Raw genomic sequence first — 1,153,433 nt, forward strand, 5'->3', positions numbered from 1 at the left:
TCTTTTTGCCTTTTCTAGGGCTGCTCCTGCGGCATATGGAGATTCCCAGGCTAGGGGTCTAATCAGAGCCATAGCCACCAGCCTACGCCAGAGCCACAGCAACATGGAATCCGAGCCGCCTCTGCAACCTACACCACAGCTCATGACAATGCTGGATCCTTAACCCACTGAGCAAGGCCAGGGATCGAACCTGCAACCTCATGGTTCCTAGTTGGATTCGTTAACCACTGCGCCACAATGGGAACTCCGACAAATTCGATTTTAAAATGGGAAACTGAATCTCTCAGAAAAGCGAGGGGTGTCTGGAAGCCAGTTTCCAACTAACACCTCAGCCAGCTTTACATTTGCACAAAACCTATACATGCAAGTATCTACCTAACTGAGTATTAAAGGGAAAAAAAGAAAACTGTCCTAAAAATAGCCAAAATGGGCTCTTTAATTGCACATGCAGTTGTTAGAGAAAGCTAGCTTGAAAAAAAAAAATTTCTTTCTTTTTTTTTTTAAGAATTCTGACCCCGAGGGAACACATCCTACTAGTGATAGGGCTAGAGCAGGCACAGGTGGTTGTGGAAGTCCCAATAGGGAATCAAAGATAGTGAGGGAAACCTGGGGGATGTTGGGAGACCACTGTAGGTTTAGGAGAACGATCAGAACAGGCAGGTTTGCTTAATCAGTGAAGGCGAGAGAATCGCCTCTGCTCATTGGGTGGGGGATGGGATTAGGCTTGCATTTAGAGTCAGACCTTAGGGCAAGGGTTTGAAGACTGCCTTTCAGCTGATTTGAATACACATCTTACCGGATACTAAGGAGGAGCTAAGGCTCCGGGAAAGGAAGAGGCGGGGCTTTCCGACCGCCATGCCCATTGGATGATAAAACTGTGGTGCACCAGCTCCTCCGGCCGACCCTCCTTGCTTGCCCGCTTGTGTCGCTTACAAGCTGCTTCTCGCTTATCACTGTGTCTCTCTGAATTCCTTCTGCGTGGAGGCATAAAGAACCTGAGCCTCGGAGAATCCAGACACAGGGTGAGTAACTCGAATTTTAAACCGTGGGTTCGAGTCCCAATCTGTGTTCTGGTTAGGTTCAGGCCATTATTGCTGTCCCTTTCACTAGGAGAACTTGCTTCCTTCCCCTGAAACTTGAAACCAGGGCTCTCAGGAACACTTATCTAGACCGCCTCTCTTGCCTGAGAATGAAGGAAAAAAAAAAATAGGGAAAGGAGTCTTTTAAAAACTTGTTCCAACTGTTATTTATAAACTGGTGAGTTTTATTTGTGGTATCTGACTCGTGACTAAGCTTAGAAATTGAATCTATGAGATCTTTGGGTGTGTTGGTCTATGTGTTTGTGCATTGCATATGTCTTAACTTTTGGATGGTATTATCAAAAATAATTTGTAAATGAGCCCTACTTAATTGGCTTAAAGGAAATTAAAATTAACGCAGGGATGGAACCCAGGCTGCAGTGGTAAAAGCATGGAATCCGAACCACTAGACCAACAGGGAGGGAACCCCCTGGCTAAAATTTTATTTTTTTTTCAGGGCCGCACCCCCGGCATATGGAAGTTCCCAGGTTAGGGGTCTCTCAGCAATGCGGGATCGTTAACCCACTGAGTGAGGCCAGGGATCGAACCTGCACCCTCATGGATATTAGTCAGGTTCTTAAACCAATGAGCCACAGTGGGAACTCCATGGCTAAAATATTTTTAATCCACTCCCTATCTTTGCCTGAACAAAGAAGGTAAGAATCCAGAAGGTGTATAGCTTATGCCTTGTGTATGAAACCCAAAGCTTGATTCCAAATAGGTTGTTTCCAGCCACTGGGAATTGCTAATCCTTGGCCACCTCAAACTTTTTAGTGACTACCTTTCTGTTATGCTGTTGCTACTATTATTGTTTTGTTAAAAAGAAAAGTTTGCATGACCAATTTGGCTTATATCTGTTTGCAATACATTCCCAAGTGACAAAAAACTGGCAGCAGGCGTTTAAAAGAGAGCAATCAGAGGAAAGCAGTTTTCTCTAAATACAGATTAGGATTCTAGACTTACAGTCTGAATGTCTGACTGCCTGAGACATGCACATTTCCTGCAGTTGGCAATAAGGTCTCCATTGTGAGGGCATGTCTATCCCCGAACAGGAGGAATGTGGCACAAGAGGAGTGGGAAGCTAAGGAAGAGGCCCCAGCACCCTTTAGACAGGGTTCCCCACATGAGGAGAATCACATTTGGGAGGTTGAGGGTGAACATGAGGGTGTAGCCTTCTTGAGCATTCTCATGAGTTTCATGGGAGCTGGCACTTTCACTCTGTTGGTCCCTTCCTCCATAAAAAACAAAACAGACTGCTCTGTTAGCATAAAAGTGGGTCTAAACCAGGAATGATTGTCTTTTTTTCCCCCTATTTTCAAATAAATCAAGAGTTCCCTTCATGGCTTATCAGTGACGAACCTGACTAGGATTCATGAGGATGCAGATTCGATCCTTGGCCTTGCTCAATGGGTTAAGGATCCATTGTTACCATGAGCTGTGGTGTGGCTCAGATCTTGTGTGGCTGTGGCATAGGCCGGTGGCTACAATTTGACCCCTAGCCTGGGAAACTCCATAGGCAGCAGGTGCAGCCCTAAAAGGACCAAAAAAAAAAAAAAAAGAAAGAAAAAGACCAAAACACTTCCTTGGGCCCTAAGTGCAGGGCCTGTTGAGCTGATGGATCCCCCACCTCTGAGAGGGTTAGCTTTTTTCCTGCTTGTATACTTTTTGTCCTGTGCATACATTTGCAATGAACAGTTAGTTCCTAGTTACAAGCAGGTTGCTTTTTCAACTGATCTATGATGTAATTAAGAGCCACATCAAGAGACCCAGTTTTTGACTTTCAGGTGTAAGCAGTGTTGTGGATTCTGAAGGGTAGGGGCTCAGACCATTGATCATTTCTGATAGGGTCAGTTCCTTTGTGGTCTGATTTACTGTCATAGTGGTGGGTGGCTGGCTCACTTCTGATCTGCTCAATGTATTTGTGATGTGATTGGCCTGAATTCGACAATCTGGTACTAGGAGCACTATTCAATTCTGATTGGCTGAATGCAAATGCTTTTTTATTGGCTGAAGCTCCACAGTGCTCAAAAACAAACAAAACACTTGCTGAGAAAACCACTCTGTCACGGAATCCTACTAGTTGTACCAGTACAGAAACGCCCCATCTGTGTCAATAAATCTATAGCTTGAAATGCCCCCACAACAAGTCTTTCTGTAAAGGTAACTGGAAAACTCAGAAACATTCATTTTGCAGAGATGCTCTAAAGCTGTCTGGGTATGTTGGTAGTAAGTATCCTAACTTCACTAACTGGCTGGATGCTGCCGTTAGAACCAAGGATCTTTTTGGGCCCCAGCAAGTCTGGGGCTGGGCCCAATTTTGTCTCTTGGTGGATCCTGGCCTGCAACAGCATGGAAGTGGACAAGGCAGCCCTGGTGTTCTGCTTTATCTTCTCTCTGCTCCCATTGCCCCCCACCCCCCAGTTCCTTTCTGGCTCTTCCTAAAAGAATCCTCAGACTGAGACCATGGAACTCTGCCAGTAAAACTGAAAGGAGATAGGTGTGGACCACAGGAGATTTCCAAATGGTAGGAGGAATAACTATTAAATTCAAACAGTGGGTCTCAGCATGGGACCCTAAACCAGCAACATCAGTGGTCACCAAGAGAACGTGATAGAAATGCACATTGTCAGCAACTCCAGATGTGGCCCAGGAACCTTGTTTTAACAAGCCCTCCAGGGGATGCTGATGCAAGATCAAGCCTTAGAACCCATGCCCTGTTATGATCTCTGCTAGAAAGAACACAGTCTTTTCCTCTATTTGAAGGAGGCCTTCCTATGACAGCTTTGCTAACCTACCTAGAGACCAGCAGACAGGCGTCCTGGGCTGGCTGTCTCTATCATAGGGAAGCAGGCCCTGCCACCGCAGCTTCCACGTGCAGTGCCTGGGAGTCCCAGGATTGCTACTCTAGCGAACTTTTAGTCTCTCGTCAGCACCCAAGCAGAATAAGTCCACCCGTGTATAGGTTTTGGCCTTTACTTCTCTTAATAATGTGGCATCAGTAGCCACTCATGTTGTTTAAAAAGATCAGGAGGCTGTGTCACTGCACAGGACCTAAAGGGGAAGATTCAGCTGATCTCCGCTGATGCCCCATGAGGCCACTAGATGGCGCTGTTGCACTTTCCTGTGGGCTCCTCGGGGTGCGGGCGCCCGGCTCCTGGCTTCCCTGTCCCACTAGAGTCCCCGAAGTGAAATAACAACGTGCCATTGTGAGCTCAGGCCCGCTTCACTAAGATGTCCAGGAAATGATATCAGCCCGGAGGCTTTACCAGAGGAAATGCTGACTGTGGGGCTGGGGTAGCAAAGGCCTGTAGGAATTTACTAGTCTTTCTCCCCATGTTCTGCGTGGTTCCCCTCAGCTCAAGCCCGGGCCCCTGGGCTGGCAGAGTTCTGGTCACAGGCCCTGATATTAGTTGGGTGTAGGAGCTCTCATAAAAGTGGCAACAGGCTATTTTCTTCCCCAGGGAGACCTCTATTCTGATTGTATTCCTCTTGTTCATGTGTGTGCATGTGCGCGCAAGCGGGCATATCAATTCAGCTGTGACAGGGAGTAAAAGCAAAAACACCATAGACTGCCAAGGGACCTGCAGAAGGCCCCACGGAGAAGGAACAGTCTTTAGGGTTTGAGGCTATCTGGCTTGGGCAGGTGAATGAGTGGACCTGAAGGGAAGCAGGAGGGCAGGCAAGGCCAGGCTGGGACTGGGTTTAGGACCCACTGGGGGTCAGAGCCCAGCAAAGCACCAGTGCATTTGCTAGACACCCATTGCACAGGGATGGCCACATCGCAGTAATCCCACCAGCAGGTGGCTGTCACCTGGGAGGATGAGTCTGACATGGTAATAAACACAACAGCAGCAGTGACAATAAAATGCTTATCAGGTGCAGGGAACTGTTCTACTACCTGAGATTCCTCTCCCCACCCCAAGACCCCATGAAGGAGAAACTGCTATATTCCAGAGGCATGGAGAAGCTGAGTCAGGCCACACCACAAGGAAGGGCAGAGGTAGGACTCACCACCAGGCTCTTTGATTCCACAGCCTCCTGACACCAAGCTGGTGGTCCTTGACTTTGACAAGTGGCCCCTGGAAGCTGTGTCCCCCTGAGGGAGGGTGATGCCCCTGCCTCAGGGTCTCTTGGAAGCTGGAGGGCCCAGTGCTCTGGGGTCATATTCTTCTGCTGGAGGCCCCGCCTCCCTCAGATCAGCTCCAAGGCCCTGAAGCTGTCTGAGGAAACCATATCAGCTCTCAAAAGTCACAGCTTTAATTCCACAAAGGGGTTTCTCTTAAAGGGCTCAGCCCTCCCCCAAAGGCTGCTGTGAAGAGGCATGGATGAAGCCGCAGCTTTAGAATGAGGCCCCTTCTCTAGAAGAGAATCCAAGCCACAGGTTCAGAGGCAGGACCAAGTGAGGGCACGCGGGGACCCCCAGAGCAGAGCAAGCATCAGTCAAAGCCTGTCCTGGAGGAAGACAGAACTCAGGGAGCTGGGGGAGTGTGAAGCACACTGTGAGAAGCGGGCCTCGTGGATGGTGCCTCAGAGTGAGCGCTGCTCCCCAGGGGGTGGGGGTTCTCTGCTCAGTGGGTGGCACCTAACTGCCCAAGCCCCTACCCCTCCCTGGCTTTTGCAACCTTGAGACCTGCAGGGACTCCCCCCCCCACCCCTGGACCCTGAGGTCTAGCTCCTCATGCCTCCTGCTGCTGCAGCTTGTTTTCCTAAGATGTGATCTAATCTAGACTTCTGATTTTACTTTCTCACAGAGTCTCCACTTTACTTTTTTATATCTTTTTGAACTTGTCTCCATTTGAGACTCACTTGTATGCTTTCTGGTCAGCCATCCGCCTCCTCTTCCCCTCTGTAAGCTCCTCGAGACTGTTGGTTTCGATCTCCAGCTTGCTAGGGCCTGAGGAAGATTCTGGAACCTAGTGGTGCCAGAGAAAATTGGATTTGGTCCTTTTCTGGGCCCCACGCTGGACATCACACTTCGCTGCCAGCTAATGCTCTCAGGACTGAGCATGCAGACACTCAATTCAGATAGATTTATTTATGTATTGTTTTTTCTTTTTACAGCCACACCCATGGTATAGGGGTGTAGAGGTTCCCAGGCTAGGGGTTGAATCAGAACTGCAGCTGCCGGCCTATGCCACAGCCACTGGCAACACTGGATCTGACTGGCATCTGCAACCTATGCCACAGCTTGTGGCAGTGCTGGATTCTTAACCCACCAAGGCCAGGGACTGAAGCCACAGACACTATGCTGGGTTCTTAACCCACTGAGCCACAAGGAGAACTCTTCAAGATCAGATTTAAACATCACTTTTTAGTTGGAATGAATTTTAAGTTTACAAGAGCTACCAAAATGCAAACAATACAAGGAGAACTCCTGTGCCCTTTGCCTAGATTTGTTCTCTGTGTATTTTTTTTTTTCCTGACCCATTTGAGGTTGTTACATAAATCATGACCCTTTAACCTTGAACATTTCCACATTTTTTTTTTTTTTTTTTGATAGTGATGTGTCTGAAGCATGCTGTTCTTTTTCAAGTGTAATGTCGAGAGGCAGATTGAAAGTCAGAAGCTTCCTCGAGTGCCTTCTCTTAGTGCCTTCTTCTGTTGTTCTGTGCGGGATCTGGGCAAATGATGCTGCTTTCAGAGGTGGCTCTTTTCCAAAGTGGGCTCTGAAAAAAAGTCTTCTCAGCTGCGATTGTCAGAGCTGAATGAGCCTCCTGACTTCTGGCAGGAAGGCCCGGCTTCAGGCTTCTAAAAAGCTGTTTCCTCTGGACTTAGTGCCAGGACCTCGCTATAAACTTCTCCCCAAGGAGCAAATCTGGGCTGGGAACAATCTACCTTTTACCTCCTTGGCAGGGTCACTGCATAGTTTTAAAAACACTCCCATGTGTGTTCTGCCACAAACAGCGGGGTTCGGTGGGAATGCTGGGAAGGCTCGCTCACACTTGGAGAGCAGCTGAAAATGCTAACGTCTGAAGAAGAGGGGACACCAGAAGCTATTACTGGCCCTGGGCTATTGGGGATGACCTGTTCCTGAGTGTCTCTTGGGGAGGGATCATGGAGAGCTGGGCCACTGGGGCTCTGGGGCTGCAGCAGTGACATCGTTGCAGGCAGCCTTTTCTGTGTGGTCCTTGCTGGACCAGAAAAGCAAAAGGACACATCTTTTTTGATGCTTTAAAGAGTCCACTGGGAAGGCAGCCCAGGTTTGAGCTTTGAGTTCAAGTCTTGGTTCTACATCTGACTGATGTGGGGCTTTAATTACCCCTGAGCCTCTTCTGTGCTCTGAGTTTGTAGCAATGACAAGAGACCATGTGTCATGGGCATTGTACCTTTAAGGTGCAGCGGTCTCTCCCCTCTCCTACCTCCTGGCTGCCTTTTGCACTCATTCCTCTAGCCTGGAGATGGGGAGGGACCCAACAGAAGGCTGCAGTGCTGAATGTGCCACCCTGACCCTGGCCGGAAGTGGGCACAGGCATCTGTAAATGCCATTTTTGACTTCTGCACTTTGGCATTGTTTGAAGGGTACCCAGGATCCAGTAAGACATACAGAAAGCAGAAATGAAGAATTTTATCATACTTATAGTTTTCTAGGAACAGAGGGTGTAGTACTTTATCTCGAGCCACACAGGGAAGCAGCAGGGTGGGTCAGGGGTGGGGGATTGAGGGAACATGTGGATCTGAGCCTTTTCTGGGGTTTCCATGGAAGGAATGATTGAGGCAAGGTGAGCAGACTTGGGATGAGCTGGGACACAGGGGCTGTCCTGAGTTGTCCAGGACCTGGCCCTTGTGTGATGAGGGCAGGTGGAGAGTGGGTCTGAGTGTAGGAACCTGATAGAGGAGCCTCCTGTTTAAGGATGTGGGGTCTGGATTAGCTGGTCTGCATATGAAAAGCATCCTCAGTGTCACAGTGTTGGCTAACCCTGAAAGGGACATTCCCTCCAGGGTCAGCCAGCCCCACAGGTTAGAGCATCAGGAAACAGAAGATAAATGGCAGGGTTAACGCAGGTGCTTATGGCCTGGTCCCTCAGGGCTGTAAGTTGTGCTGGTCTTCTAGAACTCACGTGTCACTGGTGCGAATAAAAACTCCCTGGATGCTTGGTGAAGGGCTGGACTTTCATTCAAATAGAGATACTTCCAGCATTGCATAAATTTTGGCAGGCAGAGCGGTGCTCACAGATGCCTTGTGGAGTGTCCCTCTTTAAACGTTTTCCTGGTCATTTGACCCAGGAGTGCCAACCTCAGGTGGGCTGGCGATGCCCAGGAGATGATGAGCCCTCCAGAAGAGGGCGGCATGCTGAGCATTGCCTTGTGTCTCCCAAAAGTTTCTCTTCTTTCAGACTGGAACATGGCAGGAGACAGAGAAATTGTACAGACTCTGGAATGTGAGAGTTTAAAACTTAACCAGATGTTGTTTGCAACTGGGAGTGAAGCCATCCTCCAGCACTGGGCAGGTCACCAGCTCCAGCACTGGGCAGGAGAGTCAAGTGGCCCTTTTTATTAGTTCCTATACACACACAGGTGTGTGCATGTGTGTGCACCTGTATGTGTGCACTCTTAGGCTGTGGGGTGGGCAGACCTGTGTGGGTTCTAGGGATGGAGGTTATGGCCAATGGGCAAGGTCACTCTTGGGCCCCAGTGAGAGAACACTGGGTAGAGAGAAGACAGACCCCTCTTCTGGGGCTCTCTGACTGGAGAGGAGGGGCTATTGATTAGGAGCAATGCTGCGTGATGTGCTGGGACAGGCATCTACCTCAGTAGCATCAAGGAGTTTGGATTGGTGACGTTTTAGAGGGGTGACAAACTCTTAGGAGACGACAGCATGGTTGGTTGAGCCAAAGTTAGTAATAGCCCTTCATCCAGCCTTTAAGTTTCTCCAGAGAATGTGGAGTTCCTGTTCTGGCTCAGTGGTTAATGAATCTGACTAGAAACCATGAGGTTGTGGGTTCGATCCCTGGCCTCACTCAGTGGGTTAAGGATCTGGCATTGCCGTGAGCTGTGGTGTAGGTCACAGACGCAGCTCGGATCCTGAGTTGCTGTGGCGTGGTGGCTGGTGGCTGCAGGTTCGATTAGACCTCTAGCCTGGGAACTTCCATATGCTGCAGGTGCAGCCCTAAAAAGACAAAAAAAAAAAAAAAGGAAAGTTTCTCCAGAGAATGTGTGATGCCTCTTCCCCTCCTTTCCTGCTTCCCTTCCTCCCTTCCACACCATCTGTGAACTGGGCACAAAACAAAGAACAAAGAAAGGCTCAATGCCTGCCTGGACGGAGCAGTATTCTGGACCAGGGTTTCTTGGTCTTGGCAACATTCAGATTTCGGGGTGAATCTGGATGAGTCTTTGTGGTGCAGCATACTGAGCTCTGGAAGGTGTTTAGCTGCATCCCTAGTCTCTATCCAGGAGAGGCCCACAGCACCTCTCTTGTCTCCACAGTTTTAACAATGAAGAAATATCTCTGTGGAGTTCCCATTGTGGCTTAGTAGGTTACGAACCTGATATAGTGGGTTCGATCCCCAGCTCTGCTCATTGGGTTAAGGATCCAACATTGCCACAAGGTGTGGCATAGGTCACAGATGTGGCTCAGATCTGGCGTTGCTGTGGCTGTGGTGTAGCCCTCAGGTGCAGCTCTGATTTGACTCCTAGCCTCGGAACTTCTATCTGCTGCAGGTGTGACCATAAAAAGAAAAAGAAAAAAAAAGTCTTCAGGTGTTGCCCAATGTCTCCTGGATGACCCAGTTGCCTTGGTTGAGAACCACTGATCCAGGGTAGAGACAGACAACTAAATGTAGCCCAGCTCATGTAACTGGGGGGGCTTGAAGGGATCTGTCCCAGGATCACCTCCTGCTCATCATCAGGCCAGTGAAACTGGCAGATGGTACTTAGTATGTGTCTGTTGAGAAAGTGATTGACCACAGGTCCCAAAATAAAACTCCAGTCTAAGAGAGGACCCATCTTAACAACTTGCAGGGTTGTTGTGGAAGCTCTTAGCGGGTACCACCCAAAAGGTAGGTGGAGGCCTCAGTGATGATGAACAAAATGAACTTTCCTGTTACTATTATTTTGCTTTTTAGGACTGCAACTGCAGTATATGGAAGTTCCCAGGCTAGGGGTCGAATTGGAGCTACAGCTGCTGGCCTACTCCACAGCCACAGCAACGCAAGATCCAAACCACATCTGTGACCTACTCCATAGCTCACGGCAACTCCAACTCGTTAACCCACTGAGCAAGGCCAGGGATTGAACCTATATCCTCCTGGATGTTAGTGGGGTTCGTTACCACTGAAGCACAATGGGAACTCCTCCCGTTAGTCTATTTTGGCCTTTCCTTCACCTGGAAGTAACTGCGGTGTTGAAGAGTGAGTGCATTTGGTAGCAGACCTACAATCTGAATTTTGTCTGCTTTTTGAGTTAAACCTTGAATTGCCTCCATTTCTCTGGCCCCTTTGAAAGGGAGGCAAAGGAGAGTGTGCAAATGTATTCCTTTGTGCTGGATCCAGGGGCCAACTTCAGCATTTTCTAAGTGTTTGGCTGTCTGGAGCCTGGCTAAGGCATATACATCTGCTGCCTGTGATGTCCAACAGAAGAGCACCAACTGATTCAAGAATCATTTACAGGAGATGCTGTCAGCACCTTCTGTGTGTTCCTCTCTGTGTCCAGCTGGGTTTCTTCCTCTCTGCTCAGCTTCAAAGTGTTGATGGGTCAATCAATGCCGTGCTGACAATTTTGTCTCAGCTGGGAGTTCTGATGGGCGCCTGTGTGCCCATGTGGATGCATGCGTGTGAGCTCGCTCCTTGGTCCACACAGACTGGTTTCCAGTGCTAAAAGATGCTGCTGGAAAGGATTTTTATCTTGCTCATTTGACCATTAAAAGAGGCCATTCCTGCTTCAAGTTCCTCAAATGCTCAAGGATGATTACAAGCAAGACACAGAAATGGAAATTTTTAGCAGAACGAGATATGCTTTGGCTGTTTCAATCACTGAAATGACAAATTTGGAAATCCCTTCATGTGATATTTTATAAGACGCTGCTTTTGAGAAGATAATTTTTAAAAGGAAAGCTTTTCTAAATACCCAAACTAACAGTGGTGATGATATTTATGATGACAATGGCACATCCACAGAATATCCATTTCCAAAGGCATGGAGGTGCCTCTGTCATTCAGGCTCCAAACATTGCAGTAACTTTTTTTTTTTTTTTTTTTTTTTTTTTGTGCTTTTTAGGGCCACACCCAAGGCATATGGTAGTTCCCAGGCTGGGGGTCAAATCAGAGTTATAGCTGCTGGCCGCAGCCACCACAACACGGGATCCAAGCCAAGTCTGCAACCTCTACCACAGCTCAAGGCAACACTGAATCCTTAATCCACTGAGATGGGCAGGGATAGAACCCACATCCTCATGGATCCTAGTCGGTTGGTTACTGCTGAGCCACGATGGAACTCCCTGCGATAGGTTTTTGCTATTTCTTTTCTAGCCCTCTCATTGTCAAGTTACCAAGACCTGTAGTATTTCTACCTTTCATCAGTCATGGGCTTTCCCATCCTTCCTGTCCCTACCACCTTCGTCCAGCCCCTCACTTGTCTTCCCCAAACTTTGGCAAGAGCTCTCTAACAAGGCTCCTCCATGTTAGCATTCATCCTCCAGTATTTCCTGAGCATCCCAGTGTACTAGTACCCCAGCTGTGTAACAACACCTTAAAATATATTGGCTAAAAACAACACAACTTTATTATTTCACATCGTTTCTGAGAATCAGGGATTTGGGAGCATCATAGATGGGTGGTTCTGGCTCAGGGCCTCTTGTGAGGTGACAGTCAAGACAGTGGCTGGAATCACTGTCATCTGAAGGCTTAACTGGGGCTGGAGAACCCACTTCCAAGATGGTGCACTCCTGGACTGCTGGCAGGAGGCCTCAGGTTCTCACCATAGTGCTGCTTGAAGGTCCTCACTACATGGCTGCTGTCTAGTCCCAAAGCAGATGGTCCATGAAGGGCAAGGGAGAGGGAGGGTATAATGCCTTATAAGACCTGGTCTTGGATGTCTGATCCATTTCTTCCTCTAAATTCTATTTGTCAGGAGCCAGCCCATATTTTAGGGAGGGGAGTTAGGTTCTACCTTTGAAGAGAGTGGTTTTGAGGAATTTGTGGCTGTATGTAAAATAAGCCTATTTCATGTGTAAATGATGCTCTCTGTGTTCTCAAGTCCCACTCACTTTTGTTAATCTCTGTCTAGACAGAGGAGTTGCCAGCATAAGTCAGCCAGTCCTTGCTGGATCATTGCTTAGAAATCTTCAGGGGCTACCCCTCGCCCATGGGGTTCAGCACAGAGTCCTTTCCAGTCCCCTCGCCCTCCTGGCCCCTGACATTTTCTTCTTCTTGACAACATTCCACTTCCTGCCTCACTTGGATGACTTGCTCTTTTCTGGACACATCCTGGCTCCCCCATCCTTCTGTCTCTGTGTCCCGTTGCCCTCAGAACTCTTGCCTCTCCTTTACCCATACTTTTTTTTTTTTTTTTTTTTTTTTTTTTTTTTTATAAATGACTGCATCTGCAGACTATGGGTTGAATTGGAGCTATGGCTGCTGGCCTACACCATAGCCACAGCATCACTGGATCCGAGTTGCATCTGCGACCTATGCTGCAACTTGTGTCAACACTGGATCCTTAACCCACTAAGTGAGGCCAGGGACCAAACCTACTTCCTCATGGATACTATGTTGGGGTCTTAACCCACTGAGTCACAACAGGAACTCCTACCCCTACTTTCAATCCCCAAACCCTGCTGACTTTATTTCTCAATTTATTTCAGAAACTGGTCCTCACTTCTCTCTCTTCACCAGCCCTAGGTCAGATGCCTGGCCTCTCCTGGGAGTCCTGCAGAAGAGTCCTCTCTGGACTCTTCCTCCACTTTCACTTCCTCTCCAATTTCTAGAGATACCTTTGTCCATGATCCATCTGAAGTGCACATCTGATCAGTTCACTCCTTGCCTGTCTTTCTACTAAGGGCTGGATAACTTCTAGCCTCCATCTGTGGTGACTGGGACTGTGCCGTGCAGCCCCCAGCCTGATCCCTGTGCTCTCCTCTCTCCACGTCTTGTTCTGCAATACCACAGCGCTTGCTGTTGGCACCACACCAGGCACCTCCCTGCCTTGGCGTCTGGCTCCTGCTTCCCTTTAGCAGGTGGGGTGAAGGACAGGGGAGAGAGGAAGTGGTATGATGGGGGGCCCTGTGAATGTAAGCCTCAAGAGTCCAGAGACATTTGGGGAGCACTGAACTTTCCAGCTGGCAAGGAATGGGGGTCCACAGCCAATTTTATATGGGTCTCAGAGGACATATATATTCTAAGTGTACGTACAGATTTTGTAACCAAGGTGCTAAGTAAACTCCCTAATGCTCTTGATCTAGAAAATGAGGGCCTTCCCTGGGTCCCCTCTAAGTCTGGCAGCACGAGGCACTCTTGATGCCACTGAGAACTCAGAACCATATCTGGTGGAGTAACGTGCCCAGAGGACCTTCTGCTGCTGTGTGCACTTTAAACTCACTTCCAGGAGTTCCCTTCGTGGTTCAGTGGTTAGCGAATCCGACTAGAAACCATGAGGTTGCGGGTTCGATCCATGGCCTTGCTCAGTGGGTTAAAGATCTGGCATTGCCGTGAGCTGTGGTGTAGGTCGCAGACGCGGCTCGGATCCTGCGTTGCTGTGACTCTGGTGTAGACCAGCGGCTATAGCTCCAATTCAACCCCTAGCCTGGGAACCTCCATATGCCGTAGGAGTGGCCCTAGAAATGGCAAAAAGACAAAAAAAGACAAAAAAAAAAAAAAAAAAAAAAAAACCCAAAACTCCCAAATTAGGGAAAGAAGCACTTGGTCACCCCTGTGCAAGATTCTGAATGCTCTGGGGCATTCTGTCCTGTTCTCGCCCAATACAGGCAGCATTGCAGTGTGACCTGCACACTCATTAGTGTGAATACAGCTGACTTTTAAAGAGAACAGTGGGAGTTCCCGTCGTGGCGCAGTGGTTAACGAATCCGACTAGGAACCATGAGGTTGCGGGTTCGGTCCCTGACCTTGCTCAGTGGGTTAACGATCCGGTGTTGCCGTGAGCTGTGGTGTAGGTTGCAGATGCGGCTCGGATCCCGCCTTGCTGTGGCTCTGGCGTAGGCCGGTGGCTACAGCTCCGATTGGACCCCTAGCCTGGGAACCTCCATATGCCGCGGGAGTGGCCCAAGAAATAGCAACAACAACAACAACAAAAAAAAGACAAAAAAAAAAGAGAGAACAGTGAGCAAATTTGGAGCTCTCCACCCTTTGCTAAATGCGAAATATCAGTCTTTTTTTTCCCCATTGACGCATTGTTGAGTTACAATATTGTGTTAGTTTATGGCATATATATATTTTTTCAGATTTTTTCCCTTACAGTTTATTAAATGATATTGAATATAGTTCCCTGTGCTACACAGTAGGTCTTTGTTGCTTATCTATTTTATGCATAGTAGTGTGTACCTGTTAATCCCAGGCTCCTAATTTATCCCTCTTCCTCCCCCTTCTTGATAACCATGTTTTCTGTGTCTGTGAGTCTGTTTCTGTTTTGTATATAGATTCATTTGTATTGTTTTTTAGATTTCACATAGAAGTGATATCTTATAATATTTGTCTTTCTGTATTTGATTTACTTCACCTAGGCTAATATTTTCTAGGTTCATCCATGTTAGAGCAAATGACAAAATTTCATTCTTTTTATGGCTGAGGAATATTCCATTGTGTGTATATCACACCTTCTTAAGCCAGTTGTCTGCTGATGGGCACTTGAGTTGTTTCCATGTCATGGTTATTGTAAACAGTGCTGCTATGAACATTAGAGTTTTTGGGTTTTTTTCCAGATATATAGTCAGGAGTGGAATTGATGGGTCATATGGTAACTCTTTTTTTAGTTTTTTTAGGAACCTCTATACTGTTTTCCTCAGTAGCTTCGCCAATTTGTGTTCCTACTAACAGTGTAGGAGGACTCCCTTTTTCCCACACTCTCTTCAACATTTATTATTTGCAGACTTTTTGATGATGGCCATGCTAAGTGCAAACTAAAGCTTCTGCGCTGACACCCCTTCCCTCCTTCTACTCTGAGCTGCTAGATCTTGGGAGGGGTTTTTTTGCTTCCTTGTCACCACTGTCTTGGGCTAGTCTGGCTGGAGCTTCCTAGGTGGCCTCTTCTCTTGTGGTGTGTGGTGCCCCTTAATGCCAGCCACTCAGTATTTCCCTTTCTTCCTACTCTGGCACATGCTGGGATTGCACCTCCTGACCACCTCTAGGTGGGATAGTGCCAAGTGATTAGTTCAGGCTAGTGGTGGTGCATGGACTGTGTCACCACAGGAGGGACATTTCATTGCCAGTATGAGACGCTCCAGAGCTATCTTTCTTCCTGGCATTGGTGATCAGCCCCATTTAAGATGCTAATTGTTCCGAAGCCTGGATCTTTAAGAAGAGTCTCCTTGCTGACCTGTAGAGGACACGTGACATGATTTTTAATCCACTGCAATTCTGAAAATCTTTGTTACCACAGCACACTCTAGTGTTCCCTGACTGACACATAGCCTTGGCATTTTCAGCCACTTAATATTTGCCACAATTTCACTTACACAGAAGCAGGGTCTTTGCCTTTCCTGGTTTATCAATTCACATTTTTGAGGGGATTTTCACTGATGGCCTATTGGATGGTCAGAATTTATTGTCCTTTTCAAGATTTGGAAGAGAGAAGTCATGATATCTTTTGGCCACTCAACTCAGTGGTCTGACATCTTAGAATGACCTTGGCATACTTTGTGGGGTTAACCTTTCTGACTTGATAACAGATTCCCCAGCTTTGGCCATGATGCTTCATGGCAGGGCTTGGTTAATATTGGCTTGGTTGATATTTATAATTACTTAGCGCCGACCCTGAACCCGGCACTGAACATATCTTGTCTATAGTTCTCAGCACAGCTCCATATGGTAGGCCTTATTCTCTAGGATAACACTGAGGGACAAAGAGGCTAGATACCTTACCTGAACTCCCTTTGCTAGTGGAGTGAAGATTTGGACCCAACTCTTGGTATGAAATATGATGTTCTTTTTATTGCATCTAGCCGCTTATGCTTGGCAAAATTTCCAGGAAAGGGATAAAATGTGCCCCCTTCCTTTGGCCTATTACCCTTGGGGATTTTAGCACCTTGATGTTCTTTTTTTGGTTGGATGCTCTATTTTTATTCAGTTACTCACTCACTTTCTCACACCTGTTTATAAATACATTCACTCATTCATTCATTTACTTATTCAGTAGGCTTTGCTGAGTCTATTAGGTGCTGGGTTTTGTGTGAGGCTCACATTGAGATATGAACAGGTTATGATTTTTCCCATCAGTGTTAATGGACTCACAGACTTGGGGGGATGGCTGTATGTATATAGACCCATAGAAAGTGTTACAGATGTATTCAAGAAAGTCTGGGCATTCTTGGTTGGTCCTGGGTCTTGATAGGGTATCAAGTTGTATTAGGGCAGACTTTCCTGGAGGAGGTGACACCAGAAATAGTTATAGAGGTTTTGTCTTCTATTTGTCTTTGAAACTCTTTCACTGTTTGCACCCTCCTACTCCATCCCACTAAATCTGTATCCTGAAGATCAATGTCATCACCAGCCAAGATCCTTCTCTTTCTGAAGGTTGCAACATGAGTGGCTCCTAGTGCCCATCCTCTTACCTTGGCAGGTGCCTGGCCCCCCTTCCTGTTCTGCTGCCCCCATCGGAGTTACCAGGTCCCAACATTCCTTACCAAGAAAGTTAGGCAGCCCCTCCTAATGAGTCATGGTATAGAATCTTAGCTGTTTGGGGACATAAATAGATTTTTCCAAATTTGGCCTGTCACTTGCTCTTAATGGCTTAGGGTTGGTAGCGGAACTCTTCTCCAGCAGGAAAAATGAACAGGACTTGCTGATTATGCGTTCCTGAGATGGCTGAGGTGATTTGAGCAGAAACAGCTTTGCAGCTCTGGGGAAAAATGTAATTCTTGTGTATGAAAAGCACGAACCAGAGTTGTCATGTTCGCTTCTTGTTTTTAAACCCCCCACAGGCCAAGTCACATATCTGGGTCAGAGGGTCTATTGATTACCTGTCAGGGCCTGAGGTGTGGGTAATCAATAACACTAACCTACAGGAAAGGTGGCCTTGTATGCAGAAATCCCATCACGTTGACCTGCTATTTCATCTGGTCTATAAGTGTTGTGCAGGGAAGTAAAATTCTCCAAACTAGAGCCACAAACACCCCCAATCCTGACAATGTTGCTTTATACCAGGACTTTGGAAATGCCCCCCCCCCCGAATGCACCAAAGATAGTTTTCTCTCTGGGTCCCTCAGCCCTTAAATATCCATGGGGTTTGTAGAGGCATGGGGAAGAGACAGGCTTTGCAACAGGAGGGTTCCTGAGGAAGAGAGATGAAGAGTGATTTTGCCAGGAGGTCCCTAGGTCCCAAACTTTGACCTTTTATTAATGTTTAATTGGGTGCTTAGAGCAAAGAGTGTTAAAAACGCCTGTAAATCCCTAAGACTGATAAAGGGTCTTGTGATGGAGGAGGCTGGCTTTGCCTCGGTTGGCTTATGACACTCCCCACACTTACTTTGTGAAGAGAGTTGCCACCCACAGCAGGTGCTGGCTTCTGGCTTTTCAGCATTTGTGTTCAGAGAACCGATGTCATAGCAGCTGCAGTGGCTCTTAAGGCTGTCTACCCAGTGTCCAGTCCCTGTCCTTCTTCCTAAGGGACCACACTTCCCAGGGACAGCTGTGGGAGGCAGGAAGTGTGACTCAGGACAGTAGGTAGCTGTTTCCCTGATGGTTGGGCTGAACTGAGGGGTGAGGATATGACCTATGCTGGCCAATATGAGAAATGTTTCAGAGTCCACAGAGGGAGGAGGGGGTCTCTTTCTTGCAGGGTGACAAGTCTACCTCCCAGCCCACCTGTCTGATGGAGGGCTGCTGCTGGCTGCAATCTTTCAGCTTCTTGGAGACTAGTGTTAAGATGCAGTTGACGATGGACAGGCAGGGCACCATCCCGGAATACACTGTAGAACTGAGAAACCAGTTGCTGACCTGGATACCCTATTATAGGAATTAATCGAAGTCTATATTTTATTGTCTTTTGTCCTTTTAAAGCCGCACCCACGGCATATGGAGGTTCCCAGGCTAGGGGTCTAATCGGAGCTGTAGCTGCCCCTTGCGCTAGAGCCACAGCAACGCCAGATCTGAGCTGCGTCTGCAACCTACACCATAGCTCAGGGCAATGCTGGGTCCTTAACCCACTGAGCAAGGCCAGGGATCAAAACTGTAACCTCATGGTTCCTAGTCAGATTCATTTCTGCTGCGCCACGACGGGAACTCCCAATGTCTATATTTTAAAACCAGTTTGAATCTGGGTTGTCTGTTACTGGGAGTTGAAAACTGGGTGGATATTGGGGTACAGCTGTGAACCTGCATTGTGGTCAAATAATGCAGATAAACATTACAAAATCTCACAATCTGGGAGTTCCTGCTGTGGTACAATGGGATCGGCAGCTTCTCTGGAGTACTGGGACCCAGGTTTGATTCCCTCAGCCCAGCACAGCGGGTTAAGGACCATAGGTGGAAACAGTGGCTTGGATCTAATCCCTGTCCTGGGAACTTCATTGCCGTGGGGTGGCCAAAAAATAAAAATAAAAAAAAATTAAAAAATTAAAACCCCACAATCTGGGCCACTGAGTGTAAGAAGGGAGTTTGAATTAGAGGATGTCTGAAGACAAGTCATGTGTTGTCCATAGGGAAGCTAGTGGGGTCAGTAACATCTTTCTTGATGATGGAAGGCATCCTGTGGGGAGGGACCATGAGTACTGGATGACACAGACCTGGCTGGGCAAGTTGTTAAGATAGTCAAAGTGGTCCACAATACCACTTCCTTGAGGGTAGCACTCTTCAATGACTTGTCATTCTGTGACTGATGGAAATAGGGCTTTACGATGCTTTGCAATAGTCTATTTTCTAAAGAACAGCAGAGCCTCAGATCTTCAGAGAGCAACCTTCCAGCACCTTCAGATTCCAAGAAAAACTCCACACTTGGAGCACAGGGGGAGAAGAAAAGTTTCTCAGGGGTGAGGAAAGCAGTGATCCCAGTGCTACTCACTCAACCTAAAACCATCTGTGGGAACTGCAGACTGCCTGGCCCAGGCCTTCGGAAAAGTGGAATCTCCCAGGATGGGGAATAGGATTCTGTCTTTTCAACAAGGATTCCCAGGAGAATTTTTGGGGGGTGGGGTAGATAACGGCTGTGTGTGATTGCTTTGAGGATCAGTAGTGATACGGGCAAGAGGGAAGCTGAAGATGACAGGGTTCTGTTTGGAAGGAAGGGACTAATGTGGTTGACAGAGGGATGAACTGCATGTGTGTGTGTGTGTGTGTGTGTGTGTGTGTGTAGCAGAAAGCATATGTTCTTCCACAGCACATCATATGTATATGATTTGTGGAATCATAGCACCATTTATGATGTACATCTAACTTGGGTTTGACTATGGAAATGGGAAAGGTTACTGACTGAAAGTGGTGGGAGCCTGGGGAAGGGGGACAGTGCTATCAGGGATAGCAGGGGCACAGTGAGGTCCCAAAGGGCTAAACATTGTGGCAGTGGAAGCAAAACCTAAACCTGAGTCTGGTTGGTTGAGAGGCACAGAAGACCCACACCGTGCCTCTTAAAGACCTCCAGGGATTGAATCCCCGCAACCTGATTGCTCTGAAGAATGCCCAGGAGGTAAATGCTATTGGTTGATTTAGTTAAGGCAGGTTTTCGACTAAAAGCCTAGCTAACTTCACTGTTGGGTCTAAAGCAACATTTGTAGAGGTGGCAATGAGTCTGGTCGCCTTAGAAGTTTCCTGATGCTGACCCCTTGGTGACAAGGCTCCGTCTCAACAGAGATGGAACGTACCCTCAAGCTGGCAGGACAAACGTGCAGAAACCACCAGCAGATCCAGCAGGGTGTGGGAGCCCCCAGGAACTCTGCCCACATCTGGTGCAGTTTGGGGTCAGTAAGTGGAGCAGATCATTTCTGTGGGTTCAGCCCCCCCCACTTTCTTTCCCTGGCCCCTCGCTGTCCCTCCTCTGCTGCCCTGGCTCCTTCTCTGCCTGACACCGTTGTTTCCCTCAGAGCCTGAGTCCACTCGTGTAGAAACCAGAGCACTATGACTAATTATAAAATCATTATATGATTAAACTCAATTAACTTCAAATAACCCTTGAAATTTGCTTAATGTCAGCCCTTGGCCCAGCTTGAACTGCTAAATATTGCTCTCCTTCAAAATTCTGTGGAGATGGGCTGGTTCCGCTCTGGAACCTGGTGCTCTGCGGGACACGTGTGTCTCTGAGTGCCGGGCAGGAGGTGGTGACTGTGCCGAGGGTCCAAGAGCAAGTGGTGGAGAAATTTTGGGAGACAGAGGAGGTGAAACTGGGGGGACCTGCAGCTATGCTGGGTATTAGACCATGATTTGCTGCCTGGGGACGTGAAGGGGGAGCTTCCCTTGGGCTCTGACAAGTTTGCTCAAACCTTTGACTTTGGACTTGGTGCCTGTAAGGGGCTGAATTACACCCAACACTCCCAACCCCTGCTGCCCCAGTTCACACATTGAAGATCTGACACCAGTATCTCAGAACATTTTTGACTGTATTTGGGGACAAGATAATTTAAAAGGTAATTAAATGAGGTCTTTAGGCTGGGACCTGAGCGACGGGATGGGTGTCCTTATAAGAAGAGGTTAGGACACAGACATGTACAGGAGGAAGACCAGGTGAGGTCACGGCCATCTATTAGCCAAGGAGAGAGGCTTCCGGGGAAAAAGCCCTGCCCATACCTTGATCTCGAACTCAGACTCCAGAACTGTTTAAGCCCCAGGTCTGTGGTATCGTGTTATGTCAGCTTGAGCACTACACTGCCCTTTGTTCTGCTTGACTTGGGGCAACGCTGTCCTACACAGCACTGTTTTGGGGGTCATCAAGTTGAGGCAGAATATTAACTCAGGTAGTCTGTGTAGGAGCATGGGCTTTGATGCATTCTTTGATATGGCCTTTGATTAACATAAGGGCTCTAGGGAGTAACACCCCCACCGGCCCTGTTTACTGTAGGGAGTGTACCTATGCCCAGATGGACATTAATCTCTAATCCCCTGTGACTCAGTTTATGGGATGAAAAGGACAAAGCAACTGTGAGACTTATAGGACATTTCCACCCCTAGGACCTTATTGGACAAGGACTGATAGAAGTAACTAAGCAAGGCCAATGGGAGAAGACCCCACCTTGGTACCTTCCCTCAACTTTAAGGATAAAAACTCCTACAGGACAATAGAGAAGGGGGGCTCTTCTCCCCCTTCCAGTAACCCTGGGAGCTATCTGCTTTTCTTCAATAAAAATTTGCTTGCTTGCTGTCTCTGTGTTCACGGAGTTCATTCTTTGACTGCCGTGAACAAGAACCTGGATTCTGGTATCATCTTTCTGGTATCAAAGTCATTTCACTGGATGAGGCACCCTGTCAGCCACTAAGACAGTGAGACTGGAGCCCTGGTGGCAGAGTCCGGAGGCAGGCACCCCTCAGATTGATTATGAGTAGAGAGATGGAGGGCTGGGAAAGGGATCCAGAGCCTTTCAGGAGGGAGGCCGGCAGCCACCTGGAATTTCAGTGCTGACTAAATCTTAGGAGAAATGGGTAAGAAGGCATCTGAATGGCCAATTAGTATATGAAAAGGTGCTCAACATCACTGATTAGCAGAGAAATGCAAATCAAAAGGACAATGAGCTATGCCTCACACCTGTTAGGAGGGCTGTTTTCAAAAGGACCAGAGATAAGGGAACTCCTTATCTTGTGCACCCTTGGTGAGAATGTAAATTGGTGCAGCCCTATGAAAAACAGTGTGGAGCTTCCTCAGAAAATTAAAAATAGAACTACCCTTTGACCCAGAAATCTTTCTTCTGGGCATCTATCCCAAGGATAGGAAATAAAGATCTTGAAAAAGTGTTTGCCCTCCCATGTTTATTCACAGTAGTCAAGATATAGAAACAACTAAGTGTCTATCAATGGATGAAGGGATAAGGAAATTTATATATATATAATCATGTCTATATGTACATGCAATACACACACATATATGAATACAACAAAAATTATTCAGCCTTAGAAAAAGAGTTCCTTCCATTTGCAACAATATGGGCAAAACTGGAAGATATATTGAGCGAAACAACCCAGATGCAGAAAGAAAAATATCGCATGAACTCACATGTGGAAACTAAAGTCAAATTCATAGAAGCAGAGCAGAATGGTGGCCCCCAGGAGGTGGGGACGTGGGGGAAATATTGGTCAAAGGTATAAAGCTTCAGTTATGTAGGATGATGACGTTCTAGAGAACAAGAAAGTGCTAATTATGGGAGGGGATGGATAGGTTAATTAATTTGACAAGCAATCACTTCACTGTGTATATGTGAATCCAAACATAAGGTTGTACAGTATAAAGATATAAAATTTTTATTAAAAAAAGAAATGGGTAAGAACTGGCTAAATGCTCAGTGTCCTGGTCTCCTCTCCTGTGAAATGGAGATAGGTTATGAGATGTAATTGAATGACACTTATGACTGTCCAGCAGAGAGGGAACACTAATTGTAAGCGATTGCATTTGTTTTTCCTCTCCTTCCTTCCTTCCATTCTTTTTTTGTCTTTTTAGGACTGCATCCACAGTATATGGAAATTCCCGGGCTAGGAGTCGAATCAGAGCTGCAGTGCCGGCCTATGAAACAGTCATAGCCACACCAGATCTGAGCTTCATCTGCGACCTACATCACAGCTCACGGCAACTCCGGATCCTTAACCTACTGAGCGAGGCCAGGGGTCAAACCTATGTCCTCATGGATACTAGTCAGGTTTGTTACCACTGAGCCAGGATGGGAACTCCACATTCGTGTTCTATTGCTATGTAATTAAGGGCCACATACTTAATGGATTCACATGTTGCTCGTATATTTGCTCAGAGTTGTGTACATCAGAAGACACGGCATGGCATGGCTGGGTTTTCTGCTCAGGGTCTGACGGGTTGAATTAGTGTGTTGGCCAGGCTGGGTTCTTACAGAGGCTCTGGGCAAGAATCAACCTCTCAGCTCAGTCTGATTGTTGGTCAGATTCATGGCTTTACTATTGTACTGATGAGGATGCTGCTGCTTTATCCTTCAGCCTAGGCTGCTCTCAGCTCCTAGGGGTCACTCACATGCCTTGCCATGTGGCCCCCTCCATCTTCAAAGCCAGTCACAGAGATCTACCCTTCTATCTCATCCCTTTCATGCTTCGAATCTCTTGAACCAGGAGGAGCTCCATCCCGTCTGAAGGATAACCTGATTAGGTCTGACTTGCCCAGTATAATTTCCCTTTCTAAGGTCAAATGATTTGGAACCTTAATTACATCTGGGACATCCTTTCACAGTGGCACCTAGCTAAGCGGTTGATCAAACATCTGGGATAACATACGGGCAGACCATGGAAGGGAGGCCAGGAGCCAACCCAGAATTCTGCCAGACATGGCAATCCTTGTTATTCTAAGTGTATCATTCCAGCTGTATTTGGGGAGCTCATCTGGATGAAAGCAGCCTGGTTTGCTTGCTTCTAAAAATGTCCCCTGCCCATAGGCGCTGCAGCTATGTGAAGAGTACGTTACCCTCTTGAGTCCTTTCTGTGTACTTTCTACTGATGTCCTGGGAAAGGGTCCTCATTGTTCTCTACTGTTTAGTCCTAGCCCCTTTCAGTTCTTACTGTGCTCCTGGACGGTTGAGCCTGAAGTATGCTTTGATGATATTTTCAGTGAATAATTGAACACATCAGCTTGGAAGGTGTTTTGGGATGAGATTAACTCTTAAATATGTGGACTTTTAGTAAAGCAGGTTGCCCTCCATGATGTGGGTGGGCCTTGTCCAATCAGTCGAAGCCCATACTAGAATAGAAAGATTGGACCCTCCACGCAGAGGGGGGAAAAAAAAAATCTCCAGCAGACTTCCTGTGGTCTGGAAATGTGCCATTAGCTTTCCTAGGTCTCTGTTTCCTCCCTACAAGGCAGGTGTGGACTTTCCAGCCCCATGACTCTGTGAGCCAATTCCACATAATAAATCTCTTTCTCCGTATGCCACGGGAGTGGCCCAAAAATGACAAAAAGACGAAAAAAAATTTTTTAAAGCTGTTTACCTGGGGTCCTTACTACCAGTTTAACCCTCTCATTCTCTGCAGAGATATTTTCCCCAACCATGGCCACTTCCCTTCTTCGATCAGTTTACATCCTGGCCACAATTTACCCTTCCAATTTCTTGTCCTGAACTTCTTGCTTCCCTACCACTCACTTATGTGACCTTGTTCATTTCTCATGACCTCCCTCAAAGGTCATCTCCCCAGTAGAGCCTTTTTCAAAGCCTTCTACGGTTTACTTTGAACGTGCATGACTTAGGGATGTGATCAAAGTGCACATCCCTATTTCCCCATTTTTCTCCCCATTTCCCACCACGCCTGGACTCTATGACCTCACCAGTCAAGGTAACAAGCAGTCTTGCAGTGTCTATAGCAAACAGTTTCCATCCAGGACTGAAGATTCTCAGTCTTGAGTAATGTTTAACACTTTGAATCTGGTTGAAATTAACACCTCTCTCCTCTGTGCACCAGGGCCAGCTGCCTGCGCTCCCACAGGGCGCCTCACTTGCCCTCCCCGCTGGCTTCTGACCCATTGAGGCCAGAGTGCAGAGAGAGAGTGCAAAGGAGATAAGGACAGATTTACTTGATGTTTTTGTCAGCGTGGGCTGCCTAAACTGCAGACTAGATGGCTTAAACACCAGAAATATGTTTCCTCATAGTTCTGGAGGCTGGAAGAACAAGATCGAGGTGCTGGCAGGGTTTACTTACAGACGGCTGCCTTCTCACATGGCAGAGAGAGAGGAAGCTAGCCTTCTGGTGTCTCTTCTTATAAGGGTATCAGTCACATCATGGGGGGCTTTATCCTCAAGACCTCATCTAGACCTAATCACCTTCCAAAGGTCCCATCTCCAAATATATGGAGTGTAGGGCTTTAACATATGGATGGGTGGGTGGGATTTGGTCCATAGTATTTGATTAATGCCACTGGGAGAGTCTATCATCTGGGTCTAGCCTACCTTCAAAGCTGCCTCTCCTCCATCATGCAAATGAGGGTCTTTCAGAAACTATAGCCTTCGTGAAGTGGGCAGCTCTTGCCCCCTCTTCAGGCCCAGTTTCTCTACCTGTCTCCTTGTGCAAACCTCTTTGTGGTATGATCTTTTTAAAGATGTTCCCAGGACAAGCACCCACTGGTGGGCTCCTCTCTGGGCCCTTGACTCACCTGTAGCAGGAGGGAAGACCCTTTGCCTTGGCTCCATCCTCTCCCCTTCTGATCCCTCAGGCACTGGCCAGACTCAGTCCCCTGCATCCCCCACTGCTCCCACTCCAGGGCTGTTGTTCAATTCTCCAAGTCTCTGCTCCAAACCCCACTGTGGGAGGGAGCCTGCCAGCTGTAGCCTCAGGGGAGGTCAGCATCTGGGCTCCTGTTCCACTTCTGAGGGGCTGCAGGCTGTGCGCAAATCCTGCACACGTCCACATTCACCTCCTCCTCCTCTGCAAGCCCCAGGCCACAGGGCCTCCCTGCTGCTGCCTAGACCACGTCTACCTGCCCTGTCTCGTGGTGCAGCTTCCCAAGAAACACTACCCCTGACTCCTGCCGGACCTCCGAAGGGTGCCTTTCCTACCTGGGATCTGGATTTTTCCCTGTTGAGACTAGCTGTGGCTGTGGGGGTCTCAAGACCACCTGCCCAAACATGGCCATTGAAGCCTGGGGCTGGATGGGAGCTGGGAAGGCCCTCCAGAACATGATCCCTAAAGCCTGGGTCTAGATTGTCTTTTTTTTTTCTTCACAGTCCTTGGCATCTAGCCCATCACTTTGCACGGAATAGGCACTTAGTTCACCAGCTAGAAGAATGCAAGCCTTTGTCAAGAAAGGCACCCTGCTTGCTTGCTTTCCTATACCCCTCACAGCACCTTGCAGCATGTTTTATATGACAGATGTGCTTAATAAGTATTTTTGACTGATTTACTGGGAAAAAGGTGATCCAGACATGCCTCCTGGAAACGTCCAATAAGCCCCTTTATTCCATTTTTTGCAGTCAATTGTCGTGGAATGGGCCTTTTGGCATTAATCCCGAAGGGGCAGTAAACAAAGATGGCTGTATAATTTTATTGTCACCCATCCTCCATCCAAGCCGGCTTCCTCGCCTCCATCCGCAGCTCTGCCTCATTGCGTCTAAGTTCACCCCAGTACAGCTGTTGAATTGCGCTAATAGCCCCTGGATCTTCATTTTGAACAATAATGTTTGTTTCCAGAGTAATTGAATTCAGCGGGGACTCAAAGGGTGTAGAACACTTTATAACACTTGCTGTGAAAGAAGGGGAAATCCAGAATTTGCTCCATGGCATTTAATCCAGGAAACACAATTTATCAGAGCTGTCTTTATCTACTTATGTTTTAGTGATGCGGTGCTGGGGGAAAATAGCCTCAGACATAAAATTCGAAGAGCGCTTCTGGCAAAGCCTGGCAGTTTAATTCAGATGTTAAATATTTTTAGGAGGGTCAAGTGCTCAAGGCCCAGTATGTTTTGTCCTTTGAGTGAAACTAGCTAAAATAAGAGCGGTAATCAGTAGCTCCAACCTGGGCTGCACTTCAGCGTCGAAAGGTCAGAGGTCCCAATTTCACAGGAAACTCATCTACCAGCTTTGGGACTCTGAGAAAAGAGTTTGGAATATGTATAATTTCATTATGTTAAAAAGGCAGTTTAGGAAAATCCTGATTCCTGGAAAGTAGATGCTTTATTTGAGGTTGGTAAAGTTGGAACTCTTTATCTGTCTGTAACTTCCCCCACATAGACAAGGGGACATTCTTGCCAGGGAACCATGCAGAGTGACTATTCCTGAGTGTCCTGTGCTAATCACCAGGGACAGGTGGGCATCAGTTGGCTCACGGTCTCAGGAAGCAAACCTGTAGGTTCCTGGAGAGAATTCTTGCTGCTGGGGGCTCCAGTTTGCATTGTGAGGTTTGTCCCAGAAGGTTCTTTATTTCCTCCCTGGAACCTCCTGTCAATAGAATCGACTCTGTGATCTCTCTGCTAAAGTCCCGAGGGGGTGTTCTTCCAGGAACTAGCAGCAGTTTCATCCCACGAAAGTGGGCCTTTAACACAAAGAAATCTTCATCACACTGATGGGCCAGTCTGCCTTAATAACTAACCCAAATACTGCACTTAAAACTTATGTAGGTAATATTTAGGGAATTATACTTCTAGGTTCAAAGTTCCTTGTTAACTAGCTAGAGTGTTAGAAGTAACTGGAAAGAATTCTGGAAAATGAACTCTTTATTAACTTGATTAAACAGAAACGTTCATCAGTTTTAATGTGAACATTGTCTTAAAGTATGACGTCAGGATGAGATTTAAATAATTGTCTCCTTTATTAGCTGCGCTCATGAAATAAATGAGAAGCAGGCAAACTGAAGTTGGAGCATAACATAAGCCAAACAGAACCATACACATAAGCTTACATTTCAAAATAGAACAAGATTTTGAAACAGCATTTTGGGATGATCCTCCACTCCCCAGGGACCCTGGACTTGTGGAGTTGCTTACGAAGATACCAAACATTTCAATGATAAGAGAAATACTCAATAATCCAGATTAGGTTTAAGGACTTGGTTCCTAAGAATCTTACATCATGAAATCTCACCTGCCTGGGGTTTTGTCAGTTTCCACAATGCCTGACTCTTGGAATTCCTTTTATTATTCACTTAAAGTGTATCTATCTTTGCAAAAGTTTTAGCCCTAGGGTGACCATATAGTTTACTGTCCTCGCCTGGCCACTTTCAAGTGTGAATAATTAAGTGGGGACATTAGACAGCAAGTGGGGGGAGGGGGGTCAGGTGTGGTTTCTCAGGAAACTAGATACCAGTGCAATCATGATCTCTTCTTTCTTCGTCTCCCCTTTACCATCCTGATATTTGCTCCAGGTTCTCCACTGGGATATTCCTATGGGTCTAAAATGTGTCAAGCAGTAGTATTAAGTATCCCTGAAGAAGTGCTTGGAAGGTGGGAGAACTCAGTAGTTAAGGGGACCCACATTGGTGTCACCCCTTATTAGCTCTGCGACCTAAAGTGACTTAGGGCATTCCCGTTGTGGCGCAGTGGAAACTAATTGGACTAGGAACTGTGAGGTTGCGGGGTCGCAGATGTGACTCAGATCTGGTGTTGCTGTGGCTGTGGTGTAGGCCGGCAGTTGTAGCTCTGATTCCACCCCTGGCCTGGGGACTTCCATATGCCGCAGGTGTGTCCCTAAAAAGCAAAAATAAAATAAAAAAGTGACTTAGTTGACCTCATGTGCCTCCACAGTCCTCATCTATAAAATAGGGAGGGTTAAAGAACCCAATACAACATATATTAGGGCTTCCATATGCTGCATATGCAGCCCTAAAAAGCAAAAAAAAAAAAAAAAAAAAAATTCTTAGAAACTCTGGTTGTTCAAATGTAACAAAAATCACAGTATATAGTGAACACTCAATCGCTGTAGCTATTATGGTATTATTGCTAAAAGCTTTAAAATGAGAGATTGTTCAGCCTCAAAAATAGCAAACCGGGAGTCTGACTTCCCTCCAAAATGAGATTTGCTAGGGCTAGATAGGGTTGGAAGGAAATACATTGAAAAGGTGTTGTTGTACTTTATTAAATATTGAAACATTTTCCCTGGGAAGCAGCATGTTGAGGGGCAGGTCTAAGAAGGGCCTTTAACTTAAACTTCCTCAGATCTGTGTGGGAGGGGTCTGTGCTTTCCTTAGTGACTGGCACGTGTTCTGGAAGGATACCCTGGTTTGCCAGCCCCTGTGCGGTTGATGAAGCCCATTCACCTGCACTCTTTGAATCCTTGCTTAAGCCATGTGAGGAAGTGATTGTGGACCCATTTTGCAGATGAGGATTATTGAGGCTCACTCGATAAACAGAGGAAGCCACGAGCGGAGTTAGGACTGGTGCCAGATCTTATGATGTGATGTTGGATTTCTTTCTGTTGCATTGCCCACCTGCCTTCGTTGAGTTTTAGCGCCCAGAATAGTCACAGGAACACACCCTATCACAGAGGCTAAACTCGGGAATGTGGAATGAGCATGAGGTCCAAGGACACACATTACCAGCAGTGTTACCTTCAGGTGGCCCTCCAGGAAGCCAGCAACGCCGCCATCCCACAGATGCTCAGCTGAGACTTATTATTGAAAAATTTAGGAGTTCCTGTTGTGGCTCAGTGGTCATGAATCCAACTAGTATCCATGAAGAGGTGGGCTCAGTCCCTGGCCTCGCTCAGTGGCTTAAAGATTGGTGTTGCCATGAGCTGTGGTGTAGGTCACAGACTCGGCTTGGATCCTGCGTTGCTGTGGCTGTGGCCAGCAGCTACAGCTTTGATTTGACCACTTAGCCTGGGAATCTCCACATGCTGTGGGTGGGGCCCTAAAAACCAAAAAAAAAAAAAAAAAAAAAAAGATGCGGCTTAGATCCTGCATTGCTGTGGCTGTAGTGGAGGCTGGCAGATGCAACTCTGATTCAAACCCTAGCCTGGAACTTCCATGTGTCACACTTGTGGCCCTAAAAAGCGAAAAGAAAAAAAAAAAATCTTACATGCTGTGGTTGTTCAAATGTAACAAATCGGAATCATACACAATCACAGTGATTTTCAAGGTGTATGTAGTGATTTCCTTTTAAAAAGAGGAAGAAGAGCAACTCAGTTTCATAGATTATTTCCACAGCATTACTCCCCCCAACCCATACAGATGGATTTGCACATCAATGCAAAAGACACACAGCACTTCAGCTGGCTTGGCTGGTAGCTGGCATGGGTGTGTGTGTGTGTGTGTGCGCGCGTGCATGCGCTCATGCCCACTGAGAGGGTGATTAAAAACCACGGAAGGACCTCCAGATGTCTATTTGGGTGTGAATGGCCACACTTGCCCACACTTATGTTGACTTAACACCACGATGCTCGCTCTGCAGTGTGCATTTTGCTGTCCAACATCTTTATTTCTCAGCACTTGGTTTCAAAGTTGGAAAAGCTGCAGTTGATGTTGAAAGCTAAGTTCACACCAGGCAGGGTATTTTAAAACCCAGCATCTGATGCCTGAAGTGTGAAAAAAACATCGTTTTAACTCTTTTTGTGCATACCAAAAGCTGGGAAAGTGTTTTCTTAACTTCCCAGGGCACATGAAGCATTGACAGAAGGTGACAGTGTTGTGAGGGTGATGATATCCGACGTTCCAGGAAGCATTTAGGAACCATCCCTGACATTTTAGCCATAAAACTGTTTCATTAAATAATGGTTTGGTAGGAAAAAGGTCTCCATGTTTAATGACAGGGCAATCTTTTGAGAAAAGATTATTCAAATTCAAAAATAAAAATGGATTTATCTGACTTTTTAAAAATTATGTAGTTTTGAGGCTTATAGAATTAAACAGTAATACAAGAAGCAAGTGAGCAAATCAGACCCTGAAGAAAGAAAGAGCAGCACGATTCTAAAGAGGGAGGGCAGTTATTTGCTGGAAAGATTACTGCACACTCCAGCAATTTGAGCCTTCTGCGGGGCTGGCCAGGACTCTCTCAAAGCAGCACCTTTCTTGGAGGCTCTTTCTGCCTGATTTTCCTTCCATCCTTCCCAGCTTCTCTCCCAGCTGTCAGACCTGCATCGCAAATGGAAGTCTACCCATCCTGCTCCGGTTCCCTCTTCCCTTTACTCGTCTCTTGCACGTTTAACTCCCTGAAGAGCCAACTGACAGGTGTGCTTATCAGTCACCTGCCTGTGAGTCCCAATTTCTCACCCGCTCCCAAGTATGACTGCTGGTCCCTGGTCCACACATTGTGTACAGGTGGCACTTTGTATCACAGGTTTTATTTTATGTGTATATTCCCTGTCAGAGTATAGGCATCAAGGAGAAAAGAATCCCTGTCTGGTTCATCTTTGTTCCCCTGCAAATGTCTTTCCTAGCATAGTGCCTTTCCCATGGATAAATTCTCAGCTAAAAGTGACAGTTTATGGAAGCAAGTTGGGGGAAGAATCTCTTGCTCAAAATATCTCATGGGAAATACATTCTGTGTTTGCAGAAATCAAATCTGGTCCCACAGTGGGCTTCACTGCTGAAGGTGATTCTTTAAAGTTAAGGTAGCTTGGAAAATAAATGATGGAAACTAAGAATTCTAAATCCCAGGGTCCCCCATTGAGTCAGGAGCATTATCCACAGTTTAAGTTTAAGCCCTGTTTCAGGGCTGGGTTCTAGAAAAGATGGGGGAAACTCATGGACATCTTCCCTAGTCTTCAGACCTCTAGGGGACAGCCGCCACCCAACGCTAGACAGTGTTAAGGGAGGGATGCCATGTACTAAGACCTGTGGCCTCCTTGCTCTCTTTTAGAATGGACATTGGCCAACTTTCTATGAAGGGCCGGCGAGTAAATATTTTAGGTTTTGAGGACCAGAAGTTCTCTGTTACAGCTTCTCAACTCTGCCGTTCTAGTGAGCAGGCAGCCATTAAATTTCTTGCTGCAATGATAAATAAATGAGCATGGCTGTGTTCCAATAAAGTTTTATTTAAAAACACCAAGTGCTTGGCCTGAAATGGGCAATGGGCCATTGTTTGCTGACTGCTGCTCTAAAACTCTTTGTGACAATAGGAGAGGTATATATGGAACAGATTCTTGAAGGTTTCTCATGAAAAGGGCATTTTTCCTCCTGACCTCTCATTAACTCAAGGAAGAAGGTGGCCTTGCCCCATTTGATAGATGAGGACACTGAAGCTCCATAGCTTCCTCCAAGTTGCCATGGCAGCAGAGCTTGTAAGAGATGCAGGAGGCATTTGAGTCCAGATCTACTGAGCAGACTCCATTGTTCTTTTTCCACTACGATTTCTTTGGTCTTGCCTTAGAGTGTGGGTTATAGCTCAAAATGCCACTGTGTAGTGTAAGGTCACCCCACTCAGCAGTCCTGGAATGGAAACCTGTCCTACACTAACACTAATGGCAGGAAACTGACTCTTACTCAACTTTTCTGCTTACCAGTAGGCACAGTACAGATGACAATGCATCACCTTGAAACATGAAGAAGCTGGCTGACTTTTTTTTTTACAACAGGCCTTTGTGCACAAGACAGTGAACACCAATAGAAAAAAAATAACCTTATCACAAATTAAAAGAACAATCTTTAGAAAATAGCTGCAATGTAAGGTTAATTGGAGCCAGAAATGTCAAATTAATGCAGCAATGCACCGGGGAGCCTGCCCTGGCCTTTGTGCACAGAATCAGTGCACACAACGGAGGGAAGCAGGGAACGCTTCCCTTATAATAGGATTTTAGGGAGTCCCCTGTCATATTAAACAGACTTTGCAATTAATTTCTTGCTGCAATGTTATTTTCATTGGCCTATATTTGCTTTGACCTCTCACATTTTTTAAGCTACCAATGCGGGGCAAGTGGGATTTAGGACTGAAATGGTATAAACGCACAAAACTCTTTGGACTTAAAATCAGTAGAAATGTGATAAAACTGCAGTGGGGTGGGTGGGTACTCAGAGCACTCCTGGGGTGAGCTGGGGTTCACAGGTCCTTTAGTGGGCAAGCGCTGACCCCAGAACGGGAAAGAGGGGCTGCTCTGCTCTGTGATCAGTGTTTTTACTACTACCCCTGGGTCCCATCTGGCAGGAAGGGCTTTGGGTTCCCACAAGGAGAGCAATGGCCTTACAAGCCAAGGTCTTGCATGTACGGAGCACGAAACACAAGCACCTTTTAAAACTATTATGTTATTTAATTTTACGAAACCCCGTGAGATATGTTCCATAATTATTGCCATTTTCAGACGGGGAAATGGAGGCACCAGAAAAGTTAAGGGTCTGGTAGAAGCCACATCGGTGGCAAATACCCAGGCTGGGATTTAAACCCAGGTCTTCCTGATTCTAAGGACTGTACATTTAACTGCCCTTTGATGCTTTCTCCTCCTCAGGATGACATCAAAGTTGACTGGGAATGCCTGCAGGCTATATAATCATAATCGATTTTATTTGTACTTTTATCTCTTTTTATTTATTGAATTACTTTTTCTTTGAAGGGCTGTACCCTCAGCATACGGAAGTTCCCAGGCTAGGGGTCTAATTGGAGCTACAGCTGCTGCCTACGCCACAGCCATAGCAACGCAGGATCTGAGTCGCGTTTGTGACTCACATCACAGCTCAGGGCAGTGCCAGATCCTTAACCCACTGAGTGAGTCCAGGGCTCGAATCCACAACCTCATGGCTCCTAGTCAGATTTGTTTCCGCTGAGCCATGACAGGAGCTCCTATCTCTTTTTGTTTTGAATCATGGTGAAAATACATGTTGCCATCTCAACCATTTTCAGATGTACAGTTTAATAGCACTAAGAATATTCACATTGTTGTAAAACTAACCTCCAGAGCCCTTTTGGTCTTGCAAAACCAAACCTCTGAAACCATTAAACCAATTATTCCCCATTCTTTGCTCCCTCCAACCTCTGGTGACCACCACTCTACTTTGTGTCTCTATGAATTTGGCTCCCGTAGGTACCTCATAGGAATGGAATGATAGTATTTGTTCATCCGTGACTGGCTTACTTCACTTAGCATGAAATCCTCCAGGTTCATCCATATTATAACCCATCAGGCTGAATAGCCTTCCAACGTATGGCTATACTACATTTCATTTAACCGTTCATCCATCATTGGACATTTGGGTGACTTTCACCTTTTATCTATGTGAATTAGGCAACTGTCTGGAGTAGTTAATTTTTTTTTTTTTAATTTTATTTTATTTTATTTTTTGTCTTTTTGCTATTTCTTGGGCCGCCCCTGCGGCATATGGAGGTTCCCAGGCTAGGGGTTCAATCGGAGCTGTAGCCACCGGCCTACACCAGAGCCACAGCAACGCGGGATCCGAGCCGCGTCCGCAATCTACACCACAGGTCACGGCAACGCCGGATCGTTAACCCACTGAGCAAGGTCAGGGACCGAACCCGCAACCTCATGGTTCCTAGTCGGATTCGTTTAACCACTGCGCCACGACGGGAACTCCTGTGAATGGCTTTTGAAGTACCACTCTAGGAGCACAGAGATAGATAGCTTCCTGTCCTGTGAACAAGATTCTTAGAGGACCAGGGTCCCTGGCCAAGGGTGGGTTGGAGGGCTGGCTTCTCTCCTGGAAGCAAGAAAAGAAGAAAATAAGCACCCGGCTTCACCTATTTCAATTCTCGCCACAACCTTCTAAGATAGATACTGTTTTGTCTACTTCAAGAAGGAAACTAAGGCTCAGGAGGATCAGTTTGCTGAGGGTCCTATCCTAATAAACAAAATAGCCAGACATGGTCCCACATTCTGAGTCCAAGTCCAGCCCTTGTTCCTGCACATTATGCTGGATTTTCTGTCATTTATTTTTTTAGGATAAGTGGTAAAGTTAGAGGTTGGAAAATGTCGGCTTCCTTATACGTTTCCATATATGTATCTTCCACAGACCTATTTTCCACATTTATGTGTGTTTATACACATATTAGCACCAATCATTTAATATGTATGATAAATGGAACTTGTTCTTCCATATGCTAATTACTTTTTTGAAAATGTGCAATTGTTTAAAATTCGCCCAAACTGAAGAATGCGTTTGAGTGTATTTTAGCCAAAATAATGATTCGTCATCTTTTAGGAGACATGATATGTTGTTATAGGCCAGGGTTCATGGCCTCCTTAATCAATAGAAATTGACAAGAGGCCAGACAAGAATTCAGACAAGGCTTTACAGGGGCTCCTGCTGCAGCAGGAGGAAGCAAAAACAGTTAACAGTTTCCCTTGCTTGCTCCCTGAGGGGAGGTGAGCTGATTCCTTGTATGGGATGAGGGTAGGAGTGGGTAGAGGGGTCAGGCTGGAGCGGTGGCTTATTTGTCTGCCCACCCTCTTGGTGCTGTGTGCAGGGTGCAGGCCCAGTACCCTACTTTTGCTCCCAACACCTCTGGTAGTTGGATTTTTGGTCTTTTTGTATCTTGATCAGAATTTGCCCCAGCTGTGTGTGCACAGCTATTTTTAGTCCCTTATAGTCTTTGTATTTTGTTGCTGGAAGAAATAGTTGTCCATGTGCAAGAAATGCAGTAAAGGGTCCCAGATCCTAGGCTGTTCAATGTGACTTGTAGATAAGCCTGACAACTGGCGTATTTCCAGCTCTTTGGACTTCTTGGAGAATTTAGAATTCAGAGGTATCTTTCAACCTTTCTTACCTTCCGCCTACCATGAGTGCAACTGTTTGTATTCCTAGCATGCTTCAAAGGTGGCAGGATTTTAGAAGGTGGGGAGAATTTCGGTGTCATATGGGCAAATCCTTAATTGGCCCTGCTAACCAGGTGGCTAGCTGATGAACCACTTTATTTCAGTGGTATAAGCAGCAATTTATAGTTAAATATTTGCACGTGTATCTAATTGCCTATGTGAAATTGTTCCTGCCAAATAGAAGTCTGGTTGAGCCTTCAAAATAACTTGGCATCCAACACACATTAATATTTTAAACCATTGCTAACACTTGGTGCTGCAGATCCAATTTTACTAATGTGTGTGTGTTTTTTTAAACACCTCCCACTGGAGTGGGTAATTTTTGAATCTCTGTAGCATGCTTAGAATACTAGTGTATAAGGTCCCAAGAACCCATAATTCTAATGGTGTAGTCACAGTGCCCAAATAACCAGTAGAAAAAAAAAAAGCAAAAATTTCGTTAATTAACTCTTTTTTAAAGTTTTTCTGAAGTGATGACAAAAGCTGATTTAACTTTGTCTTACTGCCTTGGAGCAGGGGGGAGGGTCTGTCACTCAGTGCAGCATCTTGTGGGCGAGGGCACAGCAACTTTAACCCATGAATAAAGCCCTTCATGGAACATGTATGTTCCTGGTTCTGGGCTGGAGCAGGGCGGCCAGCGTTTGCAGCGATGCAGCAGGTGGGGGGTTTGGGAGCAGTGATTCTGCTGCCTGAGGAGGGCGATGGTGAGCTCAGAGCCCACAGCTGAACCACCCAGAGGCATCCTGCGGGGTGGTGAGGAGCCAAGAGAGTCCAGGCAGAAGGAGGAAGGACAGGCTTAGGAAATGCTGGCACATTGGCTTGGTGGCGAACAGGTGAGGGGCCCACGGGAGGGGGTGGGGAGTGAGGCTGGCAAGGACACAAGGATCCTGCAAGAACTTACAAGTTCACTAATGACTATGGACTTCCCCCATGTGGGATTTTCCGTGGGGGTGGTGTACCAGGGCCGTTGATGGCTCTGCCTCTGAGATAAGCAGCTCATGGGCACTGAAGCTCTGGGTGAGGGAACTTCATTTAATTCCATTGAATATGCTGAGATCCATTGACAATGAAGAGTAAATCATCCCACCCCTGGGATCTTACTTCTACAAAGATTATGAGGTTAAACGTTACTGGAAATTAAAATTCAAAAGCAACATTCATGCAGCTACACTCTCAGACAGTGCAGTGGCTGTTTATTTCGTTCATTTTGCCAACATTTATTTTGTTCAGTGGTTTCTCAACCAGACAGGAGACATTTTTGATTGTCATAACCACTGTGGGCTTGTTCCTGGCTTCACATCTACAGGGAAGAGGCCAGGGATGGAGCTAAATATTCAACATGGTGGAGGACAGACCATGATGAAGAATTATCTGGCCTCAAATGTCAATAGTGCCGAGGCTGAGAAACCCTGATTTAGTACCACCAGTGCCAGACATTGTGCCAGTTGCTGGGAGTATTGAGATGAATTAGACTGGCTCCATGGTCTTGAAACATCTGTGGGAGACAGCAAAGACAGACTTAGAGAGGCATAGCTGGGAGTCACCAAAGCGCTGCAGGCTGAGCTTTGCCAGATGCAAAACACCTTTTCTCTAAGTCCATTCATGTTTGCTTTGCCCCTTTTCATGTGGAAAAAAAAAAAAAAAAAAAAAAAAAAAAGCCATTTCCTTCCTTCATTGCTGGGCCAGCTCTTCCCTTGTTCTGCATGACAAGTGAGGCAAGCATGGGATGTTGGGATGGGAAAAAAATAAGTTGAGGGGAAAATGGCCGAGAAAAGACAGACCGAACTTAGAATGCCTAGCTATGCTTTAACTTTTATGTCTAAGTCATCTTTTATTGTTAGAGGCAGGCAAGGACCTTGACTGTGTTTTTGCAACCCAAAGTTGTAGGTCAGAGCTGACACAGAGGAAGTGCTTAAGAAACTCTTGTTAATTTGAAGTCTGGTCTTGCATGAAATCTCTTACAACTTCTACTTGGTACACTTATAGGGGGGATATTTTTGGTAGTGTCCGAGGTTTCTAAACATTGGGAGGCACATCCTAAAGGGAGCAGGGCCACAGAGAAGCAGCCATCCCACATCATTGAGGCCATTGGTTCCTACCTTCTTCTTGCTTTTGCAATCAGTTAAGTTACCGAAGTCCCTGTTTCCTGCTGACTTTCTCATGCTGGGGAGGGCAGGCTGCAGCTGAACCGCCAGCCGGGACCCTGAAAGCTTCCCAGATGTCTGTGCTCCAGGGGTGATGGTCCTTTCTCAGCCCAAATGCCCCACTGTAAGGGCTCCTGAAAACTCGGGCCTGGGACCACTCTGTCTGAAGCCCTCCTAGGTTTCAGACTCATTCACTGTCACTTGAGTCACAGCAGCAGGTAGTGTGACAGGATGGGAGAATCACAGATGGACCCCAGGCCCAGGCTTAGGCAAGAGTGACATGAATGGAGAAGAAAAATGTAAAAATTCCTGCCTGCTGGAGAAAGATTAAGCCGGGCTTACCCATTGGGTTCCCACTGAGCACAATTGTAATTGGAATGTATTCTTTGCAAAGTTTATTGGGTCCTGGAGCGACTTGTTACTGAACTGGTCAATTAATCTATTTTTTTTTTTTTTTTAATGAGTTCTGGGATTTCCTTCAGCAGAAAATCACCAGGAAGCATGACCAAATGCCCAGAGCTCAGGGAAAGGCTGGCCTTTCCTTCTAGAAAAGCCTATTCAACAATTAAAAGGGGGAAATGGATGCCTCCCGCTACAGGTAGCAAATGGGGCTGATCTGGGAACCAAAGAGGAAGGGTTTACTCTGCACAGAGGTGAGCGTGGGCCATCTCCATGAAACCGATTACTCAAGTGTGGCAGTTTGAGGATTCGGAAATAAATCCATTAGTGTCCCTGCTGAGAGACAAATGATTTCTATTTAAAAACCTGCTTGTTCCATGCAGTAACTCCCAGTGTAGCAATAATTAATGATATCAGAAGGTTAAGAAAGACCTTCTACTGGAATCCCTCTGCTCCAAGCATGAAATTGGATTAAAGTGAAGATAAACTTAGACACTAAATCTGTGGAGGAAATCAGTAATTATGTGGAAATGCACACATTTTGAGCTATTTGAGTGAGTCAGGTGGCTGATGTGTGGGCAGTCTTGTTCCAGGCACTTGGGCCTTGGTGGAGATGAACTGTCAGAGGATGCCGAATAAAGCGCTAGACTCACCTTAGTTCCAACTCTAGATTTATTTCCCAAAGTGAAGTTCTGTGGGCCTTTTTGATACATTCTGTGGCCAGTACTATTGGCTGCCTACCTAATATCCATTTCCCTTCTACTTATTAACATTTTTTTTTTTTTTTCAGGGAGACAAAGTATAGTTCAAAGAATAAAATATCCCAGGCAGTCTGGCACTTGGGGGTGGCAGTGTGTATGGTTCTGGCCTAAGAAACTTAAGTGGAAATCTGTAGGATGGGGCTTCTGGGAAAGTGGTTTTTCTTGATAAAAAGGGACAAAGTCAGCTCACTGGCTGACTGGCCTTTGGCCCTTTGCTTTTTGCCCTTCCCTTCTGCTCTATTCCCAGTCTGGAATAGCAGTGGAACAGCTGGAGGTTGGGCAGCCATTTTGTCACCAAAGGGATGAAATTTCTGTCTTAAGTGTGATGGAGCTAGAAGGAGCCTGGCTTCTTGTGGTTTCCTTGGGCAAATGGGAAGCAGAAGACCCTGACATCAGGCATCTCAACTGACCAAGCCATAAGACATGAATTTTAGATTTAGAACAATATCCTTTCTCTGATTTCAGGCATAAAGCCAAAAGAAGTCCAATCACTGGCAGCTTGGTGATGCTATTTGGGATGAGTCAGTGTGAATCTTCCCTGAGAGGATGAGCTGGACCAGCTGGGGTGTATTCTCAGGCAGAGGAAGGATGAAGGAGGTACTGATGGCTTCCTCAGAACTACTGCTGATGGATGTGGCTCTTTTTGTCCTCTCTAGGTCTCTCTTGTCAACCTTGGGGTATCACATATCTGTTTCTAGGGCCCTGATCAGTTCCCTTCACTCTGGAGTCTGAGTTGAACAGGAGGCCAACTTATATCAATGCCTTTAGGACTAACAGAAACAACAACAACAAACAATTTCACGTCCCTCTTCCTGTCAATATTCAAAGGTCACTATCTAGACTGAAGCTTGGATTTCTGCCAGTTCTTTTGTTCCTAGAATGATGCTGTTTGGATGCAGGCAAAGCTGAGCCAGAAGATATTTTCCTCCTTCCAGGCATCTCTGCGAAAGAGCCATTCTGGTTGGTTATAATCTGGCGTTGGGTTTCCCTCTTAGGGAACCACACCCTGCCTTGCCTTTCTTTGCGATGGGCTTCTTAAAGCTCTCTGGGTCCTCTAAATCAGGGTATTCGTCACAACATTCCCTGTGAATCCCAGGGTTCCCTGCGGCAGAGACTGAGATATAGGGGTCTGTGCTAAGAAGCTCTACTGGATTTGGGCAGGGAACAGCTTTCAGGCCGGGTGGGTACCTCCTGAAAACCCCTTTCCCACCAGCAGGAATCCTTAGTTCTCTCACACTTTCTGGGTGACATCGAAGTCCTTCCTTGGCTGAAAGGTCCAGTATTTGGTCTTTCATCATTTAAAGCCCCTACTCCTACATACCGCTTTAATAAGTTTAATAAAGTTGTCCTCATAACAACTTGATATGGTTATTTTTAACCTCACTTTACATGAGGAAACTGAGGTTGCAAGATGTTTGCTATCTGGGCCTCAAATTTCCCCCTTGATCTGTCATCTGAATTCAGTGGAGCCTTCTTTCTTCTCCCACCACTGCCTCTACACCTGCTCCCCCTCCTCTCCACACATTCCTTCCCATGCTGGAACCCTGGGATTCACAGGGAATGTTGCTTGAACTGCTTGCATTCAAACATTCAGTTTTCTACTCTTTCCTGGACACACTAAACCTCTCCCCCCTACCCCGCCCGGCCTCCCTTGTTTTGGATGGTATAATGAGTTCAGGATGTGGACAGAAGTGATTCAGTCCTGGCTCCTAAATTTTCCTGTGTGATGAATACCCTGATTTGGAGGGCCCAGAGGGCTTTAAGAAGTCTCTATCAATGGCAGAGCCACAAGTAAAATGTGTCTGAGACCTATCTTAGAATGGAGTTGCCAATTTACACTGGTCTGTCATGCCCAGTGAGAAATCTGGGGCCTTTTTGTTACAGTAGCTAGTGTGAATAACCCTGACTAATACAGGCTGCTTGGGTTGCTGACACACACGTGTATGTATTGGCTCTTGTAAGTCAATGGCTGGTTGTTGGGAAGAAGCCATGTCTTAGATATTGAGATGGGTAGAAATTTTTTGTGGAGAAAGTCTCTTAAAATTTGACATTCTTATGACCACATGTCTTGGAAGATGGCTGACAAATGGATTGTTTTTAAGGATGGAACCATAAAAGTGTGAATATAGCCTCCAGCTCCTAGCTACCAGGTCTGTCTTTAGTCTCTTAGAATTTTTCCCTAATGGTATCTTTAATCCCCAAACCGAATTCCTCCTGGAGTTTTTCTGTAAATATAAAAGGGTCTTTCTTGCAACCACTTCCTAAATGTAGCTTATAGTGATTTCTTCTCAAGTTGTAGAAGTAGCTCCTAGATATCTTCATTACCTTCTGCCGTACTCCTCATGCATGCACACACACACACAATTGTACTTGCACTCATAGAGTTTTGGTGGTCACACCTGCAGCATATAGAAGTTCCCAGGCCAGGGATTGGCTCTGAATGGTAAGTAGCTGTAACCTATGCCAGAGCTGCAGCAAAGCTGGATTCTTAACCAACCCACTGTGCCAAGCTGGGGATTGAACTTGCACCTCAACAGTGATCTGAGCGGCCAGAAATAAAACTCTGGATCCTTAACCCACTGTGCCACAGTAGGAACTCTGAGTCAATCTACTTTTAAAAAGAGGTTTTTAGTGCTTTTGAAAGCATTGCATTTATCAGGATTCCAGGACTTTTCTCCTATCATTGTGTTTCACTTTTTATTTTCTGTCTCAGTTAAAAATCTACCTTTTTATCATTCCCCTCAAGGCAGGTTAATATATACTATGTGGCTTGTTTTAAGTGAAAAGTCCCTTACAGGAGTTCCCGTCGTGGCGCAGTGGTTAACGAATCCGACTAGGAACCATGAGGTTGCGGGTTCGGTCCCTGCCCTTGCTCAGTGGGTTAACGATCCGGCGTTGCCGTGAGCTGTGGTGTAGGTTGCAGACGCGACTCGGATCCCGCGTTGCTGTGGCTCTGGCGTAGGCCGGTGGCTACAGCTCCGATTCAATCCCTAGCCTGGGAACCTCCATATGCCACGGGAGCGGCCCAAGAAATAGCAACAACAACAACAACAAAAAGACAAAAGACAAAAACAAACAAACAAACAGAAAAGTCCCTTACAGTTGAACACTTATTTATTATTTATGGTAGTAAAAGAAGGCTTCCCTTCTCACACTCTCAGCACTAGCCCCTGACACTTGAGATCAGAAGCTGGATTTAGAACATCCATTCCTCTCGGTGAATGCAGTAACTACACTGGCTGTCCTTTTGAGATGCCTCCCTTTTGGAGCGCTGCTTTATGGTACCTCTTTTCTTCCTTTTCATTACAGTTTTAACTTTGCTTCTTCTAGCATCAAGTGGAAGTGGCCAGAGTTGGCAGCTCTTGCATTATGTATCCAGAGAAATATTTTGGGGACCTATTAATTCTCAACCACTTCAGTTGGCAAGCAAATGCCTAGAAACAAATGAGCTTGGCCAGCAGCCCAGGCTGTCAAACTAGGCTGCTGTTCATTCATTAGTGAGGACCCACCTTCCATGCTCTGACGTGGTTGTACTCTGCCTCTGGTTTCTTTATCCAAGTTGGTGGATAGCTTTGTGCTCTTGGGGTTATTACTCTACTCACTTAAGCAGGAACTCAGAGACAGAGTCATGTGTAAAAGGGAAGCTGCAACTGGAGGTCTCTGTTGAAGGATCCTGATGCATTCTTCTTGCCCATTGTTTTTATTCCTGGCTCTTGAGGTTTGCATTTCAATCCCATCAATGGGGAAATATATATGAGTTCAGAAAAATACCTTTCTCTTTTCTTCAGAACAAGAAATCAATTTGGATTCATGTCATGTGAGTTTCTCTTCTGTGAGCAGAGCCTTGGGCTTCTTAGCTGCTCCATCTTTCTTTTCTAATTCATTCTTCCCTCCCAGCCACCCTCTTTTTCTCTGCCACTGGTCTTCCGTTGTCCAGGGTAAAAGTAGGAGAAGTTTCTGGATATTCTGTCTTTCCCCTTCCTCCTTTTTGTTTCTTCTAGAGAATAACTCTTATTTATTACAAAAGTGTTAAGTGTTTTCTGCAGAAATTGCATAAACTGCCCTTGCAGAAAATGCTTTAGCTGAGTTTAAACTAGGATTGAGATATATCAGAGACTGATCAACAGTCCCTTGCCCCATCTTACTCTCCCTTTCCACTGCACCTGTAAATTTATTTCCATGAGTTTATCATTCATTTTCTGCTTGCAGGGGCACAAAGTAGGAGGCTTTCTAAAGGAGAGGTCATACCCTAAGGCAGAGCATTTGAATTAAAAGGACTGTAAAAATGTACCTGGCCTTCCTCCATGCAATCTTTAGGAACTGCATGTACCTTTCTGGACCATCTTCTAAATCAGCCTTTTGTGAAGGGTTATCTGAGGGCCCCAGGAGATTACCAAGACTCTCAGAGATTCTGCAAGATCCTTTTCCCAATTGCATATCTGTGTGATGCTGGATTTTCTTCACACACCCTAGCCAAATGATATATTGCAGCAGATTGAATGTAGGAGAAGACTCAATGATATAGCTGTCTTCTATGAAAGTAGATGTTAAATTTGCAAACTATAAAATAATGCCCTCTTGTAACTATTTTCTGGGAAATATGGTTTTTTCCAGAAATGTAAAAATGTTTTTATATTAATATTTAATAGGTTTACTATCATTTTAAAATGAAATAATAAGTATTTAAACATTTATTGACTTAATTTTTTAATATAGTAACTGTTGATAGATGCAATCTATATAAACAAAGTTGCTTTGGAGTCCTCAGTAAGTTCTAATTGTGCAAAGAAATTTTGAGAATAACTTTTTTAGTTTTCTCTTCTGGTGCACCAGTGGATATTTTTAAGCCTTAAAATCAATGATTTGGGGTAAGCATCCTAAATGAAAGTCAACCATAATGGGTAATATACTGTGATCTATTTCTGCAATGGAATACTATATAGCAATGAACATGAGTAAGTTACAGCTACACACAATTACATACTGAGTGAGAGAATTCAGGCATAAAAGCATGTATATTGTAGGTTTAAAAACTAGTAAAAATAGACTGTAGTGTCTAAGGCTGCATACATAGGTGAGAAAAATATAAAGGAAGCATAGAGGTGATACTTAAATTATCTTTGTGAAGTAGAGTCAGGGTTGTGAATGGGAGGGCTATGTAGGAGCTTTAGGGGCTTGCAGTGTTTAAGTTGTATACAATGAAGTTTTATGCATTTCTCTACAGTGGATGTGCTGGTTATTAACCTATTGTCTCTGATCTCTAAACCTACCCCTTTATACCCGTTTTTTCAATGATGGGGCTGGGACAGAGACTCTGAAAGCCACATCCTCCTTTGCCAAATGACTGAGGCTGGAAGCCTGGAGGAAAAAGAAGGGACTTTGTCCTTCTAATGCCACTCAGCCACGCTTCTTTACCCTGGCAGGTCCGCTTGTTTCCAGCAGCAGCAGTTGATTCCAATTTGCACTCTTCTTACGGTCCTTGAACCAGCCTAACATTCATCTCCTCAGAGGTCATAGCACCAGCCAGTATGGCACCTAGTCCAAATAGAGCAGTGGTTTGTCCTTGAAGGTCTGATTTCCAGTTCTGCAGGATCCTATGTTCAAGCTTCTAAATTTTAACAATCCCAACTCTTCTCTTGTCCCAGCAGTCCTAGTGTTAGTAGCTCTTCCTACAGGTAGCTGCTTTCAGTGGAAACCACTTGCATCTTATTGCTACCTGAGACATTAAATAGTATAGAGCCCTTTTCCTGTTGCTGTCATTTATAGTTTATTACCAAACATTACAGATTGGAGGAAATGCCTAAGAACACCATTTGGGATATTCTCTAGGTGTTACCTCTGTGATAAGTATGTGTCTACATTGTTTCTTTCCATTCTCAAAAATTTAGCTAGCATTTCTTTATGTTAAAATCTCTTGATCTTTGGTTTAAGATGGCAGGGTAGGGAGATCCTGAACTCACTTCCTGCCATGGACAAAACAAATCCACAACTGCATATGGAGTAATTCCCTTGAAAAGGGGCCTGAAACCTGGATAAGCATAGCCTTTGCAACCAAAAGTAAATGGCCAGCATTGGGAATGGTAGGAGAGGCAGGAATAGTCTTACCAGGGAAGAAATCACACCCTAGCTGCAGTGATACACAATTGGGTGGAATCACAAAGGTATGGATCATTTCCCTGAGGAGCAAGGGATTCACGTTCCACAGCAGGTACCACAGTCCTTAGATCCTGCATGGGAGAGACAAACCCTGAAAACACCTGGCTTTGAAAAACAACAGGATACATGCAGGACAACTATAGAATTGCAGGGACTATGTACAGATTCAACACCAAAATCAGTGCAAACATCCAACTGAAAAGTGCATGGACCACAGGTGAAGGGAACCTACTTACTAATCTTGAAGTGTTAGTAGAGAGGTAAGAACTAGTTCGGATACTCTACAGGGACTGAGAAACTGGAAGGAACAATTTTTGTGATCTCAGTCTATTTTGTTAACATTGGCATTGCTGGGTGCCATTTTGAAATTATCCCCCTAACCTGTTAGTGCCAGTGAGTGTGCGCTGCTGAGAGCCCTACCCACTCCTGCACCTTGGCTAGGTCTCACAATGGGCCAAAAATATCCCCACCCACCAGCACAAAGCATTTGAGTATAGGCCTCCAAACCTGGGCACAAGGGGCTATTCCTTCCCCCTAGTATGAAGCTGGAGCTATTGCTTAGCCTTGCATCTGGTCCAGGGGCCAGAAAAGCCCACTGGAGCACTGCAGAAGCATTGACAGCCCTATCACAACAGGTGAGTGCACACAGTCCACATAAGGAATATCCCTTGAGGGTCTGACTCTGGTACAGCTGGGATTGACATTCCATGAAAATGAAAATCTAAAGAAATTTGGAGTAACTATATATATATATAGTTTTTTTGCCATTTCTTGGGCCGCTCCCACGGCATATGGAGGTTCTCAGGCTAGGGGTCTAATAGGAGCTGTAGCTGCCAGCCTACGCCAGAGCCATAGCAACGTGGGATCCGAGCCGTGTCTGCAACCTACACCACAGCTCACAGCAGCGCCGGGTCGTTAACCCACTGAGCAAGGCCAGGGATCGAACCCGCAACCTCATGGTTCTTAGTCGGATTCGTTAACCACTGTGCCACGACGGGAACTCCTGGAGTAACTATATTTATATCAGACAAATAGACTTTAAAAGGAAGACTGTAATAAAAGGCAAAGAATGGCATTACATAATGATAAAGGGGTCATTCCAACAAGAACACATAACATTAATAATTGTATATGCACTCAGCATAGGAAAACCATGATACATAAAGAAAATTATAACAGACTTAAAGAGAGATGGAAAGTAATACAATAATATTAGAGAACATTAACATCTCATTTATACCAATGGATTGATCATCCAGACAGAAAATTGGCAAGGAAAACACATGACTTGAATGACACGTTAGATCAGATTGACTTTATTCTATCCAAAACCCAGCATATTACACATTCTCAAATTCATACTGAACATTCTCCAGGATACTTCACATATTAGGACACAAAAGAAGTCTCAATAAATTCAAGAATATTGAAATTGAAGGTATTATGCTAAGTGAAACATATCAGATAAAGACACATCATATGATTTTAAACAAATTATCTCTGTTAAAATAATTTGTGTGGCTCCTGTCTCATGACTGAATGCTTGATAACACAGAAAACGGTTCCAGGAGTGACCTCCAAGAGAAAGGTCCTTAAAGTTGGCATTTTCAGAATGAGTTGATTGTGTCCTTGGGCTCGAATACAGTGCTGAGTCCTTTGTTGTGGCATGTGGTCACAGAATGAGTTATCTATGTATCACTGTGATGGCTTTAGTACAATGCTTTCTGAAGCAAAAGCTGTGCAGATCAAGTGGGTACTGCCCATCAAATAAGGTAGTCATGATGAGATCAAAGACTGTGAGATGGGATGGGTATTTATCAGGGTTCTGGGGCACTTAGAGAAAGGGAAACATGTTCATATTTTTAACCTTTCAGTTCCAGTCTTACTCAGAACCAGGGAGCATCTAGAGTGACCATCCATGCCAATCCTTTTTTCCTGTAAACTTAGGACTGAGTTTGCTGAAAATCAGACATGTTTAATTATGTGGGATGCAGAAATACCAACTACAGTGAATTCAAAACTATGGCAAGTCTATCATGCAAAATTTAGGGCATTCCTTGGGACGTACTGGGACCCTGAGGCCTGGAATAAAGACATCTGGATGGGTTCAGGTGAAGCTGATAATTGTGAAGCTCTGAGGCACTTTGATCCTTCTTGGCCAGTGGAAGCAGCTTGCCATCTGTGTCTGGGGAGATCAGATTTTATTGTGTCAAGACATTGTAAGAATCATAGGCAACAAAGTTTGCCTTGGGAGGCAGACCCAACCTCCACGCTCACACCTAACCAACTACCTCTCATGGCTCAGCATGCTCCAGAAAACAAGGGCAAATTCTACATGGGAAGCAGCCTATATTTCTAAAGATTTGTAAGAGTTTTCTAATTGACAGTACTGGAAACCTGAGGAATATGTGTAGTCATGTATTTTAAGGGTATTAGACATTTCCCCAGAGGAGCAAATTTCTCTACATTGTTGTACTTACCAGAAATCCTAGATTTTGTGTGCAGCTGGAATTGGATCTTGTAGTTTATTTGCTTGGATGACTCAAGCTTGGTCTGAGTGGTGTGGCACTTAGTAACAATGAAATGTCAGAACTTCCTTGGCATGATGTGGAGGAAGGAACCCAAAGGTGTAAGTATGTGGGAAAGTTGAAGCGGATTTATTTTGTGGAAACCTTCATTTTCCTCTCCCCATTACAACCCTCAAGAGGACCCAGAATGCCTCCCTTTTGTTAAGGGTCTGAGAAATGCAGGGGTGATGGGAACACTAGCATTCTGGAAAAATTTTGCTGGTTGGTCTTCATTGTGGGCTGGGTGATGATGCGAGATGGTGTGGCTCCAGTGGGGATGATGGGATCCCAGAGCAGCAGAGATCAAATACTACTCTTAACACTGAGACAAGGCAGGCTGTGCAAAAGCAGATGGCTGTGCCCACAGGGACTTTGGAAGGGGCTAATGATCCTGGAGTCTTAAGGAATGAAACCAAAGGCAGCCTATTGAAATGTATCTGTATTGAGGTCTGGTAGACAGAGGTGCCACAGTGGAGAGTTCCAATCTCTCATTCCAATCCTAGGCCTAAGCCAGCTCTTGGAGAGGCAGCCCCTTGATTGAAGGAAGGTGGGGTCCCCTTGAAGATTGCTGTACTGTCCCAAGTGTAGACTGTTTTTCTTCCCCCAAGCCTCTAATGATATTGGATCATTAACAAGGGTGATGCCACACTGAGGAAAATACATAGACCCTTCAGGATTTTCTGACTCTGAATTGATGTTAGTTCCTGGGGAGCCAAAATGCCACTTGCACTCACCCATCAGCTTATGGTGGTCAGGTTGTTAACGGAGAACTGAGGCCTTGTGCACAACCTCCAAATTTCAGCCTCTGGTTCAAGATCAAGCTGTATTGCACAATGACACCCCAGTGCTAGGTGCTTTGGAGCCGGGCACAAAGGGCTTCATTTCATGATGGATTGTGAGTCACTTGGTCAAATGTTTTGAGAGTTAGGTAGGGGTCAGTAGCAACACACCATCTGGGTTAACTAGAAAATAAACATGACCATCAGAACCTGTTAGAGATGCTCCTGTGTCAGAAATGTGCTCTGGCAAGGAGATGTTCCTCTCTTTTTTGTTGTTTGTTTTTTCTTTTTCTTTTTTCTTTTTTCTTTTTAGGGCTGTACCTATGGCATATGGAAGTTCCCTGGCTAGGGGCTGACTTGAAGCTGCAGCCGAGGCCTAAGCCATGCCAGATACAAGCTGCATCTGTGACCTACGCTGCAGCTTAAGGCAATACTCCATCCTTAACCCACTGAGCATGGCTACAGATTGACCCCACATCCTCATGGAGGCAATGTCAGGTCCCTACCTGCTGAGCCACAATGGGAACTCCTGTTTTATCTTTTAATGAAGGCAGCAGCAAAATCCGAAGCTTGGAATTAGCATTCAAAGAACGAGGCTGAGCTCTTACCCCAAAGCAGGAATAAGCCTGCAAAATACAGAGTTATACACATAACTGCCACTGAGAAAGGATGGGAAGCAGCTCTCTCTCTTCACCTTGGATTTAAATGTGATTCTTTTGACTTTCTCCTTGGCCCTTGGGGCTCCTAGTATCTTTGTTTCTACCACATGGTTCTGTCTTTAGAAATTTTCTGGGCCACTTCTGCTGCCATACTCTCAGCTAGCAGAGAGGTGTGCCTGTTTGCTATTCCCAGGCCTTGACCACAGATAGGTGCTCAATAAACGTTTTCTAAATGGACAGTTTAATTTCTTTTTTATCTTCTTATCTCTCTGCACTGTCCACCTCTAACTCCATAGATAACAGACTCTCTTAAGAAAGATGGGCCAGAGAAGAAAGGTTTAGATTTATGTTTTCTGTTTGAGTTTTATGCTATAGGTCATCCTTAAAGAATTGTAAATAGTCTCCCCAAATGATTAAAACTAGGTTCAAACTCACAGATACCAAGTGGGATTTATGTTTTGTCTCAAAGAGAGGACACGGGACAGTTTGTGTCCATAAAGTTAGGTTATGAACTGGACAGTTATGTCAAGAAAAATTTTAAAAAATTCTCTCAATATATACTAAGTGATTTAAATTTGGTAACTAGACTGCATGAGAGGTAATCTTGTTTCCACTGCTAATACTCCCTGAGTCAGGATTTCAGTGATACTTGGAGGAACTCTGAAGTCTTGTAACTAAGCACCATTAAAAAGAATTTTGCTGGCTTCCTTGCATGTTGTTCCTTGGAAAGGTTCTACCGCAAAATGGAATGCGGGTTGTAGATATTTCGATTGGGGAAAGATCCTCACGAAATAACTACAAATCCTGCACTATTGCTGTGTTGTTATGCCTCCATTTTTGGGCCCTTTATTTGCTATCCATTTAATTTTCAGAGCATGCCACACAATGAACAGAATTTAGCTTCACTTTGCAGACGAGAGTTCTGAGACTCAAAAATGGTACAAAAAATTTCCAATGTCTGTAAGAAAGCAAGTGCCTGAGCAGATTCCACCGGGGCTGTCTGACTCCTGTTGATTCCCAAGTGTCTTTTATTTATTTATTTTTAATTTTTAATTTTTTGTCTTTTTGCTTTTTCTAGGGCCGCACCTACGGCATATGGAGGTTCCCAGGCTAGGGGTCTAATCAGAGCTGTAGCCACCAGCCTACGCCACAGTCACAATAACGCAGGATCCGAGCTGCATCTACAGCTTACACCACAGTTCACAGCAACTTAACCGGATCCTTAACCCACTGAGCAAGGCCAGGGATCAAACCCGCAACCTCATGGTTCCTAGTCGGATTTGTTAATCACTGAGCCTTGACGGGTACTCCTCAAGTGTCTTTTAGATAAGAGCTCGGGCCCTCTGTGGAAAGCAGCTCTGAGTGTGAGAAGGGTTCCAGGCTTGGACTTAAAGAATATGGCAACTACATGGATGGTTGTTTTACCTCCTGTGAAAAGTTGAGGGTGGGCTTTATCTTCATCCAAGGCTCTTGAGAACTAGATTGTCCTTCTGTTTGGGCAATTTGCTCAACCATCTGGTCTTTAGTTTCCTTCTTGACCATGAATGAGGATAAATAGTGCCCTAGGTATCTTGTGGGGTTAAATGAAGAAATGAACACAAAAAGTGACATAAATGGAGACTTTAAAAACATGGAAGCTGCATGCTTTTATTCATTCAGTTGGTGACTCTCTGAGCCAAGGATGTGCAGCACCCAAGCCTCCATTTCATTGGAGAACCCACTGACCTTTGCCAGAGAGTGTATTTGGGATTAACGAGAGTCTCTACGATGGTGTCCAGTGGCTTAATTTTAGTGTCACTATGTATGTCTTTTAACCATGACTTGGAGGTACTGTCATTGGAAAGAGTTTCTCTCTTCTAGTTGAACACCAAGTTTTAAATTCATTAAAATTTTCCCCCTTATATCCTATTTTTGGACTGGCATGAGTGTAAATGTGGAAAAGTTTATCTAGATTTATATCCGAATGGAAATCACAGATGAAATAGGGGCAGGATGGGCTTTTACTGCCCCCCATTCTTTGCTTTGCATTCTTTCCCAGAATGTTTTTTTGTGTGTTATAACAGAAAGAGTCTTTTAACACTCTAATTTATTTATCTAAGCTGTACTATATGAATTGGCCAGTGACTAATGGTCCTCAGGTGTTTCATTTTGAAGGACGTAGGCAGTGTACCTAAATGCCCTGACAAGGTCTCTCTGGAGTCCTCCAGTCTGGTGAACTGGAAGCTGAGGGTCTGCAAAGCAACAGTGGGAAAGGCAAAGAACTGAATGTTGTGGTGTGACCATGATCATCCGATGATAAGATTTCTTTCCAGCAATGGATTGTACTATCAAGCACTTTTGGACCTTACTTGCACTACTGAGAGGTTACACATGTAATCTTAATATTTGTCTTTCTGTCACCACTTATTTAAAAAATGGACCCAAACCAGTTTTTCTTTTATCTGTCATGAGTAGGGCATAGATATTGAGGTCAATTAAATTTTGCAATGAAAAGTAGCAGGTAAACTAGACACACTTCAACAATTTTAAGGACACTGACAACACAAGCAAACACTTCATATTCAAATATTATAGAATGAAATGTCCCTCTGTGGATGGGGACTCAGAGGTCTTAGGGCCTCCGTCATGGAAGAATACCAACTGTCATGGACTAGGAGAGGTTCAGGGCTCTTAGCCATCATTTCACTTAGGGAGTTTTGGGTTGTACCCTGTGGGCTCCAGAGACAGGAAATTAAACCAGAAGATTTAACCTGAACATTAATGCTGAAAAGTTTTCTGGGGCTGACAAAGCAGAAGTGCCATAGTGGGTGACCACAATGCGATGTCTTAGAACAAAAGAAATTTATTGTCTCACAGGTCTTGAGTATAGAATTCCAAAGTCAAGGTGTCATTAGAGCCTACGTCCTCTGATGGGTAGGGGATGAGGAGGGTGGGAAAGGTGGTGTATCTGTTCTTGGCTTCTCTTCTTGCTTCTCATAGCCTCGGACTTGTAGAAGATAATCTTATGTCTGTGTATCTTCATATTGTCTTTCATTTGTGCATGTCTCTCTGTCTACATTTCCCTTTTTATAAAGACATCAGTCATATGGGAGTAGGACTCATCCTTAAGACCTCATTTTAAATTGATTACCTCTCTCTAGATAAGGTCACATTCTGAGGTATTGAAGATTAGGACTTCAGTATACCTTATTTTTGGAGGGGGCAGAATTCAACCCATAGCAGAGGCTTACAATAAATTGGAGCTCTGGATAAGACTTGTTGAAAAAACTAGTTCATTGCTAAGTATTTGAGAATTCACTATCTGAAAGGTGAGGACACTTAGGTCAGGGAGAGGGGTAGTTGTTTCATTCAAGTTGTTCGACTTGTGTAGCAGATTTGGGATTCAAACCCAGGGTCTTGGGAGATCTCAGTGTATTTTCTACTATACAGCAGTAGCTCCCACACCAGTTGATAGAAAGTTCTGATTGCTAGCATGGCTACTAACCCAACTTTATCCTTTAAAGTTTTTATTAGTCTTTTTCAAAAATGTCCCTTTTAATTGGAGAATTTGACATTGACATTCTGTTGGTTGGAAAGAGCCTAAGGCAACATAAAGTAATTGTCTTTTCATTAGAAGAGTTCACAATTTTGATGATCTCCGTCAGTTGCTGAACAAATACTCATTTTTTTCCCTGGAATAATTTTGAAGTGAAAATGTAGAAAACAGTCCTGTGCAATCAATACTGACATTTTTTTTTCCTTCATGATTTGATAAGGCTATTGACAGATGCTAATTTAAGGAATTCAGAACTTCTGAGAGAGATGAAGCTAGTTTGGAAATCCCACGTAGTCTTAATTCTCTTGTGATATTTGGGAATGTGGAGACCCACAGAATGAAAGTAATCAGTCAGTGAGATTTCTCTTGTTTGGCCAAGTCTGGCATGAAAGGCAGCCTGTGGTCGGTCCAGGAGGCCAACTCCTTGGCACATGGGGTGATGGGTCACATTTGTCCTGATGCCCGTGACTCTCTCCCCATAGCCCTTCCTGGTCATTGACTGTTTAGGCACCTGGGACTCTCCTTACTCACTTCCTATGTCACACCCAGGGAACTTGGGGAAGATGGCAGCTTGAATGCACCTCTCCGATCCCTCTCCCTCTTTGGAGAAACACAATGACCGGTGGCCAATGCAGTCATGACCTGGTTTGTTTGAGCTCTCTGAGGAAGATGGGCAAGGCATTATCCAGGGAATGGGGTGAACTGGGAAGGACCAACACAAAGTGGAAGACTTGCCTCTCCAGGTGGCCTGGAGGGTAGACTGCAGACATGGTGCCTCCTGAGCCCACCCAGCTGTCAGAGGCCTGGGTCCTCCCTAGGGATCCTTCTGAAACTTCTGCTCCCAGGCTTCCCATAGTACTGAGCCCAGAGAGTTAGAGGGGCCCCCACAAAGAGGCTGGAGAACTGTCTGTGGGCTTCAGGGTTGGGAGATAGTCTGTTGGTTGAATTTGGGATAAACTCAAGAGTAGTGAGTCTCCTTTGGTATTTCTCAGGTGAGTAATGAGTCTGACAGTTTTGGATCTTCCAGGAAGCAGCTGTCAAGACACAGTTAGAAGAGCAAGATATTCTGGGAGTTAATGTGTGTAAAAGCGAGGAGGAGGAGGAGCAGGACCAGGAAGGGGAAACCTTCAGACTATGATACAGGGCTGTGTCTGTTTAGAAGAGAGCAAGGAAGAAGAACAGAGAAGCAACTCTGAGGAAGTGAGTCATCCCAGTGGAGGACTACCACACAAAAATTGCTCACAGTGTCAGGTGGGACAGACATGGCTGGGCCTAGTGCCTCAGCTGGGCCTCAGTCACTGGCTGGGAGCTGCCTAAGGAAGATATGGCCTTGGCTTGAACACTGTGGCAACTCTTCAATGTACTGCAGCTTGAGGCTGCCCACCACTAACAGTCCTAGTGGAAAGTTCTTGCTGGGAGAACAGTGACCTCTGTAGCTGCGACAAGGGGTGCAGCTTAATCCCTTCATTTGCCATCAGCATAGAAAAGCAAGGTCAGCCTTGCCCTTCCACTTTATGGTTTGTGTTGCTGGAAAGACCCTGATAACCTGAATTGTGCCTATTCTCCAGTCAACCACAAAAAGGCCAGCCCAATATAACCACGCGAGGGGGCTTGTGACTTGAGGGAGAAGGGCCAAGTTGCAGAGCTGGAATTGAATGAAGGAATGGAGACAGGAGACAGTGACAGAGACAGAGATGAAGATGGAAATATATATATATAAAAAACCTTCCTTCTTTTCCCTGTTCCTCACATATCTATATCAAAATCTATATTTAAATCTACACCTAGGTTTATACAGGCTAATTCAATAGTATGCAGTAGAGCAAAAGATTTTCTAGAATTTAAGAACACAGTTTTTAGTTTCAAAGATTTTCCATATTTATATGCCTATGTAATACATATTTGTATGTTATATATATAAATATATACATATATAAAAATATAAATATACACATATAAACAGGTATAAACAGATGGACAGGTACATATGTTACAAATAATTTGTCTGTTAGTTTTTGTGTTCCGACAGGCATGGAGAAATTCATGCAAAGATAAGCACATTCAGGGAGTGTGGTTATCCCTGGGGTGAGAACAAAGGGAGGGTTTACTGGCCGGTCAATGATGAATAGTTTTCTTTTACAACTTTTAAGTTGTATGCTTGTTAGCACAAATTATCTGTGCATTAACATTTTAATTTTATTGAAGTAAAACATGTACATTTAAAAAAATCTAGTCATAGCAAACAGATGTGTAATGAAGAAAAGAAGCCCTGCCCTGCTCTTTCCCACTGGCTCGTCCATCGTCAAACAGGCCATCACTTAATTATTTCAGCTGTCTCTTTCGGTTGTTGCGCCCATATTTCCACGTCATATGCTCATGCTACTCTTTCCTGATTTTTCCCACTTTAGGCATTGTCCCTGTCACAGGGGAGCATTTCTCTCCCTGGCATCTCCCCACCATGCCCACTGGCCTCACCTCTCCTCTGTCTTCCCTATATGATTATGTAGTATCACAATGGTTAGTTAAGCCGATGAAAACCGTCTGTATCATTACAGCTGTATGACTATGCTTTCCCAGAGAGACAGAGATCATTCTATGATTGCATTTCTTTTATTATACAGTTTATTTGTTGTTTTTCCAGTAACACATGTTATTTCTACCCTTGTTATCTCCTAGCAATCAGATTCCCACTACAGAGCACCATGCATTTCTTATCAATCCTTCTAGAGAAAATTACACACATGCAAGCATGTCTGTATATATTTTCCTTCCCCTTCAGAAATAGTAGTGTATTATACACACTATCTCTCACTTAAAAAAATATATCTTAGGAACCGTTCTACATTAACGCATATAAACATACCTTGTTCTTTATAGTGGTTGTATAAATAGCATTCTATCATATGACTCTGCCAAAATCTGTTTAACTAGTGCTCTACTGATGAACATTTAGATTATCATCCAATACAGAATGCATACTCTATACACGTCATTTCTTTTTCTTTTTGTTGTTGTTTTTTTGGGCTGCACCCGTGGCATGTGGAGGTTCCCAGCCTAAGGGTGTAATCAGAGCTATAGCCTCTGGCCTACACCACAGCCACAGCAGTGCAAAATCCGAGCTGCATCTGCAATTGACACTACCGCTCACAGCAATGCCAGATCCTTAACCCACTGAGTGAGGCCAGGGATTGAACGTGTGTCCTCATGGATACTAGTCAGATTTGTTTCCGCTGAGCCACGAGGGGAACTCCAATATATGCTCTTTCATGTGTGCATTTATCTACCTAAAGGATAAATTCCTACATGTGGAATTTCTAAGTAAAACAACATGGTCATTTTAAGTTTGGATGAGATGATGAAGTTGTCCTTTAAGAAGATGTACCAGTTTGCATTGCCATCAACATAACTGTTTCTCCAGCTTTTGCTGGCATTGAGTATCACTAAATTGTTTCTTCCTTGCCAAACTGATAAAGAACGGCAATGAGATATGATTATAGTTTTATTTTGCATTTCCCTTACTATGAATAAGTACACGTTTATTTTCATATATTTAAGAGCCATTTATAAGAGCCATTCCTTTTATATGAACTAATAGTGTATTTTGCTAATTTTTCTACTGGATTCTATTGGTTTTATCTTATTGATTTGTTGACGCTATTTATTTTTAAGGCTTTTCTTTGGCTTACATCTTACAGATTATTTTCATCTGTTTGAGTTTTGTCTTGACTTTGTCTATAGGGTTTCTTTTATGCAGAAAACTTCAATTTTTATCTAATCAAATTTTGCAATTATATATAGCCTAACTCTGTTGAGGGGAAAGCTTTAGACAAACTCAAACTGAGGAATCATACTAAATAATGTAAAATTTTTCATACTAAGGAAGATTAACAACTAAATCAACATGGTATGCTGGATAGGATCCTGGAACTGTAAAAGGTCACTGATGAGAAACTTGGTGAAATTGAAATACTTTCAAAGGTCTTTAGTATTGTGCGAACATGAATTTCCTGGTTTTGAACATTATATTATGGCTATGTAAGACATTAATATTAGTGGAAACTGGGTTGGGGAGATATGTGAAAACTCTCTGCTCCATTTTTATAACTTTCTGTAAATCTAAAATTAAAGTTGAAAAAATGAAATTTTGGCAGGGGCTGCCAACTGTGAAACATACTTATTTTACCCTCTTTCCTTATTAACAGAAACCTAGGCAATGTTCCATCTTCTTTGCAGAATAGTGTAGCTAAAACAGATTCTTATGTAGGGCTTTGGTGAAAGCCAATTTGCTTTTCTCTTTCCAGCTGCCTGGAAAGCAGAAAATGTGGCTGGAGCTTCAGCAGCCATCTTTGGTTGGTGAAAGAAGGGATAGAAGAATTTCAGAGACTTGATCCTTGGCATCATTAATATTCTGAACCACCAGCAACAAAGGTCGACCCTTTTGTGATTAAGAATCTCTATACCTAGAGTACAGTTTCTAACTGATAAAGCAGCATGGCTCATGGTATTTCTCACTTTAGGAACTTAAAAAAAGATTCCATGTTCTTTCTAGTATGATTTCAGTTTCTTTCTTTCTTCCTTCCTTCCTTCCTTCCTTTCTTTCTTTCTTTCTTTTTGGTCTTTTTGTCTTTTTATGTCAGCACCCGCGGCATATTGAGGTTCCTAGGCTCGCTGTGCCTGGACTCCTGACCTGGTGACACTGAGATAATAAACGTGCATTGTTTTAATCCTCTAGATTTGTGGTACCTTGTTACACAGCAAGAACAAGGGCACACAACCCTTTTAAACATCCCACACTAACACTACATGTGGGTGTTGGGGCTCCCCTTTCCCAGATGAGGCCCTGAAGCTCAAAGTCAAATATCTTGCTCACATCAAAGCTACAGTGGAACAGAGGTGGGACTCCAGCCCCAGGGTGTCTGAGCCTACTGCCACATTTCTCCACAGCAAAGGGTGGAAAACAGACCCAATAATGAGCTTTGAGAGATGGTAAGGACAGAAAGAAGAAACAATTTGCTATGCATATGTAAACAGAGAGTTGAGGAGAAATTTAAATTCCTTTTATCAAGGAGTTCCCTCATGGCTCAATGGGTTAAGAACCTGACATCGTGTCATGATCGCAGATTCTAACTCTGGCCTTTCTCAGTCGGTTAAGGATCTGGCATTGTATGCCACAAGCTGTGGCTTAAGTTGCACATCAGCTTGGATCTGGCATTGCTGTGGCTGTGGTGTAGGCCGGCACCTACAGCTGCAATTTGACCCTTAGCCCAGGAACTTCCATATGCTGCAGGTGCAGCCCTAAATAAACAAATAGATATGATTTTTCATGAAGAAAGATTCTAGGAAGCTGGGTCATTTTCCTCAGGGGCCAGGTCCTTGAAATGCCTGAGGGATTCTTAGCTAGAAAATGAAGGGTTTAACACAGTCTGAACTGTGCAAGAGTGTGTGTCCTTTGATGCAGACAGGTTTGATAAGAGGGGAATGGGATGCCATGTGGGGGTGGAGGGTGTGGGATTCATGGCTGCTTTTGTCCAGGGCTGCTCTTGAGCCAGCCTGGAGGTGCTGAAAGTCTGCTTGACCATTGCCTTCTACTCTTGCGGCAGCAACCAACTCCTTGGGGATAGTGCTTCCTCCTGTTATCCAAGGATGCTGGGACTTTTTATTATCCCCATCTTCTGTCTTGGTGTAGGAAATAAGACTAGGACAATATTTGGGGATCTTTGGGGAATACATGCATCTCATCTGGTCATGAGCTGAAGAGATCAGGTGCCAGAACCACACAGCATAATGTTATTTGCCCCATTCCCCGAGGTTGGCTCTCAGATGAGGACTCCCTTCTTCGACTCTTTGTGGTCCTGTGGATTGTAAACTGTTGATCCCGAAAAGAAATCCTTGCTTACACTTCCTCCTTTTCTCTAAAAATAAATGGTTTATTGCTTCCTCTGAGTCCCTTCTTACCTTCTAAGAAGCTTCCTGAGTTTAACCTATGAGAATCCAGCTCCTCCTCCCTACTAACTTCTCAGGCAAAGTTGCTCATCCTTCTCAGTCTTTGCTTTGGTTTTATGTTCTCTGTTCCATCATGTGTGACATGCTGCATGAGCTGACACTGCTCACAGCTGTCTGGCTTTTCCTTTGGTTATCTTCCCCACAGTACTTAAAATATCCCAAATATGGAACCTGGGATTAGAAAGAGTTTTAGAGCAGATTTCAACAGCAAGAGATTCTCTCTCTCTCACTCCTTCTGATTTTATATCCATCCATTCATCCATTCATCTATCCATCCACCCATCCACCATTCCCTCCATCCATCCATCCATCTATCCCCCCATCCTTCTTGCATCATGTCAGAACTTGTTGATCCTCAAAACAAATTAGAGTTGAGTTATTTGTTAACTTTGTTGGTTATTCAATGAAATTGACAAAATTAATCAATTATTTTGGTTATATAAAATCAGTTAAAATATTAACACATTGTCTCAAAAATATTGAGCAGGGTCTTCGTTCTATTTTTGATACATCATTCATTCTTAATATATATTACCATGAATAGTTACTTGTTATCAATAAAGGTGGAGCTTTGGTGATATCGGAAGATCCAATGGGTCTTTGATAACTCTCCTATCATCCCATCTTCCTGTAGGCACTAATGATTGATTTTTTCCCAAGGCGCTTCCTTTGGTGCTGATTGGAACCATTAAATGCAGCATAAGGGAAAAGCTATTGCTCGGATTACCATCCTTGCTAAATTAGATATAGAATCTTCTTATTTCATAGGGCCTTTGGCACTGATTTTTTAAAGAAATTATTCTCTTTCATTTATGGACAGTGCCTCAGGCATCCATTATGTGATAGGTGCTTAATAAATAATAATGACAGTTATTATTTTGGAGCAGAAATCTGCTGATCCTTTCACATGAATAGAACCTTGAGACCTCTTTTGTATTATGGAGGAGGCTGAATTTGTTTTAAGACCACACTATTGTGGCTTTTTATTTCAATGCCTTAGCATTCCATTTATCCACATCCTTCAGGATTTATAGTTATTACTGTGTCTGTTTCTCTGTCTCCTCCATATTCCCAAGCTTCAAATTCTTTTCTTTCTAAATTCCAAGAGTTCAGCTAACAACATAAAATGCATAATAAATTTATGCCTCAGTAAATAATAAAGTGAATGACACTCTGCATATGATTAGACTTATTTTGTTTGTATTTTTATCACTTGAAAAAAATTGATCAGTTTATTCTTTATCACTTTAGGAAATAATATAAAATGTGATTAGAGGCATGCATAATCTGGGCTGCATTCCTGGAACTGTTTTTATTTAGTGTTGCTGTATTTGGGTAGTGAAATGTTTATGCTGTAGCTATAGACTTTCGAGTTACACTATATTCAGTAAAGATAATTGCATTTGAACCCCTTCTTGTCCATTTTGGGGTGATTGGGACAGGGATTTTTTTTTTTTTTACTCTACTCTAAACCTTGTACAAAATGTATTGGATGGAAAATATTTTAATAGGCATGACACTTTTCTCACCATTTCATAATGTCAATATAATTTGATGTTTTCTTTATGACTCAAAGTTGTTATGAACCTAAATTATCATAACGTCTTCAAGAGTTTTCAAAATATTCTCATACTAAGTGTTCGCAGGCTGTTTCTAGAACTTCTCTTTCATTGGTTGTGTCTCCTACTGTATTACCAGGCTGTTAATTTTTCTCTCATTGCTGCCGCTTCTGCCTAGTTCCCCTTCCTCTCACCCTACAGTGGTAATGTGAACTTGGAGATAGAAGAATACATAATCAGTATTGTTGGTATTGTATGTTAAGTCAGTAAGCTAGGAATAAGACACCAGGCTCTGAGTGGGAACTCAACCATGTGGACTAAAACTCTGTAGTGAGAGCTGTTGGTGTGTACCTCTCAGGTCCTCAGTTTCCCCTGCTGTAAAATGGCAATAAGATTATAAGAACCCCAGTTCTTTTTTTTTTTTTTTTTTTTTTGTCTTTTCGCTATTTCTTTGGGCCGCTCCTGCGGCATATGGAGATTCCCAGGCTAGGGGCCGAATCGGAGCTGTAGCCACTGGCCTACACCAGAGCCACAGCAACACGGGATCCGAGCCCTGTCTGCAAACTACACCACAGCTCAGGCAAGGCCGGATCCTTAACCCACTGAATGAGGGCAGGGACCAAACCCGCAACCTTATGCTTCCTAGTCGGATTCGTTAACCACTGCGCCACGACGGGAACTCCAAGAACCCCAGTCTTAACATTTATGGGTTTTTAGTCTTTGTACTTTATAACACGTGTAGCCTCCTTGGATGACATTTCTGTGTACTTCTGGATTTTTGCTATATTATCATCAAGATGATCAGCTAAATGTTTCCCCTCATGCCTTTAGCCTCATTGTCACCTCACTCGACCTCAGGTGTTGATCTGGGATCACTCCCTATAAAATATCGGAACACAAATCTCCATCTCAGAGGCTGCTTCCTACAGGAAAACTTGACCTGTGGCAGTTATTCAGTAAAAGCTTGTGTACTTGACTGTATATGCTGTACTGAAAAAAAAAATAGCAAAATAGTACCTATAAAAAATGTAAGAACAAATGGTAGGATGAATTATGGTTCCAAAAAGACATCCACTTCCTAGTTCCTGGAATCTGCAGTTATATTACCTTATATGGTAAAAGCAACTTTGCAGGCATGATTAAGTTAGGGACCTTGAAATGGGGGAGATGATTTTTCATGATCAGGTAATTGAATTCAGTTACAATTCAATGTAATTGAAAGGTCATTATAAGAGGAGACAGGAAGCTGGTTTTGGAGACAGAGGAAGGGTCCACGGGCCAGGGAATGAAGGCAGTCCCTGGAAGTTGGGAAGTGGAGGAAACAGATTCTTCCCTAGAACCTCCAAAAGGATTGATACCCTCCTGACACACTGATGTCAGCCTCATGAGACTTCTTTTGCATTTCTGACCTTTAGAATTATAAGGGAATACATTTGTTCACTGAAAGAAAGCTTGTGTTTCTTTATTATTGCAGCCGTGGCTGTGGGGAATTGACGCAGAGCTGCCGTTCATCTCGTCTGTGTCTTGCTCTCTGTTTTTCACCTCCTTCATAAGTAAACTGATTAAAAGGTTCTAGAAAGGATGGGCTAGAGCCATTTTCCCAGACAAGAAACCCAAAGCTGTGCTGTACTGGGCCCCTTTGTCCTGCCTGGTATCAAGTGTGGACTCCCTTTGCAGCCTCTGGATCCTGGGACAGAGGGAGAGACCCTGGTTTTGGAGGATATGAACTTCTCTAGACTCTGCCCTCTGGCTGACCAGGATATCCAACACTTCTTTCTTGGTCCCTGGTGCACTCTAGTTTCTGCCTGGGCCTGCAGTCTGCTGACCTTCCTGGGGATGTGTCGTGTGTGTGTGTGTGTGTGTGTGCCCCAAGCCCCACCTATTCTTCTAGGTCTCCTCCACCAGGTCCTGATGGTATTTTGAGCCTTTCTGCTCCCTGTGCTCCCAGGTCCCAGAGGGTCCCCTGAGGATTCTGGGAGTTCACTGCCCTCCTCCTCCTCTGTGACATCATCTGCTCTAATCTGAGGGTCAAAGAGCTCTCCAGCCTGAATACTTTTAATCTCAGCCTCCGTATTTTACATCATTCAACACTCACATTCCAGAATAGTGAGGAGGAAAAAGGACCATTGAGATGTAAAGTCCTATAACAAGAAAAGACACGGAGTAGTTATTTTCCTTGGTTTGCATTAGTGCATCTTCCTTCCACTTTCCCCTGAGAGGTACCTGATACTCCAGATGCTCCAAAAAGAACTGTCTGGATGGTGCCTCATCTGAATCAATAAGAAGCTGTGTTTGCCATGTGGAGGAGCATTTCCATTTCAGAATTCTGAAATGCCACTCAATTTTCCACTTTCACTAGGGCTAGGCTTCCAGAGTCCTTAGGAGTAAAGCTCTGTGTTGAGGGAACTCCATGCTCTCTATTTATAGCAATTTTTTCCCTATTAAATGAAGGTATTAATTATAGGCCTCTGAAAATTATGCTCTGTGCTCTGCCTGGTGAGGTGGGCAGCCACAAAAGTAACTAGATGAGTTCCACTCTCTCCAGCATTTTACCTGGGGGCTCCACCTCATGCCAACCAAGTCAGCCATGCCTTGGCATCCCCAGCCTCTTGACAGAGCAGCTGAGACATATGTGTAAAGCACAGAATCAGCCCATTACCTGCTCTGACCTGAAAAATTGGTCCAGCGTGTATTGTATGGAAATCGGTTCTCCACTAGATTTGTGGGAATGATCAGAAGTTCAAATGGGATCAGGTTTGTTTCATTTATTACTTGTTTGATTACTGTGAACTGGAAGGAGGTGGTGACAGGAAAGCAAATACAACTTCACATGGTGCATCAGAACCAGACAGACCTGGGTTTGAGACTCAGCTCTACCTTTTTCTAAAAGATAAGATCAGGATGAGCTCTCAGTTAATTTATCTATAAAATGAGGGATACTAATATCTACCTTTCAGGATTGTTGGTGAATTAAATAACATGATATAAAGTACCTTGTTGAGTACCTGGCATATGGCAGGGGCTCGATAAGATCTTAATTTCCTTACCTCACATTATATAGTCTGTAATCATGATAGACTTATAAAGATTCAAACTGTAGGCTCTACTCAAGCATGCCATTGTTTTATGGAGCATACTTTTCTTTTTCTGTATTCTTAATTTCTTATTCTATGATTTGGGCCTTCATGCCCACTGATCGATGGGGGTTAGGTGTTTCAGGGATGTGGGAATATCTCCTGGAATGAGTCATTGCTCAGCTGGGACCTTCGAGTTAGGCTTTGCTTTGATGCTATCAGCATCATCAAAGCAAAAAGGATTTTCCATGGAGTTCCCGTCGTGGCTCAGTGGTTGATGAATCTGACTAGAAACCATGAAGTTGTGGGTTCGATCTGTGGCCTTGCTCAGTGGGTTGGGAATCTGGCGTTGCCATGAGCTGTGGTGTAGGTCGTGGACATGGCTCGGATCCTGCGTTGCTGTGGCTCTGGTGCAGGCCAGTGGCTGCAGTTCCGATTAGACCTCTAGCCTGGGAACCTCCATATGCTGTGGGTGTGGCCCTAACAAAGACAAAAAAAAAAAAAAACAACAACAAAAAAGGATTTTCCAGATTCTTGAATGGAACAGAGAGGAAAGGTTGGAGGCATTAGATCACATAGTTCTTCCATAATGTGGAGAATGTCATCCTTCACATACGAAGTCTAGACCTTGAGGCTCATTGACCAGGAGGAAGGAGACTGTCCAGTAGAAGTGGGAAGGTTCAAGCCTGCCTCTCTGGCAGTGGAGCGTGGGATAAAGAAGGGACTGAGTTGTAGAATGGAGGCCTGCACCTTGAGATGCATGAAAGGCAGTTTAGAAATATTCATATAGGTATCAGAAGGGGGTATTCACAGGGGATGGGACTGATGCCTGCCTGCCTGGATTATCCTCCAAGGAGCTGCCTGTTTGTTCTCTGACACTTCCAACATGACACTGGATGATTGTGTAGCAGTATTGGCAGGAGGAGGCTTGATCAGTGAGCTAGAGATGAGCCTGAATATGGCACAAGTTGGGATGCAGAGATGCCTGTGTCCTAAAGATGGGATACCTAGGTGTTGTAGGGCCAGGAGTTGGCCTTTGAAACTGGCGGTAATTGACTCTGGTCATGCTTCTAGAGGGAAGGTCCATCATGCTCAGGACAAAACGCCACAGGAGACCATTGATACTTTCATAGTAGAGACCACTCAGTAGCAGAGAAAAAGGAGGATTGAGAAAACACTGGGTCCAAGGACCTTCTCTCCCTTCCTACTGCACACCCGTGAAGACATGATGAGCTCCCCTCACATCTGCAGACGCACCTTAGGAAGAGGATGAGGTTCTGCCTAATGAGAGGAGGTCAACAAAAATGGTTCCTGACCTGCAAGTCAAACTTTGTACAGACTGGCTGTTTAAACCAAGAAGAGATTATTCAAATCTAGAAAGACACAAGAATGGCTAATTAGCACATTTAAGTTTTTCTGCTAGCAGGGAGAAAATGTATTAAGTGCATTTTCAAAGCACATCTGAATGTAGTGTGAATACATTTGCAAGCCATTAGCTATTAAAGCTTGGTATATGAAACAATACTTTAATTAAAACGTATGTTAGAGTTAATTCACTTCAGTGGATTTTGAGTCTCTCTTTGGTTCTCATGCTACTGCTGTGATTTATAAAACTGTGTGTGTTAACATGTCATGTGCCTCTTTTAAGATTTTTCTTGCCAGAGTTCCCATCGTGGCGCAGTGGTTAACGAATCTGACCAGGAACCATGAGGTTGCAGGTTCGATCTGGTGTTGCCATGAGCTGTGGTGTAGGTCGCAGATGCCACTCGGATCTGGTGTTGCTGTGGCTCTGGCATGGGCCTGTGGCTACATCTCCGATTAGACCCCTAGCCTGGGAACCTCCATATGCCATGGAAGTGGCTCTAGAAAAGGCAAAAAGACAAAAAAAAAAAAAAAAAATTTCTCTTGGTCTTTGGCTTTCTGCAGTTGGAATGTGATATACCTAGGTGTGGTTATTTTATTTATCCTGCTTGGTGTTCTCTGAAATTCTTGTATCTGTGGCTTGGGATTTGTCTTTAACTTTGCAAAGTTCTCAACTATTACCACTTCAAATACTTCTTTTCTGTTCTCTTTTTGTATCCTTCTGGTATTCTGAATTTTCATATGTTACATCTTTTGAAATTATCCCACAGCTCTTTAATATTATTTTTTAAATATTTTTTCCTTTTTGCATTTCAGTTTGAGAAGAGTCTATTGACATTACTTCAAGTTCTCTGATTCCTTGGTCATGTCTAGTTATGGATTAATTTATCAAAACATTGGCTTTTGTTATGGCAATTATCTTTGTTTTTGGTTTTCAGTTTTTTTGGCCAGACCCACATATAGAAGTTTCCCAGCCAGGGATCAAACCCACACCACAGCAGCAACCAGAGCCACTGGAGTGACAATGCTGGATCCTTAACACACTCTGCCACAAGAAAAATCCTTGTCATGGTGTTTTTGATTTTTAACACTCCTTTGAGGTTCCCTTTTTTTTCCTCTTGTTAGCCATATTGTCCACTTAGTGGCTGAGACAGAGGCCCACAAAGTTACCTTAAAGAAAGTATCTCTAAGCATAGTCAGATTGGACCAGAAGTTGAACTGAATGTGCTTACTTAAGTCAGTTTAGAGGTTAAGAGAAAGTCGCTGCTTATGGAAGCAGTTGATGACTGGCACCATTTGACATCCTTTTAACTTTGTTTGGTTGCTAGTGATAGAAACCTACACGAACAAGAAGGAGGGATTTCCTCTAAAGGTAAGACACTAACTGAAGGATGGTGTGTACACCAGGGAGAGAATCAGTTCTCAGGGTGGTGAAGTTATGGACTGGGCAGCAGGAGGTTAGGTGATGACTTCTCATCATGAGGAAGAGTGCATCCATCACTTCGGCTGAGCTATACTCTTCAGGTCTGGTTCATGCCTTGGTTCTGATTTCATGTCACACATGGCTGTTTCTGATTATAATTTGATTTTCTATTCTACATTTTCTCCTGGCCATGCCCAAGATAATAGTCCAGTTATTCCAAGGGCATTAACCTACAGACATTGGGCTTATATATCAGTCTCTATTAATTTGACTGTGGTGAGTCTGTCCTTCAGTGACAATTCTTTCTGTTGGTTGATGCCAGGACTCTGACCCTTTAAGGCTGAAGGGTATGACTCAGCTCTCTGGTGAATTCTTTAAGAGATATGCCATTCCATTTTCTCCTGGAAATATTCCCAATGTATAATGTATTTTTCCTATCAAGCAAAAAAAAAAAAAAATTGTAGATTTACTTAGTTATATAAGTCTATGAAGGACAATGTTCTTAAATATTTATTTTGCTGTTCTGGGCAGGCCCAATTTCTTCCTTTTTAAATGTCTCTAATCCCAGGTTTTGATTTTACTCACGCCGGGTGTCTTAAGATCCATAACTCCGTAGAATCCTGTAAGCTGCCTCGATTCAGGGCTCCTTCCTGGTTAAATGGGGGATAAAATTGTTAACTGTGGTCTCTTCAAAACAGAAGTGCTTACGAAGCAGGCTGCTGTTGTTAGGTGTGTAACGAACAGCAGCCTGTACCTGATGAATGCCTACCTGAGTCGCACATTTGGTCCTGATGTTTTCAGAGGAGGAACGACTGTGCCTATCACAGCTATCATACATTTTTGGACCACTATGTGCTGCCTTGTGCTCTTGACTGCACTGCCCCAAATGGGGCAGGATGTAGCTCTCTACTAGACAATCTCTGGTTTTATTCAACCCTCGCTGAATACAATCACATTGTGCACAGTGGAATCGTGTTGGAGGGACACCTACCTAACTTAAGTTCAACTCTATGAGCTCCTTACTAGAGGAAAACAATAATATCGCTGGCATTATTGAGAAGAGACTCATTCATACGCATTCACATAGTTCATCAGACATTGGATTTTTATGCAAACGCAATGTGTCTTATTGGATAGTATACACCTAACCATGTGTACTGAGAGGCAGTAAAGCAAGGGATTAGGGAGAGGGCTCTAGAGCCAGACTTCCAGCGTTTGAATCCTGGATCCACCACTAGGTGGCTCTGTGACCTTAGGAGGGTGTAACCGAATTCCTCTAAGCCTCAGTTTCCCACAGCTCTAAAATGGAACTCAATCATACCTTTCTCTTAAGAATAGAGTAGGAGTTTCTGTTGTGGTTCAGCAGTAATGATCCTGACTAGTATCCATGAGGGCGTGGGTTTGATCCCTGGCCTCACTCAGTGGGTTAAGGGCCCGACATTACTGTGGTGTAGCTATGGTGTAGGTCACAGGTACCACTCAGATCCTGCATTGCTGTGGCTGTGGTGTAGGCTGGCAGCTACAGTTCCATCCAATTCAACCCCTAGCCTGGGAACTTCCATATGCTGTGGGTATGGCCCTAAAAAGATAAAACAACAACAAAAGAATAGAGTAGAATAATGCTGGCACATAGTAAGATCTAAGTGCTAGGTATTATCATGATTATTCTTACTCTACCCATTGAGCCATTTAAGGGATTTTTTTTCAAGGGCAACTCTGACTCCACATGATTTTTCCCTTACTTGCTGATTTTTAAAATCTCATGGGGCTAACTTACAGAAATCAGGACTCTCTGCCAGGCTTATATCCAAATCTAAGTCCTCTCAGGAGGCCCAGGAATTATGATCTTCCAGCTGGGTGGGAAGGAAGGCCACACCCCTACCCTCGCCCATTTCCTCCTTGTTGCTTGGCTAACCTTGATGGAAACTTCCAGCAGAGAGTTTCTGCAGAGCAATCCATAAAGCATGACCTAGAGCTATATTAAACCTACAAAAATCAACTTCCAACGGTGAGAAACAGTTTCATATGATAAAGTAGTGATTACATTTTCTAATGATTGCTCAAAGTATTTTGTAATCTATAGAGAATACATTTCACAGCTCCCAGGAGCCCTCCCAGCTCCCCTATTTGTCATCCTAAGTTTTAAGTAGAGCACAGAATATGAAGAGAGCTATCTTGGCATATATTCTCCTCTGGGGAGCTCAGTATATGCAGTGCTCAGGCAATTAACCTGTGTTTAGCCGGTCTGCCCATGATAAGGCTGTTTTGTCCCGGCCACAGAGACGAAACATTGTGTAAATGGCACAGTAGACCCCCACCCCTACCCCCATCCCAAATTTCTTTTTAAGAAAATCACATATTTTTCAGACTCCAAGTGAAGTGCTAGTGTTTTCCCTTTTCCTATGAGAAAGTATTTTCTGTTAAAAAGTTGAGAGCTGGAAGTTCCCTTTGTGGAACGTGACTAGTATCCATGAGGATGCGGGTTTGATCCCTGGCCTCACTCAGTGGGCTAAGGATCTAGCATTGCCATGAGCTGTGGTGTAGGTCGCAGATGAGGCTCGGATCTGGCATTGCTGTGGCTGTGGCGTAGACTCTTAGCTGCAGCTCCTATTTGACTCCTAGCCTGGGAACTTCCATATGCTGCACATGTTGCCCTAAAAAGCAAAAATAAATAAAGTTGAGAGCTGCAAATCCTTTGCAAATCTTTTAAAGGTTTTACAATCATGTGTAGTGTGCTCTGATTTAACATTCTTTTTTCCCTGTTTTTTCTTCCTTCCTTCCTTCCTTTCTTTCCTGCCTTCCTTCCTCCCTCCCTTTTGGTCCTTTTATGGCTGCGCCTGAGGCATATGTTGGTTCCAAGGCTAGGGGTCAAATTGGAGCTGTAGCCGCTGGTCTACACCACAGCCACAGCAAAGTGGGATCTGAGCTGCATCTGCGACCTATACCACAGATCATGGCAATGCCGGATCCTTAACTCACTGAGCCAGTCCAGGATTGAACCCGTGTCCTCATGGCTACCAGTTGGGTTCATTAACTGCTGAACTCTTGATTTAACATTCTTCATAAAAGCAGTTTCCTGATCAGAGACATTTTAGCTCTTTTTCTTGCTTCTTTGTCAACACTGCCCAAGTTCCCAAGGCAAGAATTCCTGGCTTGAGAGGTTGGGGTTTGGACCCCAACCACAAAAGTTTACAGCTTTTCTGGAGAAAGAACAGGTGATGCTGCTGGACATGAAAGAAATACTCTGGGTCTGGATTTAATAGGGTGTGGAGAAGGTGAAAGAAAGGCGATAGAAAACTAAAGTGCGGGGCTGGGCAGAACCTCTTCTGGGCTAGATCAGTGTTGGATTGGAAAGTAGCTTCGTTGCTGCTCTCAATACGGGATCTTTGGCTGTGGCTGAGAATAGTCTGCATTAGAGTAGACCAGCCTACTCTGTACAAAGATTGTTTTCTCATTTGAAAAGATGCACTGGATCTCAAAGATTGCTATTCAAAACAAGCTAGGGTGAATACTCTAATAAAAGATATAAAATATTAAGTGGGAAGGGCTTTAAGTAAATTTTAAAATGCATACACATAGGACATGTCTATCACGTATGTTTGTATGCATATATACATGAGACAGGTTGTGACCTGGGACCCTTCGCTACAGTGCTTGCACATGGACAAATGTCTTCTTGAGCAAGAAAATACAAAGAAACTACTAGGGACCAAAAACAGCTATGTGCATACCCAGCTGGGGCAAATTATAGGCAAGATACGAAAAGACCAAAAATCCAATTGCCACTTCTGAAGAGCCGGGAGTAAAAAAAAAAAAAAAAAAAATAGGGTATCAGGAGCAAAAGCAGGGCACTGCCCATGCACCCTGCACATGGCACCACCAAGGGGATGGACAAACCCTAAGCCACTCCTCCTCTCACCCCATATAAGGGTAGGGGTGGGGGTCTACTGTGCCATTTACACCCTCCGGAGTAGTGAGCAAAGGAAGATGTTACTTGTTTTCCCGCCCCTCTGCTGTAGCAGGGGCCTCCAATAAAGCTTCCCCTGAGTTTCTTATCTGGCCTCTTGTCAATTTCTATTCATTGAGGACGGCCAAGAAACCTTGTGGGTAACAGACACACATTTATGCCTGTGTTTGTGTGTGTGTGTCTGGGTATCATTAAAAGAGCACAAATTTGGAGGCTGGACTGTTACTTCCAGTGACTTGCAACTCCAGGGCAGCAATGACATGGAAAAGAGCAGGGCAGCCTGCTCTCTAAGAGATGTTCACTGTGTTCAAAAGGTCATGTCATGTTCCTGGCAATTGACTCCATGAATTTGGATTCTACAGTGTAGTTCTGGGCTGTTTCCACTCTGCCTGTGTTTCCTGCAGAACCTGCCTCCCAGTTGTTTTCACATTGACCTCATTACCCAGCCCTGGTGACAAGCCTGGCAGGCCTCTCTGCAGTGTCTGCTTGTTCATGGCTGCCTTGCTCCCAAACCCCCACACCTCTGTCCAGGGTCGGGGTAGCGGGTAGGGGGAGCATGGTGGGTGTGGATGCCTCTCTCTTGGCTTTGAAAGGCTGATACTGCCCCCACGAAGACCGGCTGTGGTCACTAAGTAAGGAGTGCTGGATTGCAAGGGTGTACTAGAGGCTGTGGGGACTATTCCACCCTCATGGGAGGGTGGGGAGTGGAAGGAGGAGAAGGCAAGAGACACCCAGTTCCCTAGACTCGGATTCTTAACCCATGAACAGATGGACTCAATCAAGACCAACATCAAAATTCCAAAACCTCTGAACTCCTTTCAGATCAGTTCTGGAAGCTCATTTTGAGCCATAAGTCAGTATTTTTTCTTTTTTAAGTCCACTGGCTTATATAACTCCCGCCTGCAAAAGGCTCTCCCTGGTCACTTTCAAAAGAATTACAGTGTTTGTGAAAACAAGGTCATTCCAACCTTGGAAAATGAACCCATCTTAAATTACTCAGTGAATTCTAAGCTTTATCCCCCAGACTACTGAGGAACTTGAACATGAGTCCGTGGCCAAAGTGCTTCTTTCATCTGAATATGAGGAAGCCAAGTGGACTAGGATGGGGCTGGGAGTGGGCTCATCAGACTGCCTCAGGCATGGTCCCCTCCTCGTGTTTTGGTCATGGCCAAGTTATTAGAAATCTCAGAGCCTGTCAAATGGAGACCCTGTTTCATGTCCTTTTTATGATTAAATGAGATCTCATCCCAGGAAAACTTAAGTCTACTTTAAGCTTTTTAACACCATATTTCTGAGTTTTACTGTAGGACTAATTCATTCACTGGAGTCTGGCCAGTTATCTGCTTAAGTTAGAAGAAGGAAAACTAAAGTCTGACAGGAAAGAGAACATTCTGAACCATGAAGGTCAATCAGGCAGTAGAGTAATTTTGCTCAAAAAGCTGTCAAGACACTAGCACTAGAGGTATTCAAGGGAAAATTGGATGTAATACTTAGGGAAATCATATGGGAAGACTTTTTGCCCTTGTGTTCAATGTCTGAAGGAGATGACCTGGTGGCCAATCTATAAATAAAATGCCTTTGTGTTGTTTTTATCTAAGATTTTGGCCCTTTGGGAATGATGGGATGTGTCGGGCATTTTGAAAAGTGGTAATATGAAAAGCATTGTAGTAAAATGAAAGCCTGATATGTCTCTTCATTATAAACTATATTAGAAATGTACAGCCCATTCTAAAACACAAATCTGACCATGTTGCTCATTCTGCATTAGAGCAGCCAGCCTAGTTTATACAAGCACGTATGATGATTCAACACCACAGAACTTTGTTTTTTGCTTCACAGTTGGAGGCAGCTGTTCTGGCTGGCGGGAATCTTTCTTCCACACAGTGATTCAGGAATCCAATTTCTTTTGTCCTCTGGTTCCACCATGCTCTACACCCTTGCCATCCTCTGAATGCATTGGTGGAACGAGAAAGGATAAGAAAGAGAGTCAGCCACTTCTTAAAAGCCTTAGCAAGATCAGACACTATCTTCCTTTTCACATTCCATTGGTGAGGATCTGGTCACATGGCCACACCTGCCAGCAAGTCATGCTGGGAAGCGGGGTCCTCTGGATGCCTGGGAAAAGGAGAGATGGCCCACACTCTCTTTCCTTAAAGTCCTTCCTAAGATTCCCTCTGCTCTGAGATTAGAGCATTTATACCAGGCAGAACAAAGTCAGTCTTTTTTGGGTAACAAATAAAAGCTATAGAACCTCTCCTTATCCTTACACCCATTGCCAGTTCTTCCTGTAAGTTTAAGAGCATTCAGTGGGTTAAGGATCCGGCGTTGCCGTGAGCTGTGGTGTAGGTTGCCGACGTGGCTTGGATCTGGTGTTGCTCGGGCTCTGGTGTAGGCCGGCGGCTATAGCTCCAATTGGACCCCTAGCCTGGGAACCTCCACATGCCACAGGAGCGGCCCCAGAAAAGGCAAAAAAAAAAAAACCCCAAAAACCAAAAAAACAAAAGCATTGCCAGATGCCTAGGCAGAATCCCTGATCTAGAGGGGCAGAGAAATTGTTTTCTGGAAATGACCCAGTCTTTGAAGTAGCTTTTCCATGAAAAACCAGTGTACCTTCTGAAAGCCTGGTGTGGATAAGGGAGCATGCAAGGGGTTTATTTTAATACGAATGTCCCTAAAATTGGTTGCCTGAAGACATGCATGGATAGAAAATGCTAGTTCCACATACAACGAGCCAAATTATTTTTTCCAGAGGCCTTGCTGTTGCTAATAATGCCCTGTTTGATTGCCATCCCTCAGCCATGGGAGACCATCTTGGCTCCCCACCCTAGAAGTGATGCTGATTTGTATACACAAGGTGGCCAGTCCCTGGAGCCCAATTGCATAGAAACGCATGTAGGTGTCATAATTAGCCATTTCCTGGCAAAGCCCCACAAATGAGCTACAATCCTCAAGACACAGCCCTCTGGAACCTTTCACAGAATTGTTTGCAGACCAAATAATATTCATGTGTAACCCATTTAATTACCCAAGCTGTATATATTTAATGGCCCTTGACTTGTTGGTATGAGTTTTACAGTGAATCGGATGTGAAGGGGGTTAATAGCAGGTGGGGCTCCAGCCACCATGTGGAGCTCAATAGGTCCAGACTAAAGCGGGTCTGCCCAGAGACAAGTCAGGTGGGTGCAAAGTTGCAGTTTCCTGCTGGAGTCTTTGCCTGTCAAGACCATCAAACACGTCATGAAGTGACCAGATTGGTGTGAAGTTGAGATGTCGAACATTGAGTACAGTGTTTCAGTGGTCTGAGCGTGTTCTACTCTGCCCTAGGAGGGAAGTTAAGGTACTAGATTGTTTGAGTGGCAAGAATACCTCAAATACCCCACTTTCCTCCTCCAGGTATTCCCTGCTACATCCCAGCTAATATACAAATCAAATTAACATTTTCCCTTCTAGGAGAACATCAAAGTTCATGTTAGAGCCTAAATGCTGTTGATTTGGGCTTCACTTGTTATTCATGACATAGATGAGGCCCTCTCTACCCCAGAAGCAAGGTGTTGGGGAGCTGCTCTGCATCTTACACAACACCTTCTGGGGATGCACTCACATGCTGAGCCTCCAAAGGGTGCAGTCACCGGATTAGCAATTGCTCATGCTGTCTGGAAGTTCATGCAAATGTATTTTCATCGCACAGTTCATTTGTCAGTGAGCAGACATCACTACCATTGCTCCCACTCTGAGGAACTTCGTTCTCGTATAGTTTAAACCCATTAGCCTTCTCAGGCTGGGAGTTGCACAGAGACTGTTCTTGGACAAATGCAAACTTAACTACATGGTTCCATGAGAAAGTTTGATGGGAATGTGTTTGTATGAAATGCAATGCATTTCTCTTTGGAAATATTGGGCACCAACAAATTCTGACAGGATGGAGAAGCAACAATTTCTTTTCTCCTATATTTCCAAAGTACAGAATTATATATATGTGTGTATGAGAGAGAGGGTGATCTGGTCATTGAGCAAAGGTTTATTTGTTTTCTTTACAAACCTTTATTGTTTCCTTTTCTTATTATTGTGAATAATTCTTTGATGAATATCTTCCTGCAAATAACTTCTTCTTATGAATTTTTTCAAGAATAAGTTTTACACATGGGAATAATTGATTAAAGGGAATGACTTTTTTGACATTACAAATACATTGCTAAATATACATACTTGGAAAAGTAAGTACTTTTCCAAGCGATTTATACTAATTCATATTGTCACCAGCAAATATTAAGCTTAAAGTTTTAGTGCAGTTTTATCAGTGTTGGATTTTGCCTTTTTCTCTTGTTCATTCCTGTACCAGGCCTGAAATGTCACTAATTATTATTTCAATTTGCTTTTCTTTTATCCATAGCAATGATATTTTCCCATGTGCTTGCTTACTCTGTATTTTTTGGTGACTATTCAAATATCATGACGTTTTACTGATTTTGCTATTTGGCATTCTTTTCTATTTGAATGAACTCTTTATAAAACATGAGCATTGTTCTTTAAAACAAAGTGATGCCTACCAGTGATAATTATATTCATATCTATAAAATGTGCCTAAAATTCTTTCCCTGGGCTATTGCATCAAATTGTTGTGATAATGCATTTGAAAGAGCTTTGAAAAATTCCATGTAGTATATACATGCAAGATGATATTAATGTAAAAATTTATTTTTAGCTAAAAGTGTGAGTATAAGTATAAATATACATTCTTTGGGATAAATCATCTGATACGAATTTATATGTAAAACTCCTGAGTATTTCAACTGATTACAAACTCAGTAAGAGACAATGGGGGAACTAAGTGATGAGGTCAATATGAGACACAATTTATGCTTGAACACATATTTTTTTCCTACCAAATTTAACCATCACAAAAAAACCCAATTCATATTCAAGTTCTAGCAAAGTCTCTGATATTATAGGAAAAAAGTGCTTATTAGGAAGGCATACTAACCTAAAAAGACTTCAGCTGATGCTAGTTTTGATGCTTTCAGAAGCCCCTTGGTAGAATCATTGTAAAAAGGTAGCAAAGAAATATAACATCAGTTTAGCGATTATTCCCAGGTGTGTGACCTCACAATTTAAAAAGTTGAATGTGATTTAAACAAGTTTTTCATTGATCTTAAACTTAATTCATCTTATAAAACTGAGACCATATGCCCGTTAAACAATAATTCTCCCTTCACCCTCTCCTCCCCTGACAACCACCGTTATCCTTTTTTTTTGTTTTTTTTTTTTTCTCACACCCGTAGCACATAGAAGTTCCCGGACCAGAGACTGAACCTGGGCCACAGCAGTGACCCAAGCCCTGCTGCTGTGACAATGCCAGATCCTTAACCCACTGTGCCATGGGAGAACTCCTGTTTTTTGAAATCTCAGTGTTTATTATTTTTAAATTCAGCTTTTCTTGAATTAAAAATACTTCATTTTGAACAACTTAGAACCAAAGATGGTGTGCTCTAGAAAACTGACTCCAAAAGAAACTCTAGTGGTAGCAAAGATGCAAATGAAGGGTGAATAATTTTTGTGATGAGTGGGTAGGAATTCTTAGAGACCACACTTTTTTTTTTTTTTTTTTTTTGGTCTTTTCTAGGGCCGCATCCGCGGTATATGGAGGTTCCCAGGCTAGGGGTCTAATTGGAGCTGTAGCCGCTGGCCTACGCAATGCGGGATCCATACTGCATCTGTGACCTACACCCACAGCTCAAGGCAATGCTGGATCCTTAACCCACTGAGCAAGGCCAGGGATCGAACCTGCAACCTCATGGTTCCTTGTCGGATTCGTTAACCACTGCGCCACCACGGGAATTCCAAAAAGGCCACACTACTAAATGAATCTATTACAATAAAATATAGGATTTAGAATGAGCATGACATTTAATTCTTAAATTTCAAAGTTAAAATCAACAATTTGAGGTATACATTTGACTGTTTCATATTGATCCCTCAGTTAAATATCCTCATTGGCCACACCACGTGCTGTAGGCTTTTCTTGCTGGGACTGTAGCCTGAACTTGTTTGCAGTGTCATATTATTTTAAGGTGCAGTTTGAGCTCATCTCCTGCATATTTATTTCTAGGTACTTTGTTTTAAAAGGGAGACTTACATCATGAAGTCAACACAGAAAAAGGTGACCAGAATACTGAGAAATTCCCAGAGCATTTGTATTTGGAAAGGCTAAGAGTGGCTAAGCTGAGGTAAGAGAAGATTGGGGTATACCAGATGTCTGTAAATATTGGAAGGGCTGTCATGTAGCTCCACAGAACTGAACTAGGACCAGTGAGTGGAGGGCATATTTCAAACCAATATTAGGAAGAATTTTTTTGTAACAGTTGGAGCTTTTTAGATAAGAGGTGGGCTGCCTTCAGGGTAGTCCCCTAGAAGATTCACAAAGCTAGGTAATTCTTTATAAGAAATAGCTGTCGGAGTTCCCCTCGTGGTGCAGAGGTTAACGAACCCGACTAGGAACCATGAGGTTGCGGGTTCGGTCCCTGCCCTTGCTCAGTGGGTTAACAATCTGGCGTTGCCTTGAGCTGTGGTGTAGGTTGCAGGCGCGGCTCGGATCCCGTGTTGCTGTGGCTCTGGCATAGGCTGGCGGCTACAGCTCCGATTCAACCCCTAGCCTGGGAACCTCCATATTCCGTGGGAGCGGCCCAAAGAAATAGCAAAAAGACAAAAAAAAAAAAAAGAAATAGTTGTCGAAGGGATTCCTTCAGTGGATCAGTTCATCTTTTAAGATTTTATCCAACCTCAAGAGCTCATGACCTGATGGGATCTTTCTTAGCTGTCTTTCCTTGGTCAGCACAGTGTCTGCAGTGGAGGTAAGATTTACTCTGTGAAGTGATTCACTCCATTAAAGACAAGCCACTTTGGCACCAATCCTAGGCTAGGATTATCTGATTTGATTCTTCACAAGGATCAAATGAACAAAATTAATTGCTTTTCTCTTTGTTAAGTTTTCCAGGTCAAAATTTTGAATGTGCTTTTCTCAGCTTACAGAGTTAAGAAAATAATTTGTTGGCAATATTTAAAAATCAGAAGTTTTCACAGAAAAGGCTGTAGGCAAGCAGTGCTGAACCCAGTTCCCACAGGCAAAAATGAGGTCCGTGGGGTCTCTGCTCCCTGTAGATGGAGCTGGTATTCTTGGGTCCACAAAGGCCCCACTCAGTAACTCCACTCATTCACATTATGGGCCCAACACCCAAATCTTCTGAGTTTGCAATCTTTATTTTAAGAAGATAGTTTAGTTTTTTTAAAATTTTGAACATAATTTCAATTGTCTTTAAAAAGCAATTAAATTTATTATGATCTTTCCACAGCAACGAAAAGTCAAAGTCTAATGCTTATCAATCAATTTTACATTCTAAGTTAAAATGACCCTTCCAAGACTTGGTATAATATCTGCTAACTTGTTTTTCAGTGTAAATTTAGAATGTTGTTTTCCTTTCCAACTTAATCTCTCTGTTCCTCAGTTTTCTCATATGTAAAATACAATGTAAGATTAGAATAATTTTTGTGGATTAAACGGAGGCAAGCTAGAAAGCACACGTCAGTGTTTTGCACATAGAAAACTCTTAAATATTTATTTTGTGGGAAAGCATAATGAAGGAATAATTTAAACTTCAAATTGTCTAAGATATACTCAATAAAATATACTGAGATAGAAATTTCAACATATTTACAATAATTCTGACTAGGCAAATGTTTCAATAATTTGGCTGCCGTTGTATTTTGTGGGATTGAAAAATTTATGCCATTTTCATGTTCATTTTCCAGTTTTCAGGCTCTGACCCAGTGGTCATTATAGTCCAGGAGGCTGTCTTAGTCTGGGAATGGTCACTCCTTGGGACTGGGGTCTTTTCAGGAATAGCAGTTGTTTCCCCTTTCTTATCTAGAATATCTTTGGAGGGGGTTGTCCTAAAAACAGAAATAGAACCAAAACCCAGACAAATGGACCCACAAACAAAATAATTCCTTTTGGAATAATAGAATGATAAAAGTCTCTTAGGTACTACCTGGAGTTAGCCAAACTCAAGGCAAAGGGCGCAGTCCTCCAAGACTGCCAGTTCTGCCTAAGAGTTCTAATGCCATTTATAAAGTGGGTGTCCTGGCGTACTTATTGTGGCTCAGTGGGTTAAGGATCCAGCATTGATGTGAGGTGCAGTGTAGGTTGAGGACACAGCTTGGAGCCTACATTGCTGTGGCTGTGGTGTAGGCCAGAAGCTGCAGCTCTTACTCAACCCCTAGCCCAGGAACTTCCAAATACAGCAGGTGTGGCCCCCCAAAATTAAAAAAAAAGCATTTGTCCCCAGGGCCACCTTCATATGAAACCATTTAGTTATAAAATTGGGGGTCCTTGTGGATTTTTTCTGGTTTAGTAATTTGCTAGAATAACTCACAGAACTTAGGAAAACACTATACTTATGATTAAAGTTTTATTACAACAAAAGGATGCAAATCAGAACCAGCCAAAAAGAGACACAGAGGGCAGAATCTGAGACCAGGAAGGTCCCAAATGCAAAGCGTCAGTGTCCTCAGGGCTGTGTTATCCTCCTGCTATAGACGTGTGACAGTATGCATGGAGTATGGCCAAACTGAGAAGCTCATCAAATTTCAGAGTCCAGAGTTTTTGCCAGAGTTTCATTATGTAGGCATGATCAGTTGAATCCTTGACATGTGACTAATTCTCTAGGCCCCCTCCTATTCCTGGAAGGCCTGCAAGTATCAAAACCCCCACCATCTAATCCCATGGTTATTCTTTCTCATAGCCAATCCTCATCCTGAGTCACCTTAGCATAAACTATCTAGGGACCTATCATGAATAACAAATATGTTGCTGTCACTCAGGAAATTCCAAGGTTTAGAGGTTACATTCCAGCTGGAACAGAGCTGGGACAGAGGGCAGACATCTCTTTGGGTAAAATTCATTCTTCACTACATGGGTACATGCCTCCAGCAGGCAGCCTCTGAGATGACCCCCAGTGGTTGCCACTGCCTGGTATTCATACTCTGTGTGATCCCCTTCCTTTGAGTTTGGGGTGGACGTAGTGACTCCTTTATAGTAAATAGAATTCTGAAAATTGATAGGATGTCACTTCTGGGATTAGGTTATGAAAAGACTCTGGCTTCCCTGTTGCTGCCTCACTTCTTGCATTGATGAAACCAGGTGCCATATTGTGGGCTTCCCTACAGAGAGGCCAATGGGGAAGGAAGAGAGGAAGGCCTCTGGCCAATAGCCAGCAAGGAACTGACACCTTTAGTCCATCCAACAGCCTGTGAGAACTGAATCCTGGCAACAGCCATGTGAGCAAGCTTGAGAACAGACCCCTCCCCAACTAAGCCTGAGATGATACACACTGACATATTCACCAGCATCTTGACTGGATCTTGTGAAGGACCGTGGGCTCCCTTGGGACACCCAGCTAAGCCACACCTGCATTCTTGACCCATTGAAACTATGAGAATGTAAAGGTTTGCTGTTTAAAGCTGCTAAGTGTTAGGATAATTTTTTTTTTTCACGAGCCAACAGATAAAATGCCACTTTATCCTATCCTTTGCTCTTTTCCCTGAGAAATCTGCTTGCCAATAGTTTATAGCAACATCTTTCAGATCATGGCTTGAAAGATGGATTATAGACACAGTATTTAAGTTTAAATATGTCCTTCACGGCTGTTCATATGATCTCTGACAATAGAATGATGACATTACTTTATTCCCCTTGAAGACATTCTTACGTATTATTTTCCTTGAAACCAATCAGTGTAAAATTAATACAGTCTGTAGGTTTTTAATTTTTGTAATTCTTTTTAAAAAAGCACACACATCTGTCCATTTCTATTTAAAGGATAAATGTCTCCTCAATGGGAGAAATTAGTGGAAGGTATTTAGGTTTATCTTCATTACCCATCAGGTGTATTTTCCCCAGTTTTAGTGTATGTCAAACTAATAGGGGCTTGAGCTACTGAAATGTTACCTTTGGAGAATATGTGTTTAAAAATATGAACACTCAACCCCAAATGCTATGCTTTTCCTTAAAGTTACTATTTTGGAATTTGAATTTTCTTGGAGCTAAGCCCTCTGATAGTTGTAAAGACTACACCTGTGAATTTGCTTCCTCAATGACACTTTCGTTTCGTGACCAATTGTTTATTTGTGGATAAAGTCAGTTACAAATTACAATAGACTTGGGTTTTTCAAGGCATCCCTCACTCACCCAGTACCTTAAAGTCCTCCATGGATAATAAAGTAATTACAGTACTCGAAGGACAGCTTAATAATTGTGGACTCGAATACAGACTCTCCTCTATATTTGAGAAGGACTCGTTCCCAGCTGGGAACATTAAGTTGGGTTTTATTGAGACTGAAGCCAGGCAGCTGGGTGATCCCCTGTGCTATTTTGAAAAGTATCCTGGGATCATTAATTTCCACCTGAATGGTCAGGGAGGTGAGAGAATGACCTTACTGGGAGTGACCTTGAGTTGCACTTGGAGTCTTGAACCAGGCACCCTCCCACCCTGGAGGTGAGATGTGCAATATAGGCAAATTATAGGGCTTCCTAATGATTTGTGATGAATCCCAACTGCATTCCCATGGTTTGTTCTCTCCCAGGTGAGTTCAGAATGGTGGCTGAGAAGAAATGCTGGAAAGTTTCCTAAGAATGTTTTGATTGGTCTATACGTGATCTTGTTTTGTTGTTGTCTTTTAATGCATTTTTTTTTTTTTTTTTTGGTTGTTTGCCACCACTTTCCTTTGGCACATCTAAGATCCTTGGTGTCTTTCTGCCTTTGTTCCTTCTCCTCTGCTGCCTTGGTACTACTGGTTTAGCAGATCCATGGTTATTGTGTCTTCTGCACCTCACCTTGACAGACTTTTCTATGAAGAGGTGCTAATTAAGCTGTAGCTGTTGGCCCTGTTGTTCGCATGTCTCCAGGACGCCCAAGACCAGGGTTAGCCTGTGAGTGAGTGTATGTGTGTGTTCAGTTTTTAGCTTTTGCAGTGATTGTTACTGGTTTAGGTAACAGTGTTGGTTTAGAGAGCTGATAAATATGACAGGGCCTTCAAACTATCTATGGGGTTGACTCCAAAGCAACTCAAAGGGAATTTGGCAGTTTGATCACATGCCATTCGGTTTGTGATAATTGTGACTCCATGTCCACTAAAGGTGAATAGTTTCTGAATCTACAGAGAAGTATTTCAGCAATGCCAGGTGGTTATGCTGCCAGCCACATGGGAAGTCCTACAGAGAAGAATTTAAAAATAATTGTCATCTTCCTTTCTCACCTTGCTCTGTAAATGTTGGGGAAAGTAATGGGGATAGTGCTATGAATGCCTACAATGAGAGGTAAATTCACACCAGTGCCTGAATCTGTGAGCTCACCCTGGGGGGTGATAACCATGGCATCCTCTGGGGAACTGGTTCCCAGGCATTGACCACATTTCTCCTGAAGCTAATACTTAGGTTTGCTTCCATGCCTTTGAATATAACTTCGGCACATTTCTAAAGAGCACCACTCAATATCTTTCACAGCTCAAAGTAAACCTATATCACAAATTTTTAGGATTTCCCTTATTTTCACCTACAGTGAGAATGTACCTTGTTTTAGCGCTATTTTTCTGAAATCCCATTCATCTGTGGGATGAATTTTAACACGATTTTTCTCAGATCCCATTCATCCCATGGGATCTGAGATCCCATTTTTCTTGCTGTGGTTAAAAAAAAATCACCACATTCTCTACATAGATGGGAGATTTTGGATTGTGAAATCCTTAAAGTTAGATGGGACCAGAATTTTTTAATCCCTATATCCTTGCCTAGCACCAAGAAGAAACTCAACAGTTATCGAGAAGCAGAGAGTTGCATGGTAGTTACCAGGGGTAGCGAGGTGGGGGAAATGGGAGAATATTGGTCAAAGAGTAAAAAGTCAAATTCATGTAAAATGAATAAGTCTAAGATCTAAGGTACAGCATGATGACAATAATGAATAATACTCTTTTGAATACTGGAAATTTGCTAAGAGACTTCAGGGGTGTACACCACACACACACACACACACACCCACACACACACACACACACACACACGGACAAAGATGCTCCATGGTAGTAGTAATCACTTTACTGAGTGTATCTATATCAAATCATCATATCATATACTTTAAATACATACACTTTGTATGTATGTATATATGTATTTGTCCTGCTGGCACCAGCAGCAGGAGGAAGTCCCAGGGCCAGGGATCTTGAACCCACACCACAGCAGTAAACATGAGGGATCCTTCACCTGCTGAGCTACCTGGGAAGTTTTTAAATTAAAAATAGTTAATGAGGGATGTAATTTAAATGGTGGAACAGTTCTGTCAAACACTCTACTGAATTATTTTTATGTGCTTAATTCATTGGTTGACGGAATCACCCTACTGATGGGTAGTTTGTGCATTGCCACTGTCTATACATTTCTGAAGAAAGTACGGTCATCTAGGTTAACCATGTTTGCTGGAGGCATTTGATTGCAAGAGGCCCAAAGAACCATGCTTGAATTCTGTTTGGGCATCATGCCATTTTTTTTTTCCCCAGAAAACAGATGAGAGCTTTTCCATAATTGATATGAAAATTTCACCTCTGAATGACACCCAGAAATTCCCCTTCTGCAGAAAAACAAACAAAATATTCTGAGGGATTCTGAGAGGAGGTCTTTTATCTCACGTGGGGAAGAGGACTCCTCTAAGTCTCTTAGATGAGGGTGGTCTCATTAGGAAAAAGAGGAAGGGTGGAAGCATCCACCAAATGTTCATGTTAGGAGACAGAGAGGGAGCTTCGAGTTTATGTGAGAGCCAATCACAATAATGAATGACAGCTGAAATAATGACCTGTCATCCATGCTACTTTTTGGGCAGAAACCATAACATCCTTGTGAAAGTTAGAAGAAAAATGTGTGCTTTGATGCTGGGGGGCAGGGCTGATGGATGGAGGTGGGGGTGGAAACATAAAGAGTGGTTTAATGTGTCTTGTTGGAACCTTTCAGCTTAGCCCCCAAGGCTTTTACCTCACCCTGTCACTATCCCGACACCTCCTGGTGCTGACAGTCTTGGTAATTGATGGACTGGTGGGGGCTCTTTTCTGCAGACACGTAAAAGCAGGAGGGGATACGCTGCCCCGCCTCCAGCCGCCTGGCACGGAGACCCAGAGGCGAGCGGATCCAGGGCCTGGCTGTGTTGGAGAGAAGAAGGGATCGATTCTGTCAATCAGGCAGCCCAGCTACTGTCAGGCTCCAGGACCTTTCACCTACTCCTTGGTGTCATTAGAACTCCCAAATCTCTTTGCGGGCTTTTTCTATTAGACACAGACTCCCACGTTTTGATTTTTTTGCTCTCAAAGTCTTTTTTTTTTTTTTTTTTTTAATAATTACCTGCATTGAACCACACTTACCATCGTGGGCTTAGAGCAGGCAAATGATTTATTAGTCTTGGTTTCTGAGCGTGCCGAGCAGCATGGGATTGATTTGGCTGGTGACACGCAGCTGATGGGTAGGGGTCCGCGTCAGGGTGACGCTTTTCCTGCAGCTGACACGCACGTGGGGACTGAGTTTGTTGTTCAGTCGGCCAACTGTGACATTGCCGAAATAGAGCCTCAAGTCAGGGTGGGTCACAATGGGGGGAAAAAAGCCATGAGGGCCACGTGGGACAGTTCTCTTTGAGTAGAAAGTAAAACTGTGTGAAAAGAGGAGACAGCCGGAACAACTCACATGGTTTCTGATGAGGCTCTGGATTTATTTTGTCCACACTGCCTGATTTGTGTCCAAGGATTTGACTGTGCAGTGGCCAGTTATGGTGGTGGGTCCTTGAGCTCTTGACTTGGCTTTTGGGTATTTGCCTTGATTTACACCCAAATCATGGTATCTATAAATATCTATGTATTTTCCTACTATCAGAATGCCTATTAGGCATTCTGCTTTCAGGGCTATTTTCTAAAATTTTTTGTCTTTTTTATTAAAAGATCATTGAAAATGTTGTATAGTTTTTGGTATATAGCAAAGTGATTCAGATGTGCATGTTCTTTTTCAGATTCTTTATTACAAGATATTGACTATTGTTTCCTGTGCTATACAGTAGGGCCTTGTTTGTTTATTTTCTATAAAGTAGTGTATATATGTTAATCCCAAGCTCCTAACTTATCCCTCTCCCCGTCTTTCCTTTGCTAACCATATGTTTGATTTTTGTCTGTTTGTTTTGTAAATAAGTTCATGTGTATCATTTTTTAAAGATTCCACGTATAAGCAATGTCATATGATATTTGTCTTTCTCTTTCTGGCTTACTTGACTTAATATGATAATTTCTATGTCCTTCCATGTTGTTGAGAATGGCATTATCTCAATTCTTTTTTATGGCTCAGTAATACTCCATTGTATATATATGTCCCATATTTTCTTTATCTGTTCATCTGCTGATGGACATTTAGGTTGCTTCCTTGTCCTGCTATTCATGCCAGCCTCTGTGCATGTGGGGTGGGTGTCAATATTTAGCAGATGGCTTCTTTCCTTCATCTCTTATTCCCTCCCACCCACAGTAGGATAGAGACTGACCCCAAATCCTTGGAATGTGGAGCCGATGGTGAGGGGTGAAGAGGAGGGATGTAGTGTGACCTCTGTGCCTTAAACACGTTTGCCTTCTTGCGACCCTTTTTCCGTTAAAAAAATAAGAAAAATAGCATTTTACTACATGTTGCTATAAAGACGACATCGTTAATGTTATATATAAAAGCTTTTTCTTCCACCTAAAAGTTTGTGTTCATTCATTTTCTTCTGGTTTTCAAAGAAATGAAAACATTTTCATGGCCCTTAGGAGTATTATGGGCCTGGGCACCATGTCTGCTGGGCCTCATGGCTATTGTTGGTGTGCAGAAGGGATGTCAGCGACATTTAGTGTCCAGCAGAAAATGTAAACTAACAGGATATTTTCCCATTGATACACTAGGTAAGGCACACAAAGAATGTTTTATTTTTTTCTTTGGCGAATTACGGGCTCTTAGTTATGAATGCTGTCCCCTTTAATTTTATAAGGTTAAGTTAGAGCCCATCTGTGCTGACCACCATGTTCTCTGAAGTTTGGCCTTTTTGATAATTCCATGATATGAGCTAAATTTGTTTCTAGTTATGACTTTCACCTCAATTCTAAATGTACAAGTTCAGTGTAGTTAAATTGTGGTAGTGGTGAATTACAGTGACATTTAACAACAAATTTACTATTTAAACGAACCAGGAATGCCCAGGCAGGCCATTTTTAAAATAAATCCTTTTGGAGTTCCCATTGTAGCTCAGCAGGTTAACAACCAGACTAGTATCCAGGAGGACTCAGGTTTGATCCCTGGCCTTGCTAAGTGGGTTAAGGGTCTGGCATTGCCCTGAGCTGTGGTATAGGACACAGATCCAATGCTGTGGATCCCGCATTGCTATGGCTATAGCATAGACCTGCAGCTACAACTCCAATTTTACCCCTAGTCTGGGAGTTTTCACATGCTGCAGGTGCGGCCCTTAAAAAAAAAAAAAAAGAAAAGAAAGAAAAGAAAAAAAATAGTAGTTTTAAAAAATCCTTTCTGCTCAGTGCAAAGGAACTTGTCACTTAGGTTTTTCAACTACTGAAATTTTTTTTTTTTTTTTTTATTTTCCCACTGTACAGCAAGGGGGTCAGGTTATCCTTACATGTATACATTGCAATTTCAGTTTTTCCCCCACCCTTTCTTCTGTTGCAACATGAGTAGCTAGACATAGTTCTCAATGCTATTCAGCAGGATCTCCTTGTAAATCTATTCTAGGTTGTGTCTGATAAGCCCAAGCTCCCGATCCCTCCCACTCCCTCCCCCTCCCATCAGGCAACCACAAGTCTCTTCTCCAAGTCCATGATTTTCTTTTCTGTGGAGATGTTCATTTGTGCTGGATATTAGATTCCAGTTATAAGTGATATCATATGGTATTTGCCTTTGTCTTTCTGGCTCATTTCACTCAGGATGAGAGTCTCTAGTTCCATCCATGTTGCTGCAAATGGCATTATGTCATTCTTTTTTATGGCTGAGTAGTATTCCATTGTGTATATATACCACATCTTCCGAATCCAATCCTCTGTCGATGGACATTTGGATTGTTTCCATGTCCTGGCTATTGTGAATAGTGCTGCAATGAACATGCGGGTGCATGTGTCTCTTTTAAGTAGAGCTTTGTCCGGATAGATGCCCAAGAGTGGGATTGCGGGGTCATATGGAAGTTCTATGTATAGATTTCTAAGGTATCTCCAAACTGTTCTCCATAGCGGCTGTACCAGTTTACATTCCCACCAACAGTGCAGGAGGGTTCCCTTTTCTCCACAGCCCCTCCAGCACTTGTTATTTGTGGACTTATGAATGATGGCCATTCTGACTGGTGTGAGGTGGTATCTCATGGTAGTTTTGATTTGCATTTCTCTTATAATCAGCGATGTTGAGCATTTTTTCATGTGTTTGCTGGCCATCTGTGTATCTTCTTTGGAGAAATGTCTATTCAGGTCTTTTGCCCATTTTTCCATTGATTGATTGGTTTTTTTGCTGTTGAGTTGTATAAGTTGCTTATATATTCTAGAGATTAAGCCCTTGTCTCAACTACTGAAAAATTTTAAACTAGATACATCCTATCCTTTCTAACCTGCTGAGTCCTGAGGGACAAGACTGCTCTGATGTTTTCTTTTTCCTACCTTGGCAAATGTTTCACTGTTACCTGTTACCTCAGAGCAAGTAATAGTAATAATCTGGGCCATAGAAGTGGGTGAATGGGGTTGAATCCTGGCTTTACCACTTGCACCGGGTGATCTGGGACAAGTTACTGAAATGCACTGTGCTTTAGTTTCCTCTACTATAAAAAGAAGACAGGAGCAGAGTTGCCACTGTGGCGTCGTGGGTTAAGAATTCAACTGCAGGAGTTCCCGTCGTGGTGCAGTGGTTAACGAATCCGACTAGGAACCATGAGGTTGCGGGTTCGGTCCCTGCACTTGCTCAGTGGGTTAAGGATCTGGCGTTGCCGTGAGCTGTGGTGTAGGTTGCAGACGCGGCTCGGATCCTGCATTGCTGTGCCTCTGGCGTAGGCCGGTGGCTACAGCTCCGATTCAACCCCTAGCCTGGGAACCTCCATATGCTGCGGGAGCAGCCCAAGAAATAGCAACAACAACAACAAAAAGACAAAAAGACAAAAAGACAAAAAAAAAAAAAAAAAAAAAAAAGAATTCAACTGCAGCAGCTCCAGTGCTGTGAGGTGAAGGTTTGATCCCTGGCCCTGCACAGTGGGTTAAAGGATCTGGCATTGCTACAGCTGAGGCGTAGGTTGCAGTTTTGGCTCTTATTCGTCCACTGACCAAGGAACTTCTGTATGCCATGGGGGCAGCCATTAAAAATAAATAAATAAATAAAAATAAAGAAGATAATGGTGCAACCATCCCTTGTTGTCCAAAACAAATCTGTCCCTGGAATCATATGACTGTGAATGTTCATAGAAGAGAAACCTACATCACATTATTTAAAAAAGGAGAAGTGATGGGTATGTTTCTAGCTCATTGGAGAATCCAAGGTGATTCCTCAAAAATCACTAAAAATCAAACAATTTACGACAATCCACTAGTAATTTCTGCATAAAATGAAAGTGTTTAAGACATTATCTCAATTTTTAATCAATCACTTAATCAACTCATTGCTGGGTATATTTGTATGTCCAGCAGCTGTAGGAATTATTTTCTCTTAATATTTCATTACATGTCAATGCTAATATAAATGAACAATGAAGAAATATGGTAAAAATTCATAAAATACCAAAAACACAGAGTGGAATAAAATAAAACTAACCAAATAAAAAATAATTTCTTACAAATTGAAGGTGAGTGAGATTTGGAGGTGAGAGAAGAGACATGGAGGCTGCAGTCTCCACTGGATCTGAAATGTCTTGAATATACAATAACTCTTTGGTACATAGGCTAGAAATGGACTTGGACTTTATCTTCATAATTAACAGTACTAGGAGTGTCTTCTATCAATACAAGAGTGTTGACTGCAGAGTTTCACGCTCCATATGATCATTAGTGCATGATGACAAAGAGCTCCTAACATTAGCACTGCTACAGGCCTCATGATTCAGATGTCACAAGGCAGGCAGACAATGCATTCATTCTCTTCAACACAGCTCTTGAGAGCCCTGGGGCTGTTGGAGGAATATACCATCACCAGTCAGAGTTTTAGCTTAATGCTTCCCTCCAAAAATTAGTATTAGCTTCTCTTAAGAGCCATCATGCCCTGGCACATTTTCTTGTCTTCTGAAATGCATGTATAAGATGGCATCCATTAAGGAGTTCCTTGGTGGCTCAGTGGGCTAAGTATCTGGTGTCACCACTGCTGTGGTTCAGGTCACTGCTGTGGTGCAAGTTTGATTCCTGGCCCAGCAATGCAGGGTGCAGCCAAATGAAATATTGTGTCTGTTAAAAATAAAAAATAAAAACAAAAACACCCCCCCAAAGGAAACCCCACCTAGTTGCAACATTAAAAATTTGTTTTGCAGTAAACCACCCTCCCTCAGGGTTTTCTGCCGTTCTCAGCAGCAGAAGTCTACAGACTCGCCATCAGAAGAAGCTGCTTCACCTGTGATCTTGAAAAAATACTTTCTTTCACAGATCATACTTTCTTTAGTATTTCTAACCATCAAGACTGTGGTTTGGAACTCAGCTTCTCCAGTGAATGCTCTATTTCCTTCTGACGTTTGAAGTTGAGTAGCCTCTTCTTTTGTTCCCACAGAAGGTTCTGGCATCCCACAGTGGCCAGCAAGTTCCTTACCTGGGGTTCTTCCAGCTTCTCAAAAATAGTATGATCTGGGTAACACTGTGAAGCTCTCCACAACCAACCACGCTTTTATAGTTTTCTGTAATTTTTTCTATGCATGAAAAATGAAACCACTGTGGGTTTTTGACATGGTCAGAGTTGTATCTTCATGTGTCCATTTTTTTCAGCTCCATGATTTTGTTCAAGGTTTGTGTTTTGCTAGGCTTCCTAGTCTTTCAGAATTTTCTACTTTCTTAGCAGGCATTTTCGCATTGTAACATAGGGAAGATGATTGCAATGAGGCACATCGTATTTCAACAATGTTTAAATTAAGTCACTGAGTGAGCATGACTTGGTCCTATGGCTGCAAATAGCTTCATGCATACTCTCATCAGATGCAGAAGCATCAAGTAGTGACTTTGGGGTAAACCTTTTGGCAAAGCTTTGAACAAATATTCTACTAGTGAGATTCAGGTAAGTCGTACTCGAAGTACCCTCAACTCACAGTGCAGCTACAAGAATGAAGATGGGCCCCAAGGGCAGGAAGTTGCATAGAGAGCCTATCTGTGGGCTGCACTGACATTGCACTGAGTCTCCAAGCCCAGGAGTGAGGTCATGTGGATCATCAGTCATGAGCTGTTTCTATAACCCGGCTCTCCTGCATGCAGCTGGGCTCAAAGCAGCTTCAATGGTTGCGAACAGGGTTCACTTCTGTTATTCTATTTCCATAGATAGAAAACTACCAGGGGAGAAGCCCAGGCAAGACTGTTAGCAAGAGAGAACCCAAGGGAGCTTGGAAGTGGCTAATGGGAGATAAAAGAAATGAGATAGATAAAGAACGATAAGAACAAAAATAAAGTCCCTTCTTTGGAGGAAGCTGGGTGGGTTCTGCCTTGGGTCCCTAGGTTTGTTAGTGTGGAAAGAGGCTGGAACAGAGCTGAAAGGTCTCCATGTGGCTTTAAGGGTCCAGGGAGACAGGAGGTAGAAGAGGTCTCTGGGAGGAGCCCAGGAGGGTAGACAGAGAATTTCCCAGGAAACACCTTCTCACACAGTCAGGAAGCCCATGAGGGAGAGCAGAATGGAGAATCACTAGCTTATGCTTGTGGTTTTTGGGTTGACATAAACACAGTATTTCTTCAGGTTAGCTTTGCTTATGTTGGGTCTGAGTTAGCCATTTTCACAAGACAAGTGTGTTCTCCACCTCCAACTAAACAACTTAACTGGCTAGCAAATTCTTGATCGGGGCACTTCATGTCATATGGAGGTAACATTTAGATGATGTAAAGTGTATTTAAAAATTTTTTTTTTCATAAAATGCTGGGAGGCTAGGGCCGGTTTTTGAATTTTGTTTATTTATTTGTTTCCAGCGAGCTGGTAGATGTTGAATTGAAAAGTCAACATTATTTTGGGTCGGGTTCATGTATGATAATGATGAAACACATTTCACTGGACTAAAGGAACCAGGTGGATGGAGCTCCCTGATTCATTCATTGCCTAGGCTTTGTAACTTTCTTGCTTCTCTAGGAGACGCTACTGGAAATGGAGGGGAGAGAGTCAGAGCTTTGGAACAGTGAGTCTTAGTAAATAAATGTAGAGAAAAAAATGTATGAATACTGAGAAAAAATTTACATAGGGAGAACACATAAAAGCCACAGAGAACTTTGGTGCAAAAATTAGGTGTGATCCAAGACTCATTCACATTAGAAATGATCCCTGGATTTTAAATTCCTGCTTTAAAATGACTATTGCGCTGCCGCCACCTGCTGGCCAGTAGAGGTATTAGGTTAAGGCACCCTCAGTAACGGGGTCTGGTCTTGAGGTGGAGTGAATGGTTTCCCATGGTTGTTTTTAAGGAGTCTTTACAAGACACCGTCAAACTCCTGGAAGAGAACATAAGCAAAACATTCTCTGACATCAGCCTTACAAATGTTTTCTCAGGTCCGTCTCCCAAAGCAACAGAAATAAAAGCAAAAATAAATCAATTGGACCTAATCAAACTGACAAGCTTTTGCACAGCAAAGGAAACCAAAAAGAAAACAAAAAGACAACTTTCAGAATGGGAGAAAATAGTTTCAAATGATGCAACTGATAAGGGCCTAATCTCTAAAATATACAAACAACTTATACAACTCAACAGCAAAAAAGCCAACAACCCAATTAAAAGATGGGCAAAGGGCCTGAATAGACATTTCTCCAAGGAAGATATACAGAGGGCCACAAGCACTTGAAAAAATGCTCAGCATCCCTGATTAGTAGAGAAATGCAAATCAAAACTACCATGAAATACCACCTCACACCAGTCAGAATGGCCATCATTAATAAGTCCACAAATAACAAATGCTGGAGGGGATGTAGAGAAAAGGGAATCCTCCTGCATTGTTGGTGGGAATGTAAACTGGTACAACCACTATGGAGATCAGTATGGAGATACCTTAGAAAACTATACACAGAACCACCATATGACCCAGCAATCCCACTCTTTGGCATATAGCCGGACAAAAGTCTCCTTGAAAAAGACACACGCACCCGCATGTTCACTGCAGCACTATTCACAATAGCCAAGACATGGAATCAACCCAAATTCCACTGACGGATGATTGGATCAGGAAGATGTGGTATATATACACAATGGAATACTACTCAGCCATAAAAAAGAAAATGAAATAATGCCATTTGCAGCAACACAGATGGAACTAGAAACTCTCATCCTGAGTGAAGTAAGTCAGAAAGAGAAAGACAAATACCATATGATATCACTTATATCTGGAATCTAATATATAGCACAAAGGAATTTTTCCACAGAAAAGAAAATCATGGACTTGGAGAATAGACTTGTGGCCAAGGGGGAAGGGGAGGGAGTGGGAGGGACTGGGAGCTTGGGGTAAATAGATGCAGAATGTTGCCTTCGGGATGGATTAGCAATGGGTCCTGCTGTGTAGCACTGGGACCTCTGGCTAGTCACTGATGATGGAACATGTAATGTGAGAAAAGAGAATGTATGCATGTAAGTGTAACTGGGTCACCATGCTGTACAGTAGAAAAAATATACTGATAAATAAAAGATAAAAAAAGAAGAGTCTTTATACATAAAATGTAAAAATGTGAACAAGTTAGAAAACTTTGAAAAATGTGTTTAAAAATCTTTTTCTGCCATATGTGTTTAAAAATTGTTCTAATTTTTATTCTAAAATTTACATTTTAAAAATTATAAAAATATTGCAATTGTGGAATTGAGAACTACAGGAAAGTTTAAGAATTATGTCACCTATTTTCAGCTTTATTGAGAAATAATTGACCTACATCACTGTATAAGTTTATAAGTGACATACATCACTATATAAGTGGTGGTTTGCATTCCACACATTGTGAAATGATTACTACAATCGGTCTAGCTAACCTCTATCTTCTCATATTTTCTTAATATAAAAACACTTTGGGGAGTTCCTGTGGTGGCTCAGCAGTTAATGAATCCAACTAGGAACCATGTGGTTGCGGGTTCCATTCCTGGCCTCGCTCAGTGGGTTAAGGATCCAGCGTTGCTGTGAGCTGTGGTGTAGGCTGCAAACGTGATTCAGATCCTGTGTTGCTTTGGCTGTGGTGTAGGCCTGCAGCTGTAGCTCTGATTTGACCCCTAGCCTGGGAACTTCCATATGCTGTGGGCATGACCCTGAAAAGACAGAAAAAAAGAAAAAAAAAAAACTGAAAAAATATTTTGAAAAAAAAACAAATTGGGATTGTTTTAGATGTATATTTTATATATATATCATATACATATATTTGTTTTATTTAGTTACTGAACATTTTTTTTTACCAAAAGATATTTAAAAATACCCCCAAATATAGAATAAAACAAATACCCATGAACCTATCGTCTAGATTTAATCCATTTAACATTTTGCTCATGTTTGCTCTTGAATTTTTTGAGCGGAAATACAATTTACAGGTATGGATGAAATTCACATCTGTCCCCACCCTCACCATCAAATTCCCCTCCATATATCTATAAACACCTTATCAGCATTGTTTAACACATTTTAAATTTCACACAATTGGGTGATCCTCTGGTTTTTCAATAATCTTTTTCCACTGAACATTATATTAATGATATTTATTAATGTTTTTATAAGTGAACCTGTTAGAGTCATTGTCACATGTAGCTGATTTAAACTATTCAATCTGGAAAAAATGATCTTTAACTGGAGAGTTTAATCCATTTACATTTATTGTGAATATCTTTAGATGTATTTCTAGCCCATTCTTTTTGTTATCTATTTATCGTGCTTTGTTTTCAACATCTTTTTTGTTGTTTTGTTTTCTATTAGAGACTTAGTATTTTTAAACAATTCCTTTTCCTCATCTATTTGTTTTAAAGTTATATATTCTCTTGCTTTTCTACTTTTAAATTAGTGTGGTGCTTAATCGACTTAACAAGCCTAAAGATAATAGTCATTGCTTCCCTTCTTCTGGAGAGTACAAAGACCAATACTGTTATAAATGCCTTTCACATTTCTTCATCTTCTGTGTTACACTTTCTAGGATTTAATGCCTTATTAGTTTAGATCTCCCACATTAGATGCAACTTCACTATGTGCATTACCAATCCATCTATGGTTACTTAGATTTATTCATGTGGCCACTTAAACCATCTATGGTTACTTAGATTTATTCATGTGGGGTTTATCTTAAGATTTGAATGTTTGTCTTCTGCACTCTAAGAACTTTTTTTGAGGGGAAATATTCTTTTTTGGAGAGGATAAGTTGAAAGGATGGGGTAACAGTGGGATCTAAATGGGGCTGTGGCAAAAGCTGAGAGGGAGAAGGAAACAAGAATCTAAAACATAAGATGTAAAAGTCCAAGACCAGCAGAGAATTTGCCTAAAGCAATAAGTGGGGTTTATTCCCTGTTGCCATATGAAAGAAACATATATGGACTCCACGTTAGGAACATCTGAACAAGATACTACATATATTATAACTGAGAGCTGCTGTTTACATACAGTGAGTATCTGTTAGTAAAATCCATGGTCCTGGATTTGGAAAACAGATTTGGATTAAATACAGAGACTACTTCCTAAACTTGAACTACACATACTTTTCTTTCCTTAACTAACTGATCTGATAGAACAAGACACTAGATCAAATTGTTTTTTGAAGTAAACCAGATGAAAAGACAAAGTTTTATGTGATATTTAGAGATGTCCTTTGTTTATTTTTATTTTACACTTTTTTTTTTGTACATTGCCTGTTGTTTGTTTTTTTTTGGGGGGGGGGGGTGCCTTCATCTTTGTTTGACCACAGTTTGGCCTGTTAGGATGGAATATTAAATGGCTCTGCTTTTGGAAGTTGCTTCTGCAGTGGAAGGCCAAAGGAGTTTTGTTTTGTTGTTTTTTTTTTTAAATAGCCTCATTTTGAAGAGGAAAGCTACTTGGATGAGCTGAGGCACTGTGAGGAGAGTGTTTTAGTTTCATTGGCAACTCCTTTAGTTCCTCCTGAGAGAAGGAATCTTCTCTGAACCACTCACGGTAGTCACATTTAGATCATAGAATCACAGTAGGCTAGCCTGGGAAGCTCCTTAGAAATGTGTTTATCCATCCCTGTAACTTTCCACAGAAGGAAATGGGGGGTTGGGGTGGTCAATTATTTGTAACACAATTCTGCCTACCTTGCTGTCCAGATGGTCCTTCATTTGGAACAACTGGGAGCATCATTTTGAACTCAAAGATAACCCACACATACTCATAATAAATAGTGGCCTCTCTCTTCAGAATCATGGGCTCCATCTCATGATCTGAGGAGCTCTGAACTGAGTCAGAAGGCTGGGAGTCTAGGCCTGCATGGCCAAGGTGGTGACCAGGAACTTCAGCTATGACACAAGGCCGAGGAGAGCTGACACTTTTCCTGTTTCCTCCCAGTTTTAAAGTTCTTCGAGTCTCAGTTCCTGCCTGGGGGATGGATGTAATTTGCAAAGCAGAGTCTAGAGGCGGCTGTTCCCTCTGTTAGGACATTATCCAGGGACCTTTACTACAGGTCAGATTGTTTGATATAGCTGGGCCACTGAAAATACAAATGGAAGATGAGCAGACCATATGTAAGTATAGAGTTCTCAAGAGTTCCCGTCTTGGCTCAGCAGTAATGAAACTGACGAGCATCCATGAGGATGCGGGTTCCATCCCTGGCTTCACTCAGTGGGTTAAATATCTGGCAATGCCATGAGCTGTGGTGTGGGTTGCCGATGTGGCTCTGATTTAGCATTGCTGTGGCTGTGGATGTGGCTGTGGCCGGGGGCTACAGCTCCAATTCAACCATCCATATGCTGTGGGTGGGGTCCTAAAAGAAAAAAAGACCAAAAAAAAAAAAAGTATATACATACATATATATATATATATATATATATATAGAGAGAGAGAGAGAGAGAGAGAGAGAGAGAGAGAGAGGGAGAGAGAGAGAGAGAGAGACTGCGCGTGGTCTCCAAGTTCCCCATCCACAGCCTCCGGTGAGGGCCCACCTGAAGCTTTTCCTTTATCCATGAAAACCTCCCTACTCCTCTGCCGAAAGGCAAGAGACAGGGCTGACTCACTGGCTACAGGAAGCTCTGAAATGCCTTTGTCTCTTCTCCTTTGGTTGCTCTTCCTTTATTTCCATACAGTGGTCATACCAGGAAGAGAACCAGAACCCTGGGGCCCATCATCCCCAGCCTTTCTCATGGCCACCAAAGCTCTAGCAAAAGGATCGGAAGCCAAGGACTCCTGGGAGAGCAAAGGACCCTCACCCTCAGCCCCTCCCATTTCTGTGCTTTCAAATCCTGTTTGTGGCATTTCCCCAGTGGCTGACCCCCATGTGATTGATAATGACAAAAAAAGACTTTTTATAAGATATAAAGTCCATGTAATTTCAACCTGGGTCTCACTGCTGGCAGTGGATTTAGGTGGACATTTCCAGTCAGTTTTGTCACCTGTGAGCTGGAAAATTACAGCGTGGGTTTAGGTCATTGGTGTTGGGTCAAAATCCTCTTTGAAATCTTTTGCATGTGAAACCTGGTCTGTTTTGCTTGGACTGTGTGATCTTTCTTCAACTTGCTTTGGCTGATGATAAATAATGCAGTGTTTTAGAGCAAAGGAAACTAAAAAATAAATATTTTTTAAAAAGGAAAACTCATCTTTTAAGCAGTTTTGAACTCCTACTCTTTGCCAGGCTCATGACTTACTATCAAAACACATTTTCACCATTTCTATGAAAAGACAAGTAATGCAGACACTTGATTTTTTTGTCACCACTTATGTTACTTTCTTGTCTCCATAGTTTACTGATTTTTTTTTTGGCCACGCCCACAGCATGCAGAATTTCTTGGGCCAGGGATCCAACTTGCACCACAGCAGTGACCTAAGCCACAGCAGTGACAACCTCTAAGCCACCAGGGAACTCAAAAATTGGTTGATCGACAGAATATTGGATGAGAAAAAGGCACGAACTGCTGTTCATTTGAAGTCCTCTGACAATCTGTGTCCATACTTTCAGAGATGCTTACTCTAAAAATGCAGTTCTCCAGGCCTCGTCTGGCCTTACAGAATCTGAAATTTTGGTAGGATTCTCAGGAGAGATGTGAACACCAATATTACAGAGCACTGAGAGTCTAGGTCACAAGACTTCTGCATTATTGGATGGAGAGGGATTTTGTTGTGTATGAAGAAACTCCACAAAGGAGGTTAAGTGTCCTGCTAAAGGTCACAGAACCAGTTGTGATTGTAATGTACAAAACTCAAGGAGTTGATTGATAGAGTGATTTGAATATGTGAGTCTCTCTGAGGCTTTAGGTCAATTGGCTACTATTTGCAACTCAAAAAAAAAATCGCTTAATAAACTGTGATACTGTTTTCACTCAAAAGTTCTTTAAATGGGGTGGAAAATATGGTGCTCTTTCTGGAATCTTAGTTTCTGGCCTGCTGGGAAGCCAGGCATTACGCTCTGGGAGAACTGGGTCCCAACCCAGCCCTTGTCTCAGAGCAAGATCCTTGTGACTTTTTGTTTTGTTTTGGTTTGGTTTTTTTGGGTCCCTGCCTGCAGGGTGTGGAAATTCCTGAGCCAGGGATCAAACATGTGCCACAGCAGTGACAACCTTAAGCTGCCCAACCTTAACCTGCTGTTCCATCTGCGAAGTCCCAGAGCAGATCCCTAATTTCCCCAATTAAGGAGCTGGGAGCTCTAGTTCCCATTTGTAAAGCTGCAATGACGTTGCCCCTCTTCTCCTGGAAAGAGATGGACCATCACAGAATCTTTGAGTGGAAAATTCATGGACATCCATTTTCCCCTGAGGTCTGAAGAATTCTGGGTAGTTGAAGCAGAGCTAAAAAGGTCTTTCTCATTTTTTTTTTTTTTTTTGGAGCCACGCCATGGCACATGGAAGTTCCCAGGCTAGGGGTCAAATCAGAGCTGCTGCTGCCAGCCTATGCCACAACCACAGCAATGCAGGATCCAAGTCACATCTGCAACCTATATCTCAGCTCATGGCAATGCCAGATCCTTAACCCACTAAGTGAGGCCAGGGATTGAACCCGCATCCTCTTGGATCCTAGTTGGGATAGTTAACCGCTGAGCCATGAAGGGAACTCCCTCATTTTGTTTTCAGTAACCTAATCGGGAAGACTACTTTCACTGTAATGTTGCCCCTTCTTCCTTGCTCCACATTTTCCTTTTGGGTTTATTTTCTTTTGCTGCAATCACTTTGCAGGGTGAATAATCTCTCTGCAGTGGGCTGCATTCTGAGTTGAGGCTCTGTCACCTTCGAAGCAGTGAAGGTGCTGCAATGTCACAGTAGCCTTGTGGTCTCCAGTAGTTCAGAGTTCAGGTCTCTGGGTATCCCCTCTACCCCAAGCTAGACTGGTGCCTGGTGACTCCCCCCTCTTTCCACACTGCTTTTCAAATGAACACAGAATCAGCAGCCAAACTTATGTCTTTCCAGAAAAAGAAAATAAAGGTAAAATAAAATTCTACTTATGTACAATCTGAATTTCAACAAAATGCTTTTACAAAATACAGTATACCTGGAAAGAAATAATTTTTGCTAAAGCAACAGATTTTAAAGTGTTTATTTTACCTGCTTTGCTATTCTGGATTCCAAAGCCATGACTACCAAAATCAGGCACGTCTGCTGATCCATTTGCAATAATCCAATAATTTGGTGCTGATGCCACAGACCATAGATGCCCTGGTCTTGAAGCAAGTGTCCAGCTGTTCCTCTCTAAGACACAGCTGACATCTTCTCAAGGGAGAGGGCTTATTCTGCTCCCTTTGCCCTCACCTGGGTTTCATGCTCTTCTGGACTGAAGCAAGCTGTCATAGTCTGGATGGTTCCCTGTAGATGCCTGTGCTTGAACTTGCTCAAAGTTCCAAGTCTAGAGTCTTTTTTTTTTTTTTTTTTTTTTTGGTAATGTTTACAAGGAAGCATTATTTTCTTCCAAAGTGCTCTGAGAAATGCCGGCCACTAATTGCTTATTAATAACCTGGCTGACACTTCAGCTCCCTGCTTTGACCCGAGCCATCTGCTGGGTCAGTGTTGTGGCCTCTAGAATTCTCTGCTGCACTGGGATGAAGGGAGGGTACAGACAAAGCAAACAAGCAGAACCAGCCATGATTCCTTCACTCATGAAAAGGATGATCAAATTATGCACTATTAAAATAAACAGTAACATGCAGGTAATGAATACATGCACTATACAAGTTAGAAAATGCAGATGAGCTAAATGGAGAGGGGTCTCTCACATCTCACTGCAGAAATAGAAATATCAACATTTCAGTCCACATCACATGCTGATCTTCCATCTGGTAATCTGTTCTCTCCACTTACATGATGTCTTGAGCGTATTTCATGTCATTCTTAAAATTTTTTATTTATTTAAATAAAAAATATTTCAGCCATGGCAATTTGGGGAGTTGTTATTTCAATAGCAATATTTTTCTCTCTCTTGCATTTTTTTTTTTTTTTTGTCTTTTTTTGCTATTTCTTTGGGCCGCTCCCGCGGCATATGGAGGTTCCCAGGCTAGGGGTCTAATCGGAGCTGTAGTCCCCGGCCTACACCAGAGCCACAGCAACGCAGGATCCGAGCGGCGTCTGCAACCTACACTACAGCTCACGGCAACGCCGGATCGTTAACCCACTGAGCAAGGCCAGGGATCGAACCCGCAACTTCATGGTTCCTAGTCGGATTCGTTAACCACTGCGCCACGACGGGAACTCCCTCTCTTGCATTTTTAATGATAATTTCCTATGTCTTTGTATGGAAGATCTGTACATATCTGGCTTTGATTGGACAATATGGACTGTTGCCAAATTTTTTATATTTCCAACAACACTGAGGTGAACATCCTGTGGCTGCCTGTTCACACCATCCTTGATTATGGAAAGGCTGCTTTTAATGTCTTTTTGGTTACGTCGACTGAAAAAAAAGTGCACAATGTGAGAGTCTGATTCTCCCAAGACTAGCTAATTTCTAGAGATAGTGGAGGACTCACCTGAGAGTGCATCTTTCCTGTGCAAACCAACCAATTCAGAGACCACCCCTCCTGCCATTACGCTCCTATACTCTGGGCCATCAACCACTGCCCTAATCACGCCAGACCAGGTAAGAAAACACCCAGAGCCCATTGAAATTATTTTAACCAGCCAATCCTAGGCCTGCTTACCCTGCCTTACTCATTCTTTCCCATGGAAACCACAATAAAGACTCTTGCCTATGTTTTCCTCCTGCTGCTTCTGCCTCCTGACCAACCCCAGTGCTTCCCCATGTAGCCCTGTGTGTTGTGCCCCAGCTTCTAGGCAAATGTGAGTCAAAAACGAATTCATGACAAACATTTCTATGTCTGAGTGTCTTACCATAACTGATGAATACAAAAGCCAAGTATATTCTAAAAGAGGGCCTGGCCCAAGTAAAGTTGGCAATTTCTGTGCCCCCACCATTGTTTTTTTTTAGGTTGTGTGTTTTTTTTAAATTAAAATATAGTTGATTGACATTGTGGTGGCAATTTCTGCTATACAACAAAATGATCCAGTCATGTGTGTGTGTTTGTGTGTGTGTGTGTATACACACATATGTACATTCTTTTTCTCATACTATCTTCCATTATATCACAAGAGTTCTCTGTTCCTCAGCATTTTTTATTTTCTTTCTCTCTCTCTGCTAATCTCCTTGGTGTTCCCAGAGGCACTCAGCATTTTTTATCCTTTCTCTTCATCTGGAATCCCCTGCAATATCATTTAGTCTAGCGTGTGACCCTAACACCAGCCTCCTAACTCCAGCTTAGTAAACAGGTGGGCCAGGGTGGAAGTGGGAAGCTGGGATTGGGGTCTATGCTCACCTTTTGCTATCAGACAAGGTCGCTAAAGGAGGGGATGGGTTCCCTCGCTTGGTCTGTGTAACAGTGAGGGAGAGAGTCTCATGACAGTTCTGAGAGGCCATACTTTCTCCTTGAACCAGAACTTGCTTTGAATACAGGAAGGTGAGTGTTCTAAGAAACTTCAGCTGCCAAGGAACCCATCGTACCCTTTCTTACCTCTGTGGCTTGGCTGTGTTAGCCACCTGCTTGTGCTGAGTGTTATGACATGGAAGGAAATCAGCCAAAGGCAGAGAGCCTTGGTGGGATGTACACAAATCAAGGAGTGAAATGAAAACAGTTGGGTTTGAGTTTGTTTTGTGCAGCATTTCTAATGAAGGCCTGGTTAGAATACTGGAGGGCTCAGGGTGATTATGTTATCGTTGTACCCCAGAAGTCAATCCTCTATACTGTGATAAAAGTGCGCATGTATGTAGAAGCTATGACTTAGAGTTCTGTGATTTCTTTTTCTTTTTATGGCCGCACCTGTGATATGGAAGGTCCCAGGGTAGGAGTAGAATTGGAGCTGCAGCTGAGGCCTCCACCACAGCCATGGCAATACTGGATCTGAGCCGCATCTGTGAACTACTTTGCCACTTGCAGCAATGTCAGATCCTTAACCCATTAATCGAGGCCAGGGATGGAATCCACATCCTCACGGAGACTACATCGGGTTCTTAACCTACTGTTCCACAATGGGAACTCCAAAATTCTGTAATTTCGAGGATGTCACATTTGAGCTGAAGGCTCTTATACTTGCATTTTAAATGGGCATTGCACACTGTAAAGATACATGGTAATTTTTAAAATTAAGATTTAAGTTTTTCCTCCCTTAAGATATATTCAATGGAAAATAAAAACATCACACAAGAGAGAGACCATGGAAGAAAGGAAAAGTCTTTATATTTTAATCCCTTTAATGACCCATCTCCCCCTGCTTTTGGAAGAAGGCGTCCCACTTCTGCATTTTGCACCAGGCGCTGAAAATTATGTAGTCAGCCCTGGCCAGCAAATTACTGGGCCCTGCTCCTTCCTCTTGGAGTCCCAGGAAAGCTCAGCTTTGAGTGGGAAAGAGGGGTCAGCACCAGGGACTCAACCTTGGTCCCAGAGAGTTTGTGCTGTGGTTCCCAACTCCACATTTATTTTCAATGAGTTAGAAGAACTTTCAAAATACTCCCCAAACATCATATTTAGTTTGGGATGAAAGATGTGTCTATTCTCCTTAAGTAGGAATAATAAGACGTCTAATTGTCTAGAGACCACACAGTACAAGAGGCCCAGATATTTTTAAAACTAAAATTTCACACAACCTCAACCACATCATGAAAAAAAAATATAGATCTTCTAGGAAGTGTACAAACCCTTTGAAATTTCCATGACAGAAGGTTTAGAACATTCTCTAACTCAAGGTGATTTAAATACTGAAAGAAAAGGTCACATATCTACCTTATTACATTGCCAAGGGCGAGGGGGAGGGAGTGGTATGGACTGGGAGTTTGGAGTTAGTAGATGCAAACTATTGCACTTGGAGTGGATAAGCAATGAGATCCTGCCATATAGCACAGGGAACTATATCTAACCACTTGTGATGGAACATGATGGAGAATAATGTGAGAAAAAGAATCTATCTATCTATATCTGGGTCACTTTACTGTACAGCATAAATTGACAAAACATCAAAGCATTGTTAATCAACTATAATAATAATAAAAAGATTTCCTAGAGATAGAAAGGCTGCACAAGAGCTGGTAATTTTTGATGTTATCTTTAAAATAAATTCCTTCCCTGTTAACACTAGAGGTCACTCTGCCACCGCAGATGTGAAATAAGCACCCTGGGGCTGGGAAGGTCAGCACAGCTAATCTGTATAAATTGCTGAACCATGAGCCAAATTTGTACCTAATTATGAGTTGCTTTGATGCAGCCCCACTCCTATTAAAAGTTTCCCTCTTTTCTGCAGAACTGTGGTTGGTGTGACGTATATTTCAACCCAAGCCCTACAATTTCCTAGTGAAGCTGTTGCATTTTAAGCTCCCTCATCTCCCTAGCCTCCAGATTTTTTTTCCCCTGGCAGTGTCATTGGCTTGTGGAAGTTCCCAGGTGAAAGAGTGAGTCGTGCCCACCAGCAACCCAAACTGCTCCAGTGCCAGATTAGCTGCTGCACCATAAGACAGCTCCCAGCCTTTATTTTTTGATGTCCATTTTCAAGTTGGAGAAAACACCTGTCACTTTGCTATCAAATGGTGATAACTTGGTTGATGTTTCTCTATGAGTCTGAGGTAGAGTTTTTTTTTTTTTTTTTTTTTAGGGCTACACCTGTGGCATATGGCGATTCCCAGGCAAGGGGGCGAATCAGAGCTACAGATGCCGGTGTACACCACAGCCACAGCAATGCCAGATCCAAGCCATGTCTGCAGATTACACCACAGCTCATAGCAATGCCAGGTCCTTAACCCACTGAGCAAGGTCAGGGATCGAACCTGCAACTTCATTGTTCCTAGTCGGATCCATTTCCGCTGTGCCACAATGGAAATTCTAAATTTAATACAATTCTGGATATGGGATGGCAAAGACCACAGGTGGACCAAACTGTGGAATCAATTGTCTAGAAATTTCAGTTTCTCTCTCCTGTTTTTGGAGATACACAAGACTAGTTACTAGTATACCTCTACTAGTATCCTGCATAAGGAATAGTATTTTTTGCATGGGAGGTGGTTGAGGTTTGGTGTCTGAACCTCAAAATGGCTTATCAATTGGAAATTAAAACCATTACTTTAGCATCCCTGGAAATCTTCAGTTTCCTTAGGTGTAAGCCTTTTCAGAATAACATTCTTTCTGATTTGGATTTCTGAGGTCTGGCATGTTTGTCTTTGTGGAAATTTCATGTACAATTGCAGACAAAAATGTCTGCCTCCTTTTATTAATGGCTCCAATTCACGGGTGTTCCGTCTGTAACCCATGGGACATACGAGGGACTTTGCAGTCTCCTCATTGAGGAAGGGTTGGTTCCCGAGCTGGGGAGGCATCAGAGACCTGAATACCGAACTTTATGAGAAATAAGGAGAACAGTGGAAATGTATCGTTCCAGTGGAGCTTCGTGAGGCATAGGTGAGGAGTATGTGGGAGAGACACTTGATGCAGATGACACACAGGTTAGAAAGACCTTAACTAGCGGACTAGCCAGACCTTCCCTCTGTGGTATGCACGCCAACCACAGAATCGCCCTGACCCCTTTGTGGTACATTCAGGCCTGGACTGGATTTTCAGAGTATTTTGCTTAGACTTAGTGCCCCAAGGCGGTGGAGATCATCCTTCTCTGAAAGAAGGTAACAAAAAACAGTCCATGGTCACTTACCTCGGCAGCTGTGGGTCTGCCAACCATAGATTTCCCATCTCTATTGGAAAGGTGCTGAATGGAGCTGATCGATTTAATAGCTGCTGATGTGTCTCAAATGTTGCCATAATCTGTATCACCAGTGGGCTGCCTTCCCAGTGTCCTCATCTGACCTGGTCACAGTGGCTTCTTGATGTAAGAGTGGAAGGAGGCTTTGAGATGTCTTTATGGGAATGTGTCCTCTTTAGCCCCGGGTTGGGGAGGGTTGGGGAGATCCTCAAGTCCACAGCTTCCCTCCTAATGCTTTTACTATTGTACCTGCTTACATCCTCCTGCTTAGATTTAAATTAAAAGCTCTAATTAGTCTCCTGTTTTCTAGCAGCCTGTGAAAATACCATTTAGGGAGGAACTGTTTAGAAAGCAGGTTTTTACTTAATAAACAGTGATCGATCGAATCGATTAACCATGAACACATTCCTGCAGCGTCTGTGGGTGGCACTTGTTGTTGGTAATTGCAGTTCACATGGACCAGACTATTAAATGGCTCCCTGCAAATGACGTTCAGCTCTTTCACTTAACAGAAAGGGGGTGGGGGTGGGAGTGCACCTCTGCTGAGGGCATTTTTAGGGTTGCAACTGTGCCTCCAGCCAGCCTTTGTCTCTAGTTTGTCTTTGCAGCAACTTGATCAATTGTGGCCATTTACTAAGCATTCACAGACATTTCTGTAAACCTGGCACCTGCTTTTTGACTCATTCGTATGGTAATTAGATCGTCTCATCCTGGCTTTGCTGCCTGCATATCAGAATTAGTGATGTGGGCTGGGCGAGGCTTCTGACTGTCCAGCTTCTCTCTGAGGAGACTTGGCTAGAAACCGTGAGGCGAGCTTCCTGGCAGCATTATAAAACTAGCCACCTCCTAGGGAGACGAAAATGATGGAGAAGAAGGAGGTTTGTGCAGGGAAGCCACCCGTAGCCCTGCCAAAGCTGCAAGGGTGCCTGGAGCTGTGGCTGATGGAGGCAGCTGGGGACAGCGGGCACGACTGGGTGCACCCGGAGAAGGGGCTGGTCTCTGTGCGACAGAGGCGGAGGCACCAAGGAAGGACGCCCATCTGTTGGAGTCGTTGGTGATACTCCGGTTCCTGTGGGACAGGCTTCTTTGCCTTTCTGGGCTTAGTTTACCAAAATACCAAAAGCACAAAATAGTGACACGGTGTATACGTGGTCAGGATTCAGTAAGACTTAGTGAGCGGTTCTGGGAGATGGGGCATCTGTGTAGGTTGGAATATGCTTTGTGCCTTTGACACTCTCCCTAGGTACATGGGAAGCACCCAGAGATCTGGATCAGGGTTCTGCAGGCTTTTTGAGTCCTCAGAGCTGAGTTATCTCTTACGCCCTCTCGTGGCTCACTTATGCAGTCTCCAGGGGCGCCTAATTTAGTGGTCCTGAGCTTTCACAGTGAATCACAATCTTAGGCCCCACTAGGGTTTGTTGGTCTGAGACGAGATCCAGGTGTGGGTGAGTTTCACAAGTTCTTCTGGTGATTCTAATGTGCAGCCTGGAGAACTGATATAAACCAAGGAAGGACAGAACTCCAACTGCATACATTTGGCTTTGAAATGTTTATTACGTATGTGTTTATTTTTATTTTACTTACCCAGGTAGTTCTAATCTGAAAATGTCTAATTCCCTGGGAAGACCCTGTAGGTTGCCTGGCCTGACAGTCACTCCCTGCCTAGTACAGAAACTGAGGATACAAAGTGTGTGATGCAGTGGGTGGCATGTAAGGCAGAGCTAGTCAATATAATGTAAGGAAGACCCCATCATTGGGTGATTCTGGGAAAGCCTTTTTTTCTCTGTTAAAAGAGGTGTGGAAGACCACCACTAATTTCCTTTTCTCCTGCCTTGAATGTGGATGTGATGCCTGGAACTCATGCAGCTATCTTGCTACCTTGAGGGTAAGGCTAAGAAAAAAGGAGAGACCCTGGATTTTACAAATCAACCCCAGCAGTGATTTGCTTCTAGATTTTTTTACTGTGGGGGAAAAGCAAGCCTCTATTTGTTTAAGCCACTAACAGGTTATCTGTTACTGGTAGCCAAACATTTCTTAGCAAATACACTTTCAAATGGAACATCATGGTGAAAAGCTGACCAGGAGAGAGCCGAGAAGACAAACACATTTCTTTGGAGTGTCTACCATGAGCCAGGCACTGGGCTTTCACATGAGTTATTTCAAGCAGTATCAGAGACATTGGTTATTACCATTTCAGCTGAGAAAACTGGGATTGAATAATTGCCCCATGTTCAAACAACCAGTTTAGTGTGAAGAACCAATTACCAAACAAAAGAATCAAAATCCCAGTGAGTTTTATCTGTCTCCAGAGCCCTTGCCCCTACTCCTAGTCAAGAGGAGATGCTCTAGCCCAGGATTATGGGGAAGGATAGTCAATCCAGTAAAGCTGCTGAGCAGGGGCAGGTGTACCCTGACTTCAAGGAGAGTATGGTGTGTCCCATACTCGACCTTGAACTGCCTCCCTCATCTCCACAGCACACAGAACAGTAATGGGGGCCAAGATGCTGGGCTGGCCTCTTCCATCAGGGAAAGACAGAGAGGAGGAAGGGGAGAAAACCTCCCAGGCAAATTCCTTTTGAAGGGAGCATTGATATTGGATGATAGAAAGATGGAAAATCCAGTCACATGGGCTTGGAAATGAGAAGTGACAGCCCCCCTCCAGGTCTGTGTCCAAAGCAGAGATCTGTGTACTTAATAGGGAGGGTTGGAGCACTGGTACCAGGAACTCCCTGATTGCCCATTTTAACACATGCATTATAAAAATTCATGTATTATAAATAGAACTTCATCACTGATTGTGGGGTCAGTCATTTCCCCATACATCTTTTATCTCCATATAACACAAAGTTAAAGACCCTTCACCTCCAGGCACTGCTATGTATGGCCAGGGGCACGTGGACCTGGATGACTCTGACAGGATTGAGGTGCCCATAAAGTGTCACACTCATCCTTCTGTCCTAACGCTGGGAACTGGCACCAGAGCAGCCCGCCCCCTGAGTTATAGCCGCTGGCCTCGCCTCCCAGTTCCTCGTCTCATTGATTTGCACCTTCCCAACTGGAAAGATCATTAAGAGAATTGGTTTACAAGGCTCTTGCTGAGCTGTTGGCTGTGGGGGAGAAAGTAAACAGACGCTAGATAGAGCTGTAACATATGATGTTATATCCAATGCTTAATGAGGCCAGTAAAAACAGGAAAGCAAGATTAGCTGCAGATAAATGAACATGCCTTGTGTAGAATCGAGAGTTGACTGTATTTTATTTGATTTAGCCCTGGAAATAGCAGTTGTTGTGTCAATTATTGCAAAAGAGTTCTCACCAAGCTCTTCATTGAATTCACCTCCTTGACTGAAACAGATTAAAATTTCACTTTGTTTCCATGATTGTAAGAGTTACACAGTCTCAAGCAGAAAATATAAAGAAGAGACATAAAATAACGGATCATCCCACCACTAACAGTAATTTGTAACAGTAGGTAACATTTACAAGTGCTAGCAGGTGCCAAGCTCTGTCTAGAACCATTACTCTATCAGCACATTGATTTAACCCTCTGTGAAGTAGAGACAACTAGCAACCACTTGCTTAATATGAGGAAATGGAGGCAGAAAAGTTTAACAACTTCTCCAGGGAGGCAAACTCGGAAGTGATGGAGTTAGGATTCAACCCTGGAAGTCTGGCTCTGACACCTGAATTTTAGCCATGCAGCTCTAGTGTCTCTGAGGGAAACTACAGATAACGTGGTTTTCTCCCTTTGAATATGCATGTCAACATAATATATATTTACACATTCAGGATTACGTGATATCTGCTGGTTTGCAGCATGCTTTGTCACATAACTTTATGTGTCATTATAAGTAAGTTTTTGATGACTGCATAGTATTCCTTCCTATGGGGGTGTACAGAAGTATTTTTAAAAATCAGTCTCCTAACATCAGGCATTTATACTCTTTCCAAGGGCTGGTTCATTTTATAAATAATGCAGAGATGAAACCTAGTTTTCTATACACATCTCTGAGTGAACGCCTTATTTCCTCTAGCTGCATTCCATAAGAAAAATTATGGGGCAAAAACATATGGGCACTTTTAATGCTCTTGATGCTTACATAGATTTAGCTTAATGATTCATTTGACCACGATGATGAAATGAATGGCCAGTTTCAAGTTTGAAGTTGTAAGCAACTCTATCCTCAGCTGTGTGACAAGGACACTTTTGACAAGTTGGAAAATGACGCACGGTGGCTTTAGTGCACCCCGTAGGCGCCGTGATGGACTGTCCTTCTTGGACCCCTCACAGTGCTGTGTTACAACCCCTTGCTTGCCTGTCTTCCCTGCTGGACCTTGAGCAGGAGGAGGGTGGGTTACTGACCATATGTTCACTGAGCATCCTCTTGAGGCCAGTCATGGGTAGGCAGGGCTCCTGTTCTTACCTATATCCCAGCGCTGGTACAAACCTGAGGGCTTGTGTCCCCCGAAGGGTCACCTTCTCCCTCTGCTTTGCCTTATGTCCTTACACTCAACCTCCAAAACTCAAGTCAGGTGCCTTCTAATGGAATGGAGACAGACATTTTCAGAAGACAAATGTGATCGTATATCCAATCCTTGCAAACATCTTGAAAGTTGGATCCTGATTGTTGTATCCCATTTCACAGGTGAGGAAGCTGAGGCACTGAGAAGAGGCCACACTTTTGTAAATTTACCTGCTGAATTCCCAAGGCTCTGTTCTTTTCACTTCCACCCTGTAGCTTTTAGGAATGAACTTCCAGGGTCCTGGAGAGGATTAAGCTTAGGGCTCAATGCTCGCCTGGACTCCTACAGAGTCAGTGTGGTCCCACCGGAAATACTCACAGAGCCAGGACTGACATTTTTGGCCATATTTTCAGGTTCAGGTCATGGATCCAGAAGTCCTCGTGATGAGAGGGGAACCCTGGTGGTCAACCACCAGGCTGAAATGAGTGTTTAGAATGACTCTCTGGTAGCACTTTAGTTTTTTCCATCTGGTGACAACAATCTCACCCTGCTTCTTCTAATTAAAAAGGTGACTTTTGTTGTTGGTGTTTTTAGCAAAATGGCTTCCACCACATTGTTCATTTCACATAAGGCAATCCGAGGGCTCTTCTGTTTGATCATTTGTTCATTTATCTGCTCTGAGTCCTGTCTAGGAGTCAGACCTTGTTCTTGGCATGCAGAATCCAGAGGGGCCTGAGAGAAAGATTCTCCCTCAAGGATCTCCCAGTTTAGTAGAGAGACACACAGGGAAATAACTGTATGCCACATGGAATTGGGTGGTGGCTTTAGGTGCAAAATTCTCTGGGCATGAGGGGAAGGAACAAATTAATTTCTCTTAATCTTTGGAGTTCCTGTTGTGGAATAGTGGAAAAGAGCTTGACTAGTATCCACAAGGATGTGGTTTTGATCCCTGGTCCCACTCAGTGGGTTAAGGATTCAGTGTTGCTGTGAGCTGTGATGTAGTTTGCAGAACTCAGATCCTGCGTTGCTGTGGCTGTGGTGTAGGCCAGCAGCTGTGGCTCCGATTCAACCCCTAGACTGGGAGCTTCCATGTGCTGGGTCACTTGGCTGTACAACAGAAATTGAAAGAACATGGCAAATCAACCATACTTTAGTAAAAAATCTAAAAAAGAAAAAAAAAAAAAGGACAGAAAATGAAGATGTTCTTCTGAGTCCAATGGTGACTGTAAATATGGCGCAGCGTTGTTTCCTGGAAAAACATCATACTTGCTCTCAGCTTGCAGATGGCTGGTAAAGCCCTTCCTTTATCCTGGTCCTGGAAGGTACATGAAGCTATGGAGGTACATGGGACTGGGCCCCTCAAAGTGTCCTAGGCCAGCCTTGAATCTGCACAGGGAGCTGTCTGTGACACTGCTCTGCAGCTCCAAGGGGCTCTGGGGTCAATCATGTGCAAATTAAGAAGGGTTTACATTTTAATCTGTCACTGCAATAATTTCAAAAGGAGGTGCTGGAATCTTTCAGATCAAAAGACTTTTAAAAAGTGCCCTCCGTTTTCACACTACAAGCTGGAATGGCTCCACTGGGTTGTACCCAATAACTCAAGCTTTAAAAATTCCATTTCTATGTTGTATGTTTAAATGTTACAAAGCTCTGTCATAAATCACCTTCTCCTGTGGCCACCTCCTCTGTCAATGAGAAGCCCTGGTTATAAATCAGGATCAAACCAGACATGATGGAACCCCCCACACCACCCCTTTTAAGAAAGTTTATTAGACTTTTTAATTATAAGAAATAATATTCCTTGTAGACATTTTAAACAATAAAGATATAATGAATTTGTAAAAAAATCAGCTATAACCCCACCAATCAAAAGCAGACCAACTGTTAATTACACTTTTTAAAAATAGCATAGCTATGGTTATAATATTGTTCAGAATGAATGAACCAGGATGGACTGACATTCGTGTACTGTTGTGTGCTTTTCAAATGTTTTCCCCCTAAGACAATTTTGACATCTTGGTGCCACCAGTATGTTGCAGGGTGGGTGCAGGGACAATGAAGACTTTTTGTTTCTTCAGTGGACCCTTGAAGTATTGTGACTCTACTTAAACTCTCTTAGTTACTGGGAGTAGGAATACTCTTCAGGCAAGACCAAAATGCCTCATCTCTGGGGGTGCACACGTGGGATGGAGTGATTCAATCTTCAGTTGGAAAGGAGGATGTCTGGAGTTCCCGTTGAGGCTCAGTGGTAATGAACCCAACTAGTATCCATGAAGCTGTGGGTTCAATCCCTGGCCCCACTCAGTGGGTTAAGGATTCAGTGTTGCCATTGAGCTGTGGTGTAGGTCTCAGGTGAGGCTGGGATCCCTTGTTGCTGTGGCTGTGACTTAGGCCAGCAGCTGCAACGCCAATTCAACCCCTAGCCTGGGAACTTCCATATGCTGTGGGTGCAGCCCCCCACAACAAAAAACAAACAAATAAAACAAACAAAAAAAGAAATAAAGGAGGATGTCTGAGTCTTCAGGGGCTGCTCAAACAAAAATCCCATACATGGTGTGGGTTAATAAACAAATATTTATCTTCTCACAGTTCTGGAGACTGAGAAATCCAAGATCAAGGTGCTGGCCAAGTCAGTTTCTGGTGAGAGGTCGCCTGCTGGCTTGCAGAGGGCCCTCCTCTTACCAGGTCCGCAAATGTCCTTTCCTTGGTGTGTGCCCAGAAAGAGAACAAACTCTCTGCTGTCTCTTCTTAGAAGGACACCAACCCTATCAGATCAGGGCCCCACCCTTAGGACCTCCTTTAACCTAAATTACCTCCTTAAGGCTCTAGCTCCACATATGAGGATATCAGAGGTGAATGTTTCAATGTATGGATTTTGAGGGACCCAATTCTAGTCCATAGCAAATGAGGTTGCAGTTGACAGCAGTGACATCCGTCTTCAGTGGCATCAAGAATGCATCCTCTCTTGTCATGAAGGTTGGCAGACATATGCTTTCAGCATCCTTTAAAATAGGTCCTAAAGGAAAATCAAGGCACTTTTCTTTCTAGTTTGAGTTATAGAACCCTAGGCCAGTGGTTCTCAGTTGGGGGAAATTTTGCCCCTAAGAGGTATTTGGCAAAGTCTGGGTACATTTTTTAGTTGTCACAGCTGGAGAGATGGGGTGCTATTGACATTTACTGAGTAGAGGGCAGTGAGGTGGCTAAATGTCCTTAATGCACAGGACTGCCCCCCTTCCCCAATAACAAAGAATGATCAGGCCCCAAATGCCAACAGTGCTGGAAACCCCATTCTAAGTTTTCTCTTTTCTGGAAGGGATAAAACTACTTGGTATAGGGAGTAAAATGAGGAGAATTGACTTGTATTGATCACCCATTACGTGCTCAATGTTAGACCCTCTACAGGTTAGTGCATTCAGTCTTCACAATGAACCTTTGAAGTGGGTATTGTCCCCTTTTACAGATGACACACACTAAGGCTCAGAGAGGTTAAGTAACTTGCCCAAAGTCACATGGGTAGCACATCTGAACACAAATATGTCTTGTTTCAGAGCCCACACCATTTCCACTAGATACACTGTGTCCTGCAGGTGGTGGGATATTGACTGCTTCCAAAGGAAACCTATATTATTAGATGAGGTAGACTATCTGCAGGAGGGGTGTAGTGAACCTTGTGTACTTTCAGACCTAATGGATCTGGAATATGAAAATTTGACCAAGTCAAAACTGGCTCAACCTTCCCTTTGCATCACCCACCAAGAGAAGATTGGCCCTGTGTAGGTAAGAGACCTCTTTCAGAGAACTGATTTTGTATTTTATTTTATCTTTAATAGAGTGTAATTGATCTACAGTGTTGCATCAATTTCAGCTCTATAGCATGGTGATCCAGTCATCCATGTATATATATACATTCTTTTTCTCATACTATCTTCTATTCTGTTCTATTCCAAGAGATTGGATATGGTTCCCTGTGCTGTACCGTAGGACCTCATTGCTGATTTTTAAAGCAGTGATTGTTGCTTAGTAGGCCTTTAAATGGCACCTGCTTCCCCATTACTCAGTTAGAAGACCTGGGAAGTTAGAGTATCCCCAGGCCCCTGCATTCAGGGAGAGGGGGCTGCCCCCACTGTGCTAGCCACCAACCCCTTCCACCCATATTTACTGAGCATCTGCTTTGTGGCTGATGTCCCCTGGGTCCTGGAGACACCCTAATAAGATGCACTGGGCTGGCAAGGTGTATAGTCTACTCAGGATGAGAACTAAAATAAAGAATTAAGATGCCCTGTATGAAGTGTCAGCACTGTGGCACTGGGCTGAGATGTGGACATCACTTTGCAGATGATAGGGGATGGCAAAGGGGATGGTGAGGATCCCATCTGGGAAATAAGCACAGGGAAAGCTTCTCTGAGGAGTAAAGATTGTTCTGGGTTTGCTCAAGGACAAGTAGAACTTTCTTGGGTGCCCCTGGGTGATAAGGGCATGTCAGGGAGCAATAGGGGCAAAGGCCTTGTAAGCCCAGAACATACTGTTTTCAGGAAACAGTGAATACGCATTCATAGACAGAGGTTTGAGCCCCTACTGGGCTCAAATACTGGATGGTGGTGAATAACAAAGACACATAAGTAAGATTTTATCAGAGTGTTAAAAGGGCTACCAACCCATAGAATAAGGCCATGAGGTAGAGAGACAGGAACATTAGAAGGGGGGTGGAATTGTATTCAGGACCCAAGTGGCTAGAATGATCATTTATGTGGCCTGAGATTTGCTCCTGTCCTAGGCCCCAGCCCAAGCATTTTAGGTAGTAAAGCCTCATCTTCATTGTGAAGGTCCCTGGGCAAAGGAACCAGAACACAGTAAAGGTCACAGGGAAAGAGAGTCTTCCTGCTTCTCCATTTCCTGTATTGGTCCTGGTGGGGAGGAGGGGTCCTTGCTATTGTCACCCAGCCCCCTGAGAAGCCCCTGAAGCCCCACACTGAAGATAGATGTACCAAACATCCCACCAGATGCAGGGCATCTCTCTGACTAAGGCATCACTGGAAAGTTTCCATCCTTGGGGGGACTGTGTCTCTCCAGGGTCCCAGAAAATGTGACTTCATTGAGAAGGCACAGACAGACTCTGCACAAGTATTTCCTTCCATCCAAGACTGGGCAGAGAATCTTTTCATGCAAGGAGTACTGGGATGAGGAGCGGGGGGTGGCTGGGTACCCACTTGGGCTTTGTTGGGAGGCAGGGCCATTATAGCATCATCTCCAACATCCAGGACAGCCTGGATGGAGGTACCAGGAGAACCAGCTGGATGATAGACGAGCAACGTGAGAGAGGGGAGAGACCGTTCTGGCGAATGTAGTTGAGAGATGAGACGGGAGAGGGCTGGGGATCCAGGAAGAGCTTGTGATAAACCATGATATAGACCTTGGATTTTCCCCTGCATGCAATAACCCAAGGGTGTTGGGTAACGAATGCAAGAATGATTTGTACTTTAGGAAGTTTCCCTCTGGGGACAGTTGAGATGATGGCTCTATAGATGAGGGACAGACATGGCCTGACTGTCAGGAGGCCAAGTTAGAGGTTATGGGGTGAGAACCAAATGGAATCCCAGCTTCCAGAAGTGGGATGAGAAAGTGGATGGCAGTTCCGTCAGCAGACAGAGAATGTGGGATCAGAAATAGGCTTGCTGGGAAAGATTAGGACTTTGGTTTTGAAGATGCCTCAGGAAATTCAGGTCTGATGTTCTGGAGGCTTGCGGCAGAGGAGATGAAAGAGTAGAGGAGTTGTGGGTGGTGGGGGCTAAGGGTCAAATCGGAGCTGCAGCTGTGGGCCTACACTATAGCCATGGCAACACCATATCAGAGCCGCATCTGTGATCTATGCCCCAGCTTGTGACAGTGCCAGATCCCTAACCCACTGAGCAAGGCCAGGGCTTGAACTCGTATCCTTACAGTGACTGTGTTGGGTCCTTAACCCGCTGAGGCACAATGGGAACTCCAAGATCCCAACTTTTAATGGGTGGACAGGGCAAAGTGCTGCATAAAGGTGATTGGAAAGAGACCAGAGGGAGGTGGAGGGAAAGTCAGAGAGGGTGCTGCCCCCTTTAAGAAGAGTTTGTCCCTTTTCATGATAACACTGAAGCTCAGAGCTAAATGATTCAGCTCATTGAGTTTGTCAGTGGAAGAGGACGCAGGTGGCAGGTCTCAGCAACTCTAGGTAAGGGATGGATTCATTAACCAAACTACTCAGTTTAGATTCATTTGAAAGGCTCACAAGAGTCACATTTACAAACATCATGGGTTTTCTTCTTTTTCATACCAGATTAATATATTTTTTTTCCTTTAGAAGGCATATAAATGCATTGCAGAAACTTTGGAGAGTAGAGGAAAAGGGAAAATGATTAACCATAATCCTCTCCTTTTAACCCAGTTGCTATTCGTATTTTGGTGTGACTTTGGTTATTGTATTTTTATTTTGATTTATATTCTGAATTTGTAAACCTAAATTGTAATAATCAATTGTTCAGATTTTGCACAATCTCCGTAATCATCCTTTTTAATGGTCACATGACAATCCACCAAGTGAATGGGCCACTTACTTGAACATATTCCACTTTTGAACATTTAGATTATTTTCTTTTTTTCTCATGGCTCTTTTGTAGAATATCATTACATGGTATTGAGCGTTTTTCTGAATTAAAGATTATTTCCTCATAAAAGTTTCACAGTCAATATTTTTATTGTTCTTAGTACATATTGCCAAATTGCTTCATGAGGGGCTGTATAAGTAATTATCCAGCAAATGTGTGACTAGAGATGTTTATTTTTCATTCTGGATTTCTTCACGGGAATTTCTCAGCTCAGCGAGATGGAAATCAGTGGCAAAAAGGATGGCCACTCTGGGCTGAAAAGTGGCTTCAGGGCAACATTTCAAGCAAGTGGGGATTGAGACAAGCCCAAGATGATCTTTCAGCCCACACTGTACAGTCAGTCAGCAGAATCTGCAAAGGGAGAGGCCCAAAGGGATCGGGGTAGGATTGGGGATGGGTAGGCAGGAGCAGATTAGAGGAGGAAGAAATCCTGACAGTGTGAAACCAATGAGCAGGCAAGAGAAGGTGAAACAGGCAGGAAACAGACACAGGTGGGAGCTCTCTAGGTCACCTTGGCCTGTTCCTAGAGTCTTCAGAGGATTTATGGCTGGAAACCAGGCCCTTCCAATTCTTAAGGGACCAATTTGTGGGACTAGCCAAGGGACCCATCACATCCTCCGGGGAGCTGTGGACTTCTAAAGGAGCCTCTCACTCGCCACTCAGTGGCATGTAGGGAGTGGGATGCCACCAGCCACATCCACTACTCCCAGGAGGGCTGAGCCAGGTCACCACTTATGAGCCCCATGCTGGTGTCTTAGATCCAAGGGTCGTGTGCACATTGCTAGCCTGAGTAGGGCTAAATGCATCATCTTGTGCATGATTTTTTTAAAAAAAAATTTTTTTTTATTGCTTTTTAGGAGCAGAAGTGTGGCATATGGAAGTTCCCAGGTTCCCAGGCTAGAGGCTGAATCAGAGCTGCAGCTGCCCGCCTACACCACAGTCACAGCAATGCCAGATCCAAGCGGGACTGCAACCTACACCACGGCTCAGGGAAACACTGGATCCTTAACCCATTGAGGGAGACCAAGGATGGAACCTGTGTCCTCATGGACTCTAGTCGGGTTCTTTAACTGCTGAGCCACAATGGGAACTCCTGTGTGCACGTTCTTATTTCTTTGGTCCCTCTGAGGTCCTTAGAAAGATAATAGTGATAGAAGAGAGTTTAGGTGATGGGACGGGGTTGTACCCTGGCTTCCGTAAGCAATGATGCCAATGCAAGATATAAATACTGCACAGCCAGGGAGAGAAGGACCACGGGGAAGGGAACTTCCTGGTCCTCCTATTGGTATTGGTGGGAAAGGCTTTCGAGTCCAACTTTCCTTTTGTGTATTTCTTAATTCTGAAAGATTCAGACAGGGCTCTGGAGTCCCAGAGGAGGGAAGGCATAAACACTGCAGAACTGCCGCTCCAGAAGCCTTAAGACAACAGAGCACTCATTACTGGGAGAAATATACCCAGGCAGCCACCTTTATTTTTGTTTAGTCTTTTGACAGAGCTGGAATGAAAAGAGTTATGAGGGGGGCTGGGGTGGCGATGTGTGTGTTGGGGGGAGACCTCCTTGCGTTTAACTTCTGTGCGCTGCAATCGGGTGTAATTACCTGTAAGTGTAATTACAGAGAAGACAAATGGCGTTTGTAGTTGCGCTCTTTAAGAGCCGAGTTAATTTCCGACTTTGACCGGAACTATGTTAATTAGCCCCATGCTCCCTCTTTCTCTGAATGGAAGTTCCTCACCCAGGACTGAGCTGTGGCTGCCTCTCCAGTACCTTTGAATAATGAAGGGACACCGCATGCCAACCGAATTGGGGCTGCTGTATTAATAAGGCTACTTTCCTGTCCATTTATCATCAATTAAAGGTGCACTAGTTTGTAAAGTAACCCCACCTTCGGCCCGGCTGCCCAGAATGGCTCCTCATTTATTTTCTGCCTGGTTTCGGTTGGAGTTAGACCCACCTTGCAGCTCAGAGGTGACAGGCGGTATGAAAAAGTACACTAATTGAGACATCTCAAGGGAGAAATATAAGAAAACTGAAACGGTAATTAGAATGAGAGGATTTCAAGCTGGGTGAGGAAAATCGAATAGAAGTGCATATTAGAGGCTGTTACAAATGGGGATGAAAGTACTTGGGGGTGGGGAGAGAAATGGATCTCAGAGTAGAGTGTGGCCTTTTAACACTGCAGGGAGAGGGGGTGGGGGGAGGGTAAAGAAATATCCTGGGTCAGGTGTACAGGCTTTTAGGAAGGGTGAACTGGCATGCAGGCTGGAAGACAAAGCAAAGTGGAGAACCGGGCCTGCAAATCCCCAAGGTTTAAATGGGATGCTGCCACTTTGGGGAGAGGAAAATGCTCCATCTCTGGTGGGGATTGTGGCTCTGAAATGAAAATATGATATCAGGTGCTCCCAATCTTTTGCCACAAAAGGGGAGAAGGAAGCTGCAGGAATAGTTTCTGTGATTTGGAAACTGAATACATTCTCAGGTTTCAGCCTTGACACTCTCCCTTGGATGCTCTGGTAATTTGGACATCCTTGTAGGATTTGGAGGATGCTAGCATGAATCCAGATCTTCCTAGGCCAAAAAGTAACAGAGACAGATCCTTTCTCTCGATGTCATGCCTTGCAAATGTTGAGTGGGGACACATTTTTTTTTTTTTCTTCTGTCAGAGATTTGTATTCCAGTTGATCATTTTCTCCCTGAAATATCAGTTCCTGGAAACCACATACACATGGGCCATTTTAAGAAATGTTCCTCAACGTGTGAGGATAGTTCTGAGTGGCCAGCTCTTAATTCAGTTTAATAGATTATAACCCCCCAGTCACTACCTATCAGAAGTACAAGCGCAGAAAACATGGCAGGGGGATTTGTCCCCATGTCCTCATCTACTCGTAAAGTCTAGAGGTCTCGACTGGAATTCTTTGGGTGATGGCTTAAAGATGCCCAGATCCTTTAGGTTGAAAAAAAAAAAAAAAAAACTCTCATAGCCCAGTCCACACTGGGAACTTTGTCAAGGGCCTGAAGACTCAGGCTGAATGAACACTTTGAGCAACAGGCAGCCTCAGGAGGTGTTGTTCCATCAGGAGGTGTGGTTCTACCTTCTCTCTGCTGAGTAGAAAACCTGCATTGTCATGTAAGAGTGCTTCAGATATTTGCATCCAGTGGCCATAATTTCTCCACCTTGTTTCCAGCCTAAATGTACTTTGTTCCTTTAATGTTCTTGGGAGAGCATGGTTTTGAGCTCCCCAATTTCACTGTCATCTTGGTGTGGCACTCAACACAAACTCCCCTGTGTGACCTGACTGGCACAAAAAAGGGTTAATCTATCACCTCCTTTAACATATATATTAAAGATACATATATCTTTTAATGCATCCCAAGACCATCTTGATTTTTTCCCACACTAAACAGCATCATCAATTTCTATTCACTATAAGTTGAGTCCTATGAAGTGCTGGGCACTGGGAGTTGTGAGCTAAGTAAGACAGACATGCCCCTGCCTGCATGGAGTTCAGAGTGCAGTGAGGGAGATCTACATGGGTGGAGGAATCAGGTCTGGGTGTTAGGAAAGGAGAGGTCTGGATGCTGATGGAACTATGAGGCATGGCCTGGGATCAGATTCAGTGGAGGGTGAGAAGCCCCTGAGAAATAAATGTTCAAGCTGAGACCTACAGTCTGCAGGTGCTGGCCTGGTGAAGCAGGGGTGGGAAGTGAGGTGTGGCAAGTCTTCCTGGAGAGAGAATAGTATGTGCAAAGGCCCAGAGGTGAGGAAGGGTAGGGTGTGTGGAATGAAAAGCTAGAAGTCTTGGATAGCAAAGAGAGAAGGGGGAGGAGGTAGGGTGGAGCCAGCCTGGTCTTGGGAGAGCCTATGAATCCAGACAACCATTCTGCATCCTGCTAAAGCAGGAGGCCCTTTTAAACAGGTCATATGATTAGATTTTCAGTTAACTTACATCAGGAGCCCTTGAGACATTTTCCACACATCCTCCTGGGAAATCCCTCTCCTTCCCCTATCCCCCTTCTTATGATTGTGTCCTGGTTTTTCACATTTCTATGAAGAATTTTACATTTATCCATATTTTAGACTTCATCCTTTGCAATCTTGACAGTCTATATGGACATTAATTTTTGGATTTTGGTTCTATCTCCTGTTATATGTCCTCTCCCTCCCAGATCACTTCAGTTTTGCTAAGTGTGTCTCCTCTGACTGATTCCAGGTTGATGAGGCTTTTGAACCAGAGAGAGCCCTGTGACACTGTCTTCTGGGTTAGTCTAGGTCCACGCATGGGCACCAGCTGAGTCCATGTTTAAATCTCTTTTGAATCCTCCAAATTGTACTAACATCAGCCTGCACCTTCTGCTTTGCATCATCTGTGAGGGTGCAGGGGGAGGGGAGGCCATGGGGCCTGGGGTCATCCAGAGCCGGGCAGGGCTATGCCCTGGACAGCACCTCAGGGCCATCCCCCATCCTGGGCAGTGTGGGGGTCTCCACCTGGAACCCCTTCAACCCTCTCACAGACCTCTTCCTGAGAGTTTTATTAGAAAGGTTATTTCCCATAAATCCTATCTGGATCTTGGCTGAGAGGGCAAGGGCCAGGTGATAGCCCTGCTGCGATTCTTAGAAGTATGAAAGAAGCCTGCAGTGGGAATGACTTTGAAACCCATGACACGTCCAGAGAGGCCGGGATTTGAAATCATGTCTGAAAAGTGTTTGTTAACATACTGACTCGGTTTTCAGAGGGTCCAAAGGCTATTTTTTTAATTAAAAAAAAAAAAGCTTTTTTAGGGCTGCACCCATGACATGGAGGTTCCCAGGCTAGGGGTTGAGTTGGAGCTATAGCCGTGGCCTATGGCATAGCCACAGCAACGCCAGATCCAAGCCATGTCTGCTACCTACACCACAGCTCACAGCAATGCTGGATCCTTAACCTACTGAAAAAGGCCAGGGATTGAACCCTTGTCCTCATACTAGTCAGGTTCATTACCTCTGAGCCATGACAGGGACTCCCAAAAGCTTATTTATTTTATTTTTTTGCCAACACCTGAAGCAGTTTGAGGCTTTCTAATTATTATTCCAGAAACTGCACTAATTCCACTCAATAAATGTTGGGTCCCCAAGTGCTAAGTGGGCTAATTCTGTTATCAACCCTGGGTCCCTCTTGAGTTCCAGTCTCCAATGGATGAGTCTCCAGGTCTGTCCTGGTCCCTCTCTGGCTTTCGTCGGCCTGGTGGATGTGTCTGCTGAGCCCCTTTTGGTCTCCTGTGTTGTCACCCACCTCCTGTGCAACTCTGAGTGTGAATTAACTTGGCTTTCATGGTGCTTTCAGTGCCCAGTGTTGGGAATCTTTAGTCTCTCCATGTGCAGTGATACAGCAATTGTCCCCAGACTCGAGGTGCTAAGGGATGTTTCTGAAACCCACGGCATCTTTCTTTCCTCCAGCGTGTACTTTGGCCAATTCCTGGCTGCCCCCTTGTCATCAGCTTGGAGGGCATCAGGAGGGCTTTTACATAGACTGAGCCCAGCTCCCTCCTTGGAAGTACATGCTCCCCTTGGCAAGTCCAGCAGAAGCACCTGCACTGTTGAGACGTCAAGGCCTCAGTCACCTCCCTCCACCGTCTTCTCAGACTTTGTCCTTATGGCATCAGAAAGATAGCTCCTTTACCCTTTTGTGCCTGTTTTAAACGGGTGACCCATTTTGGATTGCAACTGCCAATTAGCATACTTTACTATGAAAAACCATAGTAATGGCATGGTGGATTTCACCGAGCACCCAGAAATAGTTATCAAGGCAGCATATGTGAGTGAGAACGGGTAATTTTATAAAGCCATGAAGAAATGGCCTCATGAAGGTTGAAAATTCAAAGCCAGCTCCACTTGGATGTCATGGCATTGAATTAGCTAATTATAGCATTTTAAATCTGTGTTTGATCATTATTAAAAAAATTTCTCCTCCTCCCTCCCCACCCCCAACACACATAGGAAAGCAGGCAAAATCCTATCAAACAAGTTTCTCTTTGAATTTAAAATTACTCTTGGGGCCAGGGAGGTTTCTGAATCACAAATGAAAATTTGGACATCAAAGAGATTTTCCTCCTTCTTCTAAGGGAAGAAGAGCCTTTTGTTCCCAACTATGTAAGAAAGAAAAAAGATATATAGATTTGAAAATAAATTTTCACCAAGGCAACGAGAGAATGGAAAACACCAAATTCCTGTGGGTAGACAAGTTCGAATGTTGCTCTGACAAGATAAAAATGGCCTTAAGATAGTAACTGATGAACAGGGAAAGCATGCCTTGTGCTAAGATCAGGTCCAGGACTGAAGTGACCATTTCTTCCAGGGCAGAACCCACTCAGATACTAATTTTTCATCCACTGTCAAATCAAGAGAAGGGATGCCTGATGCCTCAAAATAATTAACTCCAACTTGGCCTCAAAATTTATTCTTTTTTGGAGGATAGATGAAGAGGGATTTTAAAAATGACAGCATTCTTTGATTTAGAAAAAAGGTATTTGGCTCTGAATGGAAAATCAACTTCCAAAAGGACAGTAAAGCCACCATTTGGAGGAACAAGTAGGTCCATTTTATTAATTCGCAAAAAACAATCATTGCCATCTCTTCTCAGTTTGAATTTTTGTGATACATCATTTTGGCAATCATGTTTTCATGGACTGTTGTATCTTTTTCTTCTTTGTTTTGTTCCTTTGCTTCCTGGGAGTTCATGAATACTGGTAACTAACATACAATAACCTATAGATTATAAAGGGCTCTCACGGGTTCTCATAACCATCTTGTAAGCTAGGGAGATGATAGCTTTCATGTGGTCAAACAAGAATCTGGCTAAGAGAAATCAACAGCGGACATCACAATTAAGATTGGGACATGACATGGCAAGGATGTCTGCTTTCACCACACCTTTTCAATCTGGGGGAATTTGTTAATAACCATGTATGGAATTTCTTCAGGATGCTGGGATCTGCATCATATGCTACCCATCATGGTATTTTGTTTAATGTTCCCTATAACGCAGTGATGTAGGGACTATTTTCTCCACTTTATAGATGAGGACGTAAAAGTTCAGAGAGGTTATGGTCTTGTCCAAAGATGCACAGTGAGTGACTGTTACAGCAGGTATTTGCCACCACGGCAGTATGGTGACCTCCAAGCAGGAGCACTGTTCTCTGTCTTGCACAGAAGCCCTCTCTGCTAGCTTTAGGAATGTGGATTCTGAGAGGCACCATGACCACCCTGTGTCTGCAGGTGGTAGGGCCAGGACATAACTCTAGGCAAGGTATGCCCGCCTTTCCTTTTCACTTCTCTATTGTAGACCAGACTGTTGGTGGATCTTCAAAGTTTTCATAAATTTGAAGATCTTGGATACTAGTATATACATGTAGACACACACACACACACACACACACACACACACACACACACACACACAATTTTCTTCCCTTTCCAGTGAAAACAAATTCCAGTTAGGAAATTTAAAGGAAAAAAATTGGGTGCAGTGCTTATATTTTAATGCTCTTTAAATTTCTGAGGTCATTTTAATATACTGCCTGGTTTTTCTCAGGAAAATTTGTTGTTCCTTAAGTGAAATAGACTATTATAATTTAGTTAAGCGAGGTTTCCCATTTAGTGATTGATTTCCATTTTCTTGGGTTATTGATTAAATTTTAGGAGACACTGGCGCCAAGTGGAGGGCAGAAGTCTCCATCAATGTGAAACTACCACAAAGTTGTGGTGCTATATGGCTGTACCAGGCTCCACTTCACCTGAGTCAGGGCATGAGGGTGGCTGCGGGTGGCCCAGCATTCATCTCCATCCTTAGCTCTTTCTCCATCAGCTTCCTGATGGGAGAGAATTTAGGCCAAAGCAGGGAGAATAAAAGGGAAAGAAGGTAGGGCTTCCGTTTCTTCCCAGCATTGTTTCCATTTCCTTCCTCTTAAGCTTCTTCCTTGTGGCCACAAGGGGGCCAGATGTGGAAGGAGGAGGAATATTGTACCCAGAATTTAAGATAGGGATGCTCCCTGAGTAAGTGACTCCTGGTCTGGTCCAAAGATTTCCAATTGCTTAAGGCCCAGGGGCCAGAAACCATTTAACATTAACGTGTGTAATTCCAGCCAAGTAGAGACGATTGTATTAGGAGAAAATAAGTCAGCCAGAATTGCATATGAAGATCTGCAACTCCCAGCACTTTCCAAGAATTAGTATTTCTGAGTTTTTCTATTAAATTAATGGGATGCTTATTCTTTCATTTTATTATCTGCCTTCGTTACCAAATAGGCATTAGCGTCTGTCAAATACTTAAGAACATTTTCTAGAGAAAACATGATGTCTAAAAAAATCATTAAGGTTTTGGAGGTGGCCAAAAGAATCAGGTAATAAAGCTATTTACAGCCTCTGTGTGTGTTCCTTCCCCCTTTCCTTCCAATTTCTGATCTTATTAAAGTATAATACCCTAGCATGATGATATTATGAATGTCATATGGAAAATACAGAGGTTACCATATTATTAAGGGAATGTCCTCCGATAAGGCTGAATATCTTGGGTTTTTTATTTTTTTAATTATGGCAGTCTCTGGAGATGATTAAACTGCTTCTTGTCCCTCTTATCCAGCCCCTTAGAGGCACATTAACGTTGCTCATTTCAAAATGTAAGTGTTGAGAATCTGTCCATCCTTTGGAACAAAGAAATCCAGGTGACTGCTCTCCACTTTTTCCTTGGATTTGGAAACATTTGGGTGAACAGTTATTTGAAGGGATGCACATGGTTATTTCATCAAACCTCAAGATTTTGCTTTTCATAAGAAAATTGAGAGTTGTCGTTTATCTGTATTTTTTCAGCTTACTGGATGGACTCCTTTTTCTCACCTAGTTCTCCTCTGATAAATCTTGGGGAGCAAGAGTCTTATCTTCCAGGGACATGCTTGAGGGTGAGGGTATCTCACAGGTCCATGCTAAGGAGGTGAATCGGGGGAAGTAAAGAGAAGGGAAGCTAATATGTGGGTCATATGTGTCATATGTGTCTCTGAGCCTTTCTTGCGGCATCAAAGGACCTGGAGCTTTTGGGACCTTGGACTCCCTGGAGCCACACCCCCAGTGGGTAGAAGGGCTGGGCTTTCCCCTGACGTCTGCCAGACATAAAGCCCATTCTCTCTGCACCTCAAACTGTGTTGTTCCCTTACCCAAATGCACTGGACACAAATTGATATTTTTTAAAACTGAATAAGGGCTATTCAGTTAACACCAGTCCTGCTTTTTAAAAAAAAGATTTTTACTTTTCCATTATAGTCGATATATGGTGTTCTGTCAATCTCTAGTGTACAGCAAAGTGACCCAGTCATATATATATAATATATATATTCTTTTTCTCACATTATCCTCTATCATGTTCCATCACAAATGACTAGATACAGTTCCCTGTGCTATACAATTCTGCTTTTTAATGGATGCATACTCTGTAATTGCTAATGATAACAATACTATCAACTACTGTTTACTGGGCATTTTCTTTCGAGCCTTTACTATGCACCAAAGACTCTATGTACCATGTTGTTTTAGCCTCACAACAACTCTCTGAATTATGGGCAATTCAAAAATAAGGAAAAGAAATTCTTGGAGGTTAAATTATCTTGCTTAAGGTCATCACACAGTTGGTGGAGACTCAATTCCAGGTGTCTCTGGCTCCAAAGCCAAAGTACATGTGTGTGTGTTTTCCCCCTTTCCTTCCAATTTCTGGTATAGTAATAATAATAATAGTAATAATAATAATAATAATAGTAATAATAATGATAGTAATAATAATAATTTACTACTGATGACAAAGAGTATTTTTTCTTTTCTATAGTGAAAAGAGGGTAATGAATCAGGAATTTCCCGCTTATTTATATGAATTATCTACCTTTAAAAATGGCTCTGTTGGAGTTCCCATTGTGTCTCCTCAATGGAAATGAATCTAACTAGTATCCATGAGGGTGCAGGTTTGATCCCTGGCCCCACTCAGTGGGTTAAGGATCCGGTGTTGTCGTGAGCTGTGGTATAGATTGCAATCGCAGCTTGGATGTGATGTTGCTGTGGCTGTGGCGTAGGCTGGTGGCTGCAGGTCCAATTCAACCCCTATCCTGGGAACCTCCATATGCCATGGGAGTGGCCCTAGAAAAGTCAAAAAGACAAGAAAGAAAGAAAGGAAGGAAGGAAGGAAGAAAGAAAGGAAGAAAGAAAAAATAAATAAAAATAAAAATGGATCTATTAACATATGAATCATATTTGTTTTAAAATCATTGTTCTGAAGTTCCAACATCTTGTCCATTGATTGCTATGCCTCTTGATAATGGCTTGATTTACCTGACTTATTTGTGTAATTTTTGAGTGAATGCTACACATTGTGTGTAGAAGAAAGTAGGTTCTGATGTAATAGGAGCCTGGAAATTTTTCCACTTTAGGTGTTAGGCTGTTAGTGTGAAGAGTGGAACCAGTAATAGTTAGAACTTTGTCTGGGGTTGAATTTTGTTGTTGCTATTGTTACCCTTAGTTCATCTAAGGCTTCAAATTTTTATAGCAGTAGGTTGCACTAATGTCGTGCTTAAGAGTTGGGGCTTGAGTGTTGAAGGGTTTTCCTCAGTGTTCTTACTTCTGAATTATCTATAAGTTATCTCTGCACACCTGAGGCCTGGTGGGAGGGTAAAAGGCAGTGTCGTAAATTCTTCTTTGTATTCGATGATGTGCTAGAGCTATCTCATACTGGCTCATGAAAGCCACCTCTCTTTGCATCTCCATGTTCAGTGATGTCATAGAGATAGTTTGAAGTAGGAGATTGTGGTCATACTTATACCATGGAAACTGGCTAAATTTCCTACAAATCTGCAGGCTAATGTCCTGCAAAACTGCAAATCCGGAGAACTGGTACTTAAACCTTTATCAACACACCACCTCCTGTATTTATAGTTCATCTTGAGTGGGAAAGTATAATAATTCTTCCTTTGTGGTTAAAAAAAAAAAAAATCCTCTGCTTTGTGTCAGTGAAAGATCCTGAGCATAAGACTATTCTAATCTCTCCCTGGGGTAGAGGGTTTTGATTCTACCATTCCTCCAGCATCAAGGAATTTTTGCCTGTGTTTCAGGAAGAGTTCTCTACCCTTTAACCCAAGAAGACACCTTTTGCTTCTGTTTGTCTCTCAGGGCCATAATCTTTGTGCTCTTGCGAATCAAAAACTTTCTGCTCCTTTCCCTGTGGCTTAGGCTTTTGATTCACGTGCGGGGAATGTATCGGAATAAAGTGAAGTTTCATACCTGTCTTATTGCTTCCATTGACCATCTCCTGATGCCTGTAGGCATGCGTGCTGCTGAAGGAATCTTTTCAGTCTCCTGTCCTGACCAGTCTTTCTCACAAGAAGCTAGTGGAGAAGAGCTTGTGAACAACTGCAAACTTCCTTTATGTCTGTATTCTTCATCCAAAGATGAACATGAATTTGCTAAATACATAAATGGGAGAAATCTATTCAAAGTAGATTTAATGGCAAGTATAAGACTTGTAAAATCACATGGTGTCTTAGGCAGTGATTTTTAAATGGGTATGTGTGTACTCCTGGTAGCTGAATGTTTTCTAGAAAGTGCACATATATGAACAGCTTTAAGGGACTCTATTTTCAGATCACTCACGTTCAGACATGTGCTTTTCTAGAACTGCTCTGCTTGAGAAGAAGTCCATGTTTGCAATAGCTCTTCTCTACTTTCCAGTAAAAAGTCATACCTCTCACCCCTTCCAAATTTCACTTTGATGAATTGCCCTGTACTAGGATGTGAAAACCCTTAGAATGTCAAGTAGAAGGATAGATAGAGAAAATCAGACTGTGATAACACACTGTACTCCAGGTTTCTCCTGTTTTAAACACATTCCTATTTAAGGTGTTAGAAATAGGATTTGAAAATGCTAGTATGTTCTAAATTTGGATAAGCAGAATTTGTATAAGATAGCAATAGTATTCTTCTAAAAATTATGTTCTGTGGACTACTAGAAATTTAAGGGTGCATTGATTAAAACCAATGGCCATCCATCTTTCAGGATTACATTTTGATTTAAGGGCCTTTATTCAATAAAGTAATTAAGAACTATATTTAGGTATATAATTAAATACATATTCCCATTCTAGTTGATCTTCCTATGAAACGTGAGTGAGCAGCTCATGTGCAGAAACTGAAACTTGGCAAAGAAGCAACTGGGATTTGAATTAAAATCTGCTTGACTACAAAGGCCCTGCCCTTGGCTATGTGAATGTGACTTCTGACAAGTCCGTGGGTTCTTTTCCCATCTGTGGAATGTGTCTCTGGCTGACACCCAGTGAGGGGAGTGTGTGGAGGAAGGGCTAGGGCCCAGCACTTGGAGCCTGGCCCATAAAAGTTAACTCTGTCATCTGCCAAAGGGAGGCTGGTAGCTCCACTGTTTCTAGGAGTAATCTTGGGAGATGTTAGGATTTTATCACAAACGAAATAACTCTCAGATAGTATGGATGATTTCAATGCTTGAAAATGATAATCTGCCCAAACTCTTCCCAATGTTCCGTGTCCAGCGCTGCAGGGAAACGGGGAATCCTGGAAGAGGGATGGCATGGTATAACAGAACACACAAGACTCCTACATTTAGAAACTGGGGGACCAGGAGGCACTCTGTTCTGTAGAACAGAGGAGCCTAGGCTTTAGCCCACATGATTTTTATTAAGGAAGGTGATGAGATTATTAATGGGATTAATGAAGGTGACAAGGTGACAAGATTAGTGGGCAGGGACAGGCATAGGCAATAACGAGATTATCTTCTTAGTAATATTAAATATTAGGACATTAAATATTAGGACATAATATTAATATTAGGACAATGTTAAATATTAGGACATAGTGTAGCTGTTTATAGAATAACATGGTTAATGCATAAGTCCTTCATTTTGTCTTTGAAGGAGACTCTGTACTTTAGAACTCTGAGTCCATAGATATTTGCCTTCTGCAGAGTTCAGCTGTTCCATGGTCTCCAACACCAATGGACTCTCCCGATGTTTTATTGTTCCCCATTTGAAGGGTCCTTTGAAGCCAGACTCTACTTCTTGTAGGGTGTTCAACAATTTTTGGAAACTGATGTCTACACTCGCAATTTCCTTTTCTTTGCATTTTTACAGTTGAACTCAAGTATTCTGGCCCTAGGAAGGAAGGAAGGACAGAGAGGCCACTGGAAAACTCTCTCCCGGGGGCCCAGGTTTAAGCAGCCTTGGGGATAAATCTGTGTTCTGTTATGAGCTGGCTTCCCTGCACTTCCTATACTCCTCTTTGAATTTAGAGGGGAAGTGGAAGGTGGAAGATTAAGTTTGCTCCTCCAGCCCATGAGTGGCATCAGAGTCTGGTGGTGTGATGCTGGCTGGCCCTTCCTTCTTTTTACTCCTTTCCTGTCCTGGTGAGGATGAGGCCAGTTTTGCTTCCTGCAGAAAGTTTCCCCCAAGGAAAGTGCTGTGACTCCAGCTATGAAAGTGATGGATGTCCTTTTAGATCCCAGAGGCCTCTGCAGGCATCCACTGTCATTTCAAAGCAGAAAAAAAGTGCAAGTGTCTGTGGGAAATGGTGTGAAAAAAAGCATTTTTCTTTATTTTGTCCAAATGGGGAGGAGGGAAAGGGAAGAAATGTGGGAGTAAGTACTGGGCTTCTGTGATAAATGGACTGCTTAGGTTTTAACATTGAGGGAACTCTTCTTCAAGAATGAATTGTTTGGCCATTCAGTCATTCATTGAGCAGATACTGAGACCCTATTATCTGCTGAACCCTGTGCTGCCTTTGGAATAAACCAAGATGCATAAAATTGAGTGCCTATCATGTGTGGTTCAACGTCTTGTGGTGAATCCACATGTTTAAACGAAAAATATTGCAATGCCATTTGAGAGCTGATGTAGGGAGGTGGAAGTACTACAGGAATGAGGGACTCCTCTCCTCTCAACCCCCCTTTTTGGGCTGTTGAAAGGGAAAAGGATGGGCTTTATAAAGACAGTGACATTTGGGCCGAATCTTCAGAGAGCCATTTAGTATCAGGGCAAGGAGCCCAGCTGGAAGGGAGCTCTGTGCATCTGTAAACTTTCTCCCCCACCGCCTGGCTTTGTGGCCATGCCCACACCAGTAAATGAGCATAGCAGCATCATAGTGGCATTGTGAGCTTTAAATGAGATGGTGTCTGTAGACAAAATGCTCAATGCAGAGTTATGCACAGACAAACTTATTGATAAAAATGTGATCGGTCATCACGATCCTTGCTTTTTTGGGCTTTGTTTTTTGTTGAAGGATAAGGAAGAATCTGTCAATCAGAGAGAAGGGGTAGAGCAGGTGAACTGGTCATACAGAGAAACAAAGTTTAATAGGCTGGATAGAGGGTCTGCCGGTAAGGGCAGGGGGAGAAACTTCCCTCTGTGACAAGGTACTTGATCCTCTTTGATTCTTGTTTATATTTAGGGGTAGTGTAGGGAGGTGTTATAATTCTCCAAGGGCATTTACAAAAAAATAAAGAGAGTTCCCATTGTGGCTCAGAGGGTTAAGAAACCCCATAGCCTCTGTATGGCTGTGGCTTTGATCCCTGACCTTGCTCAGTGGGTTAAGGATCTGGTGTTGCTGCAAACTGTGGTGGAGGTTGCAGATGCGGCTCAAATCCAGCATTGCTGTGGCTGTGGGTAGGCCTGTAGCTGCAGCTCAAATTTGACCCCTACCTTAGGAACTTCCAAATGCCACAGGTGTGGTCCCAAAAAAGAAAAAAAAAAAGAGAAGATGATGTGATTCAAATTATTTTATTTTTTAATTTTACTGAAGTATAGTATTTATTTTACTGATTTACAATGTTGTATTAATTTCAGGTGTACAGCACAGTGATTCAGTGTGTATGTATTTTTTATACACTGTCTCTTTCTTTCTTTTTTCCTTCCTTCCTTCCTTCCTTCCTTCCTTCCTTCCTTCCTTTCTTTCTTTCTTTCTTTCTTTCTTTCTTTTTCTTTCTTTCTTTCTTTCTTTCTTTCTTTCTTTCTTTCTTTCTTTCTTTCATTTTTAGGGCTACCTGCAGCATATGGAAATTCCTAGGCTAGGGGTTGAATCAGAGCTACAGCTGCTGGCCTACACCACAGCCACGGCAGCTTAGGATCTGAGCCGTGTCTGCGACCTACACCACAGCTCATGGCAGTGCTAGATCCTTAACCCACTGAGTGGGACCAAGGATCAAACTAGTGTCCTCATGGATACTAGTCAGGTTCATTACCACTGAGCCACAAAGGGAACTCCTCAGTGTGTATATATTCTTTTTCAGATTCTTTTCCCTTAAAGGTTGCTATGAAATATTGAGTATAGTTCCCTGTGCTGTGCAGTAGGTCCTTGTTGGCTCTCTGTTTTATATATCAAGCTATTTTAGACCCATTCTCAGGAGGGGTATGCTGAAGCATGCTTTAATTTGGGTGTTCAGAGTCAATTTGATTTTATAGATGCATATTTTGTGTGTGTGTGTGTCCTGGTGAGAAGCAGGCAGGCTGGATGTTGGTTGAGTCAGAAGGCTTCAGGCATGTGCCTGGCATGAACTGTGGTGGCATCACTCTGGGTGAGCTTCATGGGAATCTAATGGAGTTACCTGAAATCTCCTTTCCTTATCTTTCCTTTGAATCATGTTTGCATTACGCCAGTGGTTCTCAGCCATGGTTGCATATTAGAATTACCTGGAAGATTTTATTTTATTATTTTACTTTATTTTTTTCTTTTTATGGCCACAACCATGGCATATGGATGTTCCCAGGTGAGGATGTTCCCAGCCATGGCAACACCTTTCGAGCCTTGACCACAGAAGCTCCCTGAGCCTTGACCTTCGGGGCTGTTCCAAAGGAATCTCCTTGTTCTGCTGTGACACTGTGGGAATTCTGAGTAGCACACTTGCCCTTTGCAGCCCTGTCAGCAGATCTCTCTCCTACCCTGAACTCAGCCCACACCCCACTCCCAGATATTATGCTGGCATCCTAAGAGCACCATCTCTTAGGAAAATGCCCAAGGTGAGTCAGCTGTTGAATTGGTTCAAACAGGTTCCTTTGAGAAACATTAAATAGTGCTTGCTCCCCAATAAAAAGGTTGAATTGATGTGAATTACTTTTGCCAAAAACATGCTGATTGGACTTGCAGAGGGGAAAGCAGGACCTTTTGATCTTCCGCTGAGCCCCTGGGCAATTCTGACTTCTGGACTAAATTCTGGGCAGATTAGCTCAGATTGAGTACAGTGCCAGGGGCTGAAGTTTACGAGTGCTATTCCTGCAGATTTCCAAGACTCAGGAACTGGCACTTTAGAGACAGGAAAGTTTGAAGGGCCCAAAACACAGCAGTTGAGGGGGAAAAAAGTCAAAAAATAGGAGAGAAAAATCCCATCCATAGAAGGACTTCAGAAGTCTTTGTTCCCCTCTTAGGAAAGGAAAGGATGGAAAGGAAAAGATACATTCTTTATATATGAAGTGCCTTACACATTCATTTTTGGTATTCTGCTAAGACTTTTTTTTTTTTTTTTTTTTTTTTTGACCAGCAATAGTGGGGAAAAAGCCCTAAAGAACTTATGCTCTGAAAAATCACAATAACTATAGATTATTTTCTTATGCCTGGCAGAACATCTAAGTCATAAAAAACCCAAGTATGACTGAAATGGACTTTTTAAAAAAAGTTACATAAGAATCCCAAGCACAGAGTTGGTGATGATATATGTAGGAGAGGTTACTTTCAAAGCAGTGACATGATGACTCCAGTAAATAAAAAATGGTGGTGAGCCCAGCCTTCCTCCAGCGAAGCTGGCTGTAAGCTCACCTGGGGGGCACCATGGGAGATGAGGTGTGGTACCTTCACCCCTTCCACCAGAGCTGTTTCATAATGCAAGCCTGTTAATTGAGGGAGAAGATGACATTATGTTCCTTGCTCCCTAAGGCAAGACCACACATGCTGTTCCTTGGAAAAGTGGGCATAAATCTGGATCGTTGCAAAAGAATTGGGGCCGTGAATATTTGTTTTTTCTTTCTTTTAGAAACCTACACTCTTTAGAGGGGTTAAGATGGTTGAAAAGTTGTTAAATAAACAGCACTTTTTGACCATTGTCCGTAGACCGGCAGTATTAGCTGTTTATTTCACTGACGTATTCTGAAGGGTCTAGAGGGGGGCCTTTTCAGAAGTCAGGACCTCAATGTAATATACAAGCATTGATTCTGATATTTCCCTTGGTAACAGTACTCGACCATATTGGGGTCGTAAGTCAGTAAGGTTCATTAGCTGCCATAATGCTCACTGTCACCAGTAATAAGTACAAAGGACTTGCTCTAAAAGCTGGCTTATAAAACTTTAAGGAAACTTGCATTGCTTAAGTGAACTTGCAAGGCTCTGGAGGGGGGCAAGTGGGCCTTAGTTGTCTACTTATATTAATTTCACAGAGTTTAAAGGGTCAAGTAAGGCGGCCGGTGATGCTTATTAATTTATGAAAGACAGACTCTTGTCTGTCTGCCTATCTTGCTTTGACCATTCTGCCTTTCCTTTTAGAAAATTTAATATAAACTCAAGCTTACCAGACAAGGGTGCCCTAAAGGATTAAGTCTAAAGTTCACAGCTGGACTAAAAGGACCCAGAGATGCTGTGTGTCTTTACTGGCACAATTTCATTGTAAGTGATGTTTGAACAATAGAACTACATAACGGATGTAAAACATGAGGAGAAAAAAGAAATCACAGACATATTGCAGTTAGTCAAGGATTAGGCTGTCTTAAAAATATGCAGCATACTTGCTTCTAAGGATTTTTTTCTTGTTTCTCCAAGAAATAATGGCTCATAACAGGAGCATCTCCTTGGCTTTAAGTAGGGGTATGGTTCTTGTTAAGATGGGAATGAGTTTATGTGTCTTTAAAATGTCTCAAAATGTATCTCATGGCTAAGGCCAGACTGCTGAAAAAAGGGAAGTGGAACATTCCCATAGAAACTCAAGCCAGTCTGACTGATGGAAATGTTCCTTCTTGGTTGATGTGCTTTGGTTTAAAGAGGGAGACCAGTGTCATGGAAAGGCAAGCATTTAAAAATGCAGCTCCTGGTTTAGTCCTCACCAAGAGTTTTGAATATTTCCCCCATTTTACAGATGCAACACATTTTCTGGGGTTGCACAGCTAATAATTGCCAGAGGAGTATTGAAAAATAAATGGATCCCCCTCCTCACCCTCACCATCCAAATCAGGGAACCGGGTCAAAGATCACTACTGTAAATCAAGACTTATCCTCTAGGAAGGCTTTTCCAGAAGCATATCCAAGGGGGGGAACAGCATGGGTGTCAAGGCCTGGAGCGAGGGATAAAATCTGCAGCTTGGTTGCAGTGCAGTGGGTGTGGGGAATGTAGAAAATGTAAGGTTATTCTGGGAAGGTAGCAGACAGACATGTAGGAGAAAGTGGGCTTGTAAATTAATTTTACTCTAGTCACTAGTAGGGGTCACTTGGAGATATGAAGCAGAGGAATATTCCGATGTGTAGATCTGTGAGTTTAAAAAGGTTACATTGACAGACTGCCAAGAGTAGCTGATGGAAAGTTTGATCCTGTAGAGAACAGCTGGGGAAAAAAAAAAAAAAAAAAAAAAAAAGAAGATACCAGAACCAGTGAATGGACCAGTTTAAAAGAGGCTGTAGAAGTCAGTTCACTTTTCCAGATTCTTAGCCACACTCATCCTCTTTGCCTTAGCAATTATGTGCTACCTTTGAACAGATGATTTCTATATTTTATCTTTACTTTTCACAGTCTTAGTCCTTATGGATCTAAGTTTCCATCTAATGTCATTTTACACTGGTCTAAAGAACTTCCTCTGGCATTTCTTGTGGTGTAATTCTGCAATTCTGTACCCAGGCTGAATATCCAAGATTTGCACTAGTGGAAGGCTGCTACTGGAAAAAAAGGGAAGCCAGCAGAGCTTGTGGGAGAGACTTGGGAGTTCTCATGCATGTAGCTGGTTTCCCCTCAGTTCAATTCTAGGCTGCATGGAGTTGGAGGCAAAAACCCTAAGTGCAAATCCTTTGGGGTGAAAAACACTGCAGAGTTTTCATTTTCAACAGTCTTCATAGTTTCAAGAAATGAAGATTAGAGCTCAGAACTCATTATGGAGAAGTGATACAGTGAGTGTACCAGGCTTTTAGATAAAACTCTTAGAAGACTGTGTCCTAAATAAAAGAAAACAGGAAATAGACTGAACTTTACCTTGATGACAACACAACCTTGCTATAGCATCATCTCTGATTAGGTTAAAGTGATCAGCTACTACTCTATCTGCCTAAATGCGGGAGTGGCAAATGGTCTATGGAGGAAAACAACATTACCTGGACTACCTACAAGTTTTATAAATAATATACATGAATTTACCAATTAACACCCTCACCAGAACACAGGACTGCATGACTGAAAAACAACAGAAAAGAAATGGGCCTACATGTGATCTAGCTATAGGAGTTAGTCAACAAGACTTTTAAGTAAATATGTATATTTAAGTAAATACACACACACACACACACACACACACACACACACACACACACACTTAAGAACATGGAGAAAATGGCTGTGATTATAGAGGATATATCAGAGGTTTGAATCTATAAGATCAAATCAGATGGGAAATTCTAGAACTGAATGAATAATATCAGTAACAGTAGGAGTTACTAGATCTAATAATAAGTAGAATTAATGATCTGGAAGGCAGATCAACAGAAAATCTCCATAATTTAGTACATGGGGATAAAATATAGAAAATACAGAAAAGAGGAGTTCCCGTTGTGGTGCAGTAGAAACTAATCTGACTAGGAACCATGAGGCTGTGGGTTTGATCCCTGGCCTCACTCATTGGGTTAAGGATCTGGCATTGCTGTGGCTGTGGTGTAGGCTGGCAGCTGTAGCTCTGATTGGACGTCTAGCCTGGCAACCTCCATATGCCATGAGAGTGGCCCTAAAAAGAAAAAGAAAAAAACTCCTGAAAATACAGGAAAGAAACATAGATATAGACAATCAATACATCTAATACATAAATGGAATTCCAGAAGGAAATGGTATTAAAAAAGCAGGAGCAATATTTAAGCAGATAATGGCTGAATAATTTCCAGAGTTGATGAATGATATTAATCCTCAGGTTCATGAAGCTCTGTAATGTCAAGAGTATAAATACAATAATCACAGTAATGCAGTTCAAATAAATATGACAAGACCAAGATAAGATAATAAAAGATAGTAAAAACCAAAGTCAAAAAGAAAAATAATGCACATTCCTTTCATAGGAGCAATAATATGTTTGATATCTGACTTCTCAATAGGAGTAATGGAAGCCAAAAACAGTAGGGTGATTATTTTCAAAGTATGAGAAAATTTGCTATGGCTTCTAGTATAGATTTTGGGGGCTACAGTTGGTTAGATAAGATATGGAAAAAACAATTCATAGACATTTAAAGTCTTATAACAGTATCTTATAAGAGGTGATTGTAGTCTAGATTAGGATAGAAATAATGGAGATAAAACAAACCAAATATAAGAGGTCAAAATCCTTAAGAGAAATAAAGCAAACTCACTAATCCACCCACGGCCAACTGCCCAAAGACTCTGCTTCATTTCCATGATTGCTTTCTTCTTTCCTTAAAGGTTTCCTTAACCACCTCATGGATCACCTGGTTGACTGAGATGAGAACACATTTTTCCCAAACAGTCTCTTTGATAAACGTATGCTCTTTCATTCTTGTCTTCTCTTTTGATGCTCAGTGACTAAGCACACCTCTGGTCTTTGTGTAGCATTCCGTGTTGCACCATAACAGAAACTCTGGCGGTGGGGGGACTTCATCTCCAGTCTTAACCAAGTACGTGATGGTCAGAGCTTGGGGTTATAGACAAGTGGGTATAATAACAGGCCAAGGGATGGGTGGGGCAGATGTGGTACTTTTTTGGGAGTCCTTCAGTTCAGAGAAATCTGGACTTGGTGGGGCTGACTTTAAGTTGGACTTAACTGAATCCAAACAGTCCTTCTGCTAGCTGCTGGTTATACAAACGTGGATCTCAGTTTCCTTCATCTGGAAAATAAGATCGCAGGTAATATCTGCACAGGGCAGTGCCAGGTTCTGAGCTCAGAGTCAGATAGGTGTCAGTAATGCCACTTTTAGGCCACCGGCCTGCCTAGACTGAGGAGGATGATCTGGCACAGACCATTTGCCAGCAGAAGGCCTCAGAGCTACAGGCCATAGTGGCTGGTTCTCTCAGGACATGACACGGTGATTTTTGAGTTCATAATGTTCGTCCTTGGTCAGGATAGATCTAAACGGAGAGAAAAGCCAGGCATGTTTGACTGAGGCATAGTCATAGGAATTGAGAGGGGTGGCAGATCAAATATCAACCGCTTTTCTATAAGTTCAACTCGGCTCTTGATCAAATCAGAGTTCTTCTAGTTTAGTACCTGCTGAGACGAGGTAGCTGACACCAAATGATGAGTGTTTGAAGAGCAGAGACTATTTAATTTATGTATTAATTTTCTATTACCACAAACCTAATGGCTTAAAACAATACAAATTCATTCTCTTAGGGCTCTGGAAGTGACAGATTTAAAATAAAGATCTGTGGGCCTGTGTCCTATCTGGACGTTTCAGGGAAGAATCTGTTTTCTTGTCTTTTTCAGCCTCTAGCGGCCACCTGTTCTGCATTCCTTCTCTCATGGATCCTTCCTTCTTGTCACATCTACTACTGACCCTGATTTTCCCATCTCCTTTGAATAAAGACCTTTATGATTACATCAGGCCCACCAAGATCCTTCAGGACAATCTCTCTATTTTACCTTAATTGCATCTGTAAAGTTCTATTTACCACACGAAGTAATATGTTAAACAAGTTCCTGGGATTAGGGTATGGACAGGATATAAGTCCTTAAGAGGCTGCCTGGAATGAATGTGGATGGTATTGGGGATAATGAGCTTTGTAGCCCAACTTCATTCCCATCTTCTTGGGGGTACCCATCATTAATCTTGCACTGGCAGGTGGGTAGGTATTTTTTATTTCTCCATGCTTGTTTGCCTTTGTGGCCATATTGCTTTACTGGGTCATCGTACATGATCTCAAGGCATGTGACCCAGCAAAAGGGCGAGCTGGAGCAAAGCATCATGTGAAAATTGATGCAGCTTATTTGGTTTGCCCCTCTGGCCACCAGTGACTGCACTGGTTCCTTGGAGTTCACTGACCAGACAGCTATGTAAAGAAAATTCTGAAGGGACTATTTAACCTGGAGCTAAAAGAGTCAACAAAGGAGTTAAAAATTAAAAAAAAAAAAAAAAAAAAAAAGAATGCAAATTTTTTTACAGAGTTAAATTTAACAAAGGCACATGTACCCATATGCATGTATTATGGCTAATCTCTCCTCCTGAGGAAATTACTGAAATTCTTCGTCAGATGTGGCTAAAGAAAATTCCTCAGTCCCATTTCAGTTTAGATTCTCTTATTATTCACCTATCTCTTTTCTCTCTTTTTAGTTTTCTCATTTCTGCTGCTTTGATTTAGAATGTTGCTTCTTTAATCAAGGACTCTAAGGATTTTAAAGTATTAATTGCAGAGATTTCTCAGCATTTCCATCAGCAATGGCTCGGGTTCCTCCTTTCCTCTAAAATGATTATCACTTACATTTTTAAAAGTTCCAGTGGCATACCGGTCCATTCAATGCTGACATTTATTAAGTCTCCCTCTCCTTAAAAATGCCATATTGACTTGTGGGGAAAGTTGCCTGTGTTCCGTGGGTCCCATACCCTTTCTTCTCCTTTTTTTCCCTCACTCAGCACCTTTTTTTTTTTTTTTTTTGATTTTTTTTTTTTTTTGACAATCAGTAGCTCAGATATTGAGAAGTTATCAGAATGTGTTTCTGTCATGAAATACAGCCAATAATCTGGTTGAAAATAATGATTCTGGAATATTCTTGAAAGTTAGTTTTCCAAAGAAAGTCCAAGGGCATCTGGAAGTACTTTTTGCTCAAGTTTGAGAGCCAAACGTTTCCCCCCTCCCCGCTCCCCAAAGGTTTTTAGGTAAATGGGCTTGGACTAAAATGCTTTTCAAAGAATGCTTTTAGGTGAGATATTTGTTGATTATTAGACTCTGTGTGTGATCAGTACATGTTCACTGACCCACTTCTCTTCCAAGATAGACTTTCCTTTCTCTAACTATATATTAAATTAGTTACTCTCTAATTTATCTTAATGGTTTTGTGAGTATTGGGGATAATAGTAATTAAAGAGCAGTTCCAGATTGCTGAAAAGGACTTATGATAGAAGTACTCAAATCTCTCATTTGTGCAGTGTGAATGATAATAATAATATTCACCTTGTCCACCTTCCAGAATTGCAGAGATTATCTACTTAGACAGTAGATGTGAGAGTGTTTTGCAGGTTATGAAACATTATAGAAATATCATTTGTTACTACAACCTTCATGCCAATGTGTTCTTTATGTTTCTTGGCCCAAGCTAATAAAAAGATTGTAACCTTTTACTTTCTACCTTTTTTTTTTTTTTTTTTTTTTTGCTCCTTCCTTAAATAGCTTTGCTTTATTTTAGTTGCCATTGACAGAAATCTAATTCAAAGTAAACCTGAGCAAAAAAGCTTACTTGGCTCATCTTATTGGAAAATCAAAGCCATCTTGAGGCATAATGATATCCAAGATCTCAAACAATCTCATCAAGACTCATCACACTCTAGTTTCTAGTTTTGCTTCCCTCTGTTTACGGGCCAGGCTCTCTCCCTTGGGCTTAAGTTTCCTCTATGTATCCAGGGAGGATGGCTATTGACATGGCCATGTACTTCAACAGACAGAGAACGTTTTCCCCCTAGGGTCTAGCCATTAGTTCTAGGGAAGTATACTTGGGGTGGCCCAAATTTGGTGATGGCTTGGAGCAGGAAAATGCACTGCCTTGATTGGGATTCCTGCTTACTGTGCTGATTCCTGTGGGCTGGGCAGAAGTTCCTGTGTCTGACTGCCTTGTTAGAGCTGCAGGAGTGGAAAATTAGTGTTTCTCCAAAAGAAGTCTTGTTGGACAGAAGCAAACATCATGTGCCTTTTGCAGAAGATGAGTTTAAGCATTTCACAGAAGAGGAATCTCAAATAGTGCATGAACATATGAAAATGTATTCAACTTCATTAATAGTCAGGGAAATTACAAAGCACCATGAAATACTATTTCATACCAACTAAATGGGGAAAAATGTAAAAGTCAGATAATACAAATTTAGAGTGGATGTGGAACAATGATCTCTCTAATAAACTGGTTGAAGGATAATCTAGTATAACTAATTTGGAAAATAATCTACTGTTATTATGAGGAGTGAATATTCATATAGTCAAACGGCTAGAATTTCTACTCCTAATATCTACCCTAGAAACTCTGTGCATGGTGTGCTGGGAGAAGTGCAAGAATGATCATAACTGACTTATTCCTAGTAGCAAAAAGTTGTAAATATCTTAAATGTCCACCAGCAGGAGAAAGAATAAATAAACCATGGTGTAATCATACAGTGGAATACAATGCAGCAAAATAAATAAGTATCAAAGAATGATCCAACACAGATTAAATTTAGAAACATAGTGTTAAGAGAAAAAGCAATTTGCCAAAACTAACTACATTTTGGTTATACTTTTATAAAGGTCAAAACAAGAAAAATCCAAAAAAATACAGTGTTTTGCTAAATAACAAAAGCAAGAGCATGACAAAGATTAAAAATAATAATGGTTACTTCTGGGGTTGTTCAACTGGCTAGGGAATAGTAACAGTACTGCTGGAGAGTTTTCCCTTAATCATGAGGATGAGTTGGCAGGGATTTGTTTCTTTTGCTTCATACAACACACACACACACACACACACACACACACACACACACACACACACACACATGCATATATATATCTGTGCATATATTACACATATTCTAAAATATTAGGTAATAGAAGCATGGAAAAACAAAACTTGTTTTCCCTACAAGTTTTCCCAAAGTAGGTAAGAAATATTTATTTCAATAGACAATATGCATATAACAGGGGAATTTTTAGAGTCAGAGTATAATTTATAGCCAACTATTGCATATTAGGACACACTAAAATTTATCTTTGTCAAGAAACTTACTGGGCATTTGATAAGTTACCAACATTTGAATGACACAAAGAAAACAACGAAGGAGTAACATGCCTTTTCCATCCTGATACATAGAACATTGGAATAAGTGAAAAAAATTGGGAGGCTGGTTTAAGGAATTTATTTTGAAAATTTAGAGCATTATTTCCACCTCAAAGCTATTAGACCATGGAAGAGTTACCCAGGGGTGGGGGGTGGGTTCAAAAAATTTACTTATTGCATCAATGGATATTTGGATACATCCATTTCCTGTAGAATAGAAGTCAGCATTAGGTACTGAGGACATGATTTTTGACTCATATGGAAATTTTTAACTCATATGGGAATCATTTAAATTTGTATCCCTATTAGGATTTCAGAACTGGATTTTTACAAAGCCTAGCATTTTCCTCAAAGGAATTATGAGTTAGGCAAGGGGAAAGGAGAATTATCTCTAACAAAGAAAATGATAGAAAAGAGGGGGAGGGAAGGAATGGGAGAATAGGCTATAGAAGACACCCAGTGAGGCTGAAATTTGCTGTGGGATGTGGACAAGTTCCCCACCGTCTCTGATGTCCAGTGAGCACATCTACAAAGTGGGGACACCAGTGTTCACCTCCCCACATTTTTTTTTGGGATCAGTCCCTCTGCAGGCACACCCAATTTGACCCAGGAAGGATCAGTGAAGAGACAGAGGGAAGATGAGCCCCATTCTGTAACATTAGACTAAGAGAATGTGATTATGATGAATGACTAGCATGGATGAACAACTTAAGGGTTGTTTTGGAAGTGTGGGGCTTCATTTGTTTGCCTGGAGCCCAACCTGTAGCTGAGCTACAGCCTGCCACCTCAGTTGAATGCAGATGTTGTGTCTGGCATGCAGACATAATGTTAATAAATATATATGTACTCTGACGTCTACCATGTCTGCTTGTTCTTTCCCAACATTAATTAATGCCAATATGGTAACTTAAAAAGGAAAGTTAGACAGTATGATTATACTATGTTAAAATACAAGGGATCTGTCTCAGACAATGGCCAGTTTAGGGTGGGGGGACCCACCTACAAGGATCCCTTTCTGTTGGGGGGAAGCAGATGGAAGAAGGAGTATCTTCTCTGGAGCCAGGCACACTGCAAGTTTTTCCTGGTTCCTACATTTAGAGCTGTGTGACCTCAGACATGTGACTTTACCTCTCTGAAAAGATGTCACCATGCTTCCTTTCGACTATCACCTTATCTTTGCTTTTCCATCATGGCTTTTTACATTCCTCTATGGACTTGACCATTGGACTTGCCCTTCATTTGAGATGGGATCCAAATCTGATATATTGAACCCTTCCTGATAAGCCACTGTATGTCATCCATTCCCTATTATCTCTCACCCCAATGGAGCTCAGATGGAAGGGGCTGGACTTTCTCATTGACAATTCCAATCACGACTATTGGTAAGTTTCTGTCACCTTGGCATATCATGATAGCCCCTCCTGAGTGGTATTAACATCAGCACAATCGCTCAGTAATTCTGTGCAACATTAGAGAGACTTACTCTTCTCTCCTCTAGGGATGTCCACTCAAGGGTCTTGTTTATCCTGCTCAGTGAGAAGTCACCATTTGTACATGCTTTTGCTGAATGGGGCTTCTGCCACTGTCTCGTCTCTATCCATGGACTAGAAAGCACAGAAGAAAATCCCTTGGTTTTCTTTCCATTTCTCCTTTAAAAGACATGAGAGGGATATCAGTTCTGATGATGATATGAGTCCCAACCACTCAGATTCTTTTTCTTGAGATTTGCTCTGCTCTGGCCTGTTTTGCCTTTTCCAAGGAGAAGGGTCTTCCCACTTGGAAAACAGTCCAATTCCTTGAGTCTTAGCACCCCAAATTCTTCTTCTTTCCAAAGGACCCCAATTGGCCTCCTTTGTAGCCCTTTCATTCTTTCTACAAGTAACTCCCACTACCAGGTTCGTGGTATCTTTACGAAGAGGAGGGAGGTGGGTTGGGTTCATCCTGGATGCCTCTAGCCCATGCTGTTCCTTGCTGTTGGTTTTTTTCTGTGAGTTGAGTCTAGAGAGATGAGGAAGGGGCCAGAACTGGAGCTGACAGGCATTCAGAGCACAGGGGCATGGGTGTCAGTCAAAGGTGCCAGAGGATGTTGTAGATTTCACGGTCCCATTTGCAGACCAGTTCACTCAGTTGGAGTCAGTTCAGATATCTATAATAATAATGCCTGGGGAAGGGAAAGACCAATATTTGCTGAGCACCAGTGCATGCCAGGGTATCTTATGTGTTAGTCCTTTAGTTTTCACAAAACCTCTTCATGAAAACTATTATATCCTGAATTTAAAAAATCCACTTTATTGAGATATGATTGACACACAAAAGACTGTGCTTACTTATAAGTACACATACATGTACCTATGTATACATATTTAATGTATATAGCTTGATGACTTTGGAGATAAATATACATCCCTGAAACTACTGCTGCCATCTATGCCATAGACAAATCCATCACCTCAAAAGTTTCTTCTCACCCTTTTATTTACTATTATTGTAATTATTTTTATGATAAGAATACTTGACATAAGATCTACCCTTGCAGCACATTTTATTTTTTAAATTAAAAAATTTTTTATTAAAGTACAGTTGATTTATAACATTGTGCCGATTTCATCTATACTGCAAAGTGACCCCCCCCCACACACACACACTTCCTTTCTTTTCACGGCTACACTAATGGCATATGGAAGTTCCCAGGCTAGGGGTCAAATTGGAGCTACAGTTGCCCACCACAGCAATGTGTGATCTGAGCCTCATCTGTGACCTACACCACTCTACTGAGAGAGGCCAGGGATCGAACCTGCATCCTCATAGATACTAATTGGATTCATTTCCACCACCCCGCAATGGGAACTCCCACACATTCCCTTTCTTATATTATCTTCCATCATGGTCTAACCCAAGAGATTTTAAAATATACAATGTAGTATTGTTAACTGTAGTTCTGTGCAGTAGATCTCTAGAAATCTCATATAACTGAAACTTCGTACCTTTTTATGCATTCTTCTCTTAGCTGCTGGCACACACCAGTCTCCTCTCTGCTTCCATGAGTTTGATTATTTCAGGTTCTCTAGTGGTTTCCTTCTGATCACATATTGAAGCTCCATATTCACATTTAAGGACACCTGGCTACAAGTCATGGGGTCTGCCCACTAACCCACACTGTCTCCCCTTTGATAAAATACTCACAGAGTCTATCCTACTTGGATGTTGCCCCCAAACCAAACCTCAGGAAGGAGTCATGGAAGGCATTTCTCAGATGAGGAAGTAGGTGCTACTTGTCTGTGAGTGGGAGAATGGGCCATGGAACTGAGTCTTTTGACTAAGTCCCGCTGATGGAGTGTTGTATGGAGGTCAAGGAGGAAGCCACTTTCCCATGGGATCCTACAGGCAGAGTAGAACCAAGAGGGCAAGGGTAGAGACAGATTTTTGGGTGAGCAAACAGGAAAAATGAAATTCCTAATGGGAGCTGACCATGAAGTCGGCTACTGCACTGTGAGCTATGGTGAAGAGGTAAGTGTATGGTCAGTCATGGTGGAAGCTGACCAACAAACTTGAAGTGCTATGACTCTTGTGGTTCCAGAAGCTTTTCACTTCCTTTCACGGAAGTATAGACCATCCTCCACTCAAGCCAAGATGGGGAGTCAGTGCTCAGAGTTCCAAGTGCCTCACCATTGCAAGCTTGGAAGATGGAGACCATAAATGATTCAAATACTGCTCTCTGGTGTGAATCACCCAAGAATTCCAAGTGATTTGCCTATTGATTTTCTGCATTTGGCAACAGCCTATCCACTCTGTGGGATATGATTTTGTCTGCAATTCTTATCATAGGGAAGCTCCTCTTTTGTTTAAAAGGCTCATCAGTTTTCCAAAACTTGAAAAATACTACCCTAGAATGCACAACCCCTGACCCCATTGTGGCCTAAAACAATGGATATCACCATTAGCTGGTGATATTTTCCTTAAATCTGCCCTCTTCTCAGCTCATATGCCAACAATTCAACTCTCCCAGAACCAGGCATGTGTTTTTCAAATGAAATTGCAGTTAATGTTACAAAATATTTACATCTATGCCCCCAATCCAAAGAGCCACAAAACTTTATTTCTCCTTTCATACTTTCAATATTTAATTAGCAGTGAAGCACCAGAAACCTGTAGGGAAAAAACACCCCATTATTTTTTAAGTTGTAGTATATTTACAACCCATTTCCACCTGCTCCCTTTGTCTCCACCTGTCTCCGTTGTACACAGATTCGTCTCAGCCATCCCCTCAGGAATACAGCTGTGTCATCACATACTATGGCATCCTAATATTTCATAGTAAGCTTTAAACCAATTAGGCATGACTACTGACTCTGCTGACTCATGGGAAGAGAAAGGGATAATGTGTCCTTCAGGTAATGAACTTCTTTGGGGACTTAACACATATTTCATTTTTTAGCACTGTTGGTTTTCCACTGTCACATTTCTGTGGCTGCGACTTCATTTTGCTTCACTGTGCTAGGAGGATTATGCAGGGATTAATATTTGTGAAGTAACCAAGCTTATATTAATAATGTTAGGAACTGGATCAATATATGGTGAGGTTATTGAGCCAAACTCAGGGTCTCAGGGATATCTTGGAATGGCAGACATATTTGGGGAGGTGGGACCCATTTCAAGGGGTACTCTCAGCTGACCTCCAGCTGATTGTGACATGTGGAAACCAGAATTTCTTCCTTTCTTTTTCTTTCTTCCTTCCTTCCTTCTTTCCTTCCTTCCTTTCTTTCCAGAAGTTCCATAGCCAGGAATTGAATCTGAGCCACTGCTGAGACCTATGCCACAGCTGTGGTAAAGCCATATCCTTTAACCCATTGAGCAGGGCTGGGGATGGAACCTGCACCTCCACAGCAACCTGAGCCACTGCAGTCAGATTCTTAATCCATTGCACCACATAAGGAACTCTTAGAATTTCTGATTTTTATGAAATGACCCCCAAATCTTGGTCTTTAAAATGTGAAATTTCCCTATTTCAAAATAGAGCCACCATACAAAAGAAACAAACCACCCTTTGGGTGATAGCTGAAACTGGCTCTCAGTTGCCAGTGTGTGACTTATAGCTTAAACTAGTCTACAACTTTATTTTATTTTTTGTAAAGAGAATAGATAGCAGAATAGGTGCATAGCATCATACACAGAATTTCTTTAGGGTTTTTTACAACTTTGCCACTTACCCACCCTAGTCCAGTGGAGGACTTGGGTCCTGATTCCCTGTCTGGGTCCATGTGATGGAAACCTAAGACAAAGGGCTGGCCAGCTGGGAACAAGCAGGGTCAAAACTCTAGTGCGCAGCTAGAAACCAGGAGGGAGGTTTATGTATAAATGACATGGGATGAAACAGACTCTCTTGAACTAGAAAGAAGGATTCTAGCCCATGACGGTGGTTGGGTCTGGAGTAATTACTGTGTTTGTGTAGGGGCAGCAATAGATTTCTATAGAGCAGATGCTTGCAACCCACAAGAGAAGAGGAACAAGACTCGGTTGTGGTTGTATCCCATTAGAGGAGGACGCTTGTCATAGGAGCTTTCGTAGGCTGCCTTTCACTTAATCCACACACACATAATGAGACTGTTATTGCTGTTTTGCTGAAGGTGAAATTGAAGGTCTGAGAGTTTCTGATGTAAGTGGTTCAGTAAGTAAGTGGTGGAGCTGCAAATTGAATCTAGATCGTTTGATAGGAAGGCAAGTAAACCACCACCCTCAATTAGGGCTAATATGCCCCTGCCTCCTGGCCCAGGCATATAGCCTGACAAACGGAAAGAAGACCATGGATTTCACCTATTTTTATGACCCCAAGTTTTACAGTGGGAATCTGGCCTCACATTTGCATATATTTCTACCTAGGAAGAGCTATATTTTCATGATTAGCATAAAAAATGACTACAGGAGAAGTCCATTCTCAATTCAAGTTGAAATAGGATATGAGCAGAAACCTCCTCTACCCTGCAGAGCCCACTCCTGAGCCATTACATCCCTGTTTGACCAGGGCAGATCCTAATTCTTCAACTGAGATTTCTTTGCTCCACTACATTCAATCCATGTTGGGGCTATTAAAATGTCTTTTTTAGTGCTTAGTCTGAAATTACCTCATTTTACATATTTCCCTGTTACATAGATCTGTAGCCTTTTGGAAAATGAATTTCTTTCATTGGGGGTGGTGGAATGTCTGTGATTTTAATGTTATTATATAATGTGTCTTGATTAATCGGTGTTTGAGAGCCATCTAGCTCTAAGCCCGAGTACAAGTAAATAAAAATGGACTTTGAGCCTCCCTTCTGCCTCCATTAAAAAAAACCCTCTGAAAATGAGATGATAGGAGAAAGGGGATGGCAGCACCTAAGCCCAAGAACCTGGAAGGTTTAAGCGAGGTACTTAGTATTCATCTGGTAGTCACTGCAATAATATCAATCTTACCAAATTCTCCTGGTATTAATGTAGATGTTCTGCATTTAATATATATTTGCATAGAATTTCATTGTAATTGAGCACTAAATGATACCCACTTATGGTAAAGTGGTTCCAGAATTTTTTGTAATAAATGGATTGTAGTGGAATAGAAGATCCCAGATTCATCGCTGAGTCTATATTAGACTCTTTATGCTCTAATCGTCATTGACTGTCTTTACTATATTATTTCGAGAGAGTTCATAATTCCCCGTGCTGAACAAATGATGATTTGTGAGTGAAGTAAGACTGTGCCTGGATTATGCAGTGCCATTGATTTTTTTATTGCTCTTGTTTCACAAAATATCTTCTAAAATCATTTGAATCATCTCTGTTGGTGTCATTACTAATGGCTGTAGATTCATGCGGGGAGGGATTTGTATAGTGACAATGACAGCAAACATTTATTGAGTGCTTACTATGTTCTAAACACCCTATAAAGGTAAATACTTTACATTCATTGTCTTATTGGAACCTCACAACAATTCGATAGATTTGGTTACAATTCATATTTTAGCCCAGTAAGTTGAAGTTCAGAGGTTAAGGAATTTGTAGGAGGTATACAGCTAGAAAGAGACAGAATTGGGGTTGAATTCATATCCACCTGGCTTCAGGCTTCAAAGTCTGTGCTTTGATTCACCATACCAGATGGCTCGTGGAATGGAATCCCTCTAAGGAGACGGAACAAACTATGGATTCCTGGACCAGTAAAGAAATCCTTGTGTTCCTTGATCACAAGCAGATAGAGTTATTAAAATAACTCAGAAACTATAATTCGGACTCAGGGATGAGGGGAGCTAATGTTTTTTTGTGGGGGGGTGGTGGAATATCTGCCTAAAAATTGGAAACACAATGATTCCAAGAAGTGAATAACCAGTAAACCAGATAAATTATATTACTGTACTTGTTTGCATGGAAGTGGCTTTACCAGACACGTGACAGTGGCTACTTAATCCCAGGGTTAGAGCAGGTGGCTGTTAGAGCTGAGGTTGAAAGCTCTGTGTGATTTGTAATCCTCACACTGCCCGTATTGAGTGTTCTGGGAGGCCCATGGGAAGGGGCTGTCCCAGCTCTGACACTAATCAATGGCCTTGGCGAAACATTGACTTGTCTCATCAGCAAAACGAAGGGACTGGGTTGAATTCAAGACTTGGAAATGTATTGAGATTTTGGCATCGTGCGTCTTCAAAAAATATAATTCAAAATTAATTCTATGTAAGAACAGATGAGAAGAGAACATATGTGGTTTGAAGTAAGTGTTCTCCCTCCCCATTCTAGTGCTGGGGTGCCCCCTGTCCTAGTCCAGACCCTCTGAAACCCCATGGGCTGTTGAAGACAAGTCTGGAAAACCTCTGGTTGAGCTGCTCCCAAAGGCTCTGCTAACTCATACTCTCATACCCATAACATCCAGATATAGAGCACACCCAGAGCCACGTCTGCTTTAATTTTGTGAACGCCGGGAATTGTCACTGATAAGTGTTCCTTGCCACAGTGATTCTTGGGCTAATGGTTTCCTTAGGGCAAGGGTACAGGGCATTAAGCATCTTGGATTAACACTAATTTGTTTTGGATTAACCACAATTTATGTTCCCACCATTTCATTTTTCTTTCTCCTCTTCTTCTAGTGCATGTGATTGGCTATTTTACATAATTCTGCAAACTGCTTCAAAAAAATTTTTTTTTGAGCAAGGTGGATTAGGAAATGAACCAACCACAAACAAAATCTCCCTTGAATCATTTCTGATTCCATGCACAAAACCTGTCGTGAAGTCCTACCTATTTTGTCAGTTGGAGCTCAACTGACACTTTGTTGCTTTGGTGGTTCCCAAACTTAGGTGCATCAGCTGGTCCCAGGGTCACTCTTATTACATCTGTGTGCTTCCTTGATCACACTTAGCAGTTTCTGGCACGAACCTGTGTGATTATGTGACTTAGTACTGAATTCTCATGGGACCTCAAACTCTCCAGGTATGAGGGAAGCAAACACACCCATGCTGTTCACTATTTTATCCTAAGTATCAACACATTTTCTGGCATGGGGAGGATGTGCACCAAATGTCTGTGGAATGAATCAAGGTTAAAATTCTTTCTGTTTGGGAGCAGTCTAATAGATAGCTATTGATTCGTGGTGAAGCTCTGGAGCCAGGCTACTTGGTTCAAATCCAGGCTCAAACACTTCCTCACTGTGTATTCTTGGATGAATCACTTAAATCTTTTAAGGCTTGGTTTCTTCATCTGTGAAATAGGACTGATGAAAATATCTGTGTTGTAGTGTTTGTATAAGAAATAATGAGAGGAGTTCCCGTCGTGGTGCAGTGGTTAACGAATCCGACTAGGAACCATGAGGTTGTGGGTTCGGTCCCTGCCCTTGCTCAGTGGGTTAATGATCTGGCGTTGCCGTGAGCTGTGGTGTAGGTTGCAGACGCGGCTCGGATCCCACGTTGCTGTGGCTGTGGCGTAGGCCGGTGGCTACAGCTCCGATTGGACCCCTAGCCTGGGAACCTCCATATGCCGCGGGAGTGGCCCAAGAAATAGCAACAACAACAACAACAACAACAACAAAAGACAAAAAGACAAAAAGACAAAAAAAAAAAAAAAAAAAAAAGAAATAATGAGAAAACTTATGCAGAGCATTGAATTCAGTGCCTAGTTTATAGCAAGCCTCCACAAATTTTAGTTTCATATTATTATGATGTTTATTTTCCTAGCCAAATGCATAGTCCCATACAGGAGACAAATAAATTGATATTTACAGTATAACATGATAAATTGAAAAATTTGGCTCAATTTCACTGGGGTGCTGTTGAAAGTTCATTGGAGGAAATGGAGAATGAAGTGATTAATTAAAGAATACCAACTATTCATGTATTTATTTATTCATTTTATGACTAGTTCACGTATAACTAATAAACGACTAATTTATTCATTTATTCTAGCCTTGAGCTAGATATAGGGATATAGGGGAAAATACGATACTGCTCTTACCATTGGGGAATTTAAAACATCTGGCTAGGGATAAAAGGGATAAAAATATTAGTAAAATTAATGTTGTATAATTTATACTTTAATCTCAGTGAGACTGAGACCTTAATGTCCTTAAACTGTGGAATGATTATGGTTTCACCCCCACCATTACTCCCCATTCGAATTCTGAATGAAATCAATACAAGTAAGAAAGGTCAATAAAATCTGGATTTTTCCTGAGATGACTATTGTGATACTATTCTGGAATATTGTTCTCAATAAAACCTACTCTCCTGGTGACTTGCAGTCATGCTGGTTGTGCCCACTGGGTACCCAACACAGAGCACGCGTTGAGTGTATGGCTCTGGCTCTGGTGGGTGTGAGTCCAAAGCACTGTGGGAATTCTGGAGTCTTCTATGGCTCTGGTGATAAAAGATGAAGCCTTTGCATGGCCTCTGGGCACTTGCTCACCCTGTACCCTTCCAGGTTTCTCATGCACGGTAGACCCTCTCTGGGAGCCAGCAGTCTTGTTACTTACTGAAGCGTCACTCACCTGCTCCTCTTGCTGGTTCTTTCCTTGGGCCCTTTTTCTGTTCTGGAACATTATCACACATAATATTGAAGTAGGAAAATCGTGTGTTTTGATAACTCTCAAGATCATTTCTCTTTATCTCATGTGTAATGTTATTTAACACTTGCTTTCTTGGTTTTGAATTTGCTTCAAGCAAATACATTTACACACACTTTCATCTTTTTTTTTTTTTTTTCTTTTCGCCATTTTCTTGGGCCACTCCCACGGCATATGGAGGTTCCCAGGCTAGGGGTCGAATCGGAGCTGTAGCCACCGGCCTACGCTGGAGCCATAGCAATGTGGGATCCAAGCTGCATCTTTGACCTACACCACAGCTCAGGGCAAGGCCGAATCCTTAACCTACTGAGCAAGGCCAGGGATCGAACCCACAACCTCATGGTTCCTAGTCGGATTTGTTAACCACTGAGCCACAATGGGAACTCCACATGCACTTTCATCTTAAACAAAGTCTCTGGGAGCAGAGCCCTGTTGCTCACTGGCTTCCTGCCCTCAGTTCATTGCAGTGCAGTCCCTTCTGCTGGGTACTGGGTGTGATGGATGAATGAGGCAACCATGCCTAACCACAATGAGTGTGTACTCTTTTGGGATGACATGTCCTCTGATTCCTGAGAATCTCTGAGCAAAGTGAAGATGCAGAATAGGGGCAGTGGCACACTCTGCCCCAGAGACTGAAGAAATTCCAAAATGAGAAGGACCTCTCCAGTCAGAGAAGGGGTTTGTGTGTCATTGTTTTTTGTGTGGAAGGGAGGGCTTTGTGTGTGTGTGTGTGTGTGTGTGTGTGTGTGTGTGTGTGTGTGTTTGGAGGGAATTGTAGGTGTGTGTGTATGTGTATTGTATATATGTGTAGGACATTGTGTGTGGAGGTGTGTATAAAGTTGTTGATGTGGGTTTTGAGGGTTTGTTAGGAAGTTACTTGTGTGTTGTGGAGTTGTATGTGTGTGTGTATATAGAAATTTTGATGTGCATGGGGGGTAGTGAGTGCATGGAGAAGAATTTAACATGTGTATGGTGAGTTGGGTGTGTAGCCTTGTGGGGGTATTGTGAGGGAGTTGCGTTTGTGTGTAAATGCCGTATGTATGTTTGTATAGGACTGTGTCTGGATGTTTTGGGGGGATTTTATGTGTGCAAGGGCTGTGTGTATATGGGGTTGAGGGCGTGTGCATGAGAATTGTGGTATGTAGATGGACCCATTTAAGATGGAAATACACATGCCCAGAGAATGGAGAAGTGAAAAGCACAGCTCTTTGGAGGATGGTGAGTTTTTAGGATGGGAAGCTGGAAAGTTTGGTTTACACCAAATCTGGTTAAGGCTGGGGCCATGCTAAGGTATTTTGGGCTTTCCCCTGTTGAGTTAAAAAGCCACCTCGATGTCCAGTAGGTCCTCAGTCGACCGTTACTGAATGATTGCAGGAGACAAATGATTCCCTAGAGACTTAATAGGAGGCTGCCATCGCCACTTAAGGCTCCACGATGGGGAAAAGCAGCTCTTTATTGTTAATGCCAACACCTCAGATAATACACTTTTTATCTCTGCTCCTAATGGTCATGTAGATAAATTCCATAAATCAAGTCTCAGCAGTAAAAAGGTTAATAAGTTTATGCTGTATAATTGAAAGCCATATTGGTGATTAAAAGGATTTTATATATCAGTTTTCTGGGTCACCAACTAATTATTTTCAATGACTGGTAATAAAACACAGCACCATGGCTGGCCAGACACTGCAAACTGTCAGATGTTAAATCGTGTAGAAAGGCCTACACAGGGTTACCTTACGTTGGCTGGCCTTTCTCTTGAGAGGTGATGCCATTGAAATCTGTGTTGTCTGTGCTGTCCCAAACCTATGTGATGCTTTGGGGTTGTCTTCTCGCCAAAGTAAGGAAGCTGGACAATCCTCCAAATATAAAGAACATGCTAATCTTCTGAGACCCCAGGGTAGCTGTAATCATTCATGTTTAATGCGTTCCCTAGAATAACACGGAGCAGTTTCTCCTACGGCAAGGTGGTACTTGCCACCCTTGCTCAGAATGTAGGACTCAGAAAGGAAAGGGAAAGTGCGTGTCATGGAACAGATGAATATTTATGGACCCCCTAAAATGTTCCGGGGCAGTGCTTTGTGATTCATATCCACTGGAGGCCACTAACGTGTACATTATCAACCCAAGGTTAGGGACATGAAAACAGAGGCCTAGAAAAATGTAGCTGCATTACCCAAGGTCATGGTTTTCCAAGTGGCATGACCCGTATTCAGCCTTGGGTTTGTCTGATCCACACTGAAGGAATTCCACTATCGAGTTATATACTTTTTACTGCTGGCTTTGCGGAGTACCATCTGAAAGCACAACAACAAAGATAGCATGTTATGGCTTGATCTTGAGCTTAGTTTGGGCAATTGGAGGTTTGGGTAGCTAGGGGCTAAGGAGGCATTGTTGCTGCATTGCATAAAACACACTGTGTAGGGGAATGGTGCTGGGATGGTCTATCTACCTGTTTTGTAGGCTTCCTAAAGATGAATGGAAGTAAGACTGGGAGGAGGAAGTAGGGGAGGAGCATTTGTTCCAAATCTTGCTTTTATTCCTTGAGAGTAAGCCCAATGTGTCGCTTTTAGTCAAAATACCATCTCTTCCAGGGTTTCTTCAAAAGACGTATGTTTATAGCATTTGCCTATATAATTAAAGGAGCACTATTGTTTATTTGTATTGTAAATTATTGTATATTTAAGTATGAATTCGTAGACTTAATCCAGATAAATTGCTAGGTACAGCAGTCAGCATCTTTTCTTTGACACTTGAATTTGTCTGATCTTGCTGTATTAACAGGTGGAGAAAATAAGTTAGGCAACCTTGTGGTTGAAGTCTTTTTTTTTGTTTCTCAAGTTTTTTTGGTAGGTATTATCTTGCAAAAAAAGGCACAGTGTTGGGTTGTAAGTGGTGTGTGTGTGTGTGTATGTGTGTGCGGAGGGGTGGGGAATATTTGTAAGATCTTTCTACTGGGGCTCTACAAGATCTGCTAATAACAGATGAGTCAGAAAGTTTGAACTACTCAGTTACTTTCTTCAAAGGCAAGCGAATTGCAGATGAAATGAAGGAATGAAAATTGCAAGGTGAATGCCATTATCTGGGCCACAGAGTTTAGTCGTTTAAAAACCAGCCAAGATCATTCAGAACTGTGATGACTGGTTTAAAAAAATGTAGTTGACAGATAGGGTAATTATGCCACCAAATAAAAGAGACAATCTGAATATGGCTCTGAGACTGGACATTCCTGGAACTCTCCAAGGGCTTGGTCATTAAATGACAGCTGCTTCCTCTTCTTGGCATCCAGTCCTAGGAAAGGCAGCCTACCCGTTACTTCCTATTCTCATCTGCCATCAGGCAGTACGGGACAGGTAGGAGCAGCCTCAGGTCCTCCCTAGAGTGAGAAAGAGAAGAATTAACCCAGTAACCCAAGGGCAAGGCTCAGAAACATTCACAGAGGGAAGGCAAGTAACTTACCTCCGGTTCTAGTGGAGCAATTCACTGTTCAGGGAAAAGCTGGGCTTCTCACTTCTCAAGGATCTTCATGTCCACTGTGACAAGAGGTTCCAAAGATGACAGATCCTTAGCTGCTGAGCCATATTTTAGAAAGACATACTGGGGTAGGGTGAGGAGTGGGAAGTAAGAGGAGAAGAAGGAAGTCTGAGGAACAGATTAGAAAGTAAAGAGAAAGAGAAGAGAATGGCAAATGTAGTACTTAAACAAATATGAAAACAAATAGGCACAAGTGACATTTCTCTTTCACAGGAAGCACACTTTGAATAAAAGCAATCATCCATCATCCATCATCTTCCCTTCAGATACGCCTTAACAATCAGTGTGCATGAGGCCATATGGGGCTCATGCGAGGATTGTGGGTGAGAAGAGCTGTAGTCAAGAAAAGAGGCTTGTCTGGGCTCCAGGGGCACAGATCTGGGCACCCAGGGGTGGCTGCAGGTGAAGGAAGCCAACATCAAAATATATCATCAAGGGTCTCCTTGGTGGACCAATTCTCACAGGGAAATCCATCTCTGTCATGGGCATACTCATTGTGGATGGCTAGTTTTTGCCTAAGAGGGAGCTGGTGGAGAAAGGAAGGTGAGAAGGTGTGTTTTATTTATCCTTGGAAAGGCTATAAAAATTGTGTGCCTTTGTCCTTGCCCACTCGCTCCCTCCAGGAACCATAGCTTTTCCTGACTGATAGGTTTTTCCTGTATTCATCTTCTCCCTAATCAAAAGTTTTATGCCCCATGCTCACTCTCAGCTTGTCTGATGGACACAACCAATCTGACATGAGAATACCTACAAATGGGTGCACTTGTGATTATCAGGTAATGGGCTAAGATCATGAAGAGCCTATTGGGAAACAATGTCTTGATCCAGGGACAGGTTTAGAGGGAGGAATTTCAGACACCCTTGTAGACAGGGCAGTGCTTAGTGGGAAGTAAGTGAGGCCCTGGCTATGGGCATAAAACTGAAGGAATTAAAAAACCCTCAAAGGTTAAGAAAAATAATTTATAATGTCATTTTTATGTTTACTTCTCTCTCTCTCTTTTTTTTTTTTTTTTTTTTTTTTGTCTTTTTGCTATTTCTTGGGCCACTCCTGCGGCATATGGAGGTTCCCAGGCTAGGGGTCAAATCGGAGCTGCAGCCACAGGCCTACGCCACAGCCACAGCAACGTGGGATCCGAGCCGCGTCTGCAACCTACACCACAGCTCATGGCAACGCAGGATCCTTAACGCACTGAGCAAGGGCAGGGACTGAACCCGCAACCTCATGGTTCCTAGTCGGATTCGTTAACCACTGCGCCACGACGGGAACTCCTATGTTTACTTCTTGATTTATCATTTATTTTTAAAAAATTTTATTGGAATATAGTTGACTTACAAAGTTGTGTTAATTTCAGGTGTACAGCAAAGTGACTGACTCAATTATACATGTACATGTATCTGGTCCTTTTTTTTTTCTTTCTTTCTTTTCTTTTTTTTTTTTTTTTTGTCTTTTATCTTTTTAGGGCTGCACCCGTGTGGCATATGGAGGTTCCTAGGTTAGGGGTTGAATTGGAGCTGCAGCTGCTGGCCTACACTACAGTCACAGCAACTGCAGGATACAAGCCATGTCTGCAACCTACACCACAGCTCACTGGCAATGCCGGATCCTTACTTAACCTACTGAGCGAGGCCAGGGGTCGAACCTGCGTCCTCATGGATGCTAGTCAGATCCGTTTCCACTGAGCCATGGCTCAGTGGAACTCCCTATCTGTTCCTTTTCAAAAGAATCCTATATGGGATTCTTTTCCCATATAGGTTATTATACAGTATTGAGTAGAGTTTCCTGTGTTATACAGCAGATCCTTGTTACTTATCTATCTTACATATAGCCATGTGTATATGTTAATTCCACCCTCTTAACTGATCCTTCCCTGCAATATTTCCCCTTTGGTAACCATAAGTTTGGTTTCAAAATCTTCAAGTCTGTTTCCATTTTGTGAATAAGTCCTTTTGTATCATTTCTTATTAGATTCCACAAATAAATGCAAAATCCATGATGAACAAAATGTTGAAGCTGTAGTTAGAGAACCCAGGGGCGTGTCAAGAGTGAGCAGTGAGGCAGACCCCTCTCAGGGTCATGCAAGTCTAGGGTTGGATCTAGTCTTCATTTAAAATGTTGATGTCTTATTCATGTGGCCTTGGGGCTGGTGAGGCCAAGGTGGGGCCTGTGCCTTCTCCTCTGGTTCTAGCCCAGCCTTGTCCTGTAGCCCAGCTAGGATTCTCTTTCTGAATTCACTTTCTGTCTTTGCAATAAATTCCATTTTATCTAAGTGAGATTAAGTGGGGTTCTGCTCCTGGCAACCCATAATCTCTAAGACAGAAGTAAATCTTCATGTCTTTCCCTTCCAACTTCACTGAGTCCTATCAGAGGATTCTTTCTTCTAGATTCAGTCTTCTATTCCAAATTGTAAAGAGAAATTTTATCACAGTAATAAAGGATTTAAAAAATATATATATATTTAAAGGACTTAACATATATATTATATATATATATAAACCTTCTAATCTCACAAATCTAATATAGTGTTTTTCACTTTTATATGCTCCCTTATAAGATCTGATTATAGTTTTATATAGTCATAAGCATACTGAACATGTAACTTTGCACTCTGTTCTTTCTGGTGAACTTTGTGTACCAAAGATTTTCAATGTTGTTACACGTCAGCGGTTCTAGGTTTCTACTAAATTTCTTGTTCCATATTAAGACTCTTTAAAACTCTTATTTCTTATTGACTTATATATTGTCTCCAATTTTTCCATATAATAGATAATATGAAAAAAGTGTGTCCATTTCCATAGGTTTTCTTTCTTTAGTTATTTCTTTATACTATATCTCAGAAGTCTGATTTCTGAGCCAAAATCCCTTGCTATGCTTCTTAATTATAACTTGTATTGCCATGTAATTTTTAACAGCACTTAGAATTTTACAGTGAAAACAATAGAATTTGAACCCAAAGAAATCTTAACATCTGAGCTACCTCATTTCAGATTTAAGTGGGAGTGGGGAAAATATTCATCTTTAAAATTTGATTTATGCTATTGCTCATTTTTTAAAATTGAGCCCCAGGTATGTATTTTTTTTCCTTTTACTTGCAGTAGAGCTTTATGGCTGTGCTGACTACTTTGTCTTTCTACAGTTTATTTTGTGAACCAGAGAAGCAATCATATTTTATAGTTTCTTTACCAAGAAAATGGATTTGACACCTCTGATGATAACCAAATAGTCGTAGAAGTTACAGATTTAAATTGTATCTCTAATACACATAGTAGATAACTGATGCCAAAACATTTATTTAAAAAATAGCAATATTAATGTCATGCCTCTAAGAAAGAATAAAAATCTTTTCTTTCAATTGTGAATTGTGCTAAAAAGCACAGTATCCCCTCTACTACTCAGCAATCAAATATATGCAAATGAAAATCCATATTTCACATTTCTGTGCCTTATTTTCAATGTTTAAGGACATCTTTAAACAAATACTAAAGACAAAAGAAGGACTTGAGTTCCCCAAAGGCTTCATTTTCCCAAATTGAGTCAATGACTAAACTAGTGATTAAGTAAATATACCTTATACATGGGTCATTGTCTCTCTATAAAAGAATATTATAAACATTTTCCCCCAAGCCAACATCTTGAAACGTTAAACTCATTCTCAACCTAGATAAATAAAATGGAGGTAGAGAGCCAAAACGTGACTATTGAGAGAGGTCAGTGTTTTAAAAGCAAATCTGGTTCCGGCCACGTCCATTAGCAGAAATATTTTCATCAGCCGCAGTATTAAGTCAATAGCTTTACAGTCATGATTTCCTCCCAAAAGATTTTTCTGGGAAATGGGAAGCAAAGGATAGGAAGAAACTTTTTGCATCTTGGAGAGGATGTTTCCAGGAGGCAGGATGAACTAGGGAAAGTCTAACTCCTGAAATAGGTAACACTGAAGATAAGCGGTGTCTTGAGATTAGCCAGTAAAATAACCCCTTGGTCTTATTTATGAAAAATTGAAGGCTCCACAGCTTGCTCAAAGTCTGATGGCTAGACTGTTCCAGCACCAAGGCTACACTTTAGCTTTTTATATTTCTGTGCACCCTCATTTCCTTCTACTACCATTTCGCTTAACAGTGATGCTCTTCCGGAGACCCACCTCCTTGCCCTCTTCCTCCTGAGTAACCCAAGTTTCTATTCTGGGAACTAACTTGGGGGTGTTCCCATTCCAGGTAGTGCCATGATCTCTGGGCTTCTAATACTGAGCAACATGGTAAGCTCTCTCCCCAAATTCTCTTTCTCTGTACTATCAGGCTAGGACCAGCCCCTCCCACCATTTAACAACTCAGTCTTAGTTTATCTTAGCTCAAATTCTCCAGAATATATTTAACAGGCTTTATTCAGCTAATGGATTCATTCTGTTTAGATTAGACTTGTGCCCCGGCCCCTTCCACAGGGGCTGAAAAGCAACTTTAAGGAAAGAGCAGCTGTCTCTACAGATAGCATAACAGTATGTCTCTGATAACTGAGCATCATTTTGGGCCCCAGTTTTTTGATACATACAAGGTCCTGGAAGGAAATACTTCAGTCAGGTGTTTCAATGAAGAAACATTCAAGAAAGGACTATCAGTGACTATCCTTTTCAAGAAAGGAATGGACAGTGTTAAGGGACCAAACGAGGTGTTGAGGTACCCAGAGAGTTGTATCAGTGAGGGGTGTTGCTGTGGAGGCTGAAGTGTAAGATCGGGGGAATGGTGCTCTAGAGCCTGGAGGAGGATGGCGCCCTGGAGGAAGGGCCACTTCCCAGGCAGCTGCAGCCATGGAGGATGTTGATGGTGCTTGAGCTGTTGCACTGAAGCAAAAAGGGCAAGAGGAAGAAATACACCTGCCTCTCTCTCTTACCTTCCTCTTCCTGTTGGCCAACCATTGGCCAAATACAAAGGGAAGTCAACCAGCAAAGGAGTCAGGGATGCATTTTGTCAGGGTCAGCCTCCTGGGCCACAGAGCAGAGAAGGTAAAAGAATGTGGTTGGAGAATAAAAGAAATAATATTACCAACTGTTTTTCTCCTCATGTAAGATCCCACTATCCCATTGTGTGGGTGATGAAACTGTAGTAACTTGATGGGGTTCACTGAATCTTTTTTGAAAGAAGATAATGTATCCATCAATAAACCTGCTCCTGGTCATAGAACTAGTTTGTCACTGGGATGTGAACACGTCTGACCTCAAAGATGACAACAGTATCTAACACTATGTGTACAGGTCATATGCAGGCACTGTGTCAAGACCTTCACAATTGTTAGCTCATTTGATCTTTGCAGCAGCTCTGGAGGCTAGGTTCTATTACTCTTCTAGGATGTCAAGTTTGGGGTGCACCATCCTCAGCAGGTCATGAGATATATTCCTTTATGAAATAATGATGATTCAAAATGACATTTTCCCCTAGTCCTTAGAACAAGACTGCTAGGCAGGTGCTATCCCTATCTTACAGATGGTCTAACTCAGGTTTCTGAGAGATATGTGACTCAGGCAAGCTCCCTTGGTACTAAGTCACAGCTGGATTTGAGCTGCATTGAACTGACTGACAGTAACATCTGCTCTCCTTGCTTTGATTCCCACATTTTACTTTCTCATCTACCCTTTAAATCAACAAAAGAACTTAAAAAGGAACCTAGTAATTTGTTCCTGAGAGTCAGGTAGATCCAAAAATTTGCTTCTTTGGCAATCCTCATCTCTTCATCCAAACATAAAGAATGAAACCTCCTGTCTCCTTCTGTCTGAAGAGGGTAATTGGAAAAAGTGAATGAATAAATGCATGAATGAATGAATGAGCATGTGCATTCTCATTCTGACTGCATGAAATTCATAATGTAAACCCTTTATTGTGTCATTAAAACCCTAGGATTAGTGGTTATTCTTGTTTTATTGAAAAGGAGGTCCTGGGAAGATGAAAGCAACATGATTTCAATTTAGTTTTTCCTTATGCTTTTCACGTTGCCTCCACTAGCTTTTCAGATGGTGGAGGCTGAAAAAGCCTGCAGCAAATATTTAATAGACCAATTTATTTGGTGTGCTGGGTACTGGACAGAACCCTTTGAGGGTTTACAATCTGAGAAATAGATTTTTAAATCCTGTAAATTAATGTGGCCCTGCAACTTTTTCAGGAGCAGACTGACAAAGAATGGCCCTTGAGATGCCTAGTCCAGTGTTTCTTCTTGACAGTAGAATGGTCCACTTTCAGAGGGATGTTATCCAAGTGCTTCTTCAGTTTCATGTGCATACAAATCACCTGGGGGTGTTATAAAAGTGCAGATTTTGACTCACTAAATCTGGATGGCACCTGAGTTTCTTCATTTCTAACAAGTTCCCAAGTGATGCTGCCATCACTGGTCTCGGGGCCACACCTTGAGTAGCAAAGTCCTCGAATATGCATGAGATCTTATTGCAGTAGCGATCTCATGATTAGGTCAGTGATTTATAGCTAGCTTTCCCTGGGCCAAGGCAGATCTTACACAAAAACATTTGAAACCATGGAAGTCATTGTCATAGTCACTGTACTCCCCTTGGAGTCATCATTGTTCTTGCCACTATCTGTTGAGTGTCTCAATCAGGGGAAAATGTTTGCAAGCACCAGAAATTCACTCAAAAAGACTCAAAGAAAATTTGTTGTAACATAGCAACAAATCCCTTAGAACCTAATTACAGCTCCATGAGCACTGGAGATACAAAAAAGTGATTCCTCTGTCTTTCCTTCATGTGCCTCATTTTCTCATTCAACTTCATGCACATCAAGACTGGCCTCCACGGCTGGTCTTATTGATTGACTCTTCATAACCTAGAAGCTCATCCTCTCATTGTAAACCGACTGCACTTTTAAAGCCCGAGTTTTAAATTCCCAAGTGCCAATAGGTCTAGATTCAGTCTGGGGTCTAGCCTGGATATAATGCTGGGGAGGTGGGGGCAGGTGGTGTGGGCTGGATATCATGGCCCAGAGGCTGCCAGGACTGAGGGCTCAGAAAGTGGCTGAGTCAGGAGACATGATGCATGTGTCTACTGCAGGTGGGTCTTAGTGCTGTTTACCTTGTTTAGTAGGAGACTGAGATTTCCTAGCTCACGTAGCCATAAATGGCTAAACTGGGATCCACACTCAAGTCTTTCTTTCTTCCTTTCTCTCTTTTCTTCCTTCCTCTTAATTGAAGTACTTTTTTTTGAGTCCTTTTCAGGGCCAAACTTGCAGCATATGGAAGTTCCCAGGCTAAGGGTCGAATCGGAGCTGCAGCCATTGACCTACACCACAGCCACAGCAATGCCAGATCTGAACCACATTTGCAACCTACATTACAGCTCATGGCAGTGCCTGATCCTTAACCCACTGAGTGAGGCTAGGGATCAAACCTGTGTCCTCATGGATCCTAGTCAGATTTATTTCCACTTAACCATAACAGGAACTCCTGAAGTACATGACAGACCAATGGAACGGAATAGAGAACACAGAAATAAACCCTGACACCTGTGGTCAATTAATCTTTGACAAAGGAGGCAAGAAAATAAAATTGGAAAAAGACAGTCTATTTAGCAAGAATTTCTGGGAAACCTGGATAGCCACATGTAAATCACCACATCTAGAACACACCCTCACCCCATGTACAAAAATAAACTAAAAATGGCTGAAAGACCTAAATATGAGACAAGATACCATCAAACTCCTGGAAGAGAACATAGGCAAAACATCCTCTGACATCAACCTTACAAATGTTTTCTCAGGTCCGTCTCCCAAAGCAACAGAAATAAAAGCAAACATAAACCAATGGGACCTAATCAAACTGACAAGCTTTTGCGCAGCAAAGGAAACCAAAAAGAAAACAAAAAGACAACTTACAGAATGGGAGAAAATAGTTTCAAATGATTCAACTGACAAGGGCTTAATCTCTAAAATATACAAATGACTTCTACAACTCAACAGCAAAAAAACCAACGACCCAATGGAAAAATGGGCAAAACACCTGAGTAGACATTTTTCCAAAGAAGATGTACAGATGCCCAACAAGCACATGAAAAAATTCTCAATATCCCTGATTATTAGAGAAATGCAAATCAAAACTACCATGAGATACCATCTCACACCTGTCAGAATGGCCATCATTAATGAGTTCACAAATAACAAGTGCTGGAGGGGGTATGGAGAAAAGGGAACCCTCCTGCAATGTTGGTGGGAATGTAAGCTGGTACAGCCACTATGGAGAACAGTATGGAGGTAACTTAGAAGTCTATACATAGAACTACCATATGATCCAGCAATCCCACTCTTGGGCATATATCCAGACAAAAATCTCCTTAAAAAACACATGCACCTGCATGTTCATTGAAGCACTATTCACAATAGCCAGGACATGGAAACAACCCAGATGTCCATTGACAGACTATTGGCTTAGGAAGATGTGATCTATATACACAATGGAATACTACTCAGCCATAAAAAAGAATGATATAATGCCATTTGCAGCAATGTGGATGGAACTAGAGACCCTCATCCTTAGTGAAGTAAGTCAGAAAGAGAAAGACAAATACCATATGATATCACTTATATCTGGAATCTAATATACAACACAAATGAACCTTTCCACAGAAAAGAAAATCACGGACTTGGAGAATAGACTTGTGGTTGCCCAGGGGGAGGGGAGGGAGTAGGAGGGATGGGGAGCTTGGGGTTAATGGATACAAACTATTGCTTTTGGAATGAATTGACAATGAGATCCTGCTGTGTAGCACTGAGAACTATGTCTAGATATGTACAACGGAGCATGACAATAGGATGTGTAACTGGGTCCCCATGCTGTATAGTGGGAAAAAAATGCATTGGGGGAAATAACAATAAGAAAAAGAACAATGTTTAAGGCATACAGCAATGTGATTCAGTTGTATATATATATATCCACACATACAAAAATATATGTATATACATATTTTCTTTTTCAGATTCTTTTCCATTATAGGTTATTTCAACTCACTGAATATAGCTCTCTGTGCTATACAGCAGGTTCTTGTTTATCTACTTTATATATATAATAGTGTGTGTCTGCTACACAGTCATGTCTTTCTCATGTCCCATTTGAGGAACTTTCCATTGTTATACCTCTTTTCGTGATTTGATGAAATGCTGCATCCTGTCTCCTTTGCACCTTTTACCTTTAGGAAATCCCCTTCTTTGGTTTCACATGCCTCCTCCCAGGAGAACTGCAGCTGAGAAGGTGGTGGCATCATTTTCTCAAGGGATACTCAGAGCTAAGCCCCTTCATGTCTGCCCTGTAGTTTCAGATATATAGCCAACATTGACAGAGGCAAAACTTTAGGGTTAATCATTTTACAGGTCTCAGTCCTATGAATGTTCACCCATAACTTCTTGGTTTCTGAATGGTCATCAAGTAGCAGCTCCTGACATCTTTTACCTCACATCCTGAATGTCCCTTTTTCACTCCCGCTTGCCTTCTTCTCCCCATCAGGGACTGCCTTCCACTTTGTCCTGCACTCTCACTGGCCTGGGCCTCTGCAGGTCATGGGCAAATCTCCTAGACACCATTGCCAGCTACTCAATGTCCAGTTCACTTGGATACCCATCACCACACTTCTGTGGGATTAGAGATCCAGGAATCAAAGTTGCCTGGTAGTCGTGACCTCACTGACCCTGCATGTTTGGTGCTTCTGGATCCCCTCCAAAGTCTCACCTTTGTGAGACTCTGGTATGATTCACTCTGATGAGCAAATTGGGATGCTCTTCCTGCCACACTGTCTTCCTGCTGCCTGAGCAGGACATCAGGCCTTGCCCATAGTCACACTCACCTTTCAGTGAAAGAATGGACCAAGTGATGGGGGATGAAAGGAGGGATATTCACCCAAAGACAACATTTGCTGCACTTATGATGCTGCTTGAGGTCTTCTTGACCCAAGAGCACACTCTCAGCCTCATGGCTCTTTTACGATTGAAATCTGAAAACCAAATGTTCTCCACCAAGTTGATGGTGTTCTATCTGTTGAGTGGAGCAAGGCAGTGATGATTCCATTTGTCAGGAGAGCAATGGGCTTCCCCTGAGGTCTGGTGGGGAGGGTACAGGGAAAAGGAGGGCCCAAAAGGAGAAGGAAAAGCTCCTAATGGGAGTGTGAAACCAGTCGGGACCCTAGGGCCACAGGAAGCCACTGTCTGGACAGTGGGATTGCTGTGACTCTGACAGCCAGCTAGCCCAGCTCCAGCTAGGACAGATGCTGTGCCATGGTCAGGGCACTTGGAGAGTCAGCTGGATGAGACTAACTTGTCTTCAGCAAGGGGGTTAAGGGAGCTAGATGGTGGTCCAGGGGTCTCTGGCAACAAGGAAGCCAGCTGGGTATGGCGGGCCTGAGGAGGCTTTCTCAGGCTTGGTTTCACTGGGCAGTTGGTTTAAAATCCCAGCTACATAATTACAGTTATAACAATTTGTGTATCCTTTTACTTCCCTCAACCTCGTTGGAAAGTCAGTTATTACTCTATGGTGATGGGAAGGATTAAATGAGATAATGTCAGACAATACATTAATTACTTTCTTATAAAGGCGGGGAAGGTGGGACTAATTTAGGGAGCAATTGAAGGGAAAAGATTCTGTAATAATCAAAAGATTGCAACACTTCAGCAACACTACTCCATTTAAAAAAAGAGATTTTGAAAATGAGTGGAAGTAAGTTTTGGCTAACAGTGGCCCCAATTTGCTTAGTGATTATCTTTTTTGTTTTTTGGGTTTTTTTTTTGTTTGTTTGTTTGTGTTTTTTTTTTTTTTTTGTCTTTTGAAGGCTATACCCACAGCATATAGAAATTCCCAGGCTAGGGGTCAAATCAGAGCTACAGCTTCTGACCTACACCACAGTCACAGCAATGCCAGATTGGAGCCATGTCTGCGATCCACACCACAGCCCACGGCAACTGCCGGATCCCCAACCTACTGAGCAGGGCCAGAGATCGAACCCTCATCCTCATAGATACTAGGATACGAACCATCCTCAGTGGTTCATTAACCACTGAGTCAGGACAGGAACTCCTGTGTTTTTTTTTTTTTTTCTTAGTGATTATCTTCATAACTGTAAATTTTATGCCTCCAGCAAAGTATCTTACACTTTGTTAATTGTAACTTGAGTGGTCTCTTCTCCCAAGGGGACCCTCCTCTCTGGCAACCCCTGTCAAGCAGTGTGTTTGCCTGCGGTGTGTTGATATCCTTTGAAAAAGACTGTAAAAAAAGACCCACAAAAGAAAAATCAAGCACCTTTTGACTTCTTATCCACTTTCTCCTTTTTATGTTTCATTGACCATTAAAAGTTTTTATGGGTCACGCGGAAAGGCATTTTGCCACTTGAAGCTAAGGTGTGATGCAAATCACAGGACTGCAGAGCTGGGTATTTAGTGAATTGTACAGATAATCTTGTTTTTTTCACAGAACATTTCTTCTGGAGCAGAATGCCAGAAAGAGTGGAAGATTTAGAAGCTCTTGAGTAACTGACCTTGAAGCCTAGGCCTGTTTACTTTGCAGCTGGTCGTCTTTCCTCTGATTACTTTCCTTTGCCCCTTACGGAACAACCATAGTACCCTGGCCCATGAATGGGCTCCAGGCCACTTACCTACAGAAGCTCCCTCCTGGGCATGTAGGTGACTGGGATCAGCAGGTGCCCAGAAAGGCCTGCCTCCTTGGGTGAATATATTATTTTCTGTGTTCAACTGTCTGTGGGGGTCCCATGTGAGGTCTTTGCATTTACGCCATTTAAATCTTAGTATTGTCTTTTTTTTTTTTTTTTTTTTTTTTTAAGGGCCACACATGTGGCATATGGACATTCCCTGGATCAAATGGGAGCTGCAGCTGCTGGCCCTATGCCACAGCCACAACAACTCAGGATCCGAGTGGCACCTGCAACCTACACCACAGCTCATGGCAACACTAGATCTTTCACCCACTGAGCAAGGCCAGAGATGAAACCTGCATCCTCATGGATCCCAGTCGGGTTCATTTCTGCTGAGCCATGAAAAGAACTCCTGTCTGTATTTTGTTCTCCGTTGGGTAAAAAGGAGCCACATACTGGTTGAAATACAGATCATTGTCATTAATGCTTGCCAGACTTGGGTTTTGAAAACTGCAGAGACTTTCTGTTTTCCAAAGGATAAGAACAAACAAGCAAACAGAATTGCTTGATGATTTAGTAGAATGGGTATGCATTATTATTGGCATGCAGATTAAATGTAAAAAACCCCACAGATTTAAGAACCATGAACTAAATTAATACCTGCAGCTCCTGCAGTGAAGACACGTGAACCTGTTCTCTCTTTCTTCTTGAAAGCAATGTCTTCTTGCCCAAGGCATAACCATCTAGTTAATCTGGTCAATAATTGAAGAGACTTCTTTTAATGTGAGGGTTGATTTATCCTGTTTGATTTTTTTTTATCGTTTGTCACATTAGTTGAATAATCACCTAATTGATACTTTTCACTGCATAAAGAGATCCAACTTGAATGTAGACCAAATTAAAAAATGATTTTCCCTGCCAATTAGAAAAGAAAGCAGTTCTCACCTGTCTATTGCTGGATCTGTCACAGCCTTCAAGCAGTGATCCAATAAAACAGGTTTGGAGTGGGGGTGAGGCAAACCCACTGTGAAAGTTTTATTCTTTTCACATTTAGCATAAAACCATCTCCATCAACAAAGAGTGGCCAGTTTGGCTCAACTAATATTAACATGCCTTAAAAATTAATGATAAAATCCCCTCCCACATTTAGGTACACACATTTCTAACTGAACTAAAAGACGTGGGAGAGAAAATTTTTAAACTCACAAGAGAAACTTCTTCTGCCTTTAAAGTCAAGCAAATCTGAGTTGACTTCTCTCATCAATTCAAGAACAAAAAGTTATAAATTGAACAGATGAAGGACACTGCCTCCTTTTAAAAGTGATGTTTCCCTGCCTTAATGGATTTCACTGTGGCAGGGAGTCAGAGTAGAGCTGTCTTAACTAAATCTTTGACTGATTATGCATTTTTTTCCTTATTCATACAAGATAGATTCATCATCCCAATTTGTCAAGCTGGCGATGTTCCAATTAATTACACTCCGCAAACCTCAGCTTGTGCTGTGCCCGTGTCAGGCCTAATCTAGTGCCTCATTTGCCGGCGGCCCAATGAAGAGGTATCAGAGGTGTTGTTCCTCTGGTCCTTACTGTGATGGATGCCCCTGGCGGCACGGCCCATGGCAGAGGCAGAGTGTTGAGTGCCTCTCTCCTCCAAGCCCGAGGGCTTGTGGCTCCTCACTAATTTGAGGGCTCATCTGTATAGTGGATGTTGTCGTCAAGTCTATCCTTCATGGCCAGGCTGAAGACTCTCCCTGTCGCACGGGCTGTTTAAATATCTACACAGGTTCTACATTTCTGTCAGATTTGTCCTTGCAAAACAGAAAAAAAGGAAGGCAACATGTCCTCGAGCTGAGTTTCTGAGCTCTACGATTTAGTGGCTGAGGTGTGTTGGAGGAGGAAATCACAGGTCCTGGTGAGGTGCACCCTAGGCACTTATGAACGTATCTGCATGTGCTTGTGCAGGTGCTTCAGGGCTGTGCAGAGGCAATGCCGTGTTCTTTTGATTATGGTGACTTTGCTTTCATGCTTTTAGTTTTTCGGGCAGTGACCTGTTAACAATTATAATTTATTAAGCAATGTGAGGCCACTGGATTATGATCTGTGTTCCCAGGTGCATGGAGGCATTCATGATTGGTGGGTGACTAGAACCATCTGCTATGCTAAGACCTATATTGGCATAAGATCTCTTTAGACCAGCTATTTTTATCATCATGGGGATTACTTGGAGTTCCTGTTGTGGCTCAGTGGGTTAAGAATCTGACTAGTATCCATGAGAATGCAGGTTTGATCCCTGGTCTCACTCAGTGGGTTAAGGATCCAGAGTTGCAGATGCGGCTCAGATCCTATGTCGCTGTGGCTGTGGCATAGGCCAGCAGATGCAGCTCCAATTTGACCCCTAGCCCAGGAACTTCCCTATGCTGCAGGTGTGGCCCTAAAAAAATTAAAAATAAAAAAAATGGGGAAGGTTGCATAGCTAGTAAGTGTGGAGATGGAATTTGAACCAAGATTTAATCTGATTATAAGGTTTGAGATCTCTTCAGGACCCCATATCATTTATCTTCTCCATTCACACTATGTCCTAGGCCTCTGACCCAGGCCTCTGACCCTTGCCTTTCATTTCTTTCTTTTTCATCTATTTTTTTTTTTTTTTCTTTTTAGGGCTGCACTTGTGGCATATGGAGATTCCCAGGCTAGGGGTTGAATCAGAGCTGTAGATGCTGGCCTACACCACAGCCACAGCAATGCCAGATCCGAGCCTCGTCTGTGACCTATACCACAGCTCATGTCAATGCCAGATCCTTAACCGAGTGAGTGAGGTCAGGGATAGAACCTGCGTCCTCATGGATGCTAGTCATATTTGTTTCTGCTGAGCCATGACGGGAACTCCTGACCCCTGTTTTTCTAACCTGAAAACCTCAGCAAGAGGCTACAGCACCTTGGCAGAGTGCAAAGCTTTGTGACAACACCGTTGCTGGGGCTGTGTCACTTCTGGACCCATGGAGACAGCAGGCACAGGGGTGTAATGGGGTTAAAGCATGGGCATGTTCCTAGGTTGCCTGGACCACCTCCATTCCCTCTAAGTCTCCCACTCATCTTAGCCACCCTCCCATTCTTTGAAGGTCATGGGGCCTGGATCCCAGAGTGAACACTAGAGGGCCTCATGGTACAGCCCAGAGGTGCTGGGTAGTCAGTGCCACTTGGAGTGAGCCTGGACCCACTGAGGAAGGGCGGATGAAAGGATCCAAGCTGATACAGACCCCTCCCTTCCTGCTTCTGTGGACCACCCTGAGGTGTGGTTCCTCCTTGATTCCCTTCAGATAACATGCTAAGTGAACAGGACTGCGGAGTTATGGGCTGTATTTCTGTGGCTCACAGTGAGTCAGTGCTGGGCCAGTAGTTGGCATCTTGATCCTTACCTCTAGACCCTAGTTAAAGTGGCACTAGGAGCAAAGCTAATTCTACCTGTGCAGCCCCCGCAGAAGAGACCCTGAAAGGAATTCTCATGTTTTGGAAATAACCAAGTCACGTCAAAGATCAACTTTTAATTTAAATAAGACTTTAAGCACATTAACATTCAGGATTTACATTCCTTCTTGGTTCTTAAATATAATGTGTTTTACAGTTATCAAAAACATATGCTACTTTTCAGCAGCATTTTATATACAACTTGTTCAACAGAAGGTGCCAGCATCCCAATATGTCTTGTTTAGTTTTGGCTTTAACTATTGTGATGAAAGAATTCAAGTGCAAGAGAGTCATCTTTCTGAATGTAGATGGAGGTGCTGCCAAAGGGTGCCTGTGCCAGGAAAGAAAGAAGGGAATTATTTATATTTCTTTCACTGAACTGATTTTTATGATGTTTCTGTTATGAGGAAGGCTCTGTATGTACCCCGTTTCGTGAGAGCTACATGGGCAAATCAACCAGATCTTGTTTTCAAGGAACTTTCAGTCTAATAAAGTACCTTCTTGAGAAAGCTGGTAAAATACTGAAATATGCCTGTTAGTAAATATGTATTGTCCTAAGCTTCCCACACCTGGCATAGCTGATCCCTCTCCTTTGGTCCAGCAGCTAAAGCAATAAACACCTTGTAAGGCAGGGGATTCCAAGAACTTCCTCTAGCCCTACAGCCAGCCTATGCTCAGAACCCATGCCTCACTTATTAAGGTCATAAGGAATGTCTTCCCTGAAAGGAGTGATGCTGTGATGCTCTATACTCATACTATTGCAATCTCCAGTGAAGATTGTGGATCTATATCTGCCTTGTTTTAGTTCTATTAGTTTTGCTCTATGTATTATGAGACTCTGTTATAGGTGCATATTCATTGAGTTGTTAAATCTTCCTAATGAATGGATTCATTATTCACCATGGAGTGTCCCTCTTTACCTCTTTATCTTGATATTTATTTTATCTGGTCTTAGTAAAGTCATACCTGTTTCCTTAAGTTGAGTTTTCGTAGTCTGTCTTTTCCCACCTTTTTTTTTAGGTCTGCACCTGTGGTATATAGAAGTTTCCAGGCTAAGAGTCAAATTGGAGCTGCAGCTGCCAGCCTCTACTATAGCATGTCAGATCTAAGCTGCATCTGTGATCTACACTGCAGCTTGTGGCAATGGCAGATCCTTAACCCACTAAGCAAGGCAAGGGATCAAACTCAAATCCTCATGGATACTAGTTCAGTTCTTAAACCCCTAAGCCACAATGGGAACTCCCTAGCCTTTAATTTTTAACCTATCTTTACCTTCACATTTAAAGTTATTCTCTTGTAGATGGCATGCAGGTGTGTCTTAAATTTTTGTTTTTGTTATTCATATTTTTTTTAATCCAGTCTGACAATCTTTGCCTTTTAATAAGAATTGTTTCTCTATTTATATTTAATGGATTTGGGGATATCATTGGGTGTAATCTGGATTTTGCTATTTGTTTTCTACCTGTATATCTGTTTTTTGCTCCTTTGTTTCTTCTTTCTTGCTTTCTTTGGGTGATCAAATCTATTTTTATTATTTCATTTTCATTCCTCTATTGGATCTTCCCTATATCTTGTAGTATTTTTTAAGTCTTTATTCTAAGAATTATATATATATCTCAGTATATTATCCCAGTCTATTTAGTGTTATTATTATAACACTTCTTGTAAAATATAAGACCCTGAGACAGATTGATTTTAGTTATTTTCTTCCCACACTCTTTGTGTAATTGTTATTGTCTATTTTTATACATACATATGTTATAAACTCTGAAATACATACATATTATATATATAAAAATATACATATACAATAGTCAGCTGCTTTTTAAAGACATTAACAAAAAGGCGATAGTCTTGTTTTTGGCTATAGTCACCATTTTCAGTGCTGTTTATTCTTCCCTGTGGATCTAAGTTTCCATCTCATGTCCTTTTACTCTGGTCTGAAGAACTTCCTCTGGCATTTCTTATGACGTAATTCTGTACATCCAGGCATTTCATCCAGGGTGGCTCTAGTTTCCTTCTTCTTTGACTTCTCTCTAGTACCTTCACATAGAAATACATGTGGATTAAACATAGCAGAGATGACTGAACTCAAATTTCTGTTGACAAGTCATTTCTAGGCACCCAGCCTTTCTGCAAAGGCACTCAGAATGAGATTATAAAACTGGGAGCCTCTGAGCCAGCTTCTGCCTCTACACAGATTTTACTGACCTACACAGGGTTTAACATCTTTTAAATATACTTTTAGATTTGGAAGATTTTGCATAAAATTGTGGATTTTTGGCTTCTCTTGAAAAAAATGAAAAGCTCTATAAATTTAGACCCCAAATCCTGTTATTCCATTTGGCACCATTGGCCAAGACAAATAGCATTCCTGGCCCCAGGGATACTTGTGCTCTTTAGTCCTACCTGGTTTCCCACTAGGAGACACTCACCAACATTGTCCTGCTGGTCTCCAGGTTCAAGAGCAAGGAACTAGAACCTCTCCACGCAATACATCATCCAGGGATGTATCCTGAATGATCTAGAAAGTGAATTGAAGTGATTTATACATTTGTAATTCACATCAGTTAAGAGATTAAGTGTGAGGTTCAGAATATACTTTGCTTGTGCCCATCTAAGACCAAATTAAATCTTCTCTGAAGGGAATGTGAACATGGGGAACTCTTTACATAGAGAAGATAATCTCCTGAATTCCTAGATGAAGATTGCAAGCCTGACTACATAGCACTGAATTTCTCAGGCTTAGTAAATTTATGCATATTGGATAAAGGATTTCCACTCCCAAATCACAGAAGAGTCCACATTTTCTGAAAGTGTTTCACATCTGAAGTTAAACCTTAATCATAAAGGATTGGCTCAGAATTATAATCTCAGCGATGGCAAGGCTCCAGATTGTGCTGGGGGAGATATAGGTGTCACACAAAATAATCTTGCTACAGCTATTGAATTTTCGATGACTCCAGAATGATGTCAGAGTCAGACACTTTGCTTCTGCAGGTTAGATTCCATGGCCCTTTCCAAGGTTCAGAGCTACAGTGATGAGCAAAAGTATAGGAAACAAAAAGAGCAAATGAGAAGAAGGTATCCCCAAAAAAGGAGTACGTGGATGGTCATTAGTGAAGAATGGGGTTCATGACTTAGTATGAGATGAAGTTAAACTTGAGTGATGCATTTGGCAAGAAGAAACTTCGAATCCATCTAGAGTGGTGCAAATAGCCATCAGTCAATCTGGAAAGAGAGACAAATACTCTTCAGGTCATTTTGTCCTTTTTGGAGATTCATAGGGAGAAAAATACTTATTCTGATGATAGAAAATTAGGAAAGACAAGAGGAATGGGATCTCTGCCCCAAATCTATCCTTTTAGATTAATGTTCACTAATGGATATTAAAACATTGTAGATTAATGAAAGCCCGATAGACCATGCAACTGAAAAAACACACTTTATTTTGACAGGCAGTCAAGAGAGGCCCAGGGATTAAAGAGCAATTCAGATTAAATTACTCTCTCTGTTAGGACATCCTTTCCTTGGTAAATTGTGAGCTGGAGGAGAGGGCCAAAGAGATGCTGTGGCCACCAGAGGGCATTTCTTCCACCTGCAGTTTGAGATGATAGAAATAAAGGGTACACTTAGATTTCATGTCCTGGCAGGTGACCCAAACAGGGGACAACAGGAAGCAGGGGCAAGGGATGCTGAATTTTGGATTGGCAGCTGTTGATCCAGAGAAGCCTAGATGGAGAAAAACAAAGGAGTTTCCAGGTGTCAGTCGGTCAGTGTACCAACAAAGTGCATTTTCATCACTGAATTGCTATTTACTCTCTGTGGTGGTTATGTGCCACATGAATTTAGTTAAACTGGAACTACATTTCCCAGATTCCCTTCCCTGTCTGGTTCCTTATTAGGGTTGGTCACAGGAGGAGTGTGTGTGATTTGGAAGATGCAAGGGAGACAGAAGCCAATTTTATGCTCTGAGGGTTGGGATAGGTAGGGCTCCAAGCTCTGTGGCAGACAACACCTACTGCCCTCAACATGCCGTCTCACCTTGCTGACTCAGCACAGCACCTGGACCTCCAACTTCTCTGGCTCCCATAGGTTCTCACCTACATGCAGCTCTGCGATAGAGGATACCAGCGCTTTCTTCATGCCACCATGGATTTTAGGTGGTGAGAGACAGATGTGGAGGGTTCCAGGTTGCATTTGTGGGTTCTGGCTTATGCATGTGAGTCCAGCTCTTCATTGCCCTCCCCCATTTCACATACAGCTTTCCTTCAAGACTACGCACCTGGATGACTTAATAATGCTGTCTTCAGCCACAGTGCCAGATGGAGAGGCAACTGCCTTGTGTAGACTCCCCTCCAACCTCCAGGTCTGATTTTATCAACACATCTCTTTCTTTCTTTTTTTTTTTTTTTTTGCTTTTTAGGGCTGCACCCACAGCATATGGGTCATTTAGGATCTCTGTTGCCTTACTGACTTTTTGTCTAGAGAATCTGTCCATTGATGTGAGTGGGGTGTTAAAGTGTCCTACTATTATTGTATTCCCATCAATTTCTCCTTTTACGTCTGTTAGTATTTGTTGTAGGTTTCTGGGTGCTCTTCTTTAGGGGCATACATATTGACGATTGTAATATCCTCTTCTTGAATGGATCCTTTTACCATTAAATAGTGTCCTTTTTGTCTTTCTTTATGGCCTTCATTTTAAAGTCTATTTTGTCTGATATGAGTATTGCAACTCCTGCTTTCTTTTCTTGTCCATTGGTATGAAATATCTTTTCCCATCCTCTCACTTTCAATCTATATGTGTCCTTTGCCCTAAGGTGAGTCTCTGTAGACAGCAGATTGTAAGTTTTTGCTTTTTCATCCAGTCTGTCACTCTGTGTCTTTTGATTGGAGCATTCAGATCATTGACATTTAAGGTAATTATTGATAGATATGTATTTATTGCCATTTTAAACTTTGTTTTCCAGCTGATTCTATGTTTCTCCTTTCTTCCTTTCTTTTTTTGATTGGATGATTTCCATTTATTTTATGCTTGAGTATTTTTCTTTTTAGTTTTTGTGAATGTAATGTTTGGTTTTGATTTGTGGTTGCCCTGTTTTTTAAGTATGTTAATCCCTTTCCTGTGTCTTCTTGCTTTAGCCTGATAGTCATATAGGCTCAAAGACATTATTAAAATAAAAAAAAGGATCTATATTTTCTTACTTTCCTTCCCCACATTCTTTGATTTTGAAGTCTTTTTTTTTTAATATGTTCATGTTTGTCCTTTTGCTGTTGCTTGTGTTTATCATTGCTTTTACAGTAGGTTTTTTTTTTTTCTCTTTTAGATCTGTATGCTGGCTTATTTAAGTGACTGCTTTCCAATTGTGGTTTCCTCCATCCTATTTTTTCTTAACTTTTTTTATTTAGAGAAGCCCTTTTAGTATTTCTTTTAGAATGGGTTTAATATTGCTGTACTCCTGTGGCTTTTGTTTGTTGGAGAAATTCTTTATTTCCCCTTCTATTTTAAATGATATTCTTGCTGGATAGACTATTCTAGGTTGCATTTTTTTTCCTTTCAGAACTTTAAATATATCTTGCCACTCTCTTCTGGCCTGTAGTGCTTCTGTACAGAAATCAGCTGATAGCCTTATGGGGATTCCATTATAATTAACGCTTTTCTTTTCTCTTGTTACCTTTAGAATCCTTTCATTAACTTTTGCCATTTTTATTATAATATGTCTTGGTGTGGTCCTATTTGGGTTCAACTTGTTTGGGGCCCTCTGTGCTTCCTGTATCTTGATATCAGTTTCCTTTAGATTTGGAAAGGTTTCAGCCATAATTTCTTCATTTATGTTTTCAATCCCCTTTTATTTTTCTTCTCCTTCTGGAATTCCTATTATGCATAGATTGGCCGATTTATATTATCCCATAGATCTCTTATATTGCTTTTGTGTTTTTTCATTTGGTTTTCTGTCCTGATTGGGTGATTTCCATTATTCTATCTTCCAAGTCACTAATTTGTTCCTCTGCATTATTCATTCTTCTCTTTAGTGTCTTTAGCTCATTTTTTGTCTCTGCAAATGAATTTTCCAAGTTCCTCCTTATATTTTCTAGTTGCTTTCTAAAGGAATCTGCATTACTGTTCATATCCATTCTTAATTCCTGGATATTCAGCCTTAATTCCTTCAGTATTTCCATTACATCCGTTTTGAACTCAGTGTCTGTCAGACTGCAGAGGTCTATTTTATTGTTTGCTGCTTCAGGTGAATTCTCCTGTTCTTTTAACTGGGAATGGTACCTGAGCTTCTTCATCTTGCTTACATTTTTCTTTTTCTGTGAGTTTAGGGAAGCCAATCTATAGTCTTGGAGGGCTACTTCTATGCAACAGCACCTCTTTGTATTTTGTGGGGGTTACTATTTATTTTTGGCATGGGAGTTTGGATATTTGTTGTCTTTTTCTTGGTGTGAGCAGGCTATTATCCCCAGGGTGCTGAGTGTGTTTCCAGGGAGAAGGAGGCAATGGGTAGGGCTAGTGGTCAGTGCCTGGTTGCTGGGCTCTTAACAGCAGCAAGGACCTGCAGGAAGGTGGCACAGGCTACTCCTAGTTGCAGGGCCCTGGGAAGTGGTAATGAGCCTAGGCAGATTTACAAGGTGCCCAGAGCATTTGGCAGTGGCAGCAGTAGGGTGTGTGAATTCCCAGGGGAGTGAGAGCAACAACAGGTAGTGTTCAATTGCAGTGCCCTCCTCTGAGGTGATTGGAGCTGCAAATGGTGCCTGTTCATGGATCCCTAGTGGTAGCAGGCCACACCCACCTCTGGAGTCAGAGATAACTGTGGTGGTCTTCTGAAGACCATGCAAGAAGCACCTCATCCTTCTTAGCCCCCACAGGAGGTGGTTGGTGCACAAGCTGCTCCTAGTTGCATGTTCCTAGGAAAGTACAGTGATCAAGTATCTGGATACTGCCCAGTGCATTTGGCAGTGGCAGCAGCAGGGTGGGTGTGCTCTCCAGAGCTAGAATAACAACAGGTGGTATTCTGTTGCAATGTCCTTCTCTATGGTGTCCTCTGAGGTGGTTGGACTGCAAGTGGTTCTTGTTCAGGGATCCCCAGTGGCGGTGGGCCACACCCACCTCTGGAGTCAGGGATAACTGCAGTGGTTTGCCCCCACCAACTGCAGACCACATAAGAAGCACCCTGTCCCGCTTAGCCCACGAAGGAGGTGCTGCACCAGCTGCTCCAAGTTGTAGGGTCTTGGGAAGGGACAGTGATCAAGTGTCTGGGCACTGCCCAGAGCATTTGGCAGTGGCAGCTGCAGGGTGGGTGTGTTCCCAGGGGACTGAGAGCAATAACATATGGTTTGATTGCAGTGCCCTCTTTTTTTTTTTTTTTTTTTTTTTTGGTCCATCCGTGAGGTGACGGGGGCTGCAGGTGGAGCCCACTCACAGTCCCTCCCTTTGGTCTCTCAGATGACTGCCATGGTCTGTCCCTGATGCCTGTAGATCACACAAGAGGCACCAAAGCACACTTAGCCGGCCGCCTCCCCCCATCTTCCCTGCCCTTAGCCCACACAAGAGGTTCCCCCGCCACCCACAGCCGGCTTTGGAGGCGCCCCGCCCTCTGAGAGGTCGAGTACGCATGCGCAGGGAGATTTCTATGGCGGTCCGCCCCTCCTCCTCTCACTCTTCCTCAACAGTGGTGCCTTGCTTCTCCTGTGGGCCCAGACCTTCTCCCTGATTCCCTTTGCCATGGCGTTCCACTCCCATGCTCGTAGCACACTGCTCCCGCGCCCACAGCACACGGCTCTTTAGCCCCTCAGGCTGTCCCCACACAGCCAACCCCAGTCCTCTCCCCCGGAGTCTAAGTCTCAGCGCCCAGCCCACGCCAGAGAGTCTCGGGCTGTGGCGTCCTGGCCGGTGGTGCAGATGATCTGTGCGGCTCTCACTCTGCTTTGTCCTGAGTCCAGCTGCAGCGCTTTTCTCGGTGACTTTGAAGTTCCCTCCGTCTCGGCTGATCTCCCGGTAGGTTAGGTGGCTTTCCAGGATGTGGATTCCTTTTCTCCTTCACACCTCCCTTTCAGGAATGCTAGTGCTGTCCTGATTCCTTTCCTCTCTCTCTTTTTCTTTTGTTCTACCCAGTTATGTCAAGAGTTTCTTGCCCTTTTTCGAGGTTTAAGTTCTTTTGCCAGCATTCAATAGATGTTCCGTGCGATTCATTTTACATGTACGTGTGTTTTTTTGGTGTGTTTGTGGGAGAAGGTGAGCACGACCTCTTACCCTTCTGCCATTTTGCTCCGCCTCACCCATGGCATATGGAAGTTCCTAGGCTAGGGGTCAAATCAGAGGTACAGCTGCCAGCCTATGCTGCAGCCACAGTGACACAGGATCCAAGCCATGTCTGTGACCTACAGCACAGCTCATGGCAATGTCAGATCCTTAACCCACTGACTGAAGCTGGGGATCAGACCTGCATCCTCAGGGATTTGTTTCTGAGCCACATTCGTTTGAGTCACAATGGCAAGTCCAACACATCTCTTACTCTAAATACCTCATAGTGGTTATGCTTTTGGTGTCAAATCCCCACTGATACCCAGATGATACATGGTGGATTAACATCTGGGGGTATTACTGATTCAAACTTGGATCTGTTTATTGGTGTGCAATAAAGCCAATCTATTGACACCGCATTGCAGCAAAGAAAAGCGCAGCATTTATTGCAGGGTGTGAAGCTTTCAGAGAAAGACTTTTAAAGACAGAGTGAGGGAGAAGATTATGAAGTATATGACCAGCTCATGGGCACTATTGTAATTGGTTGATGTTCATTGGGAATTAACGTCATCAATCTTATGGTTCCCATGGATCTGGGGGTCTGTGTGCTTGTGGCTAACATGCAGTTAACTTCTTCCACCTGGTGGGTGTTTCTATATCTGCAAAATAGCTCAAAGGATTTGGCTTGGGATATTACCTATAGCCCTTGAAGAGGAACTAAAAGTCCTTGATTTTGTTGAATGGCTAAATTGTTATTATTTTGTCTTGCTTGACTCTTCCTTTATTCCTCCATTTTCCCACTTCTCTGATTAAATCTATTCTTTGGATCTTGGAGAAGGCCTAGGAGGCTAAAGTTTTTCTATAAACAAGAGATTGGTGGAGAATATGGGGGGATCTGTCCCAAGAAGGCCCCATAATGTCCTGCTTGGTTACAGGGGGATTATTGCAAAGTTTCTGGGGGTCTCTGTCATCTTAAGTTCTAGCCTCCCTTTAGCTTCAGTCTCTAGGAGAATCTAAGTTTAACTATGATGAGCCTTCTGTGTCCCCTTTATAGTGATGAAGGCTATTGAAATAGGTTTTCAGGTAGAATTACCCTGTAGTGATGGAATACAACTTGCCTCTGTGTCTCCCTGTCACCGCCTTTGACATACAGAGTAAATGCAATCGCTGCATCTGTGCTCTCATAACACTCAAAAGTTGAGGGGTTTATCTGTGTTTTTTATCTTCTGCCTTCAAGAGTTAGCAGTGTAGCCACCTTCCTAATCCAGAAAAAAACAAACAAACGAACAAAAAACCCCAATATTTAGCTATAACACCTAGGTTGGAAATTCAGTGAATGCAAGACTTGAGGTTATTTTTTAATGAGTTATTTTGAATTGTGAGACTGAGAGCCATATATCATGTTCAAGATCTTATGGGTAAAAGGAGAGAAACTAGCCTTTGTTGAATTATTGCTCTGTCCCCTGTGCTTCAAGTGCATTTTCTGTGTTATTTAATCCTTGAATTATGCAAGGAAATAGGTATTAGTACTGCCACCTCACAGATGAGATCATGGGGCCTTGGAGAGGTTAAATTATTTGGTTGGGTTCCATTAGGTTGTGGATAGTTGGGGTTTGAATCTAGATATTTCTAGCTCAAAAGCTGTTTTTTAAATTTTATTTTATTATTATTATTTTTCCCCGCTATACAGCATGGGGATCAGGTTACTCTTACATGTATACATTTTTTTTCCCCACCCTTTGTTCCGTTGCAATATGAGTATCTAGACATAGTTCTCAATGCTACTCAGCAGGATCTCCTTGTAAATCTATTCTAAGTTGTATCTGATAACCCCAAGCTCCCGATCCCTCCCCCTCCCTCCCTCTCCCATCAGGCAGCCACAAGTCTATTCTCCAACAGATGATTGGATTAGGAAGATGTGGTATATATACACAATGGAATACTACTCAGCCATAAAAAAGAATGACATAATGCCATTTTCAACAACATGAATGGAACTAGAGACTCTCATACTGAGTGAAATGAGTCAGAAAGACAAAGACAAATACCATATGATATCACTTATAACTGGAATCTAATATACAGCACAAATGAACATCTCCACAGAAAAGAAAATCAAAAGCTTTTGATTTCATAATACAGGTATACCCTGCTTTTCAAAAATGTGCCTTAGGCTATTTCACTTTAATGAAAGTCTGCATTAGTACCTATTTTTGCTAACTGAAAGAAACCCAAAGAGGATTTTCACATTTACCAAAAGACAAAACAAAACAAACAAACAAAGGACAGGTGAAAAGTGAACACAGTTTTTAAAGGTTTTTTTTTTTTTTTTTTGTAGCAGCATTCACTATAGAGGCAGAGCACACCCTAAGCAGTGAGAGTGGCACCATCAAACTCCTTCCTGGGAACCACACTCAACATCTCAGCATTAAACCATCATAGCTTTGGACTGTGTCTCTGAACACTTGTGCTTTTTCTTGCTTTATTTCTTGTATCCTTTAGCAAGATATGTCCTAAGGTTATTGCTTCTTTGCTTTACACCATTTCTGCTTACAAGAAGTCTCATAGGAGCATTCTATTTTAAAACAGCCAGAGGAACCTATAATAGCTAATAGGAAGTTTAATTTGTTGATTTCTTCCACAAATCTTTGTCCAGCAAGAAACAAACTTTCCCCTTAAACATCTGAAGTATCCATGATGATGTGGGTCTAATCCCTGGCCTTGTTCAGTGGGTTAAAAGAGTTGGTGTTGCCATGAGCTGTGGTGTAGGTCACAGATGAGACTCAGATCCTGTGTTGCTGTGGCTATGGTGAAGGCCGGCAGCTCTAGCTCCAATTTGACCCCTAGCCTGGGAAATTCCTTATTCCTCAGGCACTGCCCTAAAAAGCAAAGCAAAATACAAATACAATAAAATAAAGTAAAATAAAAGTGTAAGATAACCAAATCAAGTTTCTTCCAAACTTAGTGGTAAGTGGATGTAGATACTACACAATTCTGAAAAAATAAATTTCAGAGTAGTGGCTCCTAACCCTGGGCATTGCCAAAAATTATGGTGCCTGTATAAGAAAACCACAGAAGTGCTTGTGAGAGGGAAATTTCCTTTCCTAGAACTTGGAGAGAACAAAGATGGAAGGGAAGCCCATGACAAGGGGGAGGGCAGGGGGCAGTGTTGGATGAACTGCTACTTTCAGTGGAAATTCCATCATCTCCCTAGATCTACTTGTGTTGCCTAGGTGTGTGTGCCATCATATGGGAATGGCATCCTAGTGCTGGTGGGGGAATCTGACATCATTCTCATCAAAAAAGCTCCATTTTAAAAATCATTTTTAACAATGAGATTGGAAAAATTAAGGATTTAGTTATTTTTAGAGCAGTTTAAGGTTCAGAGCAAAGTTGAGAGGAAGTTACAAAGATTTCCCTGCACAGACAGTTCTCCCTATAATCAACAACTCCCACAAGAGTGGTACTTCCGATACAATTGATGAACCTGCAGTTACACATCATAATCACTCAAATTAATCCATAGTTTACATTAGGGCTCACTCTCGGTGTTGTACATTCCATGGACTTGGTCGAATATATAATGACACATATCCAACATTATAGTATTGTACTACAGAGTATTTTCACTGCCATAAAAATCCTCTATGCTGCACTGATTCATCTCTCTCTCCACTTCTCAAAATGAGATTTTTATATTGGAGTAATGAGTCAGTTTGATTAGAAATAATAATAACAATTAAAAAAATAACGAGTTTCTGGTACTCAAATTTGAAAGCCACTGATGTTGGATAAAGTTCTTGATGACTTCATGGTTAGGACAAACATGCATTGGGCAGGAAGATGTCCATGTTACATGCAAAAGTTTATAAATCTGGAGCAGAAGGCAAGTCTAGGTACAAAATTATGGTATGTATTAGGGAAAGTAATTATGGAGAGTCTAAATTCAGTTCTGATTTTGCATGGTTGGTAGAGGGTTGTGAAAGAATATTCAGCTCTTATCTGACTTTAGGAGGTGGGTAGCTAGCAGTGGCTCGGCTAACTAGGAGTCAGAATGCCAAGTGGCATAGGTCCTAGAAGGAAAAAGAGATGTCAGAGCAGGAGATGTAGATCTAGTAGAGCAATTGCACCAGTGTGGGGTAATTAGCAAGTCACTTCCCCATGCAGATGCTCATTTGAACATTCACACAGATTCAGTGTCTTTTTTGCATAGGTACTGAAGCCAAATCGATAATATCATGAGCCTCTAAAAATATTCTCATATTTTATGCTCAGTTGTTGCTGTTTAGGTGGAGTGCAGTTGGGCACAGAGAATGGGAAGAATTACTCAGAAGGTGGGGAGAGAGGAGCGAAGAAGGTGTGAAGTTTGGAAAAAGGACCATTGCCTGAATTTTCCTCTCCTATCATTACATTCTTTTTTCTTTCTGCAGTAGTCAGATTGATGCTGGGGTTTCAGGGAGGTCCATTCCTGAAAGTATTTGCTAAGTTCATGATCTAAATATCCAAATGGGCTCCGTCCTTTACTGGACTGATTCCAGTAGCCAACAGAAGCCATCTAGGGAAGCGGGGCTTTCTACGGAGATCACTCTTTTCAGAAGAGGGAAATGGGAACCCATCAGGCTGACCTTTGGTTTTGCCAGCAAAAGGCATCAGAGCTGGCCAGCTCACTTGTGAACAGCCATTTTTGGCAGCAATCTTCAAGACAGCAGTGGTGGAGAGCTTTTTTATGAGGATGCAGGGTATCCATAGACATAAAAAGCAGAAGAAATGCTTGTTAGTTATGGGGAAGGTGAAAGGCTTAGAAAACTGATTAGCGTAGCAGTGTGGTCAGATAGAAATGAAAGCTCAGAAGCATAATCGTTAATTGGGTGCTTACCTACTAATTTGAGCTTGGATGTCAGCAGAACTGCACTTCATTTCAAACCCAGGGTCAGACTTTAATGCTACATCATAAATTACGTAAAGGCACAACACTAACAATTAGATAATTATGGAGACCCATGCTGTTGCAATTTAACTGGGCAAGTTCAGGGCAAACATGACAGGATTACTGCTTAACCCTTAGACTGCTGGCAGGTTTCTCCCCCAAAGGGACAAATGAACACGTAAGTTGATGTGGTTGGCTGTTTTTCAAAACTTAGGGGTAAAATAATTTCTTTCCAGTAGCTAGATTCCTCAGATGACCTAAGCAGACTCAGAAGATATATTAGAGAAGTGTTAATTATTTCTTAGAAAAACCTAGTCTTTAAATCCACACCAGCTAAAATACCTGGGGGTGAGCTGGGTTCCAGCTAAACTTTAAGCTTAAAATCAAAGCTAATTTTTACCATTATGAGACTTTCTGTAGATGGAATGTGTCATTTTTCAATTCCAGTTTCCTCGCATTAACACATGAATCAAAATAGAAGAGCTGGGGTCCATATTTTATTTCTCATTACATTCTTGCTGGCAAATAAGTTGCTGATTGAATTGATGAAGGTGTTTTTATAATCAGTGTGAAGTGACAAGGCTGTGCTGGGGCTTCTGTGATGTGCATCATTCATTTGTTCATTTATTTATTCATTTTTTATTAATTGACATCCGAAATATTTTGAGCACCTCTGTGTGCTCGGTGTGGAGGATACAGGCATCATTAGATAGGCATTTATACATCAGTCTGCTTTCCTGATGGAGTCAGAAGATGTGTGGAGTGTTGGCCCACATGCCAGCACTAAGGGTGTTTCTGGGAGTTTTATTTTTATTGTCAGAATGTGAGCTTGAGAAAGTCAAGAGCCACGCCTTGTTTTCCTTCCATTCCCACATCCCCAGCACAGGGACAAGAGTACATTCATTAAACAGACAGGTCTAAGAGCTTCCTGGAGGAATTATTTTTATCTACGAAGAAAAAGAAAAAAATGGACCATTTCAATGAAATTTATATTTTGAAAACTCAAATTGTTTGACAACTGAGATCATATTTTAACTTCCCAAAAGTAATACTGAAAAATAGAATTCTATCTTATGAACAATTGTCTGTTAAATGTAGATCTGCTTTAGTTGACCCTTCTTGTTCTAAAAAGACACAGTGCGACCAGCCTTAGTGCATAGTGTAGATTACTGAGATCTTAGAATAAGGGACCATAGAATTTAAGGTTGTAGGATTCATGGGGAGTTTGATGTTGAGTCTCTTTGTAATGTGTAGGAGAGTGAGTTTTCCTGAGACCTTGAGGTGCGAACACCTAGACAGAGAGGGATGTGACTCAGGGCTATGATGAAAAGATGGAGATGGAAGGGAAGCTGAGACTGAAAATCTGGGGATTACCTGCCTGGCACTAAGAACATGCCATGGGTAAAAGTGCTTAGTGTATGTGTGTGTGCAATCATGAGTATCAACCACCAACAAAGTAGTATAATTCCAGAGCTATGCAAGAGTAGTTAGAACCAAGCCTACTCCTTGGGGGAGATGTCCACTTCCACCTGGTTCTACCTCTCACCAGTGAGAATTGGTGCTTGGTAAGTTGTCCTCTGTGTCTTTTCTCTGATTCATTGATTTCATCCACAGAGTGACAGCACTTGGAAGGTCATCACAGAGCCTCCAGAGTGGACCAGAGCAGCAGTGGCTAAAGACAATGTGACTCCTTGATCATCAGAGCTCTCTCCTCTGAAAGAATGTGGCTAGGACTGACCCTGGAAACCCAGAGAACATGTAAGTATTTTTGAGATTTATTTCCTCTGATTTTTATCATTTCCTTCCTTCTGCTAACTTTAGGTTTCATTTATTCTTGTTTTTCTAATTCTTTTAGGTGGCAAGGTAGGTTGCTTGAGATTTTTCTCTTCTTTTTTTTTTTTCCGAAGATGGTCTGTATCCCTATGAACTTCCCTCTTAGGACTGCTTTTGCTGCATCCCATAGATTTATGTGGTTGTGTTTTCATTGTCCTTTGTCTAAGGTATTTTATGATTTTTCTCTTTGATTTCATTGCTGACTCATTGGTTTTTTTATTAACATGTTGTGTAGGCATCATGTAATTGTTTTTCATTTAATTTGAATATTAAAAGGATCTCTTCATTTTATACCCCAAGCCACTTAAGTGGGAATATTGGTTACATATAGACAAGGAAATTGAGGCCTAGAAAGGATAGAGAACAAGGATGTTTCAGATTGTAGAAAGTGCAGTTGAACCATCCCCTCAACAAATGGTGGTAATTTTTTTTTTTTTTTTTGTATATGGCAGTAATACACAAAATGAGAAAGAAGAGTGCAGAAATACCATTTCAGGATTTTCCTTGGCAAAAGTCCTTTTTACCACTTCGCCTTTTTGTCCTTCCAAATTCTCCAAAAGAAAGGTCCAAGTCAGATAAAAATTCAATAAAAGCAATGCATTTCATAAACTGTCTTCATTTGAAACCCCTTTGAAGTGTCTTTGGTGAGCTTTGATGCTGGTAGATGTGACTTGTTTGGCAATAGATGTCTTCATAAAGGAACTCTGGGGAATTTTGCTAGTGATTGGAATTTGAGATGATTTTCTTCTCCTCTGTACAAAGACATCTGGTGGTCCAACTTTGAACATTAATTCATTTAAAGTTTAAGGAAATTTCCATCATGGCTCAGTGGTAACAATCCTGACTAGTATTCAGGAGGATGCAAGTTTGATACCTGACCTTGCTCAGAGAGTTAAGGATCCTAGTGTGGCCATGAGCTGTGGCACAGGCAAGCAGCCACAGCTCTGGTTCAAGCCCTAGTCTTGGAACTTTCATATGCTGTGGGTGTGGTCCTAAAAAGACCAAAAAAAAAAAAAATCATTTAAAATTTAAGCAGTGACCCGTTTTCTTCTTTTTTCTTTATTCTGAATTTTTGTACCTTTTAACCACCTTCACCCATTTTTCTCAATTTCACCCTCTGCCTCTGGCAACCATCAGTCTGTTTTCTGTTTATATGAGTTTGCTTTTGTTAGATTCTACATATAAATGAGATTATACATTATTGGCAGTATTGGTCCTTCTCCGTGCTTCTCTGTATGACATTTCATTTAGCCTAGTGCCCTCAAGGTCAATACATACATATATATATATTTATTACATGAAAATGTAATGCCCTCAAGATCAATATATACACACATACATATCTCACATTTTCACATTTTCTTTATCTATTCTTCCATCAGTGGACACTCAGATTGTTTCTAGGTTGTGGCTATTGTAAATAATGGTGCAGCGAACATGGGGGAGCAGCTATCTCTTCAAGACCATGATTTCATTTCTTTTGGCTATATACTCAGAAGGAGAATTACTGGATCCTATGGTAGTTGTAATTTTAGTGTTTTGAGGAACCTCCTTGCTGTTTTCCGTAGTGGCTGCACTGATTGATATTCCCATCAACAATGCACAAGTGTTCCCTTTTCTCCACATCCTCACCCATACTTGTTATCTCTTGTTCCCTTAAATGATAGCCTTTCTAACCGGTGTGAGGTGATACCTTATTGTGGTTTTGTTTGCATTTCCTTGAAGATGAGTGATATTGAGCACTGTTTCATTTACCTGTTAACTAAGAAATAAAAGTTCTTTAATTTATTTAAAGTTTAAGCAATGGCCCATTTTCAAGGGTGAGTTAATGTCAGAACACTTATTTTTAGCCAATGTTATATACACATCAACAATAATAATGCACAGAATATTCTCTTAATTCTTAAAAATCTTACAAAAGGAAGCTGGTAAGGTTAGCAGAGTGTGGCTTTTTGGAACCATCTAAATAAGAGAGTAGTCAACTGAGAATAAGTTTGGGCTTGCTGTGTGCTAGCGGTTGTCTTTTAGTGAATAAGTAGCCACAGCACTTTGGGAAGCCAGCTTATGGAGAAATCACTACTTTAATTCAAGGAAGTAATCTTTTTCTAGACAAGCACTATCCATTATTTGAATAACCTCGTATCTCCTATATTTTACCTCCCCCGCTCCACTCTTCAATTGGGTTTATCTGTGTAAACTCAGCTAATTACATCACAATTAAATGACACAAAAGAATGGTGACTCCTTATAGGCCCAGGAAAGTTGCAGTTTTCTCTGAAATTGTGCTTCTTCCTTGTTAGGCAGCATTTATGTTACTCATTTGTCTACCAGGTTCTTGCCAATTAGAGCAAAAGGAGAAAGACTAAACAGTAATGTAAGTAGGGTACTTTCTTCTTCTTAGAACACACCAGCTGTCTCACTTTCTCTTTTTTCTTCCCCCTTCCTTCACTCTTCTTACCATGGGGAGCATGACATTTTGCAAGGTTCTACACTTGGTTTTTTTGCATGTGACGACATACCCTGTGGATGTCTCACTTCAGTATGTGGAAGGTCACCTCATTCTTTCTAGCATCCTATTGTGTGGACAGACCATGGTTTATGAACCTGTGCTCGAAAGATGAATATCTTCTTAAAGATCCCAATCTTCTGCCTTTGAAAAGAGTGCTATGATGGAAAAATTATTGTGCATGTGCCTTTGATCACATATGAGGATGAATTACTGGAAATATAGATTATTGGATGAAAGGGAAAGTGCATTTAAAATTTTGGTGGATACTGTCATATTGTTTTCCAAAGATTTGGCAGTGATTTGGGATGCTATCTCTCTGTGTGATGCTAACCCACTGTTCCAAAGACACCTTGAGACAGAATTTGACCAAGTGGAATTGGTTCAGACATTAAGACAATTTTAAAAAGAGATAAACACTGAACTATGGCTATGGGGGAGAGGCTGATGGTCTATCTGTCAGGTGAAAGGGGAAGGAGTTTGGCTTGTCCTATGGGGACCCAGAGGCACTGGAACTAACAATGGATGAGATGCATTAAGGCTTAGTATGAAGAAATAACTGGGTTCTAATATGGAACTAACTGTCTCAAGAGAAGTCAGACAGCTGTTACTATACGTGACCAGGTCAAGGCTGGTTGTCTTTGGTCGTGTGTGTGTGTGTGTGTGTGTGTGTGTGTATGTTTGCATTTGTGTATGTGCATGCATTTGTGTGGAGGGGACATGGGCATACAATGAGAAGCTAAAGTAGATGACTTTAAAATCCTGAGTGTCGGAGTTCCCGTGGTGGCACAGTGGTTAACGAATCCGACTAGGAACCATGAGGTTGCGGGTTCGGTCCCTGCCCTTGCTCAGTGGGTTGACGATCCGGCGTTGCCATGAGCTGTGGTGTAGGTTGCAGACGCGGCTTGGATCCTGCGTTGCTGTGGCTCTGGTGTAGGCCGGTGGCTGCAGCTCCGATTGGACCCCTAGCCTGGGAACCTCCATATGCCGCGGGAGCGGCCCAAGAAATAGCAAAAAAAAAAAATCCTGAGTGTCTGAGACACAGATTTAATGAATGAGCCAAAGTATAGAAAATTATATATGCTAAGACACAAGTTTTTGTTTGACTGGGTTGCTCAAATCTAAATATCCCCAGAGACTAGCTTTACTGTATTATTATGCTGTTTGTTCATTATTTTTATGAACAGGTATTGAGTGCCCTATTGTAAGGCAGACGGGGGAGAGAGCAGACAGACAGACAAGGTCCTTGCCCAGAGGGAGCATACATAAGGTGAAGGATGGTAAAAACACAAATGACCTGGGAGTGCAGAGGCCACACCCTGAATAGGAGATCGGGTTAGGCAGAAATATGAAGGCTGAGTAAGAGTTCCCTTAGTACAGTTTAACTCCTTGATGGATAGAGGCAGAAAATTTTGTCCAGAGACCCAGAAGTTCTAGGAACTAAAAGAATCTGGATGTGGACATTTGAAGCATGGAGCCTGCAGGGAAGGCCGTTGAGAGCAATTACTGTGAGATCAGAAGGCAGGCTGGGGACAGAGTGTGAAGGGCCTTGGGGACTTTGCTCTAGATCATATTTGAAAGGTTCGAACAGGAGTGTCATGTGTTAAGATTTGTGGTTGTGGAGTTCACCCTGGCACTTTGGCAGTGAGATGTTTTAGGGCAGGGTTTCTCAATCTCAGTACTACTGATATTTTGGACTTGTTACTCCTTGCTGTAGCGACTGTTCTTTGCATTACTGGATATTTAGCAGCATCCTAGCCTCTACCCACCAGATGCCAGTAGCATCATACCAGCCTCCAACTATGACAATCAAAAATATCTCCAGACATTGTTAAATGTCTCCTGGGGTGTGTGTGCATGTGTGTGTGTGAGCGTGTGAGTGTGTGTGTGTGTGTGTGTGTGTGTGTGTGTGTGTGGAGGAGGGATGTGAAATTGTCTCTGGTTGAGAAACCTTGTTTTAGGGACTAAGATGCTACGATAATCTGAACTAGAAGGAGGATCATGGCAGAAGTGTGGGTCAGAAGGTCACAGGGAGCATCAGCAAATCTTGGGTGTGCACTGATTTTGGAGAAGAGGGAGAGCTGAAGGTGAAGCCCAGGTTTGAAGATTTGTCAAATAAGTGATGGGTGGTGTGATTTCTGAGCTATAGGACCTAAGCTTGGTTTTGCAGAGAACACAAGAAATTCTGTTTTGGAAATACTGTATTTAAAGTGCCTGGAGAACATCCAAGTAGACATCCGTTGGAGGTGAGTCTATCTAGGCTTCAGGTGAGTCTTGTAAGGATTCTGAGTTGGGAGGTGGTATTTGAGAGCTAATGTCTTATAGCTGGTTGTTGGTATTTCATTGTTATGCTCCTTCCAACTCCACCAATAACATTGTGCAGTTGTGTATCTTGGATGCCCAAGGGTTTGTGGTGCTTGCTGGGCCATCTACCTAGGAATGTGTGGCCAATTCCAGATGCTCGGAGTTCCTGGGTCATTCAGCAGGGCCACCCTGCTGGAAAAAGATCCACATGATTTCCCAACTAAGGAGGGGTGGCCCTGCAAGTTTGACCTTTCCTGCTCCAGGCAGCTGAAGTGTTTCTTAAGTGTTGGCTGAATGGCCGAGGCTATTACTCTAACTGTAATTTGTAATGGCTCTCTAACACTTCAGAGAGAACTGGGTTTGTTGGGATGAAAGGTGACTTTTAAAAGTCAGTAATTATACTTCCAGTGAAAATGTGTCTTTGGCATAGTGCGTAACTATAGTATGCAGGGCACCCAGGAATTCACTCCTGGACAAGGCTTATATTAATCATAGTTTCAATGCCCAGAGAACATGTTCTCAGCAGTTAACCATCCTCTTCCCCCTCCTTCAAATGTGGACCTTGTAATCAAAAGAAAGACACACCCTTAACTATAGCAGGGCTGCCATACTAAATAAAAAATTATAGTTATTATACAAGGACTTCATACTGAGGAGGGTGAAGTAATAACACATCTGGTAACCTCCATTAAAGAACTGAGTTATGTTCAGCTTGTGTTTTAATTAGCCTGTGATAAACAAAGAATCAAAGGCCATTCCGCTCTGGTGGTTTTTATATTTACGGCTGCCTTCACCTGCACTTAGATACAAGTTTATGAAGTATAAAAAGGCGAAGAGTTCCAGTTGAGCTGTCTAGACCATTTACTGTAATAGATCAGTTAGGAGGCTGTATTTCCGAACCAACCAGATGTGTACAATGTCTGCAGAGCTGGTTAGCCGCTTGGCTTACAGAAATGTTTCGGACAAACACAGTGTAATCTCCCAAGAAAGGATCTGGGATCAATACTTCCAGATCACTCAGAAGCTTTCACAGTTTGTGAAAACACCTCCCAACAAAGGGGTTTAGGAAAAAGAAAATGTTATCTTGGGGGTTTAGACCTAATTCCTCCTCAAAAGTTATAGGAGCCAATGAGAAAATATTTTGATTGCAGTGGTGGTGGTGGGGTTCAGCCAAGCAAGAGCTCCCCCAGCCCTACCTCCCAGCTGAGATAAATACTGAGCTAGTTTATGTGGAAGACTTTATTTGCTCTAAGACCTTCTAATGACCTTTAATGATCTCCCAAGTATGTTTCAGCTCTGCAATTCTCATGTCAAGGATTAATTTAGGTATCGTACTTTCAAGGTTATCTCACCATTTCACTGGTTGGGCCTGTGGAATTGGCCTGGAATAAGCATCTGGAATGACCCTGTTTCTTTCTGGCCCCTTGGAGAGCTCACCACCTGCCTGTACTGGAAGGGGATTCTGGGCCAGCTCCCAGGACAGGGACTTGATTCACTGATTCAGCTCCATTTCTATTTTCTTCCTTTCAGCCACTTAAAAAACCCTGGGTTTTGAAGTATAATATGCATGCAGAAAAATGTGAGCGTTTCAAAGAGAGCATACTTTTGGAACCCCGCCCCCAGGTCAAGAAGTAGGTTATCAACAACAGCCCCAGAAATTCCCTTGGGGTCCCCCCAAATTACTTTCCTTCCTTGTTCTCGAAAGTAACTGTTCTGACCTCCAAGGTAGATTCATTTTTTTGCTAAGATATAATTGTTTCATCTTTCTTTGAATTTCGTCTAAATAGAATTAAATACAATGTGCTCTTTTGCGTCTACCTTCTCTCATTCAGCATTTGTGAGATTCATCAATATTGTTGCACACAGCTGTAGTTATATTTTAAAAATTGTGATGTAGCATTCCTTTGTATGACTATATTCCCTAATATATTTGTTCATTTTACTGTTGATGTAAATGTATCCAGTTTGGGATCAAGAATAAAGAAACGGACAATTTGGAACATGCCATTCCGTGCTCACATGCAAGCATTTCTCTTGTGAGTTGACCTCTGACAAATCATTCACCCTTTTTAGGATTTGTTTGTTTCCTTCTCTTTGAAATAAGTTAATGAAGTCAGCCTTGATACACCCTTTCCACCCTGCTGTCTGTGGAATGTTTTTAGTAATCTTGTTATTCCACAATCTCATCATTATTCTCCTGCTTCCTCCCTGTAAGCATGTGTTCACAGTAAGCTCCCTGACATCAGGGGAGTTACATTAAATTTCTCCTTCAGACCAAAAGTTCTCATGGTGTGGTCCCTAGATCTGCAGCATCAGTCTCACCTGGGGACTCATTAGAAATGAACATCCTCGGACCTCTTCCCAGACTTACACAATTGAGAATAGGTCTGGAGCCCAGGACTCTGTGTCTTTACAAACCCTCCAGGGATTTTTGATGCCTATTCAGGTTTGAGAACTATTGTTTTAGTCAACTCTCCTCTCGGTTACCTTTCTCAGCTTCTACATAATGCAAAGCACTTGGTAGGAAATATATTCATTTATTTACTATTCATTCATTTGACCAGTACCTGCTGAGCCCCTGCTAAGTCCTGGGCAACAGTATGCTTAGCATTGGAGATAAGAAGATACATTAGAGAACTCAGGGAACTCAGCATCAGCAAACAGATATACGGTATGATGGCTGCTTGGAGATAAGAGAAGGGGAAGTCTCTGAGAATGTTTTAATGTTTTAATCAGGAGATGAGACTTGAACTCAAATAAGAGTTGAACTAAATCTTTAAATGTCATGACCCATGAGTGAAAACTAATTAATGCTGGCAAATTGCTAGTAGCTCCTTAGATATGGACATGGACTATGTTGTCATTTTGGAAACCCACGTGATTGGAACATAGCCAGTCATTATATATGTGTTGAGTTTCTGAATGAATGGGCTAGATTTTCCCATGCATTTTTGGTCTTGGATCTCATGCATTCAACATGCATTGATTGAACAAATGCTGTATAACGGGAACTCTGCTACATACTGAGTCAATGAGGTGAGTGGAAATAGACCTAATAAGGGCAGTAGAAATAAACAGTGTCTACATTTCCCGAGACCAGGAATTGAGGCCACTGATGAGAAGTGTTTGAATGATGGTCAATGGTGGTGTTTACTTCATGGTCTTGGCTGCTCCCAGCAAGCGATTTCAATGCTTCTAATTGGTCAGGTTAGTCCAAATGACTGTGGGGCTGGAACAAGCCTATGTATTTGAGCTTTTTGTATGAAGAAAAGGATCTATTCAGTTCTCCATGGTATTTTATAAGGTTTAAAAGTTATTTTGATGGTCTGATGAAACACACTCATGCTCACATAGGTGAAAGACACAGCACTTTGTTGCGTATACCTTAGGGTGAGAGAAGGCTGTCAGGCAGGGCCATGTGGGGGTTTGTACCAGGGGACGGGATAAAAGCAAGCAGAGTTGTTGGGGCAGGTCTTGTATGACCGGTGTGGTGGTGTTAGCTTGGTTTCTTGTTCATATAGATTAGCTAACTGGAATATTTTTTGTGGGCTCTGGGGTATAGAGGCTGTTGCTAGTTATCTGGTACCTGGCCCTGCGCCACCCCAGGGAGACTGTTGCACAGCGGCCCTGGACTGTAAAGTGGTCGGTGTATGGACTTAATCAGCTTCTCAAAAGGGGAGCTGAAAAGCCTCTATCTAGTCAGGGCCTAAAAACTCAGTCAAGGTGGAATTTTAAGGAAAAGCTTTGGGGAATGACAAAAATCTATTTCGCTGTAGTGAAGCACTTGTTCAGCTTTGGGGTAGCTGTCCCACTTGCTCTGTCCCCAACATTTCCATCTATCCTAATCCTTGTAATGGACAATTTTTTGATTTTCACATGGGAATAAAGAATTCTGCAACAGTACTACTAAGCCATAAAAAAGAACGAAATAATGCCATTTGCAGCAACATGGATGGAACTAGAGACTCTCATACTGAGTGAAATAAGTCAGAAAGAGAAAGATAAATACATATGATATCACTTATAACTGGAATCTAATATACAGCACAAATGAACCTTCCCATAGAAAAGAAAATCATAGACTTGGAGAAGAGACTTGTGGCTGCCTGCGGTGAGGCGGGGAGGATGGAGGGAGTGGGAGGGATCCAGAGCTTGGGGTTAACGGATGCAAAGTATTGCTCTTGGAATGGATTTACAATGAGATCCTACTGTGTAGCATTGAGAACTATGTCTAGATACTTACATCGCAACACAACAGTGGGAGGAAAAAGTATGTATACATGTATGTGTAACTTGGTCCCCATGCTGTACAGCAGAAAAAAAAATTAAAAAAATTAAAAAAAAACACACAAACAAAAAACCAAAAAAAAAAATAAAAAGAATTCTGCAACAGTGTAATTGAGCAAATATTTTCATATACATTATATGCAGTATTTCTAGCCTGGTGAGAGGAATGATGTATTAACAATAAGCCCCACAGACCTCATTTAGTACCTCAAGTTGACATTAACTGTGGTGGAAGATGGTCCTCAAAATAGGGGTGGCCAAACGTTCCTCATTTGCATTGTCAGTAATCAGCCAAACGCTTAAGAAGGGCCTGTGATTATATAAAGGTGCTCTTGCACAAAGCTTGCATGCATTTTCTGGAGAACAGATATTAAAGGTGAGTAACCACTTAAACAGTCTAAAAGATTCCAATTAATGTTACTGTGGCCTATCAAGTGGTACAACTTTTTTTTTTTTTTTTTTTTCTGGAGTAATGCAGAATAAAATCTGTTGAGGTATAAGAAAGGAGTAACATCAGAAATGAACTTCTGCTGTTTTGGAGCCCATTTTTCACTGGAAGTTGTCTGCATGGGTTATGGGAGCTGGGGCCAGTCTCACTTAGAAGCCTGAGTTGTAAGCTGTGTCATCTGAATGGAACTTTTCACTTGAACTCTTCCTGTGCCACCAGGATGTCTTGTTCTGCTGTGCCCAGAGATGGCTGTGCTTAGTGAGTGCCCATGGCTGAAGCTGGGCTGCTGGGCTGGACTCTGGGGAAGAGCAATTAGGTCTCTCCAAAACTCCAGACAACCTTTTTTCCCAGTAAAGCTTATTTCTGGAGTTCCCATCAAGGCGCAGCAGAAATGAATCTGACTAGGAACCATGAGGTTACGGGTTCGATCCCTAGCCTCATTCAGTGGGTTAAGGATCCAGTGTTTCCATGAGCTGTGGTGTAGGTTGCAGATGTGGTTCGGATCTGATGTGGCTGTGGCTGTGGCATAGACCAGCAACTGTAGCACCAATTAGACCCCTAGGCTGAGAACCTCCATATGCTGCAAGTGCGGTCCTGAAAAAAAAAAAAAGCTTAAGTTCTGCTGAAACTGTCCTGAGATGCAGATGTCAAGTTCATTAAAATAGACTGAACTGTATCCATATTTAAAGCATTGGTTGTCCCAAGATGCACAGGTAAAGTGGTGGGATATTATTCTTGGTGGATTTGCTCTCTGAAAGCTCAAACATCCCTTTCATATCATCCTGATGCTGTAATTCATTGTTTATTTTTTTTTAAATTCAACCTTCTTCTACATTAAAAAACACCATATACACTGTGCTTATTTTAGTAAGTTTATTTTTAAAAAATACAAAAATCAATATTCTCCCTTGCACAGCTGATGTCCTGGGGGATGAACTGCAGGAATCATTGTTAAATTGCTGCTAGTCTGTCTGTATGATAGAAAAGGTCAATATTTTTTCTAGAAAGAAAGCCCTCTGCTTTCCTCTTGGGAGACAAAAGAATGCACAAGTGGTAAATTACTGGATTGTGTGCCCAAGTGATTGCCAGGGAGAACTCTACTCCCTGAATGGAAATACCCCTCTTCTGCTGCATTTCTTCTCACTTCTCATGCTCTTAACTCAGAGGGACTTTCCTTTGGTCCAGGTCACTTGCTTGTCCCTGCAGAATTTCTCTGCTAGGTCTGCCCCACCTCCTCCATTCAGTCATGTAGGAAGTCAGTTCTAGAGGTTGTCTCTGAAGAGTTAAGATCTAAAATGCCACCACATCAGTCAGGATCAGCTGGGTTACATGGAGATAACAAAACTCTCCAATCTCAGTTATTTAAAACCAGTTTGATTCCTGCTTATAGTGCAGTCCCACTGCAGGTCAGTAGGGGGCTCTGCTCATTGAAATTGTTCAGCTAAAGGAGATCCCATCACTTGCCTTGAGAGACAGACACACTGAAGTGATGGAGATGGAGCAAGGTGGGTTGTGCCTCACTCTTAAGCTTTGCTTTGCTTTAAGAGATGCACGTTGCATCTGTTTACATTTCATTGGCCAAAACAAGGCATAGGGCACACCTACATTCCAGGAGAAGGAAATAACTGAAATATATGTGAAGAGCCCTAATGACCCCTGAATTCAGCAATCTAACAAACTGGGAAGTTGGAAAGGATCTGAGAGGCAGTATCCTCCAGACTTTCTTCCTAAGGGAGAGAGCTTTTCTGCAATTCATTGATTGCCTCTCGGGGCTCAGGCTCTGCTGAAGCATCCCTGGTGAGCAGGCCTCACTGAAGCTCCAGGATACCATTGCATTGTGGAGCAGCCATTGGAGAGTTAAAATCTCTTTGAGCCTGAGTATTTGGAGCTTGGTCTCATCCTGTCCTCTGGCTGTGTAACCCTGACTATGCAGCTCACCTTGCTAAGCCTTTGTTTCCCCTCTTATAAAATAGAAATACTGCTTTTATTTAAATTTGAATGGACAATTCAATGAAATGAAATAATTTCTATAAAGCTCCTTTATAATTGGCATGTAATTGAAAGCAAAGGCTTATTCCCTTCCTCTTGATTCTAATGTGGGATTGAATATGAAAATATATTAAAAGTGCTTTGCTAAGTGTAGATGGTTAAAAAAAAGTAGTATAAGCACAATCTAAAAATATACCCATACTAATATACCCATATTTGAGCAGAAGCAGCTATAGAAAGTCTTAGAAGTCCAGGGGCATGGATGAATATTTATAAACTGTTCAATCATATCAGACATTTATTTAAAAATGGATGGATTTTTATTTTTATATTTACTTCCAATTTGTTGCCTGGAGTACATCTTTCTCCCTGTCTTTTATTCCAAGTTATTCTTCCTGTCTGTTTCTCTCCAGAGTTCACTGACAAAAATGGTCTGTATTTTCCCATATCTCAGCATTTATCACGTGGGATTGCCTATGACTTCAGGTATCTGAGCACTGTGTTTGAATGCCATTGTATACACCCTGGCCTTTTGGAGAGAATGAATGGATGACATCTACAAGGTGCCTGTCAAGGTCTCTAACACTTAGTGAGTCCTCAACATATAGTCACTCTTCTCTCTTCCCCTTGGGTAACCTTGGAGGGCAGATCCCCAATTCTCACTGCTTAAGCTCAATATGCTAAACGGAATTCAGAAATGTGTTGCTTGTCGATGCCTTTCCTAAAATATTACCATCATTTCGGACAAATAGCTCAGAGGACATCTGGCTATTCCCTGTGAGTTATGATGATCTAACAAAGCAATGGCTATTTGAAGAATGGCTAAAGGCATTCAAGAACAGTGGGTAAGCAGAAACTACACTGGGGTCAAGGAAGTGCTTCAGAGGAAGGGGCAAATAACTTTCTAACTTTTAAAATAACATAAGTTGATTTAAAGAGTGCTTTCCTTTAGAAATCATGCTTTGTTGAATGAATACAAAGTTTTACAACTTCACTGGTTACTTGGACAGTGAATCTGGAGAGTCACTCTGAATTGCCACTTTAAACAACAACAACAACAAAATCCCAGAAGATACAAACTCAGAGTACTGTTGTGGCTCAGTGGGTTAAGGACCCAATATTGTCTCTGGGAGGATGCAGGTTCAATACTTGGCTTCGATAAGTGGGTTAAGGATCTGTAATACCTTCCTGGTTAGCTCTGCTTTGGTGCTTTACCTTTAACATGGATATTCATGTTTGTGAATATTATACTATTGTGAAATTATACTATTTAAATTGAGGCTTACAATAATTTTGTGATATAAACACACTGATTTATTGCTCTCCAGTAAATCAAGGTGCTTACCTCAAGCCATGTGAATGGCGAAGCTAGAAGGTCTCATTGAGTTCTTCATGCCTAGGACTGACCTGTCCTGCCCCAGAAGGTGAGAACTGTTACAGAATAGAGACCATGTGGCTCAAACTCCTCCAGGGACCAAAGCAGCAGCTCTTCAGCGAAGGTACCAGACTCTTCAGACTTGGATTGTCATCTGAGGATGTTTGGGAGGTGGAAAACCTACAGGTTGACTCAGGGGATTAATGAATACTTATCGTTGGTGATTGGGGTTAAGTTAATGTTACTTTTCTCTTGAGTGTACTTTTCCTCTGGTTGTCCCACATTTCCCACAATGTACAATTGTGGGGTGTCTTTATATGACTCTAAGACCTAATTTGACCACTGTGTTATTTAATCCTTTATGGGGAAGTTTGTATTGATTTTCTACTGATTGACAGGAAAAATCAAGTCAACCAAAAGCTTACTTAAAAGACATCTCAAACTTCACAGAGTGGCTTTCCTCCAAAGAGCACAGCATGAAAAGGGGGTAAAATAACTTTACAGTGTAGAATCCTGACCAACACTACCTCAAGGTCAACATCAAGGTCAATGCAAACCTGAATAAGTCATGTTGATAGTACGTGATGATGAGAATGGCAATTTACCTCTGTGGTCTTCCTCCCAAAATACATGACTGTTAATCCAATAATGAGGAAAACAGAAGACAAATCACAACTCAAGGGCATTTTAACAAAATACCTGGCCAGTATTTCTCAGAACCATCAGAGTCATCAAAAACAAGAAGAGTCTGATAAATGATCATAGTTAAAAGAAACCTAAAGAGACATGATGGCTAAAGGCAATGCAGTATCATGTGTGAGATCCTGGAACAGAAAATGGACATTAGGTAAAAACTAAGGAAACTGGAATAAAATATGAATTTTGATTTACCATGTATCAATATTAGTTCATGAATTGTGGCAAATGTGCCATACTAATGGAAGTTGTTAGCAATAGGAGAAACTGTATATGGGTTTATAGGAACTCTGTACACTTTGCAATGTTGGTATAAATCTAAAGTTATTCTAAATTTAAAATATATATTATATATACATATATATAAAGTAGACCACTCAGCCTTGAGGCTGGCTTTAGTTACTTATTTATCTATTTTTGAGAATAAAATTAAACGTCATACTTGTGACCATTAAGCTATCCGAAGAATAAAGAGTTGAAAATATAACTCTTAATTCCATACTTTTGACTGTTCAGGGGGAGAGGTGAGAACATAGGGGAAGAAGGAAAATGATGGTGAAATGAAGATATGCCTAGAGAGAGGGCAGGAGTGGGAGCAGGAAGAGGTCATAGACTGGAAATCCAGCCAGGCACAGAGCAGAGGTTCAGATACCCACTCCTACAAGAAAAAGAGAAAAATAAAAAGCTGCCAGGGAAATGAAACTTGAAGACAGCAATGCATCCATCTTGCACTTACTCAGTTTTTGCCCGTCAAGTCCACACACACCTGTTGCCATTTTACAAGTGTAGTTGATAGTTTTATTGGCTGTGAGGCTAAGGATTGCTTTTCCCAGGGTTCAGAAGCTCCATCTTTCTGCATTATATAAACCCTTTCAAAATAATATTTTATCAATGTAATAATTTAAAAAATAATTTTGGCTAAATACAACTTGCAGCATTAGAATGAAAATAATTAGCTAGAATCACAACTGTTGCCTAACAAAATTTATGGGAAATAAGAAATGAGCTCTCTAGCGCTTTAAAAACTTCAAACCTCAACTTATGCACATTTTAAACTCAGAAGAAACCTTAGGCATAATAATTAGCTGACATTCTTGATGTTATCAGGAACTTCTGCTAAACTTGACCACAATGGACCTCAGTTTTGTGGTGGTCTGAGCTTCTTTCACCTTTTATCTGGGAACAAAATACCGTATTGTTCATTGCCTTCCAGGACCTCAGTGTGACTGCAACAATTGGTGAACAGACAAAAAAGCCAACAGAATTGCACTTCAACTTGTGTCTCTAGGTAGTGATTTTTTGTATTAATCACTGGACAGGACTTATGCTTATCTATCATGACTACTTGCAAAATAATTTGTATTTGAGCACGTCTTTGCATGTATCATTTTTAGTTTACTGGAGTTTCTAATTCTTTTTTTTTTTTTTCTTGCTGAGAAAACATACATGCTTTCTACCACATTTCTACTAACTTTCAGCTACTGAGTCATATTGTTGAATAGAATCACTTTAATTTTCTTAAATTTTTCCAAGCACAGTATGACCTCCTCTGTCTTTGGATCAGTCAAGCTTTTTACACAGCATGGATGCCAGGGGTTCATTTTATTTTTCATCCAAGTTAGTTCCTCTAATTTTAAGATCCTATGTTTTCTTTCATTCTGTTTTTGTTTGTGTCCTCATTTTCCTGGAGTATGTTTTCAAACAATATTTAAAGTTTTAAAATTTTTTTGCTGTGTCTAAAAAAGTATACATTTTACCCATTCCTGACTGATAGTTTGGATGATATTGAATCTGAGGTCAAAATAATTTCCTTTTATAACTCTTAAGACAACTCTCTGTTATCTCCTAGTAGTTAATTTTTCTGATGACAAGTCTGATGCCAATCTGATTCTTGTTCCTTTGTAAATAAACTAGTTCTTCAAATCTCTCTAATAGCTTTTAAGATGATTTCTTTATCCTGGCATTCTGAGATTTCTTTACATTTTTTAATTTATCCTGCTTAGCATTCAGTGGAATCTTTCAATCATAAGGTTCATATTTTCTTGGTAATTTTCAGTTGTTTTGATTATTTTCTCCTCTCCATTAAAAAAATTTTTTTGTCTATTGAACTTCATGGATTGATCTTCATGTTGGCTATTTTCTCTCTTATATTTTCCTTTTTCTTTTTGAGCAATGTTATAGAGATTTCTTTGATTTCAATCCTTTTTAATTTCCAAAAACTCTCAAAATCCATTATATTTCTAATTTCCAAAAACTCACAAAATCCCTGAATGTTCCTGCTTTTGTTTTATGGATTTAAAAAGTTAGGACTTTTTTTCCTGGGCTACCGACAACTCTCTTCTATTTCCTGATAACTTCTTTCCTGGGGGTTGAAAGTTATATTTGCTCATCTTGGTTTTCATCTTTCGCGATACCTGTTTTGTTCAAATATACACTAATTCCTGGCTGCCTATTCAAATTTGTGAATGGAAACATATGTTGGTAAGTGTAGTCAGCTGGCTTGGTTTTCCTGGGATCTTGATCCCTTCTCTTTCCATACACAGGCCACTGGGACTACAGCCTGGGGGTCTGTGAGCTGGGAGCAGGGAGGTCAGCAGGCAGGCCAACACCTGCTCTTCCTCCATGCACACTCTATGCTGCAACATGGGGGGCTTTACAGTGGAGACACAACACCCACCTAAGGAGCCCTCATTCTCTCCTGGCCAAGCATTTATCATTAAAGCAGTCCCTAGATTTCAACTGGGAGGTAGTGATTGTTGCTTTCAGTGGCCTAGAAATTGAGCAGGAAAATCACAGTGTTTGAAGGAGGGCTCCAATCCCCCAATCCCTTTCTCCCATGGCCCCTTTTTTCTCTTGCTCCCTGAGTTTTGCCGTCTCAGGGAAACTGGTTCTAATCTCTCCTCCAGATGACTCTTTTGCTTATTATAGCAGTTGGCATTGTCCACTGTGTGCTTTTTTTTTTTTTTAATCAATATCTAATTTAACAAACCTAATTTGGAATCCTTTTTACAGTTTATGTTTTGCTGATTGCTATACCATTCCACCTTTTGTTTCTTAACATAGTTCTGGACTTATTTCCTTTCATACATACATCAATACTACACTTTCTTTTTTTTATTTTAATTTTATAGTCACACCCCATGGCATATGGAAGTTCCCAGGCCAGGGATTGAATCCAGCGCCCTGTGATTTATAGGTCGCAGCTGCAGCAACGCTGGATCCTTTAACCTACTGTGCTGGGCTGGGGATCCAACCTGCACCCTCATAGCTACCTGAGCCACTGCCGTCAGTTTCTTAACCTGCTGTATTAATTCTTAACACAGCAGGAACTCCTAGATACTATACTTTCAGTGGGGTTTGTGAGGACGTGAATATAAATGAGTGTGTTCAGACTGCATATGAAACCAGAAATCTTTTCAATTCATTCTTAATTGTACAGGGAGGACAAAAGCATATGACCCTTCTTGGCCTATGACTAAGAAAATGGAAAGAGGAGTTCATTAAATTCTTTAATTAAGACAAAATTTTTATTGCACAGTGGTTAAAAGAGCAGGTTTAACTCCAGGTCCACCACTGCCTAAGCTGAGGGGCCTAGGGGGCACATTTCTTAGAGGTTCCCTGCCTCTCTTTCCTCATCCATAGAATTGGAGATAAACCAGTACTTCATTTAAGGGGTGGTGTGAGGGTTGAAAGAAGGTCCTAAGCGTGCTACAAAATAAACTTTCAACCAATGCTTGCTCTATAAGTGTCATCTACAATGGGGGTGGTACATTCATTGAAGATGTGCAAAGTTAAGTCTGATATAAACATTGTTTATATCTCCACTTCAACAAAGAATCATATGTATTTAGTCTGAAAAATGGTGTCATAGGTAACAAACCACAGGTTAAGCATGGACAAGGCTGGAAGGGACCTTCAGGCCTGTCATATGCAACCAGAAAACATGGTCCAAGAAGTAGGAGTTGGTAACCCTGTGACACAGCCTTCATCTGTATCCAGGTCTTCCAACTCCCCATGAAAAGGAAGTGAAGGGCACTTAGTGTTTTCCAGGCACTGTTCAGGTCTTTTTATTTAGTCCCCCCAACAGAGAAGTACTTCCACTATTTCTATATTTTATGGAGGGAAAACTGAGTGTAGCGGAGAAGCAGCTTGTATGGTGCTGGGTCTCAAAGTTAGCGTGGGAAGTGAAAAACTCCATGTGCTTGTGTTATCCTGACATTCCTGCAGGAAATGCTATGTTGGGGACCAATATATTAGACTGTCCGTAAACCCGACACAACTCATCCTTTATTCTGCCTTGGATTAAAGTACTGTTTCTTCAACTAAACATAAGATAAAGCAGTGGACTTGCAATTAGCAGGGGGTGCTATATGAAAAAAAAAATGAAGAATTTCATTACAGGAATTTCCTAGATGGAAAGAGGAGATGGAGATCTGAGCTGAGGATGGCATAGATCCCATGGTCTGTTTTCCCTCTTTCTCTGGGGTAATTACTTACTGAGTGAAACAGTGGGTAGGATTCCCTCTCATCTTTAAATTCTCTTTCCCTTTCCCAGATTACTGCAGTTGAATTTGTGAAGTTCAGCTAGCACAGGAGGCAACCCACAGCCATCTGAACAAGTCACATAGCCAGTGGGTGGGGATCTGGGGATGCGTACCCCTCTCCTTAGGCCCAAGCTCTTGTTAAGGGCTCCTCCCATGGTCCCAACAGGGCTCACTGTTCTCCAGCACACCACACTGGGCTAATTTAGTTCAGTTTGACATTCAACACACACAGCTTCTGTTTTCTCCTATAAATCTCCAGACATTTTATGGACCAATAATGTCCAGCACGTACATGGACTGTTCTGCTGCTTGGTAATTACCACTGACCTCTTTCCAGGACCCTTCTCCATAAAGAGGCCACCTCTTTGGGGCAGCTCTGCCATCCCCTTTTCTCCAAGGCTGTAGGTGGAACAACCAAGTTCTTAATTAGCCAGCCTGCACAGGGAAGCTAGGTGTCAGATTTCCAGGTCAGCATTTGATAGAAGGGTAATCAGGGGAGGTGATGCATTGACTTTGATTAAAGAGCTGTGATGAATCAAGATAAAATTGACACCTTATTTCTTTCAGACCAACTAATCTTGTAGACCAAACTTAAAGGTGAATTGTCTTCTCTTCTGGTTTGTGGGGCAGGGGGAGTTTATCCACAATGGAAATGGCAACCCTGAAAAAATTTGCTATAATCTCTTTCTCAAATCATTGATATATAATTGAACCGGGGCTCACGAGGTGATTTAGTGGAGTTATAATTCCTCCTCACTTTTCTGTGCTCAAAGAATCTCCCCATGTCTTTGCAGCACACAGGAGCACTTGTGTCACACTGCTGTCAGCTGGGGAACCCCATGATGGAGTGGGTCCTGACCACTTCTTGAGCATCTCATTCAATTTCCACCTCACTCCTCATGCCAGTGGGGAGATGATCCTTTGTAATTCAAATAACAAAAACAACAATAACAAAACAAACAAACAAAAAAACCCCCAAAATCCAACCCAAACAGCAGCACACATAGAATAACGATGTGCTTTGAAAAAAAAAACTATCACAAAATGCCTGTTTTTTTTTCCTAATTAAAAAAAAAAGGGAAACATCTTCAAGTGATAGTTTTTTTTTTCAATTGTCAAGAGTGAAATCAAAAGAATAGGAAAACAGTAACTCTCCAGTTGATAGACTAGGTTACTGTTAATTATTCTCAGAACATGCACACACACACACACTGACCTGGAAATCTCTGAGATGAAGTGACTTAAGAACAGCAGTGGATCCTCAGGCTGTAGTCAGCTTGGACTTGGAAAGGGCAGAGGAGGAGCACTTCCGGAGAAATAGCAGCCTCTTATCAGTAGGTGGGAGTAGAGTAACACAGATGGAACCGCGGGGCAGCCAGGCTGGAACACATCCTCAAATCCATCCTCTCCTGCTCCTTTGGCATTACTGCAGGGAAGAAAGGAAAGACATACCAACAGAGGCTGTCAATCATAAGATGGACTTTTAAACCCACACTAGGGCTTCTGAGATCAAGGGAGGAGGGAAATTCAGGAAACTGTATTTCCTGCCAAGTTCTACGTTGCATTGTGGACTTCTTTAAATTTGCTTAGGAAGTAAAATGATTGTTTTTAGTTTTATTTCTCATTATCCTATTGTCCTCTCATTCCTCGTTTTGTCTCTTCTTGTTTTATTCGTTCCCTCTCTTCTTTATAGCCACAACTTCTTTTGCAGACATCACAACTTTTTATAGTGGGGTGAAATATAACTAAAAATTTTAAAATAGCCATAAATGTTCTTTTGGAGTGTCCGATGATGAAACTTTTTCTTTCAAGTATGGAAGGAAATGAAGTAATGGGATTCCTAGTACAACTTTAATACATGTGCTCACACACACACACACACACGTATATATCCATTTATTAGCATGAGTTCTTAGAAAATATGGGTTGTGAGCATATTTTGTAATTTATATAAATGGTATTTTGCTATTGACCATATCCTAGTACTTTCTTTTTCCACCAAGCATTAGCCTTTAAAAAATCTATTCATATTGCCATGTGTATTTTCAGTCTTTTGCATCCAGTTGCTGTGGAGGATTCTAACTATCAAATTAGGTGTTTCCATTCCCCCAAGAAAGGACACCTAGTTTGCCGATAACTCTCCATGCCCCAAACAATGCTGTGATGAGCATTCATATCCAGGCATCCTTGCGAACTTGTGTAACAGTCTCTGGAACCTATGCCAAAGAGCAACATTGCTGTGTCACTGGATGTAACTATGGTTAACTAGATGCTTCCGGAAAGGCTGCACCATTTTATTCCACCAGCAGTGCCTGATCCCATATCTCTGTATCCCTGAGTTGCAGTTGTCTGGAGAGCAGAGAAGTCCTCTCCTTTTATTTAGATATTCTTTTATATTCCTTGTTAGACTTTAAGACAATTCTTCGTAGAAATTTTGTATATTCCTGAGTAAATTCCGAGATATTTTACTATGGTTGTAGCTATTGTGGCTTTTCCTTACAGTTGTAGTTCCTAATTGTTTATTGCTGGTATTATAAAGGCTGCTAAATTGTTTGTGAATGATTTTGTCTTTAGCAAGTTTTTGGAATAATCTTAGTGGTTCCAATAGCTTATCCATTGATCTAATTGTATTTTATTGATGAGGAACATATTGCCTGTTGGTAACAGTAGTTTGCTTCTTTACACATTTTACTTGGGTATCACATTTCTTAAAGGATAGGCCAGGACCGCTAGTGTCATGTTAAGTGGTAGCAGTAATAATGGGAATTCCTATCTTGCTTCCAGTCTTAAGGTAATATCTGGTATTTTTTCCTTAATATACTGTTTGCTATAGGTTTTTGATATACACATTTTAATCAGTTTAAGGAAGTTCCTTTCCCTTTCTAGTGGGGTGAGATACTTTTCTGTATCTGTTGGGATGACCACATGATTTTTTTTTTTGCCTGTGGTATATTGCATTGATAGATTTCTCAAATATTGAAATACTTTTATGTTTTAGGGAGGGATGTTGTTTTGGTGATAGGGAAGCAGGATGGCTCTGAGAAGAAGTCTTCAGCAGTAAATTTCTCTGACACTTGGTGCTAATTTATTTTGCAAATTACATGTATTTATTTATGCCTTTATTCAGTTAATGCAGCTTTTTATTTTCTCTGGATTTGGCCTCAGACTGTACACTAAAGATATTCTTTTCATTTCATCAGTACTGAGTTTTTTCAATGAATGACTTGACCCTATAGTTGCTGCAGTTTCCACTGGCCCTCAGGCCCATTAAATGAGATATTGAGGAAGCCACAAAACCTCTGTTGATTTTTTTTTTTTGTCTTGGCCATAAAAGGCAAGTTGTCAGTTCTGATTGTCATTTAAGAAGGAGGGGGGCTGCATAAGATATAAAGCATGTAACCTGGGAAGTATGACCTAAAGAGACCACTGTGCATATGGGCTGGGCTTCCATCCAGCTTCACTGCTGATAGTATATGGCCTGCTTTCTGGATTTATCAAGCCTAAAAAAAGGCTGTGATCTCTTTGTTTATTGCTAAGTTACTTCAGTTGCATCGACATGATTATAAACCAGTAAGAATGATAAGCAATCTCTTGGCAAAACAAGTGTTCAAAAAAATCCCCAAGGAAAATGATTGAAACAATGAAAGTAGAACTTGTTCTTGGCCAATTACTTTTTTCCTAGAAAAATCTCAACTTAATACGCATTATGTCCTTGAAGAGAAAAAGGATGCATCCTGGAAAAGATTCCAACTTTGATTCTGAGCAGTGAGCCATAGAGGAGCTTTTGCTAGTCCCTGGGTGCACACATGGAAGTGCTGGGTTGCCTGTGGTCAAGGTAGTCTTCACCCTGAAAACTAGGTTTGGGAGGAAATAACAACTGAGATACCTGAGACGAAGTAATTGGATTTCCTGATCTTTCCTCTCACCTAATTGGAGGTGCAAATGATCCATCTGCACAATGAGCCTTTGCCCATGGCTCTTCTCTCCTGCATCTGTATGCAGTGCATGTGTATGAATTCACACCAAATCGCACAGGTTCTATTTTCCTGTAGCAAGATCTCTGTACCCCCAGAACAAAAAGAAAAAAAAAATGGCTCCTTAATTGTGATGATCTCTGTAACACTGCCATGCAGTTTTCTGGTTGTTTTTTTGTGACCTGTCATAAAGGCGGAGGGGCAGAGAAGAGGCGCTGCCTATTAAAGGGGGTTGTTATAGGAGCTTTCGTTGTGCATTGGTGTATGTGCTGTGCTCAGCAGGGGCCACTTTATTATGTATAACTGCAATATTTTGCCTGTACGTGTCTCCTACCCCGGCATTTCAGACATTGATTTCATTTCAGCCACTCCCCTATTGTGAGGTTGCTACGTATAGGCTAGACTCTGATCCTATGGGAAAATCTCTCTGTGGTCCAGAATCCTTTTAGGGATTAGCATCTCAATCAATATCAGTCCATATTTCTGTATGAGCTGACCTAAACTACTGGATAAATTTGTCTTAAAATTCTGTGCTTTTTTTCCCCTTTTATACTTTACAATATCTGCAGCTTTAGACAGTATCCTAAAGTATCCTGGAGGATGAAAGTGGAGGGAGGTGGGGAGTAGTTAGGAAGAATTTGCTATTCCTTAAGAAGAATTTCCTAAGACTTATACCTGAGTCTTAAAGAGGAACCAGGGCAGGCCCGGTGAAGAAAGGGTAAGGGTGCTCCAGGCAGAGGGCATAGAAAGGGCAGTGGCTTAAAAGTGCTAGAGCAGGTGGCCTATTTGGAAAGGTAAAGGTGACAGTGTGGTAGAAGGATGGGAAGCAAGAGAGCAAGGGGAAGATGGAGTAGGCAGAGTATGAGTTTACTGTCACCTGTTATCCTAATTACCTTAGGAAACCATGGCAGTGTTTGAGGCTCTATCTTCTCAGGTTCTTTGGCTCTTGTAGCTTTCTTGACCTGTGAATCTGCCTGGCTGGCTTTGTTCTTTGTAGCAGGTTAGCATAAAATCAGTTTCTCCAGAGTGAAAATATATATCTAACCTTGGGGCATTTTTCCTGCTTTAGGTTAGAATTTTTCTTCCCTCATTTCCACTTACTTAGGCACTCCTTGGCAATAGTAGCCTTAAATGAAACTAATAAGTGGATAAATGCCACTGTGATCCTCAAGTTACCATTTTGTTAAAGGCACAGGCTTCAGGCTGCCTTTTTTCAGTTGCATTCCTGAAAACCACAGTCATGAGTCCTGGTGATGTTATTATACCATGTGAGGGTCAGGGAAAGAGTTAACTTTGGGGGAGAACTCTGCTTCCGGCCAAGATGGGATAACATGGACCTTCTCAACGGAAACAACTGAATTTACCTTTGGACTCTGCTCATTCAATTACTCTCTTCAACTGCCCAAAGTATATATGATTTAGATTTGCGGTGAGGGAACCAATCATGAATTTTGTCTTGGTTGAATTTTAATGGTTTATGGAGCATGATAATATAATGGAAAGAACATTGGTTTACAAAGAGCACTGGGTTCTTGGAAAAGACAAAATAGGGAAAGGAAAATCAATGTTTATTGAACACCTACCATGTGCCAGGTGTGGTAAGGAGCATTTTCTATGTATTATCTCATTGAGTTCTTATTAAAATGTTGTAAGGAATGAGTTATCATTTATGGGTACAGAAACTGAGAGTTAAGGGACTTGTTCAAAGGTCAGACAATGATGAAGAGTCACATAGTCTGATTATCAAAATTACTGAAAAAGAAACTAGACAAAATAAATTAAATAATGATTTTCAAGATATTGGACATCTGGCAGGAGGACAGTGATCCCGGAGAGAGGAAAACAAACCAAGTGAATCCTACAGTTGCCCCCAGATTACTGCCGGTGGAGTTTCTGTGTTGTCATGAAGGGAGGAGAAATCCAGGTACTTCCCAGAGGTCTTCTTCTGGGAAGAGGAAGGAAACAGGAGACAGAGACACAGGAGGAGAGATGCAGAGGTGGAGGAGATAGGAATGCAGAGAGATCAAGGCATCTAGAGTTTACAGTGCAGAGGACCAAACAGGAGAGAGCTTCATGGAGGAGAGGGAGAGATGTGGAGAGAGAGATCTGGATATCTTTAGTGAGTCCTCATTGAGTCTTCAGTTGTGATTTGTCACAGCACATGTGTGAGGAATTACCTAGGCTTTGGAAAGAAGAACAAAAAAGGATTAGTGTGAATAATCCCCAGGACTCCTCTAGTGTCCAAAACAGTTCTTTTGCCACAAACCAGAGTGGAAAATCTCATAATTCAGTGAACATAATATATAGTATTCATAAGTACTTTGTCTTATTTAGTATGCCATAAGTAAATGGAAAATTAGCCCCAAACTAGATGGGGTTTTTTGAACTAAAAAAACTGAAAATTAAGACATGAAAGGATTAAACTATTTTAAAGTAACTTAATTGCATATCAGAACAGAGTCCAAGAATATTTATGAAAACTGCAAAATATCCAGTACTCAGTATAGTAAAATGCATAATGTCTGGACTCTATTGAAAATTACCATCCATAAGAAGCAGCAGGAAAATATTAAAAAAATGAAGATGAAATAATTCAATCAAAACTGTTGCAGAAATAGCATAGGTGATAGAATTACTAGACAAGGGTATTCAAACAGTTACAATTGTATTCCATATGTTCAAGAAGCTAAACACTGAATATGTTAAGTTAAATACAGAATATATAAAAAGACCTACAGTGTATGAGATGAAGAAATACACCAGATAAAATAACAAATGGATTTGCGCATAAAAGAAAAAGTCATGGGAGTTCCCATCGTGGCACAGTGGTTTACGAATCTGACTAGGAACCATGAGGTTGCCGGTTCGATCCCTGGCCTTGCTCAGCAGGTTAAGGATCTGGCGTTGCTGTGAGCTGTGGTGTAGATTGCAGATGTGGCTCAGATCCTGCATTGCTGTGGCTCTGGTGTAGGCTGGAGACTACAGCTCCGATTGGACCCCTAGCCTGGGAACCTTCATATGCTGTGGGAAGTGGCCCTAGAAAAGGAAAAAAAAAAAAAAAAGAAAAGAAAAGAATGAAAAGAAAAAGTCATGAAAGTGAGAACAAAGCAATAGTAAACCATTTAAAATGAAATAGAGAGATAAAAAAGGACAAAAGAAAATGAATACCAATTAGACTTGGGATAACTAAAATGGTAAAATATAGTGGTAATCGTAGGAGGGTGAGGCAAAGGATATAGGAAGATAAATACTTCAAAAATTTCCAAATTTGATGAAAATTCTAAACTCACAGATCAAAGAAGCTTAGCAAACCCTAAGAAAAATAAAGATATTTATAATAGACTGCATCCTAATCAAATTGTTCAAATCCAGTGAAAAAGATAAAATTCTAATAAAGGCTGGAGAAAAAAGGCACACTATGAATAGGGAAACCAACATAAGAATGACAGAAGATTTCCCATCAGGATCATTGCAAATGAAGAGATAGTGGAACAACATATTTCAAAGTACTGAAAGAAAAAAAACCTGTCTAGCGAGCAAAATAGCTTTCAGAAACAAAGATGAGATAAAACTTTTTGAGCATAGGTGTGCATGTATCTTTTTGAATGAAACTTTTGTCTGGGTATATGCCCAGCAGTGGAATTGCTGGATCATATGGTAGTTCTATATTTAGTTTTCTGAGGTACCTCCGTACTGTTTTACATAGTGGTTGTACCAATTTAAATTCTCACCAACAGTGTAGGAGGGTACCCTTTTCTCCACACCTTCTCCAGCATTTGTTATTTGTAGACTTATTAATGACAGCCATTCTGACTGGTGTGAGGTGGTACCTCATTGCAGTTTTGATTTGCATTTTTTTTTAGCTTTTAATTTTTTAATTTTTTCCTTGTTACTCATCTATTTTTTTTTTTATTTTCCCACTGTACAGCAAGGGGGTCAGGTTATCCTTACATGTATACATTACATTTTTCCCCCCACCCTTTGTTCTGTTGCAACATGAGTATCTAGACATAGTTCTCAATGCTACTCAGCAGGATCTCCTTGTAAATCTATTCTAAGTTGTGTCTGCTAACCCCAAGCTCCCAATCCCTCCCACTCCCTCCCTCTCCCATCAGGCAGCCACAAGTCTATTTTCCAAGTCCATGATTTTCTTTTCTGAGGAGATGTTCATTTGTGCTGGATATTAGATTCCAGTTATAAGTGATATCATATGGTATTTGTCTTTGTCTTTCTGGCTCATTTCACTCAGTATGAGATTCTCTAGTTCCATCCATGTTGCTGCAAATGGCATTATATCATTCTTTTTATGGCTGAGTAGTATTCCATTGTGTATATATACCACATCTTCCGAATCCAATCATCTGTCGATGGACATTTGGGTTGTTTCCATGTCCTGGCTATTGTGAATAGTGCTGCAATGAACATGCGGGTGCATGTGTCTCTTTTAAGTAGAGTTTTGTCTGGATAGATGCCCAAGAGTGGGATTGTGGGGTCATATGGAAGTTCTATGTATAGATTTCTAAGGTATCTCCAAACTGTTCTCCATAGTGGCTGTACCAGTTTACATTCCCACCAACAGTGCAGGAGGGTTCCCTTTTCTCCACAACCCCTCCAACATTTGTTATTTGTGGACTTATTAATGATGGTCATTCTGACTGGTATGGGGTGGTATCTCATGGTAGTTTTGATTTACATTTCTCTTATGATCAGTGATGTTGAGCATTTTCTCATGTGTTTGTTGGCCGTCTATATATCTTCCTTGGAGAACATTCTATTCAGGTGTTTTGCCCATTTTTCCATTGATTGATTTTTCTAATAATTAGTGACATTGAGCATTTTTTTCATGTGCCTGTTGACCATCAATATGTATTCTTTGGAGAAATGTCTATTTAGTTCTTCTGTCCATTTTTCATTTTTCATTTTTTTTTTGCTGTTGAGTTGTATGAGTTGTTTGTATATTTTTGAGATTAAGCCCTTGTCAGTTGCATCATTTGCAATTACTTTCTCCCATTCTACAGGTTGTCTTTTTGTTTTGTTTATGGTTTCCTTTTCTATGCAAAAGCTTGTAAGTTTGGTTAGGTCCCATTGGTTTATTTTTATTTTTATTTCTATCACCTTGGGATACTGATCTAAGAAAACATTTGTACAGCTGATCTCAGAGGATGTTTTGCCTATGTTTTCTTCTAGGAGTTTTAAGGTGTCTTGTCTTATGTTTAATTCACAATAGCCAAGACATAGAAACAACCTAAATGTCTGTTGACAGATGAATGGATTAAGAAGATGTGTTATCTATACACAATGGAATACTACTCAGCCATTAAAATAGAAAATAATGCCATTTTCAGCAACATGGATGGAACTAGAGACTCTCATACTATGTGAAGTCAGAAAGAGAAAGACAAATACCACATTATATATCATTTATATGTGGAATCTAATATATGGCACAAATGAACCTATCAACAGAAAAGAAACAAATTCATGGACATGGAGCCAGACTTGTGGTTGCCAAGGGGGAGGGGGAGGAAGTGAGATGGATTGGGAGTTTGGGGTTAGTAGATTCAAACTATTGCATTTGGAGTGGATAAGCAATGAGGTCCTGCTGTATAGCACAGGGAACTATATCTAATCACCTGTGATGGAACATGATGGAAAATACCATGATAAAAAAAAAATATATATATATATATATATATATATATATATATATATATATATACATATATAAAACCAGGTCACTTTGCTGTATGGAAGAAATTGATGGAACATTATAATTCAAGTATAATAAAAATAGAGTTCCAAAAAATTAAAAAAGCTTTTTTATAGACACTCACTAAAATGATTCATTACTAACCTAACTTACCTATTCATGCTTACCCCAACTTTTCTTATTTTCCCTTTATTTCATTGTTTTTATTCATTTAAAGTGTTTTTATCTAGCTATTTTTTTTCCATCATCATAAGTTTCCTAATTAAAAAAATTGAGGTAGTATATAAATAAATACCTAATAAGAAATGCTATATTAGGGAGTTCCCATTGTGGCACAGTGGAAGCAAATCTGACTAGTATCCACTAGGATGCAGGTTTGATCCCTGATCTCACTCAGTGGGTTGGGGATCCAGTGTTGCCGTGAACTGTGGTATAGGTCGCAGAAGCAGCTTGGATCCATCCAGCATTGCTGTGGCTGTGGCATAGGCTGGCAGCTGTACCTCCTATTTGGCCTCTAGCCTGGGAACTTCATATGCCACGAGTGTCGCCATAAAAAGAAAAAAAAAAAAAAAGAAAAAGCTTCATTAGTTCATTAAAAGAAGACATCAACTGAGAGACATTTTCTCCCATGGCTGGTTTATATATTTTCTAATGACTGATATTTGCAACAACAGTGTGAAAGACATATTTCTGATCTTATTCCTGTGCCCTTGATAAATGCTGAGGGCATAAAGCCGAAGTGGGCTTTTGGAAGGTGTGTTTGTCCCCCTGGAAGAGGCTGACATTGAATGGAAGTTCCAGCCAGACAGAGCCCAAGGGGAAGGGTGTGTTCACTGGTGCTCACTCAGAGTGCCTAGATGGCAACTTCATCCATAACTTGAGTGGTGCATACAGATCATCAAACCATTACTACTATGATAAGTCAAGCTTAGTGTGAGAGGAGCCAGGGTACAGAGTTCTAGGGGAAGAATCTGAGTCCTGAGATGTAGGCAAGGTGGGATTTTTGGAAGCCAATGTCACGTACAAGTCAGGAAAAATAACTTTAGGTGGGATTACAGCACGAGCTATGTGCCAAGCAAAAGTGCCTGTAGCTTGTTTTCCATGTTAGGTAAAGCTGTGTAAGGGAAAGGGTGTAGAATTTGGAGGATGGTATGTGAAAAGTTTTAAATCTAGGCATAGAGCAAGGCAACACAGACACACAGATTCCTGGGCCCCAGTGCTTTCCTGAATTGTATATGAGAGAGAGAAATGGACACAAGTTCCAAGGAGCATCTCTGTACCTGGCCTCTACTCCTGTGACGTGGGAATTGAGATGCCAGCTCTCCTCCCTCACAGACACCAAGAGGCTCAGGCTTGAATAAGAGGATGCTCCTGAAATGCTTTCAGTACTGGAGAGGCTTTATTGACAGCTAGCTTGTTTTGAGGGTGGGGAGGGGAGAAAGGATCTGGAATTCTTGAGTGGTGGAGGGATTAGGTCAGTTTCAAAACCTTACTGCTGATTTGCTGAAATCAGATATTTTAGGCAGAGATACCTGGAGAGCCACCAAGTGGATGAAAAAGCCCAGGGCATACCCAGGACAGCTGTGGATGGAGAAGCCTTGGCTTCAGATACTTCAAGGGTTGCTTTTCAAAGCCTCCTGAGTTGGAGGTGAGAAGGTACGGAGTGCGGAAGGAGGGAGGGGATGGAGTGAGTTGATTGTACTTCTTCCTACAGAGCACTATAGCTTGCATTTGTTTAACATAATGCGTTTTCTTTAAAGGTTTTACTTGAGTGAAATGTCCCAAGGCTTATTTAAGAACTAAACAAAAAGACTAAAAGCACTTCTAGAGAAGGCATGATTCTAAAACATGACATGCCAGGCAGGTGGGAGCGTAAAATGAATGCCTTAGGTTCATTAAGGAACCCAGATAAAAATTATGGAGAAACCTGTTGCTTTTGGATAAACTATGAAGTTCATTCATACAGTGTTAAAGGTATTGTTTTTATAGTCAATCAAAGTGGAAGTACTGCATGCTTTCTATATCACTTATCTTTCCATAAGCCAGTTAAACAATATGAATAATAATCAATGCACAATGTAGTTCTAGCTTCAGCTCCCAATCCCTCTTCCCTGGGGACTTAACGAGGACTCATGTCCCTTTATGTCCGCTCTGGATTTCCTTGTCTTAGGTGCTCTACCACCATCACTCCATGGATTTCCAGCTACAGACCGTTCAGCCTCACAGTGGGTCAGTAAGTGCTCAGAGTTCAGGGTTTAACTGAGCATCCTTATTAATGGCTTCCTCTGCCCTTTAGACCTGTGCTCTTCCCTGCAAAGGATCTGGGAAGTTACAGCTTCTTCCCATGCATGATGAAAAAAATGTCTAGCCCTGTTTAATTTATCACCAGGGATAGGCATTTGGGTTCTCTCTGTGAAAGTGTTGCAGTTTTAGCCCATCCTATTGCCCTCCCATGGCTGCCCTCACATGAGGCCCAACTTGGCCCTGGGGAGTCTTTGTTGCCCCTGTAATTTTGGCAGTAAGAGTAGCTTCAAGAATGTGTCTGAGCTGGAAAGAGAGAGGCATCAATTGCATCAATGTTATTTATTCATTCACTTGACATATGCTGATTGAACCTCTACCAGATACCAGGCATTGTGCTGGGGATAAAGGGATGAACTCAATAGCAGTGTCACTCCTGCAACCCTCCAAGATAATAAGATCACTATTTGTGGTTTGATTTCTGCACCTGTCATTTTTTAAAACATAGGAGATTTCATTTTCTAATAGTGACTTAGAAGTCACTGTTCTTTCTTTTTATGAGTAATTCTCCTAGTGAGAGTGGGCTTCCATTTACCTTAAAAAAAAAAAAAAAAAACTTCCAGTGTTGTGTTAACTTCTGCTGTAAAGCATTGTGACCCAGTCATACATATATACATTCTTTTTCTCATACCATCTTCCGTCATGTTCTACCCCTAGAGTAAATCAGTTATACTCTAATTAAAAAAACAAACAAACAAACTTCTAATACAATGAGGATTAGGATTACACTAAAATATCTTCCTAGAACTTTGCTGGCAACTCCTGTAGAGCATATCTCACATTCTGTTTTGAATTGTGGATAATGTTCCTACAGCTCTCATTTTTGCTTCTGGACTTGAGGGCAGACACCGTGACTTCATTATTTCTGATTTCTCGTAGAGCCTGACATCATTGTTATTTGAAGAAGAGTAAGGAGGGAACCTTCTGGTTTCCTGCTGGTACCCAAAACCTCCTTTCTATACCTGGAGAGTGGGTGGGCAGAATGGCCTCTGAGGCATACATGTGGTCGAAGAAAAAGAGAAACCCATTTAATTCTTGTCCAGAGAATGCTGTAAAGGGAACATTCCTAGGTATGCATGTTGTTTCTGGCTATGAATTTGGATCCAGCCAAAGGATTCAGTGTGGTCATTGACATGGTCTCAATAACCTGCCCATGAGCAGGTCATTGGTCCACTCATTTTGGTCATCTTTGGCATCCTCCCCCTGTCTCTTTTCAACCTTCCACTTAGATTTGCTTCCGATAGAAACATCTATGGCTCCAGTGGTCTTTCAACATCTGACATATCCCGGGTAACTGGTATGACACTTAGGTACACATTACCATGTTTTAACTCTGGGAGGTACATTATTATTACCAATTTTATAAAAGGAAAAGCCCAGGTCAGAGGGCTAATGAGTGGCAGAACAAAGAGACAGATTGAGGGTTCTTGACTTTACATTTAATATTCTAGTTTTGATTATTTAGTTTTTAAAGCACACCATGTATGGGGAATGAAGTCAGCTTACATGTGTCCCCTGTGGGGCAGGTATGATATTACCTACGTTCTATAGGTGAGCACCCTGAGGCTGGACTGGGAAGGCCCACTGATGTTCCCAAGGTCAAGAACTAGATTGTATCATGTCCAGGATGAGAACTTTCATCTTCCTGAACACGATTCTTATTCTTTCTCTATTCCACTAGTCAAAGTGTGAATAAGCCCTGGAATAAATGGTAGTCTTTTGAGGAACGTGTTTGAAGAGATCAGGGGCCTCTTAGAAGCTGCGATTGTTCAGTGGTGACTTTCAGTTTTATGTGCTGCTCCCTGATATGTTGCCATCATGGTCCAAGCCTTTAGTGAGTTTCTCAGAGATGCCTCACTCTTGCATCATAGGGCATCTCACCCAAGGGCATTGTCTCTAGAATGTAGCCCTCGGGGCTCTGAGGCGGGGGTGACAGGACCTCGGTGTGGCTCCCTTGATGCACTGAGGAATCTTAGTTCTAGTTCTGTTCCAGTGAACAGAGAGACCTAGAGAAATTCTTTCACCTGGTGGCTGTTATTGTTTACCTGTAAATCCAGGGCCCTTGGCCAGGCGATTTTGAAGGTTTTCTCCTGCTTGGAGACAGTTTGTAATAGTATTTACTAGTGCCTCCCACCAGCATGCATGCACTCTCTGCATATTAAATGACCATTTTTCTTTATTATCCAGCTTCTTTTTTATGATCTCAATTGTGTGATCTCAACATCAACAATTTCTTGAAGAGTGGCAGTAAAATCTCTGTGCATGGCAGTATTTGAATGAGCCCAATGATGAGAGATTTATATTTTAAACCAATCGCTCATCTCATTTAAAAAGAACACGGTGTCGGTCATCCTCACGTAAAATACTGATGAGTCGGATTAACTGTCTGAAAGTGCTCCACCAATTCACTTCTGCGTAATTGTGAAGCAGAGAGTGGAACTGCCATAGCATTTACAAAGCAGGAGCTGACACCAGGCATATTTGAACATGGTGAGATATGGTATCGCTGGGGACAGAAAGTGAGTTTAGTTAATAATGAATGGCATATCCCATAAAATACCATTACACAGTGTTCAGGGCCCAAGAATGATGACATAATTATTAGGAGACTGGGAGATTAAGATATAATTTAAAAAAACATGACAGGGGAGGGTGTAATTGGGGAGACAAAATACACAGGAAGTTTGTAATTTACATGTCAAAATACCTTTTTCATGTTTTGATTGGATTAGACGCTGCCTTTCCACTCCATTTATCCTGGCTTCAATTAGAGGCAGCCGAAATGACATCTCACGTTCATATTCTTGACACACACTGCTCATAGGCACTTTCTAATTCTAACCGACAGGAAGGGGAAAAGGGAAAATCAGTTTTGCCTCCGTCATGCACTTCTTACTTAACCTCTAATTTGTTTCTAAATGAGCCTGTCACTGCGGTTCACATGGCTTTGCGCGTGGGCTGTGCCTCCCGGTTCGGGTGGAAGCAACTTGATGGGCTCCAACCCCATGAAGCCATGTGGGGAGACTAAACCAAGCAGGGTTATATGGAAAAGGATGGTGGGTTCCTTTCTGGGCAGGGCAGGGTGAGGACATATCTTGAGGAAACATGGAGATGTTACCAGCATCATTTTTTTTTTCCGTAGCATCAATCATAATCTCTCCAAACCAGAGGTCATGGGATAGCAAACACTCTCCTTTTTTTCCTTTGTTGCTTACTGGGTTTGATCTGCAGACATCCATGCATTCAATGGGGACACATCCTGAGGTTTTCATTTACCTTGCGTCCGTGGTACCTCCTCTCAGAGACCCAGTAGCCCAAAACCCATCACCTGAAAACCATCGGTGAGATATTTCAGTTAACTCCTTTTCACTACAAGGGTCGTACATCTACCAAGATGAAGGCATTAGGTACCCAACTAGCAATTATAATTATGTGTTAACATGGAAGCTTTTATTCCCTTCTTATCTATTTGATGCAAGCACCTATGCTTTATTTTATCATCTTGAGGTTTTTCTTTGCATTGGGTGTAATGATGCTACTACATCTAGATACATTTCAGTTTCTACTGGTAAAAAGTAACCTATTAAGATCTGACTGGTGAATATAGCCTACTGATCCTTCCCATCAAGTATTTGGCTGCAGCTTTGAAGAGCAAGCCTTGGCTAAAATAAACCCTAAGCCAACTAAGTGCCATCTGGTAGAAGCAAAGGGTTCTTCCCTACCAGCTGCTCCCTTGGTTCCCTTTACCACTCATGCTTACTGATTCTTGATCAACAGTTTTAAATTGGGTGTTATTTTCTTGGGTCACTGAGTGGGTGATTGGAGAAAACTTTTAAGACGATCAAAATAAATGAACCTTATAATAGGGAGGTGATATCCTGGGGAAGCAGCAGAGTGTAGAGGTTCAAACAGCCAGGTTTCAAATCCTCTGCCGTCATCGGTTTAGCTCTATCCACCCTAAGCCTTGGTTTCCTCGTCTGTGAATTGGACATAATTGAGTACCTATCTCACACTGTTTATATGGGAGTTAAACGAAATGGAGCTGGCTGAATGCCTGTCAGGGAGCTTGGATAGCAAAGTACTGGTAGAGGTTAGTGGTTACTTATTGTCTGGTTTCAGTCACATTTTCTGACTGTTCCTGCCAAGCTGTTTACTCTCTGAACCTCTGTATTGGGCACTGGCTTCAGCCCTGGCCCAGTGACCAGCCTCTAATGGACGGCTGCTGTTCCCATAAGAAAACCTTCCTCCCATGTTCAGCTTCCCCCTTTTATGGTTTCTGATCCTGTGGGGAGAGTGGTCTGTACCTATGTCACTATGATAATGGAAGAAGAAAGAAAATGATATCAACTCAAGACTCTATAGCAATATTCCATTAAATCAGGCTTGGGAAACATCCAGGACTGCTGAGCCTGGTTGAGCAGGGACAGAGTTGTATACTTCAAACGCACGGATACTCAGGTGCCCCCAGAGACTTCACACACCCCCTACACTATCTAATCCCACCAGGTAGGGGGTGTGCGTGATTCACCTAAGACTGTGAGCCATCCCTGAGCCCTCACTCCATCCAGGCACTCCGCTTTAGGCATTATGGAAAAAAAGCCCAATACTTGGCCTAGATATGTTCCTGGTCTGTATAATACTCCCCTGGGTACAAAGATGAAAGAGCCAGTCTTAACCACCAGGAAGGGCATGACTAGAAGGGGGATTGCCTTTTCTGTAAGGCTCTATGCAGTATAAAGAAAAAAGAGGAAGGAACCCCTTTCTGGAACTTTTGCTAAATGAAACCACTAAGCCTTATGTGCAGTGTCATCATAGAATAGCTCATATCAGTAAAATGTGGTACAAGGCATTCACACTTATTTGATTCTTAGAACAACTGTGAGGAAGGTGACAAAGAGGCTGTTACCCCATTTTAAAGATGGGAAATCGAGGCTCAGTTGTGGTGACTGAAGGTGTAAGGGCCACCCAGTCTGGTTCCTGGTACCAGATTCAGTAGCCTCTCTGTTAAATCACATGCCTTAACACCTGCGTCATCAGACTTTTTCTATTTCACCATCCTCCTACCTGGGCAACAGAAACTTCCTTAAAATTGGGACCATCTAGTTCCAAATTTGCCCTGAGGTAAAAAAAGTCCCCTGAAGACTGAAAAAGTGCTTTGGGTGGGGTGTGATTCTCTTTGGAAATTGAACAATGGTTTAAGAGTGCATTATTTATTTAATTGTGTGTATTTACTTTTTCTTATATTTAAAAAAAACAAGTAGATCATTCAGTTATAACGAGCTGCTTGCTCTAATAGAGTTCAAATTCTCTGAATGGGGAGGGTGTATTAATTTTATGTAAAATTTTGAATGCAATAAGAACTGAGAGACAATTGGTTTATTGTATCAGAAACTGAATGATAAAACAAAACAAAACAAAACCCTCAAGTTAAAGAAATACTGCACCAGAGGTGAGGGACCATCCTCTCCTTCTCCCTTAGACATTTCCTTAAATCATTTACCTTGGAGATAGTGTTGGAGACAAAGCTCTTGGATTCTTGTGAGAGTGTTTTCATACTGATTTTGAAAACCACATTTTGAAAACCGCACGCAGCCCCTACTTGTCTCCTCACGTAAGCCTGGGGCTGGAGTCAAAACTGGAACTCAGGTACTCAAATCCAGGGTCAGAGACAGTCTCCTCAACTTTTCAGCCTCATGAAACTTTGTATAAGGGCTTCATGTTAAATCACTTTGCATTTAACTGAGAAGATATGGTGAAATGGGCTGGAGAAAGAGAAGGGAAGTTTATTGGATGTGGCTCCTCAGAGAAACAGAACCAATAGGAGATAGATCTACTGTCTATCTATCATCTATCTACCTATCTAGCTACTATCAATCATCTATTTATCTATGTATCTATCATCTATCAACTATCTATCATCTATCAATTATCTGTCATCTATTTATCTATCTACCTATCAACTATATATCATCATCTATTTAAGTATCTATTAATCGTCTACCAACTATCTATCTATCATCTATCAACTATCTATCACCTATCTATCCATCTATCTACTGAAATTGATTAATTTTCAGGACTTTGTTCACACAGGCAGGCAGGCTGGAAGTTCAGGGAAGAGATGAAGCTGCAGTCTTGACACTGAAGTCTTCTGAATGGAAACTCAGGCAGAGTTTCTATGTTGCTGCCTTAAAGCTGAATTGCTTTTTCTGGACTCCTCAGTCTTTATTCTTAAGACTTTTGACTGACTGAATGAGGTCTAACCATATTATGGAGGGTAATTTGATTTAAATGTTAATCATATCTAACAAGTGACTTCACAGCAGCTTCTAGACTAGAGTTTGACCAAAGAGCTGGGCCACAGGCTAGCCCAGTTGTCATATAATATAACCATTGCAGGACAATTCCCAAATTGGTCTGTGAAGGACCTCAGCTGTACTTTTTTACCCAACTAAATTTTTTTTCTTCTTGGCAAAGGAGAAAATAGAAAGAAAAAGCTATAATAAAAACAAAACAAAAACAAAACCAATTGCTTGTGAAATTTTATCAAATATTACTATAAATATAGAACCAATTGAGATGTCTAGTAGACAGTTTGATAAGAGTTTGAAGCTCCCAGGAGAAGGCGGAACTGGAGATATAAATGTATGAGTCACAAGCATAGAGACGATTTTTTTTTTTTTTTATATGGCTGAAGCTGTGGGATATGGGTGTTCCTGGGCTAGGAGCCGAAATGGAACTGCAGCTGAAGCCTACACCATAGCCACAGAATTATTGGATGTGAGCTGCATCTGCAACCTACACCGGAGCTTGTGGCAATGCCAGATTCTTAACCCAATGATTGAAACCAGTGATCGAACCTGCATCCTCAGAGACAACATTAGGTTCTTAACCCACTGAGCCACAATGGGAACTCTGAGATGATATTTAAACAATGGGACATATAGTTCCCATTGTGGCAGAGCAGGTTAAGAACTCAGAATAGTGTCGGCGAGGATGCAGTTTCCATCCCTGGCCTTGTTCAGGGCATTAAGGATCCAGTATTGCCCCAAGTGGGTCACAGATGCAGCTCAGATCTAGTTTTGCTGTGGCTGTGGCGTAGGCCTCAGCTGCAGGTCCTATTTGACTCCTAGCCTGGGAACTTCCATATGCTGCAGGGGTGGCCTTAAACAAACAAACAAACAAACAAACAAATAAACAATGGGACAAAATAAAATTCTGTAGGGAGAGAATGTAGATAAAACAGGGGCAGGATTGCGAACCAAGCAGTAGGCACTCCTATTTTTAGTGAATTGAGTAAAGTCAAAAATAGAATTTAAGTGCTAGAAGTGAGTTTAACATTGTTCTTTGTTCTCTGAAAATTCCTTAATATTAATAATTTTAAAACAAAGTAAACTCATCTAAGCAAATATCCCTGCAGTGTGTTCTACCAGACTGGCAGCCCTCAGTCATTCTCCTGAATCTAGAAAAGGAGTATTGCCTTGAAACATTCTTGAAATGAGTCCATATGCCTTTCCACATGACTCTGCCATCATTTGAACAACCCAGGTCATTTTAGTTGTGGGATATTTTGTGCTTCCAAAATTTGGAGCATAACAACACTGAACACACAGGAAAATATTGACAAGCCTATGGGTCCATTGGGAATGCTGCTTATGTGTATTGTCTGCCCTAATTTAATTTATCTGATGTAAACAAAGACCATTTGAAGAGTACAAATTGCAATTTGGGCAGAGTGTGAGTGAGCAGCTGCCAACAGTTAATGATGGATACATTTCTCTAGTGACTGGGCTTCAAATTGAAGGAAGAGAGAAGGAAAGGGCTGGAAACTTTAATTCAGTCCGGCTTCTCAATATCCTTTAGTTTGTCTTTTCTTTCTGTTTTCTGTGTTGCATTGTGGCGAGAAGGTCAAGGCAGACTTACTTTTCATTCTCCACATTTCTACATAAGCTGTTTTTGTTTGCTTGTTTGTTTGTTTTTTGCTTTTTAGGGCTTCTCCTTGGGCATATGGAAGTTCCCAGGCTAGGGGTTAAATCAGAGCTGCAGCTTGCAGTCTACACCACAGCCACAGCAACATGGAATCCAAGCCCTGTCTGTGACCTACACCACAGCTCTTGACTATGCTGGATCCTTAATCCATTGAGCAAGGCCAGGGATGGAACTTGCATCCTCATGGATACTAGTCAGGTTCATTACCACTGAGCCACAATGGGAACTCTGTGTATGAGATGAATTTTATTGAGTAAATATTCCTGAATTATTTTTATATTGGGAAAAATACTCTAACATGCAATGTCAGCCAGGGTGTAGCTCTCTTAGACATGCATTCTCAGTTAGCTGAAATTGTCCTAATTTGGGAAGAAAACCTTTGCATCATAAATGTTGTCTTGAGTTGGTCTTATTTTTTAGTTGCTGCTGTTTTTTTCTTTTTATTATAACTTGCTGGGGTTTTTTTGGCTCTATCAACTTCGTTTATTTTGTGTTCTGTTTAACCCTGTGACGTACAGTGATGTGTGTTTGTAACAATAGTATTTCGCAGATATAATTTCCTAATAACTAGACTTTAAGGCACTTGCATTGTGGCTTGGCTGTGTTTGAATAATCTGTATCTCACTTGTTCACACAGATGTCTATAATGATATGACATCACATGATAAAATGCAAAATATTATCATCAATGACATGCTAGTGCATTCGCCACTGGGAAGTGAGGTTGGTAATGTCAGGAGGTTATCAGCACTTTGCCCAGTAAAGTGGGCTTCAGACATCTTTAGAGACTGCTCAGCCATTGTACACGTGTTGAGGAGTTGTCCTTGGCAGAGTCAACATCCTTCTTTTGGCTTGAAGGGGCTTTCTGAAAATATTTTAACCTATAGATATAGAACTGGAATCCTATGGCACTGTCTCATTTAACATAATGTTGAAGTGCTTTCTAATTTTTTAGATTTAAAAAAATGGCTTAATTTTATTATGGATATGTGTTTGATAAAGTAAGAATGTTTATGAATGTATAATTCTGTTTAAAGTTATCCTCTTGGCTTTTCTCATAAATGTTACACACACACACACACATATGCAGGTGCACGCACGCACACACAGCATACAGCAGATCTCAAGAGCCTTGTTTGGATGCTGACCCTCCATTCTTTTCTCCCTGGTCTATGAGAAGTTTCACTGTTACTTCTTCACCTTTCTCTCTAGAATTATGTGCACTCCTTGCATTTCTTTAATATTAAGGACTTCAGAGATTTTTTTTTCATATATTCATTGGCCATTAGTATTTCATTGTGGTTGAAGCGAGTCCATGTTTTTTGTGCTTTTATATTAGGTTATTCTTTTTCTCATCTACAGGTAAGAACTATTTTTGTATTAATGTTAGAAATGCTTGGTCAATCATACATATCACACACGTAATTCCCCATTATGCTTGAGGCAAAAAAATTAAAACCCCTCTTATGAGAAATTTCAAAAAAATATGAAAGAGAAGAAAATAATGAGTAAATCCTATATAGCCGTTGCAGCTGCCACAATTGTCTACTGATGGCCAGTCTTGTTCCATCTTAACCCCATATCCACACATTTTTACCTCCCTGAGTTATTTTGAAGCAAGTCCTTGGTATCAGCCCATTTCACCTGCAGTATTTGAGCATATACCTCTATAAGTATGTATGTGTGTGTGTGTGTGTGTGTGTGTGTGTGTGTGTATAAGGTAAAGCTTCTTTTTAATATATACATAAATACCATACCATTATCTCATCTATAACCTAACAATATTGTGTAATATTCAGTGTTCAGATGTTCCATATGGCCTCATAAATTTTTTACAGTGTTTTCATTTGAATTTGGATTGGAATTATACCCTCATTACAAGTGAGTTTATGTCTTTAATTGTCTTTTACTCTATAGGGTTCTTCCCCTCCCCACCCATCTCCTCTTCCCTTTCTCAGTTATTTAATGAAGAAACCGAGTTACTTGTCTTGTAGAATTTTCTGCTTGCATCCTTAAGGTATTCTTCCTATGTTGTCTAGATGTATTTCCTGTAAACTCATAGTCAGATTTAAAAAATTGATAATTTCCATATTTTATTTGTTTGTTTGTTTTTTGCAAAGTTAAATCATAGGTCATGTTGGTACCATGTGATTATGTGAATGGGTCTTGTTGACTTTGAGCTCGGGTATGGGTAAGCTAATTTATGCAGAATCTCTGATCTCAGCACCTCTGGATCTTCTGTCCACGGACAGTCATTTCTCTAGGTGAGACCCTTCCAATAGTCTGTCTGGGATTTAGAGGTTGGCGGTATTTAGTCTGGGCTTGTAGGAGAGGAGGCCTATGTTCATCATTCAGAATGCACGGTCACCCCCAATTGTGCACGGTCACTTCCCCAGGCCGCATCTTCTGTTTTACCATCTCAGAAAATGCACCTACAGTTTTCAGCTGGGATGGAAGATACAGAACCTCTCCTTGAATTCTATCTTGAATTCTACTTGGATTAACTGCTTCTCAAATACATTTTGCCCATTGCTCTTTATTTCCATTTTTGCCCCTCTCCTGTTGAAATTGCTTTGCATGATGAGTACATCCATGAGCATTTTGGGGGGAGATTACGCTTTGCAATTGAGTCAGCTTTCATTTTCCACACAGCTGCCCTGGTGTTTAGCTTTCTCAGGTTTGCTATGCCTGTTGTTATGCATCCATCTTTCTTTCATTATAGGATTTGGTGGCTGTGCTCCTTGCAGGTTAAAGTGTATTTTAACAAGTTAACAGATTTGAGAAGGGAAAATTTTAAGATTTATATGTTTAATCTGTCAACTTCTCTCTTAATATGAAAAGTTTTTAACGTTCATTAGACATGTCTTCCTTGTAAGTACATTATGAATGGTTAAAATCAGAAACAGGCAATGAGGACCCGCCTAGTTAATTCCTTTGACCAACTGTGATTCTTCACTGACCAGGGCCATCTGTGTAAAATAACAAGGCAGTCAATGCATTCAAACAATCAACATGATCCTGACAAAACATGTTTGCCCTTAGACTGCGTCCATGGAAAATAGCCAAATGATTAAGTTTCACACTTTTCAACCTGACTGCTTTCTTTTTTTTCTTTTTTTTTTTTTTGATTTTTAGGGCCACACCTGTGGCATATGGAGGTTCCCAGGTTAGGGGTTGAATTGGAGTTAACAGCTTCTGACCTACACCACAGCCACAGCAATGCAGGATCCAAGATGCATCCGTGACCCACACCACAGCCCACGGCAACACCAGATCCCCAACCCACAGAGCGAGGCCAAGGTTCAAACCCACAACCTCATGGTTCCCAGTCAGATTCAGTTCCACTGTGCCACGATGGGAACTCCAGCCTGTTTTTGAAGTCAGTCTATATAGAGCTGGTGTTCTTTCTCAGTTTTTTTTTTTTTTTTGATTAGACATTAGTGTTACGAATTCATAGCCAGGGCTGCTCTTACGTTTTGGTGGCCTAGTATTTAGGGGAATGGCTAAGGATTAAGTTTCCATGACAACCACAAGTCAGCTTCCCTCAGGATCATTCCTAAAGGAAAGAAGCATGAAATCACAACTCAGGGGGTTTGGAGTATAGTTCAAGAAGCCACCCACTGGTAGTGAAAAACTTCAGCATATTTTGCACTATAGTCCATAATATATGTGTTTATTTAAATATAAAATCAATTACTATACACCTGAAACTAATATAATATTGTAAATCAAATGTACTTCAATAAAAACAAAATGAATGATTGACCATGGAGTGTAAGGACTGCTCCAGAAAGATGAATTGTGATTATTTTGGAATTTCTATATTTTTTGACATTTGATTATGCATATTCTTCAGAAGTTTGTCACAAATACCTTCTCTAAACTTAGCAGTGGAGGAATTTCTATTATGTTTTCAGTCTGAAAATAGAAAATTTGGGGGCTTCTCTTCATTGGCAAAAGGCTAATGAAAATTTAACTCTGAATGATTTGGTTTCTCTTTATTTTTAGAAAGAATTCCAAACCATGCCCTCTGACCTCTTTTTTAAATTATTGTTGCCAACTAATGATAGGTGCCTGATTGTCCCATTATTATTTCTCTAAAAATAAATCTCAGCCACTTTTATAAAGTGCTAGCACAAACAGTATCCCATAGAGACACAGCCTGAGTTTGAAAGAAAAAATTTTTTTTTCACAGGAAACCCAAGGATAGCTGAGTGTGGGTTAGAGTTCCAAACTTTTGAATTTTGCATAGTACTTAAAGGTAGACAGGAAGGATGTGAAACTACATTACAAGCTTTAGCTCCTTGGCTGGAATAGACCCTGGATCCCAGGATAGGGTTCGTTAGGTTCCCTCCTCCCACTGTTTCCCAAATTGCTTGTCCCAAGACCCCGCTTGTCAAGAATGACCATTGAGCAGAGAGTGGTTATTACAAAAAAAAGTATTCAAGTAGGTTGATTGTCAATTTGCCTTTTGAAGATGGGCTCCTGTTCTGAAAGCAAGAAAACTTGAATTAAATTCATGTGTTGATTTGAGGGAATCTCTGCAATTTATATAGTCTCTGAGTCACATTACTTTTCTAGTAGTTGTTGGGGGGATGTGGGTCTACCCAAGTCTCTGTAGGAAACAAATTTGAGGTGAAATTCACCCTGTGTCCTTGACTAGTATGTGACTGAAGGAAAGTTATTCAATGTCTCTGAGTGTCATTCCTGTGAAATCAGGGGTTTTTCTTTGTTTTGTTGCATTCTTATACCCAGACACAGAAAAAGCCTTGGCATATGGCAGGGGTGGGAGAGGAGTGCTTAGGCAGTGATGAATGAGTTAAGTGATGAATGAATTAGCTAATTAGAGCATTCCTAGCCCAATTCAGAGGAGCTAATAGATGCTCTGTTAACAATACTTCCTCCCCCCCCAAGGATGAATGCTGCTCATAACAATATTAATTACTATTACCACAGCCAACATGTGTTGGGTGCTGGGGGTTCTGCCTGAACTAACTCATTTACTCCTTACAAACAACTCGGTGAAGCATTATAACTCTGTTAAGGTTGAGGAAACTGAGGCACGGAGAGAATCAATTAGTTGTCCAAAGCTGCAAACAGTAGAATCAGGACCTGATGCAGGTTGGCACTGGAGCCGCAACGATGGGCATGTCTTGCTTAGTGGCTCACATCTCCTGCATCCTTCACAGCTTGAGTGCAGGCATTTAGCTTGGCTATCAGACACCCCATGTCAGACTTTGGTAGTAGCTAGTGATGTAAGGAAGTAGAGATTTCTTGAAGTTCATACTGGTAGAGGTGTGGCTGTGTTGATGGTTTCCAAGTCCATAATGGTAGGGTTCTGACAGCAGGACCTAGTGTCTAGTGTCTGTGTATCAGCATTTACCAGCAGCATGCCATTTTGGAGTGGAAGAGGATACTTCAAAAAGGCCCAGCTACTTCCTGAAGATGTATATGCATGAGGAATGGGTCAGCTTCCAGCTACTGCTGGCACTGCCATCCTCCCCCAGTCCAGCTCATGACTTCCTGGAGATTTCCATGTTGAGAGGAAGGGCAAAAGTCCTTATTCCTAGTTTGTTGACGTCCCAGTACAGTACACTGACACCACGCAAGACGGAGGGCTACTGCATAAGAGCACCTCTTAAAGAGAGCCCTGCATGAGAGAGGGCATGGGACATTTTCCAAGTGGCAGAACTTTACGTGATTTCTCAATGTCCCTTACCTGGAAGGAGAGTTTGGGTTAAAAATCTTCATCAATTTGTGGACAGTGGCTGATGATTTGGCGGGTTGCTCAAGGTCTAAGAAGGGACCATGACTGGAAGATTGGTGTCACAGAGAGTCGAGGAAGAGGGATGTGGATAGTCCCCTTATAATGGGCTAAGAATATGATACTATTTGCCTCCCATATGAATTTGCCAAAGGGTCTTCACTGCAGGGAAGACCTTCAGAAACAAAGGGACTCCCCACTCCCCCCGCCTTTGTAGATGTCAATAAGCCTCTCTCCAGCCAATCCAGTGTTTGTCCAATGATCTCTTGAAGTCAAGAGAATGAAAGGGATAGACACATGGATGGACTCAACACATGGCTTTCCTTTCCTGAAGATGACTCCATTCATTTAACCACTGCTAAGTGCCCAACCTACTGGTAAGGAGCGATAGTTAATCCAAAACCTTGCTGTGGTGCCTCACCATGGAGTGGACAGTCAGCCACCTGGTGAAATGCTAACTACATTAGACTCAAGTTATACCTGGGAATCAAGGGTTGGAAGTGGAAGTGGCATCTCTCACTAGAAAATTCACTTGTAAAACTGATGCTTCTTTCTCTTCGGACTCAGGGCTCTGCTAGCTTTATGCACTTAGCACCCAAGGGAGAAGTGCTTTCACCAGAGAGTGAAATAATGATTCCATGTAACTGGAAGGTGACCATTTCAGGCTCCTCTTATTATTGGAGGTACAAAAGGAAGAAGTGTGTGTTTTTGTTGGGGTGATTGACCCCTAGATGCCTCTAATTGTTATTACAATTTCTTTTTCTGATACCATTTCTGACACCACATATATGTGGTTTCTCACACAATTTCTCCAATTCCTTTTGACGACAACAAAGTGTCCAATAACTCAGTTAAATTCTGACACTACCCAGCGTTAGTGCAGAGCCCCCAGGTTTATGGTTCAGACCCACAAGACTCCCTCCACTTCAGATACCTGTTGTAAGTTACAGGACCACCTGTACCTTCAACCAGCTATGAATTCAGGGGTTCCCACACTGTCTTTCAGTTTTTCTAATTTGCTAGAATAACTCAGAACTTATGTTTACCAATTTATTATAAAGTACACAACTTGGGAACAGCCAAGTGGAAGAGATGCATAGGGTAAGGTATGGGTGGTGGTGGTAAGGAAGGCTATTTCATGCCCTCCAAGTGTGTCACCCTTCTAGCACTTCAATCTGTTCATCAACATGAAAACTCTGAATCCCATCATTTAATATTTTCCAATGGAGGTTTCATTACACAAAGATGATTGATTAAATCATTGGCCTTTGGTGATTGAACTCAATTTTCATCACTCCTCTCCTCCCTGGAGGTCCAAAGCTGGGGCCGATGATTCCATCCCTCTAATCATGACTTGGTTGGTTTGGTGAGCAGCTCCCTACTCCACCCTGAAGCTGAGAGTCATCTCTTTAGCAGACAAAAGACACTCATCATTCAGGAGATTACATGGCTTTTAGAAACTCAGTACCAAATATAATTTTTTTTTATTGTGCTATAGTTGCCATACTTACACTTCAGAAGAATGAACTTCAAGCTCAAGTTCTTTGGTTCTTAACTTACATTTTAATAAGAAAATGTTGAATGGAGTTATTAATATGGTATTTAGCTTTCTTGGGTGGAAAAGAAATTAAAAAGCTACCTTGTACCCCTGCCATATGTTACTCAGACTCTTAGGTAGGCGTGAAAAGTCAATTTGCACTGATGCTTTGTTTTTGCTTTCTTTCTGTGGAAAGGTGTTTAAGATAATGTCTTAACACGGGTGAGGAAGAGGCAGCCAGATACTGCCTCCTAGAGGCTTACCCGAGCTGAAGAAGTAACCTTCTACATGGTCTCACCAAACCTGGTCTCTATGCTTATTGAGAAAGTGCTGTATCTTGCCTCAGCTCTGCTGAATTAACTCTTCAGTGCCTGACTAATACAACAAGCAAGTACACAGAGTTTCCTGAGATCTGGCACCAACTTATTTTTGATTATCTCTCATCGCTGCCCACATACAGACAATAGCCAAGGAAACCACACAATTTGCTGGCTCCCTAATATACATCTCTCTTTCCAAGTCCTCTCTCTGTTGCCACTTTTGAAGAATCTGACCCCTTGAACACAACCTATACTTGCTTCCATGTTTTTTTTTGATTTTCCACCTCTGCCACCACACAGGCTCCACAGTCAGAAACGCTGCCCCAAAGCAGCAGAAAGTTGTCCCTCTTGATCTGAACTCATGATATAGTCCATACTTTATTATAAAGTAGGCTTTGTGTCAGAAGATTTTGGCACCCTAGAGGCTAATGTAAGTATTCTGAGCATATTTAAGGTAGGTTAGGCTAAGCTATGACGTTCTATCAGGTAGGTGTATTCATTTTTATTTTTATTTATTTATTTTTTTTGTCTTTTTGTCCATTTAGGGCTGCATCCACAGCATATACAGGTTCCCAGGCTAGGGGTCATGTCAGAGCTGTAGCTACCGACCTACACCACAGCTCACAGCAACACCAGATCTTTACCCCACTGAGCAAGGCAAGGGATGGAACCCGAGTCCTCTTGGATACTAGTTGGGTTCGTTAACCACTGAGCCACTACAGGAACTCCAAGTCATGTGTATTTAATGCATTTTTGACTTAATGATATTTTCAAATCACAATGAGTCATTGGGACATAACCTTACCATAAATCAAGCAAGATCTGTACATTATAATTTGAAACTTCTTATGAACATCCTTTATATGTAGCATTATGACATGAGAGAAGGAATGTCAAACTTGAGTTTGAGTCTGGGTTTGAGCATTGATTCTCTTGTATAATTGATGTTATATGAGAAAAGTTACCTCTTCTTTCTTCTGTTTTCTTGCTTGTAAAATGGGGCAATAAAACCATACATGAGTATGAAAGAGGTCAGAGAAGTAGAGGAATTTTATAAGTCTTCCATCACCCTCCCCCCTGTTGTGGCCCATGCATTTTATTCAAGGTCACATGTCTCCTCATCTGGGGTAGCTTTCACAATTCCCCTAGACTAAATTAGTTGTATCTTAACTGCTTCAACAGAAGCACATGCTAAGGGTCTGAGAACTCTAAGAATGACTGATTTGGTGTGAGGAGTAAGAGGGTAGTCGGGGGGGGGAATGTCAGAGAAAATGTCCTTGGGGGGCTTACACTTGAACTTCAGTCCTCTCTACTGTCCGCATATTCTAGGCCAATTAGATGTTGGCAGGAAGGGTTCTGGAACACCCTCCTAAGTGACCCAGAGACATTAACTCTGGCCCAATAAGTGGTGGATGAGGAATTGTTCTCTCTTAGCTGACCTGCGGTGCATGCTCTGACCTTACCAATATCACTGGAACATTTGATGTCACTGGGTTACCTCATCCTCAGATTCAGCTCAGGGGCCCATCCTCCAAGAAACCTCCTGCGATGCCCCACAACTCTGCTTCTTGGCTGGATTCTGTGCCTGTATCAACCAGTACAGGTTAGGTTATGCTTTGATAACAAACATTTCCAACATTGAAATGGCTTCAAACAATAAGACTTCTTGCTCAAGCTTGTAGTGCATACCTGTTGCCCATGAATTGAAGATGATACTCTAAGTTGTTCTGGCTCAGCACACCTGAGTCTTAAGGATTACCTTAAGGATTGCTGAGGCAGGCACTGCTTTTATGGCTTCTGCTGCAAGTGACACGTGGCACTTGTGCTAACATTTCATTCCAAAGCAAATTGTACTGTCACCACTACCACCTTAGGAGACAGGGAAGCAGAATCTTGTTATAAAGCACAAAGGGATAACTGGAAATTTTTGGTGTGCTGTCAGATTACCCAGAATGACCCCTTTCTGTGTTTTGAATGTCCTATGCCTATAGCAATCCCAGGCCTTATATGTCAAAGATATATATATATGTGTGTGTATATATATATATATATCTTCCTGTAAACCCATCTCCTTTATAACCCATAAGTCCGCTTAGGGCAGGAGCAGTGATAGTGGCATATCTGTAGTACTAATCCAGAAAGTGAGTGGAACTTGTCCAAGCCTGGTGTTCTTTCATAGCCAAACATCACTGTATTTAAGATCTCTTCTCTCAGTGGCCTCTCCAGGCTTTTCCAAAGGCTTCCAAACTACTTGGCTTCATTCTTCCTTGGCCCTGGGTGAGAACAGTCAATCAATCCAGACTTTGCATATCAGGAGTAGCTTGTATCCTTTGTTTGGGGTGAAGCTAAGTTTTTAACCAGACCCCAGGAGCTTGTCCTCAGGATCATCAGAGGATAGAGGGGAACTGAGGGCTCAGCTCCTTTGTTCAGAGCAGGCTCTGTGGGTGCCAAATATCCACAGACTCATCACATATAGGCTCAGGGTACTGGTGTCTGACTCCCACTCCCCAAGTTCTAGCCCATGCCCCAGAGCTCCCAGCTGCCTGACTGCAAACAAATCTCTATCCCTGTGGGGCTGGGAACTGTCCCATACGGTCCCCATCCTTCTGGCATAGGGAACACTGGGAAGCTGGCCACTGGTTCAGCCAGGAGATCACACTCTGATGGGACAACCTGTCAGCTTTTCCCCTCCAGACCGCAGAAGTGAGATGTGGATGGGGCCAGCTGGCAGTTACCATCAAGCTCTACACACTTGGCTTTGGAGCTTCTCCAGCAGATGCTTAGCCTTAGGCATAGATGCTTCCTGATCTTCTCTCTCCTTTGCCTCTTAAGAGCAAATGCCAGAAGAATCTGGGTGGAGAGTACCTGGCCTCTGACTGGTGCCAGGGGTGCTGAACTGGATGCTGGGTCCTGCCTCTCAACCAGAGCATCTGAAGAAAAAAAAAAAAAAATCAAAAGGAGTCAGGTCTGAAAGAAAGAAAATGAAATGGGCTGAAGAAATTTCATATCATATCTCAGATTGCTTGAAGATAAAAACAGTCCAGAGAGGAATTCCCTAGTGGTTCAGCAGGCCAAGGATCCAGAGGTCATCACTGCTGTGGCTTGCATTGCTACTGTGGCATGGGTTTGATCCCTGGCCTGGGAACTTCTGTATGATGTGGGCATGGTCAAAAATGAAAACAAACAAACAAAAAACAGTCCAGAGAAAATATTCCCATGAATTAAAAGACTCCGCATGGCATTTTTGATACCAGTAATGGCGAATTGATTTCTCTTCATTTCTGTCTTCACATTGCTGACGGCCTCCCTCATTATCTTAAATATTGGGTTGCCAGAGTCAATTAAATATGCAAGGAAAACAGTATACATTTTAGGGGAACGTAATGATTGTTACAACTTAGAGCAGCTTAATGAATACATTAATAAACGATGCTTCGCCAGGATTTTCCCCTAATAGCCATCAAACTCTTTGTAAACCTACAGCACAATGCATAACATTTTGCTCCAAGATTTGCTTAAAAAAAAATCAATGCATACCTAAGTTATTTGTGTCAAAACTCATTTATTTTCACAATAACACGGGCTGTCAAACCTGACATCCTGCTAATAACATCCAGTGCATTTCCATATTATTCAAACATTTCCTTTTATGCGATGGGGGACTTACACACTCAGACTGCCCCACTTGCCATGCACCAGGCTTATGCACATCAGCTCAGTTCACGCAGCCATAGAGGGGTTACCTGTGGCAACTAATTACGCCACCCTTTATGCATATTAATGAGTCTATGAGCAGCCATGCTCTGCTCTGCAGAGAGGAAAAACAATTCCAGCCTAAGTGGGAAACCGATTACAGGCAGCATACCAGAAAGTCAGGCAGCGATTTTTGATAATTTTCCATTTTTGATGTCCCTAGTTATCATTTTCTAGTGCTGCTGTATCAAATTATGACAAACTTTGTGGCTTAAAATATAAATCTATTATTTTACAGTTCTGAAGGTCACAAGTCCCGCTTGGGTCTCCCAGAGTTAAAATTAAGGTATCTGCAGAGCTGCATTCCTTTCTGGAGGCTCCAGGGGTGGATCTGCTTCCTTGACTTTTCAAGCTTCTAGAGACCTCTCTGGTCTTTGCCCACAGTGCCACATTTCAGAACCAGAAAGGTGTGTTGACTCCGTCTCATGCCGCCATCTCTCTCTGATTACAGCTTGGAAAGAATGTCTCCACTTTTACAGACTTATGTGATTAGATACAGCCCACTTAGATAATTTCGGATTTTCTCCCCATTTCAAGGTCCTTAACGCTCATCACATCTGCAAAGCCCCTTCTGCTATGTAAATATTGACAAATGGACAAGTTCAGTGAATCAGATATGGACGTCTTTAATGAGGGCTGGGGTGCTCGTACTGCCTCTTACCCTGAATCTTTTATATCCAGCTGTGCTTTAAGAGGGAAAAAAAATAAGTGGAATTGCAAATTTCCACCCAGGTTAATTACTTTCCTGTCATTTACTACTTGCCCTCATTTACCTTTCATCCACTTTCTTCTCTTTTATCTCCACATGGCTTCCTTTATCTCCTCAGCTGCCCTACCCCATGGATTTCCTCTGCCTCTTTCTATCCGTGGGTGATTTCTCCTAATCAGTTTGCTTATTATCCAGAGAACTCTGGAGACTTTCTTTGAGTCACCTACTCTTGCTGAGCATCCATTCTGTCCCTGATCTGTGCTTTGTGTTCTCTGTAGCTCCTCCCATTATGTTTAACATGGCAGCCTCTAATGGCTGCCCCACTTCATTTCAACCTAAACCTACTCATCACTGCAACGTGCCAGGCTCCCTGCATAGCAATGACACCACAGACGCAGAATAGAACAGGCACCTCCATGTCTTACCCATATGCCCTTGAAACACCACTGGTCCCTCCAGACACTTTCCACTGGTGGCTTTCTGCACCTATTTACCTGAGAGCCAGTGGGCTGGGTGGGAAAGAGTGGATGGTGCCTGGGCACTAGTACTCCTAGAGCCACCCTCAGCCCACTAAGAGTTGAAGTTCATGAATAAACATTCCAGATTCCTCAGTCCTCGGTGAGACAATGCCAGGGCCTATCTACTTGGCTCGTGGAGGTTGAGAATGGGTCGAGCCCTGGTTGTCTTCAGTGGCAATTCAATTGCTTCTCTTCTCTGTCTCACTCTCCCACATCCTCCAGGGATCACCTTCCACATAAAACACTTGCCCCAGTTCTTATTTCTGGGTCTACTTTGGGGAGAACCCCAAGTCCAACAGAAGGCTGACTCCCGTGCTGGGGAGAATCAGGGTGACATGAACAGTACAGGTGACCTAAAAAGCGAGGTCCTATGCAAATTGCTGCATCCTGAGACCTCTATCTCTTTCAGTAAACCTTCCTCACAAAGGAAACTGTACATTTCCTTTAAAAATGTTGTTAACTTTTTTTTTTCTATATTAGAACTATTGGTTGGCATAGAACTGGGTTTCTGGTGTTGCAAATCCAAGAGGACCTTCTTGCTCCTCTCCTCCAGGCAACACAAGGGAAATGAAGAAGGTGGGGAGGTCTGGTCAATGGCTGGCCTATCCTCATTCCAGGGAGGAAAAAAACTAGATGTGCAAAAACAAGGCCAAGCCTTTTTGCAGGAAAAATGAGTGAAGAGTGTCCCAGGAAGCAATCCTGTACCATCTTACACTGACATCCCCCTCCCATCTCCTGGCTACTTCCTCTTGTCCAGCCCCAGGTGCAGAATCTAGCTGTGACATTGACCCTTTGACCTGGTGGAGGAGATTCAGACTGCCTGTGTCCCCCAGATGCTCATTCCTGAGCTCCCTGGCGGAGCCCCCTGGGGGCCTTTATTTTAGGAAACTGCGGCTGCTGTTGACATCATCACAGGCCATGTCAAATTGGGAAGCTAATTTGATTTCAGAAGTAGGCCCAAATCTCTGCCTAAAATCCCCTCAACGGGCCTTGAATCTACAGCAATCATCTCAGACTCAAGGAGGGTTATGACCGTGAAAGTCATAAATACATGTTTGTACCAGACACCTAACTAGGCCAGATTGTGGAAGTGACCACCATGCTCTGGCTGGAAGTACAGGTAGGTTGGCTGAGAGGCGTCCCATGTTTTTAGGAGGAGATGTAAAACCAACTCATTTGGAGGGGACATCAAATCTTTGGGGGCTGCTGTAGTCTGATTCCCTCTCAATCTTACTGCGGTGGCAACAGTGGGAAGGGGCAGGGAACACGTTTTCTTCAGGGACATATCAGAATGGGGGTGGGAAGGAACAGATGCATGGTTTGAAAAAATATATTCCGAAATAGAGGTTATTCATAACATTAATGCAAATTTAAGCTTCTTGATTGGATATGAAGGGCATTTGATAATCTTGCAGGTGGGAGATTGAGTTTTTAAATTTGTTGAAAGGGACAGCATTTTTTTTAAAAGAGATTGCAAACACCTTTTAGGTTCAGATATAAGGGAAGGTCAGTAACTTTAGACGATGTCTGAGATTAAAAGCAAGAAATGAGTGGAAAGAGAAGTGAATAAATTGGGAATATAGAATGAACAGATACAAACTACTGTACATAAAGTAAACAATAAGGACTTAACTGTACAGCACAGGGAACTATACTCAATATCTTGTAATAACTTAACATGGAAAAGAATCTGAAAAAATATATAACAATCACTTTGCTATTCAACTGAAACTAACACAGTATTGTAAATCAACTATACTTCAATTAAGAAAAGAATGAGCAGGCATTTCTATCATCGTACAGTGGTAACAAACCCCACTAATATCCATGAGAACTCAGGTTCGAACCCTGGCCTTGCCCAGTGGATTAAAGATCCAGGGTTGGTGTGAGCTGTGGTGTAGGTCACAGACACAGCTCAGATCCCCCACTGCTGTGGCTTCAGTGTAGGTCAGCAGCTGTAGCTGGAGTTCAACCCCTAGGCTATGACCTTTCGTGTGTCATGGGTTTGGCCCTAAAAAAAAACAAAAACGAAAATACAGGAGTTCCCGTCGTGGCGCAGTGGTTAACGAATCCAACTAGGAACCATGAGGTTGCAGGTTCAGTCCCTGCCCTTGCTCAGTGGGTTAAGGATCTGGCGTTGCCGTGAGCTGTGGTGTAGGTTGCAGACGTGGCTCAGATCCCGTGTTGCTGTGGCTCTGGTGTAGGCTGGTGGCTACAGCTCCGATTCGACCCCTAGCCTGGGAACCTCCCAAGAAATGGCAAAAATACCAAAAAAAAAAAAAAAAAAAAAGAAGAAGAAGAAGAAAGAAAGAAAAGAATGAGCAGACAATGTAATAAGCTTGGGGGCAAGCCAATAAGAAATTGTTCAAGATTCAGAATGGAGAAAGCCCTTCCTTACCCCACCTTCATCCCCAAAGGTCCAAGAGTTTTTATGAGAGGAGGTTTCTTGCTTAGGGTGGAGGACAAGGTGGGGTGAGGCAGTGATTTTTTTTTTTTCTTTTTTAACAGCCACACCTGTGGCATATGAAAGTTCCTGGGCTAGGGATCAAATTGGAACTGTAGCCGTTAGCCTATGCCGCAGCCACAGCAACATCAGATCTGAGCTCAATCTGTGACTTATGCCACATCTTGCAGCAATGCTAGATCCTTAACCTATTGAACGATGCCAGGGATCAAACCCTAATCCTCATGGACACTGTATCAAATTCTTAACCCTTCGAGTTATAAGGACAACTCAGGGAGGTGATTTTTACCCATAAATGCTTTTGTCAATTCATTCATTTATTCAACAAAGATTTCTGAGGACCTACCATGCTCCAGACATTATGTCCAGCACTGGGAACATGGTGATTAGCAAGGCGGTTACATGCCTGAAAGGAAAGATGGGTACTTCTCAACCATTAGAAGATCAACCATTGGGTAATGACAGGGAGAACACAGGGGTCTGGAGTAAAAAAAAAGCAAAGAGTCACAGGTAAACTGAGGCCTGGAGGATGGAAAGAAAGTGCCCAGATAAAGCAGGTAGGGGGATGTTCCAGGCAGACTGACAAACTCTTGCAAAGTTACAGATAAGAGGGAACACAAGACATTCAGAGGATGAAAGTAAGTGCCAGTGTGGTTCAGACAGCAGGGGGGAGAGTGACAGGGGAAGGGCTGAGGAGTCAAGCCAAGAGGGCCTGTTTCAAGAAGGGCCTCCCAGGCCAGACTCAGCAGTTTAGACTTGATTCTCAAGTTAGAGTCCACCAGGCAGGGAAATGATGTATTAACAGCAATAGTTGGCCTTTCCTGAGGGCTTGCAACCTGCCACTTTGGTAGGCATGTCTGTGGTTATCTTACTAGTCCTCAAAATACTATGTGGTTGGAATAGTAACCCTGGTGGGACACAGTGATTATTCCTATTTTATTATTATTTAGATTACTCCTTAGATAACAAAACCAAGGTTCAAAGATGGTATGTGATTTTCTCGAGTTCATGTGACTACCACATGTAGTCATGTAGAGGAGGGATTTTGTTGTAGGCCTGTGTGCCCTGGAAGCCTCCTAGCTTAAATACTTCTCTATATGTGCCCCTGGATTAGAGGCTTCTTTAAAAAAGACTTCTCTAGGGTTCTCTTGTGATGCTATGGGTTAGGGATCTGACCTTGTCATTGGCAGCGGCTTGGACCATTGCTGTGGTGTGGATTTGATCCCTGACCTGGGAACTGCCATATGCCTCAAGTTCAGCCAAAAAGCCCCATGAATTAAAAAAAAAAAAAAAGGACTACTCTGCTGAGGAGCAGGGCAAGGCTAAGTGCAGAGACAGCTTTGAGAGCATGGACCTCAATCTTCTCAGGAGCTGAAGAGGGTGCTCCAGATGAGCGAGCATGGAAAAGAGGAATGGGTTGAGATATACTCAGGAAGCAAAAACAACAGGAAGCTGAGGTGTGTTTGACAAGAGATGCTTTTCTTTCACAAAGTATTTTTAGGTCAGTTATCCTTTTTTAATAATAATATTACATTGTAGAAATATACCAAAATTGTATATCCATTATTTTGCTGACCCTTGGGCTGCTTTGCTATTGCGAAAAATGCTCCTGGCATGCTAGAAACAGATCCAAAATGGCACGTTGATTTTGAGTTCCTGCAATGGAATTATGCACAATTCCCTAAATTTTAATATTTGCATATGACTGAAGACAATTAAGTAGTAATCCCATGTATTGATGATTGGGTTTTGAGATGTAATTTTCTTCTCTAAGTATTTTTTTCATAAAATTATTTTTCCATTTTCATAAATATTTTTTTCTCCCCATTGCAAATTCCATTGGTAATGATGGAATTGGACATGTCACAGAATTCATAATCAAAAAGTGTTCAAATAACTGCTCTAAGAGAAGATATGGAATTTGGACTTGGAAAAAACACAGATAAAAGAAAAGAAACATGGATAAAACATGACAAGTATATTACTCATCTATGAAATGGGTATAATCATCAAGGATTGGTGTAATCATTACATGAAGTAATGTAGATGAAACTTTCTTTAAGGTTAAAAAGTGCTATATAAATTCTGTGTGTTTAGTATTTTTCTTCCTGGAATTCCAAAAATGTAAATTTCTATTTAGGTAGATTATTGTCCATATGAACAGTTAATGCTAGTGTACAAAGATATTTTTACTGAAAAGAAAACACAGATGCAGAAAATCATACAACATGAATGTATAGCTTAATGAGTTATCATAGGGCGAACATCATGCCACCCCAGGTGATGCCATCCAGGCCACATTAATCACCTAGGAAGCATCTTCCCCTCTCCATTTGTCCCATCCCAGTCACAGACCCCTCTCTCCATACTCTCTTGACTTTTACAAAAAACATTTTCTTGTATTTCCTTGTATTTTATTATCCAGCTGTGCATCCCCAAACACTATGATGTAGTCTTGCCTTAAAGAAGTTATGTTATGTCTTTTAAAGCTCTTTTAATCTACCTTCTTTTTCCCATGCAATTGATGTGGTGAAGAACCAGGTTCACTGAGCTGTAGTTTCCCTGTGTGTTTGTTGATTGCACCCACAGGGTGCAACTCAACACAGGCCCCTCCCTCCTCTGCATTTCCTGCACATGGGAGCTGGATCCAGAACCTTGCTCATATTCAGGTTAGACCCCCTTGGCCAGATGAATAGGTGGAACCATGTCCTTGTACAAGAAGCCATGATTTCTGGTTGTCTCTTTTTTATAATGTGAAGAGGCATTGATGTGCAGTGCCTAAGTCCATTGCTTAATGCGGGGCTGTGTAATAGTGCTATCGTAATTCTATACGTTTTTGCCATTTACTCATTGGACTTCCTTCATAAAAAGATGCTTCTTCTGATTTACCATTTGGCTATTCTGCAGTTCAGTTCATTAAAAAGGCAGGATAAATACTTGATTCTTTTCTTTTCCTTTACTTAACAGTTTTCAAGATAATAGACTGATTTCCTTTCAGCCTCTGAAGGTGATTTATTTTTCCCTTAAAATCATTGTCAGCTCATGGTTTTAAAGATACTTGATGGATTAAATTCTTTGAAATCATGCCAGCTCTCTTTCAAAGTCAAAAGTTCTTGTTATCAAACCCCTCCTCTACTTTCTCACTGCTTCTGATTTATCTTTTTTTTTTTTTTTTTGGCTAGCCAGTGAAAACTTCTTTCTGACTAGTCTCACCTCTCTTCCAATCCTTCTTTTTTTTTTTTTTTTCCTTGGGAGCACCTATAGCAGGATTGAATCCAAACGGCTGCAACCTGAACCGCAGCAGTGACAATGCAGAGTCCCTCACCTGCTAGGCCACCAGGGAACTCTTCCAGTACTTCTTTTGTTTTTAAAACCTTTTATTTTATTTTGACTTTTGACCTGTACATAAAAGAGCACAAAGAATGATGTACATCTCTATAAGTTATCACCAAACAAGCCATTCTGCGAACAGAACCTGCCGGTACCCTAGAAGGTCCTTCTTCACTTGCCCTCCCTATCATGATGTCCTTCCTGCCTTCCCATCATTCTGAATCCTAACACTGTAGTTGGATTTTGCCTTCCTACTTAGCATCATATAAATGGAATTCTATGGTATACATTCTTTTGTGTTTGGCTTCTTTTGCCAAAGCTCATGTTCATGTGTTGTATGCATTGTGGCTCAGCATTCCATTTCAAATATACCCCAATTTTATGTGTCCATTCTTCTGTGGATGGACATGTAGGTTATTTATAGTTTGGGGACATTGTGACTAATGCTGGTGTGAACATCTTTATACAAGTATGTTGGTTTCAATGTGCACAAATCTTTGTTGCTTTATTTCTTAGTTTGGAATTCATAAATTCACACACACACACACACACACACACACACACACACACTCAACCTTAGTAGGTAATTATAGTTTCCCAAACTTCTCATATTGATTTAAAATCCCACCAGTAGAATGCTAGAATAGGAGACTTCTCATTACTGGCTATCCTCCTATCCTTGCCAACACTTGGTATTGTCAATCTTTTAATTTTAGACATTCTAGTAGTGTGACGTTTTATTGTCGTCTCAATTTGTTGTTCTGATTACTGATGAGATTGTGTACATTTTCATTTATTTAATGTCTATTTGGATATCCTTTCTTTTGAGGTTCCTATTATACATTTATTTTCCACTGGTTTGCCTGTCCTTTAGGAGGGGACTGATTTTCATTCATTCTTTACATATCCTGGATAAAAGCCCTTTGTCAGCTATATGTGTTGTAAGTAATTTTTCACTGTTTTTCCTTTCACTCTTTTAATGGTGTCTCTGAATGAAAAGAAGTTCTTGATTTAAATGCAGTCAAATAACAACCCAACTTCTCCTTAATGGCTAGTGCCTTTTCTTAAGAAATATTTCCCTTCCTTGAAGTCCTTTAGATCAATTACTATATTGCTTTTCACATTTGGATCTATAATTCACTGGAAATTTTTGTATAGGCTGTGAAGTAGAGGTTGAATTTCTTTTCTTTTCTTTCTTTCTTTCTTTTTTTTTTTTTTTTGCAGGTGAATAGCCAATTTTCAGACTCTTAGCCTCACCTGCAATTGGTAGATATGTCCTTGCCACCTCCCTGAGCCCTGGAGAAAAATGCTTCTAAATGTTGACCTCACCTCTCTAGATTTCCATCTGGGCCTGTAATTGTTCACTACCTACTTAGTGCTCTGACATCTTCAAGAAGATGTTTTGTTGATATTTTATTTTGTCCAGCCTTTTAGCCTCAGAGAGAGGGTTGATTCAGGTGATGTGGTCCATCATTATCTGAAAGAGGTCCCCCTCCAATTCCTTCCTATTTATTGTTGTCAATGATCATTTCTAAAATTTAAATAATTAAAATTATCTGATTCCTTTAATTAAAACATTCAATCACTCCGGAACACATTATTCAATGTGTTTTCAAGGCCCCTCTAAAAGAGTTTCAGGGAAAATAGAAGGTTTCTGTGGTCAGATGCCTTCTTCCTATGCATTTAGAATGTGCTGGTATAAAGAGCCTCACTCAGGGTTCTTACTGCAGGCCTCCTCAGGAGCTCTGGTGTATAATTTATAATGTGAGAGTTGTGGTAGAAAAGTGTTCCCCAAATCTATCTGACTACAAGCCCTTTCCTTGTCAAACATCTCAAAAAACTACTCTTCTAGGGAACACACTAGAAAGGTAAAAGTTACCTAGGTGCTTTAGGTAAAAAGGACTTCCTCTGTAGGACACAGGATCTGCCTCCACTTTCAGCTTCACTCCTAGCCTCCCCCTTCCCCACACTGTGCTCCAACCCGTTGGAGCTGCTCATGCTTTTCTGTGCTCCCTCTGTTCTATTCTGTTCCTTTGCTGCTACCTAGGATGTCTTCTCTTGCTCTTGGCCTAACTCATTCTTATCCTCCACAGTAAGGCCTCATCTCCAGGGAACTTTGACATCCTGGTCCTGTGGAGTACCCTCTCTGCCCTCTGGGGCTCCTTCTCCTCACAGTACTCGTATGTCAGAGTAGAACTGTCGACCTCGCCCTCCGCTTCCTTGATTGGGCACTCCAGGGGAATAGGCTAGCCTGTCCTTCATCTAGCTCCCTGGTGCTTCAGTGCAATGGGACCATCAACAAAGGTCCCAATCATTCATTTACTTATCCTGCCAATGTTTTGTTGATTTTCCATCTTGGGCCAGGCTCCAAGCTAGGTGCAGAGAAGTAAACAAGAGGGTGAAGTCAACTTGAACCTCACCTTCTCATAGACTGTCATAGATTGTCTCCAGACAAATCAGTGCTGCAAACAATTGACAAGACATCATTGGTTTATGCAAGCCCCACCCCAACCTCATAGCACTGCAGGGCTGCCTCTAGATGCGATCAGATAAATCATCTTTATCCAGTAAGCCTCTGGCTTGTCTGCCATCAAGGAGGGGCTGGAAACTGGAGCCTCTAGGGACTTACAATGTTGTGTAATCTATAGATTCTTTTTTCTAAATCTTTCAATTTTATTTTCTTTAAAAATTTATTATAGTTGATTAGAGTGTTCTGTCTATTTCTGATGTACAGCAGTGACCCAGTCATATATATATATATATATATATATATATATACTCATTCTTTTTCTCACATTATCCTCCATCATGTTCCATCCCAAGTAATTGGATATAGTTTCCAGTGGTATGCATCAGGATCTCATTACATTTGAAGTGGATAAGTAATCTGTAGATTCTTAACTAAAAGTAAAATCTGCAAGAATATTCACTCACATATGTGGTCTTGTAACTGCAGGATAGTGGCTTGCTGTTTCACTTGTGAAAAAGAACCTTGTGTATCTTCACATGAGACATGTTCCAACAAGGCTCAGCCTTGGGCAGCTATTTGTGTTGAGATCATCATTCTCCTTATCTCGGTGTTTATGGTTGGAAAATGAGTCTTAATTAAGTTCTGCTGCAAGTGTACTTTGAGTACTTTGCATTAGTTACTGTGACCAACATGATAGTAGTAATTATTATTATTTATATAAAAACAGTGGCGATAATTATGGTGCTATCGTTTATTGAATGTTCACCATGTTCTAGTCAATAGTCAATAAATGCCTTGTTTGGAATGGAATCCTGCCCCCAATATCAATCAATTCATTTTGGAGACAACATGGCACAGTGGAAACCATGCACCACAGAGTCAAACCTGGGTTTGACTTCCAGCATTGTCACTTATTAGCTGTGTAACTTAGACAAGTTCCTCACTTTTCTGAATTTCAGAGTCCTCTCCAATAAAATGATCAACTCAGGCTCACAGAGTGCTTAAGGAGAATGAAATCTAATGTACGGATTTTGCATTGCTCAGTAGCAGGCACATAGTCAATGCTCAAAGCTTAGTTGATTTTCCCTGTGGCATACTGGATAACTCTCTTTGGCCATCTTGGATGACTAGCCAAGGAGCAGGGGTGGGTCTAGGAGTCCATATCTGAAGTCCCTGTTGGGGACTTTTCCCAGGACCATGAGCACTGTGGGGTTGGATACCTTGAGATTGTGAGAATTTTTGTGGGCTGGAGTTTTCTCCTGCTAAATCTCCCATACTCCCTGATGGGGCCTTTATTATGAACTCTGACCTCAAGCAACCTTGAGCTCTTGAAGTGTTAAGATTCTCTTCTTTCTTCAATTGAGTTGTGATGAAACATGGGCTTTAACAAAAATGTTCCAAGGTCCCACAGAAGTGCCTTCTGGAGGAAGAGGGCCAATGATCACTCTGTGGAGTATGTGTGTCCAGTGTGATTTCACTTAGAGCTCTTTGTGGGGACGTGGCTCAGAGCAGCCCCGGGGGCCAACTGGTGATGGGCTGACAGCATAGCTTGTTCACTGATTGAAAGGAGACTAAAACCCACTACCTGCCAGGTTTGGTTCTAAGTATCCTCAGTTTATTATCCCCAGTCCTTCTACAAATATCCCCTGAGGAATGAGTAGGCTTGAAGGCTTATGAGAACAGATTAAAAAGCTGGTGCACAAAGACCCTGGTACCATTTATGATAACCTTGTTGGCCCCCCATAGGTGGGGACTGTTATTTGGAAGCTCAGGTTTAGAGATCCCATGTCTTGAATGAAAGTCTATCTCTTTCATTTTTCTACCAAGGCTTTTCTACAACTAGAAAGGGTAGAGATAATGTGGGGGGCTATAATTATTTAAACATTATATTGAATATTAATTGAATAAAAGAGATATAATTATTGAATAAACACATGAGTGAGTGAATGAATGGATGCATGAATGAAATGACTTATTTTCTTCTGTGGAAAACATATAGTATAGAGTCTTCCAGAAGGACTGGACTAAATCTCACCCTCCTTTCCCACCAACCCACCTTACTTCTGCCTCTAAGCACTTTATAGCTCAGTCACGAAATAAATTGTGGGAGTGGGAGTAATTTAATCCAGAGGCTTTTCAAAGTGTCAATCAAGATTCTTAAACATATTTTTGTCCCATTTTCTTGGATAAAGCCGATATCTTCATATATTTTTATATTCACTTATAATTTATTCAGTGTGTAGAGATTATCCCTATGCTAGATACTCTGCTATGTGCTAAGAATAGAAAGGTAACTAAGAAGCGGAGGGCAAGGAAGATCCTGGAAGAGTTCATAACCTAGTAATTAATCAGATGCCGTAGTTCTGTGGGAACACAGAAAAGTTGAGTGTTAAAGGACCAGTAGAATTTTTCCAGACAGAGGGAATAGCATGTGCAAATGTGCAGAGGCCTAAGAGGCTATTATACTTATGGGATCTTCAAGTTCAGTTATGGTTGGAAGGGCAACTTGGCAGACAGGTAGAAGCATGGGTATTGATTCCTGTCTTGATACAACTTTTTAAATTTGGGCAAATTATTTAATTATGTAAGTGTCAATTTCCTTCTTTTAAAGACTGGACTATTGATGATGATGGCAACGATAATGATGAAAAAAAAGGTCTCTATAGCTATGCGTGCCTGTTGTTGTTCTACATGTTTTGCCTGTATTACATCATTTTATCCTTAAAATAACCTAATTAAATGGGTACTATTATTTATCCCATTTTAGAGACAACAAAACTGAGGCAAGTACCTCAATGAGTTATTGAGATGATTCAATGTAAAGCAATATGTATATGCGTCCTGTGTATATACACATGTGAAATCTACTATTAGGACCTTTTGTTCAGAAACCATAGTTTTTTGGATTCTGAAATAACAAAAAGAAATAAGACTTGTCTGATTACAAAGTCTTAGAGTATTTTTGTTGATATTATAAAGTCTGTCCATTCTGGGAGCAAGGGATAGATCCTTCCTATCATGCATTTAAGGAAATCATAGGGAAAAACCCTCACCTGTTGAAGCTTACAATTCTTTCCCAAGGTCAAATTTCTCCTCCTAACATGGCCTTTTTTGACATTATCAGGGATGAGTCTTGACAGCCTGCTGCTGTGAAATCTTCCCCCCACTGAGAAAGTCTTAACTTGTAATATCTTTTCTGATATTCTTCATGGGAATTCTCAGCATCTTGCATCATTCAGCTGGACATTTTGGAGCTGAATCCTCCCCTAGGTTTAGGACCAAAAGATCAAACAAATGCTCTGCATTCCATAAAACCTACATGACAACAAGAAGAAAAACAAACCTTTCCAAAACAATGTGAAAGGACAGCATGTTCCCAGCTGGCACTTAGTGGATAAGGGCCAGTGGGATCATGAAGAAGCATCAACAGGGTAAAAATAAAGGGTTCAGCAGAGGAACTCTGACTCCAAAACTCTGTGTATGGGAATATAATGGGCTGGGTATGGAGCATATCACCAAATAAGGGGGGTGAGGGACTGTCGTAGAGGCTAGGCTATGAAGTCTGAAAGTCCTCCTCTAGTCAATTGGAAGTTTTGAAGTATTAAATCAATGACATGACAAGATTTAAGGTTTACAGAGATGATTCTGTAACAGTAGAGTAGACAAATGGGAAGGGGCCATGGAAAAGGAGAGGGAGATGAGTTAAGAAGCAGTTTCTGTGTCACACTGGAAAGGAAGAAGCTTTGAACAGTGTATCAGTAGAGAGAAGGACATGTTTGTGAGATAGTTGGGAAGCAAAAATTGTAGGTTTGGGAATGATCTAAAGTTAATAAGAAATTCTTCATAAATCTAGTCTTTGATTGAGCTCCTCTAGGAGATCTTGAGACAAGGATTTGGATGTAAATTTTTCTTATTTAGGGTTGAGATCTCAGGAAGGATAAGGTATTTCCTTGGGACAGGAACATAGCTCCACCCCTAACGGTAAGGCAGGAAAGGGAAGAGAGTTAATACAGGATGGCTTAATATGTAAATTACCACTGTGGTCCTCTTGGAGTCTATGTAGACCATACCTCAGAGCTGTTCCACCCAAGGGGTGTAAGCTTGGGTGATTTCCTCCGACTCCCATCCATCACTATTGAGAGCTGCTCAAAGGAACAGGCAGTAACTCTCTGGCTCTTCCATCCTTCCCTAGAGCTAGACTCACATCTCCTCCAAAAAATACATTCTGTTAATAAGTGGAAAATTGAAAGCAATCAGGTGGTGAGCTCCTGTGGCCAAAGAAAGCCCTAAGCAGGAAATCAAAGGTGTTCATAGAAAGAATCCCTGGACATATACTAAAGGGTGAATGCTAAGGGGCTAGGGATGGATACCAACAGTATATGTTACACCTCCCCATTTTAAAACGACATAATAGGAAAAGTTTGGCAATAAGCCTGCATCTCTGAATGTAGTTGAATGTAGCCTCTATTTGGGGTTCATCTATGATGGGTTGTGTATCCTGCTTGGAGATGAGCCTTGGGGCACTGTCTAGCCTGAAATCTGTCTTACCCAGACCTGGACTGGAACTAGAAACCCCTGCCTCTTGGGTCTTCTAATGCTCAGTGACTTAAGGAAATACAAGTGCAGTATCAGAAAAGGGCTTATTACTCCTGGCAGAACTCCTGTGAAATAAGAAATGTGAGGAAACCGGGTCTCACAGAAAGCTACAAAACAATGATAAATACAGGCTGATGGGCTTAGATAAACCCATCTAGTAAATAGGAGATAAGAAGCATGATCTTGGATGGGGTGAATGCTAATGAGATGACCCAGCTGATGGAAGCCCTTCCCCATGATGTCAAAGCACTCACTGGTAATGCAGCCCAGATTACCACCTGCTTCTCATGTCCCCAGGCTGAGAAATGGGTGGTTTCATAGAGATGTCTAACCTGGCAAAATAATGATTAGTTTAGAAACAGTGGAAAATGGAGAAGAGATTTGGTTGCACTGTAATCTTATTTAATTTGCCAAAAAGGTAATTCAATCTGAAGATTGAACCTTTAAAGCCAACATGTTTTATTCAGACTCAAAAGCAGAAATGGTTAAATGTCCTCATGCTTTGGGCATATATAGAGACCAGGGCTCCTTGAAAGGGTACACCACAAATTAGGTCATGATGGATGCCTTTGTTCTGTGAGCTTCACCATATTTCATCTTCCACTGTCTTTAATTCTAAATTGCATGTAGCTATAGAACCTGTTTTTTTTTTTTCTTTTTTCTCCATGTCCATCACCACTACCCCAGTTCAGACCTTGTCACCTCTTATGTGGAGGTTTTAGTAGCTCCCTTCTTCATCCATATCTCCCTACATTTAACCCCATCCTATTCTACCTCCATCCTAGAAACTCCTGCCAAAGCGGTCTTCTCCAAACCACAACTGATCATATGACTTCATTCTTTAAAAATCTTCCAACACTTCCCATCATCTAAAATGATGTATTGCAGAAAGAATCTGACCTGTAGATGTCTTTTATTTCAGCAGGTCAATATTTACTTGTAATATTAATTTGGAAAGTCTTTTCATCCGGACAAGAACTCTAAGGAGGAACAACCCTCATTTTTATTTTCTGTTTTCTGCATGTCTTGTTTCTTGTCTGACCTCTATTGGCATTTGAGATCGCCGTAAAAAGGCTCATATTATCTGCTTTCTGCTTGCTTTTCCTGTATCATCTTTGCCTCCACCTATTTATTAAATCACAGAAAGTTCTGGAATATGCTATTCTGTTTCATGCCTCTAAGTCTTGCCATATGCTATTTTCAATACATGAAGTGCCTTTTCCACCTACGCTTTCAGAATCATTCAAATGTCAAGTACTTGGCAAGGGTTTCTCTGACCTCCCCAGATTGAATTAGCTACTTTTGTCTTTGGGTCCACAGTATATTATTCATTCATTCATTCATTCATCCATCCATCCATCCATCCACTCTACAATGTATTGCACATGTAGGAGGTATCAGATTACAGAAAGAAGTATTGTGAATATAAAAATATCCAAGCCATAGGTTTGGCTCAAAATAGGTCAGCTTGGTTGTAATGAGGGGTGTGAATGAAATGGGGAGAAGATAACATTGGAAAAAGCAGCAGGGGCCAAACCACAGAGTACCTAGCTAGGTATGCCAAGTGTAGAATTGTCATGAATTTGGCATGAAAATTTTTCACAAGAGAGTGAAATGGTCAGACTTGTGTACTCTAAACATTTCTCTTCAGGAAAATGGTAAGACTGGGTTACAGTGAAGTTAATTCAGAGTTGGGTCACCCACTTAGGATTCTGTTCTCATGAACTTGGTGGCAGATGCCGAGGGGCTGAACTAAGACCGACACAATGGGAAGGAAAGGAGGAAAGGGGGTGCTGCAGGAGGAATTTTCACCCAGTAAATAACTGGTTGTGGAAGGCAAGGGTAAAAGTGGTAAAAAGGAAAAATAGCAGTTTGTCTGCTGGTGCCTGGTGATGGTGTGGCCATAGAAATGAGACATACTGAAGATAAGGTAGCACAGGTTTCAGGTAAAGACTAGAAGTTTAGTTTTGAACTTGCTGACTTGTTTTTTAAAAGAATAAATAAATAAAAATTGTATATAGTTAAGATGTACAACAAGATTATTTGATATACACATACACAGTGAAATGATGACTCCAGTCAAGCTAAATAATGTCTCTTCACATAGTTGCCACTGTGCGTGCCTTTGTATGAAAGTACCAGAAAGCTTCTCTCTTAGCAAATTCCCAGCACTCAATACCTGTCAGTTTGTTGAGTTGTTGGTTTTGATCACCAAGGGAATAGCCAAGTACATGAAAGAGCTGGGGCTCAGGGATGGGTGTCCCTCGGGTGTGGGGACCATTCCCAGCTGGTCAGTAGCCTGAAGCCCTGTTGGGTGAGCATGGGAGAGAGTAAGGAGAATCGAGCCAGGACAGAACTTTGAAGATCAGCAACCAAAACAAAGGAAAAGGGTGAATAGCCCTCCCTTCACCATCAGTGATGCAAAAAGAAAGCAGAAGGCAGCACAAATGCCATAGGACCCAACTCCCCAATGAGAACACACCTCTATCAATGAACCCCAAATATGACCACATTCCACTATTAAACTTATTTTTTGACTATCCTCTAAATTGTCGTGCACATGCCACCTGTCTCCCTTTTGGTATTTCTTCCATCATTTCTTGGGGTGGGTTTCCTTAGCTGCAGGGCTTATCCTTGCTAAATTTCATCTGACAAGGTCCACCCCATTGTTTTAGTCTGTCATTGCCTGTGGGGGGTCTGTCAGTGGTTTTCCACAACCCAACCTCCAAATTCCTTCCAGCTTTAGTCATCTACACAAATGAAGAGCATATGCTACAAGCAAACTAAATAAATAAAATCAATCAATCAATCAATCAAGCAAGCAAGCAAGCAAGCGATATAAATAAAAACATCAGATTTCCCATCGTGGCTCAGTGGGAACTTGCAGGTAAGGAACTCCACCCCAAGAAATGATGGAAGAACCCGACTAGTATCCATGAGGATGCAGGTTCAATCTCTGGCCTCACTCAGTGGGTTAAGGATCCAGTGTTGCCATGAGCTGTGGTGTAGGTTGCAGATGCAGCTTGGATCCCAAGTTGCTGTGGCTCTGGTGTAGGCTGGTGGCTACAGCTCCGATTGGACCCCTAGCCTGGGAATCTTCATATGCCATGGGTGCTGCCCTAAAAAGACAAAAAGACCAAAAAAAAAAAAAAATCCTGGAAGCCCCTCAGTGACCTACCATGCCTGACATGGCATGGCCTCCATCATTCCTGACAGTATAGCAGTTCATCTGGTTATTAATCCACTTATTTTTTTATTTTATTTTTTATGAGGGTATATTGATTTACTATTTGCCCTTGTATCCAGCCCCTGTTTTCTGCAATGTAAATTCCAATAGAGTGGGGATTCTTGCTTTATTTATTTTTATTTTATTTTTATTCTTTTTATGTCTGTGCCTGCATCATTTGTAAGTTCCCAGGCTAAGGGTCGAAAAGGAGCTGCATCTGCCAGCCTGTGCCACAGCCATGGCAACACAGGATCCGAGCTGCATCTGTGAACTGTGCTGCAGTGTGTGGCAATTCAGGATTCTTAACCCACTGAGTGAGGCCAGAGACTGAACCTGAATCGTCACAGAGACAGTGTTCGCTACTTAGCCTGCTGCTCCACAACCGGAAATCTGGGATGCTTGCTTTATTTCTGTATTTTCAGTGTCTAGCACACCACATGGCACATAGTAGGTACCAATTTCTGTAGAATGAATGAGTGGATTCAAAACCTCTCTTCTCCTCAAAACAAATCTCACTCAATCTGATTCAACAAGCGTATTATAATCTTGTTAAAATGAAATAATGTCTAAGGATTCATTAACAGATGAATAGATAATAGATAAAGAATATTTAATAGATATACACCATCGTGTGTGTGTGTGTGTGTGTGTGTGTGTGTGTGTGTGTGTAGGAGTACTACTCAGCCATAAAAAAGAAGGAAATTTTGCTGCTCTCTTTCTTTATGAGGGAGGATTTTACCTAGAAATCCCAGCTGATGTCCCATGACATCTCATTAGCCAGGACTGGGAGGTCACCTCTACACTGATCGCTGACCAAGGGACTGGCATTGTCATGACTGATTGACACTAATCATGATTCATGCCCAGCAGTACTCCAAACAAAAACAGAGGTCTATTAAGAGAAAGAGAGGGAATAGATCTTCTGATCAGAAGCTACAAACAAGGCGTGGTGAACATATTCTTACACCCTCTCCTCACTAGGCTGCAGACATGTTAAAATAAGCAACTATGTGTGGAAAGTAAATACCGTATTTTAAAAGCAGAGTTTTAAAATGAATGAAAATGCTATTGTCAGAAGTTAGAAAAGAGGCTTCCTTCTGCAATCCAGGTAGGAAGCCCTACCAAGTTATAAAGAGGTGCTCATGGAAGGGCTTGGATTGGATACGTCAGTCAGGTTTAAAAAAGTAATTCTTAGTTTTCCAAGAAATTCCAAGAATTGTCCCCAGGGGAATAAAAATGAAATGCAGGAGTAATGGAAATAAATGGGCTTTTAAGGTGTTCTCCTGACTCCTTCTACTTTGTTCTGAATTCCTCCAAGACAGGAGCCCCTGTCATCACCTGTTTGGCTGGTGTAAAAAGGGCCCTGGGGAACTAATTCCTTGCTTTCCTCCATTTGACCATGGCTTCAGGGATGCCCTTCTTCCCAGATGAAATTGCAGCGGAAGACTCAGCCCCTCCACCTCCCCTCCCATGCACTTGATTTTTCTACTCTTTCCCTTGTTTCCTCTTTCTCATTAGCATGGGTCATTAGCATTTTCCCTTCAGTTCTGATACACTGTCTTCTCAAGCCCCAGGATCCCTGCAGCATGAGCAATGACACTGGTGTCCCTTTTACCCAGCAAGACATTGCACTGGCCCTTCCTATTGTCCCACCCTGACATGTCCTGGGGCATCATCTCATAACCCTCTTGCAGCTATTTATCTGTTTACATCGTGACCGGGCCCTGCTTCTAATTAGGAACCCTTTGGCCATCACACAGAGGGCACAGGCAGAGACAAAGCAATTGAGGGATAAAAGGAGGATTTTGAAGATAACCAAATCTGGACTCGAAGTTCCTGTCCACCCTCTTACTAAATAGGGGTGTGGTAGCTGAAAGAAAATTGTAATTCTTTGCTACACCTCCCATCGAGAGAGGGAGTCCAATTTAGGCTGGCTTTAGAGACTTGCTTGATCAACAGACGATGGCAGATGTGACAAGCAGAGATTTCTGAGGCTACATCTTAAGAAGTCATGTAGACTTTTGTGACCTTTGCCCTGGGGAAGGTCCACTGCCAGGCAAGAAGACCAGTTGCCCTAAGGCCATCATGCTGTGAGGAAGCCCAAGCTAGTGATATAGAGAGAAGCTGGAAGGAGACAGTGATGTCAGGCAAGGCCAGGAATGGGTGAGGAAAAATTGTTCACATGGACTTTCCAGCTGGAGCAAATATGATAGAACCAAGGAATCTAGAAGAAACCAGAATCAAGCCACCAGTCACATTGTTCCAGTCATCTCCAGTCATTTGGGCCAAACTGGCTGAAGATTCACCACTGTGGAGCAGAAAGTAGCCACCCCATTGTCTCTTTGAATTGAACAGCCATGGTTTTATGCTGCTGACTTTTGGGCATAGATTTTACTATAGTAGATGGTGCCAGAACAAGAGGCACTGGGCAACTCCCTAAGCTTTCTGAGCCTCCATTTCCTCATTATAGAAGGAGGGCAAGAATAACACCTATTTTATGTGTATTACCTGTCTCAAGTGGATTAAATAAAGTAATTTCCTCAAGGTGCAGCCAAGAGCTTTTAGGAGGTAGGTACTGATTTACCACTGGGTCCTTTGATATAAAATAAAAATATATTCTAGGCAAACATATGTTAAGCTCTAATTAGGAGACTGTTAATTAACAATGGTTCTTTTATCATTGGAAGCTGAAATCAAGAGAATTGCTCATGAGTGTCTCACAGGCACCAAGTAAAGCCCGCAGTACCAGCCCCAGGTTTTGCTTCCCAGGAAGATGAATCAGCTTAGAAAAGCAATGTGTGCTAACAGGAAAATGCAAGCAACTGTGTGACTTAAGGCCATTGAAACAATTCTCTACGTATAGGAGATGTTATATATTACATATATTATATATGGCCATCCTATTGGTTCTGTCTCTCTGGAGGGCCCTGACTAATACAGTTGTCAGTTCTAGATATCTCATTGCAAAATGAGGCTTATCTCATCATGTATGAACCATATGAACTCATGAACATCAGTCTGATTTCAGGTTAGCACCCAAACTCCACAACTTAAGAGGTCTTTAGAAATCCTTGAGCTCAGCCTGCCATGTTCTCATTATTTCCTAGGAAAATTATGGATAACTATAATTTACTTTTAATTGAAATTATAGTTAATATATAACATTATATAAATTATAGGTGTATAATATCATGATTCACAATTTTAAAGGTTATATGCCATTTATAAGTGTTATAAAATATTTACTGCATTTTCCCAACTGTATAATATATCCTTGTAGCTTATTTTATACATAATACTTTCAAACTCTTAATCCCCTACCACTATATTGCCTCCCTCTCTTTCCTCTTCCCACTGGTAACCATTAGTTTGTTCTCTAAATCTGTAAGCCTGCTTCTTTTTCGTTATATTCATGATTTTCTTGCATTTTTTAGGTTCCACATGTAAGTATTATCATACAGTACTTGTCCTTCTCTGTCTGGCTTGTTTTACTTAGCATAAGCTCTCCAAGTTCATCCATGCTGCTGCTGGAAAATTCAGGATACTGGCCCAGGATAATTAAGGTGTATATCAAAGGAATGATTTCAATGAGCCCAGACTCTTGCATCTTCCTATATATAAAAAAGCACTAATTCATTAACTTGAGATGTTTGTTTTTTCTTTAATTAACAGTAATCATTTGATGCTCTGGCTACCATGTTTTTGTTGCAAAAATTCCTAAATATCCTGGCCCCTCCCTTAGCTTTCCAGAGTGGTCCCTCTGAGTCATCTAAGGAACTACCTCTCAGGCTTAAGTCCTCAGCAGGTCCATGGAATAAAACATAATTCTCAGCTTTTAAGCTGTGCATTTTTTTTTTTTTTAAGTCCACAAGACTGAAGGAGGAAGGATTTATTTGGAAAGAAAAAAAAAAAAAAGAATAGGAAATGGCTATCCTGAAGGACAGCTTTGGAGCAGACTTTGGCCGAGTATGTTTATATGTGACTTAACCCAGAGGCAGCAGAATGATTGGGCTGAGGCCGGCTGAAGGGATTGCCTGGTGTCAGTGGTGTTGGTGTAGGAAGGATGACTTTACCCACATAGATATGGGCCTTAGAACAAATGAGGAGGGATGTGACAATGGTCCTAGGTGGTGATGCCCAGCTGTGATTGAGAACTGTCCCATGTACCCAGCACTGCTGTTAATGCTCTATACATGTCACATCTCTTCTGAGGTCCTGCTTCCCATCTTGGGCTTCTCCCCACGGCCCTGTCAGCAGACTTCACTCTGCCTCCTGAAAACATTTGGGCTCGACCACAGGTGAGCTGTGTCAGAAGGTTGATGTCAGGGGCTGGGGGTGGGGCGAGGACTCAACTAGTGTTTTTAAATTCCTGACAAATATCTTGGGAATTCTTGGGAATAACTAAAATCTTAAATTGCTCTGTATTACAGTTGTATTTACAAAGTATTTTCATAGTATTTTAAAAAGTATTTTAGGGGTGTTTACAAAGAATTGTAGCCTAAAGCAAATATTCAAATGGGGGGAAACACCAGTGAACAATAAGGGGTACTGTTGAATAATGCACCATTCAGTATTTTTAACAGGCTTAATAACACTGCACAGAATCACGTGATGAAATGGCAGATTTAAAGATACATAATTTCTTCCTAAACTTGTTATTTCTTGGATCATCAACACCATTCATAGGACTTGTATAAGATATATTCTGTATGTAAACTTATTAATATCCATTGCATTTGTAAGAATGGCGTTAGCAGCAGACAGGATAAGGAACACGTCCTTGTCACAGGGCCACAATACTAGCAAGACAGTTTGGATTGTAATGTTTCTCTGCTGCACACAGGTTCCTGCCTGGTTCTTGGAAAAGCAGCCTTAACCTTCTATTCTACCTGTCAGCCTTGCCTGCTCCTGCCTCCACATGACTCAATGGGTTTTTTTTTTTAATCAGTGATGTCTTTATGTTGATTTTTCAAATGTGTAATGCTTTTTCACATTTTCCTATATCTTCATATGATTATTTGGGGGGGGGGGACTGGGGGTTTGAAATATATAAATTTCTGGTAAGGAATTTCCGTATAGAAACACCACCTTCAGCCAATGAAGAATAGGGATGTTGACTGGAAAAACAAACCAAAAACCCCCACAACTTAAAAGCTAAGAATTACATTTTATTTGTCAGACTTTCTTAGGTTTCAAGACTGGAAGGCACCCTCTTAGCTCTGAGGGACTACTCTGAAGAGGCATGAGAAGAGCCAGGATACATAGGAGTGTCTGCAACAAAACCCAAGTAGTTGAAACATCAAACGATTACTCTTAATTAAAGAAAACCCAGAGTTCCCACTGTGGCACAGTGAGTTAAGGATCCTGAGTTGCTGAAGCTGCAACTTGGATTCAATCCATGGCCCAGAACTTCCATATGCCAAGAGTGCAGCCAAGAAAAACAAAACAAAACAAAAACCCAAAAACAAAAACCAGACATCACAAGCCAATTAATTTAGTGCTTTTCTCTACATAGGAGGATGCAAGAGCCTGGGCTTATTGTTCATTCCTTTGATATGCACCTTAACTGTCCAGGGCCAGTATCCTGAATTTTTCCATTCTGAACCTCTCCATGGTGCACAGTTGGGGGCAGCTGCAGTGGCTCATGGCCACGTGATTTGTTTACTGATATGACAGGTGACATTTTTCGTCCACACCTTCATGAATTAAAATCAGATCATGAGTGTGGGCCCTAATCCAATGTGATGGTGTCCTGAGGAAGAAGAAGCTAGGGCAGGGACACGAACAGAGTAAATGTGAAGGCAGGGAGAAGACGGCCATGTACCAGCCAAGGAGCAAGGCCTTCAGAAGGAATCACCTTGGTCTTAGAGTTCTGAACTCCAGATTGAGATGATACATTCCCATCTATAACACACCCAGTCTGTGGGGATTTTTATGGTAGCTCTAAAACACTAGCTCAGGTTTGTCTCCAGATCCATCTCTTGCTCTTGAATCTTGGTCTCAGGGTCTACTATGGCAGGAAACCAAACCACAAAGACAGTCTGTCTTTTTATCCCCACAACAGATTTGGAGGGGAGCCTTTATGCATATCTTCTTTGTTAAGAGTTCAGTGAAGTGAAGCCCGCAAAGATAAAGGGGATGGACATTTTGCATTTAGTGTCATCAAAATCCCAGCCCCAAGCTCTCTCTCATGCTGCCCCCTGCTCCCCCCCACAAAGTCTGCAGCTGATCGCACTCAGCAATACTTTCTCTTCCTGTTGGATTTGGAACTTGCCACTTGCCATAACAAGACTTTAGCCTGGGGATTCCTTTTCTGTCGACTTCAGTGGATCAAAAAGGCCTTGGTCTTGCCTCCCAGAAAGAGCACAGTGAGAACCGTGAAGGGCAAGGCCCTGCTTCTTTCTCCAGTGCTGTTTCTGTGGCTCTACTTTAAGGTTGGAAGGCAGGTGAGTGGCAAATGTTTCAGATTTGATCCTTGATGCTTCAACTCATGGGAGAGGTCAGAGCCCTTCAAAAGGGAAAAAAATGAACTTGGAATATAGCAAAATATTGAGAGAGTAATGCTCAACCTCTCCAAATTGAAGAGGACTATAGGTGAATCAGTGCCCTGAGAGAAGAGGAAGTGGGACTGATCCTTCAGGAAAAAGGGAGGGCAGGGCTCCAAAGATGCTGGGGGCCAGTGGGGTGGCTGGGACCACGGTGAGTGTCTCTGTGTGGAAAAGGAAGCTGGAAACACAGGTCATTTCAGGGATGAGGCCCAGAAGCCCAGTGCCCTAATGTTTTTGGGACAGGAAGATTTATCCCAGTTAGTGACTCTTGGTACTCGAGACAGATGTGGCCTTCCTTCAGCACTGCAGCCAGATCATCTGTTTTGCTTTTTCCGTAAATATGTCTCTCTGAATGCTGACAGGGAGAGATTTGGAAATAAAACACAAAATCATTTTCTGTGGGCATGAAAGTCTTAATTTATTACCAGCCTTTCAACCAAATGAAAATGATTTGCTTTTTTAAAGACTGTTTGCTGAACAAATGTTTTAAAAATGCAACAGATTATTGCAATTATTGTACCTACTTTTTAAAAAATTTACCAACGGATAGACAGGTGCTCTGAGAATGTTTTCATACATTTCTCTCTGAGAAGGTGGAACTTGAGATGAAAATTGCCTGGGAAGAGTTTCATGTACAGTTGGGCTGTTTAAAGAAAGGTACAGACTTTCAATTTGCTTGCCCTGCTGCTCTTTGGTGCTGTGCCTGAGATAAGCTTCGGGTGGTTGCTGAGAAGTTGCCATGAAATAATCGCTGTTATACTGATCATAGGCTTTCTCGTCTACTTCACGGGCCCTCAGCGTTATCAGGAAGCAGAGGAGAAACATGTTTTAAACCTCAAGCCCAAGAAAAGAAGTCATGCTCTTGAATGTGTAGAATGCTTTTATCTTGTTGACTTTGTGCATCTGATCATCTTTCCTCTTATTATTGGTCACTTGGAAGTTTTCAATCAAGTTTGTGCCTCGTGGGGTTTAATAGATGTGTAGCATCTTTGGGGCAAATTTCTGTCACTGATCCAAATTTGGATCCCTTCACCCACATGCAGTAAAACCAATCTATTGGCATCAGGGTTGTAGTACAGGAAAGTGCAGTGTTTATTGGAGGATGCTGTACAAGAAGTCTGGGACAGCTAGTGCTCAAAAAGCCTGCACTCCCCCAAGGGTTTTGGAAAATTGTTTTTATTGTTTTAATTAAAAAAAATTTTGTTTTGTTTTGTTGTTATTAAAAACTCCATTTTATTATGCTAACATTATTTTCTAAATAATCATATTTTCCACCAATAGTCATATTTTCTACCAAGCTATCATATACTAGTAATTTTATATTCAATGCCTTTTTTTTTTCCTATTTGGGCCACACCTGGGCATATGGAAGTTCCCTGGCTAGGGGTTGAATCAGAGCTGGAGCTGCTGGGCTATACCACAGGTCATGGCCACTGTGGATCATTAACCCACTGAGTGAGGTCAGAGGTTGAACCTGCATCCTCATGGATACTAGTCGGGTTCGTAACATGCTGAACCACGATGGAAACTCCCACAATATCTTTTTTTGTTTGTTTTTTTCTTTCTTTTTCAAAAATTATAGTTGGCTTATAGTATTGTGCCAGTTTCTGCTGTATAGCATAGGGATCCAGTCAAACACACACACACACACACATGTACGTGTGTGTGTGTGTGTGTGTTCTTTTTCTCCTACTATCTTATCTTCTATCATTGTCTAGCCCAAGAGATTATATATAGTCCTATGTGCGACACAGTAGGATCTCCTTTTTTTTTTTTTTTTTTTAGTTGGTATATTTATTTATTTACTTATTTATTGGCCATGCCCATAACATGTGGAAGTTCCAGGGCCAGGGATCAAACTCGTGCCACTGCAGTGAACAGAGCCACAGCATTGCCAATGGCAGATCCTTAACCAACTGAGCCCCTAGGAAACTCCAGTTGGTATTTTTAAGGAGTGAATTTTGCAAATAACATCCCTAAATTTGTATTCTTATCGTTTGGCATGCCCTCAGAGTAAATTTGCAGCATTTTAGTTAGAGGGGCATTCTTCCATCTGCTTTGGCCAATGATACATTTTCCTGGTTCACAAAAATTTGGAAGCCAAAGAAGTGAGCATTTCAGTTTGCTGTACTCTCTTATACTTATCTGGCTTTGGAACCAAGCTTTCATCCTTCCCCTTGTCTCAAAAATGCAAAGGACTCTTATGGATAAACCCGGGCTTTTAGGGTTGAGCAGGAAACCCCAGGTGTGGTATGGGAGATGAGATATATAGATTTCGTAAGCTGGTCGGAGCGATCTCCAGGAGTCCTAAGAGCTGGGGCAGGACTGGAATGCCCAGCTGGTCAGAGCCTGCTGCTCTTTCTTTAAGGCGCTGAGCATGCCTAGTCTTGTATGGAGAGTGGCCTGGCCAGCCAGCATTCAGGAGTTAGGCTGCCCTTGCACTGGAAACCTCCAACCCTTTCAAGACACGTTGCTAAATCAGATCACACCCTGGTCGTTTTAAATGCAGCAGGGGTACCTAAACTCCAGTTGCTGCTTTGTATCCAAGTGGCCTCGATTTCTTCACCTTGACTTACAGTGGCTTCTACTAATGCAAAGTACAATGTTTCTTTGAGAGAGAAAATCTCTTTATTAAGTGCAGGGGCTTGAGAAGCCCGGTCCTGGGAGGGATTGTCCTGGGGGAAGTAGTAATCTTACTGTAGCTCTACTGTTTATTTGCACGTTTATCTCCCAAGGATTTAAGCTCCTTGAAAACAGGAACTCTGTCTTTCCATCTCCCTGTCTCCAAGGGCCTAGAGCAATGCCTGCCTCTGAGGGAACCCTTTATAAAAATCAGGATCTCCTTTTTAAAGGCAAGGTGAGGAAAGGGAGTGGCAGGGTATGACAATTTTCTGATTAGTTGATGGTGAGGTAACAGGTGATTACACAGGGGTTAACATCATCAGTCCTTAGGTTCCAATAGGTTTGGGGGATAAAGGCTCATCGTCATCAAGTAGTGAATTTCTCCTGTTGGCTGGTGGTTTTAGCATCTGTAAAAACAAGTCAGGAAATGTGCATCAGCTACTGTTACCTAAATACTTCAGAGAGGAGCTGAACCAGAGGATAGTGGGGAGGGGGTCTGTCCTGGAAAAGCCCTATAGGGTCCCACTTATTTGCATTGTGAGTACTAAATGCAATTTTATTTTATTTCTCTTTCTTCACCTCCTCTGTGGTATGAGTGTCTATGAGCTTCTTGGAATGTTTTAGACTAAGATGCTCTTGTAGATGCTGAGTTATGGTGCCTCAATCTCCCTTTAAGACCAAGGCCCCCCTGGGTGTTCTTCTTGTGGCTCAGGGGGTTAAGAATCCGACTAGTGTCTGAGAGGATTTGGGTTCGATCCCTGGCCTTGCTCAGTGGGTTAAGGATATGGCATTGCTCTGCGGCATGGTCTCAGATGTGGCTCAGATCCCACATTGCTGTGGCTTGTGGTGTAGGCCGGCAGCTGGAGCTCCAATTCAACTTTTTTTTTCTTCTTCTTTTTTTTAATACTCAATGAATGTATTACATTTATAGTTGTACAATGATCATCACAATCCAATTTTATAGGACTTCCGTGTCACAACACCAGTGCATCCCCCCACCCCCCAAACTGTCTCTTCCAGAGACCGTAAGTTTTTCAAAGTCTGTGAGTCAGTATCTGTTCTGCAAAGAAGTTCATCCTGTCCTTTTTTCAATTCCACATGTCCTTGAAAGCATTTGATGTTGGTGTCTCATTCTATGGCTGACTTCACTTAGAATGATAATTTCTAGGTCTATCCATGTTGCTAAAAATGCCGGTATTTTGTTCCTTTTAATGGCTGAGTAATATTCCATTGTGTATATGTACCACATCTTCTGGATCCACTCCTCGGTCGATGGACATTTAGGTTGTTTCCATGTCTTGGCTATTGCAAATAGCTGCAATGAACCTTGGAGTGCATGTGTCTTTACGAGTCATGGTTTTCTCTGGATAGATGCCCAGAAGTGGGATTGCTGGATCGAATGGTAGTTCTACTTTTAGTTTTCTGAGGAATCTCCATCCTGTTTTCCACAGTGGTTGCACCAATTTACAATCCGACCAACAGTGTACTAGGGTTCCTTTTTCTCCCACCCTCTCCAGCACTTATTGTTTATAGACTTTTTGATGATGGCCATTTTGGTTGGTTTAAGGTGGTACCTCAGAGTGGTTTTGATTTGCATTTCTCTAATAATGAGTGATGTTGAACATCTTTTTATGTGTTTTTTGGCCATCTGTATGTCTTTGGAGAACTGTCTGTTTAGATCTTCTGCCCATTTTTGGATGGGGTTGTTTGTTTTGGTATGGAGCTGCAGAAGGTGTTTATAAATTTTGGAGATTAATCCCTTGTCAGTCAATTCATTTGCAAAGATTTTCTCGCATTCTGTGGGTTGTCTTTTCATTTTGTTTAGGGTTTTCTTTGCTGTGCAGAAACTTTTAAGTTTAATTAGGTCCCATTTGTTTATTTATTTATTTTTTACTGTCATTACTCTAATCCAATTCAACTCTTATCCTGGGCACTTCCATATGTCGCAGGTGAGGCCCTAAAAAAATAAAAAAATAAAAAATATATATTTCCAAGGCCCTTCTTCCCATAACTGCCAAGGGTGCTACTGCTGACCACTCACAACCATGTCCCTCTACAGGAGCTGTCTTCTCTGTGTCTAAAAGGAGCTCTCTTAGGAGTTCCCACTGTGGCTCAGTGGAAACAATATGACTAGTATCCATGAGGATGCAGGTGTGATCCCTGGCCTTACTTAGTGGGTTAAGGGTCTGGCATTGACATGAGCTGTGGTATAGGTCATAGACATGGCTTGGATCCTGAGTTGCTGTAGCTGTGGCTGTGGCACAGGCCAGCAGGTGTAGCTCTGATTCAACCCCTACCTTGGGAGCTTCCATATGCCATGGGTATAGCCCTAAAAAAAAAAAAAAAAAAAAAAAAAGAGAGAGAGAAAATAAAGGGAGCTCTCTCACCCACAACTGCACCCCTTCTCTGGGGGCAGTTTGTATCCAAGAACTCATCAATGGAGGGGCCTGAAAGCCTGACAAACTTGCCTCAATTCAGGACTACTCAGCTTCAGACATCAAAGCCTGTTTCCTGAGGAATCTAACCAACAGCCATAGGTGCCAGCAGTCCTCTGAGGAAGCAGATTTAAAAATGGAATTTGGGGGGCTGGGTCACTACAAGCCAGCTGGCAGTGAAAGTGCCTTCCTCCAGGGTAAGTGGATGACCTGACCTGACCTCCAGATCAATGGTACAACCTGAGCTGCCATTTATGGCCTGGGATGGCAAAGAGGAGAGGGACTCTACCACAAAAATGCTGAAGAACCTCATCCGCTGGTGTCAGGAGCGCTCAGGGGAGTATTCACGGGCCAGGGTGCTTAGCTTCTGGATGGAGGAGACAGTGTTGGAGTATAACATTGGGTAAGGAATAACCTCTTGACAGGGATCACGCACCCATGCTACAGGATTAGCATTTAATTGACCATCTGGGAGATGATGCTAACATACAACTAGCATGGTTCTTGGGAGCTTGGAGACAGCAAAGGAGGACAAGTGAAGTAGATATCCTAGAACAGTCATGTCAGGTAATAACGGAAGTGATCAGAAGACTCAGAGATGTAGGCATACTTGTGTGGACAAAGAAGTGCATGGTATGAATCATTGAACTGATGAATGGACTCTTTTTCTACAATATCTCACACGTGGTGGGTCCTCAGTGTCATTGATGACTGTTAGTTTCTCTTTAGGTAGCCAAGAGGAGATGATCCTTTAAATGGATAAGCTGAGATAACTTTAGAGCTGCTGTCTCAGATCCATCCTGGCTGCATTGCTATGGCACCTGGTCCTTGAGCTGGTACTTTACTCCCTACTCACTGACTTAGCAATCTTGGGCAGGAAAGTTCACTTCAAATACTCAGGGTCAGGAAGAAAATGCCTCTCAGATTAGATCAGAGAATCCTTGCCCAGAAGGAGGTAGGTGGTCCTCATCTGTGTGTCCATAGCTCCTACCTCTGACCCCATCTGGACACTTCTCACACTGCCTGGTTTCGTTCACCTAATGCACCTTGAAGGTACGCACTATGGCTTACTTATCCCTGGTGGCTGTATCCACCTAAGACAGCTGGTCGACCACAGTTGACCCACAGAGCATTTGACCTCTTTGCCTTTCTTCACCCCCTATATTTCTCTTGTGTTCCCTCTGAAACATGTTCTTTGGCCAGCCTTGGAATTCCCACATTTACTTTGCCCTCTTTTTATTTGAAAGGTTAGACTCCTCAAGTCCCTGTGTTCATTTCAATTCATGAAACACAAAACCAGCACATGGTAGAGATAACTGTCAGGAGGCGAATGTCTGTGCTTGATTAGACTCAGACTGGGTTGACACAACACAAGCTGGATGAAAATGGAAAAAAAAATGTTTTTTAACTTTTAAAAGAAATTATTTCAAAATACCTAGACATTAAGTTCCATTGGATGCAGCTGAGTGTGGAGTGAGTTTTCCAGGGCTTGGATGCACCTGACCTTTTATTCAGACAAAGGCCATGGCTAGAGTCACTGGTGTCCTTGCCTCCTCCAGCCTCTAATTTTCCACTCACCTTTTCTCAGAACTGCTTCCCTGCCCTTTAATCATTTTTATTGCTTTTCCCTGGACCATCTCCAGGTCTTGACATCTCTCTTAAAATTCAGAGGCCACAAACTGGGTAAAGCACGTTAATGAGGAAGGGAGCAATGTGGAGTCCATTAGGAGGATTAATTCCTGGCCCCTGCATGTGCTACTCATTCATCTCAGCTTTGAAAGTCATGTCCAGGAGAGCTGCTTCGCATCCAGACTGAGGTCCTTGATGACCCTCAGTGCTTTAGCACTGTGCTGAGCATGGGTCTTTCCGAAGCTCAGCCAGCTTTGGTTTGGCTTTTGCTCCTGATCAGGCTGCCTTGCATTTTATTCATCTGTTTTGGGTGAAAAATTAAAAAAAAAAAAAGAAGAAGAAGAAGATTTGCCTGGAATTTACTTTCACTTAACATTCTGCAAACTTCCCCTTGCTTCATCAAACCCAGCAGAGAAAATACTCCCAGAAACTCCATGCCTGGGGTGGTGGCCTGAAGACACAGCAAAGGATTTTGGGAGGTTTTTGCTCTGAATAGGCTGTGCGACTGCATTAAGCCTGTACCCTAGGCAGCCTCACCCCACACATATCCTGAGGCATTGCAGCAGGAGTGATGTTTCACCAGTTCAGGCAGCAAAACCCAGCTGTCTCCATGACCTTGTGGCTGGTCTGGAAATGGCCAATATGAACTTGTGAAAAACAAGTGGTGCACTTGGTACTTTCTTATTCTCATCTTGAATGAAAGCAGAAAGATTGGCTTTAAGTCGTGACTAAGGGAAGGCCTGTGTGTGTAGTTGTGGTGGGTGGAGTTGCTTTGTATAATATTATACCGACTTCTCTGCTATGTAAGACTAAGATGCTGCTTTAGAGAAGGTAGACACTGTCTGAGGTGGAGGCTTTCTTGAGTGGTTGTCTCAGGGGCTGAGAAAGAGTCAGATCAAGGATGGTGGGAATGACATTGGTATAACAACTATGGAGGAGAGTATGGAGGTTCCTTAAAAAACTAAATATAAAACTACCATATGATCCAGCAATCCCATTCCTGGGCATATTTCTGGAGAAAACCATAATTTGAAAGGATACATGCACCGCAATGTTCATTGCAGCACTATTTACAACAGTCAAGACATGGAAGCAACAAAAATGTCATCTACAGAGGATTGGATAAACAAAATATGGTATGTATATATATATATATTGGAATATTACTTAGCCATAAAATGAATGAAATAGTGCCATTTATAGCCACATAGATGGACCAAGAGATCATCCTACTGAGCAAAATAACTCAAAGACAAGTATTATATGATATCACTTATATATGGAATTTAATAAAATATGATACAAAATAACTTATTCACAAAATAAAAACAAACTCACAGATTTCAAAACCAATCTTATGGCTACCATAGGACAAACAGTGGGGAGAAGAGGGAGGAATTAAGAGGATGGGAACAACATATACACATTATTCTGTAAAATAGGTTACTAACAAGAACCTACTGTATGGCACAGGAAAATCTACTCAATAGTTCATAATAACCCATATAAGAAAAAAGAACCAGAAAAGATTGATTCATTTTGCTATACGCATGAAACTAATACATTGTAAGTCAGCTGTACTCCAACAATAATTTGTGATAACCTATATAGGAAATATGAGTATATGTATATGTATATAACTGATTCACTTTTCTGTGCATGTGAAACAAATACAACATTATAAGTCAATTATACTCCAATAGAATTATGAAAAAGAAAAAAATGCTCAGGGAGACATAGCCATACAAAAACTGTTTGTCAAGGATGGCTCTACAGAACAGGATGCACTTGAACTGGACTTGGAGGAAGGGCAAATTTTAGATGTAATAAAGGGAGCTGGACAAACATGTAAGCAACAGGGAAGGGCTAGAATGATCAGCACTTGCTGGTAGACCCTGCTGAAGCAGAGTATGTAATGAGGTGAGGATTAGGGTTCACAGAGCAGTCTGAGTGAGGTAGGGATAGATTATGGAGGGACTTGAAGATGAGACATAGGAGTTGAATTCTTATGACAGGTGGTCATGGTCATCTCCAGATGTGCTGCAAAATGGGTAGTGATTAACAGATTGGCCCTCTAATGTGTTTTGCCTAGAAATTTTAATATATTTGGCAAATAGTGAAGCCTGTCCACCAAAATCTGTTTTCTCTGATACTAGGCACATGGCTAGATTACATTTTTGAGCCTCTATCCGAAGGAGATAGCTGCCATATGTTAAAGTTCTCTCCAGGGGAATCTGGGAAGTCTTCTCTGCTCCAGGTTTTGGAATGACTCAGTTTTGACTGGGCAGACCATGACAATGCCCTGGGATTTGACAGAGGGTAAAAGAAAAGGCTCTGGACCCCCAAAATGACCATGAGGTCATAGGGCTTACCTTGCATATAGCATAAGAATGTGAAGGTCAGACCATAAACTGTATGAAACAGAAATTTGGAAGCTGCATATCACTACATAAATGTAAAATGCTTATGTGATTCTAAGAATATATTTAAAAATTGAAATGTAATTCACATAACATAAAACTCATCATTTTAAAGTATTCAATTCAGTGTTTCTTAGTATATTCACTAGATTATGCAACCATCACTACTATATAATTCCAGAACATTTTTGTTATCTCAAAGAAAAACCTGGTTCCCATTAGCAGTCACTCTCCATTTGCTTCTCCCTCCAGCCCCTGATTGCAAATCTACTTTCTGTCTCTGTGCATTTGCCTATTCTGGACATGGCATATAAGTGGAATCATACTTATGTGATCTTCAGTGTCTGACTTCTTCCACTTAGCATACTTTTTTCAAGGTTTGTCCATGTTGTAGCATGATTAGCACTTCATTCCTTTGTAGGGGTGAATAATTGTCCATTATAAGGATATACAATCTTTAATATTACTTGGCCATAAAAAAGACAAATAATGCCATTTGAGGCAACATTGGTGGATCTAGAGATTATATACTAAGTGAAGTAAGTCAGACAAAGATAGATATCATATGAGATCACTAATATGTAGAATCTAATCAAATATGACACAAAAAAACTTATTCACAAAACAGAAACAGGGTCAAAGGTTTTGAAACCAACTTTATGGTTGATATTGCGGGGAGGAGATATTGCGGGGAGGGATGGATTGGGAAACTGGGAGTAGTATATACACGTTACTATATACAAAATTGATGGATAACTAGGACTTATTCTCTAGCATGGGGAAATCTATTCAAAACTCTGTGATAACCTCTGTGGGGAAATAATCTGTAAAAGAATGGAGTGTATATATATATATATATATATATATATATACATGTATGTATGTATGTATATCTAATTCGTTTTGCTGTATACCTTAAACTAACACAGCATTGTAAGTCAAGTGTACTCCAATAACTTTTGTCTAAAAAACACTATTTGTTGAAAAGACTATTCCTTCACCATTGAATGATTTTGACACTTGTTAAAAATTAATTTATCATAGGTTAATGGATATAGGTGAATAGGCTCTCAATTCTGTTCCATTGATCTTTGTGTCTGTTCTTACACCAATATCAAGTTATCTTGATTACTGAAGTTTTGCAGTAGGTTTTGAAATTGGGAGTGTGTGTCTTCAAACATTCTTTTCCTTTTTTTTGAAAAAGAAGTGAATGCAAGACTTTATTATATTTAGTAATACTTTTCTATTTTTTTCTCTTTAAATGATTTTTATTTTTTCCATTATAGTTGGTTGACAGTGTTCTGTCAGTTTTCTACTGTACAGCAAAGTGACCCAGTCACATTCTTTTTCTTTTCAAAATTGTTTGACCATTCAAGGTCACTTTCATTTCCATATGAACTTTGTAATCTTGTCAATTCATGCAGAAAAAGGAAGTTGCAATTTTGATAAGAATTATATTTAATCTGTAGAGAAATTTGGGGAGTATTGCCATCCTAAAAATATCTAGTCTTCTTATCAATGAATGTAGGATATCTTTCCATTTTTAGATCTTTTTACTTTCAGCAATGTTTTGTAGTTTTCATTGTATACGACTTGCGTTTCTTTTGTTAAATTTATTATTTTTTTGTTAAATTGTGTTCTTTTTGATGCTATTATAAAATTGTTAATTTCTTTTAGGATTGGTCATTGCTAATATATAGAAATGCAACAAACTATAGTATTTTGATCCTATGTCCTGCAACCTTACTGAATGTGTTAATTAGCTATAATAGTTTGTTGTTGGTGATTGTTTTTCTTTTTTTGGTGGATTTTTTAGGATTTTCTATGTTCAAGATCTTATCATCTGTTTTTACATCTTCCTTTCCAATCTGAATTCCTTTTATTTCTTTTGCTTTCCTAAATTGCTCAAGCTCAAATCTCTAGAACAATTTAAATAGAATTGTTAAGGGTAAATATCCTTGTTTTATTACTGATCATCAGGAGGAAACTTATAGCCTTTTACCATTAAGTGAGATATATTAGAATGGGGTTTTGATATATCCATTTTATCAGGTTGAGAAAATTCTCTTTTACTCCTAACTTGTTGAATATTTTTGTTTTGAAGTTGTGATGTATTTTGTTATTTTTTCTTTATCTGAGATTACCATAGTTATTTGTCATTGTTCTATTAATACTGTGTATTACATGAATTAATTTTTATATATGGAACTACTCTTGCATTTGTGGTATAAATTCTACTTGTTCATAGAGTATAATCCTTGATATATTTGCAGGATTTGGTTTGCTAGTATTTTGTAGAGGATTTTTGCATCCATATTCATAAGAGTTGCCGGTCTGTATTTTTCTGGTGATATCTTCATTTGGTTTTGGTATCAGGGTAATACTGACTTCAAAAATTAAGTTCAGAAATTTCCCCTTATTTTTTCCTTTTTTTTGAAGAGTTTGTGAAGGGTTGGTATTAATTCATTTTTAAATATTTGATAGAATTCACCAGTGAAGTCATTTGGTCTTTTGATTTTCTTTGTGGGAATTTTTTTTGGCTAGTAATCAATTTCTTTTCTTGCTTTAAGTATATTCAGATTTTTTTTCTTCTTAAGTAAGTTAAGCTGTTTTTTTGTCTTTCTAGGAATATATCCATTTACAATTGTTTATAGTATTCCCTGTGATTCCTTTTCTTTCTAAAAGGTAGGTAGTAACATTTCTCTTTCTTGGTTTCAGTAATTTGGTCTTTCTCCTGCTTCCCCTTGTTTTAGTTTGCTCTTTGTTTTCTTGTTTTTCAAAGTCAAAGTTTAGGTTATTGAATTTGTAAAAAAAAAAAAAAAAAAAAAAAGCTCATTCTGCCAAGCTCTGCCTTTTAATAGAGCTTAATTATTTTGTATCCATGTCTTTTATGTAGGTTTATATCTGCAATCTTGCTATCTGTATTCTATTTATCCTATGTCTTTTTATCCTCATTACTGACTTTTTTGTGTTATATAGATATATATTTTCTAGTGTTTTATTTTGATTTCCTTGATGGTTCTTTTACTATGTGTTTTAATTGACTCCTTTTGTGTTGGCCCTGGGGATTACAATTTACATCTTAACTTATTAGAATGCAATTTGTATTAATGCCAGCTTAATTATAGTAGTATAGAAAGACTACTTCTATATGGCTATGCCACGGCCTCCTCCTTTGTGCTTTTATTACTGTAGAAATTAGTTTTTTGTACAGAGTATACCCATCAACATAGATTTATAATTATGATTATACAGCTTTCTTTTAAATTAGATAGGATAAACAAAGAGTTATAATAAAAAATACATTTATATAGTGTTTTATATTTACCTATGTCATTACCTTTCCTGGGGCCTTGTTTTTTTTATGTGGATTTGAGTTGTTTTCTAATGTCCTTTCATTTCAGTCTGTAGGACATTTTACAGGGCAGGTCTAGTGAGAAATTCAGTTTTTTTCTGTCTGGGAGTATCCTAATTTATTCTTCATTTGTAAGGATACTTTTGCTGGATATAAAATTATTTGTCAACAGGCTTTTTTTGTTGTTCTTGTTGTTGTCAGCACTTTGAATATGTCTTCCAACATCTGGTCTCCATGGTTTCTGATGAGAAAACAGCTGATTGAGGATCCTTACACATGATAATTTTCTTCTCTCTGTGATTTCAATATCCTCTTTTGCCTGCGTCTTCCAACAGTTTGTATTATGATGTGTCTGGCTGTGTATCTGAGTTTATTTTTCCTACTTGGTCTTTGTTGAGCTTCCTGAATGGGTAGGTCAATGTTTTGCTTCAAATTTTGCAATTTTTAAGCCATATTTCTCTTCTTCTCTCTCTCTCTTTTGTTTTTTGGTTGCCTTTAGAGCAGCACCCACAGCAAATGGAAATTCCCAGATTAGGGGTCAAATCAGAACTATAGTGCTGGTCTACATCACAGCCTCAGCAACGCAAGATCTGAGCTGCATCTGTGACCTATACCACAGCTCACGGCAATGTTGGATCCTTAATCCGCTGAGCGAGGCCAGAGAATGAACCCTCATCCTCATTGATCCTAGTCAGGTTTGTTACTGGTGAGCCACTATGGCACCTCCTGAGCCATATTTCTTCAAGTATTCTTTCTGTTCCTTTTTCTTTCTCCCCTCCTGAGATGTGTTACATATGTTGGTTTGCTTGATGTTGTCACACAGGCTTTTAATGCTATGTTAATTTTTTAATTTTACTTTCTGTTCTTCAGACTAGGTGATATCAGTTGGTGCATCTTCAAATTTGCAATACTTTCTTCTGTTTGCTCAAATTTGATGCTATACTTCACAGTAAATTTTTCATTTCAGTTATTGTATTTTTCAGCCCCAGAATTTATGTTTTTAATATATAATTTTTATCCCTTTATGAATATTCTTTCATTTGGTGAGACATTGTTTTTACATTTTCCTTTAGTTCTTTAGACTTCATTTTCTTTGGAGTTTAGAATATGTTTTAAATGGCTGATTTAAAGAACTCTCTTTAAAATTGTCTCTGCTTCCTCAGGGAAAAATTTTTATTAATCACTTTATGTCCTTTTAAAAGGCCATATTTTTTACAGCTGTACACATTGTACATATGTACCACGTCTTCTTAATCTATTCATCTGTCAATGGACATTTAGGTTGTTTCCATTTCTTGATTATTGTCAATAGTTATGTGATGAACATAGAGGTACATGTATCTTTTTGAACAAAAGTTTTGTTTTGATATATGGCTAGGCGTGGGATTGCTAGATTATATGGTAGTTCCATATTTAGGTTTCTGAGGTACTTCCATACTGTTTTCCAAAGTGGTTATACCAATTTACTTGTTATAACCAGCAATAGTGAAGGAGGGTACCCTTTTCTCCACACCTTCTCCAGCATTTGTAATTTGTTGTCTTGTTAATGATGACCATTCTGACTGGTATGAGGTGGTACCTTGTTGTAGTTTTGATTTTCATTTCTCTAATGATTGGCAATGTTTAGCATTTTTTCATGTGCCTGTTGGCTATCTGTATGTCTTCTTTAGAGAAATGTCTATTTAGCTCTTCTGCCCATTTTTCAATTGGGCTATGTGTTTATTTTTGTTGTTGATTTGTATGAGTTGTTTGTATATTTTGGAGATTAGGCCCTTGTCTGTTGCATCATTTGCAAAGATTCTTCTCCCATTCAGTGGGTTGTCAGACAAACTAATGCAATTTGTAGCAACATGGATGTAACTATAGATTCTCATACTAAGTTCAGTAAGCCAGAAAGAAAAAGATAAATACCATATTATATCAGTTATTTGTGGAATCTTAAATATGGTACAGAGGATCCTATCTACAAAACAGAAATAGATCATGCCCAAGGAGAGCAGACTCGTGGTTCTCAGTGGGGAGAGGGGAGGGAATGGGATGAACAGGGAGTTTGGGGTTTTTGGATGCAAACTGTTACATTTGGAATGGATGGGCAGTGGGGCCCTACTGTATAATATAGGGAACTGTGTGTGATTGGGTCACTTTTCTGTACAACAGAAATTCAAGAAATGCTGTAAATCAACTATACTTTAATAAAAAATTAAATAAATAAAATTAGTCAATTAAAAAAAAAAGATACATGCACTCCTGTGTCATTGAAGTGCTATTCACAATAGCCAAGACATGGAAACAACCCAAGTGTCCGCTGATATTTGAATGGATTAAGAAGGTGTGGTACATATACACAATGGAATACTACTCAGCCATAAAACGAACAAAATAATGTCATTTTCAGCAACATGGATGGAACTAGAGATTCTCATACAAGTGAAGTAAGTCAGAAAAAGAAAGACAAGTACTACATAATATCACTTATATGTAGAATCTAAAATATGGCAGAAATGATCCTATCTATAAAACAGAAGCAGATCATAAACACAGAGAGCAGACTCGTGGTTGCCAGGGGTAAGGGGGTAGTGGGATGGACAGGGACTTGGGGGTTAGTAGATGCAAACCATTACATTTGGAATGGATAAGCAATGGGGTCCTACTGTACAGTACAAGGAATTATGTCCAGTCTCTTAAGTTATAACATAATAGAAAATAGTATAGGAAAAAAAAAAGAATGTACATATGTGTATTAGTGGGTCACTTTGCTGTACAACATAAATTGAAAGAACATTGTAAATCTACTATAATTTAAAAAATGATGAGTAGATTGAAGTTCAGCAAAAAGAGCAGAAAAAAAATCCATATTCTCTTAGTTCTTCAAATTCATTGAAATTTCACTTGAAAACTGGTCATTTAAAATAATATAATGTAGCACCTTCAGAAATAAAATTCTCTCCCCACACCAGAGTGTCTGTTGTTTATGCTTTATGTTATTTTTGTTTATTTAGAATCTTTTCTAAACTAGTTCTACAAAGTCTGTATTCTTCATCATTTATGGCCACTGAAATCTGGACTTGGTTTGCTTAGTGGTCAGTTAATAATGGACAGGGATTTCCTTAAACATCTGCAACCAGTAGATCTCTAAATCAGGTTAAATAGAGACAGCCTTGCAAGTGGAGTTTTCAAGGGAATCACTAAGGCAGGGCTGACTAGATAGATCAGATGATAATTATTTGGAAATGAAATTTTGAAAAGGCTCCAGGTCCATTTTGCTCCCTCTGGTGGCACCAAGGCAGCACTGGGGATTATTTTTCAAGGTTACAGCAGAGCTAGAGAGTGAGGGATGGAATTCAGTTGAATTAAAAACCACAAAGCTATTGTTCTCAGCAAGATTCAGCTGTTTTTTAAATAGATACTTTACCAACTGCTGCAAGCTTTTGGTTGATATTGGCAATTTTTGCCAACTTTCTCATTGTTTCTAGGAAGATAATTTTTAGTTTGAAAGTCTTTACTCCAACATGCATTCTGACTTCACTCACTGATTTTTTAAAAATTAATCATTAAAATAGTATTCACAATTATTTGTTGAAATAACATTGTGCTCTGGTGTTTAACTTTTTTGGGTTTATATCCTGACTTTGTCACTTATTAGCTTGTGGCCTTCAGCAAGCTACTTAACTTCTTTGGGTCTCAGCATTCTTTTATGAACTGGGCATATTAATAGTACATAATAGGTGACCCATGACATATAAAATGAGTTAATATGTGGAGAGCTCTCATAAAGGTGCTTAACACAGAATAAGGGCTTGGTAAATCTTGGTATTACTACTATTCCTTTGAATTCTCATAACATTACTACGCAGTTGATAGGCCAACTTCTAAACTGAGGTTGGTAGAATTACTTACTGATGCCATAGAGGCAACGAGTAATTTATTCAAGCAATCTTGCAGAGTTGTTACCAGGATTAGCGATAACGTGTAAAATTGTCAACTTTTACTGAATTGGGAACCGCTTCTACAAATGATGGATCTAGTACCTTCCCCAAAGATTTGGAGAAGTATATAGCTCCTTGAACATTTTATCTATTTTTTATATGAATATGCGTGCTGGTATTCAATCGTATTTTACAGCTGACATGAGTTTTTGGTGAAATTTTCTTCTGTCTGATACCTGGATTTTGGCAGAACGCCAAGACTCAGAAGCAAGAATCAGCCATGATGGGCCTCTAGCATAGTTATGGCTATGTGGACTAGCAACCTTGGCTTGATATGAGGCCTCAACACATTCTAGAAAGTATTTCACTTCAGAAGAACTTTGGGGGAGAAGGCAAGTGAAAGGGCTTTCAAAGCACAATGAATGGGGTAAAAGCAGTTGATCAGGAGTGGCTAAAAATGGAACAGGTGGCCCGCATAAATACCAGCTGTGCATTATGGCCAATTTTATTGCCAGTTTATAATGCTGTCCATGGTTATTTTACAACAGTTTTCTTTATTCTTGACATTGCTATAAATCTTGCCATAAAATGGCTCTCATGCAGCAAAAAGGCTATGAAATGAAAGGGGGAACTTCAAGGATCAGTTGATTGTAGTGGAATGGAAGGGAGACGGAAGATGCCCAGAGGGAAAATAATGGAAAGCCACAGGGAAAAGGGACCGAATGTCTCATTATGGACTAGAGTCTGTCCTCTTCTGTCAATTTAATTTCGAGAACAGACAGTACTTTTAGGATGAATCCACCAGATGGCACCATCGAAAACATAACATCTCATCTTTAAAGGCCCCTTTCTCCAATTACTTGGGACAATTTAGCAAACCTGCTGTTTTTAGAGGAAGAAACAATATTTGTTCATTTGGGGATGGAGAATAATTGCTTGCTTATTATTTTACCCTCTGTAGTGTGTGTGTGTGTGTGTGTTGTAGTTTTAAACAATGAAAGACCCTTTTCTCAAGAGACAACTTAGCTTTTCTAGAGTCTTCAGTGGCAAGTTGGAGCTAAAATCCCAGATTTAGGTATACATTTTTGTATCTTCTTATTAATAATATACTGTGTGATTTCGTCTCTTTTCTTAGCTTAAGACTATATAAGCCTATAATTCTATTTTTTTTTTAAGTCATTCCAACCAAGAGGTGAAGGAGACCACTAAATACCCCATTCCTGCTCCTCCCCATATCTGACCTCTGGCTCTTTCCCCCAGCTGTCCCTTCCAAGCCTTCCAAGACCTGTTTCCCAGGCCTGGAACCCTTGGGGAATTTGTGTGGGAGAGGTTCTTATGATTCTTAAACTTATACACAAAAACACAACGGAGAGCTGGAGTCTAAGAAAGCTGAGCTTCTGGTCCATCCTGCATCTTACTAGCTCAGTCGTTATTTTTATTTTTATTTTTGCTTTTTAGGGCTGTACTTGCGGCATATGGAGATTCCCAGGAGAGGTGTCCAATTGGAGCTACAGCTGCCGGCCACAGCCACAGTCACAGCCACAGCAACGCAGGACCCAAGCCGAGTCTGCTTCTTATACCACAGCTCACGGCAACACCGGGTCCTTAGCCCACTGAGCGAGGCCAGGGATTGAACCCGCAACCTTATGATTTCTAGTCTGATTCGTTTCCGCTGCGCCATGATGGGAACTCCCTCAGGTGTTATTTCAAAGGCTACTACAAGGATGGAAGAGGATACCATGTGCAAAGGGATTAGCACACAGCCTGGGGCATTCTAGGTGCTCAAAGTATGTGAGGAAAGAAACGATTTAAAAATTTTACATGTATTCAATTCATGAGTTTTCAGCAGAAGCTCCAAAGCAACTTCTTGTCTCTTTTTGGTTTAGTTTCCCTCACTAACTTTTCCAAGAATCAGGAAGGATGAGAGCAAGCAGGAACTGAAATCGAGTATTAATCTCTGTCCATGGGGCCCGAGGAGGGCCTTGCCTATCAGCTACGAGACAGGCTGGTGTTTTTGACACTGATTTTTTTTTTTTTTTTTTTTTTTTTTTTTTGTCTTTTTGTCTTTTTGCCTTTCCTAGGGCCGCTCCTGTGGCATATGGAGGTTCCCAGGCTAGGGGTCTAATCGGAGCTGTAGCCGCTGGCCTAGGCCACAGCCACACGGCCTAACAACAGCCACATCTGCAACTACACCACAGCTCACGGCAACACTGGATCCTTAACCCACTGAGTGAGGCCAGGGATCGAACCCACAACCTCATGTTTCCTAGTTGGATTCATTAACCACTGAGCCACGACGGGAACTCTGATTTTTTTTTTTTTTTAAGTGTTCTCCATTCTCTGTGGTGGGATTTAGGGAAAAATGGAGACAGAGCCAATGTCTGTTACTGCCTGGGAAGGATGGGAGCAGCCTGTAGACACAAGCCCTGCGAGGTTCAATTGAAAACAGCAGCAGTGAGATGCCTGGGGCACTTCTAATGTTCATTGTCCATTTCTCTGTAAGGATAATTGATGGATGAGGGTAGGGAGTGGGGAGATGTGGTAATGTTGAAAAGTCATGCACAGAAATGGATATTTTAGCACAAGTGAATCCTTGATGGTTGTTTTCTTGGAAAGATGAAGTGGAGAGGCAGAGTTTTCTAACCGAGTTGTTGATCCCTTCTGCCAAGCCTAGAAGTCCTACAGAGAGCTGTTTACTGAGCCAAAGCACCCTGCCAACCCCCGGCCCCTCCCCACACACCTCACCAGCTTCTGTGTGCTTTCACTGAGGCATGGACTAGAGCAGGACTGATGGATACTGTTTGGAGGCATACCAGCCACACGCTCCTTGCCTAGCTGGCTACTGGAGCCTCAAGTTTAACTTCCAGGGGAACCAGGACTTCTAGATGGTCCAGAAAACCAAAGCAATAGTCTGGGAGCCTGAGGGCAGGGCAAGGAAGGCTTGGTTCTAAGGACAGGGTTAAACTATGGCCTTGGCAACTCAAGTGGCCCATTTTCACTTTCAAATACTTGCAAAGCCTGGCTGGTCATGTAAATACTTGAGGTGGCCCAGGGTCAAGGGAGCAGAACTGGTTCTTGCTCAAACTGAAAGATAAAAACTCTACTCTTCAAACAAAATTTAGCTTCAGGGCCTAAACTTTGATTACATCTTTTGTTTGGACTCCACAATGGCTTCCTGACTGCATCGCAGATATAGTATTCTCATGTTTTCTATCCCATTTCCTCCTCTTACTTCCAAAGGGGAGATATTCTACCTTCTTCATTTGACTCCTTTCTTGCTGGAAGTAAGTGGGATATGAGACTCTCCATGGCTTATTTTATTTTATTATTTTTCCGGCTGCACCTTTTGCATATGGAATGGAATCCAAGCCACAGCTGTAACCTACCCCACAGCTGCAGCAAAGCCAGATCCTTAACCCAGTGCACCAGGCTGGGGATTGTACCTGCACTGCAACAGCAACCCAAGCTGCTGAAGAATCAATATCAGATCCTTAACCTACTGCTCCCTCCCACTAGTGATTCTTAAGGGGCATGACCAGAAACCTTTGGATCTGCAGGCTGCAAAGCCACAAAGGAAAAGAAGACTGTTGCCAGCTCAGGCTCACCCTACCACATGATGCTTTGCTTATGTCTCATGGCCTTGCTTGTTTGATGGCCCCACCTCTGCAGTCTCCACCACTGCTCTGTAATGTCCCCAAGGCCATTCAGAAAACCAAAAATTCTTACCTTTAGGTAAGGCAAGGGGTAGGTCACAGCTTTGTGTGGCCTAAATCTTATGCACTTGGGAGATCTTTTCTGAGTATAAGAACACATAATTATGAGTTAATAAAATTATATAAGAAACATAACATATAGAATAGAAAGTAAATTATAAGCTACAGAATTTTAAAACTGGCAAATTATGCAAATACCATAAAGATACGTAACTTTTTATTAATTATCTGCCTAGCTTACTCAATAATAATTTTTCCCTCGATCTTTTGGCTGTATCCTTTTGAATGGAAATTTTGCGATATATTTTATAGACAGGAGAACAAGATAATTTAGTCTTTACTCTGGCATGATTTGTTAAATTTTTTGGTATTATTGATAGATTGAGCAGTCTCTTTCAGCTTCCCAAACTGCTAGTCTTAAAAACACAAATACAAATCACTGATGAGGGAGTTCCTGTCGTGGCTCAGTGGTTAACAAATCCGACTAGGAACCATGAGGTTGCGGGTTCGATCCCTGTCCTTGCTCAGTGGGTTAAGGATCTGGCGTTGCCGTGAGCAGTGGTGTAGGTTGCAGACGTGGCTCAGATCCCGTGTTGCTGTGGCTCTGGTGTAGGCTGGTGGCTACAGCTCCGATTCGACCCCTAGCCTGGGAACCTCCATATGCAGCAGGAGCGGCCCTAGAAATGGTAAAAAAAAAAAAAGGACAAAAAACAAACAAAAAAAATGAATCACTGATGAGGTCATATAAATGTTCAAGATTGCTGTCAAATTTTAAAATTTCTTGTTTCTTTCTTACAAATATATGAGCTGTGAGATTTGGAAGTATATTATACAGAGTAGCTTTGTTAGGGAACCAGACTGACACCACTGTCCTTGGCAGGCAGGATGATAACCACTTGCATGAGTTATCTCACAACAGGAGGTCCTGATAAGTAACACAGTGCTGCTGCCAAAAACTAACCATTAAAATTTGGGAGGGATCAAAAGGGAGGAGGAGATGCCAGCCCATAACATGTCCTGTCAATATCCCAGAATCTTTCATGCTGGACTCCATCTTGGCTGAGAGATGCATGTGCCACTAGGAAGAACCCTGAGTCAAACCAGATATTGGCAGGAGCAAGGTGATTGGCCAGAGACAACCTGGAAAGCTATTCCTATTACCCTAAACCCTGAGACTGTGAGCTACATGGCAGGGCAGTTCTACTAGTTTCCTTTATCCTGCTGCTCTCTGCTGGAGTGCCAATTTACAATAAAGTCTTTTGCTTTATCATTCTTGATCGTTAGACAAGAGCCCACTCTTGGGCTGAGGAAGGCATCCCCTCTCCAGTGACAACTTCTTCTAGCTCTATATGTTTTTTTTTTTTTTTTCCTCCACTTATCTCATGTGTCTGGTGTTGGGCACAGTGGCAGAGCACCACATAAAGACCTCTGGCCCTGCATCTGGATGACACAACACTGGGTGAGTCCACACTGTGGATGGTAGATATCCCTGGAAGCCAGTGTTATATCAGGACAGTCCTCATTAACTCATCTCTATAAGGAATTGACTATAAATCACATGCACATATTCTACAAAAGCCAAATTTAATTTATCCCCAACTCAACTTCTCCTGAGTGGGACCCCAAAAGTACTCATGGCCACTCCATTGCCTCCTGATATGATGGGAACCATGATAAATGGAACATCAGTAGAAAGACTCAGCTTTAAGGGATTGCAGTGAAAATATATCACTTGAAAATCTGACAAAAATATATGACCATGTGCAACTCCTATCAGAACCTCTTCCAGAGCCTCAGAGGGATCTGTGCAAATAAGACACCCTGAAGCTTCAATTTCATGCCTTTCATTTGCTTTACCTCTAGGCTCAAGGAAGGGCAGGTATTACTTTTATCAAGTTCAAAGGGAATAAAGAGACAGTCAAGGCCTTGGGCTGCTCCCTGTGTCTTTGTAGCCTAAATTTTCCAGTTCTTGTGATAAAAAATAGATTTAAATTATGTTCTTGCACAAAGATGAAAAACATTCCTACTTTTGGTGGGCCCTGCAACATCATTTAATCATCTAGCCAAAGGAGGGTGGGGCCTCTATTTTGTAACAGGGGCTGGGCCATCTGGCTCAGGAAATCCCTCTACTCTGTGCTTCTAGGGTTGGCAGTGAGGGAGAAGAGAGGAAGGCAGGCTGCATTTACTGAGTGCTTGCTGAATGCTAGGTACTGCCTCTGTGAGGGCTTTATGTGTTATCTTGTTTAACAAAGCTACAATCAGGCATTCTTATCTCCAAATGAATACCAATTAGGTATTCAGTCTTCAGTACAAACATGAAAATGGACACTCAGAGAAGAAATGTTCTCAAGTGCAGAGTGGTGAGCACCGAACCAGAACATAAACCTGTGTCCCTATGATTCCTGCTTTCTGGATAATTGCAGGTATGGAAAAAGCTGCTGATTCCAACCTATGCTCATTTTTGCACAAAAAAATCATTTCTTCAAATAGGAAGTGAACTACAAGCAACCTACCTTGTCAAGTTGCTCAAAAAAAAAAAAAAAGTTGGGATTTTTGACTGGAAGTGAATTGAGCTATAGACTACTTTGGGTAGAACTGGCATTTTTTATGATATCAAGGCTTCACATCCTTGAATATAGACTATTTCTTTGATAATTTATATATTCTTAAGAAATCACTGTTAAAAAATGAATTCAAACTCACCAATATCATTGTAATACACATTCTCGATAAACAATCAGTATTCAGCATATATCAAGGACTACTATAATCCAAAAGAAAAATCAACTCAATAAAAATTAACAAAAAATATAAACAGGCATTTCATGGAGATGGAAATATAGTCAAGAAATCTATAAGGGTAATTTCAGTCTTCTGGATAATCAGGAAAACAAAAAGTGCCATGGAATACTTTTTTATGCCCATTGATTTATTAAAATTAAGACATTTTATTGATCAAGTATTTGAAATATAAAGAATGGGAAGACACACCCTATTGGTGTGAGAGTAAATTGATATAGATATTTTGAAAAACAATATCTTATAAATTTGTATGTAAATTAATACTATGACTCATTAGTTGACTATATACCTTGGAGAAACGCATATTTTTGGGTACTAGAAAAGCATATACCAGAACATTTTGTAGTCTTGTAGTAGCCAAAATGAGAACACACTAAAAGTCCCTCCATAGTAAGATGTATAAATAAAGATAGAGTATATTCACCCAGTGGAATATTTCACACTTAAGAAAATGAACTAGTTAATGCTGCCCATCAACACATAATGAGTGCAAATGAGTTTCTCAGAATTTTAGAAAAAGTAGTATAAGATAATATCACTATTATTTAGCTAAAAACCAAGCGAAGCAAAACTACATTGTTTAGGAATATATGCATAATTGGTAAAATTATTTTTTAAAAAAAGCAAGCGAAGGATAAGCACAGCCTTCGGAATGGTGGCTCCTTTTGAGACAGAGACATGGGTTAGGGGAACACATGAGGGTTCTATGTAGATCCGTCAGGGCATTTTCTGAAGTTGGGTAGTAGAATCAGGGGTACCCATGTCACAATTACTGTCCTATCTGTACTGCATACTCTGAACATCTACATCCTCAATGCATCCTAACCTTCACACATAATGACAGTTTTCATAAATATTAATGAAATAAGGGGAAAAATTAAAATACTGAGAAAAGCTTTTGGAAGAGGGCATTCTGTCAGTCTTTTCCCTCCCTGGCTGTGCATGCGTGATGATATAGGTAGGCACCAAAATGAGCAGAGGTGAGAAGGCGGTCTCCCCACCCTTCAGATATAGAATTTCTCCTGATCCATATTTCCATTCCTCTGCCTCACATTGCTGTGACCATTTCCCTGAGCCTGGGTTTCTTTGTTTCCATTTTTCCGGAATGATCATTCAGATCTTGCAGGAGTCAGAGGGTAGGCATTCCTGGATGGGGTTGGACTGGGGACGAGGGTCCACACTTTCTGCATTTTAGGCTCAGAGAGAACTCTTTCTACCTCTCCCCTCTCCAAAATGGGTGCCTGAACTTGTCTCCAAAGTCCCAAGGCTCTGCCCTGCCAGTTCACCCACTTCCAACTAACCTTCAGCTTCCAAGAGAGAGTGATAGCCCTCTCTTCTCCACTGTTGCCACCTTTCCTCTGAGCACTTGACCTCCTTAAAAATTCCACTTTTGTCATTTCAATGATGTTTTGGGAAGTCAGTCTTCCAAGTTCAATCCAGCAATCCCACTAGCTCAGAGTAAATCAAGTTATTAGAATTTGTCTTTTCTAAGTGGAATAGAGAAGTTCCTATCACCTGGATCATCTGGCAGGCTAAATTCTTTATGCAGAGGTTTAGGAGGGAATAAACCATTAAGTCCCTTGTCAGTGCTGTTTCTGTCTGGGCAGATCCAGCCCCTCCCAAGCAGTTCCCAGGAAGACTCTGAGGAAGTATTTTTGAAGTAGCTGTGTTGCTGCTAGCTGTCCTGGCTGCTGCTTCTCTTCCTCCTCCTTCCTCTTCTGCTTTCTTTTCTTTTTCTTTTCCTTTTTTTTTTTTTTTAAATAGCTTTAAACGTAAACTTGTTAATAATCAGTGTTAAATTTAATCTTTGATTTAACAGCCATGAGGTAGATACAAAGGGATTACTTTTTGTACTTTATGTTCTAATTTATCTCTTTCAAGGTAGAATGGACTCATTGAATCAGTCTTAAAAGATTAAATTATTTGATTCTTTTACATTACAAGAGGTGACACCTGGTTTCTCATGACAATGGCACCTACTCAAGTGGAAACCACGGCTTGTGCCTGCTCTCTCCTTGGGTATGATGTGTGTGGCTGAACCTTGGAGGACTGTAGACAGACAGAGCTCAAGTTAATTTAGAAAATATAATGCATAACCTGCCCATTCTTCTCCTAACCGCAAACATCTAAGAGTCACACAAGCCATGAACATGTTATTTCAGCTGTCAAAGTAATGAAACCAATAGCCAGGAAGTGCAAGTAATTCAGAATTATTGAAGACAAAGCAACTTTGTGGGGTGTCTGAATAGGTTTGTGTGTTTTTTCAAATTTTTTTTTTTTGTCTTTTTGTCTTTTTGCCATTTCTAGGGCTGCTTCCACGGCATATGGAGGTTCCTAGGCTAGGGGTCTATTCGGAGCTGTAGCTGCCAGCCTACCCCAGAGCCACAGCAACGTGGGATCCAAGCCGCATCTGCAACCTAAACCACAGCTCACAGCAACGCCGGATCCTTAACCCACTGAGCAACGCCAGGTATCAGACCCGCAACCTCATGGTTCCTAGTTGGATTCATTAACCACTGAGCTACGATGGGAACTCCCTCAAGTCCTTTTTTAAAAAAACTGAACGTCATTCAAGTAAATTGTTTAAAATGATTGCTTTTGTAATATAAATGTACTGGAGAGTCAAAATAGAAATGCCCAGTAAGATCATAATTATCAATATGGTGGACAAGGTTATAGAAAGTGTACCTGTCATATCCTTTTTAGGCTCTACGTCTATGCTCATGTTATTTTCCCAGTGACTGGCTTTAATCAAATCCTTCCATCTCCTTTTGACCTCAGTGCAACTGTCTTCATAACTGACTTACAAAGAGGAGCATCTAATTAAGATCATATTCAAACTTGAAATCTCTCTGCCAAGTGGGGAAAGATAATATTGTCACTCAGTATTTGGGGTGGATTATGACGTTAAATGCTTTTCCCCATGGGAAACATGGTTGAACCAGGGCCCCATCTGAATTTGTAGAGACTTGAGCATCTCAGAAGGGAGATGGCTGGGCACGTTCCCAGGGAGTCAGGCAGAGTTGCCTGATTTTTTTTTCATGACCCTTTCCACTCTCTTCAGAAAACAGTTTAGATAACCAGCTATGCTGCCCACAGCAAGCCGAGATATCATGTTTATTGAGTAGTAATTCATATACAATAAAATTCACTCTTTTTTGTGTTCCTTTTTTTGATGCATTCTGACACATGTACACAGTTGTGTAGCAATCGCATTACCCCCAAAAGAGCCCCTTTTAGTCAATCCCTTTCCTCTTTCCCCAGCCCCTGGTAACCACTGACCTTTTTTGCGTTTTCCAGAATGCTGTTTAAATGGCATCATAACAGAATGCAGCCTTTTGTAAATGGCTGCTTTTCCTCAGCATGATGCTCTTGAAATTTGTTCAGGTTGTTTCAGTACTGTGAGTTTTTTTTCTTCCTGTTTTTTTGGGGGGGTTTTTTGGTGGTTTTTTTGTAGGGATACACCACAGTTTGTTAATCTGTCACCATTTGAAGAATATTTGAGTTATTTCTGATTTTGGCAATTCCCAACCAAGTTTCTAAGAACAAGAGCATATGGGTCTTTGTGTGCGTATGTTGTCATTTCCCTAGAGTAAATCCCTAAAAGTGGCATTGCTAGGTCATGTGGTAGGTATAGGTTTGCTTTTATAGGAAATCATGTTGAACAGAGCAGGTGTGCCAATTTGTATCCCCATCAGCGTCAGGTGCTGTCCAAGAATTTGAGTTGCTTTCTATACTCACCAGCTCTAGAGGTTATTAAAAAATATCCCCCAAAATCTATTCTACTAAGTGTGTAAATGAATCTCATTGTGGTTTTCATTTGTATTTCCCTTCCCTTATGATGTTGAGGATCTTTTTATATTATTTTTTGCCATGTATCTCTTCTTTGGCGTTTCTATTTTCATAAAAAGTATTTTTTTTCATCACTTAAAATTTGTTTTTGTTTTATTTTCCTATTATTGAGTTTTGAGAGGTCTTTACATATTTGGGATGTGGATCCTTTATCAGATATGTATTTTATAAATATTTTCCCAAGTCTATGCCTTATTGGATATATTTTTAAAGATTATTTTAATTTCATTGTTTATAATCAGTGCTGAATGTCCATAGTTCAAAAAGTTTGAGAAAATGCACAATGAAAAGTAAGTCTTCTTCCCATGAATCCTAGCAATCCCATTCATCTTCCCAGAAACAATCACTCTTCCTAGTTTTGTTTTGTTTTTTGTCTTTTTAGGGCCTCTCCCACGGCATATGGAGGTTTCCAGGCTAGGGTTCCGACTGGAGCTGTAGTCGCTGGTCTGTGCCACAGCTACAGCAACACAGGATCCGAGCTGTGTCTGCGACCTACACCACAGCTCATGGCAACAACAGATCCTTGAGCCACTGAACAAGGCCAGGGATTGAACATTTCCCTAGAGTAAATGTTTTTTTTTTTTTTTTTTAAGGGAAAGGAAAAAGCTATTCACGAGACAGTTAACACAATTACAAAAAGTACATGTATAGGTTTTTTTTTTCATAAATATGTGTTATTCACACTGTTTTCTCTTGTTCTTTTTTATGTTATAGTTCAGTTCAACATGTAACAGTTTAACATTAAAAAGTTCATCTTAGAAGTCTTGCCCTATCACTGTGTGCAGAATGTATCTCATTCATTTTAATAGCTGGTTAGTTTTCCAGTGTGAGTATATACCATAACTTGTGTAATTTGCTCCCTATTGGTTTCTAATCTTTTGTTATTACACAGTGGTAATGAATATTTTGTAGAGTACTGTACTATGTACTGTACTTTGTACTGTTACTGGAACTACTAAATTACAGGGTATATGCATTTTTAATGTAGGAAGCCATTTCATTTCCATCATAGGAATTGAACCAGTGTAAACCCCTAGAAGTGGTACATGAGAATACCAATTTCTCCACATCCTTTCCAGTGTATGTCTTAAATATTTTAATTTTTGACAAACTTATAGTGAAAGCAGATGTTTTTAGTTTTAATTACATTTGTCTTATTATTAATGAGACATCAATATGTATTGTTCCTTGCTTGTGAGCTGTTTGCACATCCACATATTAGAGTGTTTGGTACAGTGGCATCATCTATTGTGTGGGCTTTTACTGCAAAAGCTTGAGAACTCTTGGCTTGGCCTCAGGGAAGCCACCAGTACTGAGCAGTCACTGTAAAGAGGCACAAGCAAGCATGGCCTGCCTTCCACAAGCAATTGGAAGTGGTGAGAGAGAGCTTCAGGTAGAGACAGGGCCATTGTTTTTGGGAACTGCCTTCAGAGCCAGTTTCTGGAAAATCAACCTTGCTTCCTTAAATCCATTACAAGTTGTTTTTCATCACATCCTGTCACCCAAATTGTTTACTTCCCCTGGTGTACCAGATTTTGTTCTAAAGAGGCCTCAGATTCTGCAGGTTACCAAACGCTTTGGGCACTGTCAGCATGTGACTCACCAGCTGACAAGGTGGTCACATGTCCCTCCTGTGTACCAAGTAGCCAGTCACATAGTCCTGGTGACTAAGTCCCTGCTAGATTTTTCTTAGCACTAAATACAGGTAAAGGCATGGCTCATCATGCTTTAGGGAATAGAAGGTTAGATTTTCTAGAATGGGACTATGGCCCATAAAGAGGCTTTGCCAAATTTTCTTGGAATTAAATTACAGTGTATGCCCAAATGTAAAGAGAAAGTCCTTCCTTCCCCCAAATCATCTTTCAGAAAGGAGGGAATTGCCCTATAATCAAATCCTTCCAAATTCTCTTCTATTACAGACAGCCTCTTAATTACTGAATTATGATGTATTTTGTAGAGAACCCAGAGTAGCTTTAATTGATTTCAATAGATTCTAGTTTGTGATGCCTGTAGAGGTCGCTAGAAAGAATTAGTGAGAGAGAGGGAGAGGGAAAGACTATTAGTACAAGAGTAGTGATTATCCTTAGGGAAAAGACCTCACTTTCCCAAGTTTTGTTAATTGTAGATTAGCCTTTGAAAGATCCTTCAAAAGGATATTTTTTTGTCAGATCACTGCAGGAGAACTGGGGGAAAATGATTCCTGATATTGTGTCACTGGATCCTTATAGCTTGGAATAAAATTTAGAATGATCACATCATTTGCAGATTTAGAAAATTCATTATCTTAACCCGGATAGAAGGGAAGTTGACATCTCTGGAAAATGGTATGTGATCACTGAAAAACAGGTTCCAGAGATGCTGGAGAAATGGTTGTTGAAACATGTGAACATTTTGAATAAAATTATGTTATGAAACATTTAGAGAGGAAAAAAAAAGGCAATCTTAAAAATAATACCTTATTCTATGAAATGTGAGATTTAAATTATCTATGTCTAAGTTATTTGACTATGTAATCTGAAATAGTACAAGTTGATTTGAATTAGTTTAGAGTGTTAAATTACAATCACATTGAGATAATGGAGTTTCCCTTATACTCAGAAGATGGAGCACTTTTTTTCCCCCTGGTAATATTTACAGGCTCCATAGAGAGGAGAGGAATCAGAAGGGAGAATCCAATTATGTTCACAATCTACAATAAGGAATATGGAGAAATACTGCCTAATTTACAGTGTGGTGCCAATTTCTGCTGTACAGCAAAGTGACTCAGTCATACACACACACACACACACACACACACACACACACACACACACACACTTATATACGCATTCCTTTTTAAATACTATTTTCCACCAAGATCTATCCCAGGAGATTGGATTGATAGTATTTTTAATTATTACAAAAATAATACTATTGATTCCCATTATTTGTGGACTCCATATTTGCAAATTCACCTATTCACTAAAACTGATTTGTCACCCAAATCAATACTTGGTAAATTGCCAAGGTCACTCATGGACATGCACAGTGTGGTGAAAAAAAATTGAAATGCACATGTTCTGGGCTAAGGTCAAACAAAGTGATGCTCTGCCTTCCTGTTTCAGTCCTCACACTCGAGTTACAGTTTTATGGTTTTTATACAACAGTCAAGTACAGTGCTAAAGCGCTGGTTAGTGTTCCTAAAGGCAAGAAAGCTGTGAAGTTCCTTATGAAGAGAATATGTGTTTTGGGATGAGCTTTGTTCAGGCAATGATAGAGCCACTGGTCAGGAGTTTAGTGTTAATAAGTCAACTACTTATATTACACAGTGTCTTTAAACAGAAGTACACATAAAACAAAGTTATATATTGAGTGGTTGATAAAAATGTGACTAAAGGCTCACAGGAATCTACTCTTTTATTTCTCCTTGAGTAATGGTTGAAGATTTGCTAATTCAGTGTTCACAGACCCAGTGAAGAACGTGACTACCAGAGATAAGGACACCTGACTGGGTACATGTAACGTTCCATTGGTGGCATACATTTCATTTGTATACATACATTTCTATATGTTGCCAATATTTTTTCAGGACATTTAACAACCTTAAGATTATTTTCTAAAACTCAGTGTACAGGGATTAATTCACCATAATAGAACTGGGTCGAAAAGATTTAAAAATTTTACTTTGGGTCCAAGAAGTGAGGAAGTTAATGAGAGAATGTTTCAGCTATGTGAATGGAAAAGGAGAAAGCCAAGTGAAGTTTTCACTTTTCTTCCAGATGTTTGACAGGATGCTGACAGTCATATCTATCTGAGGTCATATTTATTTGGTTCCTAAAACAATACTTTTCACCATCCTGTTTATAATGTGAAGGAAAAGAAGTACAGAACTTAGAACAGGTACAAAGTCTACCCACATGGGCATTTCCTAATGAGTGTTCTGTATAAAACGAGTTCCAGAAAGTGATGGTAGGTGTTACTCGTGGGGTGCAGTTCAAATTTGCCGTCACTGTGAGACTCAAGTGTAAGGAAGTCCTTATTAACTCTCATGGCCCATATCTAATTAAATGTGACCCTGAAATCCCATGTACCTGTGAGGTAAGAAATTTAGGCATGTTTATTTCCAAGGCATCCGCCTCCTTCCTTTGCTCCAGGCAAGTTTTCAGGGCACTCACACATATAGGAATACTTGGGGAAGTCTCTCCGAGGTTAGTACACACTGAATCCCACTGTTCTGCTCAGGTTCTAAGCCAGTGTGCCCCCAGTGGTGGGGGCTGGGGCAGACCAGTGCAGCTTCCTGCTTCCAGCCAGATCAGGCCATTTGACACCTGCTTAGGTTAAGCTGCAGAAGAACAGGGCCCATCCCTGTATGTCCACTGTCCCCTCACTGGTATCCTGCACCCACCCCACCCCTCAGGACAGAAACTCCAAATACTGACCTGTTTCTGTTTGGAAAATCTCTTTTCCCCAAGGCTAGTTCCTCCAAACCTCAGGACACTTTCAGTTCTTCCATTGATTTGTTTTTCAAGTGTTTATCGTAGAATCATTTTTGAAAATGTTATTAGAATATAGTTGGCTTACAAAGTTGTATTAATTTCAGGCATATAGCAAAATAAATCAATCATACAGATATATATATCCATCCCTTTTCAGATTCTTTTCCCATATAGGTTACTAACAGTACTGAGTAAATTTCCCTGTGCTATATAGTAGGTTTCCCTTATCTGTCTATTCTACATAAAGTATATATATCATCTCCCAAACACCCTAATTTAGCCCCCCCAACCATGTTTCCTTTGGTAAACATAAGATTGGATTGAAATCTTTTAAACTTGACCTTAGGCATAAGGAAAATCCCAAGCCTCCAATACAAAGGCCTAGGATAGGGACCATAACCCTCTTTTATTTGACCCTATTATGGGCATAAAAATGTTTCTCACTCTCAATAAATTTTGTCTCCATCCTCTGTAAAATAGGTGAGAGGATGCTCAAGTCAAAAGAAATTTGTCAAAGCAGTGGATTTACTTATTTCGTAACTTCTCGCAGCCTTTACTATGCACTGTGAATCTCCCAGAGGAGGTTGGAGAGGGGAGTGCATCTCAAATGTATTGAACTCTGGAGCTTCTTGCATGTGCAGCACCTCTTGGGGTTGGGCTGGTAATTGGCTGAATGTACCTGGGTATTCAAGGAGGTAAATGACTTCTGAAGGCCATGAAGTTGCCTGGTGATGGGTTTCCTCTTCTTGAGAATATTTCTCCAGCAAAAGATAAAGTCATTTATCCCAGGTCTTTCTTCATGTGTTTGGTTTATATGGTGTCTAGGGTATGCTCTGTTGGTCTTCATCTGGGAAGCCTGATACATTCATGGTTTTAGGCTCCAAGTAAAGGAGTGGGACCTCTGGGGACAGGCCTAGAGCTTGGACCTGTGGGGTGAGGAAGATTTGCCACCTGCATGATGTTGGTCTTGAGCCACCAGGACCTTTGGGGCATTATGGCCTGCTTTTTGAGACTGCAGGGAATTTACAGACCCCTTGTGAGATGGGAGATGCTATATAGTGTTTGTCTCTAGGCTGAGACCTTTCTTGGCCAGAGGGCAGTGGTGTTGCCCTTTGGGGTGAATGCAAGAGGACAGAGCTCGCAGTCAGTTTTAGGCAGGCTGTGACTTCTGTATGAGAAATGGGGGGCGTTGTGTGGGTTGGAGAAATGTACAACTTTATACCTGCCTCCCCCAAAGCAGATGGCGCATCTTCCAAGATGGGGTCTCGTTGATGTTACCCAGGGGTCCTTCATCTAGGACCAAGGAGCAAAGATGTCTAATGCCCCACGGACACTCCCACCGGTCTCTACAGGATGGGCTGCCTTCCACCCTGGATGTAAACAGAGATCTAAACCAGCCTCTCATTTCACTGGCTGAGTTGAGAGTGTGCTTGCTGTGGGATTCTGGAAGGATCCCAAGGGCCCTGTCTTTCAGGTGCCTTGGAGCTAAGGCATAGTCTCTTGGTCAAGTGGATATGTGTCTCTAAGATATAGATTGTGGGACTTCCTGTTGTGGCTCAGTGGGTTAAGGATCAAAGTTGTCTCTGTAAAGATGCAGATTCAATCACTGACCTCACTCAGTAGGTTAAGGATCCAGCACTGCCACGAGCCATGGTATAGAAGAGTATGTCAAAGATGCAGCTTGGATCTGGTATTGCAATGGCTGTGGCATAGGCTCTGATTTGACCCCAGCCTGGGAACTTCCATATGCTGTAAGTGTGGTTATAAAAAGAAAAAAAAAGAGAGATATAGTTTCTGTCTTTAAGCTGTTGGGAGTAGGAAAATACAGGGTTGGGCGAGTGGGAGTTACAAATTATTAGGTGTAAGAAAGGCCCAAGGATGTATTGTCCACCACAGAGAATAGGGACAATATTCTGTAATAGTTATACACGGAAAGTAACCTTTAAAACTGTATAAAGATGAAAAAAAAAATAAAAACAAAAGAAAGACTAAAATAAAGGTGAAAAAAAGAAAATATGTACAGTGCAGCAAGTTTCCACTTTCTTCCTGGGAGCACCACCCCCTCCCTGACTTCACATTCAGCTTCTCTTTCCTGAATTATTTTGCCCTAGACAGGGGGAGACCATGTAATTTGAATCATTTGAAGACTGTGAGTCATGCTCAGTGCTTGCTCTGTGCTCTATCTGCCCCATCACCCATTTCACTGAATTTCCTATTATGCTGAATGAAACGGTTGTGTTACAGTCATCATCTTTCACTTGTGCAGTGCAGTGAATAAGATGGTTGCTGCCGTATGCTCTACCTACATATTATTTTGAGAGGTTAAAATAAACATTAGGAGCTCAACATAGATTGAACAGAAAAATGTAAAACATTCAGCCTGGTGAGACGTCTGACACGTCATCTCTGTGGATTTACTCATATCTGCATGTTTCCATGTACAGTCCAATCTTGAACTTCTTGCTGTTATCTCCTGGGAATAACACCCAGATTTCTATTTTCCTTCTTCCAGCTGTCCCTCTTTATATTGTGTCACCTTGTCTACTTTGGAGTCTGACAAGCCTATACCAGCCATGCCCGAGTCATTGACTATTAGGGGTTCTCCTGGAGGCTTGGGGGAGATGTTCTGGCCTTTGGTGAGTTGTACACACAGCTTTGAACTTGATGCCAGAAGTTCTGAATGTGGGACCCAGGCTTAAGCCACCACCTGGCTTAATGACCTTGGGCACATAACTTCTCCAGAACTTCATGTTTTTGTGAGGATGTTTTTTGTGAAGGATTATCCTTGAAAATGCATAATGCCTGTTTCCAAATCAATTATAGCTGCCTTATATAGACTCTCTGAGGCTCAGTCTTCTCATGCATTCACTGGGGATAATCACTTTTGTTCAACAAACCTCTTAGACGTGTTATTAGACTCAAAGGAGTGCTTTTAGGGGAGCCCACAGCATCATTCACATTCTGTGTGGTTTGGAATTTCCTGAATCCCTTGCAACTCATGGGGCTTCCATCTGACAGGTGTGCAGTTGGTGCTGTTTTGCCTCAAAAGGAGTCTGCTACCCTGTGGAGCCTGATTCTTTCCAAATTCTTCTTGCTGCTTGAAGGGCTATTGGATGCATTGTCTGGACATCAAGACCCTGGTCTGAGATGAGGGCATTTTAGGCTGTAGCTGCCAGCTTTCCCTTTGGGAGTGAAAAAAGTATTAAAGATAAATGGTGAATCCACGTGTGAGGTGATATACAGACTCCCCTTTGTTTAGCCTTGGTGCTGCCTGTATGTCTAGGGCCTCATTCTCTTTTCTTTCTTAACTTGTGACTTTTGGACACTTGGCCAGAAAGGGAGATGAAGCGGGGCCTCTGGTGCCTTGGGAAGCAGTGGTGAGTGGTGTGAATTCATGTACACACCTTGCTCCCAGAATCACATCTTCCTGGTGGCATTGGCCAAGGTTGTGTCTTCACACCTTATTGGCTATGAAACTTGAGAAAATTACTATTTGATCCCTGGTGTCCCACATTTCAAATCTGAGTAGCTAGATCTACCCACTGTGCTTGTTAGAATCAGATCTGAGGACACATGTGGATGGAGTTAGGCATTGTTGTAAATGCTGAAGTAAGGGCCTGGTAAACATCTTTCATCATCATCCTCTTCATGGTCATGGGCAGGTGCTGCAAAGAAATGAGCCCCACCTTTCTGAGAGACCAGTGGGTCGGAGAGCTAGTGTCTGAGAAGATGTCCTTGGAAATGAAGATGCTAGGAACTGACTAATCACCCAGGAGACAAACAAAGCTTTGCAATGTTGTTCGGGCAAAAGATGGGCCCAGGGTTCTGCTGTGGGGAAGCCAGAGATGTGAGACCTCAGAGGAGCCTTTGGGATCCAGAGGGCTTCTCCTGAAAGAATGTTCTGAGTCTCAAGGAAGGGACCTCTTGCACCTGCATAAATCAACAGACCCCTCGTGTCTTTAACTTTGGCAAAATTATTCCTGAGCCCTGTGCCTGTATTTTTATTTCCATCTACAAAGAAAGGGAGGGATCCCAGTACCTGAAAAGTGGTTCTATAAACTATAAAATCAAATTATAGCTGACATCAGAAAGTGACACAGAACAGGAAAACATGAGAAATTAAGTTGTAGGGTACAGGCTTTGTCTGACTACATCAGAATTAAGCAATACCCGCTTCTCGCTCTGGCTCAGGCTCAAAATAAGATGCATGTGTAGTTTCTTATTGGCACACTCTGATGGGTAAGGTACCTCAGGCCACGGGGTGAGCATCAGAATGGAAGTAATAATTATTTTTTTTCTTGCAATGTCTTCTGGAGCTTCAAAGAGAGGGGCCTCTCTCCTTGCACATAGGAGCTTCAATTTGGGAGCTGAGGAAGGTAATTTTCACATGCAAATGCATCTGAGCTGAAATGAGCAGAAGTGATGAGCAGACTGTTAAACAGACACTGGCCGCCTTTTCTTCCATGACAACAAGCCAGGGTCTTGAGAGAAGCAGTGGTTTCTGGAAGGAAGAAAAGTAGAAACCTAAGAGTTCCTTTGCTCACTGCTCCCATAGACCTCTTCAAGAAGTCTTTTATTAAAGATTCACCCTGCAGAAAATAAGAGCCATTTGTTCTGGTGAAGTAAAAATTGTGTGTTTGGAGTACTACTTGATGACTTCAGAGCCTACTCTTCTGCCTCCTGCCTGTGTGACAGGATGATCAGGATCAACAGGGGTCACTGTGAGGTCCCCAGTGAACCACAGGCCCCGTATGCAGGGAAGAAGCAACAAGTAAAACTGCATTTTCTCCAATAGCAGTTTCTATGGCAATTCCTCATGCAAGCATCCCTTTCAGGGATCTCCTTTCCCAAGTCACACCAAGACTGTGAAATCCATGGATACCTCAGATCTGTCCACCATCCAGATCTGCAGAATGCAGAGTGCCTTGTGGCCCAGGGCTTCTGCCATTCCATGCCACCCTTGGTACACTGGAACTTTGCCAACATGCCTGGGCCCTGCATATACAGATGAACCCTCAGTTACTCTTCCTCTCACTTACAGTGGTTAGGGAACCACAGGATTTCTGCTTCCTCAGTGCCCCCCTGATGCTCTCCCACCATGCCCCACACCAGCTTTGAGACAATACTCCTTTTATGCACTTAGGTTTCTGCACTATTTCTGAATCTCTCCCCAGGCTCTCTTGGGGAACAAATTCCAGGATGTCACGTAGGAAGGCTCTGCTTTTGCCCCTTGCCTGCCTGGGAGTTGTGAGCATAGGCTGGTTATTTGTGGGATCAGGGGAGGGAAGGGAAAGGAAAGAGGAAATTAATGCTTCACTATGATTGCTTCACCATAACCTCAGTCACCTTCACTTAAGTGTGGAAAGTCTTGGCTCACAGAATAAGGGTAAGCGCCCTGCCTCTTCCTCAACCCTGCACTAAAAACTAAAAGACTCTCCCCAACCATCTCAATGAAATGACCCTTTCATTCTGTAAAAAAGACACAACTGGTGGATCATTGCATCCTGACTTTGGCCCAAGACACCTCTCCTTTGGGGGAGGGCAATTTTGCATCATCAAAAGTTTTGGCATTGCCAGTGCAGAAGGGACTTTATTTATTTATTTTTGCTTTTTAGGGCCACACCTGCAGCATATGGACATTCCTGGGCTAGGGGTCGAATTGGGGATGCAGCTGCCAACCTATACCACAGCCACAGCAAAGCAGGATCCAAGCCATATCTGTGATCTACACCACAGCTCAAGGCAACACTGGATCCCCAATCCACTGAATGAGGCCAGGGATCAAACCCGTGTCCTCATGGCTATTAGTTGAGTTGGTTACCTCTGAGCCACAACAGAAACTCCAGAAGGGACTTTTAAATGTGCCTTCAAGCTAAATGTCATGGTGATTTCAAAAAAGACTATTGGGAAATACACCCCTGCAATATTCCCCACATCTTCCACTTGTGGTTAGCTTAACAACAGCCAGGAGGGTTTCATTAGAATCGTGAAAACTCTGACCACAGCAGAAGGAACAGAAATCAAATGAGAAAAATACCTAAGTTCTGGGCAGGGTCAGGGAGTTCTCTCTGATTTTCTGCTTTTGCCCCACACCACAATCTCTAGGTGATCGCCAGACCCCGATTGGTAAGGAGACACCAGGGCAAGTTGAAGTTTATTTTTCTCTCATTCCAGATAGTTTATTCATTTTGCCCCCCTCTATATTTTTCCCAGCCCAAGACCCTCCCAGTTAACACCCAAGGCTCATGAGGTACCCTAAGAACTTTGGACATTATATGTAAAACAAACACGGGATAATCCTGAAAGGTGAAGAAAACACGCCACCTGAGGACTTTGAGATCCAAGGAATGACACCATCATGCGTTCCTTTGGTTTTCTTTTTGCTTCATACATCCCATATGTGGAGCTGATGAAGCCAGTAACCTGGAAATGCCAGTGAACCTGGATAAAAACAGCTTCCAGAAAAGCCTGTTCTCTCTAGCTAGAGGACTAGGAAGTGGGCAGCCTAGCAAGACAGAAGACTTTCAGACAATAACCACTCTAGTCCCCAAACACACCAGAGGAATGTGACAACTCCATTCTTAACCATACCAGCAAAAGCTGTTTAGGGAGCTTAGTGCTCTACCCTCAGGGGGCTGCAATGAGGTGCCCCAGCAGCCCCTTCAAAGTGGTGTTGGAAGAGGCCAGGCTGAGAGCCAGGACTCCCAGCCCCTCTGGAAAACATCTCCCACCCCAGCACAGTATCAATGCGCTAAACTCCCACTCCCTGCTCAGCTCAGCAGTAGTGATGGGTCCTCCTCGCCTTCTGTGTCAATGGAGGCCAAGGGGAGAACCTGAACTTGTGCTGTCATCCGGCAGTAACAAGAGGGCACCAGTGCTGCTCTGGCCACAATGGTGTTAAAGAAAACCAGCCAAGAGTTCCCTTGAGGTACAGCAGGTTGAGGATCTGCTGTATTATGTATAACCGAATCACTTTGCTGTATATCTGGAATTAATACAACAGTGTAAATGAACTGTATTTCATTTTTTTAAAGTATAGAAATAGAGAATAGATTAGTGGGTTAAGGAGTGATTGGGGGCTGGAGAGAAGTACATGTGGATATAAAAAGGCAACATGAGGGATGCTTTGGTGCTGCATCTGTTCCATGTCTTGACTATATCCATGTCACTGTCCTTGTGATATTGGACTAGAGTTTTATAGTATGTTACCTTTGGGGGAAATGGAGTAAATCGTACAAGGAGTTTCTTTGTGTTATTTCTTACAGGCATATGTGAATCTAGCATTACCTCTAAATAAAAACTTAATTAAAAATTGGAAAATAATTTGAGACATAATCTTTAGAATTTACAAAACCAGTAAGTTCTGAAGTTGAGTTTAGCCTGACATAAACATCCCTAATGTTACCACCATCAAAGACATTACCTCTGGTCCCTCACCTGGTTTTCATTCCACTGCAGTTGCACTGGGTTCTTTCTGTCCTTGTAAGGCCTTGCTTTCTTCTGCTAAGGGCCTTTGTGCATAACTGTTCCTTGTGCATCCCCTGCTCCCTTCATTTGCTGGACTTCTGCTCATCCTTTAGATCACTTTCTTAGGATGCCTTCTATGACCTTCTAAAATTGCCGTCTCATCCTTTCTGGACTCTGCTACATAGGACCAGTTATGCTTGTCACATTGAAGGCATGTGAGGACTGGGTCTGCTTTGACTCACCAATGTATCTACAGCATCTAGAATGGTTCCTGGCACTTCGTAGGCACTCGCCAAGGATTTGGGAGTGAATGAAAGAATACATCAGAAGGATTACCTACCTTCCCCCTCTCAGAATAGCAAAGTCTTTAAAACTTCAAAACCTAGGCTAAATCATTCCTCACTGTTCTGAGTGACCTGCCATCTCAGAAGGAAGTCAATATTACATCCTTTGAAGGTTCCCCAGCCTTGTTTTCTGTTTGTTTGTTTCGTATTGTTTGCTTTAAAATTTTTTTTTTTCTTAGGGGTACACCCTTGGCATGTGGACATTCCCAGGCTAGGGGTCAAATTGGAGCTATAGCTATCGGCCTGCACCACAGCCACAGAACTTGGGCTCCTAGCTGGGTCTGTGACCTACACCACAGTTCATGGCAATGCCAGATCCCCAACCCATTTTGGGATCCCTGACCCACTAAGTGAGACCAGGGATCAAACCTAGATCCTCATGGATACTAGTCGGATTTGTTTCCTTTGAGCCATGATGGAGACTTCCTCCTCAGCCTTGTTGATCCTGACCAGCCAGGATCTCAGGAACTCTGGTGATAGACCATCTGTGCATGGCCACATTAGATTTCCAGAGGGAGGGCAAGGAGGCAGGAAAACTGCACTCAGAGAAAGGCTGTTTGACCTTCTCTAGGGAACGAGTCTTCCCCCCAAAAGACTACTCATCTCAGTGACTCTCCAGTGATTAATTAGTAAGTGTGGGGTGATTCGTTCTAGTTGTGCACGTCTTTGATGATTATCTGGCTTTTGGGACGAGAGAATATGTAGCATGTTTGCTTATCCAATGCCATTCTGTTGCCTCCCAGGCCAGCCAGCTCCTTCCCTATTCCCAGATGGCTCGATACCCTGTGAGCAGAATCCCTCCTGGTGGAAAGAAGGCAGCTGACCCAGGGCTGCCCTAGAGTGGGGAGCATGGGGGGCTACCAACATTGCAGCCACCAGATCATCCCACACCACAACCCTTACTATTCTGTCTCCATGCCTGCTGCCCCCAGTAGAGTGTCAGCTTTCTGAAGAAAAGGAAGGAGCTTATTGTGTCCCCACTGCACCCTCTGCATCTAACTCTGCCCCTGTCGTAGTAACTTTTCAATCAATGTCAGTAACTTGAATGAATAATACTAACCTTTACTATTTTATTGGATTTCTTTTCAGGTTTTTATCATTTCCATGAATCCTAAATAGTCATTGAGTCTGCCTCACTCCTGGTACATTCCCACCCCACCTGACTCCCATGTCTATTATATCACATTCCACATTTAAGCTAAAAGCAGTCTAACCAGCATTACCTAGGAGGCGAAAATTGTCCCATCAGTTTAAATGTTTGAATCTCCATCCTCCCAAATAGGCAAGGTTTTCCAGTAAGAGCTGAATGAAGATTTGGGTAAATGAAAATTGATTGTACCCTCACAGTGTTTTGGACATTATGTTTCATGTATCTTGTCTTGTCCCTCCCTATGGGAGAGGCATTTTTACTTCTGTTATTATAGAGAAGGAAACTTAGATTCACAAAGGTAAGCCCTTTTCCCCAAGCCTAGCAGCAAGCGAGCAAGCACCAAGGATTCAAATTCAGATCTTCCTCATTCCTAAGCTCCTTCCCACAAGGGCTGGAATGTCTCAGAAATTTTTCTGAGAATAATTTTAGCTTTACAAGAAAGACTAGACACTGTTTTTTGACCTTTCCAATTATCTTACAAGCCCAGTGTTAATCAGCTGAATCAGAATTGACGACCTCAGGACTGCTTCTGCCCCAAACCATCTTCTGATGAAATGATAAAATGAGACTGCTAGGCTAATTAGCGTGTCTAAAAACATTATGTGAGTTCCAATGGTGCCTTTGCTTCCGGTCCATCCTACACCTTCCCTAAATAAGAAAGCAGCTAATTTGCAAAACCCTTGCTTCTGTAAAGCAGCTGTGAGAATCACAGACATATATGATTAGCATAAAATTAATTCCTGTTGGGGAAGCATTATTACCACCCCTAATGAGGTTTAGGAAATGACTAGTAGTGTATATGAGGGAAGGCAGATACTGTTCTTTTAACTCCAGATGAAATGTGTGTGGGATGCATTTTTCAAAACACAGATTTATACTTAGGAATCAGGTGTTTATGGCAACTGGCATGAAGTAGGTTTTTCTCAGTGATATGAGACTTGGAAAAATTTATGACAGTGTAAGTAGGCCTCTTTGGTATATTTCTATGATTTCCTTTCATGCGAAATTCTGTGTGTGGAAGACAATTTATAACAACCTAAAGCCCTTGAATTAAATGTCCTTTACCTAAATTATAAATGTTAGCTTTTGTTCTATTTATAATTTAAATAGGAAAGGGAGAGTGACTCCTATATGAAAATCATTTATTTCAATCACAGAAAACTAACCACTCATAACCTTTATACCTATAGATGAACAGTGTTAACTGAATTATGTATTTCCTCTTAGGCTTTTTTTATGCATACAACTTTGTTATTTAGCTGAAATCACACAGTGTATTGAAATTTGCAACTTGTTTTCTCCATATGCAATAATATAAATGTTTTTTCTTATTAAAAAAATCTTCCAAAGCATCACTTTAATGTTTTCCCAATATTGAACTGTATGGATTTGTCATAATTTACTTCAACATAGTGTTAAAGTTGGATTTTATGTAATTACCATTTTTTCACTTTTGTGAGTAGTGGTGAAATTCATTTCTTTGTATCTCCTGCTTTTTTTAAATTTTAATTTATTTCATTTGATTTCCTAAAAGAAAAATTACTCGTTCAAAGCCAGTTTTGGATAAATTTTAGGTTTCAGATAAATATTGATGAATAGATTTTCTGAATATAACTGCCAGCTTAGAATTCTATCCAGAAAAAAAACATTCTTTTAAAATAAAAGAAAAATAAGGACCTTTTCAGGAAAACCAAAACTGAAACAATTTGTTGCCTTTAGGAAGGCACTTCCTCCTAAGAGAGAAGGAAACATGGAAATATAAGAAGAAGTAAAGAGAAATGGGAAATGTAAATATGTAAGTATATCTAAATGAATATTGACTAGGCAGAATAATAATGATTTAAAATACATGAAGAACTAATATGTAAAACAACTCACAAAATATGGGAATAAAGTAATTGAATTAAAATTAGTAAAACTCAAGCACTACCTGGGGAGTGATCCAAGCACTGATTTATTTTAGATTCTAACAAATCAAGGATGTTTGTTGTAATCACTGAGTAACCATTAAGGGAAAATAAAAGATATAGCTATAACATCAAATAAGGAAGAAGGAACCGGAAAATAATTTTAAAGTGATTTATTAGTTCAAAAATTTGCAAGAAAGGCATATCAAGGGATATCGAACAGGTATGACAAATAGTAGACAGTAGATAATATAAGTATCAGCACTTATATTAAGTGTAAATAAACTAAATCTATTGAAAAACAAAACATATAAAACTGAACAAATAAAACTTAGAAAACACCATACATACAGGGACACAAAAGAACTAAAAGTATAAACACTAATATAAAGGAACGTGGCATAAATTCTATAAGACAGAATAGACTTTGAGGCAAGAGGCATTCCTGAAGAAAATGAGGGGCATTTTATAATGATAAAATACCCATCAGCCAGAAAAATTTAATACTTCTCAATTTGTATGCTCCCAATAATATAGCATCAAAAAGTATAGTGCAAAAATGCAGATTTAAAAAATAGATAAATTCACAACCATGTTAGTTGATTTCAGTGTTCTCCATAACTGATGAATCAAGAAAGAAAATTGTCCTGTATAAAATCTGAGAAACATTTACCAACTGTATAAACAATTTCAGAATTCACATCACTTTTAGCAGTACATAGAATATTTAGCAAAACTGACCATATGCTGAGTCAATTTAAATCTTAACAAAATTCCATGTATTAAAATTATACAGCAAAATAAAGCTAGAAATCAATAATAAAGTTTACTGGAAAACCATCAAATGTTTAGTAACTAAACAGTGTGTCTAAATAACCCATGAACAAAGATTAAATCTTAATTAAAATTTTAAATAATTTTAATTAAAATGAAAATATGACACACTAAAATGTGTTAATTAAAAGCACACTTAAAAGGTTTAAATTCACATATCATAAAAAAGATATGCTGAAAATTAATCATCTATTAACTTTCTGACGATACCCAGAGCAGGAAGTATATCAAGTTAAACCCAAAGAACGAAGAAAGGAGATAATTATAAGCATGGTAGCAGACATTTGTCAAATATAGAAAAAATGTACAATAGAAGACAGCAAAGTTAAAAGTCAGTTCTTTGAAAAACTAAACCCTCAGCAAGAATGATTAGGAGAGAGAAGATTAATATTATCAGTATCAGGAAGCCCAAAGAAATTACCAGAGATCTGATAGACATTCAAATAAAATAATGAGAGGATATTGTGAAAAACTTTATTTCAAAAAATTTTAAAACATTGATGAAGCAATAATTTACCTAGAAAAATACAACTTACCCAAATGGTAAGAAAAAGAAAATTTCTAAAATCCAAATAATTATATATTAAGTAAATCAAAACTGTAATTAACAAAATTCCCACAAGGAAATCTCCAGACATGATTGACTTCACTGGTAAATTCTTCCAGATATTTAAAGAAGAAATAACACAAATTTTATATAAACCTCTCCAGAAAATTTAAAAAACCAAACATAGGCCATGTATGTCTTGTTTTATGAGGCCAATATTACCTTGAGACCAACACATGGCATTCACATTTATTTATAAGAAAGTAAAATTAAGGACCAGTCTCAAGGATCTACATACAAAAATTTTAAATATAATCTTAACAAAATTAATCCAGCAATATGTTTAAAAGGCAGTATATCACTTTGAGAGCATTACAGGGATGTAAGATTCACTTAACTTTGGAAAATCAATCAGTGTATTTTATTACATTAACAAGACTGAAGGAACAAAATGATCTGATGATCTCAATAGGTACAGAATTAGCATTTAAAATCTATTACCCAATACTGATACGGCTCAGCAAATGACCTTAAACTGATAAGGAATAGTTCAAAAAACCCATAGCAAAAATTATAATATATGGTGCAATATGGACAGCATTACCCCAAAGCTTAGAAGGAAGACAAGATTTATGATAATCATTTCCATTCATTGTTGTAATAGTGGTTTTAACCAGTGCAACAAGGCAAGAAAAAAAAGTACAGACTAAAATGGAAAAAATAAAGTAAAATTATTTCCAGACCACACTGATCTTGAAGTAGAAAATTATAGAGGAATTTATAAATAGACCATCGAAATTAAGAAATGAATTTAACTAGGACACTGGATGAAAGGTCAGTGTATAAAAATCAAGGATATTTCAATATATCAACAACAAATACATAGAAAATGGCATTTAAAATGATACCAATTACAAGAAAATCACAAAACATCAAATTTCTAGGAAAAGAAATGCAAGATCTGTATGACTTCAACACTAAACATTATAAAACATTATTGTAAGGAAGAAGACGTGACTAAATAGAGGGAAATTCCATTGTTATGGGGTGAACTGTATACCCTTCCAATTCCTCTATTGAAGTCCTAACTTCTAGTACCTCCTGTAACAATATTATTTGGAGAAAATAACCACTCCCTTTAAAGCAGTGGTTAAGGGAATTCCCATCGTGGCTCAGTGGAAATGAATCCCTTTAGTATCCATGAGGACGAGGGTTTGATCCCTGGCCCTGCGCAGTGGGTTAAGGATCCACCAGCATTGCTGTGAGTTGCGGTGTAGGTCGCAGACGTGGCTCAGATCCCACATTGCTATGGCTGTGGTGTAGGCCGGTGGCTGCAGTTCCAATTCATCCCCTTGCCTGGGAGCTTCCATATGCCGCGTGTGTGGCCCTAAAAAGCAAAAAATAAAAAAATTTTTAAAAATGCAGTGGTATGGAGTTCTCGTCGTGGCGCAGTGGTTAACGAATCCGACTAGGAACCATGAGGTTTCAGGTTCGATCCCTGACCTTGCTCAGTGGGTTAACGATCCGGCGTTGCCCTGAGCTGTGGTGTGGGTCGCAGACGCGGCTCGGATCCTGCATTGCTGTGGCTCTGGCGTAGGCTGGCAGCTACAGCTCCGATTCGACCCCTAGACTGGGAACCTCCATATGCCGTGGGAGCGGCCCAAGAAATGGCAAAAAGACCAAAAAAAAAAAAAAAAAATGCAGTGGTAAAATTAAAATCAAGTTATTTGTATGGGCCCTAATCCAATATGACCAGTGTAAGATGAATAACTTTGGATACAAATAGGTGCAGAAGAAAGACCATGTGAAAACACAGGAGAAGACTATGATCTATAAGCCAAAGGAGAGAGGCCTAAGGATAAAGGAACTATGCCAACACCTTGATCTTGGAATTCTAGACTCCAGACCATGAGAAAATAAGTTTCTCTTGTTTAAGCCATCTAATCAGTGGTACTTTGTTAGGGCAGCCTTAGCAAACCAACCCACATTTATAGAATAGAACACTCATTATTGTAAAGATGTCAATTACCTCCAATTTAATCTATAGATTTAATGAATCTGACATTGTTTCATTCTAAATGTATATTTCTATTATTCTCTCCAAGCTATCTTATTTTTTCCTTTCCTTTCCTGACTCCCTCAGCGTTTAGGGGTTGGGGGCTGTAAGGAGAGAGAAGGCTGAGGCAGGGAAGATTTACCCAGTTTCTAAAACCCCAGAAGTGATCAGAGGCGAGCTTGACTTGGGGTGCATGTCCCAGAAAGAGGAGATGAAGGCCAGTTCCTAACTTGGAAATTCTGGCCACAGGAAAGTCAGGCAGGCCTATTGCTGGGGGTGGTATCCTGCATCTGTCTTGATGCCCTCAGATCCTGAGAACTAGCTGGGGACAAATCAGAAGGTTCAGTAAGTCCTGAAGTAGCAACTGGGGCAGAGGCTGCAAAGTGCTCTAGTCTCTGTGACCCCATATATGCCTTAGGTAGCTGTGGTCATTTGGTTCGGGGAGGGAGGCATGGTCGTTTTCTTTTCTGTGCAATTTTGGCCTAGAGAGATAGCCCTTGTGATGGCAAAGTTGCCATGGTGATTGCATAAAGAAGAGCTATCCATGGAACACTTTCCTGAGCATATGTTCCTTTAGCGGAGTTGGTGAGGTTAAGCCTGCTCACATATACGCATCAATGAGTAAAAAGTCAATGTGGGATTCTGGCGCTCTTCTCTGACACCCACAGTGGCAGAAGACAACACTGTTGGCATAAATTAGCATCGTTTGTGCATCACCAAGTTTCCCTAAGCAAATACTTTCTCCTCCTTTCCCAGGGACTGCCAGCCAGGTACCCAGGGAAGGCTGGAGGGTGAGGGACCATTCTTGACACCTCCAGGGATTATGGTGGGGAGACATGGTGATGTCACTGGCTCTTGGAGGTGTTTCTCTGCCACTGAACTAGAGGGGAGGGGGCTGTTGTTTAAACATAAAATCAGAAAATCATAGTTTTATATATAGATCAGGTGGAGGGCTGCAGTGAGAGTTGCCCCTCTCCAGTAGGACCTGGGAGGGGAGCATCCCGTAGATCCAGGCTTGGGCTTCCCCTGAACCAGGCAGCCCCAGCCCAGGTCCTGGAAGGTCATGGCCCAGCGACTGTTATATACTTTTTGACCTGTACTCATAGCACCGGTCTTCCCCTGTCATTGATTGCTGAGCTCGACCTGTAGGGATTTGTGTCCACTATAGTTCACTGCTGTACTCTTAGGACCAGTGAGGTCCTTGGCACGTAGAGAATTACTAAACATTTGTGGAATAAGTGAATAAAAAATAGTTACTTTGTTCTCAGAGCGAACCGTGGTCCCCAAGTCAGATAAATAAGTACATAAATCCATTCTTTTCTTCACTCATCCATTTAATCATTGAATGAATATTTATTTAGGGGACGGATAATACTTGTACACAGCACAGTTCCTTGCAGACGCAAGACTCTTAATAAATCTCTTAAATTGTATGGTAAACTTATTTTTATCTTTTAAAAACTTTTTAAGTATGGATGTTTTACAATGTGCCAATTTCTGCTATATAGCAAAGTGACCCAGTTATACATTTCTTTTTAATTTTTAAAAACTAAAGTACAGTTGATTTACAATGTTGTGCCAGTTTCCGCTGTATTGTAAACTTGTATTGATTGAAAAATCCAAATACATCCCTAAAGTCTCCTTTCTGCATGTGTGTGTGTGTGTTTGTGTATGTGTGTGTGTATATGTGTATATATATATACATATATATGCATGTATATATATATATAAATGTTCTTCTCCCTTCCCATCTATCTCTCTCTACACACACACCAACTTTTGAATCATTTCTTTGAAATAGAGTAATGTTTCCAGAAAAATCTTGTCTTAAAAAAGCAAATTTGAATTTAGAAATCCAGTCTGATTAAAGGTCTATCGCATGCAGACTTTGTCCTGAGAAAGGGGTGTAGCTATAAAGGGTGTTGGGTGGATATTTTGTCTAAGACTGGGCCACAGAGAGACTGCATTTGATTGGGGGGGGGGGGATGGGGCACAATAATGATCCAGAGAAGGAGGCCAGTCTCTGGTAAGGACAGACACTTGCCCTGCTGTGAGGATGTCACAGAACCCTGAACACCCAGGAGAGATGGCAGAGGGGAGCAGTTACCACAAAACCACTGGTGTGGAAAGCTAGAGAAAACCGCCACGTGCTTGTAACTTCCTGTCAAACCCAAGCTCTGGTCATGACAAAGGACTGTTTCCTCCCTTAGGCTCAGCCTTGGCCCCAGGCGTGGTCAAATTGGGGCCTGGGTGGGGGAGGTGAGCAACAGGGGTGAGCCAGCTGGCTTAGTGCTAAGACCTCAGGGACTGGTGGTGGAGGGAAATGGGGAATCAAAAATCAAGGATAATCCTGAGGTTTCAGAGCTGTGTGACCAGAAGACCAGTGAATTCCCTCACAGAGGCAGAGTAGTCAGGAGGATGGAAGAGAGTGGGTTGGGGAGGAGGGCTGGCTGTTCTGCTGTGAACACACTGCATTTGCAGTGGCCACAGGAGGGTACGGAAGGGAAATATAGCAGGCAGGTGAATAAGGGTCAGGACTGGGTTTGCCCTGGGGGATCTTCCCAGAAAGGTACAGACTGAGGCATGGGAGTAAATGAGGTCATTGAAGAAAGAGGGTCAGTGCAGAAAAGGCATCTGGGAGGAACTAGGCTATAAAGGCTAAGTTCCCATTTGAGAACCAGGCAGGCCTGGGGATAACTGTGGCTCGATGTCCTTAGCGCAGTGTCCTTGAGTGAGTCCTTAAGCACAGAGAGCCTCCATTTCCATATCTGCAAAATCAAATAATGTGGAAACTTCACTTAGCACAGTGTCTGTGCATAGAAATATGTCCATGTTAGCTGTCATTATCAGGGGGCCAAATAAAGAAGAGGAGAAAATAAAAATATAGAGACTGATTGATCTGGAAAGCATAGTCAGCTGCACTGACAGAATGCCTTTTGTGATTAAAAAAATAGAAAAGAAAAAGCTGCAACCACTAGAGGTTTCCAGGAATAGGTTTTTCCTACCCCCGAGGCTTCTGAAGTGAAACAAACGTGAAGGAGACCTCTCTAAAACTCTGTTTCTCTAGGAACTAATGGTATTGGACTCTTACCCTGACACTGGTAATCAGCAGAAGAGGGAATAATCCAGTATTTCCAACCAACATGTTCCCATCGGGGACGTGGGGCTAACCATCTCAGCAATCTTTGCAGCTTCAGTAGATCCCATGGCTGCTTTGGTGCCCACAGGTCTCCAGGGCAGCAGCCCAAGAGAGGCTCTTCCCAGCTTGCTGGCTACCACTCAGCTGCTGGGTCCACGTGGCCTGGCTTCAGATGTCATACCATGTGGTTGGGCGTAGCCACTAGTTTAGAAATCCTGTGTATCCTCATTCTCATTTAATATATTATTAAAGTTAAAAAAGGAAAAGAATCCATCTCTTACTAGCAGCCTTATACCAATTGGATATTAGTTTTATGATTTGCTCAGCTGTTGAGTTCAAATCTCCCAAATGCTTTGGCTCTTGTATTAAGGTGTATTTCAGGGCAACTATGCCTTGTCGCATCAAGTTCAAGCCAAAGGTGACACTGGGAAGTGGACTGAACAACCTCTGGAACCCTTTCAATCTACATTATGGACACTTCTTAGAGGTGGAGGCTGGGGAAAAAAAAAAGAAAATCCTTGAAAAGATAGGAAGAATAAAATCAGATTTTATTTGAATTGCTGCAATGTAATAGTAAGGCTAGTTAAGCATATAATTAATTGTTGTAACTATAGCAACAGGATTAGCTGGAACTATTAGGGCAGCACCAGGGGTTCAATGAGAGATTCTTAAAAAGACAAGTGGTGGAGATTGTTGAAAATAATTCATTCTCCTCTGGAGGTTCTCTAGAGGGACTCACACTCTATAGCAACCCCAAATAAATCTATTTAATAATATTTTCTTAGATTCATGCAGGTTTTCTTATCCCAAAGGACCCTGACGTGCTTCATAAGCCATAAACATAAATATAGATTTGGAATAATGTATTGGGCCAGATTTTTCTAGCACTTAAACAACTCCCTAGTGGTTTGTTCTGCACCTTTGGAAGCCCATTACCTCCAGGATACACAGAAGAAGTAATTTACTAAGTGGCATCCCCAGAGGCCTGGGGCCTGAAGCAACAACAGAGTGTAAACTCAGGTAGGAGCAGAGGAGGCTCCAGAGGTAGTACTTTTATTTATTTATACCCTACCTCATTCCAAAAAAACCTCAAGGAGGCTTACAAAATACTCAAAATACATCAGGATAAAATAAACACAGGAGGAAATCCAAATCAGGGGCAAATAATAGTAAGAAAGAAACAATTAAATCTTTGGAAATGTTAGTATAGGAAACACACCCAGCAGTTTCTCCTACAGAGGTGGGAAAAATTTCCATTGTTCTTCCTACTGGAAGGAAAACAGAATCCACTTCTGGAAATACAAACTTGGTGCTGAGACCTCTCAGAAATCTTCACTTTACCTTTAAGAATCTACTTTTTTCGAGTCATGGTTTTCTCTGGATAGATGCCCAGGAGTGGGATTGCTGGATCAAATGGTAGTTCTATTTTTAGTTTTCTGAGGAATCTCCATCCTGTTTTCCACAGTGGTCGCCATGACTCGAAAAGATGCATGTACTCCAATGCTCATTGAAGCGCTGTATACAATAGACAAGACATGGAAACAATCTAAATGTCCATTGACAGAGGAGTGGATCAAGAAGAAGATGTGGTACATATACTCAATGGAATAGTACTCAGCCATTAAAAGGAAAGAAATAATGGCATTTGCAGCAACTTGGATGGGCCTAGAAATTATCATGCTTAGTGAAGTCAGTCAGACAGTGAGACACCAACATCACGTGTTATCACTGACATGTGGAATCTAAAAAAAGGACACAATGAACTTCTTTGCAGAACAGATACTGACACACAGACTTTGAAAAACTTATGGTTTCCAAAGGAGATGGGTTGTAGGGTGGGGAGATGTGCTGGGGTTGTGGAAAGGAAATGCTATAAAATTGGGTTGTGACGATCGTTGTACAACTGTAAGCATAATAAAATTCACTGAGTAATTAAATAAAAGAATCTACTTTTTGGCATAAAGACTTTCCAGCTACTCTGCTGGAAGGAGGTAAATGGGGTTTTCATAAAGATGCACTTTTATCAAAGGAAACTTTCTCTTCCATTCAGCTGATAACTATTGATTGATGATCTAATTTTGTTATAGGTATTTGCCCTTATAGCCAAGAATATCTAGCTTTTGATGTTTTCTGGTATTGTGATTTGGTCTACAGTTAAAGTTTAGTCTTTGGAACAGAGGTAACAATTGATGGTCCACAGAACAGATATAGTCCACAAAAAATTTTGTCTTGCTCATTGGGAAGCTCTGCTTTCAAATCCAGATTTCTACTTTCTTTTGAATAATTGGAAAGCCTGTGACACTGGTCCACTGTTGCTAAGCAGAGCATAGACTGACCCCCTTGGACTGGACAACATCCCAGTGCCCACCAGTTCCCACCATGCATGATGCCATATGGCTTGTGTGATGAGCTATGTCATAGGTAACTAGGTTACCTGCTTAGTTTCTCTAGGCGTTTAAGTTTTAAATCTCTGATCTGGAGTCTTTTCCACCAAATGTTCACACTGTTCATCACTGTGGAATCTGAAATAGAAATGAGACAGCCAAAGGGTTTAGTCTCAGGTATTTCCAGGCCACTGTTCCTCAAGTATTTTCCATCAGGACACTCCAATCAGAATTTTTACTCCTGCGGTGCCACTCAGGTAGCTAGTCCTCCTAAGGCTTCTGTGTTTATCTAAATCTCACCTGCCCTCCACCCTCAGCTCAAGAGTTCTCTCTGAAGCTTTTTCCAAGTCTTCTAGTACATTGATCCTCCTGCTAGGTCAATATTTGGACTTTCCAGTAGGATAGTAATAGTTTTCAAAGCCATTGATCTTCATATGTCTGATATGCCTGTGAAAGTGTCCATTAATGGTCAAAACACATATGAAAAGATACCTAACATCACTTTATTAGAGAAATGCAAATCAAAACTACAGTGAAATATCACCTCACACCAGTCAGAATGGCCATAATTAAAAAGTTTACAAACAATAAATTCTAGAGTGGGTATGGGAAAAAAGGGAACCCTCCTATGCTATTGGTGGGAGTGTAAATTGATAGTCACTATGGAGGTTCCTGTAAAAACTAGATATAAAACTACCATATTATCCAGCAATCCCACTTCTGAGCATCTATCCGGAAAACCATAATTCAAAAAAATGCATGTATTCCAATGTTCATTACAGCACTGTTTACAATAGCCAAAACATGGAAGCGACCTAAATGTCCATGAACAGAGGAATGGATAAAGAAGAAGTGGTACATATACACAATGGAATATTACTCAACCATAAAAAAGAATGAAATAATGCCATTTGCAACAACATGGGTGGACTTAGAGATTACCATACTAAGTAAAGTAAGTCAGACAGAGAAAGACAAATATAATACATATCACTTATATGTAGAATCTAATGAAAATGACACAAAACTTATTTATAAAACAGAAACAAACTCACAGATGTCAAAACCAATTTTATGGCTATCATAGGTGAAACCCTTGGGGGGAAGGAAGAATTGAGAGGGTAGGAATAACATACACACACTACTGTATAAAACAGGTGATTAACAAAAGCCTACTGTATAGCACAGGAAAATCTACCCAATATGTTGCTATAACCTATATGGGAAAAAAGAATGGATATATTTTTATGTATGACTAATTCACTTTGCTATACACCTGAAACTACTATAACATTGTAAGTCAACTATACCCCAATAAAATTTAATTTTAGAAAATATTTATCATTTTGCTTCTCCTACAATCTTATGAGGGATATTTATCTATCAATTATGTAGTATCAATAACTGTAATGATAAGCCTACTGAGAAGAAATAAAATCCTATAAGGTTAGTGAAATACAAATCTGAATTCAAGGACCAAAAGGAAGGATATAAAATTTGTGACTGTTGAAGAGGAACTTGCTTGTGTATTTTTTAAGTGGATGTTAGCTGTATTTAATCACCATGGTATCTAGATTCCATTGGTATATTTAAAATTAAGACACAGTTCTATTTTCGAAAGTCAGTATTTACAATATAATGAAAAATGTGTTCTTTGCAACTTTTCAGACTTAAAATGGCACATTTTGGAAGTCAAATTATAAATGTGCTACTGAATATGTAGTTTTTCAGTTTTTCTATAGAGTCACACACACAAAAAAAGCTTTAAAGACCAGTTTTAGTATTTTTTCTCCCAGTATCTTGATTTTTCATCACACATATCCTGGGTCTTTGATTTACTACTTCATGACTTGATCTCTGGCCTCCACAGTTCCTAAGAGACTTAGAGCTCTATGAATTGCCACGTAACCAGGGCTTATCAAGCATCTACTCTGTGTTTGGAACAGCAGGTCATATACAAATATAGCACCTATTTTTTTCCCATGGAAAAACATGTATTTTATTTAAGTGAAGATGACAAGAGAAAGGTGCCAGTAAAAGCAATATTTAAAAGGCAGGTGAATATCTCATATTTGGAAGCCATTTCTCCAAAACTTCAACTAGTCAGAGCACGACTCTTAAAACCGTTTACAAAAGTAAATAAATACATAAATAAATGTCTGACCAGGTCAGGCTGAAAATATAGAGGAAAACCCACAAGGGTAAAATAACAAAAATCAAGGCTCTACTCAGAGCTTATTTACTCAGACTTTTAAAATAGTATTAAAGAGTTGTGTCTCTGTTGCTGCAATTAAGATAAAATTAGAAGTGGGGAATTGTAGAGGGGACAGGAAATTAACACTCCCTCTGGAGGGAGTGTCAAGTGTCCTTTTAACAAGTAGGGGAGGAGAGGGGCTTAAGAGGAAGTGAAAGGCTAAGCATTTGGGGCTGCATGACCTAAGGCTACTGGCCCCATTAGCATTACTAGGAGCAGAGCAAAATAATTAGGATTAGCACTCATCAAAATAAATTCACAGGATTTATTTTTTCGCACTCCTTACCAAGGCAGAAAAGTGTGAAAGGATTTTAGAAGTATTTCCCTCCAATTTTTTTTGAATGTGAAATTAAAATTTGGATTAAAGACAGAACATGGGTTCTTACTTGAAAATTCTTTAAAGGAACTCGTCCTCACATGGTCACAAAGCTCATTTCTCCTGTAATTCCCAGGTAAACAAGGTAGCTTATGCTGAGGGTTTGCCCACCGGACCTGGCCCAGGCCTGCTGGAGCAGTCAGCTCTCAGGTGAGCTGATCTGATGGCTGCCATGCCATCTTGCAATGTGGCTGGAAGCATGCTTTGAAAGCACCTTGCTACTAGCTGCAATGGTTGATAAAATAAAGTGGGCTGTTCCTGGCAGGACACAAGGCTATACAGGCTGTGTTCTGCATCAGCTGCAAGTTCTAAACTCAAAGCACAGCCTACAAGGAGGCTGTGGCTTGATCTACGTGAGTAGTAAAGAGTTCAAGAGCCTTCTTGAGCAATGGCTCAAGGGAGGACAAATGGGTCATTCAATTCAGAAACAAAGCAGAAGGGAATTTCCGTAGAGGCAAGGAGGTGGGGAGCTAAGCATTTCTGCATTGAAACTAAAAGGAAAGAAATATATCATATAAAAATGCAAATACAAATAAAGTTAGGAAAAATCATATGTACTGAAAAACTCGACATTTTGGTATGCCTCTACCAGTCTTCTTCTTCTTTTTTTTTTTTTTTTTTTTTTCTGCTAAACCTGCAGCATGCAGAAATCCCTGAGCCAGTGGTTGAATCTGCATTGCAGCAGTGACAATGGCAGATCCTTAACCCACTAGGCCACCAGGGAAATCCCTACCAGTCTTTTTTTTTCTTTATCTACACAGTATTTACCTGTTTTTGTGTGTGTGTGTGTGTGTGTGTGTGTCCATGTGTGTGTGTGATGCATTTTTCAACTCTTTTATCTCTTTAGTAACACATTGTGGACATTCTTCCATGTCATTAAATATTCTACTGCATCATTATTTTGAGTGGTTATATAGCATCCCAATGTAATCATGTATCAAGGGGATTTATCATTGTATTTGTGTAAACAATCCCCTCTACTGAACACTTGCTTTTTCTCTTTTTAATAGTTTTAATTTTATTGCTATGACAATCAACTCAATGGTAAAAGGTCTGTGCTAATGAATCAGAAGGAGTTTTCTTCTTGCTCCTGCTTTTGTCTGTCCAGACCTTTGCAGTGGGCTGTCTTCAATCATTTGTGGGTTGGAGTTTCTTATTCTGGTAATGCCCAAAGGATGGCAGGTTCTGTCCCTTCCCTTCTGTTAAGATTAGAGGAAAAAAGAACTTGAGATTTAATGAATGAATCTGGAGAGAACCCTCATTCTCTCTAAGAATAAGAACTGACAGCGGCTCTGTGAAAGTTCAAAAGTCCTGTCATCCAGGAGGTCAGGATCTTCAACAGAGTAGCTTGATAATCTTTGAGGAAAATAACAAAAATAACAAAAGAAATTAAGAAATTGGAAAGAAGAAATATAAACGAATGCAAGACTCCAAGGGGGTTTATTAACACTTCACCTCATGCCACAAAAGATGCCCAAGAGGTTCCTGTATTGATGTCGAAGGATGACTTCATGTCCCTGAGCTGGACCAGCCTGGGACCATTGTTGAGAGTTGGGAGAGGAGGCTGGGGTCGGAAGAGAAAGGAGGGCTTTGACATTGATCCCAGGAGGGCTACCTTGATTTCACATCATCACAGATACACTTCTAGGTATGAAATGTGAACCAGTCTCAGAGTCAGGGCAGAAGGGAGCTCTGTATTCTGCTATTACTGAATTTTCAGTGCTATTATCAAATCTTTGCAGCTGATGCTCACATTATGCTACTGTGCCTAGGAAGTGATGGTTCATTTCTAATCCCAATTATATGAATGCTGCAAAAATGCATCCAGCCCTCTAGAACAGGAACTGTGGTACATCTTATGTAATATATATGTGTGTGTGTGTGTGTGTGTGTAATATATATATGGATTATTTTCCATTATAGGTTATTACAAATATTTACTATACTCCCCTGTGCTATACAGTATATCCTTATTGTTTGTCTATTTTATATATGGTAGGGTGTATCTGTTAATCCTTTACTCATAATTTACACCCAATTTACTCCCTCCCTTCCTCTTTGGTAACTAAATTTATTTCCTATGTATATGAGTCTATATTTTCTGGTAAATAAGTTAGTTTGTACAATTTTTTAGATTCCACATACAGGTGATACCATATAATAGGTGTCTTTTTTTGGCAGTGCCTGAGGTATGCAGAAGTTCCCAGGCCAGGGATCAAACTTGCACCACAGCAGTGACAATGCCAGATCCTTAACCTGCTGCACCACAAGGGAACTTCTTATTTGTCTTTCTTTGTCTGACTTATTTCACCTAGTGTGATCATCTCAAGGTCCATTCAACATAGATGACTCTTGTACGCACATTGTTGAGTAAAAAGAGTTTCAGAAGATGACATTGTTCACAATGTCATTGGTGTAATGTTTAGTTGTATAAAATTGATATTCAGTATTGCTTAGGCATACTGGCTAATGTGATAAAAGTATAAAGGTATTCTCAGGTATGATGGACATCTCCAGGGGGAATGGAATAGGGGAAAAAGAGTGAGTCAAGTGTGTTTGTATAGTCCTATTTTTTAGTCTGGGTTATGGATACCCTTGCATTTATTATATTGTTTTATCCATAATTTTATATGTCAGAAATATTTCATGATATATTTTCTTTTTTTTCTTTTTTTGTCTTTTTGCCTTTTCTAGGGCCGCTCCCATGGCATATGAAGGTTCCCAGGCTAGGGATCTAATCAGAGCTGTAGCCGCTGTCCTACGCCAGAGCCACAGCAACACCAGATCTGAGCAGTGTCTGCAACCTATACCACAGCTCACGGCAACGCCGGATCCTTAACCCACTGAGGAAGGGCAGGGATCGAACCCGCAACCTCATGGTTCCTAGTCAGATTCGTTAACCACTTCGCCACGATGGAAACTCCATGATATATTTTTCAAAGAGCAAAAGAAAGAGGCAGATCTCTAGTGTCCACAAAGAACACTGCTGAGTCAATGTACACCCTTTCTGCACTGTGCATCATCTAGAAGTTCACAGGAGATGTCTTCCCATGACCTGAGGGGAAAGCACTGCTCTGGTGTCCTGTGCCATGTGAAGCAGCTCCCATAGATTCAGCGGGACTGCTGATCTTAACATTCAAACTGAATTTGAACAACGTGTTTTGGAGCACATTTTTTTAAATTGCAAGTTTATGAAATGCTTCTTGAAAAATCCGAACTGCTTTCTGAGGAAAATGATGCTCTCCCTGCATCATGAGTCACTCAGTTCTTCCTAGAAATATTAGGAAATTCAGGCCACAGGCCAGCTCAAAGGCTATTGTCAATTGTTTCCCAGTATGTGTTGTTCCTTTTTTATTTCTTAAGTCTTCTGGGTTGTCTGATCTTATCTGATTGTGGAGCATGAGTTTTCTTGTTTTAACTGCCATTGGTTCTGCAATCCAGCTCAAGTCAGTGGACCTGGAAAATGAGAGGATTTAGCTGGGGAGAACCAAGGATTTTCCTGGGGAGCTCAGAAGCCCCAGTGTGGTTTTCTCAACCTCTTGATGCTGTCTGCAGTTGGTTGTGAAGGAATGGCTTTGGGACTGGCTTGCCTTGGTGGGGCTAGGGGTGGGGGCAGACGGGAGAGGGTGGCCAGTGGGTGCCAGGTCAGTCCTTCCTGAGAATTGCTGCCCAGCCAGCCATTGTGGGAGGACAGCCCTTGGACTATGGGCTTAAAGACTAACCCATCCTACCATGTGTTATCTGTGAGATCTGGGCTGAGTCATTGAACCTACTTGAGCCTCTGATTCCTCATCTGAAAAACAATGTGTTTTGAAAATTAAAGTAAACAGTATTTGATGATTCCAGTGTACATGAGAAATATTCACTGGAATCACTAGCCGGATGAACTCTCCCAGGCCCATTGAAACTGACTTTCTGACCCTCCTCTGAGAATGCAAAAATGAGCCTTTTTAGTTTGGTCCTTACAGCATTAGGATAGTGGGATAAATGAACTTGTAGGTTTATCGCTTAAACACCTCTGGAAAGGAAAAAGAGAGACAGAGAGAGAGAACAATCTGTGAAAGGGAGGCTTCAATAACAGAATTCTGTCCCTTAGTGTGGAGTGCTAGTGGTTCATGAAAAGGTTTTCAGTGGTTCAGTTTTCTATCCTGAATGTAATGACATCATTTAGTTTTCCCTGGACTCATCTTTACAGTTACCTTCTGGTGCAGAATGGACATGGAGCATTTAGCTTGGCCCACAGTAGGTACTCAGTAGGTGGAGGTAATGTTATTACTGCTCTTTTCTCTAATCAACACTGCTCCTTATGGGAATATTACTGCATCAAAAGTGCTAGGGTTCTGCATTGGGAAAAGGGGAATCAATGCCAGTGGGTTGTGGGAGGAAAGGGAATAGTGTGGACAACGAGGTACTCGGTCCATCACTCCTTCCCACCAGCTTTCCAAGATTTCAGAAAAATAAGACCAATCACCTCATGAAAAAAAGTGTATGTGATAGGAGTTCCCGTCGTGGCGCAGTGGTTAACGAATCTGACTAGGAACCATGAGGTTGCGGGTTCGGTCCCTGAGCTTGCTCAGTGGGTTAACGATCTGGCATTGCCGTGAGCTGTGGTGTAGGTTGCAGACACAGCTCGGATCCCACATTGCTGTGGCTGTGGTGTAGGCCGGTGGCTATAGCTCCGATTGGACCCCTAGCCTGGGAACCTCCATATGCCGCGGGAGCGGCCCAAGAAATAGCAAAAAGACAAAAAAAAAAGTGTATGTGATAAGATAATAAAGTCTGGATTGCACAACCGGAGACCTGAGGCAAAGATGGATCTCCCATGCAATAGTTCAGGCAAACTGGTAGGATTTCTGTCCTTGTATTTCCTAGGGGGATCTGTGTGGTCTCTAAGGTCCATTGCTGTGTCCCCAGAGTTTATCTGTTTGCCCCAAACAGCCCCAGCCCCCTAAATCATTTCTTCTTATACTGCATCCTGTTAATATGGCTTTTGGTCCCCTTCACATCATCAATAGACTCAGAGCCTCCTGGTGGGTGATGTAATCCCTGCCCACTACACATTTTCAGTACAGAACGATGCTCCTGTCTTCTAACTCCTGGGCCCAGCAAGAGATGACTCAGTCAGAAGGAAATTTCACTTTGCACATCATAAGACTAGACCTTGGGCTTTCCCCAGCAGAGGAGAACAATGGCGTCTTGGCTCCCAAGCACTGCCTTTCACCTGCATCATTCCCTATAAAATGAGGCTGGGCCCTGTGAAATGGGTGGGCTGATGTAACAGTTGTAGGACCAGCTTCTCTGCTCTGAGTCTATTATTGCCTGGTAGTCATACGAAGGAAATTTGATTTAAATGTTATTTTATTTATTTATTTATTTATCTTTTTGCCATTTCTTGGGCAGCTCCCATGGCATATGGAGGTTCCCAGGCTAGGGGTTGAATCAGAGCTGTAGCTGCCGGCCGGCCCATGCCACAGACACAGCAATGCAGGATCCGAGCCACATCTGCAACCTACAACACAGCTCACAGCAACGCCAGATCGTTAACCCACTGAGCAAGGGCAGGGATCACACCCGCAACCTCATGGTTCCTAGTCGGATTTGTTAACCACTGAGCCATGACAGGAACTCCTAGTTCATCAGATTTTTAAATCTAAATATTTTCCTCTGGTGACAAATCCTGAGATACAGAAGCCCCCCTGTGTATATACTTTCTTTTTTGAGAAAAGTAATAGCTTGTACTTATGTAAAAAAAAAAAGTGAGTGGGGAGTTCCCGTCGTGGCGCAGTGGTTAACGAATCCGACTAGGAACCATGAGGTTGCAGGTTTGGTCCCTGCCCTTGCTCAGTGGGTTAAGGATCCGGCGTTGCCGTGAGCTGTGGTGTAGGTTGCAGATGCGGCTCGGATCCCGCGTTGCTGTGGCTCTGGCGTAGGCTGGCAGCTACAGCTCTGATTCAACCCCTAGCCTGGGAACCTCCATATGCCGCGGGAGCGGCCCAAGAAATGGCAAAAAAGACGAAAAAAAAAGTGAATGATCTTTCTTTTCTCCCTTTATATTTAAAAATGTATCTTATACAAAAATATATTAGGCTAAGTAAGGTCAAAATTTTTTATTATATTGTAGGTAGATATTCAGAGATGACTAAACTTTCTTTAGTCTTTCTTAATGTGGGGTCACCAATCTTTTTCAAGGGAGGGTCTTCTTTTTTCTTTTTCCTTTTTTTTATGGCCACACACATGGCATATGGAAGTTCCCAGGCTAGGGGTCAAATCAGAGGTGTAGCTACAGGCCTACCCACAGCCACAACAACACTGGATCTGAGCCACATCTGCAACCTACACCATAGTTGGCAGTAATACCAGATCCATAACTCACTGAGCGAGGCCAGGGATTGAATCTGCATCCTCATAGACACTATGTCAGGTTCTTAACCCACTGAGTCATAATGGGAACTCTGAGTCTCCTTTCCTTAAAATGCCTATGCCTATTGACCAGAGAGATGCTATGTAGGAAATGAGGAAATAGGGAGGAGAATGGAACTATTAATGCTTTCTTGCCCCTGGGCAGACCCAGTTGCTGTACCATGCTGGCCTGTGGTAGAGTCTGAATTCAAAGGTTGCCCAGCTGCCTATGCCTATTGACCAGAGAGATGCGATGTAGGAAATGAGGAAATAGGGAGGAGAATGGAACTATTAATGCTTTCTTGCCCCTGGGCAGACCCAGTTGCTGTACCATGCTGGCCTGTGGTAGAGTCTGAATTCAAAGGTTGCCCAGCTGCTTAAGAATGAGAACCAAAATTTGTATTGACCAATTCTCTTCTCTCAAGACAGAGTGATTTTCATTGTGTCTCTAATAGGTTTGTTGAAAGAAAATCCCTTAAATATCTTAACTGAAACAATGCTTATTGGAAGGGAAATGCTTTCTGGGTCAGCAAAGTTTGAGTCCTGACTGTGGAGGCTTCCATGGACTCTCAGGGACTCCTCAGCCCATTCTTCTCTGCTTCCTTTACAGTGGCCCCTCTCAGACCCCAGACCTGGAGGGTAGCTGGACAGGGAACTCAGCTGTGGAGTGTGAGGTCACATGCCAGTCTAGAATCCTTGACCCCAGAAACTTCTGTCATTTCTTTCTCTGGGCAAGTTTCTGAGTTTTTTCAGAGCTAGAAGTTTCCCATTCATAATAACCCTGAGGGTTCTATCAGTCTCTTATGTATGAACGTTATGAGGGGCATTGGCGTCTGCTGTTGGTTAAACTTGATACAGCAGGAAATGTGGCTTCTGTCATTGAGAGCTTGAGTTTGGTATCACCTGTGCCTTAGAGAGAAGCAAAGAATAAGTGGAACAGAATGTCTTTATCATTTTACCTTTTAATGAGATCTCTGCAATACTTAACGATATCAGATGAACTTGTCATCATCACAGGCATTTAGAATGGCAGATGGAAACCTCCAGGGGTATATATGTGTATGCATGTGTGTGAAATTGTGTCCTGATTTCCTATACCTTTGTTTTATGAATAATCTTCTATTAAATATTTGTGATAGAGAAAGCAGTTTTTCAGAAAGTTAAGTATGGAATTATCATATGACCTAGCGATTCAATCTTTGGAAATATCCAGAAGAATTGAAAGCAGGGGTTTATTATTATTATTTTTTAATAGTAATTTCCCCAATACATTTTTTTTCTACTGTACAGCATGGTGACCCAGTTACACATACATGTACACATTCTATTTTTGCATATTATTGTGCTCCATCATAAGTGACTAGATTTAGTTCCCAGTGCTATACAGCAGGATCTCATTGCTAATCCATTCCAAAGGCAATAGTTTGCATCTATTAACCACAAGCTCCCCAACCACCCCACTCCCTCTCCCTCCCCCTTGGCAACCACAAGTCTATTCTCCAAGTCCATGGTTTTCTTTTCTGTGGAAAGCTTCCTTTATGCTGTATATTAGATTCCAGATGTAAGTGATATCATATGGTATTTGTCTTTCTCTTTCTGACTTACTTCACTCAGGATGAGAGTCTCTAGTTCCATCCATGTTGCTGCAAATGGCAATATTTTGTTCTTTTTTATAGCTGAGTAGTATTGCATTATGTATATATACCACATATTCCTGATCCAATCATCCATCAGTGGACATTTGGGTTGATTCCATGTCTTGGCTATTGTGAATAGTGCTAATGAACATGTGGGTGCATGTGTCTTTTTCAAGGAGACTTTTGTCTGCATATATGCCCAAGAGTGGGATTGCTGGGTCATATGGTAGTTCTATGTATAGTTTTCTAAGGTATCTCCATACTGATTTCGAGAGTGGTTGTACCAGCTTACATTCCCACCAACGGTGCAGGAGGGTTCCCTTTTCTCTACACCCCCTCCAGCATTTGTTCTTTGTGGACTTATTAATGATGGCCATTCTGACTGGTGTGAGGTGATATCTCGTGGTAGTTTTGATTGGCATTTCTCTAATAATCAGTGATGTTGAGCATTTTTTCAAGTGCTTATTGGCCCTCAGTATATCTTCCTTGGAGAAATGTCTGTTCAGGTCTTTTTCCCATTTTTCCATTGGGTTGTTGGCTTTTTTGCTGTTGAGTTGTGTAAGTTGTTTGTATATTCTAGAGATTAGGCCCCTGTCAGTCACATTATTTGAAACTATTTTCTCCCATTCCATAAGTTGTCTTTTTGTTTTCTTTTTGGTTTCCATTGCTGTGCCAAGCTTGTCAGTTTGATTGAGTCCCATTGGTTTATTTCTGCTCTTATTTCTGTTGCTTTGGGAGACTGACCTGAGAAAATATTCTTAAGGTTGATGTCAGAGAATGTTTTGCCTATGTTCTCTTCCAGGAGTCTGATGGTGTCTTGTCTTATATTTAAGTCTTTCAGCCATTTTGAGTTTATTTTCATGCATGGTGTGAGGGTGTGTTCTAATTTCATTGATTTGCATGCAGCTGTCCAGGTTTCCCTTCAATACTTGCTGAAAAGACTGTCTTTTTCCCATTTTATGTTCTTGCCTCCTTTGTCAAAAATTAATTGACCATAGGTGTCAGGGTTTATTTCTGGGTTCTCTATTCTGTTCCATTGGTCTGTCTGTCTGTTTTGGTACCAGTACCACACTGTTTTGATGACTGTGGCTTTGTAATATTGCCTGAAGTCTGGGAGAGTTATGCCTCCTGCTTGGTTTTTGTTCCTCAGGATTTGAAAGCAGGGTTTTGAACTGATATTTGCACACCCTTAAAATGGTATTGTACACAGCAACACAACTATTACTCATAGTAGCAATCTTCACAATAGCCAACAGGTGGAAACAACCCAAATGCCCATCGGTGGATGAATAAACAAACTGTGGTATACACATACAATGGAATATCGATCCATAAAATGGAAAGAAGTACTGATACATGCGACAAAGAATGAACCTGAAAAACATTATGCTAACTGAAAGATGTTGGAAATAAAGGGTCTCATGTTGTATGATTAAATTTATATGAATTATCAAGAATACCAAATCTATAGAGACAGAGAGTATATTTTCCAGGGGCTGGGGAAAGGCGTAAACGAGGAATGACTGATTAATGGGCATAGGATTTCTTTTTAGGGTGATGAAATGTTTTGGAACTAGATAGAGGTCATCGTTGCCCAACATTGTTTATATATCTTAAATGTCACAAAATTGTATACTTTAAAATAGTTAATTTCATATTATCTGAATTTGAACCCAATTAAAAATATCTATGGTGATGTTTCAAGAATCCAAGAGCAGAGCTTTAAAATAATGGAATAACACTCAGCCGTAGAGAAGAATGAAACAATGTCATTTGCAGAAATATGATGGACCTAGAGATTATCATTCTGAGTGTAGTTAAGTCAGACAGAGAAAGACAGATATCATATGATATCACTTATTTGTGGCATATAATAAAAATGATTCCACGGAACTTGTTTATGGAACAGAAGCACAGTCACAGATTTCAAAACCGATCTTATGGTTATCATGTGGGGATGGGGAGGGAGGAACTGGGAGTACTATGCAGAACACACTACTGTATAGAATAGATGATTAACAGGAACATACTATATAGAATAGGGAAATATACTCAATAGTTTTTAATAATCTATTTAGGAAAAATGGATATACATATAAATGATTCATTTTTCAGCACACCTGAGACTAATACAACATTATAAGTCAACTCTATGTCAATAAAATTTAAAAGAATAAAATAAAAACAGATCAAAAGTATATATTTCTTAAATACTATGCTCACATGTGCATACACCTACAGATGTAGATACAGAAGTCCCAATACAAAGACTGTTAACATACACTGGCCAGGTATGAGGGTTAAATTTATGTGTCAACTTGACTGGCCCAGGGGGTGCTGAGTTATTTGGTTAAGCATTAGTCTGGGGATTTCTGTGAGAGTGTGTTGCATGAGCTGAACATTTAAATCAGTAGATTTAAGTAGATTTCCTCCCTGTTGTGGGTGGGCCTCAACCACCCAGTTGAAGGTCTGAATAGAACAAAAAGGTTGATTATCCCCAGAGCCAGAGACAATTCCTTCTGTTGGACCCCATTTAAGCTGGGATGATGGCCTTTCTTGTCTTCACAGTAGAATTACTCCATCTAACTCTTCTGAGTCTCTTTTCCTGCTCACTCTGTAGATCTTGATACTAGTCAACTTCCATAATTGCATGAGCCATTTTGATACAATAAATCTCTTTGTCTGTCTGTCTGCCTGTCTATCTGTCTATCCTTCCATCTTCCTATCTGTCTCTCATATTGATTCTCTTTCCCCGAGAATCCTAATATACCAGTTTATTATTCCTTTTTTCATTTTATTTATGAGCTTTCTTTCCTGTTTACTTTTTTAACTTTTTTACAGAATGCCCTGTTGTCTACATGAGTCTACAAGTAATCTCACACTTAATGGCAAATAAAATTGTTTATCCAACCTGAAATAAAAATTTTATCAGAAAATAAAGTTAATAACTCCATTGTTTTTTTTGACTGAAACTTAATTTTACCGAGTGTGAAAATGTCACCAAATTATGTTTCATTGTCTTTTTCTCCAGAAGAGCAGAGGTTTTGTTTTGTTGTGCCTTTTCTGACATATCAGTTTTATAATGAAGTGACTAGGTTCACCTCCAATCATACTGCCCATGGTATGTTATGAAAGAATTTATGACTCTCATTAACTTTGATGGTTATAATTAAATGAAGCTGTGAAATATACCCAGGGCCAGCCCTCATAGTGCTCCTAATTCAGTTTCCGCAGACGTCCGAGATGATGAGTCCACAATACTGTGACTTAAGTATCTACTATCTTAAAATAGGTCTTTGCCTTAAAAAAAAAAAAAAAAAAGGCCAGACATCAATAAAAGTCAATATGAGAGATCATTTTATATCAGTGCAGTGAAAGAGTGGACAAAGCTTCAGAAAAGAGGTGGTGCTTCATCTGGGAGTTTACCTAATTTACCAAGGGACAGAAAGGCAAGAGGCATCTATTGAGCTCTTACAATGAGCTCTCATTCATTTTCACAAAACCCTTGTAAAGAACATGGCATTACCCCCACTTCAGAGATGAGTAAAGTGAGGCTTTTGTCCCTGTAAACTTTGTGCCATAAAGCAGATGTCTTGGCTATGAGAACTGAAGCTCTGCCTATATGAGAGCCCTGTCTGGATGATGATGAATTTGGAACCACCAGGAGGTGTCTGCTGGATAGTGGGCCAGAATTACAGAAGTATCTTTTTATGTCTATCCCTCCAAGAATCTTGCACTGGTATCCCCTCATGTTATGACTGATTCAAGGAAGACAAAGCTGCACAAAGAAGTGAGAAAAACAGAAAGGGCCAAGTCACTGAGCTCTCCAGAAGCATTCTGTGAATAAGGAAGCATTCTCAAAAGGGGAAACTATGTGGCACCCAGAGGTGAGGGTGTGGAATGGAGGAGTGTGTGCAGTGTGTTAACTTCATAGAAGCACCATAAAGCATCCCCTAGGGATGTTAAAGCAGGAGTGGAAAGTGTCAATTGGTAGCCAAAGAAGTCTCTTGGGAGCAGAGAGGAGGCAATTTCCAGAGATGGAGAGGGGTCAGGGAAAGGGCAAGTCCATGGCCTGCCTTGGAGAGTGGGGGCTGAGTCAGATACTGAGAGCTATGATCATCATGGCCCTGAGTTTGCCTTTGCCTGTGATGGCCTTGAAAATATGCAATAGTAGGTATAATAGTCTTTGTATGAGGATCTCATATTCATGAAATAGAAGCAAAATTGGATTCTTTTTTTTTTTTTTCTATTTACAGCCACTCCTGCAGCATATGGAATTTTCCAAGCCAGGGTTCAAATCAAAGCTGCAGCTGAGGCCTACACCACAGTCATCTCAACTAGAGCTGAGCCACTCTGTGACCTAGGCCATAGCCTGTGGCAACACCTGATCTTTAACTCACTGAGTGAGGTCAAGGATCAAACCAGCATCCTCCCAGAGACAATGTCAAGTCTTTAACCTGCTGAGCCACAATAGGAACTCCACAATTGGGTTCTAATAAAATACTCATGAAAACAGACAAGTCCATCAGTGGTACAGAACAATTAAGAAGGCAGTCAGTGAATATTTACAACTTCAGTTGTAAATGTGATAAAGGTGAACTTTTGAACCAGTGTATAATGAATGGTAATGAAATAATTTGTTATCCAAATGAAATTAATCAAACTAGTTTGGGAAAATATTAAAGTTCACTCTCTTATACCATGAAAACAAAATTCTAGATAAATTAAATGCCTAAACAACTAAAACATTATAAAGGCATTTGAAGAAAAGTAGAATATACTTCTACTTTGAGAGTAGGAAAGGGATTTTATAAGAAACAAAATGCAAAAGCAATGCAGAAAACAGATATCTACATAGAATTATGTCAGTGACACATATCAAACTCTCAAAATGATCCAGTTGAAGACTTTTCCTTGGTTTGAGGTGAACAAAGACACATTGACTCTCCCTCTCCATGGGCCCAAGGTTCCCAAGGTCCAATATCTTTTACCTCATCTCTCCTCTCACCACCTAATGTCCTTCTTAAAATCCTTTTATGCCCTAGACATGGTCCATGGATGAAAACCTTTGATGTTCTCCACAAGTCATCTTGTATCTCACATAGGAATAGAGCATTTACTTTCTTGGGACTTCAGGCAAAGTTAAGATTAAATAGCTTCAATTTTATGTATTTGTGGGGGGGGGGGTCATGCACACGCACTTGTTTGATGACACACTTCAAATTGATAACAGCAGTAATCCCAGGGAGGGGAAATGAGTAGAGTGGTGAGAGGTCAAGAGGGACTTCAATGTTATCTGTATCATTTCAATTTTTATAGTGACAATATATTCATGGATTACTTGGGTAATTAAAAATAAATGAAATTAACTCCACTTAAGTCTGTTCTGGTTGAATGTCTGCAACTTAATTTCCATCTGCCAATGAAATAAATCTGAAACCTTTCATTTGGGTTAATAGCCCAACTTAATGTGTTGCTCTGTTGGAAGAAAACCAAATTGTAGGAAACTATTCAGGGCTCAGTACCGCAGTTGCTCATATGGTTTCAGCATCTGTCTCTTGGTGTTCACTCTTTCTAGATATGTAATCAGTTATAATATACATTTGCCCTGGTACTTTGACTTCCTAGCCTCTCACTGACCTAAAGAGATAAACAAATCCAGAAAATTCCTCTCTTGCAAATATGAGAGGAAACATAGTTACCTGGTCTATTTCCAACTGGAAGCAAAGTGCAATAGGTAGGGTATTTATTCCTACCATGAAATGGAAATGGATATTTATTTGGCTTCCCAAAGTAAGCTGAAAAATCACTTCTCTGGCATTCAGACAGCATCCTGGGGATATTCTGATAAAGTGACAGTCATAAAATGAACAAGGTGATTAGTCAGTATGTAATGTAACTTTGGCTGGAAGCACACAAGGCAAAGAGTGGCAGTAAAGACAGAAGCCCCAGCCTTATCTATGTATGCTTCCTCTGGGCAATTTTCCACACTGCATTAACAATACCTTAATAATACCCTATTGGTGTTTTATAAACATTTCAAAGTGCTTCTACATTACCAGTGGCCCATTTTACATCTATTATATGCCTACAATTTTTTGTTATGGGGTTTGGAGCAGAAAGAGCCATTTTTCTTCTTCCCACAGAAAGCTCAGAGTGTAGTTCAAGGAGGCAAACACAGAAGCTAACATTACAGCAAAGAAAATGCCATGAGAGAAAGAAACACAAGAGTTGTGGGAGAACGGAGCAGGACATTGTATACAGGTGTAAGAGAGCAGGGCTGCTTTAGGAAAAGGAAATAGCATGTGCAAAGGCACCAAGGCATGAGATTGCACAGAGTTTTGAGAAACATAAATTATCGAGGACAAGACATGAGCATAGTGAGAGTTATAGCCAAATGGAGGGTCTTGTGTACTTATCTATGGATACTGGAACTTATCTGAAGACAAAGAGAACACTTAATGGATTCTAAAGAAGTAATGGACGTAGACATATTTGCACTGCAGAATAAAAAATCAATTAGAAGGAAGAAACAGTGGAAGCAGGGAGACTACTTTAGAAGCTATCCAAGTAACCTGCAGGAGTGAGGCTGCTCTAAAAGGTCCTAGTCTTACCAAAAGAGAGGTATGTTGCCATTCAAAAACCAATATAGAGATGAGATTAGTGGAAAATTTGCTTTATTTTGGATGTTAGCAACCAGTGGGGAGGGTGGACTCCTGTCCAAAGTCCAACTCCTTCTACTGCCAATAGGCAGAGGGTTTCATGCAGAATAGTACAGTCATCTGTGACAGTCTTCTTGAAATTGGTCGTGTGGTGGACTGATCAGTGTCATCTTGTTTGCTTTAAGTACGTTATTCTTCAGTCTAGGGTTGGGTTTGTTCTCTTTTCTTTGAGGTGAGTTCTCGGAATTGTGGCAGTTTATTTCTCAGCTACAGTCTGGCCGTCATGTAGTTAACTTCCTTCACCTGCTGGAGTTTTCCATATCTCCAAGACAACTCAAAGGATATGGCTCAGAATATTATTAGAGAAATTAAGGTCCTTGACTTTGTTTAATGACTGAACTATTAGTCTTTTGTCCTGTTTGACTGCTTTCCTTTTACTTCTGTATTTTCTCGCTTTTCCAATTAAATTTATTATTTGGCTAAAGTTTTTCTACAGATAAAATGCAGGGAGGATACAAGGGGAGGAAGGATCATAGGGTCCTGCTCCATTTCACTAGGAAGAGGTAGGTGCAAATGGAATTGAGATAAGTTAAGGAAGCAGCTTCTATAGGACTTGATTAGTTGTTGACTGTTGGAGAGATGGATGGGTATCTGGGTTGCTGGCTTTGGTGTCTGGATGAGTAGGGGCACCATTCACAAGGCAGTGAAAATAGTAAGGAGATTAGAGTCAGGATTTCCAGGGGGTGGGGAAGAGGCAGTGGGATGGACTGGGAATTTGGGGTTGGTTTATACAAACTTTAACATTTGGAATGGATCAGCAATGGGCTTCTAGTGCACAGCATAGGGAACTAGGTGTTATTGGGTCATTTTGCTGGACAGCAGAAATTGAAGAAACATGGTAGAACAGCTATACTTTAATATTAATTAATTAAAAATGACTTTCTAGGATCTATTCTCCCATGCCTTTTAACAAAAGGATGGTATTCTCCCATACCTTTGAACTAGGTATGATAATATGATGAAGCTATCTTCTGGCAAGAAATCATAAATACTCAAGATAAATGGACTAATCCAGGGCCTCCACCTGGTTAGGAACAAATAAGAGATCGGTACCAGGTTTTATTTGCTCTGACACAAAGATCCTTTAGCTGAGTTATCAAAGTTACATACCTTTGACTCTGAATCCACTTGCTTTTCCATACAAGACAGGATATACACAAGAGGCACTTTGGCCAGAATAGAAACTGTGTTCCCAATTCATTCTTTCATTCATTCTCACATATTTAAGGGCCCCTCCTTTGTGCAAGCTGCTCTCCTAGGTGTTAGGAGTTCAACTGTGAAAGAAAGTCTTGCTGTTGCAGAGCTTACACGTAAGGTGTGGAGTTGGATGTTATAAACATGAACAGTTACAGAGGGAGATAGATGATGGAGAGAAGTGCTGCAGGAAGTGGATGGGAAATGTTAGGGGTAGGAGGTTGTTCCTTCCCAGGCGGTTTTCAGGAAAGGCCCTTTGGATTAGGAGATATTGAGCAGAGATCAGGAGAAGTGAGGAATCCATCTCATGTGGATTCCGTGGAGAGTATTCCTGGATAAGGAAACTGCAAGTATAATAGGGAAGAACAAATCTGATTCCATATTAATTCTCTTTCTTTTACTTTAACATTTTATTCTACTGCTTTTTCTTGGAGTAAAGAATGTTGCCTAAAGCCTGAAATATACAGGAAAGTCCATTCTCAAGGCTTTGACCTTTAAGAGTATAACACTTTCCCATTAATATAGAGATAAAAAATTACAGAACAGAGAATAACATTTCTCTTCTTGGAGGTTTATAGAAACATTATGACCTGACATACTTGGACAGCTGCCAAGAACAAGGATTCCTACATCAAGAAGTTTGCAACAACCAACCATATACCTCCCTCACCTGGACTTTAAAAAAGCTTAGTAGAGAAGTTACCACAGTGGCTCATTGATAATGAACCTGAGTAGTATCCATGAGGATCTGGGTTCAATCCCTGGCCTTACTCAGTGGATTAAGGATCTGGCATTGACATAAGCTATATTGTAGGTCAGAGATGCAGCTCAGAACTTGCATTGTTGTAGCTATGGCACAGGCCAGCAGCCATAGCTCTGATTTGACCCCTAGCCTGGGAATTTCCACATGCCATGTGTGCGGCCCTAAAAAGGTTTAAAAAAAAAATGCTTCATAGAAACCCTTTGAGGAGTTAGGCATTTTGATGGACATGAGTCACCCATTCCCCTTGCATGGCCTTGCAATAGAATTTTCTTCACTTCAAACTCTGACATTTCAGACTTCTTGGCCTCGCTGTGTCAGGCATACAAACCTGTGTTTTCGGTAGCACAAGTGCAAAGGCAATGCTCTGGGGAAGTGTTGATATAGTCAAAGAACATAGAGAAGACCCATGTGATTGAAGCAGAAGGAGCTTGGAGAGACTGGTGGGAGGTGAGATCAGAGAAGTAGATGATGAGGTTTTAGAGACTTAGAAAAAAAAGAAAATTCTTGGCTCCTTCCTTGAATCAAGTGGGAGCCACTGTGGGGACTCATTCTCAGAGAAAAGACATGATGCGACTTTACTCTTCCCAGGACCACTCTGGCTACAGGGAAAGAGCAAACGCATAATGAAGATGAAAGAGACTGGTGCCTCTGATTGGGGTCTCTGCTGTGGAGTGATAAGAAGTGGTCAAGGGTATATTTTGAGGGTAGAGATAGCAGGTTTGCTGGTTGATTAGCTATGAGATATGAGACAAAGCCAAAAACCAAAAATGGCTTCATTGCTTCTTCCTGAACAACCCCAAGGATGAAACTATCACTTATTTAGGGATGGGGAGTAGAGAATAAAAGGATCACTTTTGGTAACTGGAGGAGGATATTTGATTTTGGGCATGTCAATCTGAGACATTCACTAGATAACAAAGTGGAAATATTGAACAGGTGATTATCCATGAGTTTAGTGGTGAATGTTGAGGTCTGAGATGGATCTATAACCTTGAGAGTCATTAGCATGTAAATACTATTTAAAACCATAAGACTTGATGAGATTACGCTGCTGATTGATATATCAAATAATGTAGTGACTGAGATCTGGCTACTGGAGAGCATGAGCCCATGGAGGTGGCTGTGACATTGATAAGCTTTGTTTTGACAGAGTGATGGGGACAGAGCATGGAGTGAGAGAAGAGGAATTGAAGACTGCAAACACAGACAAATATTTCAAGGAGTCATGTTGTAAAGGTGAGTGGACAATGAGAGAATTATCAGGGGTGGAGGAAGGTAGGGTTCATTTAAGGTTCCTTTTTATTTTTAACTGAATTATATTTAATTTAAAAGATTGCGATAATTTCTACTGTACTGTAAAGTGATTCAGATATATATATATATATTCTTTTTTATATATATTCAGATGTGTGTGTGTGTGTGTGTGTTCTTCTTCATATTTTTCCATTATGGCTTTCTATGGGGTATTGAATATAGTTTCCTATGCTATGCAGTAGGATATTGTTGTTTATCTATTCTATATATATATATATATATGTGTATATATATATATATATATCTTAAATTCCCACTCTAACTCTCTGTTAACCCCCCTCCCTCTTGGCAACCACAAGTCTGTTCTCTATGTCTATGAGCCTATTTTTGTTTCCTAGGTAAGTTTGATTCCACATATAAGTGATATCATATGGTATTTTTCACTCTTTCTGACTTACTTCACTTAGTATGATAATTTCCAGGTCCTGTCATGTGACTGCAAATGGTATTATTTGGTTTTTTTTGTGGCTGAGTAATATTCCATCCTGTATATATATGTACCACATCTTTATCCATTCATCTGTCAATGAACATTTAGGTTGTTTCCATGTCTTGGCTATTGCAAATAGTGCTTCTATGAATATAGGGGTGCATGTATCTTTTCAAATTAGAGTCTGGTCTAGATAAAAGCCCGGGAATAGGATTGCAGGATCATATGGTAGTTCTATTTTTAGAGTTTCATTTTTTTAAAATGGGTAACATTACTACATGATTATTGCTGATAGGCTCTAGTGTAGATTGGACAGAAAGACAAATTGATGTTGCAAGAGTGATACATTAGATCGTGCACACATAAAGCTAAATAGCAGGCACTACCTTTATTAAGGAAGAAGAGATGGGAGTTCCCATCGTGGCTCAGTGGTTAACGACTCTGACTAGGAACGATGAGGTTGCGGGTTCGATCCCTGACCTTGCTCAGTGGGTTAAGGATCCGGCGTTACCATGAGCTGTGGTGTAGGTTGCAGATGTGGCTTGGATCTGGCGTTGCTGTGGCTCTGGTGTAGTCCGGTGGCTACGTCTCGATTAGACCCCTGGCCTGGGAACCTCCATATGCCATGGGAGTGGCCCTGGAAAAGGCAAAAAGACAAAAAAAAAAAAAAGGAAGAAGAGATGAAGTTGCTTGAGAATTGTTAAATGTGAAGATTCTAGTCTCCATCATGAGGAAGGAACTTCCTAGAATGGCTTCAATGCTTATAAAATAAATTATTGGTACAACTAGGTGTCTCTCAGGGGATTTAAAAAAAAAAAGAATTTACTTTGTACTTTACCTTAAGACATGTTCCAGATATATTAAAATTTAAAAGCCAAAGAACGAAATTGTAAAAGTGTTAAAAGAAATACAGAAGACCTTTTAAATGAAATATGCAGGTGTGTAATGTCTTTTCTGAGAATGCTTTAAAAATAAGAACCTTCAGATGAAAATATTGATAAATTTAACTCCATACAAATAGAAATAACACGTATAGCTAAAAATAGTCAAAACATTTAAAAATACAGGAGAAAATATTTATAATCTATAAGACCAATAAGCAGCTAATTTTCAAAATATATGGAATTTTTACAAATCAATAAATTAGAAAGACAAATAATCCAAAGGGGAACGCGAGGAAAGGTCAGGGACAGACATAACATATTGGTATGATGTGTATAGAATGTGGCCTGGCAATAGCTTTCAAAATTAAAAAAAAAAAAATCCTATACCCTTTGCCCTGGAAATTCTTCTGTAGATAGTTTTTCCTACAAATTTTTATGTGTGTACAATATTGACCAGGGATATTTGCAGCATGATTTTTTTTATAACAGCAACATTTGGGGGGAAAGCTGAAGATGGTCTATCAATGAGAGAGTAGTGTTATAAATTATGAAACAGCTATACAAAAGATTACTATGTAGCCACAAAAAAAGAAGGGCAACTCTTATGCCCTTATATCTCTAAGATACACTGTTAGATCAAAAAAACAAACAAACAAACAAACAAACCATGATTTAAAGAACAGTTATATCATGTCCCATAGAAAAAAGACAAATATTAAATAGTGGTGATTTTGTTAAGCCTCACTGGTAATCCAGAAAATGTAAATTAAAACCATAAGGAACCAGCATTTTAAACAAAAATTTACAGGTTAAAATATATTCACCATTGGTAAAGGTGTGGATAAATGGCAATTTTATAAATTATTGGTAGCAGTATAAAATGGTAGAAGCCTCTTAGGAAGGAAATTTAAAGTAGCAAAGAAAGTTAAAAATGCATATGCTAGTTGACCAAGCAATTCTATTTCTAGGAAGCTGTGCTGTATAAGCATTAAGACATGTTCTACAAAAGAAAATCATGGACTTGGAGAAGAGACTTGTGGCTGCCTGATGGGAGGGGGAGGGAGTGGGAGGGATCAGGAGCTTGGGGTTATCAGACACAACTTAGAATAGATTTACAAGGAGATCCTGCTGGATAGCATTGAGAACTTTGTCTAGATACTCATGTTGCAACAGAACAAAGGGTGGGGGAAAAATGTAATTGTAATGTATACATGTAAGGATAACCTGACCCCCTTGCTGTACAGTGGGAAAATAAAAAAATTATGAAAAAAAATCACAGATTAAAACTTTTTCTAAGTATTTAAAAAAAAAGACATGTTCTGCAAAGTGTATAAAAATATTAATTATTTTATAACTGGATAACAGGAGATAGAAATAACTTAAATGTTCATTAATAGAAAATGATTAAATAAATTATATTTCATGGACACCATGGGCAAGTCCAAAGTTCATGCTCTTAAATATACTGCCTCTCATTCTACATTGCCTTCACACATTCCCAGTAATGTTTTCTGAAACAACACTCAATTAAGTAATTAGTCAATTAATTTATCCTTTTATCCTTTCTTGATTTATTTTACAATCATTCATTTAGGCCAACTAGGAATCATGAGTTCTGGATGCCCTAAGGGATGTTTAGATTTTTAAAAAATGTCAACCTTGCCCTCAAAATAGCTTTATATGCATGTTTTAAGAGCTTAATGTCACAGTATTTATCATGCAGAAGTTGCTCCTGTTTCACAAAATGCTAGTTATAAAACACTTTCCACTGGAAATATCTTTTCTAGACAAGTGATTCAGTGTGGCTGAATTTAAATCGTGTTTTTGACCCCAGTTAGCAGTGTAACCCTGCACATGTTGCTAAAACTCACTGAGCCTCAGACTCTTCACTGTGTAATAGACTGATGATACCAACTTTGCAATATTTGGGGAAGGATTAAGTGAGAAATGAACATAGCATATAAAAGATGTTAAGCAAATGTTTGCTACCTTAAGAGCTCTCATCAAGGAATTCTAGAGCATGAGAAGACAAGAAAAGAGATATATTCAGAATTGTGTACAAAAATATAATGAAGGAGATGGCACAGGTAGGAGTGACATTGAACATGGCATTGAACATTAGCTTGGGGTTTAGCTTGAGTATCAACCAATTGTGTATATCCATCAGTGACCAGTAATGCTGGTACAGGGACCTGAAAGTTTAGTTATGTCTGAACATCAAACCTTCCATGGTTCAATCAAGGGAAGTTGAGATCGGGGGCTTTCAGGCAAACACACCAGGGCAGTCAGAGCTATGGGAAGGATTCTGGGGTTGCTTGAGTGGGGTTAGCACAGGGGCTATTTTCAGCAAGCACAGATGTATTTTTATATTTTAACCATGAGATTAAAATATTACTTATATTAAAATATTACTGCCAGCTCTGCGGTAACACAGAGGAGACACATATACTGAGTATAGTCAGAGAACACTTCCTGGAAGAGAAAATTCAGCAGATAAAACTCGTGGAAGTGGTGAGTGACTCAACTGAAACTACATCTCCAAATTTTCCTCCCTCAAGTCTTATAAAAGGAACCAAAAAAGGGTAGTTAAAAAAAAAATCACAAAATTTTTAGCAACAGTAACCAAATAAAGAAAGGACTTGAGCTAGGACCTCAATATCCAAAGCCTTATGGCTAAAGAAAGAAATGGAAGACCTGGATAAATCAGAGACTTCAGAAGGGCTGTTTCCTCTTCAGCCCTTTGAGGTCACAGTGATGAGCTGCCAGAGCCCCAAAAATTCCCACTGTGTACCCAGATCTTTAAAGAAGGGGGTCTCTTCTTCTTCATGAGAGAGAAGTAGAAATGTTTGCTGGGAAAAAAAAAAAGAGGTGAAATTTGAAACAAGAGACATGATAGCTACACAAGGAATTGGGGGTCATCTCAATGGGGGTGGAGCCATACTCTAGTACCACTCCACCCAGGTGACATGAGCTCTGATAAAAAATATACCGTAAATATCTGGAGGGAGAGAAGAGCGCCGGGCATTCTTTTAAAAAGAAGAAAGGAAAAGGGAAAATGTAGCATTTATTGAGCAGTCCCTGCACATCTTTCTAACTTGTTTTCAGGGTGGAACACGAGGTACTCATTCATCTGTAAATTACAGCTCAGTGAAAAAATAGCAAGCCACACATTGTTATCAGAGCAAACAAATTCCTGATCAGAACTGGACAAACCTGAGTCACATGGAAAACATATTATGGCAACTGAGTCAACCTACTTCAGGTTTTTCAGGTGAAAAAGTACTTTGTGTGGGGGTGGGAGTGGGCAAGAGAAACATGGTATGGAAAAAAAAGAGGATGCCAAGCTAGAAGAAAACATGGAAGGCAATTCTCAGCAACTGCTTCATGCTACAGAACAACTTAGTAAAAATAAAAATTTGGCTTACTTCAAAAGGAACTGATAAACAGTTTAAAAAGATAACTTACAGATACCCTTCGTGGCTCAGTGGTAAGAAGCTGTCTAGTATCCATGAGGTTGTGGATTTGATCCATGGCCTTGCTTAGTGAGTTAGGGATCTAGTGTTGCCTTGAGCTACAGTATAGGCTGCAGACACTGCTTGGATCTTGCATTGCTGAGTCTATAGTTTAGGTCGGCAGCTGCAGCTCTGATTCAACCCCTAGCCTGGGAATTTGCATATGTCGCAGATGCAACCCTAAAAAAAGCAAAAAATAAAGTAAAATAAAAAGGTAACTTTTAGATCTAAGAATATAAGCCCACAAGGCCATTGCATAGCTCAAATATAAATTATATTTCAAAAATAAAAAGAATAGTTTCAAATCACTTATCTGGTAGAGGACTTTTACGCATAATATGTAAAGAGTATTCAAAATTTAATAGAAAGAAAACAAACAACTTCAAGTTTTAAATAGGCTAAAGTTTTACCCAAGTAAAAGGAAAACCTATGCTGACATAAAAATATACACATGAATGTTTATAGCAGCTTTATTTGTAATGACCAGAAATTGGACAACCACACATAACTGGAGAATAGACAAACCATGGCACATCCATAAAATGCAATAGTGCTCAACAATAAAGAGGAACAAGCAAAACAAGAGTGAATCTCAAATGCATTATGCTGAATAAAAGAAACCAAAGTCTCTACACTGTATAATTCTATTTTGGGAAAGGTAAAACCATAGGGATGAAAAGTGGATTCATTTTTACCAGGGTCTATGGGGGAGGGGTAAACCAACTATCAAGAGACATGGACATATTTTAGGGGTGATGGGATGTTTTTTATCTTGATTGTGGTGGTGGTCATATTACTGTTTGTTAACTTGCAGAACTCTACACTAAAAGGGGTGAATTTATGGTATTTAATTTGTGTTTTAAAAAGAAAATAGAAAGATATTTAAAAAGTAAATAAACTAAAAACACTAAAGAACAGAGTAGGAAAATGAAATTAATAATCTAAAGAAAAGATCTAATATAATCACAGTATGCAAATCATAAAGGCAAAACATTTAAATTTTAGGAGAGACTTAAGTTCCATATATAAGAGGCTGGGTAGTCTCCACTCAGTCCTAACTATAAATAAAAAGCTAAATAAACAGAAAAATCAATACTTCTTCTTAACTTTGTATGAGTCCGGTCACAAGACAAACCATTCACCCCTAAAATGGAGAGACTAAGACATGAATACAGAGAATCAGAACTTACCAGAGAAAAAAAATCATAAGATGAACCCCTGGGGGAACCAGTGCTGGGAGAGGAAAACCTGAACTGGTACTGATGAATTGCTGGAGACTCAATGTGGACAGTTCTGAGAGTTAAAAGCTCCAGGGGGATCCCAGTCACAGGGTAGCCCCTACATTTATAAAAGTTTTACCTTCAGGAACTTCACGGGGTTATTACAGTGGATGTTGAAGAAAAATCACCTCATGCTTTTAGCAGGGACACGGAAAAGGAACCATGTGAAATTTATCAGAGCATTCTCTTCTTAACAAGTCCTGCCCTTGAGAGAAACTCTATAACCAGAACCTTACATGGCTGGTTTCTTCTTCAGAGCCTAACTGACATAAGGGCAGGGACTCTAGCCATCCTGTCCCACCTAGGGGAGTCCAGAAGCATAGGCTCACTACAAAAGACTGAGACCTAACCCTAGGACTCTAGAACACTGCCCCCTCAATCTAACCTAACGAACACATCACTAAAGGTCTATTTACAGCAGTTTATTTTACCCAGTATGCCACATTTGGCTATCAAGAAAAAATTACGCTGTATACTAATAGCAAACAAACAAACAAACACAGTTTGAAGAGGCAGAGCAAACATCAGGAATCACACATGGCAGAGATATTAGAATTGCCAGGCTGAAAATTTAAAACTATTATAATCTATGCTAGGAGATTAAATGGATAAAGTAGACTACATTCAAGAACAGATGGGCAATGTAAGTAGAAAGATGAAAATTCTTATAAAGAACAAATACTAGAGATTAAAAAAAAACCGTTGTAACGTAAATGAAGAATACCTTTGCTTATTAATTGATTGAAAATGACTGAGGAACGAATCACTGAGATTTGGGATATATTAATACGGACCTCCAAAATGAAAAGCAAAGAGAACAAAGACAGAAAAAAAAAAAAAAAACAGTATAAGCAAGAACTATGGAGCAACTGCAAAAGGTATAACATTATGTAATGAGAATATCAGAAGAAGAAGAAAGGAAGCAAGGACCAAGAAAAATATCTAAAACAGTAAAGACTAATTTCCCCAAATTAATATAAGACTCCAAGGTACATATCCATAAATATCAGAGAAGATGAAGAATAAATGGCAAAAAAACCCCACCACACCTAGGCGTATCATATCCAAAGTATAGAAAATCAAAGATAAAGAAAAAAATCCAGAAAAATAAATAGAAAACACTTTATATCTTAAGGAACAAAAGCAAGAATTACATCTGACTTCTCAGAAACCATGCAAGCAGGAAGAGCATGAAATGAAATAAGTAGTATGTTGAAGGAAAAAAAATACCAACTTACAACACTGTGTCCCGCAAAAGTATTCTTCAAAAGTGAAAGAGAAAGAAAAACTTTGTCAGACAAAAACTGAGGGAAATTTTGCCAGTGTACCTGCTTTACAAGAAAGGTTTTAAGAAGTCTTTTAGAGAGAAAGAAAATAATACAAGCTAGAGTTCAGATTTCCATAAAAGGAAAAGAACTGACAAAGTAAGTGAAAAATTAAAAATGATATACATATATACGAATGAGATGAACAGCCTATGTAATAAAAGGAACAGGAGGAAAGCATTAGGATTATTTTATTATAAGGTACCCACAATACATGGAATGGCATAGTATTTGAAAGAAAACTTGGATTAGTTGTAAATGTATATTGCAAACTCTAGAGCTACTACTAAAATTTTTTTGAAGATATAGCTGTTATGCTAAGAAAAGAAAGAAAATAGAATCATATAAAGTAATCAGTTAAAACCACAAAAGCTAGAAAAGCAGTGAAAGACAACAATAGGAACAAAGTAAAGGACAGCAAATAGAAAACAGTAACTAACATGGTATGTATTAACTATATTAATAATTAGTCTAAACCACAATGGTCTAAATATGAAAGTTAAAGAACAGAGATTTTAAGGTGGATCACAAAATGAGAACCAACTATATGTTGTCTGCAAAAAATCCACTTTCAATATGAAGATACAAACAGACTAAAAGTAAATGGATGGAGAAAGATACACCATGCTTATACTAATTAAAAGAGAACAGGAGTAGCAATATTAATTTTGGGAAAAAAACAGATTTAAGAGCAAGAAAAATTGTCAGGGATAAAAAAGGGCATTACATAATGATAAGGGGTCAGTCCTCCAAAAAGACATAATAATCTTAACATGCATGTGCCTAACAGCAGAGAATCAAAATATGTGAGAGAAAAACTAATACAAATGCAAGGAGAAATAGATGAATCCAATGTAATAGCTGGAGACTTCAACACCTCTATGTCAGAAATGGAGAGATCCAACAGGCAGAAAATGTGAGAACATAGTTGAGAACTTAACAACGCCATCAAACAATAGGATATAATGGATACTTACAGACTAATTAATCCAACAATAGCAGAATACACATTTTTTTCAATCTCACAGGAAACATTCACTAAGCTAGGCCACATAAAATACACCTTAACTAGTTTAAAGAATAGAAATGATATAATACCTGCCCTCAATCACAATGAAATTAAACTAGAAATCAATATTAAAAGAATAACTGAAAAATCTCCAAATGCATGGAGAGTAAAGAACATACCTATAAACAACATGAGTCAAAGAAGAGATCTCAAGAAAAATTTTAAATTTTTTGAATTAAATGGAAATGAAAATACAACTTATCAAAAATTGTGAGATTCAGTGAAAGAGTGGTTCCAGGGAAATTTATAGATTCCCTGTATATATATTTGAAAATATATATATATACACATATATAGAATATATATATAAAGAAAAAGGATCTAAAATCTATGATCTAGGCTTCTGCTTTAGGAAAATAGAAAAAGACAGGCAAATTAAGTTTAGAATAAGCAGAAAAATATTAAATGGATGAATTTCTTGAAAGGCCTAATTTGTCAAAACTCACAAAATAAGAAATAGACAATCTAAATAAGACTATAGGAGTTCCCATTGTGGTGCAGCGGAAACGAATCTGACTAGGAACCATGAGGTTGCAGGTTCGATCCCTGGCCTCACTCAGTGGGTTAAGGGTCTGGTGTTGCTGTGAGCAGTGGTATAGTTTGCAGATACGGCTCAGATCTGGCATGGCTGCAGCTGTGGTGTTGGAGGCTATAGCTCTGATTAGACCCCTAGCCTGGGAACCCCCATATGCTGCAGGTGTGGCCCTAAAAAGACAAAAAGACAAATAAATAAATAAGACTCTATTTATGAAAGAAACAGAATCAATCCCAGTCAAAATCCCAGCATTATTTTGTGGATACCAACAAACTTATTCTAAAGTTTTTGTGGAGAGGCAAAGGACCCAGAACAGCAACGCAATATTGAAGGAGGAGAACAAAGTTGGAGGACTTACGCAACTCAACTTCAAGACTTCCTATAAAACTACAGTAATTATGACTGTGGTATTGGAAAAAATAATAATAAATAAATAAAGAGCTCAATGGAATAGAATGGAGAGCCCAGAAACAGATTCACATCAATAGGGTTGACTGATCTTTGACAATGGAACAAAGGCAATCTAATGAAAAAAAATATAGTCCTTTTTTAAGATGTGCTGGAGCAACTGAACATCCAAATGCAAAAAAATAAACTAAACCAAGATAATATGGATCTAGAAATATACCTTGTATCCTTTTTTCCCCCCTTCTTTTTAGGGCTGCACCTATGGCATATGAAAGTTCCCCATCTAGGTGTTGAAATGGAGCTGCAGCCTCTGGCCTATGCCATAGCCACCACAGCAATGTCAGATTCAAGCTTCACATGGAACCTACACCACAGCTCACTGCAACACTGGAGCTAGGCCAGGGATCGAACCGGCATCCTCATGGATACCAGTTTGGTTCTTAACCCATTGAGCTATGATGGGAACTCCCACACCTTACCTCCTTAATTCAAAATGAATCATAAGCCAAAATATAAAACACATGACTATAAACCTCCTAGAAAATAATATAGGGGAAAATCTAGATGACCTCTGATTTAGCAATGACTTTGTAAATATGACACCAAAGATGTGATCTCTGAAAGAAAGAATTGAAAAGCTATACTTCATTATACAAAAAATTTCTGCTCTGCAAAAGACACTGTCAAAGGAATGAAAAGACAAGTCACTGACTGAGAGAAAACATTCAAAAAACATTTGTCTGATAACGGATGGTTATTCGAACCATAAAAAGAGGATGATGTCCAATGTAAACACTTAAAACTCAAAAATAGGAAAAATAATTACTCAATTAAAAGTCCTTAACAAACACTTCACCCAAGAAAAGATGCACATGGCAAATGAACATATGCAAAGGTGCCCAGTAGTGTATGTTATAAGGGAAATGCAAATTAAACAGCAATGAGATAGCACTACACATCTATTTAGAATGGCCAAAGTCCAGGACATTGATGCACCAAATGCTGGGGAAGATGTGGAGCAACTTATTGCTGGTAGGAGTGCGAATGGTAGAGGCACTTTGGAAGATATATTGGTAGTTTATTACAAAGCTAGGTATAATCTATTTTAAAAATTTTCTTAGCATTATCTCCTGTATTCAGACTATAAATGCAACCCATTACTTTCAAACCTGGTCAATTTGGGGTATACAGTTGTCCAATGGTGTGCCACAAGGGATTGGTGCCAAGACCCCCCCACAGATACCAAACTGAGGATGTTCAAGTCTCTTATACAAATGGCACAGTATTTGCACGATAACCTACACATATCCTCCCGTATTCTTTGTTGTTGTTTTTGTCTTTTGTTTTTTTAGGGCACACCTGAGGCATATGGAGGTTCCCAGACTAGGGGTTGAATTGAAGCTGTAGCTGCTGTCGTACACCACAGCCATAGCCACAGCCACAGCAATGCAGGATCCGAGCCACGCCTGCAACCTACACCACAGTTCACAGCAACACGGATCCTTAACCCACTCAGCAAGGCGAGGGATCAAACCCACAACCTCACGGTTCCTGGTTGGATTCATTAATCACTAAGCCATAACTAGAACTCCTCCTCCCATATACTTTGAATCATCTCTAGATTACTTATAATATCTAGTACAATGTGAAAGTTATATAAATAGTGGCTGGGCATGGCAAATTCAAGTTTTGCTTTGTGGAACTTTCTAGACTTTTTTTTTTAGTTGAATGTTTTCCATCCATGGTTGGTTGAATCCTCAGATGTGGAACCTTTGGATACGGAGGGCTGCCTCTGTACAAAGGCTTGTATAAGTTCTTCAATTAGCTAGGAATTAAATGGGTGGCAGAGGAATGCAGTGATCAAGAGCTTAAACCCTGGAGCCAGACTGCCTGGGTGCAAGATCCAGCTGTCTCACAAATAAAGCTTTATAATCTAGCTTTTAGTGTCCCTGGCTGTTAAAGTGAGAAACAATAGTTGTGGCTATATCATAGAGTTATTGAAAGGACGAAATAATTGATTATGTTCAAAGCCCATGGAACTGTAGTACTTGGCACATAGTGTGCCCTCTGTAAACTGTACTATTACAGTTGTTTCCACTTGACAGAGGAGGAACCTGGGAATCAGGGTAGTCAAGGCTCTGACCTTAGGCCAAATCTCCAGGCCTCATCAGAATGGTCTGGTTGAATATTATCCCTTAATATGTCCTGTGAATGCCTCTAGATTTTAAAACATTAGTAACTTGCCAGAAAGGCCTGTCATATGTGCTTACCAGCCTTATCATACATATTTATACAAACAACAAACATATAAATGTAGTATATTATTATCAAATGAAATTGACTGAATGGATTCTCAAGAAATTTGTGGAGCATCTGCGGCATACATTTATTTAAAATACAGGCCGTCTGGAGATCCCAGGTGACACAGTGGGTTAAGAATCAGGTGCTGCCACTGCTATGGCTCAGGCTAGATCCCTGGCCCCAGAACTTCTACATGCCACAGGTATGGCCAATAAAACTAAAACAAAATATAGGCTGTGTTCAGGAAATGACATTTGGGTTGGGGGGTGGGGAGGATGGAAGTCATTTCAGAGCAGCCAAAATGGAAGAAGAGAGTTTATCAAATTTAGGAGTTCCTGTCGTGGCTCAGCAGAAATGAATCTGACTAGCATCCATGAGGACGCAGGTTCCATTCCTTGCCTCACTCAGTAGGTTATGGGTCTGGCATTGTCAAGAGCTGTTGTGTAGGTCACAGATGCGGCTCGGATCTAATGTTGCTGTGGCTGTGGTGTAGGCCGGCCGCTACGGCTCTGAATCGAACCCTAGCCTGGGAACTTCCATATGCTGCAGGCACAGCCCTAAAAAAGAGTTTATCAACTTTTGGAGGTTGAATTTTGAGACAACCTGACTAAAAATGTTACTCTTTGGAACAGAAACAAAATTTCTTTTAGCTTTTTTAAGGAGCCCCTCCAAAGGACAGGGTCATCCTCTGCGTAGGCTGACACAAAGGGGTAGCAAGAGTGCCCCTGTGCCACTGAGCTGGCCCACATTGCCTGTGAGCTGAGAAAGCACACAGTGGTTTTATGCAGTGGTTGGTGGCCCAGCGGTGTGACAGCTGGGATTTAGCTGCTTAATGATGGAACTGGGCACACTGGAGAGGCCAACAATAATAGTAAGAGCTCCCACACTGAGGGGTCAACCTTGAGGTCCCTGTCCCTGTTCCATGTCTTTTACCTACACAGACCCCTTCCATCCTGACAGCTGACCAATGGGGTAAGCCTCATTATCCAGTTATCCCAGTGAGAAAATAGAGGCTTTAAACAATGGACTACTTTTCCCAAGGTGAGACCTGTGAAGGCAGAGGCTGCAGGCAGATAAAGACTTGCCTAAGGCTGTCCTCTGTGCTCTTGACCATACAATTTTGAATCTCTGCTCCACCATGGTCTACATGTATGGCTTTAACAAGTGTCTTAACTTTTCTATCATTTAATTTCCTTGTCCCTAAAATGAGCAAAATAACCATTAAGGCAGGGCTGTGATGAGGGTTAAATGAGTTAATAAATAGAAGCCCCTAGAGGATGTTTGGCATGGTACAAGCCCAGAAAAATGTCAGCTATTGTTATTGTGATTAAGATTTTTTATGGTGCCTCTTCTACTCTCCATCTTTTGCATGCCACATGGCAACAAGAAGAGGGGATACTCAAAAAAGATAAAATTTGATTGCATTTTCATATTAAATACTGGCTTTGAAAATTATGCAAGCCCTTAATACTGAGGTTCTGTGACTGGAAACACCTGTTACTTCCTTATGAGTCTCTGATTCCAATACCCAAATGATGAATGGAAAAGATCAGAGTGAGGATGTGGCTGGCAAGCAGGAAATGGCAACTTTGCTCTGATGCCAAGAGGCTTCCTAGTAGCCTGCTTGGTGACTAGCTTGGTCCCTCCCCACTTGGTTGTGGGTGGGACACCTGGGACTGGTCTCTGGGCTGCTGGTTGTCTTGCACAGCAAGTGTGTGGGCTTCTGTTAAGGGATCATAACAAACAGGGACACTCCCACCAAGCAGGGAGGTATGTACAGGCTAAACTGGTGACTCAAGTAACCCTTTGATTCAGGTAGACAACTGCTGTGATTGTTGTTTTTCTGTGAGTGAAAGAGGAATGTCGGAGTTCCCATCGTGGCTCAGCGGAAATGAATCCAGCTAGGAACCATGAGGTTGCGGGTGTGATCCCTGGCCTTGCTCAGTGGGTTAAGGATCTGGAGTGTCATGAGCTGTGGTGTGGGTCACAGACATGGCTCAGATCTGACGTTGCTGTGGCTGTGGTATAGGCTGGCAGCTGTAGCTTCAATTGGACACCTAGCCTGTTAACCTCCATATGCCATGGACGCCGTCCAAAAAAAAAAAAAAAAAAAAAAGAAGAGAAATAAAAAAGAAAAGGAGGAATGTCTTAGATAAAGTGCTTTAGATTCCTCTTTCTGGAGTTCCCATTGTGGCTCTGTGATAACAAACCCAGCTAGTATCCATGAGGATGCAGGTTTGATCCATGGCCTCACATAGTAGGTTAAGTATCCCTCATTGCCATGAGCTGTGGTGTAGGCCACAGACATGGCTTGGATCCATGTTGCTCTGGCTGTGGTGTAGCCTGGCAGCTGCAGTTCCGATTTAACCCCTAGAACCTAGACTCTAGACTGGGAACTTCCATATGGCACATATGCCAAAGAGAGAGAGAGAGAGATTCTTCTTTCTGTTGCTGTCCCTGTTTCCTTTTTTTAACTTTAATTTTTTAATTATTTTATTATAGTTGTACAGCAAAATGACTCAGTTATACATATAAATATACGTTCTTTTTTTCACATTATCCTCCATCATGTTCCATCACAAGTGATCATATATAGTTCCCTGTGCTATACAGCAGAATCTCATTGCTTATCCATTCCAAATGCAATAGTTTGCCTCTACTAAGCCAACAATCCCAGTCCCTCCCATTCCCTTCCCCTTCTTGGCAACCACAAGTCTATTCTCCTGGTGTCCCTATTTCTTTACAAAACTGAAAAAATGCTGGAGTTTTTCTTGTGTCTTATTGACTTGGTTGATACAACTAAAAACACTTATTCCTTGTTACATGTTGATTTTCCACTGAAATAAATTTTGGGGAAGAAAACTGGTCTCCTTTTGACTAAGTGCTATGAATAGAGACTGAAAGATAAGATCAGTATTCCAGGGAGGGAGAAATTATAAGTGGTTCGTGAAATAATAGAAAATACATGCTTTGGCCTCTACTCCTCAGTTCCTGGCATGGAGCACCTAGATCCCTTGGAATTTCCTGGGTGATAGGAGTGTCTTTTGTTATAAGGAGGTGACTTTTAGTGGGCTTCTGGATAGTTTCAGAGTAGTCACCAGAAAGACTAAGCCATGATTAGAAGCTTGGAACTTTCAGCTCCTCCTGCTATCTTCTGAGAAGGGGAAAGTAGCTGGAGATTGAGTTAATGATCTAACCTTCTTTCATAAGGAAACCCCCATAAAAATAGTGAAGGGTTTGCAGAGTTTCACAGTTGATGAATATTCTATGGGAACTTTCTTATTCAGGAAGGTTAGATCATTAACTCCACACTTGGGGCCATTCTAGGCCTTGCCTTATGTATCTCTTCATATTATTACAGAACCAAAATTGGATCTGCTTCCCTGATGAGTAGCAAAACCAACCTACTGACACCAGATTGTGGTGAAGGAGAATACAGTGTTTATGGCAAGGCACCACGCAAGGAGAATGGGCAGCTAATGCCTAAAAGTTTCAAACTCCCCAGTCGATTTTCGGGTGGTGTTTTCAAAGGCAAGGTGAGGGAGGGGGTCACAGGGTGTGTGATCAGATCATGAGCATCCTTCTGATTGGTTGGTAATGATAACAGGATGGTGTTTTGGTAATATCAATCATCAGTTTTTTGGCTTGAACTGCTCTGGTGCCTACATGCTAGTGATCAGCAGGCAGTCAACATCTTCCATCTCCTAGGGATTAATATCTGCAAAACAACTCAAGGTTATGGCTCAGGATATTATTTACAGCCTTTGAGGAAGAACTAATTGTCCTCAGCTTTGTTTTGGCTAAACTATTATTTCATTTTATTTGAATGTTTTTCTTTTTTTCTGCATTTTCTCACCTTTCTGATTAAATTTCTTCTTTGGAAATGGAGGAAAGCATAGGAGGCTAAAGCTTTTCTACAAACAAGAGGCAGGCAAGAGTCTATCTGCCCCCAGGAAGGCCCCACAGTGTCCTGCTCAGTTTCATCCTGGCTATTTATATGTATTTTATTACATCCTTTATAATAAAACAGTAGACAAAAGTAAGTGTTACTCTCAGTTCTGTGAGCCATTCTAGCAAATTACTAAATCCAGGAAGGGGCCCTTGGGAATCTTGTTTATAGAAAGTCAAGCTTAAGTACAGGTGACAACTTGGCACTTTCAATTGGCATTGAAGTAGAGGCAGTCTTGTGGAACTGAGCCCTTAACCTATGGGCTCTGATACTCTCTGAGGTAGATAGTGTCAGAACTGAATTGAATTGTAGGACCCCCAGCTTGTATTGCATAGAGTTGCTTGAAGTGTGGAAAAACCTGCACTCATTTGGTAGCCAGAGGTGTCAGAAGTGACATGTTCTGGAATTCCCATTGTGGCTCAGGGGGATAAGAACCCAACTAGTATCCATGAGGATTCAGGTTTGATCACTGGCCTCACTCAGTGGATTTAATCTGGCATTACTGCAAGCTGCAGCATTAGAGCCTAGGTCACAGATGTGGCTCAGATCCCATGCTACTGTGGCTGTGGCATAGGCCAGGAGCTGAAGCTCTGATTTGACCTTTAGCCTGGGAGTGACCCTAAAAAAGACAAAAATCAATCAATCAATCAATCAATCAATACATGACATGTTCTGATTGTGGTAGTAGCCTGAGAATAAAGGAGAACACATAGTGAAACATACAGGGTTTCAGAGTCCTTTTGGGATCCTAAAATAAAGAAAACTGGAGTTCCCATTGGGGCTCAGCAATTTAAGAACCCAGCTAGAATCCATTAGAACATGGGTTTGATCCCTGGCCTTGCTCAATAGGTTAAGGATCGGGCATTGCTGCAAGCTGTGGTATAGGTCACAGACTCAGCTCAGATCTGGCTTGCCAGGGCTATGGCATAGGCTATCAGCTTCAGCAATGATTCAACCCCTAGCCTGGGAACTTCCATATGTGGCCCTAAAATTAAAAGAAAGAAAGCAAACTAATTGAAAAGAAGGGCTCAGAGTAATGGTGCTGCATTTGTTCAATGACAGTCCTCATTACTTACCACTCCAAGCATCAGGGCCAATACCCAGGCATCTGAAAAGGAGAGGAGGGTGGGCAGACAGAGGAAGAAAGGAGACAACATTTTAGTTTAATTTTTCCAAAAGGATGGTTCAGGTAACTGATAATCACCCAATCGAAGAATTCTTTGATTTGACTCCTTACTTTATGGAAATATTTTTATGTTTGTGAAACCCAATTAATCTTCTTTCTGTGCCAGTCTTTCCCTTGGGTTTAAAAGGGACTCTTCTCTCTGTTTATCCTGAATGTGGATGATGCCTAATTAGCCCTAAGCTTTATGAGCAGGTCATTCTTTCCTACATACTAGTTGAGCCAGCCTATGTGAGTAATTCCTGGAGGTGGCTAGAGTCTGCACAATTACGGGTTACTGGGTACAGTGCATTATGCCACTCAGGTAGTTTCTTCCGGACAACAGTGGGCACACCCATTCCCTTGATCCTTTGTTCTAAAACATCCAAACTTATGAGTCAATTCTTGCAGCCTAAAGTCTCATTGAAAATGGTTTGTATCCAGATAGAGCAGAGTAGCTTTGCTACCTTTACCACATAGAATGATCCCTTAGTACTTTGTCTGATCATTTTTCCTATTTGTCTGTGTTGAAACTACTTGCTTCAACTCAGTTTCAGCAACACTCTAAATTGCACCTTTGGCCTTGCCTCCTTCTGTCCCACCTATCTTTCACTTCCCCCAGGCCAGTATTTCTCCACCTCAGGTGCTGTGCTCTCATAAGACCAAGCTGCCTGAAGTTCCCCACAGTTTCCAAGTCTTTATCAACAATCCTGCCTCTTCCTGGAATGCTCCTCTCACTTGTCATCACCGGCCGGTTCTTACTCATCAGTCAGATATGAACTCCACAAGACACCCTCCAGGAAGGCTTCCTTAAATGCTGTGTTCATTCCTGGACACCATAGGAAGTGCTCTACATTAGCAGCTATCTCAAGATGATGTGCCCATCTTCTGGATGAAACTATGAAATCCGTGTGGGCAGGGCCCTTGTCTTAGTTGTTTCTGAGGATCTGGCACTTGACACAAGGCTGGATGCTTTGTTGACACTCCACGAATGTCTGTTGAACTGACCCGGTTCCTGACTCCCATGGCTCTGATCGTATGTTCAGATCAGATCCTTGTCAACAAGTCTCTTACCCAGCCCTTGATCTTACGATGAGGTCAAGTGGAACAGGGCCTGGAGTCTAGGTTTAAAGTGATTAACAACTTCCTTCTAAACACAGCGCCTGTCTTGAGCACAACAAAGGGAAACCAATCTTCTGGTCTTTTGAGAGCATGAGCAAAATATTTGAAATTCCTTTCCTCTAGAGATCAGACTGTTGATGGATAGTTTTCTGTTGCTCCTCTGTTCAGATGCTTCCCGGTCTCCTGTGCCTTGTAGCCAGCATGGGCCACACATAGCCTTTCAGAGGCTCCACTAGGCAGTGGCAAATAGCCTTTGAGTATGGGAAGTGGACAAAGTCCTTCAGAAACAATGCCTGAGGGAAGTGGTAATAAGCCTCCTTTGTCTCCTGTTTCTACCTCCCCCTATTTCTTAGACCCCCTGGCTGCCCAGAGCAGTTCATTAGGAAGAGACATAGTTTGTGGGTGTGAGCAGCAACCCCCCTTAACCCCAAAAGATGTCCTGGAAAGTAGCAAGGAAGCTACGGCTGCACCCTCATGACTCTCACATGCAAGTGCCCATGAACATGTGTGTGTGTATGTGTGTGTGTGTGTGTGTGTGCGCGGCACACGCAGGCAGATGTGCGAACACACACATGTATTAACTTCCTTTGGTTATTTCACTCCTACGTGAGACCTCATCAAACAAATGATGAAGGTTTGAACAACCTCAGAGACAAATAAGATAATGATTTCATCTTTGTTGGCTCCTATGCTGTAGATAAGAGATGCAGACTGTCACAGATCAGGGAGAACTGGGCATAGATTAATTTCCAAAATAACTCTCTTGCCAGGAGGTACATATAACTGTCACATCTTGAAGCTTCTTTTGCTTTTGAATAAAAAAAAAAAGTATCTGGGGAGACAGGGCAGAAAGAAGGGCAGAATTGATGGACATTTTCAGCAAAAGTGAAGTGTCTTTTCATGGATGTTACCACTTTGTGGAGTTCCAGAAATAGTCCAGTTGATTTTCTTATGCTGGGTAATGGGGAATTAGATTGGAATAAACCACTCTATCATTGGTTTGGATCATTTGTTCTAAGACATTCTTCATGTTCATACTTGTATTCCAGCTAAGAGCCAAAGGAAAGCAATGCTTTATTTCTCTTCCATTTTGGTGGAGGACTGGGTCCAGTGCAGCTTTTAAAATCTACAGCCACAGACACCAATGACCCTTTGGAACTGGGTCCGGCAGTGCCCACACTCCCCCCCCACCCCCACCCCCGCTTCGGTACCTCCCTATCTTCATGGTTTGGCTCTGGACCCTGATTACTACGTGACATCCAGGGAGCGAATTGAACTCCGTCTGGAAAGTGTTGTTTGTGGCTTTCATTCTTTGGCACCTCCACCGAGGAAGAAAGGACTTCTTGATTCTTATCACCAAAAGTACTATTTAGAGTAGCTGGTGCTTCAATTTTTCCTTTCCCATGATTTTGTTAAAGACTTTGTTTTTTTTTAATCACAAATGAGGAAGCTCTGAATTAGGGAGGTGTTGTCTGCCATAACAAAATACGACAAAGCCACTTCCTGTCAGAGTCACTCTTTCCTAGGGAATTTCCCAGATGTCTCCCTTGGGTTTTCATTGAGCCAGGAGTCTGTATGTCTACCTTTCCAAGCCTGGTCCTGGGCTGAGTATAATTGTGCTGTCTTATTAGCCCAACAAAAACAGAGCGGTTGCTCATTTAATTCTATTGTACTTCATGGAGGGAAACAGGCTCTGTGGAAATCAGTGGTGAGTTATTTGGGGGATGGTAGAAATGGGTCTCTAAGTTACAGGCAAATTGTGTGTGTTATGGGATCAGGGTGATCAATGACCCTTCTGACCTGTTCCAGGCATAGGGAGCTGGCCTCCTTCCCAGCATGTTAATGGGAAATTCCCCATTCTTCTATCCCTGTGTCCCTATGTTCAGATCATTTGGGGAATTCCTGCAAAGCCCTAAAGCAGAATGACTTACATGACAGCAAATTCTTAAACTTTAGTTTTGAGAAACTCCGGTCCTGGTGCAGAACCAACCTGGGTAGAGAGTGAGGAGCCCAACTGAGGACACTCCCGTGGTCACAAAGGCTGTGCTGCTGAGAGAGTCACCGCCATCATGCTGGTTCTCAGGGAGTTTATAATCTGCCTCTGGAGATAATTCTGAAAGAAGGGTTGCGAAACTGTGTATGAGCAATGTCGATAGTCCTATGGTAACTGTTTAACATCTGAAGGTCAAAGCATTCACAGTGTTCATTAAAAAAAAAAAAAAAAGCTTTAATCCCTTTTCCTTCTAACCAATAAAGAGCAAAAAACGTTTTTTGAGCGTCCACCCTGGGCCTGGAAATAGGCTAAGCACTGAGTAAGTGCAGAAGAGTGTAGCCTTCCTAGCCTCAAGCGACAGACTCATGTATACACAGTACAACCAAAATTATCACTGAGGTACATCCACTTTGGGGCTGAGAGTGGCCAAGGGAGCTTACAGTTCCCTTTTCTTCCTCCAGAGTTGAGAGAAGGGCAGAGGTAGGTGGGAAGAAAATTGTTATTCCACCCACCAACTGTTGACCCAATGGTGATAGTCACCCTTCTAATAGATATGTTTATTTTTAGCATTTGTCAAGCTCCAAGACTAAGGCAGAGTGCATTCTGCAGTCAGGTGAGAGCTCAGTGTTCAGACTGTCCAAATGAGAAGAGGTGGGTCGGTGGTAGGCACTAGCCTTGGAGAAAGGGGACATCAATCTGAACACCCAGTTCCACCTGGGCAGACCCTCTTAGTCTCAGCTCCCTTTTCCACCCTCTGGCCCTTATCTTGCTAGGAGTCTGAGAATCTCAAGGCCAGTCAGGACAATGGTCCTCAGAGAAGGAGAGGCAAACAGCAATGTCCCTGGTGAAGGTGCTCTTGATGGGTGGCTCTCAGGGCCAAGGGGGTCTGCTATGCAGTGAGGCTGGTAGAGCAGGTGACCTTAAATAACTTCTGTCTCATATCTTCCCCTCCTTGGTCATAACATGAAGTGAAAGAAGGCAAAAAGTGTATGGAAGGAAAATTGATAACAGTTTGAATGCCCAGCAGTAGGGTGCTGGTTAAATTAATTATTGCACAATCTTACGAAGGATGTATGCTGCCATAAAAATTATGTTGATGAAGAACCTTCTAGCTTTTGGTGTAGTGACTGAAAAGGCAGTTTTTACGATTGAGTTCCCAAGAGGATCTTAATCACATCTAAACCCATAGTTTACATGAACAAAGTACAAAGGTACTAATTTATATGAATGTGGGATTGTTGATTTTTTTTCTCTGTACCTTCTGAATTTATACAAACAATGGGAGTTATTTATCTTTTTGAAAACTAGCAGGTCCTTCAAAGGATGTTCTGATCTTGTGGGTGACCACAGGGGATTAGATTTCCCAAAGATTGGTATCTTTCCTCCTTTTCTCCACTGCCCTCCCATCACTCTCTGACTGGACCATTAAGCAGAGAAAGATTCACAAGCTACAAACCAAACCAACTGGAAATGAACCCACACCAAAACCACCTGGGGCCTTTCATATGCCTCTTCCCCTGTCCCTTAGCTAGAGGGCTCAGGCCCTTTAAGAACTCACCTATCCCCCAAATATTTGTTGAGCAAATGCTATATACTCCTGACACAGTTCTGGGTATGGACAATATCCTTGACCTCATTTTCACCTTTTCATCTTTTTACCAACAGCATCAACCTTCTCTTTGAAATATACTCTCCCATAGTCTAAATGATCCAGAAGGAATGAGGAGGAGCTAAAATTATCAGCCGAGCCTCCACTATTATCTCTTATGAACTTCGCAATAACCATATGAGGATTTTACAGAAGGGGAAACAAACTCAGAGAGGTTAAGTAAGTTGTACAAGGTCACACAGCAGTTAAGGAGGCCAGCATAGCCAAGCTCCTGCCTTTCCTATAACATAATCCTGCCACTTCAGAGGAGCATTAAAAAAGTCAAGTTCTTTTATTCTAGACCCAGCTTTATCTTCCATCAATTTTAGTAATACATCCAGGAATAGGAACTCTCTAGAATTTTAAGATTCATCATATTTAAGGAGGACTGTTGCTTTTTTTTTTTTTTTCCTTTTTAGGGCCATATCCGGAGGTTCCCAGGCTAGGGGGTCAAATCGGAACTGTAGCCACTGGCCTACACCAGTCACAGCAATGCCAGATCTGAGCTGTGTCTGCCACCTACACCACAGCTCATGGCAATGCCGGATCCTTAACCCACTAAGCGAGGTCAGGGATTGGACCCAGGTCTTCATGGATGCTCGTCGGCTTTGTTAACTGCTGGGCCGTGACGGCAACACTGACATTTTTTTTTTTTTTAATGGGCACACTGACAGCACATAGAATTTCCTGGGCCAGGGAATGAATCCAAGCTGCAGCCATGACCTATGCTGCAGCTTCAGCAGCTGGATCCTTAACCCACTGCTCTGGGCCAAGGATCAAACCTGCACCTCCACAAAGGCCTGAGTTGTGTTCCTTTTTTTTGGGGGGTAGGGGGTCTCACCTGCATATGGCATTTCCCAGGCTAGGGGTCTAATTGGAGCTGTAGCTGCTGGCCACAGCCACAGCAAGAACATGGGGATCTGAACCACTCATGCTATCTACACCAAAGCCCGCTGCAATACTAGATACTTTAAGCCACTGAGCAAGCCCAGGGATCACATCCTCATGGATACTGGTCAGGTTCTTATCCCAGTAAGCCACAGAGGGAAATGTGGTTTTGCTGCCATTCTTGGTTCAAACAATTTTTAATTTCCATGGACAACAAAATATAACTAAGAAAAACATATACTTTATTGTCTTTCTATTTATATTTAATTAAGACTATACCAGCCAGTCACATTGTAAGATGTCAGGGATTATTTGCCTAGGCAGAAATTCTATAAGCAGATCTTATTTATAGGAACATGGGGCTCTACTTATGCCCAGAGGCACAGCTGGTTCATTGACAGCCTTCCTGCTTCTCTCCAGGCTCCTTTCCTCATTTCCTTTTGCCCACTGCACTCTTCCAAGCTCTTTCCCAGATTGGAGCTCTGTTCTTCCTGCCAGGAACACTCTCCTGGCAGTACCTCAGTGTCTGACTTATCATTATTCCTATTTTGCCTCTCATGCCATTCCTTCCCAAAGGCATTCCCTGGTCTTCATCTAAAGGAAACCACCCTAAAGTAGCCACTCTCTCCTAGCTGTTTTCTTCAAATCATCAACCACTGCTTGCATTACCTCATTTATTCATTTGTTTATTGTCTGTCTTTCCTTGAAGAGGTCATAAGTTCCTTGGTTGTTTTAGTCTCTTCAGCAGCTAGAGCAGTACCAGGCATGTGCAAGGCACTCAATCAGTATCTTTGAATGAGTAATTGGACTCCACTCTGGAGGCCAAAGGGGATAACTCTATGCCAACACATGCCACCTCCAGACAGAGACGGTGGGGTGGGGCAGCAAGATGAGAGATGAGGAAATCAAAACACCATATCAGAACCTGGGAAACTAGGTCACTTTTTAAATATCTAGAAACCTCCATTCATTCCTTCCACTGCTTTTCTTCCATCCCATCTGAGATACTAATCTAAAGGTCTTCTCTTGGCCACCTTGATCATAGAATCATTTTTTTTGATAACCATGGTGGCATTAACAGATTTTTTTTTTCTATATGGGAATCCATTTCTCATGTAAACACTGTTCTGTTGCCTGCCATTGAGTTCTGTTTCTTTGTCTTCCTTATCGATGACCTAACCCTTTCCCAAAGATCAAACCTTGGAAAATTTGCTCAGGTTTCCCAAGGATACTAATTTCTTCTTCTATGAACATCAAGCTGATCACCTTTGATAATGAAACAAGAAGTGATTTAAGTCAGAGGATGACCTAATTACAATGTTTGTGCTGTGTCCCATGGAGAAAACCAAAGCTGAAATCCAGTAACTGGTGATAGAGAGATCTGGAGATAGAAACTGCCCTGAATTCTGAAAAGGAAATCTGAGTACAAGCTGGAGTTCCTCCAAATCCTGTTGATTGTGTGAATTCCTAGAAGATAGTGTGGTTCCCAGAACTGGGCAGAGGTGGTACACCCAAACAATAACAGTCCAGAGATCTGCAAAGGCAAAAGGAAAACAAACTCTGCAGCTTGGCAAGGAGAGGGCAGAGTCAGGTCTTGGTAGACAAAGTTTTTTCTGTTTGTTCTGTTGCTGTTCTTCTTGTTCTTGTTGGTCTGTTAAACCACATGGAGAGGTCAAAATTTCATAAATATCTTCTATTCTAAAACGTGCCTCTAAGCAACAGCAGAGCACTGAGTATTTTTGTCCAGCCATCATCTGATAGATGTTGCCCTAGACTATGGAAATGCAGCAGTGAAAGCCCGACCTAGTTGTGGTGGTCCATGGTGGTTCATGGAGACACCATCTCTGTATAAGGATGAAGGACCTCCAATCCTGAGGTCTGTAAATTGAGGAAAGTTGTGTTTCTGATCACACTTCAATATTAGAAAAAGTAATCTAGCATCTAAAAGTTCTAATGCTTATATTCAACCTCCCTTCATCCCCCTACTGCCACCAAGTCATCAAGTCATGAAACTCTTTGGTCTGAAATATTGGATTAGAATCTCAAGAAACAAGATCCCTCAATGAACTGTTAACACCTGAGGATTTTCTAGCTTCAAATTGTCCTGAAACTGGCTCTCTTTTATGACTTTTTTATGCTTTGTCTACTGGAAATTTATGCTGAACTCGAAAAGATTTTACATTTATTTTTATTTTATTTTATTTTATTTTATTTTATGTAGGCAGCACTTTATTTATTTATTTTTATGAATTGTTTTACTCTTTTTTATTACTCAAATGAATTTATCACATCTGTAGTTATATAATGATCATAAGATTTTACATTTTAGAAATTTTTTTAAATGCGAAGACTGAGGAGCAATATAAATGATTATTTGGCTGTTCTCATTGCTAGCAACAATGTTTTTAGGCTCCAGAGAGATATTTATTTGGATACTGAAGAAACAGTGTGACCCATGAGAGGAGAAAATGGTGCAGCAGAGCCAGCATAGAGGAAACCTGAACTCAGTTGTGAGCTTGGTCAGTACCTCTTTCTCTGCCCCTGCCTTATCTAAAGTGCAAGGTGTTATCTGGGTCTCCTCTCAGATCATGAGATTCTATGAACCAGGAAGGACAAAAATGTCTCACATACCCTATTTGGTATTGTGTAAGTGATAAGCAGCAGATTTTTGATTTTTTTAAAAAAATGGTCGAAAAAGTGAAAAAAAATCACAGTGATAATAATTGATATTTGTCAACAGTTTATCATGTGCCAAGTATTGGGTTTTAAGATTTTCCATATTGAGTCTTTCTTTAGATTTCATGATGACTCCAGGGCAAAAGTAGCAACGTGATCTATTTTTTCACACCCATGGACACTGAAGCTCAGAAAAGTGATCCCACAGGCCAAAAGTGATAAAGCTGGAAACTGGCATAACTAAGACTCAAACTCAGATGCTGGGCTGCAGCTGTTGAGTCCTAAGGAGGGAAATTCTTATAGGAGCAGCTTGTCTGCCTCCACGAATGGTCTCTGTGAGCCCCTGAGAGGGGAACTGAGGCTGTGTCTCTCTCTATCCAGATTTTATGTGAAGAAGCATGTTGGACCCATCCAACAGAAAGGGATTTCTTGCAGACAAGCTGAGGCATAGCCTTGCAGCTGACTCTCAGTTATACATTACCACCACTCACCCAGGATTTGGTGATCAAACAAAGTACTCAGACATCACCCCATAGCTCAGTGACTCATCTAATTGCCTGTCAATGACACAGTATTTGGACATTCTGGTGGCCTGCCTTAGTTGTCTGTTCATGTTTTAAGTGGTGTCTCTGAGCTACAATGTAAGATGTTTTGAGAGATTAGATAAAGCTGAACTGGATTGCATTTGGGAAAGTGTTCATTGGATGCCAGCCTTGATAGCTAATGATTAGGTGGGTAAAAAAAAATAAAATAAAACAAGAAGACACCCTCCAGGAAAAATCAAAAGCCTCTAAATAAAGGAATGGCTTTAAAACAAAAGAGTGGCTTTTAGAGATCAGCAAGGGCTTCAATAATTAAAAATTTGAACTTGAGCTAAATCATTCATTCATCAGACATTATCTGAGCTTCATGCTGGGCTCTAGGGAGGCAAACAGGAATGCCAGAAGTTGCCTATTTTGATGATCTAGTTAGGAGATATCACTTATTGCACCGATCTCCTCAGTTTTCCTGGGAAGTCCAAGTTGTGTTGCACGGTGTGTTTCATGGTGTGTTTCTCTCTTTTGGATCAGAATATTAAACCTGAGTTCAAGTCACAACCTCATCTCCCACTCTAGTCATGTTACCACTCTGAACCTCAGTTTTCTCTTCTGTGAATTGGGAATGATCATTTCTACCTCACTGTATCATCCAGAGGATTCAGTGAGATTGTGTGAAAGTAATTTGCAGGAGATTGAATGTAAAGGATGGGAAAAAAATTGAGTGTATTTCTGAGCTCAATTAAGAGATTCTCCTCAGCATTCTAAGTTCCAAGATCTTACTTAGCAACCTTACAGGCAACAGGTACATTTTATCCATTTATTTATTTGTTTGTTTATTTATTTAAAATTTAATTTTATTAAAGTATAGTTGAATTATAATGTTGTATTAGTTTTAGGTGTTTAGCAAAGTGAATCAGTCATACATATAAACATATCCATTCTTTTTCCAAGATAGGTTATTATAAACTCTTGAGTACATTTTCCTATGCTATACAGTAGGTTCTCATTAACAAGTTCATTTTTTTAGAAGTTGAGTAATTGAAATTATCTCTAGCTTCTGTTCTTAAAGTGATACAAATTCCATTTTTATTAATTTCTCAGGGTTGGGAATTCATGTTACAGCTCTTGCATGAAAAGCATTTAGTGCTACTCTAGATTTCTTCTTTCTGCTTTCTATAATGGCAGAAGTAGTGGAAAGCAGAATTTCTGGACTTCTGGAAGAAACCCCCTCTTCCCCTTGGCTGGTCTAAATCAGATGACTCATAAGTGTCCAGAAATATGTATTTAAACATGTATTTTAGGGTATTCTTATGATTGAACACGTTTCAGAAACAGCTAGAATTTTTGTTAGAGTGATGAGATGATAATAGTTACATCATTTTCTTAAGTACATTTGTTTTATCTTAAAAGCTTCCATTCTGAATGATTGGCCATATGGATAATCTGACCAGCATAGGTTGGACCTAATGGAGTACTGTACATAGAAAATTAAGAAAAGGGAGTTCCCATCGTGGCTCAGTGGAAGTGAATCTGACTAGCATCCATGAGGATGCAGGTTCAATCCCTGGCCTTGCTCAGTGTGTTAAGGATCCGGCATTGCATTGAGCTCTGGTGTAGGTCGTAGATTCGGCTCAGATCCTGAGTTGCTGTGGCTGTGGTATAGGCCAGTGGCTACAGCTCTGATTTGACATCCGCTGCCATGGGTGTGGCCCTAAAAACACACACACACACACACAAAAAGTTGAGAAAGAGGCCTGGATGCTGACACATCCCAGACTTTAAGCAGGTCCTATAAAGTGCTCTTGGAGCTATGAGTATGAATTTTCATTAGTGGAATTTAGTCATCTTGAAAGATAGAAAGGGAGAAATTTATGTTCAAGGGTTTTGTCCCTTGTTTATATGAAAAGACTGCCTGGAACATATCAGAATATTTAAGCTTCATGAGAGTACAGCCACCACATGCTTCTTATGGTGTCTGGCACACTCTAGGCTCTCAATAAAACAATGGAATGGTTGAATGAATGAACAAAGAGACATTGCATTCATTCCATGAATATAACCATGGCAGTGCATCTTGGTCCCATCTGTATATCTCTGTCTTCCCCTCTGTGTGATGTTAGGAGGAACTTCGCTGGAAACAGAAGAGTTGAGAGTAAATTTTGACTCCAATCCCACTATCTTTGGGACAGACATTCACTATCCGTGGACTTCTTGAGCTTTAGAAATAAAGGCCATGGCTTTCTTCAAGACACTGGCTGGGGGCCAGTTGAGACAATGGTCTCAAAGGGCTTTGTTACTGCCCAACACCTGAACCCATGTGAAAGATTTATTATATGTTTCCTCTGTTCAAATCAGTCCAGTTCTCTGCTGCATGCGACACTACCACCACTACTCCTCAGTTTCATCTTCCAGAGGGAGAATCTTTTAGAAAGAGTCAGTGCCCAAGATCTGTGAGACACTGGTGCATACTTGCTTCTTTTTCTCAATACATAGACATTCAGGGAGTTCCCATTGTGGTTCAGCAGTAATGAATCTGACTAGTATCCATGAGGATGCAGTTTTGATCCCAGGCCTCACACAGTGGGTTAATGATGCCTTGAGCTGTGGTGTTGGTTGTGAACTGTGGCGTAGATCGCAGACATGGCTCAGATCTCAAGTTGCTGTGGCTGTGGTATAGGCAAGCATCTGCAGCTCCAATTCAACCCCTAGCCTGGGAACTTCCACATGCCACAGGTGTGATCCTAAAAAGAAAAAAAATATATATATACATATTCTGAATGTCCATTAATATATATATATGTACATTCAGAACATCTCAAGTCTGGAAAACTAAAGATTAAGGGTAATATCAGCAGTAGAGGATGGCCAGAGTGGAGGCTGTGCTTTGTGACCTTGGGTAAATTTCTGATCATCTCTGGGTCTTGGTACCCTCCCCTATAGCATGGGTAACCTGTTTCCATCATCTGTCCATCTCTTCTGGGCCAGTTTGGAAGCCCTCCCACCAGGAGATGATGGGATACATGAGATATGCAATGAAGATATGTGGGAACAGGTCCAACTATGTAATATTAGAACAAAAATGAAGGTTATGGCTCTTTTACCTCTTTCCACAGTGCAAATATGGAAAGTCCTGAGAAAGAAAGGTGTTGTGAAAGAAAACAGTAGTGGCCTGATCTGTTTCTCCTCTCTGCTCAAGTGCCCTTCCCTGGGCTGCTTCCCCGTGTTGTGCACATATTTTTATTCTTTTTCCTTCTTCATTTATATACTCATTCATTGGCTCTTTTATCTGCGCAATTGTGGACCCAGGCTTTGTCTTTTCATGTTGCTAAACATTCATTTTCTCAAGCAAAAGAGCAGTTGTTCTTGTTTTTCTGTTTGGCGTCACTAGGACAGACTGTTAAAACACTCTCGGGCATGACTGCTATAACCAGCCTGCTCTGACCAGCCTTGCTCCCTGGATGCAACCAGTCCACACTCTTCAGGGCGGCCTGATCCCTTTGCCCTTTGCCCCACCTCCTCTCGACCCCTTAGAGTTGTAACTCTCCCTGTGCCCAGGCAGCAAGTGGTATATGGACTCTACCAACTGGCTTGTTGTCCCTCTAGCCAGGGACATAGTCAGGTGGCAAAAGCAAAGGCTTTGAAATCAAGGAAACCTGGGTTTTGCACAAAGTTCCAATATTAACTACTTTTGAGAACTTTGCCTAATTTCCTTCCTAAATTATCTGAACCGTGGGTTCCTCATGCATGAAAGACAGTGAGCATAGCTACTTGGCAGAATTATCTTAAAGCTAAAATAAGATAAAATATAAAAATTGTTTGTTCAAAACATGGATTGATATTTGCTCAAGAATCTCCTCCAGCTACATGTTCTGAACCCAATCCTTATGTGTCCAATTTCTACCCAACTATCAAAGCTGGATTCTCACACCAATTTTTTTTGTGGCCACACCCACAACATATGAAAGTTCCCAGGCCAGGGGACTGATTCCAAGTCATAGCTGCCATCTACGTGCTTCCACAGCAACCCAAGCTGCTGCAATAGGATTCTTAACCCACTGTGCCATAGCAGAATCTCCTTTCATACTGCTTTTACCATGAAGTGTCCAGAAGTGCTTTTTCTCTCAAATGGGTGCTCTTATGGCTCAAATTATATTTTACCATATAGTTTAGATATTTGTATTGTGGTTACATCCCCAACTAGGAAGTAAACATATTATTTATCCTTATTTTGCCCCAAACCTGGCAGAGTTGATTGCCCATGTGATACAATAGTCAAAACACACCTGTAAAATGAATTAATGAGTGAACATACAGTGAATTATTGTGTAAATGGTAGTAAGAGAAATTTCTATGAGTAAGGAGTTAAAAGGGGTATTTTAACTGAAGTATCTGTCTGAAATAAAAGTTTTGAAAATGATCTTCTGGTAAGATAGAGCACATAAGACTGATAAGAGGACTAGTATCTAAAATATAGAAAGAATTATATGATTCAGTAAGAAAGAAACACTAATTATAAAAAGTGGGCAAAGAGTAGGAACAAGATATTTCAGAGAAGATAAAAACCCAAATGGGTAATAAATATATGAAATGATGTTGGACCTCATGGGTAATGATGGAAATAAATATTAAAGTAATGAGGGACCACTCCACAAAGTGGAAATTTTGGAAGTGCTAAGTATTGGTGAGGATATAGGAAACAAGGAGTCTCAAAAACTGCATGTTTCACCCCAACTTTTATTGCAGCAGTATTTACAATAGCCAGGATATGGAAGACTAAGTGTCTATTGATAGATGAATGGATAAAGAAGGTGTGGTGTATGTATACAGTGGAATATTACTCAGTCATAGAAAAGAATGCAATAATGCCATTTACAGCAACATGGATGGACCTAGAGATTATTATACTAAGTGAAGTAAGTCATAGAAAGACAAATATCATAAGGTATTGCTTATATGTGGAATATAAACTATATGATATGAATGAACTTATTTACAAAACAGAAATAGACTCATAGACATAGAAAACAAACTTATGGTCACCAAAGGGGAAAGTGGGAAAGGGATAAATTGGGGGTTTGGGATTTACAGATGCACACTACTGTATGTAAAACAGATTACCAACAAGATCCCTCCATGTAACATAGGGAACTCTACTTAGTATCTTGAAAAAACCTAAAAAAGCTTTTAGGTTTTTCCTAAATGGAAAAGAATCTAAAAAAGAATATATATATATTTATAGTATTGTGTTACTTTCAGGTACACAGCCAAGTGATTCAGTTTATATATATATAATATGTATATAATAAATAACATATATACACTGAATTATATATATGTTATATATATGTGTGTGTGTTGAATCACTTTACTGTACACCCGAGACTATCACAACACTGTAAATCAACTATATTTGAATAAAATTTTTCAAATGCATTTTTCAGTTTGATCATGGCATGTCCCTATAATGAAATACAAATGTGCATGAAAACAATGAGCCTGATCCATAGATGTCAACAAAATGGGTAGATTCTGAAAACAGAACAGAGAATGATAAAGAATGGCAAAGACTGCTTACAGAGGTCTGGAATCAAATGACCACATTTATGTATAACATCCACATCTACTCAGGGATTCCCTGTGTTGTTTTTGGAGGGGGAGACATAGTAAGATTATGAAAGCGTGAACACACTGGTGACCTGGTCTCCTCTAGGATGTATGGGAGAAGGAAGGCATCAGGAGACCTACACCAGGACACCAGGATCTTTAACTTTACAGCAAAATATGGGTGGTGAAAAACTGGTGGTGTTTTCATTCATTCATTCATTATTTTGCCTTTTTTTTTTTTTAAGGGCCACTCCCTGTAGCATATGAAAGTTCCCAGGCTTGGGGTTCAAATAGGAGCTACAGCTGCAGGCCAACGCCCCAGCCACAGTAACATGGGATCAGAGCTGCATCTGCAACCTACACCACAGCTCAGGGCAATGCCAGATCCTTAAGCAAGGCCAGGGATCGAACCCAAATCCTCATGAATACTAGTCGGGCTTCTTACTGCTGAGCCACAATGAGAACATCAGTGTTTTAATTTTATTCTTATTTTCTCAACTTAGAAAGACTATATAGTTTTAAAAGTTAAATATAATGTAAAACTTCCATGACTGGGGCATGCATGGGTTACTCAATAGGAAGTTCAGGTTTGTCAAACATCAACCTGCCCAAGGATTAGCCGACTCCCAGATGTTTATCTCCAGAATGTCCCAGCAATAAGCTCTAAAGGAGTGGGCAGAGTCTTAGAATCATACCTAAAGTGATTCTGAAAAGTCTGGACACATTATTAAAAATATAATTTAAAAAGCTTCAATTTTTGCTACAAAAATATTTTCTTCCGTGAGGTGACCATCGTGTTATTTCTTCATTCTTTTCTTCCCAGCACTGTCAGCATATCACCTGTTAGTGTGTTTACCTTCAATGCTGATTTCTGAACAAATAACTTTCCCCAAGGTCCAGCAACACCCTCCCTCTCTGAGCTGTACTGCTAAGGGTGCTTGATAGAAGTTGGCTACCAGGGTCCTTTGTGGTGGCTATGCTGGACTCTCCAGAATTGCTGTGGGAGAAGAAAAGAGGGTTAGTTTGGAATTCTGGGTAGGGGGTACAGTCCAGACAGGGGCAGAGGAGAGGTCTAGATGTTAAATCTAGATGTTAAATCATGTCATCACTGAATTGAGTGAATAACATAACTTTTCTGGATCCATCTAACATTTATTTATGTATTTATTATTATTTTTTAGGGCCACTCTCAGGTCATATGGAAGTTCCCAGGTTAGGGGTCAAATCAGAGCTACAGCTGCTGGCCACAGCCACGGCAACACAGGATCCAAGCTGGGTCTGCTACCTACACCACAGCTCACAGCAGCGCTGGATCCTTAATCCACTGAGTGGGGCCAGGGATCGAACCAGGATCCTCATGGATCCTAGTCAGGTTCATTAACCGCTGAGCCATGAAGGGAACTCCATTTAACATTTATGAATACCCATTACGGCTTCATGTTTTACTGGATCTATGCTTTACAGATGTTACCCTGTTATTTAGTCAACCACTGAAGTTATATATTATTCCTATTCTTCAGATGAGGACACTGAGGCTCAGAAGTTGAGTGACTTGCCTAAGTTTGTATACTTGCGGAGCCACGAGTTAAAGCCTAGTCTCCAATTCAGTTAGGAGTTGTCTTTTTCTTAGATAATTCTCTGATTTGATCTGTTCTTCTCTATTGAAGAGTAATCTCTTATCTCTTTTTCCAGGAAGGGCTCTTCAGTTACCTGTAATCATATGTTTCAAGAGCATACTTTTCCTACCATAACCTCACTGGACTCAGAAATAAAGAGAATCCCTTTTGGGACCTTCACAAACCTTTATAACCTACCCTAAGTCAGAGTTGAGATTTATGTCACCCTCAGTGAATGTTTATGTCACCCTCAGTAAATTCAAGAGTTTATTTAGAGAAGCCATTAGAATAATTTTTAAAGAAGAATAACAAGGTTATGTCTTTTCTTAAATATGTGGCTGCTTATTAGGGGGTGAAAAATGGTTCATAGTCTTTCCCAAGGGTCTGAGATAAAATACTTCTTTTTAATGTTTTCGTTCATTATCTGTTCATCCTTAGCTGGGTAACTCAGAGAGTTCTGAAGGCATCAGTCATCTGAGTTGAGACAGGCTGTGCGCAGTCACAGAGTCCTTCAGTTTCATGTGGGGTGGGACCACAGGAACTAGAGGAGGGTTTCCTGTTTCTCACATTGTGTAAGATCTCACGGGGTTCGATCGGAGTTCCTGCAACTGAGGGGTTACGAGTCTTTGGAAACTACCTGAACATCCTCCGCTAGCACTCTCTACATGTTTTTGGAGATAAGAAGTTCCTGCCCGATCAGGCTTTTCAAGGAGAGGTCAAGGGAAGAATTGAGGAAATCACAAGGGGTGTGGGTGTTGAAGGCATTTCTCAGCATGGCCTTCTGCATCTCAACTCCCCTTCTGTATCCACCTACCCTACCCACCCCGGCCCCCCCAGATCTGGTGTCTCACATTGCCTTTTGCGCTGTAAAACCCAAATGAGAGGCTTTTAAATTATTTCTGTTGCCTAGAAAAGAGAAATATTATCCCTGGTGACAAAAATCATCAAATTTTATTATGTGCAAGCCAGTGCTATATATTTCAGGGTTTTGCTTTAAAGGATATCATTTAGAAAAATGGGACAGCTTTTCATTGGCTTGGAAGTTTCTATTGTCAAAACATATTACTGGGGAAGTATAATATGTTGTAAAATTACAAGGAACTGCAATGCAGCTCTACTTTGACTTTATTTATAAAAAACAGATTAATAGCAAATGAATAAAACTTTTAAGCCATTTTCCGGGCAATAATACTAAACAAAACAACTAATAAAACAGCCGCATTCAAACAGCTGTTTAAGAAAACCCAAAGATATCTCATCCATTGTCAAACTTGGCATTTGGGCAGAATAAAGACCAAAGTAAATATTTATTGATTCATGGGAGAACACTGAAAATTCCTGCTTTATAAGTAGAATAAGCAAATAAACCATGATTTATAAAAACCCTTGCTAACTAAATCAGCTAATGGGTCTATTCAAAAAATTCTTATCGTGTAAACTGTGAACTGACAATTATAATTGAAAATTACCAGTTTCTCTATGAATTTAATATACATATAGTTAACCACCTGCCTGACTGTTATACAGAGCCATTTGAACGTGCAAATGGGTGTACAAATGTTTGAAGGCTTTTGAACCAAACACATTAATTGCCAGTGTGTTAATGGAAACAGACAGAGCGGATGCTTGCCTCTCTCTGTAATAAATATAAAAACTCCCTGGGCTTCTGCTTCTGTGCTGAGCACAAATGGAGGCCTTTTAAAGGAGACGTTCCTTGGAGAGATTGAGCCCCACTACCCAAACTAAAGAGGGGAAAAGGAGACAGGGAAAAAGTTTCACCAGCCAGATTTAATACAAGTGCCACATTTCTAATATGGTTCTGTTCAAGCTGGGGATTGGAGGCCTTCCCAGGAACCCAGACAACTGTGGAGGGTGGTGAGAACTGAGATGAAGTATAAAGCAAACCCGTAGGCACATCAGTGCCTAATTTCTTCCCGTTTATATCCCCCAAAAACGACCCTGTGCTTTCCCTATGTGGCCTGGGGAACCTGCCCTCACTGAGCAATCACCCACGTGTACAAATGCCCTTCCTCCTCCAATAGAGGTATCAAGAGGTTCCCTGCTTACCTGTGGGCTCTGGGTGTCTTGGATAGATGTATTCACAGGAACCTATGGATTGCCTTGTCTCTCATTCAAAGGGGCCATTCATTGGTTGTCTAGGGCTCTGGGGTAGGTGGCATCTCTGGGGGCTGGGTGCAGGTCCTTCCTGCAGCCATGCTGGGGCATACCTTGCTTTCCTGTGACCCTCTGCCCATCGTGGCATAGAGGGATTCTGGCACGACTGTGAGCTAGAGCTCACTGATGGAGGAAGATGACTGGGAGATGGTTGAGGAACTTCTAGTGGCAGAGAAAGACCCATTCCAGGGTAAAAGGGCACCATGGAGAAGAGATCTGGCCCAATATCAGAGCTTTAGTCTTCAGGGGGATTTGTACAGGCGCACAGTCTCTCGACTGAGCCAGCAGCGCAACCCAAGATTGCACATCTGAGTGTCACAGAGAGGGAAATATGCCAATACAAAATGAAAACCATAGCTCTGATGGAAAATTGCCACAGGTTGGGGCCCAAGAAGCTGTTTTGGGGATGGCTTCTCACAAAATAAAGTACGAAGTGGCAAGGATGGTTCTTTTCCACTCGGTAAAAATCGACCTCACTCTGGGTCTGTGAAGCCATCAGAGCATTGCAGGTGACACCAGAGTGTGGGGATGGGCTTACAAGTGGGGCTCTTGGGAAATTCCTGGGAGCAGGAGAAGGACTTGGTCTAAAGCTAGGGATTTTTAAGAGCATGAAGGTTAAGAGTCAGTGACATAGGGAGATTATTTTTAATGAGATCCTCCACAGGCAGTAGGGACCTGAGAACACCAAGGTAAGCTGAAGCATGAATAAGTATTATATTGGAAATTTTCCTCAGAGCCAGCTGGTCAAACTACAAAAGGACACCATGCCCACTGCTGTCCCTTACCTCTGCTTGGGCCAGTGTCATCAATGCCCCAGCCCCCACCCAGCACAAAGACTCACACCAATTCAGGCTGCTTTCTGGATGGCCTTTGGGCAGTCTCATGGGGTCAATTCCAATTTCCAAAGTTGAAGCCTTTTCACCAGAGAAGAAATTAAGAATATTGTGTGGCAGGTTCTGAAGGCAAGTTCCAGAGAGATGTGAACATAGTTGTGGCAGGGCACTTTGTGGTTTTTCCTCTTATGCAGGAGTTTCCCATCTGAACCCAGTAACTTCCCAGCCCAGTAATTGCACAGTGAGCTCAAAGCCAGGGAGAAAATGGCTTGTGGAGGTGTGACCTCTTGTCCAGAGCCAGGCCCAGATCACTGGGAGCTGCGTGGGCTGGCCCTGGGTTGACTGGGGCTCTGTAGCTGAAAGGAGAGGGAGATGGGTGGGTAGAGACTGAACCAGCTATAGGGTTGGCCACTAAGGGGGTTTCCAGTCCAAATTCCAATGCAGAGGGTCCTGAGCCCTTTGGCCTTATTTTTTTGTGGGAGACACTTTGCATGGGGGCTGTTGGATGACAGCAGGACTTTTTTGGTGCTAGAGGCACAAAGACAGGTGATGGTGACCTAGTGATAGCCTCCAGTGGTGTGTTAGGGTGTCGGGGCTGGAGCAGGGGAAAGGCTAGGGTGACCAACTGTGTCAGTTTGTGACTGCAGGAATCCTGGGATGTGGGCAAAGCCCCAGGAAAACAAGACAAGTTGGTACTCCTGGGCAAGAGCAAGCAGTCACTGGGCAGGGCACTGAGGTTCTGGTTAGGTCTGAAGAGAGGCTCCAAGGTGTACTTCCTTTGTAAAAATCAGGTGCAAAATCAAAACCCCAAACCAAAACCAAAACCAACCACCAGCAAAGACGATTTCCTCTCAGTGAACTTACCTGACATAGAAAACCCTCATTTTTGCTAATGGCAGCCACATCTGATTTACGCTGATTTATTGCTTGTATCTTCCTCTGCTGGGGGGCTCCTGATGTTGGAATTGAGGTTCTGGATCTTGGCTCCACAAGCTGCTGCTTGGGGAAGGGATCCCTCACAGTATGTGCCCAGTCCTGGATGTGAGTCACATAGACCAGATGTGGGCAAAGGGACACATTCAATCTCCCAGCAACTGCTCTGGAGCCTGCTAAGAGACAGTTTATCTTGGAACCAACCAGGCTAATGCCAAAGGCTCAAAGACTTAGTATCCATGGCTGGGTGAGGCTGGAGAAAGAAGGCTAACAGCAGGTTGCCTGCCTACCACGAAGTCAATTCTCGTGAGACTCCTGTATTATGATCAGAAGCAAATCTGAGACCATCAGAAATCCCTCTGTTCATTGCAGATACCGTTTAAAACATCTTCCCATGGGCAGCAGGGATTATTCTTGTTTTATTTCAAGGGGGATTGTTCTGGAGCTGGTTGTTTTAAAATGACTTCAAGTACAATGCAATTAATTTTCTTAAAAACATCACCTTTCTTAGACGTGATCCTGCTATTTAGAGGAATGGCTGTTGGTGTTTGCAGCCTTATATGTTTGGTTAAGTTACTTTTTGACATCATTAACCAAGGGTGTTTTTCGTGCTTGTTATTTTTTTTTTTTTTTAACGTCAGATAAAATAACAGTAGTTGTTTGTTGCTACAGTTTTCCTGAGTACCTAGAATTCTGCTTTTATCTAACATGGCTAGATATTGAATACTGGGTGGAACGACCAACACCACAATTTGTTTTTAAATGCACGTCTGTAGGAGTAAGTTCTCCTAAGAGATCTACATGGAATCTTTGTGTTCATCCTCCTAAAGAAGACAGAAGAAACTAGAGACTTGTGTTTGCTATTATACTCCTTCTACGAATATACTCTCAGGTACTGCTGTTTTAATTTAGGCAAGAGAGAAAATTATAAAAGCGCTGTTTTTCCCTAACCTCAGCTCTCTTCAAATATTACAACTAATCTGCAGTGAAGCTCTCAGCGAATATTCTGTGTAGCTCCTTGCATACTCTCACTTGGGTCTTGGATCCTTCTCAGTTATGCCAGGGACCATTATAGTTCAACATTAGGGTTTTGTTTTCAACTTCCTGAACTGCAGTGATTCAGGATGTGTATGAAATATAGTTTAGTTGAAAGCTTCCTTAAGCCATATCTATTTACTGCCCACCAGTCTATCAGCTACTGAAAATAAGGCTCATCTTTTGTCTTCAGTAGTGGGATGAATTGGTGATGGCAATGTGCCCTCTTGGGTCCCTGGATACATACATAAACAATACATTTTTTGATAGCTATCTTGCCTGTGGGGCGAAGTTTCCAAGCAAGAAACAGCATGTGTGCGTGTGTGTGCGCGCGTGCGCACGCGTGCCATATTTTGAAGTAAGCTAATTAACTATAGACCATATCCTTTACTTGAATCAGTAAACCAGTCCAGGCAAGACTGAATATTTGCAGTGATAACAGACACAAATAAGATATCATATACTGAATGCTTATCACATGGACTCAGATGGATTTTGGCATCTAAGATGAAAATACAAAATCAAAAAGTATGGGCATCTTTATGTTATGGCAAAGGAATTGCTATATATAAGGAACACTGTAAACACTATGAGTACTGTTAGTGTTTTGTTTTGGAAGTCTTTATGCCCTTTAGTCACTAAATAGATATGAGGCTGGAGTCCAAGTGCAGAAAATGGCTGTAGTACCCCTGAAGTAACTTTTTTTTAAATAAAAAGTCTTCCCCTAGACAGTATGTACTCGATCCCACCTTGCTGTGGCTGTGGCCGGCAGCTATAGCTGATTCATCCCCTAGCCTGGGAACCTCCATATACCTAGGGTATGGCCCTAAAAAGGCAAAAGACAAAAAAAAAAAAAAAAAAGAAAAGAAAAAGCAATTGCAAAAGGTACATTACCTAATGATCCTATTTATCTAAGCATTTCTACAATGACAAGATTACAGGAATGGAGAACAGTTCAGTTAGGGAAGAGGAGAGTGTGACTGTCCAAGGGCACCCCAGGGGTTTTTTGTGGTGATGGAGAAGTTCTGTATCTTGATTGTGGTGGCACTGTGAGTCTAGACATGTGATAACATGTCATGGAGTTATATACAAAAACATGCGTAAGAACAGTGAATGCATTCAAAAACTTGTGAAATCCAAGGAGGGTCTAAACCCTAGTTGATCCATTTCCTGATATTGATCATATGATATAGTTACTTAAGATGTTACCGTTGGAGGAGCCTGGGTGAGGGGTACATGGGATCTCTCTGTAATGTTATCACAACTTGTTGTGAGTCTATAATTATTTCAAATTTTTAAGTTAGAAACAAATTCTTCTGCTGAAGAAAGGATTCCAGCTACCAATCAAATATACTTATGAAACAATTTAGTCAGACTGGTATCCTTTCATGAGCCAGGGCTTTTAGATATAAATGAAGACTCTTGATCTAGCATATGTTTAGTAGTATCCAGGTCTGCTAGTCTTAAACTGTGTAATTTAAAGCAATTACTGTTTCCATAACTTCTACTTAAAGTGGCAGAATCAGAAAATTTTAGAATGAGCCATAATCTTACAGACAATGTAGGCCAGATTTTCAAGTTACACCTCTGGGTTCTGGTATCCTCATTTGCAATATGAGGGCTTTGTCCTAGATTGCAATGTCCTGCCTAGTTCTAAATTTTACAACCCACAATATAAACTACAGAAACTTTAATGATGATCTTATAAATTTTGCCTTGATATTTCCTGTGTGAGACAAATTATCTCAATTTACATTGACTGAAAATGTGGATGCAGAAAACTTATTTATGATTTAACATGATTTCACATGTTATAAAGACTTGGAGAGTAAATTACCTGGGCTAACTTTTTACCACTTAGCTAAGATTTATAATTTTCCACAGAGGACAGAGATGACATGTCCTTAGTATTTCCTGTCCACAACATATGGCTTTGGTCCATTTGAGTATGTATGTGGAAAGAAAAGGCTTACTTAGAGGTGTCTCTCCATGTGAATCCACTGACTGACTACCAGACCTACTAAATCAATCCTGGAAAGATTCTGGCAGTATGTGAAAACTCAGAAAGCTTTAAAGAAGTGGTCATTATTTCAGAATAAATGAGGACAATGCTCTCTCAATGACCAATATAGCTTAGGTTTAATCATTCATCATCCATGAAGGATCATGCATCACACTTTTTCATGGAATGTGAAAAACTAATTATCTTGGGGAAACTGAGGCCACCATAAAAACAGAATCCCCCAGGACTATGCCTAGCCTGAGGATAGCACACATTTACAAAAGGATTTTAGCAGCAATATCATTTTAGTCTTGTAGTATTGATCTCTCTTAAGTCTGTAACAATTTTGTCCTAGTAGTCTTACAAAAACAAAACAAAAGCAAAACTAGCAACTCAAAGCATCAGTGTAATCATTTTATTAACAAAAAGAACCCATGGGGTTCAGACAAGAGTACAAAATACAATCTTTATTTTTTTTTCCTGTGGGTTAAATTGTTACATTTTATAATAAAAATAAAAAGCTTTCATAGTTAACTTATCAAAAACATAACCCCTGCCTATTGAGTTTCTTATTGTGCAAAACAAAAACATGAAAGTTCTGCCCATGGAAGGATTTTGTGTGCCAAAAGATGCACATTCTCAATTTCAAAATTTTTGCATCAAAAAGAAAATTCTAAGGCCACGGTTTCTTTGTGAACTAAACAAGAGGAGAATAAACAAGCAAATAACAGCAGCTAAATTTTTACCTTCATTCCCAAGTATTCTCTGTTCCACTGTCACATCCTCTACATTCACCAAATTTCTTGATTATAAAAAGGTATGCAGTTTCAACCTACTGCTTAAGGTCAGATATACCAATATCAATTCAATAAGGCAAATCATACCTTTTAGCTATCGCTTAAGTGCTACAAAATCAGCTTCAATTTGGTGGGCACACTTAATGATTCCTTTAATAAAAGGGACAAAACAATCCTAGTGAAGGATTCCATTAGGCAGTTGCTTTTCTCCACGGAGCCAGATAATTAAACTTTCTCTTCCTCCACACTGTTTTGTTTTGCTTCTTTCACCTTGTTTTGGTATTATGGAGCGGAACAATGTCTTGACAAAACATGTAAACTACAACCTATTAGTCAAGAAATAGCTGATGATGATTTTTTAAAGTTTAAAAAAAAAAGCCAAAAAAGTATTTTAACAGCACTTAAATACACACAGCTAAAAACTAAACAAAATAAAAATATCACTAAAAACCAAAGCAGGGAATAAAGTTTTGTGACAATTTCAGTACCACAATTATTGGTAAAAGGGTTTGCACTGTGATTTTCAACAGTGGTTACCGTGAAAAGAACTGCTTATGATCCTTACATGATAACAGGGGAGGGAGGTACGTCCAGAAGGGTGAAAAGCATACATTTATCTAACGTTTGTATAAAAATCCCTGATTGAATGGCCAACTAATTTTTAAATATAAATTTAACCTTAGAACTTTTCTATTTCTAACTGAATATACTGACCCAAAGAAAAGCTAACTGGTCGAATGAAGCACAGTATTCCGCATGGGAAGCACCAGGGTTTCTAGATCAAACCCTTAGGACATGGAAAAAATCAAAACACTGGGCTGGTCCAAAATCGGGCCCAAATCACTCTTGCAGGATTCTCTACCTCCCTTCCACTTAGTGTCTAGAAATGCGCTCAGCTCACAAAACCAACAAATTTAAGGAAAAACAAGTGAACATGTGGCCGTGACTAGGGGAGAGGGGGACGGTAAAAACACTGCTCAGACTTTTAGCAGCAACACAATCTTGTTGGTCTGAATATCCTGAGGTTAAATGATAATAAAATATTGCACCAAAACAATAAAGAAAATCACAGTTTAAACAGAATTACTAAAGAACTGGAATAACAATGTACAACACATTGACTGCTCATCAATGGACTCATGTGTCTTAACAGAAATTAAGTTTATGACTTAAAAAAAAAAAACGGAATTTCTATCTTCTTGATTTTGGATTTATTTTGAAAGACACTTTGGTATACTATACTAACTTTCACTGAATGCCAACCTTGTACATTTCACCCTTGGTCCAGTTTTGGGTCCAGGGAGAGGAAAGATGAGACTGCTGCTGCAAATTAGCAGGAGCTCCAAAGAGAACTTCTCAGGCCTGGGGTTTTAAAACGTATCTGATCTGATAACCCCACTAGAGGTAGGTAAGAAAAGGCCTCTTTATTTTTTTTTTTTCCTTCCCCTGTGCAGTTATCAAGTCATCCTAAGGATGTAAGCTATTTTTTCTAAAATCCTTCTTTTCTAATATTCTCCTAGGTAAATAAGACATAAGGAAAATCAAACATGTACCCTGCTAAAGTACTTAAAGGGAGTAAAAAGTGCAACCTTCAACAAAGTATGCTTTCATACCGAAATTCATCTTTCCCTTTCAACTGACAAGTCTTTCAAGGAAACTCTTTCTTGGTTTCATAATACTGTATAGCCAATTTATAAACAATATTTTAAACTACCATTAAAAGAGTGAAAACTGTATCACTTCAATAGGACCTGATAAGACCATGATCTTATTAGTAAAGGACTCTTTTAAGGACTTCAGTCCTACAGAATAAGATAAGAAATCAAAAAGACCCTGACGCCAGAGGTCTCACTTCATATGGAGAGTGGGCCACTTTCTGATTCACATACACCCTTGTGCTGCTACATTCTCCAACAACAAGTCTCCTCCCCACAAGTACATACTGCCTTAAAGCCTAGGATACTTCCGTTCCACTTCGAGAAACCTTTATGAAGATATGCTCGCACAGTGTCACCACTATTCGTAGACACCCTTCTCGGGTCAGCACAGGCACCCCTCCACTTACTCTATCCCACCAGGACTTCCACCATTACATTCTGTGACTTTCTAGATCTTCATCCCTTTGTTCAAAGGGAAAAACAAGACCACACCACAAACTTGTGCAACAATCCTGTTGGCCCACTGGAAAGTTCACGCATTCTCTAATTTCCATCACCTTCAGTTTTGATGTTCATTTATGTTCTGAAGCTAATCTTCCTTCTTCCCCAAAAAGGCAGGGGGAAAGAACCAATGTTCTAATTTGATGAGGAACACAGTGATTTCTGAACTATGTTCAGAGGATGAAGGAAACAGGCTGGGTTTCTTCTATGTCACTAGGATGTGGATCAACCTGCAGGAACGGGCAGACCAAGATTACTATTGCAGCATTCATTAACATCATATACATATTTCTAAATATATGATGGTCATAAGCCAAACTGCCTAGAGCCTATTCTTAGGAAGTCTCAGTAGACCACTTAGGTTTTCTGTATTCCATGGCCTTAAAGGCAATCCATGACACTCTACATGCATGCTATAGATTACAAAAAAAATACTGCAAAATGCAGTAGCTGGATCAGTGATACGGTATCATCACTACAGAATAAAATGTTTTCATGTATCCTCTACTAATTGGGAATCAACAACAGACACAAAGGATTATTTACAAACAGCCCAAGTCTAACTTTCTTTTGCTAAGTTTACCTCTGAATAAAGAGGTGGAGGCTGAAACCGGAATTCCTGAATGCAGGCAAACATAGGGCAGCATGAGTCCCCCTCGCAGTTAGGGGGTTGAGGGTAAGGAGGAACATGTCTAGAGAATTCTTCCTCTGACACCACGTCTGCATAATTTGGTGGAGCTGAAACAAAAACAGAGTTGGGTATAAGAAATCTAGGCAAAAATGCATTCCATTAGTCTTTTCTGAACTCTTATAAGAACAAGAAATTTAACTTCATTTGAAGATAAAACAGTGGTATTTTTCCCTCAAGTTAGGGAGTTTTTGTGCCTATTACAACAAAAAAACATTCAATGATTCTGCTTTTACTGAAGTACTACTGACACATTATATTCTACTCTTTTTAAGATGTATATTACAGATAGAAAAGCCATTGAAATGTGGCTTCAGAAAACACATGCATAATAAGCCAAACTCTTATTCTGATTATTTTTCATTATTTTACTATTATAAATCAGAATCAGAAGATGTAGACTGTATTTCTGGATCTGCCATGGGCAGCTTTGTGTCCTGGATGAGCTAAACTCTCAAAGTCCCTTCCAGGAATAATGTTTTAGGACTCATAGTAATAACAAGAAGAGTGAGGATAGCTGTAGTGTCGGGCATAATTACCACTCAAGCACTACTAGCTTATGCATCATGTTCTTAGGTACTCTATGTGTAAAACTTCATTCTCAAAGAACCTCAAAACATTTTACCTTCAGGCTGTTCTGGCAGAGTCAGTGTCAACCAGCTCATATCCATAATGAACTGGCTGGCAATGCTGGAGTTTCTGCTGCCAAAACCATTATATGGAACCGTGCCAATCACTAAGGGCAGTTCAAGCATCAATTTTTTAGCACCAGGAATGTGAATATACACCTAATATCCCGAAAAACAACAACAACAAAAAAAAAAAAAAAAAGGAGAAAGAAAAAGAGAGAAAGGAAGAAATATAAGTTAAATCTCATAGTAAATAGCCTGATTATTTTTTCATTAGAAACAAAAGCTTTTGTTGTCTGCTACCACACCCAGCAATTGTAAACTGTCCTGACTGAGTAAAATGAAGAACAAACCAAATGAGGGGCCCACAAAATCAATGAGCGCTCTGTGGTGGGGGACTGTGGCCTTAACACACTTCATTGTAAACAAGCATGGCTTACACAAAAGCAAAGAATATTAACTGCATGCCTTCAAAATAACAAGCATCCCTTACTGCACCTTCACTGTTCCATGTTATTTCATTAAAACCCTCAGGAGGACAGTTTTTGATTATAAAATGAAGGTGAATCTTTATATATTCCATAAGGGGTTGTAATGCTGACAAAAACTGACATTTTTCCGGGTACTAGAGATGTGTGTTCACAGTAATGTAGCACCACTCTCTTTAGTTTAACAAAGTGTGTGCTCACAGCTAAGGAGTAGTCCACACGGATGATGCAGCAGTCCAGGATGGACGGTGTCACAGGTGGGATCTTGAGGGTCTTCCCGTTCCAGGTGTCAGTGCTCCCGGATGCGATGTGGTTCCCGCGCACATTGGCCACCATGTGCCGCACAGTCTTTGTTTTCCCACTGGCCAAGTAAGTCTGGGTCTGGAAAATGGCAGCTTTGGGAACAATCAGACGGGAGGAACAATTCTCTATTTCTGCATAGATTGGAATAGCTTCTCCTAAAAAATACAAAACAGAAACACCTTCAGAGACTCTTTGGAAAGTTCTCACCACAGTAGAACAGAGCCATCACCAATGCTGACATGTGGCAACATCAGTTTAACAAACTCATAACCCTCATGGAAAATGTACATTGCAAATCTGAGTCAGAGAAACGAAACTTTCTGCAGTTGTGGAAGATGTTTTCTAAGGATTGCATTGCTCGCTGTTCTCATGTAGCAATATTAGGCTACTAATTCTAGAGCTCTATAAATGGCCAGAATCTATAAGAATTACAAGAACACATACAAACAAATGATTCAGTAGTATGTTAAGGACAACACATTCCTACCCAACAAATTACAATCTGTGCAACAAGGAGAACAAAGCTTCACATTTCAGAAATCAACGCCAAGGCACAAATAAAGCAAGGGATGGAGTAGCAACATTTTACATCCACCATCATCCATCCCATCCCATCGTCACTGTCAACAAGCCAGAACCCCAAAACAGGGGCCATATCCACTGCATGAATTAGGCCCTTCACAGATGGGTGTTCTACTATCAATCTGACTATAAGCGTGTTAATGTTCTACATTCTAGCCCTGCCCATATATCTGTATTCCCAGCATGGACTCAGAATGCCTAGCACTATTTTCGTACTACAATAGCTCTCTTCTGAGCAACACTGTTCAGGACATTCTTTTGCGACATAGAATAAAATGCCGGCATTCTCCCACTCTTCCGGTTTTAGTCTTTGTTGCAAAGGTAACAGGACTGAAGTTAGAAATACCAGGATTATTTGGGATCTATTCATCCAGTTACAAATATTTAAATATCTCTTATTTATAGTAGAACCAGAAAATTTTATTACTCATGTTTTAAAGCAGTATGTACTTTATAAATTACAAAACACACAATTAAAAATCACTTACAATTAGCTAATAAAAAAGAATGAATCTTGCATCTGGACTTTTAAACTGTTTGCTTACCATTACAGTAGCCCTTTCTTTCGATTTTGGCACTCAACGAGACTGGACCAGAAGTGAAAAACCAACAGCCAACCATTTTCTCTTGAGTTTTCAATACAGGGGTCTTGAAAAGTTCAAATAAATAAATTACTTTAATTAAACCAGTCTGTAACAATCACAGAACTTAAAATTATATCATTCTTCATTAAATAGTTGTAAAGAAATGTCTTCCAAAAAACAGATCAAACTTTCTTATCCTCCCATAACATAAGCAAAATATTTATTGAAAGACAAAGCATTAAAAAATCATTCCCTTTTCACAAAAACTAAGGTGAATTTTCAGATTCAAATTAGGGTGATATCATCCTATTTTATCCTATATTTTCATTGTATTTCCAGGAAATGATATACCATCCTTCCAAAAAAAAAAAAAAAAACTATAGTAGTACCTATAAATATGACAGAACTACTTTTTTTTTAAGACTTTATGTGAAGATCAGGAAAAGGAAAAATGGTATAAAAATCCATAATCAGATTATTCTATTTGTCCTGGCATTTAAAATGTATAATAAGCAAAGAGTCTTTTGTACTTACTTCAAAATGCACTATTAGGTAGAAATTTCAAGTGTCCTTAATTTAAAATGATTTGGGGGTTTTGTGCAATGGCAGTGCAATAACACACCCAGGGCAATGGATCTAAAAGATTACTGAACTCACCACCCCACTTTCTATTCTACAGTATTGAGAGTAACACAACAAGGTTTAAAACATTATTTACAAGGTGAACAAGCCAGAAGCTCACTGTAAAACCCAAAGATGCAATCTATTTTTTCATCATAAAAGAATAGTCAAGGATAAATAGTACCTCTTTTTGCCAAGAAATAAAATAAATTATTTGCCAAAATGGCCCCATAAAGGGTTTAGAATTAGTTAACCACCTAATTCTAAGTAGGTTTTAAAAACAGAAGACAGGTATTAGCATCATCTATTTTCAAAATAGGTATTGAGCAGGTGGTAAGTCATAGCTACAAGCTGAGTCAGATGGATGCTAGCTATTGTATGATTCCGGCCATAAGACATTGTGCGGCCAGGGCGTATGTGTTATATTTTCGTAATATAAAGGTGAACATTAGAGTAAATTCTATTTCATTTTGTGTGAAGATAGAGCTAAACAACTTTTAACTCCTGTTTTTTTTTTTTAATCTTTAAAAACACTAGCTAGAAAGAGAAACCCCCAATACTAAAAATACATCTCTGTAACATCAGTATCATAATGGAAAGTTTAAATTATGAAGTAAAAAAAAAAATCATTCATTGATATTTAAATGAAGAACCATTAGGTCCTAGTAGCTATCATGAAAGTACAAGGTATAATTTTATATTATTTTGATAATATGGGTTTAGATAAAAGAATCTAGCTCATTAGCTCCCATCTTGCCTATTCTGTTGTTACTTATAGCCTAATCTTTCTTATCAGCCTACAGTATTTCTGGTGATTATTAGAAGTTCAATGCTTTAATGTGGCCAAATCTGTCATAAGGAAATGATAAGTGAAAGGATCTCCAGAGCAGCTGCATGCACTTACTTAATGTTAGAAAATGACATGCAAAATGCAAGGAGACACAGCATAATGGCCTGAGCCTCAATAACAGGCTGAGTGTGATTAATACTCTTCTGTAATTACTGTTCCTCAACCTGCTATTAGGGAAGAGTTTAGAATACCACAGCCCTGCGAATGTGGCTGCTCTGGTCAAAGAGACTACTCTGTGTGTGTGCATTATTATTATTAAGCCTTATTAATGCATTTCAAGCCCATGTAACTTCTTGGCAAAAGAAGCCCTGAACAACAGGGACACAATCAATACTATTAACACACACAATTTGTAATTTGCCCAACTTAGAATCACATATTTATAGTAAATGCCTATGGGTTACAGGATTACATCAGAAAGTGACAGGATAGGCTACCACCAGACTTGCTAAATGAAGGGACCACAGCTAAAAGGAAGGAGGACAGGAGGGAAGGAGGAAGAGAGGAAAGAAGAACTTACTAACAACGCTGGTGTGTTGACATCGATGTGACTTATGACCTGGAGTTCCCGCTTAACACTCTGATCAGGTACCCGGGGTCGTTCCAAAATCGCTCGCACACAGTACTGAATACTTCCATATTTCCCGGTGAATGAGGTTACCAAAGGTCTGAAATAAACAAAAGAGGTTACTCTTTAAGCTTATTTTTCAATTTAACAAAGCTGAGAAAAGCCCTTAAAAAGTGCTGATTTTGTTTAAAAAAAAAAAGGGGGGGGAAGTGGTGTTACTTCTACTCAAGGGCTATTCAGACTCAACATGCACACTGGAGGGAGTGTCAGAAGGTACCCAGTGCCCATAAATTGGGTAGAAGGGAAAGGAAATCCCCAAAGGTATATAGTTTCACTTACTCAGATGGAAGCTGAAAGCTAAATGGAAATTCATGTTTTCCAGGCTGCAGTAAGAGGATGCCTTCACCTAAAAAAGAATACATTTAACTTAGGTTCGTATTAGATCAAGGAGGATTTTCAACAATCTAAGTGAAAGGTTTTTTTAAAGATTTTCCTAGCTAAAACACTGAGTATACTTCAAAAAGTACATTAAACTGAGATTTAGAGAATTAAATTTTGAATCAACTTTTACTAAGTTTAATCAATTTCAAACCATATATATAGTTTTTATCTTCAAATAGCCCAATTATACACAATTACCATAGAGTATCAGAGCTCCCATAAATATATGTGTACATAGCCATATACACACATGTACCTGTATGTACATAAACACCTGTTCGCCCCATTTGTACACTAGCATAAGTATACTAATGTTAGTGTACTCTTATACTAACATGAGGTACCAAAATTAAATGGGACCTAAAACTAATTTAGAAAAAAATAGAGTAATTCTGTGTCTACCACAAAAATCAGTCTTTGTATCTTTGTGGCAGAGATTGAAAAGGAAGCAAAAAATTTACTTGGAATATTGTAGAGTATGATACTAAATAGCCAAACCAACAGGACATTTATTAAGCAGGAGTCATGTATTTATACTCAGGCTCTACTGATTATTTGGGAACATTAACTTGGGGTATTGAGTGGGCTTTGCCAAGCAGGGACACAACCCCTTCCTCCTGCTCTGGGGTCAGCCAGCCCCATTTTTTTTTTTTTTTTTTTTTTCCATGCAGAGGCTTATCTCTGACTGCAAGAAGTCAGGAGGCAGGGTGTGGTTGGACCATGCATGCAAAGCCAGTGGCACTGCTGGGGCGCTGATGAGTGCAGAGGCTCATACAACTCCAAGGTTGTCAGTGTTGGTTGGGTGGCTCTCCAGAGATACTTAAGGTAATCCTCTTCATTTTACGTGTATAGACTCAAGTACAGAATTAAGTTATTTCATCAAGAGTGGAATGATTAAGATGAAAGTGCAGCACACTGAGAAGTTCTCTGAGATCTGCCTCATCAGTTGATACTAAAAGAGGAGATTTCTACTGTAACCATTCATTAAAAAAATTGTTTAAAGGCCAGAAATCACTAGTGAAATGGGGTAATTGCTCACTTAAATACTGGAGTTCTAAGAACTTCACCAATTCAGTTAACATTTCGACCTTGTATGTTTAGAAAACAGGAGTGCATTACTGGCCCATTAAGTCGCCTGAATCTAGCTCCAATTTTCAGTGTGTAATATATTAGGGGAAAAAAACAAAAAACAAAACCTTAGAAGTATTTGCCACTTAAGTTCATTCGAACAGAAATATTGCACAGATGGATGACTTGGAGGCAAAGGGACTAAGTCACAGGGACGTGAGAACACGTTAAATGTCAGTGACAGAGTGAGTCCCAGGGCACAGGTGTGTCCAGAGCTGCCCTATATGCCACAGAACAGAAGGCAGGGAAGCTTCTTTCCTTTACAGCTATCAAGTAATAGGCTCAGAGAGTCCCAACACTTCTCAGAGAGCTGGGCTAAAGTTCTAATTTGCAATCGTAGACTACTGAATATGAAAATTAAAGTGCTTATAATGTTTAAAAATGTGGATTTCATTCATGTCGAAAATTTACAATGCTTAAATGTCAGGCACAAAGCAAGTGGTTTAAAAGGTAAATAACTTCAGTCTCCAAAGAGACCTTGGGAGGAAAGGAAGCTGAATACACTTGTACAGAAATAATGAAAACAGCATGTTAGAGTCCATAGTGGGACAGCGGGTGGCATCTTCAGGACCACCTCTGTAGTTGTTATAAAGGTTGGCAAAGAGACGGGTGAGAAGGGGTTTAGGTGAAGGCAACAACATGAGGCAGGGCAATGGCAGGCAAGCCTGGAGAAGAGAGAGTTGCACAGGACACTGGAAAAGGATGAGAGAGATGAAATTCCCTCTTCAGAGAAAAATACAAATCAACACAGGAAATGGAACATTTAAAATGAGATTTTCAACCACCTCCAAACATAAACAGGAGAATATTTTTGAGAAAGTTGATAAACATGGGTTACAGTATTTGGAATTAAATCTCTGCCATCTTTTATTCTCTTGTTTATTAATTTAAAATGTCCACAAGCTGAAACATGTCCCAATTTCTGCTTCTGCTCTCATGGTTTATTACTTTCGTCCTGTGCAATGAGAACTACAATGTCATAAGATGTTTCATTTGCTAATGGTCCTTCAGCCCAGATTTGTAATTTAGGGCACTCAAGAAATGCTGAAGCCATGACCATCACAGAGGCAGAGACTGGGACTCAAAAAGGAATAGGAACTCTACTACTACTACCAATTTCTGGAGGTGACTGAAACTCAACTAGGTTTTAGAATTAAATGTACCTAAGAATCTACAACCATGTAACGTTGCTAACCTCTTCCAAGTAACATGTCAGGAGTGATTATTTCTTTCTCAATGAAATCAATTAAAACAGACCATAATTTTACTTTTTTGTCAACTGTTACAATACATTCTAAAACAAGATTTTCAGGTTGTCTAGCGTTCACCATTCTATTCCATCAGAATGACAAAACATAATCTTACTTGCAATTCAAAACACTATTTGATAGCCCATATTTTAGCAAAAAAAAAAAAAAAATTGCTAACCCCAGGTCCAACTACTATTAACTTACGTCTATTTACTCAGTAGTTATGGGCACAGAGATACAGAAAGTCCAAAGTCCTGGACAAAAACCAATTTACTTTCCTCTTCATTGCCCTTGACTCCAGTCAGCCATCTTGAAAATCCATGAGGTCTGTTACATCTTGGGGGGGGGGGGGGCTTGATTCTGGAAACCACATTGATCAAAGGGCATAAGGCAAGTAAGAGCTCTCACCTAACACTGCACTTGTTTATCCAAAAGAGGCCTTTGGTTCATATACATTTTCCTCATTAAAATTTTTGGGATCACTTGATTCCCACATACCTTGAAGATTTAACTATTAACGGTCCACTCCTTTACAGTAGGACATGGCAAAACTGTATATACTACTGATTTTATATAAGTCAGAGCAAAGGTTAAACACTGATACACTGCATTTTACTCTTTGCAGGTAGAGAGTCTATACTATTATATTTAATTTTACAGATAACTGCTGAAGCTGGTAAGATGGAAAGGTAAAATAGTTTAAAGTAGCTTCTACCACCCTAAAGAAGACTAATACTTATTGTTACTAGTAATTCATGATTAACGGAATTGATTTTTGCATCTAATATTGATGGAATACCCATGTGGTGAGTTTCCACATGGATACTTACAGAAAAACCTGTATCATTAACCGGGCTTCACAAGAGTATATAAAAAAAAAAAGGGTCATCATTCCTCCAGAAACTCTTACAGTGCCCAGATCCTATGGTCACTAAAGGTCTATGAGGGTGACAGTACTGGAGGAAGGAAGATGATGCAAAGTAAACAAAAAGAAACGAAGAATAAATTTAAAGAATGTAAGATAGAGGCAGAACTCCAAAGAGGGAAACCAAGTATGATGGTCAAGTCACTTCCCTTGAATTCCTACTGCTCAGGAACTACTTCCCTCCTTCCAAGACTGAGGTTTTGCTAACTCATCATGAACCAAGAACAAGCCTCTAGGTCCAGGATGGGGAGAAGGGAAGGCCCATAAAAACACTGGGCATCCCAGAATGAAACCCGTTGACTCTGATCTCCCCTCCATTCTTTAGGCCAGAGGGACACGACTTAGACTCCCAGATCCTTCATTTCAAACTGCTCATCATAGGTTCCCATGGCAACGGCTCACTCTAAGAGCTGTCCAAGACGGTCCCTGACTAGGGACCAGGTGCCGGTCAGACCCCAGCGAGCCAGGGGCGGGTTGCCAGGTAGAGGTGGGCATAACCTCCCTGGTGCTATGAAGTGTGGGACGCAGGCATTGTTGCCCGCCGGTCAAGGCGACCAAAATGAAGCTCTGGCAACCATGTGGGCGGACCCCATCTCCGGAAGCTCTCCCTCTCCGCCCACCTAGCTGGTGGGCATCCACCAGCTCGCCCCCGCCCAGTCCCGCCAGCCCTTCTTTGGGGCCGCGGGCCATGCTCACCAGCCGGAGGCTCGCGGAGGCTCAGGCGCACGTTCAAGTACTCAACCTCGGAGGCTGCTGCCGGGGCCGCTGCGCCGGCGCTCGGGCCCCAGGCGGCGGTGGCACGGCCGTGGGCCTCCAAGCGCAGCGCGCGCAGGGTCACTGGCTCGGCTGCCTCCAGCAGTACATGCCCCGCCACCCTCTCGCCGCTGGAATAGCAACCCTTGCGCTCGTCCTCGAACACCAGACCCAGGCTCTTCACGCGGCCCTCGGAGCCTACCACCGCCGCCGCGGACCCCGCCTCGCCTCCCATCCTGCCGGGCGACGTGGCCGCGCCAAAGAGGTCGGCAGCGGCCGGGAGCTGGGGCCGGGAGCAGAGTGGCGCCGATGTCACGGGCGCCAACCGCACGCCGAAGGCCCCCGTGGCCGCTGTGCTGTGCCCCGTGGAGCCTCGGCGCGCCGTAGGGCCTGTAGCTTTAACAAACCCAGCTGGGAATGGAAAGGGGCAGGGACAGCCCACCCCCTGCCCGCGCCCATAGGCCGGCTGTGAGCCCCGCGGCGTGTGGATTGGTTGTAAATGGCTTCTGAGTCATTTCATTGGCGCCCCCGCGCAGGACCTGGCGCAGGAGGGCAGTGCGTGATCAAGGAGAGGTGACCAATCAGGATACGCAAGTGTGCACGTGCACAGTCCGTTTATTGGCTGAAGCAAGGCACAGTCCTGGGACAGTGACCAATAGTGAGGCGGTGCGCCCATGTGGACAGGTAGTGGGAAACAATATTAGTTTGGGAGGGGGCGGAACCGGGAATCTCCGGCTCGGGGTTTGTCAGTCGTTCCTATGGTTACAAACGGGGGCGGGGTTTCTAGCATCTCCTGGCCTGTTTGCAGGCGTCTCTGAGGTTCGCACGAGAACGCGAAGTTGTGGCTGCAAGTGGCTTCTGTTTAATATGACATCTGCAATACTTGAGAGGAAGTAGATGCCCTGGAAATAGGAACTCAGCATTTACTGCCTTTTGAAATTTGGGGCCAGCCACCCAGGAACTTAGTAAACAACTTGGCATCTCTTAACCTCCAGCTTCCTGAGCACCGCCTCTCCCGGTTTCAGACTTCCCACAGACCTGAAGAATGAAGGCAGTGGTTCTCAACCTGGAACAACCCTAAGTAGTTGTGCTGCCAACCTCGGCTCGCAGCCTCTCTAAGCCAAGCCGGGAATGGCTGGAATAGTCATTCTTCCTGCTTTAAATAAAGTCATCAATCAGGTTTTTCTAAACAACATCTGCCACCCGAGTTTCTGCCCCACCCAAAAGGATTTCCTGACCTCAATATCATAGTCCACGAAAATTTCCAGTTGCCTTGATGACGTGTTCTCCACGCTCATGCCTCCTTTCGCTTCGGTTTCATTTTCTTTCTTCATTCCTTCTCTATTCTGTGCCTTTTTCTTTTTATCATCTAGCATCAATGCACCATCTGGCCTTCATATTCTCATCCTTATAAATTCTTCCCTTATAAAAATACCAAGTTTGTGAGCGCTAACGAATTGATCAATCTCACATTGGAATTTAAAAGTCATTCTTGATGGAGCTGTTTCATTTATTTATTTATTTATTTATTTCGTCTTTTTTTGCTATTTCTTGGGCCGCTCCCGCGGCATATGGAGGTTTCCAGGCTAGGGGTCGAATCGGAGCTGTAGCCACTGGCCTACGCCAGAGCCACAGCAACGCGGGATCCGAGCCGCGTCTGCAACCTACACCACAGCTCACAGCAACGCCGGATCGTTAACCCACTGAGCAAGAGCAGGGACCGAACCCTCAACCTCATGGTTCCTAGTCGGGTTCGTTAGCCACTGCGCCACGACGGGAACTCCCTATTTATTTATTTATTAAATAACCCTAAAGATTGCTTTACTGTTCTGTGTTTAGAGTATTAATGTGGAAATTTAATAAAGCTTCACAAGTCCAACATTTTCTTATCACCTCCTAAAAAAATTGGGAAAGGCCACAAATCGAGCTCCGTATAAATTTCCGAAATGGCTGTTATGCTCTTTTTCACTTTATCTAGACTAGCCCCCAACATGCTCTTACTCTGCTGCTTTCTATAAAATACAACCTGACCTTATATATTTATTTGCATAAGGTCAATCACTCTTACTTTTAGCACAGAACTTTTCTCCTTATTGTTGTACCTCTAGTTCCTAACTCAGAGTTCAGCAAAGTTCAGCACACAATAAGCACTGGATTAGGTGTTTGTTGGCTGATTGAATGCGTGAATGTCAATCCATGCAGTATTATTGGTCCCTCTAGAGGCAGATGTTCTCCATTCAAGGAACTGGCTAGGAAAGGGGGGAGGACAATGGCCCTAATAGTGCCCAGAAGGCAGAATTGCCCAGATAGAATTCTGTGCCTGAGGACACGAGACTCCGTGCTGGTTTGTCAGTTAATGCTATTCTGACCAGGGTAGCAGAAAGCTTGGCCAACGTGGCTTAAATGGTAAGAATATTTATTTACTTAATAAGTTGTTCAGTAGTAAACACTCCCAGGGATGGTGCATCAGACTCCTTTTATCTTTTTCATCTGCATCACTGCTCTTCCTCCCTGGTGGCTTCAGTTACCACTGTTCTAAGTGTGCCATCTTCATATAACAAAATTCAAAAATTAAAGCAAGGGAGTCTATATCCATCAAAAAAAGGGAGGGGGATTTTTTTTTCTTCTTTCTTTTTCTTGTCCTCTCAGAGGGAAAATATATTTCCTAGATGCCCACAGACTTCTTACATGTCGTTGGCCAAAACTGAGTCACTCATGCACCAGTAGGTCATTAACTGGCAAAAAGAAGTGAGATTTTCACAGCTCACTCAGACCAGTGATTTCTTTCCTCTGAAAGGCTGAATAAAGTCAGAGTTCTGTTAACAAGGAAGAAGGCAAATGACTGTTGAGTAGTCAACCTGGAGCAATTTGACTGGCTTGTGTGGGTCTGGCCTCATGTGCTATAGAGCAGAACCCCTCAGCCAAACCTTAAAAAAGGAAAATATTTAACAGAAACTATTGTACAACTAGGCAGAAGGTAGTTTATAGAATGACCAACCTTACCCACAGATAAAATTCCATTTTTATTGTACATATATTATTATGACTATTTAAGTTCAGCTAACATTAATATAGCAGCATAGAGAAGTTTAAAAAAATCCAATCCGACAGTCCCTGTCTTTTAATTGGTATGTTTAGAGCATTTACATACAATATAATCATTTATATGGTTGGTTTTAGGTGTATCATTTTATTTGCTTGTTTGTGCCTGTGGATGTGGTGCGTGTTTCTCTATTGCCCCTTCCCTACTTTTTTTTTTCAATTATTCGAATATCTGTTAGAAATCCATTTAAATGTATCCATTGATTTTTAGCTTTATATCTCTTTATAGTTTTTCAGTTTTGTTTTTATTTTTGTTTTTAAAGCAGTAGTTGACCTAGAGATCAATAGCTCTCTTTATGTTGGCATGTATATGCATCTCATATACTGACAATCCCACCAGACAGTCTTTATATTTTTACTTCAGTTAACATGTATATTAAAGAATTTGAGAGGAAAATAGACTATTACATTTACCTAGAAATTTATCATCTCTTGCTCTTTATTCTGAAGCTCATAGTTTCCTCAGGGAACAATTCAAGTTAAAGGATTTCTGTTATTGTTTATTTTGAAAAAGGTCTGCTAGCAATGAATTCTCTTAATTTTTCTTCCTTTGATAATGTTTTATTCTGACATCTTCATTGAAGGATATGTTTGCTGAATATGGAATTCTGGGCTGCAGTTCTTTTGTTTTAGAACTTTACAGATGTTATTTCATTATCTTCTGAAAACCTTGGTTCCTAATGAGAAACCAAAGAGTCTTTAAAATTGTCATTCTATATACATACAAAAGGTTTTTCTTTTTATGTCAGTTCTAAAGTTTGTTTTTTAATCTTTTGTTTTCAGCAGTTTGATTATAATGTGAGTGGGTTTGGTTACCTCTGAGTTTATTTTGTTTGGGGTTCTTATGGCTGTATATTTGTGTCTTTCACCAAATTTATATTTTATGCCGTAATGTCTTCCTTTTTTTTTTTTTTTTTTTTCTGCACCAATTCTTCCCCCCTCCTTTGTGGACTAAAATATCATGAATAATAGAACTTTCTGATATTGTCTCATAGAACCTTGAAACTCTGATTTTTTTTTTCTTTTTTCTCTTTGTTTTTCTTTTTTCTTTTTCTTTTTTTGTCTTTTGTCCTTTTAGGGCCACACCAACAGCATATGGAGGTTCCCAGGCTAGGGGTCTAATTGGAGCTACAGCCACTGGCCTATGCCAGAGCCACAGCAATGCCAGATCCAAGCGGAGTCTGTGACCTACACCACAGCTCATAGCAATGCTGGATCCTTAACCCATTGAATGAGGTCAGAGATCGAACTTGCAACCTCATGGTTCCTAGTTGGGATTCGTTTCCACTGTGCCATGACGGGAACTCCTGATATTTTTTTTCAATCATTTTTTTTTTTCTTTCTGTCATAGAAGTGGGATAAATTCTAATGATCTGTTTGCAAGTTCACTGGCTCTTCTACCACCTTCATCGTGTTATTGAGATCATACAGTGACTTTTTAATATAAGATATATTTTTTAGTTGCAATATACGCATTTTAAAAAAATAGGTTTTTTATTTCCCTGCTAAGAACGTCTGTATTTTTATTTCAAAAGTGGTTTCCTTTGTCTCATTGAACATGACTATAATACTTGTTTAAAGATCTTTAAAGAAATTTATAACTGGATAATCTTGAGCTTGACAACAGTTGTCTTCTTCCTTGAGAATTGGTCACATTTTCCTTTTTATTTGTATAAGTCTGATGTGTTGCTGTTTCGTTTCATCTTTATTTTTATCTCTCTCTATCATTGTACTGCAAAGAAAAAAGATACTATCAAGTGAGCTCCCGTCATGGCACAGCGCTAGCCTGGGAACCCTCATATGCCATGCATGCGGCCCTCAAAAGACAAAATAATAATAATAATAATAATAATTTGTAAGTTCTATGGGTGCCATGAAAGTAACTACTTTCCTGAGTGGATGATGTTGACCATGGCAATCTGTGTCTTCCCTGGGTATTTTTTTTTTTTACTTCTTAGGGCCATACCCACGGCATATGGAGGTTCCCAGGCTAGGGGTCGAATTGGAGCTACAGCTGCCAGCCACAGCCACAGACACAGCAACTCTGAATCCGAGCCACGTCTGTGACCTATACCACAGCTCATGGCAATGCTGGATCCCTGACCCATTGAGCAATGCCAGGGACTGTACTCACATCCTTATGGATACTAGTCGGATTTGTTTCCACTGTGCCTCAACAGGAACTCCTGATGAGTCATTTTAGATTATGGCATAGACTTTTGAATATTATAAGACTCTGGGTCTTGTTAAAATCCTCTGGAGAGTGCCAGCAATTTTATTATAATAGGCAGTGACCCTAGGAATGTTCAGATTGTTCTGAACTCTCTTTCTGTGGGCAGAGGCTCCAATATTCAGACCTTGAAGCCTTTGCTCTCCTGCTATGAGTCTTTACTCCCTGTTCAGAATAAGCCTATATCAGTTCATAGACAGAATTAGAGGGTACCTTTCCTTCTTTATTTCCACCATTCCCTATGGCTCCGAGGGATCCCTTCCTCCAACTTGTGGGGTAGAAATTCAGTATTCTGGGGATTTTAGCAATGTGTGCTGCTATGATTGGGATTACTCTCAAGAGAGGGAAAGGAGAGAAGAAAATGAGGATCTTCATGATCCCAACCACAGGATCCTCTTTGCCCATTTTTCCAAGCCTGAAAAACAAGTTTTCTCCTTGGTTTTAGGTTCCTGTGCCACCATGACTTCCTTATGCAGCTCCAGGACCAGAGCCACTCTTAGGGTAGGGCCAGGAGAAAAAAAAAGAGGAAAAAAAAACCAAATCTGTATGAATCCATACTTATACGTAGTAAATGATTACATAAATAAATGGAGAAGAGACAAATCTTTCTTGCAAAAGAATTCCCAATTACTGATGTAGAGTCTCTTCTTTCTCCCCTTGAGTGTGCACTAGACTTAGTGACTTGTTTCCAACCCAGCAAACATATTTCAGCCAGATTAACATCACTAGTGATTAGTTAGGTTGATAGCAGCTACCCTTGATAGGATACAGTGAAAAGGGCCCTTCACCTCTTTGATATTTGTCCCTAAAACCCACAACTCCAGTCTAAGCATGAGGAGAACCTCAGGCATACCCAATTTGAAGGACATTCTACAAAGCACCTGATGAGTGTACCTCAAAACTCTCCAGGCCATGAAAACAAGCAACGATGGAGAAACTCACAGGTGGAGAAGGCCACAGAGACATGTTGACTAAATGCGATAAGGTGTCCTGGATTGGATCCTGGGACAGTAAAAAAGCATCTGTGGAAAGTCTAGTGAATCCAAATAAAGTCTAAAGATTAGCAATAGTAATGTACCACTATAGGTTTCTTAGCTTTAAAAAGTGCAGCACAGTGATATGGGCCATTAACAATGGGGGAAACTGGTGAATGGGGCTTGGGAACTCTACACTATCTTTGCATGTTTTCTATAAACCTAAATTTATTCCAAAGTAAAAGTGTACTTGAAACAACAACAACAACAACAGAGATTTTCCCCCATAGTTTCCTGCTTGCAAAAATACCTTTTCTTGGTTCTCTGACTGAAAGATAAGGGATTTTTTTTTGCTGCCTGTGTTTGCTTTGTAGTTCCATACTGGGGCCACCCTTGGTTCCAAGCCAGGAGACAAAAGAGAGGAAATCATTCATAAAACTCACTGTTGATATGGCTTGCTTTTCAAGATTTGACTTCTCTCCCCAAGCCACTTGCTATTACTGATGCTCAGATCATTGCCATTGTTATTATTGTTTGCATCATCATCATCATCAAGGTTTTATCTGTAATCACTGGGAGAATGGTTATAGAATGCTGATTCCATATTGCCCAGCACCAGAACTTATCTGTCTTGATCCTTCAGGTTTTATAAGGGCAGTTAAATCACTGTATAAGTACCAATTCTCATTCTTTATTGTATAGTGCACATATTCATCTTATTTTTCGCTAGACATTTTTATCTTGTAAATTCAAGTTGTGCTCATTTATGCCTAAATCTTAATTTGGGGGTTGCACCGTGCTGACATTTGAAACGGGTTTGCTGTCTGAATTTCTGTTTAACAATTGGAAATAAAATTTACAAAGCAAAGATCTCTAGGAAGAAGTAGGCCCTAACCTTTATTGCACACACACACTGAATGCCAGTCTGGGTTCTCAATGTTTGCAATCTCATCCGACCTCGCGATAACCTTAGGAAGGTGCATTTTGAGATAAGGTCCAAGTTTACAGATCAGGAGCCCGAGGTTCAGAAAGTTGCTTCATTCCATAGCCAGTAAGTGGCAAAGCCAAGGTCAGACCCAAGGGCTTCTGTATTCATTACACTGTCTTCAGTATCAAGCTTAAGGAGATTAGAGGAAGGAAGGAAGGGAAGAAGGATAAAAGTGAAAGAAAAAAAAGAAGATGAACTTATTTTAATGAGTAATAAGATCAGATATCGACCACTTCTAGTATGGATTCCCTATCATCATTGTATTTGCGATGTTGATATGCTCTGCTCTTCTCTAAGTTAGTGATGCTTTTTTTGAAGTGGTGAGCACTGTGAAGCACCTTCTGTGGCCATAGGCCTAAAGTGACCCTCCATCTTCTTCCAGAAATGATTTGTGGCAGCTGCAGAGGAAATTACTAAAGTGAGCTTTTTTTTTTTTTTTTTTTTTTTTTTTTTTACTTGAAAGAAAGCTGGAAGGGAGAAAGGCAACTAAGGACAGGGAAACAAAGAAAACAAGACACAACCAAAAAAAGAAATACTGAAGACAAGTTTTATTTGATTCTCCATTTTGACAGAGACTGGATTCAACATAAAGGTACAAGGACCTTTTTGCTAAAGGTATTGTGAACACAGCAAGATGCTGCCTTCTTGCGTGGTGTACATAGGTAATGTAATTGTATGGCAGTGGCAACAGAATGGGCTGAGCAAGCAAAGTGTTTCCTGATGATGAACTAATAGCAGATTATACTTCCATTACTAAAACTGAACAGGCAGATGTGAAACCAAGACATGTGAAACAAGTAACAATTAAGGGTCTTGGATAAATATAATTAGATCTGTATTGAGTGAGGACTTGATGGAAAAAGCTCATCTGTGACCAACCATCTTTCGTTCTACATGATTTCCCACTACTTTCCCATTCCTCGACAAGGGTCTGCCCTGATGGAGATGCCAACCTGATAACTGACTCTATTACTAACTTCACAAAACATCTCTATACCTCCTTGCAAATATTTAATGGCTTAGGAAAAATTCTAATGAAGTTCAATAATAAAATTACAATGAACACAATGTAAATTACAAGAGCTTTTAAAAAAATCACTTTATGAACTGAGTCTAGAGAATCAAGGCTGGTTTCCAAAGGACTCATGCTAAGAGCGTGTGAAGGGGGGTAATTCCAGGCCCCTATTTTGATCCCATTCCACCTGGTCTGAAGCCATAGTCACTGTTCCCCATTTAGTATAGACATTTGCAAGCATATGTGCATTATATGGTGGTAATGCTTGTCTTACACACACATATATAAAAGCATCTTCTAGTTATGCGTACTGCACCTTGTTTTCCTTACTTCAAAGTATACTGGCACTCTTTTTATCAGTACATAAACATCTGCCTTATAGTTTTCTTGAATAACAGGATTTGATCCCATGAGGGCACCATTGTTTGTACAATCATAGCCTGACTGTTAGGCATTTATGTACCTTTAGATTTGGGTCTGTTAATAATAATAGTGCTAAACTTATGGAAATTTCTTTGTATACATGAGTAATTATTTCACCTAGTATAGAATCCTTACAGTGTAATTCCGGGTCAAAGGAAATGCCTTTTGTTGTTTTGTTTTGTTTTGTTTTTTGCCTTTTAGGGCCACACATGTGGTATATGGAATTTCTTAGTCTAGAAGTTGAATCAGAGCTGCAACTGCAAGCCTATGCCACAGCCCCAATGATGAAGGATCCGAGCCTAGTCTGCAACCTACACCACAGCTCACAGCAACACCAGATCTTAATCCACTGAGCAAGGCTAGGAATTGAACCCAAATCCTCATGGTTACTAGTTGTGCTTGTTATCACTAAGCCACAATGGGAACTTGGAAATGTCACTTTTAATCAAAATAGATACTGCTCAAATGTCTCCAAAAAAACCTATATCCACATTAACAGTGCATGGGATCATTTTTTATCTTGCCAACATTGGACATAAATAGTTTGAAATTTTTACCAATAAGCTGGACAAAAAATTGTATTTAATTGGGAGTTAAATTTACCTTTCTATGAATATAAATATGAGTGAATATGACTGAAATTGAGCATATTTTCATCTAGCATGCTGTTCTGTAAAAGGAAGATATCATTCTTTTTCTCATCGAGTTGTTATTTTTTATGTACATTGAGTATTGAAACTTGGTGTTATATATTTCAAATATTTTCTCTCATTTTGTGCACTTTCAGTTTTTTATATTACAAATTCTTTTATTTAAATTTTTATTTATTTACTTATTTTATTAAAGTAGTTGATTTACAATGTTGTGTTAGGTTCAAGTGTACAGCACAGTGATTCAGTTATACACACACACATGCATATATAGAATACATACATATTCTGTTTTCAGATTATTTTCTACTAGATTATTACAAGATACTGAATATAGTTCCCTGTGCTATACAGTAGGTCCTTGTTGGTTATTTATTTATTTATTTATTTATTTATTTATTTATTTTTGCCATGTCTGTGGCATGTGGAAATGCCCAGGCCAGGGATTGAACCTGTGCCACAGCAGCAACCCAGGCCACTGCAGTGACAACACCAAGCCACCATGGGACTCTATTTTTAATTTAAGTTTAAATATAGAGAAGAAATACATTTTATCAATTCACATTAAAACCACATTTTTAATTAGTATATTTAAAGGAGGTTTCAAATATTGTTTGTAACCAGTAAAGAATTTTAAGATTGTGGATGACTGCAACTGTGTGTGTTTTAAAGATGCTCCCAGCTAGGCAATTTTCCAGAAAGATGTATAATAAAGATCCCAGGTAATCATTCAAGCCATTTGTTCAAAACTTCATGTCTAACTTCTCTCTTGTAGCTGAGCCTCACAGGACACTACTTTTCAAAGACACAGTGACACTGACTTACAGCCTTGGTTTCATTATCAAGCTACACCATCATGGGTTAATTATTGGGGAAGGGGGGGAGCAATGAAGACATCTCAGCTGCACTGGTTCCTTATTCTTCCACTCCTACCATCAGTGTAGAAAATAATCCTTTTCTTTTTTTCATTGCATGCAGGCTGCCATAGGAAGCATTTCAATTTTTATTGCTAAATTAACTGATGATTAGAAATGTTGATTCTGAGTCAGAAAGTCTTTAAAATTGGACACAGTGGGTAGTGGTATAAGAACCAACATTTGATTGGATGAAATCTTATCGCCGATATATTTTTTTTCAAAGTATCATAAGAATGATATGAAAGATAGACTCTGCAATCAGGCAGTGGCTGATGTGAACATTCAAGAGGAGAAGCCAAATGCTAACCAACCACTAGAATGTGGCACCACATATTCTAGCCTCAAAACAAGTGAAGAGAGCATTTGTAAAGAAGCCATTACAAGTAATGAACTTTTCCAAGTTGAGCTTAAAGACTGCCAATTAATTCATCACATTCATTTCCAGTATTCAGGAGATTTAAATTTATTGTTCAGTGAGTTTCAGGGAAGTGATGTACTTTAAGGATTGACTGGAAAAATCTCTGACCTCTTCAAATGCATGTGGAAAGGCTGTATATATATATATATATATATATGGCAGAGGTACATAGCCACCCTTGCTTGTGAAAGGCCTTTGTGCTTGGTGTAGAGGGGCTGGAGGCAAAGAGTCCCAACTTACTGACCAGTGTTATTAAACTCCTATTTTTTTCACTGAATTTATATACAAAACAGACCCAGAGGCATAGAAAACCAGCATATAGTTACCAAAGGGGAAAGAAAGAAGTGGTATGGGATTAGGGGTATGGGATTAACAGGGACAAACTAGTATGTACAAAATGAATAACCAATAAAGATGTACTGTATAGCACAGGTGGTTATACCCATTATCTTGTAGTAACCTGTAATGGAGTATATATGAAAAAACACAGAATCATTATACTGGATACCTGAAACTAACACAAAGTCAGTTAAACACTAAATCAACTGTTTCAATAAAAAAATCTTATTTTTATTATTTTATTTGTATTTTTTCAGGTTAATATTTAAATAGGATCTTACCTGAAGGAAAAGGATACAAATAGGTCTTCTACATCACCTTTTACCCAGGGTTGTGCACACCTGCTGCTGTTTCAGAGGGGTTGCTGAGAGGGGGAGGGGAAAGCAGAGAAGTGATTATTTTTTTATCTCAGACCCAGTTAGGCAGAATCACCCTAGAGCAGTGGTTCTGAGTTGGGATGCAATTTACCATTGCCTGGGAGCTTTAAAAATACAGATGCTTGGGTTCTACCCAAACAAATTGATTCATAGCCTCTGGTCTGGAATAAAAAATAATCAAACTGATGTTGATTGTGAGTCTCCTGGGAATTAAAGCTTAAATAGACATCTGGAGTGAGGACCATGGATCCCAGCATTCATTGTCTGAAAGGTGAGTTAGTTTTCATTGATCTCCACTGGTGGAAAACAACCTGGTAATGCTTATTTTTTTAGGAACCATGGTCGTGTCAAGGTTAAAGTTATGGATTCAAAAGAGAAATAAAAAAGTATGGGAAGTGCCAAGTGTGTTTTTAACCTGAGATCCCTGAGGTCATACAGGTTCCATAAACCCCATGAGTTTTAATTGTGTGCCAAGTTTTGAGCATCTGTGGGTCTCTACATTTGGAGAATGGAGAGAGATGGGTAAAGGTTTATCTCTTTCAGAGGATTCTCAAAAGAAGCCACAGAGGGAAAAACCACCCCCATGAAGTTCATCTTTCATACACAAAGATGCTCAGTTTTTAAGAAAACCTACAGGTGGAAGGTTCCTGAGTGCTTCTTGAAATTTTCACTCTTCTTCTGTTGCTCTCATGTTCTCTGACTGCTCCGGTCACCATTTCCTGGTTCCCAGGAGGCTTCAGTGGCTCCCATATGCAGTGTCATCTTTCTTTCTGACACCTTAGCACAGCTGAGTAGGTTCTATCTTTTCAAAACTACAAATGACAAAGCAGAACAGACAAGATGAGTCATGATGGAAGATAAAATGAGAAAAAGAATGTATACATATGTATGACAGAATCACTTTGTTGTGCAGCAGAAATTGACAGAATATTGTAAATCAACGTCTAATTAAAAGAAGAGCAAAAAAAGATGAGTCAGCAGTGAAAGAAATAAAAACAAGGTACATGCTGAGACTCAAGGGTCACATAGAGTGCCTTTGAATTCCTATGACATTCTTGCTCCAAATTCCTGCTACAATTCCCAGATATCTTTTTTTTCTCTTTTTACAGGCCGAACCTGTGGTGTGTGGAATTTCCTGCACTAGGGGTCAAATGGGAGTTGCAGCTGCTGGCCTATGCCACAGCCATGCCAACATGGGACCCTTAACCCACTGAGTGTGGCCAGGGATCAAACCCACATCCTCACAGAGACAGCACTGGGTGCTTAACTTGCTAAGCCACGAGAACTTTTGTTTTCCAGCTATCTTAACTGGCTTCCTCCTAACCTGCCATTTCCACTTGACTGAGACCGTCTTAGTTCGGACTACATGGGAACATGCTTATGGGCCAAAGTCTCTAGCAGACCACTAGGAGACTCTGGTATTATTTCAGAATTGAGGGTCCTCTTCCTGCTTCAGGACCCTTCAATTTCAGTCTGCTTTCAAAGCAAAGGATGGCAAATAGGTTTGAACTCACATGCTACATCAAACTGATAAAGGCATCCTAACAGAACTTCTGAAACTGCAATGCACCTGTGAATCCTGTGGGCACCTTGCTAAAATGCAGATTCTGACACCCTTGAGAAACACAGCAAGGATCAAGGTCCTGAAATGCTCTATTGAGAATGACTCAGCAGCTGAGTCATTGGGATCCTTGGGCACAGCTGCCAGAGGGTCTGCGACCGGGTGGCAGAGCCCTGAGCTGTCCTGAATTTGCCATACAACACATCCTATTTCAGGTTAGCAGCTCTGCTCTCTATGGCTGCTGCAGACTGCCATTGCTGTGCACTCAGTGCTTTCCTTTTCCTTGTGGATTTTATTCCTTCCTTTAGCTCAGAGAGGGAAATGGTACTGTCCCTATAATCAAGGAGCAGCTCACATTACAGCGTTGCTGTTGATCTGTCCGAGAGCCAGTCTTGGCAGCAAGCTTGCTCCCTCCTGCTGATTGGATGGGTCTGCAGAGTTTCTGCTGCTCCAGCCTGTGCAGTGCGACAGAGCCCTTAGTGTTTCAGAGCATCACTTGGGCCCTTCTGACTGTTCAGGTCCAGGCATCCACTCCTGTTCTCCCCTAGGTCTGGAGTTCAGCCCTGATACTTAGGTGTGTTCTTGCCTCCCTTCTTCTGAGGTCTGGCTCTGCTTCTGTTACTGCTGGTAACCCAGATGGAGTGTGAGGTGAGATGCTGTGAGCATCTAGTAAAGGCACTTAGATTCTGAGCCACAGCATCTTGCTCCACCTCCCCAGATGCTGCCCTAAGGGGCCAATGCCAATCCTGCCTGGACCAGCATTAGCTCTGCTGCGGCGACTTGGTAAGTCACATGTTTCTGGGCCTTGCTATTCCAGCCCTGGAAACTGCTGGTGCGTTAAACTATTATTATTATTATTATTATTATTATTATTATTATTATTAGCTATAGTAGTAGTAGTAGTAGTAATAATAGTAGTAGTAGATAGAAACAGTAACAATTAGCATCTATTGATTGTTTCCTATGTTGCAAGCTATGAATTAAGTGTATATCATTTCATTTAATTCTCAGAAGAACCCTATAAGATAGTTCTATTTTTGGCACAATTTGCCTAATGGGGAAACTAGGGCTGAGAGGGTTAAAGGACTTGCTCAAGATCATTCAGGTAGTAAGAGGTGAAGCTGATACTAGAACTCACAGTTTTCAGCTTTAGAGCCTGTGCTCTTAACTACCAGGACACGCTGTCTCCATGGCCAAGTGCCCAAGCCTGTTCCTGACTGATAGCTAGTGGAGCTCGAACCTGAAAAATCACTAATAAGTTTCTTTTAAAAGCTGCTGAACATCAATGGGGGAAATATTTAGGGGAGGCGTCTGATTTTGCAACATTTGTGCTTTGGGCTCTGCATAAGGAAAGTTCTAAAAAGTTCATGGGCATACTTTTTGCATACAGATGACTGCTCACAGTTTAAATATCCAAAAAGGGAGTTGATACCTTCTGTCATCCCCGATTGGTGTAGTGAATTAGTAAGGAAACATGACCAGCAGAAATGGAAATCATTAAGCATTTCATGCCTGGAGTGACTGTAAAACTATGCTGCAATAGATAAGCAAATAGAACGGCCTGAAGCTGCCATATGTCAACGGGAAGCAGGAGGCTTGATGCCATTGCCTTCATAGACTGGTTATGACTGTTTGGTCCAAGTGCCAGAAACTTTGGCCTCTCCTGGCTTATGATATCCTTGGCATTCAGCACACTGCCACATGGAAAAGCTGCTAGACAATTCAGCCTTTGCAGAAAATACCATTTTAGAGTAGTTTCTATAGCATTAACTGATACTGCTTTGTGTTTTATTCCATTTGTCTTTAAGATGTTTAAAGAATTTTCAAAGTCATCCCCCCCTCCTCCATGGCATATGGAATTTCCTGGGCCAGGATTGAATCTGAGCCTCAGCTTCAACCTATGCCACAGCTGCAGCAATGCCAGATCCTTAACCCATGGTGCCACAGAAGGAACACTCAAGGTATTTTTTTAAATACCAGTAATCATCTGATGGGTCTCTCAGTGCTTTGCTTATAGCATCTTCTGGTGCTGAATACCAGAGCTCGTGTGGTCATGAGCTGAGTGCTACCAAGGTCACTGGGTTCTTTGGCTGGGTTCTTTGGTGGTGAGCAATAACAGCTGACTGGCTACCTTGAGCAGGAAAGAATGGGCATTTATAGGAAAGAGTATGCTAGTTTACAAAAGGAATAGCTGAAAAGCCATTCAGGACAGGAAGTAGGATATTTGCAGAAATCTAGGTGTCAAGAACTAGTGCTCTGCCTTTTCAGACTGCTCATTGTCGGGATGATGAAATCATTCATTTTTCCTCTTGAGTCAGTCGGTCAAGATTTCTGGGCTGGAGAGCATTTGATAAACTGTCCTTGCCTTAGTCAAGGGCCCACTCTTGGGACAAAGAAGCAGAAACACCTTGACTGACAATTCTGTTATGGTAGCTGGATTGCCCAAATGGCCCCAGTTATCTACTTCCTTTTATCCATGCCTCTTGGAATGTGACACTGCAGCTTTTTCCATCAAGGGGAAGTGTTTATTTCTCCAGTCTTGAACCTGGGCTGGCCTGGTGACTTGCTTTAGCCAATGGTAGGTGGCATGCCATTCCTGAGGCTGGGCCTTAGGGGGCTCGTAAGCTTCTTCTCTCTTTCTTGGGAACTTGTCAAGCAAGTGAGAACAAGCCTGGACTAACATGATGGAGGATGAGAGGCTGTGTGGTATGGGATGAGTGGTTCCAGCTGAAGTCATCTTAGCTAGGTATCCATTATTTACCACTCTGCCTCTGATTACTTCCCAAACTTAAAACAACAATCAGGAATTCCTGTTGTGGCTCAGAGGTAACAAACCTGACTGGTATCCATGAGAATGCTGGTTCCATCTCTGGCCTCTCTCAGTGGGTTAAGGATCTGGCATTACCATGAGCTGTGGTGTAGGTCACAGATGTGGCTCAGATATGGCATTCCTGTGGCTGTGGCATAGGGTGGCAGCTGCAGCTCCCATTTGACCCCTAGCCTGGGAACTTCCGTATGCTGCAGGAGTGGCCCTAAAAAGACACCCCCCCCAAAAAAAAAATGAAACCAAAAACAACAACAATGACAATCAAGTTTACTACCTTATACAGTTTCTGAAGGTCTGGAATCCAGTTTCAGCTTAGATGGGAGGTTCTGGCTTGGGGTATCTCATGATATTTTGGACAAGATGCTGGCTGGGCATCTCACTTCCAAGGTGACTATCCCATGACTGGCAAGTTGGCATTGCTTGTTGACTGGAGGCCTCAGTTGCCCTTCATGGGGGCCTTTCTCCACAAGCTACTGAAGTGTCCTAAGAAGAAGAAGCCTGCCCCCTGCCACTCCCACCCCCCAGAGCAAGAAATCCAGGAGAGCAAGTTGGAAGTGGCAATGCCTTCTGTGAGCTCATCTCAGAAATTTCACAGCTTTACTCTGCTACATTCTATTAGAAATGAGTCACTGCTTTTGGCCAATACTCAAGGGGAGTGAATCACACCTCACCTTTTGAAAGGAAGAATGTGAAAGAATTTCTACATATATTTTGAAACCACCACAAAGAGCCAGCCTCCAGTCACCCCTTTAGCTACCTCCAAAGGTATAGGCGAGCCCCTGGGATCAGCCAGACCAGCCCACATCAGCAGAAGTTCCCAGCCAACCTACAGATATGTACACTTTTAAAAATGTGTTTTAAGACACAAGCTTTTCAGCTCAGCTTATTAAACAGCAATAGTTCTTTAATACACTCAACCTGTGTGCAGTGAGGGAGGGCTAGTTCTCCAAGGGAAAGAGTTGGGATGCTGTCAGACACAAACAGAGGTCTGCTAATGTACATGTCTTCAAGGAGTGAGAAGTTCTGTGAAGGAGAGGCCCATGGAGAGGTCATGCACTGAAATAATCATAGTAGTAGAAGATTGCAAGATCAGAGTTTTGTTAGACAATAAGCTCTCAGAGAGCAAAGGTCATGGTTACCTGCAGTAGCCCTGCAGTGCAGATGCCAAGTGACAGACTCTTGATTCAAAGAAGAGACTCATCAGCCCTGGAGAGATATTAACCTTGGCCTTTTGGAAGAGGTGCCATCTGAGTGGTGTTTAAAAACTCCATAGGAATTTCTGAATTACTCAGTATTACTGAATTTTCCAGAGGGTTTAAATAAGCAAAGCCTTAATGGTGTGAAGCAGGATAGCATAGTTTAGAAACTAGAGGTAGTACAGAATTCCTGGAACCTGAGGTCCCAGGAAACACTGTTGGAAAAGCAGTGTAAGTAGGTAGAAAGGGGCAGACTATCAAAAACTTTACATGAGACACATGCACCCACATGTTCATTGCAGCACTATTCACAATAGCCAGGACATGGAAACAACCCAAATGTCCATCGACAGAGGACTGGATTTGGAAGATGTGGTATATATACACAATGGAATACTACTCAGCCATAAAAAAGAATGACATAATGCCATTTGCAGCAACATGGATGGAACTAGAGAATCTCATACTGAGTGAAATGAGCCAGAAAGACAAAGACAAATACCATATGATATCACTTATAACTGGAATCTAATATCCAGCACAAATGAACATCTCCTCAGAAAAGAAAATCATGGACTTGGAGAAGAGACTTGTGGTTGCCTGATGGGAGGGGGAGGGAGTGGGAGGGATCGGGAGCTTGGGCTTATCAGACACAACCTAGAATAGATTTACAAGGAGATCCTGCTGAATAGCATTAAGAACTATGTCTAGATACTCATGTCGCAACAGAAGAAAGGGTGGGGGAAAAAACTGTAACTGCAATGTATACATCTAAGGATAACCTGACCCCCTTGCTGTACAGTGGGAAAATAAAAAAAAAAAACAAAAAAAAAAAACCTTTACATGTAGGCGATCATCCATCAGTGTTCCCAGGACAGTCCTCGTTGAAGCATGGAGTCCTAGTGATGTTATTAATAGGGCTCCCTTTTGATATCAGATAAGTCCTGATTTGCATGGTAAATTATACAGTCAGTACAATCCTATCCCATGATGAGGAGAACTAGTGTCCACAGTTTAAATAATGGCTATGTTTTTACTCTATAGTGAAACAATGAAAAAAAATGTAAATTTTTTGAGTTGAGAATAAATTGGAAAGAAAACTAAGAATCATGAAAAAAAATTTGGTGAGATTGGCAAGGCAAGACTTTCTAAAAAGGCTTCTTAACCCTGTTTTTCACAAGATTGTATTTTTTTCCCTGTTAGAAATGCAAACTTCATTTTAATATGTCCAATATTTTCTTTCACTACATACACAAATGAGTACCTATTGTGATGCCACCATTCTTTAAAAGTTACATGAAATAACCATATTTTTTTTCTTTGATAGGATAAAATAGTCATGGAAAAAAACCTCATTATTTTTATTTTTCAAATTAATATTTAGTTACTCCTGGAGTTCCCATTGTGGCTCAGCAGATTAAGAACCAACATAGTGTCCACGAGTATGTGTGGGTTTGATCCCTGGCCTTGCTCAGTGGATTAAGGATCTGGTGTTGCTGCAAGCTGTGGCATAGGTCGTAGATGCAGCTCAGATCTGGCATTGCTGTGGCTGTGGTGTAGGCTGGAGGCTGCAGCTGCAATTCAACTCCTAGCCCGGGAACTTCCATATGCTGCAGATGTGGCCCCAAAAAGAAAAGGCAAAGCAAAACAACAACAATGAAATGTTTAGTTACAAAAGTAAGCTCCTAATAATGGCTCAAATGACACAGAGAGGTTTGCAATAAAAGTTTACAAGTTTGCAATCCCCTCCTGATTGTCAGTCTACTCTGCCAAGTTAGGTAATGGTCTTTCTTACCTACAAGGTTATCAACATATTGTCAGGTGACTGAAATATTTTAGTCTTTTTTATACTTTCATTTCATTTATGTATTTAAGTACAGGTAAACCTTCAGATGTGATATGAGGTAGGAAGCTAATTTTACAACTTTTTCATTAGTCACTAATTTAAATACTTACCTTTATTCTCATAAATAGATGCTTAATTTGGGGACTTCTGTTGTGACCCATTAGTCTAAGTACATATCTTAATATTATTCACCACTGTTTAAATTCCTGTGGCTTTTTATTATGTTTTAATAGTCGATGGGAAAAATAGTCTTGTTTTTATTTCTCAAAGTGTCCTTATTTGTTTTCATGAACATTTTTTTCCTTTCAGATGATTTTAGAATTATATCATTAAGTTTCAGTTTTTAAATTTCCTCTTGGGTACAGGGGATTTTCAGGGCATGAAACTATTGTGTATGATTCTGTAATGGTGGACATTAAGAATTATGATATTATGCATTCCCACACACACAGAGAAAAGCTCTGTATATATAAAGAGTGAACCTTAGCGTCAACTATGGATTTTAGTTAGTAATAATTCATCCACATTGGTTCATCAGTTGATACTAATGCAAGCTGGTAATAGTAGGGGATTCTGAGGGCAGGGGGAGAGGAACTAGGTGGGAACTCTCTACTTTCTGCTCAATTTTTCTGTTGACTAAAACTGCTCTAAAAAATAAAACCTACTAATTTCAAAACATCCTGTTGAGAATTTAGTTGGGGCTTGCAGTGCCCTTGATTAGTGGGAAATTGATATCTTTAAAATGTCAAGTCTTTGCATCCTGAACACAGTGTGTCTCCCATTAGTTCATGTCTTCTTTGATGTCCATCATTACTGCGTTATTGTTGATTTCAGGTATGTCTTCCACACTTTTGTCTTATTGATTCTTGGGTATTATTATTATTTTTTTTTTGCCATAGTGAATAGCATTTCGCTTTTTCTGTCATATTTTCTTGTTGGCTGTATGCTATTTAAGAAAGCTGTTGATAATTTTAGCGTAATTTAAAGTAGCTTATTAATATAGATCATAATGTTCATTTTCTCCATTAAATCTACATTGTTCACAATTCAGATTTTACTGGTTATCTTTTTTATGTTTTATATCTATTGTTTCATTACATACAACATATGTACACATGTGAATTAAAAATAAAATATTTTTACACTGACCAAAAAGAATTTTTAAGCTTCTCTCTCCAGTCACTCCAAGCAGAGATTTTTAAATCAGAAAATAGCAGTTTTGTGATGAGCTTCAAGAGAATTTACATTATCTGTCAACAATAGTATTGCTTATGTACTTCCTTTTAGGCCACAGTTATTAAAAGTAGAATACAATTGCTGTGCTTGGCACTTAGGAAATTCTGGCAGTTGTGATTTAACTCAAAAGGACAGTGCACGGACAACGAAGTGATTATATAACAATGCTTTTGAATACGTCAGAGGAATTTCAACACACTTACTGAATAGAAAATAAATTTTTGCATGTATGCAAGGAAATCAGTTATATATTTAGATAGTGTTTTCCATCTTTAAATCAAAGATTTTAATGTCTCTTCAATGTCTCCAAGATTTTAATTTTTTACCTTGGTCTGATGTTTTCATGGTTATTACTTATCTATAAGTTTCTTATAAATTTTTGCACTAATAATTACTTGAGGTTTATGTTAAAAATTTAGATTGATACATCTCCCCTTAATGTCACAATAAAATTAAAGCAGAAAATAAAGAGTTAAGGGCAAATACAATGTAATCCAGCATTATTTCATTTTTAATCCCCTTTTCTGGCTTACTGGTTTTATAGACTACAGCTTTCCTCACCACATTTTACTTTAAAATGCTAGTATACCAATTCAATTGTAGTTAAGGAAACGTACACTAATATGCTTCCATTTCTCTCCCTGCAGCCTTTGTGCTATTATTGTGATACACTTTATATTATATACGTACAGTAAATGCTATACTATGTTGTTATCAGTTTTGCTTTAAGTAATCAGTTATCTTTTAACAACGGTAATCACTTACTCATGTAGTCATAGTCTGCAGTGCTCTTCATTCCTTTGTGTAGATCTGTATTGCCATCTGGTCTAATTTTCCCCTTGCTTTGAAAGAACTTCCTTTGGCAAATTTTAGAGTGAGGATCTCTGGTAATAAATTCTTTTAACTTTTGTAAGCCCGAAAAAGTTTCTATTTCATCTTCAGCTTTCGAAAGCCTTTTCCCAGGATATGGAACTCTAGGTTGGCAGCTTTTCCTTTTACTACTTTAAACATGTTGCTCTGCTACCTTTTTTCTTGCTTCGTGTTCTCTTTATTGCTGTTTTTGAAGAATCGATTATGATGTGAGCTTTATTGAGTTCTTAAATCAGTGAATTTAGAGTATACATCAAATTTGGAAATTTTTCAAACATTAATCTTTCCATTTTTTTCCTGCATATCCCCTTGTCCCTCAGGGACTGTGACTTCATGTGTATTTGGCTGATTGAAGTTGTTGCCTATCTCCCTGAAACTCTGTTCATTTTTGAGTCTTTCTTTCTATGTTTCATTTTACTTTCTCTTGTTATATCTTTAAATTCACTAATCTTTTATCCTGCAATGTCTAACCTGCCTTTAATCCTATCTAGTGTATTTTTTTTAGCTCACACCTTGTAATTTTTTATCTCTTGATCTTCTATTCAGGTCTTCTTTAAATCTTTTGTCCCTGTGTAACTTTTTGAACATATGGAACACAGGTATAATGAACATTTTCATGTTTTTATCTGCTAATTGTAACCTCCATGTTTGTATTATGGAAAGTATTTTTCTGCTTCTTTGCATGCATGCATGGTAATTTCAATTAGATGCCAGACATTGTGAATTTTATTTATTTTGGATGTTGGATATTTTTGTATTACTATAGATCTTTTTGAGCTTTCTTCTGGGATAAAGTTAATTGAAAATAACTTGTTTCACATCTCACAGTTTTAGGGTTAGTTCAGGGGGACTGGAGCAATGGTATGTCTATGGCTAATAATTCCCAGTTACGAAGTTCTCTTTGTGTTCTATCCAGTGCCTTGGGAAACATCAGCTTTTCCAGTGTGACCACTCAGGATAAGCACTATGTCCAGTCTTGTGTGAATCCAGAGCCCTGGTACCTCTAGTACTTCCCAGTAATTCTTCCCTCAGCCTTAAGTAGTTGCTTCACACACCTGCACTGGTTAGTACTCAGCTGAATCCTTAAGGGAGAGCCTCTGCAAGCCCACAGTTTTCTCTGTCCCGCTCTTTTCACTCTGTCACTCTGTTATATAGACTCTAGCCACCTTGGTTCCCCCAGACTGTGTGACTGTGTCTCTTTCAATTAGGAAGTTTGTCTGTTTTCTCATGGGTGCCTTGTCTTGTTCTTTGACTTAGAAACACTTCAGGCAGTAAGCTGTGAAAATCACAGGGCTTCCATTATGAATTTTCCATCTCTTAGGGACCACTGATCTTCATGGCCTAATGTCCACTGTCTTGAAAACTCCTCAAAACTATTGAATTGTATTTGTTGTCCTTTTAACCTAATACCTTATATGACTCTTAGGAGTGTCGAAAATTTACTGACTGATATTCTTAGATTTTTCTGAGAGAATCGTATCAGTATGAGAAGAGATTATTTTATCTTTTCCATTCTAAATTTAGTACTTTGGTTTTTTTAAATCTTCTTTTAGTGGGTAATACAGTTAGTTCAGTACTGAATAATAGAGGTAAAGGAAGATAGTCCTTTCTAAAACTTCAATGAGAATGCTTTTAAGTTTTCATAATTACGGTATTTGCTATAGGTTTAAAAAAACTTATCGTCTATTCATATACAAGGTTTTTTCCCTATACCATGTTTAGCACCAGGTATTTTTATTTTTTGTAAAAATGCAAGTGTTACATCTTTTCTTAAATGCTTTAAGAGTCTATTTAGATGACCACGTGATTTTTTTCTTGCTGACATTATCAATAATTTCATTAAACATATTTCCTAATGTTGAATCAAAGTTTCATTCCTGAGTAAACCATCATTGGCCAAATTATTTTTTTAAAAAATCATTGTTTTATTTGCCAATAACTTACGATTTTAAAATCTATGTTTGTAAGTGGGAGTGGCTGATAGCATATGTGTGTATTCACATGTGAGCACATGGGTATTCAATCTGTGTCATGTTTTGGCTTCAAAGTTATATCAGAGTCATAGCAATAACAAATTGGTAAGTGACCATGTTCAAAAGTAATAAAATACATAAACAGTCTTATAACTAATAAAAATCATATCAATAATTTAAAAATTCCATGATGAGTTCTATCAAAACTTCAAGTAGTTAATAAATTACAATAATACACAATTTATTAAAATAGAAGGTATAAAACACTAGGAAACAATTTTATGAAGGTAGAATAACATGGATCCTCAGACCAGACAAAATTTAAAAATCATACATACATCCCCGCACACACAGACTTAATCTGTGTCAGAAAGGATTTCTTAAATGAAACTAAGAAAATAAGAGAGTTAAATAGAGAAATTAAAATACACTAAAAATTTTAAAAGTTTATTCATTATGTTTTAAATAGAGTAGAAGCTAATTTCAAAGTATATAACTCTCAAAAGGTCAGTATCAAAAATATGTATAGAAAAGATTTCTAAGATCAGTGAGAGAGAGAGAAACCTTATCAGCACAATTAAGGGCAAAGTCAGAAATTCTGACAGAAATGTTTTAAAAAACATCAAGCAACAATAATTGTACACCTTGCTAGTGAGAATGTAAAGTCATGCAAGGATTTCGTAAAACTTTGTCATTTTAAAAAATGAAGATGCGTATAATCTACAACCCATTCCTAGAGACGTACCCAATGCACTGAGATGTGTTCAAGAGTGTTCACTGCAGCAATACTTGTAATGGTAAAGTTTTAACAAGAAAAATCTATTGATAGGAAGATGAATAGACTGTGGTATATTTATACATTAGAATGCTGTGTAGCAAGAAAAATGAGTTAAGCACTGCTCTACATATCTCAATATGGATAAGTCTTATGATGGTGTTAAATGAAAAAGGCAAGTTGAAGTAAAACCATAAAGTCATTACCATTTATATGAAGCTCAAAGTCATATAAAGCATAAATAATATATTATAGAGGAATTCACACATTATGACAGTAAACAAGAAAGCGATGCATATAAATTTTAGAAGACTAGTTACCCCTAAAAGGCAATGAAAGGGAGCGAGCAGAGCTGGTATAGAGTGGAGAGAGGGTAAAACCTATGAGGGGCTTCAAAAGTTCTGCTGATACTCTATCCTTTGTGGAAGGTTTATGAGTATTTTATAATTATTTTTATGCCTTATACCTTTATATGATTTATTTTTAGGATATATGAAATATTTCATAATAATAAAAATAAATGAAATAATTGTTGCATTTCTACTAACTATACAGGTAACAGAATTTTATTATTTAACTTAATCAGTCTCCTAAAGGGGCTGTCCTTAAAACTATCACTTATTCAAATGCATTACAAACTAATTAAATTTTAAGATGGTTATTTGAAGGTCTCAAGTTCTTGAAAATAATTATGCCTTTTGAAAAGATAATTTATGAGCAACCAATTAAAATATTTAATTGAAAATATTATCCTTACATTGGCAGAAAGTGTAAATACAATGAACTTATTTTAAAATCTCTGTTCGAAATAATTAACATGTCTTCTGAAAATGAAAGTGATAATTTTTATTGGTTTAAAATTAAATTCCTAATAGTAATATTAAAATGCAATTATAATCCAAACTTTGTTTTAATTATTAATTTTGTTTTTAACAGTAACATTACATTAAAAAGGAAAAAATATAACTTCTATGTATATTAGATATAATACAATTTACATTATATCATAACTAAAATATAACTTCTGACCAAATGCCAAAAAGTGTATTCATATAATAATAACATATAAAATTAAGCAAATTTGGAGTGAATGCTTGAGCATGTGCTCAGCGTGTATTTTACATGTAACATTCTCCCAAAGCTAACATCTTGAGAGAAAATAGTATCATTTTTGAGTCCAAGAAGTTATGGTTTTGAATTGAGAGGAACTTATTCTTTCACGTGAGGCAAGCTGACACCCAGGGCCTTTGTAGGTGTTGTTGCCTTTCCCTGGAATATTCTCTTACCTGGGGTATCCTTAAGGATACCACCTCATTTTATTCAGATATCCACTCGACTTGTCAGAAAGATCTTCCCTTGTCATCCCATCTAAAATAATTAATCCATTCTTAATAGTTCATATACCCTTATATGTCTTAATTTGTCCTCTGTCGTACATGCTATATATTTAACTTTTTTTTCACTATGCATCTCTAAAACTTTTTTTTTTTGTCTTTTTAGGGCCACATCTGCAGTATATGGGGGTTCCCAGGCTAGGGGTCGAATCCAAGCTATAGCCGCTGGCCTCCACCACAGCCGCAGCAGTGCCAGATCTGAACTGCGTCTGCAACCTACACCACAGCTCATGGCAATGCCAGATCTTTAACCCATTGAGTGAGGCCAGGGATTGAACCTGCGTCCTCATGGATACTAGTCAGATTCATTTCCACCAAGCCACGATGGGAACTCCCCTAAAACATAATTTAACTTTCTCAAAGACAGGGATTTTTGTATTTTCTTTCCATCTGTTTACCTATCTACCTATCAGCTATCTATTATATATCTATTATCTATGGATGTGTCACCAATACATTAATAAATATATCAAATATTTGTTGAAGGAATAAAAGATGAACGAATAAGAACTTTCCTTTCCACCATTAGAAGATGAACAGTTTTGATTAAAACAAACTTAAATAACTGGACTAAAGTATGCAATAGACACATATCTTCTTTAAGCTCATTGGAATCCAAATTGCTTTTTGTACCAATACAATGGCATTTTGATTACTGTAGCTTTGCAGTATTGTCTGAAGTCTAGGAGAGTTATACCTCCTGCTTTTTTTCCTGAGGATTGCTTTGACAATTCTGGGATTATTTGTTCTAGTTCTGTGAAAAAATGTCATGGATAATTTGATACGGATCATGTTAAATCTGTAGATTGATTTGGGTAGTATTAATATTTTAACAATATTAATTCTAGCCTAAGAGTGTGGGACATCTTTCTTCTTTGCATCCTCTGTAATTTCCTTTATCAGTGTTTTATACTTTTATTGTTCTCAGCATATAAGTCTTTCACCTCCATTGTTAGGTTTACTCCTAGGTATTTTATTTTTTTTGGGGGGGGTAGAATTTTAAAAGTTATGTTTTCAACGTACCTTTTCTTATATTTCATTGTTAGTGTAAAAAAACGCAACCAATTTCTGAATGTTATCTTTTTATCCTGCTAATTTGCTGAATTTGTTTATAAGATCTAGTAGTTTTTGTGTGGAGTCCTTAGAGGTTTTCGGTATATAGCATATGTCTTCTGTTATCTGAATATAGGGACAATTTTACCACTTCTCTTCCAATTTGGGTACTTTTCATTATATTTTCTTGTCAGATTTTTGTGGCTAAGCCTTCCAATACTATGTTGAATAGAAGTGGTGAGAGTGGACATCATTATCTTTTAAAGGAATTCTTTCAGCTTTTCGCCATCAAATGTTATATTAGCTCTGGGTTTTTCATAGATGGTTTTATTATGTTGAGATATATTCCCTCTGTATCCACTTTAGTAAGAGTTTTTTATTTTATTATGAATGGATGTTGAATTTTGTCAAATGCTTTTTCTGCATCTATTGAGATGATCATGTGATTTTTGACTTTTCTTTTGTTAATGTAGTATATATTATATTGATTGATTTGTGTAAGTTGAACCATCCTCATGAAATTGGGATTAATCTCATTTGGGCATGGTGTATGGTCTTTTTATGTGTTCTTGGATTTTGCTAATATTTTGTTGAGAATTTTCGCATCTGTATTCATCAAAGATAATGGCCTGTAATTTTATTTTTTGGTGGTATCTCTCTGGTTTGGTATTAGGGTGATGGTGTCTTCATATAATGTCTTTGGGAGTGTTTGCTCTTCTACAATATTTTAGAAGAATTTGAGAAGTATCAGTATAATTTCTTCTTTGTATATTTGGAAGAATTTTCTTATGAAGCCATCTTGTCCTGGACTTTTGTTTGCAGGGAGTCATTTTATTGCACATTCTGTTTCATTTCTAGCGATCATTGTTTTTTTCTTCTTGATTCAACTTTGGTGGGCTATATGTTATTTTTTTTCTTCTGTCTTTTGTCTTTTTAGGGCTGCACCCATGGCGTATGGAGGTTCCCAGTCTAGGGACCTAATCAGAGCTGTTGCTGCCAGCCTTTGCCAGAGCCACAGCAATGCCAGATCCCAGCTGCACCTGAAACCTACATTGCATATATATAAATATATACACGTCAGATTTATACCTAAGTATTTCACTTTTGGGGTACTAATAAAATGCTGTTATATTTTAATTTCAAATTCCATTTGTTGATTGCTGGAATACAGGGAAGCAATTGACTTTTGTGTATTAGCCTGTTACCTTGCTATAATCAATAAGTTCCTAGAGTTTAAGATCAAAGAGGTTTTAATTAAAGTGTTATCTATTGCTCAAATCAAAAGTGTATGGCATAATGGATCTTCAAAATGTGGGCACACTGTGTAATCAGCACCCCAGAAATTTACTTGTTCTAATTTTTGGTAAGCATTTTTGAGTTTATATTTTTATATCACATCAGTATATAGATGTACTGATGTGATATAAAAATAGACTTCAGAGACTATAGAATCTCTGAAGCAAATAAAACCAATTTCTATTTGTCTTCCTGCTACCCAAGACTCAGGATTTGATAATATTTATAATATTCGTGATTAAATAAACACTATTTTGGCTCTAGATTTTTAAAATGATTTAAAATTTTAATTATGCCTCTTGTTTTTAAAAGTATCTATTCTGATAGTTGCATTAAATTTTAGAAGTACCTTGTCATCCTTGATTTGATGTAACTCTAGGGTTTAGTGGTTGTTCTTTTCTCCAGTGCATTTTAGATCCAAGATTTTTCTCTTTTTTCAATGTGTGTGTATGTGTATAATTTTTTTATTCAGCTTGGATATATAATTGAATAATTTTCATTTTCAGAAAAAAAAATTTGTTAGTATATTTTTTTGTCTTAGAAATGTTTAGCTTTTCTTCATGTGCAAATGATTAAACTGGGTTGTTAAAGGATTTAAGGATCACAGTATTTTCTTCAGAAAAACATAGACATTTCTTCATTGTGTTTTATTTCTTAGCATTTTGTTCAGTAAACATTTATTTCTTCTTCCTTTTTTAATAAAATTGTTTTCTCATTCTAGAAGTTCTTAATAGTATTTTTTTATGACTCCAAACCTCTGAATTCAGAAACAACAGCAGGATATATTTGGGAATTTGTGACTACTTTAGTATTTCTTTTTAGTGTTTAGCTGACACTTTAGTTATGAGAACTCATGTTTTTCTCATATAATTTATTTCTATCACTTGTCTTTTACTTTACATTCTCAAATTGGGCTTTTAAATTAACTACTTTGGCTATTGCGTGTATGTACATTTTATTTGTCTCTAACTGTGTTTTATATTATGCTACTCATATTTTTATTTGTATAAGATTTTTTTGAAACTTTCTAATTGTATCTCTTCACCAGCCTGCTCTTATTATATGGATACAACATTGCTTTCAATACCACAAGTAATATTCAGATTTGTGACAACATTTTCTTCCCTATGTTAACACTGTTTTCTTGGGAAACTGTTTTGCTTTTACAGAGTAACTCTTCACCTTCATGTCATTATTTTTATTTAAATTCCTGATGATTCGTGGTTGTCTGTATACATATCTAGATGTTAATGTCTAGAATAGTCAATATTAGTAGTTGATGTAGAGCTTTACCTTAACATATGCTGAATTTATCATACAATTTTAAATACTAAAACACAATGAAGAAATTCCTATAGAGCAGCTGTAGGTCCTCCTTCCTTCAGTTTTACATGGAAATGTTATCTGCAGTTTTAACGGGATGAGGCGATGTGAGCCAACCTGTGTTAGGGTGTAGAGGCTCACATCTGCAATGGGGGACCTGAAGTTGCCTGGGAATTGCCCCATTTCTCTTTTTGGCTTTAATATCCATGCCAGGAGCCCATAAAGAGCCCACAACTTACGCCTGTTCCCTGAACCTGCTGATTCTGTACTTGAAGTTTTGGGGGGCTTTATTGCAAAAATTATTATTCATCCCTTCAGTCACAACCTTGTTGGCCTGGGTTAGGTTATGACTCGGTTTGATCTCAACCTCAGCTCTGCCCCAGCTATTTTATGTCCTGTAAATAATTCCCAAAGTTTCTGATCTTCTAAAAGAAAAGTTCTTGGCTTTTTAGTGCTTCTATCAAATAATTATTATTTTTATTTTATTTTTATCACTCAGTGGGATTTGTTGGAGGACAAATAAAGTGTGCTGTTTCTTGTATTGAATAAGGTGCTGTTTGATCAGTTTTAATGAAATCCTACCAGCTGGGACAGCCTTAACTCAATATGGCAGGTCTGTCCGATGCATCAATACCTGCCCCTGGGAACTTGAAAAGACAGACAGACTGACCCAACCCCAATACTTATTATGTGGTAACAGGATTTTTACTAGTTGCTTTAGTATCACTCAACTCTGGATACAGAAAATATTCAACCTGTAGTCTCTGTCCAGTCTAATTACTGAGTCTGGAGAACCTAGGGTGCCTAGATGAGGAAACTGAGCCAGACAAGAGTTATTGTCCTGCCTCACGTTTTGAATGGATCTATTAAGTTCAGGTTCCTTGCTTGTCTCTCAGCGATAATATAAAAATAACTAGGTTTGTGCATGGTTCATCCTTGCCTGTAGATGACTTTGCAGTTCAGCCTCTTTGAGTGGGCCCTAAACCTATGACTGACCTCTGATAGATGCATTTCTCTAGAGGCTTCAAAGCTCTCCCAGTACTTCTAGCTGCTGCCTGGGGTCATGTAATCCAGAGACATGCTTAGCAGGAAGTTCCATCTATTCATCATTGATCCCCTATCCAGAAGCTTCAGAGACTGACTAACCATTCAGGCTGGTTCCTTGGACATGGAACACAAGTTTTATATACAGTAGTTCGGATTGCTAATCACTTTGTTTGGAGGCGAAGCTCTATTTTACTTCACAAACTTAGCTTTTTCACAACACACCCCTATCTTTGCTGAGGTTCAAGCAAGTCTCTTAACTAAGGCAATTTTATGGCAATTGTGAGGGATTGTTTCAATTTTAAAAATGTGCTTGATGATCAAAAATGGTTACCTTTGAGTGTTAGTGTTGTCAAAGATTCTCTCTCTTTTCTTACATCTATGATAAGCATATCCTAAATTTTAAAGAAATTAAAAGTCCCAAAATTATTTTGAACTATTATTGCTAAGAATTAAATTTCTGCCTGGGAATGAAATGCAGGGATACCAAAAGAAGATATAACTGTTGAAGGAAGCAGCTTTGCAGATTGCCAGTCAACAACTTGAGGTGGTCCTCTCCAGAGACTCCCAGCTTGTTTTTCTATAGAAAATTATTAGAATCAGATGAATTGAAGCTATACTTCATTAGTGGAGGGCAGAGATTTAATGTTAGAAACAATTTTAATGACTTGCTGTTTGTTTCCCATGTTTCAGCTATAGAAATGTTTAAATATTTAAATTCTTGACTTTGATAAATTGATTAATAATTGATAGTCTGTTGACATATCTGAAAGTCTGATCTTCCCCAAATCACAATGTCTCCTGAATAATTAATGTTTAAGGATTTTTACTCTTCTCCCTGATCCCCGAGTGTTGTCAATTGAGTTTTGGACCTTCGTTGGTGCAGTAGGAATAATTTGGAATTTAGCAACATTATTATTTGAATCCCAGTATCACCACTTTCTAGGCTGATGAAATTGGTCAAGTCATTTAATAGCTCAAAGCATCTATTTCCTCATATTATGATGATGAGTATAATAATATGGTATCTTATAATGAAGGGGATAATACCTACTTCACAGGGTGAAGATGAAGAGAATAGAGTCTTGAATTAGATTGCCTGAGTTTCCATCCCTACTGAATGCATAGCCATTTAACTTGTTAAAGCCACCAATCTCTCCAAGGCTCAGTTTCCTCATAGATAAATTGAAAGTAATAGTGATATCTTCGTCATAGTTTTGTAGTGAAACATATAGGCATATTATATTCTACTTCAGAGTTTAGAACTTTATAAAAATTCAATAGATTTAAATATTTTATGATTATCATAATACATTAAAATATAGTTATTGGCTTCCCTTTCTCTCTTGCTCCCCTTTTCATCTTTCATCTTTTATTTGTACTGTGCACACTGAATGCAATCACATCCAACTTATCCATTGTTTATCTATACCAGGTGTTGTTGGGAAATCCAAAAATAACCAAAACAGACATGAAGCAGGTAGACAATAGAGATTTGAGAATCTAAGACTTGGCAGTTAGTGGATATATTGTTACTGGAGAGTTTGAAAAGAAGTAAGCATTTACTAAGTTTTTATTTGGTGTCCTTAAATTTTTTTGGGGGGGGGTAAAGTTGTAGCATGCCTTGTAGTTTGCCTATTGTTGTTGTGAATAGTTGTTCTTTTTATAATATGGCTTTCAAGTAGATTATGCTAGTAAGTAAAGATGCTATTGATTTTCTGACATTTCTTGAGCCCAGAAACTGTATTAAACTATTTTTGTCCTTCTGCTGATTTGTTTATAAATTCCATTTGTTTTTTTAATGTAGATCATGGGTATGCAAACTTTTTTTCTGGAAAAGCCCAGGTAGCAAATATTTCTGTCTTTGAGGGTTATGGCAACTATCGTAGGATAAAAGCAGCCATAGAAAATGTATAAAGAAATAGAAGTGGCTGGATTTAGACCACCATAGGCTTGATTTGGCTCATGGGGCTAATTTTACAGATCCTGCCTAATACAGATAATAATTTAGGGCATTTTTGTTCATAAGGCCATACTTTAACCCTCTTGCTTCTTTTTCTTATCATACATAATGGGTTCTCATTTCTATGCTATAGTGTTATTTAATACTATAATGGTAATTCTTGCCTTTTTTCCTGAATTTATTGGGGTCCATTACAATGTTTGATGTTAAGAATGATGTCATCTTTGAGTTAAGAAAGTTCCTCTCTATTCCTAACTTACCAAAAGCTTTTATACTAAATAAATGTTTGCATTTGAAAATTTTCTGCATCTGTCAAGATAATTATATCATTTTGTCCTTTACTCTTAGTGTTAATTTAATTTAATTTTTATTTGTCTTTTCTAGCACTGCACCCACGGCATATGGAGGTTCCCAGACTAGGGGTCTAATTGGAGCTGTAGCCGCCGGCTTACGCCAGAGCCACAGCAACGCAGGATCCAAGCCGCGTCTGCAACCTACACCACAGCTCAAGGCAATGCCGGATCCTTAACCTGCTGAGAGAGGCCAGGGATTGAACCTGAAACCTCATGGTTCCCAGTCGGATTCGTTAACCACTGAGCCACAACGGGAACTCCCAGTGTTAATTTTATAGTTTTGAAATATCTTTGCCCTAATAACTCATTCATGTTGTATTATTTTTATACATTATTAAATTTACTTGATCTTTTTTTTTTACATTTATGCTTATACATGTTTGGGCTTTTATTTCTTTTTGCACTGCCCTTGACTGATTTCAGCCTTGGGTTATAACAACGTGAAAAAATGAGTTGGAAGAGTTCCCATTGTGGCTCAGTGGAAATGAACCCAACTAGTATCCCTGAGGGCACAGGTTCAATCCCTGGCCTTGCTCAGTGGGTTAAAGATCTGGCATTGCTGTGAGCTGTGGTGTAGGTCACAGACATGGCTTGGATCTTATGTTGCTGTGGCTGTGGCAAAGGCTGGCAGCTATAGCTATGATTAGACCCCTAGCCTAGGAACTGCCATATGCCATTGGTACAGCCATAAAAAAGACAAAAAAAAAAAAAATGAGCCAGAGAAATTCCTCTATTTTATTTATTCTGAAAAGTATGTAAAAAAAGGAAAGAAATATTTTTGGGCTTTGTGATTTAAAATTATCCATGAAATTGGTTGGGAAGAGATAGTTTTCAGACTGCTGATTGTAATTATTTAATGTTTGCTGGCTTATTCAAAATTTATTTGGTTTTGAGCAATTTTGATTAAAATAGTTTTTAAGAGGAGTTCCCATTGTGGCTCAATGGGTTAAGAAGCCAACATAATATCCATGAGGATGTGGGTTTGATCCCTGGCCTTAACTTAAGAACCCAGCATCGCTGCTAGCTGCAGCGTAGGTCACAGATGCAGCTCAGATCTAGCATTTCTGTGGCTGCGGCATAGGTTGGCCACTGCAGCTATGATTCAGCCCCTAGCCTGGGAACTTCCATATGCTACACGTGTGGCCATAAAAAAAAAAAAAAAAAAAAATAGAAAAGAGAAAAAATATTTTTAAGAAAACTTTACATTTAATCTACATCTTCAAATGTATTGATACAAAAATGTTTATAGTATTAACTTATCTATAATTATGTATAAGTTCTCTATAATATCTCTTTCCATAACTAATTTTGCTAATTCATGGTATCTCTTTTTTTTCTTCACCAGTCTTGCCAGAGATTTATAGATAGTATTCATCTTCTCAAGGAACTAACTTTTGGTTTTGTTTTTCCTCTCTCTATATATATATTTATATATACACACATATATATGTATATTTAAAATATGCATTTTTAATCTTATGCTTATTCCCTTTTCACGACTTTATTTGGATTTGTTTTCTTGGCCTTTTTATGCCTGCTTTAGTTGAATATCTTATTTTCAATTTTTAAAATGCTTATTAATGCATCAAAATTTCCTCAAAGTACTTATTTAGCTGTAATCTACAAGTTTTGACATTTACTGTCACTTAGGTATAAATATTTCATAGTGTCTTATAATTTAGGAATACGTTTTTAGTCTCTAGTGTGTGACGGTATTTTGGGAATTTTATTGTAAATTTAAGATTTTATTGCACATGATTAAATACATTTCATCATATAAAATTTGGAATTGTATTTAGACTTTCTGTATAGCTATGTGTAAGATAAAAACATCTGTCCTATGTTTCACGTACTCCTTTGTATGCCAGGGTGATGTGGCATAAAGGATCAGGGAACTCACGTACAGGCAGGTTCAGAGATGCCGGCGGGAGAATGTTGGCTTACCAAGGAAGCAAGCCTGTATTGTTCCTCAGTCATCTTAAGCTTTCTCATTTGTCAACCTATCAAACTTTATGATGCAGATTTTCATAGTATAATGTCTTGTATTTTTACACTCTATACCTTGGCATCAGGTATGCATTTTACTTAAGGACAATTTACAAATCAAAACAGAAACTTGCAATAAACTCCCTTTACAGTTGTGGTTATAAGAAGCCTCAAATTCCCTTAGGCTTGATTGATAAAACATGGCATTTATCCTATTCCTATGATGATGTTCAGCAAACTTTATGACAGAGGGAAACAGCTGGTAAAGTGGGTTCATTGAAAGGTGAAGGTAATATAGCCATAAAAAAACAAGAGGATAATGATTTTAAAAGGGATAATAGTTGTAACAACACCATTAACCTTTTGCTTCAAATTATTGAGTGTGTGGTCTTTTTTCAGAGGTCTAATCAAAGGTTTTCAATAACTGCAATGTGGGGGGGGAAAGCAGCAATATAGAAATTGCCGTAATTTTTTCCCTTCAAATTATTCTTTTCCCTAATCCATTAAGAGATCAAGACCATTGCTGGGTTTGGACTTTTTTGGAGAGTTTATATAATTTGCTTTGTAGTAGAGAGAATGTTAAAGTGTGTGTGTGTGTGTGTGTGTGTGTGTGTGTGTTATATACACCCATGCATAGACCAGAATTAAAATACCTGTTTATAAGAACAGATAGCAATCCTGAGAGGGATAAGGCATTTTTAACGTAGCTTAAGTATAGAACAGCATTTTCTATTTTAGGTTTATAAATATGTCTGTGAGTTTTTATGCCTTTCGGGCAGTAGTTCAATTTAGTGGACATTGGAATCGGTCCCCTTTTGGACTTTGTGATTTTAGAGATGATGGAGATTGCAGGCATTCAGGAAAGGTGACATTAATTTCGGAATGAATGGGATCAATGAAAACCAGATAATATAAACATTAATGGGGCTAATTCAGATGAAAAACTATGATAACAGAATTTCTGTTGAAGGAAAGGAGAATTTTGAGACCGGGGCCACTTAGGGTAGAATCCAGGGTCTGGTCGATGTCCTTAGACTTTTGTGAAACCCTTGAAGTATTACACACAATTTTGTAAGATGACACCTGTGTGGATCCTTTTTTGAGGAAGGAGGGCTCTTTAAATTTGTTTAGCAGCTTCTCAGAAGTTATAGGGTGTATGAGTCTGTGACCCCCATAAAGGTTAAGAACAACCGAACTAGATTTTTTGTTCCATATGAACTTGGTTACCTGATAACTACTCCATTGTATGCTTAAGTTTCTGTAGTTAGAGGTATAAGATTTGAGGCTTCTCAGCACCCTCCTCCACCCCCCAAAGCTATTAAGAGTTTTCTTTGGCTGCCTTTTAAAAGACTTGAATTCAGGTAGAATTTATTTTTCAAAGAAGAACCTATAGGGTACATGATCCATCAAGTAAGAGAGCACTTGGTAAGTTCAAGAAAACGCAAGATGAGATACTGAGGATGTCTGGACCATCTTGTAAAATCTCTGGCAAGGCTCTTATACACACATGAATTCCTCTACTTAATGTGTGAAATATAAACCAAACATAGTTGGCCTGTTGCTAAGGCCTTCACTCATTTGCTTTTTAAAAATTAAAGGCAAATACTGCATTTAAAATCCCTTTTTGTCACGTATATGACTTCAATACAACTCTTATGCTCATCTCTAGCTTTTAAAATTACCACTTTTGTGCATTGAGCTTAGGCCAGATGTTTTTTTCAACTTTAGAATGTCGTTGTTTCAACTTTAGAATGGTTTGAGCTTCCTTGAGAACCTGGGGAAAGGTACAGAGCCTTGTCCCAGAGACACATTCATTCCCACATTTGGGGCATGTAATTTGAGGGTGTTTATAAATTCCTCAAAAAGTGTGGGTCCTAGAGGGGGAATTCAGTTTAGGCTCCACTGAGCTCATTTCTTACCTGGTTGCACTGCCTCTGGCTGTGGAAACTCCAGCCCCACTTCCACATGGGTCTTTCTCAGAGGCCAGTGGGGTTATTTTGCACACCCGCTATAAATCCTTCCAGTGGCTCTCAGTACTTACAGGCTAAAATCCATAAAGCCCAGCCCCATCCAGGTGCTGCGTGCTTCTCAGGATCTGCTTGTCCACCTCCCTTGCTGTCTGCCAACTCACTCTGCATATGCCATCATGCACACACCCTGCTTCTTTTGCCTCTGATGTGCACATATCTGCCTGGCTTTTTTCTGAACCTGCCATGCTATTCCAGACTTTGGTCCTGACATTAGCTCCCCTCTGCTTAGCTGGCTATCAAGTGAGTGTGCTTGGTGATCACCAACTCATCCTTTGGGACTCATCCATCTCTTCTTGTGTGAAGCCATGCTGATACCCTCCCTATCCATTCACACCTGGGATGCTGGCTGCTTGCTCCTTTGGACCACTATGAATTCTTTTACTGGCCTCTAGGAGCACAATAGAGTTTGTTTATTTGTTCACATGTTTGTAAACTTACGATAGTTGGAAACTAATTTTTTATTCACTTCTGTAGCCTAGTAGCCTAGTTCCTAATAGGCTTCCATTCAGTCAACTTTTAGTTTGATTTTTTAGATTTGTTGAGTAAATATTTCATTTGGGCTTGGTTACCATGGGAAATTTGTTAGCAGAAAAGACTTGAAAACTGAAGAAAGAATCATCAGTAGAAAACATCCAGTCACTTCTTCCTGTTTTGTTTTGTTTTACTAGCACATGGCACCATGATATTTTAAAAACCCAAGAAAAGCCTATCAAGAAAAATTATCTTATCTTTTTTTATTGGCATAGTATTAGTGTGCAGGGGAGTGAAAAAAAAAAAAAAAGATCTGTTGCTGCTGAAAGTATGAAATTCAAATTCCAGATCTGCCATTTATTACTAGTGATTTTAGTGGAAGCCTGTTGTTCTTCTTAAAACTTCTTCATCGCTACATTAGGGATCATAAAAATAATTTTTGCCTCACAGGAAAGCTGTTAGGATGGAAATGGTACATGTAGGCAAATACTGTTTTGCGTAGTGTTCTGTACAAGTGTTACTATCATTATTTCTTATCAAGCTGCTGCAGTTTTAGAGTCATTACCTTACTTTGAAAGTGAATGCCAAATGAGAGTGTTAGAACAGGAACGTAAGGCAAGGCGCCTTCACCCTCACTGTCTTCCTGTGGGTACCCATTACAGGCATCACAAATGGATCGCAGAGTTCTTTGTCACTGAGGCCACATTTGGTTGGTTTCGGATGTTTTCTGAAGCAGTCATTAATCAGGGTTAATGATTAATCAAGCAGTCATCACTCAGGTTAAACTATTAATCAGAATTGCCTCAAGATAAAACCTATGGACCCTTGTTAATGCTAGAATCTGTAACCAATGACATAAACATTGAGTAAGGAAGAATCTTGTGAATGATTAAAAGTCTGCAGGCCAACACACATTTCACCATCCACAATAGCTATGCTGTCCCATTGTCTTCTTTCATAATGGCAGGATTTTGCCTAGGCACGTGGTTCTTCAGAATAAAAACGAAATGTTCTGGTCTGCTCTTTGCAGCTGGATGTGGCTATGGATAAGTTTGGGTCAGTGGGATAGAAGCTACAGTGCTGTGTGGCAGTTTCTGGCAACCATTCATTGAAAGCATTTGGTGCCAGATTTTTGTACCTCTTTCTCTTGATCTCTTCCTGCATTCTGCTGCCTGGGATGTGGACCTGCCATGAGCAGGGATGACAAAGCAGTGAGCTGGAGGAGTTTATGTCTCTGAGGACATTACTGAGCAGGGCCTCTGTACCTGCTCCAGACTAAACTTCTATTTTGTTTAAGACTCTATTAAATAGTCATTGCAATCTGCTGTCCACTATAGTGGTTTGTTTATTTAACCCCCTTGTAAGAGTCCTTAGCACATTATAAGGATGTTAATTAAGGCAAAACACATTCGCATGGGGACAGAAGAGTATACAAAAGTCTTTCTGCTGAGAAAGACCTTCGTATGATTTTGCACATTGGAACAACATGGAATGTTGATGTCCACAAGGACAGTTGCCATAAATGGCAGCAGGGATGTGATGTTTGATAGACAGAGCTATAGATTGGGAAATCTGGATGTTGAATTTGGCTTTTGCTGTTAGATCAGTGAGCTGAACTTGTTCTAACTAAATAGAACCTCGGTTTTCTGAAAAATGAGAAGGGGTTGTGTGATGTTCACGGTAGTGAGGGGAGATGGAGGGATGTGAGGATGTGAGGCAGGAGCAGGGCCAAGAGCCTCTCCAAATGCAAGGATAACCCGCCATCAAATTGGGGTCTGACCTGTTGCCTATCAGAGGCCAAGTTAGGGGATCTGCTAACAAGGAACAGTAGGTAAGTCGTCCATTTTTTTTACTGTGACATTCCCGTATTCATACTCATAGTCAACACACCTCATAAATTTTCAACAGTGACTAGCTTTCTACATTTTGGTGTGTACTGCTCACTTTATATTTCCACCCCAGAGCCCCACTTTCACTCTTGTCTTTCTCTATACTCCGTTTATGTTTGAAAACTATATTTATACTGACTACAGTAAAAAAAAAAAAGTATATAATAAAGTCATCCAACATCAAGAAGAGCTTTTTATCTGCTTTGTCAGAACATCATTTAAAGAGCTACATTCTCTTAATGCACAGTAGTTAAATAAATTCCAAGATTCTTATTCTGCAATAACCCATTAAATCATCTTAAATACTATGTCATAATGACAACTTGATGCAACCAGATGTGATATTCGGGCTTTAAAGGAAATACTTTTCTAAAGACACAGCTTCCTGATTTTATATTCTTGGGCCCGTTTGCACAGCTGTTCTCGTACGGCACCATTCTGTGGGTGTATACTACTTTTGTGCTGCCTTACGCATGACATTCCTGAGGTGCAGATGACATTGGGATATGCCCTTTTGTGATGTCTTTACTGGCCATGATTTTGTTCTCAAGGCATGATTTTCTCATGCTGGAAATGTACAAACATGTGTTACAGCACATCTACCATTAGCATCAAGCCCTGCAAGGAGTCATGGTTTGGGAGTCATGGTCCATAGTCTGGGAGTCATAGTTAAGTCAGTTGAGCCCAAAAGGACAGTATACATTGTACCCAGGGTTGCATGGAAGGGAGGGGTTTGCATAATATACATATCGAAATGTACTAATCCACATTTGGGTTACCTCCTGACAGCATTTTTAATGGGATCCAAAATGGTAACCTAATACCTAAAGTTTCTGCCCTGCATTGCCATATATTATTTATCAAAAGTATAACCATGGTAGTATTTGAAGTTTCCATGTCACATGGGATTGGAAGTGAACTTTTGAACTTCTGATTTGATTAGTTGGTATACAAGTTGGCACAATTCAAAGTTGTGGATGTGATGGACCATCAAAGAGAAAGAGAACCCATTTGACAACCACGTGGTACACTGTGTGCAGGGGAAGATAATGCCACCATCGAGCAGAAATCCTAGAAATTAGGTCATAACAGGCAGTGTAAGTGGGCCCTAATGAACCCAGATTCATGTCTGTGGTGAAATTATATGCTGGATAATGTCCTCAGAAAAGCTGCCACGTTTCAGTCTGGAAAGAAGCCCGTTGCTGATACAACAAATCAATTGATAAGAAGTGTCTTTATTGCACTCAATAAAAAAAAAAAGCACAACCCCGAATAAACATACACTGCTCATAAAACAAATTGTTCACCTAAAATGAAATATACTCCAAGTTTTTTTAAAAAGTAAATTACACCACAGAATATTCAGTGATGTTTCCATCCACTAAAGAGTAAGATTATAAACAGCACTAAAAGTAAATGTTTCCATGTTTCTTTTTAGTTTAGCTTTTTTTTTTTGTTCAATCTACAGGATTACCAAGAGCAAAATGTAAACGAAAAAAAAAAGTGGTAGAAATTGCCTGTTTTGTGAAATATAGGAAAAAATATACCATCTGTGATTTAGCACAGTTCTCAATATCCCATCTGTGGTCTAAACGCCGTTCTTCACAAAGGCTGAATCCGTTGTAGTTCAATATGATTTTTAAAAAGTTTTTCTAAGACTAATTTTGTAAGATACTATTATTCTGGGCATGGAGTTTCTTTTGAATGAAATAGTAAATACAGTCTTTACAACTGCTTGAAGAATTTTTTGTTGTATTATATAAAGGCTTAAAATTCTGAAAAGGTAAAAAAAAAAAAAAAAGAAAAGAGCCTTACTCTGTGGCCTCATCCCTTGCAAACTACACTAATTTTGATCCCTCTCTTAATGGGATTTTGTTTCTTTATTCTTTTTTTTTGGGGGGGGGTTTGGGGCTGCACTCGCGGCATGTGGAGGTTCCCAGGTTAGGGATCGAATTGCCACAGCCACAGCAATGCAGGATCCGAGTTGCATCTCTTACCTAAACCACAGCTCATGGCAACACTGGATCCTTAACCCACTGAGTGAGGCCAGGGATCGATCCTGGGTCCTCATGGATACTAGTTGTGTTTGTTAACTGCTGAGCCACTATGGGAACTCCTCCTTATTCTTGATTAGGCAAATATTGTTGCCAAAACTCAGCTTCTGTACACTGGTGTTGATTAGAAATGCAGAGAGAGTTTGGGGTGAAGTAGAAAAGAATAACCTTATTGCTTTGCCAGGCAGAGGGGGCCAGGGCAAGCTAGTGCCTTCAAAACTCTGTCCTGCCCTGGAGAAGGTAGTGAGCAGTCACAGCGTTCAAGGAGCAGGGTGTGCTAAACTCCTGGACATTCTTCTGATTGGTTGGTGGTGAGGTTATTAGGAGTCAGCCTCATGAACCTACTGGTTCCACCCACAGGCTGGGGTCTACGTGCTTGTGGTCAGCATGCACTTAACTTTTCCATCTGGTGGAGGTTTTTGTATCTGCAAAACAGCTCAAGGATACGGCTCAGAAAATTATCTATAGTCCTTGACTATGTCCTTGACTTTGTTGAATAGCTAAACTATTATTATTTTGTCTTGCTTGATTGTTTTCCTTTCTTGTTGCCTTTTCTCATGTTTATGATTGAATTTATTCTTTGGTTAAAATTTTTCTATGGACAAAAGGAAGGCAGAGGACATGGGTGGAGGGGTCCCTTTTGGAAAGTTAACAATATTTATTATTGAGAATCTTGTTAGAGGGGTTTCCATGTATAAAGGAATCCAAAAGTATTACATGGCATTATGAGGCTCCCCTGGAGAAATCGTCTTCATTTTGCAGAGCTTGGCTCCAACATGTTCTTCATGTTTCCTGTGAGGGTTTCCTGGGTCCCATTAATACCACAAAATTTCTCTTTCTGCTTCCATGTTGTGAACGTTTGCTTATTTCAATTTACTACATTTTATATTTTGCTCAATATTTTAGTTAATTGGTTACATGCTTGCCTCCCTTAGATGTCACACTTGTTGCAGCGAGGCTAACATTGTTGTGTCCTATCATTATAGGGATTGCTGTGAGTAACAGATATCTGGCCTCAAGTAATTTAAATAGGGAATTTTTCCACTTACATTATAAGAAGCCTTGAAGCAGGCAGCAAAAGTCATTGGTTCAGAAGCTCAACAACCACTAGGTTATATATCCAAAATTCTGTTGACATTTTCTTCTTGGTTACAAGATGGCAGCTGTGCAGCCAGCCTTTACCTGTGCATTCCAGAGGTAGGAATAGGGTTCTGAAGAGACCGGCAGACTTCCCCTATGTCTTACAGCTTAGAACTGAGTCACATGGCAATTGCTGATCGTAGCAGAGGTGGGGAGGTGGAGTTTTATAGCCTGTAATAGAAAATGGCAAGGAAGAAAAGGTTGGAATAGATTTAGAATTACTCATTCACCATTGGCTAGCAACACACTAATGACTGGTGGAAGGAATATAAGGTTAGACCTGCTCAGACTAGAACCCTTCATTGCATGACATTTGGTACAAGAGGAACAAACGCTAACACCTTACCAAAGAAGCTCCCTCAAGTGTGACATGAAACTATCAGCTGGGCTTTCATGTGAGTTTATTAAACATTCATGCATCTTCGTCATTGTTTGTTTTGATTCTTCAGGGTGCAGGGAAAGGATGTGATATAAGGAAGCTGGAGGAGAAGGTGCAGAAGCCAGAAGAGAAAATCATGGCACAGGAATGAAGGCACTAGTGAGCTGAGGGGACTCTGAAGGCAGAAAGAAAGTCGAAACAGTGGATGTGAACTGGGATGTCACAGTGGGATTTGGATAAAGGGGTCAAGTGTTAAAACATGATTTTAAGATTAATCTGCCAGAGCAAAGCAACACTGTTATTTCTCAGACCACCTGAAACTCACATAAAAACAACACATCTAATAACTATCGGTCTGTCCTTTCCTTTAGGTCTTATATTTAACACTTCCCCAAATAGCCTTATATGAAGCCCACAAATTTATGTTCTAGGCTGTGTGCTTTTATCTTTTTATTTCCCCAGTATGCATGTTGAGGTATTCCACCCTGCAACCACAGGGTTAAGCATTCATTTTATTTGCTTTCTCAGTGACTGGGACAATGTGGACAAGAATGACCGGATTGTTTTCTCTTTTCTTTTCTTTTTTTTTTTCCTCCCTAAATCAAACTGTTTATTCAGAAGAGGATCACTTTGTGGCTCCATTAACAAAATAACATGTTCTGCTCTGATACTTAACAGGGAGAACCTTAGCCTCCAGTCTCTTGGTTTCACTAATGTGAAACACACCAAGTGAATACTTTCCTCCATAGGTCTGGAGACCCGCAGTTTTCCTTTCCTTGGAGACTTCTGCCGCTTCAACTGGTCTCTGGTGTGATCAATGACAGGAGGCTAATGGTGGCTTTTATGAAAACTCGGAGAAAGAAGTAGAAGGTAGAAAAAGAATATTCCTTTTTTTCCTATCCAAAATAATAAACTTGGGCTTAATTGATTCATGAGGCCTTTTTTCATGAAACAGGAAACTTGTTAGAAAAGAGACAAGATAATTAGTTATGCGGGATCTTTGCAAAGGTTTGGCATGGGCAGTAATAATGGTAGGAAGGTCATAGATCACTCACACCTGGCTGCTTCTGGCTCCTTCTAGTCCAGCTGTCTGTCATTAGCAGCTGTGTCATGACATAATTATTCATGATATTTCCATTAAATGCAGTTTGTCTCTAATCATCCCAGTGGACAATTAATGCTGTCACATCTATGCATTTGGCTAAACTATAGATTTATTTACTTATTTATTTTGTCTTTTTGCTATTTCTTTGGGCCGCTCCCGCGGCTTATGGAGGTTCCCAGGCTAGGGGTCGAATTGGAGCTGTAGCTGCCAGCCTACGCCAAAGCCACAGCAACGAGGGATCCGAGCCGCGTCTGCAACCTACACCACAGCTCATGGCAACGCCGGATTGTTAACCCACTGAGTAAGGGCAGGGATCGAACCTGCAACCTCATGGTTCCTAGTCGGATTCATTAACTACTGCACTACGACGAGAACTCCTAAGCTATAGATTTATGTTTGCACTTTTTATAGCCTTTGGAAGAAAAGGGTTACTCTGTGTGTGTGTGTGTGTGTGTGTGTGTGTGTGTGTGTGTTGGCTTTATTATTCACTTGAAGGTGTCCTGATCCTGGCTTGCATGCTGTACTTTAAGGATGAACTATTTAGCATTCTTAGGTTTGGGAAGCAAGCTCACGTTCATCTTACCCTTACTCTTGTTTCTTTAAAAATCACTTCATAGTATGAAAGCAATACAACATCCTCAAAAATACACAAAATTGGGGAAAAATTGTAAGAACCCTTCAAAAGAATCAACAGGTGTGCCGAAGAATGAGTTTTGTGTATTGTGTTAATGGCCAAGAGTGAATATTTGAGAAGAAACTACATGTCCATCAATGAGGAAACAGTTCTCTGTTGCCACAAACATATTAGGGAACATATTGATTAATTAGCTGTTAACATCTTGACATCTTAATCTTGACATATTAATGTACTGATATTAACATATTATTTAACTATTTATACACGAGGTAGATATTTGTGTCTGATATAGATACTGATATAGAAACTTTTTCCAAGATCTATTTTTAATTGCAAAAAGGCACTTGCAGAACAATACAAGAAGCGTGATGACACTTCCATTGTTAAAAACACCAAACAATTATACATTTCTATAATTATTCATGTATGTATGTCAATGCACAGGGAAAAGCCTGGAAAGATGCTTATTGCCCTGGAGAGAGGCAGAAGGATTGCAAGAATATATTCATTTTCAACTATATCATTTTATATTTGAAAACATATGTAAAAGAACTGTTTAAAATGAAGGAAGAAAAAGATCCTGAAGCTTCTCACTCCAAAAAAATTACTGTCAGAATTATTGGGATTTTCCTTCTAATCTATTTCCATTTGTACACGTCTTACACAGTGGTGCTAAGAGTGAACGTAACATTGGAGAATATAATATTCTTAAATACAGAAAAGGGTGACAAAAGGAAGCCAAAGTGCCCTGTAACTCCACAGTCTACATAGCCCTATGGACCGATGTAGAAGTTTAGGGCATGCAAGCAGTGTCCTTGCTGTGCCTAACAGCACACCCCACCATTGCTGCCTTTCCTTCCAGTTTACAAAGGACCATGGTTGATAATATTTTCTTTCAGGAAAATATGAAATTATATACCAATATGTATAAAGTAAGTACCATAGTCAGTGTTTAGTGAACATTTGTCACATGACTATTAGACACTATTGCAAAGTTCCTTAGATGGATTAACCCATTTCATCCTTGTAGCTCTAAGAGTAAGGCTGTATTGTTGTTACCATTTTACTGATGAGGAGACTGAGGTGCAGAGAATCTAAGTAAACTGCTCACAATCATATTAGACCGGAGTGGAGCCAGGATTCAAATGCAGAGAATCTGTCTCCAGAATCTCCATATTAACTAGTACACCACACCACCCTGGTGAGCAAAGATCCTTAACATCATAAACACATAACACTATGTGTCTATATGAGCCTGTGAATTTTACACAAAGCAGATCATGCCATATCTGCTATTCTGCACCTCTTTTTTTTCCTTTAAAATTTTTCTTTAACATCAATTCATTCAAAGCAACTTTATTCTCTTCATATATTGCAGAGTTTTCATTGGAGGGATGTAATTCTTTTCATGAATGCTGTAGTATATTTCTATTTCTTTTTTGCTGGTTTTTTTTTTTTTTTTTTTTTTTAATGGCTGCATTTGAAGTATATGGAAGTTCCTGGGCTAAGGGTAGAATCAGAGCTGCAGCAGCCAGCCTACATACACCACAGCCACGGCAACACGGGATCCAAACAGCATCTGTGACCTACACCTCAGTGGCAATGACAGATCCTTAAGCCACTGAGTGAAACCAGGGATCAAACCCACATCATCACAGACACTAGGTTAGGTTCATAACCCACTGAGCCACAATGGGAACTCCTTTTGTTGCATTTTTTACTTATATTGTTTTATTGATCTCTTCTGGGGTTAATTTTATAGTTTGGATTTTTCTAGAAAATGTTCCATTTCCTTCTTTTCTGTTTTGTATATATTTTTCATTTCTGCCCTTACCTTTATTATTCTCTTCTGGATATATTTTTTGATTGTTCTTCTTAACTTCTCAAACTGGATATTTAGGTAATTAATTTTTCTTATTTAACTATATAGGTTTTTAATGCCATAAATCTAGAAAAACACGTATTTCCCCTCAGATATTCTGCTTAAAATATTCATGAATAATTTAAAAGACAGATTAAAACTTCCTAGATGGTTTTCTCCCCTTCTAATTTACACTTACACTTCTTACTTTGTGTGAAATTTCTTGTTCCTGCTTTGCATTTCCTTTTTGCTGATTTTACATCTTCATATTTTATATTATCAATATAACTTTTTTCTTTTCTACCCATATTTCCCATAGTAATTTGATTTTAATTGCATATTTAAATAAATTTAATGCTTATACATAGAATTTTTATTCATAATTTACAACTAAATATGATAGTTTTGTTTTTTATCATTTCCAATGAAGGCAAGCACAGTATTCTCCATATATCAAAATTTCCTTGGCTGTTCCTTAATCATTGCATGTTCAGATTGCTTCTGGTTTTCCTCTCTTGCAAGTTATACTACAATCATTGGTTTTAAGGGTATACACCCAACCCCAGATTTTGCGTTATTTCCACACTGTTGGAGCACGCTCTTCCAGATTGTGACGGGTTGATCTCTTTCAAGCCTTAGGTAATTTATAGTCAGCCTTGAGCATCCTGACTATTGTGGGAACCGTGTTAGACTGCCCTCCTCTGGCAGCTACTGTAACTGCACTGCATTTTTAGAGTGGCTTACTTTAATCTGAACACTACTGGTACCAGAGCAGCACCAGGTACTCAGAGAGACATCCCTCCTTGCAGTGAGGAGGTCTTCTCTTTATTTCCAGGACCTTCTTTCTTGATGCTCATCATATTTCATGTGCTGAATCTGAGAACCTTTATCTAAAGATTTTATCTAAATCGTTCGTGAGAGTTGAGTGTGACAGCATTGCTAGGAGGGAACCATAGAATTTGGACTCTTAACAATTGTTGGGATCATTTTTCTATAAGAAAATTTCCATGTACTTATATATACAAAAATCTACCCAGCACTTTTTACCTTAACACAAAACCTTGAAAAGATTTCTAAGTCATCATCCAGCAGGTGTTAACCTCATGCTAAAGGATTTGACATGTTGCCTTGGTGCATGAAAAAAGGATTTCCTTACCTATTTTCAGTAGTCATAGGTAACCTGGCTGGGACAGACTCATTGATACACCCATGAGTAAGGTGAGAGAACAGTCTGTTGCTAGGAGGTAAGAATTTTCTGCAGTGATGGTAGACACAGTGTGGCCCAGACTGAGCTGATGCTCTTGCCCCCAAGTTGGTTCAAGCCAGTACACTGAGCCCCTCTTGGGACACTTCCCACCCCTGTTCCTTCCGTGTCCTGCCGAATTCCATCACTCAGATGCATCCCTTTCTCTCCTACTGCCAGCATTCTGCCTGGTCACAGCTGCTCTGGTATCTCACCTGGGTTCCTTTACTGGCCTCCAATTGGCCTCCTGCTTTCAAACTTGCTTTTTTAGTCCCTTCTCAGCATAGCAGCCAGAGAGATTTTTCTAACAGGCACATTGTTTCATAAAGGCCTTCATCAGCTTCTATCACTGTAGTGATAAATTTGAAATTCTTTAGCAGGACAAATGGTGCTCTTGTCCTACCTGTGGGTCCTCACACATGTGCTTTCCTCTCCTGGAACATTCTCCTCTCCTCACTGTGTGACTAAATTCATTGTTAATTCTAATGTTAGATTTTGCTTCTTAGGAGACATCTTCCTGCATTTTTGGGTTCCTTGAATTTATGGCTCCTATAATCCCATATTTGTTAGATTGCATTAGTTCCAGGTAACAGTCCTCTAAGCTCTGTAAAGCCAGGGTATCTTTGTCTTGTTTTCTGTATCATTCATAAATTATATTTGACTACTACAGCAGAGACTAAACAGAATAAGATGAGGTATTTTTTTTCTCACATATCTCAGTCCAGAGAGCAGCATCCAGAGATGATATGGGGGTTCCATACACCCAATGGGAACCAGCTTCTCTCTATCTTGCTGCTCTCATCCCTAGTCCTTGGCTTTTGTCCATGAGGTCACCTCATGATCTAGTGGCTGCTAGAGCTCCAGCCATTACATCCAGAATCCAGATGGAAAGAGGAAGCAGGAGAGAAAGGTAAAAAGAGTTTGCAAAGCCATTTGTATCCCCTTTAAAGACCTTTCTCATAATATTCCATAGTAATATCTGCTTCTCTCTCATTAGTACTTAGTTATATGGCTATAGCTAGCTGCAAGGGAGATTGGGAGGTAGTCTTTGCCTAGGTACAGGGCCACCTCAATTGAAGCTAGGACTCTATTATGGAGAAAGAAGATAAGAATGGTAATTTTGCAACAACCAGCAGCCTCTGCTCTTCTCATTATAGTATCTCAGGGTCTACCTATTTATGTTCTCAGTAGGTGTTTGTGAGAAAGTGAGCTTGCCTCATTCCATCCAAAGGTGAGACATCTATGGACACAGAGTGTAAATGAGATCAAATAATTAGGATGGGAACTGCCATACTGCAGTCAATGAAAACCATCTCCTTTATAAGGACAAGCATGACCTATCTATAACTGACATGGCCACATCTGTTTCCCCAAGGTGCTCTTCATTCTGAGTTCAGCACAGAGAAGCAGGTGCTTGTAGTGGAGAAATTCCTGGACTTGGAATCAAAGGCTGGGATTCCAGGGCAGCTCCATAACTAAAACGGTAGATGGCTTTGCTCTAGTCACTTCTGAATCATTTTCTTGATTTTAGAAATCAGGCAGCTCTTCTACTTCCCTGCTGGAGGGCTGGGGGAGGGATCTGAGACCCCAATAAGATAATACATGGACATTCAGGACTGATCATTAATGGCTGCATGCCCACATGGGCCAGCTCCTTACAGCTTCTAATGCCTCCCTGGGTTCTAGCAAAATGCAGGTCTGATTCAGTAGCTCTGGTGTGAGTTCTGACACTTGTGCTCTGCTCTTTGAAGCTCTAAGTGCAGTTCTCCCAGATGGAGCTGGAGGATGTGGAGTGAGCAGGTGAAGGTCTCAGCCCCTGAAATCAACGGATTCTGTTCCACCTGGAGAGCTGAAGTGCGTCATCCCGCTTCTCAAGCTCCTTCTCTACTCCTGTGGAGCATGTTCACACAGTCCTCATGGACCCACAGGTGTCCCCTAGGAAAGCTTTTCTCTGTGGCCTTGACCTTCTTCATGTCTTTGCTTTGTTGGGCCAAGTGGTATCCAGTCTATCACTGATGGCCAGGTCATTTTTAACCCTTATGTGGCAAAAGCCTCACTTCAAATAAGTAGCAATATGGGCAAAAAACAAAAAACAAAAAACAAAAACCCAAACCAACATAAAAATGAAGTGAATAAAGAAAATAAGATATATAAAGTCAGATTTGCCAATAATCAATAAAAATTTTGGCACGGCTTTGTGTGGATGGCTCAACTTCCCCCCACTGCCCTTTAACCTTTGCAATGAGATTAAGTGCAGTAGCGCCTCAACCTCCACCTTGACCCTGAGATCATGTCTGGGCCAAAGCAGGAAGGGCAATAGTAGGGATTTTTTTTGGTAACTCGTGTTGCAAAACTGGCTTGGTTTTTAAAATCAGGCTAATTTTTTTCTTATTATGAAAAATGAAGGTGGGGGAATAGAAAAACTAGAACACAAAAGCCCCATGATTTAATTTTTGAAAGGCAATCATTTCAAACATTTTGATGTCTTGAAATGTTTATTTTTCCTCTTTAAAATTCTGTTTATTTAGACTTTCTTGTTTTACATAACTATTATCTCCCATGAGAGGTAGGTGTAAAGGTGACTGGGAGATGGGCCAGGAGGGGAGGCAGGTACAAAGCCAGTCCCATATAGATACCCTGTGGGGGGAGTCTAAGCCAGCTTCCCAGGGGCCTGATGGGAGGCTGCTAACCAGCCTGAGAGCTGGGTACCGACCACACAGCTTCTTCTCTCCATCTCCACTTCTGTTATCAATGTGCCCAAGTAGAGGTTGTGCCCTTGATTTCTTATCAAAGTGGAACATCACAGAGGCCTTAAACAAATGATTATTTTCTGTTTGGTTTTCCTGGAAACCCTTGAAGGTGGACACCTTTGTTATATGACCATTTTACCGATGAGGAAACTGAGCTATGTATGCCCTTACTGGGTTATTATGATGATTCTTTTCCAACACCTGCAATATACATACGTGTGCATGCAAATTCTGGCACCGGTTGTTATCATTATGATGAGACTTGACCTCAGCACTGGTATTTTGGAGAGCACTGGAGGGTCTCCCAACTCAAAGTAGGAGAATCAAAAATGGCCTCTCAGAGGAAAGGCTGAACAGGAGGGGGCTTTGTGAAGAGGGAAGGGTGGAAAGGGCCCAGCTTCCAGGCATTATTGTCCACTCTTTGGCTAGATTGTGCATTCCTGATAGGGATGAGTGGGCTGTCCACATCCTCTTTCCAGGTGTGTTGACTCTAAGAGTTATACAGTCTTCCAGAAGCCAGATCTGGGGCATCACTAGGTTTAACAGTGAATTGAGCAGATTACAAATAGACAGTTCTCCTGGGTACAGGTGTCAGGCACAAGGAAAAGGCACCTTCCCTCTGGGTGGAGAAGGTTCCCACCCTAGACCCTGCTCGAGGGTATTTGGTTTTGGGCTTGGATCCCACTTGCACTTTTTTAGGTATCTCTTTCTGTGCACCCATATTACACTGCTGCCCATCAGAAGTCCTTGGTCATGAATTCCAGGTACCTGGACCTTGAATACAGTGACCCTCCCATCTCTCTTATGCTTGGAGTAGCAAGTGGGGTTCCCACTGGCATGGAGGAATAGGGATCAACACCAGATTCTTCTAAGAGCAGTCTGTGATGGGGCAACAGGAAAATCACTCTCTCAAAGCCTCCAGTGCTTGAAGGTAGTGGGTAAGCAGTGATTCTGAAGGTAAGAAAGGGAAGTTGGAGTTCCCGTCGTGGCACAGTGGTTAACGAATCTGGCTAGGAACCATGAGGTTGTGGGTTCGATCCCTGCCCTTGCTCAGTGGGTTAACGATCCAGTGTTGCCGTGAGCTGTGGTGTAGGTTGCAGATGCGGCTCGGATCCCTCGTTGCTGTGGCTCTGGTGACCCCTAGCCTGGGAACCTCCATATGCCACGGGAGCAGCCCAAGAAATGGCAAAAAAAAAAAAAAAAAAGGAAGTCAAGATACCAGAGAAACCAGCTTCTGTTCCTTCTAGAGATGCCCAGAGCAGGCCAGCTTAAGCATGCCCCTTTCTATATCTTAAGAATAACTTCAGGGAAAATAATTTGTTCCTCATTATTGTTATGTGTCTATTAAATTACATATAATTCCAGCCCTCTTTCTTAATCACAATTAGAATGAACAATAAGAATCATTTCAGCCGCTTTGACAATTAAAGTTCTAATGAATGCAATGGAAGTCATATGATGAAGATTTGGACAATTCATTAGTTGGAAGCATAAGCACTTTAAAAAAAACCTAATGAAGTCTTTAGCTAAATTATTCAAAACAAAACAAAAAATGGGACAGGAGGGACAGATGCCAGAAATAGGCCATATTCTTCACATTAAAAGAAAAAAAAATGTGATGAGAGAAATTCTGAAAAGGATCTAGGAACATACAGGAACTGTGTCCCTTCCCCGCTTCCTCTGTTTCTTTCTTTTAATTGAGTTGTAATTTCCTATTGTAAAGTGCACACATTTTAATCAAAGCGTGCGACTCCATGAATATGTACACACATGTACACGCCTGTGTAGGCACCATTGAGATAAAGAACTAGAATGCTTCCATCATTCCAGAAGGTTCTATTGTGTCTTTTTCCACACAATCAGCACTTCTGGAAGCACCCATCCATCTGCTTTCTATCACCATAGTTTGCTTCTTCTAGAACTTCATGCAAATGGAACCCTAAAGTAGTTAGTGTTTGGACTCTGGCTCCTTTCCCTTAACAGCAAGCCATGCTGTTGCCTGTATCAGCAGATCACCTCTTTTTATTGCTGAGAGTGATTCCATGGTATGAATATACCACAATTTGTTCATCCATTCTGTTGACAGACATTTGGATTCTTTCCAGCTTTGGACTATTATGAATGAATCTGCTTTGCACATTGTTGTTGCAGGCACGTTTTTTGGACATCAACACTCCTCCCTAGGAGTGGAATTTCTGGGTCACAGGGTGGACGATGATTAATTTCATTGCCATATGATTTTTTGGCTAGTTCTGTTTTTTTTTTTTTCTTCTGTTTTTACATTATCACCTTATAACTTAACTGTTCAGCTCAGACTTTACCCACCAGCAAAAGTCACAACATTTAGAAAAATTTCATATCATTCGATTTCCTCCTGACCAGTTCAACTCTCATTTCAACTAAAGAAAAACTGATAACCCCATCAGTCAAGTGGACATCACGTTTGGCCCCCTGTTGAGGGTTGAGTGTTTAAAAAAGAAAGAAAGGAAAAGAAAGAAAAGGAAGGAAGGAAGACAGAAAGACAGAAAGAAAAAGATAGTGATTTACTCAGGAAATACTAAGAGGAAGGCAGAAATAAACCTGAACAGCTGAATTTGTTTTCTCCCAGGTGCCCAGGAGCGGTCTTTGGGAACGTCCCACTGCCAGGCTTGGGTGCGGTGTGCAGAGGCCACCGCCTCGGGCTGCCTGGCTGCGCGGCGCCACCTAGCGGAATCTTGGCTCGGTGCCGGGCTTGCTCAGCCCCTCCCTTCCTCCGGTTTGTGAAAATCACTCAGCGTCCTGGTGACATCTTTTGCCAAAAACCGGAGGGAGAGATCTTCTCAGCATTCTTGGTTTTACTCGTGCCCGGTTCGGGTTCCCAACCTCTCTGTAAAGGGCCCCTCAGTGAGCCCTTGGCCCCTAGTCCTCGTTGTACCTTTATTCAGCCCGTTCTCCTGGCAGCCCCAACTGTACCTTCACCAGGGACAGCAGCCAGAGCCCAGAGCCATGCAAAACGGAGCTTCCCTCCTACCCTCAGCCCTCTCACTGTCCCTCCTCCATCCGGAAATCTGCTAGGATGGAGTCTCATTTTAAAAGTCCTTCAGGGAAGCCAGGAAGGGAACTGACACTTAAATGAGAATCTCATGGATTAGGTGTGCTAAATTGTAAGACGTTTTATATTTAATGACCCCCCAGGTCACACAGCCATTCTGGAAAGAACCATATCTCAAACTCATCATTGGCTGTTTCCTCTCAGTACAACAGCCCTTTTCTGGAGCCTGTTTCTCCCTCTCCTTTATTTTCTCCTCCAGCCCACCCTTTTCACATATTGTCCTGCTCTCTGGGATGCTCATAAACTGTCACTCCCCCTGCTTCAGATGCCATGTGTCTCATGGTTGGAAGGAACTCTACCCGGCCCTTAAAGCGATGGACATGGCCAGGGCATGGCCTGGTCCCCTGGCCAGTGGTCCCGAGTCTCCTTGAGAAACCCTGCGCAGTTGTGAGCATGCCATTCTCCCCTGCGACCCAGGGCTCCCTGCTTTTGAAAAAAAAGAAACTTTCTGGGATTTGAGATACTTTGATTCTTTAACTCTACTCTCCCAGGAAGTGATGCTTTGATGAAGCAAATAGGAAACAACAACAACAAAAATAGAGCAGAAAGTGTCCTTGAAATTCACTTAGTTCTCGGTTCTATAATGATGATGGAAGAGAGTATCTTAGGGGCTTGTCTAGCATGATTTAATGATGCCAATAACAGAACAATCATGCTTGTCTAGCATGATTTAATGATGCTAATAACAGAACCAGGATGGGTTACCAGGTCTTCTGTGGTTCAGGGATTGTCCCCATGTGGAAAAAGGCACACAGGTTGTCCACAGGGGGTGTACGATATATAACGTGATTAGAAGAAGGTCTGGTTTGAGGTTGGAGGAAGGGTAGCAAATTTAAGAGAAATGGTCACCTGTCCAGGGGGGGCCTGTGAGTCAACAAGTATGTCCTTGACCAATCAGACACTCTATTATGGGTTCATTGGTGTCCCCTCAAATTCATATGGTGATGTCCCAACACCCAGTACCTCAATGTGAGCTTATTTGGGGAAAGGGTCCTTAGGTAATGACCTGATAGATGATCAGGCTAAAATGAATTCATTAAGGTGAGTCTTAATCCAGTATGACTGGTGTTTCAAAAAGGGGGAATTTGGAGTCATGCACGCAGGCGGAGTGTCACATGAAGATGAAGGCAGAGGTCAGGTGCAGTTTCAACAAGCCACACTGCTAAAGGTGGCTAGCAAGCCACCAGAAGCTAGAGGGAGGCCTGGAGCAGAATGTCCCTCACAGCCCTCATCAGGAACCAAGCCGGGCAACACCTTGGTCTTGGACTTGCAGCCTCCATAGCAGTGAGACTCCATGTCAGCTACTTAAGCCCCCTCCCCTCCAGTCTGTGGTACTTTGTTCTAGAAGCCCTAGGAAATGAACACACACTTGACTGTGCTTGCAGGGGTGCTGAAGACAGGGGCAAATTCAGGATGCAGAGGACCTGTCTCTGATCATCATACTTCTCTGTCAGCAAGGGACTGTGTCTGCTAAAGACTGCAACGCCTTTCCTCCTAAACTGAATCACACTAGAAATGACTATGAATTGATTATTAGAAAAGTGGAATTTTGTCTCCCAAACCATTCAGATTGAGGAGAAATAGTCTATATTGGCAGGATGAAGTCCAGGGAGAGGGAAGTGTAGCACCTGGGGCATAAAATGAAAGGAACCGACTCTGCTCGAGGACCCCGTGCTTCCCTTAAACTCTGCAACCTACATGCCTCCTCTGGCTTCCCCTCATTCACACCCTGTACATGTGTGCTTGGAGCCAAAGAGAAGATAATAGACATGAAGAGTATCTGGAATCTGGAAATGTACATGTGATTGCGGGGGACAGGGGTCACAAAACATAAAACGATTATAGAACAGGCTCTTCTAGCTGTGAGCTGTGGTGTAGGTCTCAGACGTGGCTCAGGTCCTGCGTTGCTGTGGCCGTGGTGTCGGCCGGCAGCTACAGCTACGATTTGACCCCTAGACTGGGAACCTCCATATGCCACGGGTCCGGCCCTGAAAAGACAAAAGACAAAAAAATTGAAAAAAAAGAAAAGGCTCTTTTGCACAATATTTCCTGGAGGTTTTTCCCTGTGCACAGGACTGGTGTCAGGATTTTCATATTTAGTGACTCTCAGATGACGGTTTTGAGGAGAATTCAGAGAGAAGACATCAGGAAACACGTTCTAATTTCATGAGCGCAAGCTGGCTTTGAAATGGTGCTACAAGGGCAGAAAGAGCCACACTCTCCCTCAGGGATGGCCATGGACAAAGGGCAAAACACAATTATCTTCCACATGGCAGGACCAAACCAGATGACAGAACTTTCCTTTTAACTCCCAGTGAAATATCCACTCTCCTTAGAAATCTCTGCTGAGACACCTGACCCTACACCATTGAGTTGGGGCTGCAGATTTAATAAATTAACATGTGAGACACCCAGTGAAATTTGAGTTTTAGTAGGTAATGAATAATTTTTTACTACATTTTTTTTTTTTTTTGGGCCGTGCCCAAGGCGTGTGGAAGTTCCCAGGCCAGGGATCAAACCCATGTCACAGCAGTGACAATGCTAGTTCCTTAACTGAACCACAAGAGAATGCCATCAATAATTCTTTAAGATAAGTGTATCTCAAATGTTGCATGACTGTATTTACACAAATGATATTTATTGTTTATCTGAAACAAATTGAACTGAGTATCTTGTATTTTATCTGCTGACTCAATCTGGATCGTGTGTGAGGCGCTGACCTGGAATGATGGCTGGTATTTTAAGTGCACACAAAAGTATGATGAGGTATGAAGTGTTTCTGCTGGTGAAAGTTCTGGCCCTCTTCTCATGGGATTTACATTATTCCAGGTCCAAAAAGAGGCCATTTACCTCGGTAGGCTAGGTGCCTCTAATTGCTGAGGCAGGCGGTGTTTCACCTGGAAGAATTCAAGGCAGGCTTTCTAGACTACAACAGAGCTACATAAAGGAATGGGGGCAGGATAGCAGCCTGCTTGGTTTGGGTTTTAAAATGTGGCCCAGCTTCTGAGACCAGTCGTTCATGGTTTAGAGCTATTTCCTTGAGGCTTTCTCCGAGGGTTATAGTGTTCGGGGATAGTCTTTGAGTGTAAATTAAATTTTCTTTAAAAATAGTTTGTTCTTAGAAATTGGCCAGGCAGTGTGGGTAAAAAGAGCGTCCTCATGACAGCTGTGATTTGGACTTGGCAAGAATTTAGGGCAGGGGAAGCCAGGGTCCTCTTGTTGAGAGGTCTCCTAACTGTCCCTCTACCCACACGTCCATCCCTCCATCCATCTGCCAAACACCTGGCTTGGGTACATATTGACAAGAGAGAGGAAAATGATACAGTTATATTCTTCAAGGAGATCAAAACCTCCTGGAGAAGATAGGCATGCAACTGGACAATGATGAGAAATTGTGACTTTGCTGATAGAGTTGGTCATGGTGGGTTATGGAAATACTCAGATGCAGGATGTAATTTAAGTGCAGGAAAGGAGAGCCGGTTTTCAGGGGGAAGGGAAGCCTTAGTAAATCTGTAAGGATGAATAGGAGTTACATAGCCAAGCAGTACATTCGGAAGGTCTAGGCTAGAATCATTGGTCATTTTCTGGATGGAGTTAGTAGGAGAACATAAAGGGAGGACTTAAAGGTCACACCTAGATTTCTGGCTTGTCTCAGCCCTGGGATGTGAACACAGCTAGAGAATTAGCCTTGGACCTTCAAAGTAGTCACTTTTAGATGAAGCAAGTAACCAGACTGTGATGAATGTTGGAAAAAGTTAAAAATGTTCATTCTCTGTGAACTTGGGAGATTTCACAGAAATCAATGAGGAGAGGTCACCCCTACTTTCTGACAACCAAGAGACGGGAGTGCAGAATAACAGACTTTGTTATTGATTACTTACATGTCCCATATCACTCTTAATTTTACAGATTTTCTTTTCTTTCATTTGAGTCCATAGTAATAAAAGTAGAGCATATCCATGCCATTGTGGGATAAATAGAGTAGAGAGGGGAAAAAGAAAGTTGGCCAAGTGGTCCAGCTCAGTGTAAAGTGTGCTGCTTTCAAAGATCTGCCCAGAGAACTTCATGAATCAGTCAAACATGACAAAATTGGACTGCATCACTGGGTGGCACACGGCAACTCAATGGGAGATACTGAGTTCCATAAACTGTATTATTGTGCAAAATGTACTAGATGAGCTGCAGATTGTATTTTCCATGTCTTCATGACTAATGTTTGCAATTGCAGTTTGACTAATAGTTGGGGACAGTTCCCACTGGAACAGACGTCTTCAGTATTTTTTTAATACAAAATTAGTCATGTAGATTCCCTAGGACTTGGTGTTTTATTAAATCAGTCTCTCTTTCTCTCTCCCCCCCCCCCCTTCAGAGGAGAGCTGTGTGCTGTGCCCTCCTAAAAGAAGATTTTTTTTTTTTAAATGAGATGTGCATTAAAAACAAAGTGGACTGGTTTCTGCTCAGAATTCAAACAAATGGGCTTTTCTGGTCAAAATGATGAAAGGATCTAAAAGACGATTCTTTGATCCGCATGATCAACTATCGGATGATACTTTTGTTCTACACCAGTGCAGCTTGCAGAATGTTTATTTGGCACTAGAAAAAAGGTCACCATTTTAAGGCAGTTCAGAAACCAAATGTTCCCATAATATGGCAGCTTTCTCACAAAGCACCCCTTGGCTTTGCTGCTTTGGAATCTGTGCTTTTGACAAGCTCAAGCTCTCTTAGATGTATTAGTGTGGTAATGTGTGTGTGTGTGTGTGTGTGTGTGTGTGTGTGTGTGTGTGTGTGTGTGTGTATGTATGTGCATGCATGCATGCCTGTGTGTATTGGGGTGGGGGTTGGTGGTTGGAGGTCTGTTAATTGCAAACCCCTAGGTCTCCACAATAAGGAAACTATTTTAATCCCAAGGTGATTTCTTTAAATAAGGCAAGGAGGTGGTGGGGAGAGAATATCTAGGTGTGACATATGTAGAAACAGAACAGTGTGTGCAGAGAAATTTGAATCAGGTTGTATTTTTTTTTTACTACCCAATCCTTTCTTTTAAGCAGCATTTGTACAACCACGCCTGAAACAGAAAACCTCTTTAATTAGCTCCTGCAAAATGTGTCTCTTTACTGCCACCTGTTGTTCAGGAAAATATTAGGGCTCAGGGGGGTCCTGGAAGATGGTTTGAACGCCTGAGCTGCACCGCCTCCACTCTGCATGGCCATCCTAAATGCACCTCTGAGACGAAGCTTATGGAGGTGCTGTAAGCAGCGTTCATCCAGAGCTAGCAGAGAGACCAGGAAAGTGACATGTTTTCTTGACACCGAACAAGCTGCATGCTTAGTTGCTAATCATTACTGATTTGGAATCTTAGAAAAGCTCTGCTTCTTATTTCAGTAAAAGAAATGCTAGTTATTTCAGAAATGAAAATGGCCTCTCTAAACAATATTAAGCAAAAATGAAAGGAACGGAAGGATTCCAAGGTTAGGATTTTGTTAAACAGTGTATCAGTCTTTGCTATGCTATTTACAAGTACGTGGGAAAAGTGGAAACTTCTCACAGCCACAGTCATTGCAAGTTAACCCAAGTGGCCCACTGTATACATTAGATTTATTTTTGCTTCTCTTGGGTATAGTAAATGTGTCTGGTTTTGTTCATTAAAGCCTCAGATTGGGTTTATTTGGTTAACATCTGTTAGGATGAGGGTCTAACTCTTAATTGGTACCATCTGGCAAGGAGGGGGAAGGCGCAGAGGATCATCATAATGGATTGAAGGCCCAGGACTTTCACATCTTGAAAAATTATTTGTTTTTTATTTGTTATTTGTATGTATTTATATGTATGTATCTTATTTGTATTTGTATGTATGATTTATTGTAATTTGTATGTATGTGAGTTTAATATACATACAAGTGCAATATATATATTACACTCACATACATACACATACATACACTCACATACATACATACATACAAACATATACACATTCGTTAATGCGGAAGACCACAATTTCACTACCCAGCAGTATAATTGGGAGATGAGAGTTGCATGATTTAAGGTACCAGCAAAGTGTGTGTGTGTGTGTGTGTGTGTGTGTGTGTGTGTGTGTGTGTGTGTTTAGGGATGCTGCCTATCTTCTTTCTTGAGATTTTTCCTTTTCACAGCACCCTGCTGCTTGTTCTGGTGTCTTCTTCCTCCTTCTCCAGCTGTGCTTTCCAGAGCTGTGATGGGCAGGTCTTGCTCCCTTGCACACAGATGCCATTCTGCCCTCAAAGCTACAACACCACAAGCTTGCTTTAGATGATTTAGTTTCTTTGCTTTAGATCTCTCTTCATGAAATTGGAGAGCTCATTAATAAGTTCTATTTTGTGTGATTGAAAAATAGAAAAGGAGTACTGTCATCAAACATAAAATCCAAGAATTTACTTTTTTTTCCTCCTTACCTAGATAGCAGTCTGGAGATGAATGAATTTCCAGCTATGCCACCTCTGAGCTCCCACTGAAACCTTTGCTGGAGACAAAAATGTGAGTCAGTTCTTTGACTTGACTTCTAGATGCATCTCATTTATGGCAGGACTTCTTCTAACATTCTCATTTTATTCCATTGAATTCTTGCCATCCTATTCTTCTTGCTAGGAAGATTGTGTGTGTGTGTTGGGGGTAAACTTTTGAGCCCTGGTCTAGAGAAGTCATTCCACAAGAATGCCAGGAGTCACACCTCTTCAGAGGGTCCCCTTCAGCTGCCTGTACTTCTGTTTCCCCAGAGAGCTCTGGCTGACATGGCAAGTCACTTTCCAAGCTCAAACTTCTCCTCCTTTTGGGCAGAGGGTGTCAGATAACACTGCAACCACAGGTCCTGGGGCTGGACTCTGAGCTGATGATACACCCTATGCCCAGTAGCTGGGCTGGATGCTTCCTTCCTCATGTTGCTGTTGGTCTTTCTTCAGGGTTTGGAAGAGTGGCAGAAAACTTCCCTCTGTTACTCACAGTCCCTGTTTTCACAGACCGACCTTGGTGGTGGCATAGAGACAGACCGTGTGTCTCTGCTAGAAATGTTCAAACAGCAAAAAATGTATATTTGATAAGAGGCTTCATGTTTTGCATGGCTTCAACATGTTTGGTAATATTTTCCCAGCCTTCAATTTTCTTCTCTTTATTTGGTAGACACATGAGTCTTGGAATATTCTACCTCTCATACACATATCATGTATACATTCAATTAGGACTCTATATACTGAGAGGGTCAAGTTATTCCATTCTCCAGTGGGCCACTGATTGAATGATTTTGACACCCCTGGAAGCTTCCAGTGATCTGAGGTCCAATACTTTGACAATTTTTCAGGACTGCTTTCAGGAGATAAAATCTGTGTAGGCGTCAAGGCGGTTTCTCACCATCTGGAGAAGCCTCTAGGCATCCAGGCATCCTAGTTCAGTGGAAGGCTTCCCAGACCAGGCACTTGGGAGCCAGCAGGTGCACCTCCTGGGTCTGCTTCACACATGCATGGTTGTCTTTGAGCAAATGAGGCTCTGTGCCTGGGAGGAGGCTCTGCAGACCTTGAATGTGGCAGTGAGGTAGTAATGAGATTGCAGTAGCAATCATGGGCATAACAAAGGAGGGCTCCAGACCAGCAGACTATAGACATTTTCTGGGAGTCTAGTGATAGCATTTCTAAAGGGAAACTGGACTTTTCATAACACAAGATATTTGAATTTCCTACAAGAATACATTTTTTTAATAGACACACTGAATTCCAGAACAATGTATGTTTATGGGTAGTGTCCCTGGAACACACAGATTTAAGAAGGTAGGGATTAACACTTTTAAAAAATATGGCCTGAAAAGGTAAGGAAATCATTGATAAATGGTTGACTTGCTTCTTAAGATAGGGCTGCTTCTAATTTATTTTCCAAATGTATTCATTTCCATTTTTTTTCAGTATTAGTTGTAGTATATAAGAACTTGAATGTAAAGGATATGGCAAAAGAAAAATTTTTATTTAGGACCATGTATTTAAAAATAATAACTCAACATTCAGTAAAATCATGTGCTGAGAAGTCACTGACAAAGATGATGGTGATTTTTGTTTATTAATGCTGACACGTGTCTTACCTTTAACATAGTTTGCAATTATTTTGGCATTTGAACCCTAACATTATATGGTTCTTGGTTAAATACAAAACTTTATGGGGACATTCATATTTCTAGTTTAGGGGTAAATGTCATTAATATTTTGAAAGCGTATATTTCCAATTTGCATAGTACAAATTTGCATAAAGCATAACTGTCCATTCTATTGAGAGTGTAGCTGTCAAAGTAGTTAGGATAAATATTTTAATGCAGGGCTTCGTTTTGACGGTTTTTGGTTTGCACTTTAAAATACTATTTTTATTGCAGTCAATTACATAGAAAATAAAATTTACCAACTTAATCATTTTCAAGTGTATAATTTGGTGGTCTTAAGTAATTCACATTGTTATGTAACCATCACCACCATTCATCTCCAGAAATCCTTTCATCTTGCAAAACAAATTCTGTGTATACTAAACAGTAATTGTCCATTCCCCACTTTCCCCAGCCCTGGTAACTGCCATTCTACTTTCTGAATACTAGCTAGAATACTCTATGTGCCTCTTATGAGTGGACTTCTACCATATTTGTCTTTTGTGATTGGTTTATTTCACAAAGCATAATGTCCACGAGATTCATCCATGTTGTAGCATGTGTCAGAATATCCTTCCTTTTTAAGGCTGAATTCCATTATATGCATAGACTACACTTGGTTTAGCCATTCATCTGGCAATGGACACTTGGGTTGCTTCCACCTTTCGGCTATTGTGAACAACACTGCTATCACCATGGGTGTGGAAGTATCTTTTTGAGTCCCCGTTTTCTATTTTTTTTGGATGTATACCTTGATTTGCAGTTTTGCACGTCTTATAATTTTTGTTCTTGCTGTTTGCTCTGCTTGGAACATTCTTCCTTCCATTTATCACCACCACAATCCTATTCATGCCTCAAAGACTAGTTTTAATGTCTACTCTTTGGAATACCTTCCTGGAAATTCTCAGCAGAAAGCAGGCTCCATACTGTGTTCCTGTGACACTGTTCCTTTAAGATGGCATAGATTATAGGGAGAATGAGTAGAGCACAAAGAATGATGCCCCTGTGTGGAGGTTGCTGATGCTACTCTTCATTAGCCAGGATCAGGCCCTTTGCCCAGAGCCAGCTGGATGCAAGGCTAGTTCCCATGTAGTTCCTCTCCCACCTGTCTCCCTGTACAGACAAAGCATGTTCATATGAAAGACACATTACAGGTACCCTGTGTTCCTTAGTGAACATGATGTGATCAGACTGTATAATTCAGTCTGTGGTACTGGATGTGCACTGCTGGGGTATTTACATTTGATTAGATTTAATTGAGCACATACTGTGCACCTTGTACCATAGGGAATCCAGGTATTAAAGCAGTTTTCAATGGATATGATCAAAAAGATGTTGGAAGAAATATTTTATTTCTCATCCTTGTGTTGGAATCATTTATGGTTCGTAAGAGGTGCTACACACGCTTTTGATTGAATTAATATTTTTAAAGATTTTAGAGAGTCATCACAGTTTTACTCTTTGTCTGCATAAATAATATTTTCTGATATCTAATAGTGAAATATACCCACAACTTTGTTTAACTTAAGCTCCTGGTTAACCGAAGATTTCAGTGTTGGCTTCTGAATAGTTCTCCTTGAAGGTAGTTAAGTAGGGAAAGAAAGTTGGGGCATAAGGCAGAATGAGCCTCTTTATCAAAGGGTATCCCCTTATGCTTGTTCTAGCCTTTTTGTTTTTTTGGCCACGTCCTTAGCATGCGGAAGTTCCTGGGCCACGGCAGTAACCAGAGCCACAGCAGTGACAAAGCCAGATCCTTAACCCACTGAGCCACCAGGGAACTTTTGTTCTAGCTCTTTTGGCTAGGGTTCTGTGCTGTCTGTGGACCTTCTGCTTTTTATAGATGCGCCTTTACGGATGGTCCCTAACAGTCTCGCTGACAGTTGTCAGCCACTTATTAGATTGCCTTAAAAACACCCCACTGTCATTTTTCTGGTGGCTGATAAAATGACAGCAATGCTGAGAACTGTCCCCTCCTCTTAACTCTGCTAGTGTTAAGGATCTTTGTATTCAAGATCAACCACACACACACAAAATAATATCACCCAGCCCTAGTCACAAATAGACATGGATAGACCAGTCTGTTGTTCAACCTGAAATGTGAATTTGACTGATCTCACCACTCCTGCAACTCTACTGTGTGAATCTAATTTGAGAAAAAGCAATGAAGGCAGGGACATAGCAGTTGGACTTTGGTTTTCATAGAATTACTTATATTTACTCATGTCAAAATGAGTGATACATTCTGATGATTGATGTTGATAGAACAAAGGCTTTTAACTCCGTTTTGGTTTTGATTTAAAAGAACTTTATGGACTCCTTCTCACATGTTCAGCAATGGACAACAGGGAAGAGTCAAGGGCTTCCTCCCAGCTTCAGGCTTCCTGCCAGTGAGGATTAGCATAAGGTCATTAAAGACAAAATCTGAGTGATGACAACAGCAGCAGCAGCCAGCATTTCTGGAGGCTCACTATGTGCTGGGCGCTATTCATGTTTGTATACCTTATCTCATATCACCCTCAAAGAACTCTGAGGAAGATGCTCTTACTATCCCTTTTTCATAGATGAGGTGACAAAGCCCAGAGAGGTTGCTTCACTTGTCTACACATGCACAGCAGTGAAGAGTTAGACTCAGGATCTGAATCCAGGCAATCGACCTTCAGAGTCAATGCCAGAAGCCACATCATGTTGCTGTTGCTCTTGCTAAGAGCAGCCAGTCCTTACTGGGCGCTGACTCCTTACAGCTATGCTACGAAGAAAGTACCCTTGTCCCCTCCATTTTGGAGATGAGGAAAAGGATGCCCAGAGAGGTTTGTGACTGACCAAGGTCACACGGCAAGGCCAAGATTTGAGTTCCTTATTTAGTGCTACAGTGACAGCTTGTACACTCTGCGCTAACTCCCCATCTCCCTGTGGTAACAATAAAAATAACCACTGTCTGGTATTCTAGGCACAGGGAAGCATTGTGTTTTGAAGGCAGTTGACATAGCTCCTCTTCCTCTGCTGACTGGTAAAGCAAGGCAGCCTTCACCCTCTGAAGATGAAAGAGACCCATAAACAGGGCTTCTGGGAACTTTGTGATGCCTGCATCCTCTGTCAGGGAAAAGCAGACTTCATGAATGTGGCCAGCTTCCCATCTCCACCAAGATGCCCAGACCTCTACACTGAAGGGTGCTGCCAGGCTCTATAGCACTCCTGCCTCTGCTGCCTCTTTCATGAAGAGCAGGAGCAGGGATGGCAGAATTGTGAATCAGCATTACTGCTGCATCCTCAGAGGGTCTTTCTCTTTATTTAGAAGAGGTCCAAAAGAAGTGAAGGGCTTAAGGACAGAAGAGGAAATGGGGCAGACACAACCAAAATCTCCTACTGACTCCCATGGGTCTTCTCTCTCTGTCCTGTTGCCTCTTCAATACTTTAATTGTTTTTTTTTTTTTTTTAAGAATCCATTGGTTCAGAACTGTGTGGCAAGAGTTACCCGTGAGACTGTTCAGTGTGATATATTTTTTGTTTTTTAGAATTTTTATTATAGTTTATTTACAATGTTCTGTCAATTTGTGCTGCACAGCAAATTGATCCAGTTATATATATTCTTATTTATCTATTATATAGATAATAGATATCTATCTTATCTAAATATATATTAAATGTATATATTTCTTTTTTATCAGAGGGAAAAGTAAGAAATGCCATAAAGATCCCAAATTAGCAGCAAGTTGCCTCTATTCCAGGGACCCTTAATATATGTAGTCACTAAATATAGTCGTTAAAATGACAGGAAAAATTTCTCAATGACAAGGCAGAGAATGTTCATGATTATTGGCTTTTAGCTGGTTTAGAAAAGAATTTGCCCATATCAGAATTTCTATGCCCAGATCAATTTTATTTTTGTAGTTTTTTTTAATATAGAAAAAATGGTGGAAATGAATTCTCCACAATGTTAATGGGGCTATCTTATAAACATGGTGGGATATTTAGTGATAATTTTCTTTGTGTTTTCTCTTTCTTCAAATTAATATACATTGATAAATTTGACTTTGTAATTACAGAAAGGAAATGCTAAACAAACAAACTGGATGGGAAGTACCATTTGTTAAAACAGCACGGCCATTTTCATGTTGCCAATTTCAGGGAGACTTTTCAGTGTTTAAAAATCGAGAGACTGAATGTACAAGCTAACAATGGTCAGATTATATGTGAAAGCAGAACTCTTATGGCACCCTTCAGTAATCAGTCCAGGATGTTCCAAAGGGCCGGGATCTAATTAATCACCAACATTTTCCTTAATTTATGCCTGTGCTTCCAATGTATAAGCAATGAGAAAAAGTCAAAATCCTCCCATAACTAATCACGGAGGATGCCCCCCTTCTAGTTGATCCAGTTTCCCCAACAGCTTCCTCCAAACAGGATGCACTACTTTTTTCCACTATGAAGCTTTCCCACTGCTCTGCCTGCCTTTGAGTCTCTGCCAAACACAAGGGATAGTGGCCGATCCCCTTGCTACAGCAAGCTCAGAGTAGCTAGCTTTTGCTTATGCTCATTTGGGTGGTCTTTGTTCATTTCCATGTAACATTCAGTCTTTTGGGAAGCTAGGTACATTAAAAAAATACACACTATGTATGTAGCATTGTTATCATCGGTATGAAATGTCTAATTCTTCATTACTGAGAAATGTTTATTCTCATGCCAATCACAATGATCCTCAATGATCTGGAGAGAGTTAGGGTCCAGCTCATGGTGAATGAAATAAACACTAATCTTGAAATTATAACTGTGTAAGATTTCCTAGTAGGGAAAGTAGCATCATGATTGGAGAAATCATGGCTTGTATTGACAGATCCATGGGATTCTAATATTCCCAAACTATTGGCTAAATCTCACTACCTTGTCTCATCTGGCATTAGATTCAGTTTATGGAAAAATTCACAAAAGTTTGATTAACAGGCAAAGGAGCTAAAAAACAAAGACAACCATGCAAAAGGTTTGATTTTGAAGAGGGTCCTGTCAGCTGTCTTGTGAATAGTCAGGCTAATATTTTTTTACTGTGCGAATGATGGTGCAACAATTGGATGGATCAAACTTTGTTATTAATAAGGATAACTTAGTATTTTAGGCAGTTTTTATCTGAGAGAAAGCTAGGGCTAACTTTAGAAACTTTGGGAAGAGAAGTGCCAAACCACTTGGGAAAAATGTGTTGAAATCATGTAGGGAGAACTGAGACACAGTGTGAATATGAATGAGGGATTCTGGTTATTGGACAGGTTTTCAGAAGACATCTGTGGTGAAATACCCTGATGTGAATAAAAAAGGGATAGTTTATTCCTGTATTAATGGGCATGTGTAGGTGGGAGTGCTGTGACAGGGAGGAAAGTCACAAATCTAAGGCATTAGAAAGAAATGATGCTTCTATATATTGATGTCAAACAACTTGCTTGTTTAATAGAAGTCAGATGATTTACATCTCATATATGTTATTGATTCAAATAGCTACTTTGTATATGGTAGGTCCATGGTACCTGCATAACACAGGTGCAAATTCAGCACAATGATCTGGATTATACACTCAGAAAAGTATTCCCAAATTCAAGGTGAAAAAATCAGCTGAGTAAAATTTTTAGACAAGTGTTTTTTTTTCATTACAAGCAAACATTGCATGCTATTGCCATATACTTGAATAAACGCTTACAAGTTCAGAATTAGGTGAAAACAGCCAAATGTGTATGCGTATGGCATTCAAGAACAGTGGCAATTTATTTTGTTTCTTTCCAGTGCGTTGAACTGTACAGCAAAGTTGTACACTTTAAAGGCGCAATTAAGCCTTGAATCATTAAACAGCCAAGGACAAAGAAGCTGGCAATGTCCTCAGAGCATGTGGCAGAGGGACATTGGACCCTTCTATCCTTACAGTCCTGAAGCAGAAGAGATATGTTAGGAAAAATAAAAAAAAAAAAAAAGAAGGGGTATTTTAGAAGGAGGGTCAGCCTCACAGGTGGGTGGTGTGCCATCCTCAGAAGTTTAGTGAAAGATCCACCTTCCTCATGGTTAGGTACTCACCTTACCCACCTTCTCTGGCAGCTCTTCATGATTATCTAGGCAATAGCAGTTTTGGCCTTTAGGGGCTGAGGCAAGTTTTCCAGCTTTCAGGTCAACTCTAATCCATTGGAAGTGGCTGCTTGAAATCCAGTATTTAGATTTTAAGATGGTGTCTGAGCTTAGAGGGAACAAGCACAGGCTGGAAGTGGGAAGAACTGTCTTGCACCTATGATTTCCTCTCAGAAGCCACTGCTTTTAGTATCTACAGATGAGTAGAGTCTACACTGGCTATGCAGATTTGGATAGGGTTGGAAGAGAAGATTCTACTGCTGGACATGATGAAGACTAATCCTGTTTGAGGTTTCAAATGGGAAGATGGGGTTCTTGGTCAACTGTAGGGAGATGAGAAAGCTCCTGGAGGGAACAGCCATGGCAGAAGAGGGCAGAGTTTGTGGGAGGTAAGTGTGCATGAGAGAAATCACCTAGGCATCCGTCTGCCAGCCCTGATTCCATCATCTCTAATAATCGATGCTGAAATTCCCTGCCTTCTTAGTTGGAAGAGGGCAATCCTTTCCATCATTCTTCCCACTCTGAAATTTCTTTCCCTGTGTTCTCAATGCAGTCTTCCCAGAACTTTCTTTGTAGCTCTTAAAGAGGAACAAAGAAATATTGGGGTAACGAAAACTAGACACAGGTGAGGGAGAGATGGCACATTATAGATATCATTCTGGGAACTGCTAAAGACAAAACTGTATGTATTGAATTTCAAGTAGAATTCAATGGGGGAGATCGTCTTTCAAAGTTGGTGAAAAAATGAACTTATACCTTCTAAGGTCTAATTTAGATCCTCTGTCAGAACCATAAGAAGAATTGCATAAAATATCACTGAGGACAATGAAATCTGTTGGCCCCTTTTGCATTTAATAAGATATCATGATTCAACGAAGTTGCCTTTTCTTTTAAAAACCAAGGCTGGAAAATTAAAAAAAAATTTTTTTTAAAGAAGCTCTTCTCATTAGACTGTATCTGAGTGACACTCCTTGTCTTATATCTGTAACATATTTGGAGTAAAACTCATGGATCAATATGGTTTCTGAGACAGGAGGTTGCATTTCATGTTGATGAGATTCAGGTTCACTTCCGCTGCAGCATTATTAATGGAAGTTACTTGCTCATCAACCCCTGTATAATTTTTTTAGCTTCTAATCTAGAAAAGTTAGGGAAAAAAAAGAATCTTGAGAAAAACTTCTGGGCTAAACTGTTCCCCTATTTTCCCTTTCCCCTCAAATGAAAGAAAACCGGACCAACAAATGGTCCCTGGCTGCATATGGATGCAATATGAGTATGTGAATATTTGATGACAGAAAGCAGAGTTGTAATCTATTCCAAATGGACCATCATCTGGATATTTGAAATGCCATGTTATAAACAGTGTTCCCTTGTCTTATAGGATGTTATGTAGTTGAATGCAGATGAAAGCCTAAATTTATATCATGAAGCAAAGTATAAAATGAACATTAACCTCCGAAGAACTCATTTTTTTTTCATTGTCAGATTCTGTTAACTGCCTGCCTTCTAATAGCAGTGCAACTAAAATCTTTCTTTAATGCTTTGGCCATTTGATGACCCTCATGATTTCTCTCTCTTTCTTTCTCTTCTTCCCAAAAAAATATGGGCACGAAATTTATAACTCAAAGGGATTTTGGAATCCTTTACTCCATGCAACCTCACTTTATAATCAGAAAAGTAAGACATAGGAAAGCAGCTCAGTAGCTAGTAGATAATCCAGGAACTTAGTCTATGGACTCCCAGAGTTGGATAATCTGCATGATGCTATAGTGCCTTTCAGCAAATATCTGTCTTATTCCTAGAAAAGTATTCCTAGAAAGGGATTGATTTCATCAACTATTCCTTATAACCATAATAGGTAAATAGAATTAACCATTTGATTATATAGACTTCACTCACTCAATGTCCATTCATTCATTTAGATAATATTTACATTCTTAACCTTTTATTGCAAAGACATACACATTCAGTGTATAGAATTTCAGCACTATAGAACTATATGAAGAAGTAAACTTCCCTTTTGGTCCAGCACATTCCACTTCCCAGAGATATATGCTCATGGAAGCATACAATGTATACTTCAGATAAAGCTGATGCATAAAAATATGTTATAGTACATAATATAGCATATATATTTCGGCACTTGTTAAAAAATGGGAGCATGCAATACATGTTTTTCTGCAACTTTCCTCTTTAAACTTTTTTCGCATAATATCATGGACATTTTCCCATATCTTATTTATTTAATTGGCTCCTGTCTTCAGATGCCAAGTGTGTATGTTTTATAAATTTCGTGTATGTAGCAATCTGTAATTTGCATGATATGGGTTTTTATTTCACCATTCCTCTGTAGATGAGCATTTTATGTGGTCCTCAGTTTTCATTGTTGAAAACAGTGCTATAATGGGTATTTGTTTTTTGCACTTGTACCACGATATTTATAGGATACATTCCTAGAAGAGGGATTTCAGGGTCCTTTCATTTATATTTATTGAGTAACTACTTTGTGTAAAGTGCTAGAAAGGCTATAAAATAAGAGGATTCAATCTTTGCAGGTAAAAAAGGTGGTTCCTGCTCTAATGAAAATTGTAGTTTAGGTAGCTAGAAATATGTACAAATATTGATTTCAAATAGAAAATCACGAGCACTCTTAAGAAAATGCAGAAGTGGTGCCAGGAGAGGACAAAACACCTTGACTTTCTAACCCAGCCTGTACAAAGTCATAGTTACTGAGAGATGGGAGTCTCAGTGGAATGCATCGAAAATTTCCAAAGAAAGTTACCTATGCCTGTCAATATGAAAGAGCTAATATGTGGGAATGCATATTGTTTATTGAAAGGGATCCAGAGAGCATAATTGGTTTTGAACTTTCAGGAAATATATAAATTTGTAAATGGGGGTAATTTTTGCTGTTCACTAGATAATATGAGACTGAAAGAACTTTTATTTCAAAGATCTTTTGTCAATGTTTGGTGTAAACAAGGTTTTATTTTGACTCAAGGCTCACTCATCTTAGTCTTCAGCTTCAATATATGTGTGGGTTCAGCTGTGTAACGTTTTCTTGATTCTGGGCCATTTCGATAAATTAGATATTTGTCTTTAGTTCAACAGAGGTTAAGAATGAATGATTCTATTTCTTTTTCTTTTTTCAATTACAATCTCGACACAATTTTCTTAGGGAAGCCACTTTTCAAATTCAGCAGCTGTAATTGAAACATCATCCCCCTTCAGAATCTTACAATAGGAAGCAGGTTTATGGGTTTTAAAAATTTATTCAACCATAAAAATATTCATGGGGAGGTGAAGGTTATAAGCCATGTGCTCCAATATCTTTATCTTTTAGGTGAGAAATTAGTGGGAAAAAATGTAGACTTTTCTTATTTTGAGTATGGTATTTGCAAAAAAATTATTTCAGTAAAATCTTAGAATCCCTTTTTCTTCCATTTATCTTCATGTCCTAGAATTTACTTCACCTAATATTACAAGCTTAGCACCTCACTTTTATTTTTTATCTTTTTAGGGCCACACTGGTGGCATATGGAGGTTCCCAGGCTAGGGGTCCATTTGGAGCTGTAGCCACTGACATACACCAGAGCCACAGCAACTTGGGATCTGAGCCATGTCTTCGACCTACATGGCAATGCCGGATCCTTAACCCACTGAGCGAGGTCAGGTATTGAATCCGCATCCTCATGGATGCTAGTCGGGTTCCTTAACCACTGCGCCACGACGGGAACTCCTTTTATTTATTTTTTTTAGCACCCTACTTTTAATACCCGGCAAGTTCAAAGCACTCATTGACACACAGTGAAAAATCCACAGGGTAGAGGTGAAGGGCATCCAAAATGGAGAGGACTGACCCTAGGGCAGAATAAGTGGCAATTTTCAAAGGAAATATTTAGGGACCTTTAAAACATTTTGATCATTTGAAGCATTTCTCAATTCCTAGAAATAAGGGACAGCAAGCAGCTAAATCATCAGGCAGCTGCCTTTGGAGTCAGGTCCTACTTCCTGTATGGCAAGATAAAACCAGGAGGCAGAATAGAGATTTGCTTTCTCTGGGATGCAAAGCAGTCAGGCTGTGTTTAAATGTTTCCTTTGGTCTCTGAGGTCTTCATCAGGCAGTCAGAAGACCCCCCAGGAACCTGTAGGCCAGGTTTCTATGACTTCAGGAAGCACCATGGGTGCCCCCTACACAAGGGCCCTTGCAGCCTGCTTTGAGCACTGTCATCATGGAGGGCCCCGGACCTGGCATCCTGCCCACAACAAGCTGCAAGAAAAAAACAACTTTGTCTTCCACAGGTGTCAGAAGGGCAAACAAAAGGAAGTTTGTAAAAGATCCAGCACCTCCTTTAAGCATTTAGCAGTTTAAAGCCATGCTAGTAGTTTTCAGTTAAGAAAGAATGTTAATAGGGATGAATGCACCTATAGAGAAAACTTCTGGAAATGGAATAGTGAACTTGTTCTACGATTAGGAACTTTCTTTCTTTCTTTCTTTTTTTTTTTGGTATATTTTTAGGGCCGCACAGGTGGCATACAGAAGCTCCCAGCCTAAGGGTTGAATCGGAGCTGTGGCCACCGGCCTACACCACAGCCACAATAATGCCAGATCCAAGCCTCATTGGCAACATACATCACAGCAATGCCAGATCCTTAAACCCACTGAGCAAGGCCAGGGACCGAACCTGTGTCCTTATGGATACTAGTTAGATTCATTTCCACTGAGCCATGAGGGGCACTCTGGAGACTTTAAACCAATAGGACTAATTACTGTGTTTGGTTTTAATAAACAACACTTCATCTAGAATATTTAGAAAACAAGAGTAATCCTCATTCAGGTCAATAGGTATGTATACCAATCGATCACCAATTTCCAGTCATTCTATTTAATACCTATGTTATTCAACACCATTCTGATGATGCTGCTACTGTGTGTTGGATTATTGTTCTAAATTCAAATCTTGTGTTCATTTATGAAGACAATTCTGGTATTTAAGACCTTGACTTGAAAGAGACACAAAGCCTAGTTCTTGGTAAGCACTTAACATACAAATTGTTTTTATTATCATAAATTCATCTGGTTTGTCTCCCTTTTGACTTGCCCTGGCAGATGCCCCTTAAAAGTGTCTACAAGCCAATTATCATGCAAATGCTTTGTCTATGCACAACCAGTTTGGGGACGATAACTGTGTCTTCTGCACCTGGGAGATAACTGTGTCTTCTTCACCTACTGAGCATGAAGCATGTAGCATAGTATTTGGCACATAGTAGATTTTCAGGTAATTGGAGTCCCTTCTTCCACCTGGAAGCAGTTTTGTTGACTCAGTGGGCTCTTCCTCAATTAGGAAATGTGATGATCTACATCCTCTACTAGTTCCATGCAGCACTGAGACTTTCCTTCTGCATTTAATCATCTCTAGGATTAGGATTAGAGATTAGGATTCTCAGAAGTGAGAGACAGTACCAAGCCCCGGGTAAGCAAAAGCTGCACCTTCTACTGGCCTCGTGGTAGCTGGGCACAGAAAAGCGCATGGCTGCGGGGGCAGTCAGTGATGCTAGGCGGCAGAGAAGGATGCTTGGGCAGACAATTTATTTGATTGTACCCCGATTGACTATGTCTGATAAGTAGAAGGTAAATTACTCATTCACTGATGCATATTAATAAGAAAGTGTCAAAGTAGAAAACATAGAGATGTTGAGGAAAGTATGCTTCATCATAGAAAAGGAGTTGGAGTAGTTTAACTGACCATTGAGTACTTTACCTAATCATAGAAAGGGGGTTGTTGAGAGTCCAAATTTGCTAAGTATACTTGGCATTAGCGAAGGGCTAGATGAGAAATTAAGGTATGAAGGAAAGCTAGACAATATCCAATAAGTATGGGTACAGCAAAGCCACACAACTGGCGTGGCCAGGAGAGGATGAGAAAGTTGCTGTACAGCACCTTCAGACTCTTCACCTACACTCGCCCCATTGAAATCGAATAAGTCAAGGGCTAGGGTTAGAACAAGTGAACCATTGTACACATCCTACTGTGCCCAGGTGGACCAGTAACCCTACTCTCATCACCCATCTTGTGAGTACCAACCCAAGCCATTGGAATGTTTGGCTGATCTATGAAAACAGATGGACAAGTGTATAAATGATTTAGGAAAATGAAAAAGAGATGATGGAGAGGAAGAGAAGAAAATACATGCAGGAAAAAAGCTTTCCATTCCCAGGTATCAGCAAGCAATTCAGAACCTGGTTGACTCTACTTTGAGTTTCCCTCTCTAATTCATTGGTTGCATTATCAATGAAAAGAAAGCACAATAGCGTCTTATCTTCGGCCTCTTTATGATTATTCAGAAAATACTGCTTCTCATATCCTGTTCTAGCCCCAGAGCTATATCTCTTTTAGTTTCTTTCCTCTCTTTGACCCTCCTTCTATCTTGTGGTATGTCCCCGATCACTCTCATATCTCAACTGCCTCTGTGCTGCCTTTGCCTTCTGGCCCTCCTGCTGCATTCAGTCCCTGCCTGTCCCCAGAGGAAGAAGGCTGCTTCCACTGAGAAGTACAAGAGACCACTCACCAGGTTTTTAATGGTTTATCTTCAAGGACGTGTCTCTCTGGTCTTGGTGAGGGTGGGCAAAGTCTTTGGAGATAGAGCAGAGAGTGTAAACGGGAACAGTGACAGTTGCAGCAAGCCCACCACTGCCAGCAGAAAGAAAATGTTAGCCTGCCAATTCTGGAAGCTGTGGAGCATATGGAGAGCCTGGAATTGTTGTCAGCAGCCCAGATCAGGGTGTGCCATCCCAGCAGCTTCACTGTGGCTTTTTAAAAAATGCATTTCAGGAAACTTCCTTACCTGTGGTTGTCGGAAGAAATGTCTCATGACCTAAGAAGTTTTCCTTATTCCTAAATATCTATCATTATTAAAGGCTGCATTGTATTCCATCGTGTGTACCATAAAATTCACCTAACAGAATCCTGAGTTTTCAGACATTTATTTTGTTTTCACCTTTTTTAGCTGATTCTAAACAATGCTATAGTAAACATCCTTTTACACACATTTTTGTACACTTTTCTCATTCCTTGTTAACAGTGTAATTGCCTGATTAAAGCATACATATATATATTTCTGATACTTTTGATAAATAATGACAAGCTGGTCTGTAAAAAATTTATACCAATTAATATATCCACCAGCTTTTTTTTGGTGCGTGAATACAAAACTGAGATATAGTATCTCATTTAAATGTGCATGTATATGTATATTTATATGTTGCATAGGAAATATTGTGAAAGATAACATCACAATATTGAAAATGGGTACTGCTAGGTACTAGGATTTTAGGGATTTTTTTTGGTGGAAAAGAGTGAGGTTGATATTATTTTCTACAATGAACATTACATTGTGTGTAATTAAAAACAACTCTCTCTATATAAGACTGGATACCTATAAGAGAAAATAATATCTAATTACTTCTAATTAGTTGATTGCTATTTCTTTTCTTCCTTATTGACTGCTTCAACTATTAAGGCTCTAATGGACCTTAAAGTTCACCTGATCTAGTTCCCTCAATGTCCTTGGGTGTAAATTGAATCTCCAGAGATGGCCTGAATTGCCAGTGTTCATAGACCTCGCCTGGGGCAAAACCAGAGACTAGCCTCTAAGAATGTTCTTGACTCCTTGTTTCTTGGGCATTTCTCTATACTTGTCCTTCTGCTATTAAAAAGGCTAATTTGTTTTTATTTACTTCATCATATATTTTAGAATGATTCACACTAACTAATGATTAACTTACTAAAGCACTACTTCAATATTTTTAGAGAACCAGAACGAAATTCTGAGCTTTGCCCAAGGGAAGATGTAGATTCCATTGATTTAATAAGTGCTCATTTAAAACATTGGATAATAATAGCTATACAAAGAACATGAAAGAAGAATCAAAAGACGGGCCACTCTATATTTAGTTCTGGTGGTGCTTATTCTACTCTTTGCCTATTTTCTTTTCAATTTTATTTTTTGTTACTTGATGTTAATTTTTTAAAGGCTTTATATTGTCCACTTAGGGAAGTCATTTTATACCATGAAGCACTATCTTCAAGTTTCCAGAATGCCTGAATAAGCTTTCTACAACTTAATGGGACTGGAGATAGGTTAAATCACTATTTTCTGGAAGAACAGATATGTGAGCAGGGAAACTGATTTTGCCACTGACGTGACCAGACATGTGAAATCTTCAGACTATTTAAAGAATTGATAGAGGTGTTAAAAACTGGAGAAACACCAATACTGAATTCTGGAATACATGGACTTGCTAAATTTTTGGAAGATCGATGCCCAAACCGGGCGCTATATTCATGCAAACTGTAAGAGTGACATTTGAGTCTATTGCATTTACTGTACATTTGACCAGAATATACAGCAGCTGCCTGAAAATACAAGTCCTTCCTCTTAATGATTTGTTAGGCTGGCAGGTGAGAAGGTAGGCCACTGGACATTTTGTCTTTAGTTCAGTTCACCTGTGACCTCAGAGGAATAGATGTTGGGTGAGTGAGGTGTGCAAGGCAACTGTCTGGACTTCTCCCAACACAGCATGTGCACTTTTCTTGGTAAGGAGGCAGGTTGTAATCGGATGTGCACTGGTCTCCATCTCTTGATAGGGATAGTTACACAGGTAATTTTTAGAAGTCCCAGTAAGGGATCATAGATAGAAAGGAAACCTAGGAAACTTTGGGAGATCACTGTAAATTCATAATTGCTTGAAAGGGCCATCAGAACAAGGCAGGCTTGCTTGACTAGTGGAGGCAAAAGATATGCCTCAGGTCATTGTGTGAGGGGTGGGCTGAGGCCTACATCCAGGTTCAGACCAAGGGAGGGAGTTTAAGGACCACTCTTCTGCTGATTTGAATAAGCACAATGGCAGACCTAGTTTGACCTTATAGGGTCAAATACTCTCTTACCTGATACCAAGGAGGAGTTACTACTTGAGAGGAAGAGATAGAAGAGGAAGAGGTGGTTTTTTCCCACCCCCATTCCCCTTGGATGATAAAACTGTAGCCCACCTAATTCTCAGGACAGAGCCTCTTGCCTATCACTTTGTCTATCGCTCACAAGCATCCTATCTTAATAAATCTATTCCTTGCCTATCACTTTGTCTCTTACTGAGTTCCTTCTGTGAAGAAGCACAAAGAACCTGAACCTCAGTAAGTCCAGATGCTGGGTGTGTCTAATTTAAAACTGTGGGTTCAGGTCCTAATCTAGTTTTAGGCTGGGTTCAAGTTTCATCTTGTGGGTTCAAGTCCCAATCTGGGTAGGGTCAAGCCATAAATGCTATCAGTTTCACTCTCTTTCTCTCTCTCTATGTGTACATACTTAAATTAAAAAATACACAATAAATAATTAATATAGTATAACATAAATAACATTAAAATAATTAAAATAAATATACATACAGATGTGCACAAAGAGAGGCAGACAGAGAGAGGGCAGGTTTTCTCTAGAGAGAGCTTCTTTTTGTATAGCAGCTTCCTGAAAAATAAGTGCAATGTAATATGATAGAAGGAAAATAATCAATGAAAGCTTTCCTTCCTTGTACTTGTTGGTTGGAACACAATCCTACTTAGATTAGGAGTTCCTGTTGTTGTTCAGCAGTAATGAACCCAACTAATAGCTATGAGGATATGGGTTCGATCCCTGACCTTGCTCAGTAGGTTAAGCATCTGGTGTTGCTGGGAGCTATTGCGTAGGTCACAGATGTGACTCGGATCCTGTGTTGCTGTGGCTATGGCATAGACCGGCAGCTGCAGCTCTGATTCAAACCCTAGCCTGGGAACTTCCTTATGCTGCAGGTGGGGCCCTAAAACACTCATAACAAAACAAAACAAAACATCCCACAAAAAAAAAACAATACTACTTAGATTAAAACAATAAACAGCTTTATTTTTTGGAAAAGTAAGTAGGCACTCAGCTGGATCCTTAGATTTGAAAGCTCCTCACAGCACCCCCCCCCCCATCCCTTTGTTAGTCATCCTGTGCCTGGATTGCATGTTATCACCTTCAAGAGAACAGCTGGGTCACTGGAAAAGGGTGTTAATCTCCCAGTGTCTTCCCTAACACTTTATTGATAGCTTGCATCAGGGTGGCCTCCTTTGGCTTTGGTGAACCCTATTTGTCAAAAGTCCTTTTTGACTATATATTCATTACAAAATATGACCTCTGTAATTTCCTGAGAGGGATACGTAATGATCACTATTCTGAATGACCTAGCAGAGTTGCGTGGTAACTGGCTCCCATTCCTGGGAGACGTTCTGCACTATTGTAAACTCCCCCTACATAAATCTGCAAAGCCTGGGGTTGGTCTCCGTAAAGAAATGAACACACATCTGATGGGTTATAGATAGCCCTCTGCATTGCACAGAGGTACTGGATGTTCTGCCATTGAAAATTTTAGTGTCATTTACTGAGTTTTTTAGCTGGAATGAGTGCAGTCACCTCCAGATTCTCCATTGTTTTTCTGCCTGGCCTTCAGCCTTCTCTAAATTGGGCCTGTCCTGGGATCAGAAACAATTAATCCATCAAAAAATTTTGCCCATTTGATAAGCCCCTTGTATAAAGAACTGTGGTAGGGGAATTTCTCGGTAGCTCAACGGACTAAGGATGTGGTGTTGTTACTTCTGTGGCACGGATTTGATCCCAGGACTGGGAACTTCCACATACCATGGGCATGGCCAAAAAAAAAAAAAGAAAAAAAAATAAGGAATTATAGGAGGTTTGCATGGATGTACATCACAGGGCCTTTCCCTTAAGCTTCCCCCAGAGGGGAGAGAGCTGTACTGAGAACTAGACCAGGAGTCAGTGGGTCATTAGCTAAGATGTTAGGCCAAGGTACTTGGCTTGACTCCTCAAGGGGAAAGCATATGAGAAGGAATGGATAAAGGAATGGCTGATAAGAGAAAAGCATCTAAACCTGGCCTTGAAAGGCCAATCTGAGATGAGAACATTTTTATGCAGAAGATAAAGATTTAGAACATAAAATCTTAATCCATGCTAAGGCAAGTAGGTAGGGTAACCAACTATCCTGGTTCGTTGGCACTGGGCCGGTTCCTGGGTTATGGGATTTCAGTGCTAAAACCAGCAAAATTCCAGGAAAACTGGGACACGTTGGTCACCCTACAAAAAAGCCAGAATGCAAAGGAGGGTTAGGGCCAGAGTGTGGAGTGAGGGTTCCAATTCAATGGCAGGTGCATTTGGTTTAAATAAAGAGGGAAAAAAGCCCTACATGGCAGTTGCAATCTAGCTGATGAAGTAAGACTAGTAGGCACAGAACTATTTCAGCATTACAAAGTAGCACTCCATGGAGCTGGTTAGTGTTCATTGTGTTTTGCATACAATTAGAGAACAGGCTGGGTGTTAATTGGGTCACTAGAGTGAATTATAGCAGAAGGGATGTTGAATAGCTGAGGTCAGGGTCTGTTGGGTTTAGCATAGGCCTTGAAGTGGGGAAAGATAGAAGATAAGCAGAGAGAATTTCTGACTGGGACTGGGATATGAGGAAGATTCTAGTGCCGGTAGAAAGTTACCCACTACCTATTAGAAGAGAAACTATTCATGCTAAATATTCATGGGGAAATATGATTACACAGGACCTGAAAATCCAGATGAAAACTCCATGCATTAAGAGGCCCAGCATTTTCAGGAGGATGTTGTCCTGGTGACCAGGCCATGAGGTTCTCAGGAAGAAAACAGGTTCCTTAAGGTACTCAGTTTGGGGAACCTTACATGCTGACTTCTCTTCATGGAAATTCACAATTAGCACCAACACACTCCAGGCTTAGAGAAGTCCTACAACCATGAAACTGAGTAACCAATCATTTCTAACACAAAAGGCCACGGGCCCCCTTTGTTTGAAGAGGGGGATCAAGGCAGGAAGGCAGAGAATTTGTTAATATTTTGTAAAAGGATTCTTTGGAATGCTTTGCTACAGATATGAATGTAGGTTTTTTGTTTTTGTTTTTTTTTTTTCTTTTTTCTTTTTTTAAATTTCTTTTTTTTTTTTTCTTTCTTTTTTTCTTTTTAGGGCCACACCTGCAGCATGTGGAAATCCCCAGGCTAGGGGTCAAATCTGAGCTGCAGCTACTAGCCTACACCACAGTCACAGCAATTCGGGATCTGAGCCACATCTGTGAACTAGGCCGCAGCTTGTAGCAATGCTGAATCCTTAACCCACTGAGCAAGGCCAGGGGTCGAATCTGCATCCTCACAGATACTAGTTGGGTTCTTAATCTGCCGAGTCATAATGAGAACTCTGAGGCATGATGTTTTTTAAAGGCAAAAGTGACATTATAAATGCATTTTTGGAATCATGCCTGAACACTGACCACAAAAAAAATCAAAAGAGGTTCCATGGCAGCAAGACCTATAGCAGGAGAGGCAGATCTGGGTTCAAATTTTCTGCTCACTGCCTTGGAGAGAAGCCCCACAGGTTTGCATGGTTTGATTAAAATTTGGTTTTAAAGATCTTGGCACAAAGCCTAGCACATAGCAGGCACTTGCTATATGGAAACTGTTGTCATTGCTTTTATTTTATGTAATAAATGGGAACAGTGGGCCAAGTAATCAAAGTTTGGATCCCCCACGGGATTTGTTGACTTTCCCAGAGTTGCCACCCCCTTTCCTCTCTAGACAAATCCATCAAGTTCACAGTCATAGGGTGCCATTTTTCCTTTTCCGCTCAATGGACTGCTAAAAGACTAACCGGCTCCCAGCAGAGGCAAAGCCCAGCAATATGCAGCCCTTAGTCTGTCAGATGATAGAGCAGCAGTCCCAGTGAGGGGCCCGGCAGAGGCACCCCAGGAGAGAAGAGTCTGTCTGCACGTGACATAGAAGACGCTGGAGAGGTGAGGGAAGTGCCGTATGTTGCTGGGCCTTTGGGGGGTGGAGTGGGGAATAAACAACAGCGGGGGCCCTGGCGCAGGGCTCAGGCTGCAACCTCCACCAAGGTGGCTCAGGTGCTTACCTGGTGTCCTCCTGGACACAGGCATTTGCTTTCATTCTTCACTTTAAATAAACGAATGTTTTTAATGTTAAAATGAAAGAGCATTTGTAAAACGTGGTCAGCCAAAACCAAAGGGAGGAGTGAGAGAATGGAGAACAGGACACATCTGCCCGTGTTCATCCGCACAAGCTACACTTCATTTTGAAATCGGGGAGACGCCACGAGTGCTGAGGCCAGCCATGCAAACTGTGTTAAAGACCAAGTCACTCCACTTCTCCCAGATCCTGCAAAGTGCCTGGTAAGCACTATTCCCTGGGGACGCCCACAAAATTGTGCTAAGGAAGTATTTGAGTGGCAGGACGGGCAGGCAGTTTTGGTGAGCAGAGTTGAAATCCCGTTCCTCTCTTCTTGAAGTGTTTTAGGAATCCTGCTGTCATAGCAGAGTGAGTTAAAACTCTATTTTGAGAGTGAAAGGGTGTGATGTTCATAACTACACTGGGGCAAGGAGCCTACACTTAGTGTCTCAGGCAACCCAGGGTATATGGCCACTGATGTGGTCTGAACTATGTCTCCCCAAAGGAGCATCTGTTAGAGGCTGAACCCTCCATACCTCAGAATGTGACTGGATTTGCTATTAGGGCTTTTAAAGAGGTGATTAAGTTAAAATGAGGTCTTTAGCATGGGTTGTAACCCAGTCTGACTAGTGTCTTTATGAGAAGAGAAACTCTGGACACCCAAAGAAACAACAGAGATGGGTCCACACAGAGGACATGGAAAGAAAGCAGCGGTCTGCAAGTCAAGCAGAGAGGCCTCAGAAGAAACTAAATCTACTGACACCTTGATCTTGGACTTCTAGCTACCAGAACTGTGAGAAAATAAATTTCTATGGTTTCAGCCCCCAGTCTGTGCTATTTAGTCATGACCACTCTAGCAGACAAATCCAGCCACCTACTTTCTCCAAATTGTCTCCTTTGTAAAAACTGAGCAGATCATGCCTACCACTCAGGATTAAATGGTATATATGAGGCTTAGCACAGGTATACCTCAGAGATACACTGCAATAAAACAAATATTGTAATAAAGTGAGTTACAGTTTTTTGGTTTCCCAGCGCACATAAAAGTCATGTTTACACTAAACTAGTCCATTAAGTGTGCAATAGCGTTATGTCTAAAAAAAAGTTCATACCTTAACAAATAAATACTTTTTTTGCTTAAAAATGCATCATCTGACCCTTCAGCAAGTGGTGGTAGTAATAGCAAAGATCACTGATCACAGATCACCATAACACATAAAATAGTAATGAGAAGTTTGAAATATTGCAAGAATTACCAAATTGTGATGCAGAGCCGTGAAGTGAGAAATTTCTGTTGGAAAAGATGGCACCCAGAGACTTGCTTAATGCAGGGTGGCCACAAACCTTCAATTTGTAAAAAATGCAGTATCTGCAAAGCACAACAAAACAAAGCACGATAAAATGAGGTGTGCCTGTATATTGTTCTGTACTATGGTATAATGACTATGTGCCTCAACAGACATAAGCCTGCTTACGGTCATATCCTGAGAGTTCTTAATTTTACCAATTCTGGAGAATGCACTGGGATCTTAATTATAAAATCAGTAAATATCTATTAGTCCCAAATAGCCCTTGACAATAATAGCCTGAGGGTTTTTTCAACTTTAGGAAGAAAATAAAAGGATTCGTTGAGAATAACTCAACCCACACTCTGGAATGAGAACTTCATACCTAATTTATTATAATGTGGTTGACTTAATCCCCCAAACATTTAGTGATATGCTGAGGCATTTTGATGTCTGGCTTTCCAGGTCAAGGCTACAAGGGGGCAGAAAGCCTTGTCTCTGGTTAGGACTCATCTACATGAGTTGTCCCTTTGCACATCGCCCAATCCTACCTGTGGAAGGGGGTGCATACTTCCCTTCTTGTGTCCTGCCTCTTCTACCTTGGTGGATGTTTTCAGGCCCTGATGGCCATGGCTCTAAGTTCATTCTGTTACTAAACTTGATGGGTTCCCAAGGAGGCCTACCTCTTCCACACATTCTGCTGGTGGCCAAGCCTGGTTACCATGGCTGGTAGAGTGGGCTTGCCCTCCATTTGGACTGGGCTACATGTAGCTCTACCTGCTCACTTGGATGTGCTGGGCTCTGTCCCTTGAGGACCTGTGGCTCTTTTCTGCATGGAACTTGCGTGGGACAAACACCAGCAGAGGCATCCTGGCATGTCTGGAATGTCACCCTCCTGGCTAGATGATCTCAAGAGGGTCTGTTGAACCAGAGCATACCAGTGTCAGGAAGAGGGCTCCACTGAGCAGTGTCCAAAGAACAGCAGGGCTCAGCATATGGTGGCTTTTTCCTCCAGGGACTTTACTGGGAATTATTTCAGAGTTGTTACCTTTCACTCTTCTGCTCTGAGGAATAAGGAAGGCCTTGCTTCTCCCAGACTGATGTGTAAGGTAATCTACAACATTCACAGAAAGAGGAGCCAGCTTCAGACAGTCATGTGACCAATACTTTTGACTCCCTAACTGTCTGTCAGGGGGCAGTGGGACCAGTGAAGGGGTCCATGGCAAGGACAAGGCCATGGCAAGCTGAGTCTAGAACACTTGGCCCTGGGTTCAAGTTTCTCTTGCCCAGTTTTTTTCTTTGGACTTCCAGTTTTCTCACTGGCTGAGTCTTCTCTGATCCTTTCCCACTAGGGACATGCTGAGGTCAAAAAATATGGCCTTTCTCTATAGGAGGTTGATTCTTATTAAGAGGTTTTATTAAAAGCCACTTCCATCTAGTCACTCAACAAATTATTATCCAGGGCCTACTATTGGTGAGGAACTTATTTGTTCATTCGTTTGTTCATTTATCCATTTATTCACCATCTTTTGCATGGCATATCAGATCATGTTTTTAGGCACATGGGACTCATCAACAAAACGAAAAAGGCCTTTATGCTTATAAGAGGGAACAGCCAAATAGGATGTGTTAGAGTTGATCAGAGCTATGGAGAAAACAAAGCAAGGTAAGGAGGTAAAATGTGCATGGGAAGAATGAGAGAACTGAAAATTTATATAGTCTGTGTAGGGCCCTCTGATTTGAGCAGAAAATGATGGGATGATGGGGTGAGGCTTGTGGAGAGCAGGAGAAGACAATTTTAAGTAGGGGAACAGTGAGAGCTGAACTTGTCCTTTGGGATCACTGTGGAGCTCAGGGAGGCTGGCCCGAGGGAGCCGGCAGGTGTGCATGTGGGGAAGTGAGGTCAGGAGGGCAACAGTGGTGGTATCAGGCGGGGCCTTGGGCAGTGGAAGGACTTTGACCATCATTCTGCTAGAGGTCCAATGCACTGTCCCATGTGCTGTCCATTGTGTAACGGAGCTACCTGACATTCTGCTAGATTTGAGTCAGTTACCTGGTCTCACTTATTTTGTTATTATTTGTTTATTGTTTGTTTGGTTGTTGCCTGTGCTCATGGTGGCATGCAGAAGGTCTTTGTCCGGGGATTGAACCTGAGCCACAGCAGTGGCAATGATGAATCTTTAACTGGTAGGACACTGGGAAACTCCTCACTTAGGTTTTAAAAGGATTACTTTGACTTTTTTATAAACATCAGATGTTAGAAAAAATGTACCAGTTTCAATAAAGGAGAGCTGCTAATTAGAAAGTTATTGAAATAGTCTGGGTGAGACGGGATGAGTCTACCTGTGTTTCTGATATGGTTAAATTGATGCTGTCCGTGCTACTGGTCCTGGGAAATGATCACCAGTGCATGGTGGCACCATGTGGGGCATTGATTGACATCAGTGCTCCTCAGACTTCATCCAGTGTCTGCCATATACCAGCTTCCCATACCTTATGTCTAAGGATCACAGCAATATTTTAAGATAATATGACTTCTCCCACATTTTTAATAGAGAAACTGAGGCCCAAAAAGGTTCAGAGTCTGATTCAAGCCTTCAAAGCTCAGACTTGGCAGAATTGGGTCTCTTTCCCAAATCCATCTGCCTTGAGATCTGCTGTTTATTCACTCCATCCTAAAGCATTTTGCATATTCCTCTTTCATATGGAATCCTTGTGATATAGCACCTTTTGGGACTTGAAAACTTTAACTGTTATTAAAGAGATTCCCATAAACCATATCTGCATCTCTTGTAAGTTTCTGGCATATGACCATCTCTATCCCCGTGTTCATTAAAAAACAGACTGAATCTCCAGAGAGATAGATCTGAAAATTTAAATATCCTCAAAGTCTAAAGCATACTTTGCTATTGGAGATGTCATGTATGAATAATCTGATAGAAGAGGTTGCACTCTGATGTCATGGCTATAAATGTAAAAAAAGCAAATACATATAAAATATTTTAAATAACTTATTCTTTTGGTCTTCCCTCTTTTACAATTGAATTGTGGTTAATATGACACATTTTCATATTTTTCTATCAAATTTGAAATAAAGGTGACCCATATCAGCTAAATATTTTATTCCTCTAGAAGAACAAACTAACTGATCACTTTAATACGAGGAGAGGATACTTGATGTAAGATTGTATTTCCTGCAGACCCAATTTCCCTCAGTCAAGTGAAGCCCAGCAATGAGATGGTTTTCTGGATAATTAGAACAAAATCATTTTTACCTTCAATTACCTATGAAATTTAAGACAAAGCATTTTTGTTTTTGTGTTTGTGTGTTTTTGTATTGTGAATTACCCCCACAGTTTTCTGTTTTTAATATTGGTATTAGACCCTGAAGGCATCTGAGATCGTTCTGCTCCTTGGGTATTTTTGCACTCAACAAACTTGACCCACGTGAGCCCCACTTTTGCTGAAGGCCGTGGGTCTTTTTTCAAGTTCAGAAAAGCTTTATCTGAGTGTTTGGAAAAATATGGCCTGAATTGTAATCTGAGTCACCAGGAAGGTCAGATGGAGGCCTGGTCCCCCTCCACCTGAACGCAAGCTGAACTGGGCCCAGGTGGCTGCGGTGCCTTCCTGACCTCCCACATGTGTTTTGACTCAACCTTTAACCTGAAACAACTGTCAGGAAAGAACAAAGTGCTGCTTTTTCCTAGGGCCCTGGTTGCTGACCTGGAAAGAGTGGTGTTTGTCAAATAGATTTGGACAGGGCACCTGCAAGCAGGGCAGGGTCAGGTGTAAGGGTGGATGGTTGGGTGTAAAGGTGGATGGTTGTGGTTGGATCCCCAACACCTTGAAAAAGCAGCACCCCCAAGATGAGACTCTTTGTCCCTCCCAGAAATGTTCTGCCAATGCTCAGTGTGGAATGTAGGCCTCCTGTAACTTTTCAGTTCTGGCCCCAATTTTTGTGCTGCATTCACCTGCCCCCTCCACTGCCTACCCAGGCAGAGCGTTCCTGAACATTGCTGTACCTACAGCATATGGAGGTGCCCAGGCTAGGGGTCAAATTGGAGCTGCAGCCACAGCCACAGCCACAGCCACAGCCACAGCCACAGCAATACTGGATCCTGAGCCGCGTCTGCAACCTACATCCCAGCTCAGGGCAAGGCCAGATACTTAACCCACTGAGCGAGGCCAGAGATTGAACCTGCATCCTCATGGATACTAGCTGGCTTTGTTACCACTGAGCCACAAGAGGAACTCCTAGTTCCTGAAGATCTTCAATGTCAGGCTCTGTTTTGGGGTGCAGAGATGTATAATTGTACTATCTATGCCCCTTCTCTTTCTTTCTGAAAAGCATGATATAGTCTTAATTATAAAATTGAAACAGACAATGTACAATAATGCATTTCCCTTTATGGGTTCCATTTGATTCAAATATAGGGAAGTAGCTTACAAATGCATTCAAAGTATGGGCACTGTTTGAAAGCTCTTAGGAAAGTGGTCCTCCCCTAAGATCTACTGCCATAATCTGCATTTTAACATGTTCCCCCTGGGTCCTTTGGAAGTTTGAGAGATGCTGTCTCTGAGTACAATGCATCTGGTCCTGGAGGTGGCTATGTGAACTTGGCAAACTCTTTAACCTCCCTTGGCTTAAGTTTCCTCATCTACACACTGGGGACAGGAGAGGCTGGATGAGGGAGGAATGCCCATCACCCAGCCCAGTGTTTGGTGGTGAGCAGGGATCCCTGGGGATCTGGGGATCTTCCTCCTGCAGGATGGGTGTAGCACCCCCTGGGAATCCAAGTATCTTGTCAGTCAGCCCAGATCACGTGGGAACATGTGACTGCAACCATGGACAGACAGCTTGAGAAATGCAGCCAGCCCAGACTTGCTGGGAGCGGCAGAATTGGCTGTGATGCCAACCACCTGCCAGGCTCAGCCCAGCCCCCACCACTGAGCACACCACATCCAAGTGCCAATCAGCTGCAACAAACCCCAGTGGGCCCCCAACAACAGGTGTCTCATTAAACATCTCTCGCCCTCCCAGGCTTAGACACTGACAGGCACCAAACTCGCACTCAATCACCACTTAATCACAGCCAAACTCCATTAACAAGTCATACTAATTACCAACTTCTAACAGTGTCTCCAGTTTGGAGGCAAAGAACCTTATTCTTCTGAGCTGCAAACTGGCTTGTGATCCTTCAGAAAGACCCATAATTAGGTCTTTTAAAAATGGGGATGAGGGGAGGAGGCAGGGGAAAAGCTGATAGACCCTGGGTGGGTTCAGTCCTGAAAGGGCACAATGCGAGGCTCTGTTTGTTTTAATTTTGTGCCTGCTGGTGGCCCACAAGGGTCCAATTAACTTGTTACAGCTGCTTGTATTCGTTCCATCCTCTTGTCTCATCCTTCCTTCCTTTTCGTTCCTTGGAGGGATAAACTTGTAGCACAGATTGCAGGCCTGCAGGCATCCAGAGATCAACAACTAGTTTTCTGTGATCAAACCCCCTGTGAACCAAGAATACTCATTTGCAGAATTCCTAATGCATCGGATGAGGCAGGGAGAGGGCTTGGCCTGTGCTCTACAGGCTAGAACTGGATCTGGTGCCTTTTTGAAATGGTCAGAAAGTAGATATTCCTGGAATGAGAACAACTTTGTAGACTGGCTTTTTGCCTTTTTCAATTTTATATTGGATCATAATAAAAGTATTATCATTATTATTTTATTTGCCTCAACTTTTCCATCATAAAGCTGTCTATTTTTGGAGTTCCTGTGGTGGCTCAGCAGTAATGAACCCAACTAGAATCCATGAGGATACAGGTTCAATCCCCAGCCTCGCTCAGTGGGTTAAGGATCTGGCGTTGCCTGTGAGCTGTGGTGTAGGTTGAAGATGAAGCTCGGTTTCTGCATTGCTGTGGCTATAGCTGGTAGTGGCAGCTCTGATCTAACCCCTAGCTTGGGAACTTCCATATGCCATGGGTGGGGCCCTAAAAAGACACATACATACACAAAAGGCACTCTGTTTTATTATTGGAAAGAGATTTTGCTTTTCAGAAGAACTTGCATTTATATAGAGTATCCTCTGTAGCAAATAAATTAAAATGAATTCCTTATTTACCTGGACAGGCTCATGGCCTCATCCTGTGGACAGCAGTCACTCTGGCATCAAGGTCAGTGCAACCAACACAAGCAACAGTGGGAAGAGTTAGGTCAGGGAGCAAAACTACAATAAAATAGCGCAGAAATTTGGCCGATTGCCTTTTGTCCTAATCTTTTCCCATTGTCAAGTGTGGTGCCATGTAGTTCAAACATTTGAATCAATTCTGCCTTTGATAGAAGCCTTTGAAATTGAATCAGATCATGTTTTGGGATCATGATTTCTGTGTTCCTTAATGGGCATATGAGTGTAGTTTTACAGTTCTGATTGCTGTAGTGTTTTTTAAATTCTTGAAGAGAATTCTTGAAGTCTTAAAAGATCTAGCCAGCAAGTTTATTGATGGTTTCATATTTTCAGTCATTTCAACTCCAGTTGATCAGATTTAATTTCTACTTGCTGACACACACTGGAATGAAGATCTTGATTTCTGTGGGGGCTCTTGGGTATTTTGGATGCTGTACACATGAAATAATAACATGGCGTAGGAAGAACATGGTCTTCAGGGAAGACAGACCTTGATCAGGTTTGCCATACCATCCCAGTAGCCTTTGGTAAATTATATAACTTACCTGAGAGAAAGGCTCCTTATCCAGATTATTGGACTAAGATTTACTTCACAGTGTTGTGAACATGGAAGAGATAATGAGCATTTATATTTGTAGCCACTGTGAGCTATGCAGTAGATGCTCGCTAACACTTTTTGCCATTCCTTTCTTTAGCCAGAAGCCCTTCTTTAGAAGATTCTAGAGTGGGATAACCTTAGTACGCAGCAGTGAATTATAAATACAGACAGTGAACAGGAGGGAAGCTAAGTGCTTTGAGCTGGGATCCTAGCATCACGGGTCATCAGATTTGGCAGCTTATGCTTTGGCTTTGGAAGGGAAGGAGGAACATCAGGAAGGCTAGTGGGAAACATTGAAAGACTTTGAGGATTTTGCTTTGAGGACCTGAAAAGCAGTCATTAGCCTGTGGTCCTGCAGGGGGTTCTGAGGCTGGCCACTTCCTTGGACACAGAGCCACCAGTGTTTTCTGATACATGCACTGGAGGATTTCTTTCTGAGAAATGCATTACTGAGTTGATAATAGATGTCTGTTAAGTAAATAGGATTTCTCTAACAGATATTCACTCTAAAGCCATTTTTTAGAAAAGAGAATACTTTTTATCTTTCTTCATAACAACCTCATGAAGCTTAATCAAGGCTGATATATCAACATTTAACAAACTGTTTAAATGTGGTAGCTCCAGGCCCTTTTCTTTTCAAATTATGGGCATGTTCTTGTGTTGATGTCATTGACTTTAAGAAGCTGATTGGAGCAGTTGCATGATAGGACCACCTCTCATAATTAAAGATATCAGAACTGCAATATACACACTATACTTTTTATCATATATATATATATATATATATATTTTTTTTTACTACTGTACAGCATGGTGATCCAGTTACAATACATGAATACATTCCTTTTTCTCACATTATGTGTTCCATTGTAATTGACTAGATAGAGTTCCCAGTGCTACACAGCAGGATCCCATTGCTAATGCATCCTGAAGGCAACATTCTGCATCTATTTACCCCAAGCTCTCAGTCCCTCCCACTCCCTCCCCTTCCCCCTTGGCAACCACAAGTCTATTCTCCAAGTCCATGATTTTCTTTTCTGTGGAAAAATTCCTTTGTGCTGTATATTAGATTCCAGATGTAAGTGATATCATATGGTATTTGTCTTTCTCTTTCTGACTTACTTCACTCAGGATGAGAGTCTCTAGTTCCATCCATGTTGCTTCAAATGGCAATATTTTGTTCTTTTTTATGGCCAAGTAGTATTCCATTGTATATATATATACCACATCTTCCTGATCCAATCACCTATCAGTGGACATTTGGGTTGATTCCATGTCTTGGCTATTGTGAATAGTGCGTCAATGAACATGTGGGTGCATGTTTCTTTTTCAAGGAGAGTTTTGTCTGGCTATATGCCCAAGAGTGGGATTGCTGGGTCATATGGTAGTTCTATGTATAGTTTTCTAAGGTATCTCCATACTGATTTCGAGAGTGGTTGTACCAGCTTATATTCCCACCAACAGTGCAGGAGGGTTCCCTTTTCTCTACACCCCCTCCAGCATTTGTTCTTTGTGGACTTATTAATGATGGCCATTCTGACTGGTGTGAGGTGGTATCTCGTGGTAGTTTTGATTGGCATTTCTCTAATAATCAGTGATGTTGAGCATTTTTTCAAGTGCTTGTTGGCCCTCTGTATATCTTCCTAGGAGAAATGTCTATTCAGGTCCTTTGCCCATCTTTTAATTGGGTTGTTGGCTTTTTTGCTGTTGAGTTGTATAAGTTTGTATATTTTAGAGATTAGGCCCTTGTCAGTTGCATCATTTGAAACTATTTTCTCCCATTCTGTATGTTGTATTTTTTTTTTTTTTTTTGGTTTCCTTTTCTGTGCCAAAGCTTGTCAGTTTGATTGAGTCCCATTGGTTTATTTCTGCTCTTATTTCTGTTGCTTTGGAAGACTGACCTGAGAAAACATTTGTAAGGTTGACGTCAGAGAATGTTTTGCCTATGTTCTCTTCCAGGAGTCTGATGGTGTCTTGTCTTATATTTAAGTCTTTCAGCCATTTTGAGTTTATTTTGGTGCATGGTGTGAAGGTACACACTGTACTTTCTGAAGGACTTAGAAAATGCTCATTCTACTTGTCTCTATGAGAACAGGTGATTTTTCCAGTTATTTTTTCAAAAAAAAAGTGACAAATAAGCCAGAGTACTGAGTGTTATGTAATATTAAATTTATGTGCATTTTCATCTTCCATCCTGATGGCTTTCTCCCAGTCCTCTCAGACATTGAGAAGCTAGTATGGATTCCTCATGTGAGCTAATTCAGTATTTATTATACATTTAGTTTAATGTAAGCCCAAATAAATGATATTCTATTGTCTAGTATGTCATAATTTTAGTTTTTTAGGAAAACAAATGTCAAAAAGATCTTGGCTTTAGATACCTCTTTGTGGCAGTAAATCATTCTCATGCTCATAAACTTATCATTGAGTTTGCTTTTTTATAGTAACTTTAATTTAGGATCTAAACCCTGGTATAGAAATAATGGACACAATGTAGGGTAGAGGAACCACTGGGTTAGACATTGGACCTGAAAAGTATTTTGGATGTTACCAGCCCTGAGACCTTGATTAAGCTCACTGAGTCTTGTTCTCCCCATATGTGGTATGAGAATACTGATGTTATTGCTTCAGCAGGCCAATCCATGAGTAGAACTAGACAAAATACAGCAAATATTTGGGTAACACACAAGACAAAGACACTTGTAGGATATTCCAATGTTTCTGTGTGAGTCAGGACCCATAGCTTATGATCTCCAGGCTGGCTTCATTTTCCAAAGTAAGGCAAAAAAAAAATAAGGTGGTATGAAAATACCTGTGATTTTTTTTGTTGGTGACAAAATTACCAGAGCATTAATACTACTGTGATTTGTGGCATACATTTATAATAGAAGGAAATGCTATTTCAATTAAGAGGTTAGTGAAAACTAAGATGAAATTTTACTAGAGGATGCTTGATTTTTCTTGTGCAGGGGCTCTTACATTAGTGTTCACAGACCCCCAAAATGTCCTTAGATAGAACTGAGAGAGTCTAAGAGCTTAGATGAGAGAATTTTTTCCTATGTAGTGGAAAAATCAAACATTGGGTTTGATGAATTAGCTGGGTCAAAAAGGAGGCAGAGAAATACACACACACACACACACACACACACACACACACACACAGAGCTGTTTTTAAGACACTGAATTTCAGGCAATGAAGGATGTCTGTCACTGAGACTGGAAACCAATATGGAGAGCCTCATAATGTTCTCCATCTTATTGCTTTAGAAGAGTAGCTGGGCTATGGGACAAGGACAGTGGCATCAGGGCAAAGTTGGCAGATCCTGATCTAGGAAGATGTAGCTGAGTGTCCTGTGGAACCAAAGTGACAAGGATTTGCAGGGTAGAGAACCAGAGCGGAGAGAGCACCAGAAAACTTAAGATATCCTCAAATTCAAATTTCTTTGGAGCATTCAGCAGAACACTAATCAGCACATGTGTGTGGGAAAACTACCAGGGTCCAGGGGAAAACAAACAAAGAAAGAAACAAAACTTCTGGAAAATCTACAAAATAATGCCTGGTGTTCATCTAGGGCTGAAGATGTTGCCTATTCCTATTATATGGTTGGAAAAACCCATAAATCACAGGACATTGGGTATAAAACTAGGGAAGTTCTTGCAACAATAATGGGGAATAATTGGATTTAGACTGAGCAGTGTGTGTGGTTTGATAATATAGAAGAATGGATCAGCAATTTGGAAGACAGAACTGTGGAAATCACCCAAGTGGAACAGGAAAAAAAAATAAGAAGAAAAATGAGAACAGTTTACGGGACAACTTGGATAGCATCAAGCATACTAACATTCACATTATAGGTTTCTCCGAAGGAGAAGAGAAAGAAAAGGCAGATAACTTATTTGAGGAAATAGTAGCTGAAAACTTTGCCAACCTGGAAAAGAAACAGACATTCAGGTCCAAGAGATATAGAGTGTTCTAAGCAATATGAACCCAAAGATGTCTGCAATACATACATAATAATTAAAATGTAAGAATTAGAGAACCTTAAATGCAGCAAGAAAAAAGAAACTAGTTACATACAAGAGAACTCCCATAAGACTATCAGCTGCCTTTTCAGCAGAAATGTTGTAAACCAGAGGAAGCTGCATGATGTATTCAAAGTGCTGAAAGGAAAACACCTACAACTAAGAATATTCTGCATGGTAGGGTTATCATTCAGGATTTAAGAAGAGAGAAAGAGCTTTACAAACAAGCAAAATCTGAAGGAGTTTATCACCATCAAATTGGCCTAACAGGAAATATTAAAGGGAGGTGAAATCAAGATGGAGGAGTAGGAATACTCAGATCTCACCTTCCCCACCAAACATCAAAACTACATTTAGAGGCTTTCTGTCTGAGAATCATCTGACAGGAGAGGAGGAGACACAATCTAACTGGGACTCACATCCTTGGCCAGTGAAGAGTTTTGGCAGAGGAAGAGGAGGATTTCACAGGCTCAGGGCTCCTCCCGAGGACTGAAGGGTTTGAGCCCCACATTGAGCAGTCCAGTTTAGGGTTTGGCACCAGGAAAATAAACCCCCTTGGCTAGTCTGAAAACTTGTGGGACTTACCAGAGGTCTGTAGGAAATTGGTACTCTTCTCAGAAGCACACATCCACAGAACTGCATACTCCCAGTCCAGGACACAAATAGTCCCAAGAAGATGAACCCAAAGATACCCATACCACAATATATCATAAGTAAAATGGTGAAAGTTAAAGGTAAAGAGAAAATTTAAAAAAGAAAAACAGAGTCACAAACATGGGATCCTCATAATGAGGATTATTTTGTTCTTGTGTATGGTCAAGAAGTATTCCATTGTGTATATCTTCTTAATCCTTCCACCTGTTGATGAAAATTTAGGTTGTTTCCATATCTTGGCTATTGTGAATAGTGCTGCAAAACAGTATGGAGTTTCCTTAGAAAACTAAGTATAGGCCTATCATACGATACAGCAATCCCACTCCTGGGCATATATTTAGACAAAGCTTTCATTCAAAAAGATACATACACTCCTAAATTGTATTTCAATATAGCTTTAAAAATTTAGGAGTTCCTGTCATGGAGCAGTGGTTAACAAATCCGACTAGGAACCATGAGGTTGTGGGTTGGATCCCTGGCCTTGCTTGGTGGGTTAAGGATCTGGCGTTGCTGTGACCTGTGGTGTAGGTTGCAGAAGCGGCTCAGATCCCACGTTGCTGTGGCTGTGGTGTAGGCTGGTGGCTATGGCTCCGATTAGACCCCTAGCCTGGGAACCTCCATAGGCCGTGGGAGCGACCCTAGAAAAGGCAAAAAGACAGAAAAAAAAAATTAAAGTGGGTGTTCCTGTGGTGGTGCAGTGGTCACAGGATCCATGAGGATGTGAATTTGATCCCTGGTCTTGCTCAGTGGATTAAGGATACTGCATTGCCGTGAGCTGTGGTGTAGGTCACAGACACAGTTCGGATCCGATGTTACTGTTGCTGTGCCATAGGCCAGCAGCTACAGCTCTGATTTGACCCCTAGCCTGGGATCTTCCATACATCATGGGTGCAGCCCTGAAAAGACCAAAAAAAAATGTATATATATATATATATATATATATATATATATATATATATATATATATATATATAAGCTTATATATATATATAAGCAGCATTTTATCTTCTTGTTAATCTGTAGAAAAAATTAGTTTTTTTGTCCTTTATTTGCATGTGGCTCCTGCGAATTCCATGGTCCAGAGGTTGTAGAGTAAAACAAAAAGTTAATTCTTCTCTGAACAATCTTCCTTCCTTTATATAATCTGGTGTCCTTAATATGCCCTAATTTTATTAGTTGATGGAGCCATTGTCCTTTTACGAGACTTTGGTGCAATACAACTCCGATTTCTATTTTAATTGAGAAGCAGAGCATATTAAGTACTTTTATTGGGTGGTGCCTGGTGAATGACAGACAGATGTATTCTGGGCACATCCTATGATAAATTGGCCAATTTTTTCCTAAAAATCTTAAAATAAAAATTTCAATTTTGAAATAGTGGAGCACAGGATTTTTTTTTTAGGGCAGTGAAACTATTCTGTATAAAACAGTAATGATGCATGCACATTGTTACACATTCTTCAAAACACATAGAATGTACAACACAAAGAGTGAAAACAATGTAAACTATGAATTTAGTTAATAATAGCGTATTGGTATTCATTCATCAATTGTGACAAATATACCACGTTAATGTAAGCTATCAAAAATAGGAAGAATCGTCTGGGGGTGACAAGAGGATTTACAGGAACTCTTTGTATTTTCTGTACAATTTGTCTATAAATGTAAAAGTGTTCTGAAAAATAAAGTCTATTAAAATCATAGTCATTTTATTCAAAAGAAATCTTTACACCAGTAAAAGTGGACATGTTGACCTAAAGCCTTGGTCATTTGATTATTGTGTCTCAAACTCCAGCAGTCTCTATCCTAGCCTTTTCAAGCCTGGAGGTAATGACCAGAGTTCTGGGATGCCAGGTGCATGGTTTGAAAGCTCCTGGATAATGACCTCTTAGAGTCCTACCTATACCAATACCCCATGACTCTAGTATTTTACTTGCCTTATGATGAAATAGGAACCAAAAGAGAATTGTTGACTTTATTAAATCTGAATGCAATATTAGCTGTTTTTATAACCTAGACACGATCCTGTCTAGCCTGTCTTCTTCACTATAGGAATATTTCAGTGATGCCATTGTTAATAGAAGCCTTTTAAAAATGCAAAATACTCATTTCAAAGAAACTTGATGAAGTTGCAAATCCTTAGCTTAAACAGCATTTTTCTTTTTCATCATCCATTTCCCGAAATGCAGATGGCAGGTGTCCTCATCTGTATGTGCTGCATACAGGGGGAAGGGGCTCACCAAATGACTACAGTCTTGAAATAGCTGTGGAACCTACTGATGCAGCACACAGGGGGCTGTCACAGGAAGCCCTGATCAGAGGGGAATGTGAGCCTCAAATTCCTCGCTCTGTTCATTACAAACACTCAAGTCTATCAAACTCTAAAGCAGAAACGTGAATGGTGTGTCTAGAGACATTCATGTTGACCAAATGGTGGAGGCTCCAGAGGCAGAACCAAGTCACCCCAATGATATTTTAACCAAGGTAAAGCTGTATTTTACTAGTCATTGGATCTACACAAATCTGAGAATGGATTTTTAAGTTACACTTGGGTTTCTCTGACATATGACTTACTTTCTGACATGGTTGCCTGGCCAGGTGAGACAGGGTCGATTATGGCAGGAAAAGGGAGGCTGAATTACCTTATCTTCTTTGGAGGTAACAGAGGGATGGATATTGGGGGTATGAGCTTTAGAAGCTGAGAAGGGGAATTTCAGCCAAAGACAGAACCAAAAACTAAAATTTCCAGAAACAAGTCACATTCCAAGCAAACAATGACCATGTGATCAATTTAAAGTCCAGGAATAGGGCATTGGGGAGAGACCAGCCCTGCAGGCAGCATAGAGCAGGTAAGAAGGAGCCATCTGGGAAGTCCCTCAGAGGAGGTCCCAGGATGTGAGGTATGTGTGTGTGCAGTAGAAAGACAGGGGGATCTGTTTGAAAGAATAGAGTATACTTTATTTTTACAGGTATTACGCAGATAAAGGAAACAAGCAGAAGATATAAGACCAGTGTCCAGAAACTCATGGAGGAGCTTGGTCCTAAGACCAAGGTTTTGACCATGAGAACTTAGTTCTCACACAACCAGAGCAGAACCACAACAAGACTGACCTGCAGTGAAATTGTCCTCAGATGCAAGACTGACCTTTAGACCTAGGTCAGAACTAGTCTCACTGGTCAAATGAATGTCTTCCCCCTTGGAGAAAAGAAGGCTTTAGGAGAATAAAGGATAAATAGACAATACATTCATTCATTCATTCATTTGACATGCAATTATTGAATACATATTCTATGCCGTTAAGTATACAGTGAAGAAAAAAATTAAGTATGCAGGGGAGAAATGCACAATGCCTCCACTCACTCGGTGGGTCAAGGATCCAGCATTGCATAGCTGTGGTGTAGGTCGCAGACATGGCTTAGATCCCACATTGCTGTGACTGTGGTATAGGCGCCTGCATCTCTGATTTGACTCTAGCCTGGGAACTTCCATATACTGTGGGTGTGGCCTTAAAAAGTGGGGGTAGGGGGTGGGAAAGAAGGTTATTATGAAGCAGGTTAAGTGACAAAGAACAGGAGTTTGACTTTTGACATAGTATGTTTCAGTATCTAGCAGTCAATCCAGCAGCTCTGTTGTAGGTACCTGGCTAGGTAGCTGGCTATTGTCATGTGGGGCTTTCCATGAGTCCATGAAGTTTATCGGGAACAACATTTGCTATAATTAAAGGGGAAAGAAGCAGGATTTATCCAGGGGAGGAACAGACTGTGATGCAGATCTAACAAGTCTTGGCCTAGCTGGTTGAGTGCTCTGGAGTTAAAGAATTCCCATATTGGGTAGAAAGACCAGGCCTAAGTATCCTTGTCATCTTTAGTCATTGCCTGGGGACTGGCTGGGGAGAGCATGGCTTCAGCTCAAATGATGCAACAGATCTTGAAGGTGCAGATGCTGGAGACTGATAGACAACTGTACTGCTTGAAGGCAAGTTCTTTCATGAAGGGGCCTGTGAGTGGTCCATGGTGCATTATAACATAAAGGCCTGGAATTCAGGAATGTGTTCTAGGATGGAGATAGAAATTTGCCTATCATCTTCATGTGAATAATATCTGAGACCATAAAATGAAATTAAGACCATAAACAGAATTTAGATAGAGAAAAGAATAGAGAACTGAGTTTGGCACAAGCAAAAGCAAGAGTTCAGAGAAAAGAAGAAGAACCTGAAAGGACTGAAGAAAAATAGTTTATGGGCTAGAAGAAAAACCAAGGAAGTGTAGGGCATGTTGGAAGGCAAGTGAAGAGAGCATTTCAAATGCTGCTCATGGTCACCTGAAATGAGCACTGAGACCTGCCAAAAGAGGTCATTCCCCCGTATGCTTGCTCAGACCATGTCACACGTTACCTCCTCCCCAACACCTGCACAGTTCCTGCTGTAGTTCTAGGTAACCAATAATACAGTTTCTATCTCTATATTGTCCTTTTCTGGGTATTTGAAATGCAATTATATAATATGTGGTTTCTGGTGTCTAATTTCTTTCATTCTAGATAATGCATGTATTTGCCCATGGCATAGTGTGTGCCAATAGTTTGTCTAGCTTTAATATGGAATGCTGTACTATTGGATGGCTATACCATGTTCCGTCTATCCATCCATCAATTAATGGACATTTGGATTGTTTCCAGTTTTGGTTTTGATGAATTCTGCTGCTGTGAACACATGTACACAAGTATTTTTTGTGCACATGTTTTCATTTCTCTTGGGTGTATACCAGAAGTGCAATCCTGGATCAGGTGAACATTTTATATTCAAGTTTTTGATAGGCTGCCAAACTCTTTTACAATTTAACTGTACCATTTTACAATTCCACCAGCAATGTGCCAAGCTCTCATTTCTCCACATTCTCTCCAACATATGTTATTACTTGTCTTATTCATTCAATGTCTTCACGCCATTCTAGTGCGTGAGGTGGTATTTCACTATGGTTTTAATTTGAATTTCTAGACCAGGTAATCATGTGGAGCATGTTTTTGTGTGTTATTAGTCATTTGTAGATATTTGGATAAATATCCATTTAAATTTTTACTCATTTTTTCTTTGTCTTCTTACCACTAAATTGTGGATATTTTTGGTAAATTCTGAATATGTCTTTCATCAAGTATGTGTTTTCCAAATACTTCTGAGTTGCTTGATCAGAAATTTTTGGAGGCCACTGAGCATGGGCAAACATGGTGGGCAACTGTAGAATGTAGGACACTGCACAGTATGATACCCATGTCTCTTTTTCCATGGATAGCATTTCTTCTCGTAATATCTGTTTATGTGAAAACTCAAGCTGTTTATATTGTCAAATGGATAGAAGAAATGTCTCTTGGATGGAAGGAAACCATTCAGACATTCTTTCCTGCTAGATTTTGGAGGTGGGGCTGGTGGGAAAGAGGGAAATGACTCCTCGTCTCAAATGGCAACAAAACAAGCTGCCAAAGAAACCTTCCAGTTGGTTACATGTAATTGTCTAATACAGGAAAAATGGCTTTGGATATACATGGAATATTTATTTCTTCTTGATCTCTTATTGAAATCTTCTCAAGTATGCCACCTATAGGTGTGCAGAGAGCGAGTGTGCAAGCCTGCCTGCTATATACTTCCTTTGCAACAGGCCTTCGACACCTGTCAATGTATTTCAAAATCATAACTTTCTTCATTTACTCTGATCTGGTTGGAAAACACTTGTTCTTTTGTGAAAATGGTATTTTTCAATGTGTGAAAAATGAGGATAGAATCAACTCTGTGAAATAAATACAGTTCTCTCTGAGAACAAATATCAATGTTGACACAATATTTGCAATTTTCCTTGTACTAATTTCCTTCAAGTCCTTATTTCCTTTATTGAGTATGTAGCTACTCAGAGACTTACAGGGCAGTTTTTTTCACAAAGTTCTTCTCTTTCTCACTTTGTGTGCATTTGTCACTCAAAATAACATAAAATGAATAGCATCCTAAATAAAATTAGCATCCTAATGCAACTAGTGTCCTAAATTTCTACCTAAATTATAGGCCAAATGTATTACTTTCCCACTTTTCTAAATCTGCTTCCCCACTTGTTTGACTGTCTCACTCTTTGGCCGGAACATTCCACAGATACACATATATATAGCTAAAATTTCAGAGAAACCTTGTGGAATCCACTGAGATGATCCATGCAAATGTTTTAGCTCTTCAGGGGAAAAAAAATCTAGGCTATTAAAAAGTATTAGGTCAGTAAAATTCTATTCCATTGGTAAAACTTCCATTGCTTTATGTGAAATATATGAATTCTTATTTCTTTCCTCACTGACAAACTTTAAATATGCATTAGTTCAAGGTGGTAGCCTTAAGCCTCAGCATCATACCCAAGTGAAACCCCCACATTCCAAAGAGGGACAAAGAGTTATAACTATTAAAATTGCAAACATATTGTTAAATGTATATGAAAACAAATAAACATGCTGTGACATATTATATTATTTTTTTCCCTCCAGGACAATATGAGATCTTCATTTTCATAAAGATAGAGAAATGGAAAGTAAACACAAAAACAGTGTGAGCATAAGCAGAAAGACCTGTTCCTGCTCAAATTACTACCACACTTCACCCCCTACCCTTGTGGCCTCCCATTCCTCTAATTTTTTTTAAAGCATTGATCTACAACTAGTACACTCAGAATTCCCTTGAAACAGGATGTTCATGAAAATCAAATCAAGATGGAACAGAAAAAAAAAATAGGAGTGATTATTCAACTTCTGGCCTGAATTCCTTTAGGTCTTTGGCATGTCTCTTCTTAAAAGAAGTCAAAATTGCTTCTACATATTGATTTGCTCCAACAATACCCATATGAAGAATAGTAGAGATAAGTCATCATTGAGCATTATATCCAGGAATACCGAATCATTAAAAAAAAAATTAAACCCTACCTTAAGTTAGATGAAGGTTCTTGAGAAGTTGTTCACTATGTTTAAGTAAACCAAACCACTTTGAATACACTAAGAGGTTTGTGTATTTACAAGATCAGTGGGTCAAGGATTGGGCATTGCTGTGAGCTGCTTTGAGCTATGGTGTAGGTTGCAGATGTGGCTTGGATCCTTGACCCCCTGATCGAGGCCAGGGATCGAACCCTCGTTCATATGGATACTAGTTGGGTTTGTTTCTGCTGAACCAAGACAGGAACTCCTCAGCTTGGTCCTTATTTGTACATTGTTTAAAAATGGAAGCAGGTAGATACCAGAGAATAACACATGGAAAATCTAGGCATTGTGATTCATTGTTCTTTACTTACTCACTTCAAACCAACCTAAACAAATTAATAGAGTTATAGTTACCATCTTGCAAATTGTATGTTTTATATTAATCAAATATGTACAGTTAATGAAGGAAAATAATTCCGCGAGTCTTAAAATAAAAGTCTATTTGTTCTGATATTTTCTTCCACATTTCTAAATAATATTATACATTTATTTAAAAAATTTTTTGTATATCATCTATGAATATCTTTCTATGGGAGATTAATATTTACTTCTTCACTTTCCTTCTCTCCCTCACTTGTATTTATCTCCTCTAATGCTCCTAATATTGCTAAATCACTATTGGATTTACATTTTTATGCCTATAAAATATTGTTCACAAGCTACCTAGAGTTCCATGATGAAAATATTTTCTTATTCGACTTTTAGTCTTCTTGTGAGTTTAAAATTGCATTATTTTTGTTTGCTTAAATTTCTATGCACCCATCATTTATTTGTTCTTAAATCATCTAATAAAGTTTGAAAGCCGCTCTTAATAAGAACAAATACAGCCAGTAATATAATCTATCAGTTCCAGTTTTGCTGTTGTTGTTGCTGGTGTTGTTTTCCTCTCAAAGACCTTCCTCCATCTTCTTGTTCCAAGTTGGGAAGGTTGCATTCCAGGCTGGCCAGTGTAGTTTAGGTTAGGCTTTTGCTGTTACTATTCAACTCTAACCTATAGCAAACAAACAAACAAAAAAACAACCCACAATAAATGAATGAATGGGTATACCTGAGTCCCAATAAAACTTTATTTACACAAACATACACAAACAGTGTGCCATCCCACTACCATAATTTGCTGACTCGTATGTCCACTTTTCAGCTATCATCATGGACCTTTCCTCAGCATCCTCCTTGGAAGACCATTAATGTAACTTTCCTGAAGCTCTTTTCTTACTATATCTTGTTTTCTTCTCTTGTTTCAAGAAAACATCTTTCTGCAGATTTCTGATAAAAGTCGAATGGGAAATATTTTGAGATGTTGGTTGAATGTAAATGTCTATATTTTCCTCTCCCACTTGCTTAATGATCTGTCTGGTACAGAATTTGAATTCAGTTTTGCCTGGTATCAGAAGGCATTGTTCCATGGTATTCTATGGTTCAGTTTCCAGTGTTCATTGTAAGAAGTCAGTTGCCATTCTGGATTCCTAATTTTTCGAAACTGATTGATTTTTCCATCATTTTTTCCCTTTTCTATGAAATGCTTCAGATATACTAAATGTTGTAAATAATAAAATTGTGAAAATATCTATGTTCTTACTACCTAGCCCCTTGAGACCAGTCACATTTTGTAAGGGGACAGCGTATAAGAGGTACAGCCTGCAGAGATGTTTGTCCACAGTAAGGACATTTAAGTGAGAAGACATGCTGTTCCCAATCCCAAGAAACAGAAGCACCTCTGTTCTTTAATAAACGTATTTCTTTGTGTTTGTGATTTGGGGGTCTAATGCATGGGGCCCAATGTAGGGGCAACTCTTGCTAGGGTCTAAACTTGATGCTGGTAAAAATAACTTAAGATAAGCACATTTAAGTCAATTCGAGTTCCAAAAATCTTGGAAATTGAGTCACATATCTTGAACTGGTTATTCCAGGTGGCCTATTCATGCAAAAGAAGAAAATTAAAATATTACCTTTTTTTTGGTAGCATGTATTGGTAGTTTACTGCTTTTTGTTACTAAATAGTACTCCATTACATGAATATACCATATTTTGCTTATCTTTTCCAGTTAATGGATATGGATTGTTTCCAGTTTTCAGTTGTTATGAATTACTCTCTTTTGAACCTGATTGTATGTCTTTCTGTGGACATATGTTTGTATTTCTCTTATGTCAAAAACTAGATAGGGAGAAACTTGATTGTAAATATATGTTTAACTTTAAAAGAAGCCACTGAACTATTTTTAAAGTGGCTTTATCATTTTCTGTTTCCATGGGTATGAGGGTTCTAATTTCTCCACATCCTCACCAAAGTTTGCTATTGTTTGTCTTTTAAATTATGACCATTCTAGTGAGGGTATTGTAGTATCTCATTTTTATTTCATTTGTTTTTAAAATTTGGATTTAGTTGACATATAACATTAGTTTAAGGTGTAGTAAAACATGATTCCATATATGCATATATTACAAAGTAGTCACTTAGCCTATTTAGTGTCTGTCACCACCAATAGTAACACTCTTTTTCTCTTGGGATGAGAACTTTTAAGATTTAATCCTTTAGTAAATTTCAAATATACAATACAGTATTAATTAGCTATAAGTCACCATACTATACATTATATTCCCAGAATTTATTAATTTCATAACTGGAAATTTGTTCCTTTGGATCACCTTCACCCATTTTGCCCATTCCCAACCTCCACCTCTGGCAAGCACAATCTTGTCACTGTTTCTATGAGTTCAGTTTTTTGTTTGTTTTTTATTTTATTTTACGGCCACACCCACAGCATATGGAAGTTCCTGGGCCAAAGATCAAATCCAAGCTGCAGCTGCAATCTATGCTATAGCTGTGGCAACACCAGATGCTTTAAGCCACTGAGCCAGGCTAGGAATCAAACCCACACCTCCGCAGGGACCTGAGTTGCTGCAGTTGGATTCTTAACCCGCTGCGCGATAGCATGAACTCCTTTTTTGTTTTAGATCCTACACAGAAATGGGATCATAAATTATTTGTCTTTAGGTGTCGGACATGTTGTTCAGCATAATGCACTTGAGGTCCACCCATGTTGTTGCAAATGGCAAGATTCCATTACTTTTTATGACTGAATATTCCATTGTGTACACCCCCCCCACATACACACACTCACACACATATGCATACATTGTACTTTATTTTTCCATTCAATCATTGATGGAAATTTCGGTAGTTTCCATGTCTTGGTTATTGTAAATAATGCTGCAATGAACACAGGGGTGCATATCTCTTTCAGAATTAGTGTTTTCATTTCCTTCAGATAACTATCAGAACTGGAATTACTGGACCATATGGTAGTTTTATTATTAATTTTTTAGGGACTTCCGTTGTGTTTCCATAGCAGCTGCACCAATTTACATTTCCACCAAATCCATTATTAGAAAGTAAAATGAAACAAGTAAATGTTGCATTTATAATGGATATTTTTCTCTCCAAAAGATTATTTTTTTTAGAAGTCCTATTTTTGTATTTTAGGCAGTCTCAAATATAATATCAATGCATGGTGCCTCAAGAACTCTAATAATGGTTGGAACATACCATCTCCTTTAGTCCTTGGACCAGGCCTCTAATGCTGTAGTCCTTTGGGTGTCGTGGTTTTTTTGCTAGTGGCTGGTTGAATTAAAATTAAAACCAGAGATGTGATATTTCAAAGCTTCCCCCCTCCACTGTCAAGTTGTGGGTCCTTAAGAACACATGATTCTGGCATTTCCTTCATGGCTCAGTGCCTAATGAACCCAACTAAGATCCATGAGGTTGCAGGTTTGATCCCTGGCCTCGCTCAGTGGGTTAATGATCCTGCATTGCCGAGAGCTGCCATGTAGTTTACAGTCAAGGCTCTATCTGGCATTGCCGTGGCTGTGGTGTAGGTGGGAAGCTGTAGCTCTGATTCAACCCCTAGCCTGGGAACTTCCATATGCCATAGGTGCAACTGAAAAAAAAAGCAAAAACAAAAAAAACACATGATTTTTATGGAAGAATGAATAAGCAAACTATGGTACATCCATTCAATGAAATATTACTAAACTATAAAGAACCTTGAAAACACGGATGTTTTCATGGATGGACCTTGAAAACATTATGCTAAGTGAAAGAATGCAAATTCAAAAGGCTATAGCATTTCTCTGAAATGCCCCAAATGGGCAAAATCCATAGAGACAGAAATCAGACTAGTGATTGCCAAGGGAAAGGAGGAGAGGAGAATGAAGAGTGACTGCTTAATGGATTCAGGGTTTTACTTTGGAATTATGGAAATGTTTCAGAACCGGATAGATTTTTGCAACACTGTGAATGTACTATATGCCACCAAACTGTATACTCTAAAATGGTTAATTTTGTTATGGGAATTTCACTTCAATAAAAAGATGATGATGGAACCCATCCATCATCTCCATGCTAAGCTGTTAGGTCTGCCATGGTATTGTTCTTGGGTCCTTTTAATAAGATGAGATGGTATTTTTACACAATTTTATTGATCCTATGCAATCTGGAACTGTAAAAAGAGGCAATTTGTGATATGAACAAATATATGTTCACTCATGCATATTTATATCTGCGCATTCCTACTTTGTGGTTTATGTGTAGTGAGGAGGTGATGATGGAATGAGGGAGTTATTAGGTTGGAAACTAAGATGCATGTGCCGAATTACTTGTGAGTGGCCTCTTTCCCAGAGGGGCTACCCAGCTCTGTTCCTACAGGGTCACAGACATATTTTTTTCTGCTGTTAGAAGTTGCTTATGTTCCAGGCTCTGGTCTCTGGGACTGACTCCAGAGCATGTGACTGAGGAAGTGGGGAGGAGGGTTAACATGCCCTGTGGAGGATGGCGACTGACCCATTTGGTGAGAGCAGGCAAATCTGCCCCCCGGGAAAACCAGCTAAGACATGTGGTGACTCTCCCTTTTAAGAAAGCATCTGGCACTCGAAAAGTATGTTCTTTGGAATTTTACGACACAGCACAGAATGTGAGTTCTCTTTAATGAATTTAATGCCAGTGTCCAGTAAGTCATAATTTGTGTTGTTTCAAGTATATTCTGGGACATCTTAAAGTAGTGCATGTGGTGAGGCATTTTATTTCCCCTGCCTCATTCGATTCATTCACCACTTCAACTGGTAATTTATTGGACACCAACTATATACTGTATAGTTGGGGGAGATTTAAAAAATGGATAAAATATTTCATTATACAAGGAGCAGGTACACTTCATTACACAAAGCAATCCTTGCCTAGATATTTCCTAAAGCTGGAATTATTCAACAAAATAGCTGTTGTATATTAAATAAAGCTGCCCAAATATATGAACTATTCTCACTCATGGACAAAACAATGCATCCTAGTGAAAATATTTTATCCAATTAATTCACACTGTCATAATAAAATCCTTGGGATTTTAGCATGGATGCCAAAATACCAAACACCCAATTATGGATTAGCAGCAAAAGCCTTATCAGCACTGAATGCAGGTAGCTGCTTGAGTTCCTGGAAGACTGGCTGTCCACTTAAATCAGTCTAACAAGCAGTGAATGTCTACAACCTATGGGTACATTGATTATGCTTTTCTATAAGCTGGAACCTAGGTGTGCTTGTGACTAACTTTTCTATAAGTAGAATTAATCTTGCCCTTTAAATACTGAAGTTTCATCATTAAACTTCTATGTTATTTAAATATAGAAGAAGGATGCGCTGGGGTTGTGGGATGGAAATCCTATAAAATTTGATTGTGATGATCATTGTACAACTATAAACATAATAAATTCATTGAGTAATACAAATTTAAAAAATTTAAAAAAGAACATATATGCATTGCATATTATTTAAACACAATAGAATTAGATGCTAAAGCTAACACTTTTCCTTCAGGGAGTAATTTTAATCAGATGATATTTAGTGCTCAGCTAAAATACTCAGTGACACTTGCAAACAAATCCCCTGTTGTCAGGGAGATAGATTTTAATTTACCAGTTCTAACAAGGGAGAATGGTTCCATCACCTGACGGTTTGGGGGTTCATTTTTTCCAGTTGGCCGCAGAGTGAAGGACAGAGGCGCACATAGCAGCCGCGTATCACTCCTTCCAATTACAGCTCCTTTACGATGCAATCAATATGCACCAGTGCCTTCTCACTTCTTTTTTTTTTTTTTTTGCCAGAAGCAAATGAATATATTATCCATCAGCCGCAAGACACAGGGCAAATGGATCTATGAGTCGTGGGTGATTGGGATTCCACGCGTGCGTGGGGGGTGTGACTATACTTCAGAACTCATTTTCACGGATGCTGTCATGCAAGACAGTCCTTGGAGACCTGTCTGTCAAACTGCAACACGCTTTGCAGAAAAATTAGATTACTCATGCTCAGATGGAGGGGGCGCCAGCAATTTAGAAAGGCCCCTTAAATACCAATTACACTTGTATTTACAAAGCAAATTAAACACACATGAAGGACATTGTTCTCACTGGCTACTTGAGGTGTGTATGAACTTGGTCCTTCACTTAATGTTTGGAAACTCACGAAGACATGCATACACACCTAAACACAGTGTGTACAGTTTTCCTCCTTTTTTTAAATTTAATTTCAATAACTGCAAAAAGGCTCATTATATTTATTTTCATAGCTAGATTTATTTTTCCTTTTATTGCACTATGACTAGTTTTGCAAATTCACTGGCTGCATACCTATTATCCACATTCGAATATCTATTATCAGCAAGAAATTTGCAGATGAATTCTCTTTGTCAGAGAGGAAGCTAGGGCAAGACTCCCTGAGCTCACAATAGAAACATTATTTCTGGGCTCTATAGCTCATTCCCGGTGTTTGCATAGTTACTGAAGACAACAGATGTGTCAAAATCCATAAGATGAACCCACTGCCGTTATGCACAGGCTTGCCTATATAATCTGGTTTTTAAATAAAAATACAAATGAGCAAATCACGTGTAATGAAAAATTACATATCAAAGTGCAATGAAATCTCACCAAAGGGCAAGGCGAAGAGCTCTGGGAAAGAGAGATTTTAAAAGAACCAGAGAGGCACATGGTGAATCTTGGCTGGATATAGATGCTGGCACATGGGGAGGTGGAATATTTCCCAGAACCTCCTGGAGGGCTTTCCACAGCCCTGGGAAGAGGCTGGCTGGGGTAAGGTTAGCCTCCTAGTAATGACATGACAGTGCTAGGCTTTTGGAAACTCCCGGGGTGTGTTCTGGAATGCATATTGAGTATTTGGATCCCCATCTAGTGGGCTCTTGATTTGGATTTTCTTGTGGCACCTCAGGGGCAATTTCTGCCTGATTTTTGTGATGAGAGTAGGAATCCTGGAGGACTTTTCTGCTCTGCAGCTTCTGGGACTGTGGCACTTGTAGCTTAGACCCAACTTTCTTCATGTATCCACATTTTTGGCATCGTTTGGCATATAATGCAGCAAAAATGTGTTTATCCAGCATTCTGACATTCAGAAAACTCTATTAACTTTTGCATCTGTTCTTTGCTGCTATTGGGATAATGGATGTTCATAATAATGACCCTGAAGCAATTCAGGTGCCTTGTGAATCATCCGGGATTACATTCTATTTTGTAGGGTTGAGAGTGAGGAAGTCTCCTTGGTCCTGAAAGAATGCAGTGGTATGAGAGTCAGAGCTGGGTCTCTGGTGTGGCAAGTTGCAGTTTGTTGGAAGAAGTTCTCCTTGTTCACTCTCCATCCTTTATGTGTGCATCCAGCCCATGTTTTCTGAGTATGTCGGCCTATCAGACACTCTGCAAGGCACCAGAGATACAAAGATGGATTAAACTCAGGCTCTGTTTCTACAAAACTCTCAGGATAGAGATGAAATAGGGTTATGCCCTGGTAGTTGTAAAATAGTGATCATGATTCATAGAGTGTTTCTGGAGCACTCAGGATGGGCACCTAAACTGGCAGATGCTGCTGGGGCTAATATCCAAAGTGATTGTAAAAGCTTGAATGGGAGCTGGGTGAGATAGAAAGAACTAGGCAGAGGGGAGAGGATGAGCAAAAACCCAGGGCCATGACATCACACAACATCTGCTGGGAACTACAAGTAGTTCAGTATGCCTGGAAGATGATGCACAAGAGGAAGATGCTGGACTTTGGAGGCAACAGACCATGGAGATCCTTGCATCACATAAAGACACTGGAATTCATTTTGAGCCAATGGGCACCATCACAGGGCTTTCAGCAGTAGCCTGTCATGGCAGAATTTTTGGTTTTGATTGGAGTTTCCTGTAACTTCTCTTTTTGGCTGCAGAACTGGCCTGTTTGTTTTCCAAGTGCACTCTTAAGAGGGGATCCAGCCCATGAAGCAGATAGAAGTGGAGCTTTGGTGTTTGCCATAGGGTTATTGATGGTGAGGTTTCCAGGTTGTGTTTTCCATCCCACTAGCCCTTGAGATCCTGGGACACTGGAAGTTCTTGAGGATCTGGAAGATGTTTGTGTATAGAGAGGTGATGAGAACCCAGATTCGAGTGCTAGAGCAGGACTAGGGGAGAGGGGATGGTTTAAGGAATATTTAGAAGGAAAAACAGGTAAATGCCATAAGAAGCCTTACAAAGATGACTTTCCCTGTGTTTGCTTCTGTTACTTCAGCAGTTGGTAACTAGGGTCCTACTTTTTGACCCTGCATTGGAGATTTATTGTGTGTTACAGTGAGGAAGACACAGCATTTTCCTTCCAGAGAAGGTAAAGAAACTTTTTATTGTTCCTTAGGTCTGAGACCTTCTTAAAAGTGCCCAGGCTCTCTCAGGTATGAAAGGGAAGGAAGTAAAGGCCTTGTGATATAGAAGGTTGAAAAAGAAAGCTACTTTCTAAAACTGGGAAGAGGGGCCATGGCTTTACATGACACCAGAGTTAAACTCCTAAGGCACCATTGGCATAGAGGTCCCAGAGGGGGTTTTCTGTGTATAACTAAAAGAACTCAGAAGATCCCAAGGGTGGGCAGTACAGGGATAGTGGTAGTGGATTTCCTGCCCATAGAGCAAATGGAAGTATGTGCTAGAAACAGAAGAGGTGCAACTGTGTAAGTGTTTCAAATGTTGTGAACAATTCATGCCTGGGTGATGGATTAGATTCATGACTGAAGGTGAGTCAAAGATTACTCTTAGGTTTTCAGCTTAGGTCGATGGTTAGGTGGAATTATATGTCATTGGAGATTAATTCAGGAGAAAAGGTGAGTGGTGACAGTTCAGTTCGAGAGCATTAAATGTGATGGGTGCGAGGGTTTCAAGTATCCCAGAGGCAGTGTTGTTTGGAAGTTAAGGGTGTCACCTCTGGGCCTTATTTTGTCCTGCATGAATAACCTTTCTCCATGCCTCGCTTTCTTCACTTGGAAAATTGATATCCAAATAGGCTGGTGGTTTTTAAATTGCCCAATTATTCTTTGGCACTCTTTCCATTGAGAGTTTGGGTCTATTTCTCTTATTATTCAATCTGGGCAAGTCTGTGACTGCTTTGATCAATAGAGTATGGCAAAAGTAACTTCAGAGTCTACATCCTAAAAGGCAATGAAGCATCTTTTTTGTCTGCAGAGGCACTCACATTCCGAGCCCTCAGACTTCATGGGAAAGTCCAGTAGTCCTGAGGCTGCCCATGATGTGAGGAAGCCCAGTGAACATGGAACACACATGCAGGCTCTGACTGACAGCCTGAACTGAGGTCCCAGACCACATCAGTAGCAATTGCCACAAGTTTGTGAAGATCCTTCCAGGTGATTCCAGCCCCTGGCTATTCAGTTAGCACTTGCTACTCATGTTCCCAATTGAGGTCCTAGACATCATGAAACAGAAACCATCTATCCTTACTGAGTTCAGGATTCCCAGAGGAATAAAATAATTATTTCAATAATCTTGAGGTAAGTGTAAGCAGTAGTGTCATCAGTCTGAGTAATTTAAGAAGACACCGAAATCAATTAAATTTCAAGAAACTTATTAAAGGAAATACCTGAAAGAGAAACAATAGATGAAGCCAGAGGATCCATCAGGTTATGGTGCATGTCTGGCCCCTAGTGAAGGAGAAAGGGAAGAAAGAGGGAAGTCTGGGCAGATCTGAGCATTTGTAATAGCCATTCACCAAGGCTTTTGAGGAGTCCTCAAGTCAAAGATGCCGGTCAGAGGAGCTCCTGGTCTCCTAGTATCAGACCTATCCTGGTATCCCACCAACATTCGTGTGGCCCCAGAACAAAGGCAATGATGGATTTCAGGGCCCAGAGGTTGGGCTGTCAGTCAATAGCAGAGATTAGAAAGAATTCTCATGGCCATCAGAGAATTATAGTATCTGCCTCATTCAATTGCTTTGGGAATTAAATAATTATTTATATTTTTATATATAAAATACTGTGTCTGGAACGTTACCTGATACATTGTAAATGGCTGAGATGAAATTCTATGACTCAGGCAGAAGCAGCATTGTGTGGCAGCTTTGTAGTTTTTAAATGGTGTTTTAGAAATAAATTGGTCATCCATATGGCCCAACAATTCCACTCCTGGGCATATATCTGGAGGAAACCATAATTCCAAAAGATAATATGACCCCAACATTCATTGCAGCACTGTTTACAATAGCCAAGACATGGAAGCAACCTAAATGGCCATCAATAAGATTGTATAAAGATGTGGTACATATATACAATGGAATATTACTCAGCCATTAAAAAGGAAGAAATAATGCCATTTGTAGCAACTTGAATGGACCAAGAGATAATCTTACTAAGTGAAGTCAGACAGAGAAAGACAAATAACATCGGATATTGCTTATATGTGGAATCTAATTAAAAATGATACAAAAGAACTTACAAAACAGAAACATACTCAAAGATTTCAAAATAAAACTTCTGGTTGCCAGAGGGGAAATGTGGTAGGGGAAGGATAAATTAGGAGATTGGGATTGACATATACATACTACTGTATATATAAAAAAGTTACATAACAAGGACCTACTGAACAGCACAGGGAAATCTATGTACTACTGTGTAATAACCTATATGGGAAAAGAATCTGAAAAGGAATGATGTATGTATATGTACAATTGATTTACTTTGCTGTACATCTGAAGCTAACACAACTTTTTAAGTCAACTATACGCCAAAAAATTTTTTTTTAAAAAGAAATATATTGGTTATATCTGTGTCTAGGTCTTAGCTGGTGCTTCTGAATAAAGGTGGTCCTCAGGTTTATCTGGAAATCCATCCTTTTATTAGATTCACTATAACTTTTCATTTGGGTTTTACTCATAAAATAAAATTTAAAATATAAACTAATGCAGGGAACTAACCAGCCCCTCCTCATATCCTAGTTGCTTCAGTATTGAGGTCCCATGAATAATGTTTGATCAGAACACTAATCAGATGGGTAGGAAAGAGTATAACTTCTAGCTATGCCTAAAGTGGGCCGAAATGGCTGGTGCCTGGCAGGTGGAGAGCAAATTGAGAGGATTCTGCAGTCATGGAGGCAGGAGAGGACAGAGTCAAGGTGGTTTGGGCCACCTTCCTGGACCACAATTCCTGTGATTAGAGAATAAGTTCCTCTCTCTCACAGCTTTTGTCTTCTGTGGGTCTCTGTTGCTGCCCTTTTTGCTTTTTTTAGGGGGGGAAGAGGGGAGGTTGTATTTTTTTTCTGTACCCATGGCATATGGAAGTTCCTGGGCCAGGGATCAAGCCACAGCAGTGACAATGTCAGATCCTTAACCTGCTGAGCTAACAGGGACTCCACTGTTGTTGCCCTTTTGTCATCATCACCGTTATAGCCACGGGATGGCCTGGTGGCTAGGTTGAATAAACACAGGAAAGACAGAGAAAATAGGGAGAGAATTTTTGTCTCCCCCAATCTGCTTGCTACTATTTACTTTCTGAGGTCCACAAATAACTCTTACCTCTTACCTTGAACCAGAACCTCACAACTGCAATTTGATGCCATTATTTCAGGATAAATGTTGATGCTTACTATTTCAGTCATTCATTTCACTATTTTAACAGAATATTTTTCCTTTTCCCATCCCATAATTTTTTTTTTTTTTTAGTTTCAAAGACACTTGCACTTAGAGATAGCACTTTTGAATTTAGATCCAGTATCAGAAAATAATTCCCTATTAATGAAGAAAAAGGATATAAGCCAAACCCTTGGTCAAATTGAGTGTTGAAAATTCAGGCCTGGATTCATTCTGGAGCAGATAGGAAAACCTTGAGGCCAGAGTCACATACTGGAGCCTGATCTGAAGGAAGACACAAATAATCTATCTACTCTTTAGCCTCATCATTTGCTTTTCCTTCAAATAGCTCAATAGGAAGATTAGCATTATTTTAAGACTACTCTGAAGTCTACCTGGATTTACATGAAAAGATATGTGGTTTGTTAACAGAGAACAGAAATACTCAATGTAACTTCATTGCAAATGCAATTTGCTTAATGAATCCTGAAAACTGGGACAAGAGGTAGGGAAAAAGAAGAGATAAGGGCAAAAGATATAAGTTATAAACTCTGCAAGTTTTTCATAAAGCATAAAACTCCTCCTGAGGTTCTTTTACATTGCTGTGAAATTCTCTTAACTATCTAATTTCTGATAAGCATTTCTTCAGCTATGCTATTCATTTGTCTTAATTTATACAAGTACACAGAATTCCTTCAGTGATCAAGCAATTGGTAAAGAGTATTATTTAATATTTATTTAAATATGTCTTCCACTATGGCATATTTTTGTTACATGGTGCTTTTTTTTTTTTGGTCTTTTTGTCATTTTCTTGGGCCGCTCTCGCGGCATATGGAGGTTCCCAGGCTAGGGGTCCAACGGAGCTGTAGGCGCCGGCCTACGCCAGAGCCACAGCAACGTGGGATCCGAGCCGCATCTGCGACCTACGCCACAGCTCACGGCAATGCTGGATCCTTAACCCACTGAGCGAGGGCAGGGATCGAACCTGCAACCTCATGGTTCCTAATGGGATTCGTTAACCACTGAGCCACGACGGGAACTCCTACATGGTGCTCTTGAATTTGATAATTCCTTTATCAATCCCAGTAGCTAACATATCATGTTTACCTATTTCCACTTATAATCAGCTTCCTGACTATAGAACTGTAGATCCTCTGAAAACATAGTGTACGCTATTTAGAAAATAAGGAAATTATTTGGGAGAAGCCACAGCCAGTGGGGATCCTGTCCACGGTCCTTGATATCATATGCATTATTAGAATGCTGAAAGCTTTGAACTAGTTTAAATAAGATCTACTGGAGAAATGATGTGGAACTCCTGGACTTTCCATTCAGGAGATCTAAGTTCTATTCCTGACTTTGCTGCTAATCAGCTCCATAAAGCTGAGAAATTAAATATTTTTTCTTTGGGTGCAAAATAAGGGAAATTAATATAATACTTTCTAAGGCATCATCCACGTCCAAGATTTAAAGAATCTAATTTGTGATTGCTTTGAGGATTCTATCTTCTGAAAATCAAATCACGTCAGTTTTTACATCAGAAGAGATAAGCCTAAATCAACAACTCTTAAAAATTGCTGTAAATGGAAATAATCTGGACAATTTAAAAAACTGAGATTTCTGAGTCCCAACTGAGACCTTCTAAATTATGCTCTCTGCTGGAAAATTTCCAGAGGTCTGTATCCTAAAACTCTCCTGGCTGGTTTTGATACAACAGATTTGAGTTTGAAAAATCCCTGGTTTGGGTGATCTGCAATGGTCCTTACAAGGGTGTGAGCATCTCTAGCTTTCAAGAGTATTTATTAAAGTACCTACTCCCTGTCTAGAACTGCGTGCAAATGATAGTACACTAAAATGAAGGTAACCTGTCCTTAAGAATCCCAACTGAACGAAAAGAGTACGTATACTATACAAAGTTTGTAAATGAAACCACTCCATTATGAAGTTCTTTATACAGATAGAATTAAAACCCATACATTTCTAATAAAATGGGAAAATAACTTCAGCGAAGTTAGAAAGGAAAAGAAAAGAAACTCGTTATTTTGCCGGGGGTCCAATTTAAAAAACTTGCAAATTTAAAATGCATTGGATATATTCAAAGAGGACCAAAAAACCCTTAGGGGGAGAAGTGCCAAGGGCAATTAACTTATCTAGTGTGACACTAGGACACGAAATGATGACCTGATTGCAGAACAACAGAAGAAAGACAACTTATCTTGCTCTGTTCTCACATTCTCTTATATGATTTCCCTTTTATTCAAGTTCCATGTGAGATTACAATTGATTTTATGCTCATCATTCATCTTAGTCTTTGTTTAAAGCTGGGTGTATGCCTGGTTGAAATGGGGAAACATTCATTGGAACACATGTGTGTTTTGAGGCCAATAATTAATTATGGGTTTGGTAACAAGCATCTAAGAATATGGGAGTTCAGGGACCTGGGCTGCAATTCAGAGAACTCCGTGGGAACTGTCGGGAGGTAGCACAGAGGGAGACTTTCTCTTCCTTTTCCTTGTGGATACACATGCAGAAGGCTTTATACCATCCCATCTCTCTCTCTTTCTATACGCACACACACACACACACACACACACACACACACACACGCACGCACGTATACAACACATAATATATTTTCTAATATGAAGAAGAATGACTTCACATTGCCAAAAACAATAACATGGAGGAATGAGATGAATTGAAAAAAAAAAAAAATGTTGACCAATCTGTAGAAAATTTTCTTTTAAAAACTCTTTTTTAAAGTGTCACTTTTGGGGAATTCCCGTTGTGGTGCAGTGGTTAACAAATACGACTAGGAACCATGAGGTTGCGGGTTCGATCCCTGGCCTTGCTCAGTGGGTTAAGGATCCGGCGTTGCTGTGAGCTGTGGTGAAGGTTGCAGATTTGGCTCGGATCCTGTGTTGCTGTGGCTCTGGTGTAGGCTGGCAGCTACAGCTCCGTTGGACCTCTAGCCTGGGAACCTCCATACACCGTGGGTGCGGCCCTAGAAAAGGCAAAAAGACCCCCCCCCAAAAAAAAGTCGCTTTTGGAGTTCCCTTTGTGGCACAGTAGGTTAAGGATATGGCGTTGTCAATGCTGTGGCTCAGGTCACTGCAGTGGCATAGGTCTGATCCCTGGCCCAGGAAATTTCACATGGTGGGCATGGCCAATATATATATTTTATATCTTAAAACATAACTATATAGATAGATAGATAATGTCACTTTGTATTAGAAAGAAAATGTCATTTAAAAATTAAAAAAAAAAACAACCCTTGGCTCTTTATTTTTAGGATGCTGGAACTATATTCTACTGTTGAGTAGAATGGTGTTGGTTACACATTGAATGAATGTGTAAAAATCCATTGGGTTGTATACCAACAATTGAGTGTTTTATAGTATAATGTTAACATTAAAATTCCATTTAGTTACATTTTAAATACAAAACATAACATTGTTACAATTGTACACTTCCAGATCCAGCGTGAATATGTAGAATTCCATATTTTGTGTTAGAGATTATGAGTAACAGTCTTTAATTGAGATGCATCCAACAGGGCAAACCAGGACCTCTAGGTGATTCATAACATCAAACTAAACATAGTTTTGAGAAAAATGCAAGGAGAAGCAAAAACTAAAACAAAACAGTGAAAACAAAACAGTTGAAAACTAAGAAATAAAGGCAAGGGAAAACTCTGATAAATAAATCATCCATCATCTTTGATCTCAGCAAAAAGACTCTTGATTTGGCAAATGCTCAAAAGAACATTTCTTTTATTTGGAGAAGTTGAAATGATTTCTCATCATGTAACTTGTGGTGCCAAAGCTGAGGTTATTTTCTCTGGCTCAACATCTGTGGCTACCCCTAGGAACTAATTGGGCAATAAAAGTTCTTAGGCTCATGAAAATCAAGTATTAAAAAGACGGCCGATAAATATTAGTTTTATAAATATAACAGTAGGGTTTGGTAACTGATCTCTACCAGTTGTGCGCAGAACAGATTTCAAAATGCCGGAAGTGAAACTGATGCGGCCAAGTGTCAGAGTTGAAGATGTCTGCCTTTGCCTGCATATGAAACAACTTTGATGTGGCTTAAGATGTGTTTTTGTATTTCAAACAGACTGCAGAAGGGAAGCCAGCAAAGCATCAAATTATTTACCCTTCCCAGGAAAATATTTTAAAAGCTCTGCTAGGGCTCCATTTCCTAAAGCCACCTGTCACCTAAAGCATACGTAATCAGCCCCAGATGCTGCATCCCAACCTGCGGACCTGGTGACTCGGAGAGAAAATATTTCACTCTTTCCCCAGCACATCCTTAATTCATTCGAAGCTAAACTTTCAGGCCATATTTTCTGCTTAAACTTAATAACTCAGCTTTGACATTCCTTCCCAGTGACCCCAAAGTTCCATTTGGCTGCCTCGACACCTGCTCCCAAATGCATTAGAAGCACTCAGATTTTTTTTTTTTTCTTTAAGTATCAGTTTTGTTTTCTTTGCTCAGCCTGAGGCCATCCTTTTCACGGAAGTAAAGGATACTAGCTTCTATTCCATTGTGAATTTTATGACTGTCTTAGGTTTCTCTCCTCAAGTTTTTGTTGATGTTATTTTGGAGACAAAAATATTTTGTTCATAAGATTTTGGAAAGCTATAAAAGTTATAATTTCAGATCTTGATTTTGGAAGATAATAGGGAAAGATTCCAACCATCACTAAAGTTAGCTATATACATGAGTTTACAAATGAGTTTTTGAGGATAAACTTCAAGTCTATGAATATTCTCTAAAATGCCAAAAATAATCTGACTATCTAAGAATGCTGTATAAACATTAACATTCCAGAAATAACTATTCACATATTTAATTAATGACATATATATGTATATATATGTGTGTGTGTATATATATATATAAAAGTAGAGCTAAAATTTTAAAGGGTCAGAGTTAGGGCTTTTTAATTTGATTATATTTGTTAGGAATCTGAGACTACATAAAAATTGAAAAATAATTGCTATACTCATTTCTAGTGGAAGGGGGTAACAGCTAAACTTATTGCAACATGAAAATGTGGCTGAAATTATTCTATCTTCCTGTATGAAATCATTCTCTCACATTTATCTATTTTAAAAACTAAGTATATTTCTCATGTTAATGAAATTACCAATCAAAATATGTTCTATGGGGGGGTATTGATTCTGGAATGTGTGTGCGTGTGTGCGCACGTGCACAATTATTGAAAGTAAATGAGATCCTACTGTATAGCACTGGGAACTATGTCTAGTCACTTATGATGGAGCGTGATAATGTGAGAAAAAAGACTGTATACTTGCATGTGTAACTGGGTCATCATGCTGTACAGTAGAAAATTGACAGAACACTGTAAACCAGCTATAATGAAAAAAAATTAAAATTAAAAAAAAGGTAGATGGCTGTGCCTATGAAAAAAGGAAAATTAGAGCATGAAAGAGGTTTAAGCTGTAGAATTCCTCAGACAACTTTAAAAATATGAAACTTTATCTGGGAGTGTTTCAGTGGTAAATTATTGTTTTTGCTTGTATGAAGGTAGCTACATTTATCCATTATCTACACCTCTCTGAGAAGATTTAGGACACACAGTTCTCCAAATTGCCGCATGTTTCAGAAAATGACTGTAAATAAAGACCTTTCATTTTTTTAGAGGGGAGATCAAGAGGCTAAAATAATAATCTCCACATACAATTTGTTTAGAGCTGCCTTTTTCTATCAGACTGGGGTAGGTGTATGTAGAGTCCTAGAAACTGGATTCCCCTATCAGATTTCTCCCTAACTCCAGATAACACCAAATAAACCCTTAATCACGCAAGAAATCACTCAACTTTTACTACTCCTCCTGCTCCTTGACCCCCCACTAGCCCATTTCATTTCCCATGGTCTGGCCTCTTGGCCTTTTTCTTTATAAGCCGTGTCACCTGGCCATCAAGTGACTTCCAGCTCCTGGAGTCTGTCTGGTTTCTGGTTTCAACCAGGTTACCCAGAGTTTACGGACTGGCTGTGCTGCCTCTGTTCCTTTTCTGCCCCTGGACTGGCTGTCTCCCCACAACCCCGCCAGGCATGAAATCTTTCTCTAGCACTGGGTGCATTCTCCTCCCAGCTACCTAGAGGCCTTGGTTGCTTGAGAAAGATTTTGTCTTTCCCAGCAGGGAAAGAGAGAAACGTTGTTTCCCACCTCAAGAAAGAGACTTAAGATGATGCCTCACTTGACAATTTGTCCTGTGATTTCCCATCCACAGGCAGATTGTTTATGACCCTAGAGCACCTACTTTAAGTCCAAAACCAACCAAATATTTTTCATGAAACAAAATAAATACACAGTTTCTAACCTGGAAACTCATCATCTCAATTTCAACATGTCCCAAATAACCTTCACCTTCATTTCTCCTTTTCCTACCCTCACCCAGTGCTGAACTAACCCTTTTCCTTATTATGTCCTGTCTCTTCCCATGGCACCAAGATTTTTCCATCTTTGTGGACTTTTATTCCTCCTTTTTCACTATGGTGGAGACAGAATGTATTAGTGGTGGCCAGTAGTCCAAAATTAGGCAAACATAGCTTTGCATCAAGCGCTGCGACTTTCTGGATTTATGAAGTACTAAGATGCTCTCCAGCTGAAAAATATGGAAAGCAGGAGCCATCTCTAAGTTTATTGCAACAGTTAGTGAGAGATCATGTAAAATACCTTGCATAGCACTGGAATAATGGGCAGTGTTAAATTAATGTCAATTATTGGTTTTACTGTTATTAAAGGTTGTGAAAATTACTAATCATTAATATCGTTTCTCATTGCCTTTCTATATCAGTGAGGGTTAAACCAGAAAGGTAGAACCAGGAGCATATATATACATATATACACATATAATGAGCTGGTTAACAGGTCTGTAAGGCTGTTGTGGTACATCTGATGCTAGAGTTTCCCAACAGGGCATGCAATGAGGAGAGTAAGATGGTTATAAAGTGCAGGACAACAAGAGAAAGCTGGAATCTGAAGATGAAATGAACCCTGTGCCAGTTCTTATTGCCTGGTGGTTGGAGTCTCCCATAGAAACTGGCCCAGGAGTTCGAGAAGCTGAGGGAAGGTCTAGGGGAAGGTGGAGTGGTGTGGGGCCCAGATGCTGCTTCACACAAAAGAGACAAAGCAGCAGATCAGCTGCTACAGATATTTATCTGCTGCTTCCTTTACACCCTCCACATCTGCCGCAGATCTCCTTTGTGGTCCACCACAACCAGAAGCCTGTAAGAAAGAAGAATCTTGAAGACATAGATCCTCCCAGCCATGTGGATCTGTTCTGAAGCCACCAAGATTTTTTTTCTTTTTTTTTAAATTTTTTTTTTGTTCTTAGTTCCCCAATGCAATTTTTTTTTCTACTGTACAGAACTGTGACCCAGTTACACATACATGTATACATTCTTTTTTCTCCCATTATCATGCTCCATCATAAGTGACTAGACATTGTTCTCTGTGCTACATAGCAGCATCTCATTGCTAATCCATTCCAAAAGCAATAGTTTGCATCTATTAACCCCAAACTCCCAATCCATCCCCCTCCCTCCCCCTCCCCTTAGGCAGCCACAAGTCTATTCTCCAAGTCCATGATTTTCTTTCCTGTGGAAAGATTTATTTGTGCTGTATATTAGATTCCAGATATAAGTGATATCATTTGGTATTTGTCTTTCTCTTTCTGACTTACTTAGTAAGCAACATAGATGGAACTAGAGACTCTCATATCAAGCCTTTTTTCAAAATATGTTGTCTCCACAACCTCCTCTTCCAGTTTCCATCAGAGCATTGGTCTCTAAGTGGTTTTTTAGCTTTTAATTTCCCTTCTCTTCCTTCGTTCCTTCTTTCCTTTCTTCCTTCCTTCCCTCCTCCCTCCCTCTTTCTTCCTTCCTTCCTTCCTTTATTTCTTTCTTCCTTCCTTCCTTCCTTCCTTCCTTCTTCTGACCATACCCACCACATATTGAAGTTTCCAGGCTAGGGGTTAAATCCATGCTGCAGCTGCCAGCCTACAACACAGTCACAGCAACACCAGATCCTAGCTGCACCTGCAACCTACACTGCAGCTCACAACAATGCTGGATCCTGAGCAAGGCCAGGGATCAAACCCAAATCCTCATGGACACTGTGTCAGGTTCTAAACCTGCTGAGCTGCAATGAGAACTCTCCATCCCCCTCTTTCCATCAGTTCTCCTTCTAGATCTTTGCTCTTATCACACCATCATTCCTAATCTGATGCCATCAGAGCCACTGCACTAGAGGAGTCCACTTGTTACTCCCCATTAAGTGCTTGGGATGGCCAGATTAATCTTTCTCTTCCCAAAGCACACCGGACCATTTCTGCAGTGTTCCCACTTAGAAATCGTTCTTCATTCTCCCTTTTCCTTTGACCCCTTTAACTATAATTTAGCCACTTTAGAGCCCAACTTAAGTCCCACCTTCTCTCTCAAGACCCTTCAAGCCCAGCAGCTCTGATCTTGTGGAAGCTTCTGGGACACAACAAACACTGCTCCTCATTTGGGTGAGGGCCATCTCTTATGTGATATTTTAATCCCACTTCACATCTTTTGGCAGAGCCAGGAACCTAATGGGAACTAATTAAGGGATTTACAGTGAAAGAAATAACATTTTATATGATTTATATTATGCACAAGTAGAGAAACACACAATGTTTCACTGTGTGGTAGCTGAGCTCTGTTTTTCAGAGTGGTGTGCATTCCCAGGCTGTTGTGACAAGGTCCAACCAAGCACTCATGACTGAGATGTAAGTGTATGCAGTTACCCCTGCATCTTTGCTTAATCTAAATGCACATGCTTTAGTATTAATATTCCTCCAGAGGGAGACTTTTCTTTCATATTTTTTTTTTCCTAGAGGGAGGAAGCTTGAACTTTGCTGATTGGCACTAGGATTTGAGCTCTGTTCAAAGTATACTTCATCAGAAAGGACCTGACCCCTTCCTCTAAAATCATCCCCTGTCACTGTCTTGTGCAGCTTTTTTTACAGCGCTCCTCCGTAGCTGACGTTATAAATTTTCATTGTGTGATTACACATGTTACATCTCCCCTACCAAATGCAAGTTCTTTTTCATATTCATCTTGGAATTCCCAGTGTCTTGCACTTAGTAGGACCATAGTAAATATTTGTCAAATGATTCAGTGGAACTGGTCTTGTTTGCCTCTTGTTGGCACACCAGGTCACTTTACCTATCTGGATCTCTGTGCAGTGGCAGCCTTAGAACTGGACTGGCTGATGGTGATTCTGCACGAGTGATTGGGGAGTATAGCACACAGGGTAGAACACAGAGCGGGTGAACACACTTATAGGAATGCTGTCTCAGCTTCTTGCATGCTATGTAAACCTGGATGGATTCTCACTTTGCTGGCCCTCAGTTTTCCTTTAAAGTGGGGAACAAAGTAGTTCTTCTCTCATAGGGCTGTTTTGAGGACTAAGATAGAAAAGAGCTCAATGCTTAATACATAGTCAGTGCTCATTAGATGTAAGGTGGTGTGGTGGGCTGACTGATGGCCCCCAAAACTGCCTTCACCTGGATCTCTGGCACCTGTGAATCTGTTACATGACATGGCAAAAAGGGACAAGTATCTGCAATTAAATTAGGAATCTTGAGCTGTGAAGATACTTGTGAATTATCCAGGTGGGTCTGATGTGATCACAAGTATCCTTATGAGAGGGAACCAGGAGGATCAGAGTTATAGAGAGAGGGTGTAAGACAAAACCAGAGTTTGGAGCCAAGAGCTTTGAGGATGGAGGAAGAGGCCATGATGTCATTGGCATTTAGAAGCTGGAAAAGACAAGGAAAGGAGACTCTGCAAGCATCCAGGGAAATCAGGTGTGCCAACACCTCAATTTTCATCCTCCAAGATTCATCTCAGACTTTTGACCTCCAAGATGATAATACTGCAGTGTTGTTTTAAGCCATTACGTTGGTGGTAATCTGTTATGGTGGCAATAGGACACTAACACACATGGCATCGCCATTCATTCACTTGTCACTTGGCCTGTTTCCATCACCTACACACCAAGGTTACTGTTCCCTCTTCAAGTTTCAGCCTTGGCCGCCCACCTCTTCTGGGTGGTCTCCAAGAGCGGATTGATTAATTTCCACTGCACAGGCCAGGTCAGGATCATGATATGAGGGTCCATGTGATTTCCCATGCCCTTATTCTATGATAACATTCTTCCTTCCATTGTGATGTTGTATTTTCAGTGCTTAGGGACCTCAGAGCTCTCTCTGTTTGGCATGCCTCTGGTATTCTTTTCAGTGATCAATTGCTACATAAAACACCCCCTCCAACTTAGTAACATGAAGTAACAATTGCTCTACCACTTCTTATGGCTTGGTGAGCTTGTGGGCAGGGTCATCTGTTGACATTGCAGGTGACCTCTCATAGGGTTGAGGTCACATAGCAACTGGGGTTGGGGTCATGGAGCCCTGATGGAGAAACTGGACCTCTCTCCATCACTCTTTATTCTCAGGGTCTTTCTTACAAGGTTTTTATAAATATAATTTAGTTAAGGATCTTGAAATCTTCTGAGCTTATCCAGGAGAACCTTAAATCCAATGACAGTATCTTTATAAGGAGGTCAGAGGAAGGGTGGAGACACAGAGATAGAACGGTCCACGTGGGAAAAGAGGCAGAGCCTGGAGTGATCCTGCCACCATCACATGAACATTTGATATCACCAGATTCTAGAAGGTGCTGCTCTAGGATTCTCCCCTAGAGCCTCTGGAGGGAGTCTGACCCTGTTGACACCTTGATGCCAACTTCTGGCCTCCAGAACTCTGGGAAAATAAATTTCTATAATTTTAAGCCACCCAGTTTGTAGTCATTTGTTGTGGCAGCCCCAGAAAACTAGTACAGGAGTCCTGAGAGTCCACATTAAAAGCACACCTGTCTTATTGGGGTGTGGGGGGGGTGCATGTAGTTCCTCTATCTCTTCCCCTTTCAGCAGTGGAACTTGTTCCCTGGGAATGTCCTTCTGGGTTGCCCTCTCTTTGGTTTAGCCCTTGGGATTCTCTGCAAAAGAAATCCTCAGCAGAGACGTAGCTGTCATATCCCACCCACTTCTAGGAAATTAATAGACACAAAAGTTGCTAGAAGGTCGAGAAGCACCCCACATGGAGAGTGTGAGAGAAGTAGACTCTATGAGGTCATGGATCGAGCTGCATGCCTGTGACAGTGTTTCAATGACTGGGTGAGTGACTGGTTCTTAGGAAACCCTTGGCAATATCTGTTGAAAAAGTGAGGGAATGAATGGATGGCTTCTTTAAAATATTGATAAACTGGGAGCAAAACTGCAAGATGGTTGTTGGAATGACACTTTGATGGCCCCTCCATACCCTGAAAGAGGGGGATGAGGGCAGTGAGATGACAAGAGGACACAGTGTGTTTTCATCTGTCACTGGAAGTCAGAATATCTGGTCGGGTAGTTTTCATGCAGATGGGGGTGGGGCGGGGGAGAAGTGCAGCTGCGGTGGGGATGAACAGGCCATCATTGAAACCGTAAATATGCCATGGACCCACGCTGTGATGCTGACAGATGCCCTCCCTGCAAGGCTCAGATGGGAGGGACTCGCCAAGTCCAGATTTTAAATTAGATTCACCTGAGCCCAGGCAGGGACCTGTCATCCTTGCGATGGACTAGAAAGGGGAGGGGGACGAATGAAGAGAAATCTTTGTAGCTGAGCCTACCTGACTTTCCTCAGTGGGAGACACATGAATACTGTTTCATGTCAAGGAGAGGTAGTTAAAATGCAGACTGCTCACTCCCGGTCTCAGAATTCGGGAGGTGTGGTTCATGCCTGTAGACCACTCATCTTCCCTTCCTTTGATCTATCACTTGATGTAGAGAAAGGCTTTTATGTGTGATTCCTATATAATGGGTAATTTAGTCCATCCCATTATGAAAAAGTAGGAAGTCTAGTTCTAGTACATTTGCTTCAGTTATTTTTTAAAATGTCTACTAACGTATTCTCATGTGCTTTAAGTAGCCTGAACACTTTTTCTCAGTTGTTTATAATATAATTTGGGGACTCCTTTTAGCCAGTTTAAAACTAGTAAGTTGCAAGTTAAAAAAAAATAAAATAAGGATTAAGGCATGTACTCTGCCAGCATGTACCTTTGTGTGAGAGAGGTGATGCCAAGGGAATATCAGCACAGTGACCAAATAGGACTTGCCTTAATTATCATTGAAATTTGCATATCATCATGCGTGCTAACTTTCAGGTCCATTTTTGATGTTTTTATGCAATGATCCATACCTAAAAAGAATACCCTCCCTCTGTGCAAAGCCTAAGCATTGAATTTTATTTTTTGTTTCTTTTTTTTTTCATTTTAGGGCTGCACCTGCAGAATATGGAAGTTCCCAGGCTAGGGGTTGAATCAGAGCTGCAGTTACTGGCTGACACCATGGCCACAGCAGCATAAGATCTGAGCTGCACCTGTGACCTACCCCACAGCTTCAGACGCCGGATCCTTAATCCACTGAGTATGGCCAGGGATTGAACCTGCATCCTCATGGATACTAGTTGAGTTAGTAACCATCTGAACCACAATAGAACTTCTTGCATTTGTAAATTAGTTTACAAGGAGTCAGTTATGGAAGCCTGGCTTTGAGGCTCAGATCTGATCATATCTGGAAGAACTGTCTGCTTCTAGTAAAGTTCAAGTTCATGAAATTCATGTGAGCCATGGCAAACCCAGGCTAGTAACTCTCGATTCACAAACCACATGTTCACTCTTTATTTTAAAATGATTTGAAGCTTTCAGGGTTGAAGAAAAAGTCTTCCTCCATGTTTGCATTTCCCAGAGGAAATTCTGTACAAGACTGATATTTCTCTAAGAAAGAATGAACTTTAAAATAATAATTGGCAAAATTGCCCTTTAAAATATCATTTTAACCCTTGGAAATAGATGCTATGTGCCCTTGACCTTCCTTGAAGGGGGCTTGAAGAAGTAGAGAATGAAAAGTTTCCAAGTTTGTGTTTTGATCGGAGCAGCATGAGGAGAGAAGGGGGCTTCCAAGATGTAGCAGATGGAGGAGGTTTTGATTTTTTACCTCACTGAGGAAATGGGCTAAGAATATGTTTGCTCATAGTCAAGTAACAGAATAATTCTGATTATACTTGATTCTGGGTTTATGGGCTTTCTACTCCAAAGCAGAGCTCTGTCCAAAGAGTTGCTTGGACCACGTGTAGTGGTGGTATTGAAGTGACAGTTTGTGTAAAGAGGGAAGAACTCAGAATGAACTTAGAGTACATGTGCCGTGTATTAAAGCTTTGTGGCACACTGTGGGTGAGAGGAAACCTTGGCTACTGAAAATGGTCAAGGTAAGGCCGGCATATACCCTCTTCTGCTTCAAATGCTAAAACATTATCTTCAAAGCAAACTGTCTAAGTTTTCCCATACAGTTTCTTCATCCATAGGGACAATAAACACTTTTAAATATTTTCAACTCCTTACAACAAAGCATTCTGTGTTGCTGAGTGTCACTTTTTCAGGGTAGCTTAAAAACATTTGTAACATGGTAGAGTACTTGAGACAGGTACATGCCCTTCCTCTCTCTCTTTTTCTTCCAGGCATGCAGCCAGGATGCTCAGGTTCTTGTTTCTAGAGAGGCTGAGCATAGAGAAACTCATCAAAGCTCTGGCGCCTGGTGTCCCAGAGAGGGAGGGAAGGGTGTTTCTCAGGCTGGTAGGTATTCAGGTTAGCTGATGCTGAGGCAGATGAGACCCTTGAATAGCTCAACAGTAGACCTCTGGGAAGGAGATGCAGCTCAGAGAATGATTAAGGTAGTGTCCGACTAGACACTGGAGTTGCCTGCATGGTGACTGCTCAGAGGTCCACACATGGGAGCAGGCAGAAGTGGATTATGGCACCTTAAAGGCTTTGGCCATCATATTAGCTGTGCTTAGTGTAGTTTTAGAGATTAGAGGCTTTTTCCCCCTCTTTCTATGGAGCCAAGTAAGTTCCATGGACTAAGAGTGAACCTGGGAGAGGAAACATGGCCCAAATAGCGGCAGAATATTATTGTAACCTAGTCAAATGGGGGCTAGGGTAACTTTTAGACTCATGAAATTCTTTGACATTTCACCCTTCAAAAAGCCCGGCTTATTTATTTTCTGATGAGTGTGGGCTCTACACAGTATCTTGCTTTCAATGAATAGTCTATGGTATAAGTGATGGCTGTGTCTTCCAATGTGTTGTGTAGCTTCTATATTGGGTGTGTCCTCGCTCTCTTTCTTTCCCTCCCTCTCTTTCTTTCTTTCTCTCTTCCTTCTTTCCTTCCTTTATTTTTCTTTCCTCCTCTCTCTCCCCCTTCCTCCTTCCCTCCCTCCGTCTCTCCCTCCCCCCACCACCAGGGAAGAACCCATAACCAGTAAGTGTCAATAACCTTGTTACATGACATCATCACCTTTGCCATATGCTATTCATTAGAAGTGAGTCATTAGGTCCAGCCCATGGCTCAAGGGAAGGCATTTACCAGAGGTGTATATATGAGGAGTTGGGGGCCACTGGAGGCCACCATATAGGCTACCATAAGTCCATAGGTGCCAATTTAGCTTTAGAACTATATTTTAGGGAGAGGCCAGAGTTTCTTTCTAAAGATCTGCTTGGTCTAATAGTGTAGAAAATCTGCTGAAGTGATATCTTTGGTACAAAGTTTTGTGGGGCTCTTGGAGGCATTAAAATGAAAGGCAAATTCCTGAGTCCTTTTCAGATAACAGTATCTGCTGGATGATGTGTGGAGAGCACTGTCCATAGCTTTATGTGAATCTTTCCTCCATAACAAACCAAGTCTTCGGAATGATCTCTACAGAAGAGCTTCTTAAACTTAGCCAGGTCCAAGGTTAGGACACTCCACACTTCATGTTGACTCCAGAATAAGCACTCTGGTTTGGGAATGTGGCCCAATACATGCTTTCCACAGTGACAGGATTTTTCTCAAGATCCAGGGAAGATCTTTCCACCATGGCTCAGCATAAATGAATCCAACTAGTATACATGAGGATGCGGGTTCGATCCCTGGCCTTGCTCAGTGGGTTAAGGATCTGGTGTTTCTGTGAGCTGTTGTGTGGGTCACAGATGCGGCTCCGATCCCATGTTGTTATGGCTGTGGTATAGGCTGGCAGCTGCAGCTCCGATTCGACCCCTATCCTGGAAACTTCCATATGCCTTGGGGACAACCCTAAAACACAGGAAAAAAAAAATTAAAAAGACCCAGGGAAGACACAGATTGCCATAATCAACATCATCTACTCAGGAAAATAGTTACTTTCATGGCATTTATAGAACTTACAAATAAAAATCTATTATTAATAGTATTTTTTTTATTTGCAGTACAATGACAGAAAGAGAAAAAAGATGAAACAAAACAGCAACACATTAGGAACATTCTACCAGGTTAATTATAACCCTACAGCACAGAATCCATTCTAGTACCTATAAGTGAGAAACTGAGCGAGACAGAGACAGAGAGAGAGAGAGACAGACAGACAGACACACACACACAGACAATAGAGAAACAGACTCAGACAGAGACAGACATAGAGCCAGAGAGACAGACAGAGACAGAGAGAAGCTGACTGATACACTACAATACTATGATTCTGCAGTGACCAGCCCTTAGAAACAGGAAAAAGACGAGAGGCTATGAATAATTTATGAAGCCAGGTACTGAGCCAAGGGCAGTCTTCTCCCTGTGAATCTGACCGTTGACATTTCTGCTGCACATCTCCGGTCCATGCCTCATCAAGTGAGTGAACACTCCCTGTTGGGTTCTGTCCCTCTTATTTCATTGGGTTCACACAGGGCTTCCAGTTTCAAAATCCCTGCCTCATGGGTACTGCTTGCTCGCTTGTACTTCAGGTCTGTTTCTCAGGGCTTCAAAATACAGATTTGTAAAAATATCACCTCATTCTCTTTTTTTCAGAAGAAATAAATGGTGCTAAAGGAGATTTGACATGGACACACTAAACGTGTCTAATAGTGACTCTTGGACTGTATGTTAAACTGAGGTGCCAGGATTGTTCAGGCAGAGGTGGTGACATTTAGCACGGATGCTGAAGCAGGGACACTGGGGCTCACACAGGGCTGGATTTGCTGCATCCTTCCACTCCTGCTGCCCAAAGCCTCCATAACTATAAACTCCTTGAAGACACTGAATGTGCCTTGTTGATCTAAGTTTTGTCCCACTTCCCTGTCTATAGGCCTTTATGAATGAACTGTGTACCCCTGACTAAATAAAAAGAATGTATACACATATCTAACATTCTAACATAGAGTCAGTTTTTGAATGCATTTCTGCAATATTGGTTAAGATTTCCTCTTTGTACCAGCTGAAGAAACATGGATTTATTAATTGGACTCCCTTCTGCTTGATGCATAGGACACTAATGGTTCCACAGGGTTCTGTAGGATCTAAAAGTCTCAACACAAGAAAGTCACTAGGGAGTACTTGGCACTTAGTAGATGTTCAATTAATGTATATGCCTCAGGTAGGGTAGGCAGATGGAAGATGTTGACTTTTTCATTGCAAGTGGTTTACCCTTTATCACTTTATTTATTGATTTATTTTATAGGTATGTTCCTTTCTCTCATATTGAAAGCCACTCACCATGCCACATCATTCCTGTACCTCAGTATCTGGTTGAGTAATTTACACAGCAACTATTCAGATGAAGCGTAAATAACAACAGCAAAAAAAGAGTGGATTGCATGAAAGAAGGTCTACATTCGCATCCTAATTTGAATTCCTTGGTGCCCAAGAGGTGTACTATCCCAGGCCCCTTTTTCTCACTTATAAAAAGGAGGTTTTGTTGTTGTTTTAATCTGCCTTTCAGGGTTGCAATGGAAAGTAAATATGTTGAAGTACTTAGAACGGAACATAGTAGGTTCATAAAAAATTTTAGTTTCCCTCCTTCCTTTTATGGCAAGAATCTCTCAGCTATGCTCAGGTTCATGATAGCCCTGGTGACTTCTCTTCTTCAGATAGTCCCTCTAAGTCCCAAGGGGCATGTGAGTGAAGGCAGAACATGAGATGTGTATGAGGCATAGGAGCCAGCCCTGGCTAAACCCATTTCCTCTATCCTTCCCTCCTTCCCTCCCCTGTCCCCCTGCCAGCTTTCCTGCCTGTCTTCCTCCCAAAAATAACTACCCAGTTAATTATTTCAGATGCCATGTACCCATCCTGAGAGTCATATTTCACCTTGCACCTGCAGAAGAGTCTGCATCAACCTAACATATGCATTCAGAGGGGGATCAGAGTTAGGGTACACAGATGTGGCTAGAAACAGTATAAACGAGGATACTTTTTAGCTAGGAAAGACCAATGGATGGTGAGCTGGCCTAAGGGAGGCATGCCAGTTCCAAGTGCGATCCCCTGAAGCAGCAACCTCTAGAAATCAGTAGGACCAGATTAGAACAGGTTTGGGATGCTTCCTTAGGAAGTTTGGATTCCATTACACAGCAGTCAGCAGACCACAGTTACTGGACACGGCAGTGGTGGGGCTATGGGAGGGGACACTGAAATGGGAGGTACATAGACTCTGGGTATTTATCAAGGTATAAATGCTGATGCATCTCTATTTTTTTATTTTTCAAAGAATACTGCTTTTCAATGTTGTTTTAGCTCAGGTTGCTGTACCAAAATACTGTAGACTGGGTGGTTTAAATAATGAACACTTATTTCTCACAGTCCTGGAGGCTGAGAAGCCCAAGTTCAGGTTCTGGTGAGACCTGCATTAGTGATTTACAAACGGCACCTTCTCGCTGTGTCCTCACATGGCCTTTTTTGGATGCATGCAGGTGGAGAGAGAGACCTCTCTCTCTCTTGCTCTTCTTATAAGAGCACTAATACCATTGTGAGGAATCCCTCATAACCTCATCTACACCTAACTGCTTCTCAAAGGCCTCATCTCCAAATACCATCACAGTGAGGGGTAAGGCTTCCTCTTAGAAATGTTGGGTGAACACAAATATTGGGTCCATGACAAGGGTGGTGCAAAAATGGACTCAGACTCTACATTTTCCCCCTCAATACAGAAGATCAAATTAGACTATAAAAGCAGTCAGTATTTTAATTTTTTATCATTTGTTCAGTGCCTTTGGAGTTCCATCAAAACAGACTATTTCATGGGTTTGTGAAAAGAGAAGATACATCTGTACTTACAACACTCAATATTTTGAAGACTAAAATGTTTTTACCCTAAAAAAGGAGAGGAGTTCTTATTTTCTCTGGAATTTCTACTGTCAAACAGATATTCCGTACATCATATGTGATAACTGTCAGCATTCCTGAATGTCTCTATTAGTGTCTACTACTTATCACCATAGAGAGTTGAGAATTCTAAGACTCCTGTTCAAAATCACTCCAGTGATTGATGCAGCACATGTGCCACTTAAAATCACTCAGAATCTGACCACCAAATTTTCAGAAGTAGGCATCTTCTTTTGAAGTCTTTGTCTTGAATTTAAATAAAAAAGAAGAAAGGTTTTTTAAGGCTACAGCATGAAACATTGAAAAGGGGTGCCTTTCTTCCCATTCTCCCAAGAGGTTTAAACATTGTTTTAGGACTCGGCTTACGGGTCCTGCATGTTTTGCAGAGTTCACAGATGTTTAGGTTTAAAAGGTAATTGCATTTAATTATCAGTGTCAGATGAAACACACACAGCTACTCTGGCCCAAGTGGAACTATGGTGACGAAGGGGATGTGAAATTGGCTGCAGAGAAGTTACGCTTGAAGATGCAGCTCTGATTCTTTTGAAAAGGCATCCCTCACCGTGTGAGAGTTCTCTGAACGTTTATCAGAGGAAATTACAGTAGAGACTCTGGATAGAAAGAATGCTGGAAGAGTGGAAGATTTATGTGCCAATCCTCAGATTTATTTTGATAAATTGTACTGTATCAATATGTAAAAATCTAATAAATATAACTCTTTAAAGAGTGGGCGGCTCTCGGTTTTACTGTTTCAGAGAAGAGGTTTGGCAAAAAGTCAGAATGTGCATTAAAAACACACTTTCAAGAAGTCTAATAAATAAAGTCTTTGAATTATGGTTTCCCAGTGAAAGGCATTTTAAATCACTTTGATGAAGAATTTAAATGAGACTTTTAAATAAGAAAGGCAAGTTTTTCTTAACTTATTATTTATAGATAGTTTGAAAATAAAATCTAGGCAAGCTGATTTCTTCGTCCATTCTTTATAAGGCAAATAAATATATTGTCAAATTTTAAGAGCATATGCAGTTAGCCAGAGCTGGCCATCATGAAAAGGGACAGGCAAAGGCCAGCTAGCATTTACTGAGTGCTTAGTACATGGTGGCTGCTATGGGAAATGGTTTAGTCCTTGCTGAAGAAGTTAAGCAAGCTGGCCCTGCATCCAGGATGCTGTGTGACCTTGCAGAAATTGCTTACGCTCACTATGCCTTAATTTCCTCACCTATGATTGGGGTCAAAAATATAGTACCTGACTAGTAGGGTTATAGGGAGGTTAATTGAATTTGGACATGCCAGGTCCTTAGCCCTGTGCCTGGTACTTAGAAAACATCAATAATAGCTAACTTCTAGTGTAGACACCCTCATTTTTCCCCACCTCAGATGACTAAGAGATTTTCCCCCCAAATACATATCTGGTTAGAAATAGAGCCTGGACTCAAAATCTGTTGTCAACTCTATCTGGTGACATCCTCAGAGCTGTGCACATTTTGAATAATGCTCCTCATCATTTTCATCTCAGACTGTGTGTTGTGCTTTGTTCATTCATTGCATCACATTTTATGCATATGTATGTATGTCATATATCTATAGTATGTACTATGCCATATAGTACCTATATAAATTATATATATATATTTAATGTTTTTAAGTTTTATTGATGTACTGTTGATTTACAATGTTTTGAATTTCTGCTGTACAACAAAGTGATTCAGTTATGCATGTATACACATCCATTTTCTTTTAGATTCTTTTCCCACATAGGTTATCACAGAATATTGGGTAGAGTTCTCTGTGCTATACAGGAGCTTCCCATTGGCCAATCCTTCCATATACCTCAGTGTGCATATGCCAATCCCAAACCCTCAGTCCATCCCTCCCCCTACCTGCCCCCTTTGGTAACCATAAGTTTTTAAAAGTACTTAGGTCTGTTTCTGTTCTGCAAATAAGTTAATTTGTATCTTTTTTAGATTCCTTATATGGCTATATAATAATATAGTATACAATCAATCATGTAGTGGATATATACCATGTTTTATATACAATATGATGCATAGTATAAACTATATTTTACCTTGTAATATGCTGTACATTCTGTCATATATTTATATATTACATATTACTGTGTAATTATTACAAGGTGAATATATTTTATACTATATATAATGTATTATATTACATATAATACATGGGATATATTTACCATATAATTTTATCATATATTTACAAGTGTAGTATATACACTATATACTATATAATATCCATGCACACATACATATTCACGCCTACGCATGTGTGCATGTATAAATACATACAAAATAAACATACACAGATACATATACACACACGTACTGAGGACTTACCCTGTGCCACACCCTGGGGATAAAATGCGGCAAGGAAGAACTGTCCCAGAGGACTGGGTTACAATTGAACAGGGAAGGCAAAATGCCTCAACGATGACTAGAAAGCATGTTAACTGTTATGATCAAGGGAAATGCAAGTTGCAAATAAGGCCTCTACTTCCTGTGTGATGAATCAATGTTGACAATCTGGTTATTTTCATTAGACCATCTTTGCTAAGGTGGAAAATCCCATTTCCTAAATGTTTTTGGTAATTGAGCTATTACTGAAATAGCCACAAGGATCAGAAACAGTCAGGATGATGCTCAAGGCAAAGTTTAGGTTGACTGCGTGTAGCCTGGTAGAGCAGGAAGGTGGGCTCCACTTAACCGCATGTGGATTAGGATCCTGCCTCTACTGCTTATCAGCTGGGTGATTTTACTAGGATATTAATTTGTCTGAAACTCAGATCTTCTCTTTAAAAGACAAACACTGCTTCTCTCGTAGTATTTTTGTGTTTCAGTTCTCCCCTCCCTAACTTCATGCCCAACATAGAGTTTCCTTGTCCCCAGGACATGTACAAGTGAAAAGTATCAGGACACCAGATAGGTCGCCTGCAGGGAGCCGAGTTCCTGGGCTCTGGATATTTTAATGCTGAGTAGTTGCCCTAGCATGAACCCCCTTGGGAATCGTCCCCTCATTCCATACATATTTGATGAAGAATCTAAGCTTCGAGTGGGATAGGAAAGCACTCCAGGATTTTGGAATTTGCTCATCACAAATGGGAGTTCATCTGTACGACCTCCATTAAGTCTGCTTGTGGGCTGGCTCTGAGCTCTCTCAGGGTTTGGGGACACCTCCCGGGCTGGTTTGGGATCAGCTTGTCCTTCCCTTTGTTCCCTCGAAGTCTGTCCCAGATTCCTTCTCTAACCTCCAAACCCTGCTTCTCTCTTTAGAAAATTACACTCTGTCCTCAGGAAACATTTTATGACTCGGGTAGCGTTTGGAGAGTGATGCATCCAAATGAATTAGAGTTTAGTTTTGAGTTTAGTGGCTCCCCTAGGCATTGATTTGAGAGGCACCAAACTCATAATATTCCCTGGGGAGATGCACATGGACCTTCACATTTCTCTTCAGAATCTATCATCTGAAAAGCCTCGCTGGAAAACTTTTACAGCGACTGCAAGCCTTCTTCCATCCTTGGAATACTGAAGGGTCAGGGAAGGGCAGGTTGGGGATTCATAAATGCTTCTGGTGGACCTTCTTCACCCTGTCCTACATGGGCAAAGGAACATACATTTATTGCAAAACGTATTTGCCAAACACTGTTTAAAACTATTTAAAAATCATTTTTTTATTTACAAAATGCTGTCAACTGTCATTGAGGCTTAGACCCAACCCTTTAGCTGTTCAAACTTAACAGCAAAATAAACCAAAGAAAATCACTTCTCCATTCTTTTCTACATTCATCCTCAGGCAGACGCCAAGGGCCATCACTTTTCATATTAAGGTAATCCACATTTGTTTGTAACTGCAGCATCCAAGGATAACGAAACTGCATCTACTATGAATAAATTATATTTCTCTGGAAGAGGGAAGACACACAGCAAGACAGTTAAATGTCAGGAAAAATCACGTTCAAACGCCCATCTAAAGTGAAAAGTGCGCCACGAGATGTGACATTCTTAACTTCATCACTACCAAGTAATTGTTAATTAAATTAATTACCATTGGGTACACTGAGCTGGCAACTTCATTCTCATGCAATAAGGTGTGAGGCTGGCTATTTTGCCTGCCTGGGGCTGATCTTAAGGTTTAAGAAGCAGCTGCAGAAAGAAGTACAATCATAAGATTACTGCAGCAGCAGAAAAAAAAAAAAATGGGAAAAAAAAAGAGAGAGAGAGAAAGGGAAAGAGAGAGGGAGAAAAATCATGTATCAAAAGCTTTCGAGGGTCTGTGCTTCCTCTACAAACCTGCTTGTCGATTAAATTAAAACATTCCTTCTAGCTCAGTTCTGCAATCTTCACATTCTTCTCAATAAACTGAGATCTAGCCCTTCTAAGAAATGAATCATATTTTCTCTGCCATACTTGATCGCTGTTGACTACTAATTCACCCTGTATTGATCTCAAGTCCATATTTCTTACTGTTTAGATGGGGAATTATCTCATGCTTTTAAAATGCTGCCAAGTTTTCTGAGGCCGTTACAATGGCTGTACCCAGAGGCCAAGTTCATCCTTGCAAAGCTGGGAATGATTGGGCTCTTAGACTTGACTTTTTGCCCCTTCATTTCTTGTGCCTTCTTTGGTCTGTGGGTCAAGAGGCATTGTTATCTCAGGGGAGAGAAAGGAGACACGTTGCTTGAGAAAGAGTGAAGGTAGGTTTATAAAAAGATGCCGTCTCTGTGGAGAAGCTTGCCAAGTTGCCTTATTCTAACATTTTTATCTGGTTCTGGAAAGTCCAAAGAGAACTTTATTAAAAGGATCCTTGATACTGAGTTTTTGTTTGTTTGTTTGTTTTTTGTTTTTGTTGTTGTTGTTTTTTACTTTATCTGAAATGCAGACAATGTGAAGAAGGGAAGACTTAAAAGTATAATTTTCTCCTGATTAGAAATATAATACCCATTCGTTACAGAGAATGTGGACAACTTAGCATAAATAAGCAAATAAAACTGATCCACAGCCTCACCTCTCAGAGGCTGATATGCTCTCAGCCTCTGTATTTTGGAAGAAATAGTCCACAGTGTTCAAGAACACATACTCTGAGCCCAAATACCTGGAGTGTGAGTTTAGACACCACTCTGCTGGCTGTGTGACCCTGGGCCGTGTGTTTATCTGTTTCATAGGGATCGCATTAGTGATGGCTTTAACAGTTGTTGTGAAGAATAAATAAGATGGTCCATGTGGGAAACCCAACCCTATGCCTGGCACGTAATAAGTATCAGATATTATCACCCTCTGATTTTCTGAGCTAAGATTTCCTCCCTCTGTAAGAAGGCATGGAAATGCACACATGAGGTAAATATTTTTAAGCACTGGTCACCATGTCAAAAATGTGTTGATCGGACATTTTGTATTATTTCATAGTAAGCACCTGAATTTAATGTACTTGTTATACAGCTTCACTATATTGAATCATAGTCATTTATATTGTTGCATAAATCATAAGTCTGAATAGGAAATGAAAGTCCATTTTTTTTCCCTCCAGGCAGCTGAGAGAGCGATTCCACTGCAGATCTTGGAAATGGAGCCAGGTGCCTTATGGGATGGTAGAGGGCCAACTTGGCTTTCGGCACTGGCCTCATATTAGAATAGGGGAAATGAAAGATAACCTTCCCGTTACCTTTCCCAGTAGGACAGTTATTGAGGCAAGAAAGGAAAGTGAGGAAAGCACTCCCAGGGCTGTTTCCTACCCCTTGAACGGTAATTTAAGTCTTATTGAAAGCAGCTCCTCAACAAGATTTGAACCCGTGACCTATGAAACATGAAGCGGCCCCATTGCCCCATCTCTTGGAAAAGCTCTTGTTCTGGTGGATGGAATCAAATGGACCAGAACTGGCATCTGGCTGAGACCCCAGGGAGAATACTTACTTCTTCTCTGAGGTGGGGAGAGAATGCCCAAGTTGCTGTAATGACTATCTTTGCAAGAACTGACTTTGGTAGGCAGAGTGCAATTACCAGGTTGAAATACAGCCAAGAGCATTGGGTAAATAGCTCTGCTTATGGAAGACGTGACAAGGGGCTGTTAATGATCCTCCAGGTTACGACTTAGGTTTGTAAGAAAGAAGAAATGGAAAGAAGAGAAGTTTGCAATGAGAAAGAAGCAGTTTTCAAGCCCCAACCTCTTTGCTAGACATTGCTTCAGTGTTGGCTCAGATGGATAAGCAACAGCCCTGGGGTGGCCTTAAAGACCCTTCTGATCTGCTACTTATTTCAATCACTCCAAAGTTATTCATTGGTGTTGCTATGGAGGGAAGAGGGGGTCCTTAGTTTAACGGTGTAACAGAATGATGTCAAGTTGGTTGGGAGCATTGTTCTGCTGACCAGAGCTGGAATGGTTTCCAAGAGCCTTAGGGCCTGGCAGTTCTGAGGCCCAGGTCAGAAGTCTTCAGAATAGCAGGACTGCTGCGCCCATCCCCAATCCCAGGCCTAAACTGTCCCTCCCACTTCCATCTCAGCCCATAATTGTTTAGTACCCTTCATATTTGTCTGGCTCTTCCACTATCATGCATTTAATGAAATGCTGATTTTACAATGCTAGGAGATTTTTGCCAAAATCATGATTATACATTTGTCTTTGCAACACATCAGTGCAGGTTTTGTTGTTGCTGTTGTTGTTGTTATTGTTTAGATTTTTATTTTTTCTATTATAGTTGACTTACAATGTTCTGTCAATTTCTGCTGTACAGCAAAGTGACTCAGTCATACACATACGTATCCTTTTTCTCACATTATCTTTCACCATGTTGCATCACAAATGACTAGACATAGTTCCCTGTGCTATACAGAAGGATCTCATCGCATATCCATTCCAAGTGCAATACACACTTTTAATTCAATCTAGAAAACTGGCACACCTTCCCACCACCTATGTTATTTGGGAGGTGAGCAGGCCATGTCATTTCACAGATAAAGAAACTGAGGCCAGACACAAATAACAACAAAAACAACAACAAAACAAAAAAAAAGCTTGCCCCGAATCTGCAGCTGGTAAGTGGTGGAGCTGGAGTTTGAACCAGCCTGGACCTCAGAATCCTTCTGTGGTCTTTCTACTTCTATTAGGAAGGAAACCAATGTAACCTGACTCATTCTTATTTCCTCATTGTCTCTGCAGGAGAAAGGAAGGACCTCCCTCACTATGTCTCTGGGTTTTGTAGAGTAGATCAGACCATCACTCAAATTAAGGAGCTCTGTGCTTTCTTTGATGCAGGAAAGAGACCAGCATCCCTTCTGCAGCTCTGCCCTGAAGGCATTGCCTTCCACTGGATTTTCAGCCTCAGAGCTCCTGTTCTGTGGCTTTCTGGCTCCTGGCCCCTCACCATCTTCCTGGTCCTGGATGAACTGATTTTGTTTTTTCATTTTTCTTGATCAAACCTCCCCCATCTCTTCAACATACCCCATCTCATCAGGATGTCTTTTTGATTTAAGATGAAGCCTCCTCTCCCAGGTCGGGAGGGGCCTGGGAGCTGTTGCTGCTTTCGGCCTTCTCCTCCCCAGCAATCTTTCTCAGGAATGGCATACCTCTCTTCACACCACACTTCATTTGGTGCCTTTGTTTTCTCATTTCTTTTCCAAGTCCTTGCAACCAAATAGCATCTCAACACGGTTATAAACTTCCACTGTATGTTGTCACTGATATTTTCCAGGATCAAAACTGCCTTTTTTTTTTTTTTTTGTCATTTTAGGGCTGCACCCGTGGCATATGAAAGTTCCCTGGCTATGGGTTGAAACCAAGCTGTAGCTACTGGCCTACACCACAGCCACAGCAACTTGGGATCCGAGCTACATCTGCAACTTACACCATGGCTCATGGACAACACGGAATCCTTAACCCACTGGGTGAGGCTAGGGATCGAACTCAAGTCCTCGTGGATACTAGTATGTTTTGTTATTGATGAGCCACAGTGGGAACTATGAAACTGCCTTTTTTTTTTTTCTTTTAACCTTCTTCCATCTGAGGCTCAGTGTCATTCCTGGAAGAGCCCAGAGAAGCTCAGTGAAGCATGGAACTAGAAGGGAAGCCTCCATTCTGACTAGAGAAGAGACAGGCTCTCAGAGCTCTAAAACTGCAAGGAAAACAGAGGGAAGTCAACCCTCATGGCATGGCTTTGCCACTCGCCACTCACTCATTTGTTCAATAGACATTTATGAAGTATTGGCTTCTTGATGGGGTAAGCATGGTGCTGGACATCAGGACAATAATGCACAGTAAGGCCTGACTTCCATCCTGGAGGAGACACTGACGTGAGTGCGGTGAGCACAGGTGCCAGACATTCAAAATGAAATGAGAAACACAGATTGGTAAGCATTTCCCAGAAAAGGAGGCTGTCTACAAACTGAGGCTCAGTTAAAATTTGAGCTTCAGCAAAAGTTCAGCAAAGGAAAGGAAAGGTTTGATTAGGTAGCAGGGACAACATCTGCAGAAGGCCAGGGGAATGAGAGAGCATTGGAGGAAGCACAAAGAAGAGGGAAGGATGGGATGGGGTAAGGGCAAAAGGAGACAGACTACAGGGCTTGGGACCTGTTGGAGAGTGAGTGAGAGGATAAGTTACAATGAGAAGCTATTTCTGGGAGTTCCTGTCGTGGCGCAGTGGTTAACGAATCCGACTAGGAACCATGAGGTTGCGGGTTCGATCCCTGCCCTTGCTCAGTGGGTTAAGGATCCTGCATTGCCGTGAGCTGTGGTGTAGGTTGCAGACGCGGCTCGGATCCTGCGTTGCTGTGGCTCTGGCGTAGGCAGGTGGCTACGGCTCCGATTCGACCCCTAGCCTGGGAACCTCCAGATGCCACAGGAGCGGCCCAAGAAATAGCAAAAAAAGACAAAATATATATATATATATATAAAATAAAAAAAAAAAAAAACAATGAGAAGCTAGTTCTGCCCAAGGCCATTGTTGGATGGTGGATGGTGCCATTTGGTGAGATGGGATAGGCAGACATGTGTTTGGTGGGATGAAGAGGATGAGGGGTTTTTTTGTTTGTTTGTTTTTTGCTTTTTAGGGCCACGCCCATGGCATATGCAGGTTCCCAGGCTAGGGGTCGAATTGGAGCTGTAGTTGCCAGCCTATGCCACAGCCACAGCAATGCCAGATCTGAGGCGTGTCTGCAACCTACACCACAGGTCATGGCAATACTGGATCCTTAACCCACTGAGCAAGGTCAAGGGATCGACCTGTGTCCTCATGGATGCTAGTCAGAGTCATTAACTGACTAGCCATGAAGGGAACTTCCGAGAGGATGAGCTTTATTTTGGGTGTATTAAAGAGTGATTTGGACAGGTTGACATAAACTTGATAAGATAAATCTGATCTATAAATGTATTCCCATAAGACAGTGTTTTTAAATGTGAACACTTCCTATGGTCCTCCCATTCAAATCCCTAGGAGAAGAACAAGTAGCATCAAAAGGCTAAAACATCAGGACAAGTTCAACCATCCCTAGGATATGGACAAGGTGAGAGTATGTGGTCAACTCAGGTCCTTCTCTGTCTTCTTCTTGTAGAATCTGGTTAGAGGGCAGAAATTCTGGTTTGGCAGAGAGTGTGGTTGGCAGTGCAGCTGACCATGTGTTGACACAGTTGACATTTCAGTTCTCAAAGAACTTTCAGCTTCTTGTTTGATTTTCCTAAAACAGTGTAGGAAGATATCTTCATTTTTTCTGCCTTGACAGGTGAAGAAATCATCTCAGAGAGGTCAGGAAACTGGCTGAGGACCATGCAACTTGAAACTGGCAGAACTGGGATTAAAATCAAAGTCTTCCACATTGCTCATCTTTCCCCACATATGGCCCTGTCATCAATAATCAGAAAACAATTACATCTGTCCTTTGAAAGGCCAAAACTTCTGAGGCACAGCCCTAGCAATCCCTTAGCCTTCTTGTGTTCATGTCTCTGTGTGGCCTCTGTGGGAATCACTTCCATGCTACAGTCCTATGGGGAACAATAGACACGCCATTGAAATGAGGATACCAGTGTTCAGAGATCAAGTGGCCTGTCCTGTGGCGGGGCAGGGATTTGAACTTAGATCCATTAAACTCAAAGCTATGATTTTGTAAATAAAGGCTGGAAAGGCAGGAAAGTCCTTGGCCACAAAGAAAGCAAAAGCAGAACTTACAAGCAAGGAGGTTTTACCCTTATTTTTCTTAAATGTTTTCCTGACCATTACTGTGTAGAAAATTTAGAAATTAAAAAAAAAAAAAAAAAAAAACCATGAGTTCAATGTAATTACTCTCCAGTCTTGCCTGGAGGTCAAGACATTTTCTCTTTTGTTTACTGCTAAGTTCTAACAACTAGAAATCTGAGTGATTGGCACATTGAATGAATGGAAAAAGACCTGAAATTTCAGTACCTAAAGATAGAGACTACTTATATTTGTGTGCCTATTCTTTTTTTTTTTTGGTCTTTTTTGCCTTTTCTTGAGCTGCTCCAGCGGCATATGGAGGTTCCCAGGCTAGGGGTCAAGTTGGAGCTGTAGCCGCTGCCCTACACCACAGCCACAGCAACACGGGATCCGAGCCACATCTGCAACCCACACCACAGCTCACAGCAACGCCGGATCCTTAACCCACTGAGCAAGACCAGGGATCGAACCCACAACCTCATGGTTCCTAATCGGATTCATTAACCAGTGCGCCTCGACGGAAACTCCTGTGCCTGTTCTTCAAGGATTAGACCACTCAATCTATCATCCACCTATCTATATCTATAGCTCACTCTATCTATCTATCTATCTATCTATCTATCTATCTATCTATCTATCTATCTACCTATCTATCTATCCTTCTTTGAGAAAGTGGAAAAATGTACTATATAGGATTGAGTGGTTGAGTTTATTTCATAGTCTACTATTTATTTCCCTTTACTGGTAGACTGTTTTTCTTTTAGGGAAAGATCTAATTTCACTCATCCCAGTGAAGGATAATTTCCCTGTGGATTTGGTTGGGCTTGGATTTGGGGTCCCGCTTTATACCATCCCCCCTTATATCTCCCTCTCTACTTCTCACAGTTCAGAGAGTCAATTCCTACTGTGATGGAGGTCTCGGGTACATTTTGCTTAGGAGAGTGGCCCCCATGCCAGGATAAAAGCAACTTTGCAGGTAGGGCTATTGGCTGGAGTGTAGGATGAATGTGTGGACAGCAGAGAGCACCCTGTCTGGGGCTGTCTGGCCCAGCTCCTCCTAGTGGAACCTCAGGGCGTCTTTTCTGGATTTAGCAGCTCCCTTTGAGGAAGACTATAAGTCTGAGAAAGTGGGCCTAGGGGCATTACGTACAAGCTTTTGAAATATGGTCTTCTGGTCTCTTCTATTAGAAATGTCCCCAGATTATAACACTTTCTCTGGATTTCAAATAACCTCCTCCTTCCTAACAGCAATGAGTGACCAACTCTGACACACCTGGAGAATCTAATTTTCTCTGAATTGAAAAAAGGAAAACTACCATTAGTGAGTTTTCATCATTAATTCACCTTTTATAAACCATAAAATACTTGGTTATTGCAGTCCAAACACACATCAGCCTTGCTGGGAGGGATGGAGACTGTGGAATACGAATTGTTTTGCCCAAGTGCATGGAATAAAAGTGCCCTGTGTTCACATCTTACTAATGTAAAATCCAATAAAAGGCGAGGATACTGGAGCCTTGAGAAATATTTTCCCCTTTCTCCTCCCTCACAACTCCCTCCAAAGTATTAAGCACAGGACATCAGTCCCAGACCGGGCATCCTATCTGCAGTGTAAGGATCTTCTTTGCCTAGGCAAACACATCCATCTTAAGAAACCAGGGATGGTACACTGAACACAAGAATCCCATTTTTACAGATGAAGAAACTGAGGCTCAAGGGGATGAGGTTACCTGCTCAGGGAGAGGGTGGTGGGGATGCAGGACCTCTGTTTCATCTCAAGTTTGCATATAAGCTCTTCATTTCTTTTCCCAAATATTCCACATTCTCCACTCATGATAATGGCTCCTGCCATTTACATTTATATGCTGAGATTTTTGTTAAGAGCTCTACTGGTGGTATGTTAAATAATCTTCGCAACCACATTATGAAGTGAGGATTGAAGCAGTGGTAGAGGGAAGAGGAGGCAAGAAAGTGATGCACGCTTGATCAGGCCTTTTCTGGCTGGGGACCATGCTGATGTCTAGGTGTATTCATCTTGCTGCAGATACCAGCCTCTGTGTGACCTTGAACACATTATGAAGATGCTGCTGCAGGTTTTGGAAGCTCACCAGAGAGGGACTTTCTTTCTCTTCTTCACTTCTTAGAATGACAAACTAAAGTCTCATAATAGTCAGCTCAGGCTACCATACCACCCACAGACTGGGTGGCTTAAACAATAGACATTTATTCTCTCACAGAGCTGGTGGTTGAAAAGTCCAAGGTCAAAATGCTGGCAAATTCTGTTCTGGTGAGGTTTTCTTCCTGGCTTGTAGATAGCTGCCTTCTTACTGTGTCATCACATGGCCTTTCTTCGGGGTATATCCAAAAATCAGGGAGGGACAGAGAGGGAGAGAGGAACCAGTATCCCTTCTTATAAGACCCCTAACCCTACCAGATAAGAGCCCCATCCTTTATGACATTATTTAACCTTAATTGCTTCCTTAGATGCCTCCTAGCCAAAGATAGTCACACTAGGTGTTAGGGCTTCAACATACAGATTTTAGGAGGGACACAAACATTCTATCCCTAATAACCATCAAACTACACAAACTGCAAATGCCAACAAACAAACCCAGCAGGGCTCCCCTGGGCTTCCAACTAACCTGTTCAGTTTTCACAGCTTGAGGCTTTTCCAGTTTGTCTAAATAATTTTTAAAAACTTATAGTATTAAAATACTGGTTTCTTTCTAAGTAACTTTCCAAACATCTCATGGTTAGGTTAATCTTTCAGTTGGCCCATGGTGCCCAGCCTGGCTGCCTGAAAGCAATGGTCGGATTCAAGATCAAGAGTTTCATTTTTGCAATTGAGAGTCATGGCTGTACAATGTATTTGCCATGATCTTAGTGAAAATAGACATCCTCCCCATGTCGGTATGGTTTGTACTTCTCCTAGCACTTGCACCAGAGATGACTGTTAACACAAATTCATGAATACTGTGTGAGTTCATATGCATAAACAGTACCTTACCTACAGGAGGCATTTTATAAGTGAGTGTTGTTATTATTGGTGTTTTTTGTTGCTATTGGTTATTGAAGCTGTTCTCCACTTCAATTCAACTCCATTTGATTAAAAGCTTATTGGTTGGTGACTCCATACTATGTTAAGCTCTGGGGATTCAGTGTTGGCTAATGCAGCCACAACCTTTAAATACACGTTGTCTGAGGCTTTTGAAAATAACATTGGAACACAGAAGCTTAGACAGCTGTTAAGGGCCACACGCACCTTGGCTGCAGAAAAGTGGAATAAGGAATCCTCTGGGCTGGTCAGAAGATCTGGGTTCTAGTTCTTTTCAGCTGCTGATCTGCTCTGTCACAGAGAGAAGGAATTTTCTGGCTTCAATTTCCTTTCCTTTAAAAAGGAAGGACTTAGAGGGTATAATCTCAAAGGCTTCCTTACTTTGGGCATTTTCTGAGGTAAGGCATGAAGATATCCTATGCCAATGGATTTCTCTGTCCCAAAATATCTGCTACAAAATTATTTTTCAGTTCATCAGCTTCTCTTAAAGTTCAGTTCAGTTTGGGCCTAAGACACAAACTGTGGGGAAAAAAAAGGGATTGATTTTCTGGACCATGTAGTCACTAGCAAGTTAATATATTTAGGTATTTCTCTAAATATCTAAATACCTCTCTCACTTTACTGTTTTTGTCACATATTTCCTATCACAGAGACAGAGCTGTAATTCACCATCTGGATGAACTGGGATCCTTTGCTTGCCCACTCACAGTATCTTCTTTCTAAGAATAATGCTGGATGGTCCTTAAGAGATGGTCTATAACCTGTAAAAAATTACCATCTTGAACAGAACATCTTTTGGCTTTTACTTTGTACAAGCCCATATGCAGGCAGTTTGGGATGGAATATATGAGAGCTTTCTTCTAGAAAAAGAAGAGCCGGGAGCCACATCAAAAGAACAGTGGAAACAGGAACTTCTAAATGTCAGGTCTTAAGTCATCCTGGGAAATCGTTCATTTGCTTCTTTCCTTTCTGGTCCCCAATGCTTAATGATGGATTGCTTTAGTGGCTCGTGATGTTAATCTAATTGCTAGAATGATTAAGGGCATCTGTTCTCCACAAATAATAGGTTGCGTTCTGAGAGTGTTGACTTTGGGAAAGTCTTTCAAGTTTTGATGAAGAACTCTTTGGCATGAAGGTCCTCCCTACTGGCACATGGACGGAACTGACTGAAAGATGTCCATCAATAGGCAAGAAACTCATTCAAAAATGACTTTTCTTACTTTGTAGGCAGATGTGTTCACTGAGAAGGCTTTATAATCATGTTTGGGATTGTTGAATTCAGGCAAACCTATGATGTAATCATGTTGGTAAAAAATGTCAAGTCAAAACAGAAAACAATGGAAAGTGTCTTGCCCCCAGATCTTGTTGTCCCATAGGACTAGTTATTTTTTCCTTCTCTGTCATTTGAAATGCATCTAACATGATCATGAGGATTGTACATTATCCATAATTATACACTATCTCCTTCTTTAAGGGTCACCATATAGTGAGAAATTGATTTCCCTTCTTATTTAGCTTAAAAACAGGCAGGAATAAAAACATTTTCATTATTGTATCTTGGCAGCACTTAGCATGGGCCCTGCACTCAGAGATGCTCAATAAACACAGGGTGAATGCATGTTGATTGGCTTATCAGAGAGAGAGAGAGAGTTGAGAGAGATGGCTTTCCCGTCCCATTGCACAGTGCTTGGGACACTGACTCAACCACAGGCACGGGGACCAAAACTGTGACAAAGTTGCAGGAAGCTGAGTTGAAAAGTGTTCTTCTCCTGTACTTTTTTGAGTTTTCAAGCAATGAGTCCTCAGTCTTGGGTTCTCTTAGGCATTTGAAAGTAGACTATAGAAAGGGTCTATTTGTTTCATAACAAATCAAACAGTGATAAAATCATTTGGAAAACTCTTGGAATGCTAAATTGAGCCTGGTGTTTGTTTGCTTTGGGGGACTTTCCTCAGCATAACAACCACAAATAGAGATATACTCTAGAGTTGGCAGCATTTGGTTTAGTTTTTAATCATCTTTGTCTATAAACAGTCAATTAGAAATGAAATAATTTTTATCCTGGAGTTTTAAAACTTCCATTATGGGCATCTGAGTGAGGGACCACTCAGCTTATGCATGGAAACTTTGGCCTTTTTGAACATTTCTTAAGAGTCAGTCTACTTCACAAGAAAATAGTCTCCATGCATAGCTACCTCCCAGTGTGCCAGATGCTCCCTCTGATCTAAGTCTCCTTAGAGGAAGACAATTAAAGACTGTATTGATTTGTTTACATTCTGTTAAAAACAAATTTCCACCCTTTCTATTGCCACATGCAACATAAGGTTTCATCCATAGAGAGGAAAAATATGGAAGGATGAACCGAGTGTTGGGTATAGTCTTGATGTGTAGTTGTCACACTAGAGCCAATGAAACAAGGTTGTAAAGGACCTTGTTAATTGCATGCTAAGGTGGAGGCCTTTCTTCTGAGAATGGTTTTAAGATAGATCTGAAACAAACAGCCTCTGTGTCTCTTGTTAGGACTTAGGATGCACATGTGCAATGCAGTTATTTCTTCTCATAGATCCATAAGGCTGACTGCACTTGGAAACATTGCCTGAAGATTGGGAGGAAAAATAAGAAATTTAGAACACCTTCCTCTATGTATAGCATATGCACAAAATATATGTTCACTCTTTAGAGCTATGTGTGGCAGTATTTTTATATTCACAGAAAAACCTCCAGCACATTTCTGAAAGTCTAAATTTTTTTTTCTTGTTGTTCTTCCTGTTTAGAAGCTGTTGTGATGATTATAAATACCCCCCAAAATAGCTCAATGTGAATTTTTTTTGTGAATGACAATTGTTTGAGAAAAAGCAAAAGGAAATAATTCATAGCATTTGCTTTGCTTGGAATGAGTGATTTGCCTAATGAATGTATTTCTGAGGTTGCAGAAACAAGCCCATTTTCTCTCAGTTTCTATCCTACATTCAGGTCAGCCTTCAGCCACATATTAATTTTTATTATGAGCAGGTTACAGGCTTGGAGAAGGAGGCAGGGGCTTTGATAATAGAGAAGTAGAGTGACTCACACTAAGGAAGAGAAGGGAAAAGATTCTTTAACTACGAGCAATTGATTTTATTTTCAGTTTTAAGGCTTTCATCACTAACAAAAAGGCTATACAAATTAATGGAGCTTTTCTCTGTCACCAGTGGATTGAGCCCTACAGACAACATCTGATGGTTACATAAAACCACAGTTGCCTTATTATCAGCAGTAGAAGGATTAAAAGCACTTGGGTCATTTGTTAACTCCCATCTCTCTTCCATATCACATGAAGATCAAAGTGGAGAGAAAGAGGGTTATTAAACATTGAAAGATGATGTTTTCTTGCTAGAAGACACAACTCAGCACACTGTCCTCTTTTTATATAATCTCTTCCTATCAAGCTCTGCTTCCTGGTTAAAGATCAGTGCTTCTGTTGGCAATGAAAACTGTGGTACTACACTGTCTTTAAAATAACTGGGATCATTGGAGCACATCAAGGAGAACAAACCAAACCTTAAAAGCAAGAGGGATACAGGTATTTTGGGTCATAGGGGAAAAAAGTATATCAGAAATGCTAGCCTATGGGCTCCCAGTAGGAGTACTGCGTCTGTACTTGCTCTCTCTGTTCTTATAACCCATCATGGTGGAAGGCTCTGACCTAGCTTGCTGGGAAACAGTGAGTGGTGGTAAGCTAACTTGTCCTATGTTTTATAGGATACCCAGTGCTTTCTTGGAAGTTACCACATCTGATCTTCACAATAGAGTTTTGATGTCTGCATCTCACAAGAGAATCAGAGCTCTGACAGGTGAAACAATGTGCCTACAGTCATGCAACTAGACTGGAACAGTTCCCAGGGAAGGTAGATCTTTTTCTCCAACCCTGAGTTCTTTCTAAGACATCAACTTTCTCTGAATTATAGAGGAAAGCAGAAGGAGAGTGGATTTTTTTTTCCCCCAGCTGTACCACTTTGTTACCATCTGGCTTTTCTTGCATTTTTAATCATATCCAATTTGGGGAAATTAGAATTTGTAAGATAGCCCCAGCTACCCACAGACCAAGTCAAGTTATGCTACCTCTTTATCATATGTAAGCATACCACAGACAAGACGAGGCTTCAAGTTCAGAGAATCAGAAATATAGTACCAAATTGCTTCTCAATTATGTATTGAACGTATCATTGATCTTCCTTAAAGTGTGTCTTTACTTTCCATGGCCTTTTAGTAGTGAAAAAAATCCATGAAAACAACATTCCCATGAGTTTACTGTCTAAGACCAGGGGAAATTATAATAATCTATTTATTGTTATTTTTTTATATTAGGAAAGTAATTGATTTTCATTGTCGATGTTCCGTATTTTCTAAAAGTAAAAAGAAACAAATAATTCACTTGCAATCTCACATGAATGTTTTAGCTTATTTACTTTGACTCTTGACTTGATGTTTATCTCCTATCCATATTTTCCATATCATATCATGTTGAGATCTCATATAGTAGAAATCATTTCTAATGGGGAAGAATTATTTTATATATTTCTAATCCTTGTGCTATTTAAGCAGTTTTATTGAGAAATAACTGACAATAAATTGTTCCCACTTAAAGTGTACCATTTGTTAGTATTTGACCTACATCTGCATTTGTGAAACCATTGCACTATAAAGACAATAGTGCAATGTTGCACTATTGTCCAAAAGATTGCTCATGCTCCTTTGAAGTCTCTCTTCTTGCCTCTCCTACACTGCCAGCGCTCAATGCAAACACCATTTATTTTGTTATAGATTAGTTCATATTTTCAAAAGTTTCATATAGGTGAAATCCTATAGTAGGAATTATTTTTTTGCCTCACTTCATTCATTCAGCATTTCTTTTTAATTCATCTATGTTGTGTATACCAAATGTTCATTTGTTTTATTACTTGTTAGTACTCCATTTTATGGATGTACCAACTTTGCTTATATCTACTCAACTGTTGATGAACATTTGAGTTGTTTTTGGCTATAGATATAGGTCTTGTAGGAATACATACTTAATTTATCTCAGAAAAATATCAATGAAGTGACATTGCTGAATCATATGGTAAATCAATGTTCAACATTTTAAGAACTTGCCAAACTGTTTTTCCAAAGTTATTCCACCACTCAGCATTCTCATCAGTGTTGTAGGAGAGCTTCAGTCCTCCACATCATTGCCAAAAGTTGAAATGGACAGTCAATTTTAGCTAGTTTAATAGGTATAAAACTTTTTGCTTCCTCTACTTTCGATTTCCATTTATCTAGCAACTCCTAATGTTGAGCAACTTCTCTTGTTTTTTTTTTTTTTTTGTCATCTATGTCTTTTCAAATATTATGCTTATTTTTGAAATGTGGTCATTTTGTTATTATCAAGTTTTGAAAGGTCTTTATATATTTTGGATATCTCTTTATCAGTATGTGGTTTGAAATCCCCAATCTGTGACTTGTTTTTCATTCCTCTGTCTTTCAAACGCACATACCTTATCAATTTTGACGGAATTAATATTGTCAATTTTTTTTTTTTGGTCTTTTTGCCTTTTCTTGAGCCGCTCCAGCGTCATATGGAGGTTCCTAGGCTAGGGGTCTAATTGGAGCTGTAGCCACCGGCCTACGCCAGAGCCACAGCAACGCGGGATCCAAGCTGCGTCTGCAACCTACATCACAGCTCACGGCAACGCCGGATCCTTAACCCACTGAGCAAGGCAGGGACCGAACCCGCAAACTCATGGTTCCTAGTCGGATTCATTAACAAGTGCACCACGACGGGAGCTCCAATATTGTCAGTTTTTTATTTTGTGGGTCATTCTTTTGGCATCTCATCAAAGAAAACTTCACTTAACCTAATGTCACAAGTATTGTCTCCCTTGTTTTTCCTAGACATTTTATAGTCGAATTTATGATCCGAGTTAACTGTTATACATGGTGTATAGATCAAAATTTATTTATTTATATGTAAATGGACATCAAATTTTTTCATCCCCATCTCTTGAAAAGACAATTTTATCTCTAACGAACTGATTCTGGGTATTTGTCAAAAATCAGTTGGCTACATATGTGTAGGTATATTTCCGGAATCTTTTTTTTTTTTTTTTTTTTTTGTCTTTTTGCTTTTCTAGGGCTGCACCTGTGACATATGGAGGTTCCCAGGCTAAGGGTCTAATTGGAGCTGTAGCTGCTGGCCTACACCAGAGACATAGCAACTGCAGGATCTGAGCCGCATCTGCGAGCTACACCACAGCTCACAGCAATGCTGGATCCTTAACCCACTGAGCAAGGCCAGGGATCGAACCTGCAACCTCATGGTTCCTAGCGGATTTGTGAACCACTGAGCCACGACGGGAATGCCTGTTTCTGAAATCTTTATTCTATATCATGACATGTTTGCCTATCCTGACACCAAAAAAATGCACTATCTTCATTACTGTTGCTTCAAAATAAAATTTGGAATCAGGTAGTGTTAGTTCTCCAAGTTTATTCTTTTATAAAGTTGTTTGGCTCTTCTGCATCTGCTGTATTTCTCTATAGATCGTAGAATCAGTTTAACTACTCATAAAATAAGCTGTCTTAGACTTTTTTTTTTTTTCTTTTTACAACCACATCTGAGTCATATGGAAACTCCTGGACCAGAAGTGGCATTGGAGCTGCAAAGATGACCTATACCACAGCCATGCCAACAACCATGGCATCACTGGATCCAAGCCACATTTGTGACCTGTGGTACAGCTTGCAGCAACACAGGATCCTTATTTCACTGCACAAGGCCAGGGGTTGAACTTGTACACTCTCAGAGACAATGCCCTTAACCTGCTGAGCCACAAAGGGAACTCCAGGTTGTCTTGGACTTTTGATTAGGCTTACATTTATTCTAGAACAATTTGGGAAGAACTGACTACTTAACAGCATTGAGCCTATTGAATCATGAATATGGTGCATCTCTCCATTTATTTAGGTCTTCTTTATACTAGAATGGTTTTGTAAATTTCAGTGCACAAATTTTACATATCTTTTGTCAGATTTATTTTATACCATTTCATTTTTTTTTCTTTTTCAGCCACACCTGTGGCATATGAAAGTTCCCAGGCCAGGGACTGAATCTCAGCCAGGGCTATGACCTACATCACAACTGCGGCAACATTGGACGCTTAACCCACTGTGCCAGGCCACAGATTGAACTGGCATCTCCACAGAGACAAGCTGGATCATTAACCAACTGCACTGCAGCAGGAACTATTTCATATTTATATACTCTAAATGTTATTGATCTTTTAAACTTTAAATTTCTTATTTTTCTTTGCTGGAATATATAACTATAAGTGATTTTTTTCATTAATCTTACACCCTGGAAATATTCTAAAATGATGAAATATTTCTATAAGCTTTTTGGTAGATTCTATTAAATTTCCAGTGTAAATGATTATGTTGTCTACACTCTTGATTCTTGTTTTCCAAACTTAGTGTCTTTAATTTATTTTCTTGCCTATAGAATCTTCAGTGCAAAGTTGGGTGTGATAGTCTCTAGGTCCATCAGTGTTGCTGCAAATGGCATAATATCATTCTTTCTATGGCTAACACATCTTCTTTGTGTCTTTGTGCATTCATCTGTCAATGGACACATTTTATGTTTTGGCTATTGTAAGCAGTGCTGCTGTGAACATTGGGGTACATGTATCTTTTCTAATTACAGGATTCTCCAGATATATGCCCATGAGTAGATTGCTAGATCATATGGAAAGTCTATTTTTAGTTTTTTAAGGAACCTCCGTACTTTTCTCCTTAGTGGCTGCACCAGTTTATATTCCCAAATCAGTGTAGGAGGGTTCCTTTTCCTCAACAACTTCTCCAGCATTTATTATTTGTAGACTTGTAACAAAAACAAGAAAATGGGGCCTAATAAAATGTTTAAGCTTTTTTTTTTTTTCTTTTGAAGGCTGCACCTGCGGCCTGTGGAGGTTTCCAGGCTAGGGGTCTAATTGGAGCTGTAGCTGCCAGCCTACACCATAGCCACAGCAATGCAGGATCTGAGCTGCATCTGCGACCTACACCACAGCTCATGGCAACACCAGATCCCTAACCCACTGAGAGAGGCCAGGGATCAAACCCACAACTTCATGGTTCCTAGTTGGATTCATTTCTGCTGTGCCACAATGGGAACTCCAAAATATATAAGCTTTTGCAAAGTAAAGGAAACCATAAACAAAGTAAAAAGACAATCCACAGACTGGGGGAAAATATTTGCAAATGATGCAACCAAGAAAGGCTCAATTTCCAAAACACACAAAACAGAGTATACAACTTAAAAAATAAACAACCGATAAAAAAATGGGCAGAAGACCTAAGTAGACATTTTTCCAAAGAAGTCATAGATGACCAATAAGCACATGAAAATATGCCCAACATTACTATTAGAGAAATACAAATCAAAACTACTTATACTAATCAGAATGACCATCATTAAAAAGTCTACAAACAATAGTTTTTGGAATTTATTATGTATAGAAATATGTCAGTTGATAATAGAGGTGTCCTTATATCTTCATTTTTAATATGGATTCTTTTATTTCCTTTTCTTTCCTAATCATTCTAGCTAGAATCTCCAGTACAATGTGGAATAGAATTGGAAAGAGAAGATGTTCTTATTTTGTTGTTCCCCTCCTTGATCTTAGGGGAAAATAATTTAATCAATCCCCATTACATGTGATATTATCTGTAGGTTTTTGTATATGTTCTGTAGGAGGTTTAATAAGTTTTATTCTATTCCTAGTTTGTTGTTTGTTTTTATCATGAACTTGTGTAGATTTTGTCAAATACTTTCACTTTATCTATCAATATGATCATGTGGCTTTGTCTTTTTTAACTAATATGTTATGTTACATTGATTTTTTATGTTAAATCAGTTTTGCATTCCTTGGATATTCCTGGATAATGATGTATAATCCTTTATATATTGCTAGATTTGATTTGCTGAGATTTTATTGAGAATTTGTGTGTCTATATTCATAAGTGACATTGACCATCTTGTGATGTCTTTGCCTGGCTTTAGAATCAAGGCAAGACTAGAAAACCATATGTTCCTAGGTTTTCTTTCTGGAAACTTTCAAAATTACTAGCTCAATTTTTAAATCACTTTAGTCTATTTATATTTTTTTGAGTTGGTGCTAGCCATTTGTGTCTTTCTAGGAATTTGCCAGTTTCATTTAGGTTATCTAATATGTTAATATATAGTGTTCATCATATTTCTTTATAATTTCTATGAAGTTGAAAGTCACATCCACCACTTTCATTCCCAATTTTGGTAATTTGAGAATTTTCTTGATAACTGAAATTTGTCAATATTTTTGCTCTCTCCAAATAACCAACTTATGATATTATTATTTTTTCTCATTCTATCATAATATTTCTTTTTTCATGTTTGCTTTGTTCTAGTTTGCTCTCTCTTTTTTTTTAAATCTCTTAACTCTCCAAAGAACCACTTTTTTTTTTTTTTTTGCTTTTTTAGGGGCACACCTGTGGCATATGGAAGTTTCCAGGCTAGGGGTTGAATTAGAGCTACAGCTGCCAGCCTACACCACAGCCACAGCAATGCAGGATCCAAGCTGCACGTGTGACCTACACCACAGCTCATGACAATGCCAGATACTAAACCCACTGAGTGAGGCTGGGGATCAAACCCACATCCTCATGGATACCAGAAGGGCTCGTTACCACTGAGCCACCATGGGAACTTCCAAGAACCAACTTTTGATATTATTTTTTCTCTACTGTTTTTCTATTCCCTACTTCAGTTATATCCATTCTGTTATAATATTTATTTTTTCATGTTTGTTTTGGTCTAGTTTGCTCTTTTTTTTTTTTTTTAGTTTCTTAAGGTGGAAAGTTAGATTATTTGTTTGAGATCTTTATTCTGTTTCATTATAGTGTTTACAACTATCAATTTTCCTACAAGAACTGTTTTAACTATATCCTACAAGTTTTTATATGTTGTGATTTCATTTCATTCATCTAAATTCCTTTAAGATTTTCTTATTTTGATCCACTTGTTCTTTAAGAATATGCTACTTAATTCCCACATATTTTGGAATATCTGAAATTTCCTTCTGTTGTGGACTTCTAATTTTGTTCCATTGTGGTTGGAAACATACTTCGTATAATTTCAATTCTATTAAATTGGTCTAGGCCTGCTTAGGACCTAACATATGGTTCTGGAGAATGTTCCATGTGCACTTGAGAATAATGTATATTGTAGTATTGTTGGGAAGATTAAATTGATGTATGTTGTTAGATCTTGTTGGTTGATCGTGTTGTTCAAGGCTTCTGTTTCGTTTTTGCTCTTCTTCTAGGTGTTCTATTAATTAATGAAAGTAATACACTGAAGATACAACTATTACTGCTTGATTGTCTATTTTTCCCTTCTGTCTGTATTGTTCTTTTCCAGGCTCTTTGCATGACTGGCTCCTTTCATCTTTAAGTAACTCCTCCCCAAATAGCCTATTGTGTGTGTTTGTTTTTTTGTTTGACTATGCATGTAACATGTGGAAGTTCCTGGGCCTGGGATCAAACTTGAGCCACAGCAATGATAATGGCAAAGCCTTACCACTAGGTAACCAGGGACCTCCTCCAAATATCTTATTGAAAATAACTCCTCTCTTCATTTTCTATTGCAGAAGCATATATTTCATAATGAACACAACCATCCTTATTCACTTATTGATTTAATTGCTCATTGTCTATCTTCCATTATAGAAAGTGAGCTCTATGAATGTTGAGACCTTCTCAGTTTTATTCTGCTTTCCTAGGACCTAATATATAGAAGATACACAGTAAATATGTACTAAATGAAAGTATTCTTCTCTTTATTGCTCTAATGTAATTGGTATTAATGTGTTTGCATGCTCATTTTCCCTGCAACCCTTTCTTATTTTATCTGCCTCCCATGATATCCTACCTCTGCCTTGATTTCTGCTCCATTTTATAGAGGCCATTTTGTTTTTAAATTGTATTTAGGATTTCCAGAGAGTTGCCTGAGCTTTATTGTCCTGATATTAATAGAAAATTATTTGCAGAGATCTGCATTTTTCCGTCACTTTCCTTTGTTCTGAATGATTTCCTAATGGACTGATAAGGATTTTGCAATTTGTTTTTTTCCTCAGATTGAAGAATGATCTTTAGAGTCTCAGTACTATCCTTAGGAAAGGATTGTGAGTATACTTGATTCTTTTCTTAGTAATTTGAATGCCAGTCATTCTCCTTCTCAGATCTATGGCTTAAGGATGGGTTGACATGTATGGTGACAGATTAGTTTACATTGCTATGTAAAAACTTACCACCAAAGTAGTGGTTCAAAACAAAACATTTATTATTTCACAATTCAGTTTTTATGATTCTGGGTATATGGCTTTATTGGGGCCTCTGTTCAGGGTCTCACAGGTTGCAATGAAGTTGATGGCTGGGCTCCATTTTCATCTGGAAGCTTGATGAGGGAAGATTCAATTTCCAAGTTCATTCAGATAGGTGACAAAGCCCATTTCCTTGGATTGTTTGACTGAAATCCCTGTCTTATTGGCTGGAAGCTGGATGCTTCCCTTAGGTCCCAGCCCATCCTCCCCAGTAACCATCCTCACCCCCAGGTGCTGCTCAGAGTTCCTTTCCATGCAACTTTCTCCATAGTTCAAAACATGGCAGATTGTGTCTTCAATGTCAGGAGGAGAATCTCTCTTATTCTAGTCTGCTCAGAGCCCTATAAAATAATTATAGGAGTGACATCCTATCATCTTTTCCATATTTTCCAGAAACAAGTCAAATGTTCCACCTCTTCTTTATGGGACATCCAGGGAAAGACTCCTAGAGTATCACCTTAAACAAGTGGGTTAACTGAATTCCCAGGGTCTGTTTTAGCTCTGTGACATTGACCTAGGCATTGCTTTTGCCACAAATGCCTGATCATCTGGCATTCTGAATAGATAAAGGACATGGAAATTGACAGCCTCTACCCTATGCTCTTTTGGTCTCTGTTCTTCCCTGTTGCATTTTATTTGTGAAAACTATCCTCACCAGGGAGCAATTATTTTATTACATTTTAGTTTCTGATGGGTATGGGAATAGAGCTGATGATGACAGAGTGGGAAGGAAAACTGATCTCTGGCTGCATGTGGGACAGGGATGGCTACCTGGCTACCTAGAAATTTTCACCTACTTCTGGTCCTCATAATTATTTCAGTGGGAAGCAGCTGCAATAGGTAACTACTAATGCAACATGACTTTAAACTCAACATTAAGAAACACAATTTTTATGTATTCTCAGTCCAGCTTTGTCAAGATTCAGATGATGTCTGTCTTTGCAGTTTTGTTGTTCAAGGATTTGTGAAGAGAATCTATGCCTACTTATCCTGCCCTAGCTACTATTTTATAATTTATGTAGGTCTAGGCATAACGGTTGTCTTGTGGTAATGGCGTCTCTAAAGATCCATTCATAGATGTATTTCAGTAACACATGTTTATTGTCTGGTATGTATCAGGTCTTGTGTTGGGAGTACAAAGTTGATGAAGAGCTATGACCCCAGTAAGTTCTTAGTCTGGTTGGGGAGGAAAATATATACACAAAAATATATAATATAGAATCTGGGTATCATTGAACAGGAGACCCACTGACTTGGCCACTGTGTTTCTAGCTCTGAAACTGGGATTGTGAAGTGGGGTGATACTGTCACATGAACTCATTTCACCTGGTACCTTCTCAACAAGTTATGCTGGGTTCATGCCAGACATCTAGCCTCTGCTTATGCCAGCCACATCCTATGTTTACCATTCCTCCCACCTTTTCTATGCTCATCCAATTTCTGCTTACTCCTCAGGCTGTCATCTCTCTTAAAATGTTCTCAACCACCCTGTGCCCTAATTCCTTCAATCCCTAATTATTTTGTGTGAGACTTATCTGTTTACACAGATATAAACAGATCAAAGAAAAATGCCTTGTCATCATTTGACTTATATTTTCTCATCACTATTACTAATACTGCTATGTTGTTATTACTACACTACTACATTATTAATAATACACTACACTAGTAATAATACTATGCTATTACTAATACTACTATTACGATTACTTATATTACCACCAGTATGTTCAGTGACAACGGTGGTCTGCAACTTATATTTGCTGAGTACTTTCAGGACAACACACCACACCACATTATCTTTAACCCCGACAGTAACTCTTTATGGTTGACAAAAGTCCACTAGTAAAATTGGAATATTTACATATACCTTGTAATAAGAATCAAACTCAGATCTGATGCCAAAGTCCATACGTTTGACCATCACACATACTCACTGACCTTTAGTAGACAGTTTTCATAATTCTCACCACTCCATTTACCTCCCTGCAGTTCTCAGAGTTTACACTGATAGATTTCTTCTGGCCCATTATTTTGAATTCACCCTGGTGTATTAGGTGATGACCTCTGAATCCAGGGAAAATGAACCTTTGATAGGGACTGAGAACCAGATGCTATGATTTCCGTGGCTCCCTTGGAGGAATCATGGTTGGTGATGGAAACGAATGAGTCCATCACAATAAAGATGTTTAACTTTAGAGTATGTCGATGGGACATTGAAAAAAATTCACTGAATGACAGGTAACATTTTCATCTTAAAAAATGATGATGTTACCGTAAATATTTTAATGTGTGTTACAGAGGTGGCAGGACCCATCATGGGGTAAGTGCAGGATAGCTTCTCCTTCAGAGAAGTTCTCAATTTTAGACTTGTGGGATCATTTCCAAGTAAGGTGGTTCCTGTTGTCATAAGCACACTGATAAGGTTCAGAAAATAGTGTTCATCATTTTACTTAATTTTTAAGTGTTAACAATATTTTTAAAAAGAAATTATAAAATATTACTGAAAGACATTAGTAATGTCCAAATAAAAAAAAGATAAACCATATTCAAGGATAGGAAGATGAAACATCATGAAGGAATCAAATATCTCCAAAAATATTCTATAAATTAAATCCATTTTTTAAACCATTTTTAAATTGAAGTAGAGTTAATTTACAATGTTGTGTTAATTTCAGATGTATAGCAAAGCGATTCAGTTATATATATGTGTATGTATAACTGAATATATATATTTTTCTTTTTTTTTACATTTAAACTCACTCTGAGTAGCTGATCCATGGTTCATCTGTGACTTTTCTTATCACAGATTTAGATTGGAATCACAAAAAACAGCTTCAACTGAACAATTTAAATATTTACTCTAGTTAATAAAAGAAAACATTCTTCTTTCAACATTGCTTCCAATTCCAGCTCCAGCCCTGTAGGCTGGCTCCTGGGCAGATGAGCAGGAGGTGGGGGGTGGTTGCTGACTGATTTCCTCTTCATCCCACCCAGTGCTTCCATACTTCCTTCCCCATTTTCCTCAGAATGGTCTATGAAGCCTATAAGCTTGAAGTCCTGGCAAGGAAAAAATTGAAGGGAAACAGCAGAGCAGGAAACCTCTTACTTGACCAGAGTTATCCTGAAGGTGGAGCTCTGTACGCTCAATGTTGGCATGAAGAGTAACCTTTCTATAGTTCCCGCTGTGGCTCAATGTGTTAAGGATCTGGTCTTGTCTCTGTAGTGGGTCTAGTCCCTGCTGAGGTGCAGGTTTGATTCCTGGCCCCAGTTTGGCATAGTGGGTTAAGGATCTGATGTTGCTGGAGTAGGGCACAACTGTAGCTTGGATATGATCTCTGGCCCTGGAACTTCCATATGCCATGGTGCAGCCAAAAAAACCCCCAAAAAACAAAAAACCCTCATAAACTAATATTTTCTATTCTGAGATTGCTCTCTTTCTCTTTTGCTTGCTTTCTTCTCTCTTGTATTTTCCTCCTGTGCATGTGTATATGCATGTGTACCAGCACACACATGGATCTCTGGGCATCTCTCACCTGTGGTTCTCCTGATGGGGCAAATGCCTCCCAGTTCCAGCTGGTCAGCTGTGACTTCTTCATAGCCTCCATCTACCTTCTTCTGAAGTCTTTTCTTCTCAGGCCATCCTCTGGGATGGCTGTAAGGCAAGCTCAGCTCTTTGTCTTGTGTGGTTCACATCTGGACCAGAGGAACCACTCAAAACACTCATTTCCTGGACAAACTCTGGGAATATAAGCCCATGCCAGTGTAGCATCAGCCTCTCTCACGTTTTGCCACCAAAGAAGAAATTTATGTTTCCTCTGACAACATGGGCACACATTTAAGCTGTCTGGACACACATGTAAGCTATCTGAATTGGGTTGTTGGAGTATTCTTCTGCAAAAGGAGTTGATGAAGAGTTGCCAAATTTAGAGGGAAAAAGAAAAAAAAAAAGGTGCCCAATAACATTGAGTTTTAGATGAACAAAGAAAAATTAGTTCAAGTATATCCCATGGGATATACTTAAGGGATATAATTATACTAAAGGGATATACTTAAGGGATATAATTATACTAAAAAATTATTCTCTGTTTATCTGAAAATCAAAGTTAATTGGTCATCTTGCCTTTTAGCCATTGATCCTATGCTGGTCAGATTCATAAATGCTCCAGGTTCTTTTACACACTCTCTGGAGGTGAGGTGGTCAGTGGTCTTATAACCAGTTTAGAGCTACCTCTTTGAAAATGTGGCATCCAAGTCTAAGACACCACTTTTATTTCCATTTTTGGCTACACCCAAGGCGTATGGAAGTTCCTGGGCCTGGAGCTGAATCCGAGCAACCTATACAGCTTCAGCCACACTAGATCCTTAATGCACTGTGCTGGCCAGGGATCGAACTAGCAAACACCACAAAGACAAGCCAATTCATCAGCCCACTATGCTACCACAGGAACATCCTGAGACAGCACTTTGCAAGATCACTTTGGACATTGCTTTGGAAGAACTATTATCTCTACTTCAGCTGAAATTTCATCAAAATACCCTGTTACCTAAAAAAAAAAAAAAAAAGCTTTTAGTTTATCATTTTCAGGTCCCTACCCTCCCAGGCCTCAGTAACTCCGTCCATTTAAGACATGTTTGGTTCAGTTTGACTAAGCTTTCCCATCAAAGACTGTTTTACCCTCATAATTTGGAGACAGAGATTTCACAGGGATGGCTTAGGCTGGGATATGACTCATTTGGAGGTGTTGGGATTCCTGATGTATTAGAAATCGCTGTGCTTGCTTCAAATTTTGGAGCATTGCCGGCTCCTATCCAGTGTTGGAGGACAGGGCCTCTAATTCATAATGAACCAGGGCCAAGGTTTCTAAGTAGGTTTGCCTTCTGGGGCCAGATATTTTTTTTTTCCTTTTAAGTGGATGATATATGATACAAATATTGTTCTTAATCAAAAATATATTAGCAATCCACCATAAATGCAGAGTTACAGGGAAATGCTACAGCATATTTGAAGAGGATTATTTTTTTACAAGAAACTCATATTCATTTCTCTGTCTGTTTTTTATCAACATGTATTCATCAAAATGTAGAAGCTTGTCCATAGGCTACATTTTAATTACTCATACGTTGCTTGAAGACAGCTGCACTCTAGGAAGGAAGAGAGAATGAAAAGTATAGGGTGCTCTTAAAATTTGGCAATAATTTTAAGTAGAGAACTTTGTTGGTTTTATTTCAAAAACCTAAAGTCAAAGCCATCACTTTGATTGTAGTGCTTAAACTGGTTCCCAGTTGATTTCCTAGTCTTTATCATGTATATTTGTATTTTTCTTTAGTAATAATTTTTAAGATTAAAAGTTATATAAACTCATCAGAGGTCTGTCACCTATAACAAAGAGGGAAAAATCCTTTAAATCCTACCATGAAGGATTACATTTTAGTGATTACAATCAAATTGTACATATTATTTTTTCCACTAAACAGAAATCATGTAGAATATGCCATTTTGTAATTTCCTTTTCTCTCTTAACAATATACCATAGAATTCTCTTATTTAGAAAATATTGGGGTTCCTGCTGTGGTGCTGTGGGTTCAGAATCCAGAATGCGACTGCAGTGGGTTGGGTCACTGCAGAAGCGGGGGTTCAATATCCTGCCCAGAGCATTGGGTTAGGGAGTCATTGTTGCCATAGCTGTGGCCTGGGTTCAGTCCTTGGCCTGAGAACTTCCGTATGCCATGGGTGTGGTCATAAAAACAAATATCGTATGTTTTATTCTGGCTGTAGAGTAATTCATCGTAAGGATGTGCAACTTATATCTGCCATGTTGGAAAGGTATGTCGCCTTTCCTGTTCCTTAAATTGTTATAACTAATTCCAAAGAAAATGTCCTTGGCTACAAATCCTCATGTACATCTGATTATTCTTTTCCTATAAATTTAGAATAATGGGATTGTATGATTGAAGGGAGAGTGTACTTTGGAGCCCTTGAAGCATATTGCCAAAATTCTCTTAGGAAAAGCTGTGGTATTACACTTCCATTCTGGTTCTATGAGACTGAATGATTTTCTAGAAAACTTCCTGAACCCTCATTAACATTTTTGAAAATGAAAAATGATTTCAAAGTTTATCTGACCTGTAAACTTTTTCAAACATTCAACCAATAAGACAGATTTTTAGATCTTTGGGCTTCATTTCTTTGTTACTGGAAATCATCTGGATCTTCCTCTGTGTTAACTGATTTTCTCCGATTTTGCATCTGAGTCATGGTGAGCCAGCATCCACGCCTCCCCTTAGCTTCTGCCCCTGCGAAATCAGATCTCAGAAGTTCCTGTTGTGGTGTAGTGGGTTACAAATCTGACTACAGAGGCTCAGGTCACTGCAGAGGGATGGGTTTGATCCCTGGCCTGGTGCAATAGGTCGAAGGATCTGCCATTGTTGCAGCTGTAGTTTTAGGTTGTAGCTGAGCTTGGATTCAATACCTGGCCCATGGCCCCTGGTCCAGGAACTTACATATACCACAGACGTGGCCAAAATAAGAAAAAAAGAGAGAGAGAGATCTCAGACACTCCCCACAGTCCCAGAGTAGTTTTGAAAATAATGGACAATCAGGGAAGATCCAATTTAAAATATCTACCTTTAGTCCCAACTAACTTGATCTTACATTTGCTCATTTCTACCTGATTGAAATAACACTTTGGCACATTTTGTAGAATTTAATTTTGCCCCTCTTTCTAATTCCCTAGATTCAAGTATGCCGGGTTTTACAATGACATAACAAATAAGGGCATCAAGTCAGTGACAACATCCAGAGATGAAGGGTTGACTTAAAAACGCAATGCTTGTTCATATTTTTGGTGAACTTAACAAGTGCCAGGGTTTGTGTTAAGTGCTTCACATACACCATTTCATTTAATTCTCGCCATTTCATCAGAGATGCCACAAAGAAGGCTTGGAGAGGGAGGGCATCCCAGGACACAACTACTATGCAAAGGGAATGACTTGAACCTCGGTCTTGCTGGCCCTTACCTGTGCTTTGCGGCAGGTTGCCAGAACACTGCCATGTGCTCGGGGCTCCTACACTTCTGTGTGTGCCTCTTTCCTCTTCTGCAAGAGACGGGAAGCACCTGCTAGATATTCCAGGACCCATGTTAGGGAGATTGTATTTTGGAATGTCCCCAACTTGAATCCATGAATTATTTTAATACATTGGGCCCCCATAGGTTAATCTCTTACTCTAAACAAGAAGTATGATACTGGTATGCATGAACTAAAGAAAGGAATGCCTTTCTTGAAGTGTTGGGAAGACAAGTGTACACGGGAGCCCCGTCATGTGCTAGCCGCGGGGCGAGGCATGTTCATAATGAAAATAACCTCCTTATAATTCAAATGTTTTATTTTTTCAAATACATCCCACAAGTTGCAGTTTTTCCCATTAAAGCCACAATTTCTGCTGAGTCATAACCTGTACATACGGTTGTGTGTGTGTGTGTGTTTACGCACATCTGTGCCTCTGTCTCTGTGTGTATACTCTTGTTTCTTGGCTTGTTGGTTCTCTTTGCTCTCACTAAAACAAAACAAGATGAATCTGCCTTTTCAACAGACATGGTGAATGATGTCCATGTGTGTATTTGTGGTCCTGCCTATACCTGGGTGTGTGCCTGGGGCTTATGTGCGTGCAGGGTGTGGTCTGCTTGCTGCATGTCCTGGGGGGAGGAACATTAGGGACACATGAAGAATAATCAGAGCCTTGGTCCCTCTTCTGAGTCCTTCTTCTGTGGGATGTGCAAGAGTAAGTGCCACAATGCCACAAACACAAATGAGAGGGTGCTAGAACAAGCCGGTGGTTCCCTGGTAATAGAATCGCTCTCCCAATACAGAGTTCATTGTAATCTCCTTTGGTTTTGGTTTCAAAAGGAGCTGTTAAAAACTATTTTCTGTGCTACTTGAATTTCCATTAATCCAAGTTGATGTTTTGAAACTTTAAATATGGTGTCATGGTCATCTATTTTTTTCCTCTAGAAATTAAAACATAGAAAATGAACTTTATGCAGCAGAAATTAACACATTGTAAATAAACTATACTTCAGTAAAGTAATTTTTTTTTTTTGCTTTTTTTTTAGGGCCACACCTGCAGCATATGGAAGTTCCTGGGCTAGAGGTCCAATGGGAGAGGAGCAACAGCTGCCGGCCTACACCACTGCCACAACGCCAGATCTGAGCCACACCTGCAATCTACACTGCAGCTCATGGCAACACCGGATCTCTGACCTGCTGAGCGAGGTCAGGGATCGAACCTGCATCCTCTTGGATACTAGTCGAATTCGTTTCCACTGAGCCATGAGGGGAACTACAGCAAAATAATTTTAATAAAGAAAATTAACTTTAAAGTCAGATAAAATGAGTACTCTCAGTTATGATTCATGTAGTGGTAGAAAAAATGGCATTTGCTCAATTGTTCTCCCCTAGAAAAGGTTTGACAATCCTGGTGGCTGAGATGGCAGTGGAGAGGGTTAGTTTAATACGTAAGCACTTCAGACAAAAGATGCCTGTTTTATTAGATGTCTGAACAAAAAGTAACAATCAGTGTCTAAACTTTTCATCTTGCTACTTCTTTGGAAAAAAATAATGTAAAAGATATAATGAATTTTCAGTTTCAAATGTATCCACAGATAAAGCTAAATTCTGTTCCCACCATACTTTATAACTTGCCAGAAAAATTTGTAGTCCGGAAACAAACGTATAGCAATAGGCAAAGACTTTGCTATCAACAAGCTTCTGTCGTAATGAAGATGGGAGATTTAAAAATAATAACAACAGAAATTCCCTGGTGGTACAGCAGTTTAAGAATCCGGGGCTTTCACTGCTGTAGTTGCTCTATGGCACAGGTTAAATCTCTAGTCTAGCCTGGGAACTTCCATATGCCCAGGGCAAGTAAAAAATAAATAGATAAATAAATAAAAGAAAAAAGAAAAAAGGAAAATCCGAGGGATCGGGGCGGGGGTAGAGAGAGAGAAGTAAAGAAGAAAAGAGGGAGAGAGACCGAGACCTGAGGATAAGGACATGGTTTTGAGAAGCTTCTAGAGAAGGAAAGAAGTAGTGGCCAAGAAGAACACTGCAAAGATTATGTTTAAGTGTGTGCACTCCTGATAGGAGAGCAGAGCAGGAAAGGGCACAGAGCTGGAATGCACAGACCCCTCTACTGCCCTTTCCAATAGAATCTCAGCACCAGCAGGGCTGTTTACAAGTTCCTGTGCCTCTGCAGGATCCTGCTGTATGTATGGGTCCAAGTCAAAAGCTCAGTGTAGACTCTCAGTTCCAGCTCTCAGTTAGAAGTCTCAAAATCAGGAGAGGAGGTGATGGTTCTAACAAAACTCCAGACTGCTACCAAGGAAGGTTCTCCTGAGCAAGGAAGGTCTTTGGGTGAAGCTTTATTGCTGTTTAGCTAATTTCTGTTCCCACCATACTTTATAACTTTGCCAGAAAAAGTTGTACTCCAGAAACTAACATTTTTGAGAAGCAGTGGAAAGTTTAAGATGCTCTCTGTGACATCGATCAGTAATAAGGGGGGTTGTTTTATTCATTGGGTCACTTTTCAGGCTGTTAATTTTTTTTTCTTTTTAGGGTCACAGCTGAGGCATATGGAAGTTCCCGAGGTCAAATTGGAGCTGCAGCTGCCTGCCTATATCACAGCCACAGAAACTGGAGATCCTTAACCCGCTGAGCAGGGCCAGGATCGAATCCTTGTCCTCATGGATACTAGTTGGCTTCTTAACCGCCTGAGCCACAGTGGGAACTCCGTCAGGTTTTTAGTTCTTAATGAATTTTTAAAATTGAATTGTTTTCAATATTTAAAAACTATGTTTTTTTTAAGATTCAAATTTTGGGGATTGGTTTTATTTAGATTTTTTTTTATTTTTAATGTCTTCCCCAATAAACCATTTATAGATGCTGTGGATTAAATGAATGCTATCTATATTGGCCCAATTTGCAGGGGCTAAAAAACGGGTGATTAGACCCCCAATACTAAAGGGCTCTATTAAGATGGAATAGTCCTGGCCTAAATAGATCCATTCTAGGTCACTCCAAAGAGCAGAAAGCAGGGGATGGATACTGGAACTGTGTCAGTCCATGCCAGTCCTGGAATGACCTGAAACTTGCAAGGCTCAGGGACCTGAGTGTCACTTTCATGCTCTGGTTACTTTGGGGCAAGGGCAGGAACCAGGAGGAGGCAGAGGTCCTGGACCAGTGCTGGTGGCTCCAGCAACTGGCACAGAGCCAAGGGAGAAGTTAGGGGTTGTCCCCCTGCTCTTTTGTTTCACCTTCTCTTTGATTCAGAACCTTGTTTTGCTTTTTTTCCCTCGATAGGAGGAATGTATGTTAGGAGAGAATGGAAAGCCAGGCTGGGGTGCAGTGGGAAAGGGGCCCTGAAAGTGAATTCCTAATCACCCCAAGGCGCTGAGGCTCCTGTCTCAGAAGAATTAGCCTCTAGGAGCTGAGGCTCTGCTGATCTGATTGTTTGCCCGTTTGTGAGGAATTGTGAAGAGAACAGGAAAAAGACAGGCTTTGAGTTAGGAATTGTGACTATTGAATGGCTTTATCATTGTAACAGATATTAGCATAATGGCAATTTATGTCATGGGTTACATTTATATCATACGCCTGTACTAATTATTTTTATTAATGATCAGCATAAGAATAGCTATCATTTGTTGAGGTTTTATGATATACTAGGCACTGTGCTAAGAACATGGATGATATCCTTGAAAGTTTTCCATATGGTACCTGATCAAACTGGAAGACATCTATAGAAACAGAAAAGTTATGGGGGGGGGGTTGATGTTATGCCAATTAATAATACTGCTAAGTAACAGATGCATGCCCACTAGGGAGTTGGAAAAGATATGGAATTTGGATAAAAAATACCTTGGCAAGCTGGAAACACGGCCATCTTTACGAAGAATATATATCATGACAATATTGTAAGGACTTTTTCTTAGTTAAAAAAAAAAAAAGCAGGGGGGAGTTCCCATCGTGGCTCAGTGGTTAATGAATCCGACTAGGAACCATGAGGTTTCGGGTTCTATCCCTGGCCTTGCTCAGTGGGTTAAGGATCCTGCATTGCCCTGAGCTGTGGTGTAGGTTGCAGACGCGGCTCTGATCCCACATTGCTGTGGCTCTGGCGTAGGTCAGTGGCTACAGCTCCAATTCGACCTCTAGCCTGGGAACCTCCATATGCCACGGGAGTGGCCCTAGGAAAGGTGGAAAAAAAAAGGCAGGAGTAAAGTCTGTTTGGAAGGCACAATCTAGCATCATACAGTGCAGTTAGAAAAGCTCTGGGAAACTTCTTGAGTACAAATCATTCTGTGAAGTTGGAGGCTACCAAAATATTTTACCACGACCTTGGGTAGCATTAACAAAGATAGAACATGCAGAAAAAGGGAGGCAATCAGCCTGTTTTGCAGTTTCCTTTCAGATTCCACATTTAAAGAGAAGAGTAAATGAAGGGAGGTATGTTTAGAGGACAGTCATCAGGCATGCAAGGGGACTTGAAACCATTCAGATATAGAGCTAATAAAGGAAAACATCTTGGAGAATGAACTGCTTAGCTTGGAGAAGAGATTGGGAGTGAGTGTGTGTGTGTGTGTGTGTGTGTGTGTGCGCGCGCGCGCGCGCGCCGCTCACTAAAGTGGTAAGGGGGCGAAAGGACTTGAGTCCTACCCTCAGAATTCTGAAGGGTTAGGAGGGAGTCAAATAGTGAATCTCATTAAAGCTACAGAAGGCAAAGCCAAGGCCAGGTGGTAGTTATAAGTGGATGGAATTTAGCTCAGATTAAGAAAGTATTTTCAAATATTTGGAGCAAGCTTCAAAGTAATGAGTGGTTCCAGTAGAGCTTTCAAAGTGTTTTGGTTCTAAAATTCGTTTAATTCTGTAAAATTTAAACCTGTACCTTTAAATTGTTGCGTTTGAACAATGGTCAGTAGATGGCGGTAGGATACCATGGATTTTATTAGTAGCATTTGCTCTTCACCCTTAAATATTCTGGAAGTAGATTATTTTTTTCTAATTATTGTTTGAAGGTGTGTCCTACTCCATTGTTCAGGGGGAAATCGCTGATTTGGAAAACAGGAAATAATATTTTATAATTAAATGGACAAGGATTATTAGCAAATACTTTCGTTTTATAGTAGCGATACCACAATGCTTCTTTATTGGCCTCTAAAAATCCATGGTAGGAAGTGGTGTGTGTGTGTGTGTGTGTGTGTGTGTGTGTGTGTGTGTGTGCATAAATGAAAACATGAAAGGTCTCGTTTGTTTTTAAATAATTCCAAAATCTAGTGTGGATTTTCGTAAAACTTAAAAAAAAAAAACCACGGAATTGAAAAGAAAAATGTTTCTATAAAGCCATTTATTGAAAAATCTTTTCTTCCTTATACAAGCTACAAGCCTATTTTTGTCCTTAGATATCTATGCATTTTAAAATAAAAGTGTTTTCGTTTTCATAAATGCGTCAAATCAAAGCAGTTCTCCTAGTATTTTTTTTAAATTATGTTTTGTTAAGGAATGCTCAGCTTGAGAGATTTTCATCTGTAAGAGCTTTGCTCCCTGTCTAGATTCCTTCAGGAGCTTTCTAAGATTTGCCTGGATTTTTAGGCATGGGAGCCTAGAGAAATAGTCTATAGAAATGGATATGTCCAAAGTATGTGGGAAAAAGGGCAAATAGGTTTTTAATTTGGAACCAGGAAGAGAACATTGTTTCACTCTCTCCTTTGTTTTTTGCTTTTTTGTTGTTATTATTTTGTTTTGTTTTTTGTTGTCGTTCAAAAAGCATAGCATGATATTCATGCCTATCAGGTTCATATGTATTTAAGATAGCAACACCTTCTAACCCATCTACCTTTGAGCAGCATATTTACACTCAGTGTCAGTTTTACATATTCTAGACCTGTTCCATGTCAAAAAAAAAGTTTTACCTTTAGAGCAGTTAGTCTGAAAGCACAGGGGAGCTCTCTTATAGGCACCCAGGGAGACAGATTGTTTTACTTTGCTCACATTTTGGGGACTCTCCAGGACTGAGAGAGCTAATTCCAAAATATAGAGAGACCCCTGATAGTCTTAGCTAGACATTTTCTAAGATTACTCCTTCTCAATGAAAACGAAGCAAAAATGAAATTTCTGCACAGCCTTCCCACCACTTACGTATGAACTTTCTCATTCATTCTCTCTCCTCCTTCTCTCTCATTTTTCTTTTAATTGATGGGAATCACAGACAAAGTTCTGTGAGGTAAATGGGAGCCCATCATAGAAAGGCTATGTGACCTTGTCTGGGACCCTCGACTTTCTGGGACAACCTACTTATCAATATATCTGCTCTCCTGCTGATCAAATTTGACGAAGATTTATGAAATAAATGTCTGAAAAGTTTTGTCATGACTTTCTCAACAAAAGGCTCTATGTAAAAAGAAAGTAATATTCACTCACACCAACAACTGCCAAAGTGTTTCTTTTTGGCCCATAAAATAAGCATAATTAATGGCCACTTATGCGTTTTCCTGAGAAAGCCTTTATGTCATTCTTTTAAAGGAGAAAAATCAGAGAGGATTAAATGTTCTTTGTTTTGGCAAATAATGTTAATTTTCTTATTCTATGAAATATATACATTCCTCCTACACGTGCAGATGCAATGTAAAAATAATATGCCCTGCATTTTCTTGCCTCGGTGTTTCTGCATATGTTAAAAATTTTAGCTAAGTAAAATATAAGCTCTTTCTTACAAGTATTCACTTTTTACTATGTAATTCTTCAATAATTAGTTAGACCACTGATTGAAGGTAATACTTTTATTTTTGCTTTTTGTTTTTTGAACTGAATATAACTTAATGAGAAGGTAGAGTAATACATACTCTGAAAATATTTAATTAAAAATTTTAGAAACGAATCAACTAAAACTTGCTAAGACTTCTGGGCACTTGGATGCAGATTTCTAGGTTGTGGAGGTGAAACTCATAAAGATAAATCCTATCATTTTTTTAACCATATCTTGACGTGAAAGAATCTGTCTGTAAGCAAATATTTTCATGCTCAGAAAATAAAAATTTTAGGAGAGTATCATTAATAGAAGCATTTCATATCAAAACAACTTGTTTAGTGTGAACTCATGAGAGATCATGTTATTTGTTTGTTTGTTTGTTTGTCTTTTCCTGTGAGAGGTGGTTAATTATTGAAGAATGGAGAACATTTTGTGTCTTGGTTTGCGGTTGTGCTTTGCAAACCTGAATCTAATGAGACCAAGCTCTCTGCCCAACTCTGCACTTGCTGACTTATCTGATTTGAAATCGGAGTGTCTGATCATTGGTGAGTTATTCTAAATAATAATTTCTTTCCGTTGTGCTGCTGCTTCATAAAGAGTGATTAAAAAAAAATGCAACAGAGACAAAGCTTTGGATCTGCTGTAGGAAAAAAGGCGTGATGGGCCTGGCAGACATCTATGGCACATATATTTATTTAACGGCTTGCTATAATGCATATTATTAATGATGACAATCATGAACTTGCATGCATTGTTTATTTTGTAAATACACATAATGGAGCTTTCAAAAGAGGAGCTCAGCTGCCCCTCGCAACTATGACTGTCTGCTGTAGAAGTAAAGACTCAGAGACCTTTGCGTATGTCGGTTCCTGACCTGGTCCATTTCACTATTTATGCTCTTGGGAGCATTTCGTTAGGGGCCATCTATAATTTCCCTGAGGGAGCATCTAAAATGAACTGTAGGTCTCATTTAAATCTATATGGCAGATGAGATTTGAATATCTATAAGTGGATTTGAACATCAACATCACCTGTAAAACTAAATATGCATTAAAAGCCATTAGTTTGTGGTCATAAAATGCAAAAAAGATTCCAAGCTTCCTCTGTTATGGGGAACACTCTTTAGACTGGAGATAGGTGTTTTGATGAGTGCATCTCTAATCCACTCTGTTTGGACTCTGAAAAGAAGAGATGGAATAGGCTGAAACTCCGCTCTCTACCTGAGACCTGAAACATCTCGGCTCATTTCAGTACTTTTAATTTTTATTTTTAGTATTTTTACACTAAGCTCCCCCCGCAAAAAAAAAAAAACAAACCCAAAAAACAAACTTTTACTTGACATATGTAGTTCTTTTTGACCTTTTTTTGCTGCATCCCATTATTTGAATTATTTAGTAGGAACCAAAGAGGGCTTGGTTTAGAGGGGACAAAGTCTAATCATGCATTATCCTCAAATTCATTTGCCGGTTACCTGAACCCTGAGCTATCCTGCCTGCCTCATGATAATTTCTCCATCTGACTGAGGAATCAATGAATGGCAGGGACACATTGGAGTGAAGGAAGAAAATATTTATTTTCGTAAATTTAGCAAGGCTTTGCTCTATCAGATCTTAAAAGTGCATCTCACAGAGCACAGCCACTCTAAGTATTACATCTGCTTTAAATATTGTTGGGTATCTGAGGCCTTTGTGGAGAGGGTTTGATGCAGTCTTTTGTTGTAGGACAACTAGAGTATTCTGTGATGCAGGAGGGTTGCCTGTTCAAAGGATACAGCCTTACTTAGGGTTTCTTTCTTTCTTTTTTCCCCCCTCCCCCACCCCCACATTGTATTTTTTTTTCCCCTGAGTTGGGGGAGGAGGACAGATGGGGGGCTTTAGTTTTAAACATTCACATGGGACTCCCAGTCTTTCTTCTTTAAAAAAAAGGCAAGTCCTTTATGGTAATAATTACAAAATTCACAGTAAGATTTGCAAATTGAATATACATGAAAATATATTGGCTGCTATTGCAGCCTTTTGTCCTAAATTAGGTAAATAACTCTAAACTTGGTGTTGGTGGAATAGAAAGTATTTATAGATATTAATTACCTTCAAAGTAATTTAAAATATCCCTTATTAATTTTCTTCCGGTCTTAGAATTTTCAGGAGTAATTGCAGCCACCTACATGCATGGTCTTCCCACAATATTCTTAATTATATTAAATATCTACCCCCTGTCCAGTTTCAAGAGCATTTAAAAAAGTGTCCCTTTTTGCAGATTTTTTAAAAAGGCTTTTATGCATTCAAACTGAATATTAGTTTAGCAAGTGGAGAAATCAGAAGCACGCAAGGAAAGCAAGGCCTATGATGTTCTCCAGACAATGATTTGGGCGAGGTGACTGTGTGTTTTGTTGAGAAAAGGACGGATGGGATATTGACAGTTTCCTATCAATAGCTGGGCCCTGGAGGCCTGGCTGTTTGGGCCCACACTGATTGACTACTCCTTAATAGACATATAATTGTTGACAAATACCTTCCAATAGACTGTGGCAGCGCCCGGCAGACAAAGAAGATTTCAGGATGATAGAGACCAGAGCCAGCCATTTGGTAGAGGCAGAACCTCCCAGAGGAAGGGACTTTGGCTCACAGAGAATCCTTTTAAGAGAAAGCAGGTCACAGCGTCTCCATCACAGACCTTGAGCAATCCTGCCTCAGTCGAGAAATTTAAAAAAAAAAGACATCGTTTCTGTGGGTCACAGAGTATGCTGTAGAGGGATAAACCCAGACTTCTTTTTGTGTGGCTTGGTGTCAAATCTACTGATTTTCCTACATTAAAAAAATTATGTGAGTGTGTTATATATATATATATATATATACATGTATATATATATATATATATAAAATTTGCTGTCTAGAATATTTTTAACTTGTTAATGGCTTTATAAAACCTGTGAGCCTGATGTTCGCAGGAGAAACAATGGGCTATTGTGAATTTCAAAGAGCCTTGGGCAGTAACAAGAAGATGGAAAAACATTTTGCATTTGGACATCGGCTCCACTTACTACTAGAGTATCAGAGGAGCCTGGAGCTGTCCCTGTAACGTGAGGGCATCCAAGAGCATTCGGGAACCTCCATCTCAGTTTCAGTGCTTGTCTGGCCAAGGCTGCCTTCCCAGATCAATGCCTGGCTGAGAAATAGCTCTTGAAAGTTGGCCTCGTAGGATGTATTCCTTCGGTCCGTTCAGTTTCAGTAATTCCTCTCCTTGGGGGGCTTCCTCTCAACCAGGAAAGGCCACGATTGCTTTCAGTGCATGACAGGAGCCTGCCGACAATGGGACGAGGCGATGTTATTTAGATCTGCGAGCTGGTATGAGCTAATAAAATAAAAAAGGAAAACAAAGTTCAAATGCAACCTCAGCCTAGTCAGCATGAAACACTAGGCAAAGCTGCCAGTTGAGCCACTCTGAAGGGATCGGTGAGGCAGGGTCCCAGATAGGGTGCTGTGAACACATCAAGGTGATATGGCAGGCTGCCTTCTGACATCCCACGTGAAAATGAACCAGCTTGTGCCCAAAAGCCCTTGAGTCCTCCCTTTGATTCTTATTGATCAAATACGCAGATGAAATCTCACATCACAGAGCGAGGCAAAAACCTCAGCTTTTTGTGTCAACTTCTAGGAATCCTGGTGAAGCCTTTTCCGAATCATCTTTTTATGCATGAAGGAGAACCAGAGTGCACATATATTTCAGGAAGATGTACAAAGTGGGCAGGGAGATATGTAGGTCTGATAGCTCCCAGGCTTCGTGGCAGAAGGACGAGCCAGATAAGAATGTTATACTTGTTACCTGTTGTCAAATTCAAACCTGTAGTTAGGATTCATTGGGGGAGGGCGAGATTATTTTAAAAGTTGCTTCTTTGTAATCTGTGAGCATTCCTAAACAGACAGGCTTCTGCAAACAGCTGCCTGAAAATGTTGTGTGTGTGTGTGTGTGTGTGTGTGTGTGTTCATTAATTCAGAATTACTCCAATTACAAGCTTTTGATGCTCTGAAACCCTCTCTCTAACCCAAAAGAGATGGAGAGCCCTCGGACTGTCCAATCAGATCATTTTCCCTGCCGCCTGCAGCAGATGTAAGCAATTTACTTTTTTATTTCTGCATATTCAGTGTGAGCGGAGCTGTTGGGGACCTTTCACCCCAGAGCCTGCAGGATTCTAACCCTATCAAATTAAAGCATTTTGCTCACTTATTCCCAAACGCTTTGCTGGTACTAAGCAGACATCCCGCTGCATAGCAATGGCGGGTGTTCGTGTCCACTCATAGCCCCAGCCTAATCAGAGATTATTAAGGAAAATATACAGTGCTTTAATTTGATGAGATTGGTTATAGGTAGTGCAGTTAAAGGTCACACTCCTGCGTGTATCTCCCTCCGTCTCTGTAATATTTTCTTCTCGCTCGACAATCCTGAGCTGCAAACAATAGGCCAAGGCGACACATTTATTTTTGACATGCTGTGATGGGCTCAATAGGGATAAAGATGAATTATTTAAAGATGGCATAAACAAACATCCTGAGCAAGGTTTTGGTGACATTTTTCTCTTTGTGCTTTGTGGATGCTGTTGCCTTAAAAGAACATGTTCAAGAAATGCCTCCTCTGGACAGGGACACATTTAGACGGAAGGTCCAGATAGACCGTGGCCAGATGGCGGGGTCGGTTGCCTAACTCCTGTTGCTGACTGGGCAGGGAGGGCCCTGGCTCCCAGTTCCCACAGAAAGATGCCTCTGAAGAACTGACTTGCTCCTCTGACCCTGGAAACTTCTCCACCTGCTGTGAGCTAATTGGGCCAGCCTGCCTGCCCTGATAGGAGTGGCAGGGCTACTGGGAGCCATCGGAGCTGTTTGCTTTCATCCAGTGTATCTTTGGGAAAAAAGGGTACCGGAGGTGGCCTAGAAGCTCCCTGGCAGGGTGAGAGTATTACCCTCTGCTCATTTGAGGGTTGATATTCCATTCCATGTTTGTTTCCTTCCCAGAGAGAGGTCCTTGCTGATTTCACTGCCCCCAAGCCTTGGGGTTGTACAGGCAGCGCCAATGAACAAACACTGCTTGTGGTGCTGAGGCATTTTTCTCATCCCCGTTTTTCAAATTCAGACACTGTTGAAGGCACAGGGAAACACATTCGAAGAAGCAAGGGCAACTTCTAATCTTCTGTCAAACTTAATGGTTTCTGTGTTTGTGTCAATGAAATAGACCAACTGCAGGCTGCTTTACCTAGAAATTTACATGAAAATTGCTTTATGCAGCTGTATGTAAAAATTCAAGCCGCACAGTGTCACTGTACCACGCAGGTCAGAGCAAAGCCCTGTGGTCCCATAGCCGAAAACAATTTGTTTTCATTCATGGGAAGAAGGGGCGGCTGCAGCAGGGTGGGGATGCTGAGGATACTGAGAGGGCTCCTCAGGACAGTGCTGTGTGTGTAAGGGGGCAGAGTGGTGGTGGGGAGGGGCGGAGAGGCTCCTCCTTTTGGAGAACGATACTGACGCACATCTTTCAGGTTTTTTTTTTTTTTTCCTTGAACCTTTAATATTCCAAAGGAAAATTATGCCTGGATTGTTGTCCTGGTCTCACTCTTATTACCTAATGCTCACACTAAATTATTTGGAAGACTTCACTACTACACCAGGAAAACAGAAGAGACGGCTCCTTGAGAGTTTGTCGCTGTGTTTGTCTTCAGACAGGTTGAGCATTTCACAAGATCTTTTCTCCATGTACTGATCTACTTGCAATTTTCACAGTTTTGAAAGGTGACACTTTGAGGTAATAGCGAAATAATAATAGCAGTGATAGTAACAATGATAATAAAAAATGCAGAGGACTCTGGAATAATTTCTCATTGGGAGTTTAGGTGAAGTGAGTGGATGGAGCCTCCTGGGCCTGGCTCAGGCCCCCATGATGGTTCCTTTCTGCCTTCCCAATGAAAGAGTCACCACACAACAGGGTATTCTGAGTTCATTCCATGGGAGCCTGTAATGAATTCGAAGTTGCGGATGTAACGTGTTTCCCCTGCATGCACTTGGCCGGGCAAAGACTGCTCTGTGTCCATAGATCAGAGGCCCTGTCGCCATCCCAGTGAGGTCACCTGGGCTGCTGCTGTGTGCAAAGAGGACCTGCCTCTCTCTAATTGCTGGGCCTGTGGCCTGGAAGTGAACTTCTCCCCAGGCTTCTAAAGAGGGATGCTATGAGCCAAAAATGCCAAGAGCAGCTTCTTAGCTTTAGTTAATGCCTTATTAATTTGTATGTTATGTGGTGTATCTGCATCCATCAAATATGTTATCATTGTTTTATGCTTATGAAATGCTTCCATAAAGACAGTTAATATGACGCTTCCAATTTTCTCTAGTTATGTAACTAAGTGATTATTTGTATTTAGAACGATTTGTTATAGCTGAGATCTGGATAGTTTTGAGAAGGCTAGATTTTGCTGGTGAAAGATGTTTGGGTGAGGGCAGCCATCTCAATGGGACCAACACTGAACGTTTGTCTCCTTGATATACCATCTCAGTACTTTTTTCTCTTATATCTGTTGCTCTTTGTTGATTCTCATTTTAAAGCCAATCCTTTCGGTGTGCTTCTTGTTTGATTTTTTTTCTTTGTTTAGCTCCAACCTAGATTTCCCCTACCACAGAAAAAGTCTAAACAAAGAAAAAATAAATGACAAAAAACATTAAAAGGCCCAATATGCTATCTTGCAAAACAATTTAAAAATTGTGTTTCAATCTTTCCATTTTAAGACCATAACTTCACCATGAGTGGAAACTCCAATTCTTGGTTTTCCTTTGATATTTAAGGTACAATTGGGACAGACTACCACCCTTCTCTGGAGGAGACTCCTGAATGCAAGCCACAGGCCAAATGAAAATAAGTTCTTTTGAAGAATAAGTAAAGTGTTTTCTTGGCCAAAACTTTCTTACATTGGAGGACCTTGTAATACAAACCTGGTTATTTAGGAATTCATAGGAGAGATTATAACATCGGATGATTTTATGCTGTAAGCTTTATGGTAAAAGGAATGATGTTGCCAGTTGAGTTATTGGGGACAGATGTTAGGAGGCTGAGGGAAAGGATGAGACTGGCTTTCCATGTTGTCAAGCTGATTATATGCTTAACTAGGAATAAATGCTTAAACTATTTCTTCTATTGGACATCCATCCCATTTGTCTCCAAAGCACAGTTTTAAAATCAAACCATTCCTTTTAAATTGTCCTCAGACTGATGTCATCATATTACCACCATCAGTCTTGTCAATGGGATTTATTACTGTGTTTGATGGATGCTGCAACATTATAAGAACTACCATTTCCCTTCCATGATTTTTCACATAAGATCCATGTCTTGGAGTCACCTCAGCTATCATATGCCTCACTGGATGTTCATGTTATCAAACATAACCTGGTGATCAGAAGAAATTGGACAGGGAAGTTTACTGAAATTTAGATGAATCTAAAAGCAATAATAACAACAACAAACAAAGACACAAGAGGTTATTCCTAAGGCTTTCTAATACAAATATTTGAGATACTTCTGGGTGTTTTATTGTCTATGGAGAATATATGGCACATCTGGTCTCAGGTAGATGATTTTACCTCCTTCAACCCTGCAGGGAAAAAATAAAATACACTGTGTTCTGGAATTTAAATGTTAGGATGTACTTACTTCCTTGAAATATAATGGGACAGGCTTAAGTAGCTACAATCCTTACATTGTAGAGAATTATTATCCTAATGTGTTATTGTGATTCTTTCCATTTATGAATTAGGTTGCATTTCAAAGACCTGAAACTTGCAGATGTTGATTTTTATGCTGAGACCCTCTGTTTGTAATTCTGAAAATGGCCACTAGGAGGGAGTGATGCTAATGAGGGTAGTTTAGGTCTCAGATGAACTAAAGGAAGAGTACAGATTTTGTGACTTTCATGTGAATATGGCTTCCTACAAAATAGAGTTGTGTATGAAAGTAACAACACAAATATTCCCCTCACCACTAATTATTAGTGTTTGTACATGAAATTAAAGGGAAATACAATTTGAGAAGGACAAAAAGAAATAAAGCCATCTTGGTATGTCAAGTGCCCATTCAAACCACACAAGTTGCCTTAATTGCTATTTAGCCCTGCTAGGCTTACCATATCATTAGGAATAGCCCTAAAAAGCTACTGAAGCACAAATGTTTTCACCCTGCTGATAAAAATACTTCTTTTTTAGGCATCTGTTAAGACATTAAAGGGGAAAAAAGAATCATATCCTAAGCCATAAAAATGATCACTCCTCACTGCCCTCCCCAAATTCTCAAAACTTTACATGCACAAAAAAAAAATTAAATTAATCTCTTTATAAATTTAAATTAGAAAAAATGTATAAATACCACCATTCTAAAAGCCAAAAAGCAATATTGCTTATGAAAGTTTTGGATGCTTCCAAAACTGTAGTAAAAAGCAAATTCATAGCATTGTTAATAAGACACAATGATAAGAAATGATATAATCAAGAAATTAGATGAAACTATACTTATAAAGAAACAATGTTGATGAAGAGTAGAATCCATAAATAAATGGATGAAAAAATCTAAGAAACTATTTTTATCAGGAAAGCAACTCCTGACCTTCCTCTAGAATTCTCTCAAAATAATAAGATAGATAGTAAAAACAAAATTAGAACTGATAAATGGTCTAACAACAAATAAAAAATAAAAATTATAAGGTCTTTATCAATTTATGCTAAACAAATTGAAGCACTCAGTACAATAAATAATTTTATTTTCAGAAAATATAAAATTCTGCTATTAATTCCAGATGAATAAATAACCTAGGTGTGCTAATATAAAAAATACAATGTAAGCAAATACTTACATATCAAGAAAAAAGTCTAGAAGATAAATAGAATCAAGTGATATTTTAAAGAATACAACATAGGGCTTACCCCAGGAATGCAAAGGGAATACATACAATCAATTTCAAATTGAATTATTTTATAAATCTGAAAGTGCTCATTTTAAATGACTAACATGCATGCTCTTATAGACAACACATCTCATGTACTTGCATGAGAATCAAAAATAAGACAAGGGTATTAATGTTGTTTTATGCATTATACAAAATGTGTTAAGAATGAAATAATCTAAAGATAATTCAGAAATGAGAAATGCAGCTCTAATTTTTGCAGATAATAGATTTTCAGCTACAAAACTTGAAGTAATTATTTAGAAATAATATTAACCTAAGTAAGATAGCTCATTTAGGTAGCTGAATACCAAAGAAACAGATGTAAAACTCTCATACATTTCCTACATATAAGCAGTAAACATTTGGAGATATAATGGAAGCATCACTCATATTTGATATCTAATAGACAGCACAAATAAACCTTTCCACAGAAAAGAAAATCATGGACTTGGACAATAGACTTGTGGTTTCCTGGGGAGGCGGGGGGAGGGATTGGGAGCCTGGGGTTAAGGGATGCAAACTATTGCTTTTGGAATGGATTAGCAATGAGATCCTGCTGTGTAGCACTGAGAACTATGTCTAGATAACTTACAATGCAGCACAACAATGGGAGAAAAAATTATGTATACATGTATGTGTAACTGGGTCCCCATGCTGTACAGTGGGAAAAAAAGTGTGTTGGGAGAATTAACAATAAAAAATAAATTAAAAAAAATAATGGAAACATCTAACTCAGAAGAGAGAATTAATTGAGGGGCACACAGAGTCTTGAGTAAATGAGGAGCCATTTTCAAGAGAGAGACATGGCAATTGCAATTCCATGCTGATTTATTTACAGTTTTAGCAAAGTCATCAAAATCCCAGTGGTATTGTTTTGGCACTTCTTTGTGTAATTAGAAAGTTCATTGGATGCATGAAGAGCTTGAATAACACAACACACCAGCAAAGAATAATTAAAAGGAACTTACCCTACTAAATACTAATCTTTTTTACAAGCTATTTCATTTTCCACCTTTGTTGAAATATAGTTAGTGTATAACTTTGTATAAGTTTAAAATATACAATGTTTTGATATATTTATATTTTCCAAAATTATTACCATTCTAGTGTTAGCGGATATCTCTATCAGGTCACATAATTACTATTTCTCTTTCTGGTGAGAACATTTAAGATATATTCCCTTGGCACCTTTCAAGTATGTAATGCAATATTGTTAACTATAATCACCATTTGTGAAATAGATCCCAAGAACTTATTCATCTCGTAGTGAAAATTTGTACCTTTTGATCAACATCACCTTGTTTTCCCTACTCTCTCAATTCTACAACCCCACTCCCTGATAAGTTAAACTATTTTATTTGAATTTTATTGAAGTATAGTTGATTTACAATGTTGTGATAATTTCTGCTCTACAACAGTGATTCAATTATACATATTATTACAGAATATTTTGTAGAGTTCCCTGTGCTATACAGTAGGTCCCCTTTGGCCAACCATTCTACACACTACAGCGTGTATATGCCAAGTCCAAAGCCCCAATCCGTCCCTTCCCCATCCTGTCCCCTTTGGTAACCATAAGTTTATTTTCTCTATCTGAATCAGTTTCTGGTCTGCAAATAAATTATTTGTACTTTTTTTTTTTTTTTTAGATTCCACATAAATCATGAGGTGTTTGTTTTTCTCTCTCTGACTTCACTTAGTATGATAACCTCTAGAGCCATCCATTGTTGCTGCAACCAGCATTATTTCATTCTTTTTTAGCTGAGTAATATTCCATTGTCATTGGACATTTAGGTTGCTTCCATGTCTTGGCTATTGTGAATGCTGCTGCAATGAGCATTGGGGTGCATGTATATTTTTGAATCATGGTTTCTCCAGACATATGCCCAGGAGTGGGATTCCTGGATCATATGGTAATTCTATTTTTAGTTTTTTGAGAAAACTCCATAATTTTTTTCCATATTAGTTGTACCAATTGCCATTCCCAACAACCACTAATCTCTTATTTTTTTAAGTTGGCAGTATTTTACAAAGGGGAACTGGCATGAGAATCAATAGAGTGGATCAAAGGAAAAGAAAAGAGTACCTCAACATAAGTCCTCATGCAGATGTGTTCATTTAGCACATGTTTAAGGTGGTATCACAAATTAGGGAATATAAAATATTTTTTGAATGTTGAGACTGAAACAATTGGCTTTGAAAAAGATCATGTCAATGTAGCATATCAACAGGTCTGGAGGAGGGAGAGGTCCTTCAGAAGCAACATCAAGGTAAGAACACAGGGCCACTACTTGAATTCAAGGCTGAATACTTCACATTGATAACTGCCTCAGATGTTGCCAGGAATTCAGGCTCCCTGGTCACTGTTTCATTCTGAATTTGTGTCACCCCCATACTGTTATGTGTATCACTGACATAGACCTAGTCCACCACTTCTCCTTTCTCCCCTCTAAAATTTGTCCCATCTTGTCCTCTTGATTTCCAGGTCTATGATCAGTAAGAACTCCCCTACACTTCCATTCTCTTCTAGAGTGTTCCCTAGGATGTGGATCAACTAGAAGCCTGGCTATCACTTAAAGACACACTACACCTCTAACACAGTCAGTCTTCAATGAAAGCTATTTTTTTGCTCAGTCTCATATTTCAGGGCCTGGAGGTGAAGTATTTTCATTGCCCATTGCACAGTATTCACCTTGTTCTTTGATAAAAGACAATCTTTCAAAGCTGTGCCATTCTGCAGAGTATCAACTATCATTATCGTGTCCTAGGCATTTATTTACTCCAGCTCTTTGTTCATAGTTTTTCTTTCCATCTTTAATTGTATTACCATTTTTGATGATGTATCATCTTCATGGATGACTCATCCAACATGTGGTCACTTGTTTTCTTGATCTCCTCATGGCAGGTGAATTTAACTTTTGCTCTGCTTCAACCATACACTCATGAGTTCCCACCCTGGACATTTCCTGCTTCTGAAATCTTAATCTTCAGAGTGCAATACTCTCATCATACCTCATCTTCTCACATCACTTACTTAGAACCCCAATCGCTTTAATTTCTGATCATGCTGAGAAATATTTTCTCTCTATCCTTCAGCCCTTTTCATGACTTCTCTTCCTTCGTTTCCTTTGAAAATATGCCATTATAATCATGACATGACAAACAGAGGCCAGTGCAAACGCCCTTCTGTAGTGCTTACTTGGCAAAAATGCAGTCTTGTGTGAGCTCATTTACCTGCCATCTCATTACCTACAGCCAGGATTTGAAAGTCACGAGAGAAAATAGCACCACTGAGCTGACTGATTTCTCTTTAAATTAGTCACCTCCAAAGAGCAGCTGGAGTTTTCTGGAATTCCCGCTGGTAAGTTCCCTGGCAAGTTCACCCAGCCGCTATTGAAGATGATTTTTCTGATGCTATATCCTTCCTCCATAGACCTTCATTTTGGCCCATCACATCTAGAATCCCAGCTGCATCTTCTTCCCTACTCTTTGCCCCTTCATTGTATTGGAAAAAGGAAAAAAACCACCACTTGTGGTTTGGGTTCCGCCCCCTCTTGTCTTCTCAAGGTCTTTATTTTTTCATTTACATCTGTTCCTTTATCACCAATTTCCCTCCAGGTACTGGATCATACCTGTTGACATGCAAACATGTGGTTTCTATCATTAAGAAAAAGTAAAATCTAAGCCTCCCCAGCCTCAGACACTCCTTGAGATATCACCTCATTCCTCTGCACCCATTTACAGAGCAAATTCTCTACAAAAGGCTCTCCACTCACTGGCCTTGCTCCTCTCCTCCCTCCACACTTCCATGCATGGATGAGGGCACGGTCTGTACCCACTGCCTTATTGAAGTGGTTTTCAGAGACCCAAGTGAGCCCCATACTGCCAAATTCAGTGGATTTCTCCAACTTTACTTTAGAGCATCAGTTAAAATGTTCTCCCCTCATTTATTCCTAACTTTTCTTCTGTCTCACTGGCCATTCCTAATTAACTTCTTTGCCCCCTGAAATTTATCCTCTCCTAACCAGGGCTCAGTTTTTGACTTTCTTCTCTTCTCCATCCTCACTCTCTCCTTGTTTCCTCACATTCAGTCCCATGACTTTAAGTACTGATGGGGTTCAATACATGATGTTCCAAAATATAGCACCTTGCATATTGAATGTTTTAAGCTGAAAGAATTTGAGAAAATGGCAGGTGTGCAAAGGACTTTCCCCTGACACAGGCACCTCCCATAAGAAGTGCCTTCTCTATGCCTAGAGGAAAGGAACATCCTTATCTATGAAGGAGGAAAAACTTGGACAGGAACCGAAGGAACAGGCCTTGCTAAGTTTCCCTGAGTTTTCTACACTTAGCTCATATTATGTCCTAATACAGTTTCCATGGTTTTCTCCTCTTCATCAAACCAAGCATTAGAATACAAGTTTAACTGCTTCTTCTGGTCTTTTCCTTCTGAAAGCTCAAGTTAAACTTATATTAAATAAATCCATACTGGTATTCTTACTGTGGCTTGGAAGGTTAAGAAGCTGACATAATTGCCATAAAGATGAAGGTTCTATCCCTGGTCTCACTCAGTGGGTTGAGGATCTGGTGTTGCCACTGACTGTGGCACAAGTCACAAATGTGGCTCAGATCCAGTGTTGCTGGGCTGTGGTGTAGGTTGTCAGCTGCAGCTCCAGTTCAGTCCCTTCCTGGGAACTTCCATATGCTGCAGCTTTGTCCATAAAAAGGAAAAAAATTCCATGTACTTTTCTCTTGTTAATCTGTCTTTTGTTACAGAGACTCAGCCAAGTACTTAGAGGGATAAAAGGAAAAATGTACTTGTTCTTCCCCTACAGTACTTTATGCTAATGACTCCCAAATTCACACCTCCAACTCCAACTACTCCTTTGAATTCCTAAGGTATTTAACTACTTACCAGGCAGGATTCTGATAGGACTCTCTTCCATAACATGACCAAATGGAGCTTGTAACCCTCACTATACTCAATGCAGCCATCTCCCAAGTTTTTTTTCTAACAAGTCCATCCCATCATGGTAAGAAGACAGTGTGTACCTTTTACTCCTATAAGAATTTAGCAGTTGGCCTTGAATTTTTCCTATTGGTCATCTGTCCTTATCACTCCATTGATACCAGCTCCCTCCTGCAGGTGAGGCCAGCATCATTGTCTCCTGGACGAATTAACCTAAGCTGTCTTCTCTCATCTTCCCACAAATCATGTCCATCCCAGCTTGAGCAATTCAAAATCATATATGATACCAGTCCATTCTCGCAGGTAGAAACCTCTTAGGAGTTTTGCATGACCCTGGCAGTAAAATCAAAGCCCTTTATTATGACCCTCAAGGCCTTGGAAAAGTTCTTGTGCTTTAGGGCCTTTACACATTCATGCCTCAGACTTTCACATGCCCTGCTCATTCTCAACATTTAGGTCTCCTGGTTAAGCATCCCTTTTCTGGAGAAGGCTTCCTTCCTCGACTTTCTTATCCTAGTACACTGTCAGAACTGGCTTTCACCCCAGCCCTGTGCTCTATTCTATTTCCCCATACCACTTGGCTCTGATTAGAATGTGAAACACTCTTCCTTTCCTCTTTGGGGAATGAATACTTTAGGAATAATGAGTTGTGGGAAAAGATTTATGTGCAAGCTTGTTTATGTCAGTATTAGAGTGAGAAAAAATTACAATTTCTACATCCATTTATGTTGCTACAAATGGCATATCATAACTAAGTACAGAAAGCCAAAGACAAATATCATATAATATTACTTATATGTAGAGCTTAATGATAAAAATGAACTTATAAAACAGAAACAGACTTATAGATATAGAAATCAAACTTCTAGTTACCAAAGGGGAAAATGAAGGTGGAGGGATAAGTTAGGAATTTGGGGTTAATATATACAAACTACTATATACAAAGTAGATAACCAACAAGTTCATACTGCAGAGAACAGGAAACTACATTCAATATCTTATAATAACCTATAAAGTAATATATATTCTTTTTTTGCATTCTCTCTCTCTCTCTTTCTCTCTCTCTCTCTCTCTCTCTATATATATATATATATACATGCTACTATGAACATTCATATCTATCTACCTATCTATCTATCTGTCCATCTATCTATCATCTATCTACCTATGTACCTGCCTAGATATATGGATATAATGACTGATGTTTTAATTTCATAGAATGGTTTCACAAAAGTGGAATTATTGTACCAAATAGTAGGATCTTTAAAATGTTTATGGACATTGACAAAAAACTTTCTCAAAATATTTTAGTCTGTCACATTGTCTATTTAGCCCTAGTGTTATCAGCACTGATTGTTTTTGGTCTCTTTATTTTTTGGCAGTCTTTTATGCTAGAAATGGTGTTTTACTGTTTAATGTGTAATTCTGTATTAGTGAATGTAGATAACCTTAAAAAAAACCATCTCCTAATATTCTTTCCCAGCTTTTATTCTTCATCCGATGGTAGGGTTAAGAGGAAGGGGAGAGAGACTTCCAAACTGCCCCAATGACAAGCTCACTAACTAACATTATTTACTCATCATTATTTTCATAAGAGCTAAAATCCGCATAACAATTTTCTGTGTATAAAATACTTCATATACATCATCAAATTTAATATGAGGTACAAACCATGTGCAAAATGGTCTGTAAAGCACAGAAGTAGCTCATTATGCATAAATATAAAATGCCTTTTATGGCGCTGAAGATTGCCATGAGTGAATACACTTTTACTCCCCACTGCTGTCTTTAGTCCTGATTCAGGAGGAGCCTGGGAGTTGTATACATCAATTCTTGTGTTTGTGGTCTTGGTCCATCTTCAAACTTTCAGCACAGACTACCTTAAAGTTATCATTGTTGATACCAAGTGCTATTTGAGGATGCATTTAAACTCTCTATACGTGCCTCAAAACTTGCAAAAAGCATAGCATCTCAAAATGGCAATTTCTTGCCCATGTTAAGACTCTGCCTTGAGATATTACCACTGTGAGCCTGCATGGAGAAAGAAAGGACAGCTGCCCAAACACATGGGACAGGCAACCTATATGCAGCTGGGCTCCTGCTCACTAGGGCACAGCCAATGATGCTCATGGGAAAAAAAATACAGTGCGCTTGTGTCATTCCCACCAAATTACCAGGGCACAGTTTGGTATGCCAAGAGGCATCCACGAGGTCAAATTAAGAGAGGATCATCTCTCTGGGTCTAGTGTGAGGAGAAAACAGCCTTCTGCAGACAAAACCTGCTTCTGAAAAGGCTCAGCGGGACACAACATCTGAAGGTATTTGCCACTCTCTTGATATTGAAAGTCAAATAGCTTTTATTCAGGAGCAAAGCCCATCTTCTCTTTTTATGTCTTCAGTGATTATTGACAAAAGCGAAGTTAGAATGGCAAAGCAGGATTGTTCTGCTAGGGCTTTCATGCGGAGGAACCACTGGCTGTGCAGATAGGGCTCAGTGATCCATCCCTCTGGGGAAAGATGGTTGACAGAGCAATAAAACACAGACACTGAGAGAGGAAAGTCACGTTGTATTTCTCACTCCCACATCGTCTTTCCTGTGGGCACTTGTAGACTATTGAGTTGTGGGACTGTCACCATGATTTGGGGCAAAGACAATATATGGTGGCTTCTCCTTTCACTGCCTGCCCCACCATCTCAGATCTTAAAATAGGGGTAGCTGTGTAGAGAATAAGGAAGGCAAGTGTTCATAGCGCCATCACGTTTACCAAGTCCAGGAGGGGCCATTTGCACAGCTATAATGCCAATGACACCCCCTGGAGTTCTGCAACACTGAATTCCCTAGTGACATTTTTTGGGCATCATTTAACATCAGTCAAAATTTTATTGATCATCCCCTTCTACTCCAAAATCACCCACCTTCTTTGGTTAGTATATGGAGAATTCCGTCCATCTCCCAGATAAACCAACAGTGAAGCAGACTCTGCATTTCAAGCCATTTCACATTCAATTCACAATAAATCAGCACTGAGAACTGAATTCAGGGAAATCAGAGCTCCACAGTCCTATCCTGGAATATAGAAAAGCATGAAGGTATGTATAACGCTTTGAAGAATTTTGGAAAACACAATGTTAGACTTTGAAGTGCTACATGGAAATAGTTTATAATTGCTTGCCTATACATTTTATCCGGTGAACTTTATCTTTTCTGCTAAGTAAGTTGTTCACTGACTTTAAATAACTACTGAATTAAAAAAATCTATAGGTCACCCTGGGTTGAGGCAGTCATTTGCATTGAGGTGGCAGAAAGGGGCCATACTAGGAAAGACCTGGTTATGAACTAAACTCACAGGGGCTTCCCTGGTAAGAGAATGAGTCAGCCCTCTACTACTTCTTCCTTGCAAAGGGGAGGTGACTGGTTGGTTTGATCTTTTAAAGGATGTTTTTAATATTCCAGGTGTCCAAATGGATGAAAAATTACAGGCATTTTAACCAAATAAGTCTTCCATTGATTATTTATGTTTCCAGGTCCATTTGTGATTCCTAAGATTAATGCAATCCCAGTCAGATGTGTTGTGGGTTGTGCCCAACTGACTTGAGGTTTTAGGTCTGCATAACCAGATTGTGGGGCTGAAGACCAGTTCAAATCTCCCAGCCACATTTTCCACTCTAGTACTGTGGGAATAATGGGACTCGAGGGATTGCTTTTTGAGATTGTCTCCTTCTATAGGGGAGCACATGGTCCTGGGATTCACTGTAGGTTCTAAGGGTAGCACAGTCAAACCTAAACCTGCTTAATGACAAAGGAAGCATGAGGAAGCTGATATCTGGTGAATGCAAAGAGCCTGGGGTTACATACCTCAGTTGTCCTCAGTCTGCTCCCAACAATTCACACAATCTCACTCTTCTAGTTAGAAATGATATTAAACCAGTCTAGCTATTCCTTTTTTTTTTTCCCAAGGCTGCCTTTCCATAAATACTTATTAAATACTTACTATATTCTAGATGTTCAAGGCAGTTGAAATTCATAGAGATGATTTAGAGCTGGGTCAAAAATGGACTATGCCAGAGTTTCCATCATGGCTCGGTGAAAACGAATCTGATTAGTATCCATGAGGACATGGGTTTGATCTCAGGCCTTGCTCAACTGGTGTGTAGGCCAGCGGCTATACCTCCAATTTGACCACTAGCCTGGGATCCTTCATATGCTGAGGATGCAGCCCTAAAAAGACAAAAAAAAAAAAAAAGTCTATGTCCTGAAGAATTCATATTGAATGGATTACCTCTGGATATAAATTTCATATGTAGTGATGGGGCCCATGCTGCTGATGGGTTGACAGTGAATCTCATTTCCCTTGGACCACATCCTTCTGGGGAGGAAGCCAAGGTTATCTTATTTATCTCTCCACTGCCAGAACCTAGTATGGAGATCTGCACTAACTGAATAAGCTCCCTCCAGTTAACTGCCAGGCTCTACCACTGTGCTGCACTCACACACGCTCAAAAATGTCTCATTTGAATCAACATGAAGAGCTGTTTGTTTCCATTCTGTTCTTTAAAAAGGTTCTTTTATAAATGAAAAGCCCTGCAAAGCAAAAATTACAATGCAACCCATGCTAAATGTGACTGAGATGGCAAAGATCTCAGATCCAATGACCATAATCAAGAAGCAAGAGAGGTGTTTAAGAAAAATAATCCGGAGACACAGAAGGGCCATCGGAGGGCGTTTTCAGAAAGCTTTCTTCGCCAGAGACCCCTTTATAAGAAGCAACAGTCAGAACTACTTACCCACTCTGAAGGAAGCATTCTAATCTAAATCCAGCTCAAAGCATGAGATGGATGTTTTCACAATGGAGTGGGAAATTCTTTCTCTCTCGTCCAATCTTTGATGGCATAGAAGGAGCTTGCTGGCTCTTTGCTCTTATCCAGAGGTACTGCCAAACGGCACAATTGAATCTTAATGCCTACCCTGCCAGCATCAGCACCCCTGTGTCTTGTCTGTTGAACAATGCCTAAGAGGGGTAAACTCTGGAAGGCATCGAGACTGTCCCTGTTGGGCATTGAACTCGCTATCCCCTCCCCCAGGACTATTTGTCCTTCTGTGTTAGGAGGAAAAAACTTTCTGTCTTGCAACTTCACTTTCACTCACTAATCCCAAACACTGAGTTCCACATCTCCTAATCAGCAAACATTGGCTAACTTACTATCTGCTTCCCATTGTATTAGGCCCCAGAGTATATCATAATTTGAGTTCTCCTAATTTGGGGATACCCTATGTTTTTATCATATGAAACTTTATAAACAACAATTATTGAATTATATTAGCCCAAGCACCAAGTACTCTTTGAAAATGTTTTGGTGTTTACAGTGTGCTTTCATATGCATGGTCTGACTTGAGTTTCAACAATATTATGAGGCAGGTGGGGAGGGAATATTATGCTTATTTTATTGCTAAAGAAACAGTGGCTCAGGGAAGTTATTTGATTCACCCAACCAGAATCCCATGCCTAATAGGAATGGAGTTGGGGCATATCTGACAATAATTTCCATTCAAACAAACTCCATTACATGCCAAATTGGTCCTTGTGCTCTAGGGATTCTGAGCTGAAAGAATTAACCAACATGGGAAATCTGAATCTTGAATAGAATATCTTTCAATCATCAACACCCGTACCATTAAATATTGATTTGTTTCCTAACATCTCCATATAAAAGTCACCCAGATATTTACTGATCCTTATTTCCACAAATACCCTACAGCAAACAGATTAGCCAAGGAACATTTTGTTCCGTACTGTTAATTATGTTCTTCTGGAGAATATTAAGAACCAAGCTTGAATGAAGCATTGGAAAGTGGGGGTTGACCCCCTGCTCCTCCTTGGGGCTGGGGGGCAGGTTAACATTTGCCTCTGGCAGATAAAACAAGGCTCCTTGGCCCTCAAAGAGCCTCCTAGCTACATTGGCCTTTGCTCTGTGAACCCTGCCCTCTTATTTACAATAGGACATTTCTAAAACAAAACCAACATTTGTGAAAGGTCAGCTGCCATGAAAAGCAGAGAATATCAGCGAAAGTGACAGGAAGAAGATAAACAAACTGGAAAACATCTGTCTCCAATGTTTACCCAGGCTGGCCATTTTGGGAGAATGGCCTAGGGGGCTAACAGCTAGGACTTTGGAAGGTAAAGTTCCTGCCCTCCCCTCCCTACTCCTAGATGTTAAGGGGGCATGTAGAAGCTGGCTTACTTTGTGGCTGTTCCTATTTATGCTTCTGATTATTTATATATTATCCTGTCTAGTGTTAACACTCACAAAGGACCATTCTTTGAAGACATATTTAAAAGGGGTAACTTAAAGTAACAATTTAAGGTAGTGAACTAGGGGGTAGGGCAGGGGTTGGGGAAGGTGAGAGGAGAGGGCAGAAAAGGCATTGCTTTTTCTGACTACTCATGTGCTGCACAGCTATTTTTTTTTTTTTTTTAAAGGCTAGTCATTGCCGCACAATCAAGCAAGAACAGTGCATCTAGAAAGAACAGTGCCCAGACGGTTGAGCTATCAAAGCCCAAAGCACACTTGTTCCATGATCCTTCCTGGGTCTCTTCCAGTCCCGTTCTAATAGGTCTAAAGTGCTCATTTTGTCCTATTGCAGATGCTCTTGCCTTGGGGAGGGCTGCATCTGAAACCCTATCAATATGGTACTGACTGTACAAATCTCACAAGCTTGAGTGAGGTTATCACTCAATTGTCAGTGATGGTTACAGAAAGCACAGAAACCAATGATGCTTTAGGTGGCCCAGAGACCCCCCAAAGAGGATGTATATGCTTACTGAGCCCATTCTGAGCTCCAGTGGAGACTATGATTTATTCAGATATTATTAGATGAATCTTATGGCAGCATCTATCATGAGAGACAAACTTCCTCTAGATTTACCATAAGGTTCTGGACTTTGTCTTTGAAATCAATATCATAAGATATTAATGTTTCTATATAGGTCAGTGCCAAAGATTTGCGGTGTGGCACTGCTAAAATTTATTAATTTATAATAGCAGTAAGGATAATTCCTGGAAATTTTTGCTCTTTCAAGAATAGTTGAAGGCCCTCCCCTTCTTAAAAAAACCTGGCTTATTATAATTGTGATCTGCATATCCTGGGGGCTAAATCATTTTCCTTGAAATGAAGCTAACAATTAAATCTTGATAAAAAAGTTGCCTATAACATTGGTAAGAATCCTATCTCTTGTAACGAACTTATAAATTCTACTTAATAATTTTTTGGATTGTATAGGATTTTGTGAAAGATCTTAATTATATTATTTATGCTATTTCTCTTTATCAACTTTTTTACTTTTCATGTATTTGCAGACATGCATCCATAAATGAAAGTATAGATATAAGTATGTATGTCACATATATACTATATATCATGTATATGTATAAATATCTTTCTCACAGCCACACTGACACCTACTCCACACACACACACACACACACACACACACACACACACACACAGCTTTTCCTCACATAAACTTCCCTTTTTTTAAATCAAGTTTCTCTCCTATACTGAGGATGTCTTAGCACTGACTTCCATTTTTGTTCCTATTGCCAATACACCACTATTTTGTCAAACGTTTGTGTCATCTTTTCATGAAGGAAGAGCAGCAAAGAAGTAAAGAACTTTTAGATTTGGGTCAAGCTAACCTGGTTCAAATCCTAGTTCTTCCTTTTACAGGCTCCATGACTTTAGATAAATCACCTAAATTTCCTGAGCTTCTGTTTGTTCAGACTTTAGTTGAATTCGGTGTCATAATACCTACTGTATAGATTTTTGCATCTGTGTTTATGGGCAAGTTGCTGCTGAGGCTCAGTAATAATGCCTGTTGTTGTTACTACTATAATTAAAACTATAACTGATAAATCACATTAACTTTTTCTATTTATAATATATTATCAATAATAATGATTGCTCTTGGGAAGATGGGATAGCACAGTGAAGAGTTTATGGATCTACTGTTTGAAAACCTGGATTTTTTTTTTACTTAAGGAGATGTTCTTATTTTCTAAACAAGGAAACAGGGATGACAGTATTCTAATAGCTAAATTCTTGTACTTGCCCTGCGTCTTCACAGTGTTGGGGTGAAGATAACTGTAGTTAAGGAAATAATATAGGTAAATGTTCTTTAGGAATTGTAACATGATCTCCAAATGTCAGTTACTGTTCTTGCTGCATCTCATTATCTTTGACAAAGAAGATAGGGTGGATTTACTTTGAATCCCATCCCATAAGTTTTCAAATTTTACACACACAATTTAGATGGAGTAGTCAAAGATCCTTACAATATAGTCTAAGATAATTTTATGGTAATGGTCCCTCAGAGCAAGGTTAGGATAAAATTTTAATTTGAATAGTTTTATTGTTCAGATCCATTAATAATTTCTGTTGACCAGATGAGTTAAAACGTAAGCCAGGTACATCAACATATACCACAGGTAATATCTTTAACAGGTTTCTTTGGAGGAGGAGGTTCTTTTTGTGCAATTACCATCAAGAGGATCATGCAATTCAGGCTCTACCTCTCATAAGCTGATGATCCAAAGCCAACTGCATTAGCCTCAGAGCCCTCATTCCTTCCACTTAAGATAGTGGGAGTGGCAAGCGTTGCGTTAAGTGATCTTTTTCTAAGATATCTGCCAGATCTGAAATGGAATCATTTGCTGAAGACAGAGGTGAGTATACTTACACACATGGGGAATACATGCATGTGACATTTTTACATATATGTACATGTAAAAGGAAAGCACTCATTTTGAGAGAGGAATAAAACAAAAATATGATATACATTTAAAAATTAAAATTAAGGTTAGGTAATACCACTTATCTGAGAGAAAAAAAATAATCCTTTGGTTAACACTACCAAATCCAAATCTGATTCTTAAAAATGCACTGACTCTCCTTTAAATCATGGTTCTCTTAATTAGGGTCATTGCTACAAATGAAAGCTGATTTGGGTGCTCGTCTAATAAGAAAATGCCAGTTACGGTATATTATCAACCCCGACTTGCCAGGCATTGAATTTCCTGATATGGTCTGCTGGGAACCTTAAATGAACAAGAGCAATTATAAACCTAAAGTCTGCAGCCATTTGTTGGCATTATCTCAGGATAATTTCCCTGAAACATTCATGATGAAATGCAAAGGTAGATAATTTAAAAATCCATTTAAAATAGCTGTGGTATAATTTAAGCTAAGGTCTTTATAGTGGACATTACAGCAAGACAGTGCATTTTGAAATGGATCCTTTACAAATGATCTTTTCTTAGCTATCATTGCCATCAGAACCACTTTAAACAAGTTTAAATAATTTTCTTCAGTATGACATGAGTAAAGCAAAAAACATTGGTACTATTTGGTATTTGTTTAAATGAAAAAAAATAAAATTCATCTTAACAAAAAGTCTGCCAATGTCTCATAATCACCCAAAGGAAAGAAAAGAACTGAAAAATAATTAAGAACATTTCTACATTTTTCTCTCTTAGTCTTTATTTCTTTCTTGGTTTAACATGTTAAACCTTAATTTCTTTAGGTGACTTGAACAGCAGATGAAAAGGTGAAGGCATGGTTATTTTGTGGAAACAAAAGTGTGATAGCTCTATAGAAAGAAAACTGATTTTACTTTACCTTTAATTTTCTTTCTATCAAATAACTCCCCCTCTATCAAATATGTCCCACAATAAATGCTAAATGGAAGCATAATGAAACAGAAGTGAAATTTATAATTAGCTACTAAGATAAACAAGTATTGAAATTACGACGCCATAATCGTGGAAGTTTCTTTCCATCTCTCTATCCCTCTCTTTTTAATTTATCCTCATATACATTCTTGAGCAGGGACTGAATATCAAGATTAAGGTTCAATACTAGTCCCATTTTATCGTTGATCTCTCAACCCAGAAAATATGGGTTTATAATGGAAGTCCTGACACAGGCTGTGCTCTAATAAACTATAAGATGGACCAATAAACTACAGAAAGAGCCTATTACCAAGAACCATTACCACTCAGAGAACAGAGCAAAATTTATTTTGTTCTGAATCTTGCTGGAGAACGCTAACATAATACAGGCAATTTTAAACTTTGCATTGTGTGGAAGGAAAACCATCCCACGCATATCCCAGAGGAAAGAAAGCCCTGGACTCCTGGAGAGGGGGCCTCTACATATAATATCTCATCTATCTCACATCAAAGTGGAAATGGACTCATCTCTAAAGGAAACTCACATTGGGGTGATGCAGAAAATGCTGTGGATGATACCTATGATTGGTTTTAAAGAGAACCAGTTGAGAGATGGTTAACATGCACATTGTTTTGTAGCTTTGGTAGTGTCCTGGCATTCTGTGGTCTTTTTCTCATCCTGGAAGAATGATGGGTTACGTTAGAAGTAATGCAACAGTCACCCCTCAACATTTAATTTTAGTCACTTCTTATTTTTTTAAATTCTCTATTACCATCTTTCTCATAATATTCTGATCACTTAGTAATGACAACATGTGGATAATGGTCACTTCATGTTACTCACAGTAAAATGATGAATTGTGGTTGAACCCGCTGCCTCCAAGGCCCAGCTTCGGACCCTTGAACCCATTCTTCTCCCGTATATCAGTTTTGGGTTGAGTACAGAGCCATTGTTAGTCACAGTACAACGTTCATAATTTCTTGATATTAAACTCAAAGTCTTACTTTTTTAAGATGAGCTTTCAGAAAGATAGATGCATACACTTTCAGTTTTGAGGACATGATGTCTAGGTGATGCTACTTCCATTATTATCAATCTCCTACCTTCTTCCAGATGGTAGTGACTGACTCAGATTCATCCTAGGGCTTTTTGCCTCTTATTTTTGCCCCACTGAAAATTGCACTTCTCATTTGCTTTCTCAGAATTAAACATTGATTTTTTTCCCCCGAATGATTTCCTGCCGTACAATTCAGTCTTGGCATCCAAACCCCTACCATCTCTTGGTTGTCACATTTACATTTCTATAATGCCCTCTGCCCCCCCATCACACTTGTCACACAAGCTCCATCTTGGCCAATGCTGACTTTGGGGATAGAGTGGATAGAGTGGAACTACTTCTTAGCAAAAGCTGAACAAACTGTGTATCTATATTAAAAGCAAACTCACAGACCAAACATCTAACATCATCATAAAATCAAACAGCTCAGGCAAGTGTTTTATGCATACTTACAAATTATATGCTAGGAAAGAACAACAACAACAAGAAAATATATCAAGGAGTAAGAAAGAAACAGTGGTGAGTCAATACATCCTATACAAAGATCTTTCTTCACTACTCTGTCATCTTTCTCTCAGCTTGTTGGTTGTTACAGTAAATAATTAGAGGGAGAGCAATTCTGAGCCATTTTATGTGAACATTGTTAAAAGAAATAAAGGTGAAAGCAGACAAACATTTAAAAAAAAAACTACTAAGAAACCATGAACAGAAATGGCTAATTATAGATCTGCTATTAATAAAATGTATTTTTTCTCCTTCTTGAAACAGGATTTTTGTTTGATAATTAACAGACCTACAGGGCCCATTACGTTTGCAGACTCTGAAGGTATTGATCCCTCTGTCTCTTGCTGTCACACTTGTTCTTTCTGGGTCTTCTTCCTCTGAGCATTTGGCTGATTTCATAATTGAAGGGTGGAGTGAAGACTGGGGAAGTCACCAGAGCTGACCTGCTCTATGAGGGACAAGCATGGTGTCTGCTGGGGCTGTGAGAGGAGGGCTACTCAGTCATCCATTCCATTTTCCTGCTTTATTTTATTTTATTTTACTTCATTGGTGATGATTTTCACAATAGTAAGATTCCTCATTGGGGTGTGGCTTTGAAAAAAAAAAGCACTCATAAAAATATGCAGTTAATCTGAACACATTCTCTATCCCTGGGGATATATTTATCCTTTCAAACGAATGGTTCCATTTAACCCAGTTAGAGCTGTGTTTCATCAATTAAAAGCAATGGAAGGCAGGAGTTCTCCCTGTGGCTCAGTGGGTTAAGAACCCAACTAGTATCCATGAAGATGTGGGTTTGATCCCTGGCTTCCTTCAGTGGGTTAAAGATCCAGCATTGCCAAGAGCTGTGGTGTAGGTCAGAGATGCAGCTTGGATTCTACATTGCTGTAGCTGTGGTGTAGGCAACAGCTGCAGCTCTGATTCGACCACTAGCCTGGGAATTTCATATTGCTGCAGATGCAGACCTAAAATGAGAAAAGAAGAAAACAAAAAAGAAAAGCAATGGAGGGCAAACAATTTTTGCAACTAGGAATGCCATTTATAGTCCAGAAACTCCTGGGTTGGGGTGAATATGATAATGAGACATCTCCCCGTTGCATAAGAAGGTTTTACTTTGAGCTGAAGCATCTAAAAAGGGCATCTTCTTGCCTCTTATTAGGGACCAAGTCTAGATCTGAGAGGACTCAGAATTTTTCTTCTTAGAATATGAATGGTAGGAGGTGGGCTTAACTTGGAAGGCATTTAAGAACAAGATACGTGTTTCAATCCATCTTAATGAATCATGAATTCTTGTCTGAAGGGCATGTTGACTGTCAGAAGACAGTTTTTTTAACTCCTGATGACATTCAGACTTCACTGGCAAACAGCTCCTATGAATATTCTGACCAGTATGCAAACACCCACCAACCATCTCATCTCAGGTAAGGTGCACTTGTGCAAGCAAAAGTCAAAAAATAGATGCAGTGGGAAAATTATAGAACATCTTATCTTTCTTATTCTCCTAAAGATTGAATTTTTTAAAAGACCTTATATTAATGGTAGGAGACATTTTAGTGCTGAAGAGCTGTTCCATATTGGATACAGAGTGAAATGATTTTGCTTTCATCTTGATTGCAGATGTCTTTCTTATGGATTTTGCACACAGTAGGACCTCTTTCTTGGTGATAATATATATTTTTTAAATAACATACTCTGGGGGGGGTCAATCAAATAAGAAAAAAGAGAGGAAGTACTTAGTATTAAATTTCTATGCCTCTTTCCACTGTCTCAAATTTGCTGGAGAGAGTTGACAGAATGTGTTGTGAAATCAGTGATGAGGACAGACTCTCATTCCTTTATGTGGTCAGATTAACAAAACAGGTTAAGGTTGAGGGAGTTGGAAACAAGTGATAGTTACAGGAGAATAAGGTTCGATCTGTTCTGACAACCTGGCCATGAAAAGCCTTTTAATTGAGACAGAGCCACAGAAGCTCCATGATCTAACAGGAGGTAACCCTTGAACACCAGGAATTTATACAAGGCATGAGCTCCTTTGTGGCCCTGGACTTTTGGGGTGTCCCCTGCCATGACGTTCTGTGGAGAATCAGACTAGACCACCAATGTAACATTTGCATGTGTTGCCTGCCTTATCACAAACATCACCTTGCCAGTAAGACCAGAGATGGACTCCTAACATCTGGGACACATTGTCAAAAGAAAAACTGAAAGGCAGCTACTTGCCTAAGCTGTCACTCAGACCCTATCTGAGTGCTGGGTTTTCTGCATCCTTGACTAACCAGGCTCCTCGGAGGAATGTAATCTGAATGTCTTTATCTCTTTGGCAATGTTCATGGCTGGTCTTTTTCTTTTTTCTTCTTTCTTTCAGCCAAAATCCTGAACAATAATTTGATTCTTTATGTTAGACAGGACTCTTAATGGTCATTTCTGAAGTTTAGCTAGTTCATAACCTCTGTAATCACTAGGCTCGGCATTTTCCTTCCTGAAGAAGCTAAGAGAACAGGCAGGAATCTGTCCGCATCCTCGGCCCCGGTCGCCCCTGCTTTCATCCTCCTCTCTCCCACACATGCCCTCACTGCTCCACGACTCACTCACCAAGGCAGGTCTGTCAGTGGCAGTGAGAGGTCGACATCAAAGCACGTTCCCCGCCAGTGGCTCGCCTCTAATGCTGGCATTACAGAGAGGAACAGAGAGAGTATGTGTGAGAGAGAGAAGGGCCAAGAGAGTGAGCGAGGGAGAAGTACCAAGTGATTGAATGGCCTCTCACACAGAAGGAGCCTGAAGAATAGAACAAAACCTTCCATTCTCTCCCTCTTTGTAATAAGCCTGGGCAAATGGGCATGTGCGGTGCATAGCTGAGTTTGAACTGCATTAGCACTCTTTCAGTTTACAAACAAGAGGCCTAATTTAGAAGAAAAATCTCCTATCTGATTATTTCTTTGTGTTCATCCATGTGGAAAAAATGTCTGTTGGGTGGGGGGTGCGGGAGGTGCTGAAGGTGGCTTATTAGCTCCCAGGCTGAATCCATGATTGTGACGGGCAGTTGGGAGATCATTATTCATCTTTAACTTCCAGACAAATAAATAAATAAATAAAGGATTGGTAGTTTTGAGCACTCACTGAACATATTAAGCAAACCCTCCTGTCGATCTCTCTAACCAGCTTCTTCCCCACAAACAACATAACAAATCCTTGTAGTATGGGATCAAAAATCTCCTTTTTCTTAATTATATATCATGGCAATATGAGAGGATGCAATTAGGGTGACTGATAGATGGAACACTCCAGAGAGTTTCTTGAAATCTTCAGGGTTAGCAAAACCAGCTCAAGTACCAAGTCTGGGTCCTGACTGGCTACAGTGTAGGCCACAGATGCTGCCATCAAGTTTGTCAAGTGATCAGCTCAAATGAGTTGGGAAGACAGGAAGGAAGCTTTATGGAAAAGATAAAGGGTTGTTAAGTTTTATTTTCAAATAATTACACAAATCTCCATTGGGAAGGTTTACTGAGTTCTCAAAAATGAATGAGGGGAGGAATGTAAGATAGAAAAGACTGCGTGATAGAAAGTGTTCTTTCCTTAAGGCAATATCTGAGCCTACCCTAACCTAGGCGAGGTAGAACTCTGTTATAGAAGAACATGCCTTTGGCCTTTTGGTGATAAAGTATGTTTTAGGGAGAGACAAGATGAGCCCAGATGTTGGCCTTAGAGTGTGTCTTATCTTTTGTTCTATTTTATTTTTTAATATTGAGGTATAGTTGATTTACGATGTTGTGTTCATTTCTGCTGTACAGCAAAGTGATTCAAATATATGTATATATATATAAAATTTTTGTATTCTTTTATATTATTGTCTTTCATTTTAGGCAGTCTCTTTGATCACTCTCACATGGACACATTTTCCTACATTCTTAGAAGCATTTCTTGAGTCCTCTGGGATCTTAGAAGTGTGGTTGAACAATGCACAAATCCACAGCTTTAGGAAAACAACAGGGAGATTTAAGCTTGTAGACCTGTTAAGAATGAGAACTGAATAGTGATGTCAAGCTTGGTGAATATTTTCACTGGAGATCTAATTCTAGAGACAGTACTAGATCCTAGGTCCTCAATAGTTCAGATGCCTTCTTTCTTGAAGGCAGGAAGAATACACATATATTTCATTTCAAATGTGACCACTGATTGGTAGTGATTACTTAGAAAATAGGCTGAATGGACTTCTAGGGTCATGTCTGGGCTCAGTGTCATGATGCTATGTTAGATTATTGATTTCTGTGTGTGCATGTTTGTGTGCATGTATTTATGTGTCATCCAGGGCAGTGGCATGCACGCTAAGTTTTGCTATTCTTGAATTGGATTATCTAAAGAATCATTTTATTCCTTGAGATTCTGGACACTAGAGGGCTATGTTTTACCTCTGTTTTGTGTTGTAATTGATAATTGTCTTTCTTTTGGAGCATTAGTGTAACAGACACTGTGGGTCTTGTCTTCCTTGAATTTACCCATTGAAGGAAAAATCAGTTTCTCCCCCAATTTTGCAGGGAAAGGAGTTGATCTTGCTTTATACATGTCAGTTGATGAGGAAATAGGCATATGAGGTCATTCTGGTCAAGAAAGTCTCTTTCCTAAGTCACAATTTGTTCAATTTTATTTGCTTTAATGAGTGATTCAAAAGAAGTCATTCTTTTTGGGTCTTTGTTTTGTGAGAAGGTGATGATTAGAGCTGTTCTCTTACTCTTAAAGAAGGGAACTCTGGGAAAAGCTTTCCTCTTCTGCCTCTGGCCATTGTTGTGTGAAAATATGCTTCTTAGAGCTATCCAGCTATCTTACAACTACAAAAGGATGAGTCAGAACAAATGCTGAAATTCTCAAATGCTGGCATGCTGAACAATTAGATTGTCTCTAGGTATAATGCACACTTCCTGTTTGCATGGGTTAATGAAACAAATAACAAGGAAGGATTTAATACAGAAACAAATCACAGGCTTATAGCATGTGATAGTTAAATGGTATGATGAAATAATACATAAAAGATGGTTTACCTTAACAGTTTTTACTAGTTTAATGAGGTATAAATGGCAGACAATAAGCTAAGCATATGAAAAGTATAATGATTTTTATCAGTTTTGACACATGTATACACATGTAAATATGGTTTTCAGTGTTAAAATCTTTTATAGATAATTGTAATGGTGTTGTTTGTAAATTTGTTTCTGTTTATTCATTGATAATATATTTACAGATATGAATTTTGTGTATTAGTATTGTATCCTGAAACCTTTACAAACTCAGTTATTCTTGTATTTTTTTCTAGGTTATATTGGATTTCTTATAAACAATCACATGAACAATGAATAAATCAAGTTTTTATTTTCTCCTTTGCAAACTGGATGCATTTTTGATTTTTTTCCTTGCTTTACTCCATTGGTTAGAAGCCCCATATAATGTTGAATAAAGATGATGAGAGTAGACATTCATGTCTTATTCCTACTCTAAGGGGAAAAATTTTATTCTTTCACCAATAAATGTGATGTAAGCTATAAATTTTTGTAAACATCCATTATAAGGTGGAGGAAGTTCCCTTCAATTTCTAGTTTGCTGAAAATGTTTGATCAGAATTATATTTAAGTGCTTACTTTTATATGGATAGAAATGATCATAATAGTTTATCACTTTTGGTTAACATAATAGATCACGTTGATAGATCTTTGAATGTAAAACAAAACCTACTTTCCTCTAATAAACCCCAATTCATCATGATGTGTTATCATTCGTATAAATTGTTAGTTTCAATTTGCTAAAACATTATCTAGAGTTTTTGCTTCTTTATTCAAGTACAAGCTTCTTTTCTTGTAACTTATTTGTCAGAATTTGATCTATAGGTAATGCTGGGGTCATAAAATACACTGGAAAGTGTTATCTTCTCTCAATGGTAGAACTTGTGAAGAATTGGAATCAGTGTTAGTATTTTCTTTTTCTTAAATATTCGGTGATATTTCTGCAGAATCTAAACCTCTCGCATTCCTGATATTTTTAATTTATGTCTTCTCTGTTTTCTTTTACTGATAAGGCTAGCTAAAAATTTGTCAATTTTAGAGTTCCCATCATGGCTCAGTGGTTAACAAATCCGACTAGGAACCATGAAGTTGGGGGTTCGATCCCTGGCCTTGCTCAGTGGGTTAAGGATCCCGCCTTGCTGTGAGCTGTGGTGTAGGTCGCAGACGCGGCTCGGATCCCGCATTGCTGTGGCTGTGGTGTAGGCTGGTGGGTGACTACAGCTCCGATTAGACCCCTAGCCTGCTGTGGCTGTGGTATAGGCTGGTGGGTGGCTGCAGCTCTGATTAGACCCCTAGCCTGGGAATCTCCATAGGCTGTGGGAAGTGGCCCTAGAAAAGGCAAAAAGACAAAACAAAAACAAAACCATTTGTCAATTTTATAGATATCTATAAGAACCAAGTTTAGTTTATTTATTTTCTCTATTACTTTATCTTATTTATTTCCACTCTGATCCTAATTATTTCTTTCTTCCTACTTTTGTGTTAATTTGTTCTTATTTTTCTACTTCATTTAAGGTGAAAGTTGAGATCATTATTTTGATGCATTTCTTCTTTTTTCTAATATAAGGTCTTAATTTCTATAAATTTTCCTGAATTATTGCTTTAGATGCATTTAAGAAATTTTTATATTTTTTTCATTTTAATTCAGTTCAAAGTACTTCCTCCTTTGGTTTTGATGAAATCCTTGGGGATTACCCAAATATATTTTTGTAATTAATTTCTATTTTTTTTTCATGGTCAGAGAACATAATCTGCATCATTTGATCCTTAAAAATCTTATTCATACTTATTTTATGGCCTAGAATATAGTTTAACGTGACAAGTATTCTGTCTATATTGAAATGAATGTGTATTCTACTGTTGCTGGATAGAGTTTTTATAAATGCCAATTAAGTCAAGTGTTTTGACAGTGTTTTTCATCTTCAATATCCTTACTGATTTTGCTTAATTGTTTTATCACTTATTAAAGAAGGCTAATTACATCTCCAGCTGTGGTTGGGTTTTAAATATTTTTCCTTGTAGTTCTATCAGTTTTTTTTTTTTTTTTTTTTTTTTGCTATTTCTTGGGCCGCTCCCATGGCATATGGAGGTTCCCAGGCTGGGGGTTGAATCGGAGCTGCAGCCACCGGCCTACGCCAGAGCCACAGCAATGTGAGATCCAAGCCGCGTCTGCAACCTACACCACAGCTCACGGCAACGCCAGATCGTTAACCCACTGAGCAAGGGCAGGGACCGAACCCGCAACCTCATGGTTCCTAGTCGGATTCGTTAACCACTGTGCCACGATGGGAACTCCTCTATCAGTTTTTGATTTTCATATTTTGAAGCTCTGTTGTTGGATATATAAATAGGATTATTATGTTGGTATATTGACCTAGTTATCATCAGAAATTGCCTCCTTCTGTCTGTAAAAATAACATTTTTTCCTATGAAATCTACTTCATCTAATATGAAAATAGTCACTACAGCATTCTTTTGATTATTGTTATAGAGAACATCTTTCCCCATTCTTATTCTTTTAGCCTGTGTCATTATATTTTAAATGTATTTATTGTTGATGTTGCCATTTCATCCAAAATGATGATTTTAAGCTTTTCATTGGCTTTTTAGACTATTTACATTGAGCAATTATTGATATGCTTAGAACTGTGTATTTTTATTTTATTTTTTAAATATATTGCATTTTTGTTGTTGTTCTCTTTTCCTCTTTTTCTGTATTCTTTGGGACTAAAGTGCTTTTTACTATTTCTTTTTATCTCCATCATCAGTAAATTATCTGTACTTCCCTCTTTGAATTGTTTATTAGTGGTTGCTTTAGGGTTTTAGTATGCATTTTAGACTTACATCTATTTTCAAATAATATCATACCAGTGAATATGCATCACAGGAACTTTGCTATATTATCCTCCCATTTCCACTTTGCCTTTCTAATATCATTGTATATTTTCTAATTTTGTTATACCCCACAACAAAATTATTTCTTAAATATTTATCTTTTTTCCATACATAAAGTTGACAATACTATAAAGTTCTTACTTAAATAAAATTGAAAAAAGTCCTTTATAGTTCTCCATATAGCCACTATTCTGGTGCTTTTCATTAGTTTGTGTTGGTCCACATTTCTCTCTGGTATCATTTTTCTCCTGCCAGAACAATCTCTTTTAATATTTATTTTAGCAAAAATCTGCTTTTGCTAAATTTTTCAGCTTTTGTGTGTATGAAAAAATCCTTCATTTTGCCTTCAATTATGAAAGATTGTTTTGCTGGGTATATAATTCTAGGTTGACCTTTTTTCCCTCTTTAATACTTTAAAGATATTTCTTCACTGTGTTTCAGCTTGAATCATTTCTGATAAATCCATCTCATTTATAGTTTGTGTCTCTGTAAGTAATAAATATTTTACCCTTTGACTGCTTTTAAGATTTTCTCTTTTTTATGCTTTTATGATTTTCTCTTTTTGCAGCTGTAAAAAGAAAAAAAAGATTTTATTTTTTTACTTCTTAAAGAAATTTGATTCTAATGTATTTTGGTATGGTTACTGTCATATTTATTGAGCCTGAATTTCTTTGAACTTGGATCTATGAGAATAAAATTTTCATGAAATTTGGAAAAAATTTTAGCCATTTTTTCCAAAAAATATCTCTGTTCCACATTTTTTCTACTCTTTCAGGGATTACAATTACATATACACTAAACCCAAGTTGTTTAACATTGTCCTAAACTTCATTGAAGTCCGTTTATTACTTCAGTCTTTTTTATTTTTGTGTTTTATCTTGGGTTATTTAATTCAAGTTCACTAATCTTTTCTCTTTCAGTATCTAATTTGCTGTTAAATCAATCCTTTGAATTTATCACCTTCACAAATATTTTTACTCTCTAGAAATTAAAAATGTTTTTTATATCTCTTTCAGTATCTAATTTGCTGTTAAATCAATCCTTTGAATTTATCACTTTCACACATATTTTTACTCTCTAGAAATTAAAAATGTTTTTTATATCTCCATGTGTTTTCTTAGCATGATCACTTTTTCCTTAACCTTCTTGAATGTACAAAGTATAGTTATAATAAATTTTAATGTGCCCTTGCCTATTGATTCTATAATTTTCATCATTCCTGGATCTTTTTCTATTGATTTATCTCCTCATGTGAGTAATATTTTCCCACTTCTGTAAATACTTGGTAATTTTTTATTGAATGACAGACTGTGAAATTTTCTTTATTCAGTTCTAGATATTTTTATGTTTCTATAATATCCTTAAGTTTTGTAAGGGAAAAAAAACTCATTCAATTTACCTGAGATTGTCCAACTTTTAAAATTAAACATTCTTCATCCTGAGAACATTTTCATTCAGGGTAAACTGGGATTGCTGGCCATCCTAGTCACTTGGAAAAACTTTGAAGTTTTTGTAGCTAGCTTTTAAGAGACAGCCAGAGCATCATTATCCTAGGGCTAAGTTGTTCCACTATTGGTGGCAGAGATCTGACTTTGTTTGGATATATGTTCATCTACCCTCCCACAAAATCAGTTCTGGATCCTGATTAGAGAAAATCAGTAATATATTTATAAAATTAATTCCTGTTGAGGTATACAGCTGTAAATCAATTTTTTCCCCATTGCTATAAAAACATTATATATGTATGTATATTATAATGCATCTATTTTTATGCATAGTTATAGCGGTTATTATTATTTGTTTTTTATTAACATTTATATATACCTAGGTATTATGCGGTACATATATATTGTTCACATCTGCAGCATGTGGAAGTTCCAGGGCCCAGGATCAAATCCACACTATGGTAGAGACCTAAGCCACTGCAGTGACAAAGCCAGATCCTTAACCCACTGCACCACAAAGGCACTCCTTAATGGTTATATATTAATGGTTATTATTGCTTTTTGCTATTTTGATGCTAATGTCATGGACATTCTTATATAAGTCCTTAAAGGCATGAAGTTTATTTTTTCCTTTCTTCAAATAAACAACTTTTGGCTGGTTTGTCTTCTGTATATTGTAGTTTCCTCTTTTGTTATTTTTTCTTTTTTCATTTTTAAAATAAGAATTTATTCTATTTATCTAAATTTTGGTTTATTTTAAGTGTTTATATTTAAATATATATTTGCTTCTTAATATAAACAGGATTTCCATGATCATTTGACAGTTTCATCCTTTAACTATCAATTAAAAATACTGTCTCTAGGAGTTCCCATTGTGGTACAGTGGAAACGAATCTGACTAGAATCCATGAGGATGGAGGCTTTATCCCTGGCCTTGCTCTGTGGGTCAGGGTTCTGGCATTCCCATAAACTATGGAGCAGGTTGCAGATGTGGCTCAGATCCTGGGTTGCTGTGGCTATGGTGTAAGCCAGCAGCTGTAGCTCCAATTTGACCCCTGGCCTGGGAACTTAGATACGCTGTGGGTGTGGCTCTAAAACGCAAAAAAAAAAAAAAAAAAAAAAAAAAGAGGTTGCTTCTGTTCTCTTTCTTAATTGAATTGTAATTGACATGTAATACTGTATTAGTTTCCGTTGTACAATATAAATATCATATTTGTGTATATTTCAAAATGATCACAATGAGTCTAATTAACATCTGTCACCATACATAAATACAATTTTTTTCTTGTGATAAGAGCTTTTAAGATCTACTCTTTTAGCAATTTTCAGATATGCAATACAGTATTATTAACTATAGTCACCATCTGTACATTACATCCTCATGATTTACTTATTTCATAATTGGAAGTTTGTGCTATTTAATTCCTTTTGCCCATTTGCTCACCCCCACATCCCCCACCTCTGGCAACTACTAAACTGTTTTGCGTACCTATGAGCTCATTTGTTTTATTTTGGGTTTTTAAATTGCACATATATGTGAGATCACATGGTATTTGTCTGTCCTTGTCTGACTCACTCACTTAGCATAATGCCCTCAAGGTCCATTTATGTGTTGCAATATAAATAATATTGCAGTGAACATGGGGGTGCATATGTCTTTTTGAGTTAGTGGTTTTGTTTCTATCTCCATTTGTATTCAACAATGTGATGAACAGGCCAATAAGGACAGTAAAAATATATAAAAAAGAAAAAATTATCATCATCATTTATCATGTAAGTTACACTTACACTGACCATTTTTTAATTTTTATATAGGCTTACTTTGGTGATACTGCAAGTTCAACTTTTCAATACAGTGAATATTGCAATAAGCAAGTTGCATGCTTTTTTGGTTTCCCAGGGCATATAGAAAAAGTTACACTTACACTATATTATAGTCTATTAAGTATGCATGCAGTAGAATTATGTAAAAAACGATGTACATACATTAAAGAATATTTTATTTCTGGAAATATTAATTATCATCTGAGCTAAAGTCCAGAAAGAAACTTTGTAGAATGTAAGAACAAGAGGCAGGGTCAAAATGGTGGAGGAGTAAGACATGGTACTCAACTTCTCCCAAAAGCACATTAAAAAAAAAAAATCTGCATGTAGAACAGGAGGTATAGAACATCTATATAGTAACATAGGGAGAAGACTTTAAACCTCCAAAAAGGGCAAGAAGCCCTCCACATAACTGGGTAGAATAAAAGGAAAGAAAAAGAGAGAGAGAAGAAGAAAAAAAAGGAATTAGGATGGGATCAGCAGTCCTGAGAGGGAGCTATGAAAGAGGAAAGGAACCCGCACCGTGGGGGCTACCTAACTGATGGGGAGATCAGCCAGGATAGAAAGGGAACCTCAAAGCCTCTGAGAAAAGCACCTGGCAAAACTGAGGAGGGTAAAGCAGAGACAGAGCCACACAGACCCTCCATCAGTACCACTGCCCCCACACACCACAGGTTGAGACACTCAGGTGGAGGCTGGGTGCTGAGACCCATATTTGGGGGTCAGTTCTGGGAAGAGTACTATGGTTAGCTATGTGGAGACAGCCTGAGAGGCTATGGAGTGGCGTGCTACAGGCTAGGGAGCAGAATGCCACAGCTGCAGGAATGCAGGAGGAGGCCTGGGCCCATAGGAGAAGCAAGGTACCATTTTGGGGGAGGGCGACTGGGACCACCATAGGAATATTTTTCTCTGTGCATGCATGGTCTTTTAGGCGGTGGTAGGATGCCTTTTGAGTGGGCTTTGGGCAGCAGGGACAAAGTGTCACAGCAATCTCAGACTCCAGAGGTGGGCTGCAGGTGCTGTCTGTTTTCTATGGGTCTGTAAACAGACAGCACCTGCAGCCCCAGTCACCTCTGGGATCCTTGCAATGGAGGGCACTGCAATCTAGCACCATCCACTGTGGTTCTCACTACCCTGGGAAGGTACATACCTTGCTGTTGCCACTGCCAAAGGCTCTGGGCCCTGCTTGCACCTCCCTGAGGGTCACTGTCACTTCCCAGGGCCCTGCCACCAGGAGCAGCCTGTGCCACATCCCTATGGGTCCTTTCCACTGTCAAGGGCCCAGTAACCAGGCACTGGCTACAGTCCCTGCCCACACCCTCTACCAAGGAGATAACAGCCTGCACACACTGAGGAAAGAGACAGAAAGCATCCAAACTGAAAGCATCCAAACCAAAAGCATCCTTCACACACATATGCACACACACGCACACAAATAGTAAGCCCTCACAAACTGCCCAGGGGTGCTCTCCCATATAAATAACTATACAAGACTATAGTAGTTGTTTTCCCTAAATGCACAGAATAAGAAAAATATAACAAAAATTATGAAGCTCAGGAACCATTCCCCAGTAAAAGAACAGAAGAATTCCCCTGAAGGAGCCATCAATTAAACAGACCTCTGCAGTTTAACAGACACCAAGTTCAAAAAGGAGATAGTGAAAATTCTGAAGGAATTAAGACTGCATATGAACAATAATGAAGATTACTTTAGAAAGGTACTAGAAAATATAAGGAGGAGCCAAGGAAAATTAGAAAATACATTTGCAGAGATGCAAGCTGAGTTAAAGGCATTGAAGAGCAGAATGAATAATGCAGAGGAACAAGTAAGTGACTTGGAAGATAGAATAATGGAAATCACCCAATCAGGACAGCAGACAGAAAACCAAATGAAAAAACATGAAAACAATATAAGAGATCTATGCAATAATATAAAGCAGGCCAATCTATGAACAATAGGGATTCCATAAGGAGAAGAAAAAGAAAAGGGGATTGAAAATATATTTGAAGAAATTATGGTTGAAAACTTTCCAAATCTAAAGGAAACAGATATCTAGATACAGGAAGAACAGAGAGCTCCAAAAAAGCTGAAACCAAAGAAACCCATCCTGAGGTCTCTTTTATAGTATTTTAAAAATGGAAAAGGTTAGAGAAATGAGAAGATTCTAAAGGAAGTAAGAGGAAAACAAAGAGCTAATTATAAGGGAATTTCTATAAGGCATTCAGTTAATTTCTCTACAGAAACAGCACAGGCCAGAAGAGAGAGGCAAGGTATATTCAAAGTTCTAAAAGGAGAAAAATATGCAGCCTAGAATACTCTACCCAGTAAGACTATCATTTAAAATAGAAGGAGAAATAAAAAATTTCTCCAAAAAAACAAAAAATAATAGAATGCAGCAATACTAAACCCATTCTAAAAGAAATACTGAAAGGTCAATAAACAGGAAAGAAGTAAGAAGATATAGGATGGAGGAAATCACAACTGGAAAGTAATTACTTAAATAAGCCAATATACAGATCTAAAAGAAAAAAAACTATTTGTAAAAGTGATGATAAACACAAGGAACAGCAAAAGGATAAACATAAAGATGTAAAAAAGGACAACAAAATCATAAAATGTGGAGAAGGAAAGTAAGAAAATCTAGACTTTCTTTTTTTTTAGAATGTGTTTCAACCTATATGAATATCAGGCTAAAGCAAGCAGATATAGGAAGAGTTTAACATACTTGAAAGACAGGACAACCATAAACCAAAAACCAAACAATACATGCCCAAAAACTAAAAAGAGGACACAAGCATAATGTAAAAGGCAAACATCCGACAACAAAAAAAGAGAGAAAGGAACAAAGGAGAAACATAGAATCAACTGGAAAACAAGGTATAAAATGGCTATAAATACATATTTATCAATAATTACCTTAAATGTCAATGGACTGAATGCTCCAATCAAAGACAGTGTGGCAGACTAGATAAAACAAAAACCAAAAAGTAAGAGGCTACAATAAATATGCTGCCTATAAGAAACTCTCATTGGGGCTAAGGACACATATAAATTAAAAGTGAGGATATGGAAAAATATATTTCATGAGAATGGAAATGACAGATAAGCAGGAGTCACACACAATATTCATATCAAAGAAAACAGACTTTAAAATGAAGACCACAAAAAGACAAAGAAGGACACTAATGACAAAAGGATCAATTCAAGAAGAGGATATTATACTTGTCAATAAATATTTCCCTAATATAGGAGCACACAAATACATACAACAAATACTAACAGACATAAAAGGAGCAATTGATGGGAATGGAACAATTGTAGGGGAGTTTAACACACAACTCATATCAATGGACATATCCTCTAGACATAAAATCAATAAGGCAACAGAAATATAAATGACACAATAGAATATTTATACTTAATTGATGTTTTCAGGACATTACATCCCCCCAAAAAAACAGAATAAACATTCTTTTCAAGTTCATATGGAACATTCTCAAGGACTGACCACATACTGGGGCACAAAACTAACAACTACAAATTTAAGAGCATAGAAATTATTTCAAGCATCTTCACTGACCACAATGGCATGAAACTATTAGCCATAGGAAAAGAAATGAGAATAAAACTGACTATATGGAGACTAAACAATATACTACTAAAAAACCAATGGGTCAATGAGGAAATCAAAAGGGAAATTAAAAAGTACCTTGAGACAAATGATAATGAAACACAACCACTCACAATCTATGGGATGCCACAAAAGCAGTTTTTAGAGGGAAGTTAACAGCAATACAGGCTTTTTTAAGAAAAGGATAAAAATCTCAAATAAACAACTTAACCTACCACCTAAAATAATTAGAAAAAGAAGAACAAACAAAACCTAAAGTCAGCAGAAAGAAGGAAATCATAAAGATCAGAGAGGGAATCAATAAAATAGAGATTCAAAAAACAGTATAAAAAATAAATAAAACCAAGAGCTGTTTCTTTAAAAGGGTAAACAAAATTGACAAACCTCTGGCCAGACTTACCAAGAAGAAGAGAAAGAGAACCCAAATAAACAAAATAAGAAATGGAAAAGGGGAAATCACAATGGATACTGCAGAAATACAAAGGCTGTCTTTTTAATGATAGTATACTAGGAGGAGTGTTTTTGTTTGCCTTCCTTGCTATTTTAAAAGTAATGACCACAAAGTGTACATATATACAATGGAATACTACTCAGCCATAAAAAAGAACAAAATAATGCCATTTGCAACAACATGGATACGACTGGAGATTCTTGTACTAAGCGAAGTAAATCAGAAAGAGAAAGACAAACACCATATGGTATCACTTATATGTGGAATCTAAAATATGGCACAAATGAACCTACCTATAGAACAGAAATAGACTTAAAGACATGAAGACCAGATTTGTGGTTGCCAAAGGGAGGGGGAGGAACTGGGAGTTTGGGGTTAGTAGATGTGAACTATTACATTTAGAATGGGTAAGCAATGAGGTCCTGCTATATAGCACAGGGAAATATAACCAATCACTTGTGATAGAACATGATAGAAAGTAATATAAGAAAAAGGTATACATGTATGCATAACTGGGTCACTTTGCTGTATAGCAGAAATTGACACAACATTGTAAATCAACTAAAATAAAAATTACAAAAAATAAGAGCAAGAATACGGGAGGGAAGACATCAACTGGGAGAAGAATATTCTTCAATTTTTAAAACATTTAAAATAAAATACATATAAGATACTATATGATGATGTTTTGATATACATATACTTATTTAAATAATTACTACTTTCAAGCTAATTAACACAATCATCTTCTCACATAGTTATCTGTTTCATTTTGTTGGTTTTTGTGGTGAGAACCTCTGAAATTTACTCTTATAAAATTAAGGTGGCAAGTGAATAAATGAATAGAAACTGCTTTCTAGGATTGGTGAAAGATGAAAGCCCAATGGGTTTTCCAACAAAAGTAAATCACTTGAGCTGTAAAAGGCCAGAATCTTAGGAACTAGAGATTATTTAAAAGGTAAGATGGGTAATTAGGCTGAAAACAAGAGGATGGCTGAAAGTCTGAGGAGCACTTACCCCAGGTTCCTCTCCTAATAAGAAATGGGAGCTTTTCTCTCTAAAGAAACTGAAAGAGGGTTGGGACTTGACCCTGGGTACAACTGAGAGAGTAGGCTAGTTGGTGTGATCAAAATAAAGGAATTAAACAGATGTCTTCATCGTGATCCTGAGACCCTATAATGGGCTTTTGATGTTTTAACTTGACTAGCCTGAATTTCCCTTCTAGTAGTTTCTTGTTGGGGTGGGCTATGGGGCACAGCTGGAGGACAGTCATGACATGGCATGAACACACCTTCCTCCAGTTATAAAATCAAACTCTAATCTAGGTGCTGTTGTGAAGATATTTTGAAGATATATATAAAATCCCTAATCCACACACTTTAAGTTTATCAAAAAAGAGTTCAGTAAGTCTACTTAATTAGGATAAGCCCTTTAAAAGAGAGCTTAGGACTTTTTTGGATAAAAAGACTCCAAACATTTGCTATCTTTTCAATTGTTTCTCTCTGCCCCTGGATCTTCCTTCTAGACTGAAACATGTGGACAAAAATTTCACCTGTGCCTGTAGGGTTCTAGCCTAATCATAATCTTCTCTTCCTGACCCCATGACCTTTGATCTTTGAATTTGCTTAGCCAGCCCCAATAATTGTGGAAGCCAATTCCTTGTACTAAGTTTCCTTATATAGGCACGTACAGATTGATATAGATAAAGACATATATCTATATCCATATCATATACTTAATCTATATTTAGATCTCTTACTGGTTCTGCTTCTCTGGTTGAAACATGACTTATACTGACCATTAATATCCTTCTAACTTAGCTTCCAGAATGCCAACAAGAATATTTGGTACTGCCGTTTGTGTGAGGAAGAGTGTCTCCAACATAATTTCTTAGTCCTCTTGTGCTCTATAACAGTCAGTCTTAACAGTCAATAACCCTTTTTTCCCCAAAAATGTCTTTGGTCAAAGTTTATTTTACATTAAATCGAAATGGACTGTCAAGAATCAGAAGACAATTGAGGAAATGGAATGTGCGTGAGGATTGTCCAGAGAGAGTAATGGAAACATTCACATCTTAATTGTGGGTGATCCCATGGTCATATGGGCACATACATTCACCAAAATTCATCCAATTGTATACCTAAAATTTTGCATTTTACTCTATATACTTTTATCTTTTCCTTTTAATGCAAAGAAATGAAAAGTAGAAGAGATTTGATAATATTAAATAGATGTTGGATATCCTGTTGTGGTTCAGAGTGTTAAGAACCCGACTAGTATCCTTGAGGATGCACGTTTGATCCGTGGCCTCACTCAGTGGGTTAAGTATCTGGCGTTGCCACAAGCCATGGCATAGGTCGCAGATGTGGCTCAGGTCTGGTGTTGCTATGGCTGTGGGGTAGGCCAGCAGCTGCAGCTCCAATTGTACCCCTAGCCCTGGCACTTCTGTATGCTGCAGGTGTGGCCCTAGGGAAAAAGAAAGAAAAAGAAAGAAAGAAAGAAAAAGACATAGAAATTAAATCTAGGGCATTCAATTGAATTAATGGGATTTTTAGAAAAAAATCAACAGAACAAAATTACAAATTAAGTGATGTTTGAAGGGTTGAAGGATAAAAAACCCCCAGGTTGAAATGGCTCCATTAAGAACACAAAATAATAAATAAGAAAATATCAGCATCCAGGCCTCATGCATTGATAATTCAGAACGTTATTAAGGATAAAAGATTTTAAAGCTCTCATAAAGAAAAGAATGCATCCAGAAAATGAATAATCACGATATTTCAACACAACTGAAGAGATAAAAGTGGAAGACAGTCTTCATGATTCTGGGTGAATTTTCTTCAATTTAAGGTAGGGATAAACCATAAACAAATTGTGAAAGGAAAAAATAAATACATTTTAGCTTAAAAAGTTATCAAAGTGTAGTTGCTCATGCTTCTTTCTCAGGAAGTTATCAGAGGATTTGCTCCACCAAAATAAGGATGGAAGTCAGAAGATAAACATTAAATAAGGATGCAATATATGGAAAGAGCTAAAAAATACCTAGATAAAGGCTGTGCTATGGCCTGGAAAGCTAGGACAAGAGGCCTGAAGGTTCAGGAGAAATATTTATATATTATAATATGTATATATTGAATGGTGATACTATTAACTGATAATATATACCATCATTTTAAGAAAGTTTAGAACAAAATTATTGGATAGGTACATAGAAAACTCAGAAAAGATATCAAGGGGGAAAATAAATAAACAAAAAAGGAGTTCAGGAAGATGGAGAAATAAAGGGAATTTAGTATTTTCTGCAGTAACTGTAAAGAATATTTAAATAGCCATGGTAATATATACACTAAATATTGATTTAGCCAAACTAATTTAATAACTCCATAGAGAAACTGAGTGGAAAAGTATGTACACATTTGTGTGTTGGGGGAGGAGGTTCAGCACCTGATTTTTATCTTCCATCTTAGGGGTCAATATGTGAAGTCTAGAACTGAGGACCTGAGAAATAGCAATGCAAAAATGTCACCTGTAAGTGTGTGGATAAATACCAGAAGCAATAAGTGATAGAACTAAAAGTAGGTGATTCTCAGGGAGCAGGTCTTAAGGGTGAAGTGCCAAGGAATTGCTATTTTTCATTTTATTGAATTTTACAAAAACTTTTATGCAAATAAATATCAGGTGAAAACTAAGATAAGAAATACTGAAGGTTTTTCTCTAAAGATCAAATGTGATAACATGGTATACTTTTGTTAAACTGTAATTTGTTGTTATCGTTGTCATCATTAGAAGCAAACGATGGGCAGATCACTGCCATAGGAAGCAAGATAATGCAGTTGTCACAGTCCTGCATTAACCACCTACCTGACACAAACAAGTTATTCATGCACATAAAACATCAGCTTATTCAGCTGTGAGGTAAAAATGTCTGCATGTCCACCCCATAGCGTTCTATAAAGCTCAAGGGTATGTATGTAAAAATATTTCACTCACTATAACTGCTGTTCTTCTGAAGGGTAATTATTATCATCTCCTAAGATCTATCTTACTAGATTGGATGTGTGGAGAATTTTAGACTAACTTAGACTCACATTTTCTACGGAGATTCACTTCTGCTTCCTGGGACTGGTTGTTGGGGAGATTTGATTCATTCATTCATTCATTCATTCACTTCCAAAGGAAATAAGAATGTAGGAGCGTAGATGTACGACCCAGCCACCATTTCTCGTCCTAACCCTGTCTGTCACCATCGCTCCGTGATTATCCAGGGTTTACTCTTATTGTCTGCATCAAGCAAGAAAATAAAAGCATAAATATTTAACCTTCAAAAAAGGGACTCATTTACTGGAAGTCTGACTGTATGAACCAGGGTTATAAATCTTTCTGAGGTATTTCAATATGCATAAGAGAATGAAACCACATGAATGAAGGAGCTTACTTTAACCTTTGATTGTGTAAAAGCATAGCCTTTTTTCCTCTCTTGTAAAAAAAGTGGAGCCTCTGAACATATACACTATTGTCAGACATACACAAGGAAATTTATCTTTTAAAGTGGCCCCTTTAAGTGTGCACTGAAATTTATATCAAATCTGTCAAGAAGCTGAAAGGAAATTATATTTTACAGCTGCCTATAGGTTTTTGTTATGCTGGAAGAGCATGATTTCACTTTGCTCACAATAGATCGGAAGGCAAGTTCTCATTCTTTGGCTGCCTGTCAATGAAAAAAGGGCAGAAGGGGAATCTTTAGGACAAAGATAGGTGACAGAATCCTGTAGACTGAGGTACATTGTGCTACTTATGTGTTCTTCTTGAGTGTTTACATTTAATTAAAGGAATCTGTTAATCAGCAAAGATGAATTCCTACTTTGTGCACAATGCTCTCTTAGATGGTAAGACGAAATTTAATCTAAGTCAATGTAGAGAAGGCAAAAATGCTTACAGACTCAAACTTGGGAACAAATAATAGCTGAAGCTATAGGAAGGGGTATATGGGTTTTAGGGTCTTTTATGTGTCTCTGCTTTTACACTATATATTTTATTTAACCAAATAAATAAATTTAAACAAATTAAATTTAACCAAATATTTATTTATCTTCTCAATCCACATATGAGAATACTGAAATTCACAGTTTAACTTCCCCCAAGTCACTGAATATTGAAGTGGCAGAGCCTGAAAGGAACCTTATTATTCTGGATCTCTCTTTTTTTCTCCTACCTCTTGACTTTCATTTGGATTTATTTCAACACAGATTTACTGAGCACCTAATATGATAAGTCACTATGACTGGCCTCAATATTTGGAGTATTTTTTATTAAAGGAGATATTTTTATGATCATCTTATCAAATACTAATTTACTATATTGATGACCAGAATTAACTTCATATTATACTTTATTTAAGCCCTGATTTGGAAGACAGTTTTCCATCAGGTAAAACAGCTTATTATGCATTGTTCAAGTTTTAGACTCCCCACTCCTTTTCTTTCCCTAGTTCTCCTCACCTTAACACATGGCACTCTTTACACTGTAACTCAAAACTCCACTCTGGACATCATCACTGCCCTTATTCCCCAAATACAAGGCAGTACCAAATCTCATCTGTGCTGAATGGACCTGTCAGCTTCTCATCACATCTTCACCTCTGCTTCCTGTGCCTCTCCCCCAGAACTCTTTCCTCTAAGAGTCATAACTTTCCCACTTGAATTTTACCCTAACCAATCCATCTTCCACATGGAAGAGTTTTTCAAACTTAAACAATTCACTGTTTTGAACTCTCCCAAGGTTTCTTACTTCTTTAGAATAATCTCCAAATTCTCTGCTGTGGGCACAAGGTCCTGCATGGTCTGGCCCCTTCTGCTGTCTTCCTGTACCCCATATTCCTCACCCAGGAGGCTCTACCTGCACTGTTTCAAAGCGCCAGAGCATTTCCCTGCATTTGGGTCTCTACACTTGATGTTCCCTCTGCTGGAAATGCCCTTCTTCCTCCAGTTTTACTGAAGGGCTGGATCCTTCTTAACCTTCAGGCCCTCATTTGAATGCCATTTCGCAAGGAGACTCAAATTTCCTATGTATCGTGCCCCACCCTGTTACTCCATGTCCCAACTTGTCTTCATAGCCTTAATGACAATCTGTGATTAACTTGGTCCTTTGACAGTCATCGAAAGACCCTGTCTGCTACTTTTCTGTTATAGTTGCCACATGGAGAACAGTGCCTGCCCCCAAGGACTTATGAAATAAATATCAAATTAAGTGGATGCACGAACCTGGGTAGGTTTCTTTAACCATTGCAACTGAGAAGGATAATGAACTCGTGAGCTCCTTTGGAAGCTGACCGTATACTTACCATGTACTCCTTTTTGATTTGATGTGCAGGCTTTAGACCAGCAGGGGTGGAGATTGGCCCTTGTGCTTCTCAAAAAGAAAATGGAATGATCTGTCGATGTTCGCTTCTGCTATCACAGAGCTTTCACTAAGCCCGCAAGCACTTAGTGTCTATTTTGCATCAGCCACTGCTGATTATGGGACACAGAATGCAGGTCTTTCTGCCTTTAGGGTAGTGAACCAGTAGAGGGGGTAAACACCGCAACCGCAACCGGGCTTCTTGGAAGAAAAAAATACCTGTAGAGTTGTTTTGAAGGTTTTGGTTTTTTTTTGTTGTTTGTTTGTTTGTTTGTTTGTTTTGCTCTGTAGGGCCTCATCTGTGGCATATGGAATTTCCCAGGATGGGGCTCAAATCGGAGCTGCAACTGCCGGTCTACGCCACAGCCACAGCAACACGGGATCCAAGACGCATACAGCTCACGGCAACGAGGGATCCGTATTAGGAGGGTTCATAACCTGTGGAGCCACAATGGGAACTCCTGTTTTGAAGATTTAATGAGCTTCTATTTGTAGCTTCTTAGTTCCTGGTGCAAAGCAACTGCTATAAAAAGTGTCCCCCAAATTAAAAATAAATAAAAATATTCCCTTCCTTCCAGAAGCTGACAGATTTTGGTTGTTTATTCTTGCTTGGTTTCAAGCTTCATCAAAAATCTTTGCTAACTCTGGTCATTTCTCTGGCTTAGTCTCTGGAACATCTGTGACCCCCGAGTCTCACTGGCTTAGTTTCAACTCTGTTGATGGTCCTTTACATTTTCCCTTTTGTCTTTTCTTTTTTTTCTGATTTGTTAACCGACCTAATAAACTGCATATCTCTCGAGAGCAGAGACTGAGGTGATTAGTCTGTTTCTTCAAGACAAAGCAGAGTGCCTCATTCATGATGGAAGTGTGATGAACAAATGAATGAGTGCATACAGTGAATCACTGAATCACTATAAGCTCAGTCTGCTGCCTGGGCTCTGAGTCTGCTGCCCATTCAGCACGTCACTTGCTTTAAGACATTCTTTTACAGTCTGATCTGGGCTTTTCACTTCATCTCTTTGTCTCTTTATTGCTTTAACTCCACACGGTAATTTTTTTTTTTTTTCCTAACACGATCACACTCTTTCCTTATAGCTTATTTTGCTAAATTTTCATTCGTATTGATTTTTCTTTGTTGTAAGAAACCCCTGGCAGCTGAAAGGATACTGTCTGACTCCAACTTTCTTCTGGGACTTTTTTGGTTCCTCCATGAACTTAATTGTCTTTTTGGTTTTGGAAAGCAGAAACAATATTTGAGAAGCCTTGCTTTTTAATCAGTGGAGTTAACATGAAAGTTTGACCTCTAAACCAAGCCTTTAAACACCCAACTTGACAATTTATTACTTCTGTAGTTATTGCTATTAGACCAGCCATGGGAACAAGTAACTCATCTAAAACACATTGTTTGCCTGCTGTTGCTATTAAGACAGGTGCAAGGCTACATGACATCAAGCAACCAGTCCTTTGAGCAGACAGCAAAACAGAACAACCTGGAGTTACCTTTGACACCCTCAGTGTGACCTCTTTGTGCCTTATCAAACTAGCCATAAAAATCAGTCTTTTGGGGAAACACAGATCTTTTCTGAGAGAAGGGAATGGTTGTGTTCATTAATTCTACCTCTACTCTCAGAGGCAACTACATTTATCCTTCAGATGGAAGAATCAAATGTAGCCCAAACACTTCAGCAGACGATCAAAATGGAAGGAAGACTTAGTAAAAAATGCTGTTGTTGTTGTTGCATTGGTGTGTATATGATTGCACTAATTTGATGTCTGTTTAAACAGACAAAACAGTTTCCTTTTGATAAATGCACTTAAATAAGTCAAATGTACATAGTGCTATTCTAGTTCTAAGTGAGACTTCAAGTTTAACTTAAATGTTGTAAAGTCTCCATTCCCTAAAGTTCAGGTTAGATTTAAAAGGGGAGAGCAGCTGACTGTTTCATTTTTATTATTCCTTTGAGCACATGAAATAGCAGACTTTTTGCAGGGTGAACGTGGGGCCACTTTTCTCTTATTGTAAACTAAATGTGTCCTTTATATATAATGTCTTTAAAAAATAAATTGCACTGTTGGTAATTTGGGGGGGGGAGTAGAAACCATAAAAATTGGAGTACAAAATATATAGATTTGACTGATTGCAAAGATTTTTCTAGAAATCCTCATTACTGTCCCAATATACAGAACATTTATCTCCTTGTTTTATACTTTATAATAGCCATAAAAATAGGAGTTTAAGGGGTTACTAGATGTAGGCAAACCCACAGTCACATGGATTGCCAACTGATAGCCTTGCAAGTAAGAGCAGATTCAAAAAAGAGCAACCACATTGTAGAAATGAATTACTTAGGGCCATTTAGTTTAGGGATAAACTGTCTTCCCTAGGACACTCCTACTGAAGCTTCACGCTAAATTTGATATTTGGTACAATGACTCCTAGAAGCAACTATAATTATTTTGATATGTGTTGATAAGGGATTTCACAGTTAGCAGGCGTTCCAGCCCCAAATATTCAAAAATGGCTGCTCATAGCATTAAGCTTTAATCACCAGAAACGTTACTCATTAGAAATATGTTATCCTTTGGGGTTAATAGAGGCAAACTATTGCTTTTGGAATGGATAAGCAAGGAGATCCTGCTGTATAGCACTGGGAACTATGTCTAGTCACTTGTGATGGAGCATGATAATGTGAGAAAAAAGAATGTATACATGTATGTGTGACTGGGTCACCTTGCTGTACAGTAGAAAATCGACAGAACACTGTAAACCAGCTATAATGGAAAAAAAATCATTATAAAATTAAAAAAAGAAATATATTATTGTCTTCTAATTCTATATAAGTGTGGCGAAGAAAATAATAATTAATAAAAATAAAAAAATAACCAACCTCTTTGAGAATTTATCCCCTTCCAGGCTCTGTTTGGATAACTTTACATAATTGTGTCATTTAATTCTTACAATAACCCCTGAGGCACTACTGTTTTTTTCATGAGGATACTGAAGAACGGAGAGGGTAAGCATCTTGCTCAATATCACACAATGAAGGTAGAATTTAAATCTATATGAGTTTTTATGCTGTAAACTCTATACTACATCATTTCTGAGGTCACAGAACAGCCAAATTTGAAGGTTCCAATCTTTAGGTTCAAAGGGGGAGAAACATAAGTGACATAAAGTTATCAGTAATAGGTAATTTTACTAAAAATAAAAATAAATCTATTTTATGGAATTTTAGTATAAAATGTTATTAGGTACAATGTATAATTATGTATAACTTTGGCATCACTGCTACTGCTCATGAATTAATAATTTAATGAAATAGCACTTTAAAACCAAGTGAATCAAATATTTGATATAAGAACAGGAAATGGGAGGCCAAACATTAGGAATCTTGTAGATGCATGCTTTACCTCTTTAAAGAAGAGTTGTTTTCTAAAAACAATGGGTCAAAACTTTTGGGGACCTACTAAATACAATGGGAAATTTGCTAGTAAATACAAAGGACTATAAAGGGGAGTGCCCTTGTGACTCAGCGGGTTACGAACCTAACCCGCTGAGTCACAAGGTATCTATGAGGATATGGGTTTGATCACTTGCCTTGCTTAGTGGGTTAAGAATCTGGCGTAGTGGTGAGCTGTGGTTTAGGCAGCATGCATGGCTTGGATCTCATATTGCTGTGGCTGTGGCTTAGTTTGGCAGCTGCAGCTCTGATTGGACCCCTAGCCTGGGAACTTCCATATGCTGCAAGCAGAGCCCTGAAAAGCAAACAAAAAACCCTACAGGACTGAAAGGCTTAAGCCATAGATGCTTATGAGAGACATAAAATACCCTTGATAGAGAATAAAATGTGGAAATATGTGTAATATGCAAGGTTTCTTCTCCAAAAGCCTTTGTCAAGTGAAGAAGCACAAACCTTATTCCCATTCCTCTTCCTAATTCTTTGGTTTCTTTTCTTTTTTGGCTTCCCTGTGCAGATGGAGTTCCTGGGCCAGGGATCAGATCCAGGCTGTAGTTGCAACCTACACTACAGCTGTGGCAACCCTGGATTCTTATCCCCCTGTGCTAGGCTGGGGATCCAACCTGCATCCCAGGGCTCCAGAGATGCCACAGATCCCACTGCACCACAGCAAGAACTCTTCCTAATTCTCATTAAATTCAAATTCTCCAGCAAGTCTCCCAAATGCCTGTCTGATCTGACCTTGGTTATCCTCCATCCTCTCCCCTCCCCAGCTTTCCATATTCTTCAAAGTTCCTGAAATGCCCTGGGCACTTACCCCCTCCAGGTCTCTGGACTCCCCTACTCTGTCAAGGACACACTTAACAGATTAACCTCAATTTCAAGTTGAAGTTCCTACCTCCTCTGGAACGCCTGTCTTGGCATAGCTGCTATCATGTGATCATCTGGGATGCTGTTCTCCTGTGGTGACACTCACCCACATGACAGTGGCTGCTCTTTGAAGTGTGCCTCTGCTCCTTCTCCTCCTAGGTCATGAACTCCCTGTGCACAGGGATGCTGTCTCTTCTGTTTGTCATTGCAACCCCAGTGCATAGCCCATGAGAGACCCTGAATAGTCTGTGTTTAAATGAATAAACAAGTGTATGATGAATTCTAATCTCTTGTTATTCTACAGGGAGTTCTATTGATAAAGTTGGCTTATCTCTGTTACCTTGTTTACTGTTTTGAAAATTCTGTCCCCCTGCCCACCCCAAGATGGCAGCAGGGTGCCTGGGATCATCCCCAGGTTCACCTTTACTACGTGTGATCCAACAAGGTAGGTTCTCCCTCTCCTAGTTATTAAGTTTATCTAAGAGGTTTTTCAAAAGAAATGTAAAATAAAATTACTTTCAGTCGAGCATTTGATGAACAACTTTTAATAAAGAGAATAACGTTATATGAGCTGTCTGGAAACCCTGGGAGCTATGGCCCCATATGGACAAAACTCTCGTTTGCCAGCAAAGGCAGTTTCTGCCCATCCCCAGGCACCAGCACTAGAAAAGGTTCTCCTGTCATTTGAATCCTTTTTACTGACAATCTCTCTTTACCACCTGGTTTTCAGGAAGCTTGACAGTTTTTTTTTTTTTTTTTTTTTTTTTGTTAAATCATATTCCTAAGCTTGGAGCGTGTGTTTCCCCTATTTATCATTCTGTTCTGTCCTTGGTGTAAGTTTCTCCTCAAGGCCACTTTCACTTTTCCAACAGTCAGGCTCAAGTATATCTAAATCAAGAAAAGCAGGCATGATGCAGCTCCATTTATTTCCACTAATTAAAAGGTGAGTGTTGGTTCTAACAGCTGGGCTCGGAGAACAGCATTGGAGCAACAATTAAAGCAAAGGGCTCTTCACAATTCGGCACATTTCTTTTGCATCTGTCCCAGAAAACTATCCCCAGCTCCTTATCATGGCATTCAAAACCATCCACTTCTGGCCCCAAACTACTTTTTTGAAGTTTCATTTTGTTTAGTCCTGCATGCACACAGGCAGCTCTCTCCACCTGAAACTCAGATCACATTTTCCCCCCATCTGTTGAAATTACATTGACTTTTTTTTTTTTTAATTGAAGCATAATTGATTTCTAATCTTGTGTTAGTTTCTGGTATACAACAAAGCAATTCAATTATGTGTATGTATATATATATATATATATATATATAAGTTGAATATGTATATACACATACATACATATATAAGTTGTGTGTGTATATATATAAGTTGTGTATATACATACATATATATAAGTTGGGTGTGTGTGTATATATATGTGCATATATACATACATATATATATAGAGAGAGAGATAATATATAATGGAAAGGAATTTGAAAAGAATATATATAATATTTTTTCATGTATTGGTTTTATATAATGTTATTTTAAAAAAGAATATATACTTATTTTTCAGATTCTTTTCCAGATTCTTTCCCATTATAGTTGTTACAAGATATTGGCTATAGTTCCCTGTGCTATTCAGTAGGTCCTTATTGTTTATCTATTTTATGAATAGTAGTGTGTTAACCTCAAACTCCTAATTCACACTCCCCCACCTTACTCCTTTTGTAATCCTAAATTTATTTTCTATGTCTGTGAGTCTGATGGACCTAGCGATTGTCATACTAAGTGAAGTAAATCAGATAAAGACAAATATCACATTATATCATTTATATGTGAAATCTAAAAGAAAAATGATGCAAATAAATTTAGTTACATTGATACAAAGTCAGCAAACACAGCATCATGCCTTAGTTTCCTAAACTTATAGAATAATTCATAGGAGGAGTGTTGCTTTGAAAGGAATATATGTTCCCATTGACAGTCACCTAAGGAAGAAATGACTCTTGGGACAAAGGCAAGGGACAAGGAGAGGAAATAAAAGGTGCTTATCTTGCAATGGTATAAAATTGTCCCAGACTTCGAGTTCTGAAGATATCTACAGCCTTTCAGGAGGGATCAACCCTTGGACAATTGGAAGGAAGTCAGAAGCAAGGCAGAAATCTTGCCCAGAAAATGCATAACATCAGTTCAGGCTTTGGAAAATAGTTTAGAAGGCTGTGATAATATAGAATAATTGCAATTATTCTATATTAGAAGGCTATGATAATATAGAATAATTGCAGTCAGGTAAATCGTAGCTTTCTGTTTGTACATTTGAAGGATGACAAAATTAACTCTTTCTGTTGGAGTTCCTGTTGTGGCTCAGTGGTTAACGAACCCGATAATATCTATGAGGATGTGGGTTTGATCCTGGTCCTGCTCTGTGGGTTAAGGATCTGGCATTGCCTTGAGCTGTGGTGTAGGTCGCAGACCTGGCTCAGAGCCCATGTTGCTGTGGCTGTGGTGTAGACCAACAGCTACAGCTCTGATTCAATTCACATGGAAGCTCCATATGCCGCCACTGTGGCCCTAAAAAGACAAAAGACAAAATAAAATAAAATAAAATTAACTCTCTTTGTTTGGGTCTGGAAGTGCTGTTGGAGATCTAAACTGGCTCTGGAGCTTTAGTGTTCTTTTCAACTAGGAAACTGACAGCTATTCTGGGCACTCCCAGATTATTGAAATTATTATTACAGTTTGAGAAAAAACCCTACCTGGTTCCCCAAGGCTCTCTGTGTCTAGCATAAACCATGTCACTGCTCTCCTGACATCATTTAGAACAATAGAATATGCCTTTGTATATACTGTGCGTCCCATATATTCTTGAAAACACTTGGGAAAGGGAGGCAAGTGTGCAAAGGGGATAAGAAACCTTCTGAAAGAGAAGAGGAAGTATTTAGGCACCTTGTCCTTTTGAAGATCAACATTGACAGCACATCTTCCAGGATGGCGATTCTCTATGTGAAAGGCCACAGGCCCCAACTACCCACAGGAAGTCTAAATGTGCGACTGAAGCTCAATACCGAAACTCAACAGTTTGGAGAGATATTGCTTCTAGACACAGAATGTGGCTGAGGCTAGAATCCTCTCCTAACCAAGCCACGGGGACTGTGCTTTGAGAATCATGGCTCTGTAATAAAAATAAAATATTTAGTTGTGCATCGTTTGTCTAGGCTTATGTTGGGCTAAATGGAGCTTAACAACAAGGGTGCCCCTATTCCCTTACTACAGGTGAAGTTCCTGCAGAGAAAGACACATGATATGGTGTTACACTGGAAGGAAAGACCTGATGGAAGAGCATTCTGAGGCAGAGGGAACAGCATACACTAAAACCCTGTGAAGGGCTGAGCTCTGGATCACAGTGGAAAATAGAGAAGTGGCAGGCCCAGGTAGTTTCAATGTATTTATGAAACACATGCTGGCACTCACAGAACCAGTACTCTTATCTTGATGCATTAAAAAAATGTTTTATTATGAAGAGATTACAGATTCACAAACATTTCTAAAACACAATACAGAGAGATTTCATGAATCCTTCACCCAGTTTCCTCCAGGGGTGACATCTCACTTATCATGGTATCACAACCAGGATGTTGATGGCAATACAATCTACCAACAGAGTTCCCAATTATTTTAAATGTGTGCGTGTGTGTTTAACACAATTTTATCACCTGTGTAAATTACTAGTCAAGATTCAGAACATTTTTGGAGTTTCCATCTTGGCTCAGTGGTTAACGAATCTGACTAGGAACCATGAGGTTGAGGGTTTGATCCCTGGCCTTGCTCAGTGGGTTAACGATCCGGCGTTGCCGTGAGCAGTGGTGTAGGTTGCAGACATGGCTCGGATCCCGTGTTGCTGTGGCTCTGGCGTAGGCCGGTGCCTACAGCTCTGATTCAACCCCTAGCCTGGGAACCTCCATATGCCGTGGGAGTGGCTCAAGAAAAGGCAAAAAGACAAAAAAAAAAAAAAAAAAAAAAGATTCAGAACACTTTCATCATGCAAATCCCTCCCTCTATTGTTTTATAGTCACAGCCACCTGTATCCCATCTAGCCTCAACCCTGGCAACCAATAATCTGTCCTTGCACACTCTAATTTTGTCATTTCCACAATGTTCTATAAATGGAATTATATGGTATGTAACTTTTGGGGATTAGCTGTTTGCACTCAGCATAATTCCCTTGTGACTCATCTAAGATGTTGCACATATAAGTAGATTATTCCTTTTTTTAATTGTTAAGTAGTAGTCCATTGTAAAGATGCACTGTAGTTTGTTTAGCCTTTCACTCATAAAGGACATTTAAATTGTGTCTAGTTTTTGATATTTATGAATGAAGCTGCTACAAACATTCTTGTATAACTATTTGTGTAACCTAAGTTTGTATTTCTACTGTTCAATTGCTAAGTCATATATGTGGTAAGAACATCTTTAGTTTTGAAAGAAATTGCCAAACACTTTTCCAGAGCCGGGCTCTACCATTTACCTTTCTCATCAACAATATGATATTATTATTTTAAAAAATTTTATCCATTCTGGTAAGTGTGTAATGATAATCTCATTGTGGTTTAAATTTACATTTAAATGACTCTTGACATCAAACATCTTATCATGTGCTTATTTGCCCTTCATATATTCTCTTCAGTGAACTATCTGACCATGACCTTGGCCTAATTTCTAATTGGATTATTTTGTTTCTATTGTTGAGTTTTGAAAGTTCTTACATTCTCAATACAAGTCCTTTTTTGGATATGTGGTTTACAAATATTTTCTCTCACTAAGTAGTGTATTTTTTTTTCAGTGTCTTCACAGACTTTTCCACAGAGCAGAAGTTTTTCCTTTTACCTTTTTTTTTTTTTTTTTTGGCTATGTCTGCTGCATGTGGACGTTCTGGGCCCAGGGATCGAACCTGAGCCATGGCAATGACCGGAGACACAGCAGTGACAACAATGGGTCTTTAACCCCTCTGAGCCACCAGGGAACTCCAAAAGTTTGTGTTTTTGAAGTCTAGTCTCAGTTTTACTTTTTATGGATCTTATTTTCAGTGTCAAGTGGAAGAACTCTTCACCTAGCCCTATATCATGAAGATTTTCTTTCTTTATCTTCCTAAAATTGTTTTAGTTTTATGTTTTACAATTAAGTCTGTGATCCATTTTAAAGTTAACCTTTACACAGAATGTAAAATGTAGGTCGATGTTCAGTTTTCTGCCTATAGATGTCAGTTGTTTCTGCCACATTTGTAATTAAATTAGAATATAATTGAAAAACTAAGCCGTATTTTCCTTGACTTATCATATGCAAATGTCATATGGAAATCTGCCTTCTCTCTACTCTCTTCCCTTCATTACTCACTCCAGCAAATATACTTAAGCAAACTTGTCTAGCTGGGTTGTAAACTGACTGACCATATGGTACTGATGTTATTAGAGGTTCTAGCACTGTGAATAGTCTAAGGTATACAATTACCTGTTTGGTTGAGTTTTTTGTTTTTAATCATCATTTTAACAGTAAAATTGCTAAAGAGCAGATCTATGCAGTTTCAGGGTGGACAGCTGTGCATTCAGAGTATCTGAGACTGAGTTGATCTTGGAAAAGTGCTCCATTAATTGCCTTGAACAGCTAACTCATAGAAGAAGAACCCATGCCCAGCTACCTAGACACTTGGCCACTGGCCAATGAGCTGGTGGCCAGAGCTAGAATAACTATATGGCTGTTTCAAAGAAAATAAAAAACAAAACAAAACAAAACTATCTGGACCTGGAAGTTCTTAGAACTAATGTATCTTTTGGCTGTAGTTAAAAAAAAAAAAAAAAAAAGAGAAACAATGCACATAGGAATTAGGAAACCAGTAACAATTGCAAATGAGGGAAGAATAACCATGCTTATGCTATGGAACCAAGACATGCTACTGGTGTACTAGTATGGATATTTCTGTTTCATTGAAAGTGTGATGTGGTCGCCCTCATATTCCATACCACTAGCAGAGAAAGCTAGCAACAGAGGTTGAATTCCCTAGAACTTCCTACAAAATTGCCCTCAGGAAGGGTCACTGGGGAATAAGGTTGGAGGTCAAATAAACTGTCCTAAGGGAGAGGAGATTATGTTGCAAAAGAATGGATCTGATGCTGGGGAAGAAAATGTTGGGAAAGGGTATGTGATTAAGTTCCCCTGCAAGGATTAAGAACCATGCCAGGAACCCTCTCCCATCACTTTTTAGACCTCTGACCCCTGATCCCATCACCATATTCTGCTCTTGATTTCCTTAACACTCTAATAACTTGCCTCTAGAATAGATGAATTCTCTGGAAAATAATTTTCATTAGTGCACATTGCAAAGGACAAATCATCTTATTAATAACCTGGGGAATGGAAATTTAAATTAAAAAATATAATACCTTAGAATGAGGCATGATCTTGGATGAGAAAGGGTGTGGCAGATTTGTTTCTAAACAGTGCACCTTAGTTTATTTTCAAATTGTAAGGTAGACTATAACTCTCAGGGCACAACAGAAATATAAATTATCACTCAGTATTTTTGATACTTAAAAATAGCACTGTATTGGAGTTCCCATGTGGTTCAGTGCGTTAGGGATCCAGCACTGTCACGGCAGTGGCTTGGGTCACTGCTGTGGTGTGGGTTTGATCCCTGGCCCAGGAAATTGTGCATGCTTTGGGTGTGGCAAAAACAAAACAAAACAAAAAACAACTTAGAAAAAATAGCACTGTACAATGGAGTTGTCACTGCTAGACCTCCCTTAGCAAGATGCATGTGAATGGGTATGTCAGTCACATCCCTAGATTTGGAGGTGTCACCTCTGGCTTTGGGGCTGGAATGCCCTTCACTTCTGGTGGTACAAGCGCAGACACTCAGACATGGGAAACTTTGACAGCTTCCTCTAAACTAACCTTCAAATGACTTGTGAATTCTTTCCATTATCCTTGGGAAAGAGAAAGCCAAGATTTGCTTGAAAAATCTTTGGAGAAATTTACTCACTTTTCTCCAGTCCATTTATGCTTTCAATGCGCTTTTTTTTCCTTTTATTGAAGTAAAACTCACTGATTGTAACTTCTTGACAGAAGCTCTATGCTCCAGAGTACACAGAAAAAGTTGAAACCTTCGTGCATATGACAGCCTTTTAAAAATGTGAAGGCAGTTTTCACGTCTCCCTCCCCAAGCCTTTTCTTTTCTAGATGAAATAACTGCTTCTATTTAGTGAATGTGAGCTGTGCAAGGTGCAGGCTTGATGTATTACCCAGATTGTTTCCTGAATCCTGTCAAGAGCACTGCCTGGGAGAGATCATTATTGACACTTTAAGATAAAGAAATGGAGATTCAGAGAGGCCCTGATCTCAGGTCCCCCAGCAGGGTTCAGACTGAGACTGGAACCACCAACTACTTCCTGCAGAGTTGATGCTGCCCTCATGCAGCTTGACCCCACAGATAAATACCCTCAGTTCCTTTAGCCTTCTCAATTCACAGACCCTGTGTCATCCTTGTTCTCAATGACACATCTGGCAGTGGGCATTTCCTCTTTTCTCAGCCCTGTCTCTGGCTTCTGTGAGAATAACTGGTCCCCACACTCCAGTCATTGGGTCACTCAGGAGCTGGCAGTGTGACGCCATGACCTTTACCCCATTAGGTTTAGACAGGGTTGGGATGTGTACCCAGACCAAATACAGTCCTCTTCTGGGATATTTAAAAATACAAAAACAAAAACAAAAAACCATTAAACTGGAGATTTGAAGTAGAAACATCTTTCTTGGATGAGAGTAATAATGGTAAGACATAAAAAGTCGGAACTGCTGGCAGCCATCTTATATAGAATGGCTAAGAACAATGGTAAGAACAATGATGCTAAGCCAGAGAAGCAGAATTATGGAAGAAAGACAGGTGTGGGTGTGTGGGTGTGTTGAGAGAGAGAAGCAAGGACAGTGGTGTTATCTGTATTTCTTCCGTGCTGTTTCTAATGAAGCTCCGTTCCCCTCTTGGTATAGTCATCATTTGATTTTCATGAGCCAATCTCCTTACTATGGCTATCTGTGGGCTTCTTCTACTGATAAACATCAGAGTCTTCTCCAAGATTGAAGTGGGATCTTTTATATGACAGACCCTAAAATGTGGAATTATCGAAGTTCAGGTGGGGTGGGACACAGTGAGAATCCTTCTGTTTCATGCTGGGAAGTTAGCTTTGTCTTCATTATGCCATAGCTCGGCAGTTGGTTCATCTATTGCCTCTAGTCCCTTGGGACTCAGACCATATGCCCACGAAGTCTGTAGCTTTAGGCAACTTTGTATAAAAATGTCAAGCTATTGAGTTTGCCAGCTACTCCTTGCCTTCAGTAAGGTGCTGCAGGGTAGCGCCATTGAAACTGGCTTATTTGAAAGCAAGTAGGAATGAAAACGATTGGTGCGAGTACTCAAAAAGCATAATTTTCAAGATTTAAAAGAACATAATTTTTTTTCAAATACATTGCGATCATGTATCAAAGTTTTTTTTTTTCCTTTTCAAAGAAAGGCATGATAAAATGATACCTACAGATAAAGCTAGGGAAAGAAAAACAAATGCTGAACACTCTATTGCTAAAGTAGATGAACAATTGTTGATATCATTGAGGGTAATTAAGCTATAACCTTTTTAAAAAGGGTCATCTTTTTACTGAACTTTGAGGAAGTATTTTCATCATTATAAGACAGAAGCTACTTGCATTGCTATCAAGAAATTATTTTCATTGCAACTGGGCAAAGGTCATTTATAGTGTATTCGTTTTCTACAATCAAACATCAAGCTTTTAGAGGTTGCAAAATTGGAGTTCCTGTTGTGGTGCAGAGGAAACAAATCTGACTAGGAACCATGAGGTTGAGGGCTTGATCCATGGCCTTGCTCAATGGGTTAAGGATTCGGCGTTACCGTTGAGCTGTGGTGTAGGTCAGAAACATGACTCCGATCCCACATTGCTGTGTCTGTGGCGTAGGCTGGTAGCTGTAGCTCTGATTCGACCCCTAGCTTGGGAATCTCCATATGCTGTGGGTGTGGCCCTAAAAAGCCAAAAAAAAAAAAAAAAAAAAAAAAAGGTTGCAAAATATCTGAGCCCTAAGCAATAATAAATGGCCAGATGATCCTTAGATAAGCTTATTATACAGTTCCCTACATTGATAATAAAGATCATTCGATCACTTTTGTTTGCTTTATTTGCAAGTATTAGGCTTTTACTTTTTTTGTAGTCAAGACATAATATTTGTAAGAAGTGAAGCACTTCCTGCATGTAGTTTATTATCTTCATAAAAGATCAACAGATTTTTGCCCTTCCCTAATGCTAGAGCACTGATTTGGAACCCTGGAATCTCTCATTTTGAATAGGGATATTCCAGAAGAACCAGGAGAATCACAGAAAATCAGAATCACTTTGTTCATACAAGTACCTATTCCCAATTACCCCCTTCCTTACAGAAATTGCTGAGGATTCTCATCAGTCTGGATCAGCTCTCTTCTGTGTAGCCTGGATTATTTTTTTCTTTTCTCTTTTTTTTAGGGCCACACCCATGGCATATGGAGGTTCCAAGGCTAGCGTTGAATTGCAGTGGCTGCCACTGGCCCATGCTAGAGCCACAGCAAAGCCAGATCTGAGCCACCCCTGCAATCTACACCACAGCTCACAGCAGCACGGGATCCTTAACCCATTGAGGGAAGCCAGGGAGTGAACCTGCATCCTTATGGATACTAGCCAGATTCATTTCTGCTGAGCCTTGATAGGAACTCCTGGATTATTTTTTCTTGATTATACCCTAAAGCAGAGTATCCATGTCTGGGACTAAGAAAATGAACCTGAAGTGTGAAATCCAGATTCAAAAAGCATGGTGAAGCCATACATAAATGGTGACCATTAGAAAGCTTAGAAAGGTCATCATTTTCAAATTAATACACAGAAGAATGTTTTAATCAGAAGGACTTTGAATGATTAATCCTGGTAGTCGAAGCACTCAAATTTTACTCCATGTCATAATGACCGGGGATCATGTTAAAAGGTCAATAGCTAAGCACTGCACCTAGAAATTTAGTAGGTGTGTGTTAAGCCAATTAATCTATATTTTCATAATTTTTAAGCTTCATGAATTCAGATGCTTGCGGTCTGGGATGGCATTTTATTATTATTTTTAAGGCTACATGTGTGGCATATGGAAGTTCCTGTGCTAGTGGTATTATTAGAACTGCAGCTGTCAGCCTATGCCACAGCCACAGCAATGCTGGGACCCAAGCGGCATCTGTGACCTACAGCACATCTTTAACCTACTGAGTGAGGCCAGGAATTGAGGCCGCATCCTTGCAGACACTGTGTCGGGTTCTCAACCTGCTGAGCCACTAGGGGAGCTCCTGGGGTACCATTCTTTAAGTCTATTCCAGACACATGTAGCCAGACCACTGTAAGTGCAATGTTGGGAGAGTACATCCCTTACAGGAGGATTCTCTCTACTCTCCTTTTGTACCTGCTTTAAAAGACATTGAGGAGTTCCCATCGTGGCACAGTGGTTAACGAATCCAACTAGGAACCATGAGGTTGCAGGTTCGGTTCCTGTCCTTGCTCAGTGGGTTGAGGATCCAGCGTTGCTATGAGCTGTGGTGTAGGTTGCAGACACGGCTCGGATCCCGCGTTGCTGTGGCTCTGGCGTAGGCCGGCAGCTGCAGCTCTGATTCGACCCCTAGCCTGGGAACCTCCATATACTGCGGGAGCGGCCCAATAAATAGCAAAAAGACAAAAAAAAAAAAAAAGACATTGAGGGAGGAAAATACCTCAATGGACAAAGGTGGGGAAGCCAGGTTGATTGAGCAGAGAATTCATTTCACATTGAAGAAACTAAATCAACTAATGGACCTCCAGAGGCTTTTTTGACCATATCTTTTCTTTTTACATTCTTTATGGGAAAGAAATGGCATAGAGTATACCAGTGAACACAATTCGCTGTTTCCATTTTTCTCTTTTGCTAAGTGAGAGTTTTACTTGAAGTGGCATCTGATTTTTCCTTCATTGTATATCAAATATTCTGGGCTTGGTAATTTTAAAATTGAGATCATTTGTTTCAGATATATTAGGAGCTATGTTGATTGACTAAAATTAAACTGTACAAGGAATAGAAATAGCTCTGAGAGGAAAGAGTGGGCCTAGGAAATTGTCTCTGGATGAGCTAGCTATTTTGCATTTAGATCATTCTTATTTGGAAGGGCTGGAGATAAATGCTTTTGTGGTAGTACATAATATTAAGAAAAATTATCCAATACTTGCAAAGAAGGGAAAAATCCTCTTGCATGTTATACTGAAATCATGCTAGAGCAGCCCAGAACATTATAAATAATATTCTATATATGAGAAGAGGATGCATATCTACTGGAACGCAAGGGGTGGACTGTAGTAAAAATATCTTAACTTCACTTAATCACCTGATTAATTAGTCTATTTACATTCTCATCTTCTTCAGGTACATTATCTCTTTTCTTCTGGACCTATACGTCCCCCCCATTCTACTGCCATGTTTTTCATTGTGCATATATAGGACATTGCTCTTCTGAGATGGTAAACTGCTCCAGGGGAAAGTGTTCAATTAAGCTGCACAAATAAGCCAGACAAAAGGAGTCTTTCCCTAGGATTTTTAAAATTGAAAAAGAAATCAGGAAATCTATCCTAGAGGTGAAAGTTGTCAGATGTTTAACACAGGATACGTTAGTTCCTGGTATTCAGAGAGAAAGATGATATTCTATTACCTACTCTTTGAAATTGAGACATTCTTTATTCGGAAAATGACTGTTAAAATGCAGTTAACAATTTAATTCTAAAGAAAATAAAAGAGGGAGTACAGCAATGATAATGTTAGCTTCTGGTCCGAGGAACTTGTGGCCCAGGCATCTGTGCCCAGTTATTTGAGGGAACCTGGTCAAATCCCTCTGATACTCTGTGTCTCAGGGCCCTCATATATAATAAGTAAGATTACCAAAGTTTGTCCTGAGGCTCAAATAAATTGACAGAAGAGCTTCATACTACAAACAAAATGCATGAGGATATGAGGTGAACAGAATGACACGAGCTCTGCTCTGACATGTTCTGTCACAGAATAATTCTTTTTCTTTTTTTTTGTCTTTTTGCCTTTTCTAGGGCTGCTCCTGTGATATATGGAGGTTCCCAGGCTAGGGGTCTAATCAGAGCTGTAGCCGCCAGCCTGCGGCAGAGCTACAGCAACGCAGGCTCCGAGCCACATCTGCAACGTATGCCACAGCTCACAGCAACGCCGGATCCTTAACCCACTGAGCAAGGCCAGAGATCGAACCCGCAACTTCATGGTTCCTAGTCGGATTCGTTAACCACTGAGCCACGATGGGAATTCCAAGAATAAATCTTAACAAAAACAACTACCAGCTACTTACCACATGAAACATGCCAAGCACCATATCATCATGTACAGCTGTTTATTTCATTTAATCTTACTCTCACCCTGTAACCTAGATTGTGTTATCCAAAACCTAAAGACAAATAATCTGAGGACTGGAAAATCTGACTAGTCTGATTAATGTTCTGCCTTAAAGTCCTTGTCTAGCACTGACACTAAAAGCACAAGACATAAAAGGAGGTGTTGACAATTTGTACTCATTGATATTGAAAGTTTCTTCTCTATGAAAGACCCTGGGAAAAGGATGAAAAGACAAGCCACAAATTGGGAGAAAATATTTCTAAATCACATGTCCAACAGGGTACTTATATTGAGAATCAAAAAGAACTCTCAAAATTAAGCTATTAAAACAAACAATCCAAGTGGAAAATGAATAAAAACATGGATAGATAATTCAGATATGCATATGGAAAACAATACCAGCAAAAAATATTTGGCATCATTAGCCATGAGGGAAATGTAAATTCAAGCTATGATAAGATGATATAACACACTGTCAGAAGAACTAACACCAAAAAAAAAAAAAAAATGGTAACACCAAATACTGGCAAAAGTGTGAAGAAACTGCACAACTCATATATTGGGACTGTAAAATGGTTCAGTCATTCTGGGAAAGAGTTTGTTGATTTTTTATCCCAGAAAAGGAGAACTTATATCACACAAAAACTTGTGTGTGACTGCTCATAGCAGCCTGATTCATACTAGCCCAAACCTGCAAACACCTCAAATCTTCTTCAACTGTGAATGATTGAACAAGTTGGAATATCCAGACCATGGAGTACTACTGAGCCATAAAAATGAAACAACCTAGGTGAATTGCAAAGGAATTATTCTTAATGAAAACAGCCAGTCTCAAAAGGTTACATACTGCATAATTCCATTTGTATAACATTTTTGAGAAGACAACAATTAGGGATATGGAAAGAGATTAGTGGCTATGGTTGTCAGAGTTTAGGAAGCAGGGAGAGAGAGGGAGGTGATTTTCCATAAAAGGCAGCATAAGGGGAGTTTCTATAGTGTCTCAGAGGGTTAAGATCCCAACACTCTCTCTATGGAGGATGCAGATTTGATCCCTGGCCTTGCTCAGTGGATTAAGGATCAGGCATTGCTACAAGCTGCAGTGTGGGTCACAGATGTGGCTCAGGTCTAATGTTGCTGTGGCTGAGGCGTGGGCCAGCAGCTGCAGCTCTGATTCAGCCCTTAGCCTAGGGAACTTTCATGTGCTGGAGGTATGGCCTTAAAAAGAAAAAGAAAAAAAAATAAGGCTTCATAAGGGATCCTGGTTAAAGAACAATTCTGTATCTTGATAGTAGTCTTAGGTAACCTCACCAGAGTTGATATTTCACCAAGCTAAAATACACACACAAATGAATGTATGTAAAAACTAGTGAAATCTCAGTATGGTAAGTTGTTTTTCAATATCAATTTCCTGGCCATGATATTTTGCATAATACAGAAAAACTTACCATCAGGAAAAGTGGGTGAAGAGTACACGGGATCTCCTTACTATTACTGTATAACCACCTGACTGCATTCAATTTTCTTAAAAAATAAGTATGTACTGTGGAGTAAGCACTGTGCCATGCCTGAGACCCTGCTTATTTGGTAAGTGACAGTGGGCATTTTACCCAAACTTTCATGGCTACAGTTTCTTCACCTAGAAAACTGAGTAGTAGTATTTAACTCATAGTGGTGTAGATTAAGTAGTAGCAATGTGTATAAAGAACTCAGTACAGTGCCTCCCACAGAGTTGGCAATTAACAAATGTTATCTATTATCATTAAAATGTTGAAAGAGAATGCTGATATTTGAACACAAATCTATCTAAAATAAAAGTTTATTTTTCTTCAAAGTTAAAATGATGGACAACTTTATTATTCTTTCCTCTAACTTTTTTTTTTTTTTTTTTTTTTTTGCTTTTTAGGGCCACATCGATGGCATATGGAGGTTCCCAGGCTAGGGGCCCAATTGGAGCTACAGCTGCCAGCCTAAGCCAGAGCCACAGCAATGCAGGATCCAAGCTGCATCTGCAACCTACACCACAGCTCACACCAATGCCGGATCCTTAACCCACTGAGCAAGGCCAGGGATTGAACCCACAACCTCATGGTTCCTAGTCGGATTCATTTCCACTGCGCCATGATGGGAACTCCTCCTCTAACTTCTTTAAATATTATCGATATTGGGTGCCATCCCCCTGGGGAGTCTAATTTAATTAGCTTGGGATGGGTCCCCAGCCACTGGCTTTTCTTTCTTTAATAAATTTTATTGGCATATAGCTGATTTAGAAAGTTGTGTTGGTTTCATGTGTACAGCAAAGTGAATCAGTTATACATATACATATATCCTTTCTTTTTCATACTCTTTTCTCAAGTAGGTTATTACACAGTATTGAATAGATTACCCTGTTTTATACAGTAGGTTCTTCACAGCAATTGGCTTTTTGTTTGTTCCCAGATGATTCTAATTTGTAACCTTGGATTAAGTCCCACTAAATGTGCAGGATGGTTACTTGTTGGTTTAAAAGTTTCATTGAATCAGTTCCAAGTTTGGTGACATTTCCAGTTATGTTTTTCCCTGCTGTGGTGAAGGGGACAATTTCTCAGAGTAAGACTGACATAAATGATTGCAGACACTGCTTGATGCCTGTGGCTTTGATAATGGGTCAATCCTTATCCATAGCTTAGTCCCCAGTCAGAAGGACATAGTATTTTCCCAGGAGAATGCTGGCTTTTCTCAAGGAAGAAGCAGCCAGAGCCCTGATACAGGTTCACCTCAGCTAAGGACCGAGCAGACATGAATGAGAACATGGAGAGGAGAATCTCTCCCTCTAGTCACCTATGAAGGATAAGTCAGGGCATCTCTTATAGAGAAAATCATGCTTTTCCATTCATACTGGTCAAAAGCAGACAAAAGACATGAGAAATATTCAAATCATGCCCCTTTCCAATTCCTGAAGAGAAATTTAAAAAGAAAGAAATCTCTGCTTTTTAGGGTTTTTTTGGTTTTTGTTTTTTAATATTCTAACAAAACAAAGGATAATGCTGATTTCAGTGAGAGAGCAGCGAGTGATGGCTTGAAGCAAAATCTTAATTCTCTGTTCTGGAATCGAACCTGGGCAGCCTGAGTCAAGACCAGGAATCCTAGTCAATAAACCAGCTAGAGGCCAAAAGTAGATTTGCCCTGATTCTTGCCCCTGTTGAAAGAAAGAATGTTTCAAGGAGACAACAATTTGTCAAGGAGACAAACATTGTAAAAGCAGGTATAAAAATTATTATTAGAGGAGTTCCCATCGTGGCTCAGTGGTTAACGAATCCGACTAGGAACCATGAGGTTGTAGGTTCGATCCCTGGCCTTGCTCATTGGGTTAAGGATCCGGCGTTGCCGTGAGCTGTGGTACAGGTCGCAGACGTGGCTCGGATCCCGCGTTGCTGTGGCTCTGGTGTAGGCCAGTGGCTACAGCTCCGATTTGACCCCTAGCCTGGGAACCTCTATATCCCACAGGAGCGGCCCCAGAAAAGGCAAAAAGACAAAAAAATAAATTTATTGTTAGAAACACAATACAACATGTGAGAGAGCACACACAGAAGTAGTTTATTTATCTAAGGCAGAAGTAAAGCAGTAACACACACCCAAAGGAGTGAGGGTGTGGGTGGCCCCCTGACTGAGGAGCACACCAGAGAAGAGATATAAGATATTTTTATAGGCCACTTCTTCCAGGTCTTTGTCTTCCTTTGTCCAATTATCTTGTTTTATCTTTCACACCCGACCAGACTCAGGGCCCTCCCCCACTCTGTGGGCCTATCTTTTTGGCCAAGATGGATTCTAAAGCAGAGCTTGGTGGGAAGGTGATCTAGACTTATTATGGCCTGGCAGCCCCCCTTTCTAACCCATCTGGGGTCTCTCTGCACACGTGGGGTTGGGGTCTCCCTGACCCTGAAGATGGGGATATGCAACCTCTTGGTCTTTTGTCCAAGCAGGGCTCAGCCTCTCTTTTGATCCTGTCATTACCATTGTTTAAAAAGTTCACAGAAGACAAGCACCAGTTATTTGCCTTGTGCCTGTTATTTCTATCTTGAAGCATAGATAGATGGCTGGTTGTAAATGGTTGTCCCAGATCCCACCTATCTCCTGCCTCAGGAAGTGTAAATAAGAGGATATTTGTAAATATGTATCCTGGAGCCCATTATCTCTTGCCTGAAATCTATGAATTAAAAGGGGTTTTGTTTTTGTCTTTTTATTTATTTATTTATTTATTTTCAATTTGTTCTACTTTTTTAAAAAATGCATGAAAATAATATTAGGACAATCTTATTTATTTACTAATTTCAAATAGAATCTCTTCATCCCCCCTGCCTACCCTCACTCAGAACATATACACACTGGGGGTCTTCAAAGTAGGTGCCATAGTCTTCTCCTGGCCCCCTTGCTGTCCATGCAGGCCATCCTCCTATAAAGAGCTGAAGTGTCCTCTTCAAACTTGAACCTGGACGGGCCCTCAGACTTTCTGTGACTGCATGGCCTAAGACAGCTCCAGACTTAGACCTTAAGTTTAAAAGATTCTTTTTTTTTTTTTTTTTTTTGGTCTTTTTGCCTTTTCTAGGGCTGCTCCTGTGGCATATGGAGGTTCCCAGGCTAGGGGTTGAATTGGAGCTGTAGCCACTGGCCTATGCCAGAGCCACAGCAACGCGGGATCCGAGCCGTGTCTGCAACCTACACCACAGCTCATAGCAACGCTGGATCCTTAACCCACTGAGCAAGGCCAGGGATCGAACCCGAAACCTCATGGTTCCTAGTTGTATTCGTTAACCATTGTGCCACGATGGGAACTCCAAAAGATTCTGATTTTGGTTTTAAGTTGTCAACAAGGATTCTTGGGCTCTCCTGCCAGAAAGAGGCGCTATGGAGAGGCCCTGGGGAAGAGCTACCATCAAGAGGGAGATACTGTGGGCAGGAGAGCCCAGTCCCACCCAAAGTGAGACAAAAGTCCAGGTGGGAGGCCTGCTTAAAGACCTTACAGCCCAACCCAGCATCTAGGTGGTGACTGCCACCTCCTGAGGAGTCCTTATGAATGGTACAAGGAGCAGGACTGTGCAGCACGACCCCAGAAGCATGAGAAATGGGAAGGCATTCTGGGTTTATGCCACTGAGTCGCAAAGATTTTTGTTGTGCAGCAATAGATAACTGAAACACATGCCATCTTCCTGATCGTAGAAAGAGATGCTAAAACTCCTCTGGTCCTCATGGTCACAAAAATTTTGATCAATGCTCATTTGTATTCATTGTCTAAGAGTTCTGTTATAGTTTTCTTAAGAAACCTGGTGTTTTTTATATTTATTTATTTATTTATTTATTTATTTATTTATTTATTTATTTCAATGCCTGTGGCAGGCATATTGAAGTTCCCAGGCTAGGGGTCCAGTTGGAACTGTAGCTGAGGCCTATTCCACAGCCATGGCAACACTGGATCTGAGCCACATCTGCAACCTGTGAAGCAGTTGCATTTTGTGGCATTGCTGAATCCTTAATCTACTTATTTAGGCCAAGGATCCAGCTCGCATCCTCATGGACACTATGTCAGGTTCTTAAACACCAAGCCACAACAGTGATGCCAAGAAACCTAGTTCTTAATGGTATCATCTTAAACACACAGGAACATAACACCACCAACCACCACCAATAACAACAACCAAAGTAGTATGTTGTGACTTTCTTTGAGTGTTTGGCTGGAGAGTGAGAATCAGTGATTGATTGTGTGATAGAAACAAGGATAACTCAACTCTGAATTATAAATTTTGTTTTAAATGCTGGTTTGCTCTGCCCGTGATGGGCAGTTCACAGGCTCTGAGGTCTGGCTACTTAAGAATGGCTCCACAACACAGATTACACACCTGTTCCCTCAATACATTATTTTTGCTAAGTTGCTATTTGCATTAATATATATTCATCAATAGATCAATTTGAAAAATGCTGAGTTCTGTTTATTACGCTATAGACCTGTGGTTAAAAAAAGAAAAAAATGTGTTTCTGAAGAGAAGCAATGTGAAGAAATGGAAAAAACTACTTCATCATACAGCTTAGATGCCACATAATACAAAGCTGAGAAAAAGCAAATTTATTTTGGGCTCCAAAATCATTGGGATGTAGCCGTGAAGTTAATACTCATGTTGCTGATGAAGGGTGTCGAATTGAACACTCTGGATTATTCTAGGCCATTAATAACCACAATCTGCTTGAAATAACCATGGCAACACCAGTAGCTAAGTACAGTACAATCACCCTGATTACCATAGAATTAGCACAAAACAAATGTTTATTCTTTTCCTAAATAGATGTATTATTACAGTGATAACAGCTTCCTATTTATCCCAGGTTTTTCTCCACATCACTCCTACTCTGAACAATGGGAGGATACATCTTTGCCTGACATTTGTTTCTGATTTCTTTTCCCAGATCCAAGGAGCATGCAGGGGACTGGGTGGAAGCTGACCTTTCATTTCCCTTCCCCTCTTGCCTCTGTCTGATAGCATAACACACTAGAAAGCATAACACACATATCGATTCATTGATCACTATCTGGGTGCCAGAACCAGGATGCTAACCTTTAGAAATGTGCCTTGAAGCTGCAGATTCAAGTAACCAACCTGAATTGCATGTTAAATGAAATCACATAAGTGTTGATTTCTTTGGTATCCACAGAGCATAGCCCCACATCCCATGTGCTCCTAGCCTATGTGGTCTATGGGAAGGAGATGCACCAAATTCCATAGTATGTTACCTGCCTCTGTCTACAGCTGCTGTGGCAGGCACTTGTCAAAGACACAGCCAACCCATACCATGGCCAGACAGGGGAAGCTTAAGTCTAGTCACAGCCTCTCCGCTTGCTGGCCCTGTGAGCTGTGATGACAGCTGGCACTTGGCTGTCCCCAAAACCCCCTTTCACAGTACCCGGCACAGCACTTCCACAGTGATTGAAGCAATTAGCTGCCGAGCGGCTGATGTACCCCGCAGAGGGCTGGTGGCTCGTCTGACACATCTGGGCACTGAAAGTAATTGAAACAGCTGCTTCTGCCCATATGGCAGCAAAAGCTGGTTGTGCAGAGTCTGCTGCCTGGGCTGTACAAACCTCAGGCAAATTAGCCATCATTAATCCCCAGATCTGACCAGCATACGCAGAGCCACTAATCAAGATAGCTGAGGGTGAGGGGTGCTGAGAAAAAGAGTCCCTTTAAAATTTCTAAATGGAATCCCAGCTAAAAAATAAAAAAATAAATAAAACACACTAACCCAAATTACAGCCTTTCTTTTCCTGAGTGCTTTTCCTCCCCCGCCCCGTGAGGACGATCTGTGTCTGCTGGTGTCTCCGTTAGAGATTGCTAAAATTGCAGTGCAACTTTCTGTAAGTGTCACAGTGCTCAGCGCAAACCTGGCATCCTGCAGTTATAAATAGCTTGGCGCCTGGAGAGTGAGAACTGGGATATTGTGCAGCCTTGGTGCTCTGGCTCTGAAGCCCAGGAAGCCACGGTAATCACAGCCCTGATGAGAGAAGATAAGCTGCACCTGACCCAGGCTGGAGAGCCCAGGTGCTCTGCCTTCCAGAGGAAGGATGCACTGCTGACAGTTAGAGGGACTGGGATTCCATCTTTGGACCTCAAAGGGATGGGTCTTCCCTGATAGGGAATTTATGGACTAGGATTTAGTTGTTTAGAATGGGCCTGGGTAACAGGTGAGAGGTCAGGGGCCACCTGGCAGGTAAAGGGGAGCTCTCTTACCCGCAATACTGGGGTTGATGATGGCACAGACTCTGCAGCTTCAAAAGACTGTTGTGCCTCAACTTCTGCATTGTGGGATGGGGGCCGGCAGCTGTCTCATTTACACCTTGCAACTGGTGTCATTATTCAGATGGCTCCTCATTATGCCTGATGACACCTCTGTACATTTGAAAGGTGGTGTGGTGCATCTGGGCCATGGTGGGGAAGGGAATTGTAATCCCAGAGGTGTGAGTGCACTGTGGGTGTGTGCACTGGGTGCGTCACCAACCTCTGTGGCCAGAGAGACAGTCCAGACCCCCAGACCTAAGGGGGATTTTGTTCCTTTGAGAAATAGAAATTTCTGGAATGAATAAGATTGGAATAAGAAAATAGAGGTGCTATTAGATTGACCCTCAGTTACCCTGGCTTCTGATTTCATCTCCAAGTTTTACAGGGAAATACCTTCCCTAGGACAGGAGCGCTTGTTTTCACTGTCAAGGTCATCTGCCTTCCTGGTGTCCGCGTGGACGGATGCTACTTGTTTCATTGGGGAAGGCTGACACTTTCTTTTGAGGGTTGTTCACCTGTGCTGAGCCCCCCAAAGTAATAACTCACATTGAAGGAATAATAAATAACCCCTGACCTCTGAGATAGTTACTTAGTACTTTGCTGAAGTAATGTAACCAAGTTCACAGAATTTTTTCACTGATCTGGAAGTCATCATGATGACCATTGTCTTCCGGGACTTCCGTTGAAGAACTGAAGGGGAAAGTAAAATGACTCCCTGAAAATACAGCAGAATAGCAGTTTCTCCAAATGGCTGCTTTGAAAAACATGGTTAAAGTGAAAGTCAGAATAGACAATATTCTCTGAAACCCAATGTAGTTACTCTCTCGTAGGGTTAATTTTTATCTTAAGGCAAACATTGATGATGTTCTTTTCAACCTTTTCTCCCCTCGGGTATTCCTTTAAGTGGCTTCTCGAGGACCATGGGCGTGCCTTCCTCATTAGCATATTCTGTGCTCATGCCCACATTTCAGATTTATTCCATTTTGGCTGATTTGCTTTACTGGCCAGTTATACTTATTACCATTAAAAAAAATTTTCTGTTGTTGAAAAGTGATATTTGCTCAAATGAGACAAGTTGGGGGAGTGGGGGGATTTGGGAGGTGGTGGGATGCGCTGGGGGTTTGAGATGGAAATGCTATAAAATTGGGTTGTGATGATCGTTGTACAACTATAAAAGTAATAAAATTCACTGAGTCAAAAAAGCAAAAAGAAAAGTAGTATTTGCTACTATCTGTTATTTATCTGTCAAACATTGATTAAGGGCCTACTGTGTGCCAGGCAATGGGCATATCATGGTGAACAAACCCTTGTTCTCCTAGAGCCTGCCCTCTAGTGAGGGGAGATAAATAAACGAAATCCAGTGTCCCCAGAGCTGGTGAAGGCTGATGGGGGGATAGGGTGGGAATAATAAAGCAAAAAGGAGAAAAGGCAGTTCCGGGGGTGTCAGGTAATGCTTCCCTGTGGGGTTGACATCTGAAAAAAAACCTGATGTGGGAAGGGCAGGAGGCATGCAGCTGTGACGAGCAGATACCTTCCAGTGGGCAGAGAAGTAAAAGGCCTTAAGACAGAACTTGTGCTTGGCAGGTTAGAGAACATCCAGTGTCCAGAGTTACCCAAGGGCTATAAGTGTCAGAGATAATGGAAGTCGGATGCTAGCTAAAGTGGTAAGGACACACTTAAATTGGTAATATACCATTGCAATAGGGAACAGAAGCCAAAGGGGAATTGAATTCCACTTTGATTTTCACACAAGTGATTGGGTGTTTTAAAGGGAGAATGAGGGAGGAAGGAGGGGGTAAGTGGGGGCTCTGTAGAGTCAGGGACCTGAAAAACTACAAAAAGGAGGAAAGAGTTTGGTCCACATGAAATCCATCTGGGTTTGCTAACTGGCTAACTGGCATTTCTGGAAGTTAGGCTTCTACCCTCCCGTAGAGTCAAGGAGACAGAGTCTCTATCCTTAGGTGCTGGCTGGAACAGACAGTAAGTCTTCTGGCAGCCTTGAGCTTTCTCAGGCAGGCACTTTTAAGGGGTTAGGGTCATCCTTGGCATGTGGCTTTTGAGCTGGTAGAAGTGGTACTCGTGTTTGTCTGAGTCTTTGCAGGCCAAAGTGGAGGCCTAGTTGAGAAAAGGCTCAGAGCAGCTTGACTGGAGTTTGGTCAAGGAGAGAATCTTTTTTAGGGTTGGGAATTGTAGGAGTAGAAACCAGCAAGAAAGGGGTGATGAAGGATGGGGCATGCTGTAAGTCTTTGTTAGCAGGAAACTACTGGAGATTTTGGGACAGTAGAGTGGAATGCTCTGTTTCAATATTGTAACACAATGTGTTGACTGCTCTGAGAATTGTCTGAAAGGGACAAGGGAAGAAACAGGAGACCAGTTAGGAGGATATCGCAATAATCTAGGCTGGAGATGCTGTGGCATCACAGAGATGCTTGGAAGGTCACAGTCACAGTGCAAGGCATGAGGGAGGGTTGACTATGTGCAAAGGTTGAAGGGCGAGCCAAAGGACTGGCTGAGGATTAAAGAGATTAAAGAGAGTCAAGCATCTCTCCCAGAGTCTTGGCCAAGGTTACCGAATCCTTGCTCTGTGCCAGACTGTCTCAAGCACTTTGTATGCATTGTCTCACTCATTTAATCATCAAACAGTAGCATGAGCTGGGTGTAAAGACCTTCCCCATTCTACAGAGTTGAAGTGACTTACCAAGGTCATGTCAGAGAATCTGTGACAGAGTGGGGGGTGGGGGGGAGGCGGGACTGTGTGACTTCAGTGCCCTAGAATTTCATCACTGCTCTCCTTTGAAGAGCCAAGGAGAATATAAAATGGAGAGAGCTCATTCTCAAGTTGGCTTGGCTTTTTCAGCCACCTCCTTCTGGTTTAACTTAGCTTCCCAATCCTTGAGAACAGGGTGGGAATGATTCTGATGTTATACTTCAGTTTGTAGACTTTTTATTCCAAAGATGTCTCTAGTTAAAAACAATACAGCATGCTTGCCTCAGGGGTTTTTTTTATTCCTTCATAAGAGTGAGATCCCAATTCCCCAGTACATTCTCTATTTTTCTGTTTCCCCTGTTGATGAAACCATACCCTCTCATTTCCTTAAATTTTCTTTTTCATGAGATAAAAGTCCTGACCTAATCCTGATAGAATGACTTAGGTGATGTTTTGAACTACATTTCAAAATTCCTCAGATGTTTTTACATGGAGCATTCACCTCCTCAGACTCTTACTCAACAGCATACTTGTTAAGAGCCTGTGTTCTGGAGTTAAATTATCTGCAGTTGAGTCCTTACTCCACAATTCTTTGTTGTGTGATATTGGGTGAGTTCCTCCATCTCTCTGTGCATATGTTTCCTCCTTTATAAAGTAATGATGAATAATTTTGATATCAGAGGGTAGTGTGAAGATTAAATGAATTAACACATGTAAAGTCCCTTAGAACTTGAGGCTAATAAATGCTTAAGAAAAAGTAGTGGCTTTAAAATGATAATACTATTATTACATTCTTATTCTCATCATCATTATATAACACAACCATGGCTAAAATGCACTTCATTTCTCAGTGTTGGAGTTTATTGAAGAAGCTCAACTGGAGACCAGTTAAATTGAGGTTGCCTCCCTCAAGAGTTTAAATATGTTTTTCATCCAGATACTGATATACCATTTGCACATGCATCTTAGACAACTACTAAAAACATATGATTTTAAATTAGGATTTACCAAAAATTCCAAAACTGTGACTAATTGCAATTTAGATTTAATTGCTGTCAGTTCCGACCAAGAGTTACGAAGGGCTTTCCCAAATCTACCCCTAACATTTACGTGCCTAGGGAAGGAGCCCAATTGGAGGCCACATACCATTCACTTACATATTTAAAAGAGAGCACACCCTGGACTGTGAAGCCTGTCTCATGGATTGTGCTCCCTCTTGGACTCTGAGCAAGGTATGGGATCATTGGACTAGCACCTCATGTTTCCTTTTTGCTCTGTAGGCTAAAAGACCACATGCCTTCTGTCTCTGAAACCAGAGTAACATCAGAAAGCATGTCCATAGCAATAAGTACCTTAAGGGCCAAGGAAACAATGTAATGGTTTCCAGCAGCTACTGTGGTACGATCCCTTGCATTAACAGGTCTGCACAGCCCAACATCATACCTTGAGACACAGATCTAGAAAGAGAACATCTTCCTGCAGACCTTAGAGGAGGCCTATCCACTTGAAATGTCTAGAAATAAACTACAAATGGCTTTTGGAACCAGTGGTGTAGGTCTCTCCCCAACCCATCCAGTGGACTTTCTCCTTCCTTTATCCCTAACTTTATGTTCCTAGGATGGCCCTTTTCAAGAATGAGGGAAAGACAGGAGTATAAGAACATGAGACAAAGGCAGACGTGAAAATTCCCCTCACCCTTCAAAGGTCTAAGACTTCCTTTGTCTTTCCATCTCTCAGTGATGGGAAATCTTTTCATTGAAAAATGTACTCCCCTCTTCCATCTCCAGGATAGACTTATGTTTTCTGGCCTTGGCATTTCTTCTTTCTGCAAAGAGATTTAATTAAGTTGTAATTACAAGGGGCAAGAACTAACTGCCCCTTTGCATACAATATGCTCTACAGATTCCAAGAGTAAAGAAAAATCTAATTTGTAAATGAAAAAGAGAGAAGGGCTCGGTAAGCACACCCCACCCCTTTGGCAAAAAGTAGCTTCATTTCTTTTTAACTGCTCCTTTTAGGTCTTTGTGATAAAACCCCTTTGTCAACAAGATCTTGGGGGGCATGGAATTACCTTCAATGCAACATAATTTGCCTCATTTTGTGTGTGTGTGTGTGTGAGAGAGAGAGAGAGAGAGAGAGAGAGAGAGAGAGAGAGAGGGAGAGAGAGAGAGGATGGGATAGAGTGAGAGAGAATCCTCTTTGTTTATAAGAGTTTTTATGGTGGGATGGGAGATAGGGTAGGGGATTATAAGTAATGATATTTTATCCTTTTTAGTTTAATACTTGAGAAAAATGAATGAGAACCTCAGCATTGCTAAAGAGGCTAGCAAATGAGTTTTTTTCCCTCTGTTTTTCTGCTAATATCTCTGGTTCCTATTCTTATATAGGATTGTGATAAGTAGGAGTAGGAAATCAATTCATAGGATAAAAAGGCACGGTCCAGTTATTTCCTCTTTTAGTTATTTGCATCTCCCTTCTATTGTGGTCCAGTGAAAGGTGATATTTATGGACACTTAAAAGAGGAGAGTCAGCATCCCAATCACAAAGAACCTGATGCCCAGTGATGTATTCAGTATTATTTTGCAAATTTCCTCTATGAAAGCTGATAAGTAAGCAGTAGAATTGAAAAAATGAAATCCTCTATTGACTTCAGATTCCAACTTTGTCTCAACTGCTGACAAAACATAATCAATCTTTTAATTACTCAGTGATGAAATCCCAATAAAGATCATATGCTTTTGCAACAAATTTATTCACTTATTTTTACTGTATTTTTATAGCCTCTGAAAACAAAAGCTCTTGCAGGCAGTTTCAGCTGATAGAAACTATTTGGTTTTTTCTTTGATAAAAATGATGTTAAGCCCATATGTAGGAGACAGTTTTAAAAATTCAGTGAGTATACTCATGACTAAAATTCTCTGAAATATGATGTATACTTATCTGACTTTCTCATGTTTCAGGTCAGATCTGCACTGTTTCTGTCCACAGGCTGGTGTGAGACATACAGAGGAAAAAGTAAGATACATTTTATTTCTTAGTGATCTTTAAACTAATATTATACATATCAGACATGAATAAACTGTATTTCTGAGTGACTGAAGAGATTATATTTTAGGCATTTTATACAAGTAATCACTAGACCCGCACAATGTTTCATAAAATGTCTGTTTAATTTTTTAATTTTTGTTTTTGAGACAATTAGTGCTAAAAATACCTAGAACAGAGCCTATATAACTGTATAACTTACTTTTCCCAGTGTGTTGCTTGAATGAATTCTAACTAAAACCATTGTTTCCCTGGGTATATATTCACTGAAGACTGAGAGAAAGGAGACCAGTGCCCTGACAGTCATTTACATCTTGTCTCCCAGCTTCCACCCCGCCCGCCTCCGCGATATGAAGGCACAGACTCTGAGAGTGCACTTTGGCCCTGCCTGCTGTCTCTGTTAGCCCCTGTGCAGGCCTTGCCAAAGGCTGACGACAGGGAGAGTTGGTAGGACTGGAGAATGAAGGAGGGGCTAGATCTTTCCCCTCTCTTTCCTGTTGCTTCAGCATTGTTCTAGCAATGCAGTTGTTTCCGGTCCCAGCTTCACTTGCCACTTACAGAATCAGCCTGACTCCCTTTCTAGAGGTTTGAGCAGCAGATCAAAGGTGGTTCCGCACTGAAGGTCTAAGTTTCCAGGTCCTGATACCCACAACCACTTCCTTTTATTCCCCAAGTTATTTTCTTTGAGTTAATCAACTCCGTGCTCTTTTTGGTGGTGGTGGTGTTCTTTAAATATTCCAGCACCAATAGAGAATTCCTTATTTTAAATTACGGACACTGTCATAGAGCAAGGTTTCATATTCCTGACAATGCAGTGGTACTAGTAATCATACAAATTATTAATCTTTCTGTCTGAAAAAAATTTTACTACAGAGAATTTAAAAAATATTATTAACATAAAAGAAAATAAAACATTAATATAATTACAGTTGATTATATATAATTAATATTATATATATACAGTTGATTCTCATTATTTGGGGTAGTTATGTTCTATAAAGTCACCCTGAACACTTGGTGAATGTGAAATCATTGTTTCTAGAGAAAACAGAGGCTTAGGTTCCTGCCAGACTCTGGTCTTGACATTTTAGTCAGTCAATCAATACATCACATTTTTTTATGTGTGTTTCTGTTTAAAACATCTTATTTTATATATAGTTTATTCATTAACATTTCACTCATGACCCACAGTACTCTTGCCTAAAGGAAGCTTATCTGACACATGTGGTCTTCCCATAAGCCTTCTTGCACTTTGGATCACTAGTCTGTACTTCAGCACTATGCTGCAAGTATTGCCAATAAATAAATAAACAAATAGAAAATATTTTCCAGAATTGTGTTTATTATGTGATATGCCAGGCTTTTCACTGTGTTGTTTACTTGATCACACAACCTTCAGAAAAGGTAGCACTATTTGCATGAATGCTCATGGGTTAAATAAGTGGTGAAGCAGGGGTTTGATGAAGATTTACCTATCATCTAAACTCATTTTCTTGCTGGTATAAGACGTAATGATATAATTATACACACGGACTTAATTATGACAATATAATTATTAATGTGCATATAATACTAACACAAAGGACAGATATGGCTATGTAATTCATTTTAAATCAGGAACACATCTTTTTCACTTCCAATCTCATTCTTGTGGTTGTTGGCAGAATTCAGTTTCTTCCAGGTTGCTGGCCTGAAACCTCTCCCAGTTCCTTGCCATGTGGGCCTGACCCAGGGGCAAATTATAACATGGCGGATGGCACCCTGCAGGGTGAGGGAGCAAGAGAGCATGAGAGGGTCTTACTGCAAGCTATCCTGGAAGGCATATTCTATCATTTTCGTCCATAATAAATTCATCAGAGAGGAGTCCTAGAGGAGGGTTCATAGTTCCAGCCACATTCACAGGTGATTGCAGGAAAGCACAGATACCAGGAGGTGGGGTCACTGAAGGCCATCTTCCAGGCTGCCTACCATAAACACTAATAATGTAAAACATAAAACACACTTCTTAATAATTCAAGAGTTGCAGGAGGAAAAAAAAAAAGGAAATCGCTGAAGTATTTAGAAAGCAACATGAATAGTTTTATATAACAAAACTTGTAAATGCAGCTATAAAAGTATTTAGAGTGAAATTTGAAGGTTAAATTCTTATCTTTGGAAAAAAAACATTTAAAAGGTTAAAAAAAATCAGCCAATACAAATAACTTTGTCACATCAAGAATAAACACGACAACAACAACAAAAGAACCAGAAGGGGCTAATGAAAAACAATTTAAAAAAAGATGAAAGAGAAAATAAGCCATACAATCCCTAAAAGAATCAGGCTGGGGTGATCTTACAGATAAGTTTGTCAAAGATGCAGAGAGAAAAATAATCCTTATATTTGCAATAATTCAGAAACTAAATAAGAAGGGAAGCTGCTCCTATTCAACTCATTTTGTGAAACCAATTTTATGGATAAAGATATAATAATTTATCAATAGATATAAAGGTAAAGATTCCATATGAAATATTAAAAAAGCTAAATACAGAAATGCATTAAAAATTGTATTACAAACAAGTGGAATTTAACACAGGGGTGGAAATATGGTGAGATATTAGAATGTCTAGAATTGCTAGATTAAGGAAAATATATTAAAACCTCAATACATATAAAAATCATTAGATAAAATCCAATACTACGATAAAAATTTTTAGTCTACTATTGATGGAAAGGGACTTCTTTACTTGGTTAAATTGTTTTTACTAATAGTATAAAGCAAGTAAACATGGAGTTCCCATCATGGCTCAGCTGAAACAAATCTGACTAGCATCCACGAGGACAGAGGTTTGAGCCCTGGGCTCGCTTAGTGTGCTAAGGATTGAACATTGCTGTGAGCCGTGGTGGAGGTTGAAGACGAGGCTCAGATCTGGCATTGCTGTGCTGTAGGCCAGTGGCCCCTAGCCTGGGAGCCTGCATATGCTGTGGGTGTGGCCCTAAAAAGATCATAAAAATAATAATATAAAAACCAAAAACCATGCTGTACATCCAGAAAGACAAATTAGTTATGTAGCAGTGAATCTAACAAAATAAAAATTCTAAATTAAGAGAAATTACTCTGTTCTCGAATGGGATGTTTTGGCAGTATAAATTTTTGAATATTATTACATAATATTATGATGTTTATGATGTATATTAGATGTCAGCTAAAATCCCCCCCAAAATATATTTTTTTGGTTGGATTGGACAAATTGATTCTAAAATATTGGAATGCTTATACATAATAGAGATCCTAAGGGCAGACTCATGGATATATGTGAACTTGCAACATGACATTGGAATTTAGTACAGAAATGATGGACTATGTTATACATGGCATGAGGACCACTGGGTATCCACATGGGAACAGTGACTAGAAAAAAACATTTTGAAATGGATTATATGTAAAACTATGAAAACTAAAACTTTCAAACTTTCAGAAAACATAGAATAATCTGTTCATAATTTTTGTATAGAGAACACTATCTTGCATATGACATACAAACTATAAATTAAAAAAAAATCAGTATACGTGTGACTCACTAAAATGATAAACTTCAGTATAACAAGATCACTAATAAAGGAGTGATGCGGTGTTCCTATTGCGGCGCAGCAGAAATGAATCCGACTGGGAGCCATGACATTGTGGGTTCAATCCCTGGCCTCTCTCAGTGGGTTAAAGATCTGGTGTTGCTGTGAGCTGTGGTGTAGTTTGCAGACATGGCTCAGATGGTGCATTGCTGTGGATGTGGTGTAGGCTGGCAGCTGTAGCTCCGAGGTGACTCCTAGCCTGGGAACCTTCTTATGCCACAGGTGCAGTCCTAAAGAGAAAAAAAAAATATTAATAAAAGTTGAAAGATACGCCTCACATTGGCCAAAAATATGTGTAACACAAAGCACAAGTTAACAATTAAAAGTCAAGTTTCGTGTGGAATATCTGGTATTAAGCAAGAACAAAAACATCAGAAAAAAAGAAAAAAGCAAAAAACATGAACATATTGTTCACAGAAGAAATCTGAATGGCCAATCATGGTAGGATAAAATGTTCAACCTTAATAGAAACCAGGAAATTGAAAGATAAATATACTTTCGGGAAACCCCTGCTTGTGACACAGGGATATGATGGCAAATATGTCCCCAGAGCAGTGTTTGTAATTGTGGAAAATTGTAAGTTACTTGAATACCTCTCATAATGGATGGAGTAATGCACTCAATTGAAACAAACAAACCAGGCATATATGTACTCACATTACCATCTTAAATAAATGGAATAATACATTTACAGCTTAAACAAATATAGTGTTGACTGGAAATACCAAGATATAGAAAGACATATACAATGTGGTAAATTTACTTAAATTAGGTAAATGTTTTTCCACGATATCCATATTTATTAAATGTGTTCCCACAAATATCAGTTGAGCACAAAGCCCAGACCCAGAAACAAAGAACTGACCTTCAAACCACAGACCTGTGTGTAAAGAGCTGTAAGGTAATCTTAAACTTGAATTACAACTTTAAATAAAAATAACCAGTTTTCCAAACTCCCCAACCACATACATTTTCATCATCCCTAAAGATGTGGAAATCATACTGGCTCTGTGAATATTTTCCAAGGTAGGTTAGGACATGTGGATGGATGTAACTGACTAGTTTAGTAAAGGAAGTCTACCCAGAAGCTAGAAAGAAAGGCATACACATTTATTCAATTTTCTATTGAATTAATATAGTTGCATAATGCTGATTGTGGAAGCAGATGTATTAAACTGCGAAAGAGGCATGGGCATTACAAACACCAATTCATGTGGGGAGAGGTAAAGAGGACTGGGAACAGGTCTGGGGCCTCTGCTGTGCTCTGACTTTAACGGAGGTGATAATGGTGAGAAGTTTGTTGGATTGTTGGTGTCAGTGACTAAGCCATGCACAGCTCTGCCCTTTCGTTTTGTGGCGTCATCTATCTCAGAAAAGAGAGGATGGGCAATCCTAATGCATTTACTTACTGTTTACTACTTCTTCCCTGGGCCCTTCATTACCAAGAGCTGGGCAGGAATCCACCTTAAAACAGCTCTTTCTCTTCTTAATCGTGAACCTAGAGTGAAATAGCTCTCCTGTATTATCTTTGCCTCTACTGTGCAAAGATAATTGTTTCTTCTATATTCTTCATGATCAAATTTCTTCCCACAACAGGTTTCCATTGCCAAGCTATTTATTGACATTTCAAAGTTGTTTCTGTTGTCAAAAATATATTTTAGTATTTTTTAAAAGAATTTTCTACACAATTCCTATGGCTAGTTTTAACAAAAGATTTCAGAAAACGTTCCTGAGAGATCATCCATTCACTGGAATATGTTTATATCTGTATAAAAATTTAATTTTCACGGAGGTATGATGGAGAGAGAAAGGTTGAATGGATGGGTAAGTGGGTTGGAGAGAATTATTGGCCTGCTCAGTCCTTGAGTGTCATTCAGTGTTTGTGGAAGAACAAAATCACAAAGTTGGCTGATATGGGAGTTGCGTCCCCATAACACACTTTGATAAATAGAAATGACCAACTCCACATGACTTAGTTTTTCTGTTAAGCTCCTGATACGTCATTCTATTCCAAGAAGAATGTTTGAGATCTAGCGTTGTGGAGGGAAGCATGAGAAGGTGAGGATGTAGGTCTGAGGTGGGTCAACTTCTGGGTAAGCCCAGGTAGGAAATATTTTAGGACTGTGGGCTGTACTTTATCCTTCCAACCATTAATTTCTGCCATTTTTTACATGAAAGAAGCCATAGACAATATGTAAAGAAGTGGAGGAGGATATACTCCAATAAAACCTTATTTACAAAACAAATTTGTGGGGTATAGTTAGACAAAGCCTAGTGGGAGACTGTATCCAAAATCTTTCAGACCTCCGAAGTGAAATATAGAAGATGGGAGGAAAAGAAGTCAAACAAGGAACCTAAGGAAGTGAATTTTCCTAAGTTAGGGAATACAAGAAGAAAATTAGCTTTTAGATTTAAAAAAGGATGTAGGAAAAAATAAAGGGCCTATCCCTAGCTGGCCAAAGGTCCAGGAAGAAAATTATCTGACAATTTTATTTGGGTACTGTGGAGCAATTGATTTCTAGAAAGTCTTATTGAACTTTTACAGGAAGAGAAGCATGTAGAAGTCAAACCAAATTTGTAAACAGAGTTGTGTGAAAGATAAAGGTTTATTTTTGGTTATGTAGCAGGGTTATATCTGAGATGAAGCTCAGAGCCATCCTCTTTCCCGCTCAGACCTGATTCTATTTTCTCAATGTGACCCCTTCAGAGAGCAAAATCAATAATGTCTCTGTCTCAGAATGCCTGACTGTGATGTATTTAAGACCTATCATGACTTTTATAAAAACAGCAATAAATGTCCAGATAAATGAGCCATTCTAAGTATTCTCTTCAACTGGCCAAAGGCAATCTCCAAATGGGTAATTTACCTGCCTAGATCAGAGAATCTATAACCAGTGTTCACTCTGAGGTTTGGTGTGCCCAGAATGGCTTCATCAGGCCAGCCAATTGGCTCAGAAGCAGTTAAAATAAACATTGTATCAAGTTTCTTCTCTTATGTGAATAAATTCAGCCAATATGGCATTTTAATCCTGGGGTGATTTTAGCATTGCGAGCCAGTTAAGGATTCCTGAGGGCATGGTGGGAACTTTCTTGTGGCTATGTGGAGTAAGACTATCCAGAATACAGGCAAGCAGTCAGGAAGAGGCAAGTAGAGGAAATGGGGAAAAGAAGAGGAAAAGGAGAAAGAGAGCAAGAGAGAGAAAGAGCCAATGACCTTGCCTAAGCTCCAGTATTCAGATGGCCCTAAAACTCATTTAGCCCATGGCATTTTAGCTACATAAACTAACACAAATTATTGAGGCATCATTTACGTTATAATATAAAACACGCAGACATTGAGTGCATGACTTGATGCATTTTAGAAAATGTATATATTTTTGTAACCCACTATCCCTTTCAAAACGAAAATATTCCTATAACCCTGTAAAATTCCTGCTTGACCCTTTCATGTCAGTTCCCATGTTTCACCCTAGAAGCAACCATTGTTCTGATTTCTGTGTCTCAGATGAGTTTTTCCTAAATTTTTTATTATTATTTCCCCAATACAATTTTTTTTCTCCTGTACAGTATGGTGACCCAGTTACACATACACGTATACATTCTTTTTTCTCACATTATCATGCTCCATCATAAGTGACTAGACATAGTTCCCAGTGTTACACAGCAGGATCTCATTGCTAATCCATTCCAAAAGCAATAGTTTGCATCTATTAACCCCAAGCTCCCTATCGATCCCACTCCCTCCCACTCCCCCTTGGCAACCATAAGTCTATCCTCCAAGTTCATGATTTTCTTTTCTGTAGAAAGGTTCATTTGTGCCGTATGTTAGATTCCAGATGTGAGTGATATCCTATGGTATTTGTCTTTGTCTTTCTGACTTACTTCACTCAGTATGAGAGTCTCTAATTCCATTCATGTTAGATGAGTTTTGACTGTTCTTCAAGTTGATGTAGTGGAATTACCGAGCGGGCTCTCTTTCATCTTTTTCTTCCTTCATTCAGCATGTTTTCAAGGCACATCTGTGTTGCTGTAGGTAACAGTAGTTAGTTTCTTTTATTGCTGACTTTTAATTTATGGTATCAATATGCTAAGAATTGTTTATACATTCCCCTGTTGATTGATATTGGGTTATTTCTGGATTTTGGATTTTACAAACAAAAGGCTCATTATATAAACATTTTAATACCCTGGTACAAGTTTTTTTTTTTTGTGTCTGTGTGTGTGGCCATATATTTTAAATTGGGGAGTAAAGTAAATACCTAGTAGTTCAATTTCTGTTTCTTGGAATAAGTATATGTTTATATTTATTAGAAATTACCATTTTACAAATGTGTTATACCATTTTTTTCTTAATTTTTTTCTGGTAAAATATACATACCATTAAGTGTATTATCTCAAGTGTTTTTAAAGTGTATATTTCAGTGATATTAGATATCATCATAGTGTTGTGCAACCGTCACCACCATCCATTTCCAGAACTCTCTTCATTTTGCAAAACAGAAACTTTCACTCATTAAAACAAATTTGTGATTTAAATTCTAATTTGTCTGATATTAGTATTGTGATATCCTGCTTTCTTTTGGTTACTCTTTGCATGGAGTATCATTTTCCATCCTTGCACTTTCCATATATTAGTGTCTTTGTATATAAAGTGAATCTCTTTTAGACAGCGTATAATTGGGTCATGGTATTTTTTTGCATACTGCCAGTCTCTGTCTTTTGATGAGAGAACTTAATCCATTTACATTTAAGGTAATTATTGATAAGTGTGGACTTCTATTATTCCATTATTTATTTTCTGTATACCTTATAGTTCTTTTGTCTTTCATTTCCTGTACTAGGAGCTGAAATTTACTGCCCAAGTCTTCCCCTGATAGTTGCAAACCTTCAAGAGAATCCAGAGTTCCAAAATAGTTACATCAGATATATTCTGCGAGTGTGATTGTTGTCTGGGTAGAGAAATAGATTCCTGGTATTCCAACATCTTTGCAGGATCCTTTTCCCCCTAATGTGTATATTTTTTGTTTTGGGCAGTGCCCACTGCTTACAAAAGTTCCTGGGCCAGGGATCCAAACCACACTTTGGCTGTGACCTGAGCCACAAGAGGGACAACACTGGATCCTTAACCCAGTAAGCCACCAGGGAGCTTCCCTAACATGCATTTTAAATCGCATAGCATCTTTCATATCAACTCCAATGCAAAATGAAATAATTCCTTAATGTTATGAATTATTCACTCTATAAGTTCTCTAGATGGATACATGTTCTTGCATAAATTCATAGAGCATGGACATCTGAGGGTCAGAAATATAGACAGGGAAGTCAGGTAAATAGGTATGATTGGTAAGTACCTCCATGTTTACCTCTCCAATATATTTGGTATTGGAGTATAGCTGACTTACAAAGATGTGTTAATTTCAGGTGTACAGCAAAGTAAATCAGTTATACCTATATGTATATCTATTCCTTTTCAGATTCTTTTCCCATTCTTTTCCCATATTCTTTTCCCAGCAAAGTAAATCAGTTATACCTATATGTATATCTATTCCTTTTCAGATTCTTTTCCCATAGGTTATTACACAGTATTGAGTAGACTACCCTCTACTATAGAGCAGGTCCTTGTTACTTATTTTAATTTTTTTTCAATTTTTTAAATATTTTATTTTATTGGAGTATAGTTGATATGCAATGTTGTATTAGTTTCAGGTGTACAGCAAAGGGAAGCAGTCATACATATAAATATATCCATTCTTTTCGTTTCATATAGATTAGTACAAACTACTGAATAGATTTTCCTGTGCTATACAGTTTGTTCTTGATAATCTTCTATCTTAAACAGTAGTGTGTATAGATTGTTTCCATCCTCCCAATTCCTTCTTCTCTCCCCACAATGGTTTTACCTACAGTAACTATAAGATAGGTTTTGGAATCTGAAAGTTTATTTTTTTTAAATAAGCCCTTTTGTATCATTTTTATCAGATTCCACATAAGTGAATATATTTGTCTTTTTCTGTCTGACTTACCTCACTCAGTATGATAATCTCTAGGTAACATAGAGATCTCTAGGTAACATACCATGTTATTACAAATGGCATTATTTCATTTTTTTATTATTTAATAACATTCCATTGTCTATGTATCACATCTTCTTTATCCATTTCTCTGTAAATGGATATTTAAATTGCTTCCATATCTTGGCTATTGTAAATAGCACTGCAGTAAACACTGGGGTGCATGTGTTTTTTCAAATTACAGTTTTCTCTGGGTATATGCCCAGGAGTAGAATTGCTGGATCATACAACAGTTCTTTATTTAGTTTTTTAAGGACCCTCCATACTGTCCTCCAATTTATGTTCAACAACAGTTCAGTAGGGTTCCCTTTTATCCATACTCTAGCTTTTATCGTTTATATATTTTTTATGATAGTCATTCTGATTGGTGTGAGGTGATACCTCATTGTAGCTTTAACTTCCCTTGTCTAATAATTTGTGATGTTGAGTATCTTTTTATGTGTTTTTTGGCCATCTGTATGTCTTCTTTGTATAAATACCTATTTAGATCTTCTGCCCATTTTTGATTGGGTTTTTTTGTGTTTTTGATATAAAACTCCATGAAATGTTTGCATATTTTGGAGATTAATCTCTTGGTGGTTGCTTTGTTTGCAAAGATTTTCTCCCATTCTAAGGGTTATTTTTATTTTATGGTTTCCTTTGATGGGCAAAAGTTTTTAAGTTTAATTAGGTCACATTTGTTTATTTTTGTTTTTATTGTCATTATTTTAAGAGTCGGGACAATCAAGATATTGTTGCAATTTATGTCAAAGAGTGTTTTGTCTATGTTTTCCTCCAAGAGTTTTATAGTTATCTGGCCTTACATTTAGGCCTTTAATCTATTTCGAGTTTATTTTTGTGTATGGTGTTACAGAATATTCTAATTTCATTCTTTTACATATAGTTGTGACGTTTTCTCAGAACCACTTATTGAAGAGATTGTCTTTTCTCCGCTTTCTCCCTTTATCATAGATTAGTTGACCATAGGTACTTGTGTTTATTTCTAGGCTTTTTATTCTGTTCCACTGATCTATATTTCTGGTTTTGTGCCAGTACCATAACCATACTGTTTTGATTACTGTTGCTTTGTAGTATGGTTTGAAGTTAGTACGTCAGTGATTTATCCAGTTCTGTTTTTGTTTTTCAATATTGCTTTGGGGAGTTCCCGTCGTGGCGCAGTGGTTAACGAATCCGACTAGGAACCATGAGGTTGCGGGTTCGGTCCGTGCCCTTGCTCAGTGGGTTAACGATCCGGCGTTGCCGTGAGCTGTGGTGTAGGTTGCAGATGCAGCTCGGATCCTGCATTGCTGTGGCTCTGGCGTAGGCCGGTGGCTACAGCTCCGACTCAACCCCTAGCCTGGGAACCTCCATATGCTGTGGGAGGGGCCCAAGAAATAGCAACAACAACAACAACAACAACAAAAAAATATTGCTTTGGCTCTTCAGTGTCTTTTGCGTTTCCATACAAATTTTAAAATATCTTGTTCTAGTTCTGTGAAGAATTTCACTGGTAACTTAATAGGGATTGCATTGAATATGTAGATTGCCTTGGGTAGTATAGTCATTTTGACAATATTGATTCTTCCAATCCAAGAGCATGGTATATATCTTACCATCTGCTTGTGTCATTTTTGATTTCTTAGATCACTGTCTTAAGTTCTCAGACTATGGATCTTTTGTCTCTTTAGGTAGGTTTGTTACTAGGTATTTTATTCTTTTTGATGTAATTGTAAATGGGATTGTTTCCTGAGTTTCTCTTACTGATCTTTTATTTTTCATGTATAAAAATGCAATCAATTTCTGTGTATTAATTTTGTATCCTGGAACTTTACAAAATTCATTAATGACCTCTAATAATTTTCTTGTAGCATCTTTAGGATTTTCTATGTCATCTGCAAACAGTGACAGTTTTACTTTTTTCTTTTTCAATATGGATTCCTTTTATTTCTTTTTCTTCTGCTATTGCCATGGCAGGACTTCCAAAACTATGTTGAATGACAGTGGTGAAAGTGTTGAACACCCTTATCTTGTTCTTGATCTTAGCAGAAATTCTTTCAGTTTTTCACTGTTGAGAATGTTAGTTGTGGGTTTGTCATATACGGCTTTTATTATGTTGAGTTAGTTTTCCTTTATGTCCACTTTCTGGAGAGTTTTTATAATAAATGGGTGTTGAATTTTGTCAAAAGCTTTATCTGCATCTTTTTTAGTTGATCATATGGTTTTTAATCTTCAATTTGTTAATGTGATGTATCACATTAATTTGTGGATATTGAAGAATCCTTTCATCCTTGGGCTAAATCCCACTCGATCTTGGTATATGATCCTTTTTATATATTTTTGGATCCTTTTAAAATACTTTTGCTAGTATTTTGTTGAGGATTTTTGCATCTATATTCATAAGTTATATTGACCTGTAATTTTCTTTTTTCATGTTGTCTTTGTCTGGTTTTGATATCAGGATGATGGTGGCCCCATAGAATGAGCTCAGAGTATCCCTCTGCAAATTTTGGAAGACTTTCAGCAGAATAGGTGTTAACACTTCTAGTGTTTGCTATGGCCCTGGACTATTGTTTTTTTTTTTGGAAATCTTAAAAGCACAGTTTCGATTTCAGAACTTGTGATTGCCTATACATAGTTTCTGTTTCTTCCTGATTCAGTCTTGGAAGGTTGTACCTTTGTACAACCTTTGTAGTAATCTTTACATTTTTTTTTCTAGTTTGTCTATTTTATTGACATGTAGTTGCTTGTAGTATTCCTTATTATCTTTTGTATTTTGTAGTAATCTTTACATTTTTTTCTAGTTTGTCCATTTTATTGACATGTAGTTGCTTGTAGCATTCCTTATTATCTTTTGTATTTCTGTGGTATCAAAAGTAACTTCTCATTTTTCATTTCTAATTTTATTGATTTTAGCCTTCTCCATTTTTTTCTTGATGAATCTAGCTAAAAGTATCAATTTTCTTGAGCTTTTTGTTTCATTTATCTTCTCTATTTTTTTCTTTGTCTGCATTACTTTTATTTCTGCTCTGATCTGTATAATTTCTTTCTTTCTATTAACTTCAGGCTTTGTCTGTTCTTCCTCTATTCTATATATATATTAGTGTGTATATTTCAATCTCAACCCTCTAACTTACTCTCCACCACCATGTTTCCCATTATAAAAAAGTACAAATTTGGTTTCAAAATTGTTGAAACTGCTACCTTTTGTATGTTCTTTTGTACAATTTTTATTAGATTGCATGTATTAGTGATCTCATATGATATTTTTCTTTCTCTGACTTACTTCACTTAGTATGATAATTTCTAGGTTCATCCATGTTGCTTCAAATGGCATTATTTTGTTCTTTTTTAATGGGTACCACATCTTGTTTATCCAGTTCTTTGTTGATGGGTATTTAGGATGTTTTCATGTCTTGGCTATTGTAAATAGTGCTGTGATGAACAGCAGGGTGCATGTATGTTTTCAAATCATGGTTTTCTCCAGATACATGCCCAGAAGTGATATTGCTGGAGCATATGATAGTTCTACGTTTAGTTTTTTAAGAACCTCCATGCAGTACTTCATAGTAGTTGCATCAGCTTACATTTCCACCAACAGGGTAGGAGGGTCTCTTTTCTCTATACTCTCTTTAGCATTTATTGTTTGTAGGTGTTTTGATGAGGGCCATTCTGACTGGTGTGAGGCAATACCTCATAGTAGTTTTTATTTGCATTTCTCTAATAATTAGTGATGTTGAACATCTTTTCATGTGCTTTTAGGCCATTTGTCTGTCTTCTTTGAAAAAATGTCTGTTTAGATCTTCTGACTTTATTTTAATAGCTACACTCATGGCATATGGAGGTTCCTGGGCCAGGAATTGAATCTGAGCCATAGCTGTGGAGTACTCCAGAGCTGCAGCAATGCCAGATCCTTTATTTAACCCACTTCACTGGCCTGGGAATGGAAACCACACCTCCACAGTGATCCAAGTTGCTGTAGTAGGATTTTTAAGCTACTGAGCCATAATGGGAAGTCCCTGGCCATTTTTTAATTGCACTGTTTGCTTTTGGTATAAAGGTGTATGAGATGTTTGTATATTTTGGAGATAAGTCCCTTGTCAGTCACTTCATTTGCAAAGGATTTTCTCCTATAGTGTGTGTTGTCTTTTTTTTTTTTTTTTTAATGTTTCTTTTCCTGAGCAAAGGCTTAATTAGGTCCCATTTGTTTATTTTTGTTTTTGTTTTCATTACTCTATTAGGTGAATAAAGTAATGAATTGTTGTGATTTATGTCAAAGAGTGTTCTGCATATGTTTTCCTCTATGAGTTTTATAATATCCAGTCTTATGTTTAGGTCTTTAATCCATTTTAAATTTATTTTTGTGTATGGTGTTAAAGAATGTTCTGATTTCATTCTTTTACATGTAGCATATGCGACCTACACCACAACTCATGGCAACATGGAATCCTTAACCCACTGAGCAAGGCCAGGGATTGAACCTGCAACCTCATGGTTCCTAGTCAGATTCGTTTCCACTGTGCCATGATGGGAACTCCTACAAAGATTTTTAATTTTAATGAAATCTCGTTAATTTGTTTTTGTTGCTGTTGTTGTTGTTATTGATGTCAGTGCCTTTGGTATCAAATCTAAGAAATCATTGTCAAATCCAATATTATGAAGATTTTTCCTCGTTTTCTTCTGAGTTTTATAATTTGCAGTCTTCATGTAAATCTTTCATCCAATTTGAGTTGACTTTTGTATATGGCTTTAGGTAAAGGTGCAACTTTATTTTTTATATGTGAATATCCAGTTTTCTCAGAATCATTTGTTGAAAAGACTGTCCTTTCTCCATTGAATGGTCTTTGCACCCTTGTCAAAAATCACTTGGTAACAAATACAAGTGTTCATTTCTGGGGTTTCTATTCTATTCCATTGATCCGTGTGTCTGTCTTTATGACAGTACCACAATGTTTTGATTATCATATTTTTACAGTAAGTTTTGAAATCAAGAATTGTGAATTCTCCAGCTTTGTTTTTCTTTTTCAAGAATATTTTGATTATCTGAGATTCCTTGAGATTCCATATGAATTTTAGGATGGGTTTTCCTATTTTTGCAAAATGAACTGGGATTTTGTTAGGGTTATATTGTATCTGTAGATTGCTTTGTGTTGTATTGATATCTTAGCAATATCATCTTCCAATTCATAAACATAATTCGTATTTCTATTTTTATTTTCTTTCATTTCTTTCAGCAATGTTTTGTAGTTTTCATTGTGCAAGTCTTTCACCTCTTTGTCTAAGCACATTCCTAAGTATTTTATTAGTTTAATGCTATAGTAAATGAAATTGTTTTCATAATTTCCTTTTTAGATTGTTCATTTTCAGTGTATAGAAATGCAACTGATTTTAGTATGTTGATTTTGTATCTTGCTGCTTTGATACATTTATTAATTCTAAAGCTGCCTTCATGGAATCTTTAGGATTTTCTATCTTCAGGATCTTTACTCTTTTTTAAAACATGGATAGTTTGTATTGGTTTGTAGGAATTTTTTATACATTCTGGATATAAGTCCTTTGTCAGACGTATGAGTTGTAAATATTTTCTTCTAATACTTGACTTGACTCTTCATTTTTTTACTGACATCTTTCAATAGTTGGAAGTTTCTAAATTTGATGGTGCCCAATGTTTATAGACCCATTCCCAGCTAAGGGTGACTGTCACTTGCTAAAGGCTTAAGGAAATAGGCTTCTCAGGAGAATTATTTGCAGCCAAGAAGCACCATCTCATCTAGAAATAACTAGGATGCCATGCTCTCTTCTGAAGTGGCTTAGACAAATGACAGGCTGTTATTGAAGTAAAAAGTGCCTGTCCCCTGACCTCCATGTTGGACAACACAGAGGAGACATTTGTGTCCTGCAGCTCCTTGTGGGATTAGACAAATGTTGGGCTGGAGCTAATCCTGCTTCCTTGCTGTACTTCCTCCACTACCCTATCTTGCTTTCTTTACTCCCTTAGAGATGTCACTTGCAAGCACTCACTCAATAAATGACTCACACAAGAGGCCCTCTCTCAAGCTCTGCCTTTAGGGAACTCAATCTAAGACAACAATTTATCAGTTTTTCCTTCATACTTAGTTCCTTTTTTGTGTCCTAAGAAATCTCTGCCTCCCTCCTGTTGCAAAGAAATTCTTCTATGTCTTTTGGAGGCCTTATAGTTTTAACATTTACATTTAGGTATGTGATCTATTTCAAGTTAATTTATTGTGCATGATGTATGATAGGGATTAAATTTTATCTTTTCCATAAAATATCCAGGTATTCTAGCCCCTTTTCCTTGTCCAAATCTATCTCCCCCATTACAAAAAATCATTTGACCATATATTTGTACAACATTTATTTTCATTTTTCCTTTAAGTAGTTGGCATTGTTTTCTATTTCCTAGTACTGAATGATCCTGACTAATTTAGTTTCCCATTTATTTGGATTTCTAGCTAGTATTTTCAGATTTAGCAAATAAAAATATAGGACTTGAGGTAATTTAAATTTCAGATACATAAGAAGTAGGTTTTTTTTTTTTTTTTTTTTTTAGTATAAATATATCCCATGCAACATTTGGGATACACTTACACTAAAAAAGTTATAAATGTATATCGAATTTGGAAGGTAAATTAATGTCCTCTGTTATATCCGAAAACCCTATTTCCGCTAGACTACTTGGATTCTGATATTCTGCATCCCATTACTACTATCTTTCTGGCCTTCTTTTGTCTTGTCCTTCCACTTAAATGCAAGGTGAGCTTTCTGAACCTTTCCACTCTGAGATGCTCCATTCTTCCTGTTTAGGAGGCTGCAATAGAGAGTTCACACCCTTATCACATTCTTTGACACTCTTGTCTGTCAGCTACCAAAGCAACTGGATTATTTTTTTTTTAAATAATGCTCTACTTCTGAAGTGCAAATTCAATGTTATTGACCTGTCAGAGTGTCAGAACAGACAGAGAGGTGTTGTGACTTCTTAACTCTCATCAACAGTTGGCATAGGTTCAGACCAATCAATTTATATCCTCACATCTGAAACTCCATGATGAGGCCTATAACAGCCCTGTGATTACTAAACAGTGCAGGCTGCTGGGTTTGGAGTAATTTCATCTGTAATGTTGGCAGCCTGAGCTCCAAGTTGTGGGCTGGTGGGGACATACCTACCATATTGTGCACACAGGCCTGAAACTTGTCTTCACAGGAATTGTGACAGGTACAAAGTAAGGCAGTCAAGCTGTAGGAACAATTACAAGCTCACTGTCCATTTCATAACAATGTTTTTTCTTTGCTGGGAAACCGGTGTTTCAAAGTACAGATGCCTTTTTCGCAGAGCATTGTCTGAGTCTCTTACATGGGGCGAATGGAATGTGGAGCCAATGGCTTCTTATGGATTCTTTGTGCCAGAGGCAGAGTTCTTGCCAAGACCACAAAGCTTAAGCTCCTTGGGTCCTATGAGTGGGTCCCTGTGAGCACTGGGAGGTGCTGGGTTGAGACTTAATCAGGTGAGGAAAAGCCACCTTGCCTTTGGAACCATTGTCTGTAAGCATTTCAGCAAACTCCTAAGGTGACCACAGAAAAATTGACTTGAATTTCCAAGTCTCAAAAACCTCTAATGTATTTTCTTATTCTAAATGAATATTTCTAATCATAACTAATTTTGTATTTGTAATTCATTTTTTTTTTTTCTTTCCTTGAGAAGTCCCCTCAAAATGTGTATGTGTTGGAATCTGCAGTCTTGTCATGGCCATGAAGGCAAGGACAGGGGATGTGTGTAGTTTCAGGTTCATGGCTCCAGGGCATGGTGGGAACATTCCTCACTGTCTGTCTCTCTCTCACAACAAACAGGCCCTCAGGCCCCTTCTCTACTAATCTACAACTCTGAGAATGGGACTTAATTAGAATCTGCTTCTGTAATCACTCCGAAGAGATCATTCAAAAAACACCTCTTCCTGCTCTAATCTTCACATTGTTCTTACCCTCTTCCTTCCTGACACCTTTTTTTAACCATCCCAAATTTAGTGACTTATTTCACATATGTGTGAAAAAAAAATTACTTTGTTTCTGGAAAAGTTATCAAGAAGCAAGGCTCCATGGACTCAAATTTTGAATAAAAGATACAGAAAAAATATGGAAAATAAATATTTTGATCAATCCCTTTGATGCACTTATTGCAAAGGCTCTGAGTATTGATTAACTGAAGAACAGAGCACTGATCACAGATGTGCAGACATATATGTAAAGTCATGTCCTGGTTTATGAGTATTTAATACATATTCTAATACAAACTATTATATAAAATATAAATTAAAAATCTTTTTTAAAAGTAAATATTCTTGGAGTTCCTGTCATGGCTTAGTGGTTAACAAATCCAACCAGGAACCATGACGTTGTGGGTTCGATCGCTGGCCTTGCTCAGTGGGTTAAGGCTCTGGCGTTGCCTTCAGCTGTGGTGTAGTTCACTGACGTGGCTCAGATCTGGCATTCTTGCGGCTCTGGCATAGGCTGGCAGCTACAGCACTGATTACGCCCCCTAGCCTGGGAACCTCCATATGCCATGTGTGCGGCCCTAGAAAAGACAAAAAAAAAAAAAAAAAAAAAAAAAATTCTTATTCTAGAATAATACTTGGCACAGTCTCTAAATTTAGTTTATTTCTTTCAAAAAATTATGTTGCTTTATCATGAATGTATTTTTGATCTATTTCTAGAAATAGTCTTTCTATGTAAATTGTTATACACTTACATTTAACTTCTTCTAAAAATGGTTTATTACCACCAGAATTAAGGGATGATGATTTTTAACTCATCCTGGCTAGAATTATTAACTGCTTCCACAAATTTAGTAGCTTAGTTGTTTAGATTTTGCTAAATGTTTTACTCTGTTCACATTTGTTTCATTTGGAATTGGAATCAATTGAAAAAATCATTCAACTAATTTCATTATTAAAAAATAATATAATCATTTAAAACTACACTTAGGAAACAAAATAAAAATATTATGAACTATCATTAAATTTCCTATGATTAATTAATATATATTTATTAATAGGAATTCTTCTTTGTTCCACATATAATACGTTTATCTTAAGTACACTTTATAAAATATATTTGTATATTATTAAAAGGATTTATATAATTTAATTTTCCCAACATTTTCATGTTATAAATAAGGGAGACAAATTTTTATTCATTTTAGAGGTCAAATATTTTAAAAATGGATGAGACAAAATTGGTACTTCCTTTTCCAAATCTCGGCTTGCAACACTTTCTACTGAATTTGGTGTGCTCCCTATTTCCCTTCATCCTTTTCTTTATTCTTATGATCTCTTACCTTGTAAATATTTACTATGTGTTCCAAATTATACTTAAAGGTAATATATGAGATCAGTATAGAGATACTTTAGAAATCTATACACAGAACTACCATATGACCCAGTAATCCCACTCTTGGGCATATATCTGGACAAAACTTTCCTTAAAAAAGATATATGCACCTGCATGTTCATTGCAGCTCTATTCACAATAGCCAAGACATGGAAACAACCCAAATGTCCATCAACAGATGATTGCATTAGGAAGATGTGGTGTATAAACACACACACACACACACACACACACACACACACACACACACAAAATGAAATACTACTTAGCCATAAAAAAGAATGAAATAATGCCATTTGCAGCAACATGGATGGAACTAGAGACTCTCATCCTGAGTGAAATAAGTCAGAAAGAGAAAGACAAACACCATGTAATATCACTTATATCTGGAATCTAATATAAGGCACAAATGAACCTTTCCACAGAAAAGAAGATCATGGACTTGGAGGATAGACTTATGGTTGCCAAGGGGGAGGAGGAGAGAGTTGGGTGGTTGGGGAGCTTGGGGTTAATAGATACAAATGATTGCCTTTGGAATGGATTAGCAATGAGATCGCTGTGCAGCACTGGGAACTATGTCTAGTCACTTATGATGGAGCATGATAATGTGCAAAAATAGAATGTGTATATGTATGTGTAACTCGGTCACCATGCTGGATAGTAGAAAAAAAATTGTAGTGGGGAAATAACTATTAAATAATAATAATAATAAAAGAAAAGTAAAAAAAAATAATGTTAATTTTTATATAAAATGAAAAAAAAAGAAATGTAATATAGACATTGCCCTCAATGATTTTTTTAGTCTAGGTGGTAGGTAGAATATAGCAAATAATTTGCATATATACACAAATGTACACATATATACATACATTTACACAGATCATTAAGGAACCACACAAAATCAGATCAAGAGCTTTCTCAAGGTAAAATTTATGTATTTATTTTGAAACATTATTAAGTGTTAGGTATGTTGTAAGGGCAAAATGAAACCTATGGACAAGAGGCTGGCTGAAATTTATCGGAGGGAGGGGGTTCTTCGGGTTGATGAAAGGAAAATAACCATAAACTTCACAAATTGTATCTTTAAGTAGAGTGAGATTAGGACATGCAGTAAGAAATTGACAGGTGGTCAAGAGGGTAATATTTGGAGGAAGGAAAGAACATGGGTTCCTTGGAAAGCAGTAAAACTATTTCCCCAGAGAAGAGGGATTTGGTAAAACAGCACAGGTTTAGAAATAGAAATGGAGAAAAATTATGGATGTCCTCACATTTTAGGCCAACTCCAATATCATAAACATTGATAATGCTTAGACTGTCACATTTGAGTCTCCTTTACTGTCTATATAGGTAGTTCTTTGATTATTGACCCCATTGGAAATCTATTTTATATGATGAATTTTCCCATATTAATGTAGCTATGAGAATAAACAATCTTGTAAGAATTTTAAAAAGCTGAGAGGCTCCTGAAGCCCATCTCAGGACCTCTAGAGTTAGGATGTCTTCCTATATAATCTGTCTTCTGAGTTGTAGACCAACATATTCAATTGCCTGGTGGACACATACACTTTGATAATAACCTCTGTAAGCCCCAAATGAGACTCATGTGTATCCTAAGTAAGGCTCTCCTGATATTTCAGGTCACCATAGATAGTGGAATCATTCAGGAAACCTAACTACAGTGTATGGTTGAAGTGTAGGTCATTCACATGGTCATCCAAGTTAGAAATTCAATAGACACTCTTGACATGCCCAACTCCTTTCTTTCCAATTCCACGTAATCACCAAGACCACACTTCTTTCCATCTCTAAAGCACCTTCCATAATTAAGTCTTTTACCATTTCACAATGGGATGAAGACATCCCAACTTTGGTCTCTTGCCTCCAACCCAGCTTATCCCTTTCAGTTCATGTCCATGTCATTGGAAGTGTAAGTAATAATACTAATAGCAATTCTAATCACATCGTTTACCTGTTGAGATTTCTTCACAAAGACCTAGATTATTTTATAGAATAAAATTCACACTACTTAGCATTATGTGGTTTGGCTTCCATTGCCCTTGCTGTTTTCCTGCCATTCACATGCCCACTATTTGCATTTTTAATTTTATTTTCTTCCTGCTCAAGATGTCTTAAGACTAAGACTTCATTGGGCCAACATCAATTCACTCTTAGAATTCAGCCCATGGGAATCATGCCCTTGGGAACATGTTTCTCACCTCTTCAATCCCAGATAGACGCACAGCCTCTACTTTCTCATAGTGCTCTGAACAGAACTTTATTAAGGCACTTTTCACATCAAATTTTCTTGTTATCTTTCTCTTCCTAAGGTTGTGACTTCCTTAAAGCCCTGGGGAGTTTCCTTGGTTTCCAGAGTGATGCCCAGAGAATATGTATTTGGTAAATATCTAGTCTGCGAATCTAAGAATGAATACATTTTGTGGGTCTGTGGTCTTCTATCAGTTCCCCGATGCTCCCAAGAACACCTCAGTGATGCCGTAAAGAGCGAAATATCTTCTTTTAAACAGTAAGAATTTAAGCTGCCTAAAGAGACCGCTTATGTCCTTTTGTTGATTTCCTTGTTACTTAGTAATTCCTGAAAGATTTTATTCAGAAAAATAAAAAAGATTTCTGTAGGCAATTAAGACATATTTTTGAGCTAGGGACCAAAATAATGCTAATGCTATTTTAGCAAGAGTTCTTTGGTATAGCGAGCAACAAGAATTGTAAAGACGCAAAGACATGTTTTGATTAGTAATAAAGATTGCCTAAAGGTTTTTAAAATAAAAAAACTCCAATATGATGTTAAATTTACCTTCTTAGTATTTCTTTTTTATGTAAGAGCAGGCTTGGGAATGGGGGGCTTTAATTTTAATCTCTGTTCAATTCTCTGTCTTCGCAAAGTTTGGCATTCTAGAAATCCACAATGCCACAAATTCACTGCAGGATACAGGCAAGAGGAGAAGGAAAACCCCCTCTGAATGTGTTCTAAAATGTAATTTCTATCTTTAAAAAACTGAAGACTCACCTATGGTTTATGGTCTCATTCAATAAACATTTCAAAAAAGGTAGAATAGACTTTGAGTTTTGAATAAGATACCGTTGACATTTCACACTCTTTACCTCTGAAATATGCATGGTCTTCCCCAGAAGGGAAACACTCTCTTACACTTTTATGTTCAAAAATAAACAAACATTCCCTATTGGACGATCATCTAAAAAGTCCTAGTCTATAGAAAATATATACTCTGACTTTTAAATGTCGACCAGCCTTGGAAATCTATATGACATAAACTTTTGCCAAAAAATCAATCTTGAGTTATGATTTGATTAGCAGAAAATTGCTATCACATTTGTTTCTACATTTGTCTACCTCATGTCCTTTTCATTCATAGGCTAGCTGATTCAAACCTTCTTTAAAAACTCCCTGAGAAAGTCTGTGACATTAAAATGTCCTTTGATGCTCTTTCACTAAGCAGTGAATATTAACAGTTATGGTGACCCTGTTCCCTAATGTGTCTCAGCAGGATCAATAGCAGTTAAGTGCCACTGTTTTACAATTAAAAAGGGGATCATTTTAAATTTAAAAGCTCATAGCTAATTTTCTTCTTGGCACTTAATGGTAATTCATTTCTGAAAAACCTCATTGGGAGAACATAGGCTTTTTTTTTTTTTTTTTTTTTTTTTTCGGTGGCAGTATCCATTGGAAGGGGCTAGTTTTAGTACCTCTTGTTGCCTCTGAGATGATTTATAGCATTTCTTCATTAAGCTGCTTGTAGGGCATCTGTAAAATTTTCTCCAAAATAGGGGGCACTGATGCAGAGCTTGGGCAACCATTGCAATTCTCCTTAAAACTTTTCAAAAGGCATTTTCATTGGGACTTTCTACCTGAGTGCTGCTGCTTTTAGCCAGACTCAGCTTTACACTCACAATTTTTCCCCCTCCGATTGTTGCTTTTCTTTTTGGTGACCTCCTCCTGTGCCCCATTAGGAACCCAGGCACATGACAGGTGGTTCGAAGCAGTGCATACATATTTCCAACATCTAATTGGCTAGTATTATGCTGGAAATGTCATCCTGATCCTACCTCATTGACATTGCAGAAAGCCTGGCGCTCTCTCTCCACAAGGATGGCTTTCCCAGTTCCCAATTACAACAGTAACAGACGCGTCCAGTTACGTATACGATATATCCCCGGGGATAAGCACTCGATATAGATCCACTTTGGGGTAAGTCTCATATCTGCTTACGGAATTTACATTATCTTGAGGCAAAGAGTTATTGTTGGTCATTTATATTTGCTACTTAAAGCTTAGAAGAATATATTAATGCATTGGGTACTTTTGGGGTTATTTTAAAAAGGTCTTTAAAAAAAAAAAACAAACAGAGGATATATACCAGTTTTGTCCTAAATACCAATTCTACCTCTAATTTAAGAAGCAAAGAACTGAATGTTGATTGTGCAAAAGGCACTTGTGTTCAGCCCTTTATACATCTTTTCTCTGGCCCTCATTCTACCTTATAAAATGGGCATTTTTGTTCATAATTTACAGATTAAGGCACTGAATCTCAGAGAGGTTAAGCTACATGATTAAAGTCACACAGCTTGCAAATATTGCCAATGGGACTTCTGACTTGAACTTTCTCACTCCCAAACTAATCTTTCAAACACATGGCTTATAAGCCAATGAAACTCTTTAGATTTAACCATATATCATAGACTCAAATCTAAATATAAACTCTCCAGAATTTTGGGGCTCTTCAAAAATATTTGCAGAATACTAGTTATTAGAAAGTTAAGATTAGCCAAATTGTATTTCTTAAGTTATTCTTTATCTGAAATTTGATTTTTTAAAAAAATACTTTGACTTTTATTAATTAATTATAGTATGCCTGTCACCAATCATGAGCTGTTACTAATTAAAGACTACATGAAATATCTCATTTCATTCATTTTACTTTTTTTTTTTTTTTTTTTGTCTTTTTGCTATTTCTTGGGCCGCTCCCACGGCATATGGAGGTTCCCAGGCTAGGGGTCCAATGAGAGCTGTAGCCGCTGGCCTACGCCAGAGCCACAGCAACACCAGATCCGAGCCGCGTCTGCGACCTACACCACAGCTGAAGGCAACGCCGGATCCTTAACCCACTGAGCAAGGCCAGGGATGGAACCCGCAACCTCATGGTTCCTAGTCAGATTTGTTAACCACTGAGCCATGACAGGACCTCCTCATTCATTTTACTTCTAAAATTGATCATTTTCTTTGTAAATATAAAGTTTTGACTAAATGCTTATGTTCCAATAAGGAATTCTGAATAAACAGGGACCTGCGTGTATTATATTAGACTTTAAAATAAAAGAAATATTAGGGTAACCAAGGGCCAATATTCCCTGAAAATATAATTAACTTCTGCTGAGGAAGTTTACCTTTATTTATGATTCTTATGTGTAAAAATAATAATGATGGAGGAGGGACATTTATGGATATTACCATGTCTTTGGGAAAACTAGCTTTAATTGAAACAAAATATCTTCCTATATACAGAATTCATTCTGTGATTGATTTTTTTTCCCTCTCATTTTCTTTTTTGTTTGTTTGGTCCTTTTTCCTTTACTCCCTCCATCCATCCCTCTCTCCTTTATTTTATTTGTTTTCAAACATTCTAAAATCTAATGCACTCCTTGAATTCACTTTCCCTCTTCTAACCAGACATCTCTGTGTGACAAAAAATGACTCTTGTCCCTGCCCTGTGAGGGTAAGGTAAATACACGTCATCTGTACATGCATTCGTTTAAATGAAACGTGACTCCTGGGGGATGCTGCCACCCAACTGGTCCATCCTGTAATCCAAGCCTGAGTCAGAGATGTGGCGCCTGCAAGGCAAGGGAGCGGCTCCGGTTCACAGGAGCGCCCTGGGCTCACATGCCACCAAACAACACAATTAGCTGCTGACACCAGGTGCTGCCTGTTTTCTGCCACGTTACACTTCTCACATTTCATGTAATGGTGTTTGTAAAGTGCTCCCCCTTTTCAATTAGCCAGTCTCGCTGCTCTGTCCACTCTCCCATTCATCTACGCGATTACAGGGATTGGGGAGCCGGTTGCTGGGCTGGCAAACATGACTCCTGTTAAGCGCAGCATCCACGCCCAGTGGTGGCAAAACAGCTTAAAGCCTGTCATTAAGCATAATTTATTCCATATGCTGTTGATGAAGCCAATCAGTGCTGTGACTTTTGTTTATGTTTAAGGAAGAAATAAGGGAAAGCTTCTGTAAATATGCTCCAGCAACTTCGTCGCTGCGTGTATTCATTTATGGTGCATTCTGGGCAAGGAAGGATTTTGGAATGGCTGAGCCTCGGGTTCACATTGTTCTTCTTTGAAGTAGCCTAACGCTGCCCGGCTGTTTTGTGTATTTAAAACCCCACTCTTCCTCATCATTGCAATAAACAAGTCCTGCTGCTTTTTTTTTCTGTAGTAATTATCTTTTTTTATATTTACATAAAGGGGCTGCCCTCCGAGTGAGTATAAATGCTGAGTAGGGTAGAGTTACTGTGTGCTGCCTGTATTGCATTAGCTGCTAATTACTCAGGGGTGCCCCCAACGCTTCTGGTCTTCTCAACTAAAGCACACTGTGTAATTTAAATTTACATTGTGTCCTATTACACGGAGGTTATGACATAGCCAAATGTATTTTGACATTATGCTTTAATCACTTTTTTTTTTCTCTAATGGTGGTTGCAGGAAGAAAGGTAGCGGCAGGTGTGGCAAGACCCCTAGGAGTGAGGGGTGGAGAGATTCAGGCCCTATCAGTCTTACTCCTGGTGAAACTGTGCATATTATTTGGAATCTTGAGTAAATGGCATTCCTATTCCCTTCCACCATTGTAATGTAAGTTTGTGCATTTTTCCAGTTCTGGTGAGAGGTAACTCATGTTGGTTAAATGCTAGTAGCCATCCTTATTCTGATTTCAAAGGAAAGTGGTACTCAGGCCTTATGAAGCAAAACCACTCAAGGACATTACTTTGGAGAGTGGATGTGGATCTTGAACATGAATCTCCTCCCCAATATCATAGGATGTGGGGATACAATGGAAAAGCAAAGGGTCAAATTGGTATATGGTATCCATGTGCTACACAGATGTATCTTTGCTAGTATCGTTTGAATTAACTGATCCTCAGAATTACCTCCCACAGGAGATGGGATGTGTCCATACTTTGTCCTTGAGGGTCATTAGGTGGGTTCCAGCAGAGCAGACCATCTGGACCAGAGACTCTCAATTCATCCTTTGTCCAACAAAATACGTGTTATCTCTAACATATCCTCAAATATGTTGTAATTCTACAAATTTAATCATCAAAGAATGGAGATCTGAACTGGCTATTTATTTGATTGGCTATTTATGAGTCCTATGTAACTACATGAAGTATTCTTTGGAAAGGATGTCTGCAGGGATCCAGATAGATGTGTTGCACATTTTCTGTGCCCACACCAGTTCAGGGGGATAATTCCTGCTCCTGAGGAGAGCTGGTCTCCAAGAAGGGAACCACATTCAAAAAGCATTTGACAATAATCAGAGAAACATTTCAGGGTGACTCTCTGAAGTTAAAGTAAACATGCGAGGCTTTTTTGTCATTTTTTCTGGTAGTTCTGAGACAAACTACCATATTACGAGCAAATCCATGAGCAGAGAGGTGTCATAGAGGGAAGGGCATGGTGGGGACAGGCAGCCCTGCTCTTCACCAGCTGCAAGGACACAGGCTTGTTGTGAATATCAGTGAGGCTCAGTTTTCTCCTCGGGGAAAGTGAAGATGAGAAATATCTTCCTTTTGGAAATGGGAGAACAATAAAACAGGGCTCTAATAATCTCTAGAATGTAATGGTTAAATGTATTTGAGGAAAAAAATCAATAAAAAACAAAAAAATTAAGCTTTTTTATATTTTGAGCATTTGAATGCTTTAGTACTGAAGATATAAAATGGAGTGATGTGGCTTGGCCTGAGTTTCAGGAGGATGACTCGCAGAATTAGGACATATGGCTGGAAGGTAAAGAGACCGGCCACAGGGATGAGAAATGATGCAGGCCATGGGGATGGCTGTGATGGTGTGGACATGAGCAACACTGCAAAAGGCAGACTAGACAGTAGTTGGTGCTTGGTAAAATGTTAGGGGTGCAAGAAAGGGAGAAATTAGAGTTTCCATTTTCCTTGGAATGTGGTACTGAAATCTAAGGTAAAGATCATGAGAAAGGAAGAGGATAATGAAAAGGAAGGGGAGAAAGAGGCAGATTTAGTGCCTTGAGTTCCTATTACGTACCAGAGATTATTAACGTTTCATGGGACACTAGAGTTACAAGGACAATAATGTGGGGATCTCTTTTTAGAAAGCCCTATGAAGCTGCACTTGGCTCTGTGGAAGCGTTTCTGCCTCTTTCATTATTACTTCCTTGGTGACAGTAAAGAGAAGCATATGCCTAGATTATTGTTCATTTTTAAGCTAACTATTTTTTTTTTGTCTGCCCCTGCAGCATACAGAAATTCTTGGGCCAGGGAAGGAACACACACCGTAGCAGTGATTTGAGCCACAGCAGGGACAATGCTGGATCCTTTAACCACAAAGCCACTAGGGAACTCCTCATTTTTAGGCATTTAATGAGCACATCCTCCGTTCCAGGCACTATGTTATTTATGTCACATACACCAACTTGCTTAATCTTCCCCCAAGCCCTATTAGGAAATAATAATTATTTTCCACCGTGGAAAAAGAGGTGAAGTAACTCTCCTATGTTATTTTGCTAGAATAGTGGAGGTGGATATAAACAGAAATTGGGTTGATGCCAGTTTTAAGCAGGCAGACTTATTCTGGTGTTTCGTTTACACCCAAGATCTTTGGCAAGAGTTTGGCACACATCCAGCTGCCTTCTGGTGTCGACCTGCCCTGCTATTAGCTAGGGAAGGGCCTTTAACACTTGCCAAAATACTCAGGAGAGGAGTTCCTGTTGTGGCTCATGGGGTTAATAACCCAAATAGTATCCATGAGTATGCAGGTTTGATCCTTGGCCTCGCTCAGTGGGTTAAGGATCTGGCATTGGCATAGGTCATAGATGTGGATTGAATCTGGGATTGCTGCAGCTGTGGCATAGGCCAGCAGCTGCAGCTCCAACTTGACCCCTAGCCTGGGAATGTCCATATTCTTCAGGTGTGGCCCTTAAAAGAAAACAAACACAAAATCCCCCAAATACTCAGGGACTTTTAAGTAAAAGATTGAAAAGACAGCATTTGTCCTCCTAACTCTGTCTTGTTGTATACTTGCCTGTGACTTCAGCCGTGTTGCCAATGAAATCAGTTATTTTCTCAGCTGGGGTTCAGCCAACAGCTAAAATTTCTACCCCCTATTCTTTCTTAATAAGTAGTTTCTGGTTAAAAATAATGTATCTCCATTAGTTTAGTTCAGTAACAGAGAGTTGGGGTTATGGTCTTGAGTTTGGTAAGAAGTAAAGTGAAACCACATGGTTTGCAGGTGGAAGGAAGAGGGCATTTACGCTGGTGTGAGGGAAGCTTGTCTGGGACCACATGCAGCTATGTGCCTCCTGCTGCCAGGTGTCTTCCCTGTCCCCATGACACTGGGACACTGAGGACCTTTCTCCTGGGTCATACTGCTCAACAGGAGACTGCTCATGTATTTATCTGACCAGTCTGAAAGTCCTGCGTGTGATCTCAGGCAAGTCGCTTCATTCTTCCTGGTTTCAGGTCTTTTGTCCACAGAATGGGCTGCTCCAGTGACCTGGCCTCATTGCTCTTTGCTATGCCCTGGCCCTGGATCCTTGCCTTCTGCTATTGCCTTTCCCCATCACATGCTTGCCTTCAAATTGCACCTTCTCGAGTTCCCGCTGTGGCACAGTGGTTAACGAATCCGACTAGGAACCATGAGGTTGCGGGTTTGATCCCTGGCCTTGCTCAGTGGGTTAAGGATCCAGCGTTGCCGTGAGCTGTGGTGTAGGTTACAGACGCGGCTTGGATCCTGCATTGCTGTGGCTCTGGTGTAGGCTGGTGGCTACAGCTCCTATTAGACCCCTAGCCTGGGAACCTCCATATGCCACGGGAGAGGCCCTAGAAATGGCAAAAAGACACACACACACACACACACACACACACACACACACACACACACACACACACACACACACACAATTGCACCTTCTCATCTTCTGCAAACATCACTCAGGTCTGGCTTTCTCTGTGAGGTTGACCCTGACCATTCTCACACTGCGCAAGACCTTCCTACCTTCTTACCCTCAGAAATGTTCCATCTTCCATTCCCCAATTTATCCTTGTTTTATTCCAAACCATTTGTTATTGTTTATCCTAATTTACTTAAAAATATTTTAAGGTATTCTTTACATTTATACACAAATTGTACAGAAAATAGAGTTCTCATGGAGCCCCCCCCCCCTTACTTTCCCCTATAATAAATAACTTATGGGAGTTCCCATTGTGGCTTAGAATAACAAACTCTGTTAGTATCCATGAGGATTCAGGTTTGAACCCTGGCCTCAATCAGTTGGTTAAATATCTGGCATTGCTGTGAGCTGTGGTGTAGGTCACAGACACTGCTTAGATTTTGCACAGCTATGGTGTAGGCTGGCAGCTGCAGTTCCGATTTGACCCCTAGCCTGGTAACTTCTGTATGCCTCAGGGCAGCCCTAAAAAGGTGAAACTAAATAAATAACTTATATTAGTATGGTACATTGGTTATATTTGATGAAATACTTGGTACATTGTTATTAGCTAAAGTCTGTAGTTTTCGTTAGTGTTCACTCATTGGGTTCTACGGTTCTAAGGGCTTAAACAAATATTTAATGACATGCATCTACTATCACATAAAATACAGAATAGTCTTAATGCACTAGAAATCCCCTGTGCTCCATTCGTTCATCCATTCCTTCCTATGCCACATTACTGGCAACCACTGACCTTATTAATGCTTTTTTGGAATGCCATATAGCTGGGATTCACAGTGTGCAGACTTTTCAGATCAGCTTCTTTCGCTTAGCAATATTGCATTTAAGGTTACTTCATGTCTTTTCCTGGCTTGATAGCTCATTTCTTTTTATCACTGAATACTGATCTATCGTATGGATGTATCAGTTTTTTTATTCATTTACCTACCAAAGGATATCTTGGTTACTTCCAAGTTTTGGCGATTATGAATAAGTTTCCATACATGTTCATGGGCAGGTTTTTTTGAATAGACATGAATTTTCAACTCATTTGTGAAAATACCTGGGAACATGATTGCTGGTTTTTTATGGTAAGCCTATATTTAGCTTTGTTAAGAAATTACCAAACTGTCTTCCAAAATGACCATATTAATTTATACAAAATTAAAACTCAGTTTTTAAAAATTGAATGTTTCATCAGCAATCACAAAAGTGCCTGTTTTTTACAGCCTCTTCTGCAAAGCAGGTTGCCAAACTTTAGGATTTACCACTCTGATAGGTGCAGAGTTTTATTTCCCCCGTAGTTTAAATTTATATTCCTCCTTTTATAAGTGAGTTTGGTATTTTTTATATATCTAACAGTGACTTGGTTTTCTATTTAGTGAACTGGCAGTTCATATCTCTTGCCCATATTTCAATAAGTTCTTGGTATTTTTTTGTATCTATTTCAACAGGTCTCTATGTACTAAGGGTATAAATCTTTCATCAATGATATAAATTGCAAAGATTTCCCCAATTTGATATTTTTCCTTCTCCTTTACTTTTGGAGGTTTTTTTTTTTTAATTGTAAGTTTTCTTTCTTAAGGTCAAATTTACAATCATTTCCCTTATTTACTCATTTTGAATCATAGTTAGAAAATGTTTTCTCCTTTTGAGGTTATAGAAGAATTTATCCACTTCTTTTAAAAATCTGTAATCCATTTGGAGTGTATCATATTGTAAAGTGTGAAAAAAGATCAAGTTTTATCATATTCCATATGGTGCTCCATGATCCTAACATCATTTATTAAAAAGTTTTATCACTGATTTTTGAGATGTCATTTTTATATATGCCAAATTTCTATTTGCACTATTTCTGCATTTCATTATTGTTTTATTCATATGTTAATTTATGCATGTACCAAAACACTGTTTTCTTTACAGATAACATAACATTTTCATATCTTGTAAGACATGATCCTCCTTAATGCTGCATAAGAATATTTTTAATCAGTTTTTAAGATATAATTTATATGCAATAAACTTCATCCATTTAAACTGACAATTCAACACATTTTGACAAACATTTCCAGTACTGAAACCGCTGCTACAATCATGATGCCAATAATTTCTAACACTAGCAAATTTTCTACTACCTCTTTGTAGTCTGTTCCTTCTACCCCTCAGGAAACTAATGATCTGCTTTTATGCCTATGTAGATTAATTTTTATTTTTTTAATTTAATGTAAGTGGAAACATGCTCCATTTACTCTTTTATATTTCACTTTTTTACTCAGCATAATTATTTTAAGATGCATATGTTTCAGAGGTTCATTCTTTTTCATTAAGTACAATTTCATATTACCCAAAACTACATTTTATTTATGCATTCACTTTTTTTTTAGCTTTTTAGGGCTGCACACATGGCATATGGAAATTCCTGGCTGGGGGTGAGGGTCAAATCAGAGCTGCAACTGTTAGCCTACACAACAGCCATAGCAACGCAGGATCTGAGCCATGTCTGTGACCTACACCATAGCTCATGGCAATGCTGGATCCATAACCCACTGAGCGAGGCTAGGGATTGAACCTGTGTCTTCAGGGATCTTAGTTGGTTTCATTACCACTGAGCCACAATAGGAACTCCGTCCATTTACTTTTTGATAGACATTTGGGTGGCTTCCAGGCTTGGCTCTTCAAATAAAACCATAATGGACATTCTTACACAAGTGTTTGTATGGACATATATTTCCATTTTTCTTAGGTGAATACTTGGAGGCATAAGTATTTTGTTATATAAATACTTAGAAGTAGGTGGAGGTTGAACTTTTAAAGAAACTGCAAAGAGTTTTCCAAAGTAACTGTACCATTTTACATTCTACCAGAGTTCCATTGTTCCACATCTTCACGAATACTTAGAATTGGTTGTCTTTAAATTTTGACTGTTACAATGTATATGCACTAGTAATTTTTGGTGATATATCTTCTTTTGTGAAGAGTCTGTTCAGATTTTTGCCTTTTAAACAATTACTTATTTTTACATGTTTGAATTATATGAGTTCATATATTCTGGGTAGACCTTCTTCATCAGATATATGTATTAAACATTTTTACTTTTCATCCTTTGCTTTGCTTTTTATTTTCTTAAATGAGTGCAAACATTTTATTTCAATGTAGTTATAGTGATAATTTTCAATGGTTTGTGTGTTTTGTCCAAGCTAAGACATCTTTGCCAAAAGTTGCAAACGTCCTGCCTCCTTTTTATATTTTCACCATTGACATTATATCTATGCGTTGTTTCTAGTAAATGCTGTATACTGTGTGATGTAAGGGTCATTTTTGCCCCATATAAATATCCAGTCAATACATTATGATTTGTAGTATAGAATTCACATTCACCGTTGTCAAGAATTAATTGGTCATATATGTGTGTCTTTCTAGACTCTATTCTGCTCTATTTATCCGAATTTCTGTTCTCTGGCCAATGCCACACAATCTTCAAATCAGGTAATATAAATTTTATGTCTTAATTCTCCTTTTTAAAATAAAGCTCTTCTATGTGGTTTGAATTTCCATACACATTTTAGTACCAGGTTCTCCAAATCTGAACTCATTTTTTTCCTTAGAAAAAAGGATTGTAGAGTTTGCATTAGATTGAACATTTAGATCAATTTGAGGAAAAACATTAAGATTTTTAATTCAAGAGAATAATAAGTTCTGGAATATATATTCATTTAGGTAATCTTTTTCTTTTTTTCTTTTTCTTTTTGCAGCTTTACCCTCAGCATATGGAATTTTCCAGGCTAAGGGTTGAATTGAATTGGAGCTGCAGCTTGTGGCAATGCCAGATTCTTAATCCACTGAGCAAGGTTCTTAACCCTCTGAGCCACAATGGGAACTCCCATTTAGGTCATCTTTAATATCCCTCAGCAATAATTTATAGTTTTCATTGTAAATGACTTACACACCTTTTTAATTTTAAAATGTTTTATGTTTCCGATAGTTTAAATTGTTTCATACTGGTATACAAAAATACATTTTTTTTTTTGTATTTTCTAGGGCTGCACCCATGGTATATGGATGTTCCCAGGCTAGGGGTCTAATCAGAGCTACAGCTGCCGGCCTTCGCCAGAGTCGCAGCAACGCGGGATCCAAGTCATGTCTGTGACCTACACCATAGCTCATGGCAACGCCGGATACTTAACCTACTGAGTGAGGCCAGGGATTGAATCCATAACCTCATGGTTCCTAGTCAGATTTGTTAACCACCGAGCCATGATGGGAATTCCCAAAAATACATTTGATTTTGTATATTTACCTTGAATCTGGGACCTTTCTGAATTCACTTTTTTAGCTCCAGTAGTTGTTTTGTAGATTTCTTATATAAACATCATGTCATCTTTAGGATCTTCTGCTACTCCTTATGTCTTCGATTTCTTGTTTTTGCCTTATTTCAAAAGCTAGGACCTCTAGTATAATGCATAATAAAAATGGTGTGTGCAGCTTATTTTACTCTTACCATTAAGTTAATGCATTAATCATTTTACCTTTAAAGATGATATTACTCTAAGTTGTTTGTAGATGATCTTTATCACATTGAGAAATAGCCTCTCTAACTAGAACTTATGAACATTTTCATTATTAATTTGTGTTGAGATCTGTCAAAATCTTTTTATATATCAATTGAAATTATCATATTTTTCTCTTGTATTCTGTAAATATGTTGAATTATGACACTAATTGATGACAAACACTTTATACTCCTGGACCAGCTTTATTACAGATAAAGGATAAGGTACAACAGCAGACAAAGGAAAGGATATGTTGATGGAGGTCCTCAGGCACAGGCTCGTTGCTCTCCCACTGCTGAATTGCCTCCAGCTCTTATATCAATACTGGCATGCATGTGAAGTATTTTATTTTATTTTATTTTATTTATTTTTTTGTCTTTTTGCCTTTTCTAGGGCTGCTCCCGCGGCATATGGAGGTTCCCAGGCAAGGGGTCAAATTGGAGCTACAGCTGCTGGCCTACTCCAGAGCCACAGCAACTCAGGATCCAAGTCAAGTCTGCAACCTACACCATAGCTCATGGCAACGCCGAATCCTTAACCCACTGAGCAAGGCCAGGGATCGAACCCACAACCTCATGGTTCCTAGTCGGATTCGTTAACCACTGAGCCACTACAGGAACTCCCCACATGAAGTATTTTAATAACAGAAAGTCCTCAAGGCTTCTTCTGATCACACAGATGTATTCTAACTATGTGACCTACACTGCAACTAGTGGCATCTTGGGATGCTTTAACCCACTGAGCGAGGCCAGGGATCAAACCCGCATCGTCATGCATAGCAGTCAGATTCATAACCTGCTGAGACACATTGGGAACTCCCTGTGTGACCAGCTTTATTCTTTGAGTTCCTACATCTTCCCCCAATCCAGCTAAGTTCCACTAAAAGCCAGTGAAATTTATAAATCTAATTATTAATGAGAAAAATAGGCAAGCTGATAAAGTCCGCTGTGAAACATCTCATATTCATATTTTTAAAGAATAGTATTGATGTTTAATTACAGGTCCCATAGCAATGGCTGAGAATCAGTAACTCTGGAGATAATCCTGTGGTGAATGTAGACTGACCAAAATCATCCAATGTTATGCTATTACATGGATTCATTTTTGAGTGTTAAAACAATCTTGTGTACCTGGATAAAGTCTATTTTAAAAATAGTCATGCTCTATTATCCAACACACACACACACACACACACACACACACACACACACACACACATTATAATTCCAGTGCTAGTAGCTTGTTACTATTTTTTGCATCTATGTCCATGAGTGATTTTATTCATTTTGTTAATGCACTTGCCAGATTTGAGAAGTATCCCTTCTTCCTCTGTTTTCTGAAAGCTTTTGTTTAGTATTAAGGATACCTACCTTGAGTGTTTGGTGGAATTCACCACTAAAAACCTTTGCTTGGTGGAAACTTTTGGATAGCAAATTTAATTTATTTATAAAGTATTGGGATATTCAGATTTTATTTTTCATCTTGTGTCAGTTTTCTTGTTATATTTTTCAAAAAGAATATGTCCATTTCACATAAGCTGTTTGGACAATGTGGCCATTATCTTATTAATGTCTGATTTTGTAGTGATAACCCTCTCTTCACTTTTGATATTCTGTGATTCCTAGTGTCTTTTTCCTTGCTCAGTCTAGTTCAGGTCTTATCAGTTTATTTACTTTTCCAAGAACTAATTTTTGTTTTGTTAATTTACCAACACTAAGTATCATTTATGCTGTAGACCTCATGTGAAGTCCAGGAACAGAATGATAATAACATTATAGGACAAAGATATATATTAAACAACTCTACATTTTTAAAAGAAAAGAAGAGAAAAAGAGGGAAAATCGATCCATTATACTTATTGAGATGTTTTCCATTTCTAATTCTTATTTCTTCAGAAGATGTGAGTTTCACTCTGGTTTTATTCTTCAGCCTAAAGAAATTTTTCTGCTACTTCTCCTAGTGAAGTGTGTAGCTTAGAAGTTCTTTTAGATTTCTTATATTAAAAATGTTTCCTGACTGATATTTTCATTATATGTAGAGTTATGGACTAGGCTTTTGTTTTGTTTTTCCTTTTAGCTTGTTAATTTTGTTGTATTCAGACTCATTTCTGAGGAGGAGTACATGTTATTGAGATTATTGTGCCCCTGTGACAGAGTGTCATTTCTCTCTGGCTGCTTTCAAGTTCTATCTTTAGTTTTGGTTTTCAGTAGTTTGAAAATTATGTGCCTTGGTATATTCCTTACCATACTTGTCATTTTTGGAGTTTACTGAAATTAGTTATTCATTTTTTTTTTGCTTTTTAGGGCTGCAGGTATGGCATATGGAAGCTCTGACTAGGGCTCGAACTGGAGCTACAGCTGCTGGCCTACGCCACAGCTACAGCAACATGGGATCCAGGCCACATCTATGACCTACAACAGAGCTCATGGCAATGCTGAACCCACTGAGTGAGGCCAGGAATCAAACTCACATACTCAAGGATCCTAGTTGGGTTGGTTACCACTGAGCCACAAGGGAAATCCTTTACTGAGATTCCTGAGTTAATAAACTCACACATTTGGCCAAATTTGAGAAATTTTGGCATTCCCTTTTTCAGATATCATTCTCCTGTCCCCTCCCCACTTCCATCCTTCCTTCTTCAGCTCTACTCGTATGCACTTTAGATAAATTAATCTTGATCTATCTGTCTCTGGGGCTTAGTTTTTTACTTTGGGGCATTCTTTTCTCTCTTCAGATCTTATCATTTCTATTGATTTATCTTCAAGTAAATTGATTTACTTCTCCATTTTCTCCATTTCGCTAAGTCTAATCAGTGATTTTTAAATTTTAAAAATTACGTCTTTCACTCAGCATCAGTGTGGTTCTATTTTACGTTTCCTTTCTCTCTCTCTGCTGAGTTCCCTAACTTTTTGTTTTTGTGATTGTATTTTACTTATCTTGTGCACAATAATAAAAAACTGCTCTAAATTCTTTATCTGACAATTCTAACATTTGAGTCATATCAAGATTGGACTCTGTTTTTGGTCATTTTTATTGAAAGTGAGTCATATATTCCTGATACTTGAACTGTTAAGAAAATAAAAAATATATAAAAGACTATAAAATAAACTTTATTAAAAGCAATGTGTATAGATGATAACTGGAAGAAAAGTCAAAAAATACCTATTTTGGGTACTGGAATTAATAGTAATTTATTAGACTTTTTTCTCATACAATAAGCATGTAATAGATTTGTAATTTGAAAGTTATCTTTAAGTTTTATGATTCTTTTTTCTTTTTTGGTTACACCCATGGCATGTAGAAATTCCCAGACCAGGGATCAAACTTATGCCACAACAGCAACTCCAGCTACTGCAGTGACAACACTGGATCCTCAACCCACTGAGCCACAAGAGATCTCCTTATGTGAGGTTTTGTTTCATGAACTTGATAATATATTTTAAAAGACTTAATGTAAACATGAAATTAGCCCCTAGAATCAGAAATAAAATAAGGATATTTGCTACCTTTACTCATTCAACACAATTATGAATACCTTAGATAATATAACAAGTAAAGGGAAAGAGAGTTGATGTTAACATATTAGAAAGAAAGAAGAAAAAGAGTCTTTGTAGATTATCTGATGTCTACTTAGAAAATGGAACCAAATTAATATAGTAGCACAAAGGAGAAAATTAAATAAATACATGTGATTATTAATTTGTCCGAACCATAGACTATCAAGAGTAAACCCTCATGTAAGCTATAGACTTTGGCTTATGTTGTGTCAATGACAGTTTATCAATTGTAACAAATATCCCCAGTCTGGTGAGGGATGCTGATAATAGGGGAGGCCATGAATGTTTTGAGTAAGGGAAACCTCAATTCCTTCCTCTCAAATTTGCTGTGAACCAAAAACTGCTTTTAAAAGAAGAAAAGATAAAAAGCAAAAAGACAGTTTGGTAGTTCTGTACATGGTAAACACACCAATGTCTGTTCTATAAAGTAGCAATAACCATTAAGGAAATATAGAGGACAATTACATCCACATGATTAATACAAATAATAAAGCATTTATAAATAAAAATAATAAAAATGTTAGACTTAGATCGAAAAAGAAAACTGTCAATGATTTACTAATCAGATATATGGATATATACTTCATGTTTTTGATGAAAAAACTTGTTATAATAAACAATGATAATAGTGATATTTAGTTAAGTCCTAGGTACTACTAAGTTCTAGCATATAGTAACTCATTTTATCCTCGTAATATTTGCATGAAGCTTGTGCCATTAATTCCATTTCCTTATACACATTAAAATTAAGAATGAGAAATCACTGTTACCTAAGTCATTCACCTGCAGGACCTAAGCTTTTTAAGCAAGATCCCAGTAGATTATTTTATAGCATTTTGGAGCTGAAATTTATCTCAAATAAAATTTCTCCAATACATACAGTACTATTGTGATGCAAAATCAATATAAAATTAAAAAAATATAGTCAAACAGGTGATATTTGAACATAATAAACAATTTTATGAAAGGACGAAAATAGGAAATTTAGTTTATGATGCCATCTTGAGGGTACGAAAAGATGGATTATTCATAACTGACATTGTGATAGTTTCTATCTCTATGAGATAATCTTAGACTCATATTGCAAAATGTGTGGGAAGCAAATTCCATATAGATGAAATAACTAAGCCTGAAGAATTATAGTGTTAGAACAAATGAGTTATATATTTCAGTAATAAATAATTTTCTATGTAGGACATAAAATCTAGACTCCTCCCCCTTATAAGTTTTGATGACATTCAGTGAAAATCTTCACTAAAATACACTTCAAGTTCAAAATCAAGCAACAAATGGGGAAAGTATTTGACATCTAGTTTGGTAACATATTCTGAATGTATAATTTCCCACAAATCAATATGTATACATGCATACCATTAGGACAAAAAGAAAAGAATGAAATAAAAATCAATGTGAGGAGAGGTGGCAGTGTTGTGGGGAGACCAGCAATTGGATTATAATGATTTAATCTTATTTTTTGAAGACATTTTATTATTATCTATCAAATATTTCAATCTGTGTACTCTTGGATCAAACCATTCTACTTTAAAGAAATTGTCCTAGATGAATATGTCCATATAGCATTGTTTGTAATATAATTTGCAAGCAGTCTAAAGAGCAATCAATGGCAGAATTCAACAAATAATGACACATCAATATAATGTAATACTCTGTGGCTGACAAAAAGTATGAGAGGAATATAGAAATTTTCTTTCTTTCTTTTTTTTCTTTGCCCATGGCATATGAAAGTTCCTGGACCAGGGATAAAATCTGAGCCTCAGATGCAACCTATGCCACAGATGTGATCTAATCCACTGCACTGGGCCAGGGATCAAACCCATGCTGCCACAGAGACAAGGCTAGACCTTTAACCTGCTACACCCCAGTGGAAACTCCCAGATACGGGAATTTTTAATATAAAAATTTAAGCAATAACTAGACACCCAAATAGCTTTCCATCACCTTCTCAAATGTTAATGCCTATATGTACATATTAAGTTTGTAAATTTTGTTGCAAACTCTTCCATACACAGATACTCTTGAGGTTCTTCTGTTGGCCTAAGCAATTTAACTGTGTCCAACTTGCTGACCCCACTCAGTAAAACAAACCTTTCTGTGGTTAATCAGGTAAAAATGCTAACTAAAAGAAATAGCATGCAAAATGTTTGTTATTATTAAGTTTCCAAACATTTCTTTTGCATTATTTAGTTTTCTGGTAATTAGAACTCTTTTGTAGAATATGAGACATCTTTACATTTAGGGTATGCCTTTTTTACATTAGCTTTAGAGAGACTGTACAGCTATTTTAAGGATTAATTCAGGAGTCCTTGGATACTGTAGTTCCCAGCATTTTGATGATTCATTTATATTTTAGAAAACTGATTGCTTCAGCTTTGAAATAATACATTATTTTAAGGGAAATTTATCATTATAATTTACAAATACTTATTTTCCTTTAAAGTAGTTTAATATATTCATGAACACTTAAAAATAAATGTTTTCATGTTTATCTTTGCATGCCCATTTATGAGTACTTTAAAATATCTGGTAAAAATTATTTAGTGAAGATATATATTATTGCATTTTAGTTCCTTGAGCTCAAACATACCTGCCTCTTAAATAAATTGCTTTTGTGCTCTTGGGCAAGTTAATCAATATCTTTAGAGATCTTTAATAAACATCTTTTATACCTTCTGGAAAGTAAAAACATTTAATAACACAATTGAGTTCTCTTCTATCTCAGATAATTCATGAAGCAAGATTCAACATAATTTTGTATATATGACTAATTTGTCATTGGTAATAAATAAAATCCATTTTAAAAGAACACATATGACAAGTAGCTAAGTGGAGAGTAATTTATTTTTAAAGGTTTTGTGACATACTAATACAGTACAAATGACATCAATGTTTGCAGACACCTGAGATACTTTTATTTGATATAAACAAAAATACAGCTTAAAGTTGATTAATACATGAGAAGTCAAGACCACAAAATGGATCTTAAGTGACTGCTTGGATACCAATCAGTATTTCAATTGTCTTACATATATCAACCAGGTAATACTGTCTATGCAATGCAGAATAATGAACAAATTAAGAGAACTACAGCATAGCATACATAGGAATGATTAAACTTTTTTTTTTTTTTTTTGTCTTTTTGCTTTTTCTAAGGCCACTCCCGCAGCATATGGAGATTCCCAGGCTAGGGGTCTAATCCGAGCTGTAGCTGCTGGCCCATGCCAAAGCCACAGCAACTTGGGATCCAAGCCATGTCTGCAACCTACACCACTGCTCACGGCAATGCCAGATCCTTAACCCACTGAGCAAGGCCAGGGATCAAACCCGCAGCCTCATGGTTCCTAGTCGGATTCGTTAACCACTGAGCCACGATGGGAACTCAAGGAATGATTAAACTATTATACTTTCTACATAAAGACAAACTCTCTTTTCAACTCAACAGGCCAATGAGGTGTTCTAGGAAAAAAAAAAAAAGTTAAAAGGAATTGGGAGCTAAAATGGAAGTTGGGAGCTGAAAATGAAGTTGAATTGAAAGTACAGTGGTAAGATATACCACTGTATTAATATATGGGTATAACTTACAGAGAAACTAAGCCTTTCATGAAACTATATAAAATCTCTGCTTTTGGGCTGGTATAACTTTCAGAGAGATAACGTTGAGAGAGAAAATCATTTGCTACAAATGCAAGGATTCTGATGAATTCTTGATCAGTATATGCACATTAACACAGCAGATATTATGAATTTATTAAGTACAGATAGTTAAGAAATGCCAACCTTTGGATGTCATTTAGGATACTCCAATACAGAGGCCTGTGTTATATGTTTCAAAGGGAACACAAAAAGAAATAAGAGGACATTGCCCAAAAGTTAAATGACGAGGAATTCATGAAACCTTGTGGACATTTATATATAGGCCAAGATAGTTCAATAAGGTGGTGAGAAAATGGTTGAAGTGAATGCCTAAGTGTGGGTTGGTGAGACCATCTCTGCCAGTAAATCTGATGTTACCTCTGTGACCTTCTAAGAGATGGACTTGTCATTATTGGAAAAGAGAGGCAAAATAAAGGTGAGGCAAAATCCACATGTGTGCCAGGCAACAAATCCTTTAATAGAGCTAAACTTTTAAAAGTCAGAATGGGGGTGGTGGCTGCTAATTTTTGTGAAAACTGGATATTCTAGGGGTCTCTCTGTATCTTAACAAGTGCTGAGTATTTGAATCAAGATCTCTAACAAGTTCCTGAAACCATTTGTGCTGGAAACGATTGTTCTCTTTTTCCTATTTTCTTTGCCTCATATTAATGGTTTATTTGATGTGATCTGGACTTTTTTTTTGTTTTGTTTTGAATTTTGATCCATATTTTTTATTTATTTTATTTTATTTTTTATTTTTTGTCTTTTTGCCTTTTCGAGGGCCGCTTCCGCGGCATGTGGAGGTTCCCAGGTTAGGGGTCTAATCGGAGCCGTGGCCACCAGCCTATGACAGAGCCACAGCAACGCGGGATCTGAGCCATGTCTGCAACCTACACCGCAGCTCACAGCAACGTTGGAACCTTAACCCACTGAGCAAGGGCAGGGACCAAACCCACAACCTCATGGTTCCTAGTTGGATTCATTAACCACCGTGCCACAAGGGGAACTCCTGATGCAGATATTTTTGAAGAATACCTGTCACTTCTGAGTGGTTGAAAGGGCAGGATTTGTGTAGCAACAGTAAAATGTTCCACTTGTGTCCTTGCTTAGTAGGTGGTTACACACTGGATTCAGCTAGTTCCACCATGGTTAGAATTGAGTCTTTTTCTTCATGCTTTCAGAGGACACTTACTATCCAGCTGAACAATGATTAGCAAGGCTGGGGAAAGAACAACTGAAAGGATTAGAGTGAATAATTACCGACACTCCCACAGGGAGATCACTGGCTGCCAGGGGCTGGAAGGAGAAGGGGTAGAGAGTGACTGCCATCGGGTATGGGGTTTCTTTTTTGATGATAAGAATGTGAGGAGGCTTGCACAAGTATGAGTTAAGACCCCTGAATTTTACACTTTAAAACGGTACATTTTAAGGTATGTAAATTATGTTTCAATAAAACTATATTTTTAAAAAATGTGCTGTGTGAATAAAAATAAAGCTAGGGTGATTATATCACTGTTAGAAGATGTGGATTTCAGAGGAAAGATATGGCCGGGCATAAAAAAGGTGATCTTATTATAAGAAAGCTGTTAATTGTAGAAGAGAGTGTAACATTCCTAAACAGTTATGTGTCTAATAACAAAGCTTCAAAATAAGTGAAGGAAAACTGTTAGAATTAGAAAGAGAAGTATAGAAATTTGCAAGTATTGTCAGAGGTATCAGTCTCTTCTATTCAATAATTTATAAAATAAGTAGATAAAACATCAGTAATGATAGTGAAGATTTGAATAACAAAATCAATCAAATAGACCTAATTAATATTTATAGAGTATTCCACTCAGCAGCAGAACACATATTTTTTTTTTGAAGTGTCCATGGAACAATTGCTAAGAGAGATCATATTCTGGGCCATAAAACAGATCTCAGATCATATGATACATGTTTTCTGAGCACAGTGGAATTAAATGAGAACTCAATAACAGAAAGATAAATTTCAAAAAAAAAATAAATTTTTAGAAACTAAATAATATTATTCTAAAGAAGAAATTAAGAGAGAAATTAGAAAACATACCTATTAAAAATGAAAACTGAAAATATAAAAAAAATTCTGGTTTGATGATAAGTGATACTTAGAACAATAATCTACAGCCATAAACACTTTGTTAAAGAAAATAAATGAAAGTTCTTAAATTTATGACATCAGCTTTAACCTTAAAAAGCTAGAAAAAGGAGAGCAAATAAAACACAAAAGGAGTAGAAGGAAGAAAATAGTATGGATAAAAATATAAATCAATAAAATAGAACAGAAAATAACAGAGAAAATCAAAACCTGGTTTGATTAGTCTCTGCCTAGACTCATCAGGAAAATAGCAAAAGACACAACTAGGCATTGTTAAAAATAAGAAAGATCACAGATACTATGGAGTTTGCAGATAACAAAAGAATAAGAGATTATTATGAATAATTTTATGCTAATAAATCAAAGACTTAAAATAGACCAATTCTTTGAAATACACAGAAAACTCACAATTCATTCATACCCTGGATTTTCCTACATTTGACAAGGAAATTAAATTTGTAGTAACAATAAAACTTCCTAAAAAGAAAGCTTCAGGCCCATGTGACCTCAGAAATATGGCAAAATCTATCAAGTTTTTGGAAAAGAAAAATACCAATTCTACACAAACTTTGCCAGGAAATTAAAGATGAGGAAATATTTACTAATTTGTTCTATGAGGTCAGCATACTCCTTGATAGCAAATTTAGATATAGATATTACAAAAAGAAAAAGAAAAAAGGAAACTAGGGATGTAAGTGTCACAGAAACATTGATTCAAAAATTCTAGACACAGTATTAACTAATTTAAATTTAACTTACATTTGATCAGTGTGCACCAAATAAAAAAGGACACTATGTCATGACAAGTGAGGTTTAATCTCAGGCATACAAGTTTGGTTTAACTCAAAACTCAGTGTAATTCACTGTATTAACAAGCTAATATGATGAATACGTGTCTGTTGTTACTTGAATATTAAACTGAAGGTCCTTGCTTGTAAAATAAGGCCAGTAAAACTGGAAAGAAATTGTAAAACTACATTTCTTCCCAGACGATACAATTGCCTTCATAAACTTTGGAGATCACAACATATTCAAAGTACTAAAAGAAAAAAAAGTGAACATATCAATGAATAATCCTATACCTGGCAAACTTTCCTTCCAAAGTGAGGTATAAATTAGGACATTCCCAGATAAACAGAAGATGAAGGAGTTTGTTATCATTAGAGCTGCCATTCAGGAAAAGCTCAATGGAGTTCTGTGGGGTGAACTGAAAGGGCACTAGGCAGGAACCTAAGACTGTATGAAAAAAATAATAGTCAATAAAGGTAAGTACTTGGACAATTACATAAGCTAATGTTATTGTAACAATGGTTTATAACTACGTGTTTTGTTTTTCTAGATGATTTAAGAGACAGATGTATTTAAAATAATTACTAGCTTATGTTTTGGGGAAAACTATGTATAAAGATGTAATTTCTGACATCATCAATTTAAGGAGTAGGAATGGAACTATAAAGAAGTAGAAGTTTGGATATTGTTAAAGTTAGGCTGATGTAAATTAAAATTAGAGTTTATAACATTAGGATGTTAAATATAATCCCCATGGTAACCACAAAGAAAATACCTATAGAATATATACAAAAGGAAATGAGGAAAAAATTTGAAAGTCTTTCTATAAAAGAAACAAAACAAACAAAAACTACCAAAAACTCCCAAAAGACTAAACATAAGACAGGGATGCAGGAATTATGAAACTGGAAAGCTATAAAGCATATAGAAAACAAATAGCAAAAAGACAGATATCAGTTTCTCTTTATTGGTAATTACTTTAAATGTATTTGGATTAAAGTCTCCTATCAAAAGGCAGAGTTTTTTCAGAATGAATAAAAAAGGAGAGACTTACTTAAGAAACAAAGACACAAATTGGAAGTGAAAGGATGAAAAAATGTATTTCTTGCGAAGAATAACCAAAAGAGAGCAGGGATGAGTATACTAACATCAGATGAATTAGGCTTTAAATTTTAAAAACTAACCAAAGACAAAGACATCATATACTGATAAAACTTTCACTACAGTAAGAAGATATATCACTTATAAACATTTATACTCCTAATTACACACCATAAAATACATGACGGAAAAAAAAACTTAGAATTGAAGGGATAGATAATTCTATAATAATAGCTGGAGACTTTAATATTGCATTCTAAATAATGTATAGAAAAACCAGACAGAAGATAAATAAGAATATAGATGACTTAACACTGTAACTCAAACAGACATATACAGAACACCCTGGTCAAAATCATAAATATTCTTCTCAAGTGATGAACATGGAATATTATCCAAGATAGATCACTTGTTAGGCCACACACATACAAAGACGGATATTGTGCACAGTATCTTCTCCAACTGTAATGGAAAGAAGTTAGAAATCAATAGCAAAAGTAAACCTAGAAATTTCACAAATTTGTGGAAATTAAACTACACACTTTTAAGCAACTATTGAATTAAAGAAAAAATCACAAGGGTATAATTGTAAGGATATAGTATAAGAAAATACTTAAGGATGGGTGACAATGAAAGCACAATATACCCTTACGTAAGGGCTGCAATGAAAGCAGTGCTAAGGAGGAAATTTATAGCTATAAATGCTTACATTAAAAACAAGAAAGATCTCAAATGAGCAATCCAATTTCACACTTAGGGTACTAGAAAAAAAAGAATAAACTATACTCAGTTTTAGTAGAAGTAAAGGAGTCATAAGTGTTGAAACAGAGACAAAGGAAATAGACAATAGAAAATAATAGGGGGAGTTCCCATCATGGCTCAGGGGAAACAAATCTGACTAGGATCCTTGATGATGCAGGTTCCATCCCTGGCCTCACTCAGTGGTTTAAGGATCCAACATTGCAGAGAGCTATGGTGTAGGTTGCAGATGCAGCTCAGATCTGTTGTTGCAGTGGCTATGGTGTAGGCCTGCAGCTACAACTCTGATTTGACCCCAAGCCTGGGAACCTCCATATGCTATGGGTGTGGCCCTAAAAAGACCAAAAAAAGAAAAAGAAAAGAAAAGAGAAGGAAATAATAGGGAAAAATTAAATAAAAACAAGTTGTTTTAAAATATTAAAAATATGGACAAAGCTTTAACAAGATGTACTAAGGGAAAAAAAAAAAGAGAAAACTCAAATTACCAAAAGCAGAAATAAAATTGGGATCTTCCCATTTTCTGGAAATAAAATGGATTATATGAGAGCTATGAATAATTGTATGCCAACAAATTGAATAATCTAGATGAAATATACAAATGCCTAGGAATACAGCACTGAGCAACACTAAATCCTGAAATAGAGAAAATCTGATTATTCTTAGTAGGAAAAATGAACAGTTATGAGAAATCTCCTAAGAAAAACCTGGACCTGATGGCTTCACTAGTGAATTTCTACTAGACATTTAAAGAAGAATAACATCAATCCTTCTGAAACTTCCCCCCAAATTTGAAGAGGAGCAAATACTTTTTAACTTATTCTATGATGCCACTATTACCTTAATACCAAAAACAGACACAGGCACTACAAGAAAGATAAAATTAAAGAACACAATCTCTTATGAGCCTTGCTGCAGAAATCCTCAGCAAAATATAGCAAATTAAATTCAACAGCATATATAAAAGATTGTATACCTTGACCAAGTGGAAATTATTCCTGTAATACAAGAGTGATTCAACATAGGAAAATTGACCAATTCAATGAAGGGGAAAAAAAATCTCAGTTGAAGCAGTAAAAAATATTTGATAAAATCCAACTCTTTTATGGTTAAAAAAACCAAGTCAACAAAATAGAAATAGAAGGAACTACCTCAATATAAAAAAATCAATATACAAAAACCCCACAGGAACATTATATTCACGGGGAAAGATTGAGTTTTCCCTCTAAAATCAGTAACAACACAGGGATGTCTGCTTTCATCGTGTATATTCAACTAGTACTGAAAGCCATAGCTACAGCCATTAGATAAGAAAAAGAAAAAAAGAAAAAAAAAAACAGTATCCTAATTGGAATGGAAGAAGTAAGATTATTTGTGTTCATAGTTGTTATGATCTTATCTGTAGAATGCCCTAAAGATCCCACAATACAAAACTGTTAGAACTAATAAATGTAATCATAACAGTAGGATGTATTTTCAACACACACAATTCAGTTGCATTTCTATACACTAAAAATGAACAATCTGAAAAGGAAATTATGAAAATGTTTTATTTACAGTAGCATTAAAAAGATAACATATTCTGTATTGAACGCTGCCTCAGAATAAGAATATTTCTGTTAAAAAATGAAATTCAAATAAGACTTATAGGTTACTTAATTGTATCACATTGGTTTAATTTTCTAGTTTCCTTAATGTGCTTATGTAAGATTTTAATATTAGGAAAGATGGGTGTAGGGTATAAAAACTCTTTATTATTTTTGCAATTTTTTTATAATTTAAAATGTTTTCAAATAAAAAGTTGAAAGGGCAACAAGAAAAAAGAATATAGTACTTAGGAATTAACAAAAGAAGTGAAATACTTTTGCAATGAAATATTTTGGAACTGTTAAAACATTGCTGAAAAAAAGTAAAGAAAATATAACTTAATGGAAACTCATCTCATGGTCATGCTTTGGGAGACTTAATATTATTTACGTACTAATACTACTCTAAGCAACCTATGGGTTCAATACAACCACTGTCAAAAACTTAATGATTTTTGCATAAATAGAAAAACCTATGTTAAAATTCATATGGAATATCAAGGGACTCCAAATAATCAATAGAATCTTGAAAAGAAGAATAAAGTTCAATGCTTTATATTTCCAGATTTCAAATATTAATATGGAGCTATGGTAATCAAAACAGCATGGTACTGGCATAAAATAGACCCAAAGACCAATGGAATGCAATAGAAAGCCCAGAAATAAACTCTTGCATATATTGTCAAAAGATTTTTGAAGAGGGCACCAAAACCATTCAGTGGGGAAAGGGCAGTCTTTTCAACCAACTGTGCTGAGAAAACAGAATATATACATACAAAGGAATTAAATTGGATTTTTAATGACATTTACAAAAACTAACTTAAAATGGATCAAGCACCCAAATCTATAAAAGTATTGGAAATACACATAGGGGAAAATCTCCACAGAGTGTATTTGGCAAAGATTTCTTGGATTTGACACTAAAGAAATAGGCAGCAAATTGAAAAATAGACAAATTGTACACCATAAGCTTGTTTTGTGTATCAAAAGACAATATCAACAGAGTGAAAAAGCAACTCACAGGGTAGGAAAAAAGTACTTGTAAATCATACATCTGATAAGGGATTAATTCTAGAATATATGAAAAACTCCTAAAATTCAACAGCAAAAAGCATGCAACTCAATTCAGAGATGGGCAAATTACTTTAATAGGCATTTCTCCAAAAACAATATACAAATGGCCAATAAGCATGTAGAAAGATCCTTAATATTGCATTGTTAGGGAAATGCAAACCAAAGTCATATAAAATATTACTGCACATTCATTTGGCTGGCTATTATTAAAAAAAATTAATGTGTTGAAAGATATAGAGAAATTGAAACACCTGAGTATTGTTAGTGGGAATGTGAAATAGAATTATCATGTGATCCAACAATTTCACTTGTGAGTATATATACCTATAAAGATTGAAAGCAGGATCTTAAAGAGATAGTTATATACCTGTGTTCATAGAAGCATTATTAACAATAGCTAAATTGTGGTGAAGAAAACACAGATGTCCAATTTTGGTGGAATGGATGACCAAAATTTGGTATATATATAAATGGAATATTGGCCTCAAACAGAAGAGAAACACTGATATACGCCACAACATAGATAAATCTTGAAGACATAATTCTAAGTTAAAACCACAGAGATAGACAATAAAATGGTGGTGGCAAGGGACTGGGGGGATTGGGGAATGGGAGTTATTATTTAATAGGTATGAAATTCTAGTTTTACAAGATGATGCATGGCGATGGGGGTATTAGTTGCACAATATTATGAATGCATTAAATATCCTTTAAATGTACACTTAAGTGATTAAGACTAATTTTTATATTATGTATATTTTACCAAAATAAATACAATTAGAAAAAAGCTATGAATGAAATGAAACTGAGTTTGTTTAATAAGAACATTATATTGAAAAATACTGAACCTCTTACTAGTTTATATATGTTGTTTCTTTTAGATTTTTTCAGTGCTTCGATGTTTGTAGTATTATTTAATTTTGTACAAGAGAAATTTGAGGCTTAAAATGACTATTGGGAAGAGGAGAGTTATAGAGAAAGATTCTGTTCTTTTAAGTTTTTAATTGTGTTTTATGGGGGTGATTTGGTGATTTCTATTGACTTTGTAGTTCAATATACATATGGGGTCTTATGTTTAGTAACAAAGTTTTAAATTGTCTAAAATCATAAATAGTAGCATTCCCAGTAATGAAACAAATCAATTCATTGTATTTAGCAGATGTCTGCATCCATTTGAAATCTTGGGTTGGATTATATTCTTTGTATTTTGAGAAATAGCAATGAACATGAATTTTTCAATGGGTGAAATTCAATGGTGACTTTTCTTGGAAAATATAGCTTTGTAAAATGCATAAAATAATTGAGCCTGGATAAAAAATTGTTGACATGATCATAGTTCAAGATCTTTTACTACAAGATGGATAAATGACATATTTCTTCTGGGTATCTTCAGAGATAAGGATTAGGACTTGGAGAGGCAAATTTAATATAAAAATGTTTCCCCACTGACATAGTAAAACAGAAAGATGTGTTTCCTTAAGAAGCATCCTCATCTGGATGGAGATTATAGACACTGCAATGCATCACAGAGGATATCTTAGCATGTGGGTAGTGTAGTTTTTGATCAATAATTTTTAAGATCCCATCCTACTCAATAAGATAAAAAATGAAAGAAGAATAAGCTACTTCCTCAATCAAATATAAATATGCATATACTTAAAAGTAAGGAGAGAGTGATGGATGATATATGAAATAGAAACCTTAGCAAAATTTATTGAATGTTTACTACTAATCAAAGATTCATGCATAGTTTCAACTTATCCCTATGACTACCCTATGAGATAGGTATTATCTTTATCTCCCTTTCTCAACTGAGGGAATGAAGCCAAGAAATGTTATAAATTGACTAAAGATACACTGCTAATAAATAATGGAATTAGAATTTGAACTAAAGTTCTTATGACTTCACATTCAGAGCTCTGAATCACTGTACATTATTGAGAATTGTTGATAAATTTATTGATTTACTGATAAATTTGAACTTCAGCAAAATTATAGATACATATTATAACAGAAATGAAACATTGAGGGACAAGTAATTTCTGGCTCAAGTGATGAAGGAGTCACTTAAGGATATGATATTATTTGGATTAGGCTCTAAGGAACAGAGTAATTATACAAGGTGAATGGAATATGATATTAATAGTCTAGAAAGATGAGGATTGAGCTTGAAATGTTTGCTGAAAACAGATTTTACTTGACTTTATAAACAGAGATGTAGACTTTGGCTTTTTTTTTTTTAAACGTCAGTCCATTGGGGAAAGTTTGAGTAAGATGTGGATGTGATAAAAAGCAAAACTTCAAAAGAATGATCCTGATACACATCATTTTTCACACTCCCACATATCGGTGTTAGTAGAAGACATTATGAATAGTGTTGTGGACACTAAACAGTGGAAAATTCCATGCTCAAAAGACTCAGGCCTCAGAACTGGATAACAGTGAGAATAGAAAAGAATAGACAGGATTCTAAAAAACAAAACAAAACAAAACCAGGAAGGGAAGTATAAAGAGTAAAAAATGCCACCTATCACAACTCTCAGAGGGCTGCTTTATGCTGACACTGATCTTAAAGAGTTAAAAAAAAAAATCTTGAGGCTGGAAAGCTCATTAGCCTCAGACTCACATCCAAGACTAGGATAATCTCTAGAATATCGTCCCATCGCAGTCGGGTTATTAAGAAGTCACTGTTTCTCAAGCCTACCCATCTGTGAAGAAGAGATATCTAGCTATTCACAAAATTCATTTTGCCTCCTTCTGTGGACAGGTTATTCTGGTCACATATATGGTTACTCAGTGTGGCAACATTTGAGGCTCCCCTATAGTTAGATATCACCCTCCGACTATGCCATTTTCCATGGAAAGTGAGTTGAAGAGGTGTGTACTGCTTCAAAGCCTAGGTATAAGCCATCTGAGGTATTTCCTCCAACTGTAAATCCAGTGACTGGTCTCAACTATGCAGATGACACCAAGAGCTGAAGTAACAGTGGACCAACGGGGAAAAGGAGCCTTAGGCTTTGGATCTTCACAGGAAGCAAGAACTACATTCTTACCTGGAATGCTCACCTGGGAATGATAAGTGAGGCAGAGATAAACTTCCTAAATACTTGACTCTGCACTAGTGTAAGCTCTTTTTGTCCCATTAGCCTGGCTTCATGCAAATTAATTATGCCACCCTGTTTTTATACAGGAAGATCGCCTTTCTCTGAGTGACAAAGGAAGTGGAGCTTCCTTAATAAAATAAGGAATATAAGTATTTATATAATTAGTTGATGAAGAGAATATTATATGCAACATGGTATATTTATTTATTTCACCTCATTTTGAAAAATTTCTGTTTAACTACCCCTTACTAGCATTTGACTAAGTAAGTAAACCCGCCAATAGATGTCATGTGTGTGGAATACGTGACATGTGCTCTTTGGGAATTTCAGATTCCTTTTGTGTGAACTTCTCAGAATCTTTACTAACATGCATTAAGAATTCCTAAGAAAGGGATGCTGTAGCATGTTTTAAGCTTGGAACTATTTTCCTGGTGTTTTGTGAGATAATGATATTCAGTATGCAAGATAAGAGTTTTTTGACCACCAGTAACTCCAGTTAGATTCATTTCATTCTATTCCTTCCTTTGTTTTCCTATAAATGGTCGTCAGGCATATATACTGGTTGCCCTGAGACTCACTGCTGAAGCATATGCTTAGTGGGGAAAGCTATGATGATGAACTGATGCTGACTAAATTGTATGGAAAGCTTTCAAAATATAACACCTATGTAGATAAAATGTCTGTGTATCCGTATTTGCCTCTCAAAATAAGATGCTATTTTTTTTCTTCTAAAAGGATTGAGAAATGAAAGGGAAGAATGAATGAAACTTGCATTTATTCAATGTCTGATAGGTGCCCAAATTTGTTCCAAGCCTTTTCACTTTAATATCTCTACTCCTCACCAATAATTATATGAACCAATCATTACTAATTTTATTTTAAAAATCAGGAAACTGAGGAATTTCCACTTGTCCAGATGACAGAACTAGTATTTCCCTCTCCCCACCCCCCCCCCCACACCCCTGGTCAAACCGAAATGCCTAAAGACGTCAGAGAGATAATGTAAACAAATGAATTAAAAGAGGGTGTAAATGACAAAAAGTAAAAATGTGATAGTAAAGACAACTGATCCTCAGCATTGATTTTGGGGAAAATTAGAGAGTGTGGGGAACAATGTATCATCTAAAACCAGTGTCTTTTAAATCTTCTACTCTTCTAGATTGTCAACAAAATTATTTTGCACCTAATATTGTCTGATCTGATTTTTTTTCCACAGGGAAGACTAAAATTGAAACTTTATATAAAATTTCCTGATTTTTTATGTTGGCATTTAAAAGTGTTTTGAATACCAAACCAATCTTCTGGCTGACTGTGGCCAGGTGGCAATCTCTGATCTGTTGTAATATCAAAACCAGTCTGCTTGCCCCAACAGCCTGTTTCTGACATCCATGCTGTCTGCCAGCTTGATAGAAATACGATAGAAAATTCCCCATTGGTATTTATTTTAGCATTTGTCAGGCCAATGTCTAGTATTTCATCCCCTGGGGAAGAAATATAGACTTCTATTTCTAACAAAGTACGCTACGCTGAGTATATCAGGGTTTGCAGGGCAGCTGTCGGGGGAGGGGCATCTAATGGGGTCGCTTTTTCAGTCCTCTGGACCAACAGGATGTTTGTCCCAGAATGAAGGTCTCCTCACTGGCAAGACTCATTCCTATCTCATTGTCAACCAGCAGGAGCAGTGATCAATATTTCTGTAATTACTATGTTTCCTCTTTGGCATAGCTAAAATCCAATAGTATACTAGCTCTGCAAACAAAGCTTTTCTCAATTCTTCTTTTTATCCTTCTTTACATATTTATTAGACCACTTTGGACAGCTCCATGCAAACTGGCTGAGAGTAACTAGCAGAATGAGCCCCACTGTTGCCTGCTCTCCCCAGACTATCAAACCATCAGTGGAGATTGGACAGGTCTTGATGAAATAAATGTTGGCTGCTGACTTGTCCAATTTTGCTGTACTCCTCCATGTCACTAGTGCAGGCATGTCCAAGATTGAGATATTTACAAACTGTCATCTTTCATAAATATCTGCCTTGAGTGACACTTACTCCCCCCAATACTTCTCTTTGAAATGCACCTGGCAGGCTGCTAACCTGAGAAATTTCATTGCTTGTGATTATCGAAGAGATGTATCTTCCTCTTTGTGCCTATCCCTTCTCTCTCCCACCCCCCCATCTCACCCCTTTTTGACCTCCCCCCTTGCCTTCTTCTCCACCTCCCTTGGAAAAAGTCTGAGTCACTGTTCTAAAATGCTAAAGGCAGCACATTTTTCAGAGGTGTTAGGATGCTAACTGCAAAAACACTTTTGTTCCACTTGCCAAAACTAAAGGTGAGTTACAGTCAAAAGTTTGTCAAAGCTTTTCAAATAAATTTAGCTGCCTCTTATAATGCAAGTCTCTAAAATCTCCAGGAGGTATCTCAGTATGTTAATATGCTTATAGGAGTGGATGTGTCCTATCTTCTTAAATACCCTTTGGTCTCTAACCTCCAGCAGAAATGGAAACAGCAAGTTTTCTCTGCTTTTTTTTTTTTTTGTCTTTTGAGGGCCGCACCGCAGCATATGGAGGTTCCCAGGCTAGAGGTCTAATCTGAGCTGTAGCCTCTGGCCTACACCACAGCCACAGCAACATGGGATCCAAGCTGCATCTGTGACCTACACCACAGTTCACAGCAACTCGGGATCCTTAACCCACTGAACAAGGCCAGGGATGGAACCCGAAACCTCATGGTTCCTAGTCGAATTAGTTAACCACTGAGACACGATGGGAACTCCTGCTTGTTTTTTTGTTTGTTTTTTGTTTTTTTTTTTTCAGTTTTATTTTTTTTTTCAGATTTTTAGGACCACACTTGTAGCATGTGGAAGTTCTCATGTTAGGAGTCGAATTGGAGCTGCAGCTACTGGCCTACACCACAGCCACAGTAACACTGGTTCTGAGCCATGTTTGTGACCTACACAGCAGCTCACAGCAATGCTGGATGCTTAACCCATTAGGCAAGGCCGGGGTGGAAGCTGCATCCTCATCCTTATCTTCATGGATGCTAGTTGGGTTTATTACGGCTGAGCCATGACTGGAATTCCAGAAACAGCATGTTTTAGTGACAAAGTTAGTAACAGTATTTATCATATCCATAACCTTTTTTTTTTTAGGATTTTTATAAGAGCCCCCTGTAGTGCCAACCTTGTCACCACAAAAACAACTCAATATGCTTGCACATAAATGTAGAGATTATTATAAATACTGAGATATCAAACTCAAATCTCCAACTAGAAAAGGATTACTACATTAAATGGTATTACCCCTTATTAGAAATGAATACATAAAGATTATAGGATAATCAAACATCTTCAGTTCTTAATATATCTGATCATATTTCTCATGCATAATTTATCTGAAAGAGGTTTACTATCTTAATGTAGGATTTTTTTATATATGTATTTGGATAGGAGAGATTTTAATCAGTAGGATTAAGAGAAATTCTAATTTTCAGTATAATCTTGGTAGATTTTTAATACCCATTAGATATAATTTAGGATATAAGACCTTTAACAACTTTATTTTGCTGCAAATTTTGCAATGTTTCAATCATCAACTGAAAATCATTTTAAATCTAGATTAATGAATAAATTGTCTAAGTTATATGAGTTATAAAACATAATTTTGCTCAATTATCAAAAGTTATATAAGGAGTTCCCATTGTGGCTCAGTGGAACCAAATCTGACTAGTATCCATGAGGACTCAGGTTTAATCCCTGGCCTTGCTCAGTGGTTTAAGGATTCAGCATTGCTGTGAGCCGTGGTGTAGGTCACAAATGCGACTTGGATTTGCCGTGGCTGTGGCAGAGGCCTGAGGCTATAGCTCTGATTCAACCCCTGGCTTGGGAACTTCCCTATGCCATGAGTAAGGCCCCAAAAATACAAAAAGAAGTTATATAAACAAAAATATAGTTGTTCTCAGAGTATCAAATTGTAGTGTCTTATGGTTTTGATCTTCAATTCAAACTTGTGCCAAAAGCCATGTGATGAATATAATAAAATGTAAGGTAGTATTATATTATGCTATATCTATAATAAGTACACTGTATTATAATATGACACTATAATATGAGGCATATGTATGGTAAATTGATTTCCACTAAAATTTTTCCATTTGCTATATATAGTAATTATTTATATGATTAGTATGTAATTAATATCAGTTTATAAGTCAAAATTTGCATTTTAAAATTTATTCTTTTTTAAGCTTTATAATTTTTATTATATATTATTATATATTTATTTTATGGTCTATGGAATACATACACATTATTCAGAGCACAACGTGTGACAGCTGGCACTTCACGCATGCAGGGCTTTCCTCCAGCAATAAACCTCCCTGAAAACAGACATAATTCAAGAGATAAACTTCATTGATCCAGCTCTTGGCTCAAAGTCTGATATAGCATAGTTCTGGAAAAGATCTCTGCTGAATGAATAAATTTATTGAATGAACTTTGTATTATAACTCAGTCTTTCAACTTTGAAATTGTGAGTGTAGTACTTTTCTCCTCATTTTTAAGATCTTGCCCCTTCATCCAGACTTATCCAAAATTCCAAAAACAAAACTGCTATGCTTATGAAAGGAGAGACATTTTTCTTTAGGCTGTGCTTCTTTTAACCACAAAGTCCCACAATATATCTCAAAATTGACACAAGGGACCTCCTACCCATCCCAAAGTAAGTTGATTCCCCTGGGGGTGTGAGGGTGCAGATTTACTATCTGAGAGCTGATCTGTTCTGCCCTTCAGCTGAACAACACGACCAAGGAACAAGCTCAAATAAAATCCTGGGAGATAAGAACTTGATACTTGATGTCTTTATACTTGATGTCTTTTTGTGACTGGCTTGCCATCTTAGAAGTTATGCCTTATGCTTCTTTATATGCCCTATGCTGTCTTGCATACATCAAATGCTCAATGAACACACTCATAGTGTGAGTGTTACTGAAACAAACTTGGATCTACTTGCACACAGTAAAGTCAATCTACTGACACCAGGTTGTGGTGAAGGAAAGTACAGTGTGTATTGCAGAGTGCCAAACAAGGAGAATGCGTGGCTCATGCTCAAAATACCCAAACTCTCTGATAACTTTCAGGGAAGGAGTTTTAAAGGCAGTATGAGGAAGGGAGCTTCAGGGCACGTGATCAGCATGTGCACAATTCTCAGGCTGGTTGGCATCAAGGTGAAGTTTCAAGCATCATCAACCCTCTAGTTTCAGACAGTCTAGGGTCTATTTTTGTGGCCAGCAGTTTTGATCTGTTGGAGGTCTGCTTCCTGTAAGAATAAGTTAGGAATGTGTTATCAGGCTTTTAGCTATGTCTTTCAGAGAACTAGGAGTTGGGTGATTCTATGTGTTGGATTTATAGTTTAGATTGATACCAGTTTCCTGGCCCAATAGTTATTCCTTTTTTCTACATCTTCCCTTTTCCTAATCATTGACTCTTGAGTCAGGAGTTTGAGACTCAAAGAGACCTGGGAGACTAAAGCAAAAGACTTTTATTTCAAAGGGTGTGGACATAGGGTTCCTTTTAAAAATGTATTCCTCAATCTTGAGGGGAACAGGTTCAGGAAAAGAAAAGGAGTATGGTTTTGTACAGAAAGTTTAATCATAAACACAACAGAAGAACTCAGTTTTGGGGGGACTTGTTTTCATGAGTTTAGAGAAGAGATTGTAAAAGTACCTCCCACACTGTCCTACTTTTATTTGTGGTCATAGTTACAAACACTGCTCCAGCCTTTAACTTGGCCATTTAAAAACAGCCTTCATGCTTTTTGCAGAGAATTCCATTTCGATTTTAAAGCACTTGAAGACCTAATATAAATTTATCCTTGGAACAAATATCCTGTCTGAGTGTTTTTATAAACAAATGGCTTTCCTTATACCGGTTATTGATAGATCAGGACTATGACTTAAGTTTCCCTAATGTGTGGGAGGCTGTGAGCAAGGAAGCAAACTTTGTTGTTATAAAGCACATTTCTGGGGCTGTTTTGTTAGTGAAGAATAACCTGTAGTTCTTCCTGGCTAATAAAATTTTCTTTCAACCACATTATTCTGTTATTTATTCATAATAATTTTGTACTTTTCCTTGCTTAGTTCATTGTCATCTTTGTCTTTACTTTTATTTTTACCTACCAAGGATATAATTATTAAGAAAAATGATTGGTTCAAAATATATCTCCCCAGATGTAGAGGTAAATAAATGTTATTAGCTAAAATTCCTATATTATTATCATCTTTTAATATATCAAATTCATGCACTTAAGAATTTAATATTGCCCTAATTCTCCTTCAAAGTACCATAATAAACTTGAAGATAATAGAAACAGGGACTGAAGCTTGAGGAAAGTTGGACTTAGTTGAGGTGCTAGGCCCACAATTTATTAATCTGTGACAATGAGCTAGATCAAATTTTAAGTTTTCCCTTCCGTACAAAGGGAGTGAAACTATTGTTTCCTTACGTCATGGAATTAGGAAAGAAGAAAGAAAGTATGTAAACATTGCCTGTAGTGTACAAAGCCCTGTATAAATATAATGTCACGTCTTAATATTTCCTATCTTCTTCTAGCCACATACTGAGAAATTAGAGGTGATCATGTAACTTGCCATTGGCCAGTGAAACTTGAGTCAGACAGGACATACCACTTCTAGGCAGAAGATTTAAAACCCAGTAAGTTATTGCTTCTTTCATCCTTTTCAATCTGCCATGGTGTCCAGCAATTCTCCAGATGGTGGCTGTTCCTTCAACCTAGCACACAAGTTTCAGTTCAAAATAAATGGTGGCTCCCTGTTGTTCAGCTGGGAGAGTAAGGTGATTGATTAGCATCGTCTGTCATGAGAAGAGTGACCTAATACACATGCCATTTTATTCAATAAGCAGAAGTCCACATCTTCTTTATAAAAATGAGACGCATAGACCCAAAGAAGATCAGTGTGACTTGTTTAAGTTTGCATAGTCAGCCAAGGGTAAAGTTGGAATATTATTATTTATTTATTATTTGTGCTCTCTGCTTCCATTAGAATGTTAAAGTAGGAGTCGCCTTGGTGGTGCAGTTGGTTAAGGATCTTAAGGATCTGGCCTTGTCACTGCTGTGGTTCTGGTCACAGGTGTGGCACAAGTTCGATTCCTGGCCCCGGAACTGCTGCATGCTGTTGGTGTGGCAAAAAAAAAAAAAAAAAAAAAAAAAATTATTTAGAAGATGGGGTATGCATATGATCATATAATTCAAGTAGAAAAAGAAGGCTTAACAATCATGGAAATTGTTAGGCACAAGACTTGCCAAAAGAGAAGGCTACTGGTGTGGTAATTGTGACAAAGTAATGTATTTAATTCTAAGCTTCCTAGAAATCAAGTCCTTCTAAGTTGGTATTTAAATATGGCTTCAGCTCTCTTCAATAGTCACATTGACATGTGCCTAAACAGAGATATACAATAATGGGTTTGACTAGTTTTACCAGAGAGAATTGTAAAATCAGTGGCATTGAAAAAGCAAGGGAGCCTAAGACTCATGAATGAGATAGCTGGAAGTTACTAAGCTGTTCTAAAGCTGGTTAACATACCTATTTCTGAGGAAATGTAATTCAACAGAACTTGACTGAATTTATGAGCTATTTAAGAATACTTGTTGAATCCATGAAAGGAGCACAGTTACCATTTTAGCTACTGGAGAAGTGTTTAGTCAGTAGCCCCACAAATTAATTACACCAATGTATAACACATGCTGTTTCACTCACTGTAGGTATTCTTTAGCTATTGATGATGGATTATAGGTAAAAAAAAATTATAAAATAACAACAGTAATGTCAAAAGTTATAATTTATCGAGCACTTGTTATATGCCAATGATCATTCTAAGCACTTTATATGAATTTACATTTCCTTCCTTTTAAATTCTGATAAAGTTTTCCAGCCAAGGCTGGAATTAAGGATTACTAAGGATTATTGAGCAACTACTATTAGGCAAGCACAATTCTATGAACTGGATTGGTAGAGGTTAAATCACTAACTCAAAGTCATAGACATGATTTAAATTCTAGGGGATTGATTACAGTTTATACACGCAGTGGAACACTGTGCAGCTATAACAAGAAAGGGGAAAAATATCTTCATAACCTTGTGTGGTTGGTCTTCAGCATGTATGGTTAAGTAAAAAAAAAAAAAAAAAAGCAAAGTTGGGGAACGTATTTATATCCTAGACATTGTACCACCTAAGGAAGATGAATGTGTGTGTATAAATACAAAGGGTAAATAAAAATCAATCAAAAAGAGGAAAAATATTACTTAGAGCTAGAGGAGCAAAGTAAGGGGATAGGAAAAGTAGTTTGTCTTCTTTAATTATATTTCTCCTTTTGCCAACTTGTAGAAGGAGTAAATCACCTCTAGGGATATTATCACAGGACAGAAGGGAAGGGAAGAAACTATGAGAAAACAGAGCTAATCATGTAAACAGGACTTTAATATAATTAATTACTGTAATTTAGAATAATCTAAAGTTAATTATACATTATATTATTAAATTAATTTTATTTATATAAATATGCTTTATATACATCAATTTATATTAAATTAATATTCTTAGACATGGAAAATGATACATCCATAAAAACACAATCATCCAAACGTCTTAGAAGTTTAAATTTTTCTTATTACTTAAAACATTAAATAAGTAGGTAAGTAGCAAAAAGGCACAACTGAAGAGAAATAAATGAGCTCGAAGTTTATTTTGAGGCTTTTCTACTAGAATGTAGTGCAAGAGAACGACAAGATGCAAAAAATATGAAAGAAAGTTTAGGGCATCTTTAGAAATCTTCGCTTCATTTAAAACACTGAGTTTAAAGAAGCAGGTAGAGGCTATTGTGTGTGCGTGTTTGGTGGAGGGAGTATTTGAAGCAACCAGGAGAAAATATTCTCCACAGTGAAGAAAAACCAGATAGCCTCCCACCAAAGAGGCTTACCTGATTCCATAAAAAAGAACAGGGCAGGGAAAAATATATATATTCACACATTCTCTACACACAACAGATGATATACAGAAGAAAAGAACTCTGCTATTTGTGCCTAACTTTTCCTATAAGACTAGCTAAGCACAAGTTGTGGTTGTTGGTTCTTCACCATGGCATTTGGCATATATATCCTACCATATAGCAGGGGATCAGCCAACGGTTATTGCAGGAAAAGTGCATGAAGCCAGAAGGCTAGAATTCTGAAGATAGCCTCCGTTGTTTCACAGCTCCTATGGCACTGACAGCCCCCTCCCAGCCAGGGACATCGCAGGGGAAGATACTACAGAGGAGGTTAGGAAGCACAATTGTTGAGGTTTACTCTTCTCATCAAACATCTCTATGATTTGGGGCAAATTTTTAACCCTTGCTAAGCTCCGATTTCACCACCTATAAAAGTAGGAGTTGAATTTGTTGATCTTTGAAGCCCATTCTGGCTTTATCCATCCATGTCCAGTGAAGCTCATCACTTCTCCAGCTGTTATTTTTTACAAAGTTTTATCCAGTTGTGAAGTTGCTTTAATATGGCTGCCATCATGCTTTCTTCCAACTGCAAGGAATTTTCTGCTTTCTTACTTTACTAGACAATCCATGTTGTTCAAGGCTGACTCTTGGTAGATAAGTGTCAAACACGTTCCTTAAGATTCTGTGTTGACAGAAAGTCTTACCCTCTTGTAACAAGAATTTCTCCAATGTAAGAAGGTTTCTGATTTTTTTTTTTAAATGGAGCTAATAGTGTGTGCTCCTTTTCCAATACTCAAGGAACAATGCCATTGCTTCCCATGCAACGAACAATGTATTAGGGACCTTCTCACCCTTTGGCTATCTTCCCCATCTATTTATGATTCTAGGTGTAGAGGTGTAATGATACACTATCTTCTGAAGCCATATTTCATGTTGATATGGTATTATAGGCATAGAGAAAATGATTGAGTGATTGCTTACTGAGCACCTTCTATGTGCCAGGCACTTTCATAATGAAAGTCCTCATCAGCTTGAGGAGATAGGTGTTATTTCTTTAGAGGCGCTTAAATTAAAGGTCAGAATACTCAGCATTTGGCCAACTAAAATCTCCACTCCATGCTCCCTCTTCAGAGATACAAAATCACAGTGTCCATCCTCACAATGATAATTCTCAGTATAGGAGCCCTGATTCTTAACAATTAGGAGCAATGCATTTTGGAAAGAGCAAGGCTCTATACTTAAATAAACAACTTTCTATTGTATGGTTTCTTATCACACACAGTAGCATATTTCAAATATCACCTAAAATTTTTTTCTGACCAATATCAAAGATGGCATTTAACATAAAAAGATAGCATTGCTTTTTTTTTTTTTTTTTCCAGTGACATCTGCTTAACAATTTCTTTCTAACCTGTGGGCATAGAGCCAAGACTAGAAGGGGCCTCTAAGAAAAACTTATACCCAATCTGTGCTCTTATCCGCAGTTTTCTTTTTTTCTGAATGATGGATTGATTTGGGATCCCATCCCCATCCTCTTTTTTTTAGGAACAATTGAAATGATGTGTTCACATCTCTGCTTTAAATTTCTTAAGTGTGGACCATGTTTCTTCAACATGATGGATTCTTAGCGCTTTTTGTTTTAAAATTGGACATTGCCTCTTGACACTTTGATGAGTGATGCCATTTTGTGGCTGATTAATGTGTCTGAGGTATTTAATAAAGGCCAGAAATAGGTTAGAGATAGTGCTCAACACCTTCCATGAAGATCATCTTAAATTTTTGTCGATGTTGGTAAAACAGAAGTGGAAACAGGTCAGGTTAAATTTCTGCACCACGGAAAGACATTAAGAGAGGTTTTCTAAGTTACCTCACATTTAATAAAATGAAGTCATCTTATATATTAATATATTAATACTGCAGCTGGATTTAAACTTATGTAGACCAAGCTTTACTTAATAGTTAAATCAAATTGAATCTCAGATTTTATGAGTGATAAAACGACAATAAAATGGGTCTGGTCAGTAAAGATAATAACTTGATTCAGTACTTTGGATGTAAGTGTTCAAGGTTTCCATGATAAAACTGTAATTTTATACCCCAAAGTGTGTTAATAACATTAAGTGAGGTAATAGGCAAAGTGCACTGACAATGCAATACCCACAGGACCACAGTAATAGAAATAATTTATAATGTATCAGCAATAAAATCTTTAATGTTATCTCAATTCAGGCCAGGCACCATATCTGAGGTTTCAGATGACACATGTCCTTTCCCTCCCAACATGGACACAAGTGTTAACCTAAAATAATTAAGAAAATGGTTTTCAGAGTGCAGAAACCTTTCACATTTATGGTGTAATGTCCATTCTATTAACTATTTCTACCCTGATCCATTTATGTATGATTGATAGAACTTAATTCCAAAGTTAGTAAGTAAGCATTTCTAAAAATAATCCTCCGAGGCATCTGAATTCACTCTTGGCTTCATTTATTTCAAGTAGAACTGATTTCTAACTTTTAAATTATACAAAGGAATATTTTTCCAAGACAGAGGAGTCAGTTATTTGTATGACTATAAAACTATTTTGTTTTATAAAATCCTGGCTCAGTGGTTTTGTGGTTCAGAAACTAGTATCACAAAATGAATCTTTCTTGAATCATCCCTAAAAGAATGTTTTCCTAATGATCAAAAATTAAACAATTTTATTGGATGACTTTACTCACTGTAACTTATATGAGGAGTATATCAGTGAATAACAACTTGTTCCACAGTGTGCAGGAAAGCCACATTTAAAGAGCTAATCCATAAACACAGACTAGTTCATAATAGTTTTTATGCATGGTTTAAAAGAACATTTATAAATAGATGGGAAAACTTGAGATTCAGCTTCTATAGTTTCATCCTGTGTTTTTTTGAGTCTATTTCATATATACATCTCATTGACTCTAAAATCTATGGGAAAAGCCTCAGAAATTTCATGTTTGGGTATTCAAACTAACTGTAATAATGATAATGATCATTGTAACAGCCTATATTTACTGAGTTTACAATGTTTTTAAATGACATTTAAAACATTTGATTTCATAAAAACACTGTCATTATCCTAACTGTGCATGAGAGGAAACTGTTAAGGAGAAATGTAAATTACTCCACCAAGTCCCTGGGCAGTAGGTGGCTGAGCCACTGGTGGGATAAGACTGTCTCACCCTAGAGTTGATGTTCTGGGACCACACATCACGTTGCCTGGCTGTCTCTTACAGAAGCTGTTTTAAAATTATTTGTGTAAATGGTTTTAAGGATGAGGTTATCATACCTAAAGGTAACAGAAATACCTTTCATAGTTGACACTCTTAGCAGGAAATTCATAACATCTTTGAATATCAATTTGCCTATGTATTTTTTTTTCTTTTTTTCTTTTTAGGACCACACCTGCAGCATGTGGAAGTTCTAGGGCTAGGGGTCAAATCAGAGCTGCAGCTGCTGGTCTGTGCCACAGCCACAGCAATGCTGGATCTGAGCCACATCTGTGACCTGTACTGCAGCTTGTGCCAATACTGGATCCTTAACCCACTGAGTGAGGCCAGGGATTGAACCCACATCTTCATGGATACTAGTTGGGTTCTTAACCCACTGAGTCACAAAGGGAAATCTTTTTTTTTTTTTTTTTTTTGCTTTTAAACTTTTTTAAAAATAAAATACTGTTGATTTACAATATTGTGTCTGCTGTACAGCAAAGTGATCCAGTCTTATATATCTATGTAATATATGTAGATATAATGTAATAATATATATACACATATATAATATAATAACATATACATTATTTTTCTTATATTATCTTCCATCGTGTTCTACCCTAAGAGACTGGATATAGTTTCTGGTGCTATACAGTAGGACCTCTTTGCTTATACATTCTTAATGTAATAGTTTGCATCTACTATTGATTAAAGGGGTAGAATGCATAGAAAGCATATGGAAGGCTAGGGAAAGATCACTGGAAACATTCTGTCTGTCTTCCTGACACTTTGTCTCCGTAAAGTTATTTTTACTTTATAACCTACAGTTATTTGGGTACAGCCCAAATGCTGGGGCCGATGGTGTCTACAGGAGGGACATCAGAAACACAAAGTCAATTGTGTAGGAGGTTCAGCAATAAATCCACTTCCTGGTAATCTTACTCTGACCACCTTTGTCTGCCCTACTCTCACCTGCCATGAACCTCAGACCTAGGAGAGAAGGATCCCACTCATATATCCCTGAATGCGGAGGGCTTTCCTGGAGCTCTGTTGATGACAGACTGCAGTTCTGCATTCTCTCACCATGCTCTCTCCTTCAGAGAAATGGAATTCTGCTCCTGGGTCTAAGGGCCAAGAACTTGCTGCCTGTTGCCAAATGTCTCTAATTGCTGCTTTTGGACTGCTTGCAAAATTGTTTGCATATTTTCTGATGAGGTGATGGTGATATTATAATAACTCCTCTTTCTGATCTATGTTCCTGGTCCTATACCCTGCTGCTCTGGATAGATTTTTCTCTTTAGTTTATAGCTGAATCTTTGGAAGATGGAGACACGGGAGAGGGCAAACTGACTGACTCTAGTTCCTATTGTGAGAGTCAAAGGAACTTGGCTTTGATCAGATGTATGGGCTCAAACTTGGATCTGCCACTTACTTGCTGAAGGACCTTGACAGACTGTGAATTTGAGTTACTTCATCCTTAAAACAGGGATAAAGTTCTTACCTCCAAAGACTGCTTTGAGGATGATATGTTAGATAGTTGGCATAGAGTGGGTAGCACCATCCTGGGTGTTCTCATTCTTTTTCTCAAGTTTTCTGGTTCTTCTGATCTGAACCATCCACAGGCAACAGAACTCCCAGGCATTCTAGCAGAATGAAGCATCTCCACTAAAAAGATGTGTGATTCTGAGCTAACTGTAGCCATGCCCTGGGATTTGGAGTCTAGAAACATAGGATATAAAAGTTCATGCCATATGACTTGTACATAAGACTCATTTTAATGCAACTATTAGCATGTAAAGCCAACACAAAGGAAGCAAATAATTCACAGATATTTCCTCTTTTCAGAATTCTGTGGCCTGAACTGGAGCTCAAAATGTTGGTTGGTAAAAACCCTATGGTGATCTGCAGTGGCTACCTCCCATCGATTCAGGCTTCTAGGAAACATATGGGAAATTTTAGAGAGGATGCTGTGTAGTTACAGAATATAAAATCTCCTGCCGCATGTCCGTTGGATCTGATTTTTGTCAGTCTTGGTCTAATTTATCTTGCCTGCAGGTGTATTTACTGAGAAAAACCTCACCCATCGGCCCAAGAGTATTTGCCCCAGCTTCTGAGCCATCAGAATTGGAGCAAGATATTTATCAGCAAACTCAGCATTATCATTTTTGGATTTTAGGGTATAAACTGGTGAGTATCTGGCAAAGGTTTAGCTGAAACTTCCTATTCTGTCCCGGAGGCCGCTTGTCAACTGGGCATTAGCTCTGAGTCTCTGCATTTATAGGCTTAATGAAGTATTTTTTAAAAAATGCATTTTATTCAAGCATATTTTCTTTACCATATTGTGTTAGTTTCTGGTATACATCAAGGATACATCAAGTTGATTCAGTTTTATACATTTTCTTTTTATTTTCTGTTATCATTTATTATAAGATATTGAATACAGTTCCCTGTGCTATACAGTAGGATCCTGTTGTTTATCCATTGCGTATATAATAATAGTAGGTTTTATATACATATATATATACATGTATACTTACATATATGTATATATATGTAATATAAAATAGTTTGCATTGATTTATGAATTCTTAAAAAAAAAATCCTGGAGAACACAGAATGTTAAAGTACTACTTTTGCTTTTGTATCCCCATCCAGAGTCACTGAGAACAGTTGTGAAGATACATGGTTACAACAAAAAAACAGAGTTTCCATTGTGGCTCAGCAGAAATGAATTTGATTAGTAACCATGAGGATGAAGGTTCAATACCTGGCCTTGCTCAGTGGGTAAAGGATCCCGTGTTGCTATGAGCTGTGATGTTGGTTGCAGTTGCGGCTTGGATCCTGCATTGCTGTGTGTGTGGCGTAGGCTGGCAGCTACAGATCTGATTCGATCCCTAGCCTGGGAACCTCCATATACCACAGGTGTGGCCGTAAAAAGAAAAAAAAAAAGATACATGGTTAATATACAACATAAGTGTGTAACGTTCACATAGACTTTTTTGTGAACGATGCTGCCTTGAGTTGGGCAGTGCACAACCTGCCCAGTGGTACATGGTGAGCAACTGGACTCTAGACCAGTGCCTGGTATCCAACAGAAGGGGTCGTTTTCACGGATATTTTGAATGCCATTCCACTTCCTGATTAGGACTCACATATTGACCCCCTGATAACAAAACTTTCTTAAACTCTACCAGAATTTTTCAAACTCTCTGCCCATGTTTTATGTTCCAGCTCTGTTTGCTTAGTTCACATCTGCCACATACAGGTGGTTTACTGCTTCCTTCCAGGTCTGCCTTACTATAATGCTAGCCTGTCTCATTCTTGAGCCTGTTCCTCTCATAAAGACCCACACTCTTAGATTTATCCAGTGGATCTGAAAAGGTGGATCACCAATAAACAGTTGTGGTTTTTCTCAACACAAAGATAGTAAGTGTTTCATTCAAATGGGCATCCATTCAAAGAAGAGGAGATCTACAATTTCTTGGATCTGAGAATACTTTGTGCACACAAAACAATGAGCAAGGATGTGACAGCATTTCAGAAGGAGCAGTATGCAGCCAATAACCTTTTTTCCAGCTCTGACCCTGGCAAAGCTATCTGCAGTGACAGAATAATTTCTGATTGAGTGTTTCTGTTCCTCTTGTTTTTCTTCTTTGTTCTTTTTTCTCCAACATTCTGACACATTAAATTTATCACCTATGTATTTAGAAAAAGAATCTCTCCCAGGTCTTATAAATGCCATCTACATTCTGATTCTGAAGGTGCATATAGCATCCTCACTGCTGCTGACTGTCTATACTGACAGCCAACAGCACTCATGATCTGTCTCCTCAGGTGGCTCAGACTAGCTAAGGAAGAAAAAAAAATCTTATCTTCTCAGAGCCCTGAAAATGTAAAAATAGCCTGGCTGTTTATTGCACTAGGCTTTTAGACCCAGGTGTATCAGAGGAGTGGAGAAAGTGGATTGTCACTTCCCTGGCTGGATATGATGGCTTCAAAGGAAACAGAGAGGCACAGATTAAAGGGAGTGTGGCTGCACTCAGCTTTCTCTAAGGAGGCTTAAATCTCCCTCACATAGGACCTTATCAGGCTAGAAGGGGGATGCAGAAGATAAACTTTAAAAATAAATGCCCCCCCAAAAAAATTCCTGATTATCGTCTCTGCCTTCTCCACCATGTCTGGTCAGCAACGTGTTAAGTGAATTGAAACTAGATCGTGGAGAGACAGTCACAACCTGGTTATCAGTGTCAGTAAATGGAAGATAATAGCCCCACTAGAGAGTTATGAAATGGCTTGTCTTTGAGCTGCCAAAGTGTTTAGTCTCTCTTTTATTATATTCACAGCAGTAATCCGATATGTCCTGACTTCTGTCATCTGTATGTAATGCTTATCAACTCTCTGTCAGTGATTCACCCTTTTGTCAGGGACAATTATTCCTCAAAGTGCTGAGGTTACGACTGAAGCAATATTATGACTGGAAAGAAAATCTGAAAGGTGTAACACATCACAGCAAGCAATCTGGGAGCTGACGTCAAAGTAAAGGAAAACACTGTTGATAAAAGGAGAACATAAGGCAAAGTTTTGTTCTCTGTGCTGGGGGCACGGCTGGCATGGCTGAGGTCAGACGGGCAGAGGACCCCCTCTCTCAAAGATGCTTTACTAATTCATGATGGCAGGACGCGGGTGCCTCTGCCTTCGCTGCTGTGTAACCGTTGCCATTTTATATCTCCATTTACAGAGGCTGCAAATTAGGTTGTTAAAGTGTGAGCTTGGTGAAGAGAGGTGAATGGAAATAGGCTGGCACAGAATCTCTGTTTTATGACACGGATGAAAGCCCACTGCTCTGTGTGCCACCCATCCTGCCTTAACATCCTCACTTATACCTGGGGCTTGTTTTCCATGATGTACCCCTCATCATACATGAGAAGAGAGCAAAGATGGGGTGGGTACAACTGGGGTCTTACAAGGAGCCAGACTAACATTTAAGTCAGGACGAGAGCAGCTGGATGGCCGAAAACTGGTGCTTGAAATATTAAAGAATTAAAAGTTTGACAGTCAGAATTCATTTTAAATCTTGCTTCTGACCTTTAGTAGATACCTGACCTTGAACAAGAAACCTAATTTCTCTGGCTTAAGTCCTCCTATAAAAGTATAAAATACTTCCTGATAATACCTGTCTTGTAGAGTAGGTGGAGATTCCTCCAGAGATGTTGTACATAAAGTGCTTGAATAAAAGCTCAATAGACAGTATGATAAATAGTAACCAGAAATAAGATATTGTTTATTCTCTTAGAGTCTCATTTCCTCATGTATAAATAATTCAGCCCCTAACATAAGTCAGAAGACCAAGATTGGGGTGCAATATTAAAGGCTTGAGTTAGGTGCTGTAAAAATGCTGCTCCCTGATAATGGCTGTGACTGTAGAGCATGGACGCTATGAGGGTCTTGCAATTTCATGACTGCTGTAGAATTTATAGTCCAATATGTGGCAGGTGAATGGACAAGGTGATGTTCAAAATATGTAACAACAGGACATGCATGGGCCTATCGACCATTCAGAGAAGATGCCAGTTTTATGGGGTGGAATCGTGTCTTCTAGACCTTCTGCTACGCCGACCAAGAATCCTAAATTGCTGGTGAAATGGGGCCCAGCAGCTTGAGCACTTATCAGGAGCACTTGGCAAACTGAGAAGCAGGCATCTCCCCTGATATAGACATATTTTCCATTTTAACAACTTTCCTGTGCTGGTGCACCTCCGATGATGATCAGCCCTGTCTAAAGACAAGCGTAAAACTTCCCTTGTATGTGCTTAATAACCATATTTTATTTTTTAAAAATATTTGTAAGTTATTATGAAAGTTTACTTACTTTGTTGTTAGGGTGAAACCTGGTCATTGTGACATATTTAGAAAATAGAGATGATAAAAAAACAAAAATGGTCTAAAAACCTCAACATTCAACAACCATCATCATCTACATCTTGATACATTTCTCTGACCCTCCTTCTGTGGGTATATCTTTGTTATGTTCTTGATTTTAATGGGAATATATTTCATATGTTAGTATTAGGCATGAAGATCTTGGTTTTGGGAATTCCCATTGTGGCTCAGTTGTTTAAGAAACTGACTAGTATCCATAAGGATGCAGGTTTGATCTCTGGCCTTGCTCAGTGGGTTAAGAATCCCACATTGCCACAGACTGAGGCATAGGTCACAGGGTAGCTCAGATAAGGTTTTGCCATGGTTGTGACATATGTCTCAGCTGCAGTTCCAATTCAACCCCTAGCTTGAGAACTTCCATATACCACAGGTGTGGCCCTTTAAAAAAAAAAAATCTTGTTTTCAGAGAAATATTCTGTAAGCTATTTTAGAATATCAGTTGTGTTAGTCATTGTTTTTTTTTTTTTAATTAAGAAAGCATGGAATGTTACAAAATAACTTTTTGGCATTTGTCAAGATTCTTAAATGGGATTTCTTCTCTAATGCAATCAATTATTTAACTTGGATCCCTAATTTTGAGCCAGCTTCACATTTATCTAGTAAGCCTTATATAATTATGGTGTCCTAATTAGATAGAGGAAGTAAACTATTTTAGAGATTTTGTGGGGTGGGAGGCTTGTGTTCTCTTTGAGATCAGGGTTGCGTTTGCTTTGGAAAAAGAAATGGGAAGTTTTCATTTTCATATGTTCTGGACAAGTTCTTAGGGGCATGACCATGCCTTATGATCTGAAGTATAAGAATTTAAAGTTGTGAAGGGGTGAAAAAATAATCTGAATTTGAGCTATGGAGATGGAACCTTGATGTTTTCAGTTTCTTTTACAGTTATTGCCTTATTCTTGTTTCTTTTTTTTTTCTTCTTAGTCAAATATTGACACATTTTTCCCTACAAAACTTTTTAATCTTCACATTTCTATATTTCTTAGGACAGAATTGCACACAGTTGTCTCTTATTTAAAATGATCTCAGTAACTGGAGTAATTTTCCATTTCTTATTAACATTATAAGTTCTCAATTTTTACTTACTTTTCCTTGGGCAAAATATGTCCTTTGGTTGGTATTTTAAAAGGAGAAAAGAACCTATCTCTTGAGTTTGTTAATTAAATTGTTTCAAAATTCTTTTAACATTATTATACATTTCCTCTAGATTTCCTTGGACATATAATTGCTCTCAGTAAAATTTTATAATCAAATGCTCTAACTCGCTTATTTATTATTTTTTATTTAATAATGAAAATATTTAGGCTATGGAGCTGAACCTCTCTTTAAAAATCTGTTTATTACTCTGCATGTTATTATTATTTTCTAACTGCTATTTTGATTTCCATTGTTCCAGAAATTATATATTTTTAAAAATTGTATTGGATATAGCTGATTTATAATGCTGTATTAGATTCAGGCTTACAGCAAAGTGAATCAGTTATACATATACCTATATATATTCTTTTTTTCCATATAAATTATTACAGAAAATTTAGTAGAATTTCCTATGCTATATAGTAGGTCCTTGTAATTTACCTATTTTATATATATATATTCATGCGTATGTGTTAACCTCATCCTCCCAATTTATGTGCCCCCTAGAGTTTCCACATTGGTAACTCTAATTTTGATTTTGAAATCTGTGAGTTTGTTTCTGCTTTATAAATAAGTTCTTTTGTATCAATTTTAATTAGATTCCACGTATAATTGATATCATATGACATTTTTCTTTCTCTGTCTGACTTACTTCACTTAATATAATCGTCTCTAAGTCCATCCATGTTGCTGCAAATGGCATTATCTCATTCTTTTTCATGGGAAATAATATTCCATTGTGTGTATATATATATATATATATATATATATATATATACCACATCATTTTTATCTAATACTCTGTCAATGGATATTTCGGTTGTTCCCATGTCTTGACTATGGTAAGCAATGCAGCAAAAACATCAGGGTGCATGTAATTTTTTAATTATGGTTTTTTTTCAGGTATAAGCTGGGGTGGGGGGGATTGCTGGATCATATGGTGGTTCCGTATTTAGTTTTTCCTCCATACTGTTTTCCACAGTAGTTGCACCAGCTTACATTTCCATCAACAGTGTAGGTACCCTTTTCTCCACACTCTCTCCAGCATTTATTGTTTGTAGACTTTTTGATGATGGCTATTCTGACAGGTGTGAGGTGGTACCTCATAGTAGTTTTGATTTGCATTTCTCTAATAATCAGTGATGTTGGGCATCTTTTCATGTGTCTTTTTAGATCTTCTGGCCATTTTTTTGATTGGGATGGAAATTATGTTTTTAAAGACTACCTTCAATTTCTAGTGAATAGGATTTTACTTAAGCTTTTGATGTTAGTTTCTAGTTATGTTATTGTGTTCACTGAATATTAAATAGTACACATTCTACTTTGGACAATTTGTTAAGATTTTATTTTTTGAACTGTAACAATTTTTAAATATCCCACTGGTTCTATGAAAACAACAATTGATTTAATCATGATAGCAATAGGGATTCAAACCATCCTTCCTACCACTCTTCTTATTTATTTTTTGTCTTTTTGCCATTTCTTGGGCCTCTCTCATGGCATATGGAGGTTCCCAGGCTAGGAGTCTAATCGGAGCTGTAGCCACCAGCCTACGCCACAGCCACAGCAATGCGGGATCCGAGCCATGACTACAACCTACACCACAGCTCAGGGCAATGCGGGATCATTAACCCACTGAGCAAGGGCAGCGACCGAACCCGCAACCTCATGGTTCCTAGTCAGATTCGAAGGGAACTCCCCCACTCTTCTTATTTTGGCATATACTATCTTGGCATATGTTATGTGGGCCTTTAGGTAGGGAAACCAGTTAATTTTTCATTCTAGTGGGTACAATTTTGAGAGTGAAAGAAGATCTGTTAATAATTATTTCTAGACAGTAAGTTAAACTGGGATAAGGTGGGCAAACTGGGGCTTAAGGTCACACATTCTATAGCCCACATTAAATTCTTTCTGAAATAATGTGGAATGTTAATTAAATAAATAAACCTTGCAGGTATTATTTGTCGTTAAGGCTTAAATAATATCGAAATAGTATTTGTGATCTAATATACGATCACTTATAAGTAATCCCTCAGTGCTGAAAAAAAGTCCCTACTTCTTAATTGGCAGTTTAGATGCATTTTATATATCCCTGAAAGCAACTTCAAGTCCTTCCAAATGGAAAAGATCTAATATTAATTAAATAATTAAGGACTTCATTATCATATTATAAGATTAATTGATCCATGTGTAAACAATTCGATTCTGCATCTGGTGCATGATAAATGAATGAGATTTATGGTTTTATATATATGTATAAATAAATACATTTATGTATAAATAAGTATATATATTATGTACATGTATATACATTTACATTTTATTTCCTTTTTAGTTTTTATTTAATTTTTTATTACAGTTGTATATATCTAGTCACTTGTGATGTAACGATGGAGGATAATGTGAGAAAAATAATGTGTGTGTATATATATGTATGTATTACTGGGTCACTTTGCTGTACAGCAAAAATCGACAGAAAATTTTATTTCTTTAAGCAAAAAATTATGCACATGATGTACAGCATAATTAAAATATATCCTGTTATGGTCACTTTTATCTTGATATGGCTTAAAATTTTAGAAACAACAGAATCATGTTTATAATAAGACCATGGGATTTTATTTTATTTATTAAATCACTTTAAATGACAGTAAGCATGCTTTTGAAACTTAAAAAAATTTATGGTTTAGATATAGAAAGCTGTGTTCATTTTCCAGAAAGTAAAGTATTAAAGTGAAGTTTTAAAATTATAATTTTCAAATAGTATTAAGCTATTAAATGTAAAACATAAAAAAAAAGTGACTGAACAAACATAGAGGATGAAATGCATAGGAGTAAAAGTGGTTTCAATGCTCAATATATCTTGAGATTCAGGCCTATGCCAAGATGAATTTTAGGAATAAATGAAGTTTATTTTTTCAATCCCGTGTCTCTCCACTAAATGTACATCATATTTGTAAATTAATACGTAATTTCACTTAGCACTGAGAAATTTGGCCTTGATTTTTTTTCCCTTGAATATTTTAGGCTAAATTTCCAAAGTGCTTTAAAGAAATTCAAAAATTTTAAAGACGTATTAAAAGCAACCTAAATGTCAAACAATTAAACATGGACACAACATATACATAAGTGCATTATATTGATTTATGTTGATATATATATATACTACGCATAGTAAGGCACACACATTTATAATTGTGAAGTTATTGTACATGTTTTTACATTTGCAAACTTTCTGTATACAAAGGCAGAAATAGAAGTTTATTCATCTTTTGGGAGGTCAGGATCACTTTGGGTAATTTATTTGCTTGTGAAAAGTATGAGTGGACAAAATGACTACCTCCAATCATTAACCGAATATCTTAGGTCAGATTTCTTAGAGTGGCTTTCAAATCTGATTAGAAATTTGAAATGCTGTTGTGCCTATATATGGGCATGGTAATGAACACTCTCAAGGAGATATAAACACTCTAGAGGACATCAGAAGCACATTTAGCTCAAGGCAGGCAGTGCCAGTGGGTACCTAGTCACTTTTTCTTTCTCTTTTGATCGTCTCTTAGGAGCCTATCAGAAAATAACATTGATAACAAAAATGGTGTTGTAAATTCCTTTGTACCTGACCACTTTCCTCCATTTAACCCCACTTATGTTTCCCCCAGCACCGAAATTGCACATCGGCAAGAGCACTAATAATGCAGACTCCCTTCTTTATGCCTGTTGTGATGGAGTAAGGGTTTGGGACTTCCAGCTGTAGGTTGTTGGAGACCTAGAGCAGGTTTCCATGGCAAGTAACTAATCCACAAATGGAAGGTGATGGGGTACCTCAGTTTCCAGATCTCTAAAAGATCTTGTGTTCTATGGCATGAATTAATTGCTCAAGATCACGGTACATGAAGTTCTCACAAACTGGTACACGCATGTATCCTTGCAAGAGAGTGTGGTTGGTGCTCATAGATACCAACTGCATCAACCACAGGTCTACTAGAGAAATGGAATCTGTATATCTATAGATAGTAGATCGATCGATCAATCAATTGATAGATAGATAGATAGATAGATAAAGAGAGAGAGAGAGAGAGGAAGAGATTTTAGTGCAAGAAATTGACAGATTTGACTGTGGGTGTTGATGAACCAAATCTGTCAGCTGTAGGGCAGGACAACAGGCTGGACCCTCTTGGGTAAGAGCTGTTGCTACAGTCCAGAAGCTGCATTTCTTCTTCCTTAGGGAGATCCCAGTTTGGTTCTTCAGACTGGATGAGACCTACCTTGATTATTGAGGATAATCTCCATCACTTAAAATTAGCTTATTGTAGATATTAATCACATCTAGAAAATACCATCACAGCAACAACTAGTTTAATGTTTGATTGCTTAACTATGTACTGTAGCCTAGTCAAGCTAGGCATCACATCAACCACAGGTATTCTGAGGTCATCTTATTAGAATATTTTGGGACTGTCATGAAAATGTATGATAGTCATCAGCTCAGTTACATTATGTTTCAGGGGCAGGGAGAATTGCTAATTTTTATTTCATTTATTTTGGAGTCAAATTACCTGTGAAGGTGGAGTCAGGGCATTGTACATCTTCTCTGACAAAACCATAGGAATCCATACAGACTGGTCAGCCACTTTGGGTTTTGGACAACAGTTGCTGCACAAGCTTCTAGCAGGAAGTAAGGCAATTAAAAGTGCTCTCTAAGCTGTGTTATACCCAACAGCCCTGAGAACAATGATTGGCATCAATGATTGGCATCAATGATTGGCATCAGCCAGAACAATGATTGTTTGGGGTCATGGGGGACCTGGATCAAATGAACTGAAATCATATACTAAAGGGACTAAAACCACCTTCTTGTGAAGCAGAACCTCCCTATTAGCTACTGGGCTAAAGTTGTTTGTGAGAGGAATGAACAAGGGGGAGGTAGTGTGGCTCATATTACATTTTAAAAATTATAACTGACTAAACTACTCTTCATGCAGCTGGGTGGTTAACCCAAGGACTCTGGAGTCAGACAGTTTGAGTTAGCAACCTGACATCACTCCTTAATCCTAGAGTGACCTCGGCACAGCAATCTGGAAGATGGGGTGCATGAATGCACTAACTTGAAGGGCAGTTATGAGGGAGACATGAGTAAGAACATATTAAGCCCTTCACCCATGTAGAATAAGAGTTGGGCATGTGGCAGGTACATGCTCAAATAATGGTACCTAGTATTGACGATGCTACTGTTGATACGTCCCTATGCAGGCACTGCACATGCTCCATCCTATTAAGGCCTCGCAATATGCTTATTGGTTCTTCTGCATCAAAGGAACAGAGAATCAGAGAGGTTATGAGCTTCCTCACTGTCCAAGAGGTAGTGAGTGGAAATATTTGATCGGCAAACAATTTCAAACTGACTTGCTTTGAAATCAAATCAGATCTGAATTGCTAGACTAAGCTAGCTTTCTAACAGAGAATTGAAGTATCAGGAATAAATTGCACATTTTTGATCTGCAAAAAAGTCTCTAATATGCTATTTTCAATCCCTTGATTCTGTTTAGTATCATTTACATTCGGTTTCTGTCCATCTCTAATGAGCTTAAACAGTGTGCACTCAGAGCCCAGGAGGGTCACTCATTGAAGTCAGTGTCCAAGTCATCCAATATTGCCTCTCCAGTGCTGTCAATGTGTTAATGTATCTGAATGTGCTGTACATGGATAAGCTATCTTTTTACAGTAAACGAGGATATTAATAGAGATGCTATAAACATGATATTTATCTGATAGTACATAACTTGTTTTGATTCTACTGACAAGGAGAAATGGAGAAGTCCACTATCTTGTGAAGGAAGAAATATGGGGGCATATTCCTAATGGAAGAGTGACAAAGGATTATTCTGAAAAGCGCAGGTTTTCAAGCATATTTAGTCTTAAAAAAGTGAAGTCATGGAATAACAAAAAATTAGGGTGACGGGATAAGGATAATCAAAACTCTCTGTCCCTAGGTTCCATTCGGAGCTGGAAAAATGGGGCCACTGCTTACATGGTGATGTCCTCAGTGGGTGCAAAGAAAATATAGACATGGTCAACTCTTGTCCCACATCTGTGCTCTGTGTGAAGGGCTCTGGAGTCAGCTTATGCACAGTGAGTGATGATGAAGGGAAACAATCTACTTATAGAAGGAAAAACGACTAAAATGTTTCCAGGAGGGTAAAATGAAGTGTGTGAAAGTCTTTGATTCAAGTTTGATGTGATACTGAAATGTCTGATCCCCTTGATTTTGGGGGGCCAGGAAACAGACTGGAAGGCTATTTTTTCATCCCTTTCAAAAGAAGGAGAACCCTTTCAAAAGAAGGAGAACTCTGCAAAGGAAAATCTGGGAAAACTGATACTAATTCTGACCAAGATTGTGGAACTAATTGTTAGAGAGAATCAATATAAATTCCCTAAGTATAATAACATAAGACCTCTGTCTGCTTTTTTCTTTTTCTCACACAAAGTTACAGTGGCAGCCATGATACGGATGGATTTCAGGGAGGTGTATATGAGTCCTCTCCAGAAATACCCATAAACAAAGAGGGAAATGAGTGTGGATTTGTTGCTGTTAGGAGACTGAGTTACTGCATCATGAATTGTTGGAGGGTGAGATGCAATCTAGTTTAAATTTGTGTTTCTCTTTTTTCATTTTTAAACATTTTATTGAAACATAATTGTTTTACAATGTTATGTCAATTTCAGCTGAATAACGAAGTGATTTGGTGACATATATATATATATATATACACACACACACATCCATTCTTTTTCAGATTCTTTTTCCAATATAGATTGTCGCAGAATATTGAGTACAGTTTCCTGTGCTATACAGCAGGTCCCCACTGGCAAGTCATTACATGTAATGCAGTGTGCAACGTGCTTATGTCACTCCTCATGATTTTTTAAAAATATGTCTAATTTAACGGGTCATATTTATCATGTACTAAATTTTAATAACACTTGAATATATTTCTGGGTATCATATTCTGTTCTACTGGACTGTCTCTGCATATGCCAATACACATTGGTTTGACTAAAGTGGATTTATGTCCTACATCCCCTCTTTTAAGGGTTAATTTGGTCATTCTTGCCAGTTTACTGTTTTTAACTGAATTTTATTCATGGTGTTTTAAATCCAAGAAGAAGGTATCTGTTGATATTATTGTGTTAAATATAAAAATTATCTTGGGGGATATTATATTCATGACATTTTCTACCCCAAAACATGACATATTTCTCAATTTGTTCTAGTCAACTTTTGTGTCTTTCCATAGGGTTTTAAAACTTTATCATGTTTGTTTGTCTCTTTTTAAATATGGTATTTCATTCCATTTCTGTATATAATAACATTTGTATTGATTTTCCTGAATTTTAGTTATGCAGTCATTCCAAATAAATATTATTTATCTCTCTATTTTCAATTATTATGTCTCAAAATGCTTTCTATTAACTAGTTGCATTGGTTATTTCCTCCAACTTCATTTTTATAAAGTCATGAGAGTAAATACAGATGGACAAAGCATTGAAAGCATTACTTATATGTGTTAAATTGAAGAATTTTTTCCTAAATTCTCTTCATACTCTGGTTTATTTTCCGATTAAATAAAAATTTCACCTTTGACTAAATTCTACCAATTCATTCTTTCTTATTTAGAAAATTTGCTTGAGTGCTTTTCCTTAACATGCCCTCTAAACATTTACAGAATAAAATCTAGTAAACATACTAGATTGTAGGTTATTTAATATTGTAGAAAGATACTGGGCTTGGATCTATTATAAGCCTAATCTTGAATCTTGCTTCTACCACTCACTAACTCTTTCACTGTGGACAATAGAACCTGTTGGAGTTAGTTTTCATTGTTATAAAATAAGATATTCTGTAAAGAATGAATTCATTTTGAAAAGTTTTCATAAAATGCCTAATAAAATGTCCAGCACTCAAACGCATCAATTAATATATTTCTTGCATCCTTCCATGAGGGCAGGTATAGTGTCTAGCTAGTCACCACATCCTAGTAGAACACCTTGACTCTGCAGGTATTCAAAACGTGTTTCCTGAATTCGAAATTGCAGATGGAAAATGTCTGCTGAGTATGATTACTTTTCCTGTTTTTCTAAGGTATACTAGAGAAATAAGGAAGAAGTGAAGGAAAATATTTTCTGCATAGCAACTTTGTGTTCTCACTTTTTATCCAATCACAAACCTGGCATGAGAGAATCATTCTTACTTTACAAATGAGATTCTGGCTCAGACAAACTAAGTTAAACTAACAAGAGTTAGATCTAGAGATTGAAGCCATCTCTTCTACATGTAATTCAGTGACCAATGCAGACCTGTAATTTGATAAAGGAAGATTAAAAAAATCATTCTCCACGTTGCTGTGGCTCTGGCGTAGGCTGGCGGCTGCAGCTCCAATTCGACCCCTAGCCTGGGAACATTTACATGCCGCAGGAATGGACCTAGAAAAGGCAAAAAGACAAAAAAAAAAAAAAATTCTATGACTTATTCCCAGAGGCTTTTTGAATGCTTACTATCACGTGTTGTGATCATTTCAGAAATAAGCACTCGCATACATTGTATATACGAATGAAAATTGCTGTAACATTTCTAAAAGGTGAGTTTCACAGTCTGTCAATGGTTTAAAAACAGCTTAAGCCTAATAAGCAGATATTGTCTTATCTAGGAATATACCTTAACAATATAATCAGAAATGTGATGCTGATTGTTCTCCAGTGAGATCTCCACATCTCCACCTTTTCCTCTAGTATCCGAAGTCCTTAGGGACCTGCTTTTGACTCTGCTTGTTCATTACCCTCAGCCTAGGTGAGCTCAGCTTTTTTCATGTCTTCAAACACCAACGATATGATGGTATCCCTCCAGAATGTATTTTTTTCCTAATAATCCCACATCTCTCCTGAAACTAAGACCTGTACTTTCCAACTGCTTCATGGACATGTCTGTTTGTTCATCATAAAAGTAATGAAACACAAATATAAAACAATAATCTCTATAATATCTTACATCCCACTTCCAAACATATTCCTCTTTTGATGATCACAGTCAATGAATATCATCACCAACTACCCCACCCAATTACTCAAACAAAACATTGGATAAGAAATTTGACCCTTTGCTGTCCTTTATTTCCCCACCATCCATCCTGAATGTTCCTACTGACTTTGCCTTCTAAATATCTATGAAATCCATTGAGCCTTTGTTCCAAAGCTTTGCCAGTGTTAGCACAAGCTAACATCTTATCTTGCTCAGGAGCCAAAAGAGCTTCCTTGCATGTTTTCCCCTTGGGCCTTCAGTATTCCTCTCCTCTAGTCCTTGTTGCACCTTGACATTTGGGGCAGGAGAAGGGCTTTTTCTAAACACAAATTCAGTTTATCTATTCACTTTTAAAACACGTCCATGGGTTCCACTTAGGATGAATTTAAACAAACCAGACCTCCTAGAATCTGCCACTCTCGCCTGCCACCAGCCCACTCTACTGTGTTCTTTGCCCATGGGAACCATTGTCCATTTTGGAATAACCTACATATTCTAGACATTCTTGTATCTTTTGGCCTTCCCATCTGATATTCTCTTTGCTTGGAACTCCTCTAGGAGTTTTATAGTGTCTGGCCTTATATTTAGGTCTTTAATACATTTTGAACTTATTTTTGTGTATGGTGTAAGAAAATGTTCTAATTTCATTCTTTTATATGCAGTTGTCCAGTTTTCCCAGCACTATTTTTTTGAAGAGGCTATCTTTCCTCCACTGTATGTTCTTGCCTCCTTTGGCATAGATTAATTGACCATAAGTGTTTGGGTTTATTTCTGGACTTTCTATACTATTCTTTTGCTCTATATTTCTGTTTTTGTGCCAGTACCATACCATCTTGAAAATTGTAACTTTTTAGTAGGGTCTGAAGTCAGGGAGCCTGGTTCTTCCTGTCCCATTTTTTCTTTTTAGTATAGCTTTGGCTATTTGAGGTCTTTTGTGTTTCCATACAAATTTTAAAATATTTTCATTTAGTTCTATAAAGAATGTCATTGGTAATTTGATAGGAATTGTGCTGAATCTGTAGATTGCTTTAGATAGTATTATCATGAGAGCAATCCAAGAACATGGTATATTTCTCCATCTATATTTGTCTTCTTTGATGTCTTTCGTCAGTGTCATAGTTTTCAGAGTACAGGCCTTTTATCTATTTAGGTAGGTTTATTCCTAGATATTTTATTGTATTTGATGCAATCGTAAATGGGATTGTTTTCCTAATTTCTCTTTCTGATATTTCATTGTTAGTATTTAGAAATGTAGTCAATTTCTGTGTATTAATTTTGTGTCCTGTTACTTTACCAAATTCATTGATGAGCTCTAATAGTTTTCCGGTAGTGTCTTTACGATTTTCAAAGAATCCCCATCTGCAAACAGTGATAGTTTTACTTCTTTTACAACTTTGATTCCTTTTATGTCTTTTTCTTCTCTGATTTCCATGGTTAGGACTTCCAAGACTATGTTGAATAACATTGGTGAAAGAGTACATCCTTGTCTTGTTCCTGATCTTGGTGGAAATGCTTTCAGTTTTTCACCATTGATAATGATGTTAGCTGTGGGTTGGTCATAAATGACTTTTATTATATTGAGGTAATTCATCTCTATGCCCACTCCCTTGGGAGTTATTATCAGGAATTGGTGTTGAATTTTGTCAAAAGCTTTTTCCTGCATCTATTGAGATGATCATGTGCATTTTATTTTTTAATTTGTTGATGTGGTGTATCATATTGATTGATTTGTGGATACCGAAGAATCCTTGCATCCCTGGCATAAATCTTACTTGATGATGATGTATAATCTTTTTAATGTATATTTGTAAGCGGTTTGCTAATATGTTGTTGAGGATTTTTGCATCTATGTTCTTCAGTTATATTGGCCTGTAATTTTCTTTTTTGTGGTATATTTGTCTGGTTTTAGTATCAGGGTAATGGCTTCATAGAATGAGCTTGGGAGTGTTCCTTCCTCTGCAATTTTCTGGAAAACTTTCAGAAGAAGAGATGTTAACTCTTCTCTGAATGTTTGGTAGAACTCAGCTGTAAAGCCATCAGTTTCTGGAATTTTGTTTTTTGGAAGTTTTTAAATCACATTTTAAATTTCAGTACTTGTGATTGGTCTATTCATATTTTCTGTTTCTTCCTGGTTCAGTCTTGATAGGTTTTACCTTTGTAAGAATCTGTCCATTTCTTCTAGGTTGTCCAATTTAGTAGCATATGGTTGCTCTTAGTAGTCTCTCATGATCCTTTGTATTTCTGCAATGTCAGTTGTAACTTCTCCTTTTTCATTTCTAATTTTATTGATTTGAACCCTCTCCCCCTTTTTTTTGATGAGTCATTCTAACAGTTTATCAATTTTGTTGATCTTTACGAAGAACCAACTTTAGTTTCATTGATCTTCTCAATTGTTTTCTTCATCTCTATGTTATTAATTTCTGCTCTAATCTTTATGATTTATTTCCTTCTACTAATTTTGGGCTTTGTCTCTTCTTCCTTTTCTCAGTGCTTAAGGTGTAAGGTTAGGTTGTTTATTTGCATTTTTCTTCTTTCCTGAAAAAAGACTGAATTGCTATAAACTTCCCTCTCAGAACTGCTTTTGCCGTGTCCCATAGGTTTTGAATAGTTGTATGTTCATTGTCATTTATCTCTATGTATCTTTTAATTTCCCCTTTGATTTCTTCAATGATACATTGATTGTTTAGTAGCATATTGTTTAGCTTCCAAGAGTTTGTGTTTTTTGCCGTTTTTCTTCTTGTAGTTTATTTCTATTCTCAAAGCACTGTGATCAGAGAAAATGCTTGAAATAATTTTAATTATTTTAAATTTATCAAGGCTTGATCTATGGCCCAAGATGTGATCTATCCTGGAGAATGTTGCATGTGCACTTGAAAAGAAAGTATATTCTGTTGTTTTGGGGTGAAAAGTTCTATATCAGTTAAGTCTACTTGGTATAGTGTATCATTTAAGGGCTGTGGTTCCTTGCAGATTTTCCATCTGGATGGTCGGTCCATTGCTGTAAGTGAGGTGTTAAAGTCCCCCACTATTACTGTGTCACTGTGATTTTTCCCTTTTATGTCTGTTAGCTGCCTTATATATTGTGCTGCTCCTATGTTGGTGCATATATATTTAAAATTGTTATTTCTTCTTGTATTGATTATTTGGTCATTATGTAATGTCCTTCTTTGTCTCTTGTGACCTTCTTTATTTTAAAATTTATCTTATATGAGTATTGCTATTCATGCTTTTCTGTAATTTCTATGTGCATGTAATATTTTATTCCATTCCCTCGCTTTAAGTCTGCATGTGTTCTTAGATCTGAAGTGGGTCTCCTCTATACAGCATATACATGGGTCTTGCTTTTGAATTCATTCAGCTAGTCTTTTTCTTTAGTTGGAGCATTTAATCCATTTACATTCAATGTAATTATGGATAAGTATGTATTTATTGTCATTTACTCAAATTTTTTTTTTTTTTTTGGATTGCTATGTTGGATCTTTTTTCTTCCCTTTCTCTTTTTGTTGTCTTTTCTTGTGATTTTCTGACCATGTTTAGTGTTGTTTTGCTTGGTTTTTCTTTTTTATGTGTGAGACCATTATAGTTATTTGACTAGTGGTTCCCTTATATTTTGATATATCCATCTATATGTGTATAGCATTTTTTCATCTTGCTAGTCTCCTTAATTTCAATGCATTCTCAATGTTCTGCATTTGTACTCTTCTCTTCTCATGCTTGCTAGTTTAGATATCAGATTTGTCAATAGATGATTTCCTACTTTTAAATTATTTTTGCCTTTACCAGTGAGCCTCTTCATTTTTAACATTCCTGTTTCTAATTGTGACTTTTCCTTTTCTGGTTAGAGAAGTTCCTTTAGTAGTTGATATAGAGCTGCTTTTGAGGTGCTGATTTCTCTTAGATTTTGCTGGTTTGTGAAGCTTTTGATCTCTCCATCAAATATGAATGAGAGCTTTAATGGGTAGAGTATTTTTGGTTCTAGCTTTCCCCTCTTCATCACTTCAAATGTATTTTGCCACTCCCTTCTGGCTTATAGAGTTTCTGCTGAGAAATCAGCTGTTATCCTTATGGGAATTCCCTTATATGTGATTTGTTGCTTCACTCTTTTGTCTCTTAATATTTTTTCTTTGAACTTAATTTTTGTTAGTTTAATTAGTATGTATCTTGCTGTATTTATTCTGGGGTTTATTCTGCATGGAATTCTCTGTGCCCAATTTTTTTTTTTATCATTTTCTTCCCCTTCCACTTTTCCCACAGTAAACATATGTTATCTAATAAAGAAATTAAAATAATAATTTGAGAGAAATCTTTTTGTTATTAATTGCTGAATCCACAAAACTTCTCTAAAACATTTGTAGACCTACCAAGGGGCCCTTTGGGATTCAAAGGTAATAATACTCCCTTTTCCTCTTGCATATCATTATTTGTGGGCATTTATTCAGTCTTGAACATATGCATTACAGTTACCCAAGTCATCTCATTGATAGAGACCTTGTCATGAATAGATGGAATATGGTCATGCATTTAATCCTGGGTGCACTATAACTCTATGGACTGCATTTAGTTCTCATTCAAATGACCAGGGCCAAATATTTGATTCAGAGAATGAAAACTGGGATTGTTTTTCGTTCATTCATGATCACTTGACCAAGTATTTTTTCCATCCTTCCTATGCCAAAATTGATGTAAAGATCTGAGGAATATGGAGATGAGAGTCAGATTTCAACCTACAGAGAAAAAACCCACAATCGAATTAGGAAGAAAGTAATATAAGTAGAGATGAAGAGAGTATAGTAATTGGTATAAAGGAGGTATAAAGAGGAGGATAGAGACCAGAGAAGAGGAGTACTCAGTTCTGCCTTTGGGGTAAGCTTCAGTGGCCCTGGTAGGGACTGCAGTCCCTGTATTGCATGTAACACCAGCCCTTTCAGAGTGCCTTCACTGAGGCTGACATTTTATTTCAGATGATACTCTCAATGTATGGCTCAATTAACATTGGTGTGGATAGCATATCTGCCTTCTCCTCTTCTGGAAGTATGCAAACTGACAACACATTCTTTACCCTCACTGGTTTGTGTCAGAGTTGGCATAGAGGTCAGTTTTTACCTGTTCCTCTTTCTTGCTCCTGACCCTCTGGACCTTTTGCAGACATAATTGTGTCCAGCTGTGTGTACTTTGCCCTTTCCCTGAATAGGACAAAGGGATACTTACCCTTACCCATTTTCAAAGGCTTTCCCTTTCCCTTTGGATTTGTGGTCCAACAAACCACATCTTCCTTGACTCAGCTCCCAAATTACGTTAATAGCCTATGGCATCCAAAGGGTGACCTATGCCCTGTCCTGGACACTCTGGTGCCTTTAAGTCACACCTGCAGCCATTTAAAATTGTGTCATCAAACTGTGGTCACTTCCTGGCACCAGCTGCTAAGCAGTATTCGAACCTTTCCTTCCTTACTGGACAGAACTATCATTTACAATTAAAAAAGTTATTTGTCCTCCATTCTTAAATATTAAAAATAAAATACTCCTAAACTCTCTTCTCCTTTCTTTATCTCTCTTATTCTTACCAGCAATCTCACACTTTCATAGTCTAATAAAAAGAGAATTCTTCAGATTCTTGGTTTTGAGCTTCATACCTCATAATCTCAATTGTCACTGCAAAGCTTTGTTTTCCTCACCTGTAAAATATATCACAGTTTAGGTTTGAGGGAAGAAGCAGAGAAATAATAATGTTAGGAGTAATAAACACTACAAATAAAGATCAGGGAACAGACAGTATTGGTAGTTAGTTTTAGATTTAGAAGTCAAGGAAGGACTCAGTGAGGATGTGATATTTGGTCAAGAGGTCAAAAAGAGATGAATCGAGCCATGAAATTATCTGGGGAAAAAGCATTCTTGGAACATAGGATAAGTGTGTGTGACTTCACTAAGGAGAGCTTGTTTGGGGTTCTCAAGGGATAGTAAACCAACAGGTATGACTCAAAGGCAGTGAGTGAGGTGAATGTCACATATGGGCTTGGGACCAAGAGAAAGATTTTTGACTGGGTTCTTAAAAGCCATTAGAGAATTTCTAGCAGAGGGTGGGGGTGACATGCTAACATTTTCATATTAAGAGGAACACTGAGCTCTGTGGAAATTAGTTTGATGGGAGACAGAAACAGAAGCTGGGAGACAAGGTTGACACTCTTACAGCCTACGAGATGAGTGATGACAGGGGCTTGGACTGGGTGTGTGTCCTGGCATTCTGGATAATTTGATCTAGGAGAGGGATGTGAGAGATAAGAATCATCAGAACTATCAGGCTTGTGTCCTAGGTGAATGGAGCTGCCATTTAATGAGATAGATAAAACTAAGAGAGGATTGGTTTCTTGGCTAGAAATTAAAATGCTGATTTAAAATATATTAAGTTTAATATGATTAACATACGCCCAAGTGGAGATCCAGAAGAGGAAGTTATATATACAAGTTCAGTTTAGAGATGGGGCTAGAGAAAGAATCCTGGAGTTATTAGGGTACATACCAAATGCTACGAAGTCATCTGATTAAGACTGAGCTCAGAACTTGGAGTTGGTGACCAAGATAGGTTTGAACTGAAGTGCTGGGCACCATGCAACAGGATTGTGTTTGAGAGAAAATGAGGTGTTTTGAAGCTAGTATAAATGACTAAGTTGAGGAGTTTTGAGATTAAATTGATGATGTCCCTTAATAAAATGGAAATTTGCTGTATTAAAAGTAGGTGGTATGGATATACAACTTAATATTATAATAGTAAGCAGAAAATCCTGGTGATATTTTTCAGCCATTCTGATCACAATTGAAAATATTATGCATATGATGAAAATGTACAAAGTAAAGATGCTGAAAGAAAATATTTCCCAAGTATCAGCAGGGATTTTTTAATTTTATGGAGGTGTCTGTCATTAAATCAGGTTCTGCTGCTTAATTCTCAAAAATCCAATACTGGAAGAAAAAAGTTAGATATAAGAAAAGATAGCTTTGTCGAGAAAACTGGCAATCCTGGGGAGAAGGTGGAATAATGTCCCAATGAACCAATTCCACAGTGCCTATCAGGGGGCAAGGGCTTTTAAAGGGGAGTTTCAGAAGTGTATAGGTGGAGGGAAGGGGCTACATGAAGAAAATTACAGTCAGCTCCTACAATCTTACAATGAGCAGTCTGATCAGCATCCTCTCGATTGTTTTATTTCATTTTATTTTTTTATTTTTATTTTTATTTTTTTGTCTTTTTGCCATTTTCTTGGGCTGCTCTCGTGGCATATGGAAGTTCCCAGGCTAGGGGCTGAATTGGAGCTGTAGCCGCTGACCTACCAGAGCCAGAGCAACACGGGATCCGAGCTGCGTCTGCAACTTATACCACAGCTGACGGCAATGCCGGATCCTTAACCCACTGAGCAAGGCCAGGAATCAAACCTGCAACCTAATGGTTCCTAGTCAGATTCGTTAACCACTGAAGCATGATGGGAACTCCTTGATTGTTTTATTTTAAGAAACAGTTAATCTTGAGTTCCAGAGTTTTTTCCCCCTACTTTTTTGAGGCTAGTTCTTGGAATTGCGCAAGATGGAGCAGTTCACGTCATGGCTACAGTCTGCTCATCATGATGATTAACAAACTTCTACCTGGTAAGGGTTTCATAACCTGTAAAACAGCTCAAAGCATGTGTTGCAGGATATTATATATAAGCCATTTAGGAGGAAATAAAAACCCTTTATTTTGTTTAATGGCTAAATCATTATTATTTTTGTTTTGTTTGACTATTTTCCTTTGTTTCTGCATTTCTCATTTCTCTTTTTAATTTTATTCTTTGACTAATTTTTCTATAGATAAGAGACAGGTGGAGGACACAGCAGGGCAAAGTCTGTCCTGGGAATTCTCCTATAGTCCTTCTTGGTTACAGAGGGATTATGGATGATGCAAAAATGTTTTTGTCTTCTTTATTTTGGTACAGATACCTTATCATGCATATACCCTGCTTTTGGTTTTTATTAAAATGAATTAACCCATCTCCCTTTTGATAACTAAAACATGCAGTTGAATTATATTGTTTAATATTTACAATCCTCTGTAAAAATATATTCGGGTTCTCAGATAAAAATCACTATTGTTTTCCTAACATTTTCTTTATATTGCTTAACTATTTAAGAACACTTCATATACTAAATATAATTTTCAGTCTATAATTTATCAGTATTTATAACTACTTATACCTGAGAAAACTTGTCCTCTCTTTGCTCACCCACAACTTTCCTATGTATTTTGTGCCTTAGATTAATATTGTGAAGTAAATCTTGCAATTGATAAAAAGATAATATTGTTTTATATTTTTGTTTAAAATAATCCATGAATATCTTCTCTTCTACTTTTATCTTTGAGTAAGTTTTCTCAGTTCTTTCAGAGAAGTTCCGTAAATTATAAAGTTCTATGTCTGAAAAAAGTCATTATTAACTTCTTTCATTTTAAGTTATGATTTGGTTGAATAGGTAGAAAATATTTTTCTCAGAGCTTGGAAGATGTTACTTTATTGTGTTCTTATATTTAACACTGTTTATGAGAAATCTGGTGTCAATCTTATTTCCATTTTCCTTGTAAATAATCATTCTTTTTCTTTTGGCATATTTTAAGAATTTTTTTTAGTATTAATATTATAAAATTTCATTTTATTGTATTTCAATGTAAGTTTTTGATTTGTTTTTGGTTATATGTATCCTGCTCAGTAGTCTGTACTCATTCAATGTGAGGATGTATGCATGTATGTATGTAACAGCTCTGGGATATTTCTTGTAATTTTTTTTTCAAATAATTATTCTTCCTCATTACTCAATGCATAAATTTTTTAGATGGATATTAGAAATTTTGTATATATATTTAAAATATTTAGGCTTTTAGTTCACACTTTTGTTTCTATTTTGTCTCTTTGTTCTGTGATCCATGAAAGTGTAGATGTTTTTTGATTTGCTGTTCAATACTATACTTGCCATTCAGTAATATGATAATCATTTAGACATGTTTATTTATACAAGTATAGATCATCATTACAGAGCATATTTATTTGTAGTTTTTTGTATTATCATTACTTGTATTTTATTATGAATTATTTCTTTTTAAATTTTTATGATAGTTGATTTACAGTGTTCCGTCAATTTCTTCTGAAATGAATTTTTTTCTTTTAATGACAATAATCCTACCCTTTATAGCTCCTAATTTAAAGATTTCTTTTTTTGTGTGTATTTGATCTATTACCTTATTATCCTGGGCATAATTTTTTCTTGTCTTGGGATTTCTTATTTCTCTTCATGTAAATAGGCTTTCTCAAATGTTTGGTGAGCCCTCTCTGATTCCGTACTCAGTTTCTGTGGTAGATTTCTCCTGAATATTTCCTAATCAATGGCAACTTTCCCTGATGCAGAAACCTTAGCTTCCATGAGGGCTTGTTACCTTCTTTCTTCTTTATGTGATGCCTCATCATAGCTTTGTGTTCATTGTGATTTCCATTGTTTCTTCAAATTTGAGTATTATCATTTTTATACCTACTTTATTAGTTAATTTCATATATCTTGATTATATTTTCTTTACTGATTTTTGTGATTTAACTCTTATCATCTTAAAACCTGGAAGAGCTGGGCATACCCTTAACAGAATGCAATTCTACCACTGGTGCAATCTCCAGTGATTTTTATCTGCTTCTGGTGTTCTCTTGGCCTTTCTCCTAATGCCAATGTGGCTGCCACAATTTTGGTATTCCATCTTGCCATGAGTACCTTAATTAGAGAAGGATGGAGTTGGAAGAAAAAGATTTCTCTTTTCAGAAATGTCTTCTTACATATCTCTTTATACTTCATAGGCCAGAAATGGTGACACATGCACTCCTCACTTAAAGAGAAACTGAGAAATAAACATTATTTGCCAAAAAAGAATGATATTGTAAGGATTGGCCCTGGTCAACCTTGCCTCATCTGTGGGTGTAGGCAGTTTCAATTCCAAAATAATATATTTTGTGTGTTTTTATTAAAAAGAAGAAGTGTTAGGATTCTGGATAAACAAAATATATTTGCCATATTGGACATTCTTATCTGGTTTCTTAAAATCCTAGATTTAGAAAATCCAGTGGCTGTTATGATTATTGTCTCTGCAACATTCTTCAAAAATAATAAAAATCTATTTATAAGACTTATTTTGAATCTGACAAATTGACTTTAAGTTTCTCATCTAATTAAAGCTTTATTTTACATAGTGTAAGACAATCTTTGCTTGGAGGATGCTGGACATAATGAGGACTTTATAAATGAAGAAACCCAGCTTTAGCCTCAAATCTGTCTTCCTTTCCAACCAGGAGGTAATATTTGTTCAAAATACCTTATATATGTTTAGGTCAGTCAGGATCTAACTCATATGCTTGGTGTATGGGTCTTTCAATGAGTATCTGTTGACTAAATGAAGTTAGGGCAGAACTACCTATGTGGATAGTGGAAGCTCTGTCTCAGGTCCAAACAATAATAACATTGCTTTCTAATTGGAGAGGCCACAAAGGAAAAGTGCTATCATTTTGACAAAACAAAAAGGAAATTTTTCTCTACAGTGACAACTAGAGGAAAACAAATGCAAAGCCTTTAAAAAATTGGAAGAAATTATTTTGTGCAAATAAAATATTTTAAACATTGATGGTCTTAATATTTTAACAAGCTATGTTAAGCTTCAAAAATGCATGAAGAAGTAAGTGGAGAATGGAATGAAGAGACTAGTCAAAGGAAATAACAGAAATAACTAAAATGAAAAATAGACTCACAATTATTAAATAAATGAAAAACAAAATGATGACAACATTAATTTTTAAACATCTAAATATGCAGTGCTGATAAGGTATGCTGAAACAGATACACTCACACATATTGATGATAGGGTTACATATTAGTGAAGCTTTTAAGAAATTATTTTGGAATTATGAATCAAAAGTTTTGATCAGGCTTATATATTTTGATCCTGATTACAATTTTTTTAATATCTCACTGATTACAATTTTTGAAATCCAGATCAAATTATATGCATGAAGGTAAAGATTATAAATGAGGGCTCTGTCAATTGAAATAACAGGTAACTTTTATATTTATGCAAACTTTTCAAAGACCTAGAAGCATTATTTTGATAACTAGTAGGTAAAAAATTCAGATATAAAATTATTTATAATTTATCACCACATTATGTAAAAGACAACTCTGAAAAACTCAACTCCAAATTTTACATGGCTTTTCTCTCCGAATTTCTTTTTGCTTACCTGTATTTTTCTGCTAGTTCCAACATTTCTACCTTACAGAGAGTTTCCTTTGACAGACTGAAAAATCCAAACAATTACAATAGCAACACAATGTCTGTGGTTCACCTTTATCAACACATTACAGGTTTTAAAATCCACATTGATTTGGTTCTTCTAATCCTCTGAGTATGAAAAAGAAAATACTACTTTCTTTATCTTGAGTTAAGGAACATGAATTTTAAGTATGTCAATCACATTGAGTGACTTCTCCAGGTCATTTAACTAGTATGTGGTAGGACCTCAAGGCTTGTTTCTTGGTTTCTAGGTCAACATTTTTCTCTCCACTCATCAAAGATGTTTCTTTAACTTATATGAAATGTGTATAACTTACTGCTTGGAGACTTCGTTGTAGATTATTTGTTTGATGGATTAACTGACTCTCCCTTCTGGGTTCCAAATAAACACTCTTTCTTTCTTTTTTTTTTTTTTTTGTTTGTTTTTTGGACTGCACATGTGGCATATGGAACTTCACAGGCCAGGGTCGAATCAGAGCTGTAGCTGCTGACCTATGCCACAGCTACAGCAACACAGGATCCAAGCCTCATCTGCAACTACACCACAACTCACAGCAACACCAGATTCTTAACCTACTGAGTGAGACCAGAGATGGAAGTTGTGTCCTCATGGATATTAGTCAGGTTTATTTTGGCTGAGCCAGGACAGGAACTCCCCAAGTAAACACTCTTGAATTATTCTAGGAATCTTCTCAGTAACATAGGTGGGGTGGAGTTTTTTGTGACTAAATAAGTATATATGGAGTCTATCTACAGGACTAGGTCTGTATATAAACACAGAGGAAAACTCTGGATTGGTGCCTATGCTGGAATATGCTGAGAAGCCATTTTGACATTCTGGAGAAAAGTAACCTACTGCAGGTCAGGAATACTTTCTGTTACTATGAACTAAACATCTGTGTGCTCCATTATCTCTTTAAAATTGGGGAAAATGTCTCTTCAGCTAGTATTCTGGGATGACATGAGAATCATATTTTTTAGGTAAAGTTTCCTCTTCAAAACAAAAACACCTGTGCATGCAATTAAATATGAACTTATAAAAGCAATGTTTCCACTTGGTCTTTATGGTCTAATGAGCACTGTATTAGCACATGTGCTCTGGGATCACTAGCTTTTGTGTAATATATCACTTCAAGAAAATCTAACTATAAAAAGTATTATTACATGGTCATAAAATTACAGAAACATGCTATGAAGAATCATGATTTGAAAAAGCTTTTGCCATATTTTCTAAAATAAGGGAAATATATAAGTATAAATAGCCACAAATAATTTTTAATTTCTTCATTACCCTTACTTGAAAATATTTTTTTAAAAAATTAAATGAGTTTGTTCACTCCTTTCAAGAAGACAAGCCCTTCTTTCACAGTAGGGCTAAGTGTCAACTCATGATCTAGCCCTACCAGACTGCATCTTAGTCCCCAAAACAATACACATTTCATTTGTCTAGGAACTTGCCCTTGTTCTCATCCATAATGCTCACCTTCTTTCCCACAAGGGGTCCTTTTGACTACCTTCCATGCTCCAGTACAAAGTTGATTCTTCCCTAGAGACTTCATGATCACCACTTGATCATATCTCATAGTATTTGATAAACAGCTCATTTAGGGCAATTATTTCAATGTATTATAGTTATCTGGACACACAACTGGTTTTCCCAACTGGTTTTCCTACACAACTGAAATTCTTTGGTGGTATGGCCTCTATTCAGGTGTCCTCATTACTAGGAACATTAATAAGAACTTAAAAAATCTTTTTTCAGCAAAACTGAGAACACCCAGTATCTCATATTCTGATAGGCTCCTCAAAGGGTTCTCTCTCATGCAGTATAAGATTATATGAAAGTGTTTCAAAATATGAATATGAATATGATCAGGCTTTTTCTGTATTCAAAGGATATTTGAAATGGAAATTGTTTCATATTACAAACTTCAATTTAAAAAGATTTCTTTATTCTTTAATAGCAAGTGGAGTGATACAAATTTTGTTTTCAAAAAGTATAAAGACAATGATAAAGAACATCAATAATGTATACAGTATACAGTAGCATAAATCTGTACATCTGAATGATTATGACTTAACAATGGTACTCAGCAATGACTGATATTGGAATCTCCTGGAGGTTGTATAAAATACTGATGCCTGAGTCCCATCCAATTGGTTGGAGGAGTGATGAGGGTTTAAAAGTTCCCCAGGTGACTTTAATGTGCAGATTACCAAGTTCTGCATTACAACAAAATGGCTCACAAATGTTATGTGTACCACACCTGGAAACAAAATGACCTTTGCTGATAAATTAGCTCTTAGCTTCTTGTCAATCGCTAAAGTTCTTCATGAGTCATGGAAGTGAAGCTTAGCAGTACATCATCTGCCTCTGAATAAAACCCCCTTATATAAAAAAAAAAACCCTTGTCTTACTCCCTGTGTATTGGGTCATTGGCATATCAGTGGACACAAAGCACAGAATTGGAGATACAACATGATAATCTTATGCTCATTATTACAGAAATATGAGAAATTTTAATGTACCCTTTTACATAATTTCCTTTGACATGGTAACATCTATACTCTTCATGGATGAACTGTAGATAATTATCTACAGACACAAAAATTAATACTTTCCTATATAGGGATTGGAAAAAAGTCTTTTGAGAAACAGTTTTCTCTTTGCCTGAAGCCAAATACCCAATAGATAATGCAATGAAAAGAAAGCAAAGACATATCCGGTGATTGTTTTAGCCAACAGCAAGTGATCTGTATTTTATTATGGTACTCAGCTGTTTTATCACACACACAAATAAATTATCATTAAACAACTTTGGGAACAAAGAATTTGAATCAGAACACTATGAACTGTTCCCACAAAGTCCAAATATGTGTTTTGCTTATACTGCAGCAAGCTGTGATTCCCACGTGAAAGGTATCAATCTATTTCCTCTTCTTGTCAATCACTTGTGTCATGCAGGGTCTTGCTATGTTGGGTCATGACCTTTATCCCGGATAGGAGCCAAAAGCCACCAGTAATTTGACTGGTGTAATTATTTAGACTGTTTCTAATAAGCCTAAAAATGTGATGTTAACATTTTTCACGTTTGTAGTCTTCTTGCCTTGAAGTTATCTTCAGCTTACCATTGTACACTTTTATTTAGTTATATTGGAAGAAAATATAATTTTCAATAACTAAACTTTCTAACTTTTCCTGATTGGAAATGATCTTGCCTACAAGACTATAAGATACTATTTCTTTTTTTAAAAAAACTTAAAAATAAATTTATTTTTTTATCATTTATATATATATATATATATTTCTATTGTACAGCATGGTGACCCAGTTACACATATATGTATACATTCTTTTTTTTCACATTAAGTGTTCCATCATAAGTGACTAGACAGAGTTCCCAGTGCTACACAGCAGGATTCCATTGCTAATCCATCCCGAATGCAACATTCTTTTTCTATTTACTCCAAGCTCCCAGTCCCTCCCACTCCCTCCCCTTACCCCTTGGCAACCACAAGTCTATTCTCCAAGTCCATGATTTTCTTTTCTTTGGAAAGTTTCCTTAGATTCTAATATACGACACAAAGACACTATTTCTTTAGATTTTTTTCCCATGATAGGACAAACTTTCAACAATAATCAAAATCCTTCAACATAAATTTCCGGAGAATTTACTATGTGCTAAGTGCTACGAAGTCAAAGAAAAATAAGACCAAATCTAAGTCTTCAAGTAGATAAAACTGACAAAAATTTAATTGATCCTTAATGTGATAAGTAAAGACATGGTTTAAATCCCAGCTCTATGGATTAGCGAGTATGTACGTTTTGGATGTATTATTTGTGTACAGACTGGGAAATTGAAGTGCACAATTCACACAGAAAGTGTGTGGCAGAAATGATATCTATACCTAGCAAATATGAACCTAGGGCTATTACTAACACTATGCAGTTTTAGTTCCGGAGTGTGAGTTGATTACTTGATTTAAACAGGGAAGAATGTCAAATGTCATTTATAAGAAGTGGGACCATGTGGAGATATATGTTATATATATTTGATAGGATGCAGTAGGGAAACATGGAAAGAATCCTATGGTCTTAATGTGAACTAATGAGTAATTATCATCTCCTTAGAGAACCCTACCTTCAACATTAATTTTTACATAGTAGAGATTCAGGAAGAATGAAGAACCTGGTGCTTCTGAGTTGATTCTTTAGTGGCAGGTCAACTTCATAAACATTCTTCAGGATCAGTTGAAGGTATAGGCCATAAACCATATGCTTGGCAGTCACCTGAGTAAATATCTTCAGTCAATCACCAGCAGCATAAACCAAATTAAGCATTATTAGAATATATTCTTTTCAGTTGAAGGATCTGAATTCAATTCCCAAAACATTTATTGAGTAGAAAAAAATAATACCAATCTGGGTGTGATGGTTAATTTTAAGTATCAACTTGAATGGGCCACAGGGTGCCCATATTAAATATTACTTCTGGGAGTGCTTGTAAGTGTGTTTCCTAATATAGTGAGCATTTGAATCAGTGGACTCATAAAAACAAATCACTCTCCCCAACATCCAACAGATTTGATATCATCTAATCTGTTGAGAGTCTGAATGGAACAAAAGGTACAGGAAGGAGAAATTTGCCCCCCATTTACCTGCCTCACTGCTTGAGTGGGACAACTCACCTCACCTCCTGCCTTTATACTGGAATTTACAGCACTGGCTACCTTGGCTATTGGGTTTTCAGACTCAGACTGAGTTATACCACCACCAACTTTTATAAAATTTTTTAAAAGAGAAAAATGACCATTTAAGAAATATATGTGTATATATGTGTCTTTGTGAGTCGTGGTTGTTCACTGCAGCACTATTTGCAATAGCCAAGACATGGAAACAACCTAAATGTCCATCAACAGAGGAGTGGATCAAGACGATGTGGTACATATACACAATGGAATATTACTCAGCCATTAAAAGGAACAAAATACCAGCATTTTTAGCAACATGGATGGGGACTTAGAAATTATCATACTAAGTGAAGTCAGCCATACAATGAGACACCAACATCAAATGCTTTCACTGACATAAGGAATTTGAAAAAAAGACAGACTAAACTTCTTTGCAGAACAGATGCTGACTCACAGACATTGCAAAACTTATGGTCTCCGGAGGAGACAGTTTGGGGGTGGGGGAATGTGCTTGGGTTATGGGATGGACATCTTGTGTTGGATTGTTATGATCATTTTATAACTACAGATGTGACAAATTCATTTGAGTAATAAAAAAAATTAAAAAATAAATAAAAAGCAATTCTTAAAAAAAAAAAAAACCAAAAAAAGAAATATATGTGTATATAGTTAAAGGATGAGTGTTTTCTTGGTTTTTAGCCTGGATCATCTACTTTCTAGCCATGTTATTTTGAGCATATAAATTACTTTTCTGTGACTCAGTTTTTCCTTCTCTAAAGTGGAGCTGCTGATGGTATCTATCTCATAGATATATCATGGAGATAAAATAGGAAGGAATGTCTTTTCCCTGAAAAACAATGAAAGCTCAATACATTGCACTTATTAATTATTATTGTGGTCAAATGGAAATGCCTTTTGAGGACATAAACACAGAAACAGAAAATATAACAGCTATGCATCTTCTCTCTGACAAAGAATAAGAAAAGGAGGCTAGAGATATGTGCAACCTGGTTCCAAAACTAAAAAAAAACAAAAACCAAAAAACAGGTTCATGCAGAAAACTGCCTGTCTCAAAATGTAGCCATTCTAGTCATCTTTGGTCTTTAACTTATGCCCTGCACCCCTGTGATTTATTTCCCCTTCATAAATCTCTCAACTATGATTTTTGCAGGTTGACAGTCAAAGTTTTTTAGTCCTAAAACAAAAATGCAAAATAGCAGAAGGTTGAGCCTGTTGTTCCCTGCAACTAACACAAGAACTTAAAAACACAGTTGGCTTAATATTTCAGTTCAACTTAAAGCAGGTACCTGAGGCAATTAAGTTTCCTTACCCCTTGAGTTTGAATATTTCAAATTTATCTGCAGAAGTGAGCGAGGTGACCTAATTGTACCTCTGCTTTTCACATGAATGTATCTTCTTGAGTGACAGGACGTTGCTTTTTAGGCAGGGGCCTTCCGTTTAATAATTCAGTAATTAGATGCACTGCTGTCAGCTGTGAAATCCTTAACAGCTTTTCAATGACAACATATTTGAGGCTTTTGTGGTCCTTCAAGGTCTCCCTCAGATATCTTTAACAGGAAGGACAGAGGTAGGTGAGAGCCTCACTCAGGTGTGTGCAAACCCAGGTGTGGAGGCGGCTGTGGGTTTATGGCCTACGCCTTCATTTCCTCTCTTTCAGATCACATTAGCTTGGAGAGGAGAGGCATGGCCTGTGAAAGTGGGAAAGAGTAAAAATAAAAGGCTTCATCATTTGTGCACTCTGATTCTGCCTGAGACTTTAGCCTAAGGGTCATTCAATGAGCATCACCTTGCTCATGATGCACTGGGACCTCACTACACCATTGTGGAAATTCTGCATGCACAAAGGTATGTGCTTTGTTTTGAGACTCAAAAAAAATGTTTTGCAAATAATTTATATATATATATATATATATATATATATATATTTTTTTTTTTTTTTTTTTTCTGGTAGAAACCACCAAGAGAAACAAAGAAAGGGGAAAGGTGCTAATAGCAGCATGCTAATTAGCAAATATACCCTGGCACTTTGCATTAGCCAATTTAGGCACATTATGTTTTATGTCTTTGTTCATTGGCCAGGACTTCTAGTAGCCTAATAATCTGCCCTAGGACCAGCTTTATCAAGAAAACACTGTGTTTTAGAAACTATAAAAGATCGTTTAGAGCAGTAACAAATCACTGCTTTTAATAAAATGCTTTTTTTTTCACTCAATAGTGAAAAAATAGTCTATAGAGAGGTAGTCTATAGAAAAGGAACATTTTTAATCTTTGAGAAAATAATAGTAGGGGTATGATAATGTAGATGAGACTGATGGTACAAAAGGAAGATAAAAAGCCTCAGTTTCTGCCATCTCTCTCTGTTGCTTCTCTGTCAACCTATCTGATCATTCCTGTATAGTCTCCTTCCTCTGTCTGGAAGCTCTCTCTCCTTAATGCTGATCCACCAAGATCAGTGGTTGGCCATTTGCTTTTCTCACTCTTTATATCCACCAATGTGTTCTGATCCATTGGTTTCCAAAATCAGGCATATATGAGAGTAATTATTCAATCATGGCACTTTCTAACCATGCAGATTGCTGGCCACACGGGATCTGCTGAGTGAGAATCCCTAGGGGCCGAGCCCAAGCATATATGCTTTGATAACTTTTCCAAGTGATGCTAAAGATCTGGGATTTAAGTTGTAACCCACTAATGTCACATAGGCTACCAAAGACATCATGAAAGTCACTTATATTTCATCCCTAACCTCTCACTTCAGCCTTGAGCATGGCTGTCTAACTGCCTGATGAACGTTTAGGTCTGGATGTCACTCAGACTCCTCACATGAAACACAACCAAAAGTGGTTTCTCCCCTTGCATTCACCGAGTAACTGTTGTATCCAGTCTTGGAAATAATGCTTAGGCTCCTGTTCCTCCTTCATTCTCTGTATTTAATCATCAAAGCTTAAAACACAACCTTTCACTCCATTTTTCTCTCCCAATCCTCTTGTAGGATCTCCTTAAACTTTGTATGGACTAGAGGAACAGGGGCAAAGTCCTAAGCTCCAAAGAGGAAGTGAGTTACCTGCTACCTCTTATTTTAGCTGCTTTGTCACGTATCTGGAATTTCTATCTCTTGACTCAACAGACTCTGAACCTAACAGCAGGGACATGGGATTTCTGTCCCTGAAAGGATTCAAATAACATCTAAACCTTAGATTTATGCTCTCATAATTACTCCAAGTTTCCTCAGCCCTTGGAGCCTCTCTCTTTCTGTTTATCAGGGATTTCCTTTAGGTTTTAATGGCTTACAGTGAACCTCTGTGATCAGACTCCCAAGCTTTGCTAGAGACATGTAGAAGAAAGTTTCTGAAATTTAGAAATCTTTCTCTTGCTTGACAAAGCTAGGCTTTTAAGACCATGGACTTAAAAAAAGTTGCTGTGAAATTCAAGCTGAGCAATGACTTCTTTGTCCTAGATGGCATTTGCTGTCCCCTTGAAACAATTAATGCCATTGATCCAATGGGTGAGAAACCTCAGGGCAAAGTGATTGACAGGGAAGGAAAAATACATTGTTTTCAATATCGCCCGCCCCTGAGCCCCCACTTTCTGCCCCTGCCAGACCTTTGCACCTTTGAAAAGCACATTTGTTCTCAGAAAAGTGTTCCCCACCCCTCCTCCCAGGAAGAAGGGTGTTAGTTTTCTGTGTGGAGCTGTCCCAGTGAGGGAAAGCTCGCCCACCCTCTGAGACTGTGTTGAGTCCCACCTAGGTTAAGTCTTTTCTTCAATGGCGCAGGACAGAAATAAACTCCCTGAAATGAAGAGTGGTTCCCTTTCACCCAGAGGGGGCAGAAGTGGTGTGACAGAAAACACTCCTACTGCCTGTGTTCAAGGAATATTTAAAACCCATTTGTATTTGTTCATTTTGTGCTTACCCTTAAGAATACCATTCCATATACCTATTCCTGTTTGCTATGACTAGAAAAAGGGAAATGAAAATTGAGAATAGGGTACAGGAGAAGCAGAGAAATAGATCGGTGAGGTGAAGTCTGGGATTTTTCTTTGTTTTGTTTTGTTTTATTTTGTTTTCTCAAGTAAGAGTTAGGAAAAATAAGGACAAGGAAGGAACACTTGGATTTTAATAGTGCTGTCTGTTGAGAAGGGAGCTGACACATATCATTCAGGGCTAATGCAAAGTGCTTTGTCATAAAACTATCAGAGGTAGAATTAAATCCATATAATTTTGTATTCTGAATTGGTTAAACACTCAAGCTACTTCTTGATTCTGAGACTATAATCTCAAATACACACACATGCACACACACAAGTTGGGAAGAATACATCTCAAAGTATGCTGTTCATATTAGTTTCAACAGGGCAAACAAAATTTATACATTTTGTTGAAAATAAGTGAAGTTAAATCCTACAAATATGTCAAGCAATTAATGATGATAAAATGTATTATTTGTTGTAGTTATATTTGTTCAAAAAATTTGTATAACAGATAGCATATGCTATCATAGACTGTCTAGATACTTTTAGTTATATCTCTACTCATTCAAAGATCTATAAAGTCATGTCTAAGAGGCAAAATTTAACAATACAAATTAAACTTCATTTTTTATTCACAGGAGATCCTCATATAAATGGAAACACTTGAAAATGCTCTTTAAAGTCCCCTTTCCTCAACTATTCATGTGCTTTAGACTCCAGATTTACTTCAGCACCCTTTGTACCAGAATTTTCTCCCTTCCTTCTTCACTTTTCCCCATCCAACATAACTCCCCTTTCTCTGTATTTTTTTTTTCTCCTCCTGCAGAGTCATAAATTCATGGCTTACTGTCCAAAGTGATTTCCTCACCTTTCCCCAGTGCTTTTGGCTCTTTGACTTCTTAGGTCTCTAGATTCAAAGAGCAGAACCCTGCCAATAATGTCCCTTCTGTATGTCCTCAATCTTTCTGCAGATCCCTAGCAGATACTACAGGGCCTGGGACACAATAGACCTTTGACAAGGAAGCCAAGAAAGAAGAGAGAAAAATGAAAACTTAAGCAAGTGATAGGAAGGCCGGGTTAGTTTATTAACTTTTTCAAACACCTCTACATGGAAATTTTACAAAAGCAATTTTAAACCTGACAAATGTCTGCTTTGGGAATTATTATCTATAATAACATGACATTAACACAGAGAGAAGTATTTCTAAGTCCTTCATGTAGTTAAATGGATGGTTAAACACAGTTGATTTAAAAAGAACAGGGAATATGGCAGAGGGTGAATTCAATGCCAGGAATTTTTACTTTATCTGGAATCTTTGTCAATTAGTTGAACCAAAATCCTACCTTCAGGAGCTATGTAGAGGCTCATTGTTAGCCCCACAAAAGGGGCAGAAATGATAGTGGTGAAGGTATTTGTCTTAGTTTTATCTTCTATACATTCACAGATCTGTGTAATCTGTCTCAGCACTGGGCCATTTGTAAGAGGCTACATTTAACAACAAAAATTTATAAAAAAATAAACTCATTTTATTTACAGGGGATCCATGCATGCAACACTTGGAAAGACAGTTTAAAATCCCCTTTCCCTATGGTGGACACTTTGGCTTTGGCCATGAATTGGAAGTTGGCACAGACTCGGATAGGTGAAGTGGTGAGTCATGAAAACTGGATTCAAGTACAAGAGAACACATGGCTCAATTAATAAAGAGAATTCATGGACATAGGAAAATAAGGAGCAAACTCTCAGGCCCCATCTGAGATAGTCAGAAAGTTGATTCCCAGGGGTCAGCCCTATCTCCCCAGTCCCAGTTCACTTTTTTTTCAGGTAGAAATATATGTGACATGTAGTTTTGTTTTCACCAGTCACTATTACTAATGTAACCAATCTTTAAATGTTCACATAGCTTTTACATTATTTTCTCTTCATTCTCACAATTTCTTAGAGTAAGAGTGTTGAAGGGTAGTATAATCACACAAATCAAGTTTAAGATTATGTACACTGCTGAGTTCAGGTTTGAGTTTCTTAATATGTATAGGTGGCAGTGAAATCTGTATGTGTCATGTAGAAAATCTTTCAACAGATTAATTTGTTTTGTCATAAGCTTTTATTGGATACCTGTATACATTTTGTGTGGTGTGTGTGTGTCTGTGTGTGTGTTTATGCCACCTCAGCAGCCTCCTCTTATACTTGCCATTTCCTGTCATCACTGACTTTGCATAATGTGGACATGTGACAAGAATACACATACCCTAACTACTGTCAAGGTGACATAAGCCCCCAAAGGTGTGCATGTAAATTATGAGCCTTTTCTGGTATGACCTTATTTTTAAATTCTGAGACCCCAGGGCCTGTCCTCTTGTAATGCTAATTGAAAAGCTGCCATCTAGCAGAAAGCAAGGGAATGGAATGGAACCCAGGAGTCTAAGCAGTACCAGGGGTAAATCTAAGTCTATGTGTTCACAAGCTGAATTCTGAAGCACCTTGGCACTAGGGAAGCAGGCTTCAGAGCTATGGAATCATTCTGCTCTTGATCAAGTAACTCAGACTTGTTATCCTTGCTTTGCTTCATTCCTTCTGATGACTCCCAAATAGTGTGTTCCCCAGGAGTATATAAGAGGCTTCATATTAAGAAGCATAAATATACTTAAAGAACAAACAAAAGCTACTAGAATCTCAGAAGCCAAACCTATTCATTTTTAATTAAAAAAAGTAAGCAACATAAAAAAATATACAAATAAGCAAAATTAGTATTCAGAATGCAATAAACTAAAAAAAAATTGCTTTCTTAACAAAAAAGAATAAAAATTCCAACCGTAGTTAAATATTAAGTGGAGGAAAAAATTCTAACAATTCCTATTAGATAGAAATATGACTGCAATACCCAATATTTGTCAATTGTTCAGTATCTTTGTAACTTCTACTCAAAATATTAAGCAGAAATAATGTTTATTAGGTAGAAACAAAGAAAATATATTTGAAAATAATTTGATAATATTTTCAAATAAATAAACTCCTTATTTTATTTACAGGGGATCTATGCATGAAATACTTGGAAAGATAGTTTTCTAGGAAAATCACTGAAATATTGAGAACTAGTGGCATTCTGTAAAATGACAGGACAGCTGATAATTTTGGACAAATCAATAGTTTTCCTATAAGTTACCAATAAGAATCCAGAACTTATTAAAAAGAATAAGATTCCCACAGCAGCCCAAAACACACTAAGTTCTAGAACTAGCATAAGTGGAAATATATATACAGTTATGTTTAAACCATGGAAACTTACAGAAGGAGGTGAAATAAATATTGAATAAATTTTATAAAAATATATAAATAAATATGAATACATTAATATTTCTTTTTCCCTTTGTTCCTGGAAGGTGTATAATGACTGGGAAAGACACCAATTCAGTGCAGTTTCCAATGAAATGCTCTAAAACTTGTAAAATCATTCTAAAGTTAACCTGGAAGAATAAATAGATGAGAATAATAAGACATATTTGAAAATGTACATTAGTAGAGGCATAGTTACATTAAAATTATATTAAAACATAAAGATACAATAATTAAAATAGGAAGGTATTTGGGAATATACTTATGGGACTATTAAAGAAAGCTGTTTATGTTTATAAAGTAAATGCCTTTTGGGGTGTGTGTGTCTATGTGTGTTATAACCAACAATATGATAATGAAAACATTTTAAAGACATGGAAGTGACCAATTATTCAATAAATCATCATGTGAAAATTGGCTTTTTCAGTAGTAAGTTAAATACTTGTAGTACAACCATGCATAAAATAATTTTTGCATTAAACCCAGGACAATTATAAACAATTATGTTACTCAATCTCAGGTGGAGAAGAAATTGCTAAGGTATGAGAGTAATGGGAAAAGTATAGATAGTTATCAATATAAAAATGTGCACACTTCATGTAACCCTAAGAAAAAGATAAAAATAAAAAATGAAAACATTTAAAACAAATTAAAAAGACAATGAATTATTATCATTTTTGCCTAAAGACTTACTAAAAAATAATGAATGAGATGTTCAAAATTCCTATTGAATATCCAAATTATTTTAACAGAGAATTTGCACATAAAGGGCCATAAATCTTCAAAAAGCAAATACTGAATAAATATTATTTTCAACCTAACAGTAAATTAAAAAGTTAAAGGAGCAGTGCAATTTTTTGGGTTGCCTAGTAAATAAAGACATTCAATTAAATTTAGCCAGATTTGGTTATCATGAATTGCTTCATTCTCAATAGGTGAAAGTGTAAATTATCAAAAATATCTTGAAAGCAATTTGTTAAACTATTGTGGAGAGTCAAGAATATATATTCACTTTGGAAAAGCATTTGGCAAGATCCAACAGCCTTTTATGATAAAAATACACAATAAATGGGAACAGAATGAAACTTCACCCTGATAAAGGACATCTATGCCCAGCCTAAGTAACATGATACTTAATGGTGAAAGATCAAATGTCTTCCCCTGATCAGAAACAAAAGCATATCCACTCTCACTTTTTATATTCAATATTTTGCTGGAGATTCTATCCAGGGCATCAGCTATGGGAAAAAAAAAAATGATAAAAAGTCACTAGGAATAGAAAGAAAGAAGTAAAACTATCTATATTAGCTGACAATATGATCTTATATATAGGAAATTTTAAGCATCTCCACAAAAACTGTTAGAGTTAATAAGTTCAGAAAGGTGGCATGACATATATTAATAAACAAAAATCATGTGTTTTGCAACTGCAATAAATACCCTGAAAATGAAATTAAAATTTGGCAATTTGTACAGAGTACGTTTATTAGGAAATAATTACCAAGGTTCTCATGAAAGACATGGATAAATGTTATATGCATGTATAACATTTAAAAATATATTATTACAACATATACAAAAATACGTTATACACATATGTTCACACACACCTGGTTTTTCATTGTGTTAAATGAGAAATTCATGCTGAGGTCAAGTATAGCCACTCTAACATGTCTAGAAAGTTTGCATATGATTTTGGAAGTTTAGTACCTAGATTAGTCTGTCTAATATTTGCATTAAGACCTAATTTGTCTTAGGAATTTGGAGAATACATTATATTCCTTTCCCCAGATATTTGACAGGACAACGCTTTTTTTTTTTTTTTTTTTTTGGTCTTTTTGCCATTTCTTGGGCCGCTCCTATGGCATATGGAGGTTCTCAGGCAAGGGGTCAAATCTGGCCATGGCTGCTGGCCTACACCAGAGCCACAGCAATGCGGGATCTGAGCCATGTCTGCAACCTACACCACAGCTCATGGCAACGCTGGATCCTTAACCCACCGAGCAAGGCCAAGGATTGAACCTGCAACCTCATGGTTCCTAGTAGAATTCGTTAACCACTGAGCCACAATGGGAACTCCAAGACAACGTTTTAAAGCATGTATATCTGTTAGAAGTCTCTGTGTGTGTAAAAGTTCCAGATTTAAGGACAATGTGGAAATAGAGTTATGGAGTGTTCATTCTATATTCTTGTCCTACAGGAGAATTCTTCCTTGGAGTGGTTGGTACACTGTGGTAGAGAAAACTTTTTTAAAAAAGAATCAGCTCATGTCCTGCCACTCCTCTGCTCGGAAACATAAAATGGCTTCTCATTGCACTGCAAATAAAACTGAAACTGCTACTCTAAAGCCATGCAGGACCTGACCCAGCTTCTACTGCAGATTGTTTCTTTTCTAAAAGGCTTAGTATGTTCAGCCCCATTGGCCTTCTCCAAGTTGCTATTACTTACTAAGCTCATTCTTTCTTTGAGTTTGTTCTTCCTACACCTGGAAAACCATGAGAGGGTTCCGCATGGTTCTCTCATGTCATTGAGATCTTTGCTTAGACCTGTCTGTCCTCCCTGCTATACCTGAAATAACCCTTACTTCTGCTCACTTGCTATCTCCTTGACCTACTTTCCTATTATCAAAGATTATATTATTTAAGTGCTTACATGATTTTTTTTTTGCTTACTCATTTTCTCTCTCCTCCATGAGAATATCGCCTCTTTGAGAACATGGATGTTTTCTATTTTGTCTATCTCTCAGATCTAGAGGAGAGCATGGTACATAATTGTTATTCAATAAGTATTTGAATAATGGATTAAACTGTGATTCTGTTTGGTCTGTTCATCACCTATGAACAAAGAATTCAAAAGGCTAACCATTCCTTTTTGACTTGGTAAACTGTATTTTTAATGAATGACATGAAAACCTAAGATCAGTGAGGCCTAAAATTAGAAAATATCTCATGACAAATGACTTGGTATTGACTTTTGGGTTAAGAAAATCCCAAAGAAAATATTCTGATAGAGAAATGAGAAGTTTCATAAAATGAGTAGAGTTCTCCTTACTGTATATGAAATCAGGTCCATTTTGGAATTCCAGGTGTGGTGCAGCAGAAACCAATTCTACTAGGAACCATGAGGTTGTGGGTTCAATCCCTGGCCTTGCTCAGTGGGTTAAGGATCCAGCATTGTAGGCCTCTGGTGTAGGCCACAGCAACAGCTCCGATTAGGCCCCCAGCCTGGGAACCTCCATGTGCCATGGGTGTGGCCCTAAAAAGACAAAAAGCCAAAAAAAAAGAAAAGAAAAAGAAATCAGGTCCATTTCATTATTCCTTTTATCCCAGTGAAATGTAGAAAGCAAAAACATAAAATAAAATAATAAATTCTACAAAAATACACTCAAAGAATGTTTTATTAGATTATGTATGTGTGTATAAATGTATATTCACTTACATAGGTATACAAATATGTACATCCATATATATGATATATTTTATTATATTTATTTACTTATTTTCTGAACACAGTTGAAGACATTTCCTCACGCTGGAGTAAATGCATGTGATCCAAACTTGGACTCTGCCATTTCCTCACTGCATGAACATATTTTTTAGCTTCATTGAGACTGAATTTTTTTTAATTTAAAATAAAATAAGCCTAATTCACAGGAACAGTGTAAAGACTGAATGCAATAGTAAATGCTCAGCGCCTGGCAGACTGCCTTGGACAATGGAAACCTTCAATCAATAATAGTTCCTTGTATTCCCTGCAGAACTTTCTGGGCTTAGGTTCCTCTCTATGTAAATCCTCTTAGTTTTATAAAATACACAGCCATTGTACGTGAATCTTCCAGAGTCATGTTCTTATATATTTCCATAAGGACTACAAATTTACCTGAGATGTGACAGATATATAAGTTTGGAAAGTTAGCCCCTCCAAACAATAAATAAATAAATAAAAGGAAATGGAATAAATATAGACATTCTCATACATCTATTTGCAATTGAAATGTTTTATTAAATTTAATAACAAAATTTAAAAACAATATCAAGTAGGAATTTGTGTGCTTCTCAGGTAAGTAACTGGATAAGCATGTGTTACAATATATTGAATTTTGTCCATACGGAAATGCCTTTAGGATGCTGTATTAATGTAAAACCTGAAGGTGGACAGAGAAGGGCAGAAAGGCTCTGACAGATAGGTCATGAATTGTGGCCTGCTAACCAGGATCCAGATGCTAGCCAGGAGAGAACTTTAGTCCATAGTCTACAGAGAAAAAAAAAAAATCAGGAAATTCCTTCAATTTAATATTTATCCTATCATAATGTTTCATTCTGATTCACTTACTAAAAGCCTCGAATAAGTTTAGCCTAATACTCTCAATCGTATAGATGAAATTAAAATGATCTGTCAATTCCGCCATCTAGAAACAAGTGGGATGGATGAATTCTCAACCCTTTCCTGGATATAAAGCATTTCCGCAAAGGAGAGACAAGACAGTGATTCAGCCCTGGCTTCAGTTTGCTGGTGTATCTAGAATTCAAGTTCTAAGGCTCTTCTGCAACACCTTTAAAACAATGTCATGAATGGAAATGCAGCCCAAACTTTACCTTCAATAACAATCTTCTGCAAAGGACCTACTAGGATGAGAAAATAACTTTCTATGAAGAGAATGACACTTCACAGTTCCATAAAATATGTTTCTTGTAATTCCAAGCAGTTTTTGTAAATCATATGTTTCTCAGATTTCTCTATGAATCTTAACATCTGTGTATCTCTTCACTCTACTTTTTCTCTCACTATCTCAGGGTGGGTGGGGAGGGGAAGTGTGGAGAGAGCATTTAGAAAGTTACTCAAATGCACTTTAAAAAATTACTAACTGAACAGACGATCCATCCCTGCTCTTTGAGTGGTTTTCAGGTAACTGTCTCCCAAACCCTAAGATGAATCTTCTCCCAGGAAGGGGACTCTTCAATTTCTAAAGAAATTCTTGCTTAACGGATTGATATGCTTGAATTCTCTGGAGTGTCTTTGAAGCATGCCTTCTCCCTTCTAGGAGCTGAGATACCCTAAATGTGATTTTATTATGGCCTAAATTGTGCTATTTCACTCCATATCAGCTGCTGAGACCCTAAATCTCTCTCCTTCTTTTTTGTCCTCTTGTGTTTGTCTTAGGATATACTTATTTATTTTGATAATTATCTGGAGTTTTAGGTTAAGGAAATTTTTTTTTTTTTTTTTTTTTGCCTTTCCTAGGGCCGCTCCTGCGGCATATGGAGGTTCCCAGGCTAGGGGTCCAATCGGAGTTGTAGCCACCCGCCTACGCCAGAGCCACAGCAAGGCGGGATCAGAGCTGTGTCTGCAACCTACACCACAGCTCACGGCAATGCCAGATCCTTAACCCACTGAGCAAGGCCAGGGATTGAACCCACAACCTCATGGTTCCTAGTCGGATTCGTTAAGCACTGTGCCACGACAGGGACTCCGGAAATCTTTATATATTTAATAGGTATCTTTATAGGCCCTTCACAAGTAACCTGACACGTTGGAAAACAAAATACTTAAAAATAGTATTCAACATGTTTTATAATCTCTATGAAGCCAAACCTCTAGAAATCACATTGGAACCATTATTTCAATATCAAAATATGATAAGAACTACTTTTGAGTTCCTGCTTACATGAAAATATGTCCATAGGTACACATTTGAAAAATGAGTTAGCATTTTGTAAATACAGTGTTAATATTAGTGTACACTCTCTGAAACCCCTTTCCTTGTCACTTATGTAGCAGCATCATTGTACCAAATAGATTTCCATTTATTCACCAAACTACTGAAATGTTCTAGTTTATAATAAATTGCATATAATCATTGCTATGTGTTAAAATAAAACAAACAACTCTACTATGCTGTATTAGAAAATTATCTTAGAAACTCTATAATATATATCTTGCACAGGCTATTTCTAAATTGGAGGATATGTTTAACACATTTATTTTTTTTTTCTGGGAGAGATGCAGGAGGAGCAAATAAAAAAATTTCCTTTTCTTTTGCTCTTCCTTCAAACTGAGAAGCAAAACTGTTGAGAAGAGAAATAATTTCTTTTAAAAGTTTTAATATAGAGATCTATAAACAGTGTGGTTATCTTTTCAAGTTGACAGTCCCTTTGATGGTGGGTCCTGGACTCAATAATAAAGCTATTGCAGCTTTTATATTAATATTTTTGAAAAATCTGTCTAAAGAAGAAATCAAGGGAATCACTACAATGTGAAAGTTACCCAAAAATATCATGTCCACATATCTCCAAATGTATTGATATTCTTGGGACTGATAATAATAAAAAAAGCATTACATATTTAGTTCCAGAAATTCTCCATTTCCATTATTGCTGGAAAAGCCTTCTAAAAAGCACTCGAAGTTGATGATGTATGTTGTTTACTCTCTTGAAAAAACATCCTCTCCAGATAGGGGGAAAGGTTAGAAATGATTTGTACTGCACTGATCAATTTATCCGAGTTGTCTTTCGGCAGATTGTATTAATGGAACTTCATTTTCTTTTATTCAGTTGACGGCCAATTTTTTGTTGTCTCCTAAAAAGATCAATGAACATGTCTCGCCATCTTTTCACAAAACAAGATGATTTTCCTCTTAAACTTTAAAAAAGACTTTATTATTTTGCTGAAATAGATTTTTGCCCCCCTTTCTTGCTCTCAACCCCCTGCAGTGAGTTTTTTAATGCCTGCCTATTCTTTTATATCTCTTTGTAGTTTCAACTTCAATACCTTGAATTTCACTTTTTTTTTTTCATCATTCTGGGTGCCACCGATATGTTCAGGGACAGCAGTTTCTCCAGTCTTTGAGCTGCACTGGAAACACAGGCTGATGGTATTCACCATTGCAGTATAAAAACACAGTCAAAACAAATATTCACAAAAACAACAACACATTTGAATTGGGATATTACACAGCACATCTTTCATATTCCTTAAAAACGAAAGCTTGCTGCCTTTACCACAGCCAGGTGGGAATATCAGAGTCTCTTTCCTTCGGTGCAAGGAGGGTACGAGGACTAGTGACCCTCATTTACCATTCCTTGACATTTAGATTATGTTTCTGTGAAAGTGAATGTATCTTTCTGGCTGATGGAAACATTCTTTTTCCTTGTTTTGTTTTGCAGTGGAAAATATAAAAATGTATAAAGACTATAAAACTCAATTTATCTACCTGATTCTTCCTAGAAGATACTGATCTCTGGTTCCTTCTGGCTTTTCTCTGCCCCCTCATAATTATCCCCACAATCCTAGTTTGGCCTAACACAAAACTAGACTACTGGCATTTGTAAAGGGTAGGCAAGGCTGGAGAGAATAGGTACATTCAACAGAAGATTTTTTTCAAGGTACTGAATAGCAAAGAAGGCCATGTGATGTATACTAACTTCTCCCAACCATCCAAAAAAAAAAAAAAAAATGAACATTTTCTGAGAGACTACATCACCTTGTAAATATATACATTCAGCACAGATGGTATAGATGTTTCCATCTTGAACACAGCATTTCATTTCTTCATTTTATACACTCAAAAAAATATTTGAAACATAATCCAGGAGGAAAAAAGAGACAGTATTGGTGCACCCATGCATGCATTGTTTTGCATAGTCATCATAGTAAAACAAAGCACAATCCTGATTTCCTAAAATTAGGGACCATTCCTAAAGTATTGCACTCAAGTGAGTGAGTCAATCACTATTGGCTTAGGATATATCATAAACCACCTCTCACTTCCAGCACCCCATATCATGTAGAAGAAGATGAGTGGATATCTGGACCTGTGAGGTTCTGATGGGGGATTGGGTAAGGGCAGAAAATCTTTCCTTTTTCTTGGTGATTATCATCATCATCACCCAAGTGCTAGCTGCATGATAATTCTATGTTTTCCTCCCTTATTTAATCCACAAATATAGTCAGTCTCCAAGGCTAACAGGTTCTCTTTCCTGAACATCCACATCCATCACCTTTTTTATTTCTTTTGCCATTATCTCAATTCAGGCTTGCATCATTTCTCACCTCAATGACTGGGTTAGCCTCCCAACTTGTCTCATTTCCTCCAGTATTGCCCTTGATATGATCCCCTACACTCAGCCAAAATAAGCTCTCTCAACTGCAAATCTGATCATCTCACTGTATTCCTCAAACTCCTGGGAAGTCCACCTTAGTTTTGGGACGTTTTCTCACAGCACTACCACTTCTCCCCTGGACCCCTCTTGCCTACTCTCCACCCCGCTTCCCACATGCACTTGACCCTGCAGAAATAGTAAATCTTTGCATTTCCTTCATTCATTCTCATATTTTACTCTTCTGAACTTCCACATGTACTTCGACCCTTGCCAAAAATGCCTTTCTTCTTTTTCACTGAGCAGTTTCCTACTTATTCTCAAAAGTAAAGCAATAACAATAATAAAAATGATAAATCTTTTAAGCACAAAATACAATCTCTAATAAAACAGTGCTTTCCTAGAAGGTCTACCTGGACTCTTGAGCGCAATGAAATGCTCATTTCCTATGCTTTCTGAGCAGCCTTTGCTAGAACTTCATAGAAATGACCATGGTCCTCTGATTATTGATTTAGTTGATACTGGAAGCTTCCAGTGTTCCATTACTTCTGCATTTCTAGTGCATAGTGTTTGGCCTGTATTAGACACTCAATAAACACTTTAGAATGTTAAATGAGAAATTTGAATTTAACATCTATTTCTGATAGTCTTTTCTGGTTGAAACACCCCCAAACAACCCAAAACTAATGAAATAATACAAGGGCATTTACTTATGAGAAAACTTAGGTATCATAGAAGCCAAGACAATGGATTAGCTGGTCCAAGGCTAGTACCAGTGAACACTAGGGAAATCAAGTCTCTTCCCTCCATCTCTTTAAGGTTATGTGCACTTTTGTTTCTGCTTCTCTTGGCCTGTTTCACTCTTCTCTACCTCTCCTCTGCAGACCTGCTTTGGTTTATACCTACTTAAGCCCACCTCAGCTCCAGCTTTACAGAACCTTATACTTTGGACATTTACTAGATACTGAGTCCTTGAGTCTTCACTCCAGTATCCCAATTAAGAGAAACTGATCACCCCCACTTGGAATTGTCCATCCTTGGCCCAGAAAGGTTTCTATCTGGCAATAAAGTGCATTCAGAGGCTATTCCTATGGGCAAGGGGAGGAGAAATGGGGAAGCTCTTATAGGAGGATTGTTGTACATCTGTAAGTGTCAAAACAGTGGATGACCAATTCTCATGACCATTTCCCAACTTATTTAAGCAACTGCATACTCATCAAGACTAGAGAGTTGTCTGATCTTCCTGCTTAAAAATATGCTTTCCTCAAGTTCACTTAGGACTTTATGAAGTGATGATCCATGAGGTCCTTTCCTAGTTTTGACATTTGGTGAAGCTGTGATTTCCCAGAACCAGAGAACACAAATTTCTGGAGACAAAACTGATCTTCAGAAGGAAGAGAAACATATTACACCGGATTCACTGTTAATAATTCAATGAAAAATAGTGACAAGAATGCATACCTGAATACATTTGTGTTACTTATGTTGTTAAATGAGTAATACTGCTCAGGATCCAGTTTAAGATGTCTAAGTACTCTGCTTTCACTTAAAAATATTTTTTTTTTCTAAAGCGTTATGTTATGAGTTGAATTCTGTTCCCCCCAAATTTGTAAATCCTAACCCTCATTACTGTCTCTGACTGTGACCTTATGTGGAAGTAGGATCATTGCAGATGTAATTAAGATGAGGTCATATTGTAGTAGGATGGGTAATCCAATATGACTGATACCCTTATCAAAAAAGGGAAAATTTGAACACAGACATGTACACAGGTAGAAAATCATCTGAAGATGACTACAGAAATCAAGATGAGAGCTCCGCATGCTATGGAATGCCAAAGATTGCCACAAAACCACCAGAAGCTAGGTGGAAGGCCTGAAACAAGCTCTTCTTCATAAGTTTTTGATGGCATCAATCCTGCCAATACCTTTATTTTGGATTTCTAAGCCCCAGAACTATTAGATAATAAATTTCAGGAGTTCCCATTATGTGGCTCAGTGCGTTATGAACCAGACTGGTATCCATGATGATGCACATTCAGTCTCTGGCCTTGCTCAGTGGGTTAAGAATCTAGCATAGCTGTAAGATGTGGTGTAGGTTGCAGACACAGCTCAGATCCCGGATTGGTGTTGCTGTGGGTTGTGGCTGCGTCATAGGCCAGCAGCTGCAACTCTGATTCAACCCCTAGCCTGGGAACTTTCATATCCAGCAAGTGCAGCTCTAAAAAGGAAAAAAAAAATATTTTATTTAAGTCACTCAGTTTGTGGTACTTTGGTACAATAGACCTAGCAAACTAATATATACAATGATGATAAAATTAGAGTTATAATCTTGGAAAAATACAAAGAATATATACAATAAGAAATTCAAGATGACCAAGTCTTCAAGAGAAAAAGGTATACTTTTAAGATTAGTGTATAAAGAGTTCAGTTCACAAACAGAAGCCCAAGGATTAGAAATTTATTGCTTCTGTAAATCTTCCTTGGACTGTTTTGCTTCCTTCTTCCTTCCTATTAAATTTAATGCAAATTAGGTTTCATAAAACTACCACTCATTAAAGTCATCCAAATTGATACTAATGTATGCTTTCCAACTTTAGTTTCCTTATCTAGCAATTGAAAAGGTAACGGGAAACATCTCTTAAGAGTTTATGAGAGTACTGGATAAAAAAGAATGTAAAATGCCAGGGCCTAGCAGAGAGTAAGTGCACAGTGAAAGTCATTCATTTTTCTCAAAGTCAGAAATTATTTATGCTCTCCAGTTTGCATGGAGCAGTTACCCAGATTCCATTGCTGGTTAAACTCAATCTTTCCAAATAGATTATATTTCAGATAGATCTTTTTTCTAAATTGATCACTTTTGGAAGAAGAGGATCATGAGTTTATATTCTGTGTTTCTTCCCCATTCTCCACAAAGTCTAGCATAATTATGAGCACAACACATATTTTAAAATGTTGCACAAATATATTATGTGTAAAAATACTTATTAATAGGTTAGAGTTGAATTTAAGAAAATCTAACCATCTGGATGACTTAAGTATCCCTTTAGAAATGCTTTATAGCAATATTCTTAATTTTGAAGTTTCCAAATGCATAGAAAAAAGAACATGAACTTTGTAATAAGTGAGATTTGTATTGTATTCTGCCCCTTATTTGCTCTGAAGACTAGAGAGTGATTTTATTTTCCTAAATTTCATCAAATGTATCTGTAAATACTGGATCTTTTGTGCAGATAGGAAAGATAATACATGTAAGAAACATAATAGAATACCTGACATTTAGTAGGTGTTCAGAAAGGTAATTTTCCATTGCCCATTTTTATGTTTGAACTCCAAGGAAATTAGATAGATGGAGAGAGAGATACAGAGGGGAAAAGAAGAAAAAGAAGAAAGAATGACAGGTGAAAGAAAGAAAGAAAGGAGGAAGGAAGGAATAAAGGTAGATTTCATGAAGTTAGCTCACGGTGACTGTGGATGCTGGATAAATGAGTCTGAAATTCACAGCACAGGCAGTCAGTAAAATAAAATAATGAACTGGCCAAAAACATGGGCATGGGACAAAGCGGATACTCTCCCTTACATCGTTGTATTTTCATTTAGTCATTTGCCATATTAAACGCACCCACACACATAGAAAAAGAAAGTTTTAACAGAAGAAGCTGCTCCTTCTCCTTACCTTCTTCCATGATAGGGATTCAGAGTGAATGAAGTAGATGCTTGATGCCAGTTCTATACTTGCTCCCCAAAATTCCCATCCTATGTGCATATCCTCTATTTGCTCTACTTGTATATAAGAACTTTTCTTTTTAATCAGGGTAATGCATGCATAATTAAAAAATAAAATTGTGTGAAAAAAATGCCACACAGAGCAATTGAAGATGAATAAGTACCAGGAAAAAGAAAAAAAGAGATAGAGATATAGGGAGCACATAATATAAAAAGTACACAGAATGCTACCTTTCATTTATCCATCAGGAACTACTCAGTGGTACCATTTAGAGATTTTTTTCCCACTTTAAAAAGATTAGTGAGTATCAGTATAAATATTTGCTGTGATTTCTCCCTATGGGTCAATGCAAAGTAGTGACTTGCTAATACATTCCTGGGAAAAAAAAAATACAGATTTTGATATTAAATCTAGAAACATGAAGGTTTTGCAAGGAATAAAAGGCAATATGTGAGTACAGATAGCAAAGGTTTAAAGCTTAAAAGGGCAAAATAAAATAAAATAAAATAAAAATTTTAAAAAAAGAAAGAGGGTTAGTGAAAAAACTGAAAAGTAGATGTGAATTCCATTTCATTGCGGTGATCTCCTCCATCCTGGGTTGTACAAATGAAAGTTGAGAGACAGTGAAAAGAATGAGCAGAGTCAGGATTTACTGCAGGTGTGATATTTCAACAGATTTCTGGAAGATGGGAAGCAGACGACATAAGCAGAGGGATAAAAGCTGAAGAGAAATCCAAAATCCAGAATTTGTGCAATAAGCCTTCAGCTAAACAAGAAACCTATCTTTTCAGCTAAACCCACAGAACCTCTAAACTCAGAGTCGAGGGATACCAAATCAGAATTTGGTCTGAAAACACGAAAATTAAAATCTGACTACAGAATAGCCATGCCAGGTGCCCTGCTCTTCCCTGTTGTGCATGTCTCATCCTCCTGAACAATAGGAATTTATCATCCACAAGGTTTAATTGAAGAATTTAAATGAACCGCAACAAAGGAACTTGGACTTCTAGTGAGAGACTTGTTGGCCCATAGTAAACCCAAGTGCTTCCCCTCCAGGCTTTTGGAGAGCCCCATTGTAAAGGTTGGTTCTCTACTCACCAACCTGGAGAAAGGCAGGTTTCTGGCTTTCCCTGACATTAAACTACCAACCAACCTTCCATCCAGGGAATGAGAGGATAGAGGAAGGCACTCACAGCTATTTTCTAAAACCATTGACTCAGTCTTCTATTTACAGACATGCCTCTCCCATCCGTTGTTATGTCAAAGGAGCATCTCTGGTTTAGTGACTGCTTCCCTCATATCTGTTTATCGCCAGTATCCTGCACAGGGCTTGGTGAAGGCAGAAACAAGAATCTTCATGTGTTCCTGTGAAGGCTGAATGCCTCTCAGGAGGTGTCCATTCCACCAAATCTTTCTCCTGTCTTAAGACTTCCATTGTTGTTCATTTATTCATTGAAAAAGTATTTATTGATCATGGCCAAGAACCCTTCTACAAGTAGAGATCAAAACATATTTTAATGGAATGCAATTGCTAAAATATTTTTGGATAATAAAAGAAAGTCTCAGGTTTGAAATTTTGGATGGCAAAAGAAAGCCGCAGGATTGAAATAAAACATGACCTTAATTTCACTTGAAGTTGTTTATTTCTAATGAGAAAGATGATGATAACTCTTATTTTTTGATGTGAGCCAAGGATCTATTTCTTTCTTCTGCCTTTAAATTTCTTGCAATTCATATGAAGATGACACTACGAGTATAAGAGAGAAGAAATGGAAAAATAAAGCATAGTTCTTACTTAAAACATATTAACAAGAAGGTATAATTGGGAAATAATGAGTGTCCTAAAATCAAAAATGCAATTATCTTTGCAAATATAACTTTAAAAGATAAACAGAAAAATACCTATAAAAACCACAGATCCCTAGCTTCCTTTCTCTCTACTTAGTGATTTTACAAAGTTTTGCCACCTTTTTTTTCCTACCTTTGTATTCTTGGCCTCAAAGTCTATTGTTATTCAAAAGGTGGAAACAGATGATCAGATATTTCTGATACCATAACTTGCAACTCACCAATGAAATGGGGAAGAATAAACAAACCAAATAAATAACAGAACATACCTTGTTGAATAGAAAATTCCCACAGTCACTGAAATCCACTTCCAACAGTAATCTCAATACACAGAAGGCTTGGCTTGCAATGCCCGTACCTCAGAAACAAGGGCCAGGGAAGGGGACAGGGGAAGAGGGGAAGGTTGTCAAACTTAGAACATCAAATGGGTGGTGACACTTGCCTGCTTGTACACTGTGATAAGGTAGAATGGCAATATGAAAAACATCTTCTCTGACTGTTTGTAAACACAGATTTGTGAGCACTTGCCCTTAAGATAGAATTCAGTTTGTATCGTTATTCTATTTATCCCAAACTGGAGATTTGTTGTAAGTAAAGTTTTGTTCCCAGGAACATGAAAGGAAAACATGTAAATCCTCTCTGGACTAACATTTTCCTTTTTTTTTTTTTTTAAAGTTTTAATTGGCATATAATAAATTACACATGCTTAAAACATACAAATTTGTTGAGTTCTACACTTGTGAAGCCATCACTGCCAAAGAACAAAGACAAAAACTAAAACAAAAACAGGTGCATCATCACTCAAAGTTTTCCCAAATCCTTTGTAATTCCTCTTTCCTCTCCCTTCCTGGCCATTCAATCTGGTCCCAGGTAACAAAGGATCTGCTTTCTGTCACTATAGAAAGTTTGCATTTTGTTATTTTTCATTCTTTTATATAAAAGGAATTATACAGTATATGCTCTTTTTTGTATATCTTCTTTCACCTCTATAATTATATGAGATTCATTCATATTGTTGTATGTAATGGTAGTCCATTTCTTCTGAGATTAGAAGAGGAAGAGTAAAAATTGTCTTTATGCACAGAGGACATTATCACTGATGTGTAAGATCTAGTGGAATCTAGTGGCATAAAATTGGACTTAGTAAAATTGTAGAATATGCAGAAACCAATTGTATTTCTACAGATTAGCAAGAAAATTTGAATTTTTTTTTTTTTTTTTTTTTTGCTTTATAGGGCCACACCCAGGATTATGGAAGTTCCCAGCCTATGGGTGGAACTGGTGCTGCACCTGCCAGCCTGCACCACAGCCACAGCAATGCAGGAACTGAGCCTCCTCTGTGACCTGCACCACAACTCATGGAAATGCAGGATCCTTAACCACTGAGTGAGGTCAGGGATGGACCCCACATCCTCATAGATGCTAGTCTGGTTTGTAATCCACTGAGCCACAGCAGGAACTCCTGAAAAACAGGAATTAAATAAAAAAAAATACCTTTTGGAATAGCATAAATTATAAAATAGGTATAAATTTGACAAAAATGTTTAAAACCTTTTTAGTAAAAACTAAAATGCCATGGCTAAGATAAATTAATGAAGACATACATAAATGGGAAAATACACTATGATTATCTTGAAAGGAATATTTTAAGATGCAAATGTTTCCCAAATTAATCTATAGATTCAACATAATGCCATTCTACATTATTAAGAATTTTTGTCTACTTGAAAAGATGTTATGAAATTCATATAAAAATTCTAAGTACTTTAAAGAAGTACAAAGTAATTTAAAGAAGATGAAAGTTGTATAAATAATACTTCTTGATTTCAAATTTATATAAGTTGACAATGATCAAAATAGTGTGGTACTGATATAAAGATATCTAAATAAGTGAATGGAACATAATAGAGTCCATGAATAATCTCCCAAATATAGGGACAACTGATTTTTGACAGAGGTGGAAAGGCAATTTAGTGCAGAAAGGATAATATTTTTAATAAATGGCATTAGAGCATTCTGTATCTATAAGCAAAATATAAATTCCTATTGATACCTAACACTATATAAAAAAGTAACTCAAGATGTAGCATAGACATAAATATGCCACCTAAAGCTACAAAATTTCCATAATGAATGTTGGAAAAATCTTGTGACCTTCGGTTAGGCAAAGATTTCTTAGCTATGACATCAAAAGCATGATGTAAAAAAAAAAATGGATGATTTGTACTTCAGTAAAATTCAAAGCATCTGCTCTTCAAGAAAAGACAAGCTACAGACTGGAAGGAAATTGTCACAAATTTTATATTTCATAAAGGACTTATATCCAGCATACATAGAAAAGTAAAAAAATTCAACAATAGGAAAAAAGGCAATAAAATATGGGCATACCATTTGATTAGACACCTTGACAAATTAGGTATGGCCAATAAGCCCAGAAAAAGTCACTCACTACTGTGAGTCATTTAGGAAAGGCAAATTAAGCCCATAATGACATAGCAGTGCACATCAATTAGGATGACTGAATTAAAGGAGATTGCCCTTAGTCTTGGGGAGGATATGGAGAGATGGAAATTCTCATAAGATTCTCGTACTGAAGGGAATGTAAAATAGTATTATTATATATACTTTGAAAAACACACTGGAAATTTTTTAAAAAGTAAGACACCATATGTTCTACCATATGATCCAACTATTCTTCTCTTAGGTATTACCCCAAAATAATGAAAGAATCTCTTCATTGAAACATTAATGCACAAATGTTCAGAGCAACGTTTTTTATAATAGTCAGTAACTGGAAAGGACTCAGATATCCATTAACAGATGAATAGATAAACAAATTATGGTATATCCTTGTAATGGAATACTATTTGGCAATAAAAAGGGATGGGCTACAGATACACAGAATGGTAAGGATGAATCTCAAAATAATTTTGCTGAGTGAAAGAAATCAGACAAAAGAATACATATTGTATCATTTAATTTATATACAAGACTAGTAAATACAAATCAATTTAAAGTGAAAGAATGCAGACCAGAGGTTTCCCAGAAACAGTGGGAGAGGGAGATTGGAGGCAGGGATCAGCAGGAGGTGGCAGGGAACTCTTTGCTCTTGCATATGTTCTTTATCTTGATTGTAGTGATCTTTTCACAAGTGTATAGGTATGTTAAAACTTTTAAATTGAGACACTTTCCATACACACAGTTTATTGTATGTTGGTTATGCTTCACAATAAAGATGTTAAAATAACAAAAATAGTAATGAGCATAACAATAAAACAAAATCTGAAATGGAACTAAGGTAGCCAGGCACACAAAAGTACATTCTCTGATTTCCTACACATGGAAGTCTTGAGTTGACCAAACTAATCCAAAGTGATGGCAGTCAGAATAGTGCCTCCTTCTGGAGTGGGGGGTGTGAGGGGTGGAGGGAGGAATGACTGTGAAGGGGTAGGTGGGAAAGTTCTCAGGGCAGAATGATCTGTATCTTGATCTCTAAAATAGTAATAAAAATTGACACAATATTTCAATAGTAATTGAAAAATAAACAATTTTCAGAAACATTATGTTTGATACAATGGAATGGAACACAAAGGACTGGACTCTCCATATTATTTTCCATGAAAAAATATGCTTTTTGTCTGCTCTCCCCTCCCTTGGAGATTTTGATGCAATTAGCATTTTAGAGGCTCTAAGGATTTTGCAGTACACCAACTTGCTTAACTTTGTTTTAAACCAGAGTTTTCAAGACTTATTGGACCACTGAAACATTTTTTTTTTATTTAACACTTTTAAACATCTGATGGAACAAGTGTTCCAAAGGGATATAATTTAGGAAACGCTAAACAAGCCAATTAAAAATATACTGTTTAAAATCTCCGGAGGTTTAGAGAGGTTAATTGTTTTTGTCAGGGCTCACGCAGCCAGCAAAGGGTAGAGGCAAGATGGAAAACACATGGGTGTCTGATTCAAACCAATGTTCATGCTTCCAGTCCTCACTTACCTGCCCCTGGCCTCAGTTTTCTCATCTATAGAATGAGAAGATGAGAGCCGAGAGTGTGTGATAGCAATCAGCACCCTACTTTCTCCACGTGTGTATTTTGGGTGGCTTAATTAAATGTGCTCAGCTTCAGATTCCGCAGCTACAAAATAAGAGTAATAATACTCTAACTGAAATGAGAATTTCACAAATAATTTCTGTAAAGCACCCACGTTTTTTTCCCTCACCTTTTAATCTAAAAGTACAGTCTGATAAAATCAGAGATGTTTTAAAATGGTGTAAGTCTTGAGCTTGTCCATACTAGACTATTCTGTATGTGAAAGATCAGTCATTATCCTTCTGCTTCAGGTTTTCATCAATAAATACCAGGCTTGGCATATAGAGATATTCATTAAATATCCTACCTCACCCATCTGGCTGTAAAAAAGCATAATTTGAATTTTAATATTTGATGTATTTATTAATAAGAACAGACATCATGATGTGCTTAAAGATCATGCAACTAATTTGTTTCTATAAAAATATCATTTCTTTCTATCATTATACAACTCTAAGAGAAATGTATTATGCCATTTGCACATTGGAAAATTGAATTCCAGAGTATCCAATGATACTCTTAATACTTCCAGGGCTTTGGAGGTATTAAGAGATGGAACCTCACCATCAATTAGATATCTCTGCCTCTCATCTCTCTCTGCTTCTCTCCAGGGCACCACTGGTTAGAGTGCTTCATTGTGTTTTAAAAAGTGCTCATGGACCAGGAACCTGTTTGGGGATTATTGCTCTATTTTTCTCTATCACACAGGGCAGAACAGAACTCATCTGTGGTGTCTTTGAAGCTCTGCAATTTGAGATTTGGAAATACAGTGTTTTTCATTACACTTGCCATTTATCAAGTTCTTAGGCTGTTTCTAAATTTCTCTTTGAGAAAAATAAGAATAACAATCAGATTTGATACGGAAATGGAATAATAAAAAAGAGTACAGAAACATGTTCCCCACCACGCACACAAAAAGACGTATGGTCTTTTGCTTTAACATCATGGAAAGTAACATTGTAGCATACCCTTTGGAATTTTCAAGAAATAAAAGATGTGATTATAGCATTCTGATTCATAATGCAAAACAGTAATAATAAGAAGGTAATATGAGGCATGAACAACATCTTAACATGTGAAAAACTAGACGTTATCAATTAGAAGGTTTTTCAAGCATAGCTCTGCAAATGCCAAATTTTTATGCAGTCAATAATGATATTCACTAGCCATTTACTCATTAAAAAAACCCATGTTTTTGAGTGTGTACTATATATCGTGTCCTGTAATAGGTGGACCTTGAAAGATTAAAGTCATTCATGATTCTTCTCTTATATAATATAGCAAAATTTCAAAGAAAATTAGAAGAAAAATGAGAAAAATGACAAGATTATTAAATGAAGAAAATAAGTCTACAAAGAAAAAATAAATTAAAATAATAAAATGTCAATAAATTCAAGCTGCCATGATACAAAACTTGTGGGCCCATCTATTCTCCCCAATGCTACTGTTCCCTTCTTGTAGATTTTTCTTCTACTTTATTATAATTTGCGTTGTATGTTGTTTTAAAAGGCACCATAAGTTATAAGACTTGACATAAGAATTTGTTGACCTAAGCACTTATTCTCTAAATATTTACTGAGAACCTACTAGGTGAGGACACCAAATTAGGTGTTAGAATAGGAGATGCCTCTCTAGCTGAGTAAGTTTGAGGCTTCTTGCAAAAGATCAGCCTTGCTAAACAGTTCCCTTCAAGAATATACCAAGTGATCCGATAAAGTGCTCCTATTTTTAAATATCGCAAGTCGTCCAATCTCCTGAGTCATACCTAGTACTCTGGGGAACCATTGTGTTTGGAATAGAATGAGTAATGCTGATAGCTACCATGTTGGTAGAGTGACTGGTACATTTAAAGCTGTATTTATCTCATTAGATCTTTATTCTGACTTGCTACAACATACTGCCTTTGAAGTGTTTTTTTTCCCCTTCCTTTTTCCTTCCTCCTTCTTTACCTTCCTCACTCACTCTCTCTTTTCCTCCCTTCCTTGCTTTATCCTTCCTTTCTTCCTTCCTTCCTATTATTGTCTAGGATATACATGATAAACAGGTTGTTGGCAATCTAGAGTGGCAAATAAACAATCACATCACTCATGTGATGAATATTATTATTCCAGAATTATAGGAAGTTTTGAAAATACGAGATAAGGGTAAGGAGTAGGAGAATGACACTCTAAACAAAGTTGTGTTTTTGTTTTTGTTTGTTTGTTATGGCTACATCCACAGCACATGGATGTTCCCAGGTCAGGGATTGAAACTGAGCTGCTGCTGAGACCTCCTACAGCTGTGGCAATTTTGGATTGGATCTTTAACCCACTTCGCCTGGCCAGGGATTGAACCCATACCTCCGCAGTGAGGAAAGCCAGTATAGTCGGATTCTCAGCCCCCTGTGCCATGGTAGGAACTCTCAAAGTTGTGTTTTTAAGATTTTTATGAGAGTACTATAGGCAAAACTGGGATGGCTAACATATTTTTAGAGTCAATAACCCATGAGTTCTGATAAGGAGCAAATTTCTTGAGAGGTCATTGGCCTTCAGTAGCAGAACAGAGGGACTGATGAGCAACATTAGATATCTGTCTTCTTAAGCAGAACTGACTGGTTGCTGGGCTGGGTTATGCTAAGCAACTTATCGACCTAAATTTCTGATTTCTCAAGCCTCTTACAGACAACATGACAAAGACATGATAAAGTGCTAAAGCTGACGAAGACTTGCTGATGAGAAACAAATGATTCTGCCATTAGCATCGATTGCTAATTGATCGGAAAGGGAGTAAGTGTGAACATACACAATCAGTTCAGACAAGGGACACATTGACTAGTGGCCACAGAATGTCTGCTTTAATCTTATTCTACAAGGTGTTTCCCAGGAAGGGATATCCTGGCCAGGAAATGTAGACCCTTTAGCATAAAGAGATTCTAAGGAATCTAGACATGAGAAATATGGAAGGGTGTTTCTTATAGGTGTAAGGAGAGTTAAGTATTCTTCATTGCGGAACTACATTAATGAGGTCCATACTAAGTTATTTACCTAATTAGTCATGTCTAAAAACTTCACTATGTCCATTAATCAAACTACTACTGTATTTTTTGCAACTAGGAATCTGCTTTGGCAATGCCATATAGAGTTGTAGAATGACATCTTGGAGTTCTTCAGGGGCAGTGGAATCAGCAATCGATGGAGACAAGGAAGACAGGACCAGGTATTTGCTTTATTAGCTTGCTCTGACTGAGAGGAGAGAAACAAATAAACATGAATACAAATGAATGTTCTCTTTGGTCTTCAGGTGAATAAAAGAATAGCGCCTCTTCCTCATGCCCTGAAATCCAATGAGCTTAGTTGTAACAGACAACTAAGAAAGAGATGCTATTAGCTTTTAGGGCAGAATGGTGTGTTTTAAAAGAGGGGTAGGGAAGTAACCTTAATTTTCCATCATATAAGGGTGATTAAATAGATTACAGTAAAGAAAGTGAAATGCATCTAAAAGTGAGATATTTCTATTCTTACTGATATAGGAAGATTTCAGTGTAATTGCAGTATGCAATTATGAATATGTACAATATAATTCCCTTTTATAAAAGAAAACTACACATGCATACTTGTCTGTAAGTACAGAAAGATGAACAAGTCAGGAGCACCAAACCTATCAGTGTTGGAAATAGAGAGTAGGAACAAAACTACTAGACAGAGAATTGTATTTTATAGTTTCTCTCTGTGTATGTTTATATGTATACATGTGTGTGTGCTCCTGCATCCAGAAAGCTAGTAGGGTCAGTCATTCTTCTGTTCATTATATAATTCAATGATTTTAAATTTGAATATTATGACACAAAATCATTAGCAAAAATTAACTGCTATAAAACCAAAATATGTATTTGAATTAAAGGAAATTATTTTCTGGTAATAAGTAATAATATCAGACCTAGAAATGTTTTGAATCAACTCTGATGAACGCATAGGATTTCTTCTGGCTCTTGCTCTCTTGTCGAATCCTGTTTAAAGTTTCCTCTGTCTCAAGACATTCTCAAACTTTTGCCACTTTTAATTTAACTTGCACATCCTGATGTGAAATCAGCTTAGAAATGGAGTCTAATTTCATTCCTTTTTGTTATTTAGTATGTATTTATGTATTTATTTATGTATTTATTTAGTTTTTCCTTGTTATGATTGTACCTGTGGCACATAGAAGTTCCTGGGCTAGGGAGCTGCAGCTACAGGCCTACCCTGAAGCCATGGCAACACTAAGTCTGAGCTGCATCTCTGACCTACGCCACAGCTTGTGGCAACACTGGATCCTCAGCCCACTGAGCAAGGCTGGGGATCGAACCCACACCCTCATGGACGCTATGTCAGATTCTAAACCTTCTGAGCCATAACGGGAATTTTTAAATTCATTTCCTTTTGTATTGAAGGCAAAGAGTCCCAGATAGTAAATTAGCCAGATATAATTGAAGTCATAATATTTTATCCTTCTCATTTTTTGTACCACTGAAGCATGGCCCTGAACAGGATTCCCCATAGTATAGGACTTCTAAAAGCTTCAGAATAAAATCGTGTGAAATTGATTTGCTCCCAATCACTGAACAATGGTTCATCTTCCAACCATCTCCATTCCAGTCCCTTCTATAATTTAACCACTGAAATGTATCCCTAACTCCAACTCTGCTTGTCCACTTCCTCCATTCTCCAGCTCACGTGTCTGCCCTTAGGCCTGATGTAGAGAACTAGGGTAAACTATGTCACATCAGATTCTGAAGGCAGAGTGGAATTGGGTGTACATCTGTGGTGGCTTCTTATGGATCAATTCAGCAGAGCTGGAAATATGATTCCCAGAATTACCTTCCCACTGTGATTTAAGATTGGCCACATAGAAATTTGTGCATGGTGGGGAAGGTGAAGTGAAATAGCAGTCCTGCTCTGGATTCGTAAGGAGGCTGCTGGCACAACTGTAGCTCCTGTATCCTGTCCCTGTCCTGCTGGCTCGCTTTACAGATATGAGAGATCATTGGGCCCCCCCTTCACTCTGGCTTCCACAATATCTCTTCTTTCAGTCTCTTCAAGTCTTAGGCCAAGAGTGTCAGCTCCCTCTGCAGATGACCATCCAGTTTACAGGCAGTGAGAGACATGAAGAGAATCAATTTGTCATGGGTTCCCATTTGTCTTCATAGGTTACAGTTTGTCCTCATGGATTTCAGAGTATCCTTGCCCTCTCCCACTCTATGCTCAGTTTTCCTTCCCAATCACCAGTTTGCTGACCTACAGTGACCCCAGACCCCCACCTCAAATGTGTAAGTTTCAATCCCCTTGATAATTTCTTTACTCAGCATCTCTCATTGTGGTTCTGCTTCCCTTATTGAAACCTCAAGAATACAGTGGTGGAAATATAACTTCAATATCTGGTATATCAGGAAGTTCTGGGCCACAGAATAGGAGACCATGGAGCTCGTGTTGCTTCAGTATTAATATATTTGACCCAACTCGTAGAGCAACTCAGAATTTCTTGTCAGAAATGATTCAGAACCCTTACAACCAGGCTTTGAACTCTAAGAAATTTTTCTCCAGCACATTCTTATGGGAAAAAAAAAAAAAAAACATTTAGTATTCTCCCTCCCTTATCAGATGGAAAAGTATTTGAAACACAGAAGTGTATATAGTATTCCCCTTGTGCTGTGGAAGTTCTAACAGTGTTTACCTGAAATGTTTCTATCATTCCCAAACTTTGGGGTTTCTGTTGGTGATTGGCGAGGAACAGATTGCACTTTCCTGAACTGAAATCTAATGAATGCCACAATGTGAAAATAAACTGAAGACACTTGAAGAAGAAAAAAAAAAAATCAACTCATTTCAAGAAATCTAAGCTTTTTTTTTTTTTTTTTTTGCTTCTCTCCCTCACTTGCAGCCAACTAAGCTCCCCACACATTCTGATTGTCGTCTCCCGCACGGTGTCTGTGGTGGTGACAACTGATTCATGTGTGCATTTGCATATCCCCTGGTGCCAGCAGCGGAATACAGAACGGGGCCTCCTGCTCTGGCAGCCGACACAGCACTGGCAAATCAGGGGCTGTCAGAAACAGCTGTCCATTAACTGAGTTTGTGGAAACAACCAGGAGCTGTTTGAAAATGCTAGGTGGTAGAATTTAATTGGAGTAGCAACTGTTCAAAATTAAGATTAAAAGGACCAGTCAGTCAATGTGGATTTCATGACATCTTAAAAATAACATTTCAGGTGTGATTAATGCTGCATCAAGTTTGCACATTTCTCTCTTTGCCAACGAGGCCTATTTTCTGTGAGTGTTTCAGTGAGTGTATGTAGCCCTTAGAGCTCAAGGGTTCCCAAGGTCAGTATCCTATTCCCTATGCTGAGATCATTGCTGCTTTAAGAAAAGGAGATTTTAATAGAGATCATAAGCAAATTGAATAGGATGGAAACTAGTGGTCTTGGAACAAGCAAGCTTGGTAGTTTTGGAGATAGACATTGCTCTTGATCCATTCTGTGAGGCAACTCAGCCAAGAGCAGCCCCACCCTACCTTCTAGGCCCTCTTCCCCTTCTGGCCTCTGAGTTGTGGAGAAGGAGTCCGGTATCAATGGCCCATGTAATCCTTGGCTCTTCTGAGTTTGCCAAAAAGGATATGAGATGCTGCTGACATTGAAGCGAGGGTGAAGGTGAGGGGGTAGGGTGGGGTCGGAGATGAAGACTAGTAATAGTATCCGAGAGTACTTTTTTTTTTCCTCCTGAAAAAAGTCTCAATTCTAGCATGTCATTAAGATTAGAAAATAATTCGAACATGACAAAAATAGCCCCTTATCATTTGGAACAGAATTGAAACTTCAAATTTAAATAACTCTTTTAAATTCATGATTGCACTTTTTACCACCCCAATAAACATTCTCTGTCCCACATTCCTAATTCTTATTGTCAGTGAAACTGCAGATTTGGACTGGTTGTTTAGTTTCCTTTTTGACATTTCCTATTAAACAGTGTAACATTATTCCATTACGAATATTACGAATGTCCATTTTAAGTCTCTTTAAAAAGGTGCATGTTGAATTTAGCTGATCAGGAAAAGCAAGTGCATAGTATGGGTAAATATATTTTTTTTTTTTTGTAGACCTTTAAAGAAAGACAAAATACATCTGAGTGGATATACCATAGAGTCAGAGTAAGGACAATATGTGTGAAGCTGCGGTTCTGGATAGGTAGCTCCTGGTAGCCAGAAGAGGTGACAGCTGGTGGCTTGGTAAACAGATTTCAGTTTAGGATTTTCTGAACATTTTAATACGCTTCTCCACTCTATCTTTTGTTCCCACTTCAATAACAAAGCCACTTTCTAGCTGTTGCCTTAAAATATCAGATCAGTTGGGAAACAGATAAAGCAAGGATAAAATCAGGTGGCATTAAAATAAAACATTTCTCAATTTCTAATGAAAATTTCTCAATGTATAATGCAATATGATAGCAATACTGGGGATGTGAGGGGAAAGGAAATTACCCAAAAGAAGAGAGCATTTGCAAAGGGCAATGCATGTGTGGAGTTTCATTCCTCCAAGTATGTTTCCTTAAATTATATCTTCTCTTCCCAAACTTTGTGTATCTCCCAGTTTCTACTAAACTGATCAAGACACTAGCTGACTGGTGGTGCCTTGAAGAAAAAAAAAAACAAAAACAAAACTGTGAATAGTGAAACTGACAATGGCATTGAAGACAATGCTCTTATTAACAGCCTCACTCATTTCGAAGATGTCAGCTATAGAAGGGAACAGCTATATTTGAGTTCCACTGTATGTGTGGCATGCATTGGCGTATCTCGATGAAAAGTGCCAATTTATGTTTGTTGTAAAGATCTGTAAATACTGTCTTATGGCAGCTAATTTTTAATTGTTGCCAGCCTCAGGGGAAAATGTGATTGAGTTCTCTCTGCTGCTCACATTATATGTGTGAGATGCAGTCAGACAAGTGGGGCTGTTCTTTGAGTGAAAATGTTTCCCTCCGGCTTGAGAGAGGGAGAGAAAGGCTTCGGAATTCATCTTTTCCTTTTCTGTTTTTAGTTACATTAAGTTTATGTCCAGGAGACATGGCTGTAGCATTGGCTCAGGATTTAACTGAAATAAACTGCTAATATTTCTGTGATTTAGATTCTAAGTGAAGTAGTTGTTGGGAAATTCTAATTTTGAGTAAAATGATAAGTTGAGCAGAATGTAGAAGCTAACATTTCATTTCATTGTGTTCTGTTGAAAGAATCATGGAAAGAATTCATGTTTCAGTATTATCCTGGTATTAATATCCTCACTTTTAGTTAGAGCATACCGAAAAAAAGTGCAGATTGTGACAAAGATTTATAAAACCTCCAAAATAAGCCCATTTATAAAATATCATCTGATTATGGAAGAAATCTATTAATACTCCAATTAATCTCTTCAAACTCTGCATTTTGCACGGTACTTTCTTTGTCCTTCTTTCTTGCAAGGACATGAGAACTACTCATGCCAACTCTGTTAACCAGTGGCATATAGTAAAGCTATACTAGGGATATTGCAGGGATTTCAGAAAAAGAACAATGGAGAAAGTAAAGTCAAGGCAATTCCATGGTTTTTCTTTCTCTTAGGACTATTTTCTTCTTTCCTGAGTAACTAAGTCATCTCTCTATGACTCGTAATTCTGGCTTGCATGTGGTTTTTGGCTTGGGTCTGTAGCAGGTCATCAGTAATCTATTTCCTTGTCTTTCTACACCTACAGTGGCTACTCATTTCCCAGAATCCTCTACAATGACTGGTCCTCACCACTGGAATCTGAAGTTAGTAACAGCTTTAAGCCAAGGCTCTTAAGAAGTATAAGTCCCCCATGTACATTCCCTTTCTCTCTGGGGGATGGCAGAGCCACAAAGTTGCTAGGGAATGATAAAACCATAAGAGGAAAGATCCTGAGTCCCCAAACCATCATTTGAGGAAAGCTATCTAGTGACTACATGTTTCTAACATGGACTGTTATATGAGTGGAGCTTTTCTTGTGTTTGAGGCATTAAAATTTTTCTCACTTATTGCATCCTGTCCATAGTGAACTAACAACCACGATCCTGATCCTTATAACAGTTTATCTTTCTGCCACCTGCCACTAATTTCTCCAGCCTATCTATTTTCCACTCCCACCGAACTAATCATCCAGCTCATGGTTTTGATTAAGGCTTCATAGGTGATAGTTTTCTGACCAGCTGATGCATCAGCTACTGCTTCTTGTTCACACTTGGTCCACTCAACCCTACTTATTGTGGGCAGCTCACATGCTGCTGGGGCTCACATGTGGGAGGTGATATAAGGGCCATGGGGTAGGAGAATGGCTCCTGGGTGGGGTGCAGCAAGAATAGTGAAAAACACTGCACATTCATCCTTGTTATGAGCTTTCAGCAAAAATTAGTCTTTCACAGCTCTGAGTGTAAAAAATATAGTAAGCGCTATCAATGAAAGGCCCCTTCAACATTTTTAAGCGGGATTCTGAGCTAAACTTTCATGCACTCAACTTATAAATGGAACATTACTGCTGTCCTCCTCAACTCTTTTCCTTCCTAATAACGACTCCTCCAAATGAAGAGTCTTTTGTTTATTCATTTATTTACCAAATAAATATGATTTTTGTAGGACTGTCCTATAGGAATTCTTAGCAAGGAGGAGGGCCTTAAGGGCCACATGCTGGAAGTATAAAGATGAGTTACACAAACTAGGATTTATGTTCATAATTCTTTGCATAAGACAGGAAACTACAGGGATGTACACTCTAAGATTTGTGCAAAATACTGTCAAACCACATGGGGAGAGGGCACTAATCCACAGCTATACTTGATCAGAACCAGCCATGAGGATGAGCTATTTCAGTTCACTTGACCTTACAACTGAGAGGATGGTGGGATACAGGGATACAGGATAATATGTGTGTCCTTAAGCAGAGGGGGGAGTCAGACATATTAGATCTTCGGTGATAACAAGAATATCAAGGTGTTTTTATTTTTTTAATAATAAATGGCACCACCCAAGAGATTATTTTTCAGATGTATAACCATTTTTCTCCATAAATAGTTTCTTCTATTAGAATCAATGAATTCCTGATAGAATTGGCAAATTGATTTTTTTTTTTTTGTCTTTTTTGCCATTTCTTGGGCCGCTCCTGCGTCATATAGAGGCTCCCGGGCTAGGGGTTGAATCGGAGCTATAGCTGCCAGCCTACGCCAGAGCCACAGCAACGTGGGATCTGAGCCGTGTCTGCAACCCACACCACAGCTCACGGCAACGCCGGATCCTTAACCCACTGAGCAAGGCCAGGGATCGTACCCGCAACACCATGGTCCCTAGTCGAATTCGTTAACCACTGAGCCATGACAGGAACTCCCGCAAGTTGATTTTTTTATTTATTCTTAAAATAAACTCAATTGGAAGACATCTTCAGTTGATTCACCTCTATTAAAATATAAGGAATGTGACAAGTCTTTCCCTAGTATGAATAGGTTGGAACTCACAGATTAAGAAACCTAAACTCTTATCCCTGTGATTCTTTATGTAACCACATACCATGCTGGCCCGGGCATTATTGAAAGGATTTTGACTTGTTACTTACAGCAGTCACTGTGAGGGCTCTCTGTGCCGCTTCTGTATTTCATATATCAACAATTAATTGAGAATAGATCTATTACATAGATTCCTGTATAGGTAAAACCACCTATCTTGATATAGAATAATAAGCTGTCATAACTGCTTTTACCTAGAGGATGAGAGGAGATAGATAGATAGATAGATAGATAGATAGATAGATAGTCATACAGTGGCATCTTTTTGTTCCAGCTTGCCTACAGTACACTTGTTGGAAAAATTTAGGAATATTGGAACAGCTTGAGTAGCCATAATCACTTGTAGTTTGGACTTCTAAATAAAGTGTCTCTGTGCTTATTAAGACTATTCTGACCACAGCTATCCCAGAAATAGAGCTGAGAAATTTATCTACACAGCAGTAGAGACAAATTAAAGCAAGTTCTTTTTCATGCTGATCATAAATGACTGTGCTTGCTGACAACTCAACAGAACATTACGAAAGGGATTATTTTGTGACACAGCTCAAAAGTTTTTCAATATGTAACTTTTCAATGGAATGAGGACACTTTTAGATGATCTGTTACAAGTATGACATGATTCTTTCAAAATATATTTAGCTGTTTTTGTTTGTTTCTAATGGGCAGGTGTTTTGTTTTGTTTTCAGATACATATCAAGTCAAATCTTTTGTGTGTTTATCCATGGCATCTTCCCATTGATTTGGTACTCTAGTACTTGAACTATTTCTCCAATATTATCATATTTAAACAAAGAATGGAGTTTTAAAAAATCTGAAGCCCACAGGGGGAAAAAAATGATACTTAGGTATAAGGAACAAGACAAAGGAGCCATGAGATGCAATGTGACCTATTGTAAACTCATACTATGTTAAGTCCTCTTTTTAATTATCTGTGTTTTGTTTAATCTCTGTAGTAATAATGACAGCAATAGAAAAATGGGAAAATAAAGAAGAAAATTAGAATAGTGTATCATTTGAGAGCTCTATTTCCGAGAACCAATAACTGCTAAAACCATAATCATGAGTTTGGACATTTTGAAACTCCCCATTGAGTGTCAGACTACTCCTTGGTAAAATATGAAAAATATGTTTTGTGAGAGGCATAGACAAGTTAGTCCCCCATGTTACAGAAGCAATAGGACATGAGGGTGGTCAGCACATATTAGCCATCTTCTTAATATGAATGAGTAATGCTATTGTCCTTTTCCTTACCATGGCCTACAACCCAGCTCTCCAAGATAATGAGGTTTTCTCCTTTCCCATCCTTTGTTCTCTGCTTGTTTGCCTTACATATCTTGATCACATCTTGTATCTGTGCCCTTTTGGTAAAGCATTGTAAAAGCTAGTGATGCTCCCTTGTAAAATAATTTTTTTCAGTTCTTTTTAAAATTGTGGTAATTTGACTACAGGAGACATCAAGGAAAATATAATACCATATGATTTTGTTGTGGCACAAACAAATATAACACATTTACCATGCTCTAGGGTTTGGTCCTCTAGTGCTGGCAAATTATGTTCTGATACAAAATCATTTTATGTAATAGATGTCATATAACACGATTGCCCCACACAAAAGATATCATTCTTATCCTCCACTATCAGCATTGTAAAAACATACTCTGTATTTTCTCAGTCAATATTTATATTCTTCTAGTAAATCATTTCCAAATTTTTATAGTCCAGCCTCAATGTTTTTATGACCTGTTCATCATCACGCACGTGCATTAATACATATGTATGCATTACTCTAATACATTAATGCACAAATACACATCCTTTTTAAAAAATAATCCGTTCAAAGCCATACTTACCAAACTTTAGGGGAGTTCTTATAACTAAGCAAAGTCTCTGGATTAAAAAAAAAATTAAATAAGTGAAGAAGCCATCTATACATAAAACTGCATGGGTTGTATCATCTATCCTAGCAACAAAGATCTTAGCTAGAGCTAAGGAGACAATAAATAGAAATGCAAATTTTAAAAAGGAGAAGGGCAGAAAGAAAAAGCATGAGGAGGAGAGGCAGGCTGGGATTGAAAGGGGCTGTCGCTTAAATGGGAAGCTGCAGCAGGTCACATCGCCTACTCATCTGTGTGTGTGCTTCGTGATTCTCATTCGGTTTGGCAAGATTCTCAAACAAAGTCCAGTGTCCTAAAAATATTTGGAACTATTACAAAGCATAAATTATAAATGTGTCAGGAAAATGGAAAAAGGTATCTTGGGCCTACTTAAAGCACAAAATGATCTCAACCATTATTCAACAATGATATGAACATCTTTTATTTCATTTCTCCTTAACAGTTCCTTCTGTTTGCTATCATTTCCTGCTCAGCACCATGTCAATAATTACTAAATTAGCGGGACGCCTGTACAATTTCAGCTCAAGTGTTATTACTGACAAGTCAAACAATGGGGCTGATCGAAAAGATGGGACTCCATCTCCTTATTTAAATGGACTGTGTTCAGAAGGAAAGATTGAAGCCCCCTTTTTCTTCAAAAGAGGGAGGGAGGGAATGGTTTACATCTTGTGCAGCTCAAGGACACAGAGTCAGAGGAAATGCCTTTTTAATGTAAACCTCTTTTCATTTCCAGGGGACAAAAATGAAGGTTATTGAAAAGAATCATGCTTGGTGGAAGAAGTAATTACATTTTTTTTTTTCAAATCTCAGAGGAATAATGCTTTTATATTTCCTAAGATGACCCAATTTGCACTCCGATATGCTCTCTTAAATGTAAGTGTGTGGATGTCCTCGCTTTGCATTGTTTTTTACCAGTAAAGATGCCCATGCCTCACCTCAGATTAATTTTGAGGCCTGGTCTCCCAAAGTGCAAAAGCAACTGCACCAGAGTTGCCGCTCATTACAATGGTGGGTTCAAAATAAAGACTCCTTTGGCCAATTGTCCCCTCCCCCACCCAACCCTCCAAAGTCAGAGAGTCAAGTACCTTCAGATATAAATCATCTTTTCAAATTGTACAAGTCAGCCCCCCTCACTCCCTTCAAGCAGGGAAGAGAGAAGCCTGACACATTATTGCTCAGAAGAAGAACTTAGGGATCTGGGTCCTGCAGTTGTTGGATGGCTGAAAGGACAACTGAAAGGAAGGCTTCCTTATTCCCAGTTCATTTTTCTCCAGCCCTATGTACATATGTGTGTATATCAAGAACTCTGCCACCTATACCTGGACTGGCAGGATCCAGAATTTCAGGAATGTCTTTGCTCTACAATAAGAATTAGAGTTTCTTAAAATCGATTCAATATTTGTTTAAAAAAAGGTGTGTACCTAATCATTCACTCCTAACAAAGCACTTATACACACTTAAACATTCTTTTATTATTTCAATTAAAATACTTCAAGCACCTTCTAGAAATTGATTTGATACAGATATGACCTCACGAGGCATAATACAAAGCTTATTTTTGAAATGTCAAAGTTTCTAGGGCCTTGGGCTTCAAGTGAGGTAAACGTTTATTTAGGAAACATATACTGCCTGTTCTAGGTAATTCACTGACAAACTCTTGATTTCTGAAGATGTCATTGTTCGTGATGTCATTTAACAGGTTGAAAGGCTTTGATCTTTACTTTTTCAGCATCCAGAAAAAAATAAACGGTCACCTCACTAATGTTTATCGAATTTCTTTCTTAAAGAAAGTTTTAGTTGTTTCCTTTTTTCCTCTCTGTCATTTTCTCGTATCAGCTGGAAAGATAAGGATGTAGTTAATTGGGGGTGGTTTTTTGAGGGCTGACTAGGAGCTGGGGTTTCTATCACCTGCAGTAACTCAAAGGGATTAACACAAGCACTAAGATAAATCACACATTCAACAAATGTGTGAGGTGGGAGACTCAGAAAGAGAAATAGCTTTTGTATCACCAGGATGAACGGCTAACACTTTAACACAAAGCTGGTGTTTAGTGGTTAATGAATGTATTTATTGCCCTTAAGAAACTTGTAATATTTGTTTACTTTATGCTCAAGAACTCAGTTGTGGATTTGGGTAATTTTAATGATGAGTTTTAAGGTATTGCTACTTTCCCAATGTTTATTGCAATCTCAGAGTCTGGCTACTGATTGAAAGGATCATAAGGAAAGAAGAGAAAAAAAATGAAAAGCTAAGGTTATGATTGTAATATTTTTAACATTTGACTTTAAAGATTTTACCTAATTTTGTGGACTGTTTGCCCATGCAGTTGACTGCTTTCCACCTCCCCACCCCCAACTCAATTGACTGAATTCTCTGATTGTTTTCACCAGCACTGACCCTCATAATTCTTCATTATATTTTCCCTTGTGCAGGATATGTGAAAACATTTTTTGAACTGTCAGCGAACAGTTAGTTGTTGAGTTAGTTGTTTTATCCTTCTGAGAGTTGATTCTTTATTTTTTCAATATTAATAGCTTTTGAAAGACATTTTTGAATTTTAAGGCACTACCTAAAACTTTGGATATATTTATAGATGGTCTCTCCATAGGAATATCATAAGTAGATGAGTATACTAGATATTGCATTTGTACCATGAGGGATTGGTGTTATTGTGAAAACGTGAGTCAGCAGACTCTTCAAAACAACGATTTTTAGGAAGTAAAAATGAAGATGTATCAGGGACACTTAAGGAGAGGTGTTTTTCTTGGGATGACTTAATGCCATCCCTTCCAGTGCGGTTCCTCCTTGTTCAGATTGTAACAGACCCCATTACCTTCGGTCATAGTTTGCCAAAGGACCTTTTCAAATCATAGCTATTAAAGAATAATTTAATTAGATATCATTAATTTGAGATTTTCTATAAGGTTACATGTCTAAAATGAAGCATGAGCTTACCTCGTAAGGTGATACCTGTCCCAGGATGATCTTATGAAAAAGACTTTATTTCACACATTGTGGTCATATTGCCCAGGTTTGCTGTCTCTCTCTGCCATATCCTATCTGGATGACTTTGATCGAGCTACTTAACATTTTTTCCTTCTTTAAAATAAGGATAATAACTCAGTAGTAATATTCACCTCATGGGGTGATTGTAAGAGTTGAATGAATTCATAAACATAAAGAGCTTAGAAGCATGCCGAGCACACAGTACATACATACTAAAAGTTAGCAATTTTCATTGTTACCATTATCACTATTATTATCACCATGCAGAATGATTTGAGGACTGTCTTTTCATATCATGTTCTCAAATCTATGAGCATACTCTTTCTAAATCAAGATGAGTTGGACTTTATCAGTTACAGTCTCCACTGTATTAATAACCTCTATTACAGAACCTACCGAAAATGATCCATTGACGTGTATTAGCACAACCAGTTTACTTCCAATCCCCTCATTCAGCACATTTTACTAAGTGTGAGCAAGCCAATATATAGAAATGAGGATCATCAAATATTGAGTTTATACTATAGAGAAGTGATAATTTAAAATTATACACACATACATGTATGTGTATAAATATATACTGTACATACATATATGTAATTTTGATAGAGGGATTGATTATAAATTTTTGAGAATCTTGAAGTCTTTCCTTGAAAAGGAAAAAAATGAGACGTTTTGTTTGTTAATTTATTGAGCATGTTTGTCAAGCACCTAGGCGATTCCAGTAATGATCCAAGCCGTGTTGGATGATAATATGTTCTGGATGACAGTTAACACTCCATAATCCTAGTGGGACTACAGAGCATGCTAATGGTTGCCAGGTGTACTCATGAGGGCACAGTGCCCACAATCAAAGCACTGCTTTATAGTCTTTTTAAACCTAATTTTAAAATGTCTATTGAAGCAGCACTGACATGCAGTTAAATCACATATTTTGGAAAGACTTAGAAGTCAAGACATTTCACATTTCCTTTGGTCATAGCAGTGCCAGAGGACCCTTCCATATAGCAGCTACTATTAAAACGTAGTTTAAATACATATTAATTCTCTGAAGGCTCCTAGCAGTCCATGTGTCTAAAACAAAGCATCCCTGGTCTATTCCTGATCCGATTCCTTACGTGCAGTCCCTTTCACCACTTACCTTGTTGCTCCATAGGGGTAATTGCCACATCTCTAGATTATTTTTTGACATGTTATATTTAATCCTTGTGTGTTGATTCCCTGTTATCTTTTCCCTTCAATTTTAGAGAAACTCCTGACTCCCTAATTTGTAATTTCCACCTTTTCCTTGTCATCCTCCCTCACTGCCCAGACTTTATAATCTTATTTCCACTTTAACCTTGCCAGGGTTATTGAGGTTTAAAGTCCCTTGTGTAATTCTACAATGAAATCTGCTATGGTTTTTAAAGATTGACAATAATTTTTTTTTAATCAACACATATTATTTAAGGTGATTCCTAGTACCTAGCGATTTAATATTTTTGTATTTATATTTCTTGGAGATTCCATTTGTATTTTTCTGCCTTTACAGCAAAATGTCTTATTTTAGTATGTTAAGCATACTACAACCCCATTTCCTTCCTCCAGCCCCCACCCAGAGATCAGCCTTTTTCCTGGAGACATCCACCCTTTGGCTTTGACCTGGGTTGGAAACTCAGATCATATTAGTACTTCCTTCCATCCTTCTCCTGCAGATCTTTTGTACCTTGATATACAGATCTGGTTCAGACATCATTTACTCCTTATTTTACTGGGGCATATATTTAATTGAGTTCTAAAGATTGAGTCAATGGAAATGAATTATAAGTATTTTTATACCTAAAAAACTTCATCATAGGATGATTCATAATAGCCAAGACATGGAAACAGCCTAAATGTCCATCGACAGATGAATGGATTAAGAAGAGGTGGTACATATACACAATGGGATACTACTCAGCCATAAAAAATAAATGCCATTTGCAGCAACATGGATCAAACTAGAGATTCTCATACTAAATGAAGTAAGCCAGAAAGAAAAAGACAAATACTATATGATATCATTTATATGTGGAATCTAAAATATGGCAAGGGAGTTCCCATTGTGGCTCAGCACATTGCTTCCTTCACTGAAAATGTTTTGAATAAAAGGTGAGCTGAGTCCTTAGTGACATAGTGAAAAGTATGAATTACACAATTATTTCATTTGTAAGTATTCTCATTGGGAGTTCCCATTGTGGCTCAGCAGAAACGAATCTGTCTAGTATCCATAAGGATGGGGGTTCAATCTTTGGCCTCACTCAGTGGGTTAAGGATTCAGCGTTGCTGTGGCTGTGGTGTGGGACAGCAGCTGTAGCTCTGATTTGACCCCTAGGCTGGGAACTTCCATAGGTCGCACTGAGGAAACTAGTCATATTGCTTGTATGATGGTTTATGTAGAGAAAAATGTTGTGTTGCAAAATTTGAACTCTAGAATGAATTCTCAGCATTTCTGTAAGAGAAGTAATCGGTTTGGTCTCAAATTTTTAAAGATGTTAAGTGAAGAACTAAGCTTGTTTTTCATTAGTATTGTATCTTTAGTATTGGAATTTAATCATGATACTCCCATGCAAATGGAAGGGAGTCCCATTAAAGGGCGATATTAAAGGGCGAATACAGTTAGAAGATAGGAAGAACAGAGTTCTACAGATTGTCTTACATCTTTCATGATTAGCAATGATTTTAATGAAGATATGATGGCCTTCCTTTTGCACATCCAACCAAGGTTGTAACAGAACAACTTACAAATTGATGGAAAGATTTAATTTTTAAAATTGTCATTAAAATAGATTGATATGTAGGAAATTCATGGATCTAAAGTTTACCTTTTATATCAAAATATAATTTAAATTTATCTGAGATATTCCAGGGTAAGTTTTTGAAACTTGCTAATGGCAAAGAGTTAAACATGGCTTTTGAAAATGCAGCATTATTTGCTTCATTTTAAATAAAAGGAGTAACATTAATATTTTGAGCTTGTTGACATTGCTTTAAAATCTTTTTCCATACCCACCAACCTACTGTATGAGTACTGAGTATTGCTAATACTCCTGGAAATCTTATTAAAATAAAACTTAAAACAATTTAGATATAATTATCCTCTATATGTAGGGCTTCTATCAATGCAACCTAGATTAGATGAGTCAATTAGAAAGAATCAAGATTATTTTTCATATCAATTATTTTAGGTATTGACAGCCTTGGGTTCAAAAATACTTACAGGCATTATACATGAGTGTTTTCAATTTTCTTTATTTCAGACTATAGAGCAACCAAAAGTTATGATTATAATAAATATTTGTAATATATATTGTCCATACTTAGACCTTAAGTGACCAAAGTGTGTAATTTTTGAAATTTATTTTCCCTTATTATTTCTTTCTAATTATATTAGCTAAAATTTATTTTTATATTTTTTAAATTTTATAGTGAATATTGAGCTTATATTTCATAGGTTTTCTTTCATTTATTTTAAATATGTTTTACAAAAAATATTAATTTTGAATAAATTGGGGAGTAAAATTAGTTCTTTATTATAAACAATTTAAGAAACACTGTCTGGCCATGGGAATCATGTAAGATCCTCAAGCCTGAAAGCCACTTGATTAGATATATACATTATAGCAGTGGACAGTATAGCAGAGGACAGTTTGATGGAAGGGCTAAGTAGCCAAAAAATCATGCAGTAGAAACTAATAAGCTAATATTAAAGGCCAGCTAGTCTACCTACTACTAGGGAATAATATTATGATGAAGGGAGAGGAACATAAAATTTTGAAGGCAGGGAAGTTTCCAAAGCAATGAGTTATATTTTATCATAAGTTTTTGGAATTTTCCAATTAGATGACCTGTGGCTACAGTCATGATCAAAGGATGATTAGATTGATGAAGACAGAAAAAAAAATTAGCCATTCAATATTCACTCAAAAAAGACTTAAGTACTCTTGGAATACCAGACACTGTTCTAGGCACCATCAGGGCATCAGTGAACCAGAAGTCAAAGTCCTTGCCCTTACTGAGTTTACATTCTAGATGGGAACAGATAGATAATAAAAAGTAATTAAATGAATTGCTAAATATATACTCTATCAGAAGATAAGTACAAAGTAAAAAAAAACAAACAAACATAGTAAGAGAGATGGTGGTGTTGAGGGAGGGAATGGTGTGATTATTAGCATTTTTATAGGGTAGTCAGGAAAGCCCTCACTGATATTTCTCTTCACATCTGGGCAAAAATGTGAAGGAAAGAGCCGTCCAACTATTTGAGGGAAGAATGTAAAACACTTGAGGCAGAAGGAAGCTTGACGTTTTTAAGGAATATAGGGAACCTAGTTTCAAGGCATTGAGCAAGAGTGAGAAGTGGGGTGACATGGTAGGAGATAGGGTCAGAGAAGAGGCAGAGCTCAGGCCGCATAGGACCCTGGACAACACAAGGATTTTGGCTTGTGTGTGTGTGTGTGTGTGTGGGGGGGGGGGGGGGGGATAAGGGAGACATTCAGAAGGCATCAAGAAGATAAGTGACATGAATTAGGTGATGATGTTTTAAAAAGATCATCATGATTCTGTACTACCAATAAACTGTGGGCAGGATTGAAAGAATGAAGATCAGTTTTGAAATCATTGCTAGATCTAAGTAAGAGATGGGGATATCAGTAGAGATGATATGAAGTGGTTGTATTTTACATATTTTCTGAAACTAGAGATGTATGATGAGCATGGAGGGAAAAGTACATATTTGAAACACAAACTTTGGAATTAAGAGAACAGATGATGTTTGAAGACTGAATATTAAGAAGAGAAAAATATGAAGAGTGGTTTTGGGGAGCATGCCAACATTTAGATATCAGGGAGAAGAAAAAGATTTGGGAAAGGAAATAGAGGGAGCAGCCAGCAACTGGAGGACAGCCAAATGAGGTGGAAGCAGTGAACCACTGTGACAAGTGCTGCTGTTGGGACAAGTGAAGTGAGACATTTAAATGGTCCAATAAAGTTGTTAGCACAGAGATTATTGCTCACCTTGATAGCTGATGTTTCCCTAGAGTCCTGGAGAAGAAAGCCTAAGTGAAATGGAAAGAAAACAGAAGTCTAGGACATGAACATAGTGATAGAATCTGGTACTTCAAAGAGTTTTGCTCTAAAGCAGAGTTGGTAATTTATGACCTGCCACTTGTTTTTATAAATAAAGTTTTATCAGAAGACAACTACAGTCATTCATTTATTATTGTCTATAACTTCTTTCATTCTATGACTGAAGACTTAAGCAGTTTCAAAGAAGATCATCTGGCCAGCAAAGTCTAGAATATTTGCAATTTTCCCTCTGCAGAAAAAGTTCCTAACCTCTGCTGGAAAAAGTAAAAAGGAATGGAGAAGAATCTTGGGGTAGGTGTATGTGAAAACAAGAAAGACTTTGTTAAGATGGAAGACATTACAGAAAATTTGAATACTACTGGAAATTTTCTGGGAAAAGTGAATAATGAATACTGTTGGAAAGTGAGAGGACAGTCACTAGACCCCAGACTTTCAGAGCTGGCCTTGAAAAGGAATAGGAACCAGAGGAAATTGGAGGGTTGATTCACCCATGAAAGGGAGGAACACAGACAAAACATGTGTACAATGATGTGAGTTAAGTGGTGAGTGTAAGTAGTTAGGTTATGAAAGTTCTGACCTTTCCATACTCTCAATGATGTAGGAAAGAAGACCACTGGTTGAGAGTAAAGGGGAGGTGTTGGAGGCTTGTGGAAATAGGGAACAGATAAAATAATCATGAAGCAAGCAGAGAGATCACTGAATTGGGGAAATGTAGTAGATGGGCAGCACCAAGTGCCCATCAGAGATCATGAGAATCAAATGCAACTGCTCATCATGGTTTGTGCATCCTCTAGCCATCTGAGCATGGAACAGCTAAGTGTGGGCTCTGGAGTTATCTCAGGGTTGTATTTAGTGTGGTTTGAATTGGGTTTTTGTTTTTGTTTGTTTGTTTGTTTTCCTGATGCACATAATAAAGGGAAAAGCAGTATAGAATTAAGGGTACAAAAGGAAGTTATTGTGTTAGACCAATAATCTTTAATCTTAAAGATGCATGAGAATCACCTGGAGAGATTGTTAAAACACAGTTTCCTGGGCTCAATCTATGGACATTCTGAATCAATAGATGGTGGTAGGACCCATGGATTTTCATTTCTACTAAGCTCACAGATGATATCAATAATGCCAGTCAGAAGACCACCCTTTAAGAACCACTGTGTTGGTCTATACTGTCTGATCTATATAAATAAGAAAGTGAGTAATGAGGTTGAATGGACAGCAGAAGTTTTCAGGTTTAACGTATTGTGGGGACATTCGGGTTATTAAAAGAAGTGAGAAGGAAGGATCAGAGACATTACATGGAGATGATGAAGATGGTATAAGCTAGTCCTAATAACCAAGTCTAGGGTATAATTTTATAAGTGGAAGACTGGGATATAGAATGCAATGATTCTTGGAGGTAAGCTGCTCAAGGAACTGATAGGCCAAGGAATATTGACATTAACATGATATATAGATATTGACATTACCATGAATTTTGATAAAAATAGTTTAAAAAAATGACAGTGAACTAGGTAATCACTAACTGTATACCCATGGCCCTTACAGTCAAAAGGCAACAGGAACAGAAGTGAAAATACCCAACATTTGAAAGGGACAGTGGAATGGGGGGAAAAAATGTTCTTAAATAGCAAGCAGAATTTTAGTCAGAGTAGGAATATGGGAAGGAAACATTCCTATATTTTAGATCAAGGTTGTTTTATTAATAAGTCATATATTCCAAAAAACTCAGAGGAAGAGTCTGGAATGTTAGGGAGAGGTGAATCACATTGGAAAAATCCATTTCTACAGGATTTTGAGTATGGTATTGATGAGTGATTTTAACTTTGTAATGAAAAACAGAGCATAGGTAGAAGGTATAACAGGATTCCTTCTAATGGGTGTCTAAGATAAAGTATCCCTTTTGGGGAAGTAGAAGTGGGAATCTATCCAATGCCATCAGGGTTATGGAGTACTTCCAATTTTTCTCATTTCTTTTTTTTTTTTTTTAATCTTTCTCATTTCTAATACATTAGTGTTACCACTTTTCAAAGTCCACTACTCCTTACTCTTAGCATCAGGCACTGTTCTAGATGCAGGAAATACAGACTTAAATCAGAAGAACTTGTTAACTTCTCACAGGACTTATATAAAGTAATAGAGAATGAAAAAATAATAAGCTAACAAGTATATATGTTCATAAATAAGGTTAAAAGAGTGATAAATCCTTTGGTGACAATTATACAGAATTAATTGAAATAGAGTTGGGGGATATTTTTCATAGAGTAGTTAAGAAAGTTTTCCTGGGGGGTTGATATTTAACCTGAAACTGACCTATAAGACAAAAGAAAGGGATGGGGAGAAGGTGGTGGATCAACCCTGAGAGAGGAAATATTCAATGCACAGGCTATGAGTGGGAACAATCTTGTTTGTTGCAAACCAGAGAGAGGGCCTATGAGTTAGAGTGTAGCACACTGAGGGAGCAGAATATATGAAGTTAGCGAGGGCATGGACAAATTACTCTGGGTTTATTAGAGTTTGGAATGTGTTCTGAGTATGATGAAAAGAAAGTAGAGGATTATCAGTGGAAGAGTAACACAAACACTTTTATTTTAAAATGAAGTTTCTGGGTGCTATGAAGAACCGTAGGGACAGAAGACAAAATAAAGGTGGGTTTTGTCTCCACATGTATTGAAATTCAAGCAGATTGAGATGGCAATAGATATTTCAAATGTGGGGATCAGCCATGCTAAAACCAGTTTGGAGCATGATGTCCCAACAGCTATGAGTCAGTTTGTCCATTTCACATCTAGATCATAAGACCATGACTCACCAATACTGCAATTTCTTTTCTCTAGAATATATTCCTTCTGTAATTGGATTTTATATCTGTCTAGCCTGTTTCTGATCAGAGCATGTTTCATTGCTGCTTTAGGGATAGTATTTCTGTTGGCTGAGAACAGAGTCATTGCTAGTTAAGGTATTTTATTTTTGTTGCTGACTTTTACATCTATTACATGGTTTTAGCAATTCGTAATATTCAAAATAGAAAGAAAAATCATAGCCAATTTTTTTGGTAAGTCAATAACTTAAACTGTTTGTTGCCTCTAAGTCCAATAATCTAAAAAATGTAAGATGGGATGCACTTTTTCTGTTGGAAATGCAAATGTTTAAGTAAGTTTCCAGCAATACACTCTGAACAATGGATGCTGAGAACACAGGGGGTTCCCGCAGCAGAATGAACAAAGACCAACCTTCAATTCATATGCACTGTTTTCATGTTTTAGTTTACTTCTGATTTAAATGTCAAATAAGACAAAAAATAAAGTTGTGAACAATGACTTCAGTTATTTTAAAGAATGTAAAACTAGAAAGAGTCCCAAGTACTTTTGGGGTCAGAAAATGTTGATGGTTATTCACCTCTTTTATTTACTAATTGTATTTTCTTGAGAAATTTATTTATCCTTTCTGTGTCCTGGCATTATCTTACATAAAATACAGAAAATAAAATTTTCCTTAAAATGCTACCAAATATTAAATATATTAATGAGAATAAATATGAAAGTGCTTTATTAACAGGGCTCTCTACAGGAATGAAATATAATTGTTATTCAAGTACTAGTATTTATGTCCTTAAAATTATTCTAAAGTTCATATTTTGGCTTTTGTCTCTAAGAAAGCATAAACCTTTTATTTAAGAAAGCATAGCTATCAGTAGTACTGAAATATGTTCGTTTGTTTATCCCTCTAAAGAGGATAGTATGATATAATAAATAGTACCGATAACAACATCATCAAAGCAAATAAAGAGTAACCTTTACAAGACTGATCCTTATCAAGTTCTTTAATGTTAGAAAATGTCTTAAAAAGAACAATTTTTACTATAAATCAGGGGAATGGAAAAGCCTATAAATTAAACTTTTTCACAGCCCTTTGGACTCATCAGAGGCATGTTGAGCAAATGCATTGCTAGATTATTTGAGGAAATATACCATGCTTTTGAAGTTGTTTCTTAAGTTATAAAAGAATAAGTGACGTTTTTCAGGTCTTTCATTATTTATGCTATGTATCAAACCCCATGAACTTACTATGATTTTTTAAAAAAATCAGACCAATAACTTTGATCTTAAAGGATATCTTTCCGATTTATCTCATCCATAGTCCATATTATCCATGGAGAAGCTAAGTCAGTTATTTATGGCATAAGAGCTCTTTGACTTGTTATTGGTTAAGAAAATGCTGTTATAACTTAAAATATTATTTTTTTTAGGAGGAACATGCCCTTTTCAGAGTTTAGTTGTATAACACAATTAGTATGGATGAACAGATACTATTTTTTTTCTTTCAGTTTGAGAATCAGGTGACCTGACACTGATATTTTTGAACAATTGTTTTTTCGCATCTAAATTTTATAGATTTTTGTCATAGGCCTCATTTAAGAATTCTAAAAAGGAAAACACAGGCTTTCTGAACATTCAATCAGAGGCTCTCTCTGATGGGTTTATTTTGGAGTAGGAAAAGTGGTAGCTCATTCATATTTGCCCAGCTTCAGTGCCCTATTTTATAGATTATTATTGGGGGCCTACCACGTATTGGGCACTATATATTTAAACAAAACAAAAAACAAAAAATACACCTTGGTGAACAAGTCATGAATCATCTTAGGGCAGTGCTTGGTGGTGGACATACACATATAGACATGCTTAATTTACTTTTTAAGAGCTCAGGCAAATGCCTCTGGTTGGGTTTCATTCTTGCACTGGTAATGTACAGGCAAAATTACAATAATAATATTAAAAAAATAAACTTCATTCAGTGGTAACTCTGGGTAAGTATCCAATATGTCATTTTTAATACCTAGGATAATTCTAAATGGGAAGGTGCTATTATCTAATTTTATGATTTTAATAACTTAGAGAGACTTATTCTTGTTCAGGTTATATTAATCGTAAGTTTATGAAACAGCATTTACACCCAGATGTCACTTCAATGGCTATTTATTTTCTCTGCTTATTCTTTAAATATCATATAATCTACCACTATGAAGTAAATTTTAATAATTAGGTAGTTTGGGTGGATTTTACATGCTGTAGAAATTAATATAAGACAATGAAGAAGAAAAATTTTTTCTATCATATTTTTAACTTAGTTTACCACCATAATATTATTTTTCATCTTGTTATGCAGAACTATCATACTATCCCTAATGTACAGAAAAATAAAGTAAGAGTCAACAAGATGGAGCACCCTGCCTAAAATAACGCAACTAGAAATTTGCAGATCTATGGATATAATTTGCTTTTTCACTCTTTTTGTTGAACTTCCAATGCTGGATCATGCTATCCTCTACTTGATTAATGTGGGAAATACACAATACAGCATGAATTTCCCTGTGTGATTCAGAGCTTGACTTGGCCAAAAGAGGACCTTGTTGAGCCTAGAAGGCAGAAGTAATGTAGAAGATTACTACAATCAGATATGGTGATAAAGAAAAAAGGGTACCTGTTGATGTGGATACCAGCTCTTCTTGCTCCCTTCCACTTCATATCAAGCTCATGTTGACTACTGGCTCTGTTCCCCATCAGCAACCCTGGGCCCTCAGATACATGACTGTATATCCACAGAGGCAGAAACTACACAGTGGCAACAGCTTGCCTATAACTCTTTTGTTAGCTCCTCCTGCATAGTTCCAGTTGGGTACTCAACATATGTGGCATCTCAGATTTCCCTTCAAGCTCCAATTTTCATCCATGCCACCACTTCAGGAAAATTGGTTAGTAACCTTCTGATCTCTGACTATCACATCCAGACATTCTTTTTCCTATTCTTCTCTCATTTTTATAAGGTCTAGTTCCTATAATCAATCCCTTACTCCTCTAATATTCACCATGGCTCTACTTCTCTGAGTAAACTCTAAGTAGTGTAGTTATTGTTCCTGGAAGTGATTCCAAAGGAACAGAACCTTAAAGGTGAGAATGATTCACTGATTTGACTAGATGAAAAAAAAATTAAGACTTTGATGGCACCTATAAATGGGATGGGGTTGCTCATGACATGCAGTAGATAAACATTATTTAGGTTGTTATTTGTAACCATCTGGAGTCAAGTGACCATTGAAGGTAAGGCTTTGGGCAAATAGCTGATAATAAATGACATTTTAGTGAAAATAAGAGTATAATGGCTTTGGGGCTTGTTTTTTACAAAGGATAACTTAGATGAATAATTATAAGTTCAAGGTTTTAAATTCCCAGCTTAAGATGTAAATAAGGAACCAAAAACATTTTTTTAGACTAATTTACAATAAACTTTTATCACCTGTAGCCACAAGGTTAGTTTTCTGAAAAGCAAACTCCAAAACTAATCCTGAAGGGGACTCAATAATAATGCAAACTGAATTCACAACTTCTTAGTGACTGTTTTTGTGAAGAAGGAGGAATCTAAGAATTAGAAAACCAATCATAAAACAATGAACTCGAAACTTACTTTAGGTGAAATGCCTAACAGATATATAAAGAATGTTCCATTCAATAGCAGCAGAGTGCACTTTCTTCTCATGTGCATGGGAAACAGGGGATGTATGACAGGCCATTAAAGAAGTCTTAAAAATTTTAGAAGACTCAAATCATGCCAGTTATCTCTTCTGACCACAATGGTATAAACTAGAACTACATACTAGGAGGAAATCTGAAAAACCCAGAAATATATGAAAATTAAACAACACACTGCTGAATAATCAATGGGACAATTATGATCCAAAGGGAGATTTTAAAAAAATTTTGAAACAAACAAAAATGGAAACAACCATATCAAAACTCATAGGATACTTGAAAATCAGTTCTAAGATGGAATTTTGCAGAGATGAATGTCAACATTAAGGAAAAAAAAATCTCTAACAACTGAACTTTATATCTTAAGGAACTTGAAAACAAAGAAAAAGCTAAGTGTAATGTGAGCAGAAGGAAGGAATTAACAAACATCAGAGCAGAAATAAATAAAATAGAGACAACTAAAGCAATAGAAAATATTAACAAAACTAAAAGCTGATGTTTTCAAAATATAAACATAATTGGCAAACATTTTGCTAGACTAAGAAAGAAAGAGAGATTTCAAATAAAATCAGAAATGAAAGAGGAGACATTACAACTGATATCACATAAATGTAAAGTACCATGAGAGATAACTAGGAAGAATTATATACTGATAAATTGGGTAACATAGATGAAATGTATAAATTCCTAGAAATATTCAACCTACCAAGACTGAATTGGGAAGAAATATAAAATCTGAACAGATCAATGAGGAGATGCAATCAGTATTCAAAAAAACCTTCCAATACAGGAAATCCCAGGACCAGATGATTCCACTGGTGAATTTTACCAAATATTTAAAGGAGAATTAATGTCAATCCTTCCTAAAATTTTCCAAAAAAAATGAAAGAGGAGGGAACATTCCTAAACTTATCTTATAAAGCTATCATTACCCTGATACCAAAGCAGGATATGGACACTGCAAGAAAAGCAAACTATAGACCAATAGCCCTGATGAATATAGATGCAAAAATTCTCAACAAAGTATTGGCAAACGGAATTCAATGGACATTAAAAGGATAATACATCACAACCAAGTGGGATTTAGCCCTGGCAAGCAATGATGGCTGACCACCTGCAAATCACTAAATATGTTACACTATGTTAATAAAATAAAATATACAATTTTTATGATGTACTCAATAGATAACAGAAAAAAACTGGCAAAGTGCAACATCTTTACATGATAAAAAAGTGGTCAAAAAATTAGGTGTGAAAAGAACATCCTTCAGCATAATGACATATATGACAAGCCCACAGTTAACACAGATGGAGAAAGCTGTAAGCTCTTTCTCTAAGATCAGGAAGGAGATAAGGGTGTCCAGTTATACCACTATTCTTCAACACAGTGCTGGAAATCTTAGCCAGGGCAATTAGGCAAGAAAAATAAATAAAAGTTATCCAAATTGAAAGGAAGAAGTAAAATTGTCATTATTTGCAAGTAATATTATCTTATATATAGAAAATCATAAAGTCTCCAATAAAAATCTATTAGAACTGTTAAGCTAATTAAAAACAGTTTTAGGAGACAAAATCAACACAGGGACATCAGTGTTTCTGTTTTCACTAATAAAAATGTCTGAAAAGGCAGCAAAACAATTCCATTCACAACAATATCAAAAAAATAAAATTAAAAAATTCAGTAGTGAATTTAACCAAGGAGATTTTGTACACTGATAATTATGACTATGAGGAAAGAAATTTAAAAAAGACAGAAACAAATGGAAAGATATCCTGGGCTCATGGATTGGAGGCATTATGTTGGTAAGTTTCTATATACTCGAAAGCCATCATTCAATGCATTCTATATCAAAATTCAAATGACTGTTTTTTTTATCAAAGCAGAAAAACAATTTTAAAATTTGTATGGAACCATAAAAATCCTGAATAACAAAATAAATCCCAAGAGAGACTATCAAAGCTTGAGACATCACACTACCTAAATTCAAACTCAACTACAAAAATATAGTCATCAAAGGCAGAATGATATTGGCATAAAATAGACATATATACCAATGGAACAGAATTGAGAGCCTAGAAATAAACCCCTGCATATACAGTTGACTAATATTTGGCAAGAGAGACAAGAATACTCAATGGGGAAAGGATAGTTTCTTTAGTAAATGGTGTAGTGAAAACTGGATTATCACATGCATAACAATTAAACTGGACCCATGTTTTATACCACTCACAAAAATTAAATTGTAATGGATTAAAGATTTACATAAAATGGAAACTATAAAACCCCTAGAAGAAAAAAATAAGGAAAAACTCCTTGCTATAGGTCTTGGAAATTATTTTTTGGATATAGCACCAGAGCACTATTGACAGAAGGAAAAAAAAAAAAAAGATGGGACTATATAAAACTGAAAATCTTCTGTATATCAAAAGAAACAGTCAATGAAATAAAACCTGTGAAATGGGATAAAATATGAGCAAATTATATATCTCATAAGGAGCTAATATCCAAAATAAATAAATAACTCATACAACTCAATAGAAAAAAATCAATCATTTAAAAATCGGAAGAAGAACTCAGAAGACTTTTTTCCTAAGATAAAGAAGTGACCAACAGGTATGTGAAAAGGTGTGTCATCATTAATCATCAGAGAAGTGCAAATTAAAACTAGGGTGAACTATCACCTCACACCTTTCAAAATGGGTTTATCAAAAAACAAAACAAAACAAAACAAAAAAACTTAGGAGATAACAAGTGTTGGTAAAGATACAGAGAAAACAGAACTTTGTGTTCTGGTTGTGGGAAAGTAAGTGGTAGTGCCACAATGGAAAACATAGCCGATGTTTCTAAAAAAGTCAAAAATATAACTATTATATCACTTTGAGATCTAATTTCTGTGTATCTATGCAAAGGAAATAGCATCTCATATATATATATATATATATATATATATATATATACACACTGTCATGTTCAGTGAAATATTATTCACAATAACCAACATATGGAAGAAACCTAAGTGTCCATTAACAGAAGAATGAATAAAGAAGATGTCACATGCACACTCACATGCACACACACACACAAACACACAAACACACACATGACTATTATTCAGTCATGAAAAAAAAAAGGAAATCCTGCCATTTCAAACAACGTGGATAAATCTCAAAGGCATTATGCCAAGTGAAATAAATCAGACATAAAGACAAATACTGTGTGAGATCACTTGTATGTGGAATCTAAAAATACTAAACTCATAGAAACAGAAAGTAGAGTGGTGGTTACTAGGGGTTGGTAATTGGGGAAAGTAGGGGAGATGTTAATCAAAATATGTACACTCCAGCTTAAGATGAATGTTTTGGGGATCTAATATACAACATGGTGATTGTATTTATACTTGAAAGTTGCTATGAAAGTAAATCTTAAATCTTCTTACCACAAAAAATAATAGCAATTAAGTGATGTAATGGAAGTGTTAACTAATGCTATAGTGGTAATCATTTCCCAGTACATAAGGGTATTAAATCAATATGTTGTATATCTTAAACTTACACAATGTTATATGACAATTATATCTCAATAAATCTAGCAAAAAAAGAAAGACACAATGTAAAATTAAGCATTAAATAAACAAAAAATTGATGGCCTATTCTAGGCATGTTATTAAGCCTTTTTCTCTGTCTTTGCCCAATGGCCTCATGACTATTGCAGCAGTATTATTGGTTTTACATGGGTTCATCTAAATGGGTTTCTACTCATAATTATAGTTACTGCAGAATTCCCAACTTGCCCACAGAGATTAAAAATAAGCACTTATTATTCTTCTTCTTTGTATCTGAATATAAGGCATTTTTTCACAGAATATTCTTCCATTATTGATGACTATAAAATAATAATTTGTATCTTTTAAATTTTCTATGGCTTGGAAAAATTGATTTATCTTAAATATTAATAAATATTTTGAACTTATTAAAATTGAAGTAATTTTTGGTAGAGTGATAGTGATATTCTTTATCCAAGACTTGATATAACTAGAGCAATTATTGCCCTATATAGCAATATAATAGTACCATCTACTATTTAGACATGTTCTTTCAAAACCCCAGGGTTTTGGCTAATATTATATAGAGAACAGAAAGTAAGCAAGGCTAGCTGATTTAAAGCTCTCTAGTGTCTAAAGACTGTCTTGCAAACCCTCAGGTATAATATTTATTCTCTTTGCTCATCATGATTTACCCTGTAATTTATAATCACACTTGAACTGCCAGCTCTAAATCAAAGAGCATTTTTGAGATGGTAACACAATCCTGTAGAAGAGTACTAAATCTCTCCCTTAAGTATACTTGAACTTTCCAGTACTCCTTGGGGAAGACTCGTAAGATTTGCACCATGGTATGCCAGCTACTTATGTGAAAATATTATGATTTTTGCTAATTGGACTATTAAAATATAGGTTTCGATAAAATTTGAACTATTCTTTGAATATCTCAAGTACAATATCCGAACTGAATGGTTTTTCACTTACCATACTCTGAAGAGCTAAACATAGCAGCTCATTCAGTCAGACAATTAACATATGTTGGATGGTCAGATTTTCTGATATGATTGATTAATCTGGTCAAGCCAAATTGATATAAACTATTTAAATACCAACAAACTGGACCAACCACCAAATTAAATGTGTGTGTGTGTGCAATTTAAATTTCCAGACACATCCTGCGACACCGAAGAGTAAAAAGAAAATTAGATTCTAAGATGAAACCAATTGGATTTGGTGGTCCATAGGTGAGCACATGACGATATTTGCCTGTCATTCTCCATGAACCGATAGCACCTTTGGTATGCTTTCATGGTGAACTTTCTTTCTAGTTAGATCAACCTGCCTGGTCAGAATTTAAGCTACTATAATTTGTGGAAGAAGAAGAAAAGCAGTCATACATCTACAAGCCTCCCCTTATTCTTTTCAACATCAGTTTCCTTTTGAAACTTAGGAAACCCATGCTCAGGGTTGAAAAGCAAAGGTGCTGACAACTATATCTAAATTGAAAATAATTGGATGCTTGTGGGTCAAAGCAGTGAGGCACAAAAAGCCAAGTATCTGAACATCAATGGAAAGGCAAGTGGGTCAGAAGATAACCTGTATCTTCTATATCTCTCTATGTCTCTATCTTCTAAAGGCTTGCCTTGGAATTCATGGTGTTCTCTTGTAACCCAATGAAGTCAAAGCCCCTTATTATAGTATGTTAATAGTGCTGGACAATTCAGCTAAGACCCTTGGCGTGGGAATGAGTCATCTTTAAAGGCTCTGAGATTGAAAATAAACCTGAAATAAACCTTGACAAATTTACACACTATAAAATATTAGAAAAAATTCCTGAACCATAGGAGCAAAATTTATAGGCTAATAAGGTGAAGAGAATGATTAGACAAGCACAAATCAGTCACTTTGATGTGGTAATTAGACTACATAATTTTGTATGCAGCTCTCACAGAAGAGGAAAAAAAAACTGTTAAATTCCACTCTAGGTTTATTCTCCAAAAGATGTTGAAATAAGAAACACATCTATTTCTTGATACAGACTTTATTTATTTTTAAATTAACATTCTATATGTTTTGACTGAACTGTAATATTCTGACTTAAATCCCTTAAAAGATAAATATATTTGATATTGAGTCCTCACTTTCATTGCAGCCTTTTGATGACTCTAAAGTCAGATATGAAACATTACACATTCTAGGCACCAAAAAATGATTCTACCACTCCACCTTAGTAATAAAATCAACTTCTAATAGAGTCCCGGAAGGCAGTGCTATACTATTCAGAGGAAATAAAGTATGGTTTGGAGTCAGTGAACTTGCTCCAAACCAAGCTCTATCACATTCTAGTGCTGTGATTCAGCAAGGATATTTAACCTTTCTGAGAAGCAATCTCTTCCTTCCTAAAATGGAGATCACACTAGCTGTTATGTTATCTGCTCTGGTCATTAATTCCAATAGCCTAGTTAAAGCAATAGTAAACTCAGTATACATTCATGTATTTTTCTTTTCTGCCATCCTTCTTTCTCTTTTTCCCATCATAAAAGTAGTTAATATTAGACTTAACTGCGAGTAACTGAAAACCAAAGATAACAGTAACTTAAACCAGACAGTTTATTTTCTTCTTCTGAAAATTTAAGCAAAGCTAGGATTACTACAATGGTTCTGTGATTACCAAAGCATGACTCAGTAGAACTCTCTACCTGTATTCATCACGGTAGTGGTATAGGGTGGAGGTGACTGCATGCCTTCAGTTCAAGAACATTTGTTAGTACCTCCACTTTAATCTCATTGGGCAGAACTTTCACTAACAAGCTTCCATAAAGCTTAAATTCATGTCAACTTGATCTGGTCATGGGTTGTCTAAATATTCCAGTGTGTATTTTGTGGGTGCTTTTCAATGAGATGAGTATCTGAATTGGTAGACTGAGTAAAGTAGATTCCCCTCCCAATGTGGGTGAGCCTCGTCTCATCCACTGAGGGCCTGAATAGAAAAAAAAGGTGGAAGAAGGGAGGATTTTCTCTCTGTCTTCTAGGTCTTCTCCTGCCCTTAGACTAGAACTAACACCAATGGCTCACCAGTTCCCAGAACTTGGGTCTTAGGCTATTACCCTTCCATTGTCTTTCCTGGGTCCCCAGCTTGCAGACATCAGAGCACGTGACTTCTCCACATCCATATTTGTGTGAGTCAAATCCTTATAAAAAAGTATCTCTCTCTATCTATCTATCTATCTATCTTTCTTTCTTTCTTTCTTTCTATCATCTATCTATCTCTATTTACCATCTACTTATCATCTTTCTAAGCTGGAAAATGTATTTTTTATCTTTGTGGTTATATTCTCAATTGGAAACATTTTTAAAGTTTTAAAACTATTATGGAAAATTTGAGAACAGATAAAATGGATAACTCTAAGCCTATATACTTCTCTACCACCTTCTGCATCCATCACCTAAAAGGAATCAAACATTTCAATGAAATTATAACAAATGGTCATTTCAAAGGGAAGTGTAGTTTATCTCTAAAAAACCAAATTATTCCTTGATTCAATGGACTAAATTAAATTAAAAATTGAATAAATCAATTTATTTGGCATTGTATAGAGTAAGTTCATATGGATGTATGCATTATTAATAATCCAAGGAGTTTATGACTTTAATTCTGTCTATATTGGCCTTGTCAGTTGAGAAACTTAGAAAATAGTAAACAGACATCTCTAGACATCAATTTATAATAATAATAAAAGGCTTTATTTTTAGGAAACTGAGCTGAGATTTCAATAAGCAAAACATCACCTTTTCAGATAGTTCCTCCACATGAAAAATAAAAAGCAAAAGAAAGAAAAGAAAAAGTAAGAGGTGTCTTTGTACTAAGAATCCAAGTAATAGATGAAAACCACTAACTAAATCATTTTCTGCTTTCATATGGAAGAAAAGTGACTGGATAACTAATTTAACTATATATAAGTGAGTCTGTAACAAAGTAAAAATAAACCTGGCAGGAATATATTTTACTCATGGGTTTGGATATGCTACTTGAAGGAACAATGTTGGCTTCAAATGAAATTACACACACTTAAGTGTATCAATATATCAGCTTTACATTTTGCTGGAAACTTTGAAATTTCATCTTTGGCATTATGATACCTGGCTTTTGATCCTCTGGGTTAGGCTTTAACAGGCCTGGAGTTAGCTACCTTGGGTTCTAGGCTGAATCTTCCCCCAAGGAACTTGGCCTTGGAGACTTCACTGTGAAAATGTTACAGCAGGCAGATAGGTATGAGTAGAGAAGGGAGGCATGGGGCCAGACAGAAGGAAAACATGCTCTTTATGCAAACTCTGGGGTCCATGGGCAGACAAAGAAAAGCAGGAACCTCTTGACTGACAGTAAACCACACAATCTGGGATGATAAGTGCCTTGGAAGCAGACAAAGAAAGCTGGAAAAGGGCAGGGATCTCCAGCGTAGGAATGTAACCTGTTGCTCATTATGCCCTATAAAATTTTACTATAAAATTTTAATAAAATTAGCTATGCGGATAAGTACCCACCATGCACCAATGCTATGCCACTTTCAATCAAAGCCAATAAGGCAAAAATCCCTCCTCCCTCCGGGAGGTTGGAGCTGGGATAAAAATTAATGAATACAACCAATCCCCAAACCCCACCTTCCCAGTGAATATTCTGCCCACGCAGTTGCCTGCCCCCTGCCTCTTATAATCAGCATGCCAGAGCAACACAGGGCAGCTGCTCACCTCTCTGCCTGCCTCTCTTTAAGAGGTGTATTTTTCACTTAAATAAATCCTAACTTTTCTTTCTCAATATCTATCTCATTTCTCAATTCCTTCTGCAATGAGACAAGAACCTGAGCTTTGGGAACAAAATGACTGAGAGTAGATGATTTCAAGGCAGCTCTTTCTAGGTCTAGGATTCTTTGCCTCTGTGACTTCATGACTTGAATATCCTGACAGTTTACCCAGTGTTTGGTATAGGAGAGAATCCTTTTGTCCAAGGTGACACCAAGTTCTGTGGCATCTCTGCTTGGCACCATCGCCATCCCTCTAACATTTGAAAATCTTTGCCTGTCATGCATGCAGCATTACTTTGAATTTGCACGATTTCCCACTGCTGCCATTTAAAGGATAACAGCAGGTTCAAGTGATTTGCAAACTGTCAGAAAAATGACCTCGGACACCCCCATCATTTTCAGTGACTGTAGATACACCCTTAGGCTAAAGCCACAGCAGAATTTTAAATAATTCAAGATAAATCCAAGCTGAATAACTTCCCCACTTCTGACACTTCAACAGTTAAGGTCTCCTCTAGTTGCTGTTCTGTTAGAAATGCTGAATGACCCGCAAAGGGACACCGAAAACTTCCACGTTCTTAGAAGAATAATATATTAAAACATTGACTTTAAATGTTGATTATTAATCTCTTCCAAATATCTGAAGGCCCTCTCTCTTCCAAATATCGCCGAATATACTCAGGATATTATCAACACACAAAAAATGTAAGTAGTAAAACTAAGCAGGACTGTTACAGGAAGTGGTATTGCCTAAACTTGGCCTCTGTCCACTGTTGGCAAATAGAAATTTGGAAACAGAGTTTGGGGTGAGGGAGAAAAAGATAGTTTTATTGCTTTGCCAGGCAAAGGAGGTCTCAGCAGGCTAATGCCTTAAAGAGTGTGCCCTCTTTGGAACACATTAAGAGGTGGTTTTATGGTTTGGGGAGTGGAAAATAGGGCCAAAGTTTAGGATCAGGGTAGAGGCAAGCTTGCATTGTCTTTCAAAGCTGGTGTTTAGTGGCCCCCAGGATGGGTTCTGGTGGTTCTTCATCTTCCAGGAATGAAGAGTGCTTCATCAAGTAGTTCTTCCATTTGTTGGGGCTTTTAATTCTGCAGAAAGGCTCAAAGATATTGTTACATATATATTCCTTAAGGAGGAACCAGGACAATGCCCCAAGCCTGCAGGATTGTCTCTTGACTGCTTCTCCCTGGTCTCTGCATTGCCTCCATTCCCTGACTAGCAACTGTTTGAACCTGCCCTTTGGAACACCGGGAATATCATGGAGGCTGAGGCTTATTCCCCAAAAACAAGAAATGGAGGACACAGAAAGGCTTGTGTGCCTAGAAATCCCACAGGGCACTAGCGTGCACGTGAATTTGTACTTGAATCTTTCACTCAAATTTGCACAATTTCCCACTGCTGCCATTTAAAGGATAACAGGGAGACCCCTTCCTGAACCTGAAAATGGGCTCTTGTCTAACACTCAGAATCCCTTTATTGGGAAGGAGTTCCCTGGCAGAGAGCAGCAGGGTAAGGGAACCAGGAGAACTGTTCTGCCATGTGGCTTGTAGTCTCTTGTTTTATGGGAATAGGGTTGGTTTCCAGGTTTTCTCTGGCCAATAGTCTTGCTCAGCCTGTACTTGGTCTGGCCCAGGGTCCTTCTTGGTGGCATGTGCACCTCTAGGCCATGGCAGATTCTAGCACCAAGGATTCTGGGAGTTTGGTCATCTCTGCTTTCCTAATAGCCCCTCTCAAATCCTCCTGGTTTATCTTCAGGGCAGCACCATGTTCCTTATCAGAGGCTCTTGTTATGAGACAGCTGATGCAAGGGCTATTGTAATGCTTGGTCGAGGTGGGCATTTTCAGTCAATGGTGCCCTAAAGGACCCTGTGGGGCTCCTGAGTGCAAAACCCTTTCTGTGTTCCTTATTTTTTGGTTTTAGTAAATAGGCCTCTTTCAGCCTCCATGACCTTCCCTGATTTCCCAGGGGCATGTTCAAACTGTTGCTAATCAGGGAAGGGAGGGGATATAGAGACAAATGAGGAACAGTCAAAATACAAATAGTATCAGCTTTGGGGCAGGGTCCTCTGTCCCCCTCAAGGAATATATATAACAATATCTTTGAGCTCTTCTGCAAAACTAAAACCCCCAACAAATGAAAATGTTAACTACTCTATGAAGCATTCATCATTCCAGAATGAAAAGAAGGACCACCAGAACCAGTCCCAGGGCCACTGAACACCAACGTTGAAAAAGAATGAAAGCTTGTATCTCCCCTTATCCTTTTCTGTGGCCCTATTTTCCACTCCAAAACTATAAGATCATCTCCTATTCTCTCCCAAATGTGGGCACAGACTTCAGGGCATTAGCCTGCTGTGCCCTTCTTTGTCTGGCAAAACAATAAAAAATATTTTTTTCTCCTTTGACCGGAACTCTGTCTTCTCATTTCTATTCAGGACTGGTGGATATGGAAGTGACAGCACTAATGGCCTGAACCTAGCCAGAACACAGACTGGGACTTGAACCCACGTGCTGGGAACTCAAACCCAGTCTAAACCAGATTGGGACTTAAACCCACGATTTTAAATTAGAATCACTCACCTGATGTCTGAACTTACTGAGGATAAGTTTCATCATGCCTCCTCATAGAAGGAATTAGCGAGAGACAAAATGATAGGCAAGAAATAGATTTATTAAGATAGGACACTTGTGAGAGACGCAAGTGAGCAGGGAAGGGGGCTCTGCCCGAGGATTAGATGGGCTTCAGTTTCATCATCCAAGGAGACTGGGGGTCAGAAAAGACCACCCCTTCCTCTTTCTTTGAGCAGTAGCTCCTTCTTAGCATCTGGTGTGTATTCAAATCAGCACAAGGGCAGTCCTACAACTCCTGTCCTTGATCTGAATCTGAATGCAGGCCTCATTCATCCCCCACCCAATGACCTGAGGCAATTCTCACACCTCCATAGTCAAGCAAGCCTGCCTTGTTATGATGGCTTTTTTGAGCAATTTGTTAACTTATAGTGATCTCCCAACATCCCCTAGATTTCCCTCTCTATCTATGATCCTTTACTGGAACTTCTGCAACTACCTGTGCCTACTCCATCCCTATCAGATAGAGGCCAAGTTTTGGCAACAGTAGTGCATTTCTTTCTTTTTAAAATCCCACTACCCTATCAGAGTTTCAACAATCTAAGGGCAGGGATCAAGCCTACCTCATTTGACCTTCTTTTCTGTAAATCATCTGGCCCATAATGGGTGCTCAATAAATATATGATCATTCAGTTAATCAGTCAACCAATTCAAATTCAGAGAAAAAGTCTTATATGAAGGAAAGGAAAATAGTACAGTTGGGGTTAATAATTAATATACTTAATCAGTGTTACTGCATTATTCTGACATAGCCATGACCTTCTACCAAGTTGTGCAAATTTCTGCTCACAATTAAGTGCTCTTGTTTAATTTACTTTCAAAGCACATCATTTTTTCTCTCTGTGGTATTATACTTTTTACTATGCTATAGATTTTCTAAATGAATGCAAATGTGCCCAAGATGGCTCATTTTGTTTTCAATTCCCAAACTACTGGATCCCTAATCATTAACTAATTGTCTCTCTGCTCTATTGACAACTTGGACACCTTTTTGCTAATTTTTGCTGACATGATAGAGGCCCCCAAGAACTGCCCTAACCTTTGGGTGGTCACTCAAGAGCCACAGGTAGGGAGAGGATCGATTGGCCTGGCCTATGTGTTCAGGAAAACCTCATCAGCGTTCCAAGTGACTTGTCTAATGAGGCGTCATTAATTGACAATAGGTAGGTGGATGAAGAAGCCTCTTTGCTTTGATTACAATTTCTCTAAAATGAACTGGAACTTAGAAAAAACAGAAGAATGTGTGACAGTGTCACGAGCCATGGACTGAAGACTACATTGGCAGCTAAGGTAAGAAACTGAGGCAGCTTCCTTAAATTCTGGTCTTGCAAATGGTTTATACGAGATGGAAATATGCATTTTAAAGACACACTTTAGGTCAACCAATACTAGTATCTCACAGTTACAATTTGTCAGATGGTAGCACAGGAGTAGGGATATGGATAATCGTTTATTTCTTTAAAAAAATAGGACTCTAACTTTGGAATTACTGGCAAGAGATGGTATTTTACTTGGATAAATATAGACATTGGACAATGCAGCTACTTATACTTTCACTTAGATATCAGCCAGGAGTAATATTTATTCATGGCACAAATATCTATTGGGTACCTATTGTATGCCAGAGGCTATTCTGGTGCACATGGATATTTGGGCTATTGATGTCATCAGTTAATAATAGACATAAAAGAATGTCTACCTACCAGGAGCTTACCTTCTAATGGGGGGAGAGAAAAAATAAACTAGGAAAGATAACAAATGAGTTACATATATAATGCTACAAGGTTTTAAGTATGCTATTGAAAAATAGGAAAAAAAAATATGAAGTGTATTCAGAGGAACAAAGAGAGCAGAGCAGAGTGGAGTGGGTGGCAAGTTTAAGTAAGGTAGTTAGGGCAGTTAGGATTGGCTCATGAGAGCTTGACCTTAACCAAACTGGAAAGCAAGCATGACGGCAGACAGTCAGTGTAGACTTTTTTTATCTGGGAGTGGGCTTGGCATGTTGGAAGAAACTGGGGAAGGCAGGATAGCTGGAGTGGAGGGGGTAAAGGGGAACTTTGGGAAGAGGATGAGCTCAGAAAAATGGGTGTGGCTGGCATGAAGGAGAGGGCAAATCACAATTTTTTGGATCACCACAACTTTGGCTTTGGGGTATAGAGAAATTACAAATCATGATGCAGAATTTTAACTGAATTAATAAACTTGTCTAAGATGTGCAAGAATAACTCTTGTTGCCATGCTGGGAATAGGGAACATACAAATCATGCACAGTTTTAATTATTTAAAAGACAGTGAACTAGATGTGTATTTGCATATCTATTAAGTTTCACTAACTTGGAATTCTTGGTATTCCTCTAATTGCTTGTTTTCTGAGAGGTTGATGTGGAAAGCCTTAGGAGCTCATTGTTTTTTTCAAGTGAATATATCAGGGGAAGGGGAAGGGAGAGGAAACCACTTGGACAAATTATACTATTATAGGAGTTGAGTTGTGGGGATCTGGTGTGAAAATACCATAGATCAGTGGAAACCGTGGAAAAATTGAGTGTCCATTCGGGATGAGGTGATTCTGTTGCTGCTTGTCAAAAACAAATAAATAATTTGACATCTAATATCCAAACAAAAAATATATTTGGTGGGCAGTCGAATTTAACAAGAGTTTCTCCGTCCTTAATTCCCCACCCACCCAAGAAGCTCAAGTGCCCCAGTGATGGAATCACACTCCTTGAGACTCTGCAGAGCTGTTGCTCACTTTGCCTATCTTTGGAAAATACAGAAAAGAGTCAGGAAGAATATAAAAACTACCATTAGTTTTCTAACCCTCCCACCCCCTGGATTGTTAGTTACTAACAGATTTTCAGGTCTCTTCTAGAATTTTGTTGTTGTTGTTGTTGTTTGTCTTTTTATGGCCACACCTGTGGCATATGGAGGTTACCAGGCTATGGGTCGATCTGGAGCCACAGCTGCTGATCTACACCACAGCTCACAGCAACGCCAGATCCTTAACCTACTGAGCGAGGCCAGGGATCAGACCCGCATCCTCATGGATAATAGTCAGGTTCATTAACCACTGAGCCACAACAGGAAGTCCAGTTTTGTTTTGTTTTTAATAGTTGAACTCATTGTCATTCTGAACTCAGGTTACAAGTGCCTTGAATATAATAGGTGCTCACTGGTTCAATGCATATCATGTAGTTTTAGTTCATATTGACCCAGCATACTCTCAACAAGTCATTAAAGGCTTTTTATAATGATAAATTTAATTAAATCCACTTACTATTCCACTATATGGCAGGTAGCGTAGGGTATTGGGTAAAAATGCAAGTTCTGGAATGCGTCAGGTTTGAATCCTTAACCACCCACTTATTTGCTGGTTATTTGGGAAAGACATATTTCTCTGAGTTCAATTTCTTTATATATAAAATGAAGTAAATATTTATATCTACTTCATAGGGTTTTAAGGAGGTTTGAGATCATGCAGGCACACAATTTGGCACATTTGAAGACACCTAAAATCATTTTTTTAATAAGTAAATGATATTTATTATTACTACATTAACATGCAGTGATATTTATTGCCTAGCTTTTCACTATTAAAATGATTCCACACCAATGTCTTTGTAGTAAAGCTTGTTCCCATTTATAAATATTTTTATGAGGGTTAATCCTTAGAATTAGTGGATAATAGAATATGTACATTAGATATTTTAAAATATATCAGCAAAATTGCTCTTTTAAAAACGTTCTACTTGTTTAACCGTACTCTGTTGACATCAAATATTCTTATATTTAAATGTTTGTAAACAGGTAAAGTGAAACAACCAAACAACAAATAAGCTCTTGTTTTATAGTGGCTTTAGTTTAATTTATTTCCTTCACTAATAGTACCCAGCAATTTTTTTTTTTTTTTTTTTTTTTTTTTTGTCTTTTTATGGCCACACTCGTGGCAGTGGCAGTTCCCAGGCTATGGGTTGAATAGGAGGTGTAGCCGCTGGCCTATGCCACAGCCACAGCAACATGGGATCCAAGCCACATCTTCAATCTATACCACAGCTCTCAACAATGCCAGATCTTTAATCCATTCAGTGAGGCCAGGATCAAACCCATGTCCTCATGGATCCTAGTTGGATTCATTAACTGCTAAGCCACAATGGGAACTCCCAGTTTTGTTTCTTTTTTCTTTTTTGCTTTTTAGGGCTGCACCCGCGGCATATGGAGGTTCCCAGACTAGGAGTCCAATTGGAGCTATAGCTGCTGGCCTACACCACAGCCACAGCAACATCAGATTCAAGCCACGTCTATGACCTACACCACAGCTCATGGCAACGCTGGATGCCCAACCCACTGAGCAAGGCCAGGGATTGAACCTGCAACCTCATGGTTCCTCGTTGGATTCATTTCCACTGTGTCAAGATGGGAATTCCCCAAATTTCTTGCTACTTCTGTGGGTCATATTTTCAAATACTTGACCCTTTATTTTATGGTAGGGTGTGGTGGGGAAAGCTGTCATTATTTTTTATCCTATTAATTTATATGAACTTTCTACATGTAACAGAATTTGGAATTATTTTTAAAAAGAACATTTCAAAACACAAATTGCATATTTAAGGAATTTTATAGCAGATGATTTTGTTTTCTACTATTGTTAAATGAGGGTGGATTAATTTTTCTTCTCTCTTTGGAGATTTGGCTTGTTAAGGAGTTTTACAGTTTAGCTTGTAACATTGTTAAATTATTTTTAAAAAATAATTATGATATATTTATTATATCTTACAATGATGAAATTGATATAGATATAAAATTATCCAGCAAGGCTAAGTGTCACTAATGCCAGTGCTCAGGTACTATAACATATCAATGTTTTGACAGAAAAAAAATAATTGAGAAAAAGACACCTATGGTTTGGTCATCTGGGGCCTATGCTAGAGGGACCTCCCCTTAATAATCCTGCTATGATATTGGAAATTATAATTTTTTTTCTGTTTTATGGTATATTCTGCACTATTCTTCAGGTTTAAAGACTTTTTTTGGGGGGGAGGGGCTGGGCCCATGTCATGTAGCAATTACCTTGTCAGGGATTGAACGAACCTGTGCCATAACAGTGACCCAATCCTTTGCAGTAACAACACTGGGTCCTTATCCACTGTACCATAAAAGAACTCCTAAAGAATTTTTATAATAATGAAACTGCAACCAAATTTACATGAAATAATTAAAAATTTTATGATGCTATGGGATTTAGTTGTTTTGATTACGTTTGAGGAAAAAAACAAAAAGGAAATATTCATTGTATAGATTTATTTATCTTCCTGCCCCAGATCCTTCCTTTGTCAGGTGAATCTGCACTGTGCTATCACCTGAATTATTCCCAAGCTTTGGTTACCTTTCAGTTGTAGGGGTGAATAAGTAATTTGAGACTGCCCTCCAGTAAGGTGACATTGCCTGAGTTGTCAGGATTCCCAGCCTCCACTTTAAAGAAACAAGTGGTTCTGATGGTCATTCTTGGGGTGTCATAGAAGCCTGGAAATGGTTACCCTGGTCTACTTGACTCATCATTGGCACTGCATGTGGGAAAGTGGGCCAATCCCTGTTGCAACGTCCCAATGATGATTCACTTTGATCCAGATAATGCACAAGAGATCATTTTATTCTGAATGTATTTGAATCATTATTTTTATGTTGGCCAAGTTATTCGGTATTATTATTAATTTTTTTAATGGCTGCACTCACAGCGTACGGAAGTTACCAGGCTAGGCATGGAATTGGAGCTTCCGCTGCAGGCCTAAGACACAGCCAAAGCAATACCAGATCTGAGCTGCATCTGTGACCTAGCTGTAGCTTGCAGCAACACTGGATCCTTAACCCACTGAGCAAGCCCAGGGATTGAACCTGCATCCTCATGGATACTGGTAAGATTCTTAACCCCCTGAGCCACAACAAGAGCTGCCAAGTTATTCAGTATTTTTACCTAGGAAACACAGATAAAAGGAGTAACCTGCAAATGGTTTTATGAAGAGTAAATGAGATAATATATGCAAAGCACCACAAAGAGTTACCAGTGTACATAATAATTTGGTCAGTCATAACTTTATTATTATCACTAGTAACAATTTTGTGTCAAATGTGACATCATCTTTTCTCACTGACCTGCTATTACTAGTTTTTCCATATTGTTTAGATGAAACAATATGGAAAAACTAGTAAATTCATGATATGGTTCTTTTCCCGATCTGTATGGTGTTTCTAGTAGCCTCAGCAAAGACTTAACATATATTAATAAATCTTTCTGGAATCTAACTTATTAATTCCTTTAACTTGAGAGAGATTTAGTCCATAGTTGAGAAAAAAATGTGTGTGAATAGTTATTACAAATATTGTGGTTTTAAACATTTCAAGTAACTGAAATTCAGATCTATAATCTGGGCTATTGTCCAATCATGAGTAGGTACACTTAATTCAATAGAAAGAAAATAAGAATGGATCTACCAAATAATGCAATATTCTGAAACTGAAGGTTAACACAATTACCAAAGAGAATGACAGAACAATTGTTGACATAATGTTGTTGCTGATTATTTTAAATGGAAGTTGAAGCCATGTCTTTGGAACTTCTTTCAGTCCCTCATTTGACAAAGGGTTTGACATTTTAACAAAGAGTTCTTTAGTTTTTATTACTAATTCACTGTTAAGAACCCAAATCATTTTCTGATCCTCATATGCAAACTCATGTAAATAGTATTTTCTTTGCCTTTCTAGTTATTTCTCATTTTCCCAAAAAGACAATTTATTTTCTAATAGCCTGATAACTCTCAGACACAGTCAAAATTTAGTTTAAAAATGTTTACAGTGCAGTATCTTGACCAAAACACTGACAAGGGACTTCCCTTATAGTCCCCTTTGTTACTATGCTGAGATGACAACTATTTGGTTCTCTCCCTAGGTTACCATGGAAATAATTTATTATTGTTGTCAAAGATGGACAGTCCACATACATTTTGCATAAGGGTAATGTAGAAACTTTTCATATAAAAAGACTAGCTCTGTCATGGTCTCTGAGAACCTAGTTCAATGAAGCAGTTCACAACATTGCAGTTCAATTATGGACACTATTAGCATGAAACTTTCAAAAATATGTTCAAGCATATTTTAAAATATAATCCATATTTTTGAAACTCTTTGCTTTTCTACTGCTTCTCAAACCAATTTAATATAGCAAAAGAACTAGGAAAATATCACACATATTTATATCTTATTTTCATTATACACTGTAGATCAGACCATAGCAAAACACACACTGACACACATATGCATTTAAATTAGGTCATCAGTTGATGTCTGTTTTGGATGATATCTGTTTATTACAGTATGATTAGACACAATACAACCAGCTATCCTTCAAATGGAGCAACAAAAGCTTATACACAAAATTGTGTATGGTCCCCTCAACAGTGTATATGTATATCCATCTGTGATCACAAATTCTTTAGGTGTGTTTGGTACTTTAATTTCCTTTTTGTGTGACCTTTTTGGGGTCTCTTAAACTGACTCATGCTTAAACTTAAAGATGTCATTAAAATTGTGCCTCAGATATACATAATCCCCTAAATTCGGTGAGTATGGCAAAATGCAATATACACAGCAAGGGTGACTTTCTCGGCTCTCCAGTTTTCCTGATTAAATGGTGGAAACCAAATATTGTACAGGTACCAAGATTTTATGCGACTTAAGAAAGCTGTTCTCTTCTGCAGTAAAAAGCAAGCAAAAGGGATTGCCTTAGAATTTGCTCCTGATGATCAGCTAGTCTCCCCCCATGATTAATATAAACTAAATTTTAAAACATCACGTTCTTGGAAAAGCTGGTAACATAGTAGGGCAACCAATTCAACCTGGTTTACATGAACTGTGATGTTTTTAAAACTAAGAATTTCATATTCCAGGAACTCCTTAATTCTGATAAAGTAAGGTAGTTTGTCACCCTATAGCACAGTTGGAAATTTTATTATTGTTTTTCAATCTATCATTATCTAATCTTTTCTGTATATACTATAATTACCTTATTATTTGTGTTTATTTTTTAATGGTGGCATGTGATACCACAATTTACACTGTGATTCAGTCAGGACTGCTTTTTTTGCAAAATGACCACATTGAAAAGAGGCTTTGAATTCAGTTTTCCTCCTTTCAGAGATCTGGGTAGTCACTGGGGATGGCCAGCCTAGAGAAGTAGTGCACAGTGCAGGGTACACAGAGTCTGAAGATGGTCTGCCATTCTCCAGCCCCTGGAACCCTGTAGGTGGAGCCCTGTGCTAATTCCTAGGGTCTCTACACAGACTGACTTCCTTTGGGTTGATGATGATTGATTATGGTGGTTTCTTCATTACTTTAAACCTAATCAGTGCTTGGAGTAATTTGAGTGATGATTGCTCATTATTGGCAATTGTGAAGTTTAAGTCTTTCTTTATTTTGCTCCACAAGGCAGCCAGTCAGGAAATCCTGGGAAGCACCCTGGTTCACACATATTTTCAAGGAGAGAGTGGGAAGAAAGCTCAGCGATGGACAGGAAGTCGTGGAGGTTTTGCAGAAGTCGTATTACATATTTCCTTGGCAGGAAAAAAATGACAGTTCCCACTAGATCAAATGTGATCATCAAAGAGACAGTTCTTAGTGGATTTGAAAGCCATGCAGCCTTTTACTGATATTTTCAAGTTAAATAAATCATGCTATTTCATATAATATTGTTATAGCGCTCTCTCTTATAAATGAAGATCTATGATTCTCCAAAAAATTTGCTGTTTTTAAAAAATGGTAATTAATGATTCTAGCATATAAACCAATGCTGTTTTACAAGCAACTATTAGAAGGTCCATTTTTAAGGTGCTTTCCTCACTCTCCTCCCTTAAATCAAGTTTAAAAGTAAGTTTGCTTGGATTAGTTGTTTGACTTACAACCTTAAAATGAGCTACACAAGAGGGAGACATTTTAAGCTGTTCAGCAAATATGTAATTAGCAAAGTCATTAGCTATCTAAGGATAGGACATACAGTGGGTTTCTTAAATTACATTTCAATAAATGCGTGAACATCCACAACTTCACAAAAGAAACAAAACTTGCAGGGACTCTGTTCACAATCTAAAATTGCAGAAGATGTTGCCTGTTTGTTTTTGTATATGTGTGTGTGTGGTTGATGAGGATAATCTTCTTGTAAAGGCATTTATCGTTTTAGAACATCATAAACAAAGCTATTATCCATTAGAAAAGTTTCCTATTTTATTCTTATATTTAAAGTATTTCTGTTTTTACGTTCAGAACCTGCATAAGGAAAATTTTCAAAAATCCTTCAAAGATATAAAAGCACGTGGACGCATGCACACACACACACACACACACAGTAAATTAAATGCTTATTTTTACTTGGCAAGAACAGTTAACATGATATCTCTACTCCTAACTACTTTAAGTGTACATTACATTATTATTGACTATAGGTATAATGTAGCACAACAGATCTCTATAGCTTATTTATCTTGCTTAACTGAAGCTTTATGCCTGTTGGATAGGCTATCCATAAGGATATCATTTCCTCATAAGTTAAGTTAGAAATTAAATCCTATCTCAATTAAAAATATCACATTTTTCTAGTGATAGGTTTGTTGTACATTTTATATTAAAGAATAAACAAGCAAAAAGAAAATTAAAAAGAAAGGGAGGAAGACTTCCCAGAAGACTTCCCAAAGATTTCCCAAAAGACTTCCCAAAACATATTATACACATTTGCACTTTTTCTTTCTTTTTTTTTTTAGGGCCGCACCTGCGGCATATGGAAGTTCTCAGGCTAGGGGTCAAATTGGAGCTGGAGCTGCAGACCTATGCCACAGCCACAACAACGCAGGATCCAAGCTGCATCTGCAACTTCCACTAGAGCTCATGGCAATGCCAGATACTTAACCTAGTGAGCAAGGCCAGGGATCAGACTTGCATCCTTGTGGGTACTAGTGGAGTTCTTAATCCGCTGAAACACAATGGGAACTCTGCACACTCTACAATTAAAAGTAGTGTGGGATTGCTATACTAATAGAACACCGAAGTAAGAGAATAGACGACTCAGATAAAAAGTTAATTGTCTCTGGAAATTTATCACACAGTAAAATGTGACAACAAAATTAAGTAGGAAGAGGAAGTCCTGTTGTGTGCAGCAGAAAGGAATCTGACTAGTATCCCTGGAAATGCAGGTTCAATCCCTGGCCTCACTCAGTGGGTCAGGGAACCGGTGTTGCCATGAGCCGTGGTGTAGATCATAGACGTGGTTTGGATCCCACATTGCTGTGGCTATGGTGTAGGCCAGCAGCTATAGCTCTGATTCAACCCCTAGCCTAGGAACTTCCATATACAAGGTATGGTCCTAAAAAGCAAAAAAAAAAAAAAAAAAAAAAAAAAAAATTTTATAGGAAATAGATGGCAAACCTTTAGGATTAGATCTATTCCTGAGAACTTATGCCAGGATAAATTCTGCATAAATAATATACTTGAGCAAAACCTGGGTGAATTACTTTATAATGTGGAAAATGCAAACATTTTCATAACTATGAATTTAAATCCAGAACCGAAGATCAAAAAGATTAGTGTATACATTCATATTATATGTATATTATGGTATGTCATTTTATACTTACATATAACATGCATATATATGTTAATATTATACATGGCATATTATTTTGTATTAAATATTATCAAATATATAACCTATATGTTATTTGCAAACATACAGATAGTATAATTACAAATAAATATATATGTATATGAACTGTAAAACATGCCATAAGCAAAGTAGAAAGATGAATAACAAATAACATGGAAAATTTGTCATTTATATTTCAGAAAGAGTTTAACTCCTTAATATACAAATACCTTTTAAAAATGGAAATATGGCAAATTACCCATAAAAATGAATTAAAGTCATAAACAAAAAGTTCATAGAATAAGAAATTCAAGTAGTCCTTAACCATATGAAAATATGCTCAAACTAAATGAAAATTACAACTAAATTGATATTTTTTCCCATAAAACTGACAAAAATCCAAGAGTTTGACAATACACTCTGCTGAAAAGACTGTGGGTAAATAGTCACTCTCAGTCCTTCATGATGGGAATGTAAAATATTTTACCCAAAGTGAAAATGCTAGCCCAAATCATTAAATTATATTAAAATTTTTTTTTTCCTAATTCAGTAGGTGAGTGGGCATCTCAGGAAACACTTGATTAAATAGGCATTTGCCTTAATTTAAATCAGTGTCTTATAATCTTAAATGTCAGTACATTTTAGATAATTTGTTATTTGATTTTTCTGAATTTCCCTGAGCAATATCTTTTGCCTTTATTTAACCAGAGAACTAAGTGAAAAAAAAATAAACTTTATTTTTATAAATAACAAAATTGAATAGTTATCATAAGTTTGTTAATTTGTATTTTCTTTAATAAGAATTACTTTGAACTGGGATATCATTTTTCCAATGAATATGTGTCTGTGATTGATATTTAAATATATAAACCAAGTCTGATATACTAGTGTGAGGGAGGCCTAAAGAAAGCCAGCTTTATAGCCAGATGTAATGAATTCCCCAGGGAGAGAATCAATGGTGTCAAAAGACAACTTTCCTGAATACAGCCTCACACAGTCTATCCCCGATTCCCAAATGCACACAAGTGAGTACAAACACACAGACACACACAGAGAAATCATACTTCAAAGGTAAAGGCTGATTTATAACCAGATATATTAATGGAAAAGATCAGAAACTCTATTCGGGAGAGAGGGTGGAGAGGAATAGAGACAGAGGTGGGGAATAGGGGAGACACCAGAGCTCAAAGTCAGGTCAACATCACTGTGGGGAGATTATACAGAACAATTTTGCTGGCGGCATTAAAGCACCAGTGGCCTAGGGGAAGGAGACATGGAAAAAATGACCAGAAAAGTACAGGGGTGAAAACATATGCCTGGAAACTTCAAAGATAAGGTAAGGCCAACATTTCCAGGGTATGTATGAGCAGTTCATGGCAGTGGAGGTAGGGGAAGCACCTGGAGCAGAAGTGAGGTAGGAGCACAGGTAGTCATGCACACACCCCTTCCCCTTCCTTGGAGACTCCTATGAAGTGACAGGGTCCTGCCACTTGGTAAAGTGGAAGCTGTTGTTCCAGCAGATGTAGAGACCAATAGGCTTAGTGCACATTTAGATTTGACTATCTAATGTTATAGAAATGAATTTTTTAGGTTTCATTTGTTCCATTAATCACTGTATACTGTACACCTGTTATTTACCAAGCAACGTTCTTTGTTTTGAGAAAGCATAGCATAATGATAGACCTATATATCAATGGGACACAGGAGAGATTAGAAATAGGCTTACACATATAACCAACTGTTTTTTGACAACGGTACCAAAGTAATTCAATAGAGGATACAATATTCTTTTTTTTTTAACAAATGATAACAGAATAACTGAATATGGAAAAAAATTAACCTTGACCCTGTCCTCACATCTTATTCAACAGTGAACTCTAAATGGATCCCTTGCTCTAAATGAAAATGCTAAAACTCTAAAACTTTTGGAAGAAGGCTTAAGGAAAATGATTCATAAGACATGAAAACTGTAAATGAAAAAAATGATGAATGGCAGTTTTTCCAAGTTAATAATTTGTTCTTTGAAAGATACTACTAAAGAAATGAAAATGCAAGCTGTAGACAGGAAGAAAATAGTCACAACACATATATCCAAGAATCACATGTATCCAGAATATATAAATAACTTCTGCAACTAAATAGTAATGAAATAAATAATCCAATAAAAATAAAGAAAATATTGAACTGACACTTCATAAAAAAGGACATGAAAGATGCCCAGCATTGCCAGTCATCAGGGTAATTCAAAGTAAATTCACGGTGATGAGATCTCACTGCATACATGCTGAAATAGCCAATAATAAAAAAAACTTGGTTTTGGCCAATATTAGTGAGGATATGGAGCAACTGGAATACTCATGCAATTCTCATGTATATGTAAAATGCTAAAACTACTCTAGAAAACAGTTTGGCAACTTTTTTCATTTTTTAAAGTTTTATTGAAGTATAGTTGATTTATAATGTTGTGATAATTTCTGCTGTACAACAGAATGGCTCAGTTATACATGTACACACATACATTCTTTTTCAGATGCTTCTCCCATCTACATTACCACAGAATATTGGGTAGAGGTCCCTGTGCTATACAGTAGATCCCTGATGTCCAGTCATTCCATAGACCTCTGTGTTCATATGTTAGTCCCAAACCCCCAATCCATCCCTCACCCCTGCCTGTCCCTTTTGATAACTATAAGTTTGTTTTCAAAGTCTATGAGTCTGTTTCTGTTCTGCAAATCTGTTCACTTGTATACATTTTTTAATATTCCACATGTAAGTGCTATTATATTATGTGTCTCACTGTCTAACTTCACTCAGTATGAAAATCTCCAGGTCCATCCATGTTGCTGCAAATGGCATTATTTCATTCTTTTCTATGGCTGAGTAATATTCCATTGTATATATGTACCACATCTTTTTTATCCATTCCTCTGATGATGGATATTTATGTTGCTTCCACATCTTGGGTGTTGTAGGCAGTGCTGCTATGAACATTGGGGTGCACACGTCTTTTCAAATTATGGTTTTCTCAGGATAGATGCCCAGGAGTGGAATTGCTGGATCATATGATATTTCAATTTTTTTTTTTGAGGAACCCCTGTATTGTTATAAAACAGTTTGATAACCTTTTAACAAATTGTAAATGTATCTTGTGGTCCCACAATTCCACTCCTAGCAGTTTAATAATATGTGCATCCACAAGAACACTTGCACATCAGTATTCACAGGAGACTTGTTGACAATACTGCAAAACTGAAAATAACCCACATGTCCATCAACAGATGATGAGATATGTATATCCATAAAATAGGGTAGTATCCAGTAATGAAAAGAAATGAATGACTAATGCACACAATATTATGGGAGAATCTCAAACACATTATGCTCAGCAAAAGAAACTAGATGTAAGAATACATACTGTATGATTCCAATTATATGATACTTTAGGAAAAACATAATCTAAAACAGACATCCTACTAGAGTTACCTATGGCTCATGACTTTTGGAAAAAGGGACTGTAAAGAAGCACAAGGGAATATTTTTAGAATAAGGAAAACATTATATATATCCTGCTTATGGTGATAACTACATAAGAGTATACATTCATCACAACTTATTGAACTGTAAATTTTAAATGTGTATACGTTACTCCGTGTAAATCATTCCTCAAAAATATTTAAAGTGAACAGTCTTACACTTTAGCAAATGCTGGCAATACTCATGATTTAAATTCTGCTTCCCTATCACTCATACTAAGGAAATGTTATATACACAGCGAAATTCACTTTGGTCAACATAAAAATGAAAATGTGTTAGCATTTGGCATTTTCTAAGTCATTGGTTTCTCTTACTAAATCCAAGTGTATACAGTCTATGCCTTACATTTTATCAGTGTTTAGAGATTGTTATTCCAGATTTTAAAAAAATCTTAAAATTGTGGGTTTTAAGAATTGTTCATAATCAAATGTTCAAAACAGAAAAAATTATTGTCTATGTGATAAGTTTTAAAGGGATTTTTATTCCTTGTTTATACTTTTCTGAAAATAATTTAAGCAAAAAAATTTCAAAATAATTCACAGAGTATTTGCATATTAACCTCTGAGAATAAACTTACAATTAAAGTCTCTATGTATTTTATATTGAAACTGTATTTGCTATCAAATGTCCAAAAATAAGTAAATGGCTCCACAAATTCTTTAATTAACTTGTTTTCACATTTTACAAATGAAAATTAAAGTCTTATTGCCCATTGTCCATCAATAGATGAATGGGTTAAAAATATATATATATATATATATATGATATATAAATTTTAGCCCCAAATAGAGGAAACAATATGGATAAATATTGAAGGAATTGTCCTAAGTGAAATAAGTTAGCCAGAGAAAGACAAATACCATATAATCTCATTTATATGAGAAATCTCAAAAAAACAAAAACAAAGTAACACCAAACATATAAAAAAAGATCAGGAGTTCCTATTGTGGCTCAGTGCAAACAAATCTGTCTAGCACCCATGAGGACGCAGATTTGATCCCTGGCCTCGCTCAGTGTGTTAAGGATCTTGTGTTGCCATGAGTTGTGGTGTAGGTCAAAGACACAGCTCAGATCCTGCATTGCTGTGGCTGTGATGTAGGCCAGTGGCTACAGCTCCAATTTAACCCCTAGCCTGGGAACTTTCATATACCACAGTAAATAAATAAATAAATAAATATAAATAAAATAATAAAAGATGAGATTTGTCAGGTTTGTGATTACCAGGGCTGGGGGAATTGGGTGAAGGCAGTCAAAAGGTACAGGCTTCCAGTTATTAGATAAATAAGTACCAGGGATATAATGTACAACATGTTGACTGTAGTTAACGCTGCTGGGTGGTACATAGGAAAGCTATTATGAGAGTAGATCCTAAGAGTTTTCATCACAAGGATAATTTTTTTCTTTTCTTTTATGGTATCTATATGACATAGTTGATATTAATTCAACCTATTATGGTAAACATTTCACAATATATGTAAATCAAAGCATTATACTGTAAACCTCAAACTTTTCCACTTTAAGGATGTATGTCAATTAATTATCAATAAAACTGGAAAAAAGTAACAACCTTGTTGTCACAGTAAATGTTTACAATGTGACACTAAGTGAATAAAAAGCAAAATATAATGGTGTAGGCCATATAATTATAATTGCATACATTTGCATGTGTATTAATAAATACTAAGGGATTGTACACATTTACATGTATATTAATAAAGACTAACAGAGTATACAATAGTCAAATCAATTTTTCTAAGTAAGTTGTAGCTACTTTAAGTGTTCCCTTTGTCTAAATTGGATTTAGTATTTTCTATAAAAATAGGTATGTCCACCAACATGCATATGCAGAAACTAATTCCCAGTATAATGCTATTAGGAGATGGGGACTTAGAGATGATGGGGTCCCAGTTAATGGGATTGTAAAAGAGACCCCAGAGAGCTCCCTCTCTGCCATTTCTTCATGTGATGACACAGTGGGAAGACAGTCCTCTATGAACCAGACGGGACCCTCAAAAAGTACCAGATTTGCTGGTACCTTCGTCCTGGGATTCCCAGCTTCCAAAACTCTGAGAAATACATTTCTGTTGTTTAAAAGTCATCTGGTGCCTTAATTTTGTAAGTCATCCAGTGTATGGTGATTTTGTTACCTAGAAGCCCAAACAGACTAAGACAGTGTTATGTAGTTTTTATCCAGAAAACGACACTGAATATAAAATTTCTAGTATATAGCAGCACTCAAAAAATCCTTGTTTCTTTCAACTTTTAAAAGCTTGAAAATATAAACTCAAATTTCATATCAATAAATACTGGGTTTGACTCCTCCTGGAGCATGTCAATGACTCCATGGTCTTGGGTATGTTACCTAAACACCCTCTTAATTCTCAGTTTCCTAAACCATGAAATGAGGCTAGTAATAGCATCTACTATAGAATACCATTGTAAGGATTAAATGAGATAAGGTACCTAGAAGGATACAAAGTACACAGTTAGTGCTCAATAAATGTTATCTAAGAGCAATAATAATAATGGCAATGGTACTAATGAGAATGAAAAAGAGGTTAAAAATGCAGTAGCACTGTGTAGTTGGAATTAAATAGGGATTAGGAATATTGTAATCATAATTTACCTCAAAGTATAACACTTAATTGTTGAGGAAGAATCATCTGATGGTTCCAGTTCAAATGTACTTTATTAGAAATAGTATGACAAGAGGACTAAACGCTGAACTAAATTCAATAATCTGACCCCAAGTCATTTGATTGGAAAAATTACTATAGACTACCTCCAATAAAATGCTTCATATAATGGGCCATTTAATGGCATGATCTTTTATTTTCATTAGACACTTAATTCCAGGTAATTATATAAGGTGTTATTTGGATTTTTAGGGCAGAGTACTTATCACAAGTACTTCTTTATATCATAGAGATATAAACTTCTAAATGGTAGGTAGCTATAATTTTTAAAATTCCATCTTAGTTCCTAACTTAGATTTTCTTTACTGAAATGAAGTCTCTACTGTCAACCAGTGATCAACATGTTCCACCTGTCTCTTTGTCCTTTAAAAGTTGTATCTGATCTTGACCAAATTTGGTAACTGTGTACAGATCTTCCTAGACCTACAATGGGATGAGTTTCTGATCAACCCATCATTAAATGAAAGTATCATTAAAGCAAAAACCCACTTACTACATCTAAGCCACTGAATGCCATAGCTTAGAGCTTTACCTGTCTTTTTTTTTTTTTTTTTTTTTTTTTTTTTTTTTTTTTTTGGGCCATGCCCATGGCATGCAGAAGTTCCTGGCCAGGGATCTAACCTGAGCCACAGCAGTGACAACACTAGACTACAGTTGGGCAAAATTATCTAACACAAAGCCTATTTTATAAATAAGCATTGAATGTGCCATGTAATTAAACTGAATATTATACTGAAAGTGAAAAACAGAATGGTTGTCTGGGTTCAGGATAATTGTGAGTTTATTGGTTGTTTACCCTGATGATTGCTTGGCTGACCAGGAGCTTTTAGGAGGCTCTGCTCCCCACAGCTGAACAGGATCATGGGAGAAGAATCTAGCACATACTGCTAACCTGAGAAAAGATCAAAATTAAAAGTTTGGTCTCTACTGAATGCATATTGCTTTTGTACCATAGTAAAATAAATAAAAGGTGACATTCCCTTCATGGCTCAGTGGTTAACAGACCTGACTAGTATCCAGGAGGTTGCCGGTTCCCATCCCTGGCCTTGCTCAGTGGGTTAAGGATCTGGTGTTGCTGTGAGCTGTGGTGTAGGTCACAGATGCTGCTTGGACCCTGTGTTGCTGTGGCTGTGGCATAGGCAGCTGCAACTCAGACATGACCCCGAGCCTGGGCACTTCCATATGCCACAGGTCTGGCCCCCACCCCCCAAAAAAGTAAAGTAAAAAAAAAAAATTAAACAGAACCATTGTAAATCAGGGATTGTCTATAGAATAATAGAACCCTAAAAGAGGAAATGATGTAAGTGACCCAACAGTGCCACCCTCCCATTTAACAAACAAGGACAACAAACTTCAAAGATGTTTCATATAACCCCAGCTAATACAATAGCTCTGGCTTATAACATCAGGTCTGGCATTTTCCACATAGCACCAGATTGTGCTGTACTCTAGAAAGGCTACATATAATCATTGTGATTGAGATCTTGACCATGAACCCAGAAAGATAAGCAGCAATCCAAGTTTTCTAGTGGAATTATGCTTTATGATTTGTCATGAATTTCAGTGCAATGTTGTTGGAGTTATAGGTCAAAATACTTTGTATTAAAAAGTGGGTACCTGTTCCCACTAAAAAGAAGTTCCTTGGTGGCCTAGCAGTAAGGACTCAGCATTGTCACTGCTGTGGCTCTGGTTACTGCAGTGACTCGAGTTTGACCCCTGGCCTTAGAACTCCTTCATGCTGTGGGTGTGGCCAAAGAAAACGTGGGTACCCCTTATGCTCAAGAAAAAAAGAAAAAGCTTTTATAGCTAGTATTAGTTGATGTGCTCTGTGTCATCCAACGTGATTTCATAATTTTTTTGGCATATTAACCAGTGCAAGTGCATTGTGTTTTTACTGTGCTAGTATATTTCAGCTTCTAGCACAGCCCTAGCCATGTGGTTTTATCATCGCACTTGTGCTTCAAGAAACTAATATACATAGGTCTAACACAGAGTTCCTGAACCCTCCATTAGAGCTCCCTGCTTTTACAAGTTGAGAAAAAAACAGAACAAAACAAAACTTCTTAAAACCCTCGAGCTTAGAGCTCCCTGCCTTTACAAGTTGAGAAAAAACAAAACAAAACAGAACTGTTTAAAACCACAAAAATGATTAACTGTGTTTGTGATCATCATTATCAGTTTACTATGATTATTCCTCCAAGAAGGAGGTAAAGAGTTAATACCACTCTAGGTAAAGGATTCCTTCTGCAAACAAGCATCCCGATGTGGCAACTAAAGTTTAAAAAGCAATGAATTTCAACATCTGTAGCTCTAGGTCTCATTGAGTACCCTCACCTATAAGGAAGGTTCAGGCTAGAGAAGAACATACCTCTTACTCAGAAAGTAGAGTTCATATCCATATCTCCCTCCAAATTAAAAAAAAAAAAAGTCTTTTCTAAGTATGACACAATATAAACATTTCACCACTATAAAGTCATCCTAAAAGTAGAAAGTTCTTTGAACTCAGTCACCATGTTGGTTCATCCAGGGAAAGACCTTTGTGAGAATGTGAATATTTTGAGGTCAGCCAAAGACAGTGGAGAGAAGACTAGGTCCTAATCATGCTATCTGAGCCTTGAATCAAGCTTTATCACTATCTTTCTCCATTTAGCTTTGTTTTGTTTTTTTCTTAGCCAATATTAGTGACTGCTTTTCTGATGTTTGCAAGAAAAGAATTCAAATAGAAATGTGCATAGGAAACATGCTGTAGGTGAATATACCAGCCTGATCTCCAAAGTTACTTGGGATGATATTTTTCTATTTTTCCTTAGCTATTCAATTTCTTAATATAAACATGAACATTTTATTATCATTGCAATTTTAATGTATTTAATGTTATTATCAATATAATTAACTGTAGTATAATTATTAATTTTTCAGAGACATCAATGCTCTTTCAAGTGATAACCTTGGGAACTTTGTTTCGGAAGCCCTGATCCAGGGTTCCAGGATTGCCTGGTGTATCCTTCTCCAGTTTTCAGATCCGGTCTGCATCAGCAGCAGGGATTATAAAATCACTCTATTACGGAGAAGGCAAACTTTTGATCTAACCTAAAGTTAGTTTAAATTAAACTTCTTTTGCCTTAAAACTGGCATTTATACTCTCCCCCCAATAACTCCCTCTCTTTTTTCTTTAATTCCATAAAATATAGAAAATATTACACATACCACAACTGACAAATAGCAACTCATGTATCATGACTTTGAATGTTAACTGATTGATGATAAATAACTATATGTACTGAATACAACATGACTTCATCACATTTCCAGGAATTTGAATATCCTCTCCTCCCCTCCTCTTCCTATCCCCACCCCACAAGTAAACAAACAAACACATAAATAACCTGCACAGAGCCAAGTTTGACTCCTCCTTGAACAAATTAAACCTTCAAACTCTTTGACAATTGTCTATCTCCCATCTTAACAAGGATAAACTGTGGAAAGCAGGCTTTTTTACCCACAGGATTTGACTATGAGATTCAAACCATTTCTAGCACTGTCTTTATCAGCTTTAGCCAAATTAGCTGTTAGTGCTTGCTGTGCAATCAGCCTCTAAGAATGACGCAATATTATTACATAGTATGTCATAAAATTCTACACTGGAACTAGTTTCCAGTGATGTCAAAATGGCAACAAAGCTCTACAATGTTCAAAAATTGTTCAGATTAGTAGAACTGCTATCCTGTCTACTTTCTTGATTCCTAGTTGATTGACACAGAGATCAAGTTTAAGCCTTGAGGTATTCAAAAACCACAAGGCACACAGTCTGCTCCACCCCCCAGCCCCCAGAGAATTGAGGCATTTTTGCAAACTATTTCCAAATGGTGCACCTCAGTTAACCCTGCTTAAAATGCAACCTATTTTAGCAGGTGGAAGTGGTTTAGCACCACATACCTTCTTTGTTAAGTGTCAGAAACATTATTTTGAATCACAAGTGCCACAAAGTACATTAAAGTCACCAGTAAGGGATCAAAATAGCACATTAAGCAGATGTCTGGGTATTTGCCCAACAAGGACACAGAACTTTACCTGAGATGAATATTCAGTTTAATCTCATCACTCTGACCAAATGAAATGTATCCCAATAAAATGTGTGTTTAGGTTCTGTGGACTTCTGCCCCTCTTCCAAAAATATTGCTTATCCCAAATTTGCCAGGTTCTAAGATTATTTATGTGGTATGGCTGTTAATAAAATATTTTTTTCTGGACTTCTTATATATGAGAATTTCTAAGAGATGGTCCAAGGAAATTGTAAATTTTCCAAAGATCCAAGAAGATATGTTTGGGAAAACTGGCTCCCAAATACTCAACACATTCAAAGATTTCTAACTAGAAGATATAAAATGACTATAATTCTTATCTAACCCTAGTAAGAAGAATTTTTAAATTGTAGCAAAAAATTGAAAGTTAAGGTGAAAAAGAATGTCTTTAACATTGCTTTTGAAAACTAAAAGCATGGCCTTTTCTTCCCCCCCCCTGCTTTTTAGGGCTATACCCGTGGCATATGGAAGTTCCCAGGCTAGGAGTTGAATTGGAGTTGCAGCTGCCAGCCTATACCACAGACAAAGCAATGCCAGATCCGAGCCGTGTCTGCAGCCTACACCACAGCTCATGGCAATGCTGGATCCTTTAACCCATTGAGCTAGGCCAGGGATCAAACCCACATCCTCAAGGATACTAGCCAGATTCCTTTACCACTGAACCACACAACTTTTTTTCCTTTCTTGGCTACACTCTAAGCACATGGAAGTTCCCCAGGCTAGAGATGGTATCCAAGCTGTAGCTGTGACCTACACCACAGCTGCAGCAATGCCGGATCCTTAACCCACTGTGCTGGACGGGGAATCAAACCCTCTCAGCCACAGAACCAATAATAGATCCATAACCTGCTGCACCACAGCAGAAACTCTGACATGACATCTTTTTAAATGTGTAAGATAATCATTCCAATGTGTTCCTTTTACATATAAGCTGTCAGATCTAGAAATTCTAAGCTCATTAAATACAGTGATAGAATTATCAAAAGTAAAAATCATTAGTTATAAATGCAAAGGTGCAGCAAGTACTATATCTAACCCACTGCCTTAAAAAACTGACAAAAACTAAATAAAGACAAAAAACATCAAACACTGGTAATTTTTTTTAAACCACAAGTATAGAAAAAACAAAAGAATGCAACAAGTGGAAGAACGTGCCCTGAACAGTTTCAGAAACCTAAGGAAACAAGACTTTGGAGTATGAATGCACTGAGAAATGTAAAGTATATTCCCATGAAATCACACCAATAGATCTCAGAAATGAAAATGTGAACATCGAAATAAACATGAGTCTCAAGATTAATTTGTAGTTAAAAGATAGAACCAATTCTCCTAGAAAGCTGCAAACAAAAGCTTAAAAGAGAGAAAATACAAAAGACTAAATTAAGTGTTAATGAAGAGACATACAGAACAGATTTGTGTTTGCCAGAAGTGGGGGTGGGACAGACAGGGGGTTTGGGGTTGGTAGATGCAAACTGTTACTTTTAGAATGGATAAGCAATGAAGTCCTAATGTTCAGTATCCAGTCTCTTGGGATAGACCATGATAAAAGATAGTACAAGAAAAAAATGTATACACACACACACACACACACACACACACACACATATACATACATACACACATATATATATGTGTGTGTATATATATGTGTGTGTGTGTGTGTATATATATATGGACTGGGTGTTTATGTTGTACAGCAGAAATTGGCACAACACAGTAAATCAACTATACTTTAATAAAAAAATACTTGTTCAAAAAAAGTTAATGAAGAGAGTTCTAGTATCTCTGACTTCCATCTAATAGGGATTACAGTAAGAGACTCTAGATGAGATTAAAGTAAGAGAATGGTTAAGATAACAACAGAGAAATTGATCCAGAATAGAAATAATACATGAATCTCCAGTTTGAAAAGGGGGATTGCGTGCCAAGCCAAATGAATAAGCAATTCCTTACCAAATAAACAAAAACCTTCACACACTTAATTTCACATTTGGTGAAATTTTAGAAAAAAAATTAAAAAAAAAAAAGGCTAAATGTGCCCAAAAGTTAAAAGCACATAAATCATCTTAAAATGGAAGAGAATTTGCTTGACATTAAATTTTAATCAGCATCACTAATTGAATAAAGATCTTTAAATTCCATGAGAAATGTAATTTAGCATTCATATACTAAATTAGTTCTCAAATATGAGGGCAAAGTAAACTGAAATTATACTAATAAACATGTGTCAATAGTAATATTCATAGACCTCTTTGAAGAAACAGTGGAAAAGATAAGAACTTAAATGGAGCTCAAGGGAAGATGTGATATATAGGAAGCAATGGATATTTGGCTTATCAGACACAACTTAGAATAGATTTATAAGGCGATCCTGCTGAATAGCATTGAGAACTTTGTCTAGATACTCATGTTGCAACAGAACAAAGGGTGGGGAAAAAATGTAATTGTAATGTATACATGTAAGGATAACTTGATCCCCTTGCTGTACAGTAGGAAAATAAAACTAAAAAAAAAAAAATAAAGAAATCTAAGTGTCAATAAATATCAATTTTTTAAAAAGTAATAATGACCTAGAACTGAAAATAGAACATCAATAGGATAGTGAATAGAAATAAGAATCCAGCATATAAATTTGGGCTAAAGGTCCTGATTGATTCAGGGAGAAGATTTGGCAAGATTTACTCTAAAAGTTGTGTAAAAATATATTTGTTTATTAATTTTCTCTGTAGTTAACAAAATAGAATTAAATATTTCCAAGTTAATACTCATACAATGAGTGAATAGGCTAAATTTACCTACTTGGAAAGAGAGAATACGACTGGGTAATGTCACAGAGAAATCTACTCAATACTATGAGATAATGTATGTGGGAAAATAATAGGAAAAGGAATGTATATATGTATATGTATAATTCACTTTGCCATACACCTAAAACTAATATAAAATTGTAAGCAACAATATCCCAATAAAATTAAAAAAAAAGACTGGGTAATGAAATAAAATCCAACTATATACCAAACAGATATTTACTATACATATAAATAAAGGGAAGGGAGGGAAAATACCTATCAAGCAAACCAAACAGCCTAGACGTAGCAATACTTATTCCAGAAAAAGTTAGAATTCATGATTTTGAGAAGGTAAAAGAGTAATATTTTGAAACTGGTGAAAAAATAATGCACCAATAAAAAATTAGATCTTGATCAACAAAGAGGAGAAAGAAGGGAATCTAAAGTTCACTCATGATAAGATATTCTATTCTAAATAATTATTGGATTAAATGCAATATTTAAGACCCAGTTTAGAATTGCTTTAGGAACAAATGAGAACACTACTTGACATGAGTCTTTGGAATGAGGCCAAATCAGTAATCAGAGGAAAAGTCATAATCTTTTATGTGTTTTCACAGAAAGATCAAGTTGAGATGAATATCATCTAACAATGAAAATGAATGAAAATTACACAAATGGATGAAACTCGCAAACACAATGTTGAGAGGAAAAAAAAGACACAGAAAATTACCTACACTATGGTTCCTGTTGTGTCAAGAAGTAAACCAACAAAATCATCAAAAGTAATCAAAGCTGTTATAAGTCAGAATAGTCATTGTACCTTGGTGTATTTGTGTGTGTGTGTTGGGGAGAGTGTTATTAGCGACTGGGATAAGGAAAGCTAACATTCTATTTCTCCATCTGTGGATTGTTGCATAGACATGTTCAGTTTTAAAACAATATCAAGCTGTGAACTTAAAATGTGAATGCTCTTCTTAATACACAACATATTCCAATTATATATAATACATTTAATTGCTTTTATAGTGATATATATGTTAACATATATTTGTATACATATATATCACTAAAAATCAATCAAACTATAAACTTAACTGGCTTTCAATTCATGAGGCTAGGAAAACACAACAAAGTATCAATCAGTGCTATAATTTAGGAGGACAGAAGGGAAACACTTGTAAAACTGAAGAAGTGTCTATTGTTATCTCCTTAGACATTTCATTTTTTTGATATCTAGTCTGAAATGCATTTGCACACCTGTATAAGGAATAGGGTAACAGGTAAAATACAGGGTGCCCACTGCGTGTGAATTTTGGATACAACAATATCGTTTTAGTATAGATATATTCCTTTCTACAGTTTTATTTGCTAAATCTGGCAACCCTAAGGATGGTATCTGTGAGCATTCATTGCAGAATTATTGGTAATAATGGAAATAATTGATACTAATGTAAATGTTTGTCAGTAGCGGGATGATTATCTGGCATAGACGGCATATCCATGCCATGAAATATTCTGAAGCAATTAAGAAGATGAAATTGTACCACAGGCACTACCATGGACAAAATCACCAAGATATCCTTAAACTAAAAAACAAATTAAGAATAAAACTCAACCAGAAAACAATATTATATATTCCCCATGACTCTAATTGTATTATATACATACACATAGAAAAACATTTGAAGGATATATACATTCCATTAGTTTCAGTGGATATTTCCATTAAAGAACAGTGGCTGGGGGTGATAGTTTGGGGAGTTACATGAAAGGTACTTGGGCATTACTTGAAGTTTTTAATATTTTTTTATAAAGACACCATATTCATATATTATATGTGGTAAAATTAGATATTGTTATTAACAGAAATACAAACAAACCCAAGCAATGGGATTGATAAAAAAAAAAAATCCCTTTTTTAAAAGGAAGGAGTTGCTGTTATGGCTTAGGGAGCTATAAACCTGAAAACTATCTATGAGGAATCAGGTTTGATCCGTGGCCTCGCTCAGTGGGTTAAGGATCTGGTGTTGCCACAAGCTGCGCTGTAGATCACGGATGTGGCTCTGATTCTGATCTTGCATTGCTGTGGTTGCTCTGGCTGTGTGTGATGTAGGCCAGAAGCTGTGGTTCAGATTGGAACCCTAGCCTGGGAACTTCCATATGTAACAGAGGTGGTCTTAAAAATCCAAAAAAAAAAAAAAAAAAAAAGGAGGCCAAAAAACAGTATTATGTGAGCTTGTAAAAATGGTGCTTTTTTTGTTGTTGTTGTTGTTGATGGCCTCAGCATATGGAAGTTCCTGAACCAGGGGTCAAACCTGCACTACAGCTGCCCAAGCCACCACAATAACAAGGTCCAATCCTTAAACCACTGTGCCACAAGAGAACTCCACAAAATGATCTTCAAATAATGCACTTCTTTACATAAAGCAGAACTTGCTTCTCCAGATTAAAACTATGACAGCTACATTCCCACCCAATATGTCCTTAAGTGCACTTCATATTTTGGGGTGAAAAAAATTCGAAGCTAATAAGAGAAACGTGTTACTTTGAATGGGACCTAAGAAACTCATCAGGGAGAGTTCATTCTCCTAAAGCACTTTGTATCTTTTCCATATATTTGGGTAGCTATAAATGTTGGAAGAATCAGAAGCCTAGTGAGAATGAATTATCACCACTCAAATGTAAAACATCAAATGGAGAGAAGATTTACGCAGTAGGTCAACTAGAGAAAACAAGATGAATGCAAATTATTTATTGATAAACTATCTTGATTCAGTGCCAATGTTATAAATAAGCATGAAATAAAAGTCTTGAGACTTGAAGGAACAAACTTGATGGCTGAGAGACCATCATTCCCAAGTTGAATTACAGGCATGTAGAGATTCACTCTCTTATCCTTTCTTCGTGAATAATTTATAGATGATCCACAGCTAAGAGTTACAGTCCATGGCTAAGTGTTAAAAACTGTCTGTGTTGTGGATTCAACAGTGGACCAGTCAGGTATAAGCATGATCCCTATCTTCCTGAAACCATTGGTGATGATGTTTTCCAAGTAAATATTAAACATGAATATTAAAAAAAAGCAACTTCACAACCTATCAGGCTGATCTTCCACATAAAGAAAAAACACCCTGAATTGAAAATATTATTCATGTTTGACTTGCCAGAATGAGTGAGGAAAGCCAGGACATCAGAGGAGTTATGCAGAAAGATCTTTTGCCTCCAAACTACTGTTCACATGGGCATGGCTTAGTACTATGGCAGAGAAGAAAGTGGTGGTCTTAAAGCCAGAAAATATGTCCCATCTAAAACAAGTATCTGTCAATTTACTTCTCTTGGCTTATTATTTGTGAATGGTAATATCTGACTTGAAGGGTTATTGTGAAGTCTGAAGTGTGGTAATATATATATCAAATTACCTTGAAGCATATAAAGTAATATAAAGAGGTTGCATTGTTTTGAATCTATGAGCTTTCTTCCTACCTCTTTTTCCTATTGCAATCTGACACTTTAGATCCTCTATGGGCTGCACATAAATGTACCCATTAGAGAAGAGATTTATAAAAGGAAATAATTTTTTAACTTACTGGTTATAGCAAGAACTCTCTTAAGAGGAAGTATATTTTTAACTCCAGCTGTGCATTTATATTTAAAAGGAATCTGCCATGAGGATTGTGGTTAGGTAAGACATCCCATGCCTGATGTTTATCATGGGGTCTTGGCAAATTCTCATAGAGCCATTTTAATGCCAACTCAAAATTGTTGACCCAAACATTCCTGAGACTCCCTGACTTAGACAAATTGCATACTTCATTGACATGACCAAGAAAATGTCCCTTCCAATTAAGTTGTCTTAGGATAAAGTATATATTTTTAAACCTCTAAAGCACTCAGCTGTTGTAAAGAACACCAGCATTTCTCTCATAAAAACACTACCAAACACATCACCTACTGATTTAAGGACTTAAAATCCTATTTATAAGAATAAATACCTAGATCAGAGCAATTACCAAGTGGCAGAGGTATTCAATGGATATCCAATTTTTTGCACAGCTTTCCCCTTCCTCCCATTTCCCAAGAATATCTGTGCATTGTGAATTAAAGGAGGTATGTGTTCCTTCTGGGTAAGAGAGCAGGTGTTTCCCTGCCGAGCCAGGGTGCCACATGACACTTCTAAGCTTTGTAATACTGAGTTCAGAATTGTAGCCTTTCTTTTTTTGCAATACACTGGCTGCTCTTGAAAATTGCTTTTCCACAAGATGCTCAGGCTTCAGAAAGGGTGAACTGCAATGAAAAAATGAGCATACATTTGAAACTCGTAATTTACACAATTAATAAAATAATTAAGTATAAAATTAATTCTTCCTAAATTCACCAAGTACCTGCTATATAAAAGATGCTGAATATTTACTGTGCAACCAATGAATTTTGTTTCTTGATGGTTTATTTAATATATATGTACTGCTTCCTAAGTGCTATGGACTTGATCTTAAGGGATTTAAAGACGAATAGAAATACTAAAATATGAAATAGTGTCCCTAGCCAAGGGTATCAACAAAAAATGTGGCATTAGTATATAACAGCACTGAATTCAATTTAGTTATGACATAAAGTGACCTTCAAAATGTTTTTTTTTTCTTTTTTGCTTCTAACGTCATACATTCCTACCCTAAGAAACAGTTTTGAGGGTTTGAGGAGGTTTATGAGTCTGTGTGCAGGTGCACACTCTGAAAGGAGGTATGATATTTATGCTTAGGAAAGGCATGACAGACCGCCTGCAAACCAAAAGCAGAAGACACACTTGTTGCTTTTCTAGTATTATAGAGGCAATGCCTAATGTGTTTAAAACTTCATTTAGTATTTGTCTTGATGAGTATTTGACATACTATTACTTAAACTAATTCCCTTGCCAGGTCTTTGGGAGACTTCTACTCCATGCCAAACAGTCTGTTAAAATCTTCCTTCATAAGCTTGCACATTCCAAACTGGGGAATGTGAGCAGCTGCTCCCCATGTAAGGAGAAAGAGCTGTCTTCTGTGTCCTGGCTGGAATTTCATGTTGTTTGCCTGGACCTCAAAGCCTTCCTTTCTGACCTGTCTACTACATGACTTTCATAAATCCTAACATATCTATAGAATGTTAACAGGGTCCTAACCCCATTCACATAAATTTTCTCACTGGATTGCCCATCAAAAGTAAGTAAAACAGGTATTTTTATCTCCACTGAATAGCTGAAAAAAATGGTGAATGGATATGGGTAGTTTTCCCATTAAAACTGAACTAAAGCTCTAGCCCTGGTTTTGGGAGCCAAACCCAGGACAATTTCCTTGGACCACATATCCTTTGCTTTCAAATTCAAGTTAGTTTTTATATAATCCCCTGAGATGGAGGACAAAGATGATAACAAAGATTTCAGGGTGTGATTTGAATCATAGTGATATTACAGAAATTTCCAGATCTCATTTCATGTTAGAACAGCCTTTACATTATGTATGTAATTATGTGTATATATAAATATATATAATATAAATTACTTAAGTGCTAATTTTGGTTCTAGTATTTTTGTTTAACCTACTTCTTTATTTCTTATATATGTTGGTGATTTTGACAAAACCAAAAGCCTTTTATTAGCCCTAAAATGGAGAGAAATTAGCTTAAAATTATCACCTCATATCACCTTGTTATGAGCTAAGCAGATCAAATTCAATTGAAATTTTGAAATCCATTTTGAACTTGTAGCTAATTGGTTACTTTGTAAATCATGTATTATAAGACTTTTACTATCCCATCTGTATACACATTTGAACAATAATGAATAAAACTTCAGACCTTCCTTGTCCTAGTTCTGTTATCGTGATACAACTCTGCTTTGAGTTTCTTTTCTGCAAAAATAAAAGACTGAATAATGATCTCTAAGATCTCCAATATTTGCATGCCTGTTGACTTTTGTCTGACGATACTGCTCTACCATAAAGAATCCATGGTTGTTTTATAGACGAGTGAACTTAATATGCATCATCCAGTAATGCAAAGCATTAGTCATCAGGAAATCTTGTTTAAGAGGCAACATCTAATACCTATGTGATTTGAAAGAATGTAGTCAGTTCTATTTAGGTTACCACCAATAACTTTCCAATAAATTCTAACCTCCATATACGCCATATAGACACATAGATGTTTATACAGCCATTATCATCTTTAACAGTTTAGCTTGTGACAAGCTAAATAGCTGTTTGTTAACTAAGTAACCTCTGACTATTAAAAAATATTGATCCAGGGTTAAAAATTGTCTTTCTGTTCAAACATTTATGATATATAGATTTAATGTATATGCATCTATTCTATTATTCATATACTTTATACTGCTCATAGCTCACATTTATTTTTTAAATTTTGCTCATGATCTCTGAAGACCTGTTCAGTTGACTTTCAGTCTTTCAAGTCTCCCAAAGAATGGGCCATATTTGCTATGGTTATTTTTCTATATTATGCTAGAATTGAGTCCTGTCCAATGGGGGAAAACATTCATTATAGTAATATACAAGAAATAAATCTAACATGGAAAAATCACTATAACCAATTTCTCGTAGCAAATAGTATTTTAATCTCATCTTCCCAACAACAAAGGTATCCCAACATAATACACTGATTTTGTAAACAAAAAAAAATTATTGATAGAATAACACACAGGTAGGCATGTATTATTCTATGTGTGTATGTATGTAGTTAGGTAGATAGATAGACAGATAGATAGATAGATAGATAGATAGATAGATACCAGTGTATAGAGTGGGTTTTATTTTTCCTTTTGTTTTGTTTGCTTTTAAATAAAAGGAGTAACTTATAATAAAAGTTAAGAACATATTACTTGTAAAAATAATTCTGAATGTATTATCTAGAAAAAGCTGTGGTTAATATGGGAGAATGCTGAGTAAAGATATATTTTATTGCATAATTATTGTAAGCCCTGAATAATGAAGTTATATATGAAAGAAACTATGCTAAATTGATTGCAGGTAAAAAGACACATTAAGAAAACACCCTGCTTTATTATGAAAAATAACTACGTAAATATAGCAAAACATGTACAATAGATTTTATTTTCAAGGCTTATTATACATATTTTTAGCTAAGTATGACTTGGTCAAGGCTACCAACCAGGACTTGAATTGTGAAAGATGGCTTCACCATAAATTAGTAAGAATGATTTCGGTAGCATACATATCTCTTTCAGGAGGTAGAATTGGATGTACTCAATATGTTGTATTTATAACACAAGGTTCCACTCTAATATTGCTAGCAATTCAGGATAGCATTTTTTCCTACTTTACCGCATTTATAAACCATAGCACATTTTGATGCCAGGTGTGAGGGAATTCCATCTATAAAATCCAAGTTGATTTTTTTTTTTTTTTCTGGCCAGACCAAGAAACTAAATAAAACTAATCATTCAGGAAGCTGATCTTTTGGATCCATTTTTCTTTAAGAGTGTAGTATATATGATAATGACTTCATTGTCATCAAATAGAATACAATTAATTTTATTTTTTGGTATGTTATCAGCAAGCAAACCACCAGTATTAGCTCGATACCATCTGGGAGTGACAGTTTCCTTATTACAAAATATGTAAAAATATGGATTCCCTTAAGGAATCTGTTGCATTGCATCTGCTCAGATTTTTGTTATATGCTAATGGTTTTAACCCAGCATATGAAGCATGCAAAAAAAAAAAATAACTGAAATTTTTCAGCTAAATTACTCGTTTCACATTTAAAGTGTCTCAAAGATGGAGAAAGCTGCATATGCGGCTTTGGCTACAGGGGATTGAACAGAAACAAAGAAGGAAAGAACAAGCATCTCTTCTTACCTGATGTTTAGTCATCCTCATCTTTGTCTCCAGAGAGTGTCTGACTGCCCACATAATTAAGGCCACTTGATATGTGAGGGAAGTCTAGAGACTAGAGCTATACGATGCTAAATCCCAAATGAGCACTGGTTATAACAAAGAGATTGTGACTGATAAGACAATTAGTATCCTTATAGCTCTGTGTTCATAATATATTAAACAATCACAGTGATTAAAATGAGCTATTATAATTATGAAGCCATTCTCTGGGATAGGGTTTCTTTTATTTCAATCCCTGGCCTTTCTGTATTTTCTCACCTTTACTTTACTTGGATGTGGAAAATTCATTTGAATGAATTCTGCCTATTGACTAAAGAGGGTGCTTGGGTTTGAGCCAAAAACATGTAGCAGATTTCAAACGCTGGCCTCTGAGTATCAACCATTTAGGGAAAAGACCCATTTGTGAAAAAGACCATAGTAGCAAACTGAATTAGGTTTACAGAATAATTCCAGGGCAGAAGTTTTATGTTGGAGTGTTACTTCTCCTGTGTGATTGTGAAGAGCTATTGCTTTAGGCTAGCAGAATTTTCACACTTGTAAAACAATTTGGTATGAATTGCTTTTCCATGCATATATGTCCTCAGGCTCCAGAATGTGAAATATACAAGGCATTACTTTTTTATTAGCATCATCTCAGGATGTATCTAAGTATTAAGTTCTAAAATTATTATCAATGCTTTGTAATTTATACATATTCATTACAAATGTTTTTTTCTTTTCCGATAATAATAATGGCTCAATACCTCTTTGCAAGGCACATAAAGTACATAAACTTTTTAAGTCCATGATAACTCTCCAATTTCTTGATATATTAGCAGTGTTGGTTTCCCATACATAAAATGTTCTTCAAAAAGTGGAGGATTTGAAAACGAGGTTGATGTCACTTAATAAGATGATGATTCAGGGAAGAAGGCACCATATATTGTGAAATGCATCTTTTACAACCTTTCCAGGCTTATGGAATGTCTTTTAGGAATTGCACTGATGAAAATGTCTGAAGTACATTGATCAAGTAAATATCTCCAGCCTGAAAAGACTCCTATGAGTTCTATTGCTTCAGTCTTACACCTTAAAACAAAAACAAAAACAAAGCACTAGCATAAGGAGTTCCCTTGTGGCTCAGTAGGTTAAGGATCTGGGGTTGTTTGTTACTGCAGTGGCTGGCTGTTGTGACATCAGTTTGATCTCTGGCCTGGGAACTTCCACATGCCATGGGCATGGCCAAAAAGAAAACAAAAACAAAAACAAAACACTAGCATAAAAGAAAACGTATATGCAGTTCTTCCTTACCTGCCCCTTACAGAACATTTTTTTTTTAAATCCATCATTTGCCATAGTTCCCTGTCCTGTTGCCTGCTATTTTCATTTTTATTTATATGAGTGACATAGATTGACCTAGGTTAACCAATGTTTTTATACACACAAATGTCACAACAGAAAGTAATGCTTTATGGTGTAATTTGTGGACTTGTCACTACCAATATGCTCTTCTCAATAAGATGGTGGCTCTGATTTGTGCAAAGCAAAAATAGTTGCTAAAATGATAAGGGGTAATGTTAATTGTGATTGAAACAAAACATTTTGAGACTGTCAGATAAAATAGTACTTAATCATGCAGAAGTAGTTCAGGGCAAATTAAAAAAAAAGCTAAAACAAACAAAAAAACCAGAGAGAAAAAGGACTAAAGCCACCAAAAAGAGATTACTTTGGCTCTTTGAAGAGATGAGATTTCCTTTCTCCCAAATAGACATAGTCAGCTACATATCTCCTAAGGAAGAATGGAACTGTAAACCTTTCATGTACAACAATCTTGTAACCAATGTCTACCGTTAAATCCCTTTTCTTTAATATCACTTTGATTCATTGAGAACTTGAGCAACATCAGGGTCCATGATGAATGCTTCAATTACATTTTCCCATTCAATTTTTGCAGTAGTTCTTTGGGGGTAGTACTGTTTTAATCCCATTCTGCTGACTAGCAACTGAGGGTTGGAGCACTGAGGGAGTTAAAAAAAAAAAAAAAAAAAAAAAAAAAGGTCCCTGGTTTAGTTGAAATTTAAGACCAGGCATTTACAAGAGCATAGCTCAAGCTCTTAGCCATGGCAGGGCATAGGGCTCCAACTGGGAGTTTTTGCTCACTACTTCTACTGGGAAGAATTAAGTATTTACAAATGTTTGTTACAAAGTGGGGACTAAGTCACAATCTGTTATTGAACATTAAACCTTCATGTGGCGAAGATTTCCTAGGAGTATTCATTTGGTATTAAACCTAGAGGAGTTACCACATAGATACTTAACATTTGCTTAAACCAGCCCCCCATCAAATGTCAATCCTCTAATGTTAATATCCTCTCTCAGAAACATTTTTTCTAGATTGTTGGATTTCCATGACTGGTGGGGTCTATATTTATGCCAAGGAGCTAGACAGAGTCAGCGTTATACTGTGGTCCTTTTGATGTGCATATTCTCTTGATTTTAGATTTGAACGGTATTTGATGGGGATGGGAAAGATGAGTAACTGTTCATCATCTTAAAAACTAAGGATTTTTCATAACACAGCTAGACACCTATGTGAAAATGAGGTCAAAGGGGAGTTTGTGGTAGTAGATCACAATGAAGTCAAAGAATATTATTCCAGTATGTTCCTGACGATGTATTCATCAACAGATTTAAGTAGTATTTAACGTTTCCCCACTGCCTGCTATCAATACACTTTAAATACAATTGATCTGGAGGGTAGCTTTGAACTTGGTGAGCCAGGGCAGCTTAGGAGAACTTTTGCTGAGCAGCTTGTGAAAGGTATCCAAGTTTGTGAAGACTTGGACTAAAATAAAAGACTTGGACATAAATAGAAATATGACAGAATGATGCTTGATAAAGTCACCACTTAAATAATTCAAAAGATGAAACATTATTTTTTTTTCTCTACACCGGGTGGTATATTCCATAAGATACTAAAGCCATTTGCATATATTACTGTGCTTATTGTGCCTAGAAAATGTATTAATATGCCATTGTAATTTTATCTTTTTTTGAAAAATTATACTAAGAAGAATGGGCAGAATACATTTCCAAGAAAGCTAAAAAGTCCAAAAAGTAATTTATTTTGAAATAGTGTGTAATGGACATTTGAAAGTTCAGAAAAATAATTACTTGAGGCTCAGTGTCTGGTAAGAGCACTTAATATTTTATTTGAAGAACTACCATGGCTTCTCAGTCCAGTGGTTCTGGGGAGGCAGGGATTTTTTGGTCTTATTCCTCATCTGATGTGGCTCTTAGGGTTTGACCTTGACTTGCCCATAAGATTATAAGTAGTGGGAATAATCACTGGTCCCATGAAAAGGCAATCCTCAGACTTCTGAGTAAACAATTGTAAGGAGCAAAAGACAAGCTCCCTTTTGCTGGGGTGACAGATTGAATAGGATGTTACTCCTTTTTTTTTTTTTTTTTTTTTTTGGCTTTTTAGGGCTGCGCCTGTGGCATCTGAAGGCTCCCAGGCTAGGGGTTGAATCGGAGCTACAGCTGCTGGCCACAGCTACAGCCACAGCAACGCAGGATCCAATCCCAGTCTACAACCTACACCACAGCTCATGGCAACACCAGATCCTTAACCACCGAGCAAGGCCAGGGATGGAACCCGCAACCCCATGGTTACTGGTCAGATTCGTTTCTGCTGTACTACAACAGGAACTCCTTGGCTTGATGCTCTTGATCTTGCCTCAGTGAGAGGATGCCTTGACCAAGAATGAAGCCAGCATGAAAGAAGGTAGAATCTAGTGATACAGATGGAATCCTCTGCTGACCACTTGGAAACAGCCATAGCTGAAACATATTCCTTAGGGCTTTTTAGTTACGTGACTCAAAAAAGAAAAAAAAAAAAATCTAGGTGTTGTTTAAGCTAGATTGATTTGCAACCAAATTAATTAATCCTGTCTGCTAAAGCAAACCCTTCCTTTTCTCATCCTTCTAGTTCTAATTGCAGTATGAAATCTAATCCACTCTATTTGTATAACTCTGCCAAATTCTTGCTCTGTCCTACCAGCCTATTCTCATTCAACAAGGGCCCTTGCAGATTACACAGCTCATTTGACTGTTGCTCATGAGTATTTCCCTATTTGATGATCTCTCCATGGCACATTCATTATTCTGGGGAATCCATGGAAGATTCCACCTCCTTTTCAGCACCTACTCTGTGACTCTAATCAAGGTTTATTTCCTCACTTGTCTGAGTATTTCACACTGACCATATCACATTATTAGCACCTAATTATCTACTGTCATTCTCATAGTGAGGGATGATGAGGATGATGTTTTTATTGATAATCTTCTTCTTCCACTGAAGAGGCTTTTTTACACCTAGGTTGCAGCTCCCCACATTCACTAAGATGGCTCTGTTTACATCAGTTTGACATATGAAGATCGTACATAAATGCCACTTGAATAAAAAGTTTAAAGGTTCTATGGGTAAAGGAAAAGTAGGAAATCCTTAGTTTATTGTGTGGTTCTAGTATGCATAGATCCTGTATTTTTAGGTCTTTATGACATGAAGCCCCTAGCATAGTGTTAGATACACAGTAAGCAGGCACTTAACACAAATTTTTAAAATTACCTATTATTAATGTAATTTCAGAATAAAAGTTATAGTCCTCATAATGGCCCCCAGGTCCTCAGTGTTCCCCTTCCATTACCTTTCTGTTCTCATCTCCTGCTAGTCTCTCCTTATTCAGTCCACCGAGCTGTCCTGATCTCCTTGCTGCAGTGAGAACGTGCCAGTCATGCTCCTACCTTGGGACTTTTGCACATGGTATTTCCTTGGCCTAACATGCTCTCCAGATGGCTCTGTCCTTTCTCTTTTTAAAGCTGTGTACCAATACCACTTTCTACCCTATATAACATGGCCTGCTACCTCCCTCCCTTCTAACTCACCTAATCCCCTTTATCCTACTCTGTTTTTGCCCATGACACTTGTCCTTTTAGCAGATCATATGATTTGGTTGTATATTGTATTCACTGCCCACTAACATGTAGGAGTAAGTATTCTGTTCTCTGCCTTTTTCTTTTTTTCCATCATTGTAGCCCCATTCCTACAGGAGTGCATAGCACATTGGGATAACTTGATTAACTTTCTATTGAATGAATAAAAGAAATGCTAATATATTCAATCTAGTTTTTCAAAGTGTATATCTTTACCCCACTTACCTTTCAAACCAACTTGATTCTCCCCTAATCTTACATTGTGAGAGTTCTGCTTCCATTCTACCACTCATAGAATTCCTCTGGCTTGGGAGGCTCCTCGACCTGCCTTTACTCAAATGTTTTCAAACGTCATAACCTGCCACCTTCTGAAGGTGTGAAGTCATTCTCCCTCCTCTGATTTGCACCAATGTTTATGTTTCATTCTTGAGCCCAGTAAAGGGCAATCTGTCCTTTATGTGTTCTAGTCCTTCATAATTACATGCCGGTCATTTAGCCATTCATTAATTTATTTAGCAGGTGATTGACGAGGACATGTTATAAAGAAAATACTGTGCTAAGACTAAGGGAATGCATATTTTTGTCTTTAGGAGTTAATAGACTGGTGGTGAGGAGAGACACAAAAACCTGACCATTATCAAATACTGATGCAAGAACAGGGAGAATGAACAGAGCAAGGAAAGAAGGACTGTGCCAAGATTTGAGAGAATTCTTAGGAAAGGGATGAGTCAATTATGTCTTATGGGAAAAGAAACAACTCAAGTATTAAGAGTAAAGATAATGAGAAAAATTTAACAGGGAGAAGGACCAATATGTGCAAAAAAAGAGACACCATAATTTATTTCTTGTGGGAGAATGAGAAAAGGGTAATATGAGTTAGAAACGTAAGCAGGGAACTCTCTCTGTATAAATATATATATACATATATATATATATAAAATATATATTATATTATATAGATTATATCTATATCTATATATGAGAGCAAGATAGATGCTTAATATATGGATATTATGTATAATATGTAGTATATATGCTTTGTAAGCTAAGACTGTATTGTATTGCAAGCACTAGAACACTGTGTAAACAATAAAGACACTTAATTATCTAACATAATGGGGATATCACATGTCCCATATGGCCAAGTTTGTTCCTGTGTTATTCCTACAAGTGCTCCCTCCCACTCTTAAAGGGACCCTGGTTTGGGCTATAAATCAATAAATCCCTACACATAGCAAGAAATCTGGCTCAGTCCTTGTTAGGATCTAGGCTCCTCCTGGCTTTTGACTCTGCCTTTCTGTGTCTTCTCCCTCAGGTTTGTCTCTTTAAGGCCACAAGATGATTGTTGCAGCTCCAAGCATCACATTCTCCCACAGTCAAGGGACCTAGATGGGAAGGCTTCACTAGCACCTGCTTTTACGAAGAAGCAAAATTCTTCTCCAGAGCAACTTCTTCCCAGCTTCTGAAATCTTGTCGGCCAGTACTGTGTCACATATCTAATCCCCAAACCAACCATGGAACAAGAAATGGACTACCATGCTTAGACCAATATAATTTTAGAGTTTTATAGAAATATAAGAAATAATTACCAAATAGGCAACAAGATGTCTGCCACAGCTATATTTTAGGTTTTCTGAGGAATAACAATTAGCCTTCTACACAGTCCTGAGAACAGCTTAGTCTGCAAGAAAAGAAAGCTCAAGATATATTCTTACAGTATTTCTCAAGCGGCATCTCTTTAGTGGAGCTAATTTGTGTCATCATCATCTCTATAGTAAGAAGAGGATGTGGACTATGAGAATAATGATCACTAGATGCCTTCATCCCAGATTTAAAGCACAGCTCACTAAAGAATTCTAGTCTGGTTTCTCATTCTCCTTGAAACCTAATTTTTTCATGTCTAAAAGCAAGATGGTGATAACTCTATTTCAGATTAATTTCTTTCTTTTGCTTTTTTGAGTTTATTTTATTGTTAATGAGGTAACGTGATATTTATATGTTGCCTCATATATATAACATATGCAACATTATATTTCTATTTCCTTATAATTTCCAACATACATACCACCAAATATTTGTTTTCTATCTATTATCAATTTACTCCCTTTACTTATTTTTCCCTGCCCTACCCCTTTCCCTCTGGTAACCAGTACATTGGTCTCTGTATCTACATGTTTGATTTGTTCATTTATTTTGTTTTTGTTTGTTTGTACTAAACATGAGTGAAATTATATGGTATTTGTTATTCTCCATTTGATTTATTTCACTTAGCATAATACACTCAAGGTCCATCCGTGTTGTTACAAATAACAAAATTTCACCTTTTTTATAGCTGAGTAGTATTCCATTTGGTGTGTGTATATATATATATATATATATATATATATATATATACATACACACACACACACACACACACACACACACACACACACATTATTTTCTCTATCCATTCATGGGCATTTAAGTTGTTTTGTTTTGGCTATTTAAACAATGCTATGATGAACATGGAGGTGGAAATATTTTGGGTGGTTACTGTTTTCATATTCTTCAGATACCCAGAAGTGGGGTCGCTGGTTTATATGCTAGTTCTCTTCTTAATTTTTGAGGAAGCTACATACTGTCTTCCATAGTGGCTGCACCAGTTTCCATTCTCATCAACAGTGTATGAAAGTTCCCTTTTCTCTGTATCCTTACCAACACTCATTATACCTTGTCTTTTTGATCATGCCTATACTGACAGATATGAGGTGATATTTCATTGTGGTTTTGATTTGCATTTTCCTAATAATTAGTGTTGTGTCACCTCTTTTTATGTGCCTATTGACCGTCTGTATGTATTCTTTGGAAAAATTTCTATTTGGCTCCTCTGCCCATTTTTTAATCAGGTTGTTTGTTTTTTTTTGTTGTTGTTGAGTTGTATGAGTTCTTTATACAGTTTGCTTTTTAACCCCTTATTGGATATGTCATTTGCAAATATCTTCTCTTATTTAGTAGGTTATCTTTTCATTTTATTGAAGGTCTCCTTTGCTGTGCAGAATGTTCTTAGCTTGGGAAATAGTTGTGAAAGGATAGGTATTAAATTTTCTTTGAATCTTTGGTGCAAATCATCTAAGTCATCTTGTCCTGGACTTTTGTTTTTGGGGAGCTTTTTAATTACTCTTTCAATCTCTATTCTAGTGATCACTCTATTTAGATTTGCTGTTTGCTAATGATTCAGTCTTGGAAGGCTATATGAATCTAACAGTTTGTTTTTCTTTTAGGTTGTCCAATTTGTTAGCGTATAACCGTATAACTATTCATAATTCTCTTATAATCCATTGTTTTGCTGTGATATCTATTCACCTCTTTCACTTCTGATTTTATTTATCAAGGCCTTCTCTCTTTTTTCCTTAGTGAATCTAACTAACAGTTTACCAATTTTTTTTGTTTTGTTTTGTTTTCTTTTTTTTTTTTTTTTTTTGTCTTTTGTCTTTTTGTTGTTGTTGTTGCTATTTCTTGGGCCGCTCCCGCGGCATATGGAGGTTCCCATGCTAGGGGTTGAATCGGAGCTGTAGCCACTGGCCTACGCCAGAGCCATAGCAACGCGGGATCCGAGCCGCCTCTGCAACCTACACCACAGCCCACGGCAACGCCGGATCGTTAACCCACTGAGCAAGGGGCAGGGACCAAACCCGCAACCTCATGGTTCCTAGTTGGATTCGTTAACCACTGCGCCACGACGGGAACTCCCAGTTTACCAATTTTTATTAATCTTTTCAAAATACCCAATTTTAGTTTCATTGATCTTTTCCATTGTCTTAGTCTCTATTTCATTTACTTCTGCTCTGATATTTATTATTTACTTTCTTTTACTAACTTTGGCTTTTGTTCTTCTTTTTCTAGTTCCTTTAGGGGTAAGTTTAGATTATTTGATTTTTTTCTTTGATTTTTGAGGCAGGCCTATATTCCTATATATAGTCCCCCCTTAGTACTACTTTTGTTGAATTCCATAGATTTTGGTATGTCATGTTTTCATTTTCATTTATATTAGATAATGCTTTTCTTCTTTTCTTTTTTTTTTTTTTTTTTTTTTGGCTATGCCCACAGGATGCAGAAGTTCCTGAGTCTGGGTTCAAACCTGTACCACAGATATAACTAGAGCCATAGCAGTGACAACACCAGATCCTTATCCAGTTGAACCACCAGGGAACTTTGTCTTCAGGTAATTTTTGGTTTCTCCTTTGATATGTTTCAGTGACCCAGTAATTCTTCATTTGTATGTTGTTCAGTCCCTACATATTTGTGATTTCTCCAGTTTTCTTTTTGTAATTGATTTCTAGTTTCATTCCATTGTGGTTGGGAAAGATGCTTGATATGATTTCAATCTCCCTAAATTTACTAAAACTTATGTGGTAACACTGAGGTTTGTATATAACATCTTATAGATAAAATAGTCCTTTTTCTCCTGATAGTAACGTCTCTTCATTTACCTATATGAGTTCCTTTATTTTCCTCTTCCCCTTTTATGTCTTTGTTGTCTCAAAGTATCCCCTATTTTCTTGTTGTCACTTTGTTACCAAACTGAGATAGCTATAGTTAACTTTTCTCCTTTTTAGTTTTCTCCCTTTAACCTTTATACTAGAATAAATTGTTTAAAAACCTATTCAGATAGAGTTGCAATGTTCTGGTCCTATTTATCACCAGCTGAACATTTTATGTATTTTTGTAATTTTGTTTCTTGTGGAGAGTTCCTTTCAACAACTTTTGTAAGGCAAGTCTAGTGCTGGTGAACTCCCTCAGCTGAAGTTTGTCTGGGAAAGTATTTATTTATCCTTCATATCTTAATGATAACTTTTCTGAATAGAATGTTCTTGGGTGACAGTTTTCATCTTTCAATATTTCAAGAATGTCATTCTATTCCCTCCTGGCCTGTAGAGTTTCTGTTGATAGCCTGTAGAGTTCCTTTGTAGGTTCCTTTGGATAAGATCTTTTTTTTTTTTTTTTTTTTTTTTTTTTGGTCTTTTTGCTGTTTCTTTAGGCTGCTCCCACGGCATGTGGAGGTTCCCAGGCTAGGGGTCAAATTGGAGCTGTAGCCCCTGGCCTACACCAGAGCCACAGCAACGTAGGATCCGAGCTGGGTCTGTGACTTACACCACAGCTCACGGCAACGCTGGATCATTAACCCACTGAGCAAAGGCAGGGACCGAACCCGCAACCTCATGGTTCCTAGTCGGATTGGTTACCCACTGCGCCACGATGGGAACTCCCGTGGATAAGATCATTTTTCACTGAAATATTTTGCTATCCTCTTACTTCATGGTCTTGTATATCCAGTTCCTTTTCCAAGTTTGGGAAGTTCTCAGCTATTATTTCTTTAAATAATCTCTTTGTTCTATTTTCCCTCTCTTCTTCTTTTGGGATACCCATTTTCCTCATGTTGCTCTTCCTAAAAGAGTCAAATAGCTTTTGTAGAATTATGTCATGTTTAATATTTTCTTTTCTTTTTTTTCATCTTCTACTTGTATCATTTCTAGATTTCTACCTTCAAGCTCACTAATTCTTTCTTCCATATGGTCTCCTCTATTTCCAATGCTTTCTACTGCATTCTTCATCTTATTTATTGTGTTCTTCAGCATCAGAATTTCTGTTTGGTTAATTTTTAAAGTCTCTTCGGTAAATTATTACTTCTGTTCATCAATTTTACCCCTGAGTTTTATTTTATCATGCTGACTTTCTTGCTGACAGCTATTTTGAACTTTCTATCAGTAGACAACAATATTTTCTGACTTTAATTTTGATTTTTTGATTTCTGGAGAATTTCCATTTTTCTTTTGTGGTATATTGTTATTATGATTCTACATGTTCCCTGATAAATTGTTCCTATGCTGGTTCATTTGAATGAAGTTAATTCATAGGTTAGACATTAGAGTCCTTTCTTTTCTTTTCCAGTAAGTTTGATAGATCACACAAGTTTTTGATTTCTCTTCCCAGAGCAGCTTCTGGTTAAATTTGAGAATTGGCACTCCACTCTTTCTGTAAGAGATGTATCTCAGTGCCTTCATTATTGCTTTTTGTGCCTCTGGGGTCTTTGCTGCCTTGCTTCTGCCAGAGCTTCTGTCACCCTGGGATGATGGCCTTTTCCCTTTCATCTAGGATTCCCTAAGACACAGGATCCACTATGGGTGGAGGGAGGCAATATGACTCAAGGTCCCACAGGAACCTTTACTGTGTCCACTGTTATAAAGGTCACAGGCTCCACCATTGCAGATGGGGAGAGTATGGGCTGGGGTTGTGACTGGAGGGAGGGCTCCTGGGCACACTGATGGTGCTGTTCAGTTATCTGTGGCTATGTGTGACAAAGAGGTTGGGAAGTCACAGAATGTTGTGTTCTTTCTCCCAGGTTGCTGCTGGCTTCTGAAGCTGTGGGCTCAGCTGCCACTCCCAGAGGTCCAGAATTGCAGATACTGACTGTATTTTTCCCTCAGTTCTACCTCTTCTATGTATCCCAATCCACCCACCTTTAGGTATACAGATGTGTGGCATTATCTGGCATCTGTTTTACTGATCATAGATTGAAGCAGAGAGACAAAGACAGCTTCTCACTCCATTATGTTTCTGGCTAACATCACTCCAAGTTCAGATTAATTTTAAGGAATAATAGCAATGACTGTGAAACTATAAAGCACTTTACAGTGTACTTGGTATAGGTACTCAATTTAGAATATATTGTCATCATTATTATAATTATTTCATTTTTTGTCAAAGGACTTGGGACATAACCTGAGTACTAACACTATGTAGAAATAATTTGCTAAATTGAAGTAACTCACAGTCTCAAAGACCTAGAAATGACAGGTTACTTTGTGCATTTATGGGCACTAAATTTTCAACCAGAAGAATTGCCTACCTCATTAGATAGAAGCTGATAAATTATAGCTTCATTGCAAGGTTCGTTATACTTCTTTCTGTGAGGTCAAATATTATTCATTTCCTTCAATTTGTTATTATTATTTATTATTATTTAAATGTTTGCCTATTTTTACCTATTTTGTTCAAAGCCATGAAGATCTGTACTATGAACCAACCTTCGCATATCATAACTTTCAATGTAAAACCTCTTCAATATTGAGCATATTTTCACTTCCAATTTCTCTAAGTAGTTAAAAATAGTGAAATCCACATTTTTCTTTACATCTATCTCAAAGGCAAAGCAACATGTGTGCTCTTTTGACAGGGCATGTTCTTACTCCAGCAACAATCTCCCTCAGGTAGTTGGATTGGAACCTCCAATGAGCACTTAAGTATGGAAGGAGATCCTAGCAGGGGATGTGGGAGAAGACAACCCTGAGGTATAAGATGATTCCCCTTATGATCAGTATTACTCATTGCTCCAAGGAACAGAACAGACATTTGCACTTCTGAGAAGTTAACTTGGGCATGGGGAAAAAGCAGGTGAAGAAATATGATGAGGTGTCACTTAGTAGATCAAGGCACTCATTAGAGAGTTAGAGGGAGTTCTATGAATCATGACTTCATGCCCACAAGCTTTGGTTTGTTTGAACTGTCTGAAACTCCCACATCAAGCCAGAAACAGTCCTTTTCTTAAAACTTGTAATAGATTTCTAGCTCTGATTTGTAGAAATCATTTTGGATTTTCTTAATCCTCAGCTATCACAAGAATGTAAGAGAATTTTCTCAAGAGCAAGGTTACTTCAGGGTGATATTTCTACCTTTAACTCTAATAAAACTGACTTAAGGTCATACCTTCATTTATTTAATTTACAGTTTGGGAATTTCAATAGCAAAGAATTCTTATTATTGATTCAAAGCTTTTCCATGTAATCCTCAGGATGAGAGGAGATCATCTAATGTCAGTTTTTGAAAGGTGAACAGTTTTCAGTTGTTTCTTAAATGAAAATAAGAAACAGTGCAGAGCTCAAATAGTTTTTAAAAACTTGTAGGAAGATTATTATGCTATAAAATTGAGATTTATATGTTATATAAACTCATATGGTATGTAAAATAAAGTATCAAACAAGTAACGGAATATTAAAATTCAAAGAGTTAGTGTAGCAAGCATTTTTCTTTCTATATATAGAATCTTTATTAATAATTGTGTTTTTAAAAAGTTAAAATTTGATCTCAAAGTTCTAAAGTATATTATCTCCTTATTTCCCAGATGGACCAAAATTAACAAATTTAAAAATAATTTTGCCCATAGCATATCAACATATATTTACCAAGAAACTTATGCTTTGTTTTTGTACTCCAACGTTAAGTGCATTGTACAAGCTCAATAAATTGATCTACTGAAGAAATCAATTAAAAGTACTAATCACTTGTGATGGACCATGATGAAGGATAATGTGAGAAAAAGAATGTATATATGTGTACAACTGGGTCAATTGCTGTACAGCAGAAATTGACAGAACACTGTAAATCAATTACAATAAAACATTTTAAAAAGTACCCAATGGAATATCTACATTTAATGAGCTAGGCACAAATGTAAATTCAGAAGCTCCTATTCCAACTTTGCCTGTCTATATGATCATGGACACATCTATTAAAATCTCTGGCTCAGACAAGCTCTCCTGTTCACTATGTGTATGCCATCACTGATCAGATTGGTTTGACTTTAAATTAATGTTTAAAGCTCTCGCATCACCGCATGCAGTTTCTGCTGTGATTTCCTGGTAAGCTCATTTTTCCACCTTGATTTTATTTCATAACTTATTGTCTTATCAAGTCTCCATAGCTCTCCCCACATGGCACCATACACTAAGTCAAAAGATGCCATCACTCAGTTTTATAATCAATCCTCACTGAATATGTTTTCATCTTCTTTCCTGGGACAGTACAGGCTGTGACCTACTCTTTTCGACTCACTTATTTCCATGATCTTTTCATACAGTAAGGAGATATGCCTTCTTTCTCTGACTTCTGGATGGCTGATCAATCTTTCCTCTCCTGAATAGCCTATTGAAACTGAACATGACCCTACCATTTTCTGTCTTGAAAGATGATTTTCTTAACCACACATGCAGTTAAGGGTTCTCCTTTGGGAAACAGACTTGTATGCATATGTGCACCTGTGTCATTCCCACTTGAACATCTCAGAAATTTCCTTATTAATATGCATACAAACAGACCTCTCCTCATCCATCCCACCTCTTGATAACTTTAATCCTCTCCTCTGAGCTTCACCACCTCTGCCATAAGTACCACCATCCAGCATTTATCCAGCATTTATTTAAACCAAAAGTCAAGGAATATTATTAATTCTTCACATTTTTGCCTTTTTATCCAAGAAGTGCTTTGATTTCCACTGCCAAAATGTATTTCTTATCCTTTCTATTTCTCTCCATCTCTATTGCTACTATTTTAATTCAAATTACCCTTTTACATGAGTGACTGAAACAATCTTCTAATGGGTCTCTCCACTTTCCTGATTCCCCTCAATCATTCATTCATTCATTCAACATAAGTTATTGAGAGCCACCACTATAAGACAAGAAGCTTTGAACAATTAGTGAAGTAAATGGAAAAAACCCTATCCTAACGGACTTTACATTTGAGTAGGAATATCCTAGAGGGTATTATGCTAAATGAAATAAGTTAGAGAAAGTTAAATACCAAATGATATCACTAATATGTGAAATATAAAAATAAAACAAACTAGTGAATATAACAAAAAAGAAACATTCACAGATATAGAGAACAAACTAGTGGTTGCCAATCAGGAGAAGGAAGAGAGGAGAGGGGCAAGATAGGGGTAGGAAATTAAGAGGTACAAATTGTTATGTATAAAATAAGTTACAAGATATATTGTAAAACACAGGGGATATAGCCAATATTTTATAATAGCTATAAATGGAGTAAAAGCTTTAAAAATTATGAACCACTATATTTTATACCTATAACATACCATATTGTACATCAATGATACTTCAATAAAAAAACTGAATGTAATAAAGAATACTCCTAGAAGTAAATAAATCCTATGCTTAAAAATAAACAAAGCAAAACAACAACAAAATTCTAGATAAGAGTAAAGAGGAGTTCCCGTTGTGGCGCAGTGGTTAACGAATCCGACTAGGAACCATGAGGTTGTGGGTTCGGTCCCTGCCCTTGCTCAGTGGGTTAAGGATCTGGTGCTGCTGTGAGCTGTGGTTTAGGTCACAGAGGCAGCTCAGATCCCGAGTTGCTGTGACTCTGGTGTAGGCTGGCAGCTACAGCTCTGACTGGACCCCTAGCCTGGGAACCTCCATATGCTGTGGGAAGCGGCCCTAGAAAAGGCAAAAAGACAAAAAAAAAAAAAAAAAAAAAAAAAAAGAATTTAGCATTGTCGCTGCTATGGCACAGGTTCAATCCCTGGCCCAGGAACTTCTGAATGCAGCAGGGGCAGCCCCACAAAAATGCTCATTGGGTATGACAACATAGAACTTAGTAGTGACTTTGATAAGTCTTGAAGGAATGGAGAGAATTGAAGCCTGATTAAAATGTTTCCCAATAGTTCTAAAAATCCTGTTATTTAAAATTTTAAGTCGGGTCCCCACTTGAAGGAAGTAGTCTTTGAATGAGGGGTGATATCCAGGGTGCTAAGGTAAAGCCATGCGGCTTAAGGTGACCTAAGTTTGGTTAAATTTTGAAGTAGAGAACCCTATAATAGCTCCAAAAACTGGGACTGTGGGTGTTTAGATCTCTGAAGGAGGAAGATTTCTGAAAGGTCTTTTTTCACTCTTACATAATAAACTCTTCAGAAGAGCATATCTGACAGTCAATCAATGAGTACATATTTACCAAACAAGGCAGGACTCTTTCAAAACATGTGTACTCTTGAAAATGTATATTTAACTTAAACACATTGATTACATTGTTTTTTCTTGTAGTAGTTTCCAGCTTCATGTTACTATTAATCAAATCAGAAACATTTCTCAAATACTACTTATCAGACTAGTAAAAAAATATGGACCAAAATATTTTTAAAGTTATATTTTAATTGGTAAGGTTTTCTGACTATTTGGGAAAAAAATAATTTAATAGCATTTAAAAAATTATTTTGCACTTAATTGACTTTTTTCTTTTTTCGACATATATCTGACGAAATAAAGTCAATTTATGTCCATACAGACCTCCTCCCTTCATAGACATTATTGGCTATAACAGAAGACAAGAAAGAGTACCATATTTACAAAAATGGCTGTAATCAAAAACTTCATTACAAATGACATGTATAAAGATTTTCAAAATATATTGTACTCATCAAATTTTCTGGAGGAGCAGGTTTAATATAGCAGTAATTGTCTTCACCGGGGTATGGGATGGTTGTTCCTCAGATTTTAATTTTTATTATTTATGTATTATTATTTGTTTTCTTGTTTTCTGATTGTGTTGTGCTTTAAACTCATTCATTTCTAAATGAATCAAGTGAAATTTGGGGTGGGAAAATGATTTCAGGAAAAGATGAAGGCACACATCACCACTCCTAAGTGTTAAACTTCAGGAATTTCTCAAACCCTGGTATTAATTTCCTAATATCAAAAAAGTAGCTGTTTAGATTGTTTGACAGCAACCTTAGCTTCTGTTCTTTGGAAACTTTCTTTAGTTTGTAAGTTAATCTCCCATCTGTATCTGGTCCATTATCTTGGGGAAGCCTCCAAGTTTGGTTGTTCAGACACAGAAATTCTCCCCCGATCCTCCCCAGCGAACCTTTTCAGCATCAGTGCTTACTTACTATGATAGGCTTGCTGTTTGGGGACTTTTAAAAATAAGACAATCAGGACACGTTCCTTTTCATCTTTGCCTCCCATAATTTTCTTTGGCACAGGTCTTGTCAAAAATGCTTGATTTTTTCCTTCTTCAATTAGAACTCTTCAAAGGAGAGAAAATGAGAGTTGGAGCTCAGGTTTCATATCAAATCCTGGGCTGCTCCAGCTTTTGAAGTCCCCTCTGCCTACCTCTTGATGCTGCAACCCTCTTAATAGCACCATTAGCTATTTCAGGTCCATTTTATGACAGGACTGGTGGAGAGTGAGAAGAGCCTTTCATGTAGGACTTTGCTACTCTGCTACTATGCCCTAAAGATAAAAATAACTTTGATTTATCTGGTCCTAGTACATATATGTAGCTCAATCTCTTTGCTTAGTAAGTGGTAATAACTATCATTGTTTTACTTTCTTAATTTCATGTTAATTAATGGAGATTATAACTCTATACAACTAATTTAAAAGAATTACTCAGAGATGTGTCCATTCAAAGAAATATAGACAAGAGAGACAGATTAAGCTCCAAATATTCAAAGTAACAAATTCCATTTCTAGCCAGCTGATGTAAGAGATGAAAATGTCTTAAAATAATTTTGTTCCATAGCTAGAGAGGTTAAAAAAAAAGTAAAATATATTGTATATTTATCTTAAAAATTAAAAGAAGAGAAAATACAAAAGATAATCAACTTTTTCCTTTAGAGGAATGCAGTTTTAATGCTTGTAACTATAGTGGCAAAAATGCAGTCAGACTCTACATAAAATCATTTTTATCCAATACTACTAACCCTATACTTTCTTTACCAGAATAGAGTCTAGGCAAGTTCTATTTCTTGATGAAGTAGAAGTGAGTGAACTGGTTGAGTGATATTTTTTTGATTTGCATCCATGGACTCGAATGTGGAATGTGAGAAAAAAAATATATGTTTAAGCAGATGCTTGACATATACTAAACACTAACTCATTCTGTGAAGCTATTAAACCCTTTTACCCTTCACAAGTATCTAACTTTCACACTCGAATATATCTTTGATTTTTTTTTTTTCTAGAGGAAATTAGAATGCTTGTGCTTGGAATAAAAGTGAAGTGCTTTGTAAGGTCAAGTTAATTGGGTCCGTCTTTTAGCAGACCTGCATTTGGCAGATTGTTTCTGGTGAAAATGTGGTTCATAAGTATGCTTTTCAGTCACTTTTTGCACTTTCTCTTTGAGAGGTAAGTAACATTTATATTTTGAGATGTGTTATTATTTGAGTAGTTGTGGCTGGAGCTTCAGAGCAAGGTGCTACAGCAGTAGAAACTGATAAAACGGAATGGGTTGGGACTGGTTCAGGATTGCCTGGTCTTCTATGAATGTCCTATTCATGGTATTATTGATAGTGTATACCCCAGACAACTTACTATGGACAATCCTAGGCAATTTCTCCTTGTGGTTGATAGGGTTTTCTCAGAACTCAATGTTAATCTATTGGGATTTGATGCATAGATATTAGTTAGGTTTAAGGAAAAAAAATTCCTCTTGTTTCTTAAAATCAGGAGTTTGGTGCTGCATTCTAAGGCACTGAGGTTCTCAAAGTTCTCCTAGTGGTGGTGGATAAGGTGGGCCTTGCCTCATGTGATACCTGGAATTGTTCTGATACTGCCAGCAGAATATTTATATGCTAGCTGTATCTTTTAAAAATCCTGTACCATCATAAGAAGAAGTTTATAGAACAAAGTTCTCCCACACCATCATCACTGCCTACCCTGCACCTGCACACCAGATTAGTGGTGACAGTGGAAAGGTGTAAAGCTCTGCTCAGTGGAACAATATTCTGGGAGTCTCTCTGTTGGCTGCAGGCTGGCATGGTAGAGACCTATCCTGCAGAAACTTCACTTGGCTGCATCCTTACAATCCTCTAGGAAGCTCTCATAAATGGCTGGGAAACACTGAAATTGGAGGAGAAGAGAGTAATGTAATTCACATGACAACCTCTAGGTAAAGACTGCAGAGCAAAACTAATTCCTGAGTCTCTCTGCTGGCATATCACAAAAGAAATAAAATCATATTAGGTCACCAATATGTGGACTCCAATGAAAATGATACAAAAGAACTTATTCACAAAAGAGAAACAGACTCAAAGATTTCAAAAACACACTAATGGTTACCAAGGGGGAAATTTGAGGGGGAGAGGGAAAAATTAGGAGGTTGGGATTAACATATAAACAGTACCATATATGAAATAGACAAGTAACAAGGACCTCCTGTATAGCACAGGGAAATCTACTAAATACCCTATAATAAACTATATGGGAAAAGAATATGAAAAGGAATGGATATACGTATACATATAACTGGTTCACTTTGCTCTGCACCTGAAATTAACACAACATTTTAAGTCAACTATACTCCAATAAAAATTTTTAAATAGTAACAAAAATAACAATGTGGGAAAAGTTTGCCAGCAAAAACTAATTAAAGCCCGTAATTATATCCCCCTTCTCAAGACATGACACTCAAGAGATAAATGAGTCAACACAATTCTCAGAGTTCTTACTAATAGCCTACAATTTGGAGACAATCAAATTAAGGATGAACATTTAATACTAGACAAAAGAGAGGAATGATTGTAGTTATGGTAGAAGGTTCCTGTAAGAGGTTGGTGGAGATTGAAGGGTGTTACCATGTTTCCAGATCCGTGGTAGTTAGGGAATTGATACTATTCTGCAAGAACTCCTCAATTAAACAGGTAATGGCCACACAAGGTAGAGTGGACCTGGCAGAAGATATTAAACCACCTCTTAGTTACAGAGGTCAGCTAAACTTTGGCCTCTGGGCCTGCCACCTGACTTTGTGAGTAAAGTTTTTTTGGAACTGCTACGGCCATTTGTTTATGTATTGTCTATGGCTGCTTTCCTGCTATAATTGAAATGCTGAATATTTGCAACAGAGAATATAGGCTCACTATATTGCTTAAATGCTTCCTATCTGGTTCTTTCAGATAAAGTTTGCCCACACTTGTTTTAGACAAAAGCTTGCCAATGAAGATAATCATTCCCAGATAAGATGGAGAGTGAAATTTTACTAACTGAATTAAAAAAATATATATGAAGAAAATCTAAATAGAGACATCCACATTAGGTATGAATAAGGGGAAAATGTCATGTTATCTATGTAAATAAGTCACACACACACACAAACATACACACACACACACAAAGGAGAGAATCATAAAAACCAGTTTGGAATAAAGCATGACTGAAGGAAGAATGGAAATAAAGTCTCATACTCAAACATCATTATTGAGTGTATAAATTAACTAAACATACTTAAGACAAGGTGATAAACCAACCTAAAGTGATAAACATGAATATTTTAGACCTAAGGAAATCATTGAAGATTATTAAAAAAACACACACGCACAACAAAGCAGCCCTCATCTTTGTAGTATTACTAAACAAATTCAAAAGAGCAAGGGGCAAAATGCTAAATATCAAATTGTTGACATCGATAAAAATAATGAATAATCATAAATGTTGAAGTAGAGATTTAAAAGAATAAAATCAACAAGTATGGAAAATATGCAAAGAAGTTCTGATAACACGGTTGTTTCCCGTTCTTAAAATAGAGAGCAAAATACTGGATAGTGAAATTGTATTTTGACCTAAAGAAAGAAATAACATTGCCAACTGAATGAGCATGCCACATTCAAGGAAAACTTGAAAGAGCAACAGGTGTCTTATTTAAGTTATCAATCCTCCAGAATAAAGAAGAGCAAATCATTTGAAGTCATTTATAATGAGGAAGAATTTGAGCTAGTTTCAAAATTTTCCACAACAGCCTTCAATGACAGAGGACATGGAACAGTAATTAATAGAGGCTGAAGAAGATGAAGGGTTTCTCCATCAATGTGATCCCCTGATCAAGCTGTCCTTTACCAGTGAGGGTGACAGACAAGCAAACTGATTCATGGGAGAATATACAGACTAAAACATTGGCAAGATCTTCTGCACTTCCAAAGACACACATAACAAATAATGGAATTTAAAAGAAGAATGAAGAAATCCTAGCAAAAAGATGGGTGAAGCACTACATGGCGGGGGATAGCTGAGCAGTGTCTATAGTTCACCAAGGAAATGCACAGTGTGGGGGTGCACAGTTTATTCCCTAGTTATCCTGGAGCAGGTGGACATGACATCCTCAAACATGCAGGTATTTCAGAACTACATTGTTCAGGAATAAAATAAAAAATAGAAAGTACTTAAACAATTCAAGAAAGAAAATGATAACAGTGACAATATTCAGCCAGTCAAGAATGAACAGAGCAATAAATAGTAATAATAATAAACCTAGAAATAGAGTAGCCATAATAAAAATAACTGGAGCGGGGAGGAGTTCCCATCATGGCTCAGTGGTTAACGAACCCGACTAGCATCCATGAATCCATGAGGCCGAGGGTTCGACCCCTGGCCTTGCTCAGTGGGTTAAGGATCCAGACTTGTGAGCTGTGGTATAGGTCACAGATGCAGCTCAGATCCAGCATTGCTGTGGCTGTTGTGTAGGCTGGCAGCTGCAGCTCTGATTTTGATCCCTAGCCTGGGAACTTCCATATGCTGTGGGTACAGCCCTAAAAAGACGAAAATGAATGAATGAATGAATAAATAAATACATAAAATAAAAATAACTAGGGGGAGCTGTAGGATATAATATAAAAACATCATCAGCTGGGAAAGGATAAAGACAGATGTTGGAAAAAAGAGAATTAGATGTGGAAGAAGGCATGCTAATTTTCAAATTTTTCATGGTTTGGGGTCAATAGACACTGTCAAAAATTGAAATATTGTGTTTCAGAAAAACAGAATCACTGCAGTGTATTTAGTGTTTATGGTTACTTATTTCTGTGGTTTTTAATGTATTTTAGGAACTAATAGTTCTTGTAGTGGTAAAAACATCTACCTAAAATTGAGCAAATTTATCAGTTTTATCACAATTTCTATTTATTTTACAGACTTCAAATAAAATGAAACACACAAACTTAAAAATGGCACAAATGCGATTTATGACACTTTAAATATTCATCCACCCATACACATCCTTCCTTTTCCACCCTTTTAGTCTCTTTCTCTCTGCTTGTTTGTTGGTTTATATTTTATTTTATATTGCTATTTAGATGTATACACATGAATTAAAATATGTGGAGTAATATTTTCCCAATGTTAATTATTAATTAATAGCTATTTCTTTTTTCTCTTTTCTTCCTTTTATGGCTGCACCTATGGCATATGGACATTCTCAGGAAAGGGATCATGTCAGAGCTACAGCCACCAGCCTACATCACAGCCACAGCAACAGTGGATCTGAGCCCCATCTGCCACCTAAACTTCAGCTTGCGCCAACACCAGATACTTAACCCACTGAGAGAGGCCAGGGATCAAATTGCATCCTCAGGGATGCTATGTTGGGTTCTTAACTTGCTGAGTCATAATGGAAACTCCCAACAATGGCTGTTTCTATGTAGGAAATTTTTTTAAAAAGATTGTTTCATTTTTTTCCTGTAATATGTTTCTATACTTTGTTAAAATTATGAAAAGTAAAATCATTATCAAACAAAAATACAAATTAACTCAATTTTTATAGCTCTAAGAACATTTGGATTACATATGTGCAAATGTAAAAATACTGAAAGATTCATCAGTATCTGTTTTACAAACAAAATTCTGAACCAGGGGAAGCAGTACAATTTTAAAACAAAATGTAGTAGTCTTATCTGGCTTAGGTAAGTTGTAATGCTGATGAAGTCCACCTCTTTGATGTGCATCATTTCTCTTACGACTCTGAACCCAGGGACGGAAGAGATTTTTTCAAAATCTCTTAGTGGAACTGTCCCACCTGGGCACCCTCTTTGTAACTTTCCACATGTTCCCCAGGGTAAAGTTTTTTCTTGATCTGTCCTATGCTCATATACTAAGATAGTTCTGCCAAGGCATTGCTTTCTAACTCATTGTCCTATTATTTCACACTTCCCAGAAAGCACTTGTGTGGCAACCCCATCCAAAATGTAAATAACTCTACTCAGTAAATGAGGAAAACATTTATGGACATAAATATGCTGTGGTGCTCCATATCCCTATGGCCAACACAAAGGGAAGAGGCTGGGCTACTCGTTTAATAAACAGTACTACAATCTTCCCACTTTGCTGTGAGACCTAGAGAATCCTTGAATCACATGATATTTATTTAAAAAGTCAATGAATAAAGGTCAAACTGCAAGCAGCTTAGAAAATATCCAATGACTTAGAATATATAAAGAAACTGAGGATGATTAATAAAGTCCATTGTTTTCATCTTTGAAAAACATGATTGACTTTTGTGATTAGACACAGCCCTAGAAATTTGATTCATATCTATTCTCCCTTGAATATGGCCACATTTCTTAATGATAATCCAAACAGATAATCATAAATACCAGCAATGATAATGCGATCCTGCAGAGGCCTCAGGCTGGGACAGTCAGTAGAACATGGTTTGGACCCCAGCTGTGTTTACTTTCAAAAGACCATGTGTTTCTAGTTAGACCATCTCCTCTCTCCTTTGCCTTTTTCCCTTCTCTCCACAGTTCAAAACAGGAGCCAGTTAACGGGGCCCAGAGTGAGTTCTTTGGCTCCCTTTGCTTTAGTCCTCCTCTGTCTTGCATGCTCTCAGCAAAGTCGGACAACTGTGAAAACAAGCTCCAGGCTTTGTTGTCTTTAATTGAACCACAAGCAGAGGCCTGAAACCATCCTAGAGCAGTTATATGTATGTGGAAGTTAAGTTTTAAAAACATAATCCAGGGGAAGACACTCCAATCTATTTCATCGGAGATTTGGAAATAATCGACAGGTAGGTTTTAAACCCGTTCAGAATGAGAATTGCGGGTCAGTTATGTGCTGGCTGCAGCCCCCTTGCTCACTGTGGCTGTGAATCTCCAGGCCGGGGTGGTGTGGGCCATCGAGAGCCCAGTGATGTGAGACAGAGGCCAGGCCTTCCCTGCTGCTGGAGAGAAGGCTAATCCTTCACCCCTCCTCCATTTCCCTCATCTTCATCATCCCCAACCCTCCAAAAGCCAGGAGTGTGAGTGTGTGAAATGTATTCATTTGCCAGAGCCTGTTTATTTTTATTCTATTTAATAGACACCTACTGCCCCCTCATCCTTTCTTTCTAGATGGTCTGGATAGTCACAAAGCAAATTAGTGCAAAATGCTTTCAGTCAAGTGTCGGGTGGAATTAAGGTGATGAATGCTCCACTCTTGGGCTTTCCAATTCTCCCAGTGCTTGTACTGACAGCATTGTCTCCCTCAATTACAACCTTGCCGATGTGTTCTGTGGAGTGCCAAAGACAATCTTATAACTTTGGAAGGTTTTGTGCCAATAAAGACATTTTGAGAGAAGAAACTGAAAGGATACCACATGGGATGTTTTGTAAAGTTTCAAATGTATTTTCCTTAATGGAGCGTTTCCAGCCTTTGTTCATTCTAGTAAAGATTAAGATGTTCTAATATAGTTCCATGTACAGATGCTAGGATGAAGTCCTTGGCATGAAGCTCATGAATGACCTTGGCTTAAAACAAGTTGCTGGAATGATACACTTAATTCTCTTACACCAAATGTGTATATTCAAGACTTGATATTTAAAGAGGATCCTTAACATGCAAAAAAAGACAACTACTATCATTCAGCCATAATTTTTGCAGTTTCAGCCCAACCTAGAAATAACTATAATTGGAACTCATACAATAATCTTCTAGGTCAGTCTTTGAATTCTCAATAGTTAAAATCATTTCTCCAATTTTTTAAGAAGAATTTTATATTTTATCATTTCTTTCTTTTTTTCCTCTTTCTGTTTGTTAAACGCAGATTGATTTTTCTCTATTATCATCTGGAAGCTAAACCATCAGTTATTATTACCATTGCAGATACCGTAATTAACCACCTATTTATTACAAGTTGTGGGAAATAATTCTCTTAGTCACTCAAAAATGTGGGGAATACAGTACTTTCTTGGCTATGACAATATTTAGGATTTTTTTTTTTTTTTTTTTTTTTTTTTTTTTTTTTTAGTGGCATAAGGAAGTTCCCAGACTAGAGGTCAAATGAAAGCTACAGCTGCTGGCCTACGCCACAGTCACAGCAACTCGGGATCTGAGCAGCATCTGCAAACTACACCACAGCTCATGGCAACACTGGATCCTTAACTCACTGAGCAAGGCCTAGGATTGAATCTGCATCCTCATGGATCCTAGTCAGGTTCATTAATCACTGAACCATGAAGGGAACCCCTAGAATCTATTTTAAAAGTCTTATTACCTCTATGACAAATAATATCAATTTAGCAGGGTTGGCTTTCCAACATAATTTCTCTGACATCTCTAACTCCAACAAAATAGTCTTGTAGAAGCAATTTGCTGATGTAAGACCTTGACTCCTGGCAAATTGGTCCCAAGTTAGACACCTAGACACATAATCTGAGCCAGTCAGAACCTAGCAGTGTCAGGGATCTGAGGATCAGCCAGATGTCCCTGGCAGACAGAAGAACACCCATAAAGACATACCACTGAGGTTCATGGATTTGCTCTGGATACTTAATGTACTGAAGTTAGATTGTTCACCATTTCTCCTAATTTTGGGCAATAGTTTTCTTTCAAATTTCCTGATGAAAAACCACCATAGTGACTTGCAATTCTAATTTAAACATGTAAAAATTTGGATAGCAAATATGAGCAAACTTCAAATGAGAGATTGGCTGCAAACCTGCACCCATATTTTAGTCTCAGCCCAATCTTTAAAGTTTATAGTCTGCTTGGCAGCCCAGGTTTATCCCTTGTTGATTTAAGGGTAGCTTATGGTAGTAAGAGGGTGATTTCCTTTCCTTGTCATTGATATCTATCTATTTCTTTTTATTATTTTAACAAAATGTAAAATACAGATTAAAATAAATTGAATGCATTGGGAATATAAGCTATTGATTCCTAATTATGTTTCACTTAAATGATGAAAAAACAGAATCAAATGAGAAAAAAAAAAATCATTCAGACATCTGCCAAAACCTCAAAATGGAATGCTGGAAAAGTTAAAATGTGTTTCAGTGTATTGCTTTTCAGTTTGTTGGCTTTTAATTGGTTGTTTCATTTTATAGCATACCTGTTTTCGATGTTTACAATGAGGCTACTTCACAGATTTTTCAAAAATTTCAGAATCTGCAATTATATAACTAGTTTAATTTCTATTCAACTATCTCCTTGCCTATCCCAATCCACAAACTGTAATGAATTCTATACCATATGAATTGCTAAAGTTTAGATAATTTATAGGTTTTTATCTACTTACCACCTGAATGATGGATATATATTTAATCACATAAATCAAACCTTTTATACAAAAGATGCAGTGTTATGAGTCAGGGTTATATTCCTGTGAACCCATCTTCTATTATAAAAATAAAATAAGGAGTTCCCGTCATGGCACAGTGGAAACGAATCTGACTAGGAACCGTGAGGTTGAGGGTTTGATTCCTGGCCTCACTCAGTGGGTTAAGAATCCAGTGTTGTCATTAGCTGTGACGTAGGTTGCAGACGCTGCCCGGATCCTGTGTTGCTGAGACTGTGGTGTAGGCCAGCGGCTACAGCTCCAATTGAACCCCTAGCCTGGGAACCTCCTTATGTCGCAGGGGCGGCCCTAAAAAGACAAAAAGACCAAAAATAAATAAATAAATAAAATGAAATGCTAACACATATTTTAAACTTTTAATAAGTATGTAATAATTCTATGAATGTAATAAGTGTGCCCTGAAACTTCTTTTGGAAGGACATTATCAGCAAGAGTTGACCTTGTTGAAGATTTGCAAAGAAGTAAAGGGAGTCTGACATGACGGTGCAATCCTTTTCCAGAAAGATTTCCCTATAGCCAGTAGATTTTTCTTACTTTGGAAAGTTCTAGTGGCATTCAAAAGTAGGGTCATCTGCTTCACACATAGATAGAAGACAAAATTGTATGAGAATGTCTACCCTTCCCTAACAAACAGAATGTCTACCCTTCCCTAACAAACAGAATGTTTACCCTTTACTTTACAATCTCTTGCTCCATTTGCCCATGAACGCCTATGAATGAGAGCTTATAAATTCTATCACTTATTCAGAATATAATCTGAAACAAATCACTCTACTTCAAAAGTACCTGGGAAAAAATAGGATGTAGATGGGCATGTACTAACATTTAAATGATATATTTTCCCTACCTGCAAACAAATGCAGCGCCACAAGTGTTTTTCTAAATGTAGAAAAAGCAGATTTTAGTAAAGGGGTAAACCGGTTGCCTTTATTTTTTGTCAATCAATAAAATAAAATATTTTCAAATCTTTTAGCTATTAGCATAAAGAAATAGCTATAGAATTAGAAGGAATATAAAAATTTTAAGAGTAAAATAGTCCAAAAAAAGGAAGCTAACAGTTTTGAGGATATATTACATGTTAAATCATTTTCACACATAATTTTTCTAATTTTTTCAATTTTATTTACTCTTTTTGATATCCTAGTTAAGTATTACAATGCCCATTTAAAAAAAACTCAGAAACATAAAATAAATTTTAAATGCAAATATTTGATAGGTAGAAAATCCAGAATTTGAACTCCAATTGGTCTGATCCTAAGGCCCTTAGTTACTTCCATTATGACATGTTCTTATTATTAAAGTCACATAGTGAGAAGAGAAAAGGAGATAATTAAAATGTATCTTTTCTTGCACATAGCGAATTGTAGCCATTTAATTTCTTCAATGTGTATTGAGCATAATGCAGTTATTAATATACAAAATAGCTTGATTTTATTATGCTCATTAGTTAATAAGTATGTTTTTGTTAAAGTACTAACCTTACTCTGAAATGAGAAAAATGAGAGTAGCTAGTGACTAAGAAAAGAAAATAGTATTCTCTTGCAGTTCATCACAAAAGATAGTGTATTTTGACTGTATCATAAACTAAGAATTCCATGAATTTTACAAAGTAAAATATATTTTACAAAGTAAAATATATTCATGATATCTTAAATACAACTCATTACAAAATTTTACATTTTCTTAGAATATAGGTGATGAAAGCAGACGAGTGGTCCTCAAAGATGTCCAGAAGCTAATTTATGCAAATTATGAATATATTACCATTCATGGCAGAAGGGCTTCTGCAGATGTGATTAAGTTGAGGACAGTGAGATGAGGCGATTTTCCTGGATTGTGTAGGTGAGCCCAGTGTAATCACAGGGATGTCTGGAAAAGTCAGAGAAGAGGTGACAATAGAAGCATAGCCAGAGTGAGATTTGAAGAAGGTGCTGCCTTTGGAGATGGAAGGAGTGACCATGAGCCATGGAACAACCAGGAGCTAGAAGAGGCAAGGGAATGAAATTTCCTCTCAAGTGTCCAGAAGGAACATAGCCTAGGCTTTACCTTGATTATTGCCTAGTGTAACCCGTTTCAGAAGTTTAGGAGAAGAAATGGATCTTACTTGAATTACTGTGTAATTTGCTATAACAGCAATAGAAAACTGATGCTATAAGTGAATTGGAAAGGCAAATTTTTTGTTCATAATTCTTCTAGTTAAAATGTAAGGCTCTCAGTATGAGTAAAGGCATAGTAAATATAATATTAAATTATTTTTCAGGGCATTAGGCAGATGCATTCTATGAATATGTATTTCAGTAACATTTTCAGGAATGTTCATTGGCAATATGTGAAATTCAAAATTTAAAAAAAAACAATAACATGAATAAGTTTTTGACAGTATTTTTGTTTGTCACCTCAAGTTTCTGATGAATGCATTAAAAACTCCTTATGCTTAAGATAGTAATATCTCATTACTTAAGACCTGTTTTTCTTTTCCTTTCTTTCTTCCATTTTTGTTTTGTTTTTTTTTTGTTTGTTTGTTTGTTTGTTTGTTTTTTTAAGGTTGCACCCACAGCATATGGAGATTCCCAGGCTAGGGGTCTTATCGGAGTTATAGGTGCTGGCCTACACCACAGCCACAGCAACACCATCTCTGAGCCGCATCTGTGAACTACCACAGCTCACAGCAACACTGGATCTTTAACCCACTGAGCAAGGCCTGGGATCAAACCCGCAACCTCATGGTTCCTAGTTGGATTCGTTTCTGCTGTGCCAGGATGGGAATTCCCCATTTTTTTCTCTTTTTGAGGATCTCATTCCTGGTCTCTGCCTCCTAATTTCACATGTTGATATTGTTGTTTATGCTATGAGCATATTTGTTAACATTTCTAATAGTGAGGATGCAACAAATACTTTTTGAAAACATGCAGATTAAAACAGGAAGTTATCATTTTTCTCCTATTGAAGGAAGTATGGTAACAGTTTAAAAGGTTAGAGGCCATGGGAGTCTGAACAATGCCATAAATCTGGCATTTCCATTCACTTTAGTAAAACTACAGAAGTAACAGAAACACTTGGAAAGGCAGTTTGATACTATGTACAACATCTTTAAAAGTTTCATATCTCTTGCCCTGGCAATCTCATTTCAGGGAATCTACTCTAAGAGTAATTACCAGGTATACACCAGAATAATTGTGATAGCAAATCTTACGTAGAAAGATCAGTTCTTTGCTTTTTTCTTTAAAACTTTATTAAAATTCTAAAGTTTACACAATTTCTTAGATCCTTAGGAATAGCAAAGTTCATACAAAATTTATTTATCTTGTTTCTGTTGTGGCTCAGTGGTTAACGAACCCGACTAGGAACCATGAGGTTGCAGGTTTGATCCCTGGCCTTGCTCAGTGGGTTAAGGATCCGGTGTTGCCGTGAGCTGTGGTGTAGGTCGAAGACACAGCTGGGATTCTGCGTAGCTGTGGCTGTGGTGTAGGCCGGAGGCTACAGCTCCAATTCGACCCCTAGCCTGTGAACCTCCATATGCCCTGGATGTGGCCCTAGGAAAAAAAAAAAGACCAAAAAAAAAAAAAAAAAAAGAAAACCCACAAAATTTATTTATCTTGTGTATTCCCAAAATAATAAAAAGTAAAATTAATTCATTTACAGAGAATTGAAATAAATAAACTATTTGTTTTGATGTCAGAATCATGCTGTTTGTTGGCCATCATGAATCAAATCTGGTCTGCAAATTCTATTTACTAACTGTACCTGTGAAGTAAAGTCAGAAGCGTGCTGTGGTGCCAGAGGCAGCTTGAGCGCTCTAAGCATCTACATGTAAATGGATATATATGACATGGTGTGTCTGGGCCACTAGTTTGACTATTTTTAAATGAACTGACTCATGTTTAAGTCAACCAACGAATTTATTATATTTCTCTACAACATATATTGTGAACTGTTTGAAGTGGCTAAATCAATGTTTATCACCACGGATAACTGCTTTTCTTCAATAATCAAATTTCAGAAAATAATGTGGCTTAGAATGGTGCCCAGAGCTTAGCCTGCTATCTGGATCATTCTAGGTCCTAATAGATATTTGTTGGATAAATATATTTGAAGGATTTATAAATGTACATCAAATACTTGTCACATTTTTTACTCTTTTGATTCTTAACCAAGTACCTTCAGTTCATTAAAATTCCTTTGCCTCTTCTACTATTATATTATACTGTGTGATAAATTTCCAGCTTTATTCAGACCAAATTTATTATAATGGAATAAAAATTAATGGAACCCAAGGTTGAAACCTTGCATATTGTTTGACCACATTTTATTCACAGGTTTCCATTTCCCTTCAAAGATCCTATCTACACAAACTTCAAGGTGAAAATCAGGGAAAAATACTTTCCTGTTAATTCTCTTCAAATCACACAACAGTGCTTATTTTCAATAAGTGCTGGGTACATTGTGCTATGGCTGCCATGTCACATAGAGTCCTTCAGAGTAGACAGATACATTCAAGACAGCTAGAATGCAGTGCTTCAAAGAGTGTGAGCATTCTAGTTTATGGGCACATGGTAATCTTAAATTCTGGGCACTAAATATTACTGATTGTGGTAGATGCTATTTTTTTTTCCCCCTGAATACAAGACATTTCCTTTCTGAAAACAACATATTGATTCTCTTTGGGGGAACAATGTTATGCCTGGGCTTTGGAGTCACAATGGTTTGTTTGAATTTTGACTCTGGCAACTATCTGCTGTGTCACCCTGGAAGTTATTTAACATGTCTGTGCTTATATCTAATCATCTGTAAAATGGGTATAAAAGAGTTATAACATTATAGGGGCATTATGCAGGTTAATTGAGTAGTTGCTCCAGTTGCAAGGGCAATTAGAACAGTGTCTGGCACATGATAGATAATGTAGATTATTTGTTAAATAAATAGAAAACATCTTTCCCTTGCATTCCAATTTCACGGGACTCTCACTTATTCCTTTGGCCAAGGAGTAAGCATTGTACCTAAGCCAAATTCCAACAGGCTCACTGTTAATAAACACTGATGTCATAGTTGTCTTTATAAATAAATGTGTCTAGTATTTTTTAGGGTGGATTCCCTGAAAGGAGTTTTTCTTATCACAGATTTAAAAATTGTTTCACATTTTGGTACATATTGTCAAACTGCTTTTCAGAGTTTCTGCTACTTTTTTTCCCTTTTTTTACATCAGAGACAAATTTACCCTATGCTCCCATGAAATCATGTTACCTTTATCTTTATGTTCTTCATTCTTATCCTCCCTTTCTATTACTTTTAAAGCTCAGTTAAGTGCATTGAAAGTGATTAATTCTGACAGTGTAGGCCTAGAAAAAAATCTCCAGTAGTACCTGCTAACTGGGGCCTCAGAGTTGCCTAGGCTCTTGTGTTCATATAACAGTGATTAGTATTTCTCTCATTATGACAATGTTGACCCATTTGTGTATCTTTCTATATATTTACTTTTTGTATATTTTGACCATTTTGTATTGGGTTATGAACCTTTATCTTATAAATATCTATAAACTATTTATATATTAGAGGGGTTAGTCTCTGTCTATTATATAAAATAAAAACGCTCATGTATGGAAGATTTAAAATTTCTACTTAGTCAAATTTACTGATATTTTGTTTTCTGGCCTTTGAATTTTGAGTCATTTTTAAGAAAGTCATTCAACACTCCAGAGATACAATGCAAATTTCCTATGTTTATTTAGAGTGCATTTTTTGGTTCACTTTTTACATTTAAATGTTGATCATTTATAACTTATTCTGGATTATGATGCCTGCTCAGTGGGGATATGTGCAAAAGAATTTTCCATATTTTCTTCTAGTGCTTTTAAACCTAGTTGTTACTGCTGGATTGTATGCCTAGTTTCTTCCATAATGCCTTTGAGGTTCATCTGTGCCGTAGCATGTTTCAGGTCTGTTTTTCTGAAGAGTAACTTAATTGTATAGATATACTATATTTTGTTCAATCATTCATAATTTGAAGTATTTTAGAACTATTTCCATTTTTTGTTATGAATAATAATACTATGAGCATTCACATACAAGCTTTTTATGAACATATGTTTTCATTTTCTTTGTGTAAATTCATAGAAATGGAAGTGTTAGGTCACAAAAAAAGCTTATGTTTCATTTTTAAAGAAACTTCATTTTTTCTTTCCCAAAGAGGCTTCATGATTTAGCATTCCCACCAGCAATGGCTGAAGGTTCCGTTTTCTCTGCATCCTTGCCAACCCTTGTATTTTCACTTTTTTGGATTATAGCATTTCAGTGGATAAATAGGGATATCTAGCTGTGGTTTTAACTTGCATTTCCCTAATAATTTATGTTACTGAATAATTTTTCATGGGTTTTGTAGATATCATAAAATGTGTAGATCTTTGTCTATTTTAAAAATTGAAAAAAACTGAGTTTGTTTCATATTATTGAGTTTTAAGAATTCTATACATATTCTGGATACAAGTTCTTTGTCAGATATATGATTGGCAAACATTTTCTTAGTCTATGAATTACCTTTTCATTTTCTTAACGGTGATTTTTGAAGCACAAAATATTTAATTTTGACGTCTAATTTTTTATTTTTTTATGGTCTGTGCTTCTAATGTTGTTTGGCTAAGAACACTAGGTCATAAAGATGTTTTCTTATGTTTTATTTTAGATATTGCATAGTTTTAACTTTGTATTTATGTCTGTGGTTCATTTTGAATTAAGCCCCATTTGTAGGTGGTATGAGGTAGATTTACACTGACATTTTTTTTGTGCATATGGATATTCATGTTCCAGTACCATTAAATGAAAAGTCTATCCTTTCATCACTGAATTTTCAGAGTGCTTTCTTTCACAATTTATAGACTATAAACATAAATCATAATTTACAGTATTGCAATTGTTTTCCATTTGTTTATATCATTATTTTTATGCCAAAACTTCATTTCATGTAGTTTCATGGTAAATTCTCAAATCCAGTAACATAAATCCTTCCTTATTTTCTCCTCATTCAAGTTTTTAGGCTCTCCTGAGTTGTTTCCATTTCCACATAAATATTAGGATAAGTTTATCAATTTCTGTCAAAGTCCATTATAGTATTTTTAAGGAGACTGTATTGAATTTATAGAACAATTTGGAAGAATTGCCATGCATCTAATATTTACTCTTCCATCTATGAACACAGGATGACTCTATTTGTTTCGATTCTCTAATTTCTCAATTATTTTGTTAAATTTAGCCTAATTATTGCTTTGGATGCTTTTGTGATGGTATTGTTAATTTTAACCTCAAATTGTTTATCGATAGTATATAAAGCACAATTCATTTTTTTCTATCAATGTATTTTTGTATCTTTTGACTGTTAAATTTGTTTATTACCTCTGCTAATTCAATCATGTATTCCTTAGGATTTTCTAAATATAAAATAATTTTATTTGTTAATAAATAGTTTTACATGCTCCTTATCTATATGGACTCCTTTCAATAATTTTATCTGGAGTAGAACCTCCATTACAATGTTGAATAAAAGTGTGAGAGTATACATCCTTGCTTTGCTCCCAGTTATAGAGGGAAAGCGTTCAGTTTTTCGCTCTTAAATTTGATATTAACTGTAATGTTTTCAGAGATTCCTTTTATCAGGTTCAGAAATTTTTACTTTTAGTTTCCTGAGACTTATTATCATGAATACAAGTTGCATTTTATCAAATGGTTTTCCTGTGTTCACAAAAAGAACATGTTTTTTATAAATGTCATGTAATAGTGGTATACAATAGTTTTAGATGTTGCTGAGTTCAGGTTTTTATTTTGTTTGTTTTGTTTTTCTTTTTAAAGCTGCATCTGTTACATATGGAAATTTCCAAGCTGAGCTAGGTGTTGAATGGGAGCTGCAGCTGCTGGCCTCTGCCACAGCCATAGCAACATGGGATCTGAACCGCATCTGCGACCTAGGCCACAGCTTGCAACAACACTGGATGCTTAACCTACTGAGCAGGGCCAGGGGTTGAACCCACATCCTCACAGACACAGTGTCGGGTTCTTTACCTGTTGAGCAAAGTTATTACAAACTCGTTGCACAAATGACTGTGAAATTAAATCTTGTAGTGTGCTTCCACATTGCTAAATTCTATTGAGTGATCTTAGTCTTTCTTTCCTTCCTTGATAAAATAATTGTTTACATTGGAGAAAATTTCCTAGTTTATTACTAATTACAAACTAACATCTAGTCTGTTTTACATTACCATGAAGAAAGTATACAACTCTTACTCGTAAGCATATATCTGATGAAAACATTATTTTTCACTGCCCTAAAATATCAGAATAAGCCCCAATCATTATTTTGTTTCACCATCCTTCTAACACTGAAACACTTAGTTCAATCTTATTTGTCCCTTGTGAAAAAATGTAGATTTTTACTACCCACTTCATTACTCATCCAGTTTATAGCTAGCTTTTCTGCTTTCCTGTAATATGTCATGATAGTCAATTTAAAAATCTCATCACCTGATGTAGCTTATGTTTGCAGCTCTATGTTATAAACATTTGATAAACCACAAATGGGCATAGAAGCCAGTGATATGCACTTTTAAAGATTAAATGATAATAACAAAATGTCTTGCTAATATGATCCCTTCCTGTTACACTACTTTCCTTATTTTTCTCTCCATGGACTATATTTTGTTAAAATACGAATAATCCTTAATTTTGGTTATCACTCTTAAACTCAAATACTGCTTAGGGTTCAATTTCCAGGACATTAAAAACATGGATTATATTAAGAATCTGACTATGACTTAAAAACAGAATTTTGAGAAAAACTCCAGGATTAACCTGGAAAAAATGACACTGCATCTTGTAGGAGGCCATAAGGGGATGAGGGGAGGATTGGCAGAGAGCCAGAGTTCTGTGTTAACTTCAAGAGCAGAGGTGCTTTTTAATGCTGCAACATCGTTCATGAAATATTATATATATAATTTGTACTCACAATAACAAGTATGCTCTCTAAGGAAACATTAAAATAAATAGCTTCTTTAACTCTTTTGTACCTTGATCATATCTTATTTTGATGAACTCATAAAAAGGGAAGGTAAGATTGATGTTGGTCAGATCAGTAGGGTAATCATGTAGTTTATTACATATTTATGACTCTGAAAGATCAAAGGATGTTTTTATGCACATAACTTGGCAAATGTATTTTGCCACGTTCAGATATGTTCCAAGTGACTTCAGTGGGGAAGTGAAAAGATCTGGCGCCTTGCCTGTAATGCTATTTGGCAAGACATTGAATGATGGTGGGATTTTGAACACAGTAACATACTGTATTACATGTATATGTATACACACTCTATATATGTATGCATACATTCACTGGTATATAGGAAATGTGTGACTGTATACACACTCACATGTAAATATGCTAAACTGTATAATCAGAGCAACTAGATGAAATATCAGTATCACTCTGTACCAATAAACTATAGATTTGGAAGGACTCCATTCCTCCTTATTACAATATTTTCAATACAACTGTAAGTAAAAATGTTATTGTTAATACCCTACAGATTTTAAAATGTATGTTTATTAACAAAGCCATGTGTTCTTTTTGTTTAGCCATTCAACATTTTTAAGGATGTACAAGTTGAGTCCCATTACACTGTAGGGCAAAGGAGAGATAAAATAAGATGTGACTCCTGCCCCACAGACCAGAGATTCCAACCCTTTCAGAACCCAATGACCTGCCCTCACACCCACTGTCCAGCAAAATTTTGTTATGTGTATGATATGCCTGTGTGTTTTTCTGTTGGCAGTTGATTCAGAGTGGATATTCATTTGCCATTATGAAATCAATTATTATGACTGTCAAAGAAGTCTAGTATCCCATTAACAATAATACTTTTAGTTTAAAATTAGAATTTGAAAAAAAAATTTATCTTTGATTTTTTCTTGTATTCAAATCATGGCTTTTTCATTCAATAACAACAAATTGTTAAAACCATACTATCCCAGTTTTTCTCAAAGTATGGTGCAAAGAATGCATGAATCACTAGATTACTGATGAGAAGTCTCTATCAAGAGTGCTTTAGAATGTTTGGAAAACATTGGGTAAATTGCTCTCTCTTGTACAGAAAATATGGCATTGGAAATCACCAGGAGGTTGCTCTAGCTTTTCCTTAAATGAACAGAGTCCATCATCCCTTAATGCATTGTTTCAGGAGCATCATGCAGAACATAGCTTGGTAAGCCTATGGCTACCTAACAGGATGCCATTGCAATGATAATTTATAGTTCACTGACCATTAATTGTTGGGTGCTCACATATCCATAGTTACTTTACTTAGTACTTATCTAGATACTTGTACATTTTAAAGATGAGGAAAGTAAAACTAGAAAAAGCTGAACAATTTGCCTGGGAGCACATGGCAAATGGCCAAGTCAAGATTTGACCCAAGTGTTTCTGGGTCTGTCATATCTTAAAAGTACTTATCACAAGAAAAAAAAGTAATGATATATAGTGATAGATGTTAGCTAGTCTTTTGGTGGTCCTCTCACAATACACACAAATATCAAACCATTTTGCTGGACAACTGAAATGTTATATGTTAGGTATGCCTCAATAAAAAAGAAAAAAATAATAAAATAAAATCATATAAAAGTAACTTTATCATGTTGGGACACTTTTGTCAAAGTAAATCAGACATGATGAAAAAAAATCCTTCTATCACTTGTCATTTTTTATACCAAGTGACGTATTGTTTGTTGTCTAGTCACCAAGTATTCTTGCTCCAGATATAATGTTTTTAGAGTTCATGTTCTAACTGTTGGATGACATTTGCAAAACCTAATACTAAGATAATCAAAGGAAAAACACTAAATACTGACCAATAGTAAGAAAACACTGCTTGTTATATAGAAAGAAACCAGAAAACTTTACCTTTAGACTGTGTGACTATGGGCTATTTGTACCTATTTTGGAATCTAGATTTCACTAAAGCAAGGTGATTGGTACACTTATATGTCCTTTTTTTCTGTCTGAATAATTTGGAGGAATAGTTGAGCAGAAAATGTGAAGTGGCCACTGAACATTGGCATTTCTTATTTCATTTTGGTACCTATGCATGTGAGAGATTTGCAAATAAAAACCAATTTTTCCCAAATCATTTATTAAAATTATTGATTGAAACCATTTATCCTTTTCCTATTGTGTACTTTTGGCAACTTTGTCAAAGGTCTATTGATCATAAATGCATGGATTTATTTCTGAGCTATCTATTCTGTTATATTAGTCTACAAGTTGTCTTTATGCCAATGCTCATGCTCTTTTTTTTTTCCATACCTGTGGCATTAAGGAAGCTCCTGGGCCAGGGATTGAATCCATGCCACAGCAGTGACAATACCAGATGTTTAACCCACTGAGTGACCAGGGAACTCCATACCCATGCTGTTTTGATTATTGTAGTTTTGTAGTATATTTTGAAATTTGGTGGTGTGATACATCCAACTTTGGTATTTTTGCTCAAGATCACCTGGGCTATTAACACTCTTCTGTGTCTCCACATAAATTCTAGGATTTTATTTCTATTTGTATAATAAGTATCATTGGAATTTTGATAGGGATTATGTTGAATCTTTAGTTTGGAGTGCTGTGGGATTTTTTTAAAAAAATATTAATTCTTCCAATTCATTAACATAGGATATATTTCTATTTATTTGTATCTTCTTTAGTTTCTTCCACCAGTGTTTTATAGTATTCAGTGTACAGATCTTTTATATCTTTGAATAAATTTTTTTTCACAGATATACAGACACTGTCAAACAAACCAGGAGAAAGTCATCAATGCACTGGTATAGGCCTATCTGACCTAGTCTAGGAAGTGAACACCCAAACTATTGGCCTACAATCACAGTGCATAATTTTGGAACTGAACGCCTTCCAAGATAAATACTATTATAAAATCATGTGGTAGCAATATTTTAAGGTCATTTATCTACAACTGACTTAACCCTCACCTGAACCAGGCAGTCTCTGATCTCCAAATGTGAAAACAGATGAAAAGAAAGTCCCTCTATATAAGAGATGCTATGGCCAAACTTTGACAAGGATCTATTAAGGGTAACCACACATAGCTTTTACATAGCCTATGTAATATGGTATGAGGGAGCCTGATGTTAGTAGTATTGAATTTAATCAGGCAAAATTCCCATCATGGAAATTAAAATGTTATGTTTTTCTACTTTTCATTTGCTACTGAAAACTTAAAATCCTTAAAGGGCTATCTTTTTGCAGTCTGTTTTATGGCTCCCAACATTAGGTCCTTAAAAAGAGAAATTTACTAAGAAACCCACTGCAGAGAAACATCTTCCTTAAATATGGGTAATTTTTGAATGCTTCTGGTAATTAACAGCATCTAAAGAACTCACAATTTTGGAACTACCTGCTAAATCAGGGAGAAAAGCTTGTGAAATTCTTACTTTGAGCTGGACCGGAGGATAAATATTTTCAGCTCCTGACTTTACAGAAGGCTTTAATTATTATTCCTTTTTTTCAAATATCTCCACTACCTTCCTGGTCTTCTCTCCTCCTCCCCATCCTTTTGAGATCCCTGCCTCCACATGAAAAAACCGATGGCCCAGGCCTTGCTCAGGCAGCTGAAGGTGCCTAATGAGGGTGGTGCTGACATTCCAACCTCTCTGAAGATTGCCTTGGCCACATAGTCACCCCAGAGCATCCTGCTAGGGGTATCTTCTCACCTCTGTCAAGCTCTTTTGTTGAGTTCAAAACCTTATTACAATTAGAGTAGAAAAGTCTCACTGGGTAGATGTTATCTCTGCCTCAGAGAAATTTTCTGCAACACAGGCTGTAAAATTTCTTCTACACTAAAATTAATTGGCAGAGAATCTGCTGGTGTCCTAGAGAAAATTATGGGACACTGTCAAAAGACCTTCTTTGGGCTTATATTGGAGTAATTAAATTCTCTCTCCTCTCTTTTCTCCTCTCTGTTATTTCCCTTAATCTCACTTATATGAGATAATTTTAAAGGGCCAACACAGAATGAAGATCAATTTATTTCATTAGTAAAAAACATCCAAAGTGTTCCATGTGCCTTATGCGTCAATGTGTCTGTTGAGCTCAACTTTTACTTCTGGTTTAAACAGCCACACTCACCTCTGGACAGAGAATCTTCTGGGCCGGTCTTTACAAGTGAATGGCCACTGATTAAATCACAGGTCTGAAGAGGGAACTCATTAATAAACTGGAAGAAGGCTGAAGACATGTAGAATTCTTCCATGAAAGTGATGAGCAATGTCAATCAAGTTTGTTCTCTTGAAAGTTTGAACTAAAGGAAATGGACAGATGTGGAGGTAGCTGAGAAGTCTCTGTAGAACTGAGGCTGGGGACCATACTGCAAGGGAGAGGGAAGAATGGACAGTTGTGGGGAAGAGCTCAGACATGTAAATAACCCTGAGATATCAGAGAAGAGCACTAGCTCTTATCTTTTCAATTATACTGTGTAGAAGGCTCATCAGCTCTTTAAGTCTTCCCATTCATGAAAATCTCTAAAGAAGCAACGCAGAAGAAGCACTTATAATACTCTACCCCTCTTATGTAAGCTTGCCCAAGTGAACTTCTATTTTTAAAATATTTGGCTATTGATCTCAGGCACTAAGAAATAAGAGGAAGTGAAAGCCCAGTCCACATTTTCTCCTGAGAAATAGTAAAGGAAAATAGGGAAAATGTATTGATTTCCTACTGGGAAAATATCTGTCATTCCATCATAAAATTTAATTTTCATACAACCTCAGAAAGTAGGTGTAATTATATTCATATTAAAGGTAAGAAAACTGGGATCAGGAATGTCAAATAATTTGTCCAAAGTAATTGGGAATCCAAAATTTAAACAAAAAAATATCCAATTTCAAATCTCACAGTCTATTCATTATGCAATATTGTTTAACTACAATAGCAAGGAGCAATGCAAAAAAAAAAAAAAAAACGGAAGGCAGGAAAGAGGAAAAGAAGAAAGGAAGGAAAGAAGGATGGAGGGAGGAGGGAGGGTAAGAGGGAAAATAGCACTTAATGAGCCTTTACTATGTGCTGGGAGCTTTTACATGTCACTTCATTCATTCCTCTCAAAAACAATGATAATCAGAGCTAGCAGCTACAGTTCCTATTCAGCCCCTAGCCTAGGAACTTCCATATGCCACAGGTGCATCTCTAAAAAGCAAAAATAAATAAGCAAATATACTTTATTTTAGCTACAATCTACCAACTTGTTGATGGTAAACCTATTTTTTAGAAGTGAAAAACTGAGATTCATTGTGGTTAGGCAGACAAAAGCACATACCTATTCTGAACAGAGTCAAGATTCCAACATGATCAGATTGACTCCCCATCCAGTGATTTTTCCACTATTCCTCAACTATTTTCAGTGCTACTAAGCTCTAGCTTGATGATAGAAATTTCCATCCCATATTCATCAGAGAAACCACACAGTGGTGAGGAGTCATTTTGGTAGTTTTGCATTTCTAGGTTTATATTAAGGTTGAGAACCATAGTGTTATTCCATAATAACTAACTAAACAGGAATTCCCATCATGGCTCAGTGGAAACGAATCTGACTACCATCCATGAGGATGCAGGTTTGATCTCTGGCCTCGCTCAGTGGGTTAAAGATCCAGCATTGCTGTGACCTGTGGTGTAGGTCACAGACACTGCTCAGGTCCCACGTTGCTGTGGCTATGGTGTAGGCTGGAAGCTACAGCTCCAATTTGACCTCTAGTCTGGGATTTTCCATATGCTATGGGTGCAGCCCTAAACACACACACACACACACACACACACACATACACACACACACAAACCCAAAAAACAAAACTAACTAAATAAGTAAACAAAGTAGTGTACTGTGTGGGTGTATGTATATCCCCCTGGCCCCTAAAAAAAACCCAGGAAACAAAAAAAAAATCTCAGCTGCCAGGACAGTATTTGACACACAGTAGGTGCATCATAATTACTTGCTGAATTAAATGCATGAGCAAGTCAGAGAACTCTTGATTGACTCTTTTCTTTCTTTTCTTTAATTTGCCTATTCAGCATAATCAGTCAGATTTTGAGCCATTGTTAATGTTGGAAATGGAAATTTGTTCAAGAGAACAATGCTTTTGAAAACAAAGAACTAAGTCACTTTGGTGTATAATGGCAGAAGCTTCTGTCCCTCTGCAGCCAGTTTATTACTGAGCTTCCTGACTAGCTAATCAGTAATTAATTTAATTATTAATACTATTTACATATTTGGATTATTGCAGCTATTAAGCAGCCCTGCTACCCTCCCCCTTTCTTTTGCATTTTAAAGTAAAAGGGTTAAGAAGTGAGAAGTGGCAAATTAAGCAATGAGAGGCAGAAGGCAAACCCACCAGAAGGACTTGTAATGAGAGATTACACATAAAGGGGAAAGGAATTACAAGGAAGTGAGGGAAAGATGGGAACTTCTAAACTTCTCTTCAGGGAACTTCTAAACTTCAAGGTAGAGACTGTGTATAAATGCACATCTGTACACAATTTATAACAAAACATGGGAGCTTGGAAACCTGATCATACATTCAGTGAATGCAGCTGCTGATGGAAGCCCACATGTCTCCATAATTCCCATGATAGCTGCTGGCGGCAGGGGAGGGGTGACAGAAGAATTTTTAGCTTCTTTCGTCCCCTTGAGTGTTGTCTAACTTGAAATTAGACCGAAAACATTGCACTTCAACTAAAAATTAACATGCACTCTCCAGAAAGAACAAAAAAAGGTATAAATTATGTCTGATTGAACAAACACAACTCCACTGTTGAACAGCCAGTCAATGGAGAGGGCAGGGAAAGGCAATGGAGCAAGGTAATGTGTAATCTCACCAGTCAATGGACTGTGGGCAGGCCCGGCCAGCCTGTCGCTGGAGGTGTCAGGGAGATAAATAGCAGAGTGTCCTCCTCAAAAATATGATTAATACCCTCCTCGGTCCACTGCTGAAGATGTAGTGGGTGCAGCTGGTCTGGACAGCAGTTGCATAGAGGGAAAATCCAGGATGATTGCAACGGAGCAGAGAGGGCAAAGAGGAGGACAAATGGCCACCAGAGTGGGAGTGTTGAGGCCTGACGGCAGGGAGGGGTCTGAGCTGCCCCAGGTCTTCTTAAAACGCAGCTTAAGTAATGCTTAGGGCCTTCTGAACAGGTGCACCTGAGCTCCAGAAGCCATGATCTTGAGGGGAAAAGACAAGCCAAAGCTGAATCTTTGTGGAAACTATGTGCCTTTCTGGAAACAGTAATCTTGAAGAATTGTGGTATTTATGGTATGACTACTGTGTGATTAACACACTCCTTTCAGTATTTTAATTCTCACAGATCAGTATGAGGTAATGGGGTTAATTTCCTGTTCTTCCAATGGGAAGACTGAGGGCCTGAGAAGTTAAGTAACTTGCTCAAATTATACAGTCAATTGGTGGCTCAAGAGTCCAGGACTCACAAATTTCTATCCTCCTTACTGAACTCAACTGTCCCCAGAAATCTTAAAAAAAAGATAAAGAAAAGAAAACTTTTGGGAGTTCCCAGTGTGGCTCAGTGGGTTACAAACCCAGCTAGTATCCATGAGGATGCAGGTTTGATCTCTGGCCTCATTCAGTGGGTTAAGGACTGGTGTTGCCATGAACTGTGGTGTAGGATCCAGCATTTCTGTGGCTGTGGTGCAGGCTGGCAGCTGCAGCTCCAATTCAACCCTTGGCTTGGAAAATTCTGTATGACACAGGTGCAACCCTAAAAAGCAAAAGTAAATGAACAAACAAACAAACAAAAAAGAAAATTGATAGGAGTTCATCTTTGGCTCTTTGCTCTAGTTTCCACTCAGTTATCTCTTTTGCCCCTTCTTTCAAAGGGTTTTAGCCAGATTTTTTTTTCCTGCTTTTTCTTTATATAGAAGGATATCTGCAAAAATTCTCAAATATTCAGTTATAATACTGCTACTTACACCTCCCTAACACACACACGATGGCTGCCCATAGGGCAAAGGAAATTAATATATTCTATTGTCTCTTATTTCACTGGTAGAAGACAGGGGACCTTTCTACCTTTGGGCAATTATAACCCTCACATTTTCTTTATAAGATTTCTCCTCCCCTTATGGATATTGCAATGTTCATAAGGCCACCAAAAAAGTCCAAGCATTGGAATGACTTATATGAAATGTTTATATAATGAAGAGGTATCTAAACCTAGAATTGTTGGTTTATTGAATATGGATTTTAAACATGATGAAAGGGAAGGGGACTTTTATAAAACATATAGGATGGAAGGAAATAACCTGGCTAAAGATAGAATCATCCAGATAGAACCCGTCACCTAAACAGCAGGGTGGTTCCTCTTGGTCACAGCCATGATGTTTAGAGGGAAGGTGTTTTTGTCACAGTCTAGGGAATTGTGCCAAGGCCACCTAATCTGACCAAAGTCAACCTCTCTAGACGCCCCCCATCAAAAGTTGGTTTCAGAGTACCTTCTCCCATGATATTCTAAAGCTTGGCAAAAACATGGAAGGAAGTCTGTTGACATGACTGTAAAACCACTACTCCACTCAGGGGATTGAGAGATGCTCACTAAAGATAAGTCTCAATGGGTAAAATCTTTTTCTTATCCAGGGCTCAGTCAGACATGTCTGTACACAGTAATCAGTCAAAATATAATGAGTCGTTCGGCCAAACCTAAAATCCTTCTACATTTTCACATTTTGTATCACAGTCTTCCTGTTGGATTTTATATCTATTATTGGATCATTCATTTCCTCCTGCTTACAAAACATTTTCTGATTTTCTTCCTTAAGTCACAGTCTTTAAATATTAACCTCTATCTATTGCTATGTATATGAAGAAACATATATAAAGTAACTTATATATATATATATATATATATATATACACATTATGCATGTTTGTATACTACAACTCTAACCATTTCCTATTTATCTGATAGGTGTATAAATAAATAGAAAAATAAGTTTCATTGTCAAATTAGTTGAAAAAGTATTATACATCTATTTTATTCTTTAAAATTCACAAGGATCCTATAACTCCTATGACAAACAAATTTATTTAACATTAACTTGGTGTTTTTAGCAGGCATTTGAGCTTGTTTTTAATTTAACCTGTTAAAAGACCCACAAAACAGTGTACCATATACCATTGCTTAGGGAATATGTCTTATGCCATTGGATCTAGTTCCAACTTGAAGTGCAGTATAATAGATGCATATGAGTTTGGTTTTCATAATTTTTTAGATTATTGCAGCAAGGAATTCAGTATTTGCAGAAGTGTAAGATAAACAGTGTCCTCTACTATTTTTCTTTCTTTTTTTTTTTTTTTTGTAACTCCCCTGAAATAAATGTGTTTCTAATCAGTTGGTTACTTTCAAAAAATATATAAAATGTTTAAGAGGCATTTTAATTAAAAGGTAAGTCAATTTAGTTTCTGGGAATTGAGCCTTTATGAGTCAGTCCTATATATGCATATGCACACTACATGAATATAGGAAATATTTGTTTAACACAGTATCAAAAATGAGTTATCACTTTTGGGCATGTAGGGAGAATTTATTTATTATGATATAAGATTTCAAATGGGAAGTTTATGTAAAAATGATCAAAATTGTTCAGTGAGACTCTCATTAACCATGTGATCATCTAGCCTGGGCTTTCATTTTCCATGTGTTCTGACTTGAACTGACAGACTCAAAGTTGCACAGGTGGTAAACAAAGCTACTTTAGGCTAAACCCTTACCTTGGTGCTTAAAGGTGACTTACCTTCCTGCTTTATCTTTAGGCACCAAGAACTCAAGGTGCACACACTGACTGGTTCCTGAGGTTCTGATATGTTCTTATGATACAAATGTACTGATTGAAAAGTAAAATCTTAATTCAATACACAGTGTTAGAAATGGGACAGGATGGAGATAGTTCCCAAAGACAAATATGAATTTGATATTTTTCCAGAATTTTTACATAATTAAATGAAGTAGGAAGATCAGACTATTGTTTAAATTATTAAAACAGAGACATAAATAATTAAGGTCAGTTAATAAAAAAGGGACACATTAGTTGACTTTTACAAAATAATTATCTTGACCCTCTATAAGGATAACACACATGTATTAAAATGGCTTTCACTATATATTTTATACATATATATGTATTATAGATACATGCATTATATATATGTATCATATGTGTGTGTGTGTATATATATATATGTATTTTTTAGGGCTGCAGCCACGGCATATGGAAGTTCCCAGGCTAGGGGTTCAATCAGAGCTGCAGCTGCCAGCCTGTGCCACAGCTGCAGCACTGTGGGATCCAAGCCGCATGGGCAAATTATACCGCAACTCATAGCAACACCAGATCCTTAACGGATTTAGCGAGGCCGGGGATGGAACCCACATCTTCATGGATGCTAGTCAGGTTTGTTTCCACTGAGCCATGATGGGAACTCCTCCGTATAGTCTTTGTATTATATTTTAGAACTCTGGGTGGGGGTCAGTGTTGGGAGGCATTGCCACTACATTAAGGGGATATTTCATTTTATATTGGGAATGAAGAACATTAAAAAAAAAATCTGACATAATTCCTGCACTTTCTTCTCCTTGAATACATATCTCTTTTTAAGTAAAACACTAAATAAATTCATGGACTCGGGACCCATGTAAAAACTAGATGCTTTCAAAGGCCCTGGTTAATGAGGAATCTTTTAAATGTCACATCTACAGTGCAAATTAACCAATATTGCATAGCAAAAATCCCTCACAAGAAATCTGGTCAATGGTTTATGACAAAAAAATTAATGCTTTCTGTCAAGAATAAGGGTTAAGTTTAGTATTAATCATAAATGACCTTTAATTGCCAAACAAAAGCACTTTGTTATTTCACTACAATCCCGAACTCACCCTGAGCACTGAAAAAAAGTCATAATTTGCTTAGTATAAATACATTAAAGTATTAAGCCCGCTCTGCTACTCAATTAGTAAACATGTCAAGGGGTGGGTGAGTTATTCATGGTTCAGAGGGCCAGCCCCTTTTCACAGGGAACTTTTTTCAGTCTAATGAAATGATGGATAATCTGGAAGTAGGTGCTTTAAGAAGATATTAATCATTCTCTGTGGCAATGTTAATCATGCGTTCCATCATCTCCAGATGCTGTGGATCACCTTCCTCTGAGACAAAGGGCACCTAAGCCAGGAGAGTCCTTTTGATCACCTTTTTACAGAGACCCTCCCGTGCGGATGACATTAAAGACAGCTTTAGATTTCAGACCATCCTTAAGATAAAATGGCAAGTTCAGCACAAAACCCCTTCAACTGCTTTCTGAGAAACATGGGCTGGGATCTCTCTCAAGTCCTAATTATTTACATTTTCCTGTTGTTCACATGAAAGTAGGGAAGGACTTACCTAGAGAAAAAGATAGAGGTCCATCAATAAAAGCTATAAATGTATATCCTGGCAAACTGCTTTTACAGTCTAGGCTTCTAATCGCATAAAATGTTAGCATTCCTCAGGTCAGATTTATCTCTTAAAACGTCTCTGATGTCTCCTTGAGTTAATGAAACACTGAGCCTCCAGAGAGATTTCTGGCCAATTAAACATTTTTATGGCTGGTATTTTTGAAAGGGAAAAAAAAATGTGGAGTAAAATCTGAGGGCACATCTTATGAGGCTAAAATAGCTCCCATCACAGACTAATTTTGAATGCTTCATAGACCCCGGTACCTGAAGAGGAAACCTGGAAGGGTTCCTGAAGTTAAGAGGGTTTTGTGTAAATTGCCTCAGGAAGATTAAACTAAGAGGAACACATAAGGCTCCTGTCATTGTGCAAAAGTATTAGGGACTCTAGGGATTGGATAATATCTTCATGTAAAGAAGGTGCCATTTTCTTAAATTCACATGTGCTGTGCGAGGTCTACAATGGACATGAAGGTTACTAATGAGGTTACGTGATATCTTTTTTGGGTACAATTCTACTTTAGAGACAAATGCTCTCCAGATGTTGGCTAGCAGTACTCAGATCCAATCTCTAAATGTTTTATATCCACATCTGAGGACAAAAGAGCTAGAAACTCACTTCTAGTCTTCTAGAGAAAACTAGTTATTTTGTGCTTCACCCAAATGTAGCCCTGTAATCACCTTCTCAGCTGTAGTCTTTCAAATTGATTGATGTATCTCAATATTACACAAATATTTCAAATAAGCAAAACATGTCCATGGGGGCGCATTTGTCATTTGCCTAATCATTTCTTTAGTTATTGGGTTTCCTACCTCCAAATACCTTCACCACTATTTAACTTCACCTCTCCTTCCTCTCTGCTCAGCTCTCTAAGCCTCATTTAAATTTGGTTATCTCTTATAGTAGATTCATCTTGGACTTTTAAGTTTCAGTATCTAATTGCATGGAGAGAGATGGATGTCATTTTTCTCATAACCTCATTTCCAGTACATTTCCTGGTTGGCCTATGTATGTTTTGTCTTTATTTTCACCCTTGTAAAATATCTCTGTCTGGTCCACATAGCTGGTCAGAATCTCCTACCTTTGTCCATCCTCCCTTGATGTCCAATGCAACCAGCTAAACCTCAAATAATGTTCTTAAAGTATGCCTTTGTGTACTTTTCCTGGCCTTCACTGAGTTATAAAAGCAAATTATCCACTCTGCAACTTGGAGTCCTCTAACTATATAGTCTTGGATGTGAATTGGCCTCATTAATATTCCCACTTCATGGTTGACTCTCCTAAACTGTGGCACAAAGCTATTCCACTCCTCTCAAGCATTGTCTCTGATTCAATTCCCCTTTTCTTCATCCTCTTTACTGAAAGGAGAGAAGCCCTCAAAAGAATTCTCAATATTGAACTGCCATTGTCCCCTAACAAATTTGCCCTTTGCCATGTCCTTCCCTTTTGTCTTCTCAAATGAGGAAGTACTCTTCGTTCCCTATTAAAAATTCACTTGTTTGAGCTCTTGATTTTATTCTCTGCCTTTCCTTCAGGGACCGTCCTCCTGTACGCAAGCTCTCTTGCTCCAGACCCTTTAATTTATCTCTGACTATAAATAATTCCAAGAATCTTCCTCCCTAAAACAAACAAACAAAAAAGGTTTAATTTATGTCAAGCCCTCTCAATGCCTCTCTCTTTCAATTACCATATAAAAATTTTGGGGAAAAAAAAAAAAGGTCTATACTACTACAGTTTTATTGCTTTACCATCTGGCATTTGACCTCACTGCTATACTGAAATTTTCATTCCTAAGGCCATCAGCAACTTCCTAATAAATATTGAGAACTAACCACATGCCTGGCATTGATCTAGGCACCCAAGATACAGCAAGGAACAAAACACTTATGAAGTGAGTAATATCGCAATTCTCTTGAATCTTATGTTATAGTATTGCCAAGTGTAATGAATATTTTAATTAACTTTCTGGATCTTTTGAGTTTTTTCTTTTACTATTTGCTTCACTTTTGCAAACATTTCTCCATTCTGTTCTTGTTTAGCCTGAAATATTACTATTCTCTGGAGTTCTTAGTGTAGTTCACTGCTTTCACACCCTTGCATTTATCTAGTTAATGTTATGCACCTTCAAAGGTTCAGTTACTTTCTAAATGCTGACTTTTCCCAAGTATATCACTGTAGACTAAAATCTTCCCCTTGTGGTCCTCAGACCTATGCATCTCCCTGCTTCTAGACTTCCTCATTGAGAAAGGCCTTAATTTTAGCATCCCTAAACTTAACATGGCGCCTTCTCAAAATTAGCTTTTTAAAATCTTTTCCTAACTTAATTATGGCACACCAAAAGCTACTATCAGTCAATCTAAAACCTTGGGAGTCATCCTTGCTTGCTTTCTTTCCTTCTCTGTCTACCTAATAAAATAACTAGCCCTCAAGTGTTTGTTTTCTGAATATTTTTCACCTGAACTATAATCTCAAGTTCTTCTACTCTAGTTTACACCCTCATTTCTCTTATGAATAATTGTAGCTTCTTCCTGTTCTACACAGCAAGTTAACCATTCACTGAGCATAAACAATTTTACTATGTCAAGTCACTGTTTAGAAGTTATTGGATGAGAGAATAAACTAAAGTCTTTGATACGGCATCAAATATCCTTCATAATATTGTTTCTATCAATCTTGCCGGCATTATATTTTATGACTGCATGACTCACTTCTTAACTTCACACAATGTTTTGTTTATTTGTTTTCCACTTTTGTGCTTTCGCTTACTCTTTCCTGTCTGCCTCTGAGTCACAAGAGAAGCACAGAAGAAGGGGTTTATTTTCAGGAGATCTGGGGAAAGATCATATAAGAAGTGATATTTGAAGGATCATTAAAGATTGGCTAGAGACAAATTAGGGAAAATGTATTCTGGAAAATGTTGTGTATAAAAATAGAGAAAAAATATATCACGGGAAAGTCAGAAAACCAGAAATAGTTCAGAAAGTTTATGTGGCTATGAAGGGTATCTTTTGAAGGAGTTATGGGAGCTATAAGCTAGGTCATTTTCTTTCTCTGAAAAGTTAATAACTTTCTTCCAAAATGTTGGTGTTGAGGAGAGGGATAAATTAGGATCTTGGGATTAACAGATACACACGACTATATATAAAATAGAAAGCCAATAAGGTCATATTGTATAGTGCAGGGAAGTATACTCAGTATCTTGTAACAACCTATAATGGAAAAGAATCTGAAAAAAAAATATATGTGTGTGTGTGTATATATATATATATATATACACACATATATATAACTGAGTCACAGTTGTATACCTAACCCTACATTGTAAACCAACTCAATAAAAAATATAAATTAAAAAAATAATTGTTTTGGGAGACTGACCTGAGAAACATTTGTAAGGTTTATGTCAGAGAAGGTTTTGCCTATGTTCTCTTCCAGGAGTTTGATGGTGTCTTGTTTTATACTTGTCTTTAAGCCATTTTGCGTTTATATTTGTGCATGGTGTGAAGGTATGTTGTAGTTTCATTGATTTACATGCAGCTGTCCAGGTTTCCCAGCAATACCTGCTGAAAAGACTATCTTTTTCCCATTTTATGCTCTTGCCCCCTTTGTCAAAGATTAATTGACCATAGGTGTATGGGTTTATTTCTCAGTTCTCTATTCTGTTCCATGGGTCTGTTTGTCCGTTTTGGTACCAGTACCATACTGTCTTGATGACTGTGGCTTTGTAATATTGCCTGAAGTCTGGGAGAGAGATGCCTCCTGCTTGGTTTTTGTTCTTCATAATTGCTCTGGCAATTTGGGGTCTTTTGTAGATCCATATAAATTTTTGGATTGTTTGTTTTATTCTGTGAAAAATGTCCTGGGTAATCTGATAGGGATTGCATTGACTCTGTAGATTGCTTTGGGTAGTATGGCCATTTTTACAATATTAATTTTTCCAACCCAGGAGCATGGACTATCTTTCCATATCTTTACATCTTCTTTAATTTCCTTGATTAATGTTTTATAAGTCTTTTACCTCCTTGGTCAAGTATGTTCCCAGGTATTTGATTTTTTAAGGTGCAGTTTTAAAAAGTATCATATTTTGTATTCCTTTTCTAATATTTCATTTTTAGTATACCAAAATATAACTGATTTCTGAATGTTAATTTTATATTCTGCTACTTTGCTGAATTTGTTGATCAGTTCAAACAGTTTTTGGGTTGAGTCCTTAGGGTTTTCTATATATAGTATCATGTCATCTGCATACAGTGACAGTTTTGCCTTTTCTCTTCCTATTTGGATGCCTTTTATTTCATTTGTTTGTCTGATTGCTGTGTCTAGGACTTCCAGTACTATGTTGAATAGCAATGGTGAGAGTGGGCATCCTTGTCTTGTTCCAGATTTTAGTGGGAAGTCTTTCGGCTTTTCCCCATTAAGTATATTTGCTGTGAGTTTGTCATAAATGGCTTTGATTATGTTAAGGTATGCTCCATCTATACCCACTTTGGTAAGAGTTTTTATCATGAATGGATGTTGGACATTGTCAAATGCTTTTTCTGCATCTACTGAGATGATCATGTTGTTCTTGACTTTCCTTTTGTTAATGTGGTGTATGACACTGATTGATTTGTGTATCTTGAACCATCCCTGTGAACCTGGCATGAATCCCACCTGGTCATGGTGTATGACCTTTTTATATGTTGTTGGATTCAGTTGACTAAAATTTTGTTGAGAATTTTTGCATCTATATTCATCACAGACATTGGCCTATAGTTTTCTTTTTTTGTGGTATCTTTGTCTGGTTTTGGAATTAGGATGATGGTGGCATCATAGAATGTAAAAGCAAAAATAAACCACTGAGACCTAATCGAACTGACAAGCTTTTGCACAGAAAAGGAAACCAAAAAGAAAACAAAAAGACAACTTACAGAATGGGAGAAAATAGTTTCAAATGATGCAACCGACAAGGGCTTAATCTCTAAAATGTACAAACAATTTGTACAACTCAACAGCAAAAAAGCCAACAACCCATTTGAAAAATGGGCAAAAGACCTGAATAGACATTTCTTTAAGGGAGATATACAGATGGCCAATAAGCACATGAAAAAATGCTCAATACCACTGATTATTAGAGAAACGCAAATCAAAACTATCACAAGCTACCACTTCACACCAGTCAGAATGGCCATCATTAATAAATCCACAAATAACAAATGCTAGAGGGGGTGTGGAGAAAAGGGAACCCTCCTGCACTGTTGGAGGGAATGGAAGCTTGTAAACTGCTATGGAGAACAGTATGGAGGTACCTTAGAAAACTATACATAGGACTACCATATGACCCAGCAATCCCTCTCTTGGGCATATATCCAGACAAAACTTTCCTTGAAAAAGACACACGCACCCGCATGTTCACTGCAGCACTATTCACAATAGCCAAGACATGGAAACAACCCAAATATCCATTGGTAGATGATTGGATTAGGGAATGGTATATATACACAATGGAATACTACTCAGCCATAAAAAAGGATGAGATAATGCCATTTGCAGCAACATGGATGTAACTAGAGACTCTCATACTGAGTGAAGTAAGAAGAAAGAAAGAAAAATGCCATATGATATCACTTACATCTGGAATCTAATATACAGCACAAATGAACCTTTCCACAGAAAAGAAAGTCATAGTCTTGGAGAATAGACTTGTGGTTGCCAAGGGGGAGGGGGAGGGGCAGGGAGTGGGATGGATTGGGAGCTTGGGGTTAATAGATGCAGTCTATTGCCTTTGGAATGGATTAGCAATGAGATCCTGCTGTGTAGCACTGGGAACTATGTCTAGTCACTTATGATGGAGCATGATAATGTGAGAAAAAAGAATGTATACATGTATGTGTAACTGGGTCACCATGCTATACAGGAGAAAAAAAATTGTATTGAGGAAATAAAAAAAATTTAAAAAATTGGTATCAGATGATATTGTTGGACACAAAATTACCTGTGGTTAATCCTCTCTTAGCAGCTACTCAGGTATACTTCTTGTTAGGGTACTCTGGTGAACTAAACATAGCTACCTAGGAATCTTCCTTTATTTTTCCTTTATCTGAAACATCCACACCTGAACAAGTCATGTCCCCGTGGGTCTAATGATGATATTACTGAAGACTCAAGAATAGCTTTGTCTTGAGTAACAGGGGCATGTTTAGGACCACAACTGCCCTGGTGGCACCACTTGGACTCACACAGTTATATATAAGCAAGGGCTTGGATCCATCCTTAGCTAATATTTTCTTTAGAGGACCTCTATGTGTAGCACAAGCATTGGCTGTCTTTAATCTATCTCTTGGTAAATGCTCTTCCTATATGCCCTTCCTCAGTTTGGGTCTTTCCCAAGAAATCTCTGAACTAACACAAATGGTACCTTTTCCCAGAATTGATAATGTCCAGTGGCAGTGGAGCTCTAATCACACCTCTTCCAAGATCTTCTCAGCAGCATACATCTCATTATTCTTTAGAAACGCAGTCAGTAACTGAAAGAAACACACAGAAACAAAATACTCACAAGGGTAAATATTAATTTTAAATTTGGCTTTAAATACATTAGGAGAAAAAACTCCAAAATGTCTAACAATTTGCAAAGCTACCTCACCTACAATAGGGTCAGCATTTCTGTTTTTTACCTGAGCCACTGTATTTTCATGGCATAAAGATGCCATGGATTATCGACATGCCATGAATTAAGATCAACAAAGAAATACTACCCCTTAAGTGCCCCTTTATTAATAGATACTTGCATTATTAAAATTTAGGAAATTATACTTAAAATATAAAATGACAAAAATAGCATGTCTTAGAATTGTATTTTTTTCATACACAGGCTTAAAATTAATTAAAAGCATCATATTCAACTTAACAAAAGTTCCAACTCTTTAGTTTCTTTTAATAGTTTGGCCTAAAGACTCACCATATTTCCCAGGCATTATTTTTCAAAGTGGAAGTTGGAATGTCTATCAAAATCATATGGTAATTTTTTGAATTTTATGAAATTCATTTGAAATTGAGTTTTGTATCAGTGACATGAGTTGACAAGAATACTGGAATTCAGATACCATACAGGGGCATGTTACACAATAACTCAATTTTCTCCTTCTATAATCAATTCCATTAGTGCTTTTTGGTCAAGACACAGCTGTGGAAATAATTATTTTTCTCACAAATATTCATCAAAATATAAACTGCAACAACAAATGTGTGCAATACCTAGGCTATGGAAAATAGTTTTTCTGAAATTATAAATAGAATTTGAAAAAAAATTCATAGTTCGTATTGGTTTTTATATGTCAAGTAGATAAGAAATGTGCTTACTTGAGTAGAATTCATCACAGAATTCATTATCCTAAAGATTTAGATGGGTCACAGGTCAAAGGATGTTCTCCAAAATGCCTTAAACAAACATGTTCCTTAAAATATCTCTGTAATTTGCTTAAAACACTGATGATGCCTCTGCTCCTGCATACCAATGCTAAAACACTATTATTATTTAATTTTTTCTTACCACATTAAGAAATAGGTTTATGTTACATCGCCATTGAGTAATGGAAGTGTCATTTAACGATAGGTTCTGAGGTCAAATTTTCAAGAACAAAATGCAGCATGGCTGGTAGGATGTTGAAGGATCCCAGGTTCTACTATGTATCACACTGGCTTTGTCAAAGGATACCAGCCACTAACTTGGGGCCATTGTGGCACAAGGAAAATAGCCTGAGACAATAATTGCCCACATTTTCTACATATTTCTTGAAATAAAATAAAACCACTTTAGTTGCTTCACTGGCAATACATTTTTCTCTTACAACCTCTCAACTTAATCTATTTAAGCTCAATGATTTTCTTGACATTTTTAAGTCATAAAAGACATAATTAGAGTAATTTCCATCTGCCACAATTTCTTACATCCAAAGGTCATTTACAAATTCAAACTGTATCACTTATATGTGGAATCTAAAATATGGTAGACATTGGCATTCCACTTTCAGCTCAGTGGGTTAAGAACCTGACTAGTATCTATGAGGATGCAGGTTCGATCCCTAATTGGATCTGGTACAGCTGTGGCTGTGGTGTAGGCCAGCAGATGCAGCTCCACTTCAACCCATAGCCTGGGAAGTCCCATATGTCACAGGTGTGACCCTCAAATAAATAAATAAATAAATAAATAAATAAGGTAAAAATCAAGCCCTTTACAAAAAAAAAAAAAAATGGACTCAAACATAGACAACAGATTTGTGGTTGCCAAGTGGAGGAGGGGACAGATAGTGGGATGAATAGGGAGTTTGAGGTTGGTAGATGAAAACGATTACCTCTAGAATGGATAAACAATGCAGTCCCATTCCACAGCACAGGGAACTATAGCTAATCTCTTGGGATAGAACATGATGGAAGCTAGTATGAGAAAAGAATGTGTATGACTGTGTCACTATGTTGTACAGCAGAAATTTTCACAATACTGTAGATCAACCATATTTTACTTAAAAAAGGAGATGAACTAGACTGAGAGGCTTTGATTATCACTTTGTATTTGTAATGTATACACTGAGATGTGTCCACATTCATTGCACAGAGACTTGCTGATGGGACTTGGCAAATAAATTAAAGATAGGATGGCAGTATGAAAATAGGTAAACTTTGACGTGAGACTGGCTTAGATTTAAAGTTTTACTTCATCACTCTCTTTGAGAATGACCTTAGGTCAGTTACATGGCCTCTCTGGCACTCAGTTTCCGCATTGATAAAACAGAGATATACATTCTTGTAAATTACTGATTCTATGCCTGTCTTGGGGTATCTGCTTAATAATTTATAGCTGCTGAGTTCTTACAGAAATATAGATCTCTGGGGAGCAGGGGGTGGGGAGAATTGGTTACATTCTACTCTTCCATCAGGTCACACCTCTATGTATATCCATGTGTATATATATTTATATTCATTTTTAGTGCCCACTCTTTAAGGAAAGGGACTTTGATGGATGAACAAATGCACGGGGAGAGTGTAGGAAATCTAAATTATGTCTTGTGAGCAATGGCATGGAGAGAATATGCCAAAGGATAGGTGGTTTTGTAAAATCATTGCAGATTGTGACGTATGCGAAAATTAGAACTATTCATCTGATTTCCAGAAAGCAGACTGAGATTGGGGTGGGGAAACTACAAAAGCAGATTTAGCTCAACATAAGGGAGAATGTAGTTATATCTGCTTAGAAAGGGACTGACAAACTATTCAGTCAGGATACTATAGCAAAGTGGTCTGAATAATAGTAAAGTGAATTGTATTATTCAATAACTAAGGAGCTGCCCTCTCCTAAGAATCCATTTTATTACCATGTGCATTGCCTAACTTAAAATTATAACTCTGTTTTCACTTTCAATAGACAGCACACTACCAAGTCCAATGAAGCAGTAGCCACAAGACATTACCCCTCCTCCGGCTACCCCAGGTCCATTTGTCACTTAGCCCTCTCTCTTCTATCACCAAATCAGTATAGGCTCACACAATCTGGTTCCAACCTACTCTCCCAGCCTCATATGCTACTTTCTGCTCACAGATATTCCTGGGTGTAACCACATCAGGCTACTTGTCCATGTAAAAAGCGGCCATATCTTCTCTAGTCTCCATATCTCTGTTCATGCAATACTTAAGCCTGCAAAACTCTCTCTCCTCAATTGGGCCTCAGAATCTCTCTTCTTAAAAGTCTAACAGTGTTTTTAGGAACATGGCTGTCTCTTTAGCAACACCAAGAGACCCTTAAGGCCAGGACCATGTCTCCTGCCTGTCATCTTCTCAAAAGACTATATATAAGGTCTTTTGACAATTATACAGTATTGATTTATCCTGAGCATTTGTATTCAAAATAACTATTTTTAAAAAAAAAAACCCCATTGTCCTTTATAGGAATCTTCAGCCATAGTCAATTGGCCTACTTTTTAAGTATATATTGTTACAACAAAGTTTAAAGACACAAAAGAGACAAGAGATGTGCACCAATTTTTTAAATAAAATATAGACAATATATAAAGACATTTCAGGCAGCAGATTTACTGTAGATGATAATTTTCAACATTTCCCAGAAAACTGTGACCACAGGCCACTCTGATTAATGGGGTCAGGCTCTGACAGAGAATCTGATTGGAGCTCCTCCTGGCTTTGACAAGGACGCCTGCACTCTTCCAAATTAGACAAGGCCTCTGCTCTCTGTTGGACACAGCCTAAACCCACATTGCCTGTTTAAAGAGACAGTGACTTTAGTTAAGATCCAGGACACAGACTTTGAGAATATGAGCAAATCACTTCCCTTTACCCACTCCCACCTGCCTTAGGAAACAAAGGATTTGAGAGGATTGAATATAGTCATTGTAACCCTTGCTTTCTGACAGGGTCTTCAGTGATGATGACATGAATACCCTGTACCAATTGTTTCCATGTTATTCTATTTCTAAATTTTTTTTTCCAATGAGGAGAAGGAAAAAACTCTTTGAAGGTCATAGCTGCAATTTGCCAACACTTCCTGAAATAATCAACTTTTGCCTTGCCCAGCTGATCTGAGTTTTGTGTAGATTTCACCCTGAAAGCTTGATCCTGCCTTGGCATCTATTCCCTGCAGGGAGGATGTAAGATACCTTTTGGCACCTGCTGCTTACTGAGATATCATTTTCCCTTCCCCTCCCAGAATCATTTTCATCAGTTCCTTTAAACTCCAGTCTCACTTTCTTTTGCAGTATTTATCTAAAACAAATCATATTTGGTTGCCACCCTGATTTTGTAGCTTCTTCCTCTTGGGTTCCAATCCCAGGTACTAACAAAATTTCTCTTTTGAATGATTTCCACTGGCAATGCCCACCTGCCTCTGGGAGTTAACACTAGTCAGAGTTGTCTTTTGACAAAATCTGGACTCTTTATTTCCCAGAGCTCTATGCTACCAAAGAATACTGATAATTCTTAGGATTGTAATCTTTCTCTTCATCCCATGCTTAAAGTAGAATTTGGGGTGGCTAATAGGGAATTGAGTGAAGGCACCAATGATTTAATCATCAATGTATTAATGAAAACACTGGCTGTAAATCTGCTATATAATAGATAACGGACTAAACACTGTGAATACAGGGATAGACAATCACCTCTTTAGAGAGCCCCTAGAATACATTAAAGTTCTATTTTCCCTTATATTTATTTAAGTGTTAAATAAATATGCCTTTAAATAAATGTAAAAAAATCAAAGCCCTTAGCATCTGCAAAGACACTTGGGGAGCAAGACAAACTTAGCCCCAGTCTTGAGTGCCTCTGGGTAAATCAGATGCACTGAATAAATGACTGCTGATATACCTATGTCTTCAGAAAGTCACATTCCTATTTTTAACAAACTCAACCAAACTAAACTAAAGTTTTTAATGTGTACTTACATGGAAAACAGAGACTGACTCTTTTTTTTTTTTTCTTAACAAAATGTGCTAAAATACGAGGAAAAAAACCTCATTTATTTATTTGAATGTTGAGCACTGTGCTGGGCAAAACAGTAGCCTCTGAAGACTGTCCACACACTAACCCATGAATGTGTTACATGGCAAAAGGGATTTTTCAGCTATGATTAAATTCAATATCTTTTAGATCAGGAGATTATCCTGGATTATCTGGGTGGACGGAAGATAACCTCAAGGGTCCTTAGGGATGGAGGCAATAGCATCTGAGTCAGAGGCAGAGAGAAACAGATGTGATTATGGAAACAGAGGTTTGTGTGGTGTAACCATGAGCCAAGGAGTGAGGGCAGCCTCTAGAGGTTAGAAAAGAAAGCAGCGGGTCCCCCCACCCCCAAACCTCTAGAAGGATGTAGCCCTGCCCTCCCATTTTAGATTTCTGATTTTCAGACTTGTAAGATCATAAGCTTGTTTAGTTTTAAGCCCCCAATTTCTTACAGCACCAATAAGAAACTAATACAGGTATATAAAGAGTTTCTTTCATCACAAATGTTTAATTTCCATTAGACTTCAGGAAGGAGCTGTCAATGTGCACTGCATTGGAGAACATTGCTGATAAATCGCATAAGGAAGGTGATCTACAGCTCATCTGCATTTGAAGTATCCAAGTTATCCACATGTTACATGAATAAAATTGCCAAAAGGAGCACCATGACTTGATCATCTCAGTCATTACTCTTGAGGAAAAATTAGGAAAAAGGCCAAAGAGATGTTAGGGAGCAGCACACACGTCAATTAACATATGGCTACGTGAAACTTCGTAGTAATCCTTTGTAAGAATAGACAACACAAAAGAATACATATGTCACCGGAACCCTTTGCTTTTCAGTTCAGTTACAGGGAGCATTATTTCATTTGTAACCTAACAATTTTCAACTGAGAAACATTTACACAGGAATAAATCCAGACTCATCTTTCAGCTTTAATATCTGTGGCTCTAAAGTATCCCTTGGTCCTTAAGTACTTTCCTGAAACTGTTGCTTAGAAAACTTTAAAGGAACCTAAGTATGTAAAGGCATAAGTCACTGGGTCAATATAAATATCAAAATGAAAAACCAATTTCTTTAGGGATAAGAAATGGGGAAAAGAAAAAACGACCTACAATTAACACTACAGATATTTCAAACTGCTCAAGCATGCACCTTCCTTTAATGCAAATCATTAACAAACTGAAAAGCCATTATCTTGTCTTACTTCAAGTTTCTGAAATCGTGGTGAAAATATTGGTTCCATTACTTAAATTTCTACTTTAAGAAAAAAAAAAAAAAGATGTAAGGACTGCTCATTGGTGTCATTATCTCCACCTGGATATGCCTTGCATACCTGCTCCACTGCTCTGGTTCAAGACAATTAATCCTAATATCCAGCCCCTCCTGCAGTAATTTCTCATCTTGGCAGGTCTCTTTCTGTAATGACTAAAGGGGAGTGGCCGAGTTCCCAAAGCTTGGCCTGGGCCAGATGCACATTTCCTCCCAGATGTGAATAGCCTATTCTGGTCTCTCCCTATCTTTCTTCTTTTTCCTTCTTGTCCTTTTCTCCTTCTTCCCTTCCTTCCCTCCTTTTCCTTTCTTACTCAGTTCCCCAAAAATAGTTTGACTTAAAAAACAAAACTAAAACAAAGCAAATGAGTCCCACAGAAGCCTCACCCAGGCTTTCAGCACAATGGAGAACTTTGGCTATAGCCCCCTCTACCAAGTGTAATTAGATGACTGACAAATGGCAGGTAGCAATGGAGATGGAAATAACCTCTATTATCATGCCTTTCTTACTCAGAGAAAGAGCTTCAGTGTCCTAATTTTTCAACCCCAATTCCAATTTCATATTTATGAAAAGCTAGCCTCTGCCACTCCCCAGCAATCTGCTTATTGAACATACTTTCCTGCAAGCATAATTATATCCCCCATCCCTTGATATTGCATCCTTTTATTTCATTTTCCTCTCCATCTCCTGCTGTGCTGACTGCCATCACAACACTTCATGCTCTGACCAAGAGAATAGGTCATTGATTTTTTTTTTCCTAAAGCCAGTACCACTCTGTGAATTGGTCTTGATCCCCAGAGACAGTGAGTGTAAGAGAGAGTGAGAAATGGAGAGAGCATGATAACACAGCCATGGGACACTGGGTCAAAGGTCCCCATCCTCTCCAGCATGGCTACATTGTGTTTCCTCCTTCCCCTGACGCTATCTCCTCTAATGACAGATGCTACTGTTTGAGTGCTTATAGTAGAAATTGGATGTCATTTCTGTGTGGGCATATGATTATCATATGTACACATGAGCTTTAGCCAAGATCTGCATTTGGAAAGCAGTGAGCAACAAGGACAATAACCATTAGTCTATAATTTTGGATTATTTTTTACCGGCTTAGACAGACTGCACATCTTTTATTCACAATGGAGATAGCTTGGACAGAGTGAATATTTACCAATAACTTTTCAAACCAATCCTCTGTGAAGCTATATGGTACTCTTAATTTGAAAGTAACAATAAGGACAAGCTGCTGGATATTGAATAGGCTTCCTCTCTCCTCTGTCTCCATGATTCTGAGAATTGTACTAGCATAGAAATAACTAATTAATTAATTATTGAGTGAGAAACTATTCCATGCCAAGCTTTCATCTAGGCACAAGGAATGTGATGACGAGCGAAGCAGAGAGCACTATTTTTCCAGTAAAGAGGAAGTGGATACAAAGATGATTTCATTTCACGATTTTAATCTAATTGTATGTGAACTTGATTTGGCTGATATCTCCAAGTAATCACTGTGATTTGACTTGAATGTGAAGAAAATAATCTGAGCATACTTTGGATATGGTTTACTATATCTATCTTTCTCTCTATTTTGGGTATATATATATATATCTAATGCTCTTTTCTTATTTGAAAAAACATTGGAAACTAGTTATTTCTATGACAGAAAATAGAGAAGCCAAAGGAAAACATTTCCAGACCCTTTGTGACTAACCTGCTACCATTATGTATAAATCATTAGATTTGTACCCTCCATAATGTGTCTCTGTGTGTGTTTGTTTTGCCTTGTTTTGTTTATTTGGCTTGGGTTTTGATGCCCATAAAAATCAGTCATCTTAAAAGTATTTTTTTCCAAGAACAAACTGTATATTCTCCCTATATAATGTCTTAAATTAGTTAGATGACATTCTTGTCTCCACACCTAGATCTGTATTGTTTGTGAGTTACCTAAGTCTTCAATATATTAAAGATGCTTTACACAAAGAAATATAATTGCAAGAGTTACTCTGACATTATATACACAAATTATGTCATGTTTATATATCATCCTTTCCTTCTACTTCAAATTTCCTCATCTTTTCCCCAAGTTTGTCAAGCTAGATTTCCATTATTATCAAGTATCCACTGAAAAAAAGATGACTTTTTCCTGATTCTTATTCTAAATATGAATTTTCATGACTATAAAAAAATTTTTTACAGTAGTTTTACTATTGTATTAAGCACTTTTAACATAGATTTCCGTCAATATTAAAAGATAATTCTCCATTTGCCTTTAACTTTCTTTTTTTAATTTTTTAAATATAGTAATTGTATATTTATTTGGCCATCCCATTTTTTGCACATATCAATTTAATACTTTACATCTTAAGCAGAAAGTCTTAAATACTGAGAATCAAACTGTAGACTTGGAAATTGTGTATTTAATAAATATTATAATGCTTATATATGTATACACAGGTATACATGATTCAAGGTGATATAATAAAAACTTGATAATGCAGACTACAACTAAATAGATAAAAATCAGTTCTTTTATAATACATAACATGGAAACAACCAAGATATACTTCAGTAGGTGATGGATAAATAAACTATGATATCTCCATACAATGGGATATTACTCAGTACTAAAAAATAAATGTCTATCAACCATGAAAAGACATGGAGGATCTTAAATGTACATTACTAAGTGAAAGATAACAAACTGAAAAGACTACATACTATATGATTCCCTTAATTTGAAATGCTGGAAAAGGTAAAATCATGGAGCCAGTACAGAGATTACATGGTTGCTGGGGGCCCTAGGACCCCTAGGCCCTAGGGAGTAATGAATAGCTAGAGTAAAAGGTGTTTTAGGGCATTGAAATTATTCTGTATAAAACTGTAATGGTGGATATATGTCATTGCACATTTGGGAAAACCCACAGAACTATATAAAAAACAAATAGTGAACCCTAATATAAACTTCAAACTCTAGGTAATTACAATGCATCACCATTGCTTCATCAATTGTAACAAAGGTACAATGCCAAGACCTTATATTAATAACAGGGACAACCATGTGTTGAGGGGGAAGGAGTGCATGAGAATTCTTGGTACTTCCTGCTCAATTTACCTGTAAAACTAAAACTGCTCTAAAACACAAACTCTATCAGTAAAATAAAAATCAGTTCTTGATATCTGATAGCAGAAAGCATCATGGTATTGTACTTACCAGCTGTATAAATTTGGACAATCTGTCAAGTGAGGATGAGAACAATTCATAGAGTTGATAGGATGATTGAATGACATTATCAATGTCAAACACAGCATGAGATAGGTCATGAGCTAGAGTAAAATATCAATACATATTATTCTTATCTTTGAAATTCATAAATATCCAAATAGCATCAAAAATAGATGTTCCGGAGTTCCTGTCGTGGCGCAGTGGTTAACGCATCCGACTAGTAACCATGAGGTTGCGGGTTCGGTCCCTGCCCTTGCTCAGTGGGTTAACGATCCGGCGTTGCTCTGAGCTGTGGTGTAGGTTGCAGACGCGGCTCAGATCCCGCGTTGCTGTGGCTCTGGCGTAGGCCAGCGGCTACAGCTCCAATTAGACCCCTAGCCTGGGAACCTCCATATGCCGCGGGAGCGGCCCAAGAAATAGCAAAAAAAAAAGAAAAAAAGAAAGTTAAAAAAAAAATTTCCCTAAACAAAGTATTCTTAATAGGTTTACAGTGACTTTTGAGCTAACATTTGTCATTTGATTACACCGTAACAGAACCACAGTACACGCAGACTCTCACAAAAGGAGGTGGGAGGCCAGATTTTCCTTTTTAATTCATTGCTTAGAAAATTAATGGTTGTCAAAAAAAAAAAAAAAGTTGGCTGGACAAAGTCTTGCTATCCTTTAGCAGCACTCTTTGGGAAAAAAAAAAAAAATCCACTATTCTTTTTTGTGTCTTGGAATTTTTAGATACCTTACTAAGATGTTAAGACCAGTCTCAGCATTCCCTTAATGCTGACTTCTGCTGAGATGTTCAGAAGCAATAAGAAGCAAGATGTAATTCACTGGCATTTATTGTCCTGTGCTCAGTGCAGTTGAAACTGAGCAATTCAAGAACCATAAGGAATCTCTCCGTTGAATGCCTCACTATAAGTTTCAAGAGCAGTGTGAATTAAATGATTCTGCTACACAGAAAGTCTGCCCCATTTGATTTGTGTCAACTTTTTGAGTGTTTTTGTTTGTTTTTCAAATGCACCAGGAACAACAGAGGCTGCCCTGAACAGTTGCTCAGGACCACACCTTCCATTCCCTGTCCCTCTTGACCCACCTCGGGTTTGCCTCTTTCTTTCTTCTCCACCTTCAACCTCAAATCTTTGTTGCTGAAATTTCCTTGCCGGCTCTGTTTCAAGGAACTTTTTGAAATCTGCTAGGGAATAAAACCTGGTGTCCAGTTCAACTGTCAGCCTTGTTCAACTTGTTTAAGCACATGCCGCTGGGTTAGTGTCTCCTCTTGCTCAGCTGAACTATCTGTAGCTCATGAAAACAACAATCTCCCCCATTGTCCTATATATCTGTCTTAACCTAAGTGTGCATATTTAAGGACCTTTCCTTCCCTTTTTAATTCAATTTCTTTTGGCCTTTGCCCTACCCTAGCTAATCCTTCAGGAATGATTCATGCTTGTTTTGATACTTTGAGATTTTTTTTTTTCCATGAGTGTTAAATAGTTTTTTTCTGCTAAAAATTTCTGATCCTTGGTAATCTAAAAAAATAGCAATAAATGAAATCGGTTTAAAATGATCTCAGAGAAGATTAAAAAGATTTTTTTTCTCATTAAACAAAGCAAGCCCTTGGCTGGCCTTCACAAATACAGCCCACTGGCTTAGAAATAAGGCAATGTATTTATTTTTTTGGCCATACACATAGAATATGGAAGTCCCTGGGCCAGATACTGAACTGGAGCCACAGCAGTGACCCAAGCTGCAGTCAAGCTGCTGTGACAATGCCAGATCCTTAACTCACTGCACCACAAGAGAACTTCAAGGCAGTGTATTCTTGATTATAAATGCTTCTTTCCAGGAAGACTATGAGAAGAGTACTATTACCATCTTGAATAAAAATTTAACTGGGTTTGAATTTTCAAAAAGGAACACCAATGGTAATTCTTATGGAGCAGAATCAGTTCTGTGGTATCCTACATAGTGCCACATAAGATATTTGAAATGAGTTACCATGAACTCATTATGCCTCTTCCTGAAAGCCCTCTGTTATGGTTAAGGTAGCTATGAAGGTTTTAAGGAGACTCAAAAGCCAAGACTCTTACATACTAATCCTGACTCTGCTCTAGGCTGGCTGGATGAATAAGACACTCTGGTCATTTTATTGCCAACATTTATGGAGGAGAGCCATGCTACACGGGACTTTAAATATGATTTCAACAGGATTGTTGTCGTCCTTTCAAACCAGCTAAGAAGTTATTCCTTTCTAAGTGTTATTTTCATAACGCCTTACAAAGTGATTCATATCACACAGTGGTTCTCATGATCTCAATGGTAAAAAAAAAAACAAAAAAAACTAAGAAATCCTACAAAGGCCAGCAAATATGCTAACTAAAAATCAGGCATAATTAATAGAAAAAAAGACAATAATCAATAATAATAATCAGTAAAAGAAAAAAAATGATAAAAATGAGAGTCAAGGAAAATAAAGATCAATCTAACCACATGTTGCACAGAATAAAACTCTGAATGAATGTGACTGAATTATAACCCATAAATATACATCTGCTTGTGACATTTGAGTATGAATTCCTTTGGTCCAGCTAGAATAGTTTTGTTATTCCAACATTTATTTATATATATTTATTAAGTGTAACTCCCTACAATTAACAAACTTTTATTGGAGGAAAAATACTAGACCAACCCTTGGAACAATATAATAATGTTTATATAACATTTTATAGGTTCATGCTAATGACCACTTAAGTTAATAGATTTCATTTATTGAGGTAACTCATTATAGAACACAATGCTTATTTCCTTAAAATAATATATGCATTATTATTACCACAGTTTTATTTACAGATGAGGAAACTGAAGCTCAGGACTGTTTAGGTGAGCAGCCCAAGACTTTTCAGGCAAACACTGGCAGAACCTCAAAGAAAACATTGATTGATAATTGATGCATGGTAAGTGGGAACTGTTTTTTTTTTTTTTTAGGATATATCTGTATTTACTTAAACATTTTTAAGTAAATCTTTTTATTTCTGTCACCTGAAACATTATATATACATTAACTATTTGGGACTTAAAGCACATGAATATGTTTATAAGAATTGAGTTTATCCCTGAGTTTGATACAGGGACAGCTTTTTGGCAGAATCTGTTTGTATCTTTAGAAACTGTTTTTAATAAAATCCACCTGCTGCAGGTTATTCTCCTGTGGATTTGATCTGTTCTAACAGTTAGGAGGAGCTGTATCTGACAAGAATGTGCTATAGTTGTGTTTATGGAAGATATGTACAAACATATGAACAATAAGTATAAAAATTTTATTAAACACACTCCAGATCTGCAAGAAAATGGATATTACCCTATGTACCATGAGTGATCATCACATCCCTATCATTTAAGATAAATATTAATTCCATCTACATGAGGCTGAAATAACCAGTTGAAAGGTGAAAACAGAATTAACAGCTTACTTGCACCATAAGTTACTTTTCCCTTGAGTGACTTCCAAATCTTAGACCATCTCCATCTCCTGGGCGTAAGAATCTTTTCTCCATCCCTTCTCCCATACTTCAGTAACTTATGGGGAAAAAAAGAAAGAGGAAAAAATATTATAAGAGCCCATATATCAAAAAGTTGTGACGCCCAGATGAAATGATGTATGCAAAGTACTTAGTACATTGTAATGTATCATGAAGGTATAGATTATTTCCATTGCTAAATTATCCTAATTGCAACTAAATAAAGAAAAAATTAAGTAAACATAATAAAATAATAAAAACATAAAAGGAAAAGATTCCAGAGTGTCTGCTTAGAATGAATGGTCTGAACCAATAGAATTGTGTTTATTTTACCTAGAACAAATAGAAGCTCATCTAGCATCTCTCACTAGGAATGTTAATGTTATCACTAAAGGTTTTTCTCTACAACACTACACCACTCTTGAGAGGCAATTGTGTTAATATAGTATTGACATTTGTCAAAAGTCCACATTGATTATACAAGGCAATTGATCAGTAATAGTACCATGTAAGCCCCCACTACACTACCTACCAGAAAAGTAGAAAGCTCTGTGCTGTCAGTCCTTCTGAACAGGCTATCAATAAGAACAGTTGTCTTTGATTTTAGAAGCACACATTCCAATTTCTGAAGCTAGGAGAGATGGACAAATGTATGTATTACTCCCATCAAGTAAAACTTATGCTCTTAACTAGAAACATAACTCTCAGATACTAACTCAATATATGACCCAGCCTCACCCAACTTTTCAAATATTTCCTCTTTTCCATCGTACAGTTTTATTGTATTTTAATGGTGATGAAAGATATACTGTCATAAGAGAATATATTTTCATTTTATGTCATATAAAACCCTGGCTCTAGTACCTAAATGTTAAACACATCTGTTCATAGACCAAAGATTGACCCTCTCTTTCTCTCTCTTTTTCCTACCTGACAGTTGACAAATTTTAAAACAAAAATGTCCTCAATTTCAAATGTAATATCATTTTGATTTTTTCATTTCATCCACATAGGTAACATTTCACACAAATATATACACTGGTACAAACACAATGCTTCCTAATAAACATATGCTCCTGTGGAAGGATGGAAAGAATTTGGACATGTTCTTTGTTAAGAGGACCAAGTGAGAAGCACAGTGTTCTTCAGTTTAATGGGACCTTGCTATCTTGCTGTGATTGATGTGGCTACAGCTGGTGAACTGATGCTTCTACTCCTGGTACTTCCTTTGTACCAGTTTTTTTTCCCCCAAGGAGCATCCCTAACAGATTTTTAGTAGGATCATCTCCGTTCAATTTTAGTGGTGCCATTCCCACTCTGTCAGAGACAGAGAAGCCTTATTAATCACACTCAGGACCACTAATATCAACAATCCGTCACGACAGCCTACCAAATGCATCATTCACAGTAACTAGAAAAATTCACTCTGAGATCTGATGACTTGTCCTGGCTGTGTCCTGGAGCACAAAGCAAATAGAAACTACTGGTTATGCCTGTACATTATCATTTACTCTTCTTCTTGTCTTCCTCTTTAGCTACTATCTTCTTTCTTTCTATTCTTTTATGACAGCTCAGATCTTATTTGAGTGTAAAAGATGCTTAAAAAAAAAGCTTACTCCATATCATCTCCTTCTTGCCCTGGGTTGAGTTTCTCTTTGGAAGTTTCATACCTTCTTCTCTCAGTGGTAATGTCAATGAGTCAATATTTTGAATTGGAGATCTTATTTCTAGCTGAATTTTGACAATCCGCTTTTAACTTTTCTTACAATATTTAACCAGAAAACATGTTTACCTGCCAAGGTGACTCTCATATTGCATTGTATTAAAGTTTTCCTTTTTTTGTGTGGAGAGGCTCTGTGGAGAGGTAAATGAGCAATGGAATGAACTTGACCCCATCACAACATCTTATTAGAGTATGTGGCCCCAACAGGTTGGCTATGGGAGTATCAGTGTGAGGCCCATACTAAAAATAGTTTTGATGCAATAACTTGTAATTTTGGAACACATGCCAAATAAACAGTCCTTTTATTAATCACTATTTATTGACAACCTACTTCTTGCCAGTATTAAGTTGGATATTTTAGTTTATGCATGTTACAATCTTGTGTGGTTGGTGTGATCATCTTCATTTTACAGATGATGAAACTGAGACTAGGAAGGACTAAGGAACTTGGTCAAAAATACCAGCCTTGGAGTTCCCGTTGTGGCTCAGCAGTAACAGACTCAGCTAGTATCCATGAGGATGTGGGTTTGATCCCTGACCTCGCCCAGTGGGTTAAGGATCAGGCATTGCCATGAGCTGCAGCGTAGGTCGCAGATGTAGCTCAGATCTGTCATTTATGTGGCTGTGGCACAGGCCAGCAACTGCAGCTCGGATTCAACCCCTAGCCTGGGAACTTCCATATGCTTCAGGTGCAGCCCTAAAAAGAAAAAATATATACCAGACTCAAACTGTAGAGCCAGACTGGCACCCAGATCTGTATGCCAGCGTTTACACCAACATTACACAATACATTGTTTTATGTACACAGCGAGGATTTGGCAAATGATAAACTGTCTTTTTAACATTATTTCCCCAATATTATCCAAAGAACCAAAGAAATTTAATGAAATAGTTTGAGTAGATACTTTTCAAGATGTCTCTCCACATCTCCAGCTATTGCAAATACTTTATTCTCTCTGCTTCTCCTGCAAATGTGTGAACCAGCAGCTAGATTTCTGTGATACCACCCTGCTCTTTATGAACCAGGCAAAAACTGACCATATCAGGGATTATGAGCAGGGCTAACCTGGCTGGACTAATCAGATGAGCTCTCTGGGTTTTGGAAATGGAATGCAGAGAAAATAAGTTAGTTCTATGTGTGACTGGTGGTAAGAAACATATGCAATTTGGACACTGTGGAATTGTTATCTTCTACAATGAAGACTGAGAAGCAAGAAGCAGAGACAGCCAGTCTGCCTCAACAAAAGAAAGAATTAGATAGACAACTAAGAGATGAGCAAGAGAAAGAAAAGTTTGTCTGGATTTGCTAATTCTCCGTGGCAATCCCTTTTGAAGCTACATAACCCACATCTTTGGGGTTCTTGGAGACCTCTTGATTTTTATACTGAATATTCAAAGGTCATACCCATAACTATCACTTTTATTAATGCTGGTTTATTTTGGTTCCCAGCGATTTTTTTTTTTTTTTTTAAGGGCTGCTCTAGCAACACAGAGAAGTTCCCAGGCTAGGGATACATTTGGAGCTGCAACTGCCAGTCACAGCCACCACAGCAATGCAAGACTGAGTCGCATCTGCAACCTACACCACAGCTCACGGCAACACTGGATCCTTAACCCACTGAGCCAGGCCAGGAGTCAAACCCATGTCCTCATGGATACTAGTCGGATTCATTACCACTAAACTCCCCTGGTTTCCAATTCTTGAAGCTAAAATAAGCTCACCTAATACATAAAGTGTCTTTACTTTCTCTCATTCATTCATATTATGATTCATGAGATGTGGGACCTGTGATGAGAAGGATACCTGGGCTTCTCATGAGGATGAAGGTGTAGGCTGCTGAAGTGGCTCAGGTCCTTGGTAAAATAGAAAAATCACACTCTATGTAATGTACTGTGTTTACTAGGTAGGAGCAGGAATAAGCTAATGTTTTCAGAAACAGAAAGCTACCTCCTGGTCCCCAAAGACTTGGTTACACTGGCCATGGTAGCAGATGGGTTGGTTACTGTACAGTCTTTCCATCTTGAGGAATAAAGCTCTAAATTCAGTGTCTCATATCTCCCATAAAATGATATACCCCACAGGGGTTAAAGTTTCTATGTTTGTTGTTTCTCTCTGCAGTCTCAAAAGGCCAAATCAGAAATGCTACATTCCTTTATTCAAAACAGTCTAGCTCATTTGAAAAGAAATATTTCATGCAAAATATCTACCCTAAAATGTATTTTTCCTTCTTTCAATAACAGGGGGAAAAAAACTATCTTCTAAAAGAGTTAAAATAATATTATTTTTCTTCTCAGGTATCAGAAATTATTCTTTCTAGTAGATTTTACTATCTCTCATCGTCATCTTTTACTTCGTTCATACTACTTGCTGTGCCTTGAACATATCAAATGTGTTTTGGTTCCTGAAATCAAAAGGACCCTCCCCTACATTTTTGCTTAATAAAATCCTAATCATCTTTTAAAGTTTGGGTCAGTTGGCTCCTCTTTTTTGCAGCCCCCTTCTATAAGTTTTCATATCCAAACCTCAGGGTTTGTATTTCCATTGAACAATTAGAAATGTGCTTTGTACCACGAATAAAAGCTTATGTGCCTATCTCCTCCAGAAATGTAAATGTTTTGTTTTCTGACACTCATGAACTATATCAAGGTTGTTTTTAATTGAATATTATAACACCTAATAAATTGGCCAATTCGTAGAAAATAAATTTTTAAAATAATTTGCTGAATTAAACAGACACAAATACAAATCCACCTTTTCTTAACAAAATTTTACAACAAGATGTGTTTTGGATTTCGAGTTTTTTTTTTTTTTTTTTTTTGTCTTTTTGCTATTTCTTTGGGCCGCTCCCGGGGCATATGGAGGTTCCCAGGCTAGGGGTCCAATCGGAGCTGTAGCCACTGGCTTATGCCAGAGCCACAGCAACGCAGGATCCGAGCCGTGTCTGCAACCTACACCACAGCTCACAGCAATGCCGGATCGTTAACCCACTGAGCAAGAGCAGGGACCGAACCCACAACCTCATGGTTCCTAGTCGGATTTGTTAACCACTGCGCCATGACGGGAACTCCGAGTATTTCTTATTTTAGATAGGAATTATGGTGCATTCAGTTAGGCTTAACTGTCCCATTTCAATGTTAATATTTCCAGCCATGGAATATAATGATATTCTTACTGTATAAAGACAAAATGTTGTCCCAGCTAAATTCAGTTTCACAGTTTTATGAAAAACAATGCAAAGTAATAAACACATCTTGTACAACTTTGGGGGTTCAAAGTTGTTTAGATTTCAGAACTACTGAGAAAAGATAGAGGACTTAGAAATCCATAAAAACTTTCTAAGGAAGTTAACTTGAAGTTTATTCAAGTTTATATTAGGGCCTTTGTGATGAACTTTTTCAGTCCACAGAGCTTTTAAACCTTCCCTTACCGTACACTTCAGGTTATCCCAGACACTTAGATTACATAATCCAGGTCAATTATAGTAGAGCCCCTCCCACACCCATAATTCTCCAGATGTGCAAGATAAGTTACATAGTCATCCTAATAATAGCAACATCTCTTCAAACTTAATCCATGCTGGACACAATTCTTAAGCACTTTACATGTACTTATTCATTTAATACTTACCATCGCCCAATGAGACAGTGATCATTTCCATCATTATGAAAACAGGAATTGAAGCATAGAGAGGTTAATTGACTTGTCCAAGTTCTCATAGCTAAAATTGGGGTGCACAGATTCCAATTCAGATAAGACAGATTCTACAGTCCCTTGACTCCCCTATTAGCAGCTACGCAGGATAGAAGCCAACCGCCTCAACTGAATTACTTAACTGTCTTTAACATAAAGTGTTAGATTTGCAGTGTTGGATATTTTGTTTTAAATCCCATTCTTCCATGGATTATCATTCCAAATTTATAGACCTAAGCTTTAATTGATTTTCTGATAATTTCCAAATTCCTAAGAGACAGCTAGACTTAGAAAATGGAAACAAGGCCTATCTGAATACACACAAATTACTCTTTAAATATATTTAATAAAATAAATTATTAAATAGAATCAAACACATTTTTCTCATTGTAACATGTAGTCTGTTGGGTTTAATTTATTAGAGAGAAATAAAAGGAAACACAAGAATCATTAAAAATTTCACTTTTCAGTTTTTTTTCCTTCATTAAGAATAAGGAAAAAAGTATACTATCTTAAATAAGTTTTATTTAGTGTATTATTTTCCCAATACCACTGTACAAAAGTGCCACAAACAAGGTAATTTAAAACAATAAAAATTTATTCTTGGAGTTCCTGTTGTGGCTCCACAGTAATAAACCTGATTAGTATCCATGAGGACATGGATTTGATCTCTGACCTGGGTCAGTGGGATAAGAATCCAGTTTTGCTGTGAGCTGTGGTATAGTTTGCAAATGTGGCTCAGATCCTGCATTGCTGTGGCTGTGGCGTAGGTCAGCAGCTGCAGCTCCCATTTGACCCCTAGCCTGGGAACTTTCATATGCCACAGGTGTGACCCTAAAAAAGCAAAAATTTATTCTCTCACAGTTTTGGATGCTAGAAGTTCAAGATCAAGGTGTAGGCAGGTTGGTTTCTCCTAGAGGCTCACAGGAGAATCTGCTTCATTCCTCTCCTAATTTCTAGTGGCTGCAGCAATCCTGGATGTTCCTTGGAGCCCATCCATACCTGCTACCATCCTTATATGGCCCACATGCCCCATGTTTCCCAGTGACACAGGATGTGTAGTTAGTAAGAATTCTTCATTTTCCACAATTCTTGTACTTCACAGTTTTAAAAATACCTACTCTTCATAAAGTGGTTTCTTTTAATAATCTATAGACCTGATAAAGAAAAATATTCTTTAAATAATCAAGGATTCATTAAGGTACTTTACTCACTGGAATTATTTCCTTTCAGCATAATGAGGGAAAGTTCTAACTAGTTAAAGACACATTTTGTCGTATAGAGGACTAGCTCATTGTATTTTAATAAAAATTTCTTTAAAACAAAGTAAGGCTGAAGTGTCAGTCTTTTACTGCCTTCAGAAAAGTTTTTGGCCTCAGAAGATTGCCTTCTTAGGCAAAGTGTCTTCCAGGCAAAAGTCTTTTCTCTGTTAAGAAGCTTAGAAGAATATAGTAAGGGAAATTTCATCATTTTTTGTTGGAAAATGCAAAAGGGAAAAAAAAACTCTGGATATAACACCCTGGCAATTTTATTTAATGGTCTCAATAGAATTTCCTTTCTTTCTTTCTTTCTGGCAGCACAGGAAGCATTCAAAAGTTCCCAGGCAAGGGACTGACTGAACCTGCTACACAGCAGGGACCTGAGCTATAGCAGTGACAACACCAGCTACTTAACCTACTGAGCCACCAGGGAACTCCTCAACTGAAAATTAATAAACTATTTAACCAGTTATTCTAGTTATACAATTCTTTCATTTGAACAAATAGTACAGTACAGTCATGTTTTCTAATATTATTGGAAGTAGCACAATTTAGGAAATGTCATTAATTTTTTTTGGCGGGGGGAGCCACACCAGCAGCACATGGAAGTTCCCAGGCCAGGGGTCTAATCAGAGTTACGGCTGACAACCTACTACAGCCTATGCCAAAGCAATGCCAGATCTGAGCCACACCTGTGACCCACACCACAGCTCACGACAACACTGGATCCTTAACCCACCAAGCAAGGCCAGGGATCAAACTCCCAACCCCTTGGCTCCTAGTCAGATTTGTTTCCGCTGCACCACAATGGGAACTTCAAAATGTCATTAACTTGAAATGTCAAGTCCTATGACTTTTTAGGTGCATGACATTGGCCAAATCATTAATCATTTCATTTTCCAATTTATAAATTTATAAAACGTATAAAATAAAGCAAATAGGATATAAACAACAGAAAATATATTATGTATGTTTAGAGTATGGACATAATGTCCATAAAAATACATTAGCACCTGCAGTGTTATGTGCAACACCTCCCCCCAATCATAACTGGCTTTCACTTGCACAGCACATACCTGTTCCTGATACTCTAAGCCCCACCCATGGAGATTGGAAGTGAGAGGACCCGTAGGCTTTAGGGGCAGAGGCAAAATCTGATTGGTAACCAAATGAATGAATTGTACCATCATGATTATAAAATGTGTCATCATCCCTTTAAATAAACCCATTTTTGTGTATTTTTCCTTGATTTTCCCTTGACTATGTTATTTCGAAATGCCACACAGGATGTTTTACAGTGAGTGACTAACATGAAAATCCTGACGGCCTTGCTTTGCTCAAATGGAGGTCAATTATACATGGTACTACAAATAACACTAAATTTTAGTTCTCCGAACTGTATTTAATGAGCATTCCTCCATGGAAGGATTAGCTTTTAGGTAAATACAGAGGTGTCACTCTGTTATTATTCCCTAGGGCTCACATTTCTCATATATTTCTTTCATGTGACATTGAAAAAAGGGTATGCATTATGTGACACCACTCCTAAATGTTTGATATTCATTGATCTTAAAAAATGCTGAAAACAACAGTAAGCCTGAACTAATGTTTTTTTCTAGTAAGCACTAGAACACTTGAGCCTAAAATAATCTTTGCTTTCATTTACCTTTCTCTATCCAAACTCTTGAGTGCATCCCTGTTCTGCGACCACAGTAGAGGAAACTTGGGATTCATCTTGGAGCCACTTATTTAGACAGTTTTATTCAGGGCTTGTGTAGGATCTGAGATCCCAGAAATAATATGACTCTTGACCTGTGGTAAGTGGGCATTTATGTTCCTTCTATGGATGGAGATATGAACCTGAGGGGCAGCTTAGTCATTTGCTAGAGGTCATACACCTGTGGGATAAGAATTCTAGTGGCAATGCTTGAACAATTAGACTGGACTGTTTGTTAGCTATGAGATAATTTACAGTGTCTTCAAAAATGAAATTTGCAGCCCCAAACAAAATTTGTCAGGTCCGATTTTCAAAAATTAATTACTGTAGCAGCAATCTTATTAAAAATGCCATTATCTCTATTTTTACATATGAGAAACAAACATCAATGCATTTATTTCTTATTTAATTAATTGAAGTTCAGTTGATTTACAATACTGTGATAATTTCTACTGTACAACAAAGTGATTCAGTCATACACACATCCATGCTTTTTCAGATTCTTTTCCTGTATAGATTATCACAGAATATTGGATAGAGTTCCCTGTGCTATACGGCAGGTCCCCATTGGCCAGTCATTCTATATACCTCTGCGTGCATATGCCAATCCCAACCTCCCTTTTAAAGAAATGCCCAAGGCCAACAAAGTCTTGGAGCCAGGGTTCTGACCCAAGCTGTCTGACACCCAAGTCTATTCCCTTAAGTTCTACACTGTTCACCTAATGCAATGCATTTTCTTGCCACACATGAGGTCTTAAACAATTGCAAAAGGAATGAGCAGATTTATGAAGAAGCAGGATTATGAACATCAGTAAAATTATGGTACTGTAAAAACTGGATTTTGATATATCTATTATACAAAAAAAAAAAAAAAAAAAAAAGCAAGCTAGACCCTTGGCTTGTTTAAGAGAGATATTGAAGAACTTGAGATATTGGACTGCCTAGCATCAAAGAAGTCCGAGTCTTGTCAATTACTGTTAGGTTGTAATTTTGCTTATTCATTTTTTTTTTGTCTTTTTGTCTTTCTAGTGCCGCACCTGCGGCATATAGAGGTTCCCAGGCTCGGGGTCCAATCAGAACTGCTGCCGCCAGCCTACACCAGAGCCACAGAAACGCAGGATCTGAGCCGAGTCTGCGACATACACCACAGCTTAAGGGCAATGCCGGATCCTTAATCCACTGAGTAAGGTCAAGGATTGAACCCTCATGTTCATAGATGCTAGTCGGGTTCATTAACCACTGAGCCACGAAGGGAACTCCTGTTCATTCAGTTTTAATTCTCTCTGGAGTTCCTGTCGTGGCTCAGCAGTAATGAACCAAAGAGTATCCATGAGGATTCAGATTCAATCCTGGGTCCTGCTCAGTGGATTAAGGATCCAGAGATGCAGTGAGTCTTGGTGTAGGTTGCAGACTCAGCTTGGATCTCATGTTGCTGTGGCTGTAGCATAGGCCAGCAGCTACAGCTCTGATTCAGCCCTTGCCTGGGAACTTCCATATGCCATGGGTACAGCCCTAAAATAAATAAATAAATAAATGAAATAAACAATAAAATAAAATAATAATAATTGTCTCATTTTTTAAATACTTCTAATTTTTTAAAATTAAAATATAGTTGATTTACAATGTTGTTCCCATTTCTGCTGTACAGCAAAATGACCAGGTCATATATATATATATATATACATATATATATACATATATATACACTCCTTTTCCTTTGTTATCGTAGATAATTCTCTCATTTTTAAGATGAGCAAAGTACTTATATATTTATATACATATCTTACAGAGTTGTTGCATGAATAAAATTATAAGAAGAAAAATTTGTAATACTTTATATTCCCACTTATATGTAGAATCTCAAAGAAATAGAGAATAGATTGGTAGTTGCCAACAGATGAGAGGGTGGGAGAAAATGGAGCGATGTTGGTCAAAGGATACAAACTCCCAGCTGGAAGGTGAATAATAAGTTCTGGGGAGCTAATGCTCAGCTTGGTGACTCTAACTCTATTGCATTATATACTTGAAAGTTGTTCAAAGGGCAGGTCTTAAATGTTATCATCGCACACACACATACACACACACAAATAATAATGTGAGGAGATGGCAGCATTAACTAACCTTCCTGTGGTAATCCTTCTATGACACAGATTAAACAAATCAGCTCTCCATATACATGGTTCTGCATTCGAGGAATTCAACCATCCAAAGACCAAAAATATTTGGAAAAAAAGTCCACAAAATTTCAAAAAGCAAACCTTGAATTTGTCACACAAGGCAACCATTTATATAACTTCTGTATTGAATTTACAACTACTTGCATAACATTTAGAATATATGAGTTACTGTAATACTCTAGAAAAGATTTAGAGTATAAGCTAGGATGTGCTAGGTTATATGCAAATATTGTACCATTTTATATAAGGGATTGGGTATCCTTGGATTTTGGTATCTGTGGGAGCTCCTGGAACCTATCCCTTGAGAATATCGAGGAACAACTTTAAGTGTATCAAATCATTACATTGTGTACTTTAAACTTACATATTTATATACCAATAATATCTCAATAAAGGTGGGGAAAAAAGTAGAAAATTTTATACTTAATAAATTGTAAAGCATAATATTTGTATATCATTCTTATACTTTACATATTTTCAAAGGGAATAATATCTATATGATAGAATAAACAATAAAAATCATCTTTGTGAAGACTGTTAAATGAGAATTGTTTAAAAATAAGCTTTAACCATGACCCTTATTTTATTTTTTTTTAAAAAGTTTTATACCCTATGTATTTTTTAATGCTTCAGCCAAAGGACTCCAGGAATATACCTTCAGTCAAAGTTAAATTAACTCTGCATCACAGGAAAGCACACACAAGTTATTTCTCAGCGAGAAAGTGTTGGGATGGGCTTGTTATAAGGTTTGGGATTCTTCTGCGTAGTTTTGAAAAAGGCTTAAGAAGGTGAGAGTTGATTTTGATCTTGGGTACTCTCCTGAAACAGGGGCATTTGAAAATTGGGTTTTTTAATGGCCTACTGAGAGATGGAAAAAAGCAGCTATCATTGCTGTTTTGGTCACAGATATTAACCAATAGAAGAAGACAGGTGGTTATTTTTTGTGGTTGCATGATGCTTTGCTGTATTTTCAGGCATAATTGGCCTTGATTTGCCAAATTTTATCATGGCCTGTAGAGTGACGTCTTTTAATTATTATTGACATTCTTTGGAATGTGTAAGTTCTGTACACAGCCTAGCGATTAGCTACTAGTTTCCAGGGCCTTTGGTTTGTAAATTTGCCTATCAATATGCAATGAAAATAATAGTTTTCTTCATAGGTGTTTCAGTTTTTAAAATTTCTACTGTAACAGGTACTACTTTTAAATATTTGTGAATATTTTAATATTTTCATATTTATACATGTGTGTATAATTACTTAAATGATATAATACAGTATTAATATTAATTTATATTAACTTATATTTATAAAGAGAGAGAAACTTCTGTTATTCATTGAATACATTCATCTCTTCAGTGGCAGGGATGGACTAGAATTCCTAACTCAGTGACCTAGCTCAGTGACCTTTCTACTACTTCAGTGCTTTTAAGACTGGATTTTTATTTACTCCAATTTTTTCTAGTTCTTGCCTTATTGTGATCTTCCTTGAGAGGACAATAATTTACTTCCTAAGAAATAGCCATAGATTCTTTTTTATCTCTGACAAAATTAAGTTTTCCTGAATTTAGTTGATTTACTCCTTGCCTTGCAGCCAGGAAAATAACCTATTGTAGGTGTAATTCCTAACTATAAACTAATTCTAAAGTCCTGGATGTCAGGGCCATGTTTTACACATCTCCATGTGATACTTACCAATATGCCTCTCTAGAATCAGAAGTGCTCAGAAATGGCTGCTGATAAGTAAATCACACCACACACACACACACACACACACACACACACACACACACACACAGATTTTTGGTTGGTCTTGACATTTCATTTATACTGGTTTTCTGACAACTTCTCAGAACATTCCAGATCCGTGTGTATAAAATCATAACCATGAACACAATTACCAAGGAGGATTATAACATAGGAAAAAACCACTATATCTCCCCCATCGATTGCTCCCAACACACATTCTATGAAACATGGGATGACTTGTACAAATAGAATGGGGAAGCTCTAAGAACACATCAGGTGAAGGTTTCCATTCAGATGGCAGAACGATGCCTCTCACTCCAACATGGCAGGGAAAACTGTCACTGGGGACCAGAGAGATCTGTGGTTCAGGGACATGTGTCCTATTGGCCCTTGACAAGTAGTTTGCCTCCACCAGAGGATCTGGGGGGAATTGGGATCTGGGGAGAATTGAGGCCAAGTTCAGGGCCTATTTTAATGGAGTAGACATGTGTCAGTGACTAGGGGACTAAAGCAGAGAAGAGGCATGAATCCTTTTGTGATTTCAAAGGAAAAAACTCAGAAACTAGTTTTCTCTGGAGAGCAACCAGCAATACAGAAGTCTTATGCATTTAATGAATTATGAGAAAACTGAAACCATGGAAAGATGGTCCATTAGCCAGCTAAGCAGCCCTGCAAGATGAAGCAGAGACATGGAGCTCCTTATCTTGAAATCAAGAGAAAAGAGAGGCAAGTTTACATGATGAACTAAGAGGTGTCCTGAAGGGAGTGTCTGGCCCATTTCTGTTGCAAATGTCAAAGTGTTTCTAAATGTTAATGCCCTGAACCTATCCTGGGCCCAGTTTCATAATTTTAATTGACTCTTGTGTATAAAGAAATCCCATTGCTGTCAATTTAAATTGTGCAGTTAGGACTCCAAGATTGGGTTCACTGTCTGCTAAAAGTATATTATTTTAATACATTTTATTTTTATAAAACTGCACAGTGAACCCAAAGGGAGAATTTGGGTAGAGGCTAGGGAATCAAGCCTGGCCTCTCTATTAAATCATTCTCTGCATTTGGAAATGTCCCCCCCTCTGAATGCTGTTTCCTTCAAGTGAAAAATAAGAATAGGATACCTACATCATAGTAGACATACTAGAGAATTAAAATTTGCAGAGTCTCCAGGGAGGAACTAAAAAGAACATCTGCCTAGAAAAAGAAATAACATGGCTTAATCCTGACAGATGAGTGCATTTTTACCCTGTGTTCAAAAACAAAAACAAACAACCAAATTAAATTAGAAAAGGAAATGTAAACCTCAAAACCTAGGATGTTAAATTATTAAAATCTGAGGTAGTTTACTTTCTAGCTCACCTCCCTCCAGGAATCCCACTGAAAAGGTCTTCCTGCTATAGAAAGACTAAAAACCAGAGGTTGATATCAGAATTCTGGCAAAAGTCACCATGACAGCCATATCGTAACCACTTATAGTAGGGATTTTTCCTCTTAGCACTGAGTCCTTAAAAATTGGACATACTGATTTCAGTAATTTGTTGCAAGGTAGTGAGGTCTTCCTTCCTCTCTGCCCTCCTTGACTGGGAGCTAATTATTGCATTTCAACTATTGTAAAATATAACAGCCACGCCTACTGTCAGGTCAGCATGAGCTGCTGAGGTGTGCATATGTGTGAGTATCTGACAGTGGGTGGTTTTGGTGTTTGCTTTATAAATACATTTGAATAAACAGCTTTTGAGTAAACCAGCTGGAATTTAACAATTTAACTGGATTGACATATAAACTCATAGGAAGATGTTGGTACCTGGAAAGGCAGTTGTGTTTTGCTGGGGCTTTGTCAGACATGCTTACCATAATTCAGAGTATCTGGTGAGGCTGAGAAAGACAGGGAGGGAGGCGTCTAGGGTAGAAAGAGAAAAGAAACCAGGAGAGAGGTAAAAAATGGGGATGATAATTCCCTCTCAATTCAACTGCGGCACAATCTCATTTCTTTCACAGATCTACATATTAATGTTCAGGTACTTGGTCTGGAATATATATATATATACACACACACACATACACACACACACACACACACACACACACACATATATATATATAATTGCAAGGAAAGGAATTTTGTTAATGCTGTGAAAAAATACTCAATGTGTTTGTGTTCAATGTTTGTGTTGGCCCCCAAGTGGTTTTAGATGCAGATGGGGGTGGATGAGGTAGAATCTTATGTTCTTTTAATCAGCAGAAAGCTATTAGACATAAATAGCTTCTCACTGACCCAGGAACAATAACCCCAGGTAGAAAATCACCCCAAAAAGCTCATCCCTTACTGTAGAGCTGAGTCAGGTCCTTAATCAGTTGCAGTTCATTCTCTTGAAATGGCCATAAAAGCCTTTTTCCAGGAATAGTTCACTGTTCTAGGGTTACAGTGAAGAAATATATGTAAAGTGTGATGTTTCTTGAGTTCAGGTGCAAGTCTTTTAACTTCCCCTTGTTAAGTTGGAAAGATGTGGTGAATAGAAACATTCTTTTCAATTCAAAAGTTCTTCATGAAGGGCGGTCTCTTTGAAGGTCTGGTTCTACACACAGCAGCTCCAGGTGACCTCTTCTGGGATCCCATGGTGGTTTTGTCTTGATCAAAATGGTTCTATTCACAGAAGGGGAAGGGCTGTGACATCACCCTGCTAAAGAAAATCTTCTAAAGAACAACGTGGAAAAAAGGTACCACTTTCCTTTGGGTAAGCGGGAGAAAAGGAAGAGGACAGAAGAGAAGAGAAGCAAAGAAGAGAACTGTCATTGGCAAGAGGGAGGGTCAAAGAGGAAGAAATGCCAGAGAGAAGCTAGGGGTTCAGGATAGAGCAGGTCCAGGAAACTAACATCTTCCAGATAAAGTGTCCATTTCCTCTTACGGCAAGGCCAGTGGGTGGCGCTGTCAATCCCATTTTGAAGATTAGGAAACTGAATGGCAGGATGAACCACCTGGCCCACTCCCACGCAATTTGTAACCATACCAAGGTTTAGTCTCAGGTCGACCTCATTTTTAGCTCTAACCTTTCCCCAAGAGGATGCAAACCTGCGTTTCATTTTGATTAATTCTCAACAATACATTCTAAAGCATACAGCCCATGTGTCCCTCCCTGACCTAAAAGAGAGCCTCCTTTGCACTTTAGTCCTCAGATCTCCCAAAGAAACAGCACGGGTATTATATCTCTGCTAACTGAACCCATTCATCTGGTTTCCCAACAACATCAAGATTCTTTACACTTTAAGAGGGAAGATAAAGGCAGGAGAGAATGATGGTGGAAATAAAACTGCAGTAATTCAATGGTACCTCTGGGATTTATTTATCGTTGATCATGGCCAGGGAGCTCTTTGTACCTTACATATGTGCAGGGTTGTGAGGGTCAGAGTGCATATGCCAAAAGAAAGCTATGACAGAGAGAAGTCTGATGAATAAGAAAGAGAATTCCAGAGAATGGGATCGATGAGGTGTAGAGGGGATGTAGCATCACAACAAAGAAATTGAAAGCTCCCAGGGAAATTTATAGTTATATGATCTGCACCCAAGGGGGAAGTCTATAGAAGAACACTCCTTGCCCATAAAAATGTATTAGGTGGTAATGGTCCCTAATAGTGCTGTGTACCCTGATCAAACATGACATATTTGGAAGGAGGCAAGAGAAAGAAGGGGAGGAGTGGGTTCTCTACAGCCAGGGCTCCCTGTGCAGTTGTGCAGGGAGTTCACTGCACTAGGGCACTCAGCACTCTAGGTGGGGGCTAGAATCCAGCCTGAGTTCAGCTCACCAAGGCCTTAGTCCCAAAGTGGGCTGAGCTCACCTGGAAGAAGAGATGACTTAGCTAAGGGATTGTTTCTGCCCAGGGGATGCATCTTTTTCTAATTTCCATAAAGGTGTAGAGTGGACTAGGGTCTTCCATTAAGGAACCCAGAAGTGTCAGGCATACTGAGTTTGGAGATAAAATTGCTATTCCCTGTGAATTCCCACTATATCAGATTTTTTATTATTATTATTATTTACTTTTCCTCCCCAGAAAGTCTGGGGAGAATTAAGAGGTACTGATGTTCTTTAAAATGTGTGTTGTAAAAGAAAAATGGTCCCTAGAAGAATGCCTACATAGGATATTAGTGTATATTTATCTCCTTCTTGTTTAATATTGTAGATTATATTATTTGGAAAAATCTCTTTGTGAAAAATTAGAGCTGGTTATCACTACTGATTTAGAAAACACTTAAAACAATGTCCTACCTCTGAAGAAGTCACTACCAAGTTGAAGATATATTCTTAAGCCCTGTCTGCTTTGGAATGTGCTCACTTTCAATTATCAGGTGGTATGGAAACTGAGAATATGCAATCTTAATTCATTTGCTATCAGCTTTTTTCTATGATTTCCTTATTTCCAAACAATATATTGACCAACGTGAACAAATGAATGACTGCTAGAGAAAGCAGAGAGTCAATGTGACATGATGGCACAAATGCTGGACTAAGAAACTGGAGGCCCACCTAGTGGAGTCACTGATTAGGCTGCATGATCTTGGGAAATTCACTAGCTCCCAAGACTATTTAAGTTAGGCAAACTTTTCATAGTCTGTCTTCCTCTCGAAGATTGGCAACACATATTGGCATATAAAAGACAGTACAGTCTTACAGTAAAGAATACTCTTTGCTAATTGAGGAATGTAACATTATTTTCCCCTATAGCATATATGACAACATACTAAGAAGAGTATTTCAGGCATAGAGAAGAATATCAGAGAAGATCAAGAGAAAGAAAGAAAGAAAAAGAAAAGAAGAGAGAAAGAAAGAAGAAAGAAAGGGAGGGAGAGGGAGAAAGAAAGAAAGACCTAAATGCCCATTGATAGATGAATGGGTTAAGAAGATGTGGTACATATACACAATGGAACGCTACTCAGCCATAAAAAGAACAAAATAATACCATTCGCAACCACATGCATGGAACTAGACACTTTTATACTAAGTGAAGTTAGTCAGAATGAGAAAGACAAAACCATATGATATCACTTATACCTGAAATCTAATATATGGCACAAATGAACCTTTCCATAGAAAAGAAAACCAGGACTTGGAGAACAGACTTGTGGTTGCCAAGGGGGAGGGAGTGGGATGGACTGGGAGCTTGGGGTTAATAGATGCAAACTATTGCCTTTGGAGTGGATAAGCAATGAGATCCTGCTGTATAGCACTGGGAACTATATCTAGTCAATTATGAGCATGATAGTGTGAGAAAAAGAATATATATATGTATGTGTGACTGGGTCACCTTGCTGTACAGTAGAAAATTGACAAAACACTGTAAACCAGCTATGATGGAAAAAATAAAAATCATTTAAAAATAAATAGAAATAAAAATAAAATAAAAAATAAAAATACGGAGTTCCCATCGTGGCTCAGTGGTTAACGAATCTGACTAGGAACCATGAGGTTGCGGGTTCGATCCCTGGCCTTGCTCAGTGGGTTAAGGATCCAGCATTGGTGTGAGCTGTGGTGTAGGTCACAGACACGGCTCGGATCCTGCGTTGCTATGGCTCTGGCGTAGGCCGGTGGCTATAGCTCCGTTGGACCCCTAGCCTGGGAACCTCCATATGCCACGGGAGCGGCCCAAGAAATAGCAAAAAGACAAAAAAAAAAAAAAAAAAAAACAAAACAAAAAAACTAAGGTACAAACTTTTAAAATAAATAAATAAATAAATAAAAATACAAAAAAAAGAAAGAAAACTTGACATAATGAGTTTGATTTAGTAGGCTATGAAATGATGTAAAGCCTGAACAAGGGAAGCTAGCCTGGTAATACAAACTTTGCACAGCCTTACAAGCCACATTATGAATTTGGTTCACCTCCAAAAACAGATTGCAATTGGTTGTAAGCATACCCCTGAACTAAAATTATAGAGAATGAGCACTAGTCTGTTCTTTCTCAACTGCGTGGACTGAGGCAAACTATTTTTCCGCTTTAATTATCAGTCTCCATATCTATAGCACAGGAATTCTCTGCATACCTTACATGGTTTTGAGCATCAGTTAAGTAAGAGCTTGTGAAAGTGTTCTGTAATCAATCCTGTACTCTTACAAATAAGAGGTACCAAAAAAATCTCAAGGATAAAATTCCAATGAACGGTATATTTTTCACATTTCCATTTTAATTAAAGATCAAAGAATGATGCATTTACTGCTTGAATGCAATCAACTTATTAAAAATAAATGCACTAAATAATTGAATCTGTACTATTAGATGGCACACTTGAACATTGGTTACTGCCAGAATCCACTGAAACTCATGATCTCTGGCTGTGGCTTTCAAAATCTCTTTTCTTGACAGATGGAAAAATTTGAAAATAATCTAAAACACATAAGCTTACTAAGCACAATCAGTTTGAACATATTTATTGGGTTGTTTTAGCTTAAATAAAAGTAAGTCAAACCTAAAGTCTTTTACCAGAGTCAATCACTATAAAAGTTCCATTGTGAGTTTAAGACTGAGGATGAAAAGTTATATCAGAGCTAAGGGGACACAGAACTTGAACTTGAACAGAGAAAAGTTTTATAAGATCATTTAGAGACCTCAAGTTTTTTTTGCTGCAGCTGGAGCCAGAAGATACTTTTCTTCCAACGGGAACGAGAAACATCTGAGAAATGAGTGAAATGTTTAAGTGTGTCTTACACATAGACTGCCCCCTTTTTAAAAAAGAAAGACTCCCTCACTACCTGTTAGACATGCCAAGGGCATCTCGTTAGATGTCCCAACTTTAGAAACAGATTTGCAAGCCAGAATGTTCCAACCCTGCAGTTGGATTGTGAGTTTATAACCTTCACACGTTTGGCCTTTGAGCAGAATTTAAGAAAGGAAGAAAGAAAAGAGGTAAAGAATGAAGAAGAAAAGCAAAATAAATCAAAAGCAGCTTTCTTAGTAACAGAGACATCTCCAAGGCCATGTGCAAAAGGACTAGGGCTCTAATGATATCAATTAGGCCTGACCCACTGGGGACACTGGAACTATATTGTACCCTCAGACTCTACTCAAGTCCATATGTAAAAGGTCATTAACTTGGTATAAAATATTGCAAATTATTGGCCACGGCTGCCTCTCTACCCCAAATACTTTCAACATTCTGAAGTAAATTATAACCAGCAATGCTTTCACGTTGACAAGCTAATTCCACTTTGATTTCCCTCCCTATTCAAGGAAATTAATATTTTTAAAAATAGCACTGTGTTTAATGTGGATTCACAAACACACACAGAGAGAAATACAACTGCTTGTTTTTCCCAGCTCGGTTTCCCGGTTGAGAGAATGGTAATAGGATGGGTAACTTCTCCACTGGAATCAAGATTCCACCCCAAAATTCTCTTCCTTGGCTGAACTTTCTGTATCTCTTTCAAGGCATAGTAGATATCTTCACAGCAGCGAACTGAATTTGCTGAAGTAGGAATAGTAAGCTACTTAATAAAGCTCAAACTTCAATATTTGTGTGGGAATATTTTGGCACCCCTTCTAGGTGATGTCAGCTCTCCCTGGGCTGTGTTTAAGAAGCTGTGGCCACCTGAAGGCAATCTCACAGGCTGGCAACCAGCAGCTCCTGCCTGCCATCCTCCCAGTGACAGCAGGCCTCCTGCTGAAGCTGTAGAGATTCCCCAGTCCTCAGAGAGAAACTTTGCCAACTCAAGCAAACAAAACAGAATCCTGTTACAGAAAGCAACTTGAATTGCATTCCAAGTGCATCTTCAGTGTTTGGCAAAATGCTAAATTATCCAAGAAGGGGCTTCCTCTGATAAAACTGCATTTCACTACAGCACCTTAACAAAACTGGGCTCAGAAGGACTGATTTGGGGCAGGTCAGCCCTGCTTCCTAGGCCTCAGTTTCTTGTCTATTAAAAGGAGGTGGTGGAGGGAGGAGATCAAGATGGCCCAGTAGGAGGATGCGGAGGTTACCTCCTTCCATGAACACATCAAGCATACATGTAAATATGTAGCCAGTATCACCAAAAACAAATGGAAGCCTGGCAGGAAGGCTCTTCCACAACCAAGACTGTAAAGAAAGATTGACACAGAGTCAGGAAGGGAGGGAGGAGAAGAAGTTAGGCTGGGAGTCAAGCCCCTAGGAGAGGACACTGAAGAGGAAAGGGATATCATGTGCTTGCAGATCCTCCCTGGGATCCATATAAGGCACTCCAGCCCTGGGATCTGACACCAGGAATACTAGTCCCCTTATGTGGTTTGAAAACCAGTGGGACTTGTAGGAGAGCTGTAAGAAACCTAGATTCCATTCATGAAGAGGACACCCATAGACTTCCTTTCTGCTGGAAACAAGGTGAAGAAAACCAATTAAAACTGCCCAGGACACTGGCCAGTTTCTCAGCATGCCCTTCTGCCCCTCTATTTTGTATTGTTATCATTAAAGCATAGTTGATTTACAATGGTGTGCCAGTTTCTCCTGTATAGCAATATGACCCAGTCATATACATACATGTGTGTGTATACACACACACACACACACATATCTTCTTTTTCTCATATTACCTCATATACATACATATGTATATATACCATTTTTTTCTCATGTTATCCTCCATCATGCTCTCTCCCAAGAGATTGGTTATAGTTCCCTATGTTATACAGTAGGGTCTCATTGCTTATCCATTCTGAATGTAATAGTTTGTTTCTGCTCACCCCAAACTCCCAGTTGATCCCACTCTCCCCCTCTTCCCCCCCAGGCACCTAAAAATATTTTCTCTGTGTCTGTGAGTCTGCCTCTGTTTTGGACACATTCATATGTGGCACTAAATCTGAACGGGGCTAGGGTTGCCCTTGCTGGTGCTCACAGAGATAGCAGGTCAGGAGTTGTCTGGAACTCTGACTTGTTCCTCAGGATCATCCCAGTGTGTGCCCCAGCCTGCATAACGTACCTGCTCTGGTCCCACTTGCTCCAGCACTGACCTCCTCTGGGGCAAATATGCCATTACCAGAAGGGCAGAGAGCACAAACTTAGAGGGAATGGAATCAATGCAATGTGAGCCAAACCCTCAGGATTTCTGCTCCAGCACCTTGGGACATGAAGCCTCCCAAAATAGAGCAGTGATGATTACTGAACATAGGAGAAGCCCCAGCTCACACTTGGCTCTGGCTCTGCCCTTCCATCTCCAGCACCACCTCCCACCAAGTTGATAGCTCCCAGCACACCCTGCAGGGAGAAATGTGCGTGTCAGATCCGGGTCTTTAAGCAAAGCCACTAAGAACATGTAGACTGCATAGGGCTGCTCCTGCACAAGGACACTTCAAGAGTTGTCTAAATTGGTAACAGTTCTATCTAATTTCATAGAGAAAGAGAAAGTTAAAGAAAATGAGAAAAAAGAGGAATTTCTTTCAAACAAAAGAACAAGGGAAAAATCCTGACGAAACTACTAATGAAACAGAGATAGATAATTTACAAGGTAAAGAGTTTAAAGCATTGGTAATAAGAATGGTAGCTGAATTTGGGAGAACAGATGAACACAGTGAAAATTTGAAAACAGTGAAAATTATAACAAGGAAAATTTTGAAGACTAAAAATGGAACTGAAGACTGAAATAACTGAAATTAAATAACACACTAGAAAAAATTAGGAGATGACTGGGTGACATAGAAGTGCACATAAATGATCTGCTGTCTTTGTCATTATTCATATCTATGGAATAAAAATATAAGAACAGAAACACAAAGCTCTTCAGTGCCCCATGTATAGTGTCCCATGATGCATTAAATAATAACCTTTGCAGCTTTTGCATTCACTACACACATACAGATATTTACCATGTCTAAATACTGGCCTTCTATCCAACCCTGCACATATTCTTTAGAGAACAAGTGCCACACTCCATATCACAGCACCAGTGGTCCTCAACAGTGTTGAGGTGGGGAGCATTGCGCAATGTCTGGAGACATTTTTGGTTGTCACAGCTGGAGCATGGGGAATGGGTGGCTACTGGCATCTAGTGGGTAAAAGCCAGGATGTAGCTAAGTAGACTGCAATGCACAGGGAAACCCCTCCAAAAGACTTATCCAACTCAAAATATCAAAGGTGCTAAAATTGGGAAACCCTGCATTGCATCCTGAAGACCCATCATTTATGATTTTCTGCGCAATTTATTTATAATTGAGTGCCATATTCTAAACTAGAATACCTCCCCTCTCCTCTCTTTCTTGGCAAGGCGCCTCTCTCTCTCTCCATGTATACCACCAAGTCATATAACTGACTTCCAGGCTTATTTTTGTCAAATACTTTCATACCTTTGTCTCAGTGGATTACCAAACTTCACTGTGCCAAAAGGAGAGATAAAGCATATTAACAGAAATGACATTAGGTTTTAAGATCTAGGTTGAATCTGACTTCACTTACCACTGTATAACCAGGGGGAAGGCAGGAAAACACACTGGGTCGTAGTGATTTTTTATTTATAAAATGATAGTATAAGATGATACTATTTCTTACTTTGGTTCTAAGACTAGTGCTGGGTTCAAACAATATAGCAGCAGCCCCCTTTATACAACAGGAGATTAAGACAAATATTTTAATTCAATTTCTCACTGTAGTGTGATCTATAAAATCCACAGAAAAGGACTCAGTCGGCTCAGCTGCACTCAGTAAGATGAAACTTCTATTAAACTTTTATGAAACTTCTATGAAACTTCTATAAGAGATTTTTGCCTTATTATTTTTATCATCAATTTGTATGTTCATCTCAATGAGACCACAAATACTACACACAGATAATTTATACTCAAATGGACCACTCACTTTTTCCCCCTTTTAAGTTGACAAATGGCCTTACCCAGGTGTGGAGGCAAGCCCATATGCACATCATGACCCTAGTCTGAAAATATAGTTCTTTCATTTTCTTGGCTGCAAAATATGGTTTTTCCTTTCTTACACCTTCATTTTCTGAGCTGCTTCAGAAACACATCTGTTTTCTATCTGTTGAGAGAGGAAAACATGAATGCTTTATTATGTCCTGTATAATCTAATATGTTACATTTCTTATTGACCACATATTTTGTAAAAAAAAAAAAAAAAAAGAAAGAAAGAAAGAAAAAAAAGAAAGAAGGAAAAAATCGTTAGGAATCTCTAGAGGTATAGAGATACAGACAGATCTAGAATAGGCAGCTTTCATCAACAAGAAGATGTCAGCATCCCTCAGATCTCCACCGATCAGGCTCAAGGGTCCAATCTACTCCTTTCGAGACTGACAAGTGATCACTTAATCCCCTAATAAACTTTATTTATAGAGGAGCACTTGAGAATGCAGGCCACCTGCAGACATCTGTTTGGAAGAGCCCGTAGGGTCTGGATAGCAGCCTCGTTCAATAAGTCAAAGTAAGAAAGGATTGGACTCAGGTTCTTCAGAGTGCCTTCCCTGGACACATACAAGGCACTCTCCATTGTTATATCAGGTTCCACTCTAGACTAGAAGACCATGATGATGAAGGAGACCCCTCTATGGCCATTACTGCAAAAAGAGGAGCTCTTCTCAGTGCCCAATTTGTAAACTAATGAGATCTCAAATACTATTTAGTCTAGTGATGAAATTTAATCTTTGTAATCTTTCCAAAGAATAAAAAGTACTCTGTGGCCAAATCCAAGTTAACATTATATATTCCTTTCTATTCACTGAAAATACATCTTTTCTCTGATTTCCCCTTGGAATGATCTTTGGGAAAAATAATATTCCAAAGAAGAAAAAATCTTGATATAAAAGTGGGCAAAACATCTGAACAAGTAATTCACAGAGGATAAAATATGAATGGACAATAAATGTATGAAAATATTCTCAATCTCTTTAATAATCAGGGAAGTGAAATAAATTATAATTTAATGATTCATTTTTATTCCTACCAGATTGGAAAACATTAAGAATTTTGACAATATTAAGTGTTGGCAAAGATGTGAAGCAAAGGACTTCTTACCCATTTCTGGTGATATAATTGATTTTAAGCTATTTCAAAATAATGAATCAATATCCAGTAAAGGTATTTTATCACCTAGGAGTAAATTTCCTCAGTATTTATACCATCTATGTTGTTTAGATCTATGCTAAATATTAATGGATAAAAGAGCATTACAACTACATTTTTGAGAAAGATTAGTGAGGAGTCAGAAGAGGACAGGAACTGGAGCCTGTTTGAGAAAGTCAGGCCCCAATAGGAGAGGACACATCTCTTCTCTCACAATAGGGGGAGGAGAAATGGCTGAAGGAAGATTGTGGGATTTGATGAAGGTCTCATTAATGGCTTTTATTTTGTCTCTAAATTATAGAGTGGATTGAGGAGAGCATGAGTTGAGGGCTTGACAAGAACAGGAAACATTCGATATCATCTAGTCCAAGTTGAGAGTAGGAAAATCTGCTTCCTAGAGAAAACATAGTAAAATTATAAGGTGGTATTTTGGGCATAGTACCAAAATCAAGGGAGTTCATAAACTGGTGACCTGAGACTCATTCAACTCTGTCTGATTCTAAAACTACATTCTGCATTGGCACTTGGAAGTTGTTACTGCTTTCACTTCCATTTCCTATTCATAATCGCTGCCCCATATGCAGCTCAGTACACAATCCAGAATTCTGAATAAGTGATTGGGAAACTCCCTTACCAAGTCAAAACTGCAAAAATTGGCACAGGGGATTTAAGTCTTGCAGAACTATATCTTCAAGTATGATGGACTTCTAGTTTTACGTTTTTGTTGTTGATGGACATATTTATAAAAAAATGAATGTTTTATTTTAGAATGCAGTTTCCATAGAAGGAATGGAATATTTGCAGATGAGAGATAGGGCCATATGTTTTTTTACAACTACCAAATATGTTTCTTCTATATTTTATAAGGAGGTGATACACACATGTATATGTATGTGTATATGCACATAAGCATGTTATGGATATGCATGTATATATGCATGTACATGCATAACATATGTATATGTATACACATACTAATATTTATATGTATGTATATATTTAGGTATATATATATGTATGTGTTTAGGTATATATATGTATTCCTTTTTTGGAAAATTAGTGCTCTAAAACAAAATAAAGCACCTTTGTGTGGATGAGAGAGGGAAAGAGAGAGAAAGAGGGAAGGAGAAAGGGAGAGGGAGGATATTATAAAAATATTTAGCAACAGGTATGGTTTGGGGACTGACAGTCAGAGTGGATGGTAGCTAAATCATTGTGTTGGCCATATTGGGGCACATTGCTGAATTACAGCCCCACCTGTGTGCTCCTGCCTCTGGGAAAAATGATGGATCCAAAAGAAGATACAGACTTAACAAGAATCTCAAAATCTTGATAGTGCACATAAGAGAGGTCACCATTTTTATATTAAAATGAATCACCTGTGAGGGCTGTGTGCTTTGGGTTTTTTAGGGAAGTTCTGATTCTAGCTATTACTCAGATCTCTTTGTTACCATATTATTTTGAAATTCCAGCATTTCATTATGTAACCTATACTTCACACATATCCTTTTACACTCAGCAGTGGCACAGAAAACTTTGTCGGTATTTTGATTTGTAGTTCAGGAGATAGATTCCCATAGGATGGATAATGATGATCTAACTTTTATCTAAACATGCACATATGTGTTTCTTTTTTTTTTTTAAGAGAAAGGTAGTAATGCATATGCAATAAATTCTAAGTAAAAACTTATGGTTTCAAGTATCAAAAAATGTTCTCTAGAACTCTGTTGGATTGAACCAGTCTATTTGACATAAATAGCTCCCATTGCACCACTAACTGCTGAGACCTCTCTTGGCTGGCAGATGAGAGGCCAAATAAATTGATAAATGCAAAAAGGTAAAATAAAAAGAATGTGTTTCTCTGACCTTCAGATTCTCTTGATTTATTCCTCCATTGAAAGAGCATGAAAATTACTTGCAAAGCATTTAAAACTTCATCAGGATATAGAGAATGAAACAAATTAATTAAAATAATTAAAATTAAAATATCAATATGGAATTCTTATGACTCTATTCTTGATAACGCTGATGATTCAGATTAGTATGAAAGAATGCAGGTAAATTATCTTTAATGCATCAAAATTCTTTGAATGTAAATATAAAGTCTAGTTTTCATTTTTGTATGAAAATCTTATTGCCTTTAACATGATCGTTTGCTTCATCAGCAACTAATTTATAAGTTCAATAAATTTTATGATGAATTATAAATCAAGTAATGAGGAAGTTAGTAGCATTAATTCATTTACTAAGCATTCTTGTTCACCAACAGCAGGCTGAACACTGCAATGCAAATAAAGTGCACAGAAACAATGACAATGTTTCTTTAGTTTAATCAAGGAAAGAAAAAAATTGCATCATGAAATATGATGAGGGTCTGAACATAACAAAACAAAGAAGAAGAAGAAGCAGTTCACTCCTTTTTCCTTCTACTTGTCTACATGGGCTGCACCATCGATCTTCTCCTGCCCATTAACTGGAATTTACATCATTGGCTTTTCTGACTCTCAGGCCTTTGGACTGGCACTGGAATTACTTCACCATCTTCCCTGTGTCTCCAATTTGAAGACAACAGATCACAGGGGTCCTCAGCCTCCATAATCATGTGAAGCAAGTCCTCATAATGTATCTACCTATCTACTTCTCTATCTATTTATTCTCTTTTCTCTCTTTTTCTCAAGAAATCTAAAATCAGTTTGGGGTGAATATTTCATCTTCATAGGTGGTGGGTCCCAATCTGCATGTTACATCAAGTAGGCAAAATTTCAACAGGATGTCTACAGTCTTTCTGGGATAAAGAACTAGAGGGTTAAATTCAGACAACTATATAACCATTGGAAAGTTGGGGAGAAGGCCCAGGAAGGAGAAACAAGAGATGGAAAAGCCTCCAATTCTGTGAAACAATTCCAAATCTTTGGATGATTCTTGAACCAGGTTTGTACAAAGTATATTTCAAGTAGTGCCACTAAACCTAAAGACCTGAATACAGACCACCAACCACAGAGGAGACAGTTTACAGTTGAGTTCACCCAAATTATCTACCAACTTAAAAAAATAGTACTCAATACTATTTGAAAGAACATAACAGAATTCATAATTCTTCAACACAAATGCAAAATGGCTAGGATAAGAGCTAAAAATTTTTTTGCATACAAATAAAGGTATATGACACCCACTTTAAATCAGTTTGTATAACTATGCTCAAAGAAGTAAGGGAAAATATGCATATAAGGAGCTAAAAATAGTAAATCTCAGCAGAGAAATTCTACAAAAGTGGAATAGATTTCTGAAATATATGAGTAAATCACTGGAGAAAAATGGACTTGGATGGAGATGGCAAAAGGAAGTCATCAATATGAGGACAGATCAATAGAAATTACTATGAAAGAGAGAAAATAGAGATTTTAAAAAATGAACAGAACCTCATAAATCTGCTGGGCAATATAAAAATTTCTAACATAGACATAGTTGGAGCTGCAGAAAGAAAAGAGGCAGAATTTAAGAGGAAAATACAGTTGAAGAAGTAGTAACCAAAAATTTCCCAAAGTCATACAATTATAATCTCTACAAGTTCAGTGCTCTCCAAGTATAATACATACACCACCATATCTTCAAATTAGCACAAAAATACTGAAAACCAAAAAAGGAGAAAATCTTAAATAGATACAAAAAATCACATAGTATTTAGGAAAAATGATTCAAATCATCACTGGCTTTTGATTAGAAATAATGGAGGCCAAGAAAAAGATGGACTAATATCTTTGGAGTTCTAAAAGAAAAAAAGCAAAACAAAACATATGTTGCTATGCACCGAAAGAAATCTAGAGCCAGTGAAAATATCCCTTTAGATTAAAAGCAAACTGAAGAGTTTCTTTTTTTTTTTTTTTTTGGTTGCACCCATGACATAGGGAAGTTCCTAGGCTATGGATTGAACATGTGCCACATCAGTGACCCAGGCTGCTGCAGGGACAACACCACATCCTTCACCAGCTGAATCACAAGCAAATTCCTGTTTTTGTTTGCCTGTTGTTTGCTTTTTTCTCAAGAGTCTAGGGTTGGGTGGCAAAACCACAGATACAACAGCTTGGGAAGTTAATCATAATTTTCAGGGAAGACCGTGAGTTTTTCAAGACTATACTCCAAAGAAACTTGTCTGACAAAATCTTATAATATTAGATTAGAGCAAAAGCAAGCTCAAGGGCAGGCAAAATGGAAAGAAATTGAGCTCTGGGGATTAAGGTATGCCTTAAATTTAAACTAAATGGAAATACAGATACTGGGGAGCTTTATGATGGAACAGCTTTACTGCTTCGGTAGCTAAAACAGCAAGTGACAAGATTCCAGACATTTCTCCAGTATTTCTCATTAAGGTATGTCAGCCAGAAAATAGAAGTCAGTCCAAATAAAAGTCGAATGATGTTGCCTTTTCAACATTGCTTGCTGCTTCGGAGGACCTCAAGGAATCACCACTAAAATGAAGGAGAGTGATAGATCGAGCACAGAGGTCAGAAAATAAAATTGTGTTTGCCAAGACATATAAGCAATGAGATTCTGCTGCATAGCCCAAGGAACTATATCTGATCACGTGTGATGGAACATAGTAGAGGATAATTTGAAAAAAGAATATGTATATATGTATAACTGGGTTACTTTGCTATACAGCTTAATTTGACAAAGCATTATAAATCAACTATAATTTTAAAAAATTAACTAAAAAAAGAAAAGAAAATTGAATGCAGAGGCTTCAGATTTCTGTCTAGAAGAGAGTGTCAAGTGCAGCTACTCACACATGGAACTGTTTGGAAGCAAATAAACTTCCCACGAAGGCTTGAGGGGGTTGTATTGCTAAATAGACTACAAGCCAAGTTGACAAATGCCTGTTTTTTGTTTTTTTTCAGTCCTTGAAGTCATGCTTGTCCTGTATCTCTAACAGTTATACAATTATGCAACTCCAAGAGTTGAACACTTTCCTTCATCATCTTCTGTTGTGGTTCCAAAGGTAATGGAAAAGAAGAATCTCTGAGAGAGTGAGTCAGGACTCGGAGCATAATCTACAGGAGAGTTCCCCCCAGTGAGAAGAATCAGGCCTAATAGAGGAAATTTGCTACCAGATCAGGAGTAAACCTGCCCAAAAGGATCTGGTAACTACAATAAATCACTGACTTCTGTGCATTTTCCATATTTCCCTTTCCCCAATGGGAGTTTAGTTGAGGTCTATCATTGCCATGACACACTGGCACTGAGGGAAGAATATATAACTTGTCTATTAGTTTAGAGACTGCTGAACTGCAAAGGACCATAGCTGGGCTTGATGAAGAGGAATCCATAACATCCATAGGCTTGGAACTTCAAACTAGTAAATATAAGTGGTTGAAACTCTGAGTTTTTCTGTTTGAGGTAAATATGTTTTGAGAGGGGAATATATGGTTTGGTTGGCTATGAAAAGCATATAGGGATAGCCATCTGATTTTCCCCCAAATTTCTTCCCTTCTTCCATAGAAACAGAAGCAAAGAACCTAGGTTTTTTTTCCCTCTTGTCCACTATCTATTTAGGATGGCAACTGTCAGACAACTAGAGGCTGTATTTCCTGTCATACCCTGCAGCTCAGTGTAGCCACAAGACCAATTTCTCCTCAGTGACATGTAAGTGGAAGTGATGGAAGCAAAGTGCATATCACTTCTTCAAAAAGAAATTGACTTTCTTCCACATCTTTCAATTCAGCAATGATCATACATCAGAAACATAGGAGGAAAAGAACCTGGGTCCCTGAGCAATCTCTTACAGCAGAGCTGCCAGGGTGCCCTGTTCTACCTGCCCCCAAGCCTGTTGCTTGAGAGATACACTGTGGACTATGATTTCTTTTTAATAACACCTTAATGTACACTCTAATCCATATAGGGAATCATTTTGAATACACATAGTTTTCACGTTAGACACTTACTTTAGGAACTAACCCACAGGCAAAGTACAACATCTCTGTACAAGGAGCCTTAAGCAGGAGTTTGTTCACTAAATGATCCTTATAGTTCATCTCTTTCCACTACTCTTCTCCACTTTCTAAGAAGAGAACTACTGAGTATGGGCCAAGTTCAGGTATACTGGGTCATGTTACCAATGAACCAGTTCTGGGAAAGTTAATGATTCAAGGTATTTAATTTCCACCTTTCTTGCTACATCTTCCTTCTACAAGATTAAATAGGTAAGAGAATTGGAAAGGGAGGAGGCATGGTTTGAACCCCTTCCCTCCCCAGCACTGAAGAGGGCCCATCCCCCAAAGAGGAAGCACCTGCAAATTTTTTTGAACTTCCTTTGGCCTCAATTTTAATCTTTCTACTACTTATCTAAACTGGTTGAGTTGGCTAGCTTTCTGTCCTTTCTCTTTTCCCCATTCTACTTGTATCTGAGTATTAAATCAAATTCCGTATTTTTTTTTCTCTCCCTTCTGCTTTATACCGGAGAGTGGAAATAAGTTCCCTGTCTAGGACTTTGAATATTGTATCCTTAAGCCTTCGTTTAGTCTCTGCTTAGTTTTTTTCTTTTTACAACCACAACTACTGCATATGGAAGTTCCTGGGCCAGGGGTCAAATTGGAGCTGCAGCTGCCAGCTTATGCCAAGGCCATAGCAACACTGGATCCTGAACCAACTGAGTGAGGCCAGAGACTGAATCCACATCCGCATGGATACTAGTCGGGCTCAAACCCCTGAGCCACAGTGAGAACTTCTGCTTAACTTCTTGTTATGTATGACCATGGATTGATTTCTTCCAGGTAGCTGACCATTTTCTCCAGACTTTTCTGTACCAAACAAAACAAAACAAAAAAAAATATGTAAGCAGAACTCCAGGCTCTGGGCAATCCCAGCCTAGAGCACCTGTTCTGCACCACTGCTGGATTTTATCCAACTCAAGAGAAGATATTGCCATTGATTTGGCTCTTGGTTTACAGATTATAACATGGAGTGTAAATCTCTTCCCACATTGTCATATTTCTCTCCTGAGATGGTTACTCTATATATATTGTGGATATCTCAGTCTTTTTCCTGTTCTTAAGTACTATATGGCTTTTGAAAACTTTTTTGTCTGCCACACTCCACGCTCGCCACTTCTCAACATGTCTGAATTCAGCTCTTTCTATTTTTTTTAAAGACTTTGATTTTAATTTTATAAATAATGGATTATTCCATATAATTTTTTTCTTACTTACAACTTTCATTTTCTTACTCAACCGCTTTGTATGTGTACTTATTCATCTTTCTAATTGTTTTAAGCAGCTGTACAATATTATATAGTATTAACGTACCATAAACTAAGCCCTCCCTTCTTGATCCAGCCTAATATTCTTCAGCCCCCTTTGGCCCATGGGGACTTTCACATCAGAATCTTTTACACACATGGGCTAGAACACTCTTCTATATTGGGCTCTACTTTATACACTTGTATGAGATTATAATCCCTTGAAAGGAGATATTGTAACTTAATCTTCTTTTTATCCTCATGGTATCTAGGACAACAACTACAAGATATTAAATATTGTAACTCCCTTGGCTGCAGAAAGTATCTTAAACATCTATATCTTCCCAGTATCAAACATAGTATTAGGAATATAGAGAATGCCCAACATGTATTTATTCACATGAATGAATGTAGGAATCAATGAGTCAATTAAGCCTCATACTCTTATTTTGGGAATGTTTTAATCTTCCCCAACTCCAATATTTGAATTAAAGTGTGACACCCTTTAATCTTCTTTCTCTTTGCTCTCTTTAATAAGTCTGTACTTACAGAAGAGAAGAGAACATGTGTATGATGTTTTGACAATGGTTTCTATTGATAGACCATAAAGGAAAAAATGAAATCAAAGTGAAAATACTATAAACAATTTTTTAGAAGGTTGGGAAGCTACTTTAAAGCTGAAAACAACCTTGCAAATTAATTCTCAGGTGAAAGTAAAAAGAAAGATATTCTCTCAGAGTTCAGAACTAGCCCAGGAGCAGGAGGGAGGCAATGGCAGAGGCCACACTTCAAGAATACTAGAAAAGATTTTATAACAAATTAGGCTCCAGATGAAACTGCTCCTGATGTTACAGGCCATCATTATGCACAGCTATGGAACACTGGTATGCATTAATAATAAAGATCAGTGTCACCTTCTAGGGAAAAATAAAGTCTTCTTTTAATTAACTTAAATTTTTTATCAAATTGATTGAAAAGCTCTTATCCTTTAATTTTTTTTTTTTTTTTTTTTACTTTCAAGCATCTTGTGCATGGGCCCAGAGTACATTTATCCTTATCTGTGGTGTTTTTTTTTTTTTTTTTTTTTAATGGCATACTTACTTTGTGATTCAGAAATAGTAGAGCAACAAGCCAGAAGCAAGTCAGGACATGGAGTGAGAAAACCTATACAGTTCACTGCAAGAAAAAAAAATCTTATTTTTCTACAGACTATGCTCAGTCCTATCCCTTGATTCCCAAACCCATAAGTCTTTGCTGGGAAAGAAATAGCATCATATGTTCATCACTGATCTAGAACATAGAACACATTATGACGAAAATTATCCCAGCCCTGCAATGCTGGAAATTTGAGGTCATCCAGATGGCATCCAAAAGTTTTTCACCAATCTACTGTCCCAGCTTGTTCATCATGATAAGAAACATTGGTGAGACCAGTGAGTTCCACAAGCACAAGTCCATTGCTAAATTTATTTGCTGTTAAGTGAATTCCTCAGTCAGAACCAACACTTTGGGGCATGTAGTGACGTTTTATAGGTCATTCTGTAAATCCATAGATGGTGGTTTTACAGAAGCATTGTGTACAGGGAAGGCAAATCGACATCTAAAGTAAGTTTATACTTCAGTAGGAACAAAACACTCTCCATTTCATGATGAAAGAAGTTCTGTATAATCAGCCTGTTACCAGACTATTAGGTGATCTCCCTGAAAAGTGGTGCTACATAACAAATTCAGTGTTGGTCTTTGTTAGCAGTTTGGACTCTTAGCAGGAAAATAGAAAGTCATCTTTGGTGAGTGATTGTATGTCTTGCTGAACCCATACATAAACCATTCATGCTACCCTGATTAATTTGTTCAATAGGCAAAGGCATGTGTGACTACACCCTTAGAAATGACCATCTGATTTTGAAGATACTCTTCTGCTGGGCTCCCTTATCAGTGGATGGTCACATGAAACACAAAGATCTTCACTCTGCACCCAGTTAAAGTCTACTTTCAAAACTTTCCCCACACTTTCTTAAAAATGATTCTGAAGTTTTATTCTTTCCAGGAATCTAAAACAACCTCTTAGTCACTGTCCATGACAAATTCTTGTTAGAAACCAAATAAACAGGGGGCACAGTTTGAAGTTCTACTCACTAGGAGAATTTTCCCCCACCACCATCCTTCAAGAACACCCTAGACTGAGACTGTAATATTATACAGACTATAAGCCTTCATGTGGGACTAGCATACTGTGAAACAACCAGATATAAATGTTTAGTTAACTGAAAATAGGTACTTCCATATGAAAGCACATGTATGGGTTGAGAGAGAGAAGGCAATAAAAAAGGAGTGGAAGTCATGGTTGTCTGCTCAAGTCCAATCTCATCTATACTAGCTGATGGAGTGCTGCTTTAAGTGCTAAAATGTATAACTTATAAGTCAGACAACATCTAGCTTATGCTGGGTAGTTTCTGTTGCATGGCAGCTTGGTGGCCCATGGTTAAGCTTTAGTCCTCTGCAAAGCAAAGGCTATTTCTCAAATGGAGAATGCCTATCTGTAGAAAGTTATATAGCTGTACTCTAATAATTGAAAAGTCTGAATTTGTTATTCACATTATAGGTATGTGCCAACTTATCTATATAGTATCCCTAACTGCTTTAGACACATGAATCTCATTAAATCTTCTTGGTCTTTTGATTTTCCAGCAGAGCAGCTTGCATTGCAGCCTAGATCTGTGGCAGATCACGGGCTCCTCTCAGAATCTTTTGAGTCACTTGGTAAGTATGTTATAATGTTTTGCTTCTAAAATTCAAATAGGTCTACCAGGTAATGTGTCTCATTTGGTCATAGACAGATGCAAACATATGTCCTTTATTTTGGAAGGGATAGGTCAATGTGTCTCAAACCAGAAACCAGTAGGACCCTTTAAGTTTCACTGCTCTAGCAGGCTCTTGAATTCTTGTGGGATTTATACCCAAATTTTTGGCATTCCTATGTCTTACCAAATTGCCTAGATAGATGTGAATTCCTGCTCATCAGCTCTAATCAGCACGATATGAGTGTAATAGAGCAATATAATGTCCTGTAGAATGCAGGGGTGGTCAAGATGCCTGATGGCTAGACTAGACCCAAAGGACTGAAGAGTTGATAAAGCCCTAAAGCGAGACAATGTCTCAGCACAGGCCAAATAGGTGAGCTAAAGAGGATGAGGTAAGAAATCACTTTCAAAATTTTTTCATCACCTTGTACATTTCAAGTCCTTGATCATGTCATTAATTTCTGCAATCATTTCAGAAATGTACTTATTTATTTATATTTGCTACTTTGATAGGTAAATGCAGCTCTACCCCTTATACTTAGTCCTTCCTTCACTCCACAGGTAAGAGACCTAATATATGAATTTTACCAGTTACTAGGTATGTCTATTCCAAACACACATTCTGAATCTGAGGAAATAACCACAGGGCGGATCCAAGTATCTAAAGTGCCATGGATGCAAGCCAATATTCCACTGATCACTTTATCTCAATAATCTCCCATTTTGATTGGTAGACCACATGGTGTTTTGGGTTTCTGTAGCTAAGGTTGATTCAGAACCAGTGGCTGGAATTCTCTGAAAGATTGGGTTATTTCTCCTTTCTTGGTTCACATTACTCTGATAAATAGTTGCAGGTCCCTTTGGATAAGGCTAGGAGAATGAATTATGGTCTACAGTTTTAGTAGTGTAGTAAGATCTTTCCTAAGTTGGACTTGATTCCCTCCACCTCTGCTTTATAGAAGTTTACCCTGGGACTGTCCACTGGCTCACATCTGGGAATATGTTGAACACTCATGTCTTTAGTGTGGTGATTCATTCATATGTATTTTCACCAGACATAGAGAATTTCAACTCATAAAGTAAGACCTTAGTAGGATGCACATCTATTTAATCTAGAAGAACGTCATGATTAATTAGCCAGTGCCAAAGGTCTTTGTGGGTCAAATCCTGATTATTCTTACAGCTCTGTTCTCCCTATAGTTACTACACCTATCTTGTCTTGGGTGATTAAGTGCTTCCACTTGATCGCTCTAACCTCATGTTTCCATCTTCTTGAATTTGGGGAACCCAGTTTAATGGCAGAATTTGCTACTCTTACTTTTGGCCTGAAAGGAATAACCACCACAGAATTTTTAAGGATAAGGGGTCTTTGCTCAAAAATGTAATTCCCAAAGCTTTCATGAAGGGAGTATTCTCTGGCCTTTTTTGAAGGGCATACTTAGGAGATGTGTAAGCAGGTCTCAATACTCATCTCACGTACTGACTAGTATTTCATTATCATTCAGTGCCACCTATGATTCCATATTTCAACTAACCAAGGAAGCCACTCATAGTTACACTTTGTTTAGTGTAACTACATCTACAAATTTGACTCAATCTGACACCAATTTCCTTCCATTCTTATCTAACATCCTTAGGCTCTTTTTCATACACATACCTCTGGGTCTGGAAATATAAATTGGAAAATTATGCAATTACTCTGTTCCTCTAGTATCTTCCAAACCTTGTCAGGTTATAGGACTAGAAACAACAAGAGGCTGAATTAGACCCTGAGGAATTGAGCAGTTCCCTATAAGACATCTTCCACACAAGAGGCCACTACAGGTTCTAAAAAAAGGCGGGGGGGGGGGAATGACCTCGGACAAAGGAAGAAGTTTGCTTATACTGGGGAAAAAAAAAAGATTTACAGACTTTAGATGTTCAAGGACTACAGCCTCATTAGGAATCTTTCGATTATGACTTCATCCTAATCTTCAGGGTCTCACTCCTTCTTATTTAATCAATGTCTTAATGATAACACGAAAGACTTTGCATGAGTATGAATTCCATTTGAAGTGTTATTCAGCAATCCACAGAAAAAGACTTCGGGTTTGTTTTCATAAATCTGGGTTTTATATATCCTCAGGTTATCTATTGCACTTAAAAGTATCAACCAAACCAAGGAGTTCCCATCGTGGCTCAGTGGTTAACGAATCCAACTAGGAACCATGAGATTGTGGGTTCGATTCCTGCACTTGCTCAGTGGGTTAAGGATCCGGTGTTGCTGTGAGCTATGGTGTAGGTCGCAGACGCGGCTTGGATCCCGCGGTGCTGTTGCTCTGGTGTAGGCTGGCAGCTACAGCTCCGATTAGACCCCTAGCCTGGGGACCTCCATATGCCATGGGAACGGCCCAAGAAATGGCAAAAAGACCAAAAAAAAAAAAAAAAAAAGTATCAACCAAACCCTCATCCTACTTATTTTAAAAGAAATGTACAAGGAATAGCAGCAGCTACTTGATAACCCCAAGTTGTGCCTTCCATGGCCACTTACTTCTAGGTGTGCATAAGTCATAATTTAAGAAATTTGCTACTTCATAGCATGAGCAATTGGTGTTTCTAGCACTGAAAACAGGGTCATTGATTTCTTTAAATTTAATCAAAACTGGGAACAAATCCAGGTATATCTGAACCAATTTGGAAAACCTGGACTGCAACTTCTTCTGGTACCAGGACACTAGAATCATAATGAGTCATTTGGAGAATCTGCTTTATTGTAGAGATCAGAATTTATACAGCTGTGGGAGAAACTGGGTCAATATAAAGTTCTGAAAGAAGATAGAAGATAAGAGAAAACTCATTAATTAAAATTATGAAGAGAGACTGGTAAAGAGTTCTAAGAAAGACTTGCCTCTGGGCTTGGTGCTTCTGAAGTCACCAAAAATCATCAGGGTGGAAGATTGGAAGACTGGGAAAATGCTATATGCAAATCAAGAGCAACCTGGGACCTGCAAGAACAAAGTTATACCGATGAAATCAAACTGGATCCTGTTTCTTTTGCTCACTGCATTGAAGCCTAACAAGGCAGGTGACCTGCAAGATGTGCTCTTCCTAAATCCCATAGAAAAACATTCCCATTAAAAAAAGTGTAGGACTTGAGGAAGTTGAAGCAGCTGACTGCTGCCTCACACCAGTGAGATTAATAGCAGATCAGGGACAATGCTTAATCCTGTAGTAGCCTTGGGGACCCTGCATTTAGCTCACACGTATATGGGCTGATCCTTCGTTTCTACTTCCTAAATCTCATGCAGAAATCTCGTAAGACCAACTCTAATCCAGGCCCATCCAAGGAAGATAATACTGGAAAATCCTCTCCCCATTATGCTTGCATTTTAGAGATAGGAGGCAGTTAGGATTAGTACTCTCAACAGTTTACTCCACAGCCTAAATTCCTAAAACCCACTGTATGCTCAATTTATAAATGAGAAAATTAAAACTCACAGAAACCCAATAACTTGCTCAAGCCCCCTCTCAATCCCAAGGCCATTTATTGAGCACCTACTATGTATCAGGAATTGTGATGAGCATGAGGGAAGACAAAAGGTGAATACTAGGCAGTCTCTGTTACAGTCCTGTGCTTTTCTCAGTTATTTTTTTGGCAACTTATTTCATTACTCTTTAAAGCTAAAGGAAAACCTTCTGCACCATTGTCAGAAAGTCTTTATTCTTGTGGCGCCTTAACCCTCATGGTTTGAGGACAGAAATAAACCAGTGATCTTTCCTTCTTATTCATGATGTATCTGCCAGACCAAACAATAAAACTTCTCATGGTATGGCTAACCCAGATTTTGGGATTGCTGTAGTGGTTTTAATATCATATTTAACATCTATGTGTTTTTTATATCATCAGAAAATATTGATTTTTATCCTTTCAGTGGGTTTCTCAGCATTAAGTCATTGTTCCTAACATACTTGTCAATGGTATGTGTGCTCCTCAGGACAGAATTTACTTCATTTCTACCTCCTCATGATACATTACTGGAGCAAACCACAAGAGAAGAAGGAAATCATTATCTAGACATCAAAGGTTTAGGGTTGTGAATTATATCTTGTCTGTCATTTCTAAGGGTCCCATTATAACAATGGAATGGAAAGGCACCAACTACATCATCAGATTTTCATTCCCATCCGTCTCTGTTATTAAAGAGGACAAGGAATTAAAGTGTGTGTACTGTGTATGAAGCCAGGAAGATAAATCAGTGTGATGGGGTGAGAATTCTGAAGGAAAATAGAGAATTGTAAATATGAGTGGCATCTTAATTTTTGTCTAACAAATTTAAAAATCTCTTTTTTAGTCTGCGATCTATTGGACGAATGTTTTCTGTCTAGACATTTTAAAAGTCACTTCCACAAGACTATCCCAATCATTGCTTTTTTTTTCTCCGAATCTTATTGCCGACAGTGGTACCTGCTCAAGCCCTTTAATGTAAAAATACACACAGAAATGCAGCTAGGCATGATTAAAGGTCTTCTCTGACGAGGAATGAAGGAGAATTACATAGTTTGCAAGAGAAAAGATAATAAAAGAGTGAGTCTATAGAAATACTTTGATGAATTATACAGAGGCAATTTTCTGACATTAGTAATGTAGGGCAGAAGACAATATTTCTGATATATAGATGTAAATTCATCATCCAGACTCCATTAAAGAGAACTACAAAAGATCAGCTGATTTGAGCATTGCTTACAAGAGCTATCGGGAAATGTTAGCAGGCCCTTTCCATGAAACTTGGACACTGTAATAAGTGAAGCCTCATTTGGATGAAAATAGCAAGAAGCCATAGAGCAAAGTTCAATCACCTGAATCTATGGCTGTAATGCCAGTCCCAGGGTTTGACATTATGTGAGGAAGTGCATATTTCACAAATACTGCCTTTGACCACTGAATAACCTTGTGCTATATGGAAGGCAATAATTGTCTTTGAAAATGGTCATTGAAAACTTTCCTCTAGGAAGATATGGTTCTACCCATCTCCAGAAAAATGATAATTCAAGATAGAATTTATGCTTTCCAGTTGTAATACTAAGAAAAATTTAACAGAATAACTATAAGAATGCTTTCTTTTTTTTATTTCACTCTTACCAGCAGAAATAAAAAGAGCATCATATACAAGGTTCTCTAATATTTTGTATTTTATCTGCAACCTATAAACCCACTATCTGCTTTTGAATAAAATAATGATAAGAGGTCCTTTTTCCAGGTCCAAATATGTATTTTTTTTAAGAGAGTCCAGAACCCTTTACCCTCTTCCAGTTCTACCTCACTGGTCATCCTTTTGATGCTTGTCCATTTTACAAAAACAAAAGCACATGAGTCTGTGTGAGGCCATCAGATTTAGTCACTTTATGGAAAGTCAACGCAGATATCTGCATAGCAGTCTAAAAACCGTGATCTTAATGCAATGCCTTGCTAATTGGTAGGGAAGGTAGATTTTGTAAACTATTCACGGAGATAGCTTTTTTAAAAATTCTGTAAGGATGAGAACATCATAAGCTCTTTTTAAAATACAGACCAAAACTCAGCATTCCTACACCTACCTCAATCTGTACCTCTTTTCCTTAGGGTGTGTGAAGGTGATAAAGCTTCCTGATCTTTATCAATGCTGGAGGACTCCTTTGAGAATTAGTTGGAAGATACGGACTCTGCTTCAGAAATGTCCATGTGTATACACACACACACACACATACACACACACACACACACACACACACACACACACACATTTTCATACAATGTCAGGGAGTATATAGGCTCCCTGGTGCTCATGTACTAACTTTCCCAGTTTAAGAATTCCTTATCTATAGAATAAGTACCATGGAAAACCCCTTGCTTCAAATTATAATATACCTTTTAGAAAGTGACATGGTGGTATCTAAGTTAACAGTAGAAACTATTACTATTAATGTATTAAAAATAAATGAGAAATAACTAAGAAGTGGACCAAGTTAAGGATGAAAAAATTTTAAGAGATATCAACTGAAACCCCAAGCACTCATAAATCACTAACAAGCTGTGAGTCCTAATCATTTCCCATTTAAGTATTTGCAGAGTATTTGAGATTTACCAAGTCTGGCAAATTCGCCCACACCTCTGTTGATGTTTTAAAATGCTGTTCTCTCATCCTGTAATGTTTCCCTGTCTTGCCTTATAAGCCCCCACATACATATCTACCCAGTCTAAAGATTCAACTGCAGTAGCTCTTCCTCTGAGAAATATCTTTATTTCTGCTTTCATTAAACCCTTTACTTACTTCTCTTTTTCTCTCTTTTTTCTTTTCCTGTGTGTGTGTGTGTGTGTGTGTGTGTGTGTGTGTGTCTGTCAGGGGGGAGCTGCACCTGCAGCATATGGAGGTTCCCAGGCTCCAGGTTGAATCGAAGCTTAATGTGTCAGCCTACACCACAGCAATACCAGATCCAAGTGGAGTCTGCGATCTACACCACAGCCCACAGCAACGAAAGATCCTTAACCTACTGAGCGGGGCCAGGGTTCAAACCGGTGTCCTCATGGATACTGGTTGAATTCATTACCACTGAGCCACGACAGGAACTCCCTCTTTACTTGTTTCTAATTGAGCATTTGTTGCTTAGTTCTTCTTCCTAAGAATTTTCTGATCATACACACCATCAGTGAAGAATTTTTATCATGCACCCCGCATCATACAAACACAATACAAACACACATTTATTACCACCTCAAAGTATTTTATTTAGATAAAAATGCCCACAAAATGTGGAAGGATGTAAAAATTAGAGATCATCAGCATGAAATACAAACCAAAATCATAATGAGATACCTCTTTGCCCATGAGATAAAAGTCAAAATAATGTAATTGCAGGTATTGTTGAGGATGTGGAGAAATTGGAACTTTCAGAACTCATTGGTGGGATTTTCAATTTGTTCTCTTAAGGTTGTTAACAGTAGCCTTATGTATTGTGGTGAACCTATGTTGGGTGTGTAGATATTTAAAATCATTATATCTTCTTTTCAGATTGATCTTTTGATCATTACAGAGTGACCTTCCTTGTTCCGTAAAATATTCTTCATTTTAAAGTCTATTTTGTCTGACATGAATATTGCTACTCCAGTTTTCTTTTGATTCCCATTTGCATGGAATATTTTCTTCCATCCTCTCACTTTCAATTTGTATGTGTCCCTAGAAGTGAAGTGGGTCTCTTGAAGACAGCATATATATGGGTATTGTTTTTGTATCCACTCAGCCAGTCTATGTCTTTTGGTTGGGGCACTTAGTCCATTAACATTTAAGGTAATTATTGATATGTAGGTTCTTATTGCCATTTTATTAATTGCTTTGGATTTGTTTTTGTTGCTCTTTTTTCTTCCCTTCTTCTCTTGTTCTCTCCTCTTCTGGTTTGTTGACTATCTTTAGTGTTGTATTTGAGTTGATTTTTCCTATTTGTTTGTGTATCAATTGTAGATTTTTTTTTTTTTTTTTTTGCTATTTTTTGGCCGCTCCCTGCGGCATATGGAGGTTCCCAGGCTAGGGGTTGAATCAGAGCTGTAGCCACCGGCCTACGCCAGAGCCACAGCAACACGGGATCTGAGCTGCATCTGCAACCTACACCACAGCTCACGGCAACGCTGGATCGTTAACCCACTGAGCAAGGGCAGGGATCGAACCCGTGACCTCATGGTTCCTAGTTGGATTCGTTAACCACTGAGCCACGACAGGAACTCCCCAATTGTAGATTTTTGGTTTGCAGTTATTCTGAAGTTTTGATATACGTGTCTGTATATATATGAAATTGTTTTAAGTTGTTGGTCTCTTAATTGCAAGTGCATCTCCAGTGTCCTGCATTTGTACCTTCCTTGTCTCATGATTTCTGATTTTGGTGGCATAATTGTGCATGGATGATTTCATATCTTTACTGTATAAACACATTTACTGGTGAGCCTTGTCATTTGCGGCATTTTTTTTTTTTTTCTGGTTGCAGCCTTTTCTTTTCTGCCTAGGGAAGTTCCTTCAGTATTTGTTGTAAAGATGGTTTCGTGTTGCTGAATTACCTTAGCTTTTGCTTATCTGTGAAGTTTTTGATTTCTCCTTCAAATCTGAATGAGAGCCTTGCTGGGTAAAGTAATCTTGGTTGGGTTTTTTTTCCTTTCATCACATTAATTATACCATGCCACTCCCTTCTGGCCTGAAGAGTTTCTGCTGAAAAATCTACCAATAACCTTATTGGGGTTCCCTTGTATGTTATTTGTTTCTTTGACCAAGCTGCTTTCAATATTTTCTCTTTGTCTTTAATTTTGGTTAGTTTAATTAATATGTGTCTCGGTGTGTTCCTCCTTGGGTTTATTTTATATGGTACTCGTTGCACTTCCTGAATTTGAGTGAGTGGTTCCTTTCCCATTTTAGGGAAGTTTTCAGCTATTATCTCTTTGAACATTTTTTTCTGTCCTTTTCTCTCTCTCTTCTCCTTCTGGCACCCCTATAATATGGATGTTGGTGCATTTAACATTGCCCCAGAGATCTCTGAGACTCTCTTCATTTGTTTTCAATCTTTTTTCTCTTTTCTGTTCCACATCCATGATTTCTACTAATCTGTCCTCCATCTCACTTATTCATTCTTGTGTCTCCTGTATTCTGATGTTGGCTGCTTCTAATGAATTTTTTGAAAACTATAAGACACTGATGAAAGAAATCAAAGATGACATGAATAGATGGAAAGACATACCATGCTCTTGGATTAGAAGAGTCAATATTATTAAAATGACTATATTACCCAAGGCAACCTACAGATTAAATGCAATCTCTATCAAATTATAAAGGACATTTTTCACAGAACTCAAACAAAATATTTTAAAGTTTGTTTGGAAGCACAAAAGACCCAGAATAGCCAAAGACATCCTGAAAAAGAAAACTGGACCTGGAGGAATCAGGCTCCCTGACTTCAGACTATACTACAAAGTAACAGTCATCAAAACCATATGGTACTCGCACAAAGATAGAAATATAGATCAGTGGAATAGGACAGAAAGCCAAGAATTAAACCCATGCACCTACAGCTGGCAAGAACATACAATGGAGAAAAGAGAGCTTGTTCAATAAGTGGTGCTGGGAAAACTGGATAGCCACATATGAAAGAATGATATTAGAACACTGCCTAACACCATACACAACAATAAACCCAAAATGGATTAAAGACCTAGATATAAGACCAGATACTATAAAACTCTAGGAGGAAAACATAGGCCAAACACTCTCCAACATAAACAACAGCAACATCTTCTCAGATCCACCTCCTAGAGTAATGACAGTAAAAACAAAAATAAACAAATGGGACTTAACTACACTTAAAAGTTTCTGCACAGCAAAGGAAACCCTAAACAAAACAAAGAGACAACCCACAGAATGGGAGAAAATATTTGCAAATGAATCAACTGACAAGGGATTCATCTCCAAAATTTATAAACACCTCCTACAGCTTAATATCAAAAAAAAAAAAAACAACAACAAAAACCCAAACAGCCCCATCAAAAAACAGGCAGAAAATCTAAACAGACAATTCTCCAAAGAAGACCTACAGATGGCCAAAAAAAACACACGAAAAGATGTTCAACATCACTCATTATTAGAGAAATGCAAATCAAAACCACCGTGAGGTACCACCTTACACCAGCCAGAATGGCCATCATCAAAACGTCTACAAACCATAGGTGCTGGAGAGGGTGTGGAGAAAAAGGAACCCTGTTACACTGTTGGTGGGAATGTCAATTGGTGTAACCACTGTGGAAAACAGTATGGAGCTTCCTCAGAAAACCCAAAATAGAACTACCATTTGAGCCAGCAATCCCACTCCTGGGCATCTATCCAGAGAAAACCATGACCCCAAAAGACACATGTACTCCCGTGTTCGTTGCAGCACTATTTGCAGTAGCCAAGACATGGAAACAACCTAAATGTCCATTGACAGAGGAGTGGATCAAGAAGATGTGGTACATATAATACAATGGAATATTACTTGGCCATTAAAAGGAACAAAATACTGGCATTTTTAGCAATATGGACGGACCTAGAATTTATCATGCTAAGTGAAGTCAGTCAGACAATGAGACACCAACATCAAATCCTATCACTGACGTGTGGAATCTCAAAAAAAGATGCAATGAACTTCTTTGCAGAACAGATACTGACTCACAGACTTTGAAAAACTCATGGTTTCCAAATGAGACAGTTTGTGGGGTGGGGGTATGCACTGGGGTTGGGGGATGGAAATCCTATAAAATTGGATTATGATGATCATTGTACAACCATTAATGTAATAAATTCATTGAGTAATGAAAAAAAAAAGAAATCATTAGTTGGAATGTAAAATTTTGTAGCCACTTTGGAAAATACTTAGTTCCTCAAAGGTTAAATATAGAGTTATCATTCTTACGCATACACACAGAGAATTTAAAACATAAATTCATGAAAAATATCTTGTGCATGAATGTTCATAGCACTATTATAAATAATAGCCAAGAGGTAGAAAGAACCTATATGTCCATAAACAAAATGTGAGGTATCCATATAACAGAATATTATTTGACAACGAAAACAGAAAAGAGACAAAGTACCAGTTCATGCTACAGTATGGATAAACCTTGAAAACATTATGCTAAGTGAAACAACAATCACAGAAGACCATATACTGTATTATTCTACTTCTATGAAAGGTCCAACAGAAGCAAACCTGTAGAGAGAGAAAGTAGATGCAGACAGAAAGCAGATGAGATTACTTAGGACTCAGGCAGGATAGAGGGCTTGGGGAAACTGCAGGGTGACTGAATAAAAAGGAAATTTAGTGAGTTCCCATCATGGCTAAGTGGAAACAAATCTGACTAGCATCAATGAGGATACGAGTTCGATCCCTGGCCTCATTCAGTGGGTTAAAGGATCTGGCATTGCTGTGAGCTGTGGCGTAGGTTGCAGACTTGACTTGGCTCAGATCTGGCATTGCTGTGGCTATGACATAGGCTGGCGGCTACATTTCTGATTCAACGTCTAGCCTGGGAAGCTCCATATGCAGTGGGTGCGGCCCTAAAAAGACAAAAAAAAAAAAAAAAAAACTGAAAATTGAATAGTGGTGGTCAGGGCTAGCAGGGAGTGGAGAATAAGGAATGAAAACATTCTAATATTGATTATTGTGATGAATATACTCTGAATATACTAAAAAATACATTGTACAGTTTTAAGTGGGTGAATTGCATCATACACAAACTCTATATCAAGAAATCATTTAGAATGAAATAAATTAAGGGAGTAGAATCCCTAGTATATTACATTATCTCCACAGATCATCTTATGCCTGCAGAAAGCACATTCCAATTTTAATATTTACATTTAGTAACTGCTTTTTTGTATGATTCTTCTTCTGACTATAAGGTCCTAGAGGAGAGTAATTTTATCTTATTCTTTAAATTATTTGAATTTAGAGGATCTAGAAATAAAAGTACCCAGTGAAAACAGGATGCATTAACTGGTTAATTAACCAGATACCTAAGCCTTTTCCTGCACTAGAATTTGTCAAAATCAAATTGTATTTTTATTTATTTATTTTGTGGTAAAATATATATTACATAAGATTTACTATTTTAACTATTATCGAGAGTACAATTAAGAAGAATTAAGTATATTCACATTGTTCTGCAACCATTACTGTCATCAATCTATATAACTTTTTTTCATCTTGTAAAATTAAATCTCTGTACCCATTAAACACTAATTCCCTATTCTCCACTCCCTACTAGCCCTGGCCACCACTATTCAATTTTAAGTCTCTATGACTCATACTACTCTAAGCAGTAAAATTTAAATGGTATCATAGTATTTGTCCTTTTATGACTGGTTTATTTCACTTAGCAAAATTGTTCAATGTTCAACCATGTTATAACATGTGTCAGAATTTCAGGACAATGTTATATCTCACTGTATGTACACTACATTTTGTTTATCCATTCATCCACTGAGGGACAATGAGTTTCTTCCACAATTTGGCTATTGTGAATAATGCTGTTGCTAACATTGCTGCCCAAATATACCTTTATTTTCCTGTTTAAATTATTTGGGGTTATGTGACCAGAAATGAAATTTCTGGATAACAGGGTAAATTTATTTCTAACTTTTGAGGAAACAGTATAGTGCTTTTCATAGTGGCTTCATCATTTTACATTATCACCAGAAATGCACAATGGATCGTTTCTCTACAGTTTTGCCAATGCTTGTTATTATCTGGATTTGCCTGTTTTGCTAATAGGCATCACACTTAATAAGTTAAGTGTGAAGGGGTATCTCATTTTGGTTTTAATCTGCATTTCCTTCATGATTAGCGATATTGAACATTTTTTCTTGTGCTTTTTGTCCATTTGTATATCTTTGGAGAAATGTCTATTCAAGTTCTTTGCCCACAAAAAAATAATTTAAAATGGATCAAAGACCTAAATGTAAGCAATGACTTTTTTTTTTTCTTTTTATGGCTGCACCTGAGGCATATAGACGTTCCCAGGTTAGAGGTCGAATCAGAACTGCAGCTGCTGACCTGCACCATAGCCACAACAACACTGGATCCAAGGTGCCTCTGTGACCTCTGCTGCAGCTTGTGGAAACACTGGACACTTAACCAACTGAGCAAGGCCAGGAATCAAAACTGCACCCTCCTAGAGACAATATTGGGTTCTTAACCCACTAAGCCACAATGGGAAATCCTGACAATGACTTTTTGGACATGACACTAAAGGCACTAGACACAAAAGAAAAAATAGACAAGTTTGACTTCATTAAAATGTAAAACATTTGTGTATCAAAGGACACAATCAACAGATAAAAGGACAATTCACAGAATGGGAGAAAATATTTGCAAAACACACATATGAAAAGGGATTGATATCCAGAATATATAACTTCTGAAACTCAACAATAGTGTTTTAGGAGTTCCCACTATTGTGCAGTGGGTTAAGAGTCTGACTGGGTCACTGCAGAGGCATGGGTTCACTCCCTGGACTGGTGCAGTGGTTTAAAGGATGCAGTATTGCTGCAGCCACAGGATAGGTCACAGCTATGGCTTGGATTCAGTCAGGGAACTTCCACATGCCCTGGGTGCAGCCATTAAAAAGTAATAATAATAATAAAGAAAAGAGAAAAAATATTAAAGAACCAAAAGCAGTAATGTTTCAAGTGTTGAACCAAAGGTAATCATGAGCATATTTGAATTTTATCCTTCATAGCAGCGATCACTTTAAAACAAACAAACAAACAGAAAACAGTTTTGGCACTTAACTCATGCTAGGGAGCCTAAATTGGTAGGCTCAAACTCTGAAGGCCAGAAGTATTGAAGAAATGACTAGAATAATAAACTTTATTTCCATTGACGATTTTTTTTCTTTTGCATTTTCTTTCTAATGTTATAAACTAGTAGATACATGAAACAGTTTTCTGTTCATTTAGAAGTAAAACAAGCATTGCTATCAGCAAAAACTTAGTGAGATTTTAGAAAAAATAAAAAAAGGGAGTTCCCGTTATGGCTCAGTGGTAATGAACCGAACTAGTATCCATGAGGATGCAGGTTCAATCCCTGGCCTTGCTCAGTGGGTTAAAAGATCCGGCATTGCCATGAGCTGTGGTGTAGGCTACAGATTTGTCTCAGCTCCTGCATTCCTGTGGCTGTGGCACAGGCTGGTGGCTACAGCTCTGATTCAACCCCTAGCCTGGGAACTTCCATATGCCGTGGATATATGGAAACAAACAAAAACCCTAAACACACACACAAATAAAACTTTAAAAAAATTAAAAAATAGAACAAATAAGAAGAAAAGCATACAAGCCCAAGCAAAATCTCCTCAAGTCAGGGAGCCATTATAACTGGTGGTGGTAGGGTGTTGGGGGAGGACTAAAATCTTGACTCCTACACACTCAATCTTTTCCTTACAACACAGTGTGACCAAAGGCTATCAAATCATAATCAAAAATATTCTCTCAGGAAAATGGGAAAGAGAAAAACAGCAACAGATGGAAATTGCTGCCCAACTTTGTAGGATGGCGGTGAGAGGAACTCAATGGAAGTAGAAGCTGGCATAAGGAGAATGGGAAATAGAGAGGAATTCAATGGAAGTAGAAGCTGGCATAAGGAGAATGGGAAATAATGTAAGAACAATGCTGAACTTGGGTTCTACATTCAGCAAGAGAGACTCAGATCTGCATTTGACCTTATCTTTGATCTTATCATGGTTGAAATTTAAAGAGACACCCCTAATCACATATCTACCCTTTTCTCCACTCTTTTTTATCTATCTCATAACTCCCACACCCTTTCTGCTAGAGGAAACCTAATGAAATGCCTCTCCTACACAAGCAGCAGTTACTCATCTATTAAGGTAAGGAATGTCAACATTGTATTATCTATTGAGTGAATTATTAAGCAAGATTGGAAGGGAAGTTAATGAAGCAATGGAAAACCTGAAACCTAGAATGATAATTTCCTTCCTCCATGAAAAGAGAAACAGGATGTTAGGGGTTGGCAAATCAAGTGTGTCCGCACTTTGATCCTTTATCTTGTAGGTTCTTTTCCAGTTTGAATCCCAGAATATTGGCACATAGTAGCTTCTACAAAGAAAACGGTACTGCCGTTTTAATTTAATTTTTGGGCAAAATATCAAACAGCTAGAATTTCAGAAATATGCCATTTCTTTTCCTACTTTATGTAAAGGAAATTAATGATGCTAAATATCTATCTCATATGAGTAATATTTAACCTTTTAATATTTAAACTAAATATCCATTCAAATGAAATAATGAAAGGTTCAAAACTTTCTTACTCTTTATTTATTGTCTTCCTATTTTTGATGGTTATTCACAGCCAAAATTAGCATGAAATACCATAGGTGTCTTACTTTTTTGAAATAATTACAGTGATGACCCTTCTGATTATTCTTTCATAACAATAAAACTCAAGGCTGTGCTAATGCCAAAGATGTAACCTTTTTTTCCTAGAAGGAATAACAATGATGCAAGTTTCCTTGTGGAAGAAGATTCTCTTTGCCACCAAGCTGGTATTAATTTCCTGTTCAAAAGGGGCTATATTGTCAATGTGACACTTTAATCAGCCACCAATGTGAGTGGGAAACACCGACTTCACAATCAATGTCAATGTATTTCATGTTGTCTCAATACTGCTTAGTCATTTTGCTTCAGAAGTGTGTGAGGAGGGTCAATACATTTCATTAGTTTGTTTCATCTAAAGGAGAGCACAACATGAGAACTTGGATTATATTATAAGAATTGCCTTAATGTGACACTGATTCCTTGATTGTGCAATATCAGACATTCAAGTGCTAGAGGGCAACCAAATTATCCTTCACTGAAACATTTATCTAGCCACCACCAGCAAAATGTGCTGTGAATGAAAGAAGAAAAGAGGAATCCAACTTAATTTACATAGTAGAGATGAGAGGATGCTGTCATCAATGCATTATGAAACAGGATCATGCAGCTTAATTTTGAAGGATGCCAGGGAAAACTAACAATTCTTTTTCACTGTCTAGTTGTGGTTGTAAAAATATTTATGATTCTAAAATATAATAGTTATTCTCATTGTATTTCTACATAATTCACATTTTTTTCTCAATGGACTTTATAGCTTCATGGCCATCAAATATATACAAAATGACTACATTATTCTCTTCTAATTCTTTCCTTTAGAAATCTTTGCTGGCACTTTAATACCATAACTCTTCTGATTCACTTTCTCCTCTGACCTCTTACTAAGAGGAAGAGGCTACTACCTATATTTTTAATGGAATGTATCTTATGGAACATCTATTCATTTTGACTTTTATTATACAAATTGGTACACATTTTCTTGTGTTTTGCTTTGTTTCATTTCTTTAAATACCCATGCCTTTTGAGAGAATAGTTTATAGTCAGGGTGTGAAGAATTGTAAATAGGCACATTTCTTTTTTTAAGTCAATGTCTGAATATAGATTTCCTATCTGATCAGATTCAGCACTATTAGTGAAGTCATCTGGCTAGTTCATTTGCAATCTACTCACCTGCAGATAAAATCATTCACAGTAAACATCCAGGCTCCTACCTCTTCTTTCTGACCTGTACCCCTAACAATCTTGTTTGAGGCTGGCTCTTATTCCTTGGAAGAATTCACAAGCTTTTGCACTTTATGTTCCCTGCTCAACTTCTGTTGCTGAAGCTTGGGTCCTTTCTCCCAAAGATTTTGTCATGTCAGCATTTCTCATTTTAAATCCTCATACTGGAGAGCATCCAGCCAGAACTTCTGGTCCAACCCACCACTAAGTATATTTTCCAGGATCTCTGGGCATCTGGGAGAAAGCATTCAGATATGCTTTACAGAAATCATATTTTTCTTGTTACCATCATTCTATGTCTTGAGAAAAAATTTCACACAAGGTATTTTCTACTCTTTCTTTATATAGACCAAGTGATGTCATTGACCTTTCATGAGTCCTATTTCTCCAAAATACTAAAATTAATTCCATAAATGCACTTTATATTGCACTTACTCATATACCAGCATCATGAAACACAATTTTAAAAAATCATATATCATTAATTTTTTTCTATAGTCACTTTCATTTCATAAATGAAATCAGCATTTTTTGCCAGGAAATAAAAATTGGGTAAAAATGGAAGTTTATGTAGTAATTTTTATTCCCTTCCAAAAACATACTGATGAATTTTAAAATCCATTATGGAAGTCATTGGTAACATTGCTAATGACTATTACCTCCATTTTATCACAGTCTAAAAATAGATACAGTTTGCTAGTGGTTACAATCCAGAATGACCAAATTAACTTTCAGCATAGATTCTGTCCAGTAAAGATTTGTGTCAATCAACTGCAACATTGATACTGCTGGAGGAAAGAGGGAATCAAACTGAGAAGGCATCTTGAGACCAAATAATAAGGTAGGCAGCTCCATATAATCAGTGGATCAGTTTATTTTAAGGTAACTTACTCACAGAGGGGGATAGGAGTTGGGTGGACAGCATTCCAAAGCATTTGCACCTGAGCTCTGCACAACTGAGAGCTCGGTGGGACAACTAGGCTTAACCAAGGGTAAAAGGGTAGGTGCTTGGAAACAGGACATTCATTCCTACATTAAAATGTATGAGTGGGTAACTAGTCTGTGTATACTTGGGATACATCAGGGAAGGTTTTCATTGTTGGGTACTAACAGAATATAAATACTTACTTTATATAATGTCTTTATAAAGATCTTACTGATTATTAAACAATCTCTATTAACTACAAAGCCCTTGATGATGGAGACTTATTTCTCTGCCTACTACAGTCCTGAGTAGGATCGGTGAAAGGACAGGAGAAACTATAAGGGGCCAAGATGGCATCAGTTATGCTAACAGCTATATAGGGAGGAAAGTGGGTATCTACTTGCTCCTGTATGCTCAACGCCTAGCAGTATGTTGGAGTCTCTGTCATTTCCAATGTCTCTGACCACTAGTGACAAAATACTTAACAAAAAGTCATGTAAAGGGAGAGGCTATTCTTCACACATTTCAAGAAATCTGGAGGTTAGTGTACCGAGTGTAGGACTGTGACTCAGATACATCTTTTCCCGTCTTTTACGTATGTACCCCCATCATGCTGTCCACAGCCTTGTCAGGTGAAGAACTCAGGGTGACTCCAAGCACTTCGTCCTCACACAATCGTGTTCAAAAGGAAAAAGATCAACATGGGGCTCCCTCATGCACATCATCACTTCATTCTGGAAGGATACTCTTCCCAGGATAACAGTGGTAGATATTCATTTCTAGGAATTGGCTCATATAACTAACTCTCTCACTAAGGGAGGATGGAGGGGAGTAGCTAGAAATTTCTACTTCTATAATGAGACAAAGGAAATAAGTCATTGAGTAGATAATTAAGGGCATATTCAACAGCATGAAAGATATTGCTCAGGAAAAGCAGGATCTAAGAAGACTATAATTATTCGTTCATTACAAAATTTTGGGAAACAACTTTTATAAATTCAAATCAAATAAAATATAATTTTAAGAATGATTGAATTTAGGGCAAAGATAATTCAATGGGGTAAATAAGAGCACTGTAAAATAAAAAGATCATCTTATACAATGGAATACTATGCCAACTTTTAAAAGAATGAGACCCATGTATAAATTATTCTAATTATACCCTCCAATATATATATTTTATGACTAAACATACACACAAATGTATTACTGAAGGAGTTCCCACTGTGGCATAGTGAGTTAAAAATCTGACTGTAGCAGCTTGGTCACTGCAGAGGCATGGGTTGCATTCCCCACCTGGAGCAACGGATTAAAGGATCTGGCATTGTTACAGCTGCGGCATCGGTTGGGTTGCAGATACAGCTTGGATTCAATCCCCAGTCCAGGAACTTCCATATGCCATAAGTATGGCTATCTATCTATCTATCTATCTATCTATCTATCTATCTATCTATCTATCTATCTATCTATATGAAAACTATGAAAATACTGCCAGCATAAAACATGCAAAGACAACAGATATGCCCACAGACATTTTATGCCTGCAAATGCATTGAAAAAGTCTCTCAAAAATTACTAAAGAAATTAGTAACAGTGCTTGAACTAGACACTTTAAATGCCTAGTATTGGAGAAAGTAATTTTCTAGTAAATACCCTTTTTCACCTTTTGAATTTTATTTCATATCTTATATATTACTTATTAAAATATATTTTATTTCTCATAATTTATAGGCATTTATATGTGTATGTATAAAAATAAATAATATCATAAATAAATAACCTTATAAGTAAATATATGAAAGTTTTATTTTCAAGGTAAAGGTGAGGAAAAGAGATTTATCAAGCTGATAACAAAAAGACTGTGACAATTTCCTATTGTGCAAGTTCAGAACAGGGACCAACTCAAACCAGGGCTAAATCTGAATGGTGGAAACATAGTATTGCCCCATATGTATTCCTCCCATATAGGGAGGAATTGGCCTAAAGTAGATTACAGAGAAATTTCCTTCTTGAAATCATCAGAAGGATATTGATTCCTGCTTGTATATGCCAGTTCAGCTTAGTAAATATCTACCTAGGTGGAGTAGAAATCTAGATCTCTCTCCATGTGTCCAATCCATTTCATTACTTACAAAATGATGATGATGATAAAAATTCATAATTAATGAATAAATACTTATCAACCTTGAAACTATAGACAATTCCTTAGAATTAAAGAAAAATAATACAAGCTAGGAGGATTAAAAATTGGGGCTATTGAACAAGGAGAGGAATTTCCTTTACTCCTAAGTGATTTTTAACATTTCAAGGGATGCTGTGAAAGATTAAATTACATGTATGAGTAAATTTTTTGCTTAGGGCTCTTTTTTCTCTCTTTCCTTCCTTTCCCTTTTTACCTCTGTTTAATAATCAAAGCATGGGTAAATTTTATTTTTTGTCTTTTTAGGGCCAACCCACAGCATATGGAGGTTCCCAGGCTAGGAGTCTAATCGGAGCTGTTGCTGCCAGCCTATGCCAGAGCCACAGCAACGCCAGATCCAAGCTGTGTTTGTTACCTACACCACAGCTCATGGCAATGCCAGATCCTTAACCCACTGAGCAAGGCCAGGGATCGAACCTGTGTCCTTGTGGTTCCTAGTCAGATTGGTTTCCACTGCACCACGATGGGAAGTCCAGCATGGGGAAATTTTAAACAAGCTCATCTTAAACTAGTCATGGAGAAGGATTTTTGATGGCTTCCAGGGCTTTCTATTTCCAAAAGTTAACCTATTTATAAACTTACCATATCCTGATTATTATTACTAGCAACAATAACTCTGAGCAAATACATCTCAAACCCCTCAGTTATAAGATCATTTACAATTTCACCATCAAGGGAATGTCCTAGGCATATTTCAGTTAAAGATTCTTGCCAAGAAATCTGAGCTCTGTTCAAAGTTTTAGCCATCATATCTTCAAAGAATCCTGGAATTTTAACAGTTTAAACAAAAAAGCATTATACACCCCCATTTCCCATTGGGATACACTACCAAAGCCTCAGAATCTGATATCATGAAATGTTCTCTGGGATTCAATTTTATTTCAAGCATGTCAAATGTTTAAAAGTCTACATACATTTTCCATGTGACACATATTTCAATTGTAATGAAAATATATTTAATGGTAGCAATAAAATAGAATGAAATGAGGATGTAAAATGGCCATGCTATTTTATTTTTTAATTGTTTGAATGTCTGATTATCCAGTTGCATTTCTCATTCATTACTTTCCGCTCCAACTCTCCATTTGCTACTATTAATGTAATTTATTTTCTATTTAGCTACTCAATAGCCAACAGTATCTTGAATCTTGAGAAAAAATTCCTACACTTTCTGTGACTTTGCAAGAGTAATTTAATTGACTCAAAACATGACCTCCAAACTAGAGTAGTGAGATTAAATTGAAGAAAAGTACAAACCATCTGAAATACCCTTACAAGCCCCCACAGAGGCCATGTTTACTGGTGCCCATAGTCTGTCATGGGCCAAGTTTGGGGTGAGTTCCTTCCTGCTCAATGAATATGAAGGATTGTTCACTTAATTGAGCAAGTCATTGAGCACAATATGCTTGTTACACTAGGATCTTCCATTGGGGTCAAAGGGTTTGTGTCTCCAGCTAAGGGGAGGATGTGAACCTTCTCCCTGGAAAGACTTGAAAGATAAGTTACATTTTATGTAGAAAAGTAGGTTTGTTTTTTATTCACAGGCATTAAACTATGATGAATTAAAGAATTAATATGCTCCCCTGGTCAGAACTGGGGACAAGGAAAATTAGTTGAGGGGTTAAAAATATTTATGTGCATTTAGTATCTCAGGAAACAAGGTAACTCAATAAATTAAGCATTTTGGTCTCTAAATATTATTTTCTAACTAAAGAATTTAGAACTAGCTCTTCCGTGGCAAACACCAAGGATATTTTTTACATTATTTTTAATATGATTTTCCATCATGGTCTATCCCAGGAGATTAGATATAGTTCCCTGTGATAAACACTAGGGCCTTATTGTCTGTGCATTCCAAATATAATAGTTTGCATCTATAAATTCCAAACTCCCAGTCATCCCCACTCCCTCGCCTCCTCCCTTGGCAGCCATAAGTCTGTTCTCCATGTCTACAAGTCTGTTTCTATTTTGTGGATAGGTTCATTTGGGCTATATCTTTTTTGAAATCTTTTATGTATGTGTATATTTTTTCTACTGTACAGCATGGTGACTCAGTTACACTTACATGTATACAGTCTTTTTTCTCATATTACATGTTCCATCATATGTGATTAGACAGAGTTCCCAGTGCTACACAGCAGTATTCCATTGCTAATCCATCTCAAAGGGCCATATTTTAGATTCTACATATCCATGATTTATTTATGGAATTTGTCCTTCTCTTTTTGACTTACCTCACTTAGTATGAGAAGCTCTAGTTGCATCTATGTTGCTGCAAATGGCATTATTTCATTCTTTTTTATGGTGGAGTAGAATTTCATTGTACCACATCTTAATCCATCTGTTGATGGACGTATAGCGTGTTTCCATGTCTTAGCTGTTGTAAATAGTGCTGCTATGAACAAAGGGGTGTGTGTGTTTTGAATTATACTTTTGTCTGGATATATGCCCAGGAGTGGAACTGCTGGATCATCTGGTAGTTCTAATTTAGTTTTCTGAGGAAACGCCATACTTTTTTCCATAGTGGTTGTACCAATTTACTTCCCGCAAGACAGTGTAGGGGAGTTCCATTTTATGCACATGCTCTCCAGCATTTGTTATTTTAGACTTCTTAATGATGGCAATTTTGAATGGTGTGAGGTGGTACCTCACTGCAGTTTTGATTTGCATTTCTCTAATAATTAGTGATGTTGAGCACCTTTTCATGTGCCTACTGGCCATCTGTATGTCTTCTTTGGAGAAATGTCTATTTAGGTCTTCTGCTTGTTTTTCAATTGGATTTTTTTTTTAATTGTTGAGTTGTATGAGCTGTTTTTATATTTTGCAGGTTATGTCCTTGTCAGTTGTATCATTCACAACTATTTTCTCTCATTCTGTAGGTTGTCTTTTCTTTTTTTTTTTTTTAAAGTTTCCCTGGTTGTGCAGAAACTTGTAAGTTTGATTAGGTCTTATTGGTTTATTTTTGTTTTTATTTCCATTGCCTTGGGAGACTGACTTAAGAAAACATTTGTATGGTTCATGCTAGAGAATATTTTCCTATGTTGTATTCTGGGAGTTTCATGGCATCGTGTTTTATGTATAAGTCTTTAAGCCATTTTGAGTATATTTTTGGGTGTGGTGTGAGGGTTTGTTCTAGTTTCAATGCTTTACATAAAGCTGTCCTGTTTTACTTATTTTTTAAAATTACTTAATGAATTTTACTACATTTATAGGTGTACATCAATCATCACAACCAAATTTTACATTTCCATCCCAAACCCTCAGCACATTCCCCCACTCCCCAAACTGTCTCATTTGGAAACCATGAGTTTTTCAAAGTCTGTGAGTCAGTATCTGTTCTGCAAAGAAGTTCATTGCGTCTTTTTTTGAGATTCCACACGTCAGTGATAGGATTTGATGTTGGTGTCTCATTGTCTGACTGACTTCACTTAGCATGATAATTTCTAGGTCCGTCCATATTGCTAAAAATGCCAGTATTTTGTTCCTTTTAATGGCCGAGTAATATTCCATTGTGTATATGTACCACATCTTCTTGATCCACTCCTCTGTCAATGGACATTTAGGTTGTTTCCATGTCTTGGCTATTTCAAATAGTGCTGCAATGAACACGGGAGTACATGTGTCTTTTGGGGTCATGGTTTTCTCTGGATAGATGCCCAGGAGTGGGATTGCTGGCTCAAATGGTAGTTCTATTTTGGGTTTTCTGAGGAAGCTCCATACTGTTTTCCACAGTGGTTACACCAATTGACATTCCCACCAACAGTGTAACAGGGTTCCTTTTTCTCCACACCCTCTCCAGCACCTATGGTTTGTAGACGTTTTGATGATGGCCATTCTGGCTGGTGTAGGGTGGTACCTCACGGTGGTTTTGATTTGCATTTCTCTAATAATGAGTGATGTTGAACATCTTTTCGTGTGTTTTTTTTGGCCATCTGTAGGTCTTCTTTGGAGAATTGTCTGTTTAGATTTTCTGCCTGTTTTTTGATGGGGCTGTTTGGGTTTTTGTTGTTGTTTTTTTTTTTTTTTGATATTAAGCTGTAGGAGGTGTTTATAAATTTTGGAGATGAATCCCTTGTCAGTTGATTCATTTGCAAATATTTTCTCCCATTCTGTGGGTTGTCTCTTTGTTTTGTTTAGGGTTTCCTTTGCTGTGCAGAAACTTTTAAATGTAGTTAAGTCCCATTTGTTTATTTTTGTTTTTACTGTCATTACTCTAGGAGGTGGATCTGAGAAGATGTTGCTGTGGTTTATGTTGGAGAGTGTTTGGCCTATGTTTTCCTCCTAGAGTTTTATAGTATCTGGTCTTATATCTAGGTCTTTAATCCATTTTGGGTTTATTGTTGTGTATGGTGTTAGGAAATGTTCCAATTTCATTCTTTTACATACAGCTGTCCTGTTTTAACAGCACCACTTACTGAAGAGATTGTTTTCTTCCCATTTTATATTTTTTTGCTCCTTTGTTGAAGATTAATTGACAGTAGGTGTCTGGGTTTATTTATGGGGTGTCTATTCTGTTCCATTTGTCTGTATATCTGTTTCTGTACCAATACCACACTGTTTTGATTACTGTAGCTTTGTAGTATTGTCTGAATTCTGGAAGAGTTGTGCTTCCTCCTTTTGTTTTTTCCTCAGGTTTGCTGTGAAAATTTGGGGTCTTTTATGTATCTATATAAATTTTAAATTTACCCATGATAAATGTCATGGGTAATTTGATAGGGATTGCATTAAATCTATAGACTGCTTTGGGTAGTATGGCCATTTTAACAATTTTATTTCTTACAAACTAGGAGCATGGACATCTTACCACTTCTTTGAACTTTCTTTTATTTCCTTGATCAATGCATTATAGTTCCCAGTGTAAAAGTCTTTCACCTCCTTGGTCAGGTTTATTTAGGATATTCTTGATATTTATACAACATTGACAGGCTTATTGTAGGGTTTATATTCTTCCTTTTATAAAATAGTCTCTACGGCATATGATATATTTAGGATATCAAATGAGTTAAGTGGATCAAGATGAAGGTTGCTGTTGCGCACAGAAAAATGAACCTCAATGCAGATTCATCAATTGTCTTAATTTTAAGACCCAATAACAAGCCCAGAACACTCTGAATAGCTGTTATGACAAACTCTATCAGGCCCATCACAAACATTTGTGATCATCTTAACAATGGCATTTAGAACTCTGGAAAAGGAAAAGAACTGTGGAAATCCAAAGTCAGGTTTTACTATTATTGTTATGATTATAAAAACTCATTCAGCCATAATAGGTTAGTTTAATTGAATTTTCAGTTTTACCAAGACTCATCCAAAATGCCTTCTTATTTTAACACCTGTAGCTTAAACTTACCTTTTATGTATTAGTTACCTCTCGTCTTAGATAGTGTGGACAAAAAACAAAGTTTTTAAATGCCTGAGAATTTCAGTAAAAACTTGATTTTTGTTCTGAATGGAATATCATTAAGAAAATAAATAGTAGAAGACAAGTGTTTTTCCCATCTTTGTTGCTCTTGCTTGATCTGTATCTCACACATTTCCAATCTTGCAACTCTGTTCCCTCCTCCCCACAACAGTCACATTTGTCCTACCCACCTTCTAGTGCTGTCAAGAGGTTCACATTTGCAAAGGAATGTGCATGTGCTTCAGTTAACATATAACATTATAGAAATATTAAAGGTTCTGTGGTTAGAGAAAGCAGACTGAGCTAAAAATATACCAAACTTAGATTTTTACCCTAAGGGCTTTTGTGTTTGATTCATTTTCAGTAGTTCTTTGCTATAGCATTAAATTTTTAATAAGCTGCATATGTTATCTAAAAGGATAATTTAAAAAAATTATCTGTCAATAAGCAAGAATTTAACTTAGGTTCTGGTTTTTAAAATATTTTCTTGGCTGCCATGAAATTAGTACATTTTATGTTCTAGATAATCATGTTATACAAACTATGTGTGACCTCACCTCCATCCAAGAAAGAGCAAGAATCCTGATTTCCTGCTTTTTCTTGAAACTTAGAACTTTCTCCTGGTTTTTACTTTATAAAGAGGTGGGTAGGCAGTATGAGCCTTTTTAAAAAATAAGCATCTGTTACTCATCCAAATGTTCTATCCTTTGAATTTTAAGTTATTAAAATAATCAATAAATAAAAATGGAATTTAATTTAGAAGGGGAAAAGTTCTAATTGAGAACCTGAGCATGGTCAGACACTATGTCAATTGCAGAAGACAAAAATATGCCTCACATCACTCATGTAGCTAATAGTTATGGTAGACTTATGAACGCTGTACTAACAGGATATATATGAGAAAGCGATGAAAGAAGAATACAGTGGTTTAGAAAGTCATCACATTTGGTGGATGAAGTAACATTTGACTGTTGGAGAAAAAGGAACATCTAGGACCCATGTCATGTGGATGGAAGCATGAGCATGTAGATGTGAATGTCTTTTTCATGAGAAATTTTGCCAGTTTCTGTTATTGGTGGTAGGGAGTTGTGGGGAGGTGTATGATGAAAATAGGTTGGGGCCATATTGTGAAGGGCAAAGCTGTTTTCAGGAGTATGGCTTAATATGTTGAATGAAATGGGAAAAGATATATTTTATTTATTTATTTATTTATTTATTTATTTATTTTTGCTTTTTCGGGCTGTACCTGTGGCATATGGATGTTCCCAGGCTAGGGGATGAATAGAAGTGCAGATGCCAGCCTATAACACAGCAACAGCAATGCCAGATCTCATCCATGTCTGTGACCTACGCCACAGCTCATTGCAATGATGGATACTTAATCCACTGAGTGAGGCCAGAGATAGAACCTGCATCCTCATGGTTACTAGCTGGGTTCTGTATGGCTGAGCCACAGTGGAAACTCCAGAAAACATACATTTTAGAAATGTACCATGCAATAAGAAATCGGTAGAGCTAGGGAAGCTAGAAACAAGTCTGTATTTTGAGACAAGAAAGAAGGTCTAAATTAAGGCAGTTTTGAGACTAAGTGTAAACTAAGTAAACATAGTGATCTCTCTGTACTGGGATACGAGGGGTGTCAAAGGATAATGGCTTAAGTGAGTAATGAATGACAATGACACTTAACAGTGATAATGAAAGCAAATGGGGAAAAAGTATTTCTAATGTCAGTAATGCTGTAGAACATCAATGTGGAAATGGACAAGAAGCAACTAGAAAACTTAGTCTATAGCTCAGAAGCCATGAATGAAGGAGAATTGCTCATCTCAGCATTAAAAGGTACTTAAATTGATAAAGACATTAAAATAAATTCCAAACACGCCCCTTTGTGCTATAGAATCAGTGTTTTTCCTAGCACAATAGCATCTACTTCCTTTCCCATTCTATTATTAAAAATGGTATGATTATATTAGGAGACTCTTTGCAGATACCAATGATTACCATGGGGACAATAAAATTTAATGTATAAATCAAGTTAGAAATTCTATTAATATGCCAGGGAAATAGATGTAGACTGGACTGTCCTAGGCTCACTGGAACATAGGATAACATTAATTATTGCCCATCAATGCTCTATGACTCTTTATCATTCTCCATAATCATAAGCATACCCTCATTTTTGGATTGTAGACACTCATTTTTTTTCTCTCAATACACATTGCATTTTTACAGATATATTTTCCTCTTGTTTCTTTTTCATGATAAGACACCTTTTCATTTCCATTCCATAATTCTAAGATTTAGATTAGTGCTTATTAAGTTGTGCCCTAAATTTTAGGGTCTTTGACAGAAATTATTCATTAATTAATACTGAATTTCTATATACATATGTGTTTGTGTGTATGTATGTGTGTGTGTGTATTGGGAAAAATTACTGTTTTAAAATTATGCTGAATGTACAAACATCTAAGAAAAGTCCTCTAACATAAGACTTCACACTGGATTTCTGGTTTCTGATCTGGCATATAAAAAGCTTAAAGATTGCCAAATTAGCAATCCTTAGATCCATTAGAGAAGTGAGGTCATGAGACAAACCAGTGCTCTACGAATTGTAGAGATGGACAGATACAAAAATCATGACTTAGCAGAAACCTCTGCAGAAATGAGTCTGGCACAGGAAAACATAAATTATAATTGAATAATTTCTGGAGGTTTATTGTGGACAAGTCTGAGAATTTAAAACTCTAGGGGGCCCAGTCATAGGGAAACCCACACTTTATCAATCTTACCTCTAAGAGCTCTACTAGATACAGTGAATATCAGAGAAAAATTCCCTCATTCTGTTCTTTTTTTTTTTTTAGGGCTGCACCCGTGGCATATGGAGGTTCCCAGGCTAGGGGTCTAATGCGAGCTATAGCTGCCGGCCTATGCCAGAGCCACAGCAGTGCAGGATCCGAGCTGCATCTGCAAACTACACCACAGCTCATGGCAATGCCAAATCTTTAACCCACTGATTGAGGCCAGGATCAAATCCTCAACCTCATGGCTCCTAGTCGGATTCATTTCTGCTGCACCACAATGGGAACTCCCTATTCTCCTTAATAAAGCTTAATATCTAGAGCTTTATTAAGTTTACAAGAGCTAACCTGCTGGGTTTTTATCAGAGCCTAATATGTCAGAGGGAAGGGAAATACTGAGTTACTGCTCCCTCTAGCCTTCCTGTGGAGGAAGAGAAATACACAACTCCAGCCCCCTCTGAGCATTCTGTCCCACATAAAGAGAGAAAGAACCTGAGAAGTGCTATCAAAGTTCACAGTCCAGAAACACAAGCTCACCAAAAGTCTTAGACTTATGCAGGACTATGGCACGCTTCCCTCTGCTAGACCTTACACTGCATTACAAGTCCTACTTAAAACTGCAGTTATTTTTAACTGCTTCATGATGACCATCTTTCAACAACAAAAATAAATAAACAACAAGGCACACTAAAAGATAAAAAAAACTCAGTTTGAAGAGATTGAACAAGCATCAGAATAAAACTCAGGCATGGCAGGAATGTTGAAATTATCAGGCCAGGCATTAAAAAAAAAAAAAAAAACCCAAAAAACACTTTGATTAATTTTTTAAGATACATACTGGAGAAAGTAGACAACATGCAAGAATGTATGAGTTTAATATAAGCAGAGAAATAAAAATTTCTGAGACAGAATCATCATGAAATGCTAGAGATAAAAAAATCTGTAGCAGAAATAAAGAATGTCTTAGCTTTAGTAGTAGACTAGACACAGCTGAGGAAAGAATTTTTGAGCTTGAAAATATGATAATAGAAACTTTCAAAACTAAAAAGCAGAGAGAAAAAAAGACTGGGAACAAAAAGAGACTCCATAGAGGAATAAAGATAAAAATTATATCCAAATTCCAAACTACTTCCATGCAAGCAAAAAGAGAGTGGAGGAAATATTTAAAATGTTGAAAGAACAAAACCACAGACCTAGAAATCCATGCCTTACAAAGGTATCCTTCAAAGGGAAAGACTATCAGATAAAGACTTTTCAGGTACACAAAAATTGAGGAAATATTTTGCTAGTAAAACTGCATTGCACGAAATGTTAAAAGAAATTCCACAGAGGTAAGGAAAATGATATAGGTTAGAAAAGTGGATCTTCATAGAGAAAGGAAGAGCACTAGAGAATAAATAAGTGAAGGTAAAATTAAAACTCATCTTCTTAAGAAATCTAACAAAAATGTTCAAAATAATTATGTCAACAATATACTCAGTTATGTACGCTTATGCATTTATATCATTTTATATGCATGAGCACACAAGTTAAATAGTGACATCAATGATACAAAAGACAAGAGGGAGGAATTAGAAATAATTTGTTATTATGAGGCATTGGTATTACCTGTAAAACAGTATAGTGTTATTTAAAAGTGGACTTAATTACTTGAAATTCTTATAGCAAATTCTAGGGCAACCACTAAAAGAAGGTTTAAAAAAAAACAAACAGTTGTTCAACTGGTAGGTTAAGAAAGAAGGCAAACTGAATTATTTAAAATGTTTGGTTAAAATTACAAAGGTTAAAATTTGTAGAAAACAAAAACACAAACAAGAACAAGAGCAACAAACAGAAAATAGTTCCTAATGTAGTAGATATTAATCTAATTATCTCAATAATATGCTAATAAATATGCTAATTAAAAAGAGAGCATCAAATAGATCAGAAAATAAAACCCAACTGTATGCCAATCTATAGAAACTTAAATATTAAAGTATACAGAGATTATAGATATAGAGAAAGATAAACACTCTGTTCAGATAAAGTGGGGATAGTTATATCAATTTCAGACAGTGCAGACTTTGAGGCAAAGAAAGTTGTCAGAGATAGAGGTGCATTACAAAGTGATAAAGGGGTTAACACACCAAGAAGACTTAATGACTCCTAATGTGTACGCACCTAAAAGCATAATGTCAAAATATGTGAGGCAAAAACTTCAAGCTGAAATAGATGAATCTATTATTATATTTGGTTCAATAATTTAAACAAATCAATTAATTTAAACCATCACATCAGCAGGCTGAAGAAAAACTGTAATCATATCAACAGATGAAGAAAAAGTATTTGCCAAAATTCAACTCATTCCTGACAAAAATGCTCATCAAGCTAAGAATAAGGTGGACTTCCTTTATCTTAAAAAGAACAATTACAAAAAACCTACAATTAATGTCATACTTAATGGTGAGAAACTCAAATGTTTCCTGCTAAGATCTAGATAAAGACAAAGATGTCCCCTCTAACCACTGCTTTTCTCCATCATGTTAGAAGTTCTATTCAGCAGAATTAACAAAAAAAAGCAAATAAAATGTATACAGGTTGGGAAGCAAAATAAAACTGTCTTTGTTTACGGATGACATGAATGTCTATACAAAAAATATCTGAAAAATTGACAAAAAACTCCTAGAATGAATAAGCAATTATAGCATGGTTAAAAGATGCAAGGTTAGCATACAAAATAAATCACTTTCCTATGTATCAGCATTGAACAAATGGAATTTAAAGAACATTACCATTTAAAAGAGCCTCCCATAAAATGAAATACTTAAATATAAATCTAACAAAATATGTATATCTATATGAGAAAAACTACAAAATTCGATAAACAAAATCAAAGAGATAGGCCATGTTCATGGATAGGAAGATTCAATATCCCCAGAATGCTAGTTCTTTACAAGCCGATATATAGCCAATGAAATCAAAATCAAAATCCTAGCAAGTTACCTGTATATTTTATCAAAATGATTCCAAAGTCTATTTAGAGAGGCAAAAGACCCACAGGAGTCATATCAATATTGAAGGAGAAGAATAAAATTGGAGAACTGACATGACCCAATTTTAAGACTCACTAAAACACTATATAATAAAGATAGTGCAGTATTGGCAAAAGAATAAACAGATTAATAGAAGCGTAGAAAGCCCAGAAGCAGGGCCACATAAATATAGCCAACAGATCATTGACAGAGGAACAATTGTAATGCAGTGGATAATAAATAATCTTTTAAACTAATGGTTCTGGAGCAAGTGGGTATCCACATACCAAAAAAAAAAAGACACAGATCTTACATCTTTCACAAGAACCAAGTCAAAATTTATCACAGAGCTAAATATAAAATGCAAAACTATAAAACTCCTGGAAGATAACATAGACAGAAATACAGCTGACTTTGGGTATGGCAATAACCTTTTTAGATACAAAATCAAAAACACAGGAGTTCCCGTCATGGCTCAGAGGAAATGAACCTGACTAGTATCCATGAGGACGCAGGTTTGATTCCTGGCCTTGCTCAGTGGGTTAAGAATCCGGCACTGCCATGAGCTCTGGTATAGGTCACAGATGCAGCTTGGATCCTGTGTTGCTGTGGCTGTGGTGTAGGCCAGCAGTTACAGCTCTGATTCAACTCCTAGCCTGGGAACCTCTATATGCCACAGGTGTGGCCCTAAAAGAAAAAAACAATAATCAAAAACAGAAACCTTGGAAAAATCAATTCATAATCAGACTTCAGTAAAAACTTCTGCTTTGGGAAGTACAGTATCAAAATAATGAGAAAAAACAGACTGGGAGAAAATATTCTCAAAACATACATCTGATACCAGAGTGTTATCTGAAGTACACAAAAAAATTCTTGAAACTCAACAATAAGAAAATGAACAACTATTTTAAAAATGGGCAAAATACTTGAACAAACATCTCACCCAACAAGATATACAGGTGACAGATAAGCAATCTTGTATGTCATTAGGATATTACAAACTAAGACAATGAGATGACACTACATACATATTAGAATGGCTAAAATTCAAATCACTTAAAAAAAAACTCATTCATTGCTGGCAGGAATTCAATATGATATAGTTACTTTGGAAGACAATTTGGCAGGGATTCTTACAAAAATAACATATTCTTACCATGAAATTAAACAATCGTAATCCTTGGTATTTACTCAAATGAATTGAAAACTTAAGCCCATCTAAAAACCTATACTTGGAGTATAATCATAAATGTCAAAACATGAAAACAAACAATGTTTTTCTGTTGTGAATTGATAAGTAAATCGTAGTATATACAGATGAGGGAATACTATTTAGCTCTGAAAAATGAGCTAAGAAGCCATGAAAAGGTACAGAGGTAACATAAATACACATCACTAAGTGAAAGAAGCCAACTTGAATATACTACACACTGTATGATCCACTATATCACATTCTTGGAAGGACAAAACTGTGAAGACAGTAAAAATATGAGCAGTTACAGTGTTAGGGAGGAGGAAAGGGTAAATGAGGAGGGAAGGGTAAATAGGGGGAGCACAGAGAACTTTTAGGGCAATGGAACTATTACACATGTTGCTAAAACGGTGATATATGCTATTATACATTTGTCAAAATTCATAGACTCTACAGAACCAAGAGTGAATCCTAATATAAACTAAGCATTTCAGATGATATGTCAATTGTATGTTTATCAATTGTAACAATGTGCACAATATTGATAGTGGGGGACATTGGGTATATGCGGTGACAGGCGGTATATGGGAACACATTGCACCTTCCTCTCAATTTTACTGTGAGCCTAAAACTGATCTAAAATAAGTGTATTAATTAAAAATGAGACATAAAAATAAAAGATAAAGAAAAAAATGGAGGTTGCTTTGTATATATTATTATGAGTATCATTTCGCTTTTGCAGATGATAAAAGCCAAACACAGAGAAGCAACCTTTATGCACAGCTTCTAACATCTTGCCTTTGAGCTAAGCCCCTAACAGGAATGACACTTAAAGAAGGGATCGATACCTACTCATTTTCAAACTCTTCAAATTAGCACCTTTCTCCAATTATAGGCCTCCAAGACAATCTCTTCCCCAAAGAAACATTATAAATAGTCAACATGAGTTCAACAGACTATAACATGTGTGTCCCAAATTGCTGGATTTAGGTCATTATATTTTTCCAGGCAGCTAATTTTCCCCTTTGAAGTGCTCACAAAAGGTCACAAGCAGTTTAAGCATCAAAGCTTTATGAATTAAACAGTTTCATCGTGAACAGAGAAAGGCGGCTGGCCTGCAGAAAGACTATTGTGAGTATCCCTGGCTAACCTTCAAATAGGACACATTCCACAATAGGAGATCAATAGCCCACAGTCACCCAGAACAGACTTGAAGACTCTGAGTGCAACTGACCCTCTGCAAAGAAAATTCTCACATTTCTAAGTTGGGAAAGCTGGTGATTCTATTTCTTTTTTGCTTACTGATTAATTTGCAGGAAAACATGGTGGAAGAGGAGATAAGTGTGTTCCATATGCCCTGGGCAATTTTCTCAAAAACAACATATACACTGTAAAATCTTGTGAAGTCTTCTGTGTGTGTGTGTGTGTATTTTTTTTTTTTTTTCTCATAGAACTGATTGATCAAACATGTTCTCTTTCTCCTTGGGGATTTATTTGGTTCTTCACAGTCTCTGATATGAGCCTGATTTTTTAGTTTGTTGCTGGGACAGAGGATCCCCCAATGTTCATTAAACAACCACGGTAGTACCCATACTATGAAAAATATTGATTGAAATCTAATGTTTTCAGGATTTTATTTGGTTAAAAATCTGTATCTCCTGCTGACTAGTGATATTTGATGATGATAGAAAAAACAAAGCTATTTAAAGTAGATTAACTACCTTCACGGGAACATTATTTTCCTTTTCTTTTCTTCACTTAACTTGGAGACTATAGTAAATCACTTTCTTAGTTTCTTTTCTGGTTCTGAGTATCTTTTCTAGTTCTTCAGACTGCCAAGTTGTCATTTTCTCTTTCCATGACTTTTTTTTTTCTTTTTGAATCAACCTTCTGAAAACTTGTAACTTCATATCATAATTAGAAAGTCTTTCTTAATGCTAAGAGTTTATAATATTTTATAAAGTAATTTTTTAAATTTCAGTATCTCTCTTGTCTAAGTTTTATTTTGGAACAGTAAGGATAGTAATCGTTCCATTTTTTCACTGTTCCATTTTTTTCTCCTTTCACCTACTCTGGTAATGTTCTCATTTCTTTAGTATTTTCTGGTATAAATTCCTGGCTGAGGGAATTGACTTAAAATTTCATTTTGTCATCCATCACTGAGCAACATTGCTTTCCACGGAATGGAACCACGTTCATAAATCAAGACGTGAAATAGAACTTTAAAATAACACAATGTACAACTCACACTAAATATAGGTCTTTTTTTTTAATATTTTAGTGCCACACCCGCAGCATATGGAGATTCCCAAGTTAGAAGTCGAATTGGAGCTGTAGCTGCCAGCCTACACCACAGCCACTGCAACATGGGATTTGAGCCATGTCTATGACCTACATGCACCACAGCAACACTGACTCCTTACCCCACTGAGCAAGGTCAGGGATTGAACCCATATCCTCATGGGTGCTAGTCAGAGTCATTTCTTCTGAGCCACAATGGGAACTCTGGTCATGTGTTTTTCAATTAAAAATTAGATCACCAAATGTTTATAATAAAAAACCATAGAAAATAAATAATGAGTCTTTCTGCCTCTGGTCATTTTGGACCTAGTACAAAAACTCAAAAAAGTATAGGGAAATAAATAGTCATTCATGAGGTAGATGAATTGGATATATATGGTGTCCACACTCTAAAACTATAAATATGTCTTCTTCCTAAATGTCCATGAAATTAAAAAAGAAAAAAATTTATTTTTTTATTATGATGCAAAGAACATTCAATAGATCATAAAAAATAGAAATAGTACAAATTAGATACAGAACAAAATGAAATGTAAAAACGAAATTAGGAGTTCCCACTCTAGCACAGTGTGTTAAGGATCTGGCTTTGCCACAATTGTGGCATAGGTCATAGCTGCAGGTCACATTTGATCCATGGTTCAGGAACTTCTATAAGCTACAAGTATGGCAAAAAAAAGAAAAAAGAAAAGAAATTGTAAAAAAAAAAAAAAAAGATCTTAAAATTAAATTCTCATTTTTTTTATAAAGAAGAAATACAAGTGGTTTTTGACTTTTCTTTCGTTAATGTGGTGTATGACATTGATTTATTTGCATATGTTGAATCATTCTTGTGTACCTGGGATGAATCCCACCTGATCGTGGTGTATGATCTTCTTTATATGCTGTTGGATTCGGTTGGCTAAAATTTTATTGAGAATTTTTGCATCTATATTCATCAAAGATATTGGCCTATAGTTTTCTTTTTTGGTGGTATCTTTGTCTGGTTTTAGAATTAGGGTGATGGTAGCATCATAGAATGTCTTTGGGAGTGTTCCTTCTTCTTCAATCTTTTGAAAAAGTTTAAGGAGGATGGATACAAGTTCCTCTTTGTATGTTTGGTAGAATTCACCTGTGAAGCCATCTGGTCCTGGATTATTTGTCAGGAGTGTTTTTCTGACATATTCAGTTTCATTTATAGTGATTGACCTGTTCAGTTGATCTATTTCTTCTTGATTCAGTTTTGGCAGGCTGTAAGTCCCTAGAAAGTTATCCATTTCTTCTAGGTTGTCGAATTTGTTTGCATACAATTGTTCTTGTTTGCAGCAACATGGATGGAACTAGAGACTCTCATACTGAGTGAAGTAAGTCAGAAAGAGAAAGACAAATACCATATGATATCACTTACATCTGGAATCTAATATATGGCACAGAGGAACGTTTCCACAGAAAAGAAAATCATGGTTTTAGAAAATAGACTTGTGGTTGCCAAGGGGGATAGGGAGGGAGTGGGATGGATTGGAAGCTTGGGGTTAATAGATGAAAACTATTGCTTTTGGAATGGATTAGCCATGAGATCCTGCTGTGTGGCACTAGAATTATGTCTAGTCACTTACGATGGAGCAAGATAATGTGAGAAAAAAAGAATGTATACATGTATGTGTAACTGGGTCACCATGCTGTACAGTAGGAAAAAAAAATAATGTATTGGGGAAATAAAAAAAAAGAAATACAATTCAAAATAAAGGAATACCCAGAATATAATGATAATAAAAATACTAAAATTTACAAACATAACTCAACAATACTCAAAGGACATTTTATAGCCTTTAAAATATACATTTTTTTTTGCTTTTTTTTTTCCAGGCTACATCCTCGACATATGGAAGTTCCCAGGTTAGGGGTCAAATCAGAGCTACAGCTGCCAGCCTACATCACAGCTATAGCAACACAGGATCCGAGCTGCATCTGCAACCTATACCACAGCTCAGGGCAATGCTGGATCCCTGATCCACTGAATAAGGCCAACAATTGAACCCACATCTTCATGGATACTAGTCAGATTTGTTTCCTCTGAGCCACAATGGGAACTCGTAAAATATACATTTTAGACAAGCAAGTAAGGAAACAAACTGACTTAATATGTAATTCAATGTTAGAAAATGTAGTAAGATAAACTGAAGGACATAAGAAAAAAAATCAATATGCATAAGTACCTAAATTAATTCATTAGAAGAGGTGACCAAGCCCAAGGCCTTACGTTTAAGAAAATCAATATAAGGAAAAAATTGTCTACTTTTATGAAATATGATTCTTTAGTGTCAAGTATCAATATTTCAGATGGTAAAGGAGGTGAAAATTTTGAGCAGACACTTAAGAATCATAAAATTAAAGAGAAATGAATGTGGCTTAGGAAGAATAGGAGAGAAGACAGCAGGAGTTATCACAGTGTCGGGAGTTGAGGAAAGCTGCAGGGATTGGCTTTGATACAGCCCCCCAGCCACCCACCCCATGCCAAACACTGCACATCTCGTGTTTTTGCAGGACTGTCTAATTGACCTAGCTTGGTTCGCCTGCCCACAAACCTTTCCCAGATAAGATAATTTTCTGGGATTGATCCAGTCTATTTAGATTAAGTGCCCACTATCTGATTAGGTTGCATGTACAAATATCCAGATCTTCACCATCACCAGGTCCTATTGGAAAAGATGAGCATAAGTTTAGAAGGAAAAGGCGTTATGTCACCAGAAGGCGAAAGGATAACAGAAAAAAGAAGAGTCATTTATGCTTTTTAAAGTCCACTTATTTGAGTATCTACCACGCACATGTATACACAGACACACACACACACAAACAAATGTGTATCACTCAGATGATCTTATGTCACTACTAAAGAAATTAAAAATAGCAATGCCTTAAAACAAGTTATTTTTAACTTACTCAGGATGTTTACATGTTGGTTGGACCATTACTTCATGTCACCCTCATCAGGAAACAGGTTGGATATAGCCAATAGCCAGGATAGAAAGAGAGAGCAGAGAAGTCCTTACTTACCAGCTACTTAAGTTTTACCCTAAAGTGACCAATCTCACAATTGCTAACATTTCTCTGACCAAAGGAAGTCAGATAGTCATGTCCAGTTTCAAGATGATTGGAAGTACAACCCTATGATAAATTCTACGGGACCACAGAGGATTTTAGGCATTGAAACTATTTTGCCTGATGCTGAACTAGTGGATACAAAAACTGTAGAATGTATGATACCAAGAATGAACCCAAATGAAATTACAGACTTTGCCTGATAATGTCTTATCCCTATAGGTTCATTGACTATAACCAATGTGCGACTCTGGCCGGTGGTGGATGTCGATAATGAAGGAGAATGGTGGGGGTGAGGGAGGGATAGGATGTGTATGGGAACTTTTTGTTCTTTCTGCTCAATTTTTCTGTAAACCTAAAACTGTTGTAAGAAATATATATAAAAAGACAAAAAAAGAAAGGAGAAGAAAAGAAAAATAACGAAAGAAAAGCAACAGAGCTTCAGGATCTGTGAGGCAAGAACAATTAGCGTCAATACAGTCCCAAAAGGAGAGGGGAAGAAATACAAAGCTGAAAAATATTAGTGGAAATATCAGCTTCTAAAATTTGATGAAAGACAAACATGAGTAGACTCAATATTCAAGTGACACCTGAAACTAACACAACATTGTAAAGCAATTATATTCCAATAAAAAATTAAAAAATAAAGTAAAATCCTCAAGAACTGTAAAAAGTAATACTAAAGATGAGGAAATGGAGACTTAGAAAGATAAAAAGAATTCAATGACCCCCAAACAGAAAAAAAATCTGAATATATGCCCTTACACAATACAAATATCTGAAACCTAAGAAATAAATATACACTCAAAAGAAGATAATTAAAAATACAAAAATATACTTAGGAGCACGTAGAGAAATATTACTCACATATTTATGTGAAGAAAATGAAAAAAAGCTGGCATGCCCTAGTGCCCTAGTGGTTAACGATCCAGCATTGTGGCTTGAGTCTGATCCCCAGCCAGAAACTTCCACATGCCATGGATATGGACAAAAAAAAAAAAAAAGAAAGAAAGAAAAAGAAAAGAAAAACGCTAATTTGAAAAGATATGTTTACCCCTATGTTCATGTTCACTGCATCATTATTTATAGTAGCCAAGATATGGAAGCAATTTAAGGCCCATCAATAAATAAGAATAAAGAAGATGTGGCATATATATATATATATATATATATATATAAATTCAGCTATAAAAAATGATCTTGCCATCTGTGACAACAGGGACAGAAGTAGAAGGTACTGTGCTAAGTGAAATAAATTCCATGCAAGTAAGATGAGAAAAAAAAGCTAAGAGTAGAAGTCGGTAGAATTTAAAACAGAAAAACAATAAAGAAAATTAATCAACTCAAAATTAATCAAAAAATCTGATACCTTTTAATTATCAGTAAGATATTGATATTATCTTATCAATAGTGCTCAGAGAGAAAGAGAATACACAAATTAGTAATATCAAAACTGAAAGAGGGGCTATCATTACAGAACATTAAGACATTAGCAGTATAACAAGAAAACATAGCAAATACTTCTATGAGCATAAATGCAATAACATATGAAATGAACAGATTCCTGGAAAATCACAAATTATCATAACTCATCAGAGAGGAAATAAGCTGAATATTCTCATGATTAACAAAAGAATTAAATTTGTTATTAGAACATTCCAAATAAGAAATCTTCTGGTCTAAATTATTTCACTGGTAAATGCAAGCACATATTTAAAGAATAAAAAATATAAATTGTACACAATATTCCAGAAAATAGAAGAGACTGCTTGTTTGATGAAGTCAGCTTTACCTTGTTATGGAAACCAAAGACAGTACAAATAAAAAAAAAATCAACCAATATCCCATGTGAATATAAATACAAAATCCAAAACAAAATCTGAACCAATTAGACAAAATATAAAAAGAATGATGCATATCAACCAAGAGATGTTTGTTGCAGAAATGTGGGAGTTGTTCAGTATTTGAAAATCAAATAATATATTTAACCACATTAACATTTTTTTTTCCCACTGTACAGCAAGGGGATCAAGTTATCCTTACATGTATACATTACAATTACATTTTTCCCCACCCTTTTTTCTGTTGCAACATGAGTATCTAGACAAAGTTCTAAATGCTACTCAGCAGGATCTCCTTGTAAATCTATTCTAAGTTGTGTCTGATAAGAAGAGAAATCATGAGATCACTTTAACTGATACACAGAAAGCACTGGATAAAAAGCTTTTGCATTGTGAATAGAGGGAGAACTTCCTCAACTTCACAAAGAAGATCTAAAAATCTATAGCTAATACTTTACTTGATGGTGAAAATTGTCTGCTTTCCCCCAAAGATCAAGATCAAGGCAATGACTTTCCTTATTCCTATTCAACATAGCACTACTGGGAATTCTAGCAGGTACAATAAGGCAAGGGAAAAAAGTCATAGATAAACGGTATAGAATGGAAGAAATAGAGCACATGTCTCTTGCAGACGACATGCTTTTCTATGTAGAATGTCATAAGGAATATACTGAAAAATAAAACCCTCCTAGAACTAATAAGTAAATTCAGCAGGTTCATAGAATACAAGACCAACACACGCAAAAAATTAAATGTATTTCTACATACTAACAATGAATATGAAGGCACAAAAAGAGAAAAGTAATATACCTTTTTATGATAATTCCAAAAATGATGAAATATTTTGATGTAAATCTAATAAAACATAAACAGCATCCATATGCTGAAAACTACAAATGGTGATGGGAGAAATAAAATGAAATCTAAATAAATTGAGAGATGCATTGTATTCATGATTTTGAAGATTTAATACAGTCAAATGTCAATTCTCACCAAATTGATTTAATGCAATTCCTATTTAAATTGCAGCATGATTTTTGTAGATATTGTGAAGCTGATTCTAAAATATATATGAGACATAAAGGAATTAGAAGAGATAGGAATTCAAAAAATACCTATATTTAAGACTTTCTGTATATGTACAGCAGTCAAGAGAGAGTAATATTAGTGGAAGGAGAGACACGTAGATCAATGAATGGAAAATAGCAGAAAGTTAGAAACAGACCCACATAAAGACAACTTTCTGACTTTTCACAATGTTGCAAAAGCAATTCAATGTAGAAAGAATCAACTCTTCAACAGGCGGTGTTGAAAAAAAAAAAATCAGCAAAAAAAAAAAAAAAAATCCTTGACCTAAACCTCAAACCATATACAAAAATTTATTCAAATTGCATCACAGACTTTAATTTAAAGCATAAGACTATAAAACTTTTAGAAGAAACTTAAGAGAAAGTCTTTGTGACTTAGGAGCAGGTGGCAGATTCTAGTTATGACACCAAAAACAGAATCCTTAAAACTATAAGATTATTAAATAGGACCACATTGAAATTACAATCTTTTGTTGTATAGAAGACATTCCAAGAGTGTGAGAGGACAAGCTGCATACTTGGAAACGATATACATATATTTGTTTTTTTAGAGCCTCAACAGTGGCAAATGCAGGTTCCCAGGCTAGGAGTTGAATCAGAGCTGTAGCCGCTGGTCTACACCACAGCCACAACAATGCCAGATCCAAGCCGTGTCTGCCACCTACACCACAACTCACGGCAATGCCATCCTTAACCCACAGAGCGAGGCTAGGGATCGAACCTGCATCCTCATGGATGCTAGTCAGATTCGTTTCTGCTGAGGCACAGCGGGAACTCCATGAAATAATATTTATAATGTCTGAAAAATGGCTTGTTTCTACAATAAATAAGAAACTCTCTGAGTTCAGTAGTGGGAAATCAATTCATTTAGAAAGTTAGTAAAATACTTAGACATTTCACCAATAGAATAAAAGGATGGCAAATAAGCACAGAGAAAAAAATTGAAGAAATCTCAACATTAGTAATCATTAGAGAAATCCAAGTTAAAGTTATGATGGGATACCACTACCTATATACTAGAATGATTAAAATAACATACCAACATTACTATATGCTGGCAAGGATGTAGAGAAAATAGATCTTCCTTCGGTTGTTAGTGAGAATGTAAAATGGTGAGCACTGTGGAAAACTGTTAAATTTTTTCTTATAAAGTTAAAAGTACACTAACAATATGGCCCAAAAAATTAGCTGAGTATTTACCTTGAAGAAATTAAAACTTATGTTCACACAAAAATCTGCACATGAAGTTTCCTAGAAGCTTTATCTATGATAGTCCTAAACTGGAAAAAACACAAATTTCCTACACTGCATTTAGTAGGTTGAATAACAATCCCTAAATATATCAGATACTATTCTCTAGAACTTGTAAATGTTCTAGAAAAGGGTTCTAGGAGTTCACTTGTAGCACAGTGGGCTCAGGATCCTGCATTGCCATTGCAGTGGCGTGGGTCACTGCTGTGGCAGAGGTTAGATACCTGGCCTGGGAACTTCCACGTGCTACAGGCCTGGCCAAAAAGAAAAAAGAAAAAAAAAAAGGAAAGAAAGAAAAGAGGTCTGTGTATAAGTGATTAAGAATCACTTCATGAGAAATTTTCCGGATGGTTCCTGATTGCAATCACATGTAATCTCCTACAGAGCTAGAGGCAGATTAGACACACAGGTGGAAGAGGAGAGAATGATATGAAGATAGAAGTAGAAATTGGAGTTATGAAGCCACAAATCAGTAATGCCAACAGCTACCAGAACTGAAAGAAACGAAAAACAGAATCCTTGCTGGAGTATCAAGAGGGAGTGCTGCCCTGCTGACGCCTTGATTTCTCTTCAGTGATATAGATTTTACACTTCTAGCCTCTTGCACTGTAAGAGAATAAAATTCTATTGTTTTAAGCCTCCACTTTGTACCAAATTGTTATCACACCTACAGGAAACTAATACACTGGAAAAATGAATAAACTAACAGTGGTACATCTATTCAATGGAAAATTATGAATGAAAAGGAACAAACCTTTGACATGTGCAGTAACTTGCATGGATCTTGAAGAAATTACACTGAGGAAAAGATGCCCTTCTCAAAATGTTACATATTGTAGGAGTCCATTTCTTTAACTCTCTGAAATGATCAAGTTATAGGAATAGAAAAGATATCAGGGAGTTCCCGTCGTGGCGCAGTGGTTAACAAATCCGACTAGGAACCATGAGGTTGCGGGTGGTTCGGTCCCTGCCCTTGCTCAGTGGGTTAACAATCCGGCGTTGCCGTGAGCTGTGGTGTAGGTTGCAGATGCGGCTCGGATCCTGCGTTGCTGTGGCTCTGGCGTAGGCCAGTGGCTACAGCTCCGATTCGACCCCTAGCCTGGGAACCTCCATATGCCGCAGGAGCGGCCCAAGAAATGGCAAAAAGACAAAAAAAAAAAAAAAAAAAAAAAAAAGAAAGAAAAGAAAAAGAAAAGATATCAGTTGTTGCCAGGGATTAGGGTTGTATGATGCCTGTGACTTTAAAGTTTTAGGATGGGGGAGTTTTCTAGGGCTGATGTAATAGTTTTGTACCCTCATTTTAGTGGTAGTTACACAATTCTATACATATGATAGAATTTCATAGATGTATACACTCAGAAAGGTACATTAAAATCTAATGAAAAGAAATAACAATAAAAATAAATAAAATAAATAAATAATAAATACTTGATAAGCTAGACCTCATTAAATTAAAAAAAAAAAAAAAACCTTTTGTTCTGGGAAAGACAATGTCAAGAGAATAAGAAGACACACCACAGACTGTGAAAAAAAGTTTACAAAAACACATCTGAAAAAGGACCATTGCCTGAAACACACAAGAATACTCAATACACAACAATAAAAAATCAAACAACTCTATTTTAAAAAATGGACCAAAGACTTTGACAGACACCTTGTTAAAGACATAAAGGTGGGAAATAAGCATAGGAAACGATGCACCATATTATATTTTGTCAGGACAATTCAAATTAACACACTGAGAGAGATACTACTAAGTATCTATTAGAAAGGTAAAAATCTGGAATACTGACACCACCAAATGCTGGCAAAGATGTAGAGCAACATAAACTCTTATTCAACTGCTGATGGAAATGCAAAATGTTACAGCCATTTCGGAAGACAGACTGGAGGTTTCTTATAAAAACAAACATACACTTACCATATGATCTAGCAATCACACTTCCTGGTATTTACCCAAAGGGGTTGAAAACGTACCCACACCAAAACCTGCACAGAGATATTTACAGCATCTCTATTCATAACTGCCAGAACTTGGAAACAATCAAGATGCTATTCAGTGGGTGACTGGATAAGTAAACCATGGTGCCTCTAGACAATAGAATATTATTCAGTATTGAAAAGAAATTATATACTAAGCCATGAAAAGACATGAAAGAAACATAAATGCTTATTTCTAAGTGAAAGAAGCCAATGTGAAAATGTTACATGCTGTGTGATTCTAACTATAAAACATTTTATAAAAGGCAAACTATGGAGATAGTTTGAAGATGCACTATTTCCCAGGATTTCTTCATTTCCCACAGCTGGAAAATGGATATGACAGGTATCCAAGCTTCAGTCATAACTACCAGAACAACTCTAAAGAGTGGATGGCAGAGAAATAAAGACCTTCTGGAGCATAGCTCAGGAGGAATGGAGAGTTATATAGGCAGTATAGCATGTACAAAGGTCCTGGGGCAAGGAATACAGCTTTAGTAAGAAGGACAGAAAGAAAATTAGTCTTAAGTGGAAGAACTAATCCACATTGAAGAAGAAAGGTAGATAGCATGTGGGGTCTTGGAAATCATGTTAAAGGATTTTTCTTTATCCAAGAGAGGCTCTTGAAGAGTTTAAAATGATCATATTTGAATCTTAAAACATCATATTTGTTTTGTAGAAAATGGATTGGCGGGGGCAGAATTCAGAGCACGTAGACAAAAGAAGAGGCATTTGCACGCACTAGACAAGTGCGGATGGGTTAGAGTCTCTGTGTGAAGATAGAAAAAAAGAGTATGGATTCGGAGAGTAGTCTTGGCAATAAATCAAAAGTGAAAAGTTCGGGGAAGCAGTATTGATTATGACTCCTAGTTATATGGCTTGGGGAACCAGATGGGGAACACGGGAAAGAAGCAGTCTCAGAAAGGGATTGATGGGGGAAAAAATATAAGAAATTTAGTTTCCAACATATTTATTTTAAGGTCCCTTTGAGCCTCATTTAGTACTAACTGGATTTTTTAATAGTTCCTATATTATATTCATGTAATTAAAACATGAGTCACAATAACTGTCTTGTCCTTTAAATGTTGCACTATGCAAAACTTCATTTTTGTTCTGCATTTAAATGCCTTGAAGGCATTAAAAATTTCAAATTTCTTTAAGTATCCTCAAATTATTTACATAATATAATGGTATCTAAATCTGAAAGAACACTGTCGATATATTTGGTATTTGATTAAACAAGCAAGAATAAAACTCTAATAGTTGCTTTGTGTGGAGGAAGGAGAAGAGTGTACCATGAGATAAGAATCTGTTTGAGAATCTTTTCCAGCCTTCAAAGGACTTTAAACTTGGGGAAGGGAAGAGGGGTAAATAAATACTTAAATCGTATGGGAGAATCAATAAAGAGCTGGTAGGTGGGGTGATGCACAGCAGCCAGAAAACATGGAATCAAAATGCATAGGCTCAGAATTATAAACCAGGCTAGGGCCTAGTGCTTGTTCAAAACCCTGTCCAAGAGGGACTATCTAAAGTTGGGAACTTTCACACAAATGTTCAGATCCAAGTTAATAGAAAACTATTAATTAATCATTTTACCTACAAAACATGCAGTACTAGACATGCTTTGCACATAACTGGCAGTATATAAATGTTTGTAACGTTAATATATTCCCAGCTTAAGAATACATGCATGCATAAACATACATCATGGACACACTGATATTGTCAATGGCAAAATCTACAAAATAAATTAGGTATATTTGAAATAATAACAAAAATAATATGCTTTAAATTTGTCTAATCTATCCTTTACACCGTGTTCTTTAACGTATTTGAAGACATGCAGGAAATATCGATTTGTTGTTTTCTTTTCCAATTCCGAGTGGAGGAATTAATGCAAAGAATCCTGAAAATATTCTTCAAAACACAGAAGAAGAAATGCACACAAGCACACTCTGAACCTAAATTTTTATCTGACGTGAATCATACCTTTGGAGGATTGTAGCTCTCACTCTGCCTCCGTGAATTTGCAGCCTTAGTAGCTAATCACTGCTTTAAACTCCATCTGGACTGACCTTCTGGACGAGGTTCACCTCTGGAAGGTGACGATCGGAAATCCCACTGTGATAATGTCACTTTTCAGGTTGTTGAAAATCACTGTAAAATGCACTTGTAGTAAGACATTGTGACAGCAAGACACATGCCCTGGAGTGGCCCACAGCCTAAATGATAGATTCCAGGAAGCATCCCAAGTGGAGTGTGTGAGGAGCAGAATGTTTGCACTTAGATACAGCGATGCACAGCTTGCTATGATATTAGGAGTTTTTATTCTCACAAATATGATAGGATACTGACTACATGATTTCCTAACTCTTATGTTTGTATGCACGAAAGTGGTAGAAAGGTTAAAATAAAAAAAAAGACAAGCAAAGTAAGTCCTATATTATTAGGATACCTGTATAAGATTCACTGAAACGAGAGTACTTTTTTCTCTAAGGAAACCCAATATTCAAGTATGAATTTATGAAATATAATTACTGAGGACTTGGAGGAAGGGGAGGAACCATAGCAGTCTCTGTATGGATAAAAGGCCACAACTACCCAAAAAAGGAAAGGAAGTATCAATGAGTCATATAAGGTGAAGACTCTATGATTCCATATCTCTTATGAGCATTATTTTGGAATAAAGACATAGATATCATTTCAATCAACTTCTGATGTGTAGGGAATATACAGCTCTGTTCATTAGTACCATAAATATTGGAAACACGATGTGGGTGTGTGTGTGTGTGTGCGCATGCACACGTGTGTGCAGACGAATCTCTGAGTTTCTCTTCACAGTTTTCACCTTATCCTCATGCATGTATAGATATGTGTGTATACATGCATATTTGTAAATAAATATACATGTATGTGTAAATAAATATATATGTATTTACCACTTTGGGGAGATGCCATAAGGGATACTCAGCCATGTGAAGTCAAGGAAGTATGTATCATTGTTGACAGGTAACAAGTCAGAGAAGACATCTGACCTGAGCCTTGAAAGACAGGTGGGATTTGCTCATGTGGAGATGGAGGAAAGGGTATATCAGGCATGAGAGTGAGCGGGATGCCAGAGACATTCATAAGAAAGAGAAAGAATTCAATTTGGCTGAAGCAGAAAGCATGAAAAAGAGCAGGGGCTGGGGATGCAAATTCAAGTCATGATTTCTGTATTCAGAAATTTCAGAATGGCCAGATGGAGTATTTTTCTGGAATAATGACTCTGCTAGTATATCAGTGATATTAAAGAGAGCAGAGAGCTCAGGCCAACTCTGAGAATGCTATTACAAAAGTCACAGTGAGGGAGATTCTGAATCTAGGTGGGGCAGTGGGAAGGAACTCATCGCCCTCCACAATCCATGTGGGGGAAGCTCAGAGCACTGTTCAACTAAAACAGTTACAAATTCAGGGAACTTGGTCATAACAAAACACATGTAGGCTTATTAATTCTATTTTTAAAATGTTATTGAAGTACAGTTGACTTACAATATTATGTTAGTTTTGGGTGTACAGCAAAGTGAATCAGTCATACATACACCTGTATCTGTTCCTTTTTAGATTCTTTTCCCTTATAGGTTGTAACACAGTATTGAGTAGATTTTCCTGTTATTGGAAGATATTTTGACTGCTAACTTGACTTTTAATAACCATGGGCTTAAATTACATGGCAATTAAGTAGAAGTTTTCAGAGGGAGGTATTTGGTTAATTTTGCTCATCTCTGTTTCCAGACTGGTGAATAGCACTGTATGAATGGGAGATTCAACATTTGTTTTGCCTGACATGGAATCACCAAACCTGAAACTTAAATACTTGGAATCTGATATTGATAAGTGTTTCTTGATCATGTCAAAACAACGACCCATGAAGAGTTACTGAGATAGTCCATATATTCTGTAGCCAACGGGAATATAATTACTCATATAAGCTTTATTTCTATTGTTTGCAACTGTGCATAATTTTATTATATATTTAAGAAATTAACAAGCCAGAATAAAATAAGATGAAAATGAGTACCCATGTCAAACCTCTGTTATTTAAATGACCCTATATGTTCTTGGTCAATACAATATTATGATTATTTCTAATGCCCCTCTCAGATTTAATGTTCTATAAAGATATAAAATGAATAGCAACACCAATACAAAAAACCATTGTGTATTAAGTACTATAAGAATAATAACTACTGTTTGTTAAATCTTTGAAAAGTAACAGATCCTCCTCTAGCACTTCGTAAATGTCGTTTAATCTTCACAATAACCCTGAGCCGTATATATAAACATATTTTTATTTTAGGAATGATAAAATTGACATTTAAAGGGCATAATGAACTTTCTCAAAGAAGTAGTCAATTCTAGAACTGCAGTTGTCACAAAATTAAAATTCACTCCAGAGAAGAATCTGCCATGGATTCAGCTCAGCTGACCAGAAAAGAGTGTAATGCATGTTATCTGTTAGCTTTGAAGAGACTTGAAGCTGTGGTGTTCTGGAGTCCTGAGCCCCCCCACCCCCAAGACACACCCCAAAGCTCTGGGGCAAGTGCTGCATCCTGGGCGATTTCTCGAGCTTTTTGCCAAACCTTGGTACTAAGACCTTGTTGCTCTTTCTAACCTGTGCCTAGATGACTATAAGAAAACCTGATGATTCTGGGGCACCCTAGAGATTTCAGAACTAGATTAACAACCACACCTGCTCCTACTATTCCTTTGTGAGCCATGGGGCATGCACACCTCCAGCCTCTTGGTTAACCCCCATCCTCAACCTGGCTTCTGAGATGTCCTTACTTTCTCTCTTTCCCCCTCTCTCTGGTCCCTTCTCTGCTTTGAATACACTCTACCTTCCAGAGTTCTACCTGAGCTAAATATTTCACAAATGTTGTCATGGAAGCAGCAGTCTTGTTAAGGTTTGGATGTACTAGAAAAAGTGGACGCATTTTAATTTCCTTTGTTGAAGAATACAAAGGGCTTTGGGTCAAATAAAGTTGGAAATGCTTTATGTGTTTAAAGATTTATGTGTAAGTAAGATATAAACTGAGAAATCTTCCCACAACTCACCCATTAAATTTTGTTTAACTTAGAATTCCCTAAAGGCATTTGACCATGAAACATTTTGTGCAAGGAACACTTATTAATCTCTGGCCAATACACCTCTTGGACATGCTGGACAATGGATGTCTACTGTTCCTCCAAACTCCTAGGGCCATGAATCTCCTGAAAACAACAGCATTTACTCATGGAGGGTTGACAGATGTTGGTTAAGAGGAATTGATGAAATTTTACCTTTTCTGGTACTAGTGGGAAAAATATATTTGAAAATATGAATAAATTTTTTTTGATGTATGCTAAATTTAGGTTTAGAAGAATAGACTAGGGACACCTGAAAGATACTGACAGCAAAATGATAGTTTAATGATATCAATTAAACTGCCCGATTCATACATTTTGTGGGATGTCCCAGCTTACTGACCTAGCTTAGATATATCAGGGATAAATGTTTCTACCTCCTAAATCTTCATTTATGAATGTTTATCAAATGATGGCAATAAAAAATCTGCTCCTCTGCTCTTTTATGCCATGTCTCCTTTTGAATCATTCTTCACTTTTTTTTAAAATAGAGGGTAAATTTGTTTTAAATTTCCAGTTATAAAAATAGCTCATGTGCACTATATAGTACGGGAAATTTTCTAAATTAAAGAAGTAAAACACAGAGTTACCATCATGGCTCAGCGGTAAACAAATGTGACTAGTATCCATGAGGACACAGATTTGATCCCTGGCCTCACTCAGTGGGTTAAGGATCCAGCGTTGCTGTCAGCTGTGGTGTAGGTCGCAGACACGGCTCAGATCCCCACTTGCTGTGGCTGTGGCGTAGGCCAGCGGCTACAGCTCTGATTGGATCCCTAGGCTGGGAACCTTCATATGCTGTGGGTGTGACCCTAAAAAGACCAAAAAAAAAAAAAAAAACCTTCTACTAAGCAATCAATTCTTTTGATATTTTGGCATATTTCTTGTCAATGTTCTGCAAGTTTCTTTAGTTAAGCAATAACTTATTTCCAGGTGCACTTTATTGCATATATGTAAATTTAGATTGTAAATTCAAATTTTTCCAATTTTCTTCTCCTATTAAAAATTCTTCACAGGAATTCCCATTGTGGCTCAGGAGTGATGAATCTGACTAGGATTGATGAGGATGAGGGTTCTATCCCTGGCCTTGCTTAGTAGGGTAAATATCTGGCATTACCATGAGCTGAGGGATAGGCCAGCAGCTACAATTCCAATTTGACCCCTAGCCTGGGAATTTCCATATGCAGCATTATGTGGCCCTAAAAAAGAAAAAAAAAAAAATCCTCACAAACCTTTTGAGAGTTAAATAATCACTTTATGTTTTGTCTATGGTATATATAATTAGCTATATAACTATTGCAATAAATTTTGTCATTATAAATAATGCTTTAATGGATATCTTTATTCCAAAAAGAGTTTTTTATTTTATTTTTTTTCATCTTTTTAATTGTTTAATTTTTTGCCAGGCTCCTAGATTTTGTCAGACAAATAAAACTATGCTAATCATTTTAGTGAATTGTAGCATATATACTCATTAAAAGTTATATGTCAAGGTTGATATGCACATAAAATATAGTATTTTTAAAATTGTTGAACTGCCTTTTCTAATAAACCTAGATCTCATGGAAGGAAGAGTCAAAAGATAGAAAATTTTAGTTTAAGCTGGCAAACATAGCCCAATGGAAATACTTAAATATTCCTTTAGGCACATGCTCAATTATTTAAGTAAAAAAGTTCACTTTCTTAGATTTTCTCTCTTTTCCCTCTCTCCACATTGTGTTTAGAGGAAGAGGGCTTATATGATCACAAGATGGCCAGGAGCTGGGGAAAGTGAGGGTCAGACTAAGCCCTGTGGATTCTTGCTGGGCTCCCCCATAAGGCTGGGCTGCCCTTGCTTAGTCTGGAGACCGTGAGGACATTCATCCTGCTTAGCTTTTCTTTGCCAATCGATGCTGTGTATGGCCTGGCATTTAGCTTTTGTGGCTAAGCACCACACCCTGTGGCCTCTTTTCTTGGCTCCCAAGCCACTGCTCTGCTCTCTACCTGCTTTGTCTCATCACCTCCTGCTGCCATTTCTTTATCAGGTAGGAAGTGGCTGCATATGGAGAATCTCCTAAAAGAAAAACTTGTGGCTTTCTTTATAGCACTTCTATACCAACTCCCAAGAAGTAAAATTCAAAGTACCAGGCTTCCTCCCTCCACGTAGTGCGGTTTAGGGGAAAATAAGAACCAGCATTCTTATGTCCCCACTTTCTATTTTTTTCCCCTGCTTTTGCCCATGTTCTTCTGTCTCAAAACTGATGGATTCAGGAAGTTTCTTTCTTCTACCACGTCCCTTAATTTTTTCTACTCTGAGCACCCAGTAAAATCCTAAGCCCCAAGAGTCAGGCTGTCCTTTGCTCCAAGTGGAGCGAACTGGACATTGTTTTTCCCTTTGGAAAATGTCAGGATTTCAAGCACATCATTGTGTTACAGAGACAAAAACCCCCTACTGGATGTCAAAGAATGAATATAAACTCATTCTTTCTCTTCTCATTCCTACTCTAACAATTCTAATTCTCTTTCACTATCAAAGTGACCAATACCTTATTCAGAAAAACGTCAAATACACAGAATAGAATGGGAGAAAAACCCCACTGCAATGTTGAACAATATCACCATCATTATGGTCAACTCCTCAAGTGTTTTCAAAGAATACAGATGGCTCTCTAACATGCTCCTGGCTTATGTTGCCAATCCGTGTTCCAGAAACCCCACACCTCTTGTGCTGATAAACAATGCTTCCCACCTCTGAGGGACTGGTTCACTCCAGTTCTCCTGCCTAGAATACCCCACCTGCCTCCTGTCTTCAGCATTGCCTCTTCTTTCTTTTCAAGAGTTTCTGGTTGCACTAGCCATTTATTCCACTCATTTAGCTATGCTTAGGACTATGATGCAAAACTTAATTACATCTCTTTTTGATGGATCATTCTTCCTGTAGGAACTCATTGATGGGAGGGGGCGTCTCCTATTCATCTGTGTATCCCCAGAGACTGAACAAGTGCTCACTAAATATTTGCTCGATGAATGAATACGATAAGTATAGATTGTGGTCGAAGAGGAATCCTACATTGTATTGTCTGTAGCATCTTCCTGTGTTCTGAGCAACCCCCAGTGATAACAACCAGAGCACAAAAGCGACAAAGAGTACACATGCTGCCAAATACCCACATGCAAACAATCCCTCAGGCTAACCATGCTCCTGGCTGGGGTGCATGAACTTGCCTGAAATGTTTCAGCCCATCTCTAATGGAAATCTAATGGAAATCATAAATTACCGAAACAGGTCCACAGGTGCTGAAATTTACTACTGTGTTGACTGCTGGTAAGGTCTGAAACTAAAGAACAATGCACGATGTGCTACAAAAATGAAATATTTATTACATTCATATTCTCCCTCAAGCTTTTTTTATGGTCTTCTCTTGGTGGCAAAATAACAAAGCACCAGAATTTCAAGACAAACCAATTTGCACTGGCATTTTTAGAAATTTTGTTAAATAATTCTCTTTAATGGTTCAAAGCTTTTTAGTACAGACACAACTTCATGAATTCTGAATAAACCTTAAAGCCAAAGGGAAAAGGGTAGAAGTGCTCTATCTCACAAATTAATCTGCACTTTACCCCTCACCAGATACTGTGTACAATCACTTCAGCCTCACCGGTTCCTAACCTCTCAGAGCCAAATTAGTCACCGAGGAATTGAATATACTTGGTTATAACATCACCTTAAAGAACTTACAAGAAGCCAGCATCCTGACCTAGTTCATAAAGAAAGGAATATCATTTGGCTTGGAACAAGGGCATGGAAAGGGCTCTGAATAAAAATAGGGAAAGAAAAGAAGGACTCTGTGATTGGAGACTGTGGGGTGGGGAGGGAGTTCATGGAGGCACAGAAGCTTCATTTCATGGTGCTTCTGCCCCATTTCCCTATAGGACTCCAGGCATCATCTGCTGAAGCCAGTGTTGCCTTCTTGGGTTGAAACTGATTTAATGTAGTGTTTCCCAAAGTGTAGGAAGCACCTATAGAAAGAGATGTTACTTCAAGCAGATCTTAAATAAATGGTAAATCACTAGGTAAAAAGCAATTCTCTTTTCAAAGATGTTTGCTGCTTTCTGGCTCTCTCAAAGAGGAAGGCTTTGTTTCACACTCGTCTTGTAAACATTTGATTATTTTTCACTTTACCAAATGGAGACCTCAGGCTCAGAGCTTTGGCCTGTCAGAGTATATAGCTCAAATTTAGAAACTTTGTTTGGATTTCACTGTATTTTTCTTATGGCTACCTACTTTTAGTTAAGACTGTGGTAACTGTTTTTCATTTTATTCGTCACACAAAATTTTATTTTAAAATATACTAAATTTTTTTTAAAAAAGGACTCAACATCACACACAAATTAATAAGAAGGTAAGTGATGCTTGATATGGAGAAATCCTGATTGAACATTGGAGAAAACTTGTTTAGGGGATACATCTGTGTCTACTCTCAAGGAAAGGACAGAAAGCTTGGTAAGAAAGGGCCAGGTAACTGCCTCCAACCTACAAACCAGGAAACACAGCTGGTCAGGTTCTAATTTCCTGAACTGGGCCAGGATCGGAGGCGTAATCAGATCCAAGACTTACACCTTAGACCCAAACACTAAGTTGAGGGTCAGCTCTTCTAAAGAGCTCAGTTATCCCTACTGTGAACTGGACCTCAGTGAAATTTTTCACAAGCAACAGATGGAAACCACATGAGAAGAGAAAGAATAATAAAATCAGAGGATTGGGACATTGATGGTCCTTTTCATCCCCGTAGTGCACGGGTACCCCATTTTTAGGATTTTCCTAAGTGTTCTCCTTCTGTTATTATTATTATTATTAATTTCAATTATTTTGTCTTCAATACTGGTGCATATATATTAATGAGACCTGCCAGTAGAAGTAAGGAAATGTGACTAGGTAGCAGCTTGTTTTTTTTTGTTTGCTTTGTTTTTCTTGATAGAACATACCAGGAAAATAAAAATGATTCTAATTAAGAAATGCTATTTTTTAAAATAACATTTATGAAATAAAATTATTTAACCAAGTATTTTAAATAAATTTTAAGGCAACTCAAGCTCTCAACACCTACAAGAGAAGAAGTAGGAAATAAAATTAACAGTACCTATCTTCTGGAGAGCTCTTCTAACCCTAGAATATCAACCTGTTTCTCCACCTTGGTGGACCTGCAATTTGTCGAGGAGGCAGGCCCAATGGAAGGTTGAATGTTTACTCATTTGAGACTGATACTCCACATGGTCTCCCACTGTGGAAGTGCTTTGCAAAGCAATGTTCAATATTAAAAATCAAATTGAGCTCTAAGAAAAAGATGAGGATTAAAATTAAAATGAGGGGAGTTACCGTTGTGGCTCAGTGGTTAACAAATCCAACTAGGAACCATGAGATTGCAGGTTCAATCCCTGGCCTTGCTCAGTGGGTTAAGGATCCAGCGTTGTAGTGAGCTGTGGTGTAGGTTGCAGATGAGGCTTGGATCCCACGTTGCTGTGGCTCTGGCTTAGGCTGGTGGCTTCAGCTCCGATTAGACCCCTAGCCTGGGAACCTCCAGATGCTGAGGGAGCAGCCCTAGAAAAGGCAGAAACACAAAAAATAAATAAATAAATAAAAATAAAATTAAAATGAGGACAATAGCAACACTTTCAAAATAATAACATTTTCTAAACATTAGGTATTTACTATTAGAAGAAGAAAGATCTTCAGAGGAAAAAAAAATAGTCTGACCAATTGAAATAAGTGAAATAAATCTTAAACACACACATCAACCCTTGTAGAGATAATCTTCAATGGGAGTAGAAATTCTCCCATATTCAGAAGGCCATCTAAATGACTTCAGAAAGTGAAAATGAGCAGAGGAAAATTCCAGCAACATTTTCATTCTGTTTCGGTTTTTTTATGGTATTGGCTTGTGGCTATCAGTGAGAAACTCAGAAGCTTTAGAACAAATTTCAAGGAGGGGTGTATGACCAGAGACTAGAAAAAATCATTGAGTCAAGTCCAGAGCTCTTGCCATGATAAAATAATGACAAGCATCTGATGCCTCCTCTTCTTTAGTGACAGCATGAAGACACTTCTGAAAGTCATTATACTAAATGCATTATCCTCAACAATATCCCCTATGTCATATTCTCTTGTAATGTCTTCTCACACTGACTTTGAACTTGTATATTTGTCTTATGTTAATTGGACAATAACAAACCTCATGTAAACAGAGGCTTCAAAAAAATTCTGCATCTCTACCCCTTCTTTTGGTCTCTGGGAATTGCCATGAGAACATCCTTGCTACCCTGTTGAAATATTGTAAAAGACAAATGGAGTCTATCGGAGCCATTGCTGTCAAGGTCTGTGTAGACTAGCCAGAGCCAGCTGACCAGCTGACCAGGGACTCATGAAGGAACCAAAGCCAAACTGAGACCAAATGAGTCCAATAGATGGACAGAACTACACAGCAGGCCTGCAAACTCATGAGAAGAAATAAATGGTTGTTTTAAGCCACTAAGTAGTTTGTTACCCAACATGGTTGTGACAATAGGAGGTAGCAAGTACAAATGCCTACAATGATACTTTGTTTACTGTGATATTTAGCATAACTTTGTAAATTATGGAGATACTAGAACAATAAAAATTGGTATCAGAGACTTGTTTGAACACAGTCTCAGTGCTAAAGCAATTCTTTCACTATGTTCAACACCACAGATCACAATTCCATTTCTATGGATAGCATTTTTATTCCCCTAATCATCCAAGTTTGAATGCCCTAAGAACTTCAGCATCATCAGGTACTATTAACCATCACTTCACTGTCTTTGGTTCAGTTTCTTTTCACAAACCTTTTAAAAATGCTAAGCATTTCATTTCTGGACTTATTACATAACCTGCAAACAGTAATCAAGTTTTGCTCAATTGAAATTTATCCTACATTAGAGATAAGTTTTTCTAAAACAACAGCATGTTCATGGTAAACTTCTAACCCCAAATCACTGATGATTCTCCATTTTCTACAGGGAAAAGACCATCACATATTTTGTAACAATCTACATCTTTAAAATTATCTTATCAAAATGGATACCAGAATCTAGACATTTGATGCAATCAAAGCCTCACCAAATAAAGCAAAATTTTATATGAGCACCTAGGATCACTTAGCTTTGTTTTTCTATCTCCAAACTCCCTACGCAGCCTGTTTTTGATGTATATGTCACCACCCAACCTGGCGTGTTTTCTTCACCCATGTGCTCTCGTTAATATTCATTTCACCAGACGGGATATCTACTTGATCCTACAAATTCCCCTTCAAAGGCCATCCACTGCTCTTCCATCTTTCTTGCCCAAATCAGTTTCAAATTAACATGTACATGTACCACTAGAATTTAGTATAGAAAATATGGTCGTACATTATACACTACCTACTTTCCAGAAGAGAAAATTGAGACTAGAGAGTAAATAATATGACTAATTTTATTCATTTCTATTTCCTTAATGTATTATTTATTGAGATACTATTTTAAAAATAATTATAGGATTTTTAAACTAGATTTATCCTCAGGGAATATTTAGTTTGATCCAAAATACTCCACCAGCAGAGACATTTTGGTTGTCTTCGCTAAATCTGACACTTTAAGATAAGCAGAATCTCTGTATCTACAGGGTTATCATTGTATATTCCAACTACACTCTCAAAAGCAGAGTATAAAATGAATCTCTATAAATAAAGAAATAGACAATTGTTCCAAAATTTCTATTTAGGGAATCTATAAGTCCATTTATAAAGGGAGTATTTGTTCTAAAATGTTTTAAAGTATTTGTATATAAATTGTAATTCAAAGTAGATACTAATTTAGTTTAATAAAGAAGTTAAAAAGAGAAAAGAACATGTGTATATAAATGTATTTCCGTGTGTGTGTGTGTGTGTCTATGTCTGCACCCCTGTGCATGTGTATGTCAGAGAGAGAAAGACAGAGTGTGGAAGGAATACATTAGTAACTTGTTGGATATGGGAGAATTAGTGTAGAAAAAGAAAGGAAGGAGAAGAAAAGGAAGGAAGAAAGGGAAGGAAGGAAGGAAAGAAGAAATGAAGGAAGAAAAGAAGCAGGGGGAGGAAAATAAATTAAGGCGACCAATGTCGGTGTTAGTTTCACAACTCTTAGCCTTGTGGAATCTTAAGGGAAGTCTCACACCAAGAATGAGTTCCTTTATTTTTATTTATTCTATTTTATTTTGCTTTTTTGGGGGCTGCACCTGCGGCATATGGAAGTTCCCAGGCTAAGGGTCAAATCAGAGCTATAGCTGCCAGTCTATACCACAGTCACAGCAAGGCCAGATCAGAGCCATGTCTGCAACCTACACCACGGCTCACAGCAACTCCAGATAACCCACTGAGTGAGGTCAGGGATTGAACCTGCACCCTCATGGATCCTGATTGCATTCATTTCCGCTGAGTCACAAGGGGAACTCCTGATATGAGTATTTTAAAATGTAACGATACTTAATGCTTTGGAAAAATTGTAGAATGTAATCTAGGTTAAACATTTTGTTGATTTAAATAGGAGTAATCCAAATGAAAAAAAATCGAGTGAAACAAAGTATAAAATCCAGAAAAAGTCATTTGTCTGTTTTGTTTGCAAGAGTCTAAGTTCTTACATTTTAAATTGCCAAAACTAGGAGTTATAGGCCAAGCAATACAGGGGTAGTTTATGAAAGAAGCAGAGTGAGGGATTTCTTAAAAAAAAAACTTTACTGAATGTTCATTTATCATTAACCAGTATGTTTTACAAAAAAAAAAAAAAATGGATAGTTTTGCTTACACTGAATCAGCTCACTGGCAGATATGTAAATATAATTGGCATAAACAGGCCTGAGAACACACAGAACTAGACTGGTAAGCAAAGAATCCAACTAGGAAATGCAAATCAGAAAATCCAACTTAAAAAAAAATACAAGAAGACGAATGGTGGTCAAAAATGAATAAAAAATCAACACTCACATACTTTAAGATAAAATAAATATTCTATGGTCCATATGTAAATGTGTATACCTCCTCAGATTATTCAATAGTCTCCAGCCCTGATTCCAGAAAAAAGCTCCCATGTATCATCTCAACTTGGACTTACTGCTGCCAACAAAGTCTCAGATGTTATTCTCTTCCTCAGGTCATTACTGTCTTTAAATTTCCCCTTCCTGTGTCTCATTTTCAGTATTATTTTTTAACTTACAAGGCTTCCATTGCAGAGTACCTGTGACCTATTCAACCCTACGGTGGATAAAGCCTTCTGAATTTAACCCACCATCTTTCAAAACATGTTAAATACAGTAGATCAGCCGTCAATATTCATTACCAACTCTTTTCAGTGTGTCTTCATAAAGTACAGAGGCTGCAATGCTGAAAACTGCCTTTCTTATCTTCCCAAGTATCAATAAATTAACTTTTTTTTAGCCTTGCCCATGGCATAGGGAAGTTCCCAGGTCAGGGATTGAACCTATGTCACAGTGGTAACCAGAGCCACAGCAGTGACAATGCTGGATCCTTAGCCCACTGAGCCACTAGAAAACTCAAATTAAATGAACTTTTAAAAAGTTCTGGAGACTCTAATCAGGTAGAGGCCAATTCTTGATTTTTTTGGTTCTTTCTGCCAACCAAAGACTATGGGAAAGTGGGGGCTGCTGTTGTGGCTTCTCCTCCCATCACAGTGTAGCTTCTGTGTTCAGAGTCCATATTGGCCACTGGCAACTGCAGCAGTAATGGTTACAGTGGCAATAATGGCATCTTTGTGATTCTTAAGTCATGGTACTCACTATGTCTTCCTGACACATCCTATGTGCCAGTGGCAACATCCAGTATTCCCACCTTCCTGCTTCCTCAGAGATTTGTATCTTCCCTGGTACATCAAGCTAGCGAGGGGCTTGGAATCATTCCTGAAGGCAAAGCTGAAAATGCATTTCTCTAGTCCTTTCAAAAGTTTTAAAAGAACCTAATACCCTATCTTAAATCCTTTCTGATTAAAATCCTCAGATTTTCTATTCTATGCATGGAAAATTCATACCTTGATGAAATGGAGGAGTTCTGTGGTGGCTCAGTGGCTTAAGGATCCAGCATTGTCACTACTGTGGCTTGGGTCACTGCTGTGGCGTGAGGTCAATTCCTGGACCAGGAACTCCCATCTGCCATGGCCACAGCCACAAAAAGCAAAAGAAAGCAAATGGACACTATCATTTGAAAATTTGGACACTGGCTATTTCCATTGAGTAGGTATAATATGAACCTTTGTGTAGATACCTGATTACAACTGTTGTCAATTAAATATATTGAATATAATTTTCTTCCTTGTGATGTAATTTTACAGTACTAGTCAAACCTGAACACACCTTATAGTTACCTTCATTAACCTCAAACATCTATAACTATGTACAGTCATCAGCCGATAACCACACAGATGTTTCCAAATGTAATTCTAAAGCACAAGTATTTCATCCCTGTTCTACACTAGGGATGTTAATGGATATTTTATATTAAAAATATTTCAGAGACAAGTTTTTAAGTGCATCACATTATCGCCCACTTTACAGAACCACGAATGTCACTAACAAAGGACTGAGAAGTTCTGCAGTAAAGAAAGGTCTTTACTGGTATTCAAAAACTTTTCAGACAGACCTTAAAAGTAAAAAGTTTTTGGAGCAGAAACCCTATTAATATTTCACTTAAGATAGTGTTTTATTGGGAAATTATGACTTACAGCTCTATCCATATCATAAGCAGAAAAGTTGGAATCTGAGAACAACATATCAATATTTCCAGTGATTTGAAGAAAATGATGCCAAGGACCAAAATAACATCAGAAAACTCAATACACATTGTTTAAAATTTTAATTCAAAAGATAAATTAGACATAGTAATTACTAATAAGCAATTCTATTTGATAAGAAAGAGTCCATAAAGAAATATTCAGTTGACTTCTTCAAAGAAAGATAACAAGATAAGAAATCATTTGGATGCTAAGAATCTTTTATATTGATTGTAGTGTTTTCAACTCTCAATTTTTAAAGTAGTCACCTAGTATATTATTATAAATAACCTGCCATTCTTGCACATCCAGTTTCTTCCAATTGCCTTTATCAATACAGGGAAAACAATGCTATAAGTAGGGCAGTAGACCTTCATTAGTGTTTGACTTTCAGAAAAAAACACTCATGTACACTTTTGTTTATTTAGAATATTTTTGAAAGAAGAGAATGAAATAAAGCAATTTTTTAACAACCTAATGAGCTTTGCAGATGCATAATAGATATAGCATCCTGTGTAAGATACACAGTTCACAGAAACTCTGATATCTGAAAGTAATAAATACCTTCCACATCTTTTGTTAATTCTGAGAAGAAAATAAAAAGCACTAAATACAAAATCCGATCTGTGATTTTCATCCATAATTTACTTAACATAGCAAATTTCCAAAGGAGATGGTTAAATAAAAAGTAGAAACAACAACTGTTTCTGAATGACTCTGGACCTGGATGCATACGGCAGACAGACCTCTTACCAGCTATGTGACCTTGAACATAGGACTCCTCCCTGTTTGCCTTCATTTACTCACATATCTAGTGAGGTTTACAAGCCTGCCTGTCCTAGAAGAAGAGTTACAAGAATTAAATGAGATAAACAATGTAATTGGTTTGATAAAGTGTCTGGTGCATAGTTAAATCTATTAGCTATTATTTCTGCTACATTATTGAACCAGAATGAACAGGGAGGTCTTTATAAACTGCACTCTTAACTAGAATGTGGGAGAACAGAGGAGTAGTTAAGAGCAAGGGATCTGATCAAACTATTTGACTTCAACACTCACTAACTCAGTCCAAATCCAGCTGAGCCTAACTCCAGCTAACTTTAATCTGGTTGCACGGTCTTGACAAACTACTTAACCTCTCTCTGATGTAGTTTTCTAATTAGTAATACTAGGATGATGGGGTATTTATTCTGAGGTTAGAAGAATTAAATATGTAAATATGTTTAAAGTGCTTACAACGGGAGTCCAGCACATGAAATATTAGCTTTTATATAATAAATACTGAAGAGCAACATGTTTTATTAGGGTTCAATATCTACTAACATCACTAAAACAAATACTTGTGCTGTACTTCTATATTCATGGATACTTTTAGGAGTCTGCATGAAAATAGGCAATGTTTAGAATATGATCTCCTGGGGAAAAGTCTGGAACCTTCAGAATTCAGAACTGCAGGTAGTAAATAAGGGCAACGAAGGTCCAAGTGTCCCCCAAGGCAACCCTAGTTTTCATCTGGGCTCCGGTTTCCTGCTCTCTTCTTGTGAGATACCATTTGTGCTCAAAAACCTTTGCAGCTTTGCTGAATGATGTACATCAGCCTCGTTTCTTTGCTAACCTTAATACTCAGCAAGATTAAAATATCAACCCAGTATTCCATAAAACCTGTAAAGCATGGGTTATTTCCAACCACAGTGTTTGGACTAATTCCAGTAAATCAGTACCGCAGAGCACATGCTTGCTTACGATGTAAATCGAGAAGGAAGAGTATAGTATTTGTTTTGACAAGTTTGGCCCCACAGTGTTTAAGAATATGTTACTCTTGCTGTTTCGACCTTGGAGATTGGAACTATCATTAACGTAATAGTGGAAATCAGCTCTCCCTGTGCAAAGACCCTTGGTGGCTTTTCGTTGCCTACAGGATAATTCTGTCTTAATCAAGTATTAAGAATTCCTGTCTATGAGCTCAATTTCCCCTCCCAGCAGCAACATTTTCTACAATATGTCCATAACCTTTTCCTGACAAACTCATTGTAAAAAAAAAAAAAAATAAGCATTTGACAAATTAGTTTGGGAAATATATATTCGAAGTTTCTCTGTTACCAATATCGCGCTTTAAAAGCTTGAAGGCTCTGAAAAAGTCCTGTATTAAAGAAATTGCCTTGATTTTATTTAACCCAAACTTTCCAAACCGTCCGAATCACAACCAGTTGGACAGATGTTATCTTGAAAGAAAAGTTTGCTTAATGAAACTGATTTATATTCTATCAAATGCCACACAACTACCCCCCATTCTTTATCTATGTGTGTGCTTGTGTGTATGTTTCCTCATGTGGACCACCTCTCCCACTCCCAGGAATGTTCTCCAATATCTTTAAACAACAAAACTGTTTTACCATTTCTTTACAGAGGCCTCTGTCATGCATAAGCTGACAGTGACTCTCTCCCTGACCAAGATATTTCTGGCCCCTGCTTATGTATATTACCTACCATTGACATCTAGCATCACACTGTTTGCCGTCTTTTATAAATCCAAGTTGGGAGTGTGTCTTGAAATCAGCAGTTACTGTTAGAGGAAAAAAACAAAAAACAAAAAAACATTGACTTTATAGTCAGGCAGATGGATGAGGCTTCACAGCCCAATTCTGTTCTTGGTCGTTGAGCTTCAGACAAGCCTTTCCTCTCAGAGCCCCAGTGTTCTCCTTGGAACAGTGCCTGTGGATTCACTACCAATACAAAGTAAGGGACTTCCTGTGCAGCATCCAGCATCCAGAGGACACTCAACAAACATCATCAATATTAGTACTGTCTCACACCCATGATACCCAGCTTTGGGTCTTTGGTAGTCACAGAGCCATTTTAGTCATTGGTTTAATTAATGTGATGGTACTGTTTGCTCTCTGAAAAGTTCTTCGGCTTCTGTCATCCCATCTGTAATGTATCAAGCAATAGGCATAGTCACTGAGTGGAGATCAGAATGTGCAAAGCATGTTGCTGGGACGAGGCAGGAGCTGTGCTGTGGGGAGAGGGCCTGGAGGAGGAGGGGCTCCGGCTGCCTGGGTTTTTGAGGGCTGCGCTCCTGCCCTACTCCACGTTGTGCAGCTTCTCTGCCCAAGTGTCTTGAAAACAGCATACAAACACCCTCTTGTCTTCCACATTGTTTCTTCTTCTTGATCTTAAGTGCCTGAAGAACAGGCTGATTTGATATCACCCCCATCACGCAAAGGGAATGATGATCAATCCTAAAAGGAATAGCCTGCCTTGTCATTTTAATAGCTCAAATGCCCCTTTTTCCTGATGCAGAATCTTCATGAGAAAATAGTGGTCCTTGTTAATGCCTTGCATACAGACTCTTCATTGTTTTTACTTGTGCTATTTCTTTGCACTTGGATATAGAAGTAATAAATTTCCAGGGAAATGAAACTAACTTATCAGATTTCCCAGCATCAAGTTTCATATTAGGAACGAAAAAAATCAGTCTAACAGGACTCAATATAGCTGTAAACCAATATATGTAAGCCGTATCAGAGATTAAGCCTTCGTCATTGCATTTATAAGCTTCCCGTTTCAGTCTAGAAGGAATAACAATTTTCCTAGCTATTATTTAGTAATGCAAAATATTTCTTAAAATAATAAACTAATTCAGGCAACATTCAAAAGGTCAAATATTCTATCAGAGAGAAAAGCATGAATCAAATGAACACATTTTCTTTTTAAAAATAGATGTTAATTCCTAAGTTTTGGAGATTATATATTTTTCGGGTGATGCTATCAAATAATAAAAACCAGTCTACTAGGCAATTTAACATTTCCCAAGCAGCAAAAAATATTTTACCCCAATGCCTTTTTTTTAAGGGGGGAGATTAAGTTTTAACCATTTATAACTTTCAATATTTCTCCCATTTTTTTCAACCAAATGCCCAGAGTGTCATATTCATTTTAAAAATGTAAATAAAGTGCTATTCTTTAAAGAAGCTGCAATAACCACAAATGAGTGTACTTTCAGCGTGCCTGTGATGGTTAGGAGAATGGAGAATGAGTGAGATGCACTCTAATTATCGGTATCTCACACAATAAACGTATGTACAAGTTATTGCATATACTCTGTATGCTTAAAATTCTAATTAAAGCAGTTAGCTATGACTCTCATTTAGTAGCATGTAAAATGAGTAATTACGCTTGTTGAAAGAAGCTAGCAAACAACTGTGAAAGAGCAACCAACCCATGGATCCTCAACCTTCCAACCAAGGAGAAGTTGGTGGAAAGGGGGGAAAAATCATAAAGTGAAAACTGAACCTGGATCCTTTCCGACCCTCTCTCTCTGAGTGCGCTGCAATGTATTGTTTATAAGCAGTTTTTTTTTTTTTTTAATTTATGGTGCCAGAGGTCCAACGTCCTTCCTGTGAGATGCCCGTGCCTGCAGATTTATTTTAACCAGGTTTTCAAATGCAAAACGCGATAGCCATTATAAGAACATGTTCGATCCGAAGCATCTGTACAGTGTCTAACCTGAACACTTGGACAAACAACTTCAGTTTTTCACTCCTGTGTAAGGGAGAACTTTGTTTTAAAAACACTTAGGAACTGCATAATTGCACAGAAATATACTGTTTATATGCATTTATGCACTCCTAGCTTAGAAGAATGTTTTAAACTCAAATAAAAATAAAAGGAGTTTGTAAAATGAAAATAAAGAAAGGGCAATACCAGATTTGGGGGGGGGGGTGGAGGGGATAAAAAAAGAAAGCAAAAACCCTTTCTGTGGCATAAGAGAAAATGGCACACTGTTGGAGGAATAACAAGTTCTAATTCCTGGAGGACTTGCAGCTCACCTTGGCTGAACTATTTGATTCAAGGACTTTGGTCAGTTGCATTTTATGTGGCATCTTCGCTGTTTCTGAGCCTCTATTTTAGATGGTCAGACCAGGCTTCAATAGCATGTTGATTTACTGTTATGTTGCAATGAAAAACAACTTTACCAAATTACAATTTTTCCTTAATTGATGAATTATATTTCTTTTTTTCTTCTTTCTTTCTTTTTTCTTTTTTTTTTTTTTCCTTTAATAATCAATGCGGCCCAGATCTTCAAATTAATCTGAAAAGTGTGTGGAAAGTGTGCAATTTCAACTACGACCCTTTCTGATCTCAGCCACTAGGAGGCACTGCAGCCTGCTTTATGAGGGGGATGAAATCCGGTGAAGTGAATATTCCACAGAACTATGGCTCTGGTGTCATTCCCTATTTAATGGCTGTCAGTGAGGGGGAAAGACAACGTGGCGGGTAATTAAAACCAAATTGCAGGCAGGAGATGACTGCACAAGAATGATATTGTCATTAATACTGATTTAACATGCACCTGGGTAAGGTGAGGGAGAGCAGCAAGGGAATTCACACAGACGCCAGGGTTGCCTGATTTAAAGATGTAGTGTTTCCAGCTGAAGCATGTTTAAAAACTGAATAAAACCATCATATTATGACAGCAGAAATAAAACGGAAACAAATGGTCTACATATGTCTATTAAAGAAAAAAAAAAACAAAAAAAACAAATCTTCTACCTCTTCCAGCTCCATGTACCAAGCATGTGTCTCCTGCTCTGAAGTTCAAAAGTATTTTTGCAGAAGGTTTTCCCCCACTGTGGTTGGTCTCTTCTCTATTGGTTTGTAATCTGTTTATGTAGTTTTCTGTTTTCAGGAGACACGGAATGTTTGATTGAAACAAACACCACTGATTTACAAAAATCATATACCAGAAGGAAAGATTTCAATCCCACTGATATTTTACCAGAGGTATTTACTCACGGAATTCAGGTCTTTTCCCTTCACGAAGAACCACCATGCTAGAACAATCAAAATCTCAGACTGAGGGCTCCACAACCTGGCCAATAACTCCTAGAGTGTGATGCACTTGTCTCACTGTTGGGAGCCTCCCAACAAAGAAGAGGATCACTCTCTTTTTAGTGGCCTTAAAATCATGCAGCTTTTAAAATTTTAATGGTAAGTGCAAAAGCCAGAAAGCAGACACTCATCAGACGTCAAATCAAGTGGTCTATTTTGTTTAAGATAGGTGAAACGATCTGGGGGATATTTTCACATTAACTAAATATTTCTATATTATGACTAACAATAAAATTTCCATCTGTTTCTCAGTAGAAGAAAAGTATAGTGTATGCACTTAGATCATATACAAATTAAAAGCAACCTCTTAATGAAAGGATTTCGGGTCATTTAAGGCAGAAAGTGTACCAAAATTAAAAGTGTTTATGGAGAGGGAAAAATGGTTACAGTGACAGAATTCAGACTATGCCCGAATCCCCTCTGCTGACTGATAGATCTCCTTCTGGTTTCCCCTTAAATGAAATGTGCACATTATAGAAATGGTTAGCCTTCTGCCCTGTGCCAAAGGAGATGAATCATTAGGGATGTCATGAAGATTTATAATCACACCATAAAGAAAGTAAATTCAAAGAGCATTCCTTGAGCAATAAAGAACGTATTATAGAGAAAGAGCTCACTAAACAAGGTCAGGTAGGAAAAAAAATGATCAAATGTCTAGGTTTGCTGATCTAGACAATGGGAGTTATTTTAATGCCCAAATCATGGAACTCCTGAAATTTTTTCTGCAAAGCTTTGTTATTGACATTTTAAAAGAGTTTTACATTTGCCAGATGTCTTATTTATGCATTTATTTGTTAGTTTATGCCTTCGCTTTTAGGGAATGGTAACTGGATTCCAGAGTGGGCAGATGTACAGAAAGGGCAAGTAAACCTAATAACATTGGGAAAAAATAGATAAAAGTTGGAACTTTTGCTTTTATGAAGGAATATTTTAATTCTGTTGTAGTTTTGTATCCACTACTGGCCATTAAGATTTTAGAGGATATTGTGAGAAGTACAACAGAAAGGGACCTTATTCCACTTGCCCTGTATAAAATGTCAAAGAAATTCTTCTCCAAAAGGGACATTTTCTGAGACTGTGACTCTTACTGAACGGCCAAACCTGCCCAGTTCAGTCTGGGTGCTCCACAACCAGATCGGCTATTGAATACACCCAGATTTTCGGGAAGAGAAGCTGTCCTTTGGACGCCAGGCAGAATGTCGTTTTCAAATTCTGTTCTCACATTTGAACTGAAAAAAGTCAGTGGAGCTCATCCCCACTCAAGTCTGGGGATTATCTGGGATCAGTGGCTTTTATGAGTGGAGAAAAAAGATCCCTGTGGTCTCAAAGGAGAAATAACTTAAGAGACCATGAGTACCCTCATATTTCAGGATGTACAAAAAAAGAGCATACCTTCTGAAAGCACAATTGTTAAGGAAACTTGCTGCCCTGTATGAAAAGGACAATTATTTGGAGGGAGGGGATGTTTTTTTATAATTAATATTGACTTAGGAGGAGCTACATGTGGCAGGTCATCTGGTTCTGACTGGTCCGTAGAAAGGCACATGCACTGGGGACACGCAGAGCCACTGCAGGAGAAGCTTTCAGGCGCTCTTCCTGATTTTCATCCTATTTACTTTTGGATGGAACCAGGCACTCACAATCTCTGGAACTGTTCTCCCAGGTTGCCGGTGTAACAAATATAATTTTTCAGCAAGATGGCTGCTGCCAGAAGCAGGCTAGGAAATGTCCATTTTAATTAAACATTTTACTTTCAATTACATTTCACAGTTTGCACATGGTGACACGTGCTTTCATCACATGGACTCTCAGACTGCTATATTAGTACCGTTTTCCTATGCAGGGAAATTTGTGTTGGTGAAAATGATTTACAGATGAAAAAGTCAGTGTTTTCCTTGACGTGATCGATGGGACATTATTTTCAAAAAAGAGAATAGCAGCGGCATTTCCAGAGTTCAGAGAAAATTTCAAGTTGTCCAGGAGCAGGAAATCTCCAAATTAATAAAAGGGCAATTATATAATGACTTACAGCAGCAGGAGTTTATATTTTTTGTAATGTGTGCTCTTTATGGAGATGAGAGAAAAATACAGCCATACAACTTTAATATGCTACAATGAGTAAGCTTTACAAAATGATGATTTTCACTCAAAGCTAGCCAAAACGTGTAATGTACCCTAAAAAGTAAAATAAACAGACTTGATTCCTATCCTCCAAAAGCTTATAATACAAGACATACACGTGCACAGATACTCATTTTGTTTCCAAATGATACATAAACACATATTTCAGGAACCTTTTTAGATGGCTCCAGATTAGGAAAATATCTTTCCTGCAACAAGATAGGAAACTCATTCCTGGTCCTCTCTGGAGCACACCACTTGAATTATTTATCATTCTGAGAAGGCAGGGAAGAACTTTTCGTCAGCCTGCAGGTGCACAGTGTTTCATTTTAGGCAGATAAAATGTGGGAATAACGTTGCTCAGGTATCATTGAAAATATGCATCGAAGAGGGGATTCCTAAATGGGGAAACAGTTTGTTGGAGACAAGTTCATTCTATTTAAAGTGGAACATCTGTGAGTTATCATCCTCTGAACTCAAATTTCTGACTAGAACTGAAGCAGCAGCTGAAATTCTGTTGGACCAAATGATCTCTGTTGAGTCCCTTGCAAAGAGCCTCTGTGGCAATTGCTTGAGTTACATCCATCCGACAGGAAAGTAGGTAATGCCGGGGAAAAGTTTAATCTGATTCTTTCAGTTTCACTTTTTAGCACTTTTTCATTTTTTAATCATTATCATACGGATATTAAATATGCCCTCATGCCCTCCTTCTTTACTTTCTTCATTTCTTTTCTCCCTTCCTAAGAGAATAAGCTTATAACATATATTTAGACCTTATTTAGGTATTTGTTTCTTACTGCTTATATCCATTGTAAGAGCATCATCTCTGAAAATAATCGAGAGGCCAAATTTTACATTACAGGAGATTATAAAAGTCCTATCTTCATCATGTAGGGAAAGTTAGGCTTGTTTTCCATTCTTTGAGGAGAACATGAAGAAAATGTCTTCACCAAATTTAGGTGAAATAATTTTAAAGTCGGGAAAAAGTACTCTGAAAATGTCCCCATGTAACCGTGAATGATGTTGGAGCTGAGATTCAAGGTGAGCATTCCATGTAGAGCAGCTTCACTAAGTTTACATTCACTTTTTTTGAAATAATTGCTTGAATGAGCTGAAACTCTTGACAGCCACATGCGACAAGAGATTATTATTTGTCCAACAAAGAAACTGAAGTATTTAGGCGAAGTCACACATTTGAATTTCTCGTGTAGAGATAATGTTGTACCTGACAAGCTGATCTGTGAACCCCACGCCTCCCACAGAGTTGTGTGTGGAATGAAGAGCCAAGCAATGCATCCCATTTAAGGAAATGAAGTGTGCTCCCGCACTAATCTCCAGGAAGACAAAGCCTTAGCAGATCAGCTGGACAAAACCTCCCTAAAAAGAGAGACTGCGGGCCACCCACAAAAAAACAGGCAGGGCTGGGCATGGGTTGCAGCACAGATTCAGAGGATTCCCTACAGAACCCATGAAAAATGCACGGCTACACTCACTGAGATATCAGCATGTGTATACACACACACTCCGTACATGTGTCTGTGCCTAGATGAGTAACATTTTTTGAAAACCATTATGCCATGTAGACATTAACCCATCCATCAAAACAGGAAATACTGGCAATTTTCGGCTAAATAGCTCTTACTCTTACTAGTATTAACGCTATTATTGTCGTTGATATTTTACAATTCTCCTGGTTTAAAAGCAAGCCCAGACCTCATACTGCATGTGTGAAGTACATGATCATGGATGGGCAGGGTGACCATATGTCCCAGTTAGCATGAGACAGTCTGTGCAAATGCCTGCTTCATCATAATTATAATAGCATCCCCTTTCACGCCTCAAAATGTCCCAGTTTGAACAATAAAATATATAATAAGACATGTCGACTCATACACATCCAAATTGTGATATACTGATATATTGTTACTTGTGTCTTAGACATCGGATGGTCTGTCATGAAGCAAAGCAGGAAGAGGGCTTTATAGATCATTTAGCAGCAATGCTGTCTTGCTCAGGACTTAGGCCAGAATGGTGGTGTGATGGCTGGAAGGCAAATAGCTAATGTGTGGCATAGTCACACCAGAAGCTTCAGCACTCATCCTTTATACGTGTGAGTTTCCTTGCACACTAGAAGCATGCACAGAGATGAGTACTGACACAAGTAAATACAGAAAAATATTTCTTCTCTCAGTGTGCCTCCATTTTCATATTAGCAAAATCATTCACAATACCATGTAGCTCTAAGGGGCAATTTATTACTAAACATCTATACAACTTAATAAAAAGAAGTACACACCTTTATTTGTTAGTTTAAAATGATCTTATGTATCATCCATACTTTGATAATTAAAAAGTAGGTGATTATATTGTCAAATAAATGAGATATTTTAGGGATAGTATAAGCAAAGTATAATGAATTGTCTTAAAGAATGAATCTGAAAACTAAAGTTTTTAAAATATTAGAATATCTTGCTTTAGGGTCTTAGCTGACAGCTGGGTATAGGTTTAAAATTAAAAGAAAGGAAGAACAGAAAAAGTGAGAGAAGAGAAGCAAGGAGTGAGAGAAGGAGGGGAGGGAGGGAAGAAGGAAGGAAAAAAAGGAAAGAAAGAAAAAGAAAAGAGATAAGAAAGGGATTTTTCCCTTCAGATGTCCATAGATATGGCTATTTTATTTTTTTAAGGGTCCATCTTTTTTCAAATTTAAGAAAATTGAAAATAACTGAGTTATATGTTTTATGTTTAATTGCTTAATTAGTGAAAATGATTATCCAAAGCACTTAAATTTGTATAATCCTTTTTTCCTCTCTGTTTTTAATCTATTCGTAAATACTTGAGTATGTCTTAATGTGCAATGCAGTCATCCTTCTAGTGTGAATTTCTATTATGACTATTATTATTATTAATAGTTTGCTTTCAAAGAGCAGTACTGATCATTGGTCTTTCTTTAGCTCTGAACATACATTAAAATTAACAAGTCACTGAATGCACTATGGAATTTTTGTTGATACTGAAAATATAACGGCTACTAAAAGAGGTTCTTGTAGTGTCTACAGTGCCCTCAAAATATGAGACGAGCCCATGAATGTAAGCTGTGAAGGTAATTTTAAATTTTCTAGTAGATAAAAGTAGAGGCAGGTAAAATCAATTTTAAGAATATATTTAATCAGATATGTACTTTATAATTTGAAGAAGTAATCTCTTAAAGTGTAATGATAGAGCCACTTTTAACTCCTTTTTTATTCTAAGTCTTCAAAACTTTGTGTATTTAACATTCACAGCACATGTCACTTTGAACTAGCTATATTTCTAGTGCTCAGTAGTTACACTTGGCTGGGAGCTGCTGTATTGGACATGCCCAGGTCTACTATATAAGCTACGAAAGCAAAAGCAGAAACTGACTGATTGTTGCCCTGGTAGAGGTACATTTATAGCTAAGAGGTGGGTCCTAGTAGTATATGAGCTCTTTTATCATACACTCTAGGGTAACCTTGGGAAAGTAATTTACTACTTTTGGTCTCTTTTTTTTTCTCCTTTGCAATATGCCAATAATAATAATAAGGCCTTGCTTATCTAGGCTTGCAAAAACTAAGCAAATGAATGTATATAAACTACTAAACTCAGGACACATGGCAAATGTTTAATAGTAAAATTTATCTAATTCTTATTATTATGCATAAGCAGATACCACATTTCATCAGCTAAGAGTATACAGGTATTATATATATATGTGTATATATATATATATATATATATATATACACACACACACAGGTTATTTATGAGAGTTTATGCTTATTAACTCAGCCCTAAGTAGAAAGTACTGAGCTTGGCATCTGCAAAGTTGTCAACCAATAATTATGAATTAATTACATATTTTTCTTAATCCTATTATAAAATGTTAACCTCACTATCTAGTCTAAGGATTGCAATCAATACGCATGCCCCAAATATGCCTCGTCCTCTCCACTCACTATGTCCTTAAAAAATAATATGAGAAATGAATATGTGTGTGTGTGTGTGTGTGTGTGTGACTGGGTCACTTTGCTAAACAGCAGAAATTGGCACAACATTGTAAATCAACTATAATAATAACATTCTTCGAGTATGTCTTCTCGGTTTCTTGGCTTTATGATTATGCTGCTATAAGTATCTGCATGTGTGTCATCATGGGGATATAGGTTTTCATTTATTTGGGTAGATATCTAGGAGCTTAATTTCTCAATTATAAGGTTAATCTATGTGGAACTTGTTAAGAAACTGCGGAACAGTTTTCAAAAGTAGCCCAGACATTTTACATTTCCATCAGCAACATATAAGGATTCCAGTTTCTCAACATTCTCACCATCCCTTGTTACTATGTTACTTTTTTATTATAATGATTCCAGTGAGTATACAGTCGTATCTTGTGATTTAAATGTGTATTTCCCTAATTATTCATGATGTGGAGTATATTTTCATGAGTTCATTAGCTCTTTGGTGAAACTTTTGGTGAAATCTTAGATCATTTTTAAATTTAGAGTTTATCTCATTATTGAGTTGTAAGAGTTCTTTAATATATTTTGGGTCCATGTTTTTCTTTATTAGATGTATGATTCAAACCATATATATATATATATATATATGTCGTGAGACATGTTTCTACAATATTTTCTTAGCCTCTTTGCTGAAAACTTGTCCTGCTTTACTTTACCCCATCTTCCTGCTTGAAAAACAGTCACAGTGATGGTAAAGGATTTAGGCTTAAGAACAAAGACCTAAGGCATAAGTTATTCATAGGGTCAGCTGAGTGAGGACATAATGCCTTTGTCTAGGCACGCTGGACCTGTGCAGATTGGCACGCCATTTGCACAAGCATGATATGTCCTCTAAAGAATAAGAGAAAGAGGAACCTCATGGCCAAGTGGTTTATGAGCAGTCCTTAGCAGAATATGCATTAGCAAAGAGAACCAAGGTGCAAACCTAGGCAACCTAGGTTGCTGCAAATAGGCATGCCTTTTGCTGAAGCACAGTGAGGATTCTCTGAAATGCTATGCATGGGTAGCTAATTCAAATGCTAATGATTGTTAAATGCCTAAAGGTCAGAGTAAAAGCTTAACCATCTATCAGCTATGTGACTTTTAAAATAATAAAAGAACTTATAAAATAATAATAATAAAAAACCCCTATATCCTCCACCTAAAGCCCCCTCCTCACTTGACATAATCCTAAAGAGTTTCTTGAGGCAGGGCTCTTGGTCCCTGAGACCTTGAGTCCCCCGTTCCCACCTTTACTTAAGATAAATGTCTCTGTGTTTTGTTTTATGTTAGTTTTTTTCCTTAAGTTTCACAGCACCCGTTCGCTCTTCAGCTCCATCCTGCTGAGCTGGGTGTGTGTATGTGTGTGTATATGACGTATGATTTTAAAATGTTTTCTGGAGTTCCCACTGTGGTGCAGTGAGCTAATGATCCAGCTTGTCTCTGGGGAGGAACCTGTTTGATCCCTTTGGAGACTGATGCAGGGGATTAAGGATCCAGCATTGCCATAGGTGTGGCACAGTACCTCGCTCAGAAACTTTCATATGCCATATAAGCAGCAAAATAATAATAATAATAAAAAATAATAATAAGTTAATAAAAAATGTTTTCTTTAGGCTATGTTTTTTCTTCTTCATTCTCTTAGTAGTGTCTTTTAAAGTAGAACTTCTGGGAGTTCCCCTCGTGGCTCAGTGGAAATGAATCTGACTAGCATCCGTGAGGATGCAGGTTCAATCCCTGGCCTCGCTCAGTGAGTTATGGATCTGGCTTTGCCATGAGCTGAGGGATAGCTCACAGACACGGCTCAGATCTGGTGTGGCTGTGGCTTCGGCATAGGCTGGCAGCTATAGCTCCCATATATCCCTAGCCTGGGACTCTCCATATGACCATGTGTGTGGCCCTAAAAAGAAAAAAGTCAAACTTTTGAATTTCTACTAAGTTCAATTTATGCAATTAGTCTTCTATCTATCAAGATTTTAATATCTAACAACTTTGTGTGTAATTGATGAGCAAGAGTATATTTTGAAAAAAGTTTTAAATTTAGAAGTTTTATTGTTTACCTTTTCCCTTTAAGACTGATCCATTTTGAGTAGTTTTTGTGTATGGTTTAAGGTAGAAGTCAAGTATATTCCTTATGTATACTTGGCCTAGAGCCGGTTTATGAAAAAGTTATCCTTTCTTGGTTAAAAGACCTGGACACCTTGGTCAAAAATAAATACAAAGGTTTACTTATGGAATTTCAAACCTGTCCCAATAATCTAAATGCTTATAATTGAATAATGAACATTATATTGATTATTCTGCCTTTATAGTAGTCTTTTTATCAGATAATGTGGTAGACAGAATCATAAAATAGCCTTCAGTTTTTCCTATCCTAATCCTTGGGACTGTTGAATATGATAATATGTAATACCTTGATTATATTCTATTACATGGCAAAGTGACTTTGTATATGTCATTACCTAATCAGTTGACTTTGAATTATTCAAAAGGCTAAGCTTAATCTACTTGCTTAGTGTTTTAAGAGCACAGAGGTTTCTCTAGCAGATAGAAAAAGAAAACATCTGAGAAAGATTTCACATGTGAAAAAGATGCAGCACAGTATTACTTCTAAAGTGTAAATAAAGCTATGAGACAAGAAATGCAGGTGGATTCTAAACATGCAAAACAGCCTGTGACTGACAGTCAACATGGTGACAGGCACTTTGGTTCTACAGCAGGAGGAAGGGGAATTTTTCCAAAAAAATATTATTTCCAAGAATAGGAATAAGCTTTGAAGAGAAGACGCATTTGAGAACAAAGAGGTATAGTTGTGAACAACTGGAATGACTCTGAAATCCATTTGAGATTAAAAACTGCAGGACACCTGGATTTCAGCCTTAAGAGACATTGACCAGAGAATTCAGCCATTTCATACTGGACTTCCAATGTACAGAGCTGAGAGGTCTTAAATGCCTTTTGTTTTAAGCTACTAAGTTTATAATAATTTATTTTATAGCAAAAAAAGAAGACTAGTAAAGGTAGTGTAACTCCTCCAACTGTATCTTTTTCAAAACTCTTTTGGATATTCTAAGCACTTTTCACTGTCACTTATTTCTTTTTTCTTTTCTTTTTCTTTTTACAGCCCCACCTGCAGCATATGGAGGTTCCCAGGCTAGGGGTCGAATCAGAGCTGTAGACACCAGCCTACACCACAGCCACAGCAACTGTCAGATCCTGCCTGCGTCTGCGACCTACACCACAGCTCACGGCAATGCCAGATCCTTAACCCACTGAGCGAGGCAAGGGATCGAACCTACATCCTCATAGATCCTAGTTGGGTTTGTTAACCACTGAGCCATGATGGGAACACCCTCATATAAATTTTAGAATTGACTAGTCAAATTCTACAAAGTGATCTGTAGGATTACCTTGAATTGTTTGTTGACTTTGGATAAAACTGCTCTTAAAAAAAAAAATGTTTTTTGATCTATGGGTATTGAACATATATTTATTTATTTAAATCTTTTAAAATGCCTCTCAGCAATGTATTTTTACATACAAATCTTGAAGTGTTTTAAACAAATTTATTTCTAAACTTTGATTTCTTTTGTTTATTAGTTCTGATAGTTTGGGGTGAATTCCTGATATCCTATATACAAATAATGACAGTTTTATTTACCTTTTCCAAACTCTATGTCTATTTACTTTTTCCCTTTTCTTTTTTTCCTTTGTTTTAAGGCCACACCGATGGCATAATATGTAAGTTCCTGGGCTAGGGATTGAATCTGAGCCTCACCTTCAGCCTACCCTGTACCTACAGCAACACTAGATCCTTTAACCCACTGTGCCAGACCGGGAATCGAACCCCACTTCTGCAGTGATCCAATCTGCTACAGTAAGACTCTTAACCCACAGTGCCACTGCAGGATATCCTCTTTTCCTTATTGCATTTGCTTGAATCACCAGAATAGAAGTAGTTAGAGTTCCACATAATGCAAGTACAGCCAAACAAAATAGATACATACGTATGTATAATGGAATTATTTTGCTGTACTCTTGAAACAAACACAACATTGTAAATCAACTATACATAAATAAAAATAAATTAAATATATTCATACATACATAAATATTTTTTTAAAAAAGAGTTAATACTCTCCTCATGTTCTCAATTTTGGAGGTTAAGAATTCAATCATTAACTATTAAGCTTGATGTTAGCCGTGTGTTTTTTTAATAGGTGTCTTTCATGAAATTGGGAAGCTTTATTTTATCTCAATTGGCTGAAAGATGTACTAACAAAAGTATGTCGAATTTTGTAAAGTGTTTTTTTTCTGCCCTATTGAGGTGATGTCATGACTTTAGTTATTTTATTCTAACAATATTGCACACTGCATTAATTGGTTTTCTCGGGGTGCTAATCCAAGCTTGCATTCCTGGGATAAATCCCACTGCTCATGATACTGGATGCCTTTTGTATATTGCTGAATTCAATTCCTTAATAATATTTTGGTAATGACATCTATGTCACCATTTATGAGGGATACTGTTCTACAGTTTTCTTTTCGTGAGTTGTCTTTCTCAGGCCTCAGTATCAGAGTAATAATGACCTTATAGAATGAGTTAAGACACATTTCCTCTTTCTCTATTTTCTGAAAGCCAGCTTTAGAAAAGTTGTTTTTACTTTTATTTTTTTAATTTCTTTTTTTTTTTTTTTTTTGTCTTTTTCAGGGCTGTACCTGTGGCATACGGAAGTTCCCAGGCTAGGGGTTGAATCAGAGCTGCAGCTGCCAGACTACACCACAGTCACAGCAACGCCAGATCCAAGCCATGTCTGAAACCCACACTGCAGCTCTCAACGACACCAGATCCTTAACCCACTGAGTGGGGCCATGGATTGAACTGCACCCTCATGGATACTGGTTGGGTTCATGGCTGATACTAGTTCCTGTTCTTTAGCCACAACAGGAACGCCAGTGTTTTTAAAACATATATAGTGTTCACCCAAGAAATCATCTGATCCTGGAGTTTTCTTTCTGGATATGTATTTAATTACATACTAAATTTCTTTACTTGTTATCAGTTTATTCATATGTTCTATTTCTTCAAGATTTAATTTTAGCAATTTGTATATTTTTGGGAATATGTCCATTTCATCTAAATTGTTTAATTTTTGGACATGTGGTGGTTCATCTTATTCCTTTATAATTTATAGAATTAATGGTAATGTCTTTTTTTATTCTTGATTTTGATAATTTATATTTTCTTTCTTTTTTTGTTGGTCAACAAGACCTTTTTAACTAACCAGCTTCTTAGTTCATTGATTTCATTTTTTTTTCTGTTTTCTATTTCACTGACTTCAAATCTGAATCATTCTCTTTATCTTGCTTACCCCTTGGGTTTAGTTTGTTCTTCCTTTTCTGATTAAGGGAGAAGCTTGACTCATTAAGTTGAGATGATTTTACTTGTCAAATATAGAATTTAAAACTAAAAATTTCCATCTAAGTGATGCTTTAGCTGCATCCAAAATTTTTCATAGCTTGTATTTACATTTTCACTTAGTTGATAAAGTTATTTAACTTTCCTTGTGCTTTCTTCTTTGATCCACTGGGTTATTTAGAAGTGTGTTGTTTAACTTCCAAATGTTTGGAGATGTTTCAAATTTCTGTTTTTTTCACTTATAATTCAATTTTATTATGATCAGAAAACAAACTTTTGTGATTTTAATCTCTTAAAATGAATTAAGACTTATTCCCTAGCATTTGGGTATATCCTAGAAATTTTTCCATTTGCACATGAAAAAATTTTATGTCCTGAGGTCCCATTTTGGAGATTTCTGAATATTTCAATTAGGTCATATTCCTTGAAATTTGTGGTCAAGTCTTCATTTCTTTTTCTTATCAGTATTCTATCAATTAATTTGAGTATGGTATTTGGGTCTCCAACTATTATTTTATTCGATTTTGTCAGATTTGTTTCATTTCTTTTAACTGGTATGTTTTCCTGATGCACTAAATATTTGCCAAAGTGTCCTCTTTTTCCTCTGGTGATATTTCCTATTTTTTCTTTGATATTACAATGGTCATTCTTGCTCTCTTATGGTTACTGAAGATTGTTTTTACTTTTCTTCATTTATTTGTTTGTTCATTTAGTAACTTTCCTTGGCTAAGTCTGTGAAATCTCTGTCCTCTCTTGTATGCAGTTTCATATATCTCTGCTCAATTTTATTCTTGTTCTACCTAAGAGTTTCCCCTGTGTTGTCACAGCCTAGTGGTTAGACTTTGACAGTGAATTTACATGTGGTTAGGGAGTGTCTTCAAATTTGAGACCATTTTCTTGTCTGGCTTATTTTATATTTTCTCCTCAGCTCTTTCACTTACTCTCTGTGCATGTGCACTATCTCTGAATTGAACGAAACTGTGTGGATAGTTTGAGCACTCTCTTGCTTCCATGTAGTAGCTGGATTCATTTACTACAGCCACAACCTCAAACTGTTAGAAACATTGATGTCCCCCTGCTCACTCTCACTGAGATTAATGTTGCCCCTGGCAATGACGTTGAATGTTTGCTTCAGTTGCTTGAAATGGAATGAGTCTGTTTCATATATGACAGAGGATCTACCAGTCCTCGCAGTCTGTCCTGCTCTGGCCATGCCTCTGTACCAAGTAAATGACCATGGGATGGGAGTAGCTCCAGGTAAGAAACTCTCAAGGCCCAAGCTCACACTGTTCATATCTGTAGTTCAGTAGTTTTGCAGACATAAATGCTTTTTATATGGCTTCATGTCATCGGTATATTTGGAATGCTGATATGATGGTATTTGGGGGGTAAGAGGTCAACATTATCCACCATTATATTAGACGTTTTGGGAGAGTGGATTACTTTACTATGTGAGTATAGATAGAAGTCTTTCCAGTAAATAATGTACATGAGCTGTAATACCTATACTTAATGATGTCATAAAATACACATGAATGAGTTAAAAATGTGGAATATCAGGAGAGAACTAGGCACTATAAAATGGAAATTATAAAACTAAAAACCATGGTAACTAAAGCAAAAAATACTCCCAGGATGTGCTTAATGATGCAATAGAAATGATAGAAGAAAAAACTGGATTTGACAACTGATTGACATAAACAAATCAATCTTAAAATCAGAGAGATTGCCCTCGAGCAATCTCTAAAAAAGTGAAATAAAAGATGTGTAATTAGTAAGCCAATAGAGAACACTAAATGTGATAGCAAAAAAAAAAAAAAAAAAAAAAAACACCAAAAGAAGAGATGAAAAGAAGAAAAAGGCAACAAAGAATAAAATAAGGTCAAACAAGAATAGAGGCAAGGTTCCCATTTGGCTCAGTAGTAACTAACCTAACCAGTATCCATGAGGATATAGGTTCAATCCTTGGCCTCACTCAGTGAGTTAAGGATCTAGTGTTGCCATGAGCTGTGGTGTAGGTTACAGATACAGTTCAGATCCTGCATTGCTATGGTTGTGACCTAGGCTAGCAGCCCCAATTCAACCCCTAGCCTGGGAACTTCAATGCCATGGGTGCCACCCTAAAAAGATCATATAAATAAATAAATAAATAAATAAATAAATATAAAAGAGCAGTAACATAAACCCATGTAAATTTGAAAATCAAATTAAATGTAAATTGCCTAAATACTCCAATTAAAATGCAGGGAATGTCAGATTATAAAGAAGCAAAAGTCATCTACATGCTGCCTTTAAAAAAGTCAACTTTAATATAAACAGACAGATTTTAAATTAAAAAAAATTAAAAGATAGGAAAAGTTTATAAAACTTGTCATAAATATTTGACTATAGAAATTAATCTATGAAAAAAAGGATATAAAACTCCAAATTATATGAAAATGTATTTTTCATGCCTAGAGAATAATATCATAGTTTTGGGTATTTTTTCTATTGACTGCTTTGTAACATCTAAAGGAGCTGGGTTATACTCATAGTAGCAAACATGTATTGTACAATATTATAATCCACATTTCTACCAATTTTATTTTAAGTATTTATCTGAAGGATAACAAAGTTCATTGGAGGCCATCTTGGGGATTGAAGATTTGGAAGAATTTTGTTTTGATTTTTGTTTTAAATATCAGATATTGCCATCCCTCTTCTGACTAATTGGCTTGTTTTTATTTTATTTTATTTTTTTAATCATTTATTTATATATTTTTTTCTACTGTACAGCATAGTGACCCAGTTACACTTACATGTATACATTATTTTTTCTCACATTACATGTTCTATCATAAGTGACAAGACAGAGTTCCCAGTGCTACACAGCAGGATCTCATTGCTAATCCATCCCGAAGGCAACATTCTGCATCTATTTACCTCAAGCTCCCAGTCCCTCCCACTTCCTCCCCTTTGGCAACCACAAGTCTATTCTCTAAATCCATGATTTTCTTTTCTATGGAAAGGTTCATTTGTGTCATATATTATATGCCAGATATGTGATATCATATGGTATTTGTCTTTCTCTTTCTGACTTACTTCGCTCAGTATGAGAGTCTCCAGTTCCATCCATGTTGCTGCAAATAGCATTATTTTGTTCTTTTTTATGGCTGAGTAGTAGTCCATTGTGTATCTATACATCACAGCTTCCTAATCCAATCATCTATCAATGGACATTTGGGTTGATTCCATGCCTTGGCTATTGTGAATAGTGCTGCAAAAAAATGAATATGCAGGTGGCATGTGTCTTTTTTAAGTAGAGTTTTGTCTGGGTATATGCCCAAGAGTGGGATTGCTGGGTCATATGGTAGTTCTATGTATAGTTTTCTAAGGTACCTCCATACTGTTCTCCATAGTGGTTGTACCAGCTTACATTCCCAACAACAGTGCAGGAGGGTTCCCATGTCTCCACACTCCCATGAGCACTTGTTACTTGTGGACTTAATGATGGCCATTCTGACCAGTGTGAGGTGGTATCTCATGGTAGTTTTGATTTGCATTTCTCTAACCATCAGTGATGTTGAGCATTGTTTCAAATGCTTGTTGGACATCTGTATATCTTCCTTGGAGAAATGTCTATTCAGGTCTTTTGCCCATTTTTCCATTGGGTTGTTGGCTTTTTTGCTGTTGAGTTGTATAAGTTGTTTCTATATTTTAGAGATTAGGCCCTTGTCAGCTGCATTATTTGAAACTATTTTCTCCCATTCCGTAAGTTGTCTTTTTGTTTTCTTTTGGGTTTCCTTTGCTATGCAAAATCTTGTCAGTTTGATTAGGTCCCATTGGTTTATTTTTGCTTTTATTTCTGTTGCTTTGGGAGACTGACCTGAGAAAACATTTGTAATGTTGACATCAGAGAATGTTTTGCCTATGTTCTCTTCCAGGAGTTTGATGGTGTCCTGTCTTACGTTTAAGTCTTGCAGCCATTTGGAGTTTATTTTTGTGCATGGTGTGAGGGTGTGTTCTAGTTTCATTGCTTTGCATGCAGTTGTCCAGGTTTCCCAGCAATACTTGCTGAAAAGACTGTCTTTTTCCCATTTTATGTTCTTGCCTCCTTTGTCAAAGATTAATTGACCATAGGTGTCAGGGTTTACTTCTGGGTTCTCTATTCTGTTACATTAGTCTGCTTGTCTGTTTTGGTACCAGTACCACACTGTCTTGATGACTGTGGCTTTGTAATATTGCCTGAAGTCTGGGAGAGTTATGCCTCCTGCTTGGTTTTTGTACCTCAGGATTGGCTTTGGCACTTCTGGGTCTTTTGTGGTTTGATATAAATTTTCGGATTGTTTGTTCTAGTTCTGTGAAAAATGTCCTGGGTAATTTGATAGGGATTGCCTTGAATCTGTAGATTGCTTTGGGTAGGATGGCCATTTTTACAATATTAATTTTTCCAATTTTTTAGGGTAGTAAGAACAAGAAATATATATTAAAATCAATTTTATATTTCTTACAGTTTCTACACATCTATGTCTTATTTTTGCATATTTTTAAAAATACCTAAAAATGTGTTTTTAATCATCTAGGCATTCTAACTTCTATGAGCAACTCATCAAATATTGTTCTACATGAAAGGAAATGGGACTAAATTTAGGAATAGTAAAATTGATCCAAATATAATTGTTAGCATCACCATGTTTTGCTTAAGGAAGGCCTGTTAGCAGGAGACTGTATAAGAAGTCACTGTCATCCACTCCCTAGTGTTTGAAATTGGACCTGGAAAATACTCTTAATCAAACAAGAGAATGGTCAGCATCTGTTTTCGAGAGCTGGAGTGTGGCTTACTGTCACCCATTACTACCTTTCTTTAAACATTTTGTCAAAGAATAAATTTCAAAACAGTAAGTAGGCAGAAAGAGATAAATATGGAGGAAGAAAGAGATGATGACAAATTATTTAAGAAATTTAGGTTTTCCTCAGAAAATTGGAGCAGAAGCAAAAACTAAAACTAAAAACACAATGTAGTGAAGAAAACTTTCTTTCTAAACTCTTAATACACAAAAGAATATTAAAATATAAGTAATATACTATATTCTTTACAAATGTAATAAAAGGACAATTAAATTTTTATCAAAGAAAAACATGGTCATAGGTTGAGAAAGACATTCTCTGATTTACGAATACTCTTAAAGTACAAATTCTGTTAAACTTGGATATTTTTGTAGCATTGAATGATGAAAGACACTGGAAACATGCCTATAAATTCACAAGAAAGAAATTGTTTGATATAGTATATTTCTAAATAACCCACTTTCCTGCTGTGAATTTCAAGGATGTAAAAGATGGGAAAACATAAAATTCATGTACACTTCTTTAAAATAATATAGGGAGAAGATATTTCTGTCAAGCAAGAGAGAAATCAAAATTAGGATTTCAATATGATATTCACAAAAAAAGAACATTCATATAAATATAATTAGTTATTGATAGCAAAATTAAATTTGATTATAATATCAAACTCTAACATCAGAGATTATTATTTTAAAATCTTACAGAACTTAGAACAATTGAGTAACACGATACGATCTTTGATTCAATAGAAACAAAGATATATTTTGAAGGAATAAAACAATAAAAAAACATAGAGTGGGGAGTTCCCTTGGTAGCTCAGTGGTTAATGAAACTGACTAGGATCCATGAGGATTCAGGTTCCATCCCTGGCCTTGCTCAGTGGGTTAAGGATCTGGCATTGCTGTGAGCTGTGGTGTAGGTCACTGATGCGAGATGAGGCTCGGATCTCACATGGCTGTTGTGTAGGCTGGCAGTTCTAGCTCCAATTCGACCCCATAGCCTGGGAACCTTCAGATGCCATGGGTGTGGCCTTAAAACCAAAAAAAAAGAACATAGATTATGGGTGAGGGAACAATATACATTTAATTTTTCATTTTCATTAGAAAAACAATTTAATTTTTTATATGTAGAGATATAAATTGATGACTATCTTTATACAACTTAAAAGTAATCACAGATAAACTGGATAAGATGGTTATCTTGAAACTACTGAGGTAAGGGAGTGGAGATGAAAGAGTTGAAAAAATTGCCCACTTTAAAAATTCAAAAAACAAACTTTTCACCCAAAACACTAGAAAGCGAAGCTAGAGAAATACAGTAAGAAAAATACTTTAAAAATTTAAGAGAATATTACTGAAGTAGAAATAAAATATTAGTGCTACAAGGAAAATGTCTAAGTCACTCAAAAGAAATTTCAACTAAATTCTATATGTATAAGGTGCCATCCACAATGACAATAAAAGCAATAAATGATCGCATACCAAATAACACATAACAGTAATACAAGTCAACTAACAGAAACACGAGGAAAATCAATGAACAATTTTATTGTGAGAAATGTTGAATCACATTTTTAGGTATTTTAAAAATATGCGAAAACTAAGACATAGACGTGTAGAAACTACAAGAAATATAAAACTGATTTTAATACATATTTATTGTGCTTACTACCCTAAAAAATTGGCTAAGGTTATCTGAAGGACTATTCAGTGAATATTTACATATATAAGCCAAGGTAGTGCTTATGACAACTTGAGGGTATTACTTGAAAGTATTATTAGTATTTTTATTTGACAGGTGAAAGAAACAAAAAACTAACAGGGTGGTGATCAATTATTTTCCCTGGGTCAGGTTACTAATAAGTGCCATAGTCATTTTCAGACTTGAGTCTGTATTCCAGAAACCATGATTTCAACCAAATGATCACAAAGCACAAATTATACAGAAAAATTTAGATGAACACATTAGCAAAAATGAAAACTAAAAACTGACCACTTTTTTCTAAACCAAAAATCATAACTTTTCAAATATTTAAAGAAAATTTCCTAAATATCCAACAAATCAATAGGACATTAAAGCCACATCTGCAGAATTAAACTAAGAATAAGCAAGACTAAAATGATCAAAAAAGTATATTATAGCAGCAAAATGATGCACAAAATGTAAATTTATAATATTGAATATATTAACTATTAAGAAATATTTCACATGAATGAAATATTTAAATAACTTAGAAAGTATCTGCAAGATAAGCATAAAGATAAAGGAATATTTTAATTAAAAGAATAAAGGAAAAATTAATAACTTTAGCCCATTAAAGAGAGCTTGTTTATAAAAAAGACAGCTCTCTACAAAGCTGATCATTTTAATATAATTATAATTAAAATCCTAACTGAAAATTTTTTATACCTTGGCAAAATAAATCTAAAGTTCTTTCAGTTGAATAAATAATGAAAATGTGCAAAAATATACTGAAAAAGAATAGTAAGAATGATAAACTAGCAATAACATTATCCTCCTTAATAAACATCTTCTCAAAATGTGAAGACAGGAAGAAGGAACAATCACAATACTAATCTCACTAATTTTAAAAGGGTAATTATATGTGGCAGTAACAGTAACAGATTTTTAGAAACATGCTGGATTTGTTCTCACAACAACAACAAATATGATAGTTACTAGTATATCCCCAGTTGAGAGAACATGACAGGGAATGGCAGCGTCCCACACTTTCTTCCACTTCTCCCATAAAGTCCACTGCATAGATTGGTATGGTTGAGTGAGAGTTTCTCAACCAGGCTGAAACTGATCTATCCACTTTTCCTTTGAGTAACTGACTGATTTACTGCATGGAGAGTGAGAGCTTTCTCAATATGGTATCCCTATTCTTATTACAAGTTTTCACTATGAATTAGATTACTCTCCCAAACCAAATTTTAAATTTCTTCCTATGCATGGGAAAAGAAACTCAATTTTTAAAATAAAAATAATTCAAATTACTGTGAAGTTTTTCTCTTTGATCATCCATTCTTAAAAGTTCTCTTTGGCTACTAAGAAAGGAAGTTTTCAGTACCAAAGAGAAAAGTGTGTATATTTTTGGAGCCCTTTGTTGATCAGAAGATATTGAAATTGTCTCTACATTTGCTATGGTGTGTGTTGCATCATGGGTCATGTTGCCTTACTTGTAGGCATGAATGTACAGGAACTATCATCAGTTTAATTACAATGAGAAGATTGCTCATATTAAAAGGAGTAATTGATCAGGAGTTTTTATTAAAACAAAAGATATTTTAACTTTATAAGACTATTCCAGACTTACAACAAATCTTATCTTTCCAAAATTTTTATCTTTGTTCATGTAAACTCAAATTTAGTTATAATCTAGTTCCGTTTTTGTCTCACTCTCGTTTTTGCCTTCAGCTTCTCAAGCATTAAATAATGGAACAGCTTGAGATTAGCATTCAAGGTTTTAGTCAGAAAAGCTTTACTTAAATACCATATTATAGTTTAACTATTTATCCATAATCAAATTTATAATAATTAGATAAAATGCGTAAGGATTTTAAATCCATCTTTCAAGTAATCTAATTTATATTTATGACTTCATAATTATACTATATGCCAATGATTATTAGAATCTTACATATTGAGAATGAACAATAGATTAAAGATAGTCTTTTATCTTTTCATTGGTTATTCAATCTCACTAATTATACATTTAATAATGATCAGTTAAAAGTTAATGTACATAATTGTTTTATTAAATCTAAATCACAGCTAAATGCTTATTTAATAATCTAAGTTAGTTTTGCCCTTTATTATTGCTCAGTAAATTAGACTTGCATTTACTCACCTAAAATTTTGTTTTAAATTGTCTCTTATTCTGCTTTCTGTTTCTTTGTCTTGAATTTAAAGTAAAATAGTCTATCTATGAAAAAACAAAATCATGGAGAATCAAATTTTAGATTTCAAGTGATTGCATCTATTTTATTTGTTGGTTTGTTGAGTTTTGATGTGACAAAGAGAGAAGATTAAACTTTTTAAAATGAAGTGATATAGTCATAACTTGAAGAAAAACAGCTAAATTTAAGTTAACCATGTCCAAGTCCTACTGTAAGTTTTTTATATCACCATCTCATTTAATTTTCAAACAACCCTGAAAGGTCAGTACTATTATTAGTCCCTTTAAGGGAAAAGGAAATGGAACCAAAGAGAAGTTAATTAAATTTTCCTGAAGTCAGATAGCGAGTGGGAGAACCAAGCAACAAGCTCTACAGCTGATGTTCTTAATCACCATTCTTTCCTGATGGCTTTCATTGTCCTCAGCTTCAACTTACAGGAGCTTAAAACCTGAGAGATGAAAATGTAACTAGATATCACTCCCATGCAATATTTTCTTACTGAAAAATCTATTACTGTATTTCTTGTTATATACAGATGTTTCAAGTTGACAGGTTAGAGGGAGATTTCCCTCTTTTAAACCATATATGATTCTTGAATCCTATGTTATTCACTGTAAGCTCTTCAAAATTGATTTATTCTTTCATTTCAAATAAAATGAGAAGACCGAAGCAAATGTGTTTTAAATGATCAAAGCAGATATTGGAGTAAGACTGGACTAAGGCAATGATAATGCAAGAGAGTGTATCAGAAAATGTGGAGAGGAGTTTTAAATGTTTGGATATTGTGCATATGCGCACTTTGGCAGAAAAATGGAGATTGTTCCTTCATGCATTGAAAGTGGAGTTCCCATTGTGGCTCAGTGGGTTAAAGATCCAGCATTGTCTTGGTGAGGATGTGGGTTCATTCCTTGGCCTCATTCAGTGAGTTAAGGATCCAGCATTGCTGCAAGCTGCAGCATAGGTTGCAGATTCAGCTCAGATCCTGCATTAGCTTGGCTGTGGCATAGTCCTACAGCTGCAGCTCTGATTTGACCCCTAGCCTGTGAACTTCCATATGCTGAAGGCCTGACTGTAGAAAGATAAAAAAATAAAAAATAAATTTAAAAATGTACAATTTTTTATAATTATTGAATAAAGTACATTATAGTGGTCCTTCTTTAAAAATTAACTTTGCAAAGCTAGGAAGAAATAAGTTACAACTATTGAATGCTTCTTTTTTGTATTATCTAATTTTCCAACCAACACAGTAAAGAGAGTATTATGCCAACTTAGAGATGAGAGATCCAAGACTCGGAAAGTTTCAAATAAGATAGTAAGTAGCATGCCCTTATTGAAAACTTGATCTTATCTTATGCCAAAATCGTTTTTGTTTTGTTTTGTTTTGTTTTGTTTTTTTACTTTCTCCTTTAAGACTCTTATAGACTCAAGGTAATTTAAATATTAGAATGTTTGCAATCAGAGGATCATATTCCTGTGTCTGATTGCCTTTATAGTAAATATGACATATTTATGTACCAAGTAACTCATCCTAGTGAGTGTATATTTAGTTACATCATCTTTTCATTAAAAGAGAATAGTCATTAATCTGCTAGTGGAGAAAAAGACATGCATTTCCAATATTAGAACACGGATGATTCCCAAAAACCAAATCTCATGCAAGAGTTATAATATTGGTCTCCAAAGCCAATATCATTTTAAAATATTTTGGGGATAATGCCCTGATTTTAATTAGATAGCCAATATTTTATAAAATGAGCATGAAAAATCCAAATGACATTAACTGTTTTCTTAAGCTTTTACATATAAGAATTGGCTCAGATTCAAGCTGGCTGATGAAGTTTTCACTCTCAAATATATGCATTTTAAAACTTTTTGAATTACAATTAATTAAACTCTTATAAAACACCAGAAAAGTAAAAGCATAATTCGAATTGTTTCTCAGAAGTGGTCACATTGACAGAATAGTTCACATTCACTTATGGAAAAAGCATTTTTATAAGCAACAAGCCTGGATTTATGATATCAGCTCCCTTCAAAGCAGTGCCTTCCAGCAGGTCTCCAGACTTGTCAGAAGATGAATTTAGTTCACTGCATCAGGCCCGGTGACCTGGCTCCCAATGAGATACATTGAGTCATTTTGCTTCCTTGCTTAATATTTTCTCTAGGTGGCAGACTGGAGAGATGGTATCTGGAAGGTGATTTGGTGAAAATGGTGGTAATTTAGCAGCAATCTCTGTGGCTACTATACCCCAGTGGGAGTCATTCCGTTCCCTAGTAAGTAAGAGCTTTGATCAAACATTTAAGTAGGGAAGCTTATGTGCTCAACATGGAGTTAAGTTGAAGAAATGGGTAAAACACACAGAGCTTATTCCAACCTAACAGGCAACACTTGCACAAGATGTGATGTTGGTACACATTGAAACACGGAACTGTGGTGAGGGTTTAGATTAAATCACATCTGCTGCTGGCATCAGTATTCTTTCTCTTTGCTGTTTCCCTATTTGGGTGAAAGCTTATAAACAGACATGAGTACAGAATGATGGGTGAGACAAGTGATAAACAAAGACAGAGAAAATGAAACTAAGCTTTCTTTCCTGCCCTTTTCTCATTGTTTTTGGTCAAAAAGCAGAAACACATTGACATCTAGAGCTTTATGATAAGATATTCAGATTTTCATTTGTGATCCTAATAACTTTTTAAAAATTAGTTTGGAGAGTAGTTGGGAAAAACATTTTTTAACATGTAGGAAAAAATATAAAACTTGATGAATGTAAAATCATAATCAATAGAATCTGACTATATGAAAACTATACAATATACATATTACTAATATCATTTATTTTTAAACAGACTTCAATAAGTACATACTGAGTACTGTTTTGGTTTCCCTAATCTGGTTGAAAACACAGTGATAAAACAAGCAAGAGTATGTTTACCATGGAGCTAAAGAAATTCAAGCGTCAGAGCAAATTGTTTGTTGGGTCATTTTTGTTTTTAAATTTTGTGAAAAAAAATTTAAATTGCAATTGACTATCACTTTTTAGCTTATCCTGCCGCTATTATATTTCCCTATAGCTATTGAAACACTGAAATGAACTTGGGAATTTGGGGGATTTGACTAAAGGAAAGTTGAGTCATGAGTTAATTTAGATTGAGTCTAATGGGATCTATAGTCTTCTTTGTCTAGGCCATCGTGGCTTGTCTAGGAATAGCTTTTAAGACTATCTCTATACCCCACTTTGTCAACTTGCTCTGCTTTGTCACACAATGTTCAGTCCAGAAGATTTATCTTGTTATGACTATGTCTTATGGCACCTAAAATATATACCTGGAGCAAGAGCACAAGTTTTGAAGATACAAAGACAGAGATTAGTCTATGAGAAATTCCAATCAATAAACATATAAAACTATAAGCAAAATGTGTGTTTCTTAGCAATGCATATTCAGAACAAAATGTCTATTCAGTCAGTTATGTAATTGAGAATACAGTATTATTATAAATGCGACAAAGATTTTTTGTTTTTGTTTTTGAATAAGATCTTCACCAAATGAAATGTATCATAATCCCTGCATTTGTAGGATATAGACCTGTAATAGTATCATTACGGGGAAATCTGTAACACATGCCTGGGATGAACTTTGTAGGGCTTTTCCTGTTTTTGACAAGGGTCTTAAAGTTAAATAGCACAGCCAAGAACAATATGTAAGTCTGAAAAGAATTTTCTAAGCCGTGAAACAAACAAACAAAAATGTTGATTTTTCAAAGTATGAATTATCCCTCTACATTCTCTGCAGAAAATAATATTACAAAATTATTTGGATATTAAACAAAATTCAACCAAAAATGTAGAAAAAGCATATTATAGATTTGTATCAGAACATCAGTGAATAAAAATGTTCTGTTGACTTGATTTTATAATGTCTGTGATATTTCTCTGCTTTTTAAAATTCATAATTTATTATTTTTTTTCATATGAAACACATATTCACTTTTGCTCCTATTTTGGTATTTGTAATTTTACATTCTGTTTTTAAAGAGAGTTTTCCAAATCTCACAAGCTGAAAAACTCCATAAAAAGTGGATAAATTTCTGGAGGGAAGACTTATATCATTCTTGATTCCATATCATTGAGATATTCACACAGCAATATCCCAAAACTTACCACTTATAGACGGCATGTGCTCTTAAAGGACTCACTCTTTTACATTGCAAATTCTATTTCCAGAGTCACTAATAAGCAAGTGTTCAAATCCTACTGTTGCCCAGATATCTCCAAGGTCTTTTTTTATTCAGGTTTCTTTTACCATAAATATTAAGTTGTGTCTAAACACCAGACAAGATCACAGACAGCAAGATTAAAAACTCTATTGACAGGTTTCAAATAATATATACTTATAAAAAGGAAAAAAAAGTTAAATTTTGATGATTATGCTATACTTACTCATCATTGCTTAAAAATTCTAAAATACCTGTTTTAAATAATTCTGTGCTAGATAAGGAAGGTTAAAAAGCAAACATACAAATGGCAACAACAAAACTCTCACTCCACTAGGGGTCAAGAAATCACACAGGAGTTCCTCTTGTGGCTCAGCAGTTACAGACCCAATGAGTATCCATGAGGACGCGAGTTCAGTCCCTGGCCTTTCTCAGTGGGTTAATGATCCAGTGTTGCCATGAGCTGTGGTGCAGGTCACAGATGCAGCTCAGATCTGGTTTTGCTGTGGCCGTGGCTGTGATGTAGCCCAGCAGCTGCAGCTCTGCTTTGATCCCTAGCCTGGGAACTTCCACATGCCATGGGTGTGGCCCTAAAAAGACAAAAACAAAAAATAAAAAATATTAAAAAAGTAAATCATGCAAAAGATTCCTAACTGAAACATGATGAGGGTTTTAATGTTAAAAGTGCAAATATAAAATAGAGATATTTGAGATAATGTATATGGTAAGATCATCTACAGAAGTAAATTAGGGTGACACTATGCATAATATTGCTTATCAATATATTTCATAAATATTGTATTCTTTACATAGCAAGAATGATTACAGCTACTTACTAAGGGCAAATTATTATACAGTTTGGGTTTTAAAACAATTACTTTAGCGACAATAAGGAAGACTGAAGTAGAACTAGGAGTGAAGAACATATACTTAAAAGTAAGTTACCATCCTGGATCAATGCCCCCCTACTCTATGCAGGAAACATGGACTGCAAGCAACTCCAAAATTCTCAGAAGTATACATTTCATGATTTGTTTTACTATGGGATTATAAATTTTACAATTTTTACTAGTTCTTTAAGTTTATATGACTAATGCTACTGTTTTGTGTAATAGGATTTAAACTCTTCAATAATATGCGGAAATTACCCCATTCATGATATGAGGAGAGTTTTGTAAACGGAAGAAAATGTCATGGATGTGGGAAGACTTGCCCTATTCCCAATTTGTTACCATTTCTTCCTTTCAGTTCTCACATCAGATGGATAAATTTTCCTCCTCTGTAAATTAGATTAATAAAACTTAAGATTTGAGACAATGCATTAAAAAAAAAAAACACCCTGAAATATAATGATACAAGTTTGGACAGGATATTTCCAATGCAAATGGACACAAATGAAACTCTCCAGCTCATTAATTTCTTTAAAACTTTATTTATTTATACATTGCTTCATTTGTTCATCAATTCACCAAATATCTGTTCCCTGTATATCTGCATTGTATTTAGAAATAAAAAGACATAGACATTTTTGCTGCTGATGTTGTTGTGTAGCTTTAGCAGAGTACAATCAATTCTGAAGAAAATATTTTTGAAGTTACATGATGTTTTTAGTAAAGTAAAACTAAGGTAAATTATTGTCAACAAATCTGCACTACTAGAAGTGACAAGGAGAGTTTTTTTAGATTGAAGAAAAGCAGGACCAGATGGAAACTCAGATATTGTGTACAAATGATGAAATTGTTGAAATAAATTTCAAATAAGCAAATAATTTGGTAAAAAAGTTTTACAAAACTCTCTCTTATGATTTTCTTTAGAATACATATGGCTGTTTAAAACAAATATTCATATTTTGTATTGGAATTTACAAAGCATATTAATGAAAACTACAGCATAAAGGACAGAAAGGGGCAGTAAATAAAAATATGTCATTAGGATGAATCTACATTTTCCACAATGTGGCGTAATATCTAATCTTAAAGTTAAGAATATAGCGTATAATTCATATAAAATTTACCAAAAATTAAAGCCAAGATATATACCTAAGAATCCAATATATATATAAAAGTGGAATTTTTAAAAATATGCAGTGAATTGAACATAAAACAGGAAAAGAGGAACAAAAGAATAATAATTAAAAAAAAAGAAACAAAGGAAAACATATGGTAAAATAACATCAAATAATAATTTTAAAATAACATATTAATCTAATTAAGGTTGCTAGAAAATGAAGACCTAACTAGATGTTTTCTATAATATAATGTATTATAAATCTAAAAGCATAGATATATTAAAAGTAAATAGCTGAAAAAATATATCATCTAAGCAATAAGCATAAGGAAGTTGGAGTGAATTAGATTTCAAGACATAGTGGGTTATCAGAGATAGAGTAGCACATTTCATATGGACAAAAGGGGTCTGTTTTTAAAATGTATATGCAACTAGCAACAAACATTCAAAATATTGAACTAAAAATTAACAGAATTAGTGACAGAAACAGAAAATTCCACACTCTTTAGATTTAATGATTTCCTTTCAGTAGAATAAATGGACTGTAATGCAGTAAATAGAAGATCTGAAGAATATTATCAACTACTTTGATGTTAACATAATTAATATTTAAAAATACTATACATCAAAAGTACTGCACATACACACACATTTAAAACACCTAAGGAATATTCACAAAGGTACACTCTTTTCTATATTCTGGGCCACAAAATAACTCTAAACAACTTGCAATCATACAAAATATACTCTATAACCATAACAATATTAAATTAACCATAAAATTAGCTATTAGGAAAATGTTTAGTATTGAAAACTAAAATGAATGAATAAATGAAAAAAAATAAAGTATCTAAATAAACATATAAGTTAAAACAAAATTACAAAGGAATTATAAAATATTTTGAATTAAATTTTAATACAAAGGAGTTCCTGGTGTGGCTCAGTGGTTAACAAACCCAACTAGCATCCATGAGGACATGGGTTTGATCCCTGGCATTGCTACATGGGTTAAGGATCATGCGTTGGCCTGAGCTGTGGTACCTCTAAATGCCACAGGTGTGACCTTAATAAAAATACACAAGTGAAAATTTATAGAATGCAACAAAAACAGTGCCTCCAGAAAAATTTATAGATATAAATGGTTATGTTCAAAAAGAAGGCAGGTGTAAAATCAATGATCACATGTTCCATCTTAAAAGAGTAGGAAAAGTAACTTAAACCTCAAATTAGTTTAAAAAGGGAATAAAAATAGCACAGAAAACAATGAGAGAGAAAATAGACAACATATTATAACATAAACAATGGAAAAATAGAACATTTGAAACACATTAAAAATTCCATACCGTAATATTAAACAAATGTACAAATTACTTGAACAAGGCAAACCATCATAGCAACAAAAGATTAAATTTGTGAACAGTCTTAAATCTACTGAAAATTAATTTGTTATAAAAATATTTTCCAATAGCTGCAATACAAAGAAACACTAAGGCACAGGTGGTTTCATTAGTGAAATTTATGATATATTTAAGACAGAATAAACATCAATCTTATACAAACTCTACTGAAAATAGATGAAGAAAGAATACTTCATTAGGTATTTTATGAGACCTATACAATCCTAATCCCCAAAATATACACAGAATTTACCAAAAAAAAATATATATGCTCACTGAAATGGTCTTTATTTTCCATTTGTTTTATCTTTCAGTAGTTTTATTTTTTCACTATCTATACCCTGCCTTGTGTATGAGGAGAAATCTGGTTAGTGCTTCTCAATATGCTTTTGATGGTAATGCAAATTATTCTCTGGATACTTTAATATTTTTTTTACTGATTTTCAGCAATTTGGATATAACATGATTTGATATAATTTTCTTCATACTTCCTGTTCGTGGTGTTTATTGAGCTTCTTGCTTCTATGGGTTTATAAATTTTTATCATACTTAGAAAATTGTCTATCAGTTTCTTCCTTTTTGGGTTCTTCCTCCTTTTTTCTTAAGGGGTTTCCAGTTACATGTATTTTAGGTTGCTTGAAATTGTCCCACAGCTAGAAGTGCAGTTTTTTATTTATTTTTTTATTATATTATTATGATAAAATAATTATTATTGATACTATCCAGTATGTTTTAATTTCATTTGTAGTTTTCACCTCTAGAATTTATCTTTGATCTTTTCATCCATATTTTCATGTTTAAACTTCTGAACATATGGAATATAGCTATTATAGCTGTTTTATATTCTTGCATGCTATTCTAACATCTGTATCATTCTTGGTCACTTTCAGTTGATTAATTATTCTATCATGGTCATATTTTCCTCCTTCCTTGTGTGACTCTTATACTTTGGATGATAAGCATTATGAATTTCAATTTATTGATATATGATTTTTTTTCTTCTTGTGAAATTCTTGATCTTTACTGTGGGATGAAGCTAAGCTGTTTGGAACTAATTTAATACTTTTGGGCTTAATTTTGTTAGGTGGGATAAGAATTTTGTCAAGTCTGGCTTTTATTGTTTCCCATTACTAAGCAAAGATCTTTCTGAATACTGAACCCATTTCCCACCGTAGCTGAAGGAAACACTGCCCTGTGTAGTCCTCACACTCTATTCCTTCTAATTTCTCCTGGTTCTTCTACTGGTTTTATATGCACATCATCATTCTGCTGAACATTCAAAGGAATTTCTTTAGCACTTTGTCTGGAAACTGCTAATCATGTTGGCATGTTGGTTTTCTGAATTCTTGGGTCCTTCTCCTTAATTTAGGAAGAATATCTTGCTTTCTAAAGATAGTGATCTTGGGCAATCATAGGGTTCACCTCCCTTATTTACCATTTCTCAGGGATAAATTTACTTTTGCTGACTGATGTCTGGGGTCTTGAAAACTATTGCTACAAGTAATTTGCATTTATTTATTTATTTATTTACTCATTCATTTATTTTTAGTTTGTAGGGAAAGAGGATCTGTCTATTCTAAGTTCCTCCCTCTTGAATGCAAATGAAAGTCCCCAAATAATTTTATCAAGTAAATAATTAGCACAGGAGAAAATGTTGGGAGTTCCTATTGTGTTTCAGTGGAAATGAACCTGAGAGGAATCCATGAGGACACAGGTTCAATCCCTGACCTCATTCAGTGAGTTTAGGATCTGGTGTTGCCATGAGCTGTTGTGTAAGTCACAGACCCGGCTCAGATCCTGCGTTGCTGTGGCTGCAGTATAGGCCCGTGGCTATAACTCAGATTTGACCCCTAGCCTGGAACCTCCAAATGCCATGCGTGCAGCCATAAAAAGACAAAAAAAAAAAAAAAAAAAAAAAGTTCATAGAAAAGGGATTTGTAATTGAAGATAAATAAATAATAGAAATGATAATGGTGGTGATAATGATTATATTTGTTTATCTCTTTATATTTTGGTATGCTCAATTTTACATTATCACAAAGCAGGGGCACTTAAATTTTCAAGAACTTGGATTTGTATACTATATTTTATGGAAAGAGTATAGAATGATTTGAATATACACCCTTAATACTGGAACATAAATATGTATTATAAATATTACTTTCTATACATTCTTATTAGTAAACAGAGCCCTTAAAGTGACTCCTCTCCTATCTCCACTGCTGTAGCTAAGACGGGTATCCATAGACTCTTATAAGGAAGACTTACTTAAATTTAGTCACTGAATAACTTGGCATATAAACCATATTTCTTTCAAAGTTCTATTATTTGTTAAGAGAAGAGGACTACCAATTTTTTTTTTTTTTTGGTTTTTGTAAGGTATGAATGAAGTCACAATGTAAAGACAAAAGGTAAACTGTAAAATATGAGTGTTCTTTATTCTTTGTTTGCTTCTGAATACAAAAGCCTGAATTGCGTGCACAACAGTAATCTCTTAAGAACCCTGTCTCTTCATTGGTCTCTTCCTTTGTCTTATCTAGGTAAGTATGTCTCTATGTGGTCCACCGACAATTTTACTTTCACTGATAACAGCACAGATATTCACATATAAAGCAAATCCTGGGAGTTTTTCCTTTCCCCAAGTGTCATGCTTTTAGGAAAGAACTCAGAGTATCTGTGTTGTGATGAAAAGATTTAATATTTCCATTCTCAACGTATTTATTACTAGAAAGGAAGAAATAACATGTATCAAAGATATCAGAATGCAGTGAAAATCATAAAACTGCAGGGGCTTCTGAGCAAAAAGACTTGTCTATTATAGTATCTAGGAAAGAATAAAGAGATATAAGAGGTAACTCTTCAATATCAGCTTCCAGTAAATTTCTTAATTACTAATGGATATGTTTCAGTGGTTTTATATTTTAAGACTTTTTTGAGGTAAACTATAGGAAAATCCTTAGTAGTAGTAAAAATATTGTGGTATTATAGAGTGAATTAAAGAATAGTACCCATCACAAGGACAGAAGTCACAAAGTCACCTTAGACTGAAAATTTTAGGCCTAATAATGATTCTATAAATAAATTAATGTATAATTACCTCACCAGTTTAGGTGAAGTTGTTCTTGCCAGATATGGTTACACAATAACCTACTAAATTTGAATTCTGAATTACCCATTAAAATTAGAGAAAGATCCAAAAAGGTGATTCCTGAGTACAGAAAAACACAAGCTTCTAAGTTGATTAGGAAATAGTCAAGAATCAGAAGGGGGGGAAAACAAAGCGGTGCAGGTTTTAATATGTAAATGCACACAGAATCAATTTTTTTCCTTTGTATGGTTGCACCTGCAGCATATGGAAATTCCCAAGCTAGGGGTTGAATCAGAGCTGCAGGCCTATGACACAGCCACAGCCACAAGAGATACAAGCCACATCTATGACCTAAGCTGCAACTTGAGCCAACGCAGGATACTCAACCCACCAAGTGAGGCCAGGGATCAAACCCACATCCTCACTACTATGTTAGGTTCTTAGCATGCTGAGCCACAGAGGGAACTCCAAAAATGGATTTTTAAAGCTGTTTTCATGTCCTCCTAAATGAGAAGAACATTTCCCCAGTGCAACTGGTTGCAACCCTAATATAATATTTTTAGCTTTTTAAAATTTTTTTTCCAGCAAATCCCAACTATAAGGAGTTATTAGACCCCAAATCTTAGAGGAGATAAAAGATACCCTTTTGTTATGGAAAAAAAATGAGATGAAAACTCTCAGTATAAAACATTAAACTATTTGGGAAATAAAATTGTTTTAGCCACAAAGTAATGGCTTCCTTTGACTATACAGACAGCATAAATCCAAGACACTTTTTTTGCTTTACCATCCCTGATTTACATGCTTTTAACTCCTCCATAAATACTGCTAATATCAGAGAAAGAAAATGATTGGGTTAGAAATAAGCACTGTGAAGATGCAAACTCGGGTGATCTTATGTACAGTCAAATCCCCAGAAAAAGCATTTGGAGCTGACCTTCCACTCCCACTGCCTGAGCCCTGATGACGCCCACGCATCATGTTGAAATACTGAGACACCACAGGTGCTAGACTTAATTCTCAGGAGAAATCTTATTTAGAAAAGAAAATGAATAAAGACATACATACATAAGTGAAAGAAGACAGGAAGCCTACACACATGCCTGGCCTGCCTCTATCTGATGCAAATTTACGCAGAGGCCATAGTCACAAGAGTCGCAGGCCTACTTCTCTTCAGAAAATGACGAGAGTTAATACGGGAGATTGGAGGATCATTCCTTATACTTTGTGTGGCCAACTGCAAAGTGTTCCTTCAACAGCAATTAAACACATACTGTGGGACCATCACAAGGGCCAGAGCCAGGGAACTAGTGCCACTGACATGGAGATTCTCAACCTCAGAGTCCTTGGGCTGCAACACATCAGAATGAGGGGTGTCACTGGGCTGAAACCCATTCCCAGGTGCTGACCTCCCTTCTGTTGAAGTGGATTTGTTCTGTCATTTGCAGTGAGGATCTCTTCATGTGCCAGGAGCACCCCATAACCTTTGTGCTAATTCCCATGACATCCTCTGTGTCTCACTCTAGGATTCTGTGAGCAGGACTTTAGAAGAGCCAGGAGAACAAAAGATTCCTCGGCACATCTGAAGAGAGCTGCTTGTGTGTGTCTGAATGTGGGGTCATCGTTTGAAAAAGGCTGAGAACCCCCTACCTTGCACTAAAAGGTTTTCAATACACTGAGACCCATTTTTTAAAAATGCACTCCTGTAAGCCATGTTAGGCCCAGTTCATTTGTGTATTCAGTTCAATTGCATTTGAATCAACTGGTTCCCAATTGAGTGAATGCAAAAAATTCTAAGATGTCATTTTCATTCTCTTGTTTTCTTCTCTTTTAAAAACTATAAATTAGCCACCATGGATCAAAACTTTGTTGTAGATCAGAGATTTCAGATGGGGAAAGAGTGATGCAATAAGTAAATTACAACTCCAATATAATTCACATGTAAAACCTCTGGGGTGTTAAATATTCTCTGCATATAATTTCTCTAGCTATTTCTCAGAAGTAAAGATTGCAGTGATACAAGAGGTATGCGGACACTGGTTGGAAGAATGAGTATTTTTTTCAGATCACTTTATGTATATTTTAAATCACTGTAAGAACAGTTTAATTGGTATGTCGGTGAGGACTCTATACAAAGGAAATGAAGGTGTGTGTGTGCATGCTTGCATGTGTGTGTGTGTGAGAGAGAGAGTATTGTGCCAATATTGCATTGTAGAGACTGAGTTTATTTGAATGAATGACTTCCTGACAAGTTGAAGATATGTAACATACAACTTTATCTAAATGTAAAAATAACAAGAAGGATTCAGGGAAAATCTATGATTTCAATACTCATATTTGTAAACATTATCAACCCATCTCTACCGATGTGCTATATTTACCTATTTCATGGAGCTGAAAATTTGAATCATATTAAAGTGACAGTCTCAAAAATATTCTTATTAATTATTGCAATAATTTTGCTACAAAATTTTAATATTTAAAATAGCTGAGGTAACATTAGTTTTCACAATATAATTGTCACTAATATGTTGGTAATCTCTATTATTAAATTCACAATTATTAATTATTAACAATTTAAATAACTTACCAAATTTAACCAATTTTAAATGAGTGTGGTCATTTAATATCTAACTTAACTCATCTAATGACATAAGCAGTCACTGACAGCCTGTTCTCCTTTGTGCCTCAGTGCTACAGTAGGCACAGCTCAGATGTTACTTCTAAACCTCACAAAATCATGTTCTACATGGATCATTAACCTTATTTGGTAGAAAAGCAACGGAAGCTCATAGAAGTCAAGTAAATTGCAAAAGGGTACACAACTCAAAAGCGGAAGACTCAGGTCTTGACTTTGTTCCAGTATTATATATAACGTATCTGTTTTTATGTACTTCATAGTAACAATAAAGTTACAGATCAATGTTTAAATAATACTTAATCTTACTCAACATGAAATATAATCCTCCAAATAGAAGCATTTGTTTTCATCTTCCTGCTTGGTTACTCCATTCAGGAGTAGCCACTGCAGTTGTATACTGCTTCTGGGTCCTCCAAAGCCCTCAGTGTGAAGGCCTGGGCTTTCCATGAAAATGTGAAAGTCATACCAACTCTTGGCTGCCTCTGCCCAGGGCAGATGACAATGATTATTGTGGCCCTACAGTCCTATTGGTGGTTCTTATTAGTGGTAAGGAAATTTATCTATACAATATATCAGATGATTTTGATAAATGGCATGCCCATGAGAAATACATGTTGATTAGAATGTGCCTACCATTTATTTTGCAGCGTTTCCTAATCAAAATGAGCATTACTATTGTTGTTTAGTAGTTAATGTTGTGGAAAATATATCAAACTACTTTTCAAACTAAGACTGGTTTTGCCAAATACTAGCTCTTTTGATTTTTGAGCCTGTGTGTTTTTCAATCCATATGTTTCCAATGTGTTTGCATTTAAATCACAAAACTGTTGCCTTAAAGAAATTATATTGATGTCCAAAAGGCCTTTAAATAAAATTTTGCGAGTGTTTCTCCTTTTAAAATGCTATATTCCAAGAAGCTAATGAACTAGAAGAAAACATGACATGTTATAACACTATCCAAACTCTATAAAGATCTCAAACTTGGCCAAGGTCTCCCCCTATTATCATTACAGTTTTATTACTATTGAAATTGGAATGGCTGTCATATACTGAAATAAAGGAATGCCACTTAAAGCGTCTTTGGTGTATCACCGTTTAAATATAAAATTGTTAGCAGAACAGAAAACACATTGTACCTTTATAGAATCAACAAAACTACAGTCCTTCAAATAAACTCATTCTCTGAAAAGAAAAAAAAAATAGATGTGTCTGAAAAAAACAAGGGAAAAATATTCAGTTCAGGAGCTTTGTCTACTTTGATGCCACTTCTAGACCTATGCTGGCTCTTATGTGTACCAAAGTAGATCTTGTTTATACACAGTGCATAGTTTAACTCTTTAGTTTTTAGAAAATGCTTTTCATCTGATGCAAATTTTTAAATGAACATGTTAAAATAACTATAGCCCTTGACAAACAACAAGAAAACAATTAATTTCTGGCCTCTTCATTTTGTCATTCTTAGGATGGGAGAGAATTTTAGAGAATATAAGATATATTGCAGAGTGGATGATTATTCACAGCCATGAGGCCAACCCATGTTTCAATAAGACAAATTGCTCTGGAGTGTTCCAGTGGCAACCAATGATAACTCATGATCCCAAGACAGAGTGAGTGAAAATTACAGAGAATTGATGAAAATCAGTAGCAAGAGGACAAATGGCTTTAAAGAGAAGAATCTGTGATTATTATTTTCCAAGCCTTCTGTCTGATAGAGCTTGAATCTATTTCCTTTGAAAAATCTATAGTGCCGTAGACACTATATGTCAGTGTGAAAATGGCTGCATTTGTTTCTTGCCAGTGGCACATGATTAGCCCCTCAGTGTGGATGTAGGGATCAACCCCCAAGGGAAGATGCATTTCCAAGGAGATCACTCATACGGTTTAGAGTCTTCTCATCGGTCAAGTGCACATTTGGATCTGTTAAAGCTATGGTCATTTAAGTCCCTAGGACACTATTGTTGAAATAGCAAGTGAGTTCCATATATTTTAAAGAAACATACATATTGGTTTCAGAGCTAGGAATGATTTTCTAAGTGGTAAAATAAAAATTGATATATTCCATTTGGTTTATATTAGTTATTGCAATGAATTTCTTTGGAAAGAGAAAGGACACTGAAAAACCAGGTAGGATCCAGAGTACCCTGGTGAATACATCATGTATATGACTGAGTCTTCAAAACTGATTGCAAAGAGTGATGAAAACTTGGGATTATAGACAATTTAAGTTATGCCTTTGTGTAATATAGGTGTGTTCTCTGGAATTGCCTTAAAAGAGTATTATATGGTAATATGTTTCCTGGGACATGTTACCTTGTCACTTTATTTTGTCACCTCAAAATTAATCCTAGTGTCACTGTCACATTATGTATTTTCTATGCCTCCATTATTCTTCCTAAAAGGGTAGGAATGCCAAACACCATTGCCTCTTTAAATTTTGAAAATTTGAAGGAAGTACTTAATATAGCTCTAATTCACATTTGGGTATTTATATATCATTAGACTCCAAACAACCTACATTTCACCTAATAGTATATGATAGCCACATATTATCATTCTCAAATTTATTTGTACATATTGTACTTTAAGTAACATGTTAAAAATGTGGTTTTTTTTTTTTTCTAAGTGGACTTAGTTTAAAGCCACATTCTCCATGATGTGTGTTCCCAATTTAGTCATTCACTCAGGTAAATGTAAAATGATCTTAGATAATTCCTTATGGAATTTCTCTTTAACGTAAGAATTAGAGTGCTCTGTTTGAAAGTGGCATTTGCATCAGACTCTTCAAGAAGCAACTAATAAGCCACCCTGGAAAAACTTTGAGGAAATGGTGAAAATTTTTAGGCAATCAAAAACAGTCAAAATGCTGAAGCAATATCTACTGCCTTTCTCTCCATATGAAGAAGATTAACTCACAGTCCTACAGTTAGCTGGTCCTTTCTGGAAGCCACAGTAACCTAATGAGAAATTTTTATTTCAGGATGGATATACACATGGCTGCAGATAGAGTCCAAACTCTTTCACACCCTCTCTGACCTCAACTCATCTCTAGCCAAACTTGGAACTTTATAAGTGTCATAACTTTCTCCTCTGTGCCACCACTATGCAATGAATACACTTCCGTTTCTTCATTCATCATTCTATTATAGTTATTTCATTGAAAGTCAATCTTTCTAGACTGTAACATCTTAAATCTTGGCCTGTATTTTCTTTCAGATCCAAAATACTAGGATGAAAAAATTGAAATATAGAAAAGTTGAAAAAACTTTGCAGTGAATACCTATATACCTTAATGTGATTCTACATTTCACACTTTTGTTTGTTTGTTTTTAGGGCTGGACCTGTGGCATATGAATATTCCCTGGTGAGGGGTCAAATCGGAGCTGTAGCTGCCAGCCTACGCCACAGCCACAGCAACACAGGATCAGTCGCATCTGCAAACTACACTTCAGCTCATGGCAATGCTGAGCAAGACCAGGGATTGAACCCACATCCTCACAGACACTAGTCTGGTTTGTTACCACTGAGCCACGATGGGAACTCCCTGCAGTTAATACTTTTTGTACTTATTTTGTCACATATCTGTATTTATCTATTAATACTGCCTCCATTCACCAACTCACTTTATTGTTTCAATGAATTTAAAGTTTTAGATCAGTAGACTTCACCCTATCATAGAACTAGAGTTCAGTATTTGTTTAAGATTCTTTGAGGTAAAAATTACATATATTAAAATCCACAAATCTTAAGTATACCATTCAATGAGTTATGACGAGTATGTTCCCCTATGCAAAGAAATTCTCTATAATGTGGGATATTATCATCAGAGAAATATCACACATACCACCTCTTATCCCCTTTCTACTATTCTGCCTTTTTTTTTTCTCCTTTGACAGTATATATATTTTTTCAGTTCCAATACTTTACAAGGTAGGAACTTTAGCATGTATCTTTTTTCATTTCCTATTTTTCATATATATTCATGTAGTTGGCATGTTGTAAAAAGTTATTTTTTTCCTTTTTGGAGAAAAAGTTTGAATAGTATAACTTTGTATGTATATATCACAGTTTTTTATGCATTCTCCTTTATTTATTTATTTTTTGCTTTTTAGGGCCACGTCAGGGGCATATGGAACTTCTCAGGCTAGGAATCGAATTGGAGCTTCAGCTGCTGACCACAGCCACAGCCACAGCAACATGGGATCTGGGCTGTGTCTGCCACCTACACCATAGCTCATGGCAGTGCCAGATTGTTAACCCACTGAGCGAGGCCAGGGATCAAACCCACATCATCCTCACGGATCCTAGTTGGGTTCTTTTCCACTGAGGCACAACAGGAACTCCTATGCATTCTCCTTTTGATGGCGATCTGAACTGGTTTAGGTTATTGTCAATAAGGCTGATATGAATCATCTTTAAAAGATTTTTTCATAGTTACTTGTTTCTCTTGGATAGGTAATTAGGAATGGGATTTCTGTGCATAGGGTAGTTGGGTAGATGAATGTTTAGCTTTATAAGAAATTGTCAGAAATATTTTCAGAGTGGTTCTATCATTTCATTGCCAACAATGGTGTTCAAGATTTCTGGTCTTTCAAGGTACTCTCCATAATTTGGCACTATCAGTGTTTTTAAAATTTTGATAATATAGAGGTTGTACTGGAATCTTTTTTTAGTTTTCATTTGAAATTCCATGATGACTAATGATATTGAACACATGTTCATTCATTGCTAATTCATATCTCTTCCTTTGTGTGGTATCTGTTAACAGTTTTTGCCTATTTTTATTTGCATGTTTTTTTATTATTGACTTCATAACATATATACCTGAGTATTTTATTGTCAGATATAACATTTTAAAATATTTTCTTCAAAGACTTCCTGTCGTCTTAGCAGAAACAAATCTCACTTATCCATGAGGTCATAGGTTTGCTCCCTGGGCTTTGCTCAGTAGGTTAAGGATTTATCGTTGCCATGCACTGTGGTATATATCACAGATACAACTCAGATCTGGCATTGCTGTGACTGTGGCATAGGCCAGCAGCTACAGCTCTGACTCAACCCCTAGCTTGAGACCCTCCAAATGTCATGGATGCAGCCCTAAAAAAAAAGCAAAAAAATATTTTTTTCTTCAGATCTTTACTTCTGATACATTTTCTTTCTGGTGTCTTTTTTTTTTTTTTTAATTTTGTTCTAAGTAAATTTTGCCTGCCCCCAACACAGAGATAGTCTATAGCATCTATAATAATTTGCAAAATATATTTTAAGAAACAAATTGGGAATAGAAAAAAAGGACATTTTATAATGATAAATTGTCATTCCATTGGAAATATATAAAAATTTCATAAATATATAAAGGGAAAGGTAGGTAATTCAACAACAATAGTTGGAAACAAAAATACCCCACTTTTTAAAATTTCAATTCATCTCTTTTTTATTATTGAAGTATAGTTGATTCACAATGTTGCATTAGTTTCAGAACAGCACAGTTATTCATATATATATGTAAATATATATATATGTTCTTTTTCAGATTCTTTTTGCATATGGGTTATTAGAAAATATTGAGTATATTTCCCTGTGCTATATAGTAGGTGCTGGTTGGTTATTCATTTTGTATACAGTAGTATGTATATGTTAATCCCAGACTCCTAATTCATTCCTCCTCTCCCCCTTCCCCTTTGTTAACCATGTTTTTTTCTGTGTTGTGGATATATTTCTGTTTTGTATGAGTTCATTTGTATCACTTTTTTTTTAGATTCTACATATAAGTGATATTATATGATATTTATCTTTCTTTGTCTGGCTTGCTTCACCAGGTCCATTCATGTTGTTACAAATGGCATTATTGCCTTTTTTATTGCTGAGTAATGTTCCATCTTACTTATCCATTCATCTATTGATGGATATATAGGTTGCTTCCATGTTTTGGCTACTGTAAATAATGCTTCAATGAACAAAAAGAGCATGTGTCTTTCCAAATGATAATTTTATCTGGATATATGCTCAGGTGTGGGATTACAGGATCATGTGGCAGCTCTATTTTTTGTTTTGTAAGCAACCTCCATACTGTTCCAGAACTATATTGAATAAAAGTGGGGAGTGAGGACATCTTTATCTTTCTTTTGATCTTAAAGGAAATGCTTTCAACTTTTCACCATTGAGTATGGTGTTAGCTACTGGATTGTCATATATGACCTTTATTATATTGAGATGCATTCCCTATTTGCTCATTTTTCTGGAGAGTCTTTATCGTAAATGTATGTTGAATTTTATAGAAAGCTTTCTCTGCATCTATTGAGATGATCATTTTTTTATTCTTTAATGTGTTAATGTGGTATATCACACTGACTGAGTTGCAGATATTGAAAAATATGTATGTATAACCAAATCATTGTTCTGTACACCTGAAGCTAACATGACATTGTAAATCAGCTACATTTCAACAAAAAAATATTGAAGATGTATGTTAAAAAAGATGGGTTTAAATATGAGTTCTGCACTTTTCTGCTTTGTAAACTTGATTAATTACTGAATTCACCTAAAAATTAGAACAATATTATTTGTTTCTCTGAGAATTATAATAAATTATGTATGCAAAAGTGCTGTATTTGATAGGGTTGCCTTAATAAAACAAAACCACAGATTGGGTGGCTTAAATAGCATAAATTTGGTTCTCACATTTCTGGAAGCTGGAAATTCAAGGTTAATATCACAGCAGGTTTGGTTTCTCCTAACGCCTCTCATCTTGGCTTGTAGATGGCTGCCTTCTTGCTGCGTCCTCACATGACCATGTATCTGGGCATACATACATCTTCTTTAAGGACACCAATCATATTGTTATCCCACCCTTATGACCTCATTGAACCTTAATTGCCTCTTTAAGGCTCTATCTTCCAACACATCACCTCAGAGTAGTTAGGGCTTCAATGTATGAATTTTGAGCAGGGGGAGAGTTCACTCTATAACAATATGTAAGCATGGGAAGTGGTACAGATTACCTCTGGCCTTTCTACTTTCCTTTTACCCAGAAGACCATCATTTATCATTATTCTAATCTTATATCCCCTACAGGCCATTCCTAAATGTTAGAGTCTGTAACCAATTAGAATGGATTTTTTGAGCTTTTGAAGACTAAAGTCAATTCTAGGTTACCAAGTCAGTGGGCAGAACATGTAAGACAGTGCAGATGTGCCATTGCTTAATTTATTGGCACTGGTTCTAGAAAACAGAAGGAAAGGAACTGATGAAATCTACCAGATTCACATTTTAGCCAGATGGAAACTGTGTCTACTATTTAAATGACTATTTATTCATTTGCAAAAAATGTGTATTTTTCTTTTATTTTTTTTCTATTTTTTTCTTTTTGTTTTATTTTTTTATCAGCTATGGTCCATATTGAACAAGAAAATATGGGGGAGCTCAAAACTTCTTGGCCAAATCAACTTGTTTTTAGTTCACCTGCTTTTGTGCTTACAATAATTTAAAAAGAAATCAAATTCTACTTTCTTCAGTTCTAATATATCCATTTTCCCCAAATCTTTTTAACTTAGGCACTGTTTCCAATTTTTTGTTTAACTTATTACACTTCTAAATGATGTTGATTCTTCCTCTTCTCTATTATAATCATTCCCCTTTCTCATCAATGTAGTTTCTTCAAATTCTCTTAGTGAATATTGGTGACAAGAAGCTGGCATCACTAAGGACTAAGTATTCTAATTTACTTTCCCATTCCTAGCTATTTAAACTGTTTAGTTCAGAGTAATAGAAAAATATCCAAAGTAATTTTGAGAGGTCTGTTTTAGATGAGCTACCATGCTGTCTAGATTATGTGAAAAATCCCATGGACTGTAAACCACTGTAGTTACTTGTTAATAACATTTCTCAATTGAAATGTCTCATATGAGGATACATTTTTTTTCAGGCTTTTTAGAAACCAACTGGTTAACTGAGTCAAGGTTTCAATAATCAGCACCATTTTTTATTATTTATAATTTTAAACTTTTACCAAGTTGGTGGCTTCTTAACTGGCTTATGTAGCTATTAATGAGTTTGTATAAATTCCGAAGGTCATATTTTTTCTTATGTTTACAATGCCAGGATTTGAAAATCAATGTTAATGTGGGACATGAATCTCATAAATCATTACGTTTTTTAAAAGTATTTATTTATGATTATTTTCTAATTATATTTATTTTCAATCAATAGAGATTTATGCAATTACAAGTGGGAGATTATAGGATGTTGACCCCTTGAATATATTGACACACTCATCAAAGAAATTTAATTTAAGATAATGTTTATTAGTAAAAATTCCAGGAAAAGTATATTAGAATCTGTTATGATACTCTGTAGATAATGGAAAGTTTATTACTACATAATTTTTATTTTTTTTTCTTTCTTTCTTGCATCTTAGCATTTGAGTGTGTGTCTGGGAAAATGTTTGACCATATTAGAGGCAGAAAATTTCTATGATCCATTAGAAAATCAATGAGTTTGGTGCTCCTTCTCCTTCAAGACTAAGGAGACTAATGTGGAATTAAAGCAAATGAACAAACCTTGCATGAGCCATCTTTTCTTCTATCTATGTATATATAAAACCACAAGTCCCTGCTTGGGGTTTGAGAAGCCCTGGACCAATCCTAAAGATTCTCAAAGCTGCTTACTCCAGGGAGATATGAAATGTCAAAATCTATGTCATCTCAATTGTCATAACACATCTTGCTACAAATCATGTTAACTATGAAGACTGCTGCCACCAAAACCCATAAATGCTCCTTTTCTATGAATAGCATCTCTCCAATTAAAACCATCTTTACTAAGCCTGCTCATTTTCAGACAGAAATATCGATTAGCTCACCTATAGTCAGTACATAGAAACATTCCTTAATGAGAATGATAATGACCTCTGAACTCTGCTCTTTTAACCTTGTAATATACTCTCTCAGTTTTTGGTTAAGTGGTCCAGTGGCATATCACCAGGGATAGAGAGACACTCTAGTTCTTTATCGTTGACATGGGAATGCACAGAAGACATACTCAAAGCCACATTTTAATGGGGATAGAGTTGGGGGTGGTGAGTAAAAAGGTCACTTCCTCGGAATGCTTTCTGCTTGTTTGACAGGTTCCTGCTAACCAACCGAACGTTATTGGGGAACACTTGTCCATCAAATAATATGGTCTCTAGGGAGAAATACTGTTAAGAAACCACAGGTTGAACTTTCAGGCTAATGATTATTTAAGCTGAATAATTCTCTATGACAATGAATATATTATTTATAGTATTCCCCAAAATAACTTCCAGCTGCCAGGTATAACCCTAGATTACTGTTCAGGAATTGGATGCCATGCCATTAATTAACACTGAATTCATACACTAGACAATTAAGTTATTACACCACCCTACTGTATTCTTCTCTCATTTCACCTATTTCAAATTTGATCATTATTTGATATATAGGGGACTGCTGACACAGGTTGCTTATGATGCCAGTTTACCAAAGAGATTAGAAAATTTGTTTAGACTGTACACACTTCTTCAAAGATAAATGCACACCAGAGAAAATCCTAACAGCTTTTAATTTCCATGCTTTTCAGTTTTATTGTTGTAAACGCAACTGTTTATAGGACTAATGACACAGGCTGGCTCTGTTGAGTCAATTACATCAGTAGGTAGTTGGATCAGATTCTTTACTCATGTTCCATTTACACTACGTGGATGTCTGATATTTGAGTAAATTGAATTGCACCAGAGTGCCTTGGTGATTTCCATACTCTGCATCTCTGAACACTTTATAAAACAATGAAATAAATGATAATATGCTAGATACAGGGTGGTGACTGTGTACAAACACGTGTAGCCAGCGTTATATACAGTGAGTAACAGTCAACTGACAGCTCAATATAATAAAAATTGTTATATTAGATGCCTCAACTATGGCAGTATTCCCTGAGAGGAGCCTTATCAATGTGTGTGTGTGTGTGAGTTATTTGATTTTTAGTTTATTATTGCTTTGTTTGTTTTTATAGGGTAGAGAAGAAGTGGGGTCATTGAACAGAGAAAAAGGAGAGATTTGTGATGTCAAATGCTCACGTTAGTGACAGTAAGACAGGAGCATCTGGACTCCAGTAACGTGCAGGCAGATGCTGAGCCGGCTCCCCACATGCTCCTAAATGCCAGAGCACTTCGCTGCTGACCTGCATCTAAGCATGCAATTCTGGTAATGGGCCACCCAGTGTGCAGAGACCTTGATGGTCCCAATTTATGCCAAATTGTGGGAAGATGCACAGTGCAAGGAGTGTTTTTTAGAAGCCTGCCTTTGGCTTGCTCACTCATTTCCTTTAGGAAATATGCTATGATACAGTTACCATTTATTGATTTCTGAACCCTGAACTAGACACACTATGTAAATTATCTCATTTAATCCCAATAGCAAACCTTAAGGAAGCAGTAACACTCACCATAATACATAAAGAACTGGAGATTCAGAGATATTCATTTATTTGCTCGAGAGCATTTGGCATTAGTATTTGAACCCAGATCTGTGTAAACCCAGTCATATTCTTTCACTAGTCTGTCACACAGCTTCTCCAACAAGCATACCATTGTTCAAAACTTGGTTGGAGTGTTACTGTCGTGGCTCAGCAGTAATGAAACTGACTAGTATCCATAATGATACAGGTTCAATACCTGGCTTCACTCAGTGGGTTAAGGATCAGGCTTTACTGTGAACTGTGGTGTAGGTCGCAGACATGGCTCTGATATGGCACTGCTGTTGTTGTGGTATAGGATGGTGACTATAGCTCCGATTTGACCCCTAGCCAGGGAACTTTCATATGCAGAGGTTCAGAGACCTAAAAAAAAAATCTTGATTGGATTTTCAGATCAGAGCCCTTATAAAATGTGTGACATCATTTTTAGACAAATATCTGTATGTTTGTCATTTTATTTTATCAATGCAAATTATATTTTATTTTATTTTACTTTTTAGGGCCATACGTGTGGCATATGGAAGTTCCCAGGCTAGAGGTCAAATCAAAGCTGCAGCTGCTGGCCTATGCTGAAGCCACAGCAACATCAGATCTGAGCCACATCTGTGATCTACACCACAGCTCAAGACAATGCTGGATCCTTAACTCACTGAGCCAGCCAAGGATCAAACCCACATCCTCATGGGTACAAGCTGGGTTCATCACCACTAAGCCACAATGGGAACTCCTTATATTTTATTTTTAAATTTTTTTTCCAGTTTTGAGATGTAATTGACATGTAGTACTGTATAAGTTTTAGGTGTACGGCATCCTAATTTGACTTGTCTACATCATGAAATAATTACCACAATAAGTTTAGTGAACATTCACAATAGCTTTATTTTTTAAAGATTACAGCATCTTTGTCCTATATTATAGTGTCAAATTATAGTGGTTTACCTACTATATTTCTAACTTACATCTTGCAAAGAATTCAATAATGTAGACTCAATTGGAAAGATCTCATTTGGGCACTGAAATTCAGTGATCAATTCATAATTAATACTGCTATTTGCAAGAAATCACTTAAGTTTTCAGAGTTTTATAATCCTAAGTATGTATATAACTAGGTCCCCAAGGTACATGGACAAAACCCAGGGATGCTAATGCTGTGTGTGTTCATCAGTTAATCTTTGGTTATAATTTATTATTTTGAGCTAAACCAAGAAGAGGAGAATCATTTTAGCAAAAATAAACAAGATAAAAAGCTGTGTTTTTTTTTTCACTCTGTCTCATAAGCAAACAAGTTGTGTGACGTTGCTCTTTTCCCATTTCTATTTGAGGCCTTGCTGACTTTCTTTATCTGATGCGTTTCACCATCTTGCATGTACTTCCAGAGGCAATGATACCACAAATGACCTGCCAAAAAGAGGAAGCAGTTTGGACAAGACTTGCCAGGCCCAGGATGACCTCATGTAAGTGGTGGTGCCCTTCTTATCACCTGAAAAATAAGCTCAGCCTGAGGGACATAAGATCTCACTTCAGAATAAACTTTTTTTTCCTCTTTGCTGACCTGTCAATGTTTTACATGGAGAAATTTTTAGGTGTTCATGACTGCAGCTATTGGTCTGTGTTGGGCCCTTACAAGGAAAAACATGTGCTGATAGTCATTTTAATACAACTCCTGAGAACTAAACATTAAGAGCTATAGTTTTTGCACCAATTAAGAGCATGATGAAAAGTGTGTTGTAAATAGACTCAAGATTCTTTGTCCTTACATTTTTGGAGGTAGGTAATGATGGGATTCGTTTTGGATTGGTATAACTAAATAGGTATATAAAATTCCTACTAAGTTTGCAAGTAGTTTCTGGTATTGTTTGAGTAGTTCATGGATTAAGGACCAAGATATCTGCAATTCTCTTGGACACATTTGAACACATCTCTCTTCATAGTGAAAATATGGTGGCTATAACTCCAGTAAATATAGCATATTCCAGTAAGTGAAGGAGTAGGGGGAACAAATGACTTATTCCAACTAAAATGTCCGCATTTTATTTTATTTTTTCTTAGGGCTGCACCTGGGGCATATGAAGGTTCCCAGGCTAAGAATCAAATCAGAGCCAGAGCTACTAGCCTACACCACAGCCACAGCTACACAAGATCCATGCCCCGTCTGCGACCTATACTACAGCTCACGGCAATGCTGGATCCTTAATCTACTGAACAAGGCCAGGGATCAAACCCATGTCCTCATGGATACTAGTCATGAGTAGTTTCCACTGTGCCACAACAGCAACTCCCTGGATTGGGATATTTTAATAACCACATTCTCCAGTTCCTGGCTAAATTGACAGAAAAACTATATAAAATATATCTGAATTTTAACCTTCTGCAGTAACCTGCTGAGTAATTTATTTGTGGCATTACCTCTTTGCTTTATTTTTCAGTTTCCCACACTTAACACAGTTTGTGGAAGCTTCATGACAGGTTAAAAAGACAAAACCAAAACAAACAGAAAGTTTCCAGTAAAAACTCTAGTAAAATTTCTAAACAGAAAAGTAGGTCTCAAATGCGTTATGCGTTATCCTTAATCCTCAAGACATCATTCCTTTATAATTATCTTCGAAATCAAGATAACTGGGAAAAAATCAAAAATGCTTTTTTAAATGCATTATGATAAATGTGAATATTAATAATTTTTTTGAGTTCAAAAACAAAGACATGTAGAATAACAGGAGATATGAATAAATCTGATAAAATTGTTCTCAGTTCATGGAAGCCAAGGAATTCAATAGCATCAATGACAAAACAGCCACCGATATAAACTGAGAACTGGCTTGGAGCCAAGCACCATGTCATAGCAACTCTGAAAAGAGAGAATTTTGTTGTTTTATAGATGAGGAGACTGGGTTCACAGAGGCAAAGTACCTTCTCCAAGGTCATTTGACTGGTAAATTTAAAAGAAATAATTTGTCTTATTCCAAACCTGTGTTTTCTGTTCATTAACTCCAGCCGCAAAAAAAAATGCATCATCTCTATATAAAAATTAATCAAATAATTTGTTTCTTTTAAAAAGTAAATAAATAAAACTTACGATCCAGGTTTTGCCTCTAGTTAATCTTACTGATGTCCCCCAGTTCCTGAGAGTAGAGGCATGGTGCATCACTGCTCTTTTTAGTACAATGAGGAGACCTTACTGACTCCTATTTAAGCAGTAGACCCTGGGTTTAGATTGCCTGAAATCAAGTATTGCTTCTACCATTTACTAGCTGGGTCATGCTGGGTGACTTACTTAACCTCTCAGTGCTTAGATTCCTGTATCTGTATAAGGGGTGGGGGGTCATTATGGTCCCATAAGATCATTATGTAGATTGGTTGAGTTGAACTCATAAACACACTGGAAGTACTCAATAAATGTCAGGTAACATTGTCTCTTTGAGGATGTTGGTTCAATCCCTGGCCTTGCTCAGTGGGTTAAGGATCCAGCATTGTCACAAACTACGATGTAAGTCACAGAGGTGATGGGATCTGGTATTGCTGCGGCTGTGAAATACGCCAGCAGCTACAGCTCTGATTCCACCCCAAGCCTGGGAACTTCCAAATACCATGGGTGTGGCAATGAAAATAAATAAATAAATAAATAGTTAAAATGATTGTGACTATCAGCAATTGAACAGAGAGAGATATGTCAGCAAAGAAGATTCCCATCTCAATGTTTTCATCTTTTTCTTTATTTTCCAAACATTCATGGTTTATTCTACAGATACATCTCCTTCAAGTTTTTTTTTTTTTTTCCTTTCTTGATATCTGATCCTGGTGATTTTTTCCAAGTCAGGGGAAATAGATTTTTGAAATAGTTTTGACTTACATAAACCAGCTGCACAAGACAAGGGGCATTCAGTTTCCCTTAGGAGAACCATGTCTGATCTGCCCTATCATCTTTTTTTTTAAATTTTTTATTGTTATTTCCCCAATACAATTTTTTTTTCTACTCTACAGCATGGTGACCCAGTTACACGTACATGTGTACATTCTTTTTTCTCCCATGCATAGCACTGGGAACTATGCCCTATCATCAACCAGGTGTTGATGGTACCCGAGAGCCCCTGTACAATTGTTTCCATCTCCAGGTAAGCCGATTATTTGAGGGAATTTCACTCACCTGACATTGCATTAGCGCTACTTCACAAACCAGAACATGTGTAATTTTTAGTGAAATGATCGCCCTGCTCTAAAATGCAGATACATTAAGGTATATACCTAACTATGTGCGATGGTCTTATTTAGTTGCAGAGGGAGCAAAACATGATAGAAATTTGTGAAGCTATACTACTAAATTACAGGAGACAGTTTTTTTTTTTTTTGTACAGTTAACTTGTGATTTAAATAACGCAATGATGACCATCTAAATATACAATCACTTTAGGAATCATTTTCTAAAAGAACTAAGATTTCACATACATCTGGCACATTCTCAGCTAAATTGACCTAATATATTTCTAGGAATATGTCAATTAAGAATGTGCCCTTTGAAGAGGGAGGGCGTACAGATTCCAGGAGAATAAATACTAGGGAAAAATCAGAATATTGGCTTCCACCTGGCCTGGCACAGGTATAACTGAGAAAAACAAAACTGGGATGAGCCAGGCTTTGAGTATAGTCAAGCCACTACTGTCCTACCACAAGGCCAGGATGCCTCAAAATTCAACTTTCATCATCTTGAAACAATTGTAGCCATTGTACTGCTATTCAAAAACCCTATTCCGATTTCTGTATTTTCTTTATGAATGTCACCGGCCTTTCTAGACTTCATTAAACATTACTGTTAAAAAATCTTTCCTGATCCCAGAATTTTGAATTTTGTGTGCCTTAAAAGTCTAAGTTTATCAGGATGACAAAGTGGAAGACTTAAGAAGCAAAAACCAATTCAATGGCTTCCACAGTCGGCCCTAAGATGTGCATACTCCCCACTTCTACAAAAATCTGACAAAAGAGACTGGATTCGAAGTAGATATTCAAAAGAAAAACCTTTTGCACATACACATCATTCTGTGTATTCACCTTTCTGGGCATGAGGGCCTCTCCCCGTCTTTAACCTTACCATCTGTCTGCAGGGCTTTAAGAAGTCTATTTGGGATCTTAATTTGTCTACTTACCCACTGAATGCATGTATATTTATTTCAGAGATAAGAATAAAAGTTAAATTTTATCTTAGCCCGTGTTATTTTGAAATCAAGCATCTGGCTGGCTGAAAAAGGCTCTGGTACTATCTTTATAACTTAGAAGGTGCTCAACTCTATTAGGAAGGAATTAAATTTTCATAGGGTAGTTCTCTGGTGCAGTGTTTCTGGGACGTCATCGTCCCTAGCATTCTGCTTCATTTTCCACGAGAATCGCCCTTGACCAGATGAAGTCAGGAGAACTCAAAAAGCAGTGTTATGGAAACAAAGACTCCAATCTGCTGAGCAGACCGTAATCTCATTGTGTCTGTCAGAAACTCTGAATTATATCTGCGCATCACATTCCCTCTGTAATTTTGCCAGCCACATCCGTGAGCTCTGTGTCTGTATCATAGGTATTTTAATCATTTAAAGATAGCATGTTATTCATTTTTTCCTTCCTTCTTTCCCTTCTTGTCTTTTTTTCCCTACTTTATTTATTTTTCTTTTCTTTCCCACGTCTTTTCTTCCAGTGGCAGCTGTTTTCGCTGACCTCTTACATCTGAAATAGCTGGGTTGTATAGTTTCAGCATACCTCATGGGGCTCCTGCAGAAATTGTCTTGTTTACCATCTCAAAGAAACACTGGTTTGTTCAACAGATCACACATAATGATAGTGATGATGCTAGAAGCTTCCTTCATATACTGACCATCTTGAGTCCTAGGATAGAAGGCACCTGAGGAGGCAATTATTTTCCCTATGATAGTGAATAATATAATTTCTATTCACATCTCAAATACCTGTACTTTACTTCCAGAAACACCCTGCTCCATTTTGAAACTTGGTTCATTAATGTGTTGGGGATAGAGCTGGCTTTTGTAAAGTGAACCAATTGCATTTCTGGGCCTGGCTGAAAAGAATGATGGTCTCCTTGTCGCTGTCTCCTGTTAAAATAGGAGCCTTTTGAAAGCAGGAGAATTCTCCAGAACTCTGTGATTTTTGGAAACTGATTTCTCACCGTCCAGTGTTGAGCCAAGCAAGGCTCCCACGGGCCTGACAAGGCTGAGTTGTGGCCACTTCTGCAGAAGAGACAGAACACTGTTTTCACTGTAACAAGATAAGGCAGCCAAGCTGTATCTCCTAAAACATGCTTTATTTTTGTTGCCGCTGCCCTCTCCCCTACACTTACCTCCCCCCCAGTCTGCCCTGGATGCCCTCCTGAGAAGCACATACGCTCCATGACTGCACTCCTTTTTGTGAATTGAAGCTGCCCTAATGCCTCAGTCACTGGAGAGCAAGTGAGGGGGTATCAGAAGCAGCAAGGCCATTTCCTGCACTGTTTCGTCTGCCAGGTGACCTGATGGGGGGGCATTTTTTTTTTTCCCATTTCAACCAATGCCATCATCCAGAAAGGGAGACATTCTGTTAATTTGACTGAAGTCAAATATTGACTTTCTTAACATAACCCTGCATTTTTTTTGCTACAATAATTTTATTTTACCATGTGTGCCTTTGCTGAAATCATTCACTGAAGCCAGAATATTAAATATAATGTAGTAGATGCATCTTTGTACATTTACATTTTTACTAAACCAGTCTTTTCTCTCAATCAGCACATCATTTTAGTCTTTGAAAATTGAGAAAGTTTCTTTAAATATCAATTTTTATTGTTAAACAATGTAGATATGATGAGAATTTTTGAAGTAAAGAAATTATCTAATAAATGTTGCATTTGAGTTAAAACGTAATCAGGATGGGGGTGAAGTACCCAACCCCAGATTTTTCTCTGTTTCTTTAACAGACAAGGGAAGGAGCGAGGAATTTACCAACAATTTTTTATCCTTTTCCAGAATTCACATTTCCCATGAATATTTTTTTTAATGTAGCAGTTTGCTCATTCATCACAAGAATAGATAAGTTGCTATCTAGTTTTAATTTCAGATATCCAAAGTTGTGTAGCAAGCTAAGATGTTGGTTTCCAATTCTGCCAGGAGAGGATGCAATTCTTTGAGGTGGTTGTGGATGAGAATAAGCCACATACAAACAAACACCCAGTCCTAAATCTTGGCGTTCTCCAGCTCTGTTGTAAAATTCTATTACCACTTCCTCAAAGGGTTAATGGCACCACTATCCAGGGGACAATTCATTCTCCTGCTAAACACGATGACAAATAACCATTATTCTTTCCAACCGCACTGATAATCGGGACAGCTTAAACATTTTCGCCAGTATAAGTGAAACCATTAATCCTCTTGGATTTCATGATAAGTGGTGACTGGGAAATAATGACTGTGTCATTGAAGGCAAGAAAAAATGTTAACAATTAAAACAAGTTAGCCATTATCTTACTGGGTACTGAATCGCTTTCACATTTCATTAGCAATATTGTAAATGATATGTACCTTATTAAAAAGCTCTTATTATCCAAGAAACCTAATTAGTCAAAAATTCTCAGTCATCACTATCATTTTCTAATGCTACAGTGAGTATTGCAGTATGGGGAATGTTTCTATTTATCCATAAAATGTCCACAATATGTAATTGTTTCCCCGTAAGTATCACAGAGCCCAGGTATAACTCAGTTTTTTTTTCTGCAACTATAATGATGGTTTAAGTGATCCACTTGAATATTATTAAACAATATCCAAAATCTCTTTCATAGCTAAAGTTTATTTAAACCAAACATTAAGCTTTTTACCAAAAGATGATACAAATTTAAGAAGTAAGAATTACAATTTTATATTGTGCTTTGAAGATGTTTTTCCTTTCTTCATGCTCAACTCTTAAATGTCTCATAAGTGAAACTGATGAACTAACTCTGAGAATTGGTACACCTACGTGCCTGAAAGGAGGGGTCCCTACATGTCTCAAAAGGATATCCAAGATCATGTTTAAATTGGGTTGCTTTAATCTCCGGACCTACAAAATTATGAAAATAATACCAACACTTCTGTGGGAAAGAGTATGAATAGAGATAGAGTTATTTGGATATTATTTACATGTTTATTAGAACGAATTAAGCATTCCCGGTCAGGATAATTTGACATTTGAACATGACTATGTATTTTTCTTTGAAAGTCAAATCAGAAAGAGAGGTATGTGAGCCATGTGTGATTCACCAGGTATATTATGCAGGACACGAACATATCTAACACTAATTGAAATGATTCATGTCTAGCACTTAGAATCCCTGGTATTTATAAGTGCTCAATAAAGAGTAGCTATTTTATAATCATCAATATATCAGATTAGGCCAGCAATATCTAATGGAAAATGCCTGCGTATAAATGAATATGTAGCAGATGTAAATGGACTCACCTACATAATACGTGTCATGATAGAAATGACGGAAGTCAGAAACCTTCTTTCTGGAGTCAAATTCAGCAATTGTGCCTACAGCGATCACTTTACAGAATTTTTAAATCTTGCTTTCTTTCCTCTTTCAATTTAAATTGCTTACTTAGTGACCAGCTCCATACCTGGCACAAGAGAGAGGGGAGAATAAAATAAAGCCTTATGTGTGGCCCTTCCCCTCAACAAATATTTTATCTCATAGCGTTTTCCCTGACTTTTGCATTCAAAAGACTATAAAATCTTGTGTACATATTTTTAAATTATATATGTATGATTTTTAAATTAAATTTTACATATATAATTTTAAAATTATATATATGTATTTAAAATTCTGTATAAAACAGCTTAGAAACATTTAAAGAAATGGCAGAAAGTTTGGGGAAAGTGAATGGAAAATGAAGGTGGGTGGAAAGAGAGAAAGAAGAAATTCAGGAAAGGGGAAGGAGGGGAAAAGGAAGAGAGGAGAGAAAGAGTAGCACAGTGTTTTTGCTGAGTGTTTTGAGTATTTTGCTCTCTAGTTGGGTCCTTAAAATCTGTGAATACAGTGCTGTTGCCTCCATTTTACAGATAAAAGTAAATGCCTGTGCTGTTTTGTTCACAATTGAGATACGTTTTAAAATTAGTCAATTATTTGACCTTATTATATCATTTCCAGTTGAGATAAGACTAAGGCAAGATCAGCAACTAGGCTCAAATACAACAGAGGACCTCCAAAGAACCAGCAAAAGCCAGTTGAATACATCATGCTTCTAAGCCCAGGGGATGAGAATGCATCTGATCACCTATTGCAATTATGGTGAACGTTGTCTATGTTCCTTCTTGAGGAAAGGCTTCTACAGCTTCTGGGCTTGTCTCTAACCACCTTAAGACCTGTTCTGCTTTCTTTCTACCAGCTTAAGAACTGACTCAGCTGTTTCCCTGTTAATTGTCACCAGCACCTCTGATGCCAAGAGTCAGCTTAGAAACACAATCATTTTAAAAACTATATACAACAAGGAAAAAAAAATGTGTAAGTTGAAATACCAAATATCTAAATGGGAGTGCAACTAATTCTATCAAGAACTCTTGGTGTAGGAAAAAGACAAAAGATGAACTTGCATTGGGATCTTCTTAGCACTGAAAACAAACATGGAACCAGTGTCATTCAGACCTTCTGATCAGATTTCCTCTCCTCTCTTGCTGCCAGGATGTAGACTGTCTCAAGGTGACTTTTCTCTGCCTTCTCCAGAAAATCATTTGGTAAGGTCCAAAGTGTTCTGTCCTTTGATAATAATAGTAAATGCATTGGAGAAAAGTTTCCTTTTTTGCGTTTCCTTCCTTTTTCTACTTTTCAAATTTAGATCATGCCAGTGATGAGTCTTCCAGGAGTTAAAAGACCATTGTAACTGAAATAAATATCACGTATATTTCAGACAAACTTATCTCACTGCCCTGGCCATTTTGTCAGAGAAATTAAATGGGAAAAGGGGTCAATAGGGTTTGAACTGTGTCCCTCAAAGTTCATAGTAAAGCCATTAATGCCAAATGTGACTCTATTTGGAGACAGGGCCTTTAAACAGGTAATTAAGGTTAAATGAGGTCATAAGGGTGAGACTCTAACCAACAGAACTGGTATTCTTTTAAGAGGAAGAGACACAAGAGAGACACAAGCACAGAAGGAAGACCACATGAGAACATAGGGAGAAAGGGGCCATCAACAAGCCAGGGAGGGAGGCCTCGGGATAAACCATTTCTGAGGGCTCCTTAATCTTGGAGCCCAGCCTCCAGAAATGTGAGAAAATAAATGTCTGTGGATTAATCCACCCAGTCTATGGTATTTTGTTATGGCAGTCCTAGCAAACTAACCCAAGCCCTCTTTTGAGTAAACACAAAAAAGCTGTAGAGGTGGTGATGATGCTAAAAAGAGGCTGGGTTTCCCAAACTATGTTCCATAGATACTCTTTCCCCAGGATAGGGAAAGTGACATCACAGGAGTCTGACAAAGAGTAAATTGCACATATTCCCTAGATTTCTTTGTTCTAGTACCTCTCCAGGATTTTAAATATGAGAACATGCATTGGCGTCCTCAGTATGAGATCATGAACAGAGTCTCCCAAATTGTAAGGAGAGTAAGAACTGCCATTTCTTGTAATAAATTGGACACTTTTGGTGGGCTGATAAGAAGGAAAAGCTTGAGAAAGCAACAGCAGTAGGTTTGGAGAGAGTAATTTTTTTTCTTTTTTTTTTTTCTTTTTGTCTTTTTGCCATTTCTAGGGCCGCTCCTGCAGCATATGGAGGTTCCCAGGCTAGGGGTCTAATCAGAGCTGTAGCCGCTGGCCTACACCAGAGCCACAGCAACTCGGGATCCAAGCAGCGTCTGCAACCTACACTACAGCTCACAGCAATGCTAGATCCTTAACCCACTGAGCAAGGCCAGGGATCGAACCCACAACCTCATGGTTCCTAGTCAGATTCATTAACTACTTCGCCACGACGGAAACTCCCAGGAGAGAGTAATATTGATTCCCTCCTCCATGCTTGTCCTCACCATTACGAAGACCTGACTGGGGAATGTCTTCAAGAAAAATGAAACCAAAGCAATGAAAGGGGTATGGGTCAGGTTCCTGGCAATTATGTAGGGAGGGAAATGAAGGAAAGGGTTGAGAATCTGGCTTTGGCTTCAGCCGTAGCCTTGACTGACCATACCATGTCTTCTCTGCAACCAATCAATTCTGCGTCCTTGAGCAAGGGACTGAGCTGTGGTTTCTTATCAAATATTCAGAAAACAATAAGAAATACCATGTGCTTAACTGAGGGAGCCCATTAAGAAGGAAGCAACTTGAGTTCCCATTGTGGCTCAGCAGCGATGACCCAACTATCATTCATGAGGACGTGGGTTTAATCCCTGGCCTTGCTCAGTGGGTTAAGGATCCGGTATTGCCATGAGCTGTGGCTGTGAGCTGTGGTATAGGTCACAGATGTGGCTCAGATCTGGTTTTGCTGTGGCTGTGGCATTGGCTGGCAGTTTTAGCTCTGATTTGACCCCTGGGGGAAAAAAAATGAAGAAAACAAAGAAGGGAGCAACTAAGGAGAGAAAAGTGGCAAAGTGGCATGGTTGAGATCACAGGGCAGCCCACCTGGGCCAGATGCTCCTGCTGATCACTCCTTCTGCTCATAAACCATTTTAAAGTCACAGGCTGCTAGACTTTGTGCATTCTTTGGTCAGGAATTTAAATCAGTTCTTGTAAAAGGAGGCATGTGTTCCTATTGGTGCGGGCATTTCTGATGAACTGACCAGTGTGCCCAGAAAAACGGTGTTTGTAATAGGCTTGCTCATAGCTCTAAACTTCCACCTTCTGTTTTCTCTTCCTGGACCTGCCTTCATGTGCCCTCTCCCTCTGACAACTTTCTATTCTGCCTCCATGTCTCTACCCTAGCATTGCCTCTTCTTCCAGGCATCCTCTGCAAGTCCAGGTGAGGTCTGACACAGGAGCGCCCACTTTCTTTTTCACCAAGTGTCCTCCACGAGCACATTTTCCTACAGCCTAATTGCCATCCTATCTCCCCACCCTTGGACCCCCACAGAATGGAAGCACGAAGAACACCTCAGCTTCATATCCTTAGGGGTACTCTGAGCATTCAAAGACATTTGTTGAACAGAACAAAATGATCATTATTTTCAAACCTCCAACTGGACTGTGTGATTTTTTTTTAATAATCTTTGTATCTGTATAAAATATTTCCCCAAAGCTATGGCTATTAAACCACAGCTAGTTACACGTTTAATGGAAGTCCTTTATTGAAAAGAATGAATTTCACAAAATCAGTCCTGTCTGGGTTTCAGGTGGCCATTTGTATAATATGTGGCTACATTGCCCCGTCTTATATAACGTGACCTAGTTCTGACCTCACCATGCTCACACTATGCCCTCCTATTGTTTGAAAGCCTGTGATGGGGTACTGCCACTGATAAAAACAGTGTAAAGAGTGCTTTCAAGGAAACAGGCTTGTCAGCATTAACAGCAATCGACTATTCCCTGATATCCACATTCACCATAAAATCATTTTTCCTTAGATCCATCTTATAATTTAAGGGGTCTGAGATCATGCAGAAGCCCAGACATAAATCCTGCTAATGGCTTCATCCCTGGAGGATCCCTCCTGTGTTCCATTGAGAACACGCCCTCTTTTCTTCTCATGAGAACCTTGGAAGTGACCCCTTCCTGCAGCCATAACTTTCAAGCTCACCTGGCTCCTGAGGGTCATACAAGTTGCCTCCCCTCATTCCCACAGCCTCACTCGCTGTAAAGACAAAGACTTGGTCTGATAAGAACACGTGGTGGTGATGATCAGACTCTCTGAGCCAAACCACTCTTAGGAAGTGCCCCATATTTCAAATCTCTCTTGATCCCTTTACATTTATTTTCAGAAGAAATATTCGCTATTTTACTTTATAAAACCTTGATCATGTAACACTTCCAGGAAATTCATAATTTCTTATATCAGTATATTGATTTAGAAATAACAAAGCGGGAGTTCCCGTTGTGGCGCAGTAGTTAACAAATCCGACTAGGAACCATGAGGTTGCGGGTTCGGTCCCTGCCCTTGCTCAGTGGGTTAACGATCCGGCGTTGCCGTGAGCTGTGGTGTAGGTTGCCAGCGTGGCTCGGATCCCACGTTGCTGTGGCTCTGGCGTAGGCCGGTGGCCACAGCTCCGATTAGACCCCTAGCCTGGGAACCTCCATATGCCGCAGGAGCGGCCCAAGAAATAGCAAAAAGACAAAAAAAAAAAAAAAAAAAAAAAAAAAAAAGAAATAACAAAGCGCTTCCCAATCTGGGCCTTGTGTAACACTCATGACTGTATAAGAGGATGGATCCCACTGATGAGAAACTCAAGGTCCAGAAAGATGAAGATATCTGTCAAAGTTACATAATTGGAAAGGGGTAAAACTAATGCAAACATAACATCTTTGATTCCAGTTCTAGGTTTATTACTGAACACTTTTATTTTCTTCTTTTTTGATCACTTCGTGGCATATGGAGATCCCGGGCCAGGGATCAGATTCAAGCCACAGTTGCAACCTATGCCACAGCTGCAGCAATGCCAGATCCTTAACCCACTGTGTCAGGCAGAGGATCGAACTTGTGTCACAGAGCTCCAGAGACACCATTGATCCTGTTGCACCACGGCAGAAACTCCTGAACATTTTGTTTTTTCTACTTTTCAGATGCAGTTTTAGGTCAAAACTAGGAAAAAATATTGGAGGAGGCTAAAGTTGGAGGATATTTTCCTTGAATCGTTTTCTTTGGAAATATCTGCCATAATTTTTTTAATAGGTCTGTGAAATGAAGATTATAATTGCTCTTTTTGCTTATGCGATAACTCACTTACTGGAACTATCAATTAGTCTGGGCAGCGGAAATTTCAGACACTGGCACCTAAGTAGGCATCGACTCTAAGATCTTCCTGCCAAGTCTGTGTCAGTGTCAGAGTCTGAGCCCAAATGAGAAGTTATGGTCTGATCACAAATGTAATCAAATGCAGCATTGCTGTGTAACTAGTAATACGCACGGGGAGAGGTCAGAAAAATAGATGTGAACCGATGGATGCATACACAGGAAGGGCTTCACTCTAAAGAACCTTAACCTACAACCATCTGGGAATGCAGAAGGAGAGTCAAAGTGTACCATATTGTGCAGCAAAGCCCAAGGGAAAGATTCCCTGGGCTGTTCCTACCTCACCTCCTGCCGGGCCTGAATTATGTTCAATTCAATTTGCTCCAGCCTATCTGATTTAAGAGCAAGTAATACATACACGTAATTCCTTCCTTGAGGGTGGACTGCTCAAAGAACAAGCAGTCATTCATGCAAAAGCAACCCCCGTGAAAGCAAACACTTCAGAAAAGGACATGGAACCGGCGGCCCGGTGCTGTGAATCGGAAACCCCACGTGTTGCTTCAGGGCCGGTCGAATGGCGTGAGAGTCTGATCCTGGCTCTGCCTGGGAGTCCCCAGTTTATCAGAGCCTGCCTCAGGTCATTACTCCTGAGGTGAGCGTCTTGTAACTAAGGAGATGCTACAGGCAAGCGGGGCCTGTCGTGTTCCATCTCCTCTCCGGGCCTCAGCCTGCGTCTGCAGGTGTTTCTCTGTATTGAATCTCCCTGGGGAATCCTTGGCTTCACAGCAAAAGCCGGCTGAAGTGAAAGTGATTTGATTTGGATCCTATTACAGGCACTTTACCTCTTCTATTTCCGTGATAATAGCAGATTGGAGTCGATTATTGTACTGGGAGGGGAGTTAATGCGATGTCGAGAAACATTGGGAAAACTGGCACAGGGAGAGAGGGATAGATAAAAACTTCAGTGCAGATTGAAATCTGCAGCCCAGGCCAGTGCAGCCACTGGTTAAGTGTCCATCTCGAGTCGTGTGATGTTTTGCAAAGGGTCAGGGTCATTTCCCTTGTTGGTGCTGGTTAAGGGACAGCGAGTGCTTGACCACTCAGCTTAATTGAACCAGCCTCTTGTGCCCTCCTAATCCTTTGCCCCTTCCTCTGGAGTTCTCCCCGGCCACACTGCAGGAACCCCAGCCCCTGTGACCTTCAGTTCCTTTCCCAGGAGGTCAGGAAGTTCCAGCCTTAAGCAACACACTTCTGATGATCACACAAGCCACAATTAAACCTAGGCTTATTTTCCAAGTACTGTTTTATGTTTGTTTCCAAAAGAGAGTGAAAACAACACAGAATTTCCCAGTACTTCTGCTTGTTATCCAGGCAGCCTCTATAGGGATATCTTTCAGCCTCCCTTCCCTGTGGTCCCCAAACCATAAGCCCAGCATCAGAAGGAAGCAACTGAGGGTTAGAAAAGCATTATATAGCAGATACATCCATTGCCATTAATAAAGTGAAAGAGCAATGCTGGACCAACAGAAATCTGAATTTGTCAAAAAGTAAGAAAATATCTCAATATGAATTATCCCTTGCATTATAATGACAGAGCACCATCATCACAATTATCTTATACTGCACATGGTCAAACATCTTGTCTTACGTTTCACTCCTGAAAAGTGCCCACTTACAATCCTGCTTTCTGAATGTGCCATCCTCATAAGATGCACTATGCATTCAAGACAAGATTTCTGTGTCTGCAGTTTTTTAAAAAAGATATAACAGAATGTTATTTCAAAAGGTAATGGGATAAGTGGACAAAGAGATTCTTTTCCACTTTTTTCTTGTTTAACTTTGAAGTATGATATCCATACAGAAGAGCACACATTTCACACTTATATAAACTAAACACACCCAGATCAAGAAAAGGAAGCATTCAAGCGTTCTGGAAGCCGGCCTTCCCCTACCTTGCTTCAACTACCAAAGTCAGTTTCTGTCTTTAAGTCAAATGGCACAAATTAGTTTGGCCTGTTTTGGAAGATCAGTGGAATCATACATCATGGGTCCTTTTTTTTTTTTTTTTTTTACATCATGGGTTCTTTTGTGTCTGGCTTCTTGCACACACTTGTCTGTGAGATTCACACATGTTGCTTATAACTGTGAGGTGTCCATTCTCATTTCTTACAGTGTCAATTGTGTGAATATGCCACCATTTACTCAGCCCAGTCTAATGTTTGGGCATTTGGGTAGTATCCACTGTCTGACCACAATGAACAGTGCTAATCTGTAGGTAAATATACATAAGCGTTCTCATTGGGTATATTCTCAGCGGTGTAATAGCTTCACACAAGGCAGGCATATACCCAGCTTTAATAGCTCCTGCTAAACAGTTTTCCACAGTACCTGTACCTTTGGTCTTTTTTTTGTCTTTTTAGGGCCGAAGCACCCACGGCATTTGAAAGTTCCCAGGCTAAGGGTCCAACTGGAGCTGTAGCTGCCGGCCACAGCCACAGCCACAGCAACTCGGGATCCAAGCTGCATCTACGACCTACACCACAGCTCACAGCAATGCCAGATCCTTAAACCCACTGAGTGAGGAACAGGGATCGAAACTGCATCCTCATGGATGCTAGTCGGGTTCGCTAACTGCTGAGCCACGAAGGGAACACTGACATGTACCAGTTTTAACTTCCAACAGCAGTACCTGGTAGATAGCCTTGGTTATTCCATATCACCACCAATATTTAGTATTTTCTGCCTTTATTCATCCTTGGTGTGTAGGGTATCTCATGTGGAATTAATTTCTATTTCCCCAATGATGAAAAAATTGTGTAACTTTTTAATATATTGATTAGCTGTTTGGATAGCCTCTTCTCTTAAATACAATTCAACTACTTTGCCAGTTTTCCATATCAAGCTGTCTCTCATTGATTCATAGGAGTTCTGTATACATACTCTGGATGTGAGTTTTCTTATGAAATACATATAATGCAAATACATTCTTCTACTCTCTGGGGTCTGTTTTATTCACTTAATGGTGGTCTTTAATTAGTTGACACTCTTGGAGTTCCTGTTGTGGCTCAGCGGGTTACAAACCCTACTAGTATCCATGAGGATGCAGGTTAGACCCTTGGCCTTGCTCACTGGATTAAAGATCCAGGGTTGCCATGAGCTGTGCTATAGATAGCAGACACAGCTGAAGTAGGGTGGCAGCTTCAGCTCTGATTCAACCCCTAGTCTGGTAACTTCCATGCCATAAATGCTGCCCTTAAAAAGCCAAAATTAAAAAAAAAGTTGATATTCTTAATTATAGCATAATCAAATTTATTATACTTTTCCTTATAGTTTGTATTCTAAGAAAGTGCTGCTTATTCCAAAGACCGTATTTCTACACAAAATATCTTATAGCAATAAATAGCATGAAATTTTCTTGATTCTGCCCTGTTTTTGGCTTTTGACTGTAATACAAATCAATTTTATTAGGCACGCATGAAATCTCACAGATTTTCCACATAGAAACGTGCACCCATTTTATTGATCTTGAAAAAGAGTAAAGCATTGAATGGCAACCATCTTTAATAGTGAAAAAAAGGTAGAAGTGAGGAAGGGGGCTTTTTGTCTTTAATACTGGACCAGCTTCAAGTCAGATTACATATTTACATTTTCAGGCATATATGGCCTAGGTAAACATCAACTTTCTCATCTTTAACAGGAGAAGAACAATGGCAATTACTTCCTTGAGCCATTGTAGGAATTAAATGAGAAAATGCAGAGCACTTTCACAGCATCAGGTGTAAGTAAACTCAATAATTTTGGGGTTTTATTATTATCATTGAAAATAATGTATATACCTAGTGTTTTATGATTTGCAAAGTAAAAACTAATTTAATTGGAAACCCAAACACTCCTGTGAACTGGGCAGTTATTTTATTTAGCCTCTCTGGCATTTCATGGAATATATTAAACCAGTGTTTATTGCGTTCCTACAATGTGTCAGTGCATTCTAAGCACTCAGAATATAGCAGACAAAAGATAGACAAAAGTCCCCTATTCACATGGAATTTTTATTCTGGTGGGGAGAGACAGAATTAATAAAATAATTAAGAAAAATATTGTGTTAGGACATAAGTGTTCTCAAGAAAAATAAAGCAGAGAATGAAGAGAGAATGATGAAGCAGGGACAGACAGACCCCTCCATGAGACTTAGGAAGGGACAGGAATCAGTAAGACAGAAGAAACAGAAGAAAGGAAGGAAGGAAGGGAGTTCCTACTGTGGCTCAGTGGTAATGAACCCGACTGGTATCCATGAGGATGCAGGTTCAATCCCTGGCCTCTCTCAGTGGGTTAAGGATCCAGCGTTTGTGAGCTGCAGTGTAGGTTGCAAATGCAGCTCGGATCTGGCATCGCTGTGGCTGTGGCATAGGCTGGAAGCTGCAGCTCTGATTCAATCCCTAGCAGAGTAACATCCATACACTTCAGGTACTGCCCTAAAAATACAAATATATATATATATATATATATATATATATATATATGAAGGAAGGGAAGGGAAGAAGGAAGGAAGAAAGGGAGGGAGGAGGGAGGGAGAGAGAGGAAGGAAGGAAGGAAACAAGGGAGGAAAGGAGGAAGGGATGGGTGGAAAACTCCAGGAGGTCAGAAAGGAGTAGATTAGTCACACGTGGGGGGGTCACAGTGTGGACCTCTGACTTACATTTTAATGGGAGTGTTGGAGGAGAGGAATATTTTGGGAAGGTAACTCTGGCTGTTGTGTTAAGGAATGACTGTAGAATCTAGTCTATCCCGATAGACCAATTAGCTGGCAATTGTAATATCCAGGAGAAAGTTGATAAGGGTGTCATCGAGGTGGTAAGACATACGCACTAGATATATCATGAAGGTACCAACAACAGAATTTCCTCAAGTATTGGAAGTGGGAGGTGAGAAGAAAGGAGCACTCAGAGATAACTGCAAGGATTTGGGCCTGAGGAATGGAAAGGATAGAATTTCCGCTAGCTAAGCTGAGGAAGACTGTGGAAGAATGAGTTTAGCAGGAAAAATCAAGACGCCAGACTTTCAACATTGCTACTGCTCTGTGCTCCCTGGGATTGTCTTAATTTCCTAACATCAGTCTCTAAAGATTTTCCTCTACCTTCTCACTAATGCTCTTTATCCCCAAATCCCAAAATAGCATTTTCTCTATTACACAAAAGCCACACACCAAATATAAGATGACTCTTTCTCTTGAGCCTGCCAGAATTGATGAATTCCTTAGTTTATTTGCTTGTAAATGTGAGAATGTAGGGAATGTTATCTGATCTATACGAAGAATGGCAGATTACTGAGGTGAGGATTTATGAAAATTACTAATAATTATGATATGGATTATTAGATGAAGCACCCCCAAAATAAGTTGATCATAATGTTTCTTAATTGTTGTTAGCTATCCCCATGTCAACCTATAGAGGGAAAATGTAAATCGTAGGATGTCCCACTTATTTTAAAATACTCTGAATCAGTATTTGTAGAGCAAGATGGCTTTCTCTCATTCTGTAGATGCATGTTATTTGCCGTTATATTTTCTAATTCAATAATTTCTATGAAAATGTGTCAAGATGGTATGAAGATGTTGCCTTTCTGTTATCAGCTTTCAAGTCTATTCCATAACTAGGATTGAAGAAAGAGCAATGTATTACCATGCAACACGTGTCTGTGTATATACATGAGTCCCTGAATTGTGCTAGTGTCAGACAGTCTACGTGACTGTCTTTGCTGGGTGGGATATACTTGAACATGGAGAGTGTGACAGAGGCTATCTATATGCTCACTCCTCCTCTATCCTCATAAGAAGACTACATTTTCCAGCCTTCATTACTGTTTCCTTGGGTCATATGGTTGGGTCCTGGCAGTGGAATTGGAAAGAAGTGATGTGTACCACTTTGTAATTCCAGTCAAGTTATTATTTTAAAATAGATTTAATAACTGTTTTTGATCCAGACCCGGTGAATAGATAGTTGAATATACCAGTCCCCATTTTTGAGGAGCCCCCACTCCCAGGTAGATGGGCATATTTCATGACTATGGACAGCACACCCAGAGCTCTAGCTGTCAGGTGTATAAAGAGCTATAGGACCCTGAGAGAAATATGAATTATTTTTCTTTACTTAAATAATTGGATAAGTAAAGAAACTGGAGAGAAGTAAGTGACATGTGAGGAAGAATCCAGCAGGTAGAAATGGAGAAGAAGGGTGTTGCAGGCAGAGAAATCAATGTAGCTTGAGAGGAAGTGAGCTGAGGGATCATGGGGTGTTAATTATTAATCCGTTTTCTCTTATTTTCAAACTCACCTTCCTATATTCTGCTCTGTGATGATGGAGTGGAGGGTTTATTTTTCCTTGGTCAGCCAATTTCCTGTTAGGTTTTGATGATGGGACACTAGAAGTAGATTAGGAAGCAGAAGAAGCAGAGGAGAAATTCCCACTTTCCAGCTCTTTTAAGGATTACTCCAGCAATGCCCCTTCGCTAGGTGGCATCATTCAGCTCAAGCCCCAGCTGCTTCCGTCACACCCAGACAGTCACACTTCAAGGGTGGCAACACCAGGTGAGGAGCACACTCTTCCCAGAAAATTAAACTCCAATTAAGTGGCATCTTCTTTGTTTCTAGGTTATAACAATCATGTCCTTTTCCCTTTATTCCCCAGATCTGTGGATGGGAGTGTCTTCCTAATGTTTGGTATCTTTGTCTTATCTCTGTTTCCTTTATGTTCTTCTTATCTTCCAACACCTGTGTAACCAACATACAATTCTGTCTGTGAAATATCTAGTGTGGCTTTGTTTTCCTGGCTGGATCCTGAATGATGTAGGGCCGTGACCCACTCCCCCCGCCAAAAGTCTGAAATGTCAACTACATCATGAAAGAGAGAAAGATATTGAGAGTAGAGAAATCTTGAGTTAGGAATGGCAGGGATATGGTCAAGCTAGGGCCATTATTGGGAAAGAAGTCAAGTTAGAGGTTTCATTTGGGGTTGATGGCTTGGGAGCAAAATCATTCAGATTCAGTTCCATAAGTATAACTGAAAGCACAGAAAATGAAGAAAAGAGAAGTAGAGAGAGGTGTCAACTAACTTGATAAAGGTGAGCTGTGTGCAGAGGGAGGGCCTGGTTTTAGATGGTGGAGGTAATCACGAAGTGTGTCTTTGTTTCTGCTTTGTTTCTGCTGTAGCTTTCAATAAGATCCCTACAAGAGGGAACGATGGCCAAGAAGAGAAAAGGGAGTCAGTGAAGGGCCAGGGAGAGACCACAGAATCACTCAAGGCCAATTCATCATTAGGAAACGATTAAAAGGACAAGTTGGCAAATGCCTATATATGGCTCTGCGGCAAGACTGGGATAATGAATGGCTGAGGATGACTCCACGGGACTTCTTAAAATTAATTCAGCTGTCAAAGGAGAGGCAGGATGATGTAAGCTGTAAGAGCGAAGTAATTTATGAGATTTTGGATAGTTTTTAGCTTGATTTTTCAGTAATATCTATAAGGTCAAGGACAAAAACTATACATGTAATTTTTTAAATTAAATGGTTTCTTTAAAAAGCAGATGGCTATGGTTGTTATAAATCAGCTAAGTAGTATATTGGCATAATGTGAGGTTTTGTTCAGGGCATATAAATAAATTTACTGAAATTAATGTTTAAATTTCAACTCAATTCTATAGCATGTGATTGTGTTATGGTTAAACGCTGCTCAGCAAGAAGCCTTTTTAAACTTCTATCACTGACTTTGTCCTCTCCCATTTTGCAGAGTAGCTGTGCACTTTCAATGCATATGATATTGTGACCACTTTATGGGTATCACATTCTAACATGGATAGAAAGAAATGATTGACCAAGTTAATATATTTTTAAGCATTCAGTAAAGTAAATATTACAAGCAGCGAAGACAAAAAGCATATGGCACATCTAGGAAAATATTTTCAATATGAGAAAATGTTAACAATGCTTACTTCTTGCAATCAGGGAGTGAGATGAAGAAAGAAAGAGATGTTTCTTTGTAAATGCATCCATCTATACTGTTTCAATTTTCAATATAAACCTGTTTTATTTTTATAATTAAAAATTTTTAATAGGTAGTTTGAAAAAAATTAGAGAAAAATTATGTCAAAAATGCATCATCAGGTTTCCAAGTAGATATAATGCTTTTGGCCTTGAGAACCATGAATAATTTTATGGAATCCAGCATTCAGTCTGTGTTTGCAGAATAGATAAAGTTAGATAGTCAAGTATACGGCAAATAAAAGTCTCTTCAGGAAGTGAAAACATCAGGATGAACAAGACTCCTGAGACAGACAGATGTATGGCATTTAGGAGAAATGGGTTCTTTGAGACAGACGTAGCTCCAGTGGGACTGCAAGAGTCTCTTACAGAATCCAGACTTTGCAGGTCCTGACTAAGAGAGCACATCAATCAATTTTAGTTGCCCAGATGAAAGCTAATGATGATGTGGACAGGGTGTAAGAGTGGGTATATTTCAAAGGATTCAGGATGTATATTTGCTGTTAGATCGTCCATGGCTATAAACAGGGAAAGGGGTCAAGAATGACTTCAAATTCTTTTTTACAAAACAGTTGGATAAAAGTAAATGTTATTTATCAAGAAGAAGATCACTAAGGGTAAAAGGTATCACCTGAGGGAAATCAAAGTGCTAATATTGGAAACTTTAAGTTTGACATGACTATTGGAGTCAACCGAATTTAGACGGGAATTCAAGAAAGTTCAGGACCTGGGGGAAGAATTTAAAAATCATCAGCTTATACATGTTATGGAAGACTTGGGAGTGGACAGGTTCATCTAGGAAAAAAATCTGGTCAATGAGGTTCTGTGACCATGTGAAGTTCTAGAATTTAAAGATTCATACTGAGGTGCAGGTGACTTCAGAGGAGAAAAGATTTCAAAAGAATATTTTTAGGAAGAAAAATATGCCATGAACAAGTAACAATTAAAATAGCCTAGTTCCCATTGTGGCTTGGCTGGTTAGGACCTGGTGTTGTCTCTGTGAGTATGTGGGTTTGATCCCTAGTATCTCTCCATGGGTTAAGAATCTGGCATTGCTGCAAGCTGTGGCATGAGCCTCAGCTGCAGTTCCAGTTTGACCCCTGGTCCAGGAACTTCCACATGCTACAGGTACAGCCATAAAAAGAAAAAAAAATAGCCTAGTAGTATGTATGGCAATGATGAAGAAACTGAGTGTTAAGGAATTAAATAACTTTACGAAAGTTTTACAATCTAGCCTTATACCACATTTTTCTGACTCCAAATCTTAAATACTTTCTAGTAACAGCATGTCTTGCCAAGGGATATAGGCAACTTCACATGCTTTATCTTTATTTATGACATATACAAGAATAAATATGAAAGAAAAGAGTATAATAAGTAAACTAAAATTAGTTGCATATACAAAAATCAGCCCCAGATGGACTTAACACATAAATGCCAACAGCAGAGAATTCTAATTTCAGCTCAGAGAGGTAGAGAGCTAAAAAAACAGAAACTCTTACCGTTGTGAGGGAGGGAGGGATCTTCAAGAATTCTTAAATCTTCAAGAATCTATCTGATAACTGAGGTCACCTCAGAGATTAAAAAAATGGCTCTTCCAAAATGTGGCAAGAAGAAAGAAAGAAAGAAAGAAAGAAAGAAAGAAAGAAAGAAAGAAAGAAAGAAGAGAGAGAGATAGAGAGGGAGGGAGGGAGGGAGAAAGAAAGAAAGAAGAGAGAGAGATAGAGAGGGAGGGAGGGAGGGAGGAAGAAAGAAAGAAGAGAGAGAGATAGAGAGGGAGGGAGGGAGGGAGGAAGGAAGGGAGGAAGGAAGAAAGACACCTGCAAGGAGATGCAGGCACCAAAGATAGCAAAAGGAAGCACAGAGAAAAAAAGACTGAAAAATTCTAGGGAAGTTTCAATGAAGAGAGAAATTATTAGGGATTTCTCATTGTGGCTCAGCAGTAACTAACCTGACTTATATGCATGAGGATTCGGGTTCAATCCCTGGCCTTGCTCTGTGGGTTAAGGATCCAGCATTACCTATGAGCTATGGTGAAGGTTACAGAAGCAGCTCAGATCTGGCATTGCTGTGACAGTGGTGTAGCCCAGCAGCTGTAGCTCCCATTTGACCCCTAGCCTGGGAACCATGGGCATGGTCCTAAAAAGAAAAAAGAAAAAAAAAAAGGAATTACTAAATATTGTTTAAACATCTCCGTACGTTGCTTAATAACAGCAGGGGAAAAATAGTAACTATATAATATGTAATTTAGGAATCAGATAACACTTTCACTGGACAATGAATATTATCTGTGTCCGCATGAACACATCTTATGTAATAATCTGAGCTGAAATGCATAACCTGAATGAGGAAACATCATACAAACCCCAAACGGAAATGTTCTATTTTCCAAAATACCAATGTCATATTAGACTAAGAAGAATTTAAACATAAAACTTACAAATATTTTATTAAGTATACATTTGTCCTTCTGCATAGATAAAATAAAGTTAAATTTAATTCATTTACTACTCACATGAGAAAAGAATTTAGATTGTGAAGTCTGAATTCTTAGTTCTATTGTATTGAAAATTTTCATGATATTATGCTGTAACCTAACAAATCCAACCAACTGAAATTTACTAAAAGAAAAAAATTAAATAAAAAACTTATTTAGCAGAACCCTTTTAGTTCCTTCTTGTGTGTTGGCCAGTTAACAATAGCATATTTTTTGCCCATTATCTTATTTATTTTTTCAAATGTAGGGTGTGTGCAGTTGGGAAAGCTGGGGTTAAAAATCCTATGGTAAATTCTCATTTCACCTAGCAAAAGAAAAGATGGATATAGCACAAATCACTATGTACAATTTATGGAAGAGGTAAAGGTAATTTAATATTATTATGAAAAATACCTATATAATGGAATCATTTGAGCTATTACAGCAGGTCTAGAAATATAAAATAATATGAAGAGAAAGTGATCTATTGTTGCAAACTTACATTACAAAAATATTACTGTGCCCCAGCCAATAATTTTTGTTCTAGCTAAATTTTAATAATGAATTAGAGATAATACATTCATTAACCACAATAGAGAATCATAACAAAATTTATAAAAAAACCAAAGAGCAATTACAAAGTTGTTTATTAAAAATAGGATATTTCTGTTTACTTCAACATTTTCCATGTAATTCAGTGGCTTCCAATCTGAATCTAAAATGAAGTTAGCATTTTCTAAACATGTTTGCTTTAGGGTCCATAACTAGCAGAATTATATATCTAACTTGTAGTTACAAAGAAGCTAATTTCCCTAAATTCTGTTGTTTTTAATTTTTTTTTCCTTTTTTTGCCTTCTGTTTTGTTTTGTTTCGTTTTGTTGTTTTTTTAGTACCGCAGCTGTGGCATGCAGAAGGAAGGTCCTAGGCTAGGGGTCGAATCAGAGCTGCAGCTGATGGCCACAGCCACAGCAAGGCCAGATCCTAGCTGCGTCTGCAACCTACACCACAGTTCATGGCAACGCCAGACCCTTAACCCACTGAGCGGGGCCAGGGATCAAACCCTCATCCTCGTGGACACTAGTCAGGTTCACTATCAATGAGCCACAGCAGGAACTCTCAAGTTATTTTTTTTCCCTAAAATAATATTCCTTAGAAAATGTATATGGATAATCTTTTATAAGGACTAAATATAAATGTTTTCATGAACATATATTTATACAACCTATTCGAAGTGCACAGGTACTTATCAACATCAGTGTTTAAAATGCCTTGAGACATCTATTTTTCAGACTATGAGAATGTTTCACAATAGTTCCTCCTTTAACTCATTAGTTGATAGGTTGAAAAATACAGCTTTGCCATTTGAGATGAAATGCTGCATAGTTTATATTCAACCTGGGAGAGAGATTTGCTTGTGGTGTTCAGGGACTAGCTCACATCAACAAGGGAGCCTGTGGGGAAGCTGGCACTCCCCTCCCTGCCTTGGAGCAAAGAAGATTCCAGTGCTCCACAGGAGGTCCCCCAGAGGTCTGGCTTCCCGTGTTGTTATGGGAACTGTTTCTCACAAAGAAAACCCAGAATTGACAGTTTCTCAATGCAGAGAAAGAAAGCCATGCTGTTTGCAAGCCAGGTATAGATATTTTCTTACTGCCTTACTCGCAATTGGAGGATATATGCAAAAGTTAGAAGTACTTGTTTCCCTTAAAGGAAACTGGGAGTACCAGCTGGAAGTCGAAATGGTGCCATTTCTTTCCTACCTACAATGAAATGTGAATGAATTATTTATTGCAATGACCCTGGGGGTAATGTACCACGAATTGCACAGAAGGGCATTACGGACTTGGAGCAATTCAATAGAAATGTACCAGTTTCTCTCACCAACGGCTGGCTTCAGAATAACTGTCTTGGGTCTCTTGAATGACTTTCCTGACCCTCTTCTCTGCCCTCTTTCCCAGGCTTCTCTTTCCCTTGTAGAAAACCTTTCCTGATCTATTCCTGATGCTTACTTTATTTCTTCCTATACTCCTGTCCTCAAAACTAAACTTGTTTTCCAATTTAATTGGAAATGAATTGACATACAGAACTGTTTAAGTGCACAACAGAAAGATATGACTCACATATATCTTGAAATAATTACTATAATTTTAGTTAACATCCATATCTCATTTAAGTACCAAAAAAAAAAGAAAGAAAAAGAAAAGAAAAGACGGAGTTCCGGTTGTGGCACAGCAGGTTAAGAATCCAGCTAGTATCCATGGGGACGTGGGTTTGGTCCCTGGTCTGGCTCAGTGTGTTAAAGGAGCCAACGTTGTCGCAAGCTTCAGTGTAGGTCACAGACACAGCTTGGATGTGGTGTTGCTGTGGCTGTGGTGTAGGCCAGCAGCTGTAGCTCTGATTCAGCCCTTAGCCTGGGAACTTCCATATGCCAAGGATGTGGCCCTAAAAAAGAAAAGAAGAAAAAAATATGTTTTTGTTTGTCATGAGAACTCAGGATTTACTCTCTTAACTTTCAAATATATCATACAGTGGTGTTAACTAGTTTATACATTGCATCCCGTAGTACTTATTCTTTTTATCATCGGAATTTTTTACCTTTTTTTTTTTTTCTTTTTAGGATTTCGCCTACAGCATATGGAAATTCCCAGGCTAAGGGTCAAAATGGAGCTGTAGCTATCGGCTACAGCTAGAGCAACACTGGATCCAACCTATGCAGTAGCTTGAGGCAAGGCCGGATCCTTAACCCACTGAAAATGAGCAAGGCCAGGGATCAACCCACCTCCACATGGATACTAGTTGTGTTCGTAACCTGCTGAGACAGGATGGGAACTCTGGAAGTTTGTTTCCTTTGACCACCCTCTTCCAACTTCTTCTCTCCCAACTCCCTGCCTTTGGTAGCAACAAACCTGGTCTCTTTTTCTATGAATTTGGAAACCCAACTCGTTCACAGAGGTTTTGACAGCAGAAAGCAAATAAGATATTTATTTATTTATACCATACAACAGCTCAAATGACAGTTTGCTCCTCTCTGATTCCCTCCTAATCAACTTCTTTATCTGATGTGGATGAAAATCTTCCTGATGTGACTAATTTTGCTTTCTGCCAAGCATCTAATAACTTTTCTCTACCAAAATCTATTAAATAATAATGTTTATAGTTTTTTTAAGAAGATGGATTTGCTTTATCAGTTCAGACAATAATGTTTAGTTCAGAGAATGCATGGAGAGAAATTGAATTCATCAACAAACAAGGAGTATCTCCAAAAGAATAGAAATTTACAGTAGGTTTCAAATCATAGGAGAAGAATCAGCAGGCCATTCATACTTATTTGATGCCATCCACTCATACTTTTTTCTATCATAAAACTGACAATTAGAATTTATAATGTAAAACACCCAAATCTGACATTTTTTTTTACCTATATCCCAGTGAACAAATGCTTTTTAGTTTGTCTTTTTTTTGCTGTGGAACAGTTTCTATGCCTATAGCCTATCTCTTATCTGCTGTCAAAATCTTGCATGACCCTTCAATATAGTTAGAAGTATTGAAGGGCCCCATTAGCAGGCCTGGCTCCAGGGTATTTCCTGTGCTAATATGAACATCCACATGTATGTAATCAAAACTTATTTAATGAGCCCCTACTGCAGACACTGTATGAGGCACTAAAAATATAGCAGTGAACATATCTGTCTCTCATTGAGCTTGTATTCTGATGGGAGAAGACATAAAATTCACAGGAAAACAAATATTTACATGAGTTCCCAGAAGCAGTCAGTGCATGTGTTGTGAAGGAAATAAAACAGGCAAGCTAGGTGTCGAATCCAAGCTGTAGCTGCCAGCCTAAGCTGCAGCCACAACCAAGTGGGATCTGACCTACACCACAGCTCACAGCAATGCCAGATCCTTAACCCACTGAGTGAGGCCAAGGATCGAACCGGCATCCTCATGGATAGTAGTCAGGTTCTTAATCCACTGAGCCATGACAGGAACTCCCGGGGGTAGCTTCTTTTGATGTTGAAGTTGGGAAATGACTATAGATGACTTTGATTTCCACGTGGAAAATTGTAAAGAACATCTAGAAGCAGCATGAGCAGGACCACTGCAATAGTACAAATAAGAGATCCCTTTTTCTTTTGGGGGGCGTATTTATTACTTTTTTAAAATTAAAATATAATTTATTTAAAATGGTGTGCTAAATTTTGCTGTGCAACAACCTGACCCAGTAATACATATATATATACACATTAGTTTTCTACTATTTTCCATCATGTTCTATCATAAGAGATTTAGGATATAGCTCCCTATGATATACAGTACAACCTCATTGCTTCTCTATTCTAAACGTGTTAGTTTGCATCTACTAACCCCAAACTCCCTGTCCATCCCTCTCCCTGCATGCACCCCCCTTGGCAACCACAAAACTTTTCTCTATGTCTGTGAGTCTGTTTCTCCAAACAAGAGCTCTTAATGGCATGATCAAGGTAGCAGAGATGGCAGAGAGAAGTAGTCAGAATCCAGACAGGTGTTAATGAAAAGCCAACAGGATTTTCTGAGGGTTTGGATATGGGAGAGAAAAGAGTCAAGGCAGATTTCAAAGTTTTTATTTTTTTATTATATGTTTTATTTTTTGGCTTTTGTTTTGTTTTCTGCCATAGAAAGGGATGGAGAAGACCGTGAAAGCAGGAAATTGTAAGCTCAGGGATATCAATCAAGAGTTCCTCTTAGAACATGCATGTTTAAGATGCCAATAAAAGAAGTGAATAGATATGAGATATATGTAAGAGTAATTGCTAAGATTGCTAAGAATTGCTAAGAATGATGGGGAAGGGAAGAGAAGGTAACATCAAGATGTCTGCCTTAGTGAGCTGGGCAAAGGAAAGTGCCTTTCACTGAACTGAAGATCAGAGGTAGAAGAAGAGGTGTAGCCCAAGGACTAGTGGGACATTTGGAATATGGTAAAGTTGAGGTATGCATGATTTTCAGAATTTCATATGTAGGGATCTGAAGCTCTAGATGATGTCAAGTCTGGAAGTAAGGGATATGAGTACCAGTATCATGTAGGTGGATCTGTAATTATGATAGTTGATAGTTGATGCAAGCCCCCAGTCATTATCCTATATCCCTTCTTGCACTTAACTGCCAATCATACATACTCAGAGTTTCAACTTCGGAAATTTCCACTTGCTCCTTGACTTACCGTATGAATGGGGATATGAGTAATAGCCCTTCACTTGGCAAAACAGACCTTCAGCACAATGGCCACAGTGTTGCTAGAGCCATGGATGATCTTGAGTCCTCACTTTTAACATCACAGAGCATTTTATATTCAACCACTCCCTCCTTTTCTTTTGATTTTTATGATACAATGTTCTTCTGATTCTTCTCCAAATTCTCCTCTTTGCTGCGCCTTCACTCTCTTTTACAGGATCATACCCCTCTACCCAGTCTTTACCTTTTAGAGTCTCTCATCAGGTGCTTCTTCTCATTTCACTTTATTTTTTGCCTTTAAAGAATTTCATCGAAGCCCATGGTTTCAAGTATTGGCCCTCAGATGCCAATTTTCTTTTTCAGTATTGCTTAGCTTAACGTGCAACAACACCATGCCTCCTGTTACGCAAATATAGAGTTGCTCCTGAATTCTCTGCACCTCACCTCCAGAACTATCCAATCCATTACTCAATTTCACCTGCCATATATTTATTGAATCCATTTATTTTTTCATTATCTCTACTACCATTTCCAAGCTCCCATCCTCTCTTTCCTGCAACACTTGACTCCCCTAACCCACTATTCCTGCAGCCCATGTAATCTTTTCAAAGGACAGATATGATTCAGTGACCTCCGTGGTTAACACTTTTGAAAGGTATCTCGACACTCCTAGGGAAAGAACCAAATCTTCAAGGTAGCACTCTGTGGTCTGGCCCAGCTTTCCAGCTGCATCCCACAAGCCCCTCCTTCTCATCTTTTCTCCTCCAGTCCCAAAGTCTCTCTCTTGATCTGCCACTAAGCTACTCTTCCCACCATCAGCATTTTACAAGTGCACATCCTTCTTTCGCTAACCCCCCCATCCAATCTAGTTTTCTTCTGCTATCTTTTAGATCTTAAGAGGCTCAAGCTACCTGTGCTTCAGGAAAGCCTTCTGAGTATACCTCCATCCTTAATTTACACAAAGCTTTCACTCTCTGTTCCCAAAGAGCTATTTTCCTCTTTTCCACTCTTCTTATTTTGTCTCTAGATGTCTTCAGATGTCCATTACTTTGTTAATTGCATGAAAGTCTTTATGTCCGACTAGAGTATAAGTTGTGTGAGAACAGAGAAGTTGTCTGTTCACTGCTGAATACAAGAATCTATCCCAATGCTTAGCACCCAGTATGTGTTCATTAAATACCTGTTGAATAAATTAAGGAACCCTGGAGTAAATATTTTGAAAAATTAAAGGAAACATACTTTTCAACATGAGTAAGTAGGAGATTTCTGGACTAATGTATTATTCCATGATATCGTTATCATGAGAAATTAATTTTTGAGAATGAGATGTTAATACCAAGAGTCAGAAGTCTTGTTATACCTTCAAGCTCCCCTAGTATATGCTGGAATATCAGTAAAGCATTCAACACAACCTGATACAGTGACCTCTTTCCTGACCTTCTAGGTCACCTGCACTTGGCTTAACTGTTGCTAACCTTCACTTTTCTCATAATATTTTGGCCTCTACATTTTAGGTCTTAAAAGACTAAACTTAGGGTCTCATCTAAGTGATTTATATGGGCTTTAGGAATGGAAGGATATAAAGGAAAATTCTACTGTTTTATACTATTTAAAGGGGGTTCTGCATAGTCCTTCTCCTGTCTAACTATATGAATAAAACACTTTTTCATGTAAAACATGTAATCCTCCAAAGAAGTGGGATATGCCATTTATTGAGCATAAATTATATTCTTTATTTTTCTTTTTTTTTAATGCTGCACCTGTAGCATATGAAAATTCCTGGGCTGGGTGTTCCCATCGTGGTGCAGTGGAAACGAATCTGACTAGGAACCTTGAGGTTGTGGGTTTGATCCCTGGCCTCACTCAGTGGGTTAAGGATCCAGTGTTGCTGTGAGCTCTGGTGTAGGTTGCAGATGCTGCTCAGCTCTGGCGTTGCTGTGGCTGTGGTGTAGGCCAGCGGCTACAGATCTGATTAGACCCCTAGCCTGGGAACTTCCATATGCCTCGGGTGTGGCCCTAAAAGGACAAAAGACAAAAAAAAAAAAAAAAAAAAATCCTGGACTAAGGGTTGAATCAGAGCTGCATCTGCCAGCCCATGCCACAGCCACGACCACAATGGATCCAAACTGGATCTGTGCCTACTCCACAACCTGCACCAATGCTGGATCCTTAACCCACTCAGTAAGCAAAGCCAGGGATCAAACCCACATCCTCACAGACACTATGTCAGGCTCTTAAACAGCTTAGCCACAGTGGGAACTCCAAGAGAATATTACATTCTAAGCACATTTCCTGCATTATTTTTGTCCTCAAAAAATTCTCATTAAAGAGATATTGCCGTCATTCCCAATTTTACGTGTAGAAACCAAAGTTTACATGAACACAGAGTTAGTAAGTGGAAGGTGGTTGAACCTAGAGCTCTTAGTATGCTGCAGTGGCACTTGGAAGAAAGTAAAGGAAGAGAAAGAGCAGGAAGACTCCTCGTAGACAGGACTTTACTCCCAGAAAAGACAGAGTAATATAATTGAATGCCACTGAATTTAGAAACAGAAAAACAAAACAAAGCAAAAACAGGTCTGCGACTTTGCTCTAATCCTTATTAGCTTTGAAAAATCACTTAAGATGGAAGGTCATCTTTCTCAAAAGTAATGTGAGGCTGACAGTGTCCTTATTCAAGATAGTAGTATAGATTATCACATGACCTGATGACATAACATCTGTGACTTCACCAATCTTGTAGTCACTACTTTGTGAACCTCAAAGGCATGACTTAAGGAGATAATGTCATTTAATATTATACAGGTGTATATACCTACATATCTATAACATATACATATATATTTATATTTATAGGAGAAAATGCTTCATTAAATTCAAATATCATGATTAGCTATCACGTAACTAACAAAGTTCTTTTCTTGCCGAAAGAGAGATCAAATTCCCCAGCCATTTGCCCATCTGAGAAATGTTAGAGCTTCTGCCACACACTTCACAAGTTCAGTCTTTTTGTCCCTAAAGCCCACTCTCCCTGCCTGAAAGTGGGCAGGCAGGCTGCTCTAGTTCACAGCGCTGCAGAACGGAGGACTCAGTGTGGCTACAGGAAAGCAGCCTGTGAAAACACTTAGGGAAAAAGCATGATGTCCAATCTCGAAAATTAATGTTAACTTCTGATGTTCAGATTTGAGTGGGGAAGGTCCTGGTCTACTTCAGACAGGCTCCAGTTATCTCACTTAATAACACAGTTGTAAATCTGAACAAAATTAAAAAGAGATCAAACCCTGTAGACAAATGCTTTGGCTAAATGCCCTCTCTTGTGATCTGAATACCAACTACTGTGTTGTATAGTCATTTCTAAAGGGGCTTGGAGGTAGGCAATAGTGGGGGGAAGGGGTCATTAATTTCAGCCCACCCAGAAAGGTGTTAACTATGCCCCATCCTTCTGGCTAGATGATAATTAAGCGGCCTCTTTTGTGCCTCCCCAGAGGAGGTATATATACTGTATTACTCTAAGACACAGTTAGTGCGGTGCCATTGCAGTGAATCAAATCTTGTTTATCCTAAGGATGGGGCAGGCTCACCCAGCTAGGGGTTTTATTTTTAATTGGGGTTCACAGCAGAGTGAACACCCTCTTAGCTGAAAATTCTGGATAGCTCTGGGGCATGCTCGGTTAACTCCCTCCCTGCCAACCTCTCAGAGATAGCTGAATATCACCCAGACAAATACTTTCTCTCACAAAAGACTTCTCATGTGACCGGAATTCTCTCAAGTCTTTCTGAAAATTTTATAATATCTGCAGGAGATGGATTAGTCTTCATGCATTACTCTTATACTTTAGGATCATAGATCAATCATTAGAATCTAAGAATGTGTTAAGTATTTTCATATTCATTTTGCACACTATGATCCTGAAGCCTAGAGAAGTTTAAACAACTTGTCCAATGAAAGAGGCCAGTTAGTGGGAAAGCAAAGTGTAGGTTCTCCCACACAAGTGGGCTAGAATAACATGAACTCCGCCCTGGGGATCTCTGAGCAGTGGTTTTGGTGGAAAGAGAAACTGTGCCTTGGATTACCTTTAATTTTGACTGAAGTCACAGTCTGGCCTTTCGGTCATTGCCAGGTGGGAGCTGAGGGGTGCTGCTCGCATTGATTCTAAAAACAATGAAATGTAAGAGCAGGACTTCCTAAGCAAGTTTAGGAAAACCTCTTCTTTATAGTCCTCTAGGATTTCACCTGGTACCCATAAGGCCTCCATACTTCTCTGCTGAGTGTCTCGCAGATGAGGTACCAAAGCGGGAGGAGCATGGGCTTTGAAATCAGAGCTGATTCAACAACCTCCCTGAAACTTAGTTTCATTTGATGATTAAAAAATGAAGTTAAAATATAATTTTTACCTACTTACAATAATGACTCAAGCAAACAATGAATGGAAAATGCCTGACAGGCATCTAACAGGTACATCATTCATACCATTACTTTCCATTAATTCCCTTTGCCATGTGTCAATGTATGTATCTTACCCCTTATTTGTCAGCAAAAGGCAAGGTGTGACAGATTCATCTCTGATTGCCCCCAGTGAGGAGTTCAGTGAATGTTTACTGAGTGAATGCTAGCATTCTAAGTGTTGTCTAAATAGCATTTCACTGGGAACAAGAAATTGTCAGAGTGCCTCATATACTATGAATAATAGTCTAAGCCCAAGGCAGGGGTGGCCATTCATTATCAAAGCAGGGTTTAACGAATCAGTTTCAGAGCTTAGAGGGTTAAAAGACCAGCCAAAAGAAGAATGCAGATTATTTATCATGATGGAAAAGAGGCAGTAGGCTAGGCTTCTAAAGGTTTGGCTGGGGCCAAAACATCAGTGGAGGAAAAAAGCAGGAGGAAAATCTTGGATGTTAAGACAAAATAAAATGATGCTGACACGAGCCATGGAGGAAAACGTGTGCTTTAAGTACATGTAATATAATGTTCTACATCTCAAAGAGATGATTGTGAGATGCCCAAAGGAGAGCGGGTTGACTGGTGAGAAATCCAGTCCATCAAATTTTCATACTCAGTTCAATGACCGTATCATCATAAATGGCTCAGACAGGAGTTCCCGTCGTGGCTCAGTGGTTAACGAATCTGACTAAGAACCATGAGGTTGCAGGTTCGATCCCTGGCCTTGCTCAGTGGGTTAAGGATCTGGCATTGCCATGAGCTGTGGTGTGGGTCGCCACAGCCACGTGGCTCAGATCTCAGGTTGCTGTGGCTCTGGTGTAGGACAGTGGCTACAGCTCCAATTAGACCCCTAGCTTCCCTAGCTTGGGAATCTCCATGTGCTGCAGGTGTGGCCATAGAAAGGACAAAAAGACAATAAATAAATAAATAAACAAACAAATAGCTCAGACATATCTTAGAGGGATAGTCAGCAAGAACTGAAGTGGACAGCCTCCAGAACCCACATCCTCCATGATTCTAGCCCTCTGCCTCTTCGATCAGACCATCACATCTCATTTTGCCCCCTCAAAATTGATACTCTACCTCAGTTTGCATTAAGAAAAAAAAAATTATTAAAAAACAAAAAAAAATGACTGGAAGCGCTTCAAAGAATTTATACTTCTACTGCAAAGATGATAAAGTTTAAAATCACAGCTTGGCATTTTTAAAAATTAAATTCTTGCATCTACCTGGCAGATTTCAAAAATACATGCATTTGAGCCAAACATCAACAACCACAAAGCCTCTTTGGAGAGAGGAGTGAGAAAGCTAATTCGAATCTCTGGGCCGGTGCCTCCTTGGGTAATATGCTACCTGACACAGGGCATTAATATTTCAGATGCCAGAGAGGAACTTGCCTGTCACACAACGAGACAGCAACCCGACTTGTACTGGCCCTGTGCTGGGCAAAGGGCAACCAGGGAAAGAGGAGAGGAAGACATGGCCCTGAGGCACGCGCAACATTTAATTGGCTCTAAACAAAAGGAAGGATATTTGCAGATCAAAGCAGAATTTGGAAGAAATTAACAAAGATAAGTGTAACGGAAATTTAAGTATTATTTTTAGAAATACTATGCGATCAGCCTGCGTCTCAGAGGGAAGACACTTGTGTGTCTCAACAACAATGTTGTGACTTATTCCTTTGAAAATTTACATGAGAACGACTCCTTCAGTTGTAATAAAATGAAGCAACAACAAAACACAAAGACAATGAATACTCAGAATAAGAATTAGAGTAAATTTAAAGACCTCAGAATCTCTCTACTTAATTCGGTTTTGCACTTTCTGCAAGTCCCACTCTTATATTTAAATAGAATTAAAACTGAGTTTCATATTCTCTTTGGATAAGCAGAAAAAAAAAAATATGTTCAACCTTCCTAACCTGGACATTTTGTTCAACTCAGACACAACCTGTGTCTGCTGGACAAGTCTGGGCTAAATCTAGGCCAGAGAGGGAAAAAAAAAAAACAAAAACTCCATTTTTCTTAGTTTCTCCTCTTTTTTCCTTCATTATAAAAGGAGACTTTATATTCAGTACTATATCCTCTGGAACTAGTACAGTGTATGGAATATAAGAGATTTTCCAAAAAAAAATGTAGTCATGGTAAAACACATACACCATAAAATTTACCATTTTTTCCCCTTTTAAGTGTAGAGTTCAGCGGCGTTAAGTAGGTTCACAATATCATGCGATTATCAACACTATTCATCTTCAGAACTCTTTCCATCTCAGGAAACAAAAATCTGGACCTCTTTAACACTAAGTCCCCACACCACTGCCCCAGTTCCGCACAGCCCTTTCTGTCTATGAGAATTTGTCTATTCTAGGAACTCATGTGAGTAGAATCATACAGTGGGGGTCCTTTTGTGTCTGGTTTATTTCGTTTAACATAAAGTCCTCAAGATCCATCAATGTTGCCAGAATTTCCTTCCTTTTTAAGGCTGAATAGTATCCTCTTGCATGCATATATATGTATATACCACATTTTGATTATTCATTTTTTTGGTCAATGGACATATTTTTGGAATGAATAGAGGGATGGAGTCATGGATGAGTGAATGAAGAAGTTAATATAAACAAGTGAATGAATGGAATGGAAAGAACTTACCCTTTGGAGGAAAACAGAGCCAAATCAAGTCTGGTCTAACACTACCAACTCTGCAAATCTGGGTAAAGGGCTGCCCCTCCTGGATCTCATTTCCTCATATGGAAGGAAGGGAGGGGCTCAGTTATAAAGCTATCCAGCATATAGTTGCCCCTTGGAAAATGTCAGTCACCCTCCATCAGGTACCAGGGCCAGAGGAGTTGGTCATCCTCCCGTTAGCCTCTCACGCTGAATGACAGCAGAGCCGGCCATGCTGATCTCATTCTCTGCAGCAGAGAATGAAATGACTATGGGTCCCAGCACACACTATGCCCTTTTAGAAACCTCTTTCACAAACCCTGAACCATTTGCCTAGGAATATACCTTTCACTCCTCAATACCGTGAACCCAGTACTTATGTGTTAGCTGACAGTGCCATGTTTGTAGAAGGATAAGCTCTGATAAATACACCAAAAACTCCTGGACTAATATTCCCATGGTAATCTTTGCAATCGTGCAAGCTTCAGTCTTGCTCTAGAGAAGTCAAAGACTTTTCAAAGCTTATACAGCAAAGCTACCTTACCCAGGGAACCCAGTAAGACCACCCTGTTTCTTCAGATGGGCATTTGCCTAGACCTTGAGGGTGTTCCGTGTCCAGGAAAATGTTCTCTGTGAAGCTTAAATCTGTGCTGTTTTGAATAACCACACCCTGCTGCCATTCCCTTTTGGCCCCAAAGAGCACTCAGGCGAGTGAGAAGAGGGAAGAATAGGCCCCACTTTCCTGCCCATCAAAATGGCTGCTCTCTCCCAAGTGGGGTGGACGAGTCGAGTGCTTTGGGTTCGCTTTCCAGTCAGCCTAGGTGCCTCCAGGAAAGGCAAAAGGGCCAGCTACCTCAGTTTCCAAATATGTCAAACAAAGTACCAGCCTTTTGTGCAACAAGTGCTCCACTGTACGTAGATGAAAGGTGCTCTGAGAGCGGCCATATTTCTTTTTATTATTACTTTGTCATCAATGATCTCGGAAGCCCTCAAGTGCTTGATGTGGTTGCCTAGAAGCGGCAGTTCTCAGTCCCTGCTTGAAAGGGGTCGACAGTATGTAAGTAGTTAACCCTTGCCCTGCTGAGCAAGCCCAATGTGATCACACACATATAAACATTTTTTCCATGTGGACGAGCCAAGAGGAGCAGGTGTTTTTGTTTGTTTGGTTGGTTTTCTTTTTTTCTTTCTCCTTTTTTTTTTTTTTTTTTTTTTTTTTGCTGGCGGGTGCTGTGCAAGAGGTCAGCTCCACCTAAAAATCAAAGCGTAGCAGGTAGTATAGATGAAAACCCCATGGAGAAAATAAAACTAGAGCTACAAAGCTGATCTGTGTTCCCAGACGGTTTTAAAAAACTGGCCCCGTCTTTTGAAAGGCCGGGAAATGGTGCTCTTTTGCAAATTACCACTCATTTGGGTAGTGACGGAACGATCACCATCATTTTGATCCCCTTGCACTTGGGAGGCAGAGTACTTGAAATTCAGCATCATTCATTCTTGCTGCGCGTGCTGGAGCCTGGACACTTTGATTTTCTTTCAGCTTCTGAATGTCCAGCTGTCCCTAAGGCCAAATGGCTTGGGGCTTATCTTTTTTTTTTTTTTAATTTAAATCTAAGTGGTACCCCACATCTAAAAATGACTAACACCCACCCGCCCACACACACGCAGGGTACTGGATTATTACATTTCCCTCCCCTCTATTTAACTTGCATTGTCTATATATTGGTGAAAAATTAAATAAGGGGAAACTGAGAACTATAAAGGAAATGCGCAAGAACAACCAAACCAGAGAGCAAATTTGTTCTGCTTAAACCAGATGAAAACTGAGCTTTATAAATTTGAGGGTGGAAGATTTATACCCTATATAAAATATATATGTATTTTTTTCTCTTGGATTTTGCATCCTAATCTTAAAAAATGAAATATGCAGTGATTTAGGGGTGGATGATTCTCAGCAAAAGGGTTTATAATTTAGTAATTGGAGAAAGAAAAAATGTCTTTCCAACATGGCATTAAAATTCTCTAATAAAATAGGGAAAATGAAGGTCTAAGATGACAGTCTTTATCAAAGTGTTTATAGAGACATTATATGTTCCCGTAATTGTTTAGGCCAGTGAATTAATGAATCCTCTCTGTAAGTCTCCATTTGAAATGATTTCGATGGTGTCTGCTGCTCGGCTGCTTTGGAAAAGCCTGTTGTCTGCAGCTCGGGAGAAGGGCCTTGAACCCTGCCATTCAATCCCTTTCAGCCCATCAGCTGAGTCTAATTGCCAGAAAGCACACGAGACCCCTGAGCCTGATTGTTCCCCCACCTCCTTTGAGGTTTGGAGGCATGAAAAGCAAAAGAGAAAAAAAAAGCTCCCTTTTGATCTTCTGTTTCTTTCTCTCTCCCTCTCCCTCTCCCTCTCTCTTCCTTTTTTTGTCTGCCCACTCCTACTCTGAGAATGACACATTTCTTTATAAGGCTTCTTCTCCTTCTTATAAGGACAATAATTAATAAGGCCTTTATAAAATGAGGCTTGAATTGGTGTCACCTCAGGGGTGGTCTGGGGCTCTGAAGTGAAACCTCGGTGGGCCCCGGCCTTGTCTGGCCTCTGCACAGGTCAGGTTTAAATACCCTGACCCCAATTTTCAGTCTCTTTCCCTAATGAGGCGATTCGCACAAGGATACAAAATTATACGAGAAGGGAAAGAAGACAAAAGAGCCAAGGTGTAGTTGACACCACACTAGCCACATTTTATTATTATCTTTGTGCTCGTGACATCACAGCTGTGTATGTCCTTAAAGCAAAGAGCTTTCCCTGGTTCCCATGGTGAGCTCTATGGAATGACTTCACAGACCCCCGTGTGCTTGACATGCTAGGAGAGGAATGGCCTGCCGGAGCCGGTGACCAAGGCTGGGCCTTTCCCCAGCTACAGGAGTATTACCAGGGGCGCTTTCTAAATTTCTGCACCACCGCTTTCTGTCAATGGCTTGGATAAAACTGCATTATTTGTATCCATATAATTTTACAGGCTTATCATGTCGACATCAAGAGTTTAAAATGTTCTCCTGTGCCTGTTATCTGTCCTGAATCTGGCTAAAAGCAGGCTGGCTTTGAACAGAGCGGGATGGGAATGCAGCCTCTTGCCAGAAGGTCTAAGAGGCTTTTAAAATAGCTGAGTAACCTTAGTAAATTATATGCATACTTTGTCCCACAGTCGCTAATCATGGGGTGGATGACTTGCATGAATTATGTCTTTTTGGCTCATAACATTTTTTTCACTAATAAAAGGATGTGGTTGAGAGAAGGAAAGAGAGAGAGTAAATCGGGAGTTGTAGGAAATAGAAAGTAAGTCTCAATTCAGAAGAAAAAATAAATAGAAAGAAACCTACATTAAGACAATCTGATGGAATTCTGATGGACAGCCAGGTTCCAAATGCTAAAAGACTACAGACTCATGTCCAGGAAAAAAAAAAATGTGTTACAAAATAAATACTATAAATCCAGTTATACAAAATGAAATGAATTGAGGAGTTTTCATTTTTAAATGGCATTTTCCCATTTTTTGTCAAATGAGTAGACTGCTCCTAAAGAACAGCATCAGATACTATCAGATATATTACAGTGAAATAATGACCATCCCCAAAGCATCACTGGGCACTGACTTTATACAAATATGGATAATTAATGAAGATCACTGTCGTGAATAATGAAGGAAAGTAAATGTATCGTAATAGTAGTTTTTATTATGACATGACCGATCTTTAATAGCTTTTATCTAATAGGAAGTGTGGACTATCAGAGTACTCTAGTTAAATTCCTTTCATATCAGAATTTTGTTCTCTGGTGCCACGATGGTCTAGGAATTTTTGTGGGTTTTTTTTTTGTGTGTGGTTTAGATAAAAAGAAATGTCAGTGAACTTAAGTGAAAAAAAAAAAAAAACTTTTGAGTAAAAGAAATGTAAGATGGTAAAAGAGAGATTAAATTAAAAAAGAGAGGCAAGGGTCTTTGCCTCCCAGGCCCATGGTAGGAGTGAAACTCTTGGCCTCCCAAGAAGGTGGGCCATGTGGAAAGTTCTGGCCAGTGAACTATGAGCAAAGTGATCTGTATCATTTCTGGATCAAACATTTCTTTGCCAGGTCAAGACCCTCTGGGGGGCTTTTCCCTCTGGGGTGATGACTGACTATGGTTAAGGTGTTGATGATAGTCAGTCTGGGTCTCCTGCGAGTAGAGCACCCGTGTCACATCAGGGACCTTGGGTGAGGAATCAACCTTGGTTGTTTCAAGCCATTGACTGTGTGTTATGGCAGCATAACCTGTATATTCTATTTGGATTGGACAAATCTCACCCAGCTGAGCTGAGCCAAAGCACGCTGTCTCAAAGCACACTGGGGGGAGACAACGAAAGATGTAAATGAAGTCATATGTAGGGTAGCTGCCCTACAGCTTGAAATTGTTGATCATCATACAATTTTACTTACATGTGGAAACTGAGAACAAAACAAAACAAATGAACAACCTAAACAGAAACAGACTCATAGATACAGAGACTAAACTGCAGTTTACCAGAAGGGAGGTGGCTAAAGGGATAGATGAAATGGATGAAGGGAATTAGGAAGTATAAACTTTCAGCTATAAAATAAAATACGTCACAGGAATGTAACACATTCCTAGGGAATATAGTCAATAATATTATAACAATTTTGTATGGTGATAGTAATTTGACTTACTGTGGTGATCATCTCATAATGTATAAAATATTGAATCATTATGTCATATAGCTGAAACTAATATAATATTATGTGTTAATTCTAACAATAAAAAAGCTATCTCAGCATGTGTCAAGACTAAAGGATTTCAACTAACCCAATTCTCCTTAAGCCACTTAAAGGTTCCATTGATTACATTAGCTATGAAAAAAATACTAAAGATCAAGAATTGAAAAAATAAATATCCACAATATTTTTGAGAATTGTTTTTTATTTTTTTTGTTTTGTTTTGCTTTTAGGATGAACATATCTGATAAACAATGTAGTGCTTTGGTTATTAAAATAGAAATGATCAGTTACAAATTCAAATACCTGGGTGGGATCAATCAGATAATATTCATTTATGAATTATTAATCAGGAAAATATAAAGCAATAGAGGTAATGCCTGTAGCTGCTGGAAAGACTTGCCATGCCTGAAGGTATTCAAATTAACAACAAAAATAATAACAATGATAATGATAATGTGATTTAACAATAGACAGACCAAATATGTGGTCTAAATTCAGCCCCTCTGACCTCAGTTTTCTACCCCTAGAAGATGAGGTCTTTGAACCAAAAGTACTTTTTTTTTTTTTTTGGCCATGTCAGCAGCATGCGGAATTTACCTGGCTAGAGATCCAATCTGCACCACAGCAGCAACTCTAGCCACTGTAGTGACAACCCTGGTAACCCACTGTGCCACAAGGGAACTCCTGAACTGAAAGTTTAAAACACAAATCAAGAGTCTAAAATATGCATCATAGAATCCTTCATTAAAATAGCATTTTACTATGAAATTGTTTTATAAGAGAAAGATTTTTGTGATTGAAGATTGGTTCTGGCTGATGTATGGGACATGAAATAATAGTTTCAAATAAATTGTTGCTGAATAGATTCGCTTTGATTCCAGCCTTGCCACTTGGACTGATGTGACTTATGGCGCTACACCTTTCTGAGTCCCTTTTTTCTCCAGGGTAATGGTGGGGGATGGGGGCGCCCCAAGTCTCAGCAGAATAATAACCCCTACACAATTGGAGAGCAGATGTAAACGGGGTGAGGGTCAGCAGTTCAAGCCCTGGTTCAGAGTCCCTGGCTTACAAGTTGGCTGGCTAGGAGTCAGAATCCGAGATGCATGGATACTAGCAGAAGAAAAACATCAAAGAGCTAGAGGCAGCGTCCACAGCGCAGAGGCTACCAGTGCCTTCGGGATGTGGGCAGCTGAACAGCACTTTCTTCTGTGCTGGACCTTATACACTGGAAAAATATATCTTATGATTGAAAACTCAAGTCTTTAGGATCATAATAGATTTGTGTTCCTCCTCCTTTGATGATCTGGTAAAAGAAGAATCTTTAAGGAGCAAGCTCCTTGTTCTGTACTATTTTATCATGCACACAGCAACTGGAAGGGAACATGACCTTTGGCCTTATTAGCCGGGCATCAACCCAATGAGCCACCAGCTGCATTCCAAGAGTCCACAGACAATCACACCAGATATGTGCCTGCTGGTTCCAAACCATTCTATCCTTCTTCCATCATTTATCAAGGTGGCAGTGTTTGGAGTCATTTTAGACTGCCACTGTGTTCACTGAAATAATTACGAGTGCAAAAATAAAACATGTTTCAGAATAACTCTTTACCCTAAGTGTCTTTGTAAGTCTTATTTACTTTTATGATTTTTGTCAAAATTACAATTTAACTGATTCCTTTCTTAATTTGAGAACTGGATCCTTTGGTCTTTACACATATTCTACACCATTGACTTTTCAACAAGGTCTGTAGTGGAAGAGACAAATCCCTGGATTTCTCACACTGTAACATGCATATTCCCATTGCCCAGAGGTAATTGTTAAAATTCAGATTCCAACTCTGTAGGTCTGAAGTGGGGTCTGAATTTCTCCATTCCTAGCAAGTGCTTGGGTGATGGTGAAGTTACTGGTCCCCAGGCCACACGTTGAGCAGTAGAGGGTTGGATAAGTTTCTCAATGTTAAATGAGCTTTATTTATCAAATCTGTAAATGGGTTTAATAACACCCATGTTACAAGGTTTTGCATAATATGAGTACAGGTGAAAATATGGCTCATTTATAAATGAATACGAAGTAGATAAAATATAACGCCCATGATTATCCCATCTAGGAATACTCTCTTGATAATCACTTAGGGAATTACTGCGTAAAAAATTTTTGAACAATGGAAGGGACTTTGGGGAGTAGTACTTATTATCAGAAAACAGAACTCACTCTATGGCCCTTTAATCTTTCTGGTCACATAAGAATATCAGAGAGAGAGCAAGGCAAGCTAAGAAAAATGAAGCTATCACCCCAGTGGTGCACAAAGTGAAGGACGGGACCCCTCAGCTGCCAGCATCCAGAGTCCAGCGTAAGTGGAAATAACCACCTACTATGTATGAAGATCTGTGAGGATTGACCTCATAGTGACGACAGAGAAATTGAAAATCCCTAGAGGTGAGTTTTGTGGGGTCAAGAAAATGATCAGTCTAGCATGGATCATTAGAGAAGAGACCTGGTCTGGGACACAAAAATAGGCCAAGGAATTGATAGGTCAAATCAATGACTAAAGAAAGACATTTTTGAAAGGAAGGCCCATAATGGTTTATCTGAAACTCTCAGAGCCAGATGTGTTTCAGAATTCAGCATCTTCAGATTTGGAAAGAGGACCTTACCTGAGAGCCTCAGTAAGGTCAGGGGGAGCCCTCACTTCCCTACCAGCATTCTGTTCAATATTTCTAATTGAAATGCGTGGCCAGTCACATGAAGGAGGAAAAATAGAGACTGCAGTAGCCTTAGGGCAGTACACATCATGATCTGTCACCAGATTACTCTCTAAATTATAGAGAAATAGAACTTTGGGTTTGGGAGCTTTCTGGACTTTGAAATTACACCTTCATTTATTGAGGTGGTCTGTGTGTTACCATTACTTGGACTGTGTGTTACCATCACTCTCTCTCTCTCTACCATCCATCCACGTGAGTGTAGTAACACTTTAATAATCTGTTAGTGCATTTTATAGATGCAACTTGTCATTTTCTCCACCAAATTCCTTCTCCACCAAATTTATAAACCCTGACTTCCAAATTGCCACACATGCTGAGACATGTCTCCTGAATGTAATAAATAGTAAGGAAGTGACCCCACAGTGAATGGGCCACCGGAGCAGGAGCCTGAAAGGAACACCCTTAAACAATTCCTGCTGCCACCTGGAGTGTTCCACTTGCCCTTGAAAACTATCAGGAACCCTGTGCATGGGAGAGGATCCTGTAAATAATGGTGTCCTCCCATGCCCTGCCACAGAGACTGTGTTTCCCAATATACCGCTAGGTCAAGTGGAGAGTTTCCTTTTTACATACAAATAACTGTATCAGATGAGATCAGGTGTGTTCACGGTGGTCTGGCCATAGACTAAATAACTGTATCAAGGCCTATTTCGAATCTCATATAATTTCAGGGGACACTTTATAAATGATTATTTATCCTCACTAATATAAATTCAAAACTTGAACACCATTCCAATCCCTTGTGCTGGACAGGGATCCTCTAATCTTACATGAAAATTCCAAAAACTCTCCTGATGAATTTTACAGCTTTTTTTTCTGGTTTATTAACTTAAAATAGCATCCTCTTATTTAATTTAGTCAGTGCTATATGCTGTTTTCCAATTCTGAGGACATTTTGTGGCATATGTCAGTTAAGATGTGGGCCCTCCTCTCTGTGTACATTGCTCGGTGGGGAAGTCTTCTGAAATATTTATTTATTTTTTTTTCTTTTTAAGGCTGCACCCGCAGCACATGGAATTTCCCAGGCTGGTGTCAAATCAGAGCTGCAGCTACCAGCCTACACCACAGCCTCAGCAAGGCCAGATTTGAGCCACATCTGTAATCTATGCTGTAAGTTGTGGCAACACAGGATCCTTAACTCACTGAGCTAGGCCAGGGATTGAACCCACGTCCTCAGGGACACCATGTGTTCTTAACCCTCGAGCCACAATGGGAACTACTAAAATATTTGTTTTTGATGCAAAACATCAGGGAAGATATTGCAAAGAGAATGTATGTAAAAGATCAGAGAGGTGTGAAGAACTAAGATTTTAAACAAACTTCTCTTGGTTCTATGCAAATTAATTCCCTAATGTAAGGTTATAACTTTTACACATTTTTTTAACAGAAAGAAATCTCCCTGGTGTCAAAGTACTAACTTTATAATTCTCTTTTCACCCTCACCAACTCCCAGCAGTGGTGTCAAACTTAATTAACTTGTGGCTTAACCACATTTACAGTGTTCCTGAGCCAGTTTCTATTAAGCAAGTGACTCAAAGCCCAGGTCAAGGCTATTTTTCCCCCAAGTGAGTCACGAAAAGTACTTTGCTGTATAGGTGGACATAAAATCAGTGAAAATATGCAAAGTCACTGAGTTTGTAATGGATTCTCTTTTTAAAAAAAGGTTTTAAAATGAGTTTTCTCCTTTTAATTTCCCAAATGAATGTAGAGGAAATGGCGATACAGTCATAGACTGAAAGTTCAACACTGTGATGCTCCTTTTTTCCTCTGAATGTACTTGTTACCAGCACAACAGAGATAATACTGAACTCTAGTTTGCTCTAGTTTGTGATTCTAATCTAGCTTTAAGTGTTTACATAACTCTGCACTTTAATGAAAAGTGTTACCATTATCTCATTTGATATGAAATTTCATAAAAACAGTAAATGTTTACCTGTGTAGCATTTGCTTTTGGCTGAGAAATTAAAATGATGACACTTAAGGTAAGATTCAGGACTCTTCCAAATGTGTATACACTTAATTTTCACCTAAAAAAAAAAAGAACTTCTATTGTTTTGGTCACCCTCACAGAAATCAAACTGCTTATGGCAAAGACAAGCAAGTTAATTGAAAAACAAAAAGGACCTGTAGTATAGCAAAGGGAATGGTACTCAGTATTTTGCAACAACCTATAAGGGAAAATAATCTGGAAAAGAACATATATTTATTGTAACCCTGATTATACCCATGTATATAATTTATAACATATTATATATCTAAAAATCACTGTGCTGTACACTTGAAACTAACACAATTCTGTAAATCAACTATACTTCTTTTTTAAAAAAAGTGGAAAAAAACTCAATTTCCAACATTTATATAGCACAAATTTAAAATTATACACAAAACAGCCAGAGCTAAAACAGACGACCACATTTCACAAGTAAAACTGTGATAATAATTTTAACGTCATCACTTTTTTCAAAATAAACAGATTAATACAACTCACAGCTTGAAAATTTCTGTTTTTTTGGTACTACCCAGTAAAGTAGTTAATTGAGGAAAGCTAGAATAAACCGATTCTCCGTATTTCCGCTTATTCTGGCTGGGACGGTTTTAGGATTGCTCTTATGATATGGAAACTGCTCATTGAAGAAAGGGGTTTAGTGGAAGTGGGCTCAGGATCTGTTTATTTTGAGAGTGTGTATCTGAAAGTCCACAGAGTCAACACATCGTCTAAGAATCAGAGAAGTCGCAATACCACGTCCCTCCTTGGGAGGTCACCCACCGCTAAAGAGCACGCGTGATAAGCACAGGGATTCTCGCAGATTAGACATCAGCCAGCTAATACACCTGCCAGGGTTCCCCCGCCCCAAGGGAAACTACTTAGACTGGAGCCTAATAAAGACATCTGTGCTTGTCTCTGCTAGATGCAGCTCTGAAAGAAACAGGCACTTGTAAGAATTCTTACATGTCATGATGTTCTTGCACATTTTTAAAAATGTCAAAATGTCAGTGAACTAAAATATTTGAACACTCTAGTCTCTGGAATGAGCAGTCATTCCTTCGGTGGTATGATTTTTCACTTAATTCTCTCATGAACTTTCTTTATAAAGTATGAAATGCACCCTTCTCTCTACTAAATAGTATTTGATCAGAAAGTCATGTTCCCAGCCATGATTAAGCCTGTAAATAGACAACAAAATGGGGAGTTCCCGTCGTGGCGCAGTGGTTAACGAATCCGACTAGGAACCATGAGGTTGCAGGTTCGGTCCCTGCGCTTGCTCAGTGGGTTAACGATCCGGCGTTGCCGTGAGCTGTGGTGTAGGTTGCAGACGCAGCTCGGATCCCGCGTTGCTGTGGCTCTGGCGTAGGCCGGTGGCTACAGCTCCGACTGGACCCCTAGCCTGGGAACCTCCAAATGCCGCGGGAGCGGCCCAAGAAATAGCAATAACAACAACAACAACAACAAGACAAAACGACAAAAAAAAAAAATGGGAATTTGGTACCATTGACATATACACCCTTCAAAGTATTAGCTGAAAACTAACTTTTTGATACTCTGAAAACTTTGCCTCAATTGTTGTACAGAATCAAAGACATAATTTCTCATATTCTGACATATAGAAGTCAAAGAGCGTAACTTTAGTTTTGTTTATTAGGAAGACTACCTAGGATTGTTTACACATAAAGCATATGCTTGTAAACAATTTAATATGTAAGTATACAAAGTTATATGCAAATACACAGAGAGTTTATTTCAATAGCATTATGTGCTTATTTTACTGGGATTAATATATTCCAGATGCTTTTTAACTTAAGCCATCACTACAGAAAATGAAAAAGTAGTTACTTTTCAGTTGAAATTCGGTGGTTATACCTGAAATTGTGCTAGGTGCAAGGGGCAGGGAAGAGGGAAGGCAAATGCTAATAAAACTCACCAGCTCTGATCCCTGCTCTGTAAGGAAAGTAGGCAAATTAGTAAATAAGAAATTTGAGCAAAACAGGATCCTACTTTTAAGGATCTGCTCAGAAGAGTGATAGAAACAAAGTGAATGATACTCTGGCTCCAGGAACTCTGACAATGTTGTAGATTTTTACTAAAGATGCCTTGAGGGCATAATGATGGAAAGGGGTTCACTCAACTGGGTACAGTAATACTTTCTAACAATTCTCTTGACTTGTCTCTCTCCCCAAAGTTACCTTTTATGACTTAAGTCTTGTCTCTTCAGAAATCTCATCATCCTCCACTGCTTAGCCTCACCGTTTCTCATCAGTCCTCTTTCTCACCTCTTGCTTCCACTTAATCATTTTCTCTCTTTCTACTATGCCTCTCACATTCCATATGAAGCAATTTTCCCTACTCTCTTCTTCAATTATTCATCTCTACTGATGAGCATGATGAACTCAATAAGGACCAAAAGCAGAATAAGGAAGAAAGGTTACAAACAGTGCTAAAATAAAGTTTATCAAGGTATAATTTATGTAAAGTAAAATTCATCTTTTGAGATGTAGAGTTCTGATGAGTTTTTGTGGATATGTATATTGATGTCACCACCACCACCATCAATAAATAAATGTTCATTATCAAAAAAATTCCTCATTCCTCTTTGCAATAAATTCCCTCTTTCTATCATTCCTGGGAACCATCCATCTGACTTCTGTTCCTACAGTTTTTCTTTTTTCAGAAGTCATCTGTAGTAGTTACCTAGGGCTACTGTAACAAAGTACCACAAACTGGTGCAATAAAAACTTTTTATCTCACAGTCCTGTAGGCTAGAAGCCTGAAGTCAGATATCATCAGGGTTGGTTTCTTCTGAGAGCAATGAGATAAGAATCTTGTTCAAGTCTCTTCCCTTGGCTTGTAGATGGTCAACTTCTCCCAGTGTCCTCACATCATCTTCCCTTTATGAATATAGGTCTGTTCCCAGATTTCTTCTAGTAAGTACACAAGTTATTAGATTAGGATCCAGCCTAATCTGAGTGACTTCATTTAACTTGCTACCTCTGTAAAACCCTTATCTGTAAAACCCTTATCTCCAAATATGGTCATATTTGGATGTATTGGGGCTTAGAACTTCAGTACAAGATTTGTGGGAACACAATTCAACCACATATCATGTAAGTGAAATAATACAATGCATAGCCTTTTCCTTAAATCTTTTCTCATGTTGACTACTACTTTTGAGATTCAGTTAGTATTTTGTTGCATATGTTTCAACTTTGTTCCTTTTCATCACTAAGTAATATTCCAGTTTATGGATGTACCACAAGTTTTATCTTCATTTACTAGTGATGAATAGTTGAATTAACTCTAGTTTGGGGCTATTATTTATAAGCTGCTATAAACATCTGTGTATAGATCTTTGTGTGTATATATATGCTTTTACTAGGTAATATTTAAGGGTAGAATTTCTGCAGTTAAATGAGTATTTAATTTTATAATAAACTGTCAAACTATTTTCCAAAGTGTCAGCATTATTTTATAGTTTATCAGCAATGTAAGGGGTTTCAGTTGCTCCTCATCTTCACCAGTACTCTGTATGGTCCATTTTCTTTAATCGCACCATTTTAGTGAATGTATTATGATATGGTTTTAGTTTTTATTAGTACCTTTGATTTTCTTTTTCTTTTTGTCTTGTTTTTAGGGCCTTGCCTGTGGAATATTGAAGTTCCCAGGCTAGTGATCGGATTGGAGCTGTAGCTGCTGGCCTACACCACAGCCATAGCAATGCAAGATCTGAGCCACATCTGCAACCTACACCACAGCTCAGGGCAACATGGGATCTTTAATCTACTGAACAAGGCCAGGGATCAAACCTGTGTCCTCATGATATTAGTCAGGTTCATTAACCATTGAGCCATAATGGGAACTCCTGTCCTTTTTTTTTTTTTTTAATTGTCTCTTTTATTGAAGTGCAAGTGTTCTTTATAAAATCTAAATATAAAGTCTTTATAGATATATGCTTTGTAAATACTTCCCCATGACCTGCTGTTTGTATTTTTATTTATTTTTAATCATGTCTTTCAAAGAGAAGAGAAAGCAGTTACATTTTAATATTTTGATTTTGTCACAGAAATAGCTAGAAGAGGGACTTAAGGTATGAGTGGGTGTTAACAAAAAAAGTTCATTAACTTCACATATTGAATAAATGTTTGGTAGGAAAAAATGAGAATTTGTTGTGATAGCTCCTCCTTCCTCCTCAGAATTTCTCCAAGTTGTTGAAGATTTTAGCCCGCTCATTCATTGTCTGTAGCATTGATACTACCCATGCTATATCTATTGGTAATTTTAGCATCCCTGCAGCTAATTGCAGATTTGAAATGCTTTGTCCCTTCTTTTGTCTGCTCTCTTCCTAGAAGACTTCATCTTCTCAAGACTCCCCTCACAATCGTCCTCATTGCCTTAACTCTTAAGCTTAAAGAGCTCTAGAGTTCAGCTTTGTGCCTGCTTCCTTTCTAGCTACATTCATTCTCCAGGAAAAAAGCAGTCCCTCATGGATTTAATACTATCTATGAAAAATATGACTCCCAAATCTCCTTTTTCATTATTCATATAGTTTTCAGGCTGCAAAAGCTATTATACTATTCAAGTAGAGTTTGGACATTCCATGCTTAGCCTAAGTCCCGAATACAATGAGGTGTTTTGTAGTAGCCTGAAGAAAGCCCTCCAAAGATATGAGGACCTCATTCTTATATTGCTATCTTTGAAAGGCAAAAACAAAGCAAATGTGATTGAGACCTTGATATGGGAAAATTATCCTGGATTATCTGGATGGCCCTAAATGCAAACTCAAGTGTCCTTACAAGAGACAGGCAGAGATATATTTTAATACATTCAATAGATAATGCATCATGAAGACAGGAGCAGAGATTGGAGTGATGTGGCCACAAACTGAAGAATACCAGAAGCCCCCAGAAGCTAGAAGATACAAGGATTATTCCCTAGAACTTTGAGAAGGGGTTCAGCCAGTCCTGCCAACACCTTGGTTTCAGCCCAGCAATACTGATTTTGAACGTCTGGACTCCAGCACCATGTTGGAAAATCCCTATTTTCTTAAGCCACCTAGTTTATGGTAAGTTGTTACAGCAGCCACAGAAAGAAAATACAACACATCTTGAACATTGTTGGCACAGCAATGAAGTCTGGGCACAGATACGGATGACCTGGTGGACTGAGGGTCTGTTATTCCCTAATTGGCCATGTCAATCCTAACAAAGAATAGAGATGATCAGGGTAAGAAACTTTCAAGAAACCTGAGATTCCCCTTTGATTTTTTGACATTTTCTGCACAACTTTGGACTTGTTACTTAACTCTGGGACATACCTCCAATCACCTGGAAAAACTCAATCTTAACTATAAATATTCCCAATCCTAACATTTATGAATTTATCTAAAAATCATATTTTATCCCCATTACTTTCAAGATGTATTTTCTTTATAAACAGTTTTTGTTGCAGTATCCCCCAACCAGGAATTTCTGTCACTGCTCTCATGCTGGCTTTTCTACCATTGGCCAAAGCTGAGCTGCATTTCAGGAGTCTGCCTTGCAGAGAAGTGGAATTTCATTGGATTCTCTTATTCCTGACCTCAGGGTCTGAGTAACATCTCCACCTGGTCCTGATTTTCACATTAATCTCAGACAGGTAAAATTATCTTCTGGTTTTTAGCTGCTGTAGAACTCTCACAATGAATCTCCCCATCACCTACTGATAGAGTTTGGATGATTCCCAGAGAGTTATTTATGTCTACAAGAGTTAATTTGGAGTTAACTGTTAATTTGGAACCCCTTCTCAAAGTTCTAGGGAATAATCCTTGTATCTTCCAGCTTCTGGGGGCTTCTGGTGTTCTTTAGTTTGTGGTCACATCACTCTACTTCTGTTAAAATTGGCATTGAGACCTAAGTCATCCTAACCCTGATATTCGATAATTTCATAGTTTTTATAGCATTTTCAAAACTCTCTTTCATTCTTGCAAACGCATATGTTTTCTCTCTCTCTCCCCTCCCCAAATAACACTCTCAATCAAAACAAATTCCAATATAAAATCTTTACACATGAATTCTCACCAAACCAAAATACTATGTTCATGTTCATATCAGAAATGTCCCCATCTGGAGTTCCCGTCATGGCACAGTGGTTAACGAATCTGACAAGCAACCATGAGGACACAAGTTAGATCCCTGGCCTTGCTCAGTAGGTTAAGGATCCAGCACTGCTGTGAGCTGTGGTGTAGGTTGCAGATGTGGCCCAGATGCAGTGTTGCTGTGGCTGTAGTGTAGGCCAGCAACTACAGTTCCAATTGGCCCCCTAGTCTAGAACCTCCATATGCTTCAGGTGCAGCTGTAAAAAAGCAAAAAAAAAAAAAAGTCTCCAATTTACCTTCACTGATTTGTTTTTTTTTTTAATCTTCTGCTAGTGTCAAAGTACTCAGGGTTTCTTTACCTGCCAGGAGAAACCCACTTTCCCTTTGAGTGTTCCATTAAACTACTGTGATCTCTCCCAAGAAGAAAACCGATTCTCACAGAAAATGATTTAAACACACACCTTGCCCATACATATTAACAGACAGAACAAAATAAATACATACAATTGAATAAGGTTCAGAGGGATAATGACGTATACTCATCAAGTTCACACAGGATTTTTCAGACAGCAAAAAACATAGAGCACAGATCTAGGTTGGCTCTACTGGGTTTTGTATTATCGGGTGCCATTGATGGGGTAAAGTGTGAGGGAGAAGTTGATTACTCAATAGAAGAGATCATAGAGACCAAAAGACTCATAGCTGATGGAGACACTAGTCATAAGCACTGCCATGTTTAGCATGAGGCAGACAGATGGATATGATATGAGTCCTACTTATGTAACTCTAGACATGTTTCTTATTTTTCTTTTGAGAGAGAATGAAGAATATGTATAGAATACAGTATTGTGAAGTAGAACCAAGATGTGGGAAGAAGTTCCTGGAGTTCCTATCATGGTGAAGCAGAAACAAATCTGACTAGAAACCATGAGGTTGCATCTTTGATCCCTGGCCTCACTCAGTGGGTTAAGGATCCAGCGTTGCCATGAACTGTGGTGTAGATTGCACATGCGGCTCAGATCTGGCATTGCTGTGACTGTGGTATAGGCCGACAACTGTAACTCCTGGCCTGGGAAACTCCATATGCCTTGGGTGAGGCCCTAAAAAAGGCAAGGAAAAAAAGAAAAGAAAAGAAGTTCCTAGTGCTAGGCTTTAACACAGCAAACCCTCCATAGACATCATGCTGGTGACAGCAGCAGCAGCAATGGCTCTTACCATGCACTGAGCAGGGATCTGGAGGTACAGTGTTATACAGGAGTGGGAGGGGGCAACAGGAGGGCAGACTCACTAGTTTAAAGCATGCAGATAGGAGAGTAATGAAACTCAGACTTCTTGAAAAAGTCCATCATATTTTATGGTGACTCTAATTTTTTAAATCTCCGTTTTTAGAAAGACTGAACACTATATTACTAAAGTTCAATCATCTGGTTCAAATGGTCCTCTTTGAAACAAACTAAGACAATGATATTATTCTAAATTTATTCTAGAACCATAGCAATTTGACAATATCCCTCAAGAGATCTAAAGAGGTTTTATACTATGACTTTCTTATTCCACTTTCAAGCTCTTTTCATCAATAAATATTCAAGGTATAGATGAACATATCTATAAATGTTTTTCTCAGCTGTCCTTGTTATAGAGGAACTTAAAACTACCTAAATAGCCCACAGTGGATAAATTATTGTTGTGATATAATCATGAGATATCATAAACCTCTGGCGTAGGCCGGTGGCTACAGCTCCGATTCGACCCCTAGCCTGGGAACCTCCATATGCCGTGGGAGCGGCCCAAGAAATAGCAAAAAGACAAAAAAAAAAAAAAAATTCTAGAGACAATGAAATAAATATATACAAAGATATATACATATTCATATTAAATCAATCACAATATTTTTTAAGTACATACATGTATTATATATACCTATATCATATACACATATATACACACATATGTATAATAGGTTTATAGATTCACAAAATGTATTTCGAAAGGTTCTTTCACTGATAATGCATTTTTTATAAGTGATAAAAATAAATTATACAAATACTTTAAAACTGTAGAGCCGTGTTATAAATTATGAAGTGGTCAATTAATGTGTGTTTTGACATTTATTGACTGCCTACTATAGTCTAGTCCTTGGGAATACCGAAACATATAAGTCATTCTAAACAGCCCAGGGAGTAATAAAATTTCATTTAAAACTTTTATTCATTTATTCACATATGTTTACCAGTGCACATCTGTTTAGTGCAAGTATTCATGTCAGGTCCTTGACAAAATTCACATTTCTGACAAAAAAATAAAACACCATCAGTATCAATGATTAAGAAACTAATGATGAACAAAACTGAATACAGAAAAAAAATTTAAATTTATCTTCATAGAGAAAAATAATGAAGAAAGCTTCAAATGGCAAATACAAATTTTTTTACAAACAATTATGAAAAATATCATTTAAAATGTTTGCTAACAATGAGATCTAATTATTAAATGTCCTGAAGAATTCTCTAAGATGTACTAACTGTGATCTACAGTTCATCACTATGAATATCTTCATTTCAGACACATATTAATTAGATTTTCCTGTATTTCTTGGATATAAATGCATTTAATCAATACATTTTTAGATTCAATTAGCAAAACATTTACTTTTATTATGAAAGGTTATGTCATATATTTAAAATTTTAATGATTATATATTTTTTATGTTTCTCATTTGTAAATCTTCTGATTGCTTTGTTTAATATAGCCAAAGGTCAAAGAGAAAGAGACAAGAAATTATTCATGCAGAACATCTGCACCACATAGGATTCTCATAGAATTAGACTAAGGGTCTGAAGATTCCTTATCATGGTGCCAATTTTAATAGAGCAAACTAAATATTTTTGGAAAAGTTTGCTCACGTTAATAAGTTGTTGGGTGTTGTGTTCTTCTGCACAGTGAAGCTATTTCAGAGAAAAACAGGGAGCAGGATTCTGAAACATAGTAACATGAACATGACACCCCCCCCTTTCAATTCCAACATCTCTAAAATAAATGGCTACTGAAGCCCATAGACAATTGGATTCAATTGAAGTCCCAGGCTGTGTTGGACCTTCTGAGGAAAGAATCAGTGTAGGAGTGTTTTATCTCCTGCAAGGTCTTCAACCTAGGTTAGGAAACCAGTCTTAAAAGCCCTAATAGATGGACTTCTGATACAGTAGCCTGAAGAGTAATGCAGACCAGCTCCCAAATGAAACTGGTGAAAATTATAAAACTGACAACTTAAAGTCTCTGAAAATGGTCCTAAGGACATACAGCAAATGAAGAAATATTTAACTGAGAAAACCTACTAAAGCTAAGGTCAAAACAATGCGTCTGTGACATTTGAACCACTGCACATGCACTCCAACCCTCCATCCCAGGTGTTCCAGATGGGTGCAACCAAGACTACAACATCTCTCAGCTGCAGGAGTATGGTGTCTTTCCAGGAGAGGCAGGACATCAACATATCTCATCTTGCTTCAGTTACCTGTTTCAGAGACTGTGTTTCAGAGATGTGCAGTAGAGTCAGTTCTTCTGTCCAGTTCCTTTTTTGGGGATAGAGGCTCTATCTTGAGTGAAGCACATTAAGAATAGTGGAAACTAGGAGTTCTTGGCATGGCTCAGCAATAACGAAACTGACTAGTATCCATGAGGACATGGATTCAACCCCTGGCTTCACTCAGTGAGTTAAGGATCTGGTGTTGCTGTGATCTGTGGTGTAGGTCAGCAGGAACAGCTCTGATTCAACCCCCTAATCTGGGAACTTCCATATGCTGCTGGTGTGGCCCTAAAGAGACCAAAAAAAAAAAAAAAAGTGGAACCCAGATCACCTATACTCCAATTTGTTTGCTCTGTTTTAGGAGAAGCAAGTGGAGAAGACCATAGGCTACAACCTGGTCTACGACCCTCCATCCACAATTGAATAATTACTTTCTAAGGGGTATGACTCAGAGAGAAGTACACCATTGTACCCACCTCCAATTCCAGAGGCTTAATTCAGATATTTTGCCTCAAGAAAGAGGTAGGCCATAAAACTGAGTACTCTGAATCTCTCAAGGAACGGATTTAATTGAAAGAGAGTGTAGGGAATTGAACCCAAGGGAATCTTCAAAGCAATGGAAAGTGCAGTGAAAAGTAATTAAAAGGAAACTGGCTGGTTCTTTAGAAATATAAGCTACACTATTATGTGACTAATTTTCCAGAGGAAAATAAAAAAGAGAGAGAAAAAAACCAAAACAATTTTAAACACAGATCTCAAAAACTATCCTCGTAAAGAATTGTGGATTTCGTTGAATCACTATGTAGATCAATTCATGTCCCATGTCATTGTTGAAGAAGATAGAGAAATAAGCCAGAAATCAGTGGAGCTTAACATCTAGGCATTATCAAAAAAACAAACAAAACAAAAAACAAACAAACAAAAAAACACAGAAGGAAACTTCAAAGAGAACCCTGTCAAAACCATCATCATCCCAGGATGACTGTGCTCATAACCAAGGCTTCACCTTCATGTAGCAATGCCAGTGGCTCACATTACAAGAGTAAAATATACCTCACTAAAATAATCCTGCTATTCATTAGAAAAAAAATTATGAACAAATAGCAATGACAAGTTCAAGAGAGTGGGAAGGGAACAATATCCAAAGTAAAAAGTGGGAGTGGATATTAACAAATATGTTGATTTATTGTATCAACTGTACTAGTGTGATGTTGTAGCTATTGTATCAACGTGAGAAAGAGATGGAAAGATATAGATATATCTTGCAAAGAAATAGGAAAATCTGACACATATAGTAAAAAAAAAAAAAAAAAAAAAAAAACTGGATGGTGCAAAAACAGAAACTGTCTCTGAAAGCAACCAGACTTCATATTTAACAAAGACTTCAAAGTAGGCATTATAAAAATATTTTTAAAACTAAAGGAAACCATGAAAGAAGTAAAAATAGTGTAATGATAATGTTGTAGCAAATAAATATTATTATAGAGATAAAAATGGTATTTTTAAAACAATAGAAATCTTGGAGCTGAAAGAAAGAAATGAACTGAAAGAAAAATTCCCTAGAAGGATTTAATAGTAAATTTGAACTGGCATAAGAAAGAATTATTGAACTTGAAAATAAATCAATAGAATTTATGCAAGTTAAATATTAGAAAAAGATGACAAAAACTAAAGAGGCTTGGAGACATCTGGGACATCATTAAGCTCACCAATGTATGCACAAGGACGATTCTAAAAGAGCAGGAGTAAGGGAAAAGAAGAGAAAACATATTTGAATGAATGATACTTAAAAATTTTCTAAATCTGATGAAAAACTTTAATCTACATATCCAAGAAGCTTAAAGAACTCCAAACAGAATAAAGACAAAGATATATCCAGAAACAAAAATCATGGTAAGAAATTCAACAAGAAAAAAAAAATAGACTTGAACAATGTTATATACTAAATAGACCTAATAGAGCTCTATAGAACACTCCACTCAAAACAGTAAAATGTATAGTATCCTCAAATGCACAAAGAGAATTCTCCAGGATAGACCATACAATAGGCCATAAAACAAACTATAATACATTAAAAAGGATTGAAAGAAGATAAATGTTTCTGCTCTTTAGCCACAATGGGATAAAACTTAATAATAGAAAGAAATTAGGAAAACACACAAATATGTAAAAATTAAAATAGCACACTCCTGGAGTTCCCATTGTGGCACAGCAGAAATGAATCCAAATAGGAACCATGAGGTTGCAGGTTCTATCCCTGGCCTCACTCGGTGTGTTAATGATCTGGCATTGCCATGAGCTATAGTGTAAGTCACAGATGTGGCTCGGATCTGGCATTGCTGTGGCTGTGGAGTAGGACAGTCGCTGTAGCTCTGATTGGACCTCTAGCCTGTGAACCTTCATATGCTGCAGATGCAGCCCTAAAAATACATACATACATACATACATATATACATACATACATAAAATAGACACTCCTGAATAACTAATGTACCAAAAAATAAATAAAGAAATGAAGACAGCATTAATTTCATGAAATCAAATGAAGACAGCATGCTTAAAGGAATTTTTATAGCTAGAAATGTCTACATTAAAAAGATAAAGGATCTCAAATCAATAACCTAACCCTCCATCTTAAGAAATTAGTAAAAAATAAAACAAAAATGTCAAGCAGAAGGAAATAATAAAAATTAGAGCAGAAATTAATGAAGTAGAATATAGAAAAACATTATAAAAATCAACAAAACCAAAAATTGATTATATGGAAATATGAATAAAATGCCAAAGCTTTATTAGACCAAGAAAATAAGAGAAAAGACTCAATATAAGGAAATAGAAATATAAGAGCATATATTACTATCAACTCTACTGTAATAAAAAGGACAGTGAAAAATGTATAACAATAAGTGAGATAACTTAGAAGAAGAAATTTACAAATTCCTGGAAAGATACAAAGCAACAAATTGCCACTCCGTAACTAAAATATAAATGGCTTAACACAACAAATATTTCTTTCTCATCTTACATGTTATCTTGATAACAACATGATAGTAACATTGTCTTTGCTCTAGAGATCTCATAGTATACTAAAGGACATCAGAAATAGAAAGTAAAATTTGCACCTCAACATGTCTGTGCTGTGGTGACTCAGTAAAGTCATGTGTATACTCTGTTTTTGCACAAGGGGTGGGAGCTAACAACTCTACATTTCAGCACAGAAGAGCAGGTGACAATCAAAGGAAGTTAGCAGGAATGGTAACAAAGCCAGATGTTGAAGGATCAGTGGGAATTCCACAACCAGTAATGTATGGTAGAGGTAGTAGTTTGGTGGTAGGAATGGCACAAAGGTATGATAAATGGCCAACTCTTGGAAAATTTGTATTCCATGCAAAGAAATTGAAACTTTCATTCATAAAATACAGGAAGCTATTGAGATATGTCAAGGCATGTGATTAGACCTGGAAGAGGTACTAAAAAGCAAATTCAATGCAAAGAATGAAGAATGGATCAGAAGCACAGTGGAGTAAAAAGAACTAATAGATAATGGGGTACCAAAAGACTAACCTATCGAGTAAATGAAATTATCTTACATGACCATTTCTTTGACATTTATGATCATTGCTTCTCTTTTAATAATTGCTTCCAGAATTTTCTTGAGCAGTGACACCATACCAAACATTTAGACTTTGCAGATCATTCCTCTACATATTTTTGTTTTTGCATATTTCAGTTTTGCATCTAGTCTTCCACATTTACTCCTCATGAAATCCAGCAAGTACCCAGCTTTTTCAAATTTGATCATCCAATACTTTTAATAGATTTTATTGTTATTTATCTGGACCAGCTATTTGACATTTAAATTTTAGAAAATGTTTTTTGTAAATATTTTTAATGAAGATTTTCTGTAAATTGTCTTGCAATAATGGGGCATTAATTTTCTGTTACCAACTTTTTTTAAGGGCTACACCTATGGTATATGGAGGTTCCCAGGCCAAAAGTCTAATCGGAGCTACAGCTCCCGGTGTACACCACAGCCACAGCAACGCCAGATCCAAGCCTCATCTGCTACCTACACCAAAGCTCACGGCAACACCGGGTCCTTAACCCACTGAGTGAGGCCAGGAATCAAACCCTCAACCTCATGGTTCCTAGTCGGATTTGTTTCTGCTGCTCCACGATGGGAACTCCAACCAATGTATTTTTTTATACCAGTTCTGATCAAATATGTTGTCTCTTCTCTAAAAAAAAAATAAGAAGAGGAAAAAAAAAAAAAGACAGAAAACAGCTATTAAGATTGCCCTTAATTCAAGTAAATCCAAAATATCCCAATCCTGACCTTAATTAAGTTGGAACAGTTGTGTAAATTATTTCAAAGAAAAGGAATCTATTAGAAGGAAAAAAAAATGTCATGACAACCTCTTTGTAATTATTGACCTATTTGTTCTTAGTATACCTTAGTAGATGTTCAAATGATACTTCCCAATTGTCACCAAAAGACACAGCAAATATTAGAGCAGGTTTTCATCTGAACAATTGTCAAAACATGTTTGCCTAAATTGAAATAATTTTAATGTTTTAATATTCTCAAATTGTCCTATTGACTCAGGTTAGGATATCAAGGAGGATTCTATGTCTAAAAAATTTAGAAGGAAAATTTCCTTGTGTTTCAGAAAGAAAGAAAGATCCAAATCCTTCTCTATCAAAAAAGTCTAAATATAACCTTTCTCCAACACTATGTCCATCTTTATCTTAGAGAGTGCAAGTAGCTTTCTTAATATAGCCTATAAATAACTCCTATTGAAATATCTTCCAAAAGGGGTTAACATATTGATAAATACACTTGAGCACAGCTGAAGGAATTTGTGACTGATGCAGTTCCAGAAGGAAACAAAGGACCTGTAGACAGGTTCAAGCATACCAATATGCCAATCATAGCAAATGGATGCAAAGGGTGGTAAATGTGGGTTACTCACACAGCAGTGGGCTGTCTCAAGTTACCCAAGTGCCATAACTGGATATAATAATCACACACTTGTCTTAATGTGTCACAATCTTAACAGGAGATGCCACTGTCCACTTCAAATGGAGACAGTCTGGAAAACCTGATCAGATTATTGCTGTCATTATTTCAAGCAAATTAACAGGTTACAAGATTGCTCACCTTGTCTGACACCATTGTGAAGTTTGACAGCCTTGGCGTCAATTGAGAAAATACATCAGGCTGATTTGCAAAGAGCTCACCTAAGATGACTCATTCAGTCCAAAGGGTCTCTACTTGGATAAATTGCTAGCAATGAGAAGCTTCCCTGGGGTCAGTTTAACGGTTTAGAACTAAACACACTTGCCATTTCTTCCAGAATTCCCTGGAATAGTTGGGCTCTGGGGTAAAGCTTTTGCAAAGGGCAGTCTGACCTTTCAAGCCCAGTGCAGTTCACTCTTTGTATCAGGGCTTTCCTGCCAGAAGGCATGGCTTCCTGAGCATCAACTCAGATACCTCTAAAGGAAAAAAGGTTTGGAGTATCACATATTAATACTGTTACAGCTTAAATAAAGGGGAAGCCTTGGTAGACTTGGTCAGTGAGAGTTGGAAAAGCAAGAATCCTTCTTCTTTTTTTTTTTTTTTTTTTTTTTTTTTTTGCTTTTTAGGGCCATATTTGCAGTGTATGGACGTTCCCAGGCTAGGGTTGAATAGGAGGTACAGCTGCCAGCCACAGCCACAGCCACAGCCGTGGCAACACAGGATCCAAGCCATATCTGCAACTTATGCCTCAGCTCACGGCAATGCCAGATCCTTCACCCATTGAACAAGGCCAGGAATCGAATCTGAAACCCCATGGTTCCTAGTCGGATTTGTTTCTGCTTTGCCACAATGGGAACTCCAAGAACACTTCTTAACAAGAGCTCTTTCCTCTGTGGCAGAGCACAATTAATTCAACTGTCCACTGTCCTGGCTTCCTCACTCTCTTTTTAAACTGTGTCCCAGCCATGTATTTCCAGGGTCTTTGATCTATGTTTCTGTGTATGCATCTGTGCCTGCATGTGTGTAGGAACCACTCGTACCATGCTTTTTGTAGCTTCTGGTGATTCCCAGCAGCTTTTTCTCATCCTTTCCTACCTCATAACCATGTCTGTCTCAGCTTAATATGTCATTCATTCAGGATGCCAAAAGGAGAGGTGGATGGCCCCAGCCTTCCACTTTCTACTAAGTCTGGGCTGACTTTTTTTTCACATTATCTATAAAGGCTAAGGGAGTTCTTACTCTTCTTCAATTACTTTTCCCTTAAAACTCACAATTCCTTTACCAAAAAAACCAAAAAACAAATTTTCTTCACTATGTGGCCAAAGCTGCTGATTACTACTATTCTAATTCTGGGGCAAAAGAAATCATATGCAGAAGTTCCAAGGAATCGCTCACAATCCTTATCACCTAGAAAAACTTTGAATTAAAAACTTTATTATTGAAGTATTTTGGAGTCTAAGACTATATATTTGGCTGCTTATATTATATATTCCTATTCATTGGACATTTGGAAACAGGACAATTTATTTAAAGGATCACAGGCTTTGAAAGCACAGCCTCTTATATTTGAAAACCACATTGGCTATTTAATTGCTTTGTGACATTATGTCATCACATTAGCTGAATTGACACCTGTATCAATCAGGCTTCTAGAGGAAATATATGGTACATTCAAACTGGGTCATTTGAAGACAATTTAATGAAAGGACTATTTTTTTATAAAATTTTTTGAATGATTGTTTTATCACTTGCTACTTTAATAAAATTAATTTTAAGAGCACAGCTAAAACAATGGATCAACCACAAAAAGCTGGTATATAAATATTAAATAGACTTTAAGGCAAAAGTCATCATTAAATAGTGATAAAAGAACCAGTCTTCTGAAATGACAGAAATGACCTGAGCCCATGTGCATCTATAAAAAGACCATCAAAATTATCAAAAATATTGAATTTTAAGGATAATGGAGAATTAAGTAACCATGTCACAAGATTTTCAATACCTCTTTTTCAGAACTGAAAATCAAGTGAACAAAAATTATTAACAATGTTGAAGAGTTGAGGAATAAAATTAACAAAAGTAGATGTAAAGAAAATGTGAACAAATTAAAAAAAATTATTATGAGACCATATTTTTGCAGACTGCAATCAATGGCCAATCAAGAAATAATAATTAACATTTCAAACTATATACAACTCAATGCATAATCAAAATTGCACTTATTAAAATTTGTATCATGCTGCTAAAAATGGTATCTAGAGGGAAATTTATAGTATGAAAAGCATATATTGAAAAGAAAAGAAAGAATGTGAATTAATCTAAGTGTTTACCTCATGAAGTTAGGAATGCCACACAAAATGGACAGAATAAATACAGAAAGATTAAGAGAGAAAATTAAAAAATAAAAGTAAAAGGTTAACTAAAACATTAATAACAACATAACTTTTAATAAGTGTGTATTAATTGTCAATATGGATATAACTGATTGATATATTGCATTTAATATTGTCTCTATATTTTATTCACTTTTTTTTCTTTCATTTTCTCCTATCTGCTGTCCATTAAATCTGTGATGTAGTACCTATTCCCATTTTTCTCTTCTACTGCTTGGAAATTTTTCTCCTCTATTATTTTGGAAACTTTTCTCTACTCCTGATGGGAAAATGAGACCAATACATGAGAACTTGATTCTTTAAAAAAAAAAAATGCTCAACTAGACAAAATTAGGCTAGACTTATCAACAAATATGACAGGGTACAAAAGGAAAGAATATTCAAAATAAAGAGACATAACCAAATCTATGAAAAATTATAAACAAAGCTATACCAGGATAAGACTTTGTTCCTTGAAATGATCTTATACTTTTAAAAAATTTGGGGGTTGTTGCTTACTAATGCTACTTTTGTAATACTATATTTCTGGTGCTGTCATACCTGTGTGAAGAACTGAAAAGGGTCTAGGGTATTTATGTTACTTTCATGCTAACAAGTTAACCTGCGTCAAGTTTTATAAATGCTGGTAGAACATGGAAGACTCCTGGGTCAGAGACAAAAGACTTCATCACTTACAGCACAACAGGCAGTATGAGCTTCAATTTCATGTTAGGTAAAATTGTCCACCAAATCCCAAGAGGATGACAGGCACATCAAGCTAGAAGGATGCTCTATATACATTGTTGTGCATCATAGCTGAGGAATTCTTGGCTCAGAAAACCCTATGAATTTATAAAAGGATGCTACAAAACCTACCCAATCTCGACTCAGGAGAAGATAATAACTGTATTATACTGGATAGCAAACAAATACGCCCTCTGCTTTCTGGAGGGAGAAACTACCTGTATCTTCCAAGGTGGTGCTTTATAAAAATTTTTTTTTTCTTTTTTGCTTTTTAGGGGCTCACCCACAGTATATGGAAGTTCCCAGGCTAGGGGTCAAATAGGAGCTACAGCTGCCAGCCTACGCCACAGCCACAGCTGTGACCTACAATAGCTCATGGCAACACCGGATCCTTAACCCACTGAGCAAGGCCAGAGTTCGAACCACATCCTCATGGATACTAGTTGTGTTTGTTAATTACTGAGCCATGAAGGAAACTGCTATCCAAATATGTTTGAAAAGATAGTTTGGAACAAAGATCATCAGTGACTCTACTCACAAAATATGTAGAAGCATGGGAAACTCAATGGAGAGTTGTCTCTCATAACTTACTTCTGCTGCTACTGTTGCCACTGTATTGGAATTAAAATATAAGAATAATTTCTCCCTGGGCCTTTCCAACATCCCCCTGTGATGTCCTGAAGGTAGGGAACAACACTTAGAAAACTCACCATTACTGTTCAAATAATACTTCTTATGGAGGCAGGGGGAGTAGAAGTTTGGGGATTAAAAACAAACAAACAATCAAACGAAAGCTGTTGCTCCAAAGAGTTTTAATCAAGACATTTCATACCTGGATAAACTTTCCTCTGAAATTTCCCAAATGTTTTAACCTGTGCATAGAAGAAAGTTCTTCGCTAACATTTCTGGGGTAGGAAAATAGTATAGACACTCATCTTTACATCTAAGATCTACCTCTTGAAATCATCTTGCAGAGACGAGATATGGACTATAAACATTGTTAAAAGTATATAAAGATTGCTAAATATGTCAATTATTGATTTAATGTGCTGATATTTAATGATACTTCACTTTCCTAAAATGTTCCATACTTTTTATAATAGCTAATGTTGGTCTTACTTCTCGCTAGCCTCAATACCTATCCTCGTGAGTAAATAAGTTTGGCTACAGACTATTCATTTCTTAACTCGGTAGTTCTCATTTATTTCCTGACACATTAAAGCTAAAGTGACAAATAAAGGTATGGTGAAAGATAATAACTGCTGTGAATTTTGCTTCAAAAGAGTACTAGACTCAACTGCATTTCTGAAAGTGTTGCACAGAAGAATAATTTGAGGAGTTAATAATTCTTTTCTATGAACTTATGAACCTGATTGCCTCATTCACTGAATGGCCTTACCTTTTACTGAAATCAGCAACAACTTTCTACATTTTAAACATATTCTACATAGAATTTTTTCTGCTATGTCCACAGCCTCCTGAAATGTTATTTAAAAGTGCCAAGTGTTTTTAAAAAGTCTTATGTGACTGTTCAAATCTCTGGTCTTTAAAGTGAAATTGAATAAACTAAGATCTGACAAACTTTAGTTTTAGTTCAAGTTACATTTTATGCTACAAGTAATAAAAACTGTAACTATGTTTGATATGATTTATGATGCTACCAGGGCAGACATTCAACTTGGTTAATTTTTTTTCAAGCAATATGTAATAACTTTTATTCATGCTATAGACTACCTCTTATGCAGATATCTTTTCCCAATACTAGCTATAGTATACTCTATAGTATGTCATTTATATGGGGCATGCTAGAAAACCTATTCAAATGGTGCACCAGAAAGAGACATTTCTGTATTGTACTGGATAATTTAACTGACAACATTTAACCAGTTAAAAGCACAATATTTTATAAAAAAATTAAGCTATAAATGATTTTATAATTCACATATATGAATGATAACTGTGGTTTCATCTAACTTTAATTATGTCCTTAAAGGTCCTATTTCCAAATAAAGACACATTAAGGATTAGGGCCTCAACGTTAAAATTCAGTGGAGAGGAGATATAACTCAGCACATAAAACAGAGGTAACTCTGGAATTCCAGGAAGAATTTCCAATAAGTCTTCAAGGGATCTAAGGCAATAAGATATTTTCCATCTATCTACCATCAATGTGTACCTCCTAACACAGAATTTCAGCCCTTCATAAATCAAATAAAAGACCCACACTCCCATTATCTGAAGGGAAAGACATTGACTCAAATATTTCACATGATTTTATCTAGAAGTGGTATTCAGTCTTTTATTTGAAGAATATTACTGGAAACCAGAATTTTTGTGGCCCCTTTGAAGAATTGTGATACTCACAATAATTTCCATACTTGGCAATGGTCACAAAGCTCTCACTAGGACCATGACCAGGGCCCCCGGGTCTATAAAGCTGTCCACAGTTAGTCTCTTCTTCAGTCACCAGGTGCTAACTCAGTGCTCCGCTACAGCTTAAACAGAAACATTTATTGCCCAGAACATTATATTTTAATCATTAAAAAAGAAAAGTTTACCTTTTTTTTTTTCCCTGCCAACTATACACACAACTTTCCTTAGGCTACATGTCAACTTTCCACTAGCAGTAAGTACCCTACTTCACACAGGATTGGAAAACTCATAACCCCTTCAGCTAAATGTTGGGAAAACCTTACCAAGGCAGGGAGTATGCTCAGTGCTGGCTCTCCTGTGTGAGCTTGAACTCATGCATATTCCTTAATAATCCACACTAGATACCATTTCTGGCATGGCAACATAGCCAGCCACAGAAATTTATATTTTATTTTGAGGTGAGAAATAGGCAAGAGTTGAGTCCGGAAAAAAATCACTTGAGAGGTAATCTCGGAAGCCCTTTGTTGTTCACTCATTATTCCTGGCAAAGGAAGAACTATCGGCTGTTTCAGTTTAATCAAGAAATAAGTCCAAAGTTTAGAGCTGGATAACCATGCAGCTCTCTCCACCGACAAATTTATTTATACAAATAAATGACTACAGCAAGTCCTTGGTTGAGGGATTTACACATTGGACAATTTGAAAATTCTAACTGAAAAAGAAGATTCCAAAAGGACCTAGATGAAAATGAGGACCAAGAAGACAATTCACTAAATTGAATGTGTATTTAGTCTATGATTACAACAAAATACATAAAAGTTAGAAAGACAGTCTTTGATATGAGAGGTAATAATAGAAAAATACTTCTAATTAAAATGAAAAGCACTGATTAAAAGAAGGTGGGTAAGATAAAAAAGATGATAGAAAATAAGAAATACTGAAGAACAGAGTCAACATATCAGAAAATCATAATGTAATTAAAATTGTTGAACATTTGTTTTACAGAAAAAGATCATAGTAACTTTATCCATTAGGACCTTTTCTATGCAAGTCGTAGAAAAAGGCCATTGATTCATTTTATAATAAGAAATTCCAGAAATGGGGCAATTCCAAAGTTATTAAATTCAGTGGCTCAAAGATTTTAAAATTACCAGATTCTTTCCATATTTTTGTCTGTATCATCATTGTAATTAAAATAGATGTTTTAAATATTTATATAACTCATTACAAAACTTGAATTTTTAGGGGAAATTGAAGAAAGAGAATAATTTTTTTTTTGTCTTTTTAGGGTGGAAGTTCCCAGGATCCTTTTTCTCCATGTTTTAATTAAATAAGAAAAAACAAACAAACAAACAATAAAACCTGGCCTAAGATGCGTATGGCCTTTCATGCACATCAGAAATGATGAATTTTCATAAGCTAAAAACACCTACATAGCCAGCACCTACATCAAGACTCCTTTGTCTTCCCTTTTCAGTTACTATCTGCCTCCATAACAACCACAAGCCTGTTTCACACACTGCTGATGAATTTTGAGGGTTTGCTCTAGACATCTGTTGATGGAAGCAAGAGGTAAGGCAAAACCGGTCTTAATATGAGTCTCCAGTGCTCTGTGGCTCCCTTTGACATAGGAAGACCATGGAAGAATCAGAGTTAGTCATAAATCCTGGTTCCATCTGGAAAGTTGATTCCTTCTACCCTATATTATTATAGCATTTTGTGCCCACTTAATCATACTTATAATACTGTAATTATGTGTTGCCTCTTTGCTGCCTCCAAACACACACACACACACACACACATACACACACACACACACACACACCCTTGCTGTCTTTTAGAGAACAAGTCTTATTACTACTTTTTTTCAGGACCTCACCTGTGGCATAAGGAGGTTCCCAGCTAGGGGTCAAATCAGAGCTTCATCTGCCGGCCTATGCCACAGCCACAGCAATGCTGGATCCAAGCTGCATCTACGACCTACACCACAGCTCAAGGCAATGCCAGATATTTAACCCACTGAGTGAGGCCAAGAATCAAACCCATACCCTCATGGATACTAGTTGGATACTGCTGAGCCACAAGGGGAGCTCCTTATTACTATTTTTTTATTCCCTTGCATTCTACATGGAAGATGTTAAAAAAAAAGTTGGTTTAAAATAAGTGTATATTTCTTCCATTTATACTAAAACCAAGTGAAAAAAAAGAAATTTCCAGAAAAACCTTGTTTTTACACTGATCTTTGCTTATTGCTTCATAATATACACATTTTACAAAGCTGTAGGTCCATCATCTTGAAGAAGTCTTAAAAATGAACTGATTTTGAATATTTCTCATTGCCTATTAAATTAATTCTATGAACTGATTTTGTGAAGTATATAATCATAAGAATGATGTTTTATGATAAACTGGGACAAACTTTGATCTCTCACCCTAAATACTTCAACAGGTGTCACAAAAGTACTAATTAAGGGCCTTTCATGCACAGAGAGCTATTTTATAATGTTCTAGAAGTAAAATGAGAGCTAAAAGAAAACATGATGCCTACATCAACATTTTATTTTGGCAGTATCCCACTGAAAAGAAAAGCAAGGCAGCTCCGATTTACAATATTTGCAGATGAAGGAACAATGTCACAAGAAAGCTAACCTGCCTCTTGATGACAATGTGAATTAAATACAGTCTTTTGTTCTTGTCCATAATTTACACTACTTACAGCTTATCAGTCCCTGAAACTTCACCATCGGTGATTCATTACTTGGAGTAACTGTCTGTCCTCTGTGAAGATAAAACCATACTACTCTCAAGATTAACAAATTCTTCTTAGTTTTCATAAGCTGGTTTTGGTAAAGGTGCAGGGAAGAACTCATGCTGGAAGCACCAGAGGGGGACCCTAGGAGACTAGGAACATACATATGAAGAGTCCATTGTCTTAAGGAAAAAGACTTCAGTCTTTATAGACCTCAAGTAAAGTTCATTTTTCAGTTCTGAGTAAAAATTTATCCATTCTCTTCAAGATGTTAAAAAATAATGCATACGTTGACCCTGTTGGGGTGGCCAATAATTTGGCATCAATGCACCTTTCTCCTAAATTTAATTATTTAGTCTATTTAGTTGATCATCACTGAGTCTATGTGCCAGGAACTTATCTATTCACAGCAGATACAGCAATGAAGAGAACAGAATACTTGGACTCGAGGAGTTTACATTTTGGTGCAGAAATCACCATGCTTAAAATAAAGTAGCTAATTTTAGCCACTATCAGTTATCAGTTTTACCTCTTTATTTGCAAACTGTATTTCCACCTATTTCATTATGTCCAGAAGCAAGCTCATTCTCTTTCTTTTTAATGGCTCCCATTCTACATGATGACACCATCCTCCATGCTGTTACTCCAGCTGGAAGCCTGAGAATTGTTCCCTCCCCTCCCAATACCCTCAGTGATCAGTCCTCCAGCCTTGGTGGCTCTTCTACATAAAGAATTGTCCCCTCTCTCCATTGCCATCAGTCATCATCACTTCACTGCACAGACCACAGTCACATCTTCCAGGGAGGTCCCTTGGCTCATCACTCTGCCCTTCAGCCGCTGTATTCACTACTCACAGACTGACATTTCATTTCGAAACCTAGAATCTCATCATGACAAGCTTCTGAATGAAAGCTTTTTAGGTAAAGTTCAAAATTCATAGACTTACCCTACTTGTCCACAATGATCTTCCCCCAAATGAACAATGGATCACTGGCATGTTAATTGCTTCTCTGTTTTTCAAACAAGACCCTTTTGCTCTGTCTTTGCAAGATGGTCTTCCTTTCATTTACTAGGAAGCTTCTCAAATACCACCTCTTCAGAGATGTCTTTTCTGTCCATCTTTTAATTTTCTTTTTCTTTTACATATCTCAGTGCAAAACCAGCTCACTGTCATTATTTCCAGAAGTTATTACAGTATAAGCTCATCTGAGGAATTTATTTGTTTGGAGTTTATTTTCGCTATCTATCCTCTTTAAAAAAGCATTGGCCCTGGTATCCCAGAGTTAAAATCAGCGCCTGGCACAGAGGAGACTTTCAGAGATTACTTGCATAAGGGACATGACCCTTTGTCCAGAATGTTCCTACCCATGTTGACATGTTAACATTCTTAAACCATAAATTGTCCATTTTTGTGTGATCCTGAAACAATTTTTATATATTTATTTTATATGAATTTTTACATTATATTATAATTATTAGTAGAGTAGGTTAAAAATAACATGTTGCATCTTTTATCATATCCGTCTGCTAAGGATAGTGAAGAGTTGCTGATTTCATCATCCTAAAGAGTAAAAGAGGAAAATGTTAGGAGTTGAAGGATATATACATGGGAGAGAAAATGAGGGAGAAAAATGAGTTGATAGCAGGATGTGCTTATCAGTGATGCAACACATCCCTTTTCAGAACAACCTAATAATAGTGTAGTAAAATCTACTAATACTTAAAAAAAAAAAAACTCAGAGAGATGGAGGAGTTTGTCTTTGGAAACATGCACTTTCTGAGAAATTTTAGAAATCATTGAAAAGGTTTCCACTTTTCAATGGTAAATTTTGGAACTCAGGCAATTATAAAAGAACAATCACAGATGACATCTGGGCTACCTTGATTCATGTAGTTGTATGAATACTCATACACACATGAAATCATCTACATAACACTGTGCATAGTTATAAGAAAGATATCTACGAGCTGTAAATAACACTCTACCTACCTCATTCTCTTTCTAAATAAACTTGCGAACCAAGCAAATGTGAATAATACCATATTGCAAAAAAGCACTCTCCCTGTTACGTAGACGTTCACTCATGCCATAAATGTTACTGAGCCTCTACTATGTCTTAAGTACCCAAAATATATCAAGAAATAAAACAGAAATATTTGCCTTCTTGGGGCTTATATTCTAGTTAGGGGAGGGGTAGGAGTGATAAGAGTTGTCTTCCAGGATAGACAGGAAAAAGTAATCATTGCAAATAAGTACATATATGTCATGTTAGAAGGAAAGGAATACTATGGACAAAAGGAAAACTGAGCTGAGTTTGGAAAGCAAGCATGCCAAAGTCAGCTATATGAGCAGTTTTTAGAAATATCTGAAGAAGTGTCTTTCTGAATGCTGGCCATCTGCTTCATCCTCTCCAAGCATCCCTGCTATGGACTGGGCACTCTCTCCAGAAATCACATAGTAAAGTACGGCTCGATAAACCAGTGACTAGGCTGGAATGCAGGCTATACTCTCTTGCGAACTCAGCCCCCTCACCCTTCCCAGTAGATCATTTCCTTCCTAGTAGGCATCCAGCATTCTTATGTTTCCTCTGTCCTCTTTCCTAATATCTTCTCTGCTGGTCTTCTTTCAATGTGGGGAAGGATGTATACCTTAATCGATGTGCACTACCAGATCTTGGGAAGAGGCAGATATCTTACACATATACTGCCAATCAGGATGGAGTCTAGTGGAGAAGTCCGAGAAGAAAACATGATGGTGGAACTCCAAGTGTTGGCAGTCAGGTTGTAGGACTTAGGAGGGAACTGATATGTCAGAGGGTAGTAACAAACTTCACATCCAGCAGAGAGTTCACTCCACCCCACTGCTTTCTTCCTTGCATGTGGTGAGGTTCAGGAGAACCCTGCTCATCTATTCTCCCATGAAATCTTTTTCTGATATATTCTATGAGTCTGAAACAGATTGCTATAATTTTAAAACCAATTGAGCTTGAAAGATGTGCTCAGTTCTTCTCCCAATAGGGGGTATGTTTTGGAGTACAAATCGAATTAGTCTTTTTGTGATTATTTGGACAAAAGCTCATTCTCTGTAAAATTATAGTCACAACTACAATGATCTGGTACATTTCCTTGTTTGAAATTAACTTAATTTATTATGAAATTCATATTTCTTTGAGAGGGCTCAGAAAGTTAAGACTTAAATAAAAGATTCCTATTCTGTGGAAAGGTTCATTTGTGCCTTATATTAGATTCCAGATATAAGTGATGGAGTATGATAATGTACAAAAATAGAATGTGTACATGTATGTGTAACTGCATCACCATGCTGTACAGTAGAAAAAAAAATTGTATTGAGGAAATAACTATTAAAAAATAATGACAATAATAAATAAAATAAAGGATTCCTATTCTGACTAAATAGGAATAGGAATTCCTATTGTGTTTCTAAATCACCAATTTCTTACTTATGAGAGATACAAAAAAATTCCATAAAAATAACCATTTAGTTCTTATTGTGGCTCAGTGGGTTAAGAACCCAACATATTCTCCTTGAGGATTCGGGTTCCATCCCTGGCCTTGCTCAGAGGGTTAAGGATCCAGCATTGCTGCAAGTTACAGCGTAGGTTGAAGACACAGCTAGGATCTGGCATTGCTGTGGCCGTGGTGTACACCATCAGCTTCAGCTCTGATTTGCCCCCTAGCCTGGGAACTTCCATATGCCAAGGTGAGGCTTTTCAAAGAAAAAAAAAATCATTTCTCATATAGTGGCTTGTGATTATTGCTGAACACATATATTCACATACTTTAACAGAACTGTAATAGCATAGCAAATTTTAAAAGAATCCATGACTACAATACTATAAAAAAACACAAAGGAGTGAAGGGAAAGCTCTTTTCTACAGTAGAATACATAGTAACAAATATAGAAGGAACAATAGGGTTAGAAAATCACCAGTTTGCAACTACCATAATCGCAGTTAAGACAAAAATCATCAATGGATACTAAAACTCTTGTGTGAAATTTTGTTAAAGAATGGTGTATCCACATAGCCTCAAAACATCTCCATATGGATTTCTTATTAATCACAAAGGGAAATAAGAGAATTTTATAATAGAAAATAGCCTGTAAACAACCTAAATCAATGTATCATGTGCTTTCTGATTTGGTTCACTGAGAAGGACATATCAAAACATATACAGTATTCATGTCAGAAAATGCATAACCTGAATCAAATCATGAGGGAACAATCAGACAACCCCAAATTGGGGGCCTTTTTAAATAAAACACCTGGTCTATAATCTCCCCAACTGTCAATGTCACAAGAAAAAAGAATAAAACTAAGGAATGGTTTCTGTTTAAGGAAAGTAATGAGACATAACAACTAAATGAAAGAAAACAATAAAATCAAGGAATGGTTTCTGTTTAAAGAAAGTAATGAGACGTAACAACTAAGTGAAACGTGATTTTTAGATTGGAACCTGAATTGAAGGGAAACAAATTGAGACAATTACAAAAAAAATGAATATGGACTGCATATTAGATAATACCATTCTATTTGTGTTCCATTTCCTCAGTTAATAATTGTATTATAAATATATTCTACCATGAGGGTATCCTTGTTCTTATAAGAGATACATGTGGAAACACTTAGGAGTCTGTGTCTTATCTTATATGGTTCAGCAAAATAGTATTTCTATATTATAAAGAATTTAACTGGCCTTTGTCCCTGGATCCTGGGAGTTATACTCTAAATACTTGAAATTTCCTGTCTTTGGGAGTGTCTCTTTCCAACCTTGGAATTTTTCCGCCTTTGTTACTCATGGTGGTCCTCTTAGAACACAGCTGATTACTTACACTAATTTGGTGACTCATGGTGGCCCCTAGACAGTTTATGCTAATTAAGTTATTCAGGATGGAAGAAGGTCATGCCAAAAGGACCAACCATGAGATAAGAGGGTGGGGCTTTGAGTCACTCAGTACCCACCCAAATTTTGGGGAGAGGAAAGGATGTGCATATTGAGTTATATGGCCAATTATTCAATTGATCATGTCTATTAACAAAGCCCCAATAAATACTATGGACCCTAAAGCCTGGGCAAGCTTCTCTGGTTGGTAATAATCTGTATATTGTCACCCATTGCTGTACCAGTGGATAGATAGCATGACCTCAGATTCAATGGCAGCTTCACCTTTGGGACTCCCCCAGATCTTATCCTTTGGCTATATCTGATTCCCATCCTTTTGCTGTCAGAAAGCTGTAATCATAAGTAAAGAGCTCTCCTGAGTTCTGTGATTCAGATCAGCAGATTATCAAATCTGAGTAGCACAGGGGAATGCCAGAATTTGAAGAAAGTTGATCATAAGTGAGGACAGCCTGGGATGCTTCCACTTACAACTGGTGCCAGAAGTGAGAAGGATTGGAAAGTTTGGTCTAATTCCGCACAGAGATCATTGTGGATTCATGGTACTTTTTTTTTTTTTTTTTTAAGAAATCTCTGTAAGTTTAGTTTTTTAAAAAACAAAAATTTAATAAAAAAAAGCATATGGCTTTTATATGACTTTGGGAAGTGGGGAAAATCATTCGAAGACAATGTTCAACACACAGTGTGTGTGCCTCTATAATCATGTCACGGCAAACACCGCACTTTGTCTGCTTAGGTGAACAGTTAGGCTATTAGATAAAATTTTCTCCAGAAGTTAGTTTGTCTGGATTGAAAGAGACTGTTTTAAGCCAGCTTGAATTTATGGGCTTAAAAATGCCCCCAAATTAAATATTAAATGCTAAACCCATGTCATTACTATCATGAGAATGAAAACATTTCCTGGTAGACTTGGGGGAAAATGCAAATGAAAACCTTCAGACCATGCTGAAAACAGTATTCTTCTAAATAATAAAATACTTTCAATCAATGCAAATCTTAAGCCATTTGAGGGCATTTTAAAATCTGTGCCTGGCACACAGTGGATGATCAATGAATGGTAATAGTAATAAACAGACAAAAAATATGAGAGATTTGAGGAAATGGTATAGTGCTTTTCATTCTTTGAGCTAAAAAAAAAGTTTATACAGAGTATTCTCACCAAGCTGGAGTAGGATACTGGGTAGACAGTTCAAGTTATCATTATGATACTAAAGAGAAAATCATCATGAATAGATTCTCACTATTATCTCTCATCACTAATAGATTCTCAGTGCCATAGGCTACAAAGTGCCGGCCAGTTCAATCTCTCCCCCAACTCCATGTCACATAGGTCTCCAATCTGAGAACTTTGGTAACTCTTCTTCAAAATTCAAGAGAGAGCAACAGACAGAGAAGAAAAAGCAAGGGAGGGAGAGAGAGAGAGAACAGAGTCAGAGACAGAGAGAGACGAAGACAGCAAAAGAAATGGAAAGATAGAAAGGGAGGAAGAAAGAAGAAAACAGGAAGAAAGGAAGGAAGGAAGGGACTAAGGCTTTTCCTTGTTCAAAATGTATCACATTAACAATTAAGTATGGAATTTCAATTTTAATTTCTTTCAACTTTCTATACTGCTGTGGTTCCACTGTTCATTAGCGACCTGTTTCTCCTGTACAGTGAATTTTGTCTTCTGTTTCTGTTATGTTTCCATTGTCTACATCAATATCTTAGACAAATGTGTTGAAAATAAATTTCATAAAATCTTGTACACATTGCTTCTAACTTCTACAGCAGTAATACAATGTAATTGAAAATGCATATTAATTCAGTTTCAAGCAACTTACATGAGTACAGGGGAAATCATTTACTCTGTATCATTCTTTCTCCCTCTCTCTCATCTGTACACATTGTATACGTTACATGTTGTATTTTGCAGCTTTTCATTGTTATGTGGCTGTCATTCTGAGTTGTTCCAGCAAGTAAAACTAATTCTTTATTCCCCCACAAGACAGTCAAGTGTCTGACACCTGATTTCTTTTCTCAGCTATATGTAAAACATCAGAATACTTCAGCTAGACTTTTTAATTATATAGTTTAGCAGTCCAGTGTATGCAGGAGCTGTATTTAAATATTCAATCTGAAATGGACTGTGTATTAAATTAAGTACACTACTAACTAAGGCAACTTGGCTTGGTGTATCTGCCTTCAAAAGTGACAATTCCTCTGAATTGGTTTGCAATACTGGATACATTCTAAATTATTTCCCTCTTTTTTTTTTTCTCACAGGCCCACAGACATACTTGGTTTCTATTAAAGAATAACTTCCACCAGCCAACACATTAATAAGTATGTGTTCTGTGCCTAATGACATGTATAAAGTATAGTATTGAGTGTGTTGATGGCCCAACGGATAAAAATCATCTATTTGGGAATGTTATGACACATCTTAGACATCTAATACCACCCAGCAAGTGGCCTTAGGTGACCTATGAGTTCTCTGAGACAAGCATCAGGGAAGGTATAATTAAGGGTGCATGGACTCACCCTTTTAGAAATCTACCAGTGTACCAGTAAAACAATAAATATATTCAGGATAACTTTGTACTTTTATGTATCAATTGGCCAGTGGATAAATATCAACATTTATCACTCCATTTATCACCCCAGAAAAACAAATCATTGGCTAACTTTGAATGTTCAACTGTTTGGAGCTGCAAATATCCTATTGCCCTATAATCTGACTCATAACCAATGCATGGTAGTGCTCATTTGTGACTGGCTCCAATGGCTTCCAGGGCAGCTGAGACTTGCACCAGAAATTAAAGGGTGGGGAGCACTTAAAGGAACAACGACAGACCAAGAGTTATATATGTCCAAGGGGGAGGGCTAGCAGAGCAGTTCGGAGAAGGCCTGAAAAAACAAAAGAGCAATAATGGAAGTTGGGACCCAGGGCAGGGTGGAAGGAACAAGAAAGAGGCTAAAGAGATATGATTTTGAAGCTAATTGAAGGAAACGAAGGTGCTCAACTTTTATTCCTTAGGCCAAGTAGTGGGTTTTCATTTGAAAGTTTCTATTTTAATTCTATCACATAATATATATTTTAAGTTATATATGTTTTTGTGTTTGTGGAGGGAGTTGAGAAGTATCAGGAGACATGTGTTTGGTAAAGACTCAGACCATATCAATAACTTTACTTAGCAGGCAACAACAATAAGGACACATACTGGAAAAACAGGATCTGCTAAGCCTTTGTGTCATTTACCACTTAATGGAATGTTGGCCGAAAACAGTAAAATAAATATTTCATTTTATCCAACATCAACTTAAAAAGTAAATAAGGCACAGAGCCCTTCTAAAACAATTGCTGTGGCAGTATGGGGTAGATATAATGGGCTTCAAGCCGCATAAAGTTTAAGCTAATATTCTTGGGCTTAGTAGTTTATATCTTCCTCTCCCCTGAAACAGTCCCCTATATGATTCCCATAGGTAAAATCATCTCAGTGGGTTTCCCAAACCACTGTAAATAAGTGCAGATTTGCATTAAACCTCTGACTACATATTAAAGCCGAATCAACAGCCTTTACTAATAGAGATGTTCAAGACAGATAAAACACCTCAAAGCCCAGGCGCTGGGTTTATGCTGCTATTTCATGTCAAGGCAATTACAGTGATGGTATTAGGGAAGCTGAGGGCGGGAGCGGTGTTGTCATCCAGGGGGAAGGGAACGCAAGCCTTTAAGCAATCATGTAGAGCATGCAGAACATCTTAGAGATGGGGAAGGAACAAAGCTCCGCGCTGTCGGGGTATTGATCCGCTCCAGAAGGTGCAGGGAGCCGCACGACCGCGATTGCCTTCCCCGCTGGGTTTAGAGAGGTCTGAAAGAATACAATATTGATCTGGCCCCGTTCCTGAGAAGTAACTTAGAGATAAGCCCTGACTGGAGGCCACCAACCTTGAGAACAAACTGTTGCAAAGACGCCTCCTTTGCCACGCGTCCCACAACAGCGCTGCCTGTGGGTGATGATTGGAACACACTTAAACCCGGTCCGGGAGGAACTGCCCATGTGCTTTCTCCCCTGTCTCGCTCCTCCTCAGAGTCTCCAAATTTTGAAACTGTTAAAACCATGTTTTGAGTGGAGAGGAGAAGAGGGTACAGCTGAAATCCCATCAGGGAGGCTGTAATTTGTCAAGGAAGAAAAGTTTGTGTTCCTGAAGCTTGTTGTGCGTTTCTGAAGTTTTGAGAGTTTGAACCCTCGTAGAGCCTCATTTACCTCATGTTTTAAATGAGACTAATAATGCCGATCTTGCAGATGATGGTCTGGATTCAATGCCATAAAGAATCTACTCAGGAAATGGGAGCTCTTAAGATTCAGGGTCATGTTTCCAGGGAAGGTGAGGAGTCCAGGACCATCTCTTCTTTGCTTTCTCTCAGAAAGACTTACTCTCCGCCAGCGACTAAATTCCATGAGTCAAAAAAAAAAAAAAAAAAAAAAAAAGGCAAAACAAAACAAAAAAAACTTTTTTTTTCCCCCCCAGGGGAAAAAGAAACTTTCAAGTTTTCCACTTTCAGAGCTGTGTGTGGAACAAGTTGGCCATGTTAGTCCTTGTGTACTACCAAACCTCAAGTTCCAACTTGGAAATAAAAATAAAACTGACTGAAAATTCCTCATTTGCATACCACGCAGTGTCTCATGGTTTCCTGGTGGAAATTACTGTAACCACAGGATTTTGCATGGTTTCAACCTCCAGCCACAACTTAAAATTGGCCAGATGTTATTGAGAAGACGGGGAACAAGGCTGTTAGCTGGGGGTTTATCCTGGTGTATAACCAGGTCCAAATACAGTTTCATTGGGCATTGTACAGCAACTTGATTTTTTCCATTTGCTGAGGAAGATGGCTCTGAGTTTGTTACTCCTTCAAGCAAGCTGGTCCAGCAATTCTGCTGTGATATTATAAATCCTGGATCACCTCCTCAGCCAGGGAGGGGCAACATTATCTCCCTGGTTTATGTTCTGTGTAAAATGGGGTGCAGCTTTACAGTCTAGGTATGGAGGATTTTACAAGTCACATGTGAAAAGGCTTGGTGTTCTGAGTGATTTTTCTTTCTAAGTCAGTATCAGTTCATGGTAGCTACAATGAAATCATTTCAGCAACTGCAGAACTGAGTGTATTGTATCAAGAGCCACTTTTCTCAGACTAGTTAAACAAAGAGGAATTTTGTAATTTTGTCATACTTGAGCTCAGCTCAAAAGATACCAGTAAATGACAGTGTCCCACTTTCTCCAGCAGTAAGAAGAACTAAAGCCAACTCGTCAGTAACGTCTTAACGGATTTAAAGATCATAATTGTAATAACAATAACATCTCTTGATTTTCAAAGTGCTTCCTGTGCATTGTCTCTTTTTTATCGTCCTCGAGGCCCCTGGAGGTCAAGACACACATTCATCCCTGCTTCATTTGATCCACCTCTGCTTGACCACTGCCGGACTTTTTCCCAGGCAAAAGGAGAACACCCGGGAGGGTGCACAGGCTGGACAAAGAAATTGCAGAGGTGGTTTGATTTCACCACAATCATTTCATCTGTTTTAGCAGAAATCCCCTGGGCTGCCCTCCCGTATACAAACTTGCCTTTGTTCACAGAGCTCAAATAGAAAGCTTCCCCTTCAAAATTTAACTGTCTCTCTGAAACGTTTAAAGGAAATGTGGCCTCTAATTGTTCAATGTGAAATGCAAGCTCTTGAATCCTTTATCCAAAGGCTAATATTTAATCTTTTCAAGCTCCTAGGAAATATCTTTGAAGCTCTGATTTTGTCAAGCGAAATACAAATAATGCTAAATATGTATGTGCTTTATTAAAAACATTAAGTATTTATCTGCTTTTTCAGCACACCCTTAGTCCTACACCCTAATATATCACCATGCAGGAGGCATTTAGATCATTGATTTTTCTAGAATGTATCCATAGTAGAAAAGTCAGTTTAGTTGTCTTCCTTTCAGTTCCCGACTTTCAAAAATATCATGGTTTGTGACCAGGATCTCTGACCCCCAAAAGGTAGAAATGGGAAGCAGCTTAAAAATTCCCTGCACATAAAAAGAGCCAAATGGGCTGTAAGTAGGGACCCCTAGGGCAGCCAGCCTGCTGCTCCCCACAGGCCCACATCTGTTATTGGGCACAATAATTACCCATGTGATAAGAGCACCAAGGGCCTTTGTTATCTCTTTCTGCCCTCTTTTTTTCTTCCTTTCTTAGTTTTGCATTTCTAAGAGAAGTCAAGGTGAAGGGTTTAGTGCCTCTGAAGCTGGGGCAAGAAAACAATCGCTTTTTCCAGTGGTCAGGTGAGAATACAGGAAACAGTTAAAACAGAGCCACTGAAGTGAACAACCTGGATGATGCGACCAAGGAAGAAACACCCCCTTCAGGTCCTTCCCACAGGGTTGCCTTTTGGTTGCTGGGCCAGGGAGGTCAGCGGATCTCCAGGGCACTCCCTTTCAAGAGCACCGCCCGATCGGCAGAAACAGGTTCTGCGTGACTGCCGGCGCGCGGAAAGAGTCCTCAGAGAGAGAGACCCCTGACCCACCAGAGGTGGGGGAACCAAAGCAGGGTCAGCACTTTATTTCAGGGGCTTGTATGGGGGTGTGTGTGTTGGGGGTGTGTGTGGGGGGGGAGTGTGCACGCACACGCGATGAAAAGGTGAAGGAAGCCGCTCAAATCTGGACCAGACTGCACCCATACACACATTAGGCCGAGGAAAAAGAGGAAACAGAAATGAAAGACTATCTTTCACGAGTAAACAACTTATAAACCACTGAGACTATTGGTGGCACTGCACCGGGTTAGAAATTTCTATTTTAATCCTTTCCCATTGTTTTGAAGAAACAGAGTGAATATAGTGGTATTTATACATTGTTGCACAAAATGGACAATTCTGCAGCTAAGGTCCTCTGTCTAGGGAGGTGTCTTTCCATCACTGGTTGCTACATGAGAAGTTGAACATAAAAATTTCTAGTAAATTTCATTCTTGTTATCTCCTAAAGGATGTTCTCTGGTAGAGGTGCACAGGGATGTGGTCTTTTGGTTATACTGTGCTTCTTTGGAGGCTTACATATTAATAAATAAGCAGAGTTAGCAAAATAGCCAACCAATGGATGGCACTAGTAAGACCTGGAAAAAGCCAGGAGATCCTTTGGCCTAAACTTTCCCCTTTTGCATATTAGAGGAAATTTATTTGTGAGCCAATGAATGACTAATGAGTATTCTTACACTATCAAGTAGCTCCTGGAACTTCCTGTAGGATATCGTAGATGCTCAGTGCAGGATGAGACACTTTTGTTACTAACCAAGTTAGTAAAGCAAAAGAGATTATTAAGGCATCAGTGGGGGATGGGCTGAGCTCAAGATGGCACCAGCCTTGACTGTGAGGAGGTGCTACGCTTATAAAAGATTTGTGGTGGGAATCTGTGGCTGGAGTTCATGGTGGGAACTTGTGCCAGGAACAATGAAGAAGGAGGGGAATGCCAAGGGGGGGGGGGGTATGGGGTTGAGTCCCATGACAGAGGGCAGGTAATCCTTGTAGGAGGTTAATCTGTACAGGCTGTTGTTTTCCGCAGGCCATCGTTTCTTGCTGCCCAACTTGAGCTTCCACATTCTGGGAGAAGGTGTCCACAGCAGGTCTCCAAGCAGAACAGCTACATTTGGGAGGTGGGGAGGGATCTGTTTCCATCCTCCTGGAAACATATCAGTTACCTTCCATTTCTCCTTCTACTGAAGGTCTCTGGGTTGGAAACCTAGAGTCTTCTGTGTCCTAGCAAGACATGTGCTAGAATAGGAGACCTATGATTGGAGTGATTGAGCTCAGGCTTGAGAAACACTGTAGTGAGAATCCTGCAGAAGAGGTTCAAACATAAGTCCTATATTCAGCAAATTTCATTGAGATTTTCCTTGATTTTAGGGCTAGAGATACTTAAATGGGATAGACATAGCCAGTTCTCATGGAGCCTACCGCCTGGGAAGGATGGCAGCATGGGATAAGTGATTCTACTTGTGCTGAGCCACATGAAGAATTGAATGGTGGATTCTGATGGGGAATATAAGAGAAGCAAAGTTATGCTGAGGAATGGGGAAGGCTTTCTGGAGAACAGGATGCTTGCATGATGAGGAAAAGAAATAAATATGCGTGTGACTTATAAGATGTGGTTTTACAGATTCTATGTTGTGACTGTCACATGTACAATGATTTTCAAACACACTCTTCCTTCCAGTCTCATCCTGACTTATCTCCCTTTAGTTACCCCAACACACTAGTTAGACTCAAAAGCTCTCTTTTGGTTAAATTTGTAAAATTCAGCAAGGAAATATTCTCTGAAGTCTGTCTGATGAACAGAAAAAGAGCTGTATTTTGACATCTATAATCAAACTACATAAAATAGCCCTGACTGATTTTAAAACTCACATTTCAACCATACATTAATTTTTCATTTTCAAAAGTACTACCTCTGCAATGCCTTACATCTTGCTATCATTTCATAATTTATTGTCCTTACAAAATTTAGTAACTATTATGAACTTTAAAGCATGGGTTTTTAGGAGCAGTGAAGTTTCTTTCCCCTCAAAATTTGGGGTATTAAATTCTTTTTCTATTGAATAAAAAAGATAACTAATTTTGTGTAGGTAGGGCTTAAGGTGGCTGCAGGTATACTCTTTTCAGAAGAGGGAAATAAGATTTTAAAAATGTGGAATTTGAAGATAAACTATGAAACGTTAACTTGCCAACTTGCAGCATATCAACATGTCAGCTCAGCACCTTAAAGAGTATAAAGGGATTATTCAGCCCAATTTTCTCTGTGCTTAATGCCATATCCTGGCTTAGAGGCAGGTTCTTCTGGAAGAACATTTAACTCTTTCTGCACATCATAGCCTCATTTCATGCAATAAAGTTGCCATTTCCTAAATGAGATTCTAATAGTCTGAAATATCCCCCTCAGCTTTGAAAGGATCCTTGCTTTGAGGATATAGCTTACATACTGCGATAACCTCGATCATTCCCTGGCAAGAATATAACAAAATCACACTTAGGCTTCCATTAGTAAGGCCTAACAAGAATGGTAATCAGAATACTCTTAGCATTATCCCAAGAAGGGCAGTGGCTTGAATCTTATGACAACCTCCTCTAAGCTCGTGGGCATTGTGTGATGGCTTTAATGAAACAGCAGAAATCTCTAATCATGACATTCAACCTCTCGGGGAATAGATGCCACATAATATTTGGCAGGGATCTCAGAGATGGTCAAGTTATTTTCTGTATGATTCATGAGTTCTGTCATTCTTCTGCCAGATGGACAGAAAGACTCTGAGTCCTTTGCTCTCAAAGACTCCTCCTCAGAAAAGCAGCCTATTACTGTGTTTGAAAGGCCCAAGATGCACTTTCTTTTCTTATACTTTACCATAATTAACCCTCAAAAACTTTAATCACTTGAGATACTTCTGTACTAAAGGCATCATAGAGCAGAGCCATTGTTTTCCCACAGGACATCCCAACTTATATTTTGCTTTTAAAGTCACTTCTGTATGTATTCACCCATGTACTGGGCACCTGCTGCAGTCAGGCACCCATCTAGTTGCTGGGGATATTGCAGTCCACAAAACTGACAAATTCAATGCCCTCATGGGACTTGCATTCTGGACTGAGTGTAGAGGGAGAAGATAAGCCAGCAATTATGCAAAAATGGAAAATGTCAGGTGGAGAAAAATTAGGCAGAGGGTAAGGAGGGAAGTTGTGGGTTTTTATCAGGTGGTCAGGGAAGGCCTCACTTACAAGTGGATATGTGAGTGTGGGCAGAGCCAGCAGGAGACATGGGTGGCTAGGGGGTCTGAGCCCTCCCTCCCTGGACTGGCAAGTGGATGACGCCTCTCCAGTTGGTTCTTATTGGTCGGTGATACTGTCTCGCTCTCTGCACTGCGGACTGGATCCTGGCTAGTGTCAAAGGGAGCGTTCTTAACAGTATCTGCCATGGATGCCGGGCAGGGATGAACATTAAATATCTATAATATGCATATTGTAGGCTATATACTTGCTACAACTTCTCATAGCTTTCTCTTCTCTAGCTTGTATATCATTCTTTTAGGTAAATCTCACTTTATATTTGTTCCGTCTTTGTCATGTTTACCCCTTCTCGTAGGAAAGGTTAATATCACTCCTACAGGGTAAAAGTCAGGACTGTGCATAGTAATTGGGGTGTGGTCTGGAGAACACAGAGAAGATCTGGCACCTCAGTACCCTCGTTCTGGACTCAATACTGAGACATACGCAGTCTAAGATCATATTATTTGGTTTCGGAGGGACTCTTCATTACATCCACGTGTTTAGTGCAAAGTGGCTGCCAGTGTGACAGGCACATGATGGGTACTTTTCTCTTTCCTTGGTTAAAAATTTATCATGATATTTAAATAAAGTGATGTGCATGAGAGGAGAACCATTTTTCAAACAGACCCCAAATCACATAAATCTGCAGGTTCTAGCACACAGCGTAAAACCGCAATTTCATGTTGCCCATTCCTAACAAAAGGTTAATGCTTTCAGCTTTAAAAATATTTGGAGCTGTTGGTTGGTAATTGGAATAAACATTCAAATTTGAGCATCAAATTTCTCATTAGTTTCACATCAATACCTGTACTGCAACTATGGATCAGTGAACTGGGCTCCTTGCTGCCCAAGTGAGTTCATTAATCACTCTCCCCTAAGATGGCTGTTTGAGTAGACAGCTGTTCTAAGCAGCTGTCTTCTGGTACACCCTTCTCCTACAGACAGTGGGAAACTTTTTGCATGAGTCGGCTGCTGTTTTAGCTAAAATTCCCATTTGTAGTGATAGATCCAGAAGCAACTGGGTCTCAGGTCAGTAAAGCATTCCAATTTGTAAATGGTCACTTTATGGTCACAGATAGAAAGGTTTAAAACCATTAAGGCTAAGTTTCCGTATCTTATCTGACTTATCACCAGGAAAAAGAAATCCGAAGCTATGCATTTCAAGTCTACACTGTATTTGGTGAAAAGCCACAAACCCAAATTGAACCCTTCTGACCCTTTTTATTTTGCCCAACATGATAGGGCCTGGTTCCTTAGCTCTCCTGCTCTTCCAACCATGGATAGTTAACTTTATTTTCATATTTTCGGATACACTTGGCTGCTTCGAGAGATCAGAATCCACACGCAGCTCCAATTCTCCATTATATTGAATGGAGGACTCCAGTAATCGGAGCTTATCCTGTTTTAATATATGCAATCAGGAAATTTGAAGCGGCCTTGATGGCCCCTATAATATTTCCCTTAGATGCTCTCTGATATGTCAGTGTCTACAAGTTCATCCACACAGCAATGACCTCATGTGGCAACCTTTTTCCATCCACTAGAACACTTAGTAGTAACATGAGAACCTGATTATCTTCTCTCAGGAAAAAAAAAAAGAGAGAGAGAGAAGGAGTAAAGACCAAGAAAAACAACACACATAGACACGAATTAAAGAGGTATCTTTCTCTTGTAAACAGAACCCCCAAGAGAAATAGACACATGCTAGAGAAAATAAGAATCATAGAATCCAAACAATTGTTTTGTGGAAAGAGGGTGGGTGGGAGCTGGTTGGGAATCAAGGACTTCCAGGCATATCTATTTCCTGGAGATGCATTTAGTCTTTTCATATTGAAGAAAAGAGAAGAGGTCAAAAGTTGAACTCATGAAAACTTTCCTTTCTCTCATTAATTGCAATCAGGAAATAAATAAAGGAAAGGGGAGAGGGACAAGAATAAATATTTCCTGGGTATTTCTTGAGAAAAACATTTAAACTTGAATTTTCCTATCATGTGCTCAGGACAGTTCTGAGGTAGGCAATGCCACCCTCAGGTGCAGTGAGGCAACTAATGATCATTTATTCATTCATTCACTTATTTCATATTCCTATAACAAATGTGTAGGTAGAAAAGAGTATAGCACAAGGAACCATGTTCAATATTCTGTAATAAATCATAATGGGATAGAATATATATATATATATATATATATGCACATATATATAACTGAATCACTTTGCTGTACACAAGAAACTAGCACTGCATTGTATACCAACCATACTTCAATTAAAACCAAACAAAAATAAGATAGAAAAGAGTCTTGGTTTCACAAAGCTTACACTGCAATGAACAAAGACCGAAAACAAACAAGAAAATATGAGCCAGTAATAATTCCATGGATTAAAAGTAGAATGCTCTCATAAAGAGAGATTGGAGGTTTTTTAAGGTTGAGTGGTGTCAGAAGGTCCCACTGGTTGGGGAGGGTATTGAACTTGAGGCCAATAAAACAAGAATGAGTTCGAAGAAGCTGGCGGAAATACTTCCCCTGAGACTGCACAGCTGGCAGGAGGCTTGGATATTTATCCACACCCACTTCTTCTTTCTTTCTTTCTTTATTGCTTTTTAGGGCCCCACATGCAGCATATGGAAGTTCCCAGGCTAGGGGCTGAATTGGAGCTGCAGCTGCTTGCCTATGCCACAGCCACGGCAAAGCAGGATCAGAGACACATCTATGACCTACACCACAGCTCATGGCAATGCCAAATCCTTAACCTACTTAGTGAGGCCAGGCTGAACCTGCATCGTCCGGGATACTAGTAGGGTTAGTTACTGCTGAGCCACAATGGGAACTTCCACACTCTCTTCTGAACACAGGCAAAGCCCAATCGTTCTCTCAATCTCCACTTTCAAGGGTATCATGAAATATTTGACTAGTTTGGTAAACTGTATAATCAAGAAGATGGACATTTATTATGTGTAAAAAGGACATTTCATAAATAGTATAATCAGATAATTAAATTATAAATATTCTGTTTCTCCTTGAGCCTCTCTAAATGGGCTATCTCTCCAGCCCCATTTCTCTGAATAACTTTCCAGATGAAACACTTTTGGAAATAGCTTTACCTCGAAAGTATTGTTTCTGGGCATTTCTTCATCCTTAAATTAACATATTTTCCCACTACAGAAATGTTGTGCTGTTGTCCTCATTATCCGCTGATTTGTACCCAGTTTAGTCTAGTGTAGCTTAGTGACATTGGCCACATGGAATATGTTGGGATCAGAACTTTGTATTCAAGCCAATGAGGGGATGCAGCAAGAAGCAGGATGTAAAAAATATTTAGAAAACATTTTAAAATACTACATGAAAAGACATACCCAGAAAGCCTCAGAGAGTTGAGCCATCTATGCCCACTGGGGTCTATTAATGGAAATTGTTTAATGAGTGTCTTTTAAAGTAATTACCTATTAAAATACTAAACACTTGAGTGGAAACTTTGGTCTCTAATAATCTTGGAACATTTTCTAGACTCTCGACTCCAGGGATGATTTCACTCACTACTGAATTGCAACCCCTTCTGAGGTTTATTATTTCAACTCCTCCAATATACCCATCAGCAGATTGTTCTTTTATAAATCCAGCTGACTGAAGAGTAACCCAAGAGTCAAACCAAAGTTGATAACCTCTAACCTTTGAAATTTTTACAGACCTGTTGACGTAAAATCCGATATTTATACATTTCCCTCTTTCCTTTTATGTCCTTACCAACTTGTTCATATAATCAGTTATAGGAGCTCATCAGACAAAACTGTCTTTGTTTTATGGCAAATATGGCGGAAATTGCTAGGCAATAAATATTAATATAAAAAGTATTAATATGGCTCAGATTTTGAAATATGTTTGCTAATATTCTACTCATAAAAATGAATTACATTATTTTCCTGGAATGTTCCTCCCTGTTCCTGTTTTTGATGAAATTCCAAATATGGATCCAATTTCTCCTTTATATTTGGGTTGTATTTCATTCCTTTTGCTTCCAACTTCAAGGACTGAATTAAAGGGAGTTCTACATAGTTTATTTTGTTGAATATAACAATAATCCAGAATGATTTGTATAAATTAACCTAGTGAGAAAATAAGTACATGTGCATAAATAATTTGTATATGCAATTTTTATAACTGTGAATTTTGTAAAATATGTTATTTACCACATCATAACTTCTGACAGTTGTATCACAGGTGTGAGAACACTGAGCTACAAGAAACAGTCACAGATGCATGAAATTTAGAGCTAAAAGAAATTCAAGTAGACATCTGGTTTAATTCTTTCTCTTTAAAGTTGTAGAAATCAAGATCCAGAAAGGTTACAGGCCTTGTTTACAGTCACATTGCTAGTTAAGCGTAGATCCCAGGGCCTCTGACTGCATGTGTGAACAGCGACAAGGAAAATTTTCAAGCTGTTGGTATGAAGTTTCTTTGGCCTAATTGCACAATCTTATTTGAGACCCCATGAGAGATTTATCTGAAGAATGTCTCATTAAGAAAAACTTTCACTCACTTCGAAATTGCATGTTATGGACTGAATGTTGGTGCCCTAATCCCTTCCATCACCACCAAAGCCATATGCTGAGGCCCTAATCCCCACGATGCTCATATTTGGAGAAGGGGGCTCTAAAGAAGTAATTAAGGGTAAGTGAGCTCATGAGGGTGGGGCCCTGATCTAATAGGATTAGTGTCTTTATGAGAAGAGGTGCCAAGGAAAACTTTCTCTTCCTCTCTCCTTCTCCCCCTCCCCGCTCCTCCTCTTCTCCTCTCTGCACACATGCACAGAGTCATACATATGGGCACACAGAGAAATGGTGGTCACCTACCAGCCAAGAGAAGGGGCCTCAGAATGAAAACTACCTTGTCACTACCTTCTTCTTGGATTTCCCAGTCTTCAGACCTGTGAGAAATAGATTCTGTTATTTGAGCCACCCAGTCTGTTGTATTACATTACGGTAGCTCAAGGAGCCTTATGCACTATAATTCAGGTGAGATTTCCTTGATTTCCCATTTTATACTTAATATAGATGACTGGTTTGCTTAACAAGTACACAGTATTAAATAAAAGGAAGAAAAAAGTTGCCAAGACAGTGATTCTCTAAAACAACAGGGACATAATCATTGGGTTGGAAAAGCATATTCTATCATTGCTGCTGCTGTGATAAACACCCCTATAGGTAAAGTTTGTCATATATCTTTGATAATTTTCTTAGAAAAATGATTGAAATTGAAATTGCTGAGTCAAAATATGCACACATTAAGGCTTTGAAAGAGTAGATTTTCACAGAAATATTAACTAAATAGTTAATATTTAGTAATTAGTGGAGAGAAATATTTACTCTCCAATTTTGCAAAATAAGCCAACATGTTGAGGGGTAAGAGGCAGTGAGGAAGGATGTTTTGTGTAGATCCTTTTCATAGATGGCTGTCTTTCACATTCAAGGAACTCCTCTTAGACTGATTCCAAAGAACATTGGAAATCTAGGAGAGAGTGAGATACCAGGAGGAGAGAGAGCTCCCTTTCTCTTTTGTTTATTAAAGCCAAATTACCAGAATATAAGGATACACTGCTGGCTAAAAATTGAAAGAAAGTTAGGAAGAAAGAGAGAGAAAGAAAGAAAGAAAGAAAGAGAAAGAGAGAGAAAGAAAGAGAAAGAAAGAAAGAGGAAGGAAGGAGGAAGGAAGGAAAGAAGGAGCAAAGGAAGGAAGGGAGGAAAAAAAAGAAATTCTGTGACATAATTCAAATGAAAGTCTCCTGTAAGAATAAAGATAAGCAGGATCTAAGCGAGAGTCTGAACCAACATGTTTCCTGAACCTGGGCAATGATCCGAACTCTTTTTTAATTTTCTCCTTTTTCTTTTCTTTTTTCTTTTTTAAGTTGGGAGTCCAAGGCCAGTTTTCTACAGGGTACAATTGTCATTCCCCTAGGCCACTCTGGAGGCTAACAGAGCACACTCTGATTGATGTCATTACCAACCGACAGGAATTTTACATTTTACATCACTTCACGTTAAGAAATTCTTCAAATTGATAACGGATACAGTTATGCCTCCTAGAAAATGAACAGTTTGGAGGGTTTGGTGAAGAGCCCTTGTCACCTTTTGAAAATCTCCGGCTAGTAGCCATGTGGGGATTTTTGAACTGAGAAAGTGAGCTCTGCCTGTCTGCACCTTGACCCTACCTCAGTCTGAGGCGCAGAAACTGAAGGCTGTGTAATTTCTTTTGCAATATCTACCTTGTGAGGAGCAACAACTGCCAGAAAACTGAGCTATGATCTAGAAAGTGTAAAAAGAAAGGTTCTTCTGTCTTAAGGGGATGTCTCCTATTAATGAACTTTCAAACCTGATATTTAAACACACTTCCACATGCTGGCACGCCCTCCCCCCCTCTTCCCCCCTATATCTGAACATACTCAGAAAAGTTAAAATTTTAAAAGGAGAGAAAGTATATCATAGAGATATACTAATCCTCGAATTCCTTAGAGGAAAAAATAACCTTTTTTCTTGATAGAGGAACCAAGCATTGATCTGTCACACTGTTTGTTCTAGTAGAGCTCCCAGAGGCACATTCAGTTTGAAACGTTAAGGCTAGTTCATTAGGCGTCCCGAGCTCGTTTCTCCGTTTCTCCGAGAGAATCAAGATAACACTGTGGTTAGTTAATGGCTTTCTCTTGTTTCCCCCAGAGCCTGCCTGTCTGAAGCCTGCAGGCTCAAGAAGCTTCTTCCCCCCTTTTCTTTGCTATTAGTCACAGCTGGTAAGGCTCACAGGAGCTGAGCCTGTTTGAAAACAGTCGGATCACGAAAACGTTTGAGTCTTTCTGCTGCAAGCAACAAACTTGGCCGGGGCTGCCAGGAGGAGATGGAGTGGGGGTGGGGCAGGGATGCACAAGGAAGGAAGGAAGACAGACAAATTACTAACCACCTCACTTCAAAATCCTCTTGAAGGGAGCCCGCGGGGCGCAGACTTGCTGGGAAGATGGGCGGAATAACTTTGAAATGAGGTGATCTCTCTTGGGGCTCTTGTCTCCTGTGTGGTGCCCACCCTGCTCCCCTGAATTCTGGTAATGGGGTGAGGGCGAGGGTGCTCTTGATAAGACCCTAGGTGTACTGAGCGAAATGGGCTGTTGCGATTCTCCAAGACCCTCCTACTCGCCCTCCTTCCTTCTGTACATACTTTTGATGGGGGACAGGGGAGAAAATAAGGACTTAGATATAACAGGTAAATTCAAATTCCAAAAACAGACTATAAGGCTCTTTAACATCCTCAGTAGGACTGCTGAAAAAAATCATGGTGGCTCACCGTGTGGCTTGATTTCTAACAGCCTTGTTTGGTTGTTCAATCACTCCTGCTCACAAAATTGGCCCTAGACATGCGGAATAATTATATCTTTTGCCTCTGATGGGAGCCTCCATAAACTATAACCAGGGGCCGAGTGTTTGCTGTTCCCTGGAGTGGCTGGTGTGTGCCACTGTGCAAAGGGATAGTCAGATGTCTGCCACCATGATGTAGGTGACAACAATGATGTCATCGCCTTTGTCACAGCCTTTGATCCTGATGCATGAATGCTTCAGTTGCATTGGGTTTATGAAGCCAATAAACATATATGCTTTGGGGTTGAGTTCAAATATAAGCCGGAAGGGTTTCATTTCCTTTTCTGGGTGTTTCAAGCATTCATAATGTACTGAGAAATCACAGAGGAAAGTTTTATGAGGGATCAGGTCAAGCCCATAAAAGTAATGGGGTTCTTCACGTCACCTCTTTCAGGGCAGTCTGAATGGGTTCCTTATCTGGTTGGGATTTTTCAGACCACATCCCTGCCTCTTCTTAATCGGTTTGAGGAAATGTAGTTTCTTTCTCTGAATTCGGAACATGCTCATGCTTCACAAGAAATGACAAACACAGGAGTGTATTTGACTTTCAAATTCAAGCCTGATTGAAAAAAAAAATCAAACAGATTCTTATTTTCTCTCCAAAAAGGAAATATATATGTAATATTTCTAATTAGCAAGCAGTTATCTAATTCTCTATTATATTTTAGGTTTTAAAAATCTCTGTTCAGGAGTTCCTGTTGTGCATCAGTAGAAATGAACCCAACTAGTATCCATGAGGATGCAGGTTTGCTCCCTGGACCTGCTCAGTGGTTTAAGGATCCAGCATTGCCGAAAGCTACGGTGTAGGTCAAAGACACAGCTGGCTTGAATCTGGCATTGCTGTGGCTGTGGCATAGGCTGGCAGCTGCAGCTCCAATTCGACCCCTAGCCTGGGAACTTCCATATGCCATGGGTGAGGCCCTAAAAAAACAAACAAACAAACAAGCAAAAACTCTCTTCAGAGGTCATAGATAGGAGATAAAGAAAGATCAAATGGAAGACAGAAAATTAGTGATCCACCCAATCTTATCTGGAGTGCCCACTGCAACTCTTTTGTCATCTAATAATAATTTAAAAAATGATCACTAATAGATGGGTAGCTATTTATCCTATGTTTACTATTGGAAAAATGTGAGTACCAGGCAATGTTTCTAAAAACATAGCATATTCTATATTATGTTCTCCAAATATGAGTGTTAATCATCCTCCAGGTTAAAAGGAGACAAGTAGATCATTAAATAAAATCAAGTCGTACTTTATGCAAAAATTTTACTTAGACTTTCAATTTGGGAGATTTTGTCTAAAGTCTAACGTGGGACATTAGCTGATTGCATACTATTATCTAGAAAATTATCCTGGAGGTGAACTTATCTCTAGGTATGCATGAAGTAACATTAGAGTTGTTCATTTATTCATCAGGCACCAATAAAGACTGCATTATTTAATACAACTCATTCTCAGCACTCTTCCTCCTGACAGCTTCATTCTCCTGAATCTTTTCTTTCTGCTTGACCCTTCTCCAGTGTGTCCTCTTCCTCACACACCCTGAACATTGATTGTCCATGGCCTTGTCTTTTGGTTCTAATTGATCCATATTTTCCTCTTCGGAGAAAGAAAGGAAGACAGTGTCCATTTGCAAAGGCAGCTTCAGATTCTACTCCAGCTTGCCCTCACTGAACACCAACTATATACCTGATATTTTTTTCTGGTCACTGTAGGAGATAGAAAGGTAAAGATCTGTCTGCTATCTTGGCAGATGAGGTAATAATCATTTTCTTAATAAGTAAAATCACAGATCTAGCACTTATTATACGTCAAGCACTGTTCAAAGTGCTCCATACACATAAACTCTTTTAAAATTTTCAAAGAATCCTTTGAGGGAGGTACTATAAGTATTTCCATTGTACAGAGAATCCGATAAAGACATAGAGGTGTTGTTGCCCAGTGTGTAGAACAAGAGTACAGATAACCAAAGGGAAAAACGGAAAATTAAAAGTAGCAAACAGGAGAGATAAATGAAACCCCATGGAGTCTCCACCAATGGGGAGAAAGAAACAAAGAAACAAAGTTTTCTTCCAAGAATGGAAAACATAAGCAGAGTACTCTGACATAAATCATAGCAATGTTTTTTTTGGATCTAGCTCCTAGAGTAATAAAAATAAAAACAAAAATAAACAAATGGGACCTACTTAAATTTAAAAACTTTTGGGGAGTTCCAGTCATAGCGCAGCAGAAACGAGTCCGACTAGGAACTACAAGGTTTCGGGTTCAATCCAGGGCCTCGCTCAGTGGGTTAAGGATCTGGCATTGCCCATGAGCCGTGGTGTAGGTCGTAGATGCAGCTCAGATCCCACATTGCTGTGGCTGTGGCGTAGGCCGGCAGCAACAGCTCCAATTGGACCCCTAGCCTGGGAACCTCCATATGCCATAGGTGCGGCCTTAAAAAAGACAAAAGACAAAAAAAAAAAACGAAAACAAACAAACAAAAAAAACCCACTTTTGCACAGCAAAGAAAACCATAAAAAAATGAAAAGACAACCCACAGAATGGGAGAAAATATTTGCAAATGAAATTGTTGAAAGGGGATTAATACGCAAAATGTACCAACAACTCATGCAGCTCAATATCAAAAAAAAGCCCATAAACAACCCAATCAAAAAAATGGGCAGATCTAAATAAACATATACCCAAAGAAGACAAACACGCACCCAAAGAACACATGAAAAGATGTTCAACATCACTATTACTAGAGAAATGAAAATCAAAACCACAATGAGGTATCACCTTATGCCAGTCAGAATGGCCATCATAAAAGGTCTACAAATAATAAATACTGGAGAGGGTGTGGAGAAAAGGAAATCCTCCTACATTTTTGATAGGAATTCAAGTTGGTACAACCACTATGGAAAACAGTATGGAAGTTCCTAAAAAAAGTAAATATAGAACTACCATATGATCCAGGATTCCCACTCCCAGGCATATATCTGGAGGAAGCTATAATTCAAAAAGATGCAGGCACCCCAATGTAATTGCTATATTATTTACATAGCCAAGACATGGAAGCAACCTAAGTGTCCATCACTAGATGAATGGATAAAGAAGAGGTGATACATAAATACAATGGAATATTTCTTAGCCATGGAAAAGAATGAAATAATGCCATTCGCAGCAACATGGATGGACCTATAGATTATCATACTAGGTGAAATAAGTCAAACAGAGAAAGATAAACATCATACGATATCACTTATATGTGGAATCTGGAGAAAAAAAAAGATGCAAATGAACTTATTTGCAGAACAGAAACAGACTCACAGACTTTGAAAATAAACTTATGGTTCCCAAAGGGAACAAGTCTGGGGAAGGCTGGGGGCTTGGGATTGGCATATGCACACTATGATATACGGAATGACTGGCCAATGGGGCCTGTTGTATAGCACAGAGAACCCTACCAATATTCTGTGATAACCTATATGGGAAAATAATATGAAAAAATAGATAAGTGTATATGTACAACTGAATCACTTCACTGTACAGCAGAAATAACACAATATTGTAAATCAACTAAACTTCAGCAAACAAAAAACATACACAGATTTCCTGAAAAGCTGACCTTTAAATAAGAACTTTAAAGTAAAATTTAAAGACTTGGTATATTTCAGGAATTTATACCAAGTACTTTGCTTCATATAATCTGCACCAAATCCCTGTTTCACAAATAAGTAATTAGATACTTAGCATATAGTTTGTACATAATTAGATACTTAGGATATAGTAATACTTTTGCAAAATAGTAAAGCACAAAACTAGAAATTAAACCCAGGTTTGCCTTATCCCAGAACTCATGCATTTAGCCACTTTACTAAACTGCCTATATCTTTTTTTTTTTTTTTTTTTGGACTTTTTGTCTTTTCCAGGGCTGCACCCAAGCATATGGAGGTTTCCAGGCTAGGGGTCTAATCGGTGCTGTAGACGGCCTATGACACAGCCACAGCAAAGCCGGACCTATACCACAGCTCACAGCAACGCTGGATCCTTAACCCACTGAGCAAGGCTAGGGATAGACACAAAACCTCATGGTTCTTAGTTGGATTCATTAACCACTGAGCCATGACAGGAACTCCCAGCTCCCTATATCTTTAAGGTTGATGGTGAAGGGTGGGTGAGATCTTGAAAGCCGGAATTTGGAGGAGAGGATAGCATAGCAGGAGGCTACGTGTGAGTAAAGAGGCAGGTATAGAATCTAAGGAAGAGTTATCTTTCCTCCTTCTTCCCTCTGCAATAGGAATGCTTGACACTCACACACCTGACACACAGCAGGCAAACACTCAGATTTTATAGGCTCTGGGGAGTTAAGAGAGGGCAGGAGAATAATACTTGGTGAGAAATGGAAGAGTGAGTTTGAGATGCTTTGTGCAAAGAAATTTGGGAACAGAGATTGGAATAAGGTGAAGGATGTATCACAAAGGGTCAAGATGAGAAGTCTTAAGTGAAGATGTTATGCAGTGGTAGCCTCTTCTAATTTTTTAGAATACCTCATAGGAATTAAGCTTTAGTAACATCAATTAGACAATAAGATATATTTGGAAGAGGGATGAACAGGTCATTTTGGAAATCCTTGAAAATAACTCAAAAAAAAATCAATGAGTGTCTTAACATTGATTGGGAGATAATAATTGAAAAGGGAATAAATCCAAAAGTCACCGTGAACATAGAACACGTTTGGCAACTGATGTCAATGGAATTAGAGAAAGGGAAGAAGGAATGATCATTGTCAAGTTTGAGGACTAGTAGACCTTTAAAGTAATGGGGTGTCATCATTACAATTTAATTTAATTTTGATTTTATTCTATTTCATTTAATTCTATTTTCTTTTATGTATTACTTACTGTCTATCTATGAGAGATAAAGAAATTAAGAAGCCTAGCTGATGTGATGTTCAAGATGATGAGTTTGGATTTAGACAAGTTGATTTGAGGTACCCACAGAACATGCCATTGGAATGGTCCAACAGATATTTATAAATGTGGATCTGTGCTCAGGAAAGGAGTTGAGGGTCAAAATATAATTTTTAAATAAAATTTATTTTTGAATCCTTTAAGCGTTATATAAAATTTTGTAGATATTATAGAGGGCATTTATATAGCTTCCACCCAAATTTTTCCTGTTATTAGCATTTTGTATGAGTATGGTTAATTTGTTAAAATTGATGAGCCAATATTAACAATTCATTATTAACTAAAATCATAGTTGATTCAGATTCCCTTCATTTTTACTTAATGTAAAATATAATGTTCTTTTTCTGTTCCAGGATCATAATCAGAGCAGCACCTTACCTTTAATCATCATGTCTCCTTAGGCTCCTCCTGCCTGTTACAGATTCTCAGACTTCCCTTCTTTTCAATGACCTTGGCAGTTCTGAGGTGGGCTGGTCAGGTGTTTTATAGAATGTTAAGCTGTTGGGATGTCTGCTATTTTTCTCCAGATTAGATTGGGGTCATGTGTCTTTGGAAGGAAGACCACAGAGTCATTCTCATCCCATCCAGGGTACTATTGTCAGTATGACTTCTCACTGCAGACACTGACTTTGATGACCTGACTGAGAAGGAGTGTGTCAGATTCCTCCTTTATAAAGTTACTCCTACCGCTTTACATTCTGTAATTTTGGAAGGAAGTCATTTAGGTGCAGCCCACAACTAAGGACTGGGAATTATGTTACCCTTCCTGGAGAGTGATGTATCTACATAAATTATTTGGAATTTTTCCATACAAAAGACTTGCCTCTTTTCTACAACTATTTATCCTTATAAATAATTTTTTCATTCATTTATTTATATCAGTACTGACATATGGATATTTATTTTCTACTTTGAATTATAACACAATGCTACTTTACTTATTTTCTTGCTCAAATTATTCTCATTTAGGCCATTGGGAACCCTTTCTGTCTATGCCTATGTCCCTTTGACACACTTTAACTTTGCATGGGTTTTTTGTGTGTGGAATCAGAATTGTTAGCCCATCCATGTGGCACCATGGGAAACAGTTTCCTCAACTACAGTGCTCATTTACAATTTCTTTTCACTGTAGTTTTATAGACTCCACTAACTTCCAAAGTCACGTAGGTTGGCCAACACCATTTTCCTCTACCAAATTACAATTCAGAAAAGCATAACTTGTGCAAAGATGATGGCTAATGACAAAGGTTTAGGAGGATTTGCTGAGGAAGTGTAGGGCCAATGGTTCATCTTGAAGAAATGATGCTGTGTTTAGAAGGGTAGGAGAAGATGGAGCAAGTGACAGTGATGATAAAGAAATTTAGGAGTTCCCGTCGTGGTGCAGTGGTTAACGAATCCGACTAGGAACCATGAGGTTGCGGGTTTGGTCCCTGCCCTTGCTCAGTGGGTTAACGATCCGGCGTTGCTGTGAGCTGTGGTGTAGGTTGCAGATGCGGCTCGGATCCCGCGTTGCTGTGGCTCTGGAGTAGGCCTGTGGCTACAGCTCCGATTCAACCCCTAGCCTGGGAATCTCCATATGCCGCGGGAGCGGCCCAAGAAATAGCAACAACAACAACAACAAAAAGACAAAAGACAAAAAAAAAAAAAAAGAAATTTAGGTGGAGAATGAAAAGAATACATTGGTACAGATCATAGTGGCAAGAAAAGAAGAGTTAGTTGAGTGAGAGATACGGAGCATATCATAAGGATAATATGATAAGAATGATGAAATGATAAGGATGAAGACAAAGTCTCACATTTATAGGCTCTATAGGCCAAATGTAGGCTCCCACATTTAAAAAAAAAAAAAAAAAAGGCTCCAGAAACATTCCTTCTTTGGGTCTCCATGTAGTTTTGTTTGTTTTTTGTCTTTTTCTATTGCAGAGGTAACACTAGGCAAATGGACTTCCCCGGCCAGAGATCAAATCCAAGCCAGAATTGTAATCGAAGCCATAGCTGCAGCAACGCAGGATCCTTAATCCACTGCACAGGGCCAGAAATCGAACCCTCCTCCCTGCCATTACAGAGACTCTGTCCTTCCCATTGCACCACAGCAGGAACTCCCCTGTGGGGTTTTCTTAACCAAAGTCTTCATTTCTCTCCCAGTAATTGCTCCCTCTAGCCTCTTCCTTACACCTTCCTTTCTTCCTCCCTCTAGCCAAACACCCTATGTTTGAGGCTTTATAAAGTACCACTTAGTCTAGTCTCTTTTTTTTTTTAATTTTGTCTTCCATTAATTATCTTCCAAGTCTCAAACAGAATTTCCTTCAGAAAGCCCCTTTTGACCTTGCCCCTTCCAGAAGTTAGAGGCTTGTGGTATGAACTCCTAATCAAAGTATTTTCTCTGCTTTGTCAGCGTTGCTTGTTAACTTCAGGGTCTTCCCTTGCTAACCTATCAACTACATGAGATGAGGACAATATTTATTTCAGTCACCATTGTGTTTGTCAGTAGGGGAAGTGACACCTGGTAAGTACTTGATAGATATTTGGTACATGAACTCATCTATTAAAAGAACCCTTAGCTCTCATCATGCCAGCCTGACCTGCAAAGGACATATATATTGTCATCTTTCACACTTATTTATTCCATTCTTCCCTTTTCTCTTTCTCCTCAGTCAAAACTTATACTCTTTCTTCAGCTTCCTAGTGATTTCTTTGCTTCATGGTTTCTAAAATATTCCATTTTATGTCATTCGGTTGCTCACTTTGATTTGCTATTATTTAATTTTGTTATGAGTTCTTGTTTATGGCACCTGATATATTGCACATTTTCTGAGAATAGAGGGTGAAATTTGTTTAACTGTGGGAAAAATTTACTGAATACCAAGTGTATACATGGAGGGAGAAGACAAGGCTGCTGTCCTTTAGGTACTCTTGATATAGCTACAAGATGGGAAAAACATGAAATGATGAGGGAGTACTTGCAAAATAATGTAGAAGAAAGTGTGTGAAAGAGTATAGACTGGCTATTGCAGGAAGAAGTAAAACCCATCTTTGGTTAGAAATTGCCATGGGGAAAGTGATAAGTTGGCAGAGCTTTGGAACAAATGTGGGACCCTCATTTTTCTTCCTATCCCTTTTGCAGACCCCTTTTAGAGGCAGAGGAAAAAAAAAAAAGAAAAGGTGGGTTCCAGAAAGCATGACTTCAAACAAGCATTGGGTCCACCACTGAGTGGTTGCAATACTCCGGACAAGTCATCTCACATAAGTCCACTGACCTTTAGTCACCCTTCTGTAAGATGGTGCTTTAATATTAGCCTACTATTGGTGAATGGGATTTGGAGGGAAGTGGTAAGTGTAAAAGACAAATCAAAACAGACTCTTAGGTTTCCTGTGTAAGCCGTGGTGTCATTAACTGAGATGGGGAAAACAGGAAGAGAAGGAGGTATGGGAGGAAGAGAAAACTAGGGAGTTAGACAATCACCAAAGCTGTTTTTGACATATCCCACCTAAGGTCCCATTCCTTCACTTCTTACAGATCTCCATTCCCTGTTCCATCAAACCTCCAAAGAGCATTACTTTCTGCTTCTACTTTGCCTTGAATTTTTACATAGCATATATATATATTTGAAATTATTTTAGAATTCTTTTGGTTGGTTGTCTATATCCTTCTCTAGACTGTAAATGCTAAAAGGGGAAGTAATTTATGCTCACTATAGAACCTCTAATGCCTGGTATTGTGGCTCATGCATGGCCAACATCCAGCAATGGATGAACAAATGAGTAAATGAATGAAGGAATCTAAGTAGCAATGTCAATAAAACTGTTCAATAAAAGTGCTTGGGAATCAGGAATCAAACAATGAATAAAAGTTTGATTAAAAATACAAACATTGGGAGTTCCTGTTGTGGTGTGGTGGAAACAAATACGACTAGTATCCATGAGAATGTGTGTTCAATCCCGAGCCTTGCTCAGTGGGTCTGGGATCCAGCATTGCCATGAGCTGCAGTGTAGCTAGCACACTCAGCTCGGAGCCTGAGTTGCTGCGGCTGTGGTGTAGGCTGGCAGCTGTATCTCCTACTGGAACATTGAACCCCTAGCCTGGGAACTTCCATATGCTAAGTGTGCCCCTAAAAAATAAAAAAACAAAAACAAAACAAAAACCAAAAAAAAAAACAAAACAAAACAAAAGAAAACACTAGTCATTTAAAGCCATGATGGAGAAGAGTCAAGAAAAAGATGAGGAAATGCCAGCAAAGAGAAGTTGGGAAACTTGTCCAATGTTCTAAAATACATGTGAATTAGCTAAATTGTCTCCAGAGCTGAGACTTTGGAGCACTGCTTTGCCTCTCACCACTGGGGGTTAGAGTTAGGCTTCTTGCTCAGACCCCACCTCTCCAGTTTCCAATAAACTCTCATTCACTTTGCCCTCCACTGGCTCTGGATCCAGATCTGAAGCAACTTTGCACTGTAAAGCAGTCACATCAGTGACTGAAAGTGGCTTGTAGGATTTGAATGATGTTTGCATTGACATTGTGAAAAAAATCTGAAATTCAAGAGAATTTATTTTAAACAGCAGAATTTTAGGTTTCAGCTGAAGCTCATTTTCAGAGATCACTAATTAAAAGCCCTTAGGTATCTATCTAGTCTCAGTGGATAGTTGCCTGTCAATACGTGAATATAAAAAAATGCTATTCCGAGTGGATTGGAGGGTGATCAAAAAAAAAAGTAATATCACATCTTAGGTTTTCTTTCCTTCTTTCTTTCTCTCTTTCTTTCTTGCCTTGCCTGAAGCAGGTTAGAGGTTCCTGGTTCCTGGGCCAGGGATTAAACCAGAGGCACAGCAGCAGACCAAGCTGCTGCAATGACAACCCAGGATCCTTAACCTACTTCACCACAAGGGAACTCCATCATCCTAGTTTTTCTTCTCAAAGAATTTCCCAGCCTCTTTCTAATAGCAAAGAAATAGCTAATATCTCACAATCTCCCAAAAGCCTGAAATTGTTTCCTTGGATACTGCTTTTGCTACTTAGCTAAAGAGAGAAAGAGAGAGATGGGCTCTGTGTTCCATGTCAAGTATTTAAGTAGAAATCCATCTATACCTTCCATCATATGTACAAAGTCCCTGGTTAAGATCTTGTACCCGCCCTCCTTTTGAAAGTCACAGCAATTCATGAATACAGACTGATTTTTGTTCAGCTAGTTATAGTGTTAGGTCTTGAATTTGGAATGCTTGCAAGTAAGAAACAAATATGCTGTCAGGAAATCAGTGCTTCTTTAAGAATGAAAAAATAGAACACCATTTTCACTTGCTTCAGGGAACAAGCAACCTAACATGGAATTTTTCTTCCAGAGTCCATGATCAAGAGTTTTAGGAGATCTGAATCCATGACAAATGAAGGAAGCAAGAAGTTTAGAACATTCAATCTGCTCTATAATTCACTCTCTGATGTTCTTCTGTGGTTTAATCAATGCTGAAAGTTGACTCAGAATACAAAGGACACAGATTTCATCTTCATTAGAGGAATGAGGCCTTCTAGTTAAATATGCATTTATAACATCTATTAAAATAATATTTTTCTTCTGGCCAGATAAAAATTTTTAAAGAAATTAACATTCATGGAAAATATAAACTTCAGAAAATTTTTTAAATAATAAAAATGAAACCACAGAAACAGTTTTGCAAACCAAAATCTATATGTGTGTTCCTATTTTGGGGTAAGACAATTTTTGATCTTCCAGTTTGGGTGCAAAGTGACATGTTTTCACATCAGAATTTGTATATCAAAAAGCTATGATTGGACCTCATCATTAAGTTCCATAAGTTAGAGAATTAGTTAAGGGAATTTTTGTAAAAAGTATGATCAAATATAGTGGAACCACAGTTGAGATCTCACACAGAATAATTTCAAGAGAGTAGTTTTATAATATTGAATTTAGGAAGATTAAGCTTGAGAAAATCCTTACATCTGAACTCTTCACAAGTAAATATTCTCATACATTAGGTACAGCAAGATGGCAACAGCCAATTTGAATCAAGGATGAAAAACTCTCACCTTAGACATTCAAGCAGGCCTAATTTTGCTCCCTGACAAATCTACTAAAAAGCTTCCAAATGCACCTATTTTTTTTTTTTGATTAATGCAGTTGTCTATTAAACACTGTTTAGTGCCAAGGTTACTCTAAGATGCCATCAGAATGGGTCTTGAATAATGTATTTATATTTGCTTTTGGGGATGGGGATGCTACTGGGTTGTATGCAAACTTGTGAAATAAAACTTAGAGTGTCTGAAAGAACTTCATTTCACATATGACCTTTTACAGTAATTGGATCTGAATTATAATCAGTCACCTGAATCCTGAAATAGATAAAATAGTTTTTTAATGTTAAAAAGTTTTAGCCCTTCGTTGATTATCTATCAGTGCTTACAGTCCTGTGAAAATAAGATAAATGAGAAATTTGGTCTCTAATTAGACTTCACTAGATTTACAGCTTTTAATTTATACGCCAATGCAGCTCAGGCCGGCACTAACGCAGATAGAGATGGAGCCACAGTTTTCAATTGATTTAACAATTTAATTGCAGCATTAACATCCATTAACATTTAACTAACCTTTTAAACTAACCTCAGGCACAACCTTAAAGACTAAATGAAGTAAAATTGCATATAAAAAGGTACTAACGTACAGCTGGAAGAAGCCAAAGTGAATCTTGAGGGAGATTTAGCTTTACTTCCTCACATCAGCAGGCGGGAGTCTGTTTTCCTTCTTGCAAAATTCAGTAGGAAAGCAGGCTCTGATTTATAGGAAAAGGAAATAGGCACATTTGATGGTTATTAACTCTCATTTGTGTCTTCTCATCTATGGTGATAGCTAAAAGATGCAACATCTCTTGCAGTGGTGCAGCGCTCATAGTCAAATGCTACAGAAGATACATGATGGGATCTAAAAGAGAACCATCTCAGAACCGAATGTAAATTTGATTAGAAGCTGAGATGTACTATACATCAAACCCTACTGTACTCATGAAACATGGAGAATACATGCATTGAACCCAATTAGTCAAAGCAGCCCTGTTTGACTGTTTGAATTTGGGGTTAGGTTACCTGATCAGTGTTTCTCTTTAAAAATTTTTTTTAGCCTTTTTTGTTCTCTTTTTTTTTCAATTGAATATAAAATTATAACTGAGTGATAAATTATATTTTAAATTTGCAGGAAAATTCAGGTTATAGTTGTAAGCTCGGTTTTAAGATAAGGAAGATGAAGGGAGAAGTTTTAAAATATCAGTGGTATAAGCACACTGAGGTATATGGAACGACTGGCCAACAGACACCTGCTGTATAGCACAGGGAACTCTATCCAATATCCTGTGATAATCTATTTGGGAAAAGACTCTGAAAAAAGAATTGGTGTGTGTCTAAGCATAACTGAGTCACTTTGTTGTATAGCAGAAATTATCACACCACTGTAAATCAACTATATTTCAATAAAACTTTTAAAAATGAAAAAAAGATATCATTCTCTGACTTCAAAACACTAAATTATAAAACCTCTGGTTTGACACATGTGGGATATTTTCTAAACAGCATTCACTTGATATAGCTCTACTAGTATAGCATTTCCTGAAATGTTGGTTTTAGAGCATTTCTGCAAAGCAACACTTGGCATGACTATCTGAAGTAGTGCTGAAATCCTTGTAGTTCTCAGGACACTGTCCTGTGGCATCAGTGTGGGGTTGTCTCACCCAGAGATCCGCAGCCCTGGGACACCCTGAGACTGTTTCCTTTGATGCCTTAGACAGAGATATCTGGGGGTGCTTTAAGACCTTCCAACCACCAGAGCCACACTGCCCCCAGACTGGTACTATACATCATACATGTAGTAGTTCAATGATCCGGATATTAAAAGCCCATAATTCTAAGTCTTGACACAGTATATTGTCACTCTGCTATTTTTCATGCTTCCTGGCTCAGAAGTTCCGATTTGTGTTGTAGGGCTCTGAGGATATATTATAGCACATTAACATTGTACTCGTCCAGGAAAGGTGGGAGTATTATAGACATGCATGCCTTAGAAACTCTTCTGAAGTACCTCACAAGAAAGCACTGCAATTAACCTTAGTGAACAGGAAGAAAAAGTGATCTGAGAAACTACTAGGCTAATAATGTTATAATCAGCCTTTTCTGTTCACATTGGCTTTAGTAACACTTTGTATACAAGTACAACTCATGTGCATAATTTCTCCTATTATAGATAGTCATACATCCCAATTCAGCACAGGGTAGGGGGGCTCTGAAGTCAGGTGGTATGAATTTGTATCCTGCTTCCACCACTTGCTTGTTTTATGTCTAAAGCATGTTTTTTAGACTCTCTAGGTCTCTAGTTCTTTTTCTTAAAAAAAAAGAAATAATTAAACTAGCTCCTTCTCCATGGGATGGTTGTGAATATTAAATAAGTACTCAAGATAGTATTCAGTAACCAGAAGAGGACTTTTACTTACCAAGTGTTGGAGAAAGACAGAAAGAGAGAGAGGGAGAGGGAAAGAAGGAAAGAGAAACATGGAAGTGGGATTCAAGTCAATTTGCAAATAGGATGATTACATCTCAAAAATACTATTACTATATCTGTTGGTTTATGGTACTAAATGAAATCAGATAGGAAAAATACTGAAGCTTTAAGTGAATTATATTGTAAAACAAACTAACAATCTACTATGCTGGACTTAAAAGAGACTGTGTTAATGTGTAAAATGCTAAGGTTTTTAGAAAAAAAAAAAAACAGGTCAGAATTTTCAGAATGAGTTTCTCATACTTGATACCAAAAGCATAAGCAATAACAGGAAAAACTGCTAAATTAGATCTCATCAAAAAAAAAAAAAGGTTGACTCTGTAAAAGATTTGGTGACAAGGATAAAAAAAATCAAACTACAGATTGGGAGAATATATTTTCAAACCACATATTCAACAATACACTAGTATTTAGTCCATAGAAAGAAATCTCAGATCAGAGAAATAGAAGACCAAACAATTAAATTAGAAAAAAAAGGAGAAAATTAAAAAGACAAAGAGTCATTTCATTGAAGAAGATATGCAGATAGCAAAAATGTATATGAAAAGACTTTTACTGTCCTTACCTATTAGGGAATTAGAAATTAAAACCGTGAGATATCACTATATATCTAACAGAATGACTAAAATAAAAATAGTGAAATCCTAAGTGCTGGCAAGGATGCAGAGAAACCATATCATCCAAACAATCCTGGTGGGAATGTAAAATGGTATATCCAAAACAAAAAAATTTTTTAAAGGTTGGCAATGTCTTATGAAAGTAAGTATGTAATTGTCATACAATCCAGTTATTGCACTCTTGGGTTTCAATTCTAGAGAAATAAAGTTATCTTCATACAAAGAAACATGAACGTCCACCATTGCTGTATTTCCAACAGCCCCAAACTGGAAACAACCCAAATATTGTTAAATAAGCAAATGGCTAAAAAATTGTAGTTTGTCCATGTTATGGAATACTACTTAGCTATAAAAAAGAACAAAATTGATACATGCAACAATTTGGTTGGATTCCAAGGTAATTACAGTGAGTAAAAATGTCAATCCCATAAGTTTTCCCACTATAAAATTTAATTTATATAATATTCTTGAAGTAAAAATGAAGAACAGATTAGTAATCCTCGGGGTGGGGAATGAGGGCTATAGTTACAGAAGAGCAATGCAAGGGATCTTGGTAATTATGAATTATTTTAATATTGACAATAGTAATGAAATACAAAAATACTTACATGATGAAATTACATAGAATAAACACAGACATGTACAAAAAAATGCACATGGGTAATATGAGTCAAATCCAAAAAGATGAGTAAATTATATCAATGCCAATTTCATGGTTATGGTATTGTTTTGTACTATAATTATAAAAGATGTTACTTTTGGGGAAATCTGGGTGAAGCATACACAGGATCCCTCTGTATTGTTCCTAACTGCTGTATGTGAATCTACAATTATCTCTAAATAAAATATTTATTTAAAAAAAAGAAAGACTGTAAATATTTGAAACCTATAAAGAAGTTTGGATCTCAATCACTTATGGGTGAGAATAGGGTTAAGTTTATTCAGTCTTCAAAGAATACATGCACACCAACATCCATTTCAAATACAGACAAGGAGAACAGGAAAAAGGAAAGAGCTCAGATTACCATGGCAAAAGGGAGCAGCCTTGAGAAGTAACATCAGCACACAATCAAAGCACTCAAAGATGTCATCCCAGAAGGACTTCAGGAGTTCCCACTGTGGCTCAGCAGGTTAAGAACCTGATATCGTCTCTCTGAAGCTACAAGTTTGATCCTTGGCTTTGCTCAGTGGGTTAAAGATCTGGAGTTGCTACAAGCTGTGGCATAGATCACCGATGAGGCTTGGATCCAGTGTTGCTGTGGCTATGGTGTAGACCAGCAGCTGCAGCTCTGATTTGACCGGAGCTATCATATGCTATGGGTGCAGCTGGAAAAAAAAAACACACAACAAAACACTAGTAAAGATCGAGGGAGTAAAAATTAATTTGACTCTTTCCTTTGAAGAACTTTATAGTTTTTCTGATAGAAAAATTCTCTTGAGGGGAGGGTGTATTGAAGTTAAACAAGGATGCTGCATAAGCAGAGATAAGACCTGTCGCCTTCATCCCAAGCCTTACCTCAATTGAATATTTGTGAGAAAATATTTTTGAATCCACTAAATTTTGAGGCAGTTTATTACACAGCACAAGATAACTGATACTCAAGTATCTAGATCAACCTTAGGATACAAGTCCAGAAGGAAAAGGTCTAGTCTCAGGTTTCAGTTCATTGCACTTCCATCTAGACATTAGAAGAGTTACAATTTTATGGCGGCAAAGTTAGATCAGAAATTGGCTTCAACTGACAGGATACAATTCTGTGAGCTGAAAAGCATCAGCAATGTATGAGAACTGACCTGCCAACTGGGTGAAGTGCTCTGCACAAGAGCTCTGTGGTTGAAAAACAAGCTCTCAAAAGCTCCTGAGACACTCTCAAATTATTTGCAAAGACCCAGCTCTTCTCAGTTCTCAGCCTGGCCATTCATTATGTTCCTCAGGCATGAATCCCATTTCATCTGACCCTTTCCACAACAGCAAACTTACCTTAAAATATCTGTCATCACCAGAGAGAGAATTTAACACTAGCTGTCAAACAATCAGAACCTCTGTTGCTTCATCACTCCCTCCTACTCATCCCCAAGGTATATAACTTTGAGTAATAACACTTAGGGTCTTCTTAGACAACTCAAAAGGAAAACAGATGGGAAAAAATTTTATTTACTAAGAAATCGCACAAATACACGTTCTCTCTCTTTCTCTCTCCCCCCTTACATATATAAACACATTTATGTATATATGTATATAAAACACATTTTATCTATTTCTATCTATAAATAGAGGTGCTATGAAACCAAATGAAAAAGATACATCGCATGTCTTAACACTTAATGCAATTTGAGCCATTTAAAGATCAATAAACGCTCTTAAAAATACATATATGTGTGTATATATATTATACATATAACATAATATATTATATTGTGTTATAAAATAAAATTCAGGAGTTCCCACTATGGCTCAGCAGGTTAACCCGATATTGTCTCTATGAGGTTGCAAGTTCAATCCTTGGCCTTGATCAGTGGGTTAAGGATCTGGCGTTGCTGCAGGCTGTGGCATAGGTCACAGATGCAGCTAGGATCCAGTGTTGCTGTGGGTGTGGTGTAGACTAGCAACTGCAGCTCTTATTTGACACCTAGCCCGGGAACTTCCATATGCTGTGGGTGCAGCTGCAAAATAAATAAATAAATAAATAAATAAATAAATAAAACAATACAAAAAAAAAAAAAAAAACCAAAACACTAGTAAAATAGGAGGGAGTAAAAATTAATTTGACAATTTCCTTTAAAGAACTTTATAGTTTTTCTGACAGAGAAATTCTCTGGAGGGGAGGGTGTGATACAGTATTGAAGTTAAACAAGGAGAAGCCATGAAACTACTCACTAATAGGCGAAGCCGACTTAAGGAAGAATTTAGAATACTAACGTTAAATGATGCCCTCACCCCTCCTCGTACTGTCATTTATTCATTCATTCAATGAATATTTAGTTTGTACTTGTTACCTGCTGAGCATCTTACTTTGTATAATTTATTTTCTGTTGATAGGAGACGTAAGATATAGTGGAGGTTAGTAACTTTCACGGCTCTGGGCTAAATTGCAGTGGAGGTAGCTGTTAGATTGAGGTGTCTTTGTTTGTTTGTTTTTTCTCCTAGATTAGTGTTTTCTTGCCACAGTGTTTTGCCTTCACTTTAAAAGCCTTCTGTAAAAATCAAGAGTTCCAAAGCATATATATTCCTTCCTATATCTTGGAAGCAAAAATCCAGTGATTTATCCATCAAGTCACCTTCCCATCAAATAACAGGTTCAGGAAGAGGGTACTACTAAGAAGAGGGTAAATAAAAACTGATAAACTACAGACTGATTTTATGCTCAGAATACAGGTCACATCCAAGCAGCAGAAGGGCAAGTTGACCAGGCTGCATCTAGCAGTAGGAAACAGTGTGCTGAGAGTAAGACTCCAGTCTTGGAGTTCCCGTTGTGGCACAGTGGTTAATGAACCTGACTAGGAATCAGGAGGTTGTGGGTTCCATCTCTGGCCATGCTCAGTGGGTTAAGGATCTGGCCTTGCCTTGAGCTGCAGTATAGGTCGCAGACGCGGCTCGGATCCCACGTTGCTGTGGCTGTGGAGTAGGCCGGTGGTTACAGCTCTGATTCGACCCCTAGCCTGGGAACCTCCACGGTGCGGCCCTAGAAAAGACTTAGACCAGAAAAAAAAAAAAAAGAAAAAAAAAGACTACAGTCAAGTCTTCAGTTGGTTTAAGGTCAGGACTAAATCAGAGATTTGGGTCCCGGAAGTTAGTCAGATGAGAGTACAAAAAGGAGACTAAGGGGGATCATTTTGGAGAGTAAATATCTTCCAAGTCATGGAATTCGAAACAAAAACTAGTTCTCAGTAGCTGCCAAAATGTGACCCAATAGCTGCGATATTCCAAAACTCTTGTTCTCAGCTGTTGAGGTAAATTATACAAGTATTTAGGAATTTATAGATTAGAAATAAAATCAACATTGTGCTAAAATTGGTATCTTGTTTATTTTTTTTCCTGTGACAAATCTGGAATTTTCTTGACTTCTTCAAACTCTCAACCAAGAATTAAATCTACTTAGTATGTCATAGACAAGGAAAAAAAAAAAAAAAAAGGACCTGATGGAAATCCTATCAACACAATCATGTTAGCAGGAGGCACTCTGAAAACCAAATGTCAATCAGGCTGAATGTCCAGAACACACTGAATGCATATCTACCTTCTGTCCAGTGTCCTTCCTGTTCAGACTAAATGAGACCATCTTTGTCACAGATGCAACTCAGTGGTTTGGACCTAGAGGCTTAGAGACCAGGAGATGAAAAACGATCTACTGAGAAGGTAAAGTGGCTTTGGTGAACACTGATGGAGTTAACACAAATTTTGGCATACTGGTAGCCATTTTTTTTTTTCCCAGAAATGAATGCTTAAAATCAGTTTTAGAAGATGCTCTCAAAAGGTTTTCATGAATTTCAAATTGTTTTTCTACTAAGGAGTTACACCTAATACAAAGAGAATAATCTTGGGCATTTGAGAAAGAGAACATCCAAAACACCAGTTTGTAAATACATTTGATTATTCCTGTATCTGTCATCACCACTAATGAACAAAGGGAGGTCAGGACTGGAGGTGTCTTCATTCCTATAGCCTCAGAGCCAAGTACAGCACATGACACACCATAGGCAATGGACCCATATTTGTTAAATGAGAGAAAGATTCTAGAAGGCCCAGGTGGTTACAGTGCTTCCATTCAATTCTGAATACCTTTATGGATGTAACCCTCCTAAGGAAATTTTCAGCTCTTTCTATTTTTACTATCTAAATTGTAGGCATGCTTTTATAGAAATGAATTAAAAATAGTTAATTCTGACATAGCCCTTGTGTTGGTGGGAGATGGTTCTTGTGAACACTGGGCATTGTTTCTGCTACAATCAGGTTCCTAGACCAGGTTTAATGTGCCGGAATCTGAGTGAGCACGGTGTGGAAATGTGCCCCCACTTAGCATGGTTCACCACCTGCTGGCCTTTCCTCACCAGCTGAACTGGGTTGCTGCTCCTGACAAGATGGATCATGACAAGTTCAGGTAAAGGGAGGAAACACGCCTTTGGAGGCAGTGATGTGGGTTCTTCCACTATGGAGGCTCTCCCTTCCCCCTCTTCTCTCTTGTATCTAAGCAGGGCCACATGGGCCAAGCACAACTTTTTTTTTTTCATTTCCCACCAAAGGGACAAAGAAAAACTGTGTAACTATAAAACACTATAGAAGTTTTTCAGCCCACAAATTGATAAACTTAACCCACAGAACCTAAAAGCATATTGCCAGATCTGAAGATGTTAGTTTGGGTTTAATTTACTGTTTTACTGGGGTTTATTTTTTTACCCAAATAGAGGCCATTTAGTTTTCATCTACTCTATTTGCGGGCAGAGATTTAAATCTTTTGGCCTCCCCATTGTTGAAGGGAAGAACTTTTCTGACATTTTATTTTTCTAATTTAATTTTATTGGAATACATGTGACTTACAATGTCATATTAGTTTCAGGAGTAGAGAAAAGTGAATCAGTCATACATATAAATATATCCATTCTCTTTTTTTTCCCATATAGGTTATTACAAATTGTTGAGTAGATTTTCCTGTGCAGTAAAACTATATTATTAAGCCTTATTTGACTCTTTGGCCTTAGTACAGCTACAAATAAAAAAAGGCTTTAAAATAATCAGAACTTAAAAGCAAATGGAAACTGGGAAATAAATATTTGAATGTACTGTGATGAAATCTCATATATAAAATTTATAATTAGGAACATTAAGATTTCACTAAGACATTTTGAAGTGAACTATTTGGTAAACAGTTGATAAAACTGGCTTGTTCACCCTTCCTTGTGAATTTTAAAGCTGAAAAATAATTGGAGAAATTTTTTTAATAGCTGAAAATAACCCCTACCAGTAGAGATAAGGCAAAGAGGCTGCTGTAGAAAAGTAAATTGACCAGTCTTTTTGAAAAGCCACTTGTCAATATGAACCAAAGATCCTTAAAATGTTCATACCAAGTTAGTTCACCTTGTGGAATCTTGATTAAGGGAAGAGAAGAAAAAGTATTGTGTGTAAAATGTCATTTCTGTGCTATATAAAATTGTGAAAAATTGAAAACATAGGCAATATGAAATTAGAGGGTTAAGTAAATTATCATAGCTATTAAACAGATTTATAATAACATGATAAAAGCTTTCAATGAGTTGTGAGTTTGTACATAACACACATGGAGAGTAAGGGCTGTGGAGGGGCTGGCATCCAGTGGTATGTTTATGTTCATAGTGATTAGTTTGTGCTCAGTTCCTTATCTTTACTTTTTTGCTTTCACCAAGAAACATGTATTTCATATGTGTATACACACACACACCCGCACACATATACACACAGAATTTTTAGAATATCAGATTATAAGGAGAAGCATAATGGTATTTAGAATAAAATTTGTCTTCCAGAATATTGCCTTTCTCTATAATAAACACAAAGACAGGATGAATACAATTTTTTCTAAGAACAAGCAAGTTGAAATAGACAAAACAACAACCAAATCTCCACAAAAACCTACCTCCTACCCTCTCTCCTGCCTTTCCTTTGAATTTCACCAAGTATACTTCATTTTTCAAGGAGAGCCCTCTAATCAGGGTGAAGGGGTAGAGTGTACGAAATTGTCGGTTATTTACCAGAAGTGAACACTGAAAACACATCTGTGCCCTAAAGCATTATGGGGCCTTTCAAACAGCCCCTGAGGCAACCACCTATAAATCTCTGTTCCTGTCATGTTTAACTAAAACCCAATACCCACTCAACAAGAAATTCATCAATGTTATAAAGAAAACAATGACAAAGCACTCTCTTTTGTGTCAGGGAAAACTGATACTTTCACAAGAAAAAAAAAGAAATCATTCTCTAATCCTTTCTACTTCTCTCTTCTTTTCTGATATATTGTGTTCTCCTTCTGCCTGCATCCCCTGCAAGCTGCCATGCCAGCCAGGCCAAAAGAAGCAGTTTTTTAGTGAGAGGGAAGTATTTTAGTTTATAAAAAGATAAGAGCACAAATTATCTTCTCAAACTTACAACTACAGCCCATGATAACACACGAGGCACCCCAAGTACTGATGCATTCTGAACCCTTATGTGAAGAAGGAGGTTACATGGCTCAAGCCCTTTGCCTTCCAGCTGCAGATTGTTATTCTATCTAGAGTGTCATTTTTCTCCTATAGTCATAACCATCTGTTACTCCCCTATGATCTTTCTGCTCAGTCTTCCTTTTAAGTCTTTTGGAGAAAATAGGTGGAAACTAGGGAGAAAACATGAGACTTAATTTGATGATATAAGTTTATTGACTTAGTCTTCTTGGATGTCTTATAATCATGACAGGAGATGCATTGGAAGAGTATATGATGTTTGGAGAAATAATGTTAACCTGTTGATAAGACTTAAATTGGGTTTTGAACATGCACTTTGGCATGTAGATTGATCATACTTCATATTTTTTCCCCTGGGGAAATCTAGGATGGAGGGTGAAAACATAATCGTCTCAACTAAAATACTCAATCCATCAGCTGTGAAGCTGTTCCCTATCCTAGTAGGACAAAGTCCTCCTGGACCCCGTCTCAGGTCTCCCTCATCACCTGTGGGTATTGCTCCAACGAGACCCACACAGGGAGGAAGCAAAGCCCTGGGACCATCACAGGCCCTTTCCTTCCACCCAGGGCTGTTTAACTCATTACCAAATGTACTACCAAATCTTATCAATTGACAGTCTTAAATCCATCCCTAAAATTGGATGTTTGATCCACCTCCTAGAATAAAGGCAATAAAAACAAAAATAAACCAATGAGACCTAATTAAACTCAAAAGCTGTTGCATAGCAGGGATAACCATAAAAAACAAAAAAGGAAAGGCAAACCACAGAATGGGAGAAAAATCTTTGCAAATGATGTGACCTACAAGGGCCTAAACTCTAAAATATACAGATAACTCATTCAACTCAACAACATAAAACAAACAACCCAATCAAAAAATGGGCAGAATGTAGCCAATAGGCAAATGAAAAGATGTTCAACATCACTAATTATTAAAGAAATGAAAATCAAAACTACAGTGAGGTGCCACCTCACAATGGTCAGAATGGTCATCATTAACAAGTCTACAAATAACAACTGCTGGAGAAGGTATGGAGAAAAGGGAATCCTTCGCTGTTGGTGGGAATGCAAATTGGTACATCCACTGTGGAAAGCAGTATGGAGGTTCCTCAGTAAACTAGGTATAGAACAATTATGTGATCCAACAATCCCACTCCTGGGCCTATATCCAGACAAAACTTTCATTCAAAAATATACATGCACCCCTGTGTTCATCGCAGCACTATTCACAATAGCCAAGACATGAAAATAACCTAAATATCCATCAACAAATGAATGGATTAAGATGTGGTATGTATACACAGTGGATTAAGAAAATGTGGTATATATACACAATGGAAAAGTACTCTGTCACAAAAAAGAACAAAATAATGGCATTTGCAGCAACAAGGATGCAACCAGAGATTCTCCTACTAGGTGAAGTAAGTCAGAAAGAGAAAGCTAAACACAATAGGATATCAGTTACATGTGGATCTAAAATATGACACAAATGGACCTATCTACAAAAAAGAAACAGACTCATAGACATAGAGAACAGATTTGTGGTTGCCAAGGGGGAGGAGAGAGGGAGTAGAATGGAGGGGTATTTTGGGGTTGGTAGATGGAAACTATTACATTTAGGGTGGATGGGCAATGAGATCCTACTGCATAGCACTGGGAACTGTGTCCAATCTCTTGAAATAGAACATGATGGAAAATAGTATGAGAAAAAGTATACACACACATACATATATATATATATATATGAATGACTGGGTCACTATGCTGTACAGCAGAAATTGGCACAACACTCTAAATCAACTATGCTTTAATTTTTTAAAAAATAGATGTTTAAACAAATATTTTTAAATTGTTTTTTTAATGTGTTTCTTAGCTTTTAATTCATGTATCCTGGGTTCATATTCTGATTCCAATGGTTATTGGTAATACCTTCAATTCTTCGTAATATCAAGATGCCAGTTACATGGTCTGTACAGTCCTACGTTATAGAGTATAATCCATACATTTAATTTTATTGCCCCAATTATCATTAATGTTATTGTTACTTTTAGTATTTTATGAATATTATACAAGATTAAAACTTTAGAGATTATAAATTATTTTAACAAGAGTTTCTTTTGCGGCTAGTGGGTTAAGAACCCAAGGCTATCTCTCTGAGGATGTAGGTTTGATTCCCGGCCTTGCTCAGCGAGTTAAGGATCCTGCATTGCCACAAACTGTGTTACAGACGTCACTTGGAGCCAGTGTTGCTATGGCTGTGGTGTAGGCCTGCAGCTGTAGCTCCAATTCAACCTCTAGCCCAGGAACTTTTCTATGCCACAGATGCAATCATAAAAAGAAAAAAAAATAACAGAAATATCCCCATCATAGCTTTAAAACAATTTTATGTTGTCACTTTACATGGGGGAATAAATTATTGGTAAGCCAGTGTATTTGAGAAGGTGACCCAAAAGTAAGATAAATGGCCTGACACTCCAGGTGTGAAAGTAAACCTGGTATCCTGGGTTGGGTTTTTCTGTGGGCATTTGAAAGTTGATTGAAGGCTAGGCTGTGAGAACTGAAGGGTAAAGCACGTGATACATAACTTGTTTTCATCCCTCTTCAATATCTAGTTTGAGCTCATTAAAATGTACCCTTTATCCAATCACCTAGAAAAATATTTTAAGGCTACAGTAAAGAGAAAACCCTAGTTAAGTAACCTTAGAGAATAGTAAATCTCTATTCAGGTCAGCATAGAAATATTTCGTTGGTACATATCCAATAAGTACATTTCACATTCTTTTCTTTATAAGCAAGTGTGCCAAAGCAAAGATAAATGTGTTTGCCCAGCATCATAACAACAAACTATTTAAATATAGAATTAAAAATTAATGAGCATGTCTTATTTCTCCCTATCAATTGTGAGGAAGAGCAAAGCTTTTTATTATAATTATTTTAAGGAATATCAAAAGAAAAAATATCAAGGGAGATTAACAAACAATTTCTTTCTTTGTGCAAAAGTAAAAAGGGAAAAAGGAGAAGAATGGACGGGGAGAGTGAGACACAGGGAAGAAAAAATAATGGGATAAAGTAAGAGAAGAAGAGAATGAACAGAGTAAGTGGGGGGAGAGAGAGAAGTCCAATAACTATTCAGACATGATATTAATATAAAGCTAGTTATTCTGCACTAAACAAGCTCTGTTCTTCGAGAAATGTTTGTTACCTGGCCATGAATACTGTGTTCTCTATATAAGGTCAAAATTCTTGATGCTACAGATATACCCTTCCAGGTTTAGTTATTTAATTTACTTTAATTGGTAAATTTATGCTTAGCTGAGCAGTACTATGAAATTGATTAATAAATTACATTCTACTGTCAGTGTTCTAGGATTTCTTACTAGTGATATTTGAAGCAGAGTTGACAGTAATTAAAAAATAATTTCATCACCAATAACAATTGAATATTTTCAACTGAATGAATCACTTATGTAACATATTGAAAATCCTATTCTTATAGTATTACAGTGATTGAAGGATGGATGAAGAGGACAATTTTCTCTTAAGTAAACTATAGATTAAGGTGTTCCTTCCCATTATAAATATATCAAAGTACTTTTTTTTGCAAGTAGAAAACTCTACTGTCAATTTGATTCATTCGAAGCCAGTAGTAACCATTACCCTCAACTCTAAATGGAAATATAATTTGGGGGAACTGTAAAATAAATGAAAGACTTATAGATAAGAATATTTGAATTTTTCACATTGCAGCACATCCTGCAACTTGGGATGTGTCATAACTTAATGGGGAGAATTTTTCTTTCTTAATTTTATGTGAGAAATATCTATATCTTAAAAATCTTAAAAATAAATATATATTTTTGAATTATTAAAAATATACAATATTTAAATATATGTAAACACATTTAAATATTAAATAAATGTTTAAATAATTTAAATGAATATTTTAAAATATATATTATATATAAGAATATATATATTTCCCCCCGGGAGAAATCTGTTGGAGGAATTGCTGGCATATTAAGGTTATATTTAATTTTGTAATAAACAATTAAACTATTTTCCATTGTGTATGTACCATTTTACATTCCCAGGAGCAATGTGCGAGGGTTCTAGTTTCTCTATAGCCACACCTAGTGTTGTCAATTTATTTGATTATAGCCATTTAAATATATATATTTATATAATATATACATATAAATAGTCTTGCACTGCAGCCTGAATTTTAATTTCTCTAATGACTTATGGTATTGGGAATGCTTTCATATATTAACAAGCTATTTGCATGACTTTTTGGTGAAATATTTATTTGGTGAAATATTTATTTGGTGAAATAACTTGGCCCATTTTTATTAGGTTTGAATTCTAATTATCAAGTTGTAAAACTTTTTCATATATTATGGGCAAATGCCTATATCAGATATATGATTGGCAAATACTTTCTCCTACTCTGTGTCTTTTTAAGGAAAATTTTTCTTGATTATGTTTTTGAAGAGCAGGAGTTTTTACTCACTGATGTTCAATTTATTTATTTTTTTACAGATTAAGCCTTTTCGTAACAGCTGAGAAATGTTTGCCTAATTTAAAGCCAATACCCTTTCTCATTTGTTCTAAAAGTATTATGATTTGTGAGAATTTATGCTTGAATCTATGATCCATTTTGAGTTACAATTTTATGCTATATAAAATAGCAACCCATTTTTAAAATTTTTAAAATTTTTGTCAATTTCCTCAGAACTGTGGGTTGAAAAGACTATCCTTCTCCTCAAGGAATCACTTTAGCAATGTTGTCAAAATCATTTGAATAGCTCAGGATTTATGTCTGTAATCTCAATTCTCTATTGATGTATATGTAATGTGTCAGTTTCACACCATCTTGATTTCTATAGTTTAAGGTTGAAATCAGTTAGTATAAGACCTCCAACTTTATTAATCTTTTATATATCTAATTTAGTTATTGTGTTTTTCATGGCTTTGTAGCACATTTCTTCTTAGCATTGCATAGCATTCCATTTTCCAGATTAAACAGAGTTTATTTATCTATTCCCCTTACAGAAACATCTAGATGACTTCCAGATTCAGGCATTTATGAATAAAACTTCTACGAACATCCAAGTGCAGGTTTTCATGTGAACAGAAGTTTTCAACTCCCTTCTCAACATTAAATATTATTTTAGTTGTAGATTTTTTTCTAGCTATGCTCTATAAAGTTGAAAAAATATCCCTCTAAGTTTGTTTAAATTTTTATCATGAATAAGTGTTGGATTTTGTCAAATTATTTTTCTACATTTGTTGATATGTTCATGCAATTTTTTTCTTTTGTAGCCTGTGGAATTTGATAAATTACATTAATTTATTTTTGAATGTTTAACCAGCTTTGCATATCTGAAACAAATCCCACTTGGTCATGGTGTACAATTTTTTTATACATTGTTGTATTTGATTTTTTAATGTTATGTTGAAGATTTTTGCATCTATGAAGAGAAATTAGCCTGTAGTGTTCTTTTCTTGTAATGCCTTTGTCTTGTTTTGGCATTAGAGTAATGCTGGCTTCTTAATTCTGCTTTAGTTATCAATACATCTGTTCCTATGTCAGAATCACTCTCTATTGATTACTCTTTGTAGTAAATTTTAAAATCAAAAGTGTGAGTCTCAAACTTGTTATTCTTTTTCATGATTGTTTTGACTAAAGCAAGTACCTTGAATTTCCATTGAATTTAACATTAACTTGTCACTTTCTGGAAAAAATAGTAGCTGTAATTTTTATAAAAACTTCACTGAACGTATAGATCAATATGAGTTTGCCATATTAACATTAAGATTTCTGATCCATGAACATGTGATGTCTTCCATTTATTCAGACATTCTTTAATGTCTCTCAAGAATGTTTTACAAATTAATTGCACAAAAGCTTTGCATGTGTTCTGTTAAATTTATTGCTAAATGTTTTACTCCTTTTGAAGCTTTTTAAAGTGGAATCAATTCATTCTGATTTTGGATTGTTCACTGCCAGAGTATCAAAATAAAATAAAATTTTATATACTGGTCTTGCATGCCACAGCCTTGATGAATTTATTAGTGTTTTTGTCAATTCATTAGTATTTTTTCATATATGATCATGTCATCTGCACAGAAAGGTAATTTGATTCTTTTTATATTTATGAAATTTTTCTTTATTTTTTTGCCCCATTGCTTTAGCTAGATCTTTTAGTACAATGTTAAAAAGACCTAGAATGGGCATACTAGTCTTCTTCATGATCTTGGGGAAAAGCTCTCAGTCTTTCATATCTTCTGAGTATGATCTTTGCTGTGCATTTTTTTACAGATGACTTTATCGGGCTAAAGAAGTTCCTTTCAACTCCCAATTTGTTCTGTCACGAAAGAGTGTAAGATTTTGTTAAATGCTTTTTCTGCATCCATTGACGTGAAGATAATCATATGGCTTTGTCCTTTATTAATATAGTATCTTGATTAACTTTTGATATTATACTAATTTTGCATCTGATAAAGTCTACTTGTGCTTATAATCTTTTTTGAGATATTGCTGTATTTTATTCACTAGTATTGTGTTGAAATTTTTGTATCTATATTCATAAGAGATATTGGTCTACAATTTCTGTTTTAGTGTATGATATCTTCATCTGGTTTTGGTACCAGGGTAAAACTGTTGTCATAGAGTGAATTACGAAAAAGCCTTTCTTTTCTATTTTTGAAAGAGTTTGTGAAGAATTGGTATTGATTCTTAAATGTTTCATATAATTTACAGGTGAATCTATCTGTTGCTGGGATTTTATTTATAGGAATGATTTCAATAACTTCTTGTGCTTCTTTTGTTTTTATATGTCTATTCATGTTATATATTTTGTCTTGGGTAATTTTAGGGAGGTTTTGGCTTAATAGTTTTTTTTTTTTCCTATTGAATCTAATTCATCTAATTTTTGGCTGACAATTTTTTTGGGGGGGGCACACCCACAGCATAAGGAAATTCCCAAGCTAGGGGTAGAGTCAGAGCTACAGCTGCTGGCCTACACCACAGCCACAGCAATGCCAGATCCAAGCCGCATCTGGTTTCAATCCTTTCATATTGCTTGATGTTTATTTTATGGCTCAAGTTGTGGTCTAGCCTAGTGAATGTTCCATGTACGCTAGGTATATATTCTGCTATTGTAGGATGCAATGATTGGAGGGTATATGTTACACCTAGTTGTTTAGAATATTTTTAAAGAATTTTATACCTATAAAAGTATTCTTTCTAGTTATTATTTAAGTTTTTTAGAGTAGGGACATTTCCAGCTATTTTTTTTGTTATGTTATATTTTCCTTCAATTTTCAAAGTTTTTGCTTCATGCATTTTGGGGCTCACATCTTTCATTTTTGTCTTTCTGACCCTAAAGTCTTTCCTTGTTTATTGAAGTTTTATTGTTTCTTCTTTATTTCAAGTTTATTTTTGTTCAATGTTAGTATAGCCAATCCAGTTTTTATGATTCCTATTTGCATGCTATATCTTTCTGAATCCTTTACTTTCAGTCTACTTGCATTTTCAATCAAGTGTGTGATTCCTTTAGAAGGCACATAATTACATAATGTAATCTTTTTTTTTCTTTTTGATCCACTTTGACAATTTCTAACCTTTGGATTGGATTGTTTAAATCATTCAAGTTTTTTTTTTTTTTTTTTTTTTTTTTTTGGTCTTTTGTCTTTTGTTATTGCTATTTCTTGGGCCACTCCCGCGGCATATGGAGGTTCCCAGGCTAGGGGTTGAATCCGAGCTGTAGCCACCGGCCTACGCCAGAGCCACAGCAACGTGGGATCCGAGCCACGTCTGCAACCTACACCACAGCTCACGGCAACGCCGGATCGTTAACCCACTGAGCAAGGGCAGGGACCGAACCCAAGGTTTCATGGTTCCTAGTCGGATTCGTTAACCACTGCGCCACGACGGGAACTCCAAATCATTCACGTTTAATGTTATTATTAGTATGTTTCAATTTGTTGGCTGTTTTGCTTTTGGATATATATATACACACATATATATATATATATATATATATATATAAAAGATATACACACACATACACATACACACACATGTGTTACATATATATATGTATATATGCCTCATTTTTGTTGTTGTTGTTCCTTTATCCCTCTTTTTTATCTTCTTTTATATTAGATGGATATTTTCTAATTGTTAAAGTCACATTATCCTTTTTTTTCCAAGTTTTGAGTTATTTTTTATTGGTTAGTATAGTGCTCACAGGATTCATCTTAACATTGATATAAGTCAGATTTATACTAATTTCCAGTGATACAGAAACTTTATACCTAAGTCATTCTAGTTTTATGTCCCTCTTTTTTTTGTTGCTATTATTTTTATATGTTACTTCTACATTCGTGACTAATCTAATAATACATTTTTATATTAATTACTTTTTACAATATAGGCATTTTAAAGAAGCTGATAGAAGAAGGAGTAAGCACATATTTTTAAGGTTTTTCTTATAGCTTTCTTATTTCCCCTTTTTGGTTCTCTTTATCTCTTCCTATAACTGTGACTTACCTTTTTGTTTTATTTTCTTTTCCAGTGCAAGTTTGTTCCCATTCAACTCTTTTGTTCTTATTGTCAAATATATTTTTATATGTAATTGGTCTCAAATGTAATTAAATACATATTATTTATTAATTTGCTTTTAAAACAGCCATGAAACTAAAGGAAAATAAATAGGTAAATAAATAAAAAGCTATGTAACTATCTTTCATGGGGCTCTTTCTTGTTTTTACTTATTTATTTTTTAATGAGAATTCAAATTACTCTTTGATGTCACTTGCTTTCAGTCTGAAGAAATTCCCTTAGTGTATCTTGTAAGTCAGATCTGCTATCAAGTAATTTTCTCAGTTTGTTTATCTGTGGATGTCATTACTTCACATTCATTTCTGAAATGTAGTTTGACTCAAATAAAATTCTCAAGTGGCCTTTTTTTGGTTTCTAAACTTTATATCATCCCACTCACTCTAACTTTTATTATTTTTCATGATGAATAACACATTAATATCTGAGTGATCACTTTGTGAGGAGTAATTTTTTCCTGTTGCTATAAAATTTTTCTCTTTGACTTTTTCTAACAACTTTTTGAATATGATGTCTATGGGTTCTAGGTCTGTTTACAGTAACCCACTTAGAGTTTTTTGAGCTTCTTAGGTGAGTAGATTAGAATTTTTCAGCAGATTTTGCAAAATTTGTTTGAAAAAAAAATTGTTCCTTTTTTTCTTTCCTCTTTTTCTAGGGATCCCATTATTTGTGTGTTGGTGAATTTAATAGCATCTTACATTTTTTTTCTGAATTTCTATTTATCTTTTACCTTTATCTCTCTTTTTAAAATGTCATAATTTCTCTCAATCTATTACTAAGTTTAATTATTCTTTCCTCTACTGGTTTATACCTTCTTTTGAGGCCCTCTAATTTTTTCAAGTTATACTTTTCAATAAACCTTTGTCATCTGGTTCATTAAACATTTTTTCTATCTCTTCATCAGTACTCTACACCTGGTGAGGAACTGTCATTATGTTTCTATACCACTGTCGTGGAGCTAGAAGCAAGGATAATGGCCTGCTTCTCTCAGTGACAACCCTGCTCCAGGAGTGAGGCTCTGTGTGGGGACAGTAGCTCCTGATTTTCATGGGTTGCCTTCCCAGTATGGAGCTTTCATCCTACAATCAAGTTATCAATTGCAGTGATGTGAGGTCCATATGCTGAGTTTGGTATATGTAGAGTAGAGTTTCCATCCTGTTCATGGGAGCAGAATGTGGGAAGAAAGACAGTCTGTGCTTACCTAATACTGAACTTGTACAAATGAAGCTGAAGTGATGAAAGCTTTCTAAGCCAGTCCCTCCAGAGTGAAGCTATAGTTCTTAGACTAGAGATATATGGAGAAGGAGTCCAATCATTTTTGACGTCATATACCCAGAGTGGAGCTTATAACACTGAGTCAGACCAGAGGAGAGGTATGTTATGGCCTAAATGCCATAGACCCTCCCTGTTCTGAAATGGGGTAGATTTTCTTGAATATATGCTCCTCTGTTTGCTTTATTACCTTAGAACAATTCCTCCAAACTATGAAAGGTTACCCTTGTAAATTTCAGTGGTGAAATATCTGTTTCACTGTGGTACATGTCTTTCCCCCTCCTCCTACCACCATTCTGAAAAACATTCCTCTATTATAAAAGTACTGATTCTTCAAATTCACAAAGTGGGAACATCTGCCCATTCACTGTTTTTTATACTTTATTTATTATCTCAGAAATGTCTTGTTATCTGTAGTGTACACGTATTGGGCAACTTTGTTCAGTTTAGCACATAGCACTTTATTCTGTTTGCTGCTCTGATGCATGCTATTGATTTTCCTAATTACATATTCTTATTATTTACTGCAAATATATAAGAATATAACATGTATTGTGGAAATAAACAAAGACATCCAAATGAGAACAAACAGAAGTCATTTCTTCAGAGCTTGCTGTAAAACAAGGGAATTAGCTACCATCATTTGTATTTGGTAGAAAATCAAAGACAGGCAGGAGAATGGGAAGATGTTGGAAAAAAGCCACCAAGGGCTTCAGGTATGTTGTGACTGGGGGTTTGCTGGTATAGGGAAGTTTTTGATGGGCTAACTAGGACTGTTTTATGTATTTGGTTTAGGGAGCATATTTGGCTTTGGTTGATCCTAAGATGAAAGTTGAAGCAAATATACCGACATTCTCATTGATTGTTTCCTGTTTTATACCTAGTGCTCTGGAGGCTTGGTGGCAGAATTCTGTCATCATATGTGGTCTGTCCATTGTTCACTGGCATATTCAGTCTTTCAGTATATTGACCTTCATTTTTGCTAAACACATTTACTAGTTCCAATAGTTATTACACTGATTACCTAGATTTTCTACAGATAAGGTTGCATTATATATTTTCTATTAATAAAGGTAGGTTTGTTTTATTTCCAACTGGGTCCTTATAACTTTCTCTGTCATTTTATTGGAGGGTTTAGCCGGTACAATTGTGTTTATCAGCAAATAAAATTCTATTTCCTTAGAAAAGCCTAAATGATACACACAAAAATAAGTGCAAATAATTAGTGATTTTAGCCAAATTGCAGAGTATAATTATATATATATTAGCATATCAATGTATAAAATGCTAAAACTCAATTAGAAAATTAAGAAACAATATAATTTTCAGTAGCATCAGAACACAAATATTTGGAAACAAATTTAATTTAAAAACACGCAAAACTTCTACATTAAAAAACACAAATCTTGGTGAGATAAAGCTGATTTAAGTAAATGGTAACATGAACATATTTTTATATTTAAAAATCCAATGCTATTAATATACCAATTACTTCCAAATTCATCTATAGTCAATACAACTTCAATAAAAACACAAGCTTAGATTTTGTGTGTGTGTGTGTGTGGGTGAAAACACAGAAGCTGATACTACAATTTATATGGAAATGCAAAAGAACTGGCATAGCCAAAAGAGTCATGAAAAAAAAAAGTAACTTATTTTCTGATTTGAAAACAATGTGTATTAACAGCATTAATGATAGTCTGGTACTGGTATAAAGTTATACAAACACCAGTGCTGAGCAGGAAACTTTCATTTCCAGCAAAACTGAAGTGGTGGGTAACAAAGCTATCTTGATTTGGATGAATATCTAACTTTATAAAATTTCTAGAAGAAAACATGGAAGAATATTTCATAATTTGGGGATAAGCAAAGATTTTCTAGAAACCTTTGAGAAGTCTCAAAGAACTTAGTAATCATTAACCACTGATTATTGATAATCAATTAAAAATAATAAAGAAAACTATATCAATATATTAAAAAATTAATGAAACTGCATGCTACTTATACCTCACAAATAATTTGTATCCATAAAGTACATTGAACTATAATTCAGTAATTAAAACACAACTAAAAAAATTTTATAAAATAACAGTTTAGAAAAGTGAAAGACGTTGTATGGAGGAAATCGTAACATGGTGAAGGAGAAAAGCAATAGTGGTTGCCCCTGAGGAAAAAGGCAAGAAGAGTCTTTCTGGAGGGATGTGATTGTCCTGATTCTCTTTAGGGATGTGGGTTACCACAGAGCTTTGGTCAGAACTGATCCAACTGTACACTTAACATCTGATTGTTCCATTCTATGCAACTTATACCTCAATTTAAAAAATACAGATTTGCACCATTCTTATCCTTTGTAAAATCTCATGAAACATTACCTAGCCATAGCCAAGAACTAGGAAAAAATATATAGTATAATGGTATTATTATTTTATGCAATTCGTATAAAATCTATCATGATGATGAGCTGATCCTGATGAACTGTTGGAGCTGCCCACTCTTGCTTTATAAAGCGACAAGTACTTCTCCATGACAGAAAACCTTATTATGTAGGACTGGTGCACATTATTCTATAAAGTCAAAATCATTTTACTGTTTCCCATCTCCATTAATGTCAAGTTAGGCTGAAATTCCTCAGGAAATATATACTATGAGTGTATGAACACTGAAGGGATTAATTATGATTGATTTTATTAATTATCTATATCTAATGTCTTTACAGTAATGGGATATTTAAAACACTGACTCAGTAGTAACTGGCACACCTAGTGATTATTTGAATACTTTCTGCAATTTATTGATTCTCCTTCAAGCACAAAAGATATTTTTAATGTTATTCACATTTTTTAACTAAACATTTTGGTTTGAGTTGCTTATAGATTAACACACAGTTGTAAAAAATAAAACAAAGATATCTTATGTTTCCTTAAACCAGTTTTCATCAATGGTAACATCTTGAAAAACTATATTACAGTATCACAACCAGGATATTAAGATTCATCCAGTGAGGGTTCAGAACATCTATCACCACAAAGATTGCTAAGATTTCCTATTTGTAGCCATACCCACTTCCCTCCTGCTCACAACCTGTTCATAATCTCCATTAACCATTAATCTTTTTTCTTTTTGTATAATTCTGTCATTTCAAAAATGTTATATAAATGGAATCATACAGTCTGTAGCCTTCTGTGATAGATTTTTTTTTCATTCAGCATAATTCCCTGAAAATTCATCCAGTTATCATGATTATAAGTATTTCATTTCTTTATTTCTGAGTAGTATTCCCTGGAATGAAGGTATCACATTCTTTAAATCATTGACTCAGTAAACAAATCAGGGTTGGTCCCATTTGGGAGAATTATGAAAAAGCTGTTGTTCACATATAGTACTGTAAGTGAACATACATTTTCATTAGTATAAATGCCCAGGGTGTAATTGTTCAGTTGTATGGTAATTGAACTTTTGGTTTTATAAGAAACTGCCAAACTGTTTTCCAGAGTGACTCTACAATTTGCATTTCCACCAGCAATGTTATGAGCATGTGCTTTTACCAGATCCTTACCAGCATTTTTTGTTGTCATTACTTTTCATTTGAACTATTATGAGAAGCTATAAG

The 1,153,433-nt window shown here is 38.6% G+C and overlaps 1 protein-coding gene and 3 long non-coding RNA genes across 8 annotated transcripts; 1 reads left to right on the top strand and 3 right to left on the bottom strand.

The window, feature by feature from the left end:
- Window positions 1-840: 840 nt before the first annotated feature.
- LOC106504490 (uncharacterized) lies at window positions 841-755,709 on the top strand. Of its 4 annotated transcripts, XR_014810930.1 has the most exons (17): window positions 841-1,022; window positions 183,268-183,411; window positions 268,577-268,635; window positions 328,397-328,482; window positions 440,460-440,537; window positions 575,198-575,255; window positions 576,234-576,354; window positions 626,910-626,964; window positions 648,378-648,574; window positions 650,150-650,275; window positions 692,838-692,969; window positions 693,438-693,704; window positions 703,847-703,985; window positions 704,342-704,483; window positions 724,634-724,821; window positions 751,139-751,241; window positions 753,939-755,709. It is a non-coding gene; the product is annotated as an uncharacterized LOC106504490 (long non-coding RNA). The 4 variants fall into 4 exon arrangements; XR_014810927.1 differs by lacking the exons at window positions 268,577-268,635; window positions 575,198-575,255; window positions 576,234-576,354; ... (5 more) ...; window positions 751,139-751,241; window positions 753,939-755,709 and adding exons at window positions 75,998-76,115; window positions 535,659-535,706; window positions 550,106-550,250; window positions 601,257-601,397 and having other exon boundaries at window positions 650,150-653,967; XR_014810928.1 differs by lacking the exons at window positions 268,577-268,635; window positions 575,198-575,255; window positions 576,234-576,354; ... (8 more) ...; window positions 751,139-751,241; window positions 753,939-755,709 and having other exon boundaries at window positions 440,460-440,540.
- Window positions 170,387-181,668, bottom strand: LOC146401775 (uncharacterized). Its single transcript, XR_014810931.1, has 3 exons — window positions 181,603-181,668; window positions 170,917-171,005; window positions 170,387-170,524 (listed from the first exon to the last, which is right to left on the bottom strand). It is a non-coding gene; the product is annotated as an uncharacterized LOC146401775 (long non-coding RNA).
- ARRDC4 (arrestin domain containing 4) lies at window positions 368,881-381,630 on the bottom strand. 2 transcript variants are annotated; one of them, XM_005656327.3, is made up of 8 exons: window positions 381,189-381,630; window positions 377,088-377,154; window positions 376,701-376,848; window positions 374,671-374,773; window positions 373,442-373,698; window positions 372,749-372,911; window positions 372,019-372,173; window positions 368,881-371,665 (listed from the first exon to the last, which is right to left on the bottom strand). In XM_005656327.3, exons 1-8 carry the CDS (start codon window positions 381,478-381,480, stop codon window positions 371,609-371,611), a joined length of 1,242 nt encoding a protein of 413 aa, XP_005656384.1. In that variant the 5' UTR covers window positions 381,481-381,630; the 3' UTR covers window positions 368,881-371,608. The 2 variants fall into 2 exon arrangements, with proteins under 2 accessions (XP_005656384.1, XP_020954993.1); XM_021099334.2 differs by lacking the exon at window positions 381,189-381,630 and adding an exon at window positions 379,772-379,927.
- A 112,811-nt stretch (window positions 755,710-868,520) lies between the features above and the next one.
- On the bottom strand, window positions 868,521-980,648 carry LOC146401776 (uncharacterized). Its single transcript, XR_014811490.1, has 4 exons — window positions 979,895-980,648; window positions 884,429-884,527; window positions 883,849-883,954; window positions 868,521-870,918 (listed from the first exon to the last, which is right to left on the bottom strand). It is a non-coding gene; the product is annotated as an uncharacterized LOC146401776 (long non-coding RNA).
- Window positions 980,649-1,153,433: the final 172,785 nt, after the last annotated feature.

Source organism: Sus scrofa, chromosome 7, assembly GCF_054392235.1.
Source record: "Sus scrofa isolate SSC_HxYL_T2T_F1_AM1 chromosome 7, Sscrofa_HxYL_maternal_Yorkshire_Landrace_v2.0, whole genome shotgun sequence".
NCBI classification, from domain to species: domain Eukaryota; kingdom Metazoa; phylum Chordata; class Mammalia; order Artiodactyla; family Suidae; genus Sus; species Sus scrofa.

Excerpts from the sequence above, each read along its gene's own strand:
- ARRDC4 (XM_005656327.3), bottom strand. The coding sequence starts at position 381,480 with ATGGGAGGCGAGGCGGGGTCCGCGGCGGCGGTGGTAGGCTCCGAGGGC. Across the intron at positions 373,699-374,670 it reads AAGAAAGGGCTACTGTAATG|GAGAAGCTATTCCAATCTAT; the intron begins GTAAGCAAACAG and ends TGTATTTTTTAG. Across the intron at positions 372,174-372,748 it reads TCTGCCAGAACAGCCTGAAG|CTCCACCAAATTATGCAGAC; the intron begins GTAAAATGTTTT and ends TTTTTGTTTCAG.